We start from the raw sequence: 1,149,140 nt of genomic DNA, 5'->3' as shown, positions 1-1,149,140 counted from the left end.
GCTGGAGTGAAAGTAACTACGCGGCGCAGTCCCAGACGAAGACACAGACTGAGAGATGAGGAATCCCTGCCGCGGCCTGCCAGAGGATGACTGGGGCCTCCGCGAGGGGCATCCACTTGTGAAGTCAAGGATGGGCCCTACTAAACCACATTAAGGGGGACTGGGCAAAGGACAGGGAAGGGGAGCCAGTAGAAAAGTCTGGCGTGGGGACGCTACTCTCGCCTCAGCCTCAGGCTTGGACCTTGGCCTTGGTTGGGCATAGGCCTTGCCGCATTCCCGGGAGGTGGGATGCTGGTAAAGTGACGCTCTTCGGCTCAGGTCATGATCTCTCTCAGGTTTGTGAGTTCAAGGCCCGAAAGAGGCTTTCTGCTGTCAGCCGAGTTGGCTTCAGAACACCCCCCCCCCATGCTTTCTCTCTCAAAAATACACATTAAAAAAAAACAAAAATGGGGGAGGTGGGATGCTGGTGGACAAAGAAAAAAAGGTAACAAATTTCTGCCCTTTCCTGAGACCTTTAAAGCCATATAAACTTCACAGGTCTCCACCTATCAACTGGGAGAATTCAAGATTTATAAATAGGGACCAGAAGAGGTGGAGTAAACCAGCCTTTCTCTTCCCCCAAAATCTCACCTATTACATTCCCTTGGTTACACAAAACATTTAAGAAAAACGTGGGAGGAGCTGTTGCCTCAGTTAGGCTATGTTTGACTTTACTGCAAAATCTTTTATATTAGTTGTATTCATTTTTGGAGTAAGATATTCGCATGGCTCAAAATTCAAAGGATACATAGGGTGTAAAGTGAAGGCCTCCACCTGTCTCTACATCCACACAAGCAGTTCCTTGTTACAGATTCAAAATATTTTATATATTCATGCACATATGCAAATGCATATAAATCTTTCCCCTTTTAATTCAAACACTGTCCTGTATCTGGCTTCTCTTAACTCAGTATACTTTGGAGATTGTTTCATTTCTGTACATAAAACCTTCCTCATTCTTTATCATGACTGCTTAGTAATGATATGAATGTAGTATATCATTGACCTTGAACACAGGGGTTAGGGGTGCCAACACCAGTGTAGTAGTGGAAAAATCTACATGTTAACTTTTTCTCCCCCCAAAACTTAACTACTAAATAGCCTACTGTTGACTGGAAGTCCATACACCATCAATTAACGTGTATTTTGTATGTTAATATGTATTATATACTGTATTACAGTAAAGTAAGCTAGAAAAAGGAAAATGTTAAGAAAATCATGAGAAAATACTTTTATAGTTCTGTACTGTAATGAAGAAAACCCATATATAAGTGGACCCACACAGTTCAAAACTGTGTTGTTCAAAGGTCAACTTGCTAATATTATTGGATATTTAGGTGGTTTCTAGTCAATGCTGCTATAAATAACCTTGTTACTTCAAACATGAGCAACTATATGGGTAGGTAGCATAAATTCCTAAAGGCAGAGTTGCTGGACCAAAAGTTTAGGTGCAATTGTAATTTTGATTGACAGGCCATCTTTCAACTGATTTGTTCCTCTGCCTCTAATCTCTTATCAGTTACCTTTCTAAAGTATAGAGTTGACCCTGTAGATCTTCTGCTTAATTTTAATGATTAAGATGCTCAATAAATAAAAAACCCACGAGTTAATAATCCTTTAAAAAAGGGAGAGGGAGGGAGAGGGAGAGAAAGCCAACTAACCAAAAACTACTCATTGTATGCCACTGGAAATAGTGATCAATTTTTTGAAACAAGCAAATAAAAGGAAAGAAACATTTATCTTGTCTTTCCAAGAAGAAATATAATTCAGGATAACTACTGAGAAGGAATTCTTTTTAGATTACCAGCTAGGAAATATAGAAAGGACAGAATTAGGGGGGAAAGTCATTTTGCAGCCTCTAATGAAATAATTCAGGCAATAACCACCAGTAGATAAAACCACTAAGTGAAAACTTGAGAAATTTTAATATTTAAAACTTTAAAATTGGGGGGTCTCAGTTAAGCGTCCAACTTTGGCTCAGGTCAGGATCTCATGGCTCATGAGTTCAAGCCCCACATCAGACTCTCTTGTTGTCAGTGCAGAGACCGCTTGGGATCCTCTGTTCCCCTCTGTCCCCCCTCCCCCCACCCCCACTCTCTCTCTCTCACAAAATAAACTTAAAGGAAAAAAAAAAAAAAAGACTAAAACTGGACCTACTCATCACTGAACATGGAACAACTATTTGCCTCCTGATGTGAGGCAGTATGAAACACAGAACCACTTAAGTATTCTTGCCCAAAAAGTTGAATGGAAATTGAGGGGTTAGAGGAATGAATTAAATGACATCACATGGAAACCAATAGTCAAATCCAGAGTAGGGAATATTTTATAAGATGATCTGATATCTGAACAAGTCAATGTCCTAAGGAGGAAGGCTTGAAGAGACTGCTTTTGATTATAAGAAATTGAAGACATAATAACCAAATGTAATGTGTAGATTTGTTTGGATCCTGATTCAAACAAACCAACTGTAAAAAATCCAGTTTTTGAGACAATCAAGGAAATCTGATTATAGACTGGACAAATACTAAATTTAGTAAGTGTAACAATACAATGGTAAACTTCCATATTTTTTTAGAGACACATACTGAGGTTTGTAGGAGTGAATCCCAGATACAATATCTGGGATTTACTGTAAAGGAACTTCAGCAAGGATAAAAAAGGAAAAAGAAAGCAAATGTGGCAAATCTTGGTAATTGTATCTGGGACGGGGATTCTTAATATGGTTTACTCTATTGTGGAGCTATTTGAAATTTCTCAATAAAACACATGTACACACAAAATGGGTGACTCTCCATTTTTTTAGGCTAACCACAATGGTTAGGCTCACAATCTGGCCCTAACCCAACCTCCTTTGCAGCTTTATCATTCAGATAAAGACAGAGAGACAGAGTGCAAGCAGGGGAGGGGCAGAGAGAGAGGGAGACACAGAATCTGAAGCAGACTCCAGGCTCCGAGCTGTCAGCACAGAGCCTGACGCGGGGCTCAAACTCACAAGCCAGGAGATCATGACCTGAGCGCAAGTCAGAAGCCCAACCCACTGAGCCACCCTGGCACCCCTTGGCCACACATTTTAAAGCCTATTCTGTTTTTGTGTTCAAGCTATTCCCTTTGCTGATCTGCCTTCCCATTGTTTTCCAACCGGGAAACTCCCTACCCTCACAGGTCAGATGCTCCCTGTGAAGTCTTCAACCTTATTAGGTCTCTGGGTGTCATCCATGGTTGCCTCCTAGAGACTCTGTTCATGCAACTAGTAGAATTTCTGTCATACTGCAGATATTGTCTGTCTGCCTCCACCATGATGAGTGCCCCTCAATGGCAGACAGCATAAAAGTTAGGGGCACAGTCTCTCCATCCAGAATGCCTGAAATCACAAGCTGCTTTTGTGTTACCCTGGACAGTAGCTTAGCCTCTCTGTGCCTTAGCTATATTGCCTAGGCAGGTAACCTCTCTGTGTCTCAGTTTTCTCACCTGTAAAATTTCTCTTCATAGAGCTATCTTAACCTTCCTAAATGGATCATACAGGATTAGAGCAGTTTCTGACACAGAACAAGTACTCAATGCTGAGAATACGAAATACTTAATATGTAATTATTTAAAATATACTAAAATACTAAAGATAACTCTCTAATCCGTCTTTATATTCCTCCTTATATCTAGTTCAGTGTCTGGCATGTACATGCTTGATAAATGGTTGATGACTTGGATCAGTGTTGGTGTCCATACTGACCTTCACTTTGGCCCCAAACTACTGACCTGGAACTAGTTACTGAAGAGGTTCATAAAGGTCTGAGATTGGTACAGGTCGTAAGAGGGGTTACAGCGGCGCCTGCGTGGTTCAGTTGGTTAAGTGTCCAACTCTTGATTTTGGCTCAAATCATGATCTCAAGGTTCAAGGGATTGAGCCCTGCGTCAGGCTCTGCACTGACAGCATGGAGCCTGCCTGGGATTCTGTCCCCCTCTCTCTCTGCCCCTCCCCCACTCACACACATGCTCTTTCTCTCTCAAAATAAATAAATAAAAGAAAATAAAAGAGGGGTTGAAGAGCCTGGACTTCTCACCTAAGTGATGACGATACTAAAATAGATACAAACGCAGCAAAGTTGCTGAATGTAGGGAGCATGTCATTTATTGACCCTGTGTTCCCCCACTCACTGGTCGCTACTCTTGACTCGTAGAACAACAGGTACAGAACTGCAAGGAATCATTCCCAGCTCCGTGATCACCAGATCCACCAGTTCCGGGGGGGTCACATCATAGACTAGATTCAACAACCGTAGGGACGGGTGGTTCTGCCAGTTAGCCAGGGCCACATGTTCTCCTCGCTCACACAGTAGATCGTCAGGGTCATCTGCAATGGGAGATGTATACATTTATGTCTTTTTAGAGAACAAATCATAGTTCAACCCTCCCTCTCCCTCCCAAGTCTCAAATCTCTAGAATCTTCTCTCCTGCCCTCCTGGGCTCCTTACCTAGCTCATTAGAGACAAAGGCATCAGTCTGCACACGCTCACAGAACTTGTATGTTTCACAGCAGACCAGCACTGGCACATTATGGGCTCGTGCCACCAGGGCCAGCTGGGCTGTCCCTACCCGTGACATCACGGACCCATTGGCCAGGAGTGCATGAGCTCCCAATAGCACCTTAGAAACCTATTTGTTTTGAACAGTGGAGAGGGGGAGAAAAATGTGGTAAGTGATTAATGCGGAAAAAGGTTCCCCACTCCTGCCCAGGACAGCAATATTGAGTCAGTAACAAAACTTAGTAATGTTTCTTCTTGGAAAACATCTGACCATTGAGGCATGCACCTCCCACAGGAAAACGAAACTCCAAAGTTACTTTTGTCCTGATTCTTCTTGGTGGCTGCTAGTTTAATATAATGTTCTTACAACAGCTATACTATTAACATGCTGTAGGTGTTTTTCCTATTAAATATATACAGGGCTATAAAACAGGGCTAGTATTTTTAAATAATTGTCACCCTAGGAAGATGGGATTATGTCTATACAACTACACCCTTTTACCTCCAACTTTGGAGTCCCTTTCATCTGCCCTCACCTCTGGGAGCACATAGGAGGCTGCAGGAATCAGCAGGTAGGAGGCAGGGACCCCAGCACGGACCAGAGAACGTAGTGTGTGCCTTCCCTCCAGCCGTGGCCGGCTGTCCACCACTACCACCCGAAACCGCCGGCCCCTAGCCCAAGCCTCCTGAAGAATTCGTGATACCAGAGATGAGCTGGAGTGAATGGAGAGGAGGATTCAGTTACAGATTTCACTAACAACCAACCACCTCATTCCTAAAGGGCAAAGGGGCACTCCCTTGTTCAGACTGTTTCACTCCCCAATTTTCTCAGTCATAGGGTCTGGACCATACCATCCATACACAAGGATCACATCTCCGGTATTGATCTTCTCATAAGCAAAGCGGGAAATTGCCTGAGCTGCAAGCACAATCTTCTCTTGCACATACCGGTCAATGGCTGCTTGAAGTTCTGACTTGGCCTAAATGGATTAAGATGTTTAGGGAACAAGAAATGGACATTATTTCTTCCTCTGATCATTGTACTAGATGCTTGAATATGTGTATAATGATGGGTTCCAAGGGAGCCCAAGTCAGACAACCCAACCACTTCCTTAACCCTTGACCAGGGCAGAATGACAGCACTGTTCCTCCTGGGAGTCCTGAATGGCTTTCTCAGCTGGACCCTCAGGTGCATGCCTTGCTCATTCCTCATATTCATCACCTCCTCTTCCCGCTTAGAGCTGCTCACACCCGTGATCTCCTTGTTCAGGAACTTGATGGCGTTGTACATGCTTGCTGACAGGGGACGGCACTGAGTCAGGAAGCTACAAAGACAATACCTCACGTTTATGTGACTTTTTACACTTTACATTCATGTTTAAAAAGAAGACAGAAATAGGAATGCAAACTGGGGCAGCTACTCTAGAAAACGGTGTGGAGGTTCCTCAAAAAATTAAAAATAGAACTGCCCTACAACCCAGTAATTGCACTACTAGGTATTTATCCAAGGGATACAGGTATGCTGTTTGGAAGGGATACATGCTCCCCAATGTTTATAGCAGCACTATCCACAATAGCCAAAAAGCCCACATGTCCACTGGTAGGATAAATGGATAAAAAAGATGTGTTACATAAATTCAGTGGAGTATTACTGGGCAATCAAAAAGAATGAAATCTTGCCATTTCCAACTACGTGGATGGAACTAGAGAGTATTATCCTAAGCAAAATTAGTCAGAGACAGACAAATATCATATCACTTCACTCATATGAGGACTTTTAACATACAAAACAGATGAACACAAGGGAAGGGAAGCAAAAAATAATACAAAAACAGGAAGGGGAACAAAATTATCATAAGAGACACTTAGATACAGAGAACAAACAGAAGGTTGCTGGAGGGGTTGTGTGTGGGGGGGGAGTGGGCTAAATGGGTAAGGGGCTTAAGGAATCTACTCCTTGCACCATGTGCTAACTAACTTGGATGTAAATTATAAAAAAATAAATTATAGAAAGAAAAAAAGAAAAGAAAGAGAACAAGAGAAGATATAAAAGAAAAAAAAGCAATAAAAGAAAAAAAGCAATAAAAGAAAAGGGCTTGTCAAGAGGCTTTTGGATGAAAAATAATAATATTGGGACACATGGCTCACTTATTACAATTGTATATGCTTAGGAGACTATGGGCACAGTGTCAGAAATAAGAATTGACCTAAAACATCTCAGATCTGTGGTTACTATTTACGATATACAGCTTTGACAAAACACTCAGAACATTAGACTACTATAGTTCAGAGACCAAAGTGTCACTTTATGTAGTATGTTTTTTCTTCTGTATGTTAACAGAGGTCTTATGTCAAATTCCCACAATTTATTTGGTTTATAACATTCCCTTTGCGATTTACTTTACAAAATAAAGGTTGGACAGAAAAATGAAACGAGGTAAAAGAGCAAGAGAAAAGGTACAAGAAGAGGACTTGGTGACATGGGAGTGGGCTTGTAGTGGTCCTCCTTACCTGAAGTAGGGCTTTAGCTTATTCACTAGGTCCCTTGAGAGTTCTTCATTGGGAGGTGTTGTATAATCCTGAATCACCTACAGGGTACACAGGGTGATCGGCAAAACGTCCCCTAATAAAGGTCTCTGAAGGAGGGGCAGGAGGGGAGGGCAAGCTTCACTGGGGAAAGTGTTCTGAGGATGCAGCCATCCCCTCTGTCCCCCAGAGATTACTTTGGGTGACAGAAGCACACACAGTGTTGGGGAAGGTGGGATTGGGTCCTAGAGGGGACAGGACAACATACCTGCTGCAAGGCACGAAGCAGGGCAATACACCGGGCATTGGAGCCACTGACCAGGCCCTGGGAATACTGCAGGCCGAGTCGCACCATGGCTGGGTGGATCACAGAGGATGGGATGCTGATGGGATGGCGGTGTCACACACTTTGCAAGGGAGCCTGAGCACCTACTGCCCACCTGCCCCTGATAAAAAGGAACTTCCTTCACTAGCACAGACATCTCCATTTCCTCGAGAATTTTGCCTTGTGTGCACGCTTCCTCCCACAGACCCCATCTCAAAGTTTCAGTCACTTTCAATCCTAAGTTACCAAAATTCCTAGAACTTAAAAGTTGTGACAATTTCACAGGATCTTACCTCATATACTGAGTCAAAGAATTCTGTCTGCTATACTGGGGTAGGTGAGAGAAGAGACTGACTTTGGATCCATAATCATTTCGTGTAGGAACCTTGACAAAATAGGGGAACAGGACAGTGGAAAAAAGTAAACAGTGAGGCTACCTTGACCCAAATATCCATTCTTCCCCAGGGTCTCACTTCCACCTGAGGACCTTTTCCCCCTCTTTCCCACCTTCCTTAGGCAATTCCTGGCCACACACCGAGACCACTTCCTACCTGTTGTTGCTCTGGTTTTTTAGCAAGCCTTCTCAGAAGTGTGAGGTCATCAACCTGAGTGTGCTCAGGGAGACGCTTCACTCCTAAAAGATAATGATTATGTCTTCAAGATGCTGTACGTGGTAACGAGAAATCTGCTTTTAAGGAATGAGGCACATCAAGAAAAACTGGACAGGGGGAGGGGTAAAATGGGACAAAAGGATAGAAGAAATAGAGACAGGATGAGGTTGAGAGGAAATTTTTGAGCTCTTGGCCCCAAGGCAAAGAATGGGAGAGGAGAGCTGTCTTACCATGGGGAAGCCTGAGCTAACATAAGAATTCGCATCAACAAAGGTCTTGAAATGAAGGGAAGGTACCTGGGAGGGTTTCTCCAGCTGTACTGGGGCAGGCCCTGGGAGGTGGCCCTCCTTGTTCGCCTTTCCTTGCCTGTTTCAGGGCCCGATCCGCCTCCTGCTTAGCCCGCCGTTCAGCACGAAGTTCGGCTTTACTTCGACCAGTTGGAACTTTCCCCCCAGCAGTGGCCTGCTGACTGCCAGGTCCTGCCGGGTCTTTGGTCGGGCCTACTAAAGATAGAACGAAGAGGTGCCCAAGCCCCAGGCAGGTAGTATCTATCTATGCCGCACCCAGTCAAAGCTCCTGTTTATCTAAACTTTTTCGCTCTTCACTTGCTCAAACCAACTTTGTCTTATCTCCCCCTCTGGTCTCCCACACATCCCTCTACCAGTTCCACACCCCAGACCTTTAAACAAGCTTCGGCACCTTGACACTGGGCTGCAGGTACAGCAGAGCCAGTTTCTGGTTCTGCCCCCTTTTCCTCCTTCCGTTTCTTCTTCTGCTGTTTCTTTTCCTTCCGAAGCTGCAACTTCTCTTCTTGGGTCATCTCCCTTCCCCCTGCCTGAGACGCAGACATAGAATATTGCTCTTCCCCAACAATTCCAAAGATGAAAAAACACTACTGGAGTCTTCCAAGATTCCCATAAAGTAAAGCCCCTAATCCTAACTCTAACCAGCTAGCTGTTACAAGCTTTCATCATAGGGATCGAAGCTTCTCCTTCAGGATCACAGTCTCATACTGTTAGGGGTCGAAGAATTCTGTAAAATCTGGCTTTCCCGAGAAATAGAGTGAAACGCGGACGGAAGCTGGGTTAGAATGAAGCTGACACAGCCTGCTGCGTAGCGCTTGACAGGGGTTTTGGGAGGGCACTCTCACTTACCCCAGGTCGAGTAGAAAGCTCCGCCTTCATCCTAGACCCCGAGTCTGCATCAGAAAACAGGTCACAAAGTGAGCCAGAGAGGGTCCGGGAGGGTTTGGGGGGACCCGTACTCGGCGCGGCTGGCTGCTGGGTCGGCATGAGCAAGGCTCCGCCGCCAGGCGGGAGGCTAGCCAGGGATCCGCGTGGGGACGCAGTGCGCGGCAGGATCAAAAGGAAGGCGGGGGAGGCGGCCGGGAGGGGCCCCTACCCTTCTCGCCAGAGCCAGCCGGTGCGCGGCGCGGGAATGCGCCCCAGGCAGCGCGCACCAGGGCCCGGAGAGGCGCCGGAACGGAACGACAGGACCCAGAGGGACTCAGGGCTCAGTCGCGGGCGTCCAGCGCCCGGAGGCTCGCGTACCTGTTAGTGCGCCCCCGCCCTTCACTCACCCTCGCGAACAGCCACAGCCACGGCAGCCATCACCCTCCGTTCTAGGCTCCGCCCGCCGCGGTCCCTAGGCCTTACAGCGCCACCTGGGCCGACACCCGTGGCGCGCAGCTCCCAGCGGACTACAATCCCCAACGTGCACTGGAGCTCCGCCCCGGGCTACGGGCACCGATGAGGGCCCTCTCACCTCGGGGCGCCCAGTCCTGGCAGTCGGCTCTTGCTCTTTAGACTACAGTTCCCAGCATGCCGGGGGTGCCGCGCCCTAGAGCGGACGTCCCACCACCCTTCCACCTCCGATCCCAGCTCCCCCCCCCCCCCCAAAATGGCGAGTGAGGCAGCGGGGACGCGCTGAGCGGCGGAGGCGAGCGTGTAAAGCCGCTGCAGCCCTGTCAGTCCGGAGCCCGGCTGGGCCCTGCCGCAGGGAACATGCACTTTTCCATTCCTGAAACCGAGTCCCGCAGCGGGGACAGCGGCGGCTCCGCCTACGTGGTGAGGAGCGGCCGGAGCCGGGCCGGGCAGGGGCGGGGATAACGGGCCGGAGCCCTCTCCGAGCGGCCTCTGAGGCCTGGCCGCCACCCTTGGGGCCTGTTCCCAGGCAGCCGACTCCTGACGGCCTCGCTGGGAGCTTATATCCCGTCTCAGATTCGTCCAGAGGTCGCCCCAGCTCCTTCAGGTCTTTTGTTCGCCTGCGTCGCCTCCCCCCTGGCTGGGCCGCGACTGCTCTGGTGGGCGTCACTGGCCTCTTGGGGAGGGAGACTGCGGCACCAGCGCCCCAGTTGCCCTCGGGCTGGTCCTTCTGCTTTGGGACCTGGCCCTGGGGAGAACAGACGAATAAGCCCTCGGAAGATCTCGGTGCGTTACTCAGGCGGAGTTATGCCAGGCAACTTCTGGCCAGGGTTTTCAAGGGGGTCGCCCAGACTGCGACCCTAAAATGCTTGCCTGCTTTTGTGTCCTCAGGCCTATAATATCCACGTGAATGGAGTCCTTCATTGCCGGGTGCGCTACAGCCAGCTCCTGGGGCTGCACGAGCAGGTGGGACCAGCACCCCTGCCTTGAGGCAGCTTTCAGGTCCTTTCCTACAACTGGGCATCAGTGTCTCCGTTTTTCCCCCCTCGTCGCTTCCTCTAGGCCGTGTAGTTCCCCTTTAACTACTGCCACTGGGGAGGATCTGGTGTTTCATCTTATCGATTGACATTTCCGGGGAACTCCCTAAGAAGCTTACTGTCTGTTACTCTAACTGCTCCTCCTTATACTCACATCCGCCTTTTTGCTTCCTTGTGCCCCGTCTTACTTCAGCCTTTGCCTGTGCATGGAAAAACCGACCTCCCCCCTCTGCTGCTGAAGCACATTCCTTCCGTCATCTGAGCTGCAACTTGAAATTCTTTTCCCTGCTCATACAAACCATTCACCAATACCTTCTGTGCTCTTTAACAACTTTCAGTGGGCCTAGCTGTTCAGTTATCCTCATGTATCTGTGACGCAATGTTTCTATGTTCTCCTCACCAGATTGCAAGCTCTTTTCAACTCAGTACAGAGTCCTGATTCCACTGATAACTAACTGTGCAACCCTGACTAAGTTACCTAATTTCTTTGGGCCTTAGTTTCTAAGACTGAAAAATGGAGTTGTTGCTCTGCAAAGTCCCTTTAAGTTCTAAGACATTTTGTGTACATATTTGGCTATATTTAACCAGGCACATAAATTTTCCTTGTAAAGCCCTTTGCTTCTTGTGAGGGTTCAACGAACAGTCTTGCTAAATAATTAGGGGGCTCCCCAGGCCCCAGACCTATACAAACCGCACCCACACTGTGAAGGGGCTGACTTGTACATAGCAAATAGGACACAACTTATATTTAGAACAGAGGAACACAGCTCTGTTGGTATGCTACCTTCACCACAGGAATTATTTCTTGGATGACCAGGCTAAACGGGGGAGCAGGGACTAAGGGAAGGGAAGGGAGACCAACCAAGAGAACATTGTGAGTGTGGATTACCTCTTCTCATTTGCTGTGTTTATGTGAAGGGTTGTATCTCTTTCTCCAAATAGCTTCGGAAGGAGTATGGGGCCAATGTTCTTCCTGCATTTCCCCCAAAGAAGCTTTTCTCTCTGACACCTGCTGAGGTAGAACAGAGGAGAGAGCAGTTAGAGAAGTACATGCAAGCCGGTGAGTGGTTGGAGGGAACTTTAAGCTAACAGTTGAGAACTATGGGAAGAGACTCAAAACAGCTGGTTCTGTAGACTGTCCTGAATTACTTTCTGGATCTGGGGAGCCTTTTGTTTCATCTGTTACTTAATTAAGAAAAGTAAATAGCATACAAGGATGTTGTAGGTATTAACAAAGCAATTTGGTCAATATACTAATACAGTTTGGAAATACTAACATAATGTTAAATAGTCTTAAAGCAGTTCAGATTGGTGGGGAGAGCTTAATTTGTATCTGACACGCTTTAGATTAACATCATTGTTATTTCCCTAGTTCTATAGACTGGACTCAACTAGATGGCAGCCAAGGGTGGGGCAGGTGAAGAATTTATGCAAACAGTGAGTGAGGTGAGGCCAGCTGGGGGATGTGACAGGCCATCACCAGCCCAGGAAATGGGGTAGGGGGGAAACCTACCAAAAAAAGAACTGGGGGGAGTCAAGAGGGAGCCCAAAGTTACTGCAACATCGTCTTCTTGTCCCCCACAGTTCGGCAAGACCCGCTGCTTGGGAGCAGTGAGACCTTCAATAGCTTTCTGCGTCGGGCACAACAGGTGAGGCTCTGGGTGCCACCAAGATTTAAGGGAAGGACTTTTCTGTAGGACCATGTCATTTTAAGGCAGTGGCTACAAGAGTCATCCAGGCACCTTTTTTTATGAGGTAGGGCTTCTGCTGTACTAATGAAATCAAGGAAACTCAGCCTGTAATTAAGCAACTGAGAATAAAGATGCTAGAAGGATCTAGAAGTAGAGAGTTTAGGATGGGTCAGAGCTAGACACTGGGCAGGTATTAACAAGGCAGTGCCTCCATTCTCATGTATATTCACGACCAGGAGACACAGCAGGTCCCCACAGAGGAAGTTTCCTTGGAAGTGCTGCTCAGCAACGGGCAGAAAGTTCTCGTCAATGTGCTAACTTCAGATCAGACTGAAGATGTCCTAGAGGTGAGGCACTTGTGCTGCCCCTCCTCCCCGGCACCTCAGGGTCCCAGGTTTCGGGGTGATTGGAACCAGCCAGTATGATGAGCTGTACTTCCTTCCCTCTCCCAAGGCTGTGGCTGCAAAGCTGGATCTTCCAGATGACTTGATCGGATACTTCAGTCTCTTTCTAGTTCGAGAGAAAGAGGATGGAACCTTTTCTTGTGAGTTTCTGTGGACTTGACTGCTTCCCTGTGCATCTAGTAGTGAATTTGCCCCCCTAATTCCTCCCAGAATGTAACATTTCCTTACAGTTTCTCTCTTGGCTTTTCTCCCCTTGAGTCTCATGGCATTTTCTTTCTTTTTTCTTTTTTTTTTAAACCCACAGTCGTACGGAAGTTGCAAGAGTTTGAGCTGCCTTATGTATCTGTCACCAGTCTTCGGAGTCAAGAGTATAAGATTGTGCTAAGGAAGAGGTCAGGGCTGGGTTTGGAGGAGGGGGAAGGGTGCTGGATTAGATTACTGGGCCATGTACTGAGATAGAATAACCTGGACAAGGGAGTAGCGTTGGGTGTTTTCTACCAGGCCTTCCTAGCTTCCTCCCACTGTACCACCATTTGCCCACAAATTCCAGATTGCTTCTGTTTTCTATTCTACCTCTCTTGCCTTACCCCAGCTTAGCCCCATTATCCCCTTTCCACCCCTTGGCTTCACAGTTACTGGGACTCTGCCTATGACGACGATGTCATGGAGAACCGGGTTGGCCTGAACCTGCTTTATGCTCAGGTGAGCTTGGAGCTGCCTCAGAACCCTTCCCCCGAAATGAATACTGGTGTCTCATTCTGCCAAGAAAACTTCGTGTCTTTACTCCCAGTTCACAGGGAAGTTCTTAGAATACTATCAGGGCACCTGGCACAATCTAGTCTCCTTATTTTGTAAGCTGATATAGTCAAGGACTCACTGCAAAGAGGTCACTGCTAAGGGTCAGGATGGACAGAAGTAATTGGGACACTTTCCTTGGACCTTTGATTGGGAGCCCCGAACCCCCCCACCCCTTGTCTCTACTATAGACGGTATCAGACATTGAGCGTGGGTGGATTCTGGTCACCAAGGAGCAGCACCGGCAGCTCAAATCTCTGCAAGAGAAGGTCTCCAAGAAGGAGGTAAGCCTGCTTCCCTGTTTTATTTCAAGGGGGGTTGTTTTCTGACTCACCCCACTTCCCTTCCTGACCTGCCCCCTGTGGTGACTGGGTTTCAGTTCCTGCGGCTGGCTCAGACACTGCGGCACTATGGCTACTTGCGCTTCGATGCCTGTGTGGCTGACTTCCCAGAGAAGGACTGTCCCGTGGTAGTGAGTGCAGGCAACAGTGAGCTTAGCCTCCAGCTCCGCCTGCCTGGCCAGCAACTCCGAGAAGGCTCCTTCCGGGTCACCCGCATGCGGTGCTGGCGGGTCACCTCCTCTGTGAGTTGGGGTAGGCCTTTGAGATGGTGCTCTGGCAAGCCTTGAGCTTCAGGAATGGGTGGGTCAAGGACGGAGGCAGACTGGTCAGAATGATCTCAGCCTAACTCCCCTTTCTCTCCCAGGTGCCACTGCCCAGTGGAGGCACAAGCAGCCCAGGCCGGGGCCGGGGTGAGGTGCGCCTGGAACTGGCTTTTGAATACCTCATGAGCAAGGACCGGCTACAGTGGGTCACCATCACCAGCCCCCAGGTGTGAGCCCACCCTCATGCCTCCTCTGGAGCCCATTGCACCGCTCTCTTAAATACCCAAGTCTAGGGCTTCCAGGACTCCATGTGAGTGGGAGCCCTTGTCTTAGGGGTGCTGGGCTCAGGATGACCACTCTAGTCAGGCTGAGCTCTCTTCTTGCCCTCAGGCTATCATGATGAGTATCTGCTTGCAGTCTATGGTAGATGAACTGATGGTGAAGAAATCTGGTGGCAGCATCAGGAAGGTAAGCGAGAGGTGTGGACCAAGCAGCTGAGTGGTTGTGTTCTCCCTGCCTTTTGTCCTAGGTGGGAGGGAGGGGAAGTGATGGGGATTCCGAAGGGATTCTGCCCTTATCAGCGTCTCCATCCCCAGATGCTGCGTCGGCGAGTAGGGGGCACTCTGAGACGCTCAGACAGCCAGCAAGCAGTGAAGTCCCCACCCCTGCTTGTAAGTATTACTTTCTGATCAGTACCCCACCTCCTAGCCTTGCCATACCTCCCCAGTGAGCTCTCTGACACCTCTGCCTCCTCTTCCCCAGGAGTCACCTGATGCCAGCCGGGAGTCCATGGTCAAACTCTCAGTGAGTTTCCCATGAGGGTTGGTGAGGTTGGTGTTGGTAGGGGAACCTCAGGGAGGCTTGAGCCCTCTGACGCCAACCCTGCCTTTGTTACAGAGCAAGCTGAGTGCCGTGAGCTTGCGGGGGATTGGCAGTCCCAGCACAGATGCCAGTGCCAGTGATGTCCACGGCAATTTTGCCTTCGAGGGCATTGGAGATGAGGATCTGTGATCTCCAGTGCTCAGATGTCTGCCCTCTGCCCCGGAGGAATGTTCAGAAACTTGCCCTGTGCCTGTATCCCCCAAGCCAGGGGGTCTCTTCCTTCCTTCCCTTCTCTCGGCCAGGGGCTTCCTAACCCACCTTCCTTTCCACTCCCCGGGCTGGCTGCACAAAGGATTGTTCTCTCTTTTCAAAGCCGGCCCTTAATGCCAAATTAGCATTTAGTATTTTGCACAAAGTCCAAGGGACCATGGCTACCTGCCTTGGGGAAGAACTACATCTTCCCCTGGGGCTGCTTCTGGCTTCTCGGGGCCATGGGCCAAGGGGATGGGCAGAGGTCTGTGTATCATCTGGCCCAGCTCCCCATCATTAAACTCAGCCTGATTGCTGCCTACCTCTGTTTCCCTTCACTGCCCCTGCTCCCCCATCACAGCACAGACTGCTGTGCTAAGGGTGAGGCGGAGCTGTGCTTGCCACTGCCAACTCAGCATAGACATGGCTTTGTTAGTGTTTCCTTTATTATAAAGCACTGAAATAAGTTAAATAAACAGGTGGGAGGCTGGGCAGTCCCCCAGCCAGTTCCTCTACTGCCCCTGGGAGCAGTGGAGGTAAATACGGGGCCCTTCTCACTGAGCTCATGAAGTGCATCAGTCAAGGCAAGGCCCCCTGGTCCATATGGGCCCCCCGCCCACAGGGTTTGGGCTGGTCCATATAGCGCCTAGGTTAGTCTGTGGAGCCCCTGGCCAGCGGGGGAGGAAGTAGAAGGTGGCTTCTGGTCCATCTGTATAAAACGTACAGGACAGTCAGGGCTAATCCGTAGGGCCCTGAGGGAGAAGGACCTGGTTCAGGGTGAGTCTGTATGGAGAGCCCGGCTACCAGCGGCACTCAAAGCTGTCGGACCCCGAGGGCTCAACACAGAGGAGGGGCTGTGTGGTGGGGCCCAGCCCTCGGAGGCAGAGAGGCCAGGCCCTCCTGCCCCACCATGGCCATGCACCTTCTGGTGGCGTTTGTAGTTGTCCCAGTGGCCTGTGGTGTAGGCGCAGGTGGCACAGCGGAAGGGCTTCTCGCCTGTGTGCCGCAGCATGTGGCGTTTGAGGTTCATGCTCTGATTGCAGCTGTAGTTGCAAAGGCTACACCGAAAAGGTTTGTCCCCAGAGTGGATGCGACCGTGACGCTTGAGGTTGGCCAGGTTGCCACAGGCATAAGGGCAGAGGGGGCACTTGTAGGGCTTCTCTCCCGTGTGGACGCGCTGGTGCCGTTTCAGATTATCCAGATGAGCAGAGGCATAGGGACAGCGGGCACAGCGAAAGGGCTTCTCGCCACTGTGCGTCTTCATATGCCGGGCCAGGTGGTTGGGATAATGAGTGGCAAAGGGGCAGAGGCTACAGGCAAAGCCTTTGTCACTGGGGCCCTGGGGCCCCCCACTGGCACCCCCTCCAGCCTCTCCTCGCATGCAGCGCCCACACATGGCAGCTCCCAGCCGACCACCCTCCCCCTCCTCCAGCTCTCGTCCACAGTTCCGGCAGGTCCAAGGGAACAGCAGCTCTGGCAGTGGTTCTGATCCAGTCCCACAAAGACCCTCTCCTTCACCCCGCAGCTGCCCACAGTCTGGCAGGAAACTGGCACCACCTGGTGGCACATGGAGGCTCAAATCTGGAAGCAGCAGAGCATCTGTGGGGACAATGAGGCCTGGTGTATGAATCCAACCAAGTATCCCTAAAGCCACCCACCCATGTCCCAGGTTCTTTTGGTCTCTGGCTTTTTACCTTCAGGTCGCCGGGGCACTGCCCCCTCCTGCTCTGTGGGACTGGGAGGCCGGGTTGGACGTGGAGCACAGCAGCGGAAGCCACAGGTCGGGCAGGGAGGAGTGGGGGGCCCCGCGTGGGTGCGCTGATGCCGCCTCAGGTTGCCCAGGCTGCTGCAGGCAAAGGGGCAGTGGGGACAGCGGTAGGGCTTCTCGCCAGTGTGGGTGCGGGTATGTCGCGTCAGGTTGACGAGCTGGGCTGAGGCGTAGGGGCAGCGGCCACAGCGGAACGGCTTCTCCCCGCTGTGTGTCTGCATGTGCCGCTTCAGGTGGCTCGAGTAGTGGGACACGAAGGCGCAGAGGCGGCATGAGTATAATAGCCGTGGGGGCAGCGGGGGCCCCCCACCCGGCCCTCCTGCCCCACAACACGGCCCCTCACCTGTCGGCCCCCCACACAGCTGGCAGGCTGGGCCTGGCCTCTCACCCCTGGCCTCCCCTGGACCCCTGGCTGGCTCCTCAACTTCACTCTCAGCACTTAGTGGCCGGCCGCCCCCAGACTCGTCATCGCTCAGCCCATAGGGAAGCCCAGGCCTGGCCCCCAGAGAGTCTCCTGGTAAGACAAACATGAGAAGAAACATCAACATGGAGTACAATCAGGCTCCAAACTTGCTTTCTCACTGGTGTCTCCCCACTTGTTTGGCCCCACTCTTCACTTCAGTGATCCTGAAAATTCAATGTGAATGATCTGCTTCTGAGCCTGGACTAACCTAGTGATGACAGCTGTACCTAATTCCACTGCATGGAAAAGGATCAAAGGCTCACAGTGGACCACAGACTGAAATGAAGAATGTAATTAGGTGATTCTTGGGATAAAAAAAAAAGTAAGAGTACACAAGGCAGAGGCCTGACATCTTATTCTAAGCTCTGTTTTAGTAAGGTCCTTTTTAGTACAGAGCTGATTATAAAATAAAAACTCAAGAGTGAAGCAAAATCTGGAGAGAAGTGAAAACAAAATAATGTCCCTAAAGGATGAATTATTTTTTACACGGATTCCCCTCAATGACGTTCAGAAACATCCTTAGTATAGGTAGCATTAAGTGGGTAAGTGGTGCAGCAAATTAGGGTGGAGTGATGTTAACATCACAGGGGAAAGGAATGTGCAAGAATACTTGAGGATAGAGACCCAAACCTCAATACAAAACGTTTATGCTGCAGGTGAAAGGAGTTAGATTAGACATAACTTAATTTGAAATAAGTTGTTTTGCTGAACCTTTTCAAGTGAACTTCACATAAGGAATGTGCTAGGCAGAAGGACAAGGTTATTAAAAGGGCATTAACTTTAACCAGTTGCTCTGTCATCCACTGTGCTATTCATGCCGCCTTTGGACCAGGCCCCAAAACTTCACCTCAACAAAGTGATGGAGCTCATAGAACAACTGGGCAAATGAAATCCAGCTCAAATCTAAACTAAATCATCCCTGGGTTGTGGCACTGTTTCGAGTTTAGCTCACTGGCACTAAATCCTAACCTGGATCCTGAAGGGCCGAGGTTCCAGCGGTCACTAATCTTTAATCAAGTCCCTCAAACCCACCTTCAGAGTCTCTCTCGAAGCCCATGAGCTGGTCGCTGTTGCCGTCACCTTCCTCCTCTTCCTCTTCCTCTTCCTCCTCAAACTCCAGATCCTGGCCTAGTAGCAAGTCACTCTCCAATACCAGGGCCCCGGGTCCTTCGTCGAGGGAGTCTTCGGTATCCACTGAAGAGGGGAGGGGGCTTGTAGATTCTCCCTCAGGAACCGTGCCCATCATCCGCACCCCGGGAGCTAGCCCTGGCAGCCCGTACTTCCCGTACTCTCAGACCCTCTCGGGTTCTCTTAGTAGAAGCTAGGAGTCCAGATCGCCCACCCCATCCCTCAGGAGTCCCCCTCTACCCCGACCTGAACCCACTCCACTGACCCCACCCCCGTTCCTCCCCCCCCTTGCGGCCCCTGACCCCTGACCTTTGACCCCCTCGCATTTCACGGGCTGCGGGTGGCTCTGCTTCCTTCGGGGCATCGTGACCGGCTCCAGCCCGACGCGCCTCCGGCCTGCGGCCGCCCGGCCCCGCCCCTCCCAGTCCGGCCCGCCCGCCCTTCCTTTCAGGGCCCGCGGGCCGCCCCCATGCAGCGGCGCGGGCCCCGGGCAGCCCCCGGCCCTGGCCCCGGCGCCCAGCTCAGGCCGCTCCCGCCGCCGCCGCCGCGTCCATTCATGGAGCCCCCTACCCCCCCCCCCCCTACGGAGACCAGCTGGTACCTCCGTCCTCGCTTCCGCTTCCGCTGCCGCAGAGTCACACGGGACGCGTAGTCCGTGGAAAGCAGAAGCGGCGAAAACGTCCACAGCGTGACCAGGAAGTGATTGTGACGAAAGAAACCGGCCGAGCCAATCACAGATCAGATAGAAAGCAGGCCGGTGAGGAGGGCAGGAGAAGCCTCGGCCTTGCTTTCAGTCTTAGTTGCCGCCTGGCTTATCCTAACCACCCCCTGCAGTAGCTAGTAAACTATTCCTGACACCAGGAGGGGGTGAGGATGAGCCATGACGCTACGCCAGCCTGCCAGCAGCTCAGGGAGTTGCAATACCTGGGCCCCCTCTGCCCCATATTCTTGGGACGGACAGACACACGGACACACACACACACACACACACACACACACACACACACGGACGTGGGGCACATGCACTGTGGAGGGCGCGCGCACACACACGCACGCACACGAATACGCAGAGGGGCTTGGTAGAGCCATCAATGAGGTCGAGTCTGGGGCCAGGGAACTCTGGGTGGGCCGGACATTACAGCAGTATTGAAAAAAGGACACCACGGGCACAATTAGGTTTTGGCCTTTAGTCTGAAAAAGTGTTGATTGAAAGTGTACAACAGAGAGCGGGTGCAAGCGGCTGGGGGCCATGGAGCCGCCAATAAAAAAGAATGTCCTTAAATAAAGTTCACAGAGTAAAAACCAGAACCGCCAGTCTTCCCTCCAACACAACAGAGCACAGGCACAGAACCGGTGATGAGCCCCAAGGAGCAAGGAGAAGGCCAGGGAAGACAGCAGAGGCTCCCAGGCTGCTGTGTGGAGGGAGAGCCCTCTTTGGAATGGGCTGAGTAAAGCCACCCAGCTCCCCCTGCACACCTCATAACCACTGCTAAGGCTAAAGGAAAAAAGACAAAACTCAGTCTCAGGTCCAGAGGGCTCAGAAAACAGTCTAGGTGGGCAGGGGTCTGGACAACCGTTAGTCCCGCTTGGCTTTCTTCTTATTGTCACTGTTGCCATTTTCTTCAGCCCCCTCAGAAGAGAGCACCTCCTCCAGTTTCCGCTTGCCACTCTCTGGCTGAAGTTCTGCTGTGTTTCGGGGCTTGAAGCAAATGATGATGCAGGTCATGTTGTCACACCCTGTACCGTCCCCAGAAGTATCTGGTGCCAGGCACTGATCCAGCAGCTACAAAAGGGACAGGGCAGCTCAGCTTCAGGGTTTGAATACCCTCCTAGGAACCTAAGCCCCCACAAGAGGGCTGACTGTGCTGAGACAGGGTGGCAGAAGGAGGGGAACAGGCAACAGATGTCCCAAAACAAGCCACTTGCTAGCGTAAGAGGCATGAGGATATGTTAGGAAAATGAAGGAAGGTGGAACTTTCTAGTCAGGGTTTGGCATCAGTCGGTAATTAAGGATACTTCCCAGCTCTGGTCTTAGCTCTGGTCCAAAGACAAAACCTTGGCTATGCAGACCAGACACCCTCTTCTCCTCCACCCTGGCACTCACCTCTTCCACAATGGATGACAATAACCGAAGCTCCCCATTTTCATCACGCTGACTGATCTTTGATTGAATAAAGTCTATAACTTCCTGGCTGCTCATCACATTCCTGGGGTCAAAAACAATACTCTTCTTTAGTCCCAACAAAGCAGAACAGAGGAGTGTAGAGAGAGGTGATAGCCCCCCAGGGCCAATGCAAATACCTACAAAGATATCCTTAGCTCTGCCTTAGGCTTGGGGGTTTTGACACCGAGGTGTCTGCCTAGACTCTAATTCTAGAGCAGCTTGAGAAAAGGTGCTGAATGCAGCCATTAGAGGGATGATAAAACCAAACCAGCTCAGAGACCTGTAAGAGAAGTAATGCTGCATAAAAGAGGGAATTTTAGGGCATTCCGCTGGTGCTCACCATATGCCATCACAGGCAATGACCATGAATTCGTGGTCGTCAGTGAGAGTCAGCACCTTGATGTCAGGAAGGGCTGAAATCATCTGTTCCTCAGGTGGCAAGTTCTTATTTCTCTTGTAGAAGTGGTCTCCTGAAGTAAAGGAACGGCTGGTTGATGAGTAATTTAGGCACTCCCCACAGACCTGTGCTTAGGGCTGGTCAAGCCTTGCCATTCATTTCCCTTCTTGGCAAAGTTCCATAATCTAAGTGAACGAAAAACTGTGTTCCAGTTTTTCTAGTTGCAGCCCTATTTTCAGGTTGCTAAACCTTAGGTAGGCCACTCACCTTTTTCATCATCCAAAAATGACAGCTATCTTTCCTATCTCACGGAGATGTTTTAAGGACAGAGGTAATAATAGATACCAAAGTACTTGGCAAGGTACATGGGCCTATTAAGATTAAAGTTTGCTACTAGGTAGTCTGAAAGAGAGAGTAAGACCCCAGAAGTCTTTCCCATGCTTTCCTGGCCCTTACCAATGGCTCTGGAGAGGTTGAGGCCCCCGTTGACTCGCCCATCCATGGTGACCTTGCCACCAGCATTCTTGATGCGTGCTAGCTCCACTTCATCCTCTGGTTTGTGGTCATAGGACATGTCTAAAGCTTTGCCAGCCTCAGACACCACACAACGAGAGTCTCCCGCATTGGCTACAATCAACTGCTTCCCTCGTATCAGGGCCACCACCGCTGTTGTGCCGCTGTCAGAGCCAGGCTTAAGAGGAAGAAAGGAAGCATCATGGGAGCTTCTGGACACAAGCTCCTCATTGGTGCTCCCCAACCATTCACTTATGCTTTCTTCTCTCACTGGGACCACCAAGAGAGCGTTAACAAACAGGAGAGGCATGAACTTATAATCTTTCCAAAGACTAGAGCATGCTCTTTCTTTTCTGAGCTAATTTTACCCTGAAGACCTAGTTCCACTTGTAGCATAAATCCCTGCATCACCAGGACTTCAGTACTAAGGCAGCAAGGAGATCCCCCGTCACCAAATAACAATCAGGGGAATTACATTTGCCTCTTGGCTTTTCCAGACTCATTGCTCCCCTTCCCTACACACCTCCTCTTTGCCTTCCATGCCAGGCACCATCATCTCCTCTTCTTCCTCGTCTTCTTCAGCCTCCTCAGTGTCATCCTCATCTTCCTCATTCTCTGCTTCTTCACTGCTGTAGCCATCCTCTTCCTCACTGCATTCCTGCCAGAGGGATGATCCCAGGCTGCTGAGACTGGGATGACCCCCTGCCCCCCTCCCCCCAACTTGTACTCAGAACCAAGAGCCCGGCCTGAACACGGATTCTGAGAAAAATGAAAGATGCAACTATATGATCATGATAGAAAAATCCAGGGGAGGGGAGAGGGCCAGATGGGTATAACTGATATCCTAAACTGGGTTCGGAAGTCACGAATAGTAAGTCCTGCAAAAGGCCAGGGCTCTCAGCCAAAAGCACCTTTCAGGCAACATGGCCAGAAAATAAGTGGCTCAGAGAAGGATATATCCAAATATCTAAAGTAACAATCCCTACCTTCCTGTTCTCTCTTGGAGACAGACTCTGGGGCGCCTGGGGTGGCTCAGTCGGTTAAGCATCCGACTTCAGCTCAGGTCATGATCTCACGGTTCGTGAGTTTGAGCCTTGCACTGAGCTCTGTGCTGACAGCTCAGAGCCTGGAGCCTGCTTCAGATTCTGTGTCTCCCTCTCTCTCCACCCTTCCCCTGCTCACACTATATCTGTCTCTCTCTCTCTCTCTCTCTCTCAAAAATAAACATAAAAAAAAAAATAATATAATAAAAGACAGACTCTGAAAAGCTAGAACTAGATCTGTATGTTATAGTATCAACAAAGGAAGAAGTTAGAGGGCTAATGGTTCCTATGTTGGTGGAGATAATGAATTCAAGAAAAACCTGGAATACAGGCCTTGGGGGTTGCTGTAAAAATAGGAGAAGATGGTGGGCACCAAGCTTAGTAGAGCATGCAACTCTTGATCTTGGGGTTGTGAGTTTAAGCCCCACGGTGGGTGTAGCAATTACTTAAAAAAAAAACAGAGAGAGAGAGAGAAGGAAAGGAGTTGAAAGCTATGTATGGTAACCAAACAGGCCTTTTCTGCAAATTCAGTATCTGTCTGCTCCCACTGGCCCTTACCTCACTGTCTTCCTCTTCCTCCTCTGCCTCATCTGACTCATCCTCACTGTCCTCAAAGAACTTGGACTTAGCAATTCGAGGCAGCTTGTCAGAGGCTGAAGAGCAGGAAGGCCCAGCCTCACCAGTGGGAGTGCCAGGTTCGCCACCTTGGCCTGCCTCAGTCCCACGTTCTGAGTTGGAGGAAAGGCCTGTGTGGGCCTTGGCTGTGGGGCCATTTTCCTCTGAAGAAGTTTCCCTAGATGGGTCCTCAGGTCCGGCTTCCCCATTGAGGCCCTGGGACCCTGGTTCCTCGCCTGTCCCAGCTCCAGATTTGCTGTGGGGAGCACCCTTGTGACAGTTCTGCCCGTAGCGCGTGAGCAGCTCTTCAATAGTCATGGTAGCCTCTTCATGCAGCAGCGCAGCTTCCTCATTGTCCACTGCAGGGAAGAGGCTGAATCAGTACCCCCACACCAGACTCTTCATAGGACCAGTCCTTTTTCCTGCCTCCCAGCCTTTGGAGGCCTGAGTTCCAACTTCCCCACTCCCTGGGGTCTCAGAAGACCCCTTTGGTTTCTTCTCAGATAACGTCTGCCTGCATAGACTTCCTTTAGTCTTTGAGTTTCACCCTCTTCTTAGTCAAAGGAACACTAGTTACTATAGTTCTCTTATCACCTCTTATTTTTGAGTGATAAGTAGAAAGCTCATTATGGCTGAGGACCCAGGAAGCCCACAATGCTAGTCTTAGGCCTACAGCCCAGGCTTAAGGACTGGCTGCTGAGGCTAATGACAACTCCTGTCTAGAAAAAAAAGGTCATATAAACATTAACAGGAACCAGAGAGACCCTACCACAATGACAAAATATATATAAAATGCTTACAACTATGGACACTAGGCACACAGGTTAATTTTTTCTCCCTTCATAACCTCATGTAGTGTAGCAGAACATAAGGTTCTCTAATGTGGGGACTCCCCAAGTCCCTATGAAGTCATCCTCTCTTAGACTTGACACTGAAATAATATATATATTAAAGAAGAGTTCTTTAAAATGCAGATTTCCTCTCCAACAAGGGATGCCAGCAACACTCACCATCATCTTCATCAGCTACTTTTTCTTTTTCATCCTCATCCTCAGTGGGTCGCCCTGCAATCTGTGCCAACTCCTTTATGACTTCCTCAGTGGTCAGTTTGGCATCAATAGCCAAGAAGGCATCTTCTAATGCCTGGATGTAAGCAAAAGAGTATAAGGCAAGTGTCAGAAAAAGTACAGGAGGTACAAAATAAATTGCCTATACACAATCTGGGTACAAAAATGGCATGCAAGTTACAGGGTGATCTGCCACATGAGGAGACACTCACATATAAATAAAAACCAGTTCAGGGACCTGGGAATAATGAGGCAACTCTAAGAAGGCTCAAGTGAGGATAAGCTTGTTTGGGGCATAGAATTCTTTAAGAAATGCAGTAAGCAGGGGCGCCTGGGTGGCTCAGTCGGCTGGCGGCCGACTTCGGCTCAGGTCATGATCTCGCGGTCCGTGAGTTCGAGCCCCGCGTCGGACTCTGTGCTGACGGCTCAGAGTCTGGAGCCTGTTTCAGATTCTGTGTCTTCCTCTCTCTGACCCTCCCCCGTTCATGCTCTGTCTCTCTCTGTCTCAAAAATAAATAAACGTTAAAAAAAAAAATAAAATAAATGCAGTAAGCAGCAGCTTACCGGCAACAAGAAAGGAAAAACCACAGGACTGGAAAATAAGGGAGAGCCTACAGAAGTAGAGAAGGAGCATTACGATAAGACAGACCTTTTGTAGCTTGCCTTCTTTGTAGGCCTTCTGATCTTTGATGATATCAGGAAGATATTTGGCACAGTACAAGGCAACTTCCTCCCCTAGGAAACAGGTAAGGTCACCCAGAGCACTGCTTCCCACATATAAAGTTATATAATATTTACATGCCATACTGGACTGAATCCCAAGGGTTGAAGAAATGAATATCTTATACAACTGAAAGACAACTTACACTTTTAACTTATACAATTTGAAAGACAACTGTTTAGGAAGTTCTGATCCTGAAAATGGATTTCACCATCAACTCTCTCAGGGCTATGTTAATATACCTTTTGTCTTTTCTTACCTGCATACTTAATTCTCAGTGGAAAAAAGATAAATTGTAATATAGGAAGAGGCTTTTCGGATTAAAACAAGGTCTGGTGAGATTATAAACCAATACAATATCCAGTTAGGAAGGTAGAATGGCAGAATAGAGAAAAACAGCACTAGGAATGGAAACGATATCTTACAACCAGAACCTTGGAAAGGAAAAGAACAAAGGACCTGTTCTTGCCCTCTAAAGTCTAGAACTAGGGTTCGAGAATGTCACCAATATGATCTGCTACCATTACCTCCATGTCCATCATAGACAGAAAACATTGCTGTCTCACTGTCCAGCTCAGGAATACAGTTGTGAGCATCCTAGGAAAAAGAGAGCATAATTAGCATTTCTCAAGATCAAAGGATGTTCTTCCTTGTGCCACCTCACTCAGGTCATGAGGATTTCCTTCACACCTTAATCTCACTAACCCTTCCCTGGCTGAACTACATGGCCTAGAAATAAGAAAGGAAACGGGATGATAAAATAAGAAAAGAAATACAGGGGAGGGAGAAAGGAAGCAAGGCAAGGGAGGGAAGTAGGGGAGGAAAGGAAGGGAGAGAAATGAATCAGTTCACTTTCTCTGCAGTCTAGCAGCCTCAGCCTAGGAGATCTCGGAGTCCAGATGGCAGAATGTTTGCCTGTTGGAACTCTAGACCTGACCCTTTTGGTTTGCGGCAACTATGGGAAAGAACCAGAATAAAGGCTTTAAAGTCTCTTCCAGACCCATTCTATGAATCAGTGAACTTCAAGGAAGAAAATCCTAGGGAAGATAGCAAAAAGAGACCTGAGGGCATTACCAATCTGAAAAGTTTCTGGGAGAATCCTAAAACAGCCTAAGAGAAAGCACTAGGAATTTGTAAAACTATATACACTTATACTGCCACTTTCCCAAAGCACCATCTAAATAAATTATTCCCTCTTCTAAGTTTAACTCACTCATGAAATTGCCCTCAGGCTAGGCAGAGGATATATTTACAAAAGAATCTTCCCAATAAATAATATTCTTAAAACTATACTGTGCTTAGATTTTGTTAACTAAAATTTACAATGTCCCATATGATCAGCCTTCCCACCTCCTACCCCCAGATGGAAATGACATATCATTCAACACTGATGGCATAGTACACCTGAAGAGAAGTCTGCAATGGCCCTGCTGCAACAACATCATGGTTGGAAGGCTGGAACTGATCAAATTCTTCTAATCACAAAACTCTGCCACCCCAAACAAATATTCTAGTCTGTGCCATAGTTCAAGCCAAGACCACTGAACCTAGGTGAGCATGTGCTGCAGCTTACTCTGCCCCATCTGGGAAAACAACCCCACCTCTCTTTTAGGTACTTTCTACAAACAAAAAGAATGCAATCAGCTATTTACTTTGATTGATTATCCCCGTGTAAGTCAATGGTTCTCCTCCTCTTTCTGGCATTTAAAATTTTTCTAGTTGTATCAATACTTAGGAAATCAGTGCAGTGGTTCTTCTGTTGTCCCTGAAATAAGACTATGCCTTCGTTATACAAACCTAGAAAATAAAACCTATTGTTCTTAAGTTTATTTATTTTGAGAGAGAGAGAGAGGGCATGCGTAGGAGAGGGGCAGAGAGAATCCCAAGCAGGCTCTGCGCTGTCAGCACAGAGCCCGATGCGGGAGCTCAAACTCCCAAACCGTGAGATCATGACCTGAGCCGAAATCAAGAGTCGGACACTTAACCGACTGAGCCACCCAGGCACCCTAAAAATAAAAGCTATTTTAAGGTAGTAAATGAGAGAATGGAAAAATAGCTATTTTGTATTTCCTTCTCATTGATTCCAGGAGAAAGTGTCCCAGAATCTAACGGGCTGCCATGGAGGGCACACAATGGCCTATCTAAGGTTGTCAATAACTGCCCCTGAGTCTCATCCCCAGGATCCAGAGAGCACTACCATCATCTTCACCCTCTCCCAACCACTCCACCACCAGCCACACTGCCCTCCCTTCCGTCTAAGCCAGGGTTAGACCTTACTGAACCTACTTCTTCTCTCCATCTTTTGACCTATATGACTATCTATTGCTCCAACATCCTCCACCAGTGGTTCTCAGACTTCATTTGTTCATTCACTCATTTCTTCACCAAATATCTGACTATCCGCTATGTGCCAGGATCAGTTCTGGGTATTTGGAATATATTAGTGAATAAAATGAAGATCTGCACTTCATAAAAAACCTTACATTCTCATGAGGGAAATACACATAAACACAATAAATAGGTAAATCATATAGCATTACGATATAACACTTACAGAAAGAGGATGGTGCTATGGAATAAAGAAAAGGCAGAACGGAGGAGGACCGGGTTGGATTATAGAAAAGTGACGGGAGAACTGAATTGGCAAAGGCATGAGTGTGTAAAGGCTTGCTAAAGCCATAAGAAACTATACCTCAGCAGTCACTACCTAAGTCGTGCTGCGAGTATCTAATGAGTTTTGGCAAAACAGTTGTCATATTGACGTTGACTTTAATTCTGATGATTTTGTAGTATGGTTTGTTGGCATGGAAGTTATGCCCAGTTCTGTTTGTACACATTTAGGTAACATTAAATTAAAATTGTTTTAGTGAAATCTGGAGTTCCACAAGTATTGCTTTCCTTAAAAAAAAAAAAAAAAAAAAAAATTCATGGAAGATCTCCAAGATATTTTGTTAAATAAAGAAAACAAAGTGCAGAAGGAAAGCAAGTACAGAATGCTATATTTAGTAAACTGCTTTTGTGTAAGAAGAGGGAGCATGGAATAGATATTTGTCTTCTCACACTGTAATACCATACGGATACACAGAAAACTAAGAAAAGTATGCATGCTTGCTACCTTGCTAGGTTGGGGTGATCAGTTCAAGAGTGGAGTAGTTTCTTTTGGGGAATGGTATGAAAGGTAAGAGATTAGGTTATAGAGATGGGTAGGAATGATGATTGAGTGCCTTTAACTGCTTGTGAGTTATGTGGAATTAATCTGATATGCAGTAGAATCCACTGTGGGATGGGAGCAAGACTGAGCCATGGGAATGTTTAGCTTTTTCAAAAGTAAATTAAATATTTTTAGGAGACTCAATATTTCACTGAAATTTGAGAAATTAGTCCAACTAATTCCACTTTTTTGATAGGGGAGGGAAGAGCAGTCTTCTTGTCCACTGCTTCCCAGTGGAATAGGACAATCAATCGGTCTTTCTCTGTCCTGCAATGCCACTCTAAGTCAAAGCTGCACCATCTCTTTTGAACCCACAACTCTATTCAAATTACCTTTTTCACTTCCTCATCTACTTCTCACAAAAGCATTGAAGTAGATCTAATCTCAGTGAACATATGAAAAAATACTTAACCTCAACAGCAAAGAAATGAACATTAAAAACAAGGAAATATCCTTTTGTGCAAATTAAAATAATGGAAAAGATTAATAATAACCAGTGGTAATAAGAGTGAAGTAGGGGCGCCTGGGTGGCTCAGCTGGTTGAGCATCCGACTTCAGCTCAGGTCACGATCTCACAGTCTGTGAGTTCAAGCCTCGCATCAGGCTCTGTGCTGACAGCTCAGAGCCTGGAGCCTGCTTCGGATTCTGTGTCTCCCTCTCTCTCTGCCCCTCCCCTGCTCACGCTCTGTCTCTCTCTCTCTCTCTCTCAAAAATAAACGTTAAAAAAAAAAAAGAGTTAAATAAAAACACATTCTCATATCCTGATGAGCAAGAATATAAATAGTACAGCCTTCCTGGAGCACAATTTGGTAATATGTATCAAAATTTCAAATGTGCATGCCCTTTGATACAGTAATTGGACTTCTAAAAGTTTATTTTATGGAAGTAATAAGACAAGGGTACAAGAATATGTATAATAATGTTCATTACAGCATTATTTATAGTAAAGAACAACTATAAACATCGAAATATCCATGAAGAGATTAGATTACAAGTAGTACATCCTTCCAAAAGAATACATGCAGTTATTAGAAACAAATATGCGTTGGGGTGCCTGAGTGGCTCAGTCGGTTAAGCATCCAACTTCAGCTCAGGTCATGATCTCACGGTTTGTGAGTTCGAGCCCCACGTCTGGCTCTGGGCTGACAGCTCAAAGCCTGGAGCCCACTTCGGATTCTGTGTCTCCCTGTCTGCCCCTCTGCTGCTTGCACTCTGTCTCTTGCATTGTCTCAAAAATAAATAAACGTTAGAAATAAATATGCGTTAATTTAGAAATAAGTCCACAATATACTAAGTGACAAAAAGACAGGGAAAAAAACACACATATGCTAGAAATCTGGAAGACCACATTATGTATCAAACTGCATGGAGAGTAAGAGTTGGGTAATAATTATTCTGCTTTTCTACATTTAAAAATTTTGTACAATATGCCATATTATTCCAGTTTGAATGCTTATGACAGTAAAACGAACCTATGAACTGTCTTCTGAATTGCCACGCTGCAATATACCACATGATCACTGGCCAGTTATCTCTTGGTGTGCCTCCATTTTCTCTTCAATGATAGAGGAATCATCCATAGATGATGCCCAACATAGATTCACCTTATACCTTGAGGTGTCAGTTCCTAGAACTACTCCACATTACCTTCCCTTCTACTGCCTGGTGAGTCTTTGGATCTATATCATCACCTGGAACTACCTTCTCTAAGCACTTTCGTTTCCCCTTTTGCATCTCTGTTCATTGCCTCCATACCTTCACCTACCCTTGCTTTTCTTTCTCTCTGACCCTTTCTGAGCCAGAGCCAAGTATTTCAACACTGTCTCTTAACAATCTAGAAAAACTCATCCAACCTCGTATAACCCGACCAACTGCTTTCTTTACACCTGAAATCAGAGCCACTAAGTATTGCTAGTCATAAAATGTCATGAAATCATGTTGGTTGTTTGTGCACCTACTTCCATCATTCAGCATTTTTTTAGTGTTTTGCATTGACACTTAAATATATTGACTGCAGCCAGTCATAAACCTTTCCCACACTGTTCAAGTTCTCAATGCTCTTCTTTCACTCTTAGCAGATGAGCTAACCTCTTGCTTTACTTAGATCAAGGTCACATATCTTGATGTGACCACATATGATGAAGAACTACTTCATCATCTCTATTCTACGTCAAAATTTTTTCTACAGCTTTACTTAACCTCTCCTTCACTTCTGCCTCCAAAGCAGTGCTTCTCCCCCCCCCCCCTTTTTTTTAATTCAACAAAGCATCCATTAAACCATTTATTGGAAACTGGTTAAAATGATCTCTCTTCTTATTTTTTATTTATGTATTTATTTTTTTTAAATGATCTTTTTAGATTTACATGCTTAAACTCCTGATCTCAAAACCTTTTCCTTCAAGATCTTACTACACAGAGCAGGCAATAACCATAACAGCAACCCAAATAGCTATTTTGCAGGCTTCATTTTTCCCAACTATTGTATATAATTAAATAGTAAAAACCCTGTCAGCTTTCTTGAAAGTTCTCGTGGGTTCTGTGAAGTTCCAGTTGCCTGTTTCTATAGGATGCCTTTCTCCACTTCAAACTTAACATATATAAACAGAAACTCAGCAGTCTTCAAACACTCAGAACTTCCCCTACAGGTCTTATTTCTGTTCATGGAATCTTTCCTAGGCAACACTTAATACCAGACCTCCTTGACTTCCTGGCTCTCTTCCACCATCCATCACCAAGTCCTACTAAGTTTTCCTTCATGACTTTGTTCATGAATTACTTTACTCTTAATAGCATTTTATCTTCTCTCCTGCCTCTACTCTCTGCCCCTGTAGTCCAACCTACATACATCCAGATACCAGATTATACTTCCCAATATTTTACTGCTAGAAGCTTCAGTGGATTCTACTGCATATCAGATTAATTCCACATAACTCACAAGCAGTTAAAGGCACTCAATCATCATTCCTACCCATCTCTATAACCTAATCTCTTACCTTTCATACCATTCCCCAAAAGAAACTACTCCACTCTTGAACTGATCACCCCAACCTAGCAAGGTAGCAAGCATGCCTCAGTCTTCCCTCTTTCTAATATCCTTCTTCTTCTCCTTCCACTTTCCTCCTTTCCTTTTGTCCCATTTTATAAACTCTCCGTAAGGTCCAGTTAGTCTTACCAGCTCTAAGAAATCTTTCTCAGTCACACCAATACTCTGATCATTCCCCTCTCTAAACTCAGAATATACCATCTTGTGTTATTATCCAGCATTCCATGGGGGAAAAGAGACTCTTAGGTCCCAAACTAGATTGTAAACCAGCATGAAAGCAAAGATGGTCTTAAATGTTTTTATAGCTTGCTAAATAAGTAAATAAATAAATAAATAAATAAATAAATAAAAAGTCTTTACAGCTTTTGGGCCTAAAAGTAGGTTCTGCAACATCATAGGACTTCCATGTCTGTTTTTGACAGTGAGTCCCCAGTTGCCTCAGGACAAATACCTTATGGATGCCTCCTCCTTCATTTCCTACTCTAAACCCAGAGGTGTATCATAAAACAATAACCACTGATAGTCTGGAGGAGATGACTCAGAACACACAGGTCACCTGAGTCAGGACTCTTAGGCCTTGCCTTACTTAAATCATGTATCACACAGAACCTTTTGACCTTCTAGACAACCAATGGATCTGTATGAATAAAAGCCTGGTTATCCTGACTGATGTCAATCTCCTAAGGTTATAAATACATCCACAAAAGTTCCTGTTTTCATGGATGACCAGCCATTTAGATTTATGATGCATAAATTTATCTAAATCTTTACAAACTAAGATTAAAAGGTTGAAGGTGGTTGGGAACTACATTTTTGGCTTTAAAAAGTCATGTATTACTATCTGACTTTTAAAATTATATGCATATATTACTTCAGTGCTACAGAATGAATGTTTTGTGTCTCCCTACAATTCCTATGTTGAAATGTAATCCCCAGTGTGATGCTGTCTGGAGGTGGGGTGTTTGGGAGGTAATTAGGTCATGAGGGAGGAGCCCTCATGAATGAGATTAGTGCCCTTATAAAGAGACCCCAGAGAGCTCCCTTGCCTTGAAAATACATCTAGAAGGCAGCTATCTATGAACCTGAAAGTGGGTCCTCAGCAGACACCTTAGTCTTGGATTTTGCAGCAGGATCTTGAAGATGTATTTGTATATCCATGTTCACAGCAGCTTTATCCCTAACAGCTAAAAGGTAGAAACAACCTAAGTGTCCACCAACAGATGAATGGATAAAGAAAATGTGGTATACTCATACAATGGATACTATTCGGCCTTAAAAAGGAAGGACATTTTGACACATGCTATAACATGGATGAACCTTGAGGACATTATGCTAAGTGAAACAAACCAGTCACAAAATAACAAATGTGTCTTTCTATGAGGTACCTAGGATAGTCAAATTCATAGAAACTGGAAGTAGAATGGTTGCCAGGAGCTGGTGGCAAGGGGAATGGGGAGCTGTTTAACTGGTATAGAGTTTCAGTTTTGCAAGATGAAAACACTTCTGGAGACTGGTTGCCCAACAGTGTGAATACACTTAACACTACTGAACTGTACAATTTTTAAATGGTTAAGATAATAAATTTTGTTGTTTATCTTATCACAACTTAACATAAAATAATTAAACACACACACACACACACACACACACACACACACACACACACACACACAAACTTCCCACAAAGAAAAGCCCAGTCTCAGATGGCTTCACTGGTAAATTCTACCAGCTATTTTTAAAAGAATGATACCAACTCTTCACAAACTCTTCCAATGTATAGAAAAGGAGGCAACACTTCCCAACTCATTCTATAAGGCCAGTGTTATCCCGATACCAAAGCCACACAGACATTACAAGAAAACTACAGACTTAATATCGTAAAAGGTAGCAATACTCCTCAACTGATTCTACAGATTCAGCACGAGCCCAATCAAAATTCCAAGTGCCTTTTGCACAGAAACTGACAAGCTGATCCTAAATTCATACAGAAATACAAGGGACCCAGAAAAGAAGAAACGATAAAAAGAACAAAGTTGGAAAACTCACACTCTTTAACTTTCCTAACTTCAAAACTTACCACAAAGCAATGGTAACCAAGAGAGTGTGGTACTGGCATAATGATAAGTAGATAGATCAATGAAACAGAATTAAGAGTCCAGAAATAAATTCCCATTATTCGTAGTCAAATGATCTTAACAATGATGCCAAGATAATTTAATGAGGGAAAAGAATGACTTTTAAAAAATAGTTTATGTTTATTTGTTTTTGAAGAGTGGGGGGAGCAGGCAGGGGCAGATAGAGAGGGGAAGACAGAGAATCTGAAGTAGGCTCTGTGCTGAGTCCAACAAAGGCTTGAACTCACAAACCATGGAATCATGACCTGAGCCAAAGTGGGCCGCTTAACCGACTGGACCACCCCGGCACCCAAAAGAATGCCCTTTTTAACAAATGATGCTGGGACAAGTATATATCCATATGCAAAAGCATGAAACTGGACCTCTTCTTTACACCATTCACAAAAATTAATCTAAAATGGATGTAAGAGCTAAAATTATAAAACTCTTAATAGAGAAACTGGACTTCATCAAAATTGAAAGTTATCGTGCTTCCAAGGACACTAACAAGAAAGCAAAAAGGCACCCCACAGGAGAAAATCATATCTGATAAGGAAATTGTACCTAAAATATATAAAGAACTCTTACATCTCAATAAAAAGACAACTCAATAAAAATAGACAAAAGGATCTGAATAAACATTTCTCAAAAGATATATAAGTGGCAATTAAGACAAGAAAAGATGCTCAAACATAATAAGCTACCAGGGAAATACAATAACAACCACAATGAGATACCATTTCACACCCACTAAAATGGCTATAATAAAAAAGATGATAACAAGTGTAGGGAGGATGTAGAGAAATTGACACCCTCCTTCCTAGATTGCTGGTAAAAATGTAAAAGGGTGCAACCACTTTGCCAAAGAGTTAGGTAGGCATCTCCTCAAAATGTTAAACATGGAGTTACTGTATGATGCAGCAATTCCACTCCTAGTATATATTCAAGAGAAATAAAAACTTATTTCCACGCAAAAAAATTGTAAATGTAAGTTCATACCATCATTATTCATCATAGCCAAAATATGAAAATACAAATATCCATCAACTGATGAATGGATAAACAAAATGTCCACACAATGGAATATTATTCAGTAAAAAGAACGAAGTACCGATTCATGATACAACATGGATGACTCTTAGAAATATTGTTTAGTAAAAGAAGGCAGACAGAAAAGGAGACATATGCATAATTCCATTTATGTGAAATGTTAAAAATAGATAAATATATAGAATATCATGTAAATTAGTGGTTGCTAGGGATTAGAGGAAGGGAGATACGGAGTGACTGGTAATAGTTAAATTGTTTCTTCTTGGGGTGATAAAACTGTTCTAAGATTGATAGTGGTAATGGTTGTACAACTCTGAATATATTAACCATTGAAATGTACACTTTAAATGGATATGGCATGTGAATTACATCTCAATAAGATTCTTAAAAAAGAAGTCTGCATATAATTATTTAAAGTTTATTTATTTTGAGAGAGCGCGCGTGTGCAAGTGGAGGAAGGGCAGGGAGAGGGAAAGAGAATCCCAAGCAGGATTCTCCACACTGTCAGCGTGGAGCCCCAATGTGGGGCTCAAACTCACACACTGTGAGATCATGACCTAAGCCAAAGTCGAATGCTTAACCAACTGTGCCACCCAGACACCCATATATATATTTTCAAGTACTATATATGATTAAAAGTTGATAGACTGCATCTTTGAACAGGATCTAAAGGGAAACCAAAAACTCCATTGAAATCAGTACTCCGTTTAAAGCATGTCATTACACATCAGTGATGCTTCAAGTTCAGTTCTAAAGGTTTATGCTTCCAGACAGCACAATTTTAATAACAGCTCACAATGGCAAGAACTACTGACCAGATCTATTAAACTTCCACACTCGAATTCAAAGCACAGTTCCTTACCTTACCTCTCAAAGTACAATTCCAAGATGATAACCCAATAGAGGATCAGGGTGGAGAAGCAGTAGTAACATCTGCTATGTGATTGGGCGATAGAAATAACTTATGTAAAATATTCTTGAAATCTTGAGGAATAAAATCTGATTGTAATTTCCTGTTGCTTAAGAACTTACAAAGGAATCATATAGTAGAAAACAATTTCTCCATATGCGTGGATATGTATTTGATTTCATGTCATACTATCTCTGAATTGTGAAGAATAGTTATGACATGCTAATCAAATGCCCTTTTATAAAAGTTGCTTAACTGCATCCTAGACAAAGGAATTCTGATCTGGTTCAATAAATAAAAAGTGCTTTAAGATACAGAGATGAGGCACTAATCTAAGAATCAAACAATACATGTTCTTCAGCCTCAGATACCCTCTCTTAAGTGGAACCCCACAGCATTCTTGTGGTATCCCATTTTATATTTTGCCCCATTAATACAATTATTGAAACAGTCACGTAGGTATCTTAAGAATTTTCTGCTTAACACGCTCTACATTCAATTCTAGGTGACCCCTGTATGACCACTAACAAGCCAGTTTCTATATGGCAATAAACAGCTAGTCTACTCAAAAGTGTATCCTAGGTATTGATAGTGCCTTTTAAAGAAGGCAAATATATTTCACAGAATTAAAAAGAAAAAAATTTAACTCCCCATAGAAAGCAGTTTTGTCACTTCCAGAGAACCTCACAACCCAAAAGTATCCATGTCCCTTAAAACTACATCAACTCAAACTATTTTCAGATTTGATTTCTCATTAGCCACCAAAAACTCAGAGCCTTTCCAAATATATTTCTCAGGCACCCTTCCACAACCTACCTGTTAACCCCCAAAATACATACCTCAACCAGCTTGAGGATCCCTCCAAACCATGGAGAAGGAAGAAGGGAAGGGAACATCAACTGTGGTATTTTGTTTACCCCTCCTCAAAACACCCTGGTTCCACAGCAAGAGGGGCTGGAGAGAGGCAGAAAGTATAAAATGCCAGCTATTGATAGTTGCCATCCTTGCCTCAAGAGAAGGGGTAAAACAGTACTAAGACTGAATCTATTCATCAATCAGGATTTGAGCAACCTCTTGTAATGTGTATTGGCATGAAAAACTTACCTCAAAGGAATCATTAGGACCAAGCAATTAAGGTCAACATACTTAATAAACTGGTGGAATTGAGTCCTAAAGCTTAAGAGGAACAGGTGTGTACACTTTCTGAAAAGATAAGATTCACTAAGAGGCTACAGGTCATAGTTATTTTCTTGCCATAGCAAAGAAACTGCGTTATAGTTTGGACAGAAAGGAATCAAAGTCAGAAGGAAAACTACTGATGTAGCACAAAACTACTTGATATAGCCCCACGCAGGGCTTCAAGAGGGTCTAGTTAAGTATATTTCACCATTCAAACGAAGGTAAATTCAGAAATAGCTTAATAGGAAGATTTTAAAACCTGAACTGGTTACCTCTCAGGAAGACTAGGATCTAAGGAATAGTCTAGTAAGATCTCTACAAACCAAACAGCTGGTGATGAAAAAAAGTCCTTTTCTAATTACCAGAAGAGAAACCAAAAATACAGGGAAATACCCTGCAGAGAAACAAACAGCACAGAACCACTGAGCAAACAACTTTGAAAACTAAATATCCAAACAACTCAGTTTGTAAAGAAAACTAGAAAGAAGGGTACCCCCAAAACAGAAAAACTGCAGCAGAGAAGAGAGTGGAAAACAAGGACTGAGAAACCTGCCAGAAAAGCCTTTTCACAGTAACATGAGAAGAAAGTCACCTCAAATCTTACAATAGTAACAGAAAATGCCATAGAAATGGGACCTCCAGACTAGCAACTAACCCAAACCCCAACCTTACCTTAAGGTCTTCCTTTTGAGGCTATATCCAAATATTTCTAACACTCAGACAATTACATTCACCAAGGACCCAGTAAGCTCAATGCTGAGCACCACACTGGAATATGAACGCTATGCTTCGGGTTGACACAGACGATAACAGTGTCCAATAAGTGTCTTGAACAGTTTCATCCCACAGATTCTTTCCACCAAGAAATAAATGTCCTAACTTTTCTGGGCCTCAGTTTCTGAGCTGTAAAATGCGGGAGCCAAATTAGATGAGCTGAACCATAGGATCCCCTTCCTTCTTGAAATGTTATAGCTACTGACAGAATTGTTTAAAGTCGGCTGTGGGTATGAAAGTGGAGTCTGAGAACAAACCATTGAAGTTTATACTGTCATTCCAGAGCTAACCACAGGGAGGAGCGAGGGATTTTGAAGAAATTCCCGAGGGAGACACTATTAGGCTGTTAAACTGAAGCCCACCTAGTAAGTGGATAAACCCTTAATCCCAGAAATAATTAGAGCATTTCCCTGGCCCTTCTGCCTAGCTCTCACAACACTCTTCACAAAGACATGTCTTACACATGTCTTTCTACCTTTCCTTTCTACCATGGTTTTTCCTGTTCTCCTTGTAGTGTCACATCCATTTTGCCCAATATTACTCCTTTTTATCCAGAAATTTTCCACCTTTCCCTTTTATCCAGAAGACATTTTCTAGAAAAGAAAAGTCAGTTCTTTACAGGTTAAAGTTCTTTATAGATTATGATGAAATGATTACAAATCAAGGAAACTATAAACTACAGTCAGCACAGGCAAATGACAATTACAGAGTAAGTTTCAGAAAAATCCCGAGGAAAAAAATATCAAGCATAATAAAAAAGTAATGATACCGAATGACAAAACTCAAGTTTTCCAAAGGTCGTAAAAGGCCCCGAAGAGAATACAAACGAGTGACAATTCTTAGGGGTCAGGGCGAGCTTCTGAAATTAACGTTCGGTGCCCAGAGCCAAGTAACTAGGTGTTGAGAATTTCAAACAGACTACTTGCCTAGGCTTCCTTTCACTGTCAAACTCCTCGTCTAAAAAGGCCTCTCACATCACATATTTAAGGCGGGGGGGGGGGGGGGGGGGAGTAGTCATTCCCGTCTATTCTCTTCGTCCTCGCAAAAGTAAATAAATAAATCGTCCCTCCTTTCATCTTAACTCCCACACTACACCTCACACCGTTTATGAGCCTGGAGGGCTGGGCTGGCAGAAGAGGATGGCGCGAAGGCACGAGGAGAGGGCGGTCAGTGGGCGGAAGGTGCCTCTCCCCACATGGCCGAGCTCTCGCCGCCAAACTGGCCACCGGCACACGGTCCCCAAGCACCGGCAGTTCCCTCTCGGCCCCGGGCCCACTCTCGCTGCCGCCCGTCAAACTGCCGCCGCAGCCAAAGCTGCACGCTCCCGATAAGGACCCTTCCCTGGGGATGACCCCATCCCCCCGCTCCCTTTCTCCGTCAGGTTCCCGCCCTGCAGCGGCCCGCCTCTGGGCCTCTCCCGCCTCACCTCCATGGAGACGCGCCAGCCTTGCATGGCGGAGAAACCGTAGGGCAGCGGCAGGCGCGAGGCGCCGACCCCGTCCCCAGAGCACTTCACCGTGTTGGGTTGGGAGAGGTAGGCACCCATGGCGGCTGCTGGCCAGCGGCCTCAGGAGCAGGCGAGCGGGACGCGACCCGTGCCGGCGCCGGAGCCCCGGGGGCACGCGTGGCAGGAGCGGGCCCGGCAGTACGGCCGACACAAGGTGCCGGTGAAAGGCGCGAGGCCGGCCAGGAGGCGGTAACGGGACGGGAGCAGAGACGGAGCGGAAGCGGAAACGGCGCCGCTCCAGACCCCGCCCGGCCGGCGCGGCGCGGCACGGCGCGGCGCTGCGGGAAGTCATTTCCTTAGCAACTCGCCCCGCCCGCGGGGACAACGGCCCGCCCAACGGCCGCTCCCGCGAGACTGGCGCGGTCACGCCTACCAACGGTGGCTCAGCCTGCCACCCGCGGTTTCGCCAGAGTTTGGCCCCCCGGAGCTGTCCCCTGCTGTCTCCCGCTATCCCCGCCCCACCTTCGCTGCCCTACCCTGGCCTGTCGCGTGTTTGTCTGAAGCTCTTTTGTGTCGGACCCGGCGCTCCGGATCCATCCTCCAGTGTGTCAGCTCCCTCCCCATCGCGGGCTCAGACTCCGCAAACCCGCCGGATTGGGCTCAATTAAAGTTTACTAGCATTTGCTCTGAGCGCTTGAAGTACCTGACCCGGCCTTATGAGAGTCTTTTGTGACAAAAGACAATGAAAACCTCGATTTGTAACACCATTCGAGTTAATACAATGCAGAAATGTTTGGCACAGTCTCTGCAGGGTGAGAAGAAACCGAAGGAGAGGAGACCGAGCTGTTGCTTGACGTCCTCAGGATGCCCCAGGAGTGCATTATGCGGGGGAGAAGAGAATAATGTTACAAGATTGCAGGGGTGAGAAAAGAATGTAAACCGCATTTGGGAGGATTTTTGAGGAAGCTGACTGGTCTCTTTGGAAAGGGGTTTTAAGTAGTAACGTTACATAGAGTAGAGATGGTCGTAAGCGCCAAGATGGGTGATTTGGGCTTTACTGCTATTCTGGCATAGCATTTTAGGACTTTTGGTGTAGTCTTTGTGTGCAGTGTGGATTGGAGGAAGAAAGTCTGGAGACTAACTGGTTAAGGGGCTCTTAATCTAAGGATGAGATGAGAAGGGCTGGAACTAAGGTGGTGGCAGTGGTAATAGAGATGAACAAATGAGACAATAAGAAATCAGGATTTATTAATAGATTGGGTTCAGAGGATGGAAGAGAAAGGGGAAATTGGCCAAACTATGAGCAGATTGGTTCTTTTAAAATACAAAACTAATTATGCTTCTTTCTGCTCTTCAGATAGTCCAAATTCCTTAACATAGTTTACCAGACCCTTCATGCTTGAACTAGCGTATTTGTCCCATTTTCTCTCCATTTCCACTACTGCTCAAAGCCTCAGTAGTACATCTTTGTGTTCCTCCAAAGCCATGCTTTCTCCTCCTATGCCTTTACCTATGAAACACACCTCCGCACCCACCCATCTTCATCCTCCTCCAAGACGTCTTCTCTAATATCCGTATACTAGCGTGGGTTCCCCATTTGTTTGTCTTTCCTGAAGTCTTTATGAAGGCAGAAACCCCATCAAACCTAACCATTGTATACCCCAGCATCCCTAGCACAATTCTTGTGTTTGTTCAATATTTTTGTTGAATAACACCAAGGTTTCGACCCTGAGTGACAAAAATTGGTGGAGCCATTAATAGAAAATGGTGTGGCATGGGTGGGTGTGTGCTAGTTTGGGGAGAAAATGGTGGGTTCAGTTTAAGGGGACAACTAGATATCTAAACATTGAAAACACTGAAGTTGGACTATGAGGGTAGAGGATGTTACCTAGGCCCATAGGTCATAGTGAACCTAATGAGATCTCTGTACAAGGCAGTGTAACAGGAACACGAAATTGCTCAGCCTCTTTTTCCCCTCCTAAGAATGGAATGTGACATTGTGGGGGGGGGGGGGGGGAATGAGTTTTGAAATATATTAACCTATGTGGTCTTTCACAAGTTGTTATTCTCTCTCAGGCTCAGTTCTTCAAGGAAAACATACAATATCTACTTTTTCAGATTGCTTTAAGGATAAGAGGAGCTGAATACAAAGTGCTGAGTTTGCATAAATGCTGTATTCAACCACAGACTACATTTATTAAGTATCCATATACACATGCTAAATATGGGATGGAAATGACATTAAGTTATTTGAAATTATTTTTTATTTAGATTAAAAATGATCTGAAACAAAATGAATAACAGACAAGGAAAAAAGTGGAAAAAATATGACTGAAGGAAAAATCAAGGTACTGGGAAGGTGGTGGTGGCTTAGGGGAAATGGAGATCGTAAAGGGTCTCATGGAAAGACCTGGGAAAACAATATGAAGATCATCTTCTCCCTATTCCATCCCCATATCCCCCCAAACCACTAACGTACACTAAGAAAGACACAAAGATTTTGTGCTCTAATAGGGAGAGGAAAAAATGGTTTTAACTAAAAATTCCACCCAAATGTTATATTAGTAGATTGATCTTCCTGAGTCTCTAACCTATGAGTTTCAGAAATGTGACTAATCGGGGCGCCTGGGTTGCTCAGTCAGTTAAGCGTCAGACCTCAGCTCAGGTCATGATCTCACGGTTATTGAGTTGGAGCCCCGCTTCAGGCTCTGCACTGACAACTGGAAGCCTGGAGCCTGCTTTGGGTTCTGTGTTTCCCTCTCTCTCTGCCCCTCCCCCACCAGCACTCTGTCTCTTGAAAATAAATGTTTAAAAAAAAATTAAATAAAAAAAGAAAGAAATGTGACTAATCAAACATAATAACAGAAGAGCTGAAGATGTACTTTAATGGCTGGCCTGAATGATAAAAACTGTCTCTAAAATATATACCAAGTTTATTCAACAAGGGATAAAGGCATGGGATTGATTTGCTGTGGATAGAAAAAAACTCTAAGCATTTGGTAATTCCTACACATATTCACTATTGTATGTCCCAGTATCATCTTTGCTTTTTTTTTTTTAAGTTTATTTTAGTAATCTCTAGGGGCTTGAACCCATGACCCCAAGATCAAGAGTCACAGGCTCTTATGACTGGGCCAGCCAGATGCCCCACCTTTGCTTTATTTAAAAAATCACTAGATTCCTTGTATTATCTCTCAAATTGGTCAAGCATTGAAGATAAACAAATACTAGTCATTTTTTAAAGTTTTTGTTTCTTTTAGCCTCTCAGCCTCTTTCCAGTTACCTCTCATGAGAGAAGAGGAGAAGGTGGTTTAAGCCAGTGTTTTTCTTTTTTTTTTTAATTTTTTTTTTTTAACGTTTATTTATTTTTGGGACAGAGAGAGACAGAGCATGAACGGGGGAGGGGCAGAGAGAGAGGGAGACACAGAATCGGAAACGGGCTCCAGGCTCCGAGCCATCAGCCCAGAGCCTGACGCGGGGCTCGAACTCACGGACCGCGATATCGTGACCTGGCTGAAGTCGGATGCTTAACCGACTGCGCCACCCAGGCGCCCAAGCCAGTGTTTTTCAAACATGAGAAATTGTGAACCACTGAGACATACTTCTGCAGGTCCCAAGGGATTCAAGGGACCACCCCTGCCCTCCCTTGTCCAAGGCCAGGCAACGTTGCCTTAAAATTAAAAGGCTAACTTCAGAGTATAATGTGACACCAGTTCAATTGTTAAACATAAACTCACGATCACTCAAAATATAAAATGTTAATCCAGATAATCCCAAATAGGTTTAACATACTTATATTATAAAACTAAAAGCATAAAGCTTTAAAATGCGCAAAGTTTTAAAAATGCATAGTGCCTTGGAAATACAAGACCCCCAGAGAGTAGCAGACCACAGGCTGGGAAACTCAACCTGCATATGGAGGATGCTAAATGAGAGAATGAGAGAAGGGTGAGAAGTTGGGAAGTAGGTCTTCCCGGGCTTCCCTGCCCTTCCCAGGAGCTCCTAACTCTGTTTTTGACTCTTTATGTACTTCCTTCAAATCCTGTTTCTGATTATATTTTACTATTCATATTGTCTTTAGAAGCTCAACAGTTTTGATGTAGGATTTTATTTTTAAGTCCTCTCCACAACGAACGTGGGGCTTGCAAACCCAAGATCAAGAGTTGCACGCTATACCAGCTGAGCCCGCCAGTCATCCCAGAAGCTCAGCAGGTTTTTTTTTTTAACTTTTAAATGTTTTTATTTATTTTTGAGAGAGAGACAGAGTGTGAGTGGGGGAGGGGCAGAGAGGGAGACACAGAATCTGAAGCAGGCTCCAGGCTCTGAGCTGGCAGCACAGAGCCTGATGTGGGGCTCGAACCCATGAACCATGAGACCAGGACCTGAGCCAAAGTCAGACACTTAACCAACTGAGCCACCCAGGTGCCCCTCAGAAGTTTTCATACATTCTTTCCCATGTGTGATTAAAGCTAGAAGAATGATCCAAGGGAAGGAAAAAAAAAAAAGTGTGGGCCAAGATTTAGAGCTATGAAAGAAGGAATGAAGATATTTTGAAGTTATTAGAAAAAAGAGGGGAAAGAGTCCATTTCTGAGGTTCTGGGCCAACCCATAGTCCTCTTTGTATTGTTTTAAAAGGTGCCCAATGGGGTGTGTGAGTGGCTCAGTCAGTTGAGGGGACAACTCTGATTTTGGCTCAGGTCATGATCCAAGGGTTGTGGGATCCAGCTCATGCTCAGCATGGAGCCTACTTAAGATTATCTCTCTTTCTCTCTCTCTCTCTCTCTTTCTCTCTCCCTTTCTCTTGCTTGCACTGTCTCTCTCTACAATAAAAAATAAAAAGCTGCCCAATAAATGCATTTTTTAATGTCAAAGAAGTGTTATATTTTAAGTTGGAGTCTTATATTTCTAGAAGGCCAGACATAAGTTCATCTTGCAGCTGTCTACCTTTACTCAGGGAAATCACCACAATGAGCCCTCTACACATGCATAAAGGAAATACCTTATCCTAAAGAAAATCCTGAAATGACATTAACCAAAATTCAGATGTTTCAGACTGAGATGCTGGAGTTAATTTATTTATTAGTAATATAAAATGTTTTGCAGGACTATGCCCTTACAGAGAAAAAGAGATTATTTTTCCCCTAAATAAGAATATGGACTGGAATGTCTCTTAAAATCCTTACTTGTTCTTTGGAGACCTCTGCATGTTTTTGTCCAACTGTTTGCTCATAGATGATCACAAAACTGGAGCCACTCTGAGGAGTGTACAAATCTTACCTCTGCACCTCATATAAGAGGACAGGCTGGCCTGAACCACTGGCATATCAAAAAATTATGTTATATATACCCAGATTATCCAAAGTCTGGAAAATGTCAGTGACTCCTGGAATTGTGTTAAGCAGGCCAGCATTGAGCTTTTTCCCCCTAAGGAAAAGGATAGTCCCTCAGTCAAATATTCTAGAGTGGAAATATGCAGGCCTTAAAGTGGAAAAGAATGATTCTCTTTGGACCCATCCCTGTTGCTGGCATTAGGATTCTAGGAAGTGGCATAGCCTGGAGATAACTGCAAGGGGAAATGGGCCAGCTGAGCTGGCTCTGTCTTATCAGGAATCTGAAGAACAGCCACTTCTAGTGGCAGCTGAGGGCTCCTCTTTGTTTCTAATGTCTGACTCTGTGTCTTGTTACATAGTTTGGACTGAGCTAAACTTTAGGGAATAAAGTGAAGAGATCTTCGGTCCAGTGGGTGGAACCACGTGGAGAGCCCAAAGGAGGTGGTGGCAAAGTTCAAGAGCAGCAGTGATTGGGAGCAGGGACAGCTGGCAAAAGTAATTTCCAGAGAAGATCTGTGGCACACTTACCCATTCCTTAGGGATTCCTCAAAATCCTTTAGTACAAGATCTCCTTAGCTATATTGGCTATTGAGAATGGAGGACACAAGTTGAGTCTGACAAATTGGCACGTGAAAACCACAATGTTACTTAGAAAAACCCTGCTGCTTCTTGCAGTCACCATGGGGGCAAACATTCTTAACTGAGGCTCACATGCAAAGAAATGAATGACCTCACATTTGTAATCCCTCGGCTCTACAGTCTGCTAGGGACAGACAGCAGTAATAGGAAACCTGCCAGCTGGAATCCTATCATGTCCACCAAAATGGCTTTCTTTCCACTGGTCTGCCTACTCCTCCCAAATGGTTGTTTCCTCAACCCCGAGAGTTTCCTCATGTGTATGTTTAGCTCAGTTCACAGACAAAATCTTGAGAGGATTCTTCTACAAAGCTCCGTAGTTATTTCTCTGTGTAACTCCATCCTTTCTGGCTCTCTGCCCTGGAAATGTTAACCACCTTGGCCTCCCTGAACTCTCAACTCTGTCTTCTCAATGCAGTGAGATTGTTAGGCTCTGTGTGGGTTTCCTCGCTCCATAATGTGGCCTGAAAACTCTTTCTAGGTAATAAGCTGGGGGTACTCATAGGATTTACTTAATTTGTTTCCCTTCTCTCAGGGGCTGTTATCCTGTGCTGCCTGTTATCCAATATCTGAAAACTGTTGCTTTATATATTTGATCCAGTGTTCTAGATCGCTAAGGCAGTGGTAAATTTGGTTCCTCTTATACCATCACGGCCATGTTTATAAATAGGTCTTTCAGTGAGATTGTGTGTGTGGGTTTCTTTTAATCCCTTAACTGTTAACTGTTTCTGGCATATCAAAATGTATTTTGCCTTCACTCTTTAATGACAATTTGGCTGGAGATAAAATTCTAGGTTTATAGGGAAGTGTTTTTATCAGCCTTACTGTTGTTCTGTAGGTAATCTGTTTCTTTCTCATATTTCTAATAGCTTTTACATTTTTCTCTGTATCCTTGATATTTTGTAAATATCCCTCTGATATGTCTCCACATGTGTTTATTTTATTGGTACTAAAAGCTTTTTTTTTTAAGCGTCTGACTTTTTTTTTTATGTTTATTTTTGAAGGAGAGAGAGAGAGAGAGAGAGAGAGAGAGAGAGAGAGAGAGAGAGAGAGAGATGTGAGTGGGGAGGAGCAGAGAGAGAGGGAGACACAGAATCTGAAGCAGGCTCCAGGCTCTGAGCTTTCAGCACAGAACCTGATGAGGGGCTCAAACTCACAAACTGTGAGATCATTGCCTGAGCCCAAGTCCGACGTTTAACCAACTGAACCACCCAGGCATCCCAAGGTTGGGTTTTTTTGTTTTCTTTTAGAGTTTATTTTGAGAAAGAGTGAGTGGGGGAGTACGTACACACAGGCAGATGAGGGGAAGAGAGAGACAGAATCCCAAGTAGGCTCTGCACTCTTAGCACATAGCCCTACACAGGGCTCGAACTCACAAACTGTGATACTACAACCTGAGCAGAAATCAAGAGTCAGACACTTAACCAACTGAGCACCCAGGAGCCACTAAAAGCTTGTTTTTTTTGTTTTGTTTTGTTTTTTTTAAAAAAAAAATTTTTTTTAATGTTTTTATTTATTTTTGAGACAGAGAGAGAGAGACAGAGCATGAGCAGGGGAGGGGCAGAGAGAGAGGGAGACACAGAATCCCAAACAGGCTCCAGGCTCTGAGATGTCAGCACAGAGCCCAACGACGCGGGGTTCAAACTCGCAGACTGTGAGATCATGACCCCAGCTGAAGTCAGACGCTTAACCGACTTTGCCACCCAGGTGCCCCTGTTTTGTTTTTGTTTTTGTTTTTGTTTTTTTTAATTTGAGGACGAATGTCTTTCATCAAAACTTAAAAATTTTTATGTTTTCTGGAGCACCTGGGTGGCTCAGTTTGTTGAGCGTCCAATATCGGCTCAGGTCATGATCTCACGGTTTGTGGGTTCCAGCCCTGTGTTGGGCTCTGTGCTGACAGCTCAGAGCCTAGAGCCTGCTTCAGATTCTCTCTCTCTCTCTCTCTCTCTCTCTCTCTCTCTCTTTCTCTCTCTCCTTCTCCCCACTCGTGCTCTGTCTCTCAAAAATAAATAAATAAATAAACGTTAAAAAAAATTAATAAAAGGGGCACCTGGGTGGCTTAGTCAGTTGAGCGTCCAACTTCGGCTCAGGTCATGATCTCACAGTCTGTGAGTTCGAGCCCTGCGTCGGGCTCTGTGCTGACAGCTCAGAGCCTGGAGCCTGCTTTGGATTCTGTGTCTCCCTCTCTCTCTCTGCCTCTCCCCTGCGCATGCTCTGTCTCTCTCTGTCTCAAAAATGAATAAAAACATTAAATAAATTTTTTTAATTAAAAAAAAAATTATGTTTTCAGGGGCACCTGGGTGGCTCAGTTGGTTAAGTGTCTGACTTGGGCTCGGGTCATGATCTCATGGTTCATGGATTTGAGCCCCATGTTGAGCTCTGAGCTGATAGCTTGGAACCTGCTTCAGATTCTCTGTCTCCCTCTTTTTCTGCCCCTCTCCTGCTCATGCTGTCTCTCTCAAAAATAAATAAACATTAAAAAAAATTCTTATGTTTTCAAACACTGTTTAACCATCAATCTCATTATATTTTTCTATATTTTTCTAGAACTCTCATCATACATGTTGGGGCTTTCAATCCAGCCTCCCTCTTTTAATTATATCTGTCTTTGTACTATATTCTGAGTGAATTAACTTATTCTGTCTTCAGTTATGCCTGGTTTAGAGCTCTTATTTTTAAAATGTTTTATTTATTTATTTATTTATAGCACAAGAAGGAGAGAGAGAGAGAGAGAGAGAGAGAGAGAGAGAGAGAGAGAGAGAGAATCATAAGCAAGCTCCATCCCCGGCACAGACCCTGATGCTGGGCTCCATGTCACTGTCATGAGACCATGACCTGAGTCAAAATTAAGAGTTGGACGCTTACCTGACTGAGCCACCCAGGCACCCCTAGAGCTCTTACTTTTTATTTTCACGATTTTATTTCTTTTAGTCCCAAGCAAATCAAGCCAGGAGTTCCTTGTTTTTGGAGAAGGTTTCGTCATTCTCTGTTCCAAGCGTGCTCCAATAATAAACAAGTGTCCTTATCAGATTCTCTCTCTAGTTTTCTCATTTACTTTCTTAAGAATGTTCTCCCTGGAGAGATTTTTCTTCTTTCCCAGATGTAAGAAACTTTGTAAAAACAAAGGTCAAATTTCAAAGTGAAAAGCCAGAGGTGAGGTAAAGGGGAAAAAAAATAACACTTACATTGGAAATCTTCAACTCATAACTGCTAAAATGTGAGGCAGATGTCACAAAACTTGGAATGGAAAATCATAGGTTTTATGGTCTAATTCATATCTTCTGAGTCTGGAGAGTCAGAGAAAGGGAGAGTTCAGTCTTCTCTGGACTATTCTTCCCTCCTTTAACTGCAAGTTCAATTCCTATTCCTTTTTTTTTTTTTACATTTATTTATTTTTGAGAAACAGACTGAGACAAAGCGTGAGCCGCGGAGGGGCAAAGAAGGAGACACAGAATCTGAAGCAGGCTCCAGGTTCTGAGCAAGTGGTCAGCCCACAGCCTGATGCAGGGCTCAAACCCGCAAGCTGTGAGATCATGACCTGAGCCTCAGTCGGATGGATACTCAACCAACTGAGCCACCCAGGTGCCCCTCCTGTTCCTTCTTTAAAACCCAGGTCAGACAGGTATTAGTCTTATTTTCTGGGAAACCTTATATTAGTTTCCTATGACTGCCTTAACAAATTACCACAAACTTGGTGACTTAAAACACCACAAATTAATTTACTTACAGTTCTGGAGACCAGATACCTGAAATCAGTTTCACTAGTTTAAAGTTAAGCTATCAGTAATCCTGGTTCCTTCGGGGGACTCTAAGGAAGAATCCATTTCCTTGCCTTTTCTAGCTTCAGGAGGCTGCCTGCGTTCTTTAGTGTCACTCCAACATCTTGCTTCTGTGGTTACATTTCTTTCAGTTCTGTAGTCACATCTCCTTCTGCCTCCCTCTTTTATGAGCACTCGTGATTATTTAGTACCTATCCTGATAATCCAGGATAATTTTCCCATCTCAAAATCCGTAATCACATCTGCAAAGTCCCTTTTGCTGTATGAGGTAACATTTGAAAATTCCAGGGATTAGGATGTGGATATCTTTGGGGGCTATTTACTCAGCCTGCCACATCTTCCCAGGTATTTTTCTTCCATGGAGTCAGTCATGTCCTTCTCTCTTCAGCCTGTGGAACTTTATACATATTTCTGTCGTTGCTCTGGTTAAGTGTTGTGAACGTTTTTGTTTATACAGATATCTTTCCAAATAAATAGGAGCTCTTTGAAGACTGGAACTTTGTCTTATTCATTTGTTATCCTACTGCCTAGCATGGTGCCTGGCACATAGTAAGCACTAAATAAATATTTAATTAAATTGAATTTTATTCTCAGATTCAAGCCTGGCAGTACAACTATAAGCTATAAAATAATGGAGTCTTAAACTATCAGCGCTAAAAGGGATGTCAAGTCCTTTCCTTATAGTCTGAATCTATATTTTATCAGGAAATAAGTTTACATTTAGGAGAGTTGTCTTTATTACTACAACAAAGATAAAACAAAACAAAACAGAAAAGGTTACATTAGGGTTTTAGCCCAGAAAAAACTATGGAATGACTTGATAATTATTTTATTTTCAAATTTTGTTTTGTAAGAGTGAGTGGGAGGGGCAGAGAGAGAGACAGAGGCAGAATCCCAAGCAGGCAGAGCCCAATTTGGGGCTTGAACTCAGGAGCCATGAGATCATGACCTGAGCCAAAATCAAGAGTCCAATGCTTAACTGACCAAGCCACCCAGGTGCCCCTTGATAATTATTTTAAACTCACAACATTCCTGGGAGATAAGGCAGATAATTACCTTTAGGTCAGTAAAACATGGAGCAAAACATATGACAGATGAATTTGATTTGAGCATAATTGAATACCATTGTGGAAATCAAATAATCTCAGGTGAATTATTAATTTACATGGGATGTCTGGGTTTTTTATTCCCCAGTGCCCCTACTTAATCCATTATGTTTATCTTAGAAGTTGATTCAATTTCTTATGACATGACATAGAGGTAGAGTTAAATAATAATTCCTATTTAATTAGGCTCAGGGGCCTAAGTTATGAGGCAATGACCCAAGGAATCATTCCTAGACAGGGATAAGGTTTGAGCTATGGTGATAGTTTTTACCCTTCAGCCTAATGACAGGCCAGGCTACTTGCATCAGAATCACCTGGGAAGATTCTTAAACATACAGATATCCAAATTCTCCTCCTCCCCCCAAATTTGGATCCAGTTGATTCAGGGAAGGTCCTGGGAATGTGTATGTTTTAAAGTACCTCAGATAATTCGCAATTATCAAGAAATCTAGGCTTAGTTTTGAGGTCCTTAATTTGAGGTCCTAAAGAAATGTAAATGCCAAGCTTGGAAGAAAGGATCCATATGACCTGAGCCAAAACCAACAGTTGGATGCTTAACCAACAGAGCCAACCAGGCACCCTCAGCCAGGTAGTTTCTTATAAAACTAAAATAATCTTAACAATCCAGAAATTTCACTCCTTGGTATTTATCCAAAGGAGTTGAAAACTTACGTCCACACAAAAATTTGCACACAGATATTTACGGGAGCTTTATTCATAATTGCCAAAAGTTAGAAGCAACCAAGATGTCCTTTGGTAGGTGAACAGATAAAATGAACTGTGGTACATCTAGACCATGGCATATTATTCAGCGCTAAGAAGAAACGAGCTATCAAGTCATGAAAACATACGAAGAATTCTTAAATGCATGTATCATTAAGTTAAAGTAGCCAATCTAAAAAGGCTGCATACTATAGGATTCCACCTACATGACATTCTGGAAAAGGCAAAATTATGGAGACAATATTAGTGGTTGCTTGGGATGGGAAGGCAGAGCACGGACGATTTTCAGGGTATGCTCTGTATGATATAATGCTCTATATGATATATGCCATTATATGACTATGCAAACCTATAGAATGTAAAATACCAAGAGCAAACCTTAAGGTAAACTATGGATTTGGGGTGATTATGATAGGGCACTCTACACTCATCCTTAATAAAATGTATACAGTTCTGGTGAGTGATGTTGATAATGGGGGAGAGGCTATGCATATGGAGTGCAGTAAATAATACGGGAAATCTCTGTACCTTTTTCTAAGTTTTGTTGTAAACCTACAATTGCTCTTAAAAAGTCTTAACTTGGGGCGCCTGGTGGCGCAGTCGGTTAAGCGTCCGACTTCAGCCAGGTCACGATCTCGCGGTCCGTGAGTTCGAGCCCCGCGTCGGGCTCTGGGCTGATGGCTCTGGGCTGATGGCTCTGGGCTGATGGCTCTGGGCTGATGGCTCGGAGCCTGGAGCCTGTTTCCGATTCTGTGTCTCCCTCTCTCTCTCTGCCCCTCCCCCGTTCATGCTCTGTGTCTCTCTGTCCCAAAAATAAATAAACGTTGAAAAAAAAAATTAAAAAAAAAAGTCTTAACTTTACTCCTAACTAAATGCAAATTAAAATATCTTTTTTTTTCTTACTGTATCACCAATGTTGAAAAGATTGATAATATCCAGTGTTAGTAAGGCTGTTGGGAAGCAGAAACCTAACATACCTTTTTTATTTTTAACCCTAACATACTCTTAATAGTATTGTTATTTGATATATTTTTGAACAGTAACTTGGCAATACCTATTCAAGTTAAAATGGTTTTAGCCCTTGACTTAGCAATTCCACTTTTAAGAATGTATAAAAGTATTTTTCACAAATAGCCAAAGATGTGTGCAACAGGATTTTATTATAGCTTTGTTTATAATAATGTTGGAAATAATCCTGATGCCTCCTGGTAGTTATTAATTAAATGTTGGATAATGGAATACTCTATAGTGGTTAAAAAATTAAAGCAGTGCTGTATGAGCTATGGAAAAAAGTAACAAAGTAAATTGAAAAAGGTTGTGGAGTATCGGCTTGCTTTCATTTTAAATTACATACTCATATATTAATATATGCATAGAAAAAAATGGAGAAATATACATCAAAGTCTTAATTATTTTATTGAAGTAAGATTAGGAGAGATTTTCACATTCTTTTTTTTTTTTTTTTTTAATTTTTATTTATTTTTTGAGACAGAGACAGAGCATGAATGGGGGGAGGGTCAGAGAGAGAGGGAGACACAGAATCTAAGCAGGCTCCAGGCTCCGAGCTGTCAGCACAGCCCGATGCGGGGCTGGAACTCACAAACTGTGAGATCATGACCCGAGCCGAAGTCAGACGCTTAACCGACTGAGCCACCCAGGCGCCCTGAGATTTTCACATTCTATAGCGATTGTTAATTCACAATATTTCATAGGATTCTTGTGAGGATTAAATGAGTTAATATGCCTAAGGCAATTCAAACAGTGGACCATAGCACATAGAAGCTATTAGATAAATATTGTTATGCTAAATACGTTTATTTTTTTTAAAGCAGAAAAAAAATAAATGACATTGCAAAATGCAGTATTTGAGCATTTCAAACATGAAAAGTTAAAAATAAAATAAAAGCCAGAGGAGGCCAATGGGTTCTCTATGCATATTTGAAAGAAAGAGCTAGTTGAAAAGCAAAGGTGATAATGGTAAGGATCAGACAGAAGAGAATGGTAAACTATAATGATAATATCAACCAATATTTAATGAAAGTTTATAGTGGACCAGGTGCTCCAATTGATTCTGAACCCCCAAGGAAAAAAGGTTAACCTGGACAGGAGGGGGTACATCTTTCCTCTGAAGATCAGAACAAAAAATTTTAACCTCAATTCTTCTGAAATTATATGCTGAATTTGGTGGACAAAATAATTTTTTAAATAACCAAAACAAGATTCATAACTTTCCTCAGATTTCTGAGAGTGTGTGAGCCCTCTCAAAGATAAAAACAAACAAACAAACAAACAAAACCAAAGAAGGATGAAAGATTGGTTTTAAAAATAAGTTATCTTGAGGGGTGCCTGGGTGCCTCAGTCGGTTAAGCGCTTGACTTCAGCTCAGGTCATGATCTCACACTTTGTGAGTTCGAGCCCAACAACAGGCTCTGTGCTGACAGCTCAGAGCCTGGAGCTGGCTTCTGTCTCCCTCACTCTGCCACTCGCCTGGTCATGCTCTCTTTCTCTCTCTCAAAAATAAAAAAACGTAAAAAAAAAAAAAGTATTTTGAGATGAAGAGATGAGAAAATGAGGCTTTTGCCATATACAGTATCCTTCTTTGTATTAAGATTAGAGAGTCCCTTTAAGGACAGTGAAATTTCATGATTATGACATTCCCAAGTTCTGATGATTAATTCATCTTCCTCCCTTCATATTGTACGTACAATGGCAGAGTTAACTTCTTACCGCTCAGATTCAGCGCTTAGTTTTCGAAGATCAATGCGTTCACCCAGAATCTATCCTCTTTTCTTTCCACTTCCTTGAAGTCAATCCAAATTCTTTCCAAACATCTTTTCAAGTAAGTCTTTGATAAATCTTCCTGTTTAGGGATGCTAGATCTGGCCCTTATCAACTTTTAGTGAATAGCTTATGCCTCTGATTCAGGGTTTTTTTTTTTTTTTTTTTTTTTTTGCATTTGTCAACTAGCATTGGCATTAGAAATTTCAATTTCTTGGGAGGATCAAAGGAGTTATCTGTGAAAACCTCTTGCAAAGTTTGGGCAAATACCAGTGCTATGCAATCACGAAGCGTTAACTATTAATTTTTAGAATGTGTTCAGGGAATTTTTTACGCTTTCTGAAGAACTGATGTCCTGCGCAGTCTCACCCCCAAATAATGAAAGTGGGTGGGCGCTCCTCTCAGATTGAGGCTACGTCTCTCTCTCCTTTTGTCTCTTAGTCGGACTAGAACTGTCATGGCGCCTTCAAGAAGAGAGGGAAAGCCGGCCTTTCGCCTAGCAGAATCATCGGAGGCACCTGGACTGGACGGAGGGGTGGACAGAGAGACCACCCCCAGTTGAGATCCAACACACCGAAGCCTCCAAGAGGTCTCGGCCGGACACGGTGAAGAGGAGGAGACCGTGTTGAAGACTGCCTGCGAGCGACCGTCTCCCCAGGGCACCGCCCATCGTGACCGCCTTATCCAATGGAAACCCAACGGCAGTGCGGCACCGCCCATCTGTTGGTCGGGACGCCGCGAGGGCGGGGCCCACAGTTCGGTTGCGCTGCGGAGCGCAGCTGTGAGGGAGTCTCTCTGGTCCGCGGCCCCGAATCCGAGCTGGAGCTGAAGCACAGGCTGCGGGGAGCGGAGTCGGGAGGTGAGCACCGAGGGGAATGAGCGGGAGGGAGGGGTTCGGCGAGAAGGCGGAAGGGTCGGCTTTCGCGGCGCAGGGCGCTGGGACCCCGGCCGGCGGGTGTCTGGAGGCGGCCCTGCTCGGTCGGCGGCCCAGGCCCGGCCCGCGGGAGCCGAGGGACCACCTCGGCCCCACGGCCCCTGCCCGGCCCTCCCAGCCTGCCCTGAGTGGCGGCGACCCGGAATTCTGCCGGCGCGGGGCGCGAGGCCCTAGCGTTCGTGTCGAACTGGGGCTGACGAGAGGCGGGGCCGGCGGCGGGGGCGGGGGCGGGGGCGGCGGCGGCGGGCCCCGCGGCCTGCGGAAGCGCAGCGTCGGGGCCGCGCCTGCTGGCTGAGGCCGGCGCGCCGACTGCGCGGGGGCGTGGCCTGCGCCCCTGACGGCGCCGCGGGGCTGGCCTTTGGTGAGGTGGCCGCCGCTGGCTCCGGGGCCTGCGGGACTGTCCCCGTTCCTTTGCGGACAGCAGGCTGGGCGACCTGTTGGAGCGTGAAGCCGTCCCCTGCGCTTGCTTGATGTCTGACGGGACACTCCTGTAGGTCCCAGAGGCCCTTTGGTCTGAACCGGGTGCGGGCAGCCTTAGAGGCCTGTGGCCTGAGAGCTTTTGCTGAGGAGTTGAAATGCAGAGGGACTGCAGCCCAATAAATGAAAGTCTCGGAGAGAAACTTTGCGCGACGATCTACCCAACTTGCTCTGATGTGAACACACTATATTTGTCGGGTGGCTGGAGGTGGCGAGGAGGTTCTCTTTTAGGGGCGTACATGGCCTTTTCCTTCTGTGATCTCTTAAACCTCTGAACGACCCTGAGGCAAAACTCCCAGCAAAGATCTCTTCATCAGTAGGGGAAGTGCTGGGGGATTTTGGGCATTATCTTCATTTTGCCTGCTGGGGAAAGATTGGGAAGGGAGAAGACAAGCACATTCCAAGGACATGCCTATGACTGGTAAAGGTTTGGCTTCTCTTGTGGTGCTCTACTCTCTGTGCCTGGGTCCAGAAATTTCCTTAGAGCCCATTGGCTATATAGGCTTCCTGTATTAGAACTTCACTGGTATTTCCTATTGTAATCTAGCTGGAAATTATACTTAGCTGTTCAGATTCAAGATGCATCCTATAAATGTAGCTGCTCTAGAGAGTAATCCATATGAACTTTATTACCATTTTCTTAGCTACTTTTCAGGGGAACAAAAAGGAAAACAGTCTCTAACTTGTTTTCTGGTAGATTACTAAGACATACAGATAGTAGCTTTCTTGGCTGGTTGAATAAAATCTATTGACAGGCAGGACCTAGAAAATAACAGGGAAAGGAGTACCTGAGTGGTTCAGTTGGTTAAGCATCTGACTCTTGATTTTGGCTCAGGTCATACATGATCTCACGGTTCCTGAGTTTGAGCCCCAGGTTGGACTCCGCGCTGACAGTGTGGAGCCTGCTTGGGATTCTCTTTCTCCCTCCCCTTCCCCTGCTTATGCTCTTCTTTCTCTCTCTCTCTCTCTCAAAATAAATAAACATTAAGAAAAAAAATAACAGGAAAGAATATCTTGCCAGATTTTCTCTTGTGCTTTGTTGTCCTCTGGTATCGACTAGAATGTCATCTAATAAGAATCTCCTGGGGCGCCTGGGTGGCGCAGTCGGTTAAGCGTCCGACTTCAGCCAGGTCACGATCTCGCGGTCCGGGAGTTCGAGCCCCGCGTCAGGCTCTGGGCTGATGGCTCAGAGCCTGGAGCCTGTTTCCGATTCTGTGTCTCCCTCTCTCTCTGCCCCTCCCAAAAATAATTTCTGTCCCAAAAATAAATAAAAACGTTGAGAAAAAAAAAAATTAAAAAAGAATCTCCTGATTCAGGTTAAACATAGTATAGGTTGAGAACAGAGATGGGCAGAAGTGGGTATCCAAGAGCTGTAAAATAAGGGCTTTTCAGAGGCTTCTGTATTCTGAACTGACTCAGAGGAGCAAATCTACTTTCCAGGATGTCACTTCTTACTGGAACACCCCCTTGAGCCCAGCACACACAGGTTTCAACTCCTTCCCGCCCTTTGTTTTTAGACACATGGCATAACATTCAGTGACTGTCCTGTGACTGTCTGGACATGTTAGTGATGTTTAACTTTTGAGAATTTTTTTCTTCCAAATAGTCATGTGCCTTGAAAAAAATGTTATATAGTACTTTTTCCTGTAACGGCTGTTATCTTGAGTTATTTGTACTTGAGGGAAAATCTCTGTCAGATCTAGTACCTCAGAGGGTGGAGCCTTTGAGCCCTGTGAATGAAATGAAAGCTGGAAGCTTAAAGTCCTAGATCTGTTGTTTTTTTTTAAATTTTTTCAAATCTTTATTTTTGAGAGAGAGAGAGCGTGAGTGGGGGAGGAACAGAGAGAGAGAGGGAGACACAGAATCCGAAGCAGGCTCCAGGCTCCGAGCTGTCAGCACAGAGTCCAACGTGGGGCTCAAATCCACGAGCTGTGAGACCATGACCTGAGCCGAAGTTGGACACTTAACCAACTGAGCTACTCAGGTGCCCTCTAGATCTGTTTTTAATTTGTGGCTCCATGAATGTGGGCATCTTATTTATTTTATTCACTATTATATCTCAAGTACCTAGCTCAGTACATGTGACATACGGTAAGTGCTTAATAAACATTTGTTGAATGAGTGAATGAAAAAAAAAATGTTGCTAACCAATACCCAGTTGCACGCTCACATCACAGGGAAGGTGAAGTCATCAGGGATGAAGTCACTAATCACTGCCAGTCACCTGGCCCAAGGGTAGCCTCAGCATGGACTGGCAGACTTGATCTGTGTATAGAAGGGCTGGATAGTGAATGCCAGAATTAGTTCTAGTGATATAAATCAGCTGAGAGTTTCGGCTAGATAAATTGGGTGAGAGTGCTACAGGTCCAGCACTGATTTAGGGCTAAATCAGTAGAACATTTTGGGGTCTGGAGTCATCTGTTCTGAACAGGGCCCATGTAGGTTAGTTCTTGAACACAGTGGAAATAGGGGCAGGTAAGGATTCAAAGGGAAGGCTATTGGGTGAGTATTGCTGAGAAGGAATGGTGTCCCTGATTTTGGGGCGTTCATTTGTTCATTTGGACTTTACCAAGGAGGGGGGTTTCATTGTCCTGAATCTTAGGTTGGCCATTCTTGGGTGGGTCATCTTCAACCAAGATAGCTTCCCTTCTCTAGGGGCACCTGGGTGGCTCTTGTTGGTTAAGCATCCAACTCTTGATTTTGGCTCAGGTCATGATCTCACAGTTTGTGAATTCAAGCCTCATGTCAGGATCCGAGCTGACAGTGTGGAGCCTACTTGAGACTCTCTTTCCCTCTCTCTCTGCCCCTCCCCAGCTCATGTTTGCACATGCACGTACTCTCTCTCAAAATAAGTAAGTTTTAAAAAACAAAATATTAAAAAAAAAAAAAGATACTTTCTCTTCTCTAGATTAAGAGAGTAGTTAATGTTTCATTTTTCAGACAGGATTAATTTGATTTTGGATTTAAAAGAAACCTGTTTTTTCTTTTTAACCCCAGATGAGGTTATTAGGATTAAATCTTTATAGATGTATCCTGACCCACTCTACCTTCTCCCTCCAACTTTGCCCCAACCAATGCAGGCCTGAGTGTTCGTTCCAGCATGTCGGAAGGGGAGTCCCAGACAGTAGTCAGCAGTGGCTCAGACCCCAAGGTAGAATCCTCATCATCAGCTCCTGGCCTGACGTCAGTGTCACCTCCTGTGACCTCCACAACCTCAGCTGCTTCCCCAGAGGAAGAAGAAGAAAGTGAAGATGAGTCTGAGATCTTGGAAGAGTCACCATGTGGACGCTGGCAGAAGAGGCGAGAAGAGGTAAGGTGGTGGTAGTGTCATTCTTGTGGGAGTGAATTCTGAGAGGTGAGAAGTGGAAGGGGAAAGTCTCAGAGGGCAGCCCAAACTTTAACAGATACGTGGAGTATTAAAATGGAGGACTTATAAGGAAACTTTAATTATTCCTTTTCATTTGAATTCTCAGGTGAATCAGCGGAATGTACCAGGTATTGACAGTGCATACCTGGCCATGGATACAGAGGAGGGTGTAGAGGTTGTGTGGAATGAGGTCCAGTTCTCTGAGCGCAAGAACTACAAGCTGCAGGAGGTAGGTAGTGCTGAAAGGATGTAGCCTGTAGGATGTGACAATGCACGTGTTAAAGAGGGATTGGTGGTGGGAAGCTGCTGAGGAGGAGAGTACGTTGGGGTTAGATCATTTCTGGGGAGGGATAGGAATGCCTTTTCAGGATAACAGTGATTTATGAACCCTGTCATCTGACTGTCTCCCCTGCTTTCAGGAAAAGGTCCGTGCCGTGTTTGATAATCTGATTCAGTTGGAACATCTCAACATTGTTAAGTTTCACAAGTATTGGGCTGACATTAAAGAGAACAAGGCCAGGGTAAGAACTTTTTCTTGAGTTTACTGCAGAGAGTCTAGCTACATTTATTGTTCTTTTTACATTTAGAGATGAAAACAAGGTAGTTTTGAAACAAAACTGGAATTAGCTGTTAGGGAGATGAGAGTAGGACATTGCCTACAAACTGTGTCTTTTGTCTTGTTACAGAAGGGGCAGAAATGAGCGAACTTTTGTTTCCTTCCCATAGTTCTAATTGTTCATAGTTTTCTTTGTCTTGTTAAATCTAAGGAAGTGGTACCAGCAACCATAGGAGGGAAACTTAAAACAATAGCCACCACCACCCAGCTTCCAATGGTGTCTGTGTCACCACATAGGGGATCATTTCTACTGTAAGGCCTTATTTGAGTGCTTTGCCTCTCCAGGTCATTTTTATCACAGAATACATGTCATCTGGGAGTCTTAAGCAATTTCTGAAGAAGACCAAAAAGAACCACAAGACTATGAATGAAAAGGTATGGAGGGAGAGCAGACAGCTTTAGGCCGGTTTGGGGGTTTTAAAAAGATTATATGAAGCTAATCAGGGGAACTGTTTGGAGGGTTAAGAGAGGGAATTACTGCTGACCCTTTGATCAAACTGTTCCAGGCTTGGAAACGCTGGTGCACGCAAATCCTCTCTGCCCTTAGGTAAGTAGGATCTGGTTAGTGTTTTTCCCCTATTTCCTGATTTAGTTCCTCCAAACAGATTTTAGGGCACTACTCTGCTATTCTTTTCTGCCTCTGCCCACTTTTTTTGAGTCATATACTTTCAAGATTAGGCCCCTATGGTCTTTTAAAGGGTCTATCCTAATGCCCTAACCACGAAATATCTCCCACCTCTTTCTCCCAGTGCTTATCTGGCTATTTAACTCATCAGGCATAATGGAGATTCAGAGTGTGGGGATTATCTTTGTGGTGACCAGCAGGAGACCAGGCCCTTGCTCCTCTTAACCCTTGGGTTCCCCCTGCCCTTAATTTCCCAGTGGCCCCTCTAACAGCCCAGTGCCCCCACAGCTACCTGCACTCCTGTGACCCCCCCATCATCCATGGGAACCTGACCTGTGACACCATCTTCATCCAGCACAACGGACTCATCAAGATTGGCTCTGGTGAGGGGAGGGAGAGGTTCTGGGCAGGGGAGCCTCGGGAATTTGGGAACCATGGGGGTAAGATGAAAGGAGTGGGGAGAATAGGGCAAAATTCTGAGGTGTGGGCTGGTGGTAAGAGTTAGGACTTTGCTAGGGGTAATTCACAGGGAGAGGCCAGTCAATTAGGGGGCAGGGTCTAAGACCTTTTTGGAGGGAAGTGGGTTAATTTAGAGATCTTGATAGGTTGGGAAAGGGCAAGAGATGGGTCTAAGATCTGACTTGAGCCCCTGGGGCCAGACCCTACCAAAGGAGGTTCCAGGCTGTGCCTGCTGTGAGTGCTTTCATTTGCCGTGTATCTGTGTGCAGTGTATAACATTTCTGTGTGCCGTGTCTGTGTGCGGTTTGTGTGTCCATTTGTCTGGGGCTTGGCTGCTCCATCGCTCACAACTTTTCTCTGTTTTCCTCCCTCCCGCTTACGGGCTGCTCTGTTCCCAACAGTCTTTCATAGGATTTTTGCTAATGGTGAGAGCTCCCTGTTGCCCCACTTGGGGCTCTGTTTGTGCTCCCTCTGCTCCCCTTTGCGGCTGCCCAGTGCATGCAGTCGTGGGAGCAAGCCCTGTTGCCTATCTCCCCTGCCTACTTATGCCTGCTTGGCTTCTCCCTACCAGCCCTCCACCTGCTTGCCCTTCCATAACTTGCTTGTTTCCTGTGGATTCTGCCTGGCTGGCCACTTATGTCCTGGATTCTTATTCCCCTTCATCATCAGGCTGGTTCCCTGAATCATACTGTGCTCCCAGACTCTCTGTGATTTGTAGTCATTGTTTATGACCTGAGTGAGTCCAAACTGGGCCCGGCCCTGGTTCCTCGTTCAGCCCTGTGACAGCAATGTTGAAGAATAAGGGAGTAGAGCAGGAGTCTAAAATTTTGGTAGATCAAAAGTGAGACTGATTCAAGGGTATTGGTTCAACTATGAGCTGTTTTTGAGTTTCAGTCAGCAAAGGTGGGGAAGAAGGAGGTTGTCTAGTTGGTTGTATGTTAATCCTTCTTATTCTTCTTTATCCAAGTTTCTGTATCCAAGGTCTGTAATTGTTGCAGATTAGGAAGAACTGTCTGGGTCTTTATGCTATTTTGCAGGGTGGCTGAAAGAACTAGACCAAACATATTCATGTGTTCAGGGATTAGATATTCCATTCCTGAGCTTTGGGGAAGATGAACAGGACACAAGCAAAAGTGTTACTTTAGCCTTTATTGCTCTTTTGCCAGCTTCCCCTATATACTCGTTAGTTTAGTGTGGAGTGTTCGTTGGTTCAGAATTCAGGACTTTAAATGAGAAGCGATAGACCTGAGAAAGGCAAAGTAGGTGGTATTCATGTTTAGTCTGTGGTTCATGATGGGAAAGGGACAGTTTTGCGCCTTGAGGGTTAGAGACTTCAGGAGAGAATTTGGCTTTTGGGGACCTCTCTCTGGAGTGAGACCATGCTTTGTTGATGGTGGTCAGATTGTGGGTATCTCCCCTACTCCCAGTGGCTCCTGACACTATCAACAATCATGTGAAGACTTGTCGGGAAGAACAGAAGAATCTACACTTCTTTGCACCAGAGTACGGAGGTAAGGCATCTCAGTTTTCTCTGCCCTCTCCCTGTTCCCCAGGTTTCCCACCTTATAACCTGAGGCACAGAGGTAATATAACAAACTTCCAGTCCTTCTCTGCTGGCATACAAAAAGTTTTTAAAAGGTATTTCTGCCACTCCCTACCCCCATCCTTTGATTCACCAGAACCTTCTCTGTTTTCCCTAGAAGTCACTAATGTGACAACGGCAGTAGACATCTACTCCTTTGGCATGTGTGCACTGGAGGTGAGGAAACCACAAGCAGTGGTGATGGAAAGGGATCAAATTAGAAGACACAAGGGGGAGATGGAGGGATGACAAGTAAGTTCTTGAGGGAGTGATTCTGGAGCGCTGAAGTTCTAAAGTTTCTATTTGTCTTCTCTGTTCCCCCTTGCTGCAGATGGCAGTGCTGGAGATTCAGGGCAATGGAGAGTCCTCATACGTGCCACAAGAAGCTATCAGCAGTGCCATCCAGCTTCTAGAAGACCCATTACAGAGGGTAAGAATCTGCTGGATCACTCCCTCCTTAACAGACTTTGAAACGTCTTTACGTTTTTATTCCGTTTTATTTACTGGTAATATTTTTTTTCCTAAGAACAAGAGAACAGAAAGCAGAAAGGACAGGCAAAAGCAGTGAATGTTTCCCTAGGTGGTGCCTACTTTGTTTTTTGTATACACACACACACAGGTTAGGGGTTTAAGATGGGTAGCACTGGGGGTAAAGGTTGTGTGGTAAAGGTCATGTGTTAATTTAGTTGTGTCTGCCTAGCAGTAAACTAACTTAATGTTACCTCAGGTAATTGGTATATGTTCTTCAGACAACCATCTTGATATTTTTAAACAAATTGATCAGTTTTAATTAAATCCATTATCTGGGGTTTTATATTTATATAGTTTTAGATAGGGAAAGTGCCCTAAAAAAACAAGCTAAGGTTTAAAGGGTATAAAGTTATGAATCAGTAGATGGAGTATAGTAAGTAGAGGTTGGACAGGAAAGTCCAAAGGATAGTTTGTAAATTATTAGATAGTGTGACAGGAAGACTAGTGTGAAGTCCTGAGGCTAGTGTGGATTGAATTTCTAGTTCAGCGTTAGGTTGGGGCATTCGAGTAACAGATTAGGTATATGACCTTGCTGGCTTTTAAGTTGCTAAGTAGGAAAAGCAGGTTAATTGTCATAGGACCTACAGGAGGTGGGAAGGAGGGGTGAGGCTTGGGGAAAACCAGTGAATTTAATAGATGATTATAGGAGACAAAGGAAATTGTAGGGTTGGGAAATAAAGGAATTTAATAAATGATTAATGAATTTAATAAATATAGGAGATAAGGAAATTGTAGGGCTGGGAAATAAAAAGATGGTGAATATTGTTGATCACAACAGAGAAGGTAACTGGTGAGAGTTGAGGAGTGTGTGGGCTAATAAAGCAGAGAAGTAGAAAATAAGGGAAAATAATTCATAAGTTTGAGTAGTAAAAGAAGTTTGCGGTTGGGGAACAGAAAAATAATTAAAACCAAAAAAACAGTGAACAATAGCTTTCATGTTAATACCTTAGAGTTTTCAAAGCCCTTTCATATACATTTAATAGTTTGCCCCCTTAGTCCGTGCAAACCACCTAGTATGTACAAAGTCTGGGCTAAGTATAGTGAGCGAGATAAAGATGAACCCAGTGGACTGGTTGCCAGATGTCTGTTCTACTTCCTTGTTCCTTTTTCTAGGAGTTCATTCAAAAGTGCCTGCATTCTGAGCCTGCTCGCAGACCAACAGCCAGAGAACTTCTGTTCCACCCAGCACTGTTTGAAGTGCCCTCGCTCAAACTCCTTGCTGCCCACTGCATTGTGGGACACCAGCGTGAGTCCCCTTGGCCCTGCTAGGAATTTTCTTCCCATCTGGAGCCTTAATAACTATCATGAGCATGCTCTTTTCTCTTCCACTTCCAAAAGAATTCTTTATCCCCCCGGGACCCCTGTGCCTTTCTATGACATTAATCTGACTATCCTTCTATAGCTTCCTATTTCTTTATGCCCTCCAGACATGATCCCAGAGAATGCTCTGGAGGAGATCACCAAAAACATGGATACCAGTGCTGTACTGGCTGAAATCCCTGCAGGACCAGGAAGAGAACCAGTTCAGACTTTGTGAGTAACTAACTGAGAGGGTCTGAAAGGGACAGATTGGTCACTACAACCCTGAGGGTTGTCGACTGTCCATTCTTTGGTAATTGTTGAATCTGCTATTTTGCTTATTTCCTTCCTTTCATCTGCTTTCTCTCTTTTCTCTTGCAGGTACTCTCAGTCACCAGCTCTGGAATTGGATAAATTCCTTGAAGATGTCAGGTGAGAGGAAAGGCTTGCTTGAGGAAGCGGGGGGTGGCTGTCCTGGGGCATTCACAGAGCCCATGTGACCTGTCTGATCTCCCTCCAGGAATGGGATCTACCCTCTGACAGCCTTTGGGCTACCTAGGCCCCAGCAGCCACAGCAGGAGGAGGTGACATCACCTGTTGTGCCCCCCTCTGTCAAGACTCCAACACCTGAACCAGCTGAGGTGGAGACCCGCAAGGTGGGGCTTTGTGGGTGTGGATGTCTCCATGGTCATGGTAGAAGGGAGAGAGGACATGTCAGATAAGGCTTTGTCCTTTAGAGAAAAGGTGTTTCTGTCTTAGCAGGCTTGTCCTGTGGACTGGAAAGCCTTCCAGCTGTTGGGGGCTTTTTATTGACTGGTGTCCACTATAGGGACCCTCTCTGTGCCCTCTCTCTAGGTGGTGCTGATGCAGTGCAACATCGAGTCAGTGGAGGAGGGAGTCAAACACCATGTAAGGCTCAGGGCCAGGGCTGCATAGGGCTGGGTGGGCAGGAGGTGAAAAGGAGCCTCATTTTTTGACTGTCCTGTTTTTCAGCTGACGCTTCTTCTGAAGCTGGAGGACAAACTCAACCGGCACCTGAGCTGTGACCTGATGCCAAGTGAGTGTCTTCTTTCCTTCAGACGATGAGAGTCTGTGAGCCTCATCCGTGAGAAACCTTCATGGGGGTGGGGAAGGTTACAGGGCAGTAACACATGGGCGCACAGAACGAATATCTTAAATAGCTCCTAATACTAGAGGGTGGATCTGACACCATTGCTTTGTGGTGTTCTTTCCCAGCCGGGGTAACCCAACTGGGGCTGTTGGAAGGGCTCTGGGCCCCTTGCTCCCCACACTGTGCTCACCCTCTCCCGTTTCTCTGTCAGATGAGAACATCCCTGAGTTGGCAGCTGAGCTGGTGCAGCTGGGCTTCATTAGCGAGGTGAGGTTTCTGCCTTCAGCTGCTCTGGCTGCCTCCATTCTTCTCTCCTCTCTCGCCCTGTCTCACCGAGCTCTTCTCTCCCAGGCTGACCAGAGCCGACTGACTTCTCTGCTAGAGGAGACCCTGAACAAGTTCAATTTTGCCAGGAACAGCACCCTCAACTCAGCCGCTGTCACCGTCTCCTCTTAGAGCTCACTCGGGCCAGGCCCCTGATCAGAGCTGTGGCCGTCGCTAGATGTGCAACAGCCTTTCTGCCCCTTCCCCCCAGTCAGTATTACCCTGTGAAGCCCCTTCTCTCCTTTATTATTCAGGAGGGCTTTGGGGCTCCCTGGTTCTGAGCATCACCCTCCCCCTTCCCCCCTCTTCCTCCCCTCTGCACTTTGTTTACTTGTTTTGCACAGACGTGGGCCTGGGCCTTCTCAGCAGCCGCCTTCTAGTTGGGGGCTAGTAGCTGATCTGCCGGCTCCCGCCCAGCCTGTGTGGAAGGAGGCCCACGGGCACTGGGGGAGCTGAATTCTACAATCCCGCTGGGGCGGACGGGGCGGGAGAGAAGGGTGGTGCTGCAGTGGTGGCCCTGGGGGGCCATTCGATTCGCCTCAGTTGCTGCTGTAATAAAAGTCTACTTTTTGCTACAAGCGTCGTGTGTGTGTGCGCCTTCCCCGCTAGGGGGAGCGAGCTCGGAGCCCCGCCTGGGGCGTGGGGTTGGGCCTCCAGGTGGCAGCCGGGCGGAACTGGTAGGGAGAGCGAGGGAGGGGCCGGGGCCAGGTAGAGCTGCCCTGCGGCGGGGCGAGGAGGGCCGAGATGAGGTGCTGCCGCCTCTGCAGATTCGGTAACTTCCGGCCCCGGTCTCGTTCCCCTGCGTCCGCCGACGACCCTTACTACGGCCCCCCCCCCCCCCCCCCCCGTTCACGGGGCGGCCACGAGGGGCCCTCCGGTTCCTTTCCCGGCTCAGGCCTGCCCCTCCCCCGTGCTTTGCAGACGCGGCCCGCGGCCCCCGGCGGCTTATGCGCGTGGGCCTGGCGCTGATCCTGGTGGGCCACGTGAACCTGCTCCTGGGGGCCGTGCTGCACGGCACCGTCCTACGACACGTGGCCAATCCCCGCGGCGCCGTCACCCCGGAGTACACCACGGCCAATGTCATCTCCGTGGGCTCGGGGCTGCTGGTGAGCGCGGCGGGGGGCGGGGCCGCGGCTGTGAGGGAGGGGGGCGGGGCGGAGAGAGGCGCGGGCCTCAGGCATTGTATCTTCCAGAGTGTTTCCGTGGGACTTGTGGCCCTCTTGGCATCCAGGAACCTTCTGCGCCCAAGACTGGTGAGGGGATTTTTGGAGCTTTCGTGAGGTCTTGAGTCAGGGAAATGAGGACCTGACTCAGCTTCATCTTCAGGTGGGAGGAGGAGCCTCAAATAGAGAAACCAAGGTGTCTTAGCAGTGGGAGAGTCCGCCACTCACAGCTGCTCACCCTGATCTTCTGCCCCTGCCAGCACTGGGCTCTCCTGGCACTAGCTCTGGTGAACCTCCTCTTGTCTGCTGCCTGCTCCCTGGGCATCCTCCTTGCTGTGTCACTCACTGTGGCCAACGGTGGCCGCCGTCTTATTGCTGACTGTCATCCAGGGCTGCTGGATCCTTTGCTACCGATGGACAAGGGGTCTGGACGCACTGACTGCCCGTTTGACCCTACAAGAATCTATGTGAGTGCATGTTTTTTTCAGCCTTTTTGCAGTCTACAGGGCCTTGGTCCTGCCTTTTCAACCACCCCTACTTGCCACTCCTGCCCTGCTCCCTCTCAGTTCCCCACCCTCCCTCTTCACCTTTTAGGATACAGCCTTGGCTCTCTGGATCCCTTCTTTGGTCATGTCTGCAGGAGAGGCTGCTCTATCTGGTTACTGCTGTGTGGCTGCACTCACCTTACGTGGGGTTGGGCCCTGCAGGAAGGAAGGGCTTCAGGAGCAGGTAAGGAAGAACAGGAAGGGCTCATTCAAAACAGACTGCCTGTAATTCAGGGCAGGAGTACTAACTCCATCCTCCCCTATAGCTGGAGCAACTGACAGATCTTGAACTTCCTAAGTGTAAAAGACAGGAAAATGAACAGCTACTGGATCAAAATCAAGAAATCCAGGCATCACAGAAAAGCTGGGCTTAAGACAGGTAATCTATGGAGACTGTGGCCTGGGAAGGCGTGGAGGCAGGGAACCACTCTTAGAACTGGGTCATGTCCCTTGCCAGGCTGCTTGCCCTCTGACCCAGGTTCTCCCTTCTGCGGAACAGGTGCTGATCCAGAGGTTCAGTACACAAGGTTTTCCACCTCCCCAGGATGACATAAACAGTTATAATAAAATAACTCTTTTCTTCTACTTGATTATGGTTCCTTTTGGGGGTTAAAGGGCAATGGGCTGATATTGGGGATGACCTTGATCGAAGAACACAATGGTTTGGTCTGTTATCTACAAGTCTTTAATGAGGGAGAGAACCCAATAACTCTTCCTTGAATTCTATCAGTTACTGAAAGGAAAAGCTGGTGCTAGGTAACCCTCCACACCACTGACTAATGAATTTCAGCACATCCTGGCACACTGGGCTGTGGGAGGTCTGTGGACAAACAGAAGAACAGGAGAGGAACTCAGTGCTAAGAAAAAGCATTCCTTCTATAAGGAAAATCAACCCTATCTTAGTATGGGGAGCAGAGTTCAGGGTTGCACCTGCCTTGTTGACATTCCCACCCACCCTTCTAGTGGTTTCTTATTTTCCTTCAGTGCTATTCTCCCTGCCCCGACCCTTCAAGTCTCCCTCTCTAACCTTGATCGCCATAAGGAACTTATTCCAGTTGTCCTTGTTAGCTGCCTTCCCTGGCCGCTTAAATTCAATTTTGTTCCTCAGAATGGGGTATCCTGTGGGGGAAGAAAAAAAGATGAACTGGCATTTGAGGGGGAAAACAAAGAACAATTTAGGAGCAGGAAGTAGAATGTTCGTGGCACCTGGCTGGCTCAATTGGTTGAGCATCTGAGTCTTGATTTTGGTCCAGGTCATGATTTAAGGGTCATGGGGTCGAGCCCCATGTCAGGCTCCATGCTGGCCATGGAGCCTGCTTAAGATTCTCTTTCTCCCTCTCCCTCTGCTCTTCTCCTCTGTGCATACTCTCTCTCAAAGGAAAAAAAAAAAGTTCTGCCTCCTTTACTGAATCACAGTAAAATGTTTTTTTTATTTTTTATTTATTTTTTTTAACATTTATTCATTTTTTGAAAGACAGAAAGAGACAGAGCACGAGAAAGAGACAGGGGAGGGGCAGAGAGAGGGAGACAAAGAATCCGAAGCAGGCTCCAGGCTCTGAGCTGTCAGCACAGAGTCTGGGAAAACACTTTCTTGAACCTGCTGTTTGCCCCTCCTTTCCACCCACCACAGAACGTTGGGTGCTGTAGGGTTCTGTACCTGTAATGAGGCAGGGTAGTGCCCGAACTCCAGTGCTCGCCGCCACCAGGGAAGCCTCATAGGCACCGCGCTCATCCCGAGGCAGAACCTGCTCCAGCCGCTGGTCCATTGAGACTGTGAGTACCCAGTCTCGAACCTCTTCTCTCTGAGCCTCCTGGGAAGGACAGGGAGCAGCAGCCTCCTCAGCACCAGCTTCCACAGCAGGCAAGTGGAAGGCAGCGAGTTTTACTAAGCTGCTGTCCTGTGCATCATTTTTTACCCATACATGATCCTCCTTGGATGGCGTTCATGATCACCATCTTAGTTTTTTTTCTCTGCTTCTACTTTCGTTGGAGAACAGTGAGGGCAGAAGCCCTTCCAAAGATGTTGCTATCTCATGGCCATTATAAAGGTTAGGAGGGCCAAAATAAAGTGTCCTCCATTCACAACGTCCTAATACCAGTGAGGCCTCCCATTCTCCAATCTTGTGCCCTTACCGGTACGTGCTGCTTGGCTGGGAGTGGCACCTCAAAGGGAATGTCTGTATCCTGAAAGTCACAGTGGTCAAGGGCATCCAGAGTCCCTTCTTCGATTGCCTGTGGAAGAGTGGGCAGCCATGAGATAGACACAACTTGTGACAGGCAAAACTTCCCACCCTCTGGGCACAACTTTATGCTCACATCAGTCAGATCCAGAAAGCGGTTGAGGAAGATGAATGCCATGTTCTCCCAGCCAACTGCCTGTAACAGAGGAAAGTTGCAGGTGGGAGCCAGCAGCTGGGCTTGGATGCTGCTTTTCCAGGATGCAGGGGGAGGAATTCGGGAAGTCACAGGAAAGCGATATCCTCCATAACATCAGCCCCACCCTCAGCTTTGCTCTACCAGAGCACACGGGATAGTCTACCTTCCTTCCTTTTGATTTCCTTAATTCCTCCGCCACACCCTTCCTTGTCCCAGCTCACCTTGGTAGCAATGCCAGCTTCATAGAAGGCCTTGTCTGCAGGTAGTAATTGCGTGTGGCGTAAAAGTGAAACAGAAAGCTGGGCAGCCACAGTTTCCTACAGAGTAAAGTCAAAGCATTATGATCCTGGTATGGAAGGGACTGAGCTACCAGGCCAGTGATCTTATAACTAAGGCAGAACCAGAACCAGAAAACCAACAATCCGTATTAAATTGGTCTGGATCTCAAGTGGTTCTAGGTCTTAGCTTTTTTTCATATGCACAAGAGAACTGGGCCTAGATTATTTCTATTATTCAAGTACACACAATAAATATACAATATACTATCCTGAGTAGGCCAAAGGTATGTGTATATTGTAAGAGATCAACACAGAAGTTGTGGGATTTGAATGTTTAAGCATAATGAAGGTGGAACTGTGTGGGTAGAGCCCTGAGAAGGTCAAAGGAGGAGTCAGGAAGAAAACCATCTCAGCAAGGGTTAAAGATTTCTTTAAACAAGAGAAAGTAGGAAAGAAGTGGGTCAAGCTTGAGAATCCAGAATTTGAATTCATTCAACTTCATACATCTAAAGATGTGTCCATAAGACTGGGCGCTACCCCCATCTCACCAGCTGTTTGACACTCTGGGCTGCCGAACGAGTGGCATAGTAGTGAGCAATCAGCAGCATCGTCTCAAACTCCTCATGGGCTGGAGAATTTGCCTCACTAGACTTCACCAGGTTTTCACACTAGAATAGGAAGACAGCACAGCCTGGGTCAGGGGTCAGAGGAGTGCCAGAGCCACCTGGACAAAGGTGTAGGCCATCTGAAGGTAAAGGTATATGTTATTTATTTATTTTTTATAAAATTTTTTAACGTTTATTTTTGAGAGAGAAAGCCAGAGTGTGGGCAGGTAAGGGGTAGAGAGAGGGAGACACAGAATCCGAAGCAGGCTCCAGGCTCTGAGCTGTCAGCACAGAGCCCGACGCAGGGCTCGAACTCACGGACCGCAAGAACATGATCTGAGCCGAAGTCGGTCGCTTAACCGACTGAGCCACCCAGGCGCCCCTAAAGGTATATGTTATAAAAGACGTGAGGACAGGGACAGGCAGAGTGTTTTTTTCACTCTGTTGTGGACCCGACTTCCTCACCAAGTTGAAGAGCACATCCCGAAGATCAGCCCAGTTGTGATAGGCCTCAGCATTGTTGGTCCCTGGTGAGCTCACCATGTCCGTGAAGATCCTTTTGTAGATGTTGAAATTCTAGAGGTAATGGGGAAAGGAGAGCTGAGTGAGAAGGGATAACTAGAAGAGAAAGTACACATGGGCCCAAAAAGGAAACCAGGCTTTAAGTGTGTGGGGGGGAGCGGGGGAGGAGCTAGGGGACAGTGATGAAGAAAGTGTCGATCATTTTCAGAGAAAAGAAGAATAAGAAAATGACTTTCTTACCAATTGGTGCTTTGAGTGTGGGCAAACAGGTGAATGTGAATGCAGTCACGGTGTTAATGGGCTGATATTCTAGAGAGCTGGGATGCTCAGACAGGAGAGCAATGTTTAGTCTCTTTAGGAAGTTAATGAGGCCCCAGAGGTGTGTCCAGGATTCATCTCTGAAAGACTGTTCCTGCATTAGCTAATAGTATGAGGATGCTGTTGAATGCTTCCTCAGATGGTAAATCCTGCGAGGCTGTACATTTCAGAAGAGGCTGGCGGGAGAAGGGGGGCTGTCTCTGGGCATGATGCTTTCAAGTTTTTTTGTTTGTTTGTTTGTTTTAATGTTTATTTTTGAAAGAGACAGAGACAGCATGCAAGTGGGTTAGGGGCAGAGAGAGAGGAAGACACAGAATCCGAAGCGAGCTCCAGGCTCCGAGCTGTCAGCACAGAGCCCGATGTGGGGCTCGAACTCACAAGCTGTGAGATCATGACCTGAGCCAAAGTCGGGGCGCTCAACCCCTCAACCGACTGAGCCACCCAGGCGCCCCAAGGGCATGACGCTCTCTTAAAAGAATCCTTTGAGAAGACCATTCCTAAGGGAATGGGTGGTTCTGAGGAGAAGGTAACAACTTCCTTGAGGGGAACATTCACCCCAAGAAGCAGGCGGGTACCTGTGGGTTAGCAGGGGCTCCGTGCTGCACATACAGGGTCAGTGCCTGGCCATAGTCACCCTCTCGGATCAGGTGAGTCGCATACAAAGCCACATACTTGTGCAGAATCTTGTAGTTCTGTCCCGGGGATGGAGGAAAAGCATGGGGAAGTTGGGATCAGTAAGAGCAGGCAGTGAGGGTGGGGTGGTAACTTGAGGCCGTGGATTTGTTTAGGAGGCCAAGGCATATGCAAGCCAGGCCCAGCTAGGCCTCTGACCCCAGTTTCAGGAGTGTGGAAGACTGACTCTCTGATGCTGGTTAGGGATCTCTGGGGTTGGGCTTTGGAGGAATTAAGAGAGAGACAGCTCTGGGCAAGTGGAGCCAAGGGAAATGTCTAGAAGGGCTGGGGATGGGAGAAAGAGCAGTACCTGCTTGGTGGCCGTTTCAATGCACTTGTCCCATTGGCCCTGCTCCACATACAGATCCAAAGCAGCTACCACATCCACACCCACCAGCTAGGGATCAGTGGAAAAGACAGAGTTAAGAGGCCAGATGACATGAGCGGGGAAAGGAGGGAGAGAATCTCTTGAGTCTCCATGCATTCTCCCTCTTGCTAACTCTCTGCCAGTCTCACCGAGTCCACTTTGCCCTGGTTCTTGAGGAACTCTTTATAATGCTCGTCCACATAGTCTTCGTACCTGTGAAGATGTGCAGAGATCTAGCACTGCACGGTCCCGGGATGCACACCCTTCCCATGAGAACTTCCTCTCTTTACAAAAGGAAGTAAAAGAATTTCCCAGTAGAAGGGGTCAGAAGCTTACCGGGGATCTAACTCCTTGGCCACACGCTTGGCCTTGTTCCACTCCTCACCCTCAATGAAAGCATCGATCGCTTCCTTGACTAAGTCCAAGTTCAGATAGAGCTCTGCAGCCTGCACAGTGGGGAAAATGGAGCTCGGAGACCAGCTTTCTCCTCTGTTTCTGCAGAACTGCATGGGACACTGCCAGGAGCCCACCTCACACACCCTCCTGGGTGTAGCTGGTACTGTTCCACCCCCTCTGTGGAATCTACTTCTTCAGTCCCAGCACTCTACTTACTGCACTGTACTTCCTGATTCCAGTCAGCTGGGGTCCCACAGCCCGAACTACTTCCAGACTGCGCTGAGGAGGCAGAAACTTGATGGCGAGTTCAGCTGCCTGAGCGGTTGAACGGAAGATGACAATGGGTAGGAGAGACAAATACTGCTGGGCGCCCTCAGCCTGATCTGTTTTTTCCTTCCAGTTGTCGACAGTCTCTCTAGCACTCGCTTTCACCTTCTACCCTCCTGGGCAAAGCCTGTCTCACGGTCCATCAGAGCCTTTAAATGACCATCAGTGGACCTATCTGTTCCTCTTAGCTCCTGCTCTGTCACATACTCCCTTTGATGTCTGAGGTCACTGCATTTGGTCCTGCCACGTCTGACAAACTGGTTTCTCGAGTTCTTTGTCACAAACAGAATCTTGGTGGTGCAGGTATAGCGAAAGAAGGAATTCTGCAACTGTTTGTGCTGGGCTTTTCTTGTTAAAAAAATTTTTTTTTCAACGTTTATTTATTTATTTTTGGGACAGAGAGAGACAGAGCATGAACAGGGGAGGGGCAGAGAGAGAGGGAGGCACAGAATCGGAAACAGGCTCCAGGCTCTGAGCCATCAGCCCAGAGCCTGACGCGGGGCTCGAACTCCCAGACCGTGAGATCGTGACCTGGCTGAAGTCGGATGCTTAACCGACTGCGCCACCCAGGCGCCCCTGTGCTGGGCTTTTCTTTTTTTTTTTTTTTAAAGTTTTTTTTAGCATTTATTTATTTTTGAGACAGAGAGAGAGCATGAACAGGGGAGGGTCAGAGAAAGAGGGAGACACAGAATCTGAAACAGGCTCCAGGCTCTGAGCTGTCAGCACAGAGCCCGACGCGGGGCTCGAACCCACGGACCGTGAGATCATGACCTGAGCCGAAGTCGGATGCTTAACCGACTGAGCCACCCCGGCGCCCCGCTGGGCTTTTCTAAGACTCAGTTTCTTCACCCATAAGAGTGATGGTTGGTCCAGATTTGTATTGTCCAGAACAGAAGCCACTAGTCACATGTGGCTAGTCCCAACTTAGATGTGCTATCAGCTTAAATACACGCTGGGTTTCAAAGACTTAGTATGAAAGAAGGAATGTAAAATATCTCAATAAATTGAGATAAATAAATATCAATAATATAAGCAATCAATAAAATATTGAGTTGAAATGAGTTTAATGTTGAAATGAGTTTAGATATATTTGGTTAGATAAAATATAATTATTTTCTTGTATTTCTTTTTACTTGAGTATGGCTCCTAGGAAATTTTTTTTTTTTTTTAAACTTTACTCACTTTTGAGAGACAGAGTGAGCATGAGCGGGGGAGGGGCAGAGAGAGAGGGGGACACAGAATCCAAAGCAGGCTACAGGCTCTGAGCATTTGGAACAGAGCCTGACGCAGGGCTTGAACCCACAAACCATGAGATCATGACCTGGGCCGAAGTCAGATGCTCAACCAACTGAACCACCCAGGCGCCCCGGCTACTAGGAAATTTTAAATTTACATGTGTGATTTACCTTTGTGACTTGCATTTTATTTCTATTGGACAGTGATGCTCTAGATGATTGTGGAGACACCTTCCAACCCTAAAACTCAGTAATTCTACAAATCCGAGCGTTCTATACGTTTACTCTATTTCCACTGTGATGCTGACGTCCTCACCAGATTTTAATTTCCATGTACATAGTCCAGTTTTAGCTACAGTCTATGCTAATCCTCCTGGTCTTTCCCCCACCTATATATGCCTCACTTCACCTGCCAAACCCTTCAAAACTTAAAGTGCCCCATCCAGGAAGCTAATTTGCAGAAGGTATAGCCATGCACAGATGCCAATAAACAATGCTCCAGGGTAAAATATAGCAGATGCTTAATAAACACTTGCTGGTTAAATCTGCTAAATTTTGCATAACCAACCATCAGTCCTTTCTACTCCCCCGCCTCCCCCCGCCAATGTCTAGGGGCTATTCAATTACAAGTCCTCAGAAACCAGAGGGAAATTCTGCAGGAGAATCATCACACCAATTTTATTTAGGAAGCTGAATCAATCTCACCACATTCACAACTCTGAATCTACGATGCATCATTTAAAACTTCACACGTACCCCAATTTCTAAGATATTAAAATGCAATTATATATGTTTTAGAGTTGATGAAACATACTGGTTTGACTTAATCTGCTAGATGCTTCTCTTCAGGAGCTGCTGGGTAGAGGAGGAGCCTCTGCTTTCTTCATGGCCTCCATCCTCCCTCACAGAGCCTACCTGACCCCTCCCAGCCCAGAGGTCCCATCCTTCTCTGAACCCCAACTTGGATCGCACCCTTTAAGTCTTCACTGAGATACACAACTGAGCCGCGTTAGTCTGACTTCCCCAATTTCTGGCCATTAAGGTTCTGCCTTAGAACCCCCCTTTTACAGCTTTCATTGCTCTAGCATCTCATAAGCACTCAGTAGATCTCTGCTGCTTGAGTAAAAACGAAAGACACAGAAGGAGAAAGAGGAATGTCCGAGGGGGAATGCTGAGTGTGAGGGCGGCCCGGGAAGCGGAAGGCCAGGAAGGGTGTAGTAGGTCTTACCTTCATCCAGCACTTTTCCATCAGGCTGCTGCTTCCTGAGTCCCGCACCTTGAGGTAGCAGTCGACCGCACGGCTATACTCTCCAGCCTGTTCCCACTGTCGAGCTTGTTCCACTAGCCCCTCCATACCCCTGATGAGATGAGAATACACATGACCAGGAACAGGACAGGCAGTGTGGCCTATCCTGTGCATACTGTGTGACCCACCCTGCCAACACTTGCTGCCTCCCGCCTTCTTACCTGGCCCCCTTCTTGGTAGCTTCCCGCTCATACTCTTCCTGCAGAGCCTCCAGCTGGCCCGGCACATAATCCTTGCAGATCCGCAGGGCATCGCTCCATAATCCAGCCTCCTGCTCAGATTTCCAGGTATCAGGGAAGCAGAGGCAGGCATGACAGCTTCCCACTGCCACACAGGTGCTATGGGCCACTGATCCCTGGGTCCTTGGACCTCTCTTCTCTTTGTCTCCTTCTTCCTCCCCAGTGCTAACTTCCTGGATCTCTCCTAGTAGCAGGGGTCGGTGTAGTACTCTCTGGGTTCTCATACCCTCTCCCCTTCCCTCATGGCTCTGAATCCAGTGCCCCACCTTATAAAAATTGAGGGCCAGGCCCGGTCTCTGGGCCCGAAGCAGCAGCCCTTCTGCTTTCTGAAAGTCCTTCTCCTCCAAGGCCCCCCGGGCCTGCCCCACGAGCACCTCGGCGACGCTGTCTGGATCGTGGGCCTCAGCCACACGCTGAGCTGCCTCCCAATCCTGGTTATGGACAAACCTGCTCCCAGATGAGGACACAGGAGAGGCTAAGTGTAGGACTGAGGCCTCAACAGTGGGAGGCAAACAGCCATGTCACTGAGGGGAGGATAGAAGATTTATCGGTACGCGGTTCAGAGGAAGGTGAAGGGGACCATGCAAGGTCCTGGGACTGTGCCTGGGAGGTCAGGATTAAAGAATGTATGGGGTAACTCACATGAGAACTGCTTCCTTGGGTTTACCAGCCCTGATGAATTCAGCTTCAGCCTCTTCAAATTTACCCTGTAGGGACAGAAGGGCAGCTATACATGATGAGAAGCAGATTGCCATCACAGGCAGCCACGAGAGGGGAGGAGGTCAGGGTCAAAAGCAATGGAGAGGGATCACATCCATACCTCATCCTCCAGGTACATAGCATATCGGAGATGAATCTCAGGGGTTTTGTGCTTGAGGGCCAGCCGAGAGAGTTCAAAAGCAAATTCAAAGGAGCTGAAATGGAAGGTGCAAGTAAGGTCTGCCTACTCAGTACTTCATTTTATAAGAGAAGAAGACAAACAGGGCAAGAGAAAACAGAAAGGGCAAGGATGGGGGGAGGAAAAAGGACAAATGAAGAAAGGTAATCCATATGAAGTGATAGAGAAGCACAGAGAAATGTAAAGGAAGACGTGGATCAGGAGACACTTGGAAAAGCCTGTGTGTCCCGAGACCAGCTGACGTTAGGAGCACGGGACCGGCACGAGGCAGGGGACAGGAGTGAGCTTCACAGCACAACAGCTGCCAGGGTAGCAAGGGCTCCTTGTTCTCCCACCACCTCCTCCCAAGCCACAACTTCATTAGCAGAAAAACACTCTCTCAAGAATGAGTAAGACGACCCTCAGCAATCTGATTTGATACAGGATTATTACTGGTCTTCCGTAACATTTGCTTAAGAAAAGCGTTTTGCATTTAATAGAATCATACTTCCATTCCTCAAGTAAGTTACTGGATTAGTGCACTTTAGCTTTAAAAGCTGTTCTCTCTGGGGCACCTGGCTGGCTCAGACAGTAGAGTGAGAGACTCTTGATCTCGGGGTTGTGAGACTGAGCCCCATGTTTAGAACAGTTAAACAAACGCTCATCCGACCCCCAAGAAATAGGAGCAGAGCTACTAATTCATTCTTGCCTCTCCATCAAGTTCTACCAAGGATCTCTTCGCTCTTGCCTCAGTTTTTAGAAATGCTTCTCAGTTATACAACAACTTTTCTTGTCTATACAGAGGATCTGACTGGAATGGGGCCAGTGGAGAGAAGACTTAGGGCCTCACCAGTTGTCAGCAGCGTGGTCAATAGCAGCTTCCAGGAGTCCCAGCTTATTAAGCAGTCTAACTGCAGACTCTCCTCCCAGGCTCTTTGCCCACAGATAGGCCACGTGTTTGTGGGCATTAGTGCCTCCATGAGCCTTGGCCACCTGTGAAGCAAAGCCACTTGGCAATCCTCCCATGCAGGGACACATGGCTGCTCCCTTCTCACCTCTGACCTGACTTCAGCTTTGACAAGGATCAAGTATTTCTACTAGAACAGCAGGGAGAGGCCTAAGTTTCAGGGTCTATTAACCTGCTTAGGGTCCAAGGATGAGTTTTAGGTAGTCTACAAACCATTCATATTACGTGTGAAATTTTGCCGATAGGTGTGGACATTTTTCAAAGATACCCACTACTAGTTCAGAATTAGTTACCTGAGAGTGGGAAAGAGGGGTGGCCATATCCCCAGTGTGAACTGGACTCCTTACCCGGTAGGCCTCCTCCCAAAGCCCATTGGAGCGGTACATGTTCACTGTTGCCTTCCACTCCTGAGCCTCGAGGTAGTGATACTCAGCCTCCTGCAGTCGGCCTTCAGCCTCCAGCTCCTGGGGAAAGGTAGGTCAGGATGGAGAGAGGGGGCCATGGAGCCTGTTTGGGGGAGATATGGGCAGAGACAAGAGAAGGGCTCACCTTGCCCAGGTGGAGGTGTGTGTCACTGAGGAGATCTGGGTGGTGCTTCCCTACCAGGCGGATCATATCATCATACAACTTGTGCTTTTTGAACATGGTGATGGCAAGATCAGGCTCTTCCACTGTCACGTAGAGCCTGGGGATGGGAGATACACCTGGGGCCTCCTAGACCCAGATTCCTGCCGCCAGAGTCATTCCTAAGAGACCCTGTCACTGCCTTCTAGGCAGAGGGCACTTATCCTCAGACACCTTCCTCCCTGCAGCCCTGAAGCCTCCTCCCACACCCGCTCTGGGGCCGCAGCTCACCTTTCGGCCTCACGGTACTTGCCCTGCTTCTCCATCTCCTGAGCCTGGGTGATGTACAGCACTGACACGTCTTCTGGTCTCATGCACTTCATCGCCAGCTGTGCAGACACACAGAGCCAGAGTAGCCTCCGGTGCCAGTTTCCAAGGGAAGCAGAGGGATATGCAGAGCAGCCCGGGAAGCCGGACTCTGGGACGAGTCTTCTCAGGAACTCTGAACTTTCCCAACAACCATAGGAGTTCGGTTACTGTTGCTTTCCTAGTCATCCCAGGGAACTCCAAGTCCATAAGGAGCAAAGTAAGAACTACATTCTGCTCAGGCAGAAGGGTCAGAGATGCCCTGTGCTGGGGGCATCCATCTCCATTCCCATATTCCCACTGTATCCACCGGGTTCAGGAAACAGATGCGAAACAAAGTCGTATCTGTGACCAGGGCTTGGGGAGTGGTGTTTCAGATGCCCCAGCTCCTGAGCCCGTCATGCCCGCTTCAGAATTACAGGTTTGGGAACAAGGGCCTCTTCATCCTTGCCTTTGCCTGTGGCTAGGGATCAAGGTTCTCCTGACTTCATTCTGGTACTCTTTCTCAGCTTTCAGGGAACCCAGTGAAGGAGGAGGAGATCAGAGACCAAAGAAAGTGGCAACAGACGCTGAGAGGTGGGATTCTCTGATGAACGCTACCCCTCCCTCTACCTTGTGGGCTTGCTCCCAGCGGCCAGCCTGAGTGTACATGTCGATTGCATCTTTTGTCCGGTCTCCTTTGATGTAGAGCTCCTCGGCAATCTGTGGTTGAGAGAGGTAGACACAAAAGGCCAAGAGCAACAGAGTTAAAGCAGCCTGTGAGGGAAGGAAAGAACAAGCCTCAGCTGGGATGGAGGAGAGCTGGGGATACTACTATTGTATAATAACAGAGAAGAAAAGATGACAATGGGGGTCTCACACCTTCTACTGTTTTGAAAAAAAAACAAGACTAGCCCAAACCAGAATGGGGAAGATGGGAGCTTAAAAGGGCTGTCGGTTAAGCATCCAACTCTTGATTTCAGCTCTGGTCATGATCTCATGGTTCGTGAGATGAGCCCTGCATCCGGCTCTGTGCTCCCAGCACGGAGCCTGCTTGGAATTCTCTCTCTTCTCTTTCTGCCCCTCCCCTGCTCTCTGTCTCTCAAAATAAATGAATAAACATAAAAAATAAATAAATAAAAGGGTCTCCCGTTTCTGCAATGTAAGGCAATTCTACACTGTAACTATGATGGAGTTACCATGAAGAATCACTCATGCTAGCATAGGAAGAGAGCTGGACACTAGCTTTATATATTTGGGAGAGGAGTCTGTGTCATGATGGAATGAAGGAAGGGCAGTAAACTGCTTTCTTCCCACTCAGGTGGCTGATGCGGCTGGGACCCAGAAAGAAGGACATGGTGAGGTAGCCCCCACTTCCTGTTCTGGGTTCTCTCTTTGTTAATCCTGTACTGCGTTGCCTCAGGCTGAAGGAAGGGACTCTTCCTCACCTCATACTCCTGCAGAGATGCATAGTGCTGGGCCACACGGGGATAGTATTTGGACGCAGTGTTCTGGTCCTGTAGATCTAATATATAAATTGCCTTCTTCCACTGGCGGGCACCCAGGGCAGCCTCAATTGCTTTAATGGAGCACCTGGCATAGTTGGGAAAGGCACACGTATGTATGAGAAAAGAGGAAGACAGATGGAGGCAGGGAGACACCTCAAGCATACTCCAACCTACACTTTGTGATCTCTCTTCTTCTAGGCCTGGGTGCCCTTACTTGCCCCATCACCTTGCACCCCTTTACCTGGCTTCAATGTAGTGATTAATGGCTGCATCAAGCTGCTTCTGCTGCACCAAGTGATCCCCCCATGCCTCTTCCAGTCGCACCACTTCCACTGGGAATGCCAATCGAGCCAGCTCCACCGCTGCCAGAGACAGTGTGCTCGGTTAAGACTTCTGGGGATGGGACTCAGGAAAAGAAAGACAGGAAAATGGGGTGTGGAAAACAGGTGAAGTGGAGGAATGGAGAACTGAGCCGGTCAACCTGAACAGATGCATAAAATAGGTGCCAGGGGACTGTCTGAGCAAGTAACACTGAAGACTGGATTGGTGGTGGTAGTACCTTTCATGAATGCATTGCCTTTACAGTAGCACTCCAGGGCCCGCTGTGGATTTCGAATCTTCTCAAAGAGATCACCTGCCTAGTAACACATACCACATTACTACAATGATAGCCCTACCACCCAAAGAATCAAGTATCAGCCCCCAAAGGAGAAGAATCTGCAACCAGTCACAGAGGGCTATGTACTCCAGGACTCCTTGGGTAGGAGGGGGCACTGGGCCCTGGAGATAAGGGACAGGAATGGGAAGCCAGCCATACCCTTTCATACAGTTCCCCCTTGATAAGGGCTGCAGTGATATGTTCTACCAGCTCCGTGTTGGCTAACAGTTCCTCCCGGGTCAGCACCAGTCGAGCAGCTTTGGCAGGGAGCCCAGCTTTGAGGTAGAGGCTGATGGCTGCTAGTCCATCCCCTTGGCTCTCCTGTAGTTCACCTGCTCGCTCCTCTTGCTGAGTGTCCATCAGCCACTGGTAGTAACCCCGGCGCAGCTTCTCCAGGGCTGGGTGCCCCTGGACATGCAAGAGAGGCAAGAGGAGTCACATCCCTCCTTCCTGCCCTGCTGCTTCCCATGCTTCTACAATCCCACTGTGACAATGGAAATCCTCCTGGTCACCAATGTCCTAACTTCCAGCCCCAACCTTGTTCCAGTTGCTATAGCCTCCTTGACGAGAGGTTTCTGATATTGGTGGAACTGAGTTGTGGGCACTGTGGAGAAGACAGAGCTGGTAGTACCTTGGCCTGAGCCACTGCGATACACTCATCCCAACGATGTAGCTCCTGGTACATGTCCATGGCCTCCTCAACGGCATTCTAGGGGAACCCGGGCAGAGCAAAGAGGGGCACCAGGAAGACATGAGGATCAGAAATCACAGGCTCTCCTTAGCCTCGCTAAGATGCCAGCCCATGTGGATTAAAAGCCTCATCCTCTACTTATGCACAAGCGGAGGTGGGTTTATTATGAAATTAAGAGACGCTTAACGCCTCAGGGCACCTTAGTTGCAGAGCCCCCATTCCAAGGTATTTTTTCTTAAAGAGGGCTCCTCAAATTGTGTAAGCTTCAGGCCCCACAAACCTGGATCTACCTCTGTGCGCTAGAATTGCCAGGACAGGCTCTGGAGTATAGGGGGAGATGGCAGACAGTCGATGAAAGAAAAACGTAACTGTAAGGACTAACGCAGAGGGGTAAGTAAGCGTTTAATTGTACAAACCTGTCTAAGTGCTCTCCCCCAGTGCTCGTCCCTCAGTTTGTTTTGCTTCCCCCCGACCCTGGTCCCCTCTTCAATCTGGTCCCCCTTCTCCCCATCACCTGTTCCAAGAAGATCATTTCAGCCAGCTTGTAGTTCTTTTCCAGCATGGCTAGGCGTGCTCGGACCTGGTAGAAGTCTGTTCCTTCTCCACCCTATGGGGAGGAAAAAGGTTCTGGTTATTCTGCTGCTGCAGGAGCCATTCTGTCTGCGTGAGCCTAGACAGGAAGGCTAGAGAGATGAGGAAGCTGAAAGATTTAGAAGCTGAAAAACTTCATGGGGCTTAGTGGAAGAGGTCTGGCAAGCAATTCCAGAGTGGTCCGACTCGAGGGTGGAGGTGGGATGGCCGGCCAGAACACAGGAAAAGAGCCATGGCTGGAAAGCTAGGGATCAGGGTGCTGAGCATGAAGAGAAATCTCAGCTTGAGAGACTGAATGATTCAGGAGGATAATACTTGCATATTCCCGAGACACTTGATCCGCAATCTCATTGGTCTTGTGCAGGAATCGAGCTTTTGCTACATGGCCCAAAGCAGAAAAGCACCTGTAGTATGGAAGCAATAATGGTAATAAGCAGTATTAGTACAGAATCATCATGAATTCACTGGCTCAGCAGATATATACTGAACACTGATTATGTGCCAGACACTATTTTTGCCACTTGAGACACAAGAGGGTAAGATAGACGAGGGCCTTACTCTCAGGGAATTTAGTTTCTAGTGGAAACAAATAATTAGCAAACAAACAAAGGTATTTCAAAGAATGAAAAGGAAAATAAAGTAGTGTGATATCACATATAGACAGTTAAGCTGGTAGTCGGAGAAGGCCTGGGGAGCCGACATTTGAGCTGAGACCTACTATAAGAAAAAGTCAGTCACGGTGAGATGGGGAAAAATTATTCCAGGCAGAGGGAACAGTGAGTGTAAAGGTGCGATGGCCGGAGTGAGTTTGGTGTGCTCAACGGGCGGCTGGAGACTAATGAGCAAATAGGTACCTGGTATAAGAAGGAAGCAGAAGCCATATACTGTTGGGCCTTAGGACACGGCAAGGAGTATGGGTCTTACACTAAGTACAACTGGAAGGTTCTGAGCAAAAAAAAAAAAAAGACATAATCTAATTTGTGGTTTAAAAAGTCACCTGAGCTCTCACGGGATGATGAACGGATGGTAGGGGTGTAAGAACAGTATCAGTGAGACTAATTAAGAGGCGTCTGCGACACCCAGGTAGGAGAGGTGTGGTCTGTTCTAGGGTGGAGACAGTAGAGCTGGACAGTGAGAGATCCAGGGTATGTTCTGAAGATGCTGGGTCAGAGCCCCTGGGACTAGCTGGCAGCCTAGCTGGGAAAGAAGGGATACAGGACTCCCACACAAAATGGCAGCAACAGACGTTTACTGTGCACTTTGCACAGATTCTCTTACTTTCTTCACTGCCACCATGGTTTTCTTTACCACTCAATGAGGTAAATTCTATTATTACCCCCATTTTACATACAGGAAATTGAGAAACCAAGGCTTGGAAAGGATAACTGAACTGCAGGTTATACAAGTTGGTAAACGGAGACAAGACAACTCGAAGTCTGGAGACCCAAGTCTGTCCTACTAACTACACTCCTAATCCGTGTTTGTAAATACACAGTGATGCATGGATTGGAGGATATGGGTGTTAAAACTCTGAAAGGGCACCTAGTTACAAGAAGGGGAAGCAAAAGCAGTAAAAGACATACTCTTAGAACCCAGGACAGAAGAATGTTTGGAGTAACTACATGCAAGGGTTCTAGGATGACACTGTTGGCACGGGATGGAAGTGGTGTCTTGGCGCTTGGAGGAGCGGTCCACAGGCAAAATGCCCACTGGCCATCCTTCCTAGCTGCCCAGCACCTCAGTTCTGGTCTACCTCACCTCTCAGCAATGTGGAGCTGCCTTGCCTCTAGTGCCAGTTTGCTCAAGGTTTTCCACATTGCCTCTGTTTCTGGGGTCATTTCCAGAGTCTCCAAGAAGGCTGTTGCCCTGAGGAGAGAAGGAAGCAAAGCAACAGTCCAGGGTCAGCAAGACACAGAAGAAGGCTAGTGAGGGGGCAGGGGGAAAGGGGTAGGGAGGGTCAGGCAATTGTTTGCCCTTTTTGTCTAATCTCCTCCCACCAGGTTCTTTTTAGATGTGGCCGGTTTTACCACCCATTCCAAGTCCTCCTGCCTCAGAACCAGATTCTCCCACCACCTGGCAGGTTATTAGCCCAGACCCTCACCGGGTGTAGTTGCCGTCATCAATGGCTGTTCCAAACTCGATAAGGCCCTCATCCAGTGTGTAGGCGACTGTAGTCACACCTTCAGTCACCATCACCTCGGTCTTCCCCCCGCCTCGCTCCAGGCCTATGACCTCACCCTGTAAAATTTCAACGTCCCCCCCCCCCCGCCCCCAATTCCAGGTTGGTGTTTCCACCGCCCCCACTGTAGAACAGACCCACCCTAACCCAACCCTCCTGTTCACACGTCGAGGGAATTACAGTGGCCCTTGTTTGCCTAACATTTAGTTTCTTTAAAGCAGGTAAAAATTCCTGATCTACGGTAATATCCTTGGGTTAAAGTACACTCATAGCTGTGCCAGCACTAACGCCTGGAGGTAAACTGACAAAATGCGCATCCCCTTCTGCTTCTAGCTTGAATCCTCTTGTTAAAATACAACTTCAACCTGGGACATACTTTATAATGCATTAGTTGCTGAGTTCATCTGAAGAAATCACTAGGCATGCTTCCTACCTCATCTCCTACTGGAAGGAAGGAGGGAAAGAAGGAAGGGAACAGGGGAGAAAACAGAGGGAAGGGAAGGAGCAAAGGGAAGAACAGAAAGAAAAGAAGGAAAGAAAAGAAATAAAGAAAGAGATCAGTGTGCTAAAACCTGAGCAGGAAAAAACAGAAGCTGAGCAAGTAAAAGGGTACAGCTGCCCTGAAGGCACACACTTATGGAGAGAATAAATCATGGGTCCTCCAGCAGGATAGGGAGGCTGAATTTGAGACTCCCTCATGAATACTGGGAGCCTCTCTTCAATAAAGGGAACAAAAGTTATTAATATGCCTGATTCTTGCAGAAGCAAACAAATCATCTCTGCAGGAAAACAAATCCATTTTAGGCCCTTAAGATTCTAAAAGTTTATATTCAACATAACATGAGCTCAATAAAAAAAAGTACCAAAATACAAGTTAGCCACTATAAAGGAGGAAATAGTAACTACAGCAGTTTTGGACCTCCAAGGATTTCTGACATTAAAAATAATAGTCATGATGGGGTGCCTGGGTGGCTCAGTCAGTTAAACATCCAACTTCAGCTCAGGTCATGATCTTGTGGTTTGTGGGTTCAAGCCTTGAATCAGGCTCTGCACTGACAGCATGGAGCTTGCTTGGGATTCTCTCTGTCCCTCTCTCTTTCTGCCCCTCCCCAACTCGTGTGCATGCATGCTCGCTCTCTCTCAAAATAAATAAAAATTTAAAAACTTGAAAAAAGATAGTTACGGGAAAAAGTTACGGAATATAAAATAAGTGTAAAACGTTTAAAGACCTAAAAAATGAAATGATAAGTTAAGCAATAAATAAGAGATTATCAAAAATGGCCATGTTGGGCTCACTTTGGTAGCATATATACTAAAAAAAAATGGCCAGGCAGCCTGGAGAAAGAACCAAATAAAACCTTATGGAAAACTTAATATTTGAAGGAAAAAAACTCAATGGGTGGTTTAAATAGTAAATTAGACAATGATGAAAGTGAATTACTGAACTTTTTTTTTTTAAGTTTATTTATTTGGGGGAGAGAGAGAGTGAGCAGGGGAGGTGCAAAGAGAGAGGGAGAATCCCAAGCTGTCAGCACAGAACCCAACGTGGGACTCAAACCCACAAAACGGTGAGATCATGACTTTAGCTGAAATCAAGAGTTGGATGCTTAACCGACTGAGCCATTCAGGCGCCCCTGAAAGATTTATCTTAAGAAATAATCAGGAATGTAGCCTGGAGTGAGAAAAAGAAAGGGAAATGAAAGAGAGGTTACAGAGGCACAAAGACAGGACACGAAATTGAACATATGCCTAATTAGAGTCCTGAGGGCAAGACTAGACAGAGCAAGAGAAAAAGCAACGTCTGAAGAGATCACGGTTGAGAAACTGCCAAGCTTGATGAAAATACGTGTACTCACAAATATGCCACATACCACACAAATATATGAAGCAGGCTAAGTAAAAGGAAATAGTGAGACATTGTAATGAAACTTCAGAACACTGACGAAAGAAAAGACTTTAAAAGCAACAAGAGAGAAAAGACAGAAAGGGCTATTAATAAACTTCTCAGAAGAAAGGAAATCAGTCAGTGAGATGGTATTTGCAAAAGGCTAAGAAAAACGAACTGTCAATCGGGAATTGGGTACTAAGTCTGAGTATCTTTCAAGAACAGGCCAAATAAATACATTTTTAGATAGGGTTGCCTGGGTGGTTGCCCAGGGAATATATCTGAACCCTGGGTTTCAGATCCAGGGTTGCCTTGGATCAAGCATCCAAGTCTTGATCTCAGGGTCTGAGTTCAAGCCCTGTCTTTGGCTCCATGCTGGGTGTGAAGCCTATTTAAAAAAAAAAAAAAAAATTTCAGGGATGCCTGGGTGGTTCAGTCGGTTAAGTGACTTCAGCTCAGGTCATGATCTCGCAGTTCGTGAGTTTGAGCCCTGCACCAGGCTCTGCACTGGTGAAGAGTACTGTCTCTCTCTCTCAAAATAAACTTAACAAAAAATTTAGATAATTACATTTCAGTAATTTTCAGAAACTGAGCATTTATCTTAAAAACACTTTCTTTCAGGGGTGCCTGGGTGGCTCAGTCGGTTGAGCGTCCGACTTCAGCTCAGGTCACGATCTCGCGGTCCATGAGTTCGAGCCCCGTGTCGGGCTCTGGGCTGATGGCTCAGAGCCTGGAGCCTGCTTCCGATTCTGTGTCTCCCTCTCTCTCTGCCCCTCCCCCGTTCATGCTCTGTCTCTCTCTGTCTCAAAAATAAATAAATGTTAAAAAAAAAAATTAAAAAACAAAAACAAAAACAAAAACAAAAACACTTTCTTTCAGGGGCTCCTGGGTGGCACAGTCAGTTAAGCATCTGACTTCAGCTCAGGTCATGATCTCCCAGTTTATGAGTTTGAGCCCCGTATCAGGCTCTGTGCTGACAGCTCACAGCCTGGAGCCTGCTCTGGATTCTGTGTCTCCCTCTCTCTCTGCCCCTCCCCCACTCACACTCTGTCTCTCTCAAAAATAAATAAACATTAAAAAAATAAAAATAGGGGCGCCTGGGTGGCTCAGTCGGTTAAGCGGCCGACTTCGGCTCAGGTCAGGATCTCGCGGTCCGTGAGTTCGAGCCCCGTGTCGGGCTCTGTGCTGACAGCTCAGAGCCTGGAGCCTGTTTCAGATTCTGTGTCTCCCTCTCTCTCTGCCCCTCCCCTGTTCATGCTCTGTCTCTCTCTGTCTCAAAAATAAATAAATGTTAAAAAAAAAAATAAAATAAAATAAAATAAAATAAAAATAAAACGAAACAAAAGAAAAACCACTGTCTTTCAAGAAGAAGAAAAGTAACTCCAGAGGGAAGATCAGCAATGCAAAAAGAAAAAGTGAACAGAGAAACTGGTGCCATGATGGCAAATCTAAACAAATTATGGCTGTGTTAAAAGAGTAATGTCTAACTTTGGGGATGACAAAATACTGGACAATAATGGCAGAGGGGAGGTAATCAAAGTTAGGGGCCCTGTATTGTTTGCAGGGGGGGTTTAGATGCTAGATAACTTTAGACTGTTAGTTATATAGCCAACTTCTAAGGGTAACCACTATAGGAATAAAATGTATAACCTCCAAAGCAAAACAGGAAAAAACAAGTGTTTAAAAAAGGACAAAACAACCTAAAAAACCCCAAACTTAGTCTAAAACGGCAAGAAAGGAGAAAAAAGAACAAAAGAGTGTTCTATCCATACCTATACCAATCATCCTAGCCTTACACAAGGGCCTCTTTGGTTTTCACAGGTTCCTCCCAGGTGTTGGGATATCACTGGAATGTGTGTGATGCTGGTGGGATAGGAAGGAGGGTCTGATCTTCAGTCTGATAAAAAAGAAGTTCTTCCTGGCTTACAACAGAGAATCAGCACACAGGAACTGCCCAGAACTGCCCCTCTTATTGGGGCTCTTCCAGCTTAAGAGAACTCCTCATTATGACCTGGTGAATTCCCAGGGCTGTAATAGACAGCCATACTCCAAGGACCTCATATAATGTCAGGAATCTGAACAAGGATGGTTTTGGGGCCTGGCCCGCTGTGGGGGAGTCTAAGCTTTACTTGCCAACTCCATCACAGAGATTATGGGTGGTGGGCCAGAGAAAACCAAATAACCTTTGGAGCTTCCTCAGGGCTCTAATCAGTCAGTCTGACATTATGCCTGAGGCGTCCTGGTGTTGACATACCCTAATAGAGGACATGGTGACCCTCTCGGGTGCCTCAATGTTGTACCACACACACAAGCTGTTTCGGTTCTGAGCTACCAGCACATCACTTCCTGGGACCCACTGCACGTACGAGCAGAAGTTGAGAATCATTGTCTTAGAGCAACCTTCAATATCATATAGATGTAACTGAAGGAGAAAGAGGTAGACAGCACAATTAGAAGGGGATATGGGGTATCTTCTCACCTTGACCATTTCCCTAATGGTGAAACATGGTGAACGAACCCACCAATCAGGTACATTCTGAATTTCAAAGCATTCTAATCTGCTACCCTTGAAGTTTATATTGACTTGGTACATCATCACTCTGACAAGTAAGAGATGACCAAATGAGCAAAGATCTACACCCAGAAATTTAAGCTAGGTGATGGTTGAACTTTCAATCTTAAGAGTAACTCTGGGCCAGAGTTGCCACACTGGATCACAAAAGTGAGGCTATCAGGCAAATTAAATGGCCTGGATATTTGTGGTGTGGCTTTCACATAACAATGGAAATGAAATTAAAAATCACCAGATTGTCTCTTTGCCCCGGATGTTGAACTCTTTGGTGGTACCATATTGAGATTAGAGTCAATAAGGGGCTGAGGGGAGACTATCCTTGAGCCAGTTTCAATGCTGTCAGGTAAGAGTAGCTGAAAAACACTGCAGCAGGTGTGGGTAAAGGTCAGCTAGGCATGCATGGGTGAGGCAGTTTCGTGAGGGCATTAGACTTGTAAACAGTAAGAGAAAAAGCAGCTCCCAAATTCCTCTTGACTTTGGTGCCATCATGATACAATCTCATGGGTAATACAGGATGGGCTGTGATATCAGACATAATGTTGATTCTTCTGTGCCTTTTGCTATGTTAATGGCATAGCACCAAGGAACTATGTCCCATCCTGCCCCCCACAATCCCTGGTGGCAGGCAGGCAGCACTACATCCTCTATGGACCACTCAATGGTTAAGGCCTTAGTAAACCTCCTCACACGAAGTTTCCGGTCTCTGAAGAGAAGCTTGTGTCCAGTTTCATTAAGTTCCAGCCAATCCACACGGCTCTCATGGCTGATGGTGCCAATGTTGTAGCCACCAATCAGATCCACTACAAAGCAAAGGAGATAGGGTTAAGCGAATAGATTCCATATAATCCTACACAGGACATGAGGCAGCCTGCAAAGGTCTTGCCTTCACTCGTCTGTTGGGCTTTACGAACGTTGCATCAGCCTAGAATATGAGGAATGCAAATGGCCAATGCAACATAATTTTGCGAAGATGCTTAAGATGCTAGATTCCTTCTAAAATTGTAGAGGTTTTGTTTAACTCTGTGGTTAACTCAAAGGTCTAGATCCATCAAGAAATGTGATTCTTCTCTGGGACTCCTGGAGTTGTCTCCTAGCAGATCAGATCAGAGCAACTGGCTTCCATTACTCACAAAATCCTCTGGAAGGCAGCACTGAGCACATTAAGGAAGAGCCCCAATTCTAGCACCCCAGTGAGGTAAAACTGATGGATGAAATGACCTTGATGATCCTATTTGCTCCAAGGGGTTACCTGCACTTTGAGTGCCTATGAGGTAAGAGCACTAAGGGGCAAACAGCGGTGAGGGCACACATACAAACCAGGAGGAACCTCTGACTACAGTTAGGCTGACCACACTGGGGATGGATGTTTGTTCGGTGGGAAGTCTGCAGACAATATGAGAAATGATCACATTTAGCACAGACCACTCAGGATTGACTAGGATGCTTTCAGAGACTCTCCTGAACACAGCCCACTCACAACTCTTCTTTATATATATTAACAACAAGCAACATCCTGTCTTGGTTATACCTGCTGAAGCTAAAGACAAATATCAGCTAATGTCTACAGCTGAGAAGACCAACTTGAAAATGAAATTTGCAGGGGTACCTGGGTGGCTCACTAGGTTAAGTGATCGACTCTTGACTTTGGCTCAGGTCATGAGTTCATGGTTCGTGGGTTCGAGCCCCACATTGGACTCTGTGCTGACAGTACAGAGTCTGCTTGGGATTCTCTCACTCCCTCTCTTTCTACTCCTCCCACATGCATGCTTTGTCTCAAAATAAATAAACTTAAAAAAATGAAATTTCTTTCAATTAAACAAACAGCAAAATCATAAGGCCATGTTTTAATGTCCCAATTTACATGTAAAATCATAGAATGCTAGGGCTGTGGGGGCCCTATGTCGGTGAACACCCTGAAATTATACACAAAATTATGTGTTTATATATATTCTTCTGGGAAAGGATCTATGATTTTAATTAGATACTCAAAGGGGTCAGGGACCAAAAAAGGTTAAGAGAAGAACTCTGTCATTTTATACACATTGAAGATGAGCCCTACGGAGTGCGGTGACTTGTCCAAAGTTTCACGGCTCATAGGCCACTGGACTATATTATTATTTCCATTACAGTTACTTGCATTTCTGAGGTCAATAATCTGATGTGAAATACAAAATTCATGAGATGTAAAAGTCTTCTAAGAACAGACCCATACATTGGGAATGCAAGCTGGTGCAGCCACTCTGGAAAACAGTATGGAGGTTCCTCAAAAAACTAAAAATAGAACTACCTTACGACCCAGCAACTGCACTACTAGGCATTTATCCAAGGGATACAGGTGTGCTGTTTCAAAGGGACACATGCATCCCCATGTTTATAGCAGCACTATCAACAATAGCCTAAGTATGGAAAGAGCCCAATGTCCATAGATGGATGAATGGATAAAGAAGATGCGGCATATATATATATAATGGAGTATTACTCAGCAATCAAAAAGAAGGAAATCTTGCCATTTGCCATGACGTGGATGGAACTGGAGGGTGTTATGCTAAGTGAAATTAGTCAGTCAGAGAAAGACAAAAATCATATGACTTCACTCATATGAGGACTTTAAGAGACAAAACAGATGAACATAAGGGAAGGGAAACAAAAATAATATAAAAACAGGGAGGGGGACAAAACAGAAGAGACTCATAAACATGGAGAACAAACTGAGGGTTGCTGGAGGGGTTGTGGGAGGGGGGGTGGGCTAAATGGGTCAGGGGCATTAAGGAATCTACTCCTGAAATCATCGCTTCACTATATACTAATTTGGATGTAAATTTTAAAAAATAAAAAATAAAGTTAAAAAAAAAGAACAGACCCATACATATATGGAAACTCAATTTATGAGAAGTGATGGTACAAATTAGTGAGTACAGGATGGACTTCCAATAAGTGGTGAAACATGGAAAAAGTAAAATATGATCTATACCCACATTATGTACAAAAGTTAATTCCAGGTGAAAAGCAAAATATAGGAGGGAGTTAGAACCTTAAAAAATTTTTTTTTCAATGTTTGTTTATTTTTGAGAGAGAGAAAGACACAGAGCACAAGCAGGGGAGGGGCAGAGAGAGAGGGAGACACAGAATCGGAAGCAAGCTCCAGGCTCTGAGCTGTCAGCACACAGCCCGACATGGGGCTCGAACCCACAAACTGTGACATCATGTTCTGAGCCGAAGTTGGAGGCTTAACTGACTGAGCCACCCAGCACCCCAGGAGTAAGAAACTTTTTAAATAAGACCTCAAAAATCACCAACTTTTCTTAAAAAGTGATTAAATGAATTACATTAAAATTAAAGAAGTCTGAACACTAAAAGATGCTGAGACAAGGTATCTACAATACAAATGATAAGGTTATCTACACACATACACAGGACTCCTTCAAGTCAAGGAAAAGACAACCTGATTTTAAAAATAGGCAAGGGATAAGAACTGGCAATATGCAGAAGGAGAAATCCAAACAGCCAATAAACAAATGAACAACAAAAAATTAATACGATGAGATATTATTTCATATAAACAGATTGAGCCAAATTATGAAGTCAGGCAATTTCAAGTGTTGGAGAGGATGAAGAACACTGGGACCTCTAACTGCTGGTGGGAATGTAAATTGGTACAATCTCTTTGGAGAGCAATTTGGAAATATTTAGTGAAATTGCAGATGTACCTCTTCTATGATTCAGCAATTCCACTCTAGGTATAAACCTCAGAGAACAGAAACACTGGAGACAGTGAAAAACCAACAACTTAAATGTCCCTCAATAAGACAAGAGATAAAAGATCCAAAGTAAATACAATGAGAGGTCAGGACATGACAGAACTGGGTGTGGGTACACATGTAATAATATTAATAGCTAACATTTATGAAGTGCTTATTATGTGCCAGACACTAGTCTAAGTGCTCTTCATATGAGGTAGGTACTATTCTGATCCCCATTTTGTGGATGAGGAAATATGAGATACAGAAAAGTTATGAAACTTACCTAAGATCACACAGGTACTAGGTACAGAAATGGGGAGGTTTGACTCCAGACCCTTGTTCTTAACAACTATAGTTCTTAACACTATACGGATATGCTATTCTCTATACTTCTTAGGGAATACTATGCTATTCTATACACATTTTCCTATGCTTGAAACATTTTATAATGCAGAGTTAATTATTAATATGTAGAGGGGCGCCTGGGTGGCGCAGTCGGTTAAGCGTCCGGCTTCAGCCAGGTCACGATCTCGCGGTCCGTGAGTTCGAGCCCCGCGTCAGGCTCTGGGCTGATGGCTCAGAGCCTGGAGCCTGTTTCCGATTCTGTGTCTCCCTCTCTCTCTGCCCCTCCCCCGTTCATGCTCTGTCTCTCTCTGTCCCAAAAATAAATAAACATTGAAAAAAATTAAAAAAAAAAATAATATGTAGAGTAAACTTTATTTATGTGAACATTTGTGAAATCCAAATAAAGTCTGTCATCACTAGTTACTAATGACAAAATATGCAGAAAACAAACCCCCTTCTGGTTCTAACAGACTATTACCCTATGAAGTCTAGACAGGAAGATTCATAAATTTGCTAATGGTTCTTCTCTACAATTCACAATTTCCAGCCCTAAGATACGTGCCTAGAGAACATGAATAATTATATGGGCAGGACTATATATGTAGCAGTGTATCTGTATGCAGATATCTACATATACACACACACACATACACCTGAACATTTCACATATCCTCTGTAAGAGCGGGGTCACACATTTACCTGGTGCCTCTTGGATTCCTATATTCTCCACTGCACACAATCCTGTGATATGGAAGTGTATATAAATATCTATTCTGTTATTAGAATTATGAGAAAGTCTTACTCACCTATAGCGATAGTCTTAATATCAATAAGATAAGCCAATTTCTTATTATCTTCAATTCCTCGTTGACGTCTCTCATTAATACGGACACTGAAACATGAAGGGTAAGGTAAGGCAAAATGGGCTTAGGCCACTGTAGTATTTACCAAGGGCCCTGAAGTACCATACAGAATGAAGTTTTTAGATTAACCCGAGGTTATACGAGTTAGACGTTAAAAAGGAATTCTTTGGGGTTTCAAAAATTTAGAGAACCTTGTGGGGTTACCTGATGAGGTGGGGGTTCATGAATTCGGTACGTACAGAACCCAGGGTATCATTACTCCCATATTCCACCAGGGTTAGCTCTCCAGCATTGAAGATCATGCACACCTGGGGATGAATGGAATTGTTATATGGTGGAAAGTTTGCAAGAAGAGAGGGACAAACAGTAGAGGGAGGTGTACTGTCAGTTCAAAGTGACTCCCACTTTTCTCTTTATTCTGTTCTTCTGCCTATTTCACCGTCCCCCTTTATCTGCTGTCTCCTCAACCCCTTGCCCCTTTCCATCCTTCTGACACAGGAGCTAGAAGGAGGTTTATTGAGATGGTGATGGTTCATCAAGTTCTACTCACATTTTCATTTTCAAAAAAATACTTCTCATTGCCACCAGATCCCTGCCAAGCTACCTGTCAAGGAGGGAGGAGGGAGAAGACATAAGGAACAATGTGGGTAAGTATCCAAGACCATGCTGAGAGAAAGGGTAGGAGGCAGAGAGATAGAGTTTAGGAAGGCTTTGACATTGCACAAAAGAGGTGCTGTGTCAGATTTTGCCCTACTCTCTAGGTTTCTGAGAGAGAGCATAAGAACAGTCCAAGAGTCCAATAGTGAGGATTCATATTCCAGGATTCTGGACTTCCTGAGTCTCACTCCCGGATTATCAGTTCCCCAGCACCAGAATGGTAGAGCTTTCCCCAGAGATCTTCCCTCTGGGGACCCTGGCTCGCCTGAAGTAGCAACTCAAGATGCTCCATTCCCCACCCCTTCATTTTTGGTTCTTACCTCACTAAGGCGATTAGTGTTCAGGTCCCCCAGCAGCAGTGTGTCTGATGTGTGGGCCACCAGGTAACGTTCCTTTCCCAGGATTTTCACCTCTTCCACCTCATAGCCATAGTGTGACTTGAGTACCACTCGGGTCCCCGATGACAGGTTCTTCACAATCACCTTGGTAAGGAACAAGTCTTGGTAAGTAACAGGCCTCTTCCAACCCAAACATGCTGTGCCCTTGGCCCACCTCCACAGTGTTAAACAAAGCTAACATCTTATTTCTTCATCTGGCCTAGGATATTGTTGGTAAAAATGAAATCTCACATTCACACAGTGCTTTACTATTTATGAAATGCTTTCATATGTTATCTCTTTAGGTGCTCACAATACCTATGACTCTGTAAGTTCCATGGGGTAAAACCACTCACTCTACATTCCTGTACCTCTTTGTAAAAACCTCTATGATGACTTCAACCATGGTGTACTATATTGTTGTTTCATGTGTCTGTCTCCCTTGCTAGAATGATCTTCATTAAGGGACAATATATTACAAATAATTATCTTTGTGTTCTCAATACCTAATAGTGCTCACACACAGAGAATGGAGAGAAAATAAAAGAATGAAGGAACCAATGAATAATAAATGAAAGGAAAAGGGTATAGAGATAGTGAAAAATGAGCTCAGGGACTAGGAAATTAGCTTGTAACGTCATACACGGTGAGTTCAGAGGCCCTAAAGCAATGTGACATACCCGTGTAATCTTATTGATCAAATTCCCCAGTTGACAGCATACAGGTAGTAAAGTTTTAAACCAGGAAGATGTAAGTAGCAATCTCTGTACCTCTTAGGTCCTTAGATATGTTGTTTATAAATATTTTCTTGCAATAAGCTGGAAGAACTACAGCATAAAAGTTGCCAAGCAGTTGCCCTGACACATTCTGTTCTCCAGAACAGTTCTGCCAGGGATTAAGGTTGACACTGTACCTATGTCCAGAAGGCAGGAAAGCATCACAAGGATGAATGAGCGCAGGCAAGACTGCAGTGAGGCAGGCCATCAGCTGCTTACCTGGCTAGGTCCCACATATGTCAACTCAAACTTGTTCTTGTAAATGCTCCTCCGGAGGCAGCAGTCAAACTGTTCCACTCCACCACAGAGTGTGCCCTAGGAGGAAGAGTGACAGCATAAAAGGTAACAGGCCTGGGGAGAGTATCTAGAGACACCCTCAAAACCTAGGTTCTAGAATCTAGAGAAGAGTTGGCAGTAAAAGGGCTGGCAGTTTTTGGAAGAACCAGATGGAAAGAGGGCAATCACAGGGCTCAAGGGTATCACACAGTGATGGGATGAAAGAGAGAAATCAGCTCTGCCTACAGAACTCTGTCTCTTTTGGCTTCTAATAAAGTGTGAATTTCTCTTTCCTGCCTTTAATGTCATATTTTTAGGTTGGAGTCAAAATGGAAGAGGAGATTCTCTAGTTTCAGGAGAGAGTACTTTAGGTAAAGGCAAGATTTTTCCTAGTTTGGAGAAAGTCACCCATGCAGAAAGGGATTACTAGTAAACACACCGCACAGAGTCGTGAGCCGTCCCGTTTCCAGGCCAAGGCAGTGACGGTGTATAAGTTGGCAATCTCCTTGGGCTTTGCCTCTTCCCAGATGCTTCTTCGAGGGCTCCAGTTGAGCACCCGAAGTCTGAAATTAAGTAGGTGGCTTTTAGAACAGAGGGAGGCTGAGCAAAAGAGTGGAAATGGGTGGGTAACTGAAGGAAATGAGTCTTGCTGTATCAGAGAATAAAGAAGTAAAAAAGAACACACAGTCTAGGGAGTCTTGTAGCAGAGGGCAGAAAGGTTCAATAGAAGGAAGTTGGGAAAATCAAGTCAAAAGTAAAGTGGGGTGAGTGATGGGAGTGGAGACAACAAAAGGAGATCGTGGCTGGTGAGAAAAATGAGCTGTCTGCAGCAGAGAAATAAGGAAAAAGGAAAGAGAAATGGTAGGAAACAAAGAAGGAAGAAAGAGTATACATGATATTGAAGGGGATAGAAAGGTAGGACCGACAAACCTGAGGTTAAAAGTGTTCTAGGAATATGAGGGGACCCAGACCCAGGGTGTTTATTTACTGTTACATCATTCATTCATTCATTCATTCATTCATTCATTCATTCACCAAACATTTAGGCATGTATTATATACTAGATGCTAATCTAGGCACTGGAGATTTAAAAAGAATTTTTTTGAATAGGCTCCTCTTCTCAAGGGCATTTCAATTTAGCCAGACAGCTACAAACATCAAAGTGTAATATAGTGTGACAAACACTAAGTTGGTCTGAAAAGGGGCAATGGTAACACAAAGAAAGTAGAGATGAATTCTACTGTGGAGTCCCAGGGAGAGGCACAGAGACACAACAAGATGCCGGTGCATTCTGGAACTGCCAGAGTGCCAACGGATGGTGGGAGCAGGAAGAGGGAAGTGTATGAATTAAAACCTAAGGATCTCTTTCAACATACTCTTGATTCTCATCCAGTCTCCCACTCTGGTTGAGAATAACTGAGCTAAAGCAGAGTGTACACGGAAAGTGTGCTGAAGTGCATGTGAAAGGGGACCCACCTGTCATAACTTCCCAGCACAACAGACTGGCCCCCAGGACTTGCTGCAGCTGTGGTGAACTCCCGCTCCTGAGGGTCACGGCTGTAATCAAAAGTTTGTAGCACATGGCCTTCCTTTCCATAGGCCACAATCCTCCGGTCACAGCCTGCAGCCACGATGCTGTTGGTTGCCCAAGCCAAGGCATAGGGTGGGCATGGGTGGTTAACCAACTTCCCCTAAGACAGAAGTAGAGGGTTTCAATCACTCTGACCCTGACAGCTCCAGCACTCTGACCATCCTACTCTGCATAAATCTTCCTCCCAACATTTTCCCACCCTAATAACATCCTAATCTGGAGGACTTCACAAACTTTTTTTTTTTTTTCCACAAACGGTCTTTCTGTTGTATACTCTCACACACATACATATGACATATATACACACTTACTAACCTTGTGCTCAAGAGGAAACCTCAAAATACTTGTATGTAGGAGGTCTTAAAACACCTAGAAGGCCCTCCAAAGGGAGATGACCTACACATTAATCAACACTGGGTAGGCCCACAGGGAGCATATGACTTTCTTTTTAGGAGATGTAAATTTAATTATTACAAAAGTACAGTAATTCTTTTTTTTCTTTAAGTTTTAATTAGTTAAGTAATCTCTACCTCCAACGTGGGATTTGAACTCATGACTCTGAAATCAAGAGTCACATGTTCTATTGATTGAGACAGCCAGGTGCCCCTACACAAGTAATTCTTAACATAAGTAATTCAAGCAACAGAGAATTATATACAGTAAAATGTGAACATTTCTTTTATCTCCCATCTTTTTCCTTTTCCCTCTTGAGAGTAAACGGCTTTTTTTTCCCTGTGAATTCATACACATAAATACATCTTTTACATAAATGAAAATAATCTCCTTACCCTCAGAATCAATCAACTTGACTCCCCGTTTCCCACAAACACTAAGCTCTGGCCTCCTGAACACAAACCCTGTCTGTGGCTGTATCCAAATGCCTCTCTCAGAAGTCTTGCTCCTATAGCCACATCCCTTGGGCATCTCAATCTGAATGTTCCACTTCCTCTGGGAGGGATCTTGGGTTTCCTTACCCCCTATCCCAGAGCCTCCTTTAGTTATACCTGTGACTCTCCAGAGCCTTCATCATCAAAGAAATACCTAACGATGGTGCCATCTGCATGACCAGAGAGAATTCCTTTCCCAGAGCAACTGAAAAAGGAGAAAAGGAGGACAGAAAAGAAATACAGGAAGAGATTATCGTTTCTCACCAAGAAACTCCCCTTCCCTGTCCCACACTACCCTGCCTGGGGTTCCTGCTACCAGTCCTCCCCAGCTTCCATATTATAGTCTCCCAGTCCTGACATCCCCAATGCTTCTTCATACATTTCCAAGCTCTTGGGGTACCGCTCTTCCTTACTCACTTCGTTGTCAGTGATACAACGTAGGAATCTGTCCCATAGATGGTAGATGACTTATTAGTTTTAGTGTTTGCTAAACGAACCTGAAAATGGGAAAATGGACACAAATCTGGTTAGGCTACTTTCAATCTCACCCAGGTCCTAAGGGAAGAAAAAGAAAAAACAAAACACTGGTCTTTCTGTATTCTCCCCCAACACACAACTTGACCTTAAAGGAGAAGTTTAACCATATTTCTCTCTCCAGAACCATTATCCCCACCCACAACCTCTCCTGTGTTTCTCTTCCTTTACCTTCCCTTCAGCCAGCCCAAAGACAATGATGTGCTCTGCTGGCCATTGCAGACAAGTAACAGCACTCTGTAGGAAGCAAATCATGGAAAGGATAACCTTGTCTATGTAGCTCAGCACAATTACAACAACCTGAACCTCCCTGCCACATGCTACCACCCCAGTTGCCTATAAGGAAGGAGAGGACACAACTAGGCTTTACTGGGGAAAGCAGATGGGGATGAGCAGCCTGGCAGCACCATCCTTGCAGTACAAAGACAGATTCAGTGTTAAAAAATACAACACTTGGTTACATTTATAAGTAGATATACTGATACACGTTTGTGTGTTCTAATCTCCCAGAGATTGGTCTGAACTTTACCGTCTGGATGAACTTGTTACAGATGACTTTCTTGTCACCCCTGCCAAACAAAAGGAGGGAAAGCGTATTAAAAACACTTTCACAAAAATAAATTGCCACACAAGATGCTGGGGGAAGGGAAGAAAGAGCAGATACTTTCCCTGGCTCCGTAGTGTTCCCTACCATTCCACAGGAGCCCTGAAAGGAGGTATAAGAGGGAGCCTGAACAGCTTTGGAACAATAACAAAGATGCTGTATCACCAGGGCTCCCAGGATCTCACAGAGCCTCATGTTGACCTTAGGCTGATTCTTCCAGGGATGTGATGTCAGAACACATGGGGCAAGCAAAGGCAGGAAAGCAACAACAGACTCTGGAAGGCCTTTGCCTTCCATGTCTCAGCCTGGATCATCATCTTTTCTACTCCCCCTCCCTGGTAAGGCATTTCTTCCTGCCTCCCCCTTCTTTTCCAGGTCACCCCACATCCCAGTCTCTATCCTCACCAATCTTCTCCAATCTTGTAAACATAGATGATGTTGTCGGTCTGTCCTATGGCAATTTTAGTGGAATCAGGAGAAAAAGCCATGCCCTTCACCATATAGCTCTTCCTGCCATACTAAGAGTTCAAAAAAAAAAAAAAAAAAAAAAAAAAAAGAAAGAAAGAAAGAAAGAAAGAAAGAAAGAAAAGGAAAAGAAATAATGAGTACACATGGAAGAGAAAAGAGAAGAAAAGGGGCACGCGTGACCATAATGGGCTTGAGGGATTTATCCTGAGAAAAGACGAGGCAGGCCACTTCCCATGCTTATGGCTGGAGAGTCGGTTAGGAAGAATGCCAGGTTTGCAAAGCCCCAGTAACAGGTTAAGGTACACACAGAGTACTCTCTTCACCTTCATGTCAGCTGGTTTGGTGGAGAATTTATCTCTCCGCTCTCCGTGTTCATCATACAGCAACACCACTCGGTCCACTGTGCAGACAGCAAATTTGGCATTGTTCTGGGACCAAGCCATACAGGTCACCTTTGCAGCTCCATCCTGCAGAGGCAGCGGGGGCAAAAACAAACCCAGGCGCTCATTTAGAATGGCAGAAGCAGTTCTAGTTCCTTTAGTTCTAGGGTGACTTTGGTCAATTTTCCTCACCATAGTACTTAAAACAAAGAGATGCCTGTGACACATCCTGGTCTCCAAGGCTATAAAACCCTGGACCAGGAGAACAGGTGCTTCCAGAAACCCATAATGCAAATACACTAAGAGGTGACAATGCTAAATCAATTGTACCAATTTGCCCTGAAATGGCCTTGCTTCCTCATATTCCAGGTCTGCTGCTGAAGTAACTTCAATTGGTCCGATAAGTTTTGGTCTTTAGCCATTTTTTCAATATTTTGTTTGAATACTGAGAAAGGCGCTTGGTCAGGGGCTGAAAAGGAGACAAAGAGCAAAATCTGATTCCTGCCCCAGGCTAAATAATATGGTGCAAAAACAGGAAGAGTCCCATAAAAGCAGCATGTACAAAGCACAATAATAGTTTGGAGAAGTTTGAGATAATTTTATGTTTAAAAGATCAACTTTAAGCTCTGAGGAATGGATCCACAAATGGGGAACTTATGACCAAAGGCAAGTCTGGTCAAGAAACAGTAATTTAATTTAGCTGAAACTATCTTGCAAATAGAATAGAGATAAGGCAAGAAAAACAGAGCAAGGCCAGCTCAGGAAAGGTCTTTGAAGCCTGGCCAAGGAGTGTGGGCTTATTTGGTAGGAAAAGGAGATATGGTGAAAGTTCCAGAATGAGGAGTAAGATAGATAATCGGAGTTGACACTTAGGATGAACAATGCCACCTGGTTAGTTTTTTGCATTTCTACCCTTCTCCCGTCCCTTAACAGAAGCCCAGGTTAGAAGTGATCATCTCCCAGTGACTTATTCTTGCCACGTCTGTCCACCACGAGTGTTGGTCCTCAATGGTTCTGCACTAGGGACTTCCCTCCTTGAAATAAAAAAATTAGTTTCTGCTCCAATTGTGTGATGAATTACTTGGGTTCTAGAAGTCTGGTTTAAAACTTTGGTACTTTTCACTCCTATCCCACCTACTTCCAAAATCAGAGGTAAAGCGTTAAAAAAAAAAAAAAAAAAAAAGGCCCCCTTTCATCAAGGTCCTCAAACCAGAGGCAGAAAATAGCCATACCACCACTTTTGCCGCCCTCCAACTCTTGCTTAAATTCGGTTCCAAGGGTGGAGGATGCCTCAACAACCACGGCTCATCATCTTCATCATTTTGCCCAATCCTGGGCCTTTGCCCTTCCCGGCATCATGACATCTTATTTTGAAAGACTGAGGGAGGTTTTCATTTCCAATTATTCCACTAGGGTAAAGGAATTTTTATTTTTATTTTTTTTATTTTTATTTTTTTTTCAACGTTTATTTATTTTTGGGACAGAGAGAGACAGAGCATGAACGGGGGAGGGGCAGAGAGAGAGGGAGACAGAATCGGAAACAGGCTCCAGGCTCTGAGCCATCAGCCCAGAGCCTGATGCGGGGCTCGGACTCCCGGACCTCGAGATCGTGACCTGGCTGAAGTCGGATGCTTAACCAACTGCGCCACCCAGGCGCCCCGGGTAAAGGAATTTTTATTTTTTTTTTAAATTTTTTTTCAACGTTTTTTATTTATTTTTGGGACAGAGAGAAACAGAGCATGAACGGGGGAGGGGCAGAGAGAGAGGGAGACACAGCATCGGAAACAGGCTCCAGGCTCCGAGCCATCAACCCAGAGCCTGACGCGGGGCTCCAACTCACGGACCGTGAGATCGTGACCTGGCTGAAGTCGGACGCTTAACCGACGGCGCCACCCAGGCGCCCCAAGGAATTTTTAAATTACAGTTTTGGGGGCAGTTTACTGAGCAATGAGCACCTCTCTCTTTCATCCCAATTTCCTTCTATCCTCCTAATGCCACATCCTCTGTGAAGCCTTCCTGATTCCTCACAGCGCCGTCATGAGGATTAAATGGGGCAGGAAACAATAATAATAGCTAACCCTCAACAAGACCTTACCATAGACTAGGCATTTTGATAAGCACCCGATATGCGTTACCTCATTTTACCCCCCTAAAGCTGACATAGATGCCATTATTATGCATATTTTACAAATGGGGAACCTGAGGTTCAGAAAGGTTAAGTAATTTGCTCAAGCTTACCTACACAGTAAGTGGCAGAACCATGATTTAAATCCATGTATGCTGGACTCCACAAACCACAATCCTAACTTAACTTATGCTGCCTTGCATAATAAACATATTAAACATACACGGTGGCAGGTATTATTATTAGCTTTGTATAATTTTGTTCTTTGAATTTTGAAAGTTCTCCTCTCTTGTCTATCAGTTTTTACACTGCTTTTCGGTTTACAGTGGACTTTGTGTACATTACTTCAACTCTTCCATCATATCCCCTAAGGTTGCTATTATTGTTAACTTCCATTTTCCCAATGAAGTCGTTGGGTGAGTGCTCAGAGAGACTGTGGCCTGGGCTAAAGTCAGCGGTATTGGGTCATGTATTAAAAGTAGAGCTGCCACTAGGATTTAAATTCTGGTCTCCTAGCTCCAAAACCCAGCCTTTCTTCAGCATGGTTTAGGCTTTCTCCCTCAGTGCCCCGCCTCTTCTGAGTCTGAGATCTGCATCATCACAAGGAACGTAAGGTCTCCTACACTCCCTCTTTTGGGCCTGCACCTAAAGCGCTGGTTTATTTGGGTGCAGATTTATGTCCGTTGTTTACATGTGCGCCCAGCACGGGGCCCCGTACACAACTGATGTTAAAGGAAACGTTATGAAAGCTACCGAGGTTAGCGGTCCGTCTCGCCTACTGAACACTATCAGCCGCACACAGTCGGGATCATCGCTAGAGCCTTCGGACTTCAGCATACAGTAGGCGCTCAACATCATTAAATTTCCGTTCCCTCACTTTTCTTGGAACGTGAAGGCGGGTGGGGGTGGGAAGAGGCACGCAACTCCTCACCTGAGGGCTCAGCAGGGTCCTCAGGTGCTTCAACTGCATGACGAACACCTGTCTCTCAGATGCCACCAGTCAGCGACAACTCCCGTGGTTACCTGGACAACCCGCCACGCAGCCGCAGCGACTGCCGCTGACGCAGATGCGACCAGAGCGCCACACACTTCGCAAGGTCACCACGTAGGTTCGCGGCGAAGCAAACAGAACGTGCGCAGGCGCAGTGAGATCTAGGGCGGGACTGCGAGTGGAATTGAATCCTCTCAACCAATCCCGTCGTTGCCTGCAAGCCCAGGCTCAAGCCACGCCCACAAGCCCTCAGCAAGTCGGGGAGCTACGTAATCACAGTCTTTCTCGCGCCTTGATGTGAGTAAGTGTACCTGAATGCATTCTTTTAATCATCATAACCCTGATGGAAAGCAGGGCAATTGCTTTCATAGACGTTTTTGCAGCTGATGGAATTCAGCCCAAATACGTTATGTGACTTGCACGGGATCAAAAGGCTAATAATGATAGCTAACAGTGAATGCTCAGCATGTTATCTGCCAGGTACTGTGCAAAGTGCTGTACATGCATTATCTCATTTAATCTCAAAGACACTTTTTGAAGGCGATGACATTATTAGTCCCATTTTACATAATAGGAGGCTCGGGATTAGAAGGGTCACGGACCCAAACTAACAGCCAGTAAAGGATGTAACTGGGATTCAACCCAGAGCTGGTGCATTTAAACACCCTTTATATCCCTTCTGAACCCCTGTCTCTCCATCTCCATGCCATGCTTCTATACCCTGTGCCACCCCCATCCCAAGAAATGATGTGTCCAGAGTCTGAGAGATGAGTGTTTTGGAACCCGTAGCCAGTGAGAGGTAAGGTACCCTACTTCAGAATTGGGGGGCAGTGGATTAAAGACAGCTGCCCAGATCAGGATGCTTCTATGGTTCAAGGTAGAGGGCAAACCGGAGCTTGGCTCACCTGATAGGTTAAGGTTAAGTCTTGTGATACCTGGGGTTGGAGCTTGTTTGAGTAGAAAGGGTATTGACTTCTTGATCTCTCTTTGGATTGGGGCCCATTTCAGAATTATTGGTCTAAATTCTTGTAACATACCAGAGAGACTGAGATGCAGAGAAGGAGAGTTATTTATATACCTCCTCTGGAAAGATCCGAAGTTGAGAAGACCTGTACGTCTCCAGAAAATGTAGCATATGCTGTCTACACCAGTTCTGGGTTCTGAATCCTTTCCCCCACAGTGGATGCAAACGTCAACAGCTATTTCTCTCACTGGCACCACACCCCTCCTTGGAATTTAGGAAAGAGTAGAGGACAGCCCCTATTTTCACAGGAAACAAGTCGCCCCAGAGCCCAAAGTAGAAGTCTTTTGACAGGGGGGATTCCAACCCCTCAGTTTTATTTCCATAATCCTCCTCTGAACATAGTGGCGGAGAGTGAATATAAACTCATTTGCACTTTACAGTTATTATTGACTTTCGACAGAATGAACAGAGACAGAGACGGAGACAAAAGGGAAAGTGAGGGCAGGGAAGAATAGGTACAGGAATGCACAGGATAGGAGCACGTGGCACCAAGGGATCCATTAGTGTAGCTGCTCTTTCATTTGTCCCAAGACACTGTTCAGTCCTTTTCTGAAAATCAACTCGGGGTGATGGAGGAATCAGAGGGATAAATGGTGAAGAGCTTGGGTGTCAACGTGGGCAGCGAACATAAAAAGGTTACTGGCCTTCTCGTGTGGTGTAACCTTAGTTTCCACTGGTACGGGAGAACTTATATCCCCTTCTTCACCTTCTCCCCCTTCTCACTGAACAAAACAAAAGGAACTAGGGCTTTAGTTTTCTACACCCATTTCTGGCCTCTCTCCACCCATCCCAGGCTAGAGAATCAAAACAAACACCTAAAAATGATAGTGCTCCTGTCGAGTTGGTGGTGGTGTGAGAGGCCCTTATAGTCAGGGGAGAGGCAGTGGGGAAATGTCTTCAGCATACTATACAGTATACCATACAGTCAGCTCCAGTTTGTCCAAGAACCTTTATTGGAAAAATGTCCAAGGGGTGAGGTCACCAGCAGCTGGAGGGGCTACCGGGTGAGAGGGGGAGCACCCGAGGCTCCATGGAAGACATTGGAGTAGTGCAGTGCGGCATCTGCCTCCAGACCCAGACATTTCCTTTTATTTGCTGGGGGAGGGGGAGTCCCCAAAGAAACACCCCTCTCTGAGACCCAGAGGCAAGATGTGGGGGCAGCTGGGGATGCCGAGAGTCCTGATGCAGGTGAAATGGGGGTCCCGTTTGGGACCTAATGGGATACAGTTGAGTAAGTGACTCTCCCCTGGACCTGGGGGATGGAAGGACGTATCCCATCTGATAGCCATTCCCCAGGTCCAGGGGTGCAGACCCTAAGACCTACCTTCTGGCCCTGCTCACAGTGGAAAGAGGACGGGTACCAGGCCTGAGGTTGTGGGAGTGTCATTACCCTCTAGGAAACTGGGATCCTTCAGTCTTGGGCAGATCACCAGCTGGGGCTCTCCCTGACCCCATCCCCATCCCCAGGTTGCTAGTGCATCTGTTTTCTGGTTCTGTTTCTTCATTCATACATCGATGGTGTTGATGGATGGGGACTTTTTCTGTAAAAGAAAATGGCTTGAGTCTCTAATTGTGGCAAAGTTGTAGCCTTCTCCATCCCAAATATCCATTCTCCTTCTTTTCCTGCCCCTCCTTGCCCTTCTCCCTTTCCATGGCTGCTCCTAGAAGCAAAATCACCTTTCCCTCCCTCAGACAGACCCCACATCACCTGTCTTGTCCCCACTGGCCTTCCCTGAGGACTCTGTTCCGGCCCCTTCCCCTTCTCCTTGGGGTTGTTGTTGGAGTCATTATCCTTGATGATATCATACTGGCGGCAGAATAGCCCAATTACAGCTGAAACACAACAATACAATCTGAGCCTTGATCTTGACCTCTCCACTCACAGCCTTGAAGGGCAGTGAGATAATCATACAGTTTCTAGAAAATCCTTGAATTTCTGGGCCCATGTACAAGCACCACCCTCTTAATCTTCCTCTCCTCCAACTTCTGCTCACCCCCCTCAACTAAGCATCTCCCCACTCCATTTCTCTCCCTGCCTTTTCTCCCAACAACCTTTACCATGTCCCGCCTTCACTGAGCTCCCCAACCCCCAATCCTTGGCCCCCCGGTCCAGCTGCTTACTCACCAGCCCACATGAGCAACACCACCACAATGATGACCACTTCCCCTGTCTGCAGCGGTCGCTCTCCATCCAGACCCTCCACTGTGATGTCACCTAAGAAGGAGGAGATAGACTCCAGGTTATGGGGGAGCAGCTACAGAGTTCTTCTATGATTCTGGACACTAGTGTCAGGGTAGACTTATCACAGGGTTGCCCCCGGTAGCCGCTCTCTAGGAAGCTATTGGTGGGCAGGTAGTTAGCGACCAAAAAACAGGAGGGCTGCATGCGAGTACTCACGCAGGCTGCCGTGGAGGCTGTGAACTGAGGATGGGTAAAAGGAAGCTTAAAAGCCCTTCCCCCAAACGATTCATTATCAGCCTGTCTATATCCAGTCCCCTGCCAACCTTTTTCCTTCCTTTCTTGGCAGTATGATGAATTAAATCATCCTTTTATTCATCTAAGCTAGAGTGTTGCCGGTTTTGGGGAAATAAACAAGAGGCTAAAGGCCAGGTAAAAAGCCAGAGAATCCAAAGTTTAGGGAATGGAGAATAGCTGAGACCCTCACCTGGGCTTGAGCTGTTTGAGGGTAGCCGGTCAGAACCCTTGAGAGTTCGGAAGTGCACCCGAGGCCCTGGGGGGCTCTCTCCCCGCAGGCCGATGCTCCTGACCTGCACTGTGTAGTCACTGTCTTCAGCCAGGCCCCAGAGGGCACAGGCCCGAGTGGTGGTGTTCACCTCCCGGATCACACGCTGTCCAGGGCCATTCTGTCTCTGCAGGGAGATGATGGGACAGGAAGGCAGTCTCACACCAGTCCCAGGACTCTTGAACATCCAAGCACTCCACGGAGTAGGGTGAAAAAGGCAGCCTGAGACTGAGGGAACACCAGGTCCCAGCTTCCCCCACCATTGGGAGGGGAGCTTAGTTCTGGGGTGGGGGTAACTGAAGGAATGTTCAGAGATCCAAGGACACAGGTTGAGGGAGCAGAAGGGTGATTCATACTTGCTGGGAAATGGAGTAGCCAATGACGATGTTGCCTTCTGGGACGTCCCAGGACACAGTGGCCGAGTTGGCTCTGAGGTGAGTGACTGTCACATTCACAGGAGAGGGAGGCCGGTCTGTGGGTGCCAGTGAGTTAACAGGTTAACAGGTACCATCCACAAGCTCTGGTTAACCCCACGCCCCCTTTACTCACCTGCTCGCACAAAGCCCAGGTCACAACTGACCAGCAGGAGGACCGTGGGGCTTAAATATGGGGAGAGGGGCATCAGCGAAGCCATGGTCCCCACCGAGTCCGCTGGGAGGCACTGGGGCATCCGCTTGACATCCAGGCGGGGCTCCTGGAGGTGGCAGGAGTTGGGGGGGGGGTTCAAGGACTGCCCAGAACGCACGGTGGCAGCAGCTCTCCCGGGCTCCCCACCGCCCACAGCATCCCGGGAGCCCCCCTTCCCTCCACGTCTTCTCCGCCCCCGCATCACCCGGGCACCCGGGTGCGCGGCTCTGCCCTGCCCACACCCACCTCCGCCGGTCCTCGCGATCGGTCAGGCCTCGGGGGGCTGCTCGGTGCCCAGAGGGCGGCCCATCGCCCGACTCCGTGGCGCTGCCCCTACCCCATCCCGGCGCGGGCCCGGCGCGGGGGGCAGCGCGGGACCGAGCTGCGGGCAGAGGGCGAGCGGAGGCGTAGCGGGAGCCGGCCGCGGGGCTGCGGGGCCCCCAGAGCTCGGACGGGCCGCGTAGTCTGTCCTCGAGCAGGGGGCGGTGCCGGCGCGGCCTGGCCGCTGGCCTGAGTCCGGGTGCGGGAGGCAGTGCGGCTGCTCCGCCGGCCCCTGCAGCGGGATGTGACCGTCCCGGCCAGCCAGCCGCCGCCTTCTGCAGAGCTGGCCCCGCTCGCTCCGCCGCAGCCCGACCGGGACGTGCCGGCCCGCCCCGCCCCGCTGGGGTTCTCGCAGCCGTCATCCCCCTCCTGCCCCCCCCCTTCGACCCCGTTCTCCCGGGGCTCCTCCCACGACCCTCCCATTGGCGGCCTCCCGGGTCCCCATCCCTCCGATCCCGGCTCCGGCCCTGGAGCCTGCGGGGGGCGTAGGGAGAGGCGCAGGTGCGAGGGTCTCCTGCACCTGGGAGGGCCCCTCCCTCCCGCGCTGGAATTAGCCAAGTTGGGAGAAGGAATTGCACCTCCCGTGCGGGAGGGATAGCGTGGCGGAGATAATTGTTTTAACAATCTCCTACTTGTAGACTGCGTCAGCTTTTAAATCTCTTCCCCATTCATAATCTGATATTGATTCTCTTCACTCTCTCATTCATTCTTTCACTTATTAAACAAATATTTATTGAGCGTCACCTATGTGTTCTGGCATGTTAAGAGCTGGAGATACAGTGATTATTAAGATTGCTGGGTGTATAGGGGGAAATCTAAAGAGCAGCGAGCGACCTATGGTTCTTGTCTTAGCTCTGCCACTTACTGCTTGGCATGGAGAAATTGGTCACCTAAGTCTCAGGTTTCCTACCTGCAAATCAGAGGGTCCCGAACTTCACAGGGCTGTTGGGAAGATCGAATGAGAAAATGTTGGGAAATGTCTTTATAAATCTTACAACACTATGTGAGTGAGAGATTATCAGTAATTTGTACTTAATCTGTTAGTTACTTCATTCATTCAACAAACATGTAAATCCTTAAGTTATTTCATGAGATCTGGAGTGACAACCTGGGTGTGAGTTCCAATTGTGTCAGCTATGTGATCTTTAGCAAAACACTTATCTGAGCCTCAGTTTCACCATCTGAAAAATGAGGGTGTCAATACAATCTTCTTAGTGTTAATGTATCCAATGAGATAAGATATGTGAAAAGTGCATTGTTCAGTGTAAATAAATGTTGGCTAATGTATTTAGGGCAGATACTTTGGTTTCTAATTCTCATTGCAGCATTTCTATTTCTGTGGCACTTTCTCCTGTAATATCCAGTTCAGTGTGTGTCCCCCTGGGGCTCTGAAGCTTCTGTTGCCTTCCTTCTGAGATGAAAGAGTGAAATGGGGCAAGAGGGAGGACTGGGTGTTCTGAGCATGTGATCAAGCTATGGTCCAGGTCCTCTGACCTCCACTGTCCCTGAAGATCCTGATCTCTGGCCTCCTGATGCATCCTGGTCCCAGAGCACTCTTGCTCAGGGATTCTCACTGCCCTGGGCTTGAGCCTGAGCCTGAGTATTATCCTGCACTTCCAGCCTCCAGGTCATCCAGAGAAGAGGTCATTGTGTCCAAAGGGCAAGGGTAATGAACCTCAGGTTTCCTCTTTAGGGGCAAAGCAGAGGCTGGGCAGTCTGCATGCATGCAAAGAAGGACCCCAGGAGCTCCCCTGAGGTGATGAGTGGTCTGGGGGCTTACTGACCAGGAAAGGGTGCATGAAGAGGTGCTCAGAGGGGGTGGTACTCAGAGAGGCCAGGGTACTTGGGTTAATCATCACTGTGGCTCAGATAAGGCCCTGCCAGCTGGAAGCCGAGTTAGTGTGACAGAAAGGTTTGCGTGGCTGAAGAGGCAGGCATGACAGGGTGTCCACAGCGTGCGACCATGCTGGGCACAAAACGGTTTCAACATGTGGTTGAGACCCCAGAGTCTGGCAAGTTGGAGGTGAGACCCCCTTCTCCATGTTGGTCTTCTGCATTGATTCCTAGAATCATTTCTTTTCTGGACTTTCCTCCACCCTTGGTTTCTGTTCTCTCCCTCCTCCTTGCCATCTTCCTCCCTGATCTTCTTTCCCTTATAGGCCCAGAGTACCAAGTGCAGGCTAAATCCTTGGGTGATGTGTGTGTGCGTGTGTGTGTGTGTGTGTGTGTGTGTGTGTGTCCGTGTTCAAGTACTGCGCCTGCTGCCACTCCCACCTCTGGATCAGCAGGCATGAAAGAGGCTTCGGCTTCCTGCCTGTATCTTTGTGCCCCCTTCCCTCTGGTTGTCTGGGTATGAGGCAGCCCCTGCCAATCACAGAGAAGTCAAACCCACTGACCCAGGACCTGGACAGAGCAGATGCTGAACAAATTGTTCGATTGCTGGGGCAATGTGATGCTGAGATCTTCCAGGAGAAGGGGCAAGTCATGCCCATGTACCAGGTGACCCAGACCCATTCCCTGGACACTGAAAATAGAGATGCCAACCCCAACCGCACCTTAACCTCTGCTCTCTGAGACCATAGTCCTTAATATTTGAAACCCTGAGAGCCCCTCCACCACAACATTCATTCTCCCCCACCCCAATCCACTCTCTTTTTCTTGGCTTCTGATTCCTGCGTGTTCCCTATAGCGACTGTATAGTGAATCAGTTCTGACCACCATGGTACAAGTGGCTGGAAAAGTTCAGGAAGTGCTGAAGGTACTGACTCTTCATCTGCTCCCACCTGAACTTCTATTCTCTCCACCTTTCTCTCTCTCTCTCTCTCTCTTTTTTTTTTTTTTTTTTTGGCTTCCACTTCTCATTTTGCTAGATCTCAGTTCTCCTTTCTCCCAGTCCTCCCCCTGGGATCTTTATTGTCATGTTATTAATCCACAGTAATTAAAATAACTATTATCTGCATAATACTTTATAATTGACCATGTACTTTCACACTCATTACCTTTGCAAAAACCTGTGAAATTAGTGTGATTGTCTCCTTTTTTTTTTTCCAGATAGGAAAACAAAGAATAATCACAGTAGCTTGCCCAAATATATGCAGCTAATAATTGCTGGGTAGCGCTGCGTTACTGATTGATTGATTGGTTGATGACCAAGCTGCTCGGTCCTTTCTGGAATAAGTAAGGGTTTGAATAAGTAGCTAAGCCAGAGTTAGGAGCAGACTGAAGTTTCTTTCTCAAATCCAGGATTTTTTCTGCCACATCGTACTGCTTATGTTCTGTTCACTTTTGTCATAAGAGGCTTAAGAAGACTCCCTAATTCCTGTTCTGCTAATGACAAAGAAAAGAACATGCTTCCCCTAACCTGAGCTAGGCCATGACGACGTAGGCATTTTTCCTTTCTCAGGAGCCTGGGGGGGGGGGGCTGCTGGTGTTGAGTGGAGGGGGCATCTCTGGCAGGATGGCATTCTTCATGTCGGTGAGTGCCCCTATCCCTGATTTTCCTCTCTCTGCCTTCTTGGGGTGACCCTCAGGACCACAAAGCTAATCATAGCTAAGCTCCTAGGTGGACCCCTCTATCCCTGGCTCCCTCTCTTCCAAACTGGATCTCACTCCATATGGAGCCCCATATCTTCTGTCTCTACAGCCCATTCCCCCCACCCCCAATCAATCATCTGCAAGTAGCGTTTTAAGTGCCAGCTTCCAGGCAGTACTGGCTTAAGCACTGGCCTGAGAGAATCCTTACACAGTCTCTACTCTCTAGGTGTCGAAAATCCAAAATAATTGCTCCTTTGCTTTGTCAGAAAGGTTTAGGACAGAAACCTCTTTATACCTACCTCATTGCAGGAGGTGACAGGTAAGCCAAATTGGTCTATGTTGGTCTATGAATATTTTGCTTGGCCTGGATAGTGTTTTTTAGAAATTTAATTTTAAGGCTTTTAGATGGAGATTGTATCCAGTTTGCTTTGGTCCCCATTGTTTCTTATTGCCTTACACTTATTGCCTTCACATGCTTAAATTATATGACTTGCCTTTGTAGGTATTTGAGTTTTTCAGCCCTATAGAGTATCTGTTATGGTGCCAAGCAAAGAGTAGGTGTTCAGTCAATGGTAGCTTTCCCTTCATTCCCTTCTCTCAAAGCAGCCTGCCCTAATATACCATAGGCTTCTACTTCCAAACGAGTGCCACTGACCTTGAGTCTGTCCTCTTAGGTCTGTGGTGACATCTAGGGAAGGGACAGAAGATAGTGCTCTGCACAGGATTGAGGAACTAAAGAAGGTCTGTGTCTTCCACTAAGAGTCAACCAGAGACCTCTGTTCCTTCTCGTGATGACACGAAAGCCCCTATCTAGCCAAAGCCCATTCCCTTCCCCAGTCCTGCCCCTGACATTCCCACACGATAGGTTTGCATCCTAGAATCCTCCTGGTGGCACTGCTTCACCCATCCTCCTCTCCTAGGTGGCTGCTGAGAAGAAGAGGGTGATTGTCACTGGCATTTCGGTGAGACTCTTTGTGAGTGTGAAGACAGGCTGGGTGGATCTATCCTATGGGGAGAAAGGAACTGGGAATAGACTAGCATGGAAAATAGATTGATGAAGTGGGTGCTAGACAACAGAGAGGGTTTGCATAAGGAATTTTGATTTTACTCTCACTAATTAAGATCCAGTTGTATGAATGTGGGACAATGGGAAAAGGATCCTATTTCAGAATACCTGTGTATCAATCTGTTCAATAACCAAGATAGATGGACTAGTCCCAGGGTCAGCAAACTACACTGGCAGGTCAATCCTGCCACTGCTTGTTTTTGTAAGTAAAGTTTTATTGAAACACAGCTGTTTGTGTTTACGTAATATCTATGACTACTTCACCCTACAACGGTAGGGTTGAGTATTGCACAGAGATCGTAGGGCTCACAAAGCCTAAAATACTTACTCTCTCACTCTTTATAGAAAGAGCTGACCCCTGGACCAGTCCCTTGCTACTTAAGTATGGTCTTCACACAGCGACATCAGTATCTCCTGGGATTTGCTAGAAATGCAGAATCTCAGGTCCCACCCCAGACCTACTGCGTCTGACTCTGCATTTTAACAAGATTCCCAGGTAGCCTGTTTGAGAAGCACTGGACTAGGTGACCCAAATTTTCCCTCACAACTGCAGCTCTCTGATTCTAACAATTCACTAAACAGAAACGAGTTCAGCGATGCCAGATGTGGAAGGAGGCACACAAGGAGGGCAGGACACTGACCTTAAGGAGCATACAATTTAGTTGAATAGTTTTCGAAATTTACCGTGCAGAGGACATCCTTGGGCGATCTTGTTAAAAATACAGGCCCTGGGCTCTCCCTTCAAATGTGGATCCAGTAGATCTTAACTGGGCCTGGGAATATGCGTTTCTAACAAGCATTCTGGGGGATTCTGATGCACTTGGGCCTTGGGCAACACTAGAGTAACCCCTCTCATCATGCCTATTTTTCTCTCCCTACCATCAGGCTCCCTTTGTGGCAGGCCAGATGGACTACTGCATGGATAACCCAACCATCTTCTTGCCAGTCCTGGTCAGTTTCAACCCCGTGAACATGGCCAGGTGAGCCTTCCGTGATGAACGGTGATGATTGGCCAACCCCCCAGGGGGAGGCAGAGAGGAACCCTGCCAAAATCCACAAAGGTGAGGGCACGGTTTTTATGGTCTCATTAATCACATCTCAGAATATTAAAGTAAATATAGACTGTCCCTAAGCTTATGAATTTTGGTTTTTATTTTTGTGTTTTTGGTCAGTTGGTTGATTTATTCTCTTGTTTCAGAAAAGATTAAAAGCAGCTTACAAAGACCACATAAAATTCAATAAAGGATACATTCAAAACAGGGAGGGAAGAGACAAGGAAAACAAGGGCTAGAAGATAGAATAGGGTCAGGGAAATGCGTACCACAAAGTTCTGTACTTTCTTTCAAGTGTCTTTTCAAAGGAGTGTTGGGTACTGACTCCCTTTGCCCAGCTCCCTTATTTTAGCATCCATTCTCTTTTGTCATTCTGGGCACCCCTTCAGTCCCCTCTGGCTACTCAAATCCCTCACCCGGTTCCCCTTTCCTGAGAACTCTGTGCCACCAAATCACCTCCCTCTTATTCTCTAGGTGAATGGTCACTTTGATCTCAGAGAAGGTCAGCATAGGAAACCAATAGTGCTCAGGTGGTTCTGTGAATGTGCTGCCTTGAGAGTGTTAAAGCAATAAGAAAGTGGATTCTTAGCCCCTTGTGCGAGAGCTCTGATGTTGTTGGTTTGGGGTAAGGCCCCGAAATATCTATTTTTTAAAAACATCCCTGGAGATTTTGGTGCACAGGCAGGTTTGGGGAACTCTGTAAATGAACCTTTGGAGTGGACACCCTGATGAAGCCGAAAGCTTCCTTCTCTGGAGCATTCCAGAGAAGGCTTGTTGATTCCTCAAAAGCAGCTTTGCACATTCAATGGTGGTCTTGGATGGAGGGACAGCTGGGTTCTTTCTGAGGCCCTTTTCTCAACTCCTAGATTCCAGGCTTGTAGTGTAATTCGTATGAACATATAAATGAGTCTGAGATACTTTTAACCCTGATCCTTTTAATGGAGGACTCTCCTTCACCAAAAATGTATCTGCGGCAAATGATGCTAATTTCAGGCACTGTGACTAAGTGAAATGAAGGATTTCAAACAATGTAGGCGTGGAGATCTTCCAGTTGTTCCTTAAATCAGTGGCTCCCAAACTTGGCTGATCTTCAGAATCGTCTGGGAAGCATTTTAAAAATACAGATTTTTGGGCTCCTCTCCAGAACTCCTGAAGCTGATTCTCAGGATGGGCGTGGTACTCAGAAATGGGTAGTTTAAAAAACAAACAAACAAACAAAACTCCCCAGGAGATTTTGATGACTAGCCAAATTTAAGAATCTTGGTTTTAAACCACCCAGTGAACACTGTCTCCTCTCTGGGAGAGGAGTTTCAGAAGTAGTTTGAGGACAAATGATAGGAAACACTTAACACAATGGGCATGTAATATGTGAAACTTGTTTGCCCTCGAAGAAATACAGATGAAAAAATGTAAAAATAGTTCAAGGAGGGGTAGAACTTTTGCAGGGATGGGATGATTAGGGGAGGTTAGGGAGAACTCAAAGGTAACTCTTTGAGCTCCTGCCACAATAGGTGATTTGCTAATTATCCCCTAGCAGAATTGATAAGCAGAGATCAACTACAGAAGATCCCCATTCTTCAGAGATTCCATGGTTACACCTACGCAGCCAACAAGATTGTTACTCTCTTGTCCCATTAGCACATTGTTTTCTTCAGGATTCATTTATTAAAGGTATGTTTGCCAACTGTTAGGTGCTATGCCTCATACCTTGTAATTGGGTTCCTTCAGGAGGAACTGTTGTCTCGTCCCTCAGGTAGTGAGGGGTTTGCTATTTGGGGAGATTTCCCTAATATATTTCTGGGAATGGGAAGGGCTTCTGATGGACCCTACGACTGAAAATAAGGTGGCAATTTTGACATTCTGATGATAGGTACTCCTCCAGGGGCCTACAGAGAGTGTGGGTAGTATGGTCATGACAGTGGAACATGTGCAAGGACCAGGATACAAGAAACTTCTGGTCTCAGGCTGGAGTTTTAGGTTTGAGAGTTGGCTATGCTCTGGGATTAAATCGCTGAATGTTTTACAAACCCTTGTCCTTGGGGTTCAGGGACACAGTGCCCCTAAGAGCTCTAAAGCACACCTCTCTAGGAGGCTGTTGTCCTTGGACCCCAATCTCAATGTGGTCTTTGATCCTGACTCCCATCTGAAGCCCTTCGTTGAGATCCTCACAGATAATCTCCCCACCTCTGTCTCTCTGTGGGCCCCAGAAATGACCCCATTGAAGACTGGCGTTCGACATTCTGACAAGTAGCAGAACGGATGCAGAAACTGCAAGAGAAACAGGAAGCTTTTGTGCTCAATCCTGCAATTGGGGTAGGATCCCCCCCACCCCCACCTAGGGAATGCTTGCCACTTCCCAAATGCCTCCAATTTTAGGTTGTTACATCTGGTCTGAATTCCTGGCATTGTGTGTCAACTAAAATGTTGTGAAGCAAATCCTATTTTCCCCTTTCCTTGTTCACCTTAAGATGTGTTTCCATCCTGACCCTGCCTCTTAAATCAGTCATCATCAAATACCTAAGCCAGCTAGGGCAGTTTCCTGTTTGAAGAACCTCTTCTTCATCTATCAGTAGAAAGAGTTGTTCTTTTGTGTTTTAATTTCAAAGATGGGCTTTAAAAAATATGGCATTCAGTTTCATTCTTCTGCTTTCTAATCTTCTGCAAAACTGAGTGGGCCTTCCAAGCCTCCTGTGCTCCTGTGCCTTTTTCTCTGCATCGAGGATGCATGGCACCGGCATCGTCTATACTCACTTTGACTTGGCAGGAGCCTTGGCTGAATCGCTGTCGCTGCCCCTCCCTGCCTGTGACGGGCACGGCTGTGACGTTCTCCTTGCTCTTCCTTTGGTGAGATGGGAAGGCAGGAACCCCACGTCACATGTGAGTGCCATATCTTTCATCTCTCAGGAGCTCCCCTCTCCCGCCTGCAGTTGATTGCTTTTAATCTCCTTTTCTCAGACACTGCCTTTGTCCTGCTTTTTGCAATAATCTCTTTATGTTTGGTGTGTCGTGTTACCTACCTGGACCATTACAATGGCTGCTTCATTGATCTGTCCAAAGAACATGAAATGTGGTGTTTGCATTGAAAAACTGCTCTTTAAAAAATGGGGCCTTGAGTGGGGAGAAAGTTCTTGGGGAAAAAAAGACCCTCAGTGAAAAACGCTTATCTCCAGCTAGCAGGACATCCAGTCCCTGTGGCTTCCTCCTCAGAGTCCTGAATGTACCGTAGAAACGACTAGAGGTGGCCCTTACTCTCTCTCTTCTCCTTCTCTCAGTTAAGCCCTCAACCCAGCACTCCTCATAGCATACTGAGCACCACCAGTACTGCCATATGCATGCCGAGTGGCCTCTAACCAGACTGCATTCCCAAGAGTCACTACCTAGACTCCATGCCCAAGGGCCACTAACCAGAGCGCATGCCCGGGAGTCACTAACCAGACTGCGTGCCCAGTGATCACTAACTAGTGAGCTCGGGGATTCTCCTTCCTCCCCAATTCCTCCTGGGTGTCATCACCTCCTCAGCCCCGGGCCTCAGTGGCTCATCCTGGATGAAAGGTAGAAACGCTACCAAGATCCTGTTGGAAACCCTGTTACTGGCAGCGCACAAGACTGTGGACCGGGGGGCATTGCAGCGTCAGAGAGGTAGGGAAGATCTGCTCAGAGTCAGGCAGGGAGTGGGATGGTACATGTTGGGGGGTGGCAGGTCCGGACTCAGAGACTGGTTAGTGGCAGCAAGGGTGAGAGGCGCCACCGCTCCTCCCGTGGGAAAAGAGCTGGCCTGGGGATGCCACTGTTCCCACCACACAGTCCTAGAGTCTCGATTGTTTCCAGTGGACCCTGGATTCCTCAGGGCCCACTAATCCCTGTGCCCACCTGGAGCACCTAATCCCTGAACCCATCTGGGACATCCAAAACTAACCTAGCTTCGGAGAGTCTGTGACTTAGGGATGATCCAAATCAGGCAGGAAGAGCTCATTCTGCTGGGGGCTTCTTCCCTTACCAGGGTTTCTGGCCTGGCTCCCAGACTCTCCACCTACCTTCTTACCAGCTCTGATCCTATCCTTCTCCCATGTCCTTGTCCTTCTGTCTGGTCTTTGTTTTCTGCTCACTGAAACTTTTTCTGCCCTTCTGGAATGCTGTCGGGGTCCACTCACTGTACTTCCATGAAGGGCCAGTAGAACTTAGTTTTAAGGGAATTGTGCCTTCCCCTGGGCAGGGGTGATACTCATACTTTCTGAGGGAGCACTGGGCCCACCCTGGGAACTGCTAGCCTTTCTCCCAGATGCCTTCTGGAAATCCTGCGGACATTTGAGCGGGCTCATCAGGTGACCTATAGCCAAAGCCCTAAGAGCGCCACCCTGATGAAGCAAGCCAGCACCAGGTGTGTGGAAATGTGTTTGGAGGGGGGAAGTGGTGTGGATGGGGAATGTCCTTAGAACACATGTTAACGTGGTGAGGGTAGCAGATCTGCATGGTGGAGGGTCATGGCAGGCTTTCTGTTGGTTTATTCCTGTGCTCTGACATACGCATCTTTCTCTGATCCCTGGTTTTTCTTTCTTTCTTTTCTTTTTTTTTTTTTTTTACTGTGATCTCTTATGTCTTGACCTCTAGCCCATTCTCAGCCTGGAGAAAAAAGGCTGAGTGTACATGGTTGGTTGGCAGACCCTTGGCATCATTGCCATCATGGATGGAGTGGAGTGCATCCACACCTTTGGTGCTGGTGGAACCCCAGGCCAGACTCTCTTCCTGGTTCCTCCTGATGCAAACCAGTTGGTCTGCTATCGAAACACTTTCCTACTCCCAACCCATGAGGGTTCCTCATTCAGTGTCCATTCTTTTCTATCCGAATAGGCATTTCAGTCAAATACTCTTTCCTCTGAACCCCTACTCCGGCCTTGGTCCCTCAGTTCCCAGCCCTGCTTTAGTTGTGGCCTCTCATGTGTGCTACACCTCACCCTACACCCCACTTGCCACTTTCCTCCAAGCCCCATTAACATCTGCCCCCCCCCCCAAGTCTGGAACCTTTCTTTCCCATAAAGCCCATTACTCCTCTCTTACTTTCCTTAAACTTACTCCTTAAACTTTCCTTACTCCTTAAACTTTCCAGATTTCCGAGATGTCCGTGGCTTTCTCATTGGTGATCACAGTGATATGTTTAACCAGAAGGCTGAGCTCATCAACCAGGTGGGAGGATGATGGGATGTGGGAGAGGTTGTGAAGGTGACTGGTGAGCAGGGAGTGGGAGGTAAGGAATGGTGGAGACAGGTCGGGGAGTACAACGTGGTAGTCATCCAGAGAAGAGAATATGGGTTAGAGGTCAGGAGTCTTTGGGGAAGCACAGGGAGGGTGGAAGGCTCTGGATTCGCCCTCTAAAGCTGGCTCTAGTCCCATGCTCTTCCCTCAACTTGCTGCATCATCTTGGGCAAAACACTACCTCCTTGAACCTTTCATCTATATACAAGAACACTGTATTAAAGGTCCTCTGAGGCTCTCTGCAGTCTCCAAGCCAATGTGCTGGAGTTTTTCGTGGGGGGAACTCTCATCTTCCTCTGCGCAGGGTCCCCAGTTCTCCTTCTCCCAGGAGGACTTCCTGACTTCCATCTTGCCATCCCTCACAGAAATTGACACTGTGGTCTTCATTTTTACCCTGGATGGTAAGAGGGAAGATGGGAGCAGTGGGGTGAGTAGATGGAGGCAGTGGAGTGACTCAGGAACTGTCGTTTTTCTGGGTCTTAAGGCACTTGCTCAGAGGCAGGGACAGGGGCATATGTCCTGACTGGACCCCAGGGTAACAGGAAGAACAGCTGAACAGCCAGCCTTTCAACTCCGGTGCCCTCCCCTTCTAGACAATCTCATGGAGGTGCAGACGCTGGTGGAGCAGGTGAAAGAGAAGACAACATCCAGGCCTTGGCACATAGCACTGTGGGGCAGTCCCTGCCGGTGAGGGTCCAAACTTTAGGAGGGAACCTTGGGTGGCAGTTACAGCAAGGCCTTCCTGGAGATCTTCTTCTGTTCCTCTTTCTGTCTCTCTTTCTCCAGACCCCTCTGAAGAAACTCTTCCCCTCCATCATCAGTATCATGTGGCCACTGCCTTTCTTCGAATATGAAGGGCACTTTATCCAGGTATGGAGCATGAGAAAGTATTATCTATAGAAAAGAACTCAGAGGAGGAGGGATTCCAGAAATTAGAAAACTCAAGGCTAGTGGGTAGAAAGCTTTGTTGGGCTTCCACAAAGCCAGCTGGGCAAGTTCTTGGGCTACCAGGTCACTGGTCAGAGTTTCCAAGGCAGTGGCTCAGTTTTCTCCAGAAATATGCAAAAAAGAAAAATGCAAAAAAGGCCAGACCACCAATCACTTGACAGGTACTCATTGGTCCTTTGTTACAGGTTCACTGTCAATACCATAGTCCTCCTCACTATACAAAAGTCTTTATGGTATAGGTTTGCAAGTTTACTATGCTGAATTCACTGCAGGCAATATTACACTGATACGGATCCTGTTTACCAGTAAAATTATAATCTGGTACACCCATGATGATAACCACAGAAATAATAATCACCCTGGGTGCACTTTGCAGTTTAGAGTTTGAAGTGGACATCAGGACATCTGGGTGTCAGTTCAGCTGTGCTTTGTAGCCCAAGAAAGAAAGCAGTTTTATGTCTCTGGCCCTCAGTTTTCTCACTCAACACCTGTTTACCATCCACAGGGCCCAACGAGGGCCCTGCAGGTTTGCCCTAGAGAGCCATGGTCTCATCCATTATTCAGATCACCTCCTCCAGGAAGTTTCCTAACTCGAGCAGACAACAGCTGGAATGTTGCCTTACCTGTACTCAGAGCTCACCAGAAGCCCTTCTCCCCCTGAGCAAGGGGATCCATGCTCCTTCCAACATGTATCTTTATCTTCCCTTCCAAATGCTCTTCATTCGTCACATCTTTACTTTTTGGCATACCTTCCACATTCATTGTCTCCTTTGAGATCTCACATCTTCTAGGAAGTCTTCTCTGATTAAACCCACATTGTCTAGGCTCCTCCTTTATGTGATATACCTCTCCACACTTACAGGGTTTATTATACAGTCATCATACCTAATACACATGTAGGCCTCTGCACTTTGCAAGGTATTTCATTTATAATATCAGTTCTTATAACAGTCTCCTAAAGGATGTATGTTTAATGTCCCCCATATCTCAAATAAGGAAGTTGAAACTAAGAGATTAAGGGATTATAATCATGGCCACACAACTAAAGCAGGAGTCAGGACTGGAACCCCAGCCTTGTGACTCTAAGCCCGTGGTTGATTTCGCTGTACAATATACACTTTGGCCATACCTGTGAGTTGAGCCAGATTCTTTTATTATTCATTCAACAAATATTTTTTATACACATATACATGCCAGGTACTATTCCAGGGTTAGGGGATACAGTAGAGAGTGTTAACCTGTGATCTTTTGAAAGATATCTGTATTTTTAAAGAAAATTGTAATTATAATAGCAATATTTTCATCGTAAAAACTTTAGAAAATACAGAAATCAAAAGAAGGAAAAAAGTATCCATAACAGCCTTCTTCCCAAAAACCACTTAGACAAATTATGGAGAATGTCCCTCTAGACTTTTTATGCAAATGTAAGTATATTTATACAAAAATAGGACCATATTAGACATGGTGTTTTTAACTTGCTTCTCTTCATTGAAAATTATGAGCACCTTTCTGCACAATTATATCCACATCATCGTTTTTAATGTTAATGTAGTATCCTGCTGTATGGATGTACCATAATTTGTTCACTTTTCCCTCCATTGTTAGACATTGTAGATAGTTTCGATATCATGGCTTTAATCAAAATACAGCACTGAACATCCTTCTACCTGTATTTGACTGTTTCATGAGGATAAGCCCTGGGATGAACCTCAAAAGTGGAATCACTGGGCCAAAAGGTGTGTAAAATGTTAAGGCTTTTTTTTTAATTAAAATTTTTTTAATGTTCATTTTTTGAGAGAGAGAGAGAGCACAAGCAGGGGAGGGGTGGAGAGAGAGGGAAACAGAATCTGAAGCAGACACCAGGCACTGACCTGTCAGCACAGGGCCTGACCCCAGGCTTGACTCGGGGCTCCATGGGACTCGAGCTCTTGGACCTCCTCAAGATCATGACCTGAGCCAGGGTCAGATGCATAACCGACTGAGCCACCCAAGTGTTCCAAGGCTTTTGGATACAGGTTGTCAAAGTGATCTAAAAGGTTTGTAAACAAAGTAGAAAATTGCTTGTTCCCCCATACCCTTTGAATATTGGGTAGCATTGTTCTTTTTAATCTTCACTAATCAGCAAAGAAAGCGAAACAGAACAAAAAGCACTCAGTGTTGTTTTAATTCATATTCCTTTGATGACTATGGAAAAGTGTGTGATGGGCATTGAAGAGGGCACTTGTTGGGATGAGCACTGGGTGTTGTATGTAAGCCAATTTGACAATAAATTATATTAAAAAAAAAGATTAAAGGGCGCCTGGGGGACTCAGTCAGTTGAGCTTCTGAGCTGGGGTCATGATCTCATGGTTCTTAGGTTCTAGTCCCGTGTCAGGCTCTGTGCTGCCGGTGGGGATCCTGCTGGGGATCCTGTCTCTCTTTCTCTCTCTTTGTCCTTCCCTGCTTGCTCTCTGTCTCTGTCTCCAAAAAAAACAAAAAACAAAACAAAACAAAAAAAAAAAAACAAAAAAAAAGAGTATATATTGGCCATTGAATTTTTTTTCTTTATTGAATTACTTCTTCATACCTTTTGGGAATATTCACCCATTCTTTAAGAAGTGTCTATTTTTCTTACTAATTATAAGAGGGAGTGTATATAGCAAGGATAGCAGCCATTTTTTCCTGTTCTGTATTTTCCCCTAGTTTATTACTATTTTTTATTTCTATGTTTTTGATGTAGAGATGATTTACATTTTTAGATAGTCACATCTAGCAATATTTTGTGTGTGTGTGTGTCTATGGCTTCTGTCTTTTGCTTGAATCCAGTTTGTATCTTTCTAAATGTATAGCAATTGTTTGAAATAAGGAGGTTTCCATTAGTAAATCTTTAGTTGCAGAAATATTTTTGATGTAAACTCCCACACATTTTTTCCTCCCACACTTTTATTTTGAAAATTTTCCACCCTACAGAAAAATTGCAAAAATAGGACTGTGAACACCCATACACTTTTCCCTAGATTAACCAGTCTTTAACATTTACCACATCTGTTTCATCCCTCTTTTCCTCTGAATTATTTAAAAGATACTTGGAGATATGATGACAATTGACATAAATTACTGTGTCCCCTAAGAACAAGGACATTTGCATACGTAACCGCAATATAATTATCACACTCAGGAAAATGACAGTGAATACTATTATCTAACATGCAGACTGTATTAAAACTTCCCCAATTCTCCCTGTATTATTTTTTATTTCCAGGCGTAGGATTCAATCAGAGATAACGCATTGCATTTAGTCATCAGGTCTCTTTAGTTTCCTTTATTCTACGTGAGTTCTTCAGCTGCTTTGTGTGTCCCTTATGACATTGATAGCATAGAAATCTGGACCAATTTGATTTTAGAATGTGCTTCACCTTGGATTTGCCTGATTGTTTCTTCATTATATTCAGGTGAAGTTTTTTGGCAGGAGTACTGCATAGGACTACTGATATCCTTTATCAGCCTATCACATTAGGAGGCACCTGATATCAGTTAGTCCCTTTATTGGTGATGCTATGTTTGATCAGTTACTCAAGGTAGTATCAGATTTCTTTGTCTCCTGTTCCTTAGCAATCTTTCACCCAATGGTTTTAGCATGCACTGGTGATTCTTGGTTGAATCAATTATTACTATGGTGGTTTTAAAATGGTGATTTTCTATTTCTACCCTTATTTCTCCATTTATTAGTTGACATTCTTCTGGAAAGAAAATCTTTCTCTTCTCTTCCCACTCATCTATATTTGTTTAGACTCTGTATGGACTCATTAATTTTTTGTTGTTGTTAAATGTGTTTTAATCCATTCCTGTCATTATTGATTTTAATGTTCAAAATGAGAGTTTATTCAAGCTGGCCCCTGTGTCCTTGTGACATATCCCCATTAGTGTTTGAACACTCTTTGCTGTGTTTTGTTTAAAAAAATTTTTTTGAGAGAGAGAAATAGAGACAGAGTGTGAGCGGGGGAGGGGCAGAGAGAGAGAGGGAGACACAGAATCCGAAGCAGGTTCCAGTCTCTGAGCTATGTCAGCACAGAGCCTGACACGGGGCTCAAACTCAAAGGTCGTGAGATCATGATCTGAGCTGAATTTGGACACTTAACCGACTCAGCCACCCAGGCTCCCCATCTATGTTTCTTTTTGGAAAAAAAAAATTACCTTTCTCTTATGCAAAGGGTAGCATATTATAGTCTTTTGTGCCTTGTGTTTTTGCTTAACAAGACATTTTGGAAATCACTTCAGTTTCTAAATCTCTTAATTATTATTTATGTGTGTGTGTGTATGGACAATTGTGTACCCAATCTATGTAGGAGTACAGAAATGTCCCAGGTTCAGCCTGTACTTTCCTTGGTTCCAGCCCTGGCTGGAATCGGTAATTTTCAAGGAGTCCTGGTGGTTGTCAGTGGGGATTGGTACAGCAGTCCCCCCTTCTCCATGGTTTTGCTTTCCACGGTTTCCTTTACCCTAATCAAATAGAGTTCAGAAGCAGATGATCCCGCTGACGGATTGCCAGGAGGTCAGTAGTAGCCTAACGCTACGTTACGATGCCTGTGTGATTCCCCTCTTTCCATCTCATCACGTAGCCATTTTATCATCTCACAGTGTCACAAGAAGGGGGAAGGATGAGTATAGTACAGTAAGATATTTTGAGAGAGAGAGGGAGACCACATTCCCATAACTTTTATTAGAGTATATTACAATTGTTCTATTTTGTTATTAGTTGTTGTTAATCTCTTACTGTGACTAATGTATAAACTAAATTTTATCATAGGTATGTATGTATAGGAAAAAACATAGTATGCATATGGTTCGGTACTATCCATGGTGTCAGGCATCCACTGGGGGGGTCTGGAACTTATCCTGTGGATAAGTGGGTACTGCTGTATTTAGAAACCTGGGTGCTGGGTAGGCTCACTGCTACGGATGACTTTGCCTCTTGGCCTTTTCAGTAGAAAGAACAAGGAAATACAGTTGACCCTTGAACAATGTGGGGGTTAGGGACACTGACACCCCATGCAGTTGAAAATCTCTGTATAACTTTTGACTCCTCAGAAACTTTTCACTAATAGCCTACTGTTCACCAGAAACCTTGCTGATGATATAAACAGTCAATTAACCCATATTTTTTATGTTATATATATTATATCCTGTATTCTTATAATAATGTAAGCTAGAGAAAAGAATATTAAGAAAATCATATGGAAAATACATTTACAGTACCACAGTGTATTTAAAGAAAAGAATCTACATATAAGCGGAACTGTGCAGTTCAAACCCTTGTTCAAGGGTTAACTGTATATGTTCTTTTCACATATGTACTTATATATACACATAGGAGAATATACATACGGCCTTCTTCTCCTTCCTGTTTTCCCTTGGTGAGAATGTTGATTTCCAACATCATCAAGCCTAGAGCCTGCCCTGCAGTGAACTGGTGTTTCTGGGCAAGTGAAGTGAAGCCCACGGAGGCTTGTTGGGCTAGCAGCACTTGTGGTGGGAGGAGAGGCCCAATCCCAGGGCCACCCGCAGCCCAGGGTGGGGAAAGTTTGGGGGTAGTTCTTGCTTTTGACCCAGTGGTCCCCACTTTCACTGGCATGTTCTGATTCTAGAAATAAAACTAAGTGTCTTGTTTTGGAAAGTTAATCTTCCAAGCTCAGTAGATCCGAGTTAATAAATTAGAGGTGGGACAAGATGGGTGGCATGGGTTGGTCTCAAGAGCAGGTTTGTTTCTTTACTTCCCCCTGCCCCCCAAGCCCATTTCATTGGCCACTAATCCAGACCTTAGTCCAGCATCTCTGTATCCACCCCCCCCAACACACATGTAGGCGCGTATGTGCACGCACACGCACGTACGCGCTGCTCCCGCATAGAATCATACAAACGAGGAGAGGTGGGAATTTAGCTAATTCCAGAGGAAAAGGGAAGAAGTTGTGCCCCCAACATAGGCCACTCAGAAAAAGAGTCCCTGTTAGGCATGACAGGATCTTTGTCACTAGAATGCAAACTACATCCACACATTAGACCCTGAAGTGAGAGTTGCATCCCCTGTCCAAGTTTGTAAGGGGAACGAACATAAGGAACCCTGGGGGTGCTGAACAGCCTTTGGTGGCAGGACGCGACAGACACTGGAAACCTCAGTCTGTCCATTTTGCACCTCCGCTGTCATCTGTTTTGACAAATCAAAGGCACCCTTGCTCATCACAGACCCATACCAGCTCTTCAGTGGCTATACATAAGACTCTGATAGTAGACAGTGGGCTCCCCCTTGTGCCTGAGAAGTACCCAACTAAAACCTCTGAAGCTCACTGAAACTTTCAGGCAGTAAGGTGACTTTTAAAAGCCAGATTTTTTTTTTTTAAGTTTATTTATTTTGAGAGAGAGAGAGAGCGAGCGAGCACACACAAATGGGGCAGGAGCAGAGAGAGAGAGAGAGAATCCGAGCAGCCTCTGCCCTGTCAGCACAGAGCCTGATGCAGGGCTTGAACTCATGCAACTGTGAGTCAGACGTCTAACCGATTGAGCTACCCACGCGCACCCAGATTTTGGTTTTAGGATAAAGTAATCAACCTTTTAAAGGTAGCCATAAATGCCCTCGAAGTATCTGTGGGCCTCTATCTGAGCTCTTTTCCTGTTGTACATCGACATGTACCTTGTACCTTAGATCCTTAACCGGTACCGCTTTCCTCAACCACCACTCCCATGGTGCCTTCTCAGCGTCATCCTTTTGGTTTTCATCCTCCACAAATGCTTCTTCCTAAGTCTGCAGCTCAAGATGCGTAAAGTGAGGAAAGGGTCCTTCGGAGCCTCTCTGCTTCTCTTTACCCAGAACTCTCTCCCTTGTGTTTTCATTGGGTAAATTCCTCTCTCTTCTTGGCACCGTGAACAGGGTCAAGTCAGAGAAGATACCCTGCTTTCGAGCACTGGAGAGGGCAGAGTGCCCCCATGATCCTGTTGATGATGCCAACATGTGCAGTAGCCTCACTCCCACATGTGAAATGGATGTGGTGTAAGGTCAGATTTCTCCAAGGTTGGATGCAGGACGGTTCTAGAAGTCCAGAGGTTGTTTTGTTTTGTTTTGTTTTACTTGCCAAGTTCTTGGATGGTACCAAGATAGCGAGTGAATTCAATTCTTGTACAGTTGTGTATGATATTCAGCTGTTATGAACAAGGTGGAGGAGAGGCTGGATGCAGTCTGGCATTATGGAGGTCACAAAGATGGCTACGGTCTGAATCCCCACCCGCTAGGAATTCACAAGCACATATGAGCAATTCCCAAACAAGACAGAGAGAGTCGAAGTAGATTAGAACAGCAGGCTAGGTACAGATTGCTGCCAGAATTATTTGGGGGGAGATTACAGAGTAGGTCAACAGTTAGGAAAATTTTGGGGAAAAGGAGGTCGGGGTGGGGTGAAGGAACATCCAAAGAAAACCTGGGCATGTTTGGAAACTGGTACTTGGGTGTGGTTCCAGTATCAGAGAGTCAGATCATTGTCAATGGAATCTGACCTCAAGGCAGAACTAAAGAGGTTTAAAGATTTTTTTTTAGAATTATCCAGAGACAGGGATGCCTGGGTGGCTCAGTTGGTTGAGTATCCGACTTCGGCTCAGGTCATGATCTCATGGTTCACGAGTTCGGGCCCCACATCAGGCTCTGTGCTGACAGCTCAGAGCCTGGAGCCTGCTTCGGATTCTGTGTCTCCCTCTCTCTCTGCCCCTCCACCACACACTCTCTGCCTCTCAAAAATAAAGAAAACTAATAAAAAAAAATTTAGAATTATCCAGAGACAAATGGTTGGGTGACAATACTTACCATTATTTTGGAGAAAGCAAACTTCTGAGGGTAAGAAAGCTAGAGAGTAATCTATTATCAACACAACGCAGTAATTCTGTTGAAATGACTAAAGGTCAGTTCAGAAGACGGGGTTGGATTGTGGAAGATGAAGGAAACAATTTCCTGCTACACTCATTTGCTGGATCAAAAGTAAGAGAGAAAGGGTACAAGATATTTGGCTATTGCATGTACTTCAAACTTAATATATTAAAAAGTGAAACCCAGGATCTTCCATCCAAATCAGCTGATCTTTCATGAATGGTCTTGAATATTAGACAGGTTGGGTCCGGGCACATGGAACAGTAAGGCTGAAGGAAGATGTTGGGACTAGGTAGGAGATAGAGGGGCCCCAAATCTGGCTCCAGGGATGGGCTCTATGAGTACAGCAAAATGTCTAAGATCCAATCCAGACTCAGCTCTGGTATGGACAAGTGGGTCAAATCCTAGGCACTGCATGCATCTAGGTAGTGGGAAATGCTTCCATCTTGGAAGAGAGAAGAACTGGGCTTACCTGTCAACTAGTAGCTGTGGTGCTACGACTTGGGTGGAAGAGACAGGAAGGGGAGCCGGGAGTAAAGAAATGCTCGTAAAAACAAAGGGATGAGGGACACAAGACCCAACCTAAGAGAGCCTCCCAATGGGCAAAGTTGGAACAATTTGAGCAGCAGAATAAATAATACAATACTGGACTGTATTAACACAATAATACAATATTGGACTGTAACACAAAGTACAAGATAAGTATGCATGAGTTCATTCGGATATAACAAGATAATTGAATAAATAAGAGGAAGAAACAAATCTTCCCTATACAAGAATTCCAAATAATGCATGTCGATATGCCCTACTCCGAGAGATGAAGCTTAACAACCCCTCACTCCCTCCATCCCCACTGTGGGCTACACATAGGGGCTTGCTTCCAAAGAACAGCATATGGAAAGAGAAAAACAGTAGCAACATGGAATACATGTTGTTACAGGTGGGAGAATCTGTGTTGCATGAATGGAGGTCTTGGTTCTTGGAATCCCCACGAAAGATTTACGTGGGGATCTGTGCTTGAATAAAGATAGAAGGAAAGTAGCAAGCACAAAGCAGCGTATCAAGGACAGTACACGCTGAAGGCGGGAGAGCAGGCAGGCCCCCAGGTAGCAACTGCCCTGAGGCTACAGGGATCTTTTCTTTCTATGGGGGGCCAGGGTCTTGGGTCGTGGACAGGGTGAGGTGGTCTCTGAAGGAGGCTGCTTGCAATCTTTTGGGGGACTCTTCCCACAGGTTGGGAGGGGGAGTTTTTGACCCTACAAGGTTTGTACCATAACAGTTAGGGCAGCCTTCCCCTGTGTTTGGGGTGGAGGGAAGGCTAAAACCACAATGCAAATACATTATAATGAGTCTAGGGGTTACCTTGGGGCAGAGGTAGAAGAGGAGAGGGGACTGTGCTGCACCTGTGGCTCTTGATCTGTTAGCACAGAGGTCTTGGAAGCCACAAAGTCAGGATATTGTTTCTCTAGGCTTCTAATATGTAACCTATTTATCACAGTCCTTGCCCCTAGCACATGTCTAACTAACTGCCTACTCTATCAATGAATGCTCCAGTTAGAATCTATTTGTTTTGTTTTTTTTTTTTTTTTTTTTTTTTTTTAATATTTGAGAGAGAGAGAGAGACAGAGAGAGAGAACATGAGTGAGGGAGAGGGGCAGAGGGAGAGAGAATCTCAGGCAAGCTCCATGCTGAGCGCAGAGCCTGACATGGGACTGGATCTCATGAACCTAGGATCATGACCTGAGCTGAAATCAAGAGTCAGACGCTCAACTGACTGAGCACCCAGGGGCCCCCAAAACCAATTTGTTTTAGATGTGTCTCTTGAAAATAACATATATTTAGATTTTGTTTATTTATCCAATATTAAAACGAAAAGATATAGAAAGTTTGAAGGTAAAAGAATGGGAAAAGATATACTATGCAAATATCAAACAAAAGAAAATTGCTACAGCAATATCAGTATCGGACAAAAGAACCAAAGGCAAAAAGTATCGTTAGAGATAAGGAGGGTCTTCATAGTAATACAAGATTTAATTCACCAGGAATAACTTATGATTTTAAATAACATTTAAAAATATACAAAGCTGGGGCGCCTGGGTGGCTCAGTCGGTTAAGCGTCCGACTTCGGCTCAGGTCATCAACTTGCTGTTCATGAGTTTGAGCCCCACGTCCAGCTCTGTGCTGACAGCTCAGAGCCTAGAGCCTGTTTCGGATTCTGTGTCTCCCTCTCTGTTCCTCCCCAGCTTGCACTCTGTATCTCTCTCAAAAATAAAGAATAAAAAAAAATTTTTTTAAATACATAAGGTGAGTATCCTCAGTAGTCACAGGAGAAATAAAAAAATCCCCAATCATTATGAGAAATTTTACATACTTAGTAATTGGTGGAAAAAAGCAGACAAAAGTTTAGGGAATAATATAGATTTGAACATCAAGATGAGCAGAATTGAGACACCTGGGTGGCTCAGCCGGTTGAGCAACCAACTTTTGGTTTCAGCTCAGGTCATGATCCCAGTTTTGTGGGATCCAAACCCATGTTGGTCTGGATAAATAAATAAGTAAATAAATAATGTGCAGAATTGATCAGTCACAGAGACACTTCTGCCCAACCCCTCCCCCGACCCGACACAGGTAGAAGGGAAAACTCTGAAAAGACTATTTTTAACACCTGCAGAATATATCTTATGTTTAAGCACACAAAGAATTTTTTAAATTTATTTTTTATTTTTTATAAGCATTTTAAAAAATATTTACTTATTTTTGAAAGAGAGAGACAGAGACAGAGACAGAGCGTGAGCAGGAGAAGGCAGAGAAAGAGGGAGACACAGAATCTGAAACGAGTTCAGGCTCTGAGCTGTCAGCGCAGAGCCTGACACAGGGCTCGAACCTATGAACCGCGAGATCATGAACTGAGCCAAGGCTGGATGTTTAACCAACTGAGCCACCCAGGTGCCCGAAGAATTTTTTAAAATAGGATTTATTTTTTTTAAGTTAGTTTGTTTATTTACTTATTTATTTTTGAGAGAGATAAAGAGAGTGTGTGTGAGCAGTGGAGGGGCAGAGAGAGAGGGAGAGAGAGAGAATCCCAAGCAGGTTCCACTGTCAATGCCAAGCCCGACATGGGGCCCGATCCTATGAACTGTGAGATCGTGACCTGAGTCGAAAACCAGAGTCATAGGCTTAACCAACTGAACCACCCCTATTTGTTTTGTTTTGTTTTGTTTTGTTTTGTTTTTTGTTTTAGAGAGACAGCTCAAGCAGGGTAGAGGGGCAGAGGGAGAGAGAGAGTAAGAATCTTGAGTAGGCTCTGTGAGGTGCCCAATGTGGAGCTTGATCCCATAACCCTGGGATCATGATCTGAGCTGAAATCAAGAGTTGGACATTCAACCAACTGAACTACCCAGGCATCTCCACAAATCAGCTTTAAAATATTTTTAAAAGTTTATTTATTTTGAGAGAGACAGAGAGCATGTGAGTGTAGAAAGGGACAGAGAAAGAGGGAGAGAATCCCAAGCAGGCTCTGTGCTGTCAGTGCCCCAAGAATTTTTTTAACTGACCAGAAACTAGGAATACTAGGATTTTGTGAACAGTTTGGGCCACAGTGCAACTTTGTTAAATAACTAGAAAATCCCCATGTCTCTGATAAAGGGTTAATATCCAAAATCTGTAAAGAACTTATCAAACTCAACACCCCTCCCCCAAAATAATCCAGTGAAGAAATGGGCAGAAGACATGAATAGACACTTTTCCAAAGAAGACATTCAGATGGCTAACAGACACACGAAGAGATGGTCAAGGGGCATGTAGGTGGCTCAGTTGGTTAAGTGTCCAACTCTTGATTTCGGCTCAGACCATGATCTCGTGGTTCATGGGATCGAGCCCTGAGTCAGGCTCTGTGCTGACAGTGAGAGATTCTCTCTCTGTGCCCCCCACCCTCAAAATAATAAATAAATAAACTTAAAAAAAGATGCTCAATATCACTCATCAGGGAAATACAAATCAAAACCATGATGAGATACCACCTCACACCTGTCAGAATGGCCAAAATGAACAACCCAGGAAACAACAGATGTTGATGAGGATGCAGAGAAAGGGGAACCCTCTTGCACTCTTGGTGGAATGCCAACTGGTGCAGCCACTCTGGAGAACAGTATGGAGGTTTGTCAAAAAGTTAAAACTAGAACTACCCTATGATCTAGCAATTTCACTACTAGGTATTTATTCAAAGGATACAAAATACAGAATTGAAGGGGTACATGCACCCCAATGTTTATAATAGCACTATCAGCAATAGCCAAACTATGGAGAGAGACTGAATGTCTATTGACTGATGAATGGATAAAGAAAACACACACACACACACACACACACACACGCACGCACGCACATACACACACATGCACAACACAATGGAATATTACTCAGCCATCAAAAAGAATGAAATCTCACCATTTGCAATGATGTGGATGGAGCTACAGTGTATTATGCTAGGTGAAATAAGTCAGAGAAAGACAAATACTACATGATTTCACTAATATGCAGAATTTTAGAAACAAAACAGATGAACATATGGGAGGAGGGAAAAAAAAGAGAAAGGGAAACAAACCATAAGAGACCTTTAAAGATAGAGAACAAACAGGGTCAATTGAGGGAAGGGGGTGGGAGATGGGCTAGATTAGATAGTTGATGGGTATTAAGGAGGGCACTTGTTGTGATGAGTTCTGGGTGTTTTATGTAAGTGATGAATCACTGAATTCTACTTCTGAAGCCAATATTGCACTGTATGTTAACTGACTAGAATTTAAATAAAAATTCGAAAAGGAAAAAAAAAAAAGAAAATCCCCATATGTCTAGAAACTGAAAATGAACTACCAAATAACCCATGAATCAAAGAAAAAATCATCCTGGAAATTAGAAAATAGTTGGAACAGAATGATAAAATTGCTACATATCAGGGGCCACTGGGTGGCTCAGTCGGTTAAGTGTCCAACTTCGGCTCAGGTCATTATCTCACAGTTTGTGGGTTTGAGCCCTGCGTCAGGATCTGTGTTGACAGCCCAGAGTCTGGAGCTTGCTTTGGATTCTGTATCTCCCTCTCTCTCTGTCTCTCCCCTGCTTGTGCTCTGTCTCTCTCTGTCTCTCAAAAATAAATAAACATTAAAAAAATTTTAAAAATTCTACATAACTTGCAGGATGAAACTAAAGTAGTACTTAAGAGGAAATTTATACTTTCAAATGCATGTATTAGGGAAAAAGGGTTAAAAGTGCATTTATCTCAGGAAGTTAGAAAAAAAGGCAAAGTAAATCCAAAGAAGGTAGAATTGTCAATTATATCTCAATAAAACTGGGACAAGGGAGAAAGTAGAAGTAAGGAAATAATAAAGGCAAAGGGAGAAATTATTGAAATAGAAAGTAAACATACAGAAAGTTGGCTCTTTGAAATAATTAAAATGGACAAATGTCTAGCAAGATAGATCAAGGATAGGGAAAAAAGGAAAGACAAAAGACACAAATAACTAATATAAAAACAAGGAGACAGTACTGCATTTGAGTAATTTTATATCGATACATTTGAAAATGTAGATTAAATGGAAAAATTACTAAAAAATATAAGTCACCATAGAAGACTCAAAAAAATTTACAAATTCTCAATAGTATTATAACCTTCAAATAAATTGAATATTTAGCCAAAAACCTTCACTCAAAGAAAACTCCAGGCTTTTATGGCTTTGGTGACAAGTTGTACCAAATGTTGAAGAATCAGATAGTTCCAATTTTATGCAAACTTTTTCATAACAATAAAAAAAAAGAGGAACATTCCTCAACTCATGAGTCTAGCATGACCTTGATACCGAAAGCCTGACAAAAAACAAGAGAGAAAAATTACAGGATGGTCTCACTCATGAAAAGAGGTAACAAAAATCCCCAACAAAATATTAGAAACTGGAATGCAGCATTGTGTCTAAAAACAAAATGCCCAATTAACTTATGAAAATGTGTTCACAAGTTAGTAGTTTAGTAATCAGAGGACTTTAAGTTAAGCAATGAAATACCATTTCCACATATACCAGATTGGCTAAAATTAAACAGCCTGAAAATACCACATGCTGGCATGAAAATGGAACAGGAAGACCTGCCATTCACCACTGGTGGAAATGTTGACGTAACCACTCGGGAAAAAGCAGTTTAGCACTATCTACTAAAGTTTAAGTTACACATGCTCCATAACCTAGCTACGCCACTCCTTGGTAAATGCCCTAGAGCAGAGAACCTTAAAATGTAGTCGTTGGTCCAGCAGCATCAGCAACGTCTGGAAACTAATTAGAAATGCCAAATTCCAGAGTTCTATTCCAAACTTACTCAACAACTCTAGGGATAGAGACAGCAATCTGTGTTTTAACAAGCCCTTCACATGATTCTGATGCATGTTAAAGCTTGAGAACCACTGCCGTAGAGAAATAGGAACAAAGGTGCACCAAGATACATGGACAAGGATGTTTTTAACAGCATTGCTTATAAAAGCCAAACTTGGAAAACAAGCCAAATGTCCATCAATATTGTAATGGATAAATAAGTTATGCAGTGGTTATACAATCCAATGAAATGATAAAAATGAATCTCAGCTGTAGAAAATAGCAGATGACTCAAACACAATGGTGAGTAAATCTTCAAGAAACGAAGAACTAACTTTTATGTACATATAGAAAAAGGTGCTTGTAGAACCGTACAAACGTGTTTTAAGAACCAAATCAGGGGCTCCTGGGTGGCTCAGTCGTTAAGGGTCTGACTTCATCTCAGGTCATGATCTCACAGTTTGTGAGTTCGAACCCCATGTCGGGCTCTGTGTTAACAGCTCAGAGCCTGGAGCCTGCTTCGGATTGTGTCTCCCTCTCTCTCTGCCCCTCCCCCGCTCACACTCTGTCTCTGTCTCTGTCTCTCTCTGTCTCTCAAAAATAAATAAATTAAAAAAATTTTTTTTAAAGAAAGAAAGGAAAAAAGGAAAAAAGAACCAAAACACTATCTCCATCCCTAACCTTAGAACTCTAGGCTGGCATATACTAGCACCTGACATATAGTATGTGCTCAGCATGACAAGTATAATTCTTTATAATTATGATTTTTATAGTGACTGCAAAGTATTTCATAATATGGACATAGCATGTGTATTTAACCACTTCCTTATTGATGGACTTTTTGAGAATATTACTTTGGCTGCCCCAGTAGACTGAAAATTCTATAAGGTGAGAGACTGAGAGACCATGATTGTCTTTTTAAAAAAAATTTTTTTTAATGTTTTTATTTTTGAGACAGAGAGAGACAGAGCATGAACGGGGGAGGGGCAGAGAGGGAGGGAAACACAGAATCCAAAACAGGCTCTAGGCTCTGAGCTGCCAGCACAGAGCCTGACCTGGGGCTTGAACTCACAGACTGAGATCATGACCTGAGCTGAAGTCAGACGCTTAACCGACTGAGCCACCCAGGCGCCCCGCATGATTGTCTTTTTCTAAAACAGTGCCTTTTATTCAGTAGTTATTTAATCGAATTGATTTTCCAGATTAACTTTCCTATAAGAAAAAAAAATGTCCTGGCCAGTTTTATTTCTCTTGATTATAGCACAAGTTAATGCCTTATGAATTTTGTTTACAGTGAATTAACCATAGAGAATCCAGTTAATTCTGGGTGTAATGACATAATATATGTTCTAGACTTGGAAAATGAGACCATGGATTCTGGAATACAGCAATCCTCTAAGGTGATTTAATTTCCCTATGTGACATCTCTTCTCTGTTTCAATGCTATAGCAACTAAGAAATGTGTCAAACCTTGGAGTTGGGAAACCATATATATCAGATTTTCTGAGAGTATCTACTGAAGATATCCTAGATTTCTTAAATGTACTTGACCCTCTATTCTAATTTGTACCTGGGAACATATGACACCATACCTGGACCTCTAGGGAATGACTAGTTCCAGAGAAGATGCTTATAGGGCAAGACAGGCCACACGGAAGGCCTTCTTTAAAATTTTGCTTCCATACTCTTTATGCCAAATTGTCCAGCCCAGTCTTAGTGGAATTGTAAAGGAGGTCTTCCCTGAGCGTTGGCTGTCAGGACAGAGCCTGTGAGCAGCTGCAAACAGGAGCAGCAGATGGGCATGGCTCAGAAGAGACACTTGGGCAGTGTGCACATTGGCTGGGCCCTGTCAGGTTGACCTTGGAATGTCCATTGTGATGTCATATATAGTCACAACCTTGAGGGAAAACACTGTTTGGCTGAGAGGGGCATGGGGTTGAGTAATGGCGCCGATTTGGGGGCTGGCCATCCCACTGCCATCATATGTCAGCCTTCCACTATTATTTGGCTTCCTTGTGTGGGGGCTTTGGGGGCTGTTTTCTTGGAAACAGAGCACAGAGCATGTGGCAGTCAAGGCAGACTCAGAGGTATGTAATGCAACAGTCCCTTGAAATTCACTGCTCCCTGTCCCTGCCCCTGAAGCCATGGAAACCCCTACGTCTTGGACCATGGGAGGAATTAGGTGGGGGGAAGAGGGGAGTTGAGATAGGGCCTATGGATGTCTTCCTATAAGTCATGCTCAATCCTGTTCCCTTCAGTTTCTTTCTTTTTCTTTTAGATATTTATTTATTTTGAGAGAGTGAACACGCATGCATGAGTGGGGGACGGGAAGAGAGAGGGTGAGAGGGAATCCCAAGCAAGCTCTGCGATGTCAGTGCAGAGCCCAGTTTGGGACTCCCATCTCACTAACTGTGAGATCATGACCTGAGCCAAGATCAAGAGTCGGATGCTCAACCAACTGAGCTACCCAGGTGCACCCCCTGCTTCAGTTTATTTCAACAAACCTTGAACACCATTTATATATGGCGGTGTACTAGACATTGAGGAAGAATAAAACACCATCCCCACCTTCTAGGAGCTCGAGGTAAAGTGGGGGAGACAGTTAGTCAGATATGTACATAACACAAGGAAAGAGGAAATGTGAATTAATAGAAGTATAAATATTGCTGAAGAGGTGGGAGGTAAAGAGAGTCTTTTGAAGCAGGGTGATCTATAAAATGCCTCTGGGATAGCTCAGGTTTGAGTTGTGCTTCAGAGGAAGGGTAGGGCTTTGAGGGTGGATAGTGTGGATGAAGGAGAGTAGTGAAGACCTTCCAGATGGAAGGAATAGATGGGGGAAAAGCATGGGAAGCTGAAGAGTGTTGGATGTGTTTGAAGAGATGTGCTTGAACTTAAATGGATGGGAGTGTAGAAGTATAGGGAGCACAGTGAGAGAAAAGTTTGGAAAATTGATAGAGATGACATTGTGGAGGGCTTTGAATGCCAAGCTGAACACTTCCTATAAATATTAATTCTGTATGCAGTTGAAAGATGTCAAAGATCTTAGAGACGGGTAAAAATGTGCTTAGATCCGTGCTTTAGAGCAGTGCTTCTCAAACTGTTACATGCATATGAATCAATCAGCTGGGGGTCTTGTTAAAAAGTAGAATGGGGGGGGGGGTGCCCAGCTCTCAGTTAAGCATCTGACTCTGGATTTCGGCTCAGGTCATGCTCTACCAGTTTGTGAATTTGAGCCCCGCATCGGGCTCTGCACTGACAGTATGAAGCCTGCTTGGGATTCTCTCTCTCTCTCTGCCTCTCCCCTACTCATTCTCTCTCTCTCTCTCTCTCTCTCTCTCTCTCTCTCTCTCAAAATAAATAAATAAATAAATAAATAAATAAATAAATAAATAAACAAACAAACAAACAAACAAACTTAAAAATAAAAAAAAAAAGTAGATTCTGATTTAGTAGCTGTGGGGTAGGGATTGAGATTCTGCCTTTGTAACAAGCTCCCAGGTGATGCTACTGCTGTTGGACCAAGGACCACACTTTTTTTCTTTTAAGGAAGAAACATTTTAGTTTAGTTTAGTTTAGTTTTAAATTTTAATTCCAGTATAGTTAACATACAGTATTATATTAGTTTCAAGTATACAATGTAATGAGTCAACAATTTTATACATTACCCAGTGCTCATCATGGTAAGTGTACTCTTAATCCCCTTCACCTATTTCACCCTCCCCTCCCCACACCTCCCCTCTGATAACCATCTATTTGTTCTCTATAGTTAAGAGTCTGGGGGGGGGGCGCCTGGGTGGATCAATCCGTTAAGCATCGGCCTTTGGCTCAGGTCATGATCTTGGGGTTCACGAGTTCGAGCCCCATGTGGGGCTGTGTGCTGACAGCTCAGAGCCTGGAGCTTGCTTCAGATTCTGTGTCTCCCTCTCTCTCTGCCTCTCTCCTGCTCACACTGTGTCCCCCCTCTCTCTCAAAAATAAACATTAAAAAAAAACCTTTATACTTGGGTCTGTTTTTTGGTTTGTCCTTTTTTTTTTTTTCAAAATGTTTATTTATTTTTGGGAGCAGGATGAGGGGCAGAGAGAGGGAGACAGAGGATCTGAAGCAGGCTCTGCACTGTCAGTACAGAGCCCAATGTGGGGCTTGAACTCACAAACTGTGAGATGATGACCTGAACTGAAGTGGGACGCTTAACCAACTGAGCCACTCAAGTGCCCCATGGTTTGTCTTTTTATTTTTCCTTTGTTCTTTTGTTTTGTTTCTTAAGTTCCACATATGAGTGAAATCATGTGGAATTTGTCTTTCTCTGCCTGGTTTATTTCGCCTAGCATTATACTCTCTAGATCCATCCATGTTGTTGCAAATGGCATCATTTCATTCTTTTTTATGCCTGAATTCCATTGTATCTGTATACCACATATTCTTTACCGATTCATCTTTCAATGGACACTTGAGCTGCTTTTGTAATTTGCCTATTGTAAATAACGTTGCTATAAACATAGTGTGCATATACCCTTTCAAATTAGCATTTTCATAGTTTTGGGGTAAATACTCAATAGTACAATTACTGGATTATATGTTAATTCTATTTTTAATTTTTTGAGAGACCTTCATACTGTTTTTCATAGTGGCTGCACCTGTTTGGATTCCCACCATCAGTGCGTGAGAGTTCCTTTTTCTCCACATCCTTGCCAATACTTGTTTCTTGTGTTACTGATTTTAGCCATTCTGACAGGTGTGAGGTGATAGCTTATAGTAGTTTTGATTTTCATTTCCCTGATGATGAGTGATTTTGACCATCTTTTCATGTGTCTACTGGCCATCTGTATGTCATATTTGGAGAAATGTCTATTCATCTCTTCTGCCCGTTTTTAATTGGACTATTTGTGGGTTTTGGTGTTGCGTTTTGTAAGCTCTTTATGAATTTTAGATACACTTTATCGGATATGTCATTTGCAAATATCTTCTCCCATTCAGTAGGTTGTCTTTTAGTTTAATTGATTGTTTCCTTCACTGTGCAGAAGCTTTTTGTTTTGATGTAGTCCCAATAGTTTATTTTTGCTTTTGTTTCCCTTGCCTCAGGAGACATATCTAGAAAAATGTTGCTGTGGTCAATGTCAAATTACTGCCTGTGCTTTCTTCAAGGATTTTTTTGGTTTCAGGTTTCACATTCAGGTCCTTAATCCATTTTGAGTTTATTTTTGTGTATGGTGTAAGAAAATGGTCCAGTTTCATTCTTTTGCATGTAAATGTCCAGTTTTCCCAACACCATTTGTTTAGCAGACTGTCTTTTCCCCACTGCATATTCTTGCCTCCTTTGTTGAGGATTACTTGACCATATAATCATGGGTTTATTTCTGAGCTTTCTATTCTGTTCCTTTGATCTCTGTGTCTGTTTTTGGTGCCAATACCACACTGTTTTGATTACTATAGCTTTTTAGTATATCTTGAAATGTGGAATTGTGGTATCTCTAGATTTGTGGGTATGTGGGTGTGTGTGTTTTCAAGATTGCTTTGGCTGTTCGTGGTCTTTTGTGGTTCCATATACATTGTATGATTGTTTATTCTAGTTTTGTGAAAAATGCTATTGGTATTTTGATAGGGATTGCATGAAATCTGTAGATTGCTTTGGGTAGTATGGACATTTTAACAATATTTGTTCTTCTGAGCCATGAGCATGAAATGCCTTTCCATTTGTGCCATCTCCAGTTTTTTCATCGGTGTTTTATAGTTTTCTGAGTGCAGGTCTTTGACCTCCTAAGTTTAATCCTAGGTATTCTATTATTTTTGGTGCAATTGTAAATGGGATTGTTTTCTTAATTTCTCTTTCTACGGTTCATTATTCGTGTATATAAATGTAGTGGATTTCTGTACGGTGATTTTGTATCCTGTAACCTGACTGACTCAGGACGACATTTTGAGAGGAAAGCTTTAAAATAACTCCAGGAAGCATCTATGGCAGTTGCCTGGGTAGCTAAGCCAATCGGAGGCTCTATTAATGATGTAGTGGGAAGAAGGGGAAGGGGTGTTAAAGAATTAGAGCAGAAAGGTAGGAGAGAGGTCCTGGATGCATTCCTCAAATGTTTATCACCCACTACCACCATATACAAGGTGCTACTGTAGGCACAATGGATACAGCAGTAAATGCAAGGGACAAAAATCTTTGCCCTCAGGGAGGTATTGTGGTGAAAGTTTGGATGTGGAAAGTAAAGCAGAAAGAGAGAGAAGGGAGTGAATCTTTTTTCCTGATTGGATCTCAAATACAAGAGTTAATTATGAATATTATCATTGTTTTCCTACAAGGACTGTACTTATCTTTGTATCCCCTGTGCCTAGTATGCTGCGTGGCATTTAGTAAGTGCTCCCTATATGTTGGTGAAATGAATAAATGACTTCTCAACTTTAACCCTGAGTGAATGGCAAGATGATGGCATTTTGAACGATGTAGGAAACATTAGACAGAAGTTGTGAGTGTGGTAGGAGGCGGAACATGAACTATTACGTTTGAAGTGCTTGTAAAATTTATGTGGAGATATTCATCTAGCCACTCAAATTAATGGTATAGACCTGTGCTTTCCAATCTGGTATCCACTGACCACCTGTGGCCATTTAAATTTAAATTAATCAAATCACATAAAATTTAAAATTCAGTTCCTTCATTGCCCTATTGACATTTCACTATCACATGTGGCTAGAGATTATCATGTTGGACAGAGCGGAAATAGAATATGTCCATCATCAGAGAAAAAAATCTATTGGACAGCACTAGCCTACCTTCCAGATCTTGGAGATAGATATAGTTGTCAATGTATTTGGCCACAAAGTCTTTTCAGTTTTTTTCTCAGAAACATCTCTCAGATACAACAATCCAGATTATTATTGCCTTAACTAGGACTTCATGTATTTACAGTATGCTAGCTTGTCTCCTGCAAACTTTTTCCAGCCTAGTGCATAAAGAGACCCTGACTCTACAAGACAAAAACCACCCACACAAAACTTCCCGCAGCTGATTGCGTCACTCTGCCAAAAGTAACTAACTAAATGAATAAAATCTCTCAGCATCCTCTGTCTGCAACAGCATTTCCCAACCTGGTTTGACCCTCAAACTTCTTTCATTGTCAAAAATTTGTCAACCCCCTTGGGAATTTAAACATCATTTTTATCTCTTTTTCATCATATATGGTAAATGACTTTAGGTAAATAATATTTCATTTTAGACGAGATTGGGCGCGTTCAGGGTGGTATGGCCGTAGACAATAATATTTCATTTTAAAACAGCATGGTTTTTAAAATTGCAAAGTTCACTTTAATACCATCTTTAAGAGAAAGAGAAAAGACAAATGTCCACTTTTTCCCCATGTAACAAGTGATGCATGATATCTAATTGACTTGGACAGGTATGAATTGTTCCACAACAATTAGGTATAAAAAAAAGGGCAAATATATTTCCTTGTCTGTTATCAAGTTTAATCTAGTTTAAACCTCCTATCACCTAGGTTGGCAAAAAAATCCAGTATCAGTTTTAACTCCCCAACCTTTGTATTGTATAAGAACTTTGGAGTTTGTTTTTGTTTTTAATTTTTTTAAATGTTTGTGTATTTTTGAGAGAGAGAGAGGGAGAGAGAGAGAGAGAGAGAGAGAGAGAGAGAGAGAAAGAGAGAGAGAACGTGAGTGGGGGAGGGGCAGAGAGAGAGGGAGACACAGAATCTGAAGCAGGTTCCAGACTCTGAGCTGTCAGCACACAGCCTCACGTAGGGCTTGAACTCATGAACCCCAAGATCATGACCTGAGCCAAAGTCTGAAGCTTAACTGACTGAGCCACCCAGGCGCCCCAAGAACTCTGGAGTTTGTGCCATTTGTCCAAAATGGCAGAGGATCAGGTCCTTAAACCATGGGAATAAGTGTTGCTTTTTTTCCTTGCCATCTGAAGGCAAAAACTGTGGCTCAACGCCTTTGTGCCAAGCTTGGTCACAGAGACGTTTGCTAAAGTCCTCAGTATACTACATCTGAGATGTTAACACCAGGAGGGCTAAATCCCACCATGCTCAGGGCCTCACTATTCCGGTGTATCAGCAGCCTCAGTGTTGTTTCCATTTCAGGGAGCCAGCTTCCTTTTCTTCTCAACCCTGAAAGCACTAAACACTAAGCCTCTGGCACAATTCAGCTTAAAACCCCCCACAGATCTAGTCTTAGATGAGGGGTGTCTCTTACATTCCTGCTAATTTTTTCAGCATGTGAAACTTAACTCCCTGCCATGGATTAGGGGAACCAAGACCTTAAGAACAAAGGCCTAGCTGCCCTCTTTGGTGAGAGGAAACAGCAGTTTCTTTCCCAGAAAGATGTAGCAAGAAAACAAAGTGTAGTGTAAATTACTCAGTGTCACCTTGCTACATAATTAATAAACTTTCTTAGTACCTATGTATGTAAGAAAAAGCTTTTTTGTCAAATATACTTTTCAGTCAAGCATGATGATATACAGCAAAATGCACAGATCTTATGTGTACAGTTTGATGAGTTTTGATAAATTTATATACCCATTAACTAGCACCCCAATCAAGCTTATAATATTGCTATAATCATGGAGAGTTCCTTCATGATCTTTTCTAGTCTGTTCTCCTCCCACTCAGAGGCAACCTCTATTCTGATGTCTATGGTCATGGATTAATTTGCCTCTTCTTGAAACTTGTAAAAATAAAATTATACATCTATTGGTACGTGAATGGATCAAGAACATGTGTATATACACACTTAACTGACTGAACCACCCCAGACACCCCTGCTATGTTTAATTTTACTAGATGATAGCAAACAGTTCTCTAAAGTGATTATACCAGTTTATACTTCCATCAATAGAGTATGAGAGTTCTAGTTTTTCCACATTCTTGTTAACACCAGCCATAAAACCCCCAAAACCTTGCCATTTGCAACAACATGGATGGATCTAGAGAGTATAATACCTAGTGAAATAAGTCAGTGAGAGTGAGGCGCCTGGGTGACCCAGTCGCTTAGGCGTCCGACTTCAGATCAGGTCATGATCTCGCGGTCTGTGGGTTTGAGCCCTGCATCAGGCTCTGTGCTGACAGCTCAGATCCTGGTGCCTGCTTCGGATTCTGTGTCTCCCTTTTCTCTCTCTCTCTGCCCCTCCCTGCTCACACTCTGTCTCTCAAAAATAAATAAAAATGTTTAATAAAAACAAATTTAAAAAACCACAGAAAGACAAATACCTTATGATTTCACTCATATGTGGAATTTAAGAAACAAAACAAAGGAACAAAAAAAAAAAAGAAAGAAAAGAGAGACAAACCAAAAAAAAGACTCTTAACCATAGAGAACAAACCCCGAGGGGAGGTGGGAGGGGATAGGTGAAATAGGTGAAGGGTATTAAGAGTATACTACCTTTTGTTTTGTTTTAAGACTCTGTTTCTTTTTCTTTCTTTCTTTCTTTCTTTCTTTCTTTCTTTCTTTCTTTCTTTCTTTCTTTCTTTCTTTCTCTTTCTTTTTAAAGTAATCTCTACACCCAACATGGGGCTTGAACCTACAACCCCAAGATTAAGAGTTGTATACTCTACCTACAGAGCCAGCCATACATCCTAAGAGTATACTATCTTGGTGAGCACCGAATAATATACGGAAGTGTTGAATCTCTATACTGTACACCTGAAAGTAATATAACACTGTATATTAACTACACTGGAGTTAAAATTTTTAAAATAAGAATAAAAAATAGAGTAATACAGTATATATTGTTTTGTATCTGGCTTCTTTTGTTGAACATAATGTTTTTGAGATTCACATGTTGACGACAAATTCTTTTTTTTCTTTTTCTTTTCTTTTTCTTTAATTTGAGAGAGAGAGATTGAGTATGTGAGTGGGGAAAAGGAGCAGAGGGAGAGAGAGAGAGAATCCCAAGCAGGCCTGACTCAGGACCAATCCCACAACCCTGGGATCATGACCTGAACTGAAACCAAGAGCCAGATGCTCAACTGACTGAGCCACCCAGGCACCCTAGTTGACAACAAATTTTATTTTATTTATTTATTTATTTGACAACTAATTTTATTTAAACAAAAATTTTTTTTTCAACATTTATTTATTTTTGGGACAGAGCGAGACAGAGCGTGAATGGGGGAGGGGCAGAGAGAGAGGGAGACACAGAATCGGAAACAGGCTCCAGGCTCTGAGCCATCAGCCCAGAGCCCGACACGGGCCTCGAACTCACGGACCGCGAGATCGTGACCTGGCTGAAGTCGGACGCTTAACCGACTGCGCCACCCAGGCGCCCCGTCAACTAATTTTAAAGTGACATTAGGTCATGCTTGTTAGTTTGGGACCACAATGTATAAATAAATGTAGAATGCAATTTAACTGCCTGTTGTGGCATAAAAAATAGACAAAAAATTGCCTTTATGACCCAGTGGGTGGCATTCTTGCATACTGCATTTCAAAAAGTCAGGCATTTTTTATAATTAAAAATGTACATACCTGTATGACAAGATAAAGTCTCAAGATGTTAATTGTAAATGATACATTGTTGGTGTGGAACCCTATTTCTAGTAGGCTAGGAATTGCTTGGCCATATACTATGTTTAATTAAATTAATTAATTAATTAATTAATTAATTAATAAACTTTATTTATTTTGAGAGAGACAGCATGGAGCAGGGGAGGAGCAGAGAGAGAGGGAGAGAGAGATTCCGAAGCAGGCTCTGTGCTGACAGCATGAGGCTCAGCGCAGGGCTCAATCCCGCAAACCTTGAGATCATGACCTGAGCTCAAATCAAGAGTCCGTCACTTAACTGACTGAACCACCCCAGACGCCCCTGCTGTGTTTAATTTTAGTAGATGATAGCAAACAGTTCTCTAAAGTAATTATACCACTATACTTCCATTAATAGAGTATGAGAGTTCTAGTTTTTCCACATTCTTGTTAACCCTTGACTTTGTCGACCTTATTAATTTTAGACACTCCAGGTATTATGCTTGCGTTGTGGTTTTAATGCACATTTCCCTGATTGCTAATGATATTGAGAAACTTCCTATGTTTTTTGGCCATTTGAAAATCCTCTTTTGTGATCTGCCTGTCCAATTTTTTGCCCATTTTTAATGATTGGGTTGTCAGCCTTTTACTTATTAATTTGTGGGAATTCTTTAAATATTATAGATATGAGTTGTTGGTCGGCTATAGGTATGAAAAATAAACACTCCCACTCCGTGGCTTATCTTTTCACTCACAATGGTGTATTAATGAACAGAAGTTCTTAATTTTAATGAAATCCAGTGTATCAGTTTTTACTTTTATGGTGAGGTCTTTTTTGTTGTTGTTTCCAATGTAAGAAATCTTTGCCAGTCCCCAGGCTATGACGATAGTCTTCTAGGTTTCTTTCTTTCTTTTTTTCTTTTACATTAAGGTCTATGATCCATCTCAAGTTACTTTTTGTGTATGGTGTAATTTGTCTATGGTATAATGTATTGAAGTTCTTTTTTTTTTTTTTTTTTTAAACTCTAGAGAAATATCCAATTCCTTCAGTGGGGCAGGAAGTAGGGTGAGATGAGTGAGGCATTCGCCTTGGGCACACAATTGAAGGGGCACCAAAAAAACCCCTTAGTAATCAAGGTAATATTTAATACAATGTTATTTACAAATCAAAATTAATGTGGAAAATCTATGATGAACAAAATATCAGAATTTTTATTTTTTTAAATTTATTTTAATTAATTAATTTTTTTTTTATAAATTTTTTTTCAACGTTTATTTATTTTTGGGACAGAGAGAGACAGAGCATGAACGGGGGAGGGGCAGAGAGAGGGAGACACAGAATCGGAAACAGGCTCCAGGCTCTGAGCCATCAGCCCAGAGCCTGACGCGGGGCTCGAACTCACAGACCGCAAGATCATGACCTGGCTGAAGTCGGACGCTTAACCGACTGCGCCACCCAGGCGCCCCAAAATATCAGAATTTTTAAATCTGACCCTCCACTTGTATGACTCTGCCTCATCAGCCCACTCTAAATCCTAGTACTTTCTCCCAGCAGCATTTATTGAAAATACCATCAATTTTTTTCCTTGCATTGTATTAGTACACATAAATCAGGTAAATGTATACATGTGTGGGTCTGTTTCAGGACTTCATTTTGCTACGTTAGTCTATCTTTGCACAATACCTCACTGTATTTATTAATGTGGCTTTGTGGTAAGTCTTGAAATTTGGTTGTGTCTTACCACTTTTATCTTCTTCACAATTGTCTTAGTTATTCTCAGTCATTGACATTTCTATATAAATTTTTGAATCATCCTGTTGTCATGCAAAAACATGCAGGATTTTGATTGGAATTGCATCAAATTTATGGGTCAGATTAAGGATAATTGACATACTAAAAATAATGAGTCTTCTGTTCACAAATGTGTGTCTCTCCATTTATTTAAGCCTTCCTAATTTCTCTTAATAAAATTTAGTTTTCAATAAAGAGGGTTTTATGAAGCTATAGTAAATGATTCTTTTCATCTTTATTAGGGAAATTTTTAAACAAATCAAAAGCATGTAGAAGTGTATAATGAATAGGGGTGCCTGGGTGGCTTAGTTGGTTGATTGTCTGACTGGATTTCGACTCAGGTCATGATCTCATGGTTTGTAAGTTCAAGCCCCACATCAGGCTTCATGTTGACAACATGGAGCTTGCTTGGGATTCTTTCTCTCCCCATCTCTCTACCCCTCCCCAGCTGATGCTCACACGGTCTCTCAAAATAAATAAATAAACTTAAAAAAAAAAGAAGTGTATAATGAATTCGATGGAATCATGATCCCATCACCCAGCTTCAACTCTGACATTATTTTCAAGCAAATCTCAGATAATATAATTTTATTCATAATTAAATATGTATACCTAAAAGGTAAGGACTCTTTAAAAAGAAATAATCACAATATTTTAATCACAATGTTATTATTATGTCTAAAAACTTAACAACAATCTTTGAATACCATCAAATATCCATCAGTATTCAAATTCCAATTGTCTCATAAATGATATAAATTATTTTTTATAGTTTGTTTGACTCAAGATCTAAATAAGGTTCACATATTGAGATTGGTTGCTATGTTTATTATTTTTAAAAAATTTTAAATTAAATTTAATTTAAAATTTAAATTTAAAAACAAATTTATTTATTTTTGAGAGACAGAGAAAGACAGAGCGCGAGAGGGGGAGGGGCAGAGAAAGAGGGAGACACAGAATCTGAAGCAGGCTCCAGGCTCTGAGCTGTCAGCACAGAGCCTGATGCGGGGCTCGAGCTCACGAACCGCGAGATCATGACCTGAGCCGAAGTCGGACGCTTAACCGACTAAGCCACCAAGGCGCCCCTATGGTATTTTAAATGTCATTTTCTAGGGGCACATGCTGGGCTCAGTCATTAGAGCATGTGACTTTTGATTTCAGAGTTGTAAATTCAAGCTCCATGTTGGGTGTAGAAATTACTTAAAAATGAAATCTTTAAATAATAAAAAATGCCATTTGCTAAATAATATCAATAGTTGGAAATAAAATAGATCTTTCGGGGCACCTGGGTGGCTCAGTCAGTTGAGTGGCCAACTCTGGATTTCAGCTTAGGTCATGATTTCCAGGTTGTGGGATGGAGCCCCATGTTGGGCTACACACTGAGGGTGGATCCTGCTTAAGATTCTTTTCTCTCTCTCTCTGCCCCTCTGCCTCTCTCCCCCACTCAAGCTCTCTCTCTCTTAAATAAAAAATAAATATTTCTATATTGACCTTTTACCTAAAAATCTTGCTAAATTTGCTTATCAATCCTAAAAATTTATCAGTAGATGCTTTTCCAAAAGCATATTGTGATATTCTACACAATCATATTGTCTGCATATGATAGCTTTATTCCTTCCTTTCTAAGCCTTATGAATTTTATTTCTTTTCTGTGCTCTATTGTACATGCTAGGATTCCCAGTACGATGTTCAATGGATAATGGGGATTTTTATCTTCTTCTTTTTCTTTTCTTTTCTTTTTTTTTTTTTTACGTAGAGGAAAGTTTTATTTATGTGTAATATTTACTGTGTGGTTTTTGCTAATATTGTTTAGCAGATGAAGGAAGTTCCCTTTTATTTCTGGTTTGCTAAGAATTTTAGCATGAATGTGTTTTGGATTTTATCAAGTGCTTTTTCTGCCTCTATTAAGATGTTCAAGGGGTGCCTGGGTGGTTCATTTGGTTAAGTGTCTGACTTCGGCTCAGGTTGTGAGTTCCAGCCCTGCATTGGATTCTCTGCTGTCAGCACAGAGCCTGCTTCAGATCCTCTCTCTGTGTCTGTCTCTGTCTGTCTCTCTCTCTCCCCCCCGCCCCTCCCCCCACACACTGTGTGTGTGTGTGTGTGTGTGTGTGTGTGTGTGTGTCTCAAAAATAAATAAACATAAAAAAAATGTTTGTATGGGGGTACCTGGGTGGCTCAGTCAGTTAAGCATCTGACTCATGATTTTTGCTCAGGTCATGATCTCCAGGTTTGTGAGATGGGACCTCATGTTGAGCTCTGCTCTGACAGCAATGGCCCTGCTTGGGATTCTCTCTCTCTCTCCCTCTCTGCCCCTTCCCCCTATCCTGTCTCTCTCTCTCTCTCAAAAATAATTAAACTTCAAAAAAAAAAAAAAAGAGATGTTCCTATGGTTCTTCTTGTTTATTCTATTAAAGTGCTGAATTACAATGAATTTTTAAAATATTAAGGCAACTGTGAATTCCTGAAATAAACGTAACAGGTTTGTGATATTGTTCATGATCCTTTTTATACATTGTTTGATTAAGTTTGCTGGTATTAAGTTTAGGATTTTTGCATCTGTGTTCTTGAAAGAGATTGGTCTCTAATTTTCCTTTCTTAGTAATGTCTTTATCAGATTTTAGAAGCAAGTTTATTTCAGTTTCCTAAAGTAAAGGGAGAAGTAACCTTTCTACCTCATTAGTATAACCAAGGCATTCCTATCACTCAGGAAATTCCAAGGGTTTTTAAAGCTCTATGTCAGGAATCTGGGACAAACACCGGTTATGTTCTTTACTATAACAGCACACAGGGACACGCATGCACATGAGAGAGAGAGAGAGAGGGAGAGAGAGAAAAGAGAAGAGATTTTGAAGAATTGGCTGATATACTGTGAGAGCTGACAAATCCAAAATCCTTGGGGCAGGCTAGGAACTCAGGCAGGGTTTCTATGTTTTGATCTTTTAAAAAAATTAATTAAATTAAATTAAATTAAATTAAATTAAATTAAATTAAATTATTTTTTAACTGAAGTATAGTTGACACACAATGTTACATTAGTTTCAGGTATACAGCATAGTTATTCAACATATGTTTCAATCTTGAGGCAGAATTCCTTCCTTTTCAGAAAACCTCACACAATCTAAGGCCAACAACTGATTGGAAGATGCCCGTCTACATTATGGAGGGTAATCTGCTTTGCTTAAAGTCTACTGATTTTGGATGTTAATCACATCTAGGGGCTCTTGGCTGGCTCAGTAGGTAGAGCCTATGACTCTTGATCTTGGGGTTGTGAGTCTGAGCCCCATGTTGTGTGTAGAGTTTACTTAAAAATAAAATCTTTATTTTTATTTATTTATTATTATTATTTTAAAATGTTTATTTTTGAGAGACAGAGAGAGAGACACAGCATGAATGGGGGAGGAACAGAGAGAGAGACACAGAGTCCAAGCTCCAAGCTTAACTGACTGAGCCACCCAGGCGCCCCTAAAAATAAAATCTTTTAAAAAATATTAATTGCATCGATGGGGCTCCTGGGTGGCTCAGTTGGTTGAGCGTCCGACTTTGGCTCAGGTCATGATTTCACCGTTTGTGAGTTTGATCCCCAAATCGGGCTCTGTGCTGACAGCTCAGAGCCTTGGGGCCTGCTTTGGATTCTGGGTCTCCCTCTCCCTCTACTCCTCCCCTGCTCATGCTCTGTCTCTCAAAAATAAACAAAAAAAAAAATGTTGATCACATCTAAAAAATACATTCATAGCAACATCTAGACTAGTATTTGGCCACAACTGAATACCATAGCCTCGTACATAAAATTAACTACCACAATGTAAAATTAACATAAAACCAACGATCACATCCCTATAAAACTATAGTTTTAGCTCTTTGGTTTAGCTATTTGATACTTTTTGACTTAATTTTTGTATATAATGCGAAATAAGGGTTCAAATTCATTTTTTTGCATGTGGCTATTCAGATGTCCCAGCACCATTTGTTGAAAAGACTATTCTTTCCCCATTGAATGGTCTTGATACCCATGAAAATCAATTGATTGCAAATATGAGGATTTATTTCTATTCTCAATTCTATTCCATTGATCTATATGTCTATCCTTATGCTAGTACACACGATTTTGATTACTGTAGCTTTACCGAACGTTTTAAAATCAGGAAGTGTGATGGGGCGCCTGGGTGGCACAATCGGTTGGGCGTCCGACTTCAGCCAGGTCACGATCTCGCGGTCCGTGAGTTCAAGCCCCGCATCAGGCTCTGGGCTGATGGCTCGGAGCCTGGAGCCTGTTTCCGATTCTGTGTCTCCCTCTCTCTCTGCCCCTCCCCCGTTCACGCTCTGTCTCTCTCTGTCCCAAAAATAAATAAACGTTGAAAAAAAAAATTAAAAAAAAAAAATCAGGAAGTGTGAGTCCTCTAACTTTATTCTTCTTTTTCAGGATTGTTTTTGTTATTCAAGTCCCTTAGAGTTCCATATGAATATTAAGAACAGCTTTTCCATTTCTACAAAAGAGGACATTGGGATTTTGATGGGATTAAACTGAATCTACAAATTGCTTTAGGAATATAACCATCTTAACAACGTTAAATCTTCTAATCCATTGTTAAGAGATGTCTTCATTTATTTAGGTCTTCTTTGATCTCTTCAACAATGCTTTATAGTTTTCAGGGTACAAGCCTTACATTTCTTTGATTAAATTTATTTCTAAGTAAAGCAAAATTTATTCCTAAGTATTTTATTCTTTTTGATACTAAAAAAATGGAATTATTTTCTTAAGTTCCTTTTCAGATTATTCACTGTGTATAGAAATACAGCTGATTTTTTATGTGCAGATATTGTATTCTGTAACTTTGCTAAATTCTTTTATTAGCTCTAAAAGAATTGTGTATGTGTGTTTATGTGTATTTTTTAGGATTTTCTGTAAATAAGATTATGTTATCTGTGAAGAGAGATTGTTTAACATTTTCCTTTCCCATTTAGATGACTTTTATTTTTATTATTAATTGCTTTGGTTAGAGTTTCCAGTACAATGTTAAAGAGAAGTAGTGAAAATGAGCATCATTGTCTGTTCCCCACCTTGAAGGGAAACCCTTCAATCTTTTATTATTGAGAATGATATTACTTATGGGTTTTTCATAAATGCCCTTTACTATATATTTTTTTTTCCAACGTTTATTTATTTTTGGGACAGAGAGAGACAGAGCATGAACGGGGGAGGGGCAGAGAGAGAGAGGGAGACACAGAATCGGAAACAGGCTCCAGGCTCCGAGCCATTAGCCCAGAGCCTGACGCGGGGCTCGAACTCACGGACCGCGAGATCGTGACCTGGCTGAAGTTGGACGCTCAACCGACTGCGCCACCCAGGTGCCCCAATGCCCTTTACTATATTGAAGAAGTTTTCTACTATCCCTAGTTTTGTTGAGTGTTTTCATTTAAAAAAAAAATCATGTATGAGCGTTGGATTTTGCCAATGCTTTTTCTCCATCAATTGAGACAATCATTCAGTTTTTCCCCCTTCATATTATTAATGTGGTATATCTCATTTATTTACTTTCTTATGTTGAACCACTCTAGCATTCTTGGAAGAAATCTTGCTTTCAACACTTCCGTCCAACACTGCTTAGCTGAACCATTTGGCAATACTGTGGATCATATTGTGTATGCTCTTCTAATACACTCTCAGAGACTGATGTCCTGATTCAAAAGGAAGAAATAAAAACCGTTTTATTTGAAATGGTAACAAATGTCATTTATGCCTTTAAAATGACCTGGAACACCCTTGCAAAACAAAACAAAACAAAACAAAACAAAACAAAACAAAACAACCCCAGGAGTTTACAAACTACTGATTGGGAAATTCTGACCTACAGGATAAAAGAAAAATGCCACTGTTTGGCAAACTCTGGCTTCCATCTACATTTTCAGCTTTGCCTCTCACTACTTAGCAAAGGGCACCTGACAATCATTACTTTATAATCTTCTTGGTGATGTTCCCACTTGTTTGGAATGCTCTTTCTTTATCCAAAAATCTTCTGATTCTTCAAACTTCAGTACAAATGGCAACTTCTTGAGTAATTTTTCCCTTCTCTCCCAGGCAGTTAATTACTGTCCTCTTTATTCCCTAACACTTATATTCCTTTCTTTCTTTTTTTTTTTAGCATTTCTTTTTTGTTTTGTTTATTTATTTATTTTGAAAGGGAGAGAGAGAATGAGTGTGCACATGCACACACACACACACACACACACACACACACACACGGGGGAGGGGCAGAGAGAGGGAGAGAATCCCAAGCAGGGTCTGGCTCTGTGCTGTTAGTGTGGAGTCTGGAGCCTGCCTCATGGCTCAATCTCATGAATCATGAGATCATGACCTGAGCTGAAATCAAGAGTCAGATGCTTAACCGACCGAGCCACCTAGGCGCCCCTAACACTTCTATTTCTGTTACAGCATTTACCACACAATATTGTAACTTGACTGTTTAGACATCTGTTTTCCCTATTAGTGTGAGTTCTCAGAATACAGGAATTATGTTTATCTTTGTTGTCCCAGCACTGGATATAATACCTAGAACTTAGTAAGTACTCATGAAATGATTCATGAATAAATGAATGGGGTCATAATTGTTGCTGTGGTTATGGATACCCACTGGATTAATATTTGTGTCTATAAGATGGACTGTGCTGTTGATAAATTCTCTAACCTAGAACGTTTTCTGATTTTATTTTTTCTTTTTGTGCCTCTCTAGACTTCAAAGCAGCATAAATTGAAAAAGATCAAGAAATTCACAGGTCAGAAAGATCCTATCCTTTATTCTTCAGCTCAAGGCTCATGACATCAACTATGGGTCTGCTTTAAGATTCTTGCCTTTAATAGTAGGTGGAGAGAAGGAGGTTGAAAGATTATGTAAATGAAAGAAATGTGCCTATTCTTTCCAACGTCTCTAAAGATGCTAGATTCTTTCTAGCAACTTCCAAAGAGATGTAAACAGCTTTATAATTCTATGCTTCCTTTCCTAATCTCCTTTTGTACACAACTCAAAGCACCAGGAAAGAAATTTGGTGAAATTAGAGAATACAGAAGGGGTAACTACCAAGAGTTTGGTGCAGGAAGTTTCAATACCTTTTTTCCCTGTCATGGACACTGGATAGACTCTCTTGGAGTAAAAGATATGTATTATGAATTTTATTTCCCCTACTCCAACTCCCTACTACCATGATTGTTCCTGCTCTTTCCAATGGCTTCCATCTACTACATGGTGAAGGCAACATAGTATAGTTTAAAATAGAAAAACTTGAGACCTAGGTTAAGTCTGAACTCTACCACTAATTAATTTTATGATCCTGGACATCATTTCACCATTGTTTCCTTATTTGTAAAACAAGGGGGCTGAACAAGGTAGTATCAATAATTTTGATGCTGATAGACTCTTTACCCCTACTCCCAGCTTCCCAGTGGGAAGAAAATCTCAGAATGGGTTGCCCTGAAGCTAACCTGATGAAATGGTGAGTAAAGCTGATCTTCACTATCTATTCTTTCTCTCTTCAGCCTACCCTACTGATAAACTCTGTAAAATTAGGAGTAAGCTAGGACTATTTTACTTCACTCACTATGATAGCTGTTTCCTTTACAAGTTAAGTCACTCTTCTTAATGGTTTCTTTACTAGTACTTTAATATCACTTCAACTACACTGATACACTCTCTTATATCCAGTTTTTCAGGACTCCCTGTGGGATGGGCCCAGGAGTATATACTCTGGTCAATGGAGAGAAGTCTTCAACAGATCTTCCAACACCTGGAATGTGCAAGGTCAGGGAAAGTAGTAGTTTCTAGGTGGGAACTGCAGCAGGTGGTAGAGCCCCCCACCCCCTTTTTTTAAGTAAACTCTTTGGGGCTTGAACTCAACCCTGAGATCAACAGTCACATGCTCTACGGACTGATCCAGCCAGGTGCTCCAAAGGTAGTAAACTTTTAAGAGGGGGGAAGGAAGGAACTGAAGGAGGGAGAGTAGGAGAGAGGGAAGGAGGGAGGGAAAGAGAGAGGGAAACGGGAGATTGCTAGTTGGTTGGTTGGTTAGTTAGTTGGTTTGTTTGTTTGGCAGTGGGGATAAATTCTGGGTCCAAAGGACATTTAAGAACAACTGGTCTGTGGATCATTTCTGAATGGAATGGAGACAAATGCTTCCCTTTCCTCCTGATGGAGGAATTCTTTCCATAAGTAAATGATGTTGGGGAAAGCAGCCTCTTTTGCTGTTGTAGTTCTCCTTCAGGCCAAAATATTTTGCATTTGAAATAGCCATTATTTTTCCCTTTTCCTACTTCTCCTACCTTTTTCTGCTTCAAAGCAAATGGAAACTTTTCTTTATTTCTCAGATTAAGTCTTTTGGAATTGTGTTTGCCTGAACCACAAGATAAGATTTCTTCCTCCACCTCCTCTGTGTTTGTGGCTCAGGAGCCTGTTCTACCCTGTTGTGGCTGTAAGAAGGCAAAACATTCTACTGACCACAGCATCTCCTCTGGATCATTAAGCAACAACTCTAGCCTGTCACACTTTCCAGTCTTTTCTGAAGAAACAACCTGGCAACTCCGGAACCATAGTTTACCTATTTTACCCAAGAAACAGCCTTCTGCATTCAGGAGCCAAGGCACATTGCTGTCTACTTTTAGGCTCTCAGAGTTTGGGAAATCAAAACTTTTTCAGAATTTTACAGCACTTTCACCCTTAGGATCTCAAAGTTCTTTTATCAACTCTGTTCTTGAATCCCCAGCTCTCTGCCACCAAGAGAAAACAAAGAATGGAAGGAGGAGCAAGAGTCATTTGACATTGGATCATGGGCCAAATTCTGGCTCCAGGGAGAGACCACGATTCTCAGGGTGGGCTCCAATCCGTCTCTCTCCTTTGGCTAGGTGGGAGTTAGAGGGACATATGGCTTGGAAGGTTTGTACTTTGAGGGAACAAACAGTACCTCTGCCTGTGAGGGAATCATGGGCAATGCTGAATTATTTAATCGATGCACAAGGAGGAGTCCCTGAACCAGAGAAACCTCAAATCCAGGTATCTATGCCCATTCATCAAAGCAGTAAACAAAGTATCAACAATAAATCCCCAAACTGTCCATCATTTCAGCTCCATGTGAATATTGGAGTGGAATCTGGATTAAAGAGAACAGAAACAAAAATTTCACAGTCACTTATCCCAGGTAAGCAGTCACAACCAGGGGATGGCCCCCAAATTCTTGAATCCAGGCCCTTAGTTACATCACTGGGCACTCCACCTCCCAAAAGTTTAGGAGTTGACATAAATCAAGAGGAAACCACTTTACTGCAGAAGGAGCCAAAACATGTCCTAGAGCTTAGTATAGAGCAGAGAGTCATAGGCCTTCCAGAAAAAAGGATACAGCAGCATAAGACCCAAGTGACTAATGTGGAATTGACCCCAAGGCTACCATACCAAGTTACAGATAACATAAAGGTAACTCCATTGGCATTACTTCAAGTCATGGATTTGATGGGGATGATCCCAGAATCACATTCAGAAGTGATAGAATCTGTGGGTTTGTTCCCACAGCCACCAGATGAAGTTGGGAAACCAATGGAAACCATGAAAAAAGTGAGAGTAAGCCCCAAACCATCATATCAAGTCACTAAATCAGTGGAGGTAATACCAAGTCCTCAGCATCAAGCTATGGAATCAAAGATGACCTCAAGACCACAGAATCAAGTCACAGATAATGTGAAGGTAACTCCTATAGTATTGCTTCAAGTCACGGATTCTATGGGGATGATTAAAAAATCACATCCACATATCACAGAATCAGTGGGAATAACCCCAAGAACACAATATCAAGCCATGAAGTCAGCAGAAATAAACACATCACTAGACCATCAAGTCATACCACCAGGAAAGATGAGTCCAAAGGCAAAACATGCAGTTGTAGAAACTGTGGAAGTGACTGAAGGGCCACAGCATGAAGTTACTGAATCAGTGGACATAACCTCAAAGCCACAAAATCAAGTCATAGAACCGTTGAAGTTTCTTCCAGAGCCAATATGTCAAAAAACAAGATCATTGGAAATGATCTCCCGTCCATCTCATCAAGTTATGGATTACATGAAAGTAACTCCAGTGGCACTATTACAAGCTATGGATTTCATGGGAATAATTCCACCAGCACAGCCACATGTTGTAGAATCTGGAGATTCACAGTCTCAAATCGCAAATTTGACCCCAGGAGCAACTCAGCCAAATGGTTTGACTTCTAGCTCTCCTACTACTATTGGTCCACCTGAGGTTGTAGAATATGTGGGTTTACCCTCAGAGCCATCACCTAAAGTCAAAGAATCAGTAGGGATAGTTCCAATGTCATCACATCAATCCATACATTCTCTAAAGGTAACTCCAATAACACCGGGGTCACCAATTGGAATGATCATAGCACCACAGTCACAAGTTGTAGAAACTCAGGATTTGACCTCAAGGACAATATCTCAAGTCAAGGAACCTCTTGAGTTGACTCCTGGTTCATGGATTCAAGTGCTAGACCCTGTGGGGATGACTCCACAACCATATCATGAAGGCACAGAAGCTATGGCATTAATCCCAGGGCCACCTCATCAAGTCATGGAATCTTCAAGGTTGACTGCATGGCTTCAAACCCTAGAATCTTCAGAGGTGAGCCCAAGGCAAAGCCATCAAATTACAGAAAATATGGGGTTGGCCTCTGACACATGGTTACAAATGAAGAAATCTGTAGAGTTAACACCATCACATCATCAAATAATGGAATCTTTAGGGACAGTCCCGAGGTCGCTGGGTCGAAGTACAGCATCTAAGGGAGTGAGCCAAAAGCCACTGCATCAAGTCACAGAATCTACAGCAAAGACTACTGCATCACTACTTCCAAGTGTAGAGTATTTGGGGGTGCAGCCAATGCCACAACTTAAGGTTGTGGATTCTGTGAAGTTATCCTCAGGATTGCAAAATGCAAAATCTGAGAAACTGACCTTGGGACCAAGAATGCAAAATATAAAATCTATAGATATAACCACAGGTTTAGTCCCACAAGTGGTAAAATATGGAGAGCTGATCCCAACTGTGAATTCTATAGAATTGGTCCCAGAACTTCAACAGCAGACTGTAAAATCTGATGAGTTGGCCCCCATTCCACAGACAAAAAGTAGGAATTCTGTGCAGGTAGCCCCAGGGTCTCAGCTTCAAGGTGTGCAATTTATTCATTTAACCCTAGGAACACAACAACAAAGTAGAAAATCCACTGAGTTAGCCCCAGCACCACAGTTGCAAAATGGGAAATTAAAAGATTTGACCTCCAGTTCACAGTTGCAAGGTCTGGAATATGTTCATTTGGCCCTACCGCCAGAGTTTTCAGATATAAAAGGTGTGGAGTTGACCCTAAGACAATTACAGAAAGGTAGGAAATCTGTGGATTTGGCCCCCAAACCATGGTTACAAGATAAAAGATCTGAGGAGATAGTCCCGGTACTATTGCTTAAAGATGTGAAAATTCCTCAAATGGTAGAATGTAGAAGGTTGATTCCTGAAACACAGGTAGAAGATATGAAATATGAGGAACCAATCTCAGGGGCACACATTCAAGCAGTAAAACCTGTAGAGTTGAACCTCAAGGCAAATCATCAAGCCACAGAACCTGAAGGATCTACCCCATGGCATCAAACTTTAGAATCTTTAGGAATGATTGTACAGCCAAGATATCCAGGAACAGAAGCAGAGTTGACTTCTGACAGTTGTCACTACAGGAAAGAATCTGTGGAGTTGAAACAGTCATCTTTAGGAAATACTCCAGGACCATTGAGTCAAACTTCAGGATCTATTCAGATGAACTCAGTGCCATTACAAGGTACCCGTGAGACAATGCTCCAGGGTGTAAAAGCCTTGGAGACTCCAGTGTCTCAACACTTAATACAAGAATCTCCAGAGTTGGTATCAGGATCAGAGATGCAAGGTATGAACCCACAAATATTGAACCCAGAGTCCCAAGGTATGAAGTTTGTTCATTTGAATCTAGGACCATATTCAGAATTTACGAACTATAAGGAGTTGATCTCAGAACCACAATTTCAAAGTATGAAATACGTCCCATTGACCCCAGAACCACAGCCCAACAGTACAAAACCTGAGGAGTTGCCTCTAGGTCCATTAATGCATGGTAATAAATTTGTGGATTTAACCGCACCACTGGAAGAATCTAGGAGGTTAATTCCTGACACACACTTACATGAAGAATTAAGGAAACTGACCATGGAACCACATTTACAAGCAATTAAATCTGTGGGTCCAACTTCCAGACCATGGCATCAAGACACAGTATCTACAGAGTTAGCTTCTGAGATCTGGCCACAAGAGGAGGAATCAGTGAAGTTAATCCCACAGCAAGTCATGGAAACTGCTGAGATGATGGCCAGGCCACATTTTAAAAAAATTTCAGAGATGACTCCAGGGCCAGGCTATCAAGACACAGAAGCCATGAGGCTGACTTCTGAGGCATTAACACAAAAACCAACAGGTCAAGTTATAGAATCTGCAGGAATGACTCTAAAACCACATCTTCAAGTTACTGAGCCTTCAGAGATACCTCTAAGGTCAGAAAAGACAGAAACTATGGGGTTAGCACCGTTTCAAGTTGAAAACACCCAAGAGACAATGCCATATTTTAAAAAAGGATCTCTGGAATTTACTTTAGGACCAGGGATGCAATATGAGAAATCAGAGCCACAACTACAAAATTTGAAATCTGTGAAGTTAACCCCTGAGTCATCCCCATTAGTGGTAGGATCTAAACAATTTATCACAGGACCAAAACCACATCTTATGGAGTTGACCCCAGGGCCACAGCTCCAGGGAGTAAAGTCTATGCAGTTGGATCCAGAGCCGCAATTACAAGACATGAAATATGTTAATTCAATCCAACAGCCAGCTACTACTGGAGTGGTAGAATTTGAGGAGCTGGTACAAGAACCAGTACTACAAAGTGTAGTATCAGAGGAATTGACTAAGGGGGCCCCGCCTCAAGGTGTGAAATTGACCCTAGGGCCACATTTGCAAAGTGTCAGATTTTCAGAGTTATCCCAAGGGCCACTTCTTCAAGGAGAAAAACCTATAGATTTAATTTCAGGGTCTCCACATCATGGTATGAAATGTGATGAACTGACCCCTGGTTCCCCGGTGCAAGAAATCAGATTATCTATCCCAGGGCCAAAGCATCAAAGTGTTATACCCATAAAATTGACTTCAAAACCACAAACTCCAGGTGTGAAATTTGTGGAACAAAACTCAGGACCATGCTTGCAAGATGTCAAATTTTCTGATTTGACCTCAGAACCAAAGCGTCAAGGTTTCAAACATTTGCGGTGTATACCAGGAACACAGCTTCAAGATATGAAGTCTACAGGATTTGTAACAGAATCATCTTTGCAGTCAAGCCAAAGACCCTTGGGTGAAAATACAAAATCTCTTCTGTCTACTGAAGGACTACAGTTTCCTAACACGAAATCCAATGAATTAACCTCAGAACTACAGTTGCAAGGTGTGAAATCTCAGGAACTAAACCTAGGGCCAAGGCAGCAAGATGTCAAATTTTCTGAATTGACTTCAGGGCCAAAGCTTCAAGGTGTCAAATTTGGGAAGCAAACCCCAGGATCTAAGTTTCATGGTGTGAATTCTGTGGAGAAGACTCCAGAGTTAGGGTTTCAAGATTCTAAATTAGCAAAGATGTCACCAGGGCTGCAGGGTATAAAACAAGTGGGGCTTAACCCAGGGCCATGGCTACAAGATGTCAAATTTTGTGATCTGGTATCAGGAACTCAACCTCAAGGAGCGAAATCTTCAGAGTTAAACTTGGGACCACAACTACAGTGTGTGAATTTTTTTGAGTTGACCCCAAAGCCAAAGATACAAGGAGTAAGATCTATGAGGTTCACCCCACAACCTGGAAAGCAAGTGGTCACGCCTGAGATGTTAGTACCAGAGACACTATTTCAAGGTGTAAAACATTTAGTGATAGACCAAATGTCAAGCTTTGAAGGTAACATTTCTTATAAATTTGTCTCAGAGCCACAGAAACCATATGCAAAACCTATGGAGTTGACTCCCGGGTCACAGTTGCCAAGTGTGAAATATTCTGACTTGACTAGAAGACCAGAGTTACAAGGTATAAAATCTCCTAAATTGATCCAAGGACCACAGTTGCAAGATATAAAACCTGTGGAGTGGACCCCAATCTCAAAGCTTCGAGGTTTAAAATCTAAGGCACTAATCCCAGAACCACAGCTGGAAGATAGGAAATCTGAGGAGTTAACCCCAGGGCTGCATTTGGGAGGTATGAAATCTATGCAAACACCAAAGCCACAAATGGGAGATGTCAAGTCTATGGTGTTAACCCCCGGGCCACAGGTGGAAGGTGTGAAACCAATGGAGCAGATCCCAGGCTCAAAACTTCAAGGTTTAAAATCTGAGTTGTTAATCTCAGAGTCAGAGCTGAAAGACATGAAATCTGTGGCCTTAGTTCCAGGACAGTATCTAAAAGGTATGGAATCCATGTTGCTAACCTCCAGTCCACAGCTGGAAGGTGAGAAATCTGTGGAGATAACCTCAGGGGCTGAAATAGAAGATGTCAGATCTGTGAAAGATACCGCAAATAACAAGCTTGAAGGTGAGAAATCTGAGTTGACTATGCATGCAAGAATTCACGAATTCAAAACTGTGGAGTTGGTCCCAAGAACACAGCTGCAAGGTGTGAAAACTGTGGAATTGAAATTTGGGCCAAAGATGCAAGGTGAGAAATCTGTGTCTTTTGCACAAGGGCCATTGCTCCAAGGATCTGAACTGCAAGTTGTGAAACCTGAGGAATTGACTTTAGAGCCACAAATGCAAGATAAGGAACTTGTCGAGAGTACCCCATGTTTAAAGTATCAAAGTCTAAAATCTGTAGAGGAAACTCCAGATTCAGTGCTGCAATGTATAAAATCTGGGAAGTTGATCCCAAGGCCAAAGAAGCAGGAAGTAAAATCTGTGAATGTGACCAGAAGACCAAAGTTTCAAGGAGTAAAATCTGTGGATTTAGCCCCAAGGCAACAATTTCAAGGGATGGCACTTACGAATTTAACTTCTGGACCAGAACGGGGTGGTGAGATATCTGTACTCTCACCAAAGCAGCAATGTGTGAATTCAGAGCAATTGAAGAGAGGGTCTAAGTCAGAAGGTGAGATGTCTTTGGAATTAATTCCAGGGCTAAAATTTAAAGATGGAAAATTAGTAGACTTCAATTTTGAGTTACAGTTTGAAGGTATGAAACCATGTGAACTGACTCCAGAATCAAATATCCAAGATTTAAAACCTAAAGAGTTTAAACCTGAACCACAGTTGCAAAGCATAGTATCTCCTGAGTTGATCCCAGGACCTCAGCTGCACCAAGTGAAACCCTCAGCATCAGCTTCAGAGCCACAACTCTGTGTAAAAACTGTTGAGTTAAAGCAAGAGCAACTGCTTGAAAGTATGAAATGTATTCAGTGGATACCGGGACCTAAGTTCCAAGCTGTGAAATCTGTAGATTTAAATCTTGGGTCACGATCTCAAGATGCTAAATCTGGAGGGTTGAAATCTTCAGTACAGTTAAGAGATGTGAAGTCATCTGAATTGACTTTCGGGACAAAAACTCAAGGTGCAATGTATGCAGATTTCAACCGTGGGCCACAGTTGCAGAATGTGAAAACTCCTGAGTTGTTCCCAGGACCACAGCTGCAAAAAGGGAAGACTTTGGCATCAACCTCAGAGCCACAGCTTCAAGATATAAAAACTATGGAGTTTAAACAAGAGCCACAGCTAGAAAGTATGAGATGTGTTCAGTCGATACCAGGACCTGAATTCCAAGCTGTGAAGTCTGTAGAGTTAAATCTTGGATTACAGTCTCAAGGTGTCAAGTCTGTAGAGTTGAAACCTTTAATACAGTTAAGAGATACAAAGTCATCTGCATTGACTCCAAGGCCAAAGCTCCAAGATACGCCATCTTTAGCATCACTCCAGGAACATCAGCCTCAAGGTTTCGATTTGAAACCTTTTCTACAGGTTAGAAGTATGAAATCATGTGACCTGACACCAAGATCAAAGCTCTGTGGTATAAAATCTATGACACTGAAATCTAGGCTTTCCTTGCATGATAGGAAATCTACTAAATTGACTGCAGGACCAAAGCTTCAAGAAGTGAAACCCTTACAGTCATCCCCAGGAACACAACCTCAAGGTGTCAAGTCTCTAGTGCTTACACAAGAGCCACAGCTTCCTGAGGTGAAATCTGGGGTATTAAGCCAAGGGTCACAATTACAAAGTGATAAAACTATAGAGTTGAACTCTCCACTACACTTGAAAAGTAGGAAGTCATCTGAATTGACTCTTCAGACAAAACTTCAAGGTGTGAAATCTGAGAATTTCAACCCTGGGTTACAGTGGCAAGGTCTAAAATCTTCTGAGTTGTCACCTGGGATAAAGTCCCACGATATGACATTTACTGAATTAAATCCAAGTTCACAATTGGAAGGTACAACATTTTCTAAACTGAGTGTAGGGACAGAAATTCAAGGTACCAAATCTACAGATTTCAACCATGGACCATTGTTACAAGGTGTGAATTCTTCTGAAGGGACCTCAAAGACAAAACTTCAAAATGTAAAACATAAAGAAAGCAGCCCCAGTCCCCAGGTGCAAGTTGTGAAATCTTCTGACCTGATCCCAGGATCAAAGCTTCAAAATGTGAAATTGGTGTTCAACCCTGAGCCACAATTTCAAGGAGTGAATTGTTCTAAGTTACTCTCAGAAACAAAGTTTCAAGATGTGGAATCTGCAAAGTTCAAACCTGGGTCACAGTTGAGTGGTGTGAAATCTTCTGAATTGATACTAGGGACAAAGCTTCAAAAAGTGGAATCAGTGGCTTTCAAGTCAGGCCCACAGTTTCAAGATACGAAATCTTCTAGGTTGATCATGGATGTAAAGCTTCCAGATGTAAAATCTACGAATTCCAGGTCTGGGCCACAGTTGCAGGATGTGAAATCTCGAGTGATCACAAGGGAAAAGCTTCAAGGAGTGAAATCTGTAGAATTGAAACCTAGTTCAAAGTTACAAGGTGAGAAATCTTCTGATATGACCCTGGGGAGGAAGTTTTCAGGTGTGAAATCCAGCCCAAAGTTACAAGATATGCAATGTTCAGAGCTGATTATGGGTATAAAGCTTCGAGATATAAAATCTACAGGGTCCAATTCTAGATCACACTTTCAAGGTATGAAATCTTCTGAAATGATCCCAGAGTCAAAGCTTCAAGAAGTGAAATCCTTTGGGTTCAACCATGGTCCAAAGCTACAAGGTGGGAAATCTGATTTAACCCAGAAGAGGAAGCTTCAAGGAGTGAAATCTGTGGAGTTCAACCCTAGACCACAGAGACGAGGTGAGAAATCTGATTTGACGCTAGAGTGGAGGCTTCAAGATTTGAAATCTGTTGAGTTAAAACCTGTTCCACAGTTACAAGGTGTTACATCTTCTGAGTTAACACCAGAAACAAAGCTTCAAAGTGAAGGATCTGTGGAATTCATCACCAGGCCCATGTGGCAAGATACGAAATCTCTTGAATTGAATCTAGGTACAAAGGTACAAGATGTGAAATCTTTGGGGTTCAAGTCAGCCCTACAGTTAAAAAATAGGAAATTGTCTATGTTGCCACCAGGGGCACACTTTCAAGGTATGAAATCTGTGGAATTCAACCCTGGGGCAAAGTTGCAAGGTGCAAAATCTCCTGAGTCCATAAAGCTTCAAATAGTGAAAACTACAGAAGTCAATCATGACCCAGAATTTCGGGTTGCAAACCCCTCTGAGTTAGCCTTGGAATCAAAGATTCACAGTGTGGTATCTTCTGAGTTCAGTGCTGGGAAGCAGTGGCAAGAAGAGAAATCATATAAGTTGAACCCACGGCCAGAGCTTCAAAGTGTAAAATTTATGGTATACAATCCTGGACCACATTTGCAACATAGAAAATCTTCAGAATTATGCAAAGGGACACAGATTCAAGATGTGAAATCTATGGAATTCAATCCTGAGCAACAGTTGCAAGATGTGAAATCTTCTGAGCTGTGCCAGGGAACAAGTGTTCAAGGTATGCAGTCTTTCCAGTTCAATCCTGGGCCACAGTTACAAGTGATAAAATCTGAGTTGTGCAAAGACATGAAGCTTCCATGTGAGCAATTTCCGGAATTCAATCATGAGCCTAAATTACAAGGTGGGAAATGCTCTGAGTTGAACCCAGGGCCACAGCTTCAGTGTATAAATGTTATGGCATTCAACACGGGGCCTCAATTGAAAGGTGTAAAATCTTTTGAGTTGAATCCTGGGCCAGAGCTTCAAGGTATAAAATCTAACTTGTTCTGCCTTGGGCCACATTTGCAAGGTATGAATTCGTCTGCATTTATTTCAAAACCAAACCTTCAGTGTGTAAATGCTGTTGGATGCAGCCCTGAGTCACACTTGCAAGGTGTAAACTCTTCTGAATTAACTTCAGTTTCAAAACTTCAAAGTAGGAAGTCTTCTGAGTTGAATTCAGGGACAGAGTTTCCAAGGGAGACATCTGTAGTGGTCAACCCTGGAATACATTTGCAAGATTTGAAATCTGAACTGATTCCAGGGCCAAAGTTTCTAGGTGTAGCATCTATGGGATGCAACCCTGGGCCACAGATGAACTGTATAAATCCTTCTGAGTTGAATCCAGAGCCAAAATTACAATGTGTAAATTCTATGGGGTGCAAACTGGGGCCACCTTTGCAAAGTGTACCATCTTTTGAGTTGACTTCAGGGACAAAATGTCAAGGTATGGGATCTGAGGTGAATCCAGGGACCAAGAGTCACAGTGAGACATCTGTGGTGTTCAACCCTGAACCACATTTGCAATGTTTGAAATCTGCATTGATTCCCGGGCCAAAGTTTCTAGGTGTAGCACCTATGGGATGCAAACCTGGGCCACAGATGAACTGTGTAAATTCTTCTGAGTTGAATCCAGAGGCAAAATTACAATGTGTAAACGCTGTGGAGTACAAATTTGAGCCACCTTTGCAAGGTATACAATCTTTTGGGTTGACTTCAGAGATAAAATGTCAAGGTATGGGATCTTTTGATTTGAATCTGGGGTCAGAATTTCAAGGTATAAAATCTGTTTTGTTCAACCCTGTGCAACATTCACAAAATATGGAATGTGAATTGACTCCAGGGACAAAGTTTCCAGGTGTAACATCACAGGAGTTCAACTGTGGCCCACAGCTGCAAGGTGTGAATTCTTCTGATTTGAATTCAGGGTCAGAATTTCAGTGCATGAATTCTGTAAAGTTTAATCCAGAGCCACAGATGCAAAGCACAAAACCCTCTGACTTGAATCCTGGGTTAGAATCTCAAGGTACAAAATCTATTCTGTTCAACCCTGGACAATATTTGCAAGGTATAAAATCTTCTGAGTTAATACCAGGGGCAAAGTTTCCAGAAATCCAGTTTTGGGAGAATCACTGTGGGTCACAGCAACAAGTTGTGCAGTCAGTGTTCACTGTAGGCTCTCCGTTAAATGGTATGAAACCTGTCTTATTTTTACCAGAGCCATTGCTTGAAGATGTAAAATCTATGAAGATGAGCAAAGAGCCATTGCTTTGTGGTGCAAATTCTGTGAAACGGATTTCAGGCTCTGAGCTGCAGGACCTGAAATGTGAGATGTTTGCACGAGAGCCATGTTTTAAAATAATGAAATCTGTGGATTTAAATTCAGGGCCACATCCTCAAGGTATGAATTCTGAGGAGCTGCCCTCACACCTCAGGCAGCATAATGTGAGATCCGTGGTGTTTTCACCACATTTTCAAGATGTGAAATCTTTGAAGTCAAGCCCATTGCCACAGCCTCAAAGTGCTAATTCTTTAGGGTTGTCATCATGCCTCACGTCACCATGTGTTAATTCTGAGGTCTTTGCACCAGAGTCATGTTTTCAAGATGTCAAATCCGTAGAGTTGACACCAGGGTCCCAACAGCAAGGTATGAATTGCCAAGAGTTGACTTCAGGATGGCAAGGTATGAAATCAGTGGTGTTGGCACCAGAGCCAGTTAAGAAGTTCATACCAGGACCAATGTTGGCTAGTGTTAAATTTTCAAGTTTGTCTCCAGAATCACAGCAACAAGGTGCTTTGGAGTTTACTCCAGAACCAAAGTTGCAAAGTATGAAACATGTGAAATTGTCTTCAGCATCTCTGCAAGAAGACATAAAACCTGTAGAGTTACCACCAGGGTCACTGCTTCCAAGAACAAAATCTGAGGAGATAACTCCAAAAAGAAGGTATCCAATCACAAACTCCTCTGAGATAATCCCTAGGCCAGAGCATCAGTTTGTAGAACATGTGGAGATGATCCCAACGCCAATGCATCAGGTCCCTAAATCTGTGAGTTTGATTTCAATACCAATTTATCACATCACAGAATCTTCAGCAATGGCACGAAGGTTGGCACACCAAGGCAAAGAAACCATGGAAAAATCTGTAGGGTTGACCCCAAAGCCAACAAGTAAAGCCATGGAATCTTCAGGAATGCCTCTAGGGCTAGATCTCCAAGTACCAGAATCTGTTGATGTGACTCCAGTGCTAAGAAATCGAGGCTCTAAATCCTTAGAATTAACCCTAAAGGAAAGCTACCAAATCCCAAAAACTCTGGAGTTGCTGTCTCAGTCACAGACTCAAGTTAAGGATTTGGAGGAATTACATACAAGGCTACTGCAGCAAGCTGTAGGATCTGAAGAGATGACCCCAGAGCCCAAGCATCACACTACAGAAACTATGGGCTTGACCTCCAAGGCAAGGCCAAAAAGGAAGGAATTCCTTGGAATGACCCCAAAGCCAATACGTGAAACCACTGGATATGCAGAGAGATTTCCAAGGCCCTATCCTCAAGCACTAGAATTTGTGGAGGTGATCTCTGAGAAAAGGCTGCAGAGGGAAGACTCTGAAGCATTGATTACACAGTCATTACATCATGTCCCAGGGTCTTCAGAGATGACACCAGGACTAGGATATCAAGTTCCTGAGTCTATGGGTTTAACTTCTAAGCAACGGCTTCAAAGGGAGGAATCTTTAGAGTTGCCCCCAAAGCCGACAGATCAAGTTGCAGGATGTGCAGAATCTGTAAAGCTCATACCCGAGACATGGCAGCAAGGGGATGGATCAGTGGGATTATCATTGTCACAGAATCAAAGGATGAAATATTCAGAGTTAGGTCCAGGACTACAAGGTCAAATTACAGAATATATGAGGATTAGTCCAAAGCCACCAGATCAGGTCACAGAATCTACAAAGACACAGCTTCACGTTGCTCAAGGGGTAACCCCGGTAGTTCCCCAAAAAGTTATTGACTATGTGAAAGTGACTTCTGGGCCACCACCTCAAGTTGTGAAATCTGTGGCATTAACACCAGGGCCAATCTCTCAAATGGTAGACTGTCTTGAGTTGACTCCAAAACTGCAAGATGTGAGATCTTCTGAGTTTACCTCAGGGCTATGGTTGCAAAATGTGAAATCTAAGAAATTAGCCACAGAGCCAACACACCAAATTTTGGAAACAATGAAGTTGACAGGGTCTCAAATCGTAAAGACTGTGTTAATCCCAGGGCCACCACTTCAAATTGTAAAATCTGAGGAATTAGCACCAGGACCAGTTCCTCAGGTTGTAGAACCAATAGGAGTAGCCTTAGGGTCAGCGATTGAAGCACTGGATTGTTTGGATTTATTCCCAAGGCCACAGCTTCAAGAAATGGTAGAACCCGTAGAATTAACTCCAAGGCCAAATACTAAAGTGAAATCTGCAGAATTACTCTCACAGCCAACATCTCCATTTGAGAAACCTACAATGTTCACTCGTGAACAAGGGCTTCAGGCTATGAAATCAGTAGGGACAAAAATAGGGTCTTCTCAAATCAGGGAATCTGAGGATTTGAATCTAGGACAGGTATATCAGATTAGGGAACCTGAGGATTTTACATCAAGAGAGGAGTTACAAATAGATAATTATATCTCTAGATTTCTGCACAACTCTTCAAACTCGCTTATCTCAAGCTCTGCCGAAACATCTGAATTAGGAAGCCTTTGGGATTTTGAGCTGCCGGAAGTATCAAGGACTTTGGATGTAAAAAACCTTGGGACAGATATTTTGGAGCCTGAAGAGTCTTTTATAGACTCTACTATGATACGGTCTTCAACCCTTACCTTGTCCCTTCATAATCAACCGTCTGATAAAATAACTAACATTGTAGAAACCCCACATTTTGAGATCCCAAGAGTGGGTGTCATATCTAAGGAGAGGACTAATAAGAAGCAGGTGGAAGAGCTAGAGAACTTACTCCACGACCTATCCCAACATCCACCACAAAGCTGGAGATCACCATCTAGGACGTTTCAGTCAGGATCGGGAACTCAAAGAGGCCTTACCTGGTCTGTCCTGGGGAGACAACAGAATGTCTGGGAGAATCACTCCTGGAGACAGCGACTACCTAGAAAATATCTCTCCAATATGCTAATGCTGGGGAATGTCTTGGGAGCCACTATGAAAAGGAAGCTCTACTATCGAACATCTTTAACAGAGAGAGCCACTGCAGATGTCTGTCAGTCTATTCAGAATTTATTTGGGGTTCCAGCTGAACTGATGAAATTTTCCCAGAGTTTGCTAGAGAAGGGTCGAGGTACTATCTCTCAGCCTTCAGTGGTCAAAAACTACATTCAAAGACATACTTCATGTCATGATCATGAGCAAAGAATGGCCTTAAAGATGTGGACACGTGGTTCCATGTCCTCTATAATACAGCAATACTCTGGGACTAGAATGAGAATAAAGAAAGTAAATTCAAGGCTCAATGATATATCCAAGGAAGTCATTCAGCCCATTCCTGCTTCATGTACAGGGGGCCAGCCTCCTGCCCCAGTAAAGTTAGAGTCCTCCTTCGATATAGTTTTCACTAGGAAAGATTCTGTTCCAGTGGAAGAGAGTGAGAACTCACAGAGTAATTCACAGACAAGGATTTTTGAATCCCAACACTCTCTCAAGCCAAGTTTTCTTCCCCAGGCCAAAACTGACTTCTCAGAACAGTTCCAGCTGTTACAAGATCTGCAGCTAAAAATAGCAGCAAAACTGTTAAGGAGTCAAATACCCCCAAATGTTCCTCCACCTCTAACTTCAGGTCTGGTTTTAAAATACCCTATCTGCCTACAGTGTGGCCGATGTGCAGGATTTAGTTGCTGTCATAAATTACAGGGCACTCTTGGGCCTTACCTTCTTATTTATCCACAGCTCCACCTTGTAAGCACTCCTAAAGGCCATGGAGAGATTAGGTTGCATCTTGGCTTTAGGCTGCGAACTGGGAAAAGACCCCAAGTTTCAAAGTATCACAGAAGAGACAGACCCATCACACCAAGGAGTCCTATGTCACCATCACTAAGGAAAGCTAATGTCTACACTCGAGCTTCCAAGAGTCCTACTTCTACGATAGATTTCCAGTCTGGATCTTCCCAGGCTCCTGCTTCTCCTGTACAAGTGCACATCAGGCGAAGGCAGTATAGGAGCCCTGACCTAGTAGGAAAGACAGAAATTAGAGACCCTGGGCAATATGAATTTACTCAAGTTCACTCTTTACCAGATAGTGACTCTGAAGATGTTCAGGATGAAAAATGGGCTAACAGGAGAACCCAAAAGACCCATGATTCAAAATATCCAATGAAAGGAACCAAGGGAGGCAGAACACAAAGCGCAGAGTTCTACACAAATGATAGAGCCATGACACAGAGTCCTTCTAGGGAATTACCAGCCCAGTTTAGAAGGAAGAGGAAAGGAGCATCTCAGACAATGACTGCCTCGTTAAAAAGACAACCTAAGAAATCCTCCCAACCCAAATTCATTCAACTGCTTTTTCAAGGCCTAAGGCAAGCATTCCAGATGGCACACAGAATTATGGCTTTTGTTGGGCAGAAGCCTGAGGACAGATCAAGGCCAGACCATTTGTGGTCAAGCAAAAACCAGCATCCAAAACGAAAAGCCAGAGACTATTACTTATCAAGAGATATCAAAAGTGACGGGATGCCAGTTGTCAAGCTAAAGCCAACAGACCTAACCACTAAGCAGGAGAGCACATTAAGGGAAGAAACAGAGCAACTCAGATCAGTTCAACAACCAAAATGGGATAGCTCTTTCAAACCCAGACATACCCAACTGCCCAAGCGCATAGTTTCCCAAAGAAGTGCCACTTTCAAAACCACTTCAAGCAGACAGTCTATGGGTGTTGTTCAAAATGACAGTAGCAGCAGAGCTAAGAAAAACTTTGGCAGAAGTGAAATCTCCATCCAGGAGTCCAAGAACTCCAAATCGGGAACCAGAGTTCAGGACCGAGGGAGAATTCTACAAGATTCACTTAAGAGAAACTCACACAGTCACCTTAAAGAGAAACTGACACCCAAGAAACGAAACCACAAAAGCTTCTTAAGGCAGAGAACCCCATGTAATTCCTCTGGAAGGAGCCATGGTAGTCCCTCTCAGAGGAGCCATCACAGTCTCTCTCAAAGGGGCCACCAAAGTCCCTCTGAGAGGAGATGTCGTAGCCCTTCCGAGAGGAGCCACCGAAGTCCTTCTCAGAGAAGTCATCACAGTATCGCTGGAAGGAGCCACCAAAGTGCCTCTGAGAGGAGCCACCGAAGTCCTTCTCAGAGGAGCCATCGCAGTCTCTCCGGAAGGAGCCGTCAAAGTCCCTCTGAGAGGAGCCACCGAAGTCCTTCTCAGAGGAGCCATCGCAGTCTCTCCAGAAGGAGCCCTAAAAGTCCCTCTGAGAGGAGCCACCGAAGTCCTTCTCAGAGGAGCCATCGCAGTCTCTCCGGAAGGAGCCGTCAAAGTCCCTCTGAGAGGAGCCACCGAAGTCCTTCTCAGAGGAGCCATCGCAGTCTCTCCAGAAGGAGCCGTCAAAGTCCCTCTGAGAGGAGCCACCGAAGTCCTTCTCAGAGGAGCCATCGCAGTCTCTCCGGAAGGAGCCATAAAAGTCCCTCTGAGAGGAGCCACCGAAGTCCTTCTCAGAGGAGCCATCGCAGTCTCTCCGGAAGGAGCCGTCAAAGTCCCTCTGAGAGGAGCCACCGAAGTCCTTCTCAGAGGAGCCATCGCAGTCTCTCCGGAAGGAGCCGTCAAAGTCCCTCTGAGAGGAGCCACCGAAGTCCTTCTCAGAGGAGCCATCGCAGTCTCTCCGGAAGGAGCCATAAAAGTCCCTCTGAGAGGAGCCACCGAAGTCCTTCTCAGAGGAGCCATCGCAGTCTCTCCGGAAGGAGCCATAAAAGTCCCTCTGAGAGGAGCCACCGAAGTCCTTCTCAGAGGAGCCATTGCGGTCTCTCCGGAAGGAGCCATCAAAGTCCCTCTGAGAGGAGCCACCGAAGTCCTTCTCAGAGGAGCCATCGCGGTCTCTCCGGAAGGAGCCATCAAAGTCCCTCTGAGAGGATCCATCAAAGTCCTTCTCAGAGGAGCCATCGCGGTCTCTCCGGAAGGAGCCATAAAAGTCCCTCTGAGAGGAGCCACCGAAGTCCTTCTCAGAGGAGCCATCGCAGTCTCTCCAGAAGGAGCCATAAAAGTCCCTCTGAGAGGAGCCACCGAAGTCCTTCTCAGAGGAGCCATCGCAGTCTCTCCGGAAGGAGCCGTCAAAGTCCCTCTGAGAGGAGCCACCGAAGTCCTTCTCAGAGGAGCCATCGCAGTCTCTCCGGAAGGAGCCGTCAAAGTCCCTCTGAGAGGAGCCACCGAAGTCCTTCTCAGAGGAGCCATCGCAGTCTCTCCGGAAGGAGCCATAAAAGTCCCTCTGAGAGGAGCCACCGAAGTCCTTCTCAGAGGAGCCATCGCGGTCTCTCCGGAAGGAGCCATCAAAGTCCCTCTGAGAGGATCCATCAAAGTCCTTCTCAGAGGAGCCATCGCGGTCTCTCCGGAAGGAGCCATAAAAGTCCCTCTGAGAGGAGCCACCGAAGTCCTTCTCAGAGGAGCCATCGCGGTCTCTCCGGAAGGAGCCATCAAAGTCCCTCTGAGAGGAGCCACCGAAGTCCTTCTCAGAGGAGCCATCGCGGTCTCTCCGGAAGGAGCCATCAAAGTCCCTCTGAGAGGATCCATCAAAGTCCTTCTCAGAGGAGCCATCGCGGTCTCTCCGGAAGGAGCCATCAAAGTCCCTCTGAGAGGAGCCACCGAAGTCCTTCTCAGAGGAGCCATCGCGGTCTCTCCGGAAGGAGCCGTCAAAGTCCCTCTGAGAGGAGCCACCGAAGTCCTTCTCAGAGGAGCCATCGCGGTCTCTCCGGAAGGAGCCATCAAAGTCCCTCTGAGAGGAGCCACCGAAGTCCTTCTCAGAGGAGCCATCGCGGTCTCTCCGGAAGGAGCCATCAAAGTCCCTCTGAGAGGATCCATCAAAGTCCTTCTCAGAGGAGCCATCGCGGTCTCTCCGGAAGGAGCCATAAAAGTCCCTCTGAGAGGAGCCACCGAAGTCCTTCTCAGAGGAGCCATCGCGGTCTCTCCGGAAGGAGCCATCAAAGTCCCTCTGAGAGGATCCATCAAAGTCCTTCTCAGAGGAGCCATCGCGGTCTCTCCGGAAGGAGCCATAAAAGTCCCTCTGAGAGGAGCCACCGAAGTCCTTCTCAGAGGAGCCATCGCGGTCTCTCCGGAAGGAGCCGTCAAAGTCCCTCTGAGAGGAGCCACCGAAGTCCTTCTCAGAGGAGCCATCGCAGTCTCTCTGGAAGGAGCCATTGGAATCCCTCTGAGAGGAGCCACCAAAGTCCTTCTCAGAGGAGCCATCACAGTATCTCCAGAAGGAGCCACCAAAGTCCTTCTCAGAGGAGTCATTGCAGTATCTCCAGAAGGAGCCATCAGAGTCCCTCTGAGAGGATCCATCGAAGTCCTTCTCAGAGCAGCCATCGCGGTCTCTCTGGAAGGAGACATCAGAGTCCCTCTGAGAGGAGATGTCGCAGTCCCTCTGAGAGGAGACATCACAGTCCTTCTCAGAAGAGCCATCGCAGTCTCTCTGAAAGGAGCAATCAAAGTCCTTCTCAGAGGAGCCATCATAGTGTCTCCAAAAGGAGCTGCCAGAGTCCCTCTGAGAGGAGATGTCGCAGTCCATCTGAGAGGAGATGTCGCAGTCCCTTTCAGAAAATTCATCACAGTCCCTTAGGGAGGAGAGGACACAGCCTTTTTCGGAGAAGACAGCACAGACCCCCTGTGAGGGGTGGTCGCGGTTCCTCAGAGAGAACTCACTGCAGTTCCTCTGAGAGGAGCAGACACAGTCACTTGGACAGAGCAAACACAGTCATTTTAAGAGGGGTCAACACAGTTGGTCTGAGAAAACCCATCACAGTCCCCCTAAGGAGAGACTCAAGCGCAGCTACCCTAGGGAGAGGCTCAGACATAGTGTGTCTAAAGATTTCAAGGGCTACTCAAACACACAAAATAGCCAAAGCTGGGCAAGTTTAGAGTCCTGAAGCTAACAGATGAGAAGAGATCCGCCCCCCTTATTCACTGACTGGCTTAAGTCTTCACCAAGCTGCCCTTTCCTGGCTTCTTTCCTGCTAAGCCACTGCCTCCAATACCTGCGCCCTCAGCAAAGAGCGTCTATGCCACTCTTCCTGGGGAGGGAGGGCGGGAATGGGTCTGTAATATCTCTAAGATAAATAAAGGGGCAATAATTGATCTCCATCCAGAAACACCACTCGTCGTGCTGGGTGGGGAATGGAGGGTGGAGGGATATTTGGTGTCGCGCAAAAGGATGGAACGACAGGAAGGGGTTCTGAGGCCGTGTTGAGGTCCAAACCCCACCTACAGCCTCCTGGGGCGGGGTCTCAGAGGAGGGAGGCACGTCATGTGACTCACTCCAGCCGCAGCCCCCTCGGAAGCCGCCAGGCGGAAGTAGACGTTCAGATCTGGACTCGGCGGCGCCGACTCCACATCCGGGAGAGGAGAGGAGAGCGGAAGTGGCGTTGGTCTGGCCGGAGCCCTTGGGTGGATTTGTTAGGCGTGGAGAGGGAGTGATGTCTTCCAGGCTCGGTGCAGTACCCGCCGTGAGTTTCTCGGTTTGACCGTTATGTTTTAGGGGTAGCGCTGTCGAGCCCGCAACACGCGGTCCCTCGCTTTTGTGCCATGCTCAGAGTTGGTTTTATCAGAGCCCATCGTAGGCCCCACCCTTCTAGGTCAGATCTACCTGTCTCCCTTTTTCCCTCCAGTTACCGCTGACTGTTCCCACCTCCTTGGACTCAGTTCTTCTCTAGATTGCCATTAGTTTCTATTTCTTTTATATCCCCAGTACCTCCCATATCCGTTGTCCTCTCTTTTCGCCTCCCTTTTAGAGCCTCTATCTGGGACGGGGCTTTGAGAATGGGGGAGATGAAGGCTATGGTGTTGTCACCTGCCTTGGCTGGGTAGGAAGACAGGACGACACGCTTTTCCAAAAAAGTCTTGCTTTCTTCCGTTGGAGGTAGTTGCCCCGGGAGAGCTTCATTTCTTCTGGGCACAGGGGGATTCGTCTTTTTGTGGTCAAGGTTCAGCGGTCCCTAGCATTCACTCATGTGCTTGCGATTTGCTAGACTCCGGAACCCACATCCTTTAAGCACCAGAGGAGCACGAAGATCGTGGGAGCTAAGAAGTAAGTGAGATTTTCTGGGGTCCATTTATAATTGTGTCGCCAGCGCTGTCCAATGGAACTTTTGTGATGATTGAAAATGTTCTGTATTCCCGCTGTAAAGGACCGTAGCCACGTATGGCTTTTGAGCACTTGAAATGTGGCCAGTGTGATTGAGGAACTGAATTTTAAATTGTATTTGATCTTAACTTAAATTTAAATAGCCACCTATAGTTAGTGCCTACCTTGATTGGACAGTGCGGGTCTAAACCTAATGTAGGGGAGAAGAACCTAGCTTGCAAAGAAAAGCACGAATTATATTAAAAATGGAAGGTATGACCTAGTGTAGCCTCGCATATCCTCAGACATCAAGTATGTACTCATGAATACGTTGATGAACATGGGAAGGATTGATAAAAATGCCTGGAAGAAATCCTTTTCTTTTCAGACTGTTTGGCTTTAAGACTGGTTTATTACTTTGTAGACCGAATGTGCTAACCTTTTTCATATTTGTTATTACAAAATAGATTCTTATTAACTAGATATTCACTGAAAGGGTTAATTCATTCAGATAACATTTACTAAATATCTGGTATGTGCCAGCTCTGTAGTAGGTTAGATATACAGGCAAGAAAAACACAGAACTAATAATCCAAAAGGGAAGATAGGCAAGTACATCAACATGATACAGTGTAATTAAATATTTTTAATCAGGAATTTAATATAGCATTTAGGGAGGGGGAGTGATAGTTCAGAAGGGAAGAGTTGCCAGAGCAAATCACTTCTAAACAGACTTGAAAGTCAAGAAATAATGCAGTTAGCCATAAGGAAAAGGTATTTTTCATAGAGAACAGAATGTGAACAGGTGAAAGCATTTAATGGAATAACAAGTGGGTAATTGCTAAGAGATATAAAGAATAATAGGCCCTCATCTATTAATCTGAATCAGAATCATTGGAGTTAGGGTATAGGAATCCTTATTTTTAACTGACTTTGTAGGAGAAAGTTTGAGAACCATTGGGGAGAAGTGAGACTAGAAGAGACTACAGGATGAAACCCTGGAGAATGTCAGCATTTAAGGATTGGGTAGAATGAAGGGAGGCTGCAAAAGAAACTGAGATGAACCAAAATAATTTTCTAGTGAAATCTAAGTAGTTGCACCTAGAGAATGAACTACGGTCTTGTAAAAATTTTTGGTAGATCAGAGAGGAGTCAAAAATAGGTTAAACTTTTCTTCCTTGTGATTAGAAGCTGAGACTGAAAAGTAATGCCACAGACAACAAATTATAAAGTCACTACAATTATGATCATACTGTTTGAACTTTTTCTTGCCATAGTTATGGTAAGGGAAGTTTGAGATTAATTGGAGTTTTTGCAAGTAACCAAATACCCTCATTGGACAAGTATTGTAAAATACTTGATAATTGGTTTTGGTGAGTCCTCTAAAAATAAAAGAGGCCTAGAGGGAGGGGTTCTCTAACCACATTGACTTAATTCCCAAGATGCTATTCATGCTGATCATGTGCTTGTACTTATTGGATATGCGTCTGAGTCCTACACTGACCATAAAGAAATTCCTATGAGGACAGTTTACTAAGAGGAGTTACATGGGACTTGACTCTTAATGGATTGTTGATACTTTCAAATTCTTCCTGGTAGAGATTGGTCCCATTGTTTTGGAGGGTGGGTTTTGGCGCAGAGGACTGCCAAGTCTTATTAAAAAAAATTTTTTTAATACTTTTATTGAGGTATCATTGAAGTACAAGATACCATACATTTACATATTACATACCCACAGTTTACATATTTAAAGTAGACAGTATGATCAACGTTGACATTTGTAAATAACCATAACACTGTCAGCACAATCAAGATAACATTTCCATTTCTCCCAGAAGTTTTTGTGTAATCCGTTCCTTCCTCTGCTCCTGTTCTGGACACCACCGACCTTTTTCTGTCACTGTACAGTGGTTTGCATGTATAAATGCAAATCATATAGTATGTTTTTTATATAAATGAAATTTTATATAAGTTATTTTATATAAATGAAATCATATAGTATGTTTTCTTTTTGCATGATTTCTTTCACTCAGTATAATAATTTTTGACTGAAAATTAGTTTTTATTGCTGAATAGAATTCCATTATGGATATACCATGATTTGTTTAGCTATCTACCTTGATGGACATTTGGCTAATTTTATTTTGGGGGTATTAAAGCTGCTGTGAACATCCACATACAAGTCTCTGTGTGGAAAAATGTTTTTTCTCTCTTGATCAATGCCTACGATGGTATTTATTTACTAAGATACACCATTTTAGGTTGGTTGGGCCATATGTCAGGATTATGTTTACCTTTTTAAGAAATTACCTGTTTTCCAAATTGGTGGTATTATTTTATATACCAGCAGTATATGGGAATAAACCTTAAATTTTGGCCAGTTTTATGGGTGTAGAGTGGTGTTCCATTGTGATTTTGATTTGCGTTTTCCTGATGAACAATGATGTAGAACATCTGTTCATGTGCTTATTAGCCATTCATGTATCTTCTGCAAAGTGCCTGTTCGTATCTTTTGCCCATTTAAAAAGTTGAGTTGTGGGGCGCCTGGGTGGCGCAGTCGGTTGAGCTTCCGACTTCAGCCAGGTCACGATCTCGCGGTCTGTGAGTTCGAGCCCCGCGTTGGGCTCTGGGCTGATGGCTCAGAGCCTGGAGCCTGTTTCTGATTCTGTGTCTCCCTCTCTCTCTGCCCTTCCCCCGTTCATGCTCTGTCTCTCTCTGTCCCAAAAATAAATAAACGTTGAAAAAAAAAAATTAAAAAAAAAAAAAAAGTTGAGTTGTTTGTCTTACTATGGAATTGTAGTATTTTTAAAAATTCTGTTCCGAGTACAGTTCCTTTATCTGATAGATGTATCTTGAATATTTCCTTCCAGTCTCTGGTTTGCATTTCATTTTTTAATTGTGTCTTTTGAAGGCCAAAAATTATAAATTTATCATTAAAAATGATTAAAATGTTATTATTTTTTCCCTTATCCTTCCTGCTTTTTGTATTCTATTGAGGAAACTTTGCCATCCCTAATTGCAAAGATTTTCTCCTTTGTTTTTTCTAGAAGTTTTCTAGGTTTTACATTTAGGTCTGTGATACATTTAGAGCTAATTTTTTGTGCACGGTGTGTCATAAGAATCAATGTTAATTTCTTTTTATTATTTATCCTGTTGTTAATACTTCCCTTTCCCTATTCAATTACATTGGCACCTTTGTCAGAAATTATTTGAATATATATATGTGTGGGTCTGTTTCTGTACTCCTTATTCTGTTCCACTGATGTATGTATCTATCTTTTTGCCAATACTAAACTGTCTTGTAGGATTAGAGTAAATCTTGAAATCAGATAGGAGAAGTCATCTAACTTTATTGTTCTTTTTAAAAATTTTTTTTTAGCTATTCTAGGTTCTTTGTCTTTTTATATAAATTCTAGAGTCAGTTTATCAATTTCTATAAAAAGAAGCATGCTAAAGTATTGATTGGTATTATATGGAATCAGTAGACCAATTGGGAAGAGTTGCCATTTTAACAATACTGAGACTTCTGATTTATGAACATGGTATATTTTTCTGTTTATTTAGATCTTTAACTTCTCTCACCAACATGATGTAGTTTTCATTATAAAATCTTGGTTATCTTTTGTTAGATTTGTTCTTAGGTATTTTATGTGTTTTTCATGTTATTATAAATGATACTATTTTTATAAGTTCATTTCTAGTTTGTTGTTGCTGGTATCTAAGAATACGATTAATTTTATGTGTTAACCTTGTGTCCTGCCACTTGCTTAATTCATTTTTAGTTCTAGTAGTTTTTCTATTTTTTGAGATTTTCTTTGTAAACAAACATATAATCTGCAAAAAGGGGCAGTTTTCTTTTCTCCTTTTTGATCTTTATGCCTCCTCCTCCCCTTTAAAAAGGTTAAAAGGGTGCCTAGGTGTCTCAGTCGATTAAGTGTCCAGCTGGTGATTTCTGCTCACGTCATGATCTCAGAGGTTCCAGATATTGAGCCCTGAGTTGGGCTCTGTGCTGATAGCAAGGAGCCTGCCTGGGATCCTCTCTCTCACTCTCTCTCTGCCCCCCCCCCCCCATAAACAAATAAACTTAAAAAAAATATATATATATATAAAGGAAAAAACCTTATTGCAGTGGTATTCAACAGTGGAATCAACCATTGTGGGTCTAGGGGTTTCTTTTTGGGAAATTCTAATGATAGATCATGACCTGAGCCAAAATCAAGAGTTGGGTGCTTAACTGACTGAGCGACCCAGGTGCCCCAACAATCTGACTTTAATTGGAGTGTTGAGACCATAAACATTTATTTATTTATTTATCCATCTATTTACTTATTTTTAAAGTTTATTTATTTATTTATTTGAGCAATCTCTACACCCAATGGTTAGAACTCATGACCCGAAAATCAAGAGTTGCATGCTCTTCTGACTGAGCCAGCCAGGTGTCCTGACCATAAACATTTAAATTAATTATTGATATGGTTAGATTTAGGTTTGTTATTTTATTATTTGTTCTCTGTACCCTATTTTTTTGTTCCTTTATACATTATTTTGTTTTTAATTTTTTTTTTTAGTCTTTATTTTTGAGAGAGAGAGAGAGAGAGAGAGACAGAGGGCAAGCAGGAGAGGAACAGAGAGAGAAGGAGACACAGAATCTGAAGCAGGCTCCAGGCTCTGAGCTGTCAGCACAGAGCCGAATGCGGGGCTTGAACTCACAAACTGTGAGATCATGACCTGAACCGAAGTCAGACGCTTAACCGACTGAGCCACCCAGGCACCCCTATACCTTATTTTGGATTATTTAAATATTTACTGTCTGATTTTAGTTTATATATTTAATTTTTGCTGTTTTCTTTCTTTTTTCTCTTTCTTTCTCTTGTGTGTAGTACTTGCTTTAGGATTTACAGTATACATACCTGTCGTTTCATAGGCTACTTAGAGTTTGCGTACTACCACCTTGCTTAAATGTAAAGGCCTTACAACCATGTAGATTCCTTAACCCGGTCTGCTGACCATTAAGTTATAGCTGTCATATGTATTACATCTACCTATGTTGAAAACCTTGCCAGATAATGTTAAAGTTTTGTTTTAAAGAGGGTTTTTGGGTTTTTTTTTTTTTTTAATATGTTTACCCATTTCTTTTGTTCTTTCTTCATTCTTAAAAACCTAGATTTCTGGTATCATTTTCCTTCAGCTAGAATAATCTCCTTTAGCATTTCTCATAGAGCAGGTCTGCTGACAACAAATTTTCTTTTCTTTTTTTTTTTTTTCATCTGAAGAAGTATGCCTAAAGGATATTTTCATGGAATACAGAATTTCAGATTGAGAAATTTTTTCTCTCAAGATTTTATTTTTTTTTTATTAAAAAAATTTTTTTTTAACATTTATTTATTTTTGAGACAGAGAGTGGCAGAGTATGAATGGGGGAGGGTCAGAGAGAGGGAGACACAGAATCTGAAACAGGCTCCAGGCTCTGAGCTGTCAGCACAGAGCCCGATGCAGGGCTCGAACTCATGGACCGCGAGATCATGACCTGAGCCGAAGTCAGACACTTAACCCTGAGCCACCCTGGGGCCCCAAGATTTTAAAGATGTTACACTGTTTTCTGTTCTCTTTGGTTTCTTTTTTTTTTTTTAAGTTAAAAAAAATCTTTTTAATGTTTATTTATTTTTGGGAGAGAGAGAGCACACTAGCAGGGGAGAGGCAGAGGGAGTGGGGGACAGAGTATCAGAAGCAGGCTTTGTGCTGACAAGCAGAGAGCCTGATGCAGGGCTTGAACTCACAAACCATGAGATCATGACCTGAGCTGAAGTTGGACACTTAACCAACTGAGCCACTCAGGCGTGCCTGTTCTCTTTGGTTTCTATTCAAAGTTTTGTGGTCATTCAAATCATTGATGTATATATATACACACACATACATATGTATACATATGTACGTATGCGTATACAGAAATATAATGTTATTTTTTTAAACTGCTTTCTAGATTTTGTTTTAACATTCGGTTTTGAAAGTTTTCATTAAGATGTATTTGGGTGTATTTTTCTTTGAATTTATTTTCTCGAGTGTTTGTTGAACTCCTAGGATCTGTAAATTAATGTCTCATTAATTTTGGGTGATTTTCCACCATTATTTTTTTCAAATGTATTTTCATGCCACAGACTTTTTTCCTTTCCTTTTGGGATTATGGCTACACTTAAGTTAGACATTTTGATGTTGACCCACAGGTTGTTGGGGCTCTGCTGAGTGTTTTTCAGTCTTTTTTCTCTTTGTTCTTCAGATTGGTTAATTTCTATTGATCTGTCTTCAAGTTCACAGGCTCTTTCCTTTTTCATCTCCATTCTGTTATTGAGCCCATTCTGTTTTTATTTCAAATATTGTATTTTTAGTTCTAAAATTTCAGTTCTTTTTTTTTTTTTTTTTTTTTTTTGGTTTCTGTTTTCTGCTGATAATTCCTATCTTTTCCTTCACTTCAAGTGTGTTTTCCTTTATTTCATGAAACATAGTTATAATAGCGTCTTTAAATCTTTGGTAGTTCTAACTTCTGGATCATCTTGGGGTGACATTTGTTTGTTATCTGTTCCTTTCAGAATTATTCACATTTTACTGGTTCTTTGTGTATTGCATAATTTTGGAATTTATTCCTAATATTGTGAATGTTATTTGTATAGACTTTGGGTCCTTTTAGAATCTTCTGGGAGATCATTGCTGTTTTGTTTTATTTAAAAAATTTTTTTTAATGTTTATTTTTGAGAGAGAGACAGAATACTAGCAGGGGAGGGACAAAGAGAAAAGGAGACAGAATCCAAAGCAGGCTCCAGGCTCTGAGCTATTAGCACAGAACCCGATGCAGGGCTTGAACTTATGAACTGTGAGATCATGACCTGAGCTGAAGTCGGACACCCGACTAACTGAGTCACCCAGGTGCCCCATCATTGCTGTTTTTATTTTAGCAAGTAACCTGTTTACTGTTCAGACCATAAGTTCTGTCTTGTCTTCTGAGGGTATTGGTTCAATCTTAGTTCCATTATTAAAAAAAAAAAAAAATTTTAATGTTTAATTTTGAGGGAGGGGAGGGGCAGAGAGAGAGAGAGAGAGAGAGAGAGAGAGAGAGAGAGAGAGACAAGAATATGAAGCAGACTCCAGGCTCTGAGCTGTCAGCACAGAGCCTGATGCAGGGCTCACACTTAAGAACCATGAAATCATGACCTAAGCCGAAGTTGGACGCTCAACCAACTGAGCCACCCAGGTGCCCCTTAGTTCCACTCTTCTAAGTCTTTGCTATGATAGTTGTAGTCTGTTTTGAATAGTTTAGTGGTTTGTTGGAGACTTTTTCAGGTGTTCCAAGTCTTGTTTCATTTCTCCAAGCTTTTGCTACATTGGATTGGGTCTGTCTTTCACTAGTAGCTCAGGGGTTAGTCTGAGGCTTGTGCAATTTGTTAAAATCTTATTTCACCTTTTGAAGCCTTTGCTAAACTGGCTTGGGTATGCTCCACACATACATGGCTCAGATTAAGCTGTGATTTGTATGAATTCAGACAGAATTATGCGATTACCTTCTTTGCGTGTCTCTTCTTCACAGCTCTCTCACACCTTCTGGTCTATAGAGACCCCTTTTCCTAGTTTCTCTGGTCAGAAAGATAGAGTTTTTGTTGGAATGTAGGCTGCCCATGCCACTCTACAAATGGGCCCACCCTTATTGCAGAGCCACATGTGATGGAAAACAAAAAAAAGGGGGGGGGGGAATACATCCCATGGGAGTCACTTCTCCCAGTTTTGACTTCTCTCCACAATCCACCTGCTTTGTTTTCTTTTCAGAATCTAGGATTTTTAGTTGTAATAAGCAGGAGGGATGGGCTGTAGAGGGCTTATGCACCATGGCTGAATCAAGACTTTGCTGTATTAAATTTGTAATTTTGGATCTCATGTGCAGAGAAGTGAAAATCATTCTTCCCTGCTCAGAGTATACTGACATCATCAGTCCCTATTTTTTGTTTTACCTGTTTCCATTTCCATCTCCTTCCAGAGACAACCATGTTAGCAAGTGTGACATTTGCCCTTAAATATTTATGAATCTTTGTAAAATAGCTAGTGCTGTTTACACGTATATTTGTTTTTAATTTACCCAATTGACATTAGTCTTGTTCTGTTACTTCTGTCATTCAACAGTATGCTTTTTGGTTATGTTCATGTCTCTATGTGTAGAAATGGTTTATTGCTTCTAACAACTACATAGTATTCCATAGTAGACATGTATCACATTTTACTTACATATTTCTTATGAATGGTCACCTAGGGGCACCTGGGTGGCTTAGTAGGTTAAGCGGCCAACTCTTGATTTTGGCTGAGGTCATGATCTCACAGTTCACGAGATTGAGCCCCACATCGGTCTCTGTGCTGACGGCGCGCCTGCTTGGGATTCTTTCTCTCCCCCTCTCTCTCAGGACGGCTTTTGTGCCTATGTGCACACTCTCTCTTTCGAAATAAATAAGTAAACATTTAAAGTATTATATTGAATCTGCCAATTTACGTCTACTACAAGACCTTAGTTCAAGTCCTTATCATCTCTTATCTATTCTATTACAATAAACTGCTACCTCTTCTCCCTTTATTCACTTTTCCTCCATGGGTCATCTAATGTATAGCATCCAGAGTGATCTTTCTGAACCATAAGCCTAACACATGCCTCACACAGATCTTTAGCTGGAGAAGGATGTCTCAGAGGTTCTTGGACCACACTTTTTAGAACTGCTGCTCCTCTGTGCATTCTGAGCCTCCTAGAAGATAACTTTGTAATTACTCAGTCATGTTTGTTAACTACATAGTGACTGGTCTTAAATTTGGGAATTTGGAATCCAGCTGTGTATCAGACTTGTCTGGCCAGCTTACCTCAGACAAGACAGCACCCTTCCTTTAACTGTGAGAACTAAGAATCATATTACCTAAATAAGACAGGACAGCCCTGACACCAGGTTTAGGGAGGAGGCTAAGGGAGAGGGAAGATGGAGCAGACTAGAGCCCTACAAACTGTTTTTTTCCTTCTTTATTCTCAGGGGTACTGTTTAGTTACTGTCCCTCTCTTAGAGAAATAGAGGTGCCTGGTTACAGATCCATGGGATCTTCTGAAGGGTCGTAGAACAGCCTATTACCTTGACTACTTTCTTTTCTTGAATCAATCTAGGAAAGAATGCCTACTTGGACTGCAGAGTGAGCACTAATGTGTACTGCTTTCTCTTATCACAATAAAGTATAATAATAATTTTATATGTTGCCTTTGGTCAGCCATTGTAATTGTAAGATTACAACCTAATCCTGTTTTTATTATCAGGCTTCTTAGGTTTTGCATCGGTTACCAACTTCTTATGATATAAAATAATTAATAGGAACTTTACTCTTGTGGTATATATATTTGTGTCATATTAATAGCAGGACCCAGTGCTCCATAAAGGATAATAGTTTCCAGTACACTATTCCTCACGATGACTCCTTAAGCGGCTCGTCGTCTGCTTCTTCATGTGAGCCAGTGAGTGATTTTCCAGCGTCCTTCCGAAAGTCTACCTACTGGATGAAGATGAGAAGGGTCAAGGCAGCTGCTGCTTCGCGTGTTGAAGGTACCAGTATCTCTGCTTTATTTCAAAGACAGAGCATTTTCTAGGTAGCTGTTGTAAATGGTTCTTAAAAGTATTAAGCATCACATATGTTTCTCACATCTGTGTTAGGCTGTCACACACTGTTAAGCTTTGTGAACTGTCCTTTTATTTTATTTTTTTAGTTTATTATTTTTTTAAATTTACATCCAAATTAGTTAGTATATAGTGCAACACTGATTTCAGGAGTAGATTCCTTAGTGCCCCTTATCCATTTAGCCCATCCCCCCTCCCACCACCCCTCCAGTAACCCTCAGTTTGTTCTCCATATTTATGAGTCTCTTCTGTTTTGTCCCCCTCCCTGTTTTTATATGATTTTTGTTTCCCTTCCATTATGTTCATCTGTTTTGTCTCTTAAAGTCCTCATATGAGTGAAGTCATATGATTTTTGTCTTTCTTTGACTAATTTCACTTAGCATAACACCCTCCAGTTCCATCCACGTAGTTGCAAATGGCAAGATTTCATTCTTTTTGATTGCCGAGTAAAACTCCATTGTATATATATACCACATCTTCTTTATCCATTCATCCAACGATGGACATTTGGGCTCTTTCCATACTTTGGCTATTGTTGATAGTGCTGCTACAAACATGGGGGTGCATGTGTCCCTTCGAAACAGCACACCTGTATCCCTTGGATAAATGCCTAGTAGTGCAATTGCCGGGTCGTAGGGTAGTTCTATTTTTAGTTTTTTGAGGAACCTCCATACTGTTTTCCAGAGTGGCTGCACCAGCTTGCATTCCCAACTGTCCTTTTATTTTAGAGTGAAATTCTTACTCCTCTAGGGTATACGGGTATCAGCCTTTCCTCTTCAAATGATTTGAACTTCTTTCCCATTATGCCAATTTCATCCTCTGTTGACGTTTAGAGGCCTTTATTATTCATGGGGAACAATGGATCAGTTGGGATGGAGAACAGTAAAAAAATGAAATGGGGAGGTCGAATGAGTTAGTGACGTTTTACCAACTTCCCTAAAACTGTCACAGATACTTCTGTGGGCCTTGTGTTTGCTGATGATCTCTCCTGTGATGACCTTGTGAGTGTGCTTTGTTTTTTTTTTTTTTTTTTTTTTTTTTTGGTGAGTGATATTTTGAAGGCTGGCCAGTATGTTCACTTGTAAGCCATACCGAGGGTTTTGTTTGTTTGTTTTTGTGTGGTATTTCAGGGTCAGGTGGAGTATCAACCAAAGGAAAAAGGAAACCCAGGCAGGAAGAAGATGAAGACTATCGAGAATTTCCTCAGAAGAAGCATAAGCTTTATGGTGAGGGAGTAACTTTGCTAATTCTTTTCCCTTGGGTACCTTGGCTTTATTCTTCAGGGGTAAAAGGGAGAGAGACCTGAGGTTTTGGCCCTTGGAGCACTGCTGAACCCTTTGATTTTTTGGCGAGGAATGGCTTTCATCCTACCTGACTTTTTTGTTTTTTTCCTGTCATAACTTTTTTTTTTTCACATTTACTCATTTTTGAGAGACAGAGAGAGACAGAGCACAAATGGGGGAGGGGCAGAGAGAGAAGGAGACACAGAATCCGAAGCAGGCTCCAGGCTCCGAGCTATCAGCACAGAGCCCAATGTGGGGCTCGAACCCACGAACTGCGAGATCATGACCTGAGCCGAAGTCGGATGCTTAACTGGCTGAGCCACCCAGGCGCCCCTATTATTTTTATTTTATTTTTTTTTAAATATGGAATGCTTATATGTGCTGCTGAAGCGAGCACTTTTTTTTTTAATTTTTTTTTACATTTATTCATTTTTGAGAGACAGAGATAGAGCACAAATGGGGGAGGGGCAGAGAGAGAGGGACCCTGTCATAACTTAAGGGAGACGGTTGGTTGAGGGAGTGGGACATAGGATGTTGAGAAGAGATGGGAGGAAATTTTGATAGTAACAGATTGGATAGCAAAGGTGATATGTTGGGCTTCAAGTTTCTGTCTTGTGTCAGGGAGGAAGCAACGGCCTAAAACTCAACCTAATCCTAAATCCCAGGCTCGTCGTATTCGGAAGGAACCACCAGCTTACGCAGCAGGTATGTTTTCTGTTGGAAGCTTTGGGGTATCAAGGTCTTGCACTCTGTTTTTTTTTTGTTGTTGTTGTTGTTGGTCAAGGAGTGATGTTATAAAGAGTTTCTTTAAGGAGGCAGTTATTAAGGGTATGGGTTTGGAGGCCAGTCAGACCCGCCTTTAAGTTTTGGCTCTTAACTCATTTTCTGGTCTGCCTTCATCTAGTTAACTTCTGCAGGCTTCAGTTACCTTGTCTCTAAATAGGGATAATGAAGGTAGTCAGAATTTTCATGGAGACTAAATGGGGATAAAAACATTTAAGAACATCTCAGACACACAGGAAACAGGAAATTGGCTGTTATATATCTAAGTATCCCATTATTATATGCTGCTGTGAAAATGTTGCCCCATTGTTGGTTATACCTCAGTAAAGCTAGAAAAAAAAAATGTTGCCCGGTTCTTTAAGCTGCTGGGCTTTTGAATGGTTCTCAAATGGTTTTGGTCGTGGAGGACTGAGTAGGAGTATCAGAAACTCCTCATTGTCTGAAAAAAAATTACTTCTAGAAAGAGTCTTTTCCCCAGGAAGGAAAAAAAATGATACTTTTACTAAATTCCAGGAATACGTTTTCTGTTTCTAGAGAATTCTGCAAATTATGAAGTGTTTCTTTCTCTGCTTTGTAGGCAGTTTGGAGGAACAATGGTACCTAGAAATTGTGGATAAAGGCAGTGTCTCCTGTCCTACCTGCCAGGCGGTGGGGAGGAAGACCATAGAGGGCTTAAAGAAACACATGGAGACCTGCAAACAGGTTAGAGATTTTGTGGCGTTTCATAAGGGTTATGACCTTTTCCCATACCTCAGACAACTATCGCTGTGTCAGTGTGCTGATTACTGTGGAGAAGCAGCAGCATTGTGTTACAAGGAAAACAGAGGCTTTAGAGTCTGACAGACTTGGGTTTGAATCTTCATTTAGCCACTTACTGGTTGTGTCATTTAGCTTTTTATGTGTGGACCTTGGTTTTCTCATTTATATTACAAATTATACAAATAATTTTATGTAGTCCCTGAGGGGATAAGAAAGAATACATGCTGAGTGCCCACCCCGTTACTCGGCAAATGTTGGCGCTCAGTAAATGGTAATTCTTACTCCTTTAAAAATGAGTTACTTTTACTTCTTTACCCTTGAGGATATGACACTGAGGTTGTGGGGTTTTGAGATTCTTTGGGTTTGGAAATAAAGGAGACACAGACGAGAGCATCCGGGTAGGACTCTGTTACATTCTGTTTCTCTGTTGAACAACCTGACACTGAGCAGTATTTCTTCCTGTAGGAAATGTTTACTTGTCATCATTGTGGGAAACAACTTCGTTCACTGGCAGGGATGAAGTATCACGTGATGGCAAATCATAATAGCTTGGTAAGAGTATCTTCTGTCCTGTATGAGCCTGTGTGTGTTTGGATGTCTTTACTTAGATGAGTGTGGATAACCCAGTGGAGGTGTCTAAGGCTCTGGGGCTTTATAGGGGTGTGAGCAAGAATACCTTTTTGATAGAAGAGTCATGCACATGAAACCTTTGCGGTGGGTATTTGTGTGTTTAGGTTAGCCCCAAAGGTTCGTCTCCTGGAAGATAGAGGCTCTGAGCTCTTATTTGCATTATATTTGCTTCCTTGTCTGTCTAGGAGAAGATGGAGAAAGCCAGGAGTCAGATAACTAAGCTTCATGGGCATCGGCTTAGGTGCTAGTCCAGTCCTTGATTCTCCTATGATACAATTTTTTTCTGTATCTGTCTTTTCCATGAATCATCTGCTTGTTTGCTTGTCTTGCTTTCTAGCCCATTTTGAAGGCTGGAGATGAAATAGACGAACCAAGTGAGAGAGAACGGCTCCGAACAGTTTTAAAGAGACTGGGAAAGCTCAGGTGCATGCGCGAGGTAAGAGCCCAGGGACAGTGTCTCCTTCTGCCTGGAGTCTTGAATCAATGTCTTTCTGTTATTTTGTTCCATTTCTTCTCTCTTGTAGACCTGGTTCTGTCTCATCGTACAGCGTAAGAGTGGCTCCTGCTTTTCCAGCTGTTTTGAATTCATTAGTAGCTCTTTATTTTCTTTCTCATCTCCATAAACTTATTTCTCCCCTCTTTCCCTTTGTTCAAAGGAGTTTCTTTACCATCCTTTTTTAGTGTGATGAAAAGGATCTTGGTATTCTCACTGTGAGGAGCTTTGCCATTGCTGGGTGTATGATACTGGGGTGGAGTCGAGTCATAGACCAGAGAGGAAGCTCTGCCACAGGGGAGACACACAGATCCAGTTTACTGAATGCCAACTAAACTGATTGACTGTCACGGTTGGTGGTGGACAGGACAGGCGTTCGGCCAGGCACAAGGGCCAAGGAAAGGTTGTGCCAACGGGAAGTGTTGGAGAGGGTCTAGTGATACCAGAGGATCTATTTACGTGAGGTGGTGGTTGAATGCTTTGTGGCTGTTGAGAAATTGAGAAATCATGTCAAAAGATGTAAGATTATAGTTCAGGCCTTTCTCCTGTGTTCAGAGTTGCTCTAGTAGCTTCACCAGCATCATGGGATATCTGTACCATGTCAGAAAATGTGGCAAAGGGGCTGCAGAGCTGGAGGAGATGACCCTGAAATGTCACCACTGTGGAAAGCCATATAAATCGAAGGCTGGACTTGCGTATCACCTGAGGTCAGAGCATGGGCCTGTGAGTACTGATTACTTTCCAGACCCTGTTTGGGGATCTGTTTTTTGGGGACTCCTTACTCCGACATCTTCCCATACATCTGCTGTTCCTTATTTGTATCCCCTTTTAATCTTTGAATGCTTTTGTTTTCCTTTCCTTATTTTTCCTTGGTTCTCTTATTTCTGCCTTTTGAACATAATTAGGTTAGAGAAATCAAAGTTCAGCGTGTAATCTGTGCAGAAGTAAACTCATTATTACACTTTTAAAGCTTAAGCATTCCGATTTAGCTAGAAATTTTGTGGAAATTTCTGTCTGGCTGGTTCTTCCATTCCAATTTTTTTGTCTTGATTTTTTTCCCCCTTGATTACATTTCTAGGCTTCCCCCACCTCATGTTTCTTTTTAGAATTCAGTTTCAAGGTATAATTTACATATGATAATTAATGTTCACCCTTTTAATTTTTTATTTTTTTTAATGTTTATTTTTTGAGAGCAAAGACAGTATGGGGGGGTGGGCAGAGAGAGAGAAGGAGGCACAGAATCGGAAGCAGGCTCCAGGCTCTGAGCTGTCAGCACAAAGCCTGATGCGGGGCTCAAACCGACGAACCGTGAGATCATGACTTGAGCCGAGGTTGGACGCTTAACCGCCTGAGCCACCTAGGCGCCCCAATATTCACCCTTTTTAGTGTGCAGTTACGAGTTTTGACAAATACATAGTCATGTAGTCACCACCACAATCAAGATATAGAACGATTTGACCACTGATTTATTTTCTGTCCCTATAGTTTTGCTTTTTTCACAATGTCCTATAAATGGAGTCATACAATATGTAGCCTTCCTTTTGAGTCTGGCTTCTTTCACTTAGCATAATACATTTGAGACTCATCCATGTGTTGCATGTATCATTAATTTATTTCTTTTTATTTCTGTCTAGGATTCCATTGTATGGATGTTTCACAGTTTCTTTATCCATTCATCAGTTGAAGAACATTTGGGTTGTTCCCATATTTTGGCAATTATGAATAAAGTTACTATAAACATTCACATAAAAGGCTTTTGTGTGAAAATAAATTTTAATTTCTCTTGGGTAAATACTTAGGAATGGGATAGCTAGGTCATATGATAAATGTATGTTTAACTTTATGAGAAACTGCCAAACTCTTTTTCAGAGTGGCTGTACCATTTTGCATTCTCACTAATAAAATATGAGAATTCCAGTTGCTTTGTATCCTTGTTAGGATTTGCTATTGTTAATTTCATTTTTTTCTTAGTCCATTCTATTAGGTATGCAGTGGTATTTCACTGAAGTTTAAATTTGCATCTCCCTAGTGACTAATGACATTGACCATCTTTTCATTTGTTTATTGGCAATGTCAGTTGTTAGTGAAGTGTCTTCTTTTTTGAAGTGGCCATTGAAATCCTTTATTATTGGAGTTTTGTTGTCTTACTAGGAAGTTTTGAGAATATTCTAAGTTTTTTATATATTTTGGACAGAAGCCCTTCATCAGATACATGTTTTGCAAATATTTTCTCCCAGTCTGTAGTTTGTGTTTTCATTTATTTACAGTGTTCTAAATTTTTTTTATAAGTTTATTTATCTTGAGAGGGAGAGAGAGCACCCAAGCAAGGGAGGGGGAGAGGGAGAGAGAGAAGCCCAAGCAGGCTCTGCTTAGTGTGGAGCTTGATGTGGGGCTTGATCTCACAGCTGTGAGATCATGACCTGAGCTGATATCAAGAGTCAGATAGATGCTCAAACGACTGAGACACCCAGGCACCCCTATAGTGTTTTTCAAAGAGCATAGTTCTTAAGTTCGGTTTATCATTTTTTCCTTTTATGGGTAATGCTTTTGTTGTTGTTGTTTCTAATATCTCTTTGCCCAACCCAGTTTTCTTTTCTTTTCTTTTCTTTTAAATGTTTTTATTTATTTTTGAGAGAGACAGAGTGTGAGTGGCGGAGGGGCAGAGAGAGAGAGAGAGGGAGACACAGAATCTGAAACAAGCTCCAGGCTCTGAGCTGTCAGCACAGGGCCAGATACGGGGCTTGAACTCATGAACTGTGAGATCATGAACTGAGCCACCCAGGCACCCCCCAACCCAATTTTCTATTGCTGCTTTAAAAAATCACAAGGGGGCCTGGGTGGCTCAGTCGGTTGAGTGTCTGACTTTGGCTCAGGTCATGATCTCACAGTTCTTGGGTTCCAGCCCTGCGTCTGAGCTGTCAGCACAGAGCCTGGAGCCTGTTTCTGATTCTGTGTCTTCCTCTCTCTCTGCCCCTTCCCCACTCACACTCTTGTCTCTCTCTCAGAAAATAAAACATTTAAAAAAAATCACCACAGAATTAATGGCCTAAAGAACACAACTGTATTGTTTCAGTGTATTAGGCCCGCAGTCCAGGGATAGCACAGCTCAGCTGGCTCCCCTGTGTAGGACCTCACCAGGCTGGCATCAAAATGTCAGTAGGACTGTTCCTTTTTGGAGGCTCAAGGGGAGAATCTGTTTTGAGGCTCGTTAAAATTAAGACTTGAGTTCCATGCAGTTAGTTGTAGGACCTCATTTCCTTGCTTGCTGTAGGCCGAGAGTTGTTCTCTGGTTCTGAAGGCCATCTATGTTCTGTGGCTTGTGGTCCCTTCCTCTTCAAGTCAGCAGCAGTATTGAGTCTCTCTCACACTCTGAATCTCTCCTGCCTTTTCTTCTGTCGCACCTCTCTTACTGAAAGTCAACTGATTCTGGACTTTAATTAGATCTACAAAGTACCTTCACAGCAGCACATAGATTAGCGTTTAATTGAATAATTGATGACTGTAGCCTAGCCAGGGTGACACATCAAAAACCATTACACCCAGGATTACAAAAATGTCCTCCCTTTGTTTCTTCTAGAAGTTTTATAGTTACATGGTTTACATTTCATTTTGAGTTAATTAAAAAAAAAAATTTTTTTTTTCAACGTTTATTTATTTTTGGGACAGAGAGAGACAGAGCATGAACGGGGGAGGGGCAGAGAGAGAGGGAGACACAGAATCGGAAGCAGGCTCCAGGCTCTGACCCATCAGCCCAGAGCCTGACGCGGGGCTCGAACTCACGGACCGTGAGATCGTGACCTGGCTGAAGTCGGACGCTTAACCGACTGCGCCACCGAGGCGCCCCTTGAGTTAATTTTTATATGTAGTATGAGATAGGAATGGGTTGAGGTTCATGTCTTTGCACATGGCTATGTCTTGACCTTTACTTATTAAAATAGAACAGACTTCACCCTAAGAAATTTTTTATATCAGCAAAATACGCATGAAGGTGGTAGAGCTTTATGCTAGTGGTTAGCAAGCCAGTGAAGAGCTTTTGATACTTAGAGCAGGAAGGATAGCCCTTAATCATTGGCTTTGATGGAAGCCACTTCTCAGGCCTGTGTTTTGCTATGTCTCATTCTTGCAGATCTCATTCTTTCCAGAGTCAGGACAGCCAGAGTGCTTAAAGGAGATGAGCCTGGAGCCAAAGAGTGGGGGTCGAGTTCAGAGGCGTTCTGCCAAGATAGCTGTGTACCACCTGCAGGAGCTGGCTTCTGCTGAACTGGCCAAGGAATGGCCTAAGAGGAAGGTGCTTCAAGATTTGGTGCCTGATGATCGGAAGGTAAAGTAGAAACTTGCGTTCATTTTGAACCATGTCTGATGTTGTGCTTCGTACATACGGAAAAGTAAATGCACTTGAGTACATGATAAACAGTATGTTGCTGCTTTTTTTAAATTAATTAATTAATTAATTAATTTTATTTTTTTTAAATATATGAAATTTATTGTCAAATTGGTTTCCATACAACACCCAGTGCATCCCAAAAGATGCCCTCTTCAATACCCATCACCCACCCTCCCCTCCTTCCCACCCCCCATTAGCCCTCAGTTTGTTCTCATTTTTTAAGAGTCTCTTATGCTTTGGCTGTCTCCCACTCTAACCTCTCTTTTTTTTTTCCTTCCCCTCCCCATGGGTTCCTGTTAAGTTTCTCAGGATCCACATAAGAGTGAAAACATATGGTATCTGTCTTTCTCTGTATGGCTTATTTCACTTAGCATAACACTCTCCAGTTCCATCCACCTTGCTACAAAGGGCCATATTTCATTCTTTCTCATTGCCACATAGTACTCCATTGTGTATATAAACTACAATTTCTTCATCAGTATGTTGCTTCTTAATCCTTAGAGATGGAGTATGTCTGATCCAGCTTCAGTGTTTGGATTCATATGGGTCCTAGAGAGACCGTCTGTTTCAGAAATTCCTTAAGGAACCCTCTTAATTTTGAACTGCTTCTGGAGGGAATCCGAATTCCCAGATTAGTCTTTTTTTGTTAGTCTTTGTTTCCACTTTGTTAGTTTTTTGTTAGTCTTTTGTTAGTCTCTGTTTCCACTTTGTTAATTTGTATGTAGTAGTTTATATTTAGTTTAGATAAATGATTTCAGTTTGTTTTTCTAGCAACAGAACTCCTCTCCCCACCCACTCTTTTTTTTCCAAATGAAAATTATATAAAACACCAATATGTAGAATAACTTAAAATAGAGTCACTGGGGTGCCTAGGTGGCTCAGCTGGGTAAGTGTCCAACTTCAGCCAAGGTCATGATCTTGCAGTTTGTGAGTTTGAGTTCCATGTTGGGCTATCTGCTGATAGCTCAGAGCTTGGAGCTGCTTCGGATTCTGTGTCTCATTCTCTCTCTGCCCCTCCCCTGCTCATGCTCTGTCTCTCTCTCTCTCTCTCTCTCTCTCTCTCTCAAAAATAAATATTAAAAAAAAAAAATTAAAAATGGAGTTTCTCTATGTAACTAGGGGTAGTGAGCCCAAAACTTTGCCTTCTTGGCCTTCTCCTTGATACTTTTATCATTCCTTCCATGGCCCCAAGTGTACTTCTCAGGGTTACAGAATCTAGCTTAGAAGCCTTTGGTTTAAAATAGATCATAGACCAAAGGAACATATTTGGCCAAGAGGAGATAAGGAGTATATGACTATGGGGTAGTCATGGGAAGGGCTTGGGAGGATATACGAGTAAAGATTAAGGTTAGAGCTAAGGACCTATTACTCTCCATGGTATCAAGAAAGATAGTTTAGATTTGGCCTAGGGCTTTGACTCATGAGGGGAATGTCATATATTATAAGAAAATGTCAATTTGTGGAAGTGAATACCTTTTATTTGGTCTAAAAATCAGTCCTACTGGTGTCCAAGGAGTTGGATCCTGTTCTTGAGTATCAGAGCATCCTTTTTTGTTTCAGACTCATTGCTACTTTTTTCCTGCCACAGGCTAAAGTATGTGGTTATCTAAATTCAGTTTAAATGTGAATTTTGTACCGTGGTATGTATCTTATGATATTGTAGTCCATTTGCTTTCACTGTGTTGATCGGTGGTAGGGAATTAGACATAAATATTTGTTAACTGATTGATAAGGTTTGCCAGTCTTATCTAGCAGATACTCTCCTAAAATCATCAGTTTTATAGTTTGACATTGTGTAGGTTAAAGGCATTATTATTTTGTTTTGTTTTAAACTAAAAATTTAATTGGAATAGATAATATATTCTTGTTCAGAAGTCAAAATGATAATAAACATTGAGATATCTCAGTCTCACCCCATCCTTGTTCTAGCCTGTATCCATGGTAACCATTCTTACTGGTTTCTTGTGTGTTCTTCCAGTGTTTTTTAAAGCAAATACAAGCAATATGGTCTAGGAAAAACTCTTGTGTTTTCTTTTACTCACATACTACTACACACTTAACACTTCTGACACCAGATGTGTGGTTTTTTCCCACACAGACTAATTTTCTAACACCATCTGCGTGTCCTACAATTTAATTCAGTCCTGACACTATCTACCTGGAGTTAGTGTCAGGTCCACAAGTTAAGGGCTCAGTCTCACAGGACTGTTCCAATTTCAGGTGCCAGTCACAAGTCCCAGGTTGTCATCTGTACTTCTGACTGACTGGGCTAAAAATTGGGGTTCCCATGCTCCCCTCCTTGGTTTCGGTAATTTGCTAGCATGGCTCACAGAACTCAGGGCAAGGTGTTTAGTGGTTTGTTATAAAGGATATAATAAAATCTGCAGATGAACAACCAGATGAAGAAATACAGAGTGAGGTCTAGAAGAGTCCCCAGCATAGGAGCTCCTATCCCTGTGGAGTTGGAGGTATATCACCCTCTTGGCACATATATATACTCTCTGAACCCCATAATTTTGGGATTTTTATAGAGGCTCTATCACATAGGCATGATTGATTAACTATCCCTAGCCCCTTTCCCTCTCTAGAGAATGGGGAATGTGTCTGAAAGTTCAAAGCTTCTAATCAAGGCTTGGTTTTGCCAGTGGCTAGCCCACTGAGGAACCCACAGAGTATTACCTCATCAAAACAAAAGATACTCATATCACCCAGGAAATTCCAAGGGATTTATGAACTCTGTCCAAATACTGGTATTACTCAGAAAATTAGTAGGTGTTTTAGGAACTCTCTATCAGGAACCAGGTTGAGAGACTGAGTATTAGCAGGAACTGAGGGCAGAGACCAATAAATATTTTTTCTTGTTTCACAAATATGTATTCCTTTCTTTTAAATGTTTCCATTTATTTTGAGAGAGAGAGCACATAAGCAGGGCAAGGGCAGAGAGAGGGAGAGACAGAATCCAACACAGGGCTCGAACTCACAAACCGTGAGACCATGACCTGAGCTGAAATCAAGAGTCAGAAGCTTAACTGACTGAGCCACCGAGACACCCCTATATTCCTTTTTCAAAAATCTTTGTATTTGGAAATAATTTTAGACTTACCGAGTCATTGCAAAATTAGTACAGAGTTCCCATATGCTCTTTACCTGGCTTCCCCTAATGCCAACATCTTACATAACCAATAACATAGGATCCCATCAAGATCTCACATTTAATTCTCTTTACTGTGTCTCCTTAGTCTCCTCCCATCTGTTATCATCCTTCTGGCTTTATTGATCTTTTGTGCTCTTGACACTTTTGAAGAGAACAGGCTCGTTGTTTTGTAGAATATCCCTAATATGGATTTGTCTAGTGTTTGCTCAAGATTAGATTGAAAGTTACATGTTTTTGTCAAGATTACCACTGAAGCAGTGTTTGCCTTTCTCAATGTACCATATTAGGAGGTATATGATGTTGATGTGTCTTTTTTACCAGTGATCACTTTGATCACTTGATTAGGGTGTATTGTCCAGTTTTCTCCAAGGCAAAATTACAGTTTTCCTCTTTGTAATTAGTGAACATTTTGTGGGGATAGTGACACTGTGCAACTACCCTGTGTCTTATCATACCTCTGCCCACTTGCTGTAGCATCCGTCAGTGATTCTTGCCTGCAACAGTTATTATTATGGTTGTTTGCCTAATGATGGTTTGTGTTTCCATTACTTCTTCCATAAATTATTAACTGAAATTCTGTGAGAAAATACGTCCTTTTTTTTCTCTTAATCTATTTATATTAGTATGGACTCATGGATATTTTATTGTAAGTGTATAATCCAGTGCTATTATTATTATTATTCATTTTTTGGCTCAAATTGTTCCAGATTTGGCCATCAAGAGCTCTTTGCAGTGGGCACCTGTGCCTTTTTGACATGCTTCTATCATTTTTTTGAGTACTCTTTGACAACATAAGGTGCTGTAGAGTCATCTTGTGTATTCCCTTCCCCTGCCCTGGAATCAACCATTTCTCTAAAGAATGCTGGTTTCTTTTATTGGAGAATATACTTAAAAAACAAGATTTGAATGCTGGGTGTACTCATACCTGCTGGGGTGTCATTGCTTTCTGGGCCCTCTTGGTGGCTAGAACTAGGATATATATGTATGTCTACTCGTAGATGAAAACACACACTCTGTGTTCATTTTTATGTCTGTCTGTATACATATTTAAAGCCATGATACCTTCACTTCCAGTCCAACACCACAAGTTTCATTCTTGCCTTCCTTTGTGCTTATTTGTAACTCCTTTCTCTAACAGTAAGAAAACCTAGCTCTGTTTGTAATATATTTACTTATTTGCTTAGTCCTAGTATAACATAAAGTAGTTTTACAATTATTAAGCCATACCCCTGTAAAAACAGGTTTATTAGCTATAGAAGAATATTTGTATATCGTTCTTTTCATCTTCAGCCTTACAGTATATAGTCAGAGTACTGTTTTATTATTTTTTTTAACTTATCTATTTATTTTGAGAGAGGGAGAGAGAGAGAGAGAGAGTGAGGGAGGGGCAGAGAGAGAGGGAGAAAGAGAATTCCAAGCAGGCTCCACACTAACATGAACTGTGAGATCACGACCTGAGCCAAAGTCAGATGCTCCACTGACTGAGCCACTCAGGCGTCCCTCAAAGTATTATTTTACGGTTATTTAGATTGGCTTTCTCCCTCGCTCCCTTCATTATGCTTCTCATTTGTAATCCTTAGGTTCATGTGTTACTTTTCTTTACATTTTGAGTTCCCCTACATCCTGTTTAATTGAAACTAGTCATTTCTGGGGCGCCTGGGTGGCGCAGTCGGTTAAGCGTCCGACTTCAGCCAGGTCACGATCTCGCGGTCCCTGGGTTCGAGCCCCGCATCAGACTCTGGGCTGATGGCTCAGAGCCTGGAGCCTGTTTCCGATTCTGTGTCTCCCTCTCTCTCTGCCCCTCCCCCGTTCATGCTTTGTCTCTCTCTGTCCCAAAAATAAAATTAAAAAAAACGTTGAAAAAAAAAACATTAAAAAAAAAAAAGAAACTAGTCATTTCTCTTGGGGGGTATGTGAAACATTACCATAGTTCTAAAAGTCAGACCCATACAAAAGGTCATCTTATAGAAGGGTCACTGCCCTCTTCCCAGCTTTCCCATTCTGAATACCCTTTTGTTTCCATCCTGTCCCCACCCTGCTCCCTGCAGAGACCACCACACTCAGTTTCTGCTTTGTCCTTCCTGTATTTTTATGGGCTAGATGACCAGATACATGCATATTTTCATACATCTTTTTCTTTCTCACAAAAATACTCTTTTGTAATTTGCTTTATTTCACTTAAAAGTGTATCCTGGAAATCACTCCATATGTGTTCTTAGAGATTATCCTCATTTCTTTTTTTTATAGCTGCGTAAACATGATAGTTTATTATATGAATATAATAGTTTATGCAAATATTCTCTTATCACTATAAAAGGATTTTAGATGGACCTGTATACCCTAGCTGCAGAAGAGAGGAGGTGCTTATAAATAAAGCCAGCTCTGTGTCTGATTCCTCTTATAGATTTAGCAGAGTTCCTTTAGGCTGCCTTCCTTATTTCCCCTTACCTCTGGGTTTTGGTTCTGTTTTTCTGTCTCAGAAAGAGCATCAGCTTCTTTTCAGATACTTCCATTTTCCAAGCAGGAGGATTGTTTACTCACTGGAAATACAGCTATTACTTGTGGTGGACTTTGTAAGAACTGTCTCTACAGGTGCTAGCTGTCTCTTTTCTGGAAACTATAGTAGTTGTAAGAAGAGACTAACTTAGGGGCACCTGGCTGGCTCAATTGGTGGAGCATGTAACTCTTGATCTTGGGGTTGTGAGTTCGAGCCCCACGTTGGACTCTAAGTAAATAAATAAATAAATAAATAAATAAATCTAAAGAAAAGAGAGAGACTAACTTGGGTCAAAGCATGTGAAGGCAAGTGTGAAGAATAATTTTGCTTGGGCAGTATAAGTAAAAATCATGTGTTCCATCCCCAAGTTCTCTCACATCATTGTTTTAGGTTGAACCTTAATTTTTTTGAGTTAAAATTTTTTTTTTAATGTTTATTTAGTTTTGAGACAGAGAGAGACAGAGCATGAATGGGAGAGGGTCAGAGAGAGGGAGACACAGAATCTGAAACAGACTCCAGGCTCTGAGCTGTCAGCACAGAGCCCGACACGGGGCTCGAACTCATGGACCACGAGATCATGACCTGAGCCGAAGTCGGCCGCCCAACCGACTGAGCCACCCAGGTGCCTCTGTTTGAGTTTTTTTTAAATGTTTATTTTTGAGAGAGAAAATAGAGAGAGACAGAGTATGAGCAGGGGAGGGGCAGAGGGAGACAGAAGGGAGACAGAATACAAAGCAGGCTCCAGGCTCTGATGAGCTGTCAGCACAGAGCCAGATACGGGGCTCGAAGTCACAAACCACGAGATCACGACCTGAGCCGAAGTCGGATGCTCAATTGACTGAGCCACCCAGGTGCCCCTGAATTTTTTAAATACCAAAAATTAACATGACACCTTTGAAAAAAAAGAAATGCAGATAAGCAGGGAAAAATCGCCAAAGCTACTCAAAATTCTACCACCCAGAAAGGATTACTGTTAACATTTTAATGTATAGCCTTCTAGCTTTTCCCCCATCTACATATATTTCTGTTGCATATGTTGTATATATATGTGTATATATGTACCATATTTATGAGTATACCTGTATTTTACAGTACATATTTGTATTTTTGTCTTTTTCGTAATGAGTATTTTAACTGTGTAAATGCTCTGTCACTAGCTTTTTAAAACTGTAGATGAAGTGCTATATCTGAAAGTCTCTTCTCCTGCCCTCTGTTAAAAATCAAAACTATTCTGGGGCGCCTGGGTGGCGCAGTCGGTTAAGCGTCCGACTTCAGCCAGGTCACGATCTCGCGGTCTGTGAGTTCGAGCCCCGCGTCGGGCTCTGGGCTGATGGCTCGGAGCCTGGAGCCTGTTTCCGATTCTGTGTCTCCCTCTCTCTCTGCCCCTCCCCCGTTCATGCTCTGTCTCTCTCTGTCCCAAAAATAAATAAAAACGCTGAAAGAAAAAAAAAAATTAAAAAAAAAATCAAAACTATTCTAAGATTAAAAAACAGACAGTTATACTTACCAGTTTCAGATAAATTTGTATTTAAAGGGTCTTACTACAATATTTTTGGCACATGAAAATATGTTTGTCAGACTCCAGAATTACAATTACATAACCTAAAGAGTTGGGTATGAACCTTTTGGGGTATTTTGGTTGGAAGTTGGATTCCTCCAATAAAATATTTCTTGTCTTGTAGTTAAAATATACTCGCCCTGGGCTTCCTACCTTCAGCCAGGAAGTACTACACAAATGGAAGTCAGATATCAAGAAATATCATCGCATTCAGTGTCCTAACCAGGTGGTTCTTTCTCATTCATTTTTTCAGTAAATGTTTATCAAGTTTATCAAACTTCTGTCTCAGTTACTGATTCCTTCATGACAAAGTTATCTGAACCTTAGTGGCTTAAAACATTAGTTATTTTATTTGTTCAGAATTCTGTGAGTCAGTAATTCTGTCAGGGCTCAGAGAGCCTTCTCCTGCTAAACATGGCGTCAGCTGGGATCACTCATGGGTTGTATTCAGCTGCAAGCTCATATGGGACCTGAACGTCCAAGATAGCTTCTGTGCAGCTAATTGAGCTGGGAGCTTCGCTCTCCACGTGTCCATGAGGTTGTAGTGGGTTATCAGCAGGGTACATGGCAACTGACTTCTTAGAGTGTTCCAAGAACATGCAGATGAAAGCTGTAGATCTCTCAGGCCTAGCTTCAGAATTTGTTCAGCAATATTTCCATGGCATTCTATTGGTCAAAGGAATCACAGGGTTAACCTAGATTCAAAGGGAGGGTGAATAGACTCCTCTTCTTACAGGGAAGAGTGGCAGAGAATTTCCATTATTTCTTTAATCCACCACAGCTGTATATGCAGTACTTTGGGAAGGAGGATATCTACCAGAAACAGGAGACATATTTATACTGAAGAAGGCAGATTAAAAAAAAAAAAAAAAAAATCCAACCATGCAATTTTCTGTTTCTCTAAAAGTCAGAGAAAAAGTATCAGGGAAGGGAATATCTTAAGCCCTTCTTTTTTTAAAAAAAATACCTTTTCATGGTTTTCCTTTTTCCTTTTGTGGCTTGTGTGTGAATTTTTTTCTGTTTGGTTTGTAGTACAATTTATTGGGCTTCTTCCTCTAAATGTAGGGTTGGTCAGTGTGAACGGCCAGATTGCTAAGAGACCGATGAGGTTTGGTATAATCTTCACATTATTTCTTCTTCTCTTTCAGGGTTGTGAGGCTGTCTACAGTAGTGTATCAGGCCTTAAGGCTCACCTGGGCTCTTGTACCTTGGTTTGTAACTTTCTGAATGCTTTATCTTAATGTGATCTCTCAAACAAAAGTCTGACATGGAAGAGAATTCAGTTTAGGCGAACAGCTAGTCACCCTGTTTACTGTTAAGTTCAGAGGCTTGTTTAGTTTTTTATGTCCTAAAGATTCTTGATCTGGTATTGGATGAGATGTCCTGATATGTCCAAGATATAGAAGAAGCCAACATAGCCTTAAGTCTTATCAATTAAAAAAGTTGGAGGAAAAGTATTATTATTAGTTTTGAGTCTGTATCAGGGAGGTAACTTTTTCTACCTGAGCCTGTCCTGCCCTGGACCTGCCCTGTTTATTGGGCCTTAAAATTTCTAGAATCAGTTTACATATGCTTATCTGGATGATGAAGATCCTCTAATCCCACCTGAATTATATAGCCTCTGGGGATGGGAGGTAGACGCTAGCCCTGGGTGTCAGGCAAACAGATATTCACCTCACTGCATCTTTTCTCTGTTGACCCAGGTGCCCTCTGACTCACAGACATGGGGACTGCTGCCACTTTTTAATTCCATTCAGAAATATCTCCTCACACAAAATTAGCACCATGGACACTCAGAGCTTCAGGAGGGGAGAGAAATCTCAGTTCAAAGCAGCAAGGGAGTGTAGGCATCCAACCCAGATCTGGCCACAAGTGCTTAGGAGTTTGTCATCATGATCTTAGTTTCTGAGTCCTTAAACTAGGCATTATGGACTATACACCTCTAATTCTGGATTTGCAAGGCACTCTTTGGAGCAGTGGATTATAGTGGGAAGAATTATACATTGGTGCCTCTGGTGAACTTCAGGAGTTTGATCATGTGGGAAGAGGAACCAAGAGAATCTGGAAGTGAAGTGACAGAAACTAGGGAAGATAGAAAAGGGTGATTTGTTACATAATAAAAGTAGGAATACTTTAGGTTGTGTTGAGGGGGTGGGGGTATTATGTATAGAGTTATATTAGGATAGATTTCTAGTGGTAATAGTCTGCCTAAATCTGGTTTTCCCAAGTATATTGCTGTATTGGATTTTCTTCCTTCTTATCTTTGCTGAAGTAAAATCCCCTCTTTTCATCTCTAACAATCCCCACACACGGCCCAGGTACGTGTTCCTGAATTTACCAGTAATTCCCTTTTCTTTCTCTCTTGAAAACAGGGAAACTTTGTGGCTGGAAAATACAAGTGTCTTCTGTGTCAAAAAGAATTTGTGTCAGAGAGTGGTGTCAAGTATCACATCAACTCTGTCCATGCCGAGGTGAGGTCCCTGCTTTTCCCATCATGTTTTTGTAATCCCTGGAACCCATACATGTGCCCCAAGAAAGGTGGAATTTGTGTGTTGTGTTGGGCTAGGACTGCCAAGGAAAGTAGCTTGAAAGTGGTTACTGGAGACATTGGAGTTAAAATACTTTGTAAAATTAGATGCATAATTATATTTTCTATGAAAGCATTTGTAGTCGGTATAAGTCTGAGCATCCTTGAGCTCTTCTGATTCCTTTAAATTCAGTTAAATCAGGCATGTGGGCAGCAGGCTGAGTTTACACCTTTGCAATTCTTGTTTCCTAGCGTTCTCCATACTTCCGTTTTCTAGTATTCTAATTAATGTTGTGGAGCAACCTGTTTTTAAGGTTGTTTAAAATACCGCAAAGAGGGGCGCCTGGGTGGCTCAGTCGGTTGGGCGACCGACTTCGGCTCAGGTCATGATTTCACGGTCCGTGAGTTCGAGCCCCTCATCGGGTTCTGTGCTGACAGCTCAGAGCCTGCAGCCTGTTTCAGATTCTGTGTCTCCCTCTCTCTCTGCCCCTCCCCCGTTCATGCTCTGTCTCTCTCTGTCCCAAAAATAAATAAACGTAAAAAAAAAAAAAATACCGCGAAGAAACAACTATGAAAGACATTAATGAGACAGCTGGAGTCATTGGAATACGACTCTATTAAATAATCGTAATGAGTCAATGTTAATGTTCCCAAATGTGATCATTGTATTGTTTTGCAGGGGAATGCCCTTGTTCTTAGGTAGATATATGCTGAAATTTTTAGGGATGAAATACGCCTGAAAATAAATTGCAAATGGAAGAAGGAAGAAAGGAAAGAGAGGTTAACGATGGTAAATCTAGGGTTCATTGAACTATTATAACTTTTCTGAAGGCTTGTACATTTTGACAATTAAAAAATAAATTCTGTGTAAAAGTGTTCTAAAGTTCAGGGGTGCCTGGGTGGTTCAGTTGGTTGAGTGTCCGACTTCGGCTTAGGTCATGATCTCGCAGTCTGTGAGTTTGGGCCCCGCGTCGGGCTCTGTGCTGACAGCTTAGAGCCTGGAGCCTGCTTCAGATTCTGTGTCTCCCTCTCTCTCTGCCCCTCCCCTGCTCACGCTCTCTCTCTCTTTCTCTCTCTCTCTCTCTCTCTCTCTCTCTCAAAAATAAATTTTTAAAAATGCTTTGAAGTTCAGAAAGCTGAGTCTTTTTTTTCTCTTAGGGCAAGTTTTTAGTAATATAGGTGAGTAGAGAAATTGTTTCCTGTATAATTAAATACCCGTATTGCAAAAGCTAAAGGAGTAGAGTGCATTCTCTTGGAATATCTGACTGCAGAAACTATTGTTGCCTGATAAGGAAAAATAGCAAGCACCTTCAGCTGTTCTCTGCCCTCACATTTAATAGTTTTTAACAATGTGGGCTGTAGTTAGTGTCATCAAATGTGGTTCTTGTTGTTTTACCAGTTTAAGCTTTGGGAGGCCCTTTCCATGTCTGAGATTTCTTCTGGGATGCAGTCCTATCTTTTTTTATAATACTAGTGTACCTTTTTATGCTTCAGGAAGTACTTAAAAGATAATTATCTCGAGGTCCCTGGGTGGCTCAGTTGGTTAAGTGCCTGATTGTTGATTTTGGCTCAGGTCATGATCTCATGGTTCCTTAGTTTGAGACCCGTGTCAGGTTCTACACAGACAGCTCAGAGCCTGAAGCCTGTTTTGGCTTCTGTGTCCTCCTCTCTCTGTCTGCCTCTTCCCCGCTTGTGTACGTACTCGCCCTCTGTCTCAAAAATAAATAAACATTAAAAAAAAAAATCATCTCCTGACAAAATCTGGCTTTTATGTAGTTAACCAGTTTTCTTCAGTTTCCTCTTAAAAAGTTGGAACCAACAAATTTCACTTAGTTTGGGGCTTGTTCCCCAGGCATTTGTTCAATGATTTGTGCCTGTGTTTATGAATTATATGTGGTGGTAAAACATTTTTATTCTGTTCCTCCCTTTCTGCCTCGCATGTTCTTACACTACTTTTTTTTTAAACAGGAATTTTCAAATACATGAAAACGGACAAAATAGTGTAATGAATAGCATTAACAGATATGAATAGCTTTAACAGATTGGCCAACAAGTTTATGGCCAATCTTGTTTTCATTTATAACCACACCTACTTCTCTTGTTCCTTAAAGGCTTATTTTTTTTTTAAGTTTATTTATTTTGAGAGAGAGTGTGTGTGCATGTGCACACAAGCGGGGGAGGAGCAGGGAGAACGAGAGGGAGAGAGAAACCCAAGCAGGCTCCATGCTGTTAAAGCAGAGCCTGATTCTTGATCCCGCCATCCTTGGGATCATGACCTGAGCCAAAATCAATGCCAGGCACTTAACTGACTGTGCCACCCAGGTGCTCCTTAAAGGCTTATTTTGAACAAATTTCACATACCCTGTCACTGTCACTGCTTCTTTCACTGTGTCTAAAATATAGGGACTTTTAAAAGTATATGACCGCAACCATCATTACACCTAAAAAAAATTAACAATGATTCTTGCATATCATTATATACCTAGTTATTATTTAAATTATTTAAATTTCCCTGATTGCCTCATAATTTTTTTTTTTCAGAGTTGGCTTGTTCAAATCAGGAGCAAAAAAAAAAAAAAAAAGGTCCATATACTGTATGTTTTAATCTAGAGTGCTATCCAATAGAAATGTAATGTGAGTCATGTATGTAATTTAAAATTTTCTAGTAACCACATTTCAAAAGTATAAAGAAAAACAGATGATATTAATGTTGATAATATATTTTATTTAATCCAGTATATCTAAAATACTATCTTTTGAACATATAGTCAGTAAAAAATTATTGAGATACTTTATATTTTTTCATACTAAATCTTTGAAATTTCATGATGATTTGTTATATATTGAAAGCGTAACAGGGCGCCTGAGTGGCTCAGTCGGTTGAGCATCCGACTTCGGCTCGGGTCACACTCATAGTCTGGGTTCGAGCCCCGCGTCGGGCTCTGTGCTGACAGCTCAGAGCCTGGAGCCTGCTTCCGATTCTGTGTCTCCCTCTCTCTCTGCCCCTTCCCCGCTCATGCTGTGTCTCTCTCTGTCTCAAAAATAAAAATAAAAACATTAAAAAAATTTAGAAAGCGTATCTCATTTTGGATTAGTCATTTTTCGAGAGCTCATTAGCCACATGTGGCTAGTGACTATCTCATTGGACAATGCAGGTCTAGAAGTTTCCCTTTCCTCTCCCCCCACCCCAAATGTATTTGTTGAAGAAACAAGGTCATATATGCACATTTTGGATTTTGTTGATTACATTCCTGTGGTGGTGGTCCTCTAGCAGAGTATTTCCTATAAACTGGTTGTTAGACCTAGAAGACTGATCAGATCACTTGATTTAGATTGAAGTCTGTCTTTCTTTCTTTCTTCCTTCCTTCCTTCCTTCCTTCCTTCCTTCCTTCCTTCCTTTCTTTTTTTCTGCAAGAATATTTCATAGTTGGAGTCCATGTTCCTTAACTCTTAATTTTTTAAACTGAGTCTTAGAGAAATTAAGTAATTTCCCCATGGTCACAGAGATAGAAACAGAGTTGAGATTTGCACCCAGGCGGTCTGGCTGCATGCAAATACTATCATGAAATAAAAATCTCCTATGACCCAATGCTTTATATCTCCTGAGAGTTTTACAAAGGAGATAGATGAGTGGGATGATGCTAAGTGATCAGACTTCGTGGATCACTTATTGAAGTACCCTAAATCATGTCTTACACAATAAATGCTTATAATGACTGCTCATGATGAATTTCTTCAGTTTCAAGTACAGAGTTCTAAGCTATGGTTCCCTATCTGTTTCCTCCTTACTGTGTTCTGCCCTAACCGTGCCTTTTAGAGATTCTTCCCACACCCATTCTTTATGTTCTCTACTGTGTATTGATTGACTGGATGATTTTTCCATTTTGCCTCTGTAGGACTGGTTCGTTGTAAACCCAACCACAACCAAAAGCTTTGAAAAGCTAATGAAGATAAAGCAGCGGCAGCAAGAAGAAGAAAAGCGGAGGCAGCAGCACAGGAGCAGAAGGTCTCTGCGAAGGCTGCAGCAGCCTGGCATCGAGCTTCCTGAGGCAGAGCTGAGTCTTAGAGTAGGGAAGGATCAGAGGAGGAGTAACGAGGAATTGCTAGTGTCGACCTCCTGTAAGGAACCGGAGCAGGAGCCAGTGCCAGCACAATTCCAGAAAGTAAAGGCCCCAAAGACTAATCATAAACGAGGAAGGAAATAGGCAGGCAGTGTGCAAGCTCCTAGGAAAGCGGACATGATGCCATTGTCACGGGGGCCTGTGCTGGGAGGACTGAGTCACGGGGGCTGAGTGAGGAGAAATGCACTCTCTCAGCTGTTTGTGTAAGGCTGTGACTTTCTCAGCTCCTTCCTCCTGTGTAAATTTCACTGTTCTCCCTATTTATTCACTTTGACCCCCCCCCCCCCCACTCCCTTTTTGGTAGGTTTTCCTGCTATTCCTCATTGGAGTCCTCTTGTTTTTCTCTTATCTTGCCCAAAGAGCTCCCTCTTAAGGCCAACTGTGGGCCCCTCTTGCCCTGTACAAAACTGAGAAACCTGTTTGGTTGTCCTTTTCCTTCCTGGGCTATAGAATGTTCTTGGAAGCTCCATTGATTAGTAGTCATTCCATCATCTTGCTTATAAAACAATTCCAAATTAATTTTTTAAAACCATACTGATTTACCATTTTGTATTTGTGATTTAACAATCCTAGAAGCTAGAACTGTTGTCACTCATGTAAAAAGCTTATCCTGTCTCCTTGGGAAGCAGATTTTATGGAGGCTGTTTGTTCTCTCAATATGTAAGAAAATGGATGTAGGATGAAAAAGCTAGAACCTCGCTACACTGGTTTTACTGGGAAATGTTTTGTTTATCCCAAGTAGCAGTGACTGACTAGACCCACAGGCATGAAAAGCAGCCCAAACATTAAAATGTCGCAAACACTAAAATGATTGGAAAGAAGGAAGTAGAAGAAGCAATAAATACTGCCTCATCTTTCCTGGGGCTTGAGGCCTCATTGGTTGCTATGATCAGTGCCCTCCTAAAGCTTGTTTTCTCCCCCAGTTTTATGGATTGAGAAATACCACATTGCACTTGATGTTTTGACACAGAATCCTAGTGTTCCTGGTAATGCCACTAAGACTGGCAGCCAAGGTGCACATTCCTTCTCCCCTGGACTTGACCTTACCTGTTAGTCTATGCCGTGCTAAGTCTATTCCTCCCTTTAGTCAACCTCTGTCTCTTGGAATTCTCTGAGAATATTGTCCTCTATCCTCTTTTATATGTGGAGTTCTATCCTCTTTATATCTTGAGACTTTGTCACCAGATGTAGATATTTATCTGGAGTTGGAAAGAAAAATTCCTTTTCTGTACCTCATGCCTACCTGCTAATGTCTAGTGGGCTACTTCTCTTCAAGGCTGGCTTTCTCTGGAACATTGTTTAGACCAGCTCTGTTGTTGTGTTTCCACATTCTCTTCCCCTTTTCCATAAATATTGGTCTTATATATTCTTGCCAATTTTTGTGGCATATGCCACATAAAAAGCAAGGGCCCTTAACCCTGATATGGATAAACACTACCTTTTCAAATTCTGAAAGGCTGTTACTACTCTTTAACTCTGTATTTTGTGCTGCTCCACATAGCTTTAAAATGTGGGCTTTTGTGAAGACCACTTTCAAACGGGAGCATTGAAACCAGATTTGGAGACTGCCAAAATAGATAGTTGTGAAACAAGTGAAGGACATGGTATGTCCACTCTACATTTTCATTGGCAGTTGCACCCTTAAAACCCTTTCAGTAGATGAGGATTGTCAGGGAGGAGAAATGAAGAAGCTATATTAATTTCTGGTGAGTAAGACTTGGGGAATGTTGGGCAATGACAAAAGAAATAAATGACTGTCGGTTAGAATGATGTTTCCAGTTCATTGACTCCAACCTGCTATTTGACTCCTTGCTGACAAAGTGTATGGGGGTAAGAAAACAGCTGAACGTGGGAGTGGGTTTGAAATAAGTTCCAAATGCGGCGTCTCAGTTCCAAATGCGGCAAATTCAGGAGTTCTTTAGCTCCTGAAGTCTGCTGGTTAGTGAATAAATTTGTTTGAGATTAAAGTGAATTAGTGTAGAAAACTTGTCCAGTCTCATCCAGGACCCTCGCAGGCACTTTTAAAATTTTTCCTTCCTGAGGCCAGGTCTCACTCAGCAGGAGTATCCTAATCATACTATTGAGTTTTTAAGTTTTTTAAACAAAATTCATTTGAATAACAAATTTGACAATATCAGGTATAGCCAGGTTGTGTGGAATGTGAACTCTCATGCACGGTTTGGAATTTAAATTGGTACAATTACTTTGGAAACAATTTGGCAGTATCTAGTAGAGCTGAAAATACACCTCTAAGACTCGACAGTTTTACTCCTGGGTATATACAGAGAAAATCCTCTTGCCCAGGTGTACCAGGAGACATAAACAAGAATGATGTAGCGGAGTCTACTAACTGTCTGCCAAAATCTGCTCTCACTTTGCAGACCCCTAGGATTATAGGACAAATGGCTAGATTATGTTCCCGGCCCTCCAATCCCCTGCCCCTGTAGTGAAGGGTAGCTAACTACTCTCCAGTAGAACATGAATGGGAGTGATGTGTGATACCTCCAGGGTAGAAGTTTTAAGAAAGGGCACCTCTGTGCTTTCTTTCCCCTTCATCGGGCCATATGAAGATAATAAAATGGCTTTAGGGGGTGGTAGAGCACAAAATGGAAAATGGTTGATGCCCTGAATCACCCCATGAAGGACTAATTGCTAGCCAGGAACACTATTAAAGAGAAAAAAAAATCTGTTTTTTGAGACATTATACATGCTTGGGTCTCTTTGTTAGCTTACTCTACTATATAATTTAATTGTCTATCATCAGAAGAGGTAAATACAGTGGAATACTGTATAGCTGTGAAATTAACTAGGGCTTGTATCATGAATACATCTTAAAAATGGGAAAAGCAGGTTACAGAATACATCAAGCGTACCATTTCTGTGAGGTTTAAAAACAGGTAAAAATATTCCATATTGTTTATGGAAATGTAGATGTTATATAATATATATTAATATATATGTATATATATGTGTGTGTGTGTGTATATATATATATATATAGCATGAAAACATGCACAGAAATGATAAACACCATATTTAGGACAGTGCTTCTGGGATTCAGAGGGACTACAGTGAATTTGTAAGTTCTTATTTCTTAAGGTGGATAGTGAGTTTGTTGTAGTTTTCTATATCGTGTGTCTGAAATACTTCATTTTATGTATTTCTTTTGAAAGACTTCATTTGAAAAATCAGCTCTCACAAATTATTGCTCCTCTCCTTTTTAAAAGGGATCACTTTAGAAATTTTACTTGTGCTTCATTCTTTTTTAAAATGTTTATTTATTTAAGAGAGAGGAAGCACAAGTGTGTGGGGGAGGGGCAGAGAGAGAGAGGGAGAGAGAGAATCCCAACCAGGCTCCAGCACAGATACCAGACTGTGAGTTCATGACCTGAGCCGAAATCAGGAGTCAGATGCTTAACCGACTGAGCCACCCAGGCGCCCCATTTGTGCTTCATTCTTAACCTTTCATTTTCCTCTCCCCTGTAGTCTGCTCTTACCCCTGTCTCCTGTTCACTTTCTATTTCAACCACCCCAGTTCAAACCATCATCACCTCTTGCCTAGACGACAATAGCTTCCTAATTGTTTCCTGCTGATTTTTACTGGCTTGGATACACTTCCCAGAACAGCTGTAGTGAGTTTTTAAAATTGTCCATCAGACCTCATTCAAGGGCTAAAAGCCTGATAATTTCCCAGTGCTCTTAGAATTCAAGCCACTCCCTTTCCTTGTCCCACAGGGCCTGCCACTCCCACTGCTAACCCGTTTAGCTTCCTCTCCCTCCCCTCCACCTAAATTCTCTGACCATTCCCCAAGCTACACCTGAGCCACATTGACCTTTCTCTTCCTGGAGCCTGCTAAGCTCATTCCCATTTTAGGGCCTTTGCACTCACTGTTCCGTTGCCTGAAATGGCTTCTTCCCTGGTTTTTGTCCAGTAGACTTCACTGAATCATTTAGGTCTTAACCTAAATTTCCCCTTGGGGGTCTTTTCCATCTAAGTGCACTTTCTGTAACATCACCCTGTTTTAATTTTCTTCATAGCAAAGCAGACAAAAAGTAGACTGACATGGTACCTGGCCAAGCTATGCTCACTTGCAGGTATGGATTTCAAAATATCTTTATCAGATGATTCACCCTCGAAAGTCTTCAAGCCCTTAAGAGAGGCCTCACTCTGAAAGGGACAGCCATAAAGCAATACACCAGATCCGTTATCTGGGATGATAGGAATTAAAAATAAACATAGGAGATGGAAGTTATCCACTTCCCAATTGGATCATCGGAACAGTAAAGGCAGGAGGGAAATTAACAGCAGAGTAAGATTCTAGATCACTCCTACTTTCCCAACCCCTTTTCAGCCTTAGTATATATTTTTCTGTGGTTTTTTGCATCCACAGAGAATAGGGCTTCAAATTTGTCTTGGTTACCATGTTTTTCAAGTTGAGTCTTTCTGTATTTTCAGCTCAAGAACTGAAGTATTCAAGTTAAGGAACCTGCATACTATCTAAAATATTACTCTTCTGCGTTGAAATTGTGGTTTTGTTATGTGCACATTTGTAAGAATAAGACTTGCAGAAGTAGTAGAGAGAGGAGTGATGGAGTAGAAAATACATTACATTGGAAAAATAAAAAAATCAACAGATATTTTAATATACATTTTATTTTTAATAACAATACACATTTAACAAAATTGTTAAAGCTAGAGGTAAAAGGCATTGAGGGAGAAAAAATTTTTTAAGCCAATTTTAAGTTCATTTTACATAGGAATAAAACAAAATTCATGAAAATTATTTTGTAGTTTCTTATCACTGACAATTTCTAGAAAACATAAGGTTGGATTATATTTCCCCATAGAGGAGTGATGTTAAAATATGGGGTTATATCCCTGTACTAGGATTTAGCATTCAAATAGTCTAATCATCAATATGTCAGAAGTGTAAAAAATGTTTATTTTATATTTTTTAGTGCAAAAAAATTTCAAAAACTAAACGTCTATACTAATTAAAAATCTTGTTTCCAGTTCTAAATAGACACAAATACAAGGCACATATTAATTACAAAAAGGCATTTCATGTACTATCAAGTGCACACAGAATAAGAAAATGTAATAAGTGACCTAAAACTGAAGTACCTATTATAGTTAACTTAATTAAGTGATCTTGTTATCTTAGAATTTAGAGTGTTAGGGAAATAGATATCATAAGACTCTTTAAAAAAGTCTTCCGAATAGTTTAACACTTTTCTTGATATCTTTTCCTGAAACAAGCAGAGGCATTCAGTCACCTCATTAATGCCAGAAGTGTTTCTTCACAGAAAAGACTGTCAAAAGTAGTTGACCGAATATACATCCCCTTTCTGCTCTTCCCTTCTCAATTTACCCAGTTGAGGGGCAGAGCGTCAGACAAAAGGTCGTTCTGCCCAGTGCTTTTTTTTCTTCCTAGCTCTTCTCCGACTTGCAGTTTACTTTTTCACTCTTGACAAAACTGGGGGAAGTGCTTGGCCACTGCTTGTGAACTTGAAAAAGCTTAAAAAACACTTTGCCTTTGTGTGGAGCTGGTCAAGAGGCATGAGGATAATTGGTTGTTTAAAGAGCAGAAGGCACTATATAAAGTCAATCTGAAATGCTATTCTTATAAGGTGTTTTTTATATAAAGAAATCTAATTTAGTTAGATGAAGTCACACAACCCTTTTCCTTTCATTTCCTCAAGGTGGTTTCCTTGAGCTAGTTTGAAGTACAGGTGTTTAGGGAGTGGTATCAGGTTATCCGGAGATTTGAGGAACATCCTGTTCATCAACAAGATTAATTAAAGGAAAATCTAATTAAGGGATGCCAGTCACACAAATACCTAGCAGTACTATTGGAAGAAAAATCTTTCTTTCACACCTAATCTTTCACACTAACACATCATGATGGATGTTTTACCATAGCAGTCAGATCCCAAAGCCTTCCTAACCAGGTCCATATAGCATGTGAGAATTCTTACTCCAGTCCTTATATAATCAGTGTTTTGGGAATTGCTTTGGATTAATATTTGATTTGGTGATTAGGAGAGGTGTTATTGTGGTCTTTGGAGCACCCTGTCCTGGGCACGGGTTATGCCTTCCCTGTAGTCGGTTCCTCCCCCGGACTAAGCAGTCCATATACCACTGTTCCTGCTGGAGCTGCCGCTTTTGATTTTTGAGCCAGCTCCTAATAGCCTCCAACTCCTGGCACTGCCGAGTTTGCTGCTGTAATTCCTTCTTTAACTGCTGGTTCTCTCTCCTCATGTCATGGTAGAACTCAAAAGTATACTGCTTTGCTCCTGCCTCCAAGGCCTGGGCCTTCCTTTCAAGCTCTTCTCTTTTTCTTTTTCCCAACTGCCTCGGGTCTGGCTCACTCAGTTGTTTTTCCAGTAATGCTTTTTCCTGGACCATCTGGAGCTGGACTTCCAATTTCTTTGCATCGATCTCAGCTTGGGCTTCCTTTTTCTTCTCCTGTAACATCTGTATTTCTCTCTCCTGTTTCTCCTTTACTAGGGAAACATCCCTCAGTGCCTGCAACTGCTGCTTTAAATTGGATTGGAGGTTTTCCTTCTGCAAGAGCTCCCCTTTAAACACTGAGGTTTGTTTTGCATATCTGGAGGCTGATTCTTGTCTCCTTTGTTCAATCTCCTCACTTTTTTGTAAATAATGTTCCCATAGCTCTTCAGGCTTCTTTCTGTACTCCTCAATTTCCTTGTCTAGGTATTCCTGAAAGAATTGGTTTTCAGTCTGGACAAGTAACTTTTCATTGTATAGCTGCTCAGTTTCCTGCATTACTGATTCTTGCTGCATTCGAGTTTCTTTTATTCGGCTGTTCACCTTCCTCAGCTCCGTCATGGTCTTTTCTTTAAAGGTCGTCTCTGACTTTGTTAGCATCTGTGGCTTGAAAATTATATTTATTAAACTAACAGACGGTGCAGTGGAACTCCCAGAGTCCTTGGCAAACCTGGAGGAAGAACAAGTGAGGCATTCTCGTATCAATTCTTTTTGTTTTTAATTTTAATTTATTTTTGAGAGAGAGACAGTGCGAGTGGGGAAGGAACAGAGAGAGAGGGAGACACAGAATCGTGGGCAGGCTCCAGGCTCTGAGCTAGCAGCACAGAGCCGGACGCGGGGCTTGAACTCATGAACCATGAGATCATGCCCTGAGCCGAAGTCGGACCCTTAACCGACTGAGCCACCCAGGCGCCCCTCTCCTATCAATTCTTAATGAAAATTTAGTAAATACAAAATGCACAATTGTACTTTAATTCATACAAGAAAATATTTTTGCGTACCTATTATGTTCCTGACACTATGCACGGCACGAGGGATACAGTTTATGGTAAAGGTAAATGAGTGTCGTTTACAATTTAAGTACACAGTCACTACAACCCTGTCAGGTATCACCTCCATTTTAAAGAGGAGAAAACCGGTTCAGAGACTTTAAATGACGTGGCTACGATTTACACCGCCAGCAAGTGGCAGAGCGTGGGTGTGAAACCCAACCTTGGGAGTTCCTGAACACTATAGCGGCTACGAGGGGGGCCACAGGCACAGTGGGGGTGATCGGGAGTAACAATAAATTTCCCGGCTTTTCTACCACCTTTCCTGTTTCATGGACACTTCCGTCGAGGGCAGCGCCCCTTCAGTACCTACTTGCTCTGGGAATCCAAGAGTTCATCTCCAAGGTCCCCGTGTGATTCACAGAGGTTGACTGCCGAGGCGGCAGCGCTAGTAGTGCTAGGGTCCTGCGCCACGCGGAAATGGCGTCCCCTTGCGGAAGGTTTTCGCAATTTCTCTATTTTGTGCTCCTTGGGTCTTGGCGCTGCCCAGCAACTCTGGGGGTCGCACCTCACCCCAGCCCCGGCCGGTCCAACCTGGATCGGCTGAACCTTGCCGGTTGCCGAATAAGCCCTAGCTGCCGGTTCCCTTTCGGCTCCCTTCCTCGCTCCTAGGGGGTCCAAAGAGAAACGCACTGTCTTCATTTTCGAACTCTGGGGGCCCCACTCTGGGGACCTCATTTCGGCTCGCTTTGGGGACAGGAACTCTGCTCTTCCCAGGCCCTTCCCTACAACGGTGAGTGCCTCTCTTTCTGGCCACTTCCTGCCGTCCTCCGAGCCCATCATTTCCCCCCTCCTGTCCCAACTTGGCGCGCAGCCTGGCCGGGAGGGAAGGAGTCGCTTGCGCGCGCCCCACCCCATCGCCTTCCCCTTTCGCACTGGTTGGGTTCTAGCCTCTATCTCTGCCCCTCGCGTCACAGAAGCCTCTGTAAGCACGCAGCGTCACTATGGTAGAGTGGGCGGAGCCAGGAGAAAGATGGCGGAGCCCGTAGGTGAAGCTGAGTCGCAGGCTTCTGGGGGTCTTCGGCCCCCAGTGTGTCTGTTGGTGTTGGGAATGGCGGGATCTGGGAAAACCACCTTTGTACAGGTGACGTACAGGGCGCGGGCGTAATAGGTGCGCGCGTAATAGGTTGACAGTGGCAGGCGAAAGGCCAGGGAGAACGGGAGGAAGGTCTCAGGGAGTTGGAGGGGACCCGCGTGCGGCTTTCGAGAACTTGCCAGCAAGTCCGGTTCCTTCTTTAGGCTAGCCTTTTCGACTCTCGTCTGGTTTAATTAGGGCTAGGGCTCTCATCTGCACACCCTCAGTTCGTGCTTGGTACAACTTACCGCGTTCTGGAATTGTCTTACCGACAAAGTTGTCAGCTCCTCGAAGACAGTCTTACGAGTAACTGGCAATTAATTAATACAGTGCCAACACACGGACTTTTGGTGTAGATTGTTAAAGAATTATTTCTTGCACAGCTGTCATGTTTCAACCGCCGCGGACGCAGCGAAATTGAGTTTACTAGGTTCCCGCTTTTTGGAGCTAATGTTTTAGTGGGAGTGCTAGAAAAAAAAACACACAAATCAAGTAGATAAGTGATCGAGAGTAGGGGGAGGCTGTTAGGTGGGTGATAAAAGGTAGCGTTTCATCTGAGTTGAATGTTGGAGGTGGATATTGGGGGCGAATATTTCAAGTACTGAGAAGGGTAAGTGCAGAAGTCTTCAGGTATGATCATCCATAAAGGAATGGAAGTTCTCTCTTGGCCCCTATCATTCCCTCTTTGTCTCACTACATCCCTCTCCCCATCACCTCTGCAGAGGCTTACGGGACATCTGCATAGCCAAGGGTCTCCACCTTATGTGATTAATCTGGACCCAGCTGTACATGAAGTACCCTTTCCTGCCAATATTGGTGAGTAAACTGTACCAGAACTGGGTGAAGTCCCTCAGAAAATGGAAAACTTCCAGCTTGCCAGACTTCAATGCTTTCGTTTTTCATTTTTCAAAACTGCCAATTTTCATTTTCTGTGAATTTGCTAGAATCTCTAAACAAGGCTTCTCCCTTATGCACATTCTTTTATTTGTTCCCTAACTAAATTTGCTTCCTTCACACTATTATCTCTCCCCTCTTTCTGACCCTAGGGTGTCAGGCTATTGTTACTTGGGATAGCGAAATGACAGAAAGTCACTCCTCTCACTTCCAGGTCACTTCAGCAGGCTCTGGTACATAAACCTGTTTTATTTAGTTTCTTTTATCAAAAGTTGAGAGTTTAAGGGTTCTTGTGTGGTAGTTCATGTACTGATCTATAGGAACCTTGCTTCCACTCCCAACGTTACATGGGAAAATATGTGTGTGTGTGTGTGTGTATATATATATATGTATATATGTACATGTATATATGTATATGTATGTATGTATATGTATACATATGTATATGTATACATGTATATGTACATATGTATATATGTATATGTATATATATGTATATATACGTATATGCATATACGTATATATGCATATACGCATTGCTTTGGAGAGGGGTTTCCAGTTATCATCAGGCTTTCAGAGGAATCTGTGGCTATGAAAAAAATTAAGAGTGGATATGATTCAGTGTCATAATTCTTGATGGGACCTGCGGGTCTCCTGATTTCTAGGCTGTCACTGTGCTAATTTTCTCCCTCCGTGTCTCTTAATCTTGTTAAGCTGCTCGTACCCTAGTTAAACTAATAAAGGAAAACCTTGTATTAAGCAGAGATCATTTTGGGAAGGTTTTGGGAAAAAATTGACATCTTCTCACTTAAAGGATGGACTTCGGTTGATAGATGAATGGTTCAACAAGATACAGTGTATGTGTGTATATATATACATGCACCGTGGAAAATGACTCAACCATAAAATAGAATGAAATCTTACCATTCGTGACAACATGGATAGATCTAGAGGGTGTTATGTTAAGGGAGATAAATCAAGACAGAAAGACAGATACATTATGATTTCACTTATATGTAGAATCTAAAAAACAAAACAAAGGAACAAACAAAACAAAGCAGCAACAGACTCCGATACAGGAAACAAACTGTTGGTTACCAGAGACAGGAGGATTTAGGAGGTGGGTGAAGTAGGTGAAGGGGATTAAGAGGTACAAATGTCCAGTTACACAATAAATTACAGGGATATAACGTACAGCCTAATATAATAACTTTGGTGACAGATGGTAACCACTTACTGTGGAGATCATTTTGAAATATGTAAAAATATCTAATCATTATGATATAAACCTGAAACTAAGATACTCTGTCAATTATACTTAAATTTAGAAAAAGATGGAATTCTAATAGTTGGTGGGGTCTACAGGCTGATAGTTAGATTTAGTTAGATATTACTGGATGCATTAATTTTCCCTTTGAAAAATCATGTCTGCATTACCCTGTTACTAGTAGGCAGTAAGAAAACTTTTTCTTGATTTAGCTTTCTTGCTTTCTTGCTTTCTTTCTTTCTACTTTTAATTCCAGTATGGTTCAAATATAATGTTACATTAGTTTCAGGTGTACAATATAGTAACTCAACAATTTCATATTTTTTTACCTCTCTTTTTCTATGCATATGGTCACTGATAAGGTATTTAAGTTGTACAGAACTTTTCTCCTTATTTCAGACCATGTCTACCTTAACTTCCAAGCTCCTAGTCTTTGTCATGGGTGCCTTGCCAGTTATCCTTTGTAAGGAAGGAAAGCAGTGTGGAGCCGGAGGTTAGTAGAAGAGAACGCAGGCAAGAGAAGGCTGAAAAGCTGCTTTCAGCTTCTTGCTGGGAGAGAAGGTACTTGCAGGGTGCCTTCTCCCTTTTTGTTCTCTTCACGATCTTGCTTTTTTCCCTATCACAGTTCATTGACCTTAGCTTGAAAATTTAGAAAACAGATTTGAAAACTAACTGAGATACCAAGAGAGAAACTTATTTCTTCTCCTCAGAGGAAGCAGAGGTGACCTGAGAGGCCTATTGGCTGAGGCTATGATAGGTGGAGGGTCTCAAACTTATTGTTTCTTATGTGTTAAATTCCAGTGAATTCTTTCCCCCCCTTCCCCCCCCCCCCCCCCAGATATTCGTGACACCGTCAAGTATAAAGAAGTCATGAAACAGTATCCTTTTCTGCATCTGCCTCCTGTGCTGACTCATCACTGGATAGTTATTGTCCATATTTTGTGGCTTTGAGAGAGTGTTTTTGTATCTTTGTAAAACAATACTAGCAAAAGCATTTAATTGCTTTAAAGTAATTTTTTTAAAGGATTTTTTTTTAAGTTTATTTATTTATTTTGAGAGAGAGTGCCCATATGCACATGCAAGCAGGGGAAGGGTGAGAGAGAGGGAGAAACAGAGAATTCCTAGCAAGCTCGGAGCTCAGTGTAGGGCTTGAACCCATGAATTGTGAGATAATGACCTGAGTTGAAATCAAGAGTCAGACACTTAACTGAGCCACCCAGACTCCCGTTTCAAAGTAATTGAACTAAGAGGATGGAAAGACGAATGTGAGGAAAGGTATTGTAGGTGATCAGAAATACTATTTCAGCTTGTGATTTCAGTTTTCTTACCATTTTCCTAGAATTATAGGCTGTGGTAAGGAGAGAGCACAGAGTGAGAGAGGCTAGCTGGTGCTGTGCCTGGGTTCCACAAAGTAGTATTGCCTTGGAGGCCACTACCTCCTCTGACTGGGAAACTCAGAAATGAGTAGGTTTAGTAGTAGGATCAACTCATAGTACATTGCTGTGTGAAATGTGTACTTTGAGTGTAGGCAGGTCTAAGTGGGTTAACTAATTATAATCAGGTTGCTTGATCAGTAAAGATCAGAGCAAGCAGTGTGATATAGATGGTCTTAATGGCTAATGCCATTAGGCTGTCACTGCCTCATTCATCTATTACATTTTGGTCACTTTATTTATGTATTTATGTATTTATTTATTTAAAATGTTTATTTATTTTTGAGAGAAAGAGAGCGTGCAGGGAAGGGGCCGAGAGAGAAGAAGACAGAGGGTGTGAAGCAGGCTCTGTGCTGACTGCAGAGAGCCCGATGTGGAGCTTGAACCCATGAACCATGAGATCATGACCCGAGCCGAAGTCGGATGCTTAACTGACTGAGCCACCCAGGCACCTTTATTTATTTATTTTTAATGTTTGTTTATTTTTGAGGGAGAGAGAATACAAGCAGGGGAGGGGCAGAGAGGGAGACAGAGGATTTGAAGCAGGTTCTGCGCTGACAGCAGAGAGCCCGATGCAGGGCTTGGACTCAAGAACTGTGAGATTATGACCTGAGCCGAAGTTGGCCGCTTAACTGACTGAGCCATCCAGGTGCCCCACATTTTGGTCACTTTAATTACTTCATTTTGCCTAGCCATCCCTAAAATGACAAATGGATGAGGAAGATGTTGATAATGAATATTTCCTTGTGATGTTAGGGTTGTGTGGTATGTACTAGCCAAGGATTAGCTGCCAGTGTCCATTCATGGAACACTTAGTTATAATGCTGTTTGTGTGAATGATACCCTAAGTATGAACTTCATCATCTAAATTGATCTGTAAGTAATTTAAATCCTCAACTTAGTGTCCAGGTATGGACTTGGGCCCAATGGTGGTATAGTGACTTCACTCAATCTCTTTGCTACCAGATTTGATCAGGTATGTCTGTTTCTACTTTTATGACATGGCTGTGTAAAAACCTGTGACTTCTAAATGCTGTAGCTTGCTCACACTGGGAAAGAAGAGCAATAAGCCTGCGTATGCATATAGAAAATAAGTAAGTGTTTTGGTAGACAGAGAAGTGGGTAATGACAATGAACAGTGATGTGAGATGCTTCATAGCCAGTAAAACAAAAATCCAAGAGACGTAGGTTCTTTTCTTGATCATGTCTTGGACGTTACCTTGAGGATGGAGTGGAGGGTTGGGGAGTGGGATGGGCTGGTGGGCGTGGAATGGAAAGATAATGGGGCTTTTTACATGTGACATAATTGTCATTGGTTAGCTTTTTCTCTATTTCTATAAAAGTGTTTTGTAGTTACTAATTAAAAAAAAATTTTTTTTTTAACGTTTATTTGTTATTGAGCGACAGAGCATGAGCATGGGAGGGGCAGAGAGAGGAGGAGACACAGAATCCGACGCAGGCTCCAGGCTCTGAGCTGTCAGCACAGAGCCTGACGCAGGGCTTGAACTCACGAACCACAAGATCATGACATGAACCAAAGTCGGACGCTTAACTGACTGAGCTACCCAGGTGCCTCATGTAGTTACTAATTTTTTACCCTGATGTCACTCCATGAGACAGGCTATTAATATTTTACCAAAGCACCAAGAGATATGACCTGACAGTGACAGATCATCTTCAGTTTCTCAGGACCTTGCTTGCTGCTGATGTGGCTGTGTTTCTTCAGTTCATTGAGTTCATTAGTTGGTGTCCTAATCGAGAACACAGAGATTGAATAGTTGATAGTGCCTAAAAGGCAGGCCTCCCTGCAGAGGGATTTGTGATTATCTGTTGTAATTGGCATCTTTCTCTTTTAGGTCATGAAATTTATTGAGAAGGCCCAGAACATGTCTAAGTAAGTGATTTCAGTTTAACACCTATTTATTACTCTGTAATTGACACATCTCTAGAATTTCAGGGTACCATCAGGCTCTGAAAGAGTGTAGGTTGGGATAAAACCATTAGAAGTGAAGAAAAAAAGTGGGCTAAAAATCATTAAGATGCTATATAGTGTAGAGCTAAATTTAATAGTATCCTGCCACCGATCACTGTCATATAAGCCCACCACTTCCTAGGAGGCATTCAGACTTTGTCCAAATTCAGTCATCTGCCTGCCTTCTCTTGGGAGACCACACTTGCTGGCATGAAAGTCTCTGAAACACCTTTTTAACCCTTGTTTTAAATTTTTTTTTTCAACGTTTTTTATTTATTTTTGGGACAGAGAGAGACAGAGCATGAACGAGGGAGGGGCAGAGAGAGAGGGAGACACAGAATCGGAAACAGGCTCCAGGCTCTGAGCCATCAGCCCAGAGCCTGACGCGGGGCTCGAACTCCCGGACCACGAGATCGTGACCTGGCTGAAGTCGGACGCTTAACCGACTGCGCCACCCAGGCGCCCCTAACCCTTGTTTTAAATGAATATAATTTACGTGACTCAGAGAGAATAATTATTTCTTTAAATAGTATCAAAATGTAAAATAAAATAACACTGTTATTATCTACATTTAACTGTCATTAGATCATGATAGGTTCACTTTTAAAAAAAAAGATGATTCATTATTTTTGTTAAAAAAAGACTATCTGCTCATTGTAGAGAATTCAAACCACACGTAATATTTAAAAGATGAAACTACCGGGGCACCTGGGTGGCTCAGTCGGTTGGGCGTCCGACTTTGGCTCAGGTCAGGATCTCGCGGTCCGTGAGTTCGAGCCCTGCGTCAGGCTCTGTGCTGACAGCTCAGAGCCTGGAGCCTGCTCTGGATTCTGTGTCTCCCTCTCTCTCTGCCTCTCCCCTGCTCATGTTCTGTCTCTCTCTGTCTCAAAAATGAATAAACGTTAAAAAAAATTTAAAAGATGAAACTATCACCCTGATTCCCACTAGAAGTAACTATCATTATTATTAACTATTACATATTATTTTTTAGTATTTATAGTGTATGATACATATAAAACATTATTACATAATATTATATATGTTGTCACTGCTATCAGTGACTATCATTCCACATGTTTCCATGCGTATATACATAGAAGGATGGATGGATAAGGTGTTTTTACAGAAATGGGATCGTACTAGAGGTAAAAAATAATGGCTTTATTGAGATACAAATACACAAAGTGCACTCTAATTTTAAAGTATACAATGTGGTGGTTTTCAGTGTATTCGTAATGTTATGCATTGATCACCACTATCTAATTCCAGACCTTTTTCTTCATCCTCAAAAGAAATTCCATACTCATTAGCAGTTCCTGTTGTTCCCCCTTCCCACCCCCAGCTCCTGGTGGCTGCACCATTTTACGTTCTCACCAGCACTGTGTGAGGGTTCCTTGTCCACGTCCTTGCCAATTCTTGTTGCTGTCCTTGTTTTTGTTATAGCCATGTCAGTGGGCGTGAAGTGGCATGTGATTGTGGTATCACATTTGGTTTGTATTTCCTCAATGATTAGTGATGTTGAACATCATTTTATATACATTTTAGCCATTGGTGTATATTTGGAGAAATGTCTATTGAAAATTCTTTGCTCATTTTTAAAAATAGCTTTATTTAGATATGTAATTCATATACCATGTAAAGTGTTCTTTCAGTGGCTTTTACAGAATTATGCAACCATAACTACAGTCAATTTTAGAATATTTTTATCACCTCAAGAAGAAACACTGTATTCTTTAGCTGTCACTTCCCTATCCCTCTATTTCTCCTTCCCCTCCACCTTTACCCCACGGCTACCCCAAGAAACCAGATGGTTTCCCAGGATATTTCCCTTCCAGTTTTGCTTATCTCTCATTTTTTAAAAAGGTTTATTTATTTAGTTTGAGAGAGAGCATACGCATGAGAGAGAGAGCGGTGGAGTAGCAGAGGGAGAGGGAGAATCCCAAGCAGGCTCCGAGCTGTCGGTGTGGAGCCTGACACGGGGCTCAAAATCATGAGCCTGTGAAATCATGACCTGAGCCGAAATCAGGAGTCAGATGCTTATCCAACTGAGCCACCCAGGCGCCCCTGCTTCTCTCTTCTTTTAATGCAGTGTGTTTCTAAAACTATCACAGTTTCCTCTGTGATCATTTGCCGCAATTTGAGGACCGCTGCTCCTGCTGCCTGGTAGCGTGAATACTGGACATTGAGCAAAGCCTGGGGGGATGTAGTATGCATTTTAAGGGCAATGGGAGGAAGTTACACTTGATAGTGTGAAGAGGTTATTCCAATCTTGGATGATCAGATGTTCAGTGTTTTGTGTGATGGAATCTCTTTCAGCATTGCACAAGTGTAATACTTCTTTAATGGTCTTTTTTTTTTTTAACTTATTTATTTACTTCAAATGTTTATTTATTAAGAGAGAGAGAGCGAGCAGGGGTAGGTGTAGAGAGAGTGGGAGAGACTCCCAAGCAGACCCTGCACTGTCAGAGCAGGCCCTGACACAGGGCTTGATCTCATCAATGGTGAGATTATGACCTGAGCCAAAATCCAGAGTTGGATGCATAACTGACTGAGCCACCCAGGTGCCCCCCTTTAATGGTCTTTCTTGGCACAGATATGTCTTGATTGACACACCTGGACAGATTGAGGTGTTCACGTGGTCAGCTTCTGGGACAATCATCACTGAGGCCCTGGTGAGTATTCTGGGACTTGTTACTTAGAGTAACTAGAGAACTAGACTGGTTAAGCATCTCTTTATTGCCTGGGACCTTAATGTGGGAGGGTTATGGAAGCTCTGTACACCCTGCTTCAAATGACTTTCCCTTGCTAAGGAAGGTTGGGGGGAGTTTGGGGAGAGGTTATGAGCCCTTTGACTAAGGCTGTGGTTATTTTGTGGCTTTAGGCATCATCATTTCCAACAGTTGTCATTTATGTCATGGACACATCAAGAAGTACCAACCCAGTAACCTTCATGTCCAATATGCTCTATGCCTGCAGGTAATTGATTATTGGTGGGCATGGTATTACAGCAAGGTATGAAGCCTTCTCTCTCTTTTTTTTTTGTTGTTGTTGTTGTTGTTGTATTTGAGTCCTGAGTGCTTACCAACCTGGATTTGTGCTCATCCAAATTTGCCCCTCAGTTTAGTGGTTATGAGTTGGGGAGGGGTTAGAAGGGAAAAGAGGCACATGTGTTGGCATTCTCTATGGGCAACTTATCTTCCTCCCTTGCTTGTTACAGAAGTAGGTGGAGTTTCTGGTAGTTGCTCCCAATTGAGTGAAAGAAGTCTAAATAGAATAGAGTTCCCTGGTGTAAGTGCTCCTTTTCTGTGTTATGACAGGTAGAGTTAAATTATAATATGAGGGATCATGAACAAAGAGATTCATCTATAATTCCAAAAAGCACAAGTTTGCTCCAGGAATGGTGTCATTAGAGGCAGAAGGACATGCCTCACTCGGGTATGTGAATGCATTAGACATAGGAGCAAGGCCAACCATTATTAAATCTGAGAGAGTTTGATTTTGGGGGTATACAGAAGCCACTGCCAGTATTCATGCCTCCTAATGTGACTAGGGATGTCCCTTCTAGTTAGACACAAGAAATCCTAATCGAAATAGAGATCGGATGACAGTACTTTTTGTTTGCATATTTATTGTTTAAAAGACAATTATTTGGTAAAAACAAACAACCAGGCAAAAAACATACACAAAAACCAAAATCAGTATTAAAGCATTATTACTCCAAGAAAGCGTGTGTGGTGTTTGCTTGATGGTGGTGATGGTTTTTCCTCTTGGGAGAGGAGAATGTGAGTGCTGTGCAAGAGTGGATACCTGTATGTAGAGTCTGAACCCATCCCCCTTCTCTTTACTCCATTCCAACAGAGTGACACAAGGCAAGCAAGAACTTAAGTGCTTTTACTAATGTCTTGATGTTTGATTTTCAGCATCTTGTACAAAACCAAGCTGCCTTTCATTGTGGTTATGAATAAAGTAAGTGGATCCTTCCTTTTGTGATTCAGTATTTCTTTTTCATCAGAACCTTGTGTTAATGGAAGGTTTGGGTAGGTGAGAAGGATTTTCACATGCTGGAGAACAGATTCAGACTTAGCGGAAACAAAGTCATGAGCACTTCTAGGAAGAAGATTCAGTCAGATTATATGAATATATGAATATGTATCACTGACTCTCATCAAAGTAGTTTTAAGCCAGATAGAGTAGCCCCTCAAGCATAGTGTGTGTTATCCCTCAGAATTGTGACTGTGCACGTGGGGGTGGAAGTAGCAGTTAAAACAGATACTAAATTTCCCTGTTGTAGGGTTGATGACTAGTATTCAAAAGACCATATCACTTCAGAGCTTAGAATGTGCTGGCATCCACTGTGGCCATGGTCACTTGGCTGTGGATAGTGGAGGGTCTGCGTCCATCAAGAGAATACCTATCTTCATTTAATTATTTACAACTGTCTTGGCTCTTTGTGATTTGTTGTAGTGGAGAAGGAAATGGGGGAAACAGAAAGGAACTATGTGAATAATTGTTCTTTGTTATTATCACTTAATTAAAATTTTTTTAGCATTGTTTGATGTCTGAACTCATCTCTGGTTGCTGATAGTTGACTTCTTTCTGGTGCAGACTGACATCATCGATCACAGCTTTGCAGTGGAATGGATGCAAGATTTTGAGGCTTTCCAAGATGCCCTGAATCAAGAGACTACATACGTCAGTAACCTCACTCGTTCAATGAGCCTGGTGTTAGATGAGTTCTACAGCTCACTTAGGGTAAACTTTCTCTTCTGCTTATACTGACAGTCCCTTCAGACAACCTCTTAACCCATAGGGCTGGCTTTGAACATATCTTAGAAAAGTTCATTATCTTCATAAAAAAGCATTGAAAGCATTACTTATTGAAAACTGGTGGTTTGAAAGATAAATAAGCCTGGCTGGTTCAATTGGTAGAGCATATGATCTTAATTTTGGGATCATGAGTTTCAGCCCCATGTTGATTATAGAGATTACTTTTAAAAAAAGAGGAAAAGGGGCGCCTGGGTGGCGCAGTCGGTTAAGCGTCCGACTTCAGCCAGGTCACGATCTCGCGGTCTGTGAGTTCGAGCCCCCCGTCGGGCTCTGGGCTGATGGCTCAGAGCCTGGAGCCTGTTTCCAATTCTGTGTCTCCCTCTCCCTCTGCCCCCCTCCCCCGTTCATGCTCTGTCTCTGTCCCAAAAATAAATAAAAAATGTTGAAAAAAAAATTAAAAAAAAAAAAAAGAGGAAAAAAGATAAGTAAGGTAAAGATCCTGCCTTCAGAGTTTATGGTCTAGTTTGAAGAGAAGGCTACACACATAATTGAAACATGATATATTGTGGTAAGGACATTACAAAAGATTAGATAGAGGTTGGGCCTGATGCTGGTGAGGGACACATCACTCTTGAAATAAGGGATTTTGGAGGATATAGCATTAGAGGTGTGCTTTGAAGGAAGGTTAAGATTTATATAAGCAAAAGAGGGTAGGTGTGGCAAGCAGTATGGTAATTGTCCAAGCAAAGACATAATTAACATCAGATAATTAACATGAGATACTAATTTTTGTAGAGAACAGACAGTGGTTGAAATTGACAGGGAATAGTGGAGAAGACTTCCTACTGTTCCTGCTAATTCTCTTTCTTTTCCAGCCCTCTCTTTTTCATAGACTTATTTCCATGGTTTTTGAGTATGCATGCTGTTTTGCTTTGTTTTAGCTTTACTCTTTGTAAGAGATATCTTGAAGTACCTAAACTTTTGTGAAGATTTTATGACGTTCGAACAAAGTAATGTATACCATTTAAAAATGTACACTTGTGGGGTGCCTGGGTGGCTCCGTTGGTTGAGTGCTGACTTCAGCTCAGATCATGATCTCGCAGTCTGTGAGTTCGAGCTCTGCGTCAGGCTCTGTGCTGACAGGTCAGAGCCTGGAGCCTGCTTCGGATCCTGTGTCTCCCTCTCTCTCTCTGCCCCTCCCCCACTTGTGATGTCTGTCTGTCTCTGTCTCTCAAAAATAAAATAAACATAAAAATGTTTTTTTAAATATACACTTATTTCCTCAGTGGCACTAATGATGCTTTTGGCAGGTGGTGGGTGTGTCTGCTGTTCTGGGTACAGGCTTAGATGAACTCTTCATGCAAGTCACCAGTGCTGCAGAAGAGTATGAAAGGTGAGGATAAAGGAAAATCCTGTAGATGACATTCTTAGCAACACACAATCTGATACAACAGCAGTTTTACCGGGCAAAGCATTTTGGTTTTCATAGTGTAAGTATTCTATTTACCACGTGTTACGTGTACTGGATCTGTATGTGTACACTTAGGGATAACAAGTCCCATTAACTTTTTTAAAAATAGGAGTATAAGACCTTTGCTATATTGAAAGATGAAGAGCAAGAATCATCAGACCTTTTTGTAAAAAGCCAGATAGTAAATATTTTAGGCTTTGTGGGCCATACAGTCTTTGTTGCAACTGCTCAGCTGTCACTGTAGGGCAAAGGTGTCCACAGACAGTTTGTAAACAAATGGGTATGGTTGTGTTCCAATAAAGCTTTATTTACAAAAATACGCAGTGGGCTTGATTTGGCCTATTTGCCACATTGGCTGACCCTGGATTAAGAACGTATACTTTGGAGGGGCACCTGGCTGGCTCAGAGCATGTGACTCTTGATCTCAGGGTCATGAGTTCAAGGCCCCCTCTGGGCGTAGAGCTTACTTAAAAAAAGAATTATGAACATAGACTTTGGAGTCATATAGGCATGGGTTGGATTTCTGTTTCCCCCACTTAATAAATGAGTAGCCTTAGCAAGTTTTCATCATTTGTAGATCAGGGATAATAGCACTTACTGTTAAGGTTGTTGTGAGGATTATTTGTGAAAATACATCTGAAGCACCTAGCACACTTGCTGACACGTAGCAAGCATACTTCATGATAAATGGTTGTTACTACTATTGTGGTAAATACTGGAATTCTGTCTACCTAAAGGAAAGTGTCATCAGAGCACCTTTCCTTGGGCTCCTGGCATGATCATTGGCTGCTTACTAGTATGTTCCTCTTGGCTTCATACTTAGCAAGATTCTAACAACCACATGGTGGTTCTTATATACATTATTTTGATTTTGATTCATCAGACAAGTGGTCTTTTTGTGTGTTATCAAAGCCTCAGGATGAAGTCTTTTCTGTATCCTATTGTTGCCCAGATTAGCCACATAATTATATATTGGGCTACCTGAGCCCAATAGGCCTTCCTTCTTTTATTCATTTCAAATGTTTACCCAAATGAGGCATGAGCTTGGGGCACAAGGCTGGCTCAGTCTGTAGGCATCTGACTCTTGATCTCGGGCTTGTGAGTTTAATCCCCATGTCAGATGTAGCGATTACTGAAAAAAAAAAAAAAAAACTTAAAAAAAAAAGATGAGCTCCTGAGTCATGGATGCCAGAGTTCATCATTCCAGCCCTGCAGTCAGTCTTTTGTATCTTTGCTGGTTACAGGGTGGAGACAAGCACCTTGACTTTAAATCCAAAGGGTTAGAATCTAAGTGACTGAGACTTGTTACATCTAATGTTCAGTGAGGTCAGATCTTCTGTTGTCAGAGACCTAGGAAGATAGAGGGCAGATAGGACAGATTAATAAGCAAAAGAATTAAAGCGTTTTCTCTTTCCAGGGAATATCGTCCTGAATATGAACGTCTGAAGAAATCACTGGTAAGAGAGGAGGGTTAGTGTATATTTTGGGCCACTAAAAAAAAATAACTTCAAACCATGTACTAATAATTCTGCCATAAATGCTTTTGTTTTGGCTATCAGGGTATGTTTTAGGTATTTGTTATTTTAAATTAGTAAATGTGTATGTGTGCTGTCTGGATGCAGAAGTGCCCCTTAATTATTTTCCTTCTCTTTATTTGAATTTTTAAATATCTGATTTTTCTGTTACATTTGCTAAGCACTTCTTATGCCCTACTTCACTTCTCCAAGGCTCATTTAAAGGCTGGTTATAGAATTTTAAGACAAAAGAGGTGATTCACAGTGTTGATTCCAAATAATTATTTGGCCTGCCCCCTTTGGCTGCACAGGGCCCCTTATCACTGCTGTGTCTTCTTGAGGGTTCTTTTGATGTGTTTTTGTGTCCTATTTCTGAAACCTCTAAATCAGTCTGCAGAGCCCTTCAGTCTAAATTTGTGCTAATCTGGGCCCATGGTATTTAGTGTTTCTGTCCCCCTATCAGCCATCTCTTACCTGCCTCAATGTCTAAATAGCCTTTAGTATTTGTATACTTAATTGTCTCCTGTTAGAAGTCTGGCATCTAACTCGGGGGCTCCTTTTTTAATATGAGGATATTTTTCTCTGTATGTGCAGGCCAGTGCACAGAGCCAGCAACAGAAAGAACAACTGGAACGCCTTCGGCAAGATATGGGCTCTGTAGCCTTGGACACGGGGACTGCCACTGGTAATGGGGGGTCTCTTGGTGTTAGGAACTAAAAGCAGAATATGCTTATTTCCACTGAGCAGGAAGATACTCACATTTAAGAGAGATAAAGAGAAAAGGATGAACATAATGTGGTGTTTTAGATAGATCAATTGATCTGTCACATTTACTTTGTGTGTATATATATATATAAAATGGTTTGGAAAGATAAACTCCTGAAAGTTATATATATAACTATACGACTTTGAATTCTTCCTCTTAAGGTAGTTTTGCTTTGCTTTGGCAAGATACTTGATATCTTCTCTATTTTCTTAAATACTTTTCACCCTCTACCCCCCTCTTTTTTTTTTCCTTTTCTGTTTATTTTGGCCTGATTTCAGATTAACAGAAAAATTGTGTGGTTAGCATAGGAATTGCTATATGCCATTCAACCAGATTCCAAAAATGTTTATGTTCTACCACATTTACTTTATTCTTTCTTTCTCAATAGGTATGCAGTTATATTTCATATAAGCATATAAGTGTATTTGTAAACAAAATGTTTATACATTATATATATATATTCCCTTTTTTTGGACTCATTTAAGAATAAGTTATGGATTTACTCTTGAATATTGTTCTTGAATACTTTACCATATATTTCCTAACAATAGTATTATTTTATAGAACTCCATTATAGTTAACTAAAAATTAGGAAATTAACACTGATACTGTTGTCTAACGTGTAGTCCTCATTTAGAGGTAGCTGTTTGCCCTGTGTAGCAGGAGAAAATCCTGGATCTGCATTGCATTTAGTTGTCTAGTCTCTTGTTCTCCTTTAATTTGGAATAGTTCTGTAGCCATTTTTTGTATTTCGTGGCAGTGACAATTCTGAAATGTATGGGACAGATGTTTTATAGAATGATGCTCAGTTTGGGTTTGTCTGATGTTCCCTCAGTATTCAATTCAGGTGGCAGAACTTTATACAAGTGAAGTTGAGTTTTTTCCACGCAGAACATCTGGAGGCACACAGTGTAGATTTGTCCCATTATTAGTGGTGTTAATTTTGATTACTTGCTTAAGTTGGTGTCTGCCAGATTTTTTTCATTATAAAGTTATTTTTCCCTTTATGATAAGTATTTTGTTGGGTGATGCTTTGAGACCATATGAATAGCCTTTTAATTTTCACATGTTTACTCACTAGTTTTAATACCCATTAATGTAATAGGGGTAATATCCATTTTTCTGTGATGCAAGTTGGAAGTATTTTCTTCCTAGTTGTCAGGTTTTTTTAAAATGTTTATTTCTGAGACAGAGAGAGAGAGAGCATGAGCGGGGAAGGGGCAGAGAGAGGAGATACAAAATCCGAAGCAGACTCCAGGCTCTAAGCTGTCAGCACAGAGCCCGACACGGGGCTTGAACTCACAAACCGCAAGATCATGACCTGAGCCGAAGTGGGTTGCTCAACAGACTGAGCCACCCAGGCGCCCAGTTATCAGTTGTTTTTTGACTTTGTTCATGGTGTTATTTTGCCAGGCGAAAGTTTTTATTTTGTTTTGATATAGTCAAATTTACTTGCTTTCTCTTTTACTGCATCTGGATTTTGTGTCGTAATTGTGAATCCCTTACCCATACTGTGTTAAAGAGGAATTTACTTATGTTTTATTGTAGTTCTTGTATGGTTTCACTGTCTATGTTTACAAAATTTTTTTTAATGTTTATTTTTGAGAGAGAGAGAGAGAGCGAGTGAGCAGGGAAAGGGCAGAGAGAGATGGAGACACAGAATCCAGAGCAGGCTCCAGGCTCTGAGCTGTCAACACAGAGCCCAACGCAGGGCTTGAACTCCCAAGTTGTGAGATCACGACCTGAGCTGAAGTCGGACGCTTAATCGACTTACCCACTCAGGTGCCCCTCAGTGTCTACATTTAGATCCCTGATCCATTTAGTTTATTCCTGGATATAGTGTGAAGTATAGCTCTGTATTACCTTTTTCATAAACAATTGTACCACAGTTTCTTTTTAAAAAAAAAAAATTTTTTTTAACATTTATTATTTATTTATTTTTTTATTAAATTTTTTTTTTTCAACATTTATTTATTTTTGGGACAGAGAGAGACAGAGCATGAATGGGGGAGGGGCAGAGAGAGAGGGAGACACAGAATCGGAAACAGGCTCCAGGCTCTGAGCCATCAGCCCAGAGCCTGACGCGGGGCTCGAACTCACGGACCGTGAGATCATGACCTGGCTGAAGTCGGACGCTTAACCGACTGCGCCACCCAGGCGCCCCAACATTTATTTATTTTTGAGACAGAGAGAGAGCATGAACAGGGGAGGGTCAGAGAAAGAGGGAGACACAGAATCTGAAACAGGCTCCAGGCTCTGAGCTGTCAGCACAGAGCCTGACGCGGGGTGAGAACCCACGGACCGTGAGATCATGACCTGAGCCGAAGTCGGACGCTTTACCGACTGAGCCACCCAGGCACCCCCACACTGTTTCTTAAAAAGACTACCTTTGCCTCAGCAATCTGAGATGCCACCTGTATCGTATACTAAAGTTCCACGTGTACTTGGGTATATTTCTGGACTTCTGTTTTATTCTTCTGGATTGTCTGTGTCTTTACCACACTGTTATAATTATGTAGAGCCTGTATAAAATGTTTTAATGTCTGACAGGGCTAGTCCCTTTTCATATTTTTCTTTTGTAGTGTTTCCCTGGCTCTTCCTGTCTGTTTTTCTGCATGAACTTTAGCGTCAACTTATTTAGCTTGCTAAAACAGCTCTTTGGTGTTTTTAACATTGCATTATGTTCTTTAATATAGGGCAAACTGACAACTGTCACGTTGAGTCTTCCTGTCCAAGAGCAAGGAGTGTGTTTATATTTGTCAAATGTAACTTGATTTTTCAGGAGTGTTTTCCTCATGTGGTTTTTGCATAGTTCTTGTTAAAATTTTCTAAGAATTTTATCTTCTTTGTTAGTGTTGAAAATGGGATTTTCTGAACCATATCTTCTAACTGGTTATGTTTGTGTATATGAAGGCTTCTAATTTCCATATGTTAGTCTTTTTATGCTGCTACTTTATTGAATTTTTTATTTTTTGAATTAATGTTGTCATTGATTCTTAGGGGTTTCTAGGTTGGTGCTCATATTTAGAATATATGCACCCCCACCCAACCACACTTTTGAGTGGTATGGACTGGACTGGCCTTTAAAAGATTGAAGTTCTGTTGATGAAAGCTATTGCTGTATCTTTAGTAGAGAACAAAGCCACTTGGAGGAGGAAATGCTGGGTTTACCAGGAAACTGCCTAGGTTTACCATTTAAGTGAACTTGCCTGGCCATCCTTGTTGCACACCTTAGCAACGTAAATTTGTGTGCTGTGCTCCTTTGGAATCACTCATGAATATGTGAATCAACAAATGTGAATTAAATCTGCTGCCATATTCTGATAACCTGTTAAAGGTTGGGGACTTTCAAGAAGTTATTTGGGAAAATCCCAAGTATAGTTGGACACAGAATGAAGCATTGACTGTTAGCATGCCACGTTGTCATCCTTTTTCAGGGCCACAGGCCTGTTGAAATTTGTGTCTCTTGATGTTGCTGCTGATGGCCACCTTTATTCCCCAGCTGATTTCTCTGAGACCAAGCTCCTGAAGAGAGTGGTCATGTCCTCCCATAGCTCTATGATACTTAGCATGGTTTTAGGTTCTCATAGAGCCCAACTCTCTCAGGCTGAATCCCCTCACAGGAATTACTTGATTAGACGTTTTCCTGATGATTGGCACTTAGTCCTTATTCAGTTTCCCTGAGTAGGGAATTTGGCTCTAAAAATAGATTCGATTTTCCGTTTTCCTCCCTCCCTCTTTTTCTTGAATCATATCCTGGCTCCTTTACTGTGTCATTTCACCCTCTGATCTCTTCAGACCCTCTGAACCTAAATTTCGACCAGGAAACTTCCTTAGTGCTGTACACTTTTACCCTGACTCGCCAGCACATGGCATCTGCTTAAATGTCTTTAGTCTTTGTAGGAAAAACTATAGCCTCTTCTAAGCTGGAAGCTAGTAAAAAGGAATGATGTTACTACCAGGAATTTTCTTAAGCTTAAAAACAGCACCTTTTAGATTCATGAAACATTGTGTGAACTAAACCACTGTAGAAATGTTAAGTGGTGTTAACGATACATTTAGAAGAGGTAAGATTCTGCATTTATATTTATTGTGACTACTTTCATCCTGCCAGTTTATAATCCTACTTACTCATGGATTGAAAATCACCTTTTTGAGGAGGCATAGGTTCATTACATGGTACTCATAGGTGTTTTCTCTGTAGACAGCTTATCTCCTGCACTCGACCCTTCTGACTTGATCCTGACTCGGGGAACTTTGGATGAAGAGGATGAGGAAGCAGACAGTGATACTGATGATATTGACCACAGAGGTGAGAGGTGGCCCATGAAAAGAGAACAGCTGCTTATCCTCACATTGTTTGTTCAGGAGCTTTTTGTTATTGAGAGACACCTTATGTATGCAGCCAGTGACAGGGGAGAGAAGAGAGGCACTGGATACAGCAGCAGGCAAGAGTTCAGTATATTGAGAGTTCCTGGCCTTACTAGGTAGTTAATATTGAACTCATTACAGGCTTTTTTATTTATTAATCTCAGGTCTTCTCATCTTTAGGTCGTAACTCTGAGGAATCCAGGATTTTTGTTTGGGTGCAATTATTGTTTTAAGAATACATGAGAGGAAGGGGCACCTGGGTGGCTCAGTCAGTTAAGGGTCTGACTCTTCATGATTTTGGTTCAGGTCATGATCTCACAGTTTGCGAGATCGAGCCCTACTTCAGGCTCTATCTTGACAGCACGGGGCCTGCTTGAGATTCTCTCTCTCCCTTTCTGCCCCTCCCCCACTCATGTGCATGTGTGTGCACTCTCCCCTTTCTCTTAAAATAAATAAACTTAAAAAAATAAAAGACTACCGGGGGGGGGGCGGGGGAGGGGGAAACAAAGAGTACATAAGGAGAGGCCTCGGCAGACTGAAACCAGTTAGAAGGGACTGTACCAGAGGATAGAATGGCCCTGGAAACCCAAAAGGGCTCTCCACCTGGCATAGATTTAGGGACTGTGAACAGAATCGATTTCTTTTTTTTTTTTTTTTTAATTTTTTTTTTCAACGTTTATTTATTTTTGGGACAGAGAGAGACAGAGCATGAACGGGGGAGGGGCAGAGAGAGAGGGAGACACAGAATCGGAAACAGGCTCCAGGCTCCAAGCCATCAGCCCAGAGCCTGACGCGGGGCTCGAACTCACGGACCGTGAGATCGTGACCTGGCTGAAGTCGGACGCTTAACCGACTGCGCCACCCAGGCGCCCCCAGAATCGATTTCTTGAAACAACTCTTTGAGGTCAAATCAGTGACCAAGAGCAAACCTCTCTTTACCATCCAGTGTACCTCACTGACTCAGATTTATTGAGGTGTAATTTACAAACCATAAAGTCCAACCTTTTTACGTGTCTGGTTTGATGAGTTCTAACAAATATATGTGCACTTGTAACAGGCATCATAATCAAGATACAGAACACTTCCATCACCCCCAAAAGTTCCTTATGCTTGTTTGTTCCTTATTCCTTATTCAGTCCTCTTTCTGAACACTTAGTTTTTGGCAATCAGTAATCTGATTTCTGTTCCTATAATTTTGCTTTTTCCAGAGTGTTGTATAATTGGAATCATAGTATTTAATAGCTTGCTGCATTTGACTTTTTTCAGTCAGTGTAATGCTTTTGGGATCCATCCATGTATCAGAAATACGTTCTTTTATTGCTGAATAATGTTCTATTATGTGGCCATACCACAATTTGTTCATTCATTAGCTAATTGACTTTTGGGTTATTTCCAGATTTTAGTTATTAATAAAGCTGCTATATATATTTCTCTTGGTTAAAAATACCTAGGAATGGGACCTCATTCTAGTTACTTTATGAATGAGGTATTCTCATTTACAGATGAGAGAAATTGTGCATTTGGGCAACATGATAAATAGAGCATGCTTCTGGGAGGTATTTCCTTACTGGGATTAGCGAACGCTTAGTTTATTAGAAACAGAGTACTATTTCTGATGGACTGGTGACAGCAGCTCTAACCACCTATATAATGGGAAAGCTAAAAAGAATTGACCTTCTTTTTTCCTTGCAGTTACGGAGGAAAGCCGTGAAGAGCCAGCATTCCAGAATTTTATGCAAGAATCAATGGCACAATACTGGAAGAGAAACAACAAATAGTTTCTAGAAGTTCAAACGTTTGGAACTCTGTGAAGGAACTATTCTTACCTCTGATTGGGGGCTACCATAAAGGACAATTTTGTTCAGAGTAGCAGAGTTTCTCTAATAGGGAAATTTGACTCAGATGAAGCCAGGGTTAGGAGACTCTTGGACCTGGCAGGTAGATGCCAATTCCCCTTGGCCTTTTCCTTGGATTTATGCAAGGAAGGATATGGACAGTCCTTGGATGCTGATACCCCTTCAAGCCTAAAGCTTCCAGTTTTATCGTTTGAACTTACGTACTTTTGCTGCTGATGGATGAAACAGAACTTAAAATTCACTTCAAATCTCTGTTAGGCTGGATCTATACTTTACTCTCCCTGCATCTTGCCCTTGATCCTACACCATGAGTTCCCTTCCTTTTAGCAGAAAGGGAGAGAGAAAACATGAGCTTGCCCAGAGTGGCAGTGGAAGTCTCCTTGGCAACCAATCAATGTTGGGTATGAAATGTGTCTCACGTCGGGTAGCTAACATTTTAGGATACCAGTTTGTTGAAGAAATTGAGCAAAACATAAGATTAATGAGTAAGAATCTTGCTTTTGATGGTGACTTGGATAAAGAGTTTTTAATTTTAATTTTGTTGTAACCCTATCATAATTTCAAATAAGAAAATTATATAATTGCACATAGGTTCACTTTTGTTCAACACAGAGGTTTAAAGCCACCTGTCCAAACCTGTCTCAGTAAAGAGGGATGTTTACTAAAGCCTCCTGTGTATACATACCTAGTAACCAGGTACAGAGCCAGGCTGTTTGTATTGTACTTTATTTTTAAAATTTATATATTTTTTAAAGTAGGTTTCATGCACAGCACGGAGCCCAGTGCGAGGCTTGAACTCCCAACCCAGAGATTAAGATCTGAACTGAGATCAAGAGTAGGACTCTTAACCAGGTGAGCCACCCAGGTGCCCCTGTATTGTACTTTAAACTTAAAGTATCCTTGGTGATTTCATCAAAGGCCATGGATTTGGGTCAGGTGCACATTCCATACATAGTAGCCATGGTAAGGTTTGCCCTGCTTGCACATTCTTCCTATTAATATAAAACATAGTGCATTTCCTTTAAGGAATGTTATCCCTGCCTAATCTGCATTCTGATTCAGTGGTTCTCAAGTGTGGCCAGTGGACCAGAAGCATCAGCATTACCTGGGAAATTGTTAGAAATACAATACTCAAGACCTCAATCAGAAACTGTGGGGGTGGGACCCAGAAATCTGTTTTAATAAGTCCTCCAGGGGATTCCCACGCATTTAAGTTTGAGAACCACTGCTCTAACTCAAATAGCCTGTGACAGTTCTAGGCCAGGAAAATCTCAGGTATCCACAAAATGACCTGCTTTATTAAGAGTACCCTAACCTTGACCATCTGGTGCTTATTCTCCAATTTAAACGTTCTAAAAGTAAAAATATTTTATTTTGCCATTAAGTATCAATTTCAGTATTCTATACCTATAGATTATAGACCTATATAGGTCTATAATTTGAACATAGCAGAACTGCCATCTTCCAGTAATTTTCAAAATGACCAACACAAAGGGAAAGAGGAGTGGTACCTGCCATATGTTCTCTAGGCCTTTTAGAAAGCATGGAGTTGTTCTTTGGCCACATAACATGCAAATCTATAAGAAAGGTGATATTGTGGACCTCAAGGGAATAGGCACTATTCAAAAAGGAACGCCCCACAAATTTTAGCATGGCAAAACTGGAAAAGTCTACAGTGTTGCCCAGTATGCTGCTGCCATTGTTGTAAACAAGGGCAAGGTTCTTGCGAAAGGGGATTGTACATATTAATTCTTCAGAGAGCTTCCTGAAACGTGCGAAGGAAAATGATCAGGAAAAGAAGGAAGCCAAAGAAAAAGGTATTTGGATTCAGCTGAAGTGCCAGCCTGCCCCACCCAGAGAAGTACACTTTGAACCAATGGAAAGAAGCATGAGCTGCTGGAGCCCATTCCCTATGAATTCGTGGCATGATAAATGTAAAAAATAAAACGTTAAAAATTTTCTTTGAATCTGTTCAAGAGGAAAACATTTACAAAGCAAACTGAATATATTTGGTTTTTCTGCTTAGTGCCTTTGAATACCTCTTTAAAAAATAACTTGTCTGAAAGCTCCATAAGGACAGGGACACAGTCTTACTCATCTCTGTATCTCTTGCACAGGAACCAGTACATAACAGTTGCTCAATAAATGCTTGCTAATTGAATGGATTAAATACTAGATGGCTACTTTCATAAATAGGGGAAAGTGAAGGTAACTGAGTCTGGAATAGGAGTTTAGATAAGCATGCTAAGGGTTGTACAGTTAGCAAATTTGTAAGTTACCTGATAGTTTATAACCTCATTTTACTGCTGTTGCATTCATTTTTATTCTCAGCACCTGGGACATTTAAGGCATTCAATAATGTACTAATTAAAGCCATGCCTTGATTTTGGTCCCTATTAAAAGAATGTGGTAAATTTCAAAAGACTGTACCCAAAAAACAAATTTCAGCAGGATTTAACATACCAGCACCCATTACCAAGGCAAAAACCACACATTTGCCAATTACTCCTAATTATTCCAGTGCTAATCATTCACTTAATAAATACTGAGACTTTTAGATGCCAGGCAGGGCAATACTGTGATGGGTGAGTAATAATGTAAAGTTGAGGACATGATGTAAAGGAGAAAGATGTGTATACTATTGTTATTTTGGAGGCTGCCCGTCCAGTAGCAACACAATGCAGATGTGGAAATCTGGCAAAGGAAGGACTGCTGTCCTCTGATGGCCAAGTAGATGCAACAAATGGAATCTGTGCAAGTCTGTCCTTGGACAGGTCATGTTTACTTCATTCCCAATAAAGATAAGAAAACAACTGAAAAGTACATGGTGAAATATTTTTAAAAGCTGCATGGAAATGAGAAAATGACAAAAAAAGGATGAGGTAGATGGAGTAAGTCTAAAGAAGGAGAAGGGTGCCTGCTTTTGGTAGAGCATGCGACCCGTGATCTTGGGGTCGTGAGTTCGAGCCCCATTTTGCAGGCAGAGATTAAAAGGAAAAAGGAGGGGTACCTGGGTGGCTCAGTTGGTTGAGCATCTGGCTTTGGGTTGGGTCATGATCTTGTGGTTTGTGAGTTCGAGCCCTGTGTTGGGCTCTGTGCTGACAGCTTGGAGCCTGGAGCCTGCTTCGGATTCTGTGTCTCTCCCTCTCTCTGCCCCTTCCATACTCATGCTCTATATCTTTCTCTGTCTCTCAATAATAAATGTTAAAAAAAAATTTTTTTCCCTAAAGGAAAAAAAAAAAAAGCAACGTGGATGAAACATGGCTGCCAAAGAAGCACCGCACACCCCTGGGTTCAGGAGACCTCATGGGCAGCAAAAACTGTTCAAAAAAGACCACTAAAAAGGGATTAGCTATTTTCTGTTAGGTTTTAGTACCGGGTTCCCACTGATTCGACCCCAAAGTGAAGCAAGTTCAGTGAAAAAACTGATATATCAGCATATATTTACTTGTGAGTCTTTGCAAGCACAGCTTGGAGGTCTGATAACAATCTCAATCTGTACAATATCCGTGCAGTACAGGGCCAACCAGTATGTACTTCTTAGCTGTGCAATGGTAAGGATGACAGGGACAGTGCTCTGTCTCCTGATTATCATCCCAGTGTCATGAACGGTCTGTAAAAGATGGCTTCGTTGTGGAAAACTACAAAACTGGATGTAAAAGTAAAATGCAAACTTGTTTCGTTAAATCCATCTCCACTGAAATCGAGAAATTGCTCTGTGGTTGAGAGTAAGAGTCAAATCACCTTTTATGGAAATATTTGAATACATCAAGGTTTCTGTTGGGTCTTATGGATCTGGACAGAACATCTCCCCTTTTCCTTTTATATTTTCCTCATCCTCTTCTTGCAACGCTGGTTGAAAACAGGGGAGGACCCCATGAGGCTATCAGTGGAGTGGGAACCGTAGCTGCTGTCTGAGTCATCGGGGCTCTGGGGGATTCCAGCTTCACTCATCCCGGACATGGGCTCCTCGAAGACATCACTGCCCAGCACACCATGCCCAGAGACGTTGCCTTCTTCACTCTCTTGAGGCTCCATTTTCACATGGGCCAGATTCCAAAGAGGGGAAGCATTTACCTCCGTGCCTAGCAATGGAAGAACACACAACTAGTAGTAAGCCAAGGCTGGAACACAGCAAAACAAATATTTTACCCAGGGCGGCCTTTAAGCTCCGTTTGTACTCTGATTCTGCCTGGCTGGAGAATATGGTTATCTTCTGTTCAAAAAGCTACCAGCTCCAGGGGTGCCTGGGTGGTGGCTTAGTCAGTTAAGTGGCTGACTCTTAATTTTGGCTCAGGTCATAATCTCATGATTTGTGGGTTCGAGCCCCACATTGAGCCTGCTTAGGATTCTCTCTCTCCCTCTCTCTATCCCTCCCCAATCACCTTCTAGCTCTCTCTCTCTCTCTCAAAAATAAAAATTAAAAAACTACCAATTCTGAATATTTTCCTTTCCACTTCCTCTACTCTCCTTTACCCCACCTCACCCACCCTCCCATTTTCCCTAAACCAGGGAAGTAAAACTACACAGGTACAAAGATTCCCTGTCTCATGGCCCAAAGGCAGGCACAACCATGGTTTCTTGTTCAGGTATTGTTTCTTCTTTCCTTCCTTCTATAAAGCTGTCCTATTTTCCTGCCTTTTGAGTCCCTGGTCCTCTCTCATATTATGAACTTCATGATCACTACAAAATGCTGGCAGCAGTTCCCAGAATGCTGAAAAGAGACACGGTTCCTAAGTCTGCAACAATTTCTCTTCGGCCCTCCTGTCTGTGTTCTAGCAACACTGTTTGTGGTTATTACTTCTTCCATGGTGAAAGGTTCTCTGCTCAACACTTAAAACGATGTGGCCTAATTCTGTTTAGGATTTGTGCATTGATGAAATGGCCATTTATATTTGTAAAAAAAAAAAAAAAAAAAAAACAACACTGAGTATCTCGACTAATTTGCAATCTACCTAACTTAAGAATTGCTCATCCTGGTTCCTAAGGTGATCACAGAGTCTGGAAGAAGAAGCAGGCACCTCTAACTGGATAGCCCTATTTCTTTTTTTTATCTTTTTTATTTTTTCAACGTTTATTTATTTTTTGGGGGACAGAGAGAGACAGAGCATGAACGGGGGAGGGGCAGAGAGAGAAGGAGACACAGAATCAGAAAACAGGCTCCAGGCTCTGAGCCATCAGCCCAGAGCCTGACGCGGGGCTCGAACTCACGGACCGTGAGATCATGACCTGGCTGAAGTCGGACACTTAACCGACTGCGCCACCCAGGCGCCCCTGGATAGCCCTATTTCAATCCCTTTCAGCTACAATTTATTGGGAGCACTCTAGCAAGGAAGCCCAACTATTCAAACAGCCTTGAGCAATTAACATTCCTCTATTTAATCTGGAAGTTGTCTAATGAGTAGAAGCATCAGGAAAAAACAGTACAGCATACTAAGTGATAAAGGGGGCATCTGCCCACCCATATGGGTCAGCTAAATTAACTCTGGCAATCAATAGGATAACACATACTGAATCTATATCCTAACTTGGAATGATTTTAAATAATGCCTGTACAGTTGTGTTAGTCCTCCCTTCACTGATTACAAAGAAAAGAATGTTGGTATCACTAGATCAATGAGGCTGTATTTGTTTTTAGACTTTCCAATCTCCTGCCACCCACACTTTTTTTTCCTCTCATCTCCAGAGTTTGATTCCAAAATGCAGAGTGCTGAGATTGGCAGATCTCCCAGAATCAGAGTCGGTTGATTTCTCTTACTTGAAGCCTGTGGCGAAGCCTCGACCTCCAGGTTAGATGGGAAGCGCTCACTCTGAGCCCCGAGGACTCCCATGGGCAGTGACTGGTCTCCAGAAGTAAGGTCAGCCTCCAGCTCCTCACTGACGGGGAAGGTGATGTCACTTACAGGTTCTTCCTTGATCTTTACAGGTTTAGTGTCCTCTGTGGCCTTCTCAGGATTGACAATCCTTTCATACTCCTCAGATAGTTGCTTACTAATCTGTTGGCAAGCAAGAGTCATTTTTCCAAAGGAATGTTAAAAGCAAGGTGGATAGTCAGCTTGTGGCATCCCATGGAAAAAACAACATCATGTGAATATGAATAAAGCAACCACTGCCAATGGAAGGAAATTTTTTTAATTTTTTTTTTTTTTTTTTTTTTGAGCATAGTTGGCACATGGAAGGAATTTGTGTAAGGTGTTTGCATTTGTAAATGACAGAGACATGTAAGGAAAAGTTGTTTGCAGAGACTTTGTGTGTCATTAATTAAGCTACACAAAGGCAAAAGAGGCTTTGTTAGAGATAAATCAGAATGGGGACAAAAGATTATATTTTTGTCTGTAAAAACTGTTGACATATGCACCCTAGGTGGATAATGAATGGTGCAGGAAATCTGAATCGCTTAGCAAAGACTTTTTTGTTGGGTGTTAAAAAGTCCTTATCATATTTTAGATTTGGGAAAAACAAAACAGTGAACAAATGACTTAAGGCCACATAGGTTAAAGAGATTAGGTATTTCTGGTTCTAACCCAAAATGGTATCTCTGCCCCCTCTTCTACCCTTGGGCAGTATCATCTCATTCTGTTTGGTTCTGTTTTTCATAGCACTTAACGCCAGCTAAAATTGTTTTGATCATTATTTATTTACTTGTTTTTGTTTCCCTCTCAAGAATACAAGCTGAAAGAACTTGTTCACTGTTGTATCCCACAGTGCCTGACTCAAAATAGGACTCAATAAATATCTGTTGAATAAAGCATGCTAACCACATTCTCTCAGACTCTACATACCCGTGTATAATTTCTTCCAGAGGAAGTGTGATCAATAAATGGAGCCACTCATTGGCTAAAGAAGGCCCCTGGCTCTGGCCAGGTCAGTGATGAGGCTGATGGAACACAGCCAGGGCCAGGAGGAGAGTATGTCAAGTCCACTCTGTTCCAAGACCCTGTACCCTGCTCTCTAGGGTAAGTGTTGTGGGATCCTGCTAACACCCCTACATTACACACTTTTACCCACTTCTCATGGGGTCACCTCACCTGTAGCATGTAACTGTGATAGTCCTTGATGCGGTGCTGCCAGAACTTCTGGAGGGAGAGCACACTGCCAATGCCCACTTCATGGAATACTTGCTCCATAACGTCAGGGAAAGGAGTCTGCCCCAGCCGGGCCTCCCGATCCACAGCAAAGCGCAGCAACTTGGTGAATTTAAGGCAGTACTCGTGTGCCACATCAGTGAGGGTCTCCAGGACACTTTCATTAGCACACTCAAAGCCTGCGTGGGCCAGGATTGTGGCCACTGCCTGGTAAAGGAGCTGCCGACAGGAGTGCCAGCTGAGTTCCGTCACAGGTTCCCCCTTCCCACTGAAAGGGGACACATGGCAATGTTATCAGTGCTCTCGCACAGGGGTCACCTGTCCTGTTTCCCTAGGAGTTTTATAATTTCGGTCAAGCCGCTGGCCCAGCTTTCTAGGGGATTCTATGCAGATTACAGAGCCCAGTTTCATCTTGCTGCGGCCAGCGCAGGTCTCAACAACTCACAGTCATCTCTGAGCTCCTCCAAGTACACAAAGCTTTAATAGGCAATACATGTCTATAACAAACAATATAAAAGAGTGTCAGGTAAATAGGAAGCTTCCTTTTACCATCTTGATATTGATCATTTGTAGGAGATAATAAAATTTAACACTAGAGCTGAGATACTGCTCAGTGGTGCTCTAGTTATTTCCCCACAACAGTTTCCTCATATGCTGGGTGATAAATGGACTTTCAGAAATTCTCAGTCCCAATTAGGAGATTCTTCTACAACTAAAATAGACCATTTGTGAAACTGGGAAAGCAACTCAATTTTATAAAAACAATTTAAAATACATACAGTCTCCAAAGCATTTTTATCCTACCCTGTGTAAAGAAATGGGTAGGGTCCCTATTATTCCCATTTGGCAGGTGAGGAAATTGAGGTTCAGAGGGGCTGACCTGCCAGAAGTTGTACAGGTATTATCAAGAGGTTGAGCTTCTAACTTCAGGTCCTACGTTCTTCATAATACTGTGCTTGCTTTGGCAGCATATAGAATATGTTCTTCATAATACACCATTTTGTCCTAATCACTGCTGTAGAAATCTTTTTTAAATTAAATTAAATTAAATTAAATTAAATTAAATTAAATTAAATTAAATTAAGTAATTGTCTGAGAGAGAGCGAGCGAGAGAGAGAGCGAGAGCACGAGTGAGGGAGAAGGGCAGGGGGAGAAAGAGAGAATACCAAGCAGCCTACACACTTAGCATGGAGCCCAATGCGGGGCTCGATCCCACGACTCTAGGATCATGACCTGAGTCAAAATCCAGGGTCAGATGCTTCACCCACTGAGCCACCCAGGCACCCCTGTAGAGATCTTAATCTGAAAAAAAAAAAAAAAAAACAACTTAAAAAAGCTGCCTGGTCTCCTAAAAATAACTTCTAGCAAACTTCTAATTACTCAGAAAAATATAAAATTCCTATCTTCTGTCTCCCTCTGACAAAGGAAGTAAATGGATAAAGTAAGGTACATACTTGGCATGTGTCCCCATGTGCTGTACAAGGGGGCTTGAGGAGCTATCCACCCACTTTACTATCATCTGCTCAGAAGCAACTACTGCAATCCACATAATAGCTGGAAAATAAAACCAACTGCGAAATAACTTTTCATTTACTATTTCCACCATCATTTCCCATGGCCAGGCTCCCTAGGCCAAAAGCTAAAGGCTCAGAAGTACCTAATAAATAGCTAAACCAGTATTGCTTTATTTGAGTAATGCATGGACTTATTTCAAAGGACAATAATTTTTTTAGCACCCCCATAGCTGATGCAAATTATTTCTGTTAAACAGTTTCTTAAGTATGTATAAAACAAACTAGTTATAAGCTTCTGATGGTTACAGCTCTTCCTAACAATTAAAATCAGAAGTTTGAGATTGGAAGAACAAATATTATTAAAATGCCTATACTACGCTAAGCAAACTACACATTTAATGCAATCTCTATCAAAATACCACCAGCATTTTTCACAGAGCTAGAACAAAATCATTCTAAAATCCTAAAAAAGACCCTCAATAGCCAAAGCAATCTTCAAAAAGAAAAGCAAAGCCAAGCCAGAGGATCACAATTCCAGACTTCAAGTTATATTACAAAGATGTAGCGATGAAGACAGTATGGTACTGGCACAAAAATGGAAACAGAGATCAATGGAACTGAACAGAAAACCCAGAAATGGATCCACAACTAGATGGTCAACGAATCTTTGACAAAACATGAAAGCATATCCAATGGAAAAAAAGACAGTGTCTTCAACAAATGGTGTTGGGAAAACTGGACCACTTTCTTACACCATATACAAAAATAAATTCAAAATGGATGAAAAGACCTAACTGTGAGACAGGAAACCATCAAAATCCTAGGGGAGAACACAGGCAGTATAACATCTTTGACATTGGCCGTAGCAACTTCTTAATAGATACGTCTCCTGAGGCAAAGAAACAAAAGCAAAAATAAACTATTGGGACATCAGCAAGATAAAAAGCTGCTGTACAACAACAAGAAACAACAAAACTAAAAGGCAACCTTCAGACTGGGAGAATATTTCAGAATATTGCATATTTGCAAATGACATCTGATAAAGGGTTAGTATCCATCCAAAATCTATATAAAGAACTTATAAAACTCAACACCCAAAAACCAAACAACCCAGTTAAAAATCGGCAGAGGACATGAATAGACATTTTTCCCAAGAAGACATACAGATGGCTAACAGACACATGAAAAGATGCTCAACGTCAGTCATCATCAGGGAAATACAAATCAAAAGTACAATGAGATATCACCTCACACCTGTCAGAACGGCTAAAATTAACAACACAGAAAACAAGAGATGTTGGCGAGGATACGGAGAAAAGGGAACACTCTTAACACTGTTGATGGGAACGCAAACTGGTGCAGCCTGCTTTGGAAGATAGTATAGAGGTTCCTCAGTAAGTTAAAAATAGAATTACCCTACGACCTAGCAATTGCACTACTAGGTATTTACCCAAAGGATACAAAAATACTGATTTGAAGAGTTAAAAGGATACATGCACCCTGATGTTTATAGCAGAATTATCAACAATAGCCAAATTATGGAAAGAGCCCAAATGTCCATCGACTGAGGAATGGATAAAGAAGACATATATATATTATATTATATATAATATATAATATATACACATAATATATATGTATATAATACATATATATACTATATATCTATATATATATACATATATATATACGATATATCTATAGTAGACTATTTCTCAGCCATAAAAAATGAAATCTTGCCATTTGCAATGACATGAATAGTACTAGAGAGTATTATGCTGAGTAAAAGAGGTCACAAATACCGTATGATTTCACTCATATGTGGAGTTTACGAAACATATAGATGAATATAGGGGAAAAAAAGAGAGGCAAACCAGAAAACAGACTCTTAACTATGGAGAACAAACTGAGGGTTGCTGGAGGAGAGATGGGCAGGGGGATGGGTTAAATGGGTGATGGGTATTAAGCAGGGCACTTGTGACGAGCACGGGGTGTTGTATGTAAGTGATGAATCACTAAATCCTACACCTGAAACTAATATTACCCTGTATGTTAACTAACTGGAATTTAAATAAAAACTTGAGGGATACCTGGGTGGTTAGTCGGTTAGGCGTCTGACTTTGGCTCAGGTCATGATCTCACGGTTCGTGAGTTCAAGACCCACATTGGGCTCTGGGCTAACAGCTGGGAGCCTGATCCTACTTCGGATTTTGTGTGTCCCTCTCTCTCTGCCTCTCTCTGCTCATACTCTGTCTCTCTCTCAAAACTAAATAAATATTTAAAAATTAAAAAAAAAAAAAAACTTGAAAAAGAAAAAAAAAATTAGAAGTTTTACACACAACTACAGAATTCTAAATAATAGCATCGGGCACCTGAGTGGTTCAGTCAGTTGAACATCCGAGTCTTGATTTCAGGTCAGGTCATGGTCTCAGGGGATTGAGTCCTGCATCAGGCTCTGTGCTGAGTGTGGAGCCTGTGTGAGATTCTCTATCTCTTTCTCTCTCCCTTTGCCCCACCCCCCTACTCTCTCTCTCTCTCTCTCACTCTCTAAATTAAAAAAAAATTTTTAAGTTAAAAATAAGTAACAGCATCAATTTAATAGGATGAACAACATAATTTTGTTAAAGCTAAACTGCCTTTGGGGCGCCTGGGTGGCGCAGTCGGTTAAGCGTCCGACTTCAGCCAGGTCACGATCTCGCGGTCCGTGAGTTCGAGCCCCACGTCAGGCTCTGGGCTGATGGCTCGGAGCCTGGAGCCTGTTTCCGATTCTGTGTCTCCCTCTCTCTCTGCCCCTCCCCCGTTCATGCTCTGTCTCTCACTGTCCCAAAAATAAATAAACGTTGAAAAAAAAAAATTAAAAAAAAAAAAAAAAAAAAGCTAAACTGCCTTCAAAATGTCAATAGGGTACTGATCACCACAGAGCAAGTTTTCTTGTGCCATGCATGTAATGACACAGTTTTCACTATTCCTAGGACTTTAGAACCTTCGATTATACAGTGCCCCAGGACATCATCTGGTCTCCATCTGGCCCAACTGCAACCCTTACTTATTAAGCCTATTTCTGTTCTTTTCTCATTAATTTGGGACAATTAAAATAGTAGTAACTATTATCATCAATAAGCACATGCAATGAGTAATATGCAGTATTATTTATGGGGTTGGTTTTTTTTTTTTTGGCTGAACACATATTTAACCTGAATCTAATCTCGAGGTAATAATCAGCAAATCCAGTGAGTGGGACATTCTATATTCTAAATGACCTGAACCCTTAAAAAAGATTTATATTGTTTTTTTTTTTTTTTTTTTAAAGAGGAAGCTATTCTGGTTTAAAAGACACTAAACAACCAAAGGCAGGGGCGCCTGGGTGGCTTGGTCGGTTAAGCGTCCGACTTCGGCTCAGGTCATGATCTCACGGCCCGTGAGTTCAAGCCCCGTGTCGGGCTCTGTGCTGACCGCTCAGAGCCTGCAGCCTGTTTCAGATTCTGTGTCTCCCTCTGTCTCTGCCCCTCCCCTGTTCATGCTCTGTCTCTCTTTGTCTCAAAAATAAATAAACGTTGAAAAAAAATTTTTTTTTAAAAATAAAAAAAAAATTAAAAAAAACAACCAAAGGCAATGCATGAATCTTTGTTAGGTTCTGGATTAGGGAAAAATATATCTACAAAAGGTATTTTGGAGAACTGGAGTAATCTAAACTGGGCTTATATTATTTACTTAGTGTTCATTTGCTTTGGTGTGATAATAGTATTGAAATCACATAGGAAATTTTCCTTATTCTTAGGATAAGGTGAAGAATTTAGAGGTGAAAGAATGCTTAAGAATTAAGGGTTAAAATATTGGGATATGTGCAGCTTTAAAATATTTGACAAAAAAAGTGTGTATGTGTATATGTTATATATATATTTATGTGTGTATGCACACTTATACATATGTGAGAGAAAATAAATGTAGCAAAATGTTAACAATTGGTAAATCCTGGTAAGGAGTATTTGGGCATTTTTTGTACTATTTAAAATTTTTTTCATGTTTATTTATATTTGAGAGAGGGAGACAGTCAGAGTGTGAGTGGGGGAGGGGCAGAGGGAGAGGGAGACACAGAATCTGAAGCAGGCTCCAGGCTCTGTGCTGACAGCACAGAGTCTGCTGTGGGGTTCAAACCCACAAACAATGAGATCATGACCTGAGCCGAAGTCGGATGCTTAACCAACTGACCTACCCAGGCGCCCCTCCTGTACTATTGTTTAAACTTTTCTTTGGTCTGACAAACTTCAAAATGAAAACAAAAAGTAATTATTTCGCGCCAAATGCAAACTTACACACTGAAACCTAGTAGTAGCATTAGGTTATAAGGCAGTCATTCAGAGTTCTTGGAATAGGGCTTCTCAAACTTAAATATACACACGAATCTTCTGGAGATCTTGTTAAAATGAAGATTCTGATTCAGCAGGCTATGTAGGCCCTGAGATTCTGAACTTCTAACAAGCTCCCAGGTGATGTTGATGCTGTTAGTCTCCGCCCAGGTTTTGAACAACAAGGATCAAGAACATTTTTATATTATTTCTTAAATGATGTTATCAAAATGAAAATACAGTTGATCCATGAACAATGTGGGAGTTAGGGGTGCCAACCCCCCTGCCCCCGCCATGAAGTAGAGAATCTGCATATAGCTTTGACTCCCCCAAAAGTTAATGATTAATGGTTTACTTTTTTTTTTATATTTATTTATTAACTTCTTTTTAGTAATCTCTATACCCAACACAGAGTTCAAACTCACGACCCTGAGATCAAGAGTCACATGCTCTTCTGACTAGGCCAGCCAGGCACCCCAATGACTAACAGCCTGCTATTAACTGGAAGCCTTAGTGATAACATAGAGTCAATTAACACATATTTTGTATACGTATTATATACTATGTTCTTACAATAAAGTAAGCTACAGAAAAGAAAATGTTACTAAGAAAACCATAAGGAAGAGAAAATACACCTACAGTACTGTTCTGTAAAAAACATCTGCATGTAAGTGGGCCTGCACAGTTCAAACTGGTGTTGTTCAAGGGTCAACTGTACACAATTTAAACATCTTACATAAAACTTAATGGATTCCTGAGAATATGAGAATAAGTCCATGAACCTAAATTTTAAGACACCGAGCTAAATCCATAATATACATTTTAAATGAAATAGAAAGACTACACTCTGTGGATTGTGAGGCCATGGCTTCTTTCACATACCGGGGGAGTTCCTTGCTCCTAGCAAAGTGGCTGGTATAGAATAAGCACTCAATAAATATTTGTTACCTCAAAAATAAAAGATGCAGGGGAGGCTGTGTGGCTCAGTCGGTTAAACTCAAATTCTTGAATTCGAGCCCCGTTGTCGGGCTCTGTACACTGACTGCACAAAGCCTACCTGGGATTCTCTCTCTGTTCCTCCCCTGCGTGTGCTCTGTCTTTCTCAAAATAAATAAATAAATAAACTTAAAAAAAATAAATAAAAGATACAGATTCTGGATTTGAAGATCAGTTCAAGCCTTAGACTTCCTACTAATTACCTGAGCAACTTTGGCCATGTCAATTACTCTTATCCTCAGTTTCTTCACAGGGATGTTATTACATGCTGAACAGTGTTGTGAAGATGTTTCGAGAAAAGTAAGATAGAGCAAAGCCTTGTCTTACCGATAAAAGTCACTCTCTGGATCACTGTGCCGAATCTGGAATGGTGCATTGGGATTCTTACAGTCTAAAGGCAGGAGGTCATCAGGAAGAGGAGGTGACCCAGGGCAAGAGGGAAGAGGTTCATTCTCTTCAGTCTTTACACCTTCTGTCTGCTGCTGACTCTGGGCCTGAGCTGTGGCAATGAGGTTGCGCAGACGTCGGTTGTGCTGGATCAGCTGAATGGTATGGATGGTGAGGCTGCATGGCTCTGAGGGGATGTCCAGCATAGTGGGGGGCTTGGGCTTATTGGCTGAGGGTTGATGCAGGGGTGGGTCATGGACTTCCACAAGACGGAACTCCCGTGGGAGCAAATCAAAGGAACTCCTGTTGGTCTGGCTTGATGAGATTGGTATCTCTCCCCAGTATCTCAACATTTTGGAATAAGAAAGAACTTTCACGTTAAATGTAGTGATAACCGAAAGCAGTGTTCTTAAATCTTAAATCTCTTATAGGCTTCTGTAGTAGAAAAATATGAAGTCTGGCCAGTTATTGACATAAAAAGTAGGCTGTTCAACACGACTTAGAATATGTCAGTGTCAGCAACGCTGTAGGACCAAAGACGTTCTCCCTGAAGAAATTAAGAGAGATACAACTGTTAGATGCCAGTCACCACAGTCACACACAATGACAATTCCTACTGGACTGAGCCATAGGTGGCATTTGGGTCATTAGGAGACTAACAGCTGCAATAGTATTGGGAGCTCTAGTGTCCGTGTTTTCCATCTCACCCCACTAACTCATTACTAGAACTATCATCGTGCCCAATCTTGAGCAATTTGCAAGGCAAGATACTTAAATGACACCTGGAATATTTCTCAGAGTATCTTGACACATCTGTCCTGAATCAGTAGGAGAAAAGGGAGTAAAGATAGGAAGAGGTGGTTCTTATTCTGTGTATGTCAAAAACATGAGCAATATTTCAATGGATCCTGGTGGAAAAATTTATTGACCAGTAATCTAAATGGTCTTAGGCACTGAACTTCTGACATACATAGGGAAGAGTCTGAGTGATTTCTGCTGCCTCCTTATTGGCATCCCTTACTCCAGTCTCTCCTTTTGTCTAATCTATTCTCCAGTGCTGCTAGACTTACTCTTATTACAACTCAGATCTAATGGCTTCTCATTGCCTATTGGAAAAAGTCAGCCAGAATTCTTTGGTCTACCATTGATCAAAATTTGCAATCTGACTTCAACCCACCTTTCCAGATTCATTGCCCATATGTCTCTTTAAGTTGAACAAATGTTTACCAAATGCCACGCATTATGGAAGAAGACAAAGACCACTGCCAGATCCCCGACCTGAGGTGAAGGAGAGAAATATAAACAGACCATTTTGATATAAAGATGTGCAGAAAGGGCTGCTCTAGAGACACAGACCTGGTGCAGTGGAATAACAAAGAGGGAGCTTCCTGGAGGAAATTACTACCCTAGTTCTAACATCATTCTACTCAGTTTCTTGAGAATGCCATGTATTTCCACAAATTGACCCTTTAAGTTGTGATCTGCCAGAAATGCCCTGCCACCCACTACATTCTTGGCAGACTTTTATTCATTCTTAAGTATAGGTTAAGTTACCACTCCCCATCATCTCCCCAGTAAATCTCCCTTTATTATATTCTCACAGCACTTCTGGTGTTTCCATCACAGCATTTAGGCATGGATTTAAACTAGTACTTATCTCAATCAATTTTATTCTTTCATCTATCTCCCACAACCATGATCTTTGTACCGTGTCTGGCACACAGTATACCCGGCATTTAGTGAGCGCTTACTATGTGCCAGGCTTTGCCTTTCTTGTTTGATTCGGTTTTCCCAACTACCTCAGTTTTTAAGGGTGGAAGCTAAGGCCCACTGTCTTTCCCAATATCACAAATGACCGAGGGAGACAATCCAGATAGTCAGGCTCTTAACCACTACACTATGCAGTCTCAATAACTGGTTTTGGAAAACAAACAAAAGAATGAACAAAGAAACGGATCAATGAGGGGACACACAAAAAATCGCCCTCTTCCTTAATTTCACCGAAAAGAGGACGAAGAACAGGCACCAAGCTCAAGGAACGTCCAGGTCCCTCGGGGCTCCTCGGTCACGGTCAGCAGGCACAGGCGCCAATCACAGGATCCTGGGGTCTCCTGATGCCCGGAGCAGCCGGGAGACGAGGAGGTCTGGACCTGGACGGAGGCACTATTCACTGCCGCTTCGCAGGAGTTGGGCTGCGCGACAATACGACTCGGAAAGGCCCGAGGCGAGGGTCGCGCCAGGCCCGGAAGACTGGCTTTCGGATTAGTGGTCCCAGGCTGCCGGAAGCGCTTCTGCTCAATCTGGCTGTGCCACAGGAAGTTATTACTATCCGGTTGCAACCTCTAAAGATGTCCCCGTGCTGACAGCTCCTCGGCCGCCTTTTACTGTTTTGTTTTTTGTTTTTTGTTTTTGTTTTTCTTATTATGACCTGCCCTTGATATTCATCTCTTCGTAACTTGGCAGGTGGTGAAGGAACAAATCCGCCATCGGGGTTCAGAGAAGCCACCGGGAGCTGGGAGGAGCGAGGCGTGGAGAGGAACCTAGAGACCGAAGGGGGAGGTTTCCCAGGAACAGATTCCGAGACCGCACCCGATTGAGGATGGCCGATAGCTCCTCTAAGTCCGAGCCTCAGGCTTTGCAAGAGCTCAATGACGATTTCAAGAAACCAACCCTGCCGGTGCCCCCGGCTGTGCGGGGCAGGGCCCCCGCCACCAGTCCTTCAGACCCTGAGGAGGTGAAGAAGGAAGGGCCCACGGCGCTGCTAGACCCCGATTCCGTGGAGCCTGACGTCCCGCCAGTGCGGCCGGACAGCGGGGACACCCGGAGTCCACCGGAGGAGCAGCCGCGGCCGCCCACAGCGGCTCCATCCCCTGGCGGTCCGGCCCGGGCTCCCCCATACCGAGAGCCGCCGTGGGGCGGCCCCGCCACGGCCCCCTACAGCCTAGAGACACTGAAGAGCGGCACCATCCTTGGCACCTGGAGCTTGAAAGGGACAAGCTACTGCCTTTTCGGGAGGCTGTCTAGCTGCGACGTGTGCCTGGAGCACCCTTCGGTGTCTCGGTACCACGCCGTGCTGCAGCACAGGGTGTCCGGCCTCGAAGGAGAATGCGACGGCCACGGGCCTGGCTTCTACCTTTACGATCTGGGAAGCACCCATGGCACTTTTCTTAACAAAACCCGCATCCCACCCCGCACCTATTGTCGCGTCCACGTCGGGCATGTTCTTCGCTTTGGAGGTAGCACCCGGCTGTTTCTTCTTCAGGTAAGTAGAAAAACCTAGGACTGAAATCTCCGGAGCGCACCGGTCTGGGTTCCAGAGCTCCTTAAGCTTTCGCGGAGGAAGGAGATTCTCCCAGTAAGCGATTACAAAAGTGGGAGAATCTGGCCCTTTCCAGGCCTCTGTACACATTGCCGTATTTTTTTTTTTTTATTTTACTTTAATGTTTATTTATTTTTGCGAGAGAGCGAGAGCTTGAGCAGGGGAGGAGCATAGAGAGAGGGAGACACAGACTCCGAAGCAGGCTCCAGGCTCCGAGCTGTCAGCACACAGCCCCACGCGGGACCCGAAGCCACGAACTGAGAGGTTATGACCTGAGAGGAAGTCGGACGCCTAGTCGACCGAGCCACCCAGGCGCCCCCACATTGCCATATTTCTGAAAGTGAGATATGAATTCAGCGATCCTGAACTCTGAAAGAATTCTTTCTCTTGGTTCATCAGGGACCAGAGGAAGACCGAGAAGCAGAATCCGAGTTGACAGTAACGCAATTGAAAGAATTGCGCAAGCAGCAACAAATGATGTTGGAGAAGAAGATGCTAGGAGAAGACTCGGATGAGGAAGAAGAAATGGATACCAATGAAAGGAAGAGAAATACTAGTAGTCAAGATGATGAAATGGGCTGCACCTGGGGAATGGGTAAGAAATTAAAATTGCTGCCAGAGGTTAATATTTTAAGTTCATTACTGGTGGTATCTTTAATTGTTTTCTATCATATGCCTTTCATGACTTTTTGAGATAGATGGGACAAATACAATTTGCACACGAGACTACCAAAACCCACAGAGATTCATTAACTTTTCTGATGTCAAAAAGGTGAATTACAGGCACTATGGATTTCTTTTCTTTTTTCTTTCTTTCTTTCTTTCTTTCTTTCTTTCTTTCTTTCTTTCTTTCTTTCTTTCTTTCTTTTTTCTTTCTTTTCTTTCTTTTCTTTCTTTTCTTTTCTTTTCTTTCTTTCTTTCTTTCTTTCTTTCTTTCTTTCTTTCTTTCTTTCTTTCTATATTTTACTTTTAAGTAATCTCTACACTCAGAGTAGGGCTCAAACTTACAACCCAGAGATCAAGAGTTGCCTGCTTTGTGGACTGAGCCAGCCAGGAGCCCAGTCTTTTAATGCATTTTACAGTCCACTCCCTTGTTGTAAACTCTTCCTCAGCATACAACTAATTTATTATTTTTACCATTTAAATGGTACTGGCTTTGACTATTATCATTGGAGAGGATGGAACTATATTCAGTCAAGTAACATGGAATGTTCAATATAGGATAGTCCTTCGAATTTTTGTACTTTGTATAAATTCCCTGAAATGCGAAATAGCTAATCAGAGAAACCTCATCCTTTAGCCAGAGGAATAAATTGAACTTTCCATAATACCAGACATTTTGGACAATGGGTATTCAGGGGCTAGGAATATAAAAAAAAGAATGCCTTAATATGTTGTTGGGAAGACTGGCTAAATATTATGAAATTACTTTTGTAAGTGCCAAACAAAAGCTATAGAAACCATAAGTATGCTAGAGTAAGGGTTCAGAGAAGGGAGTGATCACTAAGGACTTAGACCCACACTGTCCAGTATTGTAGCCACTACCCACATGTGGTTATTGAACACTTACAGTCTGGCTAGTCCAAGCTGACTTGTTTTATAAATGTAAAATACTCACTGGATTTCAAAGACTTAGTGTGAAAAAACAATATAAAATACCACATTCATAGTATTTTTATACTGATTACATGATAATTTTACTGGTTGCTCCTTTTTAATGTGGCTACTAGAAAATGAAAACTTTCATGTATGGCTTTCATTGTATTTCTTTTGAGCAACACTGACTTAAAATTTGGGAAAGTTTTTAAGTCTACAAACAGACGGGTCTTGAGTTGGAACTTGAAGGAAAGAAAAATTAGCACTTAGGAAGCTGAATATCGAATATTCAGGGTAGGGATTGATGATTTTATTTATTTATTTATTTATTCATTTATTTATTATTATTTTTTTAATGTTTATTTTTGAGAGAGACAGAGACAGTGTGAACAGGGGAGGGGCAGAGAGAGGGAGACACAATCCGAAACAGGCTCCAGGCTCTGAGCTATCAGCCCAGAGCCCGACGCGGGGCTCAAACTCACAAGCCATGAGGTCATGACCTGAACCGAAGTCAGACACTTAACCGACTGAGCCACCCAGGCGCCCCATATTATTTTTAAATGTTTATTTATATTTGAGATTGAGAGAGAGAGAGAGAGAGAGAGAGAGAGAGAGAGAGAGAGAGAGAGAGAGGCAGTGCATGAGCAGGGGAGGGGCGGAGAGAGATGGAGACAGAATCCGAAGCAGGTTCTAGGCTCTGAGCTGTCAGCACAGAGCCTGACGTGGGGCTCCAACTCACAAGCTGTGAGATCATGACCTGAGCCAAAGCTGTACTCTTAACTGACTGAGCCACCCAGGTGCCCCTAGAGATTGATGATTTTAAAGGGGTAATGAGAAGGCCAGTCCATCTGGCAGATATGGTAAATATTAAGAAATTATATCAGAGACAGAGTATTAGACCCAGGTGATAGAGAATGAGAATGCCAGGCCAAGAAGCTTAGATTTTTTTCCCATGGACAATGTGGTAGGTAATTTTGTTTTTGAAATATAGTGATGGGGGAAAAACAAAAGATGCCATGAAAACAAGTTTTAATTTGTCACACGATTTAGGAAACCTAAAGATATTTATATTGGTGGTTTTGTATGCCCCCTTGTCCCCCACCCCCCACCTTTCTTTTCATTGATAACTGTGTCTTTATGCAGGCTAAATGAAAAGTGGGTGTCATTCAGATAGTCTCTTCTTATGTCTGTCTTTTCTTTCTTTACCGTATCCTGTAGGAGAAGATGCTGTAGAGGACGAGGCTGAAGAGAACCCCATTGTCTTAGAGTTTCAGCAGGAAAGGGAGGCCTTCTATATAAAGGATCCAAAAAAGGCTCTCCAAGGTTTTTTTGACCGAGAAGGTATGTAAACAGATTCTGACCCTGCCAGTGAAAGGTTTCCACAACAGCATTGTCTTGTAGATCTTCAAGGTACTTAGAAATGCTGTGTTTTATCTGCTGCTCTCCTTGCTCAGTTCTTGCCCTTGTGGTCAGTTGCTTCAGGTTTATTTTGAAAACAGTAAAAATCTTGTTAGTCTTTCTTCCCATCTTGGAAAAAAGGGACTACTTTTTTCCGACTCGTCTGGTCTCATTATTCTCAGAAGATCCTAGACTTGGGTGGTGGGGAGATTGACCTAACTTCTTAAAATTCTTTGTTTCTACTTCATCTGATCTTTTATAATTCTTTTTTTTTTTAAATATTTATTTACTTATTTATTTACTTACTTACTTATTTATTTATTTATTTATTTATTTATTTATTTATTTATTTATTTTGAGAGAAAGAGCGTGCGCACAGGCAGGTGAAGGGCAGAGAGAAGGAGACGCAGAATCCCAAGCTGGCTGTATGCCATCAGCGTAGAGCCCAATGAGGGGCTTGAACCCACAAACTACAAGATCATGATCTGAGCTGAGATCAAGAGTCGGAAGCTTAACAAATTGAGCCACCCATGCGCCCCTCATCTTTTGTAATTCTTAACATGGATGTTCACCTTATATAATTTAAAGAATGTTTCCATAGAGGACTATTTCAGTAGAAATGCTTTGAGAGAACATCTGTGTGTGTGTGTGTGTGTGTGTGTGTGTGTGTGTGTGTGTGGATATATATATGAACTGGTTGCATTCTACCCTTGGTATTTGTGCTTCTAAAAAAAATTTTTTTTTTTTTAATTTTTTTTTTTCAACGTTTATTTATTTTTGGGACAGAGAGAGACAGAGCATGAACGGGGAAGGGGCAGAGAGAGAGGGAGACACAGAATCGGAAACAGGCTCCAGGCTCTGAGCCATCAGCCCAGAGCCTGACGCGGGGCTCGAACTCACGGAGCGCGAGATCGTGACCTAGCTGAAGTCGGACGCTTAACTGACTGCGCCACCCAGGCGCCCCTAAAAAATTTTTTTTAATGTTTATTCATTTTTTGAGAGACAGAGACAAAATATGAGCAGGGGAGGGGTAGAGAGAGAGGGAGACACAGAATCCGAAGCAGGCTCCAGACTCTGAGCTGTCAGCACAGAGCCTGATGTGGGGCTCAAACTCACAAACTGCGAGACCATGACCTGAGCTCAGGTCAGATGCTTAGCCAACTGAGCCACCCAGGCACCCCAATATTTGTGCTTCTAAAAACCAAAGTGACAACTTACATCTGCACTTATAATAAGTGTAAAAGTTGCTATGTAGTGGACAAAGCTATTTATGGCAAGCTGATTGTTCTGGTCTGAGTTTGCTTTTCTTTGCCTCAAGTTCCCCCTTATTTTATTATCAGATAATAATTCCTGGAAATAAGAAGTGAAATGCTTTGAAATTTAGTGTTAAATGAGGTATGGGTACTTGATATTCTATTTTTAAAAAATGTTTATTTATTTTGAGAGAGAGAATCCCAAGCAGGGACAGCTCAGAGCCTGATGTGGGGCTCAGTCTCATGAATCGTGGGATCATGACCTGAGCTGACATCAAGAGTCAGACACTTAAACTGACTGAGCCACCCAGGTGCCCTGGAACTTGATACTCTTTTATCAACCTTTCCTCTCTTTTCCCTTTGTCTTAACTAGTAATTTTCATATACTGTTAAAATTGTTTTGTCTTTCTTCCTCCCACAGGAGAAGAATTAGAATATGAATTTGATGAACAGGGGCACAGCACTTGGCTCTGTAGGGTGAGGTATGTTCTGTTCTCATTAATGTCCTTTTGTGAAAAGTGGCCAGTTTTAGGTAATAGACAGTAGACCCAAAGAATAACTTTAGTTTTATTTTTAGGCTACTCCTGAATTTGGGCCTTGATGGTTTAATAACATATATCATTGGCAGGTGGGGTGGGATGGGTCAGAGGCATTAGGAAAAGATTTAAGGTCCAACCTTGGCAAGATATAACAAAATGAATGGAGAGATTAAAAAGCCATGTCAAAAGAAATGACTATTTTCACCGCATATTAGTTTTTTTCATGAGAATTGGAGCTTAGTACTATGCTATGATTCACTCCAAACCAATACAGATTACCTGTGGATGATTCAACTGGAAAACAACTGGTAGCTGAGGCCATTCATTCGGGAAAGAAAAAAGAAGCAATGATCCAGTGTTCACTGGAGGCTTGTCGAATCCTTGATACTTTGGGGTTGCTGCGGCAGGAGGCAGGTGAGTATATGGGAACACTTTGTTTTTGGAAGGAAGGAAGGAAGGGACAGAGAGAGAAAAAGGGAGAGAGAAAAAGAGAAAGAAAGAAGAAAGGAAGAAAGAATTTAACACAAAAGGCAACGAAATGACTTTTTTTTTTTTATTTTGTTTTTTTTAACGTTTATTTTTGAGACAGAGAGAGACAGAGCATGAACGGGGGAGGGTCAGAGAGAGGGAGACACAGAATCTGAAACAGGCTCCAGGCTCTGAGGTGTCAGCACAGAGCCTGACACGGGGCTCGAACTCACGGACCACGAAATCATGACCTGAGCTGAAGTTGGCCGCTTAACTGACTGAGCCACCCAGGCGCCCCATGAAATGACTTTTTATTTTTTTATTTTTTTAATTTTTTTTTCAATGTTTATTTATTTTTGGGACAGAGAGAGACAGAGCATGAACGGGGGAGGGGCAGAGAGAGAGGGAGACACAGAATCGGAAACAGGCTCCAGGCTCTGAGCCATCAGCCCAGAGCCTGACGCGGGGCTTGAACTCATGGACCGCGAGATCGTGACCTGGCTGAAGTCGGACGCTTAACCGACTGCGCCACCCAGGCGCCCCTGAAATGACTTTTTAGGGAGAAAATGTAAATTGCGTGAAATTCTATGAGCTGAAAAGAAAATATTCCATATCTCAGTACCCAAAGGAAGGCATATTTTCTTTTAAAAAAAAAAAATTTTTTTTTTTATGCATATTTATTTTTTGGAGACAGAGACAGAGCATGAGCAGGGGAGGGGCAGAAAGAGAGGGAGACACAGAATCCGAAGCAGGCTCCAGGCTCCAAGGCATCAGCACAGAGCCAGATGCGGGGCTCGAACTCAGGAACCGCGAGATCATGACCGGAGCCAAAGTCAGACACTCAACCGACTGAGCCACCCAGGCGCCCCTTAGAAGCCATATTTTCTTAGAAATTTTTTATGAGTATAGGTATGTGTTCGGAACTAGATACTTTATTTTATTTATTTATTTATTTATTTTTTCAACGTTTTTATTTTATTTTTGGGACAGAGAGAGACAGAGCATGAACGGGAGAGGGGCAGAGAGAGAGGGAGACACAGAATCAGAAACAGGCTCCAGGCTCTGAGCCATCAGCCCAGAGCCTGACGCGGGGCTCGAACTCACGGACCGCGAGATCGTGACCTGGCTGAAGTCGGACGCTTAACCGACTGCGCCACCCAGGCACCCCGGAACTAGATACTTTAATAAAAAGCAAACTTCATACACAAATGCATTTATTTATATTATACTCTTTCAGGACTTAGAATTTTAATGTAAGAATGTATCATGGATATTGTCTATATAATTGCATTAAATTTATCTCATTTTTAAAAGCCTGTCAGGGACACCTGGGTGGCTTAGTCAGTTAAGCATCTGACTCTTGATTTCGGCTCAGGTCATGGTCTCATGGTTCTTTATGGGATCAAGCCCCATGTCGGGCTCTGCACTGACAGCATGGAGCCTGCTTGGGATTCTCTCTCACTCTCCATCTCTCTCTGCCCTGCTCCCTTGCGCTCATTCCCTCTCTCTCTCTCTTTCTAAAAATAAACTTCAAAAATAAATAAAAATAAAAAGCCCTTCTGGCTATATCATTTATCAATAAAGGCTTATGTTATATTTGTGTTTATTCTAAAATTAGTTTGTGTTATCGCAAAGTAACTTATGTATTGTTTAAAACTACCAAAGGCTTGGGGCACCTGGGTGGTTCAATCAATTGATCACTCGACTTTTGATTTCAGCTCAGGTCATGATCCCAGGGTCATGGGATCAAGCCCCATATTAGGCTGTGCACTAATAGCCTGGAGCCTGCTTGAGATTCTCTCTCCTCTCTCTGCCCTTCCACACTCACGTTCTTTCTCTCTCTTTCTCAAAATAAATAAAAATTTAAAAAAACCCAAAAAACTACCAAAGGCTTACACAAAATATACCTGTTCCTTGCCCTGCCTCTCCCCAGTCTTCAATCTTAGAAGGCTTTTAACTCTTTTAATTATTTTTTCTGGCATTTAAAAAATCCATATTTCCCAAAAGGAAGAGTATGCTGTTTTATTTTGAATATTTTATTTTATTTTATGATTGAACTTTTTATAAGTTTATTTATTTTGAGATAGTGCGCAAGCAGGGGAGGAGTAGAGAGAATGGGAATCCCAAGCAGGCTTCTTGCTGTCAGCGTGGAGCCGGACATGGGACTCAAACCCACTAACCGTGAGATCATGACCACTAACTGTGAGATCAGGACCTAAACCAAAATCAAGAGTTGGACACTTAACCAACTGAGCCACCCAGGTGCAACTGAATCACTTATTTTAAACATTATGTACTGACTCTGTTAAATTAGTATTTAATATTTACACGATTATGTTTATGCAAATATTAGTTAAACTGAGGAGTTTTTTCTTTTTGTTTTTCCTAAAGTTAATAATTGTTTGTTTTTCATGTGTGTGGATTTTTTGTAGCTCTGTTCATTCTTTCCACATCTTTCAAGAGCCTTTCAGTATATTTTTCCACATGGTCAGTCACATCAAGTAATTGATCAGTTCTGATTTTTTTTGGAAACATTTCTCCTGAAGAGCAATGTTCTTTCAGGGCTCATTATTCTCTGAACCTACTGGAGCACTGTCATCTGGGACCTCATTTTGCTATCATCCTTGACATTTCCTTTGTCTTTCTCCAGGGTTGGATTTTCTGTTTCTTGATTCCCAGATTCTCATGTTTCTTGGTTTATTCCCTTGTTTTAGTGGAGCACATCTTTCTGTAGTTTTGCAGATTAAAAAGCTGGTACAACAATAGAGGTCATGGATGATGATAGTCTCCAGTGGATTTCACTTCTTTCATTGTTCCTGGTCTACTCTTTCATTTTGGTGGACATGTAGTGAATGCTTGAGAAAGGATGTATAGCAAGTAAACTATATTAAATTCCCCACTCTGAAAATACAATTATTCTAGCTTTACTCTTGGTTAATTGTTTGGCTAGGAATAGAATTCTAAATGGGAAATAATTTTCCTTCACAGCTTTGAAGGTATTACCGTTACCACCTTATATTCAGTGTTGCTCTTGCAGTCCTAATGGGTTCAGAATCCGTATCTAGTGTATGTCATTTCCCATCCCCTACACACACACTAGGAGTTTGTAGGAGCTTCCCTTTGTTCTCAAGCTTCTGAAACTTAACTATGATGTACCTTTCTGTGGGTCTATTTTCATCCATTTTTCTAGGTACTTGTTGGGTCCTTTTGATCTGGAAATCTTTGATAGTTAGAAGCATTTCTGGAATTATGCCATTAATCATTTCATCCTTCTGTTTTCTCTTTCTCTCTTGAATGTTGTTATTTTGATATTGAACATCTTAGACTGACCATTTAAGTTTCTTATCTTTTTTTTTCTTTCTTTTTTTTTATCTCTGTCTTTTTATTCTTTCTGGGAGATTTCTGCAGCTTTATCTTTACATTTTGCAATCAAGATTTTAATTTCTAAGGCTCATTTTTGTCCTTTGGGTATTCATTTTTAAAATATAATATGCTATTGTTGTTTCCTGGATTTTAAGTATCTCATCTTGCTGCTACTCTCTGCCTTTTCTTTTTTTGTGTAGTGTCTGTCCTGCATGTTAGAGGTGTTTCCCAGTTTTTGTGTAGTCCTTGGGTGTAGATTCTTATTTGGGGACAAAAAAGGTGATTGACAGCTTGGAATATATAGGTGGGGCTTATTACCTTTGAGTAACACTATAGATTAATGTGGGCCTTTTGTTGGGGAACTCCTCATGTAAGAATTGTTAGGTTTTTTCCTCTTGTGCTGGCGGGATTCTTCAGAGAGTACTCCTCTGACTTCCTGCATGAAATTCTTAGAGCTAAGTGCTGGAAGATGGCTGAGCAGATCCTCAAAATTCAACTATTTTCAGGACAGTACTATTTTTAGAATAAATAAATACATATTTAATATGTAGAATATAGAACATAAACTGGGAAGTCCACAATGCAAAGACTTTTTATCTTATCCTTTCTAGGGATTAACTTCTGGATTTTTTTCTGGGGATGAGGAGGTAAGTAGTCAGGGAGGAGGATCTTTTTCTCAACCAGCTTTTACTCAGTTCTTTTTATTTTAGCACTACTGTCTATCCCCGGTTCCAGATCCTTTTGAGGATTCTGCAGTATCATCACATTGGTTCTCATCTTTCCCCACTGTTGTTTTAGGATTCATCTTTTTTAGTTCTGCTAAGTTTCCACTTGTCTGTCTGTTTTATAATTTCCAAAAATTAGGTATTGCTATTCCTTCTCCTGTTCTGTCTTTGTAGATTAATGTTTGTTTATTTATTTATTTGTTTGTTTATTTACTTATTTTTAAGTAAAGTAAGTAAGTAAGCTCTGTACCTAACATGGGACCCAAACTCACAACCCCAGGATCAAGAGTCCCATGCTGTGCCAGCTAAGCCAGCCAGGTGCCCCAGTAGATTAATGTTTTTAAAACAGATCTCTTTACCAAAGCTTTAGTGGGATATGGGGAGAGAGTGAAATTACACATGTATGTTCAGTGTACCATCTTAACCTGGAAATCATGAAGTTTTTTCAATAAGGACTGTTTTGGTTGTAAATAATAGAAACCCAATTCAGACTAGCTTAGGGAGAAAAGTTATTGGCTCCATCTCCACTATTGTCCATCTCTTCTCCAGGTTGAGAAGAATTGCTTACAGGATTGAAGGAGGAACTGTATGAACTAGGACCTTAAGTTCTGGTCCTATCAAACCAGGAGTCTCCTTGTCACAGGACACCATAAAAGCTGTGTGTGTGTATGTGTGTGAGTCTGTCACATGAGCATATGGTTTTATTTTGCAGACAGATTCTTACCCCATGCAAAAGAGCTGGCTGCTCACTGCTTAGATTTGTATCTTCCCTCTTTCATAATCTCATTGGAAAGAGAGCCCTTTTTTGCACGTATCTAAATATAAATATGAGGGAAGGATTCTTACTGATTTGGCTTTGGTCACATGATGACCCCTAATACAGATGGAATGGAGGAGGAGTATTCTAGAAGAAAAGGGGTACTTTTAGCAAAACAAGAGGAGTAAAATGGCATAGGGTGGACATAGGGCGGACAAAAAAGTAATAGCTAACATAGTTCCCTATTGATGGGCTTTCCAGATTTTCACTGTTACAAATAACAGGGCATTGATACCCATAGATAAATTCCTATAAGTAGAATTGTTAGATCAATTGCATTTGACAGATATTGTGAGGTTGACCATCAAAAAGATTGTGTAACAGGGCACCTGGGTGGCTCAGTCAGTTGAGCATCTGACGTCGGCTCAGGTCATGATCTTGAGGCTAGTGAGTTCGAGCCCCGCATCGGGCTCTGTGCTGACAGCTCAGAGCCTGGAGCCTGCTTCAGATTCTGTGTCCCCCTCTCTCTCCGCCCCACCCCTGCTTGTGCTCTGTCTCTCTATGTCTTTCAAAAATGAATAAACATAAAAAAAAAAAAGAAGATTGTGTATCAATGTACATTCCCATCAGCTGTTTGAGAGTCCATTTCCCCGTATCCTTGCCAAATTGGGCATTATTAACATCTTATAAAATGTTTTGGCCATTGTATTTCTTTTTCTGTGAACTGCTTTGATTATTCTTTCCCAAATTTTCTTTTAGATTATTGAACTTTTCCTCATTTATCTTTTTCCTTTTTTACTCATTGATTTTTGAGAGCCTTTTGTTCATTAAATAAATTAGCCCTTTGTTTAATTTTTCTTTTTTTTTTTATTAAAAAAAAATTTTTTTTTTCAACGTTTATTTATTTTTGGGACAGAGAGAGACAGAGCATGAACGGGGAAGGGGCAGAGAGAGAGGGAGACACAGAATCGGAAACAGGCTCCAGGCTCTGAGCCATCAGCCCAGAGCCTGACGCGGGGCTCGAACTCACGGACCGCGAGATCGTGACCTGGCTGAAGTCGGACGCTTAACCGACTGCGCCACCCAGGCGCCCCTGTTTAATTTTTCTTAATGTGGTAAAACATACATATCATAAAATTCACCATTGTGAGCATTAAGTGTATTAAATACATTCACATTGTTGTGCAACCATTGCTATGTCCATCTCATTACTTTCTGAGAATCTTCCCATATTGAAACTTTGTACCCATTAAACACTAACTTCTCATTCTTCCTTCCACTAGTCCCTGATGATTACCATTCTACCTTCTTTTTCTCTGAATTTGACTATTCTAGTTAACTCTTGTAAGTGGAATCTTGTGTCTGGCTTATTTCACTTAGCATAATGTCTTCCAGGTTTAACGCTTTGTTGTTGTTGTTTTTAAGTTTGTTTGTTTATTTATTTATTTATTTAATTTATGAGAGGGAACCAGAGTGCAAGCAGGGGAGGGGAAGAGAGAGAGGGGGAAGAGAGAGAGAATCCCAAGCAGGCTCTGCACTGCCAGCATGGGAGATCATGACCTGAACTGAAATCAAGAATTGGATGCTTTACCGACTAAGCCACACAGGCACCCTAACCCTTTGTTTTTATATGTAGTTTGACAGCTTGTTGAATCTTTCAATAATTGAAAGATTCTTTTTCTTTTTAACTTATTTCATTACCACTTTTTTTTTATCTCCTTCTAGTATCTCGGAAAAGGAAAGCCAAGAACTGGGAGGATGAAGACTTTTATGATAGTGATGATGACACATTTCTTGATCGGACTGGCCTGGTTGAAAAGAAGCGTCTGAACCGTATGAAGAAGGCTGGGAAGATTGATGAGAAGCCAGAGACGTTTGAATCATTGGCAAGTTTTATTTATAGAAGTAGCTGTGGTAGTTTAATTTTTTAATAAGATAATATATTACTTAAATTTGTTTTATAATTACAATTTTTAAAACAGTGGTGTTGAAATCTGGTACTCAAGTATAACTTTCTTGATCTGTAAATTTGATAGTAACAAACAACTAGTCTTACACAAGTTGGAGAAAAGTTTGGCTTGCTGCTAGAGACTCTGTCTGCCTCACAGTGGATCTTGATCCATTCATAAGCATTCTTTGGGTATGATGTTAATCTCACAAAAAGAAAGGAAAAAGTTCCAAATTTGGACATTCTGAGGTGAAATCAACTTTAGACTTCTGGAAGTCAAGAATTGTGAAAGGAATTTTGAGGAATGTAGTTTGGTAATAGTCTTAAGTAGTATATCCTTCATGAAATCATTATAAGATAGCATGTCTTTTCACTATGATTAGTAGTATTCAGAGCTTAAAACGTTACCCAACATCTGTTGTTTTTTTGTTTTGTTTTGTTTTGCTTTGTTCTTTGATTCATCAGTGAAAAGAAATGACTTGAGTTCTTTCTTCTAAGTAAGTCAAGTTTATGTTCTGTACTTTCATTCTGTTAAATTCTGAATTCAGAAATTAACTCAGCTTGAATCATAAACGCATGAAAATGTTAACTCCATAAAAAGCACATTTAATTACACTTCTGATTGAATCCTCTTAAACTTGTAACAATAGTGGAAATAAAATGAGGAAGACAGGAAAGCTACCATATTTTGAAAGAAGAAAAACATTTGTTAACCCTGTTAATCTGGGCATTACAGGTTGCAAAGTTAAATGATGCTGAAAGGGAGCTCTCTGAAATTTCTGAGAAACTGAAAGCGTCAAGCAAAGGTAAGTTAATGACCCATGAAACAAATATGTATGGGGCATCTCCCATAAGTATTGCACTCTTCCAGGCTAGTTAGTAAGATGTACAGAATATGGAGCCTTTCTAAGGAACAACAGAACATCTTAGAACTATAAGGAACATTATAAATTATTTGGTTTAAACTTTCTATGTAATAGATGAGGGGAATGAAGTGCATTAAGGCAAAGTGATGTCCCAAGGTCTCCAAGCTATAACCTGTTTTCTTATTCCTAATACCAGTAATGTCCTCTGTCCAACTTTAAGTTACTGACTTTTCTACAGAAATTTTGGCTGAGTTTTAAAATATTTGAGGCAATTTTTCTAAACATGTATTATCTTTTTCTTGGACAGCTTTATCAGAGTCGCCATCTCAGGACTCCTTAGATGCGTTCATGTCAGAAATGAAATCAGGGAGTGCATTGGATGGTGTGTCCCGGAAGAAACTTCACCTGAGAACTTTTGAACTGAGGAAAGAACTACAGAGACTTAAAGGGTTGATAAAAATTGTAAAACCAGCAGAGATTCCAGAACTAAAAAAGTAAGTCAGTCTTAGTTATACTTGAAATTTTAAATAAGCATGTTTGCACAGATAACATTTTGAATTATATCTTTCTTTTTTTAAAATTGTTTTTAAGTTTATTTATTTTGAGAGAGAGAGAAGGTATGAGTGGGGGGTGGGGGGCAGAGAACAAGGGAGAGAGAATCCCAAGCAAGGCTCTCTGCTGTAAGCGCAGAGCCCGACTCATGGCTCGAACTCACAAACTATGAGATCATGACCTGAGCCAAAGTTGGATGCTTACCGACTAAGCTACCCAGGAGTCCCATTATATCTTTATTTTCTTAGATAATCATTACAGAATAAAAATAGACTGTAGGGAACCCTTTAAAGCACAGAAGGCAGTGATTTCATAGAGTAAAAAGCCATTTCATTTGTGAAATGCAGACTGCTGTAGGATTTTTAGAGAAAACTATATTGATTCCTTTTTCATTGGAAAGCTCCGATTTTTTTTCTTAATTTTTATTGCAGAGTAAACTTCTTTATTTTTTATTTTTTTATTAAAAAGATTTTTTTTAAATGTTTATTTTTGAGAAAGAGAGAGAGAAAGTCAGAGCATGAGAAGGGGAGGGGCAGAGAGAGAGAGGGAGATAGATTCTGAAGCAGGCTCCAGGCTCCGTGCTGTCAGCACAGAGCCTGACTCAGGACTTGAACTCATGAGCTGTGAGATCATGACCTGAGCTGAAGTCAGATGCTCAACTGGGCTGAGCCACCCAGGTGCCCCCAGAGTAAATTTTAAAGAGCAACATGCACAAAAGACTAATTTCCCTAATCTATAAAGACCTTCGAATAACTAGACAACCATCTACCAAAGAGAAAAATGGGAAAAGGATATCAACGGACAGGCCACTGAAAAAGAAATACAAATAGCTATATAACTATATGAAATGATGCTCAGGGCGCCTGGGTGGCGCAGTCGGTTAAACGTCCGACTTCAGCCAGGTCACGATCTCGCGGTCCGTGGGTTCGAGCCCCGCGTCAGGCTCTGGGGCTGATGGCTCAGAGCCTGGAGCCTGTTTCCGATTCTGTGTCTCCCTCTCTCTCTGCCCCTCCCCCGTTCATGCTCTGTCTCTCTCTGTCCCAAAAATAAATAAACGTTGAAAAAAAAAATTAAAAAAAAAATAAATAAAAAATAATAAAATAAAATGATGCTCAATCTTGCTCATAAGAGAAAGAGAAAGACAAGTACAACAACGTAATACCATTTTTTTTATCTATGATTTTAAAACCACAGATTGTCATTTTAACACCTGATTTGTCATTCCTAAGAACCAGTTGACAATTTTAATGTATTTAAATACTTTTAAAGTGGAATTTCTTCCTTTAAAATGGGGGAAGGCATAATCCCCTAAAGTTGATTTTGGGGAAATTTTTGGAAGAAAATAACCCAAATCCATTTGTAGAAATCGAGAAGATTTTTTAGTAATTTGTGAACAAAATTTTGGGAATAGCTTTTCCCAGACTTGACTAGTATTCATGAATGTATGAATGTGCGTGTGTGTGTGTGTGTGTGTGTGTGTGTGAGAGAGAGAGAGAGACAGAGAGAGAGAGACAGAGAGAGAGAGAGAATAAGGTCCAGTCTTTCAACTTGACAATATTTTCAAATTTTGTTCTATGTGGTCTCAACAAATTTTGAAAATGTTGAGTAGGTTGTTGCAGAAATAAGCCACTTTAAGTGAGCACAATCCAGGACAATCCAGGTGGGCATCTCAAAAAGTGGCATTGCCCAGATGGGTACACACACTTAAGAAGGTAATTAATTCTAGGACGTTTCTCATTTTCTTTTGATCTGTGATGTCCTTCCTATATAACACCCATTAGTCTTATGTGATATTAAAATGAAATGACAGGGGCGCCTGGGTGGCGCAGTCGGTTAAGCGTCCGACTTCAGCCAGGTCACGATCTCGCGGTCCGTGAGTTCGAGCCCCGCATTGAGCTCTGGGCTGATGGCTCAGAGCCTGGAGCCTGTTTCCGATTCTGTGTCTCCCTCTCTCTCTGCCCCTCCCCCGTTCATGCTCTGTCTCTCTCTGTCCCAAAAATAAATAAACATTGAAAAAAAAATTAAAAAAAAAAAAAAATAAAATGAAATGACATTGCAAATTCAGTTCTTCAACTAGCCACATTTTAACTCCTCAGTAGCCACACGTGGATAATGGCTACTGTATTGGCAGTGCAGATGCAGAGCGTTTCCATAATTGCAGAAAATTCTGTTGGACAGCACTGCTTTAGATTGTCAGTATGCGGCGCCTTACCCCTGTGTACAAAACCTGTGACTTGATGCTTGGGGCATTGTATAGATAAACATCTAGATACTGGGGGACAATTTTTATGTCGAGATGTAAAGATAGAATGTATGTATCTGGAGCCCTTGATTGTACAGAAAATTTGTCCCTAAATTACTAGCAGTTCTGTTAAAAGATTTATGTGTAGTTTGGTTATTTAACACAGTGACTGATAGGTCAGTCCACAAAGGTCTGTTTGACCCTGGTGGCATTTGATTTACTGATAGTGAGGAGGGGGGTTGGCACTCAAGTTAGACTCCCTGGCTTTCATTCTCAGCTCTATCAATTACTTTTTGGGCATTTTGAGGCAAATTATGCAACTTCTTTGACCTTCCCCTTCCTCGTCTGTCAATTAGAAGTACTGGTGATGTTGCAAAGATGACACGAACAGCGCTTGACAAAGTGTTTGTATCATCATTGTGATCATTGTCCTGTTTCTTTTATACCTAGCAGTTATTTGTAACATTGTGTTTGTGGAGAAAGGGTAAAAACTCTGGAGGTATAGCTGAGGGTAAACAAATTAACAGTGAATTTTAATTCCAGCTCTGAAATCCTTTCCCTTGCTAAGTCATCCCTTCCAGAAAAGGTATGCCAGTTTCCTCCACAGCCTCCCTTCCTGCTGTCTGTGTGTCTGCTTAGTTTCTCCTCCCTCTCCTACTTTATATCCTGGACTTCAGATGTGTGTACCTTGTGCTCATTCAGCAGCACATGTACAGATGTGTGTACCTTCTCCCTCCTCTTCTCACTTTGGTTGACCTTCCAACCTTTCTACCTAACACCCCTCCTGCCCCTGCCCAAGCAGCTCTTGATTGGGATCCCGTCTTCTGCCATTTTGTCTCCTTGGGGTGACTTTGCCCATCTTCTAGACAAGCCAAGCTATTTAATGGAGCTGAAGAATATCTGGGTTGCTCTTGCTTTTGTCTTCTATGCTAGAACCTTCCTGAGACCTGTAGGGAGGGGCTGTGAAGGATAGTATTTGATGAAAAGTCTTTACAGACAAACAGGCAGGATTTTTCTGGTGGCCTTAGCAAGGCAATGGGTCTGTCCATGGTAGAGAGCAAGGTGGTGAGGCTAGGCCCAAGAGCACCACTGAGGGGGTAAGACTTAGGTAGAAGAAGGTAGTAGTGACAAATGGGGCTTCAGTATAGAGCAGCAAGGTCATTTTCTCATATGGCTCACTGTGTGTCTTGAGTGCCAGTGCTGTCCCTGTATTCCAGAATCCAGGCCTGCCCTTCCCTATGTCTCCTCATGCTATCTTGTCATCGTCACCTCTGCCTACTCTCTGAATGTCTTTTCAACTCAACTACATCCTTTTTGTTTTTGCTGTGTTCTTTTTTTTGCCCCTGCTGTTTCCCAATTTCTATAATCTCTTCTTTTTGCTCTTAGCTTTACCCTAGTGGGCTTAGCTGTTATAACTCTCTCCAGCCAGTGAGACGTTGACAAACTCACCAGTTGTAAGGTCTCTCATTATGTCCTTGTCATTACCATGCAGCGTAGCCCCTTCACAGAGGTTTTTTGTTTTTGTTTTTTTAACTTCTGTGATCAGAGCCTTTGTCCATGGTTATGATAAGTGTGGACTCCAGGCAAGACACTGTGGGTCCTCTTGCGAGGTTGGTGGAAAATAGGGCTTTACTTTGTGGACCCGTCTCCTGCCACTTAGTGGGAATGGGATCTTGCCCCGTTTGCCAGTGACCTTCGTACTGTTAGCATCATTTTATGAAGGTGAAGTCATGTAGCATGTTGGGACTTACTGAAGTTAAGAACCTCATCTCACCCTTAATAGTCCTGTGTCTGTGACAGCAGTATCATTGTCCATTCAGACTCTGTTGGCCTTTTCCTGTTGGTATATGCTTAGATATTCATTTTGTGGAAATTTTTGTTTCCCAGAAGTTTCTTTGTCAGAGTCCAGAGTGTTTTTAGATAAAATTTTGGCCTCACTGGAATAGACATGTACAATTACTCTTTCTTCTTAGGACTGAAAGTCAGACTACAGATGTGGAAAACAAAGCTAAAAAGCTTACGTTGCCTCTCTTTGGTGCCATGAAAGGAGGAAGCAAATTCAAATTAAAAACGGGAACAGTAGGGGTAAGTTGTGGGTCACGGTGTTAAACTTTTAGCTCTCAAGTCAATTTGCATATAACTGATTTGTACATTGAACATCAGTGTATTAATTTGTGATGGATGTTGCATTTAAGAAGTGTCTCTTTTCCTGGTGGGACTCAACATTTGTTAGTTATATAGTCACTGCACCCGGCTCTGCCATGTGGTGTTCCTTACTTCATTTAATCCCTTCAACACTTGCTGACTTGTGGGAATTATTACCTCTCGCAGGTGAGGAAACAGGGTCAGGGAAATTAATTACGGGACACATCATCACATCATTAAGTGACTAGACTGGCAATCAAATCCAGGTCCTCTCTTTTTTGAGCTTTGTGATCTCTCTGTTATCCTCTAACACTTCACTGGTGAATGTTTTTGTTTTATATACATCCCTGTTTACAGGTCCAGCTTTTAGAAGGTTTTCATCACCCCAAAGAGCTGAATCTTGTGTATTAGTGTGCAAGGGCTGCCCTAACCAAATACCACGGACTGAGCGGCTTAGAGGACAGAAATTTATTTTCTCACAGTTCCAAGATCAGCATGCCAGCAGGGTTGGTTTCCCCTGAGGTCTCTTTCCTAGGCTTGGGGATGGCTGCCCTCTTCCTGCATCTTCACGTGGTCACCTGTCTGTGCACTTGCACCTGTGGTGTCTCCCCTCTCCTCCTCCTCTTATAAGAGTACCAGTCATAGTGGGATGCCTGGGTGACTCAGTTGGTTAAGCGTCTGAATCTAGATTTTGGCTCAGGTCACTATTAAGGTTTGTGAGATTGAGCCCCAGGTGGGGCTGACAGTGCGGAGCCTGCTTGGGAGTCTCTCCCTCCCTCTCTCTCTGCCCCTCCCCTGCTCTTTCCTTCCGTGCATGCTCGCTCTCTCTCTTTCTCTCTCTCACCCTCTCAAAAAAAAAAAAAAAATACCAGCCATATTGGATTAGGGTCCTACTCTAACTGCTTTGTTTTAACTTACCTCTTTAAAGATTTTATCTCGGGGCGCCTGGGTGGCGCAGTCGGTTAAGCGTCCGACTTCAGCCAGGTCACGATCTCGCGGTCCGTGAGTTTGAGCCCCGCGTCAGGCTCTGGGCTGATGGCTCAGAGCCTGGAGCCTGTTTCTGATTCTGTGTCTCCCTCTCTCTCTGCCCCTCCCCCGTTCATGCTCTGTCTCTCTCTGTCCCAAAAATAAATAAACGTTGAAAAAAAAAATTAAAAAAAAAAAAATAAATAAAGATTTTATCTCTAAATATGGTTACTTCTGAGGTACTAAGGATTGGGACTTCAACGTATGAATTTTGTGGGGACAGAATTCAGCCCCCAGCACCTTCAATTAGGGTAAACTGCCATCTGGGGGAAGAAGCCTGAAGTCCCAGCCATGTGGTTGACCTGAGATGGAGGTTTTTCTGTGAGGATGGGGGGACTGGAAGTACTTGTGTTTTAGTTAGCGGAAAAACTCTACTTAAAAACTCTCTTTAGGGGTGCCTGGATGGCTCAGTCAGTAGAGCATACAACTCTTAATCTCAGGGTCATAAGTTCAAGGCCCATGTTGGGCATGGAGCCTACTTAAAATAAAATTAAAAAAATAAATAAAATAAAAAGCTCTCTTGAAAGGATTACTGATTTAAATCCTTTATTTAAAAAATGATATGCCCAACGTACACTTTGGTACTTTCTATTTCTTAAGCTGCAATCAACTTTTTCTAATAATTACTTTTATTGAGAGGTCTTGATCAGAATGTTTGACTTTATTCTTCAAGGAATGTCTTTTCTTCAGGATCTGTTTTACTGATTTACATGTCTTATTTCCTTAAATTGAGTTAAATCTAAAGTGAAAAATCTAGGCAAATAATCTGTTTCTTAGATTTTGTGATGAAGATCCTTTAACCCCCTGAGGGGTAACAGGACAGAATTCCTGCAGCAGGTACTCACCTGGAATAAATGTTTTCATTCCCTACAAGCTGTTTCAAGTGTTTTGTACTTAATATTCTTTGGACCCTAGAAACTAATAAAGATGTGTGTTAAGGGTCCACAGATGGATAAAAGCTCATGTGCAGGTCCTCCTTCCAGCAGACTTCTGCAGGGTTCATCAATCTGGAGGGGTTAGACATTCTCCACATTTAGCTTAACCTCCTTGAGGAGAGTTGTCTCTTTCTCGTTATGTGGAACTCTTCATTCATGGTTTTGTTTCCTTTATAGAAGTTACCCCCCAAACGTCCAGAGCTCCCTCCAGCTCTAATGAGAATGAAGGATGAGCCTGAAGTAGAAGAGGAGGAGGAAGAAGAAGAAGAAGATGTGGAGAAGGAAAAGGAGGAGGATGAAAAGAAAAAAATGGAGGCTGAGAGCAGTAGGTTACAGGCGGAGATAGAGCCGGAAGAAGCAGTGCAGGAAGCGAGGCCTCCCACTGATCTCACATGTTCTAAAGAAACAAAAAACCATGGTAAATCTTTCTTCTCCTTCCTATGCTGTTCAGTGGGGCATTTGCATTAATTGTGCAGAGGCCTAAAAAGCAAAGCCAGTTCTTGCTTGTGCATTTTGACTTTGTGGCACTTTATGATATATAACACAGCTGACTCTATGGAAACATATTTTCTTGGTCTTTCTTTGACTGTCAGTCATTATTTATCCTCATTGCAAAATAAGGGCAGGCATTTCCAGTGTATTCCAGAGTTGTGAAACTTTGAAAGCTGTGGAATCTGAAACCACAGTTGCTATGAAATAACCCTGAGCAGCTGCCACTGTGTGATTGGAGGGCAGTGGACTAGGTTCATGATGAGGCCTGATTAGGTGGTTTAAGGATAAACCTCCTCTTGCTCATTTTTTTCCCTATCCCTAAAACAGAGGCTAAGCATAATTGTACCCACTGTGCATACTGCTCAGGAAGCATAATGCCTTATTCATCTTTTTGTCCGTGGTACCTAGCAGAACACCTAGCAGAGACCCACCTCAGCAAAGGCTTGATGAAAAAGAGGGAATTGATTGGCTTTTGAATATGTTTTCTTCTGATTAAGAGGAAGATAAATTCATTTTAGAAACTTCTGATCATACATCAAAGTCCAAAGAAGAAAAGAGAGATCTACTGCAGTCTCACCCCTAGAGATAATTGTTTATCATTTTAGTATCTTTCTCTCCTTGTCCACTGCAGGAGTTACTTTCCTGCAGGGTGGCCAAACTGTCTGGCAATATTAAGACTTCACAGAAAATAGAGAGCTTGACGAAAAACAAAACAAAAACTGACATTAAATATATGTGGGAAAGTTTGCATGTCTACTTCCAAAACAAACCAGGCTTATCTACATAAAACAACAGGCCTGGTATGTAGACATGCTCTTGAATCATCCTCAGTTGTTTGAGAAAAGAAAAGTTACTGTTTTTTCATCTGTGAGAGATCTTTTGTTTCTGCATTCTCCTTTTGTTTAGTTATTGGCAAAATGCTTATTCAAACAAGGTGTGAAATACATGCTTTTTTAATGAGTCTAGTCTCTGATCCATATATTGTGAGGGTGGCATATAAGCAGGCCAGCAGGAAGGGGAGCAATAAGTATTTTTTCTTTAAAGGAGCAAAGGAAATATGTGTGTGTATAAAAATAGAAGATTTTAAAATTTGGTAAAGATACATTAATTAGTAAATTTGCAGCTGATTAGGGATTACTCTAGGCCTCTTTTTTTTTTCACTATTAGGATTATGTTGTACATGCTATTTTATAATCTATTTTTTTCTCTGTCTTGACATGTTCTTTTATTTTTTTAATTAATTAATTTTTTTAATTAATTTTTTTGTTTTTAATTTTATTATTAAACAAAATTTTTTAAAAAATTTACATCCAAATTAGTTAGCATATAGTGCAACAATGATTTCAGGAGTAAATTCCTTTTTTTTTTTTTTTTTTTAGTTTTTATTTTTTTTAATGTTTATTTTTGAGAGAGACAGAGACAGAGACAGGATGCGAGTGGGTTGGGGCAGAGAGGGAGACACAGAATCGGAAGCAGGCTCCAGCCTCTGAGCTGTCAGCACGTGGGGTGCAAACTCACGAGCTGCGAGATCATGAGCTGAGCTGAAGTGGGACGCTCAACTAACTGAGCCACCCAGGCGCCCCTTCAGGAGTAGATTCCTTAATGCCCCTGACCCATTTAGCCCATCCCCCTCCCATAATCCCTCCAGTAACCCTCTGTTTGTTCTTCATATGTAAGAGTCTCTTATGTTTTGTCCCCCTCCCTGTTTTTATATTATTTTTGCTTCCCTTCCCTTATGTTCATCTGTTTTGTCTCTTAAAGTCCTTAAAGTTCCATATGAGTGAAATCATATGATATTTGTCTTTCTCTGACTAATTTCACTTAGCACAATACCCTCCAGTTCCATCCATGTAGCTGCAAATGGCAAGATTTCATTCTTTTTGATTGCCGAGTAATACTCTATTGTATATATATACCACATCTTCTTTATCCATTCATCCGTCAATGGACATTTGGGCTCTTTCCATACTTTGGCTATTGTGGATAGTGCTGCTATAAACATTGGGGTGCATGTGTCCCTTCGAAACAGCACACCAGTATCCCTTGGATAAATACCTAGTAGTGCAATTGCTGGGTCATAGGGTAGTTCTATTTTTAAGTTTTTGAGGAACCTCCATACTGTTTTCCAGAGTGGCTGCACCAGCTTGCATTCCCATGTCTTAAAATGTTCTTTTAAAATGTGACTTCAATAAGCATAGTGGTCCATCATATGCATGTGCCATGATTGATTTAATCAACCCCATATTGTTAGACCTGTACATTATTTGTTAATTTTTGCTATTATAAACATACTGTATGTAATAAATCTTGGTATTCATCTCTGATTATTTTCTTTGAATCTGTTCCTGGAAGTAGAATTTCTAGGCCAAGGAATATGTACATTGTTAAGGGTTTTGGTAAGTACTGCTGAAAAGTTTTAGCTCAGAGTTGGCCAGTTTTTAAAGTGGAAAATTGGTTTCTCTGTTAGACATATGGAGGTACTTTTTTTTGAAAATCTAATTAAGGTTATTGAAGCTAATGATGGTAAGGCTGGATGATTCTGTATTTACTTAGCTTTTCTTGCTTTTGCCTTTGTTTTCTTGGTTCCCTCCTATGAATTAAATAATAACAGTACACTCTGGTTCTGCATTTTATAGAAAACATGTCTCAACTCAGCCAAGTGCAACAGAATAAAGATGATCAAGAGATTAGTGAAACAGCTGCATCATGTGAGGAACCCTCAGGCAAGTAGCGTAGCCGCCTCCTTAGCTGCTCTGCACATAAGCAACCAGCTGGTGTCAGAGGAGGGGTTGGAGTCGAGCTGAAGCAGCACAGAGCATGGCCTTTCACAGAGCATGCTGGGGGGAGACGCTGCTGGAACATAAGAGAGGCTATGTTTGCTGCCATCCCATTTGCCTTTCTTTATTCCTTTTCTGCCTCTTGGGTTCCATTTTCCTGACCTGCAGAATACCTGATGCCTTCACTCTTCCCATGGCCATGCATAGCCCTCCACAATTTTCCATCTCCCAGAGATGAGTCTGTGCCTATCATGGGAGTGATTCCAAAACTATTAAAAGAAATTGGTTGAAAAGTTGGCCTTTTAATAAAAAGGACTGGTTTTCTACTGCCTTTTTTTTTTTTTTTTTTTAATGTTTATTGGGGTGCCTGGGTGTCTCAGTCGTTTGAGCGTTGACTTCAGCTCAGGTCATCATCTTACCGTTTGTTGTTTTTCATGTTTAATAAACATTAAAAAAATAAATAAACATTTATTTTAATATTTATTTATTTTTAGAGAGAGAGAGAGATCATGAGCAGGGGAGGGGCAGAGAGAGGGAGAACAGAGAGGATACCAAGCAGGCTTGACACCAGCCACCCAGCACAGAGCCTGATGTGGGGCTCGAACCCAACCGTGAGATCATGACCTGAGCCGAAACCAAGAGTCAGACGCTTAACCAGCTGAGCCATCCAGGCACCCTGCTTTTTTTTTAAAAAAAGTGTTTATTTATTTTTGAGAGAGTGGGGAAGGGACAGAGAGAGAATTTCAAGCAGGCTCTGCACTAACAGTACAGATATGGGCTCTAACCCACAAACCGGGAGATCATGACTTGAGCCGAAATCAAAAGTTGGATGCTCACTGACTGAGCCACCTAGGCACCCCTCTACTGCTTTTAACTGTAATGGTTGAACTGTAGAATAGTAAAATCAGCCCATTTTCCTTTCCTTTTTCAAATAGTGCGATTATATTCAAGCTCTAGAACAGCGTTTGGATTTGAAAGCTAGGGTTATTAGCAGAGGGAAAATTCTCTCTTTAATAGAATCTTGACAGTAGAGGGAATTTTTAAGAATTTGATTGTTACGTGTTTTCTTCAATTTTTATAATGTTCTCTAAGGAGGAATTTTTCTTTTCTATTTTACTTATTCTGAAATAGCTATTGCCTCTTTTTTTTTTTTCTTTTTCTCAAATTAGCATCAAAGAATGAATATGAGAAAAACAGAAATGAATTGAAGAAAAAGAAAGCTCCCGGTCCAGGCAAAGTAAGTACCTTAGTCATAATCTTCACGTCTCTAGGAGTAAAAATGAATCCCCTTGTCATTGACCACATTCAGAAGAGTGAATTTTTAGGGATCACCTTAGCAGAGTTCCCAACTGCCTAATACCTCCTCTTCTAGAAGTCTGGGCTCTCTTATTTTTGAATTTTTGTTTTCTGAATTCTCTGTTGTCTCCATCCACACTGTTCCCTATAACTGTGCATATACCTCTTTTATTAATTTGTGAATCTTTGTTCATATCCTTTTATGCCATACAAAGACATTTGAATAATATATTCTTATTTGACCTTTTATTACACGGAAAATAGAATGTAATGTACTGCATTATACATCTTTTTTTTTTTTTAACCTATTGTGGAAATCATAATAGGTATTGGTATACCAAGGGCTTCCTACTGTATGGATGTACTATACTTAACCATTTCTCCATAGATTGATGCTGGGTTGTTTCTTTTGTTTTCTTTTTAATTTTTAAAAATGTTTATTTTTGAGAAAGAGATAGAGCACGAGCAGAGAAGGGGCAGAGAGGGAGAGAGAGAGAGAGAGGAGACAGAGAATCCAAAGCAGGCTCCAGGCTCTGAGCTGTCAGCACAGAGCCCGACATGGGGCTCGAATCCACAAACTGTGAGATCATCACCTGAGTCGAAGTCAGACACTCAACCGAATGAGCTACCCAGGCACCCTGACGCTGGGTTGTTTCTAGTCTTTTATTATAACAGTGTTATAAGGACTAATCTTGTGTGTACAAAATTTTGTATGGATACAGTAAGTTTCCAAAAGTGGGATTGCTAGTTGTGTTAGGAGGTCCGTAAGACCACCTTCAGGCTAGATAATTCATAGGAGGCCTCACAGGACTCAGCATGTAGTTGTACTCACAGCTGTGATTTACTACAGTAAAGGATACCAAGCACAGTCAACAGAGGGAAAAGGCACATGGGGCAAAGTCTGAGGAAACCAGGCTAAGCTTCCAAGAGTCCTTTTTCAGTGGAGTCACACAGGATGTGCTTAATTCCCCTAGCAGTGAGTTGTGACATCTTGTGAAATGTTGCTAACCAGCGAGGCTCATTAGAGACTCAGTGCCCACTGGGGACTGATCATATGGGTACCTCCTGCCTGGCATGTACTCCAGTTTCATTCTCCAAGAAGGAAAGTAGATGTTCAGCATGAACCCTATTGTTTTTTACAGACAGGTTAGGCATAGTGAGCCACTTTTATCAGGGTAGTAGGAACTCTCCTGAAATCCAAGTCCCCAGAAACTAGGCGAGGGCCAGCCTTGCAAACAGGCCTTTCAAAGGATAGCAGTTAGGCTTGCTCTGTTAACTCTTTTCTCCACCTAGCTCAAAAGACAAATACCAAAATTCCCTGTATGGAGATCATACCATTAGAACTCATATCTCTGTTAACTGCCTCTTTTAAAAAACCTCACTCACTCTCACTGGCTGAAAATCAACTTGTTGAGGCTTTACAGGAAAAAGTCAAGGTTCAGAGATGTTCTCCCATTTTTTGGTTACTTATGCGAAGGTAATTAATGGAAGCTGCTCTTAGTTTTTGTTTGCTGACAGGCATAGGGATAATAGTCCTTAGAGTTAAAATTATTTTCAGTAAAATAACTTATGTTTTCTTTGCAGCTTCCAGCAACACTTTCCTCCAGATATCCAGAAGATGACCCAGACTACTGTGTGTGGGTCCCACCTGAAGGTAGATTGTATTTACTTTTCTTCTCTTCTAAGACTTATTCTTCTTAAGACTTATTTATATTTCTGAGTAGGTAATGTATGTTTAAGGTTCAAAATGTGAAGTTTTTATGAGAGTATGAAGTGGGAAAATTCTCCCTTCTAGGGGAACAGGTAGAGTAAAAGATCTAAAGAGATACATCAACCAAGTATAATTTGTGGATTCTGCTTGGATCCTTATTGGAACAAACCACTATTTTTTTTTTTTTAATTTTTTAACATTTATTTATTTTTGAGAGACAGAGAGAGATACAGCACAACTAGGGGAGGGACAGGGAGAGAGGGAGACACAGAATCCAAAGCAGGCTCCAGGCTCTGAGCTGTCAGCACAGAGCCTGATGCAGGGACTCAAACTCACGAGCCATGAGGTCATGACCTGAGCCGAAGTCAGACGCTTAACCGACTGAGCCACCCAGGCGCCCCTGGAACAAACAACTATTAAAAAAGTTACATACGAGTTGGATAATTTTGCATACTAGCCAGATGTTTGATACTATTAGGAAATTATTAATTATTTCAAAGTGTGAATTGTGTTTTTTAGGAAAAGTTCTTCTAGGACTGTGTACAGAAGGTTCACAGGTGGAATGATAATTGAGATTTGCCTTAAGATAATGCCTGGGTGGCTCAGTCGGTTAAGTGTCTGACTTTGGCTCAGGTCATGATCTCGTTCATGAGTTTGAGCTCCATGTTGAGCTCTGTGCTGACAGCTCAGAGCCTGGAGCCTGCTTTGGATTCTGTGTCTCCGCCTCTCTCTGCCCCTCCCTCCCTCCCTCCCTCTCTTTTTCTCTCTCAAAAATAAATAAACATTAAAAAAAAAAAAAAAGATAATCCAGTAGAAGCAGAGGGTGAGGGAGTAGTAGACAAAGCAGGATTTGCCACATATTGATAATTGTTTTAGCTGGGTGATGAGTACATGGAGGTTCATTGTATTTTTCTCTTCTGCATGTATTTTAAAATTTCTTTCAAGTTAAAAAACAACAACTTCTGGTTCTACCTCAGCTACTCAGTATTTTCCATTAAAGCCAACAAAATATCACTTTCTTATGACTTAAAAAAAAATGTTTATTTACTTATTTGAGGGGAGGGTAGGGAGAAAGAGAATCCCAAGCAGGCTCCACACTGTCAGCACAGAGCCTGACTCAGGGCTCAATCTCACTGTGAGCTCATGACCTGAGCCGAAATCAAGAGTCAGATGCTTAACAGACAGAGCCACCCAGGAGCCCCTCTGTGACTTCTTATATGTGTCACGTGAAATGCCTGTGTAAACAATAAAATACATGGTATTTCACCACCTTTTTTACACAAATAGAAGCATATTCTGTACCTTTCTGTTTTGTACTTATCACTCTATGGATATCCTTCCGTATCTATTTATAGATTTCTCTTTCTTTCTTTCTTTCTTTCTTTCTTTCTTTCTTTCTTTCTTTCTTTCTTTCTTTCTTTCTTTCTTTCTTTCTTTCTTTCTTTCTTCTTGTAGCATAGTTCTTTTTTATGGTATAGATATACCTTTACTTATTTAACCAGTTCCCTCAGTGAATATTTGCTGTTTTCAAGTTTTGCTATTATAAACAACTCTGCAGTAAGTAGTCTCTAACATAACATAATTTTGCAAGTGTAGAGTTGTGTGTGTAGAAAAAAAAAGTCATAAAAGTTAACATACTGGATGAGAGACTATAAACATTTTTGAGATTGTGAATTGCATTCTATAGAGAGTATACAGCTTATGTTCATACACACGCACTTAAGGCAGTATATGAGGTGCTTGCTCCCCATAAGCTTATCACAGGTTGCTTTTTCTATGGATCAAGTTTCTCATACACTAGTAGTTAACAGAAATTTTGGTACTAGAAATGTTTGCTTTTTATCAGCTAATAAATGTGAAGGTAGACATGAAAAGACGACCACGTTTTGAAATCATATGCCAAAGGGCAGAGTTCTGGAATAGAAGAAACCTCTTTGTCTGTTTTACTTTTTCGGACACTAATGTCTAGGTATCTTTTCCCTCCTGACTTTGGAGAAGTGAATGTATTTCTTTTTTTTCTTTATACTTTGATCTAGGCCAAAGTGGAGATGGCAGGACCCATCTTAATGACAAGTATGGCTATTGACTGCTTCAGAATCCTAAAGGAAGACTTGTGGACCATGTGACGTGGGATATTTAGGATAATATATCAAGTTGAATGTCCAGAGAAGGAGTTCAGGTGATCTTTTGTAAAATCTGGTGACTGGCCTTTTCTCCCATTCTGTGGCTCCATAAATTTATCTACTCCTCTGCTTCTTTTGAATTTGGCATTTATGTTTAAAAGTGTTTGTGTATGTATGTAAAGAGAAACCATATATTTTGAGAATTGGTAAAGTGAGAGACATGACTCTATTAAAAGAGAAGGTGAAGATGTCTCATGTTTAAGGCCACAGTGTCTTTCATTCGTTAAGTTTTAGGAACTGTGCTTCTGAGGAATAGGGTGCTTCTGGCAGTTGGGCTCTAGGATTCACTGATACGGCCTCCTCCTCCAATAAGTGTTGAGATAGGAGGTCATGCCATGGTGTGACCCTGGGTGTCCCTGTCATTCCTGGAACTGAAAGTAGACACAGAGAGAGAGCTTCCTACCCCCTCACACTGCCAGGTTTGAGGACAGACCCTGATTTATCAGGATGCAGTCCGGGACCATGGCACACCTTGTGCACTCAGGCACCAGTCCTGATAAAAACTCAGTCCTTTGAATGTCCTGGACTCAGATCAATCAGATTAGTTTCTCTTCCTCCTGTGGAAAGGTGCAAATAAGGTCATAGAATGGAAAGCTGGGTGTGTTCTGTCCAGTATGGGGCTTCTCACTTCTGTGGAGAGGAGAATAAAAGTTCCTTCCTCTCTGGAAACACAGAGAAATGCGAGAAGATGTCTTCTCTCCCCCAGTGCATCCCCTGCCCCCGACCACCGCCCCCCCCCCCCCCCGCCCCCGACATTAACGAATGCCTCCCTTCCACAGGAAGGAAAAGCCTCAGAGTGGAAGCAAGGTGGAGAGTTGGTGGATTAGGCTGGAAGCAGACCCAGTGAGTAGTCAGGAGAAACACTGTGACCAAGCAAGAGAGTGGATGAGGGTGATATTTTCCTTTTTTTATACAGTATATATTATATATTTTGCATTATATGATATGTGTGAGTGAGGCAGGGAGCAGTAACAAGAAATGTCAGTTACCCTGTCAGATGTGGGAAGTCTGGTCTGCTGAAAGTAATGCCTTTCATTTCTCAAAAAGCAGTACCTATATTGATATTATGAGAAACTATTCTTTTGGACTTCATTAAGACCAACAGGGAAGAACTTGATGTAAGAAGTGACAGGAATTTGGGGGCAGAGTGACCTTGCTATCTTGGATTGAAACGGTAAGCAAAGGTCCGAGCCATGCCAGTGGTCTTCAAAGGTGGAACTCTTTATTCATACAATTGTATGTGGGATCCTAATGCTTGAACAGGTAAAAATACACCTGCTCTGGTTTAAGTGAGGGCACGGAGATGGGATCTATAGATATACGCCTACATGCATCCTCTCCCCTGACCTGCATCCTTACCCTCTTACCCTACCCTGACAGTGACCATGACGAATCCTAGTGGCTCTGTAGAGCATAGTCTGTTTAGGAAGGTAGGTTTCTAAATGCTGTGGAGACCCTGACAGCAAATAGGACTCCATATGCCAAAATAAGTCATAAATACGTAACTTGTACAATGAGCATCGGTAATTCAGAAGACATGCACGTGAGTCTTAGCTCTCTCTACTAAATAGGAGACTTGGGGGGACATGACTTAAATCTCCTGAGCCTCAGTTCTGTCATGTGTGAAGCAGGGACAGAAGTGCTTCCTGCTCTTTGAACCTCAGATTTGTCCTAAGAATCAAATGAGAGGGGTGCCTGGGTGGCGCAGTCAGTTAAGCATCTGACTTCGGCTCAGGTCATGATCTCACAGTCTGTGGGTTCAAGCCATGCATTGGACTCTGTGCTGACAGCTCAGAGTCTGGAGCCTGCTTTGGATTCTGTGTCTCCCTCTCTTTCTGCCCCTCCCCTGTTCTCTCTCTCTCTCTCTCTCTCTCTCTCTCTCTCTCTCAAAAATAAATAAATATTAAAAAAAAAAAAAGAGTCAAGTGAGATAATATAGAGGGATGTGCTGTATAGGGCTTTGTAGATATTAGTAGTTGTTACTCATTACAAACAGGAGACAAATCCTGGCCTATAGGCTTGACTCCTCATCTATGAGACAGGAGACTAGATCAAATCAGTGATTCTCAACTGTGGCTGCATGTTAGAGTCACTGAGGGAAATTTTTTGTTTCTAAATTTTTAATATTAGTGCTTAGATTCCACCTCAAATCAGTTTAATCAGAACCTCTGATGTGAGCCCTTTTAAAAAGCACTCCAGGTGACTTTCACGTGCAGCCCAACCTTTGGAGCATAGTCAGCAAAACTCTTCTGTTAACGGCCAGATACTTTAAGCTGTGCAAGCCATGCAGTCTCTGTCACAAGCATTTGACTCTGCCATTGGAGTGCAGACAGCATAGTCAGGACACAAACGGGTGAGTGTGACTGTGTTCCAGTAAATATTTATGAAAACAGGTGGCAGGCCTGATTTGGCCCTCAGGCCATTGTTGGCCAACCCCTGCTCTAGGCTAATTCATCTTCAAGGTTCCATCTGGCTCAGGGTGTTCCTTACAGGAACTTTAAGAAGTAAATATCTCAGTTCATGGATATTTGAAGTTTCTACTCGAAAGGCTAGTTATCCCTTCCTGAACTGGGAGGTTGTAGTTTTATGGTTACCGGGAATCAAGGTGACCCAGTCTCCTTATCATAGAAAGGAAAATAAGGTTATTAGTCATTACAAAAAATACTGTTACAGCAAGAACACAATAGGTTAATTAAAAGCAAAGTATCCCTGGGCAGCTGTCCTGGCCTCCCCAGGAGTTCTGTATCACATCTGCCTTTATATTTAAAAGGCAGCGGGAAGCCATTTGGGTGTTAGTGATGGTGAAATGAGCAGATTTGGGTTTTTATTATTTTTTTAAATGTTTATTTATTTATTTTTAAGAATAGGAGAGTGAGAGCATGCATGAGAGCAGGTGAGCCGGGGAGGGGCAGAGAGAGAGGGAAAGAGAATCCCAAGCAGGCTCTGTGCTGTTAGCACAAAGCCCGACGCAGAGCTCGAACTCACAATCCATGAGATAATGACTTGAGCAGAAATCAAGAATCTGACACTTAACTAACTGAGCCACTCAGGCACCCCCAGACTTTTTTTTTTTTTTTAATGTTTATTTATTTTTGAGAGACACAGAGACAGAGCTTGAGCGGGGCAGGCAGAGAGAGAGGGAGACACAGAATCCGAAGCAGGCTCTAGGCTCTGAGCTGTCAGCACAGAGCCCGATGCGGGGCTTGAGCCCACAAACTGTGAGATCATGACCTGAGCCGAAGTCGGGTGCCCAACCTACTGAGCCACCCAGGCACCCCCAGATTTGGGTTTTTAAAAGAACACCCAAGCTACAGTGCGGAGGAAGGAGGGAAGAGATCAAGAGGATGCAGGAAGCCAGGTTAGAAGCCTGCTACAGAACACCAGGGAGAGATTATGGCAGTTTGTACTAAGTAGAGATTGAAATGCAGAGAGGTAAATGGGTCTTAGCAATATTTTGAAAAGTGCAGTAGCTGAGACTGAGTGACGGATTGCTGGGAGGAGGGGGTAGAGCCAGAGGAGAATAAAAGTTCAGTTTTGGACAAGTTGAGCTTGACGTCCCATTGAGACATCTAAGTAAAGATGTCAGGAAAGTAGTTAGATCTAGAAGTCTGCATCTTAGTAGGAGAGGCTGGAAAACAATTGCAGTCTTCCACTAGATGGACCTAAAAGTCAGGGGGCACCAGCAGCAGGTGGGGTTAAAGACCAGGTGGCAGGTGGGAATTTTGCAGGCAGGCCCCAGTCTTGAACAGCTAGTTGCCCTTTCTTTGGTATTGGGAGCACTTTTTTGTGGTATGGGGCCTCACTTATGGGAATAAAAAGATAAAGTAGTGCCATAGTGAGCAGGATTCTGGAGAGAAAAAAAGGGTATATAGTTAACATTAAAACAAGTCTCTTTCTTTGCTTTAGGAAATTTCTAAGGAGCTTGCCCAGTGCCTGGTACATTCAAATGTTTGTTGAGTGGCTGCTATAAATATTTTCCCTGGAACTGCCCCAATCTAGGATAGGAATTATGAAGCCTCAGTGTCTCCTTGTAGCCTAAGCCTTTACCCGTTACCACTTCTGGAACTGGATGGAGTTAGCTCTTTTGGGAAATATGACACAATTCTCAACAAACTTTGAAGCTGTTAGCCAGGGCCTCGGCATCTGTTGCTTTACCATTGAAATGCTGCCACCTTCCGGATATGGTGTGACAAGGAGCCAGCAGCTGTGGCCGGCTTCCTGAGACTGGGAGCCAGAGGGAAGCCCGCCAGCCCAGCCCCATGGTAGTCAAAAGCAGGAATTCAAGCCCCTTGGGCAGGGGGCGGGGGCGGTATTCCCATACAGGGTTTGATCCAACCCTGTTTGGACCCAACCAGGTTTGACAGACTGCTGGGAAATGACATAAAACTCTCCCTGACCTTTGGGAAGTAGGTCACAGCATCAAACTGGCATGGTCTCTTCTGTGACAGGCTGCTCTTTGATCCTGAGATCCTTCACTTGATGTGGGCATTGAGAATAATTTTCAAGATTTCTTCTCTGGTCTTGGAGTGACTTTGGCCTGCTTGGTCTTAGAGGTTTGGCACAACCATGGTCCAGGGTGGGACTGAGGCTTCCATTCCATGGGAGACCAGAAGTTTCCCTTCTTCCAGTAAGACCTGGTGTTGAGAGGTGGGTTGGAGAGCTCAGCATGGGAGGGGACAAGGGTTCCCACCAAAGGTAGTTCCATTTTCTTCATTCCCCCAAGTCAGTCTTAACAATTTCTGGATGTAGAGGTTTTAAGATTCATCTCTTTGCCCTGACCACTGCCCTGACTCCAGCTCCCCTTACCCCATGACTCTTCACAGAGCTCCCTTCCTCTTATCCCCGTATCACCAAGCTCTCCTTCATACATCTGAGTTATCTTAAAATGCATCCCTGAGCAGAATCCTGTGCTCTGAAATCTCAAATGTTCTTCAGTATCCAAAAGCTGAGGTCTAAATTCATTTGAGGCTTTAAAAACCCTTATTACAGGGTTGGTGTACTTTCTAATCATATACCCATATGCCCTTATCCCTTCCTTTCTGCCACCTGACCCAGTGTACCTGATACTCTAGTAATAATAGACTATTTCCTCAAGTGCACCTTTTGCTTTTATTTCTTCCTATATTTTCTATCAGTTTTGCTGTACATGGTCTTAAGCCTCGGTTTCCTTGTCTATCAAATTGAGAAAATAATGCCTCATAGTCTTGTGGAGATTAAATAACAGATATCTATAAAACCCTTTAGCTGCGCTTGACACATAATCAGCTCCCCCCAAATGTAGCTGTTGTTAGTTTCATTGTGGTTTTCCTTGCTCATGTCTGCTTATGCCCGTCATTTTTATTTATTTTATTTTTTTAAATTTATTTTTTTTTTTTACTTTTTTTTTTTTTTTTTTTTTTGAGACAGAGAGAGAGCATGAACAGGGGAGGGTCAGAGAAAGAGGGAGACACAGAATCCGAAACAGGCCCCAGGCTCTGAGCTGTCAGCACAGAGCCTGACACGGGGCTTGAACCCACGGACTGCGAGATCATGACCTGAGCCGAAGTCGGACGTTTAACCGACTGAGCCACCCAGGTGCCCCTATGCCAGTGATTTTTAAAAAGTCCAGCTTGAGTCCAACTTCAGCTCAGGGCATGATCTCACAGTTTGTGAGTTCCAGCCCCACGTCGGGCCCTGTGCTGACAGCTCAGAGCCTGGAGCCTGCTTCAGATTCTGTGTCTCCCCTCTCTCTCTCTGCCCTTTCCCTGCTTGTACTCTGTCTCTCCTTCTCTCTCAAAAATAAATAAACATTAAAAAAAAAAAAAAAAGTCCAGCTTGAGTCTCACTACCTTCAGAAAACCCTGATCCCCATGGTCGTCATGAATCTCTCCTTCCCTCAGCAGCCTTGTACACGACCCTTACTCCAGTGCCCCAGTGTCTGTTAATTATATGTGTGCTTTGAGTTATTTACACGTGTAAGCTTTATGAGCTTTTGAGAACAGGAATTCTCTATTTTATTTTATACCTCCCCCCCCCCCCCCCAAACCCCGTGGCACCTACTCACGAAATGGAGACTCAGTTATCTGTTGCTTTAAATGAGTGGAGTTTGGAAGTTCTAGTCCTGGCCCTTTCTATTCTTGGATCATCTGGGCAGAGAAGGTGATTCAGAGCTGCCTTTATTTCCAACATCTTGCTTCAGACAAACTGGACAATCTAGGAACTGATGGTTTTAGTAGGGTTAATGCAGACAGACCGCCTGGATTCCTGTCCTGTTTGGGGCAAAACCAGGCAGAACTACCCTTTCCCGTCAAGGAGCTCTGGGTTCCAGCAGCTGGCTTTAATTTGGGCTTTAAGTCCTCTGCTGGCCCTGGAAAATCTTGATCTTGAGGGTTGGCTCTGGTTTCCTCAGGCTGTCACGCACACCCCTTCAAAAGTCAATGCAGCTGTGTCAGAGAACAACCACAAGAGGGCAGTAGAGACCCATTACTATGCAGTCAACTTGCACGCTGGGCAGAAAGCCAGAAGAAAATGTTTCAAAGCAGAAGAAAGAGTACAAATCAGAGAAGAAAATAAAGATTCTGCAAGAGATATGCGCAGCGAGCTGGTTCCGTTCACTAATGTTTTCCTGGGCCCACGATCTGAGAGCAGGAAGTCAGGGATGCTGGTAAGGCTCAAATGGTGCTCTCCAAATCTCTTCCCCACCTGTCGTTGCTGGTGCTTCACTTCACCTTGAGAAAGTCATTCTCCAGCAAGTGATGCCAATTCTATGGAGGAGTTTGGGCATTGTCTATTTAGTACTTACACATTATATTACAGCTTTACGGTTTGTTTTTTTTTAACAGAGGACTTTTCACACCCGTTTCCCCCATCTTTATTGAAGTATAATTGACAAATAAAATTTGTATATGATTAAGGGGCACAGCTTGATGTTTTGATGTGTTTTAAAAAAAATGAATCTCCTGTTAGTCTTAAGAGGTAAAAAGAAGAGATGTTATCATCTCTGTTTAAGGAAATTGAGGCTCAGAAACAAGAAGTGACTTGCCCAAAGGCATGCCAAGTTCATGGTGGAACCAAGTCTAGAGTTTCTCTGATTCTAGATCCTTTGCTTATTCCTTCTAGTTTTCGGTTGTTTATGTTTGTCAGCTCTGAATTTTTAAGAGCAAGGACCGGGGCGCCTGGGTGTCTCAGTTGGTTAAACATCTGATTTCGGCTCATGTCATGATCTCATAGTTCGTGGATTTGAGTCCCCCGCCGGGCTCTGTGCTGTCAGCATGTGGGGCCTGCTTTGGATCCTCTATCCCCCTGTTTCTCTGCTACTGCCCAGCTTGTGATCTCTCTCTCTCTCTCTCTCTCTCTCTCTCTCTCTCTCAAAAATAAACATTAAAAAATTTTTTTAACAGTCAGGACTACCTCTGATTCATCTTTATGTCTCTGAATGGTGCCCCCTTTCATCTTTAGGGCTGTGACTGGCAGAAGGCCCTGCCCCTTGGGAGTTGGATTCCATGATCTCTTTCTTATCCTCCATGATTTAGTAACTCTGTGATTTTGAGGCAACGGCCCTAACAACAGTGTGAGCCCTGAGCCATCCCACTGGTGGGGCACTTCAACAAGGGCAGCCACTTGGCTGTCAGCCTGTGAAGATCCGTCCTTAGTAATGCAAGGTTGATGGAAGACAGTTGGACAGTTTCTCAAAGAGTGCACTGGCATCCCTGGTGTTATCTAGGAGTTGACTTTCGGGGATGAGGATAAAAATGTTTAATTTTAGCAGTTACACATACAAATATATACATATATCATTTATACATATATACAGGTGCATACATACTGTTGCTTAGAAGGAAGTCCATTTTTTGAGTTTATCTAAAGAAAATTGTTGAGTAAATAATAGTATGGTGGCATGCAATAGCCAAAAAGCATGAAGCAGGTGTACCAATGACTGAAGGTCAAGGAATTGTCATGAGGTGGGAAGATGGAACTAGAGTCATAAAATTCATTTCAAGTCTGGCTCTGTGACCCCCAAGCCATGTAGCCCTGATTAACTTGCCGACCTTAAATGAGTTTTCTCATCTGCAAAGTCGGAGAAGTATTGCTTTCCGTAACTCAGATGAGAATAGATGAGAACACACTGAAGCCTGGGAAACGTCTGTGCCAATGTCCAGTGGTGCTAATATCCCAGTTCCCTGTTTTACTGAGGTTTCTCCAGGACCTTCTGTTGACTACTGTAGAAGATGCTTCCTAACTAGCACCCATTTCCCAGGATCCCAAGGACTGAGTTTAGTTCAGTTAGTTGTCCACACCTAGGGCTGCCATTCTGAAGATTGGGAGGAGGGAGGGGCTGGAGAAGCCTGGAATCAGGGCAGGAACAAGTCCTAACACATGTCACTGTTTGCTTTGTCATCCTGATTCAATGACCTCATACAAGGAAGGGAGGGAGCAGAAGGAGCTGTTCTCTTCCAGATACCTAAGGAGGCTTCTGACATCTACTGTTTTCCTTGGCATGGAAGGAGCAGGCGCCGTGCTGTGATTTTTAAGGTCTGAGCTAATCTTGGAAGTGAAGGAGAACAGCACCTCCCACAGCTGGCCAGACTCTGCTTCTTGGGGAGCTGCCTGGAGTAAAAGGGCAGAAGGGGAATGATCCCAGGGGCCAGGGAGTGTCATCATCCTCACACACTCATACATTCAACGAATACCTTCTGAGTATCTACTATGTACCAGGCCTTCGGGGGAAATGAGGCAGCCATGTGTATCAAAGGGCTGCATAGGACCTTAGAGTTACCTTTTTACCATCCGGACTCCTTTTGTCATCCTAGCCCCGTCCCCTCTCCCACCCTAGGCTTAATTAAGGTTTCAATAAATTATGTTGTCAGCCAAAAAAGCCCCTGCATTTATTAATTATTCACTTCTAAGTTTTTGGTAATTGATTATTTATGTAACTGCAAATGAATGCTTTTGATCAACACAAGATAAGAACTAGCATTACGACACCGAGTAGGTATCCAGTCAGACAAAAGCAAAGAAATCAGCATCTCGGCTATCTCGTTTGCCGCGCTTGGGCTTTTTAAAATTTGGGAAGTGGCTAGCAGACTATGTCGGGAGTCAGTTCATTTTAGAGATGGCGGCATGACTGCTGCATTTGGAAGGATAAGCTAGAGTCCCCAAGCAGAGAGAAAGAGGACACTGCAGGCAGAGGGGGCAGGTCAGTGCCACTACTGTGCACCTCCTCCATCCTTGGGCTGATCGGGTGCATCAGGCTGTGGCATGAACTCAGTGGGTGGAAGCTGGGTTTTGGAATGGAGCTAATGAGGGTGGAGGTGAGAACTGGAAATGTTATGGTCGAATGTTCTAGTCTTCCCACATCATGGTCCTGGAGAAACTGAGGCGGGAAATCTCACTGGAGTCCCTTTGGTTCCCAAGACAGAAGGGAAAAAGACAGCAAAGGATAAGCCAGAACTCTGCCCCAGAGCTGGCCTGAAACCTGTCTCCCACCCTGGCTGCCCCGCCCCTTAGCTCCAAGAGCAGACCATTTTTCTGTGATTTTTTGGCTCATCTCATAAATGTTCCAGTGTCAGAACAGGCTGTGCCATGGCTGAAACAAACTTGTTGAACAAATAAACAAGGCAGGCTGAGGGGCTGGGGAAGGCACCAGAACTGGGCCCCCAACTGGGTCTATGGGTTCTGGCAAGTCTGTCCTGAGTCTGGACCTCTGCTCCTTCCTTCCAACTCAAGAGGTGGGAGCGTGGGATTTTTGGGGTCCCTTCCAGCTCTGTGATCTAAGCAAATTGCCCACAGAGGGGTAAATGCCAGAGCTGCAAGTTCAAAAGAAACCTTCCTTTCTGTTACAGGGTACTGTGAAGGGCTGGGAAAGGGTAGATCTCCTCATGGCAAATATTGAAACCAAGGGATACCCATTCCCTTGTTCACTCATCAAACACTAATGGAGGTCCAATCTGTGCCGCGTGCTCCACTGCCCCTCACCTCAAGGAGCTTTCAAGGAGTTCTAAATGCTCTCACAGAGGAGAGAATGTCACAGTTCCTTGCCTGCACTGAGTTCTTGCCCACTCAGGGCCTCTGCCCTTGCTGCTCCCACCACTGACTGTCAACCCCTCCCTCTTAGTTCGTCAGTCTTGGCTTAAGTGCCATTTCCTCAATAAGGCTTTCCCTAACCCCGCACCCCCATATGCGGTACGGTCCCCCAGTTCTCCTGCCACAACTCCATGACCCCCATAGAATGTATGGCAACTTGTAATTATATGTCTGCCTGTTTTGGTTATTTATTTGCCACCTTTTTAACTACAGTAAAAGCTGTGTAGGGGTAAGAATTCTGCTTGTATTTATCACTTCAGGACGCTTAGCAGCATATACTTGTAGAATATGAGAATAATACATTGGCATGCACCAGATTTTCATAGACTGCCTCATTTAGTCCTCTCAATAACTCTAAGAGCAAGGCATTATTATTACATACATTTTGGAGTGAAGAGACAGAGTCGAGGGATTTTAAGTATCTTGCAGTTGGTAGAGCTGGGTTTGAACCTCGTCTCCAAGTCACGGCTCTTTCTACTTCACCATGTAAGGCTCTGTAACCGCCCCCCCCCCCCCCCCCCCCCCGGCCTCTGGCTGTTTTCTCTTTCTTACATTTTATTTTAAAATAATTTCAGCTGATCACAACCTGCAAGACTAGTACAGAGGACTCCTGTGTACTGTTTTCTCAAGTTCACCGGATGTGAGCATTTGTTTTAATATTCTTTCTCCTGGCTTGTGTTTTTCCATGTTTATATTGATTTTTCTTTTCTTTCTTTCTTTCTTTTTTTTTTTTTTTTGAGTGATTTTAGAGTGGGTTGCACACATTGTACATCTTTACCCTTAAATACTTCAGTGTGAATTTCTTTTTTGTTTTTTTTGTTTATTTGAGAGAGAGAGAGAGAGAGAGAGAGAGAGAGAGAGAGTATGTGTGTGTGCACGTGCAGGTGTGCACGAGCAAGGGAGAGGGAGGGAGAGAGCCCAAACAGGCTCCATGCTGTTAGCGCAGAGCCCAACGTGGGGAACCATGAGATCACGAACCATGAGATCATGACCTGAGCCGAAATCCAGAGTTGGAGGTTTAACTGGCTAAGCCACCCAGGCGCCCAACTGTGAATTTCCTAAGAACGAGGATATTCTTTTACACAAAATCAAAATCAGGAAATTTACATCAATACTTAAGGTACAATATGTATTAAATTTATCCAATTGTTCCAATAATATTCTTCATAATACTTTTTTTAGTTTAAGATCCAACCCAGGATCACACATTCCTCTTTAACTATCATATCCCCTTGGTTTTAAATTCAGAACGGTTCCTCAGCCTTTCTTTCTCTTCCATGACATAGATATTTCTCCAGAGTATAGGCCATTTTGTAGAATGTCCATCAGCTTTGTGTGGTGTGATGTCTTCTCATGATTAGATTCAGGTTAGGTGTTTGTGGACAGGAGTTTCAGAGAAGTGATGCTGTATCCTTCTTAGTGCAGCCTACTGGGAACCACGTGATGTCTGCTTGTTCCAGTATTGGTGACATTAACTTCAAAAACTTGGTTAAGGAGGTGTCTGCCAGGTTTCTCCACTGTAAAGTTACTGGTTTTTTTCCCTTTATCATTAACAAGTAATTTAAGGAGAGATACTTTAAGCCTGTGAATACACCGCTCTCACCAAACTTTTCCATCCATTGATGTTCTTGACTGAACCAGTGATTAGTATGGTGGCTGCAAGATGAAGTGTTGGTTCTGATTGTAAGGCTGGTGTCACTATTTCAGGATGACAGGGCAGGATGGAAGGGAGGAGGGAGCTAGAGACAACATCTAATCTTGTAAACAGTTGGTTTCTCAAATGTCTGTTGTGGAAAGTAGAAGGTGACTGGTATTTACTTTCTAACCCTACTAAGGAAAAAACTAAAGAATCAGAGTGGATTTTAAATGATAAAAGGTGTTACTTCCTAGTAGAATAATGATTTCCATTTAACTAGCGCTTAGTAAACTTCAAACACCACGTGAGCCACTTAGCAGACGCTACTTCCCTAGTCCTGTAACAACTCTAGGAGAGGTTGTTCTCTTCAATTTATAGATGAAGAAACTAAGGCTCAGAAAGGTTAAGGTGTTTGCCTGAAGTCATACAGCTAAGAACTGGAAGTCTGGATTCCAACTAAGATCTGTTGGGCTGCAAAGCTCTTACCGTTTTTGGTGGGAAGGAGCTCATGACATTCAGCCTCGACATACATTTCAGGCAGGGCCAATTTTCAACTAAATCCCAGCTTACAGCTGCGGTCTGCTCCCAAAGTGGATGTTAAACTCAGGAGTCCGAGTTTTGCAAAGAAGCTGTGAGGCCTCAGTGTAGTTATCTTCTGGCCTCAGCCACTGGTCCTTGAGCGCTAGCAGCTCCTTGGCTGGGAGTGGCCTGAGAGACCTCCCAGCCTGCTCAGCTGCCGCCCGCATGAGCCCAGGTGGCAGAGTCGCCCCCAGACATTGACTCATCAGTTCCCCTCACCCAGCATTGCTGCGTCTCCTGTGCTTAGAAAGGCAGGAAACTGGAGGCCAGTACTTTAGAAAGTCTTACAACAATAAGCTTGATTAAAAGGGGATTTTCCAGTTAACCTTGGAGAATCTCAGTTAACCAATGCCTTATTGTATTCTAGTTCTGTCAAATGTGGTAATCTCTGTTCAGTGTGTATTTATGGTAAATCTCATAACCAGACGATTTACTTCAATGGCATTTCCCCCACCATTCAGGATGAACTGAGGAACCACGGAATTACCAAGTTGAAAAGGCTTTGGGGATCATTTAATAGGATCCTTCGTTACAGATGAGGAAACTGAGGCCCAGACAAAGGAGGTAACTTACCCAAGGTCACACAGCTTCTTACCGACTCAACTGTAACTAGATGCTCCCAGTCCAAAGTGCTTTCTGCCATGTCAAGAATAATTACGATGCAGAAAACCTTTATGTCCAGGGTTACCTACAGGCCGAATTTAGCCTGCGGTGGTGTTGTGTTTGGCTTGCACAGTGTTTTAAAAGTTGGGAAATTTCCCACAAAAATCCACATTTGTTTCTTTTGAAAAGCTGGAAAATCTAGTTATACCTGGCCCAATGGCAATGAAGGAGGACCAAGTAGCAGCCACCCCTCCAACTGGGGACATGGGATGTAGATGCCATCTCCCATCGCCCTGTCATTGTATACTTGGCCTGTCTTCATGACCTGCTGGTCCCTCTGGGCATTGGAGTTTAGGTTCTCTGCTTTATGGTGAAGGGCATTCCTTGGTTCATAAAAAAGAGGGCTGAAGTGACCCAGACCAAATAGGGGACACACTGAGGAGTCAGAAGCACTCGTGTTAAGTGCCAGGGTGCGACACCAGGGGTCCTGGCTGGTCCTGGGAGAGCTCAGATCAGATCAGATCAGGGGCTGAGAAAGAGCTCTAGGGGCTTCCAATTTAGGTGAAAAATGTGAGATGCTAAATAACAATAGGAGAGATACCTTGCAAGATCAGATGCCCTGGCAAAGTGACTGGAACAGGCAAGATGAGCTAAAGCAGTTCAGATGGTTAAGAAAGCTATAATGGAGATGGGTCTTGACTCAGAAGTTAACCTACTTAAAAAAATTTTTTTTAATATTTATTTTTGAGAGAGAGACAGAGTGCAAGCAGGGGAGGGGCAGAGAGAGAGAGGGAGACACAGAAATCTGAAGCAGGCTCCAGGCTCTGAGCTGTCAGCCCAGAGCCCGATGTGGGGCTAGAACCCACGAACCGCAAGGTCATGATCTTGCAGACACTTAACCGACTCTGCCACCCAGGTGCCCCAAAGTTGACGTATTTTAAAGAATGGAGAACCTATGGGTAGAAAAAGTAGCCAGGAAGCTACTACAGCCATCAGAGCTGAGAGCTAGTGAACGGAGGTGGGAAAGGGAAGGAAGGGATGGATGCCAGAGAGATCCCAAAGGGACGGACAAGATTTGGCGCTGGTGTGGCGGTGGGAGGAGAAGTTGATGGCACCTTTGTGCCTGGGTGACCAGGGGGATGTCATACCCCAAACAGAAAAGGGAAGCCAGGAGGGAAAGCCGACTTGGGCGAAGACGAAGAATTCATTTCTAGATGTGTTGATTTTGAGATGACAAGGGCAGGTGAAGCTGGGATTGCAACTCAAGCTGGCAGCGCAGATGAGATAGCTGAAACCACCAGCATCACTGCCACCAAAGGGCAGAGGGCAAAGGGTGGGGGAACTGATGGCAATGTGATGAGCCCTGGGCATAGCCACCCTTAGAAAGGTGCAGAGGAGAAAGAGAGCCAAGGTAGAGAAAGAGCAATCAGAGAGGCAGAAAGAGAACCAAGTTGGGGTATCGCTGTCGAAGCTCAGGAGAAGAGAGCTTGAGAAGAGCCGTGTCTAATGTCAGGAAACAGGTCCAGAAGTCAAGAGAGCAGGGAACTGAGAAAAGGTCCTTGAATTGGACACTGAGGAGGGCATCACACTGAGAACGCATATTTAGGAAGGAGAGGTGACTCTGGCACTGTAGAGGCATCTCACAGGGCTGGGGGAAGGAACGAAGACAATCGACAGTGGGCACCTTAGGGACCAAGGAAGGGGGAGTAGGGAGGCGGGTCTGTAGGTGGTAGGGAAGGCTTCCGTAGACAGAGGAAGAGAACGAGGGGCCCTTTTAACAGGTGTGGGAAAAGGAGAGCTTCTGAATCCAGAGCCAGATTACAAAGGCCGATTTCCATGCTGGCTGCTCCATGTGCTTGGGGATGGGCTCTTGACTTCTCACTCATCATTCTGGAGCTATCTCACGTCACTTCCTTATTTAGGACTCATTTTTCCCATCAGCATTAAAAACGAAAACAAAAACTTTATTGGGTGCTGCCTACTCTGCAGGGCAGCAGACGAGGTCTGAGTGACTGAGAAGTAAACTGGACCCCGCCCCTCCCTTGACAGAGAAATACCTTTGAGAGCTGCCTCCCTGTGCTCCGCCTCGCTTAGTCCTGTGAGGGAAACTTTATTAATGGAGTTCCCACTGTGCAAATGAAATGGAGGCTCAGGGAGGTCAAGGTACAAAGCTACCAGGTGTTGGATTCCAGTGCAAATCTGCTCAAGTCCAAGTGCCACGTCTCTCCTACCACCACTTAGACAGGACCCAGGAAATAAACTAGACCGGAGATGAGGGGCGAGTCCACTACCCCAAGTAAGCACTTTACAGTCTGACCTCCCTTAGCCCATTTGGGGGTGAAATCTTTGCACATACAAAGCCGCCTTTAAAAACACACCTTGATTAAATATAAAGAAGCAGATCACCGAGGAGGAGAGGAAAGGAAGAAGGGAGAAGTGAGTCTGGTGGGGAGGAAACTGGCAAGAGGAGCTGCTCTGTGAGGTGCTCTATGGGGGCCTCTGAGCTGGGCTGTTGACCTAGGGTCCTTGGACACCTAGAGTGGCATACAGGACCCTGACATTATGAGAGAATTTCAGGGTCTGTGTGGGGGTGGGGTGGGGGTGGGGTAGGGTTGCATTGTGGACACTTTCTGGGGAAAGGGTGCATAGCTTTCATCAGATTCTCAAAGGGGCTTTTGTCCAAAAAAGACTTGAAAACCACCGATTCCCAAGCATCTACCGAGACCCAGTGGCATAATTTATACCTGGTCCCTGTCATTTTTTTCTAAACCCTTGCCTAGGGATCTATTCTAGCGAGGCTTTCATCGGTCCCGGGGTGGGGAGGAGGGGGGTGTAAAGCCCTCCTCATAAAGCCTCCTTTGGGGCTCTTGTGGCCGAGTGACTCCCTGAAGTCCCCGGTGCTGCGCAGCGCGAGGCGCAGGGGTGGCCGCCCAGGGAAGGGTCGCATCGCCGCTTCCAGGGGGCGGGAGGGGGGAGGCTGCGGGAGCCGGAGCGGATGTCACGGCTTACCTCAGAGCCCGAATTAGAAGGCTGAAAAAATCACAGCAGGAAATAATGTGGTGCCTAAAATAGAAGCATCAACTGGGAGAGAGGCCGGGGAGTAGGTGGCATTTGAGGCTCCTGCCGAGTCCTCCCCAGCGGCTGCCTGACTAGTGCGTCGGAGGCGCGTGTGGATGCAATCAGGACAGAAAAGGCCAGAATAGGCCAGAAAGGCCGAGGCTGCCTTTCTGCTGAGGAAGGGGGGCTGCTCAGTAAACAGACACTCAGATGGGACGGCGGGGCCGCCCTTTCTGGCCCGTTTGCCTCCCTGCTGGTTCCTTCTCACCTCCTCCTCCTCCTTCCCTGCCCCCTCTCAATATCCCCTCCCCCACGTTGGTCTCCTGCCTTCCCCGCTGCCTCCAGCCTCCTCCTCCACCCACTGCCTTCCTCTTAACCCTCCCTTTTTCCCCCCTCCCCCTCTGTTTTTTTTCCCACACGAGCCCCTCCATCTCTCCCCTTTCCCCCAAAGCCCTGCCTGCTTTCCTCCTGGTCTCTGGATTGCCAGCAGCTTGACCTCCACACCGGAAGCTGCCGGGAGGCCCTTAGTGCCTTCCTAGGCAATCCAATCAGAGGTCGTTCTAGGAGCAACAACCCTCAAGGTCAGCCTCCCTGGGCCTGACTGCAAGACCCCTCCACCACCCCTGACCCAGTCACCCCCCCCTCCCCCCCCATCTCTGTGAGACTGTCAAAGCCTGGCGCCTGCAAAAAGGCCAGCAGGGTGGGTGTTCCTTCACCGGACCACTCTCTCCAGAGGGGTTGAGCCGAAGCAAAAACTCTGCCTGCAGATGGGGGCTGGCCCTCCTTCCGTGGACACCTCCACGGATGGGGACCCTCACAGAGGTTCCCTGACTGGCCATAGCGTTTGCCAGGCAGGGGGCCGGCTGCTGCAGTAGGGGCTGAGACACACAGCCACATACAAAAATAGTACCTGGCCAGCCTTTACATATTAACTCTCTTAATCCTCACAACAACCCCCTACTAGAAAAATAGGTACTTTTATTATCCCCATTTTCCACGTGAGGAAACTGAGACACACAAAAATAAATTAAGTTGGCCATGTTCACAGAGCTAGGCCAGTGGAAGGGCCAGGATTTGGGCCCCCAGTGGTCCGACTGCAGGGTCCCTTCTGCTGAACTTCACCTGCCGTTATTGCCTCTTAGCTTAGTGCCCTTCTACTCAGCTTTTCTTTCTAAAAATGATTTTTGTTTTGTTATTTTTTTTCCCCTGAAAGTAAGCATAAGATATTTGAGATTCTAAGCGTTATGGGTGCCTTGAGATTTCAGTTCTTAAAAAAATCAGATACTCTTAATTTTTACTTCTCTGGGTGTTTTTCCCCCCAGCTGTTGCTCTACTGAAAATAAGTGCTCTCATTTTTGCCATTTGCAAATGCTGTGCGTCCTTGTCACCATCTGGAATGGAATGGGCATTCATTCGTGCTCAAGCGCGCTGCCCACACACGTACATGCGCCTCTGGTTCCCTCCCTCATTATGCCTTTGCACTGCTCCTGGGTTAATGGCTTATGATTTGCCAAACAGAATTCTCAGGAAAGGTATGTGGCTAATGTGGCTTCAAATGGGCTTTGTTCCCTGGGGCCTGGGAGCTAAGTGGGAATAAGTGGTAAGAAGTGTGGCTAAGGTTGTGGGTTAGGGGACTAAAAGACAAGTCAGAATAAAATAATAATATATAGTTAACATTTATTAATACTTACTAAATGCAAGGCATTGTGCTAAGCAGTCTTACAGGGATGATCTCATTGAAGTGACACAATAGCCTATGTTATTAGTAGTGTCACCCTGCGGCATTCATTAATAGTATCACCACCATTTGACAGAAAAGTCAAGGTTGGGTAAGGCTTAGCATGCACTGAACCGGCACTCTGGATCAGCAGATTAAAAGGAGGTGCTAGTTTTTGCAAGCTTTTTTTCTCTCCGAAATATCCGGAAAGATCTTTGTCAGCGTGCTGATTATACAAGTACTACGCTCCCTGTGAAGAATTAAAGCAACAGAGAAGTGTGCAAAGTAAAATATAGAAGTCCTTCCCCACGGCGTGCCTCTGCATAGACTCTGACACACTTGTACATATCACACTGTCATGCTCTTCAGGGGACATCTTTGTGTGTGTCCGTACACACTTGATTGTCATTTCCAAAAGTCAGCGGGGAGTTGGTGGGCCAGAAGCTTGGAACGCTTATGTTTTGGTCATTCGTTGAAATGGACAAGTTATGATTTCACTTTAAGCCATGATGTGCAATGAAAGGCGAGGATGCCGTGTAAGTAGACCCTTGTGTTAATGAGTGCGATCTTAGAAAAAGCAATTTCTTATTATGTCCTGGGAGACTTACCAATGTTCATGCTTTTTGCCTCAGAGCAATTCCGCTTATGGGAGTGTGTGTCTGACCCAAGCAAATAAATAAGTGAAAAAGTAATATTTAGCATTAGGAGAGTGAAACTTGGGGCGTAACTTAAATGCCTTTCAGTAAAGAAACGGTTATGTAGTAAGTGGGAAAAAATGACAACCATCTTTTTTTTGAGGGAATATTATATGCTCACTAAAAATGATGGTTATGAAGACTCTAGTAACATGGTGAAAATGCTTAGAAGGTAAAGTCTAATGAAAAAAGTAGTTCGCACAGTTATATGCACGTATGATTACATTTGTCTGAAAAGAAACTGTAAAGAAATAGCAGCAAAATGATACCAATGGTTATATTATAGTGTTGGGATTAATGTGGTTTTCTTTGTCATTCTTTCTGTAATGTGGTTTATTTTTGTAGCAAAAATTATGTTTGTTTAAAGACTGGAAAATGGATGGAAATTGTCAAAGAACTCCGCTTCCTTTCTCCTCCCTGGATTTGAGTTTCAATTTCTGTAAAAGAAGCAGTTAGACTAGAAGGAGAGGACTTCTAATTCCTCCCAGTTCTGATATTGTAGATTCTCTGATATAAGCAGGTGGCTCTTTCTGTTACAGACTCAAAGCCAAAATTCAGTCTTCACACTGAAAACGGACAGGTCAGACAAGAACCTGTTTTGTAGCAGTTAGCTTAGGCTATGCTTGCGTGTGTAAATGTCTCCATGTTAACTGGGAGAAGAAGAATGTTGTTTAAATCTGTGTAGATGCATCCTTAGGCCGATTGCTTTCATTGGGAGATAGAGGGCCCCAGACTTGGGAGTCCTGGGACTGGGTGGTGAGCAGTCATTTCCTGGCCCATCCCAACATTGAGGGGCTGTGTCGGGGCCCAGCTCCCTCATTCCCCCTCCTCTGCAGTGCAGGGCCTGAATGGACACTGTTTCCCCTGCCTGGTAAAGAGGTCCTTTAAGACAAGAACTGGGTTTTTATCCCTGGTATCTGAACTATGAATGAATGAATGAACGAATGAACGAATGAATGAATGGGAGAGAGATAGAGTGAAGAAAGCCCATTATATGGGAGACCCAGGATTTCACTGCATCTTTGAAATAAGTGAGGCTAGCAGTCAGGGGAAGCATGTTATGAGTTCATGTATCTGGAGTAGTGTGTGTGTGTGTGTGTGTGTGTGTGTGTGTAGTGTTTGGAAAGGGGCAAGGCTAGAAGAATACCTCTCTGCTGGCACAGCCTTCGTCAGAGCCCTGAAAAGGGCTGAGTGGGCTCTGACTCAGCTCTGTGACTCACTTTCTGCATTGCTGTCTCCACACTCTGGGTACATCCTCTGGACCATTTCAGCTCAGCCTCGAGTGGAGGAGGGTGAGATTTGGGCCGGTACATTTGGATGACTCATCCTGCTAAGCTGGAAGGAAGGGGCCAAAGCCCCCCTATCCTGCACTCCCATCACCAACCCTGCATCTCCAGGGGTTCCTCTGAAGCCCAGACCTCATGCATGGGTTATGGCTATTCCACCCAGACACTATGCACCACCCACCCACACCTCCCTGCTTAGATTGCCATAATTTCCTTGGTGCCTTCACTTGGTTGTCCCCTGTGCTTCTTGTGGGCGTCCGAAGTCAGCCTGCAAGGCTCTTCCACACCACCCAACTGCCATTCTGTTCTTTACCTCTCACAAAACTTTCCAGCTCACAAGATAGTTTTACATCCCTCTTCTCACTTGATTCTCTCCAAGACCCTACGAAGCCTGGAAGGGTGACGAGTATCACCACTGTACAGGGAGAGACCTTGTAAAAGGATGAGTGAGGGGCATTGAGGGCTGGGGTGGACTGGGGCATGCCGAGGGAGGGGCGGAGCTGGCAAGGGCACTGCCAGGCATTTGGTTGGACAGTGAGCTGGGGAAGAGGGACGGTGCTGGCTGGTTTGTAGTACAACAAGAAATACGTCTACATGGGAGCAGAAGATAGACAAGGTGTCTTGACTTTATCTTGAGACCAATGGGAAACCCTTGAGAGATTTTAAGCAGGGGACCCTGGTTTTGGCGTGGCAGGGAATTGGAGCAGGGCAGCTGGGAGGCTCTTTCTGCAGTTCAGTTGAGAGCGGATGGTCCGCCTGTGGACAGCAGCTCCTGGGGTGGCGTCACCTCTGAGTAAATCGTTTATGCTAATTCTATGGTAAAGGGGGCCAGAAGTCTTGATAGACAGTGACTGGAGCAGGGCAGTAGATGAGTGGCTCAGGGAAGAGGGAGGCACACTGGGGCCCCCTACACTTAAGAGCTGAGCAAAGGCAGGTGCGGCGACAGTAGTCTCACAGGAGGAGGGCATGGTGTAATGTTAGGGCACCTGCCTGCCTGTGACAAAGCCCTGTGAAGGAGACACGTTACTCTTGTCTCACGGAAGTTCACAGTTAAAAGGACCTGAGGGGACCCTTGGGTCTTCCCTCTGTGATCCTTCTGCCACCAATGCTGGGCTGCACGGGTCGCCACTCAGGAAGTGAGGACACGGTCTTGGAAGACAGCCAGGAAGTGGCCTCTCAGTAGAGTTCCCAGAGCAGCCAGGGGGCTGTAGCTGCAGGCTCTGGGGAGGGACTGGACTCCCTGAGCCCTTTTAGCCCTGGGGAATTCAGAGAGGGTAATGTTTCCAGGTAAAATATGGGATGCCCAGTTGAATTTGAAAGTCAGAGTAATAACAAATAATTTTTAGTATATCTCAAACATTCCATGGGACATACTTACATTTTAAAAGTATGTGATTCTTATCTGAAATTCAAGTCTAACTGGATGTCTGCCCTATATTTTTATTTGCTAAATTTGGCAACCCTTGGGGTGTCCCACTGCTGCAGCCTACCAGGGCCTGGGGATTTTCCTCTGTCTGAGACCATGTAAAGAACAGTCTCTGCATCCCTCACCCTGCCCTGGGACCTCACCTGGGGCTCAGGTCACCTGGGGAGACAAGCTCTGTCCCTGATTGCCTTTAGCTTCTGGCTCAGGTCAGCAGGCGTCTAACCCAAGCTAGTGTGGCCTTCCACATGCTAGTGGCTCTCCGCCTGGGTGGGGACAGGCTGCTGCTTCTGATCGTGAGACCTAGCTAATGAGGTACCAGGGCTGTCCTCTGGTCAGCAGTGTCTGCCAGGGTGTCACATCCAGGCCCAGCAGGTAGCCCAAGGGGCCTGGGACTAGAGGACTGGAGGAAAGGGGAGATGTCAGCTCTGCCCTGGGTCTATGAATTAAAGGTAGTTTTTTAAAAATGGCAACACCATGGGGCACCTGGGGGGCTCAGTCAGTTAAGCGTCCGGTATCGGCTGGGGTCGTGATCTTAGCGGTTTGTGAGTTCGAACCCTGCTGTGCTGACAGCTCAGAGCCTGGAGCCTGCTTCGGATTCTATGTGTCTCTCTCTCTTTCTCTGCCCCTCCCCTGCTTGTACCCTGTCTCTCTCTCTCTCTCTCTCTCTCTCTCTCTCTCTCAAAAATAAGTAAACATTAAAAAAATTTTTTTTAAATGGCAATGCCACACCTGGCCTGGGCTTTACAGAGTTCAAGAGGCTTTCACATGTCTGACCTCATTTGACTTTTACCATGTCCTTGTCAAGTGAGCAAGGAGGGTATTTGTAGCCGCTTTCTCCTTTGTAGATGAACAAACTGGCTGAGAGATTAAAGTCTGCCCGGAATGCTGAGGCTCCCTGCTAGCCCAGAGCAAGGTGATCAGCCAGGCTGCTGCTCTGAGAAGTATGGAAGTTGGTGCTCTGGGTGAAGTTTCTCCATTTCCACAGCAGGGGGCAGACCTGAGGCCATGCTTTGATGGATGGATGGTTGGGGCCATGGCTCTGCCCCCGGCCATAGGCAGAAGGGACAGGCAGGCAGCTCTCACTGGAGGAGCTTGGAGAACTTCCTTAGGACACATCTTTTCCGTACCCCTTCCCTGAGCACGGAGTGGACAGCGGAGATGACCTCCCTGGGGCAGCAGAACCCCGGTGCTGAGTGCTGGGAGTGAGGGTGTGGGTCAGTCATAGCAGAGTCTCTGTGAATGTTGAACCAGACTTTGAAGGAGGACGACACAGTGGTGGGTGTGGCTGAAATTGTGCATGTGAGGAGTTGAGTTGTATGTGTTTATTCCAGAAATATTTTCTGAGCATCCACTACATGCCAGACACCATTCTAGATCTGGGGATACTGCAGGATAGAATAGATGTGATGCCTAGAATACACAGATTGTCTTCTCTCGCTCATGAGTTGGCTATTTTGACCCCAGCAAATGCAATGCAAAATTTAGCCCCTTTACCAGCTTCCAGAAAAAAAAAATCCTTTGCTAGCAAATGTAGAGTAGGGGGCTAATTTTACTGAAGATTTCCTGGGATGGGGTGAGAAGCGATGTGGCTCTTCTTGCAGCCTCTCATTCTGTGAATCCTTCTCCCACGTTTCCTTTTGACCCTGCAGTTGTCCTGGGGGCACAGGTCTCTCTCTCCACTCCCCAACCAAAGCTCCCCGTCTGGCCAGCCTTTCTCCCACAGTTTTGCACAGGCTTGGGAGGGAAGGCTTTTTGTCTCATTTCTGTCTCATTGTTTGACCTTGAAGGACACAGCCTTGATCTGCAGGGCTCCTGCTTTCTGACACGGTGGTGTCGTCTCTATCCCATTTCGACTTCTCAGAATTGTTCCAGGGTGAAGTGAGCTCGTATCTGAAAGGACTTTTGCTCAGATCTCTAGCACCATGGGTCATATCAACCAGAGACACACTTGATGGCGTCTTGCTTTCAGTGTTAGTTCAGGCAGGGGAAGACCAGGCGCTAGAGTTTTACAAACTTGGGAGATGATGTCCCTGTGGGAGTAAAGGTTCCCTTTTATTTTATTTTATTTTATTTATTTTATTTTATTTTATTTTACTTTATTTTATTTTATTTTATTTTATTTTATTTTATTTTATTTTATTTTATTTTATTTTATTTTAAAGTTTACTCATTTTAAGAGAGAGAGAGTGTGCAAGCAGGAGAGGGGCAAAGAGACAGGCAGAGAGAGAATCCCACCAGGCTCCACACTGTCAGCGCGGAGCCCAATGCAGGGCTTGAACTCAGGGATCATGACCTGAGCTGAAACCAGAAGTCCGACGCTTAATTGACTGAGCCACCCAGGCGCCCCCCTTTTATTTTAGATTGGATATAGTTTAGCACTTTGTTCTCACTCTTGTTAATAAAATAAAACAATAAACACTCGCTACCATCAAAAGAACATTGACAGCCTGTGTTTATGTGTTTGTGTTGTGTCTGTCACTAAAGCTGTAACTGCGATGTAGATTTTTAACAAAATGGTTTTCATTCAGTGCTGGGGAGTATGATAATTAAAAACAAAAAGGAGGGCAGATTCTTCTACTGCATCTTTTCAATCCTACTTTCGCTTCCTTTTCCTCTTTTTCATTTCTCCCTTAAAACAGAGGAGTTGATCCCTCTGTTAACGTTGACCTTGGCCATCTCTGACAAGACCAAAGCAGAGAAGCTGGGTACTAAGAGTGCCTGTGCTCATTCTGTGAAGAGTCCACCTAGGAAGCCAGGCAAATGCTCTCCTTCCTTCCACTGTTGCCTGTTGCCTGTTGCGGGTGGGTTTGTTTGCTGCTCTGCTCCGCCCTCCCCTCAAAAGTCTGCACTGTGAGCTGGACCGCTGAATGTGGTGCCTCTGGTGAGCGATGTGTGAATGAGGAGAGCAAGGAAAGAGAAGAGGAAAGAAGAGAAAAGGCAAGGAGCAAAGAGAGACTTATCAGTTGCCTTGTGAGCTCAGGGACAAAGATGACAGACACAACAGTCATGACACATCTTAGTCAGGAGTTCGGTTTATTGGCTGAAAGTAACAGGAACAATTCTAATTAGCTTGAGCCTCCAAGGGGAAAGTGTTGGTCTCATAAGCTGACGGTGGAGACAGCAGAGAGGGAACAACTGGGTTCTGGGAGTGGCCACCCTGGGGACTCACCTTCCCCTCTTGGGTGTTAGTACATCCGCAGCTCTCAGGGCTGTGCCAGAAAGAAGGGAGATCTTCCCACCAGCTTCCGGTAGAAGGCTCTGGCAAACAGCAACATACCATTTTTTAGTCGTCAGATTTCAAAAATGTTAGACTTCATTAATCTCAACTATCGGTGAAGGGATGGGAAAATAGCGACCTTAACGCTCTGATACACTGCTGGGGGGTGGGGTAAGTTGTCCCTTTGGAGGAAAATGTGACCCTTGTATTATGATTTTAAGTGTGGGTACTATTGATCTGATGGTGCCACTTCTTCTCAAAATCCAGATTAGTAAATCTCACACATGGGCATACGCATACAGAAATATAGGCAAAGATGTTATTTGAAATGGTCTTTGTAGAACAAAATTAGGAATCACTTAAATGTTCATCTTTAAACCCCGATATGTATATTTTATACTCTGAGTATATGGAAACTGTTAAAAAAATGAAGTATGTACTGACATAAACTCCTAACTTGTCTTGGTAAATGAAAAAAGTAATGTGCAGAATGATGCATACAATATTGCTATTCACTTGAGCATAAACAAAAACAGAAACAAAACCTTGAAATAATCGATATGTCTATGTGTATGTGTATCACATATATTTCAAAGTATATCCAAATGCTTAGAAAAAAATTTGATGAGGGGGGCACCTGGGTGGCTCAGTCCGTTAAACGTCTGACTTCAGCTCAGGTCACGATCTCACCACTTGTGAGTTCGAGCCCCACCTCGGGCTCTGTGCTGACAGCTCAGAGCCTGGAGCCTGCTTCGGATTCTGTGTCTCCCTCTCTCTCTGCCCCTCCCCTGCTCATGCTCTGTCTCTCTCTGTCTTTCAATGATAAACAAACGTTAACAAAAATTAAAAAAAGAAATAAGTTTGATGAGGAATTAAGGAATGGGAATTGAAGGAGACTGTCACGTTTGAATTTTTTCGATCATAACATATCCGTGTATGATTTATGTATTTAGATTTAAGATTGAAGAAGAAAAAATAATGGGAGCATTCTGATTGCTTCAACTTGGGTCATGTGACTATTCCTTGGCCATCAGTGACCAAGGGGCTCCCAGGGCTCTGACTGGCCGTGCCTGGGTTACACATTCACCCCTATGAACACTGGAACAATACTCATGATCGGCAGTTCCTTCCATAATTACACGTTGTTGTGGGGAAGGAGCTGTTCCCTCAAGAAAGGGAGGTGCTGTTCTGGGCAGACAAAATGATACATCTCTGTAGTGAAAATATTTGGGCCAGCATCATCTGTATGGGTTTATGTATGTGTCGTCCAAGGCTGAATGCTTTGTTCAATATGTTTTTATTACAGTACAGGATAAGGATTTGTTTTGCTCACTGCTATATCCCCCAGAACCCGTGAAGGTTCAGGGTATATAGTAGTTGCTTGGCTTAGCAGATATTGGTTGAATGGAGACACCACTATTTTCATCTATGGTTATTTTAATAGTAATCTACAAATGGGCCTGCTGACAGAGGCAACTCTTCCCAGATGCTCTCAGTAGGGGCAGTACAGAGAAAGGAAGAGGAAGTCGAATCACCAGCTCAGGACTCCTCCCAAGGCCGGGGAGTCACCAGGACCCACACCTGGGACAGTTTGACAATGACTTGGCCGAGGCATGGGGTTGGGCAGGGGGAGTATCTGCAGCCCAGTCTCTCACACTTCTCATGACTAAGTGATTCTTCCTTTCTGGCCTACTCACTTTGCAAATGCTCCCTTAGCCCGTGTTATAGACTCACCAGCTGTGGAAGATGGAGCCACAGAGGAAGAGAAGGTGGCAAAATGGGCCAGGTCACCTAGGGTGGGTGACCCTTGGGTGAGTCACCTAAGTCGTCTGAATTCTTTCCTTATCTGTAAAGTGAGAATGATATAAAGAATCTCTCCCTTAGCCAGTGGTGAACATGGCCCTCCATTATCCATTGGTAAACACAGAGATATCAACTAAAACCCTGAGATGGCTCATTTTCCTGAGAGCCTACCACAGAGAAAGAAGTCCGAGTCCCAAGGATTGAGCCTTGGGGGTGCCCCCAGCAGGAAAGGGAGGACTTGTAAACGGCACAGGGAAGTAAGAATAGGTGGTTTTAGAACAACCAGGAGCTTGAGGTCAGGAAAGCTAACAAGGCAGAGCGTTCCAGGAAGGGGGTCACCAGCAGTGTTAACACTGGTACTGTTGGAAGGAGGCCTATGGGATTCTGGCAAGAGAATGGTTCCAGAAAACGGGTGAGGCTGGAAGCCAGCCTGCAGAGGGGAAAGAAGGAAATAGCTTCCAATTATATTCTCCTCCACACTTCCCAAGAGGGGGTAGTCCTTCCCCCTCTCTCTTCCCCCTCCTGGGTGCTGGCCTCTGCCTGGGGAAAGAGCTGATCTGCCCCACTTCTGCAGGGAGGGAAGGCTCAGCTCCAGGTCCCAGGCCTGACCCAGACCTTGTCACTCCCTCTGGAAAGGAGCTGGATTCTGCTTCATCCTGCACTCACCAACACCCCCGCCCCCCTACTCCCAATGGGCTGAGATCCTTCCTGGAAGGGACTGACCACTGGAAGCTTTCTTCCCATGCATGACCTCCCTGGGCCCAGTGGCAGAGGAGATTTCTTTAGCCAGGTCCAGGGTGTGTCTGCTCCCAGTCCTCTGTGTCTTGGACCATGCGTTTATCCTCCTTGGGTCTCCCCTACCATGCAGATAACCCCAAGCCCTGTGCCTCCTGTGCTACAGAGTTCCCAGAATGCCTTTCACCTGAGCACATTTACTGAGTGGAGAAATAGGATGTTCTTAAGGCAGCAGACATTATAGCATTATATAAATATATACATAAATGTATAACTTATAAATGGTATAATATAATATACATATTTCTTTTATATTTGGGGGTTGAGGCTTTACTGTAGTGATACAATTTTGTATTCCCTTTCCCCCCCCCTCCTTTTTTTCACAGAACACCAAATCACAAGCACTCTTCCAGGTCATAAAAAACGTGTGAAGGCATTTTAATTAAGGCCAGGAGAGACCAGCATGGAAATCCGTGTATGTTTGCTGGCAAAGGAGGAGGTGTGAGTGGAGAGAGAGACTCAAAGATGGTACAGGGTGACGGAGGTCAGCCAGGAGCCCAAGTGGGGCCAGGGCCAGGAGTGGGGGGTGGTGCTGGGGCAGTTAGGGCTGGAGATGTTCTGGGTGGGGAGGCAAACTGCCCCTTGCTTTCACTCTCACTCCTGTACTAGCTCCAGTGACCCCCCAGAGACCAGGCAGCGAGTCCACATTCTTCAGGTTCAGTGGATTTTCTGGTTGGAGAAATGTGAGAATTTAAATTGTGGGGCACCTGGGTGGCTCAGTCGGTTAAGTGTCCGACTTCAGCTCAGGTCATGACTCACGGATTGTGGGTTCGAGCCCCGCGTCGGGCTCTGTGCTGACAGCCTGGAGCCTGGAGCCCGCTTCAGATTCTGTCTCCCTCTCTCTGTGCCCCTCTGCCACTCATGCTGTCTTTCTCTCAAAAATAAACATTAAAAAAATTTAAAAAGAAAATTAAATTGTTGCCACCAAACGATCTAGTTGCTGAACCTTTGAACCTTGAGCTGAGTTTGGCCTGGCTGAGTCGTCCATGAGAACCCAAGGGGAGCTAGAGGTGTGCGTGTCTGGTGGAGACTAGAAATGCAAGCCGGACAGTTCAAAACCGGAACAGATTCCGGGACACATTTCAGACATCTTTCCTTTACCCCCAGGGCCCTGTCCCCTCATCAGCCCCGTAACCATTGGCCACCTTGACTCCCACCGGCAAATGCCTCCACCCTTTCCTATGGTCATTACCTACCATTTATATTTATTGAGTACCTACTGTGTGCCAGATACTACAAGACACTGATGTTACAAGACATATCCTTGTCCTTAAGAGACTTCCATGTAACCAGCAGCTTGCTCAGGGGGCCCCAGAGATCCCCAAAACTTTTGTCTGTGTGATAGACCTTTCTGTGAACTGATGACGGCTTTGCACACCTCCCCAGAAAAACACAACCTGCATGGAAATTTACATACAGTTGAAGGTGGCACCAATTTCCTGGAAGCCCGTTTATGACCTAAGTGTCTGTGTTCCCCAAGTCACAAATGTTTTATCTAATTTAACCCTCTCATTCTGTAGATCAGGAAACTCAGACCTGAGAGAGAGAAATGACTTGTCCAGGGTCACACAGTGGGTTAGGGACTGAGTCAGGCCTTGACACCAGGACTACTGGCTCCACCAGGCTTCCTCTGCTTTCCCTGTTGGCTTGGAGAACCTGGCTGAAGAGGGGTCCTGGGCCAGTTCCCTTTTCAGCTGTCAAGTCTGGGGCTGACCAGCCTACAGGCCTCCTTCTCCACCACCCTACTGTCCCCTCAGGAATGCAGGACCAGTGGTCAGGAGTTCCCTGAACAGTTGCTCTGGCCCTGGCCGCCCCACTGGTTCCCCCCAGACGTCAGGGGAAATGTTCTGTAGAGAACAGGATGTGTTTTCCTGCAAAATCATTTGTCTCACAAGATGATTTGCATACTGGTAGGGACACAAATGTCATTCCCTGCCCATTTCCTCCCTAGGGAGAAGTGTTCCCATCACAGCTTTCCCCTCAAAGGACAGGCGGCTGTGTGGGCCCAGCCCCAGCCCCAAGGGACAACTTCCTGATAGGAGGGAATCAGATAATAGCGAGGACTCCCGGAAGTAAGGAGCCTCCCTTGTTGCCTTCTCACTTCCAGGGCTTGGCTAGACGGGGGCTCCAGGCTCCAGCTCTGATAAATGGCCTGCTCCTGTGATCCCCAGGGCTCTGGGCATCTACCTTTATAACACATTCTTGGAGGTAAATTACTGGAAATTCAGCTGCTAGAAGGGAGGCTTGAGGTGCTGTTAGGTGAAAAATAATAACAAATACGTAGTGCTTATTACATGCCAGCATTGCTCTGAGCAACTTACTGTAAATTCATGTAATTCTCACAACATAGTGAGCTCGGTTCTATAATTTTTTTCCATTGTCCACGTGAGAGATCAAGGTTCAGAGAGGTTAAGGGCACAAAGCTGGTAAGCAACACAACCAGAATTTGAACACAGCCAATCTGCCTCCTAAGTTGGGATTTTAAGTACTATATTACAAGAGGGAGCATTAGAAGATTGGAGGTCTAGTCTAACCCTTGGAGGCTGTGCCGTAGTCCAGAAGCGTTGGCATGGAATTCAGGTTCCCTTATGATCTGGTCTCAGCCCTACTGCTATCCCTCCTTGCCTCCTACCACCATGATCCACTGCCTCGACAGTCCATGAACATGCCCCAGCTGGTCTGCACATATCTTTCACTCTACCCAGACAGTACTTACCCATTTCTGTCTGAAATGTCTCTTTTTCTACCGAGAACCTCTGAACAACCCTCCCTGTAGACTGGGGTTAGGCGGGCCTTTCTCTTTTTAAAACTTTTATTATTATTATTACTTACTGTGGCTTTCGTCAGTTTGTCTTCTAATTATTGGCTAATACGTCTCTTTTGCTTCCAGACTTCAGTCCTAAGGACTGGATATCTGTCATATCCATTTCAGAATCCTCAGCACTCAATCCAGCACCTTATATGTAGTAAATACTCAGCAGATGTCTGTTATGTACAGTGAACAAAGGATGTTACAAAATAATATACGCAGTGTGCTAAATATTGTATTATGTATACTATAAATATATCACCACGCAGAACATCCCAAATGTTAACAATTTTCACAGAATTTGGGGGTTACAGGTGATTTTTCTTTCTTTGCATGTCTGCATTTCCCAAAGTTTCTGTAATGATCATGTGTTACTTTTGTAATACAAATGGAAAAATAAATTATTAGAAAACTGGTTTCAAAAGGATAATCACTACTATTTCTTGAGCACTTACCACATAAATTAAGAACTATACACAAAATGAGCTGTATATATACTGTCTCTAATATTCACAACGGTTCTCTTTGATAAATACTATTGACAGAATTACCATTTTACAGATGAGAAAACTGAGGTCCACAGAGGTCAAGTAATTCACTTACAGTGACACAATTAGTAAACAGTGAACTTGAACTTGGAACCCAGCTTGTTGGACTTCAGAACCCGAACTGCCACCTCTTTGCACTCAGCTTCTAGATGGGTAACTGGGTAAGCTTCTCTAAAAATCCAACCTTTTACTTTGAAATATGTTCAAACTCAGAACAGATGCAAGAATAATACCATGGGGGCATCTGGCTGGCTCTGTAGGTCAAGCATGTAACTCTTCGTCTCAGGGTTGTGAGTTCAAGCCCCATGTTGGGCATGGAGACTACTGAGAAAAAAAAAATACCATGAACTTTTGAATAGCGTTCTCCCAGATTCAGCAGTCATTAATGTTTTGCCACATTTACTCTTATCACTCATTTTCTCTCTCTTTACATGTGTACATATTATTATTATTTTTAAGATTTTAGTTTTAAGCAATCTCTTCAGCCAACATGGGCCTCAAACTCAACCCCGACATTAAGAGTCACATACTGCCCCAAATGAGCCAGCTAGGCACTCCTACATATTATTATTTTCGTAACAGTTTTATTGAGGTATAATTTATATCCCGTACAATTCACCCATGTAAGTTGTACAAGTCAGTGGCTTTTGGTGTATTCACAGATATATGCAGCCATCACTGCGATTTTAGAATACTTTTATCACCTCAGAAAGGAAGCTCTGTACCCTTTAGCTGTCTCCACCCCCTCAAACCCACTCACCCCAGCCCTAAGAAATCATGAATCTTCTCTGTCTCTATAGATTCATTTGCCTATTCTGGACATAGCATATAAATGGAATCATGTGTGTCATTTCTGTGAGTTGCTTTTTTTAAATGTTTATTTATTTTGAGAAAGAGAGAGAGAGAATCCGAAGCAGGCTCCATGCTGTCAGGGCAGAGCCCCACTCAGGGCTCCAACACATGAACCATGAGATCACGACCCCAGCAGAAATTAAGAGTCAGGCACTCAACCGACTGAGCCAGCCAGGTAACCCTGTGGCTTGCTTCTTTCGCTCAGCATAACCTTTTCAAGACTCATGCATATTGTCGTATATATCAGTACTTCATTCCTTTTTATAGCCAAATAACATTCCAGTATATTAGATATATACTACTTTTTATTTACCCGTTTACCACTTGAGAGTTCAGTTTCTACATTGTAGCTATTAGGAATAACGCTGCTGTGAACATTGGTGTACAAGTTTCTGTGTGGACATATGTTTTCATTTCTCTTGGGCATATACCTAGGAGTGGAATCGCCGGGCCTATTCTAACTGTATGTTTTGTTTGAGGAATAATAATGCAATTATTATTATTATTATTATAACTTCTGAACCATATGAGAGTAAGTTGCAGATATGCCCCTTTATCCCTAAATACTTCAGAGAAAACAAACTAAGGACATTTTTGTTTTCATTTTTTTTCAATAATCAAGTTTAGGAAATTTAACGCCAATATAATATTACCGTCTATTATTTAAATGTTGCCAATGGGGTCCTTTATGGCAGTTCCCCCCTGCCGGCCCCCTCCCCCCCCCCAACGCTGTCCAGAGTCACCCATTGCATTTAATGATCATTCTCTTTAGTCTCCTGTAGTCTGGAACAGTCCCTCAGCGCTGTTATCTTTCTGTTGCTCTGTAAAGAGCCCTCAGTTTAACTGTATCTGATGTTTGGGTGGATGAGTTTCCACTGTCCCTTTGGTGGGCGCTGAGGTCAAGTCATGTAGCTGCAGAAGGGAGGAGATGTGGCTGGGCACAGACCTGCCCCTTCTGGCCCCGGGGAGGCTCAGGGGCACGCTGAAGCTGAAGTGACCTAGTCAGACCTGGACACTGGGAGGGGGAACCCTGTGGAAAATTCCTCCCCTGTGGTTCTGCTGGGAAGTAACACTGGAAAGAAAAGAGGCTCTGTGGGGGCTTCTTCCTCAGCCTTTTCCAGGAGCAGGAGAGAGAGTGAGGGGTGTGGTTCGGGACCTCGTGCGAATGCGTGGCTTCACCGCGGGCTCCAGAGGGCCCACCAGGCCGAGCTCCCCGCCTGGGAAAGACTGCAGTGAGGGACACCGGCATGGCATGTCCGGGAAAGGGCGGGCGGGGGAGACCAGCAGGCCCAGTGCTAGGAAAGACCTGCCCCTTCTGGGAAGGACCCTGATGCAAGTGCCCACCCCCTTCCCTACCCCCTCAGCCTCGCCCTGCACTCCTGCTTCCGGCAGCCCCAGCTTGATTCTCTGGAAGGCTCTGGGGGAGGAGATTGAGGCCTGATTCTAATCAGAACACGAGATGGAGATCAGGAGCTGGAAGGCAGTTTGCTTCACTTGGCTCTGAGCCTGCTTGCTCCACAAGGACTCCCAGCCAAAGGCCCCACCAACCTTTGCAAGAGGCCTTCTCAAAGCCCTGTCAACATTATCGAGAAGAGCATAGTCTTCAATCCTGCCCCACAGCTGCCAAGCAAAATTCTGTCTGAGGCAGCCCTGGCTCTTTCATTTGTGCTTAGTTCATGCATTCACTCATTCATTCATTCACTCATTCATTTGTTTTGTGATTGAAGATCCCTGTTCCTCATCCTTCCCTCTCCCTCTTGGGAAAGAGGCTTGGTGGGGCTTTATGGTGGCCTGCACCCAGCCTGCTTCTGTTGAGAACGTTTGTCCTCTCTCAGCCCCACCCGTGGCCTTGAGTTCAGGCCCCTCCACGGCTGAACTAACCCCGGCTGTTTACAATGTGGGTGACAGACACCACTAGGGGAAAAGCAGAGCCTTAGGGAACCAGGAAGAAAGGAGGAAAACAGGGAGAGGAGGAAGGACACTCATACTTTGAGCACAGTGTGCCGGGAGACCTGTAGGAATGTCATTGTCCTCTGAGTTCACACTCAGCGTGCAGACATGCTCTGTTCTGTCCTCACAGGCTTTTGAAAATTGGGAAAGTTCACATGAAAATCCAGATTTCTGATTTTACTGACAAATAAAAAGATCTGGCAACCCCGAGCCTGTGTTCCACGTGGCAGCCGTGGCTGAATCAGGAAAAGTTTTGGGGGAACTTCTGTTCACTAACAGTTCCATTACCTGCCTGTTCTCCAAGGGCACCTGTGATCTCATTCAGGCCTCCCCAGACTCCTGTGAGGAGCATTAACCCCATTTTATACATGAAAAAAAACAAGGGGAGAGGTCAATGGCCTCTGACCCAGCGTCATAGCCAGGGAGAGGCAGAGCTGGGAGTCTCACCCAGCTTTTTCCTCATCAGAGAACCGGTACTCCCAGCAGCAGCTGCATGGACTGCAGATGGAGACAGCAAATGAGAACCTTCTGGCCACCCAGGTCTGGGGCCTCCCAGGCCACTGCAGAGTCCTGAGCTGGGCTAAACAGCTCCTGGCTGAGGCTCTGCAGAGGCAACACTTCAGCAGAGCATGGAGCGATAAGGGGTTGGTCAATGGTCCCACAGCGAATGTGGGCAGGCAGGAGGCCCCAGGTACCTTGGCTTGGGGGCAGTGACCTCTCTCTAGTCAGTCTAGGTGGTAGTGTCCTTCCTGGCTTCACTCTCTTCCCTGGAAGCAGGCACCCTCTGGCAGCACTTGGCCTTTCTGCCATTTGGCATTTGGCCTTTCTGCCATGCATGGTGCATCCTGATGGCACAACAGTGCCAGAACCACCGCAGTCTGTAAATCACAGCACAGTCCAGTCCACTCAGGCTTCCTCAAGCAAAGCGCTCTTGCTGGTTCATTGTACGTTCTTCTCTGGAAAGGCTGGCTGACCCTTTTCCTAGACGGGCTTGGCCAGGACTCCCTAGCAGCTTCTAGGAATGAATGGAGGGGCAGCCCCTCAGGGTCACAGGGCATTGGAGGCGGGGTGACTGCTAATAAGAATAGTTCAGCTGCGTATGGCACTCTACAGTTTATAAAAAACCCTTGCACATCCACGTGTATTATTTTTTTCTCATAACTGTATGAGCCAGACAGAGCAGAACTGGCAAATATGGATCATCTAAGAAAAGGGCACGGAATATTGAGTTACATTCTCTATCCTGCCACTTACCTTGGGCAAGTTCACTTCATCTCTTTTAGCTTTCATTTACTCATTGAATAAAAAAGATACTAATCTCTCCCAGGCAAGGCTACTGTGTTTCCTAACTCCAGGGAGTGCTGTCTGTCCACATGGAGGACCAACACGAGGGGTCCCCTTGCCATTGTTCACGGGGTGGAACTCTTCCCGTGCGTGACGTGTGGATGAAATGTCATAATTTGTGTACTAGTAGCACGAAGCCTGGGAGATGGTGATTACCAAATGCTTGTCAAGTGAATGAACTGCTCACTCAGTCATGATGGCTTCTGAGAGGAGCTCGCAGGAAGAAGGAAGTAGTCCTGGCTCCCTGAGGCTGGCGTTGCATTTCCTGCCCATTTTTCTGTGACTCTTGCCAAGTTGCCCTTTGTCCTAGGCCTCTGGGCTCCCAGCCGGCTGGAGGGGCTGGAGGCACAGACTTATCTGTGGGGCCTGGAGAGCTGGGCCTGGGCTGGGTAATGACCAGCCTTCCGCTCACTTGAAGTTTCCGTTGGGGGGCTGGAAGCCACAGCATCCAGATGGCTAATTGCTTTGTGCCTGTTTCTGCAAATCACAGTGATTCACTGTCCCTGCCGAAAACATGCTCTCTTTTCAGAGATTTAATGGTTTCCAAAATTAATTTAGCCTCATCTGTTATCCCCCTGCCCTTGTGCACTGTCCCCTCCTCCCAACACACTCTCCCCACCCCAGGATGGAGCTTTCTGCTCCAGAAAGCCAGCTTTCACTCTGCACGGTATAGTGGAAAGGCTTGGGGAGCACAGAACACTTTCCAGGGTCACCTGAGCACATGCTGAGTGTGGAGTTTTGGGGTAGAAGCCCAGGAGGGAAGGGCTGGTGTGAGGGTCACTTTCCTCATCATCCTCCATGCTTTTGGCCACCCATTCCAGGTATGACTGACACTCTAGGATCAGGAGCTCCGAAAAGCTCCCATTTGCACTGCTTTGCTTATCAAACTCCCAGATACCACCTGTGTTTTACATGTGAGGGACACAGTCAGTTTTGTTTGTTTTAGACAGCTCATTATGGGTCCATGAGACCTTGAAGCCAGAGCCTTGGCTAAGAGACCAAAAGTTGAGGGAGTTTACCTCCAACTGATTCTGACTTGTTTCTTGACCATCTTTGGGCCTTTGTTCTCCTCCGGTAACATAAATCTAATATAATTCCTACCTCTGCCCACTGTTCATTTATTTAATAAACCTTGAGCCTTTTGGGGCAGCTGGGTGGCTCAGTTGGTTAAGTGTCTGACTTTGGCTCAGGTCATGATCTCACGGTCTGTGGGTTCAAGGTTTGCGTCAGACTCTGCTGATAGCTCAGAGCCTGGAGCCTGCTTCAGATTCTGTGTCTCCCTTTCTCTCTGCCCCTCCCCTGTTCTCTCTCTCTCTCTCTCTCTCTCTCTCTCTCTCTCTCTAATAAACATTAAAAAAAAAAAGTCTTTCTATATATTAGGCATGTACTAGGGACTGGGGGTACAGTGGTTAAAAAGTACCACAACCCTGCCCTTTCAGGAACTCCATTCACAATCTAGATGGAGAAAGGCCCAAGGCCAGCGGGTGAATACACGGTGTGTTAGGGAATGTCGGGCATCTAAGGAAGCACCCAGTCTGGTGGAGCCAGAAAGGCTGGTGCCTGAGCTGAATCCTAAATGATTAGAAGGAATTATCTTGAAGAAGAAAGAGGAGGAGGAGAAGGAAAAGGAAAGGAAAAGATGAGCAGTGTTCTAGGCAGAGGAAATAACATATGCAAAAGCCCCAAGGCGGGGGACACCATGGTCCGTACTAAGGATCTACAAACCAGTTTAGCGTGACCAGCTTTAAGACAGTGAGAGTGGGAGTGTGGAGAAGGTGGCCAGTGACAAATGTGGGGCCAGAGCAGCAGGGCCTTTTAGCACCTTTTAGCACAGAATCATTGCCGGGTTTTAAGCATGCTCCAGTACATGTTTTAGAGAAATCACTCTGCCTTCAGTATGGAGAATTGATTGGATGAGGGAAGACAGAAATAGGAAGGTCAGGTATGCAATGGCTGCATCTAAGAAGTATTCCGACATTCCGGGTGGGATATTGCTAACCATTTTCTATGAAACAAATGAACAAAATATCTTTATGGATGTGTAAAATTCCCTCGGTAACGTTTGGATTTTATCTATTTCAAGGCTGCATTGTTAAATACATGCAAATTCCCAATTGTTTTATCTTCTTGGTGAATTGTTCCTTTTATCAGTGTGAAACGTACCACTTTGACCCTTACAATGCTTTTTACCTTAATTTTTATTTTATTTTGCCCTTAAATAAAGGACCACTTGAATCAATTTGGTATATCTACACAATGGAGTACTACGTAGTTGTGAAAAAGAATGAGTGACATCTTCATATGCTTCTATAGAATGATTTCTAACTTATATTGTTAAGATGAAAAAGCAGAGAGGAGGAAATATATATTGTATGCTACTGTTTATCTAAAAAAAATTATGTGTTTGCCTATATTTTAAAAAGCAGAATGAATCATAACATAAAAAAACAAACTAAAAAATAAAATAGTTCTCTCTGGGAGAGAGACTGAGCAGAGGGGTCATTGATAGATGCCAGACTTCTTTGAATAGGTGATTTTATGGACTTTGACTTCAGAGCCATACAAATATTTACATACTTATAAAACAATTAAAGTAGAAGAAAGCAATTTTTAAAAAGGAAATGATATCATGTATCAAACTGGTCATGAGGCACTTGGGTAGCTCAGTTGGTTAAGCGTCCAACTCTTGATTTCAGCTCGTGTGATGATCTCACGGTTCATGAGTTCCAGCCCTGTGTCGAGTCCATGTTGACAGTGGGAAGTCTGCTTGCGATTCTCTCTCTCTGCCCCTCCCCCGTCTCTCTCTCTCTCTCTCTCTCTCTCTCTCTCAAAATAAATAAGCCAACTTTAAAAAATTGGTTACAAAACTCAGGGAATTGTTTTTTTTTTTTTTTTCAATGTTTTTTATTTTATTTTTGGGACAGAGAGAGACAGAGCATGAACGGGGGAGGGGCAGAGAGAGAGGGAGACACAGAATCGGAAACAGGCTCCAGGCTCCGAGCCATCAGCCCAGAGCCCGACGCGGGGCTTGAACCCACGGACCGCGAGATCGTGACCTAGCCGAAGTCGGACGCTTAACTGACTGCGCCACCCAGGCGCCCCTCAGGGAATTGTTTTAAGAGACCTTAAAGCACAGTCATTTGAGGATGTGACTATAGAAGAATGCACCCTATGAAATAATAAAACACTATAACCCTATAAATATTAAACATTTGCTAATCATATTGTTAGTAATATTAATATTATTATTATTAAACTACTATACCTAGGTAAAATGAAGAAAATAAGTGATTGTGATTGTGTTATTGTGTGATTGTGATTGTGTTAACACCATTACAATCCAAGATTTTCCAAGTAAGAGAAAGAAGACAGATACAAATATAAAAATCAGACAAATTAAGCAAAAATCCAAAATTTGCATTGGAAATGTAAGTATGGATTTACAATCAATTTGAAATGATCTCCCAGTGGGGTCACCTGAGAAGTCCTAGAAACAATAACCAACCCAGTAACAATGAGTACCTCTAACTCCCAGACTGTGATTTCTAAATACCACATTTTACAAAGACCGGGCCTCCTTGGGGGAAATGGCTGATTATAGGATAGGGATAATGTACAGTGTGGAAAAATTTGTCAAACCAAATAGAAGGAAGCTGTCAAAGACTATTAGGGTCTTGCCAAAAGAGCTGTAGCAACAACTTGAAGAGGCTCCCACTGGCCCCAAATGGGGTAATTTAAGTGTCAATAAGAATGATAACTTCACTAAGTTAAAACACAGGAAATATCTTAAAGCCCGAATTAATATTATTATTTAAAAAATAGTCATCTTTGGAAGATGTTATGAGCACAGCTCATAATTCTGAAAACTGGCAAAAGGAAAAGATTAAGTAGTTAGCCTCCTTCCTATATGAACGATCTCAGGCTGACTAAAAGGTTGAAGAAGTATTCCAGCTAATAAAAAAGGAGTAACATTTAGAGTATCATCATTTTGAAAAACACTGAGATATAGCAATGCCCATTATCAATGGCCAATAAAATCACAGAGAGAGACATCAGATATAACATGAGTCCTGATGGAAGTATACAACACAATCTATTATTCTTGCCAAAAGCTGAACCTGAATCAATAAAAATGCTACGTATTTATCAATTCACAGGAAATACAGGGTATAAAGAAAGATGTAAACAACACGTAAATTTGAAGATCTAACTGGCTTTATTAAGTCTTTCAGTGAATTGGGCAGCATCCCATTTAGCAATTAGAGGAGAGCTTCCAGGAGTTGTACAAAATGGAAGGTTTCTTAATTTTATTTTAAAGTTTATTTATTTATTTTGAGATTGAGAGAGTGAGTGAGTGGGGCAGGGGCAGAGAGAGAAGGAGAGAGAGAGAGAGAATCCCAAGCCAGACATGGGGCTTGAATTCATGAACCATGAGATCTTGACCTGGAGCCCAAACCAAGAGTCAGACACTTAACCGACTGAGCCACTCAGGTGGCCCCCCTCCCCCCCCCATAATGGAAGGTTTTTATAAGGAACATGGGGCAACCAGTTATTAGCAAAAGAAAAGAAAAGCTTGTTTCAGGCAAGGTCACCTTCCCTTAGGGTGAGGTTGGGGAGAGGTCTTATCTTGCACATTACCTCATCTTCCTTTGGAGGATGGACTGGGCCCATGTGACAGATTACCTCATTGGTGCTGACCAGAAAATTCCAGATTGATTGGTTTAAAATTCCACTCCTGGAGAGGTTGAAACTGCAATAAGTCTTGGTTTGCTGTCCTGGGGGCAAGTTACCCCATCTTGGGCCTGTGGTTTTCTTTTTAACACTACACAGAGGCAATCAGCAAAATCCAGACTATGGGAAATTCTATTAAAAAATGACAGTTTCATATATACATATCATATAAAAATATAATTTAAGATTTTATATTTACTGTATAATATTTAATATATACAGAGTATATATAAATATTTATATAAAGAATAAAAAGGGAGGGATCTTACAAATTAAATGAGACTTAAAAGATATATCAAGCAAATATAATTTGTTATTAAAAAACTGTTAAGAACTTTTAAGTGTGATATGGTAGCCAAGAAGTAGAAGCAACCCAAATGTCCATCAATGGATGTCCATCAATGTCCATCAATGGATGAATAATGGATAAACAAAATATGATATATACATACAATGGAACTATTCAGTCTTAAAAAGGAAGGAAATCCTGTCACATGCTATATGGATGAATCTTGAAGACATTATTTTCAGTCAAATATGGCAGTCTCAAAAGGACAAATACTGCATCTAAAGTAGTCAAATTCATAGAAACAGAATGTAGACTGATGGTTACCAGGGACTGGGTGGGGGTGGGGCAGGAAGCAGAGGTGTTTTAATGAGTATAGAGTTTCGGTTTTGCAAAATGAAAAAGTTTTGGAGATCTGTTTCATAACAGTGTGAATATACATAACACTACTGAACTGTATGCTTAAAAATGGTTAAGATGGTAAATTTTATGTTATGTATTTTTTACCACAATTTAAAAAAATAGGTTCAAGGCAAAAAAAAAATTTAAGTGTGATAATGACATTGTGGTTATTTTTAAAGAGAGTCTCTTAGCTGTTAGAGACATATACTGAAATATTCACAGTTGAAATGATAAAGAGATCTTGGATTTGCTTCAAAATAATCCAAGACAAAGATGGGGGAATGGGTTGAAATAACATTCCCTAATTATTGAAGTTGAATAATGGCTACAGGGAGTTTCATTATACTATTTTCTCTATTTTGCTATGTTAGAAAATTTCTATAAGGTCAGCTTTTCTGTGTGGATAATTCTCCAAATCTCATTAACAGAATTTGGGGAGGTACTCACTCTCAGGTATGGGACAGTGGCTCAAAGTTCATTTCACATCTCAAGATGCCACAGTTTCTTTTAGCACAGGTTGGTGGCTCTTGTGACAATGCAATTCTTTCAAAACTTTTTTCTTTTTCTTTTTCTTTTTTTTAACTATTTGATTTCAGGGAGCTTTGTGTGTCCATAGCTGTACCCATAATTCTTTTGGAGAATTGCCTCCTTCTAGACTTCATTGCAAGTATTTTGAGTTAATCTGCTTCTGTGGAAACCTGTTATACTCTTTTTGTGTTCAATTGAAAGAATTTACTGGGGGCTATCTTATTCTGTTTAGAGGTAGTTGTTTGTTTGTGGGTTTGGCTTTTTTGTTTTTGTTTTTGTTATTTTTTGCCTTTTCTGTTAAACAAGTTAGTTGCTTTAGTGTTGTTTCTTCCTCTCTAACTCTAAATGACTCGGGGGCAGAGGTCATGTTATTTATTGCATGTTTCCAATGTGCTATGTGGCCCATGAGAAGGTCTCAGGAGATACTTGCTGTTGAACTAATGACCAGATAAACGAAAACCTGCTCAGGTAACCAATTTTACCCTTAGATTGTGAATTTTCTTTTAAAATTAAAATATCCTATAGTTAGCTCAGTACTCAGTGAGGTAGGGGAGCACTTCTTAACCCAAGTCTTTGTTTTGCATGGCAATGTTGGTGGAACAAGATGGGTGGGGATGGCAGGGAGATGATTGTGAAAACGTGGTAGCTATTCAGGATGGTCATGTCCAAACCCCTGGCTGTTGTCTCCTAGTCCCAGGCACAAAGATTATCTCTGAGTTTGATATCTCCTGGCCTACCTTCCATGTTAGGATTTCATCCACCCATTCATCTCTCTGGGTGCTGGTTTATTCTGAGACTTCCTATGTGAATAGGTGCTTTGCATCTCTGTAGCTTCTCTTAGTGCTTTGCCTGTGTTCCCCCATGCTCTCTCTATAGGTCTGCCTCAGTTACCAGCATTGCTTCTCGCCCTGATGCAGAGCCATGCACTCTGGCACCGTGGAGCAGGAAGCAAAACAGGCAGAGCAGACCATCAACTGGTGTGGTGGGGTCTCCATCTTCCTCATCCTCCATCTTGGCCTGTTGGGCCCAGATGTGGCCTTCAACTCAGGTTGAGATCTTGGGGAGTCTCAGAAGGTGGGAGAATGGGTCTGAATACACACTCCTGAACAGTGGCATCAGTTCAGTAGGTGACTTCTGTGACAACTGGGACTCTTCTGTGCCTCCCTTGAGAGAGTAGCTTCTCATGGGGGAGCACACACAGGGCAAGAGCCAGATCCACTGCACACTCTCTTTGGCAGGGTGGGCTCTTGGTCTAGTTCTATTTAGCAGTTTTAACAAAAATGTTTACCCCAAAGCTGTGTTTTAATTGACCTTGTTGCATGCAGCATTTCTCTGCTTTTCTACTGATCTTTCAACCCTGCAAGTCCCTGAATTCTGAATTCCCTGTTAATCTTTCATCCTTTCTTGAAAACCAGCCAATTATTTTCTAAACCTTCTTCCGTCTTGTAGAACATTGTCAAATGCAGGTAGTACTAACCAGGATACACTACTAAAAATTCTGTTTCAAGTCCTCTTCACTTAAGTCTACAAGTTCAGGGGCGCCTGGGTGGCTCAGACAGTTGAGTGTCCGACTTCGGCTCAGGTCATGATCTCATAGTCTGTGAGTTTAGACCCGCATCGGGCTCTGTGCTGACAGCTCAGAGCCTGGAGCCTGCTCTGGATTCTGTGTCTCCCTCTCTCTCTGCCCCTCCCCTGCTCATGCTCTGTCTCTCTCTGTCTCAAAAATAAGTAAAAACATTAAAAAAAATTAAAAAAAATCTACAAGCTCATTAGGTACCTAAGTCTTTCAAATGATCACACACAAGTTTTTCAAATGTTGCACCACTGCAACACATTGGTCACCATTTTTTCAGCTTCCAGTAAAACTTTCCTCATTACCCTCTGCCCAGCTCCAAAGCCATTACCACATGCTGTACTGTTTTCTTTTTCCTTTCCCTTTTTCCTTTGGTATGGCAGAGCCTCAATTCTATGTAGCAATTTCTGTGTCGGCTTTATTGGAGTAATAAACATACCACACATAATAAAGAACTAAAGAAAAGAAAGCTCAAAATTATGTTTTATTTTACTTTAACTTTGAATTAAAACTAGCTTTTTATTGGTTAAATTTGCTTGGTATATCTTTTTCTGTGTCTTTATTTGCATGTGTTTTATATTATTGTTTCAAGGCTTGTTCCTCTCTTACCGAGTAGCTGGATTTTGATTAAAAGATCTAATTGGAAGTATTAATTTTAATTAATGTATATTTATTAAGATTCGTGGTATAGTGATATACTTGGGCTTTTTTTCCTGACATTTTGTTTTTCTATCCCAGAATCCTCATTATAGGAGTTGTGCTAATTTTTTTTTTTAATGCTATCTCTTTGATCTTTCTGGCTATGATCTAGGAGACTTCCTCACTCCTATTTTCCAAACCATTAAAGCATACCTAAGACTAGAGCTGCAGAACATGTAACTGCTTAGCCACAGTCTAGAATTGGCCCCTCAACAACAGGTTTCCTACCGCTCATGTTTTAGTCATCCTGACCCTTTGTTTCAGTGTCATCCTTTTTGGTGTCTGGGACAAGGACCATAGGGAGCTGGCACCTTTGGCTTCTTTTTGTTTTCTATGTGAGTGATTGTCTAAATCTAAGAGTGGCCCATTATATTTTACTGGTTGTATCAGTCAGGCATTTGTCTTGCCTTGTCTTCCTATGCATAGCTTGACACTATCTGTCAATTTCCTCCATGGTAATTAAAGTTATTAGTTTTCTTACATTTTCCTTTCTCCAATGTTCCCATGTAAATGTAATACAATTTAAAAAAATTAAGTCAATAGTTTTGACTCTGTAAATTGTATTTACTGCTGAACAATATTATAAATTACATTCCCTCCAACTTTGTGTTTTCCTTGTAGTTAACTGTTGCCATAGTTTTTTTTCTTTTTTTGCCATAGTTTTTCTTTTGCTTAGTTTCTTTTTTAATAACTATTGCTGACATTTAAAAAAAAATGTTTTCTATGCATCTGTTAAACATCTAGTGATGTTTCTTTCCAAATGTCCAAATGTATCAAATAATCTATCACTATCTTTCCTGCCCTCCACCCGTGGAGGCCTCCCTTTTATTCCTTCTTTCATCTTACTTCAATTTGGATGGGTTGCCCTTTATACCTGGGGCTCAGGTGTCATCTTAGTACTTCATTTTATCAGTCTTATCCTTTGGATTGTTTCTCTGTTTTCTGGCATCCCTTTGTTTCTTGTTCTTGGCTTAGTCTTTCATTTCACTGAATCATATCCTTCACTATCTTCCTAAGAAAAGATGTGTGGGAGGAAAAAATTTTGAGTTCTTACATATCTGAAAATATCTTTATTTCACACTTATACTTATCCTTTATTTGGATAAGTATAGAATTATAGGATAGAAATAATTTCCACTCAAAACTTTGGGTGTCCAGCACTACTGTCCTCTCGCATCCTGTACTGCTAAGATGTCTGATGCCACAGCTTTTTACACCTTCACACATGGCATGATTTTTCTCTCTAGAAACTCTTAGGTTATGTCTTTTATCCTGGCATTCTGAAGTGTAAAATTATTGCTTTGGTATTTTCCTTCTATTCCACTGGACATTCATAGGGTACTTTTAGTTTGGGGATTTATTTCCTTTACTTCTGGGAAATTTTTTTACATTATTATTACTAAAAAATAATGATTTCCTATCTTTTGTTTTCTGAAACTGAATATAGATGTCTGAACACCTTGGATAATTCTCTAAAAGTCTTTCCTCTAAAACTAACTTTCACTGATGTTTTTATTCTACTCTCTTAGATATTTCTTCAACTTTGTTTTTCTGTTATTTTGTTGAATCTTCAAGCTATCACATTTTAAATTTCAAATTGCTCTTGCTCTTCCTTTGATTATTCCTTTTTCAAACCATCCTGTTCTTTCTCATGGAAGTGCATCTTCTTTTAGATGTGAGACCATTAATTAAACAGATACAAAAAATTTTTTTCCTTCATCTCTGTTTCCTTTGAGTTCATTTTCTGTTTTAAATGTTTGTTTTCTTTGGTCTCTCTTTCATGTGGGATACTTTCTGCAAATCTCTGGTGATCCTGGGCTATCCAGTCCTATAAACAATGAGGCATCAATGTGGTTGGCAACTATGTATGTGCAATGTAGAGAGGTGACAGGATTTGACTGGTGAACTTCACTCTCAGGCCATTTCATTGGGAGATCATGAATAGTCATTGCTTAGGGGATTTCTCTTTGGAGCTAGTACATGTTTTCCAGTGAAGAATCTTCTAATCTTCTACCAAGGGAACATATACCTGACAGTCCCTTTATGGGAATTGGGTAGTGGAAGGTGTCTGGCAGAGGACTCTAATATTAACATGTGAACTTACACTTGATCTCCCTGTTTTCAGCCTGTCAACTTCTCCTCTACTGTTGCTGGAATCCCTGAATTTGGAGGTGCTCTGTTTCAATTTCTCTAGAGAAAAAAACTTCTAGTCTCTTGTAGGGACGTAGTTGCCTGGTTATGGGATTTAGAGGGCATTTGTCCATATATCTTTTTTAAAAATGCTTATTTATTTATTTTGAGAGGAAGGAGGGGCAGAGAGAGAAGAGAGAGAGAATCCCAAGCAGGCTCCACGCTGTTGTTGTGGAGCTGACACAGGGCCTGATCCCACAAACCATGAGATCATGACATAAGCTGAAATCAAGAGTCAGATGCTTAACAGATTGAGACACCCAGGGCCCCTGTCCATAGTCTTTTTCAACCAATTCCCTAGTGTTTAACCCATGCTTCAGACCCACTTCTTGCAACACCCACTGCCTCTGATTTCCCCATCTCTCTGGAATCTATTGGTAGAATCTCTTCTCTCATCACCATCAGTTTCTTCTCCAGGCCCTTCTGAGTCTTAGTTTTACTTACTCTACTAATTCAGTTACCTCTCCTCCAGCCACTTTTAATCATTCCCAAATTGCTTAACTAACTCTCTTGTTCACTAATGTCCTCATTGCTATTCTCTGTATTCCCAGAAAAGTGAGTGAGAGAGAGAGAGAGAGAGAGAGAGAGAGGAAGAGAGAGAGAGAGTGTGTGTGTGAACACAGGGGAGGGGCAGAGAGAGAAGGAGAGAGAGAATCCCAAGCAGGTTCAGCATTGCCAGTGCAGAGCCTGACACAGGGCTTGATCTCATGAATGATGCGATCGTGACCTGAGTGAAATGGAGTCAGATGCTTAACTGACTGAGCTACCCAGGTACCCCTATACTTTCAAAAAAATGTTGTGGGCATGTGGAGGGAAAGAAGATAAAGGTATATGATCAATTTTTTGTCTCTAACTAGAAGTTCATACTTATTTAAAAAAAATGTTTCCAAGGGTGCCTTGGTGGCTCAGTTGGTTGAGCATCTAGCTTTGTCTCAGATCATGGTCTCGCTGCTCATAAGTTCAAGCCCTACATGGGGCTCTGTGCTGACAGCTCAGAGCCTGGAGCCTGCTTCAGACTCTGCGTCTCTTTCTCTCTCTGCCCCTCCCCTCCCCCCCTCCCTACTCACAGTCTTTCTCAAAAATAAAACATTAAAAAAATTTTTTAAAAAATGTTTCCAGATTTTATAAACAGTACATTGTAGAAAATTTAAGCAGCACATTAAAGCAAGCACTCGTGATCATACCACCCAGAAATAATCAAATATTAACATTTGGGTGCATGATACAATCACCTACTTTTTAAAAAAATAATCCTTTTATTTTAGAATAGTTTTAGATTTACAGAAAAATTGCCGCGATGGGACAGAATTCTCCACACCCAATTTCTCCTATTACTAATATCTTACATTAGTATGATACATAATAAATGAACCAATATTGACTCATTATTATTAACTAAGTGCAAACTTTATTTAGATTTTTTTTTAGTTTTCCCCTAATGTCCTTCTTCTGTTGCAGGGTCACATCCAGGATACTATATTATTTAGTTGTCATGTCTCCTTAGGTTCCTCAGGGCTGTGACAGTTTCTCAGATTTTCTTTGTTGTTGATGACTTTAATAGTGTCAGAGTATTGGTCAGATATTTTGTAGAATGTGCCTTAGCTGGGATTCATCTGATGCCTTTCTCATAATGAAACTTGAGTTATGGATTTTTTTGGAGGAAGACCACTGAGGTGAAGTGCCATTCTTGTCCCATCATATCAAGGGTGCATACCTATCAACATGACTTATTACTGTTGATGTCGACCTTGATTACCTGGCTAAGCTGGCATTTGATAGGTATCTGCACTGTAGAGTTACTTCCACCCCCATTCCTTTCCAAATTTTCCTCTTTTTAAGGAAGTCACTATGGGCAGCCCACAAACACCTAAGGAGTAGGGAGTTATACCACACAACAACATAAATTATTTGGAATTCTTCTGTGAGATTCACCTATTCTTCCTCATTTATTTATTTATTGATATCAGTATAGACTCACGGATATTTATTTTATACTTTGGATTATAATATAATACTACTTTATTTATTTTCTTCCTCAAATTGTTCCAGTTTTGGCCAGTGGGAGCCCTTTCAGTTGGCTCCTGTGTCCCTCTGTGTCCCCCTCTCCCAATCATTGTGAACTTTTGGGGCACTTCCTTACTTTCTGGTACTATTAGATGCTCCTGGGTCAGCCTGTATATTTCCTGCCCCAGTTCTAGAATCAACCATTTCTCCAAGGTGGCCTAGTCTTTTCATCGGAGAATGGTGATAGAAACCAAGATCTGGGTACTAGATGTGCTTGTTTCTAGTGGGATGTCATTCACTCTAGGTCTTTTCTTCTGACATAATAAGGAAATAGTATCTATAAATATTTCCAATATCTATACTTCCATATCTATATGGAAATCTAGATTTCCATATCTATATTAAGTTAAGCATGGGTTCCCATTGATGTCTTCAACTCTAATTTATTAATACAGAGATCATTCTAGCCTTCTCCCCTTCTTTGTAAATATAAACTAAAAGAAAGAAAGAAAGAAAGAAAGAAAGAAAGAAAGAAAGAAAGAAAGAAAGAAAAAGAAAGAAAGAAAGAAAGAAAGAAAGAAAGAAAGAAAGAAAGAAAAGAAAGAAATCTGGCTCTCACTATCTGCCAGCCATTGACTTAATCATTCCCAGTATATGTGTATTGTCAATTGCTCACTTTTTAAAGTAGGAATTTGTTTCAATTTTTCTGAAACTGTTTACTTCAAGTGTCTAAAATTCTATGAAGGACTTTATGTCATTTTGTTCTTACAGTCCCTGATCTGTTCCCAGCCTTCGATTTGCCAAACTAAAATGCCAGTTCTCATGTAGATACCCTCTCCAGGCTTTGGGTCATCTTGGTTGTTTTTCTCTAACTTCCCTCCAGTTGAAATATCCTTCTGGAGGTTCACTGACAAGAAATGTATCCATCTCAGAAAGTCCTTGAGTGACAAACTCTTATTCTGCCCAAATCTGTGCCCTAAACTGTTGAGCAGACAGTGTGTAAAAGGCAGGGCTTGCCTTTGCTGTGGGAGAGGAGTGTGTTCTCCACATATTTCCTCACTCTAGACTCAGTTATCAGAAGCCACTTTGGCTGCAGTGAGAGAGGGAAGTATCCCTTTAATGGTGTGTTCCCATATCACCACACACCACACTGCCCACGGAAACGCTGCTATAAATAGTACTTGGTCTCCTCACCAGTCCACCACAGCCTAGTTAACCCAGATGCAACAGGGACTTGGTGGGATGAGGAGAAAGCAGAAAAACAGATAAAGCAAGGAGAAGAGAAAAAGAGGGATGCCGGGGGGGCGGGGGTGGGGGTGGGGGAGGGGCAGTGATATTGATAATAATGTTTATAATCATTGATTTTCATAATGACATTTGCAAAGAGCTTCCACATGCATGGTCTCATTTATCCATTAATTATAAAAACTCAAAAAAGTATCCACTAACTTAAACTATCGTGTACATTAAATGGGCTTTTGTGGGTTCTAGACTCTAGACACATGACCCGAGCCGGGCCAGTCAGAGTTGGCCTTGGGATTATTGCTAGAACTATTGAAAAAGGAGCATGTTCTCTTTCTAATTGGATTGTAAAATAAATGTGGGTGGATGTTCAGTATATCTAGTTATTTGTTGATATGCATAGAGGAAGCTCTGAAGGAGTATCCTAAAATGTTAACATCAATTAATTTTTGGTGGTGGGATAACTGGTGATATTTATGGCTTTTACCATTGATGCATTATTTATATTTTCTATAAAGTGGTGTATTACATTTATATTAACATGGATTTTTCTGTTAGAAATGATTGTTTTTAATTATTTTATAATATATTTATGCTATAAAATAATATAAACATATAGTAATATATTTATAATCTTTATATTATTATATAAATAATAGATTAGTGTAATTTTTACACTAATATAAGGCAGAAGTGATTTAACCCCCAAATGGCCCTTTATTCCTGCCTTTGGTTATTGCCTTAAACCCAGTTCTGTATGCCTGGCAGGACATGCATCCCTAATCCTGCGAGGATCCAGTTTCCCAGAACTTTTTTCGAAATATAGTATTTTACCTTATCAAACTATAGTATTGAGGAAAAAAGAAATTTTTCAAAGGAAAACATTTAGCAATTCAAAGGTACTACTGGTTTTGTCCATATCCCACCAGACCTGGGGGCCTCTCACGGAACAGAGTTGAAAGAAAGGGAGGTTGTGCTCTCACAGAGGGGCTCCTACTCCACTCTGGGTGGGCTGTGGCAGGGGAACTGGGAGGTGGAGGTGCCAGTTTTACATGTCTTTGTGGTCTTTTCAGAAAGAGCTCAGTGGTTTGGGACTGGCTTTGATGGTCTCAATAGCCCTGCCAGAGAGAGGAACAGATCACAACCCGCAACGAAGAGGAACAACCCCGGGCCTGGCTCAGCCCTTTCCTGGGTTCCCTCCTCCCGTGTTTGTGAGGCCTCCTGGGAATCCCACTGGGACTGGGATGCCCTCCCTGCCGACCACCAGCTCAGTCCTCCTCTCTTCTGAAGCCAAGAGGGGTCCCTCCCTCAACCCCTCAAAGCACAGCTAAGGCCAGGCTACAGCATTTAAGAAAATTCCCTCCTAAACCCTGAAGAGATGCCATTCATTCCGAAGGAAAACTACCCTCTACAATTATGATGCAGGGCCTGTAGCTTCACATTGTTCCGAATTGCTTTGTCTCATTTCCAGAATAGGTTGAAATTTTATCCTTGCATAACCCAAAGACCTATTAAAATGTTTTCCTAAAAACAAAAGGGATTCTTCCCGCCAGAGCAATCTGCATCCACCTCCACAGGAGACAGAGGAACTGGCATAAAAACCCAAACCCATGCAGTTCAGAATAGCAGTTTGTCCCCTTTTCTTGCCATTGCCGGTTTCAGAAACAGCAGCGCCCACTTTCCGGGCACACCGCTGTATGCCTATTTGGAAACAGAAGACTGACTCTAAAAGAGGGGCAGGGATCTGGCTGGCCGGGGACTATGCGAGAGACTCAGGAGAGGGGCAGGAGGTCAGTGAGTGGATAAAGAGACCACCAGTTTCCGAAAGACTGGGGCTTTAAATCTTGGTGGGGAGAGGGCTACGCGGTGTCAGCTGGCCAGGATCTCCAGGATCTCAGGCGGCTCACTTGACTTCTGAGTGCAAAGGAGGAATCTGGAGCAGATGACCTTTCAGGGCTCTACCAGCTCCAAATCTGTCCGTAGTTCAGAGAGGTCAGTGAGGCAAGGGGCTTGCTCCCCAGGTGTAGGTTCCCACTGGGCTCTTCCTGGATTGCGTCAGTGCACCGCCACTGCCAGGGTGCTGTTCTCCCACCCCAAGGGCGCCTGCACCTCCCTCCTCCCCTCCCAAGGCTTCTCAGTTTAAGATAACAGTCTTTTGTTCTCCCAGTGACTCCACACCCAAGGGGAGAGGGAATGAGGAAACCTTCGGAAAGTGCCGCCTATCTGATGAAGGTAAGAGGTTAGAGGCTGCTCCTGTGCTCCTGTGCCTTCCAGGGAAGCTCATTCCCAAGGGCCCCCACCCAGTTCAGGAGGCGTTTCTGGGCTTGGCTTCCTGGCAGAGGAGGCTCAGAGGCACTGGGGGTGCAGAGGAGGGTGGTGAAGTACCTTGGCTCATAAATTTTCATCTTGGGGATACGTTAGGGTTTTTGTTTTTTTTGTTTTTTTTTCCAAAGAATCCTCCAAGGAGTAGGTGGGTGTCTTCTAGTGGCTTCCCACCAGACCCATGATCAGGTCCAAACTTCTTAGCGCGGCATCCAGGACTCTGCAGAATCTTGCCTCAGCCTTCTTTGCCAATCCCCTCTTCTGCTATCTCTCCCCAGACCTGGCTGGGCTCTAGCTACATAAAACTACCCTTATCGCCCTGAATATGTTATGCATTTTCACGCCTCTGTGACCTCTTTGCATATGCTTTTCCCTCTGCCTGGAGTGCCCCCTGCCATTTCCCTTTCTTAAAGAACTCCTATTTGTTCTTCAAGACCCTATTCAAAAGTCAGATGCCTCTTCAAATCTTGCTTGACTCCCCAGACAGGGTTGGTTGCTCTGTGCTCCAGGCACAGGGTTCCTTCCCTGGCTCATCACCCAGTAAGTAGTTATTAGGATTTGCATGTTTATCTTCCCCTTAGTCGCTCCTCCAGGGCAGGGACTGTGTCAGTCACCTTTGTAAATCCAGTGCAGGGCCCTAATAATTCCCCAGGCAATATTTGTGTAAGAATGAACCCCATTTCTGCTGGATTTGTGGTATTTTTGAGTGGCATTAAAAGAACACGCTGTCACCGTGGGCATTCCCTGGCCCACAGTGCCATCTTTCCAGACAAGGGTAACGTATTTGTGAATCTGTGTTCACACAGCATCAGTACAGCAATCCTCAGGAAGTTTTACATCTGATTTATTTGTTTTCTACATTAATTCTCTGGGCGGTTATTACAGTTACCATCATAAGATGAAGAGACCGAGATGCCAAGAGATTAAGTAACACTGTGTTCAAGGTTACAGCACATCCATAGCAAAGATGGGACTTGAACCCAGGTGTTCTGGTGCCAAGATAGAAAAGATCTCTGCCTGCACCATCCTCAGTAAGTGGTTTTTGAATCGGCGGATCAGCATCACCTGGGATCTTGTTGGAGATGCAAATTATTGGGCCCTGGCCCGGACCTACCGAATCAGAGACTCCTAGGATAGGCCCAGCAATCTGTTTTCAGCAGCCCTGAGGGTGATTCTGTTGCAGAGTTCAAGGTTCAAGGTCAAGAACCCGGGCCTAGGCAGTAACTGCTCCAGCAGCCCAGAGCCAGAGGAGGGCGCTCCAAGGCAAACTTTCACCTCTAAGCAGTCTGGGCAGCTGGGATGGGAAGGGGTAGCGGGCAGGGTAGAAGGGAAGAAAAGGCACAGACTGAGTTAGGAGACAGAGTTCTAATCCCGCCAGTTCTGCAATTCCTGGCTGAGTGATTTTGAGCACTTCTCTAGTTCTCAGTTTTCTCATCTGCAAAATGAGGATGTTGACTAGCTGATTTCAAATTTCCCTTTATGTTCTGTTATCCAACTCTCCTTCTTTGGAATAATATGTTGTCTATGCAAGGAATGAAATGAAGACAGAGTACCAAGTGCTCGTTTTGAATGGATTTTTCCCATACTTGGAAATTAGCAGCCCCCAATTCCAAATCCTTGGACTAGCTACCTTCTTCCTCATTAGGGGTGAAGAAAGAGAGAGAAAACATTTGAGTCGACTTGTGAAACTTTGTGAGGTGAGAAAACAAAAAACTGTCTGATAGTATTGGTTTGGATCCTCCCTCCACTGTCTGAGGCTCCTCCTGTCACGTGCTTCTCCACTGTGACTCTGCCCAACCCCCTCGCTCACAGGACCATCTATCTCCCTGTCCTCTCCCTCTGCCCAACTCATAGGCTCTGGCTTATCCAACATTCTTTTGAGGAAGGGTGACGTATGACGTGTCAGGATGACTTACTAGGTGTGCCAGGGGTTTCATGGCCTAATGGGGGAGCCCCACGGTCACACTGAAGCCCTATCTTCATGGTTTCATGTGGACCTGAGGGCCCTCCCTGGACCCCCCGCATAGCGGGTAGGGCCGTACCCATAGGGTACCTGGTGGGTACCACAGGTACCAGCATTTACTGGCAGCTGGAAACTGTCTACATCAGGCTGAAAAGAAGATGCTTCTTGCCCCTTTGAGATGATTATGAAAATTTGAGACAAGGAATTACATTAAAAAAGTAGAGCCCTGAATCAGAAAGGGGTTGGTCAGCGGGAGAACATGGCTGAACTCTCAAGTCCAGAGGGGCTATGAGAAGGTGGGCAGGGCTTTTTTTTTTTTTTTAATGTCTATTTATTTTTGAGAGAGAGAGAGAGAGAGAGAGAGAGAGAGAGAGAGAGAAAGGGGAGGGGTATAGAGATAGAGAAACAGAGAATCCAAGCAGGTGCCACCCTGCCAGCCCAGATCCTGACATGGGGCTCGAACCCACACACTGTGTGATCATGACCTGAGCTGAAACCAAGAGTCAGACCCTCATCCGACTGAGCTGCCCAGGTGCCCTGAGATGGTGGGCAGTTTAAAAATCAGTCAAATAATATGTCGTCTTCAGCAAAATCACGTGCCAGATAAACAGCCCGAGTGTCTATCAAATCAGTATCATGCTCCAAGAGAGACTTTCAGTGCGAGAGCTTAAAATGCAGGACGTCAGGTATTGCCAGAGCCCTTAGGTTAAAAGCCAAAGAAGGTGGTTATTACACAGACCACAGAAAGAACAGGCGCTCACCGAGGCTGCCCTCCTCAGCTGCGAGTAGCTCCGGGAAGCTGGCTACCTCAGACTGAGCATCAGTGTAATTACAGGTTAATACAGAATATGTGTGTTCACCAAACTCATCAAGTATACATTAAATATTTTCAGCTTGTTATATGTCAATCATACCTAAATAAAGTATTTTTTTAATGTTTATTTTTGAGAGAGAGAGAGAGAGCGAGCACGAGCGAGCAAGTGTGAGTGGGGGAGGGTAGAGACAGGGGGACAGAGAATGTGAAATAGGCTCTGCACGGACAGCAGTGAGCCTGATGTGGGGCTCGAACTCATGAACCATGAGATCATGACCTGAGCTGAAGTCGGACACTCAACTGACTGAGTCACCCAGGCGCCCCAATAAAGTGTTTTTTTTTTTTAAAGAATACATGCATGAATTTGTGTGTGGTTATAGCTTCTAATGTACCCTTTAAATCAGCACACATCATCTGTAGTTACTGATCTCCACCCAATACTCTGGCGTCCCATGTTAATACCTTCTGGTGATAGCTGATCTTTTCGCGAGCTCTGAGCCCTGCCAAAGTCGGCCTCGTAGCTGAAGTGCAACCTGGAATGTGCCAATCTGCCTCAGTGGCCCTGGCCCTTCCCAGGATCCAGGGGGCTTGAGGCCTGGGCAGAGCCAGGCATAGGTTAATCTCACCGAGACTGCTCCAGAATGGGTCCCTCTTCTCCCTCACAATCTCTTTTGCCTGTGCTCAGCCTGATATTGGCCTGTTCTCATGTGAGCTCCCCCCCCCCTCTTCTGCATAATGTGCACAATATATGTCAACCTCATTCCTCAGAATCTTCTAAGCATCCTACTTGCCAGTTTATGTGACTTCTGAACATTCATGTCTGGCGCTGTCTTCCATCCGAAGATTGGCCAAGTCTGAACACTGTGGTTCTTTAGCTGTTCCTGAGGTTATGCAGGAGAGAGGAGGTGCGGGCCGTAGTCAGAGCAAGCAGATGCAATCTAGCTGTGGGCCCCCAGCAAATCACGTTACTTCCCCGGGCCTCACTGTGATCGTCTGTGAAAGGAAAGTGTTGATTCAGCTGCCCTATGGAGCCCACCCTGGCTCAAACAGAAGGCTCAGAGATCCTGCCCACGACCCCGCATATGCCCAAGTGGAGGGAGAAGGGAGCCCATGCAGTTTCAGGCCAGTGGGGAGGACTCTGCACCAGTTGAGTACTTTCCCTTCGTGGGCTTAGGTTTAAGGATCACCCGTTGGGTGGGGCCTGGCTGGAAAGAATGAGCCAGCCTCCCCCAGGTTTCCCCCTGCCTGAGTGGTTGCCTCACAGGCTGTTACTTAACCCTCCTCACCACTTCCCAGGGTGGGGAAGGGAAGGGCAGATGGTAGCAGCTGATGCAATAGCCAGACGCAAGCCCGTGTTGTTCTTCGAAGACTAAGCAAAGGTCAGCTGGGCTGGGCCAGCCCGGGCTGCAGCTGCCAGGCCCTGTTCTTTACAGAGTTTTAGCTTCCTCTTCTTCCTTGACTCTTTCTCCTGGAATGGAGTTCACTCTGTGGTCGTCAGAATCAATAGTTGATACTGTTGTGTTAGAATCTACTCACATCTATTCTCTCGTGGTACTCTAACCTGCAGAGAACATCCTTGCCTGCCAGGAGTGTGCACGATACGGGTGTACACACACGCCCAGTGGGGGCATCCGGACGTGAGATAGGTGTTCTGAGAATGTGCTCCCAGTGCTCCTCTGAGGAAGTGGGTTCAGTCAGAAAGATCAGAGAGTGTCAGAAGATCTGGAAATTTCCTGCATAGCCAAAGGCTCAAAATATGGCACAGGGAATGCTATTTCTATTCAAGGCCCCATCTATCAAATATAAATGATGGGCTACTTGCCCATCTCCCAGGGATCTGCATGCCTCGGACATAATATAATTCTTCTAATCTTTAAAGTTAAAACAAAAGCGTGGGAGGGGGAAAAAAGAAGGTGCATCAAGTCCTTTGTCAAGTCCTTGACAAAAGGAAATTGCTAAATATTGCACTCAAACTAGCTTGATAATGAGTAACTATACCTTCACGATAAATTGCAAAGAACTTTGTCTTACTAAATTCATGCTTCAAGACTGAACATTCTGTGCAATGGGCTCAAGAAGTAAAGTCCAGGTACAGTTAGGCCCTATGCCACTCATAATCATCAATTTAATTTCCATTTACTATGTGCCAGGCCCTGTGCTAAGTGATATACATGAGTTTTCACATTTTGTCCTCAAATCCTATGAGATAGAGTCTGTTATTATCCCCTTTTACAGATTCAGAAACTGAGGCACAGATGTGTAAGTAACTTGCTTAAGGACATAGAACTAGTAAGTGGTCGAGCTAAGATGTTAGCCTGGTTACCCTGACTCTGAGCTGCTTTCTCTTTTCCTCTTTCTTTCTTTCTTTCTTTCTTTCTTTCTTTCTTTCTTTCTTTCTTTCTTTCTTTCTTTCTTTCTTTCCTTCCTTCCTTCCTTCCTTCCTTCCTTCCTTCCTTCCTTCCTTCCTTCCTTCCTTTCTTCTTCTTCTTCTTCTTCTTCTTCTCCTCCTCCTCCTCCTCCTCCTCCTTCTTCTTCCTCTTCTTCTTCTTCTTTTGGTTAAATGCATCTGACAAACTCACATATACAAACAGAGGATTTTTTTTTCAATATCTGAAATTTATTGTCAAATTGGTTTCCATACAACACCCAGTGCTCATCCCAAAAGGTGCCCTACTCAATACCCATCACCCACCCTCCCCTCCCTCCCACCCCCTATCAACCCTCAGTTTACAGAGGATTTAAATGGAATAGAATCCTTCAGATTACAAAAGTTACAAAAGGATTCTCCAGAATGGTCTCTAAACCCCAAATTCCCCTGTAACTTCAGTCAGCAAAATCCATGGTTTTATTTTCTGGGTTGGTTTGATTCCCAAGTTTTAAGGAAAATAGTTTTTGAATATAACAGACTTTTGCTCTTTGGGAAGGGTCACTACTAAACCTCTCATCAAATTAGTTAATTCCAATACGATTAATTCTGATGCTTGTTAACGATTGACTTATTTTCTTATGGGTATTGAACAGCTAAATGTAGAAGGGAGCTTTGGGCAAGGTAGTTTATAATTTAAGTATGAATTTTATAATTATACATTTGTATATCTTCACACATAATCAAGGTTAATCAAATAGATAGCCTGAAAGAGTGAAATTATAGTGTTATGGTGTAGCAGGAGTTGGGGGCTTTCTTCTTGAATCAGCCATCAACTTGATTTATAGATGTTTTATCTCATTAACCTTTATGTTGTGGAGCTAATTAGTGATGCTGGGAACCGCAAAACACACTTGAAGCAGTCACATAGCTCTTTAACTCCATCGTGCACCCAATTAAGCCGGACCCAATAATTCTGAATCATAGAAGACATCTTTGGAAAGACGTTGCCTCCTTCGTTTCAAATGGCTTACTGAAATGAAAATCCAACCTGATGTAAACCCTGTTTTTCTCTTTTGGCTGCACATCCTTTTGCATCAAATGCTTCTGAAGCCTTCAAAAGCTCTTCCCAGAGGCAAACACATGCAGATTGTTCTGACTATCCCTGTTTGGGTTAAGTTGTCCCAGGACCCCATGGAAGGTCCTGAGGATTTCACTGCCAGCCTCCCGTGTGCTGGTGAGCACCAGGGCAGCCACATCAGAACCCAGCCCCAGTCAGAAGGCTGCCATCTTGAGGATGGAAAAGGTCCCTCAGGTTCTCACAGTGCTATTGGCATCCTTTTGCTCCTATTCCCCATTCCTACTTCTGGAACTAAGCCCCTGAGGCAGGGGTGGCTACAGTCTTTCTTCCCTTGGTTTCTATGGGAGGATTCTGAGGTGGTTGGCCTTCCATTCTTGTGGCTGGGTTAAGGGGCCAGCTAGAATGGAGGGTTGATGGGAATCAAATAGGCTGCATTGATTTACATAGGAAAAAGTGTGGAGCTACTCTCTGGAGAGAGAGAATAGGCTGGGTGTGTAGCTCTTGAGTGTGACTTCGAGAAAAATGGGCACTTCTTCAAGAAGCTTAGCAAAGATTCACATTATGTTTAAGACATTGGAGATTCAACTTGTGTTTCTTTTGAATAGGATGCCACGGGAAGGTGGACCTTCATAAGGGAGGAAGAAGGCTTACATTTATTCACATTGCATTTCAAGTAATTTTCTGGGTGAGGGAAGTGGTTTGGGTAGAAAAATCTAGGACAATGGCTTACAGTGGAGTTTTCTGAATTTGCATGGTCTTAGGACAGGACTGTGCGGTGTGGGCAGTCTAGAGAGGAGCCCATGGGAGGTTATATTATCAGGTGGAGGCCCTTCACCTCCCTTAGATTTGCAGGTGAAGCTGAGGGTTCTTTTGGGGTTGATTTCACACGAAGAGTAAACTCCAGTGCTGGAGTAAGGTGACACCAAACTTCAATTTCTTTTCTTAGTTTGCTTTAAAAATGGACTAGATGGTTAACATACAGAAGAATTTTTGTGTGGGTTCTTGCTCCTTAAATGCCAAACTGATGTTCTAATGCCGTTTGACATGTCTCTTGGGTGAATGACTCAGCCCTGGCCTCATGGACCCTCCACAGGCTCTCCCTCCCTCAGGGGTGCAGGTGTGTCCCCACCTCAGTTGGAGGCCAGGAAACTAACCACAATCTCCTGGCTATGAGACTGTAGGCTCCTGCCTTGGAGGCAAAACAGGGTGAAACACAGGCAGGCAGGATCCCAAACCACAGAAGCTCAAGTTAGGTCATCTTTGTGAACATGACAACTTGCTGTCTCTCTTAGTCAACAAAAAGAAACATAGACCCATTCAAAAATGGCTTTAAAAGACAGAATTTGCATGACTGTGGCGACTTGCATTGAGTGCTGTTCCAAAGCGGTGTAGAATGAATTTGCCAAATCTTCTTCACAAGCCAAGAAAGGTGCCAGGGTACATTCACACCAGTTTATAGAAGGACTGTTGAGTACAGGGGTTTAAATCATTTGTCTGGTAGCCAGTGAGTATGTTGTCTGATTTCCTGGTCCCTCCTCACATGCACCTAACAACTTGGGGGACTGTGTGCTGGGCAGGAACCATCTTTCAAAGCCCTTGGAGACATTCATGGGATTGTCCCTCTGTGAGACCAGGCTCATTGGGGCAGTTAGAAATTAGGTTGAGGATCAGGTTAGTGAGGAGGAAGCAGTGACGGAAAATTATTATTCATGGGAACAACAGTTACCAATAACCATGAAAATAGTTATTCATGGGAACTTTGCCATGATTGGTATGGCCATTAACATGGTCATTTCATTTTGCCTTAAACGTGGGATCTAGTCCAAGGTGGAGGTAGACGAACCCTTAGGAATGCATAGTGACTACCCAGTTTACCTGTGGGAATCAAGCACATGAAATTGCCTGAGTGAAACAACACTGCTTTGAAAAGCATTCTCTCACATTCACAGTGTATTTAAAATAATCATTAGGAAAAAGGGCCTGGTGTTTTGAGGAATCTATCAGAAATCTTCAGCTCAGTTTGTTCCTAGGGCAGAGGGACAATGGATTTACTTTGCTGAAGTCCTAACTGCTACTGTCAGGGTTATCCAGAAAGTCGAGATAATGCTACACATAGGAAACACAGAAACATTTTCTTTTCTAGACGGGCACCCCTGAAGACTAGAGATAAGAATCACTTTAAATGTGAATTATTGATCCATTCCTCTAAGGCTGGGTAATAACGAACACTGTTTGTTCTTTGTAGAATTTAACATCTGCCCAACCCACTTATAGCACATGGAGTTTGGCCTTACCTCACACAGCCATACTGGTTGCTTTTGACCCTGGCATGTATCTTCCTGAGATCTATCTTGAGTGGAGGGAAAAGATTAATAGAATTGATTTTGAGTGTACTAAATTCTACCCATGACAGACATGTTTCAGGAAGTTTCATGGAATTACTCATAGAGACCAAAACAGTTATTTCTGGACCTGGGGCTTCTTTGGTCACCCACTTCCCCACTGGTTGGCCCAGTCCCTGATTCCTATAGCAGACCTACTTAGGAAGGCTGGTGTATTTTCTTGGTTGCATTTTTCTGTAGCCTTTTACTCTCCACAGATGAGACAACTTAACATGCTTCTGCCACATGTGGCCAGAGATCTGCTTTGTGACAGCATCAGGACCAATCTTGTCCTGGACAGAGGGCTAGAAAAGACCTTGGACCTAATGTTAGTACTAAGTCATGGTGGTTCCTGGCTCCACCCTGGCTCCAGAAACTGGACTTTTATCTTGTCCGTTCACTTTATAAATATTGATTGAGCACCTGCTATGTGCCAGGCCCACAAATATGGCAGTAACTAAAATAGATAGAAATCCCTGCCCCTCTTTAACTTCTGTTTCATTTTAAGAAACTACCATTTTGTCCTAAATTTCAATTGTCATTCCCTGGTCAGTAAGTCACTTCTTCTAGAACAGTATTTCTTTTTTCTTTTTTTTTTTTTTCAGAGAGAGAGAGGGTGCAAGTGAGGGAGGGGCAGAGAGAGAGAGAGAGAGAGAGAGAGAGAGAGAGAGAGAGAGAGAGAATCCCATGAGGGGCAGAGAGAGAGAGAGAGAGAGAGAAGCAGGGGTCACCTGAAGCGGGGTTCATGTTCACTTAAAGTGGGACTTGAACTCAGAAACTGTGAGATCATGACCTGAGGCAAAGTCAGATGCTTAACGACTGAGCCACCCAGGTGCCCTAGAACAATATTTCTTAAACTTCAGTGTGCATTCAAATCACTTGGGTAAATGCACATGTTAGATTCTGCACATCTAACAAGCTCCCAAATGATTCTGTGAGGATGCCGCCTGGCTTACGTGTTGAGTAGCAAGTATGGGCACCCAGCAACATTAGCACCACCCATGAATTTGTTAGAAATGCAGATCCTTGGGCCTTGCTTCAGACCTACTGGCTCAGAATCTATCCTTCAACAGGATCCCCAGGAGTTGAAAAACATGTAGAGCACTGATTCCCAAAGCACATGCAACAACAGAAGCTATAGGTGACAGTCACAAAATACCTGTGGGTCTCGTTCCCCCTTCCACAGAATTGGATGACCTGGCAGCGAGCACCCCAGGTGATTCTGATGGATACCAGGTCTGAAAACTCGCAAGAGCATTTTTGGAGGACAATTTCTGAGCTTTGTGGCACTTCCCCATGGAAATAGCCTTAGAGACGACTTCATGATAGTCATCTGAGATTGTGTGCTCCTCTGAAGTTATCCTCACACGAGTCCCAGATAAGAAACTGAGGCCAGGTTCTTGTCCAGGGTCACATGGTTATAAATGGCGAAGTCTGGCCTGCAACACACGTGCAGTTCTTCCACCACAGTCCTGCTTCCTACCCACCACAGGAATGCCTCTCCTTGACTGTGACCCAAATCTTTCCCTCCTCCAGCAGAGTTTCAGCCCATTACCTCTAAGCCTCCACATCCTCACAAATTCTTTACTGCTATCCTCTCCCCACCCACATCACCCACCAGCCAAACCACACGTTTAATTGGTTGACTTTCCCCAAAGACTGTTTCTGTCAGCCTTTGATGATCGTGGCTCTTCTTGGGGCAGGTGAAGTATGTGGGTGGGAAGGGTGTCGCCCTCTGGACTTCCATCCATCTTTCAGGAAGGCTGTTCAACTTTCTGCTCTTTGTCTTCTGTTCTAGCGTCTCTCTCAATAAGTGTTCTGCAGCCTTCTGGAATGTATGTGAGCACCTCCTCTCTTTGCTCTCAGCTTCAAGAGTTCCTCACTCTTTCAGATTGGCCGCTTTCTTCCCTCCCTATCCTGTTCGGGGAGGTGCTGCTCACCAGTGAAGTTCAATGGACACACTTGGAACTTACGGTCTAAGATAGGGGTCCTAGCTTGGCATCCACATATTCTAACCCAGTACTTTTCAATCTTGAGTGTACCTTAGAGTCTCTTAGGGAGTTTAAAAAACCCCATGTCATGGGGCGCCTGGGTGGCTTAGTCGGTTAAGCGTCCAACTTCAGCTCAGGTCATGATCTCGTGGTCCTTGAGTTCAAGCCCCGCGTCAGGCTCTGTGCTGACAGCTCGGAGCCTGGAGCCTGTTTCAGATTCTGTGTCTCCCTCTCTCTCTGACCCTCCCCCGTTCATGCTCTGTCTCTCTCTGTCTCAAGAATAAATAAACGTTAAAAAAAAAAACAAAACAAAAACAAACCCGATGTCTGGACTGCACTCAGATTGATTAATTTAAAAACTCATGTGGGAGATAGGCATCCGTGGTTTATAAAGCTCCCCAGGTGGTTCCAATGTGCAGCCAAGGTTGAGGGCCACTGGAAAATCCAGGTAAAATTGTTTCTGGATAAGCATATGTGCACTTCCTGGAAAAGCTAAGCCATAGCTTTTAGCAGATTCTCAAAGGTGTCCATGGCACCTTCCTCCTTCCCTTTCCCCACCTCAAAAAGGGCTCAGTGACTGGTCTAAGATAATAAATAAGCAGGGAAAACTTGCCAATTTTTAAGGAAACACCAAACACATGTGTTAATTAAATAAGTTAGGCATTAGCATGTAGAGCAGAGAAAGTACCTGTTGTTGCTTCTTGGGAATGTTCTGTTTGGTGGGATGGGAGAGTCCCTATCTCTCCCAATTAGCCGGGAAAACTGTGTGATTTCAGATGCTGCCCCTACACAGGTCTGATCACATCACCTAACTGTCCCACGGCTACGGGACCACAACATCCTGGTTTCTTCATGACCTAGCTCCAGCCACCCTTTCTAGCTCATCTCCCTCACTTCTTCACACACTTGAGCCCCAAGAGGATGCTCACTGTTCAGTTTTCACACACCGTGCCTTTGCTGTTATTCTTTCCCAGGCTCCACCCCCTTCCCCAACTCTGCCTGCCTTGGGATGGGCCTAGGAGGGGAGGAAGATAGAAGAGAATGGCTGGAGGTGGGTTCTCTGGGGACAGAAGGTACTCAGTTACATTTGTCAAAGTGAGTAGGGCAGCGACCTCAGGAGTTCCTGCTTGGGGAGTAGGGGGATGATGTACAGAGATTCAGAGAAGTTCTGGCCTTCGAGAGACTAAGATGCCAGTGTCGGGGAGGTGGACCAGTGATTTGAGGAGTGCAGGGAAGCATACTAGGTGCTCTGAGAGGAATATGTGGAGGGGACCTGTGGGGTGGGAGGAGGAGTGGAGGGTCTGGAAAGACTTCATCTAGAAAGGGACTGATTCCCAGTGTCCCAGAAAGGACCCCAGTGGAGAGAGATGGGCCTAATCAGGAGGCTGAGACTAGATTATAGAGGGCATTGAATGCCAACCTGAGGACACTCACCACACACAGACTGAGCCCAGCTGGTGCCCCCAGGTCTTGCCAGCTTTTAGTCTTGCTCCCTCAGGAAGTCTTTGCTATATGAAGCTGTTGAGGCATAGGAGCTAATTTTGCAGCTGTGCCATCTGCCTAGGGGTGTCTAAACTTGGGAAGGTGCTAGCTTTTTGCAGGGAGCCTCGGCCTTCTGTAGAGTCTCCTTTCCCACACTGCCCATGTTCCCAGGCCCCTAGAACAAGTCAGGGAGCCAGGATCTCTGACCCTATAGATAAGAACAATGACTGTACTTCCCAACCATAAGTCAGGTGGGACATAGGTATGAAAGTGGACTGGAAAATGGGCAGTTAGAGGCCTCTCAGAATAGCAGAGGAGGAGTGGAGTAACCTCCAGATCCTTGGGTTTGAAACCCCGTGCTAAGTGCTGGGAATTCAGTGTTGACTGACGCCACACAGACACTGCATCTAAAGCTCTGCAAGAGTAGATGTTCAATAAATGTTGAACATCTGCTTTCCTGGGCTGAGAATCCAGATTAAACAGTTGTACCTCCCCCCCCACCTCCCCCTGCAAAGAGGTGGATGCCCCTCCCCTAAGGCCTTCACCCCTTCCACTTGGGCTACCAGGATTCTCTAATTGTTCTACACTTTAATAAGGCACAGAGGGCTCATTATGTATATCCGGGAAATCCTCCCCTCCAATCCAAATCAGGAATTACATCTGTATTAATAAACATTTTAATTAACACTTACCAACTGCCAACAAAGTGTTAGGTGTAAATAACAGGTGGGTGCAGGTTGAAGTAATGAGACTAGACAGTCACTGCTTCCTTTCTATTCCATTCAGAAATTTCAAGAAATAATTCATATGCTATCTCTTTTTAGAAACAAGCTTATAAATTCTCCTGAACCCCGAAACTATTAATACACAAATACTTATCATTGTTTGCCACTTAAACATAAATATTAATAATTTAACTTTGGCATGGTGCCTCTCATCTCAGATTCATTTATTCTTTCATTCAGCAGACAGTCAAAGGGTGTTGGAGGTGCTGTTCTTGGTGCCAGGATACAGCAGTGAGTGAATAAGACAAAGTTCCTGATCTTAAGAAGTTTACATCGTGGTAGGCAAAGACAGATAATAAGGAAGTCAACAAATACACCAAAAAATACTAAATGGTGAGACGTGCTGTAGGAAAATGTAAAGTGGGGTAAGGAGAATAGGGTGTGTGTGTGTGTGTGTGTGTGTGTGTGTGTGTGTGTGTGTGTGTGTGTGTGTTGCTTTCTTTCTGTGGCCAGGGAAGGCTTCACTGATTAGGTAACATTCAAATGACACAATTTACTGGTTTATTACATATAGGTCATGAGAGAACGAGGTGTCTGGTTGGCTCCTGGGCTTTTTACTTGAGCAACTGGAAACATGGACTTGCCACATACTGAGATGGGGGATGCCTTACGGGTACAGACCAAGTTCGGGAAGTTGATTTTGGTCATGTGATATCAAGTAGGCAGTTAAATACACCAATCTGGAATCCAGAGGAAAGGTTGAGACTGGAGATATAAATTTGGAAATCTTCAGCTCCTGGGTTTTTCAAAACCCAAGCTAGGTGTGACCACCCAGGGGATAAGTGTGGACAGAGGAGATTCGAGGACTGAGCCCTGGGCATGCCTCCACTGAAGGGTGAAAATGGTGAGGTGAAAATGGAGAAAGAATTGTTGATGAGGAAGCAGGGAAACCAAGAGAGCAGATACCTGGACACCAAGTGAAGATAGTTTTTCAAGAGGAGGGAGTGAGCAACTGTGTAAAAACAATACTGATAGATGCTGAGTATAATGAGGCTCAAGAATTGACCATGAGATTTGGTTGTGTAGGGGTCAAGGCCCTCACCAGAACAGGTTCTACGGAGAGGAGGAAGAAGGGGAGGCAAAAGTTTGATGCCAGATTCTGAGAGAGACAGAGATGTTGTCTTAGTCATTGGGTACTGTTTTTGAAGAAACCAGCTATAAAAGACAGTGTGAATATGGACTAGATACTAGGAAACTATTGTTAATCTTTTAGAAGCGAAAATAGTAGTATAGTTATAATAATCTTAGTCTTGACAGATACCTACTTAAATGTGTAGGGGTGAAGGTTTGTGACGTCTGCAATTTATTTTCACACAGCTTAACAAAAAACCATATATAAAAATATATTTATTTATTCAAGTAGTATACAGAGAGAGTAGAATGTTAACATTGATTGCATTGGGTATATGATGTGTTCATTGCACTATTCTTTCAACTTTTTGATATGTTTGAAATGCCTCTTTATAGAAAATTTGGGAGAAAATACAGACTCTGGGCCTCACTGGTGGCAAATGGAGCTTTTAAAAGGCCACAGGTGACTCTGCTATACCATCTAGGGACGAGATCCACTGATCCAATGCCCCACTGAGCATAAAACTGAGGTGTAAATAGTTGAAAGACTTTCCAAAGGACAGAACAAAGGCTGAAATTCATGTTTCTTGGCTTCCAGTCCTGTGTTCTTTCTTATATATCCTTTAAAGGAATTTCCTAGATAAGAAACCTTACCCTCTTAAACACCTAAAACTCTTTGTCAGCAAACTGCACAAGGTAAGGAAGGATTTGGGCACCTACAGGGTACTCAGTTGTTAAAGTCAGATTATCAAGAGGACTGAAAATTATTAGAGGGTGAAAAAACTATAAGGTACGAAGGGCAAGGGCAGTCCTAGTTTTTACAAACTTGAATTGTATTGAAAAGCTAAATTTTCTCTTTTAAATAATTTTATTACTTTTAGTGAATATAATCCATGAGATTGAATTTTATTTCACACATTTGTTAAGATTTAATATATAGACAAAATCATAGATGAGGAAAAAATCTGAAAGTCTTGATTGTTAGTTGGGGAATGCGGTTACAGATGAAGTTCCTAGTGTTGAAGGAGTTCCTTGCAGAGAGAAGTGAAGAACTGAAGATGCAGATTAGGTCCCAATGTTTAGTGGGAAAGGCATGAGTCTTGGCAGTCAGACAAAACCTGGGTTCGAATTCTGACTCTGCCATTTACTAGTTTTGTCACATTAGGCAAGGTATGTGAGCGCTCCAGATGAGTTATTCAGTCCCTCTTGCAGGCAACTGCGCTGGGTGCTCTAATAAGGCACGTTAACATAAGATACGCAAGGTCGTGCCCTCCTAGAAATCCAACAGATAATTAAGGAACGGGGGATATTCAGGGGGAGGTTCTAACCCTGAAGGGACTAAGAGCAGCTCTTAACCAGGAGGAGATGAAGTTGGGCCGGAAGAAGCAAAAGAAGGCAACATTTTAAGGAAATATGCGGGAGCCTGGTAGTCTGGAGCAGCTGAGAAACACATACATAGCCTGTGGCTTTAATGCAGGTGGTTGCGATTATTTAGTGAAAACAAGTATGGAAAGACCTAACTCTGCCCCGGAAGTAAGAGGCAGGGGTTGGAGCGCGAACCCTGAGCGCTTTTAAACTCCCTCTCTAGTAGAGAAAGGGAGTTCAGCCTCCACCACTACAAAGATAAAACAACTAGCTCATATTGAACACAAGCAAGAGACAGCGTCGGGTCTGGAGGTTTATTGGGGAGGGGTGGGGGGCGGCGTGGGGCGTGGCCTGGAGCAAATCATCATGTTCTCTTCCGGAACAGGCGTGTGCCCCGGAAGAAGTTGCTTGTTGAGTGATTTTTTTGGGCCGATTTCGGAGACTGTTGGGGGAGTTGTCGCCATGTTCCTGTCCGCGGTCACCTGTAAGTGGGGATGGAGGAGGCGGCAGGGACTGCGGCAAGGGCGGGAGGCCGTGACAGGCAGGCTTCGGGACGGTGCGGGTTTGAGGGCGCGCGCCGGTCGGGAACCTGCCGCTGCGACTTGCCGGGCCTTCAGGACTACAACGTCCGGCATGCTCCGCGGCACTCCTCCGTGGGGCTTGGAGGTCTCTAGTGCTAGTTCTTCATCCCTTTGCGGTCGCAGGGACGGTCGTGTCTGGTCAGCAGGAGTGGGGTGCTTTCCCGGTCCTTCGTAGGGATGTGTCAGCAGAATCTCTGCACGTCCGAACTGGGGGGGAAAAAAACCCTCAGAATTTTTATTCCACTCGTTTCAAACTCTGAAGACGAGGAAATGGCTTGAGAGAGGCAGTGACGAGGTCAATACAGCTGGGCTGGGAAAGAAGTGTTCTGGCTTCCCAAGGCAGCTCTTTTCTGCACCAGGCCAACTGTTCGATTAGATTTAGTTTCCCTCCTCCACCTCATGTGGTTGCTGAAATTTGCATGGGTTAACTTGTCAAACCAGAGGCTTGTTGCAGTGCAAATATTTGCACCTAGAAGAGGAACATGTGGAGCAGATCTTAGAGCGATTTGAAAAGTAACCAGCCCCACTGAAAAGGGATTGTGCAAAGCATTTCATCCAGAATTGTGTTGGTTTCATTGGATCTTTGTCTTCTTTCCAGAATCTTAGCGAGATCCCTACAAGCTAGGGAGTAGTTACTTGAGTGACAACCCATGGCATACTTCTATAACTTACATTATTTATTACAGACATATGAACTTTGCATAAGAAAGATAACAAATTGATATTTTCTTTTCTCTTTCAACCTTTCCTCTCTGCGAAAAAGTTGCCAAGAGCAAGTCAAAGTAAGTAAGGTTTTTCTTTCTTTCTTTTTTTTAACTTGTTTATGTTAGATTTGTTTTTCAAGCCCCTGCCAATACATCCTTATATTAATTAAACTAAGCATTTGGTTTCAGTTTTCTGAAAGTTGATTTGAGGATTACTTGGTGAATCGTTTTGGGTCTATGAACGCTTTCAGAAAATATTTTTCCCCCTGCCCAACTGATCTACTTAAGTGAGCCATTCAGATAATTAAAGGAGCTCTTGCTCCCTTGTTCCTGAACAAACCATCAGGGTTCCCATGCTCTCTTTGGAATACTACCATATTTCTGTTTCTTCAAAGTCAGGTCGAAGGGCCATTTGTTTGGAGGCCACTACAGGAATCTAGCTGAACAAGCTGTGATTTGATTGAACTACAGAGTCAGTTTTGATGAGTTGTGTGATCCTTTGCATTCATAGAATAAGCATTTCAAAAATAGCAAAGATTAAAGATTCCATGCTGTACCAGAGAGACTATAAATACCAAACTGGCATCTCAAAATAAAATTTGTAGACAATAACTGAAGTAAGATTTTCTGTGTTAAAAATAGGAGAATTATTTTCCAGAAAAAAAAAAAAAAAAGGAAAATTCTAAAGCAGGCTTTACTTACAACCCAAGACATATCCAAATCTTAAAACTAGGTTTTTGGATTAAAGTTAATGGAAAACATATAAGTTAGTGCTTTCTGCCAAATAGCTTTTATTCATATAGCTTTTCCCACAATCCAGTTTATTTATGTTAGAATTCCCATGTCTAAATTATGTAGGAATCTCCAGTGCCTCTGGTTTCTTTAGAAACCCTGCCTCTCATGTTCTTTGTATCCTTCTTATAACATCTGCCAAATATGTCTTACCTTATAGACTTTGTGTTCACCACTCACCTTCCATACTATACTGTTGGTTCCTGGAAGGGGCAGTTGCAGCCTTATAGAGCTTTGCATTTCCCACAGTGCTTTCCACAGAGTAAGCGCTTAATAGGTATTTGTTAAATCTTTTTGAATGAAGGACTAATTATTGTCTTTCCTTTTTTTTTTATGTTTGTTTATTTTTGAGAAAGAGCGTGAGTGGGGGAGGGGCAGAGAAAAGGAGACACAGAATCTGAAGCAGGTTCCAGGCTCTGAGTTGTTGGCACAGAGCCCAACTTGGGGCTCAAACTCATGAACTGTGAGATCATGACCTGAGCTGAAGTCGGACGCTCAACCGACTGAGCCACCCAGGTGCCCCTATGGCCTTTCTTAATTAACAAATATTGTGTACCTTTTATGTGTGAGGCACTGTGCTAGACATTGAAAGGGATGCAAAGATGTATTTTTTTTTCATTTTACTTTTTTTTTTACATTTATTTATTTTTGAGAGACAGGGAGAGACAGAGTGTGAGCAGGGGAGGGGCAGAGAGAGAGGGAGACACAGAATCAGAAGCAGGCTCCAGGTTCTGAGCTGTCAGCACAGAGCCCGACACGGGGCTTGAACCCACGAACCGTGAGATCATGACCTGAGCCAAAGTCGGACACTTAACCGACTGAGTCACCCAGGCGCCCCGATGTGTAATGTATTATAGATGCTACAGATTCTCTTTGGAATAGTTAAGAAATAAGATAGCATGGTCTACATAGGGAAGCCAGACACACAAACAAGTAACAGTACAAGGGATTAAAAGGTCTAGTGAGGCAAAACATGAACTTTATGCTTTGGATGACTATAACTTAAACACAATATGAGGGGGAACAAGATTTTGCATGTTAATAGTGTAAAAGTTACCATCCTTTTATTTTGTCCCTGTCTAATTTTACTCCGATTACACACATCCTGGAAGATAGGGCTCTTTTGTGATAGCCAGCTTTATGATTTCTTGACTAGCCAGCTAGAGTTACCAGCACTTTTGTATTCCCCCCCTGCCCGACTTCTCCTTCTAAGAGGTGAGTGTCTGAGTCTGTTCCACAACGTGGTTTGATTGTTCTTGTTGCTTGGTTAGTTGATTGCCGAGGTATTCTATAATAGAACAGACCTTGGAAATCAGAACCATTGAAATTGTGATTTATGGAAAATGTAGGCTGTCTTAGAACTGAACCTTTTTGGGTTGATATCCCACAGCTAATACTACTGTACAGAGTTCTCAAAATGTGTCGTCCTCCCACGACTGATTTTAGTTTATTTCCTCAGCTTATAATAGCTTATTTTTAAATCTTAGAACCATTCTGGTGAAAATGCTAAGCCAAGCTGGGACAGGTTACTCCTTCAACACTAAGAGAAGCCGACTACGGGAGAAACTGACTCTCTTACATTATGATCCAATTGGTAAGATTCAGATAAATTACTCCACAGTAAATTCAGATGCTTTCAAGGCCTGTTGCCCTTTCCAGACTGATGCTGAACGTCTTTTGGCCATTTTTGTGGCCCCTCTGACACTGTAGCATTCAGTCAGCAAGTATATGTTGAGTGTTTACTATGGTGCCACTTACTATCCCAGGTGGTGGGATACACCAGGACACCTTCAGGCCCAGTCCCTGCACTCTTGGTACATACAGTCTGTTTTGGAAGGGAGAGAAAAAAAAAAGAAAAAAAAATGACGTTCTGCTGAGTGCTTTGAGAGACACAAGCAGGATGCTGAGATACACGATAAAGTTGGGGAGAGGCAGATTCCACCTTTATCTTATTCTTGAATAGGATAGATCTGGTAAAGAAACCAGCTATGTAAACAGAATAGGTGATACTGTTCTGGAAACGGAAAGAAAAGAGTGTCTTCAGAAGGGGAGGGAATATCCTCCTGGGATCATTTAACAGTGGCAGGCAGTTAGGTCCCGATTTGAATTAAAGGAGTATGGTATCTATATATTGATGGAGGAAGTTAAGAAATGTCATTTGTACTCTCTGCTAAAATGCCATAATAAATGGTAACTTTAAATAGTCTCGGTAGGTAGAAGTATTTGTCCAGGAGAGACAAGTGTTTCCAAGGCAAGATTGCCTTCTTACAAAAGACAGCAGCTGATTGCTATTGGTAGAAGCCCAGTTTTGTTTTTGGGTTTTGTGAGCAGAGTTATGTGAAGTAAACTAGCAAACCAATGATTTATTTTAAAACTCCAGGCCATTTGCTTAATTTTTGTGCCCTTGATTCTGAACAGCCTCTTTATAAATGTTTCTTAGTAAGAACTGTACTGGAGCTTCTGGGTTGGTGAACACATATTGACTATGGGAGAGTGACCTGTGCGCCCCTTGCCCACACCTACGCGTCACTTCCATCTGACTGTTCCTGAGTTACTAATAACTGGTAGATCACGTCAGAATTTTCCTTCTTTTTTTAATCATGCTGTATTATCTTTAATTAAGTATAAAGACTTCCAATCATATCACCTACAGACCATTTTATCCACTGCTCTGGCCGCCAGTCTCTTGTTTCTCTCTTCAGCAATGGTGAGGCAGACACCCTTTCCAAGGGGGAGAGAAAGCCACGGTTTGTTGCCTTTGCCAATAACAAAGGTGTTGGAGAGCCAAGTGGCAAAGCTCTTGCATTGGCATCTTTCACGCCAGCTACATCAAAAGAACCAGGGTGTCTCTCTCTCTCTGTTGGTGATTATACCAGTTCTTCCCAGGTTGGCATCCCTGGTCACCACTCACAGATTACCAGTGCCAAACTTGATGAAAGCAGTAACCTTTCCAGTCTCCGCCATCAGTGTGAATGGTGTCCTTCACCTTGATGAGGGGATCAGCATAGCAGATGATGCAAGCATAATGGGTGACCAGGTGAGGGATTCCTTTTGTTCCCACAAAGATCTTTCTCACTTTGCACAACTGATACTTGGCCTCCTCAGGTGCAATATTATGAACAGCAAAGCAGCTCTTGGTGTGACAGATCAGACAGAAATTCTCCCCAGTCTTGTCAATGTTGATGTCATCCATAAAACCAGCAGGGTAGGTTGTTATCAGTTGGGATCTTGCCATCAATCTTGGTAAAATGCTGCATACTGATCTTTACTTTATGTGCTGTGAGGGCATACTCAAGTCTGTTCCTTAGGAAAATGATGAGAGAGAGATATTCTCTCAGCTTATGGGGACCAGTAGATGGACAAGGGGCAAACACATCAGTTTATCCAGCATCCAGTCTTTGGAGCTGCTACGTGCTTCAGATGCTTCTTGGGACCACAAGCCGCGGCTGTACTGGGCATGAAAAGAGAGCAGAATTGAGCTGAATTGTAAGACACCCACGTGGTGATCAAGATTGAATTGGTACCAGAATCTTATTTCCCCAAATTAATCCATTATATAATGAAAGATACTTAACCTCATAATCAACTTTTTCATTAACTAAGAATAAGACTCTCACTTCTGGCCAAGATGGAATAATAGGAATCAAATTTCCCTTCCCACTGGAAACAACAACAAAAGGACAATATTTGCAATAAAAGACCATGATCCCTGAAAGAAAGGAAACAGACTAGTGCTTGTGAATAACCAGACAAAATGGAAATTTCTGTCTTCTTTGCTTACCAACACAAGTCTCCTATCTTCAGATGTCATGAACACAAGCACCTATACTCTCCAGGCGATCTCCATGTTCTAGATGAAGAATTTTATGCAAAGGATTTTAATCAAGGACACAAAGCTAAAGTACATTTCAGAACAAAGATTTGAACTGAAGACTCTCTGACTCTAAACCCCGGGCCCTAAATTATTCTATGTAGGGACCTATGAATGGGAGGTTTTACGGGAGGCTAAAACCTACGTACCATTGCATGACTTCTGGGCAGGCATTAGTGCCAATCCTGACTAGCAGCTACATTCACAGCTGCCTTCAGAGTTTGTACAGAAGGTCTCATGACCGCTGTTGTACCATTCATTATGCTGCATTCATTCATCAATGTCTAAGAAAAATAAAAATAGTATCGCCTGCAAAAAAACCCACAAAGGCCCTTACCAGTGTGAGGAGCATATAAAAAAGACTCTTGAGAAGCCCAGTTGTCAGCTTAAAATTGGATGATTTCCATTCTTTAACGGAAATAAAATTCTCTGCTGTTTTTACAGTGTTAAAATTTCTGGTCATTCTTTATCATAATATAAAAGGAGTTCTAGGTTTGTACCTGATGATTGGGAGTCTGAATTCTAGGATGTGACCACATATGGTAGAAAAATTATTACAATGATAAGGTATGTCTCTTAGTCCTTTTGGGTTGCTATAACAAAATACCACAGACTAGGTGGCTTATAAACAACAGAAATTTATTACTCAGAGTTCTGGGGCCTGGGAAGTCCTAAGTTCAAGGTGCCAGCATGGCTGCTTTCTGGTGAAGGCCCTCTTCCTGGTTCACAGCCTGTGTCGTCGTCTTGTCCTCACATGGAGGACAAGGGCAAGCAAGTATTGTGGGGTCTCCTAATAAAGCATTAATCCTGGTCATGAAAACTCCACCCTCGTGACCAAAGCACCTACCAGAGGCCTTGCCTCCTAATGCCATCGTATTGGGGGTTTAGGATTTCAACATATGAATTTGAGCGGGGGGGTGGGGGGGTGGGGGTACACAAATATTCAGACTATAGCTATATGATAGAGTTGGTGTGATTTTTTTCTCCTGATTTCTTTGTATTAGCTGGTAAAAGCTCAAAGTGATGAACTTTACAGAAAGTAATTGTTTTTCTAGCATTTATCTCTTTTAGAATTTATATTTAGGAACATGCACAATGTTAATAAATGTTAGTTGAATAACCTTTTATGATATTTTCAGCATGAGAATGTATTGGGATTTTCATCCTTAGTACGGAGGTGTTAGGAACTTATTTGTCAAATTGATTTTAAGTTTTGAGATTGGGAAAGAATACTACAGTAAACAGTTCTGATCATAAGTTGAAAGTAGGAGAAAACATCCATAAAAGACTGTTAGAACTTTTCTGATAAGGAATGGTCTGAGTCTTCACAGCACAACTTTGTCCTTTTCTGAAGAAGAGAATGTTCCGGGATAGTGGACTGCCTGGCTTTCTGCCCATCTACTGAATGCCCTGCAGGCTAGCATGATGATGTTTGCCTTGGGGCCTGCCCCATTGCCCAAGGTACCAAATAGCTTGGCAGTTCTCCCAACATATTTTACTGCAGTGAATAAATGACTAGTTTAAGGGTAATGTTTTGTTAGTCTGCTTTATAAAGGAAATCAGTAAGGAAACAGAAAAATTCCCAATTATTTGAACATTTCACAGTATACTCTGGCTAGAACCAGCCTGTCTTTTCAGACTCCTTTTCTTCGCTAATTTCCAAGGAGGAAGGACCAAATGCTGAGGCATAAGCTTATTAAACTTTGTTGAATATATGAAGGCTTATCATAAAATGAAAACTTGTCATTTTTGATTCCTTGGATGACTAAACAAGACAATACAGACTTTAATTGAAGCAGAGTTGATTTAGGTTAGACGTAAGGAAAGAACTTGACAGATTCATTCTTCTATGAATTCAGCAGCAAATATTTTGACAGAAAATTAGTTTTTGTTTATGATCATGGATAGCAGTGTATTATTTCAGCTCAACTGTGTATCTAGCAGCAACCCTGTGAGGGAGATGGACTTATCCCCCACACAGGGAAGCAAACTGAAAGCAGAACATTTTGAGAAATTTGTCCAGGGACTCCCAGCAGATATAAGTGGTAGAGCCAAGGTTGGAACCCAGTCTTTCCGACGCCAGGCTCCCTATTTTTTCTAGTACATGGAGCCAAAGTAATCTTCCTAAATTTTTTTTTTTTTTTTTTTTTTTTTTTTTAATTAGGATCTTCCACTGGGGTCAGCCTAGCATTCGAGGCTATGGAGCCCTACTGTCCTCTTACCTCTTACCACTGTTCCTTGGTACCAGATGTGTATTCCTTTTATAGTTCATCCAAAGGCTGCTCTTTCGGGGACCAAACTTTCCCTGTCCGTGAGGTGTTCCCTTACCGGTCCAGTCCCTTCGATCTTTAGGGTCCTACTTCCTGGACATTCAGGGGCTCTGCTCATACTTCTATAAACTCCACATTGCTTAGCACAGTTCTGTGGACTGAAATATTTATTCTTTGGAGTAAGAGAATGAATTCAGTGAGTGAATCCGAAATTTTTCGTGAATAAAGCCTTGCTTTACTGATCTTAGTCACTCCTATTCTGGGTAATTTAAATAGTCTCCTGATTGGTTACCAGTGAGATGGGTTCTGGTTTTCTTTTTAGCCATTTTTTTAGTTCCATGTAGAAAAACATGGAAACATTTTCTGCAGTGAATCATATTGTTTGATGGGAAACTATTGTGGTTTACCATTTTATAATGCTTTGTAGTCCCTCTTAGACTTTGAAGGAGCATCAGTACTACTTTTAAAATATTAGATAATTCAGAATATATTAAAAATACCTCTACACAGTGTAATAATATATTTTGGTTTTTTATTAACATAGATAAAATTCTGTTGACCGGTTAATAGTTTTTTTTTTTAATTTTTTAATGTTTGTTTATTTTCGATAGAGAGTGCAAGTGGGGGAGAGGCAGAGAGAGAGGGAGACACAGAATCTGAAGCAGGTTCCAGGTTCTGAACTGTCAGCAGAGTCTGATGCGGGGCTCGAACTCACGAACCGTGAGATCATGACCTGAGCTGAAGACCGACGCTTAACCGACTGAGCCACCCAGGTGCCCCCTGGCTAATAGTTTTTAAATCTGGCTGACCATCAGGATCATCTGAGGTTTTGTAAAAATGTAGATGTTCAGTCCTCACTCTAGATGTATTAGACCAGAATTAGGGTAGGGGTGGAGGTGAGACGTAGGAACGTATTTTAATTAAGCTCCCTAGCCTATTCTTAATCATAGAGAGCTTGGGAATCTCATGTATACAGTATCCATATTGATTATAGAAGAAGAAGAAAAACCGTAGTGAAATGTCTGTGTGATCGGGATAAGCGAGGGGTGTTGTGTTGTAGTCCTTTGAGTTCCTGGATCTTCCTGGGTGCATTGTTTGCTTTTGGATTTTTGGCCAGGAATAAGTAGGTGGTGAGAGACCGAGAGACAGAGGGAGAGAGATATGTTGGAAGTTAATGGAGTACTATAAAGCATTACACGAACAGTGAAAACCTTACTGCCCAGCATCCAGTCTCTAGTCTTTCATCTGGGCAGTTAGTACTTTTGTGTTGGCTTTCTTTCAGAGAACTGTACTGTTTTGATATTTTCAGTAATGAGATTTTGGTTATAATTTTTATTCTTTTACCATACAAGAAAATCAGTTTTTGGGTATATTAAACCATCTCTGGAAAGTACAAGGTTTAATGTGTATTTACTCTTCTGGCCAGACTGCCTTTTGCTTGGTCTGCTCAGTTCTTGCCGCTTTTTTTTCCTCAGTCCAGCTCTTAGTCTCTCTCCTGCAAGAGTGTTCATTAATTGGGTGAAGACATTGGATGTTTTCCATTTTTTGCTCCTAGTTTTGTTTGTTAATGTGGATATTTCACATTGAGTGAGATATGACCTTGTGGTGTCCCAGAGATGCCACTGATTGGCTGGTGAACCTTCCCTTGATTTCCTTACCATTTTCTCTAGGTTTCTTTGGCCTCTGGGATTGAGGAACCGAGTTTGCAAATCTGCTCCATCCTCATGTGAAAGGAATAGTAAAATAAGAGAAAAGAGAGTGCTTGTGGTCTGACACATATTTTTATTTAAAAATGATGATGATGCTTTTAGTTTTCTGCTACAACCCATTTTTCTCTTACAGTGAAAACAAAAGTCCTCTTTGTGGAACAGAAAAAAATACGCTCCCTCTAAACAATGGATTGAAAATGAATTTGATTTATAAATGAGAAGACTGAGGGCGGGATACTGATTCAGAAATTCTGCAGCGTGTAATAAAAGAAGAGGAAGTGGCACGGAATCACTGCCTCCTGTGATTTGAAGGCCATTGTGAAGGAAAACAATGGACTGAAAGAAAGTTCTTCATATTAGGACATATATCATTGCATCACATTTATTTATCTTTCTGGATATTTTTATAGCCCTTAATAAAAAATATTAAAATAGCGTGTACTATTGTCTCTTAGTGATGTTTTCCCCCACTCTTTGAAATAAAAAAAACAACTACATTACTAAAGAATAAGCATTGTTTCATATAAAAGAAAGTTTCCATAATGAAACTTGTGCAAGACTTTCCAGTCTGCTCCTCTTTGTACTTCATAGGAAAGGCAGAGTCATTCTCCAGAGTGATCTTGAAAAAACTGTGTAATAACAGAGGTGGTAAGGGTGAACAGGAATAAGAAGGGGGCCAGCCTTGTAACATAAAAGGAATCATGAGAACTTTCATTTTGGTTTGTGCTTATATAATTAGGAAAAATGCCATTGGTCCGTATTCTCAAACTCTGGTCACTGAAACAGTAGTTAGGAGTTTCTAGGAATGCTTTGGACTCCCTTTATCTCCTAGATATCCTTTTTAAAAAAAATTATTTGTTTTTATTTGTTTTAATAAGAAAAGCTAGAGTGTATTTCCACAGAGCTATGACTGGGGCTTCTGGGGCTTGGTACCACACAGCTAACCAGCTTAGAAGTTCCACTGATAATCCCTGACATTCACGTAAGGACCCCTGCCCTACCCAGATCCATATACTTTCTCACTCAAGCTATTGTTTCCTACAGATTTTCAGTAAGAAATCTGAGTTGAAATCTGCATTCTTTTCTAGAGATTATTTAGTTTTCTCCTTTATATATCAAATTTCTGACTGAATGTGAGAAGGATCAGCTTTTATTTTGAGCTCTGCTGGTTCATAATCTTACCCCATGTAAAGCATTTATCTAGGAGAATGATAGCGTGCCCACCATGGCCTCAAGCATGGCAAAGCCAATGCTATTCCAAAATAACAGGTGTGTCCCGCCCCCCGCCCCCACCATGGCTCAGTCGGTGGAGGACGTGCAGGAGTAGCTTTCTGAAAATGGAATTAGATGTAGACAGTTGTTGAGCCTTCGTGGCTTGTGGCATTAAAGTCAATAAACTATTTTCTGGCATCTTTTGTTAAAACTTTCGTTCAAAGCAGTAATAGGTGAGATCTTGGCTATTTGTAGGTTGAAACTATATGTAGTGATTTTGGGTTACAAGAAAAATCCTTCACCTGATCCTAGCTAAGTCAGATGTAAAGGGTCTGTGACATGTATGAATCGCCTTTTTTTTTTTTTTAAACCCAAAACAACATAAAATCTGGCTTAACAGATGACTTATCTATTCAGCACATGAGCTGAACATGGCCCACAGGTGGTGTTTACATTTTTAAGTTTTTTTTTTGTGAGAGAGAGAGGGTGCAAGTGAGCAAGGGGCAGAGAGAGAGAGAGAGAGAGAGAGAGAATCCCAAGAGAGGCAGAGGGAGAGAGAGAAGCAGCACTCACTGGAAGCGGGCTCATGCTAACCCCAAGCAGGGCTCGAGTTCACCTGATGTGGGGCTCAAACTCACAGATTGTGAGATCATGACCTGAACTGAAGTCAGATGCTTAACGACTGAGCTACCCAGGTGCCCCCATGTTTATGTTTTTTTAAAAGTATGTTTTGTTTTGTTTTTAAGTTTATTTGTTTATTTTGAGAGAGAACAAGTGGGGTAGGGGCAAAGAGAGAGGGGAGAGCGAGAATCCCAAGCAGGCTCCGCACCATCAGTACGGAGCCTGATGTGGGGGCTCGAACTCACAAACCGTGAGACCATGACCTAAGCTGAAATCGACTCAGACGCTTAACTGGCTGAGCCACCCAGGCATTCCCCCATGTTTACATTTAAAAAAAAAAATCAGTTGCTGACCCTTAAACATTGAAAAGATTTCAATAAACATCCAGACTTCTGGCTTCTCTTGCAAAACACAAGCTTTGACAACTCTAACACTGAATGTCAGCTGTCCTTCTTAGGAACTGCTTGAGGTCCAATTTCTTGTGCCCTCTTCCCTCATTTAACATTCTCTGCTCTGGAGCTTAAGTTCTGGAGAGACAAATGAACAAACAGGTGGGTGATAACTGATACGCACAACAATGAAGCAGGTGGAGAGAAAGAGGGAGTTGTTGGTGTTGGGTAAAGGGTGTCTAAGGGAGGCCTTTGATAGTAACATTTGCACACGTGAGGGAGTAAGGCACATCAACTTGTGGGAAAGAGTGTTCTAGGCAGAGGGCACAGTAAGTGCGGAGGCCCTGAAGTGGTTTGAGTTGGGTAAGGAGGCCAGTGTGAAATGAACGTAGAGCGGAGAATGGGCGGAAATGGCATGGGAAGGGAGAGGGGTGTAGGATATAGATCATATAGGACCTTGTATACTGACTCTATGCTGACCGTTCGTGGAGCCTGGAGCCTGCTTCAGACTCTGTCTCTCTCTCTCCCAAAAATAAACATTAGAAAAATAATTTAAAAATAATGAAAGCTTGAGTATGACTTCATAAATGAACATATTTGCAAAGAACAGAGAAGAGGATATTTTATAGTAAGCTGCTAGCTAAGAGTGGCCACCCCCTCCCCCAAGTACATTTTATTTCCAAGTACATTTATTTTAGGGTTAGTAGCAATCAAAACAGATCAAGTGGCAGGTCTTTTTTGTATGGATAAGATGACTGTGTTCCTGCAGCCTGGACGCTGACTGCTGCGATGAAATTGGCTCTCTTGAGCATTTCTTCCAAGGACAGATTGGGGTAGTAAGCCAGGTAGAAGGCCAGAGCCCCCACAAAACTGTCACCAGCACCCTGTAATTAAAAGCATAGTTGTGGAGATAAGCATGTAGTCACCTGTTGCCCAAACTGTATTTTAACAATATTTAAGTACACTTTTTGATGTAGAAGATTTTTAGGTAAAAGCATAGTACAGAGGTTTCCATACGCCCCATATCCAGTTCTGTTGTTTGGTAACATCTAGTATTATGGTACATCTGTCAAAATGAATGAAATGGTATTGATATTAGCTGAACTCCATACTTGAGTTGGATTTCACTAGTTATGCTTAATGTCCTTTTTCTGTCCCAGGATCTCCTCCAGGGTACCCTGTTACATTTAGTTGTCATTTCCTTAGACTCTTGTAGGCTGTGACGGTTTCTTGGACAGTGTTTATTTCTGTTTTGAGTCTCTACTTTCTAGAATTGTTTCTAGTTTGTTTCTTTTTCGAGTTTCGAGTTTTGAGGACTGGTCAGATGTTTTGTAGAATATACCTCAGCTGGGACTGGTCTGTTTTTCTTACAGTTAGACTGTGGTTATGGTTTTTGGGAGGAAGACCACAAAGGTGAAGTATCATTCTCTCATCACATTGTATCAAGGGTATATACTGTCAATGTGACTTGCCTCTGATCATGTTAATCTCAATTACTTGGCTAAGGCAGTCTTTGCCAGGTTTCTCCACTGTAAAGTTACTTTCCTCCCTCTTTTCATACTGCACCCTTTGGAAGCAAGTCACTAAGTATAGTCCACATGTAAGGGGGAGGGTAGAGTATTATTTGGAATGCTTCTCTGTGGGAATTTTGTCTTCTCCCCCCAATTCATTACATAATTATATCTGTATAAAAGACCCATGAGCTCATGGGTCTTTTGAAGATTTTTAAAAATTTATTCTTTGGGCTATAATCTAGTACTGCATTACTTCTTTGCTCAAATTGTAAGGGACTCTTTCAGTTGGCTCCTGTGTCCCTTTAACATACCCCATTGTTTTGTCTTTTGGGTGCTTTACTTTCTGATACTATAAGATGCTCCAGGCGCATCTTGTATATTCCCTGGTTTAGTTCTAGAATTAGCCATTTCTCCATTAAATGGATGCAGAAAAGTGGTGAGAGCTATGCAGATATTTTCAAACTAAATATAGGGACAGAACAGTTTCTTTCCATTTTCTCTGAAGCTCCAAAGATCTGATTTGGTAAAGTACATTTACGGACCCACAGAAATAGAAAACACCAAAGAAAGTCTTGACTTCCACCTTCAGGCAGGGTAATACCTAGTCATGTGTTCATCTAACAAATGTATTTAAGATAACTTAAATATGATTATACAGTCTCGCTTGCAAAACCATTCTGAAATAGCTTTCAGGGTCATTTTCCAGTTTTTTTTTCCCAGTTTGTTGTTCCTTAACACCCAAGAGTTTTCACGACAGATCTTGAGGCTATACTTCAGCCTTTGTAAAGAGCCTTGGCATGCAAGATTGTTCCAGATGCATATGCCCAGAACAGTGATGGACACTAGTAAAGGGGTAAAATCCACTGTGGATTAAATGCTAAGTAGTGTGGCAGAATCCATAAATGCTATTGGATGCTAAGAAAGAGTTTGAAGAAAGCCTCCCTGAAGAAGGGAGTTCTTATAGATGACACAGATTTATACAGAAAGAAGGCCTCAAGGAACAAAGACGCAGAGGAGGAAGGAACAGAGTGAGCTCATGAGACAGTGAATGGCTTTAAGGAGAATGACATTTCCCCTTGTTTACATAGATAAAGCAGGCAGTATTCAACTTGCCAAGCAGTCATAGTAATGCAGGTGTGAATTCGACACTTCCCTTCCTCCCATAAATGTTTTCTGAGTGCCCAAAATGTGTCAGGGGCCATGCTAGATGCTTTGCAATTGTTTATGTCAGTCCTTCCTGCCGGAAACAATGGAGAGAGATATGCTTTTTGCCTTCCCTTAGTTTATAGCATAGCAATGCAATGGTGTTGATATTTGGTTTTCTTATTTACAAATAATGGAGGCAGTCTTTCCTTTATGTAACTTTTATATTATTGTTTAAGCTTATTGTTACAAGCTTATAATATTTTTCCAAAAAAATTTAAGGGAATAAAAATATTTCATGGATAGTTAAGTCATGTTTCTATACCTCCCTCACCTTTAACTTATGTAGCCTGACCAAAGCAAAGGCACAGGGCTGAGGGGAAACATTCTAGCAACACTGACAGAAATCAGTTATATGTATTCCTGTTGGCTGGTGGGGTATTTAGCTGCAGACCAGATAACTTTAAGAAAGTATAAAAAGCATTGTTCTTATATCTGAAAAGACTATTGAAATAATTTAAATTGCTTCCCAGTATAAAAAAGCCAGGGAAACACAGTGTCTAGTAGAACTGTGTGTGTTGGAAGCATTATTTAGGTAACAGTGATTTTCAGAACTTGACTTCCTTTCATTCTTAGAGCTACACTGTGTTGGTAGAGACTGCAAAGGTAAGCTGTTCCTGTATTAAAAATAGTTTCCCCACAAAGAAAACTCTCAGCTAGATAGCTTCATTGGGAATTCTAGCAAATGTTTAAGTAAGAAATAACACTAATTCTATCCAGATTCTTTCAGAAAATAGAAGAGTCAAGGAAACACTTTCCAAGTCATTTTGTAGGGCCAGCATTAGTGTGATACCAAAACCTGACAATGACAATTCAAGAAAAAACAAACAAAACAGATCAATACTCTGCAAAACCTTAAAAAATTTTAGTAAACTGTGTGTGTGTGTGTGTGTGTGTGTGTGTGTGTGTATCTCATGAACAATCGGGTTTATCCCAGGAATGCAAGATTAGTTTGACATTAAAACTACTTACATTTAAAACTAATTAACATTTAAATAATTAGTGTAGTTCACTTTAAAAAAAAAATTTTTTTTTTCAACGTTTATTTTATTTTTGGGACAGACAGAGACAGAGCATGAACGGGGGAGGGTCAGAGAGAGGGAGACACAGAATCTGAAACAGGCTCCAGGCTCTGAGCCATCAGCCCAGAGCCCGACGCGGGGCTCGAACTCACAGACCGCGAGATCGTGACCTGGCTGAAGTCGGATGCTTAACCAACTGCGCCACCCAGGCGCCCCAGTGTAGTTCACTTTTTAAAAAAAAAACTTATAATTTTAGTAGCAGCAGAAGCATTTGACAAAATTCTACATCAATTTATAACAGAAATTCAGCAAATTTGGAATAGAAGGTATAACTTGATCTTCTTGGTAAAGGGCATTTATGAAAACTCTATAGTCAACATCATACTTAATGAGAAAGACTGATGCTTTCCCCTTGATACTGGAAACAAATCAAGGATGTCTACATTCATTACTTCTATTCAGCATCATACTGGATTGCCAGCCAGTGCAGTAAGACAAGAAAAAGAAAAGAAAAGGCATGCAGATATGAAAGAAGTAAAACTCTTTCTTAGCAGATGCCATAATCACCTATGTAGAAAATCCTAAGAAATCCAGCAAAAAAGTAGATTTAGCAAGGTAACAGGACACAGGATCAATTAAAAAAAATCAACCGTGGGGCGCCCAAGTGACTTAGTGGTTAAGCGTCCAACTTCGGCTCAGGTCGTGATCTCAGGGTTCATGGGTTCAAGTTCTGTGTCAGGCTTTGCGCTGACAGTTCAGAGCCTGGAGCCTCCTTCAAATTCTGTTTCCCTCTCTTTCTCTGCCCCTCCCCTGCTTGTGCTTTCTGTCTCTCTCAAAAATAAATAAACGAGGGGCGCCTGGGTGGCTCAGTCGGTTAAGCATCCGACTTCAGCTCAGGTCACGATCTCACGGTCCGTGAATTCGAGCCCCGCGTCGGGCTCTGGGCTGATGGCTCAGAGCCTGGAGCCTGCTTCCGATTCTGTGTCTCCCTCTCTCTCTGACCCTCCCCCGTTCATGCTCTGTCTCTCTCTGTCTCAAAAATAAAATAAACGTTAAAAAAAATTAAAAAATAAATAAACGTTAAAAATCAATTGTATTTCTTTCTTTTTTAAAAATTTACATCCAAGTTAGTTAGCATATAGTGCTCTAATGATTTCAGGAGTAGATTCCAGTGATTCATCCCCTACGTGTAACACCCAGTTCTCATCCCAACAAGTGTCCTCCTTAATGCCCCTTCCCCATTTAGCGCATCTTCCCACCCACAGCCCCTCCGGCAACCCTCAGTTTGTTCTCTGTGTTTAAGAGTCTCTTCTGTTTTGTCCCCCTCCCTGTTTTTATATTTGTTTTGCTTCCCTTCCCTTATGTTCATCTGTTTTATATCTTAAATTCCTCATATGAGTGAAGTCATATATTTGTCTTTCTCTAATTTCACTTAGCATCATACCTTCTAGTTCTAGCCATGTACTTGCAAATGGCAAGATTTCATTCTTCTTGATTGCTGAGTAATACTCCATTATACACACACACACACACACACACACACACACACACACACACACACACATCTTCTTTATGCATTCAACCATGGATGGACATTGGGTTCTTTCCATAATTTGGCTATTGTTGATAGTGCTGCTGTAAACATTGGGGTGCATGTGCCCCTTCGAAACAGCACACCGGAATCCCTTGGATAAATACCTAGTAGTGCAATTGCACTAGGGTAGTAGGGTAGTTGTAGGGTAGTTCTATTTTTTATTTTTTGAGGAAACTGCATATTGTTTTCCAGAGTGGCCGCACCAGTTTGCATTCCCATCAGCAGTGCAAAAGAGATCTTCTTTCTTCCTATCCTTGCCAACATCTGTTGTTGCCTGAGTTGTTTATTTTAGCCATTCTGACAGGTGTGAGGTGGTATCTCGTGGTTTTGATTTGTAGTTCCCTGATGATGAGTGATGTTGAGCATTTTTTCATGTGTCTGTTAGCCATCTGGATGTCTTCTTTGGAGAAGTGTCTATTCCTGTCTTTTGCCCATTTTTTCACTGGGTTATTTATTTTTTGGGTGTTGAGTTTGGTAAGTTCTTTATAGATTTTGGATACTAACCCTATATCTGATATGTCTTTTGCAAGTATCTTCTCCTATTCTGTCGGTTGCCTTTTAGTATTGCTGATTTTTTCCTTTGCTGTGCAGAAGCTTTTTATCTTGATGAGGTCCCAATAGTTCATTTTTGCTTTTGTTTCCTTTGACTTTGGGGACATGTTGAGTAAGAAGTTGCTGCAGCCAAGGTCAAAGAGATTTTTGCCTGCTTTCTCCTTGAGGATTTTGATGGCTTCCTGTCTTACATTTAGATCTTTCATCCATTTTGAGTTTATGTTTGTGTATGGTGTAAGGAAGTGGTCCAGGTTCATTCTTCTGCATGTCGCTGTCCAGTTTTCCCAGCACCACTTGCTGAAGAGACTGTCTTTATTCCATTGGATGTTCTTCCCTGCTTTGTCAAAGATTAGTTGGCCATACGTTTGTGGATCCATTTCTGGGTTCTCTATTCTGTTCCATTGATCTGAGTGTCTGTTTTTGTGCCAAATTATATTTCTATAGAGTAGCAATGAAGAATAAGGAATTTGAATTATCCAGACATACTACTACAATGGCATCAAAAATATGAAGTAATTAGGGTTAAATGAATCTGTGCAAAATGAATGAATATGTGCAAGATTTATACACTCTTCCTGTGGAAAGCAAAAGAGATTAAAGAAAACAAATGGTGAGATCAACCATGTTCATAAATTGGAAAACTCATCATTGTTAACATGCTAGTCCTTCCTAAAATGATACATAGATTCAGTGTAATTCCAATAAAAATCCCACTTGGCAATTTTTAGAAATTGGTAAACTGATTCTAAAATTTATATGGAAATACAAAGGACTTACAATAGATAAAACAATTTTGAAGAAGAACAAAGTTGGAGGATGTAAACTATCTGATTTCAAGACTTACCATAAGATATAGTATCAGACATATCAGAATAAGATATCAGACAGGGAGATATTGATGCAAAGATAGACATGTAGATGACTTGAACAGAAAAGAGAATCTGTAAACAAACCAGCAACTTATTTTTAACAAGGTAATTCATTGGAGGAGAGGACAGTCTTTTCAACAAATGGTGCTGGAAGAAATGGATATCCATATGGAAAAACATGAAACTTCACACAATACACAAAAATTAACTCCAAATGGGCCACAGACCCAAATATAAGAATTAAGCAACAAAACATCTAGAAGTAAATAGAGGAGAAAAATCTTTGTAGCCCCGTGTTAGGTAGATTTCTTAGGATACCAAAAGCATAAGACATTTAACAAATTGATAAATTTGGACTTTATTAAAATTTAAAACATTTGTCCTTTAAAAGAATACCAAAAGACAAACCCACAGACTGGGAGAAAATATTTTTAAAACATATATGTGATAAAGCATTCTAATATTTCAATAGTACAACCCGAAAAGACAAAAACCCCAATAAAAATGGGCAAAATATTTGAATAGAGACTTTATCAAAGAAGATTCACAGATGGCAAATAAGCATATAAGAAGATGCTCAACATCATTAGACCTAGGGAAATGCAGAGGGCGTGCGTGGGTGGCCTCAGTCGGTTAAGTGTCTGACTTTGGCTCAGGTCATGATCTCATGGTTCAAGGGTTCGGTCCCTGCGTCAGGCTCTGTGCTGTCAGCTGTCACAGAGCCTGTTTTGGATTCTCTGTCTGTCTGTCTCTCTCTCCCCCTTCCCTACACCTCCCTCTCTTTATCAAAAATAAATAATCATTAAAAAACAAAATAAAACACAATGAGATAATACTAAATACCCATTAGAAAGACTACATTAAAAAGAGTGAAAATACTGGCTTTAGTTCCAGTACTCTTATTTGTTGTGGGAATTCTTATTTGTTGTGGGAATGAAAAATGATACACTTTGAAAAATAGTTTGGCCATTATTCAACATATACTTATCCTATAGCCTAGCAGTTCTATTCTTAGCTATTGAAGATAAATGAAAGCATATATGCACATAAAGATTTATATGTGACTGTTTATAGCAGCATTATTTATAACTGCTCCACTTGGCAATTTTCCATTTGGAAACAATCCAGATGTCCTTGAACTAATGAATGGGTAAAAAAATTGTGGTACGTCCATGTAGTGGAACACTACTTAGCAACAGAAAGGAGCAAATTGCTAACACAACATGGGAAGAATCTCAAATACATTATCCTAAGTGAAAGAAGCCAGTCACAAAAGACTACATACCATATTGTATGATTTCATTTATATGAAATTCTAGAAAAGGCAAAAGTATACCAACAAAAAGCGGCCAGGGGCTGGAGAATATCACCTCCACAGGGGCTGCACGGGGAACTTTCTGGAGTGTTAGAAGGTTCTATAGTTATGATTGGTGGTTAAATGAGTCTACACTGTCAAAACTCATTGAATCATACACTTAAAATGGGTGAAATCTTATGTATGAAAATGATATTTCAATCAAGTTGATTTTTTAAAAGGCAGGGTTGGGGGAGTGGGGGCACTGAGTCATGCAAGAGTATAATGCAAAGTTTGAAAACTTTGGCAATATTTAAGTGCTCTGGGCTTACTACGGATTTACACTCAAGTGCATGGTTGGGATCATTATTGAGACTTACTGTGGGTCAGGATTAATTAAGTGTTATAATTGGCATATTGGAACCTATGCGGCCTTATACTGTGAGCCCTAATTCTACCTCTGTTCTTTCACTATAAAGGTTTCTCTTCTAGTGGTATGGCTTTGAAGTCACATAGATTTGTACATGAATCTTGACTTTACCACTTACTAGCTCTGTGACCTTGGGAAAATGAATGTAAATTCTCTGTGACTTAGTTTTCTCATAAATAATGAAATGATTAACATCTCGTAGGGATTTTTTGAATCTGTCATTCCTTGCCTCTCAGTTTTCTTACCCAATATCAATTTACAGACCTCTCAACACATGTTGCTGCTTTACCTTTCCACCCTAGTCCCCTGACCTCTATGCTCTTCTGCATGCCCATGGTATTTCCCTGCCCTCCCCGCACCCCACTTTGTTCTGCCACATCCCCGTTCCTCTGTGTTTACTTTGAAAGCACAACTGTGCCAGTCTTCTCTATCTTCTCATGGCTTTCTGCAAAACCCCTTTCCTTCCTTTCTTTAGCAGGGCCTGCTCCCTTATGTTTTCTCAGGGTAGCCCATTTTGCCACAGCTACTCAAAAACACCTTGATAACCTATGTGTTCAACCCCAAATCCCCATTAAAATTCAGTTTTCTATTTCCTGTTTGTCTCTGTGAATAGTGAGGTATAGATTAAATGTTCAAGTCCACATCAAAAAAGAAATCTGCTTGCAATTAGGTTGACCCATCCACAAATGCAGAAGTGTACAATTTATAGAAGGGATGGATAACGGAGGTTAACGATCACTTGAAAATTTATTAAAGAATCCACGAGTCTCTACTGGTTTTATTTTATTTTTAAAAATTTTTTAATATTTATTTTTTGAGGAGAGAGAGGGGGTGGGAGGGTCAGAGAGAGACGGAGACACAGAATCTGAGGCAGGCTCCAGGCTCTGAGCTGTCAGCACAGAGCCCGACTCAGGGATCGAACTCACGAATTGCAAGATCATGACCTGAGCTGAAGTCAGACGTTTAACTGCCTGAGCCACCCAGGTGCCCCTATACTGATTTTAAACAGATAAATGAAAAAATAAATAATGAAGAAGGGAGAACTTCCTTAAAATAGAATGCCAATTAGTAAATATAGAAGTGTGAAAAATCACCGCTTTGCAACTGTCATAGTAATAACTGATTCAGGCAAGAATCATCAATGGATGCATTAAAACTGCTGGAGTAAGGTTTGATGAGGACACAATATTTACAAGTTTGAAAGTATCTCCATACAGATTACCTATTAATAACAAATAGCTCTCTAGTGGAGAAACCTGGTGGACGCCACCTTGATGAAGACAGCAACAAACCAATATGACAAACTGCCATCGCATACTCCCAAGTGTGGGGCCTCAACAAGGACGTAATGTCACTTGTGCAGTGTTTCTGCCTACAAGATTTACTAACTCGGATCGTGGGGAAGTGCTGGATAAACCTATATTGAGAAAAATTCCACAAAACAACGAGCCCGTGCTTTTCAAAACTGATCAACATCATGAAAGACAAGGTTGAGGACCTGTTTCATATTAAAGGAGCCTAAAACAGCATGGCAATTAAATTCCTTAAATAATCTTGGATTGTCTCCTGGACTGAAAAAAATTATAAAAAACACTACTGAGACATTATTGGATTGTGCATATAGGATTATTTCAGTGTTAAGTGTCTTGACTTTGATAATTATATTGTAGTTTTATTATGTCATTGTTCCAAGGAGATATATCCTGAATTAGTAAGAGGTAAAGAGTCATGATGTCTGCAACTTATTCTCAAATGGTTTATCCAAAAATAAAAAAGCATGTTTATGTACTTTGAGAGGCAGCAATAAAACAAATGTGACAAGGGGTGCCTGGGTGGCTCAGTCAGTTGAGCGTCCGACTCTTGATTTCGACTCAGGTCATGATCTCATGGTCATGAGCTTGAGCTCTGTGTTGGGTTCTGTGCTGGGTGTGAAGCCTGCTTAAGATCTCTCTCTCCCTCTGTCTCTGCCTGTCCCCCTCTCACAAGCTCAGTCTCTCAAAAAACAATGACAAAAACAAATGTGACAAAATGCTAATAACTGGTGAAACTCTGTATATAGGAGTGCTATAACTTTTCTGTAAGTAAGCAAACATTTCATTCAAATGTTTTTTTTTTAATTTTTTTAACGTTTATTTATTTTTGAGACAGAGAGAGACAGAGCATGAACGGGGGAGGGTCAGAGAGAGAGGGAGACACAGAATCTGAAACAGGCTCCAGGCTCTGAGCCGTCAGCCCAGAGCCCAACGCGGGGCTCGAACTCACATACCGTGAGATCGTGACCTGAGCCGAAGTCGGACACCCAACCGACTGAGCCACCCGGGCGCCCCAAAATGTTTTTAATAAAAGAAATTTTACTAAAGAAGTTTTAAAAATCCACATCAGCCACTCTTTATGAATTTACAAATGAGCCAATTTCAGCCTGTGAATAGTTTCCCTTTTTCTTAATTAAATGGACATCTACTCCAAGCCAGGGTGAACTGAATTGAGAGGTGCTCCTTCCTGTATTGAGAATACTCATCTCATCAAGGCAGTTTCCCTTGCAACTAAGGCCTAGGCAGTGACATCCACCTGAATGTCAAGGGGACTGATAGGAACTTTCTGGCTGTGACAATGGCCGCAGAAAAACTGAGTTCCAAGATGTGAGTGGCAGCACTGTGGTGACAGCATCCAGGGCCTTATCCCAGTACCACAACTGGCCTGTTGTTTTCAACCAAGAACCTTGATTGAGGTGATACCCATATGTTAAAGTCTGATGAGAGGTCAGAAATCTTGTCTAGTTCTTTCCTTGACTCCTCAGAGTTCTATAATCCTTAAAAGCATTATATGCTCAATTAATGACTGCTGATGGGCCAGATCTCAGCTACCTTCTCATCAGAAGGGACATGGCAGGTGTGGGGGGGGGGGTGTTTCATGTTCTTCTTTACAAAGAGGGCAGCAACTGGCTCTCTGAGTCCCCAGACACAAAGAAGGAGGGAAATTCTTGGAGGACAGGGGCCGTGAACTCAAAAGACATGAAGACCAGCAAATACTACCTTGAAAATCACATTATATCCAATGATGGAAAAGCTCTTAGAAATGTAATCATGAAAGGGGCACAAAAGTGAGTACTACTTAACCTTCACAGAGGAGAAGGGTAGGGAAGGGAGTGATCTTTTATCGTTTGCTCTGCCTCAGGACGCAGCAAAGCTGGGTGCTTCCATACACACACGACTGGCCTCATCTCATCTTTACAACAACAGCCTCCTGCCCCCTGTCACACTTGAGGGGACAGAATCTTAGAGACATTAGATAATTTGTCCAGGGTCACACAGCTAGTACGTGGCAGAGTGGCAGCTTACATCTGGCCCCAGTGGACTCCGTGCTCTGGTCCCGTTACACCACAGAGTAACCGTTTGTGGAGGCAGGGAGAGAAGGAAGGAAATCACCAAGTTCAAAAGAATCTCTCTCCCTACTATCTCCTGTTCCTTTGTCCTTCTCTTAGGACACTGTACTGGTGGCTGTTTTGTGTATAGGCCCACAGTCTGGGGCAGTCTGAAAATTCTTTGAGGACAGAGACCACATCGCTGTCCCCTCCGTCTCCCCCACTGCCTCACCCTGTGCTTTGAGTTGACCTGGCCTGTTGGACCTAGTTCCATTGTGTTCTTTTCCTGTGATCTCTTCCAAGGTGGCCAGATGACTCACTGAACTACATGTGACTTTCTTTCGTGTTAGTGAAAATGGAGGTTAGGTTGCCACAGCCCAGAGTTATTTGAGATTCATTCTCATTGTTGAATCTATTTATATCACAAGGCTTTCAAGTGCCAATAAATTCCTCGGCTGTTGATTCACATCTTCAGTATAACTATTTTTATACACTGGTATGATTTTTTTTTAATGGAAAGTACTTTAAAAGTGGAAGCTGCATTGTATCACTTTGATTTTCCTGTAAGTAAAGTACTTTCCAATCAATCATTCTTGGAATAATGGAACAGTTCTCATTGATACAACATGACGGTTTTAACCTTTTACTGAAAATTATTTTTGTGCTAGAAGGGGTCATGGCATAACTCGTCTTTCTTCAACAAAAATACCCAGGTGGCTACCGTTCGTTGCCTTCTCGCAGCGATTTCCTCTTGAAGAGCCGCTCTTACAGGATGGATGTGGCATTCCGAGGTTCCTGCTCTCCTGAGGGCCTTTGCACTCCTGGGTCTGGAGAAGTCCTGGTCTGTGGTACCCACGGAGGCAGTGCAGTGGAAAGGGAGCCAGACATGGCTCGTGGCGCACCCGACCTTCCAGCGGGGGGGGGGGGGGGGGCGGGTGCAGGGGCCCAGGCAATCTGCGGGGCTGGTGGGGTAGGTAGCAGGACACTCCTGAGCAGCTAGTGAGAGGTCCCCAAGGGGAGAATCTGAGAGGTGGGAGCCAAGGGCGGCACCCCAGAGTTGGGGTGTGGGGTTGGGGTGGGCAGCCTTTGCCCCTAGTGCCTGAGGCGCTGTTGCCTTCAGGAGGTTGCTGCTCATTTCCCTTCTGCTCCCCTTCAGACCATCCTCTCTGTCTGACTGTCCCAACTCTCTCTTCCCTCCCACTGCCCCTTGCCCGCCTGGAGCCCTTGGCTATGACCAAGGGTCTGTTCCCTCACCTACCAGCTCCCATCCAGTCCCTGAGGGCCCTGCACTCCCTCTCTCTCTCTCTTTTCTTTAATGTTTACTTATTTTGAGAGAGAGTGAGTGAGAGAGTGGAGGAGGGGCAGAGAGAGAGGGAGAGAGAATTCCCGCTGCCAGCGCAGAGCCTGATGCAGGGCTCCGATTCACGAACCCTGAGATCAGGACCTGAGCTGGAATCAAGAGTCGGACTCTCAACTGACTGAGCACCCCGGGGCCCCAGGGCTCTGCTCTCTTGACGAGAGATGGGGGCGGGCTGATAGCTCCAGCTCATGGAGCTGGCAGAAGTGCCTGAAAGTGGCGGATGGTGCCACCACAGCAGAGCACACCCGCATGTTGAGCCACGTCCGGGTGGTCAACGTTAGCTCCTTTGTCCCAAGTTCTGCTCAGTCAGGCTCTTGGCTGTGCGCTGTGCGAATCATTGCCTTTCTTTCACCAGGGCCTGTAGAGAGGTAGGCGTGGTTGGGGCTGCAGTGTATGGTGATGCAAGGTGGCACTGCACAAGGGCGTCCAGGTGAGGGGGTGACCATGGGTCCACAGGCCGTGCTCTGCTCATCAAGCTGTGTGCCTGGCCAAAGGGGCACCTTCTTCTAATTTGCACAAAGTGCCATGGAGGTTGGCAGCGACACTGGAGGGTCCTTATTTGAAAACTGAGGAAACTCGGATTCAAGGAGGTTAAATAACTTGCCCAAGGGAAAAATAAAGGTGGTAAAGGGCAGTCAGGAGTTGTTCCAAGGACATCTGTGTGGACATCCAGCAACAGAGCAGGTGCGGAAGCTATTTTGGGAGAGAGAGATTGGGCTTTTGGCTACTGCTTGAATTTTCCTATTTCCCCACGGGAAGGCTTAGGTTTTCTACTGCAGTGAAGAATGACAGGGAGGGGAGAGTGGAGACGGTGAATCTCTAATGACGTCCCTCTGTCTAGGATCCCACTTTCCTCAGTGTTCTTGGGGCAGGAGCCGGTAAGAGAATGGGACCTTGAGTTGCCCTGGGCAGGTGTGGGGGAAAGAATTTCAGGAAAGACCATCTCAGATGAATAACCAGATAGTCTAACCTGGCTAAGGAAGGAGGGGAGGTCAGGAGGGAGTCAGCAGGTCAGAAGAAAACGGAACTAGGAGGACAGTGAGAACAAGGGCAGGAGAAGAGGTGAGAGAGCTGGTTGTGGTCAGAGCGTGGGACGTGAGGCTTATTCCCACATAATGGGAGTGGTGCAGGTATTAGCCATTTCCTGGGAGTCTCGTGGAGGTGGGAGGCTGGCGTGGAGGTGAAGAGTCACTGGAAGTGAGGGCATCCTCATGGCACTGGAGGCATCTGATAGGATGACTGTAGGATGGGGTGGAGGGAAGAATGGTGATGGAGATGAACGGAATGATCAGGAAAGGAGGTCCAGGCATCGTAAGTAAAGTGCATGGGCCTTGACGATGCAGGACTCTCTACAGGAGGGTCGAGGAGGGAAGGCTGGAAGCTGTGGCCAACGGGCTTTGGGATCGGGAGCAGCTTTCACCTGCAAAGGCCGAATGGGAGTCAAGGATGTAAAGGAGCTTATTTAGGAGGAATGGCAGCCGTAGGGCTTCCGTGGAAGGTTTAGGAGGGGGAGAAGCACAGAGAGGCAAGGGATCCTCCTGGGTCCCGTGTCTCTCTGACCCTCCCTTGTCTCTGTCATGGGGCCCTTTGCCTTCTCCTGCACTAACAATATTGGTGTTCCCTTGCCTTCTGTCCCCGGCCCGCCATCCCTCTCATTCCCCACAATTTCCAGGGTGCCTCTACTGCTGTGTGGTTAGTTTCAACTGCTATGATCGCGATGAGTCCTAAGTCAGTGCCTTTAGCGCATCCTCCTCCGTCTCCAGATTCGCATGTCTAACTACCCTTGAGTCTGCTTAGCCAGCCTCAGTCCCCTGCAGGCAACTCTAACTCAACAGGCCCAAACCGCGCTCACACCTCTGCCGGAACACAGGCCCCTTCTTGCCTTTTCCGCACTGCCAGTTTGGGGGTCTTCTGCATGTCTCCTCCCATATAACTAATGAGTCACAGGTTGCCAAGTTTAAATCCTAGATGTTTCTCAAGTCTATCCTCTCATCTCCACCCTCTCCTCCCATCATCCTACTTCCTGCTCCCATCACCTCTAGAGGACCACACGACTCCCTGACTAGTCTCCCTGCCTCCAGTCCGGCCCCTTCCAACCCAGCCTCCACACTGCTGTAGTCCTTGGAATGTTTCTCATCTTTCTTAGGATAAAATTTCAGCTCTTCAGCATGGCACGTGAGGTTCTCTAGCACACTTGCCCGGTTTCACGTCTTACACTTTCCTGTTCACCTTTGGCGTCTTTGGTCTTCATTCATGGAAATATCTCGCTTGGACTCTTCCCTAGATTAACTCCTACTCATCTTCTAAGACTCCGACAAGGTATTAACTTAGTCATCACGTAGTTACTGACTGGCACCACATATACAGCCCTGTGTTTTCCTCTCGCATGCTCCTGCCCTCCTCCTTAGTCTTCATCCCCTCAAACCTCCATCCCCTCAGACCAGCACAATGCGGGTTCACCGCTGAAAAACGTGTTGACCGAGTGGAGGACTGTCTGGAGGGCGGGTGCCGAGTGATCAGGCGAGGAACACACACTGTCCCAAGAATGCCCTGTAGGAGGGATGACAATGAGACAGACTTGTGAAAGTCCTGGCTTGCCAAATTCTAGTTGATAGAAAAGTGGACGAGTTAGAAGGCATGAAGGCTATTAAGTGTGGTTGGGAAAAAACCCCATGTGATGAAAATCCCCAAGGTACAAACTTGTCAGGCGGCTCCAACAGATCCCAGACAATCTTGCAACAATGATGTCATCACGAGGCTTCATTTGTTAGGAATCCGTACCCACGCTGGATGACTCATCACCCAAACTGCTGAGGGACCCTAACAGTTAAAACCCTCACATTCCTCCTTGATGTCTTAACACATTCCATCTGACAAGTAGATACCACTTTCCTTTCTTTGCAAAACCTCTCCCTACACAAAGCTATTCAAAGCCCACACTGTGGACCCAAATTCCTCAGCCAGGCTTGTGGTTTGAGAGGCCAGGGAAAAGGCAAATGGGATGAACCATGACTAACTCCCAAGTCAATGCACTGTTTCTTCACAAAAACAGAATACTGCAAAGGGTTCAGGAAGGGGAGGGAGAACCGTGTAAACCCACCAGGGTTCCTGTCACCTTCCTCCCCCACACAGACAGGGCTGCACCAAAGCCGAGGTGGCTCCCCCTTGGGCTGGCCTGGCGGCACGTCTTGCTCTGCTCTTGCTGCCAGGTTCTAAGAATGGGGCTTCTGCCACGGTCCTGTCTGCAGGAGGTTGAGGCATGAACATCTGGTTGGGCCCGGGAAGCAGGCGTCATTCTCTCTCCTGAAAGGGCTCCTCGTGCACTGGCGGGAGACACAGTGTCATGACCCTCCAGGAAGCAGCACGGAGGGAACAAACAAACCTGATTTTAAATCCTGCCTTCTCGCCTTTTTATTAGCTGTGTGTCATCTTTTAAATATGGTAAATCCACTATTTTTATACCTACAGTGGAGCCCCTCTGGACACAGCTGGGAAAAATGTTTTTCTCAACTGGGAACATGCTTTCTCAGCTGGGACAATGCAGTAAATGGTTTGGAACCAGATGGGCCTGATTAAGTCCTGATTTCACCACTCTGGCAAGTGACTCAACCTCTCTGTGTCTATCTGTAAAATGGGGACCTACCCCATAGGGCTCCTGTAAACGCTGAATTAGATAACGTACGTGAAAAGGCCCAGTACAGAGCCTGGAGGAGAGCAGGTGCCCAACAAGAGTGGGATGCACTAGATGGTATCATCTCAGAGGCCCCTTCATTTGTGAACGTTTTTGGAAACGAAAGCCCATGACCTAGGTCAGGAGGGACCAGACAAGGGTTCTAAGGAACAAAGAGGGTCGTGATCCTAGGGCATGTCCCTAAGGGTCGTAGGGGAAGGAGTTTATGCTGTGACTGGCTTTATTTTCAGGAATGCTCTCTCAGCCAGAAACAGACAGAAGCCAGTGTCCTGGAGCTCTTAATGACAAGGGAGGCCAGGCTCCAGAGAGTTCTAGAAGTGACCTCCTGTATGTGCTGGGGCCTGGGACAGCCATTCCTCTGTGGGGGCAGGGAGATGCTTTATGAGACCTCTAAAGAGGCCGTGAGTAGGAGATTAAAGAAATGTACAGTGAAGAGTATAAAGGTCCCTCTAGTCAGTGTAAGACTGGGGAAACCTGGTAAATCTTATGCTTTCCTTTGAGCCGAAGGAACACAGGGAGAGCGACGAGTGAGGCTTGTGTGAGTGGCCTGCAGCTGGCAGGGGCTGGAGGACAGCACGGGAAGAGGCTGACCCGTTGGCGGGGAAAGCTGCGCACATCGGCCTGCACTGCCACTCTGAGGGAGGGCCGTGTTTTCCCTCACGGCCGAGCCAGCCGCTGGGGGCTGGGCCGAGGGCTGCTGCCCGGGAGGGGGAGGTGGCGGCAGAGCCTGGAGGATGGCAGGCAGGCCGAACAGACGGTGCAGGGACCACCCTGGACTATGTTCCTCTGGCTGTGCTGGAGTCTGCAGTCGGGGCCCATCCTGCTTAGTGACGGACGCTGGGTCACCTAATCCATCTTCCCTATGTGACTGTCCTCACCACTCAAGGTGTGAACAGAAAGAGAGAGGCCTGCCTAGACCCTTCACTCCATTCGGGGCGTGCATTCTCAACTGGGGCAGTATCTCCCGACAGGGGGGACATTCCTGCTTGCATGGTGGGGAGGGGTTGTGGTGAAAATTTTTTTGACATAGTACAATGATATGTGGTTCTCCACAGGCACAGTATGGAAACGTATCTATCTAGAAAGAGAGAGTATCTGTGGTACTAAAATTTCACAGGGGGAGATGACAAATAGGAAAAAAAAAAAAAATCTTAAAAGGCTCCTTTTAAAGAAAAGAAAGTTGAGAAACCCTGAAGTAGGGCCTGTTGTTCCAAAGAACTGCCAGGGGCCTGACCAGGATCTTCTGGTGCATTAAGAAGCCCTGACCAGCGATCTCCAAGTTCCCTGGCACACGAGGCAGGTGTTGGTAGCTCCCTGCCTTCTTTCTGCTGAGCCAGAAACCCCTGCATCTCCCAGCCAGCTCCTCTCCTGCTGGCCTCAGTCAAGTCTCCATGGCCACCAGTGAGCCATGGATGGGCAAGCCCCGACTCCCGGACTGAGGACTTCACAAGGAGATTAGAACCAGGGTTGCCTGGCCTATCTTCCCAAGGCAGGAAAGTGCAAAGGTTCTCTCCTAGGCAGGCAAGAGCGAGTCTGATAAACATACCACGAGATAGGATGCTGCTTACACAAGAGCCCCGTTTCACAGCTCAAATCTGAATATCCCTATTTTCTCTTATCAGTACATATTGACATCAGAAGGATGAGATCACATCCTTTCCAACCTCAACCTTCTGGCTGCCCTAACCAGATCAGCTTAGGAGCATCATGATGGACAATGAGAATCTAGTTTTCTTATCACTATTGTGTAAGGGCTGCTGATTTTTATTCTAAATAAACCTGTAGGGAACATGGACAAATCATTATGTCAGAAACATCCATGACCGTGGCTTCAACTATTAGCTACCTTCGTTTATTACATTTAAATTTCAATTATTAGGCTGAGAGTAGTCAGATTTAAAATTTTTTTTTTCAACGTTTATTTATTTTTTGGGTAAGAGAGAGGCAGAGCATGAACGGGGGAGGGGCAGAGAGAAAGGGAGACACAGAATCGGAAACAGGCTCCAGGCTCTGAGCCATCAGCCCAGAGCCTGACGCGGGGCTCGAACTCACGGACCGCGAGATCGTGACCTGGCTGAAGTCGGACGCTTAACCAACTGCGCCACCCAGGCGCCCCTGAGAGTAGTCAGATTTTAAAACACAGTGTGATTAAAAGAAAAAGTAAATATTTCCTGCCTTAATATATTTCAAATGATTATTATTTCCGATTAATCAAGTACGAAACTGCATGCAGCAAAGTACTGATGTGATTTTTATTCCTGCCTTTCAAATAGGCACAGTGTTTTCCCAGCTCTACACTTTATTAGCTATTTGATTAAAAAAAAAAAAAAAAGCAAAAGCTTTTTTTTTTTTTTTAAGTCAACTATAGGCCCAACATGGGGCTCAAACTCACAACCCTGGGACTAAGAGTTGCATACTCCACTGACTGCGCCAGCCAGGTGCCCCGGCCAAAACAGCTTGAGATATAATTCATGTACTATATAATCTGCCCACTTAAAGTATACAATTCAGTGTTCTTTAATATAGTCACAGTGTTGAACAACCATCACCACAGTCTAATGGTAGAAATTTTTGTCCCCCCTAAAAGAAACCTCCTACCCACTGACAACCACACTTCCTACCTTCCTGAAAAACTCCAGGTTTAGGAACCACTGATTTACTTTTGTCTCTATAGATTTGCTAAATAGGCACATGTTTTTGAGCAAAGTCATTTCATATTCTAATTCCATAATTAACCAACAGCTTATTCTAATCAGACAATAATTTCATCACATTTAACTAATTAGAGTCATACCTAATCTCTTGATTTTGTGTGAAAAGTGAAGCTGACATTGGCCTACTGAGAACTGCCCTGTGTTACTAAAACTACATTCCCAATGGGCACTGGGGCAACAGATTTAGCTTCTTTCCTGTCCAGATATGTTCACCGAACAGTCAGTAAAGATTCGAAGTGAAATAATAAATATACCAGGAGCTTGCCATTAAAGAATTCCTACGGTGAAGGTGTTTGTAAAGGCTAATCTCTAAGGTAAAATCCATCTACACTGTCTCCAGCACAGGCACGTTGACTGGTCGGGTTTTTAACTCATGGTTTCTATAGGTTTGGTTTGCTTGAGGAAGTTTCTTTTTGGTCCTCTCTCCAATGATTACCATGTGGCGATGGACACTTAGCTTCCTTCTTGAAGGTCATGACTCCCTTGCAGAGGGCCAAGATGGGTGGTTTTAGTACAGACCCTTCCACTGCCAGTATGTGACAAGTTCCAGTCATGAGAGCTTCAGTGCCTATGTACAGAGTCTGTCCTTACCAATCATCACAAAGCTTTCCATAGAAAACAGCGTGTCTGAAAATGGATATATTTTTCTAGACCTTGCAGCCATTTATCGGGCAGTGGTTTTCCTCTCTTAGCACCAGATAAACTGCTAGGCTGAGTTGGCAGAATCTGAGACACTTCCACCAAGACGATGAATCAGTCATTATGTAGGAAAAAAAGGTGGATCTGGCCAAGGAAATTAGAACTTTTTCCAAGTCTTTGCCCTGGTATAATGCTCATACTACCAGAATCCTGTCTGCAGAATGACAATGACTTTCACTTTTTCATAGTTCTGTCATGAACATGCATTACAGAGCATGTTTGCAGATGTGATTCATTTGAATCTCATTACAATCCTGTGACATAGGTAGGATGGGTCTTTCATTTTCCAGATGAGAAACCAAGTGTGAGAACTTGGTCAAGGTCAAATGGCTTGGTGGCATAAGTGGATGCTTCAGTTGAAGGCCAGGGTCTGTTGAAGCAATCCTCTGGAGAGGCCATCCATGTACTCTAACTTCGCTCAAAAAGATTTTGAAAGCTTCTCTTTGGAGTACTTTACAAATCTGCAGCACATCTTTGAATACCCTCAGTGGAGGCAATATTTCACCTTCTGTGTCAGTGGTTCTCAAACTAGAGCGAGCATCAGAATTACCTGAGGGGCTTGTCAAAACGCAGATTGCTGGGCTTACCCCCAAAGTTTTGGATCCATTAAATCTGAGGTAGGGCCCAGATGACTCTCCCAGGTGATGGTGATGTAGCTAGTCCAGGGATGCACTTTGAGAAACACTATCCTAAGGAATTTATTTCTGGAAAAGGTGAATCATTCAAAAACAAGTGTTGTGACCACAGTGGAGACCAAGCTGGGGGACTCTGCCACTGGCCAAGAACGGTGGACAGCGGGAAAGACCACCACCAGTTCTGAGGGAAATTCAAATAAAGAGAAGGGTGCTACATAATGGCAGTTTGGTTGAACTAAACGTGAAGCTTGTTACTTATATATTTTTTTAAGCTTACTTATTTTTGAGAGAGAGAGTGAGCGAGGGAGGGGCAGAGAGAGAGGGAGAGAGGGAATCCCAAGCAGGCTCCATGCTATCAGTGTGGAGCCTGATGTGGGGCTTGAACCCATGAACTGTGAAATCATGACCTGAGCTGAAATCAAGAGTTGGATGCTTAACCGACTGAACCACCCAGGCATTCCAATATGAAGCCTTTTAATATTACTACTTTAAAGGGGATTTCACTCTTTCAGATGTGTGCTAAAGAATTTTTCTCATGCACAGTAGTACATGTATGAGATGTACTCTTTTATTTCCCAGCTTTAGAAAAAGGAAAGAAACCATGGAGGTGACACCCACATTAGGGAGAATCAGTATTAGGAGAGAATTAATAGCTATTTACAGCAGCTGACTAGTCAGGCTGGTAAAGCGGGGGTCCTTTCTAGGCCGAAAGCATGATGGGTGTGGATGATGAGGGGAAAGCTTGGACTCTTCCTAGCCTGGCTGTTCTGTCCAGATTAGAATGGAAAAAGGTGAAAAGATCTAATTTTGGATGCCAAAGATAAACACGCAACATTTTACGGGGAAAGAAAATTCTAGCAGGAAAGAAGAATGAACTACATTAGGTATTTAAGGTGAGAGTCAATCCTTCGTGTCACAGAAGGGGAAAAGAAAAGAGGCGGAGGACTGCCTAAATATTCATTCTAATTTTATTTTCAATTCTACATTACATTAAACTCTCCTTGTACTCTTTAATTTACAGCAACTGCTGACACAAATTGGTGTGCCTTCTCTTCTTTGACATCAGTATTTCTCTTGAATTATGCATTTCCATCTGGAATGAGGTTTATGGGGCTAAAGCCGTCTTTATTTTAGATGGATGAAGACAGAGAGGGATCAATCGGGGGTTGAGCACAAAACCAAAGTAAGGTGAGGCCGATATATGTTCAAGGCAGCATCTCGCTGTAAGTGGTATTTGAAAATGACACCAGTGTTTCAAATTTCAATATATTAAAATTCATCTACTAGTGGGGTGTCTGGGTGGCTCAGTGGTTTAAGCATCCGACTTTGGCTCAGGTCGTGATCTCACGGTTGGTGAGTTCGAGTTCTGCATTGGGCTCTGTGCTGACAGCTCAGAGCCTGGAGCCTGCTTTGGATTCTGTGTCTTCCTCTCTCTTCCCTTCCCTTGCTCTCTCTCTCTCTCTCTCTCTCTCTCTCTGTCTCTATCAAAAATAAATAAACATTAAAAAAAATTCAACTACTAGAGAACAAGAAAAACTCTATCAACCTTCATCCCAGGACTTCCAGATTCTTCATTAATTCATACCCTACACGTATTTGGTAGCCATTTCTTTCTTTTCTTTTTTTTTTTTTTCAACGTTTATTTATTTTTGGGACAGAGAGAGACAGAGCATGAACGGGGGAGAGGCAGAGAGACAGGGAGACACAGAATCAGAAACAGGCTCCAGGCCCTGAGCCATCAGCCCAGAGCCCGACGTGGGGCTCGAACTCACGGACCGCGAGATCGTGACCTGGCTGAAGTCAGACGCTTAACCGACTGCGCCACCCAGGCGCCCCTTGGTAGCCATTTCTAAGAGGACGGATGATCATAATAACTGTATCACTTCTATTTGATCTAAAATTGAGTTGAAGGCAAAATAAGCCACCAGCCTGATGCCGTGTGTTTCGCCCACATGAGTGTCCACGGTTGTGGTGTTCAACCTCAGAGGTCAGCACCGTGGACTCCACTTTTGGTGATAAATGGCTCCTGGTCCAAGTCAACAATTGGTCCACATTGAAGAGGTCATTTGTTGGTTTCAACTGGGGCCTGACTCAGTGTCCACTCTCAGCTTCTGGTTTGTGAGGGTTCTGGGCTGGCCAGTCATACCAGTATTGAAATGGGGCATTTTGATGAAGCCATTTTGAGTTAGCACTTGCATCAAAATTACTATATGAAACATGCAGACACACTGTCTCATATTACCAAGTAACATACGCAACAGACATCCCTGACCCCACACCCTTTCTGCCACCCCATGCCACTCTCAGCCCAAGCCTGGGGTCTACCTGAAAAACAATCCTCAGCCATCTCAGAAAAGTCTCCAGTTTTAATTTTTACCCATCACACATTCCAGCCCAGGAATGGGAATGGGGGATAAAGTGAAGGTCTTTGTTTTGTACACTGCTCGATAGTTTAGAAAAAAGGAGCATTTTATGTTTAATTTTAATAGCTTAATATTCTTGAGTCAGTATGGTCACATGAAAACAGCTCGGTCTTAATACTCTTTGGCTAAAACTGGCTGTGCCAAGTAGCCTCGGCATGAAGTCACTTCCTCTCTAGAACAGCCTAATTTGACCAGTGGTTGGCCAGCCTGAAGAACATGAGAGGGTCTGTTGTGAACCTGGGATGTGGCCCTGCTGTGGCAACCTGGAGTGGGTGGGCCACGAGTGCAGGGAGCCAATGGCTGCCCTTGCCCCTCTTCAGGTTCAGGGGCAGGGCCGGCATGTGGTCAGCAGGTGCTGCTGAGTCACAGCCCTCACTGTTCTTCTGTCCGGCTGGCCACAGAGAATGGCCTGTGGAGACTTGCAACTGGTAAAAAAAAAACAAAAACAAAAAAACCCTTCTGGCCAAAACGTCTGTGGTGGCTTAATTTATTCTATAATTTAAAGAATTCCATTATTGGAAAGGATTAATGAAAGAGAAGTAGAATCCCGAGCATGAGCTAAAACTGGAATAAAAAAGGCCCATTCTTTGGGCAATATTAATGGAAGCTTTGTATAAATAACTTTGTATATTGATGAGTAAATGGCACTTAGAACTAAACCGTCTGTTAGTGATTCACTGGGTTCTAAAGGCTGGCCTTGCCTTCTGTGCTCCGCAAGCCTTTTTCTTTGTGACTCCGCTCTTCTAGACAGAAAACAGTTAATCCAATAGGATTTAGTCTCTCACAAAAGATTATGCTAGAACATCTTCTGCCAAATGTTCATCTTCTAGCAGCTGCTTTTTCATTTCGGTGAGAGGTACTTGAAATAAAATCATTGTTCTCTGGGAAAATTGCACGCTAAATAGTATAGAGCTCCCAGATTATTAAACAGCAAAGACATCTGATAATATTAGCACCAACCACAGGTTCCACTTCTGCTGATGCACAAAATTTTGAGTAGTTAGTCATTGCACAATATCGTATTTATATCCTTTTTTGCTTGAGCTGTTAGGCCACAGAATCCGTAGGCAGTTGCTGTTATAAAAGGGTTCTCTGGGTTATTTATAACGTTTCTGGTTCCTTACGAGTTGCTGGTTCACTCTTGGGTCTTGGGTCGGTTGTACACTGGGAGAATGAAGGGTGGAACTGAACCATCTTTCTGGGAATCTCACTGCTGAAGGCTGGTGTGGATGATTCACAACAACCTGTACGCCTGGGCCCGGATACCTGCTTTGTCTACACAACCAAATTCATCACATACTGGCTGATTTGTCACTTCATCAGGGGGGCAGTGTGTAGTTATGTGAAGGCTGTGTTTGCACCTGCAGAAAGCTAGTGTCTCAGGCACAGATGGTAGGGGAGATATCTCAACTAGCATTGTGTTGCAAAAGAGTTTCCTTCACATGCTATTTACTTTAAATGAAGGATACATTTCTGCTCCAAATGCTACTCTGTTGCACAGATCAGTGATTCCCCGAAATGGGGGTGGCAGGCAGCCAGACATGCCCAATGGAAGGGCATATAGGGATCACCTGAGCATTTCATTTGATTTTCTGTAAACGACACAGGCATCTTCCTGTGCTATCTGCAGAGAATCACCGATGATATGGATTGTTTACTTAAAAAAATTTTTTTTTAGTCTTTATTTATTTTTGAGAGAGCAAGTAGGGTAGGAACAGAGAGAGAGGGAGACACAGAATCCGAGGCAGGCTCCAGGTTCTGAGCTGTCAACACAGAGCCCGACGTGGGGCTTGAATCCACGAGCCGTGAGTTCACGACCTGAGTTGAAGTTGGATGCTTAACCGACTGAGCCACCCAGGCGCCCCTGATGTGGATTGTTTCTAATGGGAGTAGGTCTTACTCCTTAGGTGAGTCAAGGCCCCCAAAATGCTGACAACCACCACGACTGATAGAATGATCTAGTGGTGTTGACCATGAACTAAGCATCTTACTTGGTCCCCCCCCCCTTTTATTTTAAAGGAAATGAACTACCATTCTGTCCTCTGAATTCTTGAGTTCCTAAACTCCCTCTCAGTATCCCCGCTGCCACCTCCCTAGTCCAGGCTGCCATAATTTGTTACTAGATAGATCAAGACAACAGTCTTTGGGTGGTTCTCCCTGCCTCTGGTATTGTAATCTCCAATTTAGTCTTTATAAGGAGCCATTTAAATTTTTTAATAGAGTACAAATCTGATAAAATCTCTTCCTGCTTAAACTCTTCAGTGGCTCCCCATTGCCCTCAGGAGAACATGCAGATTTCCAGTTGTGGCAAATGAAGCCCTTCACAGCCTGTCCCTGTTAGAGCCACACCTCATCCTGTTCTGTTCTTCCTTGTATCATAAACTCCACACAGAACTACTTAAATTAGAGGCACAAACCTGATACACTCAGTCCTGCACCTTTCATGAGCTGCTGCCTCTGCCTGGGTGACTCTTCCCCAAGCTGACTTATCCTGTAGCTCGCCCTCCCTTGCCCTCTCAAAAGCAGGGTTACGGGCCCCTCAGGCCGGGTGGGCTCCTCATCTGCCCTCCCACCACACCTGTTTTGTTTCATTGACGCTGGAACAAGAATAAGGTGACAGGGGCCTCCCCATCATGGTACTCCTCATTCTGAACGTGGGTTACAGACTCTTCCAGACTTAAGCTCTTTGTGGCCAGGGACTGTCTTTTAAGTTTATTTATTTTGGGGCGCCTGGGTGGCTCAGTCGGTTAAGCGTCTGACTTCAGCTCAGGTCACGATCTCGCGGTCCGTGAGTTCGAGCCCCGCGTCGGGCTCTGGGCTGATGGCTCAGAGCCTGGAGCCTGCTTCCGATTCTATGTCTCCCTCTCTCTCTGTCCCTCCCCTGTTCATGCTCTGTCGCTGTCTCAAAAAGAAACAAACGTTAAAAAAAATAAAAAAAAATAAGTTTATTTATTTAGAGAGAGAGCACATGTGCACAAGTGGGGGAGGGGCAGAGGGAGAGAGAGAATCCCCAGCAGGTTCCCTGTTCAGCTCGGAGCCCGACCCAGGGCTCAGTCTCACAACTGGGGGTCGTGACTCAAACCGAGAGTGGGCTGGCCAACTGATTGAACCACCCAGGTGCCCCGCCAGGGACTATCTTATTACATGAGTGTCCCTATTATACCAGTGCACAGCTGCTGTTTAGCATGCAGAAAATTAAAATACAGTGTGCTGAATAAACGTATGCTCAGTGGGGTGCTCCTCGCCTCCTTTTGCCAGAACTTCCCACAGGGATCGTTTCTGTTTCTTAAAGGACAGTGACTTTCTGTGTTTAAGGACTGTGTTTTCTGTTCTAGAGGTCACTTTTGTTTCATCAACCTTGGAATAAGAATAAGGTGACAGGAAGCCTCCGGATTCCAGACATCTCTCCCTAGCAATTTTAAAAGACACGAAGAATAGAAAAGAGAAGGTCAAATATATACCTTATAGGGGTTCTAGAATGAGGGGATGGAGGACATAGAGGGGAGGCAATAATGACAGAGAGAATGGTTAAGAATTTTTCAGAATTGATGAGAAACACAAATACTGATGTTTATAGCAGCACTGTTAACAACAGCCCAATTATGGAAACAGCCCAAGTGACGAACGGATAAAGATGTGATGTATATATACAATGGAATATTACTCAGCCATAAAAATAGTGAAATATTGCCATTTGCAATGACCTGGATAGAACTGCAGTGTACTACGGTAAGCGACATAAGTCAATCAGAGAAAGACAACTACCGTATAGTTCCACTCAAGAAACAAAACAGATGACCATATGGGGGGAAAAAAGAGAGAGAGGCAAACCAGGAAACAGATTCTTAACTACAGAGGACATGGTTACCAGAGGGGAGGTAGGTGGGGGAATGGGTTAAATAGGTGATGGGGAGGGGTGCCCGGGTGGCTCAGTCGGTTGAGCATCCGACTTCAGCTCATGTCATGATCTCGCCATCTGTGAGTTTGAGCCCCACGTTGGGCTCTGTGCTGACAGCTCAGAGCCTGGAGCCTGTTTCCGATTCTGTGTCTCCCTCTCTCTCTGCCCCTCCCCCAACTCAAGCGCTCTCTCTCTCTCTCTCTCTGTCAAAAATAAACAAACATTAAAAATAGGTGATGGGGATTAAGGAGTCCACCTGTTGTGATGAACACTGGTGTTGTATATTAAGTAATGAGTCACTAAATTCTACACCTGAAACTAGTATTACACTGCACGTTAACTAACTTGAATTTATTTTATTTTATTTTATTTTATTTTATTTTATTTTATTTTAATTTTATTTTATTTTTAATACAAAGGTTTTATTGATGTACTTTAAGGACGGGATATAAAGCTATTTAGCTTACTTTTTTTTTTTTAATTTTTTTTTTAACATTTATTTATTTTTGAGACAGAGAGAGACAGAGCATGAACGGGGGAGGGGCAGAGAGAGAAGGAGACACAGAATCGGAAGCAGGCTCCAGGCTCCGAGCCATCAGCCCAGAGCCTGACGCGGGGCTCGAACTCCCGGACCGCAAGATCGTGACCTGGCTGAAGTCGGAGGCTTAACCGACTGCGCCACCCAGGCGCCCCTATTTAGCTTACTTTTAAAATGTGAGACTAGTCTCATGTGCTTTTAAAAAAATTATTTATGAGGTGCCTGGGTGGCGCAGTCGGTTAAGCGTCCGACTTCAGCCAGGTCACAATCTCGCGGTCCGTGAGTTCGAGCCCCGCGTCAGGCTCTGGGCGGATGGCTCGGAGCCTGGAGCCTGTTTCCGATTCTGTGTCTCCCTCTCTCTCTGCCCCTCCCCCGTTCATGCTCTGTCTCTCTCTGTCCCAAAAATAAAAACGTTGAAAAAAAATTTAAAAAAATTATTTATTTTTTAAATTTACATCTAAGCATATGCTGCAACAGTGATTTCAGGAGTAGATTCCTTAATGCCCCCTTACCCATTTAGCCCATCCCCCTCCCACGACCCCTCCAGTAACCCTCTGTTTGTTCTCCATATTTAAGAGTCTCTTATGTTTTGTCCCCCTCCCTGTTTTTATATTATTTTTGCTTCCCTTCCTTTATGTTCATCTGTTGTGTCTTAAAGTCCTCATATGAGTGAAGTTATATATCTTTCTCTGACTAATTTCACTTAGCATCATACCCTGTAGTTCCATCCACATAGCTATGAATGGCAAGATTTCATTCTTTTTGATTGCTGAGTAATACTCCATTGTGTGTGTGTCTGTGTGTACATATATGTACACATCTTTATCCATTCATCCATTAATGGATATTTGGGCTCTTTCCATACTTTGGCTATTGTCAATAGTGTTGCTATAAACATTGGGGTGCATGTGCCCCTTTGAAACAGCACACCCATATCCCTTGGATAAATACCTAGTGGTGCAGTTGCTGGGTCATAGGGTAGTTGTATTCTTAATTTTTTGAGGAACCTCCATACTGCTTTCCAGAGTGGCTGCACCAGTTTGCATTCTCACCAGCAATGCAAAAGAGATCCTCTTTCTCCACATCCTCGCCAACATCTGTTGCTGCCTGAGTTGTTCATGTTAGCCATTCTGACAGGTGTGAGGTGGTATCTCATTGTGGTTTTGATTTGTATTTCCCTGATGATGAGTGATGTGGAGCATGTTCTCATGTGTTGGTTGGCCATCTGGATGTCTTCTTTGGAGAAGTGTCTATTCCTGTCTTTTGCCCATTTCTTCACTGGATTATTTGTTTTTTGGGTGTTGAGTCTGGTAAGTTCTTTATAGACTTTGGATACTAACCCTATATCTGATACGTCATTTGCAAATATCTTCTCCCATTCTGTTGGTTGCCTTTTAGTTTTGCTGATTGTTTCCTTCACTGTGCAGAAGCTTTTTATTTTGAGGAGGTTAGTTCATTTCTGCTTTTATTTCCCTTGCCTCTGGAGACGTGTTGAGTAAGAGGTTGCTGCGGCCAAGGACAAAGAGGTTTTTGCCTGCTTTCTCCTCTAGGATCTTGATGGCTTCCTGTCTTACATTTAATTAGGTCTTTCATCCACTTTGAGTTTATTTTCGTGTATAGTGTAAGAAAGTGGTCCAGGTTCATTTTTCTGCATGTCACTGTCCAGTTTTCCCAGCACCACCTGCTGAAGAGACTGTCTTTATTCCACTCTTTTCCACTGGATATTGTTTCCTGCTTTGTCAAAGATTAGTTGGCCATACATTTGTGGGTCAATTTCTGGGTTCTCTGTTCTGTTCCATTGATCTGAGTGTCTGTTTTTGTGCCAGTACCATGCTGTTTTGATGATTACATCTTTGTAATACAACTTGAAGTCTGCGATTGTGATGTCTCCTGCTTTGGTTTTCTTTTTCAGGATTGTTTTGGCTATTTGGGGTCTTTTCTGATTCCATACAAATTTTAGGATTGTTTGTGCTAGGTCTGTGAAGAATGCTGGTGTTATTTTGATAGGGATTGCATTGAATATGTAGATTGCTTTGGGTAGTATTGGCATTTTAACAATCTTTGTTCTTCCTAACTAACTTGAATTTAAATAAAAACTTGAAGAAAAAAATAGAGCATTAGAGTCCCTCCCAGCCCCCCCCAAAAAGCTTCAGGAAGAACAGAGTCGTCAGCAGTATAAATAAGAATAGGGGCACCTGGGTGGTTCAGTTGGTTAAGTGTCTGACTTTTGATTTCAGCTGAGGTCATGATCTCACCATTCTTGGATACAAGCCCCACATCAGGCTCTGTGCTGACAGTGCAGAGCCTGCTTGGGATTCTCTTTCTCCTTCTCTCTCCCCATCCCTCCTCTGCTCACTCTTTCTCTCTCTCTCTCAAAATAAATTAAAAAAGTAAAAAAAAAATACATAAGAATAAATTCAGATCTGGGCTCATTGTAGTAAAACTGCAGAATGGCAAAGGTCAAGAAAAGTTCTTACAAAATCCTACTGTTTTTCTGTTCAAATGTGTTTTTAAAAGCTAGGTCCTCATATAGGTTGCATCTTCATAGCACTAAGCATCTGAAAGCAAAGAGGTCACACTGTGTTTCTAACGTTTTTACCTCTTAAAAACCACCTGAAGCAAAAATAGCAAAATATTAAGAAATAACAAATTATCCGGCTCTCTATACTTTTCAGTATAATTGAAATATTTCACAATTTACAAAGAAGGAAGGAAGGGAGGGCGGCAGGCAATCTGACTGGCCTTGGGATGACTGAGGGAAGTTAGTAAATGTAAGTATTTGATGCGAATTATATTTCACGTACAACTGAATCCACACAATTAGATACCCACATGCTAAAGCAGACTAAGGAGAGGAAGACAGTTTTCTTAACAGGGAACAGGACAGTCACGGGAAGTCACTTAGCAAATATAACCATGATCTTTCTTTCTCTAATTTTCATTTGTTTTGACCAGGGAAAGAAAAGGATATACAATTTTCAGTTTTCAGAGACTCTTTCAGGGGAGATGTGATTCACCTAACCTCTGGACGCCCTCTATCCCCAAATCACATCGCATTTGTAGGGATGTACCACAGTATAGAGCCCTCCTGTAGTTTTAAAAGGAGGAAAGTGTGAATGATGAATCATGCCTTTACCTTCTGTCCCACTGCAGTACATTTTACTGACACGCACATGCATGCATGACATTCATGCCACCAACAATTTATTCACACAGAGCATACGTCCTCAGCACTGAAAATACACAAAGTATCCACACCGTTAAACTACACCACACACATGTTTTCACATGAAGGCAGACAGGTGTTTAGCAAGCTATGAACCACACACACCTTCTTCATTTCCTTGTTCACCTCTCTCAGCAGTGATGGGCACTGAGGGCGCTGGGCATGGCTCCAACTCACTGGGCTCTACAGCTTGGCTCCAGATGGTTTCTCCACCTCCTCACAATTTCAGGTCTACCCAAGCAACATCTTCACATACTGGAAGCCACTTTAGAAGCACTACGGTGTAGTCCTGACTGCCACCTCCCAGCCAAGTTATCACCCTGCTATCAAGGACACAAGACACCACGCTGCTCTCCAGGAGCGGGGAGAAGTGGAGGGTAGGGGTAGGACGCGAGAAGTCTTCCTTGTGGCTGGATAAGCAAGCTTATACACCCTGAAATTGCCCCTTCCTACCGGGACAGGGACTGTCTCCTGTCCTTTCAGTCAGGGAGCATCGAGGCCCACAGAACACTCTACATCTAGATTTAGAGTTTGCTCTCTTGACTTTTGCTGATGTTTTAACATTATTTTTTCCTCTACATCTTCCTTCCACCTCCGTGCCCCTGTTCTCCACTACCATTGCTCTTTTCAATCTCTGGCTGTATTTGAGTTCTGAAGCAGGGCCAGGGATCCCAGCTTCCTGCTTGGGAGCCCCTAAGATGTCTGGCACTAGGCACATGTGCATGCGTGTCCAGGTCCAGCCGTGGGACAGGTGGGACAGTACTTTAGGAAAACGGAAAAGACAGCCTCGTAGTTGGCCCTGGTTCAGTTCCTCCAAGTGAAGATGACATTTCTGGTAAGCAGTTACAATTAGATTTTTAGAGCCCTGTGTTTTCAACGGATCCCATGCAGGATTAAGAAAGATAATTTAAAATATTTAATTCTGCCTGATTAGCCAGTAAATGAGGTGATCTGCTGATATGGAAGTAATGTAATAGAGCTAATATGGACCCCCCGGGCGTGACGGATGTCTTGTGCCTTGTCAATCAGTGTCTTTAGCAATTATCTTGTCCTCTGTCCTTTCTTCATATCCAGTCAACTTTTTTTTTTTTTCATTTTCATCTTTTCTGGCAGCCAGAGTTGGCAGAGTGGTTCAGATATCATGCCCATTTATTGATATCATTCCTAAGATTAAGATGGGTATTTCGGAGCCTCACCTGGGTTTTCTGTATTCTTTGATGATGATTTCAGAGATGCCATTTACTTCTGTAACTTCATTTTTTTTGGCCTGGCCTTTCTATCCCTGCAGGTAAAATAATCTAAAGATAGGTTTTAAAATGGGCACCTGGGTACTTTCTTTTCATAACATTAGAAAAGAGCATTTGTATCTGAGATTTATTCTTTCCCTTGACATATTCCAGGTAGAACTTAAGGACTATAAGGAATCCTGTCGATCCTCTAGTCCCCCGAGAACACTCAGTGGCTCAGTGAGACCAAGCGGCCCTAATACACACACTACTTACTTTCCCACAAGGACCTAGAACTCTTTCGTTTTTTCAGGAAGGCCTGTTATTATGTGCCAAGCATATAGTAAGCACTGGGATTTCCCAAGAAGAACTCTCTGAGCTGGACCTTGAGGATGGATAGGAGTTTGCTAGGCAGGGAAGGAGTGTTTTTGTCTTTCCTTAAACTAGAGAGCTAGTTTGGGAATGTTAAAAAAGAGGAACTCTATTTTCCCTAGCCTCTCTAGTTAGCAGTTCAGGCCTCTATTTAAAGGAGCCTCACGGAAAGATGGTTTGGTTATACTCACTGGGAGTGGTGCACCTCTCCTTCAGAGTTAGTCATTCAATGACAAGAATGAACGGAAGTGATCTATCTGTGCCCAAAACTTTGCAATCTGGACAGAATGATCCTGCCACACACTACTAGCCGTGCAGTCCAGCTCCTTGTCTTGTACAGGAAGATGCTGGAACTGAATGGCAGTGGGACTTGGGTTTCTTTTCTGTAACGTACAGAGCCAAGGTTATGTCCACTCTGTGTACTGGAGAGTGATGCAAGCTCCTGGCGCATACTTCCTGGTACCCCCCGCGTGATCCAGGTTCAATGAACAGACACATGGGGACCTACTAATGAGCACTAAAAGGTACTGAGTATTCACGTGCACCAGGAACTATTCTTAGAGCCATATATGGGTCACTGCATTTAAAAATTTTTTTACATTTATTTATTTATTTATTTTTGAGAGAGAGAGGGTGGCGGGGGTGGGGGCAGAGAGAGAAGGAGACACACAATCTGAAGCAGCCTCCAGGCTCTGAGAGAGCTGTCAGCACAGAGCCTGACGCGGGCTCGAACCCACGAACCGTGAGATCATGACCTGAGCCGAAGTCAGATGCTCAACCGACTGAGCCACCCAGGCGCCCCTGGGTTACTGCATTTAAGTGAGGCTGCACCGTACGGCACAAAGCAGGCAGTGCCTTTGCAGGATCTGGTAGCTCCCGAACATCTAGAGAAATGGAGTGATTACAGAAGCCTGTATCTTAACAAGTGACAAGGAAAGTCAGTGCTGGAAGGCCAACTAGGAGGGACTGAAGGCTAGGCAGACTGCCACAAAATCAAGAGGAAGAGGGGTGCAGTAGAGAGTACGTGGATGTTAGAGTCAGACAGACAGACTGGCAAGCAGTTCCTGGCTCTGCCAACTTACCAGCTGTATGACCAGGCAGGCTGTTTGCCTTTGGGAGCATTACTTTCCTCCTCTCTAAAATGGGCATTAACCTTGTCTTGTGGGGTTGTTCGGAGCACATGGAGTCCAGCACAAAGCCCAGCACAGCGTGGTGCCTGGCTTTCCAGATTAGCCTAAGAATCCTCATGTTCCCAAGAATCTGTAAGAATCATGGAATGTCAGAGGTCTAAGATGCCTCAGAGATCACCCACCCCAGACATGTCATGTTTGGACGCACAACCTGAGCCCAAACAGAATGAGTCCTTTGCCCAAAGCAGCCTGCTAGTTACTGGCTAGATTAGGGTCTGAACTCAAGACATCATCTGGGCTTACCCACTGGGACCGATTATTACAGTTGAACCATAAGCAAAACACTCAAGATGGTTTTCACCAAGAGGGTGATTTAGGATGATCCTGTTAGTTCAATTGATTATTTCCTCCTCACAAAACAGCTGACTTTTCAGTTTTTGCTTTAGATCACTTCTGAAGTACATTCATTTGCTTTCCTGTTAGTCCTGCTTGGGCCACTGTACAAAAAAAGCCACAGGCTGAGTGGCTTGAACAACAGAAATTTACTTCTCACAGTTCTGGAGGCTGGAAGTCCAAGATCAAGGTGCTCGCAAGGTAGGTTTCATTCTGAGGCTTCTTCTCCTGGGCTTGCAGGGTGCCACCATCTTTTTTTCTTTTAATTTTTTTAAAATTAATTTTTAAAATTTACATCCAAGTTAGCATATAGTGCAACAATGATTTCAGGAGTAGATTCCTTAGTTCCCCTTACCCATTTAGCCCATCCCCCCTCCCACAACCCCGCTAGTAACTGTTTGTTTTCCATATTTAAGACTCTCTCATGTTTTGTCCCCCTCCCTGTTTCTGTATTATTTTTGCTTCCCTTCCCTTATGTTCATCTGTTTTGTCTCTTAAAGTCCTCCTATGAGTGAAGTCATAGGATTTTTGTCTTTCTCTGACTAATTTCACTTAGCACAATACCCTCCAGTTCCATCCACGTAGTTGCAAATGGCAAGATTTCATTCTTTTTGATTGCCGAGTCATACTCCATTGTATACATATACCACATCTTCTTTATCTGTTCATCCATCGATGGACATTTGCGCTCTTTCCATACTTTGGCTATTGTTGATAGTGCTGCTATAAACATGGGGGTGCATGTGTCCCTTTGAAACAGCACACCCGTATCCCTTGGATAAATACCTAGTGGTGCAGTTGCTGGGTCGTAGGGTAGTTCTATTCTTAATTTTTTGAGGAACCTCCATACTGCTTTCCAGAGTGGCTGCACCAGTTTGCATTCTCACCAGCAATGCAAAAGAGATCCTCTTTCTCCACATCCTCGCCAACATCTGTTGCTGCCTGAGTTGTTCATGTTAGCCATTCTGACAGGTGTGAGGTGGTATCTCATTGTGGTTTCGATTTGTATTTCCCTGATGATGAGTGATGTGGAGCATGTTCTCATGTGTTGGTTGGCCATCTGGATGTCTTCTTTGGAGAAGTGTCTATTCCTGTCTTTTGCCCATTTCTTCACTGGATTATTTGTTTTTTGGGTGTTGAGTCTGGTAAGTTCTTTATAGACTTTGGATACTAACCCTTTATCTGATATATCACTTGCAAATATTGTCTCCCATTCTGTTGGTTGCCTTTTAGTTTTGCTGATTGTTTCCTTCACTGTGCAGAAGCTTTTTATTTTGATGAGGTCCCAATAGTTCATTTCTGCTTTTATTTCCTTTGCCTCTGGAGACGTGTTGAGCAAGAGGTTGCTGCGGCCAAGGACAAAGAGGTTTTTGCCTGCTTTCTCCTCTAGGATTTTGATGGCTTCCTGTCTTACATTTAGGTCTTTCATCCACTTTGAGTTTATTTTCGTGTATAGTGTAAGAAAGTGGTCCAGGTTCATTTTTCTGCATGCCACTGTCCAGTTTTCCCAGCACCACCTGCTGAAGAGACTGTCTTTATTCCACTGGATATTGTTTCCTGCTTTGTCAAAGATTAGTTGGCCATACGTCTGTGGGTCCATTTCTGGGTTCTCTATTCTGTTCCATTGATCTGAGTGTCTGTTTTTGTGTCAGTACCATACTGTTTTGATGATTACATCTTTGTAATACAGCTTGAAGTCTGCGATTGTGATGTCTCCTGCTTTGGTTTTCTTTTTCAGGATTGCTTTGGCTATTTGGGGTCTTTTCTGATTCCATACAAATTTTAGGATTGTTTGTTCTAGGTCTGTGAAGAATGCTGGTGTTATTTTGATAGGGATCGCACTGGATATGTAGATTGCTTTGGGTGGTATCGACATTTTAACAATATTTGTTCTTCCTATCCAGGAGCATGGAATCTTTTTCCATTTTTTGTGTCTTCTTCAATTTCTTTCATAAACTTTCTATAGTTTTCAGTGTATAGATTTTTGACCTCTTTGGTTAGATTTACTCCTAGGTATTTTATGGGTTTTGGTGCAATTGTAAATGGGACCGATTCCTTGATTTCTCTTTCTATTGCTTCATTGTTGGCATATAGGAATGCAACCGATTTCTGTGCATTGATTTTATATCCTACAACTTTGCCGAATTCATGAATCAGTGCCAGCAGTTTTTTGGTGGAATCTTTTGGGTTTTCCATATAGAGTATCATGTCATCCGTGAAGAGTGGAAGTTTGACTTCCTCCTGGCTGATTTGGATGCCTTTTATTTCTTTGCGTTGTCTGATGGCTGAGGCGAAGACTTCTGATACTATGTTGAATAACAGTGGCGAGAGTGGACATCCCTGTCTTGTACCTGACCTTAGGGGGAAAGCTCTCAGTTTTTCCCCAGGATGCCACCATCTTGCTGTGTGCTCTAACCTCTGAGCAGACACAGATAGACAGCGAGCTCTCTGGTGTCTTTTCCTAAAAGAACATTAATCCTATGGGATCTAGGCTCCATCCTTATGACCTCGTTCAGCCTTAATTACCTCCTTACTTCAGCATATGAATTTTAGAGGGGACATGCTTCAGTCCAAAGGACTGTGTTACCTATGTTCCTCCTCCCCCCAGGAGCCATTCCACTCAGGTACGTTTCAAACCGGAGGTACAGGAATGGTGAAGTATGTGAACTATTAAGTACCTAAACATGAGGTATCACCTATGGCCTGGCCCCTTTTACAACTCCTTCAGGTCATCGATTAATAGAGACCAAGAGCTGTGGCAAGGCCAAAGTCTAGACCATTCAACCTATTATTAATTGTGGGAATAAGGCTTGAAGAGTTTAAGACATGTAAGCAGACACATTCAGAAAGAAAACCTGATGCTGAGTAAAGCTTCTCTGAAGATAGGCTATGCATTTGAGTGAGGAACAGAAAAATGCAGCTTTGACATTTATTCTGTGATTTCCAAAGGGAACTGTATAAACTAACATATTTTTGAGAGAGATTGTTTCTTTAGAAAGATTAAGGGAAAAAAAGCCTGTCAAAAATGTGTAGTGAAATATCTAGACTTAAAGAGGCTCCAGGGCCTGGATGAGAAGGCAATGCAGATCATTTGCTTGGCATCAAGTGTCTATCCATTCAGAAGTTATTTTAAGTCAAAGTGTTACTCAGCCTACTTACACAGAGATCTTGGATGGTTGAGAGGTTCTTTAGGAGGCCAAGAGTGAACTTGGCCAATTACTGGCTCCTTTGGGAAGGTAGTGGCAAGTTGTTTTTTTTTTTTTTAATGTTCAGGCCTCTTAAAAAAAAAATGACTTTTAAAAATGTTTATTTAGTTGAGAGAGAGAGAGAGAGAGAGAGAGAGAGAGAGAGAGAGAGAGAGGAGAGGAGAGAGAGAGAGAGAGAGATGGAGAGATGGAGTGTGAGTGGGGGAAGGGTGGAGAGGGAGGGAGGCACCGAATCCAAAGCAGGCTCCAGGCTCTGAGCTGCCAGCACAGAGCCCGACATGGGGCTCAAATGCATGAACCAAGAGATCATGGCCTGAGAAGTCAGACACTCAACTGATTGAGCCACCCAGCCCCCCCCCCCCATACAGTACACCCTTTCAGAAATGATATCACCTCTCTTATTTGCTAGATGTGGCTCCAAATAGCTTTTTGATGTGTCTCCAAATTGTATTTTCTTCCAAATTTCAAAGTAATGCATGAAAAATAAAGGGTCATGGAAAAACTCAATTCAGAAGAACATGGTGTAGAATGTAGAAGTCCTCCTTTACAACACCTGCCTCCCATCCCCTGGCCCTCCCCATGAACAATAGTTTGGTGGGTTATTTTTTCCCAGATTTTTAAAATATGCTATGCTTTTATTTATGGATAGCTACAGTTACTTTTAAATAAATGGCACCATATCATTATAATTTGACTTTCTCCTACTGATGATTATATAGATATGTCTGATCCACTTTTGATTATTACAAAGCTGGAATACTCTTATACAAATATTTGTATATATGAGCAGTTCTGCAAGATAGATTCTTAGAAGAGTTACTGGGCCAAATTTAAAAACTGTTAGTCAAATTTCCCTCTGAAAACATTGTACAAATTTACACTCCTACCAGAATTATATGAGAGCATGTGTTTTCCAATTTATTGGGACTTTGACATTATCAGTCTTTACTTTTTGCCAAACTGATGGGCAATAAAGGGGGATCTCACTGTTATTTTCATTTAAATATTCTGGATTTCTTGTGAGGTTGAACATTATCACATTTCTTTCTTTTTTTGTCTTTCTTTCCTTTATTTTATTATTATTATTATTATTATTTTTGAGAGAGAGAGAGTGCACTCAAGCAAGCAGGGAGGGGCAGAAGTGGGGGTGGGGGGGGGCGAGAATCTTAAGCAGGCTTCATGCCCAGAGCAGAGCCCGAGGTGAGATTCAATCTCACAACTGTGAGATTATGACCTGAGCTGAAATCAAGAATCAGATGCTTAATAGACTGAGCCACCCAGGTGCCCACACATTTATTTTTTTGCATTTCTTCAGTGAATTGTCCATTTACATTATTCTAGAGAAATGGTTGATATTTTTGAGTTGTAGAGGCTTCCCATAATTACACATATTAATCTCTGCAGGGGCAAATACTCAAATTTTCTGTTAAAAGATATTCAAGAGTGCATGAATTGGTATGGAAAAAAAATGGAAGGATTTATATTAAAAGGATAATAGTAGATGGGGTGCCTTGCTGGCTTGGCCGGTAGAGCGTGTGAGTCTTGATCTTGGGGTTATAGGTTTGAGCCCCATGTGGGCTCAAAAAAGTCTTATTTAAAAATTACTTAAAAATAAAATCTTTAAAAGGATAACAGTAGTTACATTTGAGTGGTAGACTCATGGGTATTTGACTTTCTTTTTTATACTTTTCTACATTTTCTGCTTTTTTTCTACTCTTGAACGCGAAGTATGTATTAATTTTATGAATAGAAAGAAAAAACCCCAGTAGACTGGAAAGTAGGGTAAAGGTGCTCTCAAAGCAGTTCCAAAAAAATTTTCCAAGACACTTTGAGTAGCGGCAGTATCAGTAGATATTAATTTTCCTAAGGTCAAAATGTGAAGGAAACAACAATTACTTCTTGCATAATAACTTGATATGGCAGTTGAAGTTAGCCTTATTATGTAATAATTACCTGTTCAGCACCCCCGATTCTATCATTCTTTACCCACAGTGTTTTATTCTCCCAACCCTTCTTCAAGTACTGGCAATCAACAGTGAGGGGAGCTCAAACTATCTTTGGAGCAGGAAATACCTCAGTTTGCCTGGGCTGAGAAACATCTCTTAAGAGCACCTAAATCCATTTGTTCTAATGACATCTGGCAATGTTGGCTTGGCCTTCCACTGGCTAGGGGGTGGGAGTGGGAAGAGGGTGCAGGTGTAGGATGGGGGTGGGGAAGTCATACCACGATGGGAAAAATGGGTTCAAATCTGGGTTTTCAAAGGCTGAACTGTCATTCTGGATGGTGCCTCAGAGGTAAGTTAATGGGAGCCAACCCTTAAGAACAGCCTGGATGGCCGAAGGCCAGACCCCAGGATGAGGGGAATACAGAGGAGAAGTGACCTTGGAAAGCTGTGGGTAACTCACCAGCCGCAGCAATCACGGTACCTTTAGGAGTGCTTCCATGCAAACTTGAAAAGAAACTATCACCACTTCCTACTGGTGCAATTTCTAGTTCAGAGCTGAGTCTCCAAGCCCTGAGTCATCTGTTGGGGGCATCCATGCAGCTGGGCTGACACTGCCTAGTGCCACACCTGCAACTTTGAGCACTACAGGCCTCAAATATAATGGATAGAAAGAAAGGGGAATAAGGAAGAGGTAAGAGAATCCCCATGCTCCTGGCTTTTGATTACTCTTAGCTTACTTATATACCCTGAATTATAATGACTTATTATAAGGTGAAGGTTTGGAAAGATGGATTTAGCCTATGGGCTAAATTCTTAAGAGTACCAATGCAGATTCTAGGACTCAACCATTTACGTGTAGAAAAACAATTTCTGTGTCAAGAATTTTATACAGCCTGTAGGCCAAGGATAATTAATGATATATCACAGTAGCACAATAACCTAGAAGATGACAGTGCTTGAATGTGTGTGACTCTCGACTACGGGGTGATTATGTAGTGCAATCGACACAAGACGGCAAAGCCCCCTGACCTTCAGGTTGGAGGGCTGCACCGAGGACACGAGTGCCGTGGCATTTTGAGGCTGAGACTCAGGTAACACAGAGATGGGAAGAGCGACACGTCTGTCATGTCTTCCCAACTGAGCCGAGGACATCTGCACTACTGCCACCATCTCACTGTCGTACAGCAGGAAAAATGGATGTAAAAATAGAAGTGACACAGCAACTATCAACACGGAGGCAAATGAATGTAGCAGCCTGCGGGAGTACTGACGCGGAGCGGGACTGGCCCCTTCCAGGGCGGGCTGGACAATGTGCGACCCAGCTAAAGGTATTTCCACCACCCATGCCATCCCTCACTGACTGATTTTATCTTGGCCAGCTTTGTTGAGGTTAAGATTGACAAAAATTGTATCCGTTGAGGTTGCACGACATGATTTTTTTTTTTTTGAAGGTGTGCCTCGTAAGGGATTAGGAGAAGGGGAAATGTGAGGTCATAAACCTCCTGAGGGCAAGTAATGCCCTCCTGACAGAAAAGTGAAGAAGCCCATTTGTTCAGAAGAAAATGCCTCCCTGGGAGTTCCTCACCTCGCCATGTGAATTATCTCCTCTTTATTAGACCTATGAAGAGGCCGAATAGGTATGTGCAGAACAGGCAAGGATTTTAATAATGAGAGTGCAGGATGAGAGGACAAAGAGCATAAAAAAGGCTGAGGGAGATTTGGCCCCCAGAAAATAACCACCCTTGTTTCCCGTGTCACCTCTGTTCCCCTGGGGGATGTTGAGAGCCCATTCAGTAGATTCAGTAGAGCAATGAAGTGGAAGATTCTTTATCACAAGAGTATCCATCCACGGGTGAAGTGCCTAGGTGGATCTTTTTGTTATTGTTTGACCTTTGTTTTCTAAATTGATATAATTCTAACCTACCACAAAACTCACCCTTTAAAAGTGAACAATTCACTGGTTTTCAGGGTATCCACAAGGTTGTCTATGTATCACCACTATCTAATTCCAGAATGTCTTCCTCACCCCAGAGAGGAACCCCCATACCCGTTCATTAGTCTCCTGACCCCGTCTCCCCAGCTGCCAGTGACCATCCATCTACCTTCCATTTCTATAGATTTACCTATTCTGGACATGGCATATACTTGGAAGCATATAATATGTGGCCTTTAGGTTTGTCTTCTTTCACTTAGCGTAATGTTCTGGATGTTCATCCACACTGTCGCCTGTATCAATATTCCATTTTATGGCTGAACAGCAGTCTATTATATGTAGGTGCCTCAATCTGTCTATCCAGTCATCTGCTGTTCAAAGTCAGGTTGTTTCCGATTTGGGGCTATCGGGAACAATGCTGCCAGAAACATCCGTGTACAGGTTTTTGTGTGGGCACGTGTTTTCATTTCTCTTGGGTGGAGACCTAGAAGGACAATTGCTGGGTCCTGTGGTAACTAGAAAATTAACTTTTCGCAGCCCTTCCAGACTGTTTCCCAAAGCGACTACACTATTTTACCTTCCCACTGGCATCGTTTGAGGGTTCTAATTTTTCCATGTCCTAGGTACGCTCATTACTGTTTTTGATTCTAGCGGGTGACAAGTGGTATCTCATCGTGTTTTGTCATTTAGGAAAAAAATCAAAGCCATCCATACACATAGTGTAAAAAGACAACGCTTAAGGAGTGAACGCCCCATCTCTCTCTTGAACCATTTCCATGAGGCAAATACTTTAAATTCCCTTTAAGTTTCTTCTGGTATTCATCTTCTCCCTCTGGTAATATGCTTATACTGCTGTTTTTAAAAATCAGTTTCCGATATTCTCTCTTGACTCCCAACTATGGAGAATGAGCATTCAGTTCTCTTCTCTTCCCTCAGGTGCACACAGATCACACACTCACTTTATCCTTCCATCTTCAAAACAGGATTCTAATCTCTCTTTTTGGTTAAATCAAGAATCGGCACTTGCACTGTTAGGACCATGTCTTTACAGCCACGTGGCGTGCGAATATTCACTTAATCATACTTTTACCCTGAGACTGCAGATGACGTAGAGCAAAAATATTTGCCCCCCCTTTTTTTTTCATTTCCACAGTTTTCAACATAATTAATTGCTACTTCATCCTCAAATTCTGCAAGAAAACTAAAAATCTTTGGTCATATGCCAACACATGGGTATTCTGCTATTTCCTTCTTTGTCCTTTCCTGTTTTTGGTTTTGTTTCTGGGAGTCGCTCCTCTAGGGCTCTCCGCTCTCCTGCTCTCTCGGGGACTGGGACCCGCCTGGCTGCGGGCCTGCTGCATAGCTGCTGCCCTGGGACTTCCCTTCACCACCCGGGCTTCTCTCCTCTGTGGCACCGTCTGCTTCCTGGATCCCTTATCTCCCTCCGGCCTAGTTTTATCCCTCAGTTTACAACAGCATAATCTTCCAGTACTTTCTTTATTCCTCCATTCCTGCCCTCTTTTGTGTTAATTTTTTTTTTTCGTTTTTGAGAGAGAGAGACAGGGGGGTGGGGAGAGAGAGAGAGAGAGAGAGAGCGAATCCCAGAAGGGGCAGAGAGAGAGGGATTAAGAGAGGGAGAGAGAGAGAAGTGGAGCTCGAGTTCGCTCGATGCGGGGCTTGAACTCACCAACTGTGTGATCATGACCTGAGCAGAAGTCAGATGCTTAACGAATGAGCCAGCCAGGTGCCCGTTAAATAGATATTTTGAAGTGTACCATGGTAATTCTTGTGTTTCTTTCAGGTTTAAAAAAAATTTTTTTTTTTAATGTTTATTTATTTTTGAGAGATAGAGACAGAGAGCAAGCAGAGTATGGGCAGGAGAGAGGGAGACACAGAATCCAAAGCAGTCTCCAGGCTCTGAGCTGTCAGCACAGAACCTGACGCGGGACTTGAATCCATGAACCATGTGATCATGACCTGAGTCGAAGTCTTTCGCTTAACCGACTGAGCCACCCAGGCGCCTTTTTTTTCTTCTTCTTTTTTTGAGTTCTTTTTTTAGTGATTGCACTGGTGATTCCGGTTAACATCTTAACTTAAAACAGTCTAGTTTGGATTAATACCAGCTTCATTTTGGATAGCATACAAAGTTGTTTATGGCTGCTTTCATGCGACAATGGCAGAGGTGAGCAGTTGTGACAGAGCGTGTATGCATAAGGTCCGTGAAACCTAAAACTTTACTGTCTGGCCCTTGACAGAAAAATTCACTGATCCCAATCCGGTGCCCCGATTTTCGTGATCCCGTGCTCTACCTCCTGCCTCCAAGCGTTTAAGTAATCTTTTCTCCTCTGAGCTCTCACTGTGTTTCAACTTTCCTGAAACCAAAAACTTAAGTGCACATGCTAAGAAACCAAATGAAAGGGCACAAAACAGTGTCAGCAAAGTGTGAAAACCTCCTTGTGCACCCTGCTGTATTTAAGATGCTCAAGACGCAATCCATCATATCTAGGAAATCCAATCCTTCAACATGAAATGGCTCTGAGGATAATGACTGTCGATTCAAATCTGAACATTCCCAAGGCTGGTGTCTTCATCACTTTGTCCCATGCCCAGGCAGGGCATTTCCACATGCGTGTTCTGTGAGGTTCCCCATTCCAGGCGGGGCTTGTTTTTGTATGACCAGCTCCACTTCCCATCCTCTGATGAGAGTTCTTTGATTTTTATTTGACACCAGGGATGGGGACACGACATGGGGCACTGTGTGGGCAGACAGCTGTCTGGGACCACTCCCAGGAGTGGGCCCGCCTGACCTCAAAGCCCAGCACCGCAAGGCAGGCAGAGCCAACAGGGAGGGGGTGAGTGGGCCCCCATGACATGGCTTCACTTCTGCCCTCGGCCGTACCTTCGGACTCTCAGCCAGGCGCACCGAATACATCCCTGTTCCTGTGTAGGCCCATTCCAGTTGTGCTTTGGTGCTTGTGGGCAAAGGAGCTGTGGCTGACACAGCCACCCGAAGCAGAGGCTGAGTCTCTTTCGGGGTAGATACGTAGGCCCGACACCTTCATGAGGGTCCTTCATTTTTAGCAACGGAAGAGTAAACTTTTCTGCTGTAGTTCAGGACCTGGACTCGTTTTAGTCTCATGCAGGGTCGATTTCAGAACTCAGAAGGAACCTCTCAAGTTCAGGCGACTGTCCGTGACGGAACAGAAAAAAAAAACTCGTGGTTTCCAAAATGACTAACTATGAAGAGAATGACACCACTGAGTGCAACTGACCAAATATCTGATCAGCACATTGTGAAAGGCAATCAGGGTGTGATTTCATGTGATAAAAAGCAGTCCTTGTACTTATCTATCTTTCAGAGCGTATTTGCATCCATGACTTCATTACATTTGCTTAGGCTCCTTTTTGATAAATGACTCACATTTTATTTTATTTTATTTTATTTTATTTTATTTTATTTTATTTTATTTTATTTTATTTTATTTTATTTAATGACCCGCATTTTAAAGCCTTTTCTAAGCATAAAAACCAAAACATATTTTATAAATAATTACACATTAATTTCTTATAAATAAAAACTCTAAAATGTTTACTCTTCCCCAACTCTAGTTTTAGGTTCCTGGTATTTATCGATTTTGTTCGCTCTTCTCAATTCTAAGTCATAAACAATAATTCTTATTTTCCCAGATTTAGAGGACCTCTGAGCTTTTTTTTCTAGCTTGTCTTCCCTTCCACCCCCTTCTGGGTTGTGACTCGTCTATGTAACCTGCTTGTCCTTAATGCATGCCTTACACAAGAAGTGTCTGGAGTCCACAGGCCAAGTTTTGAACCCCCAGCTCTGTTACTTCCTAGCAGTATGGTCCTAAGCAAGTGTCTAAATCTGTAAAATGAAGATAATATAGCTCATGTCATTGTTGTAAAGATCACATGAGGTGTATGCCAAAGAGACACAGTAAGCGCATAGTAGATGATAGCGGGCATTATCTGATGGCCGAAAGAATGAGTTTTGCCAGCCAGTGATCCTTGCACTTTCATTCCACACAGGAGGCTTGTAAGAACCAGCAGCTGGGCATACTGTCTAAAATCTAAGCCCCACGAGGGCAGAGACTATGTCTTGTTCATCACGATAGCCCCAGAACTTAATAGATGACTGGCATAATAGGTATTCAATACATATTTACTGGATGAATCAATGAATGAATATAGGTGATACAAGTATAGTTTTACTGATATTCTGTTTTTATGGATGAGGAAACTGAGGCTCAGAGAGGTTAAGTGACTTGTAGAAAGTCCCACAGTGGGTTGGGGAAGGATTAAGATATAGTGCTCCTGCCTGGTTTTTCTTCCCTTCTGCCATATCACCTCCTTGGGCCCTTACCTTATGATCCAAAAATTCAGGTGTAGTATCTTTGTTATAAATGATGATTCTCAAGGGGGGCAGAAATGATTCTGAAATTTTAAAACCTACCGTGGTATCCACAGCCTTGACCTTCTCTGTGGGGATGTGCTTTGGGACAGGTTCTGTCTGTGACAGCATCACACAGCCTTCAGCACCTAAGGTGATGATTACGACCTGGCACCCCCTTTCCAAGAGCACCTGTGCAGCCTTCCCAGCGTCTGCAGGGCTGCTGACCGTGAGGCCAGTTAGGATCTCAGCCTGGAATACAGAAAAGTGAAAGGAAACTGCGGTGAGAAAAGTAACCTGGGTCTATTCCCAGATTAGATTTGGTTTTCTAGAAAAATGTCCCCCTTCTTTTGCATAACAACCAATGCAGCGGGAACTTTGATGGATACTGGCTCAGGAAAATAAATTAAAAACCCTATAACAATGACAAAAACTCGCTATCAATGACATTTTGGGGAAATGTGAATGTGGCCTGGATATTAGATGACAGCACAGAATCACTAATAATTTTCTTAGGTGTGAAAATGGTGTGGCTCCTCTTAGGAGATGCACACTGAAGTATTTAGGGGTGAGGTTTCATGTTATGTGCAGCTTACTTTGAAATGACTCAACAAAAACAAAAAGAAATACACACAGTGGAGAGGGGAAGCATATAGCAAATGTTAACAACTGTTTAGGTGGAGAGTATATCACTCTTTGTTGTGTTGCCCTTCCAGCATTTCTGTGTGTATGTATGATAATTTTCATCATAAAGAGTTAGGGGGAACAAAGAATTCTACAAAAGAAAGGAAGAGGGGAGGGAAGAAAGGAGTAAGGGAGGGGCCGCTGCCAATGACTTTGATATATAAGTCGTGTCTGTAAATTTTACCCCTAAGGTTGTATTTCTTCTAGGCTCCTCTTGGGTCATAATGCCTTTCTCTTATTACTGGTTATAGCTTTCCATATTTGCACAACACCCATTTCTTTTGTTTGTTTTTGCTCAAGAAATTGGAAGCAGGGTGGGAGGGGCACTGACATGGAGCAGAGAAAGCAATGTGCTGATATATTCAGATGTCCACCATTTACTCACTCTGGGACTTTTTCCAAGTCACGTATAAAATGAGGGGCTTGCACAGGACCACAGTTCTCTCCCAGAACATAAAAAGGGCTCTGGCTGAAGTAGGGGTGAAGGGCTGTAGCCCTGCTTCCTCACCCCCTAGGTACCCCTCTAGCTTCTCTGGGGACCCTCTATGGTTCTGAAATTAGTGGCTGAAAATTCACTGGACCAGATGAATTATATGATACTTTTTGACTCAAAAAGTTTATAACCAAATTCTGTCTTTTCTATATCCTATTTCTTTCTAAGAATGGGTCTATCTCTTCCTGTGCTTGCTCTGAACATGCCCAGATTAACCCTTTTTGTTGCCTATAAGTCACCCCACAGTGTCTGCTCCTTCTGGGGTTTGGTCTTCCCTGGCAGCAAAGGTTTTGTTAACTTGACCATGTGTCCTTCCTGAACCATCTTTTCCACACCCTGTCTGAGTTGGCTATGCCTTAAGGCCACCTTCTGTTTTCTTTTTATAAGTTTTTCACTGATCTTCATTACTGAGATCACTTACATCTGTTGAGTTAGTTGGGTCTATTTTCAGAAACACTGAATTTTTGTGGTTTCTAAAAACCTGTTAAAAAACGATTCTTTGATGAAAGATCCTGAACGTAAAAATAATGCAACAAACACCCATGTACCTACCACCCACTTTAAAAAAAAATTTTTTTTTTACGTTTATTCATTTTTGAAAGACACAGAGAGACAGAGCACAAGCAGGGGTGGGGCGGAGAGAAAGGGGGACACAGAATCCGAAGCAGGCTCCAGGCTCTGAGCTGTCAGCACCAGAGCCTGACATGGGGCTCGAACTCACGAACTGCGAGATCATGACCTGAGCTGGAGTCGGATGCTTAACCGACTGAGCCACCCAGGCACCCCGCCTACTACCCACTTTTAATAAGTCTTAACGTTTTATTTTATTTGCTTCAGTTATTTTTCTCTAAAGGAGGTAAATGATGGAGTGCCTGGGTGGCTCAGTTGGTTAAGCATCCAACTTTGGCTCAGGTCATGATCTCAGGGTTCATGGGTTTGAGCCCCACGTCAGGCTTTGTACTGACAGCTCAGAGCCTGGAGTGTGCTTCTGATTCTGTGTCTCCCTCTCACTCTGCCCCTCCTCTTCTCACACTCTGTTATCTCTCTCTCAAAAATAAAATAAACAACGGGGCACCTGGGTGGCTCAGTTGGTTAAGTGTCCAACTTCGGCTCAGGTCATGATCTCACGGTTCGTAAGTTCAAGCCCTGCGTTGGGCTCTGTGCTGACAGCTCAGAGCCCGGAGCCTGTTTCAGATTCTGTGTCTCCCCCTCTCTCTGCCCCTCCCATGCTCATGCTCTGTCTCTCAATAATAAATGAACATTAAAAAAACATTAAAAAAAGATAATGTCCTCCATAGATATTATGTATTAATGTGCTTTTCCCCTTAACATTATTTCATTTGTGTTTATATATGTAGCATTCCATATACTGCAAAAATACTGCAAATATACTACAGTTTAAAAAAAATTTATTCTCCTTTTCACGGACACTCATTTTTCCATTTTCCCCTTTTACAAACAATGAAGTATTGGATATTCTCATCATGTATATAAAATCTGTTTTTTTTCCTCTGGCCATTTAAAAATATTTTTGTTTTGACTTTGGATTTTATGCAGTTCCACTAAAATGTATGTTAGTAGACAGTTGTATCTGTGTATCTCAAGTGGTACTTTTAATACACTTTTGATCTGAAGACTTGTGCCTTTCTTCAGTTCTAGAAAACAACCTGCAGTTTTTTCTCCAATATGGCTTCTCTCCAGTTCTCTCCTTTCTCTTCTTTCACTTCCATTAGATGCATGTTAGAGCCTCTCAACCTATCTTTCTTTTCTCCAATTTCCTCTTTAGTATTAAAAACAAAGTTTCTGTGATATTTCTAGGTGAATTGAGCTTTTCACTTCTGGGTGAGTTGATCAAGATTCTTTTTCAATTCACTAATTCTTTGATTCCAGTTTGTTTACCTTCCTAATGAGTATTTTGTAGAAAGATTTTAATTAGTGTTTTTCATCCATTTTGAGTTTGTTTTTTGTGTGTGGTGTAAGAAAGTGGTCCAGGTTCATTCTTCTGCATGTCACCGTCCAGTCTTGCCAACACCATTTGCTGAAGAGACTTTTTTCCATTGGATATTCTTTCTTGCTTTGTCAAAGATTAGTTGGCCATACGTCTGTGGGTCCACTTCTGGGTTCTCTATTCTGTTCCATTGATTAGAGTGTCTGTTCTTGTGCCAGTACCATACTGTCTTGATGATTACAGCTTTGTAATCTAGCTCAAAGTCTCGAATTGTAATGCCTCCAGCTTTGGTTTTCTTTTTCAACATTACTTTGGCTATTCAAAGTCTTTTCTGGTTCCATACAAATTTTAGAATTGTTTGTTCTTGCTCTGTGAAGAATGCTGGTGTTATTTTGATAGGGATTGCGTTGAATATGTAGATTGCTTTGGGTAGTATCGACATTTTAACAGTATTTCCTCTTCCAATCCATGAGCATGGAATGTTTTCTCATTTCTTTGTGTCTTCTTCAATTTCTTTCATAAGCTTTCTATAGTTTTCAGTGTCATTTTCAAATTTCTAATTGACTGATTTTTATATTCACATATTGTTGCTTTCTGTTTCTCTTTCTCTTTTTTTAATGAATGAGAATCTCAATCATATCTATCTATTTATTGAGAGTGAGTGGGGGGAGGGGAGAGAGAGAGAAGGAGAGTCCTAAGCAACTCCATGCTCAGCACAGAGCCCAATGTGGGGCTTGATCCCAACAACCCTGGGATCATGACCTGAGCTGAACTCAAGAGTTGGATGCTCAACTGACTGAGCCACCTGGCATCCCTCAATCATTCTTATTTTAATGTCTTTTTAGCACTGCTTCACTATTTGGATTTCACCCTGGGAAAATTCACCTTGGATTGTTGATTTTATTGGATAACTCTTGAGCATTATGTTTTGTCATCTGAAGGCTCACTTTGCTGAGAGTTGGAGAATCCCACACTTCAGCTCCCGCTAGGCTTATCCCTGCCTTTCCAGTGGTTTTATGGCTGCATCCATCGGGCCCCAAGAGTCTCTAAACCAGAGCCAGGTGTTATATCGGCAATACGGAGTTCCTGTTCTGCTGTCATTGGCGATATTGCTAATCTCGTCACATTCACGGTCACCACGTTAGCATTGGCTTAATTCCTTCCTGATCAGAGGCAGTACCTCTGTCCTCCTATCTCCTCAGTTTGGGAGCCTTACATATGCTGTAGTCCTGGGCAGCTTCCTTTAACATTTTTGGTTAGCAAGGGAGCCTTAGCCCAGCATCTCTGGGTTTGAGCAGGGGGCATTGCCCCAGTCTCCCATGAGTGGCACATTTCTAGTGCTCATTACCCATTAGAGGTCCCTACCACTTACACCTGCCTCTGGGACTGAAATATAGCACACGCAGGCTGAATGCTCTAGGATTCTGCTCCCTTTCTGATTTGTGGAGTTATCTTGTTTTTGAGCTTGTGAGTACCTTTTCATTGTCTCTTTGTATCTTTATATATCAATGGTTTGTGTGTGAGCAGAGAGAGTGTCTTAAAGCATGAATTTACATTATTATCGAGATTAGAAGTCATCCATAAAGGGGCGCCTGGGTGGCTCAGCATCTGACTTTGGCTCAGGTCATGATCTCGTGGTTTGCAAGTTCGAGCCCCACATCAGACTCTGTGCCGACAGCTCGGAGCCTGGAGCCTGCTTCAGATTCTGTGTCTCCCTCTCTCTCTGCCCCTCCTTCACTTGCACTCTCTCTCTTTCTCTCTCTCTCTCTCTCTCAAAAATAAATAAACATTAAAAAAATTTAGACGTCATCCTTAAGAATGTTAGGTTTTTAAAGCTTTTCTTTTTTCCATTATGTGTTTGAGATCAATTTTCTTAAAGACTAGAGTTTGTTCATTTGTTCATCCATTTAAAAAGCATTTACTAGGTGCCAGCTATGTGCCAGGTACAACGTAATAGATGGTAATTTCCAAAGATAACTGTATCAATATTTGTCACAGTGTATATGCTCTTTTCACGCTGTGCAATGTCAATCTTCTACTGAGAGGTGGAGTGTGAGGGCAGAGTTTCCTGCCTCAGTCAATAGAATGGGCCAGAAGAAATACTGCGTGACTTCCAAAGCTAAGTCATAAAAGCCAACTCTTCTGCTGGGCTCCCCCTCCCTCTCCCTCTGGATACTGTTTCTCGGAACCCAGCTTCTACATTGTGAGGAAGCCCGGGTCACAAGGAGAGGCCTTGTGTAAGTCTGGTCAACAGCCAGCATCAACTAGCAGGCACATGAGTGAAGTAGGCTTCCCATGATTCCAGCTCTCTGCCTTTGAGTCTTCCAGACCCCAGACATCACCGAGAGAGACCAGCCATGCTGTGCCCCGTCTCTCTCAATTCCTGATGCACAGAAACCATGAAGGACAAGAAATAATTACAGCAGGTTTCCTGTATCTGCAGTTTCACTTTCCGTGGTTTTAATTACTCATGGTCAGCCGCAGTCAGTAGGTGATCCTCCTCCTGTCGTATCGTCGGAAGATTAACAGCAGTTTAACGCTATGTCACGGTGCCTGTGTTGCTGACCTCACTTCATCCCCTCACGCAGGCATTTTATCATCTCACACCATCTCGTAGGGGAGGGGTGGGTACAGTACAGCAAGATATTGAGAGAGAGGGAATGTGATCATTCACAAAACTTCTATGACAGTATATTGTTATAACTGCTCTCTTTTATTATTATTGTTGTTACTCTCTTACTGTGCCTACTTTAGGAATACAACAGTGAATAAGACAGATGTCCCTGGCCTCACAAGACTAGTAATTCAATGGAGAAGACAGAAGTACTGAGTGGGTCATTTGAGCTATGATGAGTGTTTGAAGAATAGTGTTCTGCAAGTATCTAGCAGGGAAATCTACGCCAGTTGGCCGTGGAGGGTAATCTAATTTCTTACTATAAAATGGTTATTACTTCCCACAATTCCTTCCTCCCAGCACAAGGCCTGGCCATAATGGGTGCTCAAAAATACTGCATAGCTTATTGTGATTGGTTAAAATTAGTTTCCTTGTGGCAGTCTTTTTGTTTTTGTTTTAGTTTTTATTTACTTCATGTTCTGAGAGATGATATTAACAAAAAGGCAGGTCAGGAAATCCTGGAAACATGCATTCAGCCTCTGAACCACATGGAAAATTACTATTACAGTTCTTTAACTACTAACGTTCTCTCTGCATGTTGCATCATATAGTATGTCTTTGCCTCCCAACATCGAGAGAGAGAGCTCTGGTCTAAAACTGTCTGACCTATATAAGGGAAAAATATTGAAATTTTCTTCCTAAAATGGTTCAGAATAAATGGGACGATCTGAATGTAACTGAGAGATATTTTACTCAGCTCTATACATTAGGACGCTCAGATGGACTGAGACAGCCCTCTCGTAACAGAGTGGCCCCTGAAGTCCTTCCTGTGGCATCATGGAGAACCTATGTCTGTTCCCCCAGGCAGTCACAGCATCTTCACAAGAGAATGTAGCAAATGTTCCAGGGGTTGCATATTAATTAGGGTCGTTAGACCAGTTGAATTTGAATTTCAGATAAATAACAAACAATTTTGAACTAGAGGTTTCTACCTCTTTTTTTTTTTTTTTCCAACGTTTATTTATTTTTGGGACAGAGAGAGACAGAGCATGAACGGGGGAGGGGCAGAGAGAGAGGGAGACACAGAATCGGAAACAGGCTCCAGGCTCCGAGCCATCAGCCCAGAGCCCGACGCGGGGCTCGAACTCACGGACCGCGAGATCGTGACCTGGCTGAAGTCGGACGCTTAACCAACTGCGCCACCCAGGTGCCCCAATAACAAACAATTTTGTAGCATAAGTCCATTTCGTATATTATTTGCTGTTTGTTTGAAATTCAAATTTAACTAGGCATCCTGTATTTTTATTCACTAAATTTGGCAACTCTAATACTAATTATTCCATAGAATGTGGAATAATTAAAAAAGAAAACAAAACACCAATAGTGTGAAGGCAGGGAGGGGACTAAAATTAGCTGAGGTTTGAGAAGTGCCAGATTATGGAGATGACTCAGGGAACCTTTTTCTCCACCTAGGATTCACTAATTTCCTTTTCTCCACACCCCAGTTAGCTGAAAAATGTGTTTTCACTGCGCTCAAGAATTCACATGCAATCAAACTGACACGATTAGTCCTGCCTCTTTGCTTTGCCTGTTTGTATGAAAGTCTTTGGTTTCTCATGGAATGAGCAAAACCTTCCACCCTTACCTCAGTTTCATTGCAGCAGAACACATCTGAGAGGGCGTAGAAGCGAGGATCCAGGTCAGCAATGGCAGGAGCTGGATTGAACAATGTTTTCACTGTAAAGGAACGGAAGGGGGCTTCAGTGGTCCTCATTTTTAACATGGTGTGTTGACAGACATTGGGTAAATCCTGATCCCTGTGTGGGTAAATCCACAATCCCTGAGTGTGACCACTTTCCCCATGAAATGAAAAATCAACTTAGTTACGGGTGTAGAAGTCTAAAATCTCAGTCTCTATGATGGCCTAGTACCAGCCCCTTCTTATTTCTATTTGCTCTATTTTTCACTCTGTAACACTTCAGCTTCAAGGGCAAGCGTCGGTATTACAGTCAAGATGATTACAAAGTTGTGGCAAAGCGCAAGAATATTAAAGAAAATTTTAAGTGCTGTGGCCTGAAAGGACATGCATGAATGTGAACATTCAGGCTGGTGAACATTTTTGTTCCTAAGTCCATTTTCCAGGAAAGAAAAGAAGTTAGAAAAGAAATAATGAAGAGGTCAAAAATTTCCTGGTAAGAATAGTCAAATAGGAAGTTTATGTACATATGCAGGTTTTTAACATCTATGCATGTATTCCAGATATATCACAAGTACTCATGCAAACATACGCTTTTTTCTAAGATTTTGTTTTTAAGTAATCTCTACACCCAAGGTGGGGCTCGAATCCACAACCCTGAGAGCAGGAGTTACACGCTCCACCGACTAAGCCAGCCAGGCTCCCCAAACATACATTTTCACAGAAGCTTACGTTCTTGGCCTCTGTGAAGAATCTGGGAACATAAAGGAAAGCTTGATTGAGAAAGGAGGAGAAATTCAATCCGAGACTGAGAGCTAGCTCAGACTAGGGACCTACAAGAGAAGGATGGATAGGGATAGCAGAGACAGGGAGAATGAGAATGTCACAGCCAATACAGCATCAGAAGAATTTCTGCATTTTTCAGAGGAGGAACGTGAACCTCAGAGAGATGAGGTCACAGTCTTAAGGCCATATGCTGGGACATGGTTAAGCTGGATGCCCATGTGGGGTCCTCCAGCTTTAAGTCCAGTATTTGGTCATCTCTCTAGGCCAGGACTCTGTGTATAGCAACACAAGCCTCCATTCCAATTTACAGTGTATTTAAAACAGCCTCTGGTGTGGAACTTGGCAAATAAATTTATTTATTTATTTATTTATTTATTTATTATTTATTTATTTACTATTTTTAAAGAAGTCTTCAGAAATCACAATGACAGGAAGCTTCCCCTTTATCAAAACACTTATCCACCCGAGTACCCAACTAGATTGGCTGGTTTCTTTTTCTCTGCCCAGGTCCAATGACTTATGTGTTTAGTAGCCCCATTGGACCCACAGAGTAAACTCCTCTAGCTGCAGTTCTCAGAGACCCATCTAGAACAGTGACCCACAAACTTCCTTGCACATCAGCATCACTAGGAGAGCTCATTAAAGTGCATGACTTCTGGTCTCCCCCTCGAACTCACTGATCAGAATCTCTTGGGGTAGGAACAGGAACGTGCACATTGAGGAGTTCTTCAGGTGGCTCTTCTGTAGCTGTTGTGGCATCGATCCGTTCCACATTGTTGGGGAGATGCTTCTTAGCACGTGGCTAATGGAAACTATCCACTACTTCTGCCTGATAAAGCTAGCTAGTTTGCTTCCATACCTTCCTTGGTCTTAACAGTTTGGTTTGGTCAATGGATCTCATCCAGTGGTCTACAGACTAATGCTATTCCCACATTTTCATTATTTTAGAATTCAGAATGTCCACCCACAGAGATCCTATGGTATATTTTTGGCTGCTCATATTTTTGCACAGGTTATTGTGCAGCTTAAGTTAGAAAACGGGTGTAAAAGCCCTATGTAAACTGTAGAGTGTTGTACAAATGTAAGGGATTATTACTGTTATTATATTGTCCTTTACACGCAGCTCAACACCCCCGCCCATCCACCCATCTCTTTTGCCTTCTGTTGAGGTTTGTAGCCTGGCAACAGTCTCTGTCATTGGTTTTGTCGCTTCTGCAAGGTCTTAAGAGATGTCAGTTATGCATAAAGGCCCTCAACGCCCAGCATTCCAACACACCCATTTACTTTTTACCGCTGTAGAACAAATATATTGCTCCCTATTTTCCTTGAAGGGTAAATTGCAAAAGCATTGCTCACATATTATGATCTCTAAATCTGCATGCATCTGAGCACAGGTTAGAGCGAAGTACCAGGATGGAACAACAGCTTTGAGCCCTTCTTATAAAAGTGCCATTTCATCTCAAAAGATCCCTGACCCAGCAGTTCCTTTTCCAAACCTATCCTACAGAAATACACAGGCAGGCAAAGATGAGGTACAGTGAGGTTCAGGATGTACAGTGATGTACAGCTCTTTTTTTAACAGAAAAAGAGAAAAAGAGAAAAAGAAACCTAAGCTTCTATCAGAGAGGACTGGTTAGGAAAAAAAAAACACCTCTAATGGAATGTTCTCCTGCTGTTAAAAAGAACGAAGCAGATTTCTGTTTAGCCACAGAAAGATTTCTATAATTTGTGAGTAAAAAAAGGAAGTTTTGTAATAAAATCCATAGTATGACCCTCTCTCTTTTTTAAATCAAACAAAGCATACTTATATGCGTATTTACATTTATACACTTGCACAGAAGAGAACAAAGTCTGAGAAGTTACTCACTAAACTAATAAGGGATTAGTTCCAAAGGGTGATTGATGGGCATCAATCTGACCACAGATTACCTGCTATACACCAGGCAAAGACATCATTCTTAAAACATGTATAATATCTTACATCAAAAACCAAGTACATTGTAAATGAAATGATATAATGTCTGGCTGTTGCTTCCAAGGTTGCGGGGGGGGGGGGGGGGAGGTGGGGGAGTAGTGAGTTGGGGTATAGATTCAACAGGATTGGCCATGTGTTGAGAATTATTGAAGTTTAACAACAGTAAATACGGGTTTACTGTACTATTCTCTGTATGTCCAGATAGATTTGAAGTTTTCCATCATAAAAAACAAATTTTAAAGAAACCATTACATTGCCTTTTAAGCAATAAAAAGAGTTGCTGGAATGAGACATTCTACAATTTAATCTGACCATAAATATTGTATAAAAACCAATCCAATCTTATTTGCTTGTATTTTGCTGAAGGAAAGCATTCTTACCAAGGCCGGATGGTAACAGGCTGGATATGTAGGCTTAGAGTCTGACTAGTAACTAAATTTAGGGGGAAAAATGAAAATACCATAAAGCAAAGGACTCTCTTTGGCTCGTGCTACCATGAATTAGCATAAATATTTTACCAGGGTGAAAAAACTGTGAAGAATCAGTAGATGTAGTTAATCAAATAAGAACGCACCTTTGTGATAGTTTAGGTGGGAAAAAATAATGTCATCCCGGAACCACACAAAAGCAGAGGACACAAGATGTACCATGGAGTAACTTGGACCTGGAGGGGTGACTGACAGCCCCCAACATAGACGGGCTAAGCGCCCGGTTGTCTTAACAGCATGCCAGTGGCTGGCACAGTGATGCCAGTGAGGAACGGGTGAGCCCCGTGAGGGGGGACGCATAGGTGCAAAGCCAGGAAAATGAGGGGGAAGCGCTTCATGGTGTCACCATGGAGGGCAGGAGCCAGACAGTTAAGAAGGCCCTGATAACAAGCTTGGGGGCGCCTGGGTGGCTCAGTCGGTTAGGTGTCCGACTTCGGCTCAGGTCATGAGCTCACAGTTCGTGGGTTTGTGCCCCATATCGGGCTCCATGCTGACAGCTCAGAGCCTGGAGCCTGCTTCGGGTTCTGTGTCTCCCTCTCTGCCCCTCTCCCGCTCGCACTCTGTCTCTTTCTCTCTCAAAAATAAACATGAAAAAATTTTGGAAAAAAACAACTAGCCTGGAGAAATAGGAAGAAAGTCACCCTAAGTAAAGAAACCGGGAGAAGGTTGGGGTAACCAAACACTGGCTTGGCGGCCTCCCTCTAGGGGTTGTTTACTGTGAGTTGATCAGCAGAAACGCTCAAAAGTTGGGCTCTGTGCTCGTGGCTGTGAAAGTCAAGGTGGCCGGCCAAGAAGTTTGCTTTGCCAAATGGAAAAGGACTAAAGTGGCATTAAAAGATATTTTGTGTCCTACCTAGAATTTAATCTTGGCGATCTTACAATCTCAATTATTTATAATTGTTCCTGTAATGTTCCATTTGCTTTGAAATGGATGTAAAGACCAGACCCGGCATGCCTAATTTCATCCCGAGCAGCTGCAGCACCAGCTCTCTGCTGTGGGCCTGCCTCGCAGCGTCCTGACCCACGGAGGAGGGGGCCGGAGGGCGCCACTGGCTCATTTCTGGTGCTGCAGGTGCTGTTTAAGACCAATGCTCTCTTCTTCGTGAAGACACAAAGAGATTTCGGAGATAATCTATTCAAAGATGGAAGGGGGCCTTTTTCCTCTGTATTTTAACAACTATCCCTAATCCAGTTATACAGTGTGTTTAATTCAGAGCTTGTTACTTGTGAGAAGCACAGATAAGGCGGCTGTGATAAACCCACAGAGGAGGGGGAGGGGGATTTTACCACCTTTCTTGCAGGTGGAATACAGCTGATGAGCACACAGGCGACCTCACAGGGCGATGGACAGGACGCCAGGTGCTCACCGCATCTCTAAGACTGCCCGCTCTGCTCTGCCATCAGGACGCTCACACGTCCTGACATTAAACAACCGTGAGAGCTCTAGGCCCAGTTCTCTTGCTTCACCGCGGAAGAAAGTGAGGCCCAGAGCAAAGAGCTGACAGACTTGCATGCGGTCCTTCATTTACTAAGGGATGGATTCTGAATTCAGAGCCAAGCTTCATGACTCCCAAACCAGTGCTCCTTTCATTGTATCGCTCTTTTATGTGAGAAGGAAGACATTAAGTTCACACACACACACACACACACACACACACACACGGTATAGTAGCTAAGCTGCTCTGGCTGGTAACTACCAATCGAGGACCAGCTGAGTTCTGGACAGAGGAGTACGTGTGCACGTGTGCTTGTGTGTTTGTGTTTTGTGGGAGCGCGCAAGGGACGCAGTGCAGAAAGCACTCTAGGATTCCAGAGACGGGAGCAGTGAAAACACTGAGAGCTTAGGCTACAGGATGAACAATGTTACAGTTCGTGGATTTTACTTTTCTTCACAAAGGCTCAGTTCCTTGAAATCAACGGGATGTGCAGTTTCTTTATTTGAAGTGTGCTCCAGGACACAGAACTTGGGTCCTGGCGTCTGCAATCCGGGTTTCTACGCTGACCTTGGTTGAACTAAGTACTTAACCTCCCCAAGTCTGTCCCCTCACCGCCAGTTTGGGAGAACAACGCCTGCCATATCTTTGTCACAGGTTTTCCTGAGGGTCAGATATATTTGAAAGTGCTTTATAAGCTATACAGTACATAATAAAGGTAAGGCATTACTCCTTCCAAAATCACTATATGGGAAAGACCACGTGGAATTGATCCTTAGGCAGGCTGGCTCTTAGTAAAAATGCCAACTTGGCCAGTGCTCTTTGGCCTGCCATCACCTACCCCTGCCTGTCCCTGATGCCCTGGGTCCTCCAGCTCCTCGGCGGGCACAGCTGCCAGGCAGGTGATGGAGGAAGCAGTTTTGGACCCCATCCAAATGACATCCTGAGGTCAGGCTGCCTGCCCTTCTAGATAACCCTAGATCCTCCACCGTGGTACCCTTCTCTGCTCCACGCACTGGGTAGGTAACGGGGAACCAGAGCAGGACAGAGGAAACCGTGATCCCTGAGAAGCAAGGGAGGGTAGGAACAGAAGGTGCACGAGGATATGCCTTGACCTATATAAGGAAAGACAGGAGCACGAATGAGGTGGCACGTTGTGTTCACATCACCCGATTCGGATGCGTGGCGTGCAGGCGACGCTTACCACAGGCACGAGACTCTCTCTGTGACACCCCTGAGAAAATGCAACCAAATGGGTTTTGGCTTGGAATTCTCTCTGACAGCTTCGAGTCCATTAAAAGTACATTAAATGTCAGTGAGAATTTGCCACGGCATGTTGTTTTGCCAAGAGAAAAATTTGTTAAATCAGGACATACATTTAAAAATTCTCCACAAAATCATTTCAAGCAACTTACTTTCCATTTACTGCTATTTAAAATGGTGTAGACTTTGGGGAGAAATCACTTATGCAAACACACACACACATACACTTACTGTTCTTTTTCTTCTTTTCTTTTTAGTTTTGTATCTTGATGAGAACGTTTCATGTGGAAAAGTCAATGTAAATCACAGAACTATGGTCACAATATCAAAAGGAAGCTACTGTCTTGGAGTGGCTACTTTTTATTTTGCTATATATATTTTTGGCCAAATGGCGCTGAGATCAGGATATGACCCTAATTTTACTTTCAATTAAAAAAATTTTTTTAAATATTTTTATTTTTGAGAGAGCAAGAGTGAGCAGGGGAGGGGCTGAGAGAGAGGGAGACAGAGGATTTGAAGCAGGCTCTGTGCTGACAGCACGGAGCCCTATGTGGGGCTTGAACCCATGAATCGTGAGATCATGACACAACCTGAAGTTGGATGCTTAATCAGCTAAGCCACCCAGATGCCCTGGATATGACCCTGATTTTATTTTATTTATTTAGTTTTTAAAGTATTTATTCATTTTTGAGAGAGAGAAAGAGAGAGAGCGAGCAAGTGAGCACGAGAGGGGGGGAGGGGCAGAGAGGGAGACAGAATCTGAAGCAGGCCCCAGGCTCTGAGCTGTCAGCACAGACAGTGGGGCTCGAACTCATGAACTGCGAGATCATAACCTGAGCCGAAGTCGGACACTTAACCAACTGAGCCACCCAGGCTCAGCACCCCAATCCTGATTTTATTTAAAGAGAAAAGGGAAAAGGGGAAGACATTTGGAATTTACTGAGATTCATGACACCAGGCTTGGCATCATGTTTTATTTTATTTTGTTTCATTATTAGAACAATTCTGTCGGGGGGTATTTCTAGATGTATTTAACAGACAAGGCTCAGAAACATCAGATGGTTCTGGAAAGACCACAAAGCTAACAAGGAACAGAAATGGAGTCTAAATAAGAAGATGCTTTGCCTACAAGTCAACGGTGAAACAGAAGCAAACAGAAAGAAACCATTTGGATTTTTAAAGAGTTTGTTCTTGGCTGGGGGTGGAGTGGGGGGAGTGAGCATGAGGGCAGATGAATCAACGTTAGCCATGTGTTGATAACTGCTGAAGCCAAGTGAAGGGTTTCATTACGCAGTTCTCCCTACCTTTGTATGTTTGAAAATTTCCAAAAGCTAAGGTCAAATGAAACCAAAGACTTAAAAGACCTTGACAACGTAGAGAATATTGCATACAAATAATCTTCTGTTGTTTATAGAACAGGGATGGAGTTTTACGAAAACGAGAAAGAACGAATCTTCAGCTCCTAGAGACGTTTATCAAAATATACCTAGCTGGGCAGTCATCATACAGGACACGCAGCTTGACCTGGCTTCTCGGAAAAGCGATCATTCCACTGTGGGACCATGGGCTGCTTCTGAGGTACTAGTCGCTCCTTGTATTATTTCTGCTAACTAGATTGAAGATTTATATCGCTGGATATCAGAAATGCTACTCAGGTTATTTTGTACCCAATTTATAAGCTTTTCTAACCTTATGAAGAACCAGAAGAAGACCGTGAATCTTACAGGCTGGAGAGAGGATATTTTACTACAGGAAAAGTACTGCATTGCTTAACTTGAAAGGTTACCTTTCATTAACACAGGGATAAACGCTTTTCTAGGAAGAAGAATAAATATGTAAAATCACCTCCATTGCTGTGGGCCATGGTCAGGGCTTCCAAAGAAGTTTCCGGAGTTACTTCTAGCTGGCAGATCATTACTTTGGCTCTGCTGATGGCCTTGGCTGCTTCCCTCAGGTCTTCAGTATTCAAAAGTAAATTCGCTCCGGCCACTATTATGATGATATTCTGGCCTATAAAGAATTCCTACATATTTATATTAAAATCCAAGCAAAGCCAAGCAATGATATTCTGCAATGTTACAATCCCTTACAAAGTCACTATGTTAAATGTGTTGTAAGTATTAATTTTAACATTTCTAGGCAATTTAGGTGAAGTTCTGTATTCCTACTGTATCTTTTTTTACGCTATTCCTGCTCTGTAAGATCAATATTATTCTGATAATTTTGAAAAATATAAAAAATATTTCCCCATTACTATTCTCATATACAAAGAATACTAGCTGGGAAGTGATATATAACATGCTTAAAAATGGCTGGTACGATGTATGTGGTAAAGATTCTGAATCCTAGATGACAGATGTGGTAATGATGTGTATAAATAGGAATAAACTTGCCTAACACTAAAAACTAAGGCTCAATAGTATGCAGTCAGTTCATGTACATAACCTAGGGTATCTCCGAAAAGTGATTCTGAAGGTCAACACATAAGTTTATAATAGCTAACAGATGGAAAGCTGTACCAGCTAAGGCAGAGAGAGGATATTTGGCCTAGACAGCACCAGATCAAACAGAAGCAGGGGTAAAGGATCTTGAATACTCATCACTTGGACCCACAGTCTATAATCCCACCTAAACGGGGAAGGACTGGGGGTGCATTTATGTTAGTGAACTCTCCAGAGCTGTGCTTTCCATGAGTGTAAGCCACAGGTGGCTGTTGAGCACTTGAAATGTGTCTTGTCTAAATTGACATGTGCTTCAATTGTACAATGAATAGCAGATTTTAAAGACTGAGTACAAAGACGAGAAGGTCAAATCTCTTATTACTTTGTAAGAACATTTTGATTCCATGTTGAAAAGATAATATTTGAGAGATATCGGGTTAAGCGAGTATATTAAGATTAATCTTACCTGTTTCCTTTTACTTTTTATTTTGTAAAAAAAATTTTTTTAATGTTTATTTTTGAGAGAGAGAGAGAGAGACAGAGTGCGAGTGGGGCAGGGGCAGCGAGAAAGAGACACAGAATCTGAAGCAGGCTCCAGGCTCCGAGCTGTCAGCGCAGAGCCCAACACGGGGCTCGAACCCACGAACCGTGAGATCCTGACCCGAGCCGAAGTCGGACACTTAACTGACCGAGCCACCCAGGTACCCCCTACTTTTAATTTTTTTTGAAGCTTATTTATTTACTTTTTGAGAGAGACAGAGACAGCGTGAGTGGGGGAGGGGCAGAGAGAGAGCACGAGAGAGAATCCCAGGCAGGCTCTGCGCTGTCAGCACGGAGCCTGATGCAGGGCTTGAACTCACGAAACCCTGAGACCATGACCTGAGCCAAAACCGAGAGTTGGATGCTTAACGACTGAGCCACCCAGGCACCCCTCTTTTTCTTTCTTAAAATGTGCCTCATGGAAAACTTGAAATTATGTATGTGGCTTGCATTATATTTCTTTTGGACGGCACGGACCTAGAGAGATGAGTTGTAGCAGCCATTTCTTTGCACTCCAGGCTGCTCGTGCTGATCCTGTATAGACATGACCTAAAATTACCTCTGAACACAGAACACATGCTAGCCTATCATCTTACCGCAGATGTGTCTGTTGGCCGCAAGGAGGACTTAAAAAAGTGGGGATGGTTCAGCATAAACCCAATCTTGGGACTGGAAAAATTCAAAGTACCCACACACACTGAGAGACAACATATCTCCTTCCTTTTCTCCTTTGGTGACCTCATTCTCTCTGCTAGCACCAACTGCTGCTTCTGGGTTGCTGACTCCCAAATCTATGTTTCTGGCCTGGCCTTGGCTGATGAGCAGCAGGACTTAGGCTACAGCTGTCTGACAGACACTGCCATTTGGCTGGATCGTTCCGGCCTCACACTCAACTTGTCAAGACTGCACTCCTGACTTCACCTTGCTATTCATTCCTTCGCTTATGGGAGCCGACTGTCCCCTCTCTGGGTATTTGTGTTAGCTCCTCTAAGGCAATCTGTATCCTCAAGGGTATAGCCATATCCTATACACAAATCTGACAAGTTCTATCATAACAGGCACTCAATACGTCATATAAAACTGTATCTTTGTATGGGAAAGGCAGGAACTTGTTCCATGGATAGGCTAGAAATGGAACTCAAAGACATCCCTAGAACACAAAAAAGAGGTTTAAGACAGAGGTTTAAGACAGGCGGCAATAATTACTTCAGACGTAGCTTAAAGTAATGAACACAGGCTATTGTTAGAATGACAAATTTTATCTTCTTTAAGTGGGATACATTATCTTCTTTAAGTGGGATACATTTTTTCATTGTTATTGCAACTTGGGGATCACTGGAGTAGAGCTGAATATTCTGTATCTTCTGTGAGAAATGATTGTGTGAAACTATCCTACATCAAAGACCTAATTATGACAGGGGCCGGGCATGGGCCTGGGTGGCTCAGTCGGTTGAGTGGCTCTTGATCTCGGCTCAGGTCATGGTCTCACGGTTCATGAGATTGAGCCCCACAATGCGCTCTGGGCTAGCAGCAGGGAGCCTGCTTGGGATTCTCTCTCTCCCTCTCTCTACCCATCCCCACTCCCAACCTTTCTTTCTCTCAAAGTAAATAAACTTTAAACAAAAAAAAAGATGTTACTTTGACAAATCCTAATTTCACACAGTGCACACTGCCCACAATGCACTAGGTTCTGTCCTAGGTGCCCCTTGGAATGCTGGGTCATTCTGAATTCAAGAGTCTTATGCAGGTTTTTTTATACTTAAAATAGTGGGAAGAAATTATGAAAACTTTACTTGAGGGTAAAGGGAAGTTACTGTTTTCAAAGACAAATGTTTCAACTGTCGCAAGGCCCTGTGACAGACAGACATGGTTGTATATATAGACTTTTAAGATTTGATTGCCGTTTAAAGAGCAGACAAAATTGAATGCTAATGATAAGTTGGAAGTAATTAGTTGCTGCCATTTGCTCAGTAAATATTCTATAAATATGATTCATCAACTTCCTTGTGCACCTATCTATTTACATTTATTTACCTAGTATAACTGAAATGATGGGTGAATACTTAACTGCTTTTAGAGACAAATACCAATTCTGAGTTCACGTGAAGGGTAATGGGACATTATAGGATATAAATATTATTTTGAGGCAACTGTAACACTTCATATGTATTGGATGGACAATTTTATATTTAAATGATCAACCTGGGAAGTATAAATAAAGGGAAATATTTATTTTTTTAACTAAAAACACCACACTGTAGGCCTTAGACTGGTGGGCATAGTAAGAAATCCATAGGATTAGAGTAAAAACTGATGCTTCTGTTCTAGTTCTGGACACGAACTGCTTCCTGAAATGACACTCTAATATGCGAAACACGTACCTTCATTATTGACAATTATAGAAGCAGTTCCTGTAGCAGCATCTTGAGTCTGATATGTAAATTCTAAAAGAAAAAAGAAATTACAATCATGTATATACAGCCTGGCACGGACAATCTATTTTAGCGATTTCAATGCACCACTAATCGCTGGAAAAGCTTTTTAACCTTTAGCCATCTGGGATGATAAAAGAAATAACTAATTACCGCTAATTTATACCCATCACCTATACAACAAGGAAGACAGAAGTCTTTACTTTGTTGCACCTTCGTTCTGCATTAGTAACAACCCAGCAGACCCCCCCCCCCCCACTGCCAAACCACCCAAATTACTCATAGCATATCCACATGCATTTTTCTAGACCGCCATTTTTTTTTTCTTCAGTGAAAGAAATGATAGGCTTCAGATGAAGGATTAAAGTCAAACCTATGCAATGCACTTGTTTGTGTTTCTTCATAAACTTTGTGTCTCATGAAGCATTATGGTCTGGAGCGTAAATGGAAATGTTGATCAGGCAGCCTCAGGCAGCCTCTGGCAGCGGCAAAAAGCCTTGAAATGGACCCAAAGACCTGCATTCTACTCCTGGCTCTAGCTCCAACTAGCTGTGTGCTCTTGGACAAATTGAGAACTGATCTGGCCTTCGTTTCTCTTTTGTGCAACAATGGTATCGGCTTCAGTGGTTTCTAAGATCATTTCCAGCCATGACATTCAATGACTTTTCTTAAAATATCTTTTGTGAACGTAGCACCTGTTTTCTCTTGTCACCTGCTTTAGAAACATTTCCATGAGATGAAGGTTTGTAATCTCCTATCATTTTATTCCCATCTGGAGGAATGTACATGAAAGAATTAACCAAACGACATTTAAGCAAGATGAGACAGAGCTGTGCATAAAAATTCTCTGGCCACCAGAGGAGGATCTAATAATTCTATTCTATATTCAACTTTTCTTGTAACCAGATCCCAGAGGAAAGTCATAAAAACTAACTTTAAAAAAGATGAAATTTTACCTGTAGAAATATCATTCTGTTTTAAGTTTTCTATATAATCATTGCCAAAAGAATCTTTGCCAACCTGTACCAAAGAAATGATGAATGTTAGATCTTTTACATTTAGTAAAATGCTACAATGTAGTTTTTAGAATACTTAGCATTTTAAAAGGGCATATCTGCACAGTACTTTATAAACATTAGCTAATTAATCTTCTTAATGTAAGATGCTAGACTTGATTTCAGCCCAAATAATTGTTATATATTAATGTTCCACTTGCATCCAACCTAAAATGTGAAGCATTAAATGACTGTCCCAAGTTCAATCACTTTGCTCTCATTTTGATCTGTTCCTGTGGAAATCACCACTGTTGTGTCCACCATCAACGGCCCTCAATATTTATGAAGAATTTCAGTTGTCTGTACTTCACTATAAATGAGGGCATCTTTGTCATGACTTGCCTGGTGTTTTAGAGTCTTCTTTGACACGGGATGGGGGCAGAGAATGGGGAATTTAAAAAGCTGTCGCTAACTTGGGTAACTTGGTGTAGTGAAAGTCTGTCGTTCTTGAGTCCCAGCATGCATTCTGCTAGTGATCCTTCAGTTTCTCCTTGGACACTCACTCCTCTTCCATTCATAGGCAACATAATCAGGGTGGCAGATTTGTTACAACCATTGATCCTATGTTGACACATCATTATCACCCAAACTCCATAGTTTACATTAGGGTTCGCTCTGGTGTTGTACATTCTATGGGTTCTGACAAATGTATAGACACTTACCCGCCATTACAATCTTATCCGGATGGATTCAGTGCCCTGAAAACCTTTCGTGCTCTGCCTATTCATCCCTCTCTCCCTCCAAGTCCTTGGCAACCACTGATCTTTCTACTGTCTCCAGAGTTTTGTCTGTTCCAGAATGCCGTATCATTGGAATCATATAGTATGTAACCTTTTAAGACGGGCTTCTTTCACTTAGTAAATATATCTGAGTTTCCTGCATGTCTTTTTTATGGCTTGATCACTCATTTCTTTTTAGTGCTGAAAAATATTCCATGGTATGGACGTTCTGCACTTTATCCATTCACCCACCGAAGGACATCTTGGGTTGCTTCCAAATTTTGGTAATTATAAATTTAGGCTCCTGTGAATATTCATGTGCAGGTTTTTGTGTGGATGCCCTCCTATTTTTATGATTTTAATTCCAGTATAGTTGACATACAGTGTTATAGTTGTTTTCTCCTATTGTATTTTAAATTTTAATCAGCTGTCACCATTTAAGTATCAGGAGGCTTCACAAAAACAAGTTTCCAGGAGGTCCTGAAAATTCAGATGTTCTGGTAACTCTGGGCCCACATTCCTGCAAGGGAACCCAGCCGATCTGCCCCAAAGGTGAGTCCATGCTGTCTAGTTGACCACAGCCCCTACCAGGCCTATTGCAATTTATGTTACCTTCTTGGCATCCGTAGGCGTTTAGGCTTCACTCCTGAACTACTTTTCTGTCCTGCAGGTGAGCAGCATGTCATTGGATCATGTACCTGTCTGGGTCTCCGCCACTCCTGGTGAGTTCTGCCTTCCCACAGAAAATTGTTCCCCTCTGGATATATCGATAGAAAGAAACCTAGGAGGTTACTTGGGTCAAGTTCCTCAATGAGTGCAGATACAATTTCCTGGTAAGATTTTGGATGGTCTAGATCAGGGGTTGGAACATTTTTTTTCCCATAAGAGGCCAGATGGGTAATAGTTCGGACACTGTTGGTCAGACGGTCTCTTTTGCAGCGATTCGGCTCTGCTGTTGCAGTGTGAAAGCAGCCGAAGAAAATCTGTAAACAAAAGGCTGTAGCTGTGTTCCAGTAAAACTTTATAAAAACACATGGTAGGCAAGATTTGCTCCATGGGCGGTAGTTTGCTGACCCAATTTAAATGCCTCCTTTGAGAGCTTCTTTCTCAAAGAACACTTTTCCCTGTGCTTCTTTTCTGGTAGAAATGCTGAGTAGGCAATAATGTCAAATAATATATAATAATTTCTTATGAGCAGAATTTCTGTCTCTACAAAGAAGAGTGTCCACTATAAAGCACTGCTGTGGGGGAGAGTGCCCAGTGGAGGGAGGTCATTTGTCAAAGGTTTTCTTGGTGGGAGGCTGGCCATTTATCTACCAAAGCATCCCATTTCTTAGGTCAAAGATTCATACCAGAAACAAACTGTTTTCTCATCTGTTTTTAAACATTATTTAACTCTCTCCCATGGGCAATCAAGATGTGATATAGTTGGGAGGGACGCCTGGGTGGCTCAGTCGGTTAAGCATCTAACTCTTGATTTCAGCTCAGGTCATGATCTCACAGTTCATGGGATCGAGCCCTGCGTCAGGCCCTGTGTTGACCGTGCGGCGCCTGCTTGGGATTCTCTCTCTCCCTCTCTCTCTGCTCCTCCCTGCTCTCTGTCTCTAAAAATAAACATTAAAAAAAAAAAAGATGTGATATAGTTGGGGAAAGCATCACTACAAGAATATTGTAGGGATTAAAGGAAGGCCATTCCTCAGCATGTGGGGCCCGGTACAAATTAGAGCAAAGAAACTTCTTTCTCCCCTTTCCTATCAGTTTAATACAGGCAAAATCTGTTTAAGGTGAACACCAAAGGCATGTCTGATAAATGGTGGTGATGATATAAACATTTGGAAGTGCAGGGATTAGGGAGAATTGTTGGAGAGGAGGAGGCAACCCCAAAACATTTGGCTTTGCCTTCAAGAAACTGATAATACTGCAGGGAAAAGAAGGCGTACAGAGACACCCGTCACACCAAGTGGAATATCAGGCGCATCCGAGGCATAATGAGGAAGGGACGGCCTGCTCAGACTTGCCGCAGTGGTATTTTAGTGGCTGCAGTAGCTGCCTTCTTCTGCTTGGGGAATCACCTGATGGGCTGCGTCCCTTGCTGACGGTTATAGTTCCAGATTTATTCCAATAGTGACTTCCTGGCAAACCTGTTGGCTGGTGTTCTAAGCTCTACGTGAGAGGTGAAACAACATACTTTGTTTTTGCCTTCTTTGATATTCCCATGACAAAAATAAAAATCTCGTAACTCGGGGCGCCTGGGTGGCGCAGTCGGTTAAGCGTCCGACTTCAGCCAGGTCACGATCTCGCGGTCTGTGAGTTCGAGCCCCGCGTCAGGCTCTGGGCTGATGGCTCAGAGCCTGGAGCCTGTTTCCGATTCTGTGTCTCCCTCTCTCTCTGCCCCTCCCCCGTTCATGCTCTCTCTCTCTCTGTCCCAAAAATAAATAAAAGTTGAAAAAAAAAATTAAAAAAAAAAATCTCGTAACTAAAAACTAATGGAAAAGTAACAGCACTGCTGAGGATTTACAGAAGTCAATCTTAGCCCTATTAACTTTGCATCTGGGTTGTGGAGATACATTACAAAGTAAAAGGAGTGATAAGAAGCCTGAGAACAGGACAACGACCTTTGCACTTGTGTCATGGAAGTCAGAAGTGCCCTCACACCTCCTGTGTGGTTTTGGGCAAGCCACATTTTTTAAAAAAATGTTTATTTTTGAGAGAGAGAGAGAGAGAGAGAGAGAGAGAGCGCTGGGGTGGGGCAGAGAGAGGATGGAGGGGACAGAGGATCCAAAGTGGGCTGTGTGCTGACAGCAGAGAGCCCCATGCAGGACTTGAGCTCACGAATCGTTGAGACCATGACCTGAGCCGAAGTTGAGCGCTCAAGTGACTTAGCCACCGAAGCGCCCCTGGGAAGGTTGCTTTTAACTGCCTCTTGGCCTCAGTTTCCTTATCTGGAAAGTCACAGCACCTGTGAGGATAAAATAACATGCATGAAGTGTGCTTAAAACCGTAAAGGATTAAATAATGGCTTGGTGCTATCACTGTCATTATCATTGTCGTCGCCATCCTCATCATCACCATGGCAGTTACTGCTGCTACCAGGGCGGCTTCCCTTGCGGGGAGGGGCAGGGCTCCTGCTTCTTGGATTCAATCTTATAAACTACTTTCCTGTCCATCTGGTTCTCCCTGATGCTTCCAATTCTTCCTGTTGCTCCCTATTTTCAAACAGAAGAGCACTTGATCATGGAAGCAAGCCTGTGGGTGCATTAAACTATTTAAAAAATAAGACTGTATTACTATTATAATAAAAACGTAACATCTCCATTAATGGTGTAACTAATGCTGTTTAATGTAACCATGTATCCTGTTGCTTCCGCAAGAATAACAGAGCCAACTGGGAGGATGTCTGTGTCTTAGACATACATATTACATCGAAATGTAGACAAAAAGGCAACAGAGATCTGAGTCCTTTCTTTCTGCATTACAGAGTCACACAGATGCCTTGTGCTATGTATACTAAAAGAACGCCATTTTCTCGATTTCCCCATCCTCGAAACTCTTACACAATCATTTATTCTGCTGGATTTCCTTTAAAAAAAGTGGAGCGAAGTGAACACTTTCCCATCCCCTGTGCTTACTTCTGACTCGAATGTAAGCCTCTTCCCCAGTCGCTGGACACTGATAACCAGGAGTCACAGGAACAGAACCCAAGCAGGTGTCCTGCAATGACTACCACTGACAGCTGAGTGAAGCAACCTTGAAAATCACAGTGAATGATGCACAGGGAAGGTCCTTGAAATAAAAAGGACGTGAAATAATGTCATAAAGGAACCTTCATAGGTGTCTCTGGAGGCTTCCCTGTTTTCCCGGTCACATTTTGCTTATCAACCTGGCAAGAGAACTTGACGTGTAAGTATCTTGGCCGTGAAGCAAAATAGTGCGTGTGGAAGTCAGGAAACTTGGAATCGAATTTCAGTTTCTGCCATTATCGAGCTAATTAAAATTCTTTATATCTTGCTGCAAATTGTTCCACCTGAGCTAGGTAGGGTGGGACGGGGTGAGTTCTCTCTGGCAGGTAGGAAACCGATAGTTCTCAGCCTTCACTGTGCATCGGTAGCTCCCGAGGAGTTTACAGACATCCGGGTGCTCGGGTTACACGCCACATCAATTGAACCAGGCCCTGTGCAGGTGAGACCGAGGCAGGTGCACCAGGTGATTGCAATGACTCCAGCCTCGGCCCGCTGGGACAGTGTGCGTAAAGCTTTGCGTGGAAGAAATGAAAAGGGAGAGCACAGTCCTGCCTGGCGCTGGGGTGGGAAGTCCGCTAAGTGGGAACACGGAGGAGTGTCGCCTACAGAATCTGCTGGGGGCGAGGGGCCCATCAGGGTCCAACACTGGGAGCAAGGTATCGTAAAGCTACAAAGATTGCTGCGCTTGTGTCTGCTGACTCTGGTCTCATTTTCACGTGGCTAGGCTCGCTCCCCCTTGCTTTGCTGGCTTCTCTTTCTAACACTCTTATTTGGCAAAAGTAGTTGGATTTCTCTGTTCTACAGAGTGGTCAGTAGAAAAGCACTGTTAACTTGGTATGATCATTTGTGTTAAAACACAAGGTGAATACAGTTCAGTTGTGTCTATTTCCTTGCCTTCTGAGAACTTGGAAGTCCTTTCCTCTCTCCACCTAATCAAACCTTACCTGTTTTTCAAGCACAACTTAAAGCCTACCTTCCCTATTCCAGTCCTTTTTAATGCTCTCATTTCCTAAACTAGAGCATTCCTAATAGATACCATTAAACATTTAATTGAATATCATCTTATGTTGTTTGCCTAAACAATCTCCCTAAAGGTCTAGCCTTCCTAAAGCTTCTTGGAGACTCTAGCTTAGCAAGACTCAAGCCCTGTACGTGAAATGTGTTCATAAGTATTTGGTCATCTTAGTTGCCTGTTTATTTTCTTGGGCCTATTTTATCATTCTTAAAATTTTTTTTAATGTTTGTTTATTTTTGAGAGAGAGAGAGAGAGAGAGAGCAGGGGAGGGGTAGAGAGAGAGGAAGACACAGAATCCGAAGCAGGCTCTAGGCTCTGAGCTGTGAGTGCAGGCTGACAGTGGGGGAGGCTCAAACTCACGAACTGCAAGATCATGACCTGAGCCGAAGTCAGATGCTTAGCCAACTGAGCCACCCAGGCGCCCTTATCTTATCATTCTTAAAGGGATGTGACCACAGGCACTCAGACTCTCCTAGCAGTGGCTGCCAAAAGGGTCTATAGAAGGTTTTGCTCCTAAACAGCCCTCTTGAAGGCACTCCTACACTCCTACACTATCCTTTCAGATAGTAGCAGTGAAATACTTTCGGGTAAAAGGGTTCTGGGAAAACCACTTTTGGGTAGAAGGATTCTGGGAAAACCATAGTCTGAGGGAGCCTGTTCCAGGTGAAAGAAGCCAGGTCATTGGCAATTATGGACAACTACTTGCACTTATGCTAAGGCAACTCCTAGAACCTGAGAGGCTCTTCAGGAAATCCCAGGCTTAGCTCTACCCTGAAGACTGTAGAGCAATGCAGCTGAATACAACTTTCTGCAAGGATGAAACGTTCTCTAACTGTGCTGCCCAAAACAGGCACTTGAAATGCAGCCAGTATGATTGAGCAACTCAATTTACACTTTTATTTTAATTACATTTAAATCTAGCTGCACGTGGCTAGTGGCTACCATCTTGGATAATGCAGCTATAGGGAGATGTAAATTAGAATCACGGAAAACAAAAGGGCTGGGTGTATCAGGAGCAAGAACATTTACTCCAGCTAAGGCTACTGAGATATTTCCTTCACTCTTACCACCGAGAAGGCTCTCTGCATTGAGGGAGAGCCAGTCATGGCTTCCATAGTCCAGAACCATGACCTAATGCTGAGGAAGGTAACTTCAGTTAGCACTACATTTATAACAAACAAACATCCACATTTCAAAATGGCTGAGAAATGGGCTTCTTGGAATCCTTGAATGGTAGAAAACATCTAGTAATTCTATCCATCAACACATAGTTGAGGAAAATAAAACCTAGAGGACCAAGACACCGTACTCAAGGTCACATGAAGTTGAATATTCTGCTAAGAAATTTATCACATATATTAAAACAGATTGCCAACTTTCAAAGGTAGAGTGCACAAAAACATAATTAACACTCAAATGAAGTTGAACACAATTTAATATTTGTGATTCAAGACATTCTGTGACATTTCAGTCCCGAAAGTCCTAATGAACAGCAGGTTAGGGATACTAACATGCATTTGTTGTCCTATGACAAAACCTGGCAGTTGCTTTTTTGAATAAGTCCCTCAGAATATTATTTTTTTTTAACTTGTTACTTGTGGCTTTGCCTAAAAGAGGGAAGAAGAATATATACGATCCCACTTGTTTAAGCTAGCTGGTGGTTTAAATCCTATCTAAATGGGTGTTTAGCTTCATAATGGCCCTTAACATACAAAATTAATGCCACAATCAGTATTGCGAGGCCTGCTTATCCAAGAGTGGAGGTGAGTTGGTGGTAACCCAATTATTTCTTCCATTCTTCCTATATGAGACACACATTATTTGGTTAGGGTCATAGGGTACCCTGTGTTTGGACATGTGGCCAAGCATTCCAATCAATAGAACCATTAGTTCTAGCCAGTTGTCCTACAGCAGAGCTCAGGAAAGGATAAATTTCACTTCATTCCTGGAATGGGATTACTTGGAAAGGGATGGTGACTAATTTTTGATCTTTGAAAACTAAATCTTACTGCACAGTAGACTGTCCCACAGTAATCTAACTGACAAGGCACCTTTTTGGTTAAGACGATGAGTACTCTAATATACTGCTTTTCAAACCATCTGTAGTGAAGGCTCAGGTTTTTTTTCTTTTTTCATTTTCAATCCATTGTGGACTAATAATTCCATAAAATATAACAAATAAAAACAGAAAAAAATCCTACAAAATACAAGGCTTAATTTATTATTACTATTATATTCAACAGCTATAAAATTCCTCTGTAAAATTGCTATAAATATTTCTAATTGCTTAGTCTCAATTTCTGTACTGTCCAGACCACTGACAGTTTGCAGAATGCCTGAGGGTCAGACCTTGAAAGCGTGGCTCTAATATACTGCCTCTGTCACAGAGCTTAATATCTGCCCATTCCTCAGGGAAAACACACAGCTGTTTTTATTAGTTTTTTTTTCTTTTACCTTTTTATTTTCATTAATTTTTTTTTAATATTTATTTTCTTTTTGAGGGAGAGAGAGAGCGAGCGTGAGTTGGGGAGGGGCGGAGAGAGAGGGAGACACAGGATCTGAAGTAGGCTGTAGGCTATGAGCTGTCAGCACAGAGCCCGATGTGGGGCTTGAACTCACAAACTGTGAGATCATGACCTGAACTGAAGTCAGCGCTCAACTGACTGAGCTACCCAGGTGCCCTGTCTTTTTTTTTTTTTTAAGTAAGCTTTATGCCCAATGTGGGGTTTGAAGTCATGACACCAAGATCAAGAGTCACATGCTCTACCAAATGAGCCAGCCAGATGGACCTAGTGAGTTTTGATAATGTCATGTTTGAGGAAAGCAAGACCAGGGTCCTTGAGGGTCCTCCCAGTTGGCTGATTTGAGATCGGGGTTATTTGGGTCCTTGCCTGCTCAGGGTTCCTTTCCACCGCACAAGAAGCAGGGTCTTTGGGCTCATTCGAGGCAACCACAACTTGAACTCTTTATTCTCCCAAGGTCCTCCCTAGCAGCCAGTTTTGGATATCTAGAAACAACTTCCTCCTCCAACATTTATCTTCAATGGAATGGTAGAAGAGGAAACACAAAAATCAGGTATTATGAAAGGTATTCTAACAGACTCTGCCCTGCCAAGAAGACTTTCGTTTTCTATGATATCTGCCTAGATTTTTAATCTGAAAATATCATTTCCAGTTATCCTTCGACTGTGGCCTTGGGCCCACAACTCAGTTGAGTACTGACTATACAACTCTTAACAACTTGAAGTGTTTCATTATTACACGTTGCGTTGGATACATATTGATGGACTCTGGCTTAATAGTCCTCATCACAGTATCTTGGCAAATAATTCCCCTGAGCTCAAAAGAAGATGTTTTGCATGTGCCATCAGTCTTACTTCACCAGAGCTTGAATTTTAGTTTGTTGGGTAGTAGTAGGTAAGTTAATGTTGCTAAGAAAACTGTAGGAAATTTTCTACCTGTTTTTCTTTTGCTCCATCTGTTCATTTTTATCTGGAGTAATGTCATGATTTTGGTTTCCACTTGAAAGTTGTCATCTTTAAAAAACTGCTATACAGCAGGTTGGCTAATTTGCTTAATAAGAAAATACTTCACCAATGGAAAAAAATATCAAGATTAATGGATAATGATACCTTCTACTATAAAAGATACTTTTCTTAAAAAAATTTTTTTTTAATGTTTATTTTTGAGAGAGAGACAGACAGACAGACATAGTGTGAGCGGGGAAGGGGCACAGAGACAGGGAGGCACAGAATCTGAAGCAGGCTCCAGGCTCTGAGCTGTCAGCACAGAGCCTGATGTGGGGCTCGAATTCACGAACTGTGAGATTATGACCTGAGCTGAAGTAGGACACTTAACCGACTGAGCCAACCAGGCACACCAATTTTTCTTAAAAAAAAATTTTTTTTAATGTTTGTTTATTTTTAAGAGAAAGAGCACGAGCAGGGGAGGGGCAGAGAGAGAGATGGAGACACAGAGACCAAAGCAGGCTTCAGGCTCTGAAATGTCAGCACAGAGCTTGAGGCAAGGCTCAAACCCACAAGCTGTGAGATCATGACCTGAGCTGAAGTTGGATGCCCAACCAACTGAGCCACCCAGGCACCCCTAAGATATTTTTCTCTTTAACAGGTCTAAGAATACTGTAAAGTCAGTTAAGTGTCTGACTCTTGGTCTCAGCTCAGGTCTTGATCTCAGAGTTGTGAGTTCAAGCCCCACGCTGGGCTCCACACTGGGCTCCATGCTGGGCTCCACGCTGGGCATGAAATCTACTTAAAAAAATGTCTATATCTATATATATATCTATATCCATATCTATACCTATATAAAATACATCACCTATCTATCTACATATATCTATAGACATCTACAGATATATAAAGAAGTCTAAGAACATTAAGCTAAAGAAATATGTGTCTAAAGGTTCCAGGTTATCTAAGCAAAGGCACCCCGTATGGGTTTTGGCTGAAGCCATGCTTTCTTATCCTCTCTGTACAGATACCCATGCTGAAGCCTAGCACGGGGCTGGACAGCAGATGACTGCATCAGGGGTACAGTAGATATAAAGCACTTTCCAAACTGCACAGGTGTTAACACAAACTGTCATACACGGACTGGAATAAAACAGCACCACTGCTTTATCAAACTCCTAACTGTAACATTTCCCCAAATACAGCCCTCTGCTGTCTATTCCTCTCACATCCACTCCTGATGGTTGCATGATTCACTTCCCAAGTTCACTTCCACAACTCAAATATTTCTATTTTGCGTTTCTCTTTGCCTCAAATTCAACAGACCCAAAATAACACCAATCTCAATCTTCGAGTTGGATGAGATCCCAGGGGACATCCAATTTTGACTTTCATGGCTACATGAATAGCATTTATGAAGCTTCCAAGAGGGGTTCTCTAATCTCTCCTTTTACGGCTCCGCTCTAGGGAACTCCTCTCTTCCCAGAGCAGCCATTTTTGGTACTTTGCTTCCAATACCCATTCTCTGTCCACGTTTTCCCAGACAGGAAATATCGTCCTCTTTCCAGTTCCCAAGCCCCCGTTAAGTCAGCACCATCTGATGACTCCCCAAACCTTTCATTTCTAATCAAGTACAGGAGAGGTCAGGCCTACAGCTCCCTCTCCTCGCCCCACAATTCCTAGCATGTAATGGGTCATCAATAATTCATGGATGATTGACACTTAAAATCTATCAAGAGTTCAACCTTAGCAAACGAGCGTTTCTTACTTTGAATCTTGGGCTTCATGTGATGTTTTTGACCAAACAGCCAGATGAGAATTGTATCGTGTTAATCATAAATTAGAAATAAAACTGCAGTTCATTAGCAGATGAAATGATAATCGCTTATCGTTTGTACATCATTTAAAGACTCCCATGGAGAGAAGAGTGCTGTGTGCACTGGGAAGTGAAATTTCAGAGACATTTTGGTAAAAATGACCCAGCCTACAGGAGAGGGCTCATTCTTTTAAATTTCTCAGATTCCTCTTATCTTTTACTGTGTAGACAGAGTCTAGCTTTTCTAAAGTAAATTATCTTTTTTGTTACACCAGTGATGCAAGCACCTTAAAATTTCATTAAACATGCAAACACTGAACCTCTGGCAGCCAATTTTGTCTTATTTTCAAATAATTTCAGACAGATGGATAGAAATAGGGGATATTTTACATATCATTTCCTTATATTCCTGCAAAAAGAATTATGCCTAAAAATGAGTTATGGGTAGTTCAGTAAAGCCCAGATTCCTTTCTGATCCAAGGGCTAGCATTAGAAGAAATAACTTAAGAGCTACATGAGTGAATCACAAGTTATTACACCGACTTTCCAAGAGCTGTGTTGCAGCGAAAACTGCTAAAAGCAGGATTAACTTCTGTCGTTCAGAAGCTGGCATACAGAAACTCAGTGGGGCAGGCGAATTCCTCTCACTTCTCATCCTTCACTCGGAAGCCCAGCAAGTTAAAGACGTGCATAATTAAGTTATTTGAGGACTGCTACTTCCCAGAGGACACACTGAGGTAGAAATCAATCTAAAGGACAAGGAAGATTATCCTCTCCTGTTTAAATCTTTAATAAGGAACTACAAAAAAAAAAAAAAAAAAAACCCAGATACTCAAAAGCAAGTACATGTAAATGCATGTTTCTAGCAGCATATTCACAATAGTCAAGAGGTGGAAACAGCTCAAGTGTCCATCAACAGACAAATGGATAGACAGATAATGGTATGTACAATGGGATATTATTCCGCCACAAAAGGAAAAAAAAAATAGTACATGCTATAAGGTAGATGGACTTTGAAAATATTACGTTAGGTGAAATAAGCCAGACACAAAATGTTGCGTACCCTAGGATTCCATTTCTAGGAAATATCCAAATAGATAAATCCACAGAGACAGATGGTGGTTGTGAGGGTCTGGGGGTGGGAATGGGGTGGGGGGGGATGGGGAGAAATAATGGTAAGGAATTTTACTTTGGAATGATAGAATTGTTCTGGAACTAAATGGAATAGTGGTTGTCCAACAACACTGGGAATGTACTAAATGGCACTGAATTGTTCACTTTCAAATGGTTAAAAAATAAAAACAACTCAAATCTTAAAAACAGACTCTTGCCTCTAGGAGCCTCTCCACTGTAGTTTACACTTACCTTGCATACCATGGATGTCTTTGCTCCGAGCCTAGCAGCTTGGACACACTGGTTGGCACCTTTCCCTCCAAAGCCAATAAAAAACTTATGTCCATGAATGGTTTCACCAGTTTTGGGCAAACGAGAAGTAAGGCTATCATAATTTAAAAAGAGAAGGAAAAAAAGGCACATTGGTAACTGCAATCACTTTAAGTTCTTCAGAAGAGAGAAGGAAGGTTCTCTGAAGGAGCTCTAGTCTTAGCAATCAGAAGCAGAGATTATCTTTTCCTTTAAGGTAACATTCAGGGTGCCTGGGTGGCTCAGTCGGTTCGGCGTCTGACTTCAGCTCACGTCATGATCTCATGGTTCCTGAGTTCAAGACCCACACTGGGTTCTCTGCTGTCAGCGCAGAGCCCGCTTCAGATCCTCTGTCTCCCTCTCTCCCTGCGCCTCCCCTGGCTTGCCCTCCCTCTGTCTTTCTCTCTCAAAAATAAACAAACATAAAAAAGCGATAGCACTCAGTGGTTGGCATCACCTTCTAGAACGCATTTGCTGATGGGATTCTTTACTTCCCTACAGTCCCACAACCACGCTACTGATGCTCCACTTCAGATGACCGTTCCTAGTGTCTGTACTGCATCAGGGGTGTTCGTAGGTGCCTTTGTTTTCCATGATGGGGAGCTTTTAGAGGGAGGTAACTTCAGATTCCTGCTTCTCAGTGCCCCCAGCACAGACCTTAATTCACCATGGGACTTGATAAATGAGACCAAGTTAATGTGTGTTTCTGTACAGAGTGATCTGGTCACTTTAACAAGAGGTAGGAAGTGTAGCAGGATTCTGGTACACATGTTCAGGACCTACGGAGAAGGAGGAAGTTTCAATTCTAGGCACTAAGGAATCACACTTGTTTCCTTGCAGGTGGGGTGGGAGTGGGGCATTTCAGTGACAGGATCAGGTGTTAGCCCCAGTCCCTCCTGTTTACCACCCATTTCATGTACTGACTCAAAAACAGCATCTATTAAAAAACAAAAACAAAAAACGGAGTCTAAAGAACCTAGTTTAAAATTTTTACTATAGGAAATTTCAAACATACAAAACTAGAGAAAACAGTATATTAACTTCTCTACCCCCATGCACTCATCACCCAGATTCAACTATTGTCAACTCCTAGCCAATCTTGTTTCCGTCTGCATTTTTAGGGACTTCTCCAAGAGCTAAGGATTTTTTTACTGACCTGTTACTGCCTAATGAGGGTAGTACTAAAGGAGACAAAAAGTCAGGGTAAAAGGTTTTCTCCAGGATATGATTTTCGTAACATCAAAGTGGAAAATGTGAGGAAACAAATCTTTGAAGGACAGAAGACTTGAGAATGGAAACAGCCCTTGGTATAAGGGCAAGTGAAGAAGATGGGCACCAGTGGCATGAGGACCGGGTGGCCACAGAGAAGTGGGCTAGACGGACCAGATGGGAGGATGGCAGGTGTGACCGAAAAGGTTAATTAGCTTTAGATGGGAAAGAAAGGCCAAGAGAGCAGTTCACGACAGCAAGTCAATTGAGAACCTACTCTGTCCTGGCAGATTTGCAATTTATATTCATTTCCCACCTAGGCTGTGATCTTTCTGAAACCAGTTCTTATTCCTAATTATAGAGTAACAGAACAATGCCAATTCCTACAGGTCACTAACAGCCTGTTTGCAATGGAATGACTGATGGCTAATGCCAAGAACACGTGACTGTGTCGAGAACGACCAAGTTCAACCTGTGCACCTCCTTTATGTGGTTCTAAAAAATCTCAATAAACTGGGCTAAATGACTCCATTCCCAAGCAGTGCAGTGTCAAATATGGTTATTTGAGATTCAAAAGAGACTCATCAATAATTTGAAAACATTCTATTCCACTCCTCCCCTTTCAATTCTATTTTTATCTCCTATTCTAAATGCATTTATAGTACTGATGAAAAAAATCCATCTACAAGGTTCACTTCTGAAAAAGGTACTCAATCAAGAGAAAAATGGTTTTAATGTAATGTTATTATCCTGTCATTTAATTTAGCAATGACAAGTGATGATGAGATTTTGATTTGCATCAGAAATCTTAAACATTTTAGGATTCTGTTATGAACAGGCAATGATGAGTAATCTGTGCGACTGAGTATGTGAATTCTTGGCTTATTGATGCTGCTACAAACAACATCCATAACAACCTCAAAGAGAAAAAAAATATCCAATGTGGCTAAAAACAGGCAAATAACTTAATTAGTAAGACTGTGGGTAAAGAAACTTACGATTTCCACTATATTCATAGTTAGATCTGGGTCACAATTCACTGGTTTGAATCAGGTATATTTTTTTATTATTGACTGTGGCAAATCATGAAAAATATATCAGCAGATGATTATTGGGATGTATATATATGGGACGGAGGAGTGAAATCGGGGGTACAGTGTGTATGTGTTTGACGTGAGAGCAGATGGCTGGGATTTAAACTCCTTTCTAAACAACTTATATTAACACAAGCACTGTACTAATTTAGCCATCACTGAAATTTCTCACTCCTTTGGAACCCTACCCTTCTCTTTCTGCATCTATGCCCTACTCTTCTTTCTTTCTTCCTTTAACTGTGGACTTTCATTGTGTGAGGACAAGGACCAAGTCTGTCATGTTCTCCATTTTATCCGGAGGGCTCGCCACTTAGCATGGGGTTGATAAAATATTTGAGTGAATTTTTAAAAGAGTTTTCCCTTGTCTCTGAAGGGTGGCAGGAAATGCCACCCCAAAATACGACTGGGGGACAAGACATGCTGCCCAAATACGCCACTTCGGTATACTGATTATGTTGAGCGGTAGGCACGTGAAAAGTAGCAAATGGAGGGAGAGGCTTTCTCTGAACTGCCCTTATCTGCCTACAGACCAGTCCCCCGAAAGGACTCAATGGCCATGAATCCCCTCCCCAGGAGTTTCATCCACCAGCAAGGATGGACTCCTGTCACAGGAGAGGAGGCGAGAAGTCAACATCACACCCAGATAAACGTTGTCACAAATGTTGTCTTATCTATTTGTTCTACTGAGGGCTAGTTCGTCTTTCCTAAGCCATTTGCTCTCCCCCTAAGAAGCCTCCTTCCTTCCTTCCTCCCCCTTTCCTATTAAGAATCCTGAATTCCTAATTGCCTTGGGGAGTTACTCATTTTCCTCTGGGTATTTCCCATGTATACCTGGGGGATGCAGGCCAGTAAACTTGTTTTTCTCCTGTTAATCTTTTATTCCTGGGGTCTCAGCCAAGAACTGAGAAGGGTAGAGGGAAAATTATTTTTCCTCCCCTACATCTCTTTTCTGTCTCCCCTGTGTAGCATCCATTCTTACTTCTGAACTGCGGACGTGGAGGTGTTGATGAAAGGGAAGGAGACCGGCAGGGATGTTCAATTGTCTGGCAATGACAATTTCATGTTCTACCAGACCTCGCCCACTGCATTCCCAATATTAGCAGCCACTCCTGTCCTCTAAGCAGGAACTGTAACTAGAACTCATAGTATCATTCCTTCATTCATGCATTCATTCAACAAATGTTCTATTTAAAAAAAAAATCTTTTTTAGATTTATTTATTTTTGACAGACAGAGCACAAGCGGGGGATGGGCAGAGAGAAAAGGAGACACAGAATCCGAGCTGTCAGCACCAAGCCCGACGCGGGGCTCAAACTCATGAACCGCGAGATCATGACCTGAGCTGAAGTCGGAAGCTCAATCGACGGAGCCACCCCGGCACCCCTCAACAAATGTTCTATTGGTATTTTCCAGTATACCTCTACAGGACAAAATCAACTTGCTGACAATGTAGTAAGACCTAACCCTGATGCAAGTAATACATGAGTGAAAACAAACAAACAAACAAACAAAAACCTGTTGGAGCACGAGGTTACTATGATCTGATTCATGTTTGTTTGTTTTTTTAAGATCAAATTGGCTTTATTAAGCAATTCATGAATCAGGGCAGCATCTAGCAAGTAGAGGGGACCTCCCCAACTCACGGTTTTTTAAAATAAAAAGATGTATGTACATGTTCTTACAGGATATGTAAATGCGCAGAAAATGAAGTGTTAATGACAAGCATCCATGAAAAGGGTGGAGAGAGGGAGCAAAAGTTCATGTTTTACTTTATATACTTCAACAGAGAGGTATGTGCAACAAGAATATATCTGTGCATTATGGGAGGCCACTGGTTACTACTTCAGATTCATCTGGCGTCCCTGCATCCCTGCCACTTCTTCCTGGGCTCCCGCTGGCTTCTTGTGGGTGCCACCTGCCCAACTGACCCTTGCCCAATGCCAGTCTTTCCATTCCAGGGGTCTGTTTCTTTGTTATGGTTCCCCAGGCTGTTCCGCAGCATCGAGCGACCAGTTGAACACATCAGGTATCTTTGTATAGGCTTTTCTTGCTCCCTGGATTACAGACCTGCACAGTTTATGTGCACTGAAGCCTTTGTATTGTGCCCTTTCTCTTGAACCCAGACTAAGACAGTTTACTGCTTATTTTTTTAAGGGTAAAGGAACTGGAGTGGAAAGCACTAGAAAGTTAGTTACAGTCGCCGATAGGCAGAAGCATTTCTGAATTATAAATCCTCACTTACCTTGGATTACGCTTTCCTCTCTCTTACGAAATACCATGAAATTAAGGCCTGGTTCAAGAAAGGATCTACACAAGGCACCATCCCCTCGATGAAAGCATTGCTATGATTCGCCCCCAATTCAAACATAAGGTTTAGCAGGGCGCCAAAGACAAATTAAATTGCTCAAAGGAAACTAAAGAGGGAGCAGTACTGGTAGTTAATACACCATTGCTACCATTTAAAAATTAAGAACGGTGTATTTCTGAGTGGGGGAGAAAACCCAAACAGAGAAAACCAGTCATAAGAAATATATTTGAATTGAAAACAAATTAGTAGCTTTAAAAATGTCACATTTTAAAGTTGCACAGGAGAAAACACTGCTAACTGTTCAGAGATGGCCCCTCAGTCTTCTGGGCCTTGAGAGGCCGTGAGGTTAGAGCCTCGTTGTGCAAGGCAGCAGGCCTGAGCCGCTTACTGATGTATTACCTTTGACAGCTTTTCCCTCTTTGAACCAGCTTCTTCTCTTGCAAAACAGGTTTAATAATACTTGTCAACTCCTTAAATGCCTGGGTTTTGTGCTCTGAGTTATTTCACTGACAGGTGTTATCAGAACAACTAATCAATTGCTTTTAGCTTCTTGACAATGATGTGTTTGTTAGATTCTCAGAGATGATTCATACCAAGGGAAGGAATGACCTAGTGAAACAGGGATGAGAAGTCTTTTGACCAAAGAGGTCACCCTATCCGGGCTCCAGCCAAAAGTCAAGGAATATGTCGCTTTTTGGCTTTTTTCGTTCCATCCTTTCGTCTTTTGGCTGCAAGCTTCTGACACACTGGATGCCTCTATCTCTGTAATGGGGAATTGTACTATTATTGCCCAATTAAAATTCATTATTTATTATTCCTACTGCCTGTATTCTTCAACTGTATCTGTTCTTCTCAGCATTTGTGTGGGTCACATTTACAGAAATGAGAGTCATTTCCAAACCAACTTAGTGATATCTCTTTCCAGCTCTGTAAAAAGAACTTAGCCTCCCAACTAAAACTTCATTATGTGGTTCCCAACCCTAAATTTGCAGACAAAGGGCTTATTTAAGGGAATGAAAGCTGAATTATGCTTGAAACTGTTTTTTTTTTTTTTTTTAACTGATTTTGGCTACTAATCCTATCTTTTCCTGGTAAACCAGTCTGTGGCTAAAAAGTAGTTTTGCCTGAAGATGTAACTATTCTTGAACGTATAGGATACATATGAAGAATACTGGCCACAAGTGGCCAGCCTTCCAGAATGTCATATTCTTGAACCTTATTTATTTAAATTTTGCTGACGCATGACAAAGTGTGCCAGGTACTAGGGGAACCAATGAAGAGAGTATGGTCTCCTGTGTTCTGGTCTTGTGTGGCTTCCTTCCTTCCCATCTCTGCTCAGATGTTTCCTCCTCAGAGAGGTCTTCCCACACCACCTTACAGGAGATGTCCCCATTCCCAATTTTTGTTAAGTACATATTCATTCTGACAAAGAATACTATGTTCCTGGATCAGAGACCCAGCTTTTTAATTACTCACAATTACATTAGTTCTCCATGTCCCAATCTCCCCCAGGGTGACACGAGAGGAACTTCCAAATGATGAATTATTGGGAGTCTATATAGGAGCCCATACAGCTGCTGTCCCTCCTCCCCCCTGGGGTGGGGGAGGGGGAGAGGGAGAAAACACGACCTAGTGACCTTTGCATTGTAACGTAAATGGATCCTCGCAGGGGGAGCAGGGAGGTCTCTAGATTTACAGTCCCCAGAATGTAAATAAATGTGTCCAAGGGAGAAGTCCCTAAATCTCCCCAGAGGTCTCGGACTTGCAAGGTTTGTTTGCCATTCAAACATTCTTTAATCCTGGCGCTAGAGAGCTTTGCTCAGAAAGTCCCGATCACGCAGAGACGTGAGAACATTTATGGAGCATTGATTTCCAACGATTTTCTTCAGATCAGTATCACTATCTGACATTATAATACTCATTAATTTCTTTCCTCTTTCCCTATCTTGTTTTGGATTAACTGTATTCTACTTCATACTCACTACCGATGTGTTAACTCTCTTTTGTCTATTTTTTAAAAGATTTTAATCTCTACACCCAACGTGGGGCTCAAACTTACAACTCTGAGATGCTTAGGAGTTGCATGCTCTCTACCACTTGGGCCAGCCAGGAGCCCCTCCCGTTTTTGTTTTTAAAAGTGACAATGAGCATCTTTTAACTTATCACAGCTTATTTTCAAACATTACTACCACTTTACTTACAAGTGTAATTTACTTTACGATTGTATTTTTTCATTTCTCTTCCTATCCTTTGTGCTATTATTGTTACATATTTTACTTCTATATTATACAAACCTTACAATACTGTTATTTTTGCTGAAACTATCAATTGCCTTTAAAGAAATTAAGAAATAGAAGTAAGTCTTTGTATTTGCCATTTCTGGGCTCTTCATTCCTTTGGGTAGATCTGAGTTTCCATCTAGTATCATTTTGGTTCCACCTAAAGAACTTCAATACTTATTGCAGTGTGAGTTTCTGGTGATAAGTTCTCTCAGCTATTGTTTTTCTGTCTTTATTTCCCCTTCATATCGGAAAGATACAGAATTCTATGTAGATTATTTTTGAACCACTTTAGAGTTTTTTTTTTTTTTGGGGGGGGGGCTTGCATTGTTTCTGACAAGAAGTCTGCATTCAATCTTTGTCCCCTTACATATGTAATGTCTGTTTCGGAGACTTTTAAGAGTTTCTAATTGGTCTGCAGGAATGTGATTACAATGTGCTTTGTTGTTTACAGTATGCTTATCCTGCTTGGGGTTCATTGAAATTCTTAGATCTATATATTTATAATTTCCATGAAATTTGAAAAAAATTCAGCCATTATGTCTTCAAATATTGTTTTGTGCCTCACCCACTCTTACTCTTAGACTCCAATTACACAAATGACAGATTCCTTGTCTCAAATCACAAAGGCTCTGTGCATTTTGGTCATCTTCTTCTCTATGCTTCAATTTAGATGCTATCTCTTACTACCTTCAAGTATACTGATCCTTTTGTAATGTTTACTCTGCTGATAAGCCCATCAAAAGAATTTTTCATTTTTTAAACTTCTATTTGGTTCTTTTATGTATCTTCCACTTTTCTCCTCACTGTATTCATGTTTTTCTTTAAATCACTGAGCATTTTATAATGGTTCTTTTAAAATCCCTTTCTAATTCCACCATCCCTGCCATTTCTGCAGGTCAATTTTGATTGATTTTTTTTCCCCCTTGGTTATGGATTACATTTTCTCGATTCTTTGCATGACTATTGATTTTTGATTGGAGGCTGAATATTTCAAAGGTTACACTGTTGAGTGTCTTAATTCTGTTCCATTTTTCCAAAGGGTTGAACTTTGTTTTTTTTGGGCATCTAAATAATTTGTGGATCTGTTTGATCCTTTAAGGATTGTTTTTGTGATTTATTAGGAAGAGTTTAGAGTAGCCTTTACTTTAGGGCACGTTTACCACCCCTTAAGTTGTGGTCCTTCTGGGATCTCTACTGAATGCTCCAGGGGTTCAATAATGTTTCTGGCTGAATAGAATGTGATACCTGGGAAATGTTCAGCTTAGAGCTCTCCAGTAGTGGCCTGGCTTTGTGGAGTTTCTATGCACGTCCATTTAGTATTTAGACTCAAGGGGACTCCTATGCAGATTTCTGGACCTTTCCCCGATTAGCTCCTTCCTCACTAGTGCATGTTCCCTCAAATTCTAGCTACCTTAGTCTCCATAAACTATGAAATCCATTTTCTCACCTCACTGATATTTGCCATGCTCTCCCCGGGTTTCTTCTCTCTGCCATGGTCAGTAATGTGCCTCCAGGACTCACCTGTTTGTTTCCTTTCTCTTCTGGATAACACGCCTGCTGTCCAATATCCAGCTGCTTCATAGATCTTGTCCCTTCTATACCCCATTTTCTAGTTGTTTATGGTGGGAAGGTTAAGTCTGGTACTAGTTACTCCATCATGGTCACAAGTAAATATTTTTGAATGAATGATCTATACCTTAAAAGACACTTCTAGAAATAGCTGGGATGACAGATGCCTCTGTACATAAATCTTACAATGAGGTGAGAGCAGAGCAAAAGTGCTGTGTACGAGTGTAGCCCAAGGAGAAAAGTAAACTAGTTATTAAACAGGAATCTGGTCAGAATAAAGGAAACAATAAGGGGCCACATCCTCTTCCATCCCTCCAATACAGGATTGAAGACTGAGTACAGACGGCACTGGGAGAGGCTAACAAGTCAAACAGGAAAAACATTATTTAAAAATTAAAATGCCATCTGATGTCAACTAGTCTTTTTGGACAATTACACACAGACCTCCTTACTCCCGGGTGAGCAAAGTTCTGGAGAGAGAAGAGAAGCTTGGCTAGAGAGGTACAGGAAGACCTAATCCTGGAGCTAGAACCTGTGAGAGGAGAGGGCAGGAGAACTATGTGTGTGGATGGGGGATTAGTGAGTGGGGACGGGACAACTATAGGATGGCGTGAGGTATGTAAGAAAAGGATGCGGAACAACAGAGCAGAAAAGGAACTGGCGAAGCTAAAGCGTTTATCAGAGTTCCTGATGGAAAACATTTTACTTCACTGAAGAAGACAAGCAAAGTATGAATAGTGATAAATAACTACACAACCGGTATTTTGTTTTCTATTTTGCCAATTAGTTATAGTAAACTTTAAATTTCAAAATGACTTCTGTCACCACATTGTAATTATCCAGGCTACTTCTTCCTGCCATCTGCTGGTGTAGGTTAAAGGAATACAAATGGAATTAATTTTATCCTAAGCGAAATATAATTAGAAAGATAAATCAGTGCACACACACACAAAATGTATTCTGGAATCAATTATTAAAAATTTTAACTTATCTACTATTTTTGGGTTTTGGTGCTCATGCTTCTCCCACATTCCCATCATCGTGAATAATCAAGAATGGATTATGCTCGAACTTTACAATACATTTGTGAGATAGGTTAGAATAGGCATTATCCTCCCTTTGGCAGCAAGTGAGCTATAGGAATACGAATCTGACCATGTTGTTCCTGTCCTTTGGGCCCTTTGCTAGTTCCCAGGGCCTACAGATAAAAACCCTAGCACTTTAGCATGGCTGATGAGTCCTTTCATCTTTGTTTTTTTTGTTTTTTTTTTTTTTAAGTTTATTCATTCTGTGTGTGCGCGAGAGACAGACAGTGGGGAAGGGGCAGAGAGAGAAGGGGAGAATCCCAAGCAGGCTCTGTGCTGACATCAGACAGCCCAATGTGGGGCTTGAACTCATTAACCATGAGATCATGGCATGAGCTGAAGTCAGACACTTAAACCAACTGAGCCACCCAGGCGCCCCTACATCAACATTTTACATGTGACTCTTCATAGCCCAGTGGCCGCTGTCCTCAGCACACCCACATATACCCACATCTGTGACTTTACTTCTGTGTGTTATCCCAGCTGGCCAGAATGTACTTAATCCTTTCCTCTTTTTTGCTGGGTTAGAACCTGCTTCTTCTCTTTTTTTAAAAGTTTATTTTCAGAGAGAAAACACATGTGTCTGTGCGCGAGTGGGGGAAGGGCAGAGGAGAGAGTGACTCCCAACCAGGCTCTGGGCTGTCAGCGCAGAGCCCGATGACGGTTCCAGTTCCGTCTCACAAATCGTGAGATTATGATCTGAGCTGCAATCAAAAGCTGGATGCTTAACTGACTGAGCCACCCAGGCGCTCCTGCGTATTTTCTAAAACTTGGCTCAGGAGGCATCCCATCCAGGCGCTTTTCCCTCTGCTCCTGCAGAAGCTGCAGGCACTTAACCACATCACACTACAGTGATCGATCTTTGTGTCTGCCTTCAGGAGCAATGACCATGTTTTACTAATTGCAGTATCCTTAGCACTTAGCACAGTCTCAGTCTTTGAATGCTGTACACAAGTGACCAAACTTCCGGAGCAACATTTGTCATGAAGCCTGCCCGACCTTCCTTTCCCTAGAATACAGACACTAGGGCATGAAGAGCTGACAAAGGAACGGATGACTAAAGGGACTTCTTGGTAATACCACATGGGAGGTGGGCTTGCTTTGTCATATGTAATTTACTTTTTAATACATGTTTTCCTCGAAGGGACCAGAATTAGCAAATTTCCGATGAAAGATTTATTTTGATGTTAGGGAATTTGGTTGACAGAAACATTTACCAAAATACTAACTTTAAAGTTGGTAACTAATAAGCAACTTTCAAGACCAATTTAAGGAGCAGAAGGAATAATAAAGGATATTCTATTGCTTTAACATTGGACATGCAGGGTATTCCTCAGGCTTTTACTTTACTGAAAATGTGATGCACAAGAGAGTTTTCTGTTCTAAACATGACAGTCAAGAGGCTTCTGGGGGAATGCAGGTTAGAGGTTACTGTAATACGTTAAACACGTGTAACCTTTTCTAGGTATGACATACATTTTTGGCTTTTTTTTTTTTTTTTCCTAAGTAATACATGTCCAATGTTTCATCCACTTTGGATCAAAAAGCTTCTAAATTCACTTATTCTGCCATCCAATTAAAATCTTTTGAGAATTAAGCAATCATTTCCTGACTTGCCAAGGATTAAATTTAGATGCTTGGTTGAACATGAGCCTTATCTCTCAAGCCATCGCCTTTAATTGGAGCATGTAAAAGGATAACATAGGGTTTTAGTTGACATCATAGTCTATTGCCATGGAAATGTAAACATGGGTTTGTATTCAACTTGTCTCAAAGCAAGTTTTAGGGGTACGGAGAGACTGGGAGACAGGAGATAAATTATGTAAAAAAATGTATGCTCTACATGTTTGAGTGCCCTCGGAGCTCAGACCCTCAGTGATCTCATCCTGCCTCACGGCCTCAAATATCATCAATACACTGATGACTCTCAAATTTATATTTCCAGCTGGACCGATCCTCTGAACTCCAAACTCCTGTATCTGTCTTGACAGTCTCAGTTGGATGTCTAACAGGCACCTCGAATCTCACACGTCCACCCTGAGCTCCAGATACTGCCCTCTCCGTACCCAGTTGGCTCTGCTCACAGTCTTCTGTATCTCGGCAAAGGTCAGCTTCCCTTTCTACTTGCAAAGGCCACAGAACCTGGGAATAATCCTTGACCTATCTCTAGTCCTCAGCAAATCCTGTCAGCTCTGCCTTCAGAATATAATCAAAAGATGCTCATTTCTTCCCATTGGCACTGCTTTCAAGCTACCAGCATTTCTCGCCAGGATTCTTCTGACTCTGAACTGGTCTCCTCTTTTCTGCCCTTGCCTTCCTTCGGTTTATTCTCACACAGTCTCCACAGTGATGATATTAAAACGCAAATCATATTAGGTCATCTCTCTGCTCATCCTCCGGTGGCTTTTCATCTTATTCAGGGTATGACCCAACATCCTTTAATCATTAATTGCCCTCTCCCCTCCTGCTTTTCCTTCTTCAGCCACACTGGACTCGTTGTTGGTCACTGATCATAAGAGGCATGCTCCCACCTCAGGACCTTTGCATATGCTCTTCCCCTGAGTATCTGTATGGCTTGCTTCCTTTCCTCTAGGCTTTGACTCAAAATCACCTCTTTAGTGAGGGTTTCTGTGGGCAATGGTCTAGAATAATTACTACTTCCATCTCCCTTTCATGCTTTATTTTCCTCCTTAGCATTTACCTAACATATTATGCATTTTACTTATTTCTATTGATACTGTCTTTTTCATTGGAATGTAAGCTCCATGAGGGGCACCTGGCTGGCTTAGTCAGTAGAACATGTAACTCTTAATTTCGGGGTTGTTGAGTTCAAGCCCCACATTGGCTGATGGACTGTGGGGCCTACTTAAAAAAAAGAATGTAAGCTCCACAAGGCAGGGGTTTTTTGGCTGTGTTTTTCATCCCTGCATCCTCTGCACTTAGGGAAATACCTGACTTAGTATAAAGTCAGGAAGTATTTGTTGAATGCACAATTTAAAAAACGGGTGATTCATGTCATAAGAAATAAAGGTTATTAGTGAGAAAGCATGATTAACGAAGATCTCTAAGCTTAATGTCTAAAATCATTCATTTGTTACTGGGTTTTCAGGGAAATCTGTCTTTGGAGGAACTCTGACTTAATTTTCCACAAGGACAAGCTTGATATCTCTTAACTTTGCATTGTGGAACTTCAGAGATGACTGTTCAAGAAGAGAATAATGATACACATAGGTGGGTATTAAATAATGTTCATTGTTTACCATGTTGGATGAGCTAATGATATTTTAAAATTATTAGTATACAGAGCTTACTATTCATAGCAAACTGAAATTAGACATGAAAAAAAAAGTGGCTCATTGATTGAATTAGCAGTGTCTGGCACACAGTAATGTAATATACAAAGTGAGTTGGACTTGGATGCTGTCCAAGAGGGATTAGTTACTGAAGGAGTCTTATTTCCGAAGTGATTCTACAGTATACGCACAGGTGTCCGGGTTGGCTCCAGTTAAACTAAGACATCAAGTAAGGAACTGTCATGAAGATACTATCTTTAGGCCCGAAAATTAAAAATCCTTGGTTGTTCTTCACCCGCTTACAAAGTAAACAATGAATGCAGAGACTATAAGCCTTCGAGTGAACTGCAGATGGAAAGGGCTATCAAGATCAGCCAGAATTACAGGCAGAATGATATAATGGAAGGATAAAGCTTGGGAAACATGGGTTCCAGCTTTCACTGTGCCACTAACTGGCTGTGTGAGTCGGGGTGAGTCCTCGAAGCTTAGTTACCTCACCTGTTAAATGTGGAGGATGGACTGATGGGCTTCAATGATTCCCCAAGCTCTATTATAAGATTTTTTGACTTTAAGCTTAATCAATGTGGTAGACAGAATAATGTCCCCCCCCCCGGTTCCCCTCCCACCTTGCCCCAAAGACATTCACATCCTAAACCCTGAAACTTGTGAATGTTATGTGGCAAGGGAAATTAAGGTTCCTGATAAGCTAACTTAAAATAAGGACATTATCCAGAATTATCCATTTGGGCTCACTATAATCACAAGGGTTCTTACAATGTAGAAGAGGAAGGCAGAAAGTAAGCCTCAGAGTGATGCCATGTGAGAAAGACTTGACTGACCATTGCTTGCTTTGAAGATGTTGGAAGGGGCCATGAGCCAAGGAATGTGGGCAGCCTCTAGAAGCTGGAAAATGCAAGAAAACAGATTTCCCTTAGGGCCTCCAGGAACGCAGCCCTAGACACCTGGATTTTAGCTCAGTGAGATCTGTGTCAGACTTCTGACTTGGAGAACTGTATTACATTTGTATTATTTAAGCCACTAAGTTTGTTAATTTGTTACAGCAGCCATAGGAACTAACACAATCATGATAAGTACCACAACTAGCAAAGTTGGAGCCAAGTTATCACAGATGCAGGGTTTAAATGAAAATTCTATACTCAGGTATTTTGTAAAGATCTTCAGAGGCAGGAGTAATCAGAAACCATAAAAAGTTTGCAGAAAAGTCATGAGAATAGTCTCTAAGGGAATAAAATTTTTACTAGTGATTCGTGGGAAGGGTAGAAACCTGGTTATTTTATAAAGGAAAGAAAATGATGAGAGAAATTAGAAAAGTTATACACCACATAAGAGTTTCTTCTCTGGACCTCACTTTACTCTTTTATGAACTGGAGCGCGGGGATAATCTCTAAATTCTTCTAGCACTTCTTCTAGCACTTAAAAAAGATTTTAAAATCCTGACGGATGCTAACATGAGATGACAGGTGCCTTTGACACTCCCCCCTCTCCAAAGTATGAAGAGCCCTCATTTTATAAAGTATAATTATCTTTAATATCTGATGGTCAAGCTTCACAGAAAACTCTTAGTTCAAGAAGAAAGTGGCTCTGAATTTTAACCCTGACATTTATTCAGGTCGAGTGCATGGGAAAATTGTTTAGCTTTCTTACTCTTCTGCTACTGCACCTATAAAAGTACTGGTTTTGGGGGGCCCCCGGGTGGCTGATTCGGTTAAGCATCTGACTCTTGGTTTCGGCTGGTCATGATCTCACCATTCGTGAGCTCAAGCCCCACATCAGGCTCTGCACTGATGGTGCAGAGCCTGCTTGGGATTCTCTCCCCCTCTCTCTCTGCCCTTCCTGTACTCTCTCTCTCTCAAAATAAACAAACAACAACATAAAATAAAAGTATGGTTTTTGGCAATCACTACATCTGCCCCTAGCAGTCTCTCCCCCTTTCTACTCTTGGTCTGGAAATTTGATGACCTAGTTTATAAACATTTTAAGCAGTGTAAGACTAAATTGGTTATGTAAAGACCCTAGAACTATTTTCTAAGCAAAACACAGGTTGTGCAGAGATCTGGTGACTTCTTTTGATTGTCCCAAGGCCTTTCTGTTAATTTTCAGGCTCTCTGCTATTGTCTGGAAAAGGAAGGTTGCAGGACAGATGAGGTCTTACTGTTGTATGCGTGACCGTTTTTGATCTTTATAATGTAAAAAATATCATACCTGAAAAGCTATTCACAAAAACGTTTAATGGGAGCAATCTGAATTGGAGGATATTCTTGGGCTATCTGCTTTTTTAAAAACAATGAACATGTAGTGTTTTTAATAATCAGAGGTTGGATTTTTTTCTTTCTTCCTTCCTTCCTTCCTTTGAGTAGGCTCTACGCCCAAGGTGAACTTGAACCCACAACCCCAAGATCAAGAGTAGCGTGCTCTAAGCAATAAACCAACCAGGCACTCCGCCATTTTCATTTCAAATAATGAAAGATTAGAAGGCTCTCTCCATCCTATTTTCATTCAGCATATTTTCATGATCTGATCATTGTTTTTTTAAATGGTTGTAAACACTGTGTTTGTAGGTTTTTGGTTCCCATTTGGGCTATCGTAAGGTAACCTATATACTGACACAAATAATACTAAAAGGCAAGGTGTCAATATGAACTGCAGGAATGCCAACGATCAATACGGTGAAAGGTGACTGATGGACTTTTGACCTCTCTGCTCCACTCATTCAAGTTCAGGCGAATAATATCCAACCTGGTTAATGTCACTGTACAGAAAAGACTTTCCTTCACCTAGTCCTTACAAAAACCCTGCGAGATAGGCACGATCTGAGAGATAAAATGACTTAACCATTACTTAGGCTAGGCAGGGGGCAGGTTCAGCAGCCTGGTCAAGAAAACAGGAGCAGCTCTTGCAGAGCCTCTAAAGTAACAGTAAGAGATTTCGTTACATCCTGGCCTCTATGTTCTCCGACCTAAGAGTTACTTTTACAAACTCAAATTCTGCCTCTTCAGCGTCAGGAAGGCAGGCTGCGGGCTGGGGAAACCTGTAGCTCACCCCAAAAGCGAACACTATCGCCAAAGCCCCTGGGCCACGCACGGTCCGCCCCCTCCCGCGACCTCAGACTCGGTGTCCTGAGCCGGACTAACCTGACCAGGTCGGTCATGCAGGAGCCCACCACTACCACCGCCGCCACCTCCTCCTGCCACTGCCGGCCGGGTTCCCCAGACGCCGCCATGGCAAAAAAGGAGGTGCTCTCCAACCAGAAGGCTGACCTTTGCCCTTTGTCCGACCCCGTAACCAGAAACGCCGCTCCTACGCTCCCTAACGACGCGGGCCTTCCAGACGCCCCTGCGGGTCGCCCACCTGACTGCCCGAAATAACCCCAGCCCCCCAACTGCCCTCCGTTCTTCCCGGGATGGTCTCCCTGCACCGCCTCTCGTAACAGGGCGCTTCTGATAGTTCCAGACTCCACGCCACTCGCCATCCACGACGCCCGCGCGGAGTAAAGACCTTTCAGGCACCGCAGGGACGCCTTTCCGAGTGCCCGGCTCGGTGCGTCCGGGGGCGCGCACGCCTCCCGGCTCGCGGGCGGCAGAGGGGGCGGGGCGGGACGTCCGGGGGCGCGCACGCATCCGGCCCGCGGTGCGCGCGCAGGTCGGTGCGTCAGTCGGGGGCGCGCTCGGGTAACCTGTACCCCACGTAGTCGCCGGTTACCGATCGGACTAAGTTCCAGGTACCTGGACTGGGGCTGGTGCGGGGAGGTTGGATCCCGAGTCGCACAGGTGGCGCTGAGGACCGTGGTTTAAGCATGCCCGGGGCTCGCGGCCTCTTCCTGTAGAGAAGGCCCCCCGTTCTAAAAGATGCCCTGCTCATCCCTATCACGCTGGTCCCCGCAAGAACGAGCCCCCAAGGCCAGAGGCTGCTCTTTTTGCATATTTAGCCCGCCCCCTGGTCCCTCATTAAACTCAGACTCCTTCCTCCTGCCGGCCTGGTGAGGGGATCATACAGTTTGGGAGAGGGAGAGTATCCCTTTTTAGATGGCCCCTAGAATGGGGTGGTCATTCTTTGGGTCTGAGCCGACTTGTTTTTCTTGAATGTTGCCCCTGGACAAATTGCTTCCCCACTTAACTTCCCTCGTGCGCTGTATGACGTTGAGGTGACGCAGCAGGACGCCACCCCTTTCCGTTCCATGACGTCAGCAGGGCACATGTTTCCGTGTTTGTCATCCCATCTTAATTGCGAGATACTGGACGGTGCTTTAGACGTCTTTGTAGTCTACAGCCTGCCCATCAGAGGACCTTGTGTGACCCTGTTTTGGGCAGCAGGCCCTGTAAAAATTGTATTGCTGCATTTTCCTCCTGTAATACGTCAAAATCAGGAAATACACATTGCACAACTAGCATTCAGAGGAGGCTGGCCACTGTAAATTTTTTGCCTACCTGGGATCTATTATAAGACTATGATGTGAAAAAAGCTCATATTGGGGATTATTCCCCATCCATGCTCCTGGCTCAAAAGGATCACACCAAAGAACCATCACCTTTGGCTCTTTGGTGACTTCTGGCTTTGGAGTGTTTATTTCCCTTCTTAGAGAAGTCACTACACCTACAGTTGAAACAGATTTTAATGCTGCAGGAAATCTTGCACTGTCAAAAAAAAAAAAAAGTGGCATTGTAACTGTTCTGAAACAAATTCATTCCTTCAGGTATTAGTCTGAGGTCATGACAGTTGCTGAATTGGGATGCATTGTTGTCACCTTAAGTATAGTTTGGCTTCTGGGTGCAGGTTTGTTCCCTGTAGGATTTGACTAGTAGATGACTCAGGCCATCTTCCACAGCTGACCAGCCTGTAGTCAAACCTGTTTCTAGTTGTCAAGCAACCATTAGTTCAAATTCGTGACTTTTTTGTCTGTTCAGATTTTTTAAGGTGTATACTTAAATAGCTCTGATGCTTTTCTCTTGGTGATTGCAATTGTACATTGTTATGTGAGGGGAGACTGGGTATAGTGACTTCGAGGGAGATCTGGATTTGAATTCTGATCTTTATGCTTGCTAGGTTTGTAACTTTGAACAAGTTACTTAGTCTTGCTGAGCCTTAGTTTTCCAATAATAATCAGGGAACAGGGTTGTTGTGGGGCAGTAAATGAGATTACATAGTGGTGGGTAATATAGTGCCTGATGCTCAGCAGAGTTTTCAGCATGTGCTGATTGTTTCCATTTTTCATAGAAATGAGAGGTAAAATAATGATAGGTATTATGGGGAAAAGCATGGAAGAATAATTTTGTAATGTAGGTGAGATCCTTTTGCTTTTTTTCCAGATGAGTGTTTCTTTGCTTTGCATATGATCTAGATAAGCATCCTTTCAAGAACTGTGACATCAGTGGGTAGAAGTAACAGTGGAAATGTTGCAAAATAGGAAAAAAATTAAGCGTCAAGATGGTAATATGGGTTAGTAGACTGTTCAAGGACAAATCACAGAAGTTATTCCTGTCACCTGCAGAGTGGGGATTCTAATACCTGCCTTCCTGCCCAGGATTGTGAAGATCAACTGTAATAATGTATTTGGAAGCTCCTTACAAGTGGTAGTGTTATAAAAATGTACAACGTGATTTTTATGGTTGAAAATACAGTGCATTAGATGTTTATTCCTACTTCGTGGGGACATTGAAGTGGTGGAGGGAGGTCATCTCCCACCCATAAGTGGCTGGTAGGGGAGCTTGTTTTATATTTACAGAAAGGATGATTTGAGTACAGAAGTATAAAGCCTTTACTGTCTCAAAGGTACTTCTGGGTGTCGTTGCTAAATTAAGGTCACCATGTTACTATTTTTTGAAAGATCACTGCTGTCCTTCCCTTTATTACCATCTGAAGTGATTAAGACAGGTACTGGTTTTCAACATTTATTTTGTCAGAGACCTGTAAGTCCTCATATGGTAAAGCAGATGAAAACTAGAACCAGAACATCATTTCCTTGTAGTTGTAACTTGCAGGAAATTAATTTGCCTTTGATGTGGGATCATCCTTTCAGATAGAGGAAGAAAGTGATTATTTAAATAGACTTATTCACCTCTGAAAGTAGAGGTTCTCATTTAGAAATCTATTTAGAGGAATTCATGCATTCCCTTTCCCTTGCCCCATGGGTTTCCAAATAATTTAGATATGATTTATTGGTTTTGCTTTTGCATTTTCAGGTGTAAGTACTTCTTAGTGCCTGAAAGTCAAACTCTTTTAGATCCATGTGAGTTTGTGTTGCTTAATATCTGGATAAGTGTATATTTTCGTGATTTAATTGTTAAGTAGCTTTTTGCTGCATATATTCCTCAGATACATTATCCTCGACCAATTTTTTTGAGGGCATATTATCTTCTTTCCATGCCTTAATATTTCTCTAGTTTTTATCTCTTCACTCATTTACTTATTAAAAGATTTCTATTGGTGCTTAGCGCATGCCAGGTACTTTTGTTAAACACTGGGGATTCATACATGGTCCCTGCAGGGGGGAGATCACAAAGCAGGTGGTTAGAACACTGTGGAGTACAGTGGATCAGAAGTAAGTAATTTCTAGTAAGTAACAAGTAGGTTATGCTTAGTCACCAATTTTATACAGTTTTATCAAGCCCTTCTTCTCGTGGGGACACAGAGGGAGCAATTCCTAACTTAATGGTGTGTACCTTTTGTGTGTCAGGGGAGAAGATTGTCAGTGAAGGCTTCTTAAGGCCTCAACTGAAGTGGGAAGCGGCTGATTGTAAGATAGCTTTAAGTAGTATGTGGCAGTGTAGAAATCAGCTTTGGAAAGGAGGAGGGAATTGGATTTGAAGGGTTGCTTCTGTTCCTGAAAAGCATTGATGTAGTCTCTGTGCTGGGGAGGGGAGCAACAGGGGGTTGGTTTCTTCTGGAGGGTCATTAAAAGAGGCTGCTGTATGACAGGAAATGAAGTATTCATTCAAGAGACTGAATACTGTGTGTACTGTGCCAGTTTTCGGGAAACTTGTTATATCTAGTTCCTTTGGATACCCTGACCGCTGTTCTTTCCTTCTGCTTTCAGTGGTGATTTGCAAATCAAGTTAAAATGTCCCCAGAAGTGGCCTTGAACCGAATTTCTCCAATGCTCTCTCCATTCATATCTAGTGTGGTCCGCAATGGAAAAGTGGGACTGGATGCTACAAACTGTTTGAGGATAACTGACTTGAAATCTGGGTATGTACCAGAACTGATTCAACTAATGTATCAGAACCAATCCAGCCTTTACCTAATAATAAACTTTTACCACCAGATTCATAAAAATTGAACACCAGAGAAATTCATCAAGTCATGGCCTTATCGCATGTTGGTGCAGTTGGTTTTGTCCAGTTCTTGACATTTTATGTTTCAAGTTGTTTTATTTGTGTTGCGGACCGTTACTTTATGATCAGAACGTTCATGTCTGATTTTTTTGTTTGTTTCTTTGTTTTGGGGCATGTCTCTTTGTTAACAGTGTGCCATGTGGTTTTTCATGCATTGACTTGTTTTCTTGTTATGTCTGCTGCAATCCAGAAGGTACTGTAAGAGTTGGGTTTGGGGATTCTGAATATGACATCATTTGATAATCTCTCCTAATAGGAAAATTATAATAGCTAGCTGGCATGAGTCATTTTTCACAGTGGGCTTAGAACAGTTGACTCTCACACCTGGAAATGTTGCATTAAAAAGCCCCAACTTGTTATTTAGAAATAAATTTAGATTTATAGAGAATTTACAAAATAACCACAGAAAATTAGTGGTGCTATAATGCTGTTAGTTGCTCTACAATCCTTGTTTGGATTTTTCCAGTTTTCCCACCCGTGCACGTCCTTTTTTTTTGGTCCAGGATCCAATCCAGGATACAAACTGAATTTAGTTGTCACTTCTTCTTTTTAACCTGTGACTGTCTTTCTTTGTCCTTCATGATTTTGACACCTTTGAAGATAGCACTGGCTAGTTGTTTTATAAAATGTTGCTCAGTATGGGTTTGTCTACTGTTGTCCCTTGATTACAGTGAGAATCGCAATCTCCTTCCTCCCCCGCTCAGGAATACTACAGAATTGTACGATTTTCAGTGCATTAGGTCAGGAAGTACATGATGTTCATATGTGCTGTTACTGGTATGTTAACGTTGACCACTCAGGTAAGGTTGTATCTGCCAAGTTTCTCCACTGTAAAGTTAACTTGATCTTCCCTTTGTCATTGGTAAGTATCTTGGGGAGTGATGCCTTGAGACTGTGCACATGTTCACTTCCTCATCATACTTTTGCCACTAGTTTCTGTGTCTACTGATGGTTCTTGCCTGCAAACGTTATTACTGTGGTGCTGGTTTAAGAGTGATTTTCTATTTTCTTTACTCCCCCCACGTTTATTAATTTGAATTCTGCTGTAAGGAAGCACTATCCCTTCTCCCTCACTTACATATTTATTCACTTATTAATTATGTCAGTATGAATTTTTAGGTGTTTATTTTATTCTGTGGGTCATAGCCAAAGATTGTCTTCATTTATTTTGTTGCTCAGTTGTTCTAGCTTTGCCATTGGGAGCTTTGTCAAGTTGACTTTTGTGTCTTTTTGACATACCCCCATCAGTTTTTGTGCACTTTCTCACTAGAAATGTTGCATTCTTGATTCTCTTTAAGCTTTTCTTTTTCGGCCCTTTTACCTTCTCTTAAGTCTTGCTGTTTTTTGAGTAAGCTGAAGACTTACATACAAGGGTATATATACTTACATTCTTCAGTAGTCAGCTAAGAAGACTGAATTGGATACTTTATTGGAATAGTAGGATGCTTTTTAAAAGATCTGGTATTCTCTTCAATTTAATCATTGGGTATGGGGTTTCTTTTGGAAGTGACAAAAATGTCCTAAAATTGGATAGTGTGATGGTTACACAATTCTGTAAATATGTGAAAAATGACTGAATTGTGCACCTTATAAGGGCGGTTTTTGTGGTATGTTAATTATAGCTTAGAAAAGCTGTCCTCAAAAGAAGCCAGACCCATGAACCAGAGATGTTCACTGTCCCGAATGGGTAAGACATGGAGATAGGTCTTTCTTCTTCATTTGATCACAAATATTATTTTAGAGGTGGTAAGGACCTGATACAGGACTGGGGACTGACTTATGTAAGGTGATGTGATCTGAATTTTTTACTCCTTGTGTCAGTATCCTGAGAGAACAGTTGGGTTCATCAACAGAAAGTCACTTTGCTTCTTTTCTGCAGACTCCCTCTCCAGTGCTTCCCAATTACTGAATGTTTAGTTGAGTGTTTAAATGCAAATGGTGGATATGATGATACATTGAAATGAATCCACTAGACCTGGCCTGGTCTGGACTAGCTCTGTGAAAAATATTTGAAATGACATTAATAGCATTTAGTACTTAAGGAATGTACTTTCTTTAGATTTAAACAAGGAATGCAAATACCTCTCCCTACATTAACAAAGTTGCTACGTGTAAAATGATGTGGAAAGCCTTAGTAATCTAGAGCATTAGTGATGCCTTTTATGTAGTACTTGTCTGAAAGATTCATGAAAATTCTTTGGAATCTCGTTAACAATTCTTTCTTCAATCCTTACATCAGACTAAGTGTGCATTCCTTAAGTTTCCATAGCAGAACGGTGGCAGGGTTTGGGAAGAGAATGGCTTTTTAATTTTTTTTTTTAATTTTTTTTTTTTAGTGTGTCATTTTATGGCATTTCCCTTTCTTTTAGATCAGCAACACTCATGGTTACAAGAAATGGGGTACACATTTGTGATTTCTGTGAACTCAAAGGGGTATACCCTGTAGGACACAGCATATGCAAAAGTTGTAAAATGAGGAGACTTGATTTCTAGAGGTGACAAGAACTAGTCTTCTATGTATGGCTACTTGCCCTTGAAGAGATGAGGTCTGGGTATCTATATTCTAGATCTGGCTCATAGGAGAAATAGATAGGTAAACACTATTCAAAGTAAGATTTAAAAAAAAAATAGAAATTCATCTTTATTTCTCTTATGGCACCTAAATCTTTCTACCTAGTGTATACCTATGTATGTATGTATGTTTCTAAGTTCCATTGCTAGACTGTCACGATCTTAGGACAGGGTTCTTATTGAATTTTTTAGGTCTCCTTAAGGTCTGCCATAGTACCTTTCGCATATAGTGTAGTAAGTAGAGGTTGAATGAGTGAATAAGTAAGATGTTTTCCTAGAGAAGTTGTCTGGTTTGGGGATCATAGTGGTTTGGATTTCTGGTTTGGAAACATGTTTTATTGGTCTGGTAGTTTATTGCTTAAATTTTGTTATACGTAATCCTTTAAAACATCATTCCTTGACAGATAAGTGGACATTTTTGAAATGATAGTAAAGTGTTTTATAGTACTGGGTTTACTCTTCTAGGTAGAGGGGGCAAATTTTTATTTTAGGGACTTATTCCATGAGGCTTCTGGATGTTTATTAGCTCTTTGTTCTGTTACTTTGATCACAAGCATGTGCTATTTGTAAGATGCCATATTTTGTCATTTTTAGTGATTTACTAATCTTGAAGATATCTAAATGTTCAGCGTTCTGGAATGATGCCTGGCAAATGTAAGAGAGAGGAAAGCAGAGGGCTCACTGCAACCTGTGGCAGCCAAGCCTTATTATCTTTTTTCAGCATATCACAGTGACTCAACCTTACTGGCACATGGCTGTGTTTGGGGCATCTGCTATGACATCTCATCCGCCCACAACTACCTGTTGCATTTTTTGTTCATGTTCTGAATTTCATTACTTAATTAAAAATAGATGCTCAGTGTACTTGGTTACTAAATAGAACGGTTTTAAAAGATGAGTGCTGTAAGCTTTGAAGACTGATCTCCGTTTGCTGCCTTAGTCCCTCTAGCTGGCAGGCTGAGCCTTTATTATTAGCCTTGTGCCTGGAAGGAAGGTGCTGCGCAGGAGGCATTAGTTTAATTTTGAGGATGGGTGACTTTTAACCATTTAGTATCTAGCTGTTCACTGGGCTTTTCCATTTCACTTTCTTTTCTGTATTCTTTTGTGATCTTTTTCCTTTCTTCATATGCATATCTTTGTACATTCATTATATGAAAATATATCTCTAAACCATATATAGTATTATTTTGTATATTTAAAAGGTTCATACAAATGGTATCATCCTCTGTGTGTGTGTGTGTATGTATGTAGTTTTTTTTCGTTTTTTCCCCTGCAGCTTGCTTGTTTTGTTTAGTAGGAAGTTCATGAGATTTACCTGTTAATACCTATGGTTCAAGTTCTTTGGACTGCATTGCTGTATCATATTCCATTGTATAAATATGCCTCCCAATTTTTTATTCATTCTCCTTATTGTCTTACATGTTGTTTTAAGTTTCTTTTGATGAAGAATGCATGCCATAATGAACATTCTCCCACCTTTGTGCAAGAAGATATATATGAGAATATTTTCTGGGGCTTCCGTTTTTTGTATTGGGTGTGTTCATCCATTAGTGGTTATAAAATCAGTTGAGTGAGTCACTCCAACATCTAAAAAATGAATGAGAATAGAATGGAAACTATCAGAATGTGTCACACATAATAAAAATAAGCACTGTTTTGTGGATTTTGCTTTCAGTTAAATAAGTAAGTATGTGGGTACTGGGTCACAATGCAAAATATGTGTGTTTTGATAAAAAAAAGTTTGAAAGCAAAAAAAAAAAAAAGTTTGAAAGCAAGCTACCCCTCTAGAGTATATTCCTAGGAATAAAATTGCTGGCTCTTAAGGTATATGCATCTTCCATTTTATTAGATATTGCTAGATTGTATCAATTCCCTTTCACCAGAAACAAATGAGAGTTCCCATTGTTCTGTAGCCTTAACAATACTCTGTGTTGTCAGACTTAAATTTTTGTCAAGCTAATGGGTGTGAAAGAGAATCTCATTATGTTTTTAATTTGTATTTTCATGATTATTAGCGTGGTGAAGAATATTTTGCTAATTCAGGTGTTTTTCTTTTAGGAGTATCCTTTGCCCATCTTTTAAGTGGGTTGTTTGTAGTTTTATATAGATTTTATTTTATTTTTGAAAAAAATTTTTTACTAAAAGATTTTTTCTAATGTTGATTTTTAAGAGAGAGAGAGCGAGAGTGAGAGAGCGTGCACGTAAGTGAGGGAGAGGCAGAGAGAGAGATAGGGAGACACAGAATTTGAAGCAGGCTCCAGGCTCCAATCTGTCAGCACCGAGTTGGACGTGGGGCTTGATCTTATAAACTGTGAGATCGTGACCTGAGCCAAAATCAAGAGTGAGGTGCTTAACCAACAGAGCCACCCAGGAACCTCTGTATAGATTTTAAATCATTCTTTATGTATTTTGGAAACTAATCTTTTAGCAGTTATATGTATTACAAATATCTTCATGCAGTCTGTGGCTTATATTCTTTTTTAAAAAAGTATATGTTATCTATTTTGAGAGAGCAAGAGAAAGCGAGAGAGTACGGTAGCGGCAGAGAGAGAGGGAAAGAGAGAAAATCCCAAGCAGGTTGCACCCTGTCAGTGGGGCTCAATCTCATGAACCGTGAGATCGTGACTTGAGCCAAAATCAAGAGGCAGACATTTAACCACCTGACCTACTCAGGCACCCCAGTATTCTTAATTTCATGCTATTGATGTCCAGAAGTTTTAATTTTATTTTTTTTTTAATTTTTTTTCAATGTTTTTTTATTTATTTTTGGGACAGAGAGAGACAGAGCATGAACGGGGGTGGGGCAGAGAGAGAGGGAGACACAGAATCGGAAACAGGCTCCAGGCTCCGAGCCATCAGCCCAGAGCCTGACGCGGGGCTCGAACTCACGGACCGCGAGATCGTGACCTGCCTGAAGTCGGATGCTTAACCGACTGCGCCACCCAGGCGCCCCCAGAAGTTTTAATTTTAATGAAGTCAAATTCATCAGTATTTTCCTTTTTAGATTTGTGCTGTGTGTGTGTGTGTGTGTGTGTGTGTGTGTGTGTGTGTGTGTATGTTTGTGAAAGAGAGGGAGAGTTTCAGGAAATTCTGTCACACTCAAAAGTCATATATCTTCCTCCAAGAATTTTAAAGTTTTCCTTTTTGCTCTTCAAATGGAAATTTATTTTTTTTTCTATAAAACATGTTGTGAGAGATACAGTTTTTTTCTTCAGATGGATAATTGGTTATCCCAGCATCATTTTTGAAAAGTCATCCTTTGCCTGTGGATCTACAATGCTACCTCTCTTATTATGTCAAATTTACATCATACATGGATCTGTTTCTAGGCTTTCTGTCATGTTCTGTCAGCCTCATTGTCCTTATGCCAATTGCACACAGTGTTAATGATTACAGTTTTATAGTATGTCATAATATCTGGTAGGAAAACTTTCATCCATCTTGTTCTGATTCTTAAAAATTGCCTTGCTTAACTATATATTCTAGAGACTTTTATGATAACCTCATTTAAATAGTTGCATACTGTTCTATTAGACCATCCCCAAATTCACTTAACAAAGCTCCTCTTCTTAACTCATTGAGAAAAGAAAATAAAGGGAAAATGACCTGGTGAGAAGGGCTAATTGAGAATTAATTGTCAGGAAAGCTCTCTGAGGAAATGGCATTTAAGTTTAATCATGAAAGATAAGAATAATTCGATGTGAAGAGCTGGGGAAGTTGATGTAAAAAGGGAATACTGGGTGTAAAGGCAGGAGAAAGCTTTGCATGTTCAAGGATCTGCAAGGCCACTGAAAGTTGAAATGTAGTGAGAAAGTGTAAGAGGGAAATGAGATGAGATTCTAAAGATAGTCGGGGGCCCGATTATGGAGAGCCTGGTGAGCTATATTAGGAAACTTGGGTTTTATTCTGGGTGGAATAAGGAGTTATTGAAGAATTTTAAGCCGAGTGACATGATCTAATTTATATTAAAAAATCATTGGTTGTTATATAGAAAGAGGCTTGTGCAGAATAAAGTAGTCTGGTTAGCTGTCCATTTGTACAATAGACCAGGTGACAGATGATGGAATGTTAAGAATATGGTGGTGGCAGTGGAGATGGAAGGAGGTGAATAGATTGTAAGCTGTTTAGAAGGTAAAAACATGAGGATGTTGAATTTGGGATTTGATAGAGAATCAAGAATGACTTCTTCCTTCTAAATTTGAGCTAGTGAGTAAGATGGTTATGCCATCTGCCGAGACGAGAAAGATTGGTGGAGGAACGACTTTAATTTTGATTGATTGTTGTCTGTGTCTGCCATGCAGTTATCATTGTAGGTTTCCTTTTGCTTCTTTCCTGTGTTGAATCTCTTATCTTACTTTCTTGGTTTACCCTCTTGTTTTGTTGGAGCGTGCACTTCAGTAGCATACTAAGAAACGGAGAAGAGGAGGTTTATTTTTGAGTTCTTGAAAGTCTGAAAATGTATTTATTCTACGTTTAAACTTGATTGATAATTTGGGCAGGTACAGAAGTCTGTTGCAAATTATCTTCCCTTCAGATTTTGAAGGCCTTGGTCTGTAATGTTGGGAACCCTTGACACATATTGTTGTAGTTTCATGGATGCGGTGTCTTCTCTGTAAGGATATTAATTATTGTTTGTTTTTAAAATTGAGGTATAATTGACCATAGTTTTAAAACAGCATTTTTTTCTGTACCTTTCACTATCTCGGTTTTGCTCTCTGTCTTTAGTGTTGGTGGCTTTCCTCAAACTGTTGATTCTTGGCTGTCCATGTCTATTAAGGAGGGAAGAAGAAAGATGTGAATTTGAAGATGTTGTACATGGGTGGACTTCTCAGCTACCGAACTTCACTGTAGTGTGATCAGGCAGCACCCTGGCCTCTTTATTAGCTGATAGTCGGATTCATTATTTGCAGATCTTTTCTCTAGGGCTATAAAAAATAAAAGTTTCTCTGTTGGGGCGCCTGGGTGGCTCAGTTGGTTAAGCGGCCGACTTCGGCTCAGGTCATGATCTCACGGTCCATGAGTTCAAGCCTGGTGTCAGGCTCTGTGCTGACAGCTGGGAGCCTAGAGCCTGCTTCAGAATCTGTCTCCCTCTCTCTCTGCCCCTCCTCCACTCATGCTCTGTTTCTGTCTCTCAAAAAATGAATAAAAACGTTAAAAAAATAAAAAAAGTGTCTATATGGATGCATATAGTCCTGTATGCCAGCAAAATTCTAACTATTGGGCCAGAGTATGTAAATATTTAGACTTCTGACGTATTTGGTGTATTGTTATATTTATATGTAAGGATATTTAAATATACATATAATTATATGTCTCTTAAGAAATGTATTATCAATTTATATTTTCACTAGCAATATATGAACATGCCAGTTCCTGTACAGTTTTGATAAAATCGGTATTATAAATTCTGTATGGTTATTGCTAATTCAATAGATGCAAATGGTATTTAATTGCTCTTATATTTTGCTTTATTTATTGATATGCGTGTGTGTAAATTACCACTTCATGATGTCTGTCCCCTTTTTTGATGTGGTATTTGTCTTTTTTGATTTATAAAACTTTTATATATATTATTATATATCTATATATATGCAGATATTATATATCTGCATATATATATGTATATGTATGCAGAAGCTCTTAAATATTGCTCATTTTTTGAAGCAATAATAAATGTACAGCACATAAAAAGTAGAAGGGTGTTAAGTAGAAAATAAGTCACTTTCCTATTCCTTTCTCTTAATTTTATTCTCTGGAGGTAACTACTCTCAGCAGTTTCTTTTCTTTCTTTCTAGGAGTGTTCTTTGTAGATGTAAGCTCCCCCCCCCACCTTTTTTCCATTTCTGTCTAAATAGTAGATGTGGCAGAGTGTTATGGTAATGGCCCCGAATAAATCATGCCTCTCTTTATCTAGTCTTCTCTGAAGATGATTTTACTCCTCCTTTCATCAACAGGTAGAGAGTCTGTTTCCTCACCCCAGAATCTGGGCTGCCTTTGTGACTTATCGTTACCAGTGGAATGTGGCAAAAATGTCATGTGACTTCTGAGCGTAGGCTCTACCAGGTCTTGTGGTTCCGTTCTCGTGTGGAATACTCCCATCACCATGTTCAGGGGGCTTGGGTCTGGTCTCCTTGAGAGAGACCGGCCCACGGAGCCCAGCTGCCCCGGTTCTGCTTGGCCCCACAGCCAGCCTGTCAGCCAAATGCAGCTGCATGTGCGAGCCATCCAGGGGCTGGCAGAACTGACCAGCCCCCTGACACAGTGATGGGAGATAACAAGTTGTTTCCTGAAGCCATGAAGTGTTGGGGTAGTTTGTTATGCAGCAATAGATAATTGAGAGAGTAGCGTATTATGTATTCATCTGACCTGTATATTTTGAAGACTGTTCTGTATTAGTACTGATATAGCTGCTGCCCCTTTTAAATGTCTGCATAATATTCCAGCATCTGAGCATACTCTAATTTAATCATTTGTTACTGAGACAGGTTCAGTGTCTATCTTTTGTTATAACATGGGGCTGTGAAGAATCTCCTTTACATTTATCTTTGATGTGCCAAAATGTTTACTTTTTATGTTGTCATCAAATCTTTTTCCTTCGTGAGTTCTTTTAACATTTTGCAAGATTAATGCCTTTTCCACTTTGAGACACCTGTATTTTTTCCTGAGATACCTATGCTTTCTTGTATTGTAGTTTCATTTTTACTTGAAATTAATCCGGAATTTATTTTGGTATATGATACAATGTAGGAATGGGATATTATTTTTCTAAATAATCGTCTGGTTGTCCTAGCACTATTTATAGAATAAATCTTCCACTTATTCACTATTTTGAAATGCCATCTTAGGTGCTAAATTCCTGTATTTATTTCTGACTTTATTTTCAGTGATCTGTATTTGCTTTGTGCAGTTATAAAGCTTTTCAATTATTATAGCTGCATACTATGTTTAAATACTCATCATCTCACCTGCTGGGAGTTTGAATAAAACCTTTTTGTTTGCAGAGAATGGATGTCTTTACAACAGGGGTCAGCAAACTTTCTGTGGGGTCAGTTTGTATTTTAGGCATGTAAGTCTTACGGTCTATGTTACAACTATTCAGCTCTTGTAGCATGGGATCTATGACAAAACACAAATGAATACGCGTGTTCCAATAAGATTTGATTTACAAAAAGAAGCAAGCCGCCCTTGGATTGTAGTTTTACAATATTGAGTATACCTGCTTTTAATATTGATACCTCTTCAGGAATGTGGTCAGTCTGTCCTATTTATGCCCACTTCTCTGTCTGTCAGTAAAGGTTTGTGTTTTCTTCATTTTGTTCCTGCACATTTACCGTTCACTTTACTCCTAGGTGGTTTATTCTTTGGCTGCTTTCAAGTGGAGATTTTTAGTGGTTTGTTGGCATAGATGAAAGCTAATTTAGAAGTTAGATTGAAGTAGAAAGAAAAGATGTATCGGAAAATTTAATAGTTCAATGATCTGTTATCCGAATCACTAAGAATATTTAAGAAGAGTTCGAAGAAAGGAAGAATAGCCGGAACCAGAAGATCTAAAGCAATACTGGGGGAAGGGGCTGGGGTGGCATAAGCCAGAAGTCAAGGTAGACAAAGGTTGGAACCCAGTGAGCCGCCTTTAGGGGTGTTGGATGGTAGCATGATATAGTGGTAAGCAGGTATAGGGTTTTTAGTCAGTGAGTGTGAATCCTGATTTTGACATTTAATAGCTTAATGAGCTTTGGCAAATTGCATACCCTTTCTGTGCCTCGGTTTTCTCTTACTTGGGGATATTGATAATTGTCTTATTGAGTAGTTAGGGGGAGGAAAGGATATAACTCAATATGAAGTACTTAGAATATTTGTATTCTAACAATGCATTTAGTGTATTGTATGTGTGTAATGTAATGTATGTATGCATGTAATGTATGTAATGTAATATAATAATACATTTAGTGTGCAATAAATGGTAGCTATTTTTATCTACGACAATAAAAATGCTATTATTATCATATTATGTGTCTTATATAATATATTTTGCATGGCATCATACATATCATTATTTCACTGTAACTGTTGTTAGGCAGTTGGTAGAATCACTTTGGCATTTCAGAATCAGGGACTCTTTAAAGAGTGAGTGTCCATGCAGGCGGTATAAGGGAGCTGTCTAAATAAGACTAAGGCAAGCAGAGCAAGATAAGAGGTCACACACGTATAACAAAAGTTAGAAATCATAGAGCAGATAAGGACAGGAGAGTCAGAGACTTCTGTTTCTGGGGTAGCTTTCTGTCTTTGTTCATCGCCTTTTGGAGATCCATGGAAGCAGAAAAAAATATCGGTGTAGCTAACTCAGACCCTCAGGTGGATGTACTTTGAAATATTTGAGTAGGTTGAAGAATGAATGGGCTTGGCGATGCCAACTTCTATTTTAGCAGACAGAACCTAACTGTTTTCAGCAGGTGTTTGAGATTGAACACTGGCTGTCTTGAGCAGAGACATGCAGTTCTCTACACAGGGTTGAAGAAGCTTTCCTGCCAGGACCTCAGAAGATGGTGTACAGACTAATGTGGGGAGCTCTGTGGGAGGGTGGGGAGCTAGTGTGGGCAGTGCGTGGGTGGGGTTGTGGATGTTACAGGGCAGAATTTTGGCTAGGGCTCAAGGTGCTTATCTGGGCACCCGAGCATCTAGAAACACAGTGAATGGTGCATAGTGTTGATATTTTGAGCGGTATTACCATTCCTAGGTTGTCCTCCGGGAATTACTTTGTGTGTGTGTGTGTGTGTGTGTGTGTGTGTGTGTGTGTGTGTGTGTGTGTTTTAACTTGGAGAAACACAAGTTCCCCTACTCCTCGTGCTCTAGGCTTTTCTTCTCTTAGATCTTTGACTTGGATAGCTGCCTGTCTAGCCTTCTTCTGATTATAATAGTATGATACAGTAATGTAAATTTTCATAGGGTGATACAGTAATGTAAATAATGTCAAACAGTTAACTTTTTTTTTTTTAACATTTCAGAGGGCTTTCACTTATTTTATTTTGTATGTAGGATTTTTGGGAGAAGAAGTCAAAGGATGGTATTGGCTTTGGCCCAGTGAACTCTGACATCATTGACCTTAGGAACTTGTGCTAGGGTTTCACAGTCTTCCTACAGAGACTAGGGTGGTCAATGCTGGGAGAAACCTGGGTCTGGAGGTTTATGATTTTGATTATGAATTATGAAGCATATGGGCTTTTCATGCCCTACAGTGACTTCATTTCAGAGTGACTTCATTTGGTATGGAAGTTTGGGTAGGGGAAGAGGTAAAGAGAAGTTGCCAGTCTGATGTGTAAAGGAAAGGAGGTAGAAGATTGATTTAATCTATTCCTAACTCTACTTTGTACTGTTCAGGGGAACAAAAAAAATCACTCTTACTGTTATCTTTTGTCCCCTCTATTCTGTGCAATTTTAAGATGGTATTTTTTTGACTGGTTTCTGTTTCATTAGAATGACAAATTTGCAGAGTTCTTTAGAAGATGAGTGGGACTCTTTTAGTTCACATTCATGGGCACATGATAATAAGTTTGTTTTAAGACTGCAAATTAGGGGCACCTGGGTGGCTGTCAGTTAAGCGGCTGACTTTGGCTCAAGTCATGATCTCGGGGTTCTCAGGTGCAAGGCCTGTGTCAGGCTCTGTGCTGACAGCTCAGAGTCTGGAGCCTGCTTCAGATTCTGTGTCTCCCTCTCTCTGACCCTCCCCCCACTTGCACTCTATCTCTCTGTCTCTCTCTCTCTCTTTAAAAAAAATTAAAAAAAAAAGTGCAAATTAACTAGTCCTGTGCTCTCACTCATATGTTAAAGGACTCTAAGGAATCCATGTAGATAGCCCCCTTTTTAACTTACATGATCCCTGAATAATCTTGCTTTCTGGTGCCATATTCTTGAGAAACAATTTTGTAATCTTCCTTTCAGGGCCACATTTCCTGAGTAATTTGGTTATCTTTCTAATGGCATGTTATGAAAGTTGTTTTTCCCATTGACCTTGCTTCTCTTGACTTTTTGAAAAATGTATCCTTTTTTGTTTTCTGAAATAGTTTTCATCTCAACCTTTGCTCTTGCCAACTTATTGATAAGAGCTCTTGAGTCAAGTGGAAGTTTTGGGAGAACGTTTTGAAGTTCCACTGTGAAGTAGGTATAATGCCCTCAGAAGGATTGTTTGTTGTTGTCGTTTTTTAATCTGTGGACTCCTTAGACTTTTTAATTTAAAAACAGCATTTAAAAATTTTGTGCTTCAGTAAATTCTTAATAGGTAAATTCACTTTGGGACTTGGCACACACTTTGCTTTTAATGTGGTAAAATATACACACTATTTACCACTTTTCACCATTTTTATGTGTACAGTTGAGTGGCATTGAGCACAATGTAGTGCAGCGGCCACCGCCACCCCTCTCCAGAGCTTCATCTTCCCAAACTGAAACCCTGTGCCTGTGAAATGATAACTTCCTGTTCCCCTCTGCCTCCATTTTATTTTCTGTTTATGAATCCGACTGCTTTTGGTACCTCATAGAAGTGGAATTAGGCAGTACTTTTTCCTTTATGAGTGGCTTATTTTACTTTGAGTAATGTCTTCAAGGTTTTTCCTGTAGCACAGCTCAAAATTTCCTTCCTTTTTAATAAGGCTGAGTAATATTCCATTGTGTGTATATAACACATTTGTTTATCCACTTATCCATCCAGATCCAACCATTTGACTATTGTGAATAATGCTGCTATAATCATAGGTGTACAGATATCTGTTGGGAGTCCTGTTTTCAGTTCTTTTGGGGGTATACCCAGAAGTGGAATTAAACATATGGTAATTCTACTTTTAATTTTTTCAGGAGTCACCATATCCACTTCCACAGTGGCTGCATCGTTTTATATTGCCATCAGCAATGTGTGGGCTTCCAAATTTTCCACATCCTCACCGGCACTTGCTGTTTGTTAAATTTTTTCTTTGTTTTTAAATTAAAAAAAAAATTAGTACTCATCCTAATGGTGTATCCTAATGAAGTGGTATATCATTGTGGTTTTGCATTTTCCTGATGACCATTGACATTGAGCATCTTTTCATGTGCTTAGGGGCAAGTTGCATATCTGCTTTGGAGAAATGTCTATTCAAGGTTTTTGCCCTTTTTTTAATTGTGTTGCTGGTGGTGAGCTGTAGGAGTTCTTTATATATATATTCTAGATTCTTTATACATTCTAGATAATCAATTCCTTATAAGATATATGATTTGAAAATATCTTTTCCCATTCCATAGGTTGCCTTTTTGTTTCTGTTCATAGTATCCTTTGAAGCACAATGTTTTTACTTTTGATGAAGTATATGTGGTATAAGAGTTCGACCTTTTTTTTTTTTTTTTTTTTTTTGCATGTGGATATCCAGTTTTCACAACACTATTTGTTGAAAAGACAATCTTTCCCTCCATTAAATGGGTTTGGCACTATTGTTGAAATTATTTGACCATATATTTGAGGGTTTATTTCTGGGATCTGTATTCTATTCACTTGGTCTGTATGTCTGTCTTTATGCCAATACCACATTCTTTTGTTTAGCTTTGTAGTAAGTTTTGAAATTGGGAAGTGTGAGACCTCCACCATTGTTCTTTTTTTTTGCAAGATTGCTTTGGCTATTCAGTATTCAGGATCCCTTGAGCTTCCATATGGATTTTAGGATGGCTTTTTCCGTTTCTGCAAAGATTGTTGTAGAGATTTTGATAGGGATTGCTTTGAATTGATAGATTGTTTTTGGGTGGTATCGACATTTGAACAGTATTGAGTCATCAGTGAACACAGGATGTCTTCCCATTTATCTGTGTCCTCTTTAATTTCTTTTGGCAATGTTTTGTAGGTTTGAGTACAGTAGTCCCTCCTTTTCTGTGGTTTTGCTTTTCATGGGTTCAGTTACCCATGGTCAAGTATGGTCCAGAAGCAGGTGGTCCTCCTCCTGACACATCGTCAGAAGGTCAGTAGTAGCCTATGCTACCTCATGATGCCTACCTCCTTCACCTCCCTTCATCTCATCGTGCAGGCATTTTATCATCTCCCATGGTCACAAGAAGAGTGAGTACAGTATAGTAAGATACTATGAGAGAGAGAGAGAGACCACATTCGCATAACTTTTATTATAGTATACCATTACAATTGTTCCATTTACTTAATAGTTGTTGTTGTTAATCTCTTACTGTGCCTACTTTATAAACTAAACTTTATCATAGGTATGTATAGGGAAAAACAGAATATACATAGGGTTTGGTACTGTCTGCGGTTTTAGGCATCTGTTGGGGGTCTTGGAATGTGTTTCCTGTGGATAAGTGGGGGACTGCTATATTCAACCCTTTCCTCCTTCGTTAAGTTTATTCCTAAGTATTTTATTCTTTTTGATACTATTATAAATGGGATTGTTTTTTATAATTTCCTTCCAGATTGTCCATTGTTAGGGTATAAAAATGCAGCTGATTTTTGCATGATCATGTATCCTGCAATTTTGCTGAACTTATTAGTTCTAATAGTTGTGTGTGCGTGTGTGTGTGTGTGTGTGTGTAATCTTCAGGGTTTTCTATATATAAGATCATGTCCTCTGCAAACAGATATTTTTTCTTCTTCCTTTTGGATGCCTTTTATTTCTTTTTCTTGCCTAATTGGTTTGCTTAGGAGTTCTAGAACTGTTTTAAGTAGAAATGGTGAAAGCGGGCATTCTTGTCTTATTCCTGACCTTAGAGAAGAGGCTAGCAATCTTTCACATTTGAGTTTTTTTTCCCCCCCAATTCATGCTTTGATTTAAGCCTTTGGCTGAGGAGGCAAACTAGTTAAGTAAGAAAAGTTAAAATAGTACTGCAATTGTGAACTTATTTTTGAACTGTAAATTCGTATGAAATTAGCTTCTGTAAAGGAGGCAGCCCAAAGATTTAAGCCAGAATAAATGGGCGGAGCACCTTCATGGTTTTAGAAAAAGTTGAGGGTCTTAAAAGTCAAAGAGGTTTTTTTTACCTTTTCAGGCTGTGCAAGCACATAGATTTGCATTTACACTTTATTTTTACCCTTATACTGTAAATATATCTGAATATATACTGTTTGGTGTAGGGCTGAGGGAATAGCAGTTGGGGAGAACAGAGGGAACCAATATCTGTAGATAGTTTGGGGTATATGTTAGTTGCTTTTATTGGGCTTCTGCCTGTAAAGTAATCACAATAATGACAGCAGTAACAGCTACTGCACCAGATCCTGCCCCAGCCATATTAGACATATTACCTCCTAAAGCCTCTCATTACTATATGAGGTGTAGTCTTTAGTATCGTCTTGTTACAGGCGAGGAATCAGTCCTCAGAGGTCAAGGTGAGGGTCCTAAGCTATCATGTGGCAGTGCCAGGGTTTGAAACCAAATCTGATTGTATAGCTCTGCAACTTTCCCCTAATTTGTTGTTTTTGTTTTGTTTGTTTGATTTTAATTCTGCAACCATATCTTAAGCTTCTTTATTTTTTAAAGTTTTTTTTTAAAGATTATGTATTTTTGAGAGAGAGAGAGAGAGAGAGAGCGCGAGTGCACGTGAGCATGAGGGGGAGGGACAGAGATACAGGAAGAAAGAGAATCCCAAGTAGGCTCCATGCTGTCATCACAGAGCCCGACATGGAGCTTGATCCCATGAACCCTGAGATTGCGACCTGAGCCAAAACCAAGAGGTGGACGCTTTGCTGACTGAGCCATCCAGGCATCCCTTAAGCTCCTTTAAATACGGACCTACGGGTGTCTGGGTGGCTCAGTCAGTTGAGCGTCTGACTTAAGCTCAGATCATGATCTCACGGTTCTTGAGTTTGGGCCCTGCGTTGGGCTCTGTGCTGACAGTTCAGAGCCTAGAGCCTGCTTGATTCTGTGTCTCCTTGTCTGTCTTTCTCTCTGCCCCTTCCCCACTCACACTGTTTCTCTGTCTCTTAAAAATAAATAAACATTAAAAAAATTTAAATATAGGCCTAGACTCATTGTTGTCAGTACAAGGAAAGTGCTGATCATCTAATACATTAAGGTAGAATCCTTCACATATATTTTTTGGTTGGTTAATTTGATCTCTGAGATGCTGATATCACTTCTCTGGCCAGCCTCTCTCTTAGCACCGTCTCTTTGTGCTTGATTTTCTTTAAAGGCAAGAGAGGGCTGTGCTGAAATTGAGCCAGGACTTTGTATCATTAACACCCCTTTAAAGGGAGAGGAGAGCCATTTATGGGTAGATCTTCTACCCAGAGTAGAAGCCTTTTAATTGAGAATTAGTGACCATTAAATATTACTCATTTTTACTATTACTGTGTTAGTGCATAGATCATGCTGACATTTGGTTAACTCAAGCAACTCTATATTAAGCAGTAAGAACAATAATAGTTATTATCGTGCATAATGCTATCATTGTAATATGATTGCTTTGAAAGATATTATCACATTTGATCCTAAGCAGATGAGGTAGCTGAGACTCAAGTAAGTTAAGTGACTTGTTCAGGGTTGCCTTGCTAGACCATTCCATCAAAAGCAGGGCTCTCATGTTTTTCTCCATCTCAGGATCTGTCCTTTTGTCGCATATACATACATACATACATACATACATGCAGATGTATATATTTGTTTGTTTGTTTCCTCAAAGAGGGCAGGGGCCCCATCTGACATCACAGCTGTATCTTTAGTGCCTCGCATAGAACCTGGTACATAGTAGAAGCACAGTAAGCATAAAGCTGGGAATCTGGAAGTAGATTGTATGGTTCCAAGTTCAGGGCTGTATCACAGTTGTCTTTTGGGGTTAAAAAAAATTAGAGGGCACCAGGGAAAAAAAGAAGTGGTTAGATGTTGCTACTCCCTTAACTTGGACATTAAATGTTTAAACTCATTGATTAAAAACATCTTTTTACGGGGCACGTGGGTGGCTCAGTGAGTCGAGCATCCGACTTTGGCTCAGGTCATGATCTCACGGTTTGTGAGTTCCAGCCCTGCATTGGGTTTGCTACTGTCAGCCCAGAGCCAGCTTCAGGACCCTGTGCCCGCCCCCTCCCTCCCCTGCTCACACACACTCTCTCAAAGAATAAAAAAATAAAACCAACAAAAACCTTTTTACCTTTTTATTGAAGTAGAGTATATGTTTATTATTTTTTTTAAAGTTTATTTATTTGGGAGAGAGAGAGTGAGCGAGAGAGAGAGTGCCCAGGTGTGTGCATGTGCACAGGGGAGGGGCAGAGAGAGGGAGAGAAGGAATCCCAAGTAGGCTCTGCATTGTTAGTGCGCGGAGTCCAACACAGGCCTGAACCCACGAACCCTGTGAGTTCATGACTTGAGCCAAAATCAAGAGTCAGATGCTTAACCGACTGAGCCACCTAGGCGCCTCTGGAAGTATAGTATACGTTTAGAAAAGTGCACCCAATCATATGTATATTACTCAGAGGATTTCCAGAAACTGCATACATTTGTGTAATTGGGACCTAAAAAAACCTGAACGTTATTAGCACCTCACACATCCTCCGGTGCTCTCCCCTTCCCATCACACACGCACAGAATAACCACCATCCTGCCTTCTAAAAGCAGAAGTTGGTTTTTCCTTTTTAAAAAAACTTAATATAAGTGGAATTTGTAACCCACAAACTGGCATTTTGTGTCTGGCTTCTTTGGTTCCGGCATTATGTTTGTGAATTTCTCTATTGTTGCGGATATATTCATTCTCCTGGCTGAGCAAGGACTGTTCCATTATGTGAACATACCAGTTTGTCTGTTGTGCTGTTGAAAGACATTTGGGTAATTCCGACTTTTTGTCTAATATGAACAGTGCTGCTGTGAATATTCTAGTACATGTCTTTTGGTGAATGTTATGTATACGTGTCCGAACCCTCTGGATTTTAAATTAAGAATAGGATAAATAAATATTTAAAAATTATTTTAGTTCCATATTGTAATTAAAGGAGAAAGCTAAGGATGGAAGACAGAAGAGGGTAAAGAGGGGTAGAAGGGAGGCAGAAGGACAGTGTGACGGGGAGATACAATTAAGGAAGAAGAAAAGAATATAGAGAAGAAAGGATGAAAAGAAACAGAGGCAAACATACAGCCATTGACAGGGGCCCCTAAGTTCAATGTCCTAAAAAACTCTGTCCCAGTCTTGAGGATTGGCTTCAAGGTATTATCATTTCCTGAAATGTGCCTCTCTCTACACCCCATCAGCACCTCTCTGAGGCTCTCTGACTTCCAGTCTACTCATTTACCTCCGTCTGTGTGGTGGACTCAGGTCTCCAAACAGACGACAATTGTATATACTTTGTTCTTTTTTTTTCTTAAAATTTTTAATGTTTATTTTATTTTTGAAAGAGAGACAGAGCATGAGCAGGGGAGGGGCAGAGAGAGAGGGAGACACAGAATCTGAAGCAGGCTCCAGGCTCTAAGTTGTTAACACAGAGCCGGACGTGGGGCTCGAACCCAGGAACCGTGAGATCATGACCCGAGCCGAAGTCGGATGCTTAACTGACTGAGCCACCCAGGCTCCCCTATACTTTTTTCTATAAAGAAATGAGCAGTAAATGAATGTAGCTTTTGTGAATAGTATAAAGCTCTTTTTTCATAGGCTGTCTTTGCCCTCAGTAGATCTGTGAGGAATATTTTTATAACCTCTCCTTAAAAATTGTTTTAAACACATGAGACAACATAAGTCTCAGAGAGACTGAGCATCTCATCCAGGGTTACTTAGCTGACAAGTGGTGGAGGCCAGGACTGGATCCCAGGACTGGATCCCAAGTCTATTCTACCAGACGTTATGTATTTTTTCTCGAGGGCATTGGCCAGGAAAAGATAGGAGTCACTTGTTAATACAGTATACTGTGGAATGGGTTTTCTAGCCATATTTATGCAACATCTTTAGATACGGACATAAAAAAAGCCTCTGTTACTGGCTAGAATTCAGACAGAAATTTGTTAGGCGATTGAGACTAAAACTTAAACATCAGGAATAGTTCAGTTTTAGAGCTCATTCAGAAAAAGTAGCTATCTAAAATAGCAGTATTTTCTAGGCAATAATTTACTACAAATGGGCTAGATCCCAGATCATTTGACAGGAGTTTGTAGATGCCTGCAAATTAAAGACTGAGGGGAGGGAATCCAATTTCGTAGTGGGTACTGGGACAGAAATTCAACATGTATTTATTTTATGGTCTCTCACTGAATAACTCTTTGACCTAAATTATCAGACTCCATTTATATATATATTTTTTACATTATTTAAGTCATTGAAGAGTTGGAAGCTTGGATGATGTTGCAAATCTTAACTAAAAGTGTATAATTATTGGCATTGTGGAATAATTTCTTATAGCACATCACCGTGTATTTAATTTTTCCTAAGAATATTACATAATGCTTTTGTGTAATAAAAATATCTTTAGGAATTGTTTATTGGCAGGTTTTTACAAATATATTTATTAAATCCCTCTTTATACATGTTATGTAAGAAATAAAAGAATATGTAAGTCTGAAGACAATTCTGCTGACCAAAATAGTTCAAATGGAGAATTGAAAGTATAGGGGGGTTGGCAGAATTGCTGAGATAAATTATTTTTAATTTTTAAAAAATTTTTTCAAAGTTTATTTTTGAGAGACAGCGAGTGGGGGAGGGGTAGAGAGAGAGAGAGAGACACAGAATCTGAAGTAGGCTCCAGGCTCCGATCTGTCATCACAGAGCCCGATGTGGGGCTTGAACCCATGAAGCATGAGATCATGATCTGAGCTGAAGTCGGACACTTAACTGACTGAGCCGCCCAGGTGCCCCGAGATTGGCAGTCTTTATGCACGAGTGGAGGCCTGGCATTTAAATCTGTGCTGTACTATCTCTAGACTTTCTTAAAAATTATGACTGACTGCCATGGATTATGCCAGCTGTCATGTTGCAAGATTGGGTGACCCCTCCCAACTAGATCATCAAATTAGTTAATATCTTCTTACGAGGAATGAGTCCAAGAACATGTTGGAGCTACATCTGGGTGCAGATGAAGTAGTGTTGCAAATTCTGAGCAGTCAGATAATCTGATGATAAATTTTAAGCAGTGAACTGTGTTGATATTACTGACAATTTAGCAGAGATATCAAAAGAACACTTGAACAAATTAGTAGGGCTTGTTACTGTGATGGGGAAACCAAGGTGAATAGGGAGAATGGGGGACATCAAAGTAAAGCAATTTATCTTCCTATCCAAGGACCTTCAGCATTTAAAGGATCTTTTGAGAAGTTTTCTCAAATCGCCTATGGTGAAAGATAAGAGTTTAAAGATTTTTTGACTCTGTAATCAACTGATACTTTTGTAAAATATAATAGAAATGAATTACTAGAAAAATGAAGTAAAAAAGACATGAGATACAAGGCCGGGTTTTAAAATACTGGATTCATCAGACTTAATACTGGTCTTACATATTGCTGTGAAAGTTTCTTATTCTCAGCTTCTCTGTTTATCTTATTACAGATTACTAACAGTTTATAGTGTAGCACTAGCCCATGAATCCTACTTTGAGCGGCATTGTTCTAGAAGGATTTCTGCATTCTAACAATCCAGAAGTTGGCCTTTGTGGAATTCTGTTTGAGAGTAGAGATAGTTACATTATTTAAGTCATTGAAGACTTAAATAATCACTAGTACATTAGTGATAAGTAATTCCTAACTGTACATTAGATAATCTAGGCTATTGCTGTTTTTTTCGTTTTAAACAAATATGGTAGAACAAATATGGTGGATGGTTGTAAGAATGAAGACTTCTCTCAGAATTACTAAACTTTTCAGTTAGTTGGGACAGTAAAAACTGAGAGAGCATCGTTGCTTTGTTTATGTAATTTGCTCGTATTATTTATTTTTGAGAGAGAGAGAGAGAGAGAGAGAGAGAGAGCGAGCGAGCACGAGCAGGGGAGGGACAGAGAGAAAGGGAGACACAGAATTGGAAGCAGGCTCCAGGCTCTGAGCTGTCAGCACAGAGCCTGACTTGGGGCTTGAACCCACAAACTGTGAGATCATGACCTGAGCCGAAGTCGGAGGCTTAACTGACTGAACCACCCAGGTTCAGGTCAGGCGCTCCTGTTCACGCACTTTTTAAAGTTCAAACATTGTTTTGCTATTTGCTTATTAGAGTTGTATGTAGATTTATATTTTCTAAGTTGGTGAGTATCTTATATCAGGTCAGTGACTTGGGTGGCATTTCAGTTTTCCTGAAATTGTAACTGATGAAGATTTAGTGACTGTGCTAGGCACATTAGGTCAACTTTTCTTAGGTTGTTTTTGTTAAAATGTTGTCACCTGCCCTTTCAAGTTGGTTTTATGTAGTTCATGGTAGAGTTCATTTCTTTTTAAAAACTTAATAAAGAATTGGTGTTGGCTTTAGAATTGATATTATAGTATAATATTGTCTTAATCTAGTTGAGGATTATAGAATTTCAGGATTAGAGGCATTAAACTCTAACGACTACCATGTGTTCAATGAACCCCTTTTAGGCTTCCCTGACAAGTGACTGTTGAGGCTGCTCCAGAGTATCTTGTCCCAGGGAAGCCCCCTGAAGCCCAAGGCTGCTCGTGGGGCCACTGATACTGTTAGAAACGGCTTTCCTATGTTGACTGAAACCTTATTGTGTCACTTCTACCTCGTGGTGCGATGTAGAACAAGCTTAATCAATCCCCCTTGTGATAACACTTCAGTAAATAAAGATAGCTATCGTGTTGTATTTTTCTCTTCCGCAGGCTAACATGGAGTCGTTGCTTATAACCATGTAATTTGTGTCCTTTCAACATCCCTGCTGGCTTCTCAGTGAGATCCAGTCAGTCTGTGTCCTTCTTAAAGTGTAACACCTAGAACTGAATGAAGTGAAAAGAAAGAATAAATAAAAAAGGAGAGGATCTGTATGGTTTACTTGCAGAAATGTTAGTAATCAGAAAAGCAAATAGCAGGCTACTGCGTATATTCTGGAAAAAAAGAATAAAGAACATTTCCCATTACATGCAAAAAAAAAATCTAGAATTCTACGTATTTTGTAGAAGATCCCAAGAACAAATTAGATTGAGAGTATCATTTTAAAGAACAGTAAGCTCTATGCCAGCTCACCATCACAAAACATTGACCTGCTCCCAGTCTCTTCTTGCCCTGTCTCACACTTGGATAACCCATTGTGATACTATTCTCTTTGTTCTCCTGGGGGTCTCCTGCTCTGTAACATGAGGAGCATTATCAGCTCCATTAGATTTGCTTTAGAACCTAGAAAAATCATTTTACTGCCAGATTCAGTCTCTTATTGGTTGGACTACCTCTGAGAATTTTTGTCTGTGGAATGAAGAAGGTATAGTAGTATGGTGAGGAGGTCAATTGAAGTTCTTTTTGTTTTTTTTTTAATATTGGAAATTATTGCCCAAGTGAATTAAGGGTTTCATGAACATAGTATTTGAGATGGACTCTCCGTCATATTTTTGACTTTGCAATTTATGCTTTTGAATAATCATAACAGAACGTACTTACTATGTGCTAGGCACTCTTCTAAATACTTTATGTGTACCAAGTCACTGGATCCTTATAACAACTCCACGAAGTGGGGCTGTTACCTCCATTTTGTGGATGAGGAAACCAAAGAAGAGACAATTTATTTGCCTTGCACAAGGCTAGAAAATTCATAGTGTATAACAATAGTATCTCAAGGAGCAATCGAAGAAAAAAATCCCCCCAAACCATTGAAAAACCGAAAATACGTGGATACATTTATTTAAAAATTTTTTTTAACGTTTATTTATTTTTGAGACAGAGAGAGACAGAGCATGAACGGGGGAGGGGCAGAGAGAGAGGGAGACACAGAATCTGAAACAGGCTCCAGGCTCTGAGCTGTCAGCACAGAGCCCGACACGGGGCTCGAACTCACGGACCGTGAGATCATGACCTGAGCCGAAGTCAGATGCTTAACCGACCAAGCCACCCAGGCGCCCCGGATACATTTATTTATCCCATTACCCTGTAGTTCCAGGTATGCTCATGTAGCAGATGTCCTTTCGTAATCACTTAAGTAGAAAAATTTGAGGATTTCAAAAATGTTTCTTCCATCTTTAGACAGCACCTTTCACCAAAAGGAAAGAGAATCTATTAATTCCCTTCTTCCCTTCTTTTCCACTCCTCCATTCTCTCTCTTTCCCATTTTACCTCCACCTTCTCATGTTTCCACTACAGCTCATTCTTCCACTTTTTTTCTTCTTCTCCCTGTTCTTTCCCTCTACCTCTACCAGTTTTCCATCTACTCTTTTCTGTGCCCTGTGCCTTTGTACTGTTCATATTCACTCGAATATATTTTTCGTAAGAAAAGCATATGCTGACGGGCAGCTCAGTCCATTAAGTGTCTGACTTTGGCTCAGGTCAGGATCTTGCCGTCTGTGGGTTCCAGCCCCGCTTTGGGCTCTGTACTGACAGCTCAGAGCCTGGAGCCTGCTTTGGCCCGTCTCCTGCTTGTGCTCTGTCTCTGTTCCTCAAAAGTAAACATTAAGCAAATTTAAAAAAGGAAAAAAGAAAAGCATACAACTGAGCTTTTAGTGTGAGGCATTGTGGAGGTACAAACATAAATGCAGCAAGTAACATGAAAGCCAGTAAGGGAATGATCACAGCTCTGCTAGTTCATTCCCTTGAGAGTCTGTGCTACATGCCAAGATACTTTCCAGTCCTTCCCTGTAAGGAGCAGGAATTGAGATTGGGATTTAGATACATAATATACAAGTGGTGTAAAATATAAAGCTCCCAGAATGCAGAGATTTGGGAATACATCCATTTAGGATATGTTTTGGGTCAAGGAATGAAAATGGTGACCTAAAAAGTTTACAGGAATATTTTTACGGAACAAATTCAAAGAGTTTAGCATAAAAATTGCCTTTTATGAAATTGTGTTTCTCATTAAATGTATAGAAATAGTATGTAAGTTGGCCTTGTCCTTGGAGATTTCTCATACTATTTATTAATGAAAGAACTACGGGGCGCTTGGGTGGTTGTTGCTTGGGCGTCCGACTCTTGATTTCGGCGCAGGTCATAATCCCAGGGTCATGGGATCCAGCCCCATGTTGGGCTCTGTGCCACGTGTGGAGCCTGCTTAAGATTCTCTCTCTCTGCCTCTCTTCCTCTGCCCCTCTCCCCTGCATGCGTGTGCTCTTTCTCTTAAAAAAAAAATAGTAAGAATTACCAACATTCCCACAGTTGAGATAGGAATCAGTCCAGGATATTTATGTAATTTATTTTGACTTTGACATGACCTTGGAGTGTGCTTGTCATCCCCAGCTCCACTTGTTCACCTGTACTATTTATGGGGCAGTTATCAGGTGCTGCTGTGTGCCAGCAGGTGGGCTATGGGGCACTGGATCCAAGGTTTCATATATTCTGTTTCATTACATAGCTTTCAGTCTAGCTGAGTATCTGTCTCCTTGGTTTTTGTCCCCATTTGAGGACAATTGTAGGTAAATATTTTCATTCCCCCACCTACCAGATCTAACTCATTCTTAGAGGCCAGCTGTATTCCAGTGAACCTTCCTTGATTACCCCAGCTAAAAGTGGTTTCTCCGCTCTGGCAACTTCTATTGTGCTTTTTTTCTTTAACCACTAATTTGGCAATTAATCATGTTAATTGCTTTGTGACTTGTATCTATTGTTGTCTTGAATTGTTATTTAAATTGTGCTTATTTGACTTTCATAGGTTTGATTTTTGTCTTCTGATTTATAGTTGCAGGTTCTTAAGAGTAGGGACTCCTTTCTATACTCTTATAGCAGTGATTGCTAAACTTTTTTTGATTATACACCTCAATTTAATTATGAACCCTCAATACATGCATACTTACCTAATTATAACATATATTTATATGTTATAAAACATATATAGGATATAAATTGAAAATCATGAGATAAGATAAATAAACAATATTGTAACAGTAATTCTTATTACATATAATAGGGTATTTTCACCTGTCATTCCTGAAAAAGAAATTTGCAAAAACATATGGATACTAATGAAAGAAGTGCAGCATTGACTGTATACACAATGCCACAAGACCAGTTTTTAATTCCACTTGGTCGTGTCGGTTTGATTTTAACCACCCTGACGGGTGTGTGGTGGGGCCTCATCGTAGATTTAAATTGCGTTTCTCTAGTGACTAATTAGATTAAGCACCTTTTCACTTTTATTGGCCATTTGGATCCCTTTTTATGAAGTATTCCTTCAGGTCTACTAACATGTCTTTTTCCTATCAATTTATAGGAGTTCTTTATATATTTTAATATCAGTGTTAATGTGTTGCGAATATCTTGTCTCACCCCATGGTTTGTCTTTTCACTTTTTAATGTTTTTTTTGTTGTTGTTGTTGTTGTTGAACAGAAAATCTGATAATAATATAATCCGATTACCCATCTTTTCTTTCATAGTAGTACTTTTGGAATTTTCATGTTTTTTTTTTTAATTTTTTAATTTTTTTATTTTTGAGAGAGAGATATAGTGTGAGTGGGGGAGGAGCAGAGAGAGAGGGAGACACAGAATCTGAAGCAGGCTCCAGGCTCCAGGCTCTGAGCTGTCAGCACAGAGGCTGATGCAGGGCTCGAACTCGAGAACTGTGAGATTATGACCAGAGCCAAAGTTGGACGCTTAACTGACTGAGCCACCCAGGCATCCCTGTCCACCAAGTTCTTGAAGATATTCTGTTTACCCAATTAACCCTCCCCCATTTTCTTTTAAAAATATTTTGCTTTTGCTTTTCCCCTTCAGAGCTTCAATTCACTTGGACTTGATGTTGTGAATGGTATGAGGTAGGGCTCAGGTTTCATATTTTTCCCATAAGTATGTCTAGTTGACTCAGCACCATTTATTGAAAACAATTGCTTTTCGTTAGTGCTGTGCAGAGATGCCTCTGTGATAAATTAAGTGTCCAGATGTGTGGGAATCTGTCTCTCAACTCTATTCTTTGTCTATCTTTGTATCAATATTAATATTTTAATTACTAAGATGATAATTTTTGATATTCAGTAGAATAATTTCTCCTATTAAGCTTTGTTCTTACTGTGATAAAATATACATAAAATTTATAATTTTAGCCAACTTTAAGTGTTCATCTCCGGGCATTAAGTCCATTCACATTGTTGTGTAACCATCACCATTTATCTCCAGAACTTTTCCTCTTGCAAAATCGAAACTCTGTACCCCTTAACTACCATTTCTTCCACTGTCCCTTCAGCCCTTGGCAACTACCATTCCACTTTCTGTCTCTGTGAATTTGATAACTCCAGGTACCTCACATGGATGGAATTGTACACTGCTTGTCCTTTCGTGACCGGCTTATTTCACTTAGCATACTATCTTCACGGTTTATCCATGTTGTAGTGTGCATCAGAATTTCTTTCTTTTTTAAGGCTATTGAATAATATCCCGTTATACATGTATGCCACATTTTGTTTATCCATTTGTCAGTCTCTGTTGACCCTGGGTTACTACCAGTTTTTGGCTATTGTGTATAATCCTATCAAGCTTTTCTTCTTCAAGAGAATATGGTCTGTTTTTGGTTCTTGGCATTCCATTTACATTTTAAAATCCACTTTCAGGTTCTGTATCAATTAAGGAGAACTGACATCTTTTTCATTATGTATCTTTTCATTTATGAACATACCTATGTTCATTTATTCGTTTTATTTTCTTCTAATAACAATTTTCTACACAGGGATCTTGCGCATCTTTTGTGACATTTATTTCTATGTATTTGATAGTTTGATGTTACTTTTGATGGCATCTTTCTAAAAGTTTTTATTTTTTAACTGGCTGTTGATGGTGTGCAGATATATGTATACAGTCTACAGTTGATGTTTGTGTATGTCCTTTGTTTAGCAACTTTGCTAAGCTCACATATTTCCAATAATGCCTATGAAGGTTTCAAAAGCTTTCTGTGTGCACAGTCATATTATCTTCACGCAAGTGTAGTTTTATTTCTTCCTTTCCCATAAATATCCCCTTATTTCCCCGTGCTACTCTGTACTTGATAGGACTGTTGGTTTAATGTTGAATTACAGTGTCAGAGTGGGTGTCATTTCATTCTGTCTCAAAGGGAACAATGTAACATTTTGTTATAAAATGCGATATTGTTGCAGGTTTTTTTGTAGATGGCCTTTATCATAGTAAGGAAGTTACTTTTTATCCCTATTTGCGAAGAGTTTTTAAAATCATGAATGGATGTTTAATTTTATCAAACACGTATCCAGCACTAATTAAGATAATCCTATTAATTTTCTCTTTTATTCTGTTAACAGAGTGAATTAAAAGCACCTATTAGAAAAGAAGAAAGGTTGAACATTAATAAGCGAAGCATCATCTCAAAATATTAAGATTTCCCCCCCTCCTAGTTAACTGTTGAAAATAGTGGGTGAGCCTATCATTCCTACTGGAATCATATTGTACTTTAAATCACATTTTTTGTTATAGGAACACCTACTAACATTTAAAAATACTCCCTCCTTTAGAGTTGAAATCTATCATTTATAAATGGAGATACAGCATATAAACTGGGAACAGCAATTGATGCCACATGAACTGGCAAATACATGTTTTTCTGAATATTTTAATTTTATAATTTTTAAAGCATTCTGAGCTGAGTCACATATTTTGGTGATGGCATTTTGGAATCCTCTGCTAAGAATTGGATCCATCACTTTCTAGTAGGATCTAGAAATAGATTTCAGGCTTTAGAGACGTAGAGGATATATGTGGTGTATCGGGAACATCATATGTCATCAAGCACATAGTGCCATTCTTCTGAATGATGTAAAAAATCTATCTCAGTGTAACTTTATTGCCTCCTTTTACCAATTTTAATTCACGAGTCTCCTTGTAGAAAGGCCCCAACTTGACCTGGTGAGTTTTGATGTAGTCAACTAGATGGGCCGTAATTCCCTTTTAAGGCGGAGGGTGTAAAAATCTGTGAATCAGAAGGTCACATGCCTTTGTGGATAAAATGCCTATTTTATAGGTTACTTAGTAGCTGTTCACATAGCCTGTGGCAGTCTCCTAGCTTCTTTGCTGCTGCCTTTCAGTCTGTAAACCATGACAATTTTGAAATTGCTTTGGTCTGAGTGGAATCATTGATGATAGGGTTAATTCAGGGAAAATAAATTCTGTATAATGAAAAGGTGGTGAATATGAAGTAACAAGAATTCATTCTAACTTATGACTTGAGAGTCATTTACCAGGCAGTTATTGGTCTTTGAGCCTATTTTATTTCACAGTCACCTGTGATTTTAGATTGCCAGAGCTGAAGACTTCCTTCTCAGCTGATGTTGAATATTGTTGGTTAAGCACAAACGTCATTATCAAGAAAACAGGAAGCTATGTAGGAGAACGTGCCAAATGGTAAATTAATAGTGTAAAGGAAACTGACGCAGACTCAGGGAAGGAACCCTGGACTCATCTACTTTGTTCTTTTTAGGTGGCTTGGAGAGTAGAAATGGTTTAAATCATTCTTTCTTTATTTTTTTTTCCCAGAAAGCTGATCAAATAATAGGTTTAGTATTAAATTGCAAAGCATATGCTTTACTTATATTTTGCATGATCTTAAAAATGCTAATGTCTTCAAGGTTGTAGAGTATCTTTGTATAACTTTGTTAATCCAGATTAGTTGTTGGCTGTCACTAAAATCATATAAACTGTAGAGAAATTGTCAACTTTTCCTGTTTATAGTGATACCTTAATAATTGGAGTCAGATCTCAGGGGCTATGAGCAAGTAATAACTTAAAAAGGATTCAAATCCAAACTTACTTCCACTGTTTATTTAAAGAGTTTGCTAAATAAGTCAATAGTGTTACCATTGTAGAGCCTTTTAAAATCAATTTAGGAGGTCCTGTTCCCTCTTTTGCATCATTGATTTACATGTATATAGTTCTTATGCTAATTACTGCTAAATCATTTTCTTTTCACTAAAGCTGGTAGGGGAGAACACTGTTTTTGGCAACAGTTTGTTAGCCTTTACTTTTTATTATTTTAGGTACTTAATAAAATGGCATTTATTGACAGATTTATAATTCACATTTTTTTTTTTTTTTTTTTTTTTTACTAATTCTGATGGCTTCCCCTTTAAATATTGAGGGATGATTTGGAGTGGTGTTTAAGAAAATGGGCCCTGGAGCCAGACATCCTGGGTTTGGATCCAAGTTCTAGCAAGATGCCTGTCTTCCCTGTGCCTCAGTTGCCTCATCTGTAAAATGGAAGCAATAATAGCATTTATTTCTGAAGGTTGCTGTGGGTTTAAATAGTTCAATCTAATTAAATAATTTAGAATAGTACCTGCCACATAGCAAATGCTCAACAAATGTTAGTGCCTGTTGTTATTATTTATTGTGAAAACAGTAATTTTAGGAAGTGACTTTAAATATAAATTCTGAGTTACATGTACAGCTCTTCAAAGGGAGGACCTCTTACAAATAATCACACTTTTATCTCAGAGGTGAGGATAAGAGTATCTTCTTAATTCCAGTTAAAGCATTAGTTTTTGTCACAAAAAGAGCACAAGACTGGGAGTCAGTTTATGCATTAATTCGGCAAATCTTTATCTCCATACGTAGTTGTTGGAGTATCCGCATCCTGGACACCAGCTATCTATATGCTGGAGATTTGCAGATGATTGAAGGATGCCTGTGTCAGGGAGACCAAGGTGTGGCCAGAGTGCTCTGGGAGTGCTTTCCAGTCCCAGTGCTCTCACTGAGTGACTGTGAGATCCTTGACCTTCACTGTCATCGTCTGTAAAATGACAGTTGCTGACTTTAGTTTATGACGATAAGTCTGTACTAAAATGTCATCAGTGCTGGATGCTTAGTACTATGCTAGATGCTATACTAGGACATTTAAAAAAGCATAGAACAGTTTTAGCACCAAGAATCTTATGACATGGTTGGGAAGACAAACCACAGTTGGAAACTAGATAAATAATAATCTTGGGAATCACGTGATTAGATGTAAGCTAAGAGATGGATGCGAGTATGTGGGGGTTGTTATGCTTAGCGTTTTACTGTATGTGTAGTTAGCTGGCTATAGTTCTGTAATAAGGCACTACAGTCAACTGCCTGGTCTGATGCCTTCGGGAATTCCGACTTGATAATTCCCACGTGCATAACCTGCAGAAGGTGGTTGTTTAACTCCCTTTGTTCTCCCGTTTGTTAAACTTTAAAATAGTGCATTCCCAGCACATTGAGGTGACTAGAATTTAGTAAAAGATACATTTTTAAGGCATAGTTCTTCATCTAAAAACTTTTTTTTCAATATAATGCCAAGATGTTTTTTTTGTTGTTGTTGTTCTCATTACTGCTGTGTTCTGTGCACCTAGCACAGTGCCTGACAAATGGTAAGCACTCAGGAAATACAGTTGAGGGACAAATTTGAAATTACATTTAGTTGTCAACAATTTTTAAATCATTCAAAATTATCTTGTTATTAAAAGATACTCAGTTTGGAATACTGTTTTTTTTGTTTTTACGTTTATTTGTGTTGAGGACGAAGCAGGGGGAGAGAGAGAGGGAGAGAGAGAGAGAGAGAGAGAGCGAGCGAGCAAGCATGGGGACAGAGAGAGAGAATCCCAAGCAGGCTCCACACTGTCAGCATGGAGCCCAATGTGGAGCTTGAACCCACAGAACCGTGAGATCATGACCTGAGCCCATGTCAAGAGCAGGTCACTCAACTGACTGAGCCACACAGGCACCCCTGGAATTTTGGGTTTTAAACCTCAGATCTAACTGTTAGGACAAGTTGCCATTATAAAAATAGAATTTTAATGAAGCCAGCAGCCTTTTAGTAGCTTTTTCGTATTCCTAAAAGGAAATGATTTTCTAGATGAATGAACTTCTCCACTGTATTAGTTATCTGTTACTGACATCTGACTGCAACATCCTGCAGGACTCTATACAACAGCTGCCTAGCCAGGCCATTCCTGAAACCTGACACAGAGAAACTGTGAGGGATAATAAATATTAGCAGTGTGAAGTTTTGTGATATCGTAATATAAAGACTTTCATATCTATTGTACTTGAAGACTGTTCATCAGTAGATACCCTGCGGTTTTTCAAATATAAAAAGGATCTACTTTTTAAAATATTTATGTAATTACAAAATAGTTCATGTTCATCACAAAAACCAAAATAATGCAGAAAGGGAATCAAAGTTGTAAAAATTACTCCAAATCCTGCCACATTTTGGTGTCTCTCCTGAAATCTGTTTCTATGTGTAGACATACATACACATAGGTCTGTCTTTTCCATAAGTGGAAGCATACTATTCATGTGTGTTTTTCCATCTTTTTAAACTCATGCCCTTGTTTGAGTAACAGAAAAGCTAATGCCCTCCTTGAATGCGATTTGAAATTTCATAGTAAATTAAGTAACGTGACCAAAACCGATTTTAGACAGAGGTAATTTAAGAAAGGGAAATATTTTTAGTTTAATCTTAAAAGAACTCTCAGATAACATGACCTTGACTTGTTTTCCATGAAGCTGTTGATCCTAGGTAAGATGGAAGATAGAGCACAGTAGATATTTTAAATAATTTGCTCAACATTTCATTGGAGAAACTGAGCACTGTTGAGGAGAGAGGCCTGCTAACGACAGCTTAGTCTTCCCCTGTTGCCTTGAATGGTTAAGTTCTTGGCCCACATTTGTATATTCCTCTTAGCAAAGCAGAAACCCTGCAGTTCACTGGAGATTAACCATTTTAACTTGGGAATGCTCTTTGGGGAGTGTGACCCCTGCCCTCGTCCCCACTCCAAGTAAGTGATTTTTCCGACAATATACAGCACTCTAAAATGAGTTTTGGCAAATTTTTCTTCTGTCTTTTCCGTGATGTGTCCATGGCCCTTATGGATTGGCTAGCCCCCCCCCCCCCCCCCCCCCCCCCGTTACTCGGGCTGTTTCCGCATATGATTTGGCTGTTGTCTCACACGGTACACTCTCGATTCCCCTTCTTCCTAAACTTGCTCTCCTTCTAGTCGTCCGTAGTCAGTAAATCCATGCCTCCATTGACACCGTGGCTCCCCTAGTCCAAGTATCATCTTTCTTTCCTGAAGTGGACTCCTGTTGGTTTCTGTTTGACTTCTTTACAGTCTCTTTTTCCACACAGTAGACAGGATGATCTCTTAAAAAGCATAGAATCAGATAATATTACTCTTCTTAAAACCCTCCTTTGAGCTTGGAATAAAACCTGAATTAATTGCCACCACCTACAAGGCTCTGCGCGATCTGTCCCTTGCTTACCCCTGTCCTAATCTTTCTCTGTTCTCTCCCTCATTCACTCTGCTCTAGCTGCATCGCCCAGACATATCAAGATTTCTTCCCCCAGATATATGCAGCTCGTTCCTGCCTTCACGCCTTTGCACCAGCTGCTTCCCCTGCCTGGAGTGCTCTGCCCCAGAACTAGAACTCGCCTGGGTAGGCCCTAAGCCCGCCGTGTCCTGCAGGTTTCGGATTTCACCTCCTCCGAGGTCTTCCCCAGTCTTCCAGTGTAACGTAGCCCCCGATTCGCTGCCACGCTGCTTTATGTCCTTCATAACATGTAGCAGTTTCGAACCATCTTTATATCTTCCTCTCTTGTTTATCGCTTCTTTTTCTTTTGCCAGAATTTCAGGTTCCATGGGACCGTAGATCTTGTCTGTCTTGTCCACCCTGTATTCCTAACACATAGAACAATGCTCAGTAAATCTTACCTAAGTAAAAAAAAAAAAAAAAAAAAAAAAATGGGGAAGGAACCACTCAGATGGAGAAATGTGCTTTTTAACACCCTAGGGTGGCTGGAGCCAAGCTGTTCACGTAGGAAGGGGAGAAGGAGGAGGGACAGAGCACAAAGCACTGTTTTAGCCCGAGTTAAAGCATAAAGTAAATAATACAAAATGTGGCCCAACAGTGAATGTAACAATTGAGAAACTAATTTCACGTTGAAGAAGGACTAGTTATTCAGACAATCTAGAATCCGATTAATCCTCAGGATTTCCTGTGCTGTTAATAACTTCAGTTGCTAGGCTATATAAGATAATATAAGATATTTTGATCTAATATAAGATAATTTGATCTTCGTGCCTCAAAGAGGCACTTGATTGTGAATGTTTATTATATTTTGTTATTTATTAAAGAATAATTTTAAGGCATCGTTCATGGAATATGTGCAAGAGAAGAAATTCTTAGTGTTCCTTGTAGGACCATTTCTGTCATTAGACTATATTTTGTAATGCTTTAATTTATGTGTTTTCCATAAGTTTTCAAATAACTGCTGTGCTATGGTCTAGAAAAGATTGTACTATAAGGGAAATATTTTAGTACCTTTAATAAAATATACCTTGGAGATTTTTTTTTTAAATTGAACAGTAAAGGAAAATGTGTTCTTTTTTTTTCACGTAATTTATTTTTTCAACGTTTTTGTTTATTTTTGGGACAGAGAGAGACAGAGCATGAACGGGGGAGGGGCAGAGAGAGAGGGAGACACAGAATCGGAAACAGGCTCCAGGCTCTGAGCCATCAGCCCAGAGCCCGACGCGGGGCTCGAACTCACAGACCGCGAGATCGTGACCTGGCTGAAGTCGGACGCTTAACCGACTGCGCCACCCAGGCGCCCGAAAATGTGTTCTTAAAACCTATAAGAAATTAAAATCGTTGGGGCGCCTGGGTGGTTCAGTTGGTTAAGCGTCCATCTTCGGCTCAGATCACGATCTCACAGTTCATGAGTTCAAGCCCCACGTCAGGCTCTGTGCTGACAGCTTGGAGCCTGCTCCAGATTCTGTGTCTCCCTCTCTCTCTGCCCCTGCCTGCTCATGCATTCTCTCTTGCTCTCTCGCTCTTAAAAATAAACATGTAAAAAATAAAAATTAAAAAAAAAAAAGAAATTAAAATCGTTTTACGCTGCAATTACTAGTTTAGCTTTGTTGTTTAGTTTATAAACTGTTGTTTTTTGTTGTCCCCTAAAGATAAGAGGAGAAATCAACCTAGTGATTTATGATTAAATACATCTGAGTTAAGCTCTCTGTCTGGTTCTTTTCTCTGTTTACATTTTGGGAAAAAGTTATGGTAAATCTAATATGAGATCTGAGTTACCTTTTTTAGAGTCCACTTTTCTCAAATTTATTTTCACATGACTGTTGCCTTCAAAGTGGCCGTCCAGGGAAGTTGTACATTTATTCCAACAATGCTTCCATTCCTTAAAATAACTCTTTTCAGAGATGCTTCATAGTCAGTTTTGGAATTATGAAAGAAACTTAGCATTTTTTGCTTTATTTTATAATTGAAAAACCTCAACTTTTAAAACTAAATGAAGACATATAATTTCCTCAGTTGACTTTGTATTAATATTAATTAATGAAGCCAGTGCTGCTGTCATGCAGTTGAAGTTATGACTTGTGAGATCATGAACGATATCTTGTAGATTTGTTTAAAGAACGAAGAACATTGTTTAACTTTGTGAAGTAATAGATTGAAAAGAAACCAAACACCTGAGTGACCAGTTCACCTCCTTTTAAATTTACACTTTATCTGAAACTGAGGGCAGTGCCTTGTGCCCCTCTGTAGAGGGAAGACAAGGGGGTGCCAAATCGAGAGGCAGCACCTCCCCTTTGGGGAGAAAGAGGAAATGACCTGGTGTCAGGAAAAAAGGCCAAAGTGGGCTCTTTTTAGTACTGAGTGAAACCTAAGAGTCTATATTTAAAATCTGCCCCTAAAACTACTCTTCTTTTACAGTTCTTGGCATCAAAGAGTACAGACCTGCTTTGGAAGATACACCTACTTTGAAAGCCCAGATACACGTATTTGAGAGGAGTAGCTGGAGCTTTGTTGGTGTTTGTTGTTAGAAGGCATTTAAGTTCTATTGTGAGATAAACGGATCATGTGTTTCAGGGCAGGTCTTAATGTCTTGGCCTCTGTGACCATCAAGGGCTTTTATTTTGTTTTATAAGCCAGTGCTTTAATCTTTTATCTATAAAGATCACTTTTTTATTTACTTTATTAAATATCATAAACGTGTGGGTTTTTTATAAAAAAAAATCTTTTCTTATCTTTCCTTTTTTTTTTTTCTAAAGCTGCACATCATTGACTCCTGGACCTAACTGTGACCGATTTAAACTGCACATACCATATGCTGGAGAGACATTAAAATGTAAGTAAATGATGACTATTTTATTGAAAATGTACATTACAGTGCTAGTTATCAGACTTTGTGCTTCAGTTTTTATTTCTGGCTACTAGGTATTATCATTAGGATTTGCCACTTAAAACAATTTTTTTTTTTAATGTTTGTTATTTATTTTTGAGAGACGGAGAGACAGTGTGAGCAGGGGAGGGGCAGAAAGAGAGGGAGACACAATCCAAAGCAGGCTCCAGGCTCTGAGCTGTCAGCACAGAGCCCGACGCGGGGCTTGAACTCACGAGCTGTTGAGATCACGACCTGAGCTGAAGTCGGATGCTTAACTGACTGAGCCACCCAGGCACTCCTAGGATTTACCGCTTTTAAAAAATTTGTCTTCTGGGGCTCCTGGGTGGCTCAGTCGGTTAAGCAGCTGACTTCGGCTCAGGTCACGACCTCGCGGTCCGTGAGTTCGAGCCCTGCATCGGGCTCTGTGCTGACAGCTCGGAGCCCGGAGCCTGTTTCAGATTCTGTGTCTCCCTCTCTCTCTGACCCTCCCCCGTTCATGCTCTGTCTCTCTCTGTCTCAAAAATAAATAAACGTTTAAAAAAAAAATTTGTCTTTTAATTTGAGTTCTATTCAAAGTAAGGCAGTTGGCAGGGAAGAAGCGGTGGTCAAATAGGCATACACTGAAATTCTTAGTTTTTAGGACTGTGCAGTAATTCTTGAATTTTTTCCCCTCTACTGACAGATCTTATGTAATTTGTCAATAAAGAGAGTCCATTGCTTTAAAATACCTGACTATTTAGAAACAGCTTTTAGGTAGGAATGGCTTCTAACTCCCTTCTGTAACTATTGCTGCCAAGAACCAACTCCTGATTGCCACCTGAGCATAAGAGTCTTCCCTCAGAGACTCTTGGCATAGATTAGGATTGTCAACAGGTTACCTCTTTTATAGCAAGGGTTGGAAATGCAAATGGCTACCGTGGCCAGACTAGTCACAGAAATGAGGGGGACAGGCTAGGTGTGACAATTGGGCACACCTACCGTCTTGAGGGGACTGCCTCTGTTGAGAGGTGGAAATCTGAACTTTTGTATAAATTCTTTCATTTTTGGGTCCCAACTACTTTTTCAAAAATTAGAAACATAGTGTGGGCCAACATAAAGTGGGTCAGACCAAATGTGCGTGGGGCCTGGCTCGAGCTCTTCGACCACTGATTTGTGATCTTGATGAAGAGCAGTCAAGACCTACTGTTGGGTTTAGTCCACCGTCTACAACATCTGCCTACATTGTATCAGCCCTTCTCTGCTGTTATTACCAGTGCTGACGCTCTAGTGCAGCGTGGAAATGATGGTGGCTTTGGTGGGTTAGTCCCAATCTCATCAGGAATTTTCTCTCTGGAGCCTACTCTTGTGGCAAAGAAGGTATTGAAGTCTCTCTGGTCTCGAACAGAGGAATAAGGAGCATAAATGTTAAAGATGGGACAGATGAGTAAATAGTGCCTTTCAGGCTGTGGACTATTTATTTATTTATTTATTTATTTACTTATTTTTATGAAATTTATTGTCAGATTGGTTTCCATACAACACCCAGTGCTCATCCCAACAGGTGCCCTCCTCAGTGCCCATCACCCACCCTCCCCTCCCTCCCACCCCCCATCAACCCTCAGTTTGTTCTCAGTTTTTAAGAGTCTCTTATGTTTTGGCTCCCTCCCTCTCTAACTTTTTTTTTTTCCTTCCCCTCCCTCATGGTCTTCTGTTAAGTTTCCCAGGATTGTGGACTCTTTTTAAATTATAGGCCACCAGGGGCTACATCTTAATATTCTGTAGCATCACAAATGCAACATTAAGCAAAAAATATAGGACATGCTGACTTGTTAACCTGGCGTTACTATTAGATCATTCTCTGGAAACCATTAAAATACATAAGAATTTCACCTGCCTGAGGTAGTGGGACATTCTAGATTGTTTCTGAAAAAATTATTAACTAAATTTAAAAGAAATGATCAAACTAAATCATTCACGTGGCTAAAAATGTAAAAAAGTCCAGAAATTTTTTACACGTGAAAGCTGTAGTCCTCTGTTAGGTTTCTTCCCAAGCCCGGTCCTGTTTCCCGAGGGTGTCACTTACATTTTTTTTTTTTTGTAAAACTGTTTCAGTATGTAGTTCTTCTGGGGCTGCTCTCCATATGTCTAAATAATGTTTATGCCTCTGTTTCTTGACATCAATTGTAGATACTATTATCTTTTGACTCTCTGCTCTGATACATAAAGCATTGGCCTGGCTTCATTGAACTCTGTGTCTTTCTTCTTTCTTCCTCTTCAGTGCAATTATATCGCCACGATTGGTTCCTATGTTGGTTACTCTGTAGCTTGAACATTTTTCCTTTCTTTCTTAAGGACCACTGTCAGCATTGTATGGCACAGTTAAATGAACAGCTCCTAAAACATTCGTAGCACGTGCCTGGCACGCAGTTAGCGTCTCTGCACACTCGTGACAGCTACTTGGTATACTTTTTTTTACTTTCCCCTTAACCATAGAGAGTGTCTTTTGGCTCCCCACTTTGTGAGATGAAGGTATTAGCTCCCGCCCTTCCCTCCATGCCTCTTCTTTCACCTCCCAAGTTTTGTATTCTTTTCCTTTTGCATTGTCAAAATTAATAACCTATCGTTTGTTCTAAACCTAGAGTTGTCTTCTGTGCTGCGTTTATAAATTGCTTGAATGCTCCTGTACAGTTATCTCTATGGGATTTGCCTGTAGCCTTCTCTTCCTTTTTCTGTAGTCTGTGTATTGAAAATTCTCTGTTTTGGTAGAATTAAAACATAATTGCTGGAACACAGTAAAATACCTTGCTTAGATTCCACTTCTGTCTCTGCTCTCCTCCCTTTCCTGTAGCCCTTCCTGATCAGTTTTATTTACCATACTCATAATTAGGTATCTTAATTTCGAAGAGCTCTCTCTTGCTTTTGCTTTCTGTTCCTCTTTCACAACATTTTGTTTTTATTTTATGAATATGGTATCTTGAAAGCTTTCAAAGAATGTGGATTTTTAAAAAAGCTTTCTTAATTATTTTAATTTTCCCCAGGGATTGTATTTCTGTTTGTTTATCATCTTTTCCCCTCTTTACTATTCTGGAGTCTTTCCTTAAATAACAGATGGGTTTCAGTTATCTATGTATGTCTATGACAGACAATAAAACACTGAATAGGACTTCTTTATGGGTAAACCGAGCTTACTGAGTGGTGGATTAATCATGGACGAACTGTTAGTATGAGGAACTCCTATGTGTCATATTATGGAGTTCAGCTGTTCTGGCTCTCCCCCAAATTGTCCTATTTTTTTTTTTAGCAAATCCCCTTTTTTCAAGGGGGCATACACATCTGGCCACCATACCAGTTTTGGGGGATGGGTATCATAGACTCTTCCTCATGGAGCTTGTAGTTAATTTCCCCATCCTTAGCCCCAGTTTTCATTTTTTCCCTTTCCTCACCCTGGATGACTACAAGTTTTTATGGGTCCACCAGGACAGAGGGCTTCCCTCTCAGCAGTAGCCTCTTCCTCACATTCCTGCAGCCAAAGCTTTCTCTGCCCTGTCTCATCAGTTTCTACTCTTCCATTTGCATTCTGCCTTCTAGGAATTTGCGGAAATTGCTCATCTACTGATTGCTATTCTCTTCCCTTCCTCTTCACTTAATGTTGTTTTGAATTCTTATTTTCTGTGTTTCATTATCGTTTAATGGAAGGGTGGGTCTTAGGAGGGAGAAGAAATAAATGTGCGTGGTTAATCCACAGCCTTTTTGCCAAAAATGATGGAACCTCACAAAGATCTTACTAGCTGTATGAGTTTATGCTAGAAGGCATTTACTAATCTATACCCTTTCATTACTATAAGATTTTCCCAGGGAATCTCTTATAATACTGATGATTAGGGTATTTGCCTGGAATACCCCATATAAGTTAATTATGTCCTCTTAAGCTACTGCTCTATATAATTATTATGTACTAGGGACTTAATTTAGGCTGTAGAATGCTCTATAATGAATAAAAAATGAACTTTGTATATTGAGGTTCTTCCACATTAAGGTGAGTCCAGGTTCTAGCCTGAAACAGCCCACAGCCAAATAAAAGGAAAAGACAATTGATAACGAACTACGTTTATAAAAGTTCATTGAATTTGAAGAATGAGCTTTTTTTTTTTCTTCTGAAATTCTTGACATTATTTAGGAAGGCTTTCTGAAGGATGTTGGTCTTATGATCAAGCTAATGTTAGAATCCCTTGCTTTAAAAAAATTATCTGTTAAACTTGAAAAGTGGCATACACTTTGAGGTACCGCAGTGTTTCTGCATGGAAGCCAAACTACAAACCTTTTAAAACTTCCAGATGGAAATTGTTTTTTGATAGCTGTTGAAAATGTGATAGAATTGTCAAAAATAAATCAACTACATAAATTATGAAACATAAGTCACTGTTCTCCTGACAGTACAAAAATGGAAAAATTTACACAAAGAAAATCAAAACAAACCTTTTGAGATAGTTAAAACTTAAGTGATGATCAGCAGAACCATCTTTACTGGACTGGTGTTTTGTAAATCTCCCCACATAAATTTGTTCATGTCAGTGATTACATAGCAAGGTTATTTTACTTTCCTTAGTTTGTATAATATTTAGGTTATAAAGTGTCTTTCTACAAAACAGATGAACATAGGGGAAGTGAAGGAAAAATAAGATAAAAACAGGGAGGGAGGCAAACCATAAGAGACTTTTAAATACAGGGAACAAACTGAGGGTTGTTGGAGGGGATGTGGGTGGGACGATGGGCTAGATGGGTGATGGGCATTAAGAAGGGCACTTGTTGGGATGAGCACTGGGTGTTGTTGTATGTAAGTGATGAATCATTGGGTTCTACTCCTGAAATTAATACTATGCTGTATGTTAACTTGAATTTAAATAAATAAATTTTAAAAAAATGAAAAAAGTATCTTTCTTTGTGACTATACTTACTTTAAAATTACAGTATTCCAAAATTAATTGTTTCTAGCTTTTTTTATATATATATAAATGTTTCTGAGAGGAGTTTGTTGAGACATGATGTGTTGGTAGAAGTAGTAATGTAGAACACTTAGATATTTTATTAACCTCGATAATTAGTATAGGTTTATTCTGTGTGCTTTGAAGTTCATGGAAATAGATAATTTACTGTATCAACCAAATTTATTGTAAAAGAATAAATCATTCAAAGCAAATCATGAATTTGCAAAGAATCTTTTTCCCTCTTGGAGAACACTAAGATTTTGCATTGCTTTAAAATTAATGTTACACTCCGTTTTCTTTTCTTTCTTTCTTTTTTTTTTTAACTCCTTCATTTTACTTTTAAAAAACCTGGCAAGGCCAAACACTTTCTACATATGTTTTTACTCCATCCATTTTTATAACCTCAAATATATTATATCCAAGATCAGTAAGGTCATAGTGGTTAGTTATCACAAGACCTGTGATTGAGTTCCACATTCTACAACCAACACAGTGTTCATCTTTACATAATTAGCTATTATTCTGTACAACCAATATTTTAACAAAAGTAGTTTTCTGAAACAAATACATACCACTGAAGAGTTACGTAGTTTAACAGTCCTTGGAAAATAACTGTCATTGCAAACAGAAAAGCTCTTTGCCTTGTTGGGGAAACAGACCCAGAATGAAACTTAATTTCGTGGTAGCAAGAGATGAATAAGTATAGATTTAAATTATATTCTGTGGTAACTACTAAATAAATATTGTTTAACTCATACCTTTATCTTTCTAAGCACAGGGTAATGTCTAACCCAGGGCTTTACAGTCTCAAAGCCATTTGTGTAAACAACTTTATCTGAAGTTTCTCATTAAATCCTATTGAAAACTTGCGGTGGGTGGTTTCAAGAATAATTTTAACCAAGGCTGACTCGAGGTATTTGGAGCTTATAGTGATTTTATTTCATAACTTTAAATTCAGTGAAGTTAGAGATGGACACTGCGTTGTTTATTAAATGATATCTCCAGGCCCCAGCATGGTAAAGTTACTCAGTTCAATATTTGTTGAAGGAATGGAGTAAATGCATGCATGCAGGAATTAATGAAGCTTAACGTTCAGATTTTTATTGGTTGAAGTATCACGTTATAAAGAATGTGGCGTTCTGTCACTTGTATCTGTCTTTTGCCAAAAGAAACTCAGTCTTTAGAAGTTATTGATTATACAAGGAATTTTTAAATTGGAACAGTGCTGTTAACAATTCAGAAAAAAGCGAGGATCATAGAATACTCCGTAGATTTGGAGTCTGTATCAATTTTGTCTTTATATATTTCACTTTGTCCTCAAAGTAGATTAATGAAAAAAGCATGTAACTCAAATTTATATTTCAGAATATTTTATATATTAGGAAACAGTTATTCTATAAATGTTCCCTCTGTGAACAAAGGAAACTGTGCAGTTAATGATAATGAAAGACAAGGGAGAGGACGTATTTCTCCCACGAATTCGTGCATTGATGCCTACAGAATTACCCACATTCAAAATTAAATCACTGAAATAAAAAAGACCAGAAGATGACAGTACATTAGGAGTGGTGTTCTTGTTTCTTCAGCTCTTTTAATGTGAAGAGACGACCGTTGGTCAGTGCAAGAATTGCCAATTTGTGTGAGATTCTCCTGCAAGATCTCAAAAGATGTCTGAATTAAAGAGAAGTCCTTGAATTTCACGATGGTAGAAGAGACAGCCGGTACTTACTCGAACAGGATTGGAAAAGTGAATCTTCAGTGATGGAGACTGATTTAAATAAAATACAGGTTAAGGGCTAGGATGATGCCACTAAACTGAGTGAAAACCTACCAATTATAACAAAACTCGATGAGCTTCCTATAAACACATATTTGTAAATATAGCGGCCCTAGTCACTCTGTTTAACACTCTTGAAGAAATTATTGTGTTTGTGTTTTTGTGGACCCAATGAATAGGGCAGGGAGGGAGGGCTGTTTTGCTATTTTATTTCCTTTCCCTAGCTTATTGCCTGGCATTTAGAAGGGCTCCTTTAATAGATGTTAGTGGAATGCATTAACTGTGTTCATTCTTTGGATCTGGCCATGGTGAGGTTTGATGAAGAAGTGAGAGAACTTTGAAGTATTCTCACTTTTACAAGTTCTTTGAATGGCACTACTTATGTAACTATATAAAGAGATTATTGAAACGTTTTAAGTATATTGAGCAAGTCTGTGGCCAGTACCAAACTGTTTGCTAGCATTGGTTTCAAATTTGAAATTATCTTTTGTTTAAAATTTGTATTTTTCATACTAACAATTTTTTCTTAATCAGGGACTGTTTGCTTATGAGAAACCCATTGAAAGGAACATAAAGAGGGTGTTTGTCTTTATGAGGAATTAAATGAATTACATGGTGCCCAAGGGCAGGAAGCACAGCCCAGGCCTCAGAGGGGCTGGAACCTGGGACTAGCAGGAGGTGGACACTATAGAGGCAGTCGGCATTTGTCCTTGTTTGTCTGTCTGTCTCTCCTGCAACACGCTCTGTTGTCACTTGATTCCCATTATTGTTTCTCCCAAGATTTCTCTGTTTCTCCTCACATCGAGTGGAATGGGCTGAGCCCCCTGTGTGGTGACTCAGTTCAGGGCCACCAGAGACAGCCTATGGTCTTTGAGTCTAAATTCCTGGGAGAGAAGGTTTGATTGGAAGCTTGGATTGGGTGCCCACTCTTGATCCAGTGGTTTGGCCAAGAGTTTTGGGTGATGGTTACCAGGGGACAGTTTTAGCACAAGGGAAGCATGAGCTGGGCAGGTACCCTGAGAGGCATCAATTACATTGTTACAAGAATTCTTTCTAAAGAGGTTCCAAATGAAACTATAGACATTTGCCGTTTGTCTTTAACAATGGGAGCAATACAGTTGTTTATCATTTGAGAGGCATGATGAACTTTTCAAAGCCGTTTGCAACAGAGTGAAGAAGTCATGCCAAAAAATTACCCCCAAAGGTTTTGAACTGGAAAGACTTTCCTAGAGGAAAATCCTTATTTTCAGAGGAGAAAGTGAAAAAAAGGATTATGATTTGGATACTCCATTCTCTCCCATGTCCTCAGAGGAACATTGTAAAATTACTGTTCATTTCCAAGGCTTTCATACGACATCACTGAATTTAAATTTATATTTTTTGGGGAATGATTGCAATGAAATGAAACCAACCTTAGAACTGCTCTTTCAATGGAATGTTTTATTAAACAGCGGTGAAACATATACAAAGATTTTTGCAGACACGTTGCAAATAGTGTTCCAGAACTTCTACTTCACTGGATCTTGAAACTCAACTTCATTTTTGATTCCATCCCTTTAAGTAGCTTGCATGTGTGTGCATTTACACAGCACTTCTTGCACTGCAGGTCTGTTACATACTGTTTTGTAGCCAGCTGCATTGTAAACCCAGAATGCTCTTTTTTTCCTGTTCTTCATCCTATAAGATCTTTCTTATGCAGCACTGTGTAGAGACACTCTGGGTCCTGACACTGATGACTGTCAAACAGAAACTAAACACCAGAGAGGTAGCACCTGAAGGTCCCAGCAGTGTTGTGGCGAATGTTGCACCAGCTGAGAAAGATATTTAGGTCCTGTTGATTTAATCTTATCTGTAAGAATTTTGCACTTTGGTTTGGTACTATATCTTGTATTTTGAATTTTTACCAGGAGGTCCAGAAGCTGGCTGCAGTGGCTATAGCTGTTGGCCCTTTTGTTGGGATGGCAGTGTGATTTCTTTCTTACGTTGTTTTTTTTTTTTTTCTTTTTAAGTTTATTTATTTATTTTGAGTGTGTGCGTGAGCGCGCGCGCGAGAGCGCGAGCAGAGGAGGGGCAGAGAGAGGGAGAGAGAGAGAGAATCCCAAGCAGCGTAGAGCCTGCCTTGGGGCTTGAACCCACGAACTGTGAGCCGAAACCAAGAGTTGGATGCCTAACTGACCGAGCCACCCAGGCATCCGTTTTTCTTACACTGACAAAAATAATCGGTTTGGAAAATGTTAACCGAGTAATCTTTCTGTGTTAACCCTGTCCTCCTCCCCTACAGTATTTTAGTGACTGAATCCCTCAGCCTGGCATTCAAGACTGTCAACAGCCTGCCATTACCGCCTCTCTGTACCCCCTTGTTGGAGCTCAGCTGACAGCAATCCAAGTCAAAAGCCTACACAACCAATTTGTTCATTGAACTTCTCAAATACCCCACCTTTCCAGTTTCAGCTTTTGTTCACACAGTTTAGTTTGGCTTTAGTAGGATGGACCAAGGACATAATAAAGCATCCTGACTGTTTTTGTGGCATATTTGGTTCTTCATTTGCACTCACAAATCTGCTACTCTACTGGATGCGCTGTCTATGAGTTTCCTTGGCCAGCTCTCTTCTTGCCTCCGAGATCACCTGCAGGGAGAGGAGGCGTTAACCATTTTCATTCTGACTTTTAACAGTTGAGCTAAGTAAAAAGTTGGACACTCTGTCCAGGGACTTAGTATTTTGCATCATGCTGAGGGGCATTATAATTTGCCTTGGTAGCATAGTTCATTTTACTTTTATTTTTATCCTTTTAAGAGATTCATTTACTTAAAGAATATTATTATCTAGCATTCAGGATATTTTTAGAGGCTAATTAGGGAGGCAGGTCACCTTTGATGTAGTGAATGTTCTAAAAAATGCTCATGAAAGGCAAGTAAGAAGTGCTAATTTTGTGGATTAGACATTATCTCTCCCTTAGATTTTGAGGATTCCTTTGTCCTGGTATTTCGGAACATCTTATTTTCTTGGAATTCATGGAATGTTAGAAAAATTTCTGGTTATAGTTTATTAAAAATAGCTGATAGATAGAATTGCTAAAATAACTTATTGAACATTTATTTTGTAGAGCATTTGTTTTGTGGCTTATTTATATATGTGATGTCATTTAATCACATGGCACCTCTGAGGTGGAAATGTATATTCCTTTTTTAAATATTAACTTTATTGAGGTATAACTTACATATAATAAAATGTGCGCACACTTCAACACATTTTGTCAGTTGTAAACACTCGAGTAACTAAACCATAGTCAAGATACAGAACATTTCCATCCCCCCAAGATATAGCACATTTCATTCCGTCTACAGATCGATCTCCTCCATCACCATCCCCGCAAACCCTGAGCCTTCTCTCTGAAACCGTAAACCAGTTGTTCCTGTTTTAGAATTTCATAGGAATGGAATCATATACTATGTAGTTTTTGGTACATGGCTTCTTTCATTAAGCATAATGTTTGGAGATTCATCCATATTTTCCCTTGTATCAGTACTTTGTTTCTTTTATTGCTGCGTAGTATTGCATTATATCTGTACAAGTGCCACAGTTTTTTGTATACATTCATCTGTTGAGGACATTTGAGTTTCCAGTTTTTGACTGTTATGAATAAAGCTATCACATTTTTGTACATGTCTTTTGTGGAGATATGTCTTGATTTTTTTGGGTACATACCTAGGAGTGGTGTTGCTGTGTTGTAAGCTAAGTGTATGTTCATAAATAATTACTAAACTGTTTCCCAAAGTGGTTGTACTGTTTTACATTCCTATTAGCAATTTATGAGCAGTCTAGGTATTCTGTGTTTTTGTCCACACTTGGTATTGTTATTATTTTTAGCTATATTCCTTCTAGTGGATGCGTACTGGTGTCTCATTGTGGTTTTAATGTGCATTTTTGTATGCTTATTGGCTATCCATATATCTTTTGTTGTGAAATACCTATTCACATCTGTTGCTCAACGTTTTGATTGGATTGTCGGGCTTTTTGTTGAGTTGTAGGTAGTCTTTATATAGCCTAGAAAGAAGTTGTTTGTTGCTTTGTCAATATTTTCTTCCAGTCTGTGGCTTCCCTTTTTTTTTTTTTTTTCCCTTTTTATTTTCTTAATGATGTCTTTCCAAGAACAGGAGTTTTTAACATTGATGAAGTCCAGTTTGACAGTTTTTTCTTTTATAGTTTATGCTTTTGACTTTTTGTTTACGGAATCTTTTCCTACCTGAAGATCTTGAAGATTTTCTTCTAGAAGTTTTATATTTTTACCTCAGGCATTTTGGTCTATGATTTATTTTGAGTTGATTTTGACCACATATATGTTCATTAACCATTTAAGTGTGAGTCTGTTTCTGGATTTCATATTGTATTCCACTGATACGTCTATCCTCATGTGACTATAACACCGCCTTTATTATTATAGCTTTAGAGTAAGTCTTTAAATTAGTGTTAAGTCCTACAACTTAATTTTTCAAAGCTCTTTTGGCTATTCTAGGTCCTTAGTATATTCATAGAAATTTTAGAATCAGCTTGTCAAATGTCTGCAGAAGTCCTGCTTGGAATTGCATTCAATTGAAGATCAGTTTGTAGAGAATTCACATCTTAATATCACCATTAGGTGAAAATGGTAGCCTCTCCATTATTAGGTCTTCTTTAATTTCTTCCAGTATCTTGTAGTTTTTTTTGTGAACAGGTCTTGACAATTTTTCTTAAATTTACCTCAAAGTATTTCATATTTTTGAGGCTAACTTATAGCATATATAGATTTTTTTGGAACTTTATCTAATTTTTTGTTGCTGATCTCGTGAAATATCATTGATTTTAGTACCTTGACCTTGTGTGCTTCTGCATCCTTATAGTCACTTACTAGTTCTAGTAACTTTTGTTTAGGTTCCTTGTATATTTTCTTCAGAAACAATCATATCACTCGTGAAAAAGAGTGTTGCTTCCTCCTTTCCAATCTGTCGAATTTATATTTCTTATTCTTGCTTTATTGCACTGAATGGGCTCTGCAGCACAGTGTTTGAGTAGAAATGATGAAATCAGATATCCTTGCCTTATTTCCAGTCCTAAGGGGAAGGTGTTTAGTGTTTCATCATTAAGCATAATTGTCAACCGTGGTTTCCCTCTGTCAGTTTGAGAAAGTTGCCATCTCTTTAAACGTGCTGAGAGTTTTTATTATGAAAAGAATGTTAATACGTTAGATGCTTTTTCTCTATTAGGATGATCACATGCTTTATCTCTTTTATCCTATTAATATGATGAATAAACTGATCAAATGTTGAACCATGTTGCATTCCTGGGATTAATCCCACTCGATCATTATGTATTATCCTTTGTATTATCCTTCTTATATATTGTTGGATTTGGTTCATTCATATTCTTTTAAGGATGTTTGTGTCTATAGTTGTTGCTATTATTTCTGTACTTCTCTCATAGTACACTATACTACAGTATAGTATAATATATATAAAATAGTGTGTGTATGTATATATATATATATACATATATATATATATAATAGTATAATAAATGCTGTATTGCATATTTGAGAAAATACAAAAAGAAAGCCAGCAGTGGCTTTACCCTTCGTATTTCTCTTTTGATACCACTCACATTAATACCGTTAGTAACAACCCCACCAAGATAAAACAAAACAAAACAAAATAAAAAAATCCTTGTTTTTCTTCTGCCTTTGGCTACAGGACTAGGTTGTAAAAGGAAGAGAACAAAATGTTTTAGTAAGATCGTGTCGTTACTGAGGGGGAATTAGAGCCATTAAAAAAAAATAAACAACTTAACCAAAAATATGGCAAAAGAGGAAAGTGGTGGCTAGAGGGCTTAGGACATTCCAGGGAGTTTTGTAGATTTGGGATTTCAGATGAAGACCAGATACCTCTAATTTGTGAGGGGAATGAAGGACCAAGGGACGGAATAGCGTTAGCCTGAGGAGAAAGAGAATTGTCTTAAAAAAAATTCTTCCGCAGTCTGAATAAAATTAGTGTTTTTCCCTTGTTTGGGCCTTAGAAATTAGAATCTTCTCCTAGTGCTGTCATGCTATGTGGTAAAGCCTGTTTGATCGTGGTGCTGTAAGCCTAAGTTGATGTGGTTGCGTTCAGTGTATAGAAAAGTTACATACAACTCCTCTCCAGTTAGTTCTTCTCTTGTACTTATGCCGAAACCTCTCCATCTGGAGAAGTGCCAATTTGCCACTAAATTTAAATAAATAAGAACATTTCTCATCAATAGGGGTGGCAAATTTAGCCCCTCTTTAGAGCACTGAGCAATTTATGACCATATGTTAAATACCATAAAACAGCTTTAAAGACTTGGTCCCTGGCCATTGCCAGATTGCACCGTAGGAGTAGAGCCGCGCTGCGAGGGACTGGGAATTCTTCCTCCGGCCCTTGGAGGCCTCAGTAACTCACTGATGTCACAGCCAAAGAGGCCTGTTTTCAAACATTCCCTTTATAAAGGTGAAATACTAAAAGATTCCATTTTGGCATTTGGGTGCAAAGAAGGCAAGACTTCTTTTCGATTCTTAGGGGTCAAAATTAATATGGAAAGTGTTGTGTGGGAGAATGAGTAACTTGGCAGCAGTGAGTCCAGAAGGCAAGTCTAGGAATAGGTAGTAGAGATCCTACTCATTCTTTTTCTTGGAGCATGAACTGGACTTTTATAAGGCATAAGCAAACCAAATATCACATGTTTCGAAATTGTTTTCTTTTCGCCAACTTTTATGGCATTAATATTAATGTTAAAAATGGTTATTAAAATTTCGTCCCATAGGGCTGCCAATAGTAAGTCTTTCTTTTCTTCCAGGAGGATGAGTCATTATTTGGTGAACTCCAAATATTAGTTTTTCTCCTTTCCATCATCACAGGCTGTGAATCATTTATGGCATCCAGGGGGCTCATGGCTGAGAGAATGAAGGGACGTGCGAACATGTGATTTTTTGGTCAAGTAGTGCTGTAGGACCTCAGCTGGACTTTCAGCACATGTTAAACCGCTGGTTCAGGCAGGGGGCAGTGTGATTAAGTGGGAGTAGGCATCCCAAAGCTTTGTACGAGATTTTTCTGATTGTTCTCTCTGAAGGATAACTCTTCCTACAGAGGAAGATGATGAAATCTGGCTGTCAGAGGTCCAGGATTCCTAGCCTTCTTGAATGTGTAAGTGCCAGCCTGAAGGCTGATTTCCTGTCAGTTCCTGTGTGGTTTGCACTACATCCTCTTTGCAACAGATCAGTATTTTAGGTCATCTATCGTAACTGCTATCCTGTAAATTCTTGGCAATTTGATCTCAGTTTACAGAAGGCAGCTGGCATACTTCTCTAGGAAGTGCAGCTGGGGAGTCCTGTCTCCCTCTTCCTAAGGCCGGGAAGTGTACCATTGTTATTCGTTTGCTGCTTTCTTCCTTTGAAAGAGCAAAAATCTTCAAAATTTGGCAAATTCTGAAAGTGCCCCGAATGGCTTGAAATTACTTTTCCATTTCATTGATCTAGGGGAAAAACTTGAGTGACCTTTGACATCATTTGTAAATTTTGTCTCGTTTTTCCATAACACAGATCGGTGTATTAGTTTTCCCCCCACTGCAAATGAAGTCATGCTGAAATCTTCAGAGAGTCACATCAGGGTAATTTGTTTTGTTTTGGGTTTTGATTTTCAAGGGTAGTCTAATTACTTAGGCCATGCTGTTGCCTTAGTTATTTCTTCTGTGTTTCTGTCCCTTAACAGTGGGATTTTTCTGGGGCGCCTGGGTGGCTTAGTCGGGTAAGTTCCCGATTTTGGCTCAGGTCACGATCTCGTGGTTCGCGAATTCAAGCCCCTCTTGGGGCTCTGTGCTGACAGCTCAGAGCCTGGAGCATGCCTCGGATTCTGTGTCTCCCTCTCTCTCTGTCCCCCCCACCCCCCACCAAAAATAAATAAACATTAAAAAAATAAAAAAAATAAAAAAAGAGGGATTTTTTTTCTCTTTCTGTAATCAGCAGCCATTAAGACTATTTACTTTGGGTATGACTTGAGTATTTGCATTGGATTTTTAAACCTTATGGAATACAGAGATATTTCAGTCACATTTCTTCACTCTTTAATATTAAGATCAAAGTATCAGTTTCGTTTTTCCAAGTTACCATGCCAGAGGGTGAACTGTGTTGTAGAATTTAGAAAGGGAGCAATTTTCCTCTTTTCTTATGACTCAGCAGTCACATTTTGGTAATTTGATTTTATTTACGTAGAACAAGAATTCCTTTAGCCCAGTTCTCCCCTTCATCTGGGGGAAGAACCTGTTTGTAAAGAGAATGCAAACTCATGCACAAGGTATTTTACATGGTACCCTTAACAATCTATTGTGGCACAGATCATTTCTACTACTGATTCTTTTTTCATCTTTGTAAAAACCCCATCTTTGGTGAAGTTCAACAACATGGTTAGTGCAGCTCTTGGTTTCCTTTGTGTTCTGGTTCTTAAGATGAATGAAGGGAAAGGAAAGATAAATTGTGCTGCGTTACAGAAAAAAGTGAACGTCGTGAAGATGGAGTTGATGTCCGATTTATGGGCATTAGGCAATATCATCAGAGAAGCAGCCCAGATCCTGCTAGTGCACTGAGGATGGCGTGAAGAAAGAAATTGGGATTCAAGATATGGGAGAATTGGGTATGCAGATAATTTGTGTCAAATCGGATCTGTAGTTCCCGAGCTAGTATATTGTTAAACTCTAGGGGTGGGAATCCCTTTGATCTCTAAGGTCTGTATGACCCATGGAGTAGTTGATCAGGAAATGCTTGCTTATTAAATGCATAAAACCAGGGCACTGAAAGATTATGTCTTATGGGGAAAGTCTGACTTGGAAGGATACTAATTTTTGCGATCTGTCAGTGGGACAAGGGGATATCTGAAGATCTGAGGAAGAGCAGCATAGCTTCCTTATTGAAGAAAGGGAGAAATAACTATGAAATATTATATAGATCCACCAGGTTGTTACACATATTTAGAAATAACCCGGAAAAAGACTCACAAGAGTAGTTTAGCCCTACTTGGTCTAGAATAGGACTAACCAATTTTACTTTGTAAAGAACAAATCTTAAAAGGTTTATGTCTTATTATAGAAGGGTGAGTATAGTACTAAACCGAGAAGAAACGAATAAGTTGACTCTGTCCCAGGAGTAGCAGGGCTTTTGGTTCTGTCTTTGAAATGGATCCAATAAGCAGATCATGAAATGATTCATTAGACATAAAATGTGTTGCTTGACAGAATGCTCCAAGTGTCACCACTGAAGAATGAATGCTGCTTAAGGTGGAAATCGGAGAATTCGGTCGTCTTAAAGTAGAGCAGTGCAGATGTAGAGCCATTGTAGAGCAATTGTTCTTCTCCAGTTATTTATTTATTTTTAGTGTTCTTATTCTTGCGTTTTTCCTTCCTGTAATTTCAGTATACTTGGGTAAGACCAGTTCCAGGCAATTGTACTCAGACATCAGATTTTTTTTTTTTTTAACCTGCTTTAGCAGGGTTGGCTGTCTTCCGCAGAAAGGGAAGAAAAGAATCCACAAACGTCAGAACACTTATCACTTCTCCACCCCACCCATCCAGTCGTGGAGCGCCTACCCAGTCCAAATTCTGGAGCACGGTATCGCAGGGCCTCCATTGTTTGGCACCATCAAAACCCTTCTGGCATCCTCTCTTCTACCAAATCAGAGTCTTTTGACAGTCTGTTCCCTAACCTTTGTTTTTAACTCTGTCTGCTATTCTCCCTTCTGAACATCTTGTTCCTATCATGCCGTCTACTCGTCGTTCCTGGGGCACATGATTTTCTGCCCCCTAAGTTTTGCTAATTCTTTTACCCTTGCCTGTAATTACCTTCTCCTGTTTCTTTATCTCAGCCTCCTATGGACAGCACAAAGAGTGGACATTTTATTTTATTTTTTTTTAAATTTTTTTTTTCAACATTTATTTATTTTTTTTTTGGGACAGAGAGAGACAGAGCATGAACCGGGGAGGGGCAGAGAGAGAGGGAGACACAGAATCGGAAACAGGCTCCAGGCTCTGAGCCATCAGCCCAGAGCCTGACGCAGGGCTCGAACTCATGGACCACGAGATCATGACCTGGCTGAAGTCGGACGCTTAACCGACTGCGCCACCCAGGCGCCCCAAGAGTGGACATTTTAAAAAAGAATTGATTAGCTGACACGTGATTTTAGATGAAGTATTCGGTGGAGTAGGAGACTGTGACGGATTGTCCAGAGGTGGCCGCAGCCAAATCTCCTGTCCCACGTGCTCTGCTGTACGGAGTATGACCTTCCCACTGCCCCTTCAGGAGTTGAGTATAGTTTTCCTCGCCTTGCACCTGGGTGGGCTCGTGACGATTTTGACCAGTAGAGTGTCACGCACATGATGTTGCATGACTTCTGAGGCTGTCCAGCTTCTGACTTCTTAGCAGGAACACCTGTGCGTAGAGCCCTGAGCCTCTGCATAAGGATATGCCCGGCTGCCGTGAGCTTGCCATTCTGCCGGGTAGCTGTGCCACGTGGAGGGGCCACGTGTAGGCATGCGGTTGGCAGTTCTTGGCTTTGAGTTATCGTAGCTCAGGTGCCAGACACGTGAGTGGAACCGTATTGAATCCTGTCCACCAGCTGAATGCCCCTTAGTGCTCTCAGTGCTGTGAGGAGCAACAAAATCACCTGTCTGTGCTCCGCCTGTGTCTCTAACCTGCAGAATCTGCGAGTATTATAAAATGGATGTTGTTTTTCTAGTTTTGAGGTAGTTTGATAGGTAGCGTTAGTAATTAGCACATAGACACTGGAGAACAGGAGTGGAATAGGAGCCCGTAGGAGGGTGGAAGAGATGGCTGTAGGAGCAGACAACTGCTCTGTCTCTCTCTTTCTCAATAATAAATAAACGTTAAAAAAATAAAAAAAAATTGTTTAATGTTTGTTTATCTTTGAGAGACAGAGACAGAATGCCAGCGGGGGAGGGGCAGAGAGAGAGAGAGACACACAGAATCTGAAGCAGGCTCCAGGCTTTGAGCTGTCAGTACAGGGCCTGATGTGGGGCTCGAACTCACGAGCCATGAGATCATGACCTGAGCCGAAGTCGGACGCTTCACCGACTGAGCCACCCAGGCGCCCCCTGATGATTAATTATATATATATATATATATACACATATATATGTGAATATATACTTAAATATATTTGTATTTATTTTTGTATGGAGTTGGGTTGACGTCACCTACCTAGAGGCAGAAGGTCTGGAAAGGGCCTGGTTGCCTGGTAGAGAATGTTGAAGACGATATAGATTATTGGCTTTCAGCTCCTTGCCTTTAGCAAATACTCTTGTGAGGAGAGAGAGAGGTGTGGCATTTTACTGTTATGGTCTCCTTTCCTCAAGAGAGCATAGCATACACCCACAGTGTGAAGCACTCTGAGCCCTTCAGAAGAAGTAAAAGTGATTCTTCGCAGACGAGCGCCTCAGACTACCGTGGCTCTCTGTTTATGAGTTCTGAATCTCAACACGACTTTTAAGGGTTCGGATAACCAAAGCTGCTTGTGGTTTTGGGAAATGGAAGGGTTCCTACCTTTTAGAGTGGGGAGTTTGATAAGTAGCAGCTTTCTTGAGGCGGGAGAGGGAACAAATCTCTAGTTCTAGCTATGGCGCTTCAGAGGGCTTTTACCCACATTAGGGACTCAGCAAGTGTTGTTAATTGAATGGTGGAATGGCTTCTATAAAAGAATTGTTTTCTGGAGCATCCAGGGGTCTGGCCACCAGCCACATGCAAGTCAGTTTGTTTCTGTGAAGGATTACATGCTCCACATCTCAATGTCCTCTGAAGAGTCTGGGAATCCTGCAAATCTCAGATGTTTTTAACCATTTAGTAGAATATCTGATTGGCTGTTGACATCTTTTCGTTGATGCTGTACTGAGGAGAGCTGCTCTCGAACCTCACTGAAATACTGTTACTGGATAAAAGATCACTACTTTCATGACAGGGTAACTGTGACGGACCGAACCTTTCCTTCATGTATTAAAGGCAGAATATAATTAAATTCTATATTACTGCAGAGTTTGTCCTTGTGCTGTAAGAGATTCTACTGTGTTTCAGTTGGTCTCTGTTAGATGCTTTTATTTTCCCTTTTCTTAATATTTTATTATTATTATTTTTTTACTGTGTTGGAGTGACCTTGGCACTTCTGAGCTGTTATGACTTGTATTTTGCGTATTTCTCCACCCCTTCCCTGAAAATTGCGGTACACGTAGATAACTTGCTCTTACAGACGCGGCTTGATTTGTTTCTTTCTGACTTGCATAATTTTCCTGGCAGGAGCATGACTGTCTTTGTCCTTTGTTATCACCAACTTAAATTTAAATTATCAAACAGAAAAAGTTGCCATTGTGATACCGTTGCTTTTAAAAAACGGCTGATTTTGTGTTGCTTGGGTTTTGATTTTTTTCATATTTTCAGTGAATGTTGGCTAGAGTTTGTGTACCTTTAACTGTTTTCACTCTGGTAGTAGTTTTATTTGGAAAAATTTTTTCATTTACTGTTTCTGAAAAGCATTTTCTGATACCCACTTTTGAAGAAATTTAGTTTATTTATCCTTATTTTTCAGCATCCTCAATTTTCATTCATTTCCATCGATTTCCCCCCCCCCCCGCCCGCCCCCCACTTTAGCTTCTGTGGATTATGGGACTTGCTTTTGTTCATTGTTAGACTTGTTTAGCTCTGTCGTGTGTGAACTCAAAGGATCCTTCATACTTATTTATTTATTTTTTTTAAACATCTTTCTTGGTCCAGCTGCTGGGCATTTCAGAATTACTTGACAGTAGGAAGTATTATTCAGTGGTTTTTTTTTTTTTTTTTTTTTTTTTTTTTTCATGAATTCCGCCGGCTAAAGCTTGGTTTTCACAGAGTTTCTGAAAGTTTATGAGCGGGCTTTTGCACGCTCTTCCAAGCACTGTTTCTGTGGGAGCTGGAGGACCGAGTCTGGTCTGAGATTGTTCTTTGTGCACCAGTTTGATTCTGCTGCTGGTGCTCTGGCTTGTGCCTTGGTCAGCAGAAGTCACATTGTTCAACAGTGAACTCAGAATTGAAAGAAAGATTGGTGTGGTTTCTTTCCCCCCATCTTGCATTCTGTGGTTATTTCTCCTGATTTTTTGGCAAGTGTTAACTTGTCTGTGTCAAGCTGTGCCACATCAGCCTTAAATTTCTGCTTTGTATAATTCAGCTAGGAATTAGAAAGAAGTATTTACAGTCGTATAGCTGTCCGTATTTTCCAAAGTATTTTTACTTAAATGATCTCATTCTAAGCTTCCATATAAGGGAGAGCCCATAGAGTCTAAACGACTAAGCAGCCTGAGGTCGCATAACTGGGAAGTCAGGGACTCAGAACTCAAATCCAGGACTTCGGAGTATAAACCCAATGTTTTTCCCACCGTAACATGCTGGGAAATAAATATTGTTCTTTATTACCGTTATAGTAACAATCCGCTTCTCAGCAGAAGCAGGTAAGAGCAAGTCAACAGGAATAATCCGCTGCGCACACTGAGAAAGTTAGGCAGGAAGTAAAAACAAGCAGTGGCATCCCTGAATAGGAAGTAGACACAACATCAAATGCTACTGCCGTCTGCCCGACATCTCTAGGAAAGGTGGTGGTCCGCTGACTAATATCTGATGGGGACATTAACTGACAAACTTCCACTTTTGTGTGCGAATCACTTGGACGCTTGAGGAGTAACAACTTGTGGTTGGTTGTTTTTTTCTGAGGGCAGGATTCACAAGAAGTTCATGAAAATAGGGTGAGAAGTGAATCAGGTTTACGAGAGGCAGAGGCTCAGTTTCAGCTTTGAGAGGTAGGGGCTAGTCTTAAATGCTGTATTTTACTGTATGTGTCTTTAAGAGGAGTTAGCCTGTGATCTTAAGTTACCGTGTAGGCCCTGACCTAGTGGCATTGGCTTTATGATTCCGGTCTGTTATCTTGTCTGATGCATCCTTAATTGTCTTAATTGTGTCTTTCTGATATAATACAAACTATTGTTTAATTTATAGTCAGATTGTAAATTAAACGACATTTTGAACCACTTTGTAAAATCACTTGGATGATTTTTCTTTAATGTGGGAAAGATGAGGGAGGAAAACCTAACGGGCCAGGTAATAAGGTAGATCAGATTATAGAGCTAAATTCTTTGGGCATTTGTGAGCGAAAAAATTGGGTTTTCAGTGAAAAATGTACTTAAAATTTACTTACAAATGAAATTATCAAAGGATTTTAACCTTAGCCTGTACTTCAGCATAGAGCCCTTAAGTGTCTAGCAGATTAAATAGCCAGTTTTATTTTTATGAAACAGAAGGGATCTGAAAGAAATTAGATAGGATCAAAAGTAAATGTAATTAAAAGAGAATGTTCTCCCCTCAGCCTGTTAGTCTTGCTACATTTCCTCTTAAGAGACATGGGTTTGTCAGAACGTATGTCATCCTAATAATTAACTGAAGCCAAGGGACTCTAATTTTAGAGCTAAAGAGCCTTTGATGCCCACTACTCTACCACCCGTTGTAGCGGCTTCTTTGGTAGTGTCCTTGCTAAGTGGATAGATAGCCACTATCGTTAATTCGAATCTTACTATTCATGAGACAACATTACAGTGCTCATTCAAAAGATATTTTTGTTTTAGGGACAAAACAACTTTATTTCCTCATCCGCATGATAGTTTCATGGTACCGAGAGGAGAGCTCAGCAGAATTCTTGTTTGGGTTAATTAGCCCATACCCATATTCTTTTTATAGTGGTGATCTTTTTGAAAAATGGAATTGCTAGAATTGCCAAATAGCCATCAAGGTGGAGAAACTGTGGATGGTGGCAGCAGACTACGGATGAAGAAAACCATGGTCCCTGTGTTTAAAGAAATGGAAGGAGAGATGTGTTCTTAAAATTACAGTCTAATTTAGTCTATTGATGTTGGGTAAGATTCAAGAGCTGATTATTACACAAATGGGTTGAGAGCATTTAAAACATGCTATGTCATCGGTAGCCAACAGATTTACTTGGAAGGAAGTTACGTCAAATTAACCTCATTTCTTTTTGGATGATTGATCAGCTGACATAGCAAATCATTTCAGCAGAAAATCTGATAATTTCTCTGTGTTGTTTGCTGGCTATTTTATGCTTTTGAACCAAAAAATGCTAAATTGATTAATCATTGAAAAGTTTTTAGAGTCATGTGTTTTACTGTGTTTTATTTAGCATGTTTCTGAATAATACGGCCATACGTGTTCAATTTGTGGAAGAGCACACGTTTAAAGACATTGATACTATGGTATGTGACAAAACTTGAATTTATCCCATTGGAGTAGCACATTGGATCAGAAACAACAGGATGAAATTTAACAGGGAAAAGTGTAAAGTCCCTTATTTAGATTTTAAAAATTAGTTGCGTAGGTAGAGGAAAGCAGTTACATGAGGAAAGATCTGGGATGTATAGTATGAACCACTAATGTGATCTAGAAAAAACTAACCATCTTGTGCTGTGTTAGAAACATCCTGTCTGCAGATTGGAGTGAGGTTCCTGTGCTGTGCCTGTGGCATAGCAGACCAAACGTGAGTGCTGTGTTGACATTTGTGCACCATGGTGTAGGAGAAACAGTATCAAACTAGTGTGTGCTTGACACATAATTAGTGCTTGAAGAAACCAGGGCTACTAGTTTTTAAAGATAGAAAGGATTGGAAGAGGAGTCAGGATTGGAAGGTTAAGTCAGTTGTCCAAGATGGTACTAACCAATGGCAGATCTAGTTTTCTACTCTTAGTACAGGATTCTTTCTACTCATCACACTTTGCTTTTCCAGAAAGTAAAACCAGGACTACCAGGGAGAGGTGATTAGGGAGCAGCTTTTGACTCTGCACAGAGTTTTTAATAATTGGTGTTGTCCTGGGTACCTGGCTGGCTCAGTTGGTTAAAATTTTGGTTGATTAAAAAAAAAAGACTGTAGTTAAGAAAAATTGGTGTTGTCCTATACTATAAGGAGCTGCTTTGAGAAATAATGAGTTCTTTGCTATTGGAAGAATTGATATAGATACCATATGACTTCTTTATTGGAGATATTATGTGTTTTAGAGGATAATTCAGAGTTGTCAGGAACTGAGCTGGATATCATATGTATGCACAAAGCAATCAACCATGTTCCTCTTTACATCTCTTGTCCTGGTTAATTATTAATAATGCCCCCTTTCCCATTCTAAGGTGCCCCAGTTTGGATAATAAATTATATGATTGCCTTCATTGTAAGTTCTCTTCCAACTCTGGGAGTCTGCTGAATGAGAATTATTTTAATTTTTTTTTCAACGTTTTTATTTATTTTTGGGACAGAGAGAGACAGAGCATGAACGGGGGAGGGGCAGAGAGAGAGGGAGACACAGAATCGGAAACAGGCTCCAGGCTCCGAGCCATCAGCCCAGAGCCTGACGCGGGGCTCGAACTCACGGACCGCGAGATCGTGACCTGGCTGAAGTCGGACGCTTAACCGACTGCGCCACCCAGGCACCCCGATGAGAATTATTTTAACATGAATTATCTTGGGGAGCCTGGGTGGCTCAGTTGGTTAAGCGTCCAACTTCGGCTCAGGTCATGATCTCGCGGTTCATGGGTTTGAGCCCTGCATTGGGCTCTGTGCTGACAGCCCAGAGCCTGGAGCCTGCTTTAGATCCTGTGTGTCTCTCTCTCTGCCCTGTTCCTGCTTGCGCTCTGTCTCTGTCTCTCTCTCAAAAAGAAACACTAAAAAAACCCAAACATGTATTATCTTGGTTTGCCATCTGAAATCAAGTCCTGGTGGTATTATGTGGAGACTCAGAGAAAGTTATCTGAAAAAAAAAATTTTAATGGAAAATTTCAAACATAAAAGTAGAGAGAATGGTATATTGAATTCTTAGGTACTTGTCACCCAGCTTCACGATTATCAACTCATGGTCAATCATGTTATTTGTGTCCTCTGCCAACTTTTTTCCTGATGATTTTGAAGACAATCCAAAGTGTGATAACATCTATAAATATTTCAGTATGTATCACTATGAGAAAATGACTTTCTTTCTCTCTTTCTTTCTCTTTCTTTCTTTCTTTTTTTAAATTTACATCCAAGTTAGTTAGCATATAGAGCAATAGTGATTTCAGGAGTAGATTCCAGTGATTCATCCCCTGTGTGTAACACCCAGTGCTCATGCTAACAGGTGTCTTCCTTAATGCCCCTCACCCACTTAGCCCATCCACCCCACCCAAAACCCCTCCAGCAACCCTCAGTTTGTCCTCTATATTTAAGAGTCTCTTATGTTTGTCCTCTCCCTGTTTTTATATTATTTTTGCTTCCCTTCCCTTATGTTCATCTGTTTTGTATCTTAAATTCCACATATGAGTGAAATCATATGATATTTGTCTTTCTCTGACTGACTTATTTCACTTAGCATAATACCCTCTAGTTCTATCGACGTTGTTGCAAATGGCAAGATTTCATTCTTTTTGATTGCCGAGTAATACTCAATTGTATATGTATATACCACATCTTCTTTGTCCACTCATCTGTTGATGGACATTTGGACTCTTTCCATACTTTGGCTGTTGTCGATAGCACTGCTATAAACATGGGGGTGCATGTGTCCCTTCGAAACAGCACACCTGTATCCCCTGGATAAAGACCTAGTAGTGCAATTGCTGGGTCGTAGGGTAGTTTTATTTTTGATTTTTTGAGGAAGCTCCATACTGTTTTCCAGAGTGGCTGCACCAGTTTGCATTCTCAACAGCAGTGAGAAAGAGATCCTCTTTCTCTGCATCCTTGCCAACATCTGTTGTTGCTTGAGTTGTTAATTTTAGCCATTCTGACTGGTGTGAGGTGGTATCTCATTGTGGTTTTGATTTGTATTTCCCTGATGATGAGTGTTGTTGAACATTTTTTCACGTGTCTGTTAGCCATCTGGATGGGTAATGACTCTTTTTTAAAACGTAGCTTTAATATCACTGTCACACTTCAGAAGTTAACATTTTTTTTAATGTTTATTTTTGAGAGAAGAGGGGCGGAGGGGCAGAGGGAGACACACAGAATCCGAAGCGGGCTCCAGGCTCTGAGCTGTCAGCACAGAGCCCAACACGGGGCTGGAACTCATGAACCATGAGATCATGACCTGAGTTGAAGCCGGTGGCCTGAGTCACCTGGGCGCCCCAACACTGATTCTTTTTTTTTTTTTTAATTTTTATTATTCTATTTATTAAAAAAATTTTTTTTAATGTTTATTTTTGAGACAGAGAGAGACAGAACATGAATGGGGGAGGGTCAGAGAGAGAGGGAGACACAGAATCTGAAGCAGGCTCCAGGCTCTGAGCTGTCAGCACCGAGCCCAACGCGGGGCTCGAACTCACGGACCGTGAGATTATGACCTGAGCCGAGGTTGGACGCTTAACCGACTGAGCCACCCAGGTGCCCCCCAACACTAATTCTTAAATTTATCATTGCCAGTCAGTGTTCAGAATTCCCTGGTTGACATACACACACATACACACATACATACGTAAAACGTGTGGGTACACACGTGTGTGTGTGTGTTTTACAGTGTATTTCAATATGCATAGTGTGTACATTGTAATAGATTGATGTATTACTTAGGTCTCCTATTTATTGTCATCTCAACCCCCTGTGCTCCCTTCTTTTGTTTGAACTTTTCTTTCTACTCTTCTTCCTTTTCCTCCTCATATTCTTTTTCCTCCTTTTCTCCTCTTCCTCCTTCATTCTTTTCTCTCTCCTTTTTCTTCTTTGTTTTCAATTTATTTGGGAAGAAACTGGGCCGTTTGTCCTATAGTGTTTCTCCCAGTTTGAATTTTGATGATTTTCACCCCGTGGCGTGATTTTATATCTTGCATGATATAAATATCCTGTATGGTATTCTGTATAACCTGTATGAATTGGTAATTTGATCTAGAGGCTTAATCAGATTTAGGGGTTTTTTTTTGGCAAGAATATTTCACGGGGTAACATATTCTTCCATTAGGAGGCCTATAATGTCTGGTTGTCTTGATGTAGCAACCTTTAATCGTCCTTGCTGAGATCCATTAATTTGTTAAGAGTTACAAAATGGTGATATTCTATTATCCCGTCTTTACTTTTTGGTTGAAATACTTCTATAAAAAGAAGTTTTTCCGGGCTCCTGGATGGCTCAGTTGGCTAAGCATCTGACTTGATCTTGGCTCAGGTCATGATCTCATGGTTTATGAGATTGAGCCCTGTATTGGGCTCTGTGCTGACAGTGTGGAGGCTGCTTGGGATTCTCTCTCCCCTGTCTCTGTCCCCCTTTCTCCACTCATGCATGCTCTCACTCTCTCAAAATAAAAAAAAATAAACTAAAAAAAAAAAAAAAAGAAAAAAGAAAGGATGTTTTTCCTGATTAACTGTTTGGTAATCCTGAGTACAATTCCTTTAGAAGGAGTGAATGAATGCTTGATTCTTTTTTTTTTTTTTCTGGTTTTCAAAATATTGAGTATGTTTCTTTGCATATTCCAAAGATAACTATTGACTTTTTAGAGTATTGTTGTTAACTCCTGGGTTTAAAATTTGATGTGTTTTAGCCCATCCCACTTACTATTGTTATTGATGTTTGAAGTGACCCATCTTTGGCCAGGGAGCGCCTCTTCCTGATGTTCCTGAGTCTTGTTTGTTGCTCTGACCCCAAAAGCCTTTGATAGCTTTCGTGCTTTCTGGTGTGACCAGATGTTCCTGGCTCATCTTGTGCTTTTTTCATTCTGGGCCTCAGGCCAGCCCCATCAGTCTTCCTCACCCTCCAGGGAACAAGCGGGGAAACAGTTTCTTGTATGACATTGTTGCATTTTGCAAAGTTGTACGTCTGTGTTTAGTGAGTTGCTCAACCAGATTCTCTCAGGTCTCAAGCTAATGCTTTGGTTTGACCAAGTTGGTACATCAGGCAGCTTTAATAGCTTGACCCATTCTCCTCTCTTTGAAATAATTTTGTTTGTTCCATCTTTTCTTCCTTTTTCTTGCCTTTTGGGTGCTATATTTCTTTATTGTTGGTGGGATAGAAATGGGATTACTACTGAAGGCCCGTCTCGTGACACTGACCTTAAGTGGCCGATACTGAGTGCTGCCGTCTTGTGAGGTCATCGCTGAATGGGCAGAACTGTCAGAGATAAGATTTTGGAAAATCACACACAGCCATGGTTCGATATTAGATGTATCATTTCTTCAGGAGCAGCATATATTTCTTCATTCAGCAGCCACACTTTTGCGTTAGTTTGGATCCTAAACACAGAGCTTGAGACAAGGATTTGGGTACATACAACTTATTTGGGGGGTGATCCCTGGAAGCACAGTGAGGGAGTAGGTTAGAGAGACAAGGGAGGGAGAAAAGCCAAAAAAGGGTACATCAATGAGTGGGTTATTAATGTGGTCAGAGAGAGAGGTTAAACCCTACTTCCGACTTCCCAACTGTGTGTACCTCGTCTCAGGATTGCCTCAAGGAAGGCAAAGAAATGATTTATATGTTCACTCTCATCGTTTGCTCTTAGTGTCGTTCACTTTCAGGTCCTCAGGCTCTTTTTCTCCCCGCTCCGTGCTGACCAAACTCTTTTAGACCAGGTAGATAAAGTTATTTGAGCTGGGTGGGTGGTCACTGGTTTATAGCTATGGCCAGGAAAGGGATGGGGGTGCATAGGGGTGAGGTAGGCTATAGCAGGATGAGGAGTTGAGGTAGGGGAATGGGAATGGGGAGGTTTTGTTGTTCCCCAGAGATCATTTGTCAGTGTCTGGGGAAAGTTTTGTCACAACTGAGGGAGGAGGAGAGCGTTACTGGCTGGTATCTAGCAGGTCGAAGCCAGGGATACTGGTAAACATTGTACAATCCATAGGGCAGCCCCTTGTGACAATTATCCAGTGTCATATGTCAATAGTACTGATTTTGAGAAGCTCTGATGTCCAGGAATCCAAGGCTGCAGACCACTGGGATGGGTGGACCAAGGGAAAATGGCTGGGGCACCAATGGCATCTGCTGTTCTTCCATAGATATGTTTTATGTCTCCTGCCACTCTGCTTTTGTTCATAATGTTCCCTTCGTATCCTCATTTCTGGTTTTTAAACATTTTTTTACTAAAAAAAATTTTTTTTTTTTAAACTGTATTTATTTTTGAGAGAGAGAGAGAGACAGAGTGTGAGCAGGGGAGGGGCAGATAGAGAGGGAATTGGAAGCAGGCTCCAGGCTCTGAGCTGTCAACAGAGCCCAATGCAGGGCTCGAATTCCGGACTGTGAGATCATGACCTGAGCAGAAGTCGGACACTTAACTGACTGAGCCACCCAGGTGCCCCTCTGCTTTTTTTTTTAAATGTTTGTTTTGAGAGAGAGAGAGAGAGAGAGAGAGAGAGAGAGAGAGAGAGAGAGAAAGAGAGAATGAATCCCAAACAGGCTCCATGCCATCACCGCAGAGCCTGATGTGGTGCTTGATCCCATGAACCATGAGACCTAAGCTAAAAATCGAGTCAGATGCTCAACAGACTGAGCGACCCAGACATGCCTCACATCCTCATTTCTAAATCCTTTTTATTCTTTAATTTTGGGGGGTATATATTCTATATTGTTTCACTTTTTATAAAAGAGTATCAATATATTTTATACAATTTTTTTCTTTCAGAATTGGTTGTGTTGACTAACCCCTAGCTCAAGTGCTGCTTCTTTGATGAAGCTGTCTCTTATATTCCTTACTGATTCCTCCATTTTCAGAATTACCATGGCATTTTATTTGTGACATTTCTTGTGGCACTAATCAATTTTTACCTTGTACTATTTTTTCTCTCAAGTTGTTATTTTTAAAAATAACATTTCTCTGATAAAATTTTTGAAAAATTATATATATACCAAGTATCCGTAAACCCATTATCTAGTTTATTGGTTGTTAAAATTTTGCCAGTTTATTTATCTCTCTGTACTCAACACATATGTGCATATGTATGCCGATAGATATTTTTATCCCTACATCAAAATATTTTTGCTGAACCATTTCAAAGTTAGTTGCAAACATTTTGATACTTCACCTTGAATACTTCAGTATATATTTCCCAAGTAAAGAATATTTTTCTTCTGTAGAATCTCAATTCCATTATCACACTCAAGAAATTTAACATTGATAGAATAAGATGATTTAATAAGTGGCCCATATTTATATTTCCACCATTGTCTGTTAATGTCCTTTTAGCACTTTTCCCCTGGTCTGTGATCCGGTGAAAGATCATGCACTGTATTTCCTGTTCATATCTATTGAATTTTCTTTAATCTAGAACAGTTCTCTTAGCCTGGTTTTGGGTGTTGTTTTGTTTTTGTTTTGTCACTCGCGGTATCAATGGTTTTGAATGAAGAGTGCAGGCTGTTTTGTAGAATGTCCCACAACTTGTTCTGATTACCTCTTCTCTATTGTATTTAGGCCAAACATGTCTGTCAAACTTTCTAAATAAGTGATGTTCTGTCCTCTGTGTAGTCATCAGAGGGTCCGTGATGTCCATTTGGTCCATTGTTGGTGCTGCTAAGTTTGACCCTGTGGTTAAATTAAGGTGATATTTGCCAGATTTCTCCATTGTAAAGATACCTTTTTGTACTGTGGTGATTGTATTATTGTAGTAATACTATTGTAGTAATAATATTTATGTTATTAATAATCTGTCGGGTGATACTTTGAGACTGTATCCTGCTCCCCAATAACCAAATATTTTTAGTATCCTTTGGCAATTCCTATCCCAAATCAATTATTCATTAGTGCTTGTAGTTATTTTTTATAAATGTCTTACCTTGGGGTGCCCGGGTGGCTCAGCCAGTTAAGTGTCTCCCTCTTGATTTCGGCTCAGGTAATGATCTCAAGGTTGTGGGATCCAGCCCTGCCTTGGGTTCTGTGCTGACAGTGCAGAGGCTGTGTGGGATTCTATCCTCTCTTTCTCTCTCACTCTCTCTCTGCCCTTCACCTGCTTGCATGCTCCCTTCTTCTCTTTCAAAATAAAGAAGTAAACTTAAAAAAAAAAAGATGTAAGCTTATAAAAATGTTTTAATAAAAAAATCTAACTGTCTTACCTCTGACATCGTATCTCTTAGATGGCAAGCTTTATTGGTGGCAGAATCTCTTCATTCTTTATCTGTTACTGACACGATGTGGAGTGTTGTATATGCTTCATATTTTCTTTAAAAAATTTTTTTTTCAACGTTTATTTATTTTTGGGACAGAGAGAGACAGAGCATGAACGGGGGAGGGGCAGAGAGAGAGGGAGACACAGAATCGGAAACAGGCTCCAGGCTCTGAGCCATCAGCCCAGAGCCTGACGCGGGGCTCGAACTCACGGACCGCGAGATCATGAGATCGTGACCTGGCTGAAGTTGGACGCTTAACCGACTGCGCCACCCAGGCACCCCTATGCTTCATATTTTCTGAGGTATTGGAAGAATTAATAAGTGAAGATTATCTCTGTATAAAAGGAAGGAAGTCTTCTTTTATCTTGTCACCTGAACCCAAATCTTTATAGTCACATACTCCTTTCTGAAGCTTCCTCAAGTGCACAGTAACTGTTACCATTTTGTTTGCATTGCTTCACATTTCCTTTTTCCGCTTTCTGCAGCATCCTCTAAAGGACAGTCTCCTTTTCTTCTCTGTAAATGCAAAGCTGCTTACTCTGTTCACTTAAACCAGCCTTTTTATCCATCTCACTGTCAGTTACTTCCCAGACCGTGAAATGTAAATAAATACATGGCTATCCCTGCATTAATGATGTGTATATGAAAATCAAGCTTATCTGCTAAGTTTTCCTTTCCTACTGTTTTCCCAGTTTCTCACAACTTCTTGACGCTCATCATTACTGATTTGCTTTCAAATTATATTTAGTTCCTAACTACTTTTTAAAACTACAAAAAAAAAAATCACAGGAAGGTTGGGAAAGCTTGCTTTCTTTTATGGTGTCAGATACATTACAGTCATTAAAAAGGAATTGGAAATAAATTGTATTAATGAAACAGTTTGTGAATATGCATTAGAAAATTATTAAGACTAAAATTTTCTGCAGTAGAATATTTATTACTCAATAACATAATGCTAATTCATAGCATTTGGCTTAAAATATTGTTATTTTATGCACTGAAATCAGTATACAAAAATACAAGGTTAAAGGTTCATTTAAAACATATTATAACATCTGAAGATGGGACTTTTATGCCCCTTTCCTAATAAGTCCAGATTTCTAAGTATCAGCAACATAGCAAATTCCCTGGTGTACACTTAAGTCATGTAGCTTAATTTCCTGAGAACTGTCTCTTATTATAAACCACTGAAATAACCGGGGATGTTTAACTTGCAGAAGACTAAAAGAAAGGTCATTTGCAGATGAATCTGAGGACTGCTGTGTAGAATAATGCTTAGGGTTAGGACCGCCCTTAATAGGTAAAAGTGATTTGTAGGCATAGGTATTTTTCATCATACAAAAGAGCTTTTCCCATCAACTGTTAATTGCCCAGCCACAGAAAGTGCTGCCCAATGAAGTAGTGAGTGCATTTTTACCAGGAAGGAGCCATGGAAGGTTGCATGACATTTCCTTCATTCTCTCTGTGCTCTTCTTTCGTTTGTCCCTCTAGATCTGTGCTGCCTAACATGGTCAGTACTAGCCTCCTGTGGCTATGTAGTAGCTGAAATACGGTGAGTCTGAATTGAGCTGTGCTGTGTCAACTCTTCCTTCTGAAAATAATTTAAAATACCTCACTAATTACTTAGATACTGATTACGTGTTGAAATGATGCTATTTTAATCTATTGGCTAAATTAATGTATTAATTACTTTTACATATGATATTTATTAAATATTTACTTATTAAGAATAATGATCAGTTCTAGATAAGAAGATGTAAAGACTCTCCACCCTATCTATCTCTCAGCAGTTACGGTGGAAAACCCTAGAATACTTAAAGAATACATAGAGCGAATATGTGAGGACTCTTGAAAGCAATAGCAGGCATACTAAGAACAAAAATTTGAACTCGAAGCATGACTCATATAGAGGTTAGTTTTCTGTATTGCCCCTCCCCTTTTTTTTCTTTCATTTCTCCTGGTTTAGACCATAGGGCACCCTAGATCCTGGAACTGTGTAGTAAGCATGGACAGAAAAAGCTGTAGTGAAACCCTTTGTCTTAGGTCAGAAGACCAAAAAGAGGGGGGAGGAGGCTTTAGGATGGAGCTTTTTTAATTTACTCTTGGCCCAAACTCAGCCAAGTTCCAGTGATGCAAATAGACTTCTGCAGCAGCGTCTCAAACTTTTCTTTTGCTATTTTACTGCTAGGTGGGCATGGTTATGGGAAGGGTAGCATGGGGAGGCTAAAACTTCCACTTTCTGGCCAGAATTCCAGGAAAAGACACCCCTGGGAGCCAGAAAATATAGGCAGAAATCCTGGAGAGGAGGGAGCTGGAGAAAAGGATCCTTTAATTGGTGTATGAAGTCTCAGGCTTATCCTCAAGCTGCACATGTATGGAACCAGACAGAATCAATGTAGCCAAGGCTTTGAGAATTGATCTGTGGTGTAGCCCACTGCCAAGATCTCAGACTGGTCCCTGGGTAACATATACTTGGGAAAAATCGGAATAGCATTAAGCGGCTTTGAAAACTATCCTGACATTTGAATCAAGTTTGCAGAAGATGGCTCAGCATTTTCAGTTTGAACCTAATTGTATGGCAATTCATTCAGCAACTTACTTACTTATTTATTTATTTATTTATTTATTTATTTATTTATTTATTTAATTTGAGAGAGAGATCAGGGGAGGAGGGGGCAGAGAGAGAGAGAGAGAGAGAGAGAGAGAGAGAGAGAGAGAGAGAGAGAGAGAGAATCTTAAGCTCCACGCTCGGTGTGGAGTCTGATGTAGGGCTCGATCCCATGAACCTGGGATCATGACCCGAGCCACAATCAAGAGTCGGCTGCTCAAACTACTGAGCCACCCAGGTGCCCTCATTCTCAATGAAATGGATACATTCCTTAAAAGACACAAACCGTCACAAGTCTTTCAAGAAGAAACAGATAACCTGAATAGATTTATATCTGTTAGAACAATTGAGTTCATAGTTAAAAACAGGCTTTCAAAAATAAAAATGCTGGCCCAGATGATCTCAGATGAATTTTACTAAAGAAAATGGCACCATTTCTATGCAGTCTCTTCCAGAAATTGAAGTGGACACAAAATTTCCGAATGCATTTTACAAAGTCAGCATCCTTCTGCTGTCAAAACCAGTGAAAGAAAGTACCAGAAAAACAAAATAAGCTATAGATAAATATCCGTCATTTGAAGAGAGGAGCAAAACTCTTCAAAAAATATTAAGAAATTGAATCTAAGAGAAAAAAATTCATAGGAAATGCATTATGGCCAAGCAGGTTTTATTCTGGGAATAAACCACAGCTAACATCATACATGGTAAAAGACTAAATGCTTTCCTCCTAAGATTGAGAACAAGGCAAGGGTGTTCACGTTTATGACTACATCCCATTATACTGGAAGTCATAGATAGTGTACTGTGGCAAGAAAAAGAAATACAAGATATACATGTTGGAAAGGAAGAGATAAAACTGCCTTTATTCACTTACCACATGTTTGTCTACATAGAAAATCCCAAGGAATTTCCAAGAAACTTCCTGACCCATTGAGTCCAAAGGTATAGGATATAAGGTCAGCATAGGAAAATCAATCCTATTTCTTTATACTAGCAAGAACGATCAGAAACAACATTTAAAAGTAGTGCCCTTATAATAGCTACCCTACCAAAAAAAAAAGGGAAAAGAAAAAAATACTCAGTTGTGAATCTATTAAGATATGTTCAGGATCTCTATGTAGGTGAAAGGAATCAAAGACCTCAGTAAATGGAAAGATACCATATTCATGGATTGGAAGACTCAGTATACTTGTTATTTTTTCAAATTGATCTACAGTTTTAGTGCAATCCCCATCAGGATCCCAATAGGATTTTGTAGATATTAAAAACATTATTTTAAAATTTATTTTAAAAGACGAATCAGAATAGCCAAAAATTTTTGGAAAGAACCAAGTTGGAGGAATCAGACGATTCAGTTTTAAGACTGATTATCAGGGGCAGTGTGGTATTGGCAAAATAATAGATACCACTCAATAAAACAAAATAGTCTAATAATTAAGCCACATAAATATGGTCAATTGATTTTTCACAATTAGGCAAGAGAACTTCGGTGGAAAAAGGATAGTCTTCTCGACAAATAGTGCTAGGACAATTGGGCATTCGTATGCTCTCCCCGCCCCCAAAGAAGGATCTTGACCTATATCTTAAGCAATGTACAAAATATAACTCAAATTACATTCTGAAATGTCAAATTCCAGACTATAAAACTCCGAGAAGAAAACATAGCAGGAAGTCTTGGTGACTTGAGGTAGGCAATGAATTCTTAGATACAACACCAAAAACAGTCCTTAAAAAGAGTTGATGGGGCACCTGGGGTGGCTCAGTCCGTTAAGCCTCCAGCTTCGGCTCAGGTCATGACCTCACAGTCTGTGGGTTCAAGCCCCACGCCAGGCTGTGCTGACAGCTCAGAGCCTGGAGCCTGCTTCGGATTCTGTCTCTTTCTCAAAAGTAAAGAAATGTTAAACAAAAAAAAAATATATTTTTTTAAGTTGATAAATTGGATTTTTACCAAAATTAAAAACTTTAGTTCTGCAAATGCTTTTGAGACAATGAACAGATAATCCCTTATCTGACAGAAGACAAATTTCACCAAAGAAGATATACAGAAAGCAAGTAAGCACATGAAAAGATTTTCACTTCATTGGTCATTAGGGAAATGCAAGTTAAAACCATTGAGAAGCCATGACACGCCTATTAGAAGGACTAAAAACAACACGGACAGTGACAACAGCTACAAACTGACCACATCAAGTGTTGGTGAGAATGTGTGGCAGTTGAAACTCTCTCTCATGCCTTGTTTGTACTACTGTTAAATAGCCCTTCTGGAAAAGCAGTTTGGTAGTATGTTTTTGGGTGAAAGATACACTTTTTCACATGGTCTACTGATCTCACTCTTAAGTATTTGTCTAGAAATTATGATAATAATTTCTGTAGAAATGAACATTTTATGTTCACACAAAACCCTGTACATCGATATTCGTAGTAGCATTGTTCATGATCATCAAAAACTGGAACTATGTCCTTCATTGGGTAAATGGATAAACAAACTGTGTATCCTTAGAATGGAACACTAGTCATCTATAAAAAGGAACGGACTGTTGATATGTGCACTTAAGTGTATCAGTACATTTGGCCTGATCTCCAATAGCTATGCTAAGTGAAAAACCTTCTAAAAGGTTACAGACTATGTGATTCCTTTGTATAACATTCTGGACAATGTGAAACTGAAGTGACAGAGAACAGATCAGAGGTTGCCAGGGCTGAGGGATGGTGGGAAAGTTTAACTACAAAAGGATAGCACGAGGATATTTTGGAGGATGATAGAATTGTTCTGTATCCTAGTTTTGGTGGTTTACACAGATCTGTGTATGTGAATCTATGCATATGATAAAAAAACTCATGTAATTAAACACAAAAAAGGAGAACTGTGCTGTATGTAAAATTTTTTTAAATAGTTTAAAATTTAATTTCACCCTTTTCATGTGGTTACTAATAAGTTAAAATTAGGTACATTGCTTGTATTATATTTCTGTTGTACAGCACAGCTTTAGAAATGCAAAGAAGGATAAGATGTGGTATCAATCTAGAGAGAGGGATCTCTAGATAGAAGGAAGTCTCATGAGGAAAGGTGGCCAATTTAAATTACCTGCTCAGGGGTGCCTGGGTGGCTCAGTTGGTTAGGCATCTGACTTCGGCTCAGGTCATGACTTCATGGTTCAAGCCCCATGTCGAGTTCTGTGCTGACAGCTCAGAGGCTGGAGCCTGCAGCCTGCTTCAGATTCTGTGTCTCCCTCTCCCCTGCTCGCACTCTGTCTCTCTCTCTCTCTCTCTCAAAAATAAATAAACATTAACATTAAGAAAAAAATAAATAAATTACCTGTTTAATCTGTCTCCACTTTCATTGTTTCTTCTACAGGTAGTTTTTGAGGACATGTTTCATGCAAATTATGCCAACTTTCGGATATGATAATTCTTTACAGTCTCTTTTCCTTGAGGAAAAGAAATTCTACCTCTCAAAACAAAATGTGTGCTATACAATGGAATCATTGACACTGTCTCTGAATTTGTAGGACAAACGGTGTATCTTTGAGGCACTTGATCAATTTTTTCATGATATCCTTGTGCTGAATGTTTAAGCTCATAGTGTTATTGGGTAAATATTATTTAAATGATCGTACCCAAGAGGTACTGATTAATGGAACTGTGGCTGCCAGAGAGGGAGTTTTCCAGAAGCATGCTTATATCTGTTTATAACGCAGAACTGGGAGTGCCAACCCAAAATTGGAATAGAATCTAAGAATATTATAACGGGCTGTAAATAGATAAATCTAACAAGATTGAAATATAATAGGGATAAATTTAAAATCCTGAAATGGATTCCGAAATTCAGCTGTCCAAATTAAGAATGAGAGATACGTGGCTTAGTGTATATATGAAAGTCTTGGGGCTTTTAGTTGTTAAGAAGCATAATACAAGTCAACACTGATGTGGCTGCCAAAAAAACAGTTTCAATTTGCAGTGGTATTTATTAATAAAAGCTTATCTAAAATGAAGGCATGGATTTTTTTTTTTACTTGATTCTGTGTTCTTTAGAACACACTTGTTGGGGCGCCTGGGTGGCTCAGTCGGTTAAGTGGCCGACTTCGGCTCAGGTCATGATCTCGCGGTCCGTGAGTTCGAGCCCCGCGTCGGGCTCTGTGCTGACAGCTCAGAGCCTGGAGCCTGTTTCAGATTCTGTGTCTCCCTCTCTCTGACCCTCCCCTGTTCATGCTCTGTCTCTCCCTGTCTCAAAAATAAATAAAATGTTTAAAAAAAAAAAAAGAACACACTTGTTATCTTATGTGTAGTTCTGGGTTATTATTTTCTTTTTTTTTTTTTAATTTTTTTTTTCAACGTTTATTTATTTTATTTTTGGGACAGAGAGAGACAGAGCATGAACGGGGAGGGGCAGAGAGAGAGGGAGACACAGAATCAGAAACAGGCTCCAGGCTCTGAGCCATCAGCCCAGAGCCCGATGCGGGGCTCGAACTCACGGACCGCGAGATCGTGACCTGGCTGAAGTCGGACGCTTAACCGACTGCGCCACCCAGGCGCCCCCTGGGTTATTATTTTCTAAGAGGGCTATGGACAAACTGATACACATGCAGAGAAGAGACAGGAGAGGACGATAAAGGAAATTGAAGCCAAGTTATATGAGGAGTAGTGAAAGCAGCTGGGGTATTTAGCCTGGTCAAGAGGTGGTGACTCATGGTGGGGTTGACAGAGAGGTCATAAGAACTGCCTGCAAATAATTGAAGGGCTATGATATTAAAGTGAAACTAGAATTGTTCCATAAATTTTTAAGATCCAGTGGATGAAATTTTTGGAGAGAAAGAGAATTAAATTTAAGTGTAAGGAAACATTATCAAGAGTTGGAGCTAACCATTGGAAATGAGTCACCTCTCCAAAGTCTTTTGTAAAACTATTGCTTGAACCTACCTTTCTATTGAAAATCTCCATTACCCTGGCATTCCCACAAGACGTGTTTGACTCTTACTTCCTATACTTGGAGTTTCAGTAAATTAGCATTTTATGCAGCAACTGATAGCAGTAATTCTTTGATCATTGACAAAACTCCACTTATTTACCGTTTGAATTGTGTCTTTGACAAGCCAGCATGATACTATTTCAGTGGTTTAAGAATAAGGAAAGGAACCTGTGGACAAGCTGTGTTCTTTCTGTAACTGGGGAGCAGGACATCTGGTCCACCCTGCAGATCTAAGTAACTGGGCCTTCCGGAGATGGTGCTGATATCTTGTAAAGATTGTCAGCTGCATAGGCATGTGAATAAAAACTGTCTTGCACCTGGAATTTATGTGATTTCATGTATATGTAATATTATTATTATGAGCCATGGTAGATAATGTATTTTCAAAGGGAGGAACTTCTGCCCCATTGGTCCCATTAGGGACCAATATGGTAGCCTGGCAATTTTTAGGGAGTCATAAAAATAAGACTTGAAACTACCATTTTGTTGTTAGGTGGTCATAACACTTCTAGCCGTTCTGTGTGTTTTGTTTCTTTACTTTTTCCTTCTTTTTTTTAACCTCACCTTGTATCACCTCTGATCCTATTTTTATTTCTTTTTCCTCTTACCTACTCTTCCCCCTTTGTGAAAAGTTGAACTAAGCAGTATTCAAGTAATGTGTACTCTGTGTCCGTATCATCTTCTCCAGGGTGAAATAAAGGAAATACAGTGTTATTGCTCTCCTATATGATTTGTGTTGGTCTTTTCTTCACCATCCCAGCCTTGAGGTCAGGTACTATGTTTTCGACTTCCTGTATAACTCCCCAGGTGTCCAATATGTGCATCTGTGCATGGTGGGTTTTTAATAAAAGTCTTTGACTGATTTACTGACTATTCACCCTAGCAAGAAAACAATGCTGCATTTTATTCCAAAGAGGCTATAGAGTATTGAGGCAGAGTGTTTCATGAGTTCTTTGAGGTCGAAGGTAAAGTGTTTGAGAAATTCTGAAATGTAAGAGTGTGAGATTCTGAAAGATGTTTAAATTACTTCCCTGTTTTGAAAAATATTTGTATAATGTTTTTACTGTATGCAATATAGTAATCTTTCTCTCTCTCTCTCAAAAGATTTTCTTTAGTTGCGGGTATGGTAATTTGGTATACATTGTTTCTTTAAAAAATTATTGTATATTCAAATACTTTTGTCTCTTTAACAATTTTTAAAAATCACCAAAAGTTAAAAAAAAATCAGTATTCCCCAGTATTTTCCTTTAGAAGGAGACATTTGGGAAACTTTGAAAAATACAGATCTTTGTTAGTACTTACCTTAATAAAAGTATTCTTTGCTTTTAAAAAGGGCTCATTGTAGAGGTACTTTAAATGGAAAACTCCCCAACTACATTTTCAAGATGATTTTATTTATAAAAATTAAATTTACTCATAACCATTGAGTAAACACTTTTTTTTTTAATGTTTATTTATTTTGAGGGAGAGAGAGAGAGGAGTAGGGGGAGGGCAGAGAGAGAAGGAGACACAGAATCCGAAGAAGGCTTCAGGCTCCGAGTTATCAGCACAGAGCCCGATATGGAACTTGAACCCACAAACCACAAGATCACAACCTGAGCTGAAGTTGGATGCTTAACTGACTGGGCCACCCAGGCGCCCTGAGTAAACACTTTCTAATTTATTTGTGTTTAAGTTAAGATTAAAGTGGAACAGATTTTTACATCAGATTAAAAAACAGCGTTATTGAGATTTAATTCACGTACCATCCAGTTCACTCTTGGAAGTGGATACAATTCATTGGTTTTTAATACATTTCACAAGGCTGTACAACCATCAATATTAATTCCAACATTAATTTTCATCATCACTAAAAGAATCTTTGCACTCATTATCATTAGTGTTCCCTCCCTCTTCCTCTCATCCTGGCCTCTGGTAACTGATAATCTGCTTTCTGTCTCTGTGGATTTACATATTATGGACATTGCATGTAAATGGAATTATACAGTAATCGTATACTATATGTGGCCTTTTGTGTCTGTTTTCATTTAGCATAAAGTTTTCAAGGTCATTCGTATTGTAACACATATCAGTGCTTCTTTCTTTGTAGTTGAATGATACTCCATTGTATGTATATACCACATTTTATTTCTACATTGATCAGTTGATGGCCTTTGGGCTGTTCCACTTTTTGGCTGTTTTCCACTGCTGCTGCAAACATTCATGTACAAGCTTTTGTGTGGACATACATTTTCATTTTTCTTAGGTATGTAGCAGTGGAATTGGTGGGTCATAAGTTAACTCTAAATTTAACATCTGGAGGAACTGCCAACCTGCTTTCCAAAGTGATGGCACTGTTTTATATTCCCACCAGCAGAGTGTGAGGGTTCTAGTTTTTCCACATCCTCACCAGCACTTACTTTTTGATTCATACCAATCACAGTTGGTATGAAGGGGGTATCAAATTGTGGTTTTGGTTTTCATTTCCTTAATGACTAATGATGTTGAGCATGTTTTCATACGCTTATTAATATTAATCTCTTCTGTATCTTCTTTGGAGAAATGTCTATTCAAATATTTTGTCCATTTTCATTTTCAATTACTTAATTTATCAAAGTTAACTTTCTTTCTTTTTTAAAAATTTTAATTCCAGTATAGTTAACATACAGTGTTATATTAGTTTCAGGTGTACAGTATAGTGATTCAACACCTTGATGCCTCACTCAGTGATCATCTTAAGTGTCCTCTTAATCCCCTTCACCTATTTCACCCATCCCCCACCCACCTTCCCTGTGGTAACCATCTGATTGTTCTCTATGCTTAAGTGTCTGTTTTTTGTCTTCCTTTTCCCCCCTTTGTTCGTTTGTTTTGCTTCTTAAATTCCACATGAGTGAAAGCATATGGTGTTTGTCTTTCCTGACTTATTTCATTTAGCATCATACTCTTCAGCTCCATTCATGTTGTTGCAAATGGCAAGATTCCTTTCTTTTTTATGGCTGAGTAGTATCCCGTTGTATGTATACACTACATCTTCCTTAGCCATTTATCTATCACTGGACACTTGGGCTGCTTCCAGAGTTTGGCTATTGTAAATAATGCTGCTTCTGCCCGTTGTTAAGTTGGGTTATTTGTCTTTTTATTGTTGAGGTATAAGAGTTCTTTGTATATTCTAGATAGAAGTCCTTTATCAGATATATGATTTGCCAAATCGTGTATTTCCCCTCTTCAGATTGTCTTTTCACTTTCTAGACAATGAACTTTGAAGGACAAAGTTTAAAATTTTTTGGAGGTTCAGTTTACCTAGTTTTTCTTCTGTTGTGTGGGCTTTTGATTTCATATCTAAGTAAACATTCTTGTTATGAAGGTTTATTCTTATGTTTTCCTCAAAAAGTTTTATAGTTTTTTCTCTTACACTTAGGTCTTTGATCCATTTTGAGTTAATTTTTGTGTATGATGTGAATTAGGGACTCATTCATCCTTTTACATGTGGCTATCCAGTTGGCTCAGCACCATTTGTTAAAAAAGACCATCTTAGTCTGTTCAGGCTGTTCGAACAAATTACCCTACATTGGATGACTTAAACAACAATATTTCCCACAGTTCTAGAGGCTGGGAAGTCTGAGATGAAGGTGCTGTCCTATTCAGTGTCTGGTAGGTCTGCTTCCTGGTTCATGGTCTGTCTTTTTCACTGTCACCTCACATAGCAGAATGGGGCAAGGGAGCTCTCTTGGGTCTTTTTTAAAGGGGATTAATCTCGTTCACGAGGGCTCTGCCCTTATGACCTAATCACCTATCAAAGGCCTTACCTCCGAATACCATCACATTGGGGATTGGGTTTCAACATATGACTTTTAAGGGGGATACATTCAGTCAGTAGCAGACTCTTTCATTTAAAAAAATTTTAATTTGTGGTAAAAATAACATAAAATTTACCATCTTAATAATTTTTTGTGTATATTTCAGTAGTGGTAACAATATTTAGTTGTACAACTAATCTACATAACTTTTTTCATCTTTAAAAACTGAAATTCTGTATCAATTAAACAGCTCCCAAGTCTCTCCTTCTCCCCCCGCCCGCCCTGCCCCCCAGCTCCTGCTAACCACCATTCTTTCTGTGTCTATGAATTTGACTACTCTTGGTACCTCGTAAAAGTGGACTCATAAGCTATTTGTCTTTTTGTGACTGGCTTATTTTCACTTACCATAGCATCCTCAAGTTTCATCCATATTATAGCATGTGTCAGAATGTTCTTTTTAAGGGCCGAAGAATATTCCATTGTATGTGTATACCATATTTTGTTTGTCCATTGATGGACACTTGTGTTGTTTCCACTAGGCTATTGTGAATCATGCTGCTGTGAACATGGGTGTACAAATATTTGTTTGAAACACTGATTTCACTTCTTTTAAGTATATACCCCAAAGAGTGGAATTGCTTAGTCATAAGGCAATTCTATTTTTAAATTTTTGAGGTACTGCCATATTGTTTTCCATAGCAGCTGTACCATTTTACATTCTTATCAGTGGTATACAAGGGTTCCCATTTCTCCACACCCTCTCCAACACTTGATATGTTATCTTTCTCTCTCTCTTTCTTTTTTATAGTAGTCATCTCTTTTTTTAAATAGTAATACTTTTTATGAGTGTGAGGTGGTGAGAACACTCTTTTTGCCTCATTGAATTCCCTTGGCACTCTTGGCAAAAATCAATTGATTATAATAAAATAAGTCACAGGGATGAAAAGTATAATATAGGCAATACAGTCAATAATATTGTAATACACTTATCGTGGTGAGCATTTTGTAATGTGTGTAATGTATATAGTGATTGTTGAATCACTGTGTTGTACAGCTGAAACTAATTTAATATACGTCGAGAATACTTCAATTAAAAATAAAAAAAATCAGTTGACTACAAATGTCAGGGCATTTCCAGACTCTGAATTTTATTCCATTGATCAGTATGTCTGTTCTTATGTCAGTACCACACTGTCTTGATTAGCGTGTCTCCATGATAAGTTTTGAAATTGGGAAGGTCTTCCAACTTGTTTTTTTCCAAGATTGCTTTCGGGCCATCCTGGAACCCTTACATTTCTGTATGACATTTAGGATTGGTTTGTCAATTTCTGCAAAAAAAGAGCCAGGATGGATTTTGACAGGGATTGCATGAAATTTGTGGATTAATTTAGGAAGTATTGTCATCTTAACAATATTGAGGCTTCTGATCCATGAACCTGAGATGTCTTTCCATTTATGTAGTCCTTCTTCCATATCTTTCCATTGTTTGATAGTTTTCAGTGTACAAGTTTTGCTGGTTTTGCTAAATTTATTCCTAAGTATCTTATTCTTTTTGATGCTGTTGTAAATGGATTTAAGAAAAAATTCATTTCTGGATTTTTCATTGCTAGTGTTATAAAAATGTAATTCTATACATTAATTTTGTCTCTTGCAACCTTGTTGAACTTGTTTATTTTGGTGTGTTTGTGTGTATGTGTATTCCTTAGGATTTTCTATATGCAAAATCATGTCATCTGTGTATAGAGATAATGTTTTTTCTTTAAATCTGGATGCCATTCATTTCTTTTTCTTGCCTAATTGCCCTGGCTAGAACCTCCAGTCAAATGTTGAGTAGAATTGGCAAGAGTGGATTTCCTTGGATCAGATTTTTAATGTTTAGTGGTTTGGAAATACGTATTACTGACAGTGATACTTTGGGAACTTGAAAATCCAGCTTTTTGTCCTCTTGTAGTAACAAAAGTAGTAAAATCTTTTATTTTAAGTTTATTTATTTTGAGAGCGAGTGGGGAAGGGGCAGAGAGAGAGGGAGAGACAGAATCCTAAGCAGGCTCTGTGCTGCGAGCACAGAGCCTGACACGAGGCTCGAACCCATGAAGTGTGAGATCATGACCTGAGCCAAAATTGGATGCTTAACCCACTGAGCCACCCAGGTGCCCCAGAACTTCTGTTGGAATTTAGCATGCTGTTTATTTTTTGAATATTAATATGCACAATAGAGTCTAGCTTGGCTTTTTCCAAAACTTCAATGCCTCTGCTTTGTTAGCCTTATGAATTTGTTTTCTAAATGTCACTGAAGTAGGCCAACTGTGGGACTTCTAAAAACATTATCTCTAATGTATATGTCCTAAGGAATTGTGTGTACTGAGTAGAGTTGAATAAGAATGAGTAATCAGGATGTTCATATTGTCTCTATTAGTGCTACTTAGTCTTAGTTTGGGTTAATAATGCTTTACAGTTAGCACATTTGAAGTAAGTTTATAATTTGTAATAGATACAGTTGACAAGCAGAGATAATGATAGTGGGTAAGGTGATGAGGTAGTGATTATACTACTTTTGGTAATTTAATTCTACATCCAACTTCTGAAAAACATATTTTCCTTTTTAACCCTTTTAAAAAATTCCAGTATAATTAATATGCAGTGTTATATTAGTTTCAGGTGTACAGTGTAATAATTCAATAATTCTATACATTTCTCAGTGCTCATCAAAATAAGTGCATTCTAGGGGTACCTCGGTGACTCAGTTGGTTAAGTGTTCGACTCTTGATTGTGGCTCAGGTCATGATCTCACAGTTTGTCAGTTTGAGAATCCCTCCTCAGGAGTCTTTCTGCCTCCTTCTCTCTCTGCCCCTCCCCCGTTCATGCACACACACGTGCTTTCTCTCTGTCTCTCTCTCTAAGTAAAAAACTTAAAAAAATAAGTGTACTCTTAATCTCCTTTATCTATTTCCCCCATCTGCCCAGCCACCTCCCCTCTGGCAACCACCAGTTTGTTCTCTAATTTGTTCTCTGTATTTAAGAATGTGGGTTTTTTTTGTCTCTTTCTTTCTTTGTTTTGTTTCTTAAATTCCACACGTAAGTGAAATCATATGATATTTGTCTTTCTCTGACTAACTTATTTCACTTAGCATTATAACGTCTAGGTCTATCCATGTTGTTGCACGTCGCCTTCCTTTTTATGGCCGAGTCATAATTCATCATGTGTATATACCACATCTTCTTTTTTTTAAAAAAAATTTCTTAACGTTTATTTATTATTGAGGGACAGAGAGAGTCAGAGCATGAGCATGGGAGGGGCAGAGAGAGGGGGAGACACAGAATCTGAAGCAGGCTCCAGGCTCTGAGCTGTCAGCACCAAGCCTGACGCGGGGCTCGAACTCACGGACTGTGAGATTATGACCTGAGCCGAGGTTGGACGCTTAACCGACTGAGCCACCCAGGTACCCCTATATACCACATCTTCTTTACCTATTTATCTATCGATGGGCACTTGTGTTGCTTCTTTATCTTCACTTTATAAATAATGCTACAGTAAACATAGGGGTGCATATAGCTTTCTGAAGTAGTGTTTTTGTTCTCTTTGAGTAAATATGAAGGGTATATTTTCTTGCTCATATTTATTCTCTATAGAAAGAGGTGGAAGTAACTCTTCTGTACTTTATTTCTTATTGTAGATTGTTAGTACTTAGATATCCAATTCAGAAAATAGAATTTTGTTAAATATATTGAACATTTCTTGAATATATTCTGTATGTTACACTTTGCCCCATTGGAAACACCAAATAAGTATAAGCCTGTTTATTCTCTGAATGCTTGCAAGATATTTAGGAAAATCAAATGTTTGTCCTTGTACTGCTCTGTATTTGTGGTTCTGTGTGTGTATCCTGTCTCCCTGACTAAATGTAAGCTCCTTGAGGAGAACCATCTTTATATTGACACAGTGTGTATCACAGTGCCTCACATATACCATGTGTTTATTATGAATTGTTGAAATCAGTAGAACAGGAAAAATACAATATAATACTACAACTAAATACTCAAGTGAATGGCGTCACTGGTCAGTATTGTTGAATGTGAGGCAATGATGATTGGCGTGTACTGGATTTATCAGGAAAGTCTTCATGCAAGGCAGGGTTATTAAGTGGACTTATAAAGTCCACTTATAAAGGAGAGGTAAGAACTGAGCAAGGAGAAAGGGCATTTCAAGTAGGTGTCATAGTTTGCAGGTCAGTAAGCAGATCATATCGACTGGAATGGAAGGTTGGTATTGGCTTGTAGATAGAAGGGTGAACCAATAAGTAGGAACGTCATATTTCAGAGGCCTTTAAGGCTAGTTTGAAAGATTTGCCCTTTACTCCATTTGACATTAGCAAATCATTGAAGTTTTTGGAGCTAGAAGGTTTTGGGGCAAAGCATTACTTTAAGAATGTTTACTTGGTGATAGCATATATTATGGGCTGGAGGGAAATTTGTACCAGGAGACCACTTAGGAGGGTATGAAAATAATTGAGTTCTTCTAGTCTGTCGATTCTTAAAGAGCAGAGTTTTTTCTTTTATCTTTAGTGGCTAGCATAGTGGCTACAGCAGAATTCAATTTTACTTTTTTTTTGTTGGATGCATGAATGCATGAACTAGGTCATCTGGGCCTGGAGAGAGCTGTTAGCAGCAGGAAATACCCATGTGAGAAACATTTTGGAGGGAGAATTGAGGTGACTTGTTTTCTAATAGTATAAAGAGTGTGCGTAAGGTCAAAGAGGACACTCAAGTCACAGCATGGAGGATTAAGGAATCTCTAGAAATAGGAAAATCAGCTAGGGGAAGTGAGGAGCGAGAAAAAGGAGAGTCAGAGCATGTTTTTAGACTTGCAGAGTTTGAGACTGAAACACATAGTGCGTAGAGGTAGGGAGGCTCAAGTGAGAACTGAAGTCTAAGTGTATCAATTTGGATATTACTATGAAGATCCTGTCTGAGCAGGAAAAATGATTGGACTGATGAAACTCTGTGCGTGGGTACAGAGGTTGTGTGCACGTGCACATGTATACACACTCATACGCTAGAACCCGGTACGTGTGTTCAATTGTCCGTACACTAATGTGCTGGTTGGTATTAGCAGAATGATGAGTACTGGTTCTTGGGGTGAGCAGAGGGGCAAAAAAAAAATGCTAAAGAAGGAGACAGGAAAGGAACAGAGGTGGAAGAACTTAGCAACACAAATTTGTTAAGGAGACTTTGTAATTTGTCTTGTGTTTCAAGACGGTGTCAGCTAATAAATAATTAGGATACATTGTAGATATAAACCTGACCTTTTTGATTCCAAGCCAAATATTCTTTCCATTATACCAAAAGTTTGCATGTTTAATTTTTTCAAGGCAAGGTCCTTATCTTTAGAGAAACAGTCTTCAGGAAAGGCTTCTTAATTAGCAGGCAGTGATTGGACGGTAACATTTCTTATAGAAAAAATCTTCGTGTGCCTTGGATGTGGATGCTTCCACTTTTCTGCTTGGGTATTTATATTTGTAGTGTGGTAGGAGAGAAAACTTCTGACTGCGTGTTGTAGATAGGAATTTAAAAGATGATATCATTTCTTCCATTTGAAGAATTAATCATTTAGAAGATGCTTTTCAAAAATTTATTCATTTATTTATTTATTTTGAGAGAGAGAGAGAATGCTTGGTAGGGGCAGAGAGAGAGGTGAGAGAGAATCCCAAGCAGAGAGAATCTGACAGCGCAGAGCCTGATGCGAGGCTTGAACTCATGAACCGTGAAATCATGACCTGAATCGGAATCAAGAGTCAGACGCTTAGCCGACAGTCACCCAGGCGTCCCTCAGAATTTTTTCTTTTTGTTAAAGTAAATGTAAACTCCTTTCTTTTTTTTTTTTTTCAGAAGTGTTTTTGATGCATTCCTCAGAACGTTCATAAATTAGCAAGGAAATACAAAAGGCCTGATGTTTTCTTTTCTTTCAGGGGATATCATTTTCAATGCCCAATACCCAGAGCTGCCCCCTGATTTTATCTTTGGAGAAGATGCTGAATTCCTGCCAGATCCCTCGGCTCTGCATGTGAGTACTGCAGGCTCGTTTTGGATGATCTTTATTTGTTGAAGGAAAATAAAATTAGCTTTTGACAATTGCTTGACAGATAAATTTGCCAAACATGTGGGGTTTTTTCCACCCCTTTTTCCCTCTGTCCTCTGAAATAAGTACAACTCTTCATGTGCCAACATAGTTTAAAGATTTTTTTTTCATTGCAGTTTTACTTGCAGACTATTTTGAATTAAAATCTGTAGCATATCGGTTAAAATATTTTTACTTCAGCTTAAAGAGACATGTTGAAGAGATTTCTTCATTTTAACTTAATATTTCATGCCTGCAATCAATTTTCTAATGTTTACTAACACTTCATCACAGAGCTTGTTAGGGGAGTGTTTCTTGGCTCTTCAAGAGGCCTTTTTTGTATAGAAGTGAAAGTGGCAAATTTGGACTTGTATCCATATTATCTCAGTATTATTATCAGGAGGGTAAAGATCAGATTAAGTGTTCTTTATTAAGCAAGACCAAAAACTTTGTAGTTAAAGTAAAATATTTCTGGGGTTAAAGCAGGGAAAGGAGCTGTGGTACTTGTCAGAGCACATGTGGTTTACATAAAAAATTGTGTGTTTCACGTTGCTCGTGGAGAAAAACATGTGCCATTTTGTTTAAAACGTCTGACCAGACAAAATGTCTCTTTCTTTCCCTTCTCAAGTTCAGTTTTGCCATGATGCCTATACTATAAGAGGGTTTTGTTGTTCAAAACTATGTCCTTTGTTTGGTCTTCTTTGTCTCAAAGTTTTGTAATTAAAAATTTTGATGACTTTGAAATCTTGTCCCCTCCCCCCTCCCTTTTTAAAAAGGGAAGTGTTAAACAGGAAGTTTTAACCCAAACCTAAAGAATTATCTTAAATTTTGGAACACAGCCGTAAAAATGCGATTGGCAAGAGTAGGCTGGGTTTGTTGCAAAATTTCTAATAATTACACTCAAACTGCTAGTTGATTTTCAAAAATGTGTAGTTTAAGCATGGTCCCTTTAGATGCTACGTGTTACACATTGACCCCATATTGAAGCGGAGGGGCTTACCTGGAGTTAAAGAGTCAGAAGTATCTCTACAGACCTCTTCTGTGTTAAATCTGCCCAGTGGAGGGTAACATATGTGAAATGCCAAAGATGTATTACAGGCTAAGTGCTCCAGGAATTTAAAGAAGGTTGTCGGAAAAGGCTTTGTAATAGAGGTGACACTTGGACTCACTCTCAAAGAATGGAGCCTAAGTAGGGAGTATGGCAGAGAGAATTTCAAACAGGGGGCATGACATAAGCAAATGAAATGTATAATGTATTGTAGCGCTACTGACAGGTTTGCTGAAGTGTAAGTTAATATAGGGAAGGGCTGGAAAAGGTTAGAGAGGGAAGTTGGGACAAGATTGTGGAGAACATTGAATGCTAGGTTAAGAGCCACTGAAGGACATGATAATAACAGAATCATTCAGTAGCAATGTGGTCAGTATAATGGATCAAGGAAAGGGTGAGGAGCAGAACTGAGGACTGTTGCAAAAATCTGGGGGAGGGCGAAGAAAGGGGCTTTGAGCTAGGATGATACAAGAGGGAATACCATGAAGGAAAGGATAAGAAATATTTACAACTTCTTTCTTGGGAATTGCCTTTAAAATTTGCAAGGCACATCTTCTATATTGAAAAGTATTGTGAGAGTGTAGAATTTAAAACCCAAAAGGACCTTGAGGTTCAGCTTATTCCACTTTTCTGTTTTATTTTATTTTGTATGGGTTTTGAAATTCTTTTTATTTTAGTATTTTTTGAGAGAGAGAGCACCTGGGCAAGGGTGAGTGTGCAAGCAGGGGAGGGGCAGAGAGGGAGGGAGAGAGAATCCCAAGCAGACTGCACACCCAGTGCCTAGTGTGAGGTGGGGCTCGATCTCACCACCCTGAGATCATGACCTAAGCCAGAATCCAGAGTCACATGCTTAACCGACTGAGCCACCCAGGCACCCCACTATTTTTCTATTCTAATACTGAGAAAATGGACCTAGAATTATATAATTGTGTCAGAGTTGATTATTATAACTCTACTCTTCTTATATTTAGTCCCTGAGTGAAGTTTTTGCAGGTGTTTTTGAGAAATTAGCTGAAGAGGAACAGCCAAAAAAAAATCAAAGCACTATGTCTAAGAGGACAATTACAAATCTAGGGGAATGCTTTCTTCAACTATAGTCAATCTGAGGACTCAGGCAGGCTACCCAGTGCTTCTTCCGGTACCAGTGGTTTAGGCAAGTCTAGAAAAGCAACCAAGGGACACCGTCTACCAGCTGGTGAGGTCCACCCAACCCTAGAGGTACTCTGGATGTTCATTGTCATCTGGCTAAAACACTAGGACAGGATAAATGTCAGCAGACGTCTCCCTGAGCGTAGCATGCCTCCAAAGGACTTTTCCCTCACCTGTTAACAGGTTATGGTTTAATTCTTCAATTCAGGTCAGCCTTTTTTCCTTCCTTCCTGCAGTGTGCAGAACACAGTCACTAATAACCTGATTAGTCCGTATGAAGTTCTGAATGAAGGAGGGATTACATATTTCATCACCTATGGAGCGGAGAACAGAATGTCTAGAGTTTTTGGATTTTCCCCTTGAAGTACTAATTGCAGGAGGGAATGAATAGGTACCCTTAGATTTCTGGGAGTGTAGTCCAAAGTAGTCGCTGTGGCAAATATGGAATTTCCCTGAAGTTACTGGGTTTTATCTTCAAAATTAATAAAAATTATTTTGCATTTGATTCCATAATATGTTTGTGCTCTTTAATAAAAAGTGTATTAAATTACAAATAGGTGAGAAAAAAATGTGTTCCACTTTGAGAAATACAGTGTTTGAGAATATTTTATTTATTCAATTTGTTTAAACTGGCTTCTTTCCATGAAAGGATTTGAAGTAAATTAAATAAAGGATGCACATAAAGTCAATAAAAATATGTGAGGTGCTCTAATCCATCAGATGAAGTCACCTCTTTCCACACTCAAACTCTTCATTCACAGAGATGAGTTTCATTAAGGACTTTGAGATCCTCAGATGAATGCAAAATACTAGATAGAGATACCAGATCCAGATAAATACTAGATAGACACCAGAGACAAGTATCTCATGGACACCAGAGTCATAAAATCATGGAGTTATAAATGTAGTTGTCCAGTGGTTCCCACTTCTGGCTATCCATTAGAATAATTTAGGAAGCCTGTTAAAAATACAGATTCCTGGATCCCACTGGAATAGCGAATTACACCTGTTAGGGAGCTGAAGAGTCATTAAATTCTCTGGGCCATTTCTATGTATTAGTTTGTGAACTGCTGTTGGGAATCACTCATTGAACCCATCTTTTATAGTAACGTCTCCAACAGAAGGTCGTTTGTCTTTGCTTGACATTGTTTCCAGTGAGGTATCATTTTCCATTTTGGGGACAGCTTCATTTCTTTTCTTTTCTTTTTTTTTTTTAATTACCAGCTTTATTGAGACATAGTTTATGTGCCATGCAATCTGCCCATTTAAAGTGTATAATTCAGTGGTTTTTAGTATATTGACAGAGTTGTGTAACCATTGCCAGAGTTGAATTTACATTTTTAAAAACTGAAGTATAATTGACATTTTAACATTATTTGCTTTCAAGGGTACAACATAATGATTTGATATTTGTATTTATTGTGAAGTGATCACCACAGTGTCTAGTTAACATCTGTTATTATCAAAGTCAAATTTAAACATTAGCAGTCACTTCCCTATCCTCCCCACTCCTACCTGTATCCACTCTAAGCAGTAACTATTCTGCATTCTGTCTCTGTGGATTTGCTTGTTCTGGACAGTTCCTATAAATGGAATCGTACAGTATGTGATCCTTTGTGACTGACCAGTTTCATCAGCATACAGTTTTCAACGTGTCATGTATCACTACTTCATTATTTATTGCTAAATAATATTACATTGTGTGCATATACCACATTTTATGTATCCATCATCAGTTGATAAACATTTGGGTTGTTTTTATGTTTTGGCTATTATAAGGACTGTTTTAATTGTTCTTGGATATATCCCTAGGAGTAGAATTGCTGTGTCAAATGGGGACTATGTTTAGCTTCTTGAGAAACTCCCAGGCTGCTTTCCAAAGTGGCTATACCATTTTACATGCCCACCAGCAGTATATAAGTGTTCCAGTTTCTCCACACCCAAATAACCCAAATTTGTTATTATCTGTGTTTTTGATTATAGCCTGTGAAGTGGTATCTCATTGTGGTTGTGGTTTGTGTTTTGCTGATGGCTAATGGCGTTTTGCATCTTTTCATGTCCTTATTGCCCATTTTTATAACTTCTTTGGAGAAGTGTCTGTTCAAATCCTTTGCCCATTTTTTAAATTGAGATATTTGCCTTCTGTTGTTGAGGTGTAAGAGTTCATTGTATATTCTGGATATAAGGTATATGACTTGTCACAATTTTCTTCCATTCTGTGGATTTCTTTTAACTTTCTAGGTAGCATTGTTTGAAGGACAAAAAATATTTAAGTCTAACTTCTCTACATTTTATTTTGTTGTGTGTGCTTTCGATTTCACATCTAAGAAACCATTGCCTAGTCCAAGGTTATGAAATCTTACCATTATCTTTTCCTTAAAAAATTCTGGAATTTTTTTTGCTGACATTTAGGTATTTGATCCATTTGGGGTTAATTTTTGTGTATTGTGTGAGATAGAGGCCCTATTTCATTGTTTTATAAGTGGAGATCCAGATGTCTAAATATGATTTATTGGAAAAACTGTTTTTTCCTGTTGAGTTCTTTTGGCATTCTTGTTGAAACTCAATTGACTATAAATGTGAGGGTGTATTTCTGAACTTGCCTTTCTATTGATTTGATCTGTATTTTAACCTTATACAGTACCACACTGTCTTGACTGCTCTGACTTTGTAATAAGTTTTGAAGTGTGAAATATGAGTTTTCCAACTTTGTTCTTCTTTTCCAAGAATCTTTTGACTGTTGTGGGTCCCTTGCATTTCCTAGGATCAGCTTGTCAGTTTCTTCTGAGAGTCCAGCTGGGATTTTGATAGGAATTGCGTTGAATCTAGATCCAGCTAGAGAATTGCTATTCACCGCTTTCATTCATAACTCTCTTCCCCCATTTATCTGAATGGCTTGCTTCCCTCCTATTTTCAAATGTCATTATATCGGAGAGGCCTTTCCTGGTGTCCTTATACAAAGTAGTAGTAACACCCTCCCCATTAGGCTGTCATTTTTATTTTATTTTATTTTTAAAAATTTTTTTTTAACATTTATTTATTTTTGAGACAGAGAGAGACAGAGCGTGAACAGGGGAGGGGCAGAGAGAGAGGGAGACACAGAATCTGAAACAGGCTCCAGGCTCTGAGCTGTCAGCACAGAGCCCGACGCGGGGCTCGAGCTCACAGACCGTGAGATCATGACCTGAGCCGAAGTCGGACGCTTAACCGACCAAGCCACCCAGGCGCCCCTACGCTGTCATTTTTAAATCATGCTTTGTTTTCTTCTTTGCACTTAACTACTATTTGATAAATTTTTGGTTGCTTATTTGTTTGGTACCTCTGTCCCAGGGTGACCAATGGTCCTGGTGTGCCTGAGGCTGATGGGTTTTCTGGAATGTAGTGCCTTCAGTGCTGAAACTGGGTAGTCCCAGGCAAATTGGGATAGAGGGTTCCCCTTGTTTCTTCACTGGAATGAAAGCCTCATGAGAGAATGAATTCATTTTCTTCACTGCCGTGTCCTAGTATCTAGAAAAGTGTCTGGTATGTGGAGGTGCACAATATATGTTTGTTAGATGAACAGGTCTCCCCTAAGTTTGTGTATTTCTTAAGGGACTTGTTGGTTTCCAAGACTCGAAAAGATGTTTTAGATGAAAATTTCAAAATAGAAGAAGAGATTCAGTTTTAGAGAAACTGGGAGATAAAAATCAGTTAGCAGAATCTCTGAGGCAGTGATTTTCAGCCTCAGTTTTGCAATGCCCTGTGGTATGTTTGGCTACCCAGAGGGCATTGTGAAATTCTTTCCCCAAAAGTAATAATGATAATTCCCTTTAATTTAAAATAAAATTGCACCAAGGAGGAAGGGTGGTTCAGAAGTTTAAATGAGAAGGACATGTTGCAATTATAGCAAAAGTGGAAGCCACTGATATCTGACTTCCTAGTTTGAAGAAGGTAAGAGCGGTCTTGGGTTTGGGACAAGCACCTTCACGGTAGGGAATCTAATGTTACTCATTCCTTCACTGATTTTTCTGCTCATATGGAATGTAAGTGTAGAAAGAAGGATTGTGCTCACACCTTGTCACTGCTCCCCTGCTCGCTCTTCACTGTGCCTTCCGAAGGCCATCTTTTGAATGTGTCCTTGCAAAACAGTGCCCGTCCCGTGTGTACATGAAATGTATGTGAAGAATGTGCTTTGCTGAGATGGACTGCATGGCCCATGGCTGCAAAATGCCGTCCAGGTGTGTGGTGCTCCTATTCCGAGACACTTCCCTGTGCCATGGCCTACAGCACATTTTAAAACCGCAATCTCTTTCATTTTTCAAATATTTATTTACCGCCTCATTTGAGACCCTTAAAAGACTCCTCTTTAGCCCTAAGGCTGGACATAATGCTCAAGACAGAGAAGTGAATGAAACTGTAGCCTGAGGCGATAGGTGCAGGGATGGGGGTGTGTACCCATGATGCCATGGGGATAATTGGAGGAGTGCTCTACCAGCTCCGAGCACAGGAAGTGTTGAGACTAAGGAACAGATTCTTTGATCATTTATAAAAGATCCACATTTTTATATAACTTATAGAAGAAGGATGTATCTACAGGAGAGTGTGCAAATCACAAGTGTCTTACATGGAGAATTTCCAAAAAATAAACATACCATGTAACCAGCACTTAGATCAGGATCCGTTCGATGCGGGGCTCAAATTCATGAACTATGAGATCGTGACCTGAGCCGAAATCAGGAGTCGGATGCTTAACCGACTGAGCCACCTGGGCGCCCCATCACCCCACATTTATTTGTGAGCTTCACCCCTGTAGTTTGTTATTGTTGTTTGCTCATTCCATTGCATGAGCGCAGAGCAGTTTATTTATTCATTCTAGGATTGATCGACATTTGGATTCTTTCTAGGATTTCGCTGTTGTGAATAGTACTATCATGAATATCCTTGTGCCTGTCTTAGTGAATATGTGTGTGCATTTCTGAGGGGTATATACGGAAGGGCTATCTTGCTGGGCCACGTGGTGTAGAGGGTTAAGGAGAGGATTAATAAACACGCGTGCGCGTGCACATGTTTAATTTTGAAGGTATGTGTTATAACTAGGCTTTAAAAGCCCAGTTGTAGGAAAACAGAACATCTTGAAAGTACAAACAAGGTACCCTTAAAAGGAAACTTGACCAGTTTATCATTCGGAGTTTAGTCAGGAGCAGAAACCATACCAGTAACTCAAATAGGGAAAATTGAGTAACGAGAATTATTAGCTCCTTAACGGACTAGAAGAGCACTCTAGAGAATGCAAAGCACAGCGGTTGTAGAAAGCAGCTACTCCGTGGCTGAGAGAGAATACCCAAGAGGGAACAAACTTGGAAGGCCCCTTCCCTGGGTCTCCGTTCCCTGCCCCGGGCCGACATTCTGTCCTCCTTGTTGGAGAGGGTGTGACCGCAGCCCACTGGATTATGGAGATTTGCACTTGGGGGTGCCGCAGACCAGAACTGGTGTGGCCTACTGGGTGCTGGTGGGCCAGGGTGGCGAGTGGAGATGGGCTGGGTGCCGGTTAAACAGGCTGGAGGGTGGCACTACTGAGTCTCCTGCATGCCTCTGGCAGTGGCACCATAGGGGCAACTATGAAAAGTACCTCAGAACCGGGATTAGAAGCTCCTCCCTCTGTTATGCCTTGCGCCGTCCCTCCATCACTTTCTACTGACAAGCTAAACATTGCACCAGCTGGCAAAGAAAAAGTGTTTGCGGGGTCCAGTCCCAGTTTCATAAACAGGACAAACGAGTAGATTGGGAAGAGGAGCGGCAGTAAATGAATAGCACAACTAGACAATGCCAAACTTCTCTTCCAGTGTATTGTTTTCTGTTGTGTCTACTCTACTGTTAAGTCCACTTAATGAGTTCTTATTTTTAGTAATATGTTTTTCAATTCCGCAATGCTTTGGTGAATTTATCTTTTTATCTATAGTTTTGCCATTTTATTGCACATGCTAATCCTATTTATTTTCCAGTCCTGTGAGCCAGTTGTAATATCTGGACTATCCTAGGGTCTATTTATTTTGCCTGCTTTTTTCTTTAGTTATCAGTCACGTGGTTCTGCATTTGCCGTCTTTCGTAGTTTTGAGTGAATGTCAGACATTCCTGTTTAAAAAAAAAAAAAAGCAACCATAGAGGCTTCAGATGATGTGATCATCTTATAGAGAGAGGGTTCATTGTCCCCTCTCCTAGGCAGAGTGTTGATTGATCACCTGAAGCTATATAGGACTCTGCTGGGTTGAGGCTGGTTTATGTCTTTGGTAAGGGTCGTCTACCTGTGGTTCACTATGATTTCTGAGGTAGAGTTCTTCAGGGCTTTTTTGTGAAAGTCTGGAGTGGTCAGTGTTCTCAGACACTTCTAAGATCCTTGGCTTATGAAATATTTTAAAGTAGAATTCCACATCATTTACCAAATATTCAAATACCTGGCATGGATCTTTGCCCCAATAGATTTGAAATTCTAAATTTTCGATTATAAGACTGTTGATAGCTCGGCTCTGCTTTTCAGAGGTACTTGCTTAATTTTAGCTTCTTGCCCATGGGCGGCCACAGAATTCATCAAATATCTTGAGGGTAACTGGCTACATGTTTGATGTCTCTAAAGGCTCTGCCAAAAGTTCTAAATGATTTTTCTGAGTCCAGCAGCAGCTTTGTGACTGTGCAAAGCCTGGATTCTCAGCCTCCCTCTTGTGCCTGGAATTTGCAAATGTCCCCAGGGTAAAAGCAGAAGTCAGTTGTTTTGCATTTTTGAGAACATATAATTTTACCCTTTACTTTCATAGCAAAAACACACAAAACTTTAGTGGACCATAAAATACTACTCGCTTTGTTGGCAAGAATACAGAATTAATACAAAGTATTAATTAAAAATATTTGACGTTAATAAAAATGTTAAGTAACATTAATTAGTAAAATGTTTGAAAACAGTGTACTTCTTCCTTTTTTATGAAAACCTAGACTTTAAGTTCCAGTAGGTTTTTCTAAGGTAGAAATAAGGGTGAATGTTATTTAGAGGTGGCATCTCGTGCTCTCTCGAGTTGAATGCAGCTTGGATTCAAAGGATGCATTTATGTATGATCCAAGTGAGTACGAGAGAATTACTAGAAATTTTGATGCAAAATTGGTTTATGTGCTGATGAGTTAAAAACTCAATTTGTACTTCTACCCAATATCACTGTTTTTACTTATCAGCCATGGAAACATTTTATGAGGTAGGAGGGATGTCAACGTTATTCTTTGTAAAATGTACCTCCTAAGGGGAGATGGTGGAAGGCTTTGGTTTAAAAACGTTGATTTGTGATTTCATCTATTTTTCCAAAGGCATTGCTGTTACAACTAACTGTAGATTAAGGAGTGGAGTATTAACATATACACATGTCTATATACACGTATAATTTTGAAGGCGTGTGTTATAAACAGGGCTTTAAAAGCACAGTTGTAGAAAAACAGAGCATCTTGAAAGTACAAACAAGGGACATTTAAGATGTTCACTCTCATAAGACAAATGAAAAAAAAAAGGCAAACCAAGTTATTTTTTGAAATCCAATGGCAAATATAACATTTAGCAGATGTTACCAGTTTTGATTTACTCGATTGAATTTGCAAAAATGCTTTTGGGAAAATGAGGTACTGACTTGCATGTGACGCATTTCAGCTTAAGAATTTGCTCTCCCAGAGCAAGAGGAGTTAGTTCATGATCTGTGTTTGGAGATTGCTCATTGTCGTTGGTTGGTTGATTTCCTTTGTTATCCTCTCTATCACCTTCTACCCTCTCCAGCATTGTCCTCTGAGAGTTGGGTTTTAAAGTTATGATAACATATTTTTATTATTATTAACATATGAAATATAGGCAAGTGCCAAGAAAACAAATCTATGATTGTGCACAATTTAGAGACGAGTGTTAATGTATAATGAAGTTAATGTCTTTACTCCTAGTGTTTTTCTGCATCTGTGTCACCTGTACGTATGTCCTCCACAGTTGTCAGTGATTTTTACTTTATATATTATCGTAAGCATGTCTCTGATGACATTACAGATTGATCTGAAACATCTTTTAAAATTGGCTTCTATTCTTTTGACCTGTTCTGATGGTTAGTACTTACCCAGGCAAATAAAAGGTGTATCGGAAACCAGTCCTTTTTCTTTAAATTTCTCATAAAAAACGCGGACTGCCGCTTAAGGCTGTTAACTAAGTGAAATGATAATTTGTGAATTCTTAGTAACTAATAGTAGTTTATGGTTAATAACTTAACTAAAAACAGTCTTAATTCATCGTTGTAAGTCTTATGGCTATGAACAGGGATTCTGCCCATGTTTCTCTTAAGAAAATAAGAGTGGAACAAAAGTTTTAGTGTAACTGCATCAGAATTGTTTCTGGCTAGCATGCACACAACATTGAGTTGGAGATGAAGAACTCTGCCTTTCAAGAGGACCTTGGCTTGTTTGGAGAAACAGGACTTAAACTTAAAAAGAGAAATATTGTAGCAAATTGTAGTATACTGTCATGGCACCCTAATACTATCTCTGGAGCACTACTATTTTGTCCAGTAATTGTGTGTTTCCATTTTTGTCTTTTCTACCATTCCCTGAGCACCTTGAAGCAGAGACCGTGTCTTATTCATCTTTAATTTCTAACACTTACATGTGGTAAGGGGACTTAGTAAGTACACACCAATACATATATTTTTTTAAATGCATCGATATGCTAAGTACCACATTAATGGCACCGGAGTTCTGATGGGGTAGTGATTGTGGAGTCTGTGGTGATCTGAGGCTTCATGGAGGTAGGAGGGTTTTACCTGGGTCTTCAAGCAGGGGATAGGATTTAGTAAATGAACAGAGGGGATGGCGCTGTGGGCAGGGGGACAGAGCTTCCAGAGAAGCATCACGAACCAAGGACAACATATTGGAAGCACTGAGCAGCAAACCGGTTTTATTGGGGGAGAGTTTGCATGGGCAAATATTAGAAAATACAGTTACAGAGGTAGATTGAGGTGAAATTGTAAGGGGTTTGGAATCCAAAGCTAAAGATTACTCATTACTAGCATAGCCTCTGACTTTAAGGAACTACTGCAGACTTACTAGGTTTTGTTTTCCTTTTTAGAAAAAGACATTGAAGCTTTTGTGAGATGTTCATGATCTAGGTAATTTTTTTTCCCCCTGTGGTATTGAGGATTACAGAAATTTTTGATATCTTTACTTTGTAGCCACCTGCTGTTAAGTGCACTTCTGGAAATTGTTATGAACTTCATGTACGCGCATTAGTTTTTCAGAGGAGTCAAATTTTTATTATATATTTTTAAAGAAAAATGTGCGGTTAACTGTTGGTTATATTCCTTCAGAATCTTGAAATTGATTATTTCACATTCTCCACTTGTTTCAGAGGCTGGTCTTCCAATATGCTTGATTTGTGTGCTTTTGGCATACAGGGCCTGATGAGTGAATAAACCCTAACAAACTTTTAATTTTAGAACTTTTAGAATTTTTAGGTTTAGATTTACGGAATTATTGCAAAGATAGTGCAGTGTTTCTGCATGCCCCACGTTCAGTTTCCCCTGGTGTTATTAACATCTTACATTACTGTGATTCATATGTGAACATTAATGAACCAATATTGATACAGTATTATTAACTAAAGCCCTTACTTTATTCAGATTCTCTTAGTTTTTTTTTTCTTTTTTAATAATGTTCTTTTTCTGTTCAGGATCCTGTCCAAGATACCACATTACGTTAGTCTTGCATAATCTTCATGTCTGTTTAGGTTGTGGCAGTTTCTCAGACTTCCCTTGTTTTTGATGACCTTGACAGTTTGGATGAGTACTGGTCAGCTCTGTTGATTACCGGATGGATTATGCTGGCCAAGGCACCTAGTACCTATGCCTATATTTATTGATAAAACTCTTAATATTATTCCCAGTGTCACAAGGCTGTTGTGGGAGTAAGGAAAGTAATATTTGAGTGGAAAAATAGAAATAAAATTGTGGGTGTGGAAACCAAAATGACCAAGGGCAACATAATAATGATAAGTACAGAGAGCTTGGCAAATATTTGTATTTTCAAAGAGGTCCCCTTGTTTCCCTATATAATTGGAAGCAGCTTATTCTGCGTTTTGAGCTTACATTTCAACTCATATAAATGTGAGGTTTTGTACTTTATTTGAAAGTCTTTAGGTTTGGGATTATTTTGCTGTACTTGGGTTATCTATGGGGATGGGAACATTTTAAAAAGGAGAAGAGCCTCATAAATTTGAACCTGGTTCTAATGTATGCTTTCTCCAACATTTTAAAAAAGCTAAAAAAAAAAAAAACAAAAAAAAAACCTCTTAGCCATTTAAAAACATTTTTCGGAGAAATTATCTGCATCCGGCTGAGAATTTTATGCCAAACTGCAGCCCCCACACAGGCTTTGGAGAGCCAAGATATTTAAACCTGCAAAGTGCCAGCTCAACCCTTACGCGGGTCTGATGTAATCAGTTAACCACAGAGTGGTTTGTAGCCTTGAACTGACAATGACTCAGTAGACCTTGTATACATTAAAAAATGTTTTTAAGTTATTGGGATTATGAAAATACCATAGAAGCACAATATTATTATAAGCAAAACATTCAACACATTTATAATGTAGTTTCTTGACTGTATTTCAAGAACATTTATGAAGAAGCCATATTGAAAAGTAAAAAGTCTGGATTATTATAGATTTTTTAAAAGAAAGGAAGCAAATTACTTATAGTATCTAAAATTGTCTACCAGAGATCATCACTCATTTGAAATCAAAGGGGGTCCTTTAGGAGATTTGAAAAAATTCATCGGTAAGGACTAATATAACAATTGTATATCATTTGTATGTTCAAAGGACATTTTAAAAGGATTTATTTATTTTATTGATTTGGAGGTACTTGGAAGGTTACCATGGACTTTAGCTCAGTAAGCCCCTGTAGGAAGTATTTTAAAAATGCAAAATTTGTCCCAAGGAAGTTTGATTTTAATTTAAAAACTAATATATTAAAAGTGTAAGTTAATCATTTGTTTTACTTTCGACCCTACCTCAATACTGCTCCTGAGCCCAAATTCACTAAATCCACTCATATTAAGTTAAAAGCATTTTAGAGTCAGGAAAAGATGAAATAACTATTTTAGACATTTGGGTTTGTGTGTTTGTATTGATACATGAATAGAACTGAACAGAAATGATTTTGAGATATTAGCTGTAGATTTATGTTGAAAATGTATCTTTTCCGGGGCGCCTGGGTGGCTCAGTCAGTTGGGCATCTGACTTTGCCTCAGGTCATGATCTCATGGTCCCTGAGTCGAGCCCCACGTCGGGCTGTGTGCTGACAGCTCAGAGCCTGGAGCCTGCTTTGGATTATGTGTCTCCCTCTCTCTCTGTTCCTCCCCTGCTCATGCTCTGTCTCTGTCTCAAAAATAAATAAAAACATTAAAAAAAATTTTTAAAAACTGTGCCTTTTCTAGCTTAAAGTGAATAAATTGACACCCTTAATATATTTTGAATGAGAAAATCTATTAATAGTAATTTGCAAACTTTGAAGACTAAAAATAAATCCATTAACATGACTTTAACTTCCTGAAGAGAGCCTAGGCCCCATTTCTTTTGTTAGTACTTTTTAGACCTTTTTATTTATAATCATTAAAGTTTTAATGTAAATGTGCTGTTTTACAGCATGTCCTGTGAGAATTTTGTTTTCTAAGAAAATAATGCAATAGAAGATGTTTATAAAATCTAAGGTAGGGGCACCTGGGTGGCCCAGTCAGTTAAGCATCTGACTCTTGATTTCAGCTTAGGTCATGATCTCACTATTGTGAGATTGACTCCCACGTTGGGCTCCATGCTGAGCATAGAGCCTGCTTGAGACTCTCTCTCTCTCTCTCTCTCTCTTTCTCTCTCTCTCTCCCCCTCTCCCTCTCTCCCTCCCTCCTCCCCTTTCCCTCCCCCTCTCCCCCACCCTCTTTCTCTCTCCCACTCCCTCTCCCTTCCTCTGCTCCTCCCCATGTGCGCTCTCTTTCCACAAAACAAAAAAAGAAAGAAATTAAGGAAAAGGATTAATGAAAAGTTTGAAAATTGAGAAACCTTAGCCGATTAAAAAAATTAAGATCAGTTTAATGATAGAGCTTTTTAAAATGTTTAACATCAATTTATGACTGTAAATTTGTAACTAGCCATTTTTAGACACAAAAACATAATTCTTAGATAGTTTTTAGAAATCAGAGCGAAACAATATTCTTTGTAACCATAGAATTGATTCATTTTTAAAGGCTTTGTATTATGGAGAATTTCAAACATATATAAAAGTAAACAGTATTGTATAATGAGTCTTCATGGCTCTGTCACTTAGCTTCAAGAATTGTCAACTCATATTGTCTTGTTTCATCTGTATCTACATTCACTTATCTCTTACCATATTATTTTGAAGCAAATCCCATACATTATGTCATTTCATCTGTAAATACTTTTGTATTTACTCAAAAAGATAAGGAATCTTTGGGGTGCCTGCATGGCTCAGTCAGTTGAACGTCCGACTTTGGCTCGGGTCATGATCTCATGGTTCGTGAGTTCGAGCCCTGAGTCGGGCTCTGGGCTGACAGCTCAGAGCCTGGAGCCTGCTTCAGATTCTGTGTCTCCTTCTCTCTCTGTCTCTCCCCTCCTTGCACTCTTGTCTCTGTCTCTCTCAAAAATAAATAAACATTAAAAAAATTAATAAAAAGATAAAGAATCATTATTTATTTTAGTTATTATCTTATTATCATTAACATACAGTGTTTTATTAGTTTCAGGTTAGTTAACATACAGTGTAATATTAGTTTCAGGTGTACAATGTAGTGATTCAACACTTTCATACATCACCCGGTACTCATCACAACAAGTGCACTCCTGAATCCCTATCACCAAATTTAACCTGTCCCCCACCCACCTCATCTCTGGTAGCCATCAGTTTGTGGTTAGACTCTATAATTAAGAGTTTGTTTCTTGGTTTGTTTCTCTTTCTCTTTTTTTTTCTCGCCCTTTGCTTGTTTGTTCTGTTTCTTAAATTCCACATGTGAGTGAAATCATACAGTATTCGTCTTTCTCTGACTGACTTATCTCGCTTAGCATAATACTCTCTAGGTCTATCCATGTCGTTGCAAATAGCAAGATTTCGTTCTTTTTTGTGGCTGAATAATATTCCATTGTGTGTGTGTATATGTACACATACAGACACACATATGTATACACCACATCTTCTTTATCCGTGCATTCATTCATTGATGGACACTTGCGCTGCTTTCATAATTGTATTTTCATAAATAATGCTGCTATAAACATAGGGGTGCAGCTATCCCTTTGAATTAGTGTTTCTGTATCATTTGGGTAAATACTCACTAGTGTGATTGCTGGATCATAAGGTAACTCTATTTTTAACTTCCTGAGGAACTTCTGCACGGTCTGCCACAGTGGCTGCGCCAGTTTGCATTCCCACTGGCAGTGCACGAGTGTTTGTTTTTCTCCACATCCTTGCCCACACCTGTTGTGTCTAGTGTTTTTAATTTCAGCCATTCTGACAGGTGTGAGGTGATAAGAAGTCTTTTAAGAGACATAGCCAGAATACTGTTATCTTGCCTAAAAACATTGCCAGGAATTCCCTAGCATCACCAATAACCAGTGTTCAAATTTCAAATTGTTTGAGCCAAAATCTACATGCTGTGATTAATTGTTAGGTCTTTTAGCTGCTAAGTTTCTTGTAGCTGATAAGTTTTCTCCATCTTCATTTTCTCCCATGTGCAGTTTGTGGTTGAAGAAGTAGGGCCATTGCCTTTTGAAATTACCACACACTGGATTTTGTTGATTGTATGCCTGTGGCATAGTTTAACATGTTCCTTTGTTCCTCTGAATTTCCTATAAATTGGTAGGTAGATACATGTCTCAGATTTCATGTACCTTTAACCATTTGGTCATAGTCACAAACCAAAAATAAGCCCTACCCCTCAAAAAAATAAGAGGTTCTTAATTTTGTAACAGCCGTCATAGGAACTATGTGCTCTATTTTATACATGAGATATATAAAGGCATTTTAGTTTTTACTTAGGTAATTGTATATAATGCATGACTAAAGATTAAGATTGATAATGACACAGGATATAGCAAAATGAGACAAATATCGTGTATAGTAATTTGAAGAGAATTGTCAGAAACAACAGAAGGATTATAAAGATGCATTATCCTAGAGTTATTTAAAGACAGATAACCCTATTCACTTAACCCCCTACTGATACCATTTTTTTAAAAAGGCAGCATTATAATACATTCTCATAATAATGACCTTGATGCATCAGGAAAGGTGAATTATATTTAATGTGGCTTAGTGTTAAAGAATAACAACAACTAGAGAGTCAACAGTTTGGCACTTCAAGGATTGAAGAATTATAGATCATAGTTGTAAAATGTGATGTGGTTAATCTGTAATCCCTGTTAATAGTATGTAATATGTGCACTTTAAATATAGGAGCCATATGTTAAAAATCACAGAAATCCTACTTTATCAAGAATAACTGGGAAATAAGGTATACTGATTAATCAAATATTTAGACTCTAAAAGTTTACTGGATAAGCCATATATGGGTCACCAATTCTTTTAAAATAATTGAATTTTGATAAAATGCCCTTTACTCTAAAAGTAGAACATAATGTGATCTTTCTTTAATGATTCAGAAAATTTTAAGGGACTATTTATCACATCAGCATTATTATTATTAACCTTGATTATCATTATGTTTAGCTGCATAGTAGAATTGATTAATGCAGATTTACAAAGTAATGTTAGTTACCAGAGAATTCTTACTGGATCAAGGAAGTCTGAATGGGCTTTGTGACTGTGGTATTCACAGAGCATCAAATAGAGAGATGTATAGGAATCGGTATGCATGGATATGTATGTGTGACTGCATGTGTGGGTACGTCCAACTGTGTGCACATGTGTACATATTACTATTAAATTTGTAATGTATATTGTTACACACACACACACACACACACACACACACACACACACACACTAACTTGTGACATGTGCAGCCATTACCAGTACTAAGGAAGTTGCAAATTGAAGGAATTTGATCAAAATTTACCAAAAGGAAATTGGCTCCAAGGCATTATGATTTTGGCTAGAGAAGATAGTGATCCTGGCACAGTATACTCTCTATTTCCTTGTGAGAGCTCCAAGATTAAATGAATTAGCTACATAGAGGCAGATGCTTGGTAGTTTTCTGGAAGCGCAATTATAAGGTTTATGAAAAACAGGAAGATCAACATCTCATGCAGGTTTTTTTTTTTTTTTGAACTGGGAACTGATTTAATGTGCTATTTTGTATCCCTTAGACCTTGTCTATTGAGGCATGATAATTTGATTTTGTTTTTATAGCTGTGTTTTTTTTTACATTCTTATTTTAAGTGTGCTAACCTTTGGAAAGAAATTCTATCTTGAAATGCTTTTAAGATAATATTTTTCAGACTGTTCAAACTTTTAATGATTGATGACTATAATTAGTCATATTGCAATATTGTATTTTCAGAATTGCTGTTCAGTTTCCCTTGTCTACTTCTGCTTATAACCGCAGATTAGTTTAGCTCCCAGTAGCCAGTATCTTTCTTGACCCTGGAAAAGTTTTGAATCCTTTAATATATTTAACGTAGTTTATAATTAATTGAATAGTAGTGATCATTCACTTGACAAATAGTTGGAGTGTCCACGTAGAATAGCCGGTGTCCAGCCCAACCCTTGCACAAAGAGGAATGGTACCACTGTCCCTGTTCTCATACCGTTTATGGTCTAATAGAGGGAAGGTAATGTGAAGTAACTATACCACCCAGACAGTCATTTGCTTTACAAACATTAGTGGGCACATTGAATAGGAGAATTTTGTTTTTATCTTTCATTTTCAGTGCCTGAGAAACCTTAGCCATTTTTTTTTTCTGTTGCATTTTGCTTACGCTAATAAACACCTTATGCATCTACCACAAATGAAGGAACTGTGGAGGGAACTAAAAATATCTTGAGGAAATGCCCTAAAATCTTAATTCAGGTGTTGCAAACTCAGATGCCTAAAGGAGCCAGCCAAGTAATAAAAATGAGTGAAAAAGATAGGTCCAAAGGCACTTGTAATTGGTGGGGATTGTGACCTCTGAAGTGTGTATGCTTTGTCTGAAGGTTTTAAAGTAGCAAACGTGTGTGGCTTGAAGAAAGCATGCCTGCCCTCTGAGGCTGCCGATTGCAACCCCTCTTTGATTCCTTCATATTAATGGAAGCATCACAAAAACATTTAAGGGAAAAGTTGGTGATTTAAAGTTAAATATGTCCAATTTAAGAATGATCATACAATTTAGTAAGCTATTTGGTGCTTTTTTTTTTTCTGGAGCATAGGTGACATTAAATTAGGGATGATGGGATTCTAGGTGGAGCCTGGAATATACTCTTGATCTAGGCGGGTGAGGGGATCAAGTTTAGAAGAATTATTAGTGCAGGAGAAACAGAAATTAGTAAGAATGATGTTGACTCCTCATTTCTGAAGACTTTTTTTTTTCTGGATATAGAGTGCCCTGAATTCCACGTGTTAATTACTAGAGGCAGGCAGAGGTCTGGAGACCATTCTGTTACTACCTGGGAAATGTGTGAGGCAACTTGAATGGAAAACTTTAGTGGATGGAGCATTTTGCCATCATTTAGGCAGTGGATCTAATGTGAAGGCCTAATGAGTTTATGTGAAATTACTTGGGTCTTTGATCTCAGGGAGAGAACTCATCAGAAAGATGATCAGATTTTCTGGTTTCTGCCTTGCATTAGAATGCCTGAATGTGGCTCCAAAAATCACGAAACAAATTTTCTAGGGCCAGGGAGTATGTATCATTCCAGGTCTGCTGAATCAGTGTCTCAGCGGGTAGGACCCAAGAATCTGTCTTTTTCAGATGCCTCCATGGTTACTCTGATGATAACCAGGATGAGAGCTACAGCTGTAGGTAGATATCAGGCTTTCTTGGTCAATGAAGATTGTGTATTGATAGCCCTCTGTCAAAGGAATTTTTAAAAATGGTATTTAGGGGTAAAAAGAGCCTCATTCTGTTGGATGGTAGTGAGCTGTTGGCATTAGAAATTGGTAGTTCTGTATGTTAGGGCTTTGTTAAGATTCTTGAGGCATTTCATTGGAGGGGTACACGTGATTAAATAATTGAGGTCCAGGGATGGCTGTTTGGATGGCACATTTGAAACAGATGCTTTTCTTTGGTTGGCTGTGAGGGGCACCACAGCTTTGAAAGGACTGATGAGGAATGGCTTTGGGGGCTAGAGAGGGATGGTGAGTTTAAGAAAGGGAAAATTGATACAACTGAGTAATTGCTGTGTATTGCTCAGTTTACAAATGGTTCAAAGGCAGTCACTGTGGCTGCTTTGTGGGGGCCCTGTTTTCGTGTCTCTGGAGAGAGAACATGTGCAAAAGATGTAAAGGCTTACTGGTCAAAGGTGCACATTTCAAGCTTGGCACGGAGCCAGCATTCATGAGCTGCCATAGTACAGTTCGTACGTGCTGGTTATGTTTCAGTCAACTGGAGGGAAGGTAGAAATATCTCCTGGGCACAGGACCATGAAGCCAGAGAAGACCTCCTCTCTAAGCTCAGTGCTGAGGAAGTGACATGCTGCTGCTTGTCAGATACAACCTCCGAATACATGTCAGTAACCAGAGCGTCTTTATCTGGTCTAGAACAGTTGCTCATTTTTCTCTTCTATGCCCTTCAGCGGCACTGTTGGCTTCTACAAGAAGTCTCACTTTATTCCCCCCTCCCCCCCCCCCCCCCAATCCAATACCTGACTGGTGTGTGAAAAGCTCTACCTCAGGTCCATTTTAACTTGGTTTCTTTGAATGAGTTGTAATATACAAGGGTAGAGTCTTCCATCTTTCCCTCCTTCCTTCCCTTTTATTATTTTTCCCCTAAGAGAAATGATTGTAATCATTATTGGCTTAGAGGAAATAGATTAAACCCTCTGCATAGATTTTTCTGTAAATAACATAAGGAGCTACTTAACTTTTTTTCTCTGGCAGAAAACATCAGACCCAAACTGAGGCAATACTTTGGGGTTAAAGATCTCTTGAATAGTTATATGGCCTCATAAGAGTTCATGTACCTCTTCGTCTGTTCTTTTCTCCTGGAGGAGGTAAGATGGAGATATGGTGTTATGATGTATCAGCTTTCTTTTATTCCTCCCCCCTCTTCTCACTTTTTCCTTCTCTTCTTGTTCTCTCACAGAAAATCTGATTGAAGCTGGCTTAAACAATAAAGGGAATCCATTGGCTTACAGAACTTAAAAGACCAAAGGTGGGCTTCAGATAAGGCTTGGTCCAATGGCTGAAATAATGTAATTTCAGGACCTAGTTTCTTTCTGTTTCTGTTTCTTTTCTGCTCTGCCTTTCACTGTGCTGACTTTATTCTTAGTCTCCATATCCATCCAGCAGCTCAGTCCCTTCCCTTGTGAATACAGAGTTGTTACTCCGGTTCAGACTTTATATTCTCCTACTGCGGAAGGAAAGAATGCTTTTATTTCTCGGAAGTCTCAACTGATGTCTTCATTTATCTCACTGGGTTTGATTGGATATGTGCCCATAGTTGAATCAAATGTAGGTGCTAAGTGCGTAGGAAATGTTGATAGGGTTAGGCGGTCAGGACCCATGGAGCTTGGAGTGGAGGTTCTTACTCAAAACCCATGCCTGAGAATGGGGAGGAGTGGTTTCCCAAAGGAAACTTGTGTTATCAAAAGGAGGGAAATGGGTGTTGGACATCAAACAATACATGTCTTCTAAATGTGGATTTAGAACAAGGACATTATATGGACCTGGGGCTAAGAGGTAGAGTTTTTAGGGGGAAGGATAAAGATACTGAAAGCTTCTCCTACCCCATGTATTATATTTTGTGGCTATCGTTTCATTTGGTCGGTGTTACTTTGAATCGTTTTTTCTTTCTTTTAGCTGCTTGTGGCTGGTATAAGAAGAAGAGCTTGGGGTAGCTTCTTTTTTAGCTGACGTTTCCTCTAGTCTTTTACACAAAAATTGTGTTACTAGGACAACTGGTGACTTTAAGACCACTGGCCAGGAAGGTCCAAGACTGGGATGTTGACTAAGAGGAGGAGTATCTGGCAAGTCCGTAGGTCTGGAATTCAGTCCTGGAAGCTCAGCTAAGGTCAGGAGAAACAGTTGTATAATATAAATCATTGTAGCCCAGAGGCCAAGTCCAGCTAGGGAAATCCTCTAGGGCAGGGGTCAGAAACCAGGTGTCAGAGCCTGCAGGTGTTTCTCTAGTTAAAAATAACTTGGTTGAAGCTCTTTGTTCTGTTTTTGTTCCATACTGCCCATTCCTATGGGTCTCCTTGTGATTATCATAGCTGGAAAGAAATGAGAATTGACCCCGAGGTCTGGTTCTAGCTGAGGCAGGCAAAGGATTACTGTTTTGATTTGGGAGAATGGATAGGACTCCTAGGATATTGCGGCTCACGTATGGCTAAAAAACACAGTGCCACAAAGGATCACTAGGCTTGAATGATCTTTCCCTGTGATGTAAATAATTTGCTTCAAGCTTAAAATCTACAAGCAGAAGTTGGGATTCTTAATCTTCTAAGTTTAAAAGACTCCTGAAGACATTTTCTGATGAAAAACGAAACCCTAACAAAGTGTTTGCTTTAACTAAATGATTGCAGTTAATTTCTTGTAAAGAAACACAGAAGCACACATTAACTTAAAATAAGCTCACACTGTTGTTTCTTGTAGTACAGCCAGGAAAACCAGTAACAAGCTGTCTCCTTCAAAATCACATCCCTGGATGATATTCGAGCAACCTGGACAATTTAAATACATCCCCAGGAAAAACAATTTGAATTAAGTTAGAAATCACATTTGCCAATTTTCTTTCTGCCATTGCGGTGTTGCCTTTTATTCTTAGAATTGAGTAACATCGATTGAGAAGGGGTGTGGTGTTAGTGACTCAGGTAAATAGCAACATTCATTTCAGGGGCACAACTAATTTGGGCCACAGAGGATTGTGCGTGTGTGTGTGTGTGTGTGTGTGTGTGTGTGTGTGAGATTGTTGGGGTCTTGGTGAGCTGGATGTGTGCTCAGCTTAAAGGAATTTAAATTTAAATTCTTTAAAACACTTTGTTGGCCACACAAAAGGATTTTTAGTGCTTAGGGTTTATTTACACTGGCATTTTATGCAAAATTGAACTTAATAATAATATTACTTATTCATACTTTTTTGATCAACAGTGGGTATAAAACTTGAGCATATTAGCTCCCAATAGATTTGATTTTATATTTAAAGGTAGCACCTTGCTAGAGTGGTTATTATTAGTTATTATTCAAGTCCGTATTCTCCAAAGTGCTTCTATTCAGTGATGTTAGTGTTCCCAGTCTTAGCTCTTTATATTCAAGATGTCAGGGAAAAGCTACCATTACTATTCTTTAAGTGATTATACTATTGAGAGAAGAAAGGCTGGGAAAGGTTCTGTGGACAGTACTCTGTCCCTTCTTTTCAACTCTGTTGCACCTAAGGGGGTTTCTAAGCTAGAAAGGAATCTGCTCTCTGTTTTCTTCCTCTTAATAAAAAGGAAGGCTGGGCCAAGGGATGTGGCTTGAGATTCCTTCCCTCCCCTGTTCCCTCCAACCCTTGTTTCCTATCATCTATCTACCTCCAATTCCAAAGAAACACTACTGTCTTTCCAAAGAAACAGAACTTAGAAGTGTGCGGGCTGATCATAGAAACCTATGTGAAGGGATACTTCAACATGACCTGGGCTTGCATGCTGGTCACCTTTTAAGAAAAGTTGACAGGTAATTTCTGATGGGCAAGAAGGGATAATTTTTTGAATTTTCTAAATGGAGCCAAATATCTAATTTTAGATATTTTTGTATATTTAGATTAAAAGCATGTTTACCTGTGGAAGAAACTAAATAAGTCAAGTGCACCATTTTGACACCCAAGCACAAAATTGGGATGATAGAAAATTCTGGTGTGATGCACTGATAGGTCATTTCGTTGTAGATGTTTGAAGATTCCCCAGACGCCCTCTGTTAATTGGAAGTTTTGCTTACGTATCAACTGTGGGTGGGGCTGCCTACTGAATGGCATTTCAAAGTTCAGATTTAAGATTCCTCGTTTTGCTTTTTTTTTCTATTATGAGTCTGGCAATTCTATCATTGGGGAAATCACATGGAAAAGTGATTTTTCAGCTACTAAGGTTAATTGTGGATTTTGTTCAGGACTTTACCTTTGTCCTTCTTAAAGATACGTATTGGCACTGTTCTGTACTGATGTACAGTCAGGATCACTTTACCATTAGTAGCCAGGAGGTTTTATTGATTGTAAGCCAGGGAATGGACTGCTATATTTTATCCTGCAGGGCAACAAAAAAGCCCTTTTAGAAAGATCCTAGGTCACAAAAAGTTAAAAAAAAAAAAAAAAGAATTCGGGGAAGTTGGATTTTGGTTGAGAGGCAGGTCAGAACCTTGGAGAGCTCTAGAGAAAGCTGAGGGAGAAATCACAGCCAGAAGCTTTCATGGATGACCCAAATAGATTAGAGTTTTTGAGAAGATACCAATTCCATTTTGCTTATTATCAAGATATGTATGATTTAAGGTGACAAATCCCTTTTACTCTAAGCATGAGCTGTGTATTTGTACATTAATTGAGACTTGGGGCTGCTGTCTTAAACTAGAGAAAATGCTTTTCTTCAGCACCTCTTCTTGTGGGTCCTCCAAGTCATCTAATGGGTCTGGCTTCCCTGGCTTCCGCTTATCAGGGATTCTGGTATCAAGATGAAGATGGTCACAGATAGGAAGGGCAAAAGGAGCATGAGATTTCAAAGTATTTACTGTGTATTAGATGAGACCCATTTTCCCAGCAGTATGTTTTTCAGATGATGTCTTAGGTAAAACTTCAACAAAACCAAAGCCAGAGCCAAACCCAACCCAACCAAACAAAAACCAGAATGGCAGCGGTGTTCTGGTTAAAGCAGGATTTAAAAGGTCTGGAGTGCCTTCTCCTCCTCCCTCAGTAGCTCCTGAACACAGGTGGCACCGTCACCTTGTTTCACCAGTGTATATTCAATTTACTTGTCATATACAGTTCTTAAGTAGATATGAAGATTTAATCTAACTGTTTCTAGGAGTATCTTTTAAAGCTCATATTAACTCCAGAAATGGTCTTACATTGGTTGTCTCCTTACCTGTTCATTTGGATGTCAGAGATTTGTATCTTTTCAGTTAGCTCTTCTGTACTTCCCAGAACCCATTGAGTTTTCAGAGACCGTCATTAACAACAACTTCAAATATCATGGCAACAATCTCAAATCTCAGACTCAATAGGCCCTGCTTATAAGGATGAAGATAATTATTAGAGTATTTGAAAATAAAGCCACTGAGGATTACAAAATGACCCTATTTAATTTTTTTGCCTTACCAATATTTGTTATTGTGGTACCCTACAAATTTTAGTGGAACAGAATGCAACTGCGGGGTACTCTCCCCTACCACCTACCCCGTTTTGTTCTTAACGCGTGAATTTTCTCAAAAGATACAAGTTAAACAGGAACTACAAGTTAACTGTAAGGGATATGCTTGTGAGTGCTGTGTTGTCTTTCTTGTTAGCCACATGACTATAAATGTGTGGAGGGTAGTTCTATGCAGGTAGAAGTAGACTTGCTCTGTGTAGTCCCAGAGTTAGCTTCTCTTAATTCAGCTTCCCTGTCACCCACCCTTAAACGTCATGCTATGTTAACTCTACTTTAAGAAGTTGCTGTATTTTAAGAAAAGTATACAAGAAGTTTAAAATAATTTCATTTAAGTCATTTTAGGTGATGTGTTAGAGGAGCTATTGTACACAGTATAGACATCCATTTTTGATAATATGTGGTCCTCTTACAAATAGGTCAGTTAGAAGATTTATTTCTATCTTTTGTATCCCCTAGATGAAATGATATTTTAAAAATTCATGCTGTCCAGTTACAGTTCTTGTTAGAAATGTAAAATGTCACCGGTCATTTCCTAAGACTTCCATTCAGAGGAATGTTAACACAAAAGAGTTTTGGTTGAGAGAAGCATAATGAATTCCTACAACTGTTGCCATTACATTATAGCATATTGCAGTAGCTTTCTGGAAATGTTGTGTGAGGTTTGGAATTTAAGAAACAGTTCAAGGTTACTTAAAGCATATTTATCTAGGGTTAAGTGATGCAAGATTTGTTCTCCAGAAGGCTGTGGAACTGGGTAACTTTGAGTTGATAAAAAGAGACAATTGAAGTCTGACCTCATAAAATTTGTAAATGGCAAGTGGAATTTCTTCAACTTGAGATTGGAAGACAGTTTGAAATGAGATATTTGAAGTATATTAATTATTTTTTTTAATGTTTAGTTATTTAATTTGAGTAAGAGAGGGATAGTGAGCAAGCAGGGGAGGAGCAGAGAGAGAGGGAGACAGAGAATAATCCCAAGCAGGCTCCGCACTGTCAGCATGGAGCTTGACGGAAAGCTCGAACCCATGAACCGTGAGATCATGACCTGACCTGGAACCACGAGTCAGACCCCTTAACCGACTGAGCCACGTGGGCGCCCCTACTATTTCAAATTTGTAGTTTTCCATTATGAAAATATGTGCATGTGTTATTTATGTGCACATACACACATTTATTTATTTTATTTTTTTATTTTTTTTAACGTTTATTTATTTAAAAAAAATTCTTTTTTAATGTTTATTTATTTTTGAGACAGAGAGAGACAGAGCATGAACAGGGGAGGGGCAGAGAGAGAGGGAGACACAGAATCTGAAACAGGCTCCAGGCTCTGAGCTGTCAGCACAGAGCCCGACGTGGGGCTCGAACTCACGGACCGCGAGATCATGACCTGAGCTGAAGTTGGCAGCTTAACCGACTGAGCCACTAAGACGCCCCATATACACACATTTATATAAATTTGGAAAGTATAGAACATTTAGAAGAAGGAAAAAAGAACTCTTCTAAATAGCTCCCAACTGTAGACATCAGTTGTTAACATTTCTTCTAAATAATTTTTTTTATGCACAGGTGGTTTTTGGTGTGTAGGGGCTTAGGAGGGGATGGGGACAATCAAGTCAAGATCTTAATGTATATGTAGTTTTGTATCTGTCTTCATTTAATATTTTGCCAGTATTTAATAGTATTTTCTGTGCTCTTGCACAGTGTTTGTAAACATACTGGCTGTGTATTCCTTTGAATGACTATAACAGTTTTTGAACTATTATTATCAGGCATGTAGGTTATTTGCAGTTGCATGATATTTTAAATGACTGTACATTTTTTGTCTATGATACTTTCCCCTTATTTTTTTTTCTTAGATAGATTCCCAGAAATAGGACTTCTAGGGGGTTTTGAGAATGAAACTGCTTATATCAATTTTCACTCTCATGTGTGAAAGTGTCCATTAAACTGCATCCTCACTAGCATTAGCTGGTTGCTTAAAAAGTGATGGGCTGGCCGAATCATGAGTCCCATGAGAGAGCAAGAAACAATTTATGGGACCAAGGACCCATCTTGGAGTAAAAGGCTACTGAGTTCACATTAACAGCTGATTCAAGGGAAGCTAGTTGAACCAGGAGAGCTAGGGTATGTAGCCTAAGAGAGTGGGGGAGAAGGTGCAGCGGTAGCAGAGCTAGAGGTGGATCTAGAAATACCCAAGAAGGGCCAAATGTTGGTGCCTTACACAGTCCCAGTGTTGCTTTTTCTGGGGGATAAGAGTAGTCTACTTGGGGAATGGGGAAATCTACTTGGGGAATCTGTAAGTTGTGAGGGAGACTTAACTTTTGTTGTTGATACTCTTTTATGCTATTGGAAAAGTGCTGTTTCTTTTACCATGTGTATATATTATTTTTTTCAATGAAAAGTTAGTTAACAAAAAAGAACCCAGGAATATTACATTTCTTTGATTATTAATAAGGTTGCATGCTTTTCATACGTTGTCAATCAGTTTTGATTTCCATTTTATCTGATTGCCAGACAGTGCAAAATTTTGTAGTATGAAGTGTCAGGTAATTCCTTTATTAATGGAAATTTTTCGTTATAAGATTTTTGTTTTTAAACAAAAAAATTTCCCCTTCAATTTCTTTTCTCTCCATTATTAGGCAGTGATGGGCCCCAGGGCTCATTTGCTAATTTGCTTATTTTTCTCCTTTATCCCCCCAAAGATATGAACTTTAGCACATCGTTTCCCAACTTTTTTCATTGATTGATGTGTCTAAATTTGCCTCAGTATGGCTGAGAAGCCATGTTTTCAGTGAGATGTGAATTGAGGGTGAGCTAGGCCTCCGAAAACAGTATCCTTCACTGTGTTGCTGACATAAGGAAGCTGACAAGGAACTGAGGATTTGTTGGGCATGTTCAAGGTCGTGGAGCCATTGGTTTGGGAGTATACATGTGCGGTGGAGTGTGTTGATGAGAGAGAAATGTGAGATGGTTGAGGGTCCCATGAGCAGGAACATCTCTCACATCTGGCAGCCCCAGCAGGGGAGCCAAAGTGGGGAATCCAGAATTAGCACCAGGTGTGAGATGGGTCACGGCTATAGAGAGGCAGGTGCGAACTGTTTGGTTAGCAGCCGATGTTTCAGGGAACTGAAGAGAGGATTGGCAGATTTACATTCTGCACTGTCACTGTCCGCCCCTGAGTATTACCAGAGTTAGCCAGCCTCTCTGGTTAACCTGTCTTTAAAAAGAACTGACATCACACTTTCCCTGAGCTGCTTCATCAGTGTTTAGTGAGAGTGAATAAAGTGTCATAATAGTAGTTAATTCTCTGCTTTTGTCTGTTTACTTTCATTGTATTTCATTGCTTTTTTCTAATGGGGTTTTCATTCCTCATTTTTTAAAAGTTTGTTTGTTTATTTATTTATTTAGAGCGTGAGCAGGGGAGGGGCATAGAGAGAGGGAGAGAGAGAATCCCAAGCTGGCTCTGTGCTGTCAGCTCACAGGCGGATGTGAGGCTCGAACTACGGTGAGATTGTGACCTGAGCCAAAATCAAGAGTTGTCTGTTTAACAGGCTAAGCCACCCAGGCACCCCTCATTCCTCATTTTTGTTATCTCTTTTCTCTTTTCTTTGGTAGTGTGTGTCCTATGCTTGCTCTTCATGACCATCCTCATTTCAGATTTTTTCTTTCATGCATTACCAAAAGTAAGTAGAATAAGAACTTAATATACATAGAATTATACATATTATATATACATATTATATATATACATATATATATATACCTATTTCTCTTTTTTCTAAAGAGGCCTCTTAATTTATGCCTTGACTGCACCATCAACCTAGCCCCTGTTCCCAAGTGCTGGCCTGCACACTTCCCTGAAGAAACCTTTGGACATCTAACTTGACTCGAGAGTGGAAAGCGCCAACATCCTCCATTGTTAGACCATTTAAAAAATATGTCCTAGAGTTAGGAAGTGATCACAATCTTGTAATATTTTCTGTGCTCTCCTCTTCTGAACAAAGTGGTTCTAACCACAAATTACCTAAGTAAAAATGGTCATATAGCAATAATGGAAGGATTTTTATCTTGTTGAGCCTATCTTTACCTCCCCTGATGAGGATGTTTTTTGGCTAAGTCATTTCACGGTGAAGTATGCACTGAATGGCCAAAGAGGTCAAATGCATTCCCATGCATTGGGAGATTATATTTTAATGGAAAGGGACTTGTTGGCATATCTTTATGCATTTAACAATTAGGTTGAATTACTTGACATGAATTGAAATTGGTAAGAGATGTTTGCCAGTTTAGATGCTTTTAGAATTTTTCTTTCTTTCTTTCTTTCTTTCTTCTTCTTCTTCTTCTTCTTCTTCTTCTTCTTCTTCTTCTTCTTCTCCTTCTTCTCCTTCTCCTTCTCCTCCTCCTCCTCCTCCTCCTCCTCCTCCTCCTCCTCCTCCTTCTTCTCCTTCTCCTCCTCCTCCTCCTTCTTTTCTTCTTCTTCTTCTTCTTCTTCTTCTTCTTCTTCTTCTTCTTCTTCTTCTTCTTCTTCCTCTTCTTTATTGTGGGATATAGGCTTGTAACTTGCCAAACAGCTAAAGAAAATGATAAAATTGAAAAAAATAGAAGTTGAAGTAACTAAAGTTTTTTCTTTTTGTCCTTGAATAGGGACTTGACTACTTGACCAAATGGAAGGTTGCATATTTTTCCTATTAATGTTTAATGATAATCTCTGGAGGAAATGCATAGCAAGCTACATACTGATCATTTTAAGTTTTATACTGTGTTGTTTTATCCTATTGGTACTTTGTGTTCCTTAGTAGCTCAAAAGGAATTTTCAGAAGTCAAGAGATTTGCCAGTGAAGACTTTGTACTCTTCTTATCAAATCAGTTCATAGTTAGGGCTGCCTTTCATTCACTGTATGATGCTGAAGATCTTACTTTTCTTCTGTTCATCAAGTCTTTATTTGAACTTCCCTTAAGACTTATCTATCCTGTAAATAAAAGAGCATTTTGTGATTTCCCCATTGTCATTTAGTGCCTGTAAATCAACCCATTTAGTAGACCAGAATAATTGCTATCCTTTTAAAGGATGCATTTCTTTACTTTTTGTTTGTTTTCTTTTGATAGACTTTTCTGGTGAGATTAGTTATGGTATTAATGAATGTGACTGTTTGGTATTATATAAATGAAACGTGTCACAGTTTGGAAGATTTACGTAACTCAGTGAATCAGTATTTTCTAAATGACCACATCATGATGGTACAAAATCATATATAAGTAAATGATATGTTTAAAGTGCAGGATAGATGGATGGAATTTGATGTAAGAGTATGAAACATTTATGAATATAGTTTCAGATTCCACATTGTAACTAACCTTTAAGAAACTACCACTTGTTGGGTTTTGGTATAGTATCCAAGAAGAATATATCCAGAATTATTTGTCAAGGCTATTAAAATACTCCTCTCTTTTTAAAGTACATATTTGAGTGAGGTTGGATTTTTTTCATATATTTCAGCCAAAACAACATATCGCAACATTGAATGTAAAAGCAGGTATGAGAATTCAGCTCTTTTATTAAGCCAGACATTCAAGAGATTTGCAAGAATATAAAACAATGCCATGCTCTGTTTTTTTTTGAAATCATAGTGATTTCATTAAAAATGTTTTTTTATGTTAACATGTAGTAGGTTTGTTATTTTAACATGAATTAATAAATATTTTTAAAATTTCTTGGTTTTCATATTTAATATAGTAAATGTGATCCCTATAACTCATATAAACAAAAGCTCTTTGGTGTTCTCAGGACTTTTTTTTTAAAGAGTGTAAAAGGTTTCCGAGACCAAAATGTGTAAGGACCTCTGGTGTAGTACTTAAGCAGGGACTTGGAGCCAAATTGCTTAAGTTTGAAATTCAACTTGATTTATTGTTTAATAGCTCTTTGACCTTGGACAAGATATTAAACTACTTTTTGCCTCATGTGTAAAGTGGTTAATATAACTTGTAAGGTTGTGATGTGGATTAACTTGAACGTATGAAAAGTTCTTAGAATTTATATAGCACTTGGCAAGCTATATAATTATCACTTATTGAACATTCATAGTATAATATGTATTCTCTTTCTTGATGCTAAATTTCTAGATTTCTGGAGATTGAGTGTTTTGGGGGTATTAACATGATCTGTTATCAGTAGAGTCCTAGATACCTGCATCCTCTTCTGTAATTCTTTTTCCTCCAAGTCAGTGGTTCTCAGCCTTTCTTGTGCATTTGAATCACCCGGGAAGCTGTAATTAAAAAAAACACCCCAATACCCCAGACACACCTCAGATTATCCCACTTGAAACAGAATCTGGAGGTACGGGAGGTGTTTTTCTTGCTTTTCAGTGCTGCTACCAATACCAAGGAAATCGGTAGCATTCCTTTTTCCCCAAATTCCCCAAATAATATGATTTAATATTCACATAAATGATTCTTCGAGCCAGGCACACTCTCGGTAGTACTCCATACCTTTTCAGTACCAGTTAACAGATTCATCTCTGTTCTCCCAGTTGCAACCATCCTATCCTCTGACCATACCTCCCATCCTTCCATTTCAATCTTTTTAGTGTTTCATCTCCAGCAACTCTTCTATTCTATTCGTTCCTATGTTAGTAGGTATCAAGACCATTAGTGTTCCTTCAGCCAGTAGCACCGGCTGTGGGATTAACTGCCAGTGTTACTGCCGGACACCTACTGATTGACCTAATTGGAGGAGCAAACCTCACCCTAATGAGCACCAGCCTACCAGGCTTTTATTTTATTTGTCATTCTCATTCTGCTTACTGTCCTTGGAGTTGCAGTAGCCCTAGTTCAAGCTTATGTATCTTCCCTATTTATTAGTAAGCCTTTCCCCGTGTGATGATACCTAATGACCCACGAAACGCAGGACCGTTGGTCCTGCCACCCTTTCACTAACCCACCTCCCTTACAGACTTGCTTGGCCTTTTCCTAACTTAACAGCCATGGTCCATAATTGCGATCATTCTTTTGCAAACCTTCTCAGATCTTTTGCCTCTCTTCCTTTCTATTGTGCTTTTCTGGCAAGGTCCCAAGCTTTGTTAAATCCAAATTCCTCTCACTCCACCTTTGCACCCAGGCAACGAAATTTATGCTAATTTGTCTCACTTAAAAACTGTACCTCTAACCCTTTTAGTGCTGTCTGGAATTCCTCCTACATTTTTCCAGTCCATTTATGCTTCTGAATGACTCTTCCAAATGACTGGTTCACACTTCCTTCTCAAACTTCCAATATCATTTCCTTCTTCCTAACTCCCAGCTGATGACCATCCTTCGTGTTTCAAGGAGAACATATAAGCTCTAAGGAGAGAAGTTGGCCCCAAGCTCCTGTCACCTCACACAACAACCTACCTGTGCTCCTCCTCCTTCACTAGTCTTTTCCTCCTGTTCCTATGGATGGGCTCTCTGTGCTCATTTCTAAAGCCAGCCCTCTTAGAGATCCCATGCTTATCTACCTGTTGGCTTTCTTTCCTCTTGCTCTTCTGCACCCACCCCCTTAATGCCCCCCCCTCTTTTTCTACACGGACATTCCAGCAGGCTACAAACATCTGAGCAGAACTTTCCCTTGACCCCACACTCCTCCCTAGTTACCAGTTTGAATTGCCTATACTAGCTATGTGCACTTTCTACCCATTCTCTCTTAAAGGCTGACAGTCATGCTTTACCTCACCAAAGAGTGCTTTTTGAGGACGCTGTTGATGGCTGTGTCACTGGACCTAGCAGTCAACTCTCAGACCTCCTTACTCACCGTGTCAACACCATTTCACACAAGCTGATCACCTCTTTCTCCTTGTGCCACTCCCGTCACTAGGCTTCTGAGATACATGCTGTTTGGTCCTCAGTAGCATTTATTACTATCTGATGTAGTTCGTTGTTTGTTGCTTATTTTGGCCCTCTAAAGTGTAAGCTTCTGGGGAGCAAGGGCTTGGTTTGTTTTCTTCACTGCCTAGAACAGTGGCTGAAGCTTAATAATAGGCATCTGATAGCTGTTGTTGAACGAATGAATGAATGAATGAATGCGAGCTTAACAAGGACTGCGTGCTCACCAAATCTCTCCCCATTCCCAGCTCCTTTCCTTGTCGTCAGCTCTCACAGCCATTTCCTTCCTCTCTCTCAACCTTGTATTTCCTAACTTATTTTTCCTCTTCCCTACTCCGTTCCTATCATTTCCAGACCAAACCATCATCGGTGTGCTTGTGTTTCTGTGGGGTTCCAGTGTTTACGGAACATTTATTTATATCTGGTATAGGTGCAGATGGTCTATGGATCTGGGTTGAATGATGTTAGCATATAATGCTGAATTTATGTGCAGATTGAAAAAAATTAAAATTGTAAAAGAATAAGAGGACATTAAGTCTCCCAGGGCTAAAATGACGATCTTCTAGGGTATCTAGGTTTCTCATTTTGTTACTACCCGGCTTCACACTTTACTGTCTCTGCCTCCTTCTAATGGAATTTCTCCTTCATTTTCTGCAAGGATTTTTAGAAGACAAGGAGAAGTCACCAAGCTCAAAAGACCCTTGTCACTTCAGTTCTGAGTTTGTGGCTAATTAAGAGTAATCTTAGATTTTCATCACGGTTTCCTCTGTGTCGATGTGCTGATGGGATGCTGGATGTGTATGAAAATTCCTTTTCAACTGGTCTTTTATTTATGGCTTCTACAGAACCTTGCCTCCTGGAATCCTTCAAATCCTGAATGTCTGTTGCTTGTGGTGAAGGAGCTTGTGCAACAGTATCACCAGTTCCAGTGCAGCCGCCTTCGTGAGAGCTCCCGCCTCATGTTTGAGTATCAGACGTTACTGGAAGAGCCGCAGTATGGAGAGAACATGGAAATTTATGCTGGGAAAAAAAACAACTGGGTAAGGATTTTCGAGAATGGGGGAAAAAAGGCACTTCATCTGTAATAAAATAATCAATTCAGCTATTCATTTATAGTAAACCCCAGCCATTTCCCTAGACAAGCGGTTTTAGTTGCCTGTATACTTTCTCATAATTCAGAGTTTGAAGGGACTTGAATGTTCATCTGGTTCATTGTGTTTCTCAAAAGTCATCTCCTGGGAAGTGTGTAAAATTCCATCTCCCGTCCTCAGAGCCAGGTGTTCACACATCGGAGGTGGCACTTCAGGACCTGCCTGTATAACAGTCCCCCCTGGACTGGGGTCTGGTGCAGGTCACAGAGGCCACGTTTTGAGACACAAGCGTCTCCTCCTTTTCAGTGTAGAACGTGTCAGTATCCCAGTCAGATCAGAGAGGTCAGTAACTCTGGCGGTAGCTAGCTTGTATGGAGCCTTTTATCATCTCTTTTTATAATTTTCCTACTTTGTAGGATCTTTTCATTTTTATATTTAGTTATAAAAATAGGGACCGCTTCAGGAGCTTGTGTCATCCTTGCCCAGGGGCCATGCTAATCTTCTCTGTATCGTTCCGGTTTTAGTGTTTGTGCTGCCCAGGCGTGCCCTGTAGGATCTTTTTAAAATGCAAGTCAGGTCACATCTCTCCTCTGCGCACAACTTTCATCTCTTCTCCCTTTCTCGCGTCGCAAAAGCCCACGTCTTTCCCGTGGACGTGCAGAGGCCCTACGTGCTGCCGTCACCACCGTCCTCTACCCATCCTTGCTTCTCCCGCTTCATCTCCCGCTCTCCCACCTAAAACTTTTCAAGTCCAGCCACACTGACACCCTTGCTGTGCTGCGCACACACAGGTGCGCTGCTGCCCTGGGGTCTTTGTGTACTTTTCCCTCCTCTGCCTTCTTTCCCCTAGATGTTCTCACGGCTGAACCCTTCCTTTTCGTTTTTCCCCTTGTGTCCTATTCTCTGCATGCCTGTATTAACACCGCCTGTTTTTTTGAAAAGCAGCTTTCTTGAGGTACAGTTTCCTTAACCATAAATTCACCTGTTTTAAGTGTACAATTCAGTGATTTATAATACGTTTACCAAGTTGAGCAACCACGGTCTGGTTTGAGACTGGTTCCTTCACCCTGGTAAGATCCCTCACACCCATTTATGGGTAGTCCTTTTCCTACCCCAACCCCAGGAACTACTAAACTACTTTGTTTCTGTATAGACTTTCTTTTCATACAGTGGTATCGCACAATATGTAGACTTTTGTGACTGGCTTCTTAGGATGATATGTTTGGGATTCTTCTGTATATCACTGGTTCATGTCTTTTTATGGCTAAGTAATTTTCCATTTTAGACATGCCGCGTTATGTTTATCCATTCACCTGTTGATGGACATTTGAGTCGTTTCCACTTTTTGACTATTATTATTATTATTTTGGATGCAAAAAGGTGGTTTTATTAAAGCATGGGGACAGGACCCGTGGGCAGAAAGAGCTGCTCCACTTTTTGACCATTATGAATAATGTTGCTATAAACATTCACATGCAAGTTTTTGTAACACCCCATTTTTAAATCACATCTCACACACCCCCACCTTTACTCTGCTCTACTTTTTTTTTTGCAACTCTTTTTAACATACCACGTGATTAACATGTTGTGTTAATATATGTTGCTGCATAAAGTAATCGTTCCAGAATTTAGTGGCTTAAAGCAACCACATTTATTATCATAGTCTTTGTTTGTCAAGAATCTGCGTAGACCCTGTGCTTCAGGGTCTCTCAGAAGCTGAACCCAAGGTGTTGGTCAGGGCTGCAGTCACCTCGAGGCTCAACTGGAGATGGATCCATTCCGAGTTCACTCATGTGGCCGTTGGTACCATTCAGTTCCTTGCAGGCCGTTGGATTGAGGGTCTCGGTTCAGTGTTGGCTGTTGGCCAGGACCGCCCTCAGTTCCTCACCTCTTCGCAAGGCCTCTCCACAGGGCAGCTCATAAGGTGGCAGCTGGCTTCACCGGAGCAAGCAAGCAGGAGAGATCAAGAGTGTGTGAGCAAGACAGACGTCATAGTCTTTATAACCTTATCTTGGAAGTGACATCTTATCACGTTTTCTATGTTCTGTTAAGTCCAGTCCACACACAGGGAAGGAATTACCCGAGAGTGTGAATACCCAGAACCATTGGGAGACACTTAGAAATAGTCTACCGCACTCATTTATTACGCTTATTGTTTGTGCGTCTTTCCCCACCGACATGTAGAATTTCATGAAGGCAAGGATCTTTGCTCTGTTCACTGTTGTATCAGAAACACCTGGAACAGTGCCGACCACATTGTTTACATCCTATAAACATTGTTGAATGAGTGAGTTAATAAAGTCGGTTTAGTTAAGCATAAAATAACTTGCAGGTTCCCTTCTCTGCGTTTGTTCTTTTAGGTTTCACTTAGCCTTCCTTTTCTTATCAAATATGGCTCCTCGCCTTTTATTCTTCAGCCTTTTCTTTTTTTATTTAAAAAAAAAATTTTTTTTTCAACGTTTATTTATTTTTGGGACAGAGAGAGACAGAGCATGAACGGGGGAGGGGCAGAGAGAGAGGGAGACAGAATCGGAAACAGGCTCCAGGCTCTGAGCCCAGAGCCCGACGTGGGGCTCGAACTCATGGACCGCGAGATCATGACCTGGCTGAAGTCGGACGCTTAACAGACTGCGCCACCCAGGCGCCCCTCTTCAGCCTTTTCTTAAAGGACATGTTTCCCAAGGTCTTATGCCATGATTATTGCCTTTGAATCAGTAGGTCTAAAATTTATTCTTGTTGCAAACCATCTTTTTTGTTCTGTCCAAAGTTTAATAAAAAACCTATTTTGCTTACTTTATTGTGGTAAAAGACACATCAAATTTAATTTACCATCTTCACCATTTCTAAGTATACGGTTTAACAGTGTGGAGTATATTTGCCTTGTTTTGCAACGGATTTCTAGAACTTTTTCATCTTATAAAACTGAAACTCTATACTCATTAAGTACCAGTTTCCTTTCCTTCTAGCCCTTGGCAACTGCCTTTCTACTTTCTGTTTCTATCATTCTGAGTCTTTTAGATTCTTCAAATAAGTGGAGTCATGCAGCATGTGTCCTTTTGTGACTGGCTTATTTCATTTAGCATGGTGTCTCTGAGGTTCATGCAGCTTGTAGTATGTTTAAATTGCATCCCTTTTTAAGATCGAATAGTGTTCCATTGTAAGTATGTACACATTTTGTTTATCCATATACCCGTGGATGGACGTTTATGTTGCTTCCACCCCTTGGCTATTGTGAATAAAGCTGTATTGTATAAGGGCGTGCTCATATCTTTTCACTGCTTTGAATTCTTTTGATTATATCCCCAAGGGTGGCATTGCTGGACCATCTTGCTAATGTTATCTTTAAGTCTTGAAAAACCTCCTTACTGTTTTTCATAAAGGCTGCACCGTTTTCAGTTTCCATCAACATTGCGGAGTTTAAGGTTTTAAACTGTTGGTTATTTTGAAATTTGAATCTGTTCACGTGGATAGTAAGGAAAACTTTGTTGAAGTTAGTTTATCTTCTAGTCCTAGCATTTCTTCTTATTGAGTAATCATCATATTTCTCTTCTCAAAAACAGATGTTAGGTTAATTTGGCATGACTTCTTGGTGAACCTGTGTTGTCTTTAGTGCTGATAGACTCCTTTGAAAATGAGAATCACTTCAGACTTTCGTTTTTTTTAGTCTTTGGTTTTTAGGATTTTCCTTCCCACCCAATTCACCCTTTGAATATTAACGCTGAATTTAAATATATCTAGTTTTATGGCACCTTTTCTGATCCAAAAAGTTTTTAAATTATAGTTGACCTTTAAACAACACGTAGTTAGGGTCACCGTCTTTCTTCCCCTCCCCCCATGCAGTCACAAATCTGTGTGTAACTTTGGACTCCTCCAGAACTTAACTACTAATAGCCTCCTGTTGACCAGAAGCTTCACTGCTAACATAAACAGTCGATTAACACATACTTTGTATGTTATATGTATTATGTACTGTATTCTTATGATGAAGTAAGCTAGAAAAAAGAAGATATTAAGAAAATCATAAGGAAGAGAAAATACATTTATAGTCCTGTACTGTATTTATTGAAAAATATCTCCATGTAAGTGGACCCATGCAGTTCAAACCTGTGTTCAAGGGTCAACTGTGTATTCACTGGCTCAGCTAATACTCAACTTGTAGTCCATGTAGCTATTGGAGTTTAAATTCATTTAAAGCAGCTAGACAGTTTGAATTTATAGTGTTTTAAAAACTTTGTATTTAATGTTACTGATTCTCCATTCTTCACTTAAAAAACCTACTACTGCTCTACTCACCCCAGTTTATTTTGATTTATTATTGAGTACTTTGTAAGCATTAGGGCAATGGGTATGGATTTAGGGAAAGTAAAGAAACTGAGAATCCCATGACAAGGCAAGGTGGGTAGTTAGAGGTCAAGCTTACAGCAGAGCAGACCTAGAGAAGGCCTAGTAGAAGTGGGAGCTGAGACTATAAAATAAATATATAGGCATATGAGTTAGTTACTGGTCAAGGAACAGAATATAAGGTGTCTTGAGGGATGAAACACACTGAAGTTTGGCATACTGGTTCAGGAATGCATTAAAAGACAGTCTGCTAATGGAATCCAAAACTAGACCAAGAATCTGGACAATAAACACAAGGCCCTGGCAGAAAGAAAGGAACTTGATTTTGAGCCAAGATTTTTTGAATCAGGGATTGTATGAGTTTCCTATTGCTACTGTAAAAAATTTCTATAAACTTGGTGGCTTAAAACTACACAAATGTATTATGTTCTAGTTCTGGAGGTCAAAAGTAGGAAATGGGTCTCCATGGGCTAAAGTCAAGGTATTGGCAAGGCTGTGTTCCATTTGGAGATGGAACACAGTCTCTACAGGAGACTGTTTCAGGGTACTTAAGAAACTGGCAGATGTGCTCTCAGAGATATCTCTGAGATACTATGGAGAAGCAGAAAGATCTTAGAAGACTGCAGAAAGAAAAACATTCTGTTGATTTTTGAAAGAAATGACACTCAGGTCTTTAATGACACTCAGGATGATTTGCAGACATTTACATATCTTGGAACAAAAGATGGGTAACCAAGAAATAGTCATGGCAATTTGTTTTACCCTTTTAAGGAAGGTGGATGTCATTGACTTAGATTATCTCATTTTTCTTTTTTTTTTTTTAATTTTTTCAATGTTTATTTATTTTTAAGAGACAGGGACACAACATGAGTGGGGGAGGGGCAGAGAGAGATGGAGACACAGAATCCGAAGCAGGCTCCAGGCTCTGAGCCCAGCTCGTGGGGCTCGAACTCACGAGCCATGAGATCATGACCTGAGCCGAAGTCGGACCCTCAACCAAATGAGCCACCCAGGTGCCCTTCATTTTTCATTCTCCCTTAACATTCTACTGACAGTATGTTCCTTTCTTAGGCATTTGAATATGTGGAAGAACTACACCTAAAAGATTGGATATAACTCTTGTCAGCCATCAGGTGTCTTGTGGAATGTCACAGGGATTCTCTTTTGGGCCTATTTTCTCACTGTTTTATTAGGACATTGAAAGGCACGCTTTTCAGGCTTTCTCATAACACAGAGTTTGAAAAGGTGGTTGCTCTGAAAGACTACAGAATCTATTTAAAATTATTTTTAGGCACTGAATGCTGTACCGGCCCCACAAGATGCAATTTTAATAGGGCTAAGCCAGTGCAGGACTGATGTACATTTATGGAAAGTCTGCTCTGCTAGTTTTGGGCTACAAGGGCCGTATACCAGCCACAGCTTTTGCTCTTGAAGGTGTTAAAATCCAATTGAGAAGGCTCCGTACATATTTGTGAAAAATGAAGGAGCAGTGCCGGATAGATGGTCTCAAGTGGAAGTAGAGCCTGTGTAAGAATTTAGAAGACCCGACCACTGAGGAGCGGAGTGACTGTGGAAAGCTGTCACTGATGAACCGGAACTGGCCAAGCCCACAAGGGACGGTGGGCACAGCATGATAGGTAGAGGAGGTCAGTGAATGGTTGGAGAACAAGTTAGGGGCATGACATACATGAGGAACAAGAATTGTAAGCACACATTCTGGTTTACTGGTCAGTAAATCCGATCTATTATTGCTTAGTGCAATACTGAAGCATGAAGACTTTTGTATGAAATACACTGATGTTTATTAATTAAAACATTAATATTAATATGCTCTCTAACTAAACCACCATAGGATTGATATATTCTTCCTGGCCTAAATATAAGTCTATTTATTTTGGTTCTCCTGATCCGACTGTCCATCTGATAAGTACCCTCTGTAATGAATCCAAGAGTATATGTAGGTATTTAATACCTTTGGATTACAAGATCCTGTATTCTTTTGAGAGGATGGTGACTGCTTGCCTTCACCGTTGTCATCATTGAATTTTTCTTTCTGCCACATAATTTACATTCTTAACTTTCCATTTCTGTTCTTAAAGTGTGAGGCTCTTAAAAACCTGAGATGCCTCCTCCATTTTATTGTCATCTGGCAAAAAGAGAATTTCAGTAGCCACGTAGAAGAGGGAGAGGGTTCTAATCTCTCATCAACATTCTGGCAAGTCTGATAATTTGAAATACAGTGTCCCCTCCATATCACCTCAAAGATGGTCTTCCCCCCCACCCCCAAACTTCCATTTAGAAGGTTTCGGCAAGTGCACACTTGGAGGTAAACATTTGAAAGAAAACCAGCAAAAACCCTCTGCTCTTTGCCTTTGTCTTTTTATGAAGCCATTTCTCTTATTGCCTTGCCCATCTCCTTTAATGAATGAGTAGATGTTAGTTTTGAACATTGCATTCTTTGTCTATGGTGGTTTTGTAATTTTTAGTAAACACTTTTTTTTTAATCTGGAGAAAACAGAGGATACATTGGAATGTAAGCTTATGTGTTCAGAATAAACAATTCTTTTTTTAAAAAAGTTTATTTACTTATTAGAGAGGGGGGTGGGGGGAGGGGCAGAGAGGATGAGAGAGAGTCCCAAGCAGCTCTGCACTGTCAGCACGGAGCCCAGCGTGGGGCTTGAACTCACAAACCTTGAGATCATGACCTGAGCCGATATCAAGAGTCAGATGCTTAACTGACTGAGCCACCCAAGCATCCCCAGAATAAACAACTCTTATATGAGCCTGCATGGTCAGAGTTTTTTTAAAGGTTTGTTTGTTTGTTTATTTATTTATGACTATAAATTCACAAGAGGGTATAAAATAGTAGAGAGATCTTGCATACCCTTCACTGAGTTTCCTCCAGTGGTTACATTTTACATAATGATAGTAAAGTATGGAAACTAAGAAATTGACATTGGTACAATGTATGTGTTTGCCATTTTACCACATGCATCATTTCCTGTAACTACCACTGCAGTCCAGAGGCAAAACTATCCCTCACCACAAAGATCTCCCTTCTGCTACCTCTTTAAGCAGAGTTAGTGTTAAGATTAGAATTTTAATTTTGATGAATGCCACAACATAAGCCACAGGTATAAAATCATATATTCTGTTTTGATACAGTATATCAAAATAAAGGTACATTATACATTTTCTCATTGGGTAAAGCCTAAGGTCTCATTTTAAATTAGGTATATTGACTGCCTTGTCAGTATTTCCTGCATGGGTCTGTTGTGTCTAAAGAACCAGTCTTGTTAACTTTAACAAAGCACCATAAAGAAGTTTGTGAATTTTTCTTTGACTTCTAATTCCCAGAACTCAAAGTTAGTTATCGTACCTCATATTTTTATCAAAGACATTTTTCTTTCCTGCTATGAAATGAATGTTTTGAGATGTTCTGCAACCACTTATTTTCACATAGTTTACATATTAAAGAATACCAGTGGGTGATCTGTGAGATAAAAGTTTTTTGGCAACAGATTTTTTTTCCTTTTGTGGGTATTTTCTTAATAATGGCATATACTTACATAATGGAGAATGTGAAGCAATTATTTCTTTTTTTCGTTATTATAGTTGACCCCAAATGCCAGTAAGATTTTAGGAATCTGTGGCTTATAAATTAAACTCTGGCAGCATTTAAAACTACCGTGCAGAAAAGAAAGGAGCTGTTCTAGGAGGAGCTCCTCATTTGAGTTAATGACCTAGGCTTCTGTCATCTCATCCTGCTGTGATGTTACATTTGAAGGGAAAGTATGTGAGCAGTGTTAAAAAATAAACAGGGATATTAAAACTTTTGAGAGTTTATTTGAGTAAACATCAACTCGACGTGGTTAGGAGCATTCTACTGACAAAAGCTAGGGGCAGGGTTTTTGTAGAGAAGACACTGAAGCAAAGCAGGGAATTTGGCTATAGCCTAAGTGCTCGCATTATCTGGGAAAGCCTAGTTGGCTGTTTGTGACTGATTGTTCCTGATAATTTTGAGGCATTTCTAGGAAATGACTGGCTGAGATTTCAGTTTGCTTAAGTCACCTACCAAGGTGTTAGAACCACCTCAGTCTAATGGCCTCCTTGTTTGGTTACTTTTATAGCAGTATGTGTTGGAGTTTCAGGTCCTTCTGGGCAGAGGCCATTTGGAAGTGTGTTGGAGAGAGAGTGATCTGGGAGGTGGGAGCTTCAGATTCTAATCCTGTCATTAGTTTTGTGTACGTGTGACTATAGATTTTCTCTTTGTCACTTTCCTGGAGTAACTTCCCTGTCACCCAGCCTTGGGACAAAGGTAAATTAGATCCTGTGCGTAGGAAGCAAACAGAATTGAGCAAACATGGGGTTATGTAATACGAAGTATTGTTATTATTAGCCTTCTTTTGTAAATAGTTGAAATGAATTATGATAGTAGGGGCTCAATACATTCTAGGTGAGTGATTGTTCCTGTATTATCTCTGAATATGCTGTTTATCATAAAGTACCATATGTGGACCAGTAGAAGTTGATGCCACTAAGATGCAGGTAAGGAATGGAAAGTAAGGTGAGAGGGAAAATTAGTTTTTAAATTTTTTTTTTTTAACGTTTGTTTATTATCGAGAGACAGAGAGACACAGAGTGTGAGCAGAGGAGGGGCAGAGAGAGGGGGAGACACAGAATCCGAAGCAGGCTCCAGGCTCTGAGCCGTCAGCACAGAGCCCGACGTGGGGCTCGAACTCGCAAACTGCGAGATCATGACCTGAGCCGAAGTTGTTCTCTCAACCAACTGAGCCACCCAGACGCCCCCAAAATTAGTTTTTAATAGAGACAGAGGTGCTTATGTTTCCGGGAGCCACAGGTATAAAATGATGGCATTCGGAGCAGAGGAGAGCACATTGCAGGGTGTCAGGAATGCAGGTGGAGAAAACGAAGTAGGGACAGTAGGTTTAGGCAGCATTTGGTGGAGGAAAAAACAAATCATCTGGAAGAGGCAGTGGGGTCCCACGATCACTCCCCGCTGACCGGACGACAGGTGTCAGCCTTCCTGTTAGGAACGTTTGGTAGCTCAAGCAGATCTTCAGGTATTTGTCACAGAGAGAATCTAACTTGATGTGGAGGTTAGTATTGGAAAAATGTCTGGAACGGTTCGGCCCAACACGAGAGCTTCCAGCCAGCCATACACACGTGGCTGTTGAGCACCTGCAGTGTTACTCGGAACTGGGATGGAAGCAAATGCAAGATATAAACCAGAATTTGAAGAATTTCGTACCCCAAAATGATCTCATTACCAAGTTTTATATTGATTCCATGTGGAAATGGGAGTATTTTAGATATATTGGGATATGGCATTAAACTTGATCTCACTTGTTTCTCTTACCTTTTTATTTTTATTATTTTATTAAAAAAATTTTTTTTTAACGTTTATTTATTTTTGAGACAGAGAGAGACAGAGCATGAACAGGGGAGGGGCAGAGAGAGAGGGAGACACAGAATCGGAAACAGGCTCCAGGCTCTGAGCCGTCAGCCCAGAGCCCGACGCGGGGCTCGAACTCACGGACCGCGAGGTCATGACCTGAGCTGAAGTCGGCCGCTTAACCGACTGAGCCACCCAGGCACCCCTCTCTTAACCTTTTTAAATGTGGCTATTAGAAAATACTAAAAATCTTACACATGCATGTGTAGCTTACATTTGTGTGTTGTGTCTCCCTTGTCTTGGATAGCACTGGCCTAGAATGGTGGAAGAGGAGGGCCAGAGTGCTCCGAGGGGGATCAAAATATCTGGAGGGTCAGAAAGCGCGTGGCCCTTTTACCTTGGCCGTGAGGATGGAGTAGGTGTTCTGGTGATGCTCGTCAGCAGGGTATCCTTCTCTCATAATCGTCTTTCAATTTATTCTGCTTGGGAGTTATGCCCTGGCGGCACTTGACTTGGAGACAGGGATAAACTTGTGCTCCTTTGAAAAGGGTGTGGTGTGGGTATCAGCTGTGTTACACACACTTCTAGGAAGTGACAAATTTGTTTGTTTTTGTTTTTAACCACATGGAACTATTATGAGTTGAACATTATTTAAAATAAATGAACCCATGACAGGGGCTCACATTTTTATTGTTTTTGTAATGGATTTGTCATATCGAATTCTGACCTGGATGTCAGTAGGAGTACTTGGGATCTTGCCCTCAGTAGTGTTCTTGCCCTCTATCTGATCTTGCCCTCAGGTTTTGACTTGATTCCTAAGAAGTGGTATGTGTGTGCCCCTAAATTACTTTATACCTGTAGACGTTAAAGGTGAGTGTGAATAGCTTTTTCAGTTTTACTGACATTTGAAAGGAATTTTATTTTATTTTTTAAATAATAGAACTGTCAGTAGGAAGTTCACATTTCTTTTAGCAGCAGGATGCCTTAAGTGGAGAAGACCTGGTTTTATGGAAGCAGATGAAACACAGAGGAAATCTTTCCATTTCCTTTGCCTGTACCTTGGAGAGCAGCATGTGAGGAAGGACGGGGATCGTGCCACGTGCCTCTGTTTGGGAGGCCACTTGTTTGTTCTGAAATCTTGGGTGCCTTGCCCCGTTTCCTAGGTGGCCACTTAGATGTAGGGAGCACCCTTTGCACAGATTTCTCAGCGTAAAGGGGTCTGCAGGGGACATCAGAGAACCAGCTGCCCCAGATTTTTTTTTTTTTTTGAGTAGGCTTCACGCCCAGCGTGGAGCCCAGCACAGGGCTTGAACTCACAAGGCTGAGATCAAGACCTTGTCTGAGATCCAGGGTACGACGCTTAACTGACTGAGCCACCCAGGCGACCCTTCCCGAGTTTTTAATGCTTTTTTTCCGTGTAGTAAAAGGGAAAAGGTGAAGGATCCTGTGTTCGAAGTGTTCTGTGAGACAACCCCTCAGATCGTCTTATGGCTTTGGGGGAGAGCGCACATAACTTAATCCCCCCACTCCTAAAAGGTTTCCTAGTTTTTCGGTTATTTCTAGTGAATTTATGGTGTCCCTAGCTGTTTTACTGTGAAGAACTCTGGAGGTAGTGCTGATTAGTTCAGAAGGTGCATAAACCAAACAGAATTCTTGCCTGGGAATGTGGAGATGGCGCTGAGAGAGTGAGCTTAGCCTCCTTGTGAGTAACTGGTGTGTCACATGTAAATTTTTTCTCATATTACCTAGTCAAAGGAATGAGAAAGTGGTAGTTGGAGAGAAAGATGAAGCACAGAGTAGAGATAAGACCAGGACGAACAGCTCAAGGTGTTCAAGTCTTTCGAACTGAGGCTGGGCTGCGTTTTAGCCTTAGATTCCATGAGAAACCTCAGATTCTTGTAAGAAATTATCTTTCATTTGCTCGGTGAGTTTGAAATGGAATTCTGTTACCTAAAATGAGGAGTCCTAACTCCATGACTTCCACAGGATCCAGTGAATATCTGTCAGAACATCACATCGTAATATTTTGTTTGTCTCGTCAAAATAGACTTTAAGCTCCATGAGGACAGAGGCTGTATTTTGTTTGTCTTAAGATCTCCATCACCTAACCTGGCACTTGGCACAGTAGGTGTTTAGGAAATGTTTGTTGAATGAATGAATGAATGGATGGATGGATGGATGGATGGATGAGTGAAGGCATGAATTAGGAGCATCTCATTATGCACCCTTTGGACTGTAAATTTCTTTTTAAAAGTTTTTGAGTGAATAATATATTCATATTGTTGAAACATCAAAATCTGTTAAAAGATATGTGGGGAAAAGTCTCTCTCCCATCATTGTCCAATATCCACCCAAATCAGGACCGTCTTCCTTTCCTTTCCCATCCCATGTAAGCACTGCTATAGCTTTCTTCTAGTGTACCTTTTCAGAGTTCCTTTATGCACGTAGAAGCAAATACAAATACAGACACTTGTATATATGTGTGTATGTGTGTATATATGTGTGTATGTGTGTATATATGTGTGTATGTGTGTATATATGTGTGTATATATGTGTGTATGTGTGTATATACGTGTGTATATATGTGTGTATATATATGTGTATATATGTGTGTATGTGTGTATATATGTGTGTTTATATATGTGTATATATGTGTGTATGTGTGTATATATGTGTGTATATATATTTGTGTATATACACACACATTCCCCCCTTTCAATGCAAGTGGTAACATGTATCACACACCGTGCTTGGCAGCTTTGCTTTTGACTTGATACAGCTCCGAGTTTCTTTCCTGAGTAAGCACACAGAGAGCGCCTTCATCCTTGTACCTGTCATCCTTGTACCTGCCGTTTTGTGTGTGTCCAAATATGTCTGTAAGATAAATAATTAGAAGAGGAATGGCTGGATCCAGGTTTATGTGTGTTTATAATTTTGTCTGTAAAATGCCCTCCATGCAGTTCATTCTAGTTTATTAACCCAGCAGCAGTACGTAACGGTGGTTGTTTCTCCACACTGTTGCCAACAGTGTATTAACATATTCGAAGATTTCTGTCAAGCTCCACTTTGCAGAATGGCCTGGTAGCTCCTCTTGGACTAACCCTTCCACAAGTAGCAGCTGTCAGCTCTGGGCAGAACATAAAGCCATGTGCCTCAAGGTGCTGGGTAGTGATTGAAAGCAGTCAGATACCGGATGGGGGTTGATACTTGGAAGAGGCAAAGGCAGAGCTAACAGGACAAAATCAAAACATCGAACATACATGAATATGGAGTCCCGGAAGGAGAGGAGAGGGGAAAAAGAGGGAGCAGGGAAATATTTGATGAAATAATGCCTAGGTGTATCCAAGTATGGCAAAAGACATACATTTAGAGATTCAAGAATCTCAACAAACCCTAACTAACCAAGACAAATGCAAGTCAGAATACTGAAAACCACACATAAAGGGAAAATCTTAAGTGGTCACAGAAAACTGACACTTTATTTGTAGGTGAGTAGTTAACTGGAGTCAACGCTGACTTTTCATCAAAAACAGCGGAGGTGAGAACACAGTGCAGCGACATCTATGAAGTGCTGATGGATTTCTGCCAAGCTGTTTGGTAAAAAATGATAATTTGTATTCCTTTTGTTATGAATAAGGGTATGCATTTTTTCACGTTTCAGACTGTATTTCTTTTCTGTATATTCTTTGCTTGTTTTTCTTGGGGTTTTCATCTTTTTTCTTCATTAAGGTCATTAGCTTTTTGTGGTAGAGTCACAAAGACATTTTCCTCTGTCTGTTGTCTTTTGACCTCGCTGATGGTGGTTATTTGCCATCCACGAAATCTTTCTATTCAGGCTGTCAAGCTTATTTGTCTTTTCCCTTTTGGCTTCTGAATTTGGAGTTGGATTTGAAAGGCATTCCCTACTGCAAGGTTATAAAGATACTCATCAGTGTTTTCCTCCTTAAGGTTTCAGCTTTTACACTGAAATTCTTAATCTACTTGGGCTTTATCCTCATATATGATATGAGATGTGGATCTAACTTTATTCCTAGATGATGATGCAGTTGTCCCACATCACCAATCATAACACTAAATGTATTTGGCTTATTTCTGGACTTATTTTCTGTTTGATTTAGCTACAGTATTACCCTGCTGTAATTACTGTGTTCTCACTCTCCGGTGTAGTTAGCCCTTCTGCTTTGCTTCTTTGACGTTTTCCTAGCTGGTATTAATTGCTTATTTTTCTGTGGGGTCTAAGGACCTGGCTTTCTAAGAGTTCCCTCAGAGTAATGAGCCCCAAAGTGTAGACAGAGTTTTCACAGGTTGTAATTTATAAAAGCATTATTTTGATGAGTTTCTGAGTCGCTCCCTAGATGATAAGCTGTAGGAGGGCAGGGGCCATGTCTCTTTTCCTCATTATATTTGCAGTACCTAATATAGGGCCTGACACATTTTAGGCTCTTAACCCATAGTGATGAATGGGGAATGAATCTTGAGCTCTGACTCTTTATTGCTCTCTCAAAGGCTGTAGGCAAGTTTCTTGACTGTTTTAGGCCTAAATTTTCTCATTTCTAAAATAGAAACAAGTGAATTATATCTATAGAACAGGGTTTTGGGATAATTAAATAATATAGCTTAGAAAACATTTGGTAAAGAATGAGATGTTATGAAATCCTCGTTAGACTGGCTTTGGCTTTCCTTTTCATGTGCAATGAGTAATTATGCATTTGCCAAGGAATAGTCTCCAGACTTAGGCTATTGGTTGTCAGAGTCCATTTGAAGAATCACCATCAGACTGTCATCCTGTTAAAGTTGTAGTCCTTCTCCTCCTCCTCCTCTTCCTCTTCTTCCTCCCTCTCCTCTTCCTCCTCCTCCTCCTCCTTCTTTTTTGATGTTTATTTATTTATTTTGAGAGACAGAGAACACAAGCAGGGGAGGAGCAGAGAGAGGGGGAGAGAGAATTTCAAGAAGGATCTGTCCATCAGCGCAGTGCCCGATTCAGGGCTCAATCTCATGACCCATGAGATCATGACCTGAGCTGAAATCAAGAGTTGGGCGCCCAACTGACTGAGCCATCTGGGTGCTCCAAAGTCATAGTCATTCTTGAGTGTTTCTTAGCTTTTAGCTGTCTAAGTGATAGAAGCAGTCAATTTCAGATGAAAGCTTGTTTGTTGACAAAGGAACAACCTCTAAGAAAGGAAGTCAAATTTCCCTTTACATAGCAACTTGGGTTTGGAGCCCATTCTGCACAAGATGTCTGCCTGTCACTACCTGTCACACGACATAGCCGCTATTACCAGAAGAAAAGTTAGATTTAATAAATTGCCAAAACTCAGAGTCTTATTAGTTTAAGTTACTTGCCAGTGTACTACAACTTGAAAAAAAAGGAAGGATGCACATGTTTATTGCTAAGCTGGGGAAATTGCCATGAAGGCAGTTGGCAGAACGGCTGACATTTTCACAGTCAGAGGTCAGATAATTTTCTACATCTATCCAAGAGAAGGTTTGACCAAGGACTGACAAAAAAATCAAATTATTCTGTTCACTTGGCTGCATCTAAATGTCTCATTTTCAGCTTACAGGAAAGATTGCTATGGAAGCAATCTTTGACGTGACAACAGCGTGACCGTAAATTGCTTGAATAACTGTTGGAACTTCGAATATAAAAACACAGAAAAAGTCATCTGAGGTAGAACTCAGAAAGGATTTTTCACTTATGGTTTACTCCTTATATAATTTATGGTTCAAATTTCATATTAAGGTATGTTTTAAATCAGCATTTACTTAGTTACACAGAAAGAGATGACGTCCAGGTTACAAGGAAAATCAGTGGCAGAAGTGAAAGCTGAATTCTTGAGTTGTAGTTTCCAGCACTTCCAACACTGTGAGAAACAAGTGGTAAGTTTTCTTTATTCTCTCAATGGCAAAATAAAGACTGTACGGTCAGCTTGAAAGTTGGAGATCAAAAAACACTTTCTGCGGTTTCCAGAGAACCAGATTTCCTTTCACAGTCTCGAGTTTCTCGTGTTACGAGTTTAGTTGTGCAAATCAGCCCATTGCTGATAAACACAAACTCCTCTTAGTCCTTGGATCCACATGCCTTTTATTATTAATTTAGTCGTGTAAATCAGTCTTTTGCCAATAAACATAAATTTATATTAGCTCTAGGATCAACATTTTGAGAGGGGATAAAGTAGGGATTGTCTGAGCGTTTTAAAAGGAATGTTGGTCTAAAATAGCTGGTAGAATAAAAATATATTGTACAAACTAAAATAGGGCAAAAGAGCTAAAATGCAGTGGATGGACTAAAATAACTAGCAGTTCACATGAGTCCAAGTGCTAAATACGTAATTATATTTCCCATTACCTTATATGTACAAGACTTGTTTTAATTTTTAAATCGTACATTTTATTCCTTTCATTGTTTTTTTTCCCCTAAATATAGATGAGCCATTGGGTGTAACAATGTGAACATTTTGAGATCGCCATTTTAACTTGGCTATCGCCATTTTAACAATGGCTATTTATTGATTGGTTTGCTTCTCTAAACTGAAAATGAAGATGAATTGAGTTTGATTTATTATTGCCTATCCAGCCACCTCCCTTCCCCGACCTCTTCTAATCCCTTAGTACTTCTAAAAAACCTCTCTCTCTCAACATCCTCAGAAATGACTTACCCAATGTTCCACATAGATGAAGTAGTCACTTTAGTGTTCACTAATTTTATGAGCGATTGTTGCACGTCCTACTGGGGTTAGGAAAAGAGAGTTTCTGCATGAGCTTTGATCAGTATTAGTACTTGTTTGCTCCAGTAACATTGTCCTTCTTGTTCTTTCTTGAACATCTAGGGCCGCATCACCCCTTTTTATACTTCCTGTTTCCCTTGCCTGGGATGTTTTTCCCCCACATCCCACATGATTTTCTTCCTCACCTCTTTCACGGCTCTGCTCAGTTGTTACCTTGTCAGATTATTCTATAAAGAAGCTATACTTAACCGTCTGAGAGTTTTGAGCAAAGGGGGATCGTGATCTGACTAATGTGTTAAAAGGGTTGCTGTGTGTATGGCGGTGGAAGCAGACTCCTGGCAAACAAGGGCTGAGGCAGTTGGGGGTGATTGCAACCGTCTAGGCTAGAGGTAGCTGTGGCTCAGATCACGTGGTTGTGTGGTGGCGAGAAGCGGTTGGGGCTGAGGATCTCTTTTGAAGGTAGAATCAGCAGGATTTGCTGCCACCTTGGATGTAGGACAAGCGAGAAAGAGAGGGGTCAAGATGTTGAGGTTTTTTGGCCTGAGGGATTGAAAGCATCGAATTGCCGTTTACTAAAATGAAGAATAAATATCAAAGGAAGGGAACCAAGGGTTTGGTTTTACTCACGATCGTTGGATACATGAAACAAGTTAGGAAAAGGTCTGGGCAGAGATAGAAAATTTGGGAATCATCAGCATATAAAAGGTATTGAAAATCTTGAGCCTGGATGAGATCACCAAGGAAGTGTCAAGGAAGGAGAGAGATCTTGATCTGAGCTGTGGTGGTGTGCACCAGAGTTCAGAGGCCAGGAGACCGTAGGGGAGGCCAGTGAAGTAAAGAAGAACCAAGAGAGTGGGATCCTGGAAACAAAGGGAAGAATGTAAGGAGTAATAATCAGCTATGTCAAAATGCCACAGAGAGAACAAGTAATAAAATGAGGACAGAGAGATGACCATTGGGTTTGGCAGTGGGGAGGTCATTGGTGACCCTGATGGGCTGTGGGGGTTGGCTGGTGGGGAGGAAGGGCTGACAGGAGAGGGTTCCAGAGAGCATAGTAAAAGAAGAAATGTATACGCTGAGTATAGACCAGTTCTTTACAGGAGATTGTTTTGTGAAGTTCAACAGAGAAATGAGATGGGACCTGAAGTGAGGTATGAAGTTAAGAAAGATTTTTTTTTTTTTCAGAGAGAGGGCGCAAGTGAGCAGGGGGCAGAGAGAGGGAGAGAGAGAGAATCCCATGAGGGGCAGAGAGAGAGAGGGGGAGAGAGAGAAGCGGGGCTCACCGGAAGCAGGGCTTGGGCTCATCCAGTGCAGGGCCCAAACTCATGAGCTGCGAGACCATGACCGCGAGATCATGATGTCAGCTGAAGTTGGATGCTGAACTGACTGAGCCACCCAGGCACCCCCGGAAAGACTTTTTAAATGACGTTTGCATGCTGGTGGGAGTGAGTGGATAAAGAGGGGAGAATTGCTTATATAGGAGAAAGAATGGGGTTAGTGGTTGGGGATTTGGCTTCTTTGATGAATGTCCCTTACCCTGTGGTGCTCTACCAGCACCAAAGGAAGACTTTTCATTCTTCCCATACCCCCAAATTCCCACTGGGCCAGGTACCCCTCTAATAAGCTCTCGTAGAAATCTGTAGTGTTACATGTTATCCCTATACTCACCTCTTTCAATGTAGGAGCCCCGGTGCTTAGGTCCAAAGAATCCCACTGACCAGGTGGTATTAATTGTAGAGTCCTCCAGTTGCTTAACAAAACACCAAGACCATACCTTTCTGGTCATCTTGGACTCTGATAAAATGTAAGAGTTTTAATAGGCTCTTTCACAAACCTTTTCCTTCCACCTACTGTGATGCAAGCTGTTTGTAGATCCTTAGGTGACTCTAAACTATTCTTTCAAGTAGGCTGTGTGTATTGGCATTGGGTACTGAGGATAGCTGCTCAGCACCAATGATTTTCCTTGTTTCTCACCACTGACATTTCTGGCGGCACAGTGGCTGCTGTGAGTCTATCTGGCTTGCCTCAGCTTTGAGTCTGTCCATTCAGTTCTCTCATTTCTGCTTTTTGTGTCATGGGGTTAGGCTTGTGGCAATGAGGAAGTGCTCCGTCCTTAGCTGGAGGTTGATGTAAGTTAAAAGATGTTATAAGCGGCAAAACAACAACTCCCATGTAGATGGTCATTATCACTTTTATCTTTTGAGCTCAAGGTTTATATTTCTGTTTGCATTTTCAAGGTTTTAGGTCAGAGTTTAAAAATTGCACCCAGTTGCTAGGGTCATTATAGAAAGGTGTGGTGACTGATGTGCAGTCTTCTGTAAGAGCTGTGCATGTGTGCTTGTGTGCCTTCATTCACTGATCCATAAAAAAATATTTGTAAATGCTTGCTATGTCTAAAGATGTGTTTTAGTAACCTGAGGTGCTTTTTTTTTTAAGGGGGAAGGCAGTGGAGACATTGGGAGCTGTTTAGTGTTCACAAAATATAAAAAGGATAGAGACCCACTCTTTAGAGTAGTTCTAGATCATCCCTGGAGTTCTTTGTTCAAACAAGTTGTTATAGTGAAACCCAGTATGTCAAAATCCCAAGCTGAACTACAGACATGTAGTGAGAGAGGTTGAAAGACCCAGGATACCACCAGCTCAGCACCCTTCCTTGTGGCCTTTGCAGACAGGTTCCTTGGAACCCCGAGGTGTCTGTTAGCCCAACTGGAAAGACCCTTCTCCATACTGTGACAAAGTGTTTTTAAAAAAATGTGATGCCTTAGACTTTCCCATCGTAAACAAAACAAAACAAAACAAACAAACAAAAAAACCCAAAAAAGAAGAAAAAAACAACTTTGATTTCCCATCATCACAAAGTGAGAGGAAAACTTTTTTCTTTTACATGATTTTTTTTTCTTTAAAGAAAAGTAAAAGCTATTTTTAGGCTTGGCTAAATGTTTTAATTCTATAAACCTCTGTACATCTTCCCTATGGAAAGAGAATTGAGAGAATTACTGAAAAGTTATTAGTTGATGATGGATGCTAATAGACTGTCCAGGAGATTAGAATCTTATTTGGGGTACCTACTGATAGATTGCTTTATATTATAAGGGTAGAAGTTTGACCTATGTATGTATTTCCAGACATACTGTAAGGCATGGTGATACATGTCAGTCATCTGTGAGTTATAAATCTTAGTGAATTGGTCTGAATGCTTTAGTAAAAAGAAATGAATCAAAGGGACAGGTCTGTCTTTATTGCTTGGATTAAAAAAAATCATATATTCATGTATTTTTTTTTTACACTTAAAAAAACCAAAAAGGTAATGCTACCTTATAATTGTATTGCACATTAAAAATGCAGATTTAAAAAATTCTGATTGTGCTTTTAGTAGCTAATAATTTAATAATTCTTTTTGATCTTTCCCTACTTTTCCAACCTTCTTTTCTTGCTTGATGTTAGGAAACCCAGACTGAAAATGCCTCCAGTTTGAACAGGTTGAACTTGTGGCCTTGGTGATAATTGTTACTTTACAATCAATTTTTTATTTTAATCTTATTATTATACCTTTTGTCCTACAGACTGGTGAATTTTCAGCTCGTTTCCTCTTGAAGTTGCCAGTGGATTTCAGCAATATTCCCACCTACCTTCTCAAGGTAAAAATACACGATATCAGTGTGAGAATATAAATGAGCTTTTAAAGTCATTATTTGACTCTGAATATTTGTATGATTGGCTTGCCTGCATTTTGTTCAGATGATGAATTTATTAAAAATATTTACTATACAAAGATTACTGAGTTTGTTATCAAAAAGCTAAAAGAGTAGCCCTAAAAGTAATTTCAAAATGAATTTTCCTTACAAAATAAAATCCATAATAAGTAAACTAAATTTGGGGAAAACAATCACTGTTAGTAATCTTATTGGGAGGAGAGACTCTCATGGAAGTTGTCTAAAAGGCATTCTTTGGGTAGGATTGCATATTAATTATTGTGTGCTAAAGGGCATCTCATTTTCCTTATTTATGTCAGTAGTTCATCTTAGGCACCTTCATTGTTGGGCTGTCCAGAATTGATTTAGACCAGTGTATATGGCATTCTTTTTTTTTTTTTTTATGTTTTTATTTATTTTTGAGAGACAGAGAGACAGCACAAGTCAGGGAGGGGCAGACAGAGGGAGACACAGAATCCGAAGCAGGCTCCAGGCTCTGAGCTGTCAGCACAGAGCCCAGTGTGGGGCTAGAATGCGTGAACTGTGAGAACATGACCCGAGCCTAAGTCAGATGCTTAACTAACTGAGCCACCCAGGTGCCCCTATATGGCGTTCTTTAAAATGTGTTGCAGGCAAGGTGTGGCTGGGGGAGAGTCACTTTGGGCTGGGGTCTGCAGATGCTTTGCACATAAGAGGCAGAATCCCAGTGACTAGGTTGTGGTTAGCATGAAAGAAACCAAATGGACCAGGGAGCAGGTTTGAACAGAAAGTCGTAACACGAGGCCTAGGTTCATCACAAATGAGGATCTGGATTGGGATTTAAGATACAGCTAGCTGCCCTCAGCCCTGTATTTCAACGTGTAGTTGTATAGCTTTAGTCTAATGGAAGAGAAATGTCTGCCTTCCTAATTTGATGTTGTGCAGAGAGTTAATGGTATTTATAATCATTTAGAGAGAAAGAAACCTTGTACAAGTTTCCTGGTATATTGTAGCCATAAATAATACTAGATACTAATCTTGATTGGAAGTATGGTTTGGTGGAATATAAGCTATAGACCATAGAAAAGATTACAGAACACTTTTTATTTTTTATTTTTGAGAGAGAGACAGAGTATGAGCAGGGGGTGGGGGCAGGGTGGGCAGGCAGAAGAGAGGGAGACACAGGATCCAAAGCAAGTTCCAGGCTCTGAGCTGTCAGCACATAGCCCTACACGGGACACTAACTCATGAACTGTGAGATTGTGACCTGAGCTGAAGTCAGATGCTTAACCGACTGAGCCACCCAGGTGCCCCAAGGGAACGCTTTTTAAAATACATTCTACTTGGGGCGCCTGGATGGCTCAGTCAGTTGAGCGTCTGACTTGGGCTCAGGTCACGATTTCATGATTCACGAGTTTCAGCCCTGCATAGGGCTCTGTGCTGACAGCTCAGAGCCTGGAACCAGCTTTGGATTCTGTGTCTCCCTCTCTGTCTGCCTCCACCCCCCTGCTTGTACTCTGTCTCTCTCTCTCTCAAAAATAAATGAAACATTAAAAAAAATACCTTTCACTCAAGGTGGGGAAATTATTTTCTTTCACCCTAAGTAAAACATGGGAGTTTTGTGCTTCATTAAACTTTCATTTTTAATTTCTCATTGACTAGTTTTCCACTCTGTGTCTAAGGGTTATGAAGTCCAAGTAAGAATGGAAGTCAGCAATTTATATCAGTTTCTCCACACTCCTGTTGTGGAAAATATGCATATTATATCTGTGATTACCAAGCATAATTAATTTGGTTTTAGCAATTACTATGCTCTGTTCGAGTAGCAAGCAGTCTCCTTGGAAACTTAGATCACAGACTCATCGACCTGCGTGGATTCCAGTTAAAACTCTATTTCAGCTCATTTAAAGCCAAATTCAATAGTATATGAGAGAACGTTATTTCTATAATCACGTCAATTCATTATTTATAGTGACAGTATCTGTTTTGATTTGTTGGGCCTTATCAGTTGGATGGGTTGTCTTGTTTATTTGAATCTAATGTTGCCCCTGCTCATGTTCTTGAGGGTCAAGGCAAAAAATATATCTTGTATTATAATCTAATTTTTTTCTTTTCAAAATCAAATTTCCAAATTTTCTACTCTAAGAGTCCTAACTTTGTATTATTATGTCCTTACTTTCCTTGCCAGATAGGAAAAAGGTGGAAACTGTTTGGCAAAACTGGAAAGCCTCCCCCCAACCCCCACACCCCCAAGGTACTATGAAATGATGTTTCTACCATTAGATGAAATGCCTACATTGCAGCACTGATATCTTTCTGGATCTTTAATCCATGCAAAAAGAATAAAGCCACAAGGACAGAAAAAGGAAGGAAGGAAGGAAGGAAGAAAAGCAGGGAAGGAAGGAAAGAAAGAAAGAAAAAAGAAAAAGAAAAAACTTTCTTGTATAACACAAAACAACCAGGAAAAAAATACCTGCCTAGCGGAAGTAATCCAGAATGCCCATTGAAGGTTTTAAAATCTAAGTTCCTAAAGTTTTCGTATCATAACCTTGGGACATTTGGCTGTACTACTCTAAAAACTGAGTTTGCATTAGGAACTGATTTACATATTATTAGCATTTAGATGCTCCTAATCTGATTACCAGGCTGCTATCTGATAGTCTCAGTCCCAAAATAAAGTCTTCAGATTCTTAGGATGAGGATACTGTTCAGCATCAATGTAGTTTTGCCTCACCATCCCAAAGAAATGAAAAGTGAAGTAGAATTTTAAATATTGAAATAACATGGAGTTTGACGACATACTGATTTGCTACAGTGAAATTTCTTTGTACCATGATGAAGCCATCATCCACGTAATAAGTTTATATTTCCAAGCATACTTCTTTTATCCATGAAAAGAATTTTTTCATGTGAGAATGAAAAATTCATTAAATATTCGATGATATGATTTTACTTAATGTTATACTTTAGGCATATATGGTTCTTACGTGGACTAGAGTGAATTTATTCTGAGAATGAGTCCTGACTTCAGTGTCTAAATTTTATTCTTGGATGAGATAAGTTCAGTGGGTCAGATAAATCACTTACATAAAAACTCAGGAAAAAAAAATACTTCTGTATTAATTAGGATTCTTTATTTGTGGGTGCTGGAAATCCAGCACAAACTACCAGAAATGAAATGGGAAGTGTAGTACAAATCCCCTGTTTCTGTAGTCCACATAGCAGGATAATCTACAGATAGACATAGATCAGCTTTCCCGTGTCTGTCCCACTTGGGCCAGGTATGCACCCTTGAACTTCTCAACTGGTGTGTTTATGTTGAGAAATTGTGGTCCCAGAATAAAGGGCAGATTACTGAAATGACAAAAGTGTAAGAGTCACTCTAGTTACTAAACCAGAGAAGGTTGTATGTTATCTCACTATGGAGTATGGCTTCCCTGAAAAAGAAAAACTGCTTTCCAGCCTCATATACTCAGGTTTAATAACTCTCAGACCCAAGAATAAAGACAAGAACATACAAGTGTCAGTTTTCACCACATCCTAAAGGAAATCAAGAGCAGCAACTTCTAATGACTAGGATTCAGCCTCGTGACCTGTTCTTTGAGAAAAAACATACACTAAAAATTCATTTTATGGCATTTGTGTAAGCGGTTACTGGAGTGTCTCTACACTAGGTTCCATCGAGCCCTAGCCCAGCCCAGAGGTCGTACCATAACCAACTTACTGCGACTGAAGTACTTGGACTTCTGGTTTCTACAGTAATCTTCTCAGCATCATTTAACTTGACACAGTCTGAAGGATTGCTTGCTACAGTTTAGTCCCACTGTGGTGTCTGAATCATAACGCTGTATGGAAATGAATTGAAGGTGAAAAAGCTGCATTGGGCCGTGTGTGTTGGGAGATGAGGTGCTCAACCTTCTTACCCTTCAGAAGCCACCATGGCTGATCAGCCAGGGCACAGTCAGCGCAGGGTAGTGGAACACAGGTCACTCTGCCAAACAGAGGCAGACAGCAGGAATTAAGGCCAGGATATCCAGACAGCTTCCAGGGCCCAGGACAGGTAGAGAGTCTCAGGCAGATATCCAGACTGAAATCCTACATGGTGTAAGAAGGTCATTAACATGGGGGAGAGTCCAAGACTACTTGTGTGGGAAGGAGCTGCCTCCTCAGCCTGACATTGACTGGCGGGTTCACCTGCTTAGTCATCCTTTTCTCTTATCACATGTAGGTTAGCAACTGCAGGTGCTCTCAGGCCCAGGCAGGTACTGAGGAGGCATGAATCTGGCTGGATGTATATAACACAGTAAGAAATGGTGAGAGCCGTAGAGAGCCGGCACGTGTGTGCTTCATGTAGAGCAGCAGCTGCTACTCAGCTACAGAGTTGTTGCCTGTGAAAGTGTGGGCCTCCCGCTGCCAGATATACAGATGTTATGAAAAGGAGCCTAGATTCTCAGGGGGTTTTATCTGGAAAAAATGGCTGCTTTTTAAGTGACGGCAACGGATAAATATTTTTTTTAAACACTGCTGGCCAAACAGAATACTTCTGTGTGTTGGCCATGGCAGTCTGATAGCCAGGTAGGCTGTGGAAGGGTGTTCTGGAGAAAATCTCAGGCAGATAAGGCACCACTCCCCAGGGCATAGGGTGGTCATCCGTTGCCGGACTATGAGAGCAGTAGATGGGTTGGCACCATGTTTTGCCTTCAGATGTACAGACACTGATTCTGAACTAGGGAACCATTTTGTATTTGTCAGTGTTCTGCAGAGAAACAGAAAAAACAGAACACTTATGAGAGGATATTTATTACAAGAATTGGTTGACAAGGTCACAGAGGCCAAGAAGCCCACAGTGTGCCGTCTGCAAGCTAGAGAACCAGGGGAGGAGAGGAGGCCCTGGTGTAAATCATGGAGTGTGAAGGCGAGCGAGCCAGGAGTTCTCATGTCAAGGGCGGGAGAAAATGGACTTTCTGGCTCAAGGGAGGAGAGGAAGAAGGGGAAAGGAGGAGAGCAGGAGGAGAGGGGAGGAGACAGAGACAGAGATGGAGACAAAGAGGGAGAGAGAGAATTCATCCTCAACCTTTGTGTTCTGTTGGGGCCCTCAAGGAGTGGATGACGCCCTCCCCCGTTGGTGAGCGTGGATCTTCTTGACGAAGTCTCCTGGTTCAAATGCTAATCTCTTCCCGAAATGCCCTCAAAGAAACACCCAGAGATCGTGTTTCAGGAGCTATCTGGGCACTACTTAGCCCTGTCAAGTTGAAACATAGATTTAACCATCACACACGCATCCTGTTCATAAGGCTGGTGAATTTGTGACTGGAGCCACTAACTAAAATATAACTAATGTATAATTTCATAGAGGAAGCAGTTTAGACCTAGATTTTTGGGTATTCTAGGGCATAGAAAGTACATTTTAAAATTATCTCCTGAGGTGTGTATTGTGTTTTCCTTTGGGATATGTGGTACACCAAAATTCTATTGCATTTTTATTGGATACTTTTCCACTTTGATCGATATCATATTACATGACAGAGATCCATATGAAGTGGCTTGGTACCCTGAGATTATTTTAGGAGCCTACGGAACCAAAGTAAATTTGGGGAGATTGCATCTGTTCAGCATGGTCTTGTCTGGGAGAACTTATAGAACTGGGCATGAAGTTCCAAGGGTCCTTGGATTCCATTTAACTCCAGATGATGCCAGTTAGTTTTAGTCAGTGGTTCTCATGCTGGGCTGCACTGATTGCTGGCCCTCCTCAGGCCAATGAAACTGGAATTTTTGGAGGTGAAGCCCAAATATTATATTTTAAAAGTTCCCCAGGTAATCCTGATGTGCACCCAGGGTTAAGAGCTACTGCTCTAAGTAAGAGCTATGGATTTCTATTTTGGCTTAATAGACTCAGAGGTAAATGGATTTATTGGCACAGTGATGGCATGACTGTGGCCCTCCTTGGTACCTCCAGCCTCATTTATTAATGGGCTGGCAGTGGTAAGCTTAGAATGGTGGGAGTGAGGAGAGGGAACCAATTGGTATTGAATAAATACTGTTTTAAGAACCGGACTAGGTACTTTATATATATGATCTCATTTAATATTCTCACCAACTCTGCAAGGTAACTTTTTCCCTTCATGTTTTTAAATAGATAAGGACTCTGGAGGCAACATTATATAAGTGATCCAGGTAGCAATTTGTGGAACTGGGATTTGGATGCAGGTTCCTTGGCTCTAAAGCCAGTGGTCTTTCCAGCACACCACACTGCAGCAAGAAACACTTTGTATTGCTAGATTATTTTCACTTTAGCTGTCAGAATGGGAAGCTAGGCCTCCTTACATCTGTCTTGCAGTAGAAAGAATAAATGAGACTGAGGAAGGACGCTAAAGTGAGAGCTGCAGTGGTCTGTGTTCCAAGGTAAATCTATCCGGAGTGGTTTTCAGAGGTGAGATGTTGATGTGCTCTGTGAAGCCCTAAAATGGGCAGGACAAAGGAGGAGAGTGACATGGGTGTCCCTGGATAAGATGAAGGTGGGAGATGCAGTGCACAGGGACTCCGGGGACACCATGAAGAAGAGAAAAGGTAGTCAGAAAGGGCTTAAATGGAAGTGACAGTGGAAAAGAGGTGAGACATGGGGGAGCCCAAGACAGCCTTTTGTTCTTTGTGATGTGGAGTTAAGGTGGTTGGAGATCTGACCTGCAGGGATGCTGAAACTCCCTGCCCCTGGGGAGAGTTTAATTGTGTTAACACATGAATCATTTTGTTTTAACTCAGGAGGTCAGGCCGACTTGAAAATGGGAATGATGCTGGATCAGGTAGAGTCTGAGAAGTTAGTGAGGAGGAAGAGATGGGATCCAGGCGCTTCTTCTCTTTCCTTGACTTACACTGTAGAGTGACGTTAGGGGGATCTTAGTGGGACCCAGCAGGTGACAGAAGGAAGATCTGGAACTGAGGTAGCTCCAGAACCCCTCTACCCTCCTCCCTAGTGTCCTCAGCTGCTTATAACAACTGAAGCAGAGTGTACAGAATGGGCGTGGCTTCACTCTATCTATCTATCTATCTATCCATCCTTCTATCTGTCTCTCCGTCCTGTAACCCTGACCCTGACGCGGACCCTGACCCAGACCATATTGACTTGGCTTGTTTGGTCTTCAGTGCAATACTACTGTGCAGAACCCTGAAGTATTGATTTTGACTTAACGTGATTTTGATTTAAAGTGATACTGGAATCTGGAGAGGATTAGACAAGCCAAAAAAAAAAAAAAAAAAAAAAAAGGAATACAAGGATAATTATGGTTCCCAAATATCTTATACTATAGTTGGTAAAATATAGTTAAAAACATTAATTAAAAAAAATTAAGCACTAAAAAATAAAATAAAAAAATAAGCACTAATTTGCATGCTACATGTACAGTAGGCCTTTAAAGATGTACAGATTGTTACAGGTTGGAATTGTTAGAGAAACCTTTGTGACCAAGTTTAGGCATAAACTAGACCCTGAAAGAGGCATAGCTTTTAAAGACTGGAAAGGGAAGAGAGACAGCTAAGATGTCGCTGATCAAGTCATTCTTGGTAGGACAGTGGGCACACTTGATTTAGGGAGCAGGGAATAATAATCTAGGCTGGAAGAGAAATTTCTTGCAGAGCATGAGAGAGAAAACTGGAAAGATGCCTTGGAAAGATCTTGAATGCTTGAAGAATGATTTCAGACGGCATTAAGCAGGTAGTCCTAATCTCTTTACCCCTGGATTATCATGGTAATGGCTTCCTATTTTATTTCTTTGGCTTCATTCCCTCCCTTGTCCAATTTCTCTTCAATATTACTGCTAGGGTAGTCTCCTTTAATCTTCCCTTGAAACAAATAATGGTTTCTTGGATCCTGCTTCCAGAGCCTAGCCATGCGTGCAGTGCTATTTTATACTGTTCCCCAACTGTGCTATTAATCTGAGATGGGAGGCTCCCCTCCTTGTCCTGCCAGTGTTGTGAGAATTCACAGTACTGTCACTTTGCTTATATTCCCCCTCACAGCTCTGAAACCCCTCCTCTAATCTTTTCCTAGGGAATTTACTTAATTGACATAAGAATAAAGTGAGGCCCTAAGAAGTTTCATTTACTTGCCCAAGACTGTTAAGTGTTTATTTGGAGCTGTTGACAGAATATCTAGTCTTCATTATTGACAGCTGGGACTAGAGAGGAGCTAAGTGATCAAAGTAGAGAAGAGGATCATGAAACCAAAATGAGGAAGTGTAACATACAACTATGGGGAAGCCAAGGCCTGAACTTGGAGGGCCCAATGGAAGAGAGTTGTCATCTAGGTAGAAGCCCAGAGTTGTGTAAGCCAAAGATTTAAAAATGTTAAATGAAGAAGGGAATGCTCAAATGCCATTGAATGAACAAGATTAGACCCAAGAAAAAAACATTTGCTTTGCCTGGAGCCATAGGGAGGGTGAGAATAGAGAACACTGCAGTATAATGGTCAGGGAGAGACCAGATTGTTGGTGGTCATGAGAGTGCAGGTGAGTAGGAAATATACCCAGTGGGTATTTGGCAAAATGAGTTTGGGAGATGGGATGGAAACTTGAAGAACTGAAAAGACCAAGTGAAATTGTCAAGAAGAAACAACTGAAATGATAGCATACTAGCCGAAACAGTCATGGAGAAGGCTTTTCAGGCAACAGCTTTAATTCATGACAGACTTGAATATGATAATCTTACTGGTGTTCTCTCTGGAAAGTTTCAAGGGAATATGGCTGGGGAAACCAATTCTAAGTGGTACTCTCGTTCTTTCATATAGTCAGGGAAAATAGGTAATGGCATGCATGTCAAAAAAGCGTGTGTGACAGTCACATTTTGTGACTTATCAAAGATTGAGTTTTAGTAAATTTGCAGTTTTGAAATTTCTCATTCTTCTCACCTTCCCTTAGAAACAGGGGAGGATTTTACATTCTGTGCACCCATAAGAAGAGTTAGACCAATGAATTTCTCTGGGATTTTTTTTTTTTTTTTTTTTTTGATGAATTCTTGCACTGTCCTTTGTTATTTGGAATTGTGTGAAAGGTTATTTAGTTTTACGTATTTGCTGGGAAGGAAACTGATAATTTCCCCCAAATATTCTCTTTATTTGAAATCCAGCAAGCTTGTTAGGGTGATATATATTGACTATAGTCATTTCTCTGCAAGCATAAGATAGCAAACATTAAAAAGGTTTCTGATCCTGATAAATGACTATAAATTCAAAGGATGACCTCACAGAGATTTTTCTCTAAACCACAGATTAAATGATGCCTCAGAATTTGAGACCTTTTAGTTTAGGGAATTTCTTGGATCCAGTAAAGTCACGCTTTTAGAAATAAAGATTGCTTTAACTCATTCTTGTGAAATCTGGTTTTAAGGCAAAACAGTTGTCTGGTGCTTGAAAGGCCATAAAGAATTCATAGGGAACCCTCATCTTATCTCAAAGGAAACAGTTTCTGTCTAGTCAAATAGGAGAGGGCATACTTTTATAAAAGTGGGAGTGTGTACCTGGAAGAAAGTACCATAAAAGCAGGGTGCTGTTTATTCTTGTAATGAGTCTGATTTATCATTGCTAAATTTGAGCCAAATTTAGCATTTGAGACTTAATCGCAAAGAAGGTAGTGAGATGATCTGAAAACTTACTCTTCAGGGAACTTCCCTTTCTTCCTTCATGAAGTAGGGGACCCATGGCTGCTTTTAGTTCATTGTCCTTGTTCCACCTCCCTCCTCTAGAGAGAGAAGCGGGGCTTAGAGAAAAATACACTCTAAATCAGGGGCCCCAAACGTCTTCTCTAAAGGGCAAGATAGTAAAATTTTAGGCTTGCAGGCCATATGGTCTCTTTCACAACTACTCAGTTCTGCTGTCACAGCATGAAAGCAGCTACAGACAATATGTGAATGAATGAGTGTGGCTGGGTTCCAATAAAACTTTATTTTCAAAAACAGGCACTGGGCTGGATTTGGCCTGTCGGCAGTTGTTTGCCAATCCCTTTTCTAGACTATGGAGGGGAATATTTCTTCACAAAACCCTGGGGACATCACAGAGAGATAAGTAAAGGGATTTGGTTCAGTGAGGTTGAGTGGTTTTTAATACCATGATCTCTCAGTTTATATTACTAGAATCTTCAGTGTGGTTGAAGACTCCCTCCTCTTCCTTCCTCCTTGTTTCCTTTCCTTCCTTGTTTTCATCCTTCCTTTATTCCATCTTCTCTTTTATTTTTAAATAATCTGTTAGTAACATGTACTTTACTAAATTCTCTTCTGAGTCTTAGTCTCCCTGCTAAAATGTGGTCAGGCTCTCCCTCCAATATTATTAATGAGATAATGAATATGATGGTACTTAATATATGTCTGAGCTTGCAGCAGACAAGGAATAGAAATGGTTTTGATTTTATTTAGTCATTTAATTTGTATTTCAAAGTATCGAATTTATTGTGGACTAGGAAGAAAGTAAGTATTCTGTTGAAAGTAAGATAAACTATATTTGTTGCTCTTGTTTCCTCTGTCCTGACTTCCCCCATCTAGAATTCAAAGCCCAAATTTACACTTGCCCTAGATTTCCAGATATAATGTATGGTAATTCTGACAGCAATATATTTTCCTACTAAAAATGAAGAACAATCACAGGTAGTTTCTGTGAACTTCCTTTTTTTGGGGTGTTCTTTCATTTTATTTTGCTCTGATTTTTTATGGCATGCTTGTGTTTTCATTTTCTAAGTGAGACTTTTAGAATATAGATGTATCTCAAATGACGGTTAGCTGACCTGCTTTGCTACGCTGTCCCCGTATATGGTGATAGTCCTTCAAGTACAGTCTGCTCTTCGAAACAGCATGCTTCAATAACATGAAACAATCCGTGCATGATTGGTAGTGGACACATGTCAGTATCATACAAAAGTTACCATGGTTTATAGTTGAGTTTTCCTATCACGTTAATTTTTGACCATTAAATAACATCAGCTGAATCCAAAGTATACTAATACCGATGAACGTAGCAAGCTGCGGAGGGACATTGTGTTGCACAAAATGTCCATTCATTCACTCCATATCCTTCCATTTGGCTCAGTTTTGCCATACGACTTGTATTTAAATATTTATTGCATGATTTCCCCTGATCTTTGTGAAAAGAAACAAACTCAAGACAATGAGCCAGAGCTATCCCTATTTGGTGTCATTACTTTGTCCCCAGCCTGCTTCTCCACTGTAACTTGTGATGCTGTCCCCTCACCCCTGCACCCGACTCTTCCCAGTAACTCAGCCATCCAACCTCCTTGTAGCACCTTTCATTAAGCTATCTCTGTGTTTTCAGAAGTCTTATATTTACTGTAATAATTCCTTATTTATTAGGAATATGGCATGGCAGTTTAAGTACGTTAATATTTTTAACTGGAGTTACTTTGGTCATTTTGCTAATGCTTTGGTTACAGAGTTATACAGGCCTTACCATATTTTTCTCATAAACCTCTTATTCTTAATATGTAATTTACTAGAATTCAGTTTTTTTTTTTAAGGAATGCATATGTCACATTGTAACAGAAACACCTGTATTTTCAACTAGAGATTCTCTTCTTTATAGGGTATGCATTCTTTATCCTTTACACTTTAAATATCTATTATAAGTTTTAAATCCTTCTCTATCCTCATGCTTTTCTTCAAGAAATGTTCCAGATTGCCAGCATCTCTCTTAAACTGTGGTGCCCAGAAATAAGCACAAAACTTCAGATAGGATTGATCAGGTTAGTTTTCCATTAGAACCCTTCACCATTAGTTAGTATGTAAACAACCCAACCTCCTTGTTTTACTAATCTTAGTTTGTTTTTAAAGGCAAACTGTAGACTAATTCCGTCATGTTGTCTTTTTGAATTTGCCTGCATCTGGGGAGGTGTTGCCACCTTGGACCGCAAAGTGGGGAGGTAGAGGGTGGAACCAAGTAGCCCAGGGATTATAGGATGTGATCATTATAGGTGACCGTTTCTTAATGTGGAGCTTCTTTTCTCTATGATGACATTTTCTCCACCCACATCATAAAGGCACCACTTGGCACCTGACAGAGGTCAGTTTCTCACTGCCCTCTGTTCTCGTTAAACCGTTTGCATCAAGTAGCAAACTTATACTTCAGAATAAAAGTAAAATCCGGTTAGGAGCATAAGATGACTACACAGACAACAGTAATGCAGTTCATAATAAGTTCGGTACCACAAGAGAAGCACCAGGTTCTTTAGTGGGTTGGTGAGAGATTACATCTGGTTAGGAAAGATCTTTATAAAGGAGGTGACATTTGGGATGGGCCCTGGAAGAATGTTAGTATCGATAGGAGCTAGAGACAAAGAATGAGCATGATTTTGGCTAGCAATAGTAGCACATTTGGAGAACAATAGAACAGTGCAGTTTGTCTAAATCATAGACCACATGTATGAAGTAGTAGGAGATAAGTAAGTGAAGGCGTTTTAAAGATACAGTGATACAGGTAGAGCCTTATATATTCAGCTGAGAAGTTTATTGTTTTTAGTAGCGCTATGATTGGGTCTGTATTTAGGAAAAGAAATCTGCCAGGAAACAATATATAAAATGACTGGGGGGAAGAAGAAGGGAAAAGGGCCTAATTGGGTTCAAAGGATGTGAAACTGAATATTAAAGCTCTAGGTGACCCATGTTTCAGACTGGCTGAAGTTTTCACACGTGTAGCTAATGTGCTTACTCGTCTAGCTCAATGATCAACCTGGGAAAATGAGGGAGAGGAAAGGGGGCAGTCAGAACCTTCTTCTAGTCAGTGCTACCCAAAGTGTATCTCTTCAGTTAATGGTAAGTTCAGAATTGAGAGTCTTCAGAAACATTTAAAGCAGTTTGACAGAATAATCCTATGCCTCTTGTATTGATAAAAATATTGGTTTGCATTTTGATGTTGGGCTCTGTGCTGTCAACACAGAGCCTGCTTGGGATTCTCTGTCTCCCTCTCTCTGCCCCTTCCCCACTCACGCGCTGTCTCTCTCTCTCTCTCTCTCTCTCTCTCTCTCTCTCTCTCTCTCTCTCAATAAATAAATAAATAAATAAAACTAAAAAGCGTCTTCAAACAATGAGTTATTAGAAATAGAAAAAAAATTTCAAATGCTTATTTATTGCTTTGAGAGAGAGACAGAGAGAGAGAGAGAGAGAGAGAGAGAGAGAGAATCCTAAGCATGCTTCACCCCCCAGTGTGGGTCTGACATGGGGCTCGATCTCACAACCATGAAATCATGACCTGAGCTGAAATCAAGAGTTGGATGCTAGACCAACTGAGCCACCCAGGTGACCCTCTAATAACTCATTTTTAATGTTTTGTATGAAGCCATAAATCTATGAAGGATTAGGAAAAACAAAACCAAAGAAACAGTAACTGCTCTTTCACTGTAGATAGTTTGAAAAGCCATGTTGTAGCCTACTCTCTGTTTTCTGTGGCCCCTGGGTGCTGTTGCTTCCCCTATCCTGGAATACAATAGACTTTTAAGTATCTTTGGGGTTTTTCAGTTTTGTTCTTTTTGCTGAGCTGGGTTTTGTATTCACTGTTACCCAGTGTTCCCTTGCCCTTTTTCTTACTGTAAATGCATTCCTAGGATTTGGAGTAGGAGAAATAACCTGCAGCCCTTGATTAGAATGACATTTAATATAGACCCAGAAGGGAGGGATTTTTCCTTTTAAAAATATTTTAAACATATTTTAGCAACATATGTATATTTTGATCTAGTTTCATGATAAAATAATGTCACAATCATTTCCATCCTCTTTCTCCCATTTTTCTGGACCCATTTCCTTTCTTTTAAAAAAATTTTTTAGGTTTATTTATTTTGAGAGAGAGAGAGTGAGAGAGCAAGAGTGGGGTAGGGGCAGAGAGAGAGAAAGAGAGAGAATTCTAAGCAGGCTCTGTGCTGTCAGCACAGATCCTGATGTGGGACTCAAACTCACAAACCATAAGATCATGACTTGAGCCGAGATCAAGAGTCGGACACTTAACCGACTGAGCCCCCCTGGTGCTCCATGACCCCCGACCCCCGCCATTTCCTTTCTTGAATCCATTTGCTATAGCTTTGTTTTTACATTCAGACCATATTGTTGGAAGGGGTGATACCCAGAAATAAGGTTGATGTCATTGTCTGTTCTAGGGTTGCTTATAAAAGGTTTTAGCTCTCTTGAAACAGGATGAAAGGATGATTTAGGATTTTCAAGCTTTGTGCTAACTCTAAAAGTAGTCTACAATAGCTTGAATGTCTGTTCAGTATGTGGGTACTTCATACACATTAGCATAATAAGGTCCTGGAATACTGCTAGTGATGGTATTCTTAATCTCTGTTCCATAGACCAGCGCTTCACAGAGTCTGGTCCTGGCACTCCAGTATGTCCAAGACCCTTTCAGAGTGTCCATAAAGTAAAGACTATTTGCAAAATCAAGTTAAGAGTTTATTTACCTTAGAAGTGAATGGGGGAATTTTCCAGAGGGTACACGGTGTGTTAGTATGTTATCGTCACACTGATAGCCAATCACATAGGCTTGTGTGTTCTCATATTTTAGAAATTTCTCACTTTTTACCTTAGTGTGTTCAAGAAGAAACAGATAGCTTGAATAGTCTTCTATTCCTCATAGTTAAATACTTTCCCAGAAGGAAAACTCCTGGCACAGATGACTTCATTGGTAAGTTTTACCAATCCTTTAAGGAAGAAATAATACACAAATCCTACATACATTCTTTGGAAAATCAAAAAAGAGGGAATACTTTTCTGACTGATTCTATGAGGACAGCATTACCTTACACAAAACCCAGACAATTCTAAGAATGCTACAGATGAGTCTCTCTCATGAGTATACATGTAAAATTCAAAATGAAGTCTTAACAAATTCAATACAATATTATATAAAAGGGATGATACTTCATGATGAAGTGGGTTTATCTTAGGGATGCAAGGTGACTGAATATTAAAAATCAATATGATTCACCAAATTAACAAATTAAAAGGAAAGATCATATGATCATCTTTTTTTTTTTTTTTTTTTTTTTTTTTTTTATGATCATCTTAATAGACACAGAGAAAACATTTGACACTTGGTAAAAACTCTCAGCAAACTAGAACTGGAAAGGAACTTCCTCAACCTGATGACATGCATCTGTGAAAATCCTGTGGCTAATATCATACTTAATGATGAAGACCAGGCTTTATCTCTACGGTTAATAGTTGTTTACTCTCAGGGTGCCTGGGTGGCTCAGTTGGTTGAGTGTCCGACTTCAGGTCAGGTCGTGATCTTGCACTCTGTGAGTTTGAGCCCTGCGTTGGGCTCTGTGCTGACAGCTCAGAGCCTGGAGCCTGCTTCAGATTCTGTGTCTCTCTGTCTGCCTCTCCCCTGCTCATGCTCTGTCTCTCTCTGTCGAAAATAAATAAACATTAAAAAAAAAATAGATGTTTACTCTCATCAATTCTATTCAATACTGGAGGTTCTGGCCAGTGCAATAAGGCAAGAAAAAGGAATAAAAGGCACTCAGAGCAGAAAGAAAGAAGCAAAACTGTTTTTATTCACAGATGGTATAGTTATGTAGAAAAGCCCAATGAATCTACAGAAAACCTTTTGGAATTTGTAAGTGAGTGTTTTTAATGTTGCAGGATACAAGGTCAATAATTAAAAACAGCTGTATTTTTATATGCTAACAACAAATAATCTGAAATTGAAATTTTAAAAATATCATTTATAATAGCATCAAAAATAGGCAATACTTAGGGATAAATCTAATAAAAGATATGAAAGACCTGTATGCTAAAAACTACAAAACCTTGCTGAGGGACACTAAAGGAGACCTAAACTGATAGGTATACCATGTTTATTTGTTAGAAGGCTCAATATTGTAAGGCATCAGTTTCTTCCCAAATGGATATATGTATCTGACCCAATCCTAGCAGGTCAAAACTCAGCCAGCTTTTTTTTTTTTTCCAGTAGAGATTAATAAAATCTGATTCTAAAATTTATTTTGAAATACCAAGGGCCTAGAATAGCCAAAACAATTTTGAAAGAGAAGAACAAAATTAGAAGTCTTACACTGCCTGATTTCAAGACTTATGATGAAACTGCAGTAATTAAGACAGGTGATAATGGTTTTAAAAAGACACATAGATCAGTATATATCAATGTAACAGAATAGAGTATCCAGAATAGACTTACACCTGCATAGACAACTGATTTTTGACAAATGTGGAAAGATAATTCAGAAGAAAAAGAATGGTCTTTGCAACAAATGGTGCTAGAACAATTGAACATCTATACCAAAAAGGAACTTCAGTCCATACCTTTTTTCTTTTAATTTTTTTTTTTGACGTTTTATTTATTTTTGAGACAGAGAGAGACAGAGCATGAACAGGGGAGGCGCAGACATCTATACCAAAAAGGAACTTCAGTCCATACCTTTTTTTTTTTAAATTTTTTTTTGACGTTTTATTTATTTTTGAGACAGAGAGAGACAGAGCATGAACAGGGGAGGGGCAGAGAGAGAGGGAGACACAGAATGGGAAGCAGGCTCCAGGCTCCGAGCCATCAGCCCAGAGCCTGATGCGGGGCTCGAACTCACGGACCACGAGATCGTGACCTGAGCCGAAGTCGGACGCTTAACCGACTGAGCCACCCAGGCGCCCCAATCCATACCTTTGAATGATACAAAATTTGACTCCAAATGGATCAACTTAAATGTAAAACCTAAAACTCAAAATTTCTAGAGGAAAACATATGATAAAACCACAAGAAAGCTGCTTTTTTTTAAATCTCAGTTTTAATTTCTGATACATGAAGTATCAAAATAGATAACCTACATAAACAAGAGCTGTTTGGAGTTCTCAATACATGAGAAAAAAGGGTCCTGAGACCAAAATGTTTGAGAGCTGCTGCTATATACTTTATAGCCTGTTGGATTTCCAAGTGGATTCACAGCATAATATAAATATTCTTCATAAAACTTCTGCATTATCAGTCAAGATACTTGTACTAAAAAGTATTATAAGCTCATAGCAATGTAGAGTAAACCTGAGATTGTTGCAAATTGCTCTTTAAAATCAATCCTACTCATAAGCTGCCAGCTTCTAGGGTTTAGCAAAAGTATGGTCGATTTAGGTACATTTAATGAATACTCAAGTGTAGAAATCCAGAGTGCTTATCCTCTTAATTTTCTATGTCTGCCATTCTGTGTTATGACTCACAGCCACCTATTTATTCAGAGAGTATGTGGTTTAATGTTACAGTCAGCATTCAGAGAGGGATTTTGGTCAGAATCTTGCCATTGGTAGAGAGGGCAGTGCTACATATGTTTATATTTAATCCTCCCTGTTTCCATACAAGGTGACATAGTGGAGATCTGTTGTTATCTGCCTAGCATGTCTCTTCCCCTTCTTGTAATAGTATTCCATGTCTTCTTTTCCCCGTGCCATCCCTGTGATTCTGGTGGGCTGTACATTATAGTTCCTCTGCTGCCTGGAAGGGATTAGTCCAAGGGGTAGATAAATCATCCATTCTGGTTCAGTCAGAGTCTTCCCTAGAACATTTGAAAATTGAAGTAGGAAGAGGAGAACTTTTTCTGTGCTGTGATGTTTGTAGGCTGGGATGAATTGAGTCCAGAACTGTAGGCAGCCATGTTCCTTCCCATGTGGGAAAGCTCTAGATCAGCACTGCCCAGGAGAAATATAATGCAAGCCACAAATGTGAGCCACATGTAATTTCTAGTAGCTACATTTTAAAAGCTAAGAAGAAACAGGTGAAATTAGTTTTAATGATGTTTTATTTAACGTATTGTATTCAAAATATTTCAATATATAATAAAAATTAATGAGATCTTATACAGATGCATATTTTTTTGTACCAGAGATATTTTTTATACTAAGTCTTTGATATCTGGTGTGTATTTTACTCTGTACCACCTCTCAATTTAGACTTTTCCTATTTGAAGTGCTCTATAGCGATATTTGGTTAATGGCTACCACGTTGGACAGCACAGCTCTACACAGTGGGAGTGAGGAAAGCCAACACGGAAAAAGAGGTAAAGATGAGAGATGAAGACTTAGAAAGAATGTTGTCAATGGTGAGGTTTTAGTTTCAGTTCTTGAGTTTTGAGGAGGTGTCTTGGCTTTAACTCCTACTATAAGCTGTCTTTTGGAGTCTGAGCTTCTCTCATAGTTTCCCAAGAAATAATCTTTTTAGCTTAAGTGACTATGATTTGGGTTTTTGTCATTTATCATTGGAAAAATCTTGACTCCTACAGGAAGGCATGTTATCTCCATTTTTTCCTTCCTTCCTTCCTTCCTTCCTTCCTTCCTTCCTTCCTTCCTTCTTTCTTTCTTTCTTTCTTTCTTTCTTTCTTTCTTTCTTTCTTTCTTTCTTTCTTTCTTTCTTTCTTTCTTTCTTTCTCTTTTCCTCCCTTCCTTCCTTCCTTCCTTCCTTCCTTCCTTCCTTCCTTCCTTCCTTCCTTCCTTCCTTCCTAAATGAGTTGAGAGAAGTTAAATGTGTCCTGCAGGATTATCTTGACTATGTACAGCAGCACACAGGCTTCAGTACAGGTTTGTCTCTCTCAAAAGCACATGCGCTTTCCACTGCAACAGATTGCCGTGGAAGTTAGGTGTAGAGCAGGTCCTTTGCTTTGGGGAAAGGGATGGAACTTTATTCTTACACATGCAGTGCCCAACATAGTTCTTTCTAGCTTCTGGTATAATGGAATTATGAAAATACTTCTTTTTTTGAGAGGAACTTCTTGGTGGGAATGCATAGTAGTCTTGTCAACACATTCTACCTCCACCCGTTTCTAAAAAGTGACTTCAGCAAGTCACTTGGCAGTGAGTGGAACCTACTTCAGCCCTGCATATCCTGTGATCACATCCATGCTGCCTTGTAGATTGGTGGAGTAATACAATCTTGTTTCTTTTGAAATATATTGTAGCCTGTCCAGGAAACTTTATTAGCACCGGTAAATAACTACGTCAATGAAGAGCAGGACATATGAGCCCCGTTAAGGCCAAGATCTGTTTTCCACCCTGAATAAAATTAAGCAAGTTTTCACAATAATTTTAGAATGATTCAGTCTTCTCTAGTTGCTATAACTGATGTTGAAAAAAACTGGAAATCAACAAGAGGGTCTTCTTTTCTGTATTTGAGTCATTCTTCCGAATGATTACAATACTCTGATAACTGAGTTAATAGCTGATCCATTTTAGCAAATTGTCACAAACCCATATACTGAGAAGTAACATGACTGAGGCTTGAGGTTTTATGCTAGGACACCCAGGCGATCCATAATTGCAGTAAAAAACTTGTACTTGATAGCACATAGCTAAAAGTTCAAGTTAGTTTATTCGCCTCATTAGCACGCTGTCAAATGTTTCGTTATTAGACAATAACATAATGATTCAAGGAAGTTTAACTCAATAGGGCAGCATAACGTAAAGCTGCCCCACATTAAGATCTACAAAGCAAGTGTGTCGCCTGGTCTACAAGGCTGAGGTGTGAGCCTGCCATCCCCCTCACACTTCTCACTCAGACATTCCATCCATGCTTCTTTTATGCCATGTATTAAAAGAAAAAAAAACGATGACTTCATATTGAGAGTCTTCCCATTCATGATCCTGTTGTACTGTCCTTGTTTCTCACCCACAGTTGCCACAGCTGGCAGCTAGTTCTTGGTGTCCTAGGGAATCTGTTCATGAGGTCCTGCCATAACAAGAGTCCCCTTCAAAATTGGTTCTCGTTTAGTCTCCGATTTTCTAGGGCTACGTAGTCGGTTCTTTCCTTTAGTTGTAGGGCGTAGGAAGGGAAACTACATCTCCACATATACCAGTTTGGAGGAGGGGCTTCTAAAATTATTATTTTAAATAATAAAAATAAAAGCAATATATTGATTATAGAGAGTTTTAAGGAATTATATTTTTCTATTTATTTTGCCTTAGTCTTGTCTTTTGCTGAGAAACCCAAGGCTGTGATAGCTATAATATTGTAAGAAAATATCCTTTGGAGCCATCCTTAGAAGTCCATTCATCCAGCCAACAAATATTTATTGAGTTGTTACTATGAATCAGGGACTGTAATTGATGCCAAAGATATATATGGTGTATATATTTATATTTGGTAAACATGATAAATATGATCTGTGTCCTTACTGTGCTTTTTAATTATGTCAGTGATACCACAAGTTGAAAGGCTATTTATTCTTTAGTATAAAAGAATATTTACTGTTTGGGAATATTGTCATGATGATTTATATTTATATCTGAAGCCATCGACATTCTTGGTAGACATTTATTGATAGGTAGCATGGTAGTTATCTACTGCTGCATAATAAATTACTACAAAAACTTTTAGAGGCTTAAAACAGTAAATATTCATTCTGTCATAGTTTCTCTGGGTGAGGAATTTAGGAGTGACTTAGCTGGGGGCGTTCCAGCTCAGAGTTTTTCACGTGGTTGTAGTCAGGATATTGGCAGTGACTATGGTCATCTGAAGGTTTAGCTGGGCTGGAGGATCCAAGATGGCTTCCCCTATGGCTGTTGGCAGGAGGGCTTAATTCCTTATCACATGGGCCTTTCTAGAGGCTGCTTGAGTATCCTCAAAACATGGCACCTGACTTTCCAGAGCAAGCAGTCTGGGAGCATGAGTATGAAGGAAGCCGTATTGCTTTTTAAGATCTAGATTCTGAAGGCTTTACACTGCCACTTCCTTTTATTTACTTCGTTAGAAGTGGCTTAAGTCCTGTGCACACTTGAGGGAAAGAGAATTAGGCTTTACTTCTTAAAGGCAGGAGTATCAAAGAATTTGTAGACATATTTTAAAAACCATTACAGGTAGTAAGTAGGTAAATGGGTAGAGAGATAGATAAACACTAGGGTCTAAAAGCTCATGAGCATTATATTGTCTTTGTATCCCTCTACTTACTAGAAAATTAGTCTAAACATTTCTTACTCTTTCTGGTTTTGTGTCTCCCTGCATCTGGAATACTTTACATTATAATTTCTGTTAAAGTCTTACCCATCATATGTGGCTTTCTACTGCTATCATATCTGGGGGGAGTGAATATTTGAGGGAAGGCCTGGGATGGTCAAGTTTGAATTCTGTTCAAGGAAAAACAAGATTGTTGAATAGGGATTGGCAGATTAAAGGACTTGAACTTCATTTAGTTCATAATGAAAAACCACTTGAAGTTTGAAAACAGAGGCAAGATACAGTCAAGATTTCACTGGGGGTGGCACAGGGAGGCAAGGGGCCTAGGTTAAAGGAGACTGCAGTAGTCTAGAAGCGAAGTGATACAGATAGAAAGGAAAGGCTAATGTTTGCAAGAGTTTGGCAGAATTAGTCTAATTCACCTCTGAATTTCCCTATGTTGTAGCACAGTGCCCTGAACAGAATACATGCCCAATAAGATTTCACTTGGAGTATATGTGTGTGTGTGTGTGTGTGTGTGTGTGTGTGTGTCTGTGGATATAGGACATATAAAATGATTGAATGATAATATAGATGAGTTCTTATATTTTTCAAGCGAGCCCTACTTTTTGAACTGATTTTTAAAAAAGAAACATGGTCCATAATTACAGCCATTAAAATCCCAAATCTAAAGAAAACATAAAAGGAAATACAATTCTAGAAGTCATTCTATTTTTATTCAGAGCCTATATTTTATTTGGTGTGATGAGACTAGCCTAATAAAGAATAGAAACAGACTTCTGATTATGTAATAGCCTGCAATTATTTTTATGGCTATTGCATTCCAATCTTCTTATGCAATATTTACAATGTACATGTGTAGCAAGGGCACAAAATACAAGTTCTAACAATCTTAACAGTAAATCAGAATCAAGTCACGCAATGTAACATTTGTGAACTTGCTTGGCTGATGCAGACAACCTTTGTTAAGAGTGCATAAAATACCAAGTTATAACTCTGTGGGAAATTGGAGTTTTAAGTTTTAAGTTCTAAAATTTAATTATCCCCCCACCCCATAATTAATTCTGCCAAGACATTTTGATATTGTTTTAATTGTGAAGATGGGGGAAAACTCACATTTTGAAAAAAAAAAAACAAAATGTTTTAAATATTATATGAATGTGATGAGAATTTCAGCAGATTATGGCTACAAAAGATTATGATTCAGCCTGAAAACATAACCTATGGAGAATCATCAACTGTTCAGAATGAGCTCTTCCAGATGACAGATCTTACGAAGAAAACCTGCCAATAAAAGAGAGAATGCTAGAAGAAAAAGAATCCCGTTGACTTTCAACATATGGCCCCGACACTGACATATTTTATAGTTTTTAGTGAATAGCAACCCAAAATAACTAGGTTGATAAAAACCAAAAAAAAAAAAAAAAAAAAAATGAATGCGTGAATTAAAAAAATTCTGCTCTGATTTTTTTTTTTCACTTTTATTTTAGAGGATGTTTTTAATGGAGTGTGTATGTGTCTGTGTACAGGGTTAATGAAGGGGCATCTCTTAATTATATTTTCACCTTTCAGGATAATAAAGCCTCCTAGCAAACTGAAAATAAAGACACATATCCATGTAAATTTATGCATTAGTGAGAAAATTGCCATCACTGTCTATTATCCTCATTCTTGGTTCTCTCAGCTACATAGTCCCTGCATTTGTTCATGTCTTCTCCCCTATTCTCTCCAGAGACCCCTCGTCTTATCCCTTTCTTTAGTGAAACCTTTCAACTGCTACTTAGAAAGGGACCACTAGAGATTATCTGGTTTACTTCCTTGGTGTCAGGTAGATTATATAGCATGTCTGCATGCTCTGTGATGTGATCTCATGTGTTCATTTTTACTTTCATTTGATAAATATTGGGTACCTGCTATGTGCCAGGCACTATACTAGAGAAACTTAGAGTTTACTGTCTGAATCCTGTCTGATGTATTTCCAGATGTCTTTGGAATATGATGGGTCATAGAATTATGGTGAGTGTAATTTGTAGGTCAAGTTTGCAGGTAAAGTTTATTTCTACTATTTCCTTTCCTGAAATGGAACAGATTCAGATAGATGCTCCCTCTTCAGAGCTCTTAGTGTCTCCCAAATTCCCCTAAGATGGCCCCATGGGAACTGTGATGCTAACTTTGAGCAGGATTGGCCAAACAGGGAGACTAACTGCCAAGTAACTGCAAAGCAGCGGATAAATGCAAACACACCAAAATATCACTGCTTACTAGTTCTGTGCCTTGCTTCCTTCATCAGGAAAAAAAAAAAAAAAAAAAAAATGAGCCTTACACCTACCTCTTTCTGAGTGTTCCTGGGAAGATTAAGTGAGTTAATACATGTAACCCGTTAGTCCAGTGACTATCACAGAGCACTCTGTAAATGATACCTGTTATTGTTCCCGTTGCCATGATTGTTATCAAAATTAACCTTTAAATTTTTTCTTAATGTTTATTTATTTTTGAGAGTGAGAGACAGAGCGTGAGCAGGGGAGGGGCAGAGAGAGAGGGAGACACAAAATCTGAAGCAAGTTCCAGGCTCTGAGCTGTCAGCACAGAGCCTGATGCGAGGCTTGAACCCACAAACCATGAGATCATGACCTGAGCTGAAATGGGACGCTTAACCGACGGAGCTGCCCAGGTGCCCCCAAAATTAATCCTTAAAATAACAGGACAGGTATATTCTAATTGCCATTACTAATGATTACAATTTACAAAACAAATCCAAGTCTAGATGTTACATGGAGTAAACTTAAAAGGGCTGCACTTTAAGGCATGGTTTCAAACAGCTTCATTAAACCTAACATCGTCAAATTGCTTTTGCACTCTGGTTTTCTTTATTGCTTTAAAAAAATCTTTCAATTCCCACAAATTCCCACTTTTAATGTCTTCTTCTGCCTGGTCTGGGGTGCTCTGCAAGCTTTCCCCTTTGTTAGCTTCTCTGACAGGTTTCATCTACGGGGAGCTCCCATTCTAATTCACCCTCACGCACTCTCTTTTTCTTTGGAGAGGGGCTCCTTCGTCGTCATCTCCCACCTCCAGTGGCCATACCTTAGCTGCCTTCAAAAATCCCAATGGAAGTTTTTATTTTGGTCAGTAGAAAAAGAAAACTAAAGCACTAGATCACGATAAGAAGCGTCATTCCTGATTGCCCTATCCTCAGTTCCAGGAAAGCCTTGCTTACTACTGCAGCCTTTGAAGTACCTTCCTTATCAGTCTTAAGTTGCCAACAACTGGGCTTGGCATGAAGATGTTATCTTAAAGAGATGATGCATTTGTCTCTTTATATGGGCATTTAAAACCATCAGAGCAAAACAGTGTTTCACATATGAAGTTTGTGGAACTTTACTCCTGTGTAAAGTTACACTCAAGATTTGTGCACATTACTTTTTGTGACTTATACCTCAAGGGAAAAAAGGTGTTAAATCTGAGTTAAAATCTGGGTAAGAGCTTGAGCTTGTAGTCAGATTGCTTATGTCTGGACACACCCGCCATTTGTTGTGTAGCACTGGAAAATTACTCAAACCCTCCAAGCCTCAGTTTCCTTAATTATAAAATGAAAAGAGTAATCTCTGCCTAAATGTCACCGTGTCAGTGCTCTCTCTTGACTTCACCTGCCCCATCCTACTCACAGCCACCTTTCTCCCAAAGTCACCACTACCCTGAAAGGTTTTAGAAAGAAACCCTGAGATTTTTTCTAGATTCATCACCCAAGTGTTTATCCCTTAACTATAACTGAGTCTTACCTATTGTTTTAAAATTTGATGTGTCTTTTAAGTATCTTTCCATCTACAGATCCTTCCTTCCTCCCTTCCTTTCCTTTCCTTTCCTTTCCTTCCTTCCTTCCTTCCTTCCTTCCTTCCTTCCTTCCTTCCTTCCTTCCTTCCTTCCTTCTTTCCTTCTTCCCCTTACAATTATATGTTGAAGAACCTGGGTCATTTACTTGAGTTTCCCCTAGTCTAGATTTTGCTGATTGCACACTTACTGTGAAGTTCAGCGTGTTCCTATGTATTTCCTGCTAACTGGCAGCTGAATGGAAAGGCTTAATCAGATCTGGGTTCAGTGCCTTTGGCAAGATTATAGGTGGTGGTGGTGTGTTCTTTGATCAAGAGGCAGGGAAATGTCTGGTTGTTGCTCTTTCCATGATGTCAGCAGGCATTGGTGCTTAATGCGCAGATCCCTTAATTCATTGGGGGCTACGAAATGGTGATGCTATAATTTTATCATTCTATTTTTATTTATTGGCTGGAATAATTTTATAAGAAGAGGATTTCTCTCATCTTCTATTTGGTTATCCAGTGGTACGGTACATATAGGAAAGGCAGGATAAATACTTAATTCTTTCCTATTATTTGCCTAGCCTTTAAGATAATGAATTGGTCTGTCACTCTTAGAAGTTGACTAATTAATTGTGTGTATTCAAATTCATTTTGAACTCATGACTTTAAATATTTTTGTTGGGTTGAAATTAAAATGGTTCCATCTTTGGTCAGCAGTAACCTTTTCAAGTGGGCTCCTGAGTCCTTTTGATATGACCCTAGTATGATGTAACAAGATGTTTGAAACTCATCTTGAATATTTCCTGACCCACATCTGAAGTCAACCATTTTTTTTTAAAGAGACTCTGATTTCATTTAGCAGGAAATATTTCACTCTCGTGTTAGGCTCTTGGGGCGTTCATTGCTACTGGGTTGATTGTAGATTTTAGGCCTTTTTGTGTGTGTGTGGTACAGAGCTAAGACATACATATTCAACATGCCTAAGAAAGTTTGGTTATAAAAATTTCAAATGTATACGAAGGTAGAGAGGATACTATATTGCATCATCATGTAACCCATTACCTAGTTTCAATAATCATAAACAGAAAGCTAATCTATTTTAATTATATTTTTCTCCTTTTCTGTCCCCCACATTGGATTATTTGGACACAAATTCCATACATCATGTAATTTTACTTACAAATGCTGTTGAATTCATGTTTGTTTTTTTCTGGTGTGCTCTGTGTCTCCTTCTCTTCACCTTTCTTACTGACTTGGCTCTGCCACTTAGCAGGTGGGACTTAAACTCTCTAATCTTTCATCTTCTCAAAAAAGCCACGATTTAACTAATGGCCCAGCGCTAAGCCTAAGATTGTTTTCATCTTTTTCAGGGTAGTAAGGGGTGGGACTCTTAGTGCTTCTGTGAAAATCTCTGAACACGTGTGCATGTAATCTAATTGCTAACATAGGATAAAGTCTTAGAAGCTAGCTCAAGGAATAGAGAGAAAGAATCTCTCTATATTTTTAATATTTAATATTTATTTATATTTATATTTACTTTGTATTATATGTGTTTTTTTCTTCCAGAAGATTATATCAGTTTACTCTCCCTCTAATTTTTATGATTGGTGCTCTAAGGCATGGTTACACTTGGGTGCAAATTGCTGGGACCATTAGGAGTTGGGACAATTACTAAGAGTAGACATGGACTTATGGGGACAGCTTGCCATTTAGCGTTCTTCAACCCCAGCACTACTGACATTTTTGTCAGACGGTTCTTTTTTGTGAGGGGCTGTCTTATGTATTGTAGGATGTTTAGGGATGTTTAGTAGCCTCCCTGGCCTCCACCCACTGAATGCCAGTAGAACTTTCCTCCTGTCCCCCCCACTCCCCCCCCCTCGTTGTCACAACCAGAAATTTCTCTAGATATTGCCAAATGTCCCCCGGAGGGCAAACTTGCCCCCAGTTGGAAAAACCACTGCAGTTCCCCCCCCCAGTTTTGTTTCTATAATGGAAATCTGTTCGTTAAATTTAATTCATCATCCCTGCATACCAATAATTAAATACCTATAAAGTAGTTAAGAAGTATTTTCTTTTTTTTGTTACAGTAGATTGAGGGGGAAAAATAGTCTGGGTACAGTTCCTTTGGTAAAACTGTGGGTGTTCTTGCCTTATTCCTTTGACAATAAAGAAAATTTGTGGGAAATGGAATATGTTGAAGAGTTGTTTGTGAATCACAGTATTTTTTTGTTCCATTTTGGTCATTCACACTTTCTCTAACCATGGCAGTGTTGCCCTGCTGTGTCCTGCCCATGCCTTCTCTCTGTGAAGCTGCCTGACAGGGTTTGCCATCCTCCCTGGTCCTTTTTAGTGCACTGAGGACCTGTTTTACTCCAGCGGTGATGGCCCTTTGCTTCTTCTTTATCTGACCATCATTTCGCTTAAGAGTTTAACACCCTCCCCCTCTCCCCTCCCAGTCATAAAGGAATTCAAAGTGCATTATCTTGGAACTTTATTTTAGCTTTTAGAAAATTGCATTTGTGGTGTTTCCATTGGAGGTGAAGCTGGTGAGTTTGATAGAGACCAGATCTGAAATGTTGCAGGGAGCAGACTGCATTCTGCCAGTTTTACTTTTTAAACCTGTTTGAAGTAGTATGTAAATAAATCAGAATCATTTGTTACCAGGGCTGTACTTTTGTGACGGGAGCCCTGACAACAGAGCCCTTCTCTGACCCTGATTTCCTCTCCAGGACTCTACCCTCTGCTTTAACTCTGTTCTTTATGTGGGATTTAGGATTGCAAATGCATCTTCTAATGAACAGCCACTTACAGACTCGGGGAGGTGCTTGAACTGGGTGAAAGGCTATCCCTTCCATCCTATGGTGTTCCCAAATGATCAAGCCCCCTTGACCTTCAGATTCTTCCTTGCACTCACTGTAAGAAAACTTGATAGTCAGCTGTGCTTTGAAGTTTGTGTTTCTCCTTATTGATTTATGCATAAACTCAAATTTAGAACTTTTTGTTATTGTTGTTAGGTTAGCATCTCTTGGTTCACACCGAGTTTTCTCTAGTCTGTTCTAATATCAGATGCCACTGGTATCATTTATATTCCTTCGTTCAGCGGATATAGAGTGCTGTAATTCTCAGAGCAAAGGCTAGGGTTAGGGCTTCTGGAGCAAATCCAGTTAGCCCTTTGTAGCTTCATGTGTATGTTCGTGAATAAAACAGGATTTTGGATTTCCTAACTCTTCCTAGGAAACCTTGCATTATACTATTGGTAAATCTTCGGGAGACTGATTTCCCTTTCTGTGGACTTTTTAATCCTCTGTTTTCTTTACTTTCTCCTTGTTATTAGTAGGGGTGAGGGAAGATGAAAAGCGTGGAGAACTTACTGGAGGGAATGGTCACCCCAGCCATGGTCACACCTAGTCCCATGGAAGGTACCTGTTCACTACCCAGAATCTCTCCATTGATTTGGATTAATTTGGAATTTCAGTCTCTTGTTTGAGATGTAAATTTTCCTTGAATAGTAAACTTTTCTTTATACTTTTAGTGTACATTTGACTAAATAGATATTTGAGACCATGCTTCTGTCAAGATTTTTTGGGGGAATAGGAGGTTTGATACAGACCAGGGGAGAGGACAGCAAGTTTTAAAGAAATCCCCCAGGGATCTACCTAAGGCAGTCACAGATTTTCTCAATTCGTGGACTCTTGGGACAACACCTGCATTGAACCCTGAAGATTTTCCACATCACTGAATTAAGAAGCCAGCTGTTGCCTTTGCCTGCCTCCACTTTTAATACAAAGTGCACCCAATACAGCTAATACAAGTTCTAACAAGTAAGCCTTTTTCTTGATCACAACGGAAACTGTTTGGATCTCGCAGAGGATTGCTGGGACAATTGTCTGGATTGGACCACACCTCTGCTTGAAAGCTGAGAGGGCTGTTTTTTTGTTTTTTTTGTTTTTTGTTTTTTTTTTTTTTAAATGCAGATTAACTTGGCCTTCAAGCTCCTAACAAGTTGAAATGGAGCTGTACCATGGTGGGCCCCACCCCTGTAGTAAACAGTGGCTCCTGATTCATAATGGCTTTCCCTTCTAGGCAGGGAAAATTTGTACTTAGTTAAAAAAGGATAAAAGTAAGGTTAAATTTGAAAGAGCGTTATACCTTCCTATTACCATTTCAAATTATAGCTACTGTCAAAGACTGCGTGTGTGTGCGTGCATGTGTGCACAGGGTATCTATTTAGGGGCTACCCCCTGCTTTTCTTTACTGTACAGGTCTTTGTGTTCTGAAGTTTTTGGCAGGTATGGACAATCCTTTTAACTAATTATTTGAATGTAGGGTACAGTGTTTGCTATTTGTACTTCAGAGATCTCTAGTAGGCACCTACCTCAAATAGAAAGTTCTTTAGCATTTCTGATTGCTGTAATATAATAAAATCATTATTTTTACTTCATTTGAATAAGACTATTTCCATATCGCCTCATGTACTTTCCCTCATTGACTGTATACATTTTATATTTATATATTTATTTTATGTTGTGTAAATTGTATAATGTAGATTATTAAATATAATTAAATTTATTTGAGGCAGAAAATTTCATCCCTGTTTTTATAAAATTTGAGATTAAAAATGTTTGTGGAGGGGCGCCTGGGTGGCTCAGTCAGTTAAGCGGCTGACTTCGGCTCAGGTAGTGATCTGGCAGTTTGTGGGTTCGAGCCCTGCGTCGGGCTCTGTGCTGACAGCTCAGAGCCTGGAGCCTGCTCTGGATTCTGTGTCTCCCTCTCTCTCTCTGCCCCTCCCCTATTTGCATTCTCTCACTCTCTTCTCAAAAATAAATAAACATTAAAAAAGTTTTTAAAAATGTTTGTGGAAACAACTCCTGTTTCAGTAATTTAATGTATAGTTTGAGGTCATTTAAATCCTATTTGACCACTTAAACATTTTTAATAGAGAGTTTGTCATCTCAAATTTTTTGTTTTGTTTTGATTTGTTTTTTACTTTGTACGAAGGTTTGTCTATACTATTGAGCTCCTCAAAGACAGATTCAGTCTTATTCATCTTTGTATCATCAATACTTAACCTTAGGTGATCAATAATGTTTATCAACTTGACATATTTTTTCATTAATTGGAAATTGGTAGTGGGAGAAATGACTTAGCAAATCTCTAAGTATTCTCTCAAATGCATTCATTTTGAGAGGCTAAGCAGACCACCAAGCCTTTAGGTTTTAGAGACAAACTCTAAAATTATCCAGAGTTTTGCCGACTTACTGGCAATGGAATTAAATATAATTAATGGAGGTGGAGAGACTGGCTAGTTATAAAAGGACATAAATGTTTGTAACAACAAAGCACGACCTTCTATATTTGAATATCTTCTTACAGCATGTGTAAGTAAAGTTTTTCCTCTTTAGGGACTGAAGCTTTAAGAGAAGACTGCTGCTCTTTGTTCCTATGTGTTTTATGAATTTAAAATATTTTTATAGAGTGTATAAGATGCTATTAAAATTGTAGTAACTTTGGGCTTTTATTCCATAGTATAATTATCCTTGATTACAGACTTCAGAAAAGGTAATGTACGGAAGAGCTGTTTATCTCACAAAAAAATTCACATAAGATTCTAGAACTTACATTCTAGGAATGAAGACTGTTCTTTTTGAGGTAATTTAAGCTTTTGGTTTTTTGTTTTTTTGGGTTGTTTTTTTTTTTGGACAACAGTCTTTGGTTTTGAAGAATAAATATTTTTTAGCAATTCTTCAGCATGGTTTATTGTGAACACACAGAATGTCTAGTAGTATCCTATTTGATCATATCACTTCAATTCCTTTCTTAACCTCCCTCCCACTCCTTCAACCCCACCCCAAAGCTAGTGCTTAGGAAACACAACAAAGGCACCATATTATGTTATCAGATTTCCTTTCTGTAGTTCTCTAGAGTGCCAATGTCTTGGGAAGATAGAACAATGTTAAATGTAGTTTTCAAGAAAGCCATTTTATGTCAAGAAAATTAAATACTAACAGGTTGATGACTTGAGTAACTGGATAGATGGTGGGGCTGTTTACTTAGATGGGGAGGATGGGGACTGGAGAAGGATACATGTTTGGGATGAGGGAGTAGGTTGAAGGGTTGATCAAGCATTCCAATTTGGACATGTTAACTTGGAGCTATCTGGTAGACATTTAGGTGGAAATGTCCAGTAGATAAGATATGAAAGTCTGCAGTTCAGAAAAGGGTTGATGTAGAAATGTAAACTTGGAAGTGTTTATCATGAAGGCATTTTTTTCATATCCATTGGAATGCCTGAAGTTGCCCGAGGAGAAGGTAGAGAGTGAAGAGCCCCAAGTCCTGGAGGAATATTTAGAGGTCATGTAGAGATGAAGCAGTCAGTAAAGGAGCCTGACAAAGATGCTTGTTAAAATGGTATTAAAACCAGGAGAGAGTAGCTTTGCAGAAGCCAGGAGAGATGTTCCAGAAGAGAGCATGGTCAGCTGTGTCTCAGGCTGCTGTGCGCTGACTGAGAGGAAAACAGTGTTAAAAGTGTGGTTGCTAAACTTGTTTTTCTTCATTCGTTCCTTCATTTGTTTGTTCTATATTGGTTATTCATTAAACAAGTGGTTCTCAGCTTAGATCTTACAGTTAATTAATATTTTGTAGCATGGACCGATTTTTCATCTCATTTTTATGTCAATTGAATATGCAAATTAAGATCCTCTCAAATAACTTGGGGGATATTGATTTCGGCTTTTCTAAAGAGAAATGTGCAAAGAGGGAAAATACGACAATAAAAAGCATTTCTCAAAAAGCCATCAAGTGTGCCAAATTAGTATCAGAACAGAAATTTCAGGATGTGGATAATTGGGAAGGGGGTGTAATGCAGTAGGGAACCCACAGACACTTCTTTTGTATTTAATGTATTTCTTTATCTGCATGGTGAATAGGTTGGTATTAATTATATCTGTCTGGACTAAACCTATCTCTTGAGAAAGTTGTCAGAGTTTGATGACTCCAGTGAGAATGTTTCTTAATTTTCTTTTTGTTGGATTACAAGTAAGGCAGGAATTGGAAAGAGGTAAAATAAAACTCTTTGCTTTCTTTAATAGGAAATGTAGCTTACTACAGAAAGGTTTTATGATTAATTATGGAATTGCAGTATTATTTATGTAAATTTATTCTATGTAGTGAATTAATATATTACTGTTGATAGGTACGGCCATTGTATATGTTTTTAAATAAAATTTTGATCTCTAGGCCCTTGGTTAGCTATTTTTCCTTCAAAATTCTTTTCATGGGAAATTCAGAGTCTCATTATATTATTTGGATTTACAGTGCTTATTAAGCTATAGTTCTTTGTAAATGTAAGCATTACCTTTGATTTAAAGTAAAGGTGGGTGGATTTTATTTTATTGATTGAAACAGTGTCTCAAAGTCATTAGAACGTAAACTGTTTTCATTTTTGTTCTCAAATGGACCTTTTTTGAAGAAGGCAGAATTATCCTAAAGTTTTATTGATAGTGGCATAAACAGTAAAAGTTACTTTATACTGTTTTACAAATATGTTATCTAAAAATCAGTCATGAATTCAGGCTTCTAGTTAACTTTTAATGCTACAGATATATTTCCACAGATTTTTTTTTCAAGTTGTTATTTAAATTCCAGTTCCTTAACATACAGTGTAACATTAGTTTCAGGTGCAGAATCTAGTGATTATCACTTACATACAAAAAAAAAAAAAAAGATGTATTTCTACAAATTTAGTATACATTATTTTGCATAAGGTAAACTATGGGAGCTCATTATTTAAGAAACTGTTCAACCAACCCTTTTATTTATTTATTTTAAAAATTTATTTATTTTGAGAGAGAGAGAGAGAGAGAGAGAATGTGCAGGAGAGAGAGCAGGAGAGGGGCAGAGAGAGAGGGAGAGAAGAAAATCTCTGTCAGCACAGAGCCCCATGTGGGGCTCGAATTCATGAACCCTGAGATCATGACCTGAGCTGAAATCAAGAGTTGGTCACTTAACTGACTCAGCCACCCAGGTGACCCAGCCAACCCTTTTATAAAGCAAATAACTTGTTGTAAGTTGAAATTTTTAGATTAGATTTTTCAAAGTAGTTAATTTTGGGTATCCTTTATTTGTCCTTAAGTAATGGTGTGACTCCAGAGAAGTTAAGAGACCTCTCTGAGTTTCAGCCTTCTTATCTTTAATTCCAGAATTAGGTTAGCTTAGTCCCTGAGGTTCAGCCTTGAAATTCTGTGATGCTCATCTTAAAAATACCTGTACCATACAGCATTTAAAAAAAAAAAAAATGATTAAGGGTTTGTGTATCCTCTAAAGAAAGCAGTATTATTAGACTATTGGGAAATCTTTTTAAAAAGTGGGATTGATCTCAGTCACATAGATTTGTCTATTGGGCAGACTACTTGAGTAAGGCAGAAGAACCCACAGACCACTTGCCTCAACCTGAGGAGAAAAACATATCCAGAAATAATGGGGAAGATAGTACCACTTTAGATAAGCTACCCGTCGGCTGATGGGTTTTTTAAAAAATGGTACTAAAAAGCATATAACATAAAATTTACCATCTTAAACCACTTTCAAATGGTGGTTTAAATACATTGACGTTGTTATGCAACCATCACCACCGTCCATCTTCATAACTCTTTACATCTTGTTAAACTGAAACTCTGTACCCATTAATCAACAGCTCCCCATCCTCCCCTCACTCCAGCACCTGGAAACCACCATTGTACTTTCTGTCTATATGATTTTGATTATTCTAATACGTCATATACATGCAAGCATATAATATTTATCTTTTTGCGATTGGCTTGTGTCACGTAGCATGATGCCATCAAGGTTCATCTGTATTGTAGCATTTGCAGAATTTCCTTTCATTGTAAGGCTGAATAGGATTCCATTATATGCATATATCGTATTTTGCTCATCCATTCATCTGTCGATGGACACTTGGGTTGCCTCCACGTTTTAGTTATTGTGGATAATGCTGCTATAAACATAGGTGTACATGTATCTTCTCAAGACCTTGCTTTCAGTTCTTTTCGATATATACCCAGAAGTGGAATTGCTTTATCATATGGTAATACTGTTTTGAATTTTTTGAGGAACTGTCACACTGTTTTGCACAGTGGCTGTACTGTTTTGCATTCCTGCTAACAGTGTACAAGGGTTTCTAATGGGTAAGAGGTGGTGGTATCTCATTGCTTTGATTGGCATTTCACTAGTGATGAGTGCTTATTGGCCTTTCATAGATCTTTGGAGAAACGTCTATTCATTCAAGTCCTTTGCACGTTTTTGAATTGGGTTGTTAATTTTGTTGTTGCTGAGTTTGGGGAGTTCTTTATATAGTCTAGACATGAATCCCTGAGTAGATGTATGATTTGCAAGTATTTTTTTTTCCTTCTGTGGGCTGCCTTTTTACTCAGTTGATACTGTCTTTTGATGCACAAAATTTTAAAATTTTTATTAAGTCCAACTTAACTATTTTTGTTGTTGTTGTTACCAGTGCCTTTGGTATCATAGCCAAGAAATCACTGCCAAATCTAATGTCGTAAAGCTTTTGCCCTGTGTTTTCTTCTAAGTTTTATTGTTTTAGGTCTTACATTTATGTCCTTGATCCATGTTGAGTTAACTTTTGTATATGGTATTAGGTAAGGGTCCAGCTTCATTCTTTTGCATGCGAATATCCAGTTTCCCCAGCACTTTTTGTGGTGATGGTTGTTGAATACAGTGAACAAAACAAGTAATCATGCTGTGAGAGACCAACCCTTGCCCTTAAGTGTTTAGGGCTTTATAGAGCACATTGTTCAGAGCATGGTGCAAATAGAAAGAAAGTTGCTTTTAAAAGCATGTAAAATTACCTTGACATTCTCATTTTAAGTAGCCCTCTATAAGCCTATTAATTTCATTGAACTCCTTATTTGATTAACTAGTGACCTGATTTAGTAAACATTTGTCAAGATACGGCTTCCCTGGAGATACATTAAGCCTGGAGCACGTAAGGCATCTTTTCCCCTTCAGTGTTAAGTTAGGGAGGTATTGCGGTGATACTGTGATTACAATTGTCTAGGAACATTAAGAACCTTAGTCTGGATCTTTCGTAACCATAAAAGGCAATGTGTCATGCTTTCCTGTTTTGCATGGATGAGAAGGGAGTAAAAAACACCAAAAGAATTTTTATTGCATAGAAATATTTCCTTCCTAGCAGTGTGTGAAGCAATAACGAGCCTAAAAAACAATCTTCTATAGTGGTGGGAGAGGAAAGCGGGGAAACACGGTGCAGTCACACTGACTGGAGGGCTGGCCATGCAGCGCCGGATTCCGGCCAGGTTCGCGTCTCCATCTCTGCACAGCACTTTCTCCTGGGTGCGGTGCCGGCAGGTGCTCCTCCTCACGGCCCCGCTGAGAGGGGAAGGGCAAGTAATAGCTTCCTCTCTTCTAGAAGAGGAACTTGTCAAAGTCTGTGGTACAGATAATTGGTGAAGACAAGCTACAGCCACACTTCCCTAATTGCCAATCCGTGGCTAAGACCAGAGACATAGCCACTGTGTTGGGATATTTTTGGTGAGGCACATTACTCCGAACAGAAAATGTGGCATTTAGCGTACCCAGTGGTAACTTGAACATGGTCGACAATCACCACCACGTAAGGTTGATGCGTCTGCGCTGTGGATTTGAGAACAGCCTACGGTGGTTGTCAAACTTCAGCACATCTTAAGAGCCCACGTTTTCCACCAGCCTAATTTACCTTGGGCCCTCTCACATTTTTAATACCATCCCACCCCTATTTCTTTTCCCAGCAACTCCCTCTGCCATCCCTAAAACAATCTAGATTGCTGAACAGAAATGGAACAGAAACAGAACAGAAACTTTTTAAGCCAGATTAAAAGAGACCCACCATTTCTTTAGTTTGTGTCCCACACCTGCTTCATTCGCTGGTGTGGACATGATACTGCTACTGAAAAGGCACAGCAATATGTTTCATCAAATGCTCTTCTAAAGATGTTTTTACATGCAGTTTCATTTTTAAGCCGTTCTGTGCAATGTAGAAGAATTAAATTAGTAATGCATAATATGTCTTGTGCTTTTTAGTAATGGGTTAATAGTGACAATGTGGAGACAGCCTAGAGTTGTGCATTTTCTTCGGAGGCGAGGAAACGAGTATCGAGACAAAACAACAGCTGCGTGAGATTTCACGATGTGACCGTGGCCCATTGCTGCCGACGGAAGGAGAACCCAAGCCATTCACTGGGATATCGGTGATCTGAAAGTGAAGGGCAGTTGTTCTTCAGCCAGATGCGTTTTTCGTTTTTCGTTTTTCGTTTTTCGCTTGTAGGTGAAAAGTGTTGCATTCCTGGGAAGATGCCACAGGGCGTTCTGGGTACAACGCAAATGAATGTGTGGCGCTAGGTCTTTGATGTGGTGGAGAATTGGTATTGCATAGCTTTAGATGAAATGATTTAAAGACGAAAGGATGAAGAGCAGAAATGCAGGAGGAGGGAATCCTTTATACCATCTGAAGTCCATCAGTGGTTAAGAATAGGAAGGGCTGGGGCACCTGGGTGGTGCAGTCGGTTAAGTGTCCGACTTCAGCCAGGTTACCATCTCGCGGTCCGGGAGCTCTAGCCCCGCGTCAGGCTCTGGGCTGATGGCTCAGAGCCTGGAGCCTGTTTCCGATTCTGTGTCTCCCTCTCTCTCTGCCCCTCCCCCGTTCATGCTCTGTCTCTCTCTGTCCCAAAAATAAATAAACGTTGAAAAAAAAATTTTTTTTAAAAGAATAGGAAGGGCTGTCACATCACTGCTAGCTTCCAGTCCCAGCTTTGTCGCCGACTCTGACCTTGGACTGGCGTTTGACTCGTTTATGCCTCAGCATCCTCTTCTCAAAAATGAGTACAACACCTTTTTCATGGTCTAGTGTAAGGATGAAATAAAATAATGCATGTACCATTTCACGCAGTGCCTACTGTTTAATACAAAGGCCTCAGAAAATAATAGCCAAGGAATTTGATAGTGGTCATTTTTGTGGTAGCTTTCAAAGACTTCCAGAGTATTTTACTAATAGTCTCTAAGCTTGATTAAGTAATCCAACCAGCATTACAGGCGTACTCAAATGCTTTTCTAAAGATGTTTTTATATATAGTTTAATTTTTAAACAATTCTGTACTATGTATAAGAATTAAAGTAATGCGTAATACGTTTTGTGCTTTTTAGTAATGTTGGTAATAACAACGTGGAGACAGCCCAGAGTTGCTTATGTTCTTTGTTAGTTTTTCATTTGGACACATACCTCCTCAGTCTTGAGTCATTTCTCTACTCCTTTATATAGTTTCTTCTCCTGTCCTTAATGAAAATTGATTCTTCCCTGTTCTGTGAAGGCCTCCCCTTTTCCCACTTCTTCCGATTCACTGAGAAAATATGAAAACGTAATCCTTTGTCTGCTTGCATCATGGTCTTCAAGTAAATCATTGCTCTCTCCACCCTAGGACCCATTCTTACTTTACTCGTGACCTTAGTACCTGGGACACACATTTTCTCCATCCCCTGCCCTCCTTACAGATTCTGGCCTGGTCCTGAGACTCGAGGGTCCATTCATTACTCTTCAGCCTGCTGGGCTCTTTCCACCTCCATCTCTATTCTCCACCTCCCTGTGGGGGTACCTTGTACTTCATCAGCACTGCTCTGCTTTTTTATTTTTTTTTAATGAAATTTATTGTCAAATTGGTTTCCATACAACACCCAATGTTCATCCCAACAGGTACCCTCCTCAATACCCATCACCCACCCCCCATAAACCCTCAGTTCTCAGTTTTTAGGAGTCTCTTTTTAAGATGGCAGTACACTCCTTTGTTTGCAAAGTCCTGCACTTTGCATCCAGATCTGTGGAGCTGGGTCTTTGCCGTGGGCCATTCATTCCTAGACACTGCAGATTCCCTACTCAGCTTGTCCCAGAAACCTGCTGCTTCAGCACCACCTCAGTGGCCCTCCTAACACGCTTGGTCCTCTGCCATAGCCACAACGTGCTTTTTCTCTTTTGGCAATCTGATGATAGGACCTTTTAGAAGAAATTACTGGAAACATACTGATTTGGTCCACTACAAATTTGTGATTCTGATTGCATTTTAGGCCCTTATTATGACTTAACGGTAGTATCTTATCAATCCTTTAGCACATTTTCTTTAATGACTAATAAATATTTTCTATTCTCCCTATGCTTCCAGGCCTAACTAGGCCACCCTCCCTCTTGGGAGGTGATCTTCCCTCTTACTTTACTGAGATTATTGATGTTTTTTGCTGCTGTGCATGTACTTGCGTTGTCCCTGGGAACTTATGAACAAAATGTTACACAGCAGCACTGTGTCCCTGAGGTCTGATCAAGTTTTTAAGTAACCATATAGTAAGGAAAATAAGAGAGTAAAACACATAGCCCATCCTCTCTGTCTCTGAATTGATAATGAAGGAGACAAACCTACCTAATTTAAGTAAAACCTCATTAATATGCACTTGACTCTCACCATAAGTTTGGTTACCTTCAAGGTGTCCTCTGCCTTGTGGTGTAGGGTAGAGCAGGATGTGACTTAATGGGCAGCATGGCTGTCTTTTTCTGCTTCCAGGGCTATGATAGAGACGCACTAACAATCATTCAGAATTTGTACACCTGTGCTAAAGAAAGACTCAGAGGGTCTAAAGGCAGGAAAGTAGTAGCAGTTATAAAATTGATTAGAGTAATAGGCCCGGGAAGGCCTCCATAGGGTGTGTTTAGAGAGAAAGCAGAGCCAGGCTCGGAGGGGAGAGGTATCATTTGATGAGGTAGTGTGCAATGAACATCTCAGGGATGCAAGTGGTGATCTTGGTTGCAACAGCCAGAGAGCTGGCCTTGACTCTGACGAGAGATGAGGGAATAGGGCATTTCTCTAGAGTGAAATGTAAATGTCAACCATCATAGAAGATTATGGATACAGTTTACCCATCATTCTATTTTTGTGTTGAAGTGTATTTGAAAGTAGAGCTTGGATGGGATCTATAACTCAGGTGACTTCTTTCCTCCTTTTTGTAGTCATGGGTCTTGAAGGAGCCAGTGGGCATGTGGAAGGAAAGAGTTTTATCATGCAAGAGCCCGTGTATGTCTCCTTTTTTGGTAGTCTCCTGAAGAGATAGTGCTGATGCCTTGTACATGTGCTGTAGGCATTTTAGTCTGTTGCCAGAGAGAATGATCCTAGAGATTTCATTCATTGGAGGAATCCAGGGGGCCAAGTTGTGGCCTCTGACAGGTCTGGGACAATAGTTTAGGGGCCATGGTCCATGGTCCATCAAAACGTGGCCTGAGAAGCCCTTCTTCCTTCTTATAGATGGTTAGGACATCACAATAAAGAGAGAAACCTAACGTAACCTTAAGTGTTCCTATTTTTTGACACTTCCCCAGTCCCGTGTAATTTACTTAAAAGGTCAGAATGTGCATTCAGGCACTCCCCAGTGTCACTTTACGTAGTGCAGCGTTAGAAGCAAATGGAACTAATTTCTTCTTTATTTTTATTAAAAAAAAAAAAAACAGAAAGAAGATTGCTCTTAGAGAATGAAGGATAACAGTAGAAACAATACAAGGAAATATTAACCAATCCATTTTTACAAGAAGTAACACTTTTCAGCCTCTCCCCTTTGTGCATTTCCTAATTCGAATACTGCTTTTAAATGTCATTTATAATCAGACATAACATAAGGAATGTTTTAAATACCAAATTTCAGAACATTATTTGTGTTGTGTCAACAAATACAGAAATATAAATTGTTTTAAGGTGCATATTAAGCTTTATTGGGCAAAGAGATAAATATTTTGTCTCTGTTATTGCTTAGCTCAAGTAACAGTAAATCTTTTAAGTCCACCAAAACATGAATCATTGCACAATGCATGGTACATTATAAGTGTATTCTTCAGAAGAGATTTATGCATCTGACTTTTATGGCACTGAATTTCAAAACCTCATAAAGAAGTCATTTTAGAGAAATGTCATGCTGACCTGTGTTGAGGGAGAGGTAAAACTTGCCCATGTGACCAACTTCATTCCAACTTGACTTGCAGAGTTATAGATATGGTTGAAAATTTACACGCTGCAGATACTCTGTAAATGTTTGCTACATGAATATTTAACACATGATTCGAGTTATGTATTAGCGATTCCTCTAAAATTCTACATTTTTAGTTCCATTGACTGAAAGTTTATTTCTTGTGTATCTTGTTATCAATACTTCCTTTTGGGCTACCAAAGAGGACTTTAATTTTTCGAGGACATTGCCCCAGCAACATCACAAACTACTTGTATTTGCTTTAAAAATTCATATCATAGCATCTTTAATATATGGCAGTTTTAATATTTTGGCATCTCCTACACATTGACTTATCAAGGAAGATTATGTCTTTATTTTACTTTAAATGAAGTACTGTTTTCAGAGATGATTTCCTTAAATCCATCTGCACTGAAAAAATGTAATTAATCTGACATTTTGTAAAGGTTTCATTGAATTATATTCTTGTCTTATGCTGTACAAGGATAAGCACATATACATTTTCAACTAAGATTAGCTTTAGGATGTGTTAAGGGAAAAAGATAACAGTACATATTTTATGATCAATATATTTTAATTAGTCAATTTTCAAATGAGCGTGTCCATCTGTAAATTGTAGATGGGATATGCCCAAGTGCAGAGAAGAAAAAAAAAAGATTTAGAGCTTAGACAAATAGAAGAAAGAATTTTGAATCTGTGTAAAAGCTCATATCTAAGAATAGGCTGGTTGGTATGTGACCCAGTGTACTAATACATTGACACAGTCCCCAAGTACAGGGAAAAACTTGACTAGGGTTTTGAAACCCTTTTGAGTCTATAGAACAGGTTTTATTTTTTATTAATTAATTTGTTTTATTATTTCTTAACCATAGTGAGTTAATTTAGACTCCAAAGTAAACATGCCTCATGTTGGATAAGTTTATCTATAAATATTTGTTTCATGCATGTGGACACGTGTTTCCAGGTTAATTTTTTTTTTTTTTTGATCTAGCATGGCATATCGCTACTTTTGTGGCCAAGTAAGGTGTTCTTTTGCCTAAAAGAAGGAGAATGTTGAAATATGTTTTCAAGGGCCTTATGTATTTTTCTAGTCCTACGATTCTGTTATTTAACTACTGTAAAACTTCACTTAGAAATAGCAATATAAGAACTTTTTTAAGGTGTATTTTTCCCTCTTCAAATTAATAATTTCAAAAAGGTTCTTAAGATAAGCACAAAAATGTTGCTGTAAGTCTCCAATAAATGTATCTTCCTTGATTCCAAAATAGTTTCCTGAATTGTTTCTAAGGGCTTTCATATATCTTCAAAATATCTGTAAGGGTCAATTCTTAAATCACCTCCCTTCTCAATTAGGAAAAAACAAATGTTTACCTTGACTTGGTTGTCCTCTGCTCTGTGACCATACTTCAGCAGCCTCCTGATAGGTTTTAGTTTTAAGAATACAAAATTAGTGTTTGCTTCGGCAGCATATACACTAAGAATACAAAATTAATCTTAATATCAGTTGAAGCAAATCTTAATTATCAGGGAAGCAACCCTGCTGTTAAAAAAAACACAACTACTCATATAATTCATTATAGTCTATTGACCTGTTAATTTCTTTCTTCTTTAGTGTGAATCAACAGAAGGTGACTGTGTAGATAGATGGTTTGGATCCTTTCAATATGGAGACTCCTGCCTTTCAGTTCTAGGACATTATCATATATTTTTCCTTTGAAAATTTACTCCATTCCATTTTCATTGCTCTCTTTCTTTAGAACTCCATTTTGTCTATGATATTGGACTACTGGATTTGATTTTTTTTTTCCCTTTGTTTTCTTATATGTCCCCTAGTTCTCTTTGCTTATTGATGCTGCTCTCTGGAAGATTTCTTTGACTTTATCTTCAATTTTTCCATTGGATTTTTAAATTTTGCTATCATTTTTAATACATCAACTCAGTTTTTTAATTTTAATTTTTCTCTGTTTTCGAGTTTCTTCTTTTTGTGTGTGTTGGAGGCTTTCCTCAAAAGCCTGATGGTTCTTTTATATCTAGGAGTGAGATACTGAAAGTCTGAATAGAGGCTGTGTGCGCGCACGTGCGTGTGTGTGTGTGATAGAAGGAGCAAGATTGTGTGTTCGTGGAGAATGCTTGTTAACTGAGGGTTTAACTATGGAAAGATTAGGCAGTGAGCTGTCTTTTTCATTGGGAGACCCTCAACTAGCAGTATCAGGTCTTTTGTGGGGGGGGAATTCTAAAAGTCTCCAGAGAATAAGTTTTTGGTCTCTTGCCTGGGGGTGGAGAGTGGAGTATAATAAGATATATAGGCCTGGCTGCTTAGATCCTAGGAGTGAATTTCTGGCATCAGCTCTGTGATGTGAAGAGGTGGAACAACATAAGTCCCATCCTTACCACAGGAAAACAGCTGGATAGACAGATTTTTGTGAACTCATCAAAGAACTGAAGTCACAGAACAAAAGGGCCATCCCAAAGTCCGGAAAGAGACAGAGGCCCTTAGTGAGACCCATGACATAAGCATTTGCTTACCTGAAATAGAATTGCTGGATGCTTGTAGAAGATTCAACTAGAAGTGTTGGTGAATTGCTGGAGGCCAAGGCTCTTGAGAACATCAGGGGGCTCTCACTCTTTTGTGGTTTATACACACAGAGATCCTGCCCCTCACCTCAACTGCCATGGAACCGAGTACCTCTGTCTTGCCCTTGGTGGCTTTCTCTGTGCGAAAAAGTGAATCGGAACTTCTCATCCATATCCCCTTCTGTGGTTTAATCTGTCACGTAAGCTGGAAGTCTCCATCATGGTATGTTATTACTTGAAAATGGCCCGTGATTGAGAAGACACAGTATGGATCTCCCTTTCTAAAACAAGTATGACTTCCATATACATAGGTCATAGACTGCGTGTGATGTTTTTCTTCTATTTCTATTTAAATTTTTTTCTGAAATGCTACAAATAAATATTTAAGAGAATGCAGCCAACAGAAATATGTACTGTAATTACTCACTCCTACTTTAAAGACTGTCTTTTGTTTGTTTTCTCCTAGCTTGCTCTCCTCTAAGTGTCTAGAATAGTAAACACCTAGCATTCCAGTGAAACTTGCCATTTGGATGTAGGAGGTGGTGACATCAGTAGTTCTTTATAGCAGGACTCACTGTTAGGGTCCCCTGCTTCACCCCAGGGCTTTCAGTTGAATCACTCTGGAGCTGCAGGTGTGGATGAAGATAGTACTTGGGCTTGTGCACTTATTCTGTTCTCCCGGGTGAGGAGACTTTTGTAGGACAAGGTGGTTACTGAATTCCCAGGAAATTCTGAGCTGCTCTCAACCATGGCTGTACTTGGGGAACTTTAAAAACTCCCGGCACTTAGGTTGCACTCCATGCCAATTAAATCAGAATCTCTGGGGAAGGGACCCAGGCATCTATAGTTTTTAAAACTCTCTAGATGATTACAGCTAATATTTGCAAGTCACTGCTCTAAAGGGCAGATTAAACGTTTTCATTCCTAAGTAGCCATCTGGATGTTTAGGACCAGCCTGAAAAAGTAATCTCTGTGCTTACTGTAATCAGAATGTATACCTTGTGGGATTCTATAGACGCTTTCTGGTCTTTGACTAGCAGGGCGCCCATCTGCCTTAATGGGACAAATCTAAGTACTAAGAGGAAAGGCAGTCTTTTTCTTTTGTTTATCATTGTATCCCAAGTGTCTAGAACAGTCCCTGATGTTCTAGTAGATTATCAAAAGATATTTGTACAATTAATGACTTCAGCTCTCTTTTTACTGAAAAGGGACAGAGAGTATTAAATGGTCGAAACGTCATTCCACATTCCTTGCTTTTTAAGAACTCCACCAGCCCCAAGTGTCTGACATTCTTCTTTCCTTTAATGTGTGTATAGAGGATCCTCATGGTTTGCACAGGCACTGCGCCTAGATAGACGTAAAGCCTGGAGAGCCAAACCTACGGAGAAATCACAAATGTCTCAATACAAAAGTGCAAACCACTGTATTCACTTTTCCATTTCATGCAGGTGGCTTGGCCGGTCACTGTTCTTAGTGCAGGAAGCCCCAAGATGAGTTTCACACATTCCCTGATATTGTGAAGTCATTTTCAAGAACAACTTTAGGGCCTGATTTTCACTTTCTTCACATTTAGATTTTTGGCCGGAGCCCAAGTGATAGATTTCTAGGTATTATAACAGATGACAAAATCCATAATTACATTTGAGGTTTACAGTAAACAACCTGATGGAGAAAAAAAGGGAGAGTTATTTTTATTGCACTTATTTTACAGATGAGGAAACACTTTTAATCACTTTGAGCAGTTTGCTCATAACTGGTAGTCGCTCAGCTGGGACTTTGTTCTGGGTCCTCTGACTTCAAATCTTATGAGTAAGAAGGGTTAATATTCCACTTGTTAAGTAATGGCAGACTGGGTTGATTTTGTACTTAGTGCCGTGAGGCACTGTTAAAAACTTTAGTCACAATAAATTAGTTTAATGCCATTTTGTTTTAAAATTACCTGCCAGTTACCATTGTTAAATTAAAAAAAATTTTTTTAACATGTATTTATTTTTGAGAGACAGAGAGACAGAGCACGAGTGGGGGAGGGGCAGAGAGCGAGGGGGACACAGAATCCAAAGCAGGCTCCAGGCTCTGAGCTGTCAGCACAGAGCCCAATGCGGGGCTTGAACCCCACGAACCGTGAGATCATGACCTGAGTTGAAGTCAGCTGCTTAACTGACTGAGCCACCCAGGCACCCTCTAAACCCCGGGGTTTTTAAAATTTGTTTGTTTAATTTTGTTTTTGGTATGCATGTGTATGTGGGGTGTGTGTGTGTGTGTGTGTGTGTGTGTGTGTGTGTGTGTGTGTTTAATGGGTTAGCATTATTTTATAGAAAGATATGGGGACTTGGGGCTTAGATGAGTTGGCAGAGCCTCACATATTACACATTAGGCTGGGTTTTTCAGTCTCCAGTTTTCAGATAATCTTAGAATAATTTTTACCTGTCTTTGTTAATAGGAATTATACTTATAGCTTCCCAACTCCTAATGCATGAGTAAAAGGTAGTAATCAAGAGATGGCCAGATGACAGAGTGCTTATTGCTATGTCCTGTACTAAGAACATAGATCCTTGAGAAAAGGAAATTATCTCTTGTAATTCTATTCTAGCTCTTATTTTCATGTCTTTTTTGTCTTTCCTGTGGATATCACCTATTGGAATATTTAATTTTGGGCTTGAAATAGATAGGTTTGCTTCCAGTTCAGGGTCACTCCAAGGGGGTTCTACTTCTTTAAGGTCTCATTTGTTAAGATAGATTTATCTTCTGGTTTACCTCTGGACTTATTCATGTGTAAATTATATGTATAGCCAACCAAAAGGGACCATGGCAGAGTAGGGTGATTTTGTTATCTGGAATTATAGGACAGCGTTAAAGTCCAGATTTGCCATTTGCCATTAGCTTTCTGAACTTGTTTTCTCACCATGAAAATCAGGGTAGTACAATTTATCTTCCTAGTTTCTTGGGTTTGGAAGGAAGACTCAAATGAGACATGTGTAAAACATATTCTTAACTGCCAAGTGCTTATATAAATAATAGATATCATTGTTTTTTCATTTATCATAATGATGTTATTTTCCTCATTCTTGAGCCTTAATAATATATTTTGCCCTTGTACTACTTTTATAAATTTAATTTTCCAGTATCATATTTTATGTGAAGATAGGAAAGTCAGTTTATTTTCACATTACCTTTAACATCCATCAGAACCTCTTGTTTTCCAACCCTAAAACAATTAAAATGGAGGCTTATGCCAATCAGGACCTTGCTTTGATTAAAAGTGGTGTGGAAAAAAAATACTAGCTCCTTTAATGCAGAATCTTTTAACCAAATGGATACGTGATGCTTAGATGTTACTGGCTCAGGGTTTCACAGTGTTTTCCATTGAACTTGCATGGGAAAGTAGGAGTGCCTGTCCTGGTAGGGGTATCCCTGGGGCAGGGAGAGCAGAGTATTTGGATGATTCTAGGATGGGAAGGAGTAGAGATCTCAGTTCCATCTCTGCTTGTGTTGTATATGGTCTGGATGATGTAGGAAAAGTCATTTCTCACTTTGGGGCCTAATGACCCATCTTTTAAAATTTGAGGATGTTAAAATTGATGATCCCCAAAGCTCCTTTCAGCTTTAGACTTCATTGAGTATGTGACTCAGTTCAGGGAAGTGAACCGAAAATAATAATGAACTTGGGGTAGTTTTCCTTCTCAGAATCAGGGAAATAATAAAGATGTAAAAGATAAATATAAATATTTGATGTTTAACACCACCCGAAATAATTACCTCCTTGTCTCTGAAAGGTAAATGATTAGCACCAGGGAATAGGGAGTTAAAGTGAAATATGGCCTAATTTTCTCCTCATGCTAAATAATATTTTGTCAATCAATACTTTGCATATAATGTGCTTATATAATAGTTTCTCCAGTTTTCTTATACATAAAATTTAGCAACCATTCTCTGGGCTGGGCATTTGCAGTATAGACATTGCTAAAATCAGCTGTAAATTTCAGCCCATCAGAGTAGTTCAGTAGAACTGATTAGTATGAGGTCAGGATAACTCTAATACCAAACCTACCTAGGATAGTGAAAGAATAGAAAATTACAAACCATTATCCCTCATGTATGAACATAGATGTAGAAAGCTTTAATAAAATATTAGCAAATAAAATTGAATGTTATATGTAAAAAGGTAAATAATACATCATGAGCAAGTGGAGTTTTGCCCTGGAATGCAAAGTTGGTTTAATTTTCTTTTAAATTTTATTTTTTGTGTGTTAAAGTTGATTTAATTTTCAAAAATGAATGTTAACTACATTAGTAAAAAGGAAAAATCGTATGATCACCTCAGAAGAAATGGGAAAAACATTTGATGAAATTCAACACCCCTACTCACAGTATAAGAAAAGAGAAACTCTAAGCAAACTGTAAATAGGAGTGAATGTTCTCAACCTGATTAAGGGCATCTGCAGTAAACCCAAAATGATCATCGTACATAATGATGACATATTGATCACCTTTTCCCTAAGGTCAGGACAAAGGCAAAGATCTGTCTGCTCTATTTGTATTCCGGGCTGTACTGGATGTGCTAATGAGTGCAGCAGGGCAAGAAAAATAAATAAAAGACAATGATTGGCAAGGAAGAAGTAAAACTGTCTTTACAGACATTATAATTGTATACGTAGAAAATCAAACAAAATCTACTAAAAGGCTATTAGAACAAAGGGTAAATTTAGTATAGGCACAGGATGCAAGGTTACTATTAGAAATAATTTATTATATTTATATATACCAACAGAAAAACTGGAAAATGTAATTAAGAGCAATACCATTTAAAATAGCATCAAAAAACATAAAATATTTAGGAACACATATAATAAAAGATGTGGAAGATCTCTACACTGAAATCTACAATGTATTACTGAGAGAAATTATAGACATAAGCAAATAGATATACCATGGCGTGGGGCCCAGGAATCGTCAGAATACCCCCAGGATGGTTTGAAACAGGGGCCTGGTTAAAGAATAGGATAGAATGGGTTTGTAATTCTCCTGTAGTATTTCATACCTAATTAATCCGTTTGAATAATTGTATCAAATATCCCTCCCTCCCTTTTTTCCTTTCCTTCTTTTCTTTTATACACACACACACACACACACACACACACACACACACACACACAAACACACAGCACCCTGATCACTTGTTCTTATTTCTGCCACCTTCACTAGACTGTGAGTCCTCTTAGGGACAGGATCATAGGATCACGTCTTTGAGTTCATGTTCTCAACATCTGGCATAGTCTCTGTCTGGCACATGGACACTGAGTAGGCTATATAGGACCATTGCCTTTTTGTGGGTTTTATCTTTGAGTCATTCCTTATGGTTACCATCAAAGTATGGAAAGGTAACTTTGGAGGAACTGACACTTTAGTTAAGATATAATTTTTCCTTATTATATTTTGTCTCATTGAGTTTTAGTCATTAACAAATCTTTGATCCAGATTTGAAGAATAATCAGTCTTGTCCTTTCAATTTGTGTACTGTCACAAAACTCTCATGAAGAGTGTTTTATTTGGTCACCCCAACAATTCCATGTAGTATATATATTTACATAAATATATATATGTAATATACATATATGTAATACATGTATATATGTGTGTATATATATATATCTATACATACATATATACACGTATACACACACATATATATTTCCCTGCCCCGCCTTTCTTAGAGGAGGAAATTGTGTCAGAAATATTAAGCAGCTTGCTCAGGGTCTTATAGCTAGTAAGTAAAGCTGGGGACTGAACCCCTGTCTTTCTATTTCAATCTTATTTTTCTTTACCACATCACTCAGTGCCTTCTTGGTTGAGACGTTTGCCTCTCTTTGGGAGACAGCATGTTATCAGCATAGCGTGGGCATTCTGCCACCACTGTTCTCTGAATGGCCACACCCTGCCTTTGGGGCAAAGAGCTGGCTACCACGTATACTTGTAATGGGAATAAATATAGAACATTAATTTCTTTTTGGTTTCTTTGTTCCTTTTCAGTTTTTAATTTGCCCTTAATTTAGTTTTGTGGTGATTCCTTCGTTCACTTGTTCATTCTTTTATTCCTCTAGCAAGTGTTTATTGACCATCTACTATGAATAAGACTGAATAGGCACTGAATAAGACTGGGACTGAGCTCTCAAAGTGCTCACAGTTAGTGGGGAAACAGATAAGAAATCAGTTATTATGATAATTAAGGCAAAAGTACATACTATCTTGTATGTTTCTCTGTAGTTTCAGAGGGGAGGACTGGAGTTAGTAAGTCAAAACTTAGAGATTTGCAGATTTTGACTCAATTATAATTGAGTCCAAAAGGGAATGCACTGCCTTGTGAAATGTCACAAAAGTTTGGCCTTTGGATTTGCTTCATGAGGAAGACCAAGTCAAGACTTGTGCAGAGTGGGGACCAGCCCAGCTAACACAAGGACTATACCCCCCTTTAAGACAGAGACCTCTTTTCCAGGGAGAGACTACCAGAAGCATAGTGTTGATTTCTTTGAAGTCCATTCCAAGGGATTGCAACATCAGGGAAGAGTTTCTGAGGAAATGCAAGAGATGTTGGAGATAGGGTCAGGTTCTGTGAGTGAAGAATTCAGCACCCCTGTCCATGATTGGAGGTTCAGAGCTAGGTTTTAGTTTCAGGAGCTGACTAGCGTGAGAACCAGTCATACTCTTGGCCACATATGTGAAAGGTTGCACAGAATAAGTATAGTCTGATGCCCATGTGGATATTGAAGGCTGAATCCATATTGAATACTGGATACAAATAATAAGAACAGTAATTAAGAAAGAATATCTCTTATTGAGCATTTATTAGATGCTAGGCACTTAATGCTCCCAATAGTCCAAAGAAGTAGATATTAGTGTTCCCTTTTTATAGATAAGGAATCTGTGCATCAAGAAATCAAAATAATTTGTTAGAGTTAGATATCAAGTGGTGGAGTCTGGATTCAAACCCAGATCTGTCCTCTTACTCTCTGCACTCATTGCCTTTCCCTACATTGTTCACTGCCTGGGGAAGGACCTCCGAATATGCCAGGGCAGGCGCCCATTGATTCAGGCGCCCTGAGTGGGTTTGAACCTTTCCTACCAGGAGAGTATTTGGGCAGACCAGAGGTTGAATGTCTGACATCTGTCAAAAATACCACTGTTTTAAAAATTTCACTGTGCAAATCTTGGAAACCTAATTGATGTAAGTTTAGATACTCGTTTAGAAGCAGGGGACTTACAACAATTTTAAGGTATTGTTGATCTGAAAAAAAAATAAACTGCAGTGGGAAAAAGAAAACCTTTTTCTCCTCGGTGGGGGTGGAGGGAGGGTACAGAAAGACTCCTAGATAGTCTAAGCTTTGGGGTGAGCATGGGGGTTCAGGCAACCAATTTCTAAGGCCTTTCACTTCTAATATTGCTGAACCATTCCTCCAACTGTTTCCATGTACATATGGTTTACATAGTTGCCATTTTAAAGTAGTTCTAGCACATTCCATTATGTTAATATTTCATGGTTTTATCAGCCATTCTGCTCATAACGGATATTTAAATTCTCTTTCCTTCTTCCCTACTTCTTCTTCCTCCATCTCACTCACTCCTTCTTTCTTCCCTTCCTTTGCTTTCTCTCTCTTATTTTTCATAATACTGCCTTGAACATTTTGTACTAATTTCTGTTATTTTCTTTTGGATTATTTCCTTGGAATAATTCCCAAAAATAGAGTTATTGGGTTAAAGGATAAGCACAGTTTGTTACATATTTCCAGGATACATTCAAGAAAGATTATACCAATTTATAGTATAGATGACCCTTGAACAACATGGCTTTGAACTGTGCAGGTCACTTACATGCAGATGTTTTCCTGATAAATACAGGACAGTACTGTAGATGTATTTTCTTTTCCTTATGATTTTCTCAGTAACATTTTCTTTTCTCTAGCTTACTGTATTATAAGAATACAGTTTGTAAGAGATATATAACATACAAAATACGTGTTAACTATGTTGTCAGTAAGTCTTCTGGTCAACAATGGGTTATTAGTAGTTACTGTTATACATACATGGATTATACATACAAGGTTATACATACACGGATTTTTGACCACGGAAGGGCTTGGCACCCTAACCCCTGTGTGGTTTGAGGGTCAACTGTATTTCTACCAGTGTGGAAATTATCTCCATGATTCATTAAGATTCTGTTTTCTGTGGGATGGGTCAGGCCTTGGAAACTAAACTGATCCATTGGGTGGGATGGTAATGAGGAGTTTAGCAGTCTCAAGTAACCGCAAGGCATTCAAGGTGGCAGAAAGAGAGACCAGTTACAATAATTGAGCTTTTATTTCATTTCCTGAGAGCATGGGCAAGAGCATGGTAGGGCCATAGTTGTACAAGATCTGTGATGCCTGGCAGCAAAGCACCTAGGGACAGGAAAGTAAAACTCAGATTCACTTACTGGAATGCATGGAAAGTAAATTGTTGATCATGTAACCAGATAAATCTCACAAAAATAACCAGAAAATCTGAAACTAGCTGGGGAGATGGGTGGGATTATTGGAATAGGAGGCAAAGCTTTGTGTACTCCAACCCTGGCCTAATTGGATGTCTGTCATTTTTACTTATTCTTGCTAAGTTAATAGTTACATGATAATGCCTTAGAGTGATCTTTCATTGCCTTCTCAAGTTGTACATTTTTCCAGGGTTCATGTTCTTGGACCACTTTTTCAAGTAAAATGTGGTTATTGATTTTTTTTTTTTTAATTTTTTTTTTCAACGTTTATTTATTTTTGGGACAGAGAGAGACAGAGCATGAACGGGGGAGGGGCAGAGAGAGAGGGAGACACAGAATCGGAAACAGGCTCCAGGCTCTGAGCCGTCAGCCCAGAGCCCGACGCGGGGCTCGAACCCACGGACCGCAAGATCGTGACCTGGCTGAAGTCGGACGCTTAACCGACTGCGCCACCCAGGCGCCCCTGATTTTTTTTACTTATAAGCCATGGATAGTAACATTATATCACATTAACTATTCTGCTCTGTTAGATATATATTATATCGGTATATTTGATATATTTGGGGTGATAGATGTTTTTTAATATTTGAAAACATCTTGCCTCTGATGATATTCTACCTTTTTAAACTTCCATAGCTGGAATAAACATATTGTCCTATTTTCTTGTATATATATATCCTCACTCTTTGGCCTGCACATATGGCATGAGCTTAAACTCTTAATTTATTTCTTTGCATCGCTGTTCACTCCAGTTGTTCGCTTGCACTCTTTCTTCAGCAATAAGATTGCTTCTGGCTTATCATGTACTAACACTTTGTATTTATTTATGAATTCTGTTTTGAGTTTCTTCTATTTCAGTCAATACCGTTATCTCTTTTAAAAAGTAATTTTTCTTTCGTTACAATTTAAAATTTGATAGTTTGAAACCAGTGTCATGACTTCATTGTTTTTGGTATTTTTCTACTTTTCAAACACTTTTTTTTTTAAGCCTTGAGTAGTTGTATATTTCCTTGTGCCAGGATATATGTTTCTCATCACACCATCAAAGCAGGAAATTACAAGGGGTGGGGTGAGTTGCCATTTGACTCGAGCACCCTAATTGCTGCGCACACACGCACTTAAAAATGTTGCTCTGAAATTCTCAGTGTTGATTCCATTTCATGCCGATCACGTGATGGCACAGAATTGAAGACAACTAGAAATTATTGTTTTTCATCATCGCTTTCACACTTCTCTGAGGAACCTTGTGAGACTGTTAAAGAATTAATCTGATGATAATGATGATGGTGGTGGTGATAGTGGTGGTGGTAATAGCTCTTTCCACTGTTTTTTTGGACAGAATTCACTATTCAGCATTCAAACATGGAAGTGTATCATTTGTGTTTCTCAAAGGAAGCCAATATCAGGTTCTGTAAAATCAGTACTTTATTTAATCTACATAATAATTTAGGGAATGTTGTCATCTTTACTATATTTAGTTTCCCCAGCATGGAGCAAATTATATTTCTCCATTTATCCATCTTTCTGCCATCAGACTTTATGTCATCTTTGAATAAGCCTCTAATTTTCTGATTTAAATTAATACCCACTTAGAGAATTTTTTGTCAGCATTGTACATGGGGTCTCTTCCACTATATTTCCTAGCTGAGGGCCATAGGCTGGTAGTAGTTTGAAATGGATTTTTATCCTGTGACTTTGCTGAAGTCATTTAACAGTAGTTATTGAAAATTGATTTTATGGGGGTGCCTGGGTGGCTCAGTCGGTTAAGTGGCAGACTTTGGCTCAGGTCGTGATCTCACGGTTCATGAGTTCGAGCCCCACATCAGGCTCTGTCCTGACAGCTCAGAGCCTGGAGCCTGCTTCAGATTCTGTGTCTCCCTCTCTCTCTGTCCCTCCCCTGCTCACGCTCTGTGTCTCTCTCTCTCAAAAAAATGAATACACATTAAAAAAAATTAATTTAAAAAAAAGAAAATTGATTTTATGGAGTTGTATAAGTATATAACTTTTTAACTTAATGACATAGAGACATGTCATATATAAAATGTTTTTTTCTGTCCTTTCTGTGGTCGTACTTTTTAATTCTTTTCCTTTCAAATACCTGCTGGCCCATTCAGTGAAGGAACTTGTCTTGCTTTCCTAAAAACTAGGTAAAAAGGCAGCCAGATTACCCTGTGAAAGTTGAAGCCAGCACATAATGGCTAAAGATATATATCTATCTATATCTATGTATCTATATCTATGTATCTATATCTATATCTATATCTATATCTATAAAAATATGTATCTATCTTTGTCAGTTTCTTTTTTTAAGAATTTTTAAGAATTATTATTAAAATTATTATTAAAAACATTAAATTTTTTTAACGTTTATTCATTTTTGAGAGATAGATAGCGAGCAGGGGAGGAACGGAGAGAGAGAGAGAGAGAGAGAGAGAGAGAGAGAGAGAGAGGGAGCCCCACGAGGGCTCGAACACGAGGGCCCCACAGAGCCCCACGTGGGGCTCGAACCCACGAACCGTGAGATCATGACCTGAGCTGAAGTCGGATGCTTAACTGACTGAGCCACCGAGACACCCCTAAGATTTATTTATTTTTGAGAGAGAGAGAGAGAAAGAGAGAGAGAGCAAGGGAGGGGCAGAGAGAGAGAGACAGAAGATCTGAAGCAGGCTCTGTGCTGACAGCAGTGAGCCCCATGTGGGCTCACTTGCGAGATCATGACCTGAGCTCAAGTCAAACACTCAATCAACTGAGCCACCGAGGTCCCCCCCATAAATGGCTAAAGATATTATCGCATGGTTTTCTCTTTGGGAGAGAAAATGGGTCCCAGGTGATTAATATTAGGTCTGTTTGAATGTGCTCATGTACCTGAAGAAAGAAAGTGTCAAACCCAAACCGGGGAAAGAATAGAAGAAAGAATGTTAAAGTTTGTCGGTAGCTATTCCAGCATTACCCAGAATAAAGGATGGGTTAGCCAGTTACAAAGTTATCCCAAGAGTGAGATTGGCGTATCAGCCTTTATTAAAATGCACTTCTTCTAACTCCCTTCCTCTGACCCCTTTGCTCACCTAGCAACCCAGGTGGATTGTCCTCATAGAAAGAGAAGGCACAGATCTTAGGGGCTTGGACTAGTCCTTTCCCTGTGACTATGATCTGTCATTATAATGTAATAGACTGACATTGTGAGAAAGAATGCACTAACCATCTGAACTTAGAATATTTTAGTACCTAATTAATTTCCCATAGTACACTAATGAGTTAGCATTCTGGTTGTATGTCACCTACCCTTGGGGAGTGGCTGTGCAGTTGGTGTGCACACAGAATTGTTTCTGAGCTCAGAAGGCTCACCGAGAAAGTCAGCTACACTCCTGAGGCCTCTTGGAGAGAGCCTGACAACCTGATTGTAGTGTTTGCATTGCCAAAGGGCTTAACAATGGGGATTTTAGTTTTCTGTGAGCACTTACTGCAATAATAATAATAATGATAATAATAATAATAATAATAATAATAATAATCTTACTACTTCTCCTCTCTATGTGATGAATTATATTGTTTTCTTTATGTCTAGTCATGCAGTCAAGTATAAATTCTGCTTCTTCATATTGGAAAATTATTTCAATGTGATTTTGTATTTTATTTATTAAGTTTTTTTTTAATTTATCAGAGCCATACTTCTAAAAAACCATTTGTGGGGGGCACATGGCTGGTTTGGTCGGTGGAGCGTGCAACTCTTGATCTTGGGATTGTGGGTTCAAGCCCTACATTGGGGGATTACTTAAAAATAAAAAATCTTTAAAAAAAACATTGTGAATGTTTGTGTGTTTATGGAAAATAAAACTATATTTGCCTAACAAAGTAGGCAAAGTAGCTTGAAAAGCACAACATTCTTATCTATTTTTGGAAAGTTTAGAAACATTCTTGCAACAAACTTACTGGCTATAGGCATTTTTTAAAAAACAGTAATTCTTAATAAAATAGCATTTCTTTTTGTTGTAAGTTGTTAGTTTAATTTTGCTATTTCCTGATACTTCTCTTTTATTCTCTTACAATTTTGAATTTTTATCTATTTCTGTTTAATTACTAAATTTATTAGCAGACATCTAAAATTTATAATGCCCTAATTTAAAAAAAAACCCTATTTTCTAACTAATAGTTCTGATTTAATAATATAGATTTTTCTCTCTTTTGGATTAGTTGCAGGTGCTAAACTCGTTTGTTATGTTTTTCCTCCTCCTAGTTTTATTTTTTGCCCTTTCTAATTTTAGTTTGATATTGCCTCTTTGCTATTTGTAAAAATTCTTTCAGAGAGATTCTTGATTGTTTTGTTTTTCTTTCCTTAGTAATCTAGGCAGTTGGAAAATCTTTTAAGAGACCTGATTTCCTTAAGATGGCTGCCTAACTTTTAAAAGCCCTATTAGTTATCATTTAAATAAAGATGCTTGCCAAAATATCTTTTAAAAAAAAAAAAGGTCCTATTAGTTGAAAACATCTCCTTATGAGGGTATGTGTATGGCCACTCCAGCAGTCAGGAGTAATCATTTGAGTATTGGCTTTTGATCTTCAAACTCGGATGATTTCATGCCGTGAAACTATTTGAATAGTAATCATAGGAAGCACGAGAAGATGCTGGCATGGAGACCATGCCTGGAAGAGAGAAGCTATTACCTGTTAGGATTTTGTGCCAGCAGAGAAACAGCCAGGAAGTTAGTTGCCAAAGGAAAGGGCACATGATGTCTGTTGGTCTGTGAAGTGTGACACTGAATTCAGAGTCCAGAGGCCGTGTGTAGGCCTGGCCGAGCAGGGTGTGGGTTCTAAGGGGGTGACAGCTGTGGTGCCACTCATTCATCACAGTCAGGAGGGACCAAACGAGAAACTGACTCTGCACAGACAGGTCAGGATTTGCCAACAAAGAGTTCACACACAGAGATGGCAATAGACCGCTACCGTTTCCAGGGAAGTGGGCCAGGCTCAGTGTGCATAGAGAACAGGACACAGGTGGGCTAGATATCCCAAGGTGATGTGAGATTACAGCGACAATGATGGTAGCCCTAGTGACTGCTACCCTTTACACATGTTGTTACTGATACAATAGTTCTATAATGTTTCCCATTTTTCAGTTGAGGAAACAGAAGCTCATCCCGGTTTTAAATGATTCACCCAGGCAAGTCGACATAGCGCGTAAGCAGTGGAGCCATGATCCTGACTAGTCTGACTCCAAAGCCTGTGATCTCTCTACTGTACCACATTGCCTGGGATCTAATGTGCAGAAACGCATTCACACATGATTCTCACAACTGCTGCACCTAGGACGGAGCTTATACATTGCCCAGGTCTGGTTTTTCCATACTTCATTTAGTGTGTGTTAACAAGAACTGGCAGGTCTATGTTAGCAGGTCAAGTGAGGCAGGATCTCCCGAATTCCTGTCACTGAGATGATTATAAATCTCATGCTCCTCTGCCTAATTCCCTCACCTGTGCTAGAAGTGATATTTTTTGCAAGCTGATGGAACAGAGTGAGGGCTGGGATAAAGTCTGCCTCCCCAGGCTGTGAATCACGGGGCCTCCCCTGTGGTTGTCCTACTTGCTCATCCATATGAGGAACCTGTAAGCCTCCTGGAGTGCTCCATGTAGTGAGCAACAGCCTGGGCAGGCAGCCACCGGATTGGGACAAATATTTGTTTTTCTCCCACCCTCTTAGAATTTCTGCAGTTAGCGCATGTTTCATGATACTCAACAGTTATTAGTGTAGAGGTTCATGTGTAGGGCTTATAAGTAAATCCATACAGACATATTGACTTGGAGCTCAGTGTTTACTGATGGGATGCAGTTTTATTTTATTTTATGTTTTTAATGTTTATTTTTGAGAGAGAGAGAGAGAGAGAGAGAGTGTGTGTGTGTGAATGGGGGAGGGGCAGAGAGAGAGGGAGAGAGGGGATGTGATTTTAAATATTGGAGATCAGTACTCTAGGGCAATAGACCCCAAAGCTGGCTGGGCAGCTCAGTCTCACGGTATGTTAAAAAAAGCTCAGAATTCCTTCACCCATCCACACTTACTGAAGCCTGATCTCCAGGGGTAGGGCCCAGGAATATGATTTTGAACAAATGTCAGAACTTGAACCACTCTTCTAGGGTATGGTCCCTCAAAACTAGTAGTTGCTGGAACAAATCTTGGGGCCCACTGTTACAAATAGACTTTTGGAAATCGGAAATGCTTTGGCTTATTTGTTTATTAGTCCTGTTGAAAGGTAAGCTCCAGGAGGAGGGGCCGCTACCAGCTTGGTCACCACTTGTTCCTAGAATAGTGTCTGACGTACAGAAGTGCTCAGGAAATATTTGTCGAATGAATGAACGAATGAATGAATGGTGAAACCCTTTGGCCACTGTGTTTGGGCAATACATGTCGCTCCTTTCCTCAAGTAGCAAAGAAAGAATTAGTTTCAGCTGTGCTGCTGTAAATGTGAATGCTCTGATGACGTCTTTGGTCATTCCACTGAGCTGACTACAGTTGTTTACTGTTCAAAAATTATATTAATTCTCTTACGTATTGTATTTTAATACCATCAAAGAAAGTAGTGGAAGTTGGAAGATGATGTAGAGATCTGCTTGTATTTCATTCTCATTTCAAGTCCCTGTGTCTTTAAGGAAAGGGCCAAGCTACAACTTGGTCGTTCTCCAGGTCCGAGAGGAAATGGATTGTAGCAGTTGTGCCTTTGTAGAGCAGATGTTTTGGTTGGAAAGGCTATCAACCATCTGACTCATAATAAATCTTCAATTCCAGTAAATTCCCAGTTTTTAGTTACAGTAGGTAGGATGCAGGAAAACAACATCTTCCACTTTGGGATCTTTGAACTTGTCTCACACATTACCACTATTCCCCGTGCATCACTCTATGTGAAAGAATGGAATTCTAGGGGAGGTTAGAGCAATTCCAGGAATAGGCTCTGTCAGTTTTTAGGAGAGACCGTTGGAGGTGAACTAAAGCCACTGCCCTCCTTGACGTGGTATCGACGACAAGAAACACAACGGTATTGAGTTTTTCTAGAAGTTTCGGTGTTCAAATCATTTCTGAGTTAATTGGAGTAATCTGTAAACAAGCCCATAGTTTTGTTTTGTTCGTTTTATGGAGAGGGTTTCCTTTTTCCTTTTCCCTAAACTTTGAAAGTAGTTATAAGGTCCTTGTATGATGTCTTTCATTTTAGAATATTTGTTGTATGGGGAAAATTTACTCAGTACATGTAAACTTCTCAAAATTCTAGCAAGACCTTATGCCCAGTGTTCCATCCAGTCTTATATCGAGTGCTCCAGGTGGATAAATCAGAGTTACAGAAATATTAAATATATCATATTTTGTGTTGTGATCTTGGCTGAGAGTGTTCATTATTGACCTGGTAAAGTGCCATCTTACTCTCCTTCCTCTGCCTTTATCTGGTGCTCAGCTTCTTTTTAACCATCACGGAACCATAATCTGCACTGAGATGATTAAAACCTTTGAGGCTTCAGAGGGCAGCAGTTCCACTGCTTCTAGTCAGGGGCCTGGCTCTGATTGTGGAGAGATTCTCAGAGACATGTTCCACCAAGTGGAACATTGGAGGTTTGAGAGTAAGCAGTTCACTGGCCAGCACTCCTAACATTTCCTGGGTTGGTCTTTGGCTTTCTTGTCCAACATCAGATCATTCAGAAATAATACTATTCTCTGTATACTCCTTCTATGTCATTTGTTCTTTCCAATTTTAGTTAATGAAATGGTCAATATATACTCAGTAAGCTCATTTAGCCCAGCACATTAAGAGAGCATCTTTTTACCCTCATATTCTAAGGCACATTTGTACATCTTCAGAATTGCTGTAGTGTCTCTTCACTGAGGGAAAAGGTAGAATAAATAGTGTCCCTGAGTTCATCACGTATTACATTCAGTTTGATGAAAACCGCGGTGTAGGAGAGTCATGGCAGGAGGTGAGAGGTGGAAGATTCCGACTACAGCATAAAAGGGGAGGGCAGCGGGGCTCCTGGGTGGCTCAGTCGGTTGAGCAAACGACTTCGGCTCAGGTCATGATCTCGCGGTCCGTGAGTTCGAGCCCCGCGTCGGGCTCTGTGCTGACGGCTCAGAGCCTGGAGCCTGTTTCAGATTCTGTGTCTCCCTCTCTCTGACCCTCCCCCGTTCATGCTCTGTCTCTCTCTGTCTCAAAAATAAATAAACGTTAAAAAAAATTTTTTTTTAAAAAGGGGAGGGCAGGAATGGTCGGTTCTCTGAAAATGGGTCTCATTCTCCTTGTCATTCCCAATGGCCTGGTGCCATGTGTCTAGGGAGCTCCTGGATCCCAGTGGGAAGAGCATGGGCTTTGAGTTAGGACAGAATTTGTGTGCTAATGCTCCATTTTCTAGTTGAAGACTCTGGACATTCTGCTTAATCTCTTTTAGAAACCTTTAGATCTGCAAAGTGGAGATGATAACAGTGTCTATCTTAAAGGGTTGTTGGTGATGTCAGTTTTGGTGTGATGCACAGCAGCCAGACGCAAGCCTTATTAAGACATTTTCTGTAAGGAGCACTGCTAACCTAGGTTCAACTATTTTAGACATCAGATCTCGACTCCAGATCAGGTGGAGGCCAGCCATTCCAGATAGATAGCTGTAGACAAATGTAGCAAGATTCCTTAACTTGGTGAAAATAGTAATACTGGGGGAAGATAGCGGTTTTGGGTGAATTACTAAACCCATGTTATGATTTGGGAATTATGCACATTTTATTATGCAATTAAGTATAAATATGTACATAAAAATTTGAAGTATATATAATGGGTTTCTGATTTAAAATTCTAGCTTCTCTCTTCCCTTTTATTCCTGAGTAAGAGAACAGGGTCATTATATAGTCCAGTCTGGATTTTATCATCTTCTAATTCTTTCCTTTTTTTTTTCAATTTTGAAACAATATCAAATTTATAATAGAAATATAAGAACAGTACAAAGCTCTTTTTTTAAATCATCTCAGGGTGAGCTGTTGATGTGATGCCCTTCACCTCCAAATACTTTAGTGTCTATTTCTTGTAAGTAAGGACATTCTCTGACAGAATTATAATATTTGCCGTAATTATAATATAGTTCTACAAATCAGGAAGACATTGCTATGCAACTACTTACCATCTAATTCTGAGACCCCAGTGAAATTTCACCAATTTTTCTAGTGGTTTCCTGATAGCAGACACATTCCATTTGGAATCATGTGTTCCATTCAGTTATAGCTCTTTAGTCTCTAATATTTCCTAGGTTTTCCCTTGATGTTTACAACATTTTTGCAGATTATAGGCAAATTGCCTTATAAAATGTCTCTCAATTTGTGTTTGGCTGATGTTCCATCGTGATTGGATTTTGCCTGTGCGTCTGTGGCGGGAACATCACCGAAGCGATGCTGTCTCTGTCTCATGGCCCCCGAAGGTGGCACAGCCTGTCTGACTCGTCAGTGATGATGTGTTCATGTGCACTGCCTGTTTCAGGAGGTGTCTGTAAGGTTCACTCTGAAGTTACTTTTTCCCCCTTTGTAATTGGTACCTACTTTGTGGGGCAGTCCGTTGATATTAATAAGTATCCCATTTTCATCAAACTTTATGTATTTGTAGCAGTATGGAGTTGTAATTTCTGTATTTAATGGACTATAGTCAGTTTCTATCATTTATTTTGATGTTCAATATTATCTCTCTGTCTGTATCTATTGAACAACCATGTTCATATAGACACCTGCGATTCCAGTTTGGTACCCTGGGTTTATTGTTTTTCTCTTCACACATACTTATAACTTCCTTCTCTGACTGCGATAGAGCCAGTTCCCGTTATTTTTAATATTCCTTAATATATTACATATGTTACATGTATTATAATGCATAACATATGTATTATATCCATCCCCCTGCATGTGACCAATCTCCTGTTGTTGCTGCCGCCACTCCCCTGTGTGGGCACCCTCCTCACTCTGCTCGGGCTCTGACACCTGCACCAATTGCCTTTCTATGAGGACATCCTCCTCGCTCTTGTTCTGGACCACTGTAGACCTCCCTCCCCTCCCCTGCATTCAGTCTTGCCCCTTTCAATCCATCTTTCTCAGGCTATTAGAATACTCTAAAATGATCTGATTGTGTCATTAACCTGTTTGCAATCCCTTCTCACGTTCCTCTTAAAACAAGCTCCTTGCCTTAAACGCATCAGGATTGTTTACGATTGGGCCTCCAAACCTGTCCAGCTTCATCTTTAACCTCTCCTCACAAGTGCCACTATTTCAGCCTCCTGGAACAGTGCCCTGAATGGGCCACATGCTCTTATTCTTTTATCCTTTCAGTCACTTGGAGTCCTTCCAACGAAAAACATCTTTTGCTTGAAACGTCTTCTGTAACAATGATCAGTTCTGCCTTCTCTTTAGGACCCCTCTGTTACCCTGCCAAAGGTGCTCACCTCTCTTTTAACATACTTCTATTGTAACCATATTAACATAATGGTCAGGTTACTCATTTATTTTTTTACACTCGACTGTCAAAGTTTTGATGGCTGTTTTTCCTAGTGCCTCCTAGGTGGCACCTAACACGTAGGGGGGTGTTAACGCATGTTTGTAGAATGAATGATTGAATGAATCCCGAGGTTAGTTGCAAAAATATACTCAGTACAGTAGTGAAATGGAAGTAGTTGAAGACAGAAGAAAATTTTTAAAAATCTGCAGCGTATTTTGTCCACACTGCACAGGCAGCAGGTCCAGCCATGGCCTGTCTGTTTGGGAGGAAAGCCTAGTTTTATTGAGGCATTGGGAAGTTTTTTTGCTCTTGTATTGGTTTTTTTTAGCATAGTTCATGAAACCTGTTTTGGATAGTTACACACATTTTCTCGTACATTGCCAACATTTAATTCAGTAAGTAATAGACCCAAGAAACCCAAGGAGGAAAAGGCCCCCAACCCAGTCCACTATCTTAATTGCATTCTTTCATGCTTATTTAGTATAAACTTTTTTCAGTAAGTTGAATCCACATTCCAATGCGAGCTAAAATGTTAAGCTGTTAATAGCTTCCCTGGAGAATTGCAACTTGCTAGAACGCTTCAGTACTTTCATCATCATTTATGCATCGTGAAATGTCACAATTTCTGTTCATAAGCACCAAACTGTAAATGTTTGTTAATTGGTCTGTCGTAAACCTGTTATTAGTTTAGAAATTAAAGAATATTCCTCACTAACTCAAGTCAATGATAAAGGCTAACTCAATTTAGAGTTCCTGTAAATCTGGTCATCAGCACTTCTATAATTAGTAAAGTTCTTACAAAGCCACCTACTCAATAGTTATGCTAAATCCAACATTTATAGTTTTACATTTTGGGAACTTTTAATATAACATATTCTTCCTCATAGGAATCTTTCCACTCTTCGTAACTCCCTCCTCTTTGGGATCTTACAGTTCCTTTTTAGTTCACACAAGCTTCATTTAGTAAGTGACAAAGAGTTTTCAAAGCAAATTTGGATATAGCAGAATGACGGAGTGAAAAAAGGCATGATGCACAAATCAGCAGTCATGGGTTTTGGTTTCAGCCCTGTGACTAATTAGCTCTGCACATTAGACAAATCACTTCCCTTATCTCAGTTTCTCCATTTGTAAATCTGTGAGGTGTGGGTGTTGAAATCAAAGGTTACATTTTTAATATGTTGGAAACATTGTTACAAATGCAGTCTTCCTCCCACTGCCCAGTATACAAAACAGGGAATTAGTAGCTGCTCTTCAGACAGAGTCTTAAGGTACACACGATCTCTAGTTCTTCCTAGAACACAGGGTAACGACCACTGGAACTTATCTCTAAGGGGCTTTTTACCTTTAATGTTTTCTGATTTGTTTACCGTCCACCCATATCATCATACCTAAGCACATTTCGCCATAATCATTGCCCCAAGGGGACCAGGCTCAGCAGTGCCGGCTCTCTCTTGCATGTGTGGCCAGTATGGATGTGGCCAGTTAGAAGAATGTTTGTACTTTTCAGCTTCCTCTATCATTCATTGTTCCATTTAGCCCTGGGTTTTTGGAATATGTCTAGATACTTTTTTTAAGTCCTAAACTTCGTCTGAGAGACCTTCCACTCTCCTTGTCCAGCAGAAACATCACAGGGTGTGCTCTCCTCCTGTTTAATCACAGGATGGCTCTCTCTGCATTGCTTTTCTGTTCTTCCTTCATCTTCTGATGCATTTTCTTTTCCTTAAGTGCCAGTTCCCTTAGCCAGTGCTTCTTACACTCAAACTGCATAGAAATCACCTAGGAATTTAAGTATCCCCTAGGTGAAGCTGATGTCCTTGGCCTGAGTGGCAAGGCTCCCTTCATTCAGGCTTCAGCTGCCTGCTGTTCACAAATGTTATGCCTCATCTGCATGTCTGGTGTGGTACTGGCCCTCCGTCCCTATGCATTTGGAACTAGGTAGTTGGAAATATGGGAGAGGGAGAACTGTCTTTGTTGTCTTTGTTGGATGAAAAACATCCAAAGCTGCAGGCTGGGAAAGTTACCACTGAGCCACTTTTAGAAGTTTTGCCTTTTTCCTGTTGGTGTACCCATTACTTTCCTGCTTTCCCTATCTCCTCTCTTGTAAAGAGCCTAATGCCGGGAAGGATGGAGTCATTCTCGATACATAGAAACAACTGATGAATTTTTCTGCCTTTCCTTATAGGGCTTTTGAGGATTAGTCACACACTACCTTATAGGATCTCTTATTGAAGGAGAAGAAAAAAAACCTTTTCTTACCTTTGTGTGTTTACATCTGCCTCTTTGAGTGGAGGACTGATTCTTGCAATTCCCCCCCCCCCCCTTATTGTGTTTACCAAAGTGTCTTGCACATGCTAAGTACATCACAAATGAGTATTGGCTTAGTGACAGCACACAGTATATTGTTTGGAAATTTATTAGAAATGCCAAAAGTATTTTTTCTTGCCTTCTCTGTTCTGTAGAGTTTGATCTCTCTGCTTAGTATTTGAACTTGAATTTTCCTCTTATTCCTGAGGTGATCCTGAACTCAGCAGTTAACGGCTCATTCTGCCCAAACATACTTCCACTGATGAGTGTTGGAAAGTCAAGTTAATAATTATCTACATAGGCTTTTTGACTAGGGAAATCTACTTGGGAACCCATGTTTGGATCAGTGGCACGCATACGTAGTTACTCTTTCATATATGTATTCATTTGTTCATCAGATATTTATTGGGTGCCTGTTTTTGTGGTACGCACTGTACTAGGCACTGGGAATACAAAAAGGAATGGCACAGTCATTGCTCTTAAAGAACTCAATCAGTTAAATAACGCACATATGTATATAACTTTAAAATACAAAAGAAACAGCAGAATGTTACCATATAAAGGGGGTAGCTTAAAGACCTGTAGGATTTCAGAGGAGAATCCATTACATTGGAGGGTGGGATTAAGGACATCTCAGGGCAGGATATGGCATTCCAATGGGACTTTAAGGAATAGGTAGAGTTGGAAAAGTTGGGAGTTAGAAAAAGGCATCCAGGATCAAGAGGCAGAGTAGAGACAGGATGGAGAGACAGGATGGAGTGTGGGCACCCGCTGCAGTTAGGGTGTATCAGCAGGGATGGGGGAAGAGAGCTTGGAGGGGCTTGAATGCCAGGCCACTGTAGACACGAGCCGGCTTTGGAGGCTGGGAGAAGGTGCACTATTTACTCTGCTTCTCAGAGCTCTGTTTCCTCCCTGAACCTTTACTCTGGCCAGTTATAGAGGGGTAGGGCTCCAGACTTTCCACAAGTGTTTTACAGAGCTCCTCTGCCCTTCAGATTCTGTGGATAACACCAATATGCCCATCAGAAGATCTCTGATTACTTCGCCAGTAGGCTCCATTCTCTGTTTTAACACCTGTGGTTTGTGATTGTCTTCAGTTAATGAGGGTGTGGTGCCAGGTGGCTGAAAGAACTTGGAAGTAACCACTTGCCTAGTTGCCATGGGCACCAGGCAGTTTGAGCCAAGTGACTTGCTGGGTGGGTGGGTGCAAAGGTGTTATGCACGTCTAGGGTGTCTTTTCCTTCTGTCTCGTATGCAGAACCACCTGGGAGGAATCTCTAAACCCTATAACTCAAAGCAACTTGGAGAGGAAGGGGTAGGGTGTAGCTTTAATAGTAGGAAGAATAGCATGGTAATGGTAACGGTAATGGAAATGACATCAGGCCAAGAGTCTGGAAGGAGTAAGGAAAGTGCAAGTAACATTTATTGAGCACCTTCCTCATGCCTCCGTCTGTGCGTGGCACTTCCACATATACTTGCCAAAGCTGTGCAAACCTGTTGCTTTCCATAATGCCTACATTTAGCATATCGTACGGAGAAAACAAAAACATGTAAACTCATAGCAAAAAAATTTTTATTTCTATCGCTAAAAACAGTCACCATTTTTATGTAGTTCAGTTGCCTGCCACACTTGCAAAGCGGTCCATGTATTCAAATGGCAGGCCGCTGTGGACTTTCCGCCTTTAGAATTGGCACCTCCAGTACCTTCTGTTCACTGGTGAGGTCCAGGGGTCTGTAGAGCAGGGAGTGCATGACCCAGGATGGGTTAACGGGACTGTTTCAAGTCCACCAGGATGGGAAGCGTTAAATCCCGAGAAGTAGCCTCACTGCAACCAGAGCCTGGTGCGGCTGGCAGACTGCTCTAGCAGAGCTTTCTTCCGGCATGTATGGAGGCATGCCACTCAGCTTTGTCCTAAGAGGCTTTGTCCTAAAGGGGTTCTGATTAGGGCCTGGCATTCCAAGGTATGTAACAAGCATTCCAATAAGCCAGGGATGAGAGTCTCCTTTTAGCACTTAATTCTGTAGCTATTGATTTGCCCGTGGTTATCATCTATGTTAGCTTCATAACTGACAAGAGAAAATGTTAGTTATAAGTCAAGGAAAGCCACTTCAAACCGGCTTAAGGAGATCAGGCAATTTTGTTAGCTTTCCAAAGCTGGAAGAAAGTTGAGTAGCCAAAGCACAGTAGAGCAGGACACAGCTGGACAAAGAGCCTGGGACCTAGGGGTGTGAATACCATGCCAGGACTCTCTTGTCGTTCGTCCCTACTTCTTTCCACACGTTGGCTTTTTTCTCTCACACTGCAGCCTCGCCTCGTCCGCGTACGGGGAACATGACTGCTGACAGCTTCTTTTGCCTCCGCAGAGGGACTGGCCTGCATTTGGCTCCCAAGTTCACAATTTTTTTTTTTAATTTTATTTATTTATTTTTGAGAGAGAGAGAGAGAGACCGAGAGAGAAAGAAAGAAAGTTTGCTCAGGGGGGTGGCAGAGAGAGGGAGAGAATCCCAATGCAGGGCTTGATTCCGTGAACCGTGGGATCATGACCTGAGCCTAAATCAAGAGTCAGATGCTTAACCGACTGAGCCACGCAGGTGTCCCCCGGGCTTACAACTCTGGAGACAAGAACCAGCCCCTCCCTGGACCCATCAGCTGTTCCAGGGGGTAGGAACCGGCTGCTTGGTCAGGAGCACTAAGGGTTGGTTCTAGAAGAGAGAGGTTCTTCCCAGGAGAAAACACGGTGCCAGGCAAGCATTATCGTGGATGTCCGCTGTATCAGCTACCACTTTAAATCTGTGCTTCTCTCTCTTAGAAAGAGCTATGTAGAGGCACCTGGGTGGCTCAGTCGGATGAGCGTCCGACTTCGGCTCAGGTCATGATCTTGTGGTCTGTGAGTTCGAGTCCCGCGTCGGGCTCTGGGCTGACGGCTCAGAGCCTGGAGCCTGCTTCGGATTCTGTGTCTCCCTCTCTCTCTGCCCCTCCCCTGCTCATGATCTGTCTGTGTCAAAAATAAAGAAACATTAAAAAAAATTAAAAAAAAGAGCTATGTAAACTATGTAAAAGCTGTATCTCCCTTTTCTTTAAGGTATGGAGACATACAGGGGATGTGGTGTTCATATTTGTTCCACACGTGCTTTAGTAAAACTCACTATTATTTTTAACTTGTTTTCTTGGGCTCTTGGATAAAAGTCTGGCACAAGGTTTGTATCAGCAGGTGTGTGCAAAATCACAACTCAGGGGATGTTTGAATATGTGGTTCAGTATGATTTGTAAAATAGTTGCAAAAATGGATGTTTATTTAAATGAGCTCAGCTTCTTATTGGGCTCATTAAGAATACAGTTGTGAGGACAACAGAGGAAATCCCATACTCCAGATTCTTTCTCTGAAAATGTTGGTGGGGAGAGAAGGAGGCGGAAGCAAGGAAACATCGTTTGCTTCAAGTGAGGACCCTGGCTGTCCTGCAGAGGCTCTCCTCCACCTCTGTGGCCTATTCTGGAGAAAAGGCTTTATTTCACACACCTTTTAGAGTGACACTGTGGCTATTCAGAGAAAGTTGGTGGATCTCAAGGCTGTATCTGTTAGGTATAGTACCTGATGGGATGGTACTTGACTGATGAAATCTTGATCATTATTCTTTTAAAAGAGTCAGGACTTTTTTCTCCCAAAGTTTATTTGTACAACATGTGTTTCAACTTAGCTTTATAAACAGAAGCTATAACCAACATATTAAGGGTAAGTACAGCTTTGCAAGCAGATTCCTGCATAAATGAGAGCAGTGAAATGGTCTTTGTTTATGAAAATAATAAGCAAGATATAAATTAAAAAAAAAAAACCCTAACCCCATACTGTATCATGACATCTAGTAGTAATGAACTCAAGATGTCACTTTTAGAAAACATGGGTAGGTGACAGCAGCTCTGTCCTGGTGTCCTGGGCTCACCCTCTACAAGCTGGCTATTTCCAGAACATTGCAGTTTTCCTTTCCTGACCTGACAATCAGCTCTTCCTATTTTCACCGAGTATAGTTAGTTAATCATAGAATGTGCCTAACCATACATAATTGAAGGAAGGTTGATATTATGGCCTAGAAATCCACAGGCCTCATCCGTGTTCTTAGAGAAGGCATCCTTCCTTCTTAACCGGGTCTGTGTAAAGATGTCAAATGAATACATTTTATTTGGCATAGTGACCTTTATAGCTTTTAGTTTTTATCCTCTTAAGGATTTTAATGTCTTGCTCCATAGTTTTTAAAAGTAAACATTAAAACACATAAAGCATATACTCCTTAAATTTTTTAAATGTTTGTTTATTTATTTTGAAAGAGGGAGAGAGTGCGTGAGCAAGGAAGGGGCAGAGAGTAGGAATGAGAGAATCCTCGCTGTCAGTGCAGAGCCTGATGTGGGGCTCGATCCCGTGAATCGTGAGATCATGACCTGAGCTGAAATCAAGAGTGGGACACTTAACCAGCTGAGCCACCCAGGTGCCCCTTTCTTAGTTTGTTTTGAATACCCATTATGTGCCTGGTGTAGGTCGGGTAGTCTATTTGGGTAAAAAAGGCATAATGGTTCCTTGAGATGCTCATGGTCTTTTGGAACATACAGGATTTAGACACTAAATAGAGAACAAGTGTTTAGTGAATCTCTGATATCTTTTCTGCATATAGATTTTCAAGTTTTTTGTACCTTTCTCTGGGCATTGATACGAGTCCATTCTTTGTGCCCAGCAACATGCCAGGGGGTGTAGCACTGTGATTAAGAGTCCAGGTTTTAAGTCAATAAACACAGGTTCAAAACTCATCTTCTCCATTTAATCTTCCTCAGTCCCAGTTTCTTTATTTGCAAATATATAGTAATAGTACCTACCTTTCAAGGTTGGTATGATGATTATGTGAGGTCATGCATATAAAGTACTAAACAAAATGAGTAATCAATGAATAAATATCAGATCTTAATATTATGCATAATAGGAAGTAGGAGATCTCTACCCTGCCCTCAGGAAATTCACAATCTATTTGCAATATAAAGTACATATGGCTTAAATCACATGGGAAGTTCATGAAGCAACCTGGTGAAATTGCCAAGGGCAGACATAGATTACATTGCTGTTGAAAGGATTCTTAATGGAGCAAGTGAATTTACAATGAGAGTTAAATTAAAACTGTGTCAATTAAAAGGAGAGAAAGAGCTTTTCCCTAAAGGAATGGCTAATGTCAAAGTGTCAGTCAAGATCTGGTAAAATAGGAGCGCCTGGGCGGCTCAGTCAGTTAAGCAGCCAACTCTTGATTTTGGCTCAGGTCACCATCTCACCGTTTGTTAAGTTCGAGCCCCACGATGGGCTCCACGCTGACCGCATGGAGCCTGCTTGGGATTCTGTCTGCCCCTCTCCTGCTTGCGTGTGTGCGTGCTCTCTCTGTCTCTCAAAATGAATAAATAAACATTAAAAAAAGGTTTAATTAAAGATCTGGCAAAATATATGGGAAGTGGCCCAGTTTGACTGGACTACGCAGGGAGAGTCTTTTTACTTCCATTTGGAGAAACCAAATCAGAAATAACTCTCTTAAGTGCTACCTTCATCAGAGATATCAAAATATCAAGGGAGTTTTTAGCCAGGAACTCAGTATTTGGTGGAGATAGGCTGTAACGAGGCTCTCAGAACCTCTACCTGGGTTCTGCACCCCCTGCCATCTGGAAAGGAGGAGGCTCAGGCTCGGGAGATACACGAAAGGCAAAAGGGGCAGACATGGCCCCGTGTCTTCCTCTTCCTCATCTATTTGGCTTGGCTTCCTCACTCTGGTAACACTAAGACTCTGCTTGGGATTCTCTCTCTTCCCCTCACTTTCTGCCTCTCCCCTGGTTGTGCTCGCTCGCTCTCTCTCTCTCTCTCTCTCTCTCTCTCTTAAAAAGAAATAAGCTGAAAAGAAATAAACTTAACTCAAAATGGTTCTTATCTGGGTTTTGACATGCTGTATAATGGCTTATTTATAGTCCTTATGACTGCAAACTGGTTTTGCTAGTAATAGTTACAGCTTTGCTTTATGCCTTTTTGAATTGAGAAATGCAGTGGCTTTTTTAGTCTAACTATGTGACGTATAGTTTATAATATTTATTGTTTGGCTAATGTCTATCAGCAATAGTTAATTGGTAGTTTGTACCTATGCTGACCTTCAACATACAGGGGCTTGTTTCATGGCTGCTAGATTCACTTGGAAATTAGTGCATCAAAGGGGTACCGCATAATGACAAATTGTGCTTGTGTTTACTTTCATTTCCAAGGTGAATTGTTTTTTTTTTCTTCCCCCTTCTGATATTTGCAAAGAGCCCCAGTTGAGAACAGTTATATGAATAAATCATCATGACCTAAACAAAATGTTAATAACTCTTATTAGTAGGTGCATCTTTTGCTTATGTATGGTTCAGATTTGAGTTTTCTTTACCAAAATCTTAAGTAGTCATAGATTTACGGAAAAGTGAGATAAATATTGAGAGTCTAACTAAAAGTACTTTCTATTTAACTCCGTCATTTACTTATTCATCCTTATAGTCTTTCCTGCATTAACTCAGTTTTTTTTCTAACCAGTTTGCCATGTATGTGCAGTTTCCGACATTGGGTATATAAAAACAAATAGGAAGAGCTCCCAGCCTGCGAGGAACTCACTACCTAGTGAATATTCACTATAAGCCATAAGAACCCCTTTCTGTTCTATAGCCAAATGTTGAGCCAAATCTATTGCTAAATCTCAGCAAAATAGCATGGCCATTATTGCCTCGCCATATGTATGTCAGCGCCTGACACGCTTTTATAAAAGGTAGGAGGCAATTCTCTTTTTTGCTTCAGCAGATTTGACATCTTTCCCCCCATTTTAGCCTGCTGCAGATTCAGATGGTACAGATAGAAAGCCCTGAAAGTGTATACTTGTGCATTTTTAAATGTCCCCTACTACACTCTAACCTCCCCCTGCTTTCCAAATGTTGCCATTAGTGGTTACAATAATCATCTGTAATGTTAGCTTCTAAGAACCACAGTACAAGAGCTTCTTTTCTAATTCCCCAGATGGGAAGGAACACATGTACAAGCCTGTTAGAGTTGCAGAAACTAGAAACAGTACTGTGTGGATTTGTATTTTTGGAACTCTTTGGGCTTATTTAAGCACTCCAAGTCAAACTTAGATATCCATTAGGAATCAAATACCAATTCAGGGGAAACTCATGTGCCACACCAAGGCAAGTAAATTATATTAAAAGTAGTCCATAAAAGGAACTCCTGGAAACAACTATTTTCCTATTCAGACTACAGTTTCATGTACTGTTTGCAGGATGCCAAATGATAAATGTTGATTATATAAACCGGGGTCATTCCATTTGTTTAGAGGACTGTCTCGGAGCATTTTTGTTTTTTGCTTACATAGAGCAGTGAAATGAGAAGTTAGAGAGTAGGAAAGAGAAATAATTATAAATTATCCATAGGTGTATGGAGTGAAGCTGCTAATTAAAAAGGGTTTCAGTTGTCCCTAGTTTTTTGCAGTGTCTTGTTTTGTTTTGTTTTGTTTTTTAACCAGGTTTTGTGACTTGTAGTTAGAGCCTTGACCTTTAACAGGGAAATGCAGTCACTGAGGGAAGATATCTGACAATCAATGTTAGTTCTTTTTTTATCATCTTACTTTGAGGTGAACAATCTAACTCTAAAGAGAACTACTCGTATACTTAGATCATAAAATGAATGTCTCTCTGAATGTGAATTTTTTCAGCTTCAACCTTAGTTTTAGATATTTTATGAGTTTTAGGGTTGTATTATATAATTACATAGTTTCTGTTTGTTGCGACTGTATTTTTTAAAATTTCCATCCTCATTTTACAGAAAGGGATATTCAAGGTTGAATACTTTATCATCTGTAAAACAGTAAGTAACGATAGATAATTTCAGATTCCCAATCTTGGTTTTCCTTTTGAAACCACTAGTTCTAGGGACCTCGGTATATTATGGGGGACAGGAGCAGGGAGTCAGTACTGAGTTTCCGGATATCACTGGTGAAACGTTTGTAAAGCTGGTTCCTGAAAACCGCTAGGTGTGGAGAATAAAGGTTAGAAGTTAACATTAATTTGTTTACTGCTGTACTCATTTAGCAAACATCGAGTGATTTCTATGTTCTAGGCACTGTGCTAAGGTCCTCCTCTTACATACTTCCTAAGTCATACTACCTAAAACTACATTCCAGAGGTATTACAAATCTACATGTAAAAATACAATGTTAGATGAAATGCTAGGGAAATAGTTATATAACCTCAGAGTTACTGACCAGATTTAACTCTGTAGAAAGCTCAGTTTTCTCAGGGGCGCCTGCGTGGCTTAGTCAGTTAAGCATCTGACTTCGGCTCAGGTCACAATCTCACAGTCCGTGAGTTTGAGCCCCGTGTCGGGCTCGTGCTGACAGCTTGGAGCCTGGAACCTGCTTCAGATTCTGTGTCTCCCCCTCTCTCTCTGCCCCTGCCCCACTCATGCTGTCTCTCTCTCTCTGTCTCAAAAATAATAAACATTAAAGAAAAAAAATTTAAAAAAAGAAAGCTATATTTTCTGTGCTGTTGTGAGTCCCTAGACAAAGTAAAATGTCAAAAGCTGGGCTGAGAGAAAATATTTATAACACATGTGATAGACAAGGGTTAACGAACCTAACAGACACCAATAACAAGAAAAGTCCAAGAGTCTTTAACAAAATGGGCAAAGGATTTGATCAGAAGAAATGACCAGTAAGCAAGTAAAAAGTTGCTCATCTTTAGTCACTGAATCTCAGCTGAGCTACCATTTTCTGGCAGTCAGACTGCCAACATTAAATTGAAGAGTGACAACAGCTAGTATTATCAGGTTATTCAGGATGAGCAGAAACAGGTTCTCTCTCTTATGCTGATGCAAATTCCTGGTCCAAATGTAAATTGCTGTACAGTTTTTAGAAAAATAACCCTACACTGTTAAAGTGTAAAATGTTCATAACCTTTGATCCAACAAGCTCGGTTTTAGTTCTTAATTCAGAAATATATGTCCCACTGGAAAAGAATATACATATCTTTATCCGAGGATATTTATTGTAACACTGTCAAATGGCTAAGAAGTACAGACAACCTGAATGAATGTCTGTTGCTAGGGGAATGGTTAAAAAAAAAAAAGAACGAAATCCATGCCATGGAATATTATGTGGCTATTTGGGAAGCAGTTGGTAGAGTGATAGGTGTAATACAATTCCATTAAGGGAAACAAAACAGAAGGTTAAAGAGCTATTTATTTGCACGTGTATGTATGTGTGTATGTTTTTGTGCGCCTAGAAAAAGCTGTTTGAGGCCACATACACAGCTAGTATCGGTCACCTTTAAAAGGGAGGGTAGAAGAGCTTTCTTCTTTCTAAACTTCTGTATGGCTTGACTTGTTACAACAAGCCTAAATTTTGTAATGTAAAACCAAAAAACAACTGGGAAGTAAAAGAGGAAAAAAAAAAAAAGAATGAAAAGGGAGGGGGGCGTGTCACAGAGATAGAAAATCAGGAGAGCATAGTTTCTTACAAGTAAGAAACTGAGTATTTCCAGAGGAAAAGACATCATCCATGTCAAATACTGTTTGGAGATCAAGTAAGAAAGATAAGGACAGAGAAGCATTTGCTGTGTTTCGTGGATGCCTTGGTGGGGGCAGTCTTGATGGGCTGGGGGGTAGGGGGAGGTCAGAAGGTTAATCTCATGTGCTAAGGGTGAGTGGGAGGGAAGGGAGTAGAGACCAGGAGTGCAGACCATTCCTTCAAGCAGTCTGTGATGGAGAGGAGAGAGGAGAGAGAGGAGAGAATGCAAGGGGTTGTGTAGAGACCAGCACGGTTCTTTTCTTTCTTTTTTAAAATTCTTATTCTAAATGGGAGAGACTTCTGGTTCTTGTCCCTTTGTATCCCTGCCACCCGTGCATACTGTAGGCACAATAAAAGGCAGAGCAAGGATGATGTCAGAGCTGAGCTGGCTGGGTGAGATGACCAGCTCCCCACGATGCAGGAAAGGAAGGGGTAAGGTTAGTTTAGGACCGAAGGCAGGACATCATATCTGAGGTTGTCAATGCTCATGGGCAGTAATTCTCGAAGTCTAGATTGGGACCCTCCTAGGATGGCTGCTGAGCCCTCCAGAGGACCTTGAACCAATCCAGAAATACAGGCCAGTTCTTACCAGTCCTTATGGGTGAAAGATGTGTAATCCTATTAAGTTTTTAAAAAATTTGTATTTGACTTAGAGCCAATACCAACCAAAAGTAAAATTGTCAAGGGTTACTAAAATCTGATATTCACAAAGTAAAACCAGCATGCTACTAGAGTTTATTCTAAGTCTGGCAAACACTTGGTGCTTGGCAATAATCGCAAATCTGTAAAACCCACAGTTTTGAGTCAGGACACTTCATCAGTGTTGGATTGAGTTGGTTATGACATTCAATTATCACTATTCTTGCTTTTTGATTATAAATTACAGGAAGTTTAGCTTTATCATTATCAGTTTTGTTTATTGTGGGTTGTTAACCTCTCAGTGTTTCTTGGTGCATATTTGGATCAACAGTGTTTTTGTCTTATATTATTCTTATAACCAGGCTTTTAAAATATGCAAGTCTCGTGGTTCATGTATGAATCATCCATAATCGTTTTGCAAAGGAGATGCGTATGTAACCCCCTGCCATTTGCTTGTATGGTGGCACAGTTCATAGTGATGTGTTTCTTGGGAACTTTTGCTATTTAAATAACTTACGACATACTACCAAGGTATATACAATAAAATTACTGGGCATTTTAAGATTTTGTTGTGGTCTTATGATATAAATCATGTTCATAACTCCTGTTTTTCCTATAAAAAGAAAATTACAAGCCATCTACGTGTATTGTAGGAATTATGAGCTGTTACACATATTTTTAGCAAAATGTTTACTATGACTTTTTAGCTATGTTTTTGACTAATTCTTGGTTATCACCAGATTCACTTTTCCCCTCTTGGAATGTGGGAACAAATGAGAAGGTGGGAGTCTTTTCCTCACCATGGTGGGCTTTGATCAGAAAGGTTGAGAGCCATCACTCTAGGGGAGTGACTGGCACATGGTGAAGGATGTACAAAGCTGCTTAATCCGAATCCAGGTAACCCACACGCTGTGGCCTCAATGCCAGTGGACTGTGAGCTCAGCACCAGGAAGATGTTCCAAGAGTAGGCACTGATGGCATCGTGTTTTTCACTCCCTACTCAAGGATGTAAACGAAGACCCTGGAGAAGATGTGGCCCTCCTTTCTGTCAGTTTTGAGGACACTGAAGCCACGCAGGTGTATCCCAAGCTGTACTTGTCACCCCGAATTGAACAGTAAGTATCAATGTCATTAATTTTCCGCAGCCTGGTGTTTCTCCCTGTTAGCCAAACATGTCTCGCTAATTCTTTTGCCCCTTTGGAACTCTTAAAATGATTTCTCTTTACTGACTTCTGTTTCCTTAAACATGACTCGTATCAGGAGGTTAGATTGCAGAGTAAATGTAGTCAGTATCTGCCACTGCAATCTTTGGATGAGTCTTAGTTGTGCAACTTGTGATATGAATACTGTACCTTTGTAGAGAGAGATGAGTAGGCAGACTGAATCCGAAATTGCGACTCCTTCCAAATGTTCCCTGGGTACATATGGTTATAGCCTAAAGAGGACTACTGAACAGCATCCTATCCAGTTTCTTACGTTTTTGTAACTAATATAGTTATTGGTAAAAATGTAACTCGTCTCCTGAAAATATTAAGCAAAAGCATATTCAGAAGTTAATAAAGGTAATACTAAAAGCAGATAGCTTAAGAAGATGACACGTTTGAATTACTTTTCTGTGTCTAAATAGCGCTGTGTCATTTTACACAACTTTCAGGCTCTGTGGTACAAGTAGTCTGATAGCACATTTGTGTTTTAACTAAGTAACTTTACTCGTCGGGAATGAATTTTACAAGGACTGGCCTCACAATGTGCTTATTGTTGGCTCACATGCTTCAGAAGCTTATTCTACTTCAAAGGAAGCTGAGGCTCATTGAAAATAGATTGTAAGCAGATTTGGTTGGAAACTTCTGACAGGATAGATTTCTCATCAGCAGAGAGAGTTTTTAACAGACTCTGATGGAAATGTATTATTAAAAGTCAGTCAGGGTTGGCAGATTTCTGTCTGTGAGATGTGGTCGCCATCCAGCATTCATATACTGAGTCATTTTCACCCCTCTGGCCCTCGTTGCTCTACTTCATGAATCATGGCCATCCTATCTTACACACGGATACAAGATACAGGTGTTTCTACTCAAATACGGATGACTGTGAGCATCAGGCATGCTCTCATTTATTTATATACCACTGAGAGCACCTAAGACAGGATTTTACAGTAGCAGGTGTTCACTGAATGTTTTAACTTGTAATCGAAAATACTAACCCACGTTGGTAAGAGGCCAAAGAATGTTGGAGGCGGTACAGTGAACTGCCAATAGGCAAGGGCTCTCGAGTCAAGCATACCTGCTTTAAACCCAGGTCCTTCCACTTACCGGTTGGCAGAGTATTTCGCACCTTTGAACTTGCCTCCACATAGGGATGGCGATACCTATTTCAGAGTGATATTTTGAGGATTATATTAAACACTGTTCTTAAGGCATTAATTGCAGTGCCTGGCACTATAGCAAGTGGGAGCTATTAATGTTATTATGATTATCAGTACAGTTCACAAGAGAAGAATGAGTGAGTGAGAGTGCGTGGTTAGGACAAGTTGGGGCCGAAAAGGAGAGGATGGGTAATAAATGAGCAGATACCAGCTATAAAGTAGTCACTCTGTATGTACATGCTAAGTTAAATTCAGAAGGTATTTTGGTGATGAGAAAAGACAGATCTCAATGAAACAATCGCAAGATGTAGGTAATAAGAATCTATCAGTTAAGCTGCAGACAGGAATTTGCCAGCTCAGAAGAATGATTTTCCCAACACCTACATTACTTTTCTTTTAAGTTACTGTACCCGTTTGCAAATAAACTTGCTAATAAAATATTTCTCCCTCTAAAATCTAAGATATGATGTGATGAATTATCAGTGAAGTTTGTATTTTAAAAGTTAATTCCTCTAAAATCTAGCTTTCTGCATGTGTGAGTGGGGGAGGGGCAGAGAGAGAGGGAGAGAGAGAGAGAGAGAGAGAGAGAGAGAGAGAATCCCAAGGAGGCTCTGCACCATCAGTGCACAGCCCGATGTGGGCTCGAACTCACAGAACTGTGAGATCATGACATCAGCCGAAATCGAGAGTCAGACGCTCAACTGACTGAGCCACCCAGGTGCCCCTCACTTGAACTTCTCTTAGCTTACTGTGCACTCCCGGCCATGTGTCTTTGCTAAAGCTATTACCTCCATGTACAGTGTCTTCTCTAACACCCTTTTTCTGTTGAAATAGACCTCTCCAAATGCCGTCTGTACCATTTTTCCTGAGCACCATTGGGCTGCCTTCTCTGGCCATTCCTTGAACTCTTAGAATACTGAATTTATACCCATTAGAATCTGCTCAACACAGATTTAGTTAGTGATGCGTATTTGTTTTCCCATCTTTTGCTAAACTGCAAGTTACTCAAGGGCAGGAACAAGTCTTTTCGTTTCATTAATGGTTTTACAGAAAGGTGGCACATGGGGAACAGTAGCCTGGTTGGCAGTATTTTAAAGGCTCAACACGTAATTCTTACAAGAAAAATGGAAAATGCTACACTGAGAGCTCTTACATTTTTTTCCAGTTGACATAGATTAACTTAGAACTGCCTTCGTAATACCATTGAAAACTGCCAAAAGTTCTGACATCCTTGAGTAGAAGTTTTAAAAATGAGTTTTTTAGAAAAAGGTTAAAATGGAAAGTGGTCAAATTGTGGTATGACTTTCTGAGGGCTTCCATAGTTACTTAAAGTTTTTAATATCTTTGGTTAACTCTTGCAGAGTTGAGAGTACACATAGAACAGAAGTGGTGTCATTTCAGTAAGGCCAGCATCGTAGGATAGATTTTAAGAACTGAACGAGGAGAGGTTGGTACTGGTCTTTGATACTGTGTGAAGCTCTCGTTAGTTTTCCATGGTTCGTACCATCCTGTCAACTCTGAGCCGTCCAAACATTAAGTATGGCCTCGGACTTGGAGAGTGCTCTCAGGAGTCATGAGGAAAGCATCCCGTGTGGACCCGCCCAGAACCGGTGCCAGACGCTCGCCCTGAGCTGAGGTTTGTTACTCCTTTTGGCTGCTGCTATGGTTCTTTCTAGGAAGTCCCAGGCCCCATGCAGTGCATGTGACAGACACGGATCTGGGCAGGACCAGTGGCCTGGTCCACATTAGGTAAAAATTGGCAAGAAGAGACTTGCATTCTTACCACTCTGTGGGCCTGGAAAGATACGTTGAGCCTGGGACATAGTGCCTTTCAGTCTGGCTGATGTCCCTCTGCCCCTGCATGCAATGGGCAGGGACACTGTGCTTACACTAACTAGTCTTAGAAAAGGGAAAGGCCTCTTTGGGTCTTGTCTTCATATGTGCGAAAAGGGATCAGTTTGCTGTACCCTAAAGATTTCTAGGGACGTGGTTCCCAAATGTCCCCACATTAGACAATCCCCACAAAAGGGAACATCTGTCAGAGACATCGGGTGGAAAACTTCCTGAGTGTATTATAATTAATGAGGCTCTGAAATGCAATCCCGCTTCAGAAGCCTGTCTTTTTGCCCAAGGCCTGGAAGAGCGGTCTGGTGTTTCTGGCAGCACTGGAACATGACTGCACGCCTTTATGGTGTTTAGATGTATGTTGTTTCCTGATCTCCCACCGCGCACGTATATGGCTTGCAAAAGTAAACCTTCCGAGACCTTCGTGTTCTTCTCGCACACGGGACATTTATGAAATACGCATATTTCAGGCTCTCTATCTATACGTTTGTTTTCCCAGGAACCCAGACCAATCAGTTAAATGAGACACTAAGTACTGTTCCTTAAACAAAACAGAACAAAAAAGCTAGTGGCCAGTTATGCAGAGTAGACTTTGGTTGAAGATGAAGAGAGGGGAAGGAACGTGCTTTCTAAACCAGTTGCCTTTTCTTCCTGGCACAAAAGCTGGACATGTGAAGTTCCATCCTCAGAGCTGGCGCCAATCTGTTCCACCTTTCCCTCCTCCTCACGCTGCCGGCTCCCAGCAGCGACAGCAAGGGTTAAACGGGCGGCAGAGGCTGTCCAATTCTCTTTGCCGAAAGGTGTGGGCCCATTTTTTGGCTTGAGCCAGTTGGTGGGAGTGGTTTGAAGAAAGCCAGCTTGTCACTCCCTGTGCTGTTCCCACTCGGTGCATAAAAAGAGGATTTCAGCCCCTGAGGCAGACCAGGTGGCATCTTTCACAAGTACAGAATTTGTTTTTAGAACTTTTTGTTGTTAAGTTACAGTCCGCCTTAGAAGTAAGTACTCAAAGCTTACCAGCCCACAAACACTCCCCATCAGGGAGGCCTGTGTGCCTGCAAGGATCCACGCGTTGATTCTTTCAGGCCGCGAAAGCACAGTGAGGACTTGACCGGGCGTAAGGCCCTTGGCTGGGTGCTTCAGAGGATACCAAGATAAGTGAGATGTGGCTCGTCCCTTTGTTTGCTTACAGATTATAAAGGAAATAAGAACAAATACGGCAAGTTCCAACATGTGTTTTAGTAGAAAAGGCGCGATGCAATTTGGCATCAGGAGCTCTCGGTTCCTCTACCTACTAGCTGGTGGCCTGGCTCAAGGTACTTAGTAGCCTTTTTGAGCCTCACTCACTCCCTCCTCTGCAAAGGCGGGTAACTCCTAACTTTCTGTTTCGTCTCCTCCAAGGGGGCGTGTATGAAAGCAGCTCCCGTGGTGTTGGCACATGGGGGGTGCCCAGGTCATGCTGCTGGGACGTCTAAATACCAGAAATAGACTTTTTAAGTACTGTGAGAGTCCAAGGCGGGAGGAGGGCACATTTCCATTGGACTTGGTGGAGAGGGGACTTTGTGGAAGATTTTGGGAAGCCTGGCTCTTCTGACGTAATATGGCTTTTCTAGAGGTTAAACACATGCTACTGTAACCATAATAAAAATGTATTTGTTTAGTACTTTAAAATGTTTAAACCACTTTCACTGTACCATCCCATCAGATCCTGACGATAATATTGCTGACGTGTTCCAGAATACATCTCTTTTCCTCTATATTATATTCCTCTATATCCCGTGATTTCATCCCCAGAGCCTTACCTCTCTGTGGATGTTCCCCTAAGTCCCCATTTCTTTCTTTTTTTTTTTTTTAAAGTTTATTTATTTTAAGAGAGAGTGTGCGCGCAAGCTGGCGAGGAGTAGAGAGAGAGAGGGAGAGAGAGAATCCCGAGCAGGATCCGCACTGCCAGTGCAGAGCCCAACATGGGGCTCAATCCCATGCACCGTGAGATCATGACCTGAGCCGAGATCAAGAGTTGGATGCTTAACCACCTGAGCCACCCGGACTCCCCTCAGTCCCCATTTCTAATCCCAGCTCTTCTCCCTGCTTGCAGATTTGCCTTCCCAGCCACTTGATAGACATATCTGTCTGTGTGTTCAGTTGACTCTGAAATTGGAAGTGTCTGCAGCCAGACTCCTCATTCCTCCAGTGAACTCAGGTTCCTTCCTCACAGCCCTGCTTCTGTTCAGGACATTCTGTTTCTGAGGTGCCCAGATGCTGCATCTGAAAGGCATCAGCCAACCCCTGTTTGGTACTGGAAATCCTCTCTCCGTTGTATCTGTCCTTCTTGTCATTCCTACTGGCGTTTCCTAGTTCAGTCCTTCAGTTGCTATGTCTCCTGATGGCCTTTTAACCTTTCTTCCTATGTTAGTTTATCCGGCACAGAGCTGTCACTGTCTTCCGGAAGAAAGTTCTCATAATGTAATGTTCTTTCCTTGCTCATCACCATCAGTGGCCCCTGTCACCAACTGAATTAAGCACACATCTCTCAATTTGACATCCAAAGCATTTTCTGTTGTCATCCCAGCTGACCTTTCTGCCCCAATCTGGGTTCTGTATGTATCCTATTGTTCAAGCCAAACCGTTTTCTGGGATTTCCTGTGGACACACCTTATTTCACTTCCATACCTTTGCTTGGGCTGCTTCTTCTATGAGATCATTGAATTCTATTTCCTCTCCTGTAGAATCTGTCACAGTTTTGTCTATCGTCATATATCTTCTCAGTCCCGAAAGTCAGCACCACCTGCCTCCCCAGCAAGACTGCACTTTTCCTTCTTATGTTTTTGCCTCTGTTGTTATATTGTTGCCCTGGACTGTAAACTCCTTAAGGCTGCGTCTCTGCTTCCATCCGTTGAGGGCTGGTGAGCCACAGCCCATGTTCTGCCAAGCTCGCCCTGCCCTCAGGCCATGCCAGAGCTCAGCCACAGTTCCCTCTGACTGGACTCCCTGGTGGGTCAGAAGGCTTTGAACTTGTTGGATCCCTGTGCTACAGATGCGAGTGGTCTCCTAAGGCCATGTGTCTTCTGGCCCAGCCAGCAGGCTTGTTTCCCTTATGGACCCCTGTTTCCTAGAGGTGGAGCTTTATTTCGTAGGAGCGGCTTAACAGCTGAGTCCTGAAGGTGGTAAATGTGCTTTTGATCTTATGTGCCCTGACATCTACTCCTGTTGTGGCCTTTCCAGCCTCCTTTTTCCCTGCCTTTACCCCACAGTGAGCCTGGCCACAGACATGGTCATTTGGAACATTTGGATAGCTTGGAATCCACAAAGGCTGGGCTAAACTGAAACTTGGCTAAAGGGCCTAGGGAAAGGGTAGGGAAGAGCTGAAAATTACAATACTACTACTTAGAATTATGGGTGACATTTAATGAAATTATGGATTAAATTCAGATAAATCAGGGGGGCCTGGGTGGCTCAGTCGGTTGAGCATCTGACTTTAGATCGGGTTGTGATCTTGCGGTTCGTGGTTTTGGGCCCCACATCAGGCTCTGTGCTGACGGCTCAGAGCCTGGGGCCTGCTTCGGATTCTGTGTCTCCCTCTCTCTCTGCCCCTTCCCTGCGTGCGCTCTGTCTCTCTCTGTCTCTCAAAAATAAATAAACGTTAAAAAAAACGTTTTTTTTAACGTTTATTTATTTTTGAGAGACAGAGAGAGACAGAGCATGAACGGGGGAGGGTCAGAGAGAGGGAGACACAGAATCCGAAACAGGCTCCAGGCTCTGAGCCGTCAGCCCAGAGCCCGACGCGGGGCTCGAACTCACGGACCTTGAGATCGTGACCTGAGCTGAAGTCGGACGCTTAACCGACTGAGCCACCCAGGCGCCCCAAACATTAAAAAATTTTTTTAAAATTCAGATAAATAAGATAAAGTTTTTAGAGCAATGAGCAAATTCAATAATTTGTGATTTTATTTAAATTAAATACTGAATTCAGTATCATAACAGGATGGAAAATTTTTGTTTTAGGTGCTCAAGAGATTTTTTTTCTAGAATAATTAGAAAAATTGTGTAACTAAACACAGATTTGAAAGAAAAGATAGTTGCCTTTTTTTTTTTTTAAACCTGTATCAATTGTCTTAATAAATAAGACCCCAAATCTCTTCGGGTGATTTTGTGTCAGGATTTAAGTAATAGAACATCATAGTAAACATGGTTTAATTTAGCCTTACTCATGTTTACTTGAGTCACTGAGATAATCCTATAATAAATATTGTGCTTCTACAGTTTTTTTTTTTTTTTTCCTTTGATAAATATATAGTCCTGAGTATGCTAAGACAACCAGCTGTCAGGAGAAGATGTGTATTTGGTTTTAGTGGAACGAGCTATCTTAGCCTCTAGGGATTTGAGATGTTCGTTTTACTAGTCTGGGAGCAGGGCCAAAAGGGTTCTTCGTGACTTCGGCTGGAATTCTGAAAAGTAAGTTCAGCAAGTTTTCATTAGTGAGTTTGGCCCTTTGTTTTGCCTGTGCCTCCCAAAAGATCAAGAGCTCAGCCTGCACTTTGAAACATTACCAAAAAGAACCAGAACGGAATTTAGTTGGGGGAGAAAATCAATCAGCCCCCAAATAGCACATTTTTGGAAACATTCTGGTGTAGAACTCCCACCTCCCCAGCTGCCTGAGTTGGTGGTGTATCAATGTTTTTATCTAGCTTTCTTTTTAGGCAGAAAATATACATTTAGAAAGAAGATGTATATAATAAGTCTGTGATAAATCTCACTGGTACATGTTTCTTAAACTTGTTTGACCCTTAAGCTCTAGTCTTGGATTTATTTTGTGTCTGTGGGCAGTTCTGTGCCTTGTTTCTCTTAAGCACTATTCTCCTGACTACAGCATACTGATTAGCTTTCAACTGTAAGATATAATGTGTCTCCGTTTAAAAAAATCAACCTAGCACCTTTCTGCTAAACATCTCGAGGATTATGTGCAGTGTTTTTTCTGCAGTGAAGATGAGAAGTTCATGATTTTCAGTTTTACCCTATATTTCGGCAGCAAAGCTCTGTGCTATTTTATGCAGTGTTCATTTGTATTTATTCACAAGTAGGAAGATATTCCTCAATGGAAGGTCTGCAATGAAAGAGTGATAGTTAACACAAACATTAGGCTGTGTTATAGGTAGGAGCAGAAAAATTAGAAAATGGAAGAGAAGATGTCATAGAATGTTCCAGAACTGATGGAAGATACCAATCCTCAGATAGAGGAAATGCAGCAAGTCTCAAACAGGCTAAATAAAAAGAAGTTGACACCTAGTCATATCATCTGAAACTGCAGAACACCAAAAATTAAAATATCCAAAGTTGACACATTACGTTTAAAGGAATAGTCGGTTGACACAGACCTCTTTGGAAATCTGATGAGAGCCACGGACCTTCCCCCAGAAAAATATACAGATTTAATATTTATAGAGGAAATTATAATCCAATACTACCCATCTCCCCTTCCCCCAAATCTACCGCTGCCTTGTGTTCTTTATTTTCATTAATTGTTTGACTAGCATAGTGCCTCCTGGCCATGGAACCTAAGCATACTGTTTTTGACCTTCCTTTGACCATTGTTGCCCATACGTACACAACTGCTGGTTGATTTTGCCTGCATGGTGTCTCACATTCATCTGCTCACCCTTTCCCTACCCCTGTTTCAAGCCTCTGTATTTTACCATTTGCCACATTAATCTTTTCAAAGCAGAGCCGGATCCATGTCAGTCCCTTGCTTAAACACTCTCAGTGTCACTTTTCAAGATGGGGAAGAAAACTGCATGTTATGCTGTCCTGTCTGAGAAGCCTCAGTGCTCAGCACACTCATAGCCACCTAACAACTTTATCCAACATGTTTAAGCGTTTTATAGCAGGAGGACTCTAGGTTATCGCGTTGGTCACATTGTGAGATATGCTGCACTGTATCTTGATCGTTTCAGTTTTCTATAAGGATTGACTGTGATTGTAGCTGTTCTTTGAATGATACTCCAGTAATATTCCACTGCATTTTCCTGTTCTTTACCTCTTGTGGTTTTTAGTAAACCTCTCCCTTTGAGATAACTTATCTGAGCTACTGTTGTCTCTCAGCTGGACTATTGAAATACTCTTCTAACTGGTCTCCCACGCCCAGTCTTTCCCCCACTCTTTAACTAGTTGCCAAACTGCAGGCAGAGTGGGCTTTCTAAATAAATCAGATCTCATCACTTAAAAAAAATTCATTCCCTTTGATCACCAACGATCACTTATCTCACTCAAGGCTTTTTCCTGTATCTCCCAGCATATATATGTATATGTGTGTGTGTGTGTGTGTGTGTGTGTGTGTGTGTGTGTGTATAATAAAATCTATGTATATACATACATAAGCATATGTATATAATACTACCCATTATAGTCTGTCATCAAGTTCTAGCATTTTTTCCTTCATACTGGCTTGAAGTCTGAACTCCTCTAAGTCTCTGTTTCCTCCTATCCTGTTATTTCAGTTTCCTTCCCCTTTAATCCTTATTTTTGTCAAACACTGGGTGGAGGTAGAAACAGATGTGTAAAAAAAAGGTGGCCTTCGATGCTCTGGGGTAGTTCTTCCCATCTCTTTCAAGTATGAGGACCAGTTTTTAGTCAAAACCTTTTCTATGAGTGTGGAAGGAGGGCTTGACTACAAGGGGGCAGCACAAGGGGATTTTTTAGGATTATTTTAGAATGATGGAATTGTTCTGTATCATAGTTGTGGTGGCGGATACACAACTCTGCACATTTGTCAAAATTTAGAGAACGGTGCATTGTAAAGAGTACATTTTACCATGGTCAAAAAGTAAATTGAAAAACGTTTCACAGATCCGTACAGATAAAAAATAATACTTTTTAGTATTTCTTGTGAATTAATGATAAATTCAAATACCTCTTAAATGAACCTGCATTCTATTAATCACAAGAGCGTGTGCACATATTTGAAAAAATGGATACATATACATGCTTCTCTGTGCTGTAGGTATGTGTATGCATATATGTATACACATGTTCCTGTATCTGTTCTTATATGTATGATATATTACACACACAACATTTATTCGGTCTTCAGATGCTTGGTATCCAATAAATTAGGAAAGCTGTTATATCATAGTGTCCTGAAGACAGCAGATTGGGAACATTAGTAATAAGGGATGTTTAATAAATGACCATTTTTCCACGAATTCTGTTGTTTATATGTATTGATATTTGTTTAAAGAGCACATTTTAACTTCTTGCTCTCAAAATAGCTAACATAATTACTACGTTTGGAAGCAGTGTTTAACCTTATTGTTTTGCCTCTTAGAGGAATGACGGATTCACCAAGAGCCTTGCCATTCTGGCTCTTCTCTGCCCAACACAAACACCTGGGTTTCTTAGTTTAGCTCACGGTGGGGACGGAGGAACTCCAGAAGGAACAAGTCTCCAGGGTATTGAAACCAACACTTGGGAGCTCTCCTCTTGTTCTTGGGCCTTGGCCTGTGTGCAGCTCCCATGGCTCACGGCGCTTCTTTTTCTAGGGCTCCCAGCTCTCAGCTGTTCCATGTTTTTCTCAGACCAGTATGCTAGCTACACAGTGATCTCTGAATTGGTCCATTACATTCAAATAACATCTTCCACTTAGTGTTCAGAGCAGTGTGTGGATGTAGATAGGGAAATAGGGCAGTTGGGTTATAAAAGAAATCATCTTGCCTCATTTTCTTCTTAAAAAAGTGTACGGTTTGTTACGTCCACAACATAACAAAGGGTACTTATTTAGTCCCGAAAGTAATGGCTTGGTTCTTGGCTACAAGTGTTTGGTGTAAGTAGGTAATGACCAAGGCTCTTAATGTATAAAATTCACATATAAAGTGGAACCCCTTATACTGTTGTTGGAGGAAAGGTCCAACAGCAATGATGTTGTCAGATTTTACTGTGTGAAGTTGTATTAAAGAGCATGTAATTTGATCCTGGTATGTCTGATTTTGATTCTCATAATATAGGGCTCATAATTATGTTGGAGTTTTTCTGTACTTGTTAAAATTCAGACACGCTGTCTTTCGCTAATGACTTTAATGAATGGAGAAGCCTTTAGTTTAAAACAAAACAAATGATGAGTTAACATAATATTGTAAATAGGACCATAACAGGGAATGAACATCCTGTCTATGAACATTATCTTTTACAGACAGCTTCAACAAAATAGAGGCCATTCTTGAAAAAGACTAAAATCTGCTACCTTGCCAGATTTTAGCTAAACCAAACCATTAATTTGAAGAAGTTATGCATCAGTGGAAAACTTACTTTACTGACAGCCTTTCTCTCTTTTTTTCCTACATGCGAAGAACTTTCCCCTCCTACTTTTTAATCCCTCCCTTCCCTACTCCACCCCAACCTTTAAAAAGTATGATGTAAGATTGGGTTGTTTTGTGCCAAGTTTTCATCCTGGAACAGATTTTTATTGCCATGTTTCTCTGAGAAGAGGAGTTTATGACCAAATGGTGATAACAGTTCCGTGTTTTCATTGCCTCCTCTGACCTAGTACTATTTTCCCAGTTTTGTTGGAGTTTAACGTGATCAACCCAATATGTGTGTTAAAGCCAAAGGAAATTATTTTGAAAGCTTTTAAATTTTCATTAACTATAATATCATATATGATTCTCTGGAAAAAAAACACATTATGGAGCATATGATTATTTTTAAATTTTAGATTTTTCTGTTTATACTATAAGGAAACCCTTCAAAATATTTGTTTGTGGATATTATTTGTTTTGGTGACTGATCTTTATTATTCCACTCTGTTAGGGGTATTGACCAGTGGCTGTTCATTTACTCTTGGAATACTCTTCCTCAAAAACACAGATAAACTTGTGCCTGTTTGGTTCTGGTCAGTGGAGAATTTAACTTTGGGAGTCCAAATAGTAGAAACGACTGAAATTATCCTCACTAGGGATATGACTTGAAATGCTTTGGCATAGAATGAAGCTATAAAGAAGTAGATAGAGGGGCGCCTGGGTGGCGCAGTCGGTTAAGCGTCCGGCTTCAGCCAGGTCATGATCTCGCGGTCCGTGAGTTCGAGCCCCGCGTCGGGCTCTGGGCTGATGGCTCGGAGCCTGGAGCCTGTTTCCGATTCTGTGTGTCCCTCTCTCTCTGCCCCTCGCCCGTTCATGCTCTGTCTCTCTCTGTCCCCAAAATAAAAATAAACGTTGAAAAAAAAATTAAAAAAAAAAAATAAAGAAGTAGATAGATTTCTCTGTTCTCCATGGAAAGGTTTCTGAGTTGAAGAAAAGGGGTAAATATCAGAAAGATGAGCAGAAGTCTACATTTTTATGTTACAGTTAAAAGCTAGGCCTCAACCCCATAGGATATATTTTCTACAGGAGAGAGAGAGAGAGAGAGAGAGAGAGAGAGAGAGCGAGCGAGCGCTGGGTACTAGCAATAGCAAACACTTGATGAGCACTTAAGTCATATGTTTTAAGTACACTCTACCCATTAACTCATTCGGTCCTCACAACAACCCTTTAATCGAAATTGGTTACTACTGTTGTCCCTATTTTATAGATGATGAGGCTGAAATTCAGAGAGGGCCAGAAACTTGCCTGAGTCACTTCCCCAGTGAGTGGTGGCACCGCCATTTGCATCTGGGTGGTTTGACTCCATCAAGATTTAGGGTAGAGATCAAAGGGAACTTTAGCTTCCTGGTAGTGTTTTAATTTTTTTCAGGGTGAATTTAGGCATTTTAATGATGAAATTAAAATTCATAAAAAAATTGAAAAGAGTCTGATTGGGAAGAAATATCCTGGAGATTTGATGACCTACATACTTTTCGGTGGAACCTGTGTTCTGTGTGTGATAAATGCTATTATTCGTGGGGCTTCTGAACATGTGGTGATTGTCTGATACTATGCTGTAATCCCTCTCATCTACTACAGGGTCTCCCAGCTTTGGCACTGTTGACATTTTGAGCTGGATGGTTCTTTTCTGTAGGGGACTTTCCTATTCAACATATTTAGCAGCATCCCTGACCTCTACACACAAGATGTCAGTAGTATCCACCAACCCCCCCCCCCCCATCTTGACAGCCAACAATGTCTGTAGTGTCCCCTGGAGAAAAGGTGGCGGGGGATACAAAATCATCCCCAGTTGAGAACCACCTGTCTACTATCAGTGCCCTTCAGGAACCTTCCAGGAGTCTATTTGTACCCGTGCTGGTAAACTTTAGTAATACCTTTCTTTCATATCGTCAAACTGTTTTCCTTTAGTGTGTGTAATGATTGTCATACCAAGGTCATGCAGAACAATTAGAAGTTGAAATAATGGACCCTTCAGTACTGTTCATATTACCCTATTCCTGTCTTACCCCTAAACTCGTAGCCTCTAGTCTTTCCATATGTCCTGTGTGATGTACAGCAACTGACTTTTAGAGTCTCTCCAATTCACTGTCTGCCTCCTATCCTCCCTTAATCTCAGGAAGGAAGGCCACAGCTCTCCACTTGGTACCATATTTAAGGTGTGTTATTCCATTTGTATCTTTGATTTTTTCCCCTCCTTTCCATTCCACAGACGAGTATTTCCTAGTCAAGTTCTCGGTTTTCTCACAGACTTTGGTGACAGAGCACTTCTGCATGTTTACACTTTTGGGCTGGTTTTTATAACCTTATTGGAAGGGCCACTCAGCATCTTAGTTCGAAAGGACAAATATATCTCAAAGATCAACAGGACACAAAGCTCAATTCTGCCTTTTGCCCAAATTCCCAACATTCGGGAGATAAATGTAGTGAAGCCAGAAGCAGAGTCTTCACCTCTGTTGTCAACAGCTGCTTTACCCTTCATCCTGGCCCACTAGGCCCTCCCATCAAGATTAAGTATTTAGTGAAATACAGAGGTAGGTATTGGCTAAGAGTACTGCTTTGCAATAAGACAGATTTGGGATTAAGCCTGACTGCCACTCTCTGGTATGTGAGCCAGTGTCAGTTGCTTAACCTGTGTGACAGTTTCTTCATCTATAATCCTCAGAGTTTTTGTCAGGATTGAATGAGAGAATGTGTACAAAGTGCTCAGCATAGTGCCTGGCACTTCATAAACCCCAGACACATGGTAAGTTGCTGTACTTATTATTACATTGTCATTGTCATCAACATCAACCTCATCTTCCTCCTCCTCCTGAAATGTTCAGAGACCCCAGTTTTTGAAAATTCCACTGTAGGTGCCATGCACCAGGACCTTGAGGTATTGTCAGTCCCCTGAATTCATTTAGGGTAAGCTAGTGGGGAAAACATAAGAACAGACATCTGAAGTTGGAGACAGAAATGAACTAAAGATTTCTATAAGGGAGCAGCTTTTGACTTTTTTGGGCTACCACCCTCCTCCAAACTTGAGAACCCCATGATAACTATGACAGCCCCAGCCTCTGCTACTACAGATAGTTGCGCCTATTCTTTTTCTTTTTAATTTTTTTAATGTTTTTTATTTATTTTTGAGAGACAGAGAGGGACAGAGCACGAGTGGGGCAGAGAGAGAGGGAGACACAGAATCCGAGGCAGGCTCCAGGCTCTGAGCTGTCAGCACAGAGTCCGACGCGGGGCTTGAACCCACAAACCGTGAGATCGTGACCTGAGCCGCTCAGGCACCCCCTAATTTTGCATATTCTTCAGAGGATTCACAGACTTCTTATATACAAGCCCAGGTCCTTTAGGGGTCCACTACTCTCAATTAAGAATCCTTTCCCTAAAGTTTCTTCCTTAGATACCATCCAGTGAGATGTCCACTGGCCACTGCAGTGGGTCAGCCGGCTAAGGACAAAAATCAGACAAGAGCAGTCCAGCAGCCCCTGAGCACCCAGCCGTGACAGACACCGTGCTGAACACATTGCAAACATTACTTTACTCAATTTGCATGACAGGAATTGCTGGCTCACAATTACACGTGTGGATTTTGAGGCACGGAAGGGTTAAGTAACTGCCAAAGGTCAACAAGGAGTATGTGGCGGCAAGACGACTCCAACTCTGATCTGTCATTTTCCACAGCCTTTGCTCATACACCCTACACTGCTTCATTAAAGGGGGCCACAGTCCACTGCGGGCGGTGAGTGCTGTGCTTCAGAGTGTGGTCCTCGGAACGCCTGCGTCAGGGAGGTGATGAGTTTGGGAGGTGGTGAGCTTGGGAGTTAGTTAAAATTGGATTCCTGAGGTCACTCACATTCTGAACCTAAGGTCTGGGAGTGGGTTCAGGAACCTGTGCTTTTAGCAAGTACCAGAGGATTCTTATGCTCACGAAATATTTTGGGAGTCACTGGTCATTCTGATGTGATGTGGCTTAGAGTGTTGGACAGAACGGAAATGAAGGACTATGAAGGGCGGACAGAAAGAGCTAAGAGTTTGCCCTGTATGTGCCCATATCTTTGAATACATACTGCTTTTGTTTTAGCTTGACCCTGACTGTTTTAATCTGGACCCATTTAATTGTCAATTAATTTAATCCAGCCTTTCTTTTGCTGGAAGTTTGGCTTCCTACACTAGCTTCTCTTCCTGACTTTTATCACTTCTTTTTTTTTTTTTTAATGTTTATTATTTTTGAGAGTGAGAGAGCACGTGCAGAGTGGGGGGGGGGGCAGGGAGAGAGGGGGACAGAGGATCTGAAGTAGGCTCTGTGCTGATAGCAGAGAGCCCGATGTGGGGCTTGAACTCACAAACCATGATATCATGATCTGAGCCAAAGTCAGATGCTTAACTGACTGAGCCACCCAGGAGCCCCAGGGACTTTCATGACTTCTTAAAAGTTGTGTGTTTCTACCCACTTCTTAATGGTACTTACCTCTCCTAAGGCCCACAGGAGAATGCACCATGACTGAAGCCTGGAAGTGTCACCCTGAGTTTCAGGCATTCTGTCATTCTTTTCTTCTACTTTGCCTTGCTATTTTTAATTTTTTTTAATTTTTATTTTTTAAAGTTTATTTATCTTGAGAGAGAGAAAAAGATAGAGCACACACATGCAAGCTGGGGAGGGGCAGAAAGAGAGGGAGAGAGAGAATCTCAAGCAGGCTCTGCACTGTGAGTGCAGAGCTCCACGTGGGGCTTGATCCCACAAACCAGGAGGTCATGACCTGAGCTGAAATCAAGAGTCAGGCACTTAACTGACTAAGCCACCCAGGCACGCCTGCCTTGCTATTTTTTAAATAACAGCTTTGTTGACATATAATTTATATACCATATAGTTCATCTATTTAAAATACTTAAGCGTTGGGGCGCCTGGGTGGCACAGTCGGTTGAGCGTCCGACTTCAGCCAGGTCACGATCTCGCGGTCCGTGAGTTCAAGCCCCACGTCGGGCTCTGGGCTGATGGCTCGGAGCCTGGAGCCTGTTTCCGATTCTGTGTCTCCCTCTCTCTCTGCCCCTCCCCCGTTCATGCTCTGTCTCTCTCTGTCCCAAAAATAAAAAACGTTGGAAAAAAAAAATTCTTAAGCGTTTTTTAGTATATTTACAGAGCTGTGCAACCATCACCGCAATTTTAAAATATTTTTATCACCTAAAAGAAACTCCATACCTGTTAGCAATTGCTCCCCATTTCCCCCAGCCCCCAGCAGCCACCAATCTCCACCAAATCTCTGTAGATTTGCCTCTTCTGGACATTTCATATAAATGGAATCACGTAATATGTGCTGTTTTGTGACTGACTTCTTTCACTTAACATAATGTCTTCAGGGTTCATCTGTGTTTATCATGTACCAGAACGTCATTCCTTTTTATTGATTAATAACACTCCATTGTATGGACTCATTTTATTTATCCATCCTTCAGTTAATGGGCATTTGGGTTGTATTTACCTTTTATCTATTATGAGTGATGCTGCTGCAAACATTCGTATTACAAATTTTTGTGTGGACGAATGTTTTTGAACCCCTTGGGAAGAACGTTTACTCAGGTCTTTCCTCCATTTCTTAATTGGGTTATTTTTCTTTTAATTATTGAATTGTAAGAATTCTTTATATTCTGGATACTAGACCCTTATCAGATGTATGATTTACAAATATTTTCTCCCATTCAATGGGTTGTCTTTTCACTTTCCTGTTGATGTCCTTTGAATTCAGCCACTTACTGAAGTTCTTTTGGCTGGTATTTTTATCTACTTCCTACTATAATCGTATTTTATAATTTTCCCATGTGCATATTTTAATCTTTTCTACATTAGATCATTTATTTCCCTGGTTGAAGATCCAAATAGCCATTTCTTCATTTTATAGCATTTAAATATATAAATTATAAACCTAAAATAATGGATGTGAGCTTCATATCCAGAATAAGAAACTTAATAAGAAGATGGGGAAAAAAATCTTATAGAAAAATGGGCAAAAAGCATGAACAGTTACTTCACAGACAAGGAAACATGACTAATAAAATATGAACAGATATCTCATCAGTAGGCCACTGTAGATTGTTGAATGGCTGGAACTATTGAGTGACTCTGGACTTTGCTCAGCCTCTGAGATCTTAAGGCTGAATTGGGCTTTTGGTCAGAATTAAAGGCCTGGAAACTTTTCAACGCTTTAGTGAAGGCATCCTGATCCTGGTTTGGAACCTAATCTTAGGAACTCTTAACATGGATTAAATTCCTAGCTTTTCGAGGAATTTTAAGAAAAGCCAATATAGGTATTTAAATTCAGTTTTAAAGGTGTTCAGGACCTCCCTGGAGGGAATTCTAGGATTAAGGAAGCCTTCCCATTTTAGCAGATTGTCTTGGACTTGAAATTGGACCAGCAGCAGAATATAGTAACATCTGGAGGGTCTGCTCATCCCAGACCTAAACATCTTGATCATTTCTGGAGATCTGAAAGGAGGGATTTTGCATTTAATGACTGTCCTTTACATTGTCACTAACTGCTCCTTTGCAAGATAACTAGAAAGTCTCAGTCAGCTGCAGGGTGAAAAGAAGACCTATGTAGACCTTACCCTTGGGACACAGGGTTCTGCAGATTTACCCTACAGAGCTGAGCCCGCCTGGAGCCTCTGCTCCCACCGGTTTTTTGGAGGATTGTCCTTTCTTAGAAATTAAAGTTGCTTTCTTTTTCATTTTAACAAGCCATTTAAAAATTTTCTTTTATGTCATTTGCTTAAGTTCCCATCTTTGTGATACAACATCCTCATTAAACAGATTAAGAACTTTAAAAATATTATTTTGTTTGCCCGCTCCCTTTTTATTTTTTGTTTTTAAAGAATAAAGACAAGTGGCAGTGCATTAAAAACTGATCATTTTTCCCATTAAGGAATTCTTTTGGTAATAGGACGTATTTTCCAACATAGATTAAACTCCTTTTGTTGTGTGGTGCTGTCCTGTGCAGCGTAGGCCATTTAATGTTCTTGGTCCCTACGTCCTGCATGAATAATCCCCTCAGTAATGGAGGCCACTTAACACGTTCCCATACATTTCCAAATACCCCCTGAGGGGGTGCTGTCACCCTAGTTGAGAAATAAAATAATAGCTTTTTTCCCTCTGAGTGCCAGATGATAAACTGAACACCTCAATAGGTTGTTTATTTGAGAATCGTATTCCTGTTCTTAGAAGAGATTTCTAGGAATCCCAGAAGTACTTTGCTCTTATTCTGTAGTTGTCTGGCCTGTTGGTTTCAGATCAGGATCTCATTCCTTGGAGCCCAGTTCACTGCAGAAAATGTCACATGGCTCGAGCTGGTTCTTCATGCCCTGGCCCTTCCTCAGTAGAGTGCCCTTCGGATCTGGCTGCATAGACACACCTGCTTTGGTACCGCAATCAGGTTGCCGGGGCTGTTCTCTAAGCTTACTAAGTTTTCCAAGTGTGGGCAGTCCCCCCCTACTAATCAGTTACATTTCAAATTGTATGTGTATGTTGATCATTTAGACTTCGGAATGTGTTTTGCCATGGAAACCATTCAGTACATAGTTAGGTTACCAAGGAAACTGGAGGTACCGAAGGAGTCCTTCAAGCCATAGTGCCTGCCATGTATATCACCACATTTCGAGGGACAGAACCCAGCCCTTTTGCTTTCTCTTCATTGGCTGTCAGTTGTCCAGCTTCCTTGTTGGGGGATGGCAGGGAGCCAGCAGTGATCCAGCCATGGCCGATTGGGCAGGCTTGGTTCACCCAACAGAAGTCCATAGAGCAAGAGGTCCCCAAAGCCCAGGCATATCTTCTTTCTGTAAAGTGTAAGTGCAGAGCAAACAGCACCTGAGCTGTCCCTTGGTTCTGGGTTTCATCTGGAACAGTGCTAAGCAGTTTTCCCTCATTGCTTATGAAACCCACTCCACGTCCCAGAGCCAGGAGAGCTGGAGCCAGAGTGAGCACAGAGTGGGTGGCGTACTTTGCTTTTCTTCCTTATGTTTTCCGGTGCCCTTGCAATACACAGTTGTCTCTATGAGTCGCCTGTGTGGACCCTGTGTCACCCGGAGAAGGCCAGCCAGCCTAAACCGGATAGGAGGCCTTTCCACAAATGCTTATTACCCCACGATCTAGGTTCTTGAGGATTAATTGCAAAGCATTTCCCTGTTATATGTCACTTATTATAGTAAAGATAGGAATTGAGAGAACAGTAGGCCCATTGTACTGTTCTAAAGACAGGAATGGGAACAGCATTATTGCTGCTGTGTTCTTACTGTCTTTGTTGAAATGAGGGTGAGTATAACCTAAATGTTAATCGAGCCTGTTTCTCACCTGGCCTGTCCCCTGGCTTGGTGGGTTACCATCGGCCTGCCCAGCACTGGATACGTGGCACTCAGCCTTTCGGTGTTACTTCTTGGAATTTTCACCCAGTACCCTCCAGGTCAGGGTGATGGCTTCCAGCTCCCGTCTGGTCCTCACCCTTCGGGGGCATCCTTATTTTCATCTTTCCTTGCCCATCTCTGTGTGCTGGTTAGTGGCAGTCATTTAACTTCCATGCCTTTTGCACTCCCTACTTTAGAAGCGTGCCCTCCACTCTTACTTTTGCAAGCTGCGGAGCGCTGGTAACGTCACTCCCGTTTTCCAGGGTTAAAGTCAACACTCCGGTACCTTACACGCCCTGCCCAGCTCTGGCAGCCCTCCCGGCTGGTCTGCAGCCCGAGCGCAGCCCTGCGCCTGATCTTTCCGTGGCACCTCACTGCGCGCCGCGCCCTGGCTGCCTCCTTTAGCTCTGCTTGTTCTTTGCTGGTGGCTCTCTTCAGACGTCTTTCCCCCCAGTGTGAACCATCTCTAGCAGAGACCTAAGCTCCCCGCTCTGGCTGTTCCAGTCAGTGTTCTTGGCACTTGGGCCCTAGTCTGCCTTGTACTTCAGCAAATTGGCACCTTAGGACAAGCTCCTGCTGTAGCATATTTATTAGTGAATTGGTACCTTTGCATATTTTATAAATTGAATTAATGCCTTCAGGTGTTCATCTTGGTGTTTAATAATCATACTTTGTTTTATATAGTGTCTTTTCATCAGAAGCCTATATTATCTTCCATTATAAGGAAGTTAACTAGTTAAATTACTTGTCTAAAATCTTAACAGTAACAGCAGAAAAGGGAAGAAGGCAACTAATTTCTTTGAGAAGCTCATGTAAACTAGACACTGTACTAGGGGCTTTAAATATATGATCTCATTTCATCCTGGCTGTGAGGCGGGTAGTTTGTTTTGCAGGTGAAGAAACCATAGTTCAGACAAGCGGAGTGACTTACACTGCAAATAAAAAGCAGAGGGAATATTAAAATCTGGCCTTCTCTGGTTGCAAGGCTTGTATTCCATCTGCTTGGCCACACACCTTCCCTTGGGCAAAGAGCACCATTTGCGAGCCTTACAGTAACAGAGGCGCGCCTCGGACATACGGTGATACGGTGGCAGGGAGAAGCTGAGCTACAGGCCTTTCCTGACCACCGCCAGAAAGGAGCCAACTCCCTCCTTCCTCTTTCCTCTAAAGATCATGGGTCTGTTGACAGATGCTCTCATATAAGTTTGAACGTGTAACTTAGTTGAATAAGGTAAACCAACCGAGGGCAATCTGTAAGTATTTGAGTGGTGGTTAAGGGAGCGCCCTTCATAGACATCACCCATGCTGAGCAGCTAGAAGTTGCTTGGAGAGGCGGTGAGATCCGGGAAGGAGGAGCGGCTGGAAGCAGGGGGTGGGGGTGGGGTGGGGTGGGTGCTGTGTTCTGGCCCTGCTTTTCTGCCTCTAACACTAGCTGTGTGACCTCCCTGGGTTCCAGTTCCTTCACCTGTAAAACAGGGGGACTGAGCACCCAGCAACTGCAGCTTTAGCCTCATCCATGGAAAATTCTTTGTCACGTTAGTAGGAAAACCAGCCTTAGAAAACAAGACCGTGAGAATGATGGCAAACTCAGACTGCTCGGTGTCTTTGCCAGTTACAGCTCCTGAAAGGGCACCGAGTGTGAATGACTCCTAGAGGTTTGAGTCTTTTAGGGGAAATAGGGGCTGTAGAAGGTAGTGTTGTAATCAGATCGGTGAGTAAGATGGTTATTGATCAGTGAGTGAATGAGTGGTGAATAGCGTTGAAGGTATTTAAAGGTACCTCAGATTTTTTGGTTTTATTGTTGCCTGCATGCTTCAGGCAGATTGGCTGCTTTTGAGGCAATGGCAAACGTTTCCATCATACAGACTTTGCTGTGATAGTACTTAAATAGTGAGCTCAAGCTAATAACTATATTTATACAGTAAAATGAGAAAAACTGTAGTTTGGAGCAAGATAGTTTAAAATACTTTGATGCAATTTTGTCCCTTCCTTAATACACTAAAATTCTAAACATTTGCTACTTCATCCACCTCTGGATCTCCCCAGGTAGAGTATTCAATTTAAATCTTTTCTTGGAGAGAGCTTCCAGGTCTTTCTCGGGACACCAGTCCCATTTTCGGTGTCAGTGGTTTTCACACACAGAGTTTTCTCCCTTCTCATGAGCGCTGAACACCTCAAGAGAGCGGGCAGGTTTGTGCGGTGTGACGACCAGATTATTTGCACAGCCTGTAAATAATCGATAAACCTAATCCTTCCAGGGGCTGTTTCTATTTTAAAAGAATGATTTTAGAAGGAGTAACCCAAATGAATCTATCATGCTAGAACATATAAGAGCTTTCTGAGTAGGTGTGTTTTCCTGAAGCATTTTCGCTGTAACATACTGCCCGTGGCATCACTCCTCTGTGTGCTCAGAAGACCCACACTTACGTACAGCAACTCGCCTCTTAAAGGATTTAAACTTTTGCTTCCAACAGTTTAGATTGAAGATCCACGGGCCCGTAGGGTTTTGACTCCAGCCCCTTTGCCCTGGCATCAAGTCACATGCCTAGGGCTTTGGGACTTTCTTGCCATGTTTTAAGTGCCTCTGAGTGGACCTTTCAGGAACCCCACCGTACACTGGGCAGCTTCCCAGCTCTGGCCAGTGGCCTCGATACCAGCTTCGATTTCTCTTGAGGCCAGCCCTTGCCCAGGGAAGAGCTCCCTCAACTTTAGGGGATCTTTCCCCTTCCCAGTGTCTAGCTTGAGCCTTTTTGTTTGGGGCAAGAGGTGGGAAATTGCAGGAGCTGGATGGTAAGGAGGAACGGGGAGGCTTTACCTGCTTCACAATGAAGGTGTCTGGAGTGAGTGGCTGGGAAGGCAGGAGTGGGGGCGGGGCAACAGCAGCTGGAGAGAACCGACAATTGGAGAGAGCCCAGGGTGAATGAAGCTGGTCCCCCAGTCTGAAGTCATGCTATTACACCAACAGAAATATCAGTATTTTGGGTTGTGAAAATAGTATGATACCAGAATGCCAAAAACCAGTATTCTAATCACTAGTAAGTTTCTCTTGCTAGGGTGAGGAAGGGGTGTGATTTGAGCTGCCTTAGACAGTCACCAGCTACCAGTTACTGAGCCCTAATTACAGATCCAGTTGATTTGGCTGGTGCCTATTCCAGGAGTTTAGCATAAAGTTTATGCATTATCTTTGCTGATAGTTCAGTCTGTAATTTAGTAGGGGGGTGGGGTGTATAGATAGTTCTGTTGTTCTGCAAAGCCATTCTTTGCTTCATTCAGCTACATCTCTTCTACCCCTACTTGTCTTTGTAATAAAAGCTTCCAGGAATCACTTGAGCAGTTTTGTGTGTTATTCTTAGTGGGTAACACTGTGAAACATTAACACCTCATAACATTTCACTGGGAGTTGTGTTTTTTTTTTTTTTCTCCCCCATGACTTTAGCATTTAAGAATGTAAAGACACATTAGGATTTTGGATCCTGTTTCTTGGATGCTCCTCCTTACAGAGGCTTATTCACAAATGGCTTTTTCCCCCCTCATGGTTTTCTTTTAATGGGCATTAAACTGGTCCATTGTTAGTCACACCTGTTCCCTAAGCTGCTGGTTGGTGGTTTTGAAAATACAAAGTGTATAACAATCACTTTTGCTATCTAAAAGGTTTTTTTTTTTTTTCTGTTCCTTTACACGTGGATTTCTTGATACTGCATTTTTGGAACAGTTTCTCAATTCAGCTTTTTTATTCAAGACTTCAGAGTGAGTGGAATAAATCTTAGCCACTTAAATTGCTGTTTAATTGAAACTGTGTTAAAAAATTGATTGATAGGTTCCACTCTGTGCTGCCATCTTTGAGACTTCTATCTAAATCTTTGTTGAATGTGTTGAATCAGAATTTTGTTGTTTTATCAGATGCCTTTCTGGAACCCCAAAGCAGTGCTTCTCAAGTGTGTGGTCAGCAGACCACCTGCACCAGCCTTGGAACTTGTTAGCAGTGTAGATTCCTTGAACCCATTCCAGACCTACCAAGTCAGAGTCTTCAGGCTGAGAAACCTGCTTTTTTATGAACTTTATAGGTGGCTGTGTGCACACAAAGTGGGAGAACTTCTGCCTTGAAGTTGGCTCAGCACTCACTTATTTGGGATGTACTACCTAAATTTCTTCAAGACATACACGATTGGGTTTTGGTTTTTGTACAGTCTCGCTTTGGTTTGAATTCTATGAAGAACAGTCTTAGGAAGGAGTAGGGTCATCCTTTCCCTGGTATTCAGTAGAGTTGCAGAGATTAGGTTCCAACACTATTGTCAATGCCCAAGTTCAGCTGGACCCTCTTAGACCTATTGTGTGCGGTTTGGAGGTACACAAGAGCAATGGACCTACACGTGATGCTTGGACATCACCTGCCTGGGCCATAGAGGACTACTTAGTATGTTAGATATTAGACTGTAGCTAATCTAAGTTCTGGAGCCTTATAATAATAGTAATTCACATAATGACCCTTTGTATTTCTCTAGTGCCTTTAAGCTGAAGGCCTTAAAGTGCCATATTAAACACAGTGTACAGCCCGCAACTGAATACAGAAGTTCTGCTTAGACATTTGGATAATGGCACGGCCGACTTGGAGAAATGGGAATGTTTCAAAGGAAACATTTGTGCTTTTCATGGGAGGTGAGGTGGTGGTAGTGGTAGGGTGGTAGCTATTTTGACATTCCAGGCTCTATCCTGGGTGAAAATAACCATTTTTGGTTACTTTAATTAGTGCCTCTAATAATAAGAGGTGTCGAGCTAGAAAACACCATCATTTTTCTTATTAGCATTTCTGTGCATATTCCTTCTAGCTCCTTCATCTGCCTTTCCTTTCTTTGGCCCTCTTGGTTTTTTAACCATTTGTAAGGTCAGAGAATGTTAAAACAACAACAACAACAATAACCACCACCATACAGCCTTCTAGAGGGGACATTAAAATCTTATCATCAGACCCCTTTATTTTACAGGGCAAGCTAATTAAGACTGGAAAAAATGAAGTGAAAGACTCACCCAAAATGGCCCAGAAAGTGTGGGTAGGAAGATGTGAGCATTTAAGTTCTACTCTCTTAGCAAATTAAAGTTGTGCAATACAGTGTTAACATTTATGCAGCACCGTGGTTTTCATTAGATCCTCAGACCTTACTTATCCTTCAGCGTGAGTCTGGGCCCTTTTACCAGTCTCTCCATATTTCCTCTACCTCTCAGCCCCTGGCACCTTTTTTGGTCTGCTTTCAGAGTTCTTACAAACATTTGTGTGTTTATTTGTGTGTCTTTTCTCAGCCGAGCTGGAGTATATGTTAAATGAATACAGTTTAAAGTTGAGACTCGGTTTGGGTCTTTTAGAGACCCTGTTTCATTGTCACCATTTTGTCTTTCCATTTTTCTTTCTTTTGTATTCTTTTTTTTTTTTTAAAAAAAGTTTATTCATTTTGAGAGTGAGAGAGAGACAGCAGGCACTCACAAGTGGGGAAGGGGCAGAGAGAGAGAGAGGGAGAGAGAGAGTCTGAAGCAGGATCCACGCTGGTAGCACAGAGCCCACTGTGGGGCTGGATCTCATGAGCTGTGAGATCATGACCTGAGCCCAAATTGAGAGTCGGATGCTTACCCAGACTGAGCCAGCCAGGTGCCCCTATATTCTTTTTTTTTAACCTCCACTTTTGACCCTAGGTATTTCCTTGCTATTACTGCCTTTTAATTTGGCTTACATTTGCTCTTTCTGTATCCTTCCTAATCCTTCTTCTCTCCTTCTGCTTTTCATAAACTAATCCTGTTGGAACCTAGTAATTAAGTATCCCTGAAAAATAAAATTGAATAAGTTTTTAAAAATCCTAAAGATCACCATTTTAGAAAAGGCAGACTTAATTAGAAGATAAAGAAAAAGAAACTGGTAGACTTCTGGAATATTTGAAATTTTTTTTTATGCGGACTCCAACAGCTCTATGGAAATAGAGAATTCTTTATTATCACAATCTTCAGCCTCCATTTGCTCAGCCTTAAGTGCATGCATAACCAGCACTGTTCTCATCGGTGGTTTGTGGTGACCTTTGCCTTACAAATAAAATGAAAAACAGTTTCTAAGATAACAGATTAAGAATTCGAGGATAGAAAATTTAATCATTTCTTCATCAAACAATTAATTAATAGAAAGGGATCATCTCCTTATAGATTACACTGTATCTTAATTCTTAATGCAGGCTGATGAGAATCCTGGTGGTTTATGCGACACTGTTCTTCATAGTAAGATGACTGAGGTAAAGGTACATGTGACAGTGCTGGGGAAGCACTGGAAGATGGAAGGGGCTATACAAAGCCTTGTGATTTCTTATTCAAAACAGCTCAGTTCTGTAAATATTTACCGGGAATCTAGAAAACAACCATTTGTGTACTAAAGGCCAGGTGCTGGAGGTACTGAGCTATAGAGAGAAAGGTCGACACAGTAGGGGAACATAGCATTTTCATGCATTTCTCTGGGGAAGAAAAGTAGAGGGACAGAAACACTAACCATGTAGTTCCCCAAACTAACCACCAGATGGGGCTGTCAGCCATAGGCAGCTCAGTTGCTCTTCCAGTGGGCTTCCTGTTGAATAATAGAGGAAGGAAGAAGTAGGAAACTGGTTGTTGGATATGTGGGTAATTCATAACATGAGGCACCTGTATGGCTGGCAAAATATTTATTGTTTTTACCCTTCTATCTGAGAATAAAATTAGAGTAATCAGATTAGATTTGTTTATGAAATGATGCTAGTTACTTTTCTGATATTTACAAATTTAGTTCTGGCGCAAATACAGATACGTTTTTCTGAGTATATGTATCCAGAGTTAAGAGAGCACGAGAAAAGTTATTTTCTATCTTCTCTGCCTGTAATCTTGCCTTTCTAGTTAAGACCTATTCCTTTAAGGCTCAGCTCAAATGTCCTCTCTTCTCCAAAACCTTTCTTGGCAACTTTTTACCAAAAAGAGTAAAGAATGCTCCCTTTTGTACTCCTGCATGGCTTTTTTTTGCTTTATAACAGTTCTTATCTCATTGAATTATTTTTTTAATGATACTATCTTTGCCACTAATTAGGAGAGTCCTGAGACCATTTATTATTTCTATTTCTATATCCACTGCTGAGTACAAACCTGAGTGCAAAACCTGGCAGGTAGTAGTCACAGAATAACCGGGTTTTAAATATTTGTAAACTATCGTTATTACAGACCATTTAAAGAATATTAAGCTATTAATTGTTACTGAGAAGTCTTCCCCAGGATTATAAATAGGCTGTCAGGAGTCAGCTTACAAAATAATTGATTTTAGAAGACTTTTAGAAAGAAGCATTTATCTTAAGAGGGAAAGGGTTAGAGGATTAGTTCTAAGGACCATGCAATACAAAAGGCTAAAAGCAGACTTTTGGGTCTGCTCCTCATGCAGCAGATGTATGGAATTTTAAGACTTATTTGGAATTTTAATTTTGTGGCTTATTTGGAATGCATTTTCTTATTACTTTAATTGAAAAAAATAGGTCTTTTCCTTAAATGAGTTTAAGTAGTTCAGGGACATCTTTGAGTGATAGGCCAAATTTGATTCTATATTATAAATTTTTAAGAGGAACTTAATGGGAAAATGTGATTCACTCCAATCAATTCAATTGATACAAATCTGTTTCACAGCCGACTCTTCTTTAAAGTGAACTATGTATTTCTCTTTAGAAAACAAACATATTGGCCTATAATTTTTAGAACTCTGTGAGAATGAAAATAGCTCTTTAACTTAAAGAAAACTGTAAGATTTTTCCTTATAAAAATAACATCCCAATTATTTCCCTGTGTATGGAAAATTTCCATTTCTCTAATCTCGCCTGGAAAAGTTTCTCCAGGGCAATTTAGAAAACTAAAGAAAAAAGTATTTCATCATCTTCAGCAAACATTTATCAAGTGCCTGCTATGGGAAAGTCATATTACCAGTTCCTTGGAAAAACCCCACTTATCCAAAGGTGAGACTCCTGGCAACTCCCTGGAAAAGAGCCTTGATCCCTGAGCTCAGAGAAGGGGAGTCTGAGCATCTGGAGAACCTAGCTGAAAAATACACACAGCTGTTTTGTTTTATACTGACCTGGAAACTTGGTTAATCTATTTTGAAACCCATAGTATGTACGAAACAACCGCTCAGAAGGTAGGTAGGCTGCTATGGGTAGATATGCTGTGATAACAGCAAAAAGGACGGCTATACGAAGCAAAAACAAACAAACAAACAAACAAAAAACAAAACAAAAAACCCAGAATACAATATGGTAGCTGACAATATGGTTAACTATATGGTAGCCTCAGCAGTGGCTCCACACCATCGATAGAGTTTGTACTAAAATTCCTGAATTCTGTTAAGCAAATTATTTAAGGATGTGGGTTGTGGGACCAGACAGGCCTGGGTTCTAGTCTCAGATACACTACCTATTGATGACACAATCATGAGTAATTTACCCACCATTCGAACCAAGCTTTTCTTCTGTGTCAAAAATATCACAAAACCAATTAACAAACAAACCAGAACGATATCTATTACACATGTAACAAAAGCTAACATTTTTTTGTGTGTAATAATTGGTCAGAAGAACACTCTATCCTTTTGAAAAAAGGATACAGAATAATGCCATTTCGTTTACAAAAGAAGAAATAAAGCAACTAATGAATACGGAACATTCACCCTCATCCAATGACCCAAGAATGCAAAATGTAAAGGACACAATACTTGCATCAGGTTTAAATCAGCAGGACAGTAAAACTATACATTAGCCCTAAATGAAGAAGCTTAGTTAGGAAGAAAAGACAGAGATCCAAAGGAAAAACAAAAATGGCTGCTTGTAAAGCAGGAAAGTTAACAAATGCTGACATACACACTATTCTCCAAATAAGGTAGTTCCTGCTTTATGGCTCACAGTGGCCCTAAAGCTGTATCCGTAGCAAAGATGGTTCCCGGTAAGGGACTCCCGTCACCCTTCCGGATCTCTGTGTTACCACTGTTTGACCCCCATTAAAGCTTCCAGGAGCAGTCCTCTCTCAGGACTGACAGTCTTCACACTTAGATTTGTGTTCTCCATTTCTTGGACCTTTTTGTTCTATCTCCATTATTCAGAAGCCAAATTCTTACTCCTTCAACCTTATAAAAAGGCAGTATAACATGGCTTGAGACTTTCACCTCAAATCTTGATTCTACTTGCCTAATGCAGCTTTCGCCTGCGTTACTCTTGCCGCGTGATTTATACTTTGAATTTTTACATAGGGATCGTGGGAGGTTTTTTAAATGGAAAAAAAAAACGAAAGTTGGCAGAGTAGGACACTTTTGTTTATTTTCATTAATGCCTTTGTCATTTCTTGCTCTGTTTCAAGTTATCACCTGTGGCTTAAGCTGTCTGGCAGACTCAGTTCTGTTTTAGTTCATGCCTGGAAATCACACAGGTTTGGAAAGCAATTTGTGGAGCTTTCGAATCATCAGTAAGATTCTCTCTTCACTTGAATGGCTGGAGGAGAAAGCATTTGACCTGAAATTCCCATATTCCGAGGGAATTGATCTGTGTCTGAGCATTTTAGGAGTTTGTTATGAAAAAACGTAAAGTAGAATTCTTCATTCATTCAACCAACATTTTTTGAGTGCCCGTGACATGCCAGGCACTCTCCTAACACTGTTTGGGTGGAGGTAGGGAGCCGTGGAATAAGGATAAAGACGTCCAACCCTCAAGAAGAATGCAGTCTACTGGTAGAGACAAGCACAGGAGTTACTAGCTGGAACAGTGGTGAATTCTATGCTGGAGGTGTGCCCACAGAACCAGAGGAACCCAGCTGACAGTGCTACTAAAGGGTCTAAGGACTCCTACAAGGGGTATTGAAGGAAGAGTAACGTTGTTCCAGGAGGTGAAGGAGAGGACAGGCATTCCAGGCAGAAAGGACCTGTTGAACTAGGCCCAGAGGGAAGCGTGTGCCCACCGTTTGTGGATGTGGTGATTGGAGCAGCGTGGATGTTTAATCATGAGTGATCCTGGCTGTAGTTCAATCACGTGCTGGAATTTAGTTCGGTAAAAGGTAATGATCCGGAAGGATTTTGTATCATCCAGAAAAACAAAACCCAAACAGAAAGTTGTTGGGTTTTCGTATGCTCTTTGTTGCTGGATCCTGTGCACAGAGCCTACCGTGTGTTTAGGTGACAGTGGCTGCCCCTCTGGGTCCCTCAGCTCCCCCTAGCCAGCTTTGTTCATGTCAACCTTCACGTGTTATATCGAGAACATTTCCCTATTCCCTCAGCCACCGTGCTGGGCTGCAGAGGCAGCGATTTAAAGGAGCCCGTACCTGTGCACCTCTGCGTGATTACCACCCGCACACAGTCACACAAATGTGCTCGTTTGCCTTTCCTTCCATTATTCCTAATAAAAAGTTGAGCCCTGCAAGTCACTCTCTAAGTATTTGATGGCTTTGGGGGCACAAGCACTAGCATGTAGCGCAAGCAAATATTACATGCACATTTATCAAGAGAACTGAATTAAGTGAACGTGGAAAGGGACACAATAAATTGCTTTCTTAAAAAAAAAAAATGTAGGTAGGTGGGACCTCCTGTGCAACAGTGTGGGCAAGTGAGCAAAGGCTGTGATTCGGTGGGTGTTAGAAAGTGACAGTGGTGAATCAGGGAGTTTGGAAAGTGGAGAGACTTGTGGTCTGAGTGTGTCAGAATTGGGCACATGAAAGATGTCTACCGTCCATGTTTTGTTTTGTTTTTTTCTTTTAATGTAATGTTACTTAGTCAAAGTTTTGGAGACTACTACAAAGTTAAAATTATTAGTGTGGTTCTCTTTGAATTTGTTAATGGTGGTTTATAATCATGATGATCCCCAATTTGCCAGTTGTGAAGAGCCAGAGCCAGCTTTCCAACAGATTCCCATTAGAGGGAAGGCTCATAACTGAGGAATTGTTTCAACCGTCTGGACATCGTCAGGGAATCATGGGTAGGCAGTTTCCTTTTCAAGTGGCTTATAAAGCATTTGAAAAATGCCATTATGGGGCAGAGAGCACACATCCAACCGTTGTCCTTTTTTGGGGAGGGACACTAGTTGGCACATTCTTATTTTAAATCGCCTGACCCCCAGGGCTTCTGTATGTCCCCTCGGGGGCTTGGGATGGCTCCCGGGATCTGGGCTGCTGCTGGAGGAAGCCAGTAATCTTATCAGGGCCTGGAGGTTTAGAGTGCCGGTGACTCTAGAGCTTGGGCATGAGGATGGGGACCAGATTGGGCTGGGGGCCGGTGGAAAGCAGAAATTACACGTAGATCAGATAAGGATGGACCATTTATTTTCTCATTCTCAGGGAGTTTCTGGTTTGGGCCAACCTCCCAAAGTGTCTCAGAGGGCCCTTCCTTTTCTTTTCTGTTTTTCTTTAAAGCTTATTTATTTATTTTTGGGCCGGGGGAGAGAGAAGGAGAGAGAGAAAGCATGAGTGAGGGGAAGAGCAGAGAGTGGAGGGGGAGAGAAGGGGAGGGGGTGGTGGGGAGAGAATCCCAAGCAGGCTCCACATTGCCAGCGCACAGCCTGATGCGAGGCTCGAACTCACGAATCTGGAGTTCGTGACCTGAGCCGAAACCAAGAGTCGGACGCTTAACTGACTCAGGCGCCCCAGGCCTTCTTCCTTTAACTCTGGAACTACTTGGCACCCGAACTCTCCTACTTTTCAAGCAAGGCTTAGCCAGAGCTCTGCAGCAGACCTGCCCAGGATCTTATCCTGAAGCCCCGTGAGCAGTGCTGAGCCCTGCATTCAGAGTATAAAAGGGAACACAAGTGGGGTGTGTCCTTTTTGGCACTGCTCCCCTCCAGTTTGCTCTTGCGGTCAGAGAACCTTGCACAGCAGTTACACAATGTCAGGCTGGCACAGCTGCGGCGAATTTAACCACGCATCTGTTGAGTGGGGTACTCTTTCCATTTCGCAGTTGGGGTAAACTGAGGGACGAGATCTTTAATTATTTGATTTAAAGCTAGAGATAGACTCCGGTGGAACCAGGACTGCACATTTGGATGTCCTTCCTTTGCTTTCAACTTCAAGCATAGTTCGCTAGATCATTCCGTTTCCTGCACCCTTGATTAGCGTAAATGTAAATTTTAGCTCTTGCGACCATCTCTTCAGGCCAATTACCAATTCCTAAAATGAGTACCAATTCAACTGAGGCCTTTTGAACTTACGGTCAAGTGCCTAGGAGTTGCAGTTGTTTAAAGATAAATTATTTAGAAATGTGAAACGTCATACTTTACCTTTTTTCACGCTCTGTCCGGGAGGTGTTTAGGCCCTGATGAAGAAAGTCCCATCTTTGGGCTTTGAGGGCAGGAGTCACACCTGGCGGGTAAAGATAAAGGGCACAGGAGACCGACTCCACTCTGCAGAAGGACGCACGTGAGAAACGGGAACTTGCATAATAGTTAAAGGATAGGCCTCAGAGCCTGACAGAACCCGCTTTGAATCCCGCCCACCACACTTTTTAGCTGGGTCATACCGAACACGCTCCTCAAGTTCTCTGTGTGTCAGTTTGTCCCCCGTGAACTGGGCCTGAGGACAGTTGTGAGGATTCAGTGAATTACTGCTCGTGAAGCCCTGCACGGTGGCCGGCAGGCACGTGGGACGCACCCAGGGATGGAGCACTCTGCCCGGTGTGGCCTCCTCATGGGCCCAGCTGCTCACCAGGTGCTGGTACGCACACTCCTCATTTTATTTTCCCCACCAGCCAGCCAGGTAATCCTTTTCCTTTCACGGCTAGAACAGTGGTAGTCAAACATGTGATTTTTAAGCATCTTGACTGAATATGACACTGCATTGGTGACATTTTGATAGCTGTCATTGCATGGTTTAGTTCCAGCATCTTTCAGCACATTCAGAAGCATCAACCTTTACATGTTGGGGCTTCTCCAGCAGCAATTATAGCCACAAATGAAGAAAAGCTATACATGTTCCCATCAAATATCATTGAGATTTGTGTCACAGGCCTCTAGTGACAAAGACTTATTTAGCTGCTAGATGTCAGCTCTTTTTTCCTCCAGATAAAATTAAACTGTGGGGTAACCATTCAATCCATGAGAATAAATGGGCTTTTCAATCACAGCTCTGTAGAAAATCAGAGCTGGTACCAAATATCTTTATTTATATACGTGTTTCAAATTGTGAGTATACGGACAGATAGGGTGGGATTGCCCCAAAGAGAAGATGTCCGAATTGTGTTCTTTGACCAGCTGATGGCATTCTCCTGTGGTGAAATCCTTGATCTCACCCGCATGCCTTCTCAGCCCGTGGCTTGCTCTGTTTTCTCAATGACCTTCATCTGAATGTGAAGTTCTGGATGCTGGTACTTGTTCCAGCCAACCCAGTAGGTGGACGAGGATAAGTTTTATAATTAGTTTCCTTAACAGCCCCAACCGGCCACTCTCAAAATAATTCTGTTAAATGTGGCCTCTTGTGTTATATGGGATACGTCAATAGCTGGCTATCTGGGAGGCTTTAGAGATGTAGAGAGGTATAGAAGAAAGAGCATTTTTCTGGACTTGAGGCAGGTCACAAAAAATGTACATCTGGAAAATAATCACATGTGACTTAGATGATCAAGGCACCCGTTATCTCGACTTAAACCCCTTGTGTAGATCACACAGAGCTAGGAACAGAGGTCTGGGAAAGGCACATAAGGCAGTCACCCCTGCCTGGTAGTTAGTAAAATGCCAGATTTAGACTTTAATGACATGAGAATAATGAAACACTGAGATGCTGGGCCTTCGAAAGGGAAAAGCAAAGTGAATCAGAGGACAGAGCAAGAGGAATTTTGATCACAGCTACAAAGAAGGATGAAGGGAGTGGCAGAGTCTTTTCCCCGCGCTCCTCCCCCACCCCCACCCCCCCCCCCCCCCCCCCCCGATATGGTACACTCCTAGGAGTGGGACTTGGGTTTGGACCGTCTGGGCTGATGGCTCCCAGGCCTCTAAGGTAAGGTGGTCTAGAGCCATGAGAATGAGAATTAAGGCCACCCACCCCTTGGGGATGTTTCCCTCAGGGACACTGCCCATTGAAAATTGCTAGATCATTCCCACCTAGCTTCATCTCCAGCCCCACAGTTGCTCACCTTTGTGCAGTCAGGGAGGCCTGAGATTGCAGCAGAATTTTCCCTGGAGATCTCTTCTTCTTTTTTTTTTTTTTTTTCTTAATGTTTATTTTTGAGAGAGAAAGAGAGAGAGGGGGAGGGAGGGAGGGACAGAGAGAGAGGGAGACACAGAATCCTGAGGCAGGCTCCAGGCTCTGAGCTGTCAGCACAGAGCCCAACAGGGGGCTCAAACTCAGGGACCACAAGACCATGACCTGAGCCGAAGTTGGAAGCTTAACCGACTGAGCCACCCAGGCGCCCCCCTGGAGATCTCTTCTTAACAGAAAGTCCTGGGCTCAGTGACAGATTGCAAGGGCACGTCTGGCACAAGGACGCAGATGCTTTCAAACTATTGTACTTCCTGTCTTATACTAAACATCGTAGGGATGGGACACAAATGCGAATCTCTCTTGATATGACATGTCTGACCGCTTTCACGCAAGCAGTAAAAATACAGTGTTGGTGGAAACGTGGGCAAATAGAGCAAGGTGGGTCTGCATGTCTGGACGATTGGTATTTACTCTGCTCCTCTGTATGGTTTTTGTTGTGTCAGACACAGCAGAACGAGGGGTACCTCTCACAGCCCCAACTGGAGTTAGCGCGGTGCACCCTGGCCTGGAATAGGCCTCTTTCTGGGCCACTCTCTGGGCTGCCTGCGCACTGGAAGCACAAATATAAACCTCGGGCACATAAGGACACGCACAGGCCACAGACCCTGTCAAGGGCTCTGTCATGTTCCGAACGAACAGATGTTTATCCCACAACATTTTTCTTCTTGGGGTTTGTCCAATGCATTAAAAAAAAAAAAAAACTGTTTACACTAATTATTCCCTTTTGCTGCCTTTGCTTGTTTTGCTTTGCTCTTTTCTTTTTCCCATACATTAAGGACTATTCGTGTGAGGAAATTCTGCCCAGCTGCTTTCTGGAACAGGCCATTCCATAGCTTAAACCAGGAACCCTTTGTTCTTGGATCGGAGTGGAGCTCAGATTGCCTTGTCACATGTAGCTTGGCGTGTCTTTCCTGCAGTTTATAGGCTTTTTAAAATCCATTTCCTTTCTGCCCCAAGATGATCAGCTTCCATAACTTTTCTGAATGTAAGTATCTCCAGATCCCTTCCTCGTTTCAGGTTTTCTCCTCTGGCTCAGTCAGTATCTTAATCAGCTCTTTATTAAGCACATACCAAGTTTCTGAATACATTGGCACTGTACTAGGTATTAAACGAGAAACTAAGGGCACCTGGTGGCTCAGTTGGTTAAGTGTCCAACTCTTGATTTCGGCTCAGGTCATGATTTCATGGTTCGTGAGATCGAGCCCCACTTTGGGATTTTCTCTCTCTCTCTCTATCACCACTCCCTGCTTATGCTCCCCCCACCTCAAAAGAAATAAACATTTAGAAAAATAAAAGAGAAATTAAATTCTTTTCTCATTCATTGGTTTGTTTGTATTTCCACTTATTTATTTGTTTCCTTTATTCAAGAAATGTTTTTTTAGCTCCTACTACGTACCAGGTGTGTGCTGGGCACAGAGGAGTCAGCAATGAGCAAAACACACATGGTCCTTGCCTTCAGGGATTAACCAGTATATATAGTGGGGGAGACATGTAAAGAAGTAATTGCAACTCAGGGAGATACATGCTATAAAAGTAGGGTGTTCAAGGTGCTTTGAAGAGTGGGAAGAGTGTGCTTGGCCCTGCCTCAGGCATCAAAAATAACTTCACAGAGTACCTGACATGTGAGAGTGTTCTGGACAGAGAGAGCCGCATGCCCAGAGACAAGGAGATATGAAAGTGAGTTTGGAAAATGATAGTTGGTTCAGCGGGCTCAGTGTCTAGAGTGCAAAAAGAGAGGATAGAGGAGCTGGGGCTGGAAAAGTAACACGGGCAGCCAGGAGGTGCTGAAGGTCACGTGGCATCTAGAGTTTGTCTTACAGAAAATGGGAGCGTTGGGGGATAGTGAAGGCTTTTAAGCAGAGAAACTACATACTTAGTGTTAGGAGTTGAATTGTGTTCCCCCCAAATTCATATGTTGAAGACCTAACCCCTAGGATGTCAGAAGGCGACTATATTTGGAAATAGGGTTTTTAAAACAAAGTTTACTTATTTTGTGTGCACACGCGTGTGCAAGAGAGAGTGAGCAGGGTGGGTACAGAGAGAGGGGGAGAGGGAGGATTCCAAGCAGGCTCCATGCCGAACAGCACGAAACTCAATCTCATGAAGTGTGAGATCACGACCTGAGCCGAAGTCAAGAGTCAGATGCTTAACTGGCTGAGCCACCCATGTGCCCTGGAAATAGGGTTTTTAAAGAAGTTAATTCAGTTAAAATGAGGTCCTGAGGGTAGGCCGATCCAATATGACTGTTGTCCTTCTAAAAAAGAGGAGATCGGGACACAGACAACACAGAGGGAAGACCCATGTGAAGACACAGGGAGAGGAAGGCCATCTACCAGCCAAGAAGAGAGGCTTCAGAGACAGCCTGCCGCACGGGCATCTTGAGCTCAGACTTCTGTCCTCCAGAACTGTGAGAAAACGAAGTTCTGTTGTTTAAGCCAGTGATTAATGAGATAATTTTAAAGAGAATATTTAAGCTATATCCTTAAGGACCTCAGAAATACATTTGTTTACAAGTAATCTGTGTTATTTAACGACAGGCCACTTTTATCTGTTAACCAGTTTGCTGAGTCCTTTTGGTAGACAGCACTTTGTTGGCTGAGATTCCAAAGTAGTTAAACTGCAGTACCTATAAAATCCAGAAGATAATGAGGGGCACCTGGGTGGCTCAGCCAGTTAGGCTTCCGACTTCCGCTCGGATTATGATCTCCTGGCTCATGAGTTGGAGCCCCGCATCAGGCTCTGTGCTGACAGCTCGGAACCTGGATCCTGCTTCGGATTCCGCGTCTTCCTCTCTCACCCTCTTCCCCTCCCCTGCTTGCACTCTGTCTCTGTCTCTCTTAAAAATAAGTAAACATTAAAAACAAAATTTAAAAAAAGAATAATGTTCAGATGGTTTTTCCTGCACTGTCGCATGTAATCTGCATTTCTGCCCCATGCCATGAAGTGGGTACCATTAATAATCTTCCTCATTGCCAATGGTGAAATAGAGACTTCGAGAAGTTGCTAATTTTCTCAAGACCACACGGTTAGTAAACGTCAGAGCCAAATTCTACTATTTATCTGAATAAATGAGAGTTTTCATTAATACTTGGAAAGACCTTCTTAGACCCCATTCTAGGGCTTTTTGTTACAGAAGAACTCCAGGAACCCAGTGTGACACGCTTGCATCTAAAAGGTGTGTTTCTGCGGTCTGGACTCAGGAAGATATCTTTAAAGAAGGTCCGAATTAAAAATAATAATAATAAAAAAATAAAGAAGGTCCAGCACAGAGTTGAACCGTTTTATTATAGAGGGCCGGAATTGCCCAGGCAGTATGGATAAAATACATCCTTTCTATCTTTGGCTAGTGTAAAATTTATATCCCTTGTAACAAATTAAATAATTTCACCAGAATCTGATTTCCTTGGAAGGCTGTCAGTCACAGGCATGCATATGTGTAATCAGAGTGCACTTACTACTTTTATAAGCTGTGGCCTCCTACTTCTGGGAGTCTGCACGTGGCTTGGTGTGGTCCCATGGGAGTTTACCAGTCTGCTTTGTACAGGTAATGATCACCCCTAGCGGCTGTGAGTTTTTTCATTTCACTTATTTAAAATTCTCCGGCCCCCCTCTTGAGGTTTTGAAAGTTTTGGGGGCATGCATAAATGAAGTGGCTTATGGCCCAAGGTTCGTGCTACCTTTTTGTGCAGTGCGTGGTTGAAGATGGTCAGTATATTTTATGATTCTTAGGATAAGAAGCGTAGTTCTGAACAAGTGTCTAATCTCTGAAGCTAGTATCTTAAACGGATTTGAAGAATTTCTCTAAAAGTTGAATGGTTTCAAGTCAGACCTGAAATGGAGACAGGAAGATGTTAGTATCTTCACGTTTCTTTTCGCTATGTCCTATCTGGACAGAGACCTGGTAGCTTTCCCTATGGTCCAGGAAAGTCTCAGTTTTGCTCCTCAAATCCGTCAATTCAACCAGCCTTTCAGAAAGACAGTGACATTTAGAGTGTACGTTCTGAGCAAACTGATGAAAGATTTAGCTTAACTTCAGTATGTGGGGTTCTAACCATCTTACTACTCATATTGAAGACCTGCCTAACTGTATTTTATTATGGTTTTATCTTATTTAAAACTTTATTTCTTTTTAAACCCCAGTAAGGATTGTGGGTCATTTTTTAAGGGCTCTTTGGCACAATATTAAATGAAATTTTATTTCAAGCTGTGGTAACAAAGTAAACCTGAAACCTATTACTTTAATTATTATTGTAGATATCTTTGGGTGAGCGGGGAAAATCACTTCTATTTTTCAAGACATTTTTATTTTACTCTAAGTGTGCCCAATATCAATGACATTGTTGCTTGTTACCCATTCTGGAAGATAACTTGACAATATGTGTTAAGAACTTCTAAAAGATACGTACCTATTACTCTAGGATTCCAGTATATTAATAGAATTCTAACCTGGGTGGGCCCTTTTTGGCTTAAGGCATTTAGTCACCTAACTTTATGAGCTCTTCAAAGGAACAGTCTAAATATCCAATAACAAGGGGTCAGAGAATTGTATTATGACATATCAGTATAACAGAATCCTGTCAGCCATTAAACTAATGGCATGGAGATATATTTATAATACAGGGCATTCCAGAAGTCCTGGTGCAGTGTGAATCTTTAATAACTTCAGAAGTACAAATGCCTAAAATTTTCAAAAAAGCCATTATTTGAAAATAAGATTCTTCAAATTTCTTTTATGCTTCACTTTGGGAATTTGAAGTGATTTTTATTTTTTTATTTTTATTTTTTATTTGTTTTTTGGTTTCAATTAACATTTGTCAGAGAGGATGAAATAAAAAAAATTAAAAATTTATCTGTTTGAAATTTTATAAGTAATGTATATTTTATAATCATAAGCACAAAAATTATAAAACAAAACATAAGTAGGGTGATAATTTATAAAGCAGACTTTTAATACAGTATGTGCAGCTTAATTCCAGTTTTGTAAAAAAAAAAATTTACATGTATACATTGGAAATAAAAAAGGAATAAAATTAATCAAAATTAATAGAGGTTTTCTCTGGGGTGGTGGGATAATGAATTGATTTAATTTTCATCTGTGCTTTTCTCTACTTTCAAGTTTTCTACAACGAACATGCACTACTTTTTATTCAGAAAAATTATTTAAATACTTTAAAGAAGAGCCGGTATCTTGACTTTGCTGATACCCAAAGTCTCGGAATTAGTGTGTATAAAAACCTAGGAATATTAAGTCCATCCAATTGCCATTAAAGTAATTAACTTAGCTATTAACACTGAAAATGAAGAACAATTAAAATATAAGAAATATTCCTCCCTATACCTAAAAGTCATGTTTCTGTTTGATAGTATCACATTTTTTAGAAGTTATTTTGAGATGTTTGTGAAGTACAACAGAATCATAAGATCTTCAACAGAATTATATAAATGTAAAAGGGAGATTAGAGGGCTTTTTTGTTATTATTGTTTTGTATTTTATGGTTCTAAGCAATTAAACAAAGATTCATGAGTACAAGTAATAAAAGAATTTAACTTTATAGGAAATTTGATTCTCCCTCACAATTTTATTTATTTATTTGTTTATTTTTAAATGTTTATGTATTTATTATGAGAGGGAGAAAGAGCATGCACTAACAGGGGAACGGCAGAGAGAGAGGGAGAGAGAATCCCAACCAGGCTCTATGCAGAGCCTGATGCAGGGCTCAATCTCACACACCATGAGATCATGACCTGAGCTGAAGTCAGGAGTCAGGAGCTTAACCAACTGAGCCACCCAGGTGCCCCTGTCCCTGACAATTTTAAAACATTGTTAAAAGAAAAACCAGACTGTATATCCATTAAAGGATATATAAATTAGAAAAAAATTAAGTGAAGTAAAAGATATAAAGGGATTTACAATGCAGAGTACATTTGTACAACCCCATATCCCCTAGATTTGTAGTCCCTCACCCCCAAAATAGCCAGTCTCTGTGCCCTTCAGGAATATACAGGGTACACAAATGTACCCTGTTACTTATATGGCATCCAGCTATGCACAGTATACTGTAGCCTTCCCTTTTTCATTAATTGAAAAATATATCGTCATAAAGGTCATATACATGAGATCCACAGCTAATATCATCCTCAATGGGGAAAAACTGAGAGCCTTTCCTCTGTGGTCAGGAACAAGACAAGGATGTCCACTCTCATCATTTGTATTTAACATAGTACTGGAAGTCTCAGCCTCCCACAGTAATCAGACAGCAAAAGGAAATAAAGGGAATACAGATCAGCAAGGAAGAAGTCAGGCTTTCACTATTTGCAGATGGCATGATACTCTATACAGAAAATCTAGAAGATTCCACCAAAGAATTGCTAGAACTAGTTAGATGAATTCAGCAAAGTCGCAGGATATAAAATCAATATGCAGAAATCTCTTGCATTTCTATATACCAATAACGAAGCAGCAGAAAAAAGAAATCAAGGAATCCATCCCATTTGCAACTGCACCAAAAATAGTAAGATACCTAGGAATAAACCCAACTAAAGAGGAAGAAGATCCTGTACTCTGAAAACTGTAGAAGACTTATAAAGGAAATTGAAGAGGACACAAAGAAATGGAAAAGCATTCCATGCTCATGGATTAGAAGAACAAACATTACTAAAATGTCTGTACTACTCAAAACAATCTACACATTTAACGCAATCCCTGTCAAAATACCACTAGCATTCTTCACAGAGCTAGATCAAACAATCCTAAAATTTGTGTGGAGCCACAAAGACCCCAAATAGCCAAAGGAATACTGAAAAAGAAAAAAAAAACTGGAGGCATCACAAAATTCTGGATTTCAAGTTATATTACAAAGCTGTAGTCATCAAACAGTATGGTACTGGCATTAAAACAGGCACATAGATCAATGGAACAGAATAGAAAATGGACGCACAACCATATGGTCAACTCATCTACAACAAAGCAGAAAAGAATATCCAATGGAAAAAGACAGTCTCTTCAACAAATGGTGCTGGGAAACTTGGCAGCAATATGCAGAAGAATGAAACTGGATTACTTTCTTACACCATACACAAAAATAAATTCAAAATGGATGAAAGACCTAAATCTGACACAGGAAGCCATCAAAATCCTAGAGGAGAACACAGGCAACAACCTCTTTGACCTCGGCCGGAGCAACTTCTTACTAGACACGTTGTCGAAGGCAAGCAAAATGAAAGCAAACATGAACTATTGAGACCTCATCAAGATAAAAAGCTGCCTCACAGTGAAGGAAACAATCAACAGAACTAAAGGCAGCCTATGGGATGGGAGAAGATATTTGCAAATAACCTATCTGATACAGGGTTAGTATCCAAAATCTGTAATAAAAGAACTTATCAAACTCAACACCCAAAAACAAACAACCCAGTTAAGAAATGGGCAGAAGGCATGAATAGACACTTTTCCAAAGAAGACATCCAATGGCTAACAGACACATAAAACGATGTGCAACATCACTCATCATTAGGGAAATACAAATCAAAACCATGATGAGATACCACCTCACACCTTCTAGAATAGCTAAAAGTAACAACACAGAAAACAACAGGTGTTGGTGAGAATGTGGAGAAAGGGGAGCCCTCTTGCACTGCTGGTGGGAATGCAAACTGGTACAGCCACTCTGGAGAGCAGTATGGAGGTTCCTCAAAAAACTAAAAATAGAACTACCCTATGATCCAGCAACTGCACTACTAGGTGTTTACCCAAAGGATACAAAAATACAGATTCAGAGGGGTACATGCACCCCAGTATTTATAGCAGCATTATCAACAATAGCCAAACTATGGAGAGAGCCTGAATGTCCATTGACTGATGAGTGGATAAAGAAGATGTGATTGATACGTGTGTGTGTGTGTGTGTGTGTGTGTGTGTGTGAGAGAGAGAGAGAGAGAGAGAGAGAGAGAGAGAGAGAGAGAGGGTTTAGACTTAGGGTTTAGGGCTAGGTCTAGGGGTTAGTGGTTAGAGTTGGGGTTGGGGTTAGGGTTTAGGGTTTAGGATTAGTGGTTAGAGTTGGGGGTTAGGGTTAGTTTAGGGTTAGTGGGATGGATACATATACACACATATAAATATGTGTTTACCCTTTATGTATATACACACGTATATATGTAATGGAATATTACTCAGCCATCGAAAGGAATGAAATCTTGCCATTTGCAAGGATGTGGATGGAGTAAAATGTATTATGCTAAGTGAAATAAGTCAGTCAGAGAAGACAAATACCATATGATTTCAATCATTGTGGAATTTAAGAAACAAAACAGATGAACCTATGGTAAGGATAGAAAGAAAGGAAAGGGAAACAAACTACACGAGACTCTTAATGATAGAAAACAAACTGAGGGTTGATGGAGGGAGGTGGGGGATGGGCTAGATTGGTGCTGGGTACTAAAGAGGGCACTTGTAATGAGCACTGGATGTTGTATGTAACTGATCAATCACCGAATTCTACTTCTGAAACAAGTATTGCACCATATGGTAACTACCTAAATTTTATATTAAAATGTATCATGGAATTGTTTCATATTAAGCCTGGTAGGTCCATTGGATGGTTATAGCATAAAATATTTAACGCAATTGTTGGTGATGGATATATGAGTTTTTGTTTCCAGTCTCTTGCCACTGTCACTAGACAGAAATAACTTTGTGCTTACACTGAGGAGTACTATTACAATTGTCACATCTCTCAAATGATCAGAGATGTTGGTGGGCCTCTCAGATTCCTATAGTGCTTGATAGTTTTTCAAGCTTTTCTTCTGCGTACCTTATTTGCCTCTTTTGTTTGCCTTTACAAATGGTTACTTCTCGCTGTTGGAGGTGATCAACCATCAGAGGCATTTGCAAGGTTGCTGTGGAGACAGAGCCATTCACTTAATGGTCTGGGGTGCCTTGTGGCCAGGGAGCAGAAAGGTGAGACAGTCGATTCCTGCTTTCCTGTCCAATAGGTCTTTCCATAATAAAGGTGTGTGTGTGTGTGTGTGTGTGTGTGTGTGTGTGTGTGTGTGTGTATTTTTAGCAGTTTCAGTTTTCTTACTAATACTGACTGAAAATGGGAAAGAGGAGGGAAATCTCATTGTATTCCAGTTTTTTTTTCACATTTCATGCCCTATGCTCATTTTTATTGGACTGCTGTGGTTAAGAATTTATTCACCCCTTGCTTGGGGTGTTTCTCATTTCCCTTTTAATTAATGAATTATGTCATCGATAACATTGCTGGCTTTCCAGGGCTATGTGCAACACACGGACTGTCTACTGATGTTTAAGAGGCATGTCAGGGAAATCTGTAGATTGGGACCTTGTTTTCTTCAGATTTTAGAGTTAATTTCATTTTCTTCTCTTCAGCTTCAGGTAGGAAACAATGGCTACCTGATTTGTTTTGTGTGTCTAATTTTAGAACAAAGGACCTTCTTAACAAGTTATATGCTCTTCAGAGTTTAGGAATGTGATCAAAGGAAATGGAAAAGTCAGAGAAACTCAAGGAATGAAACACTGCTAAAAATTACCTACCTTTTCTGTATTTGTTTTATTTTGCTTTGAGGTGCGTGTGCGTGTGCATGTGTGTGTGTGTTTACATTATCCAACATACTATCCTTAATGGAATTGACCATTCCTTTTCTTTCTGGCATCTGATGGTATGATCAGATGAGTACATTTGTTCGGGGCTTTGGAGAACAACATCTGTGATAATATTCATGGATTTGTTCTATTTTTAGTTGTTTGATATCCATTGCATTAACTTTTCTTATCAAAAAGACAGTAACAGAGGTGCCTACGTGGCTCAGTCACTTAAGTGTCTGACTTTGGCTCAGGTCATGATTTCATGGTTTGTCGGTTTGAGCCCATGTCAGGCTCTGTGCTGACAGCTCAGAGCCTGAAGCTGCTTTGGATTATGTGACTTCCTCTCTCTCTGCCCCTCCCCTGCTCACGCTCTGTCTCTCTCTCTGTCAAAAATAAATAGACATTAAAAAAGAAAGGCAAAAACAGGTTTTTATAAGAGTTTGGAGGATCTCCTCTGAATGGTTATAGAACAGGGAAGATGCGTAGTATTTCATGCCTCCACCCACATTTAGCCCCAACACACCTACACTGCATGTGTCTGCTTCCCTGTTCTGCTTCGTTGGCTCCTTTGGACAGGAAGAACACTGGAAGGGGACTGGGCCAGAAGTCCGGGGCTGTGGTACTCTGCTTTGACATGTCTTTTTTCCCCAGGACATCTTGGGTCTGTTCTTTCTATCAGCATATACTTCCTTGCAAAGAAAACCTTGTCTCAGCAAGGTGTGGCTGCTCTCAGAGTACTGTGTGTGTGTGTGTGTGATGGGGATGGACAAATGTTCCTGTATTCTCGTGTTGAGTAGAAGAAGAAATCAAGTTTAGAGTATTATCAACAGAGCATTCCAACTGTGCTTTCTGGGACTTGACAATTTAAATCAACTTTTAAAATCCAAATCTTCATGTATTAGCTCAGGCTGCCATAACAAAATGATACAGAATGGATGCCTTAAACAACAGAAATTGATTTATCACAGTTCTGGAGGCTGGGAAGTCCAAGTTCAGTGTGGTTGGGTCTCTTTCTGGCAAGGACTCTTCTTGACTTGCAGACAGCTACCTTCTTGCCATCTTCCTCACATGACAGAGAACAAGCTCTCCAGATCTCTTTTTTAGGGCACTAACCCCATTGGACCTGGGCTTTGCCCTCATAACTTCATCTCATCAAATTACCTCCCAAAGACCCCATCTCCAAATACCATCACTTTGAGAGTTAGAGCTTCAACCCATGAATTGGAGGGGGACACAGACATTCAGTTCCCCCTTGAGTGAGCTTTGTTTTCCTGGTACAGGTTATCATGTACATATTACAAGGCCCTAATTGAGCAACAACTAATGATATATAAACATGTGACTCTGTTTACTTTTACCCCCTTTGGTGTGTACATTTCACAAGCCTGTAGGCCTCATAAGACTTCAGGTGAAGAGCAGGTAGAAGACCAGACCCTCCAGATCTAAACAGCCCCAGGAAGGGGTGAGACTTTTTAAAATTAGCTATCTGAGATGTGCTAGTGTTCAGAATAGCAGGAGGGTGTACTTGAGTCATTAAAAGCAGCCACAGTGACCCAGCCCAGCTCTGGTGATCTGCTCCCAGGTCATTGAGTGCAGCAGGGAGCAAGGCTTTCGGGTCACGCTGTGTGGCTTTAATGTGTGCAGACTGACTTCATGCTGAGACCACGGTGTCCCTGGTCTTTTCTTGCTGGTTTTAGATTTTTTAACTCAGGTCTAGCTGTTGGATTGCCGTGATATTGTCATTTCTGTTTGATTTATAAGTGCATCATTTGATGATGTACTGCCAAGAAATCAATCACAGCGCTGTATTGCCAATGAAAATTCTTGGCAGCTGAAAGCATTCTGTGGTGCAGGTTGGTACATGACCTTTGGGTTTGCAAGTCTTGGATATAATCCAGGAGAAACGAAAACTGAGGACAAGATTGAGAAATAGGATTTATAAAGGTTAAGAGAATTGGGAGGATGAAGAGAAAGATGAACAATAAACTCCCTTGCATACAGGTATTTGAGTGAAAAACAAATAAATTATTAAGAAACAGGATCCCTTGCTTTAGATTAGAATGGTACCTTCCAACCATTTTGTCTATGAAGCACATTTCACTAAGGAGTTTTAATTTTCCCATTAAATCTTCATATTGAAATCAGAAATGTGGTTTTCCATAGGACTATATTCTAAGGCCATTTAAGGTCTTGACACTGGATGAGCTTATGTAGCAAGCAAGTGCAAGGTAGAGAAGACTGAATCTGAGCCCTGGAGTTCCCGCATGAATCAGCTCAGGGCAAAAGTGAATGTCTAAGTCAGGGGCCAGCAAACTTTTGCTGTAAAGGACTGTATAGTAAATACTTTATGCTTTGTGAGCCAACTATTCAACTCTGCCAGTGTAGTGCAAAGTAACCATAGACAATGTATAAACTAATGAACATGCCTATGCTCAGTAAACCTTTACAGATACAGGAAGCAGGCTGGATTTGGCCCATAGGCCATAATTTGTTGACCATTGGTGTATTCCAGAACTTACCTTTGTGCTGAGACTTTTCCTACCTTCTTAGACTGTAGGACTATCTTTTATTCTAGCTGTCTCTTTTGATTAGATAGCCATAGCATGTGATAGAGCCAGTATGTAACCTGATATATTAAATTGGTCTGGCCTGATCCGAGCAGAGAAGTCCTATATTTCAAGATTTTACTTTAAGTTCTGTTTCTTACTATATTGTAACTCACTTATATGGGGAGAATGCATAACAATTACTGGAGATAGGAACACATATAATCAACACAAGTCAGTAAAGAGGCCGGTTTGCAGCAAGATAGATTTAGGTTGAATATAAGTAATAACTTGATGGTCACAGGTGTTAAATATTTTGCCCAAGATAGTTCATGGGATAACTGCCTTAAAAGGTGTTAGTTTTCTTTTGATTTGGGGTTTTTTAAAGGTTATTTCTATAATTTGGGGGTAACTTGTGTGCATTTTATAATCTGAGGACAAAGGCATAAATACGTGGCACTGAGTTCTCTTTTCCACCATCGATAGCAAGTATCCCTTCACTTAGGAATGTGCCTTTAAGGTTTCTTCATGTCTTGTCATGGCCTGATAGATCATTTTGTTTTATTGCTAACTAATATTCCATAGTCTGGATGTACTACGGTTTATTTATCCATTCCCATACTTAAGAACGTCTTAGTTGCCTCCAAGTTTTGGCAATTATGAATAAAGCTGCTATAGAGAGCCGTGTGCAGGTATTTGTGTGGACACCAGCTTTCAACTCTTTTGGATTAATACCAAGGAGAGTTGAGGGATTGTATGGTTAACAGTATGTTTAGTTTGTAAGACATTGCCAAACTCTTTACTAGAATGGCTGTACTATTTTCATTCCCACCAGCAATAGTATTGTCGATGCTCTAGACTTGGGGTCTTCTAATAGGTATGTAGTAGTGTCCCTTTCTCTGATGACATGTCACATGGAACATCTTTTCATATGCTTATTTTCGGGCTCATCTCTTCTTTGGTGAGGTATCTGTTAAGGTCTTTGGCCCACTTTTTTATTTGAGTGGTTGGTTGGCTGGTTGGTTGGTGGAAAGGGTGGGATCAGGAATGTACTTCCAAAGAATTGTCATTGAAGTATAGAGGAGCCTTGAAACTATCTAAAGAACTTTGAGTAATAGTAATAGATGTTGAGTAGTAGAAGTTTGCTGAGGGCAAAAAGATTCTGTTTATGCAGCCTTGCCTTGTGTCATTTTTGAGAAATTGGTCTGTTAAGATGGCTCTAGCATAACTGTATTTGTCTCTGTGTATTGCTTGTCCAAACAGCAAATATGTATCCATTGACAGTTAGTATCTAGATATACTGATGCCGATAATAAAGTTCCCAAGGACTGTGAAGGCCATCTGGGTTGATCTGGGATTCTACTTCTGGCCTCATTATTCTAGGGCCTCAAAAGATTCAGTGATACTGGGAACCTTAGAATCTCTTTGGAACTGTTGGAGAAAGAACCATTGTAAACCTGCTTTGTGTTTTATAACCACTTCCTCACTCCTCCCTTCAGCTTTTTCTGTTTCACCCAGAGCTCCAGCTTTTCTGGAGTGTGGTGCCCCGAGATGTTGTCTCAGGTTCAGAGAGATTGTCCTCCCAGAATCTGTCTCTCTTTGCTTTAGGGGAAGGTAGGATTTGTGGGAGTGTGTTAGAACTGATGGCCTCCCACTTGGGAACAGGGATTCATTCTCCTTCTACTGGAAGATATGGCAGAGTCTGTGTAGAAGCACATTCCAGGGCCCTGGAAGAGTTGGGTGATTATGTTACATTTTAGTAGGGCTTCTCTCCTGAGGGTCTCTAGGTTTCTGCTAAAACATGACACACATCGAATCATGGTTCACAGTGCCATGTGACCCATACGGCACCCTCCTCACCCCCACACAGGTGAGAAAACTCTGGAACAGAAACATCTTTCCTATGTCCAGAGTCACAGCGCATACAAAATGTCAGTGGTAGGACTAGAATTATGGCGAGCCAGTGTCAGAAAGGATTTGGAGCCTCTGTATTTTAGTTGAGGGTTCCCAGCTTTTAAACAGAGGACCAAGTTGAGATAAGGGGATCTGCTATGGAGTCATCGCAAAGACTGCAAACTCATACGTACCCCAACTGCTGTTTACAGACTAAATAAATGCCTAACATCTGCGTACCATTACTGTAAAAATCAATGCAGACTCTGCTGTGATTAATAAATTGGAATTTTATTTTCAACCATCACTGCATCAAAAGTATCTTTTTTATCATTGTATATTTTTAATTGCACACATTCTTAAAATATAACTGCTGTTATTTGATTAGGCTGAGAGAGGTTTTGATGTGTTAAAACGTCCCTTACGCTTGAAAAGGTTGGGAAACGCAAATCTAGCACAACCCTCCAACTTACTTTATGGGCTGGGGCACTGAAATCTAGGGGAAATGGTCAGTAATAAAGTAGGGACCAGATCCTAGTTCTTATGGATCCGAAAGTGAGTGTTGTTTTGGTGGTGTTTTTTTTTTATGTTTATTTATTTTTGAGAGAGAGAGAGACAGAGACAGAGAGCGAGTTGGGAGGGGCAGAAAGAAGGAGACACAGAATCTGAAGCAGGCTCCAGGCTCCCAGCTGTCAGCGCAGACCCCGACACGGGGCTCGAACCCACGAACTGTGAGATCATGACCTAAGCCAAAGTCAGACGCTCAACCGACTGAGCCACCCTGGCGCCCCATTGTGTTGGTTTTTTTAAAAAGTATGTCATTTATGGTTCCCACTAATCCAAAACATTCCTAAGAATTAGGAAAATTCCTAAAATACACTTCTTCCCTCAGCAGAAGTGGAGGTCATATAATAAGGCACAAAGCAAGCAAGCAGTAGCAACACATCGTGACAAATGATGGTGCCTGGCTTTACTGTAGAGACACTGAACATTTCTCCAGCCCAGCAGCTGCCTTATCATGGAGCCAATCACCGGTTCAGACAGCAGCTAAACAAGCCTGACAGGTGTTTGCTCCGTTATAATTCTTACATGGATTCTGCAGACACACTGTCAACCTGGCCACACAGCTTTTCATGTTACTTTTGGATAGAAGATGCTACACAAAAATAAAGTACATTGATTTGTTTGTGAGAGTTGAGGGTAGATGCCAACATCTGTTAACCAAATGGTGGTGGTGTACAAAATGCATCTGTGTGTGTGTGTGTGTGTGTGTGTGTGTGTGTGTGTGTGTGTTTTAAAGAAAGGATTTGTTTTTCTTGGGAAGGCCTAATCTCAGAGAGTTACAATATAGTTATTTGCTCACAGAGACACACACGTAACTCTCTTTCCCTTGTGCTCTTAATCACACAAAACTTAACTCCTAGTCTGTTGAGCCCTGGGTTGCATCTGGGTTCAGGAGATAAGTGCACGCTTGCTCCGTTGAATAGTAACTCCTTTATTCTTTTGTAAACGAAATAAATCTCCGGTTTACTGAGAACCTTAACCAACAATCCAGGGCCATGACTTGTGAAGATTACTTGGACTGACTTCTATTCAATTCATCCCACTCCCCTTATTGTAAGTAGTTTCAAGCTTCATGAAACAATTAGTGTGTAATGTCTTACATATAAGAGACGTTGAATATTCAATCGATCATTGGATGTATTGCACACACTACTTTGTGAGGTGGCTTTGATTAAGTCACTTATTTTCTTAAGACTTTATTTGGATAATTTTCTTTTGTGCTTCATAACGAGTTGGAAGAGATTTATGCCTCTACTGTCCTAAAGCTTTTGTGCTACTCTCTTATGTTTATTTAGGCTGAAAAGGATAAGGCTATTTAAATCATGGGTGACTGACTACAATTCATTTATGTTGAGAAATGGGTCTCAACATTTATGTTGAGAAATAGGATAAAAAAGAACATAAAGACAGGTGTGTAAGGTGCTTGTCAGCTAAAAAGACCCACCCAGTTTAAGATAACATTAATGTATCAAAATTTCATTTCTTATCAGAACATAATTATATTAGAACAAAACTCCAGAGATAAATTCATCTGCCTGCAGACAGAGCCATACACCTGAGCCCCAGGTGGGTGTTTGTGTTTGGGTCTGTTTCTAGGTGCAATGATCTCATGTTCTGCTCTTACCACAGAATTGTGCAACACTGACACACACCTGTGTTTTGATCTTTAAAATCTGTCGTGGTTACATGTCAAGCAATTTTAAATAGCTTCATGGATGCTCCAGAATGCACGTCTGCCAGAAACCTCATTAGGCACAGTTTTGTAACTGACTTGGGCATATTAAACTTTACGTATTTAAATATGAAACCTGTAATATTAAACTTCAGTTATATTGACAATATAGTCGGTCTCTAATTCCAGTCATATGCCTGGGACTTTTGTCTGAATGCATATTGGTACCCAATAATCCCCTGGGCAGGGGTCAGTGCGTGAGGTCTTTCCAGTTATTATTAAAGAGTGGACAAGCCACTTAGGAAGTAAAGCAGATTATGTGGATCACCACATTTCTTGTATTTTCAATACTTAAATATTTGAAGCATTCTTTTGCCCCTTTAAACATATCTTTTTCATAAAACTTATTTTAGAATGCGACAGTATACAGTGCCCACTAGATGAGTCACTCTTACGTGGAATATCACTGATTTCTTTCTTTAAAGGCTAGTACATACCTCAAGGTGGGGTCGTGTGGGAAATGCTAAAGAGGAATGAAAGAGGGAGAGCCCAAGACAGGGCCTCCTTTCTTTCAAAGGGGGTGAGTCATGAATGCAAATTTTAAGGCATTTCTGTCTTGTCTGCACATCCATGGTTAATTCCTGCCTTAACCTCCCACCATATTTTCAAGGTAAAATGTTGATGTGGTTAAGTGTTTGAAAAATTATCTGTTTTACTTTCACTCTTTTGTGGGCAATTTCAAACATACACAAAAGTAGAATAGTATCATGAACCTCAGGTGCCCGTCAGGCTGCTGCTTCTGTCTGTGGGCAGTCTTGTACCCCACTCACTTCCCAGTCCCAGCTTTCCCTCCCCCACTGGATTCTTTTGAAACAAATCCAAACGTGTGTGGTAAAAATGTTTGTCTACAGGAACATTTTGGAAGACATTATTGTCACACAGAGAGAGCAAAAGGGAGATGAGACTGGAGAAAAGAGTGGAAAGAAGAGAGGAAGAGAGGCAGATCAAATTGGAACAGTAGTGAGGAAACGTGGCAGCCTGGGTATCCCATTATTCTGTACTATTTATTGTAACATCGTGGATCATGAGGACTTCAACATTTTCAAGATGGGGAAATAGGTTTTGACTGTGCGTGTCACTGGCTCTCTGGTAGGTGAGCCTTGACTGTTGACTGTTTTCCTCTCTCTCATGAGTACACTGCATCTCAGCCCAAGTCCTGCCTAAGAAAGTGGCAGTGCAAAGCTCCTAAAGGCCTGCGGAGAATGGCCACTACACTGGGAATCTTGGGGGCAGGAGCCATGACTGTTTTGTGTGGCACTGTTGTGGCTTCCACAGTGCCTGGAAGGTATCTGTTGGATGAGTGAATTCTTCCATCTGGAGAGCCCTTTCCACATACAGTTCCCCTTTACAATGCTTTAAACACAGCCGAGTCCCAGGAACAGGTTGTGGGATTCTTTGTGCTTTGAGTCTTTTAGTGTAAAGTTCTATCTACCCTATCCATTTATCTGTCTATCTGAAATCTAAAAAAATTCTAGATGATGGCCTCTGGCTTTTACCAACAGTACTGAAACACACATTCATTATATAGTTACAACCATTCTTATAGAACAGGACCATTGGGATTATTTTTAAAGATACTTCTTTACTACTTTTGTAATTTAAAAGGGCATCCTTCCTTCCTCCACATCCCTACCCTAGGCAGTAGACATGTATGGATACTTTGGGATTGAACCTGAAAGTTGCTTGGTAACAAATAAAATGCAAATCCACCATTGATCGTTCATGTCATTGGGTCCATAAATATCAGCAGATTTTATAATGAGGCTTGGTGGATGTTGAACTAATATTTCTTAATTAACTTAGTGACACTGTTTATTTCTCCCATTTACACCTGTTTATTACTATATATTTTTATTCCTGTTTTGCAGAGAATACTAGATGGGATACCCCTAGCACTCTGTAGTGAGCTTGAGTTAGGCAGTGGTCCGTCAGATGCAGCATTACGTGTAACTGCCACAGCCCTTCAGTTACACAGTCTGTTATCTGCAGCTTGTAATGTGGACTGAGATGGTTGACATGGAGAAACTCAGAAAAGTTAAGACTTGCAGAAGACAGTAAATTGCAAGCACAGACCAGATTCTAAGTATCTTATTTGCAAATTTGATGTTTTAATCTCTGGACCACACGAACTCTGAGACATAAGTCACTGTAGGGTCCGCAACACAATGCCTGCCTCATATATGTGCTCCTCGTGCCTCTCTCGCTATCATTTCTGGGCATATATCACTTTCTCTGTTCTACCTACACATCTCTGTAACAGCAGCAAAACATCCCAGTCATCTGACTGGCTTGCCACTCAAAATATACTGTTGATGCCTTCCTTAAACTGTCTTCTATTCTTTGTGGTGAATAAGCTTGAAAGTGATTTCTTTGGAGGAGAGAGAGGAACACTACAGTTGGGAGCTTGAAAACAAGTTAGATACAGTCTTATATTATACTGAAAAATGGTTAGTGCCAGAATCCAGAATCCACTAATGGACCTGAAATCACTGAAAATAATTCTTGGATCTGGATAGGTAGAATTTGGCTAGTGTCTTATAAATAGCCGCCTGTATCTTGTAAACAGATTCAATCAAATGCCAACAGCTATTTGCCAGAATTGCACATACCAAGAGACTGAAATGGAAAGTGGACAGAAGCCATCATGGAACTAGGCTTCCCCTACTAACAGGCCCTGGGCTCTTTGACAGTTGCCAGTTAGATCTGTAGGAGATGGTCTCTGTCTTGCTTTCCCTCCTTATGAGCTCCCTAAGGACAGAGAAGCAAATCCACAGTTCCTTGAACTCCTTACTCCCCAGGCTACAGTTGAACACATAAACACATATTTAATATTTGTTTTTTTTAATTAATTCCAAGTTAGTACCGAATGCAGACAGACTAGAGTTTCAAACAGGTTTTGTTTGCTGAACTTTATGAGTCCTTTTATTAAAAAAAGATTTCTTTCCTGTTTGTTTATCAATATTCTAAGCATTGTGGATTTACAAATCCAGTTTTTACTGGATTACAGTTTTTACTCCCAAGGGGCTCGCAAGTTAGGTGGACAGATAAGACACAAACAAGAAACAATAAAAGGACACAGCAGCATATGTGATGTTAAGTTGTATGATACAGTCAGAGTAGATGTGCTGGTTAAGTATTACAGTCAGTGAGAGCGAAGGGGGAAGAGATCGTCATGGGCCAGAGTCTTCAGATCCTGGCATACGGTAGTTACACAGAAAATGCCGGATGACAGATGGCCAACAGACATATGGAAAGATGCTCAACGTCACTCATCATCAGGGAAATACAAATCAAAGCCACACTGAGATACCGCCTCACACTGGTCAGAGTGGCTAAAATGAACAAATCAGAAAACTACAGATGCTGGTGAGGATGTGGGGAAATGGGAACCGTCTTGCACTGTTGGTGGGAATGCAAACTGGTGCACCGCTCTAGAAAACATTTCCTCAAAAAATTAAAAATAGAACTACCCTACAACCCAGCAATAGCACTGCTAGGAATTTACCCTAGGGATACAGGAGTGCTGATGCATAGGGGCATATGTACCCTAATGTTTATAGGAGCGCCTTCAACAATAGCCAAATCATGGAAAGAGCCTAAATGTTCATCAACTGATGAATGGATAAAGATGATGTGGTTTATATATACAATGGAATACTAATTGGCAATGAGAAAGAATGAAATCATGCCATTTGCAGCAACGTGGATGGAACTGGAAGGTATTATGCTGAGTGAAATAAGTCAGTCAGAGAAGGACAGATATCATATGTTTTCACTCATATGTGGATCTTGAGAAACTTAACAGAAGTCCATGGGGGAAGGGAAGGGGAAAAAATAGTTACAAACAGAGAGGGAGGGAGGCAAACCACAAGAGACTCTTAAATACAGAGAACAAACAGAGGGTGGATGAGGGGAGGGTGGGGAGAGGTAAAAATGGGTGATGGGCATTGAGGAGGGCACTGGTTGGGATGAGCACTGGGTGTTGTATGGAAGCCAATTTGACAATAAATCATATATAGAAAATAAATAAAAAGGAAATTAAAAAAAAGAAAATGCTGGATGAACAGCAGATTCACTAGAAGATTAGAGATAGAACAGAAGGAAAAGTTCACAGCTTTCCTTTGAAAAAGGATCATTTTCATTAATGCCACGTATGATAGCATCAAAAATAGGAAGTGCTCAAGGAGTGTTTCACAAAAGAGGCACAAAACCCGTGTGCCAAAAACTGTACAAGAGAAATGAAAGGAGACCTAAATAAGTGGGGAATATATTGTCCATGGATTCTAAGGTTCAATAGGAAGATGTTAGTTCTTTCCAATTGATCTAGAGTCAAGGCAATCCCAGTCAAAATCTCAGCAGACTTTTTTTTTTAATAGGAATTGACAAGTTGGTCCTAAAATAGGTGTGTAAATGCAACAGACCAAGAATAGCCATAACAGTTTTTAAGAAGTGCATAGTTGGAGTAGGGACTTCCACTACCTGATTCCAAGACTTACTAGAATGTTATAATAATTGAGGCAGGGTGATATTCATATAAAGAGATAAAAATAGATCAATGGAATAGAACATTGAGTCCAGAAATAAATCCACATATATATGGACAATTGATTTTTGAAAAAGGTGCTAAGGTGGTTCAAGAGTGAAAGGGTAATCATTTCAAAAAGTGATGTGGAACAGCTGGATAGTGTGAGCAAAAAGATGAAACTCGATCATTTCCCCATACCATGTGCAGAATTAACTCAAAATAGATTGTAGACCAAAATGTAAGAGTGAAACCTACAGAACATCTAGAAGGAAAAAAAAAACATAGGGGAAAAAAAATCTTACAGACTTTGGGCTTGACAAAGATTTCTTGAGTAGGATACACAAAAGTACAAAATGGAAGATAAAAAAAATCAATAAATTGGGCTGCACCAGAATGTTTGCTCTTTAAAGGCACTGTTATGAAAACAAAATGGCAAACCAACAGACTCGAGAGAAAACAGTTTCAAAATGTGTATGACAAAACTTTTATCCAGGGTATACAGAGACCTCTTACAACTGAAGAATAAGAAGACAGCTCAATAAAATACAGGCTAAAAAGATCTGAACAGATATGCAGTCATTAGGGAAATGCGAATTAGAACCACAATAATATAGCACTACCCGCCCACTGTAATGACTGAAATTAAAAAGACAGACCAGACCAAGTGTTGACAAGGATATAGAGGAATTGGAACATTAATGAGAATATAAAATGGTACATCCACTTTGCAAGGCAGTTTGGCAGTTTCTTACAGAATTAAACATACACCTGCCATGTGACCCAGTCATTCCCTTCCCAGGTACTAGCCAAAATAAATGGAAGCATATGTCCACACAAGTATTTGCAGATGCATTTTCATAGCAGCTTTATTTATAATAGTCATAGGTGGAAACAATCCAAATGTCCATCCATAGGTGATTGGATAAATAAATTGTGTTATATATATACAATGGAATACTACTTACTCAGCAATAAAAATGAGAGTATTTTTGATACATACAACAGTGGATGATTCTCCAAATAATCATGTTGAGGGAAAGAAACTAGACAAAGAAGAGTACATGCCATTTATGTAAAATGTAAAGAATGCAAACTAATCTCTAATGGCAGAAAGCAGATCAGTGGTTGCCTGGGGGTAGGAGTGGTAGAGTTGGTGGAGGGAGAGATGACGAAGTGTAAGAGGAAACTTTTGGGAATGATGGATATGCTCATTATCTTGATTTTGGTGATGGTTTGTTGGGTGTATACATATGTCAAAAGTCATTAACGTTGTTCACTTTAAAGATGTGCGGTTTGTTATATGTCAGTTACTCCTCAAAGCTATAAAAAAAAGTATCGATAGCTTGTTATGGTCATTTTCATTTGTCTGATAACATCAGTCAAAGAGATACTTCCAACAGGAGCTCAATGTCCCATTGATGTTGGCAGCAGATTATACATTAAGCCAGGTACAAAGCTAAAGCAATCACAATTTGTGAGTCGTTGTTAGCTCGACTGTGTTTCTAGTTCCTGTTTTTCACTTGTGTTTGCCTTTGTTTTGAAGAAGCTGCTCTAGAGCAATAGTTTTGTTTATGGTACCTGTGGAGAATGAATTAGGCACATAATAAAATTACACTTTGATTAGATTTAATTTGTTCAAGATAGAAGTTAATAATCATGCACTCTTAAGCCCCTGGCCCTCAGGTGTTAGGCAAGAGGCTCTGTGCTAAGTGGATTTATGCCCTGTGCTGAGTGGACCCAAGTCAACTCCTCAGCGAGGAGTCTGAAGGTCTGGTCTCTGGCTCTGGCTCTGCCATTTAATAAACTAATGACATTGGCAAGTCATGTGTTGCAGAGTCCCGGTTTCCTCATGCGCAAAATGAGAGTACTAATAATGCTTGTCTTGCCTGCCTTCCAGAATTGATATGAGAGTTACATGACCACTCTTTAAAAGCTGTAAAATGGCATAAAAATGCAAAAGGTTTTTGTTACCTCTGTTGTTATCTTGCCTGATCTCAATGTCTGCTTATTCATTGCTCAAGGAAACCATATTACATAATCTTTGTAATTAACAAGAAGCAAAAGAATGCTATGTCATAATATATGTTCTGTGTGGAAACAGATGACGTCACTCACACGTATGACACTATTGCAATGGACACTCCACCCTGTTCCTTCAAAAGCAATTCTTTCTCGTGTCCCTTTTTTCTCTTTCCTCCTCTGCTTCCTTTGTTTAGTCAACAGATATTTGCTAAGCACCTGCCAGGTGTCAGGTCTTGTAGGCAATTGAAATAAAACAAGGAAGAAAACAGATGAGTCACTGCCTTCAAGAAGCAGACATTCCAGTGAGGGGCTGTGGTGCAGTGTGATGACTGCTACGACAGGAAAAACAGGGGGTGCCCAGGAGCACTTGAGAGGACTTCTTACCCAAATCTGGGGAGTCAGGGGAAGGGATGTCTAAGTTGAGACCTGAGGATAAGTGAGGATTAGCCATGTGAAGAATGAGAAGGAGCGCCCTACTCAAAAGGAACAGCATGTGCAAAGGCGTAGGGGAGAACACTGGTGTGAATGGAGATTAGAGGGGAAGGAGGGTGGTCAAGAGATGGAGTCAAGGGCTTCCTGGGGACAGATTGGGTTGGGGCCTGGAAACCCATGGTAAGAGCCGCCGGGAGCCTCCTTCCCGGTCTCTGTGGGAGGCTCCCAGCTCCCAGGTTCCCAGGGAGGTCCTGCTGGTTGGTGCTCCTCAGGATTAAGGAGGCCATGAACCTCTGTCTGGGCGAGGTTTTCTTGGACCAAACTGACTTGTTTACCTTCCAAGAAAACAGAAACCTCCCCAAATAAGTAGTGACTGTTTCTTATACTGGTTACCAAAACATACTTTTCAGTGTTTCCCTCACAATTTGTTGTGTGGTTGCGACAGAGACGTTTTAAATGGGAATTCTCTACCAGAGAGAAAACTGTGCTCTAGCAGAGAAGACCAGAAAGATTTGAATATAGGGGAAACACTCTGAGGTCAAATGCAATGAGATTTTATTTTAACGGTAGGATGATTAATTCTGTTCCCTTTGCCTCAAATGTCACATTGGCATTTTTAAAACAACTTGGGGAAAGTGTGCTGGCTTTTGCAGGCCTCAGGGATACTATTAAGAATGTGTCGTCTGCAGTTCTTGCTTATTTGGACCTATGTTGGTCTTCCTTTTGTCTTTCTGTTTTATAGCTGTAGGTTTCTTTGGACAAGAACTTTTCAGATTCCTTGGTCTCTTATAGCTAGTAATAACATGTAATCTTTGCAGAATTTTCCCCAGGTGCCAGGATAGCTTATTGCTTATTTGTTTTTATATTCAGAAAAAAATCTCTATAACATGAGAATTCCAAAGGACAAAGGGCTTGGGCCCTATTAGCGTGGGAGCACAGTTTCCCTCCTTTTGGGTCGAGGGCGTTCATCAAGAAGGCCGGAGTCTTCAGGGACACCAGTGAATTGTTATTGAACAAAATGTTGGTATCTGTTTAATATATGTGTGTATTTGTGTATATATGCATGTGTGTGTAGAGATACAGACGTGGATAGTACAGTTCAGACCTGAACAGTCTGTGTGTGTAAAAGTGGCTGTCATTGGATATAAGGTCTCAGGAAGCATATTTGACACAGGCCATTAGTTAACGTAGCAGCAGAAATGGAAGTGCCAGCTTGAACGTAACACACTTTTTACACTAAATAGTTGAAAATTCAAGTCTGGATTGTATGGAAGTAGCTTTGGGCAAGTCTAACAACACACGTAAAATGTTAGCTTGAGCAAGCGAAAAACAGTATCCCATGTTGTATCCCAAATATACTGCTGGGGCCGCCACTGATGCCTAACGAGTTGGAAGATGGTTCACTGTAAGCTTTCATCCTTTATAGTGTCAGCCTCCACCATGGTGAGCATTGTGCTCCTCACAAGAGCGAATGGTCCAAAATTAAGATGTTTTCACACAAAAAGTTTTTAAATTTTTTAAGGTTAAGCATGCTCACTGTCTACTCTGCCATTAACTTGACCAGTGTTTGTGAGGTTGTCATCAGCTATTTTTTTTAACCCCATTTTCTTCATCTCTGAATTAGCTCCAGGGGGACATGAGCTGTATTCTGTACTTCTGAGAAACAGCCTTGTAGGTAGAGGAGAAAAAAATTTTTGAGTCACGCTGACTTTTGATTCAAAGCTTCAGTGCATATGGGTCCTTGACCAATTTATTTAGCCTCTCTGAGCTTATGATGTTATTGTAAAAGTACAGCTTATAAAACCTAATTTACTAGGCAGAAAGAAGTAAATAGTGTGTGTGAAATCACAAAACCGAGGACTTTGTGCTTTTCAAGTACCAAAGACACTTGTTATGGAAAACGGGCTTGGTGCATCAGCGTAGAACATTTCTTTTTTACAGTTATTTGCATGCCCTACCCTTAAACCTACACGGGAGGCAAAGATGGGGTAAAAGAGATTAATTAGATAAGTGCTGTGTTTGTTAGAAGGAATCAGGAAACCATGTCTACTACAGTCATCGTTTTAGAGCACTAGTAACCAAACTTGATTCCATATCAGAATCATGTGAGGAACTTGCTCATGAAAAATGTATGTTCCGACTTCTGTTTCTCTTAGTAGGTAAGATTAAGTACCTAAACAAAAGCTCTGTGACTAAAAACTCTGGAAATGAAGTAAGAGAAAATTAAAGCCAAAAGAAAGTAACACAGCCTCAAAGGCCAGAAATATGGTTAGGCAGGAGTCCAGTGGAATAGGTTAGCCCTAAAGTCAGCTTTCAACCCAAAGACATTTACTTAACCATGATGTCCTTGGACTTAGGTTCTGATAACTTACTGGATGTTGAGAACAGAAGCCAAATACAAGGTTTTGCCCAAGGTGAGGAGTCTAATAAAAAGAATTCATGTAAAATTGGGACCCTAAAATGCAATACCCTCCATGTAAGGTATAAATTGGAAAGGAAGCTGTACTACAGAAGGGGATGGCAAAGAAACATGCCTGCCTTGACCTTGGTGTTGGGTAGAAGGGAGCAAAAGCTCTCTCCTAAAAATTAACAACCACAGGCAGCCTTCCAACAAGTTTACAGCCTGCGTTCATACTCTCTGAGAGTCTGAAAACCTTCAACCAGAGTCTTCTTTAGCATAGTTTTGGAATGTCGGTACCCATGCTGACTTTTTGCTCCACATCCAAGCACCTGCCCCCTCCTTACCTTCTTTGCCTTAGTTTTAGTGACTAAATACCAGGAAAGCCAAAGACTGGGTCTTCTTTCTTTCAACCTTCAGTTATTAGAGTTTATAATTGGTTGAAATATTCTTCATTAATACCACTTTTAGCTCGGGCCATTAGGTAAGCAGAGACCCAATACGGCATCCACAATCTTTGTTCTTGACCTACAGAATATGTGTGGGAAGGGGGGAAGAAAAGAACTTTTTAATGCCCTAACTGTATTAAAAATCAATCCTAACCATAATAAGTCCCCCTCACCTCCCCAAAAGCAATCCTAAATAAAGCAAGCCCTTTGTGGGCTTTGAAAGTGGAAGTCAGAGGATGTGGATTAAGAGTGTGGTGATTTTGGCAACAGGACTGAGAGGAGAGCATCTGACCAAGGTGAGACCCATAGGGCAGCCAAAGAGAAAGTAGGTAACTGGGCTGTAGAGTTCCCTGCAGGGCCTGTCACACCAAGTACCCTGGGAATGCAGGCTTAGGAAGGCCACTGCTTGGGTAAGATTATTAAAAGGTAGAATTTGTGGTTGGTTGGCTTGAATCTGTGTACCTGTTTCCATAGTTCTGTCCCAGCATATTTTTTAGTGCCTTCCTTGTTTTTGTGCTTCTTGGGTTCATTTTTGTAACGCAATGCTAATCCCTGTGCTGGGTCAGCATCGAGGGCAGACAATTGATTTTGGAATCATTGTGCCAATTGGTGTAATCCCAGAAGCAAGGTGACGTGTGTTACATTACATGCTGAATTGACGTCTTGGCCGACACACAACCCCTGCTCTTTTATTACGCACTTGTAGCAAGTTGCATGTTTTACGTGCATATTCTTGGCTAGGATGGCACAGATAAGTGTCACCCAGCTCTTCCCTTTCCTGAGCCTGTATTTGCTGTTTGTTTGGCTGTGGGTTTTCCTACCAGATGACAGTCTTCATTTCTAAATTTAAAAATGTCACCAATGACTTTGTTCACTACTACACACCCAACCCCTAGAATTGTGTTTGGCAAATAGTAGATGCTCAGTAAATTTTTTGAATGGATTATTATTTTGTACAGACTACAGTTAACATCTAGAAGATAAAACTGAGAGTCGGTGTTAGCTAAGAAGAGAAGGAAGGTTAAGCCAAGGTTGTGTAAGCCAAGGTTATAGAAGGGTTCAGGAGTTGTGTTGTCCATTTAGTTGGCAGTAAAGCAGGTGAGGAGCAGAGAGCTGACTAGTGTGTTGGGTTGGCGTCCACAGACACGTCTGTAGGAAGGCAGCAGTTGACGTTTGAAGAGCCTGCAGATCGAGTTTCTGGCCAGGATTTGGGAGCCATCGTCTGTAGGTATAGAACCAGATACCATGGGCTGTAAGACCTAAGTTAAGTGCTCTTGATCTGAGATTGACACGAATGCAGAGTGTGGGTAGAGCCGGACAGTCCCTAACACCCTGTTATTTTGCAAAGGAAATATTAGGAGCCCCTGTTTATTCTATCTGTGTTAATAAAAGCGAACTGCTAATCACAGTTTGCACTGGTATCTTCTCTCCTAAATGTGTGAAATGTGCCTTTTAGGGAAATGCAAAACACATCTCACTCTCTTTGACCTTCATAGTTGATTTAGTATCTACTTTCCAAACAACCTTTCCTAGCTACTGTGCTGTTGACAGTGAGCAATACTTAGAGGAGAAGGCAGGACCAAAGATTGGATCTTCGCACTAAATTTCTTACCCTCATTAGTCATCGCTCAGTCTTCTGTATTCCTTTTACATGGATCATCATTGGCCATTGGCCTCTCACTAAGTCCAAGTGTCTCTGTTGAATATGTTTGTACCTTATTACCCTCTACTAATGGAAGGCTAACAAGATTAATTTGTTAGAGGAGTGAACGAAATATAATGTTATCTATAGGTATTAACCCTCTTCTTTACTCCTGTTGATAATAGCACTATGTCATTTCAGATGGAAGAAAGCACCACGAGCTTCCCATTTGTGACTATAGTGTGCACACGCTCAGTCAGCCATAGGGTCAAGTGCATGTTCGTAGGCGGCTGGGAGTTTGCTGAAGCAATTAATCAGCCTCGTCATCTATAAATAATAGTTTAAATAACTTCTTCTCTCACTTGACTGAAACAGCCCATCAAATTCAAACAATAGATAACATGCTTGACCTTTCCAAAAATAGACTGAGACTACAAAGTTTGTCTTTCCAGATTGAAAACTCTAAGCTATTTACATGTTTACCAAGTTTGTGGGTTTTTTTTTTTTTTTTTATGGGACAGGGAGTAGATTTCTGTAATAACCAAGGAGCTATGTCTTATGTCCCAATGAAAAAAACAAGCAGTATGCTATCTCATATTAAAGTGTCATCTTTTTTTTAAATTTTGTTTTTGAGGATTTAACGATAAGGAAAGAAGTCCTAGTATACAACACGATAGCAGAAATAAACAAGATGCCAGATTTTAGAGATGAATTTGAATTTCATATTCTTTGGTCCTAATATCACATAATGATTGTTTTTACCAAAAAATACCATATGGCTAATGTGGACTTCATCTCCTCAACATTTGTTTGCTGCCTTACGCACACATTTTCATTTATATTGCTTTTTTTTTTTTTTTTTTTTTTTTATGTATGGAGCTTCAAGTAAGATGCCAAGAGAGATGATATGTTTGCGGAAGCCAGTGCCCACTCAAAGAGGATGTGATGTTGGCCTGGGTGTGTTACATGGCACTCCGAATCTCTCTGTGCATAAGGAGCAGGCTTTCATTTATGGCTGTAGTTGTCACCAAGAGATCACTGTTAATTTTCCTTAAAAACTCTTCTGTTGCAAATTTTCAATATGAAGAGAAGGAAAAAAAAATCATCAGGGACAAATGTGGCCAAACTTTTAAGATTTGGCTGTATCAGGAGTTTCATCTCCAGTTTGTAGCCTCAACTAATCCTCCACAGTTTCTTGCCAGGGATTTCTTAAGTCTTAAGACTTCCAAAGAAGCTGGCAAGCAAGTGCCGTGCATCAGCAGGAACAGGTTGCAAAATGAAGACAAAGCTTCTGGCAAGGCACAGAGGATTGATAGAGGCCAGGCCACAAAATGGAGCTGGAGCCCCGGGTGATGAGAGATCACTGTGGTCACCATACAGATGCAGAGACGGGTTGTCCCTTCATCTGGGTGGTCATGTGGGGTGAGCCGTCATGCCCAGGTGGCCAGGGGAACAATTGGGGACAGCAGGCCAGGGGCATCCTTTGCCAGAGGAAGTGAAAAGCTTTTAGAACTGAGGGTGCTCAGAAGTCTCTGGGTGCAGTTCTCACCTCTGCTCTGATAAGGATTGTAAGACCAGCTGGAAGAGCACTGCAGGGTCAGAAGATGAAAATAAATCCTAGAGAAGATAACAGGGAGATTTGGATCCATACTACCGTATGGAGTACAATTCATGACCAGGGTACTTACAGTATCCCTAATAATTGGAATAACTACGTTAGCCTTGCTCTGTCAGTAGTCCTCAACTTGGACCCTCCTCCGTTCATCCCTGTGTCCTCCCTCACACCTGCCCCCTGCTTCCTGGTGCCTCCTCTCCCTCCATCCTTCCCTTTCCCAATGTGCCCCCTCCTTCCCTTGTCTTCCTCTTCCCTGTCCCCTCTCCCTTCTCCTCTGATTTAAGAAGTAACTTCTCTCAGTAGCTTTATCAAGGACTGCTTATATTCTTGCAAGGCTGAGTACAAAGTTCCTCAGAGGACAGAAAATTCTACTGTAATTCCAGCATCTGGTTGCATCAAAAACACCAGGGTGAATTGGATTTGTCAAAGCAGGACTTGGTGATGTTGCCCTAGTTTATGTGATGGGACCATTTTAGTTGGGGCTTTTGTTAATTTCATACATGCAGCTGGGCGGAGAATAGGACATGCATTAGTTGACTTGCCCATAACATTATCTTTATCTGCCCCCAGAATTGAACATGTGAATACAAATAATCAGGACTTTCATCCTTTCTTAAGATGTGATGAAAAAAGGAGAGCAAGAGAGAAAAGAAAAGAAAAAGAATAAAAAGAGACAAATACAGTAAAAAATCTTCAACGGGTAATATATAATAAAGTCTATAAAACACACAACACAAATATATATGCTGTTAGTGCTTTAAACATGGGAGAAAACTACTCCCATTTTTTATTGCAGTCAATCATGGCAAAGTATCAGCATGTATTTTGTACCTTCACCTCACCCGTGTCCTTACACCCCCACAGAGAGAATACATTCTTATTGATGAATCACTGTGGGACACATCCTGTCTCGTGTGTAGGGTAATGATGTGCCAAAATTAACATGTACCAAAATTGGGAAAGTCAGAATGAAATAACAGAGTGAGCTTAGGTGACAGGTAGTACTTTGACCTTTATAACGAATTCACTGAATTTCACTTTTTTTAAGTCTCTGACTGTGTTCCACCAGGGCTGCCTTATATTTTAGGATCCGGGTTTCTTGCTTTGGAAGATTTATCAATTAATTCCGCACAAAAAGGGCTCACTTCTTCCTTTTAAAGCCTCCTCTGGAGCAATTTTGATCTACTCTGGCAGTTAAACAACAAGTAACAACATCAGTATTTTTTATTTGCTTCGAAGTCTTTTCTGTTTAGATCCCTGTCTAAACAGGGATAGCTTATTTTATCCCATTTGTCTACATACATTAGTTGGTAACTTTAGGAAGAACTTCATGGATGAATAACAACTAATTCCTGCCATTGCTTCTCTACCTTTTTGTGTGGGTGTGAGTATCTGTGGAACCTTGGGGTAGAGACTTCAATTCTTCATACCAGTTAGTTAATAGAGGGCATAATCATCACCACTGGTTAGAGGAAGGCCCTGCTTTTGCTTTTTTCTTTTCTTTCTTCACCTCCCTATCTCTGTTCTGTTTCCATTCTCCTTGATAATGTTCTTGATATGCCCTTAAAAATATATAGTGCTGTTTTGGGGACTTTACATAAGTGATGTTTTTCATTGACATAGATGATGTGCTCAGGTTCTCATTCTGTTTCTCACATTGGCTAGGCTTTATGCTTTTCAGGTCTTTCCTCTATGTACAGAGGTGGTTGAACCTTGTTGCCATGTGGGGTTCCATCCCAGGCATGCATTACATTTTTCTTTTCATTCCCATCGTGATAAACAGCTAAATTGTCTCAGCGTGCTGTGCGAGACACCCTGACAGCACGAACGGATGCCCTTCTGGAAAGGAAGGCCAGTTTAGAATCTCAGTGGAGATGCTTGGGGAGGCTCATTTTCCCATGTCCCTGCCAGCACTTTGCATTATACAAATTTTTCATTTTTGTCAATCTTTATGGCATCGCTAATTTTTATTTCTCTGATTACTAGTAGGCTGCTCATCACTTTATTTGCTTTTACCTATTTAAGTTCCCCCTTCTATGAATTGCCTGTTCAGATATTCTGCCCACTTCTACCTTTTTTCTTATTGATTTGCTGGAGTTCCTGATATATGTTAGATATTAATTCCCTGATTTAGTCTTTGCTATTATCTTCTCCCTGTAAGTTACCTGTACGTTCATTTTGTCTGTTATACCCATCTTTGAGCAGAAATCCTTATGTATCTACTTAAAATTTTGCAGCTTTTTCAGAAAAAAATTTTTTTGTGTTTGCTTGGAGCTAGCGATTGGCAGTAGATGGTATGAAAATTACAAAGTTGAGGCCAACGTTTCGAGAACTCAAGAACCAGCCTGATCTTTGAGACTGAAGCAGTGTGCAGAGTGCATTCCCCAAGAACTTTCCAGGAAGCATGAGCACGGGGAGTGCTCAGCAGTCACTTACGGTGCACACCAGCATTGAGTCATCTGTGGGGATTCCTGGCTCTTTGGAGTATCTTTCCTCAGCGTACTCAGGAACAGGATCATTTCAAATACCAATATAAGTAAGTACAGAGCGATCAGTCATTAAATTCTAACTCAGACTGAATTTTCACTCTGTAAGAAATTTTTATATATAACGATCTTTTGTTCATTGGCCTGGACCATGTAACTACTTCTTGCCAGTCACATATGAGCAGAGTCGACAGTGCCTCTTCCAGGTTGGGTTGGTAACAAAACAAAAACAAAACCTCTTTTTTTTTTTTTTTTTTTTTTTTTTTACCAAATTCTCCCATGCCTCTCTTCTTCGGTCAACCTGGATCACTGAGCTTTGAAGTGAAGATAGATGTCTGGGACAATCACTCGTGCATGGAGCCAACTTCCCATGAGCTTTTGCTGCGATAAGACACTAACATGTGCAGATTATAACATGTGCAGCATTTCCTACTTCACCCTAACCAAGTATGGTAATAGTATTATCCCTCACTTTGTAGGTGAAGAAGGCACCAGAAATTAGCTTGTCCAGGTTTCTCACGTAGTCAGTCTCTGACTCCAAAGCTCAACATCTTTAGTTTCAGTGCAGTTCTTGTTGTGAAGTGAATGTCTTATTGTGAAATTAATGTGTGCCGAGCACAGTACTCAGTGCTGCCCATACATCATCACCTGACCCTCAGGCTCCCCGTGGGGCAAATGCTAATAGTATCTCTCTAAGTGGCAGAATGGGGGCCGAAGCCCATCTTTCTGACTCCAGACCTGAGGGCCGACCCACTATATTAGATCTCCCCTGAGTACTTAAGGATGAAGTAACTCAGAAAACAAAATCGCTGTCCTGTTAGATATCAAGTAAAACAGCAACAACAGCAACAACAACAGATTTTTAAAGCAACAAACGAGCAGGGGATAGCATTAGTCCAGCAGTCTGCCGTGGCAGGTGCTCAGCAAACATTTCCCATGGTTTGTGCACACTACTATTCTTGAATGCTGGCACTTGAGGCGGGGGAAGAGGTTAAATTAGAGGACAGTGTAAATGTAGCTAAAGATTGTTGTGAACATTCTAATGGTGGTTTCTTGACACTCCCAAGAGAACTTAAGTTTGATGGGATTGTCTGACTGTTAATCAGATCTAATTTCACTTCCTTTTCTGTACCATGAGTATGTGTCTGGTTCATTACTAATTCCTGGTAGGCCTCTCGTCGGTGATTTAGGTCCCTGGTTTCTGCTGCTACTGTTTTGCATTTCTGTTTTGTCTTGTTTCTTTGCTTCACAATGGGACAAGAAGAGAGAATACATTTTTTCCTGAGACAGTTCATCAGAAATTCATCAGTCGGTGAGGGGGGAAGGTGTTTAAGGCCGTGCACACACATCCCTGTGAGAATGGGATCGCTCAGCGGCAGCAGACCTCACTGGGCTGTGATAGGAAGGTACTTGTAGGCAGGTGGTTAGCCCCGGGGACTGCTTCCTGGGGTTAGCGGCAGTCCAGAAGAGCCAGCTGTCATCAGTACAAGACTCAGAGTGTGAGAGGGAGTCCAGCTCAAGGTGCCATGTCTGTAGCAGGCCATTTATACTTATGAAACATTTCCTAACTGGGTGTTGCTATTCAAAAAGAAGAAGAAGAAGAAGAAGAAGAAGAAGAAGAAGAAGAAGAAGAAGAAGAAGAAGAAGAAGAAGAAGAAGAAGGGGAAGAAGAAGGGGAAGAAGAAGGGGAAGAAGAAGGGGAAGGGGAAGGGGAAGAAAGAAGAAAGAAGAAAGAAGAAAGAAGAAAGAAGAAAAGAAGCTAAATCATTGAATTGGGTTTTTAAGTACTGGAGGGCGATGGTTTTGAGACCTTTAAAAATTTTTGTAAGTTAGCAGAAACGCCCCCCTTGGCAATCCCAGGTGGTACAACTTAGAATCAGAAGCCAGCTTGGTGGACCTCTGTTTGCTTATTCAGTCTTTCTGACTTCCAGAAGGGGCCCCTGAGGCACCGCCTTGTAGACAAATCTTTCTCTTAGTGTACCTTTCCTACACTTTCGGTTCCTTTTTCTCCTTGTGTACCTGCTTGAGGGCTCCCCCTGTCTCTGATTCTTCAGGCCATTTTCTAAGTTCTTGAGCAGTTCTGTCCAGCCGACGGCTTTCCCCTCTCAGTACTTGCATAGGGTTCGGTAGAACTGCCCGGGTGTGCAGGGCTCTAGGGTGATGGGCTCACAGCCTCTGACCAGGTGTATTAACTGCATCAGCTCCCAATGAACTGATTATTCACTCCTTGTGTTTCTCTTTGCCTCTTGGTCCCCTTTCTTTGCTGGGAGACCAGAAACACAAAGTAGATGGTTCTAGTCACAGCTGCTTTCACTGGCTGTGTTCTCAGGCAGGTCTTTTACTGTGTCTGGCCTCGGTTTCCTGTACAGTGAGGCTAAATTAGGTCTGAGGATCCCTAATAAGTTCTTTGCAATAAGAAGTTTTGAGATTCAAAGCCAGTTGAATTGGTCACAGTTTCTGTCACACCCCATGCCCGCAGCTCAGAGATTCTTTTCTGGCCCAAAGTGGGCACCAGAGCAAGAAGTCAGCATTCTCTCCTGGCTCTTCCTCGGAGTGGAGGTACAGTTTGCGGGGGGAGGTGGTGGTTACTTTATCTATCTCCGAGGCCGTGCTGTTTTCTGTAGTAGCCTCATTGGGTGGAGAAGTTTCTGATTACCTATTAGCAATCTGCTAAGATTGGCATCCCACAAATTGGGGGTGGGGACTTTGCCAATAATAGAAACTTTGGACTTTAGCCGATGTTCAGATTCCTTGTAGAAGGTGTGGCCTGGGGGAAAAGGATTAACTTGATAAGGAACAGTAAAAATTGTTAAGTTTCTAGACACTAAATTATAAGCATTGCCAACTGGGAGAAAGGAGGGAAGGTCTGCCAGATGAATAGAAGATGATGTATGTGCCCTAATTGTATTGTTATTATTGTCATGTTACTCATTGATTCATTCATTCAACATACATTCACTGAAGAGCCATGTATCGGATACTTGACTAGCCACTACGGGTTCTTTATTCCTTAGGGCCGCTACTGAAGACTGTTCTCAGACTTTTGGCCTAAGTTAGGGTTGCCTGCCATTAGAAGCTAGTGACTTTAAAAAAAAATTTTTTTTAAACATTTATTCATCTTTTGAGAGACAGAGAGAGACAGGGCGTGAGTGGGGTGGGGGAGGGGCAGAGAGAGAGGGAGACACAGAATCCGATGCAGGCTCCAGGCTCTGAACTGACAGCACAGAGCCCAACGTGGGGCTCAAATTCATGGACCATGAGATCATGACGTGAGCCGAAGTCAGATACTTAACCGACTGAGCCACCCAGGTGCCCCAGAAGCTAGTGACTTTTTTGATCATACTACATAGTCCAGTCCTAGGGATTGAGATATAGACATAGTTTTCTTGAGGTAAACATTCTGATGTGACTTTCCTTTATAGAAATATAATTATTTCTTAACATAAATTAATCTTAAATTCTAAGGGTACATATCTGTATTTCAAATTAATTGATATAGAGAAATCCAGAAGAAAGCAGAAGTCTCGGTATAATTAATTACCTTCTTCACATACCTTTAACTGTTCTAATTGTTAACCCTGTGGTTTCATTTCCGTAATGTCACCATTCTTTTCTTGTACTTCCTTCCTTAGCTGTAGAAATCTCCGGGCTTATCCATGGCTCACTGGCTCTGCAGCCTCCCACAATGTCATTCCATCTCCTTAACATTAAAGTCTCTTGAAAAAGAAAAGCCTGCAGGGGGAGCTGGGGTAGGGGAAAGCCTGTCTGGTGCTTTCCTGCTTTCCTGTCTTTTATTAATGTATAAGGTATTCAGTACCTAGTACGTGCCTGGGCTGGAGCCAAGTCCTGTAGCTACAAAGATAAATAAGAAAGACGTGTTTCCACCCTTGAGCTGCTCACAGTCTAGGGAGGGAGAACAGCATATGAAATAGTAAATTATACCATACTGTGGAAAGTGCTGGGTCTGAGTTATGAACAAAGTACACTAGAAGAATACAAGAGAGTGCTATGCCAGTAACTTCCCAAAAGGGCGTAGGGGGTTCACCAAGATATGATGATGGTTGAGCTAGGTATCAAAGAAAGCTGTAGAATTTGCCAGGTGGCAAAGGTGGCAGCAGGAGATAGTATTTCACCTTTATACCACAAGGAAACAGAAGGATAGCATGTGCTACAGTGACTTTTTTCCCAATAAAAACCGGAATTATTTTGCTTTTTCCCTTAAGAGAGAGAGGGAAGGCAGGGAGGGAGAATGCAAGAGAAAGGAAGAGCAAGGCAAGCAAGCCTCCCTCTTCCTACTAGTGTCAGTTAAAGCTCCTGGATTAGGTGTTCCATGAAACTGAAGTACAGTAGCAAAGCTCAGTCATTAAATAATTTTGGCCAGTCCCTTTGAAATGTATATCTAAAAGGAAAGGAAAAACAAAGAAACTTCCTCAGAGCAGATTTCTTGAAATAATTATGTTTCTTCTAAACAAAGCATTTTAAACATGCAAGCAGAACACTTAACAGAGATTTTGGATCAGAGATATAAAGTGATTCCATCTCAGTGTTAACTCTTAATTCCTTATACAAATGGAGGACAGTGGTATAAGACAATTCAAGTATTTTTAATCTGTTTTCAGAATGCAGCCTATATCATTTGCAGCTCCAAGTTTACCATGATACGTTTCTTGGATCAATGATAGAATGATTTTGCATCTCCTCAGCATATAGTAGCTAAAACCTTCAGAGGGTACCGCAGACTTTTATGCTAATGTCTTCTGAATTTCCTATTGGTCATCAAAAAGGAGAGTCATCAGATTGGTTCTGGAAACTGCTGTCTTTATGTTGAGTTAGGTTGGGACTTCAAAATACTTTTTTAAGAAAGTTCTCAAGCATACACAAAGCCAGGAAAACATAGTATAATGGACTCCAGATAATCATCCTTCGTATTTAACAACATTTTGTTATATACTACATTCATCTATTTCTCTTCAGCATCTTTTGAACCTGCATTCATTTACATGTTTTTATGCATGTGTGTGTATAGCTCTATGTGATTTTATCTTATGTAGTTTCATGTAACCACCACCACAATCATGAGCCAGGGCTGTTGTATCACTGCAAAAGAACGTGTTTGTATGGTCTCTTTGTTTTTGCATTATACTTAGGAAGGTAGGTAGGTTTTCATTTATTTTGAGGGAGTCATTATAAATGGTACCATGCTTTTAATTTTGGTTTGCATATGTTTGTTGCTAGTAGATAGTAATATGATTAATTTTTGTGTGGTGATCTTGTATCCTACAATCTTGCGAAATTGGCCTATTAGTTCTACTGGCTTTTTGTAGTTTCTTGGGATTTTCTACCTAGACTATCATGACATCTGCAAATAAGGACAGTTTTATTTTTTCTTTCTGATATATATGCCTATTATTTTATTTTCTTGCCTTATTGCATTGGCTAGGACTTCTACTTCTATATTGAATAAGGGTGGTGAGCAGCAACATTCTTGCCTTGTTCCTGATCCTAGGTGGGAAGGCATTCAGTCTTTTACTTCTAAGTATGATGTTAGGATTTTTGTAGATATTCTTTATCAAATTGAGGTTCCCCTTTATTCTTAGTTTTCTAGGAGTTTTTATCATGAATGATTGTTGGACATGGTAAAATATTTTTTCTGCATCTATTGATGTGCTTATTTGGTTTAGCAATTGATATCTGTCCTGAACTGCTGCCTTCCCCAAACACTCATGGCAGGCCCCTTATTGCCAGTGGTAAAATAATCTAAAGAAGAAGAATATTCCAGAGAAAGCAATTTGGGATATGAATGCATGTTACTGATAGATCTACACTGATGAATATCAAAAGGAATTGATCAGATACTTGTTGAAAATCTGGCTTTTGAAGTTCTTTCCTTTCTTAGCATTGCCGTAATATATACTGAGGCAGGTACAGAGCAGAGAGGTTAAGAATAAGACTTTGTTCGGGGCGCCTGGGTGGCTCAGTCGGTTGAGCGTCTGACTTCGGCTCAGGTCACGATCTCGCGGCTCGTGAGTTCAAGCCCCGCGTCAGGCTCTGGGCTGATGGGTCAGAGCCTGGAGCCTGCTTCCGATTCTGTGTCTCCCTCTCTCTCTGCCCCTCCCCCATTCATGCTCTGTCTCTCTCTGTCTCAAAAATAAATAAACATTAAAAAAAAATTTTAAAAAAAAGAATGACTTTGTTCTTTTTTTTTATTTAACTTTATTTTTTATTTTTTAAACTTTACATCCAAATTAGTATATAGTGAAGCAATGATTTCAGTAGATTCCTTAATGCCCCTTACCCATTTAGCCCATCCCCCCTCCCACAACCCCTCCGGCAGCCCTCAGTTTGTTCTCCATATTTATGAGCTCTTTTGTTTTGTCCCTCTCCATGTTTTTATATTATTCTTGTTTCCCTTCCCTTATGTTCATCTGCTTTGTCTCTTAAAGTCCTCATATGAGTGAAGTCATATGATTTTTGTCTTTCTCTGACTAATTTCACTTAGCATAATACCCTTCAGTTCCATCCACGTAGTTGCAGATGGCAAGATTTCATTCTTTTTGATTGCCGAGTAATACTCCATTGTATATATATATACCACATTTTCTTTATCCATTCATCCATCGATGGACATTTGGGCTCTTTCCATACTTCGGCTATGGTGCATAGTGCTGCTATAAACATGGGGGTGCACGTGTCCCTTTGTAACAGCACACCTGTATCCCTTATATAAATACCTAGTGGTGCAATTGCTGGGTCGTAGGGCAGTTCTATTCTTAATTTTTTGAGGAACCTCCATACTGCTTTCCAGAGTGGCTGCATCAGTTTGCATTCTCACCAGCAATGCAAAAGGGTTCCTCTTTCTCCACATCCTCGCCAACATCTGTTGTTGCCTGAGTTATTCATGTTAGCCATTCTGACAGGTGTGAGGTGGTGTCTCATTGTGGTTTTGATTTGTATTTCCCTGATGATGAGTGATGTGGAGCATTTTTTCATGTGTAAGACTTTGTTCTAAAGCGGCCTTCATCATTTACTAACTATATGTGACTTTAAGCAAACCACTTACCTTATCTAAGCCTCAGCTTCCTCATCTGTAAAATAGGGCTGATAACTATCTCATGTTGTTGTAAGGATTAAACAAGATGGTATAAAATGCTTAACATGTAATAGGCATTTAATAGGTATCAGCTGCTGCTGTTGTAGTTGTTGCAGTATTCACGTATTTAACAAGAATTTATTAAACTCTCTCACGTACAAAGCATTGTGCTGTATTTTGGTTGAGACACAGTTATATGAAGTGCAGATTCAATCTTAGAAGAATGTGCCATTCAATTTTCAAACATCCCATATGTTTGAGTAAGTGAATGAAAACTTTCCTCTCTTCCACCCATCCAAGACCAGTCAGTCTTTGGTCCTTAACTTCCCACCCCTGCCCCTTGGCACCTGTCCTGTCTTTCTCACTCTCCCCCTTTTCCTCTCTCCTCCTCACCTCACTGGTTTTTGGTAGCAGTCAAGCTGTTTTAGGTGAACCAGTTTCTGTTGCTGACTCTCGTGGGGATTCCTTTTTTCTTTCTCCCTCATTCTACTTTTCCAGTTTTTCAGAGCTTCCCTAATTATGTTTGGGGCCATCTTTCTCTTAAATCTTTCTATTTCCTTAGAGAATCTCGGGACAGCTGAAAACCTCAGGGCAGCCCCTCTTCACAGGTTATTCTTGTATTTCTAAGCCCAAAATGCCCATGATTATGACTAAGCTGAGAGACGCCTGAATCCAAAGTAATAATAATGAAAAAATTAGTGACATTAACCTCTAAAAGCCTTGATGGCGCCCAGAATTCCTTAATAGAATCTGCACTGAATTTCCCACTTCTCTTCTCATTTTATTCTGATTAAACCTTCTTTTCCTCAGATAAGAGCATGAAGATAAATTAAAAGCTCCAACCTAATTTTTGTTTAATTGCTACATTTCAAAAGAACTCACTTCTATTATTTTCTCATTGCGGATCTACAGTATTTCTGCTACTCTGTGGATTTGTAAAAGCTTTAGTGGGTTGGCCTAAGAGTATCACCTCCTTCACAACATTATTTCTAAAGGAAAATGCATCCCCTGAATTCGCAAACAAGCTGACTTTGGGAACCCGCTTTGTTGGTACACGGGGCACTCCCTGTGCTAAGTGTTCCAACTTGTAGAGGGTTGCAGTCCTTTCAGATATTTTAGAGAGCCAAACCAGCCTGTAAGTGCAGCATTTGGTTCATCCTCCTTGGAAAGAAAACCACCTAATTAGGGTTGCCATGACAACTCTGTTTTCCTGCAGTATAACAGACCTATTGACCTGAAGTTAAGGTTGATGGAGCACATGTGCATGTTGATGACAGAAAGCATCATCCAAAATCTAAGAATATTGGCTCCATTTCCCTGCTAGCTTCTTTTGTAATTTATGCCCCTAGCAAGCATTTATTAAGCACCTTTTGTGTGGAGAGCTTATATAAACCCATGAAATACCTACATAAGAAGAAAGAAATGGTAAAAAAAAAAAAAAAAAACCCTCTCATGGAGATTGAATAAAATCCAGACATCTGCCCATCCACCTTCATAAGCTGGCCCCTGCCAGCACATTTAGCCCCTCTCCTCCCACCCGCCCCGGAGGCTCTCTGTTTTGGCCACATCGACCTCTTCCTGATCTGCAAGCACTCCAGGCTCATTGCCACCTTTGGGCTTTTGCACGTGCTGTTCCCTCTACCACAAAGATGTTGCTGCCATGTGTTTACTTATTTGGCTCCACTCCACCCTTAGGGTCTATTTGAATATATTTCCCCAAGAGAGGCTTTTCCTGATTGCTGTAAAGTTGCCTCCCACTACCTTCCCACGTAACCTAATTAAGCTCTTTGGCATTATATTTTGTTTCCTTCTTAAGTGCTTTTTGTTCTTTTCGGTTATTTTGTTATCATTTCATTATTGCATTGTCTGTATTTTATTAGAATGTCTCTTATTAGAAACTCTATGAGAGCAAGAATGGTATTTGTCTTGTTTCCTGTCACACCTATTAATGTTTGTTGAGTGAATGAAGAGGAGAGTGATGGACCATCATGGTAGTCAAGAACGGCTCCAGATCACCTCTGGTACGCAGCAAGTGAAAGAGCATAGTTGTTTGTTTGTTTTCAATTATCCTTCTCTATTTTTAATAGATTAAGAGCAAATCGCTTGTTTATTATACAGTTCTCTAGTGAGCCCCCCCCCCAAATGAATGCATTACTGAAAAATGCAAACAGAATAAGGTGATTAAAAAGGAAAAAGAGGGGCGCCTGGGTGGCGCAGTCGGTTAAGCGTCCGACTTCAGCCAGGTCACAATCTCGCCGTCCGTGAGTTCAAGCCCCGCGTCGGGCTCTGGGCTGATGGCTCAGAGCCTGGAGCCTGTTTCCGATTCTGTGTCTCCCTGTCTCTCTGCCCCTCCCCCGTTCATGCTCTGTCTCTCTCTGTCCCAAAAATAAATAAACGTTGAAAAAAAAAATTAAAAAAAAAAAAAAGGGAAAAGAAAGACTTCATGGACTGGCACTCATGTAAGTGTTTTGGATGATGGACATGGTTGGGTAGGAACAATGGCCAGAAGGCATTTTATGTGTGAGGAATGCCCTATATTCATAAGTGCTGTGTTGAGGTCAAATAGGCATTAAGATAATAAGAGCATGTTTGAGTGACCAGCTGAACTGTAGGGAAGGCACCACTTGGAGAGGAAGCATGAAAGAAGCAGACACGTGGAATTCAGAATGTTTAGGAAGCGGTTCAGTTGGCCCGAGCGTTACAGGGGCCATCCCGCATTCAGAAAAATAAACAGTGGGCCTGAAGTAGAAAAAACAGAATGTCTACCGTGAGGAAGCAATTCTCTATTTGAAGCAACATGTCTAAAGTTGTAGAGTCTCGGGTTGGGGGCGGGCAGGGGGCTGGATAGGGAGAAGGAAAGTTTCAAAGGGCCCTTTAGCTGCCCTTTTACTTTAGCTGTGCTTTAACTTTCCTCCAGGGCACATTTGTTTCTTAGGTGCATTAAAAGTGTGGCTTTTCAAGCATTTGACAGTAGATACCCACTAAATGAATTTATTTTTTAGTTTGGTTTGAATGTTGATTCTCTTTCTTATAAGAGAAACAAACGAGTACCTAAGTATTATAACCCAATGGTAGTAAGAAGTAACATTTAAAACTATGTGTGAGCCACTTGCTCAATGCCTCACATAATTCTTTAATTCACTTTTCATAGTAGCCCTGGGAGCTTTGTTATGGTCCCCATTTCATAGATGAACAAACTGAGGCTCAGGGAAGTTTTAAACAGCTTGTCCCAAGGTCATTATTCTATGTGGCCAAGTTGGCTCTCAGATGCTCACGGTCCATCTGATTCCAGAGCAAGGGCTCTTAACCACCTCATTTTTCTGGCTCATTCACACTTCCGTCTAGGTTTTGTTATGTTTTTATTTCGTATCATGTTGTACCTCTCCATGCTTTTATTTGAGATGCTGACCTGTTCAAACTAAATTACTTGATGTTCGTTGCACAGTTATTTATTACTTGCCTATGATACACAAGGTATTATATAGCATATTAATAACGTTAATTGAAAAATCACCTAGCCAGTTATATATTGCATTACATTAAAGAAAATTAAACTCATCAAAGTCATATTTTCTTTCCCTGAAGTTCTCTCTGTGTGTCATATAGCAGTGGATCAAATATGAGCATAACAATTGAAAGGATAATTATTAGGGCTTCTTGGGTAACTTTCTATGTTGATATTTAAATGGAAGAAGGAAAGTTACAAGAATAGAATGGTGAGCTGCCTTCTATCTTTTACCCAGTTTCACCCATTATTTACATTTTGCCCCATTTGCCTTGTCATTCTGTATAATTTATATTTGTATATTATGATTATTTTTTAACTCAGCCAGTGAAGACTTGGGCACATGAGGCACTTTACCCTAACTGCTTCAGAAAGTATTTCCTAAGAGCGCGGACATTCTCTCCCACCACTGCGGTGCAGGTCTCAAATCAGGAAATGTATCGGTGACACAGTACGATTATCTAATCCACAATCTGTATTCTAATTCTGTCAATTGTTCCGCTAATATCCCTGTTCGCTATTTTTTACCCTGGTCCAGGACCCAAGCCAGGATCACACATTGTCTTTAGTCGTCGTGTCTATTTTTCTTTAGTCTAGAGCGGTTTCTCATCTTTCTTTATCTTTCTTAACCTTGACACTTTTGAGGAGTTCAGGCCAATTATTTCGTTGCTCAACTTGGGTTCGTTTGATGCTTCCTCATGATTAGATTCAGGTTAATGGATTTTTGGCAGCGGCGCACGTACCTGGTGTGTGTCCCGAGGGCACGTGATGCCAGCGTGATCACTTGGCTAAGGTAGTGTCCACAAGGTTTCTTTAACGTTACTAATTTTCTCTTTGTAATTAATGAAAAACTTATGGGGAGATATGTTGAGACTATTAAAACATCCTCATCAGACTTCCACCCGCTAGTTTTAACATCCATTGATGATTTTTCTAGCTTCTTTCCTTCTACATTTATTAGTTGGCTTTCTGTTACAAAGAAGAGCTGCCCTTGTGTGTTTATTTACCCATTTGCCTCTTTGTATCAGAAAATTTGTATTTGTCTATTTGTATCTATTTGTATTACTGATTCTGTTTTATTCAGTGGGGCACATGCCATTGCTATCATTATTTTCTTGCATAAAGAAAGATAACCCCGTCTCCAGAAAAAGGATTGTTCTTTGGAGTGCTGTATTAGATTTCTGTTACTGCTGTAACAGATCACTGCAATTTTAGCAGCTTAAAACAACACAGATTTATTGTCCTACAGTTCTGTAGGTCAGAAGTTCAGTGTAAGTTTCACTGGGTTAAAATCAAGGTGGTAGGGAGCCGTATTCCTTTCTGGAGAATCTAGTGGACAATCTGCCCCTGCGTTCACTCGGGTTGTTGGAAGAATCCGGTGTCCTTGCTGGAGATCACCCAATGATCTTTCCCGGCTTCTGTGGGCTGCTTGCCTCCCTTGGCTTGTGGCCATCTTCCTCCATCTTCAGAGCCAGCAACAGGTCCCTCTTGCTTCCAGTGTTTCCTGTCTCTTCTGGTGGCACGTCTCTTATTTACTCCTCTGTTTCCTTCTTCTGCTTTTAAGGACTCGTGTGATTAGATCAAGCCCAGCCAGGTAATGCAAGATAATTATGTCAAGGTCTTTAACCTTCTGGGAAGTCCGTTTTACCATGTAAGGTAACATATTCACAGGTTCTGAAGACTATTCTGCCTATTATTCTGCCATTATTCTGCCTGTCACAAATGCCTAACCCTGTTCAAGGCTTGTGCTAGGAACTTGCTTCTGTTTAATCAGAAAAAGACATCAGGCAGAGAATTACAAGCAGAGAAAGTGTTCAGTGAGAGATTGTTTCATATTTTGTTAAAAGGAATAGGCTTATAGTCAGGAGCAGGGGCTGAGAAGAACATAGAGTATTAACAGGGCCTCAGTCACAGTTCCTGAAGGGTTGGGCAGGCTGCGGAGAAACCACGCAAGCATGGAGGGCTTAGTGTCCAGGTGTCCCTGTTGTAAACTGAAACTGTGGTACTGTTGGCTGTAGGAACTTCCATGCATGCAGGGCTGGTGAGAAAGCACATATGGGGGACAGGCATGGCTCAGATTTCCTACTTCCCGCATGGAGCACCCTCCCTTTTCACAGCACCTAGCACGCCTGTCTCTTAATCATGTGCTTTCACTATTTTTTTGATTTTGTGCCAAGAAAGTTTATATGCTGAGATTGGATCTCTCAGTTGTTCCAGGATTTCTAAAGCTTTCTTTAATAAGACAGGCTTCTAGGGTTCTGAACCCCAAAAAACTACCTTCCTGTCTACATCACTGCACTAGACCAGGGGATAATGAGAGAACCAAAGGGGATTTGAGAGTGGTTGGCCCCATCCTCACTGTGCATATAAGAAGACAATACCAAGAAAGCTAAGTGATCACTAGAGCCCCCACAGCCAGATGGTCTGTGGTGCGAGGCAGGGTTTCGAGCAATGGTGAAATACATGGCTTCAGGAATTGAATGGCTCGATTCAACCCAGTGTCTTTCATTTACTGGATGAGTTAACGGAGTCAGTTACCCAACCTGCCACGCCTTACTGTGTATCTGTAGAACATGTCAACCTCATAGGTCTCTTATAAGGAGTAAAGAAAGCTAATGAATGAAAGCTTTCAGTACAATGCCTGGCGCATGGAAAGTGCTCGGTATGTGGTACCTGTCGTTACTGATCTTCTGACAGTAGTAGAATCTAGATCAATAATGTAGAACCCCAAAGCCCTTGGGATTTTAGGGTCCCAACCCTGGAACTAAACTATGTAAATACTCTGCACACCTCTCAGGTACTTCATCCATTTGGTTGGCCATTGCCCTTCCCATTACGCCTTTGCTTACCAAGTTCAACACCTTCTATGCTTTGCATTCACTTATTTTTATACCTTGGCTTCTCTGTCTTTCTTTCTTTTTCTCCCTACTACCGAGGTAGTATGTGCCAGTTATAGGCACCAATACCAATTCCAGTACCACCAAAGAACAAAGTATACAAGGTAAAATGTCTTCATTTTGTCCTACAATAGCTCCCCCTTACCCTGGAAGTTACTTGACATCACGGTCTCCTCATTCCCAAGTGGGCAGCAGAATTAAAAACCCCTGTCGGTTGGATTTCCCTCCGTTAATCTAGAATTTCTGTCTCTCCACCACCACTGGTTTGTGTTCTCGCTCTATTGCTCTCTGTCCCCTCTGAGGCCCAAAGAAGGCCTCTGAGATGCTCCGGAAGCCCCTGTTCGCTCTGACTCTGTCCCCTTTCTGCCTCTGTGTCTTTCCGTTCCTGTCTGGGGGATGTGCTCCCCAGTGATGTGTCCAGCCTTCTTCTTCCCCATGCTGGGGCCAACGCTGACCTATGTGGGACCACCCTCTTCCTCGGGACAGTGAGCCTCAAGCTTTCACCTCGATGAAAAGGGAGAGGGGAAATATGACTTACTAGGAAATGCACGATATGTGGATGTAGTGTTTTCAAACTGTTGTCCCTATTAGCTCAGCTTGGGGTTTTGTTGTTGCTGTTTTAATTTAGACGTAAAAATGGTTTCATCTATTACATACCAGTCTGCAACTCGCTTTTCCTTTTAACAATATGTCATGGTCATTTTTCTAAACCATGACCTATAGGTCGCTGTCATTCTTCCCAGTGGGTACGTTGTACTCCACTGGAAGGTTCTCTCCAATGTATTCAGCTCCTCAGTCGGCAGATGTTTCCCTTTGAAACCTGTTTACGTTTGTGATTTGGTTCTACCTGTGTGAACGAGCCATACGTTCTCTCTGAGCACTGGCTCAGTCCTCACCCTTCTAAGGCTCCTGTCTCCGAATATGCCCAAGTCATGTGTTGAGTCTGGAGGACAGTTAGAGCGTTTGCTGCTCAGGTGATGAGCATGGCTGCAGCTCGAGTTTGAGGAGGTGATGTGAGTGAGCTTCAGGGCTCCCCCTGCTCTGAAGTGACCCTGAGCCCCTGTTCATTCCTAGCGAAATGAGGAAGCACGCACGGAAGTGAGTTGTCCTCCATTTGCCACAGCTCATACTGAGAAACCTTCTCGGTCTGATTGAGAGAGAGGGACGCTGATGTGAGCCTGGGGCCTTTCCTCCGAGTGGCCGAGTGGCAGGGTGGACTGCTGAGCCCTGCAGACTTCGATGCTCAGGGTTTGCCAGACGTCCTGGAAGTTGTGGACCCCTCCCTGCCTTTCTCCTCAAAGACTGTAAATGTCCACAGACATCTGTGGGATTATTAGCTGGGGAAAGTACCAGGACTCCTGAGAGTTAAGAGTGTCTGCACCTGCCTCCTTACACCAAGAGGTCTGGTCAGCATGTTCTTCTTCCATGTGAGTCTGGGTGAAATTGCTTCGGGTCCATCGATGCCAGTGATGCAATTGTGCTACAGAGTCAGGACTCGGTGGCTGTGGTTCAGCCACCCAACTTTTTAAGTAAGTTGTGTTTGCATTCCCCTGTCTGCTATTAATATTGCTCTTTTAATAATGTTTCAGTTTTGAAAGCAGAAGAAAATCATAATTCTGCAGCAGTCACGAAAGTTTCAATAAACAAATTATTAGGCCAAACTCAATTATATTTGGCCAATTAAGTTGGCGTTCTCCTTGTCTGCGTTTACCAGAACCCATTCCCTGCCTGACTAAACCTTTCTCCTTGTGTTGTGTCTGTGCCACGGGGTTGAAGAAAGCAAATGCACCTGCCTTGTGGGGTAAGCAAGCACCCCAGAAGCCCAGACTTCCCAGAGCTGCCTGGGCCCCTGCGTGCCTCCTGGGCCCCCTGCTGCTTCTCCTCAGTCCTGCCCCACAATCTTGGCCCAGGAGTGTGCAGGCCCTTGTTGACTGGCATGGCTGTTTTGAATAATCTATTTTAGAGAATTTGATAAAAATAGTGCTTAAACCAATGGATATATATGTATATATATATATATATATATATGTTTTTTTTTTTTAAGTGAAAGACACAGGTGAGTAAATTGTGATACTCAGAAACAGGCTCCCGGTTCTGCCAGATGGGTATTAACAGAACTGAACTCCCACTTTCTCCATTAGTACGTAAACAATTTATTTAGTAAGATAAAATGCTTTTTACATGATGAGCATCTACTGAATGCGTGTTGTTTCTGTTAGAATTCCGATGGTGCACATAGCCTGCTCAACCCTCATGTCTGCAGATTCCCTCCTCCGTCATCTTTTCCGTCCTCCCTGTCCCTCCCTCCCAGTGTGCTCCAGAGCATGCTCCAGGAGTGTGCCGCCCTGGGGGCGGGGAGGATGGAGGGTTCTGGGGAGGGGGGCAGTACTCCCATCGGGTGTCTGTGTCCTGCTTTGGTGCGCTGGTGACATCCTGTGCACACACCTGTGGGCATTTCCTGGGGCAGTAGCTGGCAGCGGGGCCAGGCATCTCTGCCGTGGCAGCGGAGTAGAGGGCGTGCTTCTCAGCAAGCAGTGGCCGGCGGTTCCCGCTCCTCTGCATCCACTGCCTTGATTTTATCATACTCTCGGTCACGGCGGGCAGCCGTGGCATTGCGGTGGGGAGGAGGAGCTAGAAAGGCGGCGAGAAAATCGGTGGACGTCCGGAATGACGTGGGTGATTTGGCTCGTAAAGGTGGAGCCGGGGCTGGGCTGGACGCTGCCAACATTGGAAGACCAATGTGATTTTGCCCGCAAGCTGAGAAGATCTTCCACTCCTAAGGATAGAAGACTTCTCCTTCTGTGTGTTCAGTACAGTGATTCTCATGTTGGGTTGGGGGCAGTTGGAAAATCTGTGCTGTTAGTTCATATCAGAAGCAGCTGCAAGGTGTTTTGTTTTGTTTTATTCAAATCACACATTTCTTCACCCTGAGATTCTAGATTCTAGATTCTACCCTAGAATGGGGATGAGAGAAGAGATATTTTTTTCTTCTCCACCTTCCCTTCTCCCCAAGAGAATCGCTGGAGGGACACCACAGTATGTGTGTGTGCTGGGGCGGATGAAGGTGGAGAATCACTGCCTACTGGCTTGTCTGTCGACTGTTTATATATGCTGTAGAGGGTGTTCAAGAATAAGCTGATTTCTTGGGGTGTCTGGGTGGCTCAGCTGTTTAAGCATCTGACTCTTGTTGTGGGCACAGGTCATGATCTCAGGGTCGTGGGATCAAGTCCCGCATCGGGCTCTGTGCTGACAGCATGGAGCCTGCTTGGGATTCTCTGTCTCCCTCTCTCTCTGCCCCTCCCCCCTCAAAATAAATAAATAAACTTAAAAAAAAAAAGGAATAAGCTAATTTCCAACATTAACCAAAATGGCATGTGCCTTTTCCATGTGAACCAAACCAAAATAACAACTGAAATACTTACTTACCTGAATGTTATGGACAATTTAGTTTACCAAGTTAGTCACAAAAGATAAAATCACTACATCAAAAGTATTCAGCCTCTAACTGGTGTTTTCATTTATGGTGAATATTATTCACCGGCTGTTGTTAAACATTAACTATAACACATATATCCTGAGGGAATGAAATAGTGACTCGCAAAAGTGTTGGAATTGTGGCATCTCATTGTTATCCGTAAATAGTTTATATGTTGGACACGTGTTTTTAATTACTTAATTGATTTATTTTTCATGTTTATTTATTTTTGAGACAGAGACCGCGTGAGAGCGGGGGAGGGGCAGAGAGCCAGGGAGACACAGAATCCGAAACAGGCTCCAGGCTCCGAGCTGTCAGCACAGAGCCCAACATGGGGCTTGAACTCATGAACCGTGAGCTCATGACCTGAGCCCTAGTCAGATGCTTAACCGACTGAGCCACCCAGGCACCCCACATGTGTTTTTAATTTAAAACAAGAACAAAACAACACTTGAACTTTACACAGTCCCTTTTGTGATAACTCTGGACATGAGCGTGTCCCAGAGCCAGACCCAGGAGTTGCTGCCACTCAGCTCAACAGGTCATTTATTTATTGAGATTGACTATTTTGTTACTTTTTATTCCTAAATTGTAGGTCCATTTCATCCACCCGGACTATTCTCTTGCCTCTCCCTGCCCCCGCCAAATGCCTTTTAAATCCCTGCAGGTGAATTCCGTCTAAACTTTGTCTGGCTTACAAAAATTGGGGGTGTTTCATGCTTCAGTCAGTGTACTCGGAGTGGGTGTCTCTCTTGTGATGGCAGAAGCATGCCCATACAATGCCCAAGACGCTGGCTTAGGCCTCTGCCGACAACCCTGAGCTCTCACAAAGCGTTGAAGGTTTGGCCCGCATACCGTCAAGAAGCCAACATCCCCATCCTGAGTACGGGCCAGGCCTAAGGTTAGCAGTGAGACCAGCATTTCATTGCTTCATTTTCCTATTAAGCTCTGGGTTGCTGATGGAAGCAAAATTCCAATGTATTGACACACTACCACATTGTTAACACGATAGGGAGGATTTGATTATGGGAGAACAAGTCCAAAAACGGTAAATTGACAAAAAAAAAAAAAAAAAAAAATCCGAGGCCTTCCCTCTCCAGGCAGCTTTTGCGGTTGCATTCCTTTATTTGATGTGGTCCCTCCTTCTCGTGTGCCAAACGGTGCAGTGTGTAAAAGTGATGATGTTGCAGAAAAGGGCAAGGGAGGGGCCAGGAGGAGATAGGGAGTGAGCTGTTTAGTAACAAGAGAAAGAAAGCAGAGCTTAGGGATCAAAGACAGAAATACCTGTTTCTCCAAGCAGGAAGAAGAAAGAAACATGGGATTCCTTGCCCTGCGCTTGGGTCCAGACTGAGCCCGCTGTCAGCTGGCACCTCTCAGGCCAACCCAGAGCAGGAGACAGGGAGGCCACAGGCTGCCTGTAGGTGAGAAGAACGGCGCAAGTCCGAGCTGAGTGCCGGGGGTTACCGAGGGCAGCAGCGTTAGCCGGGGAGGGCCCCGGGGAAGAGGGGTGGAGAACAAAGGCTGCCTTCCATCATCAGATTATGGGACTGAACACGTTTTAACACCAGCCAACCTTGGAGGCAAGTCCTAAGACAAGCATTGGAATCTAAATGAGGAAAATGTTTCCATGCAAGAACAGGATTTTATTTATTTACAATTTTCAGGCTGGGCAGCTTTTCTAATTGTACGGTTTGTGACTACCCAAAGTGACATTTTCTGAGTTTTAAAATTATCTCTTTTTGCGCTGTGAAAAGAGCATATATGATTCATCTTAATATTTCTGAGGATCAGTCACCAACTAACAGCTAGTATTTTGGGTGGGAGGAAGGCTTTTGTAGGCAGCTTTTTCACCTAGCATAGACGTAGAAAGCACCAGAATATGCCTCAGGCTTCATTTGAGATCATATAAATAGCTCTCTTGCACAGTGTTCCAATCCAGTGTCATTATGAAACTCCCACAGCGCACGAGTTGCTGCTTAACGTCCACCTCACCCTCGCCTGAGAAAGACTAATGCTTGTGGTTTCCCTGCTGGTCGAATATGGTTTGTAAGAGGTTTGACCAAAGGGGCTTCTTTTCAATTTTGCTAACCTGATCCAGGTCTCTTTGGCTCTATTTCTTCTGGGATAGATATACTTCTCCTCAGCACCCCTAGAACTGTCAAATGACCTAGGATCCTAGATCAAGAGTCCGCAGACTACAGCCTACTTTGTCCGGCTCGTGAGCTAAGAAAGATGGTTTACATTTCTAAAATGGCTAGAGAAGCACTTAAAGAATAATATTTTGTACTTTGTCAAAATGGTATGAAACCCACATTTCAGTGGCCCTGAATAATTTCGTTGGAGCACAGCTGCGTCATTCGCTTACAAATTGTCAACGGCTGCTTTCATGCCGTGGCGTCAGAGTTGAGTAGTTGCAACAGAGATGTTATGGACACAGAGCCGACACCATTTACTGCCTGGCCCTTTACTGACCAAGTTTGGCGACCCCTGTCCCGGACCCTTGAAACCTTCCTTTTCACAATGACTATTTCAGAAAATATGTATACGTTTTACTGACTTTTAATGTCCATTTTGGAAATTTGACTCCTGTATCTTTCCCTACATTCATTTGACTTTAATACCACAGATATTTATTGAGTGCCTACTAGGAACTTGGCACTATTCTTTGTTTCTGGTGTAACAGCAGGGACCAAAACAGACCAAAACAGACCGAAGTCCCCATTCTAGTGAAGGGTGGTGGGGGGAGACGGTAAACAGATACAGTATGTTGAACGTTTTATGGACATATAGGCCATAGAGCAGGTAAAACAAAGACGAGGAGATACCCGGGCTGGAGGTGGCTTGTTTTAAATAGGTTGTTCAAGAAGCCTTACTAAGAAGGTGATATCTGAGTAAGACCTGAAGCGGGTGAGGAAGCAGGCCCTGCAGACGGCTGGGAAGAGTGTTCCAGGCAGAGAAAAGACCAGAAGGACTGGCCGCGTGTCCGATCGAGGCAGAAACACTGAGGTAGGAGCAGCCCCGGCTTACCCATGGGGGCAGGAATCCAGATGAGAAGGTACGGGAGATTGGACAAGGCTGACTGAATGTGGAATGTGAGGGAGAAGAGTCAAGGATGACTGGGGAGCCAGTAGGCTGGAGCTGCCATTGGCTGCAAAGGGCTGAGGGCAGGAGCAGGAGGTTTGCAGGCAGGGTTTGCTTGTGCGGGTTGAGTTGGAAGTGCCCTTGAGACATCCAGGCAGAGGCATGGAGTAAGCGGTCGGCTGAGTCCCTAGTTGAGGAAAGGTCTGGGCTAGAGTATAAATTTGGAAGTTGTCAGTGTAAAAGAGTTACGTTAAGCAATGAGGTTCATTATCCAACCTCAGACGTTTCCTTATCTCCAGGACATCTCTCACTCTGTGACTAAACAGAACTTCTTTTCTAACCTCTAATTTTCTTTCCTGCCCAGGTCACCACTGGCATGCACCAGGATCTACTCTTGTCTCTTCTTACCTCCTCCAGACAGATGCCCTTTCAGCAGTAGCTGAAGTATGAAATATGCTTTTCTCATAGGGGCAGAAGCTGTTCGCTGTGGTCCAGGCCCCACGGCCTGCTGTCTGCACAGTCCCTGGCCTTTGATCTTGTGCCTTGCCTTCTTGTAAAGTAGAATCTCTGTCCTTACTTCCGGCCCAGTCCTGATTTCACTGCTCCTCTGCCTGGCCTTCTGGTTACCTGCAGGTAACTACACTGCCTTTTGTCCATGTGTAAACTCAGTGCTAATCACCCTTTTCTAGTTGTTTCCAGAAACATATTCTACTTCCACGCTAAGCCTTAAAGTCCTTGAGAGCATGTCTAGGTTTTCTTCACCTTCTTGTCCGCCGTGCCTTTCAAATTGTCAGTGACCTAATGCACCAGGGATGGGGTGCAAGTTTGCTTTTCCTGCACCTTCCACATTCTCAGTCCCAGTTGTGCATCCTCAGCATCATGTACAGAGCAGTGTGGTGTGAGGACCGCCTGCACCTACATCCGTTAGAGAATCTTAAAATGCAGATTCCAAGGTCCCATCTCAGACCTGCTGAACCTAATAAATCAGCTTCTCTGGGGTGATGCCTGGGTATCTGAGTTTTTAACAGGCACCCCAGATTATTGTCACACAATCATGACAACTACTAGTGCAGAAAAAAGATCGCGATCCCATTTTCACGGTTTCCAGCTTTAAGACCTTGGGCAAGCCCCCCATCTCAAGTCGTAGTCTTCTTATCTCTATAATGGGTATAACAACACTTGCTACCTACTTTGTAAGGCTGTTGTAAAAAAACAAAAAAATGAGCACTTTGGAAACAAATTGTAAAGTGTTATGTTCTGGCACCCTGGCTAATCTCATCTTCTGGTATCTCTGCTTGATTTTGTGTGGGCAAGCCCAGCTGCAGCTTCTACAGATTAGCTCTTTGAGCACAGAGACCAGGAATGTGCACATGAAGTTGCCTAATGCTGTTTATGTGCCTGAGCCTTTAGTGACTAACAGTAAACAGGAATCAGGTGGATACCCTTCTCTGCCCTGGCCAGGCAGAGGCATCATTCCCCCCTCGTTCTCTGTGTCTGCCATTGACCATCATTAAAACCAGCGTGCCATGAGGGAGTTGTAAAAATGCTTGTGGGTTTCGTCGAGGGTAACTGTGGTGTGCGCTGATGTTTTACTAGCTTTATTGATGTATACTTGACAAAATTGTAAGATATTCAAAGCATACAGTGTCACGATGTGATACACGTAGGTATTGAACTTTTCGCAGTAAATATGTTATAAAAGTATGCCATAGGAAGAGGAACCTCTGCCTGTGTAATAGCAGAGCGGTAAAGCCATTCATTGGAACCTCGGGGTTGTAAATTTATAACAAACTCATAGTCACTTTACACATTCCTGATGACTGGTCTTTGAAAACAGTTCCATTTCTTAAAGAAGTTGTGGTGGAGTCAACTGCAGATACGTGGCGAGGGATCAAAAGGCAAGAGGGAGAAAGCTTTTCTTTTGCCCGGTCTGTTCATGTCTCGTGTGGCGAGGCATCACTGTAAGTAGTTCAGACCAAATCTTAATACAACATCTGCCGAGTCCGTTGTTGTTTTGGGGGATTTACTTTAAATGCTTTTCCACATGCTAACAGAATCCTGATGGTGGACAGCTGTTAAGATTACCGTCCCTTGAAGGCTTTTTTAAAGATGTTAACAAACTTAAAAAACACATTTCCGAACAAAAACTTGGTTAGCTTTCATGTCGTGAGACATGTTCTGTCTGCAATCACCATATTCCATCTTTTGTATTTCTGTAAGCGTGAAGTCTCTTGGCTTGCGTGCCACCTCCTATCTGCTGAAACTGCCCATCGTGTCCTTCGGCCCTCAGAGTGCTTCTGGGTTTCCTGGGGTTCGCTTGCCTACAATGAGAAAGGCCTTAATTGCTTCTTCAGGTACCTAAAGCAGTTGAATAAATGTTCCTGGAAGCAGCCTCCGTGGCTCAGTCAACCCAGGCATCTGCCTGAACCACCCAAGCCAGAAGGAGCCCGATAAAGCTGATACACGTGGAACCGATACCCGGTCTGCAGACAGGGATTCAGAAATCACAGAAGTGATAACCTGAGGGTGGGGTAGATTTAGGTCAGAGACGCCTGGATTTAGTTGACTCTGCCATTTACTATATATGTGACCTTGGAGAGGTTCCGGAACTTCTCTGAGCTCCGGCCTTCCCGTCTGTAAAATGGGATAACGCTTCTGGCGCAGCTTGGTGTGAAGCAGAGTTGATGTCATATAGGAGGGCACTGAGTATAGTGCCTGACACCCACCGCTTCTCAGATGGACCTGTTATTCCCTCTTCGTCCTGTGGAAAATTCACTCACTGTACCAACGAAATCCGTCATATTTTAAACTCTTCATGTATACAGTGCCCAAGCAAGGAACCACGGATTCAAATTGTCCATATAGTACATCTTCACATTCTTAAGTTACTCTAGTTAATAATTCCGTAACCTTCTAAATAATTTTACTTAACAATTTCAGCTTCTTTTTAGACTTTTCCTCCAGAGGGACATTTTCTAAGTATTCAGTCATATTTGTCATTGTCTCAGAACATTTCCATTTTCGTGTGTCCCTCCAAAAATGAGAAACAAGAAATGGACTACAGTACTCTAATAAAGACCTGATTTATGCTGAATAGAAACATTGGGTTAGTCACAAATGTAGTGTGGCCAGCCCTCCATCGGTGCTCAGTGAACCCCTCATCCAGTTTGACTCCCCATGTTTTCTTCTACTTGTAAACTTGTCTCTGTGATCTCTTTATTTTCTCCTGTTATACTTGCTGAGATTTTTTTTTTTTTAAATTATACCCTGATTTTGTTTAACTGAGGTATACAGAGATTCTTGAGATGGCTCAGAGTTGAATCTATGAAATGAGACAAGAACTAACAATAGCACTAGAAAATGCTTTGGTAGGAAAAAAGAAAATCCCGTTGGGAACAACAAACAAACAAATAAACCAGGGTCTCTCCTTAATGTACTATTTGTGTGCTTATGGGTTTTCAGAAGCTATACGTGACTGTTTTTCTCTATCCTGCAAGTTAACTTGTTGTGACATATGATATCTTAAGAACAAGTGAGACGGCACAGTGATGAGTTTCATGGATAACAAGCTTTTTTGAGGATAATTTCAGCCACTTATACACCGCTGTTTCAGGACATAGGGGGGTGAGAGTTTCAAATTTCTCACACCTCTTTCTATGAAAGAATTTCTGATGAAAAAGGACGTAGACTTTGGAACCAAGAAGACTCTGCAGCTCGCTCGCCTGGGTAACCTTGGAAAGATACTTAGACCCTAAGACCCTTGGTTTCCCCTTCTGTAAATTGGACTCATTAGGTCCACTTGGCCGGGTTGTTACGAGGTTTAGAGATAGTGAAGTGCCTGGTAGGGTGCCTGGCAAAAGTGGATACTCAATAAATACCAGTGACTTCTGTTTTGCTGTACTGGCCCTCCTGGCGGGCCACCAGGAAACATACTCTGGCATTATAGAGTGCTCCAGATTCTTGAGGTTCCCTGGCATCCCTCTACCATGAAGGGAATTAGCAGTGGTGCCCTAATCACATATCCAGAATGGGAAACTAAAGTCCTTAAACACAGTTAGGCATACAGTTAGTGTTTGTTGAATTGAGTTGAAGGCTCACCTTTCCTTAGGATGTCTCTTAGCCTTGGGGCTTAGTGGCAGCTTGTGTCCGTCTGACATCCTGGAAGTTCCCCATGTCAGTGCTTGACCCTCCAACACTCCCCAGAATCATTGTGGAGGAGGCAATGTCCTTCCCCTTGGAATCCCATCCAAAGGCAAAAGCTGGATGATAACGCTGAGCCAAGTGTCTCTGAAGGGCCTTGACATAACCCTTGACCACAGCATGCTCCAAGAGGAGGCGGTTTAGAATGAAGTCTCTCTTGGAGTGCTTGGTGCTATTTTAATATTAACGTGATTGTGATTGTTATTTCTCCCTTGAGAGAGATGGGTCTTTTTGGGAGGAGTGTTACCCCACTGCACTGATGGGAGCATTGAGTAGAGCCAAGCAGAACAAACTTGGCAGAAGCAAGAATTATAATTGAAAACCACTGGCCCTTCTTGCTTTCTCCAGTGCCAAGTCATGCTTTGCTCGGGCCAGTAAGGTAAAACGCCACCTGGAGAGGAAGAGTTACTGTTCCATAATGGGTTAAAATCAAACCCCATTGTCCCAAGTCAGGCCTTCAGACAGGCTGACTCCCTGCATTTTTCCATGTCAAAATGCTCAAAAGTATTTCCTTTGTGCTGTTGCACTGTAGCCAAGTCAAGTCTTCAGTATTAGAAGTGCTCTGAGTATTTGCAGACAGAGCCAGGTTCGCAAAGGGCTCTCTTGGCTGTATTTGCATGGAAAACCATTGTATCAATACATTTAACACAGACAGTTCTTGTATTTGACTTTTACATCCAGTGAGACGGACCTGGAAATGCTTTTCTGGCTACCATTTGGTCTGTTCAACTCCATTGTTGGACAGATTTCTCAGACTCTGGTCTTGTCCTTCTAATTTGTATCCACAGATTCAGTTTCAGTTCTAAGAATTACCAGCTAATTGCATGGCGCATTTCAGTCAATAAAGAGATGGATGGTATTTTCTCATCAGAACAGCCCCTTCACCTCTTTCTCCTCCTAATTTCAACCTGAGATGCCCCCCCAGTAGTTGATTTTCCATCACTTTGTACCCCGCTTCCTCACCTCACCGGTCTGAAGATCAGAAGAATCAACAGCAGTGGTCCCCCCCACCCCCTTCTCACCCTGTCCTCAGCCCCTTCCTGCCGCTAAGCCAACCGGTCCAGCCCTGCCTTCTCCAGCCAGACCTGCATTCCTGGGAAGAGCTCCGTGAGCCCTGGAATCTGCACAGGCTGAGCCTTCTGTTGTACGTGCTCAACCCAGTAGTTTTTGATTCATGAATATTAAATAATTAGAGATCACAAGGCCTTACCTCCATCTTGCACCTTTTAAAAACATAATAGCTTTTTTATTTCATGGCACTTGACTTTGTTTATTGAGCATGATCAGGGCAGCATTCAGGCTATAGCAGACCTGTTAAATATTTACCCACGAGGCGGATATTTATACATGAATCAGCAGCACTTATCAGTGTGTGACGCTGGAAGTCAGGTTCAGTACGCTCACAAGCTAAGGAACTCCCGAGTTAAAGAAAGGGTGCAGTAAATGCCATTTTAAAAATAAACTCTCACTTAAAGCAATCCTTCGTAGTATCGGAAGCCCTTCACTCACTGAGGCTCACCCTGTGCAGCCAACTCGGTCACCCACAGTGAGACATGGCAGAGAGGTTGGCTCCTCGCATCTGAGATGCAGTGAATCTGGTTGTTTGGTGGTTGGGGTGGGAGAGACTGAAGTACGAACAAAATCGACAGGAATGCTTGCTCAGCTGCTGTGTGGAGGAACGTCAGGAGAGATGGTGGGCTGTACAACACAGTGCCTGCTTCAGGGGTAGTTGGAGTGCTTCTGGAAGCCCTACAGCATCCCTGGAGTCCTGGTCCCACTCACTGGTAGCCAGACCCACTGTTTCTTCCCGTCCCTGCAGCCCTTTCAAGAGTAAAAGCCCCCTGCTCTCAGGGAGGCATGGAATTCAGCAGTAACAGCCTGGACTCTGGCAGTAGGCAGGCCTGAGCTCAGATCTTGACTTTATCATTTTCTGGCTGTGTGAATGAACCCAAGGAAATTTCTTCTGCTCTCTGAGCCTCAGTTTCTTCACCTGTAAAATTACACTGATAATTGTCACCTCATTGAATTGTGGGGAGGATTAAGTTTGATCATGAGAAAGCACCTAGCAACAAGTGTTAGTTCCCGATGATCACGGAAGCAGAGTGGAGAGAGACGGGCCTGGCGGCCAAGCAGACGGCCTTTGGATTTCTCCACACCTCTGCTTCTTTCCATCATTACAGGTAATTTTGGTTTAATGGCTGTATTTCAGAAGCAGAGAGAGTCTCAGGTTTAGAGGATTACCCACAGACTATTTTCATTTTTTGTATTCAATTTAATGAATGATTAAGAACTTATCCTGTAATATTTTATACAGGTCAAAGCCCACTATAATCAATTCCAGGAAACTGTCCAAATTATTTTTTGGGATTTTATCATGCCAAAGATTGTTCCCCTAAGCAATGAGAAGCTGGATCTTGGTATTTTCTGTGTTACACAGATATTTCCCCCAGTGACTACAGGATAGAAATATTGGGTTTGTTACTCGTGCTACAGAATTTTCTTCTGGATCAGTTTCCATCCTAATGGAACCAGTAGAACCTTCAGGTTTGAAGTGTGCCCTCTGTGTACATTTGCATACAAAAGAGGGGACAAAAAGCCTTCTTCCAGTTCACAAGAAGTCATAGGAATTTTCCTAGCCTTCTTCAGAGTTTAGAGTAAATCTAAGCCAGTGTCTGCTCTGAGAGTAGCAAACGGAAATGATGTTCTTGCTGATTCTGTGCAGTTGCAGGCTGTAGATGATTCATTAATGTCATACTTAGTCAAATGCTGTCTCATAATTTTCTCAGTTGTCAGAGTTGTTGTGCTTTTTAGGTATCATCTGAATAGAAAAAAGTCAACAGCAAATATTTCCACCCGATGTTGACTTCCTCATATCACCTGGGGTTTTATTTGTGTGTTGGGACGTTTTCATTCCATAAATAAATAAACAAAATATTCATTCCTACCAGAAAAATTAATTTCAGAAATCTGTAGTCAATAGGGAGACAGGCTGGGTCTGGAACCCTTTCAGTAGTTCTATGTATTGTTCTCTGTATCGCAAACCCTCGGCTAAGTCTTTCTGCTCTAAACTATTTAGGAATGATTTTCTAGACTGTTATTGTGAAGCACTTTGCTTCCGTTTACTGCCTTGTAACTGTGGGGACTTGGTTAACGAATTATCACAGCATTAACAGATCTTAGGGGTCTTTTTACACCCCATCATATTACAGAGATGGTTCAAGGGGCTTACAGCAGAAAACCTACACATTAAGCTAAAATTCAAATAAGAAAAACAAATTAGGACCAAAGGAAACTGAGAGAGGAAAGAAGATAAAATCAAGATTGGATGATTACGAGAGGCGCCTGCTTGGGTGGCTCAGTCGGTTAAGTGTCCAATTTCAACTCAGGTCATGATCTCAGTTCGTGAGTTCGATCCCCGCATCGGGCTCTGCACTCACAGCTCAGAACCTGGAGCCTGCCTTGGATTCTGTGTGTGTCTCTCTCTCTCTGCCCCTGCCCCACTCGCACTCTGTTTCACTCTCTCTCTCAAAAATAAATAAACATTAAAAAAATAAAATAAAAACAGTTTAAAAGAATGAGATACGAACTGTATACTGCTCAGGACCTGGAAACTATTTCTGGATCAGTGTTGTGTCGTAGTGCTTGGTTTGGTGATTTTTGACTGTACCTTCTTGTTTAGATGGATTGGATGTCCGTGTTGACTTGGACTAGTTACAGACTTCCCACCCATATTGGTCCAGAGACACAGGACCGGGCGGCATGCTGTTCCGGAAGGTGTTTAATTAGTTGCCGCCGTTTAAAACTTGAGACGTTAAATATTCTGGATTTCTGGCTTCACGTGAAAAATTGAGCTCCTATAAGGCCGGGCCTGTGTTCCCACGTGGCAGAGATCAGCTGAAGAGAAGAGGTGGAGGGCCCTTTCCACTGGGCAGAAACGCCAGTTCTCTGTGCTCGTTTCCATCACCTACCTGGGCCGGGTAGACCCTGGAGTCCGTAGCCCCTGCCCTAGGCCACCTGCCTCACACTAAACATGAGGACGCTAAAGCCCAAGGAGGCTTCCCAGGGCCCCCAAGCTGGTGAGGGCAGAACTGGTCCCTCTGGTACACTGTTGGGAGCGCTGCAGCAACTCAGTTCAGTTCAATTCAGGGGTTTAAGGAATGACTTCTGACTTCTCTTTGCCTGGCACGTAACGAAGGGGATGAAAAAAAATGTGTTTCCATACTAGGTCCAACCCATTACTATTGGTAAGACATTTACCCCTGCCAATCAGAATGTGCTAATTTGTACTCTTGTGTGACAGAATCATTCGTTGTTATTCATCGGTAACACGAACACGCTGAATTAACAAAGTGATTAAAATAAATCTAATCATAAAGTGGAGCCCATATTCCTGTTGTCATCATTCCAAGCGGTTCGTGGGCAGACCTTGGTAAGAGAAGCCAAGTCTGTGAGGGTACCACTTCTACCTTGTCGGAGCCCTAAGACAAGTGTCCCTTGTCCTCTTGTCCTTTCAGTGCGCTTGGAGGCTCCTCAGCTCTTCATATCCCAGCTTTCCCAGGAGGAGGATGTCTCATTGATTATGTGCCTCAAGTGTGCCACCTGCTCACCAACAAGGTAAAAGCAAGACTCCTGACCCTCCCCTCGCCCCTTGTAAGGCTCCTCTCTCCAGCGTGGCACCTACACGGCCTTGTATGCAGGCGCTGGCTTCTTCACCCCATCTTAGAGTCAGTCTCCACCTGACGTCGGCCTTTCTTACTGTGAATTACAGCTCATCCGTTTCTCTCCCTAGTTCTTCGCCCTCCTTCCTTTTCGAAGGATTCTGACCTCCTGCTCCAGCCTTATCTTCATCTTTTAAACTTCTGTCTCCTTCTTCTGAAATTTCCTTTGTGTCCTGAGTTTTTGCTAGATTGTTCACCTTTGAACTCCTCCATTTCCCAGTTATCTGATGCATGCATGCATGGCTTTGGGGGGGGGGGGGGGGGTTGCCACTGGCTAGCATCAAGGTAATTCACTAGAGCTGCCTTCAGCTCTTTCTGTTTTTCTGTACCTCACTTTTTAGTAGTGAGTTCCTGATTGTCCGTGTCCTGTCCAGGAGCAGTTTGCCAGAGCCCCGCTCCTCAGGGCGAGATCTCCAGGTCAGCCGGTCCGATAACCCAGCACATCAGATTATCGAAAGCTTTCCCTGAGCTGCATTTATGAGCCATTACACTGTCAAGTAGCTGAGTTTACGTTAATGGCTATTGTTAGATACTTTTAAAAAAAGCATAAGAATATGCTCGTTCATGTCCAGCCAGTGTATTTAGCTAAATACTGGATGTGTTAATCCACAAGCAATACTGATTTACTCTCTTCTTCTACATGGACTGACTCAGTTCACTTAAGTTCCAAAGTACTGTTTTCTATGCCCCTATTGACTTGTTCACATTGGCTTGGAAAATAAATCTTTTGTTTGTCTCTTTCTTTCAAAAGATGGCTCATCTCTATATAGGAAATATTTTAAAAGTACAATAATATTTCAGAGTCTTCAGTATTAGTTTTTAAATGTCAGAGAACCTAAAATCTGGCAACTCTGCAGTCTGTGGGCTTGGCACAGATTCCAGGGCATCTAACTCTCGTGAAGTGGACGCTTCTCATTGGACCAAATTCCCCCAGCCACTGCCCTCCTTGAGGACTGATCGGAGGATAGAATTCTTATTTACATTGTGGGACTTTACACTGCCTTCAAATCTGTGTCCCAGTATTTTAGAGAAACATGCAAATTTGGTCTTCCAGAATTGAGAAGAAAAGCCTTTTTTTAAAGCTCTCCAATTGAGATTAATTTCTAGTCATACATTTTTCTCCAAAAAATTGTATTACCATTTTCCCAGAAATACAAGAATCGGTTTGTTTTTCTTATCTGGTTCCCTTTCATTAATTTTACTTGTCTTTTAAAATTGATGTTCTTATGCTTGCTACAAACGAGGACAGTATGGGCTGCTTTTAGAAACAATCTCTTCAAATGAATTTCCATAATTACATGGGAATCTATCTTTATAGCCAGTTTTGTTGTGGGTTTCTGTTAAAATGGTTTTCTGTTTTTAAAATCAAGTACACAGAACTGTTTTCATCCCCTTTTTAAACAAAGCCACTTAAGCAAACTTATCATCTGTTTTTCTTTTCCCAAAATAACATTTCTGATCCTGCATTAAGCCTGCAAAGTAAGCACTGTTTTTATAAATTGACATAAACCCCTATTATATAAATAGAATTGTTTTACTTTTAAAGGGTACAAAATGGCTATCACTACCAATTGTGTCAAGGTTATTTCAAGCACTTTATCTCGAGCTTTTGTTAGCCATGGAAACTCATTGTGGCTATAGCCAATAAAAACAATTTGGGGGGCCGCTTCCCCCCACCCCGCCCCGTTTCTTTGAGCCGCTCTGAGAACATTATAAGGAATGAATTTTTGTGTTAGTAGCTGATGGGTAAATGACTAACTTTCAGATGCCCAGCTTAATAAGTTCACAATTTTTTTAAAAATAAAAACGGTCATTTGGTGATAACAAGGAAATCTGAAAAGGCAAAATAAAATCTATTGTAACACGCCTTCTTCTGAATACTAGGAATTTGAAAAGAAAGAATTAAGCATTATCCTGCCTTTTCAATAGGAGTCGTAATTCAGGATAAAATAGCCCCCATTAGATGTGAGGAAACTCTTCTTTACAGAGAATTCCAGATGGTAAGTACACAAGGAGGGTTAGAATTTTTAAAAATCACCACTTTTCGTCTCCTAATGAAAAATCTGATTCAGACGAGGATCTCCAACAGGTATCGAAACCGTGAGGTAAAAGATCGAGAGGGAACTAGGTCTTCTCATGCCTCGAGAAGCATACCCAGGGGTCACTGCCAGCGGCAGCAAAGGGGAAACCTCCCTTTATGATGGATTAGTCCTGCTGTCATCCTGCTGTCGTCACCTAAATCAGTGATCAAGCCCACCATCACTTATGGAGTTGTTTTGCCAAAGATATTTAACCTGAATCTAGTCTAGACACTTTATTGTTTAAGTTTATTTATTTTGAGAGAGAGAGGGAGGGAGGGAGAGAGAGAATGCACAGGCACACGTGATTAGGGAAGGGGCAGAGAGAGAGGGAGCAAGAGAATCCCAAGCAGACCTCGTGCTGTCAGTGCAGAGCCCTACACGGGGCTCAATCTCATGACCCTGAGATCATGACCTGAGCCAAAATCAAGAGTTGGACGCTTAGCCAACTGAGCCACCCAGGCACCCCCAATCTAGTCACACCTTTAGTCTAACTTCCAATTAATAGGAAATACAGGGAGTAGAGGACAAATACAGGGAGTAAGGAAACAATCAGAGAGTCTAGAATGCAGAACATTCTATAAGACAACTAGCCCAATCTCTTTAAAAAGTCAGAATCATATATGTGCATGCAGGCATGGACACATGCACACACGGTCCTATTAATCTACATTAATAGACTTTCTAGATTAAATGCCTGATCCTTGAGTATGCCCTGTCTTTTAAAAGAACATTTTGGGGACAATTGGGATATTTTGAAAACGCCTGGGGCACTAGATGAAGTCAGAAAATGGCTGATAATTTGTTGGGTACAATCATAACATTGTGGCTATGTAGGAAAATACCTTATTTTTTGGAGGTACATGCCCAAGTATCTAGGGAGAAACTTCCATGGTGTCTCTAAGTTCCTTTGAAATGTTTCAGCAAGATTGACTGATAGCTTGTTAGGGAGGTAGATGGCTGGATGGAGCAACCAGACAAAATACTCATAGTTGTTGAATACAGGTGGCAGGAATATGGGCATTCATTTAACCATTCTTTCTACTCCCTGAATCTTTGAAATGCTTTGTAAAACAGCATTTGAAAACTCCCTATTCCTCAGCTTTGGGTTCCTGTTTCAGGTGCAGTATGTGATTCAAGGATACCACAAAAGAAGGGAGTATATTGCTGCCTTCCTCAGTCACTTCGGCACGTAAGTTCCTCTGTGCTTAAACCATGTACCAACAATGTCCTCCCGTCCTGATGGCCCTAACGCGAGAGCTTGATTGGGAAAATAGCAGCTTGCTCTTGTACGGAATAGCTTTTCAGTGCCACTTTGATTCTTTTTGGTATGTTGCTTAAGCTAAAGCTCCCAGGAAGACATTTTTTAGGATTTTGCTACATATCAGAATCGCGTTATTGATTGCGGAGCAGAATTTGGATCAGCCTCACGACTAACCCCAAGCCCAGCAGTAACGAGGGCAGCGAGGCCTGCTTGTTCTTGAGCTCTCTGCAGTGTGCACAGCACACACCTCCAGCTGCTCCCTGGAGTTGTGAGGGAGGGAGCCACGTGGGCATTATTGGCACGTTTGACTGAAGAAAGCCCTGGACCTTTGGGAAGTCTTGTGACCTGCCCGGAAGAGACAGGGCCAGGGCGGGAACCCTGGTTCTCGGGACTCCGGCAGGCTTTTCTCAGGGAGGAAAGCCGGCGTTAGACAATGCAAAAGCAGCGACTCACACTCGGGATTAGGGGTTGGAAGAAGGCACAGAGAGGGGAAAGCAGGCGTGGGGCTGGGGAGTGCGTCTCCTCCTGCTGCCGCCCCTGTGGCCGGCCCCCTCCTTCAGGTTGCCCGTGGCCTGATGTTCTGCAGCTCTGTTTTCCTAAATGGCGTCTGAGGCCTGGTTGAGCTTCTGCCCAGGGCTTAGCTCAAGGGCAGAGAGACCGTGTTTTCCCCACCGTCTTCTTCAAAAGATGGAACGCTCTACCCATTCAGGGGGGCTGAGCACTAAGGGTGTTAGGGATCTGCTTATAGCCCACCTTGTTCCAGAGAAGGTTTATAAAGATAGAAAGATATATATAGTCACACAAAGTTAAGATTTTAAACAAGGAAGTGAAGAAATTGGGACCAAAAAAATTGGGACTAGGCAGGAGCGGGCAAAACAAAGAATAAGGTTGGCCATTCCCAGGGATATAATTTTATAAACTGTAGCATAATTATGGGCAAAATTTCTGACTCCTCAAAACAATTTTAAGAAATTTTCTCATTATACATAGTGGAATTTTTTATGCCTCCAAAATAGAACTGTCAATATCTAAACAGTGTGACTGTCTCTCACATAAGCCTTTAATACTCAACGATTTTTTTTCAGCTTTACTTATGAACATTTTGAAAAAGTTCTTATGATACAAACAGTGGTTAGTAAATGGCACCATTGGACTTCTAATTTTTGAGGAAATTATCTTAAGAATATAGAATGAAAAATGAAGGAGCTAACACAGTAACCTCCCAAGTAGGGGGCACACACCCCACCTCACTCATAACCATTCGCACCCAAGAAAAATCGGAAAATTCGCATTTACAGCTTTTTTGAAAATCTTTTTTAATATACATTTTGTGTATGTTTTATTATGCATATAATACAGTAATATAGTAGTACTTGTATACAACTACTAAATCCTGTGCAAATACTATTCTATTACTGTACTGTATGCATACTGGAAAGGATTCTGTGCTTGTTTTTACGTACAGCATGCAGGATCTAAAAAGCTTAGATAGCGGTGTTTAACATGTTGAGTTGATTATAAATTCATGAAAAGAAATATAAACCGGTGACTAAAATTATTGACCTAAGTCATCTGAATGATGTGCCAACAGTCTTTGAGCAAATCACTCAGTCTTTAGTGTCCTAATTCCCTTTGCCCTTATGATGAGTTCACCCTTCCTACTGAAACTGGCAGGCCATTGGTATCGACAGTCTGATTGGCCTGACTCAGCCAGGGAGATAGCACACGCCACTGGTGGATGACAGAGAAGATTATGCCTGTCCTCTGTGTGGTTACTATTGTCACCTTATGGTCACGTCTCCCAAGCACTCAGCTCTTGAGCGGAACGGGGGAGGCTAGCCTATCAGGATTCTGGCCAGGACCTTAGCAGTCGGGGGCTGTTCTCCTTGACACCCGTCCTGTGCATCTCCCACCTGAACCAGTGTCCACCCAGCTAATGTGGCTACTTTGTCTTGAGCCCGGTGGGGAGGACAGGGGACACAAGTGAAAGGGTTCCAAGTACTTTGGAAGAAACTAACATAGACTCCCAGACTTAGTAACGTTGTCACTGCTCATTGCTTTTTAGTGCCCGAGTGAAAGTGGGTCTTAATCACCATCCGGACAGCAGTGTCCCTGTTGACCTGATTGCTTAATTTGTCCTTTTACTCATAACCAGCATTTGCATAGCATTGTATGGTCTATCTTACTTGTTTTTCATGACCCTGTAATGAAGCTCAAAAATACTGTTCTATTTGTCTTACAGATGAGGAAATTGAGGCTCCAAAGGTTAAGTGATTTGCCCAGAGTCGTGATAGGTAGTAAATGGCAAAGCTGTAACATAAATGTAGCTGCTGCCATTCCAAATCCCATGTCCTTCCTGTGGTAACACTCACCTTAAATGCCTCTTGGATTCAGTCACCGTGACTCTAGGAATCTATTCTTTACATCTCTTTTCTGCCTTGTTTTTATGAGGGTTTCTTCTTTGTGTGTGTGTTCTTATCACCCAGAGGTGTCGTGGAATATGATGCAGAAGGCTTTACAAAACTCACTCTGCTGCTGATGTGGAAAGATTTCTGTTTTCTTGTACACAGTGAGTATACTTTTGCTATGAGCACGTCAGCCTACATTCATTTGCATGTACATCCATGTACTAAACCGTATGTAATAATGGCTGTGAAAACCTTTAGTGCCCTGCTGTGATTCCTTTTACTTTAGTATATTTACCGCGTGGTCTTAAAGAGAAAATATCTCTAGACCAGTGGTTCTCAACCACGTATAATTTGCCCCTCGGCAGATGTTTGGCGGTGTCCGTAGACATTTTTGATTGTCACGATTGAGCAGGAGGGGAGTGGGGATGGTGGTTGTTGCTACTGGCATTTCGTGGGTAGAGAGCTGGGAGGCTGCCTAAACATCCTACAATGCACAGAACAGCACTCCAACAACAACAAAATCATTTGGGTATAAACTGTCAATAGTGCTGAGTTTGAGAAACCCGGAGTTTAAGAACTCAGGGTTCCAGATTCCTATTTCAAAGCATCTTTCCAGCATGAGGTTCCAAAACTTTCAGGATTATTCAAAACATACTTGTTTTGGTCATGTGGTTATCATCCTTGTTAAGGGAAAAGACTACATCTTTGATAACACATAATAGATATGTAAAAGGTGAGACAAGTTGGAATGTATCCCCGGTGTCACTTTTCATTTTTATTCCACAGATAGGCATATTTAAATGCTTATTGTGTTACATTAATCAGCGAGTCAGTAAACTTTGGTCCACCTTTCTCCTGATGGATAATTTGAAGTGTCTCTCATTTATTTTTGGTTATATAAAAATTATTAACCCATGGTTCCAGGTTTGCTCTGCAAAATGCCCAGTCTTTAAGCTGAAGACACGTAGTTCCAGCTCTCACAAATCAAATTACAGAAAAGCAGTGGGCTTGGCTTGACTTCATTCAGTGGATAAAACTACCCTAGACCTTAATAAACTATTCCAGGAAGAGGAGCCTTGGCCCTATTTAACCAGGCCATCAGACAGTATAAAGCCATTGACTTGGGGATTTTTGTTTCCCCAGCAGACGGACGTTCTTGGTTGCGATTTGCTTAGACTGAAAAATAGTTTTTAAATTCCTTTGTCTTACCCCATTTCACACCAACAGACAGTAAGAGACAGAGACAGAAAGCCTTGAATACCATGGTATAATCTGCATAGAGATAACTGAGCCTTGGCTCTGATTTTGAGGTGTTTCCCAATGATAAACACCTCGTCATGAAGTGCTTCACATTGGGCTTCTACTCTATAGCTAGTCCTGCATTGGGATCATCTCCTTAAATGAACCTGAGGAATGCAAGCATATCGCAGTGTATTCATTCTATGCACAGATAAAAAGAGATTTTAATCTTGGGTGTTCCTCCAACTAGTTACATGATGTTCAGATCACTGGGACGAGCCTCCCTCTGCTTTCGTTTCCTCATACGTACCCTGGGGATCTGGTTGTTAAGTCCTGTGGAGACATTCGCATATGGAGCTTAACCCGTAATACAGGGCCAGGTGGAAGAGGAAGCCTCACAGTCAAGGCCTCCTGGCAGTCTCCTCTCTGCTGGTCTTCTTACGTGGCCCTGCTGGTTCTTCCAGCCACCACTTTTGGTTCTCACCTTATGTGTTGCCGTTTTGTTTTTTTTCATTCTGAGTCCTAATTCCCTTGTGAGACCCCATTTCCTATTTGCCACATTCACTTTGCACACCATCTTGATCCCAGCGAGTCTGCTTCTAGCCTGGTAACCCGACCCCAGATCCTGATTACATTCTTGGTTCGTCTCTCATGACCCTGGACAGGTGCCTGGGTGATTTGGTTGGCGCAGTTCCCCTAGCCCAGCCCAGCAAGAGGGGCCCGCACCCTGCCTCGAATGGTGGTGGTGACAGTCAAAAGCCACCCAGAGTGGCTGTGAGAGAAGGACACAGAAGGAGGGACGCGCAGAAGGATAATTGCAAACGTGAAATTAGAGGAATGCTCAACTGCAGTGGCATGAAATCTCAGCTCTTTAAATGAAACTTATTTCGGTTTTCCAGCCATGATTCTACTTCCCAAAATCTTGATGTCAGATCCTATCAGATATGAAGGGACAAAAGATACTCTTGCCATTGTTCATTCTCACCTGTGTCTTCCGCATGCGACTCAACAATGACTCTTCTGGTGGCGGCGAGCAGGAGGGCTGCACGGGGCTGAGGGAGAACTCACCTGCCAGCTCCTGCCCTCCCTCATCGGTACACGTGGTGTTAGAGCGGTTCCTGTTCCTTTGGAAGGTCTGTTCCCCAAAGAATATTTCCCCTGGTACCGCGGGTCCGGTGTTTCTTACAGCTCCTTCTCCACCTTCCTGTCTTCGCTTTTCCAAGTCAGATGTGCAACATGAGGTCCCAGAGTCACATTTCCATTTAGTTGTGGTTCTCTTCTTCAGAAATGTAGAACCCACAGGCACTCTTTACAACAGCTACTAGGGCTTTGGGATTCATTTAATTTACTTTTTCCGGAGTGTTTTCCTCAGGCCGTTACTCTCTTCCTCCCCAGGCTGCTTGCCCCTTGTCTCTTAGCATTACTGCCTGCACTCGTGGCTCCTTGGCGGATATGACCTCGTCTGTGAATCATGGGGCTAGATGCTATTTCCTGCTCCATCATCAACACGCAGCCTGCCTTTACATATATTATTCTCACCCTTCTGCTTCTTTCTTGTGTCTAAAACAAACGTAGGACTTGCTGCATCAAAGTGAAGCTTGGTTGGACAACGTGTTTTGTTCTGTCACGCAGTTAAGCATCTGACACTCACCCGTTTTCAGTGTCTGCCTGCTTGGTTACAGCACCCAAGGGGCCACTTGTTCCCTTGTTTCTTTCCGTGAAGACAGGGAAGCGAATACAGGGTGGCAGAGACTTACTGAAAGAACATTGCAGTGAATTATTCTGAGATCTCAAGAACATGAACAAGGAAGGAAGTGCCTAGGGATGGAGCCAGTCTTCCATGGCTGGCCCCGCTGCCCCATGGAGGGTGAGCACCTGGCAGGACACTGGATGACATCCCTGCTCTCTCCTTCCTTTCTCCCCCTTTCCCAGGCCCGGGAAGAACTCGGTCACTAGGGCAGGTGCTGGTAATAATTCTGAGCATTTTGGATGCCAGAGGAAAGAGGCGCTTCTCTCTCGAGGCAGGCGGCTCTGACCTCACACTTTGCTAGAGTGTGCGGAAGCAAGAATGTCCTCGGGGAAAACATTGTACATATTCTGGGTTCTCTCAGGAGCCTCTGCAACCTCCCAGCATTCTGACGGTTTCAGGAGTGGGGCCGGGGCCATGATCATGGCTGTGGAGAGTTTTTGTCCGCTTCTTCCTTCTTTCTTTCCTTCCTTCATCCATTATCAACAAACTGCAAGACTGGGACCCATGCAAGAATCAGGGAGTGCTCCCATCCAAAAACTGTGTTCAGGAAGGTTTCCCGGCCAACACGTGAGAATTATCTGTAGTGGTTATGGAGGTAATTCCGTGTTTGCCGAGCTCTGGAGGGACGTGTCACCTTTAAGCCAGCACCTTCTGAGAATGCTGGGTGGCAAGAGAACCAGACAGCAAAGCACAGTAACACAGAATAAAAGCAACCACTGGGGAAAACATCTGCTCTTCTTCATGGTCCCAGGCAGTGGCACTCTAAGTAGATATGAGAGGAGGCACCAGCCCACGGTAGTAGGATCGCTGCTCGGAAGTGGAGGGTATTGAGGTCTGTGACTCCCAAGGCAAGCGAGGGAGCATGTGATCGTATGAGAAGCTGTCTTTTCTCATTACCCGTAGATCCTTGGTAAGCGACCCTTTGAGTCATCCGGCCTGGACCGCAAGCCAGGTCTCCGTGGCAAAATGTCTGTTGCTCTAAATCTGACCATTTGGGCTGTTCCATTTAATTTTTTATCTTCTGTGCCCCTGACCTAATCGCTTTAACCCAATGCCACTGAGTTCTGGGTTTATTGAGAACCTGTATGTGCTTAGGACTATGATAGGTCCCAGGGGACAGAAATGGGTCCATAACTCAGGCTTGCTCTGAAGACACTTAGAGCCTGGCATAAGAGTTGGCAAATGCTACCCTGCAGGCCAAATCCCACCCTCAGCCTGTTTTCATACGGCCCTAAGCTAAAAGTGGTTTTTGTGTTTTTAAAGAGTTATTGGAAGTGGGAGGAGAAAGAATAGGCAACAGAGGTGGTAAAGCCTAAAATACTGACTCGTTGACCCTGTACCAAAAATGCGTGCAACCCCTGGTCTGGTTGATGAGAAAGGAGGTCAGATAATGGTGAATCACGGTGGTGTATCTTTTTGAGACAACTAGCTTGTGAGCGTGCCTACCATATGCCAGGCACAAAGAGCGGGCAGGGAGAGAGCTTCATACGTTTTATACGTAAGAGAGAGATATAGAAAAAGAGAGACCCTCTCTAATCAAGTCTGGTGAGAGAGACAGACAATAAAGAACTAAAACTATCAACTGTATAAATTTCAAATGCTGACAAGTGATATAACGGAACAAAGCAGGGGGCTGCAAAAGAGACCGAGGGAAGGTGGTGTTAGGCCGGTCGGGAAAGACTAGTTCCTCGGCAAAGTGGGGTGGGCTCATGTCCTCGCCACAGAATCAACATCGTGTCTTTATAGCGACAAGCGAGATGGCTACTAATTCGGTAAAAACCAACATCGTGCGGTTTTTCAAAACTTGCTTACTTTTTGGATACAAGTCACATTGTTATATAAATAAATAGATTTGAAGAACAAATCAGAATCACTAAAGTGATTAAAATTGGAACCACAATGTTAGAATTCATTTCAGTGTTAGAATTCATTTCAAAGTGAACCTAGAGAAAGTGTAATATTATTGTAGAATTAATATGATTACCTCAGATGAGGCATCTATGAAGATTTGTGGCTTAATTTTCTCATTTCTAGTAGGAATGATAGCTATCAAAGTAGCAGGAGCTAAAATTGATTATGAATAAAAAGTAAAATTAATCAGTTCTCTATTGTTCAAAGAGATAAAAGAATATGGAAAAAGATAAAAGAAAATCTACTTTCTAAATGCCTTTTTGCTTTGATTAAGAGAACTATTGGTCCTTCAGATACTTTAAACATTTTGGTTAATTTTTTTCCCGGACTTCCTTGAAAGTGGTTAGCTGTGGTGGGTAAAGCGGTTTTCATCTTTTGATTATATACAGAAGCACACCCTGTTCACAGTTTACAACCTGAAGACTCTAGAACTTTAGCGACCACTGTCACCATTTTGATTCAAATTGAAAGTCCGGTTTCATCTTCAGAGTCTACTTCTTTCTAGAAAAGTCTTTTTCTGTAATTTCTGGCTCTGGTTTGAGCATTTATTTCATTAATCTTTAAAATATTCTTGGGAATATCCTTTTCATTCTAATACCTCGGATTTATGTGACTCCTTTTTAATGACCTTGAAGGACGTCTCGTAAGGAGGGAGGTTGAAATCGGACGCACGATCACCATGCGGTGATTTCTTTCCCTATTCTCTCTCATATATATTGTGTGAGTCCTCTCAGTTGTAATTGTTGGATAAAAGTAATTGCTAAGGTGAGTTTATCCAGTCGGAGAAAGGGCATTAAAATTCAGTGATTTTGACGTAAAATTGTATGCAGCTGCTTTGAAATGAACACATGGTAACCCAAGAAGGCATGTAACTCAGTGAAAGGAAGCGGTTTACAAAGAATAACTTTTAGAGTATTGATCCAGCTCAGTATCATCTTTTCTTCGAATTAATTTTAAAGTATTACTGACATTGGTGAAACAGGGGCATTATTTGGGGGGTAAAACTTTTGCTGGTGTTAAAGATAATATTTACAGTAATAACAGTTAGCAAGTGTTGAGCATATACCATGCTCCAGACACTTCTCTCAGTGTTTTGCATATATGGTATTATGTGGCTTAATCCACATAACACTGTTCTGAGGATAATTACAAGTATTACTGCATTTTACAAATGACAAAACTGTGGCACAGAAGGAGTAAATACACTCACTGTGACAGAGCTAGGGTTTGAAATCCAAGCATTGATTCCAGAGCCCACGTGTTAGACGGCATTACTGTACTATTTCAGATGATTGGTTGGCAGTATCCCCAAGTATGTGTTGAATTTTGAAAGCTTTTGGAGCTTCCCAGAGACCCTGTAAGCCCCAGGAACAGAAGTGTTCACCCAGGCATGGGGAGATACGTGTAGACAGTGGACATCGCACCAAAGACAGTACCGATCTGAAGGCAGCAAGGCAGCAAGCTGGTGTCGCTCCTCAGTGGTGATGACAGTTTGTCCAGCTGTAAACCCCGGGCCAGTGGCGCAAACATGCCGGCTTGAGTAGGGTTTCACTCTGTGGCTATAGAAAGACATAACTAATGAGTTAGAGAATTAACCGGCTATTGGCTATCAAAGACTGGATTTAACCTGCTTTTAGATATAGTTAATGCGGTCAGTTATAATGGCTGATTATACAAAGTCCTGCAAATGCAAACCTACAAGGTTGGAGCCAAATGGGCACTGGAAGTATGAGAGCAGCTCAGGTTCTAAGACAAGAAGGAGTGATAGGAACTCCATGCTCCTTTGCAGGATTTTTGTTTCTTTTTTTAAACAGAGTACAATCCAAACATTCCTGTGGCCAGGATTTATCCTGATGGCTTATGAATCTTCTTTTAAAAAACACTTTTGGGGCACCTGGGTGGCTCAGTCAGTTAAGCTTCTGACTCTTGGTTTCAGCTCAGGTCATGATCCCACGGGTTTTTAAGTTCGAGCCCCACGTCGGGCTCTGCGGTGGCAGCGCTGAGCCTGCTTAGGGTTCTCTGTCTCCCTCTCTCTCTGCCCTCCCCCACTCATGCTGTCTCTGTCTCTCTCAAAATAAATAAATAAACTTAAAAAAAAACCTTTTTATTATAAAAATTTCAAACACAGGGGCACCTGGGTGGCTCAGTCAGTTAAGCATCCGACTTTGGCTCAGGTCATGATCTCTCGGTCTGTGAGTTTGAGCCCCGCATTGGGCTCTGTGCTGACAGCTCAGAGCCTGGATCCTGCTTCAGATTCTGTGTCTCCCTCTCTCTCTGTTCCTCCCCTGCTCACACACACACCCACACACACACACACTCTCTCTTTCTCAAAAATAAACATTAAAAAAATTTCAAACACAAAAATAGAAAAATATCATAAACCCCTATGTGCCCATCACCCATGTTGCATCTTTGTCTATCTTGTTTCATTGATCCCTTCCTCCTTTTTAATTTAATTTAAAATTTTTTCTGGAATATTTTGAAGCAAATGTGAAACATCATTTCACCTATAAATACTTCAGTATGTATCTCGAACAGGTAAGGATTTTTTAAAAATTGTTTTTTAAGTTTATTTATTTATTTTTAGAGAGACAGAGAGCACAAGCAGGGGAGGGGCAGAGAGAGAGAGGGAGAGAGAATACCACGCAGGCTCCTCACTGTCAGCACACAGCCCGATGCGGGGCTTGAAGTCACGAACCGTGATGCATGACCTGAGCCTAAATCGAGTCAGATGCCCAACTGAGCCACTCAGGTGCCCCAGGAGTTTTGAGAAGATGTATCCAAAACAACAATATTAGAATGTTACAATACAGTGACAAATTATAACGTTGTTTAATATCATCTAATAACAGTCTGTGTTCAAATTTCCCCATTTGTCTCATATATGTTTTTTTTTCTTTTCCAATTGGTTTGTTCAAATTAGAATCCAAATAAGTCAGGACCCATGAATCTTGAAAATCCCTGGAACAGAAGAGATGTGGACCCAAATAATGGATATCACCACCCATTTTCTTTCCCCATAATTTAGCTAAGAAAATACGGAGTGAAATTATTAAAACATCACTTCACCCATGGGCCTGTAGAAGATAAGGTCTGACGTTTGCTTATCACCTTCATTTCAAAGTGCTTTTAATTATCGCATTTAGAATATGAGTCATTGAGTCTCTCTGTCAGTTTTGAATAGAATTCTTAGCACTAGAACGAATGGTTAGAGATCATCTAGCCCAGGGAGGGACTTTTAACATTTTTGTGCCAAAGACCCCTTTGAAAAACCCTGTGGATCCATTCTTCAAACGGCGTTTTAAAATGTATAAAATAAAATAGATAGTACTGCAAAGGAAGCTGATTCTATTAAAAAATATTATCAAGTCATTAAAAGTGATTTAATCATACACTTAAAAACGTATGACACAATATGAGCTTCTTTGATAACAACCTTAAATAACAATATCCAGTGGCAAATCTAATAACCCTTGTAATTTGGAAATAGTGATGAGCATTGAAGAACACTTTAAGATCTGGGCAACACCTGCCATGTGCTATAAAAGTATCTGCAATGTCTTATGACAACAAAGGCAAGGTACTGCTAATACTGCTGTAGATTGTTAACCTGCATTCATAACTGGAGGAAATGCTAAATTTCAGTTCAAGGCAGTGAGTGTAGAGATCCACATTCTTCCTGTGCAAGTTCCCAGATACCCAAATTCCATCCAAGACCTTGCGGAGTGGGAGGTGAAGGGAGGTGTACAGATCTCTGACTGAGAATCTCGGAAAACTCCGTGTTACAGAGCTCAGATGTGTCTGAGTACCTCACCCTCAGCCATGCGTAACGTCAGGGGAGAATAGGACTAGAAGCCAGGTTTCTGCAATCCAATTAAGTATTTTTCCTATGTTTGAATGGCTGAATTCTAAGACTCCTAGGCAAGGGAAATACTTTTGCAGCAATATGTGTGAACGCTGGCCTGAAGAACTGTTCAACATAAGGAAAATACTGGAAAACAGTGCTCAGATTTAAGGATTAATGACCTGTCTTTTGCATATTATATGCTCCCTGATAAACACAGTTTCAACTCTCATAAGTCCATGAGACATTTTTTCCCTGTCTTTTCTGAGGTATCACTTACTATAACTTTACTATAACTTACAGTAGAACTCACCCTTATTAAGTGAATAATAAATTTTGGCAACCACATAGACACGCAGAACTAGCGCCACAGTCAGGACGTGACACATTTTTCATCACCCTAAAAAGTGTTTCATCTTTAAAACGTTTTTGCAGCGGATCCCCCCTGTTGACCTTCAGCCCCAGGTAGTCACTGACCATTTTCTGTTACTGTAGCTTATTCTTTCATAGAATGTATAGAGTTCATAAAAATGGAATCAAGTTGTATTTGACCGCTTTCACTTAACATAATGTTTTTGAGATCCATCCATGTTGTGCATGTGCTGGTACTTCATTCTTGTTTATTGCTGAGTAGTATTCCATTTTCCCATTCTACTATTTATCCATTTACCATGCAGTGGACATTTTATGTGTTTCCGGTTTCTGGCCAGTAAGAACAATGCTTCCGGCTCAGTCAGTTGAGGGTCCAACTCTAGATTTTTGGCTCAGGTCACAATCTCGTACTTCATGAGATTGAGCCCCACATCAGGCTCTGTGCTGTGTGGAGCCTGCTCGGGTTTCTCTTCTCCCTCTCTCTGTGCCCCTCCCCCTGCTCATGTTCGTTTCTCTCTCTCTCTCTCTCTCTCTCTCTCTCTCTCTCTCTCTCAAAAAAAAAATCAACATTAAAAAAAAAGAATACTCCTATGAACATAATTTAAGTGCAAGTCTTTGTGTGGACATAATATTTTGTTTCTCTTGGGTAAAAAGAATACTGGATCATATAGTAAATATGTGTTTAACTCAGTTTTGTAGTACTATATTGCTTTTCAGAGGGCGGTAACTTGTTACATTCTCACTAACAACATATGAGAGTTCTGGTTCTTCCACATCCTCTGCAGCCCTTGCCATTATCAATCCTTTTAATTTCAGCCATTGTAAGGTACGTAGTATTATCTCATTGTGGTTTTAATGTACAATGAAACTATGGCTCAACATCACTCATGACTAGTGATGTTGGGCACCACCTTTTCATGTGTTTATTTGACAAGTAAGTTATTTTGTGAAATGTCTGTTCAAATCTTTTTCCTGATTTTAAATGGGTTGTTATCTTCTATTTGAGTCATGAATTCTTTATACATATTAGATGCCAGCCCTTTGTCAGTTATATGCTCTACACATTTTTTTTTTCCAGCCTGTGGCTTGCCTTTTCATTTTCTCAACTGTTTTTTTTCCAAAGAGCAAAAAGTTTTAATTTTGATGAAGTTCATTTTGTCACTTTTTAATTTATGGATGTACTTTTTAAAAAATTTTTAATTCCAGTATAGTTAACATACCATGTTATATTAGTTTCAGGTGTATAATATAGTGATTCAACAATTCTGTACATTACTCAGTGCTCATCGTGATAAGTGTACTCTTAATACCCTGCACCTGTTTCACTCATCCCACCCCCCCCCCCCGCCCCAACCCATCTCCCATCTGGTAACTTATACTTTAAGAGTCTGTTTATTGGTTTGTTTCTTTTTTGTTTTCTTAATTCCACATATGAATGAAATCATACGGTATTTATCTTTCTCTGACTGACTTATTTCACTTAGCATTATATACTCTAGATCCATCCATGTTGTTACACATGGCAAGATTTCATTCTTTTTTATGGCTGAGTAGTATTCCAGTGTGTGTGTGTGTGTGTGTGTGTGTGTGTGTGTGTGTGTGTGTGTGTGTGTTACATCTTTATCCATTCATCTATCGATGGGCACTTGGGCTGCTTCCATAATTTGGCTATTGTAAATAATACTGCAGTAAACATAGGGGTGCATATATCTTTTTGAATTAGTGTTTCTGTATTCTTTGGGTAAATACCTATAGTGGAATTGTTGGATCATATGATAATTCTGTTTTTAATTTTCTGAGGAAACTCCATAATGTTTTCCACAGTGGCTGCACCACTTTGCATTCTTACAGGCTGTACTTTTAGTGTCCTGCTTGAGATATTTTTGCCTAATCTAGTTCAGGAAGAATTTCTACATTGTTTTCTTCTCTACGTTCATAGTTTTAGCTCTTAAATGTAGGTCTCTGGTCCATTTCAAGTTAATTTTTGTGTATGGTGTGAGGTAAGGGAGGTATTTTTGTGTATGGTGTGAGGTAAGGTAATATATAATGGTTTATATATTTTTTCTATGCTAATATCCATTTGTTCCTGCACCATTTGTTGAAAAGACTATCCTTTCCTCTTTGAATTACCTTGGCACCTTTGTCAAAAATCAGCTGAACATATAAGTGTAGATCTGTTTCTGTACCTATACTCTGCTCCATTGATCTGCGTGTCTGTGCCTTCACTTTATAGTAAGTCTTGAATTCAGAGAGTATAAGTCCTTTAATCTTACAAATATTTATTTGGAATTGTTTTCTCTGTTTAGGTCCTTTGCCTTTCCATATACATTTTAATTAGGTTGTCAATTATTTTCACTAAAAACTTGATTAAGATTGCATTCAAACTGTGACTTAATTTGGAGGGAATTGCCATGTTAGAAATATTGAATCCCCCGATTCATGAACATGTTTTATGTTCTCATTTATTTAGATCTTCTTTAGTTTCCCATAGCAGTGTTTTATAGTTTTCACTATACAGGTCTTATACATCTCTTGTTAAATTAATTCCTAAGTATATTTTAAGCTATTATGAATGGAGTTCTTTTAAAATTTTTCATTTTCTACTTGTTAGTATATAGAAATACCACTGATTTTTGCATATTGACCTTTAGTGGATTTCTTAGAATTTTTATTTACATGATCATGTCATCTGCAAATAAAAACGGTTTTACTTCTTCCTTTCCAACATGTATTTCCTTCCTACCCCCCCTTCCTTCCTCCCTTCCTTCCTTCCTCCCTTCGTTCCTCCTTCCCTCCCTCCCTCTTTTCCTTCCTTCCTTCCTTCCTTCCTTCCTTCCTTCCTTCCTTCCTTCCTTCCAGTGGCCTCCAGATCTGACCTATGCAATAATTTGTTGATTTAATTCTTCATGTACCATATGTTGAGTACCTGCTCTGGTTGAGGCAGTCAAGACTGAAGGGATAACAAGAGGAATGCCACCCACTCTAAAATGCCTCACAGTCTATTAAGGAAGATGAACATAGAAAAACAACAATGCAACATTTCAAATGTAATGCTAGGCAACCACCAGGTGTTATGGGAACACAGAGAAGGGGCACCCAGCCCAGTAGCACAGGAGGGCTGCAAGAGCATTTCAGGCAAGGGGCTCGCATCAACAAATGCACCGAGGGGAAAAACAGAGCGAGGAGCAGTAAGCCGTTTAGAATTTCTCAAATGTGTATTGGATCCTGGGGAGTTGTGAGAGATTGAGTTAGAGGCAGTCAGAGACCAGAACTCAGAGAGTTGTATACCAGGCTAATGAATATGGACTCTCTCCTGAGGATAGCTAGGAGGTATTGAAGTGTGCTCAGTAGAGAAGTGGCATAATTTGCTTTTTAAAGAAAGGGACTATTTTGGTATTATGTTGAAGATGATTTGGAATGGGGACCAGGACACCTAAAAAGATATTTTAGGCAAAAGATGATTAGACCTGAATGAGAACAATCATAACAGGGATGGAGGGAAAGGAACTGTTTCAAGAAATACTTTGGAAGTGGAACTGGCAAAATTTAGTGATTGATCCCAACCAAGGTGAAGGTCTAAGGAAAATTAGGATGATTCCCAGGTTTGTTGATTAGGCATCCAGACTGCTAATGATGCCATCATTTGAAGTAGGGACTGCATTAGGAGGAACAGATTTGGAAATGTTGAGCCCAGTTTGGGATACGTTGAGTTTTATGAGCCAATGGAAATCCAAGCGAAGAATGAGTGAATGAACATTCACACAGAACAAATGTGTGGTAGAGGCTGTCATCAAACAGCTTATTGGCCTGGAGTCTATTCCTGGAGTCTGTACAAACCCCCAGCTCAGATGATTCAGAACTATTTGGCCCAACTGAACCTTTAACGAAAGGATTCAGTCATGCTTCACGGTGGACAGGATCTGGTTTGGAACTTGGACCTTATTGATACAGTTTTCCTCCCATAAATATGGTTCAGATTCTTGACATGGCCTGACCTAGGATGTCCTGAAAGAGGCTTTTGGGCTTCTGGACTGAGAATGACCCTTGGCTAAAGTTAAGCCATTGCCTTCAGTCAGGTGAGGGCAAAGGGAATGTCAAAACACATCATAAAAGGACAAATACTGTGTGATTCCACGTATTTGAGGTAGTACCTAGAGTAGTGAAATTCATAGAGACAGAAAGTAGAATAGAGGTGACTAGGGGCTGAGGAGACAAGGAGTGGGGAATTGTTGGTTCATGGGGACAGAGTTTCCGTTTGGGAAGATGAGACAGTTCTGGAGATAGATGATGGTGATGGTTGCACAACAAAGGAATGTACTTAATACTTCTCAACTGTACACTTAAAAATGGTTTAAATAGTAATTTTTATGTTACTGTATACTTCACCACAATAAAAAAAAAAGACACAATTCATTTGTAGGCAGGCATCTTATTGGCAAACTTTCGTCAGTCTCAGTCAACCTGGTGTTTTTCTCTAATTCATTGTCAATCAGAGGTTACTGGTGATAAGAAGTGACCTCTAATTGGGGCGCCTGGGTGGCGCAGTTGGTTAAGCGTCCGACTTCAGCCAAGTCACGATCTCGCGGTCCGTGAGTTCGAGCCCCGCGTCGGGCTCTGGGCTGATGGCTCGGAGCCTGGAGCCTGTTTCCAATTCTGTGTCTCCCTCTCTCTCTGCCCCTCCCCCGTTCATGCTCTGTCTCTCTCTGTCCCAAAAATAAAATAAAAAAAAAAAAAAACGTTGAAAAAAAAATTTTTTTTAAAAATAAAAAAGAAGTGACCTCTAATAAATAATAGGTAACAATAATAATAGTAATGCCATTGTTGAATATATTATTTGCTGAGTGATCATTGTGTGCAAATTACTGTGTTAAGTACATTCATAATTCCATAGAATTCTCTCAGCCACCCTATAAAACAGATCCCTATTTCACACTAAAGGAAACTAGTTGCCAGGTGTCCCATAGCTAGTAGTTGAAGGAAACAGCATTGGAACGAAGACCTTTTCATTCCAAACTCTCATTCTCAACAGTTCACTAGAGCTTCCCAGTCTACGTGCTGGGGCACACCACTGGCTTGGGAAGAGGCTACTAATCACTGTAGTTCTTATGGAAGCTGGATCCCATGTCGGCAACCTCTGCTGGCCTCACGCATTTTTCCCAGCGTGCCAAAACATCACACCATTTCTCTGATGATGCCATGATTTGAAAGAAGTGGGGAAATGGTGGGACACTATGTTGTGTTTTCTAAAACAATTAGAAGACCCTAGATATGCATACGACCAGTCTACATGATGGGGAGGGATCCTAATTCCTAGTTCCTTTCTGCACATGAGGTCCTACAGGGTTCTCCCGGTGTTACTTCTGATGTGCCCAGCTGTGAATCTGTCTCTTTGTACTCTGAGTCTTTTGAGCTCTCCGGGGCGTTGAAAAGGTGGATTAGGATTCCCTGTCTCCAGGGAAACCATAGTGCCTGCCAGCAATCAGCAAACTTTGCATACAGGTGAGCCTAGTGAAGATAATTGCAGAAAGGAATCTGAGTGTGATTGAGGGCAGGGAACTAACACTCACTTTTTAAACAACCCCTGCAATTTCTGACCTAAACCATTGTTCCCACTCGGTTTGTTTCCCAGTGAAGAGACAAATTTAGTTCCTTGCATTTTCCCAGTTAGCCTTTCAAGTTAGACGCAGAGTCTCATTCAGCTTTATAGTCCTGAACATTTGTAGGAATGGGGTTTGCCTTTTTATGTACTCCCAGGTGACAGGTGCATTTGACTCCAGTGAGCGTTTAAGCATATTCTTTGTGCCAGGCACCATGCTGAATACTAAAGATATAGGGCCGAATGGGACATGTTCTTTTTCTAAAGAAACTTACAGTCTAGTGTACTCAGATTCCAGGAGGCTTTTCCCAGTGAACATTGTCTTTAAAGAAAAATCTCTTTAGCTATGCTTAAATTTCCTATTTTTCATTTGGCTGCAGCTTGGAAACCTCACATGTATTGTAAACTGTCTTCTGTGTCAGACAAATTAAAAAGAATTTGCAAAGTTTATCCTTAAGCTCTTGTTTGATTGAGACCTCAGAAATGAACTGTGGTCTGAACAAAGCATCTCCAAATGGTGCATAGCCTTTGTTTTATGTCGGAAGAATAGAGTGGGCCAGAACCCTCGGTTCAGACTGTTCCACCACAGTCGGTCAATGAGAAGGTAGAACCTATTTGATGGGAAGCACTTGAACACTGTATTTACAAGAAGATGAAAACATGCTCAGCTGGCCTCCACCCAAGAGGACAGAATACTTCAAAAGACCCATTATTCTGGGAGATGAACAGCCCAAGATCGCAGACTCCGTGGACTCCACAGAGAGTAAACAAAAAGAGACTGTATGCTCTAATGTTCAGAGACCGTTTACTCCAGCATCATTCACTGTTTCCATTATTCCAGAGATCATGGGGGCTGCAGAAAACCAACACAGTCAGAAAGAGTGGCTTCTTGATTGCAGTTTTCCAAATGTGATGATTTTAACAACTACAAAGTACTTCGAAACAACCCAGATTTCACTTTGGTACCTTGAGAACGTTAGTTTTTTTAAGCCACGTAGGAACCAAGGCAGTACTGGCCAGTGGCTGTAGTGCAGAAGTGGGGGTGAAGACCTCAGTGTCTATTTCGGACCCCATTTTGTCCTGTCCAGTGAGTTAGGTCCGCTTCAATCTCCCCATGTAAGGTAATAATATAATTAAATTGGTGGTTCTTAAAGTGAGCTAAGGGACACACGATTGGAAAGCAGGGGGTGGCTGCTGTGGTGATTCACCTTCCACAATCCTTGGGTATTTCCAGTTTGGGAGAACAGGAAGCAGGTAGGGCTTGGCCAAAATTTTCAACCATGTGCAGGCTTGTTCTTGCACACACGCACGTACACACACCCTTCAGTGATAACACTCAGCCACCCTAACACTCCTGGAACTACTAAGGCTTCGAGAAAAACCAAAAGTGTCCCTCCCACACACAAAATAGAGGGACTCTCCCTAAGAATCTTCCCTTAAAAAATTTTTTTAATGTTTATTTTTGAGAGAGACAGAGAGATAGAGAGCTAGTGGGGGAGGGGCGGAGACCGAGGGAGACACAGAATCAGAAGCGGACTCCAGGCTCTGAGCTGTCAGCACAGAGCCTGACACGGGGCCCAAACCCACAAACCAACTGAGCCACCCAGGCACCCCCTCCTTTTAAATTTTTTTATTTTATTGTTTGAATAGGCAGTATATTTACCTAATTTTTTAAAAAAATGCACACTGTGAAAAAAATCTCTTTCACCCCTGCTCAATCCGTTTCTCTTCTTATCACTTCTCTTTGAAGTATAATTGACATACAATGTTAAAGTCATTTCAGGTGTGTGACATATTCTTGTCGCTTTTGTTAGTTTTTCAATTCAGCCTTTCAGAGTTTCTTCAGGTGGATAAAATAAATATAAGAATATATTCTTAATTTTCCTCCGTCTTACATGAAAAGAAGCACATGCCACACCTTATCTGCACCTAAAACAAGAAATTTTGATGTCTTGTTGCCACGGATGTGCAATTCCTAACCTCCCCTCAGTCATGGTTACTGAGTTAACACAAAGGCTGAGAACGTACAGCTTTCCAGCTATTGTAAATTTAGGTGGGATTTATATAATGCCTCTGTCACTCCCAAGTTGTTATTAGAAATGTCTCTTCAATATCCAGTATAAGACTTCACAGTATTTCAAAGTACTTTCTCATTTATCGTCTCCTTTAATTTGAGTCTCCCAAAACCTCATGGAGTTGGGAGGGCAAGTATTATCCTTGTTTTTTAAGTGAGGAAGGTAAGGGTAAAGGGTTTGCGTTGGGTCACACGTCTGGGTCTAGGGCCGTCCTCTATGCCTTACGCCACTTTCCTGTTTTCCAAAACAAGGGAGAAACCGCCTTCCCTAGTTCTGTTTATACTTCTCCATATCTACCACATAGTCTTTCATGGTTTCTCAACACTTCTTGTTCTGAGGTAATTGTATAGTCACGCATCAGTGTAACAAATAATACGGAGAGACCCTGTGTCCCTTCTACCCAGTTTCCTCCAGTGGCGACATCTTGAACAACCTTAGCACAGTAGCAACAACCAGGATATTCACATTGGCACTGTCAAGATGCAGAACATCCCCATCACCATGAGGATCCCCGGTGCCCAGCTCAGAACCCGTCTTGCTCTCCTGCAGTTTTCTTGAATTTCCCCTGCAGTTCCCACTAAATCAGTCACGCTCGCCCACTGACTCCGTGGTCTTCATACTCGTCAGTGAGTAATGTGACTTGATGTCTCCTGTGGAGATAACTCCCCACAGAGAAATTCTGCAAAGTTATACCTTGATCCTTCCCTACAAAGGGCAAGTTTTGTGTATCTAAATGTATTAAATACCGTTCCCTTAAAAGTATCTCAGACCTACAAAGATGTGACCAGGTCCAGCATTTCAGCAAACAAAAGCTGAGGCTTGTAACAAGCAGGAGTCATTGCCATACAGTTATCGCCACAGGTACATACTCAACTTCCAGGGCAACCAAAGTACTTAATAAACATGCCACCTCTTCTTTATCTTAAAATGAGAGACCTAAAGGAAGCACCACAGTAATAGTTGCCAGCCAGGATCCACCCCTTATCTGGCTGCTGTCAAACAGTCTGTAAATGATCAATCCAGAACAGTCCTCTGGGTTGTTGTTTTCTCTCCCACTTCTCTTCTTCTGAACATTTCGCCTTTGCAGTCTCTGCCTTCTGGACGGGATCCTGTGCTCTTTCCACCTGGAAGGAGTCAGTATGTGGAAACATACCTGCATTTCCAGGGAAATGGACTGAGGTTATCAAAAAAACCCCCATCTGTCCAACCCTAGATCAAGATCAAGGCATTTTATAGCAACCCAAAGAGCCCGCACTCTGGAACACACAGTACAGCTCCTTTGGGAAATACCTGACTGGGGAGTGACTTTTGGTCTCCCGGGCAAAATGTTCACTTCTCAGACAGCAAATCCTTTGTAGAAGGGCAACAGACTCAAACCTGGGTGGTGACCAGATAAAGGCGGGCCACTCCTGTTTGAATGTTTGTCGTCTTGGTGGGGAGTGTGTTTAACAAGGTTTCTGCCTTATCTGTCTTCTTTTAGATTTATAGCTCCAGAGCCCACGAACGGGAGGCCACAGATGTGAACACAGGCTATGGAAAGATTAAAAACAAACCTGGGCTGCCCGATAAAAAGAATCTTGAGATATTTTGGATTTTGTTCTTTGTGTTGTCATTTTGTTACAGGAAGAGCACGTTAGAGGCTCTAACAGAGCCTGAGAGTACTTAGAAGTACTTGGCTAAGTGTACACATTACAGAATGCTGGAAGGAATGTTGCCTTGGCATTATATGTAGTAAGTATACTATTTCCCATTACTCGGTCCCTGGAAAACAGGGTTCAACCCAGTATTTTAATTCCATTAAAAACTATTGAACCCTCGTCTTGGACCATCCACTGTATCGGGGACGTGAATAAGATGTGGTCCCTCCCTTACGGTGCTTAAAATGAGAAGATCATCAATATATCCTGCTGTTCCAGAAATTAACATTAAAGTCTCTAAGAAAGGGCCAGACTGAAGAACAAGCCCTTTAGGAGGTTGTGTGTGGCACCTGCTTTGTGGCCTTTGTGCCGTGGAGGGGGTCTTGGCCACCACTGCTGTCGGTTGTGTATTTCCTTGTACCTAAACCACCTTTGCCTTCTACTCCTGAACAAAGAGTCAACCCGCTGTCCACCCAGATGGCATGATTATTCCTTCAGTCTGTTGATACCTTCTGCTGTTTCTGTGGAAGAGAAAGTGTCTGGGCCCTCAATTCAAATCAACACTAGTCATTGTCATTTGTGGAACACTCACTGTGAGATAATCACTGCACTAGACGGTTTATGTGTATTATCTCATGTATTCCTTACAATCCTACCAGATAAAAATCATGATTGCCATTCTACAGATGGGAAAGTAGAGAGCAGAGAGGCAGTAACCTGCCTAAGATCTCACCGGTGATAAATGCAGAATGATTTCAATGAGTCCCAAGTGTTCAAACTCTGAGCCCTTTCTGCTCTACCTTCCTTCCTTGCTTTATTTTTCACAATGATAAAATGCTATAATTTCTTGATTCATTGAAAAGAATTTTTTAAAGTTTATTTCTTTTGTGAGAGAGAGAGCATGGGGAAGGGTCAGAGAGAGAGAGAGAGAGAGAGAGAGAGAGAGAGAGAGAGAGAATCCCAAGCAGGTTAGGCGCTGTCAGTGCTGAGCCCTGTGCAGGGTTTGAACTCACGGACTGTGAGATCATGATCTGAGCCGAAACCACGAGCTGGATGCTTAACTGACTGAGCTACACAGGCGCCCCCTTGATTCTTACAGTGATGTGATGTTGCCCTGTTTCCCTGGGATGTGGTAGTCTGTTGTGCAGAGGGTGCACGAATAAGAGCCCAACGTACACACATGTTCCAGAGCCTCGGGTGCAAAAAAGGATGGAGAACATCTTATTTGGCTTTTCCAGTTGAAAGATGGGAAGGATAGAAGATGGCCATCTACAGCCGGGTTGCAGTGGAGTGCTTAACTTGTCTGATAGTGTTTGAGATGAAAGGAGGCTACTTCACATGTATAGAATTCTTCAGAAGAACACAGACCCAGGGGCTTAGAGTTTTCACCCATCACCCATCACCTAACATTTTGTAAACACAAGGTGGTTGCATGTGTTTAATTTGGTTGGGCCTCAAGCTGGACCAGAGCCACCACCTGCCACTGGGGCCACTTCCTGCTGCATCCGGAACATCGTTCTTTCAAGGTCTCCCCTACCCAGGCAGTGCCCCAGCATGACCTCCTCCTCTCGTGACATGGGCCCCATGGGGATAGCCGTCCTTCCAAATGCAGTGATGTGACCTCAGATAGTTCCTGGTTTTCTTTCTTTCTTTCTTTTTTTTTAAGCCAATCAAAAAAAATTTTTTTAAGATTTATTTATTTTTGAGAGAGACAGAGCATGACTGGGGAAGGGGCAGAGAGAGAGAGGGAGACATAGAATCCAAAGCAGGCTTCAGGTTCCAAGCTGTTGGCACAGAGCCCAACGCGGGGCTCAAACTCATGAACTGCCAGATCATGACCTGAGCTGAAGTCAGACACTCAACCGGCTGAGCCACCCAGGCACCCCTCTGGTTTCCTTTTTCAAAGAAAGAGAGATCAACCTGTCAATACACCATGAAGGAAACAAGCCTCTTAAATGTCCTGCCCTTCTTCCAGCTTGGTTGAGCTATAATTGAATATTTAAAGTTTCATATACATTGGACCCTTGAGCCCTGTTGGGTCAGTGGTGCTGATCCCCTCTATGGTCAAAAATCCACGCAGAACTTTTGACTCCTCCAGAACTTAACAATGAATAGCCTACTGTTGAGCAGAAGCCTTATTGACATTATAAACAATTAACATATTTAGTATGTTTTATGTATTGTATACTGTATTCTTATAATAAATTAAGCTAGAAAAAGAAAATGTTATTAAGAAAATCATAAGAGAAAGTACATTTGCAGTACTATACTGTATTTATTGAAAAAAATCTGCATATAAGTGAATTCACACAGTTCGAACCCATGTTGTTCAGGGGTCAGCTATATTTAAGGTGTACAACTTGATGTTTAGATATACATATGCACTGTGAAATCACAAGCAAGCTAATTGATCACATACTCATCACACCACAGTTACCATTTTTTTCTGTGTGTGTGTGTGTGTGTGTGTGTGTGTGTGTGTGTGTGTGTGTGTGGTGAGAACACAAGATGGACTCTTCTGGCAGGTTTCAAGTATATACTTTTGTTAACAGTAATCACCATGCTGTACATTAGATCTCCAGAACTTATTTATCTTGCATAACTGAAGATTTGTGCTCTTTGGCCAGCATCTCCCTATTTCCTACCCTCCCCACCCTAGTCCCTGGCAACCACCATTCTACTTTCTGCCTCTACGAGTTTGACTATTTTAGATTCCTCACTCATATAAGATCACGCAATATTTGTCTTTCCATATCTGACTTACTTCAGGTAGCCTAGTGTCCTCTGGGCTCATTCATTTAGTCACAAATGGCAGGATTTCCTTCTTTTCGAAGGCTGAATAATATTCCATTTTGTGTGTGTGTGTGTGTGTGTGTGTGTGTGTGTGTGTGTGTGTACTAAATTTTCTTGATCCATTCACCTATTAACAGATATTTAGATTGTCTGTCTTGGCCAATGTGAATGATGCTACAGTGAACATGGGGGTGCAGACCCCTCTTCAAGGTACTGCTTTCATTTCCTTTGCATATATCCGCAGAGGTGAGATTGCTGGATCCTGTGGTAGTTCTGTTTTTAATTTTCTGATACAATCCCACTTGTCTATTTTTTCTTTAGTTACCTGTGCTTTTGATGTCACATCTAAAAATATTGCCCAGACCAGTGTCAGGAAGATTTTCCCTTATGTTTTCTTGTAGCAGTTTTACAGTTTTCTGGTCATACATTCAGGTCGTTAATCCGTTTTGAGTTGATTTTTGTGTATGATTTGATAAAAGTCCAATTTCATTCTTCTGCATGTGGATGTCCAGTTTTCCCAGCAGCATTTATTAAAGAGACTGGCCTTTCCTCGTTGTATGTTGTTGGTAACCTTGTCAAGGACCAGTTGACTGTAAATGGGTGGATTTATTTCTAGGCTCTCTGTTCTGTTCCATCGGTCCATGTGTCTGTTTTTATGTTAGTACCATACTATTTTGATTACTAGAGCTTTGTAATATATTTTGAAATCAGGATGTGTGATGCCCCCAGCTTTGTTCTTCTGGCTCAAGATTGCTTCAACTATTCAGGGTCTTCTGTGGTTTCATATGAATTTTAGGATTTTAAAACATTTCTGTAAAGAGTGCCATTGTGATTTTGATAGGAATTGCATTGAATTTCTAGATCACTTTGGGTAGTATGGTAAATGTCCATGCCCTTATGGCAAGAATTCCACTAACATATTGAAACTGAAACAACGCTATGGTATTGGAAAAGATTGTAGATAAATACAAAAAGCACGTGTCACCCCAAATCTCTCCTTTCTGGGGCCACTGGTTACAAGGGAAACAGCCAACCTTGTAGGTTACCTAAAAAATGTAATACTGGAAGACTCTGCTTGTCACTTTGAAAATGGCAGGTTTGAAATGGGTTTTCAAGCTTCACAAATGTGTGCTCGGGCTTGGTGATTACCCATAGCTTATGACATTTATGTTAATCGGTAACATTTAATAATCTTAGATGATCGCTCATCCTGTTCTAAGAACATGGTAGATGTTGGAGGTGATTCCTATCGTTAAAGGCATTAACTTTCAGTAGGCATGTGTGCAGAGAGTGTACAGAAAGCATAGGTACAAATATATTTTAAGAGGGGAAGAGAAGGCAGAATTGGGAGCATTCTTTTGGGAAAACATGTGGAGGTTTCAAGATTCTACTTTGAAGGAAGGGTGTCGTGTGATGAGCAGGAGACCAAGAGATTCTTTCTAATAGTTGGTCCGGTTTACTTTTCACAAAAGCGGCGATGGAGGTCTATGACCGAACTGTGCTCAGAGCTGTAAATCACAAAGCTTAATAGAAATCAAACTTTTGTCCCTGATAAAATCGTACAGGCTAAATGAAATACTAAAATTTTTGCTTTGGTCTAGAATTGTGTCACCTTGGTTTAGTAATGTGGATATCTCCTGGGGAAACGGCCGTTAAGGCAAAATCTTTTAAAACTTGTAGCTTTGGGGAGGAAAGTGGAGTAGAGCGTGAACCCCACATAACAAAGAGGTGAACTGTTGCTTAGGCAAAGGCTCAGAGATCAGGGGAAAGCTGACCGGGCTCAACTCCAGGATTCTGGCCTCAGTGTAAGTCAGAATAGTCAAGTGAAGGTGTGGCTTGATAGAAGTTTACTTTTAGTCCAGAGGATGGTTAGGGGTTATAAAAAGCTGAGGCTTGGACAGAGGTTTATTCAGTTTGGTTCAGATTCAGTGGCCACCACACCGAGTAAACAAATAGGTACTGAGCCTCTCAGACTTGGGAGTCCGAAATGGTACTCCGTGGTGCCTGCCGCCAAGTTGCTCGCTGTCTAGTGCCGAAGTCTGTGAGACCAAGAAAGCCCGCAGTGGGATAGAGACTGCCAAGTTCTGTGGAACACTGAAGAAGGTTCTGAGGAAGCTTGGAGAAGGCTTCACAAAGACGCACGAAGCGGGGACCAGCATGGCTGAGGCAGCACGTGGAGTAATGAGAGCTTTGGAGACGGGAGACCGGGAAGGCCCAGCAGCACCCATGCCCACTCCGAGCGGGGAGAGCAATGGTCCCCAGCACAGGAAGTCATCTTCACAGCGACTGCTCTCAGCACGGTCTCCTGGAATGCTGCAAAACTTCTTTTCCTCTGGCTGGCGAAGATAAAAGATAGCTGATACGACACCCCAGTGTAGGAGACAGTTTTCACCAGATTCCCGGGATTGAACATCTGCTTCACCCAGCTTTTAATGGAAGAACCAGACGTGTGAACTGAGGCTCCAAACCATGGAATGGTGTGTGATTTCTTCTTCTCTTTTACCCCCTTTGTCCACTTGGGCCCCACGTAATGCAGCACAGTGTAGCCTGTGGTTCCAGCCCTGACCATCCAAACCCCTCCAGAACCTTGAAAAGGTCTGCCGTCTCCACACCTCCCTGCCTTTCTCTTCTCCCAGCCCCTCTCCGTTATTGCGTCAGAATTAGAGGGAGGGGCATGGTTGCTGAACTTGTGTATTTTTTTTTTGGTGTTGTTTAGTTATTTATTTTGAGAGAGAGAGAGCAGGGGAGGGGCAGAGAGAGAGGCGGGGAGAGAGAACCCCAAGCAGGTTCCTCGCTGTCATCACAAGAGCCTGACCCCGGGCTCAATCTCACAAACCCTGAGATTATGACCTGAGCCGAAATCAAGAGTTGGACGCTTAACCGATTGAGCCCCCCCCCCCACCCCCCCACCCACCCGGTGCCCCTGAACTGTTGTATTTTAAAAACAGCTTCCTTGGAAAGTCTGAGGCACAGCTAGTCTTGCTTGACAGCTGCACGGATAGTGGAAGGAACCCACCTCACAGCCAGAAAATCTGGCTTGCGTTTCCACACTCACCACATACTGGCCCCCAGACTGTTCTGCATCTGTGAAATGGGATTGGTGCTTATCCCACACTTCACAGGGATTTTGTGAGGATTAAATCACATGGGCGCAAATTAGAAACCATCATTGCTATAAAAATGTAAGGGGTTATTTATCCCTGTGTTTGCCACTCCCATGCCCCCACCCTAGATTATATAACCACTCCACGCCAGGACTGTTTCATTGGCCAGCTGGTTTGTCTCTTGCCCTCGCACCCTGCCACCAAGTTATCGTACTGAAATACCACTTCCGTTTTGTTTCTTCTCTGCTCAGATGCACCCGCTAGTCTCTCCAGTAGACAGGCTCCCTTTGTCCATCCGACTTTCTCTTCCCTCAGCCTTGGCCTGTTTGTTGTCCCTTTTTGTGGTCTCTCCTTGACCTCCATGTCTTTCTTACACCATTTCTTTTTTGAAAAATAATTTTTTCTAAGTTTATTTTTATTTATTTTGAGAGATAGATCGCAAGCAGGGGAGGGGCAGAAGAGACAGGGAGACAGAATCCCAAGCAGGCTCCGTGCTGTCAGCAGAGTCTGATACAGGGCTCGAACTCACAAACTGTGAGGTCACGACCTGAGCCAAAATCAAGAGTCGGACGCTCAACTGACTGAACCACCCAGGTGCCCCATCTTGCACCACCTCTCAAAAACTGTCCCTAGTTTTCTCTCTAAACTGATCACCCCCATCTTAGATCCAAATAATATAATTATGAGACGTTAACATATATTTTCTAGGATGATTCTGTAATTGTCACATGTATTTGCTTTATTATTCTAGTTAATTTTCTTGCCAAGGCCCAAGACTACACCTAAGTGATGTTTTACATTGTGATGCAGTTGTGCCCAGTGCCCCTCAAGGTATTAGGCATGTGGTAGGGCTCAGCAGCCGTGTGCTGAGGCTGAGGGGGCAGAGGTGGAGGCAGGGACCTGGTAGTCAGAGCACGCTTGCAGCCTGTGGCACACTTTCACTTCCAGGGTCACTTTTCATCATCACTACCCTGGAAGGCGGTGGTTATTCACCCCGTTTCCCATGAGAGAAGAGAGCCTCAGGTTAAGTAACATCAGTTTTGCGGGGTGAGAGGAAGACGAGGGGCACTGTGTCCTAGAGAGGAGCCAGGGTGTAGCAGAGCCCATAGGTGGTGTGGAGGCGAAGGAGAGCTCCTGCAGGTTGTGGTCAGGTCTCAGCCGGGCCGGGACTGAGGCTGAATTAGTGAAGACCTAGCAGGAGTGACCGGAGCAGACAGGCCTCAGTGGGCCCTCTGCGGGGCTGGCCGCTCACCAGGGGGAAGAGCAGAGTCAGGATGACTCCAGCTGGCCCCCTGATCGGGAGTCGGGAGGGATGTAGGTGACTCAGCCTCTGCCCTGGTCGGAGCCAGGCAGTGGGCTTAGCAGGCCATTTCCTGGGGACTTTTCAAATGGACCAGTGATTTCATCTTTCTCTTCTAAAGCTCCTCCATTCCCTGGGAGCTGTTATTTATGGGGTCAAGGGACTGAGGCCACGTGGTCTGATTTCTTAAAGGAGAAGCTGAAATAGCTCTGGGAACTTTCTAGACCTAGAGCTTTCAGTAATTCCATTCCTGACCAACACTGACGAGAAACCCTTCCAGTCTTCTCTGGCTTCAGCCGGCGTGTAGATAAATAGTGCTTTGACATTTCAGTATCGCTGCCTAATTTATGAAGGCATGAGCTCCACGCAGGTAACTGGCTCCTGCCTCTGGTTGAAGTCATTGTACTTACTGTCTAACTGGGACAGGCCTGGGGCAGGGCTGGGGAGGGCTGGCAACACCAGGCCCAGAAAGGCAAGCCGAAGACCAGCAGGCAGGCCTGAGGGTTGGACAGCCACCCAGCAGATGGGTGGAGACCAAAGCTGAGTTACATAGCTAGAGAATCCAGGGCGTGGTGAGGGAAATCAGCCACTGCGACAGTAAAAATTAATGTTGAATACGTATGCGTTTATTAGCGTGGCTGTACTTTCGTCAGAAATGTCATAAATTCACAGTTTGGGATTTTAAGGTAAATAAGATCACTGATACTTCTCTCTCAACAGTCAACAGCACCCCTCACTAAGAGAAAAGTACAGAGTGTTCGATTAATCTTTAACCTGAAATATTAAAACTTTTGTTTTTATAAGCTGTTAGAAATGGCTTCCAAAGAATTCCTTCCCCCCTCCACCTCAAACCCCTGCCCATGTCGAAGGTTAAGAGCAAACCATATTTTCTTTAAAACATTTGATGAAACCCTCCTTCCTTCCCTAAGTCTACCAAATTTTGATCTTAAAAAAAAAAAAGAAAGAAAGAAAAAATGGGGCTAATATGACAGTAAGATTTGTCCCTTCGCAAGTAAATATTACAATTTAGCTGGGTAACTTGTGGAAGCTTGTCAGGTCGAAGTGACTCACTTGCATAGATGAAGTTATTTTTAGAGATGTAATTTGTACTGTTTAGAAAAGAATAAAGAGATGGTAAAAGGCTAGATCACTCATTATAGTTTACAGAGCTCATGAACCCAGCATCCATGCAAAAGATGACTCAGCAACGGGTCGGTTGGTACTTTCTCTCAGAATTTTACAGATGTGAGTCACCCACATTAGACTGCAGACACAGCATTGAGGTACCTGTGACTCAGCTCCCATTTAGAAAGAGCACTCGAATTCAATTCTGATACACTTTTATAGTTAAGTACCAAGGAAATTACATACCAGAGCAAAATACGTCTTTGTACCACACAGTCATCGGATGTTTTTAGCAAGGATTGATGTATCTTTGTCTCTGGCCTTTGAAAGAATCCGTTTGTGGTCCACGCTGGCTAATGTGCCCCTTCAGTCTGTTGCTGTCCATTGCTGTGCACCTTGATGTTTGGGTCCCTTACTCTGGTGCACGACTGTCCTCAGTAGAAATCTCGGCCTGCCCCTTTCTGCACTATCATGTCCGGCATTCTGGCCCACGTTCCTTTAACCAATGTTTGTGAGTGAGTGAAATCTCTAGCCTACCGTATTAAAAATCTGGTTTTTATGAACTGGCAGAACTTTCACAGGCTTGCTCCCAGCCACACTGTGCCCGTGGCAGGGATTAGAAGAAATAAAATCACATTTTCTTGAAGTGTGTTCTTAGGGTTTTTCTTTTAATACCCTACACACGTGTGTGGACACACGTTGGTAAAAATAATCTCTATATGTAGACACATGTGTTGAAGCAAATGCCTTGTTCTCTCTACAGGGCTGCCTAGTGGTTCTCGGTGCCGGGCTTTGCTGGCCAGGTGCCCCTGCAGGTGCCCCAGCACAGCAGGCTTACCCCCCAGTTGTTGGCACACGCTGATTATGCAGCCCGATTGGAGTTAAGCCCTCAGAACATGACCTGTCCTTTCAAATACACAGAAAATACAGTTTGCGGCTTGTAGACATTATCAATAGACTGTTCATAACCAACAAAGAGCCTTGTATTTATTATGTTTATCAAAGAAACACGAACATGGTTACAAAAGCAAATACTCCAAAAAGACCTATATGAAAAGCAAAAGTACTCTGTCCCACGCCTGCTTAATAACCATCACTTTTAACCCCTTCGGTCAACTGGCGTTTACCTCTGTAACTGCCTTCTTTCCTCACCTGCTGTGCATGTAGCACTATTACTAAGAACATCAGGGCAGGCAGAGGTTAAAAACCGTGTTCTGTTGTCAAAGAGAAAAGCCGTGTGTACACTCTAGTCAAGTCAGCAAACATTTGAGTATCTACACACCGACTCCTGTGTTAGGCCCCGTAGTCCCATAAACGGGTAGGTGCACTAAGGAGTTTGCAGTCAGGTCAGGGAGCCAGGTACGCAGATACGTGAAGGCGACGACTGTGTGGAAGCCGTGTCATACAGATGTATGATGCAGGAGTGTCAGACCCCTGTGTTTTACAGAAATGTCCTGGAGCTGGGTCTGTACGTGCTAGTAGAAATCTTCTAGGGAGAAAACAAGGAAGAGATATCCCAGACGGAGAGGACAGTGAGCTCATGCACCGATGGCGGCACACTCAGAAGACAGGGAATGATAATGAAGTCGCATTTGCAGGGTAGTTGAGTGAAGGGAGTAGTGGGAGATGAGGTGGGAAAGAATGTGCCTGGTTAAGAAGGGCTTTGTGTGTGAGGAGTTCAGAGTGCATCCTATTACTATTCCAGAGCCTTGGGAGGATTTTAAATACGTGACATTATCTCAGTGATGTTACAGGTCTGATGGCGGAGGGGAGGATGAATTCAAGTGGGAGAAAGCCAGGGAGAGCAAAACCATTTGGGATAACCAGTCCAGACAGGGGAATGTGAGGTACTGAAACAGGGGGAGGCAAGAGGGAGAGGAAGGCCAGACCCTAGAACGACTTCAGAGGTAGAATCAGCAGGCCTCAGTGAACACACAGATTTAAGTAGGGAGGGAGGAGGAATTGTAATTCCTGGCTGGGCTAGCTGAGTGGTGAGCAGACACTTAAGAGGACCAGAATGTAAGGGGAAAGACAATGAGTTTGAATATATTGAGTTTGAGGCGTTAATAAGATAAGCAGGTGGAGATATTCAAAATATTCAGCCTCCAAAAATGTGAGGCTGAAATTCAGAAGAGCCATCCTGGCGAATGCAGGCATGTGGGCCACGTGGCTGGGGGCTGGTGGGCCGCTCCAGGCGGTGGAGGCCGAGGAGCAGCCCGGAGGGAGGATGAGAACTAGGTGAGAGGGGCACCGGGAAGGCAGGGTGGTGGGGGAGCCAAGGATGAAAAGCATCTGCTTTGGTAATTAATGTCCCGGTGCACAGTGTTCGACTAGTAAAGGAAACATCCACGCGTTAGTGTAGGCGGAAGCCGGGTGTCAGTGGGTTAGGGGATTCATCGACAATGAAGGAGTTGAGCCAGTTCTCTTACAGAGTTTGGAAAAAGAGAGAAGAGCAAACGGGAAGTAGGCGGCCCGGGTGGTGGTCAAGGGAGTGCTTTGTGGAATAAGGGATTCTGCAGCATAGTGAGATGGAACCAGTGGAAGAGGTTGAAACTGAGAGAGAAGAGAGTTGAAAGAGCGAAACCCTATGTGACTTAAGAGTGTGGAGCATGGGGGCGCCTGGGTGGCTCGGTCGGTTGAGCGTCCGGCTTCGGCTCAGGTCATGATCTCATGGTTTGTGAGTTCGAGCCCCGCGTCGGGCGCTGTGCTGACAGCTCAGAGCCTGGAGCCTGTTTCAGATTCTGTGTGTGTCTCTCTCTCTGCTCCTCCCCTGCTTGTGTGCTCTGTCTCTCTCTCTCTCTCTCTCTCTCTCTCTCTCTCTCTCTCTCAAAAATAAATAAACATTAAAAAAATAAAAAAAAGTATGGAGCATGGGACACAGTCAAGGAATAAGCTTTGCGCAAGAAGGAACTCGCCTCCTCTGAGACAGGAGGAAAGGGTGCAGACAGATATTGCCAAATAAGAGGTGTGGGAAGGGAGGAAGGGCCAGAAATGGAGATATTTACCCCGAGTGTCCATTTTCTCTAAGGAGTTGGAAGCAGGCTTGTCTCCTGAGTGAAGGTGTCAGAGGAGGGATTAACGTCTTTGAAGAGACAGGAAGTTGTGGCAAAGCCATCAGAGCCAACAGCGCTGCAAACCAAGAGGTGTTTCATTCATCTCACTATTACTAGCACCTGACAGTACCTGGAACCTAATCGGCATGCACAACTGTCTCTGAATCAGTGAATTTTTAAATTGGGTCAGAGGCGAGGGTTTCAGAAGTTATAATTTTGTGACTAGAGCACGAATAGATGATGAGAAGGTTCAGGGTGTGGTCCCAGGGAAGCAGGTGCTGGGTGGGTTGCCCTTGCACGTGATGGAGTTACACTGGATGATTACGGAGATCAGAACGGAGAGGAGTCTTGGAACAGGTGGAGAGGTTCTCAAGAGCATTAGTGTGTAACCAGGAGCCCGAGTAGGTAACAGCAAAGGGGATCGACAGAGGTCGTGTAGCCAAATGGTAAGAGCTTTGAATGGGGATGCTTTTCTCGGAGGTGAGGCTTGAGTATGTAGGCAAGTCTGGGAAGACCAGTGGCTTCTATCCAGGCGGTGGTCACGAGAGAAAGCCAGGTTTCACTTGAGATAGGAGGTGGCAAGAACGCTCTGAGAAGAAGTGAGAAGGTGACTCCTGGAGCAGAAGCAGAGGGTGTGGTACAGACTGTTTGTCCTATGAGGTGACAGACGGCATTAGGCAGAGTCATGAGGACAGGTGTTTTTTTTTAGCAGAAAATGAGCCTCACTGAAAGGAACTGGTCAGCTAGGGAGGAGAAAAGAGGGATCTAAGGTCTGCACAGGGCCAGCTCCAGCCACACGGAAAGGTGTGGTGGACAGCTCGTTACCATTCGGACAGCCCCTCAGGGAGCCACGGTTAGCCTGGTGGCCAGATGCCCAGTGGGCGGGTGGCACAAGCAAAAGCGTGCCGGGAGACCTGCTCCAGAGGCTCAAAGTGTGGGCTACGGATTGTTGCTCTTGACCCGACTGTGAAGAGACACAGAGAAATAGAGAGGAAACATTTCCAAACTTGTACAGCAGTTTGACATTGCTGTGACATCCCAACACATAATCGTTTTTTCAGTTACTCAGTTTTATTTTATCAGTGACCTACTGGAAATGAAAACAGAATAAAACTGGTCATTCACCTCAGCAAATTTATGAGGCACGGGAATGCTCTACAGCATTCCTACCTCAGCCTGAGCCCTGATACAGAAACACCCACTCCTCAGATCAGGCCCCGTGGCCTGTCACCCTGATCTGGTCCTGCAGGTCCCAATGACCAGCACAGCCTGTTTAACCACGGGATTTCTTGGCCATAGAGTCTGGCCGCTCATGAGCAAAATATATAGACAAGAATAATACACTGAGCTGGCCCCCCTCACTCTCCTGCCCGAGTGCCCCTCAGAGCCACTGAAGGGTTCGCACCTTGTTTCTCTGCCATGGCCAGGTGAACAGGCAGCTTGAGAAGTAAAATCGAGTTGTCCCTGGACCTGAGGTTTAGTCCACCAGAAACCTCAGCACAATTCAGCAGGGATGCAGGTCAGCAAAGCCAAGCCATCGGTCTCTTGCTTTACTTTTTATTGTCTGCTAAAGAAAGATGGCGCGTTTTGAGGCAAAAAGAAAACAAAGCCTGAGTAGCAGGTAGTTCATCTAGAGTCTCTTCATCTGAACTCCAGACCATGTAATGCAGCCTCCTACTTCAGACTTCTCACACTGTATTGTGAATACTTGGTTTACTGACCTTTCCCAGTGATGAACTTTTTAGGGCAGAGGTCATTTCTCTTTCGTCTCGAAATCCCCTTCCCTTAGCGTAGGAGTTAGGGCAGCTCAGACACTTGATAAATCAATGTACAAACTCACATACTCTTTCCTTATTTGACTAATAATAATGCATTTGGTCCTACTCTCATACCAAATCATAACTGATTTTTTTTTTAATCATTAAAACGCCATAGGTGGTACTATCCTAAAAGATGCCCTAACTCCCACTGGCCAGGACCAGTCCCATGGTCAGGAATGCTCATGGTCACTGTCTCTGAGGTTCAGACAAGAAGCTCTCCCACCTCTTTTTGTACAAGTCTGAAATTGTCCTGCTGCTTAAACCAAATACACACACATATACACAAAGGTGTAAACTTAGATAGCAGTGTGTGTGTGTGTGTGTGTGTGTGTGTGTGCACGCGCACATGTGTGTGCGTGCACACACGCACACGAGATACGCCACCACTAGTTACAGCATTCGTCTAGACCTGGGATTCCCACACCTCTCCTCCGAAGCCATATTGGGGCCTGCTCACACACTCCTTTGCAGGTTTCCATTTCACTTTCCCACGAGCTAAGATTGGTTGAGTGATAACTTAGTAAGTTGAACATTTAAAGACTCAAACCTGTTTTTCCATGGAACCAATTAATGATATACCTCAAGTGAGCCACTCGGCTTATAGAAACAGAGCGTTTTCCATCACACAGAGTGCTGGTAAGGGGTTCTGAATAAGAGGGGAGCAGGTTAGAAGAGCTGTTTCATTGTAAGGGCAGCAGGCGGGCTCAGCGAGAAGGGGCTGACTGTTGAGTCCACGTCAGGCTCTGCCGAGGTGTGACCAGGTTTAAGGCACTTTATTTTAAAGCTCTTTGGAACTTCCCTCTCTTTTTTATTCCTATCTGATTCTTTTCATCTGTCCTTAAATGCTCTGTGTATATGAGTTTCAACTTTCAGGTCTCAGTGTTTTAACCAGAAGCTGATGGCCGTCCCATGCCTTCTTTAGGAGGAACAGCTAGATAGGCCTCATCTGAGCTGCTCCCCAGTAGCATTCAAAAATTCTATTTTTATCCAAGAGACCTTGGTTAGTCCCCATGGGCTAGAACAAGGGGTGGAATTAAGGTAATTAAGCTGGCCTCACTGTGTAGGACGGGCAGAAAGGCGATTCCTGGAGGCAGAGAAAGCATAGTGAATGACTTCAGGTGTGAATGATGAGCATTTGCAGCAGACCTAAATTGGTGGGCATGGGAGGCCTAATACAAAGTGTATTCAGCTGTGTAAAGTGGGGTGCTGTTTTTTAATATATATGCCCACTTGTGTTTGTCCACGTTGGGAGTAGACATGGCCCCCGGCCCTCTCCTGTCCCCTCTCGATAGTACCGTGCCTTGTAGACAGTCCTCTACAGGATACGCTGTCAACGGCGAGGCTCTCCAGAGATGGAAACAGAATAAAGAGTCTCGGGTGACAGAATATGGGTGGAATATCAGACCCAACCTGGATGCGAGTGAATGGGGAGCATGCAGTGGCTTTTGTTTCACGTGTGTGGTATGATTCTTCCCCAGTCGACAGCAGAACATCCTAATGGCATCAAGACCACTGGGTTCGGAACCTGAAGGCCTGAATTTGAGGTCCAGCTCCGTCCTATAACTGTTATTCTGAACAGACTGCTTTCTGTTTCCGAGTGGCCGTGTTCTGACCTATAAATGGAGTTATATGCCCAGCTTAAAAAGTACACGTGAGACGGTATATGTGAAAACATATTTAAGCCATAAAACTTCTGTTCCGACATCCAGCAGGCGTCTGGAATTATCAGACTGAAGTGCAGGTGAGCAGTCAGGGAACAATATGGAGATTTTGAAGTCATCAGAGGGTATCAATAAATGAGACTTTTCTGCAGCTTTCTAAAGGAGGAAAACTGAGGGCCACACCTTCAGTGTTAACAAGCCCCTCAGTTGAGCTTTGGGAATGAGGGGCTGTTAAGCAGACAGAGAAAAGGCAGTAAACATTTTAAAAGGAAAGGAAGTAGCAGATCAATACAGTGTTATGGAAACCATGGGAGAAGGACAGAAATGAGTAACAATGTCAGATGCCATTAAAACCCCATAGATATGAACATAAAATGCTTTCCCAGTCAAAAGGAAGAAAACAAGGAGATTGAAACGTCAAAAATAAAAATCCACGAAAGCCTGAGATCGTTGTACCCTTGAGAATAATTTTTAAGGTCTGAAAGACAAACACTTCCTATTCCTCCTCTAGGTCTGTTGTGACTGTGCATGCCAGTCTCTCTTCTTCCTTTCTTGCACACTTTCTTGATCAATGGCCAGAGAACTTACTTGCCAATAGCCACCCCTGGCTGAGATGGCAGATGAGCCAAAATGGCCCTGAGGAGAAACTCCTTCCAGAACGTCAGAAACAAGCAGTAAATATAATCTGTAGCCTTTGCAGTGGAAGAAACATGGACTCTAGACCCAGATGGGCTGGGAGTAGCCCGTCTTCTTCATGGCTGCAAGCAAGTTCTCGTGCTTGCCCCAGGGACAGGCTTGTTCCCTGGGGACAACGGGCAAGAGAGAATCGTGTGGCACAAAGTACCCAGCACATTGTAGGCATTCAATAAATGTTAATTTCCTTCCTGTTTCTTAGCATTCTTAGCATAAATATATTTATTTAGGAATGCCTGGATGGCTCAGTCAGTTAAGCATCCGACTTTGACTCAGGTCATGATCTAGCAGTTCATGGGTTCGAACCCCACATCGGGCTCTGTGCTGACAGCTCAGAGCCTGGAGCCTGCTCCGAGGTCTGGGTCTCCCTATCTCTCTGCCCCTCCCCACCCCTCCCCCCCACGCTCTGTCTCTCTCTCTCTCAAAAATAAATAAACATTAAAAAAAATTTAATATATATATATTTATTTATTTATTAGAATGAGATACAAAACAAAAAACCACCACAAAAAGAAAAGACTGCCTACGCCTAACTGTTGTCTGTAGCAAGAGATTTTTCCGAGCTGGGGTAATGAAGAACCCAAAGTCTTAACTACTGTAAAAGCACCTGCTGGGAGACGCACCAGGTTGTAAGTGGCACACACAGTAACGTGTGGCTTGCTGGATGTGGGGTCCGTCCTCAGTGTGGCTGCTCAAGCAGTTCACCCCTCTATACTGCAGGCTGCTCAGTTATCACCCGCATAGGTGATTCCCAAGACCCCTTTCTGTACTGTTGTTTAACGAGTGTGTCCTCTATTTGACAGGACGTGGAGATTTTAAAGTAAATATCTCACCTATCTGCAGCTCAGCTCTACCCTGTGAGCACACCTGTCAAAACATAGCCGAGAGGAAGGGAGTTGGCTAAAGAGGGGTCACAAAGTCTGTATTTTACTCACAAAGAGCCTTCCAGGCCTGGCTCTTATCCCTTGTAATAAGCTGGCATGCTAGTTCCCAAGTCCCTAGCAGCCTAACTGCCCATAGACGGTCTGTAGCATATAGATGTACAAACGAAATAGCCTGAGCTAGGAGGTAACGGTGGAGGGAACCAAGAAGTGCAGGTGACAGATACCAATTAGTGTAGGGGCTGGTGTGATGTCATGACCATATATACAGTCCACTCTAAGAGTTGATATTTATAATTTTCACTTTGAGTCATTTAAAAAGGGATATGAGAGAAGTAAATGTGAAGTCTACTTTAGAAAGATTCCTATCAAATCAGTAAAAAGGAAGAAAGTTTTGGAGCTTCCAAGAAAAAACCCTCAGCTTGAGTGTGAATATGCTTGTCTTCCTTAGGTAACACGGCTCTAAGTACCTTTGCTTGAAAATTACCTTATTCCTTTCAGTTTGAATGTACTGTCCAAGCAACTCACTTGAGGTCTTGCCTCCACATGATCACCTCTGTTTACATAGTTACTCTCTTTGAAGTCATTAGGTAGGAGAACAGGACCACTTAAAAACATCATTTTAGATGTTTTAGATGGCAATCATACCTTCTTCTCAGATGAAATTCCTAATTAGAACTGCTATCAAGGAAGAATTTGTTTCCGTTCCCCTACTGTCTCCCCCACCAATTCTCACAGAAGAAATAATGACCTAGGAGCTGGGCCCAAAACGATAACCACTAAACAAAAACTTGGAAATTCACAGACCAAATATAATCTCTAAATATATGAAGACTGGTTATATTTCTGATCTTTTTTTTTCCTCTTTTTTCTTTTCCCCAAAGAGCAAAACCACTCATGAATAGTTTAGCAAGAAAATAAAAAAGCCTTTAACTTACAGGAAGCACCTATGAGAATAAGGAGTATCTCAGTATCCAAGCACAAAAGAAAACCGTCTGGCCAAGTGTTCTTCAGGCTTCCTCCCTCTTTCCTCCCTCTTTCGCTGTTCTCTGGTCCGTGGTCAACTTTTGCTGCAAAACCCCATTTGACCTTAGATTCTCCAGATTTTTTTTTTTTTTGAAGGAAGGAGATTATGGAATTCAAAATGAAGAGTTCCTAAGGACTCCTGAATTTGCCTCAAATATAAATAGTGGCAGAACTAAGTTGGAAGCTTACCTGAAAGAATTTGGCTACTTTTAATCTATAGGTTGTATTTTCTCAGCTGAAAGTCCAGTTGGAAAAGGAATTCTATAGACTCAGGTTTGTTTGGTTTTTTTTAATTGCTTCTAAGGAAAAGGTGAGTAATCGTAGGTCTCATTTATGGATGTCTTCTATGTGGCAAGTATTCCGTATGTATTTATTATATCATGTAAACCACTCAAAAGTCTTGCAAGGTAGGTATTATCCCATTTTAAAGATTAGGAAACCTAGGCTCAGGGAGTTCAGTAAATTGCCTGAGGGCACCCACGGTGTAACTGGGAAAGTAGAAATCAAGCCCAGATCTGTCAAATTCCAAAGATCGCATACTTTCCTGTTCTTGATTCCTTTTAGGCTCCAACCTGTATTTATCAAGCACTTCCTATGTGCCAGCTACTGCGCTTCATGCTTTATTTCCAACCCAGAGGTTAGAGTTTTTCTTGTTTGGTAGATAAGGAGAGAGGCTCGGAGGGACCAGTTAATATGCCAAAATTGTACAGCTACTAAGTAGAGGCTGGTTCACCACATACAGAACACGTGTCTTCTTCACCTGAACCTTCAACTTCACCTAGATAAGCAATTTCCTGTCCTTCTCACCAGACAGAACTGAACCAACAGCAACCCAAGAATGCAGTGGCTTATGTTTGAACATTTCCAGGGAAAATACCCCATAGCACCAAATCTAGTGGGTCAGACATTCTCCTGTAATTTTAACATCCTAGCACAATATAAATCTGTAGTGGAGAATGCTGGGAAAGTGCAATACACAAATAAAAATAGGCAAGTGGAGGTTTCTGTAGAGCAGAATGACATGGTGACCTGAGCTTCTGCCCCATCTTACAAGGAAGCACATAGCCACACTTGAGGGGCATGGTTTCCAACATGGTCAGATATTTGACTTCAACTATTCCCATCCCAATCTTAAATCCAGTACCAAATCTTAGGCCCTGCTGTATGGATTGTCCATATAGGAAGTCAGAGTTGTTTGAGAGAAAATGGAGGACTCCCATAAATGGCCAACAGCCCGTTACCATCAGCCTTTTCCTTCAGAGCCTCCTGTGACTATAAAGGATGCACAAGTAAGTTTTAAGAGAGGTTTTATAAAGAGGAATCAATCCCCATACTGAGGAGTACATGACAGCTCTCTTCTAAGAAGAAATAAAATTTATTCTTGATTTGTGTATTATACTCTCCATTCTGGAGGATTTATACTATGCTGGGGGTACTTATTATTATTTTTTATTATTTATTTTTGAGAAAGAGACAGAGCATGAGCAGGGGAGGGCAGAGAGAGAAGGAGACACAGAATTCCAAGCAGGCTCCGAACTGTCAGCACCGAGCCTGACGTGGGGCTTGAACTCACGAACTGTGAGTTCATGACCCGAGCCAAAGTCGGATGCCTAACAGAGTGAGCCACCCAGGCCCTCCTATGCTGGGGGTATTTAAATTATAGGAAAACTTCTGACCCACTGGAATGGGTAGTATGGGATATTTCCCCTAGGAATGTTCAAGGCTAACACTGCTCATAGAAAAGCGTCCACACTTCTTTGCTTTGTGTTTACAACTCTGCACAGTTTGCCATCTTGATCCAGAGCCCCTCTGCACCGGCATGCTGTCCTCCAGGCCTGTCTTCCCTTTACCCTGACCACCCCTCATTCCCTCACTCTTCTCTGTTCTGACTGCTCAATACTGTTCCGTCTGCCTGGCATCCCCTCAGTTCCCCCTCCCAGTCAAAATCCCCCTGCTGCACCCGCCTGTCAGAATCCCACTTGTCTTTCAAGGCCCTGCCCATCTACTAAGCCTTCTGGAATAGAGCTTCTCTTTCCAACACATACCCCATGGTGGTTACTACCTCTACTATGGCTCTCATCACCATCTCCCTTCCTGAGAACAGTGAGAGTCAAGGGCATGCTGCCACTGTCACAAGGAGGACCCAGCTTTGGTCACCGTGGCCTCCCAGAGCTGGCTCATCATAAATGCTCCAGAAATTCCTGTCAAATTGGATACTTGTTGCTGTTTTCTCTCGAGTATAAAGCTCATAATTAGATCCTTTAAGAAAACGAGATTAGGGGCGCGTGGGTGGCTCAGTCAGTTGAGCATCTGACTCTTGATTTTGGTTCAGGTCATGATCTCACAGTTCATGGGTTTGAGCCCTGGGTCGGGCTTTGTGCTCACAGTGCCTAGCCTGCTTGGGATTCTCCCTCTCTCTCTCTGCTCCTCCCCCATATTCTCTCTGGCTTTGGCTTTTTTATGAAATAAAATAAGATGAGGTTAGTTTCAGACTTTTTTTTTCTTCATAAAACTACATGAGTCATCCGCTGTGGCACAGTCACAGTACTTGCAGATTCGTACCTGGCAGCACGTTCCGATTTTTCAAGACTGGAACTTAAACTGACCAGTGTCAGTCCCTCTGCTTTAACTATTTTAAATGTATCCTTTTTCTTCTAATCATCTACATTTGGTACTGTGTCTGTGAGTTTTTAAAATTAAAACCTTACAGGGGTACCTGGGTGGCCCAGTCAGTTAAACGTCCAACTTCGGCTTAGTCATGCTCACAGTTTATGAGTTCAAGCCCCGCGTCCGGCTCTGTGCCGACAGCTCAGACCCTGGAGCCTGCTTCGGACTCTGTGTCTCCCTCTCTCTCTGCCTCTACCCCACTTGTGCGTGCACGTGCACTCACTCTCTCTCTCTCCCTTGCTCTCTCTCTCAAAAATAAACATAAAAAGGTTTTAAAAAATCTTTAAAATTAAAATTAATTTTCAATTAATTTTAAAATTAAAATTAAAACGTGTTTAAAGACTTTGCCTAGTTTTTAAGTGCCAACACCTTTGCATTTGAATACATTTTAACTTCTTTAAGGATTCTTTTCATATTCTTCCCTAATGTAGCCAGGTTTCTTTTTTAATCCTCCCAGGCCAGGAATTTATTGTGACTAAGTTCTTTTAAAGATAGAAGTGAACACAGGGGCGCCTGGGTGGCTCAGTTGCGCTCGCATCAGGCTCCCTGCTGTCAGTCAGCACAGAGCCTGCGTCAGATACTCTGCTGGCCTCCTCTGCCCCTCCCCTCTTCTCTCTCTCCCTCAAAATTAAATAAACATTTTAAAAAATTGAGAAAAAAAGTTAAAGCAGTATTAAATGCTACTTTTGATGTTCTCTGTTGCTTGATTTCTTTCTGCCTCTCATAAAAACATCTAGGGCAATCAACATTTCCTCACTTTCATGATCTATGCCAGTCAGTCACTGGTTATATATCAACTAACTACTGTGTCCAGCCCAGTGTTACACGTGTGGAGGATATAAAATAACAAGTACACTGAATTATTAGCAGTTCAGCTACAACTCGATTACGTGGCCACGGAGGATGGAGAAATCACCGAGGGACAGAGCAGGCAAGAAAAGCTTCCTGCAGGAAGGTGGGGACTTGGACTGTGTCACAGAAGCAAGAGATAGTTGAGGGATTGAACAAGGAGCCAGGCCTGAAGAAATGTTTTTTTTTTTCTTAATGTTTATTTTTGAGAGAGAGAAAGAGAGAGAGAGAGCATGAGCAGGGGAGGGGCAGAGAGAGGGGGAGATACAGAATCGGAAGCAGGCTCCAAGCTCTGAGCTGTCGGCACAGAGCCCGACATGGGGCTCGAGCTCACGAACTGCAAGATCATGACCTGAGCTGAAGTCGGACGCTTAAACCCACTGAGCCACCCAGGCGCCCCAAGGAGATGCTTTTCTGAGTTGAATGTAAATGCTATAGGGTATTCCATTGAAGAACATAGGACAATGTATTGATCTAATCTCGTGTTGCTGGACACTTCACATGTTTCCAATTTCTGTTACCACAAAGAATGCTGTAGCAAACTTTCTCCTATGTGTCTTCTCATGCACAGGTGATAATATTTTAGGAGTGGAATTGCTGAGTCTTGAAGTATGTACATCTTTACTTTTATTGTACAAGAGGTTATAGAAATTTATAGTCTCATCCGTGAATGAGAATTCCCACCACCTTGACAACACTTAAGCATTGTTGGGTTTTAAAATGTTTGTCCATCTAATGGGTATGAAATGGGATCTCCTTGAGGTTTTAATTTGCAGTTCCCTTACATGCCCCTTTCCTGTAGTTCAACAAGCATCTATTAAGAGTCTCTCCTATGTCACAAACTGTTCCGAATACTAGGAATACTGAGATAGCTAATCCCTGGCCCCTACCCTTAGCAGCTTAACAGTCTGAGCGATTCTTTCCTGGGGAGACCTATCAGAATCATTTAAGGTGCATTTTCGAAAATGAGAGGTCTGAGGCAGGGCTCACATAGCCGCACTATGTGATTCCACGGTGATGCCGATGCTTACTTCCGGTTCTGAACCTCTGATCTCGTGGGAGGAGAAGACTACTGTATTCAGTCTGGGCTCGTCTGTGTGGGCAGGGTGAGAGAGCCCAGCTCTTCGCCGGCCAGCACTATGGCATCCCTTTCATCCTGAGGTTCTTCTTACAATTTTATGTGAATGTCTCACTGGGTGTTGGAATGATTCATTTGTATCTATAAAGTACCTCAAAAGCAAACGCTAAACAAAATATAAGCAGAGACCAGATTTCCTGTAACTCCCAACTATCTGGGACAGCCGTAAACCTGGAAGGAAACAAACACAGAAACGAAAGGAGGGGGAGATGCTCACTGAGCGGTGCTGGAGGAAGGCACCCCGGGACTCCACACCACATCACCTCCCTCCCGTTAGTGCAGCCCCTGCCCCGTGCCGCGTTCTGGTCTCAGGATGGACAGTCGGCTGGACCCGACTTTTCAGAGGCTGACACACAACACACGTGGAATGAAGTAGACGAAGAAAGAGAAGAGGGAAGAAAGAGGACATTGAGAGTGGGCCTTGATGAGAAGTGTCAAAGGGGGAAAAAGGAAACAAAGTAGAGAAAGTTTGCGATCAGGGGGCAGAGAGCATGTCATAGCACGGTAGTCCTGGGGGCCTCCGTGTGCCGCTCTAAGAGCACATCACCTCTTACCAGTGGACCGTTGAGGAGGCGTGGCCCTTGTGTAGGAGGCATTGGGAAAGGGCAAACTAAATCTTCCTTAACCCTGGAGGCCGTCCTGTGTAATGGGTTTTTGGTGTGTTTTCTGTCATCAAGAAAAGGCTAGCCTATTTTCAGTATACTATACACTGGGATGTGAAGGTATGTGCAAGGTTTAGAAGGTTTCATCAAAGTAGTTAAAACTTAAGCACTGTGAACATTTCTGCTCTAGTTAGAAATTTCGCATATACAGGACAGTGTATAAAGCCAGATTGAAAACAAAACAAAGAAGAAAGGAGGAAGGGGAAGGGAATTCATATTTATTTATTACCTGGTCTGTTTTTGTCCAGTCCTGTCAGCAGTGCTGAGCTAAAAATTATCCTCATTTTGCAGATGAGAACATCAGGATTTACAGAGCTAAAATATTTTGCCTATGGCCTCACCACTAATAAATGGTGGGGCTAGGAATTAAACCCATTTTTATCTGACTCCAAAGGCTGCGCTTTTTTTCCACCATACCATACTGTCCTCTACCGTATTAGAATGTTTAGAATTTACAGCAAAATTCAAGAATCTCCAGGCTTTATTTTGGTAAGATTAAAACCCCCAAAGTAATCTGTCTACCTGGTCAGATCTACAAAAGGCAATGAAAATTTGAAGGCAGTTCAACAAAATCTGGTAAGGCAGGGATGGTAAGCGGAGATACCATTCTATTTTTAACGCCTTAAGTAGGGGGGTACTTCTGAATTGGAAAACTTTGCTTTTATATTTCTTGTAGGCAAGTCCTTTGGATGTGTGGTGTTTCACTTTCTAGTGGTTAGATTCCATGTGTCTCAAGGGTTTTGTGTGTAGTTAGTAAGATGGTGTAAGGGGTGGTCCAGTAATAAATGGCAGACTTCCCTAGGTGGTTGGTATGCTCACTGTGGGGGCAGCCTGGGAATGAGATGTGAGCAAAATGCTTTTAGGAAGAGTTGACCTCAAATGGAGTCATTGTTGGAGGGGGGAGTTTTCAGCAAGTCGACATGGAGTTAAGACTCTCTGCTAATAAGGCTTCTAGGAACTGGAGAGTCTGCAGAGGACTGAAAATGGAAACACAACTGTAACCACCACGAAGCCAAGGCGTGAGTATCTTCCCTACTAACCCAAGGACACAGCAATATATCGTTTGGAAGGTTCGGAGAAATGAAGTAATGGCTGACTGGTGAATAAGGATGAAAATATCTGGTGATGTGACTCCCAGAGAAGCAATTATGGTTAACCCCTCATTTGTTTGGCATTTTCAAGGATTGAACTGTCCCACATAACTGAATTTTCCTGACAACTAAAACTTTCCTATTTATGTGCCTTGAATGTTTTCAACCATGCTTGGTGGAAATACTTCTGAAATTGGTTATCCACTTATCCTGCCTTCTTGAACAGAAGCTGCAAGAAATAACATTTCTTTAGATGCCTCTGAGTGCAAGTCTGAGGAGACCTGATTAAAAGAAGTTTAAGTAGTTAGGACCTGTAACGGTCTCACATAGCAAGGACTCCAGAGCTGGGCATTCCAGGGCTGATGAATTCAACAGCTCAGTGTTGCCAGGCTGACTTTCCCCTTCTGGTCACAAGGTGGGGTGCACAGCTCCAAGCCTCGAGATCTCACGTGATAAGATCTAGGCACGAATGCAACAGGGGCTTCTCCTTACACGTGTCTTTACTCAGAGAGGAAAATATTTCTCAGAAGACCCCTAGCCGACTTCCCCTTGGGCCTCATTGGCAGGACTGAGTCACATTTCTATGCCTTGGTCTCATGGAAGGCTGAGAGAGCAAATACCCAGCACTTTGGGGCTCTAGAGTGGGAGGAGGGCTCTGCCCATGGAGAATGGCTGTTGGTAGGGAACCAAGAGTGTCTGCCAGGTTACCAAGATGGGGAGTGAACGTCACTTACAGTATGGTAATAGCTTGAGGGATGGCTGGGCTTTTTGTTCTATGCTGAATGGCCCCAGGCTGGGATTATTTTTTATTTTCTAAGTCTGTTTATATTTATTATTCTCTCTCCTTCCTTTGTGCCAGACTGCTAGTTATCATTACTTGCTGTCAGTATACCTTGTCCTAATCTTGCCATAATTAGGGGTTTTTTTCTGGAAAGGTCATATAATCAAACTTGTTAGAACTATGCCTGAAATGTTCTGAATGAGTATCTGGCAGCTGTCCTATGGATCCCATACATGGTGTGGCGTCGCTTTGGCCGTTCAAGGTCATTCTTCCATCGTGGAGGTCTTTGGAGAAGTGACAGATTTCTAGAGAGGCTTAGGAATTCAGATGCAACTTTAGCGAAGTCATCTTATGTGAAAGGATGAGCACTTGGGGACACTTAACGCTTGTTTACTAGGGAAAGCGAAACTGCATCTGTCCCGTGTGAACCCCAGCATGGTTTGGAGAGAGGCAGCAAAAAATTTACTGATGCATATTCGGCTCCCTCTCCACGCCGCATGGCTGCCGGGCGCTTGGAGAACACCACTAGCTCTGGGACTGTATGCAGTGGAGCTCATCGCGGCAGTGACTATCCACCATGAAGCAAGCTGGTACAGAGCCTCATGGTGCCTTCCTGCGCTCTGGCAGGGGGTGCCCTGTGAACGAATCCTGTGAAATGCCCAGGTTGTACAGAATTGGAAGTGTTTGGCAGTGACTTGTTTCAACAAGTTCTTGAAGAAAGCAATGCTTTGGAAAGTGGTTATTGACATTATACTGAACAAGCGAGGGCCATCCTTTCCGTGGTTAGAGAGCTGACCAAAATTCAGTCTCTGTATACGGGAAGAAGGAAATAGGCAGCAGTTGTCCAACTAATACTGACGAGTAACTGAACCAAATGGAAGGGTTCTACCCTGGGAATCAAACTTGAGCCGGTAGGTGGGTTGGGTTCAAAGGAAGCCAATAGTTAAAATATTCAATTCCGATATAGCTAATATGAGCCCAAACTGCGTAGAGCCCTGGGAGCGCCTTCAGAACAAGTTAGCTGTGCGAAGGCCTGCCGTCATTATTTTACTATGCGTCCGAAAATCACGAGTGAGGGGTGCCTGCCTGGCTCAGTCAGTAGAGCATGTGACTCTTGATCTCAGGGTTGTGAGTTCAAGCCCCACGTTGGGTGCGGAGATTACTTAAACGTCAAATCTTTTTAAAAAATCATGAGTTAGCCTATAGGCAAGTGTTAAGTGAGAAGAACATTTGAAGATAAGGAAAACAAACTTTGTTGTGTTTTTTTTTTTTAATTCTGACTGATTTGTACCATCCAAAGCATTCTTTCAAGAAAAATGCAAAGCATTTCTCATAAATATTTTAGTTATTAACTCCTTCTTATGCATAGAACATTTTCAAAGAATCCATCCTTTTATTGATTACTGACCGATACAGGCAGGGTATGGTTTAGTTCAGTTGAGCAAGATAATTATATTTTTTGAATTTTATTTTCTCATGTGGATTATCGATTTTAGGTCTCAAGTACTCTGACCATTCCTGCTTCACTGTTCATCTAGCTACTGTGTTCAGATTTTAATATTGGCTTCAACTATACTTTTTTAGAAAAAGCTCCATGGAGAAATAATCATGCAATCAGTGTTGTTTTTTCTGGGAATCGCGGTACATATCAGCATATAGCTGGCTGGAAATTTTTTTTTTTTTTAAATCAGAACAATTCACTTGCCTGGGTAAATAAATTTACATTCACATTTTGAATTGTTTCTGATCTTAATTGGGCATTTAGGGGGTCAAAGTGGATGGTTCAGAACTAGGTGGGAAAAATCATTTTTCAGCCTGTCAAAATACCAGCAACTCATTTCCTACAAAAGAAAATAACAGGAACAAAAAATATAACGTTTTCCAAAGCCCAGTAGGCTGATAGCTTGACAATCATGAAGGCTGTGGTATTCTCTGTATTACTTTGATACGAAATATGACTATACTTACTTTAAATTGGTAAATTATTGCCATTGAATTCGGTTATTCACAATCACTGCATTTCTTAAGGGAGGCTCATGCATGTTAAATACTTTTCACCGGTGCTGTTGGTGATTGCTTTGGGGGTTAATGTGAATCTCATTTTATACTTGGAAATGTATATGTAATATAAACAATTGAAGCCAAATTAAACTATGTGTAAATAGGCATGCTTTCTAAAATTAGAGGAGATGAAATGAGTAATCAGAAAAGATATAAACTTAATTTTAGAAAGCAATATTTATTCAAAATGACTGAAGATGTTACAAATCCTGCTTTGTAATATAAAGGGACTCAAAGGGGCTTTCTGAATCAAATTATTTATAATTTAAGTTTGTTTTTCCTATCTTGTATTGTTTCCTATACGTTACTAAATCTCTGCTTTGGCACAAACAGGCATGTGCTGGCACCACACGGAGGCCCATGGAAAATGTGACTAACGAGTGGACATTCAAAGTCTTGCCACTTTTCTTGGGTTGTGGTGATTCATATGTAGAAACCCCCTGCAGCACTGAGTCAGAGTCAAATATATGCAGTGGTCTAAGACACTGAACAGTTTTTTTGTTTGTTTCTTGTTTTCTGGGTTTTTTAAAAAGTTTGCTGCAAACCTGACTTTTCCTTCATGAAATCATTTTGGATGCTTAGAGGGCCTAGCCCAAGTCAAATGTCACCCTACACTGGCATGGTGACAGATGTGTAGCTATCTAGTATGTATTTTCTTTTCATACATTTGCCTCGTATAGCCAGAAAGATGAATCTTGTACGTTCTTCACAGTAGAGACTTCAGAGAATGGTAACCGTGACACAATGAATGTGTTGTGAGCAGGTTGCACCAGTATCATTAAGAGTAGGAGGCAATGGGGCCCAGTAGAGAGAGCTCAGGATTTACACCATGGGACTAGATTCGAGCCCCACCTCCACCTAGCTGGGGCATGAGCAAGTCAATAAACCTCTTGGAGTCTCAAGTTTGTCTGTCTGCTAAATGCACATGGTAAAAATAATGTCTCCTTCATGGAATTATAACTATCAAATGAGATAAAGTATATAAAAGTACTCTGTAAAGCTAGGAAATTCTATGCACATTTTTTCTCATTATCGTATTTTCGTAAGTTGATGTCCCTGTCTGTTCTTTGCCCGAGAAGTGGTAACATTCATACAAATACACATTATATGCCTTGAGGAATGTGCTGCTGAAACAGTCTGTGTTTATAATGTTGCTTTGCCTCAAACTAAGAAGGAGTCATTTTATTTTTAAAAATTGAGTTAAAGGACCCTAAAATGAACAGACAAAGCACATAATACTTGTTAGCAGCAAACACTGGAATCAGGCTACCCTCAGTAGACATATGCAGTGTTCAGATTTGTCCCTGTTGCGTTCCATTAAGGAGCCCCCACTGGTTTAGGAACTATATGTGGTAACACATCTGGAGATGCTTCAAACTGCTGAGTAGCAGAATTCACTGCTTGATTGGAAGTAAAGTGATAACTTTATTTTTTCTGGTAGTCCAGTGGCCGTATCCTATAAAATATAAAGATTATCACCTGCCCCTCCTGCTCCCCATTCCAAATCCATTTTTTAAGGACAGCCTCCATCCCACCCCCTCCATCAAATTCTAGATGAGGAAGATACTGCCTGACCTTTGAAGAGTTTGTGATTTAATAGAGACTTTAAAAAAATAATCAACTAACTTCCCTACTAAATACTAGACAAGGTAAATGCCATAGGAGGAATTCACATGGCTGGGAGTGCCCAGCTTCTGTGACCATTTCATAGCAGCAGCCACACAATCATGCCTCATGTTGGTTAAATTTATTTTTATGTGTGATTTTCATTTATGTGCCTAGATTGTAAACTCCTTGAGGTCAGGGAAGGCACTTTGGTATTTCTTGGCCCCTCCCTCCATATGTTTTACCTAAATCTCAAACCGTTTGTAGTTCAGATAGAGTCCTGTACCCAACATTCAAGTTTAACCCATACGTTGAAACCATAACTTTTTTTCCTTTCTTTTGTCTTTGCAGTCGACCTGCCCCTGTTTTTCCCTCGAGACCAGCCGACTCTCACATTCCAATCTGTCTATCACTTTACCAACAGTGGACAGCTTTATTCCCAGGCCCAAAAAAATTATCCATACAGCCCCAGATGGGATGGAAATGAGATGGCCAAAAGAGCAAAGTAAGTGAATCCGTTGCTATTTCCTATAAATAGGAGCATTTTGTTTATCTAGTCCAGGGGTTGGCAAACTATTGCTTACAGGCTAAATTCCGTCCTATGCCTGTTTTTGTAAATAAAGTTTTATTGAAACATCGCCATGCCCATTTCTTTACTTATTTTGTGTGGCTGTTCGCATGGCTGCTAACGTGGCAGAGTGAGAAATTACAACAGATCACATAGGACCTGCAAAGCAAAAAGTATTTGCTATTTGTCCCTTTACAGAAAAAGTTTGCCAACCCCTTATCTAGCCTCATCAGGTAGATTGTTTTTCTTTTTTTAATGGGTTACAGGATGTTTCTGAAATCTGTCTGTTTAGATTGGAGAAAAAGTACTAGATAGAATAGCGGATAAATGATGTCGATGATGAAAATGTTAGCAACTACTTTCATATATTTTTTTTTTAATGGAAAATTTCACCTGATGGTAAACAAATAGGATTTTTTCAGTGAATACATGAATCCAGTACTGAGTTTTTCACGTGGAACTGTAATGTCTGAAGGAACAAAGTGATTATATACCTCATTGTGTCTCTACAGCCATTGCCCAAAATAGGGCCTGTGTGTTCCTCGACTCAATAAATGGCTACACAAATAGCTTAGAACTATTAGGATCCACAGGGGTGGAAGTAGGTTGGAAATTCGATAGAGGTTGAAGTTAGCTAGAGTTTGGAGTTTAGGGATTTAAGTACTGCACGTGAACCTATCTGTGGAAAGCATTCACGAGTCATATAGAATACGTAAATGTAAAAGTATGTTGAGTGTTCCTTGTGGATAAGACTTCAGTGTCTGGAACCCCAGTCTTGTTGAACCATGGCCTCCTAGACTGAAGCAACAGTGGCTTAAAATCATAGTTTCCAAGAATCAATCATGGTTAGAGTGGCAGGTGGCTATTACTTTATCACTCACTCTGAACCACCATATGATCATACCTGTGAGCCCAGCTGAAGGATGATGAAATTCACAGAATCACACAAATGAAGAATACTTATTAAGCATCCTTTTCCTTCACTCCTTCTCTGTTTATTGAGCATTCCCCCATGGCAGTGAGCTCCATGCTGGGGATACAGCGATAAACAGATTGAAAGTTGTCCACGTCTTCATGGAATTTGTAGCCCAGCAAGAGAGATCAAAGTCTTTATCATACCAAACTTCTGACAGTTTTAAGTACTGACAAAACCTGGCCTTCCAGACCTAGAATGTTCTCGATTAGTAGGACCTGTTGCTCTTGCTTCCCCTCCCTGACACCCTCCCCAGGGTGCCTACTGGCATCCCCTGTACTTTCTGTAGTACAAAGCCTCCATCTAATCAGGATTGGGGCTCTGTTAAATAATGACAGGGCTGCTTTCTGTAGAAACACATACCTTCCCAGACTCATGTGGAATCCAGAATTGTTGTTATCTGAAACTTCAGTGTGCCCTTTCTCCCTGTATTTTCCGTTTTTATCCATGATGTCCAAGTCTGAAATTGTGTTTAAGGAAAACAACAGACATAATCAAATGTACCTAAGAACAATCATTGAGACTTTGGTATCTTGAAATAGACTTGAAGAAAGGGATTAAAAAGTAAGCTTTATGTTTGAGGTATTGCAGTTGTTTAATTGTCTGGGCTTTCCCTGTGTATATACAAGATCTGCCCTTAGAAGATGGGCTGTTATTTGTGGTACGTGCTATGGACTGAACCAGACATGTCCTTGTGGTTTCCATGGCAAAGCTGTGTGTGTGTGTGTGTGTGTGTGTGTGTGTGTGTGTGTGTGTGTTTCTGAACTAGACCTTTTGGCATGTATGAATTGAGTCTTTAAGGAGTTGCAGACCACGAGCCTATGATTTCAGTATAGGAATATCGTAAGTGAAGCCTGTTTATCTTAACAGATTGGTTCAGAGATGCAAGAGACATTTGCTTTATGTTAACACCAGTCTAAAGAAAACATCTGAAGTAACGTTAAAAAAATCTGCTTTCTACTGTAGGGAAGATGGATTCATTTTAAATGTAATAAAAGAGAAAGCCAGCCACTCATCCTAGGAAGAAGAAATAGTTTAAAAGCTCGCTTCTTAAATTGAAGTGAGTAACTTTCCTGGGTTGTGTCAGAAAGGCAGGTAATGGATAAACACAATCAGAGAACTGTCCATGCAGGATAGGCTTAAGATTGCTGGAGAAGGTTGGAGAGAAAGGACAGAAAGAGAGAAAGGTCAACTGTAGCATTCCTTCCACGCCCTGTTTCTTTGTCCTCTGAAAATATTGTATGTGCTCAGTGCGTAAAAGGCTATAATTCACTTGGAGAGCTCTGCCCATGACATAAACACTCTCACGGTTTATGAACAGCAGTAGAGCTCTCTGAGTGGAGTCAGCTGTTTATTCCCTCCTGTAGAGCAAAGTTCTAAACATGTGAACTCAGAAAGGACGCTTTCTGGCACTGATCCGAGCTTTTCCTATGACATGTGCTTCTTGCGCATGGCTGTCCGGCAAATTCTGTCCTCACAAGAAAAATGCCCTCTAATGACGGCGCACAGGCTCTGGGGTCACGCATGCCCAGCTCCTATCACAGGTTCTAATCGAATAAGCTCTGCGGCCTTGGGCAGGGCCATTAATCTTTCTGAACTTCATCCTGTAAAACAAGACTGTACTCCTCCCTATTGGATGGACCTGATATGAAGGGTCAGTCAACGAGTGGACATATGAAAGACTCTTGTGTTTAGCTTCTGCTTTGTTCCACTGCTGCCTTTGCTCACCCCTTCCCCTCGCCCTCTTTCTGTTCCTTCAGATCCTTCAGTGTTCTTCCCTATGGTTTTCCCCATCCATGCTAATACACAGGCAGCTTCTTCCACTCTTCCTAGTCTCAGTTGACTGTTGGTCATGTACAGATCTTCCTTAACTTACGAAAGGGTCATGTCCCTATAAACCCATCATTATAGTTGAAAATATCATTCGTAAATAGAAAGTGCATTTACTACGCCTAACCTATCCAACATCCTAGCTTAGCCCTGCACTTCCTTCAATGTGCCCAGGACACTTATATTAGCCACGGTTGGGCAAGATCATTGAACGCAAAGCTTATTTCATAATATAGTGTTGAATATATCACATAATTTACTGAATACTGTACTGAAAGTGAAAGACAGTATGGTTGTGTGAGGACAGAATGCTCGTATAAGTGTATCAGTTGTTCACCTTCGTGATCGAGGGGTGGACTTGGTGCTACAGCTCACTGCCTCTGCCCAGCATCACAAGAATCCTACCGCCTGTCACTAGCCTGGGAAGAGATCAAAATTCAGAACTCAAAAGTACGGTTTCTACTGAATGCATGTTGCTTTTGCACCATCGTAAAGTCAAAAGATTGTTAAGTGGAACCATTGTAAGTCAGGGACCAGGTGTACTGCTGTGAAATCTCTTTTGTATTATCCTTTGATTTTTCACATCTTTATATTGTTTCCTTTCCTTAAATTGTGAGTTCTTTGAAGGCAGGGGCTTTGTGTAGATATCTTTTGAAAGATATTTATTGCAGTGTAATTTACATACAGTGTCATGTACATGCAACAAAGTGGACAGGTTTAAGACTGTCTTTTGATGGAGTTTTGACAAAGTTACCTTCTATCCTTTCCAATTAGTCTCCTCATCGCCAGGACAGACACTGTCTGATTTCTATCACATGTCTTAGTTTTGTCTTTTCTAGATACTTCTTATAAATGGAATAGTACAGATCATACTCTTTTGTGTGTTTTTTTGTATTTAGTATAATTATTTTAAAATTATCGGTTATGGCATTCCTTTTTTACTGCTGAGGAATTTCCATTATAGAAATATATCATAATTTGTTAATCCATTCGTCTGCATATATATATTTGGGTTGTTTCCAGTTTGGGGACTTTATGAATTAAGCTGCTAAAGAACATTCTTATATAAGCCTTTTTCACAGACATATGGTTTCAATTCTTGAGTAAATAACTGGGGTTGGGAGTATGTGTATGACTAACTGTATAAGAAACTGACAAATTTTTTATGAAGTCTTTATACCACTTTACACTCCCATGGGCAATATACAGGGTTCCATTTGTTCCATATCCTCTCCAACACTTGGTATTGTCAGTCTTTTTATTTTTGGCTATTCCAGAGGGGATGAAATGAGGTTTCGTTGTGTTTTTTTAATCTTGATTTCCTGATGATTAATGATGTTGATCATCTTTTCATGTGCTTATTGGTATGCCTTCTTTTTTTTTTTTTCAACGTTTATTTATTTTTGGGACAGAGAGAGACAGAGCATGAACGGGGAAGGGGCAGAGAGAGGGAGACACAGAATCAGAAACAGGCTCCAGGCTCTGAGCCATCAGCCCAGAGCCTGACGCGGGGCTCGAACTCACGGACCGCGAGATCGTGACCTGGCTGAAGTCGGACGCTTAACCGACTGCGCCACCCAGGCACCCCTGTATGCCTTCTTTTAAGTAGCATCTGTTCAAATTTTGCCTATATTTAATTGGGTTGTTGGTCTTTTTATTATTGAGTTTTAGGAGTTATTTATATATTTGTCAGATTTATGTATTACAAGTATTTTCTCCCAATCTGTAGCTTGCCTTTTCATTTTCTTAATGATGTCTTTTGATGACAAGAAAGGTTTTATTTTTAATGAAATTTATTTTATTAGTGTTTTCTTTTTATGTTAATGCTTTTCGTAGCCTCATAATTATTTGTCGACCACGAGGTCATGAAGAGATTCTTCAACATTTTTTTCTTAGAAGCTTTCATTTTGGCTTGATATTGAGGTCTCTGATCCGTCTCATCCCAAATTAAGTTCTGTGTATGGTATGAGGTAAAGGCTGAAGTTAATTGTTTATATATATCCAGGTATTCCAGCAACATGTGTTGAAAAAAACTTTTCTTTCTCTATTGAATCACCTTCATGCTTTTGTCAAAATAAATTGACTACATATGAGTGGGTCTATTTCTGGATACTCTGTTCTGTTTCATTGGTCTGTTTTTCTGTTTGGATACCAATACCAATATTTCTTAAAATCAGGAAACGTAAATTCTTCAACTTTGTTGTTTTCGAAGATTGTTTTGGCTATTCTGGGTTCTTTGCATTTCCACATACATTTTAAAATTAGTTTGCCAATTCCAACTCCATTTCCCCCCCCCCCCAAAAAAAAAACCCACTGAGGTTTTGGTTGAGATGGTGTTAAATCTATAGATCAGCCAGGGGAAAATTGGCGTTTTAGCAATATCGAATCTTCCAGTCAATGAATAGGGTTTTATTTAGGTCTTCTTTAATTTTTCTGAAAAGTGTTTTGAGATTTCAGTGTAGAAAGCTTGTGTATTTTTTTAGTGATTTTACTTTTATTGCAAATGATAGTTTTTTTAGATTTTATTTCTGTCTTACTGCTAGTATATAGGAATACAGACAATTTTTCTGTGTTGACCTGGTGTCCTGTCACATTGCTAAATTCACAATTAGTACTAAATTCTAGTAGCTTTTTTATAGTTTTCTTAGCATTTTTTACATAAACAATCATATCACTTCTTACAGCTTTACTTTTTATTTTCACTTTATAATTTTTATGGCTTTAAATTTCTTTTCCTTACCTAATTGCACTGGCTGGCATCTGCAGTTTAGTACACAGTGGTAAGATCAGATATCTGGCCTTATGTCTCCACATTAGGGCTGATGTTAGCAGTAAGTTTTATATAGATGTCTCTATCACACGAAGAAGTCCTCTTATATTACCACTTTGCTAAGAGTTTTCATCGTGAATGGGGTGTTGAATTCTGTAGAATGCTTTTTCTGTATCTATTGGCCTGATCCTATGGTTTTGCTTTATTCTATTAAAGTGATAAATTACCTTAATTAGTTTTTGAATATTGGACCAACCTTGCATTCCAGGGGTAAATAAGCCTTCTCAGTCATGATATTTTATCCTTTTTTAGATTATTAGATTTGATTTGCTAACAGTGTGTTAAAATTTTTTACATGTTCGTGAGTGATACTGATTTGAAATTTCTTCTGTTGTCCTTGTCAGATTTTGATAAAAGCACCATGCTGGCTTCATAAAATGAACTGGCAATTTTTCCTTCCACCTTTGTTTTCTGAAAGAGTCTGTGTAGGTTTGGCACTGGTTTTTTTTTTTTTAATGTTTGATAGAGTTTTATTTATGGGAAGAAATTCAAAGAAATCCTTACTAAATACAGGGATATTCACCATTTTTTCTTGTGTTGGTTTTAGCAAGTAGTGTTTCCTTTAAGTAAGTTGTCTAAGTTGTTGAAATGATTGGCATGAGATTGTTGATAATATTCCCTCATTTTTCTTTTAATATCTGTGGGCTCTAATGATAGAACTTCTTTCAGTCCTTATAGTGAAAGTTTCTATTCTTTTCTCTCCCCTTTTCTTAGAACAGTCTAGCTAGGGATTTATCATTTTTACTGATCTTTACAAAGAAAGCTATTTATTTTATTAATCTATGCTTTTCTCTTGGTTACTTCTACTATTTATTTTCAGTTTAATTTGTTCTCCTTTTTCAAGCTTCTTAAGATGGAAGCTGAAGTCAAAGCTGTGCCTGCATATGCCATCCAGGCACCTTTGCCTGCTCTGTGGACCTCACCATTCTCAGTGCACCCTCACACACCTTCATGGGATCATCTCAGCAGCCCTGTGGAGGGGGTGGGGGGGTGTACAGTGTAGAAATCCTCACTGTCCTTCATGCAGATAAAGAAACTTAGGCTCAGAGTGATTAAGTGTCTTTCCTGAGGGCACACAGCTAGCTTCTAATAGAGTCAGGGCTCAACACAGGGCCTCTGACTTTCTGTACATCTGTCCCCAGGCAGACAGATACAGTTCCCCTTTCTGTTTACCACTTGTTTGACTCAACCCCCTCAGAGGCCTGGCACTTGAATAACATAAATACAGAGAGGAAATGCATGTGGCAGTTAAGAACACTGACCCTGAAGTCAGGACAGCTGGGTTGAAACCTGTCTCTGCCACTCACTATCTGTGTGACTTTGGGCAAATTCATAATCTCCCTGAAGTCTGTCCCCTTATCTATTAAGTGGGGAATCTAGTTTTAGAGGGTGATTATGAGTATCAAATGGTGTGTATGGTGTTCCATTATTAACTAAGAGATTACCACACACTTAACAACTTAGAACAGCACAAATTATTATCTCATAGTTTCTATAGATTAGGAGTCTGGTACAACCTTCCTGGGTCTCTTTTCAGGGTCCCAAATGACTAAAGTCAAGGTGTTGGCTGGGGCTGCTTTCTCATCTGAGGCCCAGGGCCTCTTCCAAGCGCATTCAGGTTGTTGGCAGAGTTTAGTTCCTTGTGGTTGTAGGACTGAGGTGCTGGTTGCTTTACAGGCTGTCAGCTGGAGGCCATTTCCTGCCATGTGGCCCCTTCACATCATCAAGCCAGCAGTGGTGCATCAAATCCTACTGTTTCTAATCTCTGACTTTGGTGTCACTGACTTATGGACTCAGATCATTCAAAGGGTTCATTTGATTAGGTCAGTCCTACTGTTAATCTCCCTTTCTTAAAGTCATCTGTTTCATGTAGCATAACATGAAACCATAGAAATGAAATCCAACATTTTCATAGTACTGGGGATTATTATACAAGGGGTGAGAAATCTCAGGGGCCATCTTAGAATTCTGCTTCCCACACAGGGTAGTGTAGGTGAGTTGTCCAGCGTAGGGTCTGGCATGTCGTGAGCATTCAGTCGATGTTCACTATTAATGTCACTATCCCTGTAGGGAAAAAGATTTTTAATTAAAGGATAGCAGAGTCAGCACTGCACCCAACTAAACAGTCCCCTGGCCTCAGTGACTTGGCCAGAGATTCTTAGATTCTAGGCTGCCCCGTCTATGCACACCATCACCTATGGCTGTCTCTTCTTGGTGCCAGGCAGGCCAGGTTAGAAAGTTGGAAAAATCCATACTTCAGTTGTTTAATCTACATAAAACCAACTATCACTTTAAAAACAAAACAAAAAACTGAACTTACTAGTTACCTACATTGGTATCTTGTATACAGCTTTAGATCTGTCTAGATGAATGAATCAGATGATTTTTTTTTGTAATCCTTTCTAGTCTGATAAATCTGTGAGTAGATGGAGTGAGTTTTCCATGAGCTTCATTGTGTAAAACATCAGGTTGATTCTAGAGGCCTAAGTAGTATCTGAGAATAGGATTTAACCCCAAACCACTCACTGCAATGGCTTGTCACAAATAAAACCCGTTATATAAATGGAATCACTTAAAGAATATTTCAAAAAATAGCTTCTCAGTCAACACATGGGAGTAATTCATGAACCTCCTAAAACCATTTGTTGTTTCCCTTCTTGCCTCAAGGTCAGAGAGTTGTTATTTTCTTATTTAGAAACCTATCCAAATGGTCCCAAAGCAGTCCGTAATTCACCATATGTTCTTCGCCATGCACACTTTTATAATTTGTCATCCAGTTGTCTTTGCAGAATAATTTTCTCTTTCAAGGGTTTTTAAAAGATTGTACATTCTGGACTATTTCAGGAATCTTTCACTGTTAATACCTATATATTCCCAAAGACACAGTTTTCTCCAAACTTGTCATTAGCTGCCAAATGCTTCAATCAGTCTTGGGCATCCGTCCTCTAAATACACCCAATAAAAATAGATCTCCTCTCCTTGATTCAAGAGAAGGGGGTTAGATGTCCCCACCTGATTTGCTGCCCATCCCCACCCTTACTGTGGCTCGAGGCCTCTTCGGGTCCCTCAGGTGCCATGGAACTCAGTGTGGAAACCCCAGTTCAAAGAGGTTAGTACATGGTGTGGTCGCAGGAGCCCTGAGGCCTGAGAATTCTTTGGGACTAGGGGAAGACTCAGGGAGGGGTGTTGGTGAAGTGTAAGTGGTTATAATGTCAGCCTGTTATATGTGTTTGTCTTTCCAGAAATTAATCACTTACTTCTTTGCTTCCTTGTGGGTAGCTCCTTAAGGCAGCTCAAATTATGCTTTGCTCCTATTGAGATTTCATTGCAGAGTCAGGCCTCTCTCTGCAGTCCCCGTGCTTGGTCAGCTGGCCAGAGGGACACCCTGACATGTGTGACACCCATCAGTGTTACGGAAAACCCTGATGGGGACATTGCCACCCTCCCTCCCCCTGGACCGCTACCTCCCCTTCTCCCCCCTACCTCCCTGGGCCCCATCCCTCCTCCTGTTTATAGCCATATTTCTGGAACCCCCATCTGCACCCAAGGGTAGGGAGATGACCAGAAAGGTAAGGGTTGTGCCCAATTGTGATTGCTCACCCCCACAGCCCTTCTGCAAGGGGGAGCAGCTACAGAAGCGAGCTGCTCTGGGCCGAAAGAGTCATTGGCAGAAGGGAGGGCACCGAGGCAGGCAAAGCTACCAGGTTTGGCCTCTCAGGGTGCTGTGCCACAGTGATAGAACCTGCAGTTCCAATGTTGCTATGATTCATGGGTTTTCTTTATTCTTTTATTTTGCCTTAAGTTCCCTTGGAAGAATTCCCTTTAAAAAATCCCAAACCCAGTCTCATCTTAGCTGAACTCCCCTCTGAAGAGAAGAGGGAATTTTCTGGTCCAGCCAGCACAGCTTGGGCCATCAGAGTGCCCTGGGAAGACAGGAACAGAACCAGGCTGGAACTGAGGAAGGCCGAGGTCCCCGAGCCTTCCCCTCACCCACATGCCCTGGGTTCCTGCGTGGGCGAGCACGCCTTTCCCTCCAGGGGTTTAGAAACGTAGACGCTGTGAAGAGAAAAGTAAAGCAAATAAATAACATGGAATTATTGGATCCTTGAACTCTCAGAGAGAATCATTTTGAAAAGTATCTTCAAGGGATTTGGTTTGTTTTTCCTTTCAGAAGAGAGAGCAACGGAGATGGAGAGGAATCCAGATCTGCCTGGCGTCCAGGCATCCTCTCCAAATTGCGTAGGTCAGAGAGAACATGTTATTTATTAGAACCTGACATCTGTTGCTGTGAAATGATAAGCTCCCTTAAAAATCCTGGCCATCAATTACTGCTAATACAGCCCTCATCCCGACGGAGCTGTTTTACCATCCTTCCAGCCTTCACGAACCAGGCCGTACCAGGAACAGAGCAATTACAGCCCAGCTCAGCCTCCTTACTCCCCTCGGGCAGGACCCCTCAGGCCATCTTTTACAGGCCCTGCATCTGTGTCCCTGGCTTCTTTTGATTCCACTCTTTGGCCCTTCTGAGGTCTGCTTTAAGGACTGAACCCCACCCCACCCCCTTCGGATCCGTCCTTCCATCCTGCTTTCTCAGTGGAAAACAGGGTTAGGGTTTACTTTCTGGTCTCATCGTGTAAGCCAGAAGAAACTGCACATGAAAAGAATAGCTGGAAGATCAGTTCATCTTTGTCATGGACGTGAACTTTGTTATACTGTTCGAATGCTACCAAGCGCTCAGGCGAGGATTCTGATGATCCCACCCAGCCATTGTGAAAATCTGATAACCAAGGACAGCTACCTCCTTGTTTGTGAGTTATGGTCACGTATTTTTCTTCCTTGGAAAAATAGATGTCTTACAGAGCTGAAAGCAAAGGATAGGAGAATTGGTTTGGGATTTTTATAGAATATCAAAGTAGAAACATACACTTAGCACTGGAAGCAGAGTTGCCTTTGAACTGTTGGAAGAAGAAATGTAACAGTAACTAAAGACCATGCAAAAAAAGAGTGGCCTGGGAGCTAGGAGACCTGGGTCTGATCTGGGCACTCTCATCAATTGCCCGTGTGATCTTGGGAAGGAAACTTCACCTTGGCCTCAGTACCCTCATCTAAAAGCACTGGGCTGGTAACTGATGGTCACCAAGTTCCAGCATATTTTTGGGATTTTAAGTGAAAATTGTGTGTAAATTATGTGCTTAGCATACTTTTTTATTCATGTTGAGAAAATTCCACCTCTGTTGCCAGAGGTCAGACACAAATTGAAAACATTACTAAATGGAATTAAGTACGCTCTGTACGTGATGCTTTTTTCTACAACCCATATCTGGTATTTATAGAACACCTCAGTTGCAGAACATGCACACATATGCCCTGAACACACACCCAGTAAAATACTTCTAGATGTAATACATTTTCGGATGTCAAGTTAAAACAGCTTCTTGGGAATTAGGCCTGACTGTTCAGATGTGTGTGTTGGTTTCTGACAGGTGCCGCCAGGGCCGCTCAGGGCTGTCACGTGTGATGTGGAGTCCAGCCAAGGCAGGAGGGCCAAGCTGCTTGTTTCTATCACTTCACATTAAGGCATGAGTTCTAGAAAAAAAAAAGGAAGCAGCAAAGAACAGTCAGGACCATCCATTCTGGGCACATCGTTAATGACAAGCAGAGGCCTTGTTTCTTCAGAAGTGGGATTCTGTCTTATCTTTTGTCGGATCATTCTGGACGGGGGCCACCTGTGAAAATAAGTCTCATGACTTGTTGAAGTAGCAGATTTATAGAGGTGAGCAGAAACAAGGAGCAGATATTGGGGCAGTCACCACTGCTCAGAGACTGGCAAAATTGCTAAGAGTGGAGCAAAGTTGGGCAGCCAAGCACAAGTGTATCCAGGAAGGTAGGTGTGACAGTGGGGACCAGTCTTGGCACACGGAGCTTGGAAGGAACCTTAGAAACCATCTCGTACAGCTAAGGTTGAGTACAGTAGGCATGAACCACTGTGCTGGGAATTAAATGAAATAATTGGTATAAAACGCTTGGCACAGCAGCGAGCATGGACTTGGCAGTTCAGTTCATCTTTCTCATTTCCTGGAAGCAGTTGTTCAAGACCATACAGTACCATGATTAGAACGCTGTGCCCCAAGCCACCTCTGACCTCTCACCTTTACTCAGTCTGTTTCCTGCTTCCTTGCTCACAGGAGTGACATCAAGGGCTGGAGGTTAGCATGCCTGCATGCACACACCCAGCCACCTACCCTGTGTGTGGCCTGGCCTTCTTCCTCACGGCTCACTTGGGGGCTGAGGGATGCTGTGGCCATGGGGAAAGCCTAGGGTATTCTTTTTCTGGTTGTCTTTTTTTTTTTAAGGTTTACTTAGTTTTGAGAGAGAGAGAGAGAGAGAGAGACAGAGTGTGAGCAGGGGAGGGGCAGAGAGAGAGGGAGACACAGAATCCAAAGCAGGCTCCAGGCTCTGAGCTGTCAGCACACAGCCCGATGTGGGGCCCAAACTCATGAACCACGAGATCATGACCTGAGCCGAAGTTGGACGCTTAACCGACTGAGCCACCCAAGTGCTCCAGAAAGCCCAGGGTATTCTTGAGCAGAAATAGTTCTTCTGGGAGGATAAAGACCTGGCACTGAGTACCTTTGAGGGAACTAAATATTCCTGTGGCCAAATGTATCACGAGAATCAGTGGACGAAAGAAGAAAGGGGGTGTCGTAATGGAACGGGCCAAAGAATAGATGCTGCTTCTTGGCCTCCAAACTAGCAAGAAGGCTGCACATGGAGAAGAGGATGAAAAATTCCAGTGACTCTTATCTTCCCAGACAGACAGAACTGCTGGCACTTAGTCATGCCTAATGGAAAATGGAAGCCAAGAAAGCAGAAGCGAAGCTGGAGTGATCGAGGGTCGCCCTTAATCCAGAGTCGCTTCTGAGGAGAAAAAGGGGCTTGTCTCCTTGTGTGCCCTGGGTGGTCAGGGCTGGGCTTCCAGGTGGAGATGCTGTGGCTGTCAGGAGAGCAGGCTTCAGAGTAGCCATGATTGTAAGAACCCAGCGTAACAGTGGTTTCTGCCGTTAAGTTATTGCTGGTACTTCATTTGGAAAACACTTAGGAGTTATATATATGACATACAGAGTATGTGCAAAGCACAAGAGACACACAACACACCCAGTTTGAAAAGCCCCAACTACAAAGCCTGCTGATCAATCTTGGAGCGGTTCATCACCAGTTGAGATTCCATTCTGGCAGTGGGGCCACCCATGGCATTAACTACTTAGCACCCTGAGTATGAGTCAGAATTGCAAAGCAGGAAGCTCTGTCGCTCTTCTACAAATCAAAAATCAAAATTTAGGAGACCAGAATTTTCCATTGTTGATCATTTTAAGGAGCATATCATCTTTAAATGGTCATTATTCCTGTCGTCCAAAAAAAAGTGAAATTTACAAGAACATATATGTAAACGCATGACTGTTGTCGTCTCAGCATAAATGATAGTGGATCACGCAGTTTCTTCTGATCATCTTATAGATGATGAGGAGGAGGAGGAGGAGGATAAATGTGTACTGGCTGCCTACACTGTACCAGCATAACTCCAAATGCTTCATATATGTTAATTCCTATAATTCTCTTAACAACCCTGTGAGATCAATACTGCCATTATACCTAGTTGATAGATTATGAAGCTGAGGCCCTGCAACATGAAAATGACTCATCCAAGGTCACAGGGTAACATGGTATGGGAACTGAGACTTCACCTCCGGTTTCCTGACTTTTCGACTACATTCTGGCCTCTAATACTACCCTGCCTCTCTTCCTCAGATTGACTGCCTGAGTTATCCCAAATCTGCCAGGCAGCTGAGCTCAGCATTCTGTTTAGAACTGTAGAGTCTCTAGGCTGTCAGCCTTGGTTGACGCTCAGGTTCGGCATGCCCCGGTGTGGATTTATAGTGGCAGATGGTCTGATTCGGTTCTCTCCAGATCACCGGTGCCCTTTGATTCATTCATTCACTCATCCAGCAAATATTTACTGAACTCAAAGTAGGTATCATGCACCTTGATAAGTGATGTGTGGGACTCAATCCCTGCCTTCACTGAACCGAGGTAAGGTGGAAATTCTACATAAATAGCTGTCTTATAAGGCAGCAACACGTGCAATGTGCAGGTGGAATGCAGTAGGAGAGGGAAGGATGTCTGTTGCCCAAGATCGAGGAGGCTGACATTGGAGTATGGGTAACAGTGCGACAAAGGGAGGACGTTCCTGCCAGAGGGAACAGACTTGCCAGAGGCCAGGAAGCAGGCGGGTTCGGAATAGCATGTAGCACCATATACACCGGTACACCCCGTCTACACTGTATACACAGAAGAGGGTAGCAGTAGATGAGGCAGGAGAGAAAGAAAAGAGGCAGGTAGCAGAGTTCTGCAGGGTGGAGGGAACATGTGCTCTGGAATCAGACCCACCAGGATTCAAATCCTGGTTCTACCACATTGTAGTAGTATTTTCTTACCGCTGTAGATGGTTTTCTCATCTGTACATTAAGGTTAACAGTTCTCTCTCACAGAGGAATGTGAATGTTAAATGGGAGCCCGATTATAGAATGGCTGGAATATTGTTGGTGTTCACCTAATGATAACCATTGTTATTAACCACCCTAAGACAGGTAACTCTTTGTACAGTGGTCTGCCTTGGTGTAGATGTAGAAGTCATAATAGAACCTTCTTGGTCTTGGAAACAATAACAAAGGCAGTAGACCCTAAGCTCTATGGTCACGTTGGAGGAACACAGTAGAGGAATGTTTGTCTTGGGTCTTTGCACCCCTTCTTTGCCACTTCAGTGCCCAGGGATTTCAGAGACCAAATAATTTAGTGTTAAGTGGATCCTGTGCAGTATTTAGGACACACTTATACTAAAAAGTTATTTGTTGCTTATCTGAAATTTAAATCCCATTGGCCATCCTGTGTGGAGGGACAGCCCAAGAACCAGTCAGAACAGGCTGTGTGCCTTATTGGGGAAAGGGAATCCACTGGTCTTCTAGGCTTCTCTCTTGGGTAGCGTAGGCTTGCACAGCAGGCTGTAGGCAGTGCCTTCAAGTCGCTTCCTGGGTAGAGATGTTAAATGTTGGCAGGTGTCCCTGTGTGTGTTTGGGGGTGGGAGTAGGGGTGATGTGGGGAAAGGTGTCTTGGACCAGTCTTCTCATATTCCCACCCTCTTTCTTCAGAACATTCTCGAGGACAGTTGGCAGAGTGAAGACCGCCTCCGTGGTCTGAGAACTTGTCTCACCAAATAAGAGCGAGCCCTCTTTTAGAGAGTTTTTCTTCCAGGAGCATTGCTAAAAGTGGGAACTTCAGCTGTCCCTTGTGGTGTGACTTGAGATGGCCATGGCAGGTGTGATGGTAACTGACCAAATACTCCCTGCTCTGGTGAGTCTGAGGACCACAGCATTGGAGCTGGAAGGCAATCCAGCTGCCTGGCTTTGAAAGTGAAGCAAAGAAGACCCAAGAAAGGAAGCCCAAGGTCACACAAATATTCAGAATTTGAGTCTAAACTTAAGTCTGGGTCTGTGCTCCTGGGCTCTTCAGGAATAATTTAGGGGATGTGAAATTCCCAGCAGACTTGTTTAGTTGAACATTTGCTCTGGGTACTTGATCACAGTCGTCTCCAGGTCTCCATCTGGCTGTGTGTCCTTTGGTGCTGCCATACCCAGCTTTATGCTTGACTCATTCTCTCCTTGAGGCAGAGTTTGTTAAGCCCCTAAGAGCAAGATCGCCACTGGTAGGGAGTTAGTGGCACTATCTTAGGCCAGTTTGATCTTGGCCCTCCCCGTTGGTGCCTCCTTGCTGATCTCTTTGCCCCACCCTTGCCAAGTGTTCTGTGGTTGAGATGGAAAAATCCACCTTAGAGCAGATGGCTTTTAACCTCAGTTTCAGAAGAATAATTTGTCCACGGAACATGAGGTGAAATTTAAAACAACGCAGGGCGTAGGTTTGAGCAGAACAGCACCCTTGGGCTTAAGAGTGACTTTGACCTATTCCTCCCAGACTGGAATGATTATCCAGCTGCCAGAGAGTTCTTAGAGGAATCACTTTATTAAATGGTGTCACTGGTGAAGTGGTATTAGCCCTAAGACCAGCTTTATCTGCACACTCTAAAAGCAAACCTGACCGTGCAGGCTGAGCTTGCCCACGTGGAAGCTGGGAGCAGCGATCATGGGATCTTCCACTCTTTTTATTTTCTTGTTCTTGCCACAACCTGTCATGAGACCAAGAAAACTTGTTTTGAAAATGCTTGACAGCCAAAACAACCTGTTCCCAAGCCCTGGACCAGAGGGTTTGCCCTCTCTGACCATTTATGTACTGTTAGAGGTTTGACTAGCTGCTGCCTGGAAAAAATGAATATGCTGTTTTCTTCTCGTATTGTTCACAGACAAGTGCCAGTGGCTTCACGGGTCCTTTTTTCCCTTTTTTTTCCAGCCCTTCACCAGAGACATTTTAAAACTGTGCCTGAGTCTCACTGATGAATGAACCTTAGCAGCATATACTTATGAGGATATAACCAATGGTTACCTGTCTGCAAGCCGAGCTTGATATGTGGGTTGTGTTTCCCAGTCCTATTGGACTTTAACCTGTGATTTTCCACTTGCATTTTGGTCCTCTTTGGAGTTAAATGTGAGAGTCAGACTCTCCAGTTACCCCAGGGGCTAGTTTGTCCTTTCACACTGGTGACTCTGAGGTCTGCAGAAGCATCTCTGTTCCTCCCCACAAACTGTGCAGGTCTTGGTCTTGGGTGGTCTTGGGTGGGTCCTGTGACCGTGAAGGAGTCACGTCACTCCTCCTCTGAAAATACAGGGGTGGGACTAGAACAAGAATTGGCAGACGACAGCCAGCTGCCTGTTTTTACAAATAAAGTTTTATTGGAACACAGCCACACCCATTCATTTACATATCGTCCGGGGCTCCTATCACTACAAGGGCAGAGGCAGATTGTAGAAACAGAGCATATGGCCTGCAAAACAAACTTTTTACTATCTGGCCCTTTACAGGAAAAGTTTGCTGGTCCCTGGACTAGATGATCTTTAGGGTTTTCAAATCCAACTCCCTATGACTTTTGAACTTGTGGCAGGCAGTGCTTTTATAGCATGAGCTGCTGAAGTAACTAATAAGGGTCTTAACTCTCTCTTCCCTGTAGTAGTTAAAAGCATGTTTTGAGATTGTTGAAATCTACAACGGGTGGGGACTCATTCTGTTTATTTTTACAGTTTATTTTGCTGTACGTCTGAGTTTGCTTATTGGTCTGATGTCTCTGGCACCCACGGTGTTCACCAATTTTGGAAAAAGACACCCAGCTGCAGGTCTGACTGCATTCAGTGGCATGGTTCAAGGTGGGCCATCTGTACCCCCTGGAAAGGAACACAGATTCGTCAACTTGATAACCATGACAGGAAAAGGGAGCCAGACACTGCCTTGAGAGCCTGTGTGGCTGTGTTCTGTCCCTGAGTCTGAGCTACATGTAGGATGGGGTGGGAATAGCCCGGAGTGGTGGGGTAGGTTGGTGGCTGTGGTAAGAAAAACAGAAATGAGTCCTGAAGATGCCTTAAAAAATTCAGAGACCAGGGAAAAACTACATCTTCTTCCCCCATTAGCAGTCCAAACAAGATTCTCTTTTTTTTTTATGTTGATTTATTTTTGAGAGAAAGAGAGCACGTACGCAAGGGAGGGGCAGAGAGAGAGGGAGACAGAGAATCCCAAGCAGGCTCCATGCTGTCAGCAAAGAGCCTGGTGCATGGCTCAAACTCACGAACCGTGAGATCATGACCTGAGCCGAAATCAAGAGTTGGATGTTTAACCGACTGAGCCACCCAGGCGCCCCAAGATCCTAATTTATAAAATTTGCATCCTAGTGACATGCATCCCCTATGCACATGCCAGATGCACAAGAGAGAACCCAAAGTACAGAAATGAATGGTTCTCTTCTCAGGGCCACTCTGGTCTATAAAGAACTTTTGTGCAGACTAGAAAAGGTGTCCCCTTTGCGTTGGTTCAGAGCAGAGTTCGACTAATAGCTTTGAGTTAAAAACAAACAAACAAAAAAAACCCACAGCAGTCTGTTTCTCTGGGCACATAGCCCCTGGAGCACACAGCTTACAAGTAGAGCAGGAGTGAACTTCCAGTCCCCACTTGCTCACTCAGCTAGATGCCTTTGTGCAGAGTAGAAGCTGTACTCCCAAATGCATCAGCCACTCCTGATCCCTGGTATCCTAGAAGTCTGCGGGGTCTTCTCCCAGGGGCCTTGCTGGCCAGTGACACATTCATGCTGCTTGGCGTTGGTTTCTGAGACCACAGCGGCCTCAGCTGGCCCCTAGCCTGCCCATTAATACCTGTCCCTGTCAGCAGTGCCCAGGCCAAGGGTGGCTCAGAGTCTCGGGGCTGGCAGAGGGGCGCCCCACGGCCAGAAGCACTAAGACTTGGTCTCCTCCCAACAGACACCAGAGACCCTGATCTATGTTAGGCACTGCTTTTGGAGAGCCCACGTCCTGGCTCTTCTTTGGCAATTTCTGACCCGAAACTGGCCGTCAACTTCAGGAATGCACATAATTTTCCAGAGCCATAGCTCACAGGTGATACGCTAGCAGCACAAATGGGTGAGGCGGTCCAGAATAGACAAGCTCACAGTGGTGGGAGCTGACCTCACTCCCGAGGCATTGGGTTGCGCGTTGCCCAGTGTGCGCGGTGACGCCGTTCCGGGACACCCCTCCTGCAGAGGGTGTGCTGTCAGAGTGGTTTTCAGTAGGCTGTTATGAACTCCCCATGGGTGAGACGGCTTTGTGGTCAGATATGATTTCCAGCTCTCAGCTCACAGTGGGAATTGCATTTGGGCCAGCTGTGTGGGCAAATTTTGAAAGATTCCTAACCTACCCTTTTCATTTCATATCTAGCAGCGGCCCCCAGCAGTTTGGAGGCTGGAGGATTGGGAAGAAAGAGAGGCTGGGAGCCCACAGTAGCCAAGAACTTAATATCTACTTCCTGCCCCCTTTCTTGGTTCTGAAAGGCCACTGGGAACAAGAGGAAATGTAGTTTGTCAGTGTTCTGAGCCCCTAAAGCGTGCAGAGCACCGTGCTAAGGAACAGAGGCCTGCGTACAAGGGCACTTCTCTCTGTGCCCTAGAAAGATGCCCTAGGGAGGAAAAGGGTGTGCCCTAGGGTGGGGTGTGGGCATCAGTGCCACCACTCCTTGCGGGGAAGGGTGATGGTAGCCCAGTGAAGCCGGCACTGGGGAAGAGCCCTATAGTTCCCTTGGGACCAGAGGCCTGGGAACTGAGAGAAAGAAAGCTGGCAGTTAGCAAATGTTTTTGATTTTTAAAACATACTGCTTCAAATCACCAGGCACACGATGATGCCCCTCACTTTTCGCTACAGATGCTGTGGGTAAACATAGGGCCCTTCCAGTGGACTGTGAGTGCCTCAGAGCCGTGGCCATCCTGCTCCAAGCCTGTGGGCACACAAAGCGCAAGAGACCTCCCAGGGAAAGCGCTGCGCTGCCACAGGGCACTAGCTTGTTCCACATCCCCCTCTGCCTTGACCACACAGCTGACCTTGGGCCAGCTACCTGTTCTCTCCAAGTCTGTTTCTTCATGTATCCAGTGGCAGGAGAGCAGTGGTATCTATTTTCATACACTTGATTGTTGGCTTGCATTAAAATAAAGGGTTTTTTTTTTTTTTTAATGTTTATTTAGTTAGTTTTGAGAGAAAGACAGCGTGAGCAGGGTTGGGCAGAGAGGGGGAGAATCCCAAGCAGGTCAGCGCACGTCCTGACGCGGGGCTCAATCCCACAAACCACAAGATCGTGACCTGAGCCGAAATCAAGAGTCAGACACTTAACCGACTGAACCACGCAGGCACCCAAAATGAGGTTATTTTAAAGATTTTTTTTTTCAACGTTTATTTATTTTTGGGACAGAGAGAGACAGAGCATGAACGGGGGAGGGGCAGAGAGAGAGGGAGACACAGAATCGGAAACAGGCTCCAGGCTCTGAGCCATCAGCCCAGAGCCTGACGCGGGGCTCGAACTCCCAGACCGCGAGATCGTGACCTGGCTGAAGTCGGACGCTTAACCGACTGCGCCACCCAGGCGCCCCAAAATGAGGTTATTTTAAAAGCATATTATAAACTAGAAAATACCAAGTATCAAGTTAGTTCATTCATTTATTCAACAAATATTAAATGCCTACTAGGTACAGGCACTATGTAGTCAACAGTCCCAGGTATTCCAGACCCTCTTATAAACAGAAGCTGTTCCATCGATGTTTCTTTTTTTTTTTTTTTAACATTTACTATTGAGAGACAGAGCATGAGCATGGGAGGAGTGGAGAGAGGAGGAGACACAGAATCTGAAGGAGGCTCCAGGCCTTGTGCTGTTGGCACAGAGCCCGACGCGGGGCTCGAACTCAAAAACCGCGAGATCATGACCTGAGCCAAAGTCAGACGCTTAACCGACTGAGCCACCCAGGCGCCCCTATCGATGTTTCTTGAATTAAAGTGAAGCAGGAGTTGCCTGGAGTGTGTTCATGCAGCTGTGTGGTGGGAGCAGAGGGCAGGCGGAAAGGAAACTAACATGGTTTGAGTTCTTACCACGTGCCTGGCACGGGTTCCTCACAACAGCCACGTGAGTCCTATGGGAACTCCATGGAGACCCAGGATGGTTAAGTAGCTTCCCCAGAGACACACAGGTACTAAGTGACAGATGCATATTTAAATCAGTTCTGACTCCAAAATCCACCTCTTCCCTCTGGGCAGTAAGAGTGGTTGCAGAGTGCTCTTCTTGCCACAGAATGAGACCAGCCTGTTCCCTCTCTAACCTCTCTGATTTTCCTTCTTCCAAATATCCCCCAGATCAATGACTCAGGCCAGATCCTAGCCAAAAATGGTCACTCTTGCCTCTAGGCCAGAAAGTGGGACTCTGTGAAAGCAAAGCAGGGTGAGGCTCTATGACCACAGGCCAAAACCTCATGTTCACAAGGGCACAGGTTTTAGGAAAACAATAGCCTTTGATGCCTGCTCAGGATTCCTTCAATGGTAAGGCCCCAGGAGGCAACTCTCACCCAAACAACGTACTCTTGGCAAAGGGAGGGTGGGTGTCTTTTCAGGCATAAAGCTACCAGCAAGGACCCAGAAATCACTCAAGGGAGTTGTTGATTTCCCCAGGGGATCTAGCTTTTGGAAATAAACTTAGCAAAGGATTCCATTGGCCTCCATCCTGAGGCCTGTCTTGCCTCTAACACCTTGGAGGGGAGGGAGATCATGGAACTTTTGTCCTTATGTAGGTTACCAGCTCAGCAACTGAGGCGTCCTTTTCTCAAGTTTAGCACCAGCCATTTATTCTGATAAAGAATTGGTAAAAAAACAAAACAAAACAAAACGAAACTAGTGAGGTTACTGTTTGGCTTGGTTTCCAAAAACCAGTCCCTGCAATTGGCAGTTATTTCCTAGACTTAATAGGTGTAGGAAAAAAGGACCTTTGTTGATGGTCAAGCATCTGACAGACAATGAGAGTATTTCTGTGTTACTGAGGTACAGCTCCCAAAAATGAACACAGAGGCATCCAGGTGGGGTGGATCGTCAGAAGGATAGGGAATCTACAAGGCTGCGTTCAAAGCTGGGCAGACCCAGGGCTCCAGAGCCAGCAACACCAGAGAACTCCTGCCCACAGTGCTCAGGAAGGCAGCCTGACCTTGGGGCCCGGGGCACGTGGTGGAGGCCTCGGCTGCCCCCACCATTCAGTTCACAAGGCCTCAAACATCTCCTCCCCCTGAGAGTGATCACAGAGGCAGACAATGACATGGCTACAAGAGACATCAACCTGCAACCCCAACACAGTTTAGGTAGGGTGTTTTGTTCCAGAAGACACAAGTAGCACCCATGGGCGGGGGGTTCCCAGGGGGTAGGTTTCAGTTTAGAATAAGGCAAAACACTGTAACTATTAGACATGCCTTTAGGTAATGTGCTCTCCCTCATGAAAGGTATTCAGGCCAGCACTAGAGGGTCACCCCCTCAGAAGTACTGTTAGGGCAAGCCCTGCCTTGCGCAGGATCCTAAGATCTCCTCCACTGTGTCTCTGGTTAGTACCGAATGAGCGGCTCCACAGTTGGAGCTTTAGAGACCGGACACATGGCGTGGCTGGGGGTGGCAGCAGCAGGCTTTGTGGAGGGCCTGATGCTTATGCCAAGCCTTGAGGGCAGGTGGGTAGGTTTGGGTAGGAAGGGAGGGCTCCAGCATGTTGCAGCGTCCAGGAAAGTTCCCTTTACCTGCAAAGCAAACGCACTCCTAGTTAACTGGCTCCCAGAGTTGCAAAGGGGAATTAATTATTGTTTGTGATACACTTTAAGATTCCCCGATGAAAGACCTTGTATAAATGCAAATTATTATTATTGTCATTAAAGGTGCTAGACGTCTGGCCTGCTGGCTAATGCCCTGGTATAGCTCTGAGAAGAAAAGAAAGCAAACTCCCGGCAGAACATTTGCTCTGTTGCTCCAGAGCGCTAGAAGTGAGGAGAAGCAGGTCAAGGAGGGCTTGGCCCATGACTGCGAAAGTGAAGCCATCCAACCCTGACCAGAATTAGCATGCAGCTCTCTGCTCTAAGAGCCAAGTGTCTGTGTACCTCCGAGGGCCAGGGCCCTGCTCAGATTCATTCCCTGATCGCCGCAGGATCCGGCCTGTTACTAGAGCAGGAGCTATCCATGACTGAGTGAGTGTTTGCTTGTCTACTGGTCTGAAGGATGGAAGGAAGGTGGCCAGGATAGATGCTGGCCACCCAATGTTGGGGTCCTATGTCAGATCTAGAGACAAAGGGAGAGATCTAGAAACCTCAGACATGTGTGATATCCCTGACAATACTTATTAAGGCTTTGAGAGAACCCCTCTAGCAAAGCACAGGGAGAGGTCATTCATTAATTACTGTTTCCACGTAAGCCACTGTCTCTGGCTAAAGTGGTTGGATTGCTACCAAAGTAATAATAATAATAATAATAATAATAAGTGGATAGTAGTGTTTTAGACCTGGAAGTGAACTCAGAAGCCATCCCTTCACTTTCCAGATGAGGCAGTGTGGGGTGCGGAGAGGTGAGGTGGCCCATCCCAAGTTGCATAGCCAGTAAGAAGCAGAGCCACGATCACACTTCAGGCCTCCCCATTCCTAGTCTGCAGCTCAATTATGTCAAGATAATAATACCTCCCATTTTATAGCACTTTCCAGACATCGTACTTCTCAACAACCCTGGAGATTTTAAGATCCCAAATGACCTTACTATTAAAGGACCTTCTGCCCTCTGCTCTTCTGGGGCTCATTATTTGGAGAACATTTATGATGCCTCTTATGTGCACCTGGGTAGATTGCACATGTCCTCCCCGTACTTTCTTTTCCTTCTCGCGGACATTCAGAGTAGGCCTCATTCTTCACGCAGGTGCTTTAGTACTTCCGGGAACCCGAGGGACAAGCGAGAGGGAGGCCAGGCTCATCCCTTTGTCCCTTGTCATTGCAGTCATGATTCTACTGAAAAGCCACCCGATGCAGGTCCCTAGAGGGGGACTAAAGATACCAGTCAACACCTCTAGACGCATAAACCTACAAGAGGGAGGGCCATTTAGCAGGGGTTTGTAAGAACGAATGTGAGCCGGCAGTAAGTAACTCTCTGAATTCATTCCTGGGCTGTCGGCCGTTCGGTGCTAATGGAGGAGACCCAAATGTAGCTAACCTGGTGCTTGGGAGGGGAGGATCGCCAAAGCAGAGCACTGGAGAAATCCCCGAACGCAAAGAGGAGTCCGAGTGACTCGGTGTCACACGGCAGCCCCAGAGGTAGGGCCCCGGCCTCCACACGCCATCTCCAGCTCTCTCTCCTCTGGAAACCATGGCGGTGTGGAAAAAACGTGTCCTTTGGAGTCCAGCAGCTAGCAGCTCTGGATTTATAAATAGCATTGCCACCAGTTACCTGCGTGATCTTAGAAAGCTGCTTTGCGTCTCTGAATCATAGATTTCTCATTGGCAGAAACAGAGATAATAATACCTCCCCGGCAGTAGGCCCATCAGGAGAAGTAAACGTAAAATAATATAGATGGAAACAAATAGCATGAAGTCTAGCACGTAGCAGGCACCCTCCCTCCTTTATACTTATGGCTTCCAGGTTTTTTGTTTTTGTTTTTTTTTTTTCTAACCACAATCCACGGGAAGATATTTATTTTATAACCTAATTCTGTCTTTATAACTAAAACAAAAGTTTCGTGAAAAACTGTTTCCCCTCGCCACATGTGATACACTCTGACTTTATTTTGTTTCATGTTAATGCTGCTTGGGACCCACTAAATTGATTTCACAACGCACTGCAACCGTGATACCAATCATTTGAACCAGCCCGTTTGATACCACGTGTGGATCTCATTTACCCACGTTGTGTGTCCTTCATTTCCTTCCAGCCCTGGCTCTCTGTAACTGGCACACGGGGCCAGAGCTGCCCGTGCACAGCATGCACAGGGCCCCGGGCTTGGTGCAGGGTGCAAAGAGCCCTAAGGAGCAGGTGGGCTCCTCCCCCGTGCTCGTCCCCACCCTCCGCGGTGCCCCTCAGAATGACTGAGAGGACCCATAAGGCTCCCCGCCTGCCACGGTTCTGCCTCCTGCCAGCCTGCTGGAGAACTTCGCTATACTCCCAGCCCAGCATAGCCCACCTGAAGTTTCTGTCAAGGCCCCTGGAGCCCAGCAGGGAGGGTGGGCCTCGGGCAGCCTCTCCCATTGAATAGTTCCTTCCTTTGGAATCGCTGCTCTCCCATCTGTGAGCCCGGAGAGCCAGATGTCTGCGGATCTTATTTCAGCTGCCAGGCAGAGGGATTAGAATAGAAAGAAGAGGGACCCTGGCCATCCTTGCTGCCCCTCCCCTCGGTCTGCAAGGGGTACCTGTGAACACCCAGCTTGGGGAGGGGGGGCGAATAGTCAGAGAGCTGGAGCGACGAAAAGCTGGGCCCAGAAGCAGCAGGCAGGGGCCCGGGCATCCACGGAAGACATGAGCTGCAGCCTCCAGATGCCGAGTCTAAGTGGAGAACCCAAATTCACAGCCAGGCAAACACCACTTTAAAGCTCCAGGGAGACTCTCTAGGGAGGACAGGATTGTTTATGCCCCAAAGAGTCCATCTCCTAAGTGTTTCCCTGGCACTGTGGGGGTCTGGCACTCTCCTGCGGAGGCTGATGCCTGGCAGTGCTGAGCGGGAGCCTTGAGGCACAATCCCCACTGGAGTGTGACTTGGGGCCTCGGACACACACCCCCACTCCGCATGGCCAGCTCGGCTGGGACCCTGAGCACTTCCTCTTCGAGGTCTATCCTTTGGTTTTTCCCCCTTCGCTGACTAAGAAGGGGAGAGTAATCTGTGACCTTGGCAGTGACTCACTGCCATCAGATGGGTGGTCAGCGTCTCCCCAGCACAGGTGAGCGTAGGAGTAGCTCTCGTCCTGGCCAGGCCTGTGGAGGGATCCCGACACCCTTCACGGGCATCCACACAGCCATCCGTGGGAGCAGTGCTCAGCTCCTATTCATGCAGCCCTGGGCAGAGGGAGCAGAAGACCGGTGCCCGCCGCCGAGGCACCTGCCATCTGAGGCACAGTGAGGGAAACAGGATGAGCACAGGACTGTGGCTCTGCTCTGGGTCCCCAGGCAGTGCCACACTCCCTAGCCCCCCCCCACCGCCCCCAACACCTGCTGTCCAGCTTCAGCCCAACCAGGTGCACCCCTTCATCTCAGCCCCCTCCCCACCCAGAGGCCAGGCCTTTCTCAGTGGCCACAAGGTACCCCCTCCTCCCAGCCTCTCATCGAATAGGTTCAGGATGCAAACAGCATCAGGCTGAGAGGAATGCGAGCACTGCCCCTAGCTCCAGGGCCTCCAGCTGGCCGTGGGCACTTCTTCACTCATGCACCAACTTAGCATTCACTTGCTGTGAGGCCCGAAGGAAGTTGAGCACTACTGGGCAGTAAGGACGAACCATCCCTAAATTCTGCTGTCCAGAGACTTACAGAGAAAACCTGTACTAACAGCCGTGACTGTCGTGTGCTGTGTTAGAGGAGCCACCATTTTCTCCGGCTCTCAGTTTTCCCTTCCCTGTAGTGATTGGACCATATGACCTCTGAGATTTCCTTTTGTTCCAAAATGTTATAATTCTAAAGTATGTCTTTAAGCCAAATGTCTACGTTCATTAGAAATATTTATTGCATTGCTGTGTGTTGAGCCCCACACCAAACCTGGGATGCCAGAAGGCGGTTGAATATGACCATCTTGCCGTCGAGGAGTGTGTGGTGGCTATGGAAGAACGGTTGGAATGTGACGGATGTGTGCCCCCAGAGATGGGGCCCAGTGGAGGATGGGAGCCCTGTGGCTGGGGGAGTCTCAGGAGCCCATAAGGACTACCCGTCCCTCCCTCTCGTTTGGCCAGCTGACCTCTGCTGTCCTCCTTGGCCGCCTTCTCATGCACTGTGCCAGAGGGTTCCAAGGGGGCAGAGATGCCTGCAGCCCTGGGGACAAGGCCTCACTCCTGCAGTTGCAGAAGCTGGCTGCAAGCTTCTGTAGCCCAAAGGAACTGGCCAGGCTCCAGAGGGCCTCCTTGGAGGGCCTCAGAAGGAGAGAGAACCACTAGGTAATTTTGATCATTTTAGTAAGCATTTAAAAATACCCTGTGATTTAGAAGGAGCCAGATTCCATCCCAATACTTTGATGTCTAGAAATGGATCTCGGTTGGTTGGTTGTTGAAGTCCTCCTAAAACAGCATTTGATTTAATTCAACACATACTGAGACTACAGTCTCAGCCCGTCGGCAGTCTCACAGGCGAGGAGCCCGAGCTGCACAAGACATCGTCTAGACACCAATCTAAACATTCCAGACTCGAGTCAGACCATGGCTGGGCCTGAGGTTGGAGGCCCGGTGTGCCGTGGAATCCAGCGGAGGGGAGATTGCTTCCAGCTGGGGGTGGGGGCTGCCGCCCGAAGCTGTGAGCTTGTGATGCTGTGTTCCCAGCAAGATATCAAGCCTTTGCATCTCAAGCGTGTTGATTTTCTTGTTTTGCAAGTTCGGACCCCCTAAAAACGAAGCAGCCGTGCTCAAGGATCGACACATTTAGGGAGATTGTGTGAACCAGTTACAACCACTTGTTTGTTCCTAGAGCCCACGCCAGAGAGCCAGGCGGACATCGCCTGGGGCGCAGCTACAAAATAAGCTTCCATTGTGCCTGTCACTTGCCCACCAAGGCGCCCGGAGTCGGATGGGCAGACTTCATAGGGGCCTTTGGAGGGTTTGGGGTGAAGGGCATTGGAGTAGACGCAGGTCTCTTTGTAGAGATCCTATTTTAAGGTTGACTCCTCTGACACGAGGAGAGTAACCTCAGATGAGTCAGTATTTACAGTGGCCCGTCCAGGACAATGAGGACCAGGCAAGACCACGAGAAATGATTAGCAGGACTTTGTCTCACTATTTACAGGACTGCTTTGATTTTCAGACCACAATCGGTTTTCATATGACTGATTAAAAACATGTGCCAGTTGAAGTCACAGCTGCAGCAGAAAAGTGGGGAAAGAAATGGGCCTTAGATGTTTTGGAACTTGCCTCTCTTTGCAAAAATGCATTCTGACTTGATTTATATTTCCTTGATTTCCTGACAACGAGGGTCGTGTCCCCAAACCACTTCTCCCACCCCGCCCCTCTCCACCACCACGTTGGCCTGACTCTGGCAGACATCCTAAGGCTCATCTCATGATTGCCCGGAGAAAAAAGATTTTCGAATTCCAAAAAGAGACAACCAAGCCCTGTTTTGGAAGAAGATAATCGTTTAGGCTTTTATACAATACAAAGTCCCAAGTAAGCAAGGCTGAAGGCAGCAAGACCCCAGGGTCTCTCCGGCCTGTAGGAAGATGTGCCCCAGTGGCACCAGGATCAGGGCACCACAGAGCACGTGAACTCACTAAGCCTGCGTTTTCCTGCCTGCAGACAGAGAGCGGGGCTTCCTGCTACACTGACAGCCATGCTTCACCCACTCCACGGGGCCCCTTCCCCTTCTCCAGAGTCCCCAACCCGTTTGGGCCTTGTTTTCTGTTTCTGTTAGAATTTTCTTAAAGCCATATCAGTTCACACGTTCAAATGTGGATTTTTATTCGTTTGAAAATATCCATTGAATAAATACAGAACTGCAATTCCCGTAGGGAAAACCCCTATAGATGAGCCCTTTTGGACACAGTTCCTAAATGCCTTCACCCGAAGGCATCTGCAGATTTCCCTAAGGGTCCCTGTCATAACTTTCCAGAACCCCTTCCCCAGAACACACCGGTTACTAACAACCTGCTGTGGAGCCTCCCCTCGGTGGGACGGCTGGGGAACTGGTCTTCCGTCCCTGTCATGCGCTGCCTGTGGTGCCACTAAACGTCTCCTCAGGGCCCTGCAGTGTTCATCGCTGACCCTGTTTTGTTTGTGAAAAGGCGCCGCGGATGGTAACAGCCACCACTACCGCCTTTCCGCACTGCCACCACCTGTGACACGCTGGGTGTCACTTAACGGGTGAAGGATCAAGACACAAAGAAGTTAAATGACTTGCTCAAGGTCACGTGGGCGTCTCAGAACCATAAGTAGGTGGCACTAAGAGACCATCAGGTATAAATCTTCCTGCTCCGGGTGAGGACACTGAGTCCCGGTTCCGGATGACACAACAAGCCAAGGCCTGCACTAGAACCCATGTCTCCGTGGTTCGGTACTCTTTCCACCTGACCCACGGACTGCCCCTTATGATACCTGGTGACCTGAACAGAAGGCCTGTGTGGGAACCCAGCCAACTTGGGCGCCCCCATCACGGGCCGCCAGAGCCCTGTGATTCTTAAACATCCCTCTAGTTCACGGCTGCAGCTTCCTCCCTGACCAAGCCTTTGACCAGAGCTACACACAGGAACACAGCCAGCAGCTCGGGCAGAAGACAAAGAGGGTGCCGGTGGCTGTGACCGCACAGCCCATCCTCAGATAACCCAAGCGTGCCGCTGGCACCTCCGGACTGGATTTTAAGAGATGCGCCGTGTCCTGAAAAGTTTGGCTGGGTGTCCCCCCCGCCCCCGAGACTGGCCATCTCTGTCCCTCCGACTGCCCCGCTCAATGTGATAAGCGAGAGATCATCCAACAAGCCGTGACAGAAAGGATGAACCGAGAGCAAGGACCCTATGTCCTCTTCTGCCACACAGGGGCTCCCTCTTCTGCTGCCCCCACAGACTCAGAGCCTCTCCCCTCGGACCCAGCTTCGTCCCCACGGTAACCGTTGACATCTACTGATCATCTGTGACGCCAGGCACCAGGCCAAGTGCTCACTTGGGCCATCTCATTGAACCCTCACGAAGATTACCCTTTAAGGCAATTGAAGGTTACTTTTCCCCTTTTGTAGTTGAAGAAATTAAAGCCGGAGAGGTGAGTCACTTGCCCAAGCGATAGAGCCAGTAAAGAGCAGCGTCGGCCCTCGAGCCCAGGTGTGCTGGCTCCGGAGCGCACACGACACTCACCCCCGCGGCCTTCACAGCCCACGGCCTACAGGGCTCTGCTCTGTATATGAAGGATCTGACTCCTCGAGAAGGGAAGAGATTTCCTGCCGAGCGCCCGCTCCCCGACTCCTGGACCGAGGGGTCTGTCTGCCGCACTCCCTGTCGGGCCCGGGAGCCGAGGCCTGGCCGGTAGCCACTCCTGCTCTGAATTCATGGAAAACCTACCCAGCCGCAGCCTGGGGTCCGTTCTTTAAGCTTCATTCTTCCTACTTGAGACTCTGGGATTGGACCGAGCTGTGATTTTATAAAACCCGGAGCAGAGGGACTGAGACCAGTGAAGAAGGTCAGAACCTTACTTTGTCCTAAGGCATATTCAGCTCGAATTTGGTCTAAAAATAAATTCCCTTCCAGCGTGAATAGAAATGATGAGTTTGACTGACTCAAGGCCTCTCTCCCCACGGGTCCTCCCAGCCAGTTAGCGCGGAGGTGAGGAGACCTCCTCTCCCCCACCCTGCCGCACACTTACACTTTAAAGCGTGCCGTACGTTTTGTCTTTGGGTCAAAGAGTTTTTCAAAAGGTGATAGATGACTAGTGCCTTTGGCAAGCTATACCCTGGGCACTTCTCCATTTTCTCTGATAAGAAGTGAAATAAATGAAAACAGCACTTTAAAAAAAATAAATCTATAAATGAGTGGGAGCCAGTTGTCATTTTCCCCTTCCTCCTCCTCCCTCTCCCTGAACTGGCTTCGTGAGGAGCCCAGTGGGGCAGCGCCCGCTGACAACAGCCGGGAGCCTCATGCCTTTAAATAGCCCTTCTCCACACTGCTTCCCCTTCGCGTCACACAGCTCGCCCTGGAGGGAAAGCCCAGGACAGAACAGGAAACTTTAGAACTTTCTGAAGAAGGAAAGAACTTAACTCTAAAGCTTGCTCCCTCTTGCCAAGACCTTTTGGTCTAAGGAGCTGGTAGTGTTGCAGCCCCTACCCCAGAAGTTTCCGAGGAAGAACAGCCGATCAGATTTGTTTGGGGACCCGTGGGACTCTGGGCCTGAAGCGAGAGGGAGGGAGGGGGCGGGCCCCAGCCCCAGCCAGCGTCGTCCACTCATCGGGTGCCTTTCGGGGGGCCGACTTGTAACTTGGGGAGGGGGCACCACCCTGCCCAGTGGTTCTGGGGTCGGCCGTGCTCCACAGGACACCTCAGGCAGCAAAGCAAGTACAGTGGACGTCGGCAGCAGCCTGTCAATCGCTGACTGTCGAGGATGGGCCACCAGGCTGTCCTCCAGTGAACACATGCATGTCGCTGGGCGAACAGCAGCAAATGAAACATGGGTGGGGAAGGAGTGGCCCGCACACTGGGTGGCTGCAGACAGTTGACAAGATCCCTTCCTACACTGTCCCGTGCAGGCGTCACGTGGGGTTGGACTCGTCACCCCTGCTCACGGTGGGAGACACAGCCCAGGGCCTCGCATGCCCTGCCAGCCTCGCTCTAGGTCTGTGGCTCTCTGGACCCCACGCAGCCCCTCCTGTCCATCAGGACAACTGTGGTGGTGCAACTGGCTGGAAAGGGCTTTGAGGTCACGGGTCCCAGAGACGGTGACAGCGTGGCCGGCTCAGGCCCGTGTTAAGCAGGATGTGGATGGAGGAGGCTGCGCTATCCTTCAAAGTGTTGGCATAATTGGAAGTCTGAGAACGGACTGCAGCCTCTTCTTCGGTGCCTATGTGTCACATTTGTCTGCCTTCTGAGGCTACTCTCTCACCTTCTTGAACAGCGTGCAATGGACATGCGTTAACGCCTCCTGCAACCCGGTGGCCATCCGTAGTTACCTTAATTACAGCCGTGAAGGTCTCGCTGAGGGGCCAGCTGAGGATGCTGTCGACGGGATGGCCTGTGGGGTCACTGAAAGATGTGCTCCCTGCTTTCCAGGGCCCACCGCGCAGCCCGGCAAGTATGACATGTAGCGTACGTGACAGATGCTGGGAGAAGTGCAAAGGGAGAGAACCTCTTGGTAGCCAGGGAGGACTTGACATTTGACCTGAGCACGAGTAAAGCCCAGAGGTGGAAAATGGCATGTGTGAGGAAGAGCAGGGGGCCAGATTGGAGCGGGGGGCTTGCGTCCTGGACCATGCGTGGGCGGCGGGGAGTCTGTGACCTCCCCCAATTCCAGGAGGCTGGAGGGCATACCTGCAATTTTTCTGGAAGAGGATCCTTAGCTTTCTTAGCTTCCCAGGGGAGGGGTGCATGTGCCCCAAAATGGAAGGGCAAACACAGCTTTTTTAACATGTCGGAGCCAGATAGTGACAATCGTGGAGTGCCAGGCTGCAAGTCCGGGGAACATGCAGGGTCGTGGTTGGGTAGCGACAGGGATGCGCACTCGAAGAAAAGGTCTCCACTTGCAGCAGAAGGGTGAAGCAAGCCCGTGCCCGGGGGGAAAAACAGCCTTGTGCAGCAGCTCCGTTGAAAGGTAGTAAGACCTGGAGCCAGGGGGTGTCACAAAGGACAGAGGGACGTTGTGGAGGAGGAGGAAGAACATCAGGATGAATTCACCGCAGGGCTTTAGGGAGCCATGGGAGCCGTGGAAACAGGGTTCTGTTACGGAAGCACAGATGGGCCAAAGCAAGTTCAAAGACCTAATATTGGGGAGTCCTTCATTCGGAGCACACTGGTTTGAATTACAGAGACATCCAGATCGCAGTGTCCCGCAGGTGGCTGGAACGTGGGGCCGGAAGTCTGGGAGGGAAATGAGGGCGGAGGGGCCCAGATTGCGTGCTTCTGTGCTAAGGAGGCCGAGGCTGAGAACGGCGCCGGGTGTGAGGGGCTGGGGCGGTGAGGGGGGCGGGGGGGGGGGCCAAGATGGGAGGGTCCCGGTGAGAGAGCTCATCCCGGGAGCACGGCAAGGAGAAGGGAGGTAGGAGACCTAGGATGTGGGATGTCACGCCGGAGAAGAGCTTCCTGAGAGAGGAGGCAGCACATAAAGGCCACACTGAGGCCGCGGAGGCCAGGCCTGCAAAAGCCAGACACAGTGGCGACATTGGAAAGAAGTTTCAGTTGACTTGGTATTGGGGCAGCGGGAGGGCAGTCGGGTGTCATCGTAACTGCACTGTGGGACCCCAGGGCCTGTCGAATCGTGTAGGGCCACTCACCCCTGCACCGTGGGAGCCCTGTTTGCGGCCTTTGTGGTACTGGTGGTGACAGGGCCTCTCGGTGGCCCGTCCTAGTTCATGTTGTGATTCTGAATGAGCCGCTCTGGGTAAGTAAGGTGTGACTACCGTGCCCTCATGTGAGCCGGGGGTGGGGAGAGAGAAGTAGGAGGCAAGCCTGGGTGACCAGGGGCTGAGGGCGCCTACCCCGCCCCTCCACTTCCTACCTCACCTTTTGTCTTACGGCAGAGCTTTGCGTTTCCCAGCTCACAGCAAGCCACCCCTTGCCCCCTGTCCCTGCTCTGGCTGTTTCTTGCCTAGAACACCCCTAATGCCTACTCCCCCTCCACCATCACTGACGGTGCGAGCCTGGTGCCTCACGGTGCCTCCATAGGAGCCCTTACCGCCTCGGCTGGCACCGATTATGTGTTTGTCTTCTCCTCTAAACTGGGATCTCCTGTGCAGCAGGGCCCCATCTAGGTCACCTCGAAGCCCCTTGCACCGCATACCATGCCTGGCAGGGTGGGCCCATGTAGGACGTGGCGCCTGTCTCTACAGATTCGAATCTGGGTTCCAGAAAGGCCAGACGGTCTGCCCCAGATCCCGTCGCCAGTCTGTGACTGACCAAGGAACGCTCTCTTGGTACCCAGCCTGGCTTTCTTTCCAGTAGACCAAACTGCACATGTATTTGGAAATAAGTGGAGACCATGGAACGCTTAGAAATCCTTTTTCTTAGACCCTCTTTGTCTCATGCAACTGAATGAAGAGTACAATTCTCTTTATACTTCAGGTCACAGAAACGACTGGGTGGCTGGCTTGGCCACTGTCTGGCTTGTCGCGGGGATCAGGCCCGTCTTTGGCCCGGGAAAAGCAGAGGGAGACTGAGCACTGATGTCTAATAGGAACTGGCCGCCAGGAAGATCTGCGTACGGGCCCTTGAAATGTCCACACAAGATAGCACAGTAGTGAACTGTGTGTACCTCCCTCGGAAAAATCCAGAGGGCTTTGCATCAGCAGGGAAGGGAAATCCAACCCCAGATGCACGAACAATAAATAACAACTGTTCTGAGTTAGGTTGAAAGCTCCGAGTTGCACTTTTTTTCAAGTTGTTTATGCTAACCACAACTTTTTTCTCCCCCTCTTTCCCACCAGGGCTTATTTCAAAACCTTTGTCCCTCAGTTCCAGGAGGCAGCGTTTGCCAATGGAAAGCTCTAGGAAACACCAGTCTTGAGAAGCGGCCAGCCAGACTGCTCTGTCCACATGCGTGTCAGCACATATGGCGGCTTCCTGGAAGCCACTTGGAATGCCTTCATGGCAGCGTTTTGCTCACACAGCGGCTTTGCACGCCCCGCCTGGGACCCAAACTGAAGCTGGCCGGCGGCAACCTGGCCCCCACCTCCGGCTGCTCCCTCTTTGTTTCCTTCAGTATATTTCTAGTTGGAAGAAATAAAATCACAAATTATGACAAACTATTTTTCCGGGGAAAGGAAGACACCACAAATGCACACACCCTTATTCCAGGAAAGCCTTTGTCTGCAAGACCTTGTTTAAGTTTTAACATTAAACCCCCCTTTGCTTTTATTTGTCCCTAAAACTAGTGTCACGAGTGTGTGTGTGTGTGTGTGTGTGTGTGTGTATGTGTGTGTTTTACACCCAACATTTCCCACTTGGGGCAGTTCTCCATCGAGAAAGGTGCTGCCTGAATGAATCTGACCACCCTGCGTGGTTTCAGCCACCCAGCAAGCCAGGCCCAAGACTGGGGCTCAGGAACAACTGGGTCCAGCACCCCCACCCCCACCCCTCCAGCTCCCTGAGTGGGCGCCCTGTGCAGAGTTTGCTGAATCAGCCAGTGAATCCGTCCTTCCCTCTCTCACGTCACCCCTCCCTAGGCTGATAGGAGGCCTACTTGGGCCCATGCGGCCTGGTGTAAATCCTACCAGGAAGACAAAGGTTGGGTGCTGTGGGCCATCACTGGCGTATGTGTGATATCCAGGCTCAGGCCTGGCAGCTGGGGAAGATACCCTGAGCAAGTTCCGTTTTTCCTATATTTATGGATTATGGATTGTCAGGACTCCTCTTGTTTCCACCCCCAGCCCCTCACCCCTGCCGCCCCCTTAAGTACACAGAGAGAACTATGACCCAAGAGCTACGGAAACTCTCCCAGCAAACTGGGATGGGAGCAAGCCTGGAGTTGGGGGCCAGGCCTCTCCATACCATCACATGACTTCTCTTAGCTCCCTCACAAGTTGAGTACAGCCACCCTGACCACTTTATAAGATTGCCACTTTCGCTTAGCATTGTCCCATCCTGAAGGCTTTCAACACGGGACGTCGGACCTACGCACCGAGGTGAGAGAAGCCAGCAGCTGGCCTGCAGGGCCTGTACCCGTACTTCACCCACCTGCCTTCCCAGGCGAAGGTGAAACCCCAGCCCACCTGTAGGGTTTCACGGGGCCTCGCACTGTTCCCCTTGGTTCCCCTTTTATCATGTGAGCCTGAAAGGGGACCAGCCCAGGGCCCTCATGGGGGCCCGTGAGGGATCTCTCTCCTTCCTGTATTCTCCAGCTCCCAGGAGGGAGGGGAATGGCTGGGACAGAGCCCCCGCCCCTGCCAGCCACCAGCTGGAGGACAGCCCAGCTCTGGGTTCTTACACCGAGCGGGTGCTTTGCCCCCTGCCCTGAAACCTTGGGAACTCCCATGACAGAGAAGAGCCCAGTGCCCTGTGTCCACACCCCAGCTCTGCCAGCAGCTGGCTGTGTAACCTTGAGTAAGTCCCTTCTGTACGTCATACAAAGCCTTGGCTCATCAGGACCCCCCGGGGAGCTTTTTTCAGAGCCGCTGCTCTGGACGCCACTGCAGTTCTGGATCAGTTCTCACCCATCGGGGCCGGGACACCTGGATTGTGATAAAACTCCCCTGATGATTATTCTGAGCCCAAAGCCAGCCGACCACTCTGGAGCCTCTTCTGCCTCTGGCCGGCCGACAGTCCACTCTACTTCTGTGCGACCGGGGGCCAAGCCTCATCCTCTCTGCTCCGTGACGCTGTCGCCCAGGATTGCTGTGGCTGTGTCCCCCCCATGGAGGGGCATGGGTAGGGCTCACTGCCCACAGAGCCAAGAGTCGACTGAGTCAGGGCTTCAGACCCAGTTGGGGGATTCAGCGCCAGTTCCAGCAGAGGGTGGTTGGTAGATGTGGGGTGGGGTCAGGTCATGTGGCCTGGACCCTCGGCACTTCAAGCGGCCAGTCAGTAGTGACACCAGCCGGTAGCGGGCCGTGTGATCTGGGAATGGCCCTCCCGCCCCTGCCAACCTCTAGGGGTGCATATCTGCTCAGGCCCACCAGGCTGCTGACGATACACCCACACGCCTGCCAAGCAAGGCACGGCGTGCCTGGGAAGTGCTGTCACACACTCCAGCATCTCCACCGCAGACCTGTGAAGTAAGCCCCTGAGTAGAGGTTTCCACAGATGAGGAAACAAGAACAGAGAGGTTCGGTGAGTTACCCAGTCAGTGCCAGGATCAGGATTCGACCCAGGCTCCCGGCTCTGGACCCGCAGTGCCGTGTCTCACGTATGTCCCCATCTCTCTCGTAAAACAAACACACTTTTTTCTTTCCCAGAGAAGGATGATGTGCCATGTATAGGTCTGTGAGCACGAGGAGTATATGAATCTTAAAAAGACTTGCGTCTCAGGGGGAGGGTTTGGGCTGATTTTCTTAGGAGGAACCAAGCAACCAAAGGTGACAATAGCCACTTCGTGTGGCAAATGCTAAGGATTCAAAACCAGCATCTGTGAGTTTCCCCTCTGCCCTGACAGCAACAGGAGCAAGCGGTGCTTGTAAATGGATGACAGTCACCTGTGTGTTTTTAAACTTCTTGCTAGTTCAGCCAATCGTCACGCGTTGTACGTGCGTACAGAGTACAGCCCGGGACTAATTAGTAAATGGCTATAAAACGCTTTGAAGAAGAAAAGTGCCATTTATAAGAGCACATTATTATTACCTCATAAAACCCGTCTCCAGCTTAGTCAGCCCTTGTCATTTCGGTTGAATCTTTAGCTCCGCATGGACAAGGAAAAGGACTCCGATGTGTTGACTAGCAATACCCGGGCTTCTCCCCGGAGGTCCGGGACGGAGGTGTAAGAGACCTGGGCTGTCCGTGTTCAGCCTTCTCTCAGCCGCTCGGCTTCCTGAGGACCCACTGCCTCCAGCCTGATGGCATGGGGCTCCATGACAGAGCCCGTTTGCTCCTGGGAATGAATTGGAAAGAGCGTGAACTTGAGGAGAGAGACTTTTTTTTTTTTAATATTTATTTTTGAGAGAGAGTGTGTGTGTGTGTGTATGTGTGTCAACAGGAGAGGAACAGAGAGAGGGAGACACAGAATCCGAAGCAGGCTCCAGGCTCTGAGCTGTCAGCACAGAGCCCGACGCGGGGCTCGAATTCATGAACCGCAAGATCATGACCTGAGCCGAAGTCGACGCTTAACCTACGGAGCCACCCAGGCGCCCTGGGGAGAGAGACTTCTATTTGACTCCTGGCTCTGCCCACTTGGTGGCTGGCAAATATTTGACAGGCAGTTCTTCAGCGGTTTTAAAAAGGACGAGAAAAACAGGAGGGGCATGACTTGCACTGTTTGCCAGTTTCCCCGGTGTAAATACCCCTACTGTGATTGATTTCAAGCTACCAACCCCTGGATGCAGACGGGGGAGAAGCAGGGAGGGTGCTTGTGGGAGCCTCGGCCGGGGTAAACAGACCCCAGGGTGGGTCTTCCCTTAATCTCTGGGAGTTCTGTTTTCTCATCTGTAAAATGGGAGTAAACACCTGCCTCCTAGGGTTGTGAAGACACAATGTACCTAAAGCACCACTACGGTGCTCGGCCCACGGAAAGGTTTGATAAAAAGCGGCTATTATTATTATTGCAGACCAGAAAGATGATTTTTCTGATGTTGACTTTGGCCTTTTTGTGAAAAGTCAGAATGCCCCTGTTGAGCAGTCCTGCCCAACGAATGTGGCCTTCGGAAGAGTGGCCCTGTCTGGATCACCGGGAAGACAAAATCATGAGTCCTCTTGATCGTCACGAGCGAGCGATGGGAAGTGTCTGGGGGCACCCCCACCCCCGCCACGCTGGGTCAGCGTGCTGCTCTGCGTAGCGCTTGAGAACAAACACCTGCGTGACCTGCTTATCCGCCCTGGAGCCTGCTCTGTCACAGGCAGGAAAATCATAGCAGCACAGGTCACTTTTGCTTCTGACTCAGTTTCGGTTCCTGACGGCCACAGACTCTTGCTTTGCAGGCACGGCCTTGGTAGAGAAATCACCACATTCGGCTCACCTCTTGCTTGAGCCTATAAATAGTGCCAGCCCCAGAAACTGCCCCAGTTCACGGGGACTGGCCCGTCCCACGTTCTCCTTCACGCGAATGTTAAAAACACCATCTCACGGTCAGATGGCGTCTCACGCTATTCATGGCATCATAACCAAGTCGTTGATGCTTTTTGAAATGAAAGCAAGAGAAGCCTCACCTTTTTGTTTATGCATCTGTAGTAATTATGCGCAGTGAGTAGAGTAAAAGGAGAGGGGACCAGATGCCAAGTACAAATGGGTCCTGGGGGGGGGGGGGAGGGAAATGGTGGTGGCTGTCCCCATGGAGCTATAAATAATGTTCCGTGCTAGCTACTTTTTGTACATTGTCTTTTTTAATCCTCAAAATAACTAAATGAGGTAGGTGTTCTTATCCCCATTTCGTAGATCCAGAAACGGAGCCTCAAGGAAGCTAAATAACTCACCTGAGGACAGGAAGCTGGTATATTTACCTATTCATTCATCCCTGCTGCTTTCTGTCCCTCCTTCCCTCCTTCCTTCCCTTGCTCCTCCTCTCCCTGTCCATCCCCGGTCCTCATTACACAAAGGCAACGAGCCCAGGGCTTAGTTTCTTTCCACTTCCCTTACCAAGCTTCTCCACACGGAGAGAGATTTAGTGAGCATCTATCGTATACGAGACGTTCATATCCTGGTCTCTGCCATTTTCCGCAGGAGGAGAGGGGCTTGGGGTGGTCGGGCCTGGGCCAGGTCAGGTGGAAGCCGGGGTTGGCCCTCGGTCTGCTGGTTCCAAGGCTTCACCACCGGGGGTTCTGTGTGTCCGTGTGCCCTCTACTGCAGGATGCTCTGAAGCAGTCCTTGTGCAGGCAGATGGGCCTGTGTGGCTACAGAAATCCATAGACATACCAACTGACTTGCCGATGGCCGAGCCAGGGCCAGCCCACTGTGGGAAAAAAATCTGAGTTTGTGCCACATTCTCAGGTTAAAGCCCAGGACACGCTTGGTTGAAACGATGGCGTGACATCTGGGGAAAACTAGATGGGAATGGTTGTGGCAGTTATTAAGGAAGGGCACCAGGCTACTTCCAAAAGCACAGGATCCCAGGGCAAGTAAGAAAGAACTCCGAGGATTATTTCCTAACATAACTCGTGTTCTCCTGCTTCACGGCTCCCATGTCACTCCTCCATTCATCTCTGACCCTTTTGGAAGAGCCACGCTTTATAAGTCTGAGAGGTCAAGCTTGGGGTTATGATGAATTATGACTAATTGTGGCAATAAAAGTAACCCCACAGGCAACCCAGGAATGACCAGAATGACCCTCCCTGGGCTGGGCCAGTTGCCACGTTGGGATGAGCCGCATGGCATGTGGAAGGTGTGACAGATACATGTTCCTCCAGAATAGAGCCCATCACCCACTTCTTCAACACCAGCTAGGAGCTGTCCCTCTACAGAAGTCTCCTCACTCCCAGTTAGGAGTCACCCAAGAGAACTCATCCCTTTCGACTCCGTGATCGTACTTTTGCTGCAAAATAGGACTCCCCAGCTGGCAATGACCTTTGGCCGTCTGAGCAGGTGGTGGGGGGGTATTAATAGTGACGAAAGCCCTCTCGAGCATCATGCATGAGATCCCAGGCCCTGTTCTGGGTCCTTTGCATCCATTGCCTTCTTGGCCCTTCAGAGAGCTGATAGGCCACCACTGCAGAGAGCCGAAGGCAGGCATCGGGGCTCTGAGGGCAATTCCTGGGCAGGCCACAAACCATTTGGGTATAACAGTGCCTGCAGGATAAGAGTGCCACCTCCCCAGGGTACAGCTTTGGAGTCAGTCGTCAGCTGGGTGCCTAAGTTCAAGTAGGTTGACAGAGGGATTTTACCTTGGGCTCATTTCATAGCCCAGCTAGGGGCCGGTGTCACGCCTGGGGACACTAGGCCTGGGGGCAAGGGTCGGCCCAGGGGGGCCAGATTGACTTGGGGGAAGACACCTCAGGGGCTCATTCCTTCACTCCCACACACAGCCCGGGCTTCAGATGACTCCGCTGCCCCTTATCCTGCCTCAGTGTCCCCTCCTGATGCTCAAGCACAGGCTCAGGTGGGGTAAGGAGGCCTCCGCACACCCGGGCCGTCAGCCTGCGTGGGCTGGCGGATTGCCCAACCCGGACAGCTGCCTCCACCCGTCTCCTCGACCTTTCCACCCGCACGGCACCGACACCTCAGGCTGCCCCCTGGGGCACCTCCTCTGCTTTCCCTTCTGTCACCCCAGGACCAGCAGCCCCCCAACCTTGCCCATTCCAGGTGCCGGCAGTCAGCAGTCGGCAGCCATAGGGGAATCACAGAAATGGCGCAGAACTCTCCCGACGGGAGCACGCTTCGGTGAACCCAAGCCCTTGGCTAATTGGCTTGTTGTGGGAGATGAGGCCCGTGGGCTTCGGAGCCAGTCAGCCTGAGTCAAATGCCGTTTCCACCACTTAGTAGAGGCATGAACTTGAGCAAGCCACTTGACCTCAGTTTTTTTCTCTGCAAAATGGGACTCCTGCCTCCATCGCAGGCCTGGCAGAAGGGCTCCGTGAATTGGGACATGTGAAATGCTTAGACCAGCACTGGCAGGTAGTGAGTGCTCAGAAAGGTCTGAAGTCTCTCTTGTCACTCAGATTTTGCCCAGGTTAAGCCTTGCCTGTTCTTTAGTCCTTCTTTCCCTTTCCCATCCCTGCTCTTAAGCTTCAGCTGACTACGAAAATAATCCTTTTCTGCCCCTGCCTTACAGGCATTCAGATGCCACCCCCTCCGTGTATTTGACACTCCTGGGGCCAGCAGTCACGGTCACCGCCTCTGCCAGCCCCACCAGGCCCACAGCCCTCCTCCTGTACTCCCTCCTCCCCTTCCCCCTCCTTTTCTTCCCTATTCCTCCTCTCTCCTTCCCCCCTTCCCCTTCCTCTCCTCCCCTCCTTCCCTCCTCCTCCCCCTCCTCCCCTCCTTCCCCCTCCTCCCCTCCTCCCTCCTCCTTTCCCCTCCTCCCCTCCCCCTTCCTTCCCCCTCCCTCTCCCTCCCCTTCTCCCCTCAGTGAGCCCATGCTGAGCACCTTGGCCCGCAGTTCCCAACTCTTCACTTCTGTCAAGACCCCTGCTTTCAGAAGGTTTTGTTTATTAAACTGCAGTTATTAAGTAATCATTTATTTCCCCCCCTTTTGACCAATGACATATGCTTGCTTGCTAGAGATTCCAAAGAATACTAGGGACTGGAAATTACCTCACTGAATGGGCACGTTTCCAGACAAAACTAGAACAGTTTATTAGCCGGGGGTTCCTCCTCTGTGGTAAACATACAATAAACATTAGCCTCCCTTAAAATCTTGACTGTCAGTCACGGACCCCCTTGACGGCTCTCTAGGCCCCTGGTTAGAAAGCCTGGTCTGCCCAAGCCAGACCCTGGGCTGAGGGCCGGGGGGGGCGTTCGCAGCTGATCTGGAGAAGCAGGATGAAGGCCCAGCGTTAACCATCCGCAGCTGTGGAGAGACACGAAGCCCCTTCTCAGTACCTCTGCCTCCCACGTGCCCACACGTGAGCTACCCCGGTCGTGAAGGGCGGCCCTGAGAGCGAGAAGCAGGTTTCCAGGGCTGGAGAGGGTAGCGTCATCCAGAAACCTTGCGTGTCCCACACCCCTGGGAGGGTGGCCAGGCCTGCAGAGGCTGCAGGAAGAGACACCGGAGCCATCCTAAGCCAGAAGGCCTTGACCGAGGCGGGTCTAGCGTGAACAGGACACAGGTGAGCCCACGTGCCTGGGCTCAAACAGGTGGGGCCAGACCAAACAGGTGGAAAACAGCGGAGCAGCAGTACCGAACCAGGCAGGCCTCCGGCCTTTCCACGTGTTTTTTGAGCACTTTCTGTGTGCCTGGATGTGGGAGCTGCTCCCAGGGAGAAGCAGGGATTGAACCCCACTTAGGCATTCGACAGACATCTGTTGAGCACCCTCTCTTCCTGGCCCCGGGACTGTACAGATGATAAGACCAACCCTGCCCCCAAAGAGCCGGAAAGATAAGCCGGAAAGATAACACTGCTCACAGGGGAGGCGGTGATATGCCCTGCGGGAGAGCAGCAGATCCACACCGCTTACCAGGCAAATCAGGGAGGGCTTCCTAGAGGAGGGGTCAGTTGGGCCCAGATTCAGCCTCTTGGCCCTCAAAATATTTTATCCCTTTGCCTCGTCGTGGTGGTTGGGCTTCCTGGTGGGGTCTGCGGCTGGGCTGAGGAGAACAGGATGCCTAGTTCACAGGCGTTCAGTTATTTACTGAGCACCTACTTGGTGCCAGGCACTGTCCCAGGCACTGGAGATGGCGGCAGTGAATAAGGCATAAGGACGCCTGCCTTCGTGGAGCTTCCATTCCCGCCGGAGAGAGACAGCATGAACAGGACGCACAGTGAGTACACTGGGGGGTGTAAAGCAGGGAGGAGTGGGGGTGGGGGGCACCGTGACCAGGGCGCTCAGGGAAGACCGGAAGGAGGCAAGGCACACTTGTCCTCCTTCCCCTTCCAGAACCTGCTTCATTCCCAGGCCCCACTGTGGGCTTGCCTCTGGCCCCTGGAGACCGCCCTGCCGCCCCCCTCCCCCCGCCCACCCCGAGTGGCGTCGGTCGCTGACCCCAGAGCTTCCAGACGGGGCAGGCGAAAATCGTGAGGCGGGAAGGCAGGGCTGAGTCCTGGCCCGCCGCCCTCTGACCACGCGGGGCGTTAACTGTCCCTCATCTGTGCAACAGGAGCCCTCCTCACGGGCTGCTCATGAGAACAAGACAGACAGGGCTTGGGGATAGCACAGCTGTGTGAGCAGTCTGCCACTGCCACCACCTAATGCAGAGTCGCTGTTGCCGCCAGGCAGGGGCCCTCGGTGGGGGGGTTGCCCCGAGGACGTGGTGAAATGGGTGCCGGTGGCCATGCCGCCTACACTCCCCCCGGGCTCCGCCCACCCCCAGAGCCGCCCTGGCTGGCCGCCTGCTCCTCCCATTCAGTTCCAGAGGACCCAAGGTGGGCGAACAGGGTCCCGTGGGGTGCCCGAGATGAGTCCTGTCTGAAAGCCCTGCGTTCTGGATCCTGGATCCTTCCGAGGTGGGTGTGACCTGGAAGGCGGGCACCTGGACGGGTGTCATAGCCAAACCTCCCCGTCATTGCCATCAAAACTGCTTGTATCGACGCCTTTTTCCCATTATGAGAGGAGCAAGGCACAGAAATGATCCACAACCCATCCTCCTGACATAACTGCGTTTAGCGTGGTGTTTAACAGCGGGCAACACGTACCGTGCGCCGATTCTGTGATGGGGAATGCTATCCCAGCCATTCGGTTGTCACAGGTTCAGAACCAAGATAATACAGTTTTGCGTCCGGTTTTGCTTTTTACTTAACATTATTTCCTAAGTCTCAGCCATCTTGCCACGGTCTTCACAGCCATCTTTGGAAGATCTCCCTCCTGTTTCTCCGGGGTCCGCATAGCGCCTCCCCTTTTGGCCATTTGAATTAGCTCATGAGTTTCCCTATTATAAGTATATTCCGTGAAACATACTTCATGGCAATGGACCAGTTCATGCAGTGGGAAATGGGAGAGTGTGCTAGAATATTGTGGCAGGGGAGGAGGAAGCACTGAGGTAGGTAAGACAATGAGGAGGGTGTTGGGCCTCCAGGCTGAGCTGAGGTGGGGTGTGAGGAGAAGTAAGGCGGAGAAACGGTCAGGAAGGGCTCAGGAAGGGCTTCCCAGGAAGTGAGGTGTCTAGCTGCTGCTGCAGGAGGAAGAGGGAGCCCTTGAAGGCTTGTGAGCAGGGGAGGGACAGGATCAAAGTGATATTTAAGGAGGTTCCCCGGAGTGGTGGCTGGAGGCCAAAGGGTAGAGGCAGCCTAAGGTGGAACTTGTAAAGCAATCGGACCCTCAGGTGGGGCAGGGGAGGGCCCTGGGGCAGGAAGCGGTGAACTAGAAGAGCTGGAAAATGGGAAAACACCCCCTCAAGTTTTGACAGCAGAGGGCACAGAGCGTGAGAAGCAAGGGTGCTGATGCTCGGGCCGCAGCGGGGAGCCTGAGTCCTGCCTTCCCCACGTGGCCTCAAGCCCTGGGAATGGAAGCAGCCTGGGGAGGTGGCATTGGGCAGGCCTGGGTGGGGGCCCCAGGGAGAGCCTGAAACCTGCATCTGTCCAGACATGTGTGGGCGTGGAGGTGGGAGGAAGCCTGAGACCAAAGGGAAGGTGTCAGCGCCTCAGAGAATGCTGGAGCTGCCCTCCTCTGCCAGCCTCCCACCAGCCAGGGCTGGTGGGAGGCGCGGGGGCCTGAACACGGCCCGGAACCCCCCAGTTGGGGCTAGAGAAGCCCAGGTCTGGAGCCAGAAATAAAACTCCTCACTAAGCTACTTAGTGGTTACCTGACCTTCACCTCTCCGAACCTCAGTTTCTTTGTCTATGAAATGGGATGATAATAGCACCTACTTAACAGGCTGGTTATGCCGATCTGGCGAGTGATGGATGTAACATGCCTGCGATATAATAAGCAGCCACGGATGGGAGCTGCTGTTACTATTATTACTGTCATTAAGGAGCCCTCAGCCCACCGCAAGTCTAGCCCAGCCACACCTGGCCAGTGTGGGAGGCTGCAGGGGGCGGCTTGCCTCGTCGCTGGCCGGCTCACTCGGGGCCAGGGCACCATCCGCGGGCCCAGCCCCTTGGCCAGGTTTCCCTGAGCTTCCCCTGTGAAGGGCCCGGCCACAGGCCTCAATGTTAGGGCATTCCACACTGTCTTCTAGAACACCTACTATGTGCCGCCTCTGTGAGAAATCACCTCCAAGAGGCCTCACGCCCAGCCTGTCTCCAACGCCCACACACTATGTTCCAAGGATGTTCTGAAAGACGGAGTGTCTGTGGTGGAGGTGAAGGGGGCTCTTGAGACATACTCCGGCTAGGGGATCGGAAAGTGTTACTTGGGAGAGGTGGCACCTGCCTGCCCCACGGGCTCTGAGTGGCAGGAGCCAGGAAGGGCATCCCGGGGGGAGAGAATGGCAGGGGACTCATCTGCGCTAAGGAATGGCACCTGGCCAAGCGCCGGGACGATGGTGACGATTCCCGTCTGGTGAGCGTTCTCCGCTGTGCCAGCCCCGGGGTCAGACCCTTGCCCTCACGTCAACCCTAAGAGGCCAAAGTTTTTATCCCCATTTCACAGGCAAGAAAATGAGAGCCCCAAAGGGTGACCACCCGGCTCGTAATAGGTGCTAGTAGAACTCCGATCTGCAGCCCTCCGACTTGAGGATGCTAGGCTCCCTCTCGCAGGCCACAGGTTAGGAGTGTGTGAGCGGGACGGGTCTGAGTGCAAGAGGAGAGGAGCTGAATGGGGAGGTTTGGGGCCACACCCACACGATCCAGGGCTGTCGTCCACTCTGGGAAGGGTCGTGGTGTCCCCACAGCATGAGACATCACCCTGGGACACAGGAGACCCAGGCAGTGGGTCTGGCCTGTAGCCCAGCCCTCCCCACACTCCCCACACCTTCAACCCCACTTCTTGCCCCTCCCCTGGTCAGTGCTCAGACCCCTGGGTCTCTGCTCCTGTCATTCTGTGGGAAAGGCTGGTGGCAGAGAGCCTTACCAGGGACAGTGGACAACCTTTACTCTGGCACTTATCAGAGGACCACCCAATGTTCAGGCTTCTAAGGGCCATCGAGACCATGCGGTCCAGTGCTAATACAGGTGGGAAAACTGAGGCCCAGAGAGGGACAGGGATCCAGGATGGGGCTAAAACCTGATCTGATTCGCAAATCAGTGTTTTTTCATCTGCCTCTGACTCAGTCAAGGGCCATCAGGGACCAGGGTGAGGGGTGAGGTGGGAAGGAAGACCTCAAAGGCCCCATAACAGCAGAAGCATCCTGGATTGGCAGGGGACCATCCAGGTGAGGGTCACTCTGTATAGTCAGGAAAGGGGATGGGGTTAAAATGTAGCCCCAGCCGCCATCTACGCAGCAAACCCGTGCCTAGGGCTACCGCTGCCCAGATGGGGGCATCTTTTTACCATTTGCTCACAGGCCCCATAGGGACCACCTGCAACCTTGATGCACATCACTTGCCCCAGTTCTGGAAAGGATCACTGGCCAGCTGGGGTAGTGGCCGCAGCACAGACTGCTGGAGAGACCCCCCCCCACCCCTCGCTTAGGGCAGGTGGGGGGCTTTGGCACCTAGAGCACTGGCCCTGCTCTGGGCTGATTTCTTCTTCCCTCCCACCTGGTCTGGGAGCTGAGATTCTGTTTTTGTTTCCAGAGGCTGGTCTGCCCTCCTGGACTGTTTCCTCGCATTGTGCTCATTCCTGGGAGGGCCACTGGCACCTACTTTGGGCTCCTGTGTCTTCCCACCTGGTCCTTGGCCCTGGTCCATGCAGAGCCCCTCCCCCCCCCACTGGGGCTGCTCTTACCCTATATGGGGGGTGGCCACACCTGTTCAGCCACAGTGAGCCAGGGCTCACCTCCCAGGACCCTGCCCTGGCTCTGAGCCCCCGTGGACCTGAGAGCCTCCTCACCATGCTGTTTGTGCATCGTGTTCCAGGGCCTGGAGGCCAGCGAGACGCCACATACTTGGCCTCCTGCTTTTCTGTCTGTGTGGCAGTTCACTTGTGTTAATGGCCACCCCTCTTGCTCACAGGATGTCATGAGCTATGGACATGGCAAGTGTCACGGCATGTCTTCTGCCCGGTATGCCTGGACACCCCCTCCACCTCCTCCCCTCTCTCCCCTTCCCCTTGCCCTTCCCTCCCTCCTCCATTGTGAGGCTCAGAGCCTCCCTGGCCACCTGACAGTGACCGAAGGCTAGGGAATGAAGCTTCGTGTTTGGTGTCTCCTTTCTTCAGGGGCTCAAAGCACTTTTATAAGCATTAGTCTCCTTAATCCACCCCTGCTGTTGTCTTGTTTGCTCTTTATATTTTATTAGCTGAGGTGTTGTGTTTAACCCTCGGGAGCAGACAGAGGATGCCTCCCCTGCCAGTGTGGCCAGGACGCGGGGGCCAGGTCCCCCGGGGCCGGGGCCCAACTCTTCGCCGGCACCTGCCTTTGGCCAGGAATTTGCCCCCGGCACCCACTACAGCCAGCAGGGAAGCCATCTCGGGAAGGCCGCAGACCAGCTGTGAGGTGGGGGCCCAGAGGCACTGAGGTGTGGCACGGAAAACACTAAACAGGCAAGAAATATGGGCTCCGCCAACTGCTGCCATGTGACCTTGGGCCAGTCACTTCGCCTCTGAACCTGGCTTTATTGAGACGTGAGACAGGGGTAATGAATGGTCCTTGTGAATATCAGATTGGAGTCTATGGAAGGGCTCTGGAAATGCTAACGCTCTGTGCAAATGTCCAGGGCATTGCTCCCACCTCTAGGACAGAGGCCTGATGACCCCATGGGGACGTCAGCCCAGGATTCTCACTCGGATTCTGAGATGAAAGGAACTCGTTCCCTCTTCCCTGCAGAGCCCTGAGCCTGTGACTCTTGGCCCAAGCGGCCCAAGTTGGCACGGTTGGGGGGGGGGGGTGGGAGGGCGGAGAGGGGCAGATGAGTCAGAAATCAACTTCCAGTGCCTGAGGATAGATGGCCTGATCTGAAGGAGCTCCTTCCACTGCTCCACTCCATGGGCAGCTTGTGTTCTTCGTGACCTCTCAGGCCTTCAGAGCACGTCCACATGGGGTCAGGAGGGTGCCAGCTGCCCATCAGCTGCAGGGCCACCCTGCGAGGCCGGTGCTTTGCTCGTCTGGTGTCAGCCTGCCCAGAGGAAGAGACGCCTTTCCCGTGTAGAGTTGCTCTCTAGTTGCCAAGCTTTATCTCCAGGTGCTGAGGCTGCGAGGAGCCTGCCTTATTCTAATTCATACAAAGGCGCTGGGTGGAGGCCCTCTGTGCCGGGGACACTGTGCAGGGCGGGCCCCGGTGGGCAGCCCAGAGGGGCAGGAGGAGGCGCCCAGCCACCCTTCTCCACAGTGGGCTCGCAAGGGGAACCATTTCCGTACTCCCTCCTAAACAAGTGTTGCAATAACAATCCCAGCTCCCCAGTTCCTCGTCCGCAAGTCCAAACTTCCCAAAGTCCTAAAACCCCCAACATTTTGGAGTAACTTAATTGGCAGCAAAACGTGGCCTGATCACACATGAGGCTGCCTGTGGTCTTTCCTTTTCCCGCTTAGGGTGACTACTCGTAGCTGTGAGTGAGGAAATGCTAATCCGTTTGGCCATGGCAAGCTGCCAAGACCTTGCTGGATCACATGTGCTATCGGAACACGCATATGACGTTTCTAAAAATTCAAAGACATATAAACATAAACTCTGAGATGCGAAAGGCCAAAGGTTTCAGATAAGAAATCACGGCTGGGTAATAACCGGTGCTTAGTAGGGGCCTTGCAATATATCCCAGACACTGTGCTAAGCACTTCACAGGTGTTGACTCCTGCAATCCCAACAGCTCAACTTATTTCCATTTTATAAATGAAGAATGGGAGGTCCAGTAACTTTGCCAAAGTGACATAGTTTACTACGGGTGGTGCCAGGATTTGCACGCAGGCAGTCTGGTTGCCTGGCATTAGCCCTGCTCTGTGTAGATGAGGAGATGCAGGCCCAGAAGGAAAAAAGGAACAGGCTCAGGGTCCGCCCCACCTCCGCAAGCCTGAGGGGGGGATGGGTCTGAATCCCGCAGCCGCCCCAGCAACGCTTGCTCCTGCTGACAGGCCGGCTGGGGGCGGCGACTCCCCAGCCGCTGCTCAGGAGCTCACAGCCTGCTCGGAGTTAGTCCATCCAGCCCATCCGGGAGGAGTTCAAAATAGAAGAAGTTCCCGTGGAAAGTTTTAAGATTTCACTGGATTGAAACCAGATGACCATGTGCAAACAGACCCCACCAGCAGGCGCGGGGTCTGGGCATGCGCTGAGCTCCCCATGCGTGTTTCCAGCCTGACCCGGGGAGGGAAACTGCCCTGGGGGCATTCAGAGAGCCAGTGACACGGGACACTAGACAGCTCAGGCCTCACTGATGGGAAGGGGCAGGAGATCCTCTGCTCTGCTGGGAGAGAAGCGGCCCCACCACTCGCTGGCTCCAACTGTTTCCAGCTTCTGAAGATGGACGGAGGGCTCTGGGAGAGCATCCCCCATTCCCATGTGTTCCCAGCTGTTTCTCTGTTCTTCCACCAACCGGTTCTCCTTCGAATTCACTCCTTTACTTGCACACCCAGGTCATACAACAAGCATACAGAATATCCCGATGTGGAGGGCTGGCTGTGTATGGAACACTAGGGACCCAGTCCTGCCCTTTGGAAAACCCCAGACACACAAAACAGTCATTACAGCAGGGACGGGAGTTTATGCTGGGAACACAGGAGCAACCCTGGGCTGGTCACAGAAGAGGCACTGAGCAGGAGCCTGGAGGGAGGGAGGGAGAAAAAGAGACATTCCGGGCCAAGGGACAGGATTGGTCATTCCAGCAGGCTGGTGCAGAGGCACATGGAAACGGGGGTGGGAGGAAATGGGGAGAAAGAGACCAGGGGTAGGCATGGGCCTTGTGAAAGGGCCTCTGAGCCTCATGAGTTGATTCCAAGGATTCTGGGAGGCAGGAGAGGATTTCGTGTCTTCCTGGATCCAGGCTGGTCTAGAAGACTCTTCTGGCAGTGGCCACGTTGAGCTCCTGTGTGACAGGGCCTGTCTCTGTCACCTAGGTAGCTTAGCCCCTGGCATGGGGCGGAGAGCTTTAGGAAGAGCTTGCTGAGCCAAGCTGACCTGAAGGCTATGATGTGACCTGCTGTGACAATCTCTCCTGTCTTAGGAATCGGTATGCTGGCACTAGAAGGATGAGGCCACCAGAGAAATGGGAGCCTGAGCGGGGTTTTATGTGACACTCCGTTAACTTTTACCAACAGTTGCTAAGACTCGGCCTTGTGGTTATGTAAAACAGACACACTCAATCTGTTGGAGATAAAAACTGCAGTATTTATGGGAAAAATTGTCTGATGTCTGGTATTGTTTTAAAATACAAAAAAAGTGGGGGGGGATGGGAAATAGGAAAGATTAGAAAAGGCTGATGAGTGTGGAGGCTGAGTGGTGGGATCCTCGGGGGTTGTGAGACTCTTTTGTTCTCCCTTTAGTGTGTTTGGACTTTTTCATAATTCTCATGACAAGCAGAGAGAGTGTGAGTTTCTAGAGCAGTTGAGCCAGGCAGACATGAGCTCACTGCTCCCGCCTTGGCGGTGGACGGGGTCGGGGATCCTCTGCCTCTGGGAGGTAAGAGCACAGGCCCAAATTGACAGAACCCCGAGTTGTCCGAGACACAACCCAACTCTTTCTAATCCCCACATCCAGCCAGTCACTGCTCTGATTTGTTCCCCCTCCAAATCCTGCCTACTGGCCGCATCCTCTCTGCCACCCCCACTGCAGTCCCTGGCCCTGCCCGCTCCGCCCTCGTCCACCCCAGGCCCGCACTTGGCAAAGTCAACAAACGGACACTTAGCCAGTCTGTAGGCTTGCCACTTTGGAGGGCGATGAGGTGAACAGATGAGGCCCAGGCCCCGGGGCTCCCAGGTTGAAAGACAGGACAGTGCAGCTGCGAGCGATGCTGGGGAAGGTGGCTCCACAGGGGAGCTCATGCTCTTTGAGAGCAGATATCAGGCAGCAGTCCTGCCAGGATGCAGAGCACTGGGTGGCTTTCAGAGCAGTCAAGGGGCTGATCGTTGGTGGCCGTCTTGGCCACCTAGGGGTGTCACTGCAGCCACAGCAGCCATGGCACATAAGCCACGATGGCCACATCTCTGGCTCCTCTGTTACCCATGCTCGGCTTGGGAGCTGGCCCAGAGCAGGGATGCTGGCTGTATCCTGGGACCTTGCTCATCCCAGGTTCCAGAGCCAGGGGCAGCAGCGGGCAGGTGGATGGCAGGGCAGTATGGAGAACACCGCCCACCGCCCCTGAGCAGCCCTGATTAATTACCACTCCAGAAGGAAGAGCAAGGGGCATTGGAAAGGACTGAGGGAGTCAAACCTGCTTCCCCTGGGGCCCGGCCACCAGCCCGAGTCTGGATAATTGGCAAGGCATTCCTGCTGATTCCTGCAATCTCCACCCAGATGCTTAATGAAGAAAATGGCTTTCCCGGGCCTCCTGAGCCGCCACACACAGCCTGGGCAGGCCCCACAGGGCCATGAAGGCCCAACAACTTGGTTTTCCCAGGCCCCTCCCACCTAGAGCAGGGCCCAGGAGGCAGTTTCTCAGTCACGAATCAGCCTGTGAGGCCGGCTCTGAGCCTGGGCCTCCTGCCAGGAGCGTGAGCAAGGGGGAGCTGGGCTCACAAACCGTCCCCGGCGCCTTTGCTCAAGGCTCGCTGCCCTTGGCCTGGCCCCTTCTCCACCTCTGAGCCACCCTCAGGCCTGGCAGCCCAGCTCAGCGTCCTGCCTGCCTCCACTCTGGGGCCCCAGAGAGCCACTTAGTGGAGACCCACCTCCTGATGGTAAAGGAGCAGAAGATGGGTGGATGAGAGAAGAAGGGAGGCGAGGCCAGAGGCAGAAGGCAGCTGCCAGAATTCTGACTGTGGAATGGAACCCAGGAGTGCAGGAAAGGTCCCGCCACCCCGCCAGGGGGCACAGGCAGAGTGGGCGGGCAGGCAGCTGTGGTCGCCATGATGCCCCGCGATTTTGGGGACAGTGTCTGGGGCCTCTGGAGGCCTGTAACCAGCCCAGCATGCAACATGGACGCCAAGCCTATTCTGACTGAGTTGCCGGTGTCCAGGCCAGGGACAGAGCCAGCCCCGTTGGCTCCCTCCCAGGCTCTAGGGGAGACCACCCACGCGGGCTCTATCAGTTCAGATCATTCTCCAGGTCTCAGGCTCCGCCCACAAACCCAGCCATCTCTGAGCTGCTCAGGCCTCTCTGGAACTGCTTGGTCTCAACAGCTGATGAAGGAAGGCATCCGGACCGGACCGCAGGGAGGGGTGCGAAGTTGATGTAGAGAGCAGAGGGGTGGGGCACGGTGCTGGAGAAGCTCAGGCCTGAACAGGCCTTTGACCTCAAGGACACGGCCTTCCGTGAGGAGCCCAAGGCTAAACAAAGATGGAAGCTCTCACCCAGCACCAGTTTGCCCCACTCTGGCCTTGATCTCTGTTTCCCAAAGCGCCCCCTTCCCAAGGGCCTGGCCTCTGTCCCAAAGGAACTGCTGGCTGCTCCTCATGAGGCTTATGTGCTCCATGAGCCCCACCCGTCAGCCCTGGCTGGCACTGGTGCCCTTTGCCCCGTCCCTGCCCGCCGAACCCTGCCTGCCTTCCACAGGGCCCCGGGTTCCCCTGCATCCCTTTTCTGCACACTCAGCACAGTTGTGTGGAATGTGTGTCCTTCTGCCTTGGGTCCAAGTTATTGGTGTTCTGTGGTCAGGACCACGGTCCTGTAGTCTGACAGTCCCAGATTCAAATCCCAGCTTTGCCACTTCCTACCTCGTCACCTTGGGCAAGGGACCAAAACTCAGTTGCCTCATCTATAAAATGGGAACGATGCCCACTTCACAGGTTGTTTTTAACAGGCATTAAATGAGACATATGTGTGACACGCTTTATGGGGCTTGGTACATAGTAATGCTGGATAAATACAGTGATTAAGAACACTGGGGTGGTGGTGGTGGCCATTGTTCCTGTCATCATTCCTAAAGAGAGTGTAGGTTCCCTGAGGACAGGAACCCTGTCATTTTGTCTCTGTTTTATTTCCCCTCTGGCCAGGCTATCTGATCCCCAAAGGGCCCTGCAGAGTGAGCCTGATTGGCACGGGTAGTGGCCCAATAAGAATTTGGATCAAGTCGAAGGAGATGGAGCCCCACTGCGAAGGCAGAAGGGCCATCATGTTCTCCAGCATTGGATGGATCTGGATTGAGTTGGGTCTGTGATGCTCTGGCCATCCACAGCCCCAGCCTGACATCCAAGCTCCTGAGGAGGCCCTGGCCCAGTCAGGGCCCCTTCACTGGGGGGTGCCAGCTCCCTCAGAACAGAAACAGTCTTGTCCCGTGCGCCCTGAGACATCTGCTTCTCTGAGAAAAGGTAGCATCTTGGCCCCTTTCTACGTGACAAACATTCCTGAACACCGACCGCATGCAAGACCTAATGCTAACTGGGGCCTCAGGCAAATCCCAAACGTCTTTGAGCCTTGGGTCTGTCATCGGTCAACTGAGCACTCTGTGAATTACCTACTTCAAAGAGTCGTTGGAACCTTAAATGAGAGCACAGAGCCTGGGACCGGCATAAGCTACCCCTTCCCATTCCCCAGCCCTGGCATACCCACCCCTTCTGGGCTGGCAGCAAGAGAGACTGGGGAGGGGGTACGGCCCTGATCTGAAAAAGGGGGTCTGCTCTGTCTTCCTGCTCTGTGTGGATAGTGGCTTGGAGTCGGGTGCTGTGTCACGTGGGACCCATGAGGTCCAGCGCCTGACCTGTGCCTGATTCCCACGTTTAGAGAGCCCTCCCTGAGCCTAGGCACCCTGCAGATGCCTTCCCTGGTGGAGCCACTACCCAGCTGCCCTCTCTGAACCTTCAGACGGCGAGTTGGAGCAGGCACCATTTCCCCCCCGGGGACCTGTGACACTTGGAGCAGTGAAGTCTCTTCTGGTTTATCTGGAGGAAGGAAGATGACGTCATGAGGTAAACCACACAGCCTGAAACCACGAGGCCGGGTGCCCCAGTGATGTTTGCTTTTCAGCAAAAGTCACTCTTGTGCACAGAGGGGCAGAGAGCCTGGACCTTTCTGGTCAGAGGGAGGCCGGGAAGACAGAGGGAGATTTTCGAACACGGAACCACAAGAAAGGAGAGGGCTCCCAGACAGGACGAACGTCAGAGCCCAGGCAGGGCGGTTTCCTGGGTCCTGTGGGAAGGTCACCCAGTGGGTGGGGCTGCTCTGCCGGCCTCTCATGAGGTCCTGGGCTTGACACCTGAAGTTCTGAGGATCCTGTTTACTGTGGTGGTCGTCCTAAGTGACAACACCATTGAAGATAAGTCCCGTCAATGTGGGTCCCTCACCCTGTTAGCTCAACAGCACGGCATGAGATGAGCCCCCATGAGGGTGGCCCGATCCCCAAGCGCAGATGAGGGAGAGGAGGCTGGTGGGCCTCTGCTCTGTACTTTTAACCTCACAGCCATAAAGCTTATAGGCCAACAGGCTGGCTGTTTGTCTGCCCCGAGGCCCTGGTTTAAGCCCCAACCCCACCTTGTGGGACCTGGAGGAAGCCCCTTACCCTCTGCAAGCCTCCGTTTCTTCATCTACCCAATGTCCTGACTCACAGTTAAGGGATTTCCTAAAGGGAACCCTATTCTTCACCTATTCTTCATCAATGCTTTGAGCAGTTTTCTCTGAGGAACCTGGCTCTGGCATAGGTCTGGGCACTGGTTCTGGTGGGTTGGTGGCTGGGGCTGGAGGGGTGTCCTCAGTATAGTTGGGGCCAGTGGACAGCTTGAATGGGGACAGACAGCCATCTATGGAGACCGGAAGACTTGATTCTCTCAAGAATTAAGGGCTGCGTGAGTCGGTGGGGGTGGGGGTGCCTGAAGGAAATTCTCTGTGTGTCCGGGTGGGACTGTAAGGACAGATGTGAGGCCCACAGGGCTGGGCGAGATCCTGGATCCCACAGCCAAAGCTATCCGTGTGCTGTGCGCGCTGACCTGCCCCAGGCCCTGGCCCCTCAGCTCAGCGACGGGCCCGCGGCTCCAGTGGCGACCGGCCCCGAGGGCCCACAGAGCCTGCGGGACTCAGTGCGGGTTGTGGGCCCAACTCCTCCCCTTCACAGGCCTCCTGATGCCTGACGGCACAACCGTTTGGGCTGAGGCTTGCCCTTTTGAGTTCTTTTCTTGATGATATGGGTACCCCGTGGAGAGGCAGCACCTTGTAATCCTCTCAGGGTGCAGAGAAACCTAGAGACACCCAACACAAGCCTCTCATTTTCCAGAGCAGAAAACGGAGGCCAGAGAGAGGAAAGGATTTGTTCACGGCCACACGACTAGCTGACAGCAGTGCAGGAACAAGAACGCAGGCTGTCCTCGCTCTGCTCTGGGGTTTCCCCTCCCCGCACTGCTGTACCCGTCCTCCTATGAACTCCCATCAGAGGCTTTCCCAGATGTCACCGGCTGCAAGCAGAGGGCAAGTTTGGGGTTGGGGAGCACCGGTATGTGGGTATGGAGTTGAGGGAGGGCCCCGCGGGGCCAAGGGAGGCTTCTAAAGACACTTGGCCTCTTTTGCCACTTTCCCAGGGCCGACTCGGCACCTTGTGTGTGAGGATTAGTCATGAGCAACTGCTTGACCCCAAAAGTCATAGTTCACTGGGTTGGTGTCACAATGAAACTTTTCTGACTCATGGCCTAGGACAACACAAAGCCCTAAGGGACCAGCTGGCAATCCTGCTGGCCCCACCGGATGCTCTGGGGGTCCCTCTTGCCTGGTGGCTGGGACTTTAAGGAAGGAGAGAGAGCAATAGGCAGGCCGAGAGGCAGGCAGGCAGGCAAGCGGGCTCCAGCCTTTCATGCGCCCCAGGCCTCTCTCTCCTTCCCCACCTCTGTTTCCTTGTCCATAAGGTGGAAGGTCGGATCGGATGATCTCTGAGTTTCTTCCCAGTCCGGTTCAGCCTCAGCTGTTCTTGGGGAGGACAGGGGGTTTGGCCAGGGGGTTTGCACCCAGCCCCTGGCCTGAAGAACTTCCGGAGCTTGGGGCTCTCCCACCCTGACTTCTCATGCCCTCTGAGGCTCCCTGGGGCCCAGCTGCCCGCCCCGCCAAGCTTTTGTGCACCATCAGCAGCAGAGCAACCCAAATCCCCAGATCCCACTGACTCGGTCCCGAATGAGCAGAGCGAGGCCAGGGGAGGGCAAGGGACTTATCCATGGCCACAAAAGAGCCAGGGACCGGGACCTTCCCAGCGTACCAGCTGCCTCAGTGCCTGAAGGAACCCTCTCATAGGGGAGCTGGAAGTCACCAGCTGAGGACTCCTCAGCCCCCCCTTCCCTGTCACCTTCACCCCATGGGCACCGGCATCAGCCCTGACCCTCTAGCACCTGGCTTTCGTCCTCTTCCTTGGTGCTTGTGGGCTTTTCTCACTCACTCGTTCCCAGAGGCAGCCAGCAGAGAGGATGCTAGAGGCCGGCAGCCTGCGTGACCTGGGCTAAACTTTTATTCTTGTTGTGCTTTCGTCTCTTGGCAGGAAAATGGGGATGCTAGTAAGGCTTCTCGCAGGGTTGTTGGGAGGCTTCAACGCATTGACACGATAACGTGCTTGGACCAGGGCCTGGCACGAGAGTACTCAGTAAATGCTATCATTCATTCATGCACTCATTCATTCAGTGATCCTATCCTGTCTGTTTCTAAAAAGCTTTGCGATGACTCACAATGGCAAAGACAGATATTATAGGCCTTTGAAGTAGGGTTTTATTTTTATTTATTTTTAAAATGTTTTAACACTTATTCATTTTTGAGAGACAGAGACAGGGTGGGCGTGGCGGAAGGGCAGAGAGAGAGGCAGACACAGAATCCGAAGCAGGCTCCAGGCTCTGAGCTGTCAGCACAGGGCCCGATGTGGGGCTTGAACCCACGAACCCGCGAGATCATGACCTGAACCGAAGTCGGACGCTTAACCGACTGAGCCACCCAGGCGCCCCTAAGGTAGGGTTTTAAAAATATGAGCCTAGATGTGAGGAGGAGAGAGTTGTCCCAGAACGTTGGGCTGATGGTGCTATTGCCTCTGAACACAACTTCCTGGTAGTCTTATCCAAAACATAATGCTGGTGGTTATCAAGCTCTCCTTTTCTGATAAAAGGGAGCATATCAGCTCTTCGCAAGAACAGATTTTTCCGATCCAAACTTTGTAAATACATTAAACGAGCTTTGGTCAGAGTTCTCCCCCTCCCTACCCCGTGCTCTTGAACTGATCTCTGAGGAACTCGGAGTCTCCTCATCAATTACATGCCCACCTCTAGGACCTGCGGAGCCTGCGACCTGGCGAGGCAGAGCCACCGTGCCGGAGCCAAGCTCTGTGCTGGCCCGGGAGAAGTGGGGGCCGGAGGTGGCCGTTTCTGGCACCAGTGGGAACTCTGGGAAAAAGCCAGGTCGCTGAGACACGAGGGGCCTTCCCTCTGATGCAAGTGAGCCCCCTCCCAGGGGCCACTTCCCAGCAGCCAGAGCAGCAAGTGCCCCGGGAGGGGGCCTGGGAATGGTTACTGAGAAATCCCTGGGCTGCCCACACACTTCCCCTTCTGTCAAATGCCAGGAGGATTCCTCCCGCAGGCGAGGGGAAAGGTGAGCAAGGTTCACCCCATACTGAGTCACTGGAAAGATTAGGGGACCCAGTGGAGAAGGGTGTCATTCCATCTCCTCTAGAACTCCTGAGGGGGACCGTAATTCCAGGCTTGGCCTGAGACGATCTCCACAGACTTAGGGAGCACTGGAGAATGGAGCCTCGAAGCCTCCCCCTCCCCTGCTTCCTGCAAGGGCACTGCGGCCTGGTTCCTGGGACAGTGGGAATCTCCTTCCTGTCCTTGTCCCGTTATGCTCTGCCTCACCGGCCAAAGACTTGTGGAACCCACACTCTCACCCACCTCTTAGGCCTGGGATTCCACCTGAGGGACCCCCACAGCCCCCTTCCCAGTCCAGGCCCCTGGAGTGTTTTCCCAGCAGCCTGTCGGCTTCCATCCTTAGCTGTGGGCCTTGGCGCAGTGGGAGGAATCTCCCTGCTTGCATGCCTCACTACAGAGAGCAGGCCAAGGAGCCCACTGCAAAGTGCACCCCTCCTGAGACCACCGTCCACTGGAACTCTGGGGTGCAGCTGCCCCCAGCCCCCCAGCCCCGTTCCCCAAGTCAGCTGGAGGAAGCAGAGAAGCTGGCCCAGGGCTGGCCTGGTAGTCCACCCCCCACCTCCACCCCCCAACCCCTCATCGTTGTGGAGATGCCTTTGGCAGCAGAATTGGAACCAGCCGGGATGTGATGATTCGCCCACGAGGAGGTCTGCCCATACACTAGTCATGAGAACAGTTTGCCCAGAGGGGTTTTTGAGGGCCCAGGCCAGACATGAGTGTGAGGGAAGTCCCAGCTGGCCCTTGAACCCATCTTTTAAGGCTGCTATCACCAGGCAAGGCCGTAATGGGACAGGGGTGGGGACCAGGTTGGGACAGGGTTGGACTTGGTCTTGGGGCTAGTTATGGAGGGAGGTGGGTGGAGTCACCAATCCCTCCCCTCCAGCCCCAGGTGGTCCTTATCACCGCTTACCTGGACCGTGGCAACAGTCTCCTCAGGACCTCCCTGCCCAAGCCTTGAGCCTCTAATCCTTCCTCCCGAAGGACCCTTAGACCTGCCCTGTGAGCTGATCAAGGGCCAAGTCTCTCTCTGGCTCATAAATCTTCAATGGCTCCCAATAGCTAGTGGGAAGCAGAAGACTCTCAAGGCCTTGCGGTTGACTTCAGCCATACTTCCAACCACCCTTCTCACCATGCCCTGAGAGAACGTTGTGCCTCAACCAAAGAGAGAACCATGCCTCTTCAGGCTCCAGGCATCACCTTCCCCTGGACAGTCTTCCTTTCCCTCTCTTCAAGGTACAGCCCAAGTCCCACTGCCTCCACAAGGCTTTGCCTGACTATCCCATTGTGATAGAGAACATTCTTTGAACTCTTGGCCTTTGTTTGTTGGGGAAAGAGCTCATTTTTGGAGCCATAAAGGCCTGGGTTAGGGTGTCAGCTCAGTACTAATCCCATTAGCTAGCTGCAAGTCATTTAACTTTTCTGAGCTCCCATCCTTCTCTCAGTAAATCGTAATGCAGCCCTTCAGGACACCTGGGAGTACACAGGGCTGAGGACCCTCTGTCATTTGGGTCTTCTCAATCCCCATTCCTCTTTCTTTTGGTGCTATTATTTGGATTTGCTGTTGGACATGTGATCCAGGTAGGTCTGACCTTACTTTCTGGTTCCAGTGTGAGCTCATGACCCAGGCCCGGCCACTGAGAATATTCCATTGGCCAGGCCATAGAAACAGGTTCCCAGAAATGGGGCATGTGACTCAGAGCAGGCCAGTGGGAATCCTACTTGGGAGTTTAGCTGGAGTCACTAAGACTTTCTTTCCATCAGAGTTACTAGTTGGAGCGTTTAGCCACCGTGTGGGTTGAACTGTGTCCTCCAGAAAGGTATGTTCAAATCCTAACCCCCTTCGAATGTGATCTTATTTGGACATAGGGCCTTTGCAGATGCAAGCAAGTTAAGACAAAGCCACACTACATTAGGGTGGACCCTGATCCAATGACTGGTGTCTTTATCAAAAGAGGGAACGGACACACAAAGGGCAAGGGCCACGTGGAAACAGAAGTGGAGGTGAGAGTGGTGCATCCACAAGCCAAGGAGCCAAGGATTTTGCCAGTCACTGCGGGGAGCCGGGCAAGAAGCACAGGACCCTTTCTCCCTCAGAGCCTCCAGAAGGAACCGACCTTCCGACACCATGATTTCTGGCCTCCACGCCTGGGAGAGTATAACTTTCTGTGTGGTAAGCCACCCAAATTTGTGGTGATTTGTTATGGCAGCCCCAGGAAACTAATACAGCCCCCGAACAGAGAGACCGCCTGCGATGGAAGCCGACACTGGGGAAATGAGGGCCATGGACTTGGACTCTTGGCACTCTGACAACACTTGGATCCAGCGGTGGCTGAAGCAAGGGGTCTACGTGAGCTGATATGTTCTCAATTTTACTTACGCCATTTTGGCTGAGCTTCTGTCTGGTTCAACAGAGAGAGGCCTGACTAATACAGAGATAATGTAAAATGCATAGCTTGGTGCCTGACCAATGGGAAGTGCCACGTGGTGATTATTGCTGTTGTTTCTATCCCCAACTGGACCAAACGGTCTTGAGAGCAAGGACCACTGTCTTGTTTGTGTCGCAGGCTGGGTTCCCTGGAAGCAGACTCGAGATGGAGCTAGCACTCAGGTGTTTCTTAGGAAGTGGCCTTGCGATCAAGCCCTGTGGACAAGGGGACAAGGAAGCAGGATCAGGCAGAGGGAAGCTGAATTGGGATGCCCAACGGCAGCCTCAGCCAGCATCATGACAGTTCTGGAACTAGATCTGCTCTCAGAGTCATCCACTTGGGTCTTTAAGCTCTCGATTCCATCTGTCACCGAATCGGCCCTGCCCTGGTAAAGAGCAAGACCATGGGAGAGGCAGGTCCCTGCAGCTGAGGCCATCAGTGGAGGGGCAGATGGCTGACTAGCACTGCCCGTGGCCAGGGCAACAAGTCCTTCACCAATGGGGACCTGGGTGGTCATCACAGAGCCCATCACACTCGGGGCATAACTCATAGCCCAGCACCCAATATCTATTCATTATCGAAAACATTCATTCACTCATTCATTGATTCATTCATTCATGCAAAACCCAAGGTTGATGTGGGGCAGTCAGGTGGCCTGGTGGTCTGAGTTGATGGAGTCCTTCAGGAGGAGGGTCCTGGCAGTGGTTAGGATGGGGTCAGAGCATGATGGAAGCACCATGATAGCACTGGAGGGGCCATAGTCAGGTTGGGTGTGATCGGTGTGGCCTTGCCTAATGCCTGGCACTGGGCATATCCAAGTCACTGGGGAACAAACTAGTGGCTGATTAGGGTGCTGTGGGCAACCGTTTCAGTACCTTCTCCTAAGAAGTTTAGGCTCCTGAGGCCGCAAAGTTTCTTTTTGATGTTGATTTCTGGAGGAGGCTGGCTAACCCTTTAAAGTCTCCTTTCTTGAGTCTCTCCTGCCTCCCCAGTCAGCTCTTCCTACAGCTGTGGTGTCCCCCCCTGTGCCAGCCCCAAATAGGGGTTCCTGCACATTGCTGCCCAGACCCAGGGCCCAGGGATCTGTGCTGGCTCCTACCCTGGCTGGGCCAGCCCCCAGCCCCACCCACCTGAGAAGTCAGGCCCTCCCTCTTATAGGATGAGAAACCAAGATTCATCGAGAGGAAGCTCGTTGTTCAAAGTAACAGTCAGTGGTTGAGCCAGGAAGCGGGACCCACTTCTCCCTCCTCGGCCTTCCTCGTGTGCAGTGTAAACCGCAGCTCAGAGCATACTGCTCTAAGGAGTGCCGGGCCCCTCTGCCTGCAGCTGCCCCGTGCACAGGGTCGCCTGGGCATCCGAGAGCCAGCGAGGCAGCAGGTGCCACAGGGGTTAGTGCAGTTGCCCCTCCCAGGGCTTCTCCAGGAAGCAGAGGAGGAGGAGCCGGAGGGCCTTCCGTGTTATCTTGCCCCGCCCCTTCCCCCTCTCCCAGGTGAGTGGAAAGTGGAGGCCACGCAGCCAGTGGGGGTGGAGCCCGGTGGCTGGCCTCTGTTCTCTAAATTGCTCCCCTCCCTGAGTTTACAAAAAGCCCTTAACTGTATTTGATTTTGTCTTCTTTCCAAATGGTCTTCACAAAGAACAACACAAGGATCGGTTTTATTACACCGCTTGACCATAAACTTCTTAGGGGCAGGTTTCCAGCCAGGAAGGATGCTGGTGGTGGGAAAGGCAAATCACTTCACCTGGACCCACCCCCCACCTTTTAAGATAATCCAGACTGCTATTTAAGAAGGTAGTTCCATTAGAAGAAGGGCATTTTGTTCTGTGAGCACCTGGCTGACTTGGGTGTGCAAAGAAGGGCCTAGAAGAAGTCAGGCAGGAGGAAATGGGGAGCTGATTGGACTACCTAACAGAAGGAGAGGACTGGAGAGGGCCAACAGGGAGCGGGGAGGGGGCACAGAGCGAGAGGGGAGGGGAGAGGGTACATAGGGTCGGAGGAGGGGAGGAGGGGAGAGGGGCTGGAGAAGCCTTGAGAACCTCTGAAGCTAAGGCCTGGGAGTCTGGGGCCGGCAGGGGGGAGGGCAGGTGCAAGTCTCCCAACAGTGGGGTGACTGAGGGGCATTTGAAGAAACTCAGTGTGCTGCGTTCAAGGTGAAGCTGTTTGCTCCTCTGTCCTCCCGTCCACTAGGCAGTAAGAACCTCCACGTGCTGCCCCCAGACCCTGGGAATGAGAGAGGGATTTGGATGGAAAGAGAGGAAGGGGCAGGTGCCAGGCCTGGGTTATCCCAGGGTGGCGGGAGACAGAAACGAGGGGCAGGGCCAGAGGCCGAAGGGTCCCCCCATCTCACCTTGCTCTGGGTGGTCTGCAGGAATCCTGGGGAGGGCTCTGCATTCCTTGGGGCCCGGTGTGGGGGTTCCCACTGCTCCTGTGTAGACTTTGGGGGCTGGAGCACCCAGCTGACTCTGGGGCACACCTGTTTTCTGGTTTACTCTTTTGTTTGTTTGTTTGTTTGTTTTTGTATCTCCCCTTGGGGACTACTATTACCCCCATTTGCCACCAGAAGCACCTGGGGCCCAGAGTGGTGAAAGTAACTCACATCAGACCCCAGACGGTTTGGTCAAACTGGGATTGAGTCCAGTCTGTGCCCCTGGAGTCCAGGCTCTGCACTCAGATGCCTGACCTCACCCCTGGCCGAAGCTGGGCTCACCTTAGCTGCTCACTACTGTGCCCTGCCTGGGGAGTGGGGCGGTGGGGGCGGGGAACCATAACACAAAGCACTGAGGTGCCATAGGTTTGGGTTCAAATCCTGCCCTGTGATTCTGCTACTTTAGGTAAATCAGACTCTGAGCTTGTCTACTCATCTGTACAATGGGGGGTTTGATGCAGGTACATGCTGGACGCTGAAGGAGTCTTCATATCATCATCGTTATCACTCACCAATCAGAGCCCCCACGGAAGCCCTCCCCTAGGAAAGGCTCATCGTGCTGGGATCGCCCACTTCCTACCCTCCCTTCCTTCCCCCTCTCCCCCAGCTCTGTGATAAGGGGCTTTTAGAATAAAGCTCCAAGTTCACCCTGGCTTTTCCTGCATGCCCTGTCCCTTGAGGAGGGAGGGTCCCTCCCAAGGGGAGAGGCAGCCCTGGCAGGGACCCCGGGAAGGACCTGTGACCACACCAGCATCCAGGAGGGCCCTTTGGGGTGAGGACCTCGGCCGGAAATGGGCGGGACGAAGGCATGTGGTAGCGCTGGCGGCTTGGTTCCCAGTGTAAATGGGGAACTGCAGAGACCACCCACCTAACCACACGCCAAGGACCTGCGCCTTCCCCTGCCTTCCATGCTCTTCCGCCACAAAGTTCCCAGGGTCTGGATAGTGTTTCCGGATCTTAGATGGCTAATTACAGCCTGTACGGACTGAAAAATCCAGCTCTCCACCCCCTTTTCCTTCTTGGTCCTCTGTCTGGGCCGTAGGAACCCAGGCCCTGACTGAGGACCCCTCGCTCTTCCCCTTTCTGCCCCGGGATCTGGGATCCGCTCTCTCTATGCAGTCACCCTGCTGCGCGGTCCGGCGGGGGGGGGGGGGGGGGGGGGGGGCGGGCGCTGAGCTCGCCAGCAGGAATTCGGCCAGGCCTGCGGCTTCAGCACTGATGCCCTTCTCCGCCTCCGGGAGGCGTGGCTACCCATTTTACAGACAGGCCCAAGTTTGCCTGAGTCCGTGCAGCTTGACAGTGGGCACCGGACTCGGAGCCCGGACGCTGGCTGATGCCAAAGACTGCCTGAAGGATCTAGAAATGAGGGAGAGGGAGGAAGGGGGAAAAGATACCCAGTTCTGCCTATAAGCAGAAAAATGTGTCAATCACGTTTCTTGGGCAGTGTCTGCAAACACCCTTCAGCGTCACTTGAAAAGCTTTAATTACTTGGGACAAATAAGAATAACAGTAGTGCCCCTATTGGGCTCGCTTTGTGCCAGGCACGGCTAGTAACTCATTGAACGGAATTGGTCCTCGGGTTGGGATTAGGAAGCCCCCCCCACCCCCCACCGTCGCTCTAGCAGCAGTCTGGGTCATCCCATCGCCCTGCATGCCACACCAGCCTCTCCAGGCCACGACCCTGCTGGCCCTGGCACTGACTCTTTGCCCTCTGCTTGGCCCCCACCTGGGGATATTTCAACACCCAGGTGGGCAGTCCATCCAGATCCTTGCCTCACACTTTCTTGACCTCGCCAACCCCTGGGACTGTCAGCTCGTCTTCAGTAAGCCACCCCCTGGCCAAAATCTGAGCCCGGATCCTTCCTGGAAGGGCTCTGTTCTTGAAAATCCCCCTTCAGACTGCAATTTGCTGTGCATCTCCCTCTCCCATGCGCCTCACTGGGGACCGCCTCTACCTCCTTGTCTCCTACTTCTCCTCCCTTCTCCGGGGAGCTCCAGAACCCCTCACTTCTGACACACACTCCCTTGTACTCTGTTTCCAGCCCTCGGACACTGCAAGCATCCAACCAAGATCATAAAACAGGGGAATTCCAGGTTCTTCTCACTTATGAATATTGATATACCATTTCGAAATAAAATATTAGCACGTTGAATCAAGAACTATATTGTAAAAAGCACATCTTGACCAAATAGAGTTTATTCAGGGAGAGTGATATGGCTTAATACTGTTAAATTTTATACTATAACTCATATTACATATCTAAAGAGGAAGAGCAACTTGGCTGTTTAGATGGATGCCAAAAAAATGTATTTTATAAAATACAATATCTATACCTGCTTAAAGAAATGAGGCCTTAGAAAAACTGAAATAGACCAGTCCTTCCTTGATATGGTTTTAAAATATCTATGTCAAATCAGTAGCCAGAACCACGTGTGATTCAGAAACCCCAGAGATATTGCTACTAAAGGCAGGCTCAAGAAGAGGGTGCCAGGCTGTGCCACTTTTCAGTATCACTCTGGAACTAACAATCAGTGCTATGGTTAGAGGCAATGATACCCCAGTAGCAATAAGGCATCGAGAGAAAAAAAATCAGGCATCAAGAGCCCAGATCCTAGTTTTAAGATACCATTCTCCACTCTAAGGAACCAGAATAATGGCTGATCCCGGGGCTACGACAGGGAAAATACAAGATGATAAAGAAACATCTTTTGGTGCAAGAAAGGATAATGGGGACATAGCACAACAACACAGGAGTCTGCCTGAAGGCTGAATCTGGGGCAGTGTGAGGATCGAAATAAATAATTATGGTAACCGATCATAACCTTTTGATTAAAATAGGAATCCATGAGTCCATACTGATACGAGTGAATGGGTGACAGAAGGAAGGAAAACTCTTCTGTACAGTAGAATCCCGGCTAATACACACAGGATGAATGGTAGAAATAGATACCATTTGGCAACCATCGTAGCTGTGGTTGAAGAAAGCTGGAGTCGTCAGAGAACGCTAAGACCGGTGGGCAGAGATTTGACAAGGAGCAGCATATTGGTGTAGCCTCCGAGTGTCTCCCTACCACGTACTTATCTAAGACAAAGGAAGACATATCGAGTTCATGGTGCAGAAAGCTGACAGGCACCAACCTGACCTGGTCATCAGGGTTACCATCATTATCAGTAGGACCGGTCAGGAACGCGTGCCCAGATGTGACGCCCCGAGAAGAGCTCAGCATCATTTCGGTTGTATTCTTGCCAAGGACACACAGACTGAGAGTGGACGCGAGGAGACACTGGAGAGACCCCGGTTAGGGGACATCCTAAGACAGTCAAGGTCGATAAAGACAGGGAATGATTGAAGACTTGTTCCAGACTGAAGGAAACTAATGAGGCATGACAACTAAATGCAGCTAGGAATCCCGACTTGGATCCTGGACCAGAAAGGCAAAGGAGGCATTGTTGGGACAGTTGGAGAAGTTTGGAGGACTGAATGATAGTAATGATGAGAGGGGGCCGTTTGGGGAGAATACACACTGGGGCATTTAGGGGTCATGGGGCATCCTAGATCTACAATTTATTCTCAAATGGTTCAGGGGAAAAAAGGTATGTCTATATATACGTTTATAGAGACACAGAGAGATGGTGCAAATATGCTAACATATTAACAGAGAATCTGGGTGACGGGATATAGAAGGTCCTTGCAACTGTTTTCGGAATGTTCCTGTAAGTTTGAGGTTATTTCAAAATAAATCATTAGTGAATGAACCCAACACCCCGCACACGGCTTTCACACAGCTCTGCCAACAGGTGGCCAGCAAATGCAGGGCACTGATTCTCAGGTGTTCTTGACTTCCCGTTAACTGCTCCTTTCCTTCTGAGACACAATTGCCAAACTTGCACCACGGGGGCTCAGGCCTCTGGCTGTCTGTTTCCCCTCCCCTTTTGTCAGATGATCTATCCCCCTCCCCCCCCCCATTCGTTAGAGAGATTACAAGCCCTCACGAAGAGTCTCTTCAATTCCCCTAACTTATCACTTCTTTTCACCACTGACTTGTTTAGATCTCTGGTTTCCTAGATTCCCCCCCCCCTCCCTTTTCCCTTTGTTTTTGGGGGAAGTACACTAAATAACAGCTTCTAGGGAATCCTTTTTTTTTTTTTTTTTTTTATTTTTGGGACAGAGAGAGACAGAGCATGAACGGGGCAGAGAGAGAGGGAGACACAGAATCGGAAACAGGCTCCAGGCTCCGAGCCATCAGCCCAGAGCCTGACGCGGGGCTCGAACTCACGGACCGCGAGATCGTGACCTGGCCGAAGTCGGACGCTTAACTGACTGCGTCACCCAGGCGCCCCATGGGAATCCTTTTTTTTTTGAGATCGGGCATGTCTGAGATTCTGCATCTATTTCTCTACCCTCACACTCAGTTGTTAGTTTTCCTGAGTAGAGGCTGGAGATCATTTCCCTTCGTAATTAAAAAAAAATTTTTTTTTAATGTTTATTTATTTTTGAGAGACAGAGAGAGACAGCATGAGCAGGGGAGGGGCAGAGGGAGAGGGAGACACAGAATCTGAAGCAGGCTCCAGGCTCTGAGCTGTCAGCACAGAGCCCGATGCGGGACTCAAGCTCATGAGCCGTGAGATCATGACCTGAGCCGAGGTCGGACGCTTCACCGACTGAGCCACCCAGGCGCCCCTCCCTTCATAATTTTAAAAACATAACTTCCATTGTCCCTCTTGCATTTGGCATTCTTGTTGAGAAGTCTGATTTCATTCTAATTCCAGATCCTTGGCATGGGTCTGTTTTCTTTCCATTGGGGAAGTTTTTCGGTACTTCTCTTTGTGTCCATTCTGAAATTTCACCATCATGTTCCCTGGTGCAGGCCTTGTTTAATTTACCGTGCGAGGCACTTGGCGAGGGCAGGGGGTTCCTTTTATGTTGGTCACTCATGTCATTAGTCCTAGGGAATTTTTCTGGTGTTACTTATTTCTTTGACTATTTCTCCCTTACAATTTCTCCACTGTCTTTTTCTGGAATTATTTATAGGCAGATGTTGGAACTTTGGGATTCATTCTCTAATTTTTTAATCTTTTGATTTTCCCTCTTTTCTGACTTTTTGCCTTTTCATTCAGTTTTCCGGGCAAGTTCCCCAACTTTATCTTCTGACTTTTCTATTGGATTTTTAAGGATTGTCTAGCACCTTAACTTCAAAGAGCTCTTCCGGGTTTTCCGGTGGCCCCTCTTGATATCATCTCGTTCTTATTTCGTGGATGCAGTAGCCGCTGTCATTTTTTTTGAATATGATAGGTCATTTGACAAAGGTTTCTGGTCCTCCCTGAATAGCCTGAGGTTTTTCTCTTGTTAGGCTGAGAATGGGACAGGCTTCAAGCCAGAGCCTCCGTCCTGTGGCCTCTCACTTTGACCTACCTGGCTTATGCCCCTTCCCTTAGCAACCTGCTGCCACTTCTCAAGGAAACCTCCAGAGAAAGATTCACACATGATCCAATTCTTGGAGCAGAGAACTCAGCCCTCCTTCTTTCCGTCCATGTCAGGGTTCTGTGGCACACAAGGTTCCTTAGGAATTTCCTGTGACCGAGAAAAACCAATGAAGCAAGTACTTTGGGGGAGACAGCTCCCTCTCTATGATACCAGGTACCCCTCTCTCCTTGGAGAAACAGGTCTCAGGGGAGAGCAATGTGCAGGAGCTGGCTTGAACCAGCTTACGAGAGCCACCTGTCAGAGTTTCAAGAATTTGGTGAGTCGGTTGACGCCACATGGATAGCTCGAAGTCAGCCATGGTAAGAGTATTTCCACCATGGAAATTGGCAAATGCTGCCTGTGAGGGTTTTTTTTTTTGGTTTCGTTTTGTTTTTTGAGAGCTTGTTATTAAACATACCAGCACACCACTGAATATCGGTGTTCCTCATTTGGTGCTCTGGTTCCTAGCGAGTGGGGTTGAGAAGCAGGACAAGCACCTGGAATTGCACAATCTGGTAGCCTTGCTGGGGATTCATGCTCTGAGGTTGGGTTTGCTATCGAACACGTCTGCAGCTTGCTACCTTAATGCACTGATTTTTACTTTATGTACTCGGAACCATGCCTTATTATGCAAACAATCGCAACTTATCCTCAAATTACGAGCTCTGCGGCCCTTTTTAAAAAATAATAAGCACAGTATCCACATAGCAGAGCACTAGGGAGCCAACCACAAGCACCAGGGGCTCGTGATTGTCTCCAGAGAGATAATGGACCTCATCCAGAAAAGGCAGGCTGTGGACTGTCTGTCCGTCGAGCCCTAAATGGGTCTGACCACCTGGCCCCATCCACCTTGTGGGTGTTGGAGCCTTGTGCTTCTTCCCCCTCTTGAAGGTCCCTGTAGGAATAGCTAGGCAGGCTGGGTTAGTCTTGGTTACCCCAGCCTGAATGTGATCCTGCCCCCAAGGGGACAAGAGGAGCTTGGGAAGCTAAGGAAGAAAGGGAGAGTGTGTGCCTAGCGCCCCATAGCAATGAGCTGCTCTGGGTCTTGACTTTCCTCCCTGTCCCTTCATGTCCTCTCTTTCATCTCCCACTGCTGTCCTCCTTCCAGCCCTGACTCCCCGCCCAGTGCCAGCTTCTGCTGCCCCACCAGACTGGAGATGGGCTGCCCTGGGCACCCTCCCTGGGGACAGCACGACAGGGAGGGAAGAGTTGGGGAAACAGGCGATGAGGTGCCAGCTCTGACCCCCACCAGCCCCCGGAGACCCTGGCTGCCTGGTGTAAAGGAAGATGGCCAAGTGTGCCCTGTGGGGCCTGAGGGTACAAGGGCCAGGGTGGCCACAGATTCTAGGAATAGTGAGCTAGTTCTTACCCCTCCTGCCCTGCTCTGACTTAACTACTCTCTGTGTCTTGGTTTTCCCATATGTGAAATGGGACTAATCACCCTCAAAACACCCCTGCAAGGTACTAATTACTGTCTGTAAGAGACTTTGAGATCTTTGGATGGAATATAACAGTACTAATAATGGATAATAACACTCTGTCCTTCTCCAGTGCCTTTCATCCCTGGATCTCAAAGCCTTTTACAAACCTTAATTAATTCTCACAACACCCCGGTGCAGGAGGCTGATGGTCATTAGCCCTCTTTTACTGGTGGGGAAACCGAGAGAACCCAGGAGATTGGCTTGGGGCCACACAATAAGTTGGCAGCCCCACGGGGGTTGGAACTCACAGCCCCCGGCTGCTTGGAGAAGCTCAGACATCATGAGCTTCCACCCCACCCGGCAAGGAGGCTGATGGGGCAGCAGCCGAGCCTCCGGGTCCACCTGGCCACAGAGTGGCTGCCGGAGGGAGTCTGGGCCACTGAGCTCTGGAGAGACTTGGGAAAATCGAGGGAGGCCCATAGGCATGGTTTTGCCGGTTTGACCTAGTGATTTGGGAAGAGAAGTAATATTTATAGGGCACCCAGTGTATACAAGGCACTTTGGCTATTTAGTCTCATCCTAAATCTGAGGGAAATGTGAGGTAGGGCATATTTGTTCCCATTTCACAGGTGAGGACACTGGCTTGTTGAAGAAGCCACCATTTCTTCTCCTCCGCCATGGTCGAAGCAACATGCTTCTGCCTTCTTTGTCACTGATTATGCCGAGTCATCCAGGTAACATTAGGTATTACTGGTCACCATTTTAGAGACGAGGAAACTGATGTACCCAGAGGAAAACTGACTTGCTCAAGTGTGTGACCTTCGACAAGTTCTTCCACAACTTCTCCCTTCCCCCACCCCACCCCCAAGTCCAGAGTCCCCGAAGCCCTGACTCCCTCCCAACCCACTGTGGGCAGGTGAGGTTGAATGAGATCATGTCAGGAAGGGCTTTGAAGGCTGGAGGCAGCAGCCCAGGGGAAGATGAAAAGCCTCCTGTCCTGGGTTCTGTGCCATCCCACAGGGAAGTTCTCAGAATGGAAACAGCAGGTCACCTGGGATGACAGGGTATCATCTGGGGACAGTGGCCCTTTGGACTTCCCTCCAGGCTCTGGGGCAGCCTCCCATGTCCGCCCTGGGGGTCTCTCTGGAAAGGACCATGCTTCTTGGGACAGAGGGCTGAGCGGTGAACCTCCCCACCAGTAGAGGACAGGGAGAGGTTGAGGCCAGGTCATGTGACTGAGCAGCTCGTCCCTGTCCTGGGACCAGTTCTCGAGGGGGTTACCATAAAGACCTCTGAGGTCCCTTCCAGTTCTGACGGTTCCCTGTGCCCTGACTCGGTGCCACACTCCCCAGAATCTTGTCTGTTTTCCATGATTGCCCCTGCACGAGCTCAAAGAATTCGTTAGAAAGCAGATTCATTCCAGTGACAGCGGCAGACCTTTGGGATAGAGCAGGGGGTCGAGAAACCTAGCTCTGGCTCCTGGCCCTCACAAACCTGCTGTGTGGTCTAGACAAGGGCCTCAGTTTCCCTGTTGGTAAAAACAGCAGTAAGGAATGCCAATGAAGTAACACCTGTGGGGGCTCTTGGAGCCTGAGGAAAGAGATGCAGGGAACGGCAAGATTGGCTTCTGTCTTGGCAAGGGGGTGAGCGTGCAGAGAACACGGTGCTCGTGGAATAGACCGGGTGGGGTGCAGGACATAGGGGAGAGGAGGATGAAGCGATCTTCAGGAGGAAATGCTAAGAGTTCCATTAGTGGTTTTGCTCACAGCCTGCTTAACCTCGACAGAAACCCTGCCTAAGATGTGTATAACCTTTTACCTAACTTATCAAAAAGCTTTTGCTTCTATGTTGTCTCTTTTAACCCCCTCCACACCTGTGGGAGAGGTCTAGCACTCCCAATTTACAGATGAGGAAACAGAGGCTTGGAAAGATGAAATAATCTGCTCAAGGACACATGGGTAGTAAGGGGGCAGACCCAGGCCTTTAACCCAGGTATCTGAGATTCTCTAGAAATTTCTAGAATTCTCTAGAAATTTCTGTACCATGGGGCCCCTTCTGGAATCAGTGCAAGGCAGGCCCATCCTAGGGGTTGAGGGCCTAGATCTCAGAGCCCACTTCTGGAGCTCTCCCTCCCGCTGAGGCTCTTTCGGGTGGGGGCCTGGCCCCTTTGGAGGAATCTCAGATGGTGAGTTCAGGGTGCGGCCAGCAGTGGGTGGGAGGTGCTGGAGGCTGCTGGCTGGGCAGGGCAGGGCGGGCACGGAGAACAGTGTGACCTGGACAGTGTGACCTGTGATAATTGAGTGGCAAGCAGTGGCAGCGGCAGCAGGGAGGCCCCTCTGCCTGCGGGCAGCCTCACCGAGGCTGGGGGCCTCCGTGCCTCCTGCTCTGCTGGTTCCCCTTTGGCCACTGCTCTGCAGCTTCTAGAAGGCGATGTTCTTTCTCCCTCCCAGCAGATCTTTACCCGGGAGCCTGCTCAGACCTGCCCTCCTCGAAAAGCACGGTAGCAACTCCCTGGGGCAGAAAATGTCTCTTCTGAAAGCAAGACAAGAGTCTAATTAAGCCCTAAATGTGCACAGTTGAGCCTGAAATTAGGGTGGTGAAGGGGGGGGGGGCGAAGGCAATTGAGGACAGGGGGGCTTCAGCCCAACCTTGCCCCAGCTGAGCAAAACAACCCTGCAAGCAAACATTTACAGAGCCCAAGGGCTTGGTTACAAAACATTTCTGACCTAGAAAGGGGAGAACACCACGTTCCCTTCCCCCTGAACTTAGATATTGGGGTCTGGAGAATTTGGAAAGTGGAGAAGAGGAACCAGGAAGTAAAGAGAGGCCACCTCGGGGACCATCCGGGGTCTGGGGTGTGGGGGTGGGGGCTTTCAGGGGCTCTGCTGTGACCAGAACCGGGCAGGTGGGAACCCTTCCCACCCCTGAGGGCCAGCTGGGCTCTGGGCGAGCCAGTCAGACCACACCTGCAGGTGTTCCAGGTGGGCAGAGCCCATTGTGCTCCCCAAGGAGGAGGGTAGAGCCGCCAGCCCTGATGTGCCCAGCTGGCTGGGCTCTTGGCTTTGGGGACAAAGCAGCTGAGACTTGCTTTATAAACGACTACAGGCGTTTGAGCAGTCAGTAGCTTTGAGGCAGACACTGGCTTCAGCTCCTCTCCTGTCCTCAGATCTCCCCAGATTGCTGCTGAGACAGTCAAACGTAGCCTCCTCCAACTTTACCTGGCAACTGGTCCTCCTTTGCCCTGCAACTTGGGTTTGGCCTCACTCTGCCAGGGACTGAAGGCAAGATGAGCCGGGCAGACGGGCGTGTTCTCGCTTGTCTCAGGGCACAGGCAGTTGCGACAGAGCCCCTGAGTGCATGTAAAAGTGCACGAGTGTAGCAGAGTGAGGGAACAGGCTGTACGTGGGGCTGCGTGCCTGGCCCTCCTTCCGTGTGTGTGTGTGTGTGTGTGTGTGTGTGTGTGTTGGGGGGAGCATCAGGCTGATTTCTGTCACCGAGGCAGAGGACCCAAGGGCAGAGGGCACAGCCAGCTTGGTTGACTCCGAAGCTGCTCTCATGATCCTGCTTGTTAGACCATCTGATCACTTAGTGGAGATGGCCTGACTTACGAGGGTTTGGAGGCTGCTCACAGGTTCCTTGACTTTAAGGGACACTCTGCCTAAGAGGCCAAAGTGGGAGCTGTAGCTGGTGACCACAGGAAGCACCAGCCAGGGTTCAGCCACTAAACTGCCTCCATTTGCTTTTCCTAACTTGGGTCTTATACCCTGGTGGCTTCCCCTTCCTGGGACAGATGGGAAACGCTGGCACAGCCTTCCTAGTACTAAATCACAGGTACCACGGGGGGTGATGACCCGTGGGCAGAGGGTCAGGAGAGACCCTACCCTGAGGATCGTTCAGTGAAGCATCCCTCACCCATCTGTGCCAATATCCCCTCGATGGCATCCTCACCTCTATTAGTCTCCTGCGGCTGCTGCAACAAATGACCACAAACGTGGTGGTCTTACACAATATCAGTTCTGCAGATCTGAAGTCCGAAAGCAAAATGGCGGCATGGCCTCTTCCTGCTTCGGGTGGCCATGGCATTCCTTAGCTTTGGTGACTTCACATCGCCTTCTCCCCTGTGTGTGTATGATCTCCCTCTGCCTCACTCTTGTAAGGACAGTTGTCATTGGATTTCAAGTCCCCCCGGATACTCTTGGATGACCTCCTTATCTTGAGGTCCTAAACTTCATCCATTACTTTTTTCAAGTAAGACCACATTCACAGGCTCCAGGGATTCAGTTATGGACATTTCTTTGGGAGGGGCAGAGGAAGGGTACCACTCAACCCTCTACACCATCCAGTGGCCAGTTGGCTATGGATGGCTTGCACACCTCCAGTGGTGGGAAGCTCACTACCTCATGAGTTGGCTCAATTCACATCCAGACAGGTCTAATGACCCTAAAGTTCTTACTAGGTGGAGGTGAAATTCTACTCAGCAGGAACCTCTACCCGTTGGCCCTAGCTCTGGCATTTGGAGCACATAAAATACATCTAAATAAATTCACTTACTATCCCCATTACCTCCTGCCCCCAATTGCAGTGTAAGAACAAAAATCAGACAAACTGTGAGCTAGCTTAGTCTTGATGTCAGGGACAGTTATACAGACTCTGGGGTCAGGACACCTTGACTCACTGGTGGCTCTGTCCCTAGGGCCTTGTGCCTCAGTTTCCTCACCATAATGCCAGAGGGCTGGCTGAATCACTCCTTCCACAGGACACTTTTGGGAAATGCATCCTGGCTATTCACAATTCACACTGGCATATTAAAGGTTCTGAGAAGCCCTGAGTAGAGATACCCTAATTTAAGTCAGTATTTTCCAAACTTCTTTGAAAATGGAGTCCCTTTATCGACTACCATCTTCTTTTATCACCCTGCAGAACTTCCGTGCTGCCTTGTGGTCTCTGTGATGCCTGGGGGTCTTTTCCAGCTTTCACAGTCTGTGGAGGTCAAACTAAATGGTTGAGTTCAAGTTCATGGTCTTTGGTTCCCATCCCCAGAATCGTTGCTAAGCGTTTTGCTGGAGGTAACAAACGATCCATTACAGGATGAGAGGCAAGAATCTGGAACATGAGAGGCCCCTCCCTCAAGCCGCAGACAGCTGGCCGAGGTTGTGGGTCATGGCTTCCTCCCAGGGGCCCCAGGCCTCTCCTGCCGCTGCCTGGCTCCGCAGAGATGGGGCCTGTGGGAGGAAGCCAGGGGAGGAAGAAGCATTTCTGTTGCTCTGCCTTGCAGGACCTGCTTATCCCCAGGATCCAGATCTCACCTGACCTCAGACTTCACCTGCTCAGCTCTCCCTCTCTATTTAGGGGACTACCTCTGAACCTAGCTCTGCCAGAAGCTTCTGCTGAAGGTCCCAGCTAAATCCCTCCTAACTTGGCCGCAGGGAAAACACAATCTCAAAGAAGTTGGATCTTATGAAACGGGAGCAAAAAGTAACTCTGGGCCTTCCCAGGAAAAGATGCTGCTGGTCAGGGAAGAGAAGAGCCTGAAGGAGGTGTCCCCAGGGAAACGGTGGAGACAGGATGGGTGGGGACAGGGAGCTCCAACTCCGGGCCCAAGAGAAAGACAGAAACGTTGACATGGAAGCTAAAGACTTGGGTGAATAAAGTGGACGGAAAAGACCACCAGGTTTAGTCCCCTGCTTCCAGGTGAGATACACCTGGGCCTCTAACCTCTCCTGTTTTTAAGACCCCAGAAGGGGCAGCCTGGCTTGGATCCACCTTGTACAGAGCCCTTTAGCTCACAGGTTCGCTGTAGTCTCACACACAGCTTTGGGGCTGCTTATTAAGTACCCATGTATTAGCCACTGTGCTAACTACTTTCACACGTATATGATTTAATCCTCACAACCTCTAAAATTCTACAGGTGTAAATACTGGGCCCCAGGGAGGTTTAGGATGTTGCCAAAAGTCAAGAGGCAAAGCGAGAAACAGGCCCAGCTCTGTCTAGCTCCCAGTCCCACCCCACAGCTTTTGACATTATTTAGTAACACAGCCTCTGGATCCTGATGGTGTGCCCAGTTCTCCCTACCCTCGCCCGGAGTTGGATTCCATGGAAGGACCTTGTAAGTAGGTTGGGTCTGCTCCCAGCCCAGCCTGGAGAGACATCGTCTGTCCTCTGGTACAGGTAGTAGCCTTCCAGTTACTGGGGTGGGGAATGTTTGCCTTCTGTTAATGAAAAGAAATAGATGTGATAATAAATAAATGCCCAGCCCAGTGCAGTAATCAGTGTCCCTAACAATAAGGCTCTGTGTTTGCTCTCAGCTGTGGGTTATACTCATTGGCTACAGTCCCTTCTCAGGAGCCCCTGCGCACGTCATCCAGGGCAGGTCCCCAGGCACCCTTACCAGAGGAGGGGAGCAAGCCTTCCTGTCTTAAGCTCCTAGAATCCATCCTGGGTAGTGACACCCGTGCAGACCAGCTTCGGGGAGCCCTAGACCAGAGCGAGGGAAATGCACCAGGCTCCAGAGCTCCTGGGGCAGTGACCACGGTGCCTTCCACTTGGCATCAGAAAATGAGTCTGGTCCCAGCTCTGCCTCTGCCTCTGCTGCCCTGGGTGACCTGAGGCGAGCCTGTTTCCCTCTCTGGAACCTCAGTTTCCACATCTGTGTAATGGTGGCTGCCAGGGAGGGGTGAGTGGAGCAAATGATCTCTCACATTCCTTCCAGCTCTGACATTACAGGACCCTGCAGCCATAGGTCGTTAAAGCTTTGCGCTTTAAGTGTACGGGCACCTAGCCGGTTCTGGGCACCAAGAACTCAAGCTCTTCTTCTGTGTTGGTGGCTGGATGTCCATTCCTGCCTCGGTTTCCCCAAAACCTTCTCTTTTTTTTCCCACTTTCTCTAGCTCCCACATGTATGGAAATTCCCAGTTTGTGAGACATTTTCAGAGACACTATCCCATTTGGGCCTCGCCACAGCCCTGCGAGACTGACATAGAAAGGAATGCTCTGCTTCCAGCATTAACCATGAGCCAGGCCCTTCCCGTGCTGTTTCACTGAATCTCCCCCATAGCCTCGGAAACTCTTTTGGGAGTAAGGCAGAGCATAAATAAATAGACAGCGGATGGATATTTATGTAAATGCATACACGCATAACCCTCACCATGGCCCTGAGGTTATTACCGTCACCACATCACAAGGGAGGAAAGTGAGGCTCAGAGGGGATTCAGTTACTCCCAGGGCCCCTTGGCTCTAGAAGAATCAGGATTCGAACCCAGGTTTCTTTGATCTAAGCCCATGGCCTTTTCCGTCACCTTGAGCTAGGCACAAATCAGCAGCCATCCCCCCACTTTGCAGATGAGTGAATTAGCTGTCTAGCGACAAAGAGACTTTGTCAAGTTGTGGCAGCTCCGTGTAGCAGAGGCAAGAATCAAACCCTGCCTTTTGTCTAAAAACCTAGGGCTGTTTCTGGAAACATCACAGCTGCCTCAAAACAAACCTCCCTCCTTTCCTTCCTTCCTTCCTTCCTTCCTTCCTTCCTTCCTCCCTCGACTCCTTTCCAGGAACATCTCCTACCCTCTTAAGTGCTTTCATGTCCCAGGCAGGAAATTGCATGCCGTGCTCACGTGTACAGAGAGCAGAGCCACCACTCCCCAGGCTCCGTGTGTCCTTAGAGACACAGGTCCCACGAGGCAGCCCATGTGTCCAGTGACCCACAGCAGCTACTCTGTGAGCACCAGAGTGACATGCGCTGACACCCACGGGGGGTGCCCAGTAGGGGCTCTGGCAGCACGTGGCCCCTTCTGTATGTGTTGTTCTCAGGGTATCTGGCTGAGTCTGTGTGGTTTCTGGCCTCTCCATGTGAGCGCACCCCAGATGGCTGGAGCAGTGGGCACTGCCCAGCTGGGAGCATTGAACTTGGGCTCTGCCTTCCCATCCCCTGACCTGCTGCGGTCCCTTCCTAGCTCTCGCTCGTTGGTCTCCACCCTGGGTCCTTCCTGCCCCCTTTCATCTTCTCTCCCCTGCCACCAGGGTGATCAGCTTTGTTAGATTTTTCAAATTCAAGGCTGCAGCCCATGACGTGGGTCCCTTGATTCATGGGGGACAAAAGTGCTACCCTGACGGGGGCATTCAAAATTGTTTGAAAGACCCATGCTTAAGGCATAGCTTAGACCATGTCTTCTCTCTCTTCTCAAGAAACTGCCAGCGGAGGAGTCATGAGTGCTTCAGATTGTTCTCCGTCTCCCATGTATATCACCATTCAATCCCTCTCCCTCTCATACGTGCGCGCGCGTGTGTGTAGGAGGTGGCATTTTGGGGTAAATTTATTGAAGTAGAAGACATACATCCAGTAGAGTGCACGCATGGTACGCACAGCTCACTGAGTTTTTGCAAAGGGAACACACCTTTGTAAGTCCGCTGCGGCCAAGAGACAGAACTGGGCCAGAGCCAGGGGCCCTCATGCCCCTCCAGCCTGCCTGACCCTCTGAGGACAACCACTGTCTTGACTTCTAACATCACAGACTCATTTTGCCTTAAAAAAAAAAATTTTTTTTTTTAAATAATGGAGCCATACAGTATCATTTTGTGTCTGGTTTCTTTTGATCAACATTATATTTGCCAACTGTGTGTATTTGTGTAGTATACGTATACACACACAGAGATGTATGTGTGTATATATATATACATAAAATCTGTGTGCGAAAATATATAATTGCCCTTTTCTTGCTGAAATATCATAAGAATTTTTAACTGAAGTAAAGTTGACATGCAAGGTTATGTTACTTTCAAGCGTACCCCACGGCGAGTGGTTCTATATGTTTCGCTATACTCACCACTAGTGTCTTGCTGAAATACTTTAAATCAAAACGCAAACATCATGCCAATCATCCCTGTGTTCTTCAATATGCATCTAAAACCTCTGGATATTCTCTTACATAAGCACAGTGGATGCCATTATCCCACCTAAACATTTTTTATAAAAATCCTAGGCACCGTCCACTATCCAGGCTATATTAAATTCCCAAAATGTGTACTTATAAAAGAAATTCAGACATGCAGGGGAAGCTCTGACCCCATCACAGCTCCTGCCCCCTTTCCTCACTCTTCAAGTTGGTGCGTATCAGCCCTGCTTTTGGAATGAAATCCAAACCCCTCCAAGGCCGGCCACAGGACATTTCCAAGTCTGGCGTGGAACTCACAGAATCATCAGGGTCCGCTGATTCACACTCCCATCTGGTTTGTGAATCCCTTTTACAAAACACCCACCAAGTCCCAGTCTCTTTCTGAACATCTCTCCCAAACTTCCCGTGCTATTTTCAGGCAGTGCTGCTTCCTGAAGCTGAGGTCAACTCTGCCTCCCCCAGTACTAGCCCTTAGCCTTAGCCGTACCCTTTGGGGCCATAGGGAACAGCCACAAGCCTGGGTCCTTTTCCACAGGGAATACCTGCGGATATTTGGAGCACATGCCCCAGGTCTCAGTCAACCCCATAAATTTATTCCTGCTCCTGCACACACGTACTTTCCCGAACCTGGGCCCTTCGCATGCTGTCTGCTCTGCACGCTCCCTGGCCTTGGCCTTGGCAACATCCCACCAGACTCCTGTGGGCAGTGTCACGGCCACCACCTTCATGAGAGCTTTTCTTATTGTTTCTATCCGGTGTGTTCGCACCCTCGGCATTAACTAGAGAACCCTGGGAGCTCCCTTGTGGCGTTTATTGTGTTATGACTTGTTGTAAAGCTATTCAAGAATCTTTCTCATCCCTCACCAGACTCCAAACTCTTTGAAGACAGCCACTTCCTTACCTGTCTCCGTTTTTCTTGAAGTGTCTAGCAAACGGTGAGTGCTAACGGTCAGGTGCTCTCTGTGTGCTCACTGCCGCGTGAGTCCACTCTCTTAGTTGCAAGATACAGATCCCCAACTCAGTTGCCCTGGAAAAGCAACTAGGCCTTCTGTTCCTGGTCTCTCAATGGACTCCACTTATGTCCTCTGCGGGCCCAGGATACAGAAGAGAAAAGCAGGAAGCCCGGCACACGGGAGTCAGGAGACCTGGGGACACCCCTGCTCCGCATCAAGGTTGGTGCGACCTTGAGCCCATGACTTACCTTACCTGAACCTCAGTTTCTTTTTTTGGAAGGTAGGACCGGTAATGTGGGCCCTGTCTGCCGCACAGACTGTTGAGAAGATCAGATAAAACCCTACTGGGTGACGCATCTGTGTGTGTAGAGATGGCCTGTAATGGCCCAGCGCCATGCTAATGGGAAGATTCATTTAATACCTTCGGTACCAAGAGTCTGCGGCCTGGGTGCACGTGTTCAAATCCCAGCTCTATTTCTGTTTTGCTCTGGACCTCCGGGTGAGTTTACCCCTCTTGACTTCAAGTTTCCTCATCTGTTGATTGGGAATAATAATTGTAACTGCCTCATAGAGTACTTGTGAATATTAACTGAGTTAATACAAAGGACTCCATTAAAAGACTGTCTGGTACAAGGTAAGGCCTATAAAAGGTTTTTATGGGTGTCACTATTGTTCCTGCCTCATGCCCCCACTAATGTGTGTGTTAGTTCTTATTCTTCTAGCTAGATTGTAAGCCGCCTGAGGGCAGGGCCCATCCACGCTTCAGGTTTCTCTGATGCTCTCGTTTTCCCAGCACAGGCTAGGCGAATCCTGGGGCCAGCTGGTGGATGGCTGTGACAGACAGCCTGGCAGGGTCCTGGGCCCTGACTGAATTAGAAGTGGGTGGAACTTGCCTGGAGCTCCCGGCCTGGGCAGGGCACAGCAGGGGAAAAGATCACGCTGGGGCCAAATCGCCCCTTTTCCCTGGACTTCTGGGTCCTTAGAACCCAGAAGGGGACGCCATGGAGAGCTATGTTTCCAAGAAGAACTTGAAGATGCCTGACGGGAGTCTCATCTCGGACAGAGGAGTGGCAGGGAAAGAGTTCCTTCTATACCTCCTTTTGCCCTAAGACAGACCCTGTGTTCAGTCCAGTTTCTTGGTAGCAGATGAGGAAGCGGAGGCCTGGAGATGTCAAGCACCTTACTCCGGTCACACAGCCAGCCATAGCAGGGTCATCCTTGGATCTCGGTTTCCCAACTGGAAGGCCAACCCTGAGCCATCTCTCCTAGTGCAGTTCTGAGACCCAGAAGGAGAAGTGAGGGAAGCTGTCCCGTTCCTCCTCTGCAGACCCCACAAACATTCCTACCCGGGGTAACTTCTGTTCTAACTCATAAAGATATTTCTGAATAATAGCGCTGGGCACTTATCTCTGGAATGTATCCGGCTTAAAAAAAAAAAAAAAAAAGAAAAAGAAAAAGAAAACAGCTGGGGAAGTACCCTCTTCCTGCCCGAAGCTTTCTGGGGCATTGACTATTCAGAGTCTCCCAGTGGCCGAAAGCAGGTGGCCAGAAAGCCACCAACTTGCTGAAAAATCTCATACAAACTTCAATAGAACTCTAAATGTGGTCTAAGGCAACAAAAAGCTTTTGTTGTTGTGGTTGTTTGCTTTTTTGTGTGTTATTGAAAGCAAAATACAGTAAAAAAAAAAAAAAAAAAAAAGTGCCCCAATCTTAGGGTAGAGCTTGATGAAGTTTTAACACGTGACCATCAGCCTGATGCAGGACATTCAGGGTTTTCTGTTTGTCTTTTGTTTTTTTTCTTTTTTTAGAGAGAGAGATAGAGCAGAGCACTAGCATGCACAAGCAGGGGAGGGGCAGGGGGAGAAGGAGAGAGAGAATCCAAGCGAGCTCCATGCTGTCAGCGCAGAGCCCGACGCAGGACTCCATCCCATGAACCATGATATCATGACCTGAGCCGAAACCAAGAGTCGGACGCTTAACCAACTGAGCCACCCAGGCGCCCTTATTTCTTGTCTTTTTTAAGCAGGCTTCACACCAGGCAAGGAGCCCAAGTCAAGGCTTGAACTCACGCCCCTGAGACCAAGACCTGAGCTGAGATCAAGAATCAGATGTTTAACCAGCTGAGCCACCCAGGTGCCCCAAACATTCAGTTTTAATATTATTATGATGATTGCCTCTAGAGTGAGGGTTTCTGTAACTCCTTGTTTTCATTTCTTCTCATTCGTGTATGTCTTACACCTGAAACAGGAATCATGGTGGGCAGAGGTACAGGCCACATCTCAGAACACGTTAGCTGGGAGGGTCGCCCTTGGAATTTAAAGGAGGCCACAGGGGAGGGAGTCAGCATCTCTTATTCACTCAGCTCTCTCCCCTGGATCCTGATATCTTTTGATTTGTGGTTCCCAACTTGTCTTCTGCTCCCACACCTGAGGGATAGGACACATTCCCCTGGGATTAGTGGCTCAGCGTAAAGTTTAAAGGGAGGGCAAGTGCAATTTGAAAAAGATGCGCAGGTTATTCTGACACTCACCCCCACTCAGGTGTGAGACCCACTGGCTGAGTCACATTTCCCCCCTTTCTGAAATGTCACCCATGAGAAGATGCAGCTATCCTAGCTCCTGCCCAATATGCTGGGCGTGCCTCCCCCACCCCCACCAAATCCACTGTTCGCCCTTCTTTGCCCTTCTGTATGTCCTGGAGGGGCTGACCTCAGTAGCCTGCCTTTAGCTAGAGATGGGGAGAGGGGATGAGAGATGGGTCTGGCATCCCTCCCCAGCCCCACCCCCTCTAGCACTCACTGGCCGTGGCTCCTTCTGTCTGTCCTGCTCCATGGCCCTTTTCCATGGCCCTCTTCCATGGCCCCAGTGCACACCAGGCTCTAATAACACTGTTTCCTCCCCTTGGCAATCTTAGGGGTGGTCACAGTTTCCAGCTGTTGCTAGGTCCTGGGTGCCAAGGTCCCTTGTTCTCTCAGCCATGCCCCCATCTCTGTATGGAGATTCTCCATTAAAGCCTCTTCCTTTGAGCCAGCTGGGCTGAAGTCTGGTTCCTGGTTGACTCCTGACTGATCCAGAGATCTCTGGGCAAACACCAACACTTCCATATTAGTCACTGGTGATAAGATGCAGTGGCTTTCAGAAGTGTTCAAAGATTATCAAGACGTGTGGCTTCCTACAGAGGAATGATGGCAGATTTGCTTAGGCAGGATGCAGAGAGGACCATTTGTCACTGAGACGTGGAGTTTGCTTCTGGCCTGTCAAGGTGGGGAGCATAGGTGATGGGGAAGAGCACTGGGTGCAAAGTCAGATGGCATGGCTCTGAGCTCAGGCTCTGACACCCACAGTCTGGGAAATCTTGAGTAGGCTGCCTTGCCATTCTGTTCTTTGGTCTCGTCTTTGGCAATCCAGAGTCACCTCCACTGCTGTCACATCCGTGGCAGGGAGGTTGTGTGAGGGCAAGTGAGGCTATGTATATGAAAGGCTTCATGCACTTTCCAGCGCTCAGATGTGTGGGCCAGTGCAGCCCAGAGCAGGCAGCCATTCTGGGATTCAAGTAAGGGACCAAACATTGGGCTGAAGGGACAAAGGAGGAGACACAACTGCCAGGCAGACCCAGAGAGGCAGCAAGAAAAAAGTCCTAAGCTATCCTTTTCTTCCCCAACCCTTTTCCTCTCTCCTCTGTTCCCTTCACCTGACATGACCTTTCCCTAAGCTGAGCCGTGTTGCCAGGCTGTTTATTTATTCAGCTGAGAATTTAGGAGCACCTCTAAGTGTAGGACAAAGTCACGCACAAAATGAAGTCCATGCTTTCTGGAGACCAGTAAGAGAGAAACAAGGACCTTCCAGTAGGAGGCAGGTCATCCAGTGTCCTGGATAAGAGGAAGAACCTGGTGTCATAGAGGTCCAGCTGCATTTCCAACTGGATCACCAACCCACCAACCAAATTTCCTAAACAAGCTACTTAATCTCACTTTCTTGATCTGCAACCAGGGGATAATATCCACCTCAAACGTTTGTTGGGAGGACTGCGTGAGACAATGCGTGTAATCAGCCTGACTCTTGGTAAGCACTCCGTGAAGGTTGGCCTCTATTCTTCTTAGTCTATTATTCCAGGGAGCCAGGGGACCCTTTCTAACTGGGATCGGAAATGATTCCCCAAGAAGCAGGCAAGAAACTGGGCCTGGAGGCCGAATCCTCGGCTTGGCATTCACAGTCTGGCGGAGGCACCAGCATACGGCCGGTCCTCGCAGCACCAGGCGCAGCTCTGTGCGTCTGGCGCTTCGGGAAACCGAAAGGTGAGGGCCGGCCGCAGAACGCAGGCCTCCCGGCGGGCAGAGGGAGCCAACACAAGTTCTGGAGCTGGGGAAGACCGGGATCAAAGCGCTCCGAGGCAGGCCGGGCGCACCAAAGGGAGGCTAGCGACTTGCATCAGCACAGATTCCGTGATGCTCTGCAGACGTCTCGGTGCTGCTGGGCTTTACGGGAACCCACAAGAAAGGAAAAGGCCGGGGAGCAGGCAGGGCGGGGGCGGGAGAGGGCGCGAGGGTGCGCTCGCCCGCCCGCGCGCTCCCGGCGGCGCCGGCCGGGGCCTGGGCGCGCCCGGGACGGCGGAGGCAGCGCAGGAAGCTCCCTCTCCTTTCCCCCTCCTCCTTTCCCCTCGCATTACTGGAAGAACTGTGTGGGAGAGACCCAGAAGCACCCGGATTTTCGAACGCGGGGTGGGGGAGGACCAGGCAGCCGCTGGTGCTCAAAGGAAAACCAAAAGTGCATCTGTTCGCGCCGCTTCAACACGCGGCTGTCCTCGGGAGGGTCTTGGGTGCCCCCGCCGCGCCTCCCCTTGCAGCCCCCCAAGATCTCGCTAAGGCACCCGGGGGGCCGTGTGGCGCAGGAGGGGACGGAGAGGCGAGTGAGAAAGTGTCACGATTTCTTTTCCTGCGCTCTCCCCGACACCGCCCCCGCCCCCAGTTTTCTGGTTTTGCCACTGCCGCTGGGGAAAGGGCTGATGGGTTTTGCGTCAAAGAACTGCATTTACTCAGTCCTGCTGGGAGAGGCACGTAAACACCCAGGCAGACAGGACTCAGGGGTGAAACAACAACAAAACAAAAACCCCCAGTCCCCGGCGGCCTGGGTGCACATCCGCCGGCCGCACACCTCGCCCGGGCCGGCGGAGTTAAGGACTCTGCCCGGAGGGCGGCGGCGGAGGTGCGAGGGGTCGGGCCCGCCTCGCCTCGCTGCGCGCGTCCTTGGGGATGGAGCTCAGGACAGAATGTGTTTTATAGCTGTAAACAATGACCCCGAGTATTGTTTGGGATTACCGTATCTTGGGGCCATTGGGGCGGCCAGATGCCGCCAGCCGTCCCGGAAACGCCAGCGCTTTATATAGTGCCCCGGGAAAGCTTTGAGTTCCCAGCTCTATTTTTCTTTCCTAGCAACTCCCCCCACTTTACAGATAAGGAAACTGAGGACCGGATCTGTGACGTGTTGCAACGCACGGCGCTTCACAGCGTACGCAGCCTTCACAGAGCTTCCCGTTGGGTCCTCACAAGGACCCTGTGCGGGTACAGATGGTGCCGCTTAAAAGTTGGGCAAACCGAGACTAAAGCAGAGCCTGGACCAGAACCCAGGTTCCTTGACTCCTAGTACAGTGCTCCTCCGGATCGTCTTTGCACAACAATTGAAGTACCAGAGCTGGCAAGGGCCTTAGAAGGTCATCCGTCCCAACCCCTTCATTTTATAGGAAGAAATCGAAGCCCAGAATGGTTAAGGGACTCGCCCAAAGTCTTACAGCTCGTAAATAGCACAGCCTGGCGTTCGTACTCCGAGGTCTGTGCTCTTTACCCCGGGCGAGGCGGGAAGACGCAGGAGTACAGACTCCTTGCTCCCCGAACTTCCCTCCAAAACAGCTGAAGACTTGGTTGGGGCACACCCTCGCCCGGTCTTCCCTCCCTCTCTATTTTTTAAAAAATTCTTAACAGTCGAGTTTGCTTCTAACGCCCGATTACTATTAGATGCATCCTAACTGTCCCGCACGGAGGGCGGCCGGAATGTCCTGACTGGTTAATTTTTTGTCTTCAGGGCTACCCCTAACAGATTAATTGTAGGGCCGAAAACAAAACCCCCAAAAAACAAACAAACAAAAACCAAGAAGCGTATTGGGGGTGGGGGGAAGCAGTGGGCAGCCAGCCAGGCCGGGAAAAATAGGCAGGTCGGCCCCGCCGGGCGGCGCCGCGCCCCGCCAAGGCCTGGCCGCAGGGCGGCGCGGGCACCCCGCGCGCCCAGGGCTCCCGCTGCACCGGGCGGCGCCGCGGAGGGCGCCGACGACCGCGCTTGGCCGCGCCCTCCCTGAGAGCGGCTCTGCGCGCCCGGCTCCCGGCCTCGCGGTGGCGCCGCACTGAACCGCCCGTCTCGCTCTTCAGGCTGTGATTATTTTGTAAAACCCGGCGCCGAGGCCCGAGCGGCCTCTCTCCGGGGCCCCGCCCCGCGCCCCTTCCCCGGGCGGTGGAGGGAGGAGGCCGCGGCGCGCTCGGGAGCCGGCGAGGGAATCCCTCTCCCTCCACGTCACCCGAAAGCGAGGGAACCCGCACTCGCGTCCTCTAACGCAAATGACCATCTTTGGCAACGTGCGCCAATGGAACAGACCAAGGGCGCTGGGCTCGGGGGTGCGCGGGGGTAGAGAAAGGCCAGGGCCAGGGCCGCCTCGGCGCCCCCAAGCAGCGCCCGCGGTCCGCTCCTGCCCAGCCACCGCCTTTCTTCCCCGCGCGGGGAGTGCGGCTGGCGTCAGCGCCGCCGGGAGCCTGGGCACCGAGGGGAGCGCTGTGCCCGCCTCCTCCCGCGCCTCTTCCTCCTCCTCCTCCTCCTCCTCCTCCTCCTCCTCCTCCTCCACCCCCCCCCCCCGCCTCCCCGCGCGCTCCTCCCCGCAAGGTGGAGTCTGGGGTTGACGTGAGTGAATCCACATGGTACAGGGGCTGGAGAATAAAGAGTGGAGTTGAACTCGTGCCATTGTAGTGACTCATCTCGGGCAGAGCGCAGGGGCTCCGAGCGAAGCGACGAGCAAGTGAGCGGCGCTCGGCGGGCCCGGGAGAGAGGGAGAGAGGCGCGGCCGGGCGAGGCGGCCCGTCCGGGAGCGGGCGCCGGGGAAGGGGTGCAGTCGGGCGCCGGAGCGGCGGCACGGGCAGCGGGGCCGCGTCCCTCTCAGCGCCGGCTCAGCTGGAGCCCCGCGGGCCCCCCCCCCTCCCCCGGGCGCAGGCTGCTTTCTCCCGGCAAGTGTCCGAGCCGCTCCGAAACTCCGGCGGCGAGTCGACCACAGGAAGTTTATTCTCAGCTCCTTTTCTAAAAGGAGGAAATAGAAGTTTCTCCCAGCCGGCAGTCTTTTCTTTTCGCCTTTTTCGCCCTGTCTGAAATCGGGGGTCCCCGGACCTGGCAGGCGTGACCCGCCGGGCTCCTGCTCTTTTTTAATTTCCAGTTTTTGATCCGGCCAGCCGTCCCGGCCGGGCTCCGGCTGCGCGCGGGAGCGGGAGGGCGCGCGCAGGGGAGGGACAGAGGGACGCGCGGACTTTTAGAGGGAGGGACTGGGTGGCCCGCCGGTCCCGCGGCGCTCGCAGAGCAGGAAAGAAGTGCGGCGCGAGGCGCTCGGGAGGCACCGTCCCCGGGCTGTCGCCGCCCCCCGTCCGCGCCCGCCACCGTCGGGGAGAAGCCCGGGAGTGAAGATTAGAGCCCGAGGCGCGGCCGGCAGGGAGCGAGCGCGCAGCAGCCGGTGCGCGGCCGCGGCGAGGGCGGGGGAAGAAAAACACCCTGTTTCCTCTCGGGCCCCCACCGCGGATCATGTACCAGGATTATCCCGGGAACTTTGACACCTCGTCCCGGGGCAGCAGCGGCTCACCTGCGCACGCCGAGTCCTACACCAGCGGCGGCGGCCAGCAGGTAGGTGCGGGCCCTGGGTGCACCTGGCGGCGCGGGTGGACCCCCGCCCTCCTCTCTCCGCCACTGCCTCCTTTGCTTTCTTTTCCCATTTTTGGCTTGGCGAGAAAATTCCTACGGGGTCACCGTTGTAGGTTCTGGATTTTCGTGTTGTCCGCCCACCGTTCTCCCCCGTCACTTAAAAAACAAACCAACAAACAAAACTGGAGCGGGGAGTGGGCTTGAAGAGCCGGCCAACCTTTTTCTCTCACGCTACACCTTATCCAGACGAGCTCCTGGAATTGCAGCCCTCCTTCCCGGGGGCCTGTTAACTCCTCTCCCAGAAATCGTTCCCCTCTCCCCCTTCACTTCTCCGTGGTGGGTCAAAAAAAAAAAAAAAAAAAAATCTTTGCACTCACTGGCCCCTCCCGACATCCAAGGACTCTTCCTGTGGGAAAGCCCTCTCCCTCTCTGCCCCTGCTCCCCATCAGTCTTAATTTATGAAAGAGGCTGGGGATTCGGAAACATGGTTGGGCTCCTTCAAGTAATCCAGAGTGAGAGCGAGGGTTGTCGCCCTGGGAATAGGGTGCGAAGGTCAGGAAGGAGGAGGTCAGCCTTGATAGGCTCCGGGCCTGCGCCTTTGTGCCCCCGTGCCCCCGTGCCCATCCATCTTCTGTTCGGGTCAGAGAAGGAGCTTGTACTGCCACCAGAAGGGGCGCCTTGAGGGTCTGGGAGGGTACCTGGGGCAAGGACGCCTGCAGAGAAAAGTGGGGGTGGGGGAAGAAGAGGCCTTGCTTAGGCTCTTGGGTGGTTCTGGAAGCGGAAAAACAACTTGTTTCTAAAGCAGCCGGACTGGTTTGCGCTGGAAGGATTGTGCCTGCGATCTGTGTCTATAAATACCAGAAAGGTGCTGCTGGGGTGGGGGTGCCAGTGGGGTGCCTGCACTGGGCAGCAGCCACTCCCCCCCCCCCCCAGCCCACCCCCAGGCTTCAGAGGGAGCTGGCTTAACAAACAAGGCCACTACTACCTGAAGCCCATCTCCCTCAGGATCTGTGGAGTCTCTAGCCAAGTTGGCTGCAGCCAAGAGTTGGTCCGGTAAGGCAGTGGCCTTGGCCTCCAGAAGCCAGCCAGCCAGGAGGGGCTGGGGTTGGCTCCTGGGAGGGGTGGGCCCTGCCAGCAAATAAAATGGAAACATGGCTCTCTTTAGGATCTGAAGAGGGATACCTTGTTCCAAAGTGATTCCCAATACTTGGTGAGTCCCCCAAATGGCTTTTCTGTGTCTTTCCTCTATCTCCCCTGGTGTCTCCCTAAGCACCGGCTGAAGAAGACCTAGTCTGTGCATTGAGGGCACATTCAGTGCACCTTTAATAATGAGCACCAAGGCGATGAGTTTTCGGTCTTGTCCTAAAAGTGATTTTGTTTGCTTTCCCTTCCCAGTGGTGGTTTTTATTGAATCCAAATAGCATTAAGCCACGGTTTGGAGTCCTATATGCCCATTCCCTCACTCTTTAATTCAACAAACGCCAAAACATCCCTCTCCTCCTCCCGGAATCCCAAAGAGGTCTTTTGATATCTTGTCTGTTCCTTTTGCTGCTGTTTTTGTGGCCGTCATCGCTGCAATATTACAATCTCGCCGCCTGGCTTTGCTCAGACCCTGGGGCCTGAATGGGAAGTCAGACCGGACATCAGTGCCCCGATTGAATAATCTGTGTCACTAGGGCTTTGAGCCCAGGATGTGAGCAGAGGCAATTCCCTGTTTTGGAAGAAAATCAGACAGGAAACCAGTGCGAGGAAGAAGGAAGAGAACTCGGTCCGGCAGGGTGTGATGGGGCCTCATTACTGAAGCAAAAAGCAGCTGTTGGCTAATTCCTAGCATGCTGTAACACATGAGAATTTTGCAATTAGTAATAACTAGTGCATGGGTTCTCGCATATACGCCTGCCTGTTTGGCCCAGCAGCTTGAGTGAAGTGCCTTTCAAACCAGAGGGATTGGCAAGGTAATGCCGCTTTGGACAAGTCTTTCAGCCTGTCCGCCTCTGGGGGGGGGGGGGGGGAGAGGGGTCTTGTGGAGGGGGGAGGTTTTTCCATCATCTCTCCAACTTGGAGCGAAGCTGTTCTGTGGTCCTCAGGACTGACTTGAGAGGCTTTTGTTACTTCACAAGTCTGTGCTATGACCCGACGGGCTCAAGGTAACTTTATTACATACCAGATACAACTTGCAATGGCTTTATTTCCCTCAGCTTCCTTTATGGGGAGGCTTTCCTGGCATTTAGTGGGGTCTGCCTCCTTTGTGGTATCTCAGTAGACCACTCAGTAGAAGAGGGTTCTCTGGTTTTCCTTTGAGCAAGTGAATATTATTTTTTCCTGCTCTGTTTGTGGGGTCTAATATTCCTGATAAGTTTGTTGCTGTCTTTTCAACCCAGAACCTTATCTCTGGCTTCATAAAGCTTGATTTTAACACATGGCCATGAGTTCCAGGGACTTCAGAGGGGTGGGGGGCAGATAATTCTTTGTTAAAACCACTCTTCGTGTATATGGCAGGAACTCGAAGCATGAAAAATATTTCCTGTTCCAGTTATAGTTTTAATCTCAAAACATTGGTGATTTTGTTTTGTCAATAATAGTTGCACACGCCTCCCCCTCCTGGCCTTTTCTTTTTATTGTTGTTGTTTTCTCTCTCCCCTAACTTTCCTAGGAAAACACCTCCCAGATATAGGCCCTGCCTGGCTGCTCGACTATTACGGTTTCAGGACCTGAGCGTTACGCAATCAGCCAGTTACACAAACATAGGTCATTTCATAACTTGTTTTCATCAGCTGGGCCCCCTTTTAATGAAAAAACAAAACAAAACAAAACAAAACAAAAACAAGATCTAGGACTTTTCCAAGGCTGCCATTTGTCTGTTCCTCAGATAACGTGAAAATAAACCAAGAGGGACAGTTCCTCTTTGGAATCAAGGAATACCAGACTTGCTCTCTTCTTTGGCAACCGCCCTTTCCCAAGAGACAGACAGACAGACACACATACACGCACACATGCACACACACAAAATTCCCCGGAGTGAACTTTTGCCAACTGTACCAGGCTGGGACATTCCTCACATCAAAGAACTTTTACCAGAAATGACTGTGATTCCCAAGTCAGTCCCAATCACACCTCTCTACTGCCCCCTACGGGACATTCTTAGAAGAACTGTCTGGGGAATGTATTTTTCCAGCCCCAGACAGTGTTAACTTGGTGAGTTTTCGGAATTCTTAGGATTTTTTTCTTTTTAATTCAGGACAAATAAATGCCATATATTTAAAGGCGGTTAACTAGGAACTGCCTGACTTTGACATGCAGTTTTCTTAAGAAATTTTGTTTTGTTCTAAATAAAACCTGGTTGAAAAAGGAGTGCATTTTTTTCTTTCCCTGTCTTGATGTTTGTCTGATCTTTTGGGTAACCAGGAACAATGTCTTCAAATTCCCACGGCGTGTTTTCTTGCTGTGTTTGTATCAGGACACTGGGAATTTTTTTGGGGGGGGAGGGAGGTGGTCTTCAGAATTGGCTGGAAGGTGGGAGGTGTATATATGAAGGGTTTGGTGCCCCCCCCCTTTGTCTTTGATCTTGTAGATGTTGTAGATTAGGATCAAACGAAATGTTATCCCAGGAATTTGTCTGTTCTACTGATTCTTGATGGTGGAAGTCAGCGTCAGTTTTTCATCAAAGCGAACGGGGTGAAATAGCAGTCATGTATTGTCTGAGAGGGTAGCTGAATTTTTCTGTCCAGGCCCCTGAGTGCATTGCCATTACTTTATTTCTGCCTGCCTTATTATTCATTTTCTTTTTTTCGTTTGTGTCTTGATGCAAACACACCAGAAGTACACATCCAAATCCCTGTGGTCCCCTTCATAATTATTCACTGAGGAGATGAAATACTTCTTTGAGTGCCATGGCTCTTAGACTCACGTTTTACAATGCCCCTCTTTTCAATTGCCTTCAGCAAATCCTTTTGAAAACCCTCCCTGCTAACAAATCTTTGTCCTTTGAGGGTGAGCTTGATATTTGGAAGTTAGCAAAAGATGTGACATATAAGGAATCAAGTCTGACATAGAAGGTTGGGTGATCCAGCTGGGTCCAAAGCACAGTATGACCCAGAGTTGTCTCGATCTTGATCTCAAGAGTCTGCCTGTGAGAGCAGGCACCAAGAGAGGGCACACCCGAGTAGGCACTTTGGCCATCTATCCCTTTAGGTTTTCTTCCCCTCTGTTAAACAGGAATAAGGTGTTGGTTTTTGAGAACTCAGGAAGCTAACTTTGTGGTCTATTTGTTGAAAGAAAGAAAAAAAACAGCATCCTTACTTTGTGGACATGTCTCATCCATGTTGCATGTGGTATCTTTTGATGGCCACAGCATTTCAACGTGACGGCAGCTGCTTTGATTGAGGCAAATAGATCTGTTCCAAACCCCGCTTGGTAACTCTATCCCTCTTCAACTCACTGGGCCAAAAAGAGAAGATATGCGTTCTCTTGCCCAGCACCATCTCACTGGCAGTGACTTGGCCATACTCACCCTGCTGGAGTTAAAGGGAATATCAGATGCCATGCCCTTCCACTGAGTGCAGAAGGGGTACATGGAATAGTGGGCATTACCCTTCCCACCCTCACCCGGTGCTTTGGAGTGGGGGGGTTCTGGCCAGAAGGGCCCTGGGAGGAAGGAAACCGGGGACGCTGACAGGTAACTCGGCATCAGTCGCTTTCTCCTGCCCCTTGTTTTTCTTCTCTCCCTTGTTTGCTTCACCCTGGCAGTTCAGAGGAGGAAGGGGAGAGTGTGGTTCCTTTGAGCGAGGCTGGGAAAGAGAGGAAGCTGACGGGAGGCAAATCACCTGAGAGAGTGCTCATGTAAAATGTGGGGAAATCATGAGTTATTAGCAACCATTTCCATCGTGACACAAATGGCTTTCTTCAGAGAGGAGAGGTCAAAGTGATACCAAATGCAGAATCTGTGAAGATTGATTGAATTCCATGTAGAAGGCTTTGGAGACAATGACACGTTTCATAAAAATAGAGAGCATTTGGGTCCAGCTGGACCTCAGTTGTGCTCTGGGGTGTATGAGGTGACATTTGCCCTCACTCTGTCCTCTTCCCCTGAGCCAGTCTCTGGAGATTTTGGAATTTTTCTTTTCCCATGCTGGGGATGTAAAGAAAAGAAAAAGGGGGAGGGTGGTTCTTAAGAGAAAGAACCCAGTCCATTTCCAGGTATGCACAGTCCTACCTGTCTGCCTGCTGAGACAGGTCACAGGTATTCATGGGCTGCGTGGCTTGAGTGATTGGGGGCCCAGTTGAGAATCAATGTGATGGTGGAATACCTGGCCGACAACACCGCCCCTGACTTCCATCTCAAATGCCACTTGTGCCCAGCTCAGGAGTTTCTGAGATAAGCTCAACCCCATCCGTGTCTTCAGGAAAATGGGAATCCACACCCTGCTTCCTAGACCCTTGTGCTTCCTAGATCCTAGACTGCTCTTGACCCTCATTTCTGAATCCAAGGCCTAGCTGTAAAATTCAGGAAGGTCATTTTCCCAAATCAGAAAGTGCTAGGCTGCAGGGACCCCTCTGACCCGACGAAGCTTGGTGGCCGTAGGGCGCTGTGTTCTGAGCTGTCTTTCTTAAACAGGCTGTGGGAGCGGGACTGAACAGCCCCGTGGCATCCTTAAATATAGGTGCTTCGGGATAAAGAAGGGTCTTTATGACACCAGAGACACACAACAAATCTTGTAAGGGCTCGAACTTCAGCTTCAGGGTCTGAGTGAGACTCCCTGGGTTAAAGGAAGAGTTCTAATTGTGTTTGGCTTTTTTTGTTCCCTCTCTTTATTCCCCCCCCCCCAGCATTTGGAGAGGGGATGGGCCTCTAGAACAGGGGGCGCCAAACTATGACCCACGTGTCTTTGTAAATAAGGTTTAATGGAACATGGGCGCACCTATTTGTTTACATATCGTCTGTGACTGCTTCCACGCTATAATGGCAGAGTTGAGTAGTTGCGACAGAGACCGCATGACCCACAAAGCCTAAAATATTTACTATCTGGCCTTTTACAGCAAACGTTCGTCAGACTCTGCTCTAGGAGGTCGGTGGGGGCCAGTTTGTCCTTTTATAGGCATTCTTGCCCACCCAGAAGTCAACAGGATGACACAGTCAAATAAAGCATCTGGAGGCTTTGCCAGGCCGGAATGCCACACAGCCCTCCAGCATCTTTGATCCCGTCCCTGGAGGAGGAGCTCCCAAGGGGGCTGGAGAGCCCCCCGGGGACTCAAGTGACGTCCTGGGTTCCCTGCTGTATCCCCCACCCCTCCCAGCACACGCTTGGTGCTGCAGCAGGGCTCTTGGTGTTCCAGTGCTCACAGCTGGGAAACCCCGTGTTGGTTTCTGCTCAGTATTAACCCTTCCAGAGAGCACCATGACTTATCCCCAACATGATGTTTGACTGATGGTCGGGTCTGCTGGCAGAGAAGACCGTCAGGCTGACTTCTGGGACCACGGACCCCCTAGCCTCACCTCATCTCTCCTACTCCGGTGTAGCTTTCTGAGTAATACCTTTGGAGCTGAGACAAGTCACATCGGCCAGAACCCATTTAAACTTGTGTGAGTGTCTCAGAGAGGCTCCTCTAGGAGACAAAAGCCTTCTTTATCACAGCCCCAGTCCCCTGTGGGGATGGGACATTGTTTTCCTAGGGCCAGTGTGTTATCCAGATGGCTTTACCTCCCTCTGAAACAAGTTGTACATGCGTTTCGAGGCAGTCATTACCTAGTGCCTTGTTTTTATGGCTGTCTTGTTTTGTCTAGACCAAGCCATTGCTGCAAGCAATCTGGCTGTTGGCCGGGGAGCACATTCTGTAGAACCAGAGCGAGGGGACCGAGAGCCCCAGAGGGGCTGAGAGTCGTCCACTTACTCCCAAGGAGTCTTAGTCTCCGAGCTGTGCTTTAGGGTCTTTGCTTGCTTCCCATGGGCTGAGAGAGGAGCTTTTTGTTTGTCTGTTGGAATGAGGAGTGGATTTCTTGGATGCCATCTGGAAAGAGAAGCTGACAGTTCCCTCCCAGAGGTGGAGGGTCCCATCGAACCATCATGCTGGATGCCTCAGGTGCCCTTCAGACCCAGAACCTGACCGGAAGAGAGACATGGAATAAAAATGCCGGGTGCCTCCCAGGAGTGGGAAGCTGGCCGTCTTTCCCGGAGCCGCCCCAAGCAGAGTGCAGGGGCACCGTGGTGATGCGTGACCGCGGCGGCGGTGCTGCTCGTGATGACGATGCCGCCTTCCATTGGTTCAGAGCGGCGGTTCTCCACCCTGGCTGCACGTTAGAAGCTCCCCAGGCATTTAAAAAAAAAACACCTTATCAGAACCCCACCCCGGACGTGTTACTTTAGAACCCTAATGGCGAGGCTGGCTCCGGCCTTGGTGTTTTTAGAAAGCTCCCCAGAATGTTCTAACGCGCAGCCTCGGTGGAGAACCACCGGAGTGCCTTTTATAGCCAGCGATTCTAAGGAGCTACTTGTTTAATCGTGACAGTGATTTGCGAGTTTGGTGTTCAGATTCTTCTTCACAGACAGGAGAACTAAGTCCTCAGTGATTTCGCGAAGGTGTCCGCCCGGGCCTCCTGGCTCCAGGTGGAGGGTTTCCTGCCACCACCTTCCTCTCTCCCCCCCAGCTCCCCTCCAGCAGCCCAAGAGAAGCGTAGCTGTCTGGGCCTTGCGTGCCTCTGCGCACGCTCGGCCACACGCACGCGTTCTCCATCCTCTGCCTCCTCAGAGGCCCAGCTGAGTTGTCCATTTTCTTCTCCTTGAAGATCATTTCCTACTTGGAGTCTTCCTTGTTCACCGCATCCTTCCTTCCTTCACACACACACACGCACACGCACACACACACACGTACACCCAGCTCAGGCAGCTCCTGATAAAAAGCCAAATTGTCTTTGCCTTCCAAGGTGACTCAGAATCCATTGTACTGGACAGCTCTTCTCATAGTATCCCAGAATCCACTGGTAACTTCACCGAGTCTCACGATTCATCCCACTGGGGCTCTCCTCGCCCAATCCCAGAATCCATCGTGCTGGGTCATGCTTTCTTCACAAAACGCCCTTGCCCCGGGGCCCCAGGGCAGTCTGGGAAGGGAGGCAGAGACGTGCCACCACCCAGACTGGGGTCAGCCAGCCGGCAGGGGAGTGAGCAAGGAGGGGTCCCCAGCTCCCCCAGTTACAGTGGGGTGCTCTAAGCTCCACTTACTTGCATAACAGGAACCCAGGTGTCATCACCGGGGACAAAGGCAACGGTGGTGGCAGCCGCCATTGCTGCTAATACTTGTACTCCTGGTTGGTCTGACCAGGCCAAGATAGGAAGGGAAGCTATAGCACCCGTGCCAGCGATAGCACGATTTCATCTGGGATCGGACCTGCAGGGCCTCCTGGGTGAGAGGGGCGGTCGACAGGGATGAGCTGACACCCTGAGGGCAGCAGGGGTGGCTACGGCACTTGGGTCTGGATTTCAAGGAAGAAGAAAGCAACACTACGGAAGCTTGCGTAGCACCGTGTTTGAGAGCCTCTTTGAATCCTGACCCCCCTGCGTACGAGCCATGTGGCCTTGGATAAGTTACTCAATCTCTCTAAGCCTAAATTTCTGCCTCTAAAGTGGAGATAATGGTCGTTCTTACCTCAGAGGGAGAATGAAGGAGATAATTTAGGTCAAACACGACCATGGTGCCTGTCGTTTAGTAAGTGCTCAGCAGGTGCTCTTATTGCTTTCATCTCGTCACCCACCAGATTAGGGAAGGAAGGAGCTGCAGAACTCCTTTGAGTGGAGATGGGGGTCACCCGAGGATGACGGCTTCATTAGGGGAGATTTCCCCTGAGGAGCTGGAAGCCGCGGGCTGCGGGGGCAGGGAGGCCCTTCCTTTCTCCCCTCACTTTCTAATAGTCGCTCTGAAGAAAGAGGAGCTTGACCCATTTTAGCGCTTGTACTCTGTCATCATCTTATATTCTAAATAGGATGCTTCCTGCAGCACGTTCCAGAGAGTTCTGCAACTTGGTCTGGGCATGAATTAAGAGACAGGGAGAAAACGCTGAGCTAGGAGCACGAGAGTTTCCCACAGACACAAACATGAACACAGATAGATATGTAGGTAGGTAGGGAGAGACGCAGTGTGTCTGCCCCAAGCAAGATGGCGGTTAAGGGCGAGGAGAAGGAAGGTCTGGCCACAGATGCTACCACTTTTCAGTCTCATTAGTTGGAGGACACCTTTTCCTGGACCTGGTCTCACCCTGATGGGGTCCCAGCCCCATCCTGAACCTATTCAGAAAGTAACAAAAACAGGCACAATAAGTTTCCTGGTGATCTTTGTTGCCCCCCCCCACGCAACCCGTGGGTGTGCCAATGTCCTCAAAGGGTCCCGAGCCCCAGTACCCTGGGGACTAATTGGAGGTGACCCAGAGGCTCGTGAGGCCGGGTAGGAGGCCTGCGCTCCTGCAAGTGCAGGCAGAGCTAGCCTGCTGAGTGTTGAGTGGCTAGGGGCCGCATCTGTCCTCGAAGTCATTTGGGGTATGACCACACCCTTACGAGCCACCTGGGGAGCGAGTTGCCAGGACCTCCGGGGAGTGGATCTGACGTGGGGCCTCAGGAGTAGTTAAGATCCCACTGATTCTTGGGTTGTTGGGTGTCCAGGGAAGCCCACCCAGTGTTCCGACCTCGGCCCCCCCAAGCACCGACTCTGCTTCGCCTCCTGGCTCCGCTTGTCCTGTTCCATTATGCACCTGTTGGCTCAATACTGTTTTTTCCTCATTTCAGAAGTTCCGGGTAGATATGCCTGGCTCAGGCAGCGCCTTCATCCCCACCATCAACGCCATCACCACCAGCCAGGACCTGCAGTGGATGGTACAGCCCACAGTGATCACCTCCATGTCCAACCCGTACCCCCGCTCGCACCCCTACAGCCCCCTGCCGGGCCTGGCCTCCGTCCCTGGGCACATGGCGCTCCCGAGACCTGGCGTGATCAAGACCATTGGCACCACCGTGGGCCGCAGGAGGAGAGATGAGCAGGTACGGCTCAGATCAGTGTAAAGGAGCCTCGTCAGTGGCTTTCCGGGCCTCGTAACGCACAGTGTTTTTCTGTGGAATGGTGGGGAGCTGGGGGAGCGGTCTGGGAGCGAGCACTGGGGAGAAGACGGAGCTGGGGACCGGGGGCGCGCGACCCTCCCCATTGGAAGCAGAGCTGGGGGCCGGGGAGTCAGGCCCGGCTCTGTCATCTTGCTCATGTCCCTTAGAATCTCCGAGTCTCCGTTTCTTCAGTTGCAAAATGGGGATCATGGTACCTGCCAGCCAGGACTTGTTGCCATGCAAATGAGATCACAATTGTGAAAACACATTGCATGTGGTAAGGTATCAGCAAATGGGAAGGACTGTTAGGACCTGCCTACAGTGGTGTCCTTCCCTGATCCTTGGCAGCGAAGCCACAGGACAAGCAGCCAACGAAACTCTGGCCGGGAGCTTTTTTTTGGATTAGCCCTTGATCGTCCCCTAGGGTCTGTGGCCGGTGAAACACTCAGCCGACCTGCAGGGTCGCCCTCCAGGCCCACTCGGTGTCCGGGGCCTCCGGCTCGCAGCAGGAGCCCATTTCGGGTGCCTGGAATCCCCGCCCCAGAAGCGCAGGGACGCTGGGGTCTTTGGAGTTTGCTCAGCTGCTTTAGCTGACTGTGTGTGAGGGGAGGAAGTCAGGCATCAGCTTTTTTTTTTATTCTCAAAGGGTTCAGCTTTGAGAAGGAGTCAGCCTGGCAGGGAGGGACACCAGAAAGTGTCGGGCCCGTGCTCTCTAGACACCATCTACCCATACCGAAAAGGCATGTCGTCCGTATCAATAGCGAACCAGGGGAGTGATGGGCCCCCTGATTCCCCAAAGAGAGGTCAGAATCATGCATAAAAAGAGGGAGTGAGCCTTCCAAGAGCCCCATCGGTCCCCCTTCACAGATGACACAACCGAAGCCTCAGACAAACATGCCTGGGGCCATTTGGCAAGAGAGTAGGGAAGTCTAGACAGGAACCCATTCCCTGGATTCCCTGTGCAGTGCTCTCTTACCAATACCATGCCACCATGGATCCAGGGAAGGAAAGATACTTTAGCGGTGAGATCCCTTTTTCAAATGAGATATTAGCCTGGAGGATCAATCCTATCCATTTCCACCACTGTCCACCTCCACTCTGAGACCCCAGGTCCACAGTGTTCCAATACAAGGACCTTCAGACATGGTCCCCTGTGGATAATCATGGATCCAGTTCCAGCAGTCCCCAGGGTACTTAGAATTACAAGGGTCGCTACTCCGAGACACTGGAAGCATTCATGGGCTCTCTGTTCCTCTGAGGACAAAGCGGGGCCTTGCATCCACTACGTGCTGGTTTGTTCTGCTAATGGTAGGAGTCAGCGCAGGGCGACATGGAGAGTAATAGACACTGTAATAGATGCAGCTCTCCGTTGCTGTGGGGGCAGATGGCCAATATCCCCCTCACTGTTGCTTTCCGTAATTGTAGATGCTGCAGTAGCAGTGATCATAATGTCCCTTATGAAATAGGCTTCCTTCAGGAGCCCAAGGTGTCAAGCTTTCTAGTCACCGATGAGTTGGATCCCCCCCTTATGTAAGTGACCCCGAAGTAAGAGCTGCTCTTGCGAGGGATTCCTGAACTAGCAGGACACAAAGCAAGATGTGCTGAGCACTCTTCCTTCTTTTCTGGGCCTCACCCACACTAAATTTAGAAGCTTCTATCTGGAAGGGACTTTGGAGACCAGCTTTTCCAGTTTCCCCTCTGTCCGCATTTTACAGATGAGGAAACAGAAGTCCAGAAAGGAGAAGGGGCCTGTCTCCTCTCACTAAAGTGAGTTAGTGGCAGAGCCAGGACTGGAATCTACCTCCTTTGACCTTCAGCCCTGCGGTTTTCCCACCGCACTACCCTAGGCATGCCTTTAGGACAATCTGTCTGGAGGATTTCCTTCCTTTTCGGCGAGGGAGGGAGAGAGCCAGGAGCATTTTGTCCCACGTCGGTTAGGAATTTAGACAATCATCTGGCAGCTTGGAGGAAGCCTGGGGAGTAGCATCCTAGAACCGTGGCTCTTTGGGTTCCTAGCCCTAGGGTCTTTTCTCCGAAGCTGATTTCCTCCTTCCTGACTTCCCCCAGGGGGAGGAGCCTGTGACCCAGAGCCAACATGGTGCCTCACTGCCCTGCTCCAAGCCTGCCCAGAGGCTGCCTCTTAGGCCAGTGGCGGTGACCCGAGGAGGCCGGGAGCAGAGGGTGTGTGGCTTGTGGGTGGGAACTTGGTGGTGCTGACACACTCAAGCTTTAACCGCGTTGAAGTCACCACCCCTGAACACTTCCTATGCTGACAGCTCCCCCACGTTGCCCCATACCTTACAGATAGCGGAGAGACTTCTGGGCTAATCAGGAGGCCAAAAGCGGTCCGGAAGCAGCCAAAGGGGGAGGGAGGCTGAAATGTACCACAACAAGGTCTTCATCTTTTCTGCCCCTCGTCAGTGAGGGATGAAGGCCTTATCTGGGCCTCAGGGGGAGCCCGGTAGCCCTTTGCGTGATGCATCCTGAACGCAGGGCTGCGGCGGGGCCAGCAGGCCCTCGGTAACTCTGCTGGGCTCAGGTTGAGACAAGTTTAGAAGCAGCAAGTATTCAGAGCTGCAGCCAAGTGGCCTCATGACCTCAGCTGGGCAGCCAGTCCCCACACAGGGCCAAGGTGCCAGGTTTGTGCACGGTGGATCTCCGGTTCATCTGGATTCTTCCAGGGCTCAGAAAAAGCTTCAGAGAGGAACCTCGGAATTCCATCTTCTTTCTAGCACTTTCTAGGTTAGAGAGGGCCCTCACACTGAATCTTTTTGTTTGTTTTTAATTCTTTTTTGTTATTATTTATTTTTGAGAGAGAGAGAGAGAGAGAGAGAGAGAGAGAGAGAGAGACAGAGCATGAGTAGGGAAGGGACAGAGAGAGAGGGAGACACAGAATCCAAAGACAGGCTCCAGGCTCTGAGCTGTCAGCACAGAGCCCAACACAGGGCTCAAACCCACGAACCGTGTGACCTGAGTCGAAGTCCGACCCTTAACTGACTGAGCCACCCAGGCGCCCCTCACACAGAGTCTTCATCTGATCACCACAGAAACTTTTTGGAAGGCAGGGCAGGTCCCAATAATTCCATTTTCTAAATGGGAAGTCTGAGGCTTAGACGGTTTGGTGATTTGTCCACGGCAACACAGAAATGTCATATCAGGGTTTTGTGGTTTTTTTTTTTTTTTTTTTTTTTAAGTTTATTTATTTAGAGAGACAGCATGAGTGGGGGAGGGCCAGAGAGAGGGTGAGAGGGAGAATCCCAAGCAGACTCTGCACCAACAGCACAGAGCCTGACCCGGGGCTCCAACTCACCAACTGGGAGATCATGACCTGAGCTGAAACCAAGAGTCGGATGCTTAACCGACTGAGCCACCCGGGCGCCCGCATATCCGTGTTTTGCTTCCAGTCTGCCTTAGACCTCTCAGAAGAGAGAATATGGAGCCTTTGGCTCTCTAGGGGAGGCAGAGGATTTCAGAGGCCAGGGCTGAAGACAGGGCTTGAGGACGGAGGTGGAGGCGGGACGAGGTATGGGACCCTGAGACCAGGTCTTTGGAAGGGGCCTGGGGACTCCCAGAGGCAGACCCTGTGCTCTCTGTACCCCACCTGGAGACCACTGCAGGGGGCAGAGGCACAATGAGGGTGGGGCTGATGCGGAAGTGGAGCTGGGTCTGGTTCTTAAACGCGTGAGGTGAGGTCGTGGAGGAGGTGAAGGAACATGAGGAGGATATCCCGGGTGTGAAGGAGGTCCCCGGGGCAGATGCAGGACGAGGCGGGGCTCAGCCGAAGCCCTGGGAGATCTGAGGTGCCAGGAGGCTGGTAGGTCTCCCTAGCGTGCCAGGCTTCCTGCCTCCCCCCTGAGCCACACACCTTGACTGCTAGAGGGTGGGGAGTGGATTTGAAAGTTGAGAAGGTGTGACGAGCCTCTCTGTGCTCAGGTGGCCTGACGCCTCAGAGGGACTTCGTGTCCAAGGAGTTGACTGGCACGTTTTCATGCCAACGCTTGGAGAATTTGATGTGGGGCTCTGGCACCTTGGTTGGGCCCATAGGGTTACCTCAGTGTAGACAGAGATGGGATTGTCCTCTCCGATGCTGTGCCGTGCTTCGCTGTTCAGGATATCACAGCAACAGACCTGCAGGGTTGTGGGGAGCCCTGGGGACTCTGACCTGGGTCCAGTCAGGTCCGTGACTCCCTCCCTCTCTCAGTGGGGACAGTTTCTCTCACCCCTCCAAAAGTGGCTTCGGCTTTTTTCCCATGTTGTCCCTTAGGGTAGGACCCAGATCTTACTCCTCTAAGAATCTTCTAAGCCTTCAGTACTGAGCTTGGCACGCAGTAGGTGTGCTATCAGTGTCTGAGAACTGCGCGGAATGGTCTTTCTTTCGGAATTACTTTCGGCCTTGGCCCACAGCCACCTCCTCCTGTCACCTCTGCCTGCACTGAGGGGCACCGGGGTCACAGGAAGGGCTGGATGTAAACAGAGTCTCAGCCCTATGTAGTGGAGCAGAGTTCTTGCCCAGGGGGCATGAGTCACAGGCCCCCAACCAGCCTCCTTGCAAGAAGCTACATGAAACGCTCTGCGGAGGGATTTTTGTTCATTTCGTTTTCTGATAAATCTCCAACCTCTCAAACCACGCCCGGCACATGGAAGGTTCTCATTTGTTGAATGAATGCGGGTGGTGGGCAGCAGGATTTAATGTGCCTCGGGGGTCCCTTCTCCTTTTTGCCTGTCCTGTCCAGCCTAGCATTGTGCCAGGCACACTAGTGAGCCCTCCAGGTTGAACTGTGAGCCACTGGCACGCTGGGGCTGGTAGAGGAATTGGAAGCCGGGGGGTATCCATGGCCCACCTTCTGGCAATAGAACATCCCCCCCCCTCCAGCCCCCTCCCCCCCCAGCCCCCTCGCCCCCCCTTCCCCGCTAGTGGTTCTTACTCTGGGCCCAGCTACTTAACCAAATGGGGATAATGAGGCTTGCAGAGTAGGCAGAGTGGTGGGGAGGAGTAATTGGCCAGGGTTTGGGAGAAGCTGTGTAAGTGGGTGGGGCCAGGCCTGGCTGGTATGAAGGGACTCTGGGAGGAGCAACCCCAGCTTCTCCTCTCTGGCCTTAGCCCTGGATCAGGGCTGACATGATAAATGCTACCATCTTGTCTGGGCTGTTGAGTCCTTGACACGTTGCTGCCCTGTTCTCCCCCTCAAACCTGGGACTGTCACTTTCCAGGGTGGCCTCAGCTCTAAGTGGCCCTCCCGGGTGGCCACAGCAGGGAGCGCATATTCTAGAATTGCTGAGCCCAACCACACTCCTCTCGCCTCTCTCCCTTCCCCCCCATACGCATCCCAGAAGAGTTTCTTAAAATGTAGTTAGGAAACAAAGCTAGGGAACCATTTACCCAAACCTAATCATGATCCTTGACCTTGGCCTCTAGCTGTCCCCGGAAGAGGAGGAGAAACGTCGAATCCGAAGGGAGAGGAACAAGCTGGCTGCAGCCAAGTGCAGAAACCGACGCCGGGAGCTGACGGAGAAGCTGCAGGCGGTAAGGAGCTCCGCAGGGGCCGGGGGCCCTTCTGGGTGGGCACGTGCTCGGGCCCCAGGCCTCCTGGCCTCCCAGCCTCTCCTTGCCCACCAGTGGCCTGTATAGATGAGTCAGTGCAGACAGAAACATTCCTTCCTTTGAGCACATAGGTTTAGCACTGCCCTGATTAAAGTAGAGATTGGGGGAGAGTGCTGGCCTGTGGCACCAGCCTGGGCCCAGAGAGGGAGTTCAACAGCCTGCAGGGACCCAACACCTGTGCGTCTCCTGCTCTCAGACCTGCTGGGGCCCCTGGGTGAGGGATGGCACAGAGTGTTGGTATTGCTAGGCCCTGAGAGCCAGCGCAGGCCCAGACCTGCCCCCTCTGGGGCTACTTCCCAGCCTTCCAGCCGCCCCCATGCCTACCACCAGCAGGAATGATCCAAGCTAGCTGGTGTGGACAGGGGGAGACTGCAGTCTGAGGGGGTCTCGAAGCTCTCTGGGTCTCATGGAGATGGTCACGTGCCAGCTGAGTCGTACTGTCTTGGGGTTTTCTCGTATCCTTCATGGGCAGGAGGATTCCTAATCTCTGCTATGAGCCTGAAGCTGTCACCTTGGTACCTCATTCTGCCCTGTGAGTCACTCTCCCCTGCTGCCTAATTGCCCACACCTGGGGGCTGTGGCCCTGCCCTTCCCTCTCAAAGCCTGACCTGACCAACGTCACGTAACTCCCTCCAGAGCCTAGCCCTGCAAGGTGGGCTGAATGGCATGTGGAGGAAGCCCAAAGTCAGGACTAACTCTCCTGAGCAGAATGTTAGAGGGAGACTGTTGGCAGTCCTTAACGATGACCAGCCAGGGACAGGCTCTGGAAATCACAAATTACCTTACACATCCCATGACGTTCTCGAATGCTCCCAGGTACCATCCACCTGCTTCAGGTCCCCTTTGTCCAAGAGTGAGAGCTCTTGGGGATTGAATGTGTACTGTGTGAATTCCATGTAGCCTGTAGTGATGTCCCGTGGAGGTGTGTGCGAGCATCGGGAGGGAGACCGGGAGCTCTCCGTCACTAGGTGAAGAGATCCCTTAGTGATCAGTACTCCCTGGGTAGACTCCCCCAGGAGAGTCCTCCCTACCACTAACCTTCTAAGGGGCCAGGTCCTCTTGAGTCTACCCTGGGTGCTCCCTACCACTAGCCCCAGAATAGCCCCTCCTCCTCCGGGCCGCCTGCTTTCCTCCCCTCCCTCCCTCCCTCCCCCAGAAGCCTCACACCCTACTCCCCCGCCGCCCCACCCACCCCAGCCACCCAGGCCCCTGAGCCACATCCTCCACAGGAAACCTCTCATAAGCTCATGACGTTCGTCAGACCCTTGAGACAGATGGAAACTTTTTTTCACTGTGGAATATGCTGTACTCTGCTCAGCGAAGCTCTGGCCCACATCATCTCATTCTTGAACGGGAATCTGTGTTAGGGGGAAAGTGGGGAGGAGGCCATGACACACGCCTTTTCACCTTTCATACCTGCTCCTTCCACGTGCTTTGCTGCTTCTCTGGCTTTGTACCAAAGGGAGGGGGCCGAGCTCCTCGCCACGGGACCCTGCCACCCTCCTCGCCTGCTCAGGCTGTCAGGCTCCTCATCTGTTAAAGCACAGGGACTGAACGGAAGATTCTCCCAGGGTTCTGTGAGTCCCGAAGCACGTGCTTCAGAAATTAGAGTAAAAAAGGGAAGTGGGGCGGTGACGATTTAGCGGGGACTAATGGAGAACTTCCTGCCAGGCTGGCACTGTCCAAAGCTTGTGTGTGCAGCGTAGAGTTTAGTGTTTATGCATCCACAGGCAGGCTGGACAGGGGTGAAGGGGTATGAGAAGGATTGGGGGGGGAGGGGTTGCGGTGCAGGGAACTGCATGCTGCTCTCCCTTCCCCTCCAGACCTCACTGTTCCCCCCTCCTGGGAAACTGCAGTCCTGGCAGGGGGGCAGTAGAGCCTGGTAGCCTATGGACTCTGGAGTAGATACATCAGGGTCCAGTCTGGGCTACCCTGTAACCTGCTTGCTCGGTGACACTGGGCCAATGACAAGACCTCTCTGAATCTCAGTTTCCTCATCTGCAAAGTGAGGTGATTGATGATGCCTGCTTTAGAAATCTCCTGGAGGAGGGGCGCCTGGGTGGCGCAGTCGGTTAAGCGTCTGACTTCAGCCAGGTCACGATCTCGCGGTCCGTGAGTTCGAGCCCCGCGTCGGGCTCTGGGCTGATGGCTCAGAGCCTGGAGCCTGCTTCCGATTCTGTGTCTCCCTCTCTCTCTGCCCCTCCCCCGTTCATGCTCTGTCTCTCTCTGTCCCCAAAATAAAAATAAAACGTTGAAAAAAAAAAATTAAAAAAAAAAAAAAAAAAGAAATCTCCTGGAGGATTGATCTGCAGTGCCTGGCACAAAGTAAGCCCTCGGTCGTGGTGTCATTTCAGCCTTCCTCCGAGCCTACTCTCCTCCTTTCTCAGGAGCTTTGGACATAAAAGGAATCTTGAGCCACCAGGTGACTCAGAGCCAGTGGGGTCCGTGGTCAGGGGTGTGAGCGGGCTGCTTTCCCAGTTGGTCCTCTGGGGACAGCTCTGGTTTTCCTTTTCTCACCTGGATTGGAAGCCAACCCCACCCCCACCCCAAGCAGGTCTCCCCGGCAGGCTCCTATCCCTCACACACCTCTCTTCCCCCTGCAGGAGACAGAGGAGCTGGAGGAGGAGAAGTCAGGCCTGCAGAAGGAGATCGCTGAGCTGCAGAAGGAGAAGGAAAAGCTGGAGTTCATGTTAGTGGCCCACGGGCCCGTGTGCAAGATCAGCCCCGAGGAGCGCCGATCCCCCCCAGCCTCTGGGCTCCAGCCCCTGCGCGGTGGAGGCGGCGGAGTGGGTGCCGTCGTGGTGAAGCAGGAGCCCCTGGAAGAGGACAGCCCCTCATCCTCATCGGCCGGGCTGGACAAGGGCCAGCGCTCTGTCATCAAGCCCATCAGCATTGCTGGGGGCTTCTACGGGGAGGAGCCCCTGCACACCCCCATCGTGGTGACCTCCACGCCTGCCATCACTCCGGGCACCTCGAACCTCGTCTTCACCTACCCCAGCGTCCTGGAGCAGGAGTCGCCTGCGTCACCCTCCGAGTCCTGCTCCAAGGCACACCGCAGAAGCAGTAGCAGTGGGGACCAGTCATCAGACTCCTTGAACTCCCCCACTCTGCTGGCTCTGTAACCCAGCTCCCAGGGGGTCCTCGTCACTGCCTCCTTCCCAGGGACCAGCACCTTCAAGCACTCCAGGGCCGTGAGGGCAAGAGGGGGACCCTACCAGAGAAGAGAGCTTCCCGGCTCTGGGGACACCCAGGTGGGATTTGGTGGTGAGGTGTTGAGGACTTTTGGTGATCTCTTAGAACTCACGGGACCTCCTCCCTCGTTCATCTTGCAAAGTGAATCCTGTGTCTTGAAAAGCCTTGGAGAACTTGGTTCAGTGGACTCAGGCATCTCTCTGGCTTCTGAAGAGCCTGAAGCTGGTGTGGACCGTTCCTGTCCCTTTGTTACGATCTGTCTCTGGAGTGATGGTGTCCTTCCCCGCCCCACCAAGCATGCTCAGTGCCTTTTGGTTTCACCTTCCCTCTATTCGCCCCTTCCTCTCCCCAGTGTCGATTTTACTTCCTCTTGGTTTTTATCAAAGTTGCCATGACATTTCATCGGGGTGGTCTGAATATTAAAGCTCTTCATTTCTGGAGATGGGGCAGCAGGTGACTGACTCTTCTGCTGGGGCCGACTTGTCCAGAAGGGGACAGTCAATGTGCAATACAGAACCTTCCCTCCCTTGACACTCCCCGGTCCACCACCATCTCCAGAACCACCAGCAGGGCTCCCTGAGCTCTCAAGGAGATGCTGCCATCACTGGGAGGCCTGGAGGACCCTTCCTGCCCATCCTTGGAGACAACTTTTGGAGGAGCGGCTTGGCCAGAAGACAGGGTGTGAGTGAGACAGCCGGGGCACAGGTTGGGTTTGCCAAATGCCTAATTACCAGGCCAGGAATAGTGCCAACAAGCCACACAGGTGTGTCCCAGCCAGCTTCCCTTGACCTGGTGTCTTGAGCAGGACGTCTCCTGTAATTACTGCCTCGCCATCCTGCCCCTGGACCCTTCTACTAGACCAGGGAGGTGTCCCTCCCTAGGAACCGCACAGCACTCCCAAGTCTCTATTGGCTCTGCCATCCCCGGTCTGGCTCTCAGGGTGACGCCACCCACAGAAATTTAATGAGCGTGGGCCTGGGCCCTCCCCAGATTGCTGCCTGGGGCAGGGAGCGGGGGGGGGGGGCACCTCCCCAAGCCTTGAAGGCACCTTTGCTGTGAAGGGAAAGGTAGGGGAGGAAGGAGGGGAGGCAGAGTGGGATTCGCCTCTCAGTGAGATGTCAGGCCTTTTCTGCCCTCTGTGGTCATCATCTGCTACCTGATGGAGTGCTTTCTCCCTTCCACACCGTGTCCTCCCAGTGTGCTCCTCAGGTCCAGCCAGCCAGCTGTGAACCTCTGGCCCAGAGCTGTTGCTAAGGCTTGGGGCTTTCATGCCCTTCCTGGGGGCTGCTGAAATCAGAGATGAGATGTATTGCTTCCCACTGCAGGGGGCGGGGCGTGGGGGCGGGGGTCCTCCCGGCCTCTTGTAAGAGCACAGCTGAGCGAGGGCCCTGCCTCCCACCCCTCTGAGCCTTTTTCTCCCTAAGGCAGAGCTCTGGCTGATCTTCTAGAATTGGCCTCTGCTGGGCTAGTGCTTTGGGGGAGACCCCACTGTTGTGATTCAGCTCTAGAGATCATTGTATGATAATTTAAAATTATATAGATATTATTTAAATCAAACCCAGTGGGGGTTAAATTTCAAAGTTAGTCTCGGGAGAGAAAGAGAGAGAGAGCGCGAGCTGTGACACATTAGCTCACTTGTTCCTTTCACACACCCAGGCCTCGAGGGCGGGTCCTGACTTAATGCCCCTGACCCTCCTCTGTGCACTAAAAGGGAACACGAAGAATGGAGCCGCCAAATGCTTAAAACATGCAGCCTGCTCTGACTGGAAGTGATGTGGGGAAGGATAAGCCATGCAGAGAATGGAGTTTAAAAGAAAAAGGATTTTTTCCCCCCAAAAACCTTAAAAATGTTATTTCCCACATTCCTTGGCTATGATGCTGCCCTCCCGATTTCCCAGAGGTTCTGGGCGGGGCATTAGATTGGGCAATTGAGTTTCTGGCTTTGGATTAACCAAAGAAATAGCAGTCAGCCAGGAAACGCAGGAGGTGGGCAAAGAAAACCGGGGTGCGCTCTGCTCTGAAGGGCTTAATCATCTCAAGTGGTGTTTGTGGCCAATTGGGAGCTATTTGCTTCTTTTTGCATATATATATATATATAATATACATATATTATATATATTTCCTAAATGAAGCTGCTTTTTGGTGTTTTATTTCTGAAAGTCCCTTTGTGCCCCCCTTTGCACAGCACTGATCCCGAGGCAGGCCGTAATCTGTGACTTGGGGCCAGGCTGGACATTCCTGGGATAGCGTTTGGCCTTAGTACAGATTTCAAGCTGTGTTGGCTTTGGGACCAGCAGAAGGGAAAAACCACCACCTCACAGGGCTTTAGAGGCCCCTGAGCTGCGTTCCCATTCAGGACCCCCGGCTTTGTTCTTGGAGGTGGTTTGGCTTCCCCAAAGCCAGAGGTTATTTGGGGGAAGGCTGACCATTCACACCTAACTCATGAGCATATCCTCAGTTAGCTGAGGCTTCTTCTGGCTTGTTCTTGAAGTTCCTGCACACACACCATTGTTCCAGAATCACCGGACTCCAGGCCTGCTTTCTCCTCCCGTGGCTCCGACTAAAGGAACAGCTGCAGTGGGGGCGCCTTGGTGCTTAAGCTGGGAACTGCTGGGCCTCCCCTGTGTCCCCAGCCGCGAGGCAGCTGGTGTGGACTCCAGTTGGGCTGCAGGCAGCTCTGGGACGGCATAGGGCAGGCGCGCCTCGACGGGCTAGTGTGAAACACACGGTCCTCGTGGCCACCTGGCTGGCCTCTCTGGGATCCGTCCTCTTCCTGGCTGAGTGGAGGGACACAGCTGCTGACACAGGAAAGAGAGGAGATCCCAGGTGAAGCTTAGGAAATAGCCGGGGCCAGCTGCACGCAGAGCTTTCGTGGGGAAGTTTGCAGAAAGACATCATTGTTCTGCCTGTGAGAAAGGCCAGGTGCGCCCACTGGCCACTCACACAAGCATCTCGGCCAGGAGCCATCAGAGGCTGTGGCTTCCTTTCCTCAGGCTTTGGGGACAAGAGTCTCTTCTCTGCTCCCACTGGGCTCTGAGTCTAAGGGAGGGCTCGACGCCATAGGCAATGGAACTTTTCTCCCCTTGATGGACCAACAAATGTTCCTGCAATCTCATGTTTACCTTTCGGGTTGATCTCCTTTCCTGATCAGATATCACACAGCCCCTCGAAGAAGGAAAAGAATAAGCACCTACTATGTGCCAGGCACTGTATTAGGCACTTTTATAAATATACCCTCTTTAGGATGAGACTAAGGGGCGAGGGTATCCCCTGTTAAAGGCCCCCAAGTAATGGATAAACAAAAACACTTAGAGGTGAGAAGGTCCGTCTTCAAAGATCTCAGGCAAGGTTGCCCTCAGTCGGAGGTTTGTTCTCAAAGACCCATCCCCCACAGTGCCCTCCCACCTCCAAACTTCTTTTCCCTCTCCCTTGTCATGTGCTCCTTTGCACTCCTCAGATGGTTGGAGGGGTAACCTGAGTCCTTCTAGAATTTGTGGACCAATAGGATACGTGATGTGTGTAACTTCCTTTAAAAACTTAAGTAAAAGGGTCTTGCTACTTTCTGCTTGTTGAGTCTTCTTGGCATTTATCTTAAAAGCCAGCATCTCACTATTTATTGACAGGTTGGGTGTGTGTGTGTGTGTGTGTGTGTGTGTGTGCACGTGCACACGTGCGTGCGTGCCTACATTTCCAAGTGTGCCTCCTGCAGCTTTTAAAAAGAAAACTCAGTCATCCCACTACTAATTTGACATCTCATGCTTCTAGTGTTTGGGCCATACATTAACAGAGGGTTTTAATTGGCCAGTGCTGATGTGTTCAGGAAAGGCTGGGTCAGTTTGAGCGGGGCATGGGAAGGGGAGGGGGAGAAGAAATTGACATTTATTTTATTATTTATTTAAAATGTTTACATCTTTGTGTTGTACCAAGCCTGAATAGAAACAGCATTAAAGTACTCAGTTCCTCTCTCCCTCTCTTTCTTCATTTTTGTTTTTAAATTTAGGCTAATGATGCTTTTTTTTTTTGTTTCTAAAATGACTTGTGACATGTGCTGTATAAACTGTATAAAAAGGTTCTGTTCTTAAAGACGGATGGTCATTCCTCTGGGGACAGTGGTCACCAAGAAGTCTATATTGTAAGAGAATACAACGTTCCTCAAAAATTATTTTCTCTGTGTGATTAAACGTTTATTCCATTTATTTTAGTTTGTGGTTACTTGATATCGAGGAAGAAAATATTTGCCTTTGTATAAAGAATAGGTGTCAGGGTGTCTTTTCTGCAGCGAGAGATGTATATATCGTATTTTGGTATATAGTGGAAAACCATAAATTTCGTGCATCTGTATTTGAGATCTGTCAATGATGTGGAGTAAAGTCTGCTAGAAGATCCTGGAGGAAACAGGTTGTACAAGAGTCATAGCTCTATGGGGAATTTAATTACCTTTCTGAGCATCTTTTTTTTTTCTTTTTCTTTTTCTTTTGTTTTTCTTTTCTTTTTTTTCTTTTTTCTTTTCTTTTTTTTCTTTTTTTTTTTTTTTGTTTAAGTATTGGTGAAATGGTCCCACTGGAAAGGCTTCTAAATAGGCCTCTCCAGGCAGGACTGCGAGCTCAAAAATCTTTGTATAGTTTTGAAAATTGAGGAGTAGTTCTGCTCTGAAGCATCTCTGGTGGTGTTTTCTGTTGTTTTGTTATTTTACTGTAATCCAAGCCTACAGTATTTGCACTAAAGAAAGCTTGTTAGAAAAAGCTTGCTGCTATGGAAGAAAGAACATATTAAACTTTTTTTTTTTTTTTTTTTTTTTTTTGGTTAGCTTTCCCACTTTCAATTGAGTAGTTTTTGTAGAATAAAATGATTAAGATTGAAGAGCCTCTGATGGTTGGTTTATTCCATCTTTTCTTCCCGTCTCTCCTGTCCCTTCTCTTTTTCTTCTAGACTTTTCTACCTTTGGCCTTGGGGTAGAATTGGTCTCTCTGGTGGGTGGGCAAGGCAGGGAAATGGCCCTCCTAGGACCTCTTTCTGCAAAACGGTGAGGGGGGCCTCAGGCCCCGGCTCACAGCTGCCCGCATTTCCTTTCTCCTGCTTCTCCTCTCGAACCTCCCTCAACTCCTCCCAGTCCTGTTCCCCTTTCTCAGGGCCTGATTCTCAGCTAGCTGCCAACTACTGCCAAGGTGTGAGCCAATAAAAGTTCAAGGTGCTGTCCCTTCCTGGAGGTAGTTTGTTTGAACAGGTTGGTCCTGGAAACCCACGAATCTTCAAAGAACCAATTACACGTGTCGCGAACATTGTCCAGGTGGTCGAATGAGATCACGTGTGGGAAAGGCCTCGGAAAACAACTGAGGGGTGCGCCGAAGTGGATGATCACATCTCCAGATTTTCTCCCCGAAAAGACACAGGTTGTTAGGTGTGAAACTGAGAAGCGTCAGCCCAGACCCCGTTGCCCTGTAGGCCAGGAAACCCCGGGGTAAATGGGCAACATCTGTTTGGGGCTGCTTATGCCTTGCAGCATAAGTGCTAGGGTGGCCAGGCTGTCATTAGTTAGTGCTTGTGGTTGGCAGCTGGCTGAGAATTAGCCCCTGAAATTACACCAGGCACTGCAAGTCTGCTTCCGGCAAGCTCCGCATGCAGGCTCCCTTCTCTGGAGGACCCGAGAGCAGCGGACCGTGAGTCAGAAGGGCCTGCCCTCACTACTCAGTGGCTGTTGAGTTCTGGAGGAAGCCATGTAACCTCTCTGAGCCTTAGTCTCCTCCTCTGTAGAGGGGGAGGGTCATGATAGTATACTCAGAGCACCCACACCACAAGGATTAGGGTAGCTCCCCCTTTCCGTTTTGAGAGGGCCCGCGGCATTAGGGGACGGGGCACTCCCAAGTCTCAGCGTGGGACCTCCCGGGGACCTCCTCTGCCCCAGCAGACACCACAGAAAAGAGGTGTCTTTCTGAACAGCGAATGTGTCCCTTGGCGGTGTTAAGTGTCAGATGCTGGGAGTGTTCACACGGGCTTCTGTAGGCTCTGGGGACTGTGCCGCCCAGAGAGAAGCCTGTGCTCACGTGTCTATGCGCACCTCTCATGCCCAGGCACTTCCGTAACACCTTTCATCTTTCAATAACACTTGGAAATCTACTTCGTTTAAATTCCACCTCTTCGCCCACATGGCAATTAGAGAGGTCGATGATTGCCGGGCACTTAGGAGATGGAGTCGTAAGCAGTCCTGCCTCTTTGGGCGCCTCTAAATGCCTTAAAAGCATCCGGACAGATCTTCAGTCTCTTGTTTGTTTTTTGTTTTTGTTTTTGTTTTGAGGAAAACCAAAAGGGGCTGCCACAGTTGGGTCCCTAGACCTACCTCTGTCAGGGAACTTTTCAGTCACTGCTAAGTCTAGGCTATCCTGGTCCAAACCCATTGGAGTGGCCTGGGTTATGGCAAATTGTACTGATGACATCTCCAACAAAGTTGGAGTTTCAAGGGTTAGGTAGAGGAAGGATGTGTTGGCGAGAGATTCCTGGGACTCCCCTCTTTTGTTGGACCTAGAATTCTCCAGGTGCACAGAACTTTGTCACCAGGCTTTGTTCATTGCACTGCCACTACGTGAGAGAGAAGGGATTTTTCCAGAGCCAGTATTTTCCAAGACGTTCGGCAGCATTTGTCTCTTGGGCTACTGAATGACACCCTGTATGTGAAGGCATGTGACAAGGTACGAAGTGCTAAAATCAGGAGGAGACGTAAGTGGTTAAAACCCATAGACCTAGGTTATAAAGTTGACTAAGGCAATCTGATTATAGTTCAGCCACTGGGCTCTGGGCTCCGGTGCCATGTTTGAAATGGAAAGGTGTGATTTCCCTTTGGGCCCCACGCATTTAAAGGACGGATGGGATATTTGTGCACGGGCAGCTCAGCCCTCGCTGGCCCAGGGCCCCAGCAAGGAGGAGGGCTGATGGCCTCCCCTCCGGGTCCGCCTCACTCCTGATCCGCGACGCTGTTCTTACATCCTGGCAGTAGGTTCCTCCTTGGACAAGACAATGAAAGGACTGTTTCCTGAGAAACTGTGAGCTGTTAGGACAAGTCCACCCACCACTTTTACAGTCAGTCCTTGCCTTTGCAGAACCTGCCCCAAGTGGAGGGAAACTGTTAGCCCACGACTCTGCCCCGTGGGCAGGCTCCTCCCCCTTCCTCTCCTCTGGGCGCTGGTGGACAGATGGCCCAGCAAAGTGTCCGGGGCTTGATCCACCGTCTGTGGGTTGTTGTCACTGGAAAATTCCACTCGTTTAAAGGAAAAAATAAAATCTGCTTTGGGCTCCACCTCTGGAGCTAGAAAACTCCTTAATCAAACTAAACACCTTAACAAGCCCCAGTGTCAGCCAAAGGAGAAACAGATGAAAATACAAACCCTCAGCAGCATTTGGCCTGGTTTGTAGTGGCATCTGTACCGGTGCTCTGCAGCGTGTCTCCGAGGACGCTTTGAGGACGTGGCCCTGCTTGTACACGGCAGGACCCCATTCCTTATCCAGAGGTGAGGTACAGGGTGCTACGGAGCCTTCCATCTGGGGCTGTTCTAGAATACAGCACTGCCTTCTCTTGTAGGACCTTCAGAAAAATATTCAGTATTATGTAAGTGATATGTGACTTTTGTATTAAAGTGGAGTCCACATAACCTAAAAGTAACCCTTTTATTTAAACAAATTTTTTTAATAGTTCGTTCATTTTTTAGAGACAGAGCATGAGTGGGGGAGGGGCAGAGGGAGAGAGGGAGACATAGGATCGGAAGCAGGCTCCAGGCTCTGAGCTGTCAGCACAGAGCCCGACATGGGGCTCGAGCTCACAAACCTTGAGATCATGACCTGAGCTGAAGTTGGATGCTTAACCAACTGAGCTACCCAGACACCCCTCTTTTAAAATTTTTTAATGTTTTTGAGAGAGAGAGAGAGAGAGAGAGAGAGAGAGACGAAGAGTGAGTGGGGGAGGGGCAGAGAGAGGGAGACCCAGAATCCGAAGCAGGCTCCAGGCTCTGAGCTGTCAGCACACAGCCTGACATGGGGCTTGAACACACAAACCATGAGATCATGACCTGAGCCGAAGTCGGACACTTGACTGACAGAGCCACCCAGGCACCCCTAAAAGTAACCCTTTTATTTAAAAAAAATTTTTTTTTAACATTTATTTATTTTTGAGACAGAGACAGAGCACGACGGGAGAGGGTCAGAGAGAGGGAGACACAGAATCTGAAACAGGCTCCAGGTTCTGAGCCATCAGCCCAGAGCCCGACACAGGGCTCGAACTCACGGACTGTGAGATCATGACCTGAGCCGAAGTCGGCCGCTTAACTGACTGAGCCACCCAGGGGCCCCTAAAAGTAACCCTTTTAGAGTGAACAATTCAGTTGCATGTAGTACCTTCACCGTGTTGTGCAACACGGATTCCTGTCTAGTTCCAAAACATTTCATCAGCCCAAAAGGAAACCCTGACCCATCAAGCAATTGCTCCCTGTTCCCTCCCCACCCCCCCGTTCCTGGCAAGCACCAATTTGCTTTCTGTCTCCATGGATTTATAGCTAGGCAGTACTTTTCAGAATCCCAATGAGTCCGTTTTCTGAACTAAAAAAACCATCCTGAAACATCAGCACAGAAAATAAGCTCATATATATGGATAGCAATATAGTTTCCCCCTTATTTTAGTGTTTTGTAGATTTCAGGCACCTACACATTCATGGTCTCGTTCAGAAGCCCGAGAGACAAACGTTACTGAACGTGTTGGAAATTATCAGCTCTGGGAGAAATTCCTTTTCCCTTACGCAGTGGTGTGTCTGGTATACTGGTGAATACAGTCACTACCTTGATCCGCTGCACAAGGCATGCGTTTGTTTCTCAAGTAAAGATGGAATAAACCTGAAAAGACAGACTTTGCTCCCTGATGAAAACAGACATCCTTTTCACGTTGTAAACACGGGACACCTGCGTTTAAATTAATTTTCAAAACGAATGCGTAGGTGGAGACTGTCGCCACCATATTCCTACACATATGAGGGAGAAAATATCACCTGCATTTAAGAATATTTTTGTGTCCCTACTAAGTGTGTGGCACCATGAAAGTCACCATCGGGGACAGAGTTGCATAGGACACTAGTTAGACGAGTGTTTTGTAGAAGATGGCTCTTGGCTTCACAAGCAAACGTTTTCGTTGTTCGTGTGTTATCGATTAACTACAAACTGGAAGCTTCCCTCAAGGTTCGAGTCTGGTGGGGGTGAAATGTTGACGAAGGCAGGCATTCCAGGAGCTGACGTTCTGGGGTTCAGCCTGTGGCGGGTGGGGGTTTCAGAGAAGATTCTGCAGTGGAATCCGCAGTGGAAGGGCCCTGGGCCAGAAGGAGGGCATGTCTGTACGAGAGGGAGCAGTTGGAGCAAAGACCCCTGGTGAGGGAGGAAAGTGGGGGGCAGCTTCGGGGACTGGAAAGGAGTCCCCAGTATCTGGAGCATGGATTGACTTATGGGGTGATGGAAATTTAACCTGAGACCCCCGGGGCCTTACTGACAGGCTCGGTTCTTTTCATCAGTCATCAGGCAGGCAATGTGCTGGTGCTGGGGAGATAGAGGTGATAAGGGAGCATGTGCCTGTGCACGCGCGTGCGTGCACACGCGCTCACACTCCTTGCCATCGTTAATGAGGGGAGGATCAAGTAATTATGGAGTGTCTCAGAGAAGACTTATAAGGTGTCGCAGGTGCAGGGACCACTGACACTTTCCCTAGTCTAGGAAAGCTTCCCAGAACTAGGGGCTTTCAAGCCAAGATCCCAAAAGTAAGCGGAAATGAGAGCTTTTATTTTGAAGTATCGGGAGCTGCAGAGTGGTTTTGAATGGGGAGTGACACAGTGGCAGTCACACTCAGAAGTTGAATGCATTAGAATGCGGGACAGGGGTGGGCGGCGAAGGGGAGAAAGGAAGCCGAGACAGGGGGGTCCCTGAGGAGGCCCTGCCCACAGCCCAGGAGACGGCCAGAGCTTGCAGTGAGGTCAGAGGGGCAAGAAGGTGCTCCTGGGGATCCAAGACCTCTGGTTGCAGGAATAAAAACCAGAGGAGCAAGAGGGCAAGCGGAGGAGCTGGGCGGGGAGGCGCGTTAATTCGAGGAGGGTCCGGGATTCGCAGGTGCACACGCTCTGCTGAGTGCGAAGCCGGGCCCGCAGCGCCCAGATTCGGGATTTCCTTCTGGAGAAAACCAGCCAGGCTTGCAGCTTGGTGCCGCCACCAGTTCATGGCTCCAGCCCGGCCGGAGCCTCGACCCTTTGTGCTCCTGGCCAGTTCTCTCTCTTGTTTCCCAGAAGGGGTGCTCACGCTGCCTCCTGTCTCTCCCAAATCTTCTCCTACCACCGCACTTACCACGGATGACATCACGGCCACTTGGCAGAAAGCGTGTGGGCCACCCATAGGGGATCTCCTCGCCCTGCCATCGCTAAATCGACAGCCTGCCTGCCACCTTCCCTCCTCTGCCTGCTTTCACAGAGAAGCCCCAGGCTCCCCCAGGCTCCCTGTCGTGCCAGCTCTGGGTCTTGCATGGTCCTTGTGCTCGGGGAACCTCGTGAGCCAGTGTCCTCCCCTCCCTATTCTGTCCTGGACCTTTACCTCTCCAAGGGGCCTTTCCTTTCCCATCAGCATTCAACGAGGTTAAGTCTCACCCATCTTAAAAGTGCCAAGAACCAGGGGCATCTGGGTGACTCAGTCGGTTAAGCGTCCGACTCTTGATTTCGGCTCAGGTCATGACCTCATGGTCGTGAGATCAAGCCTCATGTCTGGCTCTGCGCTGGGCACGGAGCCTGATTGAGATTCTCTCTCTCCTTTTCCCTCTGCCCTTCCCCAGCTTCGGCTCTCTCTCTCTCTCTCTCTCTCTCTCTCTCTCTCTAAAAAAAAAAAAAAAAAAAAAAATGCCAAGAACCTTCCTAGACCCCTCCTCCAGTTTTAGCTTCCTAGTCAAGGAGAACCTCGGAGGAGTTCTCTCCACTCGCCGGGCCACTTCCTCCCCAACTCACCCCCTGCAGCTGGCTGCCACCCCCACGGCCCTGACACCACTTCCCTGTGACCAAATCCCACACATCACAGCCTGCATCTCCTTGCCCACTGCACAGCGGCCAGCACCGCTAACTGCTCCGTGGACGTGCCATTTTCTTTGCTTCCCTCTTCCTGCCCATGACCCTCATCTCTGCCTCACCGCCCGTCTCCGTGCAGGGCACTGCCTCACCTCCTATGTTTCAAATCTGAATGTTCCATCCAGCCCCACTGCCGCCATCCTGGTCCCCGCCCCATCACCCCTCCCCGGCGACAACTGTGGCCACCTCCCCTACCCCCACGCTGCTGCCCGGACTGCTTTTGTATGTTCAACACTCTGCTTCCTGCTGCTGCAGGTTCTGGGGCCCTACCCCCAGACGGATTATGTTAGCCTCCTGCTCAAAGCCCACCCTAGAGATAGATCAGTTAGGATTCCTTTCAGCTGCCTGTGACAGAAAACCCAAACGAACAGAACCTTAAACACACCGGGTTTTATTCTCTCCTATAAAAGTCTGGAGCTGGAGTTTAAGGGCTCGTCTCATGGTTTCATGAGGTTGTCAGGGGCCAGGGCCCTCCCGCCGTTCTTTCTCGTCCGATCCCAAAGTGTGACCCTAAATCCCATGACCCAATTTTCAGCAACCCCAGGCCATTACATTTGCTTTCCAAGAAGCAGGATAGAGGAATGGCCCCTTTTATTTTGACTCCTTCCCTGAAAAATCTTAGGACGCTTCTGTTTCTATTTTATTAACTAGAACTTACAATCCTGAGGCCAGAGCTAGGTAGCTGCAAGGGAGTCTGAGATACACAATCTTAAATATAGTCTTAGTAATAAAACGAGGGGTTATGTTCGTAAGGAAAAAGGGGAGAATGGATACTGGAGTAAACAACTAGCTGTTTCTGCTGGAGTCGGCCCTTTGGCCACCCAAAAATTCATGTGCTCCCCTCTTCCCATGTACTGAATTATCTCCTCTCCTCCCAGGGGAGACCATCCCAAAACCTCATGCGGATCCGAGCCCAGGGTTATCAGGCGATGTGCAGTCCTCTCCGTGGGCTTCAAGTTTAGCTCCACGCGAAAACAATAAGCTCAAAGACGCCACCCTACACCAGGTGGAAGGGGGATGTGGTAATAGCAGCGAAGACCTCCATTCAGAAAAGGGAAGCATGGGAACACATCAGGCCCTGGTTTGTAGCAAGCATCCAGTGCTAATAGGCTAGAGGAGTAAAGACCTCCCTCCTGAGCAGTGGACTTAAATTCTTGGTTAGCCCCCTCCGGCAGCCCCTTTTCTGTTCACTGGGAAGAATTCTTTTCGTTCACTGTCTGTCTCTGGGCTTTTCCTTCCGGGAGGTTCTTCCTGGTCCATCACCCCTCAAGCTATGCTTGAAATGAGCATTGGGAGCTTCAGGGGGTTCGTAGTCTCCTTCCTGCTGTTCTGGGGCCCAAGCATTTTACTAGGAAATAGCTGTTAAATGACAGGACTTTGTCAATGCTTGTTGTTCAATGCATTTTTTTTTTTTTTTTTTAATCTTAGGCTTTCGAACCATCCGCTTCTGGTTAGTTTCTTATGCAAAACCCACAGCTAAAGCTCTAGTGTCGCCATCATTTTAACACCATATGGGAACCAGAGTGGCTTGAGAAGGTGACATTCACCCAACATGGGGCTCGAACTCACAACTCCAAGAGAGAAGGCTAAATTCAAACCTTCCCTGTGCCTAACCACACTGATGTGTACTTTGGTGTGACGACCTCTAGAGAGATATGTACAGAAATCGCCCCTCAGGGCCTGAGAAACCACCACCCCCTCCCCCATCAAACACACCTCCACTTGGGACTTGCAAGATGGATGATTAGGACACACACCTGACTTCCTTCCACACCTCCTTCCTCTCTTGCCTCCTCCCCAATATTTTCCAAACCTAAGAGCGAGGCTTTCTCCTCGGTTTTCTTCCTGAAGTAAAGCTCTACCAGCAGGCGTACTTCTTGATATCTTTTAAAGAGGAAGTTACAGACATCTAGAATACCCCATTTCCTAACAACGATGGACTTTCAAGACTACTGTCTGGCTGAAAAAAAAAATTCTGTCGTGGATGTCAGAAGCTAAACATTACTTATCTTCCCAGCATTTTTTGTCTTCGATAATCCTAACTTCGCTTCCAAAGCAAGCAGATCATCGCAGTGACCAGGAAGAAGGTCACATGCACAGAAACACAAAAGAGAAATGCCAGTTATTCCATTTTTCAAAATAGGATCCTGCTTACATCATTCAAGACTTCCTATTTGGCTTAGGGTAAGTCCAAAATGTGTAAGACTGTTCTTTGGGGTCTGAGCCTCACGTATCCCTTAGCCTCAGCTGATCAAACTCCCAGCCTCACGCCATGCACGGCAAACACACTAGACCTTTCTCAGTCCTCTTAGCACATTTTGCTCAGGACCTTCCTAATAGCTTCCGGGTGGTCTGGAAAGCTCTTTGGCTCTCTCTTGAATTGACCAAATCTTGTTCATTTCTCAGGTTTCCATTTAAAGGTCACTGTCTTCAAGAGGATTTCCCTGACCCGTGGCATCCCTCAGAACACCTTGTGCCCTTATGACTTTTGAATTAATTATTTTATATGATGTATCAAGTACCTCTGTCTCCCATGGAAACATCAGCTGGAGGAGGGCGAGAGCGATGTCTGTCTGTCCTGGCACATCATCAGATCATCCTAATCTCTAATCTGGATTAGAAAGATGAGTTCCTAAGGGTGCCTGGGTGGCTCTGTCGGTTAAGTGTCTGACTGGATTTTGGTCACCATCAGGTCACCATCTCGCGGTTTGTGAGTTCGAGCCCCACATGGGGCTCTGCGCTATCCATGCGGAGCCTGCTTGGGATTCTCTCTCCCTTTCTCTCTCCCCCCCCTCTCTGTCAAAAAAAGATAAATTAAAAAAAAAAAAGAAAGATGAGTTTCTAAAATGCAAGTGTGCTTAAAATTCTTCCTCTTCACACTCAGGTTAAAGTCAAGCTACTCCATGTCGCCTCCAAGGCCCTGCATGCTCTGGCCCCATCTCCCACCTGCCTCCCCTTCAGTGTCCATCTAGACACTATGTCTTTCAGTGTATTAAAGCGGCTGAACCTTTGCCTCCAAGGTTTCAGATATGAAATGATGAAATGATATGCTTTGCAGATTTGTATCCATCCTTCAGCTCTTAGCTGAGAGCTCTATTGATTGGTTGACTGGCTTGTTCATTCATCCTGGTTCTATGTGCCAGGAACTCTCTTAAGTCCTAAGGAAATGGATGAATCAGACAGATGCGGGTCCCCGTCCCCCTGGTCTCTTCCCTGACCACCCAAACCCTGAGGCTCGGTGATGTGTCTCTTCTACGGCTCCCCTGCCTCTCTGAAAAATCCACAGTATTGCCTGATCACACGTCGTAATGACGGTTCCCCTGTCTCCCCTGCTAGCTCATGAGCTATTCGTTGAATGAATTTATGAACAAAGTCCTTTTCTCACAATAGTTCAAAGAAATAGGAAATGCCATAGAGTGGATTCGCTGGACCACAAATACCGTGAGCAGGAGGCACAGGGCACCATGGACAAGGGGGTGGGGCCAGAGGCAAAGGCAGCAAGAGAGGTCTCTCCTCCTCCTCCTTCCTCAGGAAGTTACAGAAAGTGTGGTCTGAGAAATGTGTGTGGAACCGGACACAGATTCTGTTTATTCTATAACCAGAATAGGTAAACCCAACGAGGCTGAATGGTTGGCGGTTGCCAGGGGCGAGGGAGAAAGACGAAAGGGGAGTGATAGCTTCGTGGGGTTTTCTTTGGGGATAATGCAAATGTTTCAAAAGTAGGTACAGGTAGTGGTTACACAACATCGTGAATGTACTGAATGCCACTGAACTCTATACACTTTTAAGATGATTAATGCTGTTCTGTGAATTTCACCTCAGGAAGGAAGGAAGGAAGGACAGGCAGACGTGTAGCTGGAGTGAGAGGTGGGTGTGTGGGGGCAGTTTCTCTTCCTCTGCCAGTCCCTGATGGGGGCACGGTGACGCCTAGGACTCTGGGGCTGGCTGAGTCAGCTCCGAAAGGAGGAAGGGCTTCCCAGAGCCACCTGGTTCTCCTCCAGGTCCAGGTAAGCTTGGGACACCCGGACACTGGCCCCTGTACGCACCTGGGCACTGTGCAAGAGCATCACAAGCCTCTCAGCTGCAGGGACCAGATGGCGGTCTTTCCCGGATGGGGCGGAAAAGGAGTGCTTCGGGACACATCCGCACCAAGAATCAGTTCTCAAAAGCAATGGCGAGTAAGTGTGAATGTGTTTGTGAGGGCCTGTCTAGCGGATGGGCAATGCCGCCCGAGGAAACCGCCCATAATTTGGAACCAGAAGGATTGCTTGTTGGTCCCTGCTCTGCCAACTAATGGCTACGTAGTCATAAGTAAGGCACTTTTTAGTTCTGAGTAAAAAAATTAAAGCCACACGATTACTGGCGGAGAGACAAAACGGTACAGCCACTTTGGAAGACAATTTGACAGTTTCCCACAAAACTAAACCTCTTTATAAACCTGCAATGGTGTTCCTAGGTATTCATCCAAAAGAGTTGAAAACCCTGCGTGCAGATGTTTATAGCGGCTTTATTCATAAATGCCAACCAAGATGTCTTTCAGTGGATGGATGGGTAAATGAATCGTGGTCCATCCGGACACTGGAATATTCTTCAGCACTAAAGAAATGAGCTGCCAAGCCATGAAAAGATATGGAAGAACCTTACATGCCTATTACTCTGTGGAAAGAAGCCAAACCACAAAGGCTACAGCACTGTACGATTCCAACTACGTGACATTCTGGAAGAGGAAAAACTACAGAGACAATAAAAAGATCAGTTGCCAAGGGTTAGTGGGCTTATATGGGAAATCTTTGCATACTCCTCTCAATGTTGCTGTCATCCTAACGCTGCTCTAAAAAAAATAGTTTATTTAAAGAAAAAGGGACTGGAGGGGTGCCTGGGTGGCTCAATCGGTTAAGCGTCCAACTTCGGCTCAGGTCATGATCTCATGGTTTGTGGGTTTGAGCCCCGCGTCAGGCTCTGAGCGGACAGCTCAGAGCCTGGACCCTGCTTCGGATTCTGTGTCTTCCTCTCTCTCTCTCTCTCTCGGCTCTTCCCTGCTCACACTGTGTGTCTCTCTCTCTCTCAAAAATAACTAAACATTTAAAAAAATAATTTAAAAAAATAAAAAAGGGACTTGAAAAAAAAAAAAGCTCTCACTGTCGAGGGCTCAGTCTTCAGGAGCAGGGCTCTGAGCATTGCACATCCGTGTGGCATTTAGTCCTTATAACCATCAGATGGCTGACGTGTCCAAGGCCAACCAGCTGGTCATTGAAGAGCCACAAGTGACTCTGGAGCACCCGCTCTTGGCCACCTCTCTGCCCCAGCTGAGTGTGGAAATGATGATGATGCCCTCCCCTGCCTGGGTGGTTATGAGCAGTAAATGGGCCTGGGTGGAAAGGTCCTTTGGAGAGGCTTCCAGAGAAGCTATTATTTGATGGCGTGGAAGAGGAGGAAGTTGCTGTGTAAAGGGTATGCGTGGAAGGCTCTTGGAAAGAGGAGCTCAGTTTAAACTCAAGGCAGTCACCGTTCTCAGGCCTGTGAGAACCAAGCATGTGGATTGTGGGGGTGCCAGGCTCTGGCCTCTTACCCTGGCGCTCCGGGGTCCTGGGGGCAGGCCGGGGCCATCCCCACCCATCCCCTGCACTCCTGGCCGGGAGCCCAGTCCTCGTGGCCTCTCCGGCCTGGCAGTGAGGCGGAGCGTAACGAAACCCTGGTGGCTTCCCCTGATTTTTCCCGCTGAGGATGGAGTGCAGAGCAGACCCGGAGGGGTCTAGAGCCACGTTAGCGGCCATTCAAGGCTTTCAGTTGTGCCGGGTCACTCGTTAGCTGCATGGCCTTGGACAAATGGAAAATGGAATTTCCAAAATGAGGATTCAAATACCGACCGCGCAGGGTTGTTGTAGGATTACATGAGATAATGTGCGTAAGGTGACTCAGATGCAGTAAACCTTGCATAATGATTAATGCTATCATTAGGCAGCCGTCCTTCCTTATTACAACATGAGGGACAGGGACCCAGACGAGGGATGGGGACCCAGAGATTAGAAGCAAGTCATTCAAGGCCTCGCAGCCAGTTCGCGGCAGGTCTGGGCTTCCTCTGCAATCATCTCCACCCCTGCCTTGGTCAAGCCTTTTCTGAGAATCCCTCACCCAGGGGTGAATTGACAGGGGTGCATTTCACACCTGAACGATGCCCCCTCGCTCGCTCGCTCGCTTGGGCCATGGGATTACAAAGCTGCAGGCTGTTACTGTTTCCCAGCTCTGCCACTGATTTGCAAACCGGGGTGATTTGGTTGAGCTCCTCTGGACTGAGGCTCTACCCGGCTTCCTGGGAGACGGGCCTCCTGTGGGAGACAGCTGGGCTCCAAGGGATCAGCACATCTCTCTCTCTCTCTCTCTCTCCCTCTCTCTCCCTCTCCCTCCCCTTCCTTGAGTGAGTTTAGCATTCCAGAGCCCCCAGCCTGCAGCCGGAATCAGTATCCAGATACCACCCACTCCCAGCTCTCCCGAATGGACCCGGACTCATCAACATTTCTCTGACTTGGTGACACTTAGCCCCGCCTCTGAAAAGTGCAGCCTGGGATACAGATCTTCTGTCCAGTTAAAGTGACTTAAAAGTAATTCTTTTTGGAAATCTTCACAGCCATTCCAGAGATCATGACGGACACCTCGGCCCCGCGAAACAGAGCTGAGGAGTTCTGGCTCCCATAAAGCTGTCTCTGACACCCCAAAGCCAGGCATTGACTGACTAACAGTCTTTGCCCCCCGGGGCAAACCTTCCTGCTGGTGCCTCCGCCCCTCTGGAACCCCCGCTTCCTCCTTGTCCTCCTCCCACCCGGGAGGCCATGGCTACTGTCCTTCCCCACTCCCCAGAGCCAGCTCTCCTTTGGCGTCCCTTTGCCCTGCTCCCAGAGCCACCCCAGGAGCAGGGGTGAGGTTAGAGACACGGTAGCATGGGACCCTGAAGGGGCCCTCTGCCTGCCAAGCCCAGCTGGGGCATCCATGGAGAGTCCACACGAATGACCCCCAGCACTTAAGCAGCGGGCCTCCAATGCTCCAGCTGTTCCAAACACTTACCAGATGGTAATCTATCATAGCAGATACTATCATTACTCCCCTTTAGAGATGGGGAGATTGAGACCCAGAGAGGCGAAGTAACTTGTCCAATGCCACACAGCTTGAAACTGGCAGATTTGAGATTTGAGCCCATCATCTGGGCCAGTGTGCCACTGGAACACCGGAGACGGCCACTCCCTTACTTAATTCCACTCACCCGTCACCTCTTCCCTTGGCCACTGACAGGTGCCTTCTGTCATGTCTACAGCCACATCCTCGGGACACGGCTGTGTTCTCGCTGCAAGAAAGGACAAGTGCCCGGGGCGGAGGGCCCCAGGTTGAAGCCCCTCTGCCTGCTTTCCCTGCCCCGCGGGCCCAGTCTCCTCCCCACCTGGGAACCCTTCAGGGATGCTATGATCTGAACGTTTGTGTCCCCCCGCCAAATTCATGTGTTGAAAGCTAACCCCCAAGGTGATGGCATTAGGAACTGGGGCCTTTCGGAGGTGATTAGGTCATACACGGGCTTAGCGCCTTTATAAAAATGGCCCCAGAGAGATCCCTCGCCCCGCTTCTAGCATGTGAAGACACAACAAGAAATCAGCAGCCTGCAACCCAGAGGACCCTCAGCCGGCCATACTGCCACCCTGACCTTGGACTTCCAGCCTCCAGCCTCCAGAAATGTGACAAATAAATTCTCGGGTTTATAAGCCACTGACCTGGTCTGTGCCATTTTGTTATAGTGGCCCCAAAGGACTAAGAGTAGTGGCTTAGTGTGGCCACCTCGCTGCCAGGACGATCTGAGGCAGCGGGTCTGGGGGCAGGTCTGGAAGCACTCTCAGCTCGGAGGGGCCGCCTGAGACCGTGGCCTGCAAACCTGCACCTGCTTCCGGGCTGAGGATGTGAATGGGACACCCAGAAGTGGGGGGCGGGAGGGGGTGAGGGAAGGAATTGCCTCCAGCGCCGGCCCTACCTGTCATCTTCTCTGCATCAGCTGCTCTAGGAGCAGACCCTGCCCAGCCCCCTGCCACCTTCTCCTTGCCTTGTCTCCTCCAGCCCGGACCCTCTCTTCCATCAACACACACAGCCTTGGTTCACTTCCATCCAATGAGGAAATGCCCACGACACCGCTCGGCACAGGGCCCGGCAGGTAGGGGCTCAATAGGTGCGAGCTTCCTTTCCTTTTGCCCGTCAGCTCCCCTGGGCCTGGCCGCGGCCACGCAGCCGGGTCATTCGCCTTTAGGCCTGCTGTCATGGGTGACACTCTTCTCCCTCCTCTCCACCTAGGAAACTCTTTCTCCTCCTTCAGAACTCAACAGAGGTGTCGCTTCAGGCGGTGAGGGGCCCCCACCCCGGCTGCCACAGTGCTCTGCTCACGCTTCTCAGAAAACTTTCCTAGAGGTTCTGATGCTGTGGGTTTGTTTGGTGTCTCTAGGCCCAGCTCCAAAGGGTGAGTACACATCTCTTCCTTTTGTCTTTGACTTACTTAAAATTCCTAAAAATTGCACAAGTAATTCATGAGTGTGTGCATACTGTAAAAAAAAAAAAAAAGGCACAATGCACAAAAATATAAGCCCCAATCCCTCCCCAGAAAACACCACAGTTAATAGCTTTGTGAGTATAAATCTGTATAAATTGATTTAGTATCTTCTTACACAAATGAGATTAACCTACGTACATTGTTCTATGGCTTGCTTTTGTCATTTAATAATAGATTGTATGGCGGCGCCTGGGCGGCTTAGTCCGTTGAGCGTCTGACTTCGGTTCAGGTCGTGATATCCCAGTTTGTGAGTTCAAGCCTGGCATCAGGCTCGCTGCTGTCAGCACAGAGCCAGCTTTGTATCCTCTGTCCCCCTCTCTCTGCTCCTCCCCCTCTAGTGCTCTCTCAAAAAAAAATTTTTTTTAAATAATAGATTGTATGTGTGGTAGGCAGAATAATGTCCCTTCTCCCAAAAATGTACATGTTCTAATCCCCCAAATCTGTGAATATGTGACCTTGTATGGTAAAAGGGACTTTGAAGAAAAGTCCTGAGGAAAGAAAGGTTATTTATGCTGGATCATCTGGGCGGTCTCAACGTAAGCATAAGGATCTTTGTAAAAGGGAGGTAGGAGGGTCAGAAAAAGACAGATTTGAAGATGCTACTCTGTTGGCTTTAAAATGAAGAAGCAGTGGGGGTGCTGGGTGCTCAGGTGGTTAAGCGTCCGACTCTTGGTTTTGGCTCAGGTCGTGATGTCACAGTTCATGAGTTTGAGCTACGCATTGGGCTCTGAGCTGACAGCGTGGAGCCTGCTTGGGATTCTCTCTCTCCCTCTCTCTCTCTCTACCCCTCTTGTGCTCATTCTCTCTCTCTCTCTCTCTCTCAAAATAAATAAATAAACTTAAAAAAAATAAAATGAAGGAAAAGGACACAGACAAGGAAGGCGGGTATCTTCTAAAAGCTGGAGAAGGCAAGGAAATGGATTCTCTGGAGCCCTCAGAAGGGAATACAGCTCAGCAGACCCCATGTTTTTAGCCCGGTGGGATTTTTGACCTACGGAACCGTAAGATAATAAATTTGTGTTATCTTAAGCCAATAAATTTGTGGTAACTTGTTATAGCAGCAACAGAAAACTAATGTGCGCTTGAGGTGGTGTATTAGATTGCCAGGGATGCCATAGCAAAATGGCACAGACTGGATGGCTTAAAACAACAGAAATTTATCTTCTCATAGCCCCAGAGGCTAGGAGTCCAAGATCAGGTGCCCACAAAGTTAGTTTCTCCAGACGCCTCTCTCCTCATGCAGATGGCCATCTTCTTGTTACCTCTTCACGTGTTCCTTTCTCTGTGTGCCCATCTTTTTGTCTCTTCCTTTTATAAGGATACCAGCGAGAGTGGATTAGAGTCCCACCCTAATGGCCTCCTTTTAACTTAATCACTCCATTAAAGGCCTTATTTCCAAGTAAATTCCAATTCCGAGGGATTGGGAACTAGGCTTCCGCAATATGAATTTGCAAGAGACGCAATTCCACCCATAACGTGTGGACAATCTCATTCACTTTCCAAAGTCACCCAGTGAATTAGAACCATGATTATCATAATTTTATAGGTAAGGAAACAGGCACAGAAAGGTTAAGTTACTCACCCAAATTTACACAGCAAGTAAGTGGCAAGGCCAGTCTGGGAATTGACTGTTTATATACTTCACCCATTTTTCTATGAGGTGATTTTTCTTTTTGGTTTGCAGGTGCACAGGTGTTCAGTAAGCATTGATTGATTGAAGGAATGAGTGGGAGCAGTTCCCAGGACTCCTAGAAGAACATGGGCCAGGCTGGGCCAAGCTTGGGTTTCCCTTCCTACCTCTCCAGGCTAGCGATACTTACCTCCAGGAGAAAACCAAAAGACAAGCAGGAGGTGGGTGCCCACAGAGGATGGTGGGAGTGGGAAGGTACCACCCTCTATTCATCAACTGAACACAATCCCGGGAGACTTTCTGGAGGAGGGCGATGGTCTGGTGTCTCCTAACCCTCGGGGAACCATGGCAGACAATTTTGTAGCTTGGGGTATCCCATGGACAGTCCTGGGGTGCTAGTGCCGAATCTCTCTACCTCCAATTCCACATTCCAGGTTCCAGGTACTCAGGTGTCTCAAGAGAGCTCTTCCTCAATATGAAAAATCTAGGCCAGCTGCAAAGAAGAGATGGTAGATGTCTCTGCCAGCTGTCTCCTGGACATTGGCAGGTGGCCAACACTCACAACCCAGGCAGGGCTTGCCTTGACCTGGCCTGACAATTCATTCTGGTCACTGTGGCAAAGGGAATAGCTACCCAGGAGGCTTAGGCAGGTCTGTGGCTAGCTGCCCAAATCAATGGGAATGCCCCAGTTACCTCTCAGGGAGGGCAAACAATGATGGCCTCAACACACTCAGCCCTCAGATCAGAGATCCAGAAGAACTTCCCATGTCAGACCTTGCAATGGTTCGGGGGCTACTATACTCACCCACAGCCCTGCTTCTTGACCCCTTCTCTCTACTCCATCCTAGTCTGACATGGATTAGATAGTAGAGACACTCAGCAAAAACTCTGTCTTGATCCAATATGGCGCTCAGCGTGGGGAATCTGGGGTCCAAATAGGAGCTGGATAATTCCCATGTCTGCATAGGCTCTTGGTGTGAAGAAGTGTCAATATCACGGAGTCCATTCTTCCTACTTGGTATTCTAAGGGTTGAGTTTCCTATATAACATTTCCAGAGCAGAGTGGTTACTCAGTCTTTGCGTGAACTCCTCCAGTGATAGGGACCTTACCACCTTACAAAGCAGCTAGTTTCATCCCCCGGCAGTTCTCATTGCTGGAGAGTTCACCTTTACATGATCCTTCCTTACACCGTGTTGCATCTGTTTCCTGCTCTCTCCGTCTATGGTCCCCACAGAAGATGGCCATTCCCTGTCCTTCATGGCTTTTCAGAGATTTGAAGGTAGCTACTGGGTCACTTCCTCTAAGAAAGAACATCATGGGGATTAACAGGAGGAAAATCCAGTCCTTTCAGACCTCAGGGAGGGTTTGCCCTGCTACAGAGAAACTGCTTTTCTATCCTTCTCTATGGGCCTGTGCACGGGCCCAGGGCAACAATATGGTGAGTCTCTAGGCTCTTTGGACTACAGACACATAGCAAGCACATAGCCTTGCTAGGTGGGAGAACCTCAGCCTACTGTCTTTGTCCCAGGGGAGTGTTTCTGGGTCCCGGGAACCTGGCGATAAGGACATGGTGTCCTAGAGAGAGAGAGCTCTGTACTCAGAATTTGACCACAAGGCCCCCAGTCTTGGTTCCACCCCTTCCTGGTTGGGATCCTATAAGCAGGTTGCTTAAATTCTGAGCTTTAGTTTTGCCCTTTGTAAAATGGGAAAATATCTCATTGTGTTGCTATGAGGATCAAATGACATCATACATAGGAAGATGCTTTGTCAACCAAAACATACTCTACAAATGATTAGCCAATTCAAGTGGTTAGTAAAAGGGCTTGCAGAGCTTAGAGCTTCGTTGGTCTGGGCCTTCCTAGCGGATGAGTGTCTGGAGCACAGCTGGTTTTAAGAAGGCTTCTGACTCCTTCTCAAACCCCATGGCTGGTCTGTGGCACCTGGAGGAGTTCTCTACTGAGGGTTCATGGCCCCCATCCTGTATGACTCCTGCAGGGCCGCTGTGCCCACATCTCCAGAGAGGACTCCGGCCCAAGTACCTTAGCCCAGGCTTTGGAGACCCGGAAAGAGTGGGTAAGCGTCACAAAGTCGAGGTTTGGGGTTGGGACTGGGCAGGAGGTGCAAGGCAGGGTCTCTGGGCTTGTAACTGGCTCTTCATTCTCCTCAGAGGCCCCAGGGCTGCCTGCCCAGAGCTGTGTCTGCCCAGCCTCTGCCATCACTCCCTGCCTAGCCTTTAATTTAGACAGAGTTTAATTCTAACCCCCCAAACTTGAATGGGTTTTATTGAGACCAGCAGTGGAGGGACTGAGAGGGAACACAGCCTAATGACAGTGGAGGAATTACAAAGCGAGAGGGTCTCATTTAATCCAACCCCCTCATTGGGCAGATGAGGCCCCAGGAGGGGAAGGCTGCCCCAGGCGGGTGGTGGCCAGGTCGGGTTTTCTGTGTTTCTGCGTGGGGTCTCCTGTGCCCCAAGCCAGGGCTCTTTCCTGAAAGCTTCCTTGGCTCTGTGCAGACTCTGTGCCTCCAGCCTGTGGCCCGTGACTCCATCTGGGCTCCCTGACAGGCCTGAGTCCGTGACCGGGCAAAGATGGATGCCGCCCTCACCCTCCCGGTGTCATGGGAGCAGAAAGGCCAGGAGCCTCCACAAATAGCAGCATGTTGCCACCTGCCTACCCCCAATCCGGTTTATCCTGAGTTAGCAGAAGCCCGTGAGGTGTACTTCCCAGGCGGGGCTGGGCTGGGCAGCCCGTCCTTCCTCATGCCACACGGGGCCCCGAGGGTGGCAGTGCTGCAAATGGGGGGAGGGGGGGATCCTGGAGGAAGGGGAGCCAGGTCTGGATTATCTAGGGGGTGCAAGCTGAGGTGGGGCTGGGGGGCAGGCAGACTGTTTCAGGGGGCACGTCCCTACCCACAGGGGGCAGCACCTACCCCAGGGGGCAGGAACATGGGCCAGTGGGGGCATTTGCCCAGCTGTAGTCACATACTGGGCAGGCTAGGCTATGCCGGGGTCCTCCTCTCTCTGGCTGCCCATCCTCTCTGCTTGGGCTCCCAGCTATAAAGCAGGAACAAGTCCCATCCCTTACCTGCCTGGGGGGACATTGAGCAGGAGTGAGATAATGTCTGCAGGCTCAGCCCTCCACGGAGGGAGGCAGCCTCTAAACACAGGTCTACTTTTACTGCCTAGAGCTCTGCCTGGCTCCCTCTGGGGGCCCCTGCTGCTCCCTGACCCCCAAGGAGACGGGAGCCTGGCCAGTGTGTAGGCCCCACGGACCCATCCTAGACAGAGTGGAGGGAGCCCCCGAGCTCCAGCACCCAGTTCTTAGAGCCGTGGGCCTGGATTAACTCCTCACAGCCCATTGTTCAGGGTTCAAGGAGCCACCGCCCCCTCCTGGCATTCTGGTTCCACCAGGAGTCTGGGCGGCTGGGCGTGGCTGGGGCCTAATGAGCAGGGTGTGCCCCGAGGACTTGTTAGGAGCTGGGTGACAGCTGTAGGCAGGTCCCCACCCACGGCCGGTGGGCGGGCCGTCTTGCACAACCGTCACCTGCGCGAGGCACCACATGGCATCTTTGCCAAGGGTTTATTTTTAAAAAACAAACGCTCGTCTTTGGTGGTAGGGCTGGGAAATATTTCTAAATACTTAAAAGACATCTCGCTAACACTTTTTAACGCCCAAATCTACTGTTCAGGAAAGCGATGCAAGTTCATAGGGTTTCCAGCCCATTACAGAGATGCTAGAATGCCCAAGCCATAACTGGGTTCTTGTCTCCTCCAGCTAAGCCCTTGCCCGGGACTTTCAAAAGCAAGAAGCTTCTGCAGTCACTGGGGAATCATGGGCAGGGGCCTCACACCTTGGCCATCCCCCATGTCTGTGTCAGGATGAGTTCCTTGCTCTCTGGCTCTGTGTGGGCAGACACAACTGCTGCTGGGCCACCTTGTCCTTTCGAGGGCTGAGCATCGTTGGCAGGAGACAGGGCTTCCTGCGCCTGCCTGGTTTCCATAAGCAGCGCCGTCACCTAAGATCTCCAGCAGACCATGGAGTTCTGGACGAAATCAGTCCTCCAAGGAACGACCAGCCAGATGCAAGGGGCTGTCCATTTGCTACTGAGAGTCTTTAGGGGACACTGCACTGTTGTTGAGATGCCGGTCTCCCGTGCCTTTCAGCACAGGTTGGTTTTGTGGGTATGTGGGAGTGGGTCCGTCGAGGACCGTTGCTGAAATACCTGCGCATTTCACCATTGCGTGTGCACCTGGAGTCTTGCCTTCCGGGTTCTGCCTGTCGCTGGGAGGCCTCCAGTTTAGAAATGGGGTTGGGGGATCAGAGGCCTCCAGGGGAAGGCTACGGAGAAGATAAGGACAGGCAGGCCTGAGGAGCTGTGGTGCTAAGAACGTGCTCTGGGACCTCTGGTGGATGCTGCTGGGTCCAGCAACACAGGGTGAGCATCTGGGGACACCAGACTTGTGGGAGGTGTGCGGCAGGGCCCAGAATCAAGGTTGTTCCTCTGGACTCTCTTTCCCATATCACAAGCGCCCAGCTTTGCAGTTCGCTGTGGCAGGCTCTGAGGTATTGAGATCAAACCTCCTTTGGGGGAGCTCTTGTCAGCCCAACTTCTGATCTAGCTCCAGCCCAGTTCTCTCTTCCGAGTCCCAGACCCGGTAGAGCTGCCCACCTGACTTCTCTTGCCTCGTCTTCTCAGGGCCGTGGGTGGGCACCATCGCCCCTAAGGAAAATGCCCATGGAATACAACACATACCTCTTCCCTGTCTGCGCCCCACGCCCCAGTCCCTGTACTCCAGACACAATGGCCCCCTGGGCTTCTAGGACAGTCGATGCTCATTCTGCCAGATATCTCTGCCATTCACGGTAGTTGCTGTTCTTACCTCTACTTTTCCGATTTATTTCAGAAAGATTAAAATCCCACCTTCCCTCTTCTGGGGAGTACTCTTCATCTAGGCCATTAAAAGCCGTCTCTGTGGAGGAAGTTTCCATTTCCAGCAAGGGAAGGGGATTGTTGGAAAGACTCAGAGGCTGATTCTTAGGGCAGGTGACAGCCATAATTGGAGGCGTCGAGAATAGAAAATCTAGAAGTATCTTCAGTCTTACAAGTAAGACAGTTCTATATTGTGATGAAAGCAATGAGGTGATGGGGGAAGAGGCTATGCCTAATTTAGTAGGAGAACTTGGGCAAGTCCACTCTCCATTCTGAGCCTCAACTTCCCCATCTGCAAAGTGAGAATGATGAATCCCACCTCTCAGGGTATTGTGAGGACCAAATGAGGTACAACCCTTGCGAAAACTTTAACACAGACCCGGCATGCGGGGGATGCTTAATAAATGCCAGCTCTCCTTCCCCTTCTCACAAGGCAGCCATCCACGCCGAGCACCCCGAAAGCGTGTACTTCCCCCCGGGCACTCAGGACCGGTGAGAAGGTAGGGGGCCCCATCAGCAGGATGATGGGGATGGTAAAAACTGGGGCCCTCATGCTTGCGTCCTAATGAGCCCGAGTTAATGAACAGCATGATTCACGATTCGCTGCTTCTCCAGGGTGCCCTTTCTGTGTGCCTTCCTCCCATCTGGGCCCCACAGCTGCTGCCACCCCCATTCCACTGACAACATCACTCCTCAGCCACGCAGCGGGCCTGGGCGTTAGCCACATGTGGGGGGTCGACTCTCGTCCGGCCCTGCCCCAGCCTGGCTCCCAGACAGGCAGAGCCAGAGGGGAGTCCTAGCCAGTGCTGAGGACCTCAGCACAAAAAGCCCTGTGCTCGTGTCTGCCATACATATATGTATATTTTTTTAACAGATGACAGACTTGGCCAAGGCCACGTAGGGTGTTACCTGTGGAGTCCAGGCTCATCACGCCCCCTCACCTTCTTCCTTCCTTGGGCCCTGCCACAGACGACACACACCCGAGGCAGGGCCTGCTCCTCATGGCACACGCAAACCTCTAGGATACTGACTGGGCTTGTGGGGCCAGCTTCTCAGGAAATGGATTCATAGGAGAGGTCTCCTGAACCTTCCAGCTAATTCTCTCTCTGTCCCCTGGGGAGTCAAGGTGGGCAGAGACTGAAATTTAAACGGTCCATGATGTTCTTCAGCCCCAGAGCCAGGCAGCCCTACAGAGAGGACTTCACGTCCACAGGGGCACCAGCTCACTTCTCCACTGTCCCCAGCACACCGCCCATGTCTGCCACCATGACACTGGGCTGATGGAGAAGATGCATGCTGAGTGCAGAGGCATAGCAATGACGGAAGTAGAGAGCAAGGTCACGACCTCTGGAATATTCGAGACCCCCTCCCCCAACCGCACTTTCTCCTGAATGTCTGCCAAGTGAGCAGGATGTTGGGCATTGAGGCCAGGCTTGCAGAGTGACCTCGTCCTCTGCCTGGGACAGAGGGGAGGATGGGCAGGACCCTCCCCATCCGGGAGGATGGCAAGCATGTCACATGATAAGCATGGACCACAGGGCTTCAGGGCTCAGGGTCCCCACCAGCCAGCCCCACCACTGAGCAGGCCTGCAGGGCCCAGAGGGCAGGATGTGGGAGGAGCCCAGTCACCTTGACCAACCCTCCCTGACTGTGTGAGGTGGGGTCTGGGCCCAGGGAGTGGGGTGGGAATGAGAGAGACCCTAAAGACCCAATATGAAGACACAAGAAATGAGGCTCTTTAGGGTAGGATTCATCAGAAAGTTGTTCCGGAACTTCTCTTCCCTAGTAGTACGAGCAATATCAGCATTTGAGACCTTCCCTTCAAAACCCATCATGGTGCAATCTGGAAAGCCAGGACACTGTTGGGGGACACTCACTGCCAACAGTCAGATAGCAGGTGCCCCGAGAGCAGGATCATGGCAATACTTGCATGTTTTATTTTATTTCCTATTGTACTGTTTTGTGATCCAATGTAACCTGTGATTTACCTTGGCCCTTCTGTTTCAAGGGGCCACATAAATATTATATTAAGAAGTTAAGGGGCTCCTGGGTGGCTCAGTTGGTTAAGTCATGATCTCATGGTTCGTGGGTTCTAGCCCTGCGTTGGGCTCTCTGTGTTCTGTCGGCTCGGAGCCAGCTTTGGATCTTCTGTCCACCTCTCTCTCTGCCCCTCCTATGCTTGTTCTCTCCCCACCCCCCAAAATAAATAATACTTTTAAAAAGAAAGAAAGAAATTAAGCTGTTTGTGTTTGAATCTTCATGAACAAGGTTTGCTAGGTTGTGGTAGCATGTTGTGTTCATTTTTATTGTAAAATACACATAACATAAAATTTACCTTATTAAGTTCAGTCGTGTTAAGTATATTCATATTGTTGTCCAACTGATCTCTATAATTTTTCGTTTTGCAAAACTGAAACTCCATACCCATTAAACACAACTCCCCAATTTGCCCGCTCCCTGGCCCCTGGCAACTGTTTTTTTTTTTATTATTGAGGTGTAGTCTACATACTGTGAATGCATAGATCTTAAGTGTAAAACCTGATGAGTTTTGACAGATGACCATACATACCTATGTAATCATGTATCTAATCAAGGTACAGCATATTTCCATCATCACACAAAGTTGCCATATATCTCATTTTTTGTTTTTCAGTCTTAATTATAATCATAGTCACTTTGTGATAATGATTTCCAGAACATTAGATCCCCAGAACTTTTCTGTCAACACCCACCCCCCTGTCTCAAGGCCACCAATGTCTTGATTTCTATCTTCATGGATTGGCTTTGCCTGTTCTAGATCTCATAAAAGTGGGATTACCCCATATGTATGCTTTGTGCTTCTCTTTCTTTCAACATAATATTGAGGTTCAGCCATGTAGCATCTATCAGTAGTTTATTCATTTCTACTGCTGAGTAGCATACCATTATATGAAGATAACATAATTTGTTTACGTGCCCACCTGTGGATAGACATTTGGGTCATTTCTAGTGTTTTGCTGCTATGAACAAAACTGCTATGAAACTTTTTGGACAATTTTTCTTGTGGATATGCATTTTCAGGTTTCTTGGATAAATACTTGGGAATGGCATCAGTGAATCATAAGGTAGGTGTATATTTCACTTTGTAAGAAACTGCTAGTTTTCCAAGATGGTTGTACCATTTTATGCTCCCGCCAACAATGTATGAGTTCCAGTTGCTCCGTGTCCTTACCAGCGTTAGGTACTGTTGCCCTTTTTAAGTGCGGCCATTCCAGTGGGTGTGAAATGTTATTGCACCTTTCCTAACACAAAGATGTTGAGCAATTTTCATTTGGTTATTGGCTACTTGTAATCTTTTGTGACCTGTCAGGTCAAGTCTTTTGCTCTCTTTCATTTATTGGGTTGATTTTTTTAAAAAAAAATCTTTTTATTATTGATTTGTTGGCATTCTTTATATATTCTGGATACCAGCACTTTGTCAGATATATATATTGTGAATATTTCTTTGCAGACTGGCTTGTCTGTTTTCTTAACAGAGTCTTTGGATTGCAAAAACAATTTTTTTTGATGAAGTCCAATTGATTTTTTTGTAATAGTTTGTGATTTTATGACCTGTTTAAGAAAACTTGGCCTTCTGTCAGGTCATGAAAATTTCTGTCTCTGTTCCCTTTTAGAAGCTTTATAGTTTTAGTTTGTGTGTTTAGGTCTGTGATCCACCTTAAAGAAATTTTTGAGTATGATGTGAGGTAAGGGTGATTGCTCATTTTTAAATATATGACTATCAAATTGTTCCAGCACCATGGAAAATTTAAAAAAAACTTTGCTTTACCCATTGAATTACTATGGTGTCCTTGTTGACAATCAGTTGGCCACACCTGTGTGCGTCTACTTCTGGACTCTTCCCTTGATCCCATTGTCCATTCTTATGCCAATACTGTATGTACTACCTTGATTGCTGTAGCTTAACTGCAGGTCCTAAATCATGTAGTGAAAATCCTCTATGGGGTAGCAAGTTTTTGAAATACCAACTCATTCCTTCCAGTATTTATCCTTCGCCCTTTTCACCACTCAAGCAATTATTTGCTGACTGCCAAGGGGAAGTGAGCACAATCCCAAGACACAGGGAAGGAATAAAGGGAGACTTTTTGGCTTTGGTTCTGAAAATCTAAGTCCTTAGGGGAATAGAGACATAAAGTTTGGGGAAAACAGCATGCTAGAGAGCACCACCCCCCATCCCTACCCTCTACTTCCAGTTAATAGCACTTCTAAGACTACAGAAAAATCCCCTAGGCTGTGTAGAAGGAATTAGAGCAATTACACACCCTTAAATCTGGGGTTAGGATCTCAGGAGCCATGGAGACCTCAAGGAGGCATGGGGCAGCCTTGTAGAGCCCCCCATCTCTGATGGCCCAGGAACAGCAGAATGAATGCTGGACCCTCAATGTGGCCTGGGGAGAGCTGCACCCGGAAGGGGCTGTGGGTCAGAATGATGACCCTCCCAGGAGAGGTTTGGACAGGTGGCCCTGCGGGAAGTCACCCCAGTGCTTTGACTCTCTGTAAAACTCTAGAAAATCAGTCTTGATGCTAAGAAAAGGGGGAGGGGTCACGAATCCACGGCAATTAATGTTTTGCCACTCTGGTGGCAAAGATGTTTCAGCTGAGAAGAAAGAAATGTCTCTTAAACATCTCTGAGTTTACTGCTGAAGGCTTATTCTGGCTTTATATGGATCTTCTAACAAACTGTATTTAAATGACTAAGTCTAATGTTAATAAAAAGTGGGGAGGGGGCAGAAGACCCATCCTTTCTGATGGGAGAGGAGCTGGCTGAGAAGGATCGGGCGCCTGTCTCACTTGTGCTCTAGCCCCTGCCTTTAGGATCTCAGACTTCATCAAACAAATCATCCTCACAATATGTTCTTCTGCGTTCTAGTTTCTCCGTCCTGAAACACCCTAATAAAGTCCTTACATGTAATGCATCACTCTTGAGCAATCTGAAGGACATCACGGTGGATCCCAAGCAACATGTTGATATCCTCACGGAGCCAAGCTCGAGGGTGAGCCCTGTTCCCCACACAGGAGTGATCGTCTGGCAGCAGAGGCTCAGGGTGAGGACGCCATCTTGCCCTGGTTGCAAAGGACATTGAGGTGAGGCTGCCTCAGCCTTCACTGTCCTGGCCTTCCTTTCCACGCCATCCGTGCCCCGACTCCACCCGTATTAGGTATGGGGAAACTGATGCTTCAGCCCTATTTATTAAGTGCCAGGACAGTCCAGTTTGTGTGCTGCTTTGCTTATATTAGAATGCTGAGCCCTTACCTTAACTCCAAGAATGTGAAAATTGGCATTTCAAGACGCGTTGAGTTAACACACCCCTTTGCTGTGATCCCATTTCCACCAAAGGCTCAGAAGTGGGACACACGGAAAATGGAAAACAGACCAAAAATGCCTGCTTGACTGGCACCACGGATTAGGGTGTGCAGGAAAGAATAAACACACAAGCACACTGTAGGTCGGGCCCTGGATTAGGGCCCTTTCAAAGCAGTCCAGGCTAGGCTGCCAAGTTCAGGTTGCCCTGGGCCATGCTGTGCTGTGGTGAGGCCAGGGGTGCTTGGGTCAGAGAAACACAGTGTCCTAGAGCTCAGTGTGAGCCCCTGCCCCCACTGCCCAGGCCTCCCAGAGAGGCATTGGGGCAGTCACCCCAAGCCGAGAAGGCGGTCATCACTCAGGGGTTGGAAACAGGGAAATCGGTCAAAGGACTTCTGGCTCATTGCTAAATCAAGCCGAGCTGCTCTTAGGGTCCCGTGACCCCTTTCCCCCAGAATGGACTCTTGGCACGTGTCTAAGTGGCCCTGCTCAAGGGAGCACTGAACTCATTTACCCTGCCAGCAGTTGGGCCATGACGTGCTCGGCCTCTTACTCATCCTGAAGTCATCAGTCATGTTTCCAGGAGTGTGAGTAATTTGGGGAGGGTGGGGGAGGGGGAGAGGGCTCCCAGGTGGGGGTGGGAGATGTCGAAGCGGCCATGTGGCCCAGATGAGCCCTCAGCCCTCTTACTCCGAAGCTGGATATGCATCCTTAATCTGCTTTCATGTGTGGAGTGTGTGTGTGTAAATGTGGGCAGTTTAAGGAAACTAGAAACCAGAGCAACAGGGACTTCCCCCTTCAGCCCCAAGCAGCTGAGAAAGTGTGGTAGCCCAGAGGAGGGTGCCGGTTCAGTGCCTTTTGGACTTCTTAATAATATATAAACTCACACCAGTCCAACACTCTATTCCATTTGTCCCTCTGTGGGGACTGAAGCTCAGAGAGGTCTGGTGGGTGCAAATGTCCCACCACTGGGAAATATCAGAGATGGGAGTAGAATCCAGATGACTCGACTGGTCTAGACGCTACACCTCTGGACCGTGAAGGCTTCCTTTGACCAGAGGGCTTTGTCAGCCTTTGGGCTTTGTTGTTTTCTGCAAGATCAGTTTTCCATAGCCGGGCTCAGCCCAGACCTGATATTTGTCCCCTGCTACTTTCCACACCACATTCTCACAGAGGTCCCAGCAGCGGGGGTTACGGGTGAGGTCCAATCCTGGATCGTTTCTCCCTCCTGCTCTCAGGTTTGGCTGTCTTAAGGGTGGAATGTGTTCCAAGGCAGTGACAACCCTGTGCCCGAGTTTCTTACATTTCCTGGCACACTCCACCTGCCCGAGAATGGTTGTGATACATCCTTCATTCTCTGGTAGAAGAAACCTGGCAGAAAACACACCTGGAAAAGAAACTTCCATTTTGTGAGCACCTACTATGCTCCTGGACATGGTGCTATGTTTCCCATGTATTATCTTTTTGGATCTTCACAAAAATTCCCTGTATACTACACAGGTAATATTATCCACGTTACACAAATGAGGAAAGTGAGGCTTCAGAGGTTTATAACTTGGGCTCCATCACCCGACTAGTGAGCGAGGGAGGCAAACTTCGAATCCAGATCTGACAGCTAGCTCCATGCTCTCCACTGGATCATCCTGCCGCGGAAAGTCTACACCAGCCTGGGGATTACAGCCTAGAACACCTCATCTGGGCTGCTAACCTCAGATAGACATCAAAGAGACATTGTCATGGGAGAATGGCTTTTTGAGATCAGAGCTTCTTATCAGCTGAATTGTATTTCACCCCCCTTCCCCAAATTCATATGTTGAAGTCCTAATGTGACTGAATTTGGAGACAGGGTCTTTAAAGAGCTGATTAAGTTAAAACGAGGTCATCTGGGCCCTAATCCCATGTGACCGGTATGCTTATAAGAAGAGATCAGAACACAGCCACAGGGAAGGCCATGTGAAGACAGAGAGAAGGCAGCCATCGGGAAAACCAAGGGGAGAGCCTTCAAAACTCCTGAAGATACCCTTGATCTTGGACATCTCTCTCCAGAACTGTGAGAAAATAAATATCTGTGTTTAAGCCATCCGGTCGGTGATGGCAGCCCTTCAGATTAACTCAGAGCCCCTTTTAAAAATCATCTTTGTGGGGTGCCTGGGTGGCTCAGTCAGTTAAGCGTCCAACTTCAGCTTGGGTCATGAACTCGCGGTTCGTGAGTTGGAGCCCCACGTCGGACTCTGCTGACAGCTCAGAGCCCGGGACCTGCTTTGGATTCTCTGTCTCCCTCTCTCTCTGTTCCTCCCCTACTTGTACTCTGTCTCTCTCTCAAACACAAATAAAGATTTTAAAAAACTTTTAAGAAATCATCGTTGTGTTCCTAGCTGCTGCACACAGCAGGCATCGAATCCACGTGTGTTGATTGGCTGATGGAAGGAACTGCCATGAACCCTGTGCCTCTCCAACAGTCAGAAAGAATTCAAATTTTGATTTTTGTACCAGCCTCTGTCCTCCTGTTGAAACTTCCTGTTTCTGAGGAACAGAGATTTTTACAGATCCCAGAGGACATCCAGTAAACCCAACAGCTATTACCAAATAATTCTGGTTTTGATGAGCTCAGCGGGTATGAATCAGAAACAGGCAGAGTGGCGTTTCCTTTGAAATATACCCAAGGTTTAACGTGAGAGGGGAGACGCAAAAATATATTCGGGAATTTATTGCCAGCAAGGAAATATTGGCACTGTTGGCACCCCAGGCCAGCTGGAAATGGTCTCTCCTTCCTTCTGTGTGGACAGGAACCACCATGGGCCTGAACAAGGGAGATGTGGCTATTGCTCACACAGAAACAATCCCTTGGTATCCGGGGGCCCATCCTCATGGTTCTTACCTGGATCTCCTTTTATCAAAAGAGGATTCCAATGGGGACGGTCCTTCCTGGGAGCCCTCATCATCTTGGTGGGCTGTGGCCTCACAGGAGGACGTGGCCTCACTTCCCTCAGGAGGACCCCCCCCCACCCCGGTAGCTTCCCCCCAGACATGGAGGTTCGAGACAGTGAGGGAGCACGTAGCTAGGAGCTGCCCAGCCCTTGACTAGGGAGCCAGGATTTCTGGATCTGTGATGGGATCAGATAGGGCATGGCTGAGAGGGCCCAGGCTGAGGGGACCCTACATCACAGGGAAGCCTGGCTGTTGTTAAGGGCACCCTGTGAAACTGGCTGTGGCCCAGAAGGAGCTGTAAAATATCCTGGAAAGTGAGTTCAACCAGGAGGTCGTAAGGAGGCCTCGTGGTGGCCAGCTTCGGAAGCTGTGACAGCCCTGGCTTCTGATCCTGGCTCGGCCCGCTTCTTGGCTGAGAAGCCAGGGCCAGCTCATTGCCTCAAGTGCCTCAGCCTCTCCGTCCGGCCACTGGGGGACACCTCCGAGGGTCGCTGGAGGTGGTGTGGGGGATGCTTGGTGGCACCTCCAGCACAGGCCGGACCCCTGTAAGAGGTCCATCCCGGAAACCCGTCCTGTCTCCTGAGCAAGCCAGGCATCGGTCTATCAGTCACTTGCGGAACCGCACGAAGAGTCTCCTCTCCCAAGGAGGGGGAGCTGACCACACTCTCCCAGGTTTTCCCCGTCAGGGGGCCTCGCCACCTGGAGATGGCCTCTGAACTCCTTTAGGACTTACTTCTTACCTCTTCCTTCTTACCTCTTCAAGCTCATTTCTCGCTGCCTCTCCCTTCACCCTCTCAGGAGCTACTTACAGTTCCCCAAACCTTCCCTCCCACCCTCCGTGCCTTCAAGCACGAATCTCCTTCCTGTGCCTGAAACTCCCTACCCCTCCCTCCTTCCCCTTCCTCTGTCTGGCTTCTGCCTACTCCTCCCACGGGGACTTATCCCAGCCGGCTGGCCCTTCCCTGGCCACTCCCTCTGAGAGGAGACTTGCCTCCCCCCACCTCCCTGCATACCTACACCCTGCAGGGGAACTTCCCTTCCTTCCAGGCCTGGATCCCCCAGCACCACCCCCCCCCTGCCCCCCATCAGCTCGCTCTCCCTCCCTGCTGCCTAGTCCAGTGTCTCAAACATAATAACAGCTCCATAAACGTGTGTTGACAGAATTAATGACTTACTAAATGAAGGACTTCTGGATACAGGGGCCAGGCTCATAACTGAGTCACAGGGCCCCAGTCACCATGCTTTGCCCCCACCCACTGACCTGGGTGAAACACTCCCCGTGGTGACGTCACTAGCTACCCTCAATTCTCAGAATCACCTATGCCTTCTTTCTTCTCCTTTCACTCCCGTCTGCTTCTCAGCCCCCTCCCCCTCCTTCCGCCTCTTCCTCCTCTGGGGGCGGCACATCTAAATAAGGCCACACTCCCCCAGGATCCGTGAATTGTCATGATTTTCACCCAGTCACGACTCTCGGGTAATGGGGACGTAGAGCCATGAGACGTATCCCCAGATGAGAGATGGGACAGATAGGATTGCCGTGGGACACCTACGGTTGGACAGACACAGACCCCGTTGTAAACATGGGGCTCTCGTGCTCTCCGGCTAACGGAGGGGGCACCCAGGAGGACATAGGTGGGGGAAGGAGGAGGATGTTTGACATGGGGTGTGGCCTCTTAAAGCCTCCACATTCCAAGGCATGTCTGGTTCTGGCATGGGTGTGGGGGGGCACCACCCTCGCCCACACACTCACGCCTGGCTGCCTACTGCCCCTCGGGGAGGGCGGTCACCCTGCCCCAACACCACACAGATGATCAGGCAGGAGCCCAGAGGTGACTGCTCCGGCCACGGGCCCCAGCCATCCTCGGGAGACATCTGTCTCTTTCATTTCCTTTTGCCCCTCCTTTCCTTTTCCTTAAGACTCCCCCCCATTTCATAAAATGTTGGGTTGTGTTTTGGCGTAAGTTATGAGGGGCTGGCCATTCAGAGTGTGCCTCTAGGTCACTGTCGTGTTCTACGATCCCATAGAACAGATGGGATATTTGTAACTCTTTTTTTTTTTTTAATGTTTATTTAGTTTTGAGGTAGAGAGCATGAGAGAGAGAGAGTGGAACAGAAGATTTGAAGCAGGCTCTACGCTGATAGCAGAGAGCCTGACGCGGGGCTCGAACTCACAGACCGTGAGATCACGAGCTGAGCCAAAGTCGGACGCTCAACCGACTGAGCCATCGAGCCCCACTTTTCACACTGCATTCCAGAGTCTCCGTGGAGGGAGCCCTGGAGGGCAGGGGGAGTGCCCATCATCCCTCTCCCAATCTCCAGTGCCTAGCACAGGATCTGGCAAAGTAGGGCGATCACATAATTTATCATCCAAACTGGGACACTTCAAGAATGAAAGGAGGCTATTAATAATTATGTCAGGACAACAGTTGTAATCTGGGACGAAAGAATGAGTGAATGAATGAATGAATGATCCTTTTTCTTTTTGAAATGCTTCTTTATTTATTTTCAGAGAGAGAGGGAGGAAGAAAGAGAATCTCAAGCAGGCTCCATTCTGTCAGCACGGAAACCGATGCGGGGCTCCGTCCCACAAACTGTGAGATCATGACCCGAGCCGAAATCAAGAATTGGATGCTTAACCGACTGAGCCACCCAGGCGCCCCTGAATGAGTGATTCTTGAAAAGGTTGAAACTGTTGGCATGGAGGCATCCATGGCTGCCTACATCCATCAATGTCACTGTCAAACAGAAGGTTCAGCCGTGTGTATCACGCGTACCACATTGCATTGCAAGGTCCGTCTTTGTTCTTCTCTCACGGACAAGGACTCCTGTGACAGAGGGAAAGCTGGGCTGGGGCTAAAGGGCCACGCTGGCGCTGCTCTGGGCGTCCTCCACTGTGAGCACTGCTCGCTGTTCACTTGGGTGCCAGGCCCTGAGCTGTGCACTTTATATTCGTCATTGCATTTAATCTTACACCAGCTTACGAAATAGATCTTCTGAGTACCTTTTGCAGGTGAGTCATCTGAGGCTTAGAGAAGTTAAATGACTCGCCAACCGTCACCCAGCTACCAACATCAGAGCTGCAACCCATGTCCAAGTCTGTTGGGCACCAAAGCACTTCTAACATTCCCCAGGCCTGCCCTTGGTGCAGCCTTCTCAGGGAGAGGACTGAAGATAGATGCCTGGGGGCGTCCGGTTTAACGAAGCAGACGTGCTCGCCCCTGCTCTGGGCCTCGGTGCCCCAGCAATCTCAGACCCACTGCTGGAGAGGAGTCATCTGGGCCGGGGCCAGGGTTTTGTCTGAACGGGAACAGTTTGTCCCCCTGGAGACCAATCTTGCGTCTGATTGTGATTGCAGGGCAGAGTGCTGGGTGGGGCAGTGGCCAGGCCAGGATGGTGAGCTGTGGGCTCTTTGTGGGCCACAAGCCTTCTGACCCCTCCAAGGGAGAGGACACTGAGGCCTGAGCATTGTGCCTGAGTTCTCAAGGCTAGTGAGAGTGGGTTAAGGAGGAGAAGGCCAGTCCCACCCACCCCCCCCGCCACACACACACACAACCAACCAAGTGCTCTATCAGCCCTTCTACCTCCTGTCCCCTGTCCTCCTCACTCCCACACCCACCCCTTGGAGGGCTGAGGAGTTTCCTTGATACCTGGCCTGCTCGTTACTTTTTCCAGAACGACCACCTGCAGCCCAGTCCCAGGCCTCATGGTCTGAGGCCTCCAGCCCAGGGTGAACCATACTGGATCCGACATCCTGGGGAAGCGGCTGGCAGGGGCCTGGCCAGGCTGAAATGGAAGAGACGGAAACAGTGCCGGGACCCCTCCTCCCTCATAGGATTCCCAGGTCCCTGGAGGGAGAGGGCTCTGTCTGCTCAGGAGCTGGGCTGGGTGGATGGGGGGTGGAAGAGGAGGTGGGCCAGGCTGGATCTAGGCCAGGAAGGGGCTCAGCCAGGGCTCTGTTGGGTATTCTCCCAGCTCACCCCCCACCTGCCGCCTCTGCTTTCCCAAGACTGGCCTTGCAGGGCTGCTGGGCCCTCTGGAGATGCAAAGGCCAAGCACAACTGACTGGCGCCCTCTAGTGTCCGCCTGGCAACGCCCGGGTGGCTCTCTGGGGAACAGGTGCATCACACAGCTCCCAGGCGCCAGGCCAGGGAGAGTCCCCCAAACCCATCATTTATCTCCTCATCAGGTCACTTCTGAGAGTGAGAGGTGGCTCTGTTGATGGTGATACTGGGACAACAGACATATAACGGGACTGTCCGGGGCAAGTCAGGGCATCTGGTCACCCCACCCAGGTTGGATTCGCCCCCTCCCCACAGGAGCCACCAGAATCATCTGCGGGAGCCACCCCACTAAGTAAATGAGAATGCGTGTGAAGCCCTTAGCACGAGGCCCAGGAGCGTAGGCAATCAACGAACATGTGATCAATAAATAACTATTAGCTACACTTGGCGGTAATAACCGTCTGTTTGGTGGAGCTCTGGCGCCCATTTCCAGAGCGGCAGGCAGGGAAAGCTGTGTCCCAAGCTCCATCTGAAGCCAGAAGGTAGAATCTAAGTTCTAGGGTCTGGCACACAGCAGGAGGGGAGGCCACGGGGCCCAGCCCATACTGACTGATGGAGCAAACCCAAAGTATAGCCTGTGATTGATCAAGACATCCTCTTCTTGCTATTTCGAGTCTTACTGTGGAGTCCGGAAGGAAAACCGTCCCTCCCGCAAGAGAAGGACATTTTGACCCAGTGCGTCTTCCCACCGGTTTTGCAGATGGGCCCTCCCTCTTCCCACCTGTCCTGCTTGCACCAGCTTTAGAGATGACTTCGGCTCGGCTGCACGCCCTCGGTGACTAACACAGGCAGGTGTGTGGGCTCCCATTTGTTCCGGCCTCTACCCCACCTTCCATTTCCTCATCGCTGCCTGGTGGCTTCTGGGGAAAAGTCCTCAGGGATGTGTGATGGCCTCTGACCCCCCCCCCCCGGGGCTCCCTGCCGTGGGCTGGTGCAAGGTGACCGCTTCTGTGACCCCTGTGCCAGGTCGGGCCCAGCCCGGGGGCTTGAGTTTTACCCACGGGGGTTGGGGGGTTGGGTTGACAGCTGCGGAGGGGAAGTAGTCACACATATGCATTAACGGTGTGGAAGGCTCCAGTGGTAGGAGCCAGGGCAGAGGGCCTGCCGCAGGCTTTGGCATACAGGAGAGGGCAGGCACTTTAGGCCCAGAAAGCAGAGAAGATTCTGCAGGATGAGGCCAGACGGCTTCCACAGGTGGAGGTGGGTGAGGGCAGGACAGGGCTGTGCTTGGGGGCCCCCACGGGGAGCAGTCTGGGCGGCTGTGTGTGTAGGTATGACTCGGGGTGACACGAGAGTGACTTTGGCAAAGTCAGATTTGGAGGTGGGTAAATGTCATTTTGAAGAGTTCTCCTTGGCGTAGGGGTGAGGGGCAGGTACGTGCATCGTGCGGGAAAGGGAAGAAGCTTTGAGTTGGCTTTTGTGTGCCTCAAACCAGTTTGCCCACATCCTTGGCTTCTGTGCCCTGTGAAGGACCTTTCTGGAGCCGTGCGTGTCTGGGCCTGAGGGGCAGTGGAGCCTACGTGAGGCTAGCAGTCTCTCTAGCAGCTCCCTGCATGGGGTCTTCGGCCTCTGTTGGAAGGGGGGGGGGTCTCTGCCCCGTCCCCCTGCTGCTCACTTAGCCTCCACCCCAGCCAGCACACCGTGGGCTCAGCCCCATGAACTCTCCGGGGCTCATAGCACTTTTCTCTGTTCCTCTTTTTCTCTCTTCAGGGCCTGGCTGTAACACCAGGCTTCCTTCTCCTCACACTCAGGGCTTTGCGTGACTGGCAACACACCCAAGCACTGGGTCCGGAACAAAAGAAAGCCTGGGTCCGAGATCAGGCTCTGCCATTTACCAGCTATGTGGCCTTGAGCAGGTCAAATTCCTTGAGCCTCAGTTAGCTCATCCGTAAATTGGGGATAATAACACTTAATGGGACTAATCTCGTGGGGTTGTCATGAGGCGCACATGAGATGATGCAGGTGCAAACACTTTGCAGAGGGCTCCGCCAGTGGGAGGGACGATCATTGCTATTTTCATCCCACACATGACCCAGACAATACTCGCCCGGGAAGGGAAACACCTGCACTGTGTGTGCTTCACTCACCCACTATGGAGGCTACTGTGTGCCAGGCACTGTTCTCGGCACGTGGGATAGACAAACACAAGATCCTTGCTGTCTTGGAGTTTACGTTCTAGGGGACTCCTAGAATGTACTTCTAGGGACTCCCCCGAGCCTCAAATCATCCGGCACCCCTTTTTAAAAAACTATATTTGAAAGAGAGCGTGCAAGCACAAGCAGGGGAGCAGCAGAAAGAGGTGGGGGGAGAGAGAGAGAATCGCAAGCAGGCCCCGTGCTGTCAGCGCAGAGCCCAACACGGGGCTCAATCCCACAACCGTGAAATCACGACCTGAGCCAAAATAGAGAGTCAGATGCTTAACTGACTGAGCCACCCAGGCGCCCCCACCCAGCACACATTTGGACCTCTCCACCCACACACCTAGCCCGGGGAGGTCAGGCAACGTTGGGTCGCTAGGAATTCTCTCCCTGAATACCTCGCAGTCACCCCGTGGCCTGGCAGAAGCCCTCAAGTGGAATAACAAGGTCATTCTGACGCTTGCTGGAATGCTCAGAGCACTGCAGCAAGAAGAGATGATGATCATTAAGTCTAATTGCCCATTTTACAGATGAGGAGACTGGGGTCCGGAGAAGTTTAACTGCCTTGCCCCAGGTCATGCAGCTGGTCGGTAACACAACTATTCAGTCCGTCAACAAGCCTTTTTGAGCTCTTACTCTGTGCCACCCACTGTTCTGAGCACTAGGGACAGTGCCTGCCTTGGTGGGGCTTATATTCTGTCATGGGGCAATATAAAAGAAATGTGTAAGCGAGTAGCTAATTTGAGGTAGTGATGAGGGCTGGGCCCAAAACAGATGGGATGGGCAGAGGCTGGGGGTCAGGGTGGTCAAGGAAGACCTCACGAGGAGGCGACATTTAAGCTGGAATAGAACAGAGGACTTGAAGCGACTCTAGAGAGCTTCTTCCTACACTTCGCGAAAAAGGTGAAGGAGTGGCTGTTGTGCCTGCCCATGGGGAAAAGGCACCAGGAGAGAGAGAGGGGCTGTGAGGGCTCCTGGGGGACAGCAGGGCTTTCTGAGTCTGGAACGGAGTGACTGACTGCTGTAAGGATCAAAGTGGCCCTCCTTGTGACACAGCACAGAGTTTGGTTTTGTAGACTTTATATTTTAGAGCGGTTTCAGGTTCACAACAAAACTGAACAGCTAGTACAAAGAGTTCCCATATCCCCCCCCTGCCCACCCCCACCCCCGGCCTCTAGCACCACCAACACCCGCCTCTAGAGGGGAGCATTGGTTCCATTCCGTGAGCCTGTACTGACACATCACAATCACCCCGAGTCCATTGTTTTCATTAAGGATCACTCCCAGTGTTGCACATTCCCTGGGTTTTGACAGATGTATGACAGCATGTATCCACCATTATAGTACCCTACCGAGTGGTCTCACTGCTCCAGAAATGCCCTGTGCTTAGCCTACTCATTCTTCTCTCCCTCCCTGCCCCCACAACCCCTGGCTACAACTGATCTTTTTATTGTCTCCAGTTTTACCTTTTCCAGAATGTTCTATCTTTGGAATCACACAGTATGTAGCCTGTTCAGATTGGCTGCCTTCACTTAGCAATTTGCATTTAAGTTTCCTGTGTCTTTTTAAGCTTGATCGCTCATTTCTTTTTTAGAGCTGAATTAAATTCCATTGTCTGGATGTAGGGGCTGCTTTTGTTTTTTATTTTTGCTTTTTATCTAGCTTCTCCAGAAACAATTTCAGCCTGCAAGCCCTTTCCTTCCCCAGTGATGGCGTCGAGCAGGGATCCCTGTGTGGACCTTGTGGCCTCTCTGGGCCCCAAGGCTGCACCACCCCCGGTGCCCAACAGGTGGCCACACCACCCTGTTCTGGCATTTAGTGGGCAGTGGCTACGCAGGATGGAGGGTTCTTGGGAGATTGTGTGAAGGAACAGGGGAAAAACTGTGTTCCCCACGGGCTACCTTTCTCTCACTCCCTGGCCCAGGCAATTTGAGCAGCTGGGCTACATTTCTGAGTTTGGGGAAGGAAGAGGAACTGGAATATTTTGCCATTTCTATTCTTCAAGGAAAGGGAAGTTCTAGTGCCTGGCCCTTGCACAGTACTGTCTTCTAGAGGACTAGAAACTTCTAGGAAGTCTAGTCCTCACAATGGGATCCGATCCCAAGTAGCTAATTCTCTGTGCAAATAGCCCTGCTTGCATGGGGGGTGGGGGTAGGAGGAGCTTCCCTGGGGTAAGGAGATAGTATGCTGGTATATTTTGATCTTAGGACTGGCAGCCTAAAGAAAAATATTTCTGATGAAGGAGGCTGCGGTCTTTTGTCAGCAAGACTGAACCATGGCAACAATGAAAAAATCCCAAAATGTGGTAAAAATATATGATGAATATCATTCAGGCTTAAAAAGGAGTGAAATTCTGATAAATGCCACAAAACATTTTGCCAAGTGAATTAAGCCAGACACAAGAGGACAAATATTGTATTTGTACTCTTACGAGGTGCCCAGAATAGTTACATTCCTAGAGACAGAAAGTAGAATGATAGTTTTCAGGAGAACGGAGAGTTATTGTTTAATGGGTACAGAGTTTTAGTTTGGGATGACAAAAAAAATTCCGAAAACAGTGGTGATGGTTGCAAAACATTGTGAATGCACCTAATGTCACTGAACTGTACATTTAAAAATGATTACTGGGGTGCCTGGGTGGCTCAGTCGGTTAAGCATCCGCCTTCGGCTCAGGTCATGATCTCGCGGTCCGCGAGTTCGAGCCCCGTGTCAGACTCTGTGCTGACGGCTCAGAGCCTGGAGCCTGTTTCAGATTCTGTGTCTCCCTCTCTTTCTGACCCTCCCCCGTTCATGCTGTCTCTCCCTGTCTCAAAAATAAATGTTAAAAAACATTTTTTTAATGATTACAATGTTAAATTTTATGTTACACAGATCTTCCTCCATTTGCAATCAGATTATGTTCTGACAGACTCACCATAAATTAAAAATATCGTAAGGTGGGGCACCTGGGTGGCTCAGTCGGTTGAGCGTCTCTTGATTTCTGCTCAGGTCATGATCCCAGGGTCATGGGATCGAGCCCCATGTCAGACTCTGCACTGAGCATGGAGCCTGCTTAAGATTCTCTCTTTCTCTCCCTCTGCCCCTCTCCCCTGCTTGTGCACGCTCTCTCAAGCACATGCTTGAAAAAATAAAATTAAAAAATTAAAGAAAATATTGTAAGTTGAAAATGCTGAATATCATAGCTTAGCCTAGCTGAGCTTAAATGTGCCGAGAACACTTATGTGAACCTACAGCTGGGCAAAATCATCGAACACAGAAACGATTTCGTAATAGTGTTGAATATCTTATGTAATTTATTGAATGCTATACTGAAGGTCAAAAACAGAACAGGTGTATGGTTACAGAGGACTGTAAGTGTGTTGACTGCTCATCTCATGATCACGTGGCTGACTGGGAGCTGCAGCTTGATGCCAGTGCTCAGGGTCAGAAGAGGGTATGTGCATATCACTGGCCTGGGAAAAGACCAATATTCAAAACTCAAAGTACAATGTCTACTGTGTATCACTTTCACACCATCATAAAGTAGGAAAATCATAAACCGTCGTAAGTCTGGGACCATCTGTATATATTTTATCATAAATACTTGTTTATAAAACTGATTGAACCAGGATCATGAAATCCACAGAGTTTGTCTTGTTCTTTTACCATTGTTCTCACACACACACACACACACACACACACACACACACACCCCAATCTGACATGGAGTCCTGTGTCTTCCACCAAACACTTCAAGGCTGGAGATCTCACTACCTTGAAAGAGCACTGACCCTCAAGTGGAAAGACCTGTGTTGGTGTCTAATAACTGAGCCTTCACTTCCTCATATATGAAATGGGGAAAATAATACTTGCCCTATCCTAGTTACAGAACTGTCACAGGATCAATGAGGTAGTATATGTGAAAGTACTTTGTAAACTCTAAAGCAATCTATAAGGATAAGAGATCATTAGATTATCATCCTGTTGACCTTAGAAGTAAAACAGCCAGGGAGCACCTGGGTGGCTCAGTCGGTTGAGTGTTGACTTCAGCTCAGGTCATGATCTCCCGGTCTGTGAGTTCAAGCCCTGCATCGGGCTCTGTGCTGACTGCTGAGAGCCTAAAGCCTGCCCCAGATTCTGTGTCTCCTTCTCTCTCTGCTTCTCCCCTGTTCATGCTCTGTCTCTCTCAAAATAATAAATAAACATTAAAACAAACTAACAAAAAAAGGAAGTGAAACGGCCAGTCTTTTTCCCAGCAAAACGGGTTTATTCAGGAATCACAGAGGAATTGCAATTCGGGACAAGCCAGCTACAGCAAAAGCCATAGGCAAGTGGGGAGCACAAAGGAGAGGAACACTGCTATACAGAGTAGAAGGGGGAGTTGGGAGGGGCTGTTGTAAATGAAAAGTCCATTGGAGTAAAATGGGAGTCGTAGTGGCTTTTCATTGGCTGAGTTGTGAGTCTCTCATTGGCTGGTTTGTTGCCAGGCAAGGAGAAAATCTTCCTTTCTCTTTCTGAGTCAGTAAAATAGGCTTTTCCTGGTTGGGTTGTGAATTCAAGATACAACTCTATCTGTTGGGTCTGAGAAGTGCTGTGAGTGGTACAGTGTGAGAGCTCCCCCTTCTGGCCTCCTGGCTCCACTTTATTCAGTTTCACAATCCTTACTGTCTAGGTCACTGGCTCCAGTTGGGGACAACTGTAATTGTTGAGAAATTTAGGCAGAATTGTGAAGCAGAAAGGGTTGCTCTCGGTATCACCTCATCTCTTACATAATATGTCTTAGAACGTCCCTTTACTTTTAGCAAATTTATACTCCATCCAACTCCTTGTAAGCGTGAGCAATGCTAACCTCTTGCCTATACCTAATCCCTTGGAACTATGTTAGGAGAAACTTTCCTATGTGTCTCCTTTACTCATACTACTATCACACTTGCAACACTTCTGACACCAGATGTGTGGGGTTTTCCCCACACCTAGCAATTCTGAGACATCAGCTGGGTGTCCTAACTTAATTCAGACGTTGTCTACCTGGAGGTAGCATCAGGTCCCACAGGTTAAGGGCTCAGTCCTACAAGACTGTCCCCCACCCCCTCACTTCAGATTCCAGTTGAAAGTCCAGGTTGTCACCCATGCTTCTAACTGATCAGCTATAAATTGGAGATTCCCACAACCCCCTTTTCAGGTTTGATTAATTTGCTAGAGTGGCCCACAGAACTCAGGAAAACAGTTTAATGCTTATATTTATTTTAAATGGATATGATAGAGGTTACAGATGAACATCCAGATGGAAGAGATGTATCGGGCAGGATACATGGGAAAGGATGAGAAGCTTCCATGCCCTCTCTGAGCACTCCACTCTCCCAGAACCTCCACATGTTTACCAACCTGGAAGCTCTCCAAACCCCATACAATTGGGATTTTATGGAAGCTTCATCATGTAGGTGTAATCAAGTTATTAAGTCCATTTCCAGCCCATCCTCCCTCTCTGGAGAATGGGGGCATAGGGCTGAAAATTCCAAGCTTCTCATTATGGCTTTGTCGTTCTGGTGACCGGCCCTCATCCAGAAGCCCACCAAGAGTCACCTCAATAGAACAAAAGATACTGCTGTCATCCAGGAAATTCCAAGGGATTTAGAAGCCCTGTGTCAGGAACTAGGGTCAAAGACCAAATATTAGAACAAAAGATGCTTCTAGTGCTCTTATCACTTAGGGAATTACAAGGGTTTTAGCAGTTCTGTGCTAGGAACCAGGGACAGACTAATGGATACTTTTTTTATTATCTCACAGGAACCAAGGTGCCACCTCTTCCAGGAAACTGTTCCAGATACTTCCTCCCTCTTCCCTCACCTGAACCAGATACGGTTTGGGGAGCTGAGTTATGAAATGAATATCTAAATGAAATTATAAAGATCTAGGTTTGAATTCTGCCACCATTTACTATGCACGTAACCTTGGCAATCTCTTTACCTCTCTAGGCCTCAATATCTCTCTCTAAATTAATGACAACAAATTAGTTAACAGGATGGTCATGAAGATCACATGATATAACTTAGCCAACAGTGCTAGAAACGGGTGATGCTCAATAAATATTTGTTTCCTCCTTTGAGCTCTCTTAGGCCTTTATCTGAGCCTTCAGCCTTGTATTCTAGGTATTTGGGCCATTCATTTGTTCAACAAACATTTAAATATGAAGACAATAAGTGTTATGCAGAAAACTAACATAAGACGGGAGGAAGAGAATGTATGTTGTATCGTTGGTTTATTTAGGATGGTTAGGATGGATAAGGCATCATGTAGACAGAGAAGTGAAGGAATGAGCCTGCTCTTACATATCAGAAAAGAGTAATGGGGAGAGAAGTGAGTCCCGGAGGCAGGAGTATGCTAATGTGTTTGTGGAACAGCAAGGAAGCCAAGGTGGCCAGATCAGAGTAAGCAAGGAGAGGGGGTGGGGGAAGAAGGGCAGAGAAGTGGCAGGGGTCATACCACATGGGGACTTTGTAGACTGTGACAAGAATTCTGTTCTTTTCTGGGCGAGGTGGGAAGCCAATGGAGAGTGTTGACCAGCAGAGTGACTGTGTCGTGTGCCATTTACTGTGTGGTAGCAAGGGTAAATTAGGGAGGATTGATGAACAGACTATTGCAGTAATCCAGGTGAGAGATAGCAGGGGCTTGGACCAGGAAGGTAAATAGGGATAAAAAAGAACGGTCAGATTCTGAATATATATTGATTGGAAAGTAGAGCCAAGAACACTTGCTGGGGTGTGAGAGGAAGAAGAGCTCATGCCAAGGCTTTGTTTTTGTTTTTGTTTTTGCCTGGGAAACTGTGAAAATGGAGTTTTAATCACTGAGATAAGTAAACCTACTGGAAAAACAGGCTTGGGTGGAGCAGAGTGGGGATGAGAGATTTGATTTTGTATTTACCTAGCTGTTTACCATTTCCTATCCTCTTCCTTTGTTTCTAATGATCCAAATTTCCCCTCTTACATTATTTGGCTTCAGCCTGAGAACTTTAACATTTTTTGCACTAAGATCTGCTAATGGTGAATTTTTTAAGTTTCCCTTTATCTGGAAATACCTTTATTTTACTTTTGTTTTTAAAGGATAGTTTTGCTGGATATAGAATGCTGCTTTGAAAAGTTCTTACTTTCAGTTCTTTAGAGATGTTGGCCCGCTGGTTTCTGGCCTCAATTATTTGTTTTCTTTCTTTCAGTTTTATTGAGGTATAATTGACAACATTGATAAGGTATTTAAAGTGTACAACATGTGATTTTATACACATACACACACACACACATTGTGAAAGGATTCCCCCCATTGAGTTAATTAACACATCCATCACCTCATATATTTACCTTTTGTGGGGGTGGGTGATGAGAACATTTAAATTCTACTCTTTTAGAAACATTCAATTATACAATGCAGTGTTCTCAACTATAGTTACTGTGCTACACATGAGATCCTCAGACCTTATTCATCTTATAGCTGAAGTTTGTAGTCTTTACCAACCTATTTTCCTTATCCTCTAGCCCCCTGGCAACCACTTTTCTCCTCTGTTTCTATACATTTGACTTTTTTTTTTTAAGATTCCACATATAAGTGATACCATGCAGTATTTGTCTTTCTCTCTTTCTCTGATTTATTTCACTTAGCATAATGCCCTCAAGGTCCATCCATGTTGTTGTAAGTGACAGGATTTCCTCTCTAAGACTGAATGGCATCTCATTGTATAAATATATCACATTTTCTTGATTCACCTGTTGTCGGACACTTAGGTTGTTTCCATGCTTTAGCTATTGTGAATAGTGCTACAATGAACATGGAAGTACAGATACCTCTTTGAGATAATGGTTTCACTTCCTTTGGACATACACCCAGAAGTGGGACTTACAGATCGTATGGTGATTCTATCTTTGATTTCTTGAGAAAGCTTCAGACTGTTTTCCATAGTGGTCATACCACTTTACTTCCACCAACAGTGTACGAGCATTCCCTTTTCTCCACATCCTCACTAACATTTTTCTCTTGTCTTTTTGATAGTAGCCATTCTAACAAGCATGAGGTGATATCTCATTGTGGTTTTGATTTGCATCTAATTGATGATCAGTTATGTTGAACACCTTTTCATGTACCAGTATGTCTTTTTCAGAAAAATGTCTATTTAGGTCCTTTACCCATTTTTTAATTGGGTTGTTTTTCTGCTATTGAGTTTATGAGTTCCTTGTATAGTTTGGATATTAACCCTTTACCAGATATTGGCCTCCATTGTTTCTGATGAGAACTCAGGATCATTTGAGTTATTCCTCCTATTCTCATATGAAATGTAATTTTTTTTTCTGGCTACCTTCAAGATTTTCCCTTTATCTTTGATTTTCAGCAGTTTGACTACAGTGTGTCTAAGGGAAGTTTTCTTTGTATTTATGCTACTTGGAATATACTGGGCTTCTTGAATCTGCAAATGCATGTCTTTTACTAAATTTGGGCTATTGTTTCTTCAAAAAAATTTTATTCTCTTTGGTAGTTTCTCCCCTTCAAGAGAAGAGTCAGTTACATGTGTTAGACATTTTGGGATTGTTTCATAGCTTTCTGAGTCTCTGTTCATTTTTTTTTCTCAAGCTTTTTTCTCTTTGTTCTTCAGACTAGATACTTTCTACTGATCTAACTTCAAGGTCTTTGACTTTTTTTTAATGTTTATTCTTGAGAGAGAGAGACATACACACAGAATGTGAGTGGGGGAGGGGCAGAAAGATCGAGACACAGAATCCAAAGCAGGCTCCAGGCTCTGAGCCGTCAGCACAGAGCCTGACGTGGGGCTCAAACTCATGAACCGTGAGATCATGATATCAGCTGAAGTCAGACACTCAACTGACTGAGCCACCCAGGTGCCCCAAGGTCTTTGATTTTTTTCCTTTGGTGTCTTCATTCTGTTGTTAAGCCTACCCACTGAATTTTTAATTTCAAATATTAATTTTTTTTCTGTTCTAGAATTGCCATTTAGTTTTTTTAAATAGTTTATTTCTCTTTTCATTTATTATAAACATGTAATCCCTTACTTCATGAAGCATAGTTATAACAGCCACTTTAAAATTATGATCTGCTATGGGAAGAGTTAAGATGGTGAAGAAATAGGGGGACCCTGGACTTTCCTCATTTCTCAAACACAGCTTTAGTGCAGTCAGATCACTTTGAACATCCAGGAAATTGATCTGTGGAGTGGCAGAAGTATTTCCAAGGTTGGAGGGAGACAGTGTGGCAGGTGCAAGGTGCATGGAAGTGAGCTGAGGGAGAGAAAACAGCAGTGCTGCAGAGAGGAGGGAACCCTTTCCATGAAGAGACAAAAGGGAGAGAAAGAGAGAGGAACGTGAGAATGTGGCATTGGATTCACACAAAAGGGAAACCTCTCTGGACCATGAACTGGGGAGTGAGAGATACTGAGTGTGGCAGGGTTTTTTTTGCAGACCGCTTGTAGAGCTCACGCTGAGGTTTTGGAAGTGCACGACTTTCTCCAGAGTGGAGCTGTGGTGCATGCTCCTGGGGAAGAGGGTGCTGGCCCTGGAGTACATAACATGGTGTAGGAATATCCAGGCACAGTGGCAGAGAACATTCCCCTTCCTGGAGTACTTTTGGAAGAGGGTATATTGCCTCTCCAAGGACAAAAGATCCCATAGGCACCAGCAAAAGACCTATCATCAGCAGGGGACAGAGGCACACACAGAGGGCATATAACCTTTTTGCTACTCTTAGATGTGCTACACCGTAGATTCCACACACTGTGCAGGGTTAAGATTGTTTTTCTGGGACAAAGGACATCAGATGCAGAGTGGAGAGGCTCTACTCTGGAGAAGGGGGCAGGTCTGCATGATGCCGGACCCCTTAAGACTTTGAGTTTTGAATCCCAGCAGCATGCCAAAGAAAAAATACAGGAGAGCTATGGTGCAGGGCAAGCTGACTGCCCTTCCTATCTGTGAGGGCTAGCTGAACAGTAGGGGCATGTGAGATCCCCTGTCTAGGGCCGAGAGATTAGAGTTGCAACATTTCCCCCCTAACACTAGCATGGTGGGATTTCAGAGAGCAACACAGTGGCTCCCAGTGGAGGCAGACCAACTTACACCAACTCTCCCCTCTTCCCAACCCTGTGCCTGGCAAACAAAAACTAAAGCAGTTCATGACCCTAATCCAGTCCTGCAAGACATTTTTAGGGGGACTCTTTGAGTGGAGGAAAAAAAAAAGACCAAAGCAACAAAGGCTACAAAGGACCAGAGAACATTACCAGAAACACCATCTCAACAGGTAACACAATGGCACTAAATTCATATCTTTCAATAATCACTCTGAATGTAAATGGACTAAATGCTCCAATCAAAAGACATAGGGTATCAGAATGGATAAAAAAAAAAACCCACATCCATCTATATGCTGCATACAAGAGACTCATTTTAGACCTAAAGACACTTGCAGATTGAAAGAGAACCATTTATCATGCTAATGGATGTCAAAAGAAAGCCAGAGTAGCCATACTTCTATCAGGCAAACTAGATTTTAAAACAAAGAATGTAACAAGAGATGAAAAAGGGCATTATATCATAATTAAAGGGTCTATCCACCAAGAAGATCTAACAATTGTAAATATTTATGCCCCCAACTTGGAACACCCAAATATATAAATCATTTAATCACAAACATGAAGAAACTCATTGACAATAATGCCATAATAGTAGGGGACTGTAACACTCCACTTACAGCAATGGACAGACCATCTAAGCAGAGAATCAACAAGGAAACAACGCTCTGAGTGACACACTGGACCAGATAGGCTTAACATTTTATCCTAAAGTAGCAGAATACACATTCTTCTCAAGTGCACATGGAACATTCCCCAGAATAGATCACATACTGGGTCACAGCGCAGCCCTCAACAGGTACCAAAAGATCAAGATCATACCATGCATATTTTCAGACCACGATGAAAATGCTATGAAACTTGAAATCAACCACAAGAAAAAAATTGGAAAGACCACAAATACTTGGAGGTTAAAGAAAATTCTAAGGAATGAATGAGTTAACCAAAAAATTAAAGGGTAAATAAAAAAGTACATGGAAGCCAATGAAATGAAAACATGGCAGTGCAAACCCTTTGGGTTGCAGCAAAGGCAGTCATAAGAGGGAAGTATATAGCAATCCAGGCCTTCCTAAGGAAGGAAGAAAGGTCTCAAATAAAAAACCTAACCGTAGACCTAAAAGAGCTGGAAAAATAACAGCAAATAAAGCCCAAAACCAGCAAAGTTTAGAGCAGAAATCAATGATATTAACATAAAATTAAAAAACAGTAGAACAGATCAATGAAATTAGGAGCTGGTTCTTTGAAAGAATTAGCAAAATTGACAACCCCCTAGTCACACTTATCAAAGAGGAAAAGGGGAGCACCTAGGGTGGCTCTGTCGGTTAAGTGTTGGACTTTGGCTCAGGTCATGATCTTACAGTTCATGAGTTTGTGCCCCATGTTGGGCTCTGTGCTGACAGCTCAGAGCCTGAAGCCTACTTTAGATTCTGTGTCTCCCTCTCTCTCTGCCTCTCCCCTACTCACACTCTATCTCAAAAATAAATAAACTTTAAAAAAGAAAAGAAAAGGAAAAGGAAAAGACCCAAATAAATAAAGTCACTAATGAAAGAAGAGAGATCACAACCAACACCACAGAAATTCAAAATTATAGAGAATACTATGAAAAATTCTATGCCAACAAACTAGGCAATCTGGGGGAAATGGACAAATTCCTAGAAACTCACAAACTACCAAAACTGAAACAGTAAGAAATAGAAAATTTGAACAGATCCATAACCTCCAAAGAAATTGAATCAGTAATCAAAAATCTCCCAACAAACAAGAGTCCTGGGCCAGATGACTTGCCAGGGGAATTCTACCAGACATTTAAAGTTAATATCTATCCTTCTCAAATTGTTCCAAAAAATAGAAATAGAAGGAAAACTTGCAAACTCATTCTGTGAAGACACCATTACCTTGATTCCAAAACCAGACAAAGACCCCACTGAAAAGGAGAATTATAGACCAATATCCTTGATTAATCTGGATGCAAAAATTTTCAACAAGATACTAGCAAATCAAATTCAACAATACATTAAAAGAACTATTCATCATGATCAAGTGGGATTTATTCCTGGACTGTAGGGCTGGTTCAATATTTGCAAATCAATCAACATGATACTCCACATTAATGAAAGAAAGAAATATATGACCCATGGGATGCCTGAGTGGCTCAGTCACTTATGCTGCTGACTTTGGTGTAGGTCATGGCCTCACAGCTTGTGAGTTGGAGCCCTGCATTGGGCTCTGTGCTGACAGCTCAGAGCCTGGAGACTGCTTCAGATTCTGTGTCCCCATCTCTCTCTGCCCGTCCCCTGCTTGTGCATTCTCTCTCTCTCTCTCTCTCTCTCTCTCTCTCTCTCTCTCTCTCTCTCTCTCTGTCTGTCTCAAATATAAACATTTTTTAAACAGAACCATATTATCCTGTCAATAGATTCAGAAAAAAACATTTGACAAAATATAGCATCCATTCTTGATAAAAACCCTCAACAAAGTAGGGATAGATGGAACATACCTCAACATCATAAAGGCTATATATGAAACACTCACAGCTAATATTATCCTAAGTGAGGAAAAACTAAGAGCCTTTCCCCTATGGTCAGGAACAAGACAAGGGTACCCATTCTCACCATTACTATTTAACATAGTACTAAAAGTCTTAGCCTTAGCAATAAGACAACAAAAAGAAATAAAGGGCATACAAATCAACAAAGAAGTAAAACTTTCACTATTTGCATAAGACAAGATACTCTATGTAGAAAACCTGAAAGACTCTGCAAGTTATAATTTCTAGAACTAATACATGAATTCAACAAAGTCACAGGATATAAAATCAACATGCAGAAATCTGTTGCATTTCTATACACCAGTAACAAAGCAGCAGAAAAATAAGTTAAGGAATCAATCCCATTTACATTTGCACCAAAACCAAGAAGATACCTAGGAATAAATGTAAATAAAGAGGTAAAAGATCTGTACTCTGAAAATTATAGAAAACTTATGAAAGAAATTGAAGAGGACACCAAGAAATAGAAAAACATTTCATGCTCATGGATTGTAGGAACAAATATTATTAAAATGTGTATACTACCCAAAGCTTAAGCTTTGTGTATGCTACACATTTAATGCAATCCCTATCAAAATGCTACCCGCATTCTTCACAGAGCTAATTCTAAAATTTGCATGTAACCACAAAAGACCCCAGATGGCCAAAGCAATCCTGAAAAAGAAAAACAAAACTGGAGACGTCACGATTCTGGATTTCAAGCTATATTACAAAGCTATAGTCATCAAGACACTATGGTACTGGCACAAAAATAGACAAGTAGATCAATGGCACAGAATAGAAAACCCAGAAGTGGACCCACAACTATATGGTCAACTCTTCTTCAACAAAACAGGGAAGAATATCCAACAGAAAAAGACAGTTTCTTCAACAAATGGTGTTGGGAAACTGGATGGTGACATGCAAAAGAATGAAACTGGACCACTTTCTTACACCACACATGATAATAAATTCAAAATGGATGAAAGACGTGAATGTGAGACAGGAAACCATCAAAATCCTAGAGGAGAGCACAGGCAGCAACCTCTTTGACCTTGGCCGGAGCAACTTCTTACTAAACATGTCACCGAAGGCAAGGGAAATGAAAGCAAACATGAGCTATTGGGACCTCATCAAGATAAAAAGCTTCTGCACAGCAAAGGAAACAATCAACAAAAGTACAAGGCAGTCTATAGAATAGCAGAAATTGTTTGCAAATGACATATCTGATAAAGATTTAGAATCCAAAATCTATAATAAAAGAACTTATCAAACTCAACACCCAAAAAACAACCCAGTTAAGAAATGAACAGAAGACATGAATAGACACCTTTCCAAAGAAGACATCCAGATGGCCAACAGACACATGAAAAGATGGTCAACATCACTCATCATCAAGGAAACACAAATCAAAACCATGATGAGATACTACCTCACACTTGATAGAATAGCTAAAAATTAACAACACAAGAAACAACAGGCATTGGCAAGGATGAGGAGAATGGGAAACCCTCTTGCACTTCTGGTGGGAATGCAAACTGGTGCAGCTACTCCAGAGAACAGTATGGAGTTTCCTCAAAAGACTAAAAATAGAATTACCCCATGATCCAGCAATTGCACTACTAGGTATTTACCCAAAGGATACAAAAATACTGATTTGAAGGAGTAAATGCATCCCAATGTTTATAGGAGCATTATTGCCAATAGCCAAACTATGGAGACAGCTCAAATGTCCATTGACTGATGAATGGATAAAGATGTGGTGTATATACACAATGGAATATTACTCATCCATCAAAAAGAATGGAATCTTGTCAGTTGCAATGATGTGGATGGAACTAGAATGTATTATTCTAAGTGAAATAAGTCAATAAGAGAAAGACAAATCCCATATTATTTCATTCATGTGGAATTTAAGAAACAAAGAAGATGAACCTATGGGAAGGGGGGAAAGAGAAGAAACCACAAGAGACTCTTAACAATAGAGAACAAACTGAGGGTTGTTGGAGGGAGGTGGGTGGGAGATGGGCTGTATGAGTGATGGATATTAAAGAGGGCACTTGTTGTGATGAGCACTGGGTGTTGTGTGTAAATGATGAATCAGTGAATTCTACAGAACAAATATTGTACTGTGTATTAACTAAAATTTTAAAAATAAAATTATGATCTGCTAATTCTAACATCTGGGTCATCTCATGGTCAGTCTCTGTCGATTATCTTTTCTCTTGAGAATGGATCACAAATTCCATTGTCTTCATATGGTGAGTAATTTGGGGGTATTTTTGACATTGTAATTGTTAAGTTATAGAGGCTCTGGATTCTGTTTTATAGTTTTCCTCCAAATGCTGAATTTGGGGTCGCTTATTTGTTTGTTTGAGACAGCAATAAACTTGGTTGGATAAAACTGTAACTCGTCTCTTGGGACACAGCTGAAACCTCAGCTTAGTACTTTTGTTCTTATCTGGGTCGCTGGAGCCTGACTTATGTGTGTACAGTTCAGAGGTTGACCAGAGATTTGGACAGAGTTTATATACAGAGTGTGTGGTTCTTCCTTTCTGGCTCTCTTTTTCTGGATTCCTCCCCTCACTTTCCAAAGGCTATGGTTGCCTCAAACTCTATCCTTTGATTCTTCAGGCCAGAAGGACTGTAGGTTTTCTATCATTTTATCTGCCCTGTATGAACCTACTGTGGCAGCATTTAATACAGTAACCTTCAGGTTAAAAGCCATAAAAAAAAAAGGAAAGTCATCCTGTGCATTCATTTTTACAAGTATTGACTCCTCTCCAGAAACCCCATGTTGTTGTTCACTCTCTAGGGCCTTCAGGTAGTTGTGTTTTTTTAATGTTTTGTTTTGTTTTGTTTTAATGTTCATCATTGTTATCTGCAGGAGTTTGTCTAATAAAGTTTACTGAGCTACCCTGGAACCAGAACTGTTAGTATTTTTGTTTCAGACACATCAAGTTTGAGGTGTCCATTAGACATCCAAGTGGGAATGTTCACTAGCCAGTTGGATATGCATCCGGAGTTCTGGGGAGAAATAATTTAACATTTGACAGGATATAGATGGTGCATAGTCATGGGAGTGGATAAATCATGATACGAGTATACTTGTACAAGAGAAGAAGCCCAGAACCAAACCCAGTTATACTCCAGTATGCATGGTGAGGAAGAATTAGCAAAGCAGATCAAGAAAAAGTGGACAGTGAGGGGCAAAAACAAAAACTAAAAACTAAAAACCAAACAAACAAAAAAACCCGAGAGTGTTGTCTTGAAGTCCAATTGAAGAAAGTATTTCCAAAAAAGGACAAGTAGTTAACTGTATTAAATGCTGCCAAAGGTTAAGATAACAATTGAAAACTCACTGCTGGACTTAGCAATATGAAGGTCACTGGTAAAGCTGAGGATATTTTTGTTCAGGTGTTTGAGTCAGAACTCACTGAAATGAAGCAAAGAGTTGGAGTCCAGGAGCATGGAGAATTCTCTCCAGGAATTTGACCCTCAAAGAGGAAAGAAAAATGGGATTGCAGCTGGAGGGGGATATGAAGTGAAGAGAAGTTTTGACATTGGGAAAAATCACGCAATGTTGGCATGCTAAAGGGGGCATAGCTGAGAGGGAATAATTGGTGCGGGAAGAGAGAGAGAGGAGACAGGATCCTGTGCACAAGTGGAGAGTTGGCCCTAAATGGAATTATGAGCAGCTCACCCATAGCAGCTGGTGGCAAGTGGAGAAGCTGTTGCATCTTGGATGTGATGAGGGTGAGGAGGGGACCATGAGGGGACCCAGCCTAGCACTGAAAAGAGGCAGCAGGCCAAAAAGAAATCCCTTTATTTCTTAAACCAGTTTGTATTGGATTTTTTTGTGGCTCAGAAGCAAAAACTTTTTAAATGATAAATATGGTTTTTATATGTGTTTCAAAAATGAATTATCATAGAACAGAGTGCTGTTATTTATAAGAAATGACTACAAAGTAATGAAACTTCATTCTCATAGACCAGAAGTTCTGAGTCCAAATGGTTATTTGCTGGGCAGCTGGGTGGCTCAGCCGGTTGAGTGTCTGACTCTTGATATCGGCTCAGGTCATGATCTCACAGTTTGTGAGTTCTAGCCCCATGTTGGGCAATGTGCTGACAGTGTGGAGGCTGCTTGGGATTCTCTCTCTCCCTCTCTCTCTCTGCCCCTCCCTTGTTCAAGTGCACGCATGCACACATGTGCGCTCTCTCTCTCTCTCAAAATAAACAAAAACTTTTTTAAAAACCCCAAAATTGGGTATTTGCCATTCTTTCAATTAGTTCTAGGGAACTATTCCAAAGAACATTGCCATAACTCAAAATATTTTTGGACACAGTTTTGCTTTGAATTGCTTTTATTTTTTTATTATTTTTTTAATGTTTATTTTTGAGTGAGAGAGACAGAGTGTGAGTGGGGGAGAGGCAGAGAGAGAGGGAGACACAGAATCTGAAGCAGGCTCTGAGCTGTCAGCACAGAGTCCAATGTGGGGCTCAAACTCACAAGCCATAAGGTCATGACCTGAGCTGAAGTCAGATGCTTAACCAACTGAGCCACCCAGGCGCCCCTTGAATTGCTTTTAAAATCTGAGTTACGTGTTTTGAGTACCCTCAAAGACAACAAATCATGGTCTTTTGTTGGTGGATTTGATATTGGATATAGACAAAACTAGTTGGAGTTGAGTCTAGCAAATACCCATTTTAGGTCAAAACTTGTTCCAGAAGAAGTCCAATGTACTCCAGAGCCTGAGCACGGAAGAGAAAAGAGAGCTCATCCTTTGGAGTAAACGGCATCCCTTGCATTCCTCTTGGTGAGCCTGACTGTTCAACGTCATGGAATATTTGCAGCAGAAACCATTCTGCTGATTGCAAGGAAAATAGTCTCTGTAAACTTCATTTCTGATGTGCAGGAAGTTAAAATTTCTACCTGAGGATGTTTTTCAAAGTCTCAGCGGAGACACTGATAATCAGCTCAGATGTGAATGAGGCAAGAGAGCCATGGAAGAGCCTCCTCACCTTACTTATCTTTCACAGCAAGCCTGCATGTTTAGATAAACTAAAGCCATAGCAACCATTTGTACGGCTAATTTTCCCCAAAACTTTGTATACTTCTGAAGAGACTACTCGGGCAGCATTGGGAAGTGTGGAATGGGAATTAGACTGGGTCCGAAAATACAGGCTCAGTTTCGGCTCTTCTGTTTATCTGCCGTGCAACCTTGGATGAGAAACACATCTGAGCCTCAACTTCCTCATCTGTAGACGCTACTAATTCATATTCTACCCAACAAGATTAAAACGGGAAAGGTTTACAAAAGTGCCTTGTCAAGGGTTGTAGTAGTAGTCACGTAGTAATAGTCAAAGGGTTGGTTGGGTGAGAAAGGGGAGGGAGGGAGACTTGTTGTTTCACCCCCAGTGGGAAGGATCTACACCCTTTAGTTCTCTGAATTTTGTAATGTGCCCGTATATTACCTATTCCAAAACATAGAAAAAGGTAAGGGTTTTTGAAGAATTTGCTGATTTATTATTTGCATTCGACCACAAGACAAACCCATCCTAGGGTCAAGCTGCATGATCTCTACAGCATCCTGTTTTTCATGCCCATTCAGGGCACTCACTATAAATCAGAGTGGGTAAGAAATGGGCTTTTGACAGAACAAATTCCAATGTGAAAGACCAAAAGGTGTTGTGCCTAGCTCTGGTTTTTGTAAAATGAAGTCTAAAAGACTGCTACAGCACTCAGGTGAGCTACAAGAGGGTACAGCTGCCATACAAACACTGATGGCCAAGGCGTCTTCCAGAAGCTTCCTTCCAGAAGGGTAGGGGAAGCTACTCCTGGTAAGGCAGATTTGGCCCGCAGAACAGGGTTGCTCCCATTCTGACATAGTAGCTTTCAAACTTTTTTTCCCACCAATTTTACATCATCATTCAGCACACACACCCCTGTGATATTTACACTCACACATTATTGAAACAAAACTTTAATGAAAGAGTTATTACTGATTAATTGTGATGAACTCTGATAGTTTTCTATCGTGTTTTTTTTTTTTTAATGCTAGCTACAACCAACCAAACTGATTATGTAACTCACTAGTGGGTTCTAACCAGGAATTTGGAAAACATATAAGCTAGTCAGCTTTGGTCTGTCTGATTCTCATACAGTGGTGAGCCGTGTAAGAGTCCCGAGAAGTCTCAATAACAATTGATTACTCAACCTACCTATCCATTCCCATATATCTACATATACAAACTTCAGAATGCACTTATATAAATGTATACTTCGTCCTCCTTGAGCTGCTGTCAAACACATGTACTTTTCTGCACACTGAGGGCCACAGAGCTGAGCTCCCCGCTTCATTCCTTGGTTCTCTGATCTTTCGCACTCACCGATCCAACTCAGTTCCTGTGGGAGGTCCCTGAAGTTAAAATATTTGAATCAAAGAATGCCAGGGGTGAAAGAGACCTTATGAATCATTTAATACAACCACCCCTTTGATGACTTTCAGTCTCTAGTCTCTGCTTACACTCCTCCAGAGGCAGAGAGCTCACTATTTACTGTGGCAACCTCTTCCTATGGCTTCTATTTCTTAGTTTTTGTGTCAAAATTAGTGAGTCAATACGTATTCTTGGAGTAATGCTTGGCATATAGTAAGCACTCAAGATTTCTCACTAGTATTGTTAGTAATGGTTGTATTAGTGTTATTAACAGTAATAACTTATATCACCCCTTTTCACATGACTGCCCTTCATGTTTAAGGGAGAGAATCACATCTCCTGGGTCTTCTCTTTGTCTGCTAAACACCCCCAGTTCTATCAATCCTTCCTGCTGTAGTGTGGTTTCCTGACCCTTCCCATCTAGCTAACTGCCCTCTAGATGCAGGCAGGTCTCTAACGGGTTTGATGCTTCTCTGAAAATACCAGCCTTCAGAATTGGACACCAGACTCCGCATACGGAGCATCAGGGCAGAGAACAGAGACCCTCACCTCCCATGACCTGGAGCTTGGAGGCTAATAATGCTGCCCAAGGTTATTAACAGCCCACATCAGAGCAGGAAGAGAGACCTGTAAGCGCAAATAATGGAGGAGTAGGAGGGGCGGCGTCCCTCTCTTCAGAGCGGATGCCTTGTGGGGAAATTAACAAGCTGCCATCCTGGGAGGACTCGGGCCTGTAGGAATGTGGCTAGCCCTCCAGGAAGAGCTGACTATCCAATGGCTGGATGAGGTGTCTCAGAATCAAGCAGCTACAGGGAGACAAGAGGGAGTAGAGGGGCTCTGACAAGCCTGGGCGGTCCATCTTCCAACTGAGCAACGAAGCATTTACTCGTGGGCCCCTGAGTGTTTTGAGATCCTCCACGTTTTCCAAAAAAGCCAGAAATGTGAACTTTTAAAATATAGAATCATCCCATTTTAAAATGTCAACTAATTCATTTTTTTTCTCAAAATATTGTATGAGGGATCAGTGTCTAAGATAAGCCAGACCACTGTGACCCTTGGTTCTCCTTTTGGGCCCCTGTTCTCTACCTATAGCGCTGGGGAGCTGGAGCCTGTGGATTCTGGCACTGGCCCACTGGCCTTTTACTCCAGTCTCTCCAGACAGTTCTCAAGTTACCGCTGCAGCCAGGGCCAAATTCAGGAAGACAGCTATGTTATCTAAGCAGCCAGAGAGAGCCTGCCTAGTGCTTTCTGGGCAGGTGGAAAGAGCAGTTGAGCCTGCAGTATCTTGTGGAGGAAAGGCTTTGAGTGGAATCCAATCCCCCACCCCCTAAAGGAACGTTAGTATCTACCCGCTTATTGGAGGAGGAAGAAATCAGATGTTCCTTGGCCTCTGGCTTCCTGGGTGACTTCATTCTCTCCTTCCCAAAGACTCTGCTTATCTCTTTGCAAAATAGTGAACCTATAAATGCTTTGTGTGTCTTCAGTTGTAAAACATGCACTGAGAAGGTAAAATGTAGTTGCTCATAAAAGTTTAGACTCATTATGGGATCCACAGACTCAAACTTTTAGAACCACAAGGAAGCTTTCAACCAGCTAGCTGGCCAGATCAGGTAAACTGAGGCAGAGACTAATTTGCCTAGAGTCTTGCCCAGGTTCACTGGTTCCTCTTTTTCATATAATCCTCCCAGTGCCTTGGGAAAATGAACCGCAATGGCCCCTCACCCCAACCCAACCACCCACACATTACAACTGGCCAGATCAACTCACTTTAGAGACAGTATCGTATTTTAATGTGAAGTGGGAACTTGGGGATAATAAATAACGAGATAATAAACAATAAATAATTAAAAAGTTGACAATTTTTCCGAAATTTAAAAAAAATTTGAGGTTATTTTATTTCAAAATATCAATGAAAATATTAATAAAGCCTCCATTTGTAAGCAATGCATGAAATCATGGGAGTCCCCAAAAGTTTTAAAAATTTGTCACAAGTTGCATAATTTGAAACCTCTGGCAGGCAAAGGGAATTGTCAAATGTTTATGCCAACTGTTTACCTATCAACTGTCATATAGTTGATACAACGTTACCTAGTAACAGAAACTACTACCATACATTGTCAGGATTGGTTTGAATTTACATGAGCTTTAAAATGTGCAGGTTTTGAAAATGCATCTTTTTTAATGTTTATTTATTTTTGAGAGAGAGAGAGAGAGAGAGAGGATCTGAAGCAGGATCTGTGCTGACGGCAGAGAGCCCAGTGTGGGGCTCAAACTCAAGAACTGTGAGCTCATGACCTGAGCCGAAGTCGGAGGCTTAACCGACTGAGTCACCCAGGTGCCCCTCAGAATGCATCTTTTACATAAAATGAACTGCCCCAAACTCCACTGAACAGGTTTTATTGTTCTCTCCATTGGACAGAGGCTGCTCTGGCCAGAGATCTCTTGGTGATGTGAGAGATATTGCTGGCTGCTTTCCCAACACAGCTATTCTGTATTCCTACCTTGTGAATAGAATCTCAGTTTTGTTTAGATATTGATCAACAATATGCCCAAGGAAGGTGTTATCAGCTCTAGGAGGTGAGTCATGTTTGGTCTAGGTCAGTCGTGATAATTCTGTCTCCTTTGCCAGTAACTGGTTTAGGAGAGGTGATAATGTGACCCAGTTCTGCCTAGTGAGACCTAGTGAGAAAGTGTTGGCTGGAGATCTTTGGGAAAGATTTCCTCTGACAAAGACAGAAAGACACACACACACACACACACACACACACACACACACACACACACCTGCATTTTCTTCTTACCTTTGGTCATTGTTATGTAAAAACAGGATGCTTAGAGATGTAGCAGCCATTTTGTAACCATGAGGGAAGCAAAGAGAATCATTGAGAAGACCAACTATATGCCAGGCTGAAACATGTGTTTCATAGTAACAATAAAAGGGACAAAGGAGAAGAAGAATCTAGGCACAGAGAGGTGAGGCATATTGAGCCAGACATCCCAGCAAGCCGAGACCTGGGATGATATCAGGCTCCCAACTCTTGACCCTTGGGCTCTTTCTCCTACACTAGGTTGTGAAAGAAAGAGGGGCAGAGGGCACTCAGAAGATGTGGGATGTGGGGGACTCAGAATGTCCCATGCACACAGAGAGGTGTGTGTGGAACACTGCATGTGTCATGTGTCATGTGCCATAGGCCATAGCAAGTATGTTCTGGAGGAGACACAAGGGTACACTGCCCCACGGGTATGTACGGAGCTTTGTGATAATGTGAAACACCCCTTGGGAATTAGGTCATTCATCAATTCACTCCATCATTTTCACTCCATCATTTTTACTAATTTGCAAAATGCTGACTTTGGCCCATACCCTGTGCTGCTGCTTTGGGGGATGCAAAGAATCAGAACATAGGCATGTTGCCTTTTTGAAGCTTGCAGAAGCCTAGATAGGGAGGGGAATCATGCCTGCAAAGAGTTAGGAACCAAGACAGGACAGAGCAAATACCAGGTGAAGGGACCAGGCAGCCAGGGCTCAGGGATTTAGAGAGGGGAATGGTCCCTGGGACGTGGGCAGTCAAAAAGGGCTTCATGAAGGCAGAGGACAAGAAAATGAAGGAGTCAGATGATGGAGGTTTGGGGCCTGGAAGACAGGGAGAACGAAAGACAGAGTTTGGGTTGTCAGGAAAAGGAGACTTCATCTTACTTCTTCCCCACACCAATGGAAGAGGTTTAAATTCTAAGTCTTCATTCTAATCCATGGTTTCATTCATTTCAACCCATTTTACTGAACGTGCTGGTACATACAGGCAATTTACAGCTACAAAGAGGCAAATCCCACAAGGAGCTCTGCCTCCATGTTAAGACAGAACTGTGATCTGCCAATGACTAGAGATAAGTGTTGTCACGGGGTAGACATAGGGTGCCGCCATGCCTGGCCAGAGAAGGGACACGGCAAGATGGTTTTTCAGGGACACAGATTGAAATCTATCTTGGGGCTCTAGGGAGTCCTCTAGGCTTGGTGCGGGGACTGCTGGCCTGCTGATTAACTCACCCCCGACTCAACTTTCTATTACCATCCAGTTCCCTTGGACAAGAGCTCACCCTTGTCTCTTTGTGTGGATGACACCCTTGATCGGTCCAATTATTTTGGTCTCTCATCCCAAGGAAGGAGGCTGAATGAGGAGAGACTCTGTTTCACCACCCTGAGCAGATTCTCTTTGCTTAGAGTTGTAGGGACATCTGTTAAGTAGACACCTATTGTCCTGGGGTGAGAAAGGGTGTGATAGGACAGTGTGGGTCTGTCCCCCTCACACATTCCTTTGTAGGCAGAGCTTGAAGTTTGCTGGCAGGAGGCAGGCAGTTGTTCAGTGGCCCCGTGCTGCCTTGGGAACCTGCCCCTGGCTCGCTGAAGATCATCAACGCTAATATCTCTAATGGATGGAGGTGGCTCCATGTGTGGGGAACAGGTGGGAGAGAATGTCAGGGACCTTGGGAAGGAAACGCTCGGAGTCTGGCATTCAGTTTGCAGAGTGTGAAGAGACGAGGCCATGTTGAGTGGTCAGGCTGGTGAGGCGGGATCCATCAGGGCACAGCTTCTTCTCTGGGCATTGTTGGAGGTCATCTCTGCTCAGCCAGGCCCATTCGTGCCTAACATCATTGTCTAAGATGGACAGGAGGAACCAGGAAGTGGCCAAAGAGGTCCGCTGCACCGAGATAAGGTGTCGAACCAGAAGGTGAGCTGGTCCCGGGGTTCGAAGGCAGGTGCTGGCCTTAACTGGCTTCAGGGCATCTTTCACCACAGGAAAGTGTTTGTTCTTCCCAGGACAAGCCATTACAGGTCTGTCAACAATTTCCATTTCCATTCAACAAATATCTTTTGTGTGAGACTCAAAGGGGTACAAAGGAGCTCTTGCTTTAGAGGAGTTTGCTGCCAATTTGGGTGCTGAGAGAGAAACCCAAAATGTTCAGGGGCCTCACAGGAGGATGAGAGCACAGCTGGTGGGAGGGGCCTGGAAACAAGCCGTATAGTGAGCATTTCTGAGAACCTGCCAGCAGCCAGGTGCCATGCTGAGCACTTCACATAGAGAATTTCATTTTATCGTCCCCTCCTTTTATAGATTGGGAAACAGGCTCAGAAGACATGAGGTAACTTGCCCAGGGACACAGAGCTGGAAAAAGGCCAAACAGAGATGAAGGTCAGATATCTCTGAGTCCAAAGTACATTCTCTTATGCATTTTGCTTGGCTGCCATGTGGGACAGATGGGTTTGAAATGAATCTGGAGGGTGGGAAGGAGCTTGTCAGATGGAGCCTTGTCAGGAGGAAAGTGCAGCCTGAGGAAAGGTGCGGAGGCAGTGTGGTACCAGAAATGTGCTCAAAGGGCATCTTTGAGGATAAGGCCAGAGGGAAGGTTTAGGTATGCAGGGCCCTGGGCCTGGGGCTGGTGCCCCTTCCAGAGGCCACAGGAACCACTGGTGGAGGGAAGAGGCCTGATGACAAAGAAAGGAAATGAGGACAGGGGAGGGAAGAAGCAAACCAAGACTGGAGGAAGGAGAACATTCTGGAGATGTGAGCTGGAGGCAGGAAGAAAGGGGAGGAGCTGCCCCTTCATGTGGGCAGTGGAGTTTCTTAGAGACGAGCCGCCCAGAGAAGCTTGTCCTGGCCTGAAGGTGCAGCCGGCAGACCTCAGGGAGGAGCCTGCAGCCCCCACCACCTCGGGGAGGAGAGAGACAGGCCAGGAGCGGGGCCGAGGAGAAGAGGAAGAAGGGCCCGTGGATGGCCAAGGTGAGAAACGACTTTCTGTTGGGTTGGTCGGAGGGACGAAGAAGGGACAGGGTCTGGTGAGAACCACACCATCAGTACTCAGAGGGTTCCCTCAGACCCAGTCCTGCCCGTGATGTGTTGTGTCTGTGAGTCTGTGCTTCTTGGTCACAGCAGAAGTGACTCTGGGGAACAGGTTCCTACAGGATGATACCTGCTTTTGCTTGTCCTGTGTGGCATTGGGTCTGCAGTGCTGGAGAACCACTGGGCCAGCACCCTTGACCCAGATGGGAGCAGCCATGCCCACACCACCCCATCTCCGGAATCCCCATCCCACACAGTCAGACCCGCCAGGCCAAGCCCTTATCTGTCCGCTCCTGGCTGACCTCCATGCCTTAGCTCACACTCCTCCGGTTAGCACACTCAGCTTCTTGCACACCTTTCTCTGCCTGCTCCAAGCAGCTTTCTCTTGTGGGTCTGCTGCCTGCTCTTTTGCCTGATGGCTTAGTGTGCATCTATGTAGTCCTTCCTCTCACTTAGAGTCTCTAGATTTTATTTGTTGTATATGTTCATCTTACGTCCCCACAGAGATGACAAGGTCTCTGAGGACAGGGATCACATCTGACATTTTCCCGTCTCTCGCATGACACCTGAAATTGGTTCACAGAAGGAATTTCCCTTCCCCCCGCACACAGGCCCTGTGGCTCCAGGACTGTAGCCCCCAAACCGACCCAGAAGACATGGCCGAGCATGGGAGGGGAGTTGGGCGCAGAGAGGCTGAAGCATGCCTCCACCTTGATGGTTCTCTGGAACAATTCTAAGCTGTGGGGACCGTGGTGCTGATCCAACCTCCTTACTCCACTGTCGGGCAGATGGCAGTCCCTGGGTGGGGCACAGGTGCCCAGAGTCCCTCAGAAACACCACTATGCCCAACAATGACCCCCTTTTGCTACAACTCAGTTTCCCAGGCCTCAGACCCCACCGTCTATAGCATTCCCCATTTTGGAAACGTCTCTCTCCCAGACCCAAACCTACTTCTCTGGCCAGTCTTTCCTTATCTCCTTTGCAGGTGTTTTTCCTGTCTATCTAGCCCTCAGAGTGCCTCAGGATGCAGTCACCTGGGTTTTTTCTCCCTCTCCTCCCCCCTTCCTTGGCAGACGAAGCCACCGGCCACGGGAAGGACCACTTCTGATTCCTGCAGAGCTCTGGCTCCCCGTTCTCTTCTGAGTTTCCTAACCACCTAATTTCCTGCCTCTTGGGTGCCTCTTGTGCGTGTGTCCTAAAGGCACCTCACGCTCAGTACATCCAGACCTGAATTTGTGACTTCCCTCAGCACTCTTCCCCAAACCCTGTCCCTGCCCAGTGATCCCTGCTCAGCACATCATCTGCCGTCCAGGCCCGGGGAAGGGCCCAGGCTGGAAACCCAGCGCCGCCTCTCCTCCCTTCTTACACAGTTTTACCCTGAGCACCTCTTTACCCACATCTCTGCACCTCCCACCACTGCCAGCCTGCTTCAAGTCCTCTCCACCTCCCGCTCAGAGGGACTGGGCTCCCAGCTCCCTCCCTTTTCTCCCTGCCATCCATTCTCCAAAGAGCATCAGTCACCTTTTTAAAACAGTAAGCAGATCCTGTCACACACCTCCCCTCCTCCCAATCCCTTAAAACACTTTATTGGCTTCTGGTTTCTCTTAGGACAAAGGCCCAGATGCTACCAAGGCCTACCTCTCCCACCTACATCTGCCTTCGCTCTGCATTGTGGCCACCTGGCCTTTCCCTTCCTGGATTTCCCCCGAGATCCTGCCAACCACAGAGCCTTGAAACGAGCCTGGGAGAGGGCATCCGGTCACCTGTCTCCATACTGTCATTTCACATTCATTTGTGAAACCAATGCCCCCTGCCTGCCTAGAATATAAGCTTCTTGAGGTCAGGGGCCTCACCTGGCACGTAGATGTAGCTCAGGAAATATGTGCTGACCCTTGGGCCTTACTCGGGGATAACACTCCTGGGTTCCAGTCACCATGCTATGCAGGGCAGATGCGTGTTGTTCCTGTGATAGGCAAGGTGTGAGCCGCGGGACCCAGCATCCAGGGCAGTGGAGGCAGAGTGAAGGCCTGGAGCACAAGGCTCCGGGGAGGTTCTGGTCACAGGAGAAGAAGATGATGGCATAGGGACTTGGCCTTGAATTGAGGGAAAAAAAAATATTTCCTACCAGTATGAGAAAGGAAGAGGGAAAGTCTGCGTGGAGCCCTTATTACAAGGTGGGTGGCCCTTAGTTCTCTCTAAATCGTGTCACACATTGGAGACTCAGTCACATCTTCCTTCAAGACACCTGCCTACTAGGACAATTACAGGGAGCCTTGGGGCCTTTCAGCGGGTGGGGACTTACTGGCAGAAGAGGCTGAGAGAGGCTACAGGAGAGAGGCTCAGCATGGCCAGGGCAGGGAGGGGAAAGGTCTCCAGGTGCTGTTGGTGCAGAGGCCCTTGGGCTGGCCGGGTTCCTAGGCGGCACACTGCGTGGGGTCTGGTACCTGGAAGATTTGCGGGGCCGGTCCGGCGCTTTTGTGACACCCGATTTTAAACTCTTCAAATGGGACAGGGAAAAATGTTCAGATCACTCAAGCTGGGCTGCGGCATGGAACCACAAGAGATAAAGATAAGGCCCAGGTTTGACACCTGGAGGAAGCTCAGTTCGCGTTCATGTTCGCTGAAGCGCAGGCTGCTAACCCAAGTTAGCAGGTGAAAACCCAGGGAGAACGCTTTGCTGAGCGAGCGAGCGGGGACACATGGCATCAGGGGAAAGTACCTTCATTTCCTCTTCCGAGCCCCGGCAAACATTTCTCTGGATCCGTTTTTCCCTGCAGGGAAACTCAGGCAAGCACCGGTCACCGTTCTGGCCATTGTCTTGTGATAAATACCTTGCCGGTGGGATCTCACAACTCCAAGCTCCTTTTCCTCCAAAGTGTCTCCCTCACGGAGTCAGGCAGGGGAAGTTGCAGGTGCAGAGGAAAACAAGCTAGTTCTCCCGCGTCCATCCCCTGCGTGCCTAGGACGGCGAGCCTGCTCCTGGGTGGAGGTCAGAGCGGGGAAGGGCTGAGGGCAGGGAAGGGCCTGCCTGAAGGTCCGGCTGACTGCAGAGCCAGGTCCCCTTGCGGGGGAGTCTGTGGTCACTTTAGAGCGTCTCTTGTCACTGAGGCTCTTTTATATGTGGTTTCCTGACATTGGGCCAGGTCTCCTGGCCGGTCACGCAGGATCTCTGTGGCTCCACCAGTCCTCACCTCATCCCTTCGTGGTCCTCTTCCGTGGGATCCAAAGCCTGCGCGATATTGTGATTTATAAGAAACACAGATTTAGTCTTCATCTCCGTTCCTGGCACAGGGCTCCTAAACCCCTTGGAATTCCCTAAGTGTGGTGAGGGATTAAGGGTTATCCTTTGTTATGTTAACGAGGTGAGTTTTGGAGAGCCCCTAGGTCCCCTTAGGCTGGGGGCTGGTTGCCATGGGAAACCGATCACGTGATCAGAGGGTTGGCACTTTCACTTCCCGCCGGCCGCCCCACCTCTCGGGAGAGGAGAAGGGCTGGAAACTGAGTTCAGTTACCAACGACCAATGATTTAATCAATCGTGTCTGTATCCTGAAGCCTCCGTAAAAATGCAAAAGGATGGGGGTCTGGAGAGCTTCCAGGTTGGTGAGAACGTGGCAATTTGGGGAAAGTGGTGTGCCCAGAGAGGGCCGGGAAGTTCCGCACCCTCTTCCCTCTGGCGGTTCCTCTACTTGGTGTGGGAACGTCCCTGCCCCACACCTGGTGTCAGAAGTGTGCGATAGGCAGAATCCAGGAGACACTGGGAGAAGTGAGGTTTTCCAACATCCTGGAAACACACCTCTCCCAGGCACCCCGCTCACACTGAGGCTTTTCAGGGGTTACATACCACTTCTTGTGCTCCTCAAATCCAGGAGACACCTGTCAAATTCTTTGAGGCCCCCTACCCCCGGGCTGGAAAGTGGGGGTGATGCACAACCAAGAGATGACTGCCCTTCCGGGAAAGCCTGGCGATGTGACCGTCAATCTCCGGAGGGCCTGGAGGTGGGGCACGGGCTGATTGATTTCAGACTCTTTCTCAAACGGCAGAGGTGGTCCCCAAGTTAGGAAGTGGCATGTTTGGCACCTGCTCAGTTATTCTTGGCTATTGGGGGCTCTGCCCAAATGTCAAGACATATGGAAGAGTCCCAGGTATCCTCCTATTCCACGAACGTCATAACAGGCAGGGATGTATAAAAAAGTTGAGGCAGGAGGTAAGGAAAGTAGAGTCCGGAGCAAGAGGCACAAGCTCTTTCTCTCTCTCTACTCCTCCTCCCACTCACTCTCACACTCTCTCTTTCTCTCCAAATAAATACGTAAACTTAAAACAAGATCAATAAATGGGGCACCTGGGTGGCTCAATCGGTTGAGCATGCGACTTCGGCTCAGGTCATGATCTCTTGGTGAGTTCCAGCGCCCCCCGCCTCACCCCCTCACCACCACCCGCCCCTCGGGCTCTGTGCTAACAGCTCAGAGTCTGGAGCCTGCTTCAGATTCTGTGTCTCCCTCTCTCTCTGCCCCTTCCCTGTTTATGTGCTTTCTTTCTTTCTCTCTCTCACTTTCTCTCTCTCCCAAAAATAAACATATAAATAAATAAATATAAATATAAATAAATAAATAAATAAATAAATAAATAAATAAATAAATAAATAAAAGATTGAGAGAAATGTGTGGGTTATAGTCTCATCACAGATCATCAGGAACATGGTGGGATGAACCACTGGCCTTTGTGGGCCCTCGATGGTCCCCGAGCCTCATTCCTCACCAGTGTGGGTGACAGCATTCCAGAGTGGAGTGCCTCAGCCTCCGCCATGGAGATGCCCCTGAGATCCAGATGACCAGGGCGAGGCTGAGCCGGGGGCTTCGCAGGGACCTGTCCTGGGATGTGGGCAGTGTGTTAGCTGTAGATATTTCTCAGGCAAAATGGGATGGCCATGCACGTTTCCGGAAAATCCAGAACTGCTGGCCACTGGCGTGCTTTGGAGCATCAGACCTGTCTCAGGTAGGGAAAGTCCTTCAGACGCAAAATATTCACTCTTTTAGAGGAGATATAGTCCGTTAATTGACTAGTAAGAAAGAAACACTCTCAGGGCACCTGGATGGCTCAGTCAGCTAAGCGTCCGACTTCAGCTCAGGTCACGATCTCACAGTCCATGAGCTCGAGCCCCGCGTCTGGCTCTGTGCCGACAGCTCAGAGCCTGGAGCCTGCTTTGGATTCTGTGTCTCCCTCTCTCTCTGCCCTTCCCCTGCTCATGCTCTGTTTCTCTCTCTCTATAATAAACATAAAAAAAATTTTTTTTAATCAATAAAAATAAAATAAAATTTTTAAAAAGATAAATAAAACTGTAATAAAGATAATGACCCCTTGGACCACCAAGCCTCATGTAGTACTGATGTAACTTGGTATGACTTTTAAAATATGCTTATAGGCCTTTTCCTCTATATTTAATACATATCCACACTCACATACATGTGCGTATATGGTTTCCCATAGGAAACCCATATCGTATTTGGTTGGTTATTTTTGTTTGTTTATTCTTTTTAGAAGAAAGACCTCTCACTGTACATACCTTTGGGCTCCTCACTTTCTTCACTCCACATTACACCTTGAAAACCTCGGTTGGTAGGTGTGGGTCACCCCATCCTTTCCATTGCTCTGTCGTATTCGGTAGTGTGGCCGTACCATACCTTTTTCAGCCGTGCCCTTACTGATGGACGATTTTAAATTTCCAGTACTTTCACAAGGGACACATTGTTGAAAAGACCGGAATGCTGCAGGATCTACCTGGCAGGTGTCAGTACTCAAGAGGGCCTAGGGACAATCGAGGCAGTGAGGACAGCTCGCATTAGCTGTCAGGATCCCTGGGTTTGACCACAGTCATGTCTCTGAGCGAACCCACCTCCTCCCTCCTTTCTGTTTCCCCTTGTCGAAAACAAAAGGGGTGAGAAGCCAGTAGTTCTCAACCCTGGTTGCTCAGCTGAATCACCTCCTCAATAAGACAAACAAAAGATAGACAACAATGAAAACAGTGCCTGGGCCCCACTCCTAGGTCTTCTGATTCCATCGGTCTGGGACAGGGCTCTTCCACCTGTTTATTTATTATTTCAGGAGGGGGGTGGGGTGCATTTGTGGGGGCGTGCCTGCGAGGGGGAAGGGCAGAGAGAGAGAAAGAATCCCGGGCAGGCTCTGAACTGTCAGCATGGGCCCGACTTGACCCACGAATCACTTGACCCACGAATCACGGGTTCATGAACTGAGCCGGAATCGAGAGTCAGAGGCTGAACCAACTGAGCCACCCACACACACCCTCCCCCATCTGTCATTTTTTTTTAAAGAGCCCCGGGACATTCCGATAGGGAGCAATGGTTGAGAACCATTGTTCTCAACTGCAGTGTGCACACAAAACTGACCCAGGCTGTCTGGGCCAGCCTGCAATTCCACCTTTCTAACAAGCTCCCAGGTGACTCCACTGTTGCTAGCCTGTGTTTTGAGTAGTAGCTCCTCACGTTCTCTTTCAATTCTTTAAAAAAAAAATGTTTTTTTTACATTTATTTATTTTTGAGAGACAGAGACAGAGCACAAGTGGGGGAGGAGCAGAGAGAGGAGGAGACACAGAATCCAAGGCAGGCTCCGGGGTCTGAGCTGTCAGCACAGAGCCCAACACGGGGCTCAAACTCACGAACCATGAGATCCTGACCTGAGCCGAAGTCAGAAGCTTAATCGACTGAGCCACCCAGGCACCCCTTGTTGTCTTTGAATTCTAATGTCCCTTTTGACCCCCCTATTTCCATGCTAACCTTCAGCCAACTAGTGCTCAACTGAGGTCGGTCTGAGAGGGTGCCTGGAAACTCAGGTGCAAAGCAGCCTGGTGCGCCAGGGCCGTGCAGGGCCGCTGGGGAGGTCCGGGGGCATCGTCCCAGCCCAGAGTGCCTTGAGCCCAGATGCCAGCAGGCAGAGGGCTGGCCGGGCCTCTGAGGTTCAGCCTCAGAGCAGGCGCTCCTGTGTAATTTCATAATTTCAGCAACAGTTGGCCCAGGGTGATTCCAACGGGAGGCTGCAGTTTCCACGTCTGCCTCCAGACCTTTTCCAGGTTTGAGCCAAGCCTTGAGGAATTTAGGGCAGGAAGCTGTCACCTGGGAACATGCCTGCCTCTAGGCAACTGAATTAGATCGGAGGAAGGGCATTTCCTCTAACAAGACAGGGTAGATAAGCTCAGTCTTTTTTCTTTTTTCCAGTGTCCCTGCTGTTTACAGTATTTACAGGCATCTTGATCAACAGGGGGGGTTAATTAGAATTAGGAGCACCTAATTGTTTTATCTGCAAAGTCACGCATTTTTAAAATTACGTTTTATGTTGTTTCTATTCCAAAGTCCTTTTACTTATTTTTTAATTTAATTTTTTATTATTTTTATGAATATAATTTGTCAAAGTGGCTTATGTACGACACCCACTGCTCATCCCAACAAGTGCCCTCCTCAGTGCCCATCACCCATTTTCCCTCTCCCCCTCCATCCACTCTTAGTTTGTTCTCTGTATTTAATAGTCTCTTGTGGTTTGCCTCCCTCCCTCCCTCCGTGTTTGTATCTATTTTTTCCCATTTCCTTCCCCCTTTTAAAATATTCAGCTGTGTGTTTTAATTTAGACAGTGGGGCTATCGCCCAGTCTGCTTTTGTTTGCAAACCAGGTCTCTGATTTCAGGTTTAATCTATTTACAGAATAAGACGAGAGGACGCGGCTCTGAAAGGGACTCCTGAACCTTGTTGAAAGGTCATTTCATGTCTCTAAAATCTCCTTTCGATTCATTTTTTCTCTGCTTAGAAGACCAAATTGCGACCCAATAATTTTTATGTTATTTAATTTTTTAAATGGACTTTATTTTGTAGAGCAGGTTTAGGTTCACAGCAAAACTGAGAGGAAAACAGTTTCCCTTCCCCCCTACCCCACCCTCACACAAGGCTCCCTTACCATCAACATCCCCCACCAGAGTGATACATCTGTTCCAGTCCAAGAGCCTTCACAGACACATCACAATCACCCCGAGTCCACAATTTTCATTAGGACTCACTCTCGGTGTACATTCTGGGGTTTTGACAGATGGATAATGACATGTATCCACCATTATAGTAGCACTGCCCTAAAAACCCTCTGTGTTCTGCCTATTCATCCCTTCCTCCCCACCCCCCACCCCCCCCGCCCGGCAACCACTGATCTTTTTACTGTATCCATAGTTTTGCCTTTTCCAGAATGTCATGCAGTTGTAATCATACAGCTCACAGCCTTTTCAGATTGGCTTCTTTCACTTCGTGATGCACATTTGAGTTTCCTCTATGTCTTTTCCTGGCTCGCGAGCTTCTTTGTTTTTAGCGCTGTATGATATTCCAGTGTCTGGATGGACCACAATTTATTTCTCCATCCACCTACTGAAGGACATCTTGATTGCTTCCAAGTTTTAGCAGTTATGAATAAAGCTGCTATAAACAACCATGTACAGGTTTTTGTGTGGACTTAAGTTTTCAACTCTTGTGGGTAAATATCAAGGGGTGTGAATGCAGGTATGTCTGGTAAGAATACGTTTAGTTTTGCAAGAAACTGTCTTCCAAGTGGCTGCGCCATTTTGCATTTCCACCGGCAACGTAGGAGACTTGCTGCTGTTCTACCTCGTCACCAGCATTTGGTGTTGTCAGTGTCCTGGATCTTGGCCGTTCCGATACGTGTGTAGTTTTAATTTTCGTTTCCTTAATAACATGAGGGTGAGCATCTTTTCATATGCTTATTTGCCATCCACGTATTTTCTTTGGTGAGGTATCTGCTCAGATCTTTTGCCCATTTTTTGATCAGGTTGTTCATTTTCCTACTGCTGAGTTTTACGAGTTCTTTATATATTTTGGATAATGGTCCCATACCAAACATGTCTTTTGTAAATATTTTCTCCCTGACTCTGGCTTGTCTTCTCCTGCTCTTGATTTCAGATCTATTTTTACAGGGAAGGTCCCAGAAGTTGCCTTTAGTAAACTCCGACCTATTTTCTGGGCCCCCCTGAGGCTTGCTGGTTTCGTGTGCCTGTGGGATCCCTCAAGTTTGACCCTGGATCAGTCTATTCAGCTTTTCTCATTGATAATTTAGCATTTGATCTCCGTACCAACATGTCAATTCGTTGGCAGAGATTTGGAAGTCCTGGATTATAAGGTCCCTGGCAGATTCTGAATTCTTCAGTAAAGAGGTGTCTCTCTTAATCAGGATTTGGGGACATTTCAGACAATAGCTCTTAGTTCTGCTGAGACCAGGGTTTAAACTCTATGGTTAAAGGCATTTGTGATTCTCAATTAGGATGAGATTTTTAAAGGAAACTAATGTTTTGGAGTGTCGGGGGGCTTGTTAAGAAATGGCAAGGGATCCAGGCAAGAGGATGGAAGAGGTGGAGGGGATTGAGGTCAGAACCATGTGGAAGTGGAGGGGAGGGTATGTTAAAGAGTAGGAGGTGCTAGAAGGTGGGGGGTTAATGAGGGAGGCAGTTTTATCCCAGAAAGCTTTATACTTGGTCATCAAGTTCCTTCTTTAGACTTGAAAGAAAAAATTCTTTACATTCTGTTTAGAAACATCAGGGTGCCAATCACAAAAGGGTGCTCATTGGGACTGAGGAATTTTATTCTGCTTTTGTTCTAAGGCACCTCTCAAATGAGCAGTTCTACTTAAATTAAGTGTTCCTCCAAGTGTCCATTGCAGGACCAAATCATCTTTGGTGGAGTTCTGCCATTGGGAGAAGCATAGGGGTTATAGCAGGAATGGGGGCGCCTGTAAGAAGCAGTTTTTCCCAGAGAGGGACACAGGTTAGATAGAGAAAATTCTCGGTGACTGTCAGGTGAAAGTTACAGTCAGTAGAAACTGTTCATACAACCTGTGTCTTGGGCCCCTAACCTAATGGACCAGAGAGCTGGTAAGACATCATTTCTGGAGAGGGAGAACGCCCTCTCTGAGTCAAAGCCAAGCTCTCAGGACAAATGGCCAGGATGAGAGGACACCCTCATCCGGGTTTATTGGTGACCTACAGCATAGTTTGTCCTCAGAGCCTGCTGGCCTGGGGAGAACAGTCAGGTCTCCAGTCTGTGAGGCGGGCTTCAACAGCCAGCTTATAGGAACGGTGCCCGTGTTCCACTCTGTGATTCTCCTCCTCCTGACGAAGCAACACTTAAGGACATAGGACAAAACAAAGGGACAGGCAGAAGCAAGTCACCAAGGACACAACCCTCAAAGGGAACATTAACCAAACATAAACACCCAGGATTTGACAAATGAATGAAACAATCAAGGAGATCAATGGCAACAGAGCGGACTTGAGGTCCAGCGCAGACCTCAGGGTCCATGGCGGTGAGGTTACAGAGGCCTCGGTGAGCACCACACCTGGCCAAGGGCCAAGGGCCCCAGCAACAAGCAGGTCAGCCTATATCTGAGCCGCAGCACCAAGATCACAGCCAAAATTCAAACAGGACCAGAGATAAAATTAGCCAAGGCTGTTTATTTATAAACTCACAGCCACAAGGGGACCATCTGTAATCACTTACATTTCAGCAGGGGTTCAAAGGTATCAGAAAGGAGAATAAGTTTTAGAGAGGAAAAGAAAAAAAAAAAAAGGAAATACTGACAGTCACTGACTGGCAAGCACACAGTTTACTAGTGTGTGTTAGTGGGGGGAGGGGGCGATTTTTGGAAACGGGAGGTTTTAATCGACGTTCAAGTACATTTGGCAGTCCTTGATTGGTTTGCTATCCATAATTTATAAGACTTGACGTTTGTTTGTTTGTTTGTTTGTTTGTTTGTTTGTTTCAGGAGGACTATTTTAAGAGATTTCTTAACTCTTAAGGTGCATAGGAGGATATCTGGGCCAAGCAGAGGCCAAGCAGGGCCCCCTTCCTTTACAGCAATGTGTTGTTCTTGGTCCCAAGAGTGCAGTTCTTGAGAAAGTTTCCTACTGTGTCCAAAGCCATTATGTTAAGGACCATGCAGGTTACAAAGAGAATGAAGCGTGGGCGATACCCTCTCCAGCAAAAGAGACAGCTCCATCTGGCCAGTTTGGGGATACCAGACAAGAAGAAGTAAGTGGTGTAGCAGAGCTTCAGAGAGGGCAGGAGTGGTTCACCTACTATGAGGTAGGACTTGATTCTGTTCACTGGGGGCCCTGGAGGAGTGACTGGAGCAAGGCTGGACATTGTCATCCATGCAGCAATTGATGAGCACCTGCTGGTGTCAGGCCCTGTGCTAAATGCTGGGGGGACACAGCAGGGAACCATTTGGTTCTTACCATCTTAGAGCTCATGGTTGGACAGACAGGATAGACTTAGCACACTTGTAATTGCTTGTTCAGAGTATTGGAGGACAAGCACGGGAGGCCAGGGGAGCATGAGACAGGGTCTTACATTGGCTGGGTTTGAGAAAGTGTTTTGGGAAGAAATATTTACACTGAGCCTGGAAGGAGAGTCAGGGAGGTCAAGAAATGGGAAGGAGGTTGGCCTGGCCTGAGTTCCAAGCAGAGAGAACAGCCTGTGTTAAGACTCTGAGGTGGCAGAAAGAATAACATGTTCAGGGAAGTGAAAGGAGCCCAGTGGGCATGGGGTCAGGGAAGAAGGGGGGAGTGGGGCATGAGGCTAGAGAGGAGAAGGAAATCAGGGCCTTCTAAACCATACCAAGATGGTTGGACTTTGTCCAAAGGGCTGTGGGATGCTATTGAGGGTTTATGCAAGGGTGTGACAATGGGCTCACACTTTGAAAAGATCATCAGGCTTCTGGGGGGGGGGGCAAATAAAGAGTAGACTTAGGAACAGCTCTTGTAGCCACTCTGGGGAGCAGAGATGGTGGCCTAGGTCCAGGTTGGGGCAGTGAAGATGGAGAATGGTAAATGGGTTCACGAGGTGATTTGGGATATACAATTAATGGGACTCAGCAATTGATGATCTGTTGAGGCTAAGGAGAAAGAGTTTTCACGGATTGTTCTTGGGTCTGTCTACAACCACTATAGCCCTTTCCTTTAGGGGTGCAGATGGGTGAAGGAGGATCGTACATTCAGTTCTCAACTCTTTGAGTTTGAGGTGCCTATGAAGCATCAAAGTGGAGATGTTGAGTCATTGAACGAGTTTACAGGGTTTGAAGGTTAGAACAGAGGGCTGGCTGGAAATTGAAGTGTAGGAATCAGTGCATCGATTTTAAATGAAGCCATGGGGGTGTAGGTATGTGAGATCACCTTGAGAGACAGAGACGGGGGGTCCATGACAGAGATCTGAGGAGCTCCAGCAGCAGAGGAGGAGCTGGGGATGGAGACTGAGAAGGTAGAGCTGGGAAGAAGAAACCTGGAAACTAGACACATGGAGACCAAGGGCAGTTATCTGAGAATAGGGGTAGAGGTCAGCTGTCAAATGTCACTAAGATGTCAAGTAAGATGAAATCTGAGGACCTCACTATCCATTGGATTGAACAAATTGTTGACTATAGAACATTTATGATAAAGTGGTGGGAGCAGACACCACACCTACTGAAGTCGGGGTGGAGATGAGTGCAAGGTATTTTGAAAGGTCACTTCAGGGCTGGGGTGGGTGGAGGATTGGGGTGGCCAGGCTCTGGGGATTGGTGCCAGAAGAGATGTTAAATTTCAAAAGTTTGGAGCCTCATTCTGGTTCACAAAACATGGATCTCAATGTCAACAGAGGGGAAGAATTGGAAACTTGGCTCGAGGTGGCTCCCAGAAGCAAAGAAGAAATGAGTGGGAGTGGAAGGAGACATCCGGGATTCCCACAGAGACCATGCCAAGATCCCAGCTGCCCTCTGAAAAGCCTGAGATCAAGGCCCATATCCCTGCATGTTCCTGGTCACACATGCACCTAGAAGGCCTCCCAAGGTTGATGGAGGAACAAAATGAAAGAAACAAAAATAAAGAAGTATCTCAGGTTAAGAGAACTGGCTTTTGGAGCAGAAAAAAACAGTATTAAAAATTTATACTTGGCTTCACCACCTGCTCTCTGTGTAATCTGGGACAAGTTTCTAAACATTTTTGTGGATTATAAGATAGAGTCTCTTTTCAGGAATGTTATAATATGAAAATGTGTGTGGGTTAGAATGGAGAAAATATGGAATTTGAAAATTCTTTTTCCTCATGTTTTCTCTTTTGAGTGCTAACCCTCCAGTTATGAACAAGGCCCTTCCTGAACCCAAGAAGAAAGGAATAATAGGCTGGCTTGCTTCAGCAATGCCCAGAGGCAGAGGCACAGGCATTCCCTCAGGATGGAGCAGTTGGGAAACAACCCGAGGTGTCTACTGAACCAGCCTAACTATCCTGAAGGCCAGAGCTCAGCACAGATTCCACGGTGCCCCCCGCCTCCCCAGCCCAGCCCAGTTGGATCACCTGCCTGAGGGCTGTGGGACAGAAGGCCAGTCTTACCCTCTCCCCTCCCATAGTCCTCTCCCTAGGTGGTGCCATCAAAGGCAAACAGTGGGCCTGTCCAGGGAGCTGGCAAGTAAGCACACCTGTGCATCATCATCATTATCAAAGATATTAACACCATGTGCAGCGTGGGTGTGGGGGCTGATAGCCTAGCCTGGTAGCAAGCAGGTGATGCCATGTCACAGCAATCCTCTGCCCACAGCCAAAGGCCCAGAGGCCCCATTCCATAGTGGCAGTATGGATGGAAGGATGTCCCTAGCTGGTAAGCTACCATGGCAGGTGGTAGAGAGGCTGTCTTCCTTCTCTGGACCCCTAGTCCAGGAGAAGCCTTCCAAAGCAGGGGGTCTGTTCTGAACACAGGTCAGGGAGGCATGTCGGGGTTGGTGCATGATGGTTGGGATGGTAGGAGCCAGAAGCTTCCTAGCATGGTCTGAAACATGTGAGATTTCCAGAAAAGTCTGGGGGACTTTGGTTGCTCCCTTTGGATTTAAAGAACAGATCACATTTCTCATGGACAGGGTTCAAAGGGAATTGACTAATGGAAAAATTAGCCACATAGCAGAAGTTCCCTGGGATCCTGCTGGTTGGTAGAGCACTCCACCAGCTCTACCATGTGGGGTCTCAGCTCTAAAAGATCCAGGGAAGAGCTTCTCCTGTGTGCCAATGTCTACTGGCCACATTGGCCATCCTGTCTCCATGGAATCTTCCTTCCCAGAATGGAGATGCAGACCCTGAGCCTTATGTAGTATCTGCTGGTGTGAGGTCTGTGCCAAGTCCCTTTGGCTTGAACTTGGCCATTGCTGGGCTGTGGTGAAGAGGGCAAGCTATCCTTAGTAGCTGAGCAACCTTGGGCAAGTTACTAATCCTCTCGGGGTTTTTAGTCTCTTACCTGTAAAATCAAACTAGAAATTCCATTGCTGCAAGTGGTCAGGGTGATTCAGCTCTACATGATGAGTGGGAAAGAGCACAGGCTTGAATCAGGGAATCCAAAACCTAGCTCAGGCCCCTTGTCACAGATTGGCCCTGCCTCTTTCTTTGCCTCAGTTTCCTCCTTGCAATGGGAGTGGCAGGGACTGACTAGGTGGCTATTAAGGTCCATGTGCCTGATGACCAGTTCTGACCTCATTCATCCCTGTCGCTTCCCTGCCTCTGGATGGGATTCTCCCCAGGAGGGGAGACGAGGTCATAGCTGGGCTGGGATCCACCAGCTGGGATGGGGCAGAGCATGACTTTTTGGTTCTCTGGTCCTCTGGAGGTGATACCAAGGAGGACAATGCCTCTGGTGCTTCCACCAAGAGAAGCCACTTTTCCTCCACAGAATAGTGAGTGCCCTGGGCCCTGGCTGGGTGGTAGTCAGGCCAGATGATCTGCTCAGACTCATCTCCCAGGAGGGAATGGTCACACTGCCAGACTCCCCTGCCAAACTGGGTGCATGAGTCATAGGTTGCCCTCCACCAGTGCAGACTGAAGAGCCTTTCCTGGGCTTCTCTCCAGAAGGGGCATTTAAGGCCATTTTACCAGGAGCATCTCTCAGTCATGCAGAGAGAAACTAACAGATATGGAGGTAGAAGACTTGGATCAGAAACTCCTTTTTACAGCTTACTACTAGTTGAGTGAACTTAGTTGAGACTTTTAACCCCCTGAGGAATATAGCTAGTATTAAATAAAGATGACATTTATGAGTTCAATTAGCAAGATGCCTGACACCTAGTAGGTGCTCACCAAATGCTATTTAAGTCTTCACCCAGAGGTAGGTGCACTAAGAGGTACAGATGGGCAAAGACATTGATCCCCCTAGCCTTCAGGCCCACCAGGGGCAGGGCTTGGGGCTGTCCCAGACCCCCAGCTGATCATCTCAGGCCACAAATTGTCCTGTCTGCTCATCCTGTGTGCCGTGCAAATATCACCATCATTTGTGTGCTGAGAGGCATGAAGTTGGGAAAGCACTGGTGGGGGGGCCAAGAGTCTGGAGATGGTGGAAGGGAGAGGAGAAAGAGGGACCAATAGGCAGTATGGCTGTGATTTAGAAGATGTCAGAGCTCAGGCTGTGGGGACCTCATACTCACCATCTGTGAATGGTAGTCAGCCAGGGATGGTACCATTTCTGCAGTAATGGCTGGGAGAGTATCCTGTATGCTTGAGGTAGACAGCTCGTCTTACCCTTTCCCCACCCATGGTCCCATTCTTCACAGTGCATAACAGATAATGGACTTTATGTTGTCAAACTCACAGATCAGGAAACCAAGACATGAAGAAGAGGAAATGGTTGTACATGATAATGGGTAATATGATTGATCTGCAAATTTAGCTCATATATCCTGGTGCTCAGTGACTGGGCCTCTCCAGGCACCAGAATCTGGCCCTTTCCCCATTCTCTGACTGCTGAGAGATAAGTCCCAGTCCCCCCATAACACACTGCTATGGGTTACCTATGGGTTTCCTCTCTAGAGAGGCCACCAGGTCAGTCTGAGTTTGTCAGACATCAGGCTATGCCCTGTGGACCTTTGGCTTACCTGCAGCAGCAGAGATGGAGCCTTCTTCAGCCCTCAGTGCTGGGCACCAGGCAGCCCTAGCTCTGCACATCAGAATCCATCAGTGAGCTTTAAAAATGACCAAGTCCTGGGGTGCCTGGGTGGCTCAGTCAGTTAAGTGTCTAACTTCGGCTCAGGTCATGATCCACAGTTCATGGGCTCAAGCCCCACATTGGGCTGTGTGCTGACATCTCAGAGCCTGGAGCCTGCTCCGGATTCTTTGTCTCCCTCTTTCTCTGCCCCTCCCTGGCTCACACTGTCTCTTTCTCTCTCTCAAAAATAAACAAACATTAAAAAAAATTTTTTTTAAATGACCAAGTTCTACCGTAGACCAGTTAATTCTGAATGTCAGTAGGTGAATCACAGGGACAGGTATTTTTCTTATCTCCCAGGCGATTCCAATCTGCAGCCAGGATTGAGACCATTATGTAGGAGAATAACAGCATGACCTTAGGGAAGAGCCATGAGCTGTGAGCCTCCATGTTGCTTTTCTGTTGTTTTTTTCCCATCATGCTTCATGGTATTGGGGCCACGTGCCTCTCTTTTTCCTGTTTTCTATCCTAAAACATGATTTTTACCCCTTTCATCTTACCTATTCTATTTTGTTGAGCTGATATTTAAAAAAAAATTTTTTTAATGTTTATTTATTTCTGAGACAGAGAGAGACAGAGCATGAGTGGGGGAGGGGCAGAGAGAGAGGGAGACACAGAATCCAAAGCTGGATCCAGGCTCTGAACTGTCAGCACAGAGCCTGACGCAGGGCTCAAACTCACAAACCGTGAGATCATGACCTGAGCTGAAGTTAGACGCTCAACCAACTAAGCCACCCAGGCGCCCCAAATTGAGCTGTAGTTTTAGTAGTTACAGTAGTTTTAGTGTGTTTCTTTTTATTCTGCTTTTCATTTATTTATTTATTCATCCAACACCTAGAGAATGCCTGCTACCACAGGCAATGTACTAGCTTCTGGGATATAGCAAAGAACAAGAAGGCCAGGTCTCATGGTGTGTACATTCTACTGGGATTTGCCCTGTTGTTCTTTTTTTATTAACAAGGCTGAGATATTTGAAAATGGTATTTTGTTTAAGACATACATCATTCGTCCCTTCTCCATTTTCTCTCTTACTTTTTAGTCCTTAATTAAACTTCTTATTTTTTTTTTAATGTTTATTTACTTTTGAGACAGAGAGAGACAGAGCATGAACAGGGGAGGGTCAGAGAGAGAGAGGGAGACACAGAATCTGAAACAGGCTCCAGGCTCTGAGCTGTCAGCACAGAGCCCGACGCGGGGCTCGAACTAACGGACCGCGAGATCGTGACCTGAGCCGAAGTCGGACGCTCAACCGACTGAGCCACCCAGGCGCCCCACTTCTTATTTGATTATAAGCAAAGCTTCTGTCCAAAGGAAGCTAAATAAGTTCAGTTACTTGCACTGGACAATGTTTTGCGTGTGTGTACACACAAGTCTTGCGTTGTGTATACGTACGAATGCTGGAATCTGGATGACATTTGCGATTGGAGATTCCTAAGACTCCTTGTACTTCTGTGACTGGGAAGGGTTTTGGAGAAGACAGGCTTGGTTAAACCAGTTGTCTTTTTGCCTCTGAAGAATACTCGACCAATGAACGAAGATTTGGTGAGGGCCTCTTAGGCACAGGACATTGAGCTAGGTACTCTGGTAGCATGGGGTTCTACAGGTGCCAAATGGCAAGAAGAGAAAGGCCCAGCCTCTCCCTCAAGAAGCCCATCAAGGACATAGGACTATTTCCACACAGAAGGAGTGAGTGATTGAAGGCCATTGTGGTGAGGACAAGTAGGTACTTCAGAAAAGTCACAGGGGAAGACAATTCTCAGGGCATTATTGGCACTGGTGCAGTTTATTCTGAGACAGATAGTTCCACTCCTTCCCACAGTTCTGGTGTGGACCTTCCCCTTCAAGCTGTGGGTCTTCCCTAAAATAGGTACCAATGGGAACTTGTCCCATCCCAGATGACAGGCTGTGGACACATATTTCCATCACATTGGCAGAGCTCACCCCCAGGAGCCAGGGACTAAGGTTTTCCTTTTTGAAAAAAGAGGACACTTTCCCTGACTGTCTTCTCACAACTGTTAATAAGTTTGATTTGTACTTTCTTCCCAAGGCCCAGAGCCAATCACAGGCATTGTCTCTAGCTGTTAGCACAGGGAATTTGGTGTAGGTGCATCTTTAACCAGAGGGAAGAACAAACCTGTTTTCTTTCTTGAAGCCTAGGGATTTGTTTGTGGAACTGATCTACTGATGGCTGAGGGAGTGGTTTTCAATTTCTTTTTTAATGACCCATATTAAGAAAGACATATTGCATCACCGCCTGTGACTGAAACAAGTTTCCCAAAACATTACTTACCCTTACTGTATGCAATGTCCTCAGATATTTTATATTCCATTTAATTTTTTTAAATGGATTGATCATGCACCAAGTTAAATTCATGGGATAATCATGGGTTGTAACCCCAGTTTGAAAAACATTCTTTCGCAGCCAGTGCTGCTTTGATCTGCATGGGCCCTGCGGCCGAGGCTTGGTCTAGCACCCCCTTGTGGATTTCCGGACAACAGCAAGCACTCAGCTTTCCCAATCCCTGAGATGTCTTCTGAGGGAGGCTTGGACTGCCTTTGCTGGAAGATTTGAATCCATGGGCCTGTGCCTTTCCCAAAAGGAACATCTGCTAATTGTTGCTAAAATTTCAAATGGAGCATCTTCCCTCCTCTAGGATATGTCATCTTAGGACATTGTAGCAGCAAAACTCAGAGAAGAAAATTGTATTAAAAAGTGATGGAGCTTGTCTCTGGCTTTTGACAAGTATTGCCCCCCTAGTTTCCATAGCTGCTAATAGATGATCAGTGGTAATTAAGCTAATGCATGTGAAGAGTGCCAACGGTGCCTGGTAAGAGTGTCCAAGAGATGTTACTCCCCCACTGCCTCATAACTGATGAGGATTCCTTAATGTGTTGACAGGACTCCAAGATTTCTTATATCTCAGAGGGAATTCAGTCTGTCCTATACTAAAATTCCTCATAAAGGTTAAAAATGTTTTTAATTCATTTCTCAATGCTTCTAAATGTAAGAAAGGTTGGAGGTTGGTGTGTGTGCCAACCCAGTGGGGCCATGGTGGTCATGCAGAGAAGCATTAAGAGGTGGAAGCAAATACACAGATTGTAAAGCCAGGCTATTTCTGTCCATTTCCCATGACGTGTCCTACCCTACCTCCAATGGGCCCAAGTTGAGTGGGAACCTGTGACTTTTCATTCAGTCCAAGCATCAGGGATGCTTCTCAAAGCTGCTGGTGGCATGGAGCTAGGAGGGACTCCTGTTGTCGTTAGTAGTGAGACAGCAGCTTTGGGTCTCTTGTTGAGCTTGTGGCCAATTAGTGAAGATAGTAAGTGTCCAATGGTCAGGAACATCTATGCCCAAATGGCCCTTGCATACCCCTCCTCAGGTGTATTTTCTTCTTCCTTCTCTGTGCATGCTGCTCTCAGCCAGACTCTGGAACCAGCCTATGGCCAGCTGGGCCTGTTGTAGCAGCGGCCATACACGCCTGATGTGACCTCATCAAATCACATACGGCTCTGAGGCTGAGGCTTTGGCATGGCTAAATCAGTGGTCACCCACAAGTCACATTTTATTGAGCAGATGAGAAAGGAAGACAATACCTTAATAACAGAGAGCCAGGAACAGAGGGCCGCCCACTTAGACTTCACTTTATACTCAAGACAACCAACCTATAACTGTGATTTTAAACATACAGAAAAAGATGTCAGCAGATGAAGACCAAGGTTGAACAATAGAAACCAGCTCCAGGTCCCTAAGCTGGAGTTCAGAAGTCTGGCTCTCGGCCTTGCTGCCATAACTGTGGCCAGAATGCAAGGATGATTTACATATATTTGGCCATGTTACCCAAAGGCAAATGTTACTTGATATTTGTGGAAAATATTTAAATTTCACCCCCAAGGATATTTGTCACTGAGGCTTTAAATTCCGACTCTGTCTGCCCAGTTTAGACCCTGCCCAGCATTTCAACATCAGTCGCCCAAAGCAAAATGCTAAGCAAAATGCTAAAGCAAAATGCATTCTGTCAAATGCATTCCAAGGGCTCACCTCTCTGGCTTGTGTCTCTCAATTCAACTTGCAGACAATCAGTGTGTGGCGTGCACATCACTCTAACACTCCCCGCCACCCATGGCTTTGGAAGAGAGGGACAGAAACAAACCTTTCTGGATCTTGTACACTGGGGAACTCAGCTGTGCTCCTCAGACACTAAGAGATGTCACATTTGGAGGGAGCTTTATGGTTTACAGTTGTTACTAAGTACTTTCACTCAATTTGTGGCTTTTATTTCCATGGCTTACAGCTGAAAAGCTAAGGCCACATTAAGGGACTCACCCTAGATCTCACAGGTGTGGTTAATCTGAGATTCCAGCCCTGTATTTCCAATCCTAAGCTCCTCCCAGCCTGTCAGTGCCTGATTTCTGGACGCCTACAATTCTGGGAGGCCATATAAAGGGGGCTATGTGGTCCTGGTCTTTTGGTGCCTTTGTCTAGAACATGCTACCCATCTTTGACCTATCTACCTTGAGAAATCTTCTGTCTAAATGTTAATATTTATCATTTACAGCTGGCCACTGCACCCTTTCAAAGGTGAACACAGTAAAATTTATGACAGGTGTACTATCAGACAACAGAGGAGAATAAAAGCAGGAGGAAGTGTGGCAGCCTCCACCTGTGCAAACCATTCATCCAAGGCTGGGACACCTGGACGTTTCTGGCATGGGACTGCAGCCACGCATCTTCCTCCTGGGGCTGCTGTTGCTTCTGGGGCAAGGTAAGTCTTCCTTTTGCTCAGAGGGCAACTAATGGGTCAGCCTGCTGATGTCCCTTTTGCTTAGAGCTTGAGAGAGGAATACCTCTTTTTCATGAGCACAGAATGCACAGGTTAGACCCAAGCAGGCTGGAATGCTGAGATTCAAGTGCCCACAGCTGTGAGGCAAGAGGCAGGTCTGGGGATAGGTGAAAAGTGCTGATGGGTAACAGTTCTGTGGTGCAGAAAAAAGCCGTCGGTAGAGGGAGTCACAAAGACCCAGGTTCTAGTTCTCTGTGCTGTGTGGCCTTGGGCAAGTTCTAGCTCCCTAGACCTTGATTTTTTTTTTTTTCTTTCTCATCCTTAAAATGGTAGCACTGCTATTTACGGGCTTTGTTTGTTTTTGCTAAAAGGAAAGAGGAAGGTAGGTTTCAGAAATGAGTGGGCTACTAGTCAGAGCTTTGGATTTCTCCTGAACTAATGATTAGGAGAAGATTGTGCCTCTGCCACATCCCCTTTGCCTCTCTTCTCCTGACCTCTGGCTCCTCTTTGTTTGGAAAGCCTTAAAGATGATTTTTTTGGCCTCTCCATATGAGAGGATTGGGCCCAGAGAGGGAAAGCACTTTCTCTCTAGCCCCCAGAGGTCTGGCTGGTATCCAAGCACCAGTCTTGCTGCTTACCTTGGACAGGTTTGTTACCCTGTCTAATGGAGGTGTGTGTGGGGGGTGGGGGGTTGGGGGGGAGCGTGGTGCTCAAGGGTACAGGGTATGAGGCAAGAGGAGGATAATAATGCTTGCTATGCGTAATATCCAGGGTGATCATATTTTCCTGATTGCTAAATGAGGCAGAGGAGCTTTTTCCTTCATGTTTGATCCATATGAATTCCTCTTTTGTGAAGTGCCTATTCAAGTGTGTTCCCATTTTTGTATAGGTTTTTCCTTTTTTCCCATGATTTAAGGGGTTTTTCATACATGCTGTGCACTTGCTCTTTGTGGGTGACAGGTACAGCTAATGTTTTCTGAACCTTGTCTTTCTGCTCTCTTTATGGAGACTTTAGACGAGCAAAATTCTGGATTCGGGGGAAATAAATAAAGATGACCCAAACGAGAACAAATGGAGGCAATTCAGAGATTGCTGAAGCAGGGAAGGCAGCAACATTCACTTTGTTTGGGGAGACGCCAGCGCAGGCAGGGGTGTGGGAAAGCTTGACAATGAAAAGGGGAAGGACTCAGGTGTGCTCTGACTGGAAGCTGTTGCCATGGGGAAGTTGGAGGCGGGCTAATGAGAAGCGAGGCATCTGACATGATTCATTCGGGGAACATATGTGGCCTTCTGTGGTTGGTCCTGAGTTGGAAGCAGGGATAAGAAGTAGGGAAGCTGCAATCGGGGACCAGGTCCTCACTGTTCTAGACTGATGGCTGCTGGGGTGGTGGTTGGGTTTCCTGCTGGTGTGCTGGTCAGAGTTCAGTTTTATCAGTCATCTGGCTGTTGTCGGTTTTGTGTTCTGTCTCTTTATTTCTAAAGTTTTCGATCTTATACTCTGGTTTCTCTTCAGATCATATAAATATTTCACCTTTTACTAACATTTTTAATCTTCATGGTTTGTGCTCTTTGGGTCTTATTTAAGAACTCCTCTCCTGCCTTGAGGTCTTGATGATATCCCATATCTCCTTCTAAAACTTCATAGATTTTCTTTTCTCATTTGGGTCTTGAATTCACCTGGGATTGGTTTTTGTGACTAGTGTAAGAGAGGAACCGACTTTTACACACTTCTTTTTGTGCAAATACCTAGTTGTCTCCACACTATTTATGGTGAAGTCCACGGTTTCCTCACTGCTGTGAAGAGCCCTTTCTGTTCATATGGAAAGGGCTCAGATGTGCTTGCATCAGTTTCAGAACTCAGCTTTATCCATTTGTCTGCCCCTTTGCCTACAGCACATTATCTCAATACTGCAGGCTTATAGTAAGTTTTATTATTGGAGGAAACAAGTCTTTCTATTTTTTTTCTTCTTAAAAATGACTTGACTTTGAACTTCCATATACAGTTTACTTTCTGTCAATTTCTACCCCTCAAAAAACCTGTTGGGATTTTGATGAAAATTGCTCTGAATTCTATGAATCAAGTTCGGGACAACAAACATCTTTACAATATTGAGTTCCAAATCATGAGCATATATTTAGGTCTTCTTTAATGCCTCTTGAAGTTTTATAGTTTCTCTGGTGAGGGTCTGTGTATGTTTTGCTTAATTTATTCTTAGGCATATGACCTTTTGTGGTCTGAATGGATTTTTAAATGTTTGCTTTGAAAATGTTTATTTGTATGTGGAATTGATATTTATATATTGATTGTGAACCCAATTAAGTTCTTATAAATTTTAATAAGTTATCTGCATATTCTTTTGGATTTTCTATATACACAACCCTGCCAATAATGACAGTTATGTTGCTCTCTTTTCAACCTATATACTGTTTCTTTCTTTTACTTTTCTTCCTGTGCTGGCTCCACTACAATTTTTCATGGAAGTGATGTTTGGAGGCATCCTTATTCCCAAGTTCAAAAAGAAAGTGTTTAACATTTTGTCAGTATGTATGGTGTATGCTGTAGGCTTTTCTGCGAATACTCTTTGTAAGACTAAGCAGTTCTATCTTGTTACTAATTTGCTAAGAGATTTTTAAAAAATCATGAGTGGATATTGGATTTTACCTAATATTTTTTTCTGCACTTATTGAGAAGATTATATGATTGCCTCCATTAAATTTGCTATTGTGATGAATTGACTTTATTATTTTATTCATTTTTTTCAGTCATTGCTTATTAGATTTACTGTAGACCACACATTGTATTTACTTACCCTGCCTTTTCCATCTCTTTTAATCTAGAATAGTTCTTTAGCCTCTTGGTTCTTTTGTGTCGATGAAAACTTTAGGCTGGCTTTTTGTGTGTATGCACTTCAATTTGGATTTGTCCAAATTGTTTTTTTTTTTTTTTTTATTGCTGGAATCAGATTAAACTCTGGGAAGAAATAAAAAATAGATCATGTTTTGTCCTTAAGGTATTGCATTGGGGGATACATGTGATGCTGGTAAATACCCTAATTGTGTTAAGTTTGGTAATTTGATTAAGGTGTGTCTGCCAGAGTTCTCCCTTGTAAGGGTGCCTCCCCCCATGTGATTTATAAGTTATCTGTGAGGAGGAACTGTGATCCTATGTGACCATTCTTCTACCCAATGGTTTTCCCATCCACTGATGATTCTTGCCTGAACTGAATATTACCAGGGTGACTGTAACGTGGTGATTTTAAAATGTCTCTCATTTCTTCTAACATTGTTAGTTGGCATTCCCCCATTAAAAAAAATAAGAGATTCTCTACCCCATTGTTATTATGTTTTATCTTTTTAATATAAAATAGATTTATGGGTTCTTTTATTATTTAAAAAATTTTTAAATGTTTGTTTTCGAGGAAGAGAGACAGAGAGACAGAGCATGAGGGGAGGGGCAGAGAGAGAGGGAGACACAGAATCTGAAGCAGGCTCCAGGCTCTGAGCTGTCAGCACTGAGCCTGACAAGGGGTTCGAGCCCACAGACAGGGAGATCATGACCCGAGCCAAAGTCGGACACTTAACCAACTGAGCCACCCAGGTGACTCTATGGATTCTTTTATTAGTCAGCGAGGTATAATCCATTCAGGTTGCTATTCATTTCGATGCTCAAGGAATTATGGATTTGGCCAGTGAGACGCCTTCATACTGCCTCCTGTGTCCCCATCCATTTTTAAGCACTTTTTAGTTTTATGGAACAAGCCATTCCAACTAATCCTGTATTTTTCCAATCCCAGCCATGCAATTAGCCATTTCTTCAAGGTTCCAGTTGTTGGGGGATTTTATTTAGAAACCAAGATTAGGTGCTAGGGGTGTTCATTGCTGCTGGAGTTATGTCCAAGCTCACCCAGTGGACAGAGCTAAGAAGTACAGTTTCCTTTTTAAAAAATAAATGTATACAAATGATCTCTAGGTAGAATTAGCCTTTTATCTCCTTCCCCCATTTCAGTTTGGTTTTGTCCTTCATTCACAGTGCAAACCAAGGTTACAAAAGCAACAATAAATCTTTTTGTTTGCTGAGTCCTGTGATACAACATAATATCGGAGCTACTCTAATAATAGCACCAATGACAATAGCACCAATAACAATGGTTTCTTGCCATTCTTTTTCCTTCGAGTATATCACACTCAAGGTATATAATCAATATACTTAGTTCAAAATCACTGGGATTAATTCTATTTCTTTTGTTCTCACTGTATGGTTATCTATCGGACACATAGTTAAGTTTGTCTCTGTATTCAGTTATAGGGTTTCTCCCATTCTTGTTGATTTTAGTTTATCTTTTGAATATATAGAACATTAACATGGTTCAAAAGTCAGAACTATGTGAAAAAAGACACTCAGAGAAGTTCCATCTCCTCTAGCCTTTCTTTTCTACTTATTCATGTAGATAACCAATTTCATTATTTTCATATCTTCACTATATTTCTTTTTGCAATATACTTTATTTTGTCTTCCTTCTTGCACAAATGATAACCTACTGTATGCTTTTTTGTTTATTTTAATTTTCTTCACCTAATGTATCCTGAGATTATACTGTATCTATTCAGATCTTTTTCATTTTTTCCAACTGTAGACTATTCCACTATTACCGTATATATTCAACAAGTCTCCTGATGTGGCCATTAGGTTGTTTCCAATATTTTGCTATTATAAGTAGTATTGTCATGAACAATCATGTGCATATGTCTTTTTCATGTTGTTGGAGGTATAGCTTAGGATAAGTTTCTAGAACTTAGGAGTCAAAGGGTAAACATACATAGTTTTGTTGGATGTTGTCAAATTTTCCTCCGTAAGGATTGTACCATTTTATATTCCCCCTGGTAGTATATAAATAAAATGTCATCTTCTCCGTAGCTTGACAATATAGTGTATAGTCAAGCTTTAGAACTTTTGCAAAGGTCACAGGTGAGAAATGGCATTTTTAGTTTAATTTCTCTGATTACAAAGGAAGTTGAGTATCTTTTCTTATTTTTAAAGACCATGTGATCTCAGGTTCCAAAAAAGTAATGAAAAAGGTTAAGTCCCAATGTGCTAGCACTTTTCAAGTCTCTGCTTGCAAATGTTTGATAACATCCCATTGGCCCAAGCAATTCATATGGGGCAACCTCAGGTTTAAGTGGAAGAGAAATAAACTCCTCTAGACGGAAGGAGCAGCAAAGTTACATTGTAAAGTGACACGCGTCCACAGATGCGTATTTGTGACCATTTTGTAATGGTCTACGTTCACTGCTCTTTTCTTCAGGGTTTTTAATAGCTATTTTTGCATGTTTATTTTGCCAAATGAAGTTTAGAATCAATTCATCTAGCTTTGGAAAAAAATCCATTGGCATTTTTATTGAAATTCACTTAAAATTAAAATGAAACTAGGCTTATCCAGAAGTATTTAATCTTTTATAATTATTATAAATGTTTTTTATTCTCTTCCACTATACTTCCAACTGGGCCAGCTCATATATTGATATATACAAAGGCTTTTACATTTTGCATGTTAATTTTATACTTTCTATCTTGCTACATTATTATACCTTTTGAATTTTATCGTTAATTCTCTAGAGCAATTATACACCCATATCATTAACAGATAAGAGTTTTCCTTCGTTTTTAATTCTTCTTCCTATATTTATTTTTTCCTAATTGAATTGGCTAATATTCCAATACCATATTAAATAGCAGTGGTGATAGTGGCAATTCTCACCTTGTTCCTGACCTTAGTAAGAGGTAAATTTCTCCCTATTCAGTTGGATGATGGCCTTTGGGAATTATCCATACATGCATAAATACACACACTCACACACGTGTGTGTGTGTGTGTGTGTGTGTGTGTGTGTGTTTGCATTAATGAAATATCCATAAATTTCTATTTCCTTGAGTGTTTTTATCAGGAATGAATGTTAAAGTTTGTTGAGTGTCTTTTTAGCATCTATGGAAATAATCTTATTTCCCCCCCCTTAGGTTAGTTATTATTTTGAATTATATTAATAGATTTGCTAATATTGGGCTATCTGTGCATTCCTGGAATAAAATCGAGTTGGTCATGGTATATTTTGTCTTTATATACCACTGGCCCTAGAAAACATGGATTTGAACCATGTGGGTCCACCTATATCCAATTTCTTTCAACAAACTTTTGGAAAATTTTTTGGAGATTTGTGACAATTCGAAACAACTCAGAAACAGCATAGCCTGGAAATATCAAAAACATTAAGAAAAAGTTAGGGATGTCACGAATGTGTTAATTCTATGTAAATACTAGTCTATTTTATTATTTACTACCATTAAAATGTACACAAATCTATTATGAAAAGTTAAAAATTATCAAAATTTACACAGAGACCACACATTATCTTTTCATTTTTGATGTCTGGTATTCATAAAACATATACCACCTGGAGTATTTTGTATCCTTTAAGGCATATCGATGTTAAGTACAACAGATAATTCATCTTGTAAACAGATGATGTAAACTTATGGATAAACACAAAGCTCTATACATGTATTTTCTCTTATTAACATTTTCTTTTCTCTAGCTTGCTTTATTATAAGAATACAGTATATAATCCATATAAAAAACAAAATATGTGTTAGTTGACTATGTTATTGGTAAGGATTCTGGTCAACAGTAGGCTATTAGTAGTAAATTTGGGGGGGAATCAAAAGTTATGCATAGATTCTGTGTGGAGGGTCAGTGCTCCAACCTCCAGTTGTTCAAGGGTCGACTGTACTGCTAGATTTAGTTTGCTAACACTTGTGTAGGATCCTTTTTCTTACATGTTCGTGAATGAAATTGAACTGTCATTTTCTTTTCTCTTGGTGCCCTGGTTGGATTTTGATATCAGTGTTCTACATTCTCGTAAAATGTATTTGGGAGTGTTTCTATTTTTCTTTCTTGAATAGTTTTTAATATGAATGGAATTCGTTGTATCTGGCTCTCTCAGTCAGTAGAGCATGAGACTCTTGATCGTGAGGCCACAAGTTCAAGCCCCATGTTGAGGGGTAGAGTTTACTTAAAAAAAAATTATATAAAATATATGAATGGAAAATTTTCCTTTACTTGGTAGAACTCACCAACAGCCTAGAATATTATATTTTGCCAGATTTTTGACTACTGACTCAGTTTTTTATTTTTTAATTATTTTTTAAAATATAATTTATTGTCAAGTTAGCTAACATACAGTGTATATAGAGTGCTCTTGACTTCGGGAGTAGATTCCCATGACTCATCACTTACATACAACACCCAGTGCTCATCCCAACAAGTGCCCTCCTCAATGCCCATCACCTATTTTCCTCTCCTTCCACCCCACCATCAACTCTCAGTTTGTTCTTTGTATTTAAGAGTCTCTTGTAGTTTGCCTCCCTCTCTGTTTGAAACTATTTTCCCTTTCCCTTCCCCTATGGTCTTCTGTTCAGTTTCTCAAATTCCACATATGAATGAAAACATGATATCTGTCTTTCTCTGACTGACTTATTTCACTTAGCATTATAATCTCCAGTTTCATCCACGTTGTTACAAATGGCAAGATTTCATTCTTTATCACTGGTGAGTAGTATTCCATTGTATATAGAAACCACATCTTTATCCATTCATCAGACCAGCCATATTTGGGTTCTTTCCATAATTTGGCTATTGTTGATAGCACTGCTATAAACATAGGGGTACATGTGCCCCTATGAATCGGGCACTCCTCTATCCTTTGGATAAATTCCTAGTAGTGCTGTTGCTGTGTCATAGGGTAATTCTATTTTTAATTTTTTGAGGAACCTCCACACTGTTTCCCAGAGAGTCGCACTCGTTTGCATTCCCACCAACAGTGCAAGAGGGTCCCCTTTCTCCACATCCTTGCCAGCATCTGTTGTTTCCTGAGTTGTTAATTTTAGCCACTCCGACCTGTGTGAGGTGATATCTCAGTGTGGTTTTGATTTGTATTTCCCTGATGATGAGTGATGCTGAGCATCTTTTCATGTGCCTGTTGGCCATCTGAATGTCTTCTTTGGAAAAGTGTCTATTCATGTCTTCTGCCCATTTCTTCACTGGATTATTTGTTTTTCAGGTGTTGAGTTTGGTAAGTTCTTTATAGATTTTGGATTCTAACCCTTTATCTGATAGGTCATTAGCAAATATCTTCTCCCATTCCCTGACTCAGTTTTTTAAATGGTTATAGAATTACTCATATTTTTATTTCTTATAAGTATGTTTTGGAAAGTTTTGTCTTTCTAGGAATGTGTTCAAGTACATGTTGAAGTTTTTTTTGCATAATTTTTAGAGAATTTCTATTGTTATCGCTTTGATATCTGTAGCTTCTGTAGTTATGCCCCCTTTTTATTTCCAATACTGGTTATTTGTGACTTCATCCTTTTTCTATGATTCATCTTATCAGAGGTTTGTCTACCTTATTAGTTTTTTGAAAGAACCAACTTTTGACTTTATTGATCTTCTATGTCATAGTTGTCTGTTGCTGCAGAGCATGTTACAGTAAATCATATTGACAAACAGCAACCATTTTATTTACTCACAATTCAGTGGATCTGCAATTTGGGAAGACATCAGCTGGGACATCTTGTCCCTGTTCCACACGGTATTGTGTGGGACTGACATGGCCGATCTAAAATGACATGTCTGTTGACTTGGTACTGGGGTGTGTTGGTCCTCCTCCACATGGTCTTTCTAGGAGGACAGCCTGGGCTGGGTACAGAAGTACCTAAATGGGCAAAAATAGAACCTACAAGGCCTCTTAATGCCTGGGCCCAAGAGTCATTTCTGCTGCTTCTGTTGGTCAATGCAAATTTCAGGGCCAGCCTAGATACAAGGGGAAGGAAATAGACTTTACCTCTTGTGGGGAGGGGTGGCAAAAGTCACATTGCAAAGTGGCCTGCAGGATGGGAGGAAAGTTATGGTCCTTTATGGAAAAATACACTACGGTCTAAATTGTATGGTTTTTTTTCCTGTTTCATTAATTTCTGTGAATTAATCTCGCATGACATTTATAGTCTTTGTTGAATCTATGGCTTGATATCTTCCATAAATTTTGAAAATTCGCAGACAGTATCTCTTGAAATATTGCTTCTACTCCATTATTCCTGTCTTTTCCTTCCATGGTGCCAATTAAATGTATGTTTGGTTGCCTTTATATACCATGTCCCTTAGCCTCTATTCCAACTGTACCATCTTTTTGTATTTCTAGAAAATTGCTGCATTCTGAGTAATATATTATGACACATGTCTTAATTTATTCATTCTTTCAGTTGTGTCTAATGTGCTGTTAGACCTGATCATTAGAGGCTTTGAAAATATTTTTCAAATATAATTTACGTGTATTTCTGTACCAAACTGACAGTGTTACTTTTAAAAATAATTTTGTGTTTCCGTGAATAGCCTCAAATTTTCTTTTCCACCATCTTGGATCTGTTTCTACTGTATTTTTTTTTTTTTCCTGCTGATTCTTACCTCTGGATACTTTGTTTCTCTCTTTGCCTAGTTATTTTTTATTGTGTGCAGCTCAGACTCCTCCAAGAGTTATTTGTAGACTCTTTGGGGCCTAAGATGAATATGACCGTATAAATGTAACTCTGTCGAGCACTGGGGACATTGCCATTTGAGTGTCACTTCAAGCTAAACTCACAGCGTGAGGTTCTCTAGAACAGCCAGCCAAGTGCCACACTAACCACTGTGTATATATAACAGCTTCCACTTAAGAGGGATATACTGTTGGATGCCTGAGTGGCTTGGTTGGTTAAGCATGTGACTCTCAGTTTCACCTTAGGTCATGATCTTGCAGTTTGTGAGTTTGAGCCCCACGTCTAGCTCTGTGCTGACAGTGTGGAACCTGCTTGGGATCCTCTCTGCCCCTCCCCCACTTGCTCTCTTCCTCTCAAAATAAGTAAATAAAAACTTAAAAAAAAAAAAAGAGGGATAGACTATTATCCTCATTTTACAGATGAGAAAACTGAGACTCAGAAATTAAATAACTTCCCCAAGATCATCTAGCTGTAAGTACATGAGCCAGAGTTCAGTCCTGAGACTGAGTCCTGAGTCATGGCTTTTTGCCACCACCCTGTATTACAGGGAGGGAAGAATCATAATTCGGCTTTTATTTAAGCTTTGAAATGGGCTCAACAAACAACACACGTAGAAATAGGTTCCTGTTCCAAAAGTTTGGGTGTATAAAACTGAAACATCATTATCTTAAAACTGCAATTGGCAAAAGCAAGTTGGCAAGAAACCACCGTATCTAATAAAGTACAATTTTTGCTAGAGCTTCATTTTCCTGGAATGGGTCAGCAGTTCCCTGGGAGACTGTCAGGCTGCGGAATGAAAACTCATCGCCTTGGTAATGCACCTGGGTCAGGCCTGTCACTGGTAAGCCAAAGGTAGGAGCAGGTGAGGAAAGGAATACCTCTTTTCTCATTAGAACAAGTACAGCCAGTCAATGTTTGTTTTACAGGGACCTAGAGTCGTTCCTGGAGGTGGCCAGCTGAGCCTTCTAGAAATCGTCTTTCCAAATAAGAGTAGATAGCAACCTTGGAGAGCTTTTGGTAGTCCAGGTTCTTCTAGTTATTGACGAGAGAGGAGTGGGGACTTGCTCAAGTCCCATAGCCAGTTGGTGGCCGAGCCATCCTTGGAACTCTGGTGTTAGACTCTCTTCTACATCAGATGCCTCAATCCCCATCTCCACCCCCTGCTCCAACTCCCTTGCCTCCAAGTTCCTTCTGTGAGCCGCACACCCAGGTAAGGGATTCTCTCTGGGGGGACTCAGGAGCCATACTTTTCCTGGGCTGTCATCTGTACCTTGTAGTTTTTGAGGACTTTATCGTCAATCATCCTTTTCATCAAGTTGCATTTTTGCTACTGTCAGTTAACTGTCTGAGCGCTCTTCTAAGAACCCGAGTTGAGCTGAGCCTGGCTGGGAGATAATAAACCAAAAGAAGGAACCCTCAGGAGAGAGCTTATTTGCATAAAATCACTGGAGAAGAATTAAGTACCAAAATAGGTGAAGTAGCTGTAATGAAAGCAACAGGCTTCAGAGAACTGAGAGGTGAACGTGGGCTGGAGAAGTTTCACGTGGGAGGGAAACTCGGCGGAGCTCTGAAGGCTGTGTGGGATCAAGATAAACACAGGAGCAGGGAGGGCATGCAAGTTAGGGAGCAGCACACTCAGAGATGAAGTCGAGGTTCCTAGTGCAGGGAGCAGGTCTGCTGATCCGAGGGCAGGGTTAGTGTCGGGGGAGGAATTTGAAATCCCAGGACCAGAACAATAGAGATTATCATATCATCTTTTGGCTTAGAGAGACTTCTAAAAGAACTATTCCCTTTTTTTTTTTAATTGTTTGTTTGTTGGTGTGTTGATTGATTTATTTATTTATTTTACATGAACAAAAACTGAACCCTTGGGCAGGTCAGGTTAAGTGACCTGCCCAAGGTCCCACAGCAAGCCTAGAATTTGGATTTGCTATCGTGGGAAGTGGGGAGCTATGACAGACTCTTCAGCAGGAGAGTGGCCTAATGCAAGTGGTATTTTGGACAAGATGAGTCTGCCAGTTTCAAACATAAAAGGTCATGTGTGGAAAGAGGCAGCACACTGGTGAATTTGTGTGCCTGGCTCCTAGAAAGAGGCCCCGCAGGGAGTTTGCTTGGTTCTGGGAAGGCCAAGTGCTTTTCTTTTAGGCAACTGTCTCCTCTTGTGTTCTTGCACCTCAGTGGGAACAGTGGTCCTTAGCCCATGTTCTCTTCTTCACGCTAGAACCTCCCAGTTGTCTCTGGAAAGAGACTTTCCTGATTGCGGGGGAGGGTGGACCATGAGGCCCCCGCACAGCTCCCTGAGATTCCCCTCCTGTTGGAGCTCACTAATAATCGCTACCACCCCCGTCCACCTTTGAGGGTCCCCGTTAAATCTCTGACTGGAGCTGGGAATGATTGTGGAGGGTATTGGCATGGGAGGAGTCAGGGCCCTGGCCAGCCGCTGCTGAGATACCACTGGTTCACCTTCACCATGGCACCCTCTTCTTCGGGTTGTTCGTCCTGGCTCTGGGCCTACCTCAATTGTTCCCATGAGGAAGGTGAGGAAAACCTAACTGACAAGCAAAGCCTTTCTGGTCTCAGGTCATATAACGAGCGAAGGGCAAAACCTGAAGTCAACTGCGGATGTGCTCCCTCCCATTCAAACTGCTCCCTAAAGACTTCTTCCCTCTCCCCCGACACAGGGTGTATGATGTTGGATACTGGCTGGGCATCAGGAGGTGGAGACAGGAGGGTGCACTGGTCTGTGTCTGGGATGGAATCTGTAATGGGTGGTGGTGTCCCCTGTGGTCATCAGCACGGGACACGGAGTATCTAGAGAATGTTGGTTTGGAACTTCCCAAGTCATCTCTAATGTTTTTTGTACAATCATCAGACTAGAGGATGTGTCTACCCAAAAAGTTGTGACCGTGTTAATACTATTATCATTCTTTGGCATGCCTGATGAAAAATTGAGATTGATGACAGCCAAAAAAAAACTGGTCTTATAGACGTGACAAAAGAATAAATTTCCACATGCCAGGAACTCAGGCTATAGAGCAACACACACAACAAGCCCTTTAAGGACATTCTTTTAAAAAGACTTTGGTCCCAAGGAAAGCATATCAGATGACATTAAGGAGAATCAAATTCCACATCATGGTCTTTTTAGTAACTTGCTGAGTGATCTTCGGCAAGTTTGTTAACCTCTCTGGGTCTTAGATTCCTGAGACATTAAATGAGATGATATCAAAGATCTGCCCACGTTGGCCATTCTAGAATTCTTTATTATTTTTTTTATTGTTTATTTTTGAGAGAGACCTAGTGCAAGTGAGGAAGGGGAAGAGAGAGAGAGGGAGACACAGAATCCGAAGCAGGCTCCAGACTCTGAGCTGTCAGCACAGAGCCCAATATGGGGCTCGATCCCATGAACCGTGAGATCATGACCTGAGCCAAAGTCGGATGTTTAACCGACTGAACCACCCAGGTGCCCCACCATTCTAGAATTCTAAGACAAATGTTTAGAGGTTAGTCTAGCTACCCCAGAAAGATTCTCTAGTCCTCACTGTCCCCTTCTACTGACTATGGCATGTGACCACCAAAGCACCACACTGAGGGAGAGATGCTGACATCTTGTGATGCTTGGCGCACAGGCGGTCCTGGTGTTGGAGCAGCAGCCAAGCATGACTTGTGGTTTTTGACTCCGCTCCCACAGGCAGTCATGTGTGGTGCCTCCTCCCAGGTCAACAGCATTCTGCAGGCCCTTGGGTGTACATGGGATAAAGTGCTGCATGCAGGGACAGATAATCCCAGAAGACCTGCTTACAGCCCAGACAGTACAGGGGACAGATACAGGCTGACTTGAACCCTCCCCTTCCCAGGTCGCCAGGACAGCTCACTGCTTGGTGGATGGCAGCGCTGGCCCGGAGCCTGTCCCTGCCCTTGCTGGCGTGGTCTGTGTGAGCTGGTAAAAATCACCTAGCCTCTCTGAGCCTATAAAAATGTTAACAGGGTCATAATTCCTGCCACTTACTTACCCTTTAGGGTTGCTGGGAGGACAATACACTTTTCAAAGAGTCTGAGAATTTAATGTACCCTGAAGAGTGGCCTTAATTGCACATGCGTTGGCCTTAAAAGTCCTCCCCGCACTGCCCAAGGCGAGGGCCTTCCTTTCATCCGGGGAGACAAGCCACTCCTAGCTTGTGTACAGCCCTCTTCTGTTCACACAGCAGTTTCCTGTTCTTTGATCCTTGAGACAACCTCAAGAAGAAGGCCAGGAAACCAGTCGTATCCCCATTTGATAGATGAAGAAGTCAAGGTTCAGAGACATTAATTCTTGATTAAGGTCACAAAATGGCTGTCTTTCCTCAAGGCAGGGATAGGGGTGGAAAATTGTGCCCCAGGCACAGCATAAGTGGAAAAATATAAAGGAAATTTGTAAATTAAGAGAGCATGGGCTGTTTTAATTTTGCTTTTGAAATCAGCCTCCTTACCCCTGGCCTGATGTTGGGCTAATGCACTCTGGGTTTCCCTGAAGAGTTGGGGCTCTTAATCTCACAGGTGCAGCAGTCAAAGGGCTTTTAAAAACTTCTGGTGTCCAGGATACCTAGGCCCCACATCAGGCCAACCAAATCTGAGCCTCTGTCTTGGGGGGCTGGGCAGCAGGTGATGGGTTGAGGACCTTTGCTTCAGAAGGTGCTTCCCTAAGGACACTCGTGTGTGAATTTACCTCGTCAGGACTGATGCTCTAATGGCCTTTTGTTAGTTCCAGGACCCCAGTGGTCATGGCTCTTCCCACTTGGATGACTGATCTCAGCCAGACCTGTTTCTCTGAATGTGCACAGATGCCTTCCTCTTTCATTCCCATCAGCGTGGAAAAGTACATGTTTTTTTCCCTTACTGACCTTACTGAGTTGGGAGTTTCTCAGAGAGCTCAAAGCCCTTTATAGATCCGTGAGCTGGAGGCTAAAACAATCTTCCAAAAGAGAAAGATTCATGGGGTTCAATCATGCCACAAGTGCTTTGATAATTTCTTCCACAATACCTCAGGGTGCTATGGGAACAGGCAAGAATTTTTTTTTCCATTTATCTGGTGGGAAGCGGAGAACTGGAGTGAGGGCCAAATCACTCTGGGAGTCAGTGGGGACAGCACCAAGGGGTCTAAGTTCTCCTGTTCTGAGCACTTAATGTTTAGATTCTGGATATAGTTACTCCAAGCAGTTACCATGGGCGATTCAGATCATCAAGTTAAAAACATGAACTCTGGGGGCTCCTGGGTGGCTCAGTCGGTTGAGAGTCCGACTTTGGCTCGGGTCATGATCTTGTAGTTGTGAGTTAAGTTCCACATCAGGCTCACTGCTGTCAGTGTGGAGCCCACTTCGGATCCTCTACCCCTCCCCTGCTCACACTCTCTCAAAAATAAACAAACCTTAAAAAAAAAAAAAAAACAAAAACCCAAAACGTGAACTCTGTAGTTGTATGAGGAAATCACAGAACATTGAGGTTGGAAAGGTCTGAAAAATGGTTTGTGCTAACCATCTCTGTGACACTGAAATTATGATCACAGCTATCACTTACTGTACGTTTTCCACTCCTGGTTCTGGGGAACAAAGGTTATGGAGCAAGGCCAGGCCCCCTTTGGACACTGAAGGAGAGTCTCCTCCATCCCCCTCGGCTTTTCTTCCCTGGTCTTCCCAAGTGTGTTTAAACAGGACACATTGAAACGTGAAGGGTCAGATGTCCTATCTTTTTTCTGATCTTTTTCTTTCTTGCCTCCTTTGGATTAAATATTTTTATTACTTCAATTCCACCACCCTACCCTGTTGAACATGAGCCTGCTAATTATACATGTTTTTGTTATTTTGGCATTTATAATTACAACATGCATCCTTGACTTGTTAAAATCTAATTAAATGATTACTTTAATCACCTCCCAGATAAAGGAAAAACCTTATTGGTGTGACTCCATTGACTCTGAATCTGCCCACACAGCAATATGTTACATGTATTTTAAACCCCACCCTCCATTATTTTTATTGTTTCTATCAGGGGTGGCAAATTTTTTCTATAAATGGCCAAATGACAAAATATTTTAGCTTTTGTGGCTCACGTATGGTCTCTATCACATATTCTTTTTTTTTTTTTTTTTTTAACCTTTAAAGGTGTGAAAACCATTCTTCTCTAGAGAGCCATACAAAAATAAGCCGTGGGCAGACTTGACCTATGAGCCTCAATGTACTGGCTCCTGCTTTATGCGGTTAATATTATTTTGGATTTATTCACCCTTACTGCACTTCATTCCTTCTTACATTACCATGCTTCTATCTGGCATCATTTTCCTTGTACCATTTGGAATGTGTCATCCCACTGTCTTCAGGCGTCTATTGTTTCTGAGAAATTGACCGTTAATCATAATGTTGGTCTCCTGTGTGTTTTTCTTCTGCTCTTGAAATTTTTTCCTCCGCTTTAGAACTACACGTAGACACAGCAGTTAGTACAGTTCAAGTATCTGGGTAAATTTCTCTCTGTGTTTTTCCCACCTAAAGTTTCCCCCCCCCCCTTCACCCCCAGTTTCTTTGATCTGTGGCTCAATATCTTTCTTCACATGTGGAAAGTTTTCAGCCGTAATCTCTTCAAATCCGTTTCTGCCTCTTTCTCTGCTTCTTCTGGGACTCAGTACGTGTATGTTTGTGTGCTTGGCAGTAGCCACAGATCTCTGAGGCTCTGTTTATTTTTCGTCAATCTTTTTTTCTTCTCTATTTTTCAGAAATGTACCTTCTATTGATCTATCAATCTGGCTTGAAGTTTACAAGTTCTTTTTCCTACCATCTCAAGTCTGTTGTTGAGCCAATCTAATAAATCTTTCAGTGTTGTGTTTTCAACTCTGGATTTCCTTTCTTTTTTTTTTTTTTTTTTTTTTTTTTTACTAACTTCTATCCGGGCCCACTCAGAACTGGTTTCCGTTGACTGCTGTTTTTCCCCCATAGTGCAAGGCTCCCTTTTCAGTTTCATGGCATGTCTAGTAATTTGTGGTTGCAAACTGGACATCTTTGATAAACATCTAGCAATTCTGGATTTGTTTAATTTTTTCTGAGGGTTGTTGGTTTTTCAGTAACTTGCCTAGACTTAAACTGTGGAATCCGTCTTCTCCTTCATGATGTGTAGCCACTGATGTGTTTGATCAGTTTTTTATTTCTTATTTTTATCTTTTTAACCTGGCATTCTAGGAGTCATCCCTGGGTCTGCATGGTTTAGTGATCAGTCAGCGACTCGGACAGAGGTCGTGCTCAAATGACTTGGGTTGCTAAGGGTCCATATGTGTAGGTTGTGGAAGGACACAAAGTTTGAATCAACTCTCAAGCTTCTCTTCACTTATTCCAGGTCTTCCTAGCACAGATGTAGATTTCCAGTCAGCCAGGAGAAAGGAAAGAGCGTATTTCAACCTTCCTCATTTCCTGGATTGCCCCCATTAAAAATCTGATTAGTTCACCTCTCACCCTAACTTGAAACAAAACATTAGGCTAATAGAGCCGTGGATGTTACCCATTTATTAGTTCACTACTATACACTGTCTTTTGTCTGTTTTGTTTTGTTTTTTGTTTTCTCTCTTGGTTTCTGTTTATTTGGTGGTGTTTCCCGGTACTTTTTTTTTTATTGGAAGCCGGGCATTAGAAATACAATTTCACGTTGTGGATGGTGCTATCTTCCTTCGTAAAAGCGGACAGGTAGGGGCATATCACCTTAGTCTATCCTGGAATAAAAATGATTCAAACTGGACTCCGTCTTTTTTGCAGGATGGCCTATTTCAAGTTTATCCCTACTCCAAGGGTCTAGCTCTTTGAAGCGCCAACTGAAACCCAGGATGTTTACCAGGCCTGCCCTCCTTGATGCACATTACACCCTAGTGTTTCTCTCCAGTTTCACACAACTGCCTGAAGCTCTGCGTGGCATATTAGCCTCTTACCTGCTGATGTCTCTTGTCAGAGATTTGGCAAATGTTTCTAGGGTAAAACCAGCACCAAATGTTGGGCCCATGCTCTTCACTTCCCTTCTCTCTGGCTATTGACCCCTCCAGTTCTTGCTGCCTTTTTGACTCTCAGTGGAAGGGCACGATCACGCATGTGCACACACACAGAGAATGTGGAAATGCACAATAGGATTTCTGCAGAGGGAAAAATCAAGGCCCAGAAGATCCCATAGTGTTTGCAGGAAAGAGATGTAGGGATCCATCTACTGTCTGCAAGAACAGTCTCCTTTGAGCCCCTTTAAAGCCTTTCAGATCTAGAGTCAGCAGATGGAGACTCTCAACCCAATCCTACTTCTTGAAAGAACAACGTTAACTACTTCTGCTACAAAATTATGCTAATAATGACCTCTTTCTCTCTGGATAGTTTTGATAAGGAACAGCACCTTTCCTCAAAAGGAACGTATTTCAATATACACCTTGTGCAGGCACTGGGCTAGATATTCTGCTTATGTTATTTGATTGAAAATTTTTTAGAAATTATAGACAGCTGAGTGTATTAACAGTCATAAAAATCTTTCTAAGGAACCTACTTTTTATAGCAGGGGACCAAAGGGTTTCTTTGAGGAGAGATTTGTTTGTTTGTTTGTTTGTTTGTTTGTTTCTCAGGCTTAGAGCCTGGAAGACTAGGATATGTGCTGAACAGGACATCTCTCAAAGACAACGGGATAGTTGGCTTCCAGCACCAATGCTCCTTTACCTGTGGGATTCTGGCAAAGCCCAGTGAAGAGCTTCAGCAACAGCCAACCTGACAATCTAGAGGCAGATCCCAGGCTCCCATCTGGGCTTCCTGGGGCTAAAGGCTACTGCTGATCCCCAGATGCCATTTTCCTGTTTTACCTTGATGATCTCTTTATAGTAGCAGAATAGATTGAGCATTGATTGGTTGGCGAATAATGGCCATGGGGCCAAATCCGGCCTTATGCCTGTTTTTGTGTGGCCTGTGGGCTAAGAATAGATTTTACATTTTTAGATTTTTTTTTTTCATGTAGATGTCCATTTGTTCCAGCACCATTTGTTGAAAAGGCTCTCTTTTCTCCATTATATTGCCTTTGCTTCTTTGTCAAAGATCAGTTGACTTTACTTCCATGGGTCTGTTTCTGGGCTCTCTACTCCATCCCACGGATCTCTTTGTCTGTTTTTCTGCTAATACCACATTGTAGCTTTATAGTAAGTCTTGAGGTTGGCTAGTATCAGGCCTCTGACTTTTTTCTCCTTTGATATTCTGTTGACCATTTTGGGTATTTTGCCTTTTCATATACACCTTAAAATCCGTTCATTGATATCCACAAAGGTTTTTAAAGGTTTTTAAAGGTTTAAATGGTTGGGAAAAATAGAAGGGTATTTCATGACACATGAGAATGATATGAAATTCAAATTTCAGTCTCCAGAAAGTTGATCTGTTTACATGTTGTCTATGATGTCTTTCACACTACAATAGCAGAACTGAGTAGCGACCGAGACTGTATGGTCTGCAAAACCCAAAATATTGACTATCTGGCTCTTTGCAGAAAATGTTTGCCGATGCCTGATCTAGATCTTAGGCTGTGACTTACACTTAGGTTGTTGGCTATGAGCACAGCCCACAGAACCAGACTGCCCATTTTCAAATCCTGCAGTCACCATTTGCTAACTGTGTCACCTTTAAAATGTCACTTAACCTTTCTGATGCTGTTCCTTATCTATAAGGTCGGGCTAATAGCATTTATCTCAGAGAGTTGTCATGAGGATGAATGAATTATTTCATGTAAGTCTTAGGATGCCTGACGTATAGAAGCTGCATATAAGTGTTAGCTACCATATACATTTGTATCCTAGCTTAAAAAAAATAAGTCTTGCCTCCTTGCCCTGCTAATTCACCAACCCTACCACCCCCAGAGTGATGATCATCTTAAAACACACATCAACACTCCTGTCTTTGAAGATCGGTCATGGCGTTTGCAGCTCCATAGCCCAGCTGCCTGCCTCTACTCTCCTCTACCCTGCCCTCCACTTACAAATCTGCTCCAGCCTTTTCTAGCATTCTGTCCCTGTCCACACCCCTGTTCCTCCCTGTCATGTGGCTCTTTCTGCCCAGAAAGCTTTCTTCTGGGAATGTAAGGATTATCACTGAGATCTGGGGCAAGTTACAGCAATCATTCCTGCCGTGAGCTCCAATATGGAAATCAGTGCCTGATCTCACAGTGGGCATGAAATGGAAATATACTCTCGCTGCTTATGAAACTCCAGATAAATACTTTTCAGGGTCAAAAGGTAAAGCTGCAGAAGACGGCAGAGGTAGAAAAGAAATCGAGCCATCTCCCTCAAGTCAGGCCCCCCACTTTGGCGTTGTCTAATGCTGTTTGGGGCTTCTCACATGGTACATCCTTACAGAAAGAGTGTACCAGGGGCAGAGAACTGGGCAAGGAAAGTCAGAAGACACAAGGGACCAGGATTTATGATTAGGTATCAGTATCCTAAATGTATCATGAAGCTGTTAAAGTAAACATCAACATTACATAGCAATATAAAGAATACTCACAATACAATATTAAAGGGAGCTTGCAGGATATAATGTAATCCACACTGATTATAACTAAATGGAAAGAGTGCCCCGTCTGGAGCCTGATGATAGACCCAAGAGAGTGAACAAATCACGTTTGGTTATTGGGGTAGTGGCACTGTGGGCGAATTTTTGTTCCTTTATTTGGAGGGCTGTTAAAGGTACTGTAGTGTTACTTGTGTATTTCAAAAATTAAATGTTTTATGGGAAAGCTCTTTGGCTTATACACTTAGGATGAGTCTTTTATCATATGTAAATTATATTTTGAGAAGGTAAAGAAAATGTAAATATTTTGTGAGACTGCCCCAAAGTCAGCTGGGAGGAAGAGAATGTCTTTGAGGTTTGCAGTTTCTCTACCTGCCTTTTCTTCCCCCTCCACCTCACACTCAGCAAGACCCTTCTAGACATCCCCACGGGAATCTCACGGTTACCTCTGAAACTCACCTAACCCTTCAGACTATTCCAGAATGTCCTTTGCCTCCCTTGCTTTGTCCTGGATCCCCAAACAACAGCAGCTAGGTGTCCAACATTACCTTAAGAGTTCTGCCCTTTGCTAAGGAGCCAATAAAGGTATCTTTATACCTTTATTGCTAGATAACAGCATGATGCAGGGTTATTACTGACCCCTGCCAGGTAACACTCTTGCTTTTCAACTTGGGGACTCTGCCTTAATAGGCTGTGTTAATGAAAGCAGGTGTCCCTGACAATGGAGGAGATAGCTGGAGGGATGAACCTGGACTTTTCTACTACAAGGGACATTACTGAGCTGGGCACACAGATAGAGCTGGAAGGAAGGGCATGAAATCTGTAAATCTAAAGCTGCAGCTAAATAATCTGAACTGTATTTGCTTTCTTTTAGGGCTCACCCAGGCCACGACCTCTCCTGGCGAGAACACACTGGAAAAGCAACTATCACCAGAGGTGAGGGCTTTGTCCTGGTAGGAGAAGAGGGGTGGGTGGCTGGGTGGGTTCCTTTTCTGGTGGGTATATCCAAATCTCGATGCAAGTTGGCAGGTGCCCCCCTGAGGTCTGGATGGAATGGGCTGGATGAGCTGCTTCCCCTGGCAGCAGTGAAGCTGCCTGGTACAGCAGAGAGGGCACAACCATGTCTCCTGGAATTTGAGGCTCATCATCTCTGCATTCCGAGCTGGTGGTTCCCAGAAGCGTCCAGAAAGAGTTATAAATGGGCTTGTTATCTCTGTGAACCTTGAGCAGATGCCGTGAATTATCTGGAGGCATCTGGGTGAGGTCTTCCCAGAACATCCACAAGATAAGGGCTGAGAATAAATTCTTTATCTCTTACCGAAATCAGTAATTCCAGAGAAATTAACTTGTGTCTTGTGACAGCGAGATGTGGTCAAGCACCCTATTTATGGTGTGTTTTCCCCTGTTGGCATATTTCCTCTTCTACTCTTGATTCTGGGGAGAAAAGATGATCTTCCTTCCCAACGCCTTCTATGTGATTGCCAGCAGAGACTGCTCTGGACCTGTGTGGGCACCTGACGAAGCCTGAGTGGTCATGTGAACCCGAGTGCTGGTCACCCAGTCCCTTCCCTGCTCTCAGCAGCCCCTCTGGGCTTGGGACACACTGATATGGCAGGGACTCCCGAGTTTCCCAGTTTCTGGTTTACCATTCATTTCCAGCAGCACATGAACATAATGCCTCCTGTACCTGCTTTTATGCAGATAAGCAAGTTAAAAGAGGGAAAGTAGATAATATAAAAAATATGATAGCATAGAGTGGATTCTTTTTAACTTTTTAGTCTAGATATACTGGGTCTCTTCTTAATTATTTTTTTACTGTGGTAAAATACACATATGTTTTGAGGCATCCTTACCTGCCACTTGCTAAGGGCATTGTCAATAGACACATGTCCCCTTTTACTAGGTGAATGGGGACTATGATGAACATGACTATGGATAATCACTGCTTCTGAATTTGGAGCCTAGAGAGAACAAGTACCTGGTCAAAGTACACCAGATTTCAGGACCGACAATATTTCTCTACGAGGGCAGTTGATGTTTCTGATGTTTGGTTTCTGTTGCAGGCCCTGAAGAGCTTTGCATTCTCATGCAACCCAAAGAAGTCAGGATCCAGTGTGCCTCCAAAGTCAGGTATGTGACCCTGAGCCATGAGCTTGGAAGGCTGGCATCTTCTTTGTGAGGTAGCCAGCAGAGGCTCCAGTCTTACTCCTCTTGTATCCTTTGGCCATCCAAGCCTCTTCCCCAGCCTCAGTCCTTAACACCTCCTTTCCCTTCAGCCATTTCTATAGAAGGACACCGGCGATAGGACCAACCTGGCCCCACAGTGGCTTGCCTGGGAAAGGGCGACCTCTGGGAGCTCACCTTCAGGGGGCCCAGATGGTGCCATAGGAGCTGTGGGTTAGAACTTGGTCACTCATGTGCCTTCCTGGATCTCGTAATGTAAGCTACAGTGGCTGTTGTAGACATTTTTCTCCTATGACAGGCTAGATTTGTCTAATACCTGGATGGTATGAGTGTTGCTCTTGAGCTGGCTGTCTTCTCTGGCTTTATTCTATCAAATGGTTGCATTATAGACCATGTTTAATGGCTTTGCTTATGTTTGCATTGCACTATCTTATCAGTTTCCAGTTAAGCATGCTATCCTTACTATTTTGTTATATAAGGAGTATAGCTAGAAAAAGAAATCGATGCACCTCTCAGGAAATGATCTCTTCAGGAAGTTTAGTTGTAATGGCCCTGTAACATGACCAGGAGTAGGTCCGTGGTTTCTAGGGAGACTTAGTTCTAAAAATGCTTGTGGCCCAGGTGGGTCATGGAGGCTTCCTGGGGGACCATTTGCATATGGCTTGCATCTGAGGTTTCTGTGTGTTCACAGAGTAATGTTCTCCGGCACTCTTTGAGTGCCGTTCTCTGGCACTCTTCAAGCTGACATTATCCCTTTTGTACCCAGGTCATTTTCAGGTCATTTCAGGTCATTACTGGTTACTTATTAATGGGGAAATGCAGAGCCAAGGGATAGAGGGAAGCAAGAGGCAGCAAGAGGGAAAAGGAGGGCCATGAGTGACCTTCCATGGGATACCTGTGGCTTCCAGAGAAGAATGAGCCTCTTTTCAGCTGGGTTCCTATGGGTCCCAGTGACCACCTGGTCTTCAGCTTTCCACTGCCATGGCTTTTCACTGCCATGGCCTGCCCCTGCCGTCTAGCATCATTGGCTCATCTTGTGGGGAATGCAGATCTAGACCTTCTTAAAGGAGTTCTTGTCTTTGCAGTCCACTCTGTGAGACCTTCTGATATAAAATTTGTGGCAGCCCTGGGCTACGTGGAACCTGTGAGTATTTCAAGGATGTGGAGGTGGGAGTCAGGGTTTGGGACTGGTGAGCCTCAGATGCATGCCTGGTAGTCAGGCAAGGTGTTTCATTTCGGGAGAGAAGAACATTCTCTGACTCAGAAGCATTCTAAACCCTAGAGGGTTGTGTGTGTGTGTGTGTGTGTGTGTGTGTGTGTGTGTGTGTGTGTGTTTAAATCAGATGAATGACTCCCTTTACATCAGGATGAGGAAACTTTGGGAGTTTCTCATTAAAGAATTAAATCAATGGATAAATAAAGTCAAAGATCACAGAGAAATTTAAAGATCATCTCTGAAACTTTCTATTTATGAGCTAAAGAAAAATCATCCTTACATGCTTGGTGAATTTTTAAAAATCTACCCATCTTTGCTAATAGATTTTAGGTGGTATATTTTATATGGTCAGATGAAGGGGAAAGAAAGCAATGAGTGAGGCGGAAAGAACAAGGAGAGAGAGATGAGCAGCGAAAGAGGGTCTGGAGAGAAGGGGGTTGGAGAACAGAGCCAAACGCCAGTATGATTTCCCAGGTCGGTGCTGGCTTCCAGCAGGACCCGCCCCCCACCCCAACCCTGGCCGGGTCTTGGGAAGGGGTGCCCAGGCCAGCATTCTCCGCTCTACCCCAGAGTCCTGCTGCATCGCGGCCCTGGAACCAGGACATTCCCCTCCCCCACCATCCCCTCCAGTGCCTTCCTCCCTCCTCCACCTACCACAGCTCCTTCCCAGCGGCCCTCCCCTGTCCCCTCGCCACAAGCCCTGGCCCACTCCCCATGCCCGGTGCTGGCCCTCCAGAAAGAACCAGACTTCACATTAGAAAACAGACCAGGGGCCCAGGGGAAACTGGCAGGCAAGGCTATCTGTGCCTGGTGTGACCTTGAGTGTGTGTAGATGGGGGTGAAGGTGGGGGTCTGCTAGTGGGAGAGTGTGGAAGGGGAGGTGATCGAGAAAAGAGGCTTCACGTCACGGATAGCACGTTGAGTTTGCTGAGCTCATGTGTCCCTGTGTGCCCGGAACGTGTGTGACCCTCGCTGGAGGACTCGAGCACTCTCCCGTGTAGGTAGAGAAGTTCAGTGAAGGGAGCCCCCTAAGTCAGGTCTCTAAAGTTAGACCTGGCTAGGGGTGATGACTTCCCCTCTGTGGTTGCAGCTCTGGGAGCTCTCGCGCTCATGAATGATGCAGACCCCAGGGCTCCTGCCTGTCACTCTTGGCCCCCCCTTTCTCCTCCTGTGAGCTGGCCTGGCACTGAACACAGCTCCAGTCAGGGATGGACTCCCTGCTCCCAGAATCTTATCATCATACAGACGACACCTCAGCCTTCAGGGTAAAACCTGGAAACACAGCTCCTAGGAGGCAGCCTTCCTGTCTACCCAGAGACTGCGATTGTGAACTCAGCCTGGTTTATAGAAAGTATGGGGCCAGGGAAAAATCACGGAAAGCAGTGAATTTAGAAAGAAAAGAATTCATAACACTGGTACTTTTTTTTTTTTTCTTAATTCCTGGAACTTTCTGTAACTAAGGCTCACTTACCTGTGCCTGTAGTATGTGTTTGTTTAATTCAGCCAGACCAACTTTTCCTCAAAGAACTTTATTTTTTTTTTTTAACATTCTTATTTATTTTTGAGACAGAGACAGAGCATGAATGGGGGAGGGGCAGAGAGAGACACACACACACACACACACACACACACACACACACACACACACAGAATCGGAAGCAGGCTCCAGGCTCCGAGACATCAGCCCAGAGCCCAATGCGGGGCTCGAACCCACAGACCGCGAGATCATGACCTGAGCTGAAGTCGGACGCTCAACCGACTGAGCCACCCAGGCACCCCTCCTCAAAGAACTTTAAAGAGCAGATTTACAAATTCTCATAAAATATTTTTCCAAACTAACATGCGGTACATATGAAATGTATAAGAAAAAATCAGGGGCGCCTGGGCGGCAGTGGGTAAGCTTCCAACTTTGGCTCAGGTTGTGACCTCACAGTTCATGAGTCTGAGCCCCACATTGGGCTCTGTGCTGTCAGTGCGGAGCTCGCTTCGGATCCTCTGTGCCCCTCTCTCTGTGCCCCTCACCCGCTTGGCTTTCTCTCTCAAAAATAAACAAACATTAAAACAAATCAAACAAAATACATGTATACAGAATAAAAAATTGAAGATCTCATTTGATCACCTCTTCTGCTCAGTCTGCACAAGCACACGCGCGCACACACACACACACACACACAAACAGGCGTGCACACACACACACCAATACATAGGGAGAGAGTGTGTGTAGCCTAAATAGGGTTATACTGCACGTAGTATCTATGACTTGTTCTTTTGTTTTGCTTTGTTTGCTTAACTAAGAGTTCTAGGCATTTTCTGTGCCGGGGAGGTTACAGGTCATTCTAGCAACTTCTTTGAAGACCAGGCTTGTGTCTCATTTAGGTTTGCATCTCCAGTGCCATAGTGCATTCAGCCAAGGTGATATGGAGAGAAAATGGCTGCCAGCAGGCAAGATGGAGACATAGGAGTTTGCTGGGTTTGTCCCAGCCTTCCCTTTCTGTGACTTCTAACTGGGCTCTTCCCCCGCTCTCCCCACCTTGCTCCTCTTGTTCTCTCTCTTTCCTTCCCCTCACCAGCCCCAACAAGCTTGTTCTGGGCAGGGGCTCTGCTATCATTCAGGTCCCCTTTGCTTGGGCACAAGCTGCCCACTTTGCCTCAGCCCAGCAGCCCGCTGCCCTCATGACTTCACGGCCTGGCATCCTGGTTTATGATTCCTGATTTTTGTTTAGCTTGCCGCATTTCCCTGGAAACTTTACCTTTCAAACTCCTTCTTCCTGGGGAGTAAAAACACTTTGTCCCACTTAGATGAAGGTTGTGATCAGCCTGCCCTCCCAAGAAGGCTCCAGAAGTGTGACCCAGTTTTACAGACTGGTTGTCCGCTGAGCGGGGTGGGTAAGGATAGACAGGCTCTTTATTTTTTTTTTTCAACGTTTTTTATTTATTTTTGGGACAGAGAGAGACAGAGCATGAACGGGGGAGGGGCAGAGAGAGAGGGAGACACAGAATCGGAAACAGGCTCCAGGCTCCAAGCCATCAGCCCAGAGCCCGACGCGGGGCTCGAACTCACGGACCGCGAGATCGTGACCTGGCTGAAGTCGGACGCTTAACCGACTGCGCCACCCAGGCGCCCCAGGATAGACAGGCTCTTTAAAGAGAAGCAGCAGAAGACTGGGTGTAGGTAGTGTGAGTACAACTGTCACCTGTCACCATGACACCTGGAGACACTATCTTCTAGGAAGTCGAGAGAGAAAGTTTGTGTCAGAACCTGTGAAAATACTACTACTGATGATAGCTAATACACACTGAGTACTTTCTATGTACTGGATGCAATTCTAGACTCCCCTAGAAGCCTGTAAAGGACACAATGCCCAGGTGGCTTCCCACAGTCTTGCCTCCGTCCAAAGTCAGGGAACATCTTCAGCAGGGAGTGTCCTGTGTTGTCCAGCATTTTACCGAGAGGAAAATGAGAAGGGTCATTCATTCAAAAAACACTTATCGAGCAAATAGTCATTGAATACTTCTGATGTGTCAGGCACTGTTCTGGGTCCGAGGAATATAGTCAAGAACAAAACAGACACAAACTCTTGCCCTCATGCACTCAACACTTGAGTCAAGGGAGACAGGCAATAGACAGAATTTCAGATGAGAAACGTCATGCAGTAAAACAACCCCTTCTGTGTCTAAGTGGAGGTTAACATTCTACACAGAGGCGTTTGAATCGAAGCTCTGCTGTTGCTGTTTCCTGTTCCGAAGAAAACATTCATACCTTCGGTTGCTCTGGGCTCTGACGAACAAATGAGCAAACGTGTTGCATAGGAAGCCTGACATTCATGAGCAGAGTTGGCCTTTCTCTGGATCCATGGGCCTTTTTATTGGTAGGAGGCAGCCGGGGTCTCGCAAGGACAGGCTCTTGCCTCCTTCCCTGGCTGGGCTGTTCACACCTCCTATCTTTTCCAGCCTCCAGACTCTGGGACCGTTGACCTGGAGAAGCAAAAATGGTAACTGTTCTGGAACCACAGAGCCATAGAGCTGAGAGGAGCCTCCAATAGGATCTGCTCTCATCTCTTGGCTTGGTTGTGGGGGAAACCTGAGGGCCAGGGAGGAGACAGCTTGCTCCAAGTGGCCTCAGGAGCAGGTGGCAAAACAGGGATGAGAACCCAGCCTCCCGCCTCCTCGCCCGACACTCCTGTGCCCACACATCCCCCTGGGGTCCTCTGGGTGAATAGGGAGGAAAGGGGTGGGGGAGGCGCCGAATATGGAGTTCTTCCTACCACCTGTCTCCTTGCTCTGCTTTGGGGGAAGCATGCAGGGTTGGGCCGGGGTCCTTCTCCTTCTGCACCGGGGCTGCATCCCCTTCCAGCTTTGGGCCAGACTAGAGGAGGACCCAGCAAAGCTGTTCACCCTATTCTGGTGGCCCCGTAGCCATCTGTGGTGTGTCTCTGACTCCAGGAAGGATAAATCCAGAACCAGAGCGAGGCTGAGCCACGGCTTGTTATGAACTAGACCACATTAGTGGAGAGAAAGGGTTGACAGGTGCAGTCTGATGCTTGCATGTTTGCTTTTACTTGCAGGACGGACAGAAGGCCACAGCAGGCATGCATGGAAGTGGTGACAGGTGAGTCCTGTGTCTTTATGGCCACGTTCCAGATTGTCCCCATCCCTCCCAACAGAGCAGCATTTGGGTTAGTGAAGAGCGTGTATCCTATTGGCTATTTCATCATGAGCCAGGGTATGAAAAGTCACATACCCAAAAGGTGGGGGCGTGAGAAATGTGTCTGAGGGTCTCTAAGAAAAAGAAGGCATGAGGCATTAGGTTAAGGGACCCGGGGGAGACCTCAAAGGTGGCAGAGTCCTGAAGCTCCTTCTCCCCGAGGACCCCAAGGCTGGACTTGTAGCACTTCCTCGAGGGAAACTCTCCACCATTCTTCACTCCCCTCTCCCCGCACCAAGGAGAAGAGCCAGGTCTAATTTTCAGTCTATTTCATTTTGTAATAACTTCCTGACTCGTAAAATAAAGATGTCAGTTGGGTTCAGGAAAACGAAACGAAGAAAATAAAAATTAACTCTAATCCCGGTACTCAGAGATGATCGGTGTGTAACATTCTGGCCTTTTCACATACGAATGTGCTTATGAATATGCAGTTCGCGACCTGGCTTTTCTCATTTACTGTCAAAGGTCCCTTACAACTTTATTAAGACCTTCTGAAGCCCCCAAGTCCCTTAATGCCGCTGCATTAGCCTAGCGGGATGTTAGTCACCTGTGCTTGGCGCTCACAAGCCAAGAACGAGGAAACCACCTTTCACTTCATAATTAGAGCAAAGATGCTGCAATGTCACCTCCACACGATGAGCACAGCGAGTGAGGTAGATAGTGCCCTGTCAGCCCAGCCAGTGAACTTCTCCCAGGGCCTGGGCATGACTAGGATCTCTGCAAAGGACAGGGATGAGCAGGATAATGCCCCTGCTTTCAGCCCTCCCCTTCCAGCAGGGAAGGCTGAGACCGGATGTCCAGCCCTCCAGGATTTGACTGACGGGTGAGGGGATATCGCTGACCAAAGTGGCGGCAGGGTCCCCATGCAGAAGGTCAAAGTGCTCCAAAAGAAGACGCTCCAAACAACTTAGTGGCTGTCGCAGCTCTGCCTCGGTTTGGCCCCATTTTCCTTTAAATGGTAGGAAAAGAGAAGCGTGGTGGGATATTTGGGGTGTCTGGGAAGGTGGGATGTAGTTTAGGCTCTGCAGCGCAAACACAGCTGCTGCTGTGCCTGATTTCTCAACTCGTCTCCATTTTGTGGCCCCTCACCCACACGGTAAAAAGTCCTGGTGGCCCCTCGTACACCAGCCCAGTGACCAGGAGTCCCACTAGGCAGAGCTGCAGCAGGAGGCGGGGCAGGGAGGGCAGATTTTGCACCTGAATGTCCTCACCCGGAGCTGTTGGTGCAGCCGCCCTAAGGCCTGGGAGAGTGGGGCGGAGCCGAGAGCCGGACCGGGAGCTCAGCAGCTAGTCTGCCGAGGAGAAAGGGCTCCAGGGACATCCAGGCCGTGCAGGGGTCTGTTAGGGTTGGCCCAACTTTATCTGGCTCGGCCCACCTGTCCTTCAATCCCAGAACCTCCGAGCTCTTCAGATCTAGCCACGCCCTTGCCCACCGTGGCCGTTTTGCGGATGGGAAAACTAAGTCTTGAGGAGGTGAATGGACTTTCCCAAAGTTACACGATCAGTGCGTGGCAGAGTCCCTTTGAATTCAGGTGGTCCAGCCCCACAGCCTGCGCCTTTCGCCGTGACCTCACTGGAGACTGAGAGAGAGGCAGCCCTAAAACAAAATGACCGGAAGATTTATGCGAAAAGAGCATGGTCCCGTCTGATCGCAAAAGAACAATACGATACAAACACCTCTACTCTGGAAAGCGGTTCTCTCCCAAAGACCTAGCACCAGCTTTTCATGTCTTGTCCTTTGCTCTCACAGGCTCTCCTGAGGGGAGCGAGGGAAAAGGTCGTCTCTCCCCCAGCCGCCCGCTTGCATGCACACACGCGTGCACACACTCACGCGCGTGTGCATACGCCGTCCCTGTCGTCTTCAGCTGGCCTCTGAGCTTCCTGTTTTCTCACCACATGTGGGAAGGGGCTTCTCCTCCTAGTTGGTCAGGACTTAGAAAAGGAAGCTCATTAGTTTGGGTTGAGGATGAAGACCCAGTCACACATGACTTGGGTGACCGTCCAGGCGGACAAAGCCAAGAGACCCGTCTCCTGACTTCCCGCCCGCTGTCTGCTATCTGCACAGTATGGGCTGGATTCTGTTCCCACAGAGCCCCAGGCCCTTCTGGATGGGGGTAAAAGGGAAGGAGGGATTGGGGGTGGGGGGAGGCATCTCCTTCCCATGACACTCTCCCGGCTCTGCCCTCTCCTCTCTTGGGATCAAGATACAACTTAACTACTCCTGACAGCACTATTTTTAGCGGTCCTCTGGCTGTCAGCTCTGGGACATGTGTTCCCCGGAGCTTTCCCGCCCTGCTGTCACTCTCAGGAGGAGGAAGGGGGGCTGGGAGGCAGCCTACCCGGGTCCCTGTCCTAGCACACTTCCCCTAACGAGTCGATGGTGCGTGACGGTGAAAAGCTTGGTGTTTCAAAGCTGTGGTTCAAATCCCAACAACCTCAGTTTACCGTGAGAACTTGGGTAGCTTGCTTAGTTCCTCTCCGCCTCAGTTTCCCCTTCACACATGTAAAGCACTTAGCGCTGGCTTGGCCTAGCCCTGGACAGGTGCTAGCTTTCAGCCCCAGTCACTTCCGGGGGCCCTCTCCGAGACTGACCTCGCAGCCGAGGGCAGGTTGTGAAGGGCGTGCTTTGGAAGAGTGGAGTTACCCTGGAACCTCCCCCTACGAGGTGGCGGGGGAGGTCTGCCTTCACAGGTCCCCTCCAGCTGGCAGGGCCACAGCCTCAAAGCAGCTCTCTCTTTAGTCCTTTCAGACATCATCAGATATTTCAACCCTTCTGTTCTGAGGCCTTTGTGCGCCCCTGGGAAGACAGTGGTGGCCCACACTGGTGCTCAGTAAGTCCCGTTTCTGGCTTCCCCTGGGACTGTGTACTCCTGTCTGTCCTGGGCATCTGGATGGGTTGGGGGGTGGGGTGGGTGCTGGCAAAGTCAAAGAGGCTTAGAAATAAAGGTTTGTATTAAATCAGAGTCAAAATGTGTCTCCCGCATGGATTTCAGTCTGCCTGATGGGCCTAATTTTAAAAATCAGGTCAGTGTCTGCCCTGCAAAAGCCAGGGGTGGTGCAGTGTGGCCTCGGGCTCTGAGGCTGGCACTTGCGCTGGGGCCAGGGGCAAGCTTCCAGTCCTCAACAAAGCTCTGTTGGACTCACTTTCCTCTCTGCTCGCTCCCTCTCTGCAGAGACTTACGGGCAGAAGCGGAAGGACTGGTGCGGAGCATGAGGGAGAACCAGGTGAGGACCCGCCTGACTCTGAGGTCGGGGCTGCCCGTGTCTGCTCCGAGGCCGTCAGACCAAACACACCAGGCAGGCGTGACCCCACTGCCACTGTGCCCTGAACACAGCAACCGGTGTGGTCTGGGTTCCCCAAAGATGCCCTTCCTGGGGCAATTCTCTGGAGTCCGTTAAAACACAGGGCTGCTTCTTACGTCCGCAATGTGGTCCTACTAAAAGTCAGCAGATGAAAATGACTTCCCACCCGGGAAGGCACTTGAGAGCTTGGCTTCCACAGGGAGACACTTTGTGAATCCTGACTTCTCAGCCTGTGGGCTGTGTGACATTGGGTAAGGCCCTTGACCTCGCTAAGCCTCAGTTTCTACATTTATGAGATGGGGGTAATAAAAGAGGCTACCGGACAGGCTTAGGGAGGATTAAATGGGGCATCAGAGGTGCCTGGCACGGAGGCATTGCTCCAATGAAAGCCTGTAGTTGCCAATGACATTGAGGTGATGATTGTTGTTATTTTCATATTCATTTTAGGTCTTAGGTGGAGGTCATGTAACCTACATGCTGGGGTCTTGGGCAGTGTGCCCGGTGGCCTCAGGCTCTGAGACTGGCACGTGTGCTGGGCAAGCTTCTGACCCTCAACAAGCTTCTGACCCTCAACAAACCCATTCTCCTAGCAGTTCAGATGCTCTTTACTCAGATGAGTTTGTAATAAGCATCCCCAAATGTTTTGTGGCCTCCTTACAGGCAAGTACCAGGTCAAGGCAAGCCTTGCCACCAAGCTGGCTGTAACCAGCACTGAGGTTGGACTGCTGGAACCAAGGGAAGATGCTATCTGGGCCAGCCATGACTTCATTACAGAGTTCGGGGATTAAAGCTAGGTCATTTCAGGTTCTACGAGAACAGTGACGAGTGCAGGAGCTATGCTATTAAGTGTTTCCCCTACTGGGAGAATTCCAGAATTTCTAGAATACTCATAACATTCTGGAGAATGGCTAGAAGATCCTGAACCTAATCCCATAATTTTACAGATGAAGAAACTGAATTCCTAAGGAGTCATGGGACCTGCCCAAGTTCACACAGCTAGTTAAGCTAAAATCTAAAGTGCAGCCTGAGTGACAGTCTAAGGTTTCTCAAGCGCACCGCGTTGCCTCTTAAAAAACAAAATGAAAGTTTATTTTTTTTTGTTCTGCAAATAATACACGTTCATTATAGAAAAATCAGAAAACACAGATAAACAAAAAGAATATTAAAACCATTTTTCAACCTGATACCCCGAGATAATTGCTGTTAACAACTTGATGTATATTCCCTTCTGTATTTTTTCTAAGTATATATTTTATTAAACAGGGATGTTACTGGATGTAGCTACTTGTTATAACCTGCTTTTCTCAATGTAATATTTCCCATGACGATAATTACATTTTCCAGCGTTGTCTTAGCAGCTACATCTTATGAGCGTTCCACAATTTATACAGCAATCCCCTATTTTAAACATTTATGTTGTTGCCAGTTTTTCATGCTTATAAACAAGGCTTCATCATTGCAGCTAAATCTTTCATGTATCCTTGTTTCCTTAAAATATATGTTGGGAAGTGGAATTATTAGATCAAGAGGTATTCCCTTAAAAAATAGTTCTTGATGCATTTTGCCAAATTGCCTTCTAGAGCGTTTATACAACTTTAGATTCCTCCCATGTACTTCTTAGTTGGAAAAAAATGCATAAATATGATTTTATGGGTGTGGCTAATGAAATTGACAGATTTGAAAAGGAAAAAGTTCTCTTAATGCCATGTCTTACCACTCTCTCCTTTTATGCTCTTGTCCTTTTTCTTTCTTTCTTTCTTTTTTTTTTTCCCCCAGAAACTTGACTTTCAAAATGACTGGAAGCTCATCAATGTGTTCTTCAGTAACACAAGCCAGGGTCACCTCTGTCCCTTCACCCAACAGGTAAACCACGGGCTGGGAGGCAGAGGGTTGCAGGTGCAGGGGTAGGGGCAGCCAGAAGGACCTTAAACCTGCCTGGTCTACACCTGTCAGGTGGGGCCTGATGGCAGCTATTTCAGAACTTGGGCAACAGACAGATAAATAAATGGGTGTTAGATATCTAAGGGCTCAAGAGCCATCTCTAGGGACAGTGTTTTTAATGTACCGTCTTTCATATCAAGGAAAGGAAAGTGAGGTGTAGAGAGGCTGAGTTAATAATCATTCTGCAACTAAGGAAAATCCGCTTCCTAGTGAAAAATCATTTGCTTCTTGTAGCTCTGCTTGTATTTAGTGCTGAATTTGGGAAGAAAAGCAGGATATGTGTGTTCTTGTCACCTGTTGGCCCATGGGCTCTAGTTATAAGGGGAAGCTAGTATTTCTGTGGGAAGACTGCAACTTCCAGGCTCTTTGGCATTCCTGGAAATTAGACATGAAACGTGTGCCTGCGTTTATTTATGTAGGTGACTATGACTTAAGTCTTTACTGGAGGTTAGTCCTGGTTAGGATCGGTTGAAGGTATAAGGGGTGGCTTAGATGCCCAGGTTATGGTGACGTAAATGGCACACAGACTCTTCCTCAGGAGCCTGAAGGCACGTAAGCCACCTGTGGTAGACCAGTTATCTGCCCATGGGGCATTCAGCCCCATCCAGGTCCCCCACCAGGCCACGGCACAGGCATGGGCGAGTGAAGTTTCTTGAGGTCCTGTCCTCTTTCCTGTGCTCCTCTCCCACAACATATGCTCTTGCCTTCCTCTGAATGCCCCATGCTCCCACTTATTCTTGCCCCACCATCCACCCTCCCGCCTTCCATTACTGATGTCGAGCCCTTGGAGAATGCCGAGGGAGGCCCACCTTCCCTGACCAGCTTTTGTGGAACAATATTCCTACAGATCTCCTGGGTGTGTAGCATATAGATCTTGAACCTTTATATTTCTACTTTACTCTCTTTTCTCCAATGCCAAGTGAAACTTACATGCCCTGTTTATTCTCTGCTTCCCCTTTTGGTCATTATACACACCAACATTTATTCATGAATTTATGCATTCATGCGGTGAAGTGCTCAAACAAGCATTTAGACATTGCTGAATTCCTCTGCATATCCATCCATCCATCCATCCATCCATCCATCAGTTATCTATTCATCCACAAATTCATCCTCTTTTCTTCCATGCAGGTATGTGCTATTGTATTCATAACGAGTTTGTTTATGCTAGCATTTTTTTTTAATGTTTGAATGCATTCATTGATGCTTACACTCATTCATGATTCCTTCCATACACTTTATTTCCTATTCAAGCATTATGGATTATTGTATTCTTTCATGTATTTATGCCTTTAGGCATTCTTGCCTACACAAGGCATTTCTGTATACACATATCCATTATGCCTTATTTACTTTTATTTTTAGTTGTACAAACAAAGCACAAATGCTTTTGCCTTAAAAATAAAACTAACACATTAAAATCAAAGCTAAAATACCGTTTTGCCACCACCTTGACTAAGGAGTGTCTAAAGCAGGGTTTGACATAGGGGTCAAACCACGCAGGGGTCCCTGGGTACCCTAGGGAAGAGGGATGCCCTGAACGTGGTCCAGATGGGCAGCAAGGACCTTTCTAGGCAGTTCCCGAGACTCTTCGGAAGGGAAAGTGTGATGCTGACTGTCATGCTCAGGGAGAGACTCCCTTAGACTATAAGAAATGGACAAAAGGCTTTATTGCTGCCTACGGTGACAGAGCAGGCTGAACCAGCCTCGAGAGGACACTTTTGCGTCAAAGCAGGGATGTGGGGTAGGAGCTGCCCTTTCTCGCTGTTCCAGCCCGAGTGATTGGCAGCTGTCTCCAGAGTCCCTGCCTGTGTCCCCGCAGGAGACAGAACAGCGACTTGGCCTTCCATGTCTTCCTGTCTGAGCCACGTCGCCTCAGGGGACAGCTGGTTTGCAGGCTGCTTAGGAGTTTGTCTTGTCGCAAAATTTATCATTAGTTATTTTTTTCACCCTGAAAAGGTAAACCAGGGTTGATTTTTGAGGTCTTGTCATTTGTTTATATATTTTCATTACAAAGAATTGGGTGGGGTAGGAGGTGTCTTTAAATACTCAGTAATAGGAGTTGGCTCGGATTCTCTCCCTGAGCCCTTTCTCCCTGGGGACCCATGTGGCAGGGAGAGGTCTGATAAAAGTGTGCCGTGCAGAAGTTTTGAGGCCCATCTGGGTCCTTAAATCCAGCGGTAATTGTGTTCCTCCTTTGGACCTGACTTTCTTCAGATGAAAGTGATTCTTAAACTTAAAAAGGGGGGGAGGGGCACTGTGGTGGCTCACTGGGTTAAGCATCTGACTCTTGATTTCGGCTCAGGTCATGGTCTCACAGTTTGAGTTCAAGCCCTGCATCAGGCTCTCTGCTGACAGCACAGGGCCTGCTTGGGATGGTCTCTTGGTCCTCTTTCACTCATTCTCTCTCTCTCTCTCTCTTAAAATAAATAAGTAAACTTAAAAACATAAAAGGGATTCCATCAGTCTTTGTGAATAAGTCTGGTTTCCCCTCCCTCCTTGAGAGCTTTGGAATGGCCCTGACCTTGGTTTGCCCTTCCCTGACACGGAACTTCCCATTTTAGAGAGTCTGGTTTTTCTTGGTGGATGATGGGTTGGGGAGGTCAGAGAATGGGCAAAAACCTGGGACCAGACTTCCTCCCAGAGGCTGATGGAAGAAGTTGGGTCTGAAGAAAATCGGGTCCAAAGGGGGAAGACCATTATTCCTGGATTTAAGGACTCCGATAGGGGGTGGGGAGAGAAAGAGGCAGGCCGGCAGGAGCCTGCACATCCTTGGCCCCCTGGGCCCATCCCCACCTGCCCTTAGCACGCTTCTCCTCTCCCAGCACAGGCACGCGGCGGGAGGTCTGCTCAAGCTAGCTGGAGTGCTGGACTACCTGCACCAGGAGGTGAGACTACAGCTCCCCGGGACCACGGGCCCTGAGTTTCCCTTCCCCAAAGACTCCTCGGGCAGCCGGCAGGAAGTGGCTCTTCCAAGGGCTGATGGGGCAGGTTCCGGCTTATTCTCCAGTGGCCTCCACTGAGACAGGGAAAGTGGCCTCAGAAGGGAGGCCAAGACCCAGGGCAAAAGCAAAGTGGAGAAGCCAGTCTTCTTGCCTTTTCAGAAAAACCCGGGTCAGGTATATAGCTCTTCACAATCCAAGAAGAGTTCTGAGCAAGACTTCTGGAAGAAGAAGGGATAGAGCACTGGGGTCTCAGTGGCCCTCCTCTTTCCTAAGGCCTCTGAGTCTGAGGCAGTGACAGCCCAAGGGCCTTCCCTTTCCGGCCTGACCATGATGAGCAGGGGAGCTCTGTGGCTCTCACCCCAACCCTTTGATCCCCGGGGAGGCGGCTTTTCTGTCAGGATCACAGTCCCGCTGCCACCAAGGTCCTACTCCCCTGTTGACACTGTGGTGGGGTGGTGTTCTGCCCCCCCCCCCCCCCCCAGGGGATGGTGAATGACACCTTTCCACGGTGGCAGTGCTGGCAGCTTTGGAGAGACCCCAACCAAGCACGTTCCAGAGGAGGTACTTAACCAAGGAGAGGCCTGCCGTGTTCGACCACACACCAAACAGGCCCAAGCCAAGGGTTCCAGAGCAGCCCCTGGACAGCAATGGTGGTGACCTTGCAAATGCTCACCTTCTCCCTCGTATCCTCCTAGGTCCCCAAAGCGTTTGTGAACCTGGTGGATCTCTCTGAGGCTCTGGTGGTTTCTCACTGGCACCAAGGGACTCAGCTCAGGTAAAGAGGGAAGTGAAATGAAACCAGCATTTTGTTGATTGGCTGCCGTGTGTCAGGCACAGCACGGGGCACTTCGTGTCCCTCAGTCCTATGAGAACGACCCTACCCTTCGTCCTCCCCGACGTGTGCCTCCTCCTCCTACACCTGTAAGACTTCCAACTTTTCCTTCCGTACTCCCTAAGCCACTTCCAGGGTCCCCCCACCAGCTCCCTTCTTCCCCCATGGACAGCGTGAATAGCCAACATCGCAACCACACTCTCATCTCTGGCTTGTTTTAACCGGCAGCCTCGCAGAAGAGCCCTGCAGATACTCAGGGGAGACCTTGAAGCTTTCTGAGGTTGTGACACAGTGGTCCTATCAGGTGAGCCCACCCTCAGACACTGGCTGTTGGCCCACAGGGACAGGTGATCCCGGAGGAGAACGGGGGCGGTAGGAACAAGGAGGGAGCAAACTTGTTCATGTCGAACTTCTTCCATAAATTCAGGACTAAGAGTCAGGGACCAAAGAGAGCTACCCTTCCTTCACTTTCTGGCCATACTTCGGTACTCTCTTGAGCACAGTGGGGACTAACTACTGGTGGGGGGCGGGGGCGGTGGTGGAACCTAAAGTAAAAGATCAAGGGGTGTCTGGGTGGCTCAGTCGGTCAGGTGTCTGACTCTTGGTTTCAGCTCCGGTCGTGATTTCATGGTTCATGCGTTCATGAGTTCAGCCCGTGTTGGGCTCTGAGCTGACAGCACGGAGCCTGCTTGGGATTCTGTCTCTCCCTCTCTCTCTGCCCCTCCCCCACTCACACTCTCTCTCAAAATAAATAAGTTAGAAAAAAAAAAGATCAAGGAGAATTTTGCAGATTCATTCTGAAATGCCTTTGGTTGTCATCACCACTTGTACCACACGTCCCTGGCTGGTGAGCTGGTGGTGCCCAGGGTGGGCTTGCTCCCCAGACCACAACCCATGGGCAAGTCAGGATTCCTAATGATGAGCATTCTGGTTTAGAGAAGAGACCCAAGGGAGCATGGATGGCTCAGTGGGTGCCATCGTCCCTTCCAGCAAACAGCTCAAAGCACAAGTTCCTCCTGATGCGTGTTAACACGATGATTTAAAAAAAAAAAAATTTTTTTTTTAAGTTTACTTATTGTGAGAGGGTGGGGAGGGGCAGAGAGAGAGAGAGACGGGAGAGAGAGAGAGAGAGAGAGAATCCCAAGCAGGCTCCTGACTGTCGGCACAGAGCCCTAAGTTGGGCTCAAACTCCCAAACCGTGAGATCATGACCTGAGCCGAAACCAAGAGTTGGACGCTTCACCGACTGAGCCCCCCAGGCGCCTCTAACATGATGGTTTTTATTTAAGAAGAAAGCCCTATATGAAGTTATATATGGCACTTCTCACTTTGGAAACGACAATTTTGGAGTGGTCAATAGCACATCCCTCCACGGAACCCCGCCCTTGAGGAGAGCGTGGGGGCCCCAGCTCATGCTGGGCTGGGGTGCACTTCACGATCACCCAGAGAATATACTTCAGGTTCATCTCTGGTATTACGTGATGCTGAGGCTTCAGAGGAAAACGAAACCCTGATGTAGTTCATCAAAGGGCCCCAAAGTGTGAGACCAGGGGGAGCTTCCAAAAAGCATGTCATTCAGAACCGCACAGAGGGGCGATTCTGACCCGGGGACCTGCTCCGAACTCCCTGGTGGGAGGATGGGGCAGCCTGGCCTTGCCGGGACTCAGGTGGCACACTTCTCTGCTCCCTCCTTCAGGAGAGCTGGGACCGTCTCCTGGCCTCCAGCAAGTACAACAAGGAGGAGTCCTTCGCAGTGGTTTTCCAGCCTTTCTTCTACCAGACCCTACCCTTGGTGAGTGAGGGGGGCTGCGAGGAGGTGGGACCAGCCCTCCCCCCGCCCCTCTCCCCTCCACAGAAGCCGGGCTTCCGCAAGCCCAGCATGTGCAGGGGGAGAAACGCCGCGGTACTCTCTTCTACTCTCTTGGCGGTTTTGCCACGGGGTTGGGTGGCCCCATGAGGCGGGTTCTTAGAGGCACAACAGCCCAAAGGTAGAGCATGGACTCTACCGGCCAGACAGGTCCTGACTCTGGAATGGGCCAGCTGTGTGACCTCGGGTGAGTTGTTTGCACCCTGTGTGCCTTGGCTCTTCATCTGCGGGTTCAGGGCCATTACTAATATCCTCTCCTTCTAGGGTGATTGTCAGGATTGCTTGAGTAAATACACATATAGAGCCCAGAGCGGCACCTGTGTCTGGGAAGCCCTCGGTTCCTCCGAGCTCTTGTGACCGTTCGGGATAGAATTTTCAGGGCAGAACACCACGTTCCTCCCTCTGCACACCCTACACCCATCCCTGGAAGGGAGGGGACTTGGAGTTGCCCCCACCCTTCCCCCAGGTCACTGGGCAAATGCCTTTTGCCCCCCCCCCCCCCACCGGGGCTGCCCGGACCATGAGCACCATGGTGGGTTCGTGCACGCTCGGCAAGGTCTCTGAGGCCTTAGCATCTGGGATGGTCCCTCCCTCCAGGTTCCTGGATCCTGCCTGTTGGAGTCCCTGTGCCCCCTCTAGGGCTTCAGGGATGTCCAGATAGTGGTTGGAAATGAGGAGGAGGAGTATTCATTCCCATCCCCCCACCCCCACTCAGAACACACATGATTCACTTCCCTGTCACCTGCTCCTTCTGCCGTGTAGCTCCGTATGCACAACCTGATGATAGGGAAGAGCGGTCAGACCCTCGACCTGCCCCTACAGACCCTCACCTCTGAGCCTGACCTCAGACAGGGTCCTTTAAGTGCCCACCAGTAATGGTGGCATTTGGGGCTGAGAGAGAGTCTGGCGGGCCACGCCATCTCTGTCAGGGAGGCTCAAAGTGTGCGGCGGGCCACCCCATCCTAAGGGGCAAAAGCAGGTTCTTATTTGGTTCCGTTTCAGGGGGAACAACCACTCCAGGATCCCAGCACACTCGCCTTGAATCTCTGGAGCAGCATGGTGAGTGGCTGGGGGTCGCCCGGGGGGGGGGGGGCTGCCGTGCCAGCTGGGGCTTCGCACACAGGAAGAGAGGCAGGACCTCCACTGCCACACCCACTGTGCCCCCTGCTTGGACGGAGGGGCTCCGGGTTGCCCGCAGGACCCCAGACGATGACTCTGAGCCACCAGGGGCCCTGCGTGCACCTGCTGACAGCCCAGGTCTGACCTCCTGGGAGTTTCACCTTCCCATCCGGGGCTGGGCTACCGCGGTTCTGTTCTTCGCAGAGGCACGGGCATCTCCTCCGCGTCTGCACAGGCCACTTTGCTTGTGGATTGGGCTCACCTAGTAGTTCCAGCCCAGATTTCCCTCACCATCGTGTGGCTCAAAGGCACAGGGTGGTGGCTGTGATGAGCGTGGACTGTGAATGAAGAAGACCTGGCTTCCGTTCCTAATTCCACCCTTCACGAGCCGTGTGAATACAAGGTCTCCGCTCCCGTTCTGCAAAACCCTTTTCATAACCCCTGACGCAACACGTGTCCTGTGCACGGCTTATTCCTGGCCCTACTGGCCCTCAGTGAGGACGCACCACGCGTTGGCCCTTCTTACTATACCTGTGACAGGCTTTCCCCAGACTACGAAAGTCCCCCAGGGCCAGCTGGGCTCAGTCAGTGGGTGGGATAGAACCTCAAAACTGTGAACGTTTCCAGGGCACTGGACGGAGACCTGACTTTGTCATTTTTTCCCCATCGAAGTTGTCCTATTTTTAGAATTCTAGTGATGGGAACTTGGTTGTCCTTGTTCTTGGTTAGGAAACTTCTCTCCCTTTCCTCAGTTGGTTTGCTGTGCTGAGACCGTGAGCCACTGCATTCATTAGCCCACACACAGGCACACGTTAGCCAGGAGCAAGGAGAGTAGGCAAGGTCCCCAGATGGCCCATGGCAAGGAACTCACACTCCCCTTTGGAGAAGGCAATGATTTCTTTTCTGATTTCTTTGAATAAGGATCCTTTAGTGGGCCTGACCCTTGGGCAGGATATTTCCCCCAGGAAACCACTTTGCTGCCCATCTCCTGTGAAGGGCAGAGAATAGGAATGTGACCCTTCCTGCAGGAGCTAAGCCCCCTCCACCCTCTCTCTGGGGGAGAAGGACTGATTCCAGCTCAGCCAAACCTCCTCCTCCTTCTATGTCCGCTTTCCCCCAAGCAACACAAGGGCACCTACAACATGCCCCACCCTAGGCCGGGTCCTAGGAGGATACAGGACACACACCAGATGACCTCTGCCCTCCTAGAACCTAGGGTGTAGCTGGAAAGGTCAGGCAACCCAGAAGAACAAGAGTGAACTTGACCTCAGCCAGCAGTGATGTGCTGGACTGTGTACCCAACAACGATAGGAGCGAGAGGTCAGGACGATCCCATGGGGACGGGATTCCAGATGGCTTTGTAAGGTGTGTCGGAGGAGGCCAGGGTGGGCATTCCCAGGCAAAAGGACTTTTGTGAGCAAAGGGCATGGAGAAGAGAAGAGCCAATGCACTGGCAAGGGGCAGTACGAGGCTGGTCTGATAAGAGAGGAAACCTGAGGATAAGGAGGCCCTGAGAAGGAATAATGTACCCCGAATGCCAGAAAGAACAGATCCAGGGAAAGGCTCCCCTCCCTCCCCTCCCTCCCCTCCCTCCCCTCCCTCCCCTGCACACACCTCCTCCCTCTCTTCCCTCTCCTTCTCCCTCTCTACCCCTTCACCTTGCTATTGGTCGTCATTGGTGGCAGGGGCAACAGTGACAGTCTTTGCCTTTATTGAGCCCGAGTGTCATCCTGCACATTGACACAGGCACCCGGCACCACAGTGTCCTACAACCCACTTGAGGGTGAGGATAAGGATGAGGCCGAGCAGGCCCACAGATGGGAACAGACTCAAGGCCAAAGGACCATGACATAGTAGGTGTCACAAGGGCTCCGAGGAGGAGGAGGCAGCTTTCCTGGGTGGGCAGTTACCCCCACTCTGTCCTGTCCAACCGTCCCCCAGTTAATTCCCAATGAGAGTTCTCGAGGTCCGGGCAGCCAGGCCAGCAGAGAAAGAGGGGCTTCCCTGGATGTGTCACTCTCCTGGCTTCCTCATGGGTGACGTGCCAGACCATCCGTGGCTCCCAGAGTGAGCAGAGCTGCGAGAGTGAGTGGACAGCTCCTGCAGGCACGGGTTAGTGCATAAGAAATGAGGAATCGACCAGGTCTGGGCAAAAGTACTGGGTAAAAAGCCAGAAACCCTGAGTTCCGGTTACACCTGTGTCTTTGGTTGTAGCGTGAGGCGAATCGTGTGGTCTTTCTAGGCCTCTCTTTTCCCTCCTTGCCAGAGGTGTGTGATGACCCTCAGCGAGCCTCAGAGGCTTTTAGCAGCACCCACGAGTGGTTCACCCTTGGGTTCACTCTTGTGTCTTCCTAGGGACACGAGGAGGGCAGGCGTGTCTCTGCCTTTATCTCCTTGAGTCTCTGCTGTGTTGGGTTTGAGACCACAGAGATGAAAGCCAGATAGGTGTATCCAAGGCCACGTTCACAGACACAGAGGGTCTGGAATGAGGGCCACTCTCATATGTGGGGAGCAGAGAGGGTCCAACATAATCGCTGTGACCACAGGGGCCCAAGTTCCACCACTTTTCTTCCCCACGATGCCCCCAGACACCACAGTGGGGGTGGCTGTGCAGGCCAGCCCTGCATCTGTTCTCCCTGGCCAGACCCCAGGGTACACGTAAGCTCTGAGTGAGGGCCAGCAAAGGAAAGTTGCAGATACCTGCAAGAGAGCAGCCCCACTTCTGAAACACTCCTGGAACCGCCCTAGCATAACGTGCCCCCAGACTGCCGCTGAGCTCCTGACACAAAGCTGGGGGATTTTGTGAAGACATAATTCATTCCCTTGGTCCCTTCTGCCCCCATCACCGCCTCCTCAGTAATTTCTGACGATTCTTATGCAACACTAGTTCTGAAGAAACCCACCTTTGGGGAACTGGATCCTTCCAGCAACCACAGACCCCCACTGCATGCCAAGCCCTGAAATTCCCTCAGGAATTGCTCAGCTGAGTGGGAATTCTCCTGGGAGAGAATGTCTAAGGTCATCCCTCCCACATTCCAGTTAATTCCAGTGCGGCAGGGAGCCTGTGGAGAAGAGATGTGGGTGATTCCAGGACTGAGGTGTGGAGCGAGAGCACAGAGACCAGCCCCCACTGTCCCTGGAGTGCATGTGAACTTGTACACGGGCACAGGGTGGCAGGCAGAGGGACAGCGGGAGGGGATGTTTGGCCTGGGCGCCTCATTCTCCATGCTGCCTGAGCACAGAGGAGGGTAGAGGGTCCAAGCAGGTGTAAAGGGCATTGGAGGAGTGGGAAGGATGTAGGAGACTGATAAAGAGACATTTGAGGAAAGGCTCTTAAAGGAAAGTGTTTATTCAAGCCTATGAATTTCCTCTCTTTAAGGTCCTTAAAAAATGGGCTCTGCTATATCCATTCTACCAGAATTATTAAGTGTGGCTCTCTCAGAGCTTCTTTCCAGACTCTCTTACTGATTACATTCTTGAGAGATTGGAGAAGGGAAGAAGGCAGGCCAGATTGACACCAGGTCACTGAACACTCCCTTTCAGAGCAACCTTGAACATTGTGGGCGGGACCTCCCATTTCCAGGAGTGCCCACCATCAGAATAAATCTGAAAGAAGGTAGGGACCCCAGTTCCTCCTCCAGCCTTCGAGCTAAAAGGTTGCCACCCTTTTTCCAAAAGGTCAATTACACCCTCTTATCTGACTTTGTCCATTTGGGTGAAGAGCTAATCCCAAGAAGGGTAAAGTTCTTTCCCTCGTTCTTGTTTATGGCGAGATGCTGGGATAAGATATTGCTGAAGAATCTAAAATCCTCGTGGAGGATGGCGGAGCCTGTGACTGAGCCAGACAGAGCGCCCCATCCCATAGCCTCTTGCCTCTTGTCAAGTCATTGGAAGGGAGGTGAGGGACAAAGGTGCCCAAGAGTCTAGTACCTGTGGGCAGTAGGGCTGACCGTGAACATGAGGTTCCCAAATGGGAGAAAATAGCAGCGCAAAAGGAAATGTGTCTTCTCTCGAAGCTGTGGTATCTTTCAAGAGTTTATGTATCATAAGCATTTAAAGATAATGACAGGAACTTTTTAAAAAAGTTTATTTTGAGAGAGAGAGAGAGAGAGAGAGAGAGACAGAGCACACATGAGCCTGAGAGGGGGAGAGAGTCCCAAGCAGGCTCCATGCTGTCAGCACAGAGACCAACGTGGGACTCGATTTCATAAACCATGAGATTGTGACCGGAGCCAAAATCAAGAGTCGGTGGTGGCTCAACTGACTAGGCCACCCAGGCGCCCCAACAAAAGGAACTTAAAAAAAAGAAAGAAAGCCTTCCCCCCACTGAATTCTTCAACTGCCTTCATTTTCCCGTGTGCCCTTGAGCACATTCACATCGGTTTATCACCTGCTGGGGCCCCTGCTGACACACGCACACTATTTGATGGCGCTGTTCCATGGGCTCCAGTTATCATTTAAGTAGTTGCCTAGATCAGCACTAAGCCCACCATTGCTCATTGCCGAACTGCTAGATGTTCAAGTTGTTTGGGAGTGGGGGCTGGGCTGTGCCCCACGTCTGTTCCTCTGATTAAAGACCTAGGACTTGAGCCAGAAGCCATAGCTCGTCTCACTCATGGCCACGTAAGCAGTGTTCAGGTAACAGAGGCTCTTCCTGCCTCCTGGACATGGGCTTACACACCACGGGAAGGGGAGCCGAGGGGAGAGGACGCATGCTTTACACAAGAGCCAAGGGTTTGTCCTTCCTTCCCTCCCCCCCCCCCCCCCCCCCCCCCCGCCGCTCTCCTCTCAGAGGGAAGTTTCGTCAGCGCTGGGGTCCCAGTCCCAGCTCAGCCTGTCTGGCATTCCATGCCTCTCTCTGTAACATCAGGAGGGGTGGGCTGGGCATCACTGAATCCTCCCGTGCCCTGGGCCTCACCCGGGGCTTGCACTGGGACCTCCTGGAGGGCTTGTTCAAATGCACGGCACTGGACCCCACCCCAAGGTTTCTGACTTGAGTAGGTCTGGGTTGGGCCTGGAGATTTGCATTTCTAATGTGTCCCCGGGTGATGCTGGTGCCGCCAGCTGGCCCAGGGTCACACTCTGAGAGATGCTGGGCAAATGAGTCTCTGTCATTGGCACCCCAGGATGCGGCCACCTATGCAAGACTTCTCTGTTCTAAAGATCACCTCCTTTTCCAGATGGAGCCAGCAGGACAGAAAGATGAGCCATTCAGTGCACGAGAGGGAAGTCCGGTGAAATGTCCCTCTCAGGTAGGCCAGAACTAGGGACGGGAGGGAATCCCTTGCTGAGTTGGGAACTGAGATGGGGCCACGAAGAAGTGGGCTTTGCTGTGAAGTGGGGTCTTCCCTGGATAAGACATTAGCCCCATCAGAGGCTTGGGTTGGCTCTTCGAGGCTGGGCACAGCTTTGCACACCTGACACGCTGAGGGTTTACACCGGCGGGTCAGGAGAGCCGTGTCCGTAGCACTGAGGCCCCTTCCACACCTGTGGAGGGCCTAGGACCAAAGCCACAGCTCACCTGGTCCCAAATGTGAGGATGAGCATCTTGAATAACGCGCCCAACATGTAGTAGGCATAGAATTAGTGCTGCTGAGTAAATGAATGAGAAAAGGAACACCGAACATAAATCACTAGAATTCTTTTTATCATTTAATGTGAGTCTGGTTTTGGGCTTTCTTACTGAACTGGCAAGTTTGTTGTTGTTGTTGTTGTTTGGGTTTTTTTTTGTTTTTTGTTTTTTGTTTTTGTTTTTTTACTGGGCTGTAGGAATTAGATCATTTGCCCTGTTTCCCTCTTTGCCTTGGCTGCCAGGAAGCTTAAAATTCAGTTCCCTTTCTGTGGAAATATATGTACTTTGCCTGGTAGCATGAAACTCCAGTACAAGCAGGAGATGCTGACTGTGGCAAAGGGGACATTTCAAAGCATTAGTGAGCCCTCTCAGAGAACTAACGAGCAGCACGGAGAAGAAAAGCCAGATGATGGTTTTCTCATCATTTCAAGGATGCTATGAGCGTTCCAAACTGACCAAAGGCATTGCTGTGTGAGAAAGCCTGGTGGTTAAACGATACAGATTTCTGGGTCATGATTATAACGTATTACCTTCCTTTGCAGGAGAATCCCTTTCTGTTCACCTACAAGAACAGCAACTACCTGCCCAGGCTGCTAAAATCTCCTGAGGAGCTTGAGGTAGGCTCGGGTTTTCTGTGATTGACAAACATGCAAATGAACCAGGGGCGGTACCCCTTGCCGAGTCTTTGGAAGTTTCCACGTGGTTCCCTGGAACCCCATGAGCCCACGGGGAAGGGTCAAAGGGTCAGGTGTGTGACCACCCGTTCATGCTTGAAGCAGGCCGGCCCTATGTCCCTGTCTTTGATTTTTTTTTTTTAATCTTTATTTCCTTTTGAGAGAAAGAGAGTGTGAGTGGGAGAGGGACAGAGAGAGAAGGAGACAGAGAATCCAAAGCAGGCTCCAGGCCCTGAGCCCAGGAGGCCTTCGAAGTTGGCGCACGCCCGTGGGGGCCGCCTCGTGCCTCCTCACGCCTCCCTTGGTGCTTGTCTCAGGAGTCCTTCTCTGATCTTTCCTGTCAAGATGAGATAGGGCACCCTGCGCTCCTCTGGGGAGCTGAGAAGCACTTCAAGGCTGATGTCCTCACTCTCAGAGGACTGCGGACCGAGACGAGTTGAGACGAATTCACTCCTACTACCCTCCCCGCCAGCGGCAAAGACGACGGCCTGGGTCCCCAGCACAAAGCCTGAGAGACACAGCAGGAAAGACTCTTGATTTATCGTCCTGTCCCTCACGTTCTAACCGATACCTCAGCGTGAGGATATACCTGAGAGGCAGCAGGGCGCTCTGGGGTTCAAATCCAGGCTCTTCCACTTACTGGCTCTGTGTCACTGAGCAAGGCACTTACCATCTCTGTGACGTGCTAGTCACAGGCCCACCTCACAGAGTTGTTACTAATGATAAACTCATACGCGGAAAGTACGTGAAATGGTGTCGGTACGCTCTGAGTTCTACACAAGCGTTGCCAGTATTTGTCATCTGGTAGGAGACAGCGACACATTCCCTCAGGATGTGTTTATTGAAAGCCTTCTGTGTGCCACTAGAATGCAAGCAGGGATTCAGAGCAGGGACTCATCACTATTTGTTGAATGGCTACATGGCTGGCTGGGCAGAGGAATACCAGGCATAAGAGACAAAGCCACAGATAAAATCTGTTGCTCGTCCCAAGGAACTCAGCCTCGTGGAGCCAATCAGCAGTCGCGGCATGACTCTAATTAAAGTTTCCGTGGGTATTCTGGGAACACAGAGGAAGCGACTGACGGGAGAGAGGTGACATAGTCTCCCAAAGAAGACCAACAACCCCAGCCTTGAAGGATGGCCAAGGGTGACCCGGTGGATGGGCGTGTGGGAACGTGGAGGGAGGGGAGGGTGAGGGGGGAACGGAGGTAGACTCGGGCAGAGGCATGGAGAGCGCGAGAGCTGGGTCCAGAGCTGGTGGTTTAGAATGTCAGGGTCCTCTTAGGATGCACCAAGGGGGATGAACTTTGTGCGGATGTTAATACCGCAGAAATGTATTTTTTTTCAACCAACACATTTATTGAGCATCACTGTGCACTGTTCTGGGCTCCGAAGATACAGTACACAAAACAAGCAAAAATCCCTGCTTTCACTAAGAATTTGGGTGGGGGGTGGGGGGGTGACACTGTTATATTATGCTGAGAGAGGGAGAGCATCATCTCTATGGGTTCAGAAGGCTGGGGAGGAAGCCCCCAGGACTGAAGGCTGTAGATGCTGTAATATTCCAGGCAAGAAGTAACACGGGCCTGAGGGGGCACCTGGGTGGCTCAGTGGGTTAAGCGTCTGACTTCGGCTCAGGTCATGATCTCACGGCTTGTGGGTTCGAGCCCCACCTCGGGCTCTGTGCTGACAGCTCAGAGCCTGGATCCTGCTTCGGATTCTGTGTCTCCCTCTTTCTCAGTCCCTCCCCCACTCAGCCTTATCTCTCTTTCTCTCTCTCTCTCTCTCTCTCTCTCTCTCTCTCTCTCAAAAAAGATAAATAAACATTAAAAAAAAACCCTATTTTTGAAAAGTAACACAGGCCTGGATGAAGGTCAAGGCACTAGAGGGGAGGCGACAGGATGGGGAGCACTTAGGAAAGGATTTTGTGGACACTCAGATATGAGTGTTCACAGAGAGGGGGGGATCTTAAGGGATACGTAGCTTTCTATACTAAGGGGTGCTTTCCAAATACAGGCCCCACTTCTCACCCAATTTCCTGCGTTGCAAGATCCATTTCTCCTTCTCTGTGCCTCTCATTTCAGGTGACAGATGCAATGGAGATCAGGTGCCCTGACAAGGACCCCTCCAACACGATTCCCACTTCAGGTACATGGCTCAGATCAAGCGATTTTTAACCTCACTTGAGGCTCGAAATCATCAACGTAAGGGCCACCTTAACGGGCTTTCCACACAGTCTGGGATACATCAGAGGGGGGTTTTTTCCAAGGACAATAGAAGTAGCTCCTGATGTGTGTTTGGAAGTTCGTGTCTGTGTTTGATTGTTCTTGAGCTGCAACATGATAACCCCAGTAGCAGAAAGCATTGATTAAGCGTTAACTGTGTACCACGTCTTGTCCTGCGAAGAGCCCAGGATGAGTTGAGTGCGCCGCTGTCATTGTCCCTCTGCCGCGGAGGCTTAACGAACCGGTGAATTTTTTCTCCAAAAGACGAAACAGTCTTTAAGCAGGAGGCAGAAATAACCGGTCCATACGTCAGAGCCATAGGCAGGAGGCACTCCATACACTGCACGGAACAGGAAAGCACGCCATCTTAGAAACGTGCCGTTCTCACTGCTTCTCAGTATTTCCAAAATGACTGTTGCCGGGCCGTGAAAATGAAACTCGTGGAATGTTCCAGGTGACATCCTCCCAGAAAGGGGCCGGCTAAGGGCTAAATCTTTTCTTCTAGACGAGCCTGTCTGGGAGTGATGGCTGTGTGCATGTGACCATGGGAGGTCATGGAGCGGGGGTTGCAGGGAGGAGGCTGTACGTTGACCTGTAGGACTGACCCCATCAGTGCAGGAGCATTCCTGCAACAGTGCGATAGGTTCCCTTGCTTGGTCCTAGAGGGCGACTCCTTTGTTCGTTGATTCATTCACTTGATTATTAGGTGATTGTCGAATGCCTCTTAAGTGCCTTCCAAGACAGAAAGTTAGGTTTGGAGATGTCACAGCGCCTAGCAGCGTTCTTTCAGGGATGCACATCTTTGTCGTCAGACTGTTTTCTTTTGCTGAGCGTTAGTAGAACAACAAAGTGTCAGCCTACCTTTCATGCAGGTCTTAGCTCTCTACGCTCAAATTAAGCCACGTGAATGGCAAGTAAGTTAAAATGTTTGTAACAAACTTCAGTCTGTAACTGGTTCTTGTTCTAAGTTGCAGAACAATGGAATAGGAGGTAAGGCGCGCACACACACACACACACACACACACACACACACAGCGTGTGCTCGTGCGTGTTTAATCTTTAGATTTTATCCCCTTCATACTTGGTGACAACTTAGTCCTATTGGTTAGTTTACTAGCAGAACTCTAGCAGCAGAAACAAATTATCAGCTTCCTACACAGGCTGTCTTACAACAAAAACACAAAGATGTATGTATATATGTATGTCCATGCATTTGCATGTATAGGGACAGAGAGAATTTGAATTTTTTAATCGCCAGTCTTTACAGAGAAATGATACCCATCCCTTTTTTAATCTTATCATTCTGAGAGGATGAACTATAAAGTATTTTGCAATCTTTCCAGATTATGTTCCTGTCATAATGATAACCAATCCCTTAGAACGTATCTCAACATCTGAAAGCAGATAAAATGTGAACCTCTTCTTTATCCTCTGACCCTGAAGATTATCGTGTTTATTGGCATTTGAAGATGGAAGCACAAGAAATCTTAAGACCTTGAGATCGAAGATACTCCGGTGATAGGGACCGTCTGAATAAGCAAATGGGTACATTTAGGTCTCCTCGATCTAACCAAGTGGGCATGGAACCAAAATGCTGTCTCGCTCCAACTGGGTGACGGCCATCCTAAATGAGAGCTGGGCCTGCCCTTCTGAGGCCTGCCTGAAAGGTGTCATTTAGGAAAATGACCACTGCTAACTGGGCAATAATAAAAAACACATTTCATTAGCACGTGTGATCTGTGAATGGACATTTTAACCATCCTTGTGATTGTTGGGGTAGTTAAAAGAGAGTTAGCACAGGGCCACATTATTAGTTTTTCTTGACAACTGTCCTATTTCTGGCGAGGTCATTCACTCCTCTGGAGATCATGCTTGCAATTTCTATTGAGATGATGGTATCTGATGCATATACTTAAAAGAGCAGATTGTCTTATCTTTATATCTCCAATGACTCAGCACATAATAGGAGCCCAGTAAATGTTCACTGAATTAACTTTGTTAATGTTTATTTATCTTAAGAGAGCACGCAAGCAAGTGTGAGCAGGGGAGAGGCAGAGAGAATTGCAAGCCGGCTCCGTGCTGTCAGCACAGAGCCGAACATGGGGCTTGATCCCATGAACTGTGAGATCATAACCTGAGCCGAAATCGAGAGTCAGACACTTAACCAACTGAGCCACCCAGGCGCCCCTCGCTGAATTAATCTTAATGAGTATTTCCAATGTAGCAAACCAACAGTTCTCAGGGTTGGAAAAGATCTTTAAATCCAACTAGATCAAGGTATCTGCCATTAAAGCAATTTTTCACTAAGACTCTGTATAAAATAACTGTTTTGCCTTCAGAGTTCTTTTCAAAAACCTGCCGTGTCCCCTTCCCTAGTGTTTCTCTTCAACCATCCACAGATACATATAACTAACCAAAAGTGATGTCTCAGTATAGGGTACTGCCTTCATCAATAGGCCACAGCCCTTGGCAACCTGGATGCCTCACTCATGCCATCTGGGGCCCACAGGTGACGAACCTCTTCCTCCAATCTGTGAGCCTTTTGGAATGAGATAGAGTTGATACAACTTTTTTTTTTTTTATAACTAATCGGTATTTGGTAGCAAAATAAATAAATAAAAGCTGCCGAGTTTTCTTCCCAGTCAGTGCATACATGCTCTAAGTGCTATCTCCTGTGGGCTTTCTAACTTTGCACATACTTGCATCATTTTATATTACCCCATGGTCTGCCCCTAACACAGTTGGGGTAACTAAGAAAAATATGTTGGGCCTGGCAGCTGACCTAAGGTTTTCCCAGTGAGAAAAAGAGTAGCATTTTGCAAACAAAAGAGTAACAATACGGAGCCGGAGCCGGGGGACGTGGCTCCTGGCTCTGTACTCAAGCTGGCTATCTTGATGTCAAGCTGCTAATTCCATGCTGGGGGAGAAATTCACAGTATTTGAAAATAGAGAACTACAAAGCTATTTATATGCCACTGTCACCAATAGTATAAATCTAGAACAGTTCATTCATTTAAGACATTGGCTCCCTTGTAAGTTCTTGATGTTCTTTATTATACCCATTTGACTAAAATGAGCTACTCAAAAGCCAATATGAAAAATGCCCTAGTTACAGAACCGGGAGATCATTAAGGGTTTCACTCTGTTATGACCCAGCACTGCAATGACCCTGGAAATGCTTCTGTAATCATCACCTGTTCATGGGTCTTGTGGTTTAACCTCATCTATGACTAGGAAGCAGTGATGCCCCACAGGGAATAACAGCCCACCTGTCCCCTTGCTCAGTCCCCTGAGCAAGTTCAAAATCACCCAAAGACACTTGGACGCATAGGTATTTCCCTTCCCTGCAGTGCCCATCATTCAAAGCTTTGAGAGCTGTAAGGTCTCTGACACAGAGTCACTAACTTAGCCTGTCATTCAACTTAGCACATTGCTTGAGCCCCTGTGCTCCCTAAGGCACAGATTGCTCCATACAAACTCACACTGAAGTACTTCCAAGGCACAAACAAGGTTCTAACATGGTGCCAGCAGTTTAGCACCGTTGTTAACATAAGTTAACATAAGTCCTGAGAATCAGAGGGCACAGGAGCTGGGTGGCCCCAGCTGACAATTGCGAGGAAAGCTGCTTTTGTCAGATTATGGCCGCACGTGGTTTAAGCTCTTGGGGTATACAAGACAGAGCTCCAAAGTGTCAAGTCTTCTCCTCATTCTATAGTCTACCATTTTCTTACCATTCGTGATATTTCATCATAGCTTGGATGGCCTTCTGATAAGAGGCCCCCTCTGTAGAAATCTTGATGAGTTATTGATGTATTTATCAACTCATTTCAGGGCGGTGGACAGTTTGTACCAGATAATGTTTAGCTAATCAGCCCACGTAAATTTAATCTTATCTCTAAGTAGTTCTTTCCCCAAGGAGAGCAATTGCTAAAGTGCTTTGCTGTGTTTCCAGGCTGCGTCTTTGTCATGCATGATGATATTAACAAAGCTCAAATCAAGGTCTGCAGGATGTTAAACAAATGAAACCTGTCGGGCTCTATATTAATAAAATCCCAGATAAGTCAGACCCCTCCCACATAGTCTTGGTTTGGTTTATCATCTCTCAAAGGAAATCCTTCAGATCTATCTACACATATACACACACACACACACACACACACACACACATACAGATGTGCACATGCATGCACATGTGTGTACGTTTCCTTTCTGTCTGCTACAAATTTAGGCGGCGGGATGACCAGTTCCAGCTGCCTCTTTAGCAAACTATAATGAGCTTTTGAAGCAAATCTGCCCATCGCTTCCACATTTTACCAGCTTCAAAGATTTCCCCTAACCTTTGCCCCCTAGCAAGTGTTCACAGCATTCACTGTGGCTATCATACATTATGGCAACAAGAATATAGTGATTGGCTGTCATCACCAGCAACTAAAATAAGCCCTCGAGAGTTGAGGGAAGGAGGTCTTACTTTGTGTTGGGTTGCCTTTTTTTACCCATAGCCCAATTTCTTTGAGAAGAGGTCATTTTAAAGTTCTCAGGCTCGACCCCATGGATGTGTGCTAATGTGTGCAGCTGGCTTTGTGATTTGATATTGTTCTTCTAACCACATATCCTTACCCCACCCCCTCCCAAGACCTACTGAAGCAGAAACTCTGAGGGTAGGAACCGACCATCTGCGTTTTAACAAGCTCCCCAAATGATTCTGATGCACGCTCAAATTTGAGGATCACTAATCTATATATTTTGCATACACACATTCACAATTATGTATGTGTTCGTTTGCATGCTGTCATTAGAAGAGGCAGGGACTTTTACTTTTCCAATGAGAGCAGATCCTCAGTGGGAGTGGCAGCTTCTCATCTGCAGATGGTATGGAGGTGAGGTAGACAAGATGTCTCCATGGAAGGAGCCAGGACCTGGAGATCCCTTTGAACATTGTTTTCACTGAGTATTTTTTTTAAATTTTTTTAGCATTTTACTTATTGTTGAGAGAGAGAGAGAGAGAGAGCAAGCAGGGGAGGGGCAGAGAGAGAGGGACACACAGAATCCAAACCAGGCTCCAGGCTCTAGGCTCTGAATTGTCAGCACAGAGCCCAATGTGGGGCTCGAACTCACGAACTATGAGATCACAACCTGAGCCAAAGTCGGACGCTTAACTGACTGAGCCGCCCAGGCGCCCCTGAGCTGATTTTTTTTTTAACAGGATGGTATAAAATTTTATCTTCGTTATCAACAGATCCTGGAATAGATTAAGTGTTGGTTACATCTCCACGCCAACTCCTGCCTGGCTCCCAGACCACACTGCCAGGAGCCGTTTCAGGCCCTGAGGGTAACTGCTCACCTTGTGGCACCAGGTTTCACCAAAGGCCCCAGAATCCCCTCTGAAATTTGGGTCCACCTCCTAGGTCCTGAGCCCATGTGCAAGTGCTCCAAGGCAGAGATAACAGTCAGGATCCACGGCCTTATGACAGGCTTGTGACAGATTTAGTATCTCTGCCCAAGCTGAATTACAATTACAAATGGACTTTCTCTCTCAGTTTTCCTGGAAGATCGCTCACTTTCAGAGGAGATAAGAACCCCTGTCTTGCGTTAACTGGTGTGTGCGTTCTCAGTTCACAGGCTGAAGCTGGCTGACATCAAGGTAATCGCAGCCCTGGGGGACTCTCTCACGGTGAGTTACCCCAACTGTGGGAGGAGCGGGCAGGGGAGGAGATCTGGATTAATGGGAGAACCCGGGGAGAGGAACTCTCACGACCATGGTCATCTCCCGCCCCTCTCCGGTCCCCATGTCCATCCTAACCTCAGTATTCCTCTCCCGACGCTGGGATGAATGAGCGAGCAGGAAGTGGTGGGACCTCAGAGGGAGCAGCCGTGACAGAAGTGACCCAGCCCAAGTCTCACAGCCTGGTAGCATTGGGTGGATTGGACTAGGTGTCACGCACAGTGTGGGGCTCCTTCAAAGACCGGGCACTGGTCATGCAGGAAGTCAAAGGAGGGTGAAGAGAGGATTAGGCGGGAGCAGGCGTTAATGGGGTGGGGGGCAGGGGGCAGAGGAAGACGAGGTACTCAGAATGATGCCAGCCCATCTCTGCAGCTGCTCCATGATGACCCCTTAGGCCTGCAAAGTGCTATCCAATGAAAGCAAAATCAGGCCCTTTGAGAGACGGGGTAGAGGTTCCCGGACACAAGGTTCCATTTACTAGTGGCCCATTCCAGACGCATCCAGCTGCTGTTCTCTGAGTCTATAGAATCCAGGGCCTCCAGGAGAGTCTTCCCCAAAGACCAGTAGACACCTTTCATGTCTGTGGCTTGTTAGCATTTCATCTATCCCATCGACATCCTCGATACAATCTTCTGAAACATGACTTACCTTAAACTTAACCCAAAAAGAAGACGGGCTGGGTAGGTGCACTGAGTGCCCACGACTGCATAGCTTGCAGGCACTGGACCGGGACCAGCACTCATGAGTCCTGACTCCAAGTCCAGAAGCCTGTCCCTGTACTGTGGCTGTGCCCTCCATGACCCCTCAGCGATTCTTTACCCCAAACACCCTACTGCTTGTAACTTTCCAGAAGAACAGGCAGGCTGGTCCTTAGCACTGCTTATCCCAAGCACTTCCTGCGGGATGTGGCCGGGTAGCTCCCCCCGACGCCTGACCTCTGACCCCTGACCTGCTGGTCTGCTTGAAGATGCTCTTGGGAGAAGCAGTCCTCAAGAATCAGCATAGCTGTTCAGGACTTCCTGGGAGGCAAACTTTGGAGTGTGACATACATGACAGGTGGCAGAGAACTGGGCACCAGACAGCAGGGGTCACACCCTGGAGGGTCTCTCATGGAGGCCAGCCTCCCCCCTGGCCTGCCTCAGAGGCCCGTCTTCAGAATGACCTTTGCAATGGCCCTGCTTGGAAATGACACGCTTTAGGCAAGGGCCACGCATCTGCAGAGAGTGCCCAGATTGAGGTTTTAAAAGACCGTGTCTTTCTTCAGCTTAAGGGTAGGTACACGGCATTGTATTACTATTTTTAAAATTGTACATACAGGAGATACGTTGATTTCAAAGGATTGTGATATGTTTCCTTTTATGGTCTATTTCACAACTTTTCAAAAGGAGGTGGATGGGACCCAGAAATGGGTCCTTTTGAAAAGTGGACACTGCAGTCTGATTTTCAGAGCCATTTTGCTAGCCTGTAGCACTTGGTCTTGGTCTGGGCCGGGTTTTTTAGGGTGAGGCCAAGCGGTGGATGGCACCAGGATTCCCAGTGGGATCTCTCACTCATCTCTGTAAAGGTAGATGCATATCGAGACAGGGTAGGGGTGCCTGGGTGGCTCAGTCGGTTAAGCATCCGACTCCAGCTCAGGTCACGGTCTCACAGTTCGTGGGTTTGAGCCCCGCGTCGGGCTCTGTGCTGACAGCTCAGAGCCTGGAGCCTGTTTCAGATTCTGTGTTTTCCTCTCTCTCTCTCTCTGCCCCTCCGCTGTTCATGCTCTGTCTTTGTCTTAAGAAAAAATAAACATTAAAAAAAAAAAAAAGACAGGGCACTGTCTACACTCTAGATTCTAGGGAGTGCTCAGGTGCTCCCAGCCACGACTAGAACACGGACCTTCCAGCTGAGGGGGCAGGGAAACTCACCTCTTGATGTTCCCTCTCAGGCAGGTAATGGGGCTGGATCAAAGCCTGGGGACATCTTGGATGTCTTGACTCAGTATCGAGGCCTGTCCTGGAGGTGAGTGAGGGTGTGGCAAGACGCTGCGTGACCCTTTCATTGCAGGGCAGGGGAGGACCCCTGAGCATCACGGAGAACAATTCTTCTAGCAGACACATGAGCCACCTCGTGCTTTTCAACAGAAGCTTCTGGTTTACTTTGAGGAAGGACTGTAAGCTTCCCCTGAACCACTGCATTCCCCAGGACAGGAACTGAGGCCTGAACAGGCCGAGTTTGGGAGAGAAAGAACATAAATGTTTAGGTTGAAAAGCTTCTCTGGTTTCCATGTCTCTCTCTGGGGAGTAGGCTCAGAAGGAGACAGTGGCCTTTTGGAACCGGAGTTGTACCTGAATCCTGGCTGCCTGACTCTGTGCGACTCTGAGCAAGTTACTCAACCTGTCTGAGCTTGTCTCTTTATCTTCCACGCAGGGATAATAATACAGCCTGAGCACTGTCATGAGGAATAGAGTTTAAGCATCCAGCAAAGTAGATATAAATGGAAGTTTGTATCATTATTAAAGGGCCTTCATTTTACAGATGAGAAGGCAAGGCTCAGAGAGGACAAGTAACCTATCTAAGATCACACAGCCAGATGATAAAAGGGCAAAAAATGGAGCAGATGGTTCCTGACCCCTAATCTGGCACATTCCTCCATGGTGACTGCTTCATGCGGGCTTGTTCCTGCTCTGGCTGTAATCAAACCCAGGCTGCCCCAAGCTGCGGTGAGCAGGACTCGGGATTTGAACACCCGGCTCATGCCAAGCATGAGAGGGCAGGTCTGGTGTTTCCTCAGCCCGGAATCTGGCATCCCTGGGACCAGACTGACCCTGAGTGTTGAATCCCAGGCATCCTCCCTTGCGATGTTGCACAGAATTAAACCCCAAACATTTGAGACCCTTTTAAACGTTCTCAGATGTACTTGGCAGAGAATGAGGGGATATGGAAAAGCAGGGAATCCAATAAACTGTGGAATGTTGTATATTCTCATGCCTAGAAACCCATCCAACTTTGATTTGCTTGGAATTTTAGAAGCAGCTTAGAAGATGGGTTCTCTCTAGAAGACACGCTTTAAAAGCAGGTTTTTGCAAGCCAAATAGGAACAGAATGACGAGGGCAAACGTTTCCACTGTGTTTTCAATAATAACAGCCGTGCCCAGCTGCAGTGGCGAGTGGGGCACGACTTGGCTCAGCATCCAAGGAACGCTCACCTTCCCTTTAGAAAAACAGGGGCAAAGGGGGACCACTTTGTTCCCCTGTCCCAACGCCAGTGCTCGAAGTTAAAAAAAATCATCGCAGTCACCGTGCCATTTAAATCTGTTTCTTCTCTGGGTGTTCTGATTTGTGGGGACAAAAAGAGGAGTTGCTATGTTCCGGTTTGTTTTTCTACTGGAAATAATGAGGAAATGACAAGCTCCAAGCCCCCAGGGTGTCTCTCAGAAGAAAGGCCTGTCTTGGGAGTGTCTGAGGTGTTTTGGCATCAATGGCATTTTCAACCTCGGTTTTCTTTTTTGTTCCACCACAGTGTCGGCGGCGATCACAACCTCAGCAGCGTCACCACCCTCGCAAGTGAGTACGCGATCGCCCGGGCTCGGCCCTGTGCGGCTCAGCAGCGCCTCCTGGCGGCGGTCGCGGGCTCGGCAGGGAGCCGGCCGGCGGGACTCAGCCACGTTCACCAGGGGGCGCAACGTCCCTGAGGCGGTCGCCGGTCTCTGTTGAACATCATGAAAGCCTTTGAGAGATTTTCTTTTCTTTTCTTTTCTTTTCTTTTCTTTTCTTTTCTTTTCTTTTCTTTTCTTTTCTTTTCTTTTCTTTTCTTTTCTTTTCTTTTCCTTTCCTTTCCTTTCCTTTCCTTTCCTTTCCTTTCTTTTCCTTATTTCTCTTTTTCTCTTTCTCTTTTTTTTCTCTTTCTCTCCCTCTCTTTCTTTTTAAAGAGAAATTGCATTTGTAAAAGGAAGGAAGAGAGGGAGGAGAAGAGACTTCAGGCTAAATCTTAGTGCAAGGCATTCTTAGGAAATGATTTCAGAAAGAAGGAAAGTAAACCCACCTCTGTTTTGCCTGTCATTCTGAGCAGAGCACCTTTCTGGGAGGCATTGATCTGGGCTTGGGCTCCATTAATCACCACTGTATACAAAGATGTTGAATCCCTGAGTGTCACTAGGAAACAAGCCACCACCACAGCAGTAGTTTGTGCAGGCTGTGCAAACACAGCCGTATTGGGGGCCTGATGTTTTCCTTGAATCACTTCACCCGCAGCCTGCTTGGAATAATTTTTTTTTTTAAGCCTGAACTATGTTCTCTGAATGGTCTGGTCTGATGTGTCTTTTTATTCTCCTTAGCGCATGCACACCGCAGTGCTTGTTCTTAAAGTAGGCATTCACTAAATGTCACAATTATTTTCCCTTCAGATCTTCCAGCTAATAATATTTGTTTTTTGCCTGAGAGGAACTTAATTGGTCCTGCTCTCATTTACTTTACTTGGAATTATCCCTTTGTAACATATCTTTGGAAGGCAAGGAGTTCTTTGAGGTTTAAGGCACCAAGACTTTGGTGATGGAGATGGCTTGATCTCCACCTAGGCAGGACCGATTGGGCTTCATGTATGGTTATCTGTGTTGCTATTTGCAAATTCTGGTGCATTGAAATAGGTACAGTCCTGTGACACGTGTCCTCCCTGTCTTTACTGCTAGGGGAGGTGGTTTGGGTTGCTTCTGTGAGTGTGATTGACTGGGCTGTGAGCTGGCCCTGCGTATACACCAGTTTTGCTGGGCTTCCTGATTCCCACGCTATTATCGTGGATGAGGTGATTGGATCTTTCACTACAGTGATTTACAAAGGACTGAGACAGTGTCACCCCCCAGGTAGGGCCCGTACTTGGCTGAGCAGCAGACCATTGCCTGTTCAGACTCTTCCTCACAACAGTTATGAAGTAACTGGGTAATCCACAGGGAAATAACTGCATGAAAATGTGTTCGCAGATTTACGAGAACATAAGGTCAGAACAGAACCTGGGTTCGGCTCCCTCTTCAATTTAATTGAGGATACTCCAAGTCTGGATGCTTGGGAAATAGGAGAATGAAGCAAGGCTCTTGCCCTCATGACATCATCACAATCTCTTTGGGGACATGTCTCCCTAAAGACAGACGCATATACCGATAATGATAGCTATGTACAATGTTTAGGGGAAAATAAATAAGAAGATGGTTAACTGTGCCTTCTGAAAGGGGTTTTAAGAAATAGAATTCATCAGGTAAGGAAAGGGGATGGAACATTCCTGGCAGGGGGAACTGCATGCACCAGCAAGTTCTTGCTCGAAACAATGTGTAGTGCTTTTCTGTGATATTCATGATAAGTAGCTAGCTGGCCTGTGCTGGGTTCCCCCAGTAATGGGAAACCTAGGAGAATCCATTCTGTTTGCAGATTGCTCTGGTGATTTCACAGCTCTTCCTTCTGCTGAGTAGAAATCAGAGTAATTTCTTTCTTTTTTTTTTTTTTTTTTTTTGAATGTTTATTTTGAGAGAGAGAGAGAGGCAGAGAGAAGGAGAGAGAGGATCCAAAGCAGGCCCTACACTGTCAGCGCAGAGCATGATGCAGGGCTTGAACCAACCAACCATGAGATCATGACCGGAGCCTAAACCAAGGGTCAGACACTCAACCAACTGAGCCACCCAGGCACCCCCCAGAGTAATTTCTATCCATTGGGTACAATGTCTCCAAAGCCCCAAGGAATGAGTTCATTGCATCTGTGTTGTGTAGGTTCTATTGCATTCTTGGTTCAGCAAACGAAGTGCATCCTTTATACTTTTCAGACTACAAAACATTGCTGAGAGAAATGTAATCAGACCTAAACAAATGGAAAGACGTTCCATGTTCATGGATCAGAAGATATAATACTGTTAAGATGGCAACATCCTCCAAATTAATCTACAGATTTGATATAGTCTCTATCAAAATTCCAGGTGGCTTCTTTGCTTAAATTGACAAGCTGACTCTAAAATTCATATGGAAATTTAAAAGATCCAGAATAGCCAAGATAATTTTGAAAAAGAACAAATCCAGTGGACTTACACTTCCCAATTTCAAAACTTATAAAGCTGCAATAATGAAGACAATGTGGTACTGGCATAAGGATAGCCATATAGATCAATGGAATAGAGTTGAGAGTCCATAAATAAACCTCCGTACTTATGGTTAACTCGTTTTCAACATGAGTGCCAACATCAATAGGTAAGAATAGTCTTTTCAATAAATAGTGTTGGGATAAGTATATAGCCATATGCAAAATGATGAAGTTGGACTCCTACCTCACACCATATACAAAAATGAACTCAAAATGGATAATAGGCTTAAATGTAAGAGCTAAAATTCACCCTTAGAAGAGAGTATAGGAGCAAATCTTCATGACCTTGGGCTAAACAAAGACTTCTTAGACACAACACCAAAAGCACAAGTGACAAAAGAAAAAAAACAGATGGGACAAAATTAAACACCTTTGAGCTTCAAAAGATACCCTCAAGAAAGTAAAAAGACAACCCAAAGAGGGAAAGAAGATATTTGTAAATCATATCTGCTAAGAAACTTATATCTAGAAAATATAAAGAACTCTTAAAACTCAATAATAAGACAATTTGATTTGGGTCCACTAAAAATGGGCAAACAATTTGAATAGACATTTCACCAAAGAAGATACACAAATGACCAATAAGCAGATGAAAAGATGTTCAACATTAGTAGCCTTTAAAGCAAACCAAATCATAATGAGGCACCATTCCACATCCACTATATTTGTTATTTTTTTTTAATTTTTTTTCAACGTTTTTTATTTATTTTTGGGACAGAGAGAGAGCATGAACGGGGGAGGGGCAGAGAGAGAGGGAGACAGAATCGGAAACAGGCTCCAGGCTCCGAGCCATCAGCCCAGAGCCTGACGCGGGGCTCGAACTCCCGGACCACGAGATCGTGACCTGGCTGAAGTCGAACGCTCAACCGACTGTGCCACCCAGGCGCCCCTATATTTGTTATTTTTAAAAAGATAAATGTTGGTGAGGATGTGCAGAAATTAAGACCCTCCTACACTCCTGACAGGAACATAAAATCACACAGATGCTTTGAAAAAAGGTCTGTAAGTTCCTCAAAAGTTTAAACAGTTACCATAGGAGCCAACATTTCTCTTCTTAAGTGTATATCCAAGAGAAATTCATACAAAAACTAGTACAAAAGTAAACTTGTTCGTAGCAACATTATTCACAATGGCCAAAAAAGTGTGAACAATCCCAATCCTTCAAAGGATGCATGGATAAATGTGGTCTATCCGTACAGTGGGATATTATTTGGCAGTGAAAGGAATCAAGTGCTGATGCGTGCTGTAACATGGATAAACTCTGAAAACATGGTCCGTGAAAGAAGCCAGCCACAGAAGTCATGTTGTATGATTCCCTTTATATGAGATGTATAGAATAAGCAAACCTACACAGAGAGAAAGTAAATTAGTGGTTGCCACAGGGTTGGAAGGAATGGGGAGTGACTCGTGTGCACAGAGTTTCTTTTTGGGGGTGATGAAAATGTTCTAAAGTCCATTATGTTGATGGTTGCACAACTCTGTGAATAGACTAAGGGCTATTGAACTGCACTTTAAGTTGTGAATGTCATGGTGTATGAATTCTATCTCAAAAAATTATTATATATCTAGAAAACAAAAAGAAAAATGCATGAGAGAGGCACCAGACCCAGACTCACATTTATTCATGACAATAATTCATGAAACACCAATGTACGTGTGTTGCCCATGTGGTTAAGCACCAGCCTGCTGGACATTTTCTTTCTGGGCTGAGTCAACAGTAAGGTTAAGAGCTTGAAGGGTGAGGGTTCTTTGTCCCTAACATGCACTGGCACTTATCAAAGGAATGTGAAGATTGTTTTCGGGGTACTTACTAAGCATGTCTCTTCTTTGTATTTCCAGACATCTTCCGCGAATTCAATCCTAACCTGAGGGGCTTCTCTATTGGTACCGGGAAAGAAAACAGTGCTGGAGCGTTCCTAAATCAGGCTGTGGCAGGAGCCCGAGCTGAGTGAGCAGGGGAGCCTTGGGGGAGGCCCCAGAGGTCCTCTGGGGACCTAGTCGGAGGCTTGGCCTGGGCAGGGGTGTATGGCTGAAGGCTGGGAGGCTTGGTCCAAGGGAGAGTCAAAGACCGGACTGGCTGGGCTCTCCTGGGGTGTCCCTCACCGTGGGACACAAACATACTAGCCCACCCCCAACACCACCCCAGGAACTAGTCACAGTTTGCTCTGATGCCAGGTATATGCTTTGAGCAAATTACTTTGCCTTGTTTAGAAATCTCATGTCCACAGAAGACAGTGGTATGAGAGGGCTCAGTCTGAGTTCCAGTTTTCATTGCTTCCTCAGTGCTCCATCTTTCGTGTCTTCTTCTCCTTGCCTTCCTCAGACATGCTTTCCAACAGTCTTTTCAGGCTCTCAACTTTGCACCCTTCCTGGGTCATTGAAGGAGCACGGGTCCTAGGAGGAAGCTCTGAGTCTGAGTCCTAGCACACACATCCCGCCTCCCTAAACCTTAGCCTCCGAGATGGGCCTGGCTGTGAAGCTCTCCCATGGGGTGGCTATGGGGTTCCATGCCATGTTGGATGTGAAAATTCTGGTGAGCTGGAAGTTGTGCAGACAGGTTGGGTCAGGATGGTGGTCCCAGTAGCAATGCAGCAGGAATGCAGGACCTACCTGGGTGAACTGGTGGTGAGCAGGGGTCCATGCACACTGAATGGAAGGTTCCGAGAGCAGGGTAGGCTTCCCTGGGTCCTACGCCTCCATTTCTCTCCATGATCCCTGAGCCTGGGGTGCTTCCTCAGATTTGCTACCTAGTCAGAGAAAAGTGAATACCACACTGAAGCTAGGATAAATATGGAAAGACCCTTTCTGTTTCTTTTTTTTTTTTTTTAATTTTTTAAAAAGTTTATTTGTTTGAGAGAGAGTGCAAGTTGGGGGAGGGGCGGGGGACGGTGGAGAGAATCCCAAGCAGGCTGTGTGTTGATGTGGGGCTCGAACTCATGAACTGCAAAATCATGACCTGAGCTGAAATCGGGAATCGGACACTTAACCAATTGAGCCAGCCAGGTGCCTCGATCCTCTCTGTTTCTTAATCCTATTTTTCTTCCAGAATAATCCCAAACCTCTTTACTATGTAGATCTTAGGGATTCTGTGTTTGGTTCCCAGATTCCCTGACATCATTTGGCCAGTCGATTCAATCCCATCCCGAATCTACTCGCCACCTGAGTAACTGTTATTTATTCACAGCAGGAATAATCCAAATGAGAGATTTTACAAAACCTGATCAGTTTTATAATGAATTCTGCGACTTCCTTTTCCCTTTTGGTGGGGGAAAAGTGAAAGGTTACCAATTTACTGCCTAAAAATTGTGGCTCTAATATTACCATAGCTTTGCTTTTCCCCAAAGCATTTGTCCGCTTGTAGTATCAGGAGAGACATTTCTAAGCATGATTCGGTCAGGGAGGCATCCAAGAAGGAAACCTTCGTGGAGAATATAAAAGTAAGCAAAACAGAGCGTGATTCATATGGATTCCTCCCTTGCTGTCCTCAAGGCCACGGGGCTCTTTTGCACAAGTAATCCATTTGTCCAAGCACATCCTGAGATGTAGGGAGGAGTTAGGGATTATTACGCCCAGATGACAGATGAAGAAACTGTAGCACAGAGACAAAGTGGTCTGAACAAAAGCATCAACTCAGCCATGTGGTCTGTTGTCCTTGTGCCCTGCAGGCTTTACCCCGGGTCCAGTAATAACCCCTCATACCTGACAGCAGTGTCCAATGTACAAGGTACCTTCATGTTTTTTATCCCTGTGTTCTGTGTGGTTATTGTGAGTTGGACAGAACAGAGGTCAGATACTCACATTTTCTTAATGAGGATATTGAGGCTCAGAGAGGTCAAGTCATCAGACTCTGGTCCACAGAGCAGGTGCCCTGATGGCTTCAGATTTACAGATGCGGAAACCAAGGCTCAAAGAGATTAAGTGGCTTACCCAAAACTCCCACCCAGGTCATCTTGATACTTAGTTCACTGTGGTTAAGACCAGGCTAGCTGGGCTAATAGTTAAGAGAGGACCAGATTGGGGTGCCGGGGTGGCTCAGTCGGTTGAGCACCCGACTCTTGGTTTCAGCTCAAGTCATGATCTCGAGGTTTGTGAGATCAAGCTCCACGTCGGGCTCTGCCGTGACACCGTGGAGTCTGCTTGAGATTCTCTCGTTCCCTCTCTCTCTGCCCCTCCCCGACTGATGCTTGCTCGCTCTCTATCTCAAAATAAATAAACTAAAAAAAAAATTTTTTTTGTATTAAAAAAGAGAGGAAGATCTGACAACCAATATTTTCCTGCTGGCACTGTGCCAGAGACTGGTATTGATGGTAGTGGTGGTGGTAGTGATTCAGTGGATTATTTCCAATGTGGATGCTTACCACATGCTACTCTAAGTTCTCGATCTCATCCATCCGACAACTCGATGAAGAAGGTATGCTTACCGTCCCCATGGTACACAGGGAAACACTGAGGGTTTGCCAAGTCGAGTACTCTGTCAAGGTCTCACAGCTGGTCAGTGGCTGATGGAAGCAGGAGTCAGCCCCATGCTGTGTGGCACCAAGAGTGGCTCTTACTCCACAAGGCTCCTTTGCTCATCTCATTCGCTGCTCTCCATGACCCTCTCGGTTAGGGGGGGTTTATCTCTACTCTTTGGGGACTGCAAACTTAAGTTACATGACCACAGTCAGCAGGAGGCCACTAAATGTCAAGCCCGAGTGTGTCTGACTCAACCACATCACCTCGAGGGTGTGGGTACCCTTGAGGTGGAGTTCATACCACAGAATCAGGCTCATACCCAGCAATGTATGACATGAAACGCACATGCAGCCTTCTGTCTGCCCCGAATGAGCCTGTCTTGGAAGAGAAAGGAAGACGTTTCATCAAGGAGGCCAATCAGGAAACATTCCTCTGAGTCACCCCCTCATGTGTGGCGTGCCCTGCCCTTCCCAAAGCACAGTCACCACTCCCCCGCCTCCCCCACACCTCCAGTGGAGACTGAATGGGAAAGGTGATCTGGGGCAGGAACATAGCCTTCAGTCCAACTATACTGTTGCATATTTGGTTCCTGCCATCTCTGCGAAGTCCTCTCCCTGCCCCACTTCACAGTCCCTGCTTCTCAGGTGACTTCTTCCTATGTGCCCACAGGGATTTACCTGTTCAGGCCAGGAGGCTGGTGGACCTGATGAAGAATGACACGGTAATTCTGGGGGAAGCACCACCTGGGACCGCTTGAGGTAGGATTCCCTGGAAGAGAGAGTGAGCAGGAGGAATCTGTGGAGGCAGAAAGGCTCAGCTCTGGGGTAGAGGATGAGGCCACATGGAAGTCTAGAGAATCCACCTTTAAAAACAACAAATGATTTAGCACCTACAACCTGTGACCTATGATCTCAGGACCCCAAAACCAAAGAACAGGAATTGTTAATGTCCATTAAACCCTCTGGTATGTGAGGATCCATCCCTGCCAATGTTCAGCACTTTTCCTTGACTTGACTCTGGAGCAAGGCACTTACTTGTTGGTTTCTTATTCATTTCAGAAGATAAATTTTCAGGAAGATTGGAAGATAATAACCCTGTTTATAGGAGGCAACGATCTCTGTGAATTCTGCAGTGACCTGGTGAGTCTCCAGGCCCTTAACTCAAGACTCCCCAGGGAAGGGATTGTCACCCTTGGTGGCTGGAGCAGTACAGCAGGGGTTGGGACTTGGGGCTTGTGGCCTGGGATTAACCCTGAGACCAAGGAGGCATTCACCTCCAGGAAAAGATTCAACCAAAGCTGGTTATGAAATTGATCTTGATTAAGTTTCATAACAAGGGAACCTTATCATATCATATTCTAGAAACCAAGATAACATTCCAAGGATCTGGAAAAATCAGGCATGTCTTCATCTAGGTCATTATAAGTCAGCTCCTTTCTCCAGCATTGAACTGCCTTACCATCTCTATCTAGGCCATCATTTGAATGGAAAAGTTGATTTCCTAACGCAAGCGTTTAGGCAAGGTTCGGAGCCAAGTCTCTCCGAGTTGATGGGAAACCCAAGAGCCAGGCTGCTGCCTCGTGGATGTGGCGCTTCTTCCTGGAACCCCAGAATCTCTGAGCTGTCCTCGACCCTACTGACCACTCTCCTACCTGTGGCAGGAATGCCTTCCATAGAATCTAGCTGTTGAACATTCCCAGCAATAGGCAGCTCTTTAATGTGCTCTACTTAGTATTAGAAGCAGGTGCCAATTTTTTTGGTAGTGCTTTTTGTGTTAAGCCCAACTCGGCCTTCTTGTAATTTCTACCTTTTCTGCCTGTGCTAGGCATGCCTGCAACTCTTCTGCATGGAATCCAGCAGACTTTAAAGATAATAGGTTTTCTTAAAATTTTTATTTTATAAGCAATCCACATAGGAAGTATATCAAAGTACAGAAAAAAAAATATTCTCTGTAATTGACAACATCCAGAAACGCCATGTCTAGCATGTCTTTCTAGCATGTTCCGTGATTGGGAAGCCATTGCTTTATTATTTGCTAACAATAGCATCATTCTGGAAATCTTGTTTGGTGATCTGCTTTTTCTCAATAGCAATATATTGTGAAGATACTCCTCTGTCAGTATTTAGTCTTCCATAAAATAATTCTTAATGACTGTATAAGTCACCCATAACCTATATTGGCCATGCTTTATTTAGCTGTCCCCGGTCATTGGAGACATAACTTGTATTGTTTCTAATTATGCCTGTTATAAATAATACTAGGATAAACATCCATCTTTATGTACATCTAGAATTGTTTCCTGATATACATTCCAACTAGTAAGACTTTTAAGCAAGAAGATATATATGCTTCCCCTAATATTTTATCACAAAAACCTACAAACATACTGAGAAATGGAAAGAATTGTGGAGGAGAGGCTCATCTATCCACCGCCTAGATTTTACAGTTGTTAAATCCATTAAGCTAATATAGCAAAATGTTATCTTATAAGTTTAGTGGATTTATCCATCCCTCTTATTTTGGGGGGATTCTGCACATTTTTTAATGTTTTGGATACATATTGCCAAATTGCTTCCAGAATGTTGGTATCAGTTATGTCTATTTCCTCACTCTCCATCTGTCAATGTATGTTATTTGTTTTAATAGCTGCTAATCTAATAAATGAAAAAAATGTATCTTGTTTTCAAAATTTGCATTTATTTGATCAGTAGGGAGGAATAAACCTCTATTTAATGCTCATTTGAATTTCTCCTGAAAAGTTCTATATTATGCCTATTGACTATTTTCTGTTAAGGTATTTATCGCTCTCTTATTGATTTCTAAAAGCCCCTTATATTAAATATACTAACCCCTTTATCAAATATGTTGCCTATTTGTGGCTTCCTATTTAATTTTGTTTACAGTGTTTTCTGATAAACAGAACGTTTTTAATTTCTAGTATCATTTGCTGGGCGTGTATCATATGCCAGGCGCTGTAGTAGGAGCTAAGCCTTGAGGCTCTGTCCTCAAGGAACTCACAGTCAGGGAGGGAGGCGCAGACAACTCGCCATAACATGATAAGGAAAACATCATGATGTGGTTGTAGTGATACAGAAGAGAGTTCCAAAGTAAGAATTGCCATGGGAATTTGTGTTTTGTGTGGGGGAGAGTCAGAGGTTTACACAGAGCAGGAGACCTTCCAGCTGGGGCTGGAAAATGAGGACATTTGTCAGGCAGAAAGAGGACCAGCAGAGGAAAGTTGAGGAAGTGGGGAGTCTTGCTGAGCCTGGGAGCTTCTTCTCTGAGGGGCAACCCTGCCCCCAAGACCCCTCACAGCCTGCTTCCCTGGCATCAAAGTCACCAGGGTCTGAGGTTTTCAGGCTGCGACGTGAAGGCCCACGGTGGGTCTGGGGCTGTTAGCGAAGTGGGTAGGGAAGTTGGACCATGGCCCTGCCCCCCTTCTTGAAAGTTATAGTTTTGATTAGTTTGGGCTCTTGGTTAGATTTAAGCCAGAGAAAGGGTTCCACTTAAAAAAAAAAAAAATTTTTTTTTTAAACCACAAGTATGGAGATCAGAAGAAAAAATGATTAAAATGTTTTTATGCTTAGGGGAGAGGATTCCCAGGACCCCCTTGCCCTCCCATCATCTCCTTAAGTGATCTGATTGGGCCATAGGTCCCCCAGGCACTTGAGGCTTTAAGAAAAGAGCTCAGGCCATAGGATCAGAGAATATTCAAACTACAGGAATCTTAGAGGTCCTAGGCTCCAACACCCCATTCTAGAGGGGCCCAGAGGTGTGATGTGCTTTAGCTAAGGCCCTGCATCTCGCTAATGCAAAGTGGATGCAGAGCTCTCCATAATTCCATGCAGAAAAAAAGGCTTCCCTGGTCTCACAACCACGACCAGCCCAAGGACAGTGGGGTTGGAGCAGAGGCTGGGGGTCCCGAAGGTGAACCTTATGTTTCAACGTTGCCTATTCTGGCTGAAGTACAAGAGGAAGGGGACCCAAGAGAGGAAATGGCCCTGGTCTGCAGAGAGATTGGGTAGTGAATGGTGTTAAACATTTTGTCTTCTTGCAGGTCCACTATTCTCCCCAGAACTTCACGGACAACATCAGGAAGGCTCTGGACATCCTCCATGCTGAGGTGTGGAAGCTGGTCTGCGTGGCCTCTGTGCAGTTCAACCGCGTCCTTCTTGGGCCTCAGGCTTGGCCCAGAGGCAGCTCTGGCTTCCTTCCTGCCTTTCCCTGGAGGCCAGTGCTGACCATGCTCTTGTCCTAAACACAGTGTCAATGGGGGGAGGTGGGGCAGGAGGGATAAGGAAGTGGATGGGGCCACATTAAAGACCACGGACCCAGCTGGCCCCAGACCCAGATGAGAGACTGGATCCCCTGGCCTTGGTCCTCTTAGGGACTGGTCTTGCCTTCCCTCAGGTTCCTCGGGCATTTGTGAACCTGGTAAATGTTCTGGAGATCATCAACCTGAGGGAGCTGTATCAGGAGAAGAAAGTCAGCTGCCCAAGGCTGATCCTTAGGTGAGAAGGAAGCTTCCCCAACCACCCACCCACCCACTCCCCGGCCCCGTTCCCTGTAGCGCCGTGAGACCCTTAGCAGAAAGTAATCTCAATTACTTAGAAAGCCCAAGGGCAGATGTGTGAGAAGTGTTAAGACCACCCCATTTTCCAACCCGACAAGGCCTAACGGGTTTCCGTGACTGAGCGTGGGCCTCATCTACCCTCCAAGTATGTGCTTACAACCCAGCCGTGCTCCTGTTGCCATGGCGGCTCAGGACACCCTTCAGTTCTCAGGGGAGGGAAGAGTCAAGTGTGAGGAACGGAGTGGTCCTGCGTGGCCAGGCTCACGGACCACCACTAAGTGTATCCAGAGCTTCCCCATCCCTACAGGCCCATCTCCAGGACGCAGGGGGCCTCTGTTTGGCATGGGTGCTCCTGGATGGGCACTCACAAATATAGGGCTCTTGTCACTTAGAGGAGAGGGGGGACAAATTATAATCAGGATCTGGAGGACAGTCTTCCCGGAGCATACAGCGCCCTGGTCCTGGCAAAGTCCCTGAGAAGCCTTCTTTATTCTCAGTCTCCAGAGCCAAACAAAGGTAGTTCCCTCTCTGATATTACACATCTCCATGACCTTCAGGGTTAAGATACCCTTCTAACCCGAGCATGAACATTTCTCACAGCATTGCTTCCTGTAAGGCCCTCTCTGGACCATTAGCCCAGGCCACGGTGGCTGTGCCCCAGCCCAGCTTCCTCCCTAGCTCTGTAGCTCTTCCCAGGCCCCCACCACAGCCCTGGGCACACCACGTGCTGATTATTCACGTGCCTCTCCCCCAACAGCCCTGACCTCTGTCTGAGTCACTGCTAGCACAGTGTAGGGGCTCTGTGGCTGTTTGCTGAATGAGTGAATGAATAATTCACAAGGGCCAGGTTTGCTCTTGGAAATGAAGGGGTACCTTGGCCGCCACCCTGAAGATCCATGCCAGACCGCACCTGGGGGCCCAGATTGCACAGGTCTCCCGGGGAAGGCCCGAGGACCCCGTGAGCAGGAGGATGGCTGCTGGATGACACAGGCCTATTAATGCAGCTGGTGTCAGGCATGCTATTTTCAGCTGCTGACTCATTCTCTGGCTCCCACTTTCTCCAGTCACTGGGCCACACGGGGGATTCAGTGTATTCATTTCAGAGCAGCTTCCCCCCAGATCTCTTGCTACCAATCACTGCGGGGTTTTTAGACAATTAAAGCTAAAGGTTCAGAGTAGGCATTTGCCAGGTCTGTTCTCAGCTCTGAAATGGCCAAGTCACCGACAGGTTAGGCAGACTGGGGGTCACCTTGGTCTGCCGCCTCTCTGCTGTCCTGTCTCAGTGGTTGAGCCTTCCTCGGAGGGCCATCTACTCTAAGCCATCTACTATTATAATCTACTCTAAGCCATCCGTACTATTATACCCTCACCCCCTTAGACCAAAAGCCTGGATATGCAAGGTGGCCAATCACAGCAGAGATACAGACTGGACAGAAGCAGTTTAACCAGGGATCAGACCAGACGTTCTTGAGTTCAAGTCCTAGCTCCCACACTTAGTCTCCGTGTGACCTTGAGAAAGTACTCAACCACACTGAGCCTCAGTTTTCTCATCTATACAGTGAGGATAATGATAATCCAACCTCTTGAATAGCTGAGAGGATTAAATGCGTTCATCCCCATAAAGCTCTTGGCACAGTAAACATTAATATGCATTAGCCCCTCTTATTGTTGTCATTTTTATTATTTAAAAGTAGGTGTGCCTTATCTGTGCCGTCTGTCTTCAGACAGTCATAAGGTAACTCCGCTCTGTAAGTCCCTCCTGCAGATGTCAGAAGTAACTATTTCACTTTAAGGAGAAAATCCAGGTCTGTTGAATTTTCTTCGGCTCCCTCTGGTACCTCCAAATTAAATAGGTTCTGAATCTCAAGCCAGGGTCATGCATTCAGATGGTGATTTTGATGGGGTGGGGCCTCTCCTTGGTCTGGTCTACAGGAATCTGTGCTCCTGTGTCCTGAAGTTTGATGATAACTCACCAGAACTTGCCTCCCTCATCGAAGTCAATAAGAAATACCAGGTAAGCCAGGAAAGGTTCTAAGACTGCCCAAGATGTCGTCTGATTGCTCTGGTTAGACAATGAGCACATGCTTACGTTATCTTGACCCCAGCTGTCCAGTGTGAGGTTACCGCTGACCAGTTTGCAGATTTAAAGACACTCTGAGAGGCAGCAGGGACTGTAATTCAGTTTAGTTGAATCAAGCTGTAAACAACGAAGTCACTGAACGTATTTCACCAAATCTCAGTGCCTGGCCTTACACACACACAAATATATTTCTATTTGTCCTTGAGAAATGTTTATGAGCTTCCGACTCCTGGCTGGGAAACCCTTTCTGTCTAAGAGAGTCTAGAGGATTCAGTGAGATCACTTGCATTTCCTCTGTCCTCCTCTTCCAGGGAAACAGGTGTTATTGGGGAGCACAGGGAGAAAGAAAGTCAGCAGGTGATCTCCAAACATCCTGTGGGTTCTTCATTTGGGGACTTTTTCCATCCAATCTTTGAGCAGAGCAAATGGATCCTTTGCCTATGTTGAGTTTCCCCCAAACAATCATCCAGTCACTCAAGAGGACAATGGTAGCCTTCTAGCTGTTTAGGGTAGGCTGCAAACAGCTTCCAGGGTGGTTCCATCCTTCAAACTCATGGACTCCTTGGAGTAGAACCACTTCCCTGCTTTGAGGCGGCCATGCCTGCCAGGGGTATCAGGGCTCAGGGGAATGAACTTCTATCTATCACCCTCTGGGTGACTCCCCAGCTGCACCTCCTTCTGCTGTGGGCAGGCACCTCTTCCCCTGGTGAGGAAGTCCATGGCCGGCAGCAGGTGGGGGAAAGGCAGCCAAGGTTATGGCCATGAAAGCAAAGCTGCTCCAGATGGAACAGGTTCTTGGGTGCAAGCCACAAAAACCTCTGCACTGCTGGTTAATTTAGGCAGATGTGTTATACAAGCAGAGTGTCTGAAAGAGTTAAAAAGCGAGGCTCAGAGGCTGTGCCATGACAAATCACAGAATCGTGAAATTCTAGGGTCCAAGCCATAAGGATCAAAATCAGGCCAAAGAACTAGTTCATTGGAAACATTGTGGACACAGCTGTCACTGCTGCTTTTAGGAACTGAATGCAGCTGCCACCCTTAGCAGAAAGGATTCTGTGCTGTTCGTCTTTCTATCACCAGCTCTGGAGGGCCCCGGGGCCTGTGCCTAAGCGCTAGTGTGAGGGTCATTGGGAAAGCCAGCATTCATCTTTCTCCCCTTCTACAGTGGGAGGCAGGCTGCTCTTAGTATAGTGGAGTTTTTCCAAACATAGAAAGTGGATTCAGATGCTGGTGGTCAGTGAAAAGGAAAGGAAAGGAGAGAGGAGAGGGGAGGGAATCTATTCACCAAAATTGCCTTCACCAACCTCTCTAGACAGGCCTGCCATTTCCAGGTCTGATCTCGGTTACCAATGAGATCCTGGAGGAGCTCGCAGGTCAGCCACAGCAGGCCATCAAGCCCGCTCTCAGAATCTTCTCACTCACTACTTTCTGCAAAAGCTATGGTTCCCGTAACTCGCCATGGAGGTGATCGTTGCATTAAAAGCCACCATGAGCCAGGCATTCTAGACACTCTTTCATTTCTCAAGGGATGCACAGTTCCACTGTGTGCCATTGTGTCTCATCCACAGGGTAATCGGTAGCATCAGAAGGGATCTAAGGGATGGTCCAGGCCTTGCCAAACACCCTCCATTTACAGATGAGGAAAGAGAGGTCCAGAGAGGGGGAGAGCATCTTGCTGAAAGTCACACAGCTACTTAGTGGTATTGCACTCTCTTTCTGGCTGCCCCTGGGAAAAGGAAGTACATGGTCCTTCTGAAATGCCCCCACTAAGGTTCCTGACTTCCCTCTCCAGCCAGGGTCCTGGCCCCATCTGCTAGAAATCTGGCAAGCAGTGAAATGGCAGAGGCTGGCAGAATTTGGAGCCAGAATTGGGATAGTTGGTTCTCCTGGAACCAAGCTCAAGTGGGAGCTATGAGAGTAACAGCCCTGTTACCCTCCTGGACAGATCTGAGAGTTTCAAAGAAGTGTACACGCACAGGACCATTCATGCGCGCGCGCGCTCGCGCGCTCTCTCTCTCTCTCTCTCTCTCTCTCTCTCTCTCACACACACACACACACACACACACACACACACACACCATGCACGAATGATAGAAATGGGCAGTAAGTGCCATTGCTGACTCACCTTGGATTTTCTAAACAAATGTAGGGCAGAAATAAGTTAAATGTAAGGATTATCCCAAAAAGTCATTTGATCAAATCAATACCCTATCCCCTCCCCAACGTCCCCTGCCCCAGTCTTTAATCAGAAGCTTTAAAAGGAGATCCAGCTGATGGTCTCGGGTTTTTCCTTATCTTTCCTCTTGTTTTTGTTTTTGGTTTTCTCCCACAGCCTGGGAAATATATGCAATGGCAGCTGGGGTTGGGGGCAGGGTCTGAGATAAAGGCTGATCTAAAAAGTAACTAGTTGGTTCCGGATAGGTTGAGATTTTGCTACAGATTGATTTCACTCCAGGGTCAGACTCTGTTTAAACTCTATGGCAGAGAAAAAAGATTGCACAAGGCCCGGTGCAAAGAGGCCCCTGACCCTTGCCCCGTTTGCCTCCTGCAGGAGGGGACTCACCAGCTGGTTGAAAATGGGCGATACGACACAAGGGAGGACTTCACGGTGGTCGTGCAGCCATTTTTTGAAAAAGTGGACATGCCAAAGACCTCGGTAACAAAAGCAACGATCATGGGTAAAGGGGAGCCACGCAGTGTCCAGTTTGTAGTGTCATTTCTGTATCCGACGTCCCTATAACGTGCCCCCCCCCCCCGCCTTTTCTGCCCTGTGACCAGGCGGGGCTGCCCGACAGCTCTTTCTTCGCTCCTGACTGTTTCCACTTCAGCAGGAAAGCTCACGCTCACGCGGCCAGTGCCCTCTGGAACAACATGGTAAGACGACTGAGGTCGGGAAAATTATTCTCCCTCTGGGAGGAGAAAGACTCTGGCAAGCTCTTGAAGGAGTTCAGAGGCCCATCACTCAGGCTGTGTGATCTCCCACACCGCAATGATGACAAACCACATTCCCCACACCCCTCCCTCGCTTCCCCAGCCCCGACCTGCCTCCTGACCTTCCCATTCTTGCCACCTCTTTTCTGCTTCTTGCCTTAGCTGGAACCTGTTGGCCAGAAGACAACGCAGCATAATTTTGAACACAAGATCAATATCACATGTCCGACCCAGGTAGAGTGGGAAGTTCATCCTTGCAACAGGTCTATTTATCTGAAGCATCTTTTCCAGGCTTTTGACACCTCTGTGAGGTTTCTCAGTTCATTTCACCCCCAGATCCTACCCCTACCCCAGACTCAGTGAACCATCCACAGAGCCCTATCTGGTTGGACCATGAGGGGTGACAGCCCCCAGTGGCCAGAGGCCCCTAGGGTGCTCCTTTGTCCACATCCCAGGGAACCCTAGCACAAGTCTGGGCTGCACACAGTTCTCTCCAGCTGGGAAGAGGAATGTGACAGCACCACCCAGCTCTCATTTTGGAGACTGAGGGCGGTAGCGATCCTCAAGGACAAGGATGGGACAATAGGATACCCTGTCTCCGTGTAGCCGCTGCCTCCATGGCGGGATAGAAAGAACAAGGAACTGAGACCCGGAATAACATCTGCTAGGACAAGGGTTGGGGATGGGGCTGGTCAACTGGAAGCCAGAGCAAAGAAAGCAGCCCCCTATGCTCACTCACCAGTTTTCAGGAAGATTCTTGGATCTCTCTAGCTGTTCCCTCACCTCTACGCCTGTCTCTGTATTCCCAGAGGGGTCCCTAGACTGAGCTGAGGCTGATGTGGGGCAGGCCCTCAAAGCACCTGTCTTTTCTTGCCTAGGCAGAGTGGGAGTGGCATGGGGGTGGCAAGGGGCCTACGGAGGCTCTGTTGGGAAGGGCAGGGTCAAAAGGAGGGGTGATACAGCTGCCCCAGCCAGCGGTGTGGGAACCTGAGAGCAGACTTGCTCCTCTGGAGCCACTACAGGGTTTATTCTAATTGTTCCTACAAGTTCAGGTTGCAGAGAAGGCCCAGTGCATCCTGAGAGGGAGCCTGCAATGGTCGGCCTGGCAGGGAGGGGCTGGGAATGTGGGGCAGGGGAGGCCCAAAGTGTTGTGCGGAAAGCAAGCAGAATTTGCTGGAATTGCTCACCGCCCTCTTCTCACAGTTCTGGCCGTTTCTGAGAACCTACAAGAACAGCGTGCAGGTATGGGCTTGTTTCTCCCCTTTCTCCACAGCGGGCAGCCCCCGGGCTGGGACTGGCCCAACAAGGTGGGGTGGGAACGCTGGCAAGGGTCCTGATGGGCAGTCGAGGGGAATGAACGCTTCTGTGTGAGATCCGCCACCTACGCCTTCGGACAGGGTGGCAGGCAGAATAAGCCACACTGGTAACAGCCCAGGTGGAGGCCAGCCAGTCAAATCACAGCCTCATGAAAGACATAAGTGAAGATCGCGTCCCTCTTCATAAAACTGCCACAGACACAGAGGTGGAGGGGGGTGGGGTGAGGCCATTGAGTTGATGCTCTGATCTTGCCTTGGATGGTGCGGGTTCTGAATTAGGTTAGCGGATCCCAGCCTGGGATCACCTAGGGGGCCTTCTTCAGTGCCCCTCCAGGTCCCTCCCACCCCCGGGTGGGACCCAGGAACCTGTGTTTGGTAAAGCTCTCTGGGTGAGTGTGACACCTAGCCAGCATCTCGGGTCCCTTTCAACCCGGGATTCCAGGATTCGTTCTGTGCCTGTAGGGTCATGGGAGCCAGCTGCTGTGCAGGGACAGAGCTCCTTCTGCCTCACCGCCCACCTCAGGTAAGTTCCTCATGAGACACCAGGACCCCTGGGCCCCTCCACGAGGACTCAGGGGCCAATAAGTGCTCTGACAAGACTTGGCATATGTAACTAAATGACACAGGGCTAGTGCTTGCTTCCTGTCTGGGTGGTTGCCTGTGATATGTCCCTGCCTTGTCCCCCTCTGCCCTGCAGCCATGTCATTAGCCAGCAGGACCCGTGGTGGCCAGGCCAGGAACCGTTTGCTGCCTTCTCATTCAGCCTCCTGAGGGAGCACACGTCAGGGAGCCACATGAGTTCTCCCTCCCCCAGTGGTGTGACCGCACTGAGGCCCAGAGGTGGGGGTGGGGTACCCGGGGAGTCCCAAGAGTGAGCCAGAGCTCTGCAGGGTGTCCTGTGGTCCCAGACTCTGCAACTTTCTCGCCCTACTTTCTAGTAGAGAGATTTGGGACAGGGAAAGTCCTGACATGATTATTTCTCAGATTTTGGGTGAAAACCCAGAGCCCAGCTCTAAATGGGCTGAGCACCAGACTCTGTACCATATCTCAGATGGTCTGGTGCCCATGCGGTCCTGTGCTCAGGTCACTGCTGGCCTCCCACACGACCACTGGCACTGAAGCGGTTGATTCTACTCCACCCTCTCTACCATCTGTCCGTCCATCTGTCCACCCATCCATCCATCCATTCCCTCTCCTTCTCCCTCAGCACCTCTCTCCCCATAGGTCCAGGACTTATCGTTGGGTCTCTTTATGGGAAAATTCCTCATATAACCTCTGTCGGCCTCCATGGCCCAAACACACATGCGGGTCATGTTTCCGGTCTTGCTTAAAGCAGGAAGCCGTAGGCTCCGACTACAGGTTCCTTCCCACGGACTCAAGTGTGTCCACTTGTCTTTGCAGTGCACACCCTGAGACCGGCAGATATCCAAGTTGTGGCTGCACTGGGGGATTCTCTGACCGTAAGGACTCTTGGGCCCCAGTTGGGGTGCGGTGGGGCTGTGCCAGTTCCAGGGCCTGCACCCCGGCCTCCGTGTTGCCCTGCACCCCTGTCCTGGCTCTGTTGATCTGAGAGCATGGCAGTGGTTTGATTTTGCAGCCACTTTGTCAAGCAGGTGTGCAAGAGGAAATCTTTCTCGGGGGTCAGTCAGCTGAGTTGTTTCAAATAGTGGAGGTTTTGAACGCCTAATGACACTTTTTTTTTTAATGATTACAAAAATAGGTCGTTTCAACTCAAAACAATCTTCTAAACCTACCTGTGGGGGTGCTCCTTTCCCTTTGGATTGACTCAGCCCCTCTTTCCATCTTCATGGAAAGCAGCAGAGTCCACAATTGTGGCTAAAGCCCTGTTCCTAAGTTCCAAGAAACAGGGCCCTTACCACCCCAGATGACCGATTGCCTTACAGAATGTCCCAGAGGGAAAGAGGAGACACGTGCAGTTTATGAGAAATCTGTCCCCTGCCATCCACTCCAATCTATAGGCTCTTTCTTCATGCTTATCAAAGAACTTAGGAGCATAATGCTGGTGGTAATGATACGGCAGCGTCTCAGATGTGCGAAGCACTGGGGAGTTTTCAAAGCTGCTTTTACAGCTATGATCCAGTTTGGTCATCAAAATAATCCTAGGAGATCAGCAGGTCACGTCCTCAGTTCAGTAAGGAGACAGCTGAGATTCAGGGCAGGCAGATAGCTGGAAAGGAGGTGGCAGAAGGCAAGCCTGGTCTCTGACTCCCAGTCCAGGGTCTGTTCGTGCCACGCGATGCGTGTGTTGGGAACCGCCTGTGTCCCTTTCCTCTGACTTACTCATTTTCCTACGTATTTTGGTATATATTCAAAGGCCGGCAATGGAATTGGCTCCAAACCAGATGACCTTTCTGACATCACCACTCAGTATCGGGGGCTGTCATACAGGTAATGTTAAACCTGTACCCCCTCCCTCCCCAAGTTCATTCTCAGAACCTAGACGAGGGGGGTTGTCTCTTTTAAACACATAAATACCAAAGAGGAAGGACCAGGTCTGGAAGGGGCTTTCAGAAGGAAAACCTGTATATTTCTGCAAAGTGTGATCATACGGTGAATGGAGAGGATATTTTATTGATAACTTTTTTGCAGAAAAAGAAAACCAGGGTTCTTGTCAGACTCCTGGGTTAGCAAATCCGACATGAAATGCACCTGCAAAGCACCAAACTTTTGAGTTTTCACCTGCCTGTTTGTGTGTATATGTACACGTGGAGATCTCCATCTGGTTACTGTCTCTGTGCATTTATCCATGTCATTCTGCACTCACACCTCTGCCTTTACATGGATGTACACATCTGTCCAGAAAACTCTGAAATGCAATACACCACTTCGAGAGGAGATGACCAAGAGAGAGTCATAGCCCCTGAGCCCTTCCTGTGTGCCTGCAAGATACCAGGCACTGAGACCAGGCACTGAGGCGGGTGGGCGGTGGGCGAGGGGATGTACAGGGAACACAGACAAATGCCCGTGCTCAATTGGCAAGTGCTATTAAAAAATGAAAGATGCCCACCCGCGGGCTACAGGAAGAGAGAAGAGGGAATAATCAACCCTGCCAGGGGAGAGGGAGGCTTTGCAGAGAAGGTGGGAATGGACAGATTAGCAATTAGATGAGAAAGGGCATTCCAGACGGGGAGCAGAAAAGCTCGTGGTGCGTCAGGGGAGTGGGCGGATGTGGGTGGGTTTTCTTAAGCTTCTTTCGGTTCCCCATGAAGTTCACGTTTGTGGATGCTTCACAGTAACAGGCAATTAGCTCAGAATTCAAAACAACTAGAACAAGGCCAGCCAGGAGAGGGCAGAGTGCTAAGGAGAAGTTTTGCAGCCAGACCACACGCTCGCCTCCTTCCTTTTCTGCCCAGTGAATTCAAATGGAGCGTTTCTTTCTGGAAAGGGAGAGGGAGCCGTGTGGGGATGACTGAGACTGTGGCAGTTCTCCCGCCAGCTCGCCAGCTCGGAGGACAGCCCCAGAGGGGAAGGATTTCCTAGGGGGGGAGCAAGGGAGAGAGGGCCCCGGGCGTGGGTAGCAAGAGGACACCATCCACTGAAATAAATGCCTCCCAGCTCCTGGGGGACCCCCAGCTTGCCCCAGCCCCTCAGAGGGGTAGAGGGGCTCCAACTCTGAACCAAACCAAGCCTCGCCGTCTGACCACCGTGCCCCAAATGTTACTGAGTCTGTGTGAGAAAGGAAAGCCAGAGCGGAAGAAAGCAAGCAGGGCTTATGACATACAATCGGGAGACAGCGTGAGTGACAGCTGCACTCAGTCTTAGCTGGAGAAGGGTCACAGCGTGGGGAACAGAAAGTAAGGTAGACAAACCGGTCAACGGGGGGTTGGAGCCACACCTGGTGGTGCAGTCTGGGGAAGCCGGGTGGTGTGCCCCCCCCCCCCCCCCCCCCCACCGCTGACAGTCCAACTGGACAGATTCCTGGGCTTTGGATACAAACAGGCAATCTTCTGCTAGATGTTTCTCTGTAGCAAGGGGAAAAGTCAGCCATTGCTTTATTTCTCCCTGCAGGGGAGGCCAGGTGTGGCTTAATGTTTCAATTTTCTGTATTCAAGTAGCTATTGTGCCTTTAAACCCTTTATTCTAAATGTTTCAAATACCCTGGCCACCATCCACAAGTGTTACTGATGAAAATTCTGGGTCATGGGGCGCCTGGGTGGCGCAGTCGGTTAAGCGGCTGACTTCAGCCAGGTCACGATCTTGCGGTCCGTGAGTTCGAGCCCCGCATCAGGCTCTGGGCTGATGGCTCGGAGCCTGGAGCCTGTTTCCGATTCTGTGTCTCCCTCTCTCTCTGCCCCTCCCCCGTTCATGCTCTGTCTCTCTCTCTCCCAAAAATAAATAAAAAACGTTGAAAAAATTAAAAAAAAAAAAGAAAAGAAAACTCTGGGTCAGAGCCTGAGATAGTTTGACACTTTGGTAATGTATACAGTGTTTCCCAAAGAGTGTTCCATGGAACACTAGCCTCCTACATTTTCCTGACAAGGGCAAAGTTCTTTGTATTGGGCAGGGAACATTACCTACCGTACCCTTCCTCTGGAGAACTCACATGTATGTTAGCATATTAAAGCCTCTGAGAAGCTCTGCAATGAAGACATTTGCTTAAATTGTATCTGTTTAATCCAGTGTTTCTCTTCATTCCAGAAACCTTTCTTTATTCACAATACCGATTAGCGTGCGCACGCGCTGTGTGTGTGTGCACGCATGCGCGCACACACACACACACATCTCACCCTCACCCCTGCCCCCTCCCCCACCCCAGGAAATGTCCATGTAGTAGACTGACCTGAGAAAAGCAATTTTCTGAAGCCATTAAAGCTTCCGGATTGGAAGCAATAGGCAATGAATGATTCCAGGTGAATTAAGGCTCTAACTTTAGCCTCTGCCTCCAAGGAGACAGTAAGTGGAGAGAGGGGGCCGCGTACATTTAGAGAGGGACCATGACCCAGAATTCTTGGGAGATGGGTTGCTGTGAGCAGGACATGCAGGAGGAGGCTTAGCTGTGACTATTTCCAAGGCCTCTTGATCTGTGAGAACCATACAGCAGTGACAGGTGCCAGCTTTAGCTAGCTTAACTATGTGGCAGGCCCAGAGGTCTTTCGAGCATTGCTTTTTCTTCAGTTGAGATAAGTTTGCTTCTTCAGGGCCACCTGAGTGGCTCAGTCAGTTGAGCTTCTTAATCTTAACTCTTGATCTTGGCTCAGGTCTTGATCTCAGGGTTGTGAGTTCAAGCCCTGTGCTGGGCTCCATGCTGGGCATGAAGCCTACGTACAAAAAATAAAATAAAATAAAGAAGTTTGCTTACTTGGCATCAAAAGACCAAAATAAAATTTACTCACCAAAAAACAACAAAAAAACAAAAAGCTTTTTCTTTTCCTTATTAATTAGGAGTTCAATCTTACTGGAACTCCTTCCACAAATGTCATTGAGCATCTACTCTGTAATTCTCTGTGCACTGTGGATGATGACAGATGAACAAAACCCAGCCTTTGAACTCATGGTTTAATATAAATTACATTAATTGGAAGGATCTCCTATGAAGGAGCTCTTTCATACAGGTCTATTTTCTTTCATGTGTCACATAGTTCTGATCAATGAGGGCTTAAATATTTTTGTTCCTCTATACTTATCTGTGTGATTCTCTTTTCTCCTAGAAGTGTTCACCCAGAGATTTCTGTAGCCTCTTGGTGTTGATTAGCTATGGCATTTGTTTTAGAACAAAGATACTTTTAGACAAGAAATTACAATAAAAAGTACTTGCTGTCTGTGTTTAGGTATATCTCTAGGCTTGTGTTTATACAGTTATTTTTTATTTTTTAATGTTTATTTTTGAGAGAGAGAGAGAGAGTGTGTGTGTGTATCCGAAGCAGTCTCCGTGCTCTGAGCTGTCAGCACAGAGCCAGATGAGGGGCCCAAACTCACAAACGGCAAGATCGTGACCTGAGCCGAAGTCAGGCACCTAACTGACTGAGCCACCCAGGCGCTCCTATATGTTTATGGAAGAAGAAAAGGAGGCAGAATTAGAACACAGTGACTGGAGGAGGTACATGGATTTCTAACTCCCTCTCAAATGTAAAGTATTTTGATTAAGTGCTTTTAGTCCAAAGAAAGAAGGATCAGGAAGCAGCTAAAGCAGTTGACTTCATGCAGAGTTGGAAAAGAATTAGAAGGTCAAACAAATGTCTGATCACTGGCCAAGCTAGGTTCGGACATGGGTGAGAGTCAGGAGAGAGATACCTGGGTAAGGTAGAAGGGCAGGGCTCACGGGGCTTCTTCCTCTCTACCACCTGTGGCTGCTGAGCCTCTGACTTGACCACCCTCGCAGGAAATAGTCTTCTTCATTCCAAGCATTTCCTTGGGTGAAGGACCATCGTGACTTTGATTCATGGCCTGTCCTTTGGAAGTCTATACTGGTGGGCTGGTTGCTGATGCTGTGTTCTCAAAATCTATTGGCCTGGAATAATACGCTGGCATTGAGCAGGGGAGGGAAAAAAAAAGAAGAAGAAGAAAACACAGTAAATACAGTACATCTGAACATTGGACTTTGTTAAAATAGAAATACTTGTCTCCCAGCCTCCCACATGTATTCAATTTAAATGCATGAAAGGAAATGCAATTTTGAGTGTGTCTTGAGGTTAGATTGAGCACCATGGAACTAGATTCAAGTAGATGAAATCAGATTGGATTTTGGAAGGCGATGAGAGGCCATCGCCCGAACCTCCCGAACCTCCCAGAGAAATTTACCTCACCACTGGGCAGGGAAGACCTAATGCGTTTTCCAAAGGTCTACAGCTCAAGCTGGTTTTTGGGTTTTTGGTTTTGTTTTTAATTTTTGTTAATGTTTGTTTATTTTTGAGACGGAGCGGGGGGAGGGGCAGAGAGAGAGAGAGGGAGACACAGAACCTCAAGCAGGCTCCAATCTCGGAGCTGTCAGCATGGAGCCCAACACAGGGCTTGAACTCATGGACCGTGAGCTGAAGTCGGACGCTTAACCGCCTGAGCCACCCAGACGCCCCTCAAGCTGGTTTTTAGTGACCTTTCCAAAGTTAATTCACCCCTGTGCACCTCAGCTTCCTCCTCTGAAAAATGGGGAGAGTCACATCTGTAGCATAAGTTTGCTGGGAGGCAATAGGTAACTAGTGTAGAGAATCTAGTTCATGCTGGGCTGGGCACATAGCATATACTCAGCTAAGCGCGTTCCTTCCTAAATTGGTGCAAAAAAAGAAAGAGTTCTTTCTTACCTTTAAATCCTAGATTTGAGGGGAAGCAACCCACTGGGGAAATTCAAATTTTCTCAGACTTTCTCCACATGAGGAGGTTGCTAGGCCTGGCACATCTTGCAGATGCTGATGGCGTGGGCGCTAAGAAAGGTGGGGTGCTCTTTCATAAAGTCTAAGTATTGATTCAGTCTCTCTCCCTGGTTTGCTCACTCCCTACAGTTCGGGAGGGGATGGCTCCCTTGAGACCGTGACCACCTTACCAAGTAAGTACCCACCAGGGGCTCGAGTCTGTTCACTGGTTCCCCCTGACCCCTGGGCTTCCTGAGTGCCCCTCAGCTAAGAAAGAGGATGTAACATCATCTTTGCGGGCTGCCGCCGAATGGGAGGAGAGGCCCATGGACAGGTAGTTGAGGGGGTGGAATAAGCACTGATTTGGAGCCCTGACACCTGGGTTCAAGCCCTGGCTCTTCTCTGTGCTCGCCCAGGGCAAGGTGGCCTAGCCCAAGTCACCAAACCTTCTGAGGCTCAGGCTTTTTCAACTTGTCCAGAGGGAACAGAGACAATCCAATGAGGTAGTGAGTAGTCCCTGCACCGTGAACTGTGAAAGGGAGAAAAAGAAAGGGAGGAGGGAGGGAGAGAGGGCAGAAGCAAGAAAGGGAGAGACAGAGAAGGAAAGAAAAGAAAGGAAACGGAAAGAGAAAAGAAAACCTGAGAGGCTCTTGCTGTTTTGGTCTATCAGGTCATTTCCACTCAGCCCCAGTCCCTGCCAGACACACCCTCTGCCTCCCTGCCTCCCCTCACTGCCTGGAGATGGTCCCGAAGCCCACTCTGGGGAGCCTGGACCAGAGAGAGTGGACTTTCTGGCCTTCCTCTTAAAGTCTCCGTGTCCCGTTCACCCCCTTCTCTCCCAGATATCCTTCGGAAGTTTAACAGAAATCTCAGAGGCTACGCGGTGGGCACGGGTGACGCCAATGGCACAAATGCCTTCCTTAATCAGGCTGTTCCTGGAGCAAAGGCTGGGTATGGCGTTCGGGGAGGAGGGCCTGCGGGGTAGAAAGTGGGAGGCACATGGTCGCTCGCCTTTGAGACTGTAATGCTGGCCTCCATGTGCAAAGGGGACACTCGTCCGTTTGCAGCGATGATTTGAGAGGCCTTCAGCCACTCTCTTCCCTGGCTGCCCCTGTGACTAAGGCCACAGCGGGGAGGCTCGAGAGGCTGAAGCTGGGACAGGAGCCACGTCCCTGGAGGCTGAACTCCTGACCTTGCTTCATGGGTGACATGTTCTAATCGTGCAACGAACCGACTAACCTTATCCCGGTTTTAAAACTCACTGTGACACAACGGTGCCAGCGAGCTTCACTCTCCCCAAAGCCTCACGAGTGGCAGTTCCCCGACAGCATCAAGGAGTGCCAGCGAATGAACAGACAAGCCAGAATCTCCAGCCTTGGAGGCTTCTGGGGCCACATGTCATGGCCTATCCCTAGTCCTGCTATGGAGCTAATAGGAAATGCAATTGAGAAGCCAGAGGCAGCTAAAGCGGAATGCTCAGCACCCCCCTCCCCCAGGATGATCTCAGGAGGCCCCTCACCCTGCTCCTGGTGGCCCAGCTGCCCGGGTTTCCTTGCTCCTGACCCAGCCGTCTGAGCCTCCATCACACTGTCACCTTCCTGCTCAGGCCCACGCCCTTCCAGCTGATGGGCACGTCCTTCCAACCTGCTCACTCAGCCGGGGAAGACCTTTCTGGGTGGCAGAAACATCTGGGGACAGAGGGACCCACCAGCAGGTCCCAGGGGATCATGATGCTGTGGCTCCATGTCACCCACACCTGTAACAGGGGCCTGAACCAGTGGGGCGCTTGGGGTGCTTGAGATCTAGTCCTTCCATGAATTATCTATCAACCCAGGCACGTGCACAGTATATGTTTATTCCCCACCGCATTCTAAAAGGAGCATCTTACTAAGTTTACCAAAAACATACGAACAAGTAACATGTACATTAGCAAAATCACAGCCACTGGTGGTGGGAAGATGGGGAAGAAGCGGCTGTGTCAATCTGAGCCTTTTTACAGTTATCATGCCTGAGCATCAAACTCTCAGCTTCCTAGCAGCCAGAGTAAAAAGAGAAAGCATGTTAAAACGTTTATAGATCTGGTTTCAGGATCTATACTGGTCCTTCACAAGAGATCAATGGAATCCCAGAAGACTCCTAAAAAGGAGACCACGAGTGACAAAGACAGTTGACAATACCCTTGACTACAGCTTCAGGACAAACATACAAGTGGCTTTTCAAAGGGTTATTTGTTATAATAAGTCTTCAGAACAGGCAAGTAGCTCCTTGTCCTTGAGCCTCAGGATCTCTGGCAGTTCATGCAATGGGGATAATGCCATGGAAACCTCCAGTTCAGGCCCTTTAGGAGGAAAAAAATCCAGGCACTGTTCCTCAGTAAGACTGATTTCCTCTCCTTCTCAGGGAACTTATGAGCCAAGTCCAGACTCTGGTGCAGAGGATGAAAGATGACCATGTGAGTCGGATTTATGGTTATTTTTAAGCACTAATTTTCTAACCCACTGAAGTCCCGAAATGGAGTGGTCTGCCGTGAAAACAGTGAGCCCTGTCACTAAAGGCATTTAAGCAGTGGTAGGACAGCCCATATCCAAGGCCCTGGAGGAGATTACACCCATGGTGGTGGGGGTGGGGTGTCATCACTGATCACAATGATCTTGAAAGTCCCTCCTTGATGCTAAGGTTCTGTGGTCTATAAATCAGCCTCTAAAATTCTTTCAGCTCCGAGATTCTGATTCTATTATTTCGAGTGGGCAAGGAAGTCTTAGAAGGTTGACTGGATTTCCTAGAGCTGTGGCATTATTTGTGTGTTTGTTGGAAATCATCAAGCATTTTCCTCCTGTATAGAGAGTGAATTTCCACAAGGACTGGAAGATTATCACGGTGCTGATTGGAGGCAGCGATTTATGTGACTACTGCACGGATTCGGTAATGGGGGCAGCCGGGCCTACTCATTGCTCCTGACGTTGACCGGTAGGCTTGGGGGTCCTCTTTGAGAACAGGCCCTGGAACCAAGGCTGGGACTGTCCAGCTATGCCTGTGTGTGTGTGCGTGTGTGCACGTGCAAACACACACACACTCACACTCCTCTTACCCCGTGACCCTCAGATTTCTGGCTCCACCTCCAAGTCCCAGGTGGTTATGAGATTTCTGGCTCCACCTCCACGTCCCAGGTGGTAGATGTGGTGCTTCTACTCTCCTCTTACAATTCCAGAAAATCCAGAAAGCGTGGAAAGTGTGTAGACCCCCACAGTGGGAGGGAGGACCTGTACATTCACCTCCTAAACTGAAGCTTGTCTTCGGGCTGGCCCATCTTTGGTGACAGCAAGGAGTCAACTGTTCCGATTCTGACACGATGAGCTGGTCACAACCAGGGGCCAGAGAGAGAAGAAGTCCTTTGCGTGGAGCCGGAGGGGAGCCTTCAACTGGCCTCCTACCCTCTCCCCTGAACCAGCCCCTCACCTCCCTCCTCTCTCTTCCCAGAATCTGTATTCTGCAGCCAAGTTTTTTGACCATCTCCGCAATGCCTTGGACATCCTGCATAGAGAGGTGGGTAGGGGTTCCCGCAAGGGGTTCTTGAGCTGGACACAGCTCAAGGATGTGGGGGGTAAAGGTGGATGGAGACAAGAAGGTGAGATGCCCCCTCCCCTGAAGGAGACAGCCAGGGGCGTGGGCTCCTCCCCTTTCTAGAGTTCGGGCCCTACCCCAAGGAAGCCTATTGCATTTGGAATCAACACAGAAGGATCTCAGGCTTGAAGAAAAGTAGGCAGCTCGTGTGCTAATCATCCCCTACCACCACCTGGGACATTGCCTAGGGGCAGCAGCATGGTGGCTCCCAGGCTGGGCCCTGCACTCTGAGCCATAGGCTGTATCTGGAGCAAGCCCCTCTCTGGTCCTGCTCCCAGGAGCTCATTCCCTTTCTACCCCCCTGACATGGGGAAGCCGCTCCAGCAGCCCAGTGGGGGGCACTCCAACCACCACCTGCTTCTCTGGGCAGCTGAGTCTTCATACCTGCTCAGCAGAGTGGGTCCAGGTTGGGCTAGAGGGAAATGGCAAATGGGGCACCTATCCCAGCACATTTGAAGCTTGCTGACTGATGGCTGAATAGAGCTGAACCATCAGGAGTTGGACTCCGGTCTGCCATATTGTCCCACGCCAGGAGGCGCCACTCATGCTGTAGCTCATGTGGGCACCGTAGCCTGCAGGGACCTAGGCGGTCATCTGTGTAGATGCCTTCCCAAGACTCCACTCAGGGACAACTGAGCTGGCGTTCTGTAGGGACCCCAGAGCTAGTCCTACTTCTCAGGACCCTAAGGCAGTTTGAGGGAGAAGCCCCCAGAGCCCCTCTCTCACCTGCAGCCTTTCCCTTAGGTGCCCAGAGCCCTGGTCAACCTGGTGGACTTCATGAACCCCAGCGTCATGCGACAGGTGTTCCTGGGCAATCCAGACAAGTGCCCTGTGCAGCAGGCCAGGTAGGCAGGTGCTGGCTGCCCCAGAAAGAGAAGCACTGACCCCCTGGTCTGGCTCATACAGTGGTGACTCCTCAGGGTCCTTGTGACTTGGTTTGTCTATGTGTCCAAGTCTGTAAAGGGGGGTCTTAGGTCAGGAGCGCCCCCTTCTGAGAGGTTGGGGACACAGCCCCCCTTACTGAACCTCTGTGATATGGGAGCCACAAAGGAGAAGGTCAGGGCTGGGACAAAGGCTGGTGTTTGAGAAACAGTGTAGCCCAGCCTGTGAAAAGGGGAACCGTGTAGGGATGTATGCGTACGTGGTCAAGTTGGAACAGAAAGTGAGGAAATGATCCACAGAATTCGGTTACCTTTCCGGGGAAGGAGCAAATTGGGGAACTTCAGAATGGGTGTGTTTTGTTTCTGACGCAGGGTGAGAGGTGCACAGGTACACGTTTCGTTCATCTTCATACCTTATATGCACATTTATTTATTTAACCAATAGTTTCACAGAACCAGCTGTGTGCCTGGCACTGTTCTGAGTACTTTAGAGATAATATCTGCTTTAACATTAAGTGCATTTCGTGAGCGTGAAGTAATTCATGATGAAATTCATTCAGACCCATTATGAATTCACAGTTCACGGTGAAGGGGGACACAGTGAGACACTAGTGTGAACTAAGGAGGTATCCGAGGGCGTGAGCATCAGAGGCCCCCAAACACAGGCTCCCATACCAAGGATGCATTTTAATTTTATTCTTAAGAATTCCACACTGAATTTTCATGGCCTAAATTCATTTGTTCGGCATAACTTGCCACAGGCCCTGTGCCGACAGTCAGATACTGGTTCTCTATGAGTATGAGAGGGTGTTCACTCACGTGCCCTTGGGACTTTGTCCAGTCCCTGTGTCAGGCCGGAACCTGCCCCTGAGAACAGGCATCAGAGCCGAGGGGCACATGTGCTCCTAAGGTGGGGGGGGGGGGCGGCTCAAGCGAACAGAACCAGTTCTGACCAGAGCTTCAGCTCCGGGTCCCCCTGCCTGCCTCCCCCTCTTTGTGCAGCATTTTGTGTAACTGCGTTCTGACCCCTCGGGAGAGCTCCCAAGAGCTGGCCAGGCTAGAGGCCATCACCCAAGCCTACCAGGTGAGACCAAGAAAGGCACCATCCGGGGTGCCCTCCCCCTACTCAGTCAACACACCAGTGCTTGGGGAAGGGAAGAGCTATTCGAGGTTTGAGGACATCACCATCTGGGCCCCTTCCTCTGTCCCACCTCGCTGAAGTGTCTCAAGCACCTCGGTTAGAGTCATCCCAAAGGGATCCAGGTGACAACGCCCTTGTGGCCCAGCTGCCCTCGGTGGCTTAACCCCGTGCTCGGCCTGAAGAGGTCAGTAGTTCTAGGTGCTCCATGAGTGGGCCTTTTCCTCCCCTGCACCCTGGAGGCCCAGCTGCCCCCGTCCCTCCCCCGTTCTTTCCCCCTCCTCACCAGGCAGACCACAAACAGGGGGGTTAGAGGCCCTGAGCCCGTGGCCTTCTGGAGACCCTGCTCAGGTTTTTATTCCTTGTGGGACTTCCTGTCTGGCTCTTCAGATTTTGCAATTCCCTTAAAAGAAAGGTGAACCAACCGGTTTCCAATTCTCTGGAAAGGGATTTGCAGTCACACGTGTTTGTGCTCTTGAGGGAAGGGCTGAGTCACCCCCTCATGCGGGGAGATGGGGGCAGGGATGCTACCCACCACTCCCTTGCTTCCCCCACTGGGCTTTCGGGCCCCCCAGGGCCTGTGTTGAAAGCACCCCGCGTGTGCCCACAGAGCAGCATGCGTGAACTGGTGGAGTCAGGCCGCTATGACACAAGGGAGGACTTCTCCGTGGTACTGCAGCCTTTCTTCCGCAACATCCGGCTCCCCGTCCTGGCGGTACGCTCCCTGTTCTCCCCGTTGGGGCTCCTGGGAGGAGGAAGAAGAAATTCAAGGCAGAGTTGCCAAGGGCTTTCAGGAGAGTGTGAATACAATGGGGAAGAGGCAGGCAACTCTCCGGGTGCTGGTCAGGCCGTACAGCCTCCTTGGGCACCTGAGCTGTGTTCCTAGAGGCAGCCGGATGTGGGATGTTTTCATTACTACTGATAGTGACCTCCATTTTGTTAAGCACCTGCTGTGTGCCAGGCCCTGGGTCTGCCGTAGTAAAATCTTCACAACTACCTTTGAGAGGAGTGTCTTCATCCCCACATAACAGGCTCAGAGGGGTGAAGTATCCTTCCTACAATCACATAGGGAAAGAGGGACAGAGAGGCAAGATTTGAACATATCCAACTTCAGATTATACACTTTATGCCACACACGGACCACCGCAGTGATAAAGGAGGGTTCTGGGTAATGGGTCCCCCTACCCCCCGGCCATGCTCTCCACCTGACACACTGAGCCAAAGAGCTCTGTGTGGGCACTGGGGTGGGGACTCGGTTCTCTCCTCCTGGGCCTCCATCCACAGGGTCTCGCCTAGTTGGAGGGGAGCTGGAAGAGGCCTTGAGCGCCCCTGATCACCTCAAGAGAGATGAGGGTGTTGGTTGCCCTGGTGTCAGCTTTGCCCAGGCCTGCCCCAAAGCTCTGCCCCACTCTCCCCACCAAGACCACTGGAACCAGCTGACCAAGGCCTGGGAAGGAGCTTTTCCTAGCTGGCTTGCCAAGACTTCCTCAGGGACTAGGATCTCTTTCCCTCAACCACGGCATGGGCTAGGGCATTGCACAACTGTGCCTAAAAATAAATATAACGCTTTTTAAAAACATTAAGTAAGTGGCATTGTGGGGCCAGAAAGGAGAATGGGGGGTTGGGGTCACCCAAGGCTATTGATCTGTGGGATTGCTCTTATCTCCCTGTTGAGGTGAGCAGACCTTGTAGAAGGCCTCTTGGGAGCTTCCCTAGCGGGAGGGGGGCACCGAGTGGCCAACCCCAGGGGTCAGGCCGATGAGCCGCGGCCCCCTCTTTACCCTCCATACCAAAAGGATCTTAAATCCATTTTTCTCTTTCAGGATGGGCACCTGGATATATCCTTCTTCGCCCCAGACTGTATCCACCCAAGTCAGAAATTCCACTCCCAGCTCTCCAGAGCCCTTTGGGCCAATATGGTAACATAAGTGGGGTGTCCCTGGGGCTCTGGGGCTCTAGTCTAGCAAAGCACCAGCACCTATAGAATGGTGCCTGTTCCTGGCCTCCTTTTGCAAGTAAGGTGTAAAGGAGCAGTGGCTGGCCCAACTGTGGAAGTCTATAGAACCGAAAATACGGAGTCCTTAGGATTCTCGGATCAACTTCACTCTCTCCTTTGTGCTTTGAGCTGTGAGGAGGGACTCTCTTCGGAACGCCAGGCAGACCCCTCACATTCATTCAATATGTTCTACGTGCCAGCAGCTAGGCGAGGCGGTGTAAACCATGTTATCTCAGCCTCTCGCCAGGCCTGCCAGCCAACTCTCAGGAGTTTCTGAGGAAGCCGAGTCCTGGAGACGCGGAGACACTTGCCCAGTGTCCCCCAGCAGAGCCAGGAGAGGAGGCCAAACCCCCTGACCTCAAGCTGTGAGCTGTCCCCGCTGCCAGGTGCTGCCAGGGAATGTTCGCTTCAGCGGCAGCAAATTAGTGCACCTGATCTCTCTTTTCTTCCCCAATAGCTTGAGCCACTAGGAAGGAAAACAGATACCCTGGACCTGATGGCAAATATATCCCTCTCCTGCCCTCCTCAGGTAATGGGGGAGGACCTGCCTTGCCCCTCTCCAGACACCAGAGCTCAGACCTTGCCCTCCCCTGGTCCTGGCCCAGGTGGACTTTAGAAGGTGAACAGGAGGACTTTAGAAGGAAGGAAGTGGCTGGGAACTGAAAGCAGAGGAGAGAGCGCAGAAGCCCTTCTTTGACAAGATGAGAGAAGCAGGTGGTGGGGGTGGGAAGCCCAGGCCAAGCAGAGGCAGAGGATCCGGACGAGAGCTGTGGGTTCATGGGAAGGTGGGGGTGGGGGCAAGAAGCCAGAAGTGTGGCAAGAAGGCTCATTTTAGCAACAGCGCTTGGGGCCGCTGGGAAAGTCTGACTGCGGGTCAGGAGCCTTCGTGAGAAGCCAGGCGGCTCTGAAGTTGTGGTTAGTGGTCTTAGAGCCAGGAGTGGGAGCTCCCAGCAGGGCCAGGGGTCAAATAGGAGAGCTGGCAAAGGGCACCAGGGAGCTGGTGGAGGAGGGGCCACTGGGGCAGGACTAGCTCAGGGCTCCTTTTAAGGAGGAAAATGTTAAGTGGTTGTTAAACTTGATTTCAGGCCTAGGGTGGGGGCAGGTTCCCACTGCCTTCAGCTCCCTTTCCTAGGCCCTGTCTTAACGGCTTTTTAACCAAATAAGGCGGAAGCCAGAGGGCCCTCAGGCGGGAGGTGGTTAAAGCAGAAGGGCCTGACCCAGCCTGACCCTTTCCCTGCTGAGTCTGGCGGCCTCACCCTCTCCTGCCCTGAGGGCTGAGCAGGAAATTGACTGGCAGCTCCCCCATGTGTCTACCAGGGCTCCAGGGAGCATGGGCACCCTAGCTCACACCCGTGCTCCCTACCTGCTGCCTCCCCCAGCCCAGCCTCGTGCACCATCAGGAGGGCAAGGGCAGTGGGAAGGAGGCATAGAGAATGAAGGCAGTGAGGGCAAAGGGCTGGGTTGCTGGGTCTAGTGCTTGGAGCAAAGGAATAGGCAAACGATGTAACACGGATGCCTCCTGCCCGGTCCTCAGATCTGCTGAAGGGCTGGGGCGAGGTCCCAGAGGGAGCCCTGCTGTGCCAGGTATAGACTGTTTAATTGCTAGGTCCTGAGCCTGTCCAGGAGTTTCCAGGGGAGGGGTCAGGCAACCTACATAATGGGGGCATTTGGGGACTCAGAGCAGCGGCCGTGAACCATACCAGAGGTATTTCAGTGTTTTGACAACCCGGATGGCCATCCTGAACATCAGCCATGGAAAATCCTCTCCGATCTGTCAATTGCCTTTCCGTTACATAGTGAATGTAATAACTCCTTCCAGGGACCGGTCATTCACTCTTCCTCCCCACAAACATTTATTAAGTACCAGGTCGGAGCCCAGGGAGACAGAGCCCAGGGAGAGCTCTGTCACCATGGGCCTCAAGGGGACCTGTGCCACTCTCTGCCCCAAACCAGGCAAAGAGCCACAAAAGGGTGCCGCTTCAACCGGCACGTCGGGCCACAATGGGCTCTGCTCCAGCTTCTGGACTGAGCCTGACTGAGCCATTGGTAAGCAGAGGAGAGCAAAGCCAGCCGCTTAGAACTGCAGAAGCCCAGCCTGGGAGAAGCGGTTGCCAGGCAACCCCAGAACCCATTCCGAAAGGATCCATCTGTTGGCCAGCCCCGCTTCCCCACACCAGGCAACGCAGCACCCTGCGTCCCCCTGGCCCATCTGCTCCCTCCCGTGTGCCTCCGAGCTATATAAAAGTCCACCAACATCTCAGTGCGAGCCGACAGGGGCCAGGCAGCACATATTTTAGTCCTAGCTGTGTCTAAACATAGAGGCAACAGGCAGGACCCAGCGGGGAGAAGGGGGCCGGGATGGATGGGAGCACTGGAGAGCTTTCTCAGCCTCCTCCCTGCTCCTCCCCCTGCCCTAGGCAACTGTGAGGTATTCCGCCAGGCGGGTCGGGCACTTAACAGCGCTCCGTGGATTTCTGTCAGACTTTCAGGTTGGACACATGATCTTCCAGCCAGCTTTTGATTAGCCGCTCTGTGGACTGCCACCGCTGTCCCCTTTCTGCTCTCCTCGCCTCTCTGCCCACGCCTCCCCTAACCCAGGGCAGCCGGCTGTGGCTCCTCTCCAGGCTTTGAAGAAACCAGCTGGAAAACCAACATGGGTCTCTCTCTGTTCCCATTCCTCTGGTCCTCTCTCCACCTTTGTCCATGTTAACCGCCTTCTCCATGAAGTTCATCTCTGCCTGCATTCCTGGAGGCAAAGCCACCATGGTTGGGCCGTTTTTCTAGTCACTGTCTCGTCTTGTTTCCCAGATGGGGACATTCTCCCACTTTCCTGTCCCACCTCGATTCCCTTTTTCTGTCTCCACATCCCCTCGCTCAGAGTTATCGGTTTCCACAGTTTTCTGTTACATTTCTCTGCCCAGACTTCCCCAGCCCGTGTCTTCATTTCTCCTTTCTTAAACTCCAGTTCTGTTCTTCTAACCTGGGAGAGATGTTTCCTGCTGGGGTGCCCTGGGTGGCGTAAGGTTGCCCAGAAGTCAGCTTAAACGTATTGCCGGGGTGTCAACAAAGCGGGGAACCAGAGAGAGACACCGAGAAGGGTGAGGACAGAGAAAGAGAGAAACTGAAATAACGTTAAGTGCTATTTCACCAATCTTTCATCTTGAGAAAAAGGAGAGGTCTGCCGGGTTCTCTTATATTTACTTTACTGCCTAGCAGGGTTTCTCTTTTGAATTACATATAGGGGACACTATTATATTTTGAATGCTTTGGACTTCTAAATCCTGCCCCACCTCACCATCACCCCAAACTCAACAAACATCCATCCAAAAAATTATTTCTGAGTAAGAAATGTCAAAATAGGCACTAAATATTTGTCTCCCCGAACCGTCTGATCCTTAGGACTTCCCTATTTCTGTATTGTTGTGGTTTTCACAGGTCTGTGGGTGTGGGACGTCGGGTGCCCTATCTGATAGGAGCCTTCCTAGTGCCCCCCCACCTGTCCTCTTTTCCTTTCCTCCTGCCACCACCTCCATTCACATCCTCATCACTTTGTGTGCTAGACGTCCTGTGGCCCTTCCCACCATACAACAACAGAGTTCTATAACCTTAGGATCTCAGCAGGGAGGGCCTTGGCGTCCTGTGGGTGGGATGTGTCCTGTAATAACTGAGCTATTCCTCCCAAGGCATCTCTACGGCGTCTACTTAAACTTCCATGCTCTCAAGGCCACACCTTTCAACTGGCTGCCCAGTTGTGAAATCAAATTAGTCGGTCATGAACCAGCACGTTTGGAATGGGATGGGGCTGGGTAGAGAGGCCAAGGGCATTCCATATAGTACTGTTATGTCCTCCTTCCTGTCACTAGCACCAACCCCCACCCCCCGCACCCTCCCTCGTCTTCTCCTTATCTCAGACAAGCCTTCCAAACCCTGCCTCATGTGGTAGGTATGCCCCCTGGAATGTAGGCCCCCTTTGGGTAGGTGCCTAGGCTTGACTGTACCCTCCTCGTTTGGTCTGAGCAGCACAGGACAGAAGAAAACCTCCACTCCTTCCCTGCAGAACCTCACACCTAGTAACACAGCCAAGACGAACATGACCTTCCCTGTAGCCACTGACTCACGGTGCTGATTCATGACAGGTGGCTGTGCTGGCACTGGCCACCCCAGGCAGGCCACACCATCTCTGCACGGCCCTGCCTAGGAGAACACACGCCCTGGTGCTGGCATCCCATCAGCTTCACTTTCTACCTACTGGCGTTACAGATCTAGCTTCAGAGAGCCAGTCAGACTCGCTGCAATCAGTCCCTTTTCCACCTTATCAGCTCCGAGCTAGGCCCTTCCACCGCTGTGACTCACGCATGCACTATGTGGTCAATGGTCAATAAACAAGGCTACCTCTCTGCCACTGCCCTGGACCTGTTCTCATTGTTCCTGCTCTGGCCTCACTCGCCACAGCATTCCAGTGGTCACTCCTTGACCTCTGACCCCTTTGACTCAGTCTCCCCTTTCTGGCCTCGCCCCCAACCCTTGGGTCATGTGACCAAACCGACTCTCCAGTTGGCCTTTCAGGACTCCCAGAAGGAGTGAGTCTTTGCCCCCTGGTTGTTCCTGTGCTGGCCACTCTGGGGCTAGCTCCAGCCCCAGACCCTGTACCCAGTCAGGTCTCCCTTGACGTGGTGGGGAGAACCATTGGTGACCCTCCACGCACTGAGTCTCCTACTTGAGGTCCATATGTCCCCAGATCCTGTAGCCAACTCTTCAGCAATTACTGCACTTACTGGACACACTGGTCTCTGAGGCTTTACTTCCTCACAGCGTCATCTCCTGCTTTCTGCCTGACCGGGTTGTGAGCCTCTTTGTACCCGCCCCTCATCGTAACACCTAGAACAGGGCTCTGAACACATGGGCCGCTTACACACACGTAGGTCAGTTATTTGTAGAATGCTCCCACACTGCCCTCCTGGGATGGGGAATGCTCAGCGGCTGCCAACAATATCAGCTGAGACAAGCCCAGTTAGCCATGGTGACGTGCCATCGTGAGCCCTCCGCGGCCTTGCACGCTTCCTGCCCTTGGCTCTCAGTACTCATCAGGCCCATGTTTCAGCTAGGAAGGCTGAGCCTCAGGAGGAGGGAGAGACACATGGGGTTTCCGGGGAGCCAGGATCGGTGCCGGGCCTGCAGTGTTGCACATGCAGACTCAGTCCTCCAAGGCCACTGCCGACTCCCTCACTTCCTCTTCCTCCGCCTGACCGCCTGACGGACAAGTTCTTTCACTGGCCTGACCCTGCTGTGAGAAAGGCCTGTCCGGTCAGACCCCACTCTGCACTCACTACCTGCTCTCTACCTGGACCAGGTCCCTCCCCTGTACTGGACCTCAGTTGCTCCTCATCTGTAAAATGGGGGCTTTCGGGGGTTGCAAACTCAGAGGCCAGGCCAGGCAGGAACACGATTGGGTGGATGGGACTAGGTATGGGACAGGAGGCAGTGGGAGGGCCGGAACTGAAGACCATGCACCTTTTCTTAAAGCATTCAGACTCTCCTTCTCTCCTCCCCACCCCCCCCTTCTTTTTTAACACCAGTCAGGCCAAAATAAAGGAGAACAAAACAAAAGGTCTTCTGGCTCAGTTTAGTCCACGGGCAGTCAGTTTTCGACCCCTGGAACTGATCCCCAGTGACCCCCCCTCCTCCAACATTCTGGTTCTTCTTTCCTATTCCCATTTTAACCTAAATGTTTAGACCATTCCACAGAGCACGTCTGGTGAAAGTGTCGGTGGCCCTAGGCCACTTGCTAACTCCTGGTCTCAGGCTTATTAACTTGTTCTCGCTTCTTATCATTTTTACATTTTCTCATTACTTTGTGTTTCCCCTGTTTCTCCTTTGCCTACTTCCTTCTTCCTGCTTCGATTAACCCTCACCTGCGACTGAATACACTTGGATCTTGACCCGACTGGGAGAAAACCAATCGTGAAATAGGTTAGGACATGAAGAGGCTGCCTCACAATAAAAATAAGACCACAGTACATGAAGCCAACCTGAAGGGAGTAAGACAGAAAGTTCAAAGGAGGCAAGGGAAAAAAAAAAGATGAAAATATACTGATAGTCAATACTTTCTGGAAAAGAAAAAAATGCTATAATGCAGATCTCTTGTCGGAGAAGGTACAAAGGAAATAAAAGCGATCATTCTGAGGATTAGGTAGATAGACGTTCTGTTGCTACAGTGAAAACCAAACCCCAGAACCCTGAGAAGAACATGCACGGAACCCTTTTGAGGTCTCTGCACCTCCTGCCAAAGCTGTTACATAAAACCCTTCAGAGGATGAATTAAATTAAGTTTAGGCGGTTCTTACTATTGAAATGCAGACGAGTCGTGTTAAATAAATCGAGAGGACGGCATTGTTAGTCCTCTTTCCTAAGTAACCTTCCAGGCTGTCAGATAAGCTCTCCCTGTGGTTTCTGTTCTCTTTTAGAATGAGCCCTTCCTGAGAACTCCCCGGAACAGCAACTACACCTACCCCACCAAGCCGGCCATTGAGGTAACCCCTGACGCACGTCTGCCTCTCTCAGGGACAAAGCATTTCTACCTGCCAGTGACTCGGGGTGTGGTACGCTTTCCAGAGTCTGAGCTTAAGCAGAAATGCACCCATCTTACATACTGGAAATTGGAATGTGGAAAAAAAAAAAAAAAAAAAAGTTTCCTGAACCGTGAAATTCCCGGTTTGTCCTAACATGTTCTCAAGTGCTTACTGACATCAGCAACCAACTAGCCGAAGTACCAGTGGGTCGGCTTTCGTGAACCTTTGCACAGACCTCATTTCTGATTAGGCTGCTCAGCCTTTCAAGCAGGGGTGAGGGGGAGGTGGTGGGTTTGATGAGCCATAGACTTCCGGTAAGGTGGAAGCTAAGTGGGAAGAGCCTCAGTTCCAGGGGCCGGGCCCAACAGGAAGCTGACACACATCCAGGTGGGTCCCCAGGGCTTGTCTGATTCAAGTCAATTGTTCTAGCTCTGAGGAACCCCAAAGGTTCAAGGCCCGTGGCTTTAGGGACTGCTTACTCCAAAGACGGCCTGAAGATGCTTTGCCACGCAGGCCTGGTCCAGACAAGATCCGTCAGCCACCAGGACAGGGGCTCAACCACCAGTTTCAGCTAAGCACCTATGGCATATGTCCAGTCTTGCGCTGGGGGCTGGAGGGAACTCAGAGAAGTATCAGACATAGTCCTCTCCTTGAGGAGTTCGAGGTCATTCCATAATGAGCACTTACGATGTGCCTAGCACTGCTCCAGAGAGACAGAGCAGACCAGACAGATGGGTTCCACCCCTCAGGGAGCTTACAATCTACTGGAAGAGGCATCCGATACCTAGCTCTACGATATCGGTTCAGCTCTGAGGGCAGCTCCGTGGAAGGTGATTTGAGAAAGTGTGAAGGGGCAAGAGAGGGGTGGCAAGTTCTGATGAGCCTCACAGACCAGGCCTCTCTGAGGAGGGGAGCTAGGAGCTGGGATGAGCGTGATGAGAATTCCCTGGCCATCTGGAAAGCCAAAGCCGGGGCCCCAGGCAGGGCTAAGAGTACAAGGGCTCAGAAGTGGGGCTGAGTTGGGGGATTGGAGGAAGAGACAGAAGGTCAGAGTGGCTGTGGGCAAGTGAATAAGGGGGAGGGTGGTAGGGTGGTGAGCTCAGAAGGGTTGTCAGGGCCCAGGTCACAGTGAATCTGAATTCCCGAGGAAGAAGATGAGGCTTCAAGTGGAGAGACGTGGGAAGGCCCTGGACCTTCTGGGAGAGGGGAACACAATCTGGTTCACTGTGTGGAAAGATCTCCCTGACTAGTGTGGGAAATGGGTCGAAAGCAGCAGGAGTGAGTGAAGACCTTTCATAAGCCAGCGGGAGCGCTGAGGCTAACTTGTATGAAATTCTTCAAGGACTGTTAGATGCTGAGCTCTGGGGAATGAGCCATGTCAGTCTCACGGCTGTCCAGCTTCTCTGGATTCTCTCAGGCTCCCGTTAGCCCAACGGAGGCTTATCCCAGGCAAACCATGGCCCCAAATCCACTATAACCGAAATGTCAGCTGCATCCTGTCAACGAGGCATTGATTTACTTATCGGATTCTTGACTGGAGCAGGCACTATGCTAAGTGCTGGGTAGATGAGGTGAGCAGAGAGCTCTCTGCCTGCCCTCTTGGATCTTACAGCCTCATGAACCTTTACTTCTGCTGCTAAAAGTTAAACCCCAGGCCTAGAAGGTGTTATTTTTTTCAATACCTTGCCATTTAAAGTAGCCACGGACAAAAATTAAAAAATTTAAAAAAATAAAAATAAAGTAGCCACAGACAGGTACCATCAACATGACCGAGGAACTTGTTAGACATGCTGGGTCCCGAGCACCACCCCAGTCCTACTGACTCAGAATCCGTGTCCGACAAGACCCCCAGGGGATTCGGGTGCCCTGGTGCAGGGTACAGCACGTGGTTCTTCCCTTGTGACAGATGAGCGTGCTCAAAGTCCAACCTGCATTGGTTACGGCTGCAGGGAGCATGCTTGTCTCTGGCTCACCAGCTAGCTGAGACATTTCTAAAGGGTTCCCGGCTAGAGAACTTCTTTGAAGCTGCTTTTTCCCAGATGTTTGTCCTCTGCACACAAGCATGTTCTTGATTTCAATAGAATTTCCACATCAGTGTGATGAATTTATCCCAAGAGCAACCTCTTGGGATAAACTCACTTCTATCAGATTTAAGCAAATAATATTTTAAAGAGGTTGCATCTTTGCTCCCTCGGGAGAGGAGACTTTTCAACAAGGCTGGTCTTTACCATCTGCTGACTAAACAGAAGAGGTGAGCGACAGAAGCCTCTGGCAGTCACACCCCCAGAGATTCAGTCACCCAGTCGTCACCTGTTTGCAAAGCCCTACAATGCGTTCAGCACAGGGCTTGTCCTTCAGACCCTCCTGGGGACGTGCAAGTGTTGGGGACTCTGGGGAAGAGACTTTCTCCTTCAACGTTCTGACACTGGTCATTTCTGTGCCCTGTGCTTCCCACCCCATCCCCTCCTCCAGCGCCTAGAAAATGTGCTCTGTATTCTAGAGACAAGGGAATCTGACTAAAGGCATCCAGGTTACAGGCATTAATTTATACACACACAGGAAATTGGTTGGCTATTGAGTTAAATATGCAAAAATATATATACACACGAGCAAAAAAGATACGCGGAAAGCAGGAATGTTACAATGGTAAAAATTTCATGGTATTTTCCTAAAAATATTCTAATATTGTTGTGGCCCCAGCATTGTACTCAGTGTCCGGAGGCTGAATGTTAAACGGCAACACCAAAACCTATGTGTAATCTTCCATTAGGGCATCCGTATCTTATGTTCCTTTGGGAGACCACCTATAGCACTTGACTGTTTTCTCCCCCCTTTGTTGTGACTGCTGGGTCCACAAAGAGTGTGGATGAGTTGAGCTGGGAAGCACTGAGTATGCGTATGTGTGCCTGCACATTATGTGTTTTGGGCAAACTGGTAGATACCCAGTTTCTCCTGATTTTCCTCTCAGACCATCTACAGTGAATGGTTCCTGCCCACACGTGATTCCCTACAGGGACACAGTTCTAGCCTCCATCAAAAATTCCTTAGCCAGTTCTCCCTGGACCAAAGCTAACCCTCCTGCACAATGAGTTGTGGGTGTTGTTGTCTTTCCTCCTGTTGCTTTAGAACTGGGGCAGTGACTTCCTGTGTACAGAGTGGAATCCTTCCAACAGCGTCCCCACCTCAGGTGAGTGGAAATATCATCATTATCCCCTTCAGTTAAGGACTTTGCTAAGTGTCAGGTTGGGGGGACACCCTACAAATACACCTTGGAGCCTTGAGCAGACATTGCTGGTTCCCGTGCAGTACGGATCTCGATCCTGGGCAGTCCATGAAAAGCTAGCCTGCAACCACTGCTGGGCTGCCAGGCCTCTCCATAGATCACACTTTTTTGAGAGAGAGAGAGAGAGAAGGAGAGAGAGGGAAAGAGAGACAGCAAGCACAGGGGAGGGGCCGAGGGAGAGGGAGAGAGACGCCCGGCATGGAGCCCGACGTGGGGCTCGCTCACAAACCATGAGACCATGACCTAAGCTGAAATCAAGAGTCAGGTGCTCAGCTGACTGACCCACCCAGGCATCTGCACAGATCATACTTCTCATCCCTGTTTAGTCCCAGTGGCAGCCCCTCAGGCCTCCCTGCCCAGTAGGGAAGGTATAGTCAGGGATCGGGGCCCTATCTGCCTATGCTCAAGACTCCTGCAACCAGCACATTCCCAGACTATCCCAGTGTGAATGGGGTTCCTCTCAGGATGGACGATAGCCATCAAGCCCATTACCCTCAGTGCCTTGGTTGCTCCAAATGGATGGAAGAGGCAAATTTGTTAAGTCTTAAGCTAGAAATAAATCTAACAGGGGCCCGAGGGACTGTAGCAGAATCTCCAACTCCTAGTTAAGCTTCTACTTTACATGGAAGAGTCTTCCTGATCCTCTTTTTCCTGTCTCCCCTAGTCCATGAGCTCCGGCCAGGAGACATCAAAGTGGTGGCCGCGATGGGCGACTCATTGACTGTGAGTGCTGAGCCAGGAGGGGCACGGGCACCCCCTAACCCAGCCAGACCCTGTGTAGAATGCACACTTCTTCCACACTGGCTTTGCATTCAGCACTTAGCTGACAGTACGGAGAACCTACCTGTGTCAGGCACTGAAACCCAGCCAGGCAGCCACAAGACCTCACCAGGCAATCTAGAATGCTCTGCCCTCCGCCCTTCCGCAGTCCTGCTCAAACACAACCTCTTCCGTGAGGGCGGCCCTCCGTCCCCACTTTCCTACTGTTCCCAAGCATTTTATCTGTGTATTATGGCATAGTTATCTGAGTCTGCCTGCCTTTATCAGGGAACTCATCTCCAATCACCCAGACTCACAGAGCGGTGTGTGCAGGGCGGAGGGGGGGGGTGGTTACCTACACACTACTTAGCACCCCCTCACCCCGTTTGCAGATGTGTTCTTTGGGGGCAGAGAGAGCCCAATTCCTACATATAGCGTAGTTTCTCTGCACAAATTGTATTAGCTATTGCTGTATGCAGGATGCTCTGCTAACCATTCTGAGGGAAGTGTGAGATGTGGTCATAATCCTTAAGAAACTTGTCAAGCTGGAAAACTAAGCAACTTACACAGAAGGAGATATATAATCATATAGGCGACACACGGGCCTTTTAAAATCAGGTACTCATTTCTGGAAAAACAACTTCCCCATATGCGTGTGAATGTGGTAAATTTTGATATAAACACGGAGAAAGCTTTGGAAGGATAAACCCCAGGGTCTTAACCGTTAATTAGCTCTGATGATGTGTATATGTGGGTAGGGGTGGGGGAGAGAGATAGAACAGGTGGCAGGAGGCAAGATTAATAAGGTGGGGGTAGATTGTTAATTTTTTTACATTTTTTAAATGTTTATTTTCGAGAGAGAGGCACAGAGCATGAGCAGGGGAGGGGAAGAGAGAGAGGGAGCCACAGAATCTGAAGCAGGCTCCAGGCTCTGAGCTGTCAGCACAGAACCCAACGCAGGGCCCGAACCCAAGAACTGTGAGATCATGACCTGAGCCCAAGTTGGACGCTTAACCGACTGAGCCACCCAGGTGCCCCAGTAGATTATTAATTTTTAAAAGAATCTTTGTATCATTTCACTAATTATAATGAGCATGTATTACCTTTGTAAGTTTCAAAGAGGAATTTCTCTTTTTTTTTTTTTTTTTAAGGGAAGACATTTAGAGAAAGCTTCATACAGGAGGCTGAAACTGAGAAGAGTCTTAGAGGAGGAATTAGAGATTTAAGGACTGGAAAGCGGGTAGTTCAGCTTTCCCAGCAAGGATGCAGTGGGTGGTAACTAGGTAGGCTCGTCCAAGGACTTCATGCTTCAGATCAATTTGCTTACACCTGAAGGTTTGTGTGGACTAGAAAGCAGGCGGTGAACGAGGGAAGGGAAGTAGAACCCAGATTGTGGTGAGCTCAAAACATTGGTAATGGGGTTTGGCTTTGACCAAGTGGTAAGAGAGACCCACTGAAAGGCAGAGTTGGGAGCGGGGAGGGGTGTGAAGAAAGAGGTGGGCTCAGAAGTACAGGTGGGCACTCCAGTGAGGAGGGAAGAGACACTGGAGACCGTGGGGTCAGGTGGGAGGCCAGAGTGTCGTCTACAACAGGAGGCAAGAGTCTCACTTAGGAATGTAGCACCGAGGACAGACAGAAAGGGACGGGAGCTGGAGAGGCTGGGAAGGAAGAATCTTGATAACTCCAGGACTTGGTTATGAGCTATGTGTAGAGGAGTAGGGAGTCAGGACAACCCAGAGATTAAGTGGCCTGGAGAAAAGCTGGTACGATCTTCAGAAAAGGTGAATCCAACTCCCCACTGTTACGTGTGCCAGGGCCACAGGGGCCCTTCCCAGTCCCCTCGGCCTACACCTGGGCCCAGCACAGTTCTGGAGCCTTCTCTCTGCCTTTCACAGACAGCATTGGGAGCCAGACCAAGCAACTCCAGCGACCTACCCATGTCCTGGAGAGGAGTCTCCTGGAGGTGAGGATGCTCTCCACTCATTTTCCAACAATGATTCCCCCCCCCCGTCACCCCTCCAGAGACAAGCCTGGGTTCCCACAGTCTGGCCCTGAGATGCAAGGAGGCTCCCTGATGCTCATGTCAGTCCCGAGGGTAGTGGGAATCAAGTGTCAGGGGCAGACTCAGAAATATGACGACTGGTGGAGAAGCAGGTCAGGGTGACCCTCACACATGTGCTTTCTCTTCCCCAGCATTGGAGGGGACGGCATCTTGGACACCCACACCACACTGCCCAGTAAGTAGCAACACAGAGAAGCACCGTGACTACGCCCACGACAACCCCTTGCTGAGGCCAGAGCCTCCCCCTGAGCAAGGGCGGAGAAGGTCATCTGCAAGGAGGGGGTCCACCAGCCCTGAAAAGACCCAGACTGGTCCTGCCCCACGCCTGGGCCCCGAGGCGGCACTCCGTCCCTCTCACCTGTGCTGTCTGCTTCACCCTCTTAAAAGACATTCTGAAGAAGTTCAACCCTCACATCCTTGGGTTCTCCACCGGTACCCTGGAGGAGACAGCGGGACTGAACGTGGCCGTGGAAGGAGCCAGAGCTAGGTGAGTAGCCGTGGAAACGGGAGGAAGAGGAGGGCAAGGCTGAGAGGTCCCAGGAGAATGGGAAGGAGGAGAGAAGGGTGTGTCTGGGAGCCTGGCCCCAGGTGGGCAATGAAAGCTGCCGTGGGCAGGACGCTTCTGCACGCCCGACCCCTCAAGTGGATTAGCTCTTGCAATCCTCACATCCTTCAGGGTGGGGACTAGCGTGAGGACACTAAGGCTGACAAAGTTTCCTGAATGCCCCAAGGTTGTCAGAGGAGCCAGGAGAGGCCAGGCTCACCGGGCTGTCACCAGCTCACAGGACAGCAGGAGAGCTTAAGGGTGGCCTGGCCCTGTCCTGCTGACACCAGCTGACCTCCTTGCCTGGAGGAGTGAGGGGGGGCTCAGCGCTAACGGGAAGGGTGCTGAGAACTCAGGGCACGGCCCCACGGGCGGCCTCCCTCCCTCTCTCCACCTGTACCTCGGAACCTGGAGTCTTTGGCTCTGTAAAAGCCATCTTTTGACCCTAGGGAGTTAGAGCTTAGGGCCCCCGACACAGCACAGCGGCTGTTTGCTTTCACTCCGATTTCTGTTGTCGACAACAACCCAGATCATTAAAGCCGGAACGCCTGACAGAGTTCATTGCTTTTCTGCACAGAGTGTGCTGGGTATTTGCTTTGTAGAAGGATTGCTGCGCTCGGATCACCAGGGAAACGACACTGACCCGCTCTGCTTACACGGAGCGTTCCTCTCAGACGTGGTAAGGAGGGCCCCACGCTCGGCCGGAGTCTCCGAACCACAGGAAGCCGTGTCAGTTCCTCAACGTCACAAGCAGGAAGAACTTATTTTGCTTCACGGGGCTTCATGGGGCCATGAAATCAGCATCGAATTACTGTGATTGCTGTGACTGCTGTCACCACTGTCCTCGTTTTATTCTGATTGTGCAGCCCAGGCTCCATTCACCAGGGCCTGACTCCTCAGTCTGTCGACATTTGAGCCCCTCTCTCGCTTCGCCTCTTACTGCCTTCTCCGTTTTCCTGCTGCTCGGAGCCTCCACCAGGAGTCAGTGGCAGGGGAAGTAGCCGAGACGGGTAGCTTCCCTGTGAGCATCTCTGATGTCCAGTGATAGGGGACAGGAGAGTAAGCCACTGACCTGAGTCAGCAAGGTTGGAAAGTTGTCGTAGGACTCTCCTTTACCTGCATGGTCATTTGGCACGATGTTGGATTAGAATGAGCACACCGCAAGAAAAAGATAAAGACCACAGCAGAGCAACTAGCATAATGAGACCTGGGGTCAGACCATCTGTGTCCAGATCCCAGCTCCCAGATTGCTAGCTGCGAGACCTTGGACAAGTCACTTAGTGCCTCAGTCTTCATTTCCTCATCCATAAATTGGGATAATAACTGCTCTGCTGTGGTATTTATCTTTTTTCTTGAGGTGCGCTCATTCTAATCCAACACCGTGCCAAATGACAATGCAGATAAAGGAGAGTCCTAGACCCACTTTCCAACCTTGCTTACTGAAGTCAATGGCTTACTCTCTTTTCCCTTATTACTTCTCAGCATTGTCCTAAGAATGAAATGAGATTAATAACCCATGGAAAATATTGAGTATAGTATAGGATATGTAGGCCCGCCAAAACGTTTGCCAGTATTAGGATATTTAGTTTCAAAGTTTTATTCAATGTCCAACTTCCCATTCCATCAACCAATAAGCAAGAAGTCATGGAAACCCGGGACGGGGCTCGAGCCCCAAGGTAGTTACTAAAAGATACAAAAACATCAAAAGGTGACTTCTTTGCCTATACAAAGAGCTTGCTGTCTCCTTAAGGAGGCCAAACAAACAGGAAATAACTGTCGGAAAGATACCCACATGCAGGTGCAGACCCAGAGGGGACCCCAGGACTCATCCAGTCCAACTTCCTCATTTAAAAGATGGAAAAATCAGACCCTAGCCTTGTTCAGTAATTTGGGCGAGCTCACACAGCAGATTAGTAGCAAAGCTGGAGGAGAACCCAGGACTCATAACTCCCAGAGTGGGGGCTCTTCATGCCAGGACTGGAAAAGGAAAAGAAGTTGTGGATAAAGGCACTTGGAGAGAAGGCTCACGGGGGCTGAGGGAGTCTGCTCTGAGCCTGCAGGGTATAAAGAACATGGCTGGGAAAGAGGGAGGAAGCGTGCACTCCTAACTTCGCTCATGCTCAAGAGGGCGGCACGTTAAGATCTGAACAGGCTCTTGAGCCTGTTGAAAGGTTACAGACACTTCTGTGGTCCCCTTTAATCAAGACAGGCTTTCTTTCTAGCTTTCCGATGTATTGCATCAATAGCAACAATGTATGGGATAGCAGCCTGGATGTGGAAGTGAGAAATAGGGGAGGGGTGGTTCTGGGTGTGCCTGGCCATGTGCCCAGCTCATCGTGGGCAGGCCAAGATTTAAAACGCCCATCTCGTACCAGTTACCGCTTTTAATGGCTTCTTCCACAGGAGCCTCCACTGGCTGTGTCCCTTTGCTGACATAACTTTTCGTACGCTTCACTGTTTTTAAAAACCAGCTTTATTGAAGTACAACCGCCACGCAGTACCCTGCACATATTTAAAGTATGCGATTTGATAAGCATGGCTGGCGTATGTGCATAGCTGTGAAGTCATCACTGCAATCCAGATTATAAACACCCATCACACCCCAAGGTTTCCCTGTGCCCTTTGTAATCCAGCTCTCCCCTCCCGATCTCTACCGCACTCTCTGGGCCCCAGGTAGCCTCTGTCCTGCTTTCTGTCACTGTAGATCAGTGTTCATTTTCTGGAATGTTATATGAATGGAATCTGACACGAGGTACTCTTGTCTAACTTCCATCCGCCATCGTTTTGAGACGCATGCACGTCGTGCCTGTCCACAGTCCTCTCCTCCTTATTGCTGGGTACTGTTCCAACCACATGCTCAGCTCGTACCCAGAGTGTTCATTTTCCTTATTCGTGGCAGACATCGGGGGGAGGAAGGGAGAAAGTAACCCACTCCGGATTTGTCTCCCTGCCCACCCCCCTACCCCCCCCACCCCCGCAATCCTTTTTGCACTGGGAGAGGGAAAAAGCAAGGGGATGGTATGGAAGTCCAAAGTAACAACAGAGAAGAAAAAAGGATTAAAGGAATAGAAAGCGGGATTTAGAAGTGAAGGTTAAGGAGTCATGACGCTTGGAAAGGAGAAAGCAGAGGGATAATTTAAGGCTGTGACTTTTTTCGAATATACAAGAGGTTATTTTTAAAACAGGCAGCCAAGTAAGATCTGAACAGGCTCAGCTCGCTGTGAAAGAGCCCGGTGGAATGTAAGGGACCATCTCTATGGGAAAGGGATGATCAGATCCAGATCCCCCCCACCCCAGGGGCCAGGGAGGACCAGGCCTGAAGGAGGCGGTGGATGGACCCAGGCTAGCCCCTGGCAGGGTCCGGATCCATGTGGCTCTGAGGTCTGGGGCACATCTTTGATTTGTACTAGGTTGAGGTTTCTTGAGAATCGAAAGCCTTTGGATACACTCTGAAGGAGTCAAGTTTATATAACATTTCTCTTCTTGGAGCACCTGTCTCACCAAGCCAGGATCCCACGGCTTGAGCCTTTGCTTCCCAGCTGGCTCTAAGGTTCCCTTCTCTTCCCCATCTAGGGACATGCCGACGCAGGCCCGGGACCTGGTGGAGCGAATGAAAAACAACCCTGTGAGTACAGGACCCTGGGCCCCCCTACAAGGTGCTTAGTCTCCAGCTATGTAGGGGGGTGCAGCGGCCCTAAGAGAGCCCGCTCTGCACCGTTTCAGCCCCTGCTTGTCTTTAAGAGGGGCCAGACAAGCCACGAGAAGCAGGCCTTACCACCAAGGCCTCTGCTGCCCTTTCCTGACCCAGGCTCTGGCACCCGCACCCCTGAGGCCCACCACAGGAGGTAGCAGAACTGGCCTTGGCCTCTGGCAGTTTCCCACCTTACCCAAGAGTTGGCTTTGCAGAGCCCTATTATGTAAACCCCAGGTTCTAAAAATAGGCTTCTCATTCCGATCCTTCCTCCTTCCCGCTTACCCGGCCCCTCTGAAACTTCTCACGGCACTCTTTTAAATGCTCTGTGTGTTTAGGCCTTGGAATTCCAAGTTCAGCGCCTGGCAGGACTCCTGTTATGGTGGTGGCTGAGCGGAAGGCAGGCTCCTCGAGGGCCTCCCCAGCCCCCACCCCACCTCCAGTCCCCGCCAGCCCCCTCTCCCAAGAGGCGCCTCTGGGCTTTTGCTTCTAGTTGTATCTTTTGCCCTCTGCTCCTTTGAAGGCATTGAGATGACATTTCAGGGGTGTGTTAATACACCCTGCTTCGTGATATACTGCAGCTTGCTTAGGATCTCGAAGGAAAAATAGTCATCCTCTCCTGTGTGAGCAGACACAAGCGTGTGCGCACACACACATACACACAAGTGCACACAAGTGCACACACTGAATCCACTCTCTGGAGCTCCTTGCCAGGAACCAAGGTGAAGGTCAGGGAGGCTCCAGTTGGCATCTTCTCTCCATCAGGATACAAAGAGGGCGAAAGACAATGGTTGGGGGGGGGGGGTGTTGCTGTCTGTCCTGGTGAATGCCATCTGCATATGCACAACAAAAGCCTAAGCTGAGGGCTTCCTGTCCCCCCCCCCCCCCCCCCAGGAAATTGATCTAGAGAATGACTGGAAGCTGATCACACTCTTCATTGGGAGCAACGACATGTGTCATTACTGTGAGAATCAGGTAGGCCCCTGCTCAACCCCGTGGAAGTCACATTGGCCCGCTCTCCCAGGCAGACCCCGGCCTTTCCCATTCCTGAGTGGCCCCTGGGACAGCAGCTTGATTGGTTCCCCAATTCCAGAAGTGTCTAGATGCACCCACTCTTCAGACACTGTTCTTTCTCACACAAATATTGTTCTTGGGTATACAATGAGTACATGGCAAGCTTCCCCCAACACCTACTTGGCATCCCTACCCATTTTTTGATTTTTCTTTTATGTGCGTGCATGTGTGTGTACACAGGGGGAAGCTGAAACAATGTCATAAACAAGGTTGGATAAAATTAAACTGGTCCTAGTAGGAGGGCTTGCTGCCCCGAGGATCTCGTAAGTGAACCAACCTCAGCCAGCCAGCCTGAGAATCCAGCCTGTTCCTGATGTTTCTATGGGGAAATATGTCCAGACTTATAGTCTTTGGGAAGCTGTAACTGTTGAAATACAACTTGTTCTAAGTTGGGGATGTCCTGTATTTAGTGGGCCAGAAAAGAGCAGCTGCCATAACTGAGACATTAGAGTAGAATGTTTGAAGTCACAGGCAGGGGGAGAAAGCATTTATCATTCCTCATGGCTCAGAGAGACCAACCACCGAAGGCTGGACGAGAATTACCCTCCCCCACCCAGGGGTTTGTTCTGAGCCTCTTCCTCTCAATTCTCTCCCTTACTAGACTCTAGAGGAGGAAGTGACCCATCACCAGGGGGATTAAATGCCATTGTGTCCTGGACTCAACAGGGTCCAGGAAGCCAAGAGAGTCCCCAGAGCTGCCTGTGGACACCTCGTAGAGAAAAATGCCTCTATTATCCCCAGAATACCTGCCCCTCTTGCAAAGCCAGATTTGTAGTCCTGAAAGCATCTTTTTGTGGGAAAGACCTAGAGGCCACCACCAGGATTAACTCAGACCATGTGCTAGGAAGGGTCAGAGGAGGAAACCCTCGAGGTGAGTCAAAAAGATAGAAGTTAGGGGGAATCAATGGGGCCAGCATGGGCCACAGCGCAAAGGAAGAGAGTGTGGTCATCATGGTACTGATGTGGCTCAGAAGCCTGACGCTGGTGACAGATGGGACTGGAGAATTGGCGGGGTAGGCAGCGCTATCAGAATCTGCCTCTGGGTTTGAGATACTGTGATCAGGGTGGGGATCCCTCGGGATTGTCCATGGTGTCTATTAGGGGTCAAAGGAAGATTTTTGCCAACAAGGACTGGGCTTAGCCTGTCTAGTACCTTTATAGCCCCTCTGTACCCTCTGCCACCATCCCACATCCTCCTGTGCTAGTCATCAGACCATGATCATCCTCTCACAGAACCCAGGGGATGACAAGAGCCCCCTTCTTTCTTCATAGGAGGCCCACTCAGCTGGGGAGTACATTCGGCACATCCAACAGGCCCTGGACATCTTCTATGAGGAGGTAGGAAAGAGCAGCCGTATGTTTCTCCTCTCCCGCCAGCAACCTATCTACTCCCTCACCGGGCATCACCTCTGGGCACATCTAGGCCAGCTGTGTTTAGTGAGATATGTGCTGAGAAAAGCCCCGCTGTGAGCAGACAAGGGCACCTGGAGGGGAAGAAGGGGAAGGAGGTAGGGACAAAGCTCCCCTGAAAGGGAAATTCTAACTGGATCACACTGTACCGTTTGGTGGCAAAGAGCTTGCCTCTGGAGCCAGTCGGCCTGTTTGTGGCCAGGCACTGTGGCTTACTAGCAATGTGACTTGAGGCCAGTGATTGCTGTCTCAGCTTCCCAAGCTATAAAGTGGGCCACTAAAGAAGACTGAGATGATACAAGTCCCATGCCCTCTTTGTTCCTCAGGTTCTTCATTGGTAAAATTGGGGAGGAGGAAGTTAGACTGTAGAGGACCCCCTAGGCTCCTTCCAGTAGTAACCAGCATCCCCCGCAACGGCCTGGGGACTAACGAAGCTCACCCCCTCTGCTCCCCCACAGCTTCCAAGGGCTTTCATCAACGTGGTGGAGGTCATGGAGTTGGCTGGCCTGCACCAGGGCCAAGGTGGGAAATGCGACCTGCCGCTGGCCGCTCAGTGAGTACACAGCCCCAGGGCGAGGGCACCTGGGGAGGGTGGGACTCACAGGTGCCGACAGATGGACCAGTGCGGGCAGAAGCAGGCGAGCCTATCCAGAAGGCAGACATCGGCAATTAGCCAGGGGCTTGGAAGATCATTCAGAAATACCTCTACGCTATTGAATGCCTATTGTATGCAAGTCACTTTATTTCTCTGGACCCCAGTTTGCTTTTCTGTAAAGTGAGACACACACCAATGATCCTTAAGGCTTCTGCACTGTCTGTGAGTGCCCTGTGCTGCCTCTCAAATATGGAGCAACGGGCATCCAAGACACCTGTCTTGGACCTGGGTGTGCCATGTAGGAGCTGTGGGACCTTGCACAAACTAGATAACCTCTCTGGGCCTCCTCTTCACCTGTAATGCAAGGTCTAGAGGAAATGCGTGTCACTGGCTTGGTCCCTGTGGGGCAGGCGCTCAGTAAGCGATAGCTTTTATAACATCCTTGAAAGCCAGGCTTAGAGCTAAGGTATGCTGTACAAGACATGAATTTCTGTTGGTGGCTGGAATTTATTAAAGCTCAGCTGTGACCCTGGCAGGAAGTTGTCAGCTTCTGAGGCCAGAGGGTCACCCAGACTTCCCGTGAGGCTGCTATGGAAGAGGAGATTCTGCAGGGGGCCGAGGAGTCCCAGCTGGGGGTCCCATGGATTTGCTGGGAAGGTGACCGGCTGGTTCCCATTCCTCTTGGGAACCGGCCAGGGTGGAACAGGCAGTAGCTAGGAGGTGTGAACGGCTCCTGCAGGGTCTTCAGGTCTGCTTCCTAAGAGGCTCCCCGCTCTGGAGCCCTGAGGGCAAGCGCTAAGCAGCCGGAGGTAGAGCTGGGGCCCTCCGGAACATGGAGAGAGATAAGGTGGTGATGGCAGCCTTTCCAAACCTCCAGCCCTTCCCTGGAGGAAGCCCAGGCTTGGGCGCGAGCAGCCAGGTGGCAAGGGGACCCAGATATCGGGTGCCAGTTCTCCCACCTTCTCTTTAAACAAGCACCTGCTACCCCTAGTGCCCAGAATCACCCAAGGCTGTGTTGCAGGGACACCTGTGTATTACCATCCTCCCATGCAAGGCAATACAGGGTCCAGGCCTTCTTCCCTTGGTGGGGGGAGGGGGTCAGCCACCCAGACACCTCTCCACAGGACCCCTTCTCTCCCAGGAGCAACTGCACTTGCCTCACACGTTCCCAGGAGAATTCTCTGGAGATGCAAGAACTGAAGAAAATGAACTGGAACTTCCAGGTGAACCCGCACCCCTCCTCCTCCTGTCCCAGCTGGGAACCCCCCTCTACTCCCAGAGCAGGGCTTGCTGAGAGCAAGGCCTCTCCCTAAAGGCAGATCACAGGCCTTGCAACCCTTCTCCGGGTGAAAAGAACACCAAGTTGGGCAGGGAGAAATCTCAGAGGAAGCTGGGAGGATTCCTGCCTCGCTGCCCTGGTGACCAGAGTAGATGCCATGTGCCAGACATCATCTCTCACCCAGAGGAGGCAGGGCAGGTGTCTACCACCCTGTTGGGCTTTAGTCCACCCCTGCTTCCCTCCATCCCCAACTCTGTGTGCACCCCTGCTGTCCCCTCTGGCTATGCCCATCCCACGTTCTTGTGCACAGGACAGGTCTCACCTCTTCCAAGAAGTTTCCCCTGACCAAACTTCCCCCCTCTCTGGTTCTCAGGTTTGTTTTGTTGTTGTTTTTAACATCCTGGCCCTTTTTTCCAGATGGAGTGGAAGCTTTTTTTTATTTTTTTAATGTTTATTTTTGAAAGAGAAAGAGTGCAAGCTGGGGACGGGCAGAGAGAGAGGGAGACACAGAATCCACAGCACAGAGCCTGCTGTGGGGCTCAAACTCATGAACCATGAGGTCACAACCTGGGCCGAAGTCAGACGCTCAATCGGCTGAGCCCCCCCAGGCGCCCCTAAAAGCTTCTGGAAGAGAAGCCCATCTATCCCTTTTACATGGACACTCATCCTCCAAGTTTATAGGCATCTTGGGGAGCTAGTGTTGAAATGCTCCCCATTTGAGCTAGATGTGGAGCCCCGTGTGGTACTTCAGCTCTTCATGCAGCAAGAACAGGGGAGGTCTTTGGGCCAAGCAGTCTGGTCAGAGGCTCAAATCCAGCCTCAGAGACTTCAGAACAGAATGGGTGGGGCCCATGCCCAGGTACAGGCAGGATGAATGCCTGCACGTGCACTGGAGCATCCCTTGAAGTCGCGCTGGGCGAGGGTGGGCTGGCCCCTCACAGCCAGCGCAAGGCAGGACGAGAACGCATCTGCCCAGTCCTGCCAGGAGGGTTGAGGAACCTCTCTCCCATCCCCAGAGTGGCATCTCCAGGTTGTCATACTGGCACCAGTACCTGCAGCGTGAAGATTTCGCAGTGGTCGTACAGCCTTTCTTCCAGAACACTCTTGTCCCCCTGAACAGCGTAAGCCACGGGCAATTCTGGGAGGCTATTCTTAGGCGATATACTTCCTTCTGTACCTGAGCTCTTTCTGACCATGTACTTCTAAGAGGGCTCCTAGGGAGTTGCTTTTTCTGTTTACCTTTTCTTTTGGTCTGAATGGAACCTGGATGTACCTGGAAGGAAAGGGAGAATGTCAGCAGTGACCAAGCTCCCCAGGCATGGCCCTGGTATTTGCTAGATTAGGAAGCTTTCCATTCTCTCCCATTTTTTTTTTTTTTTCAACTATTAGGGCAGGGAGGCCAAAGGAAAAGGGATGGACTGGGGGTGGCTAGAATTTAGGTCTTTTTAAAAGTTCCAAAACTGGGGAGTTTGTCCATCAGTATCCGAGCCAACTGGCAGCAGAATTGAAAGGGAAAATGCCCAGGGTGCCCGCAAGGGTGGGTGGCTGCACCTTTTTCCCAGAAAGGTAATCCCTTTGCCTTTGGTCACAGAGAGGGGGCGCTGACCTCACCTTCTTCTCCGAGGACTGTTTCCACTTCTCAGAACGTGGTCACGCAGAGATGGCCATCGCGCTCTGGAACAACATGGTGAGTGGCCGAGCACCTAGTGGGCTGTGTGTCAAAGGAGGCAGCCCAAGGATGTTGACCATTGCCCAAAACAAAGACCTACTGATGGAAGGAGCCCCTTTCTCCGCAAAGCTCAGAATGGCGGCATACCTTATTTGTCCTGACAGATTCCATTATTTTAGCAATTTCCCAGTGCTGGGGGGGGGGGGGGGGATAATTTTGTAATCAGATAAACAAGATGGAAATAACAGCTTCAGCCCCTTACCGTGTGACCTTGTTGAGGGTAACGTGTGTGCAGCACCAAACACCATCGTTAGCATCCAATAAATGCCAGCCCCCAGGACTCCAGTCTCAACACATTCCCAGTTATCTTTTTCTGGAACATCACAAAGAAAAGAGCCACCCAGCCTGTCTCTCCAGTCCTTTCTGATGGAGCTAATGGGGACCTTAGGAAATGAACATATAGCCGAGGGGCCACAGGGTCACCTGGCCTTGCCTCTGGTGGCTGGCCACTCCTCTACAATCAGCTGTGTCGGCACAGAGCTGGACCGGTCACCACAATAGCTGTAGCCTGTGGCGCAGAGCAAATGAAATGCCTTTCCAACCCAGTGGCTTCTTTTGATCTTGGCTCAGCGGGTAACCCAACCCCCACCCCAACCTGCATTCTCCCGTTTCTCCCATGGTGACTAAACACATCCACACTCCCACTTTTACTGCAGTTGGGGCTGGCCGGGGCTCTGCCGGCATTCCCCGGCGCGAATATTCCCACACCTGCCTCCTTAGCCAGCAAGCCCAGCACTGCCGTCCCCTGAGCAGCATGCCAGCACGTTCCATCCTTGGCCTACTTAATCAGGCTCAGCCTTCCTCTCCCTTTGTTTCCTGCTGTTGACACCATAATCTGCCCCCTGCTAAAGGTTTCGTCACAGTCTATCAGCCCAGGACTTGGAATTACAGTCAAAACATCCTTGCGCTCCCTCCCACCCCACCTCCACGGTAATCTTTTTAATCAAAGTTTGCACAACATAATTCCTGAGAGCGGTTTTGAAGGCCAGTTCTCCTTCACGGCTGAGTCCCATGACCTCATTCCTTTTACATCCCCTCCAAAGAGTGGGTGTCTGTGCACAGTCCCATGTATCCCCCTGAGAGCTCAGGGGAAAGCCACAGGATTTGTTTTTAATGTTTATTTTTGAGAGGGCATGAGCAGGGGAGGGGAAGAGAGAGAGAGTCCTAAGTGGGCTCCATGCTGTCAGCACAGAGCCCGACGCGGGGCTCAATCTCACAAACCGTGAGATCATGACCTGAGCAGAAATCAAGAGTCAGATACACAACTGACTGAGGAACCCAGGTACCCCCAGGTGAGAGGCTTTTATACATAAAGGCAAGTGGGAGGGGATTAGATATGAAAACAAAAGGTGAATGCTGCCATATTAGTAACATTACAAGACTGTCTGGGGCTCCCAGCCACCAGTGTCCTGGCCATATCCCCAATTTTAAAAAACTAAAACAAAACTGAAATCATCTGAGAGTATCTTACCCTGTGCTAGATAATTTAGGGAATTATACAGTCCAGTGTTCTCATCCAAAACCATCTCAGATATAAAGTTATTACATCGTGCCAACTTTTCAGATCATCTTCTGCTGTCACCTCTAGAGTGACACATGTAATAGTCCATTAGAACCAGAAAAGATCTTAACAGTTCATCTAGCCAGAATGCTCTAACTAGACGACAGGGATATGAAGCATTTTGCCCAGGATCGCACAGCCTGGTCGTGGCCAAGCCGAGATTAGACCATGTCTAATCTATCCCCTAGTGCCCTGGCCACAGCATCACCCGGCCTCCCCGCTCCCAACTGGATCAGCACATATATAACCAGTGAATTCATGTCTCACAATGACAGTCCTATGACATAGCGTCTGCAGGCTTTGGCTGACGCTTGCCAGGCACTCTACTGGGGCCACAAACACACTTTACACTATTTCATCTTCTGCCTCTCCTCTCGCAACAGATTATGCCTCCTTCTCCAGCGACCTTTGCAAAGCCAACACCAAGAGCACCAGCAGCGTGAGGCCGTTTTCCTTTTTTTTTTTTTTCTTCCTACAAGCAGTTTTTCCTTCTTTTTTCTGATGCCTGCTCCCTCTTCACTAGAAATCTTGCTGTCCGCTAACATTTGCATCTGCCCGGGGGCCGGGTGACCACGTGAGCCTCCTAACCGGTGCCCCTGTGTCTGGGCTTACCCCCGTTAGAACAGCAAAGCTCAGCTGTGGCCAGAGGTTAGAATAATCTGGGAGATTTTCACACTGGCAGCCAGTTTGGCATATCCACTAAGGCTGAGCATTTGGATTCCCTGTGACCCAGCGACCCCACCCCCATGTAGATCCCCAACAGAAAGGTACATGTGGGCTCACCTGAAAAGTCACAGCAGCACCGTTCATAATCCCCAGGCAGGAAGCTCCCCCCATGTCCACCAATAGAATGGATAATCAAAATGTGGCACATTCATGCAATGGAATACCTTACAGCGAATAAATAAGGTTCAACGACACGCAACTATGTCTATACATTTCAAAAACAAGCGAATTAATGTACGGTCTTTGGAGGGGGGAGGGTAGTACTGGAGGGGAGGGGAGCTCTGGAGTGCTGGCAGTATCCCGTACCTTGATCTGGATGCCGGTTACACGGGTACATTTGATCACAATTTACCAGCTGTTCACTTATGATCTGCACTGCTCCTCCTGTTAGCTTCGGTAGAAAGTTGATTTAAAGAAAAAACAATACAAACAACCACTAGTGCCTGGGCCTCATCCCCAGAAATTCTGGATTAGTCTGGGGGTAGCCCACAGGTTTTGTAGGTTCCAAAAGGTCTCAAGTGATATTATTGTACAGAGTTTGCAAACCACTGCCTTCCATCTGTTTGCCACAGGGCAGCCACAGGAATCTGTGGAAATGAAAATCTGACCAAGCTTCCAAGGCCTGCCCCTCCTCGAAGGAGAAAGTCCAGGCCCCTCAGCATAGCACCCCAGGCCTTCTGAGACTTGGCCCCAATTGACCTCTCTAGTGGTCACTCCCGCCACCCTCCGACTGGCAGTTGGGCTGTCTGGGAAGGAGTAGTTTCCGGCACCACCCATGGTGCCTCTGTGTGTCTGCTCTTGCTCATTCCCTTACATCTTGGGCTGCCCTTGCAACCTTCTCCGAATTCATAGCCACCTTAACACTCAACTCAGATGCCCGCTCCTAGAGGAAGCCTTCTCTGAATCCCTAGAACAGACATTGCACCCTGCCCCAGGCCTTCTCATCTGAGCTTCTCCACTCAGGGCTCCGTGACTCCAGTTCACCCACCCAGTCCCTCATCTACTCTTTACTGAGCATCACTATGCAGTGGGGACTATTCCAGGTGCTGGGGAAGGGAACATCCTTGCACTCCTGGGCAAACGACAGACAAAAAACAACAAATCATTAAGAATTTCTGACCATATTCAGGGCTTTAAAAGAGGGTGGGGGCAGGTACTGTGACAGAATAATGGCGGGAGCAAAGGCCTCGTCCAAGAGTGACCTGTGAACTGAGAACTGAATGTCAAGAGTCTGCCAGGCATGCAGAGGTCTAGAGCCAGAGTGTTCCAGGCAGAGGAAATAAGACCTGTGTGGGCCCAGAGTCAGGAATGAGTTTGAAGTGTCTGAGCAGCATGGAGGCCAGTGTAACTGGAGGGAAGTGAACAAGGTCAGAGAGGTAAGCAAGAACAGGGCCATGTCCTTGGATGGCTTCCAACAGGGGAGCCACGAGACCTGGTGTGCCCTTTGGCTGCCATATAGCAGTGGACTAGAGGGAAGGAAGTGGAGCCCAGGTGAGAGACGAAGGTGCCTGGGCCCAGGGTGATGACAGTGGAGAAGGAGCAAAGGAGTCAGATTTGGAATAGGTTTTGGACTGGCTGATGGGGGAGGTAGAAAAAGAAGAAGGGGAGGGGGGATGGGTAAACAGGTGATGGGGATGAAGGAGTGCACTTGCTGTGTCGAGTCCCAGGTGTTGTAGGGACATGTTGAATCACTGTTATACACCTGAAACTAATATTGTGCTGGAATTTAAACCTAAAAAGGAATAAAAGACTCCTTTATTTGGGGTCAAGGAATAAAGAAAAAAATCAATTGGGTGGGTGGTTGAGGTGGTGGAAAGAAATAAATAGGCTTGAGGGGGAAAAAAATTAAAAGTTCTCTTTTGGCCATAAGAAGTGTGAACTGCCTTCTAGAAATCCACCTGGAGGCATCAGGTAAGCAAGAATGAATCATGATCAGGAACGGAAATTTAGAAAAAATGTGGGAGTTGTTAATGGGCGGGGGTATTTGAGGCCATGGATTGAGTGAGGCCTCCTAGAGAAGAGTCGTTGCCAAAGAGTGTGGACCAACCACCAGACCCCTGGACCCTCATTCCAACTTTGGACTCCAGTGACAGAGGAGGAGGGGGTGGGGAAGGCAGGAAGGAAAAAAGAAGAGGACCTTGTTCTGGGAGCCCAGGCAGGAGAGTGTTTTGAGAGGGAAGCACCAACTTTGACAAGTGTTGCTGAAAAGTCAAGAAGACAGAAAAGTGAGTAGTGGATCTGGCGAGCTGGAGGTCAAGGTGACCTTGACCAGAGCTTCAGTCAAGCGGTGAAGGTAGCTGGCTGACAGCTGGAAGGTACATTGGGCACTGGTGACAAGGAGCCAGGAGAAAGGGAGAAACAGATGCAGTCATTGACCCCACGTGATCATTACCTTCCTCTGTGCCAGTCGGTTCCTGGGTTCCTGGAATGTCCGGGAATCAGCCAACCTGACCTTGAGCATCTATACTGTCCCTCGACGGAGGTTCCATTACAAGAAGTTTGTGCTTCCTCAGCTCTAAGGAAGTAGCAACAATACATATGTAAACCACCTCAGTGAGCTTTCATCTTCTCAGCTGCTGCTCACAGCCACCGAATCGGGGTGGTCGGGACAGGGTTTAGTGCCCCACCCCTGACCTCAGAGCAGCCCAGGAGCCTGCCCGGCATGGCAGTAGCAGCAGAACCAGGCCCCAGGTGATGCTCCCACTGTGCTGCACCAGTCACCGCGGTGTCTCTCAGGACCAGAGCAGCCGACCCTACCCTTCTCGTGAGAAGGAACAGGTGTAAAGAAACAACAGAAAGCAAGATCACGGGCCAGGTGTGGTGGTTAGCTGGCATCTTGTGTTTTCGCTTCCCCTACGGGCAGTACCTGAGGGGCTCAGGACCAGGCAGGGAAGCAGATTCTAAGGGTAGAGGCTACACAGTCAGGATGTGTAAACAGGAGGGAGCACACTTCTCAGTGCTGGCCACGGCAGGGGGCGGCTACAGGCTAACGGTGCCGGGAAGGGGTATAAAGTGGCTTCCAGCTCATCCTCAGAGGGTCCCAGGATTCAAAGTGTTAAGCAGAACCTCTCTGAACAACAATCGCTCCAGGGATGTTTCAGGTAAACCTCTACATCTGTGTGAAAAACAACGGAGCTCAAGTGAGAAACTTTGATTTCTTAAGGTTGGCAAGCCAAGTATACATAGTAAGGACGTCACGGTAACCAGTATGTTTTCAAAGTTTTTCTGAAACTGACTAGCCCCACACACTTCAAGTTGGTTAATAGGATGATCAACATTTTATAAAATTAAAACTGCAGAGGGTCTGTGATCACAGCCACCCAGAAGGGAAGCAGGAGATGGTGAGGCTGGGCCCGGCCTTTCCACACACTGGCTGTGGCAGGACCGATCCGTCTCTCCTGGGCCCCAGGGCCCTCCTTGGTAAATCCAGGACACAGGCTCAGGGTCCCACCGTGCCTGATGGACTCTGATCCGCCCCTTCTGAATCAGAAGTCAGGTCCAGCTCTGGCCAGGGCAGCTGGGATCTGATGTGGGTCTTGTGTTTATTGCTGGTGTCAACCCACCCTTGCAGAGGGAGGGAATCAGGTGTGAGATACTCAGCTTCAGAGGAAATCACAGTGTCCTTTCTCTCTCTCCAGCTGGAGCCAGTGGGCCATAAGACAACCTCCAACAACTTCACCCACAGCCGAACCAAACTCAAATGCCCCTCTCCTGTGAGTAATGTCCTAACATCCGGCCTGTTCCATCCAGCGTGAAACAGATGCCTAGGGGGCAGGGGTCCCTGAGACCTAGAGGCTCAAAGGAGTTCCCTGGGAGCTTTATCATCATGCAACTGCCATCATTCTCCATTCTCACCTCTCCTCCTTGTCCCTGAAACTTCACAGCTCCTCGGGGTGTGGGGGAAAGCAGCAGGTCCGATGGAAGAGGCACTCAGGGGAGGCAGTTGAAGGGGCACTGGTGGGGGAGGGGGTGCTGTGCAGAAAGAAGTAAGACTGCTGTGGAGCGCAGATTCCTTTTCATCCCATCCCAGCACATCCTTTCTTCCCTTACTGCCCTCACCAGGATGGCTGACCAAGCTCCTAACATGTTCCCCAGCTCTCCCCTCCTTTCTCTGCCCTCCTGTAATCGCTGCCAGGCACTACACAGCCTACCTGGAAAGTGACTCTAGTCTTGTCAAGGCTGCTTGAAACCTTTCCCTGGTCCCACTGGAGCATCCAGAGGGGAGACCCAGCTTCCTCTATCGCCTTAGACACACTATGTTCCTGGAGAAAGGATCAGCTGCCCAGCCAAGCCCCACAGTTGCCAGGTCTGTGCTTTCACTCTGCCACCTGCTCCTCCCAGAGGCTCATCCCCATCTCTGCCTGCAGGAGAAAGCCACACCCTGTAAGGCTCAGGTGCTGCCCTCCCTGGTCTACTCTCCTGTCCCCTCACCCTAAGGCTGCTGCCTCCAGCACGCATCCGTGTTCGTCTCTTTTCTGTTCACACTTCTCAAAAGACTGGGACTGAGTCTCCTTTGTGATGTGATTGTCTCTGAACTTGGCCAAGACCATGAGAGTGGTCACATTCTCGGCACTCTCTCAGCTCCTACACAGGGCTCCACACTCCTGTGCACAGAGGAAGGAGAGAATCCAGGGAGGCAGGCCTGAATACCTCCTCTTCTGGCCCTTCTCACGCTCGGGTCTCACACCTACCACAGGACCAGCTGTCCTTCCACACTGTCGTCCCTGCTCACGGGCACTCCTAGGATGGGGGAATGGGGACAGCTGTCCAGTGGTAGCCTTGAAGAAACAGAGGTGGGGGCTCTGCAGCCCCCAGGACTCTCTCCCTCTGGTCGCCTATCAGTTCCCAATCTCAGCATCAGGTTGACAGGGAAAAGAGATACAGGTGAGAAACTAAAAGGAGGTTATAGCTGGGTATTGACCACTTTGGATACCCATCCGCGTTCAGGAGGTTTGAGCACAGTGTCGATGAAGGATGAGCAGAGAAAATGTGCGAAGTTATTGCACGATTGTCCCCCGGGGCTAGGGACTAAGCGAGCCCAAGGTGGGCAGAAGGATGGTTTTCAGAGGCCTGTAACCCCTGACCCTCTCTTCCTCCACAGGAGAGCCCTTACCTCCACACCCTGAGGAATAGTCAGCTACTCCAAGACCATTCTGAAACAGGCCCCACGGTGCTGTCCTGGGCCTTGCCTGTGGCGGCCGGAGGTGGCCTTGCACTTGGTGTCGGCGCGGTGATGGCATGGAGAGCCATAGGAGGTCGCCAGCGGGAAAATCCTCCAATGAGCCTCAACACTATGAGATTCTAGGCCTCCAGCCATGGGCATGCACTCATCCCCAATTCCCCAGCCATACTCCTCACCAGCCGTCTACCTCAGCCACCTTGGCCACCAGAGAGCATTTGCTTCGTCACCTGGTGACATAGGAAGCCAAAGGGACAGTCACGACTCCTTGGGGCCTGGAGCCTGTGCTCCTGGAATTGCCTAATTTAAATAAAGGCCAAAGTCATTCTATTCTTGGGTTAACCTGCTTGCAGCTCTCGCTTTCCATCCGTTGTGCGACGCAGGTGTGGGAGCTGGAGCCTTTCATGTCCTGCCTCAGCCAGAGCTGCCCAAGTGATGGCCAACCAGAGCCCAGCCTGCCTGGCACCCGATGAACAGATCGCCAGTCACCAAACCCACTATGTAAAAGGTGGGGAAAATGCTGGCCACCAGGTGCTGGCTAGAATATAGTGAGGCTGGCTGGCCACCATTCACTCCAACACATAGCTTTTCTACACCTGTTTTGTACCCAGGACAATGTAGTGCACAGTGATACTTGCAAGGCTGTGCGTGCCACCAACTCCTTCAAAAGACAAACTCCTTCAAAAAAGCAAGAAGCTCATGACAAGGTACAATTCTGTTCCTGGGCATTGGTAGGTAAAGGTGCCTGATCCCTCTGAGAATAGGAAGAGTTCCTTGGGGAGAGTTATTATCTGGAAGAGAGAAATTTTGAAATGCCTTTAAAAAAAAAAAAAAAAGGATTGGGACTTAAATACTTTATTTACCTTCACCTGATTTTCTCAAAGTGCTAACTTTAGGAAAGAATTCCTCTTTCTACATTGCCAGATGGTGGAGAGAGCACTAGAGAGAGGCTGAGAATACAGGCTGCATTCCTTGAGCCCCTGAGCTGGATGTCTTACGCAGATTCTCGCGTATTCTGCACAAAATCCCAGGGAGGAAGGGATGAAAACTAAAGGTGGTAGTGGCACAACATTGTGGATGCCCTTGCTCTGAATGCCATTGAACTGTTCACTTTAACATGGCAAATCGTAGGCCATGTGAATTTCACCTCAGTAACAAAGGAGAGAATTCCATTATCATCTGCATGCCAAGGACCTCCCTGATCCCAAAGATTGGGGTGACCAAGAATGTGAGTTAGAATCCCCAGGCATACCATTTGAATGAGGGGCCTTCAGAGCAAACCCATCACCAGCCCGGGCCCCGGTTTCTCAGATATTTCATCTGTCAAACGAAAGTCCTCATTTTGCCTGCTTCACAGCACTGCTTGGGGGGGGGGGGGGGGGGGCGCGGCATATAAAAATGCTCTGTAACTCTAAAATACTACATACATAAAAGGGGATTGTTGTCTCATCTGTGAAGAGTTGAGATAGGGTTCAGATGGTCAAGGAAGTGGAGAGGTTCAGAGACGAGTTGGGGAATTGGGCAGTCACGTACCAACAAAGACTGCTTGTCTCCCATTCGTGAAGGTCCACTATCTTATCTCTCTGGCAAACAGAATGAGGTCCCCAGAGAACCTCGATCCAGCCCCAGGGTTCATCTGGTCTCCAATTTCGGTTTCTGTACTATGGGAACAGCATACCTGCCCCCCCCCCCCATTCTTCCTATGGACCAGAAAACATAGTGACTGAACCATACATTTCCTAAAGACCCACCACATTCCAGCTTGTGCTCCTGGCTCACCACAGTTAATAGCAGAGAGCCCGTGAACTCGAAGAGCCCAGTGCCACCATGCGCCTTTTTCTTCTTTCTCAAGTAGCTTCCTCCAGTAGCTCCCACCTCAAAGAAGCATGGAATTCATAATCACACATCCGTCCTCACACTTGGGTTGGAATTTATACTACCCGAGTGATCCAGGAGTCCCCAGTCTGAAAAATTAACCCCCCAAAAAGTAGTCCCAGGCTGGTGCCCAAGGAAACACTCGGCACAAACAGAGACACAAGCATGAGCCAGGCCCTGAATTCCCACTGAATGCGTAATAAAAAGCCAAAAATTTTAAGTATGTGAGAGTAGCTACTTGTACCTCGGAGAAGTGTGTATACATCGGATATGTGGCATCTTCTACGGGAAAATGGCCAGTCTAGTTAGGACGACACCCATTGCCACACCATGAATGAAACCACCAAATTCTGAGAATGCTGTGCTCCACAGTGCTCTCCACAGAGGATTCTGAATTCAAAAGAATAGTGTGGATTAAACTTGGTCAAAAGCCTTCATAAAGAGCATGGAACTTTGAGCTCTGAAGGATGGCGTGAGAACTTGGTTAGAGGCGGGGGGAAAAAATGGTAGCGTTGAGACGAGGCAAACTCCATCAAAGTGGAGAGACAAATGAGCGTGGTGTGCACGGCGGGCAACAAGCAAGCCAGAAGAACGAGGACGGAGGAGGACCGGGGGGCACCCTGGAAAGGACAAGGAGTTTGTAATGACTAGACTTGTAACGGTTGTACTATCAGGCTGCATGGGATTTGGGAATGTAAATGTTACTGGCAAAAGAATAGCGCAAAGAAAATAATACCAATAAAAGCTGACAGGGTGTTCACGCTATGAGGGACACCGTGGCACAGGGGAATTAAACTGCAAATCCCTATTCTCCTCTTTTCACAGAGGGGGAAACCCAGACTCAGAGAAGAGGTGGCTGGCCCAGAGTTATACTCACATTACAGGATGGACATTCATCAAAATGAATACTGGTGTCCAGGCTGGGGGAATAACCTGAAAATACAAAACATGTGATCCTAGAAGTGAAGTAGGCCAAATTGTAAACGAATGTGTCGTAAAATAAAAATCTAGAAAGGGGGGATATTATCTTACCGAGGCTGTGATGACACCATGAGTTTCTCTGCTTCCAATTGGTCTGAAGGAGTCCGCCATCTCTAGTTAAAAAAAAAAAAATCTATCATTTTAAAAACTACAGGGACTAAGATTTATTTTGCTAGAGCACGTGTGGAGTTCTAGCAGTGAGCAAATCTTTTAATTAAAAAAAAAAGATGAAGACAATGGCTCTGAGAATTTGTAGACACAAATGGAGATTTTACATAACAGCAGTATTGAAGACAGACCATAAATATGTCTAGAAAGATTAAAGGCAAAGGAATTTAAAACATGAAACTAGAATAAGTCGTTATTTCTTTTAAAAAGGCAGAAACTGGAGTGCCTGGGTGGCTCAGTTGGTTAAGCATCCAACTTTAGCTCAGGTCATGTTCTCACGGTTCGTGGGTTCGAGCCCCACGTCAGGCTCCGTGCTGACAGCTCAGAGCCTGGAGCCTGCTTCAGATTGTGTCTCCCTCTCGCTCTCTGCCCCTCCCCTGCTTGTGCTCTCTCTCTCTCCCTCTCTCTCTCAAAAAAAACATTAAAAAAAAACTTTAAGGCAGAAAGAACCAAATAGAATTCCTAGAAATAGAATATATTGTTATTAAAGAAAAATAAACTTCAGAAGTGTTCAAAAACAGATCACTTCTTGAAACAACATTTCTTGTGTATTTACTGTGTCCTAGGCACTGTTTTTAGCAGTCCATCATTAATTCTCACAACAGCCCAATGAGGTAGACACAGCTATTATCCCAACCTTACAGAGGTAACTAAAGCAAATTCTATGTTTATTCAAATTCTATGTTTATTCAGTCTCTTTATAAGAATGAAATGACACTTAACACAATAGTTTAAAAAAATAGGTATTCAATAATTAACTCCCTTCCCATATCAGTATTAGTTCTAGTACATTATTCAAGGGGCTTTATAAAACAACCATAGTAATGAAAATATATTTGGTCCCTTACAAAACACTTCATCTCCTCTGATCCTCATTACAGACGTGGAAGCAAAGTACAGTATCGTTAAGAAAAAATAACCCAAACTTGGAGAGAAGACAGAAGAGGGACCATTTGTCCTGTCAATTTAACAAGTTTAACAAGCTCATCTAAGAAATACTTAGTTATCTAGAATATACCTGCATTTGACTTTGCTACACTGTTTGATTAGAGCCCAGACACTGAGAAGTTCTGTTGACTGTTGGATTTCTGACTGATAAAAAAAAAAAGTCACCTAAGGTTACAGTTTTATCACTCTATAGGACATTAACCAGTTTTACATCTATTAGTGACATCATTTCAACATTTCTGTGACCAACAATGTAAATTTCCATTGCCCAAATTCTCCCTTGAACCAGACTTAACTCTCCAAAAGATTCCTTCATCAATTACTGAGTTAAACTCTTTGACAGGCGTTCATCCTATATTTGCCTGAAAATCATGTTTTTAACTTTTTAAACATTAAACAAGAATGACTTTGGGGGCATCTGGTGGCTCAGTCAGTGAAGCATCCGACTTCAGCTCAGGGGGTCTGGTTCATGGATTCGAGCCCTGCGTCGGGCTCTGTGCTGACAGCTCAGAGCCTGGAGCCTGTTTCGGATTCTGTGTCTCCTTCTCTCCCTGCTCATGATCTCTCAAAGATAAACATTTAAAAAAAAATTTTTTTTTAAAGAACGACTTTTAAAATAAAGAGAAAACATTTTTTAAAATTAGATATATAGAACCTAAGGATATCCTAGAAAAACCTAGTAAGATTGAACAAGAGGAAATGGACAAGCCAGTAATTCCATCTCTAGGAGACAGTTCCCCCAAAAAATTTGCAAATGCATCCCTCCAGGGAGATATGTGCAAGAACACACACAGCAATGTTTCATAAGGACAATAAAACCAGAAACATGGAGATCAATGCCCATCAATGGCGGATTAGGAAAACAGCTCATGGTATAGTAATAACCTGGAGCATTTATGCATCAGTGAAAAATCAATCACGACAGCTGCATTCATCAACTTGGGTGAGTCTTACATATAACGTAGAAAGTTTTACAAAGAATGCATGTGACAGGATTCCATTTAAAAGTGGAGATAGGTAGCAAATGTGGTAAAGGAATTCAAAGTAACGAGACCATAAAAGTCAGTAAAATAGTTACCTTTGAAAGGAGGGGGATGGTGATGAGGAGGGACCCATGGAAGGCTTCTGAGACATAAGAATTGCTATTTCTTAGCATGAGCTTGCTTGATAATTATTCTTTAAACTGAATTGACATGGATTTCAGGCTTTTTCTATGTATATTTCATCATTTTTAAGTTAAAAAAAAATGGAAGAACTAAATTAAGTTGCCTATTTATTCGGTGACCAGTGGGAGGGAGCCGTTTTAGGCTCTCAAGCCTGAGGATATGCCCAGGAAAACCTTGGTTTTCCCAGCCAACATGGAAAGGCTGTTCCAAGGGGCCATATACGGAACTTTGATGAGTATTCCTTACAAAGTCACCACAGCGAAGGAAACAGAAGTCAAAGTTGACGTGAGCAGGGAAAAAGGAGCCTGCATCAGGGCAGGCCCTGAATCCAGCTGGCCACAGAAGCAGCCTCCGGCCCTAGAACCAGTAGCCGGTTTAAGGCCAGTTCCCCGGCAACAAGGCACTCACGTGTAGCAGCAAGAGCTCACTGGGCTTCAGCAGAAGGAAGCCACTTAAGGGCGTGCATCCTGTACCTCTGTGCAATGTCCAGAAGACTTGTCACTACGAGCTTGTCCCACCACTCTGGCAGCTGGCCCTGTCACATACCAACGGCCACGGGGGTGTATGTCCCCCTGGAGAGGCCCTGAGTTCACCCTTCTGGGGCCCTGGCTCACCATCCGGCAACAAGCAAGCTGCCCTCAGGTGCTCATGCACGGTCCAGAGGGGAGTTGGGGCAGGCACGGGAAAGAAAGGGAGGAGAGGAGAGAACAGAGGCTTCCCCTAAATACATTCCTCATGGACAGTGCTTCAGTCATTTGAATTTCATTCTTTATGACCAATGAAAGTCTCAAGCACAGTCTGGCTCAGTGATTGAAGAATCTACCCCAAGCAGGGAGTAGGAGAGCTGGAGATCAGACAGGAGCAAGAGAGGATCTAATCCTGGATTATTAGGAATGACCCTATTTCTTCAACTGTAATCAAACAGTGATAATGTCTACTTTAAAAGGCTGTTTGTTGGGGCGCCTGGGTGGCTCAGTCGGCTGAGTGTCTGACTTCGGCTCAGGTCATGATCTCACGGTTCCTGGGTTCGAGCCCCGTGCTGGGCTCTGTGCTGACAGCTCAGAGCCTGGAGCCTGCTTCGGATTGTGGGTCTCCCCCCCACCTCTCTCTCTCTGCCCCTCCCCCCCCCCTTGTGCTCACACTTTCAAAAATAAACATTTAAAAAAATTGTAAACAAATAAATAAAAGGCTGCTTGTGGATCCTATGGAAACCCTTAGGAGAAAAGGGTCTGGCAGAGGAGGTCTTGATAAACAGAAGCTATAATAATTCTCCTCTCCTGTACAACCTGGGCTGAAAGAAGGTCCATGAGTCCTCCGATCCCCACCCTCTGTACCGCATTGCCTACCCTGGGTCGCCGGATGTTCTCAGCCTAAGCCTGAAACAAAATGGCCTTCAGCCTCGAGCTGGCACCCAAGGGGGGACCCTCCCTGGGGTGGACGAACAGAGCCTGGAGCCCTGGGTCCTACACTCAGAGGTGAGCAAGGCAGCCTCTGGTCATGCCTCTGCCAGCAACTTTCTAAGCATTGCCAAGTTCAGTTTTAACTTGTCTGGCTTTACTGATTATTCCAGAAGGCCTAGAAGCGAGGCTGATGGTGCAGTCTCCTTTCAAGAGCTACCATCTTGGGTTGGCCCTAAATTTGGGGAACACCCTAGGATACAGGATACAACAGGAGCAGGCTCTCACTACCTGTTCCCAAGTCACCCGAGAGGCAGCTGCTATCTGCCCACTGGGTCGTATCACAGAGTCCCCCTAGCAAAATCTGGTTTCAGGTTAAGTTTATTTCTAATCTTGATCTCAAGGGTTAAAACGGCCCTGTAGTCCACAGCAGCAGCTGGAACAAATCCCTCAGGCCAGCCCTCCCCAGGACTCCCCCATCCTGGCCTAGATCCATTACTGGCTACATATTTCACAGCGCCCAGAGCAAACTCAAAATACGAGGTCCCTTGCTAAAAATTTAAGAATTTTAAGATTGTGGTGACGGGTCACACGCCCACAAAGCTGTCCCTGCCCCAAGACCATTTGGTGCTTTGTGCTCTCAAAAGCTGGAGTGACAAACCATCGCCGCACCCCTGCCCCGGTGGGGAGAGGAGAGGAGGCAGCCAAGGGGTGTCAACCTCCCAGAGAGGAAGGTGCCCAGGGCCCTGCCGCAGAGCCCAAGAGGCCCTGCCCAAAGGGCAGCTTGTTTTTTTCCACTTGTTAGAAAAATAGCTCAGAGCAGATCTCCTGTGACCAGCAGATCGATGAGAACATCATTATATATGGAGGCTCCATTTTGACCTTTTTTCCAGTTCTATTTTTGTAAGTCATTTTACACAGCAGGGGACTTATTCAGGATCTCTTTGGGTCTGAAATCCCCTGGGGAGACGCAAGAACATAAGCTGTATCCTGAAGTTTCCCCAGGGCAGTCCTCCTTCCAGAAGGCCACTCAGGCACCTGTGAAACCGGCCCCAGGCTGGCTCTGTATCTTCTAAGGCTGTTGTGAGAGTTCCTGCAGGTGCTGGGCGCCAAGCACAGAGCCTCCCCTGGCGCTGAGTGACAATAAATGTAGCTACTTATTGTGCATACGAAGCTGTTTTCATATTTCATTTGATTGCTTTTGTTGCTCTGCAAAACGCTTATTTATTTTTTCCAATTCCACCCCCCCCCCCCCCCGGAGTTGATACTTCTACTAATTCTAGGACAGAAACACTGTTACCAATACATGTCAGCCTATGGAACTGAGCCTCATTCTCCTGCGACCTGGAAGATACAGGTCACCTCCAAAGATCTTACAGCTGCCGTAGCAGGGTCACACTTTGATTATGCACCTGCAAAAAATGTTAGCACATGTACCCCTATACACAGATACTTATTTATAAATTATATGTTTAACTGTACTCCTATACCCATCTTAAGACACTCACAAAAATAGAAACCTTTAAAAGAGAAAGATGAAATATACATTTTGCTCTTGCAAGATATTTGGGGGAGAGCATTTTGATTGAATAGGTTTCACTACCTTTTAAAATCTAGATTTAAAGGTGTGTAAGGTAACTATTCATAGGTCTGGCTTGGAATTAATTTCATTACTCAACTAGGTTTCAAAGGCTGTTATAGCTTTAAAAAAACAAAAAGATTTCTGGCAAAGAGGGGTAGCTCCAAACCAAAGATGTACCTTGTTAGTTGTACTAAATAATTCCTGATTCTCAGTCATACAAAGATTTCTGTTGAAATGTCACTAATAAAATGTCTTTCTCCTGAGGTCAAGCTTTATTTTTTTAGCAACTTCTAAGATGTGCCATTTTTCTTATTTTATTTTTTTAATATGAAACTTATTGTCAAATTGGTTTCCATACAACACCCAGTGCTCATCCCAACAGGTGCCCTTCTCAATGCCCATCACTCACTTTCTCCTCCCTCCCACCCCACCCCCCATCAACCCTCAGTTTATTAACAGTCTTTTATAGTTTGGCTCCCTCCCTCTCTTTTTTTTTTTCCCTTCCCCTCCCCCATGGTCTTCTGTTAAGTTTCTCAGGATCCACATAAGAGTGAAAACACATGGTACCTGTCTTTCTCTGTATGGCTTATTTCACTTAGCATAACACTCTCCAGTTCCATCCACGTTGCTACAAAGGGCCATATTTCATTCTTTCTCATTGCCACATAGTACTCCAGTGTGTATATAAACCATAATTTCTTTATCCATTTGTCAGTTGATGGACATTTAGGCTCTTTCCACAATTTGGCTATTGTTGAGAGTGCTGCTATAAACTTTGGGGTACAAGTGCCCCTATGCATCAGTACTCCTGTATCCTTTGGGTAAATTCCTAGCAGTGTTACTGCTGGGTCCTAGGGTAGGTCTATTTTTAATTTCTTGAGGAACCTCCACACTGTTTTCCAGAGTGGCTGCATCAGTTTGCATTCCCACCAACAGTGCAAGAGGGTTCCCGTTTCTCCCTAAGATGTGCCATTCTTCACAAATGGGTTCAAGCCACACTGATACTCTTCATTTTGAAATTTCAAAAACAGGTTTAAAAAGTTTACTTACAAGTTTTTGTTTAATTCACAAAGATACAGATTTCATAGGCGCTCATCATGATCAGCTACAGAATCACATAACAGTAACATTTCCAAACATCGGTTTCAAAAATCAACACTCGTCGCCACCTTTGTTTTTATGAAGCACCTTTAGCACAGCACCCTCCACAAATGACTTTCAAAAAGCAGTCACTTCCCCTCCTTTTCCATGAGGTGAGTTTTTTTTTCCTAAAATATTTGCTAGGTGACATATTACTGACAACCAGTTGTCATCATACAAAAGGTCAGCAAGTTTGAAATAGTTGCCTATTAGTATAAAAAAAAAAGCAAGCATAATTCATCTTCAAGTTTGACAGCTTTTAAAAGCATGTTGCCAAAATTCCTTTCATCGTGACTCCCCATCTCCTTACAGAATGTGAGGAGGATTCTATCGTACTTTAAGATCCTGTTTTTGTAACAGTTATCACACTGATGATATGTTATCTCACTCTGGGCACTCCTTGGCTTTGCTGCACAAACTCCCCAATAAAGAATATGGTAAGAGAATGTCATCAACAGTGCTGTATTTGTATTCTTACCCAGGAATCTTTATTCTAGTCAAAGCAGTAACTATTAGTGAGGACACTTAACTTCTACGGTTTTTTCAAAGCATTGTTTTATTAAAGAAGTAGTTTTCTGTTGAGAATATATCTTCAGGGATACATTTTTTTTTTAACGGTGTGCATGCACCCCAGCTGTATGGATAGCTCATAACTGAAACAGTCCAATAAATACCATAGGCTAAGACATGTTGAGTTTTTTTTAATCTGTGTTTTATCCAGATGCCCAACGCTTCATAATTTGTTCTAACACCTGGCAATGTTTTCTCTGCACCTTCCAACAGTGTATGCAGACAAGTACCTATTCCTTTTGTGCTGTATGGTTTCCTTGTTTTATTTTAGTCATTATGGCATGTGGCTCTTTGCCTCTGCTGGTAAGAAAACTGAAGAAGGAAAAAAAAATACCTCTAAACATTTATCATTACATTTAGTGAATTTTGAGGGATTGAATTCAGGACCCAGGATTTCAAACCTTGCTTTTAAGAAGTGTAGTGGTTTGGGGACCTGTACCAAATGCCTAGTTTCTAAATATCTTGCTAATCCATATGGCTCAATCATCAGCCTACATTTCAACGTGTCGTATGCACTCAGGGATGGGTGTATTATTACCAGCGAGGGGTGTATATAAATCCATATCCAATCCAGACTTCTTGATAATTTCAACGTTTTGTCATCTTGTCCAGTCTGGTGAGATCATTTGCATTTCATAACACGCTATGGAGAGCCCTCACTGCCAAGGGCCATCAGCCCTTACCAATGTTCTTGTTGCTTTAACTTGCCTGACAGCTTGTGGTCAGACTTCAGTTCTTATTCTATTACTTGCTAACTGTCTGACCTGGGAGGACAATCATCAGAGCACTTTCAACCCCTCTGTGCTCGGTCCACCTGCCACTGCTCATACAGGTCTCATGTGACACTTGAGAACACTGGGATCAATCCACAAATATTAGGAAGGCTGATAGCTTATGTTAAAATGCATGTAAGTAGAAATTTTAATATTTTCATCCCCCATCCTAATGGATCATCCTACATACTTCACTTTGGGGATAGTCCTCAAATGAAACGTATTGTGTCCCAGGGAACAATTTATCAGAGAACAACAGTTATCACTACCAACCGTTTCTCAAATATTCTTGTAAACCCACGTGCTTTCCCAAGGGAGAGAGAACGGTCTGAAGTTAAAGCTGGTCTCGAGACTCCTGCTTAATGGGAGACGACCATGGAGGGGCCCATGGGACAGGGATTGTTGTCTGTCCCGGGCAGTGGGCATGCACAGTGAGAACTACGGAGCCAGACAGAGAAGAAAATACATAAATAAATGTAGCGAATGCTGTAATAAAGGGGCACTTGTGGACCCATGGGAAACCAAGTAAGGAGAAATTCAGGAGGACTTCATATTAGAAGTGGTGGGACCTTTGAGCAAGCTTTGAAAGAAGGGTGAAATTTCAGTGGGAGGGAGGAAGCAGTAGGAACAGAGTTGCAGGATAAACGGCGAAATGTTTGGGGAACATGGAGATATCCAGAGCTGATCAGAAGGAACGGGAAGTGAAACTGTTTTCTCTTAAGGACTTAGAATGTACTCTCCTACATTAACATTGTACAGTGCTGTCTTGAAAGAGAGTGGGAGTTTTTATTATCATTATTATTTCCTTGGTAAGAAATGATGTCTCCTAGTGTTTCCTCCATAGGGCTCCAGTCTGGAAATGGTGAAAAAACTTGGAAGTGCCATGTTAAGGAGTTGGACTTCATCCAAGATGCATTTGACAATAGCTCATAGGTGGTAGGGAATGATTGTTTTTAAGCGTAGGTGAGGCATGATTAGATACCTTCCACGGCATTCCTGAGGATACGCTCAAATAGAGTCCAAGTTCCACTAACATCAGAATCACCTGGAAAATGCAAATTACTGGGCCCCACTGTAGATCTTCATAATCAGAATTTCTAGAGCTGCATCCAGACAGCTATTTGCATTTCAACAGACTCTACAGCCAAATTTTTTTCCTGTATTATCATCCCACTGCCTCACCCACACCCCAAATAATTCAGGCACATATGAAAAATTAAGATCAAGTGCATTATTGGTTTTCTTACTGTGTGACTGGTTTAGGAGATAGAATGTATCAGCAAGTTACTGTGTTTCTAACTTAGCGTTCCTGATAGTTACCTAAACTATTCTTAGGTTTGTACTTGAGATTCTATGTTCACTCCTTGTCCAGCTTTAAGCCTATTGTGATTAAAACAGTGTAGTTCTGCCCCCATTCCCAAACTTCTATCCTTCTCCTTTACCTCATTCCCAAGTTTCACATACATCATATGGTCAAGGCCAGGTGCTTCACCTTTTAACATTTTGATCTTCACAACATCGTCATGAAGAAGGTTTTATTCTTTTTTTTAAGTTTATTTAAGAGAGAGCAAGAAAGAGCATGGGAGGGGCAGAGAGAGAAGGAAAGAGAGAATCCCAAGCAGGCTCCGCACTGTCAGCACAGAGGCTGATGCAGGGCTCGAACTCACAAACCGTGAGATCATGACCTGAACCAAAACCAAGAGTCAGACACTTAACCAACTGAGCCACCCTGGCACCCCTATTATTCTCAGTTTTTAAAGGAGATTGGAAGCTGGGCTGTAGAAGATAGGAAAGCTTATCCAAGGTTATGGCATTAGCAAGTAGCAGAACTAGATTTTGAAATCTGACTTCAAAACCTGTGCTCTTGAAATTAAAAAGACCAACAATCACAAGCATTGGCAAGGATGCGGAAGAACCAGAACCCCCATGCACTGCTGATGGGTATGCAGATAGCACAGTCACCCTGGATAACAGTCTGACAGTTTCTCCTAAGGTTAAATGTAGCCTTATCATATGACACAGTAATATATTCCTGCACTTGTCCCCCTAAAACAAAACCTACATCTACACATAGAGTTGTACATAATGCTGATCATGGTTTTGCTTATAACAGCCCAACACTGGAAGCTACCAAACTGTCCAACGAGATGAATGGGATAAAAATTGCAGTATATCTGTACAACAGAATACTGCTTGACAATGAGACGGAATGTTCTGAGCCTCACAACAACGCGGATCGATCTCAAAAACGTTAAAGAAGCCAAATATCAAGGAGTACATACTCTGGTTGCATTATATGAAATTCTAGGAAAGGTAAGAACACATCTATAGTGATAGCAGGTTCCCTGGGCTTGGGCAGGGGTATTAAGTACAAAAGAGCATGAGGGAGAGAATTTGGGGTGATGCGACTGTTTTATATCCTGATTGTGGTGGACTGACATTTGTCAAAACTCATGAAATTGTATGCTGAAAATGGGTTCGTTGTAGCACATGCGTTATACTCAATAGATTAAAAAAACAAGAACAAACCAAGTTGTGCTCTTTCCCTAAACCACCCGGCCTCCGTTTTTCTAACTCTACCCTAAATCGCGCACCCCACCCCCAGGCTGAGTGGCTGGTGTGATGTGTTGTGGCTTCTGCAATAGGGGCCTGGGAGCCTGCACAGCACAGCTGCCCCTATGATCTCACACCAAAACCACACTTGGTCATGCCCAAGCTTATTCCTTTATTGGGCTCTCAATGTAGTTTAGCCTGAGCCTTCACCCATCAGGACCTGCCTTTGTGTTCCTGGTTATCTGTGCCCAGGAACTGAAAGGCGGAGTCCCCAGAAACTTCCTCACACTGGGCTGGCAGGGCAGCCCCTCAGAGAGATGTGCTACCTTGTCCCTACCTTGCTCTTCCTCCCCAGCCTCCTGCCAAGAAACCTTTCAGTGGGACCCCAAACCAAAAACAATGACAAAGCTGTTGCCTATGCTAGTCTCCTTCTGCGTACCTCCCAGCCTGGGAAGGGGCCTCTGGAAGGCAGGAGCAGGGTGTATGCTCCATTCTCTAAAACCCAACACTTTCTCAGCCATCCAGAGGCAACTTCAGGAAGCACTTTCTTGACTCCTCCAACTTTTCTGTCACAGGACCACTGTTCCCTTTCCAGCCTCTGAATTTGCTGGTTTCCTTGACTTCCGATGAATAGCTTAATTATAATGCATATGATATTGTCTTATTCACTAATTGCTTTGTGTAAGGTCTCTGAGAGGACAGTTGTTGTACTGCTATACTTACAAGGCAATGATACTATATTGATGGACTGATTGATCCCACCTTTACCTCTAGATAAATACCCCAAATGCCTATGTCTGTCCCCTCTAAAAGGTTATAGCCATACCACAGAAATGCAAAGGATTAGGAGAGACTACTATGAAGAATTACAGGTTTTCTCTGCTATCCAAAAGCAGAGTTCCTATGAAAGCTTTCATAAGCCAAAGTGGCACAAAGCAAAGAAACAACTAGCAATAATTTATATGGAAAACAAATTGAGCATTCCCAGACCCCAAAAATAACATTCTTCAGGCTTTTCTAATACCTTAGAATGTATCTTGCTAATAGATGCACAAAATAAGTCAAGATAAGACACAGATGCTCACAAACACAGCTTAAAGCTATGGCAGCTTAATACTGTGATGCTGAGCATAGTTCCTGGGGAAGGAGCTTTGCAGTGCTACTCTCACTCTCTCACTGCTTGGGTGCATGCGGTCTCTAGGAGATAGATAGATAGATAGATAGATAGATAGATAGATAGATAGATAGATAGATAATGGTTTGCTATAAAACAAACACCTAATGCTATTTTTGTCCTTCACCTTTTTTTGTAAAAGTGAAAATGCTCTTCAGATTTCTGTTGGTTAACAAAAAAAGGTACTGACGTAGGTCTTTCGTGAAAGTGAAATGGCATAACGCAAAGTTTCAAAGAGCAGGGGGACACCTGCATATGCCAACAAATCGGGCAATCTAGGAAAAATGGATAAATTTCTAGAAACACACCAACCTACCAAGAGTGAATCATGAAGACATAGAAAATCTGAACAGACCAATTACTAGTAAGGGGATTGAATCGGTAATCAAAAACCTCCCAACAAAGAACAGTCCAAGACTAGATGGCTTCACTGGTGAATTCTACCAAATATTTAAAGAATTAATACCAATCCTTTTTCAAATGCTTTCAAGAAATGGAAGAGGAGGGGATACCTCCAAACTCATTTTACAAAGCCAGCATCACTCTGATACCAAAGCCAGATAAGCACGATACAAAACAAAAAGTACAGGCCAATGTCTCTGGTGAATGTCGATGCAAAAATCCTTAACCAAGTGTTAGCAAACCAAATTCAACAGTACATTAAAAGAATCACACACCATGATCAAGTGAGATTCGTTCCAGAAATGCAAGGATGGTTCAACACCTGCAAACCAGTCAATGACCATGTTAACAATAGGATAAAAATTCATCATCTTTTCATGATAAAAACTCTCAAACTGGGTATAAGAAATTATACATTAAATTAAGGGCCATATATGATAAGCCCACAGGCAACATCATACTCAACCATGAAAAGTTAAAATCTTTTCTTCCAAGGTTAGGAATGAGACAACGATCTTCATTCTCACCACTTTTATTCAAAGTGGAAGCCCTAGACAGAGTAATTAGGCAAGAAAAAGATATAAGTCATCCAAATCAGAAAGGAAGAAGTAAAATGGTCTCTATTTGTAGATGATAGGATACTATATATAGAAAATCCCAAAGACGCCACAAAAAAAAATAAATAAAAAATAACAACAACAAAAAAAACACTCCACACTTAGAGTTTCAGGCTAAGAAAAAAATCAGTATACAAAAATCAGTTGTGTTTCTACATGCCAACAACAAACTAGCAGAAAGAGAAATTAAGAAAACAATCCCATTTACAATAGAATTAAAAGGAATAAAATACTTAGGAATAAATTTAACCAAGGAAGTGGAAAATCTATACACTGACAACTATGTATCATTGATGAAATTAAAGATGACACAAATAAAAGGAAAGATGTTCTGTGCTCATGGATTGAAAAAAATACTGTTAAAGTGTTCATACTATGCAAAATGATCTACAGATTTAAAGTAGTGTTTTTCAAAATTCCAGTTGTATTTTTCACAGAAGTAGGAAAAACAATCCTAAAGTTTGCATGGAACCACAAAAGACACTGAATAGCTAAAGCAATCTTGACAAAGAAGAATATGGCTGAAGACATCATGCTTCCTGGCTTCAAACTATATTACAAAGCTATGGTAATCAAAACAGTGTGGTATTGGCTTAAAGACAGATACATGGAGAAATGGAACAGAATAGAGAGCTCAAAAATAAATCCATGTATCTATAGTTTATAAGAACAAAGAATATACAAAGTGGAAAGAATCTCTCTTTAATAAATGGTTTTGGGAATATGGGACAGTCACGCGGAAAAAAAATGAACCTAGACCCCCATGATATGCCATACACAAAAACTAATTCAAAATGGATTAAAGACTTGAAAACCCAAAACCATAATACATGTAGGAGAAAATAGAGCAGATAAACTCCTTGACATTGGCCTTGGCAAGGAGTTTTTGGATTTGACACCAAAAGCAAAGTCAACAAAAGCAAAAACATCAATCTAGAAAGCATCTACATGCAGAGGAAACCATCAACAAAAGGCAACCTATGGAATAGGAGAAAATATTTGCAAACCACATATCCAGTAAAGGGTTAATATCCAAAATATATAAGGAACCTCCACAACTCAAGAGCAAAACCCCCAAATGACCCAATATAAAAATGAGCAAAGAACCCAAATAGACATTCTTCCTAAGACCTACAAATGGCCAACAGGTACAGGAAAAGGTAGTCAACATCGCTAATCATCGAAGACATGCAAATCAAAACCACAATGAGCTATCACCTCCTACCTGTTAAAATGGCTCTGACCAAAAAAGGCAAGAGCTAATGAATGCTGGTTAGAACGTGGAGAAGAGAGACCCCTTGCACACGTTGGTAGGAGTGTAAACTGGTTCAGTCACTATGAAAGACAATACGGAGATTCCTCAAGAAATTAAAAATAGAGCTACTGTATGACCCAGTAATCCCATTTCTGGGTATATTTCCAAAGGAAACAAAACCATCGTCTCAAAGAGAGATCTACACCTCCCACGTTCAGTGCAGTATTATTTCCGTATCTTGGCTACTGTGAATAACTTAAGTGTTTATTGACAGATTAACGGATCAAGAAAATGGGATACACGCATATATGCACACATAATTGAATACTATTCAGCCCTAAAAAAGGAAGGAAATCCTGTCACTTACAACAATATGGATGGATCTAGATGGCATTATGCTAAGTGAAATCAAAGAAAATCATGGTATTACTTACATGTAGAATCTAAAAGAAAAAGTATTTTTTAAAGGTCAAACTCACAAAGTATAAAAGTGATTGCCCGGAGGTGGAGGAAACAGAAGTTGGTAAAAGGGTAAAAATTTTCAGCTAGAAGATGAATAAGGTCTGGGGATTTAATGCATAACATAGTGACTATAGTTGATAACACTGTACTGTGAAACTGAAATTTGCGAAGAGACTAGAACTTAGGTGTTCTTAATAATAAAATATGTGAGGTGATGGATGTGTTAATTAACTCCATGGGGGGAATCCTTTCACAACGTATACATAAAGCAAACCGTCCCATTGTGCACTCTAAATACAATTTTGTCAGTTATATCCCAATAAATCTGAAAAAAAAAATGCTGTAACTATAAACCAACCGACTGTTCCCACAGACAGCTTCTCATTTAGTTTTCTATAGATCAAGTAGTTTATGTGTGTTTTGTGTCTGGAAAATCTCAAAGAGGAGAAATGCAAAATAACTCACCAGGGAGCCTAACATAGGATTTCCCTTGTTTATTTCCTGGAACAATCCAGAATCTTACTGACATAAGCTAAATGTAGTTTTTTGTTCTTTTTGCCCTTTGTCAACTGAGGATATATTTCTAAGTCCTTTTAGCCAGCAGGGACTTAAAAACTCCATGGTGGATCAGAGATTGTCTCAGTTTCAACCCTGACAATGAATTTGAGTCTTTGTGTAATTCACATGCAAGGGGGTAGAGATGGAGAGAAGAGTGAAGATCAGAGCACAAAAGTCCAGGTGATACCAAACTTACAGGGCATTGAGTTACCTGCAGAGGGACGCGGTAAGCCCAGGTTTACACTGTATGAACACTCTCCCAAAGAGAAGAGGGAGCCAGCAAGACAAGCAAGGTTAAGCAGGATAGCCCAGATCAAGAAGAGAAGGGTAGCTTATTGGCTGTGTAATCCGGAACAATCCTATATAATCCTTTAACCTTCTTGAGCCTCATTTTCTCAGCTGTAAAATAGAGATTTAAAAAACCCAGTTTTATACCCTAACTCTTGACATGTACTACTATGGAGATGTTTTAACCTTTTCCAGAGTTTCATGTAAATGAAGTCATAGAGTAGGCGTTCTTTGAGGTCTGGTTTCTTTTTTTTTTTTTTTTTTTTTTTTTGATCCATCTGTGTTGTGATTCTTTTTCATGGTGTTCTTTTCATTGCTAAGGAGAGTTTCATTATATGGATAGAACAGGATTTATTCCATTCACCTATTGTTGAGCATTTCAGTAGTTTCCACTTTGAGACCATTGTAAACAAAACTGCTATCAACACTGTGTATAAGTCTTTGTGTATAGGTTTCCTTTTTATTGGGTAAATACCTAGGAATGAGATTGCTAGGTCATATAATAAGGGTACATTTAACTTTAGGAGAAACTACCAACCTTCTTTCCAAACTGATGGTACCATTTTGTATGCCTATCAGCCACGTATGAATGAGGGTTCCATTTTTTCCACACCCTCACCAATACTTGTTATTGTTAGTCTTCTTAATCTGAAGAGCACAGGTTTCAAAGTCAGACCTCAAATTCTAGTCCTGCCACTTGCTAACCCCATAACTTTGGATAAATCATCTGATCTTATGGAGCCTAGTTTCCCCATTTAAAAAACGAGAATATTCCTACAATGGAGTTTTATGTGGAAGGCAGAGATGTGTTCAATTATTTAGCATGCCTAATTATACCCACTCCATATTTATTCATTCTTGATTCTGCAGACCAATATGTCTGAAGTTCTAATTTAAGGGCCCTATTAAGATGTCTTTTTATATAAATTACCTGAGATTAGGTGCAGCCTGATGCCCATGGACTCACCACAGTGGTGCCCAAGATCAGGAAGAACTATTAGTTCTGCCTGGGTACCTACTCCCAGGTAGAGAAGGGAGGAGCCTACCCTCCACTACCCTCCTAGTGTCTACAAGCACCTAGAGCTTTCTCTCCAGCACTGGATAATGGGACTTAGAGTCATTAGCCAATTTTTGAAAACTTCTGAGTCTTTTCTTATGTAAAAGGATACTCTCTCCATAGGATGATTGTTGAAGATCAATATGCCATGTAATGAGAGCTTTACTTTCATGGAGAGGTTAAAAAAAGAGAGCATGTATATTCAGATAAGGACCTTCTAAAAACTAATCAAATGGCAAAGTCCCTGTTCTCAACTTCCCTAGCCACATTAGAGGTGATGAGCTTCTGTGGCAATAGGGAGTTGAGAAAGTTCACTACAGAAGGGGCCAACATCCCAGTATCCCTATGTAGTGCAGAAGAGAGGGAAGCAGCACATCAGAGGCCAAGTCAGAAAGGCAGACAAAACATTGAGCCCTGGCAATCCCCATTCAGTAGATCTGAGGTAAGCTCCAAGAATCTCCATGTACCCAGGCTTCCCAAGCTGACTGATACACAGGTGTAGGAACTATAGGCCAGCAGGTTCTCAAAGTGTGGCCATCTGACCAACAACATCAGCATCACATGTGAACTAAATAGAAATGCCAGTTCTTGGAGAGCGTTATGCTAAGTGAATTAAGTCATACGGAGAAAGATACCATATGTTTTCACTCTTATGTGGGTCCTGAGAAACTTAACAGAAGACCATGGGGGAGGGGAAGGAAAAAAAAATGTTAGAAAGTGAGGGAGCCAAAACATAGGAGACTCTTAAAAACTGAGAAGTGAGGGTTGATGGGGGGTAGGAGGGACAGAAGGGTGGGTGATGAGTATTGAGGAGGGCACCTGTTGGGATGAGCACTGGGTGTTGTATGGAAACCAATTTGACAATAAGTTTCATATTAAAGAAAAACAGAAATGCCAGTTCTTAGGCTCCATCTCAGACCTATTCAATCAGAAATTT

At 44.1% G+C, this 1,149,140-nt stretch overlaps 20 protein-coding genes, 6 long non-coding RNA genes and 1 other non-coding gene across 82 annotated transcripts; 16 read left to right on the top strand and 11 right to left on the bottom strand.

Moving 5' to 3' along the window:
* Positions 1 to 4,142: 4,142 nt before the first annotated feature.
* EIF2B4 (eukaryotic translation initiation factor 2B subunit delta) lies at positions 4,143 to 9,746 on the bottom strand. Of its 6 annotated transcripts, none has more exons than XM_006930407.5 (13): positions 9,604 to 9,746; positions 9,179 to 9,222; positions 8,724 to 8,859; positions 8,321 to 8,527; positions 7,965 to 8,047; positions 7,707 to 7,798; positions 7,357 to 7,471; positions 7,074 to 7,150; positions 5,785 to 5,887; positions 5,415 to 5,542; positions 5,099 to 5,276; positions 4,512 to 4,692; positions 4,143 to 4,390 (listed from the first exon to the last, which is right to left on the bottom strand). In XM_006930407.5, the coding sequence occupies exons 1-13, from the start codon at positions 9,632 to 9,634 to the stop codon at positions 4,191 to 4,193; spliced, it is 1,575 nt and encodes a 524-aa protein (XP_006930469.1). In that variant the 5' UTR covers positions 9,635 to 9,746; the 3' UTR covers positions 4,143 to 4,190. The 6 variants fall into 6 exon arrangements, with proteins under 6 accessions (XP_006930469.1, XP_003984442.1, XP_019683316.1 ...); XM_003984393.6 differs by having other exon boundaries at positions 8,321 to 8,524; XM_019827757.3 differs by lacking the exon at positions 9,604 to 9,746 and having other exon boundaries at positions 9,179 to 9,331.
* Positions 9,747 to 9,898: 152 nt separating this feature from the next.
* On the top strand, positions 9,899 to 15,591 carry SNX17 (sorting nexin 17). The gene is made up of 15 exons (XM_003984385.5): positions 9,899 to 10,090; positions 10,559 to 10,633; positions 11,647 to 11,764; positions 12,289 to 12,353; positions 12,632 to 12,742; positions 12,849 to 12,939; positions 13,104 to 13,191; positions 13,432 to 13,501; positions 13,786 to 13,878; positions 13,974 to 14,177; positions 14,300 to 14,425; positions 14,589 to 14,666; positions 14,795 to 14,869; positions 14,961 to 15,002; positions 15,096 to 15,591. The coding sequence occupies exons 1-15, from the start codon at positions 10,028 to 10,030 to the stop codon at positions 15,207 to 15,209; spliced, it is 1,413 nt and encodes a 470-aa protein (XP_003984434.1). The 5' UTR covers positions 9,899 to 10,027; the 3' UTR covers positions 15,210 to 15,591.
* A 106-nt stretch (positions 15,592 to 15,697) lies between these two features.
* On the bottom strand, positions 15,698 to 19,103 carry ZNF513 (zinc finger protein 513). Its single transcript, XM_003984392.5, has 4 exons — positions 18,938 to 19,103; positions 18,533 to 18,694; positions 16,964 to 17,551; positions 15,698 to 16,868 (listed from the first exon to the last, which is right to left on the bottom strand). Exons 1-4 carry the CDS (start codon positions 18,990 to 18,992, stop codon positions 16,042 to 16,044), a joined length of 1,632 nt encoding a protein of 543 aa, XP_003984441.2. The 5' UTR covers positions 18,993 to 19,103; the 3' UTR covers positions 15,698 to 16,041.
* A 697-nt stretch (positions 19,104 to 19,800) lies between these two features.
* Positions 19,801 to 39,171, bottom strand: PPM1G (protein phosphatase, Mg2+/Mn2+ dependent 1G). The gene is made up of 10 exons (XM_003984384.4): positions 38,856 to 39,171; positions 25,676 to 25,745; positions 25,077 to 25,162; positions 24,371 to 24,503; positions 23,304 to 23,719; positions 22,226 to 22,360; positions 21,646 to 21,880; positions 21,133 to 21,262; positions 20,733 to 20,835; positions 19,801 to 20,411 (listed from the first exon to the last, which is right to left on the bottom strand). The coding sequence occupies exons 1-10, from the start codon at positions 38,973 to 38,975 to the stop codon at positions 20,205 to 20,207; spliced, it is 1,635 nt and encodes a 544-aa protein (XP_003984433.1). The 5' UTR covers positions 38,976 to 39,171; the 3' UTR covers positions 19,801 to 20,204.
* Positions 39,172 to 53,677: 14,506 nt separating this feature from the next.
* NRBP1 (nuclear receptor binding protein 1) lies at positions 53,678 to 65,131 on the top strand. 2 transcript variants are annotated; one of them, XM_019827756.3, is made up of 19 exons: positions 53,678 to 54,087; positions 57,720 to 57,949; positions 58,113 to 58,235; positions 58,426 to 58,527; positions 58,908 to 58,997; positions 59,129 to 59,169; positions 59,536 to 59,630; positions 60,108 to 60,131; positions 61,134 to 61,217; positions 61,407 to 61,465; positions 61,620 to 61,718; positions 62,933 to 63,065; positions 63,247 to 63,352; positions 63,500 to 63,550; positions 63,639 to 63,774; positions 63,974 to 64,027; positions 64,112 to 64,175; positions 64,441 to 64,496; positions 64,581 to 65,131. In XM_019827756.3, the coding sequence occupies exons 1-19, from the start codon at positions 53,916 to 53,918 to the stop codon at positions 64,683 to 64,685; spliced, it is 1,824 nt and encodes a 607-aa protein (XP_019683315.2). In that variant the 5' UTR covers positions 53,678 to 53,915; the 3' UTR covers positions 64,686 to 65,131. The 2 variants fall into 2 exon arrangements, with proteins under 2 accessions (XP_019683315.2, XP_011279589.2); XM_011281287.4 differs by lacking the exon at positions 60,108 to 60,131 and having other exon boundaries at positions 53,683 to 54,087.
* LOC123384576 lies at positions 61,766 to 64,581 on the bottom strand. The gene is made up of 2 exons (XR_006595871.1): positions 64,420 to 64,581; positions 61,766 to 64,232 (listed from the first exon to the last, which is right to left on the bottom strand). It is a non-coding gene; the product is annotated as an uncharacterized LOC123384576 (long non-coding RNA).
* A 62-nt stretch (positions 65,132 to 65,193) lies between the features above and the next one.
* KRTCAP3 (keratinocyte associated protein 3) lies at positions 65,194 to 78,750 on the top strand. Of its 3 annotated transcripts, XR_006595870.1 has the most exons (8): positions 65,194 to 65,325; positions 65,475 to 65,659; positions 65,747 to 65,806; positions 65,977 to 66,183; positions 66,311 to 66,445; positions 66,528 to 66,640; positions 71,901 to 72,139; positions 78,186 to 78,750. XR_006595870.1 is itself a non-coding variant. In XM_045054801.1 (7 exons), exons 1-6 carry the CDS (start codon positions 65,298 to 65,300, stop codon positions 66,633 to 66,635), a joined length of 723 nt encoding a protein of 240 aa, XP_044910736.1. In that variant the 5' UTR covers positions 65,194 to 65,297; the 3' UTR covers positions 66,636 to 66,640; positions 71,901 to 72,474. The 3 variants fall into 3 exon arrangements, 2 of the variants coding, with proteins under 2 accessions (XP_044910736.1, XP_003984431.1); XM_045054801.1 differs by lacking the exon at positions 78,186 to 78,750 and having other exon boundaries at positions 71,901 to 72,474; XM_003984382.4 differs by lacking the exons at positions 71,901 to 72,139; positions 78,186 to 78,750 and adding an exon at positions 66,761 to 66,846.
* On the bottom strand, positions 66,924 to 102,488 carry IFT172 (intraflagellar transport 172). 2 transcript variants are annotated; one of them, XM_019827754.3, is made up of 49 exons: positions 102,294 to 102,472; positions 99,568 to 99,706; positions 99,181 to 99,324; positions 98,795 to 98,907; positions 98,315 to 98,354; positions 97,957 to 98,022; positions 97,669 to 97,748; positions 97,369 to 97,456; positions 96,250 to 96,464; positions 95,213 to 95,336; positions 94,717 to 94,812; positions 93,665 to 93,826; positions 93,238 to 93,291; positions 92,892 to 92,995; positions 92,631 to 92,716; positions 88,427 to 88,539; positions 87,422 to 87,589; positions 83,205 to 83,341; positions 82,862 to 82,969; positions 81,423 to 81,507; positions 81,027 to 81,119; positions 80,453 to 80,530; positions 79,981 to 80,229; positions 79,723 to 79,801; positions 79,405 to 79,525; positions 79,104 to 79,248; positions 78,289 to 78,378; positions 77,602 to 77,699; positions 77,296 to 77,431; positions 77,094 to 77,210; positions 76,630 to 76,772; positions 75,723 to 75,816; positions 75,545 to 75,609; positions 75,169 to 75,349; positions 74,825 to 74,934; positions 74,586 to 74,715; positions 72,012 to 72,110; positions 71,736 to 71,845; positions 71,549 to 71,612; positions 71,343 to 71,429; positions 70,936 to 71,052; positions 69,986 to 70,096; positions 69,464 to 69,583; positions 68,859 to 68,954; positions 68,578 to 68,637; positions 68,395 to 68,493; positions 67,919 to 68,072; positions 67,289 to 67,380; positions 66,924 to 67,081 (listed from the first exon to the last, which is right to left on the bottom strand). In XM_019827754.3, the coding sequence occupies exons 3-49, from the start codon at positions 99,298 to 99,300 to the stop codon at positions 66,992 to 66,994; spliced, it is 5,187 nt and encodes a 1,728-aa protein (XP_019683313.1). In that variant the 5' UTR covers positions 99,301 to 99,324; positions 99,568 to 99,706; positions 102,294 to 102,472; the 3' UTR covers positions 66,924 to 66,991. The 2 variants fall into 2 exon arrangements, with proteins under 2 accessions (XP_019683313.1, XP_003984430.1); XM_003984381.6 differs by lacking the exon at positions 99,568 to 99,706 and having other exon boundaries at positions 102,294 to 102,488.
* Positions 102,489 to 104,307: 1,819 nt separating this feature from the next.
* Positions 104,308 to 107,146, bottom strand: FNDC4 (fibronectin type III domain containing 4). The gene is made up of 7 exons (XM_003984380.6): positions 106,995 to 107,146; positions 106,671 to 106,815; positions 106,478 to 106,593; positions 106,044 to 106,248; positions 105,503 to 105,592; positions 105,086 to 105,210; positions 104,308 to 104,918 (listed from the first exon to the last, which is right to left on the bottom strand). The coding sequence occupies exons 2-7, from the start codon at positions 106,789 to 106,791 to the stop codon at positions 104,883 to 104,885; spliced, it is 693 nt and encodes a 230-aa protein (XP_003984429.1). The 5' UTR covers positions 106,792 to 106,815; positions 106,995 to 107,146; the 3' UTR covers positions 104,308 to 104,882.
* A 1,886-nt stretch (positions 107,147 to 109,032) lies between these two features.
* Positions 109,033 to 121,204, top strand: GCKR (glucokinase regulator). The gene is given in 19 exon segments (XM_023250920.2): positions 109,033 to 109,091; positions 109,411 to 109,432; positions 109,434 to 109,568; positions 109,759 to 109,827; positions 110,473 to 110,550; positions 110,870 to 110,922; positions 111,278 to 111,344; positions 111,524 to 111,577; positions 112,555 to 112,649; positions 114,929 to 115,034; position 116,132; positions 116,241 to 116,346; positions 116,989 to 117,099; positions 117,341 to 117,438; positions 117,826 to 117,902; positions 118,276 to 118,372; positions 118,565 to 118,612; positions 118,615 to 118,658; positions 118,758 to 121,204. Coding segments are annotated over 19 exon segments (1,434 nt in total). The 3' UTR covers positions 118,872 to 121,204.
* A 13,055-nt stretch (positions 121,205 to 134,259) lies between these two features.
* On the top strand, positions 134,260 to 173,122 carry LOC109498324. 2 transcript variants are annotated; one of them, XM_019827751.3, is made up of 5 exons: positions 134,260 to 135,241; positions 152,148 to 152,190; positions 152,847 to 152,904; positions 153,114 to 153,209; positions 153,773 to 173,122. In XM_019827751.3, exons 1-5 carry the CDS (start codon positions 135,098 to 135,100, stop codon positions 172,941 to 172,943), a joined length of 19,512 nt encoding a protein of 6,503 aa, XP_019683310.3. In that variant the 5' UTR covers positions 134,260 to 135,097; the 3' UTR covers positions 172,944 to 173,122. The 2 variants fall into 2 exon arrangements, with proteins under 2 accessions (XP_019683310.3, XP_044910724.1); XM_045054789.1 differs by lacking the exon at positions 152,847 to 152,904 and having other exon boundaries at positions 153,122 to 153,209.
* A 235-nt stretch (positions 173,123 to 173,357) lies between these two features.
* On the top strand, positions 173,358 to 207,777 carry ZNF512 (zinc finger protein 512). Of its 2 annotated transcripts, none has more exons than XM_006930401.5 (14): positions 173,358 to 173,527; positions 174,050 to 174,108; positions 183,568 to 183,749; positions 184,952 to 185,047; positions 185,726 to 185,809; positions 186,465 to 186,589; positions 187,112 to 187,198; positions 187,614 to 187,712; positions 188,325 to 188,492; positions 191,896 to 192,090; positions 199,487 to 199,588; positions 200,511 to 200,573; positions 201,735 to 201,833; positions 205,786 to 207,777. In XM_006930401.5, exons 1-14 carry the CDS (start codon positions 173,498 to 173,500, stop codon positions 206,092 to 206,094), a joined length of 1,698 nt encoding a protein of 565 aa, XP_006930463.1. In that variant the 5' UTR covers positions 173,358 to 173,497; the 3' UTR covers positions 206,095 to 207,777. The 2 variants fall into 2 exon arrangements, with proteins under 2 accessions (XP_006930463.1, XP_006930462.1); XM_006930400.5 differs by having other exon boundaries at positions 183,565 to 183,749.
* CCDC121 (coiled-coil domain containing 121) lies at positions 206,285 to 214,209 on the bottom strand. The gene is made up of 2 exons (XM_003984444.6): positions 213,665 to 214,209; positions 206,285 to 212,972 (listed from the first exon to the last, which is right to left on the bottom strand). Exons 1-2 carry the CDS (start codon positions 214,207 to 214,209, stop codon positions 212,006 to 212,008), a joined length of 1,512 nt encoding a protein of 503 aa, XP_003984493.6. The 3' UTR covers positions 206,285 to 212,005.
* Positions 214,210 to 214,295: 86 nt separating this feature from the next.
* On the top strand, positions 214,296 to 236,907 carry GPN1 (GPN-loop GTPase 1). 3 transcript variants are annotated; one of them, XM_045054791.1, is made up of 14 exons: positions 214,302 to 214,435; positions 215,149 to 215,242; positions 217,426 to 217,465; positions 218,930 to 218,996; positions 219,877 to 219,914; positions 222,586 to 222,664; positions 222,874 to 222,968; positions 223,913 to 223,958; positions 224,598 to 224,744; positions 226,070 to 226,152; positions 227,648 to 227,687; positions 228,339 to 228,429; positions 232,715 to 232,822; positions 234,574 to 236,907. In XM_045054791.1, exons 1-14 carry the CDS (start codon positions 214,325 to 214,327, stop codon positions 234,657 to 234,659), a joined length of 1,125 nt encoding a protein of 374 aa, XP_044910726.1. In that variant the 5' UTR covers positions 214,302 to 214,324; the 3' UTR covers positions 234,660 to 236,907. The 3 variants fall into 3 exon arrangements, with proteins under 3 accessions (XP_003984424.1, XP_044910726.1, XP_023107772.1); XM_023252004.1 differs by having other exon boundaries at positions 214,310 to 214,336; XM_003984375.5 differs by lacking the exons at positions 217,426 to 217,465; positions 218,930 to 218,996 and having other exon boundaries at positions 214,296 to 214,435.
* A 1,256-nt stretch (positions 236,908 to 238,163) lies between these two features.
* On the bottom strand, positions 238,164 to 251,339 carry SUPT7L (SPT7 like, STAGA complex subunit gamma). 5 transcript variants are annotated; one of them, XM_023252003.2, is made up of 6 exons: positions 251,039 to 251,339; positions 250,243 to 250,343; positions 249,006 to 249,612; positions 241,766 to 242,090; positions 240,496 to 240,733; positions 238,164 to 238,822 (listed from the first exon to the last, which is right to left on the bottom strand). In XM_023252003.2, the coding sequence occupies exons 3-6, from the start codon at positions 249,416 to 249,418 to the stop codon at positions 238,560 to 238,562; spliced, it is 1,239 nt and encodes a 412-aa protein (XP_023107771.1). In that variant the 5' UTR covers positions 249,419 to 249,612; positions 250,243 to 250,343; positions 251,039 to 251,339; the 3' UTR covers positions 238,164 to 238,559. The 5 variants fall into 5 exon arrangements, with proteins under 5 accessions (XP_023107771.1, XP_006930458.1, XP_006930459.1 ...); XM_006930396.4 differs by having other exon boundaries at positions 251,067 to 251,339; XM_006930397.4 differs by having other exon boundaries at positions 251,092 to 251,339.
* A 117-nt stretch (positions 251,340 to 251,456) lies between these two features.
* SLC4A1AP (solute carrier family 4 member 1 adaptor protein) lies at positions 251,457 to 280,853 on the top strand. Its single transcript, XM_011281288.4, has 14 exons — positions 251,457 to 252,327; positions 252,784 to 252,979; positions 255,199 to 255,321; positions 257,053 to 257,113; positions 257,445 to 257,584; positions 264,209 to 264,369; positions 265,168 to 265,237; positions 265,605 to 265,791; positions 270,065 to 270,176; positions 272,375 to 272,615; positions 275,326 to 275,412; positions 276,636 to 276,703; positions 278,347 to 278,416; positions 280,510 to 280,853. Exons 1-14 carry the CDS (start codon positions 251,665 to 251,667, stop codon positions 280,557 to 280,559), a joined length of 2,229 nt encoding a protein of 742 aa, XP_011279590.3. The 5' UTR covers positions 251,457 to 251,664; the 3' UTR covers positions 280,560 to 280,853.
* Positions 280,854 to 305,684: 24,831 nt separating this feature from the next.
* LOC123384575 lies at positions 305,685 to 310,756 on the top strand. Its single transcript, XR_006595868.1, has 2 exons — positions 305,685 to 306,745; positions 307,859 to 310,756. It is a non-coding gene; the product is annotated as an uncharacterized LOC123384575 (long non-coding RNA).
* Positions 310,757 to 345,096: 34,340 nt separating this feature from the next.
* On the top strand, positions 345,097 to 356,678 carry MRPL33 (mitochondrial ribosomal protein L33). Of its 3 annotated transcripts, XM_019827749.2 has the most exons (5): positions 346,696 to 346,794; positions 347,655 to 347,673; positions 349,875 to 349,981; positions 351,264 to 351,424; positions 356,371 to 356,678. In XM_019827749.2, exons 1-5 carry the CDS (start codon positions 346,773 to 346,775, stop codon positions 356,371 to 356,373), a joined length of 312 nt encoding a protein of 103 aa, XP_019683308.1. In that variant the 5' UTR covers positions 346,696 to 346,772; the 3' UTR covers positions 356,374 to 356,678. The 3 variants fall into 3 exon arrangements, with proteins under 3 accessions (XP_044910722.1, XP_019683308.1, XP_003984421.1); XM_045054787.1 differs by lacking the exons at positions 349,875 to 349,981; positions 351,264 to 351,424 and adding an exon at positions 345,097 to 346,422; XM_003984372.4 differs by lacking the exon at positions 351,264 to 351,424.
* Positions 350,309 to 453,119, bottom strand: RBKS (ribokinase). Of its 8 annotated transcripts, none has more exons than XM_045054774.1 (9): positions 452,702 to 453,102; positions 436,063 to 436,195; positions 425,359 to 425,643; positions 423,843 to 423,906; positions 422,836 to 422,898; positions 419,319 to 419,483; positions 411,478 to 411,569; positions 404,157 to 404,345; positions 359,056 to 359,343 (listed from the first exon to the last, which is right to left on the bottom strand). In XM_045054774.1, exons 2-9 carry the CDS (start codon positions 436,072 to 436,074, stop codon positions 359,170 to 359,172), a joined length of 1,044 nt encoding a protein of 347 aa, XP_044910709.1. In that variant the 5' UTR covers positions 436,075 to 436,195; positions 452,702 to 453,102; the 3' UTR covers positions 359,056 to 359,169. The 8 variants fall into 8 exon arrangements, with proteins under 8 accessions (XP_044910705.1, XP_044910707.1, XP_044910709.1 ...); XM_045054769.1 differs by lacking the exon at positions 452,702 to 453,102 and adding an exon at positions 452,111 to 452,542; XM_045054770.1 differs by lacking the exons at positions 359,056 to 359,343; positions 436,063 to 436,195 and adding an exon at positions 350,309 to 351,838 and having other exon boundaries at positions 452,111 to 453,119.
* On the top strand, positions 424,975 to 850,120 carry BABAM2 (BRISC and BRCA1 A complex member 2). Of its 11 annotated transcripts, XM_045054775.1 has the most exons (18): positions 424,975 to 425,212; positions 425,331 to 425,382; positions 432,395 to 432,490; positions 447,611 to 447,771; positions 448,775 to 448,896; positions 456,010 to 456,161; positions 491,942 to 492,018; positions 539,265 to 539,359; positions 572,847 to 573,041; positions 593,141 to 593,215; positions 668,165 to 668,274; positions 752,504 to 752,623; positions 763,002 to 763,101; positions 766,405 to 766,475; positions 769,034 to 769,116; positions 816,041 to 816,194; positions 847,170 to 847,342; positions 849,691 to 850,120. In XM_045054775.1, the coding sequence occupies exons 6-18, from the start codon at positions 456,034 to 456,036 to the stop codon at positions 849,768 to 849,770; spliced, it is 1,461 nt and encodes a 486-aa protein (XP_044910710.1). In that variant the 5' UTR covers positions 424,975 to 425,212; positions 425,331 to 425,382; positions 432,395 to 432,490; positions 447,611 to 447,771; positions 448,775 to 448,896; positions 456,010 to 456,033; the 3' UTR covers positions 849,771 to 850,120. The 11 variants fall into 11 exon arrangements, with proteins under 11 accessions (XP_044910710.1, XP_044910712.1, XP_044910713.1 ...); XM_045054777.1 differs by lacking the exons at positions 424,975 to 425,212; positions 425,331 to 425,382 and adding an exon at positions 429,040 to 429,056; XM_045054778.1 differs by lacking the exons at positions 424,975 to 425,212; positions 425,331 to 425,382 and having other exon boundaries at positions 432,186 to 432,490.
* On the bottom strand, positions 573,536 to 573,640 carry LOC111559912. Its single transcript, XR_002741381.1, has one exon. It is a non-coding gene; the product is annotated as a U6 spliceosomal RNA (small nuclear RNA).
* A 6,990-nt stretch (positions 850,121 to 857,110) lies between the features above and the next one.
* LOC123384574 lies at positions 857,111 to 859,723 on the bottom strand. The gene is made up of 3 exons (XR_006595866.1): positions 858,483 to 859,723; positions 857,958 to 858,270; positions 857,111 to 857,349 (listed from the first exon to the last, which is right to left on the bottom strand). It is a non-coding gene; the product is annotated as an uncharacterized LOC123384574 (long non-coding RNA).
* On the top strand, positions 857,188 to 872,335 carry LOC123384571. The gene is made up of 4 exons (XR_006595864.1): positions 857,188 to 857,608; positions 858,154 to 858,261; positions 869,279 to 869,463; positions 870,762 to 872,335. It is a non-coding gene; the product is annotated as an uncharacterized LOC123384571 (long non-coding RNA).
* Positions 872,336 to 872,373: 38 nt separating this feature from the next.
* Positions 872,374 to 875,595, top strand: LOC123384572. The gene is made up of 2 exons (XR_006595865.1): positions 872,374 to 874,383; positions 875,017 to 875,595. It is a non-coding gene; the product is annotated as an uncharacterized LOC123384572 (long non-coding RNA).
* A 26,149-nt stretch (positions 875,596 to 901,744) lies between these two features.
* On the top strand, positions 901,745 to 925,730 carry FOSL2 (FOS like 2, AP-1 transcription factor subunit). Of its 3 annotated transcripts, none has more exons than XM_003984367.5 (4): positions 901,745 to 902,643; positions 912,432 to 912,683; positions 918,157 to 918,264; positions 920,946 to 925,730. In XM_003984367.5, exons 1-4 carry the CDS (start codon positions 902,545 to 902,547, stop codon positions 921,462 to 921,464), a joined length of 978 nt encoding a protein of 325 aa, XP_003984416.1. In that variant the 5' UTR covers positions 901,745 to 902,544; the 3' UTR covers positions 921,465 to 925,730. The 3 variants fall into 3 exon arrangements, with proteins under 3 accessions (XP_003984416.1, XP_019683294.1, XP_019683295.1); XM_019827735.3 differs by lacking the exon at positions 901,745 to 902,643 and adding an exon at positions 902,667 to 903,871; XM_019827736.3 differs by lacking the exon at positions 901,745 to 902,643 and adding an exon at positions 903,902 to 904,616.
* Positions 925,731 to 937,688: 11,958 nt separating this feature from the next.
* On the top strand, positions 937,689 to 955,354 carry LOC102901448. Of its 3 annotated transcripts, XR_002155084.3 has the most exons (6): positions 937,689 to 940,839; positions 940,977 to 941,139; positions 942,914 to 943,080; positions 950,853 to 950,896; positions 952,702 to 952,990; positions 954,634 to 955,354. It is a non-coding gene; the product is annotated as an uncharacterized LOC102901448 (long non-coding RNA). The 3 variants fall into 3 exon arrangements; XR_439992.5 differs by lacking the exon at positions 950,853 to 950,896; XR_002155083.3 differs by lacking the exon at positions 950,853 to 950,896 and having other exon boundaries at positions 942,914 to 944,933.
* Positions 955,355 to 958,625: 3,271 nt separating this feature from the next.
* Positions 958,626 to 1,129,567, top strand: PLB1 (phospholipase B1). 16 transcript variants are annotated; one of them, XM_045054759.1, is made up of 60 exons: positions 958,628 to 960,604; positions 960,737 to 960,914; positions 1,007,754 to 1,007,960; positions 1,028,955 to 1,029,016; positions 1,030,144 to 1,030,210; positions 1,031,350 to 1,031,408; positions 1,035,432 to 1,035,472; positions 1,036,046 to 1,036,089; positions 1,038,926 to 1,039,016; positions 1,039,359 to 1,039,410; positions 1,041,265 to 1,041,351; positions 1,044,255 to 1,044,317; positions 1,045,070 to 1,045,149; positions 1,045,435 to 1,045,510; positions 1,046,902 to 1,046,997; positions 1,048,075 to 1,048,131; positions 1,053,372 to 1,053,443; positions 1,054,306 to 1,054,380; positions 1,056,522 to 1,056,585; positions 1,062,275 to 1,062,333; positions 1,064,312 to 1,064,385; positions 1,065,887 to 1,065,930; positions 1,070,321 to 1,070,429; positions 1,073,606 to 1,073,657; positions 1,073,995 to 1,074,075; positions 1,076,994 to 1,077,059; positions 1,077,347 to 1,077,447; positions 1,079,442 to 1,079,523; positions 1,082,141 to 1,082,245; positions 1,082,368 to 1,082,463; positions 1,082,683 to 1,082,754; positions 1,083,724 to 1,083,762; positions 1,084,299 to 1,084,359; positions 1,085,238 to 1,085,296; positions 1,086,172 to 1,086,245; positions 1,091,291 to 1,091,334; positions 1,091,983 to 1,092,091; positions 1,093,541 to 1,093,592; positions 1,093,982 to 1,094,062; positions 1,094,618 to 1,094,683; positions 1,095,506 to 1,095,606; positions 1,096,645 to 1,096,726; positions 1,097,391 to 1,097,495; positions 1,098,604 to 1,098,699; positions 1,099,234 to 1,099,305; positions 1,105,241 to 1,105,306; positions 1,108,472 to 1,108,532; positions 1,109,293 to 1,109,351; positions 1,111,283 to 1,111,350; positions 1,111,581 to 1,111,624; positions 1,111,837 to 1,111,936; positions 1,115,567 to 1,115,618; positions 1,116,579 to 1,116,659; positions 1,118,031 to 1,118,096; positions 1,118,627 to 1,118,721; positions 1,119,905 to 1,119,986; positions 1,121,059 to 1,121,163; positions 1,121,634 to 1,121,729; positions 1,127,697 to 1,127,771; positions 1,128,194 to 1,128,325. In XM_045054759.1, the coding sequence occupies exons 3-60, from the start codon at positions 1,007,906 to 1,007,908 to the stop codon at positions 1,128,218 to 1,128,220; spliced, it is 4,200 nt and encodes a 1,399-aa protein (XP_044910694.1). In that variant the 5' UTR covers positions 958,628 to 960,604; positions 960,737 to 960,914; positions 1,007,754 to 1,007,905; the 3' UTR covers positions 1,128,221 to 1,128,325. The 16 variants fall into 16 exon arrangements, with proteins under 16 accessions (XP_044910701.1, XP_044910702.1, XP_044910694.1 ...); XM_045054758.1 differs by having other exon boundaries at positions 1,128,154 to 1,128,295; XM_045054755.1 differs by lacking the exon at positions 1,128,194 to 1,128,325 and adding an exon at positions 1,129,160 to 1,129,567 and having other exon boundaries at positions 958,631 to 960,604; positions 960,823 to 960,914.
* Positions 1,129,568 to 1,149,140: the final 19,573 nt, after the last annotated feature.

The sequence above is a fragment of the Felis catus genome, chromosome A3 (genome assembly GCF_018350175.1).
Source record: "Felis catus isolate Fca126 chromosome A3, F.catus_Fca126_mat1.0, whole genome shotgun sequence".
NCBI lineage: Eukaryota > Metazoa > Chordata > Mammalia > Carnivora > Felidae > Felis > Felis catus.
The sequence above is the reverse complement of the archived record's forward strand: the minus strand, read 5'-3'. Positions and strand labels throughout refer to the sequence as shown.

What these genes read in the sequence shown, in the direction of transcription:
- NRBP1 (XM_019827756.3), top strand. Translation starts at nt 53,916, where the DNA reads ATGGAAACCCAACGGCAGTGCGGCACCGCCCATCTGTTGGTCGGGACG. An exon ending in ACTCATCAAGATTGGCTCTG is followed by an intron (nt 59,631 to 60,107) that starts GTGAGGGGAGGG and finishes TGTTCCCAACAG; the next exon opens with TCTTTCATAGGATTTTTGCT. An exon ending in TTGGCATGTGTGCACTGGAG is followed by an intron (nt 61,466 to 61,619) that starts GTGAGGAAACCA and finishes CCCTTGCTGCAG; the next exon opens with ATGGCAGTGCTGGAGATTCA.
- SUPT7L (XM_023252003.2), bottom strand. Translation starts at nt 249,418, where the DNA reads ATGTTGAGATACTGGGGAGAGATACCAATCTCATCAAGCCAGACCAAC. An exon ending in CCAGAGAGTGACTTTTATCG is followed by an intron (nt 242,091 to 249,005) that starts GTAAGACAAGGC and finishes GTCCCCTTTCAG; the next exon opens with TGGGAAGGGGGAACCTGTGA. An exon ending in GGCTTCGCCACAGGCTTCAA is followed by an intron (nt 238,823 to 240,495) that starts GTAAGAGAAATC and finishes TTCCATTGCTAG; the next exon opens with GCACGGAGGTAAATGCTTCC.
- FOSL2 (XM_003984367.5), top strand. Translation starts at nt 902,545, where the DNA reads ATGTACCAGGATTATCCCGGGAACTTTGACACCTCGTCCCGGGGCAGC. An exon ending in CCAGCGGCGGCGGCCAGCAG is followed by an intron (nt 902,644 to 912,431) that starts GTAGGTGCGGGC and finishes TCCTCATTTCAG; the next exon opens with AAGTTCCGGGTAGATATGCC. An exon ending in TGACGGAGAAGCTGCAGGCG is followed by an intron (nt 918,265 to 920,945) that starts GTAAGGAGCTCC and finishes TTCCCCCTGCAG; the next exon opens with GAGACAGAGGAGCTGGAGGA.
- GPN1 (XM_045054791.1), top strand. Translation starts at nt 214,325, where the DNA reads ATGGCGGAGCCCGTAGGTGAAGCTGAGTCGCAGGCTTCTGGGGGTCTT. An exon ending in TATAAAGAAGTCATGAAACA is followed by an intron (nt 217,466 to 218,929) that starts GTATCCTTTTCT and finishes CTTAGTGTCCAG; the next exon opens with GTATGGACTTGGGCCCAATG. An exon ending in AGTTCTACAGCTCACTTAGG is followed by an intron (nt 224,745 to 226,069) that starts GTAAACTTTCTC and finishes TGCTTTTGGCAG; the next exon opens with GTGGTGGGTGTGTCTGCTGT.
- IFT172 (XM_003984381.6), bottom strand. Translation starts at nt 102,332, where the DNA reads ATGCAGTTGAAGCACCTGAGGACCCTGCTGAGCCCTCAG. An exon ending in AAGTACCGTGAGGCCGAAAG is followed by an intron (nt 77,432 to 77,601) that starts GTGAGCTGCGGC and finishes TCCCATCCCCAG; the next exon opens with GCTCTACGTGACAGTGGAAG. An exon ending in GAATCAGGAAGTACAGTGCA is followed by an intron (nt 71,846 to 72,011) that starts GTAAGTAGAGTG and finishes CCCACTGTGCAG; the next exon opens with GCTGCAGAGCTCTATCTGAA.
- SNX17 (XM_003984385.5), top strand. Translation starts at nt 10,028, where the DNA reads ATGCACTTTTCCATTCCTGAAACCGAGTCCCGCAGCGGGGACAGCGGC. An exon ending in TTCTGCGTCGGGCACAACAG is followed by an intron (nt 12,354 to 12,631) that starts GTGAGGCTCTGG and finishes ATTCACGACCAG; the next exon opens with GAGACACAGCAGGTCCCCAC. An exon ending in AGTCCATGGTCAAACTCTCA is followed by an intron (nt 15,003 to 15,095) that starts GTGAGTTTCCCA and finishes CCTTTGTTACAG; the next exon opens with AGCAAGCTGAGTGCCGTGAG.
- PLB1 (XM_045054755.1), top strand. Translation starts at nt 1,007,906, where the DNA reads ATGGGACTGCAGCCACGCATCTTCCTCCTGGGGCTGCTGTTGCTTCTG. An exon ending in CACTGGGGGATTCTCTGACC is followed by an intron (nt 1,085,297 to 1,086,171) that starts GTAAGGACTCTT and finishes ATATATTCAAAG; the next exon opens with GCCGGCAATGGAATTGGCTC. An exon ending in GACCTGCCGCTGGCCGCTCA is followed by an intron (nt 1,118,722 to 1,119,904) that starts GTGAGTACACAG and finishes CTTCTCTCCCAG; the next exon opens with GAGCAACTGCACTTGCCTCA.
- RBKS (XM_045054768.1), bottom strand. Translation starts at nt 452,596, where the DNA reads ATGCGTGCGCGCCCCCGGACGTCCCGCCCCGCCCCCTCTGCCGCCCGC. An exon ending in ACAGAATGATATTTCTACAG is followed by an intron (nt 422,899 to 423,842) that starts GTAAAATTTCAT and finishes TTTTTCTTTTAG; the next exon opens with AATTTACATATCAGACTCAA. An exon ending in TCTGCTGCAATGAAACTGAG is followed by an intron (nt 404,346 to 411,477) that starts GTAAGGGTGGAA and finishes TCTGTATTCCAG; the next exon opens with GCTGAGATCCTAACTGGCCT.
- KRTCAP3 (XM_045054801.1), top strand. Translation starts at nt 65,298, where the DNA reads ATGAGGTGCTGCCGCCTCTGCAGATTCG. An exon ending in ACCTTCTGCGCCCAAGACTG is followed by an intron (nt 65,807 to 65,976) that starts GTGAGGGGATTT and finishes TGCCCCTGCCAG; the next exon opens with CACTGGGCTCTCCTGGCACT. An exon ending in TTGACCCTACAAGAATCTAT is followed by an intron (nt 66,184 to 66,310) that starts GTGAGTGCATGT and finishes TTCACCTTTTAG; the next exon opens with GATACAGCCTTGGCTCTCTG.
- SLC4A1AP (XM_011281288.4), top strand. Translation starts at nt 251,665, where the DNA reads ATGGCCGATAGCTCCTCTAAGTCCGAGCCTCAGGCTTTGCAAGAGCTC. An exon ending in TAAAAACGGGAACAGTAGGG is followed by an intron (nt 270,177 to 272,374) that starts GTAAGTTGTGGG and finishes TTTCCTTTATAG; the next exon opens with AAGTTACCCCCCAAACGTCC. An exon ending in AAGCTCCCGGTCCAGGCAAA is followed by an intron (nt 276,704 to 278,346) that starts GTAAGTACCTTA and finishes TTTTCTTTGCAG; the next exon opens with CTTCCAGCAACACTTTCCTC.
- FNDC4 (XM_003984380.6), bottom strand. Translation starts at nt 106,791, where the DNA reads ATGCCCCAGTGCCTCCCAGCGGACTCGGTGGGGACCATGGCTTCGCTG. An exon ending in CCTGGGCTTTGTGCGAGCAG is followed by an intron (nt 106,594 to 106,670) that starts GTGAGTAAAGGG and finishes TGGCACCCACAG; the next exon opens with ACCGGCCTCCCTCTCCTGTG. An exon ending in GGTGTTGCTCATGTGGGCTG is followed by an intron (nt 105,211 to 105,502) that starts GTGAGTAAGCAG and finishes GTTGTGTTTCAG; the next exon opens with CTGTAATTGGGCTATTCTGC.
- PPM1G (XM_003984384.4), bottom strand. Translation starts at nt 38,975, where the DNA reads ATGGGTGCCTACCTCTCCCAACCCAACACGGTGAAGTGCTCTGGGGAC. An exon ending in AGTAGCTGATGAAGATGATG is followed by an intron (nt 23,720 to 24,370) that starts GTGAGTGTTGCT and finishes TCTTCCCTGCAG; the next exon opens with TGGACAATGAGGAAGCTGCG. An exon ending in GCATGGAAGGCAAAGAGGAG is followed by an intron (nt 21,881 to 22,225) that starts GTGTGTAGGGAA and finishes CTTCCTCTTAAG; the next exon opens with CCTGGCTCTGACAGCGGCAC.
- ZNF512 (XM_006930400.5), top strand. Translation starts at nt 173,498, where the DNA reads ATGTCTTCCAGGCTCGGTGCAGTACCCGCC. An exon ending in ACCACCAGCTTACGCAGCAG is followed by an intron (nt 185,810 to 186,464) that starts GTATGTTTTCTG and finishes TCTGCTTTGTAG; the next exon opens with GCAGTTTGGAGGAACAATGG. An exon ending in ACATGGAGACCTGCAAACAG is followed by an intron (nt 186,590 to 187,111) that starts GTTAGAGATTTT and finishes TTCTTCCTGTAG; the next exon opens with GAAATGTTTACTTGTCATCA.
- EIF2B4 (XM_019827757.3), bottom strand. Translation starts at nt 9,316, where the DNA reads ATGCCGACCCAGCAGCCAGCCGCGCCGAGTACGGGTCCCCCCAAACCC. An exon ending in AAGCTAAAGCCCTACTTCAG is followed by an intron (nt 5,888 to 7,073) that starts GTAAGGAGGACC and finishes TTGTCTTTGTAG; the next exon opens with CTTCCTGACTCAGTGCCGTC. An exon ending in CTTTGTCTCTAATGAGCTAG is followed by an intron (nt 4,391 to 4,511) that starts GTAAGGAGCCCA and finishes CTCCCATTGCAG; the next exon opens with ATGACCCTGACGATCTACTG.
- BABAM2 (XM_045054775.1), top strand. Translation starts at nt 456,034, where the DNA reads ATGTCCCCAGAAGTGGCCTTGAACCGAATTTCTCCAATGCTCTCTCCA. An exon ending in TGCTGGAGAGACATTAAAAT is followed by an intron (nt 492,019 to 539,264) that starts GTAAGTAAATGA and finishes CTTTTCTTTCAG; the next exon opens with GGGATATCATTTTCAATGCC. An exon ending in CTGGGAAAAAAAACAACTGG is followed by an intron (nt 573,042 to 593,140) that starts GTAAGGATTTTC and finishes TTTGTCCTACAG; the next exon opens with ACTGGTGAATTTTCAGCTCG.
- CCDC121 (XM_003984444.6), bottom strand. Translation starts at nt 214,209, where the DNA reads ATGGGGTGGGGCGCGCGCAAGCGACTCCTTCCCTCCCGGCCAGGCTGC. An exon ending in CTCTTGGATTCCCAGAGCAA is followed by an intron (nt 212,973 to 213,664) that starts GTAGGTACTGAA and finishes TTCTTCCTCCAG; the next exon opens with GTTTGCCAAGGACTCTGGGA.
- LOC109498324 (XM_019827751.3), top strand. Translation starts at nt 135,098, where the DNA reads ATGGCGCCGATTTGGGGGCTGGCCATCCCACTGCCATCATATGTCAGC. An exon ending in CAGTCAAGGCAGACTCAGAG is followed by an intron (nt 135,242 to 152,147) that starts GTATGTAATGCA and finishes GTGCCTCTCTAG; the next exon opens with ACTTCAAAGCAGCATAAATT. An exon ending in AAAGATCAAGAAATTCACAG is followed by an intron (nt 152,191 to 152,846) that starts GTCAGAAAGATC and finishes CCCTACTCCCAG; the next exon opens with CTTCCCAGTGGGAAGAAAAT.
- MRPL33 (XM_019827749.2), top strand. Translation starts at nt 346,773, where the DNA reads ATGTTCCTGTCCGCGGTCACCT. An exon ending in CTTACATTATGATCCAATTG is followed by an intron (nt 349,982 to 351,263) that starts GTAAGATTCAGA and finishes TGATTATACCAG; the next exon opens with TTCTTCCCAGGTTGGCATCC.
- ZNF513 (XM_003984392.5), bottom strand. Translation starts at nt 18,992, where the DNA reads ATGCCCCGAAGGAAGCAGAGCCACCCGCAGCCCGTGAAATGCGAGGGG. An exon ending in GAAATGCGAGGGGGTCAAAG is followed by an intron (nt 18,695 to 18,937) that starts GTCAGGGGTCAG and finishes TCCCCTCTTCAG; the next exon opens with TGGATACCGAAGACTCCCTC. An exon ending in AGTGCCCCGGCGACCTGAAG is followed by an intron (nt 16,869 to 16,963) that starts GTAAAAAGCCAG and finishes TTGTCCCCACAG; the next exon opens with ATGCTCTGCTGCTTCCAGAT.